General features: G+C 35.7%; 1 protein-coding gene and 2 non-coding genes across 8 annotated transcripts; 1 reads left to right on the forward strand and 2 right to left on the reverse strand.

Annotated features, from left to right (window-relative positions):
• Positions 1-19,940: 19,940 nt before the first annotated feature.
• Positions 19,941-885,664, forward strand: LOC138695751 (allatostatin-A receptor-like). 6 transcript variants are annotated; one of them, XR_011331188.1, is made up of 8 exons: positions 19,951-20,074; positions 42,324-45,122; positions 93,145-93,414; positions 103,456-103,647; positions 112,275-112,472; positions 156,181-157,819; positions 668,937-669,003; positions 885,556-885,664. XR_011331188.1 is itself a non-coding variant. In XM_069819916.1 (6 exons), the coding sequence occupies exons 2-6, from the start codon at positions 44,859-44,861 to the stop codon at positions 156,526-156,528; spliced, it is 1,272 nt and encodes a 423-aa protein (XP_069676017.1). In that variant the 5' UTR covers positions 19,941-20,047; positions 42,324-44,858; the 3' UTR covers positions 156,529-162,478. The 6 variants fall into 6 exon arrangements, 5 of the variants coding, with proteins under 5 accessions (XP_069676017.1, XP_069676020.1, XP_069676016.1 ...); XM_069819916.1 differs by lacking the exons at positions 668,937-669,003; positions 885,556-885,664 and having other exon boundaries at positions 19,941-20,047; positions 156,181-162,478; XM_069819919.1 differs by lacking the exons at positions 668,937-669,003; positions 885,556-885,664 and having other exon boundaries at positions 19,945-20,047; positions 44,812-45,122; positions 156,181-162,478.
• TRNAS-GCU (transfer RNA serine (anticodon GCU)) lies at positions 259,095-259,169 on the reverse strand. Its single transcript has one exon. It is a non-coding gene; the product is annotated as a tRNA-Ser (tRNA).
• On the reverse strand, positions 820,617-820,689 carry TRNAS-GCU (transfer RNA serine (anticodon GCU)). The gene has a single exon. It is a non-coding gene; the product is annotated as a tRNA-Ser (tRNA).
• Positions 885,665-1,050,000: the final 164,336 nt, after the last annotated feature.

The following is a 1,050,000-nucleotide window of genomic DNA, read 5'->3' on the forward strand; positions in this document are numbered from 1 at the left end:
TAGCATATTTAAACTGACACTGCATATTTCGGTTGCTTCTGCATATCCTTATATCCAAGGAAACGGGCTGGTATCTTTCCTCACGTCGTCGCTGTTCTGTTCGTGCGCCATGTTGGTTCACAGTTCTCACAGGAGTCATGAAGCTGATTAAAGAGCTCCCAACTTGAAGTGGACCATATTGGAATTTGAATCACTACACAACATTCTGTTCTTTTGCATGTAATAGTAAAGTAGTCTCTCAGATTTATTCCTCCAAGTCTGACAAAATGGGATTTCACCTCAGCAATTAATATTGTGGTTTGCTTACCTGCAAGCATCGCGTGTCATTATTAATGCGGGGAGAGGGGCATTCCTTTCACTAAGTAGTTCCTGCCGCCGCTAATAGATGGCTGCTCTCTACTTCTTGCAACTCGACAGCGCAAATCGATAAAACATTGTATTCAAAATGTTGTAGGCCTATGAGGTAGAATGAAGATGACACATACTTTCTCGCTATACGTTTATAATGACACGAACGATGTTATTGTTCCTACTTCGTTTCTCTAGTCAATTACAGTAAATCATTCTATATGAATTCAAGTAAGAAGCTACACTTGTCTTTTCTGAATTACAAACAAAAGCTTTCTTCGTAATCCAAAGACGTAAGACACTTTATTTCATCTGAAAATTTGTATAGTAGTCCCCAAAAATGGTCAGTTGGGATTTTCAGTCTCAGAAAAGCGGATTTGCGCATGCGCGGGAAGGCACAACTGAGTTCACAAGATAATATGTTTTTAAAAGGTTATGTCTCAATAGTTTCAAACTAGATATGCACTAATCACCAACATTCTGTATTGTAACAAAGTTTTTTTTAGTTGGTTATTTAACGACGCTGTATCAACTACGAGGTTATTTAGCGTCGATGAGATTGGTGATAGCGAGATGGTATTTGGCGAGATGAGGCCGAGGATTCGCCATAGATTACCTGGCATTTACCTTACGGTTGGAGAAAACCACGGAAAAAACCCAACCAGGTAATCAGCCCAAGCGGGGATCGAACCCGCGCCCGAGCGCAACTTCAGACCGGCAGGCAAGCGCCTTAACCGACTGAGCCACGCCGGTGGCTATGTAACAAAGTTGAATAGCGGTTAAAATAGCCTATATAAAAAATGCCCGTTATAATTTATTGGATCCAGATGCTCTCTGCGGTGGACATCGGCCACTATCCGAAGACTACAGAGAGGCTTTGGCTTTTCGTAATGAGTTCAAATTATTATTATTATTATTATTATTATTATTATTATTATTATTATTATTATTATTATGACAGAATTATTTAATTCTATTTTTAGCATATGTACGTACGATGTACATCGTATATTCATATTAATGTAGTGACGATGTTTAGCTTACCTAAGAACACACTAAATATTTCATATATATGTCACTTTTAAGGCAGCAAGTGGGCTTTGTTTTTTCGGACGGAGTTCGTCAAGTGAATTACTGTCTGTTATGTTTCTTACAACTTAATGCGATTTAATTTACGCCATTAAGCAATAAAATAACATCTGAGCTATCTTAAGCACCACTTCCTATTGAAATTTTCGCCTTTAAACGTTTTATTGATCTCTGACATTCTGGTTGATATGCGGACCTCTCGAAAAAGCGTCTAATGAAGTGCTTTGTGTGGCATTGTGTGGGGCAGAAACACGAAGTGAAGAGAAGCGACTAGAAGCATTTGAAATGTGGATAACTTATAGCTTTTAAGGAACCCGGAGGTTCATTACCGCCCTAACATAAGTCCGCCATCTGTCCCTATCCTGAGCAAGATTAATCCAGTCTCTACCACAATATCCCACCTCCTTCAAATTCATTTTTATATTATCCTCCCATCAACGTCTCGGCCTCCCCAAAGGTCTTTTTCCCTCCGGCCTCCCAACTAACACTCTGGATTCGCCCATACGTGCTACATGCCCTGCCCATCTCAAACGTTTGAATTTAATGTTCCTAATTATATCAGGTGAAGAATACAATGCGTGCAGTTCTGTGTTGTGTAACTTTCTCCATTCTCCTGTAACTTCATCCCTCTTAGCCCCAAATATTCTCCTAAGCACCTTATTCTCAAACACCCTTAACCTATGTTCCTCTCTCTCAAAGTGAGAGTCCAAGTTTCACAACCATAAAGAACAACCGGTAATATAACTGTTTTATCAATTCTAACTTTCAGGTTTTTTGAGAGCAGACTGGATGATAAAAGCTTCTCAAATGGAGAAGAATGGAGGGTGTGAAATGGCCTATTATTTCTAGGAACTAATGTTTGACTTTTCAAAGTAAATTAACTACTGGGTGTTCATTTCAAACTGTGTCATGACGTCACTGTTGTGGGTCAGCGATTTGAAGCGAGTTTCAGCTTTTATGTCAGAGAAGTTGTCTATTAATCAAGGCGTTCACTCTGAACTTCAGAACGTGTACGCTATAACTTGAACGTCGTAGCAACAGATGGCGGTCTGTACGGTCTGTGTGCTACCATAACCTCTTTCGAACTGTGTTTTGCGCGGTCAAGTCATCGGTTGCGTACGGCAACATTCCACAACACAAATCAAATGCTCCGTGTCCATGTTGACCGTCGAAGTTAATGTCAACACATACGTAAGTAATCGTCTTAACCCTCTCCCCATATCCCGACAGTAAGAAAAAACCCACCTCAATACATGTTTCCAAACAGTTCACATTCCAGCCACTACAGGTGTTACCGTACGTATCGGTATGTACTCTTCAGAATGAACGCAGTACTTGCTAGGCAACTTCTCTGGCACATAAGTAATACGCCTCTGCGGAAGTGTAGGAAGATTGAATTCTCTAGGCTCATCGACTAGCCACATGACGACATACAGCGAGCCATGACACACTTTGAACTGAACACCCAGTATATTCGTACATAGTCAAAGCTTGGACTATGATTGTCATTTGTTTACGCGCACAGCCACGTCATTCCTTGTTTCCCCTTGCTAAGAATATACCACAAGCTGTTCGTAGCGTTAATCTTAGGCTCAATTAATATAGGAAACAAAAGACACGAGTACTCTGCTTCCCTGTAAGGAATCGAACTCCGCGGTAACTCTTTCCATAATATACATAATAGATAAAATATGCGTCGCTGTTATTGCCAATCTTATAAATCATAAGTATGTACAAAACATCCAATACACACAGCAACAGGAACTTTACAGAATGTAAGGTTTGTACTGAAAAAGTATTAATGCATAAAATTTGTTGTTGTTGTTTTTTTCTCGCAACAACATGCGATGTTTCTGTGCATTACCTCCAACAAATTCCGAGGTACCTTTTTGCATTTTTTACTATTTAGTCGTAAAACACCTGATGTAGCGTACAATAATTGTGTTCCACTGACAAACTATGTAAACGTTTGTTAAAGCCATGGAATTTGTAAGTTGAACGTTATACGGAAGAGAAAAATGTAGCGTATAAAATATACAGCACGATATGTCGCTCTGCTGAGATGTTAAGAGGAATTTAGGCGCCTAATACAGATCTGTTCTTTTTGCTTATTCAAAACAAAATTAACGTTACAAAAAGTAAGACATTATTTACAACTGACTTCAAAGTTGAAAAAAACTATTGATTGCTACCAAGTTGGTAGTAGGCCTACCAACGCTGTGATTATCGACAGCCGACAATGAGATTTACAACTCACTTTAAGATTAAGGTCAATTAACAGAGAATGTAAAAATAAATTAGAAACTAGTATTGAAGTCTTATTTTCTTTCATTCATCTCTTGACTCATTGATCATTGTTGATATCTACGACAACTGCCCTGTTGTAGAAGTAGGACTTGACTGGTTATGAGTCATTTGCCTGTAATTCTGTGTATTGTATTGAATTTTTCACTATTCCTAGTTACTATTTGTTTTTTTTTTTTGCCACAATTCGCAATATGGTGCTTGTCGCAACGTATAGACCTAAACACTATTTATGACTTTGTTATTCCAGTGTCCTAAATATGTTACCAACTTTGGAAACGTGTGTACGATTACCTATCTATTCCAAATTGTGTAATTGTTCAGCAATGGTTGTCATCAACATTAAAATAAAGTTTGTGGTTTTCTTTGTTAAAACAATAGTAATATGCGTTACAAGAGCGGTATGTTGACGTTTTCATGTTCGAGGAAAAGATTGAAAAAGCGAAACGTAGTTGAGCTTTTTTAATTTCCGAGAACATCAAAACAAACATACCGCTCGTGTATCGTACATTATTTTGTGCGAAGATCGTTTATTACATACCTGAAAGACGAATTTCTAATTAGTTGGAATGAAATCTCCATCTTGGTTTCTGTTTAATGACGGCAACTTCGGAAAACCAAAATATCTTTCTTCAACATTGTTGCTATAAAATGTCTGCTGTGTTTACTATACTCCAGCAGGCCGTGATATACGGCTGTCTTTTTTTTCCCCCAGTCTATAAATGCGAACTTAAAACAAATGGTAAGGTTATGTAATGATTTATTTTTCATTTTAATATTTTAACAATATTATTTATATAACATATTGCAGTAATAACATCGGCATCTGGAATCTTGTTGATTTTTTCACGGCTTCCTTAATGTTACTTGTATCAGGAATGCAATAAGTTTCGTGGAGTAGTAGACTTTACTACTTAATTTTTGCAAATATTTGAAAACAATAATTAACATTGCAATTTAGGTGAAATTGCAGTGGTAAGTTTCCAATTTATAATTATTACTATGTTAAACGTCTCTAAAAATAATCTGTTAAAAGCCTAAAGCAGTAAAATCAATGTCGCGCTTAAGCGGTAAGAAGAGGGAAATTGTTATGTGTGTTACGTTGGGAATATTGAATGTGGCATTTCACACTTACCACGTATTGGTTCTGTGCGGAAAACAAGCAAATACCCACGATCTCGCACAAAACATGTTTGCAGGTACATGTATTCCTTCTTTGCCTACGCTAGGGCTATGTAAATGTGTTCATGCTCTTTTACCTGTATTTGTAATTTGTACAGGTGTCTTCACGAGAAAATTGGGCTGGTACAATTTTGGTACATTACAGAAAAAGTTCTATACAATCTGGTACAATTTTCAGAGCAATCCGGTACATTTTATTTTCGACCAGTGGCAACAGCCCAGTGATGACAATGACAAAAGTAGCGAGTTCCACAGCAAGACACACAAGGCAGTAGCTTCAAGAATTTCCGAACTTTTCGACAGATGGAAGTAGTGAGTTAATTTATGACTGGTGATAAAAAAGAGAAGCTGCGTGGGTTAGTTCTAAATTTATCACACATGTTATAGGAATAATCCATTGCTGAAATTTACCAAGACAGATTAGAAAGAAAGCAAACATTGTTTATATTCTCTCAAGTGCAGGAAGACTTAGAAGATGACAATTTACTAAGAAAGACTTGAAGTTTATAAGGATTCTGATTCAGAATGAAATCCGACATAAGCGAAAGAAAGAGACAGCAAACATAATTGATATTTGGTTTGCTGAAAGAACACCTCTACATCTCTCTGGGAGACAGCAGCAGCAATCACTGCATTCTTCTGCAGAGCTTTTAGCCTTTGTAGCTGCCGCTTTGTCCTATTCGAAATTGCTACAGTACGTCCTCCCATTTGATGGCTTTTAGTAAATTACTGTGGATAAAAGAATCCCATTCATGACAATCCCGCAACATTACGAAAACCACAAAAATGGAACAGAAAGAAAATTATGACAATGAATCAATACAAAATTGTTCCAAAGTAGCGAAGTACAGATTGCAGTGTTGAGAGCTACAATGCAGCAAAGAATTCTGCTGTACGCTTACAAAACACGAGGCCAAATTTTTAAGCTTTCTAATTGTCTACAGTCGTGAATAATGCCATCCGTTCTACTCTGTGGTCAAATGGTAGCCGTTCTTACGTATTGACGCCAATAACAGCTGGGTTTTTGTAGGTTACTTAACAAAGCTGTATCAAATATTAGGTTACTTACCGTGACTGAAAATTTGAGTTAGCGAGATGAGGAATGCGCTCAACTTCGCGTTACGATTCGGAAGGAATCCTATTAAAGTAGTTTTTTTATGGTAGGTTATTTTACGACGCTTTATCAACATCTTAGGTTATTTAGCGTCTGAATGATATGAAGGTGATAATGCCGGTGAAATGAGTCCGGGGTCCAGCACCGAAAGTTACCCAGCATTTGCTAACATTGGGTTGAGGGAAAACCCCGGAAAAAACCTCAATCCCAATCAAGTAGTCAGCCCAAGCAGGAATCGAACCCACGGCCGGGTGCAGGTAGCTGGCGAGAGAGACGAATTTCTCATACGAAAGCATCCGTATAGTTCTACGACTTCTTCGGGAAAAGTAAGTTAAATACTATGACTTGCATGCGATATATCATAGAATTCACAACATTTGGCTTATAAATGTCAAAATCAATCCTATGAAGAGCCTTCAGTTCTTTTAGGACTCATCCCGAAATTTGTCTCAATATGACAGGCACTACGGAAATGACTAGAGACTGAGAAACTTAACTCGTTTACACATATTTACTTAGATGTGCAAATTACACTTACCCCACGTAGTATACCATGTCTATAATAAAATAAACAGTCAAGAAGAAACGCAGTTGCCAACTTTCGTCTCACCCCCGCCATGACATGCAGGCAAAGCACCTCAACCATACTGGAACTATGAGTATTATGTGACCCCAACGAAGTTGTCGGCCTATAACAACTCCAGCACCTCAGAAGTCAACAAGGATGAAGATGACTTTCCTTGAGTTATGACTTTATGTATCAAATAAATAAATAAATAAATAAGTAAATAAATAAATAAATAAATAAGTAAATAAATAAATAAGTAAATAAATAAATAAATAAATAAATAAGTAAATAAGTAAATAAGTAAATAAATAAATAAGGAAATAAATAAGTAAATAAATAAGTAGATAAGTAAATAAATAAATAAGTAAATAAATAAGTAGATAAGTAAATAAATAAGTAAGTAAATAAATAAATAAGTAAATAAATAAGTAAGTAAATAAATAAGTAAATAAATAAATAAGTAGATAAGTAAATAAATAAGTAAATAAATAAGTAAATAATTAATTAAATAAGTAAATAAATAAATACGTAAATAAATAAGTAAATAAATAAATAAGTAGATAATTAAATAAATGAATAAGTAAATAATTAAATAAATAAATAATTAAGTAAATAAATACTTAAATAAATAAATACTTTTAATTTGCTCTTTCTAAAAGAAAACATTATTACTCCAAAGGAGAAGTATCTTTGAAATTTAGAGGCACCTACTTCGGGGGAGAGTTAGGGAGGTATTAATGTGGTATATATTTCACTAATAAATAACAACTATTTATTTGAAAAATTGTGCGAACTCTAATTTTATTCTGACGTTGATAAATATCATTATTATTATTATTATTATTATTATTATTATTATTATTATTATTATATTCTCATGGAATATATTGGATTTTAACTCAATACGTGATAAATGAATACAATATAATATTTTATTACTCAGTCAATTACAAATGAAAGTAAAATAATGACTTAGTTTATAGTCATTAAGTTTATATACATGAATTACAAAATTGCGAACGTTTTCGCCTATTCAGGCATCCTCAGGCAGTTATACAATATCTCAATGTCATATACGTAGCTATTGGTGGTGAGTACTATTTAAAATTAATGATGTATAGGACATCTCCATTATTAAAATGTAATATTACAGGTAATAAACTTAAATAATGTTAAAAAAATGTTAAAAACCATGCAGTAATTAAACTTCATAATATGTGGAACACTTGTTCAGTCCAATGAGTGGTGAATGTATCTGAAATATATAAAAATACGAATAGAAATGGGAATTATCAAATGTAAATTGTAATCGGATTGTCACATTTTAAACGACGTGAGTACTTTTAAATATCCAATCCGATTACAATTTACATTTGATAATTCCCATTTCAATTCGTATTTTTTATACATTTCAGATACATTTACCACTCATTGGACTGAACAAGAGTTCCACATATTATGAAGTTTAATTACTAAATGGTTTTTTAACATTATTTAAGTTTACTACCTGTAATATTACATTTTAATAATGGAGATGTCCTATACATCATTAATTTTAAATAGTACTCACCACCAATAGCTACGTATATGACATTGAGATATTGTATAACTGCCTGAGGATGCCTGAATAGGCGAAAACGTTCGCAATTTTGTAATTCATGTATATAAACTTAATGACTATAAACTAAGTCATTATTTTACTTTGATTTGTCATTGACTGAGTAATAAAATATTATATTGTATTCATTTATAGAAATTGACAATCTGAATATTCCATCATGCTTTCTAAGTCAATACGTGATGTTTGTGTACGCATCTATATCTGAGGAAGGTATTCTGAAGCCCCTAAATGCGTAGTCTATTTTAATCCGTAAGCTCCTGGTATCAGGAATCGTAAAGGAATCACGAGGAAGGGATTTTACCATTGCGGATTGGTTCCGAGGTTAGATTAGAAGAGACTATAAGAGGATTGCATCTCGAGGCAGAGAACGGCAGTCTGGAGTTGACTGTGGGTTATTATGTAGCTAACTTTAAAACGTGCACATTGCAGCCTTCCTACGAGTATTACATGGAAGCTGAAATTGTGGCAACTATATTCAGAACAACGCACTGCAGCCCACTTTGTGGAAGCGGAAGTTGATTCCAACTAACAAAACCGTCTGTTGCAATATTGAGAAGGGATTTATATCTCAAGTCACTTCTTGGTATTAGTATCCACGCATACATACATACATACATACATACATACATACATACATACAGAGGACGGACACTGGAAAGTTTTCTTTTCTCAATCGTACTATCAGGGACTGGAATGCTTTACCTGCAGACTTACTAAAGTCTTTACCAATAACCAAAAATGTACTTAAAAATAGGCTTAAGGACTTTACTAATAGACGGCAGTATATTATACACACTAGTTAAAGGATGTAATAATTGATATCTTGTTATTTGAAGTGTTGTGTCAGTGAGGAAGTGTGTTGTGTCAGTGATGTGTGTAGTGTCAGTGAAGTGTGTAGTGTCAGTGAAGTCTATTGTGTAAGTGAAGTGTGTTGGTGTCAGTGAAGTGGCTGTGCAAAGTATTTGAACAGTGAAATGGTTAGAAGTGTTAGTGAAATCAGGTAGAATCAGTGCAGTGAGTGAGTTGACAGCGAAATAAGTGTAGTGCCGAAAGGTACTTGTACAGGTATGAACCTATCACACTCGTGGGTCTTAGTTCGAGCTTAGGGTTAAGATGCAAATTAGACTTACTTTAAATGTTATTTTAAGTGACTATGCTTCATTTAATTTAGGATGCTCCTTGTTGTTATTACTATTATTTTATTATTATTATTATTATTATTATTATTATTATTATTATTATTAATTGTTTTTATTAGTTGTGTTTATTATTAATTGTCATTATTGAGAGTAATTAGTTACCACTGCAACCGGGTATATACCCATTTGCAGTGTGAATAAATACATACATGTATACATGCATGCATACATACATACATACATACATACATACATACATACATACATACGTTCATACATACATACTGTAACTTTTATTTCTACTTTACTTTAACCAACACAGTGACTTTTAGTCTTAATAATTCACCCGACAACAATGGGTATTCCAAGCAACACAGTAGTCGTTATTGCACTCCACACAACGACGATGACAACACACGACGTGTTGAGAAGAACAACAATGTACTAATAATTTCAATTAATGTTCACAGAGCACTATGTCCAGAACAGAACTGTCAGTTCTCGGTTCACAGTCTTGGCAGTTCTTCAAGCTCACTGTTCAAGTTCACTACACGTCGAACTCAAGTCCTCCTTGCTCGCTGCTGTCCAAGACAAGACTTGAAGGCTGACTGAAGACTTCCGAAGACTGACTCACGGTGTTATTTATTACGACAATGAATCTGAGCCTACTAAAATAATCCATGTACAACCAAAAAAAAAAAAAATTAAAATCTCCCGTTACTTTGGCCCACCTTGAACTTATATTTTTGATGCCTCAGTAATTAATTTTGAATAGTGAATAAATAAACGCGAAAGTGAATGAATGAATGAATGAATGAATGTTTAGGAGCTTTAAATAAAGTTTTCTTAATTTGAAAAGTGTCAACTGAACTTCATAAAAAATATAAGGTTGCCTGATGTCAATGGAAACTGTGATAGCGAGAGAACGTTAGGAAAGATATGTGGAAGAATCGCCAGGGATTTACCTTAAGCCTAGAAAAAGATCATAATATTAGAAAATTAATCCCAAGTTGAATTCGAACCAAGCCTCTAAAACATACCCGGTGGAGAGTCTTACTGCCTGCTCCTACATCATAACAGTGGCAACCATAACAGTCATTCAGAGACACGTGACCTAGCCGCCCTGGTTGCTCCACATGTAATCTGTGTCCGTAGCAAACTAGGTGCTCATTGTACTTCTTGATACTTGAAGCTTGCCTCTTGTTTATTCAATTTCTCTTTCAAGCTACTGAGGCTATTCTGAGTCGATGAGACGTTAAAATGATAATAGAGCAATCATGGTATGGAAACGGCTCCAAAATTGTAAAACACTTAAGAGAATAAAAAAAAAGCCCTCTTTGTGCTACAGAAATAAATGTGCTGCGAGGGATCCTTTAATCTCTCGATAAAATCTTTAAATAAACAGACAATGAAAGTGCAATCTAGCCGAGATTCCTTGGTCAGAGCGTTGAGGTGTAAGAATGAGCGTCAATTTCTTGTCTTCCGCTAATATTCGTCACGTTACCATAGCAACTCTTTACAAATTCAAAATAAGCTGTAAAGTTTGAAAGTAGGCATGACAATAAAATCAGATTTGTTTAAACTGACACTCGAAACAGGGACCGGTATTGTAAAACACAGCGCGATAATTTTAGAACTTATGTTTTCTCAAAAAAGAATAGCGATTCAGACGCTTCGTTCATCAAATTCTTTGCTATCATCACAAATAAATGAATGAGTGAATGAAGAATAAGTAAATGAATAAATAAATAATTTAATTAATTAATTAAATTGATGTCCTAAACAATTAAAGTTTTTCACTTCATTCATTTAAAACTAGCTTACATCAAATACGGTTTGCTCTTGAGAGTGCCATAACTTTGGATTTTTGTTTGAATGATGATGAAAACTGTTTTTTCCATTTACTGATTTGTTCTTTAAGTCATTAATTCGGTTACAAATATGTGAAAATAGCTTCATTTCATTATTTCTATTTAACTTTGGTCACGTAAGTGTTAAAACCATTCTTAAATAGTACATTATGCAACGAGCCTATAATGGTAGTAATTAAGACGCGAGTATGTTTGTTTATGAAACTCGCTTGCGCTCGTTTCATAATTTTCATTCAAGCGTCTTAATTACCATTATAGTCAAGTTTCATACGATTTTTTATACTCGACCATATTTCTAACTTGAAATTATTCAGAAGTATTAATTTTATTTGTATCTGACAGAAGATCGGAAGTGACCTTGTTCATAGCTCTTAAATTGTGAGATGTGCGCAGACGCGAAAGTATTGATTTTTTCCGAGGAACAATAATGTCATTGACCTTGATGTAATGTAACATGAACTAATTTTGATATAACCTGGAAATTGATTTAGAATTGAAAAACGAGATGACAAATTGAATTTATTTGAATATTATTTACAATTAACGCTAATTATTATAGTAACAGAACATAACCTTCTGCGACAGTATTGGATTTCCAGCCTCCGTGACGTTTCCCTCGTTGTCTTTCGATTGCATATCCGAGAATAATCGAAAACCTGAACTTTAATGAATAGGTGTACTTTAATGAGGTGCATTAAAGGACTGCTACCAGGTGTATAATTACTACATTTCGGCATGGTCGAGCATAAAATATTAGGCCTATTTCTCCTGCCTTAATTTTGATACAGGATTTTTTTTATATAATAATTTTTATATACAGGGCGATTCAGAAAGATGGAAACACTTTTAATTTGCTATATTTCCTGAACTATGTGTTGTATTTTAATTCCGTCGAGTATATTTGAAAGAGGAAGGTGTAAAGTTTCGAATACTACCACTAGAGCGCCCCACCGCACTGTACCGTCAGCTGTTTCGAATACGCTGCACTGTACAGTACCACGTCAGTTGTAATCAAGATGGCTACTATGGAACATAAGATTTTTTGCGTTCGTGAATTCAGTAGAAGCGAGTCTGTGACTGATGTGCAGGTGCATTTCGGCGTAAGTTTAATGTTACACCTCCAACGAGGAAGAGCATTTATCATTGGAATAAACAATTCGACGAAACTGGCTCAAATGAATGAAGATTCAGGAGATTACATCTTCCAGCAGGACGGAGCTCCGCCCCATTGGCACCTGAATGTTCGACGTTTTCTGAATGAATCTCCACCTCAACGATGGATAGGCCGCATGGGAAATGCAGACTTGGTACTTCAGTTCTGGCCACCGAGGTCCCCCGACCTGACAGTCTGTGATTTTTCTTTTCTTGTGGGGGTACGTAAAAGATGCAGTTTACGTACCACCTCTTCCCATGAATTTGAATGAGCTAAGAAACCGTCTCACAGCTGCGGTGAACTCAGTGACGCAAGACATTCTGCAACGAGTGTGGACGAATTCAGCTGCCGTCTAGATGTTGTCCGTGTAGCCGGAGGCGGGCATGTGGAACATCTTTAAACTTCCATGTATGTACAATCAAATGTAATTTACAGAATTAAAATACAACACATAGTTCAGGAAATATAGCAAATTAAAAGTGTTTCCATCTTTCTGAATCGCCCTGTACTTTAAAGCTTCCCACGACCTCACTGACGTTTTACTTCTGGGCCAGAATTTTCAGGAATGTTGGTCTTTCGACTTAGACGTTTACAGACAGACAGAGATAGTAGGGGATGACCTCCAGCTAAGACAATACACGTAATTACTATCCTGAGGAAGGGAAGGGACGAAGCCTAGCGCCACGGCCGTTTGAGAGAACTACACGCTGGCCCCTCAGCAGCTAGACGAATTCCAACCCACACCAACTGACTACACTAAGGTTCATTGAGTATGCAGGCAACGCCGCTCGTCCCTAGATGCGGCACCGGTCAGCAAACGGGGAGTGACGTTGAGAAAACAAGGTGCGACTTATCCGCCACGAAGCTGACCACAGGTGGGATACGAGGTCGAGCACAATGCAAACCGTACGCTTTATGCTGGTGCGAAGTTTGTCTTCCTTCACAACAAGCATTGTTTGAGATTTCTAAGCGGACTGTACTCGAGCTATCTTGGGAACCAATGTGTTTAATATCAAACTCACCTGCAGGGTGTGAAGCCTACAACAAACGCGAGAAGAAGTCTTCTTCCGTGGAATCAATTCCATGTTTGTGTCTGACACGGCCGACTGTGGTTTGAATTTCATCTGCAGAATATTGATGTTTCAAAATCACAAAGTTTGAAGCTCTATAGTTCCCTGTTCTCTGTCGATCGCTTTCATCTTTGCAAGTAATTCAACTGTTATTAGATTTCGAGTTGTGTTTAAGAAACTTTATTTCAATCGTATACGGTGTGAAATCTAAACTAAAAAGTAAATAATATAATCAATATTACAAATACTCTGCACTATAAATCTGCAGTGCTCGGGAAAAGTGACACAAGTCAGTTTCCACAAACCTTTTTTGATAATTTATTGACAACTTACGGAACATCTGCCTGCTTGGAAAAAAAGACGTAAGTATTTCTCCCATTACAATAATTCATACAGAAAAAAATCAAATCGACATAAACCAGTGCAAGTTGTCAATAAATTATCAAAAAAGGTTTGTGGAAACTGACTTATGTCACTTTTCCCGAGCACTGCAAAAATAATCCTCCTCTTCTTTTAATCTTGGGCTTCCAGCCTGTTAGAAAGTGGGTTGTTTAATCTTAACCGGAGTCTTGCCAGGAGTCATCACCTTATTCACCGTTTGACGGTCTGGTCGTCATGCGTGGTTGTTCCAGTCTTTCTCTTCTTACTATCTGATCGTTTATTAATTAAATTTCACACATTTAACGAACACGATCTTTTCTTATGCTGTCATATCTTGTTTTTGTTATTATTTTTGCAAGAGTAGCCATTTATTGTATTTCCAATATGAATCAGATACACAGGTGCTGTTGACTTGTAGATTCCTACTTTAGTCTCTGTTCTTAGATATTTATCTTTCCAGATTACGTCGTTCATTGGTCCAGAGATCCTTGCTGTTTTGTTGGCATGTTTCATGACCTACGTTTGTAAGTTCTGTGCCTAAATATGTAAAGCTCATGACCTGATCCATAATTTTGCTTTGAGTTTTCAATTTGTACCATTGAGGTTCCTAACGCCAGAGATTCCATTTTTAAACTCCCTCCATCGATCTACAGTTCAATCATCATCATCATCATCATCATCATCATCATCATTATCTTCTTCTTCTCCTTTTTCTTCTTCTTCTTCTTCTTCTTCTTCTTCTGTGACCTCAATATTCCTCAGACTGCTGTATATTTTGTTTGCAGGAAGTTTGATACTTTCTCATTACATTATAGGCATTCAGTCATAAAACTGATCATCCTCAGAGCCACTATCCCGCATAACATAAATATTCATTTCCTTATTCCCCATTTATATCCATTCATGCATCTAAAGCATTTAATAATTTCAGCAACAACGGCATAAATAACCGCGGGCTAGAAGAATTCCTTTGTCTTACAAACAGAAACATTTCTTATTTTCAGGAAAAGGAGTTCCGGTTTCTGTAGAATTAACATCTCTAGCGATTCGGAACCAGTTGCAAATCTCGTCGTACTCTCTTGAGTCTGTCATGCCTGGCTATTCCAGTTCATTCAAGGGGAGAGGATGGTATTTTTGATGAAAAATGACTAGATTTAAAATATATATATATATATATATATATAAATTCTTTAAAATACCCTGTGATATGTGTGGATCGCCATTTTTAAACTTCCTGCGTTATGGATTTTTAAATCACTCGCCCACTTTTATTGTTGTTTCCGGTAAATTAAATTTTCAAAAAAAATTTTTCTTTAAAATACCCTTTGATATGTGTGGAATGCATTGCATAAAATTTTGAGGGTATTTGTGCCCTTATCGGATGTTGAGACGTCATTTTTAAACTTCCTGCGCTATGGATTTTTAAATCACTCGCCCACTTTTATTGTTGTTTCCGGTAAATTAAATTTTCAATTTTATTTTCTTTAAAATAAATTACCCTTTGATATGTGTGGAATGCATTGCATAACACTTTGTGGGTATTTGTGCCCTTATCGGATGTTGAGACGTCATTTTTAAACTTCCTGCGCTATGGATTTTTAAATCACTCGCCCACTTTTACCGGTTTCCAGTAACTTCATTTTTTTTCTACATTGCCAGACAAAAATGGATATAATTTCTGAACTATTAAAGATACATGCATGAAATTTAGAACACACATTCTTTAGACTATTAGGAAACTTTTCTCTGTAACAGAATTTTGTTAACTGATTTCATTTTAAAAATACGTCCGTTTGTTTGCAAGAAAGGAAATCAGAAAATTGTTACTAAATTTTAATTGTTTATTTTACAAGCGTAGGGACTAATATCAAAATTCTGTTACAGACAGTTTGTAGAACATGCTTTTGCAAATACATTGCAAAAAACTGTTTGAATATATCTTTAAAAACGGTTTAGATATATCGGTTTTAGTACATTCCTGCATTGGGTATATTTTTTTCAAATTTGGGCCCCCAAATAATTTTTTTTCCAAAACATTTTTATTTGGTTGAGTTGCCACAGCTATGAGCTCTCTACATACAAAAAAATTAATAATTTACACCAAATAGGAAAAAAAGTTTTAAAAAATACCATCCTCTCCCCTTAACTGTGCTTTTATTCACTGTTTGGGACGATTAGACCGTCAGCCCATGGCCCTGTGGCGGCACAAGCTGTCACCAATATTTTTACATTGTGCATTTCTTGAACAATTTAAGTAACACTTTTACGACAACAGAAATTACAATTTTTCGACACATGAATTCATCTCTAATATAAGAAGTGACTTGAAAATCCTAGTCTGAAGATAAATGCCAGCGATGTCATGTTGTCAACTTAACGCTAGTAAAAATCTTTTGTTAACCCACTACGCGACGCTACTACATACTCTTGGTGGTCCTTTTTATAATTTGTTTATTTTACGACGCTTTATCAACCTCTATGATTATCTAACGTCTGAGTGATAATGCTAGCAAAATGAGTTTAGGGTCCAGCGAGAAAGTTACCAGTATTTGCTCTTACGTTGAGAGAAAACTTCGGAATAAACTCAACCAGGATCTGAACCCCGGCCCGTTCAGACATGCAAACCGTTACTCCTCAGCGGTGGAATTCTTAGCGATCTTCATTGCACTTGTATTCATTATTGCGAGTGTATCCCAATCATTTATTCTCAATCTATTCATTTTATTGGATTTCTATATCTCTGATATAATTTCTTACATGAGCTTTTCCTAATTGCACCCGACAATGAGATTTAAACTAATTTGTGGAGTTCATTAAAATTTAACACAGGAAAGTCTCACCATACATATTCCGAAGTATATTACAAATTTGTTTCACACCTCTTGTTAGTATTTGTACTATACTGAGTTAGCTACTTTGTCCCTACTGTTTACAGTTCGTGAGTCTTCCACTACCCCTCCCATACTAGTTACGTCGCACACATTACAAGCAGCGGGCTCTGATCACAATGCACTGCTCTCTTAATTGGCCAAGCGTATTGAAAATTAACACGCTATGAAGTGTTTCATATAAAACAATTTTTATCTCTAAAAGAAAGCAAAAACGAGCAAAATTGTATTAAATTTTTTGTTTGAAATATCTGAAAGAATAACTTCCTGAAATTGGTGACGTTACTTATGGTTCATCCACCCTATATAACGTGTGTGTGTGTGTGTGTGTGTGTGTTTTTTTTTTTTTTGTAGTTTATGATGCTCGCACAGTAAACTGTAATGTGTGTTCTGTGAAAATGTGGCTAATTATATCCAATTTTATTCAAAAAATGGACTAGCTGCATTATTTGTTTATGTTTTACCCCCCTAAATTACTGATCTAGCGGAGTGGTAGAGGGCTGGCCTTGCATTCGGGACGTCCGGGGTTCGATCCCAGTGGCCGGCAATCCTAACTGAGGTTTTTCATGGTTTCCTCAGTTATTTCCAGGCGAATACCGGGATTGTACCTCTTGAAAGTCCGGCCATGGACGGCGATCCTTCCCTTAATCCTTTCATATGTGTGAGTGAATGCTGTGTAATGTCTTAAATGTTTGTGTTGTATCGGAGGTGGCCCTGGCATAGAGCTGATCCCTCGTCCGGGGAGGCCCTCCATGTCCTTGTGTGGTCAAAAAAGTATGTATGTGATCCATAGAGTAATTCCTCTCCCGACAGGTCGCGGCCCTGTAAGGCCCGGGTGGCGTGGGTCGTGTAAATGAACCTACAAGGGAGAGGTTAAACTGAGGGAAAGAAAGAAAGAAATTACTGATTGTAATAAATGAGTGGGTGACAAATTGACAAATAGGACATACTCTGAAAAAGAAAAGAAGCTCAGTTAACATTCACATTTTTATAATGTTTATTGTTGTTTTCTACAACTCTGTAAAAGTGCAGCTACTGTTCTCCAACCAGGAGATCAACCGTGAAAGGAATATGCTTACTATTGCGTCATCTATTGGAACGAAGTAGATAGATAATATTATCGTTATAACGTCAGTTTAAAAAACATGCGCTCTCCTGCATATGTTATTTCCTGTATGGAGGGATTAAAAGACCAGGAGATTAACAGTGATATAATTTTGTAACTAGGGTAGTATAAACATGTGTGCGTCAATGTTATTGTTTGTGCTGTGAGGGCGAGCCAATACAGATACGAGTACCCACGTGTGTGACCTTATGACACCTTATGACATCAACATTCATTCACAGCATTACCCCGCTTCGTCTCATTCCGCAAAGACTTTCTCGTGGTTGGAGTACAGTACCTCGTTTCTGCAGGGAGCCCTTCTATAATATTATTCTCTATGAAATTCCAGGAAAAGGATTAGTGAATACAATGATTGTGTTATTTGTGGAGAATAAAACAGGGGACAACAATTTTATGCGCTGTTCTCAACATTCAAAAACTGTTCCTAGTTGCAGCCGTGAGAATGAGGTTCACTCCCAGTATTCGTAAGACCCAACTTTGCAGTTGTGTGGAAATTGATGCTGATAAAGTTAATAATAATAATAATAATAATAATAATAATAATAATAATAATAATAATTTGGGAAAAGGAAATTATACCAGAACAATGGAATGAGTCCATAATCGTACCTATTTTTAAGAAGGGGGACAACACTAACTGTACTTTTGTTCACGTCGTACAAAATTTGTCGAATATCCTTTTGAGAAGATTAACTCCATATGTAGATGAAATTACTGGGGATCATCAGTGTGGTTTTAAGCGTAATAGATCGACTATTGATCAGATTTTTTGCATTCGACAGATATTGGAGAAAAAATGGGAGTATAAGGGTACAGTACATCAGTTATTCATAGATTTCGAAAAGGCATATGACTCGGTTAAGAGAGAAGTTTTATATAATATTCTTATTGAATTTCGTATTCCCAAGAAACTAGTTCGATTAATTAAAATGTGTCTTAGTGAAACTTACAGCAGAGTCCGTATAGGTCAGTTTCTATCTGATGCTTTTCCAATTCACTGCGGGCTAAAGCAGGGAGATGCACTATCGCCTTTACTTTTTAACTTTGCTCTAGAATATGCCATTAGGAAAGTCCAGAGGGTTTGGAATTGAACGGGTTACATCAGCTGCTTGTCTATGCGGATGACGTGAATATGTTAGGAGAAAATCCACAAACGATTAGGGAAAACGCGGAAATTCTACTTGAAGCAAGTAAAACAATAGGGTTGGAAGTAAAAGACAAAGTATATGATTGTCTCGTGACCAGAATATTGTACGAAATGGAACTATAAAAGTTGGAGATTTATCCTTCGAAGGGGCGGAAAAATTCAGATATCTTGGAGCAACAGTAACAAATATAAATTACACTCGGGAGGAAATTAAACGCAGAATAAATATGGGAAATGCCTGTTATTATTCGGTTGAGAAGCTTTTGTCATCTAGTCTGCTGTCAAAAAATCTGAAAGTTAGAATTTATAAAACAGTTATATTACCGGTTGTTCTGTATGGCTGTGAAACTTGGACTCTCACTTTGGGAGAGGAACATAGGTGAAGGGTGTTTGAGAATAAGGTGCTTAGGAAAATATTTGGGGCTAAGAGGGATGAAGTTACAGGAGAATGGAGAAAGTTACACAACACAGAACTGCACGCATTGTATCCTTCACCTGACATAATTAGGAACATTAAATCCAGACGTTTGAGATGGGCAGGGCATGTAGCACGTATGGGCGAATCCAGAAATGCATATAGAGTGTTAGTTGGGAGGCCGGAGGGAAAAAGACCTTTAGGGAGGCCGAGACGTAGATGGGAAGATAATATTAAAATGGATTTGAGGGAGGTGGGATATGATGATAGAGACTGGATTAATCTTGCTCAGGATAGGGACCAATGGCGGGCTTATGTGATGGCGGCAATGAACCTCCGGGTTCCTTAAAAGCCAATAAGTAGTAATAATAATAATAATAATAATAATAATACAATGGCCTGATCATCTCAGTGGGCGCTGATGTATCGAGGTGCGAAGTGCAGGCCCCGCCCACAGAAGACAGCTGCGTCGCGTCGCGCCGGTCCTCGTCGAGGGCAAGTGGCCGTTCCCGCACTCAGTTTCCCGCTGTCGGAGCTCCCGTCCGGTCGCGTTGTCTCTCGTGCGAGCGAGTACAGTGAGCCGCGAAGTCAGTGAGTTGTCAGCGCTGCGTCTCGTGTTAGTGACGAAAAGGTTCACCAGGCTCATTTCCAACTTACAGTTAGTTCACATCACAAACTGTGTTTTTTTTTTTTTGGGAGACAATTTGTTCTATTTCACACAATATTATATTATGTGCTTTCGAAGAGAAGGCTTATTCGTATCCCCACGTGATGACATGCACGAAACAGTAAAATAACGTGTTCTTATATGCGAGTAGGCCTAGATAGGAGATCTTGATTACAGTAGGAGTTCTGATTTCTCGCCATGTGCTTTCCAAACATTACCAACTAAAATTCAGACAAATTACATTAACAATATTATAAGCTGATGTATGTTACAGTCTTTGTGAAATTAATTGTAATCCAGTAACATTAGCGGTTAAAACCACCATCAATTTCAACTTGAGTCAATATTTAGCTGGATACAAACACTAATTTTCCTACTTTGAAATTCAACTTTGATTGACAATAATAATCCTTTATGACAAATATTTATAATACATCAGAATTAGTCACACTTACGACATTTAAATAATATTTATGTTAATAGCATTCCCTAAATAAATTATTAAATGAATTTAGTTCTATACTAAATTTCTGACAATATAAATTCGAATTCGTCCGCCATTTTATACAGCTAATACAAACGCTAAAGTAAATGAAATAAACACATTATATTTGAAGCAGTTAATACAGCTATGAACGTGGTTTGTTAATGCCACTTAGATCTACGTCGGCATTGCTATCCTCGCTGTAGGCGACAGCCATGTTATGGGATGGTATACAAGCACAATGACTAGCATACTTCATCTTTTATTTTAGTTTCAAACGGCAGCTAAAAACTCTTACTTTGTATACCTTATTTAACGATGTTTTATCGACTGTGACGTTATTTAGCGTCGGTGAACGTGACGACATAGTATGGCAATATGAGACAGGATTCGGTATTGATTACCTGACATTTGCCTTACAGTTGGGAAGAACTCAACCCGGTTATCAGTCCGAGTGGAATTAGAACCCGCACAAGGGCACCTTCGGATCCCCACTCTTATATTTTTACAAATAGAGTCATTTCACTTGCTGCAAGTCCATGACTCCCAGTTTCATTTGTCTCATGAAGGTCACGTCAACAAGTTTTACCGTCCGTCAAAAGTCGTCACCCTCGCTCAGGTTTGAAGGCGCGAACCTCGGTCCTAATTTCAAGCACGGCAAGATCCATCGAAGGTGACGCGTATGTTCTCGAAATTGTTTACGAAAACGAGTTTAATTTCTAACGCGTGTGTTCTTATCAGCTTATATTGCCTTCTTATTCCGACTTTCTAAATGTTTTTGATCAGATGCAATTAAAGTCGTGGAATAAAAGGCAATTTGTAGCAGATAGCATGAAATGTTACATACAGTGTAACAAAATGCGCAAAAGTTACAGTTATTACTTTCAGGTATTTAAAATCCATAATATTTATAAAATCCTAATAAAACGGTAAATATTTCATTTATCTCTGTTCCACAAAATATTTCTTTACTAATTCAAATAATATCAGCTATGAAGAAATAAAAGTAAAGAATATTAATATTATAAATAGTAATTTTAATTACTGTCCAACAGAAATAATTTGATAATTTGTAACTTCATTTAAATTGAACAATAGTTTTCGTCTTCAGTCTCCTTTCAGGTCCTGAAAGCATTCAAGTCTAATTCTTTTCTATTTGAAGTTAATTTTCGAGAAACATCTAATTAAGAGGCCTATAATAATAATAATAATAATAATAATAATAATAATAATAATAATAATAATAATAATAATAATAAAATTATAACCAATGCTTTACGTTAGATTTGACTGAAAATTAATATATTACCGTACTCGAAAATTATAGTGTCTCAGACATTATTTTCGAATTTAAATTCCAATCCATTTTTCTTCTATTATACTGCTTTCTAAATAATTTACCCGACTGTATAGACGGTCCTGCTAGTTCCATATGTCTGCGATTCAATCGATTTTAATTTGTTAAAATATAAAGATGAATTTTAGATGAAGTCATTATTTGCCATGAATTTCAAGTTCATAAATTGACATTCATTATCTTAATTATGGATTACAATAAACGTTAACTCGACCAAAATACTATCATTAAACTCAAAGAAACTAAACAATGGCTTCAGAATTCAATCATCGTAATAAAAATTAAAAAATACTGCGAAGTTTTTAATGTGAAACTAAGAAATGTACGATGCGTGACGAAATAATTTCAAATTCAAAATAGAACATTGATACACTAAAATACTTTATTATGCGTTTAAGATAGCTTACTGCATACTTCAAAACGATATGTGTGCTAAAATTTGTATAAATTGTCATATATTCTGTACGTAATATAATGAATTTGTGTACTATTTTGTTAAACAGTTACCTTCAGTGACTTCCTGTCCCGCACAGAATTTAACATAGCATGGTTTGTGTAAACTGGGATTTGGAATATCTCAGAAGAACAAAAATGCACAGCTTTAAATTTAAGTCGAAAAATATGTTGGTAAACAAACAAAAATATATTTCAGGATGGCAAATTAACAAAAAAGAAACATTACTCTACGATGTCACATTGTAACTTTGAAAAAGTTTAAATTCACTTTCGAAATTGAAGTACTGTTTCAAATGACGAAATTATTGTAAGAATATGCATTATAAAACACCTGAAACAGTCCAAAACATTCTATACGATGCTGCTGCAGACATAAACTACAGACAAATCAAAGCAAAACATAGGTCGACGCTATTGTAGTTCCTCTGCCCAAATAGACCAAACTGACCCCTAGGTGTAAGAGTGAACTTTCTGAAGACGGAAATAAGAAACACAAGGTAGATGGAATTTAAGGTGAAATTTGAGTCTTCTAACCGAACGGAAACTATCTATATTAGTTACTGAACTGAAATGTAATGATTCCTAATCATTATTTATATTCTTCTGGACTTAAAAGCACCGCCACTATCAAGCTATATAAATGTATAAACTTAACTGATTTGTAAATAATCATAGATTGCTTATTTTACAAATGTTAATATAATTTCATATCATCATAATTATCCTTATCAACAACAGCAACAACAAACGACCTCCTACAGTCTCTAGTCATCTTGTTTTGTACCTACCAGTGCTTTAACGGCCATTAGGGTTATATGATGGAATAGCTTTTGAAATGTTATTCGGGTTTATGTAATTCTGGCTGTAGGCTACTTCAATACAAGTTTAAGTTTTAGTGCCTCCATTATAAGGCTTCATTTCTGCCGTTGTCCAGTAGTAACGCACGTATCATCCTTACAAACCTCATTTCGGATGCTGTTAATCGTCTTTAATCTGTTTTTCTAGAGTCCATGCTTTATTCTTACAGCGAAGTCAAGTTGAAGTTGTCGGAACTGTCAACCTCGTGTGTTTCTGACGTCACACTCGTCTTGTCGAGGTTAACTTCGTTTTCACAAACGAGGAAATGACGACCGATTAACTGTCACATCAAGTCGAAGAAAATTCTTGCAGAAAAGTCTGTCTTAGGAACATTAATGTAGCAACTCTACCAACACATTTTCAGCGAAGATCTCTTAAGCCTTTGTGAGAAAATTTTTCAAGTGTTATTTAAGGTACACCCCAACTGTGATTCATACTAACCGTGCGAAATAGAGTTTCATGTACAATCCTAATAACTGATTATTGTAAGGAATGATTCAGCTGAGGCCAAGCAGCAAGGACCTGCCTCTAAGGAGATTGTGAGGACATGTATTAAAAGTGTCGCCATGAAATATGACCGGTAGGCCCCTACATTTATAATAAAGAAAACTCTTACAAAACAGCTTTCATGCGATTAAAAACTATTTTTGAATTCATAAAAGAATGACAGCTTACAGTAGTGTGTGCCAAGGCAATAAATTCCGTTTGCTTTGCCCCTGGTATGGAGCGATACGCATGTGGCCTAGTTCAATGATGATAAATATCGTAATATTTGCAAGGTTTTTCAGTTTCCATGGAATACACAGAAGTACTGTGACGTTATTACTGGCCTATGGTTCAAGTGCTAGCATAAGGGACTATAAACGTAATGGAGTAAATTTCGAATCCCGGCAAGGAAGTAGAGAAATTTCTCTCTATAATATAAACTGGGCGACTGTTCATTGCCTGACATAGTTAAATAGAAAGGCAGAGATAGATAGATAGATAGATAGATAGATAGATAGATAGATAGATAGATAGATAGATAGATAGATAGATAGATAGATAGATAGATAGATAGATAGATAGATAGATAGATAGATAGATAGATAGATAGATAGATAGATAGATAGATAGATAGGCAGGCAGGCAGGCAGGCAGGCAGGCAGGCAGGTAGGTAGATAGGCAGGCAGGCAGACAGACAGATAGATTTGTTACTAGCGATTGAAAATAATTACACAAGGTTATTCTAAATTAAGTTCCAAGTTTGAAATGGCTGTATCTTCTGTACATATTAGGTTTGCTCCAGCAAGCAACTCAGAACATCTTTCGACATATGCTCTAGTTGAGTACGCTATCAGAACTATACTTCAACTCATAATGTCTGACAGAAGAAGTAAATATTGCCGACAACGGAGAAGAGAAGTATGATTGCTATTCAACCAAGGGAAAAGATCTCACTGCATGATTATCTGGAAGTCAGGCGGGGTAGACCGCTCCACTTCAAAACAAGCGTGGAAAGAGATCTCTGCCTTTTGTTGAATAGCAATCATACTTCTCTCCTCATCTGCCGGCAATATTTATATCTCCTGTCAGAGATTATGGAACGAAGTATAGTTCGGTATTTTACGTTGCTGAAACGTTTCAAACTGTTCTTTCGGAGCTTCTTCTCATATTATATTCATCTTCCGCATTTAATTCGTCATAAAATATATCACTATCACCTTTCAAATCACTCATGACCGACTATATTTTTATTTTAACCTGGCCAGTCTCGAAGCATTTTAATCCAAACCTCAGATTTAGCCATTTGCGCATGCGTCAGAAGTTGAGAATTCCCAGTTGCTGATCTTAATCGACAACCAATTTCACTCCTTCCGGTATAATAGTAGCTATACAACATATTACTGGCCGCTGGCTGCTCGGCGGCTGGGCATCCCGCTACTTAAAACGCGTATAAAACCGTAGCTCAGCGGGATGAAGTTACAGGAGAATGGAGAAAGTTACACAACACAGAACTGCACGCATTGTATTCTTCACCTGACATAATTAGGAACATTAAATCCAGACGTTTGAGATGGGCAGGGCATGTAGCACGTATGGGCGAATCCAGAAATGCATATAGAATGTTAGTTGGGCGGCCGGAGGGAAAAAGACCTTTGGGGAGGCCGAGACGTAGATGGGAGAATATTAAAATGGATTTGAGGGAGGTGGGGTATGATGATAGAGACTGGATTAATCTTGCACAGGATAGGGACCGATGGCGGGCTTATGTGAGGGCGGCAATGAACCTTCGGGTTCCTTAGAAGCCATTCGTAAGTAACAAAACAGTAGCTTATAGAAGATGCTGGAAATGTCGTCCTTCCTCGCTAAACAGGCGTTGTATCGGGAAAACACATTCTGATTGAGATGATTAAGTTCCGCCATTGCAATGTTTCTGGTTTCGTTTGTTCTACCGATATATATACGATATTTAATCTCCCAACAATTAAAATGCTGAATTTAAGAACAATGAAGAGTAGAGTAAGTGTGTTTTACTCGTAAAAATTCGGACCGATTATTCGTCTTGAGCTAACAGCACACCAAACTCCAACTTTCCTATCAGGAAGAGGAATTTCTCGTACACGATGTGGATTTGCAGAACACCAATAGCGAGTGTTTTGATTGTTTACACCACCAGTCAGTGGAACCACACCTCCTCTAAAAAGAACACGAGCTTTGGGTCGATTAAACTTTAAACTTTCAGTCACTGATGAATATTCCACTCACAATATCGCACTCGTGCTACTGGATCGTCTTGCTGTAAATAGTGGACACGTGTACACTTGTAAGATTTCAGTTTCAACAATTTTGTTGCTTTATTTGCGGAAGACACTGAAACCCCCACTTGTTGTGCTAATTTTGGGAGTGATTTTGTTGGCGGCCGTTCAAGATGTGAGCCAATATGGTCTAATTTGTTCTCTGCTAGAACTTTACGTTATCGTGTGTGTTTTTTGTTTTACACTGAACCTGTCGATTTAAATCTGTTCACAATATCATGAATAGTTCTGGAAGAAGATAATTGACGAGGGAACGTCTGAATAAATTGTGCAAGAAGAAGAAAAGAGCTGATTCGTATTTATATTAAACTTTACACCAAAAGTGCGCTGCTTTAGAGTCATCTGTTCGCGAACGAACGTACATACACAGTCCCGAGACAACGGCATGTTTATACTGGGGGAGTGCCGCTTGCAGCGACCGAGAAGCTGCGCACCGCGTCAGCGGTCAGTGCATATAATACAAGTTCTGTATTTGAAGCAAAACTGTTGACATGTACTGAAGATACAGCCATTTCAAACTGGGATCGTATTTCAGAATAACCTTATATTATTAAAAATTATTAAAAGTAGGTCTTGAAACATCTGCTGTTGCTTGTGCGAGGAGTTGTAAAGCACTATGAGCAAGGCTGGTGAAGTTGATAAAAACAGGAGGGAGGGAAAATGACAGTACAGTTGACCATATCATGGTGCACCAATTGAAGAATTAAATTATTCTTCTAATCCAGAACACAGATCTCTATTGCTACATTAACGAATCTTACAATATAGCCTCTCTATAACAAAGGAGATATTAAAAAATTACGACTGTAGAGTTAAATGAAGTATTTCACATATTTTCCTTCAAGCATCGGATACACTACAGGCCTGCTTGCTGGTTCAACCTCTTCTTCCGTAATGACCTGCAGTACTTTACAATTAAATTCAATATTTGCAAGTCGAATATAATTTCATTTATTAACCATGTCACCTCTCGTAACGCCCTCTATAGATCAGTTTCCACTACCTGTAATGCATTTTCTGTTTCTTTCTATCACCGTTGAAATTTCATTTCCATTTGCTCCACAAGGTACTTCAATCATTTCATGAGACTTATATGTGCTCTCTGGTCTTGTATGTATAGTAACATGTTATATAAAGCAATTTTTATTACATGTATAGCCGAGTTATCTCGTGAATAGATAAAGTTTACGACAAATAGTTGCGTTATATTTACATTAAACAACTATTATGATAAATGGATATTAATATGGAAATCCGGGTATCATTAAGTGGAATCGCGTTCTGTTATTAATACCGACGTTGCTAGGTAACAGCTTATTGTTCCCGAACGCTAATAAAGCGGATATCGCTGACAGTGTAAGGAAATATGTTTTGTATAGGGCTGGCTTCAGTCTGTTCCTTTGTGGAATCGTGTATTAGGATTCCCTGTTCGTATTCAGGACTTTATTAAAATACTTCTGCGAGTTTAATCATTTGAGTCAAACTACAGATTACATGAAGGGTATGTAAAATAAAATGCTACAATTTTTCTTTCTCAAGAGAAAGTACAATACACACATCTTTTCATATATTTTAGCGCAAATACATACTTTCAGCACCCCTTGACCCCACAATTTGGTTATAGACGTAGGTAGCGTCCGGTTTGTTGTGCACAACAAATTTTAAATTTTTACACAAAAATACTATTTTCGGATTCAATGTACTACTGTATAGAGTACACAGAGTCAACAATAAGTATGGAATATTACTAATAACTTCTAAATTATAACTTTACAAAAAATGTTTTATACAAAAGCTATTAGAGATGAACCATACAATAACGTCCCTGTGTTCCAAAAAATTAGTTATTCAAGCATATAGAGTGTGACAATAAACTTCATTTTTCCAATGGCACCCTATATTATAATTTACATATTCCGAATCTCCATTAAATTTTAAATATGAATGTGTAGAAATATTACCCATTCATCAGTTTCACGTCTTTTAATTACTTATTAAATTTTGTTTTGTGGATTTCTAACATGAGACAAAATAAGTATGTAAAGTCATGTTGAGCAGGCCTCAAAAGTAAACAAAGTACTATGATTAGTCAAACGTGACAACAGATCCTCATTCACAGCCAATGTCTATCACGGAAACAGTCCATTGTCTTCCTCACAGTTACAAGACTGATCTATTCCATCTCATATCTACAATTATTTTACGGAAGTATAAATATCTAGAAAGTTGTTATTTTCATTATTATTAAAATACAGAAATTTAAAAAACAAAAAATTTCATAAGCAAGAAAATAACTTTAGGTATGATTTGGAGTGATGGACGTGGTGCGAGGTTTTTGGGTATACGAACCGTGTCCTAAATATGAAGACATTTTGACGATGTCCTCACATACAGTCCATGCCGCAAGTACCAAAAGCTTCGCACCTAAATTTATGGTATTTATTACTAATCAGGATATGATAATTACCAGAAAGTAAATAAATTAACTTAAAATAAATGACATTACTGTATCAATAGAAATTCTTATTGACTCTAAGCACTTGCATTTTTAAACTTAAGGTAATTTCGAAATGTAACTTGCTTTTGGGTAATTTAGCCTACGCAGTCTGGTTCTAGAAATGTCTGTCTGTCTGTCTGTCTGTCTGTCTGTCTGTCTCTTGACGTCCTTAAACTGTTCAGTCGTTTAAAAATTAAGCACAGCAATCTAAATTTAACGTAATAACGAATGCTTAACATTACGTTGATTAAAAATATACGAAAATCGATATTATGCTCATTTGCAGACCTCTTATAATTCGCAGCAAGTACTATAACTTTATATGGCATATTGCATAACAATGCTGGAATTTAATTTTCGTAAGGGTTTTCAGAATAAAGATATTAGCTGTCTCAGGGAAGAAGTCACTTTCGTCTCAGTCTGAAGCTGCAATATGTTAACAGGGGAGGCTACCATGTCACATAACACCACTTCACATTCTTACTATAAACTGGATATGAACCTACGGTGCCTTGGTTGGCATCTTGAACTTCCTAATATTCAGATAAGATGGAATATAACAGAATGTTTCTTTTTCTTCTCCACGCCGTCTTTTATATGGAAGTCCCACATTTCTACGCTAAGCAAAATTGATCTTTAGTAGTCTGTCACCTTCCATATGTATACTCCTCTACTCTTTTCATTGTTTCATTCCTTATTCTACAAGTTTTTATGTGGCATCCTTCAGAGGCTGCACGACCACTGAAATAGTCTGCCGAGTTATCAAATAAGTGGCGAGGACCAGGTTCCATTGTCGATGAAAAGAAATGGCATTTCAAACGTACACGCAACTCGTATTTCTTCAGGCGAGACATGCCAACGAGGAAAATGCCTGGTATCTAATTGTAGTTGAAAATAAGTTTTTTTTCAATACAGTCTGGAGAAATAACTGAAATTGGCAAGGATGAGTGTCAGCTGGCTTAGTGCGAATAATTATAAAGGAAAACATGGACCTGGAGGCAACACTAACCGGCAAACCCAACGCGTTTCTCGTGGCTCGGTAAGAAATTAAGTAACTTAGTTTTGTCTCGCTCTGTATATTGTCTCGTAATTCACCTGAATCTCATTCATATGTTTTCCAAGATTATTTTAAATTTCATAAATTGTTACATTTATCTAGTGAACGGTCTATACATTTGTCTCATAAACAAGACATTTTCCAAGCTAGACAACGAAATATAGGCCTATTTAGTGTTTTCATGTTCCTTGTGCTATGTGAAGTTTCGTTTAAAATCTATAGTTTTGGTTTCTCACAATATGTCTAGGTTATATAAAAAGTTCATATAACTTATTGTAAATATTATATTTTTATATATACGATGTTTAAGAATTATTCCTAATTTTCAGATGTGCTAAAAGGTACGTATTAAAATAATTTTCGTAATCAAATAATGGCCGTATCAAAATATATCGATATGAATGTAATGAAGATTTAAAAAAATCTCAACGGAGGAAATAAATTGGTATTTAATTTTGGTAGATATACAGAAAATTATTCAAACATATTATTAATACCGCATTGATAAAATTAAAAAAGAAAACTACTAAAAATTACGACTGCCATTAGCTCCGATGTAAGCAGCTCCATATAAAGAAATGTACTGCATTACGAATAGGCGAATACCCGGCGGTGATGTGCCAAACACGAAAGAGAACAAGCACAATTCACACAAAACGCAACACAAGAGAGACAGTACAATTCGAATACAAAGAAAACACAAAATAAGGCAACAATACAAAACACATAAAACAACACTGTTAGGCCTACAGAACAATTATACAAGTACAAAATTACAACATGAACAATACTAACAACACTACAAAAACACAACATAAATCGCCTTTAACACTAAACTTAAAATGTACTGAATGCTTACCTACAACGATTGTATATTTCTTGTAACAAATTCTAACACTTACGAAACACATGAACACTTGGAACAATTACGCTGTGTTCATTTATTTCCAAAACATTTCACAACACAACACTTCCAATAAACAAACGAATCGGCAATACAGAAAACACAAACAGAACACGGCAAAAATGCAACATAGCAAATGATAATCTAACGCAGTAATTAATAATAATAATAATAATAATGTTTATAATTACTAATATTCTCATTATAACATATTTTTAATCTGTTGTTGGAGGAAAGCCCCAAAAGTCACTGAAGGCAGCTGGTTCCAGTCTATTATGGCCCTATTAAAATTTTCCTACACCAGTCCTCTGTCTCCAAGTTTTAATTTTGTGATTATGACCTGTAGGCTGCTCAATTCGACCCCTCTGTGCCCTGCATACACCTCGAATAGTGCACAGTGCTCGATTTCTTGCACCCAGTGTCTGGAGTGCCCAACCCACACCCTTGACCTTTGCCACCTTTTATGTACTTTTTTTGTGCCTACGCCATGTGCTTGTCTATTGATTCAACACTTTTGCAGACCGACGCATTTTTAATATATTATTGGAAATTTACAAACAGATCTGACAGAAGAGCTTTTGTAACGTAGGTGCAACGTTGTTTCCATGGTGACAGGAATAGCTGAAGCAGAATTAAAGACAGTCATGGACGATAATGAGGTCAATGAAGACTTTTTGACTTCTACCCTACCATCTCGATGGGGAAGCATTTTCGGACCCACTTTATCAACAGTAATTTCACTGATTTATCTAGAGAAAATCAAAATGGGATTTAAGTGACTATTACACAATTAGAAGGAAGTATATAAAGATTAGAAGAAACAAAGTACTCTAATACAATAAAATATTGACTTACTAAAATTCTTTTTCACTGTTGTTAACTTCACCATTGCGTTCGAACGGAGCCGCCATCTTCAGTTGACTATCTATGCAGTAAACAAATGACGATCGCAAAGGATGTTTTATAGTAGGTATCGTAAAGAATTTGCAGTTTGAAATGTTGACAAAGAAAGAAACAAATGCTAGGGAAGCAATAAAAACTAACAAATGCTAGGGAAGTGATGAAAATAAACGAATGCTAAGAAAGTGATAAAAAATAAACGAATGCTAGGGAAGTGATAGCGATAAACAGCCATGATTGATTGAAACACATTCTTTCGTACCGTTTTATTGGTCAAAAGTGGTATGACGACGTAAAAGTGTAATAGCCAAGAAAAAAGTTCAATTACTGCCCTTCATCGCATCAGAAAATTACCAACATTTATTCTAAACACTTTGTCTACTGCCGTCATCCGTTATCTGGCAGTATTTCGTTTAAACTCCCTATGTATTTACCTTAGAGTTCTTTCACACAGGCTACTATAAATCCAACACACGAGACTACAGCCTTATTTCCATCCAGGAGGAAACCATGCTAAACTTTTATCAACCTTTAAAGTTCATCGCCCTCAGAAGGATTTGACCCTTCAAAACAAACCTGGGATGTCACCATCAGCATTGTAACTACGATGCCTGTTATGAACGTGATAGAAACTTCACTGCACACTATGGATTTCGGACAAAAATTCATCTGTGAGCTGGCCTGTCTGAAGAAGTTTGAAGGAGCTGGTTCAGTTCGTGATAAAGTGAATTCGGGGAGATAAAAATTTCTCTTAACGGACACCTCTGAATAGCGGACATTCTCTGTAACGGACATAGAAGCTACCTATATATTTTACTTAATAATATCTCAACAGCAGAAGGTATCGTCAGTAACCTGCTAACCTATTCGTACTTTTTTGGGCCTTAGGACAATTTCTTTCGACTCAATTTGCTATTGCATATTTCTCGTACTGTGACGACAGAGCTTCCCTCACCGATGATCTTACTGCAGTAGAACAGATGCGGAAGGTGAGAAATATTTCATGATTTCCCAACTCACTTCCGTTGTATATGTCTGTGCCTAAAAATACAATTGAGAAAGCGATAAGGAAACTGGCAAAAATTTAAATTGTCTTAAAACTCTTGAAATGAAGAACTTATGTTAAATACTTCAGTCAAATTATTAACTTAATAATGTAGAATAGTGTACAGTGTTCGATACTCTATAATATAAATATAGTATATAAATTATTCTGCATTAAAAATTATCGTAAATACTAAGAAATTCTAAATATTATGTAAGACATTGTGTCAAAATATGCTAGTTTGATTTTAATTCCGCTATTGAGGAGTTTCACTGCACTCGGTTCAGTTTGCAAAGGTTCTACACGACAACCAAACCGAGGTGAAGAAAACCTGCTATCAGTCAGCAGTGCTGACATGTTGAGGAAACGCTTGCAAATGCCACACCGCACTGTTCGGAAAATTTAATGAGATTTCTGAAAATGTACATTTATAAACTGCAAATGACGTTTCAATTGAAGGACGCTGTGTACAGTTTTCATTACGCGTTTTAGCTCAGATGGAAATTGAACCGAAATGGTTATCTCGAATCGTGTTGTCGATTTTACTCTCAATGGCGAGGTCAATGCAAATGTCGAATATGGACGACAGGCAATCCACGTGCTCAGACTAAATCGCATCTGTTCATCTCGCTTGCTTTATTTGTTTGGCAGGTATCTCCATTATGTTAGTTACGTTATAATATTGTAACCCTATAGTAAAGACACACGTCTGCCCGTGCAGTATAACCACAGTGAAGGTAACCTATTCATATTGGGGTTTCTGTGACGAGCACGTTGTGGGACTTCAATGGCAAAAGATCAGCACGATGCTTAGAACATAATTTGATGCAACATACTTAAGCTACGGTTTCGCTACGGCGATCTTCGCTGACGATCATCGCTGGCGATCTACGCTGGGATTCTGTCCCGTTGATTTGAACGTGCATGGCTTCTTTACGGCGATGAACGTCAACGAACGTCGCTGGGGTCGACGAACATCGTCGGCGTTTGCCTTGGAGGCAAAAACCTGGCGATCATCGCCGAGAAACCAATTGTAAAATTACAGTAGGACAGGTGATGAATTAAATCATTTAATGACATGTAATTTATACATCATACATTCCATAATGGCGGTAAAACAGAAATCTTTCTGCAATTTCTTCACTAATGAAGACGAGATATTAATTGATTAAACACAAATCCCTGTTCGACATGAGCCAAAAAGAAGAACCAACGTAAAAAATAACAAATCTATATTTTGCAACAACCAGAACTGTTAACACAATTGAGTAAAGTGATTCATAATTGAAGGACACACGATGCGACAGATGTAGCTACTGAAGCAAAAGTTTGAGTGTGAAATAGTAAGTGAAGTGGAATTCCGAGCAAAGGAGAGAAGTGCAGCAACCTCCTCCTCATATTTAATTTTATTTGTAACATTATTTCCTAAATAAATGCTCCTAAATGAAAAAAAAATAACATTGCAAAAAGTAAAAATAAAGTTTTTATATAATTGGTTTTTACCTTAAAGTTATGCTTATCTTTCAGCTGGGCTTATTGGTTTGTGAACAAATTTTGTGGGTAATTTTACAATATCATTTTAAATTGAACTTAAAACAAAATGAAATTGTTCGGGAGAAAGTCTGAAATATTCCTTAAAATTGGTGGGTTTACTTTCAAGATGTCTTAATATTAATGAATTAAAAGACTCCTCTGTATATCTATTTCTAAACATGACATTAGCTACTTTAAAGATCCGTACTTCTTTTTCAAGGCAAAACTTATATTATAACGTTATCATATCATCCACGTATCAGCTGATCAGACATGGTCAACTATACACCTATAAAACAATTTACTATCCACCTACGAACTTCGCCGGTAAAGAAACCACTCTCTAACGATGGCCGCGGCGATTTCAATCGTCAGCGATGTTCGTTCGACGAAGATCGTCGTAGCCAAACCGTAGCTTAAGTTTGGAATTAATGTCAGTGTATACAATTTCCAAGCCGACGAGCGATCTGAATGACTTAAAATAATTGAATATTAACGAAATGCAAATATAACGTGAGAACCAATAGTAAGGGAACAAATGCACGTGGAAATTAGTTCAATTGATGTAACCAAAGCATTTTTGTGTTTTGCACTGAAATCAAACATTGAGGGCAATTGCAATGACACACAGAGACGCAGTGAAAGGTTATCACAGAGTTGATTGTATTGGGTGCATTCACAAAGTTCAATACCCAGCAACTAATGTGGCGGGTCATTTCGTTCACACCCTCAGCGAGCCTTATACAAATCATGTCAAAACAATATGATGTAATTACTACAGAGCGCTGGTTGTGGTTGGCTCCCCTGCCCTCAGTGTGCACGTCACGGATAACACATTGCACAATCAACCCAATTGAAAAACAGGTGCAAATTTTATTAAGAGCTTTTTTGTTTTTTTTTTTTAATCTATGTGCCCAGTTTATACAGCCAATTTTGAACAAAAAAATAAGTTATATGCTGTACATATAAAAAGTCAAGCTTTCATTTTGAACTATTGTGGTATAGTAAATGCCTCCCGTTACACTTCTCTTTGTAATATTGGTTCTCTATTTCTTGCATTACAGTCAAAAAATATGGAACAATCATGAGGTAGTATTTCATGTATCTGTTTACTAAAAGAATTCAAAAACTTGTTCCCTCTTCAAAATGATCGTTTATTGAGAAAATAAGTGGCATGTACAGGTATGCAAATACAATTTGGTGCTCCTTAATTGGATGTCCCTATCGCTTGGTCCGAAGGGTTGTGGGTTCGAGTACCGCCTCGGGCATGGGTGTTGTGTTTGTATTAGTGTAAGTAAAACAAAGGAAAACAAAAACAAATGAAAACAGAAAACAAAATAGATAACTTTGGTTAACAGCCTCTGGCCGGTCTAAATTAAAAAAAAAAAATTGTAAAAATTTCGCTTATAACACATGCGCATGCGCAGTAAACAACAGCCCCTGTACATATGCTACGTGTGGTCAGACGTGCGAAATTGTTGCTTACATACAAGGGGACTCGCTCCAAATTTTAATCCCTTATCTGTACAACTAAGGTTCAGTCTTTTTCGTTACTAATACATAGCATTACACGCGTTCCGTGAAGCAATAAGAGTCCAGTACCCAGTGATATTCATTATTACTTTTTATTAATTAGTACATAATATTAGAGAAATGTTCAATAAATACCACTTGAAATAACTAATTTATTCTTTTGATAGGAAACGTGTACAATGGACCGATAAAACTGTAAAATGTGTGACACTTTGTGTAAGATGTATTCTTATAATTTATTATACAGCCAATCTCTATCGTTATTGCATCAGCCGATAAATGGAAATGCTGGTAAAATGAGACTAGGCTGTGGAGGTGCAAGCTAGACGAGTCCACTTATAGGAACCAGACAGAGTAGGCTGTGGAGGTGCTAGCTAGACGAGCCCAATTATACGAACCAGATAGAGTAGGCTGTGGAGGTGCTAGCTAGACGAGTCCACTTATAGGAACCAGACAGAGTAGGCTGTGGAGGTGCTAGCTAGACTAGTCCACTTATAGGAACCAGATAGAGTAGGCTGTGGAGGTGCTAGCTAGACGAGTCCACTTATAGGAACCAGACAGAGTAGGCTGTGGAGGTGCTAGCTAGACGAGTCCACTTATAGGAACCAGACAGAGTAGGCTGTGGAGGTGCTAGCTAGACGAGTCCACTTATAGGAACCAGACAGAGTAGGCTGTGGAGGTGCTAGCTAGACGAGCCCAATTATACGAACCAGATAGAGTATGCTGTGGAGGTGCTAGCTAGACGAGTCCACTTATAGGAACCAGACAGAGTAGGCTGTGGAGGTGCTAGCTAGACGAGTCCACTTATACGAACCAGACAAAGTAGGCTGTGGAGGTGCAAGCTAGACGAGTCCACTTATACGAACCAGATAGAGTAGGCTGTGGAGGTGCAAGCTAGACGAGTCCACTTATACGAACCAGACAGAGTAGGCTGTGGAGGTGCTAGCTAGACGAGTCCACTTATACGAACCAGATAGAGTAGGCTGTGGAGGTGCTAGCTAGACGAGCCCAATTATACGAACCAGATAGAGTAGGCTGTGGAGGTGCTAGCTAGACGAGTCCACTTATAGGAACCAGACAAAGTAGGCTGTGGAGGTGCAAGCTAGGCGAGTCCACTTATAGGAACCAGACAAAGTAGGCTGTGGAGGTGCAAGCTAGACGAGTCCACTTATAGGAACCAGACAAAGTAGGCTGTGGAGGTGCAAGCTAGACGAGTCCACTTATACGAACCAGATAGAGTAGGCTGTGGAGGTGCTAGCTAGACGAGCCCAATTATACGAACCAGATAGAGTAGGCTGTGGAGGTGCTAGCTAGACGAGTCCACTTATAGGAACCAGACAGAGTAGGCTGTGGAGGTGCTAGCTAGACGAGTCCACTTATACGAACCAGACGAAGTAGGCTGTGGAGGTGCTAGCTAGACGAGTCCACTTATACGAACCAGATAGAGTAGGCTGTGGAGGTGCTAGCTAGACGAGCCCAATTATACGAACCAGATAGAGTAGGCTGTGGAGGTGCTAGCTAGACGAGTCCACTTATAGGAACTAGACAAAGTAGGCTGTGGAGGTGCAAGCTAGACGAGTCCACTTATACGAACCAGATAGAGTAGGCTGTGGAGGTGCTAGCTAGACGAGCCCAATTATACGAACCAGATAGAATAGGCTGTGGAGGTGCTAGCTAGACGAGTCCACTTATAGGAACCAGACAAAGTAGGCTGTGGAGGTGCTAGCTAGACGAGTCCACTTATACGAACCAGACAAAGTAGGCTGTGGAGGTGCAAGCTAGACGAGTCCACTTATACGAACCAGATAGAGTAGGCTGTGGAGGTGCAAGCTAGACGAGTCCACTTATAGGAACCAGATAGAGTAGGCTGTGGAGGTGCAAGCTAGACGAGTCCACTTATAGGAACCAGATTGAGTAGGCTGTGGAGGTGCTAGCTAGACGAGTCCACTTATAGGAACCAGATAGAGTAGGCTGTGGAGGTGCTAGCTAGACGAGTCCACTTATAGGAACCAGACAGAGTAGGCTGTGGAGGTGCTAGCTAGACGAGTCCACTTATAGGAACCAGACAGAGTAGGCTGTGGAGGTGCTAGCTAGACGAGTCCACTTATAGGAACCAGACAGAGTAGGCTGTGGAGGTGCTAGCTAGACGAGCCCAATTATACGAACCAGATAGAGTAGGCTGTGGAGGTGCTAGCTAGACGAGCCCAATTATACGAACCAGATAGAGTAGGCTGTGGAGGTGCTAGCTAGACGAGTCCACTTATAGGAACCAGACAAAGTAGGCTGTGGAGGTGCAAGCTAGGCGAGTCCACTTATAGGAACCAGACAAAGTAGGCTGTGGAGGTGCAAGCTAGACGAGTCCACTTATAGGAACCAGACAAAGTAGGCTGTGGAGGTGCAAGCTAGACGAGTCCACTTATACGAACCAGATAGAGTAGGCTGTGGAGGTGCTAGCTAGACGAGCCCAATTATACGAACCAGATAGAGTAGGCTGTGGAGGTGCTAGCTAGACGAGTCCACTTATACGAACCAGACAAAGTAGGCTGTGGAGGTGCAAGCTAGACGAGTCCACTTATAGGAACCAGACAAAGTAGGCTGTGGAGGTGCAAGCTAGACGAGTCCACTTATACGAACCAGATAGAGTAGGCTGTGGAGGTGCTAGCTAGACGAGCCCAATTATACGAACCAGATAGAGTAGGCTGTGGAGGTGCTAGCTAGACGAGTCCACTTATAGGAACCAGACAGAGTAGGCTGTGGAGGTGCTAGCTAGACGAGTCCACTTATACGAACCAGACGAAGTAGGCTGTGGAGGTGCTAGCTAGACGAGTCCACTTATACGAACCAGATAGAGTAGGCTGTGGAGGTGCTAGCTAGACGAGCCCAATTATACGAACCAGATAGAGTAGGCTGTGGAGGTGCTAGCTAGACGAGTCCACTTATAGGAACTAGACAAAGTAGGCTGTGGAGGTGCAAGCTAGACGAGTCCACTTATACGAACCAGATAGAGTAGGCTGTGGAGGTGCTAGCTAGACGAGCCCAATTATACGAACCAGATAGAATAGGCTGTGGAGGTGCTAGCTAGACGAGTCCACTTATAGGAACCAGACAAAGTAGGCTGTGGAGGTGCTAGCTAGACGAGTCCACTTATACGAACCAGACGAAGTAGGCTGTGGAGGTGCTAGCTAGACGAGTCCACTTATACGAACCAGATAGAGTAGGCTGTGGAGGTGCTAGCTAGACGAGCCCAATTATACGAACCAGATAGAGTAGGCTGTGGAGGTGCTAGCTAGACGAGTCCACTTATAGGAACTAGACAAAGTAGGCTGTGGAGGTGCAAGCTAGACGAGTCCACTTATACGAACCAGATAGAGTAGGCTGTGGAGGTGCTAGCTAGACGAGCCCAATTATACGAACCAGATAGAATAGGCTGTGGAGGTGCTAGCTAGACGAGTCCACTTATAGGAACCAGACAAAGTAGGCTGTGGAGGTGCTAGCTAGACGAGTCCACTTATACGAACCAGACAAAGTAGGCTGTGGAGGTGCAAGCTAGACGAGTCCACTTATAGGAACCAGATAGAGTGGGCCTACTTAAAATTAAAAAAGAAAGCACAGAATAGTCTATTACTTATGTTATTATGTACCGTTGAAAGTTGTAATTGAGAACTTGTTCCACGGGCAGATTCAGTGTTGCTTGTTATACAAGCAGAGTTCGTGTTTGTTTATCGCAAGTGGAAAGTCAGTTCAATAATTTTGAAGTAAAGATGCTGAACTGGTAATACCAAAACATGTCGAAAGGCGTGGAAGAGAACGTGTGAGGGAATTTAAACAGCGTAAAAAGAAAGAAACAATTTTACAAGCTGTAGTCGCTGCAAATAATGATGCAACTACATCAAGTGCGTTTGTGCAAGGAATAAATGTGATCCATGTTAAAGAAAACAATGTTATAAAGAACCCTTCATTTATTTTAATATACATTCTATTGGTTACATCTGTAATGCGTATGGAAGGCAAGACTGAACTCAATAGGCTATAAAGTACTTTTACGCAATCCAAGAGGTTAGGTTACATAAATCTCCTGCCACTGTTCTGCTTTAAGTTTTAAAGTTTTTTTTTTTTTTATTTACTTACTGTAATGTTTGACTCAAATTTTTTGAATGGGAATGTTTTAAGTACGGTATTTATTGTATTTTAAAATGTATATTAAATTTAAAACCTCTCGGGTGATAGTTTGTTTCACGAAATTAAGCATTACAGTTTTTACTTCTACGCTTTTTTTTTTAGCAAAAAGTATTTTGTCTGAAATATTTTTTTCGTGGTATTTCATAATGTGATTCAATTGTTTATAATTTCGGAATTAATAATAAAACATAAGCAGCATAATAATAATTACAGAATAAAGAAAGTATGAAGTAATATGAAGACAAATGCAAGGATAATTTACTAAATGCTAAACAAATGACGTGTACAGAAATTAATAAGAGGATAAGCAAATAAAATAAATGAAATTAATCCCTTATACTCAACATTACATTTCACATCTACCACAATAATTCGTATTCCGTCATTTCTACGTAATAATGAGTAGCCTACTGATTTTCTTGGTTACGTTACAAATATCATATATTAATACGAATACGCTGCACACCGAGTGACATTCTGTGTGTTCAATGAAGCATTTACCTTTGAATACTTTACTATCTTTTCTTATTACTTCCGAATTTTCCAACATAATGTGATTCCTTTGCAAAAGTAAATTAAGTTTTTTTATTTTATTTTATTTTTTTTTTTGTAATAATGTATTCATTCACAGTTTTCAGCCCAAGGGCCTCTGCAAACCCAGCACAGTCCAGTCTTTCCTAGTTTCTGCCTTTCTCTCTCTCTCTCTCTCTCTCTCTCTCTCCGCATAGATCCATTTATCTCAATGTCGTCTATCATCTGATAACTTATTCTGCCACGAACTTTACTTCCGTTCACCATTCCTTCCAGTGCATCTTTCAGTAGACAGTTTTTTCTCAGCCACTACCCCAGCAAATTTATTTTTCTCTTCCTGATAAGATTTACCATTATTATTTCGTCACCCACTCTTTGTAGCATAGTTTCATTTCTTATTCTGTCTGTCCATTTCACACGATCCATTCTTCTCCATATCCACATCTAATGTTGTATGAAACGAGGAATTTTACACAATCTTTATTTATAAATGAAATTCATTCTCGTGATATTTTGTATTTTGGAATATATTTGAACGTACTGCAAAATTCTCTCATGATGACTTTCAAGATCTTCGCTAAATAGTCCAAAGGTAGGGCTACTATGGTAAAGTCTCTACACAAACCTTTCTGCTACCATTTCCTCTAGCATATTGTTTTTTCGTTTAGTGAACTAAACCTCACAAGTGATGCAAATAACGCACCACTTATGAGGCAACTAGGCCAGGAGATAATGGGTAGGGTGGCCAGTTCCTTTCCCCCTCCATTGCATACATCGCCGATTAGCTACATGTTATACTAATCAGACTTCAGCTGCATAAAAACAAAATTGTTCTTCCTCTGACACATACCGTCAAGTGAGATGTACTGCCTGAAATAGACCTTACAGCATGATGGAACAATAATTATACCTGTTACTATGATGTACCGAAGTACATATGATATCTCCGGGAATGAATTCTGCATTACCATATGGTGAAGAACAGAGAGGTGAAACTTAAACTCAGAAGGATTCAATCCGGTATCGTAATTTGAATCCGGTGTGGCTAAGTGGATAAAACAGCAGCACATAGAGCTGAAAACCGGGTTCGAATACCGGTGCCGAAGAGAATTTTTCTCCGTTCTACCCATTTTTCACCAATTATATCTATGTCCTTCCATCGTCATTGCCTCGTTAGTGAAAACAGAATGTTCCACAAGTAGATGAGGATGACAAAATGTAGACAGAATTAATCCTAACAGATTATCAAATCTGATTCTATCATATGTCCAAAGGCGACAGAAATCCAGAAGACCTAAAGAAATATTGCTACAGACCATGACAGGTTACAGACTAAATGCTTGTTTGATGATGATTATGATGATGACGACGACTACAACTTGTAAATAAACAGGCAATCCAAAAAGAGAATGATTAATTTTCTTTTAGGATCATTCAACACTGTTACAGTATTTAATCATAGTAGTAATTTAGGCCCAAGAATATATAACAAATTTATATTTAAATATCCTAATCTTGTCAATTCTAATAGTTATGGTATTAAATTTAAAAAGTTATGTATGGATTTTATAAAAATTGAACAATTGTAAATTTAAATTTATATACTATAATTGCATAGTAGACATAAGACAAATTGTACTGTATAATTATTAATTTCAATTCAGGAATAAATAAATAGATAAATAAATAAATAAATAAATTTAATGATAGTGTCATAGGTATATCATAATTCCATTAATGTTCATTATTAATAATAACATAATATGTTAATAAAAGGCGTAATAATTTTAATTAACCATCAATCCATTGAATTAGGCCTACATTTAATCATTACTGTAAGACAGTCAAAGACTTAATCCATGCAAAGAATAGTGACCGATGTAATTCCTTTGCGATGATTCATTTTCATTTTTCTGATAGGCTGTAGACTAGTGGTTAAAAAATTTCAAACGGTGGAAATATTTTATTTATATTGCTAGAGCAAATTTTCTTCAGCGTTGAACACAATCTCTTCTGCTCTATTAGATGAAAAATGTAATAATGCTGAAATTGCCCATTTACTCATTACTATCGGAAATTAACTTCACTGAAACAAACTTTATTTACAGAATATCTCTCTACTGACTCCAAGAAGAATTTTTTTGCTCTGAAGACAAGAAGGCAAGATGTTTCTTTCACAGAAGTGACAAACGATGACCTCGTGACCACTAGAGAATGTTTTACAGGCGTGTCTATGAGCAGAACCATTGCGCTACTATCTGATTCTGGCAGTGCAACAAGCGAGGGGTTCTCGTATCTGATTTCCAGTTTTCAAAAGTGGTGCTTCTCAGAAACAGTGCTTATTGATGTTTTCGTTTTAGTTTCTATTCTTTTTTAAGTGTACATGCGATATCAGTAAAGAACGTCTGGCAGCAGTGCAAACAAGAAGAATAGACAGTATCCTGTGGTACTAAGCAACAGTGTTTAAGTCCTGTTTAAGACGCAAGAAATCTCGAAATTCCATTTCGGATGTCGTTAAAGCTACGATTTATTTAAAATAAATCATATATCCAGTTTTAAACACAAACTCCATTTAATATCTGTAAAAGTGTGATTCTATATTTGTTCATCTGAAAACTAAAAAATAGGAGTGTAAACTGTACCTCACAATATTCTTTTCATTGTTTCACAAGATCACATTTTAATTACGAACGGAAATCTTTAGCCGACATATAATAAACTTTTTGTAGCCTGTCAGAATTAAAAGAATGTGAAAAATCGAATTAATTTATCAAAGAGTTTCGTGGTGCTCTGAAACAGAACAATTTAACTTGGATCGTGTAAGTGTTTTCAAAGTGGTGAGAGGTGTAGCTATAGTTTTCTTTTGCCTTCTGGCGGGACGGTGTGACGCCGTCACAGGAAAATCTGTGTTGAAAACCACATCGATCTGTCAGTGGTTTGCTGTCCATACAAAGCCGAGTGGCCCTAAGGCGACTTTGCGCCGCTTCCTGCAGGACTTTGACCACACGCGGTGAAATGCCATAATGAACTACAAAAACGTTCAATCAACTTTTTAATTTCCCGCTAGTTTGCCACTTAATTTAAATGTGGAAGACTCAAAACTCATTTCTAGAATTGGGTTATGAATTCTGAAATGTGGAGAAAGCTATATTCTTTTGAACATCTTTTTCTCTAAAAAAAATATCGCGTTTTTATATGGATACGTTACAGTAAAGAAACAAGTTTTTAAAAGTGCTTAAAGAGGATAGTCTACATAAATCGCTTCGAATATGAAGGAAAACATTTTTGCATAACGTCTGAGGTGAAGCAGAAGTGTATGAAATGAACGCTTTGGAACTTACACGCAGACAAGTTGGCATCACTGTGGTCTAACGGCGTGTGAAATTGAATAAGTTGACTCAGCTGTTTTAGTCCTTCCTGCCACCAACACTTGGGCATCTGTAAGAAGAGAAACGCTGTCCTATCTCCTCTTTTATAAACGTTTCATCACAATTTCTTCATCTTCTGTCCCGTCTGCGAACTTGTGTAATAAAAAATAAAAAGTAAGATTACAAAAACGTTCTCCATTTCTTCAAGAAAATGAAAAATGATTGAGTTGCAATACTAAGTACACAGGTGTGATATATTTTCCACTTGTAGTGATTCAGTTGTGTGACAACTTGTTTTTACTCAAAGACAATACATTTTAACACATTCTGTACAAAATAAGTACCGTGTTTTATCACGCAAAATATTCAGTAATTATTCTGGTTTTCACGTATTGCAAATAAACGCGGCTACAGCACTTAACCTACATTACCAAATGATTAATATTTATTTAGAGAGTGTCGGCAGAGCTTCAGAATCACGATGGCCCCGTAATTAACAAGGCTTGCCTTCAGCCTTCCGTTGCCAGGAACAACACCGCACAAGAGCCTTGACTTGATCGAGCAAGTCAACAGATTTAAATGGGAACTGAGTAAATAGAAGCAGGAGAAGATTTCAAAGCGAGATAAGAAGATAAGTGACATAAGAGTTTAGTTTATTTAATTTTTGCTTTAAATTAAAGAATTTTTAATTGTTATTAGACGTCCTCGGGTATCTCATTTCGTTAAGTCGCGGTGTTAAGAAAGAATAATGCAATAACATCTCGAACAATATTACAGAAATAAAAAAGTTTTCAGTTACTTTATTAGCAGTCATGGAGAAACTACAATAAATTTTCAATGTGAATTACAAATTAAGTTGAGGTTACCCGAATTTTGCATCTCATAACTTGTCTTATTATGAAGATGAGTTAATGAAGGACTCGAAATCATAGAACTGTACTGGTGACCATAACAATTAACTTTGATGTTGCTGGAAATCTAACAAAAACGTACATTTTTATTTTTACATAGTGATACATTTAATATCAACACGACCTGCATTCGTGACTGCTGAAGTGAAATGAATGAAACTATTTCAACAGGGTCGACTTTAGACTTCCATTCATCGTGTTACTGAGATCGCAGGGACTCAGTTTTTATATTTCACTTCATCTGGTAAAATTTATCTTTTCTATTGTCAACTAAGAAATGTTTTAACAATTGAAATGCTATTTATGTGACGATGAAGGACGTAACAGAAAGTGTTCAAGGCGGAGTGTGATATCTAGTGCCAAGATGGACGTTTCGGGTACCGTGACGGCGCCGCCGCCCCTGGGCGTGGGGATCGGCGGGCTTCGTTATCACGCGTGTGTCAACATATCCGTGAACACGAGTGAGCTGAGCGCCTTCTGCTCCAACTCGTCCGAACAGCTGAACGGCTACGGCCTGGACCCGCCCCCGGAGCCGCAGTCCTTGCAGCTCATCCAGAAGATCGTCTCCATCGTCGTGCCGCTGCTTTTCGGGCTCATCGTACTGGTCGGGCTCTTCGGCAACGCTCTGGTGAGTAGCTCAGTCAGTGTTTGTATTGGAGCTCTGCAAATTGCTACTCAACGTCTGGCGCTGTAGGCAGTATGCAAAGCTCTTCGCCTTGTGGACTGCGTTAGTGTTCGGTTTACCGGATGTTCCGTTTTTTTTTTTTTCACTCTTTATGGGTGGACGGCTCTGGGGTATAAAAGGCAGATCACATGGAGCCATCCAGGTATTGCAGTTGGGTAACAGCATGCAGCGTGAAACTACAAGTGAAAACAAAAGGCGTTGCTTATAATCTTAAAAATAGAAAATTTGACTTAATTCGTATGTAATATGTATGTATGTATGTATGTATGTATGTATGTATGTATGTATGTATGTATGTATGCATATCTATATGTTTAATCAACAGTCCCAAGACTGGTTTGAACTTCATAAGTGACACCAATAAGGCATCACTCATGAAGCAACTAAGCCAGGAGATAATAGTTTCTTTCCCCCCTCTATTGCATACATCGTTGATTGGTAACATATTTCGCTATAGAACGTTCTACGTTAAGAAAAAGGCATTGAGCATATGGGACTATTCCATCAAATGACCAGTTACCACAGAAACGCCTGCCTACCACGTAGTTTCTACAATGTATTAGGCAAGGCCCATAAAACCAACGCTTTTTTTTTAATTTGGAATCACAGCCCGGTCGATTCGTCAAGTTGAATCGCAAAAGAAGGACTGACATGAACTTTTTCCAAAATTTCATTTTCGACTATTTTGCCATGTCTTTAATCGGGCGGTTGATCGTATTGTCAGACAGTGGTACCATATTGACTTTGTGAAAGATTCTCCAAGCAGGCACTGCACTGCATCATTCATACATGGCCGCACTAAATCTTCAGCTATTGAATGAGGTTCTGCAGTTTTAGCAATTCTGTAGCTAACGCGATAAGACGCTTCAAGAGCATTCTCAATGTCATTGTTTGCAGCGGATACAAAAGTAGTTAAATCATTTTTCCACTCCTTAGCTTTTCGTGTAAAAAAATCGGCAGTTTCTAAATGGCGTTTAAGTAGAGAAGGTTTCAGACTACTATTAGCAAGAATGTCGCCACAAACAACACACTGTGGACTTGGACATCCTTGTCACCCATGCAATCCAAACCTAATGTAATTATCATGTACTTTCTATTCTTTACACACAGTTCATTTTTGTCGGATTGGCACACATCACTAGAAGCTGGTCCTTACCTGTTGACACAACACTGACTTACGATTTTGTTAAACCCTGCTTCCCTTTCAAACTTCCACTTTTCAACCAGTTATTCATTTTAATGTGAACGGAAACGATTCTGATACACAACTGACTACTTACTGCATTTTCCACAAGGAAAGAAGAAGTAGGCTATTGTTGAAAATACAAAATTAAATATAAGTTCGTTGAAATTCCACATTAACATCTAAAATCAAAGGCCTGACCGCCATGTAACCGTTCCTTAGTCGGGTCGCGGTACTGTTGTCAGTGTTGTCAGAACACAAAGAAGCTGGCAGACTAAATTTCCATTGTGGCGAAATCAAATGCATTCCTAACGTTGTTATATTTTTTTTTACATAACTGTAAATCAGGTATTCGCGATAAATATTAATTTATTGTGGAAATAACGTGATAAATTCCCTATGTTACACATAATATGTAACAAGGGGCATTATAGGTTTAATTAAATTTAAAAATAATGCCACAGAAATGAAGGAAACAATAATAGGCCTAACCTCGAAACCCGCCATTACGGAAAAGTTTTGGCGAATCCCCTTTGTTGGGTGCGTGCCGTATTGACTGAAGTTGAGCAGCTTTATATAACTCTCTGTCTTCCACTCTGCATGCCGCGACTCTATTAGCAAAACAAGAGAACAGCGACAATGTTATTATTTATGTTTTTCCATTTTTATTATGAGAAATTAATTCTTATTATTCCTTCTGTATCTGTCATTCCAAGTTAAAAATAATTACATTTAAAATAACTTAAACTGTTATGTGATAACATATTTCTGGGAGCTTTTCAGAAACGGGAACTGGGAAAAAGTGGTGTATAAATAAACAAATAATAAAGGAAAAACGTGAAATATTGCCATGGTTTTTAATATCGTTGGTCTATTTACGAAAATCGGAATTCGAAAGTGAAATAAAAATATAGGTCCTATTCGTTGTTTATAATGAGAGCTAAGCATGTTCATTTAGGCTACTTCAATGGTTTACCTCCGCGTAAATGCGATTTCTTCCCACAATAGAGCGATAATCCTCTCTGACCTGCTAATTGCACACATTACACAAAATTTTCAATCGAAAGTAGCCGTCAATGCTGATGCAATACAAAAATTCACGAAGAAAATAAACTAAAGAGTCTTGAATGGATTACCATACGACGGCAACCCACATCTTGTTCGCGAATTTTTTTATTTTTATTTTATTGGGTTATTTTACGACGCTGTATCAACATCTAGGTTATTTAGCGTCTGACTGAAATGAAGGTGATAATGCCGGTGAAATGAGTCCGGGGTCCAGCACCGAAAGTTACCCAGCATTTGCTCGTATTGGGTTGAGGGGAAACCCCCGGAAAAAACCTCAACCAGGTAACTTGCCCCGACCGGGATTCGAACCCGTTGTTTGCGAAGTATCACTCCAGCCAACACCGGGACTCGAACCCAGTTCACCGCAATCTAGCACAGAGCAAAGCAGAATTTAAAGCGTGACTCCTTTATTTTGAAATGTCTAGCCCATTACTTTCCCTCGCTAAACTAGAGTTCACTGACCAAAAATAATTTAGTCGCCATGGCAACAGATTAGAAAAAGCAGCCACCTGTATATGCAAATGACAAAACACTCCCCAGCTGCGAACCGTGCGGTAGGTTTGGCGATGTGTGCACAGCTGGTCGCCCAATTAATCCTAATAAAAGTGAACAAGGTGAGAGTTCGACTGGTTAACACTCACGGAATTAATGCTTGTTGCTATAACGACGCTTTATCTAGTATCGGCATTAATAGAAAGATGATTACGAGCATACGTCAAAAGATTACCCGATTTTAGCCTTACACTGTGAGAAGACAACACAATAAACCCAGACAGGTAACCAGCCCAAGTGGAAATCGAATACACGATTCCGAAGGAATTGTTAGGTTGATAATAATAATAATAATAATGATTTATTTGATGATGTTTCTCTACTCCTAGCTACTGGATGAATTTTGTACTTCATATCCACGACTCCTTCTATCCGAGCATGAAGCACATGAAGTATAATACTAACAAAATAAATAAAAAGAAACACTATGGCATTTGAGTTCACATCAAAGTCAACGTTTTCTTCTGGTTTTATTCACTCGGATATTATAACAGCGGTCGGCAAATGTAGTACATTTAGAACTTGTAGAACGCGATTGCTCATCCTTCACCTGTAACTGCAGGTTTTGTTGGCATGCTTCAGTATATTACTCGGAAAGGAGAACTTCCGACTTGGCCTTGAAGTCATGGCTCTGCAGTCCACCAGGTGTCTGTTTATTTTGCGATACAATGACGTCACAGGGTGTTGTTGCACATATCTTCCACGTTGAAGTTCGCTCACAAGCGTCACTTAAAAATAATGTGATTTATCCCGAGTAGCAAGTGACGTTTGCGTCAAACGGTAACAAATCCAGTCTTCATTGCAAGGTCTTGGAAAACAGTACAGCACTTCGGCCGATCACAAAGTCCCTGAGACCCTCGTGACCTACTGTATGCATTCCAGAGCCTTTTAAAGGAGGGGAAGTCAGCGCTCTCATTCACACGGACTTCTAACTGCAGTTATGTTTATTAACGACACTACATCAACTGCAAGGTATCTAGCGTTGTTGCAACTGGATACATTATTTATTTATTTGTTTATTTATTTATTTAACCTGGTACAGATAAGGCCATTAGGCCTTCTCTTCCCCTCTACCAGGGGATTACAACTACAATATTAAGAATACAATTACAATTAATATTAAATTTACAAATACAATAAAAATCGAAGTACTAAAAGATTAACTGATCAATAAAAGCTAGACAGTTTATTGTAAAAGTTAAGAAGAGAGAAACATTTCTTTTATTGATTAAGTAAAAATTAAACCTACTCTACGCAGTAAGAAAATGCTTAATAAGTTTGCTTTCGAACGCTACTAAATTCCGACAGTCTCTGATGTCACTGGGTAGGGTATTCCACAAGCGCGAGAGCGAGATTGTGTATGATGATGAATACGATGATGTCTTATGTGTTGGTATGGCTAGTATGCGGTACTTTGGAGAAATGAGATCACTGGATCGCCAAGTGATCATGATATTCGCCTTACATCTGGAAAAATCTCGGAAAATCCCCAAACCGATAATTAATCAAAGAGGTATTGGACTATCGCGCAGTCTTGGATCATGCGCCACTTCGCTACTCAGCTCTTACCTGGGCTGAAACCATTCTATTACTAGTTACGTTAATTATAACTTTGGTTACAGAATTGCTTGGCTCATGGGACGGACCCACCCACGTAGCTGCAGTGAGCGTCTTATACACTGCAAAGCTAATTAACCGTATCAAAATTATGAGATTTGATCCGTCCTGCCCTCCGAAGTAACTCTAATGGCTAACCAAAAATGTTTCTATCCAATCTATAAGAAAAAAGTTGGTAAATACAGTGATCATATAGTCTCGTAGAAAACCGTTAATAAATAGACTGATGAGATGGGTTTCTAGTCCAGTTCACAAGAATAAAACCTCGTAACGACCTCAGCAGATATATTCCGGAGTTAGTCATGGAGATTAATCTTAGCTAACAAATACTTTCCCGTTTCAGACTTTGAGATTAACCCTCCATAATGAATGCAATAGAAAGTTTCTTAGTCCATCCTGGTGGGCAACAGTGAAATTCATTCATCAGTGCTGGAGAGTAGCCCATGGCAATGAACCTAACATTCACGGTCCTTCTATTGACTAATTTCACAGAGATGTTCTGATCCTTGCCGACAATTACGTTCCACTTCTAGTCCTAAACACTTGGAGCCATATTCATAGACATTCTTAGCGCGGGCTTCCGGTGGATGATCAGCGAACTAACGTTTTTCGTATTCATAAACCAGTGTTAGCGATATGATATGATATGATATGATATGATATGATATGATATGATATGATATGATATGATATGATATGATACATTTATTTTTATTTTATTTTATTTTTATTTTAAATCCACCACCAACAGAAGCAGACTCCCAATTACAGGTGGCTTACACAGATATATACACAAAATGTATAATAAGAAAAAAAAAACAAACAACACAAACGAAAGAAAGAAAATACATAATGGTAATAGATGCTAGAATATAATATTGTAGTTAATATAGTGCCAAATGTCAATATAATGATGCAAAATTATTTAAAAACTAGAGTAAAACATTATAATACACTTCTTCATAATTTAAATATCTAATGAAATACAATTCTTTTTAATATTGTATGATATTTTTCAACTGTTAAACTGAAATCCAATTGAGAATCACAGTTTAAAGACAGAGAGTTGTATTACACATAACAATGGAGAGTTCTTGAAGAAAACAGTTCTAGGAAGGGGAATAACAAAAGGTTGCCTATGACGTAATTCTGTTCTTTTTACATTGAACTGAAGGAATTTAAGAAAATCACAGTTATGCAATATACCGTTAACAGTCTTATAGAGTAAAATTTGACTATTCATTAATCGTCGAGATTTTAAAGTTTTATAATTAAATTCAAAAAGTTAACTGATTATATGAAATTTGCTTGTCATAAGACGACACGTCATGTTTTTTTTAATATAAATAACGTAAAAATCTTTTCTGTATCCTTTCTATTTGCATCTGATGGGACTGGAACTGAGGTGACCATATTACAGATGCATACTCTAGCTTACTTCTAACTAGAGTTTTATATAGAGTATCAATAGTATTTATATTTTTTAATTCTTTTGTATTTCTGATTATAAATCCTAATTTTTTATATGCATCAATTACCACGTGATTTAAGTGCATTTTAAAACATAAGTTGTGTGTAAAATAAATACCCAAATCCTTAAATGATTCTACTCTAGGTAACTTCACACCATTAATTTCATACGAATTTTGAGCAACTGCCTTATTTTTAGAATATGTCACTTAGCAACATTTATTAAGATTTAACAGAAGAAAATTATCCATACTCCATCTATATAGTCTGTCCAAATCATGCTGTATGATATGATATGAATACTGTACAAGTAACCAGTCGATAGCCGGGGCTAGTTTAGCACGCTCATAGTGCGGGCTAGCGAAATGTGTATGAATAGCACCCTAGCTATTTGCTATGTAAGAACCCAACAAGTACTGTGTGTTCCTAGTGCGGTCCTGGAGACCAGATCTTTATAACAGGGCGAAAACTTAGATTCCTGTTGCAGTCGTACAGAAATATTTTTGTAATGGACTTAACACATTTGATCCCCTTCACTAACACGTCTTGTTTTAAAGGATTCCTTGTCTCAGTGTCTATAACAAGTCATGAAACTTGCTCATATGCGCGCTGTCACCAGTTTATGACAACGTAACACAAAGAGAAGAACAGAATATATACAAGTTCGTACGTGAGGGAGGTTATATCTGTATTCTACTGTCTGGAACTAAACCGAGAGCCAGAAATATTACAGTGAGAACCGTATGTGTAGTCTACATGATTTACGACTAGTTGTTATATTTTTTCACAGAGCGTGGAGAGACCAACTTCTCAAACTAACTTCCGTGTTTACAACTCACTCTAAACAACTACTCGGTACCTGTACAAAGAGTAAGATCACTACCAAATGACACTCTCCTCAGAAGACTAAAATTGAAGCACAACGGAATTGGTCAAAAGTCATCAATCTTTTATTCTGCAGTACAATTTTTTTTCGTATTCATGATTTGTTTCTCTTCTGAAGTTTCGAAGACCCTGCCTCATTTATTTTCTGAGATGGACTTCATAAAAGTATGAAACAATAAGTTACATGTAATTTTTATTGCATCTTATAAATTCGTGTTTTGCAAAATATAATATTCTGACCTTCTACTGGGTGGACCAAAAAACGGGCGATTTTAAATACTTGATATTTATTACTGATGTGTCTTAGCAAGTGTTACTTACAATTAAGCATACCATTTGCTTTTTTGTAATTTTTTTATTTTAGTAAGGTTATTTTACGACGCTTTATCAACAGCTTAGGTTATTTAGCGTCTGAATGAGATGAAGGTGATAATGCCGGTGAAATGAGTCCGCGGTCCAACACCGAAAGTTACCCAGCATTTGCTCATATTGGGTTGAGGGAAAACCCCGGAGAAAACCTCAACCAGGTAACTTGCCCCGACCGGGAATCGAACCCGGGCCACCTGGTTTCGCGGCTAGACGCGCTAACCGTTACTCCACAGGTGTGGACTTTATTGCATAAAAAAAAATTCTCAAGTTTTGAATACCACATTCTAAGAGGCCTCCATCTAGTTCTACACATTCTTCCATTATCGATGCAAAGAGCCTATGACAAGGCGCGACATTTGAACAGGGATTCCAGACACTGCAAGACGAATTCTTTCTTTCAGTTGTTCGATGTCTGATGGTGGGGGATGCCTGAAGACTTGCTTTTTCAAATATCCTCACAAGAATAAATTGCAACTTGTTAGGTCTGGTGACCTTGCCCGTATGTTAAAATGATGTGATTCGGGAACAAGTAGACTATCTGATTAGCTGGTCGCTGGATCCACGTGTCACTGTTGAGTTATCAAGAAGTTATCGATCATTGCAGGATAACGCTGTGCTGCACCGGTAATACGCGGTTTACACGCAGTCCCTTAGACAGCGTCTTATCGGGGTTTTACCCTATTAACCCATAAAATTAGAACCACTGGGGGTAGAAATGTGATGATCTAAATGAGGGGTTGGAAAGCAATGGTGGATCATTAATGTTTAGGTGAGGGGTTTGGACTTTTTCCATTGCTGGTTGTCACAATCAAAAAATTAAGACAACGTTTCGAAGGGTGGTTCTCCCTTCGTCTTCAGGTGGAAGGAAGGAGAGAAGAGAAATAAACTATTGTTGGGATCGTTACGTACAGCTATTCTGTATGACGTAACGATCCCAACAATAGGTTTTTTCTCTTCTCTCCTTCCTTCCACCTGAAGACGAAGGGAGAACCACCCTTCGAAACGTTGTGTCTTAATTTTTTGATTGTGACAACCAGCAATGGAAAAAGTCCAAACCCCTCACCTAAACATTAGAAATGTGATTTTTGTTTCTATGTGTTCAGGGCCCCTACAGCATACCAATTTTCCGAGCGCACTTGTTATTTGATCTTGATATTTCTAAGCGCTCAGTCTGCGCGCCATTATGTTGCTATCGCCGATAAGCGGACAAAGGAGGAGGTTTGAGCGCGACTGGAAGTCTCTACCTTCTTTACCGGTAGTTGAACTCTGGACTTCTTAGTGGAAAAGCAGACATGGAGCGCGCTAATAAGAATCAATTTTCTTTGTCCTTGTTTCTGTTGATTATGCTAATTATGGTGGTGTTGATGGTGGCAGTAGTGGTGTAGGTGGTAAGAACTGAGGTGGTCAAAGTACTCATAAGCGCCCCCTATCGAGTCGAAGGAGGAGGAGCCGCTTGGTCAGGTGCTGCTCTGTCCTGGAAATGTAATTGCTGGCGGTTCGCCAGGCTCCAGGAATAATACCCAGTGTTTACGTACCATTCCATGGCTATGTCTATGCAATCATATAAACTAAGACAAAGAACGCTTACTTTACAGTGTTTTGATTTGCTTAACATTATGTTGTGATGGAAGGAATAAGAAGAAAACTGTTGAAAAGCCATCATCATTATCGAACGTTAAGTGTCAGATATTTGATCTGTTCTTTCTCATTAAACTTGATCTTTTCATATCTTCTTTGGTCTTCCAATTGAGAGGTTCGGTAAAAGAAGCAGATACCTTCATTTTGGAACATTCTGAGATAATTAAAAAAAAAACAGTTTTAAAAATTCATGCTCTTTCCTAGCAATTCATAACTTTCATATAGCTTGTAGTAAGACATTTTGAAGTACTTTAGGCCTACTTAGAATATAAAAATTTATTACAATTTCTGCGTCAAATATCACATGGAGATACCCGATTGTTCCACCAAAGCTGTGTAGTCTACACTGACTTCAATATTTGTTCCATTACATGTTTATTAAGTGAATTGGTACAACAATTCACATTTAAAAGTCCTATACATTGCTTTTTAGTAAAGAATTTTGTTCATATTCTGCTTTGTAGGCAGTTTTGAAGACTCAACGCCATATTTCATCACTAAGGAGCGGATTTCTACGTAATTAAATACTATTTTTGTGTGTGATAAAACACAATTAACAAAGTTAAAAATTCCGAACATGAAGTTTCAAGTTTAAAACCCGAATTTTATTTCACATAAAAACACATATTTTCACAAAAAAAAATTATGTAAATACATATTTTCAGGAAATCTGTTATAAACACAAATCTTGGAGTTTTTTTACATAAATAATTTTTTAACGAACTTTTAAACATTTTAAAACTAAATCAATTACATCACTCAGAAGTACATTATCTTTTTAAGAATCCTTGGTTGCTTCGTGTTTCTAAGCGCTGTGTGGTGTATCCGTGATCCATTTTTGTAATAGTATCGCCTCACGTTCTGAGAACTGCTAGGCAGCATATCAATGTTATTATTAGAGAATAAATTAACATGGACAAGGAGGAGAGATCTTGCAACACATAATTAGGAATGTTTATTGTTGCTGCAGATGATTTCATTCCACACTTTGTTTGTGAAAGAGAACAGATAAGAGCTCGGGTATGAACATTATTTAATTTAAACAAATCTCTCGCCTCTCGCTCATGTCCATCAAGTAAGGCAATACGTCTTGTTGTGATTCCCTGTTATCGGGCTTCATCAAGATATACTGAAAGATGGTTGTTTAAAAAACGATTTGGCTTTCCTATTAGCAAATCTAAGCTTTTTGTGTGACACCATAAAAAACTCGAAACATCCAAAAACCTGTTGTCTGAAACAGGGAGGTGCGTGCCGTGGAAATTAAACTAGACTCGCTACAGGTTCAGAAGTACAAGTACTAAGGGACAAATTCCAGAATATGTTTGGGAAAAACAGTGGATATAAAAAAATGTGTAAAGTTGCTCAAGTATTGGAGGATGTGCCTGTAGGTGGAATTGACGGTGTTTGTGTTTGTGTTTGTGTTTGTGACATTCCTCTATTTAAATATGCACGTCTGACGTCCTGTGATGTGGAAAGATCGTTTTCACAGTATAAGTCGTTGTTCAGAGATAATCGGCATGCATTTGTGATGGAGAATTTGGAGATGATCTTTGTTGTTCACTGCAATTCTCGGCCAACTACTAGCACTCAAGTGTGGTTGGTGTGTACCTAGTAACATTTCTTTTTCCAAGCTAACTAAGGTATTTTTGTCATATTTAAAACAAATATATTTTTTTTGTTTTTAGCAAATATTTTCGTACTTTTTAGCACATAAAAAATAAATACATTTAAATTTTTTAACACATAAAAATCCGCTCCCTAGCAATCACCCTTCTGAATCACAAGTTACATCTGCTCGTGGATTCATATTTTCCTACTAGTTTGTTGTAAATGGCATGCACGGAGCTGCCTTATTTAATTTGTCCTTATTTCTCTTTTTATCATGAACTGTTAACGCTCGAGGATTAAATAAAATAACAAAAAATTACGAACATTTCAACATCTGCCTTAGAAATATTTTGTGTTGCATAGAATAGCCAGACAACACAGGCTGAAGAAACGTCAAGATTAGAGCATTCAGTACAGTTCAGTTAATTTCGTGGCATTGTAGTAGGGGGAGACTGTTGTACCTCTAAACACTTTTATTTTTTTTAATTTTGAGAAATGAAATTTTTTAAAATAAAAAATGCTTGAAATAATTATTGAAGATTCCTTTATAACTTCCTGTGTGTATTTTCCTCTTTTACAGATCTATTAAGGATTGAAAAAATAAAATGAAGGGATATGTAATGTGTTCAAAGGTACAACAGGTTCATGTACCTTGCAACATACTCTCTTTTAAGTTGGAACACATGGAATATAAGTGGGAATATAAGCTGTAAAAGCTGACAATCATATTTAAAATGTATTTGCCATCATAAACCAGAGCAGGCTTCTCTGATCGAGATTTTATTTCCTGGAGGAGCAATATCTGCTTCAACAGCTTTCTTCAAGGCATCCGGATCAATTGGGGACCTCTTAACTCCAGACTTACTTCGTGACATGATCTTAAAATTAAAAAAAAACAACAAAAACAAAAAACTGATAGTATTTTGTACCTTGGAACATGTTGCATGGTACATGTTTTGTGTTAAAAGGTACAAGAGGGTGCACTTTTAAACAAATATGGCTCCCAGAACTAGAGATTCAAATAAATCGTGGAAATTAAAATATGTTATTACTCACCAGATGGTAGGGAACACACTGTACTTGAAAGATATTAACAAATGCAATCTGGTTTTGTGTTAAAAAACATATATCAATGAACGAAATGTTTACTTTTGGTACTAAAAAACTTCTTTTGACTACAGAACTCACACTTCGCAGTAAATCAAACTAAAACTACGACCAGAGCTACTTAGCGGCTTTCTCTACAATCCACTTCAATTTGAGTTTTCTAGATAGCAGTAAGAATTAAAAAACAAAAAATCTTCAAAGGTACAACAGTCTCCCCTACGCATTAGAACTACGAATATTTGTGAAACGCATATAACGAAGAAATCGTTCAGACTCTGTGTCGTGCTTTATTTCCAGCAGTCAAAAGATCTCCCTTTTTCTTGCATTGATATTGCGATCGATCCTGATGGCTGACAAGCGACCTAATTGCTCTGCCCGCCGTTACAATCCACTCTGAATCTTCCCTTATGTTTACTGATTGATTGGATTAATTGATTACAGTTTCAGCACTAATTATAAGGTAAGCCAATAAATTACATCTCTAATGTAGTGTATAATGCCGGAAGCTGACTCGCTACTGTTACCTCTCCACGTCATTTTTCGAAGAGTCGTACTAAACCCTTTCCAGTCGCACACCCGCTATTATTCTGCACGATTACATTTTACTGATATTAGCCTACTATTCATTTCTCACAAACGAAAAGTAATGTGATTCTGAATAATCTCGGTTTATAGATTTTCACGAACATACACAGTTCAGCATTCTTTATACCGAGTACGTCATTTTCGGCCACATCAATCCTCCTCAAGGGCCTGTAGCTCCCTGCCTCCTTACAAACACAGTAATTACATAATAAATATTTTATTAAATAAATTTTTGCGATACAAACGTTAAAAATTACATTTTATTTTGTCAGCATGAATATTTATGAAAAGAATTAGAAGGTCGAGTTCAACACAATTCTTTACACAACTGACCGTCCGTGCTGGTATAAAGACAATACACCCGACTCTCCACTGCTGCATTCCCTCATCGTAATACGGAACTTGATCACATTAATAGCAGACGGTAGTATAGCTCAGCGGTAGAGCATTATTTTGGAGATCAAAGAGATTCCTGTATAAATTCAGGAGCTTCCTAATTTTTTATATTCATTTAATTCTCAATTATTTCATTCAGTTATCAATAAAATAGTCCTTTAAATAATTTTGTGCGAGATCGTGCGTATTTGCTTGGTTTCCGCACAAAACCAATCCGCGGAAAGTCTAAAATTCCACATTCAGTATTCCCAACCTAACACACACAACAATTTCCCTCTTCTTACCGCTTAAGTGACATATTGATTTTACTGCTTTAGGCTTTTAACATATTATTTTTAGAGACGTTCAATATAGTAATAATTATAAATTGGAAACTTACCACTGCAATTTCACCTAAATTGCACTGTTAATTTTTGTTTTTAAATATTTGCAAAAATTAAGTAAACTCTACAACTCCACTAAAGTTACTGCATTCGTGATGCAAGTAACATTAAGGAAGCCATGAAAAAAATCAACAAGATTCCAGATGCCGATGTTATTACTGCAATATGTTATATAAATAATTTTGTTAAAATATTAAAATTAAAAATAAATCATTACATAACCTTACCGTTTGTTTTAAGTTCGCATTTATAGACTGGGGGAAAAAAGACAGACGTATATCACGGCCTGCTGGAATATAGTAAACACAACAAACATTTTATAGCAACAATTTGAAGATAGATATTTTTGTTTTTAAAAGTTGCCGTCATTGAAGAGAAACCAAGATGGAGATTTCATTGCAACTAATTAGAAATTCCTCTTTCAGGTATGTAATAAACGATCTTCGCACAAAATAATGTACGATACACGAGTGGTATGTTTTCTTTCAATTCTCGGAAATTAAAAAAGCTCAACTACGTTTCGCTTTTTCAAACTTTTCCTCGAACATGAAAACTACAACGTACCGCTCTTGTAACGCATATTACTATCATTTAATATTTATACGTTTATTAACCATAAATAGTCATTTTAGAAGTAGGCCTGGCGCTGTTTGAACCTCTTTATTGATCGGTTGCGATTGCTGCCGTTTGGCATTTGGTAGTAAACAATATTCACAATAGGGGGAAACAGTTGAAAGTCAGTGTTAAAAGTAATTTTGACACAGTATTGTATAATAGTCCATTTTAACACTGTTGTGTACGGTTAAAACATATACTTTTATAATATCTGTCTAAAAATAAAGTTTGAAGTATATTAAAGTTGATTTAGAGCAGTTAAAAATGTGATTGGCTGAAATTTGAAAGTAATATATCGATGGTGTTTAGGTAAAAGGGCTTAACCGTCATTGTAATTGTAACTTTTTATGTAATTAGTTAAAATTGAATTACAAAACGTATGATTTTTTACAATTATTATGTTTACATTCCCTCATATAAAGCAACTAATAATAATGTGTTAAAATTTAATAATAGCTGTTTCTGAAAAGAAATTCAATTGAGGGATAAGCCCTTTTACCTGAACACCATCGATATATTTAGATTTATAATTTTTCTGTGGAACCTTCGTATGAGTACGTAATTTGACCCACTTGTAATTAGTTATTATTGTGAAAATTAAATTTCAAAAGCAATTTATATATTTAAAATTAAATTTGTGTGCATTATGGATGAATGGATCAGACGAGGAGAGGGGGCCAGTCACACGCACACATAGGCCGTCCATGCCAATGCATTTTGTTCCCGTAGAAATGAACTCTGATACAGGCGAGAAATGATCTGCAGATTTTGCCTGGAGCCTCTATTTACAAACGTGGTGTGTTTACGTACCTTAACTCTCCGAGAAATGTTTTCGATCATTACTTCATTTCCGAAGAAAGCAATCATGAAAATTTAAACAGCCCTCAATCCATAGCCTCTGATTGCAAATCATTTCTAACATAACATTACGTACATGTGGACTGATATTACCCGATTGTATTCACCTGTGTTCATACTCTATTTACATATACATACAGTAATCCACCTGAAGATGATCTTAAAATAGATCGAAGATATTTGTGGAAACACTACGTATGATGAAATTCTTTATTTCATAATAAGTTGGTAAGTTGTAGAATAAAATATTACATAATAAATAAATATCCTTTAAAAATTCAGATATTAGGGAAGTCCCACATTATCACTGAACGTAAGTAATAGTAATATGCGTTACAAGAGCGGTATGTTGATGTTTTCATGTTAGAGGAAAAGATTGAAAAAGCGAAACGTAGTTGAGCTTTTTTAATTTCCGAGAATTGAAAGAAAACATACCACTCGTGTATCGTACATTATTTTGTGCGAAGATCGTTTATTACATACCTGAAAGAGGAATTTCTAATTAGTTGCAATGAAATCTCCATCTTGGTTTCTCTTCAATGACGGCAACTTTTAAAAACAAAAATATCTATCTTCAAATTGTTGCTATAAAATGTTTGTTGTGTTTACTATATTCCAGCAGGCCGTGATATACGTCTGTCTTTTTTCCCCCAGTTTATAAATGCGAACTTAAAACAAACGGTAAGGTTATGTAATGATTTATTTTTCATTTTAATATTTTAACAATATTATTTATATAACATATTGCAGTAATAACATCGCCATCTGAAATGTTGTTGATTTTTTCACGGCTTCCTTAATGTTACTTGCATCACGAATGCAATAACTTTAGTGGAGTAGTAGAGTTTACTGAATTTTTACAAATATTTAAAAACTATAATTAACAGTGCAATTTAGGTGAAATTGCAGTGGTAAGTTTCCAATTTATAATTATTACTATGTCTTTAAAAATAATATGTTAAAAGCCTAAAGCAGTAAAATGAATATGAAGCTTAAGCGGTAAGAATAGGGAAATTGTTGTGTGTGTTAGGTTGGGAATACTGAATGTGGTATTTCACACTTACCGCGTATTGGTTCTGTGCGGAAAGCAAGCAAATACGCACGATCTCGCACAAATATTATTTTATAGATTCCACTGGCAAATCGCATCTTGAAATTTGAGTTGACGGCAATTGTGGTGTCATAATTTCCAATAAAACCAATAAGAAGAGAAAAAATGGAATTAAAACAAACTAGAATAGAAAGAAAGGATGAAAAAGAGACAAACCTGTATGGAAGGGAGAACTAAAAATAATTTTAAAAATGTGTGGCTGTATCGGGCACACAGCCGTGGGTTTTATTTGGCACATATATCGACAGATCTAGACATTTTTCATTTGGCACCAAAATCAGGGCTAGGACATCGGAGTCGCGGAATATAGTAGGTCTATTGCGAGGAAATTTTCGCCACGGGCACCCATCAAGCTCATGCTCGCATCGTACTAATACCCGATCGAACGAAATTACATTTATTTCAATGGAGTTATTAGTTATGGATCACCATGCAGACGTCACATAGATTCCGTCCTGGTACTCGTAACATGTTATGTCGATCTGATTTACATCAAAACAGCAAGTAAATACATAACGATGTAAAGGAAGGAAACAAAACTAGATTTTACACCAGGCTCTGCACCAACTACGAGATTATCATGACTCGGTGGAATTGGTGATAGCAAGATGGTATTTGGGTGAAATGAGACTGAGGAACCGCTATAAGATTACCTGACATTCGTCTTATAGTTGAGGAAAACCCTTGGATAAACCTAACACGGTAAAAATAAGCTAGATTCGAATGCAACTCCGGATCACAAGTCTCATCTTGGAACAAAGCGCGTGAATGTAAGCTAGGAACACAGAAATCAACGAAAGAAAAAGAAAGCTTAAGAAAGAGAATTAATTCAGTCTGGTCTCTGTTGAGAGATTAATTTAATTAATTAATAATGTAAAGTAATAACGCAATAAGGATGTCATTTTTTTAAGTTACATTATCGCTTTCATTGGAAATTTATAAAGTAGGAAGAATATAGCATAAAAGTTTAGAAAGAACATCAATCCCCGACGAATTTTTGTGTAAAAGAACACATAGGCATGTCCGATGAATTGTTCTTTGAAATTTATATATAAATCGTAAGAACTTCTTTGTATGGGAAATGTAGGATGTTTCGACAAAAACTGCATCTTTGTGGGTTTGATTGGAAATGCTCGAATAAGGAAAGCAACTGGAGAAGAAAAAATGTAGCCTGGAGAACAATGTGAACACAGATTTCTAAGAACCACTCCGTGGAGGTTATTCCTGAACACTGGAGTCCCCTGATCATGTACAGTGCATACTCACAATCGGTTCCTATGGGAGACATGAGGTCTGTCCTTCTCAGAAGCATGTCTCTTGGTTTCATGAGCTACATTACTATTATTTTTGTACTGCTATGTAATCCTGTAAGAAGTCAAAGACGAACCACATCTTTCAGTATACATGTGTACCGGGTGGTTCAAAAACCTTTATCGTCTAAAGTATATACTCTATTTTTGAACAACTGGAAAGAGTTTTCAACGACATTCGTGTGACATCAAAGAGAGCGCGTAGTAAAGTAAGATAGAGTATTTCTGTAATATTAAGTTCACGTTTAGATTTTTGTCACAAATATTAAACATAATATTCAAGAAAGCGGAAGTAGTGAAGCGTGACCAAAGTATTCTTTTCTTTTTTTTTTTTTTTTTCCAAAAAGTTTTATGTCACATTTATGGTTTCACTAATTCCCTTTTCTATAACACTAAGATCTCTTACTTTAAGAATTTGTGGTATTCCAGATTATTAATTTCTAATCTGTTGAGATGTCAGGAACCACAGAAATTAAATAAAGTCTCAAAACACTTTCAGCACAAAGTCTGTTTCTGTATTTATTTTTTAAATAGGCATATGAAGAAAACTACTTTTCGCACAAATATGTGGATGAAAAGAGAAATAAAGCCGTTATGGCTTTATTCGCCAACACTGGGAACTCCTTTAAACTCAACCAAAAACCAATTAATCACAAAGATTTATAACTTTTCTGTAACTGAAAATCAGTGGAAATTTCAAGAAACTGCTCTCTTTAATCTACGCTTAATGTGGATTCTAAAATTGTTGACTCTTCGAAGGGATTTCGAATCCAATTGTTATTATTGGACATAGCAGGGAAATATTCTCTGAAGGTTTTTCCAAGTTCCTTCAAATGTTCTTTAACCATGTTCTTGACATTTTCGTCCAAAGAAAGATGATTTTCCACCAGGAAGTCGTGAAGGGTATCAAAGAACTCGGTTTGATAGCTATTGAAACACGCTTCCCAATTTTTTTTATGAATGATTCGATACGGTCTTGCACAATATAAACGTTTATATTTGACTTCTGGAGAGATAAGTTAAGGTTCTTGGGAAAATATTTCGAGTAAGAGGGATGAAGTTACAAGAGAATGGAGAAAGTTACACAACACAGAACTGCACGCATTGTATTCTTCACCTGACATAATTAGGAACATTAAATCCAGACGTTTGAGATGGGCAGGGCATGTAGTACGTATGGGTGAATCCAGAAATGCATGTAGAGTGTTAGTTGGGAGGCCGGAGGGAAAAAGACCTTTGGGGAGGCCGAGACGTAGATGAGAGGATAATATTAAAATGAATTTGAGGGAAGTGGAATATGATGATAGAGACGATTAACCTTGCTCAGGATAAGGACCGATGGCGGGCTTATGTGAGGGCAGCAATGAACCTTCGGGTTCCTAAAAAGCCATAAGAATCATCAGTAGTTATTATTTTAAGAACTTTATATTCTAAAAAAAAAGTAGCAGTCCTCGCAAGAAAAGGAAACTGAGCCCTTGCACTGTGCAACTTGTCCAAGAGTGCCGAGGGCAAAATGCGAAAGCCAAGACTTCAATTTGAAAACTCGCCCCTGAGTCCCTAGCTTTAGACAAAACACTGTCATAAATTCTCATAGTTTGAAATTTCTGATTCGGCATTAAAATTGCGCTGCTTAAAATGTATGACGTGGGAGAGAGATTGCAGCCTGAAAAAATAAAAGAGAAAGAGAGAGAGGGGGAGAGTGAGTGTGTGTGTGTGAGAGAGAGAGAGAGAGTCCTTCTGGTACCGCAAATTTATCGTCACTGCGCCTCCAAAATCCGCTATGTTTTTTTGCAGGAGAAAGGAAAAAGCACTGTCACTTAATTTCAATGATTTTCAGAGCTACTTTCGGTACCATTACAAGATAAATGACGAAATTTTACTGAAATTAGCTTTGAATATCAATGGAATTAAAAGTGACAATGCTTTTTTCTTTCTCCTTCAAAATAATAATAATAAAACACAGCGGGCTTTGAAGGCTCAGCGACGATATCACAAAATTCCAGTGAACACAATTTTGTTGACAGAACAGAAAATGACGGTTTTATTTAGAGGGATTTGGTATAGTTTCGCTAAGCGATTATTCCCGTTAAGTGTAGAGAATGCAAAGAGATATCTAAACATCTTATACATGAGTACAGCCGGAAGTGATTTGCGCCTACTTCTCCACCTCAACTATTGTAATCGTTTACTGCATAACAGCAAAATATTGAAACAATTTCAGATAACGTTCGAACACCAAATTTAAAAATCGCCATCTACAAAAACCAAACGCATCATCATATAAAAATTCACTACTCTCGAGAACGTGTTCTAAATTCAAGGATTATGTAAAATATGGAATCTATATTTCATTTCGAATATTTTGCAAAAAGAAGTGACTAGAGTACAGGTACAGTACTTCGGAATAATCTTTGGAGATGTAAAAAATGTACTGGATTAGAAGGAGGATATTTTGAACCCCACCCTGTGACACAGATAGAATTGACTTGTACTCATTTTTAAATTGATTATAAAGATTTTTCCCACTAAACGGGTTTTAAAAACTAAAGTTACTACCGTAGAAACGGCGGCCGATTTTGCGCTAACTGTGCGAGCTGTATAACAGAAAATTTCGCTGAGCTTGACGTATGCGAGAGCCTTTAATGGAAGTACGGCGAAATCTTCGAGGATATGCCTACTGTATCTCTGTTGCTACGATGTAAAGAATTACAAGAAACAGGCTGAATTTTGTCAAGTCATCCACTCTCTGTCTGACACGGCGAATGAAAATAGAGATGGGAACGATATATCAGTTTTTACGAAATACCGATATTTTCGTTTCGATATAGCGATATATTGATATCGAAATTTTGATTCAATATATCGTATAGTATATCGGTTTTCTCATACATTTATCGATTTTTTATGTGGAATTATTATCATTATCAACAACAACAAAATCCACACTAGATAACTCCGATAGTTCCCGAGAGATGGCGCTACTGAAGGTCGACAGTTACATAATTGTGCAACCTCACGCAATACTTTGTTCTAATTGGCTGGACTGGAATTCGAATTCAAACTGTTTAATATGCAGCACCAAATTCAAAATGCAGCGTGTGCGAACGTGAGACAGACAGGAAGTTTATCTACTACTGTTTTAATATTGTTATTAATGTTCTCCAAGGCAGGAGCAACTCCTACCCTGAAAGGGAACCGTCTGACCTCAAAACGGGTATCGAAACTTTTATTTATATATTCTGAAATGGAAAGAGAAACAAGGATTTAATGTCGATGTGACATTTGTTTACGTCTATGATTTCTATGCACAACCTAGTGAATATAGACATTCCTATAATCATCATCATTGATATTCGGAATGTTGGAATGTAACAATAACTTGCAATGGGAACTTACTATAGAAGGATTGCATCAAATCAACTGTGAAGTTCGTTGAAACTTGTAACATTCTAAGTACGGTTTTCTTACATTTAAAAATAATTACAAGTTCTGTTTACTTACATTCAAAAATGATTGCGGTGTTAGGTAGAAAAGAGCATTATATTTGTGTCCTGGACTGAATCCTATATAACATTAGAATAATTGAATCGTGTTCCAATATCAAATATTCAACCATGTAGAGTTCACTTAACTCTTTCCCACTATATCATTTAAGCTCCCTTGCCTCCACCATAATTTTTATTTAGGTTAGAACCTACATCATATGATATTGAAAATGTATTGTTACAATTTTAAATTTATGCTTTTGACTGTTATGATGTTAATTTCAATGGTAAAAAGGAATATTTAAGTAATTTTATTGTAATACAGTAAATGCACGCCTGAAAATGCAATTTGCTTACGGAATAGCGATATATCGAAAATCATTCAATATATTGATATATTTTCTGCGATATAGGCCTATATCATTTATCGAAATTAGATTTGCAATATATTACAATATTAATATATCGGTATTTAATTTATTTCCTCCATCACTAAATGAAAAGCGTCAACAAAGCTACAGGTCAGTAATGTTAGGAGTCCTGACAGTTGAGCGTGATTGGAAAGCTCAAGATGTAAGTTATCGACTGACTCGCCTCTGGTACCATTTGCGGTTCATTCCTCTTGTTTCAAATCTAAGGGAGGATTCGATTCAGCCCTCCTCTCCAGAGATAATCAGATTCTAAATTTGAATTCCGTTACAAGATCTTGCAAAAATTGATTACATGTTGTGTGTAATAAATTGCTAGTTAATGAGACTTTAATATTTATTAATCCCTGCTGGAAAACTTAATTACGTATAATTTGCATATGATTCCAGGTCGACACGCAGTTTCGCTTATCAGCTAGTTACAATAATGTGCGGATATTGGATATCCAGATGTTTTCATTATAGCCTATGTAATTAACAGAACAAAGTTTGAAAAATCGGATTAGCTGTCTATAACTGAATTTAAAGCTAATTAAAAATAGCGGCAGGCATGCAGACGAACTCGGGCAGATCCTCGGGGATTTGCGGTGTAGGCTACAAACAAACTTAATCAATTTCAGTTCTTCTCTGTTGTATAGTTGTTCGCCTTTGAATCCATGCCTCCCGGGTTCATATCCGGTCGCGGTCGATGGATATTTAATGGTGATAAGAACCCATTACACGGCTTCCTTCAGAATAGAAGTAAGAAAGGTGGTTCTAGTCTTAGAGTTCGCTGTCTGTGAGACTGTATTGTTGAGAAATACAGATCTGAGTCGACCAGTGTTTCTGTTTGTCCAGGAACATGCGGTAACCAGTGTTGCCAAGTCAGCGGTTTTGTAGCTAAATCTGGCGTTTTCAGGACTATGGTCAGCTACAGAATTTTACCGTCAGCGGCTACCTATTTATTTGGCGTTTTTTTACGATTCCGGCAAAGGGACACGATATTTTTTAAGTTTTTTGTTTTTATATGTACTTGCGGACAACAATATCAGTTAATCATAAACCAGAGATTAATATGGTATTATCACAATTTTTCATTGTGCACATATAAAATATCAACATTTTATGATAACTCCATTTGGTATAACCATATCCACTTCCTGCCTCATCCATTATTGTACAAATAAGGTATGCCACATTCGTTTAAACTTTAATCTAATCATGTAGGCATTGTTTTTATAAATGAATTGATATGTTTAATCATAAAGAGTACATAATGAACTGAATTATTATTTTCATTTATGATAACTTATATTATGATTCGTTCATTCACAGTGTTCTGTCCATGGGCAGTCTTTCACTGCAAACCCAGCATTCTCTAGCCTCTCCTATTTTCTGCCTTCTTCTTTGTCTCCTCATATGATCCATATATCTTAATGTCTTATACTATATATTTTTTTAATTTATCATTCCGCATTGTAGTTTACGTAATATAGACATACTTAAAACCAGACTCACTGTTAGCAGGCACGTCTCCAGCTCAATGTGAAATCAGATTTCGAACCGGCTGGTGTGATTGTGAATGTGATTGTCCAGTATATTCTTCATCTACTTCATTCAATTTTGAAGAAAAATATGCCGCATAAAATTCCGTAGGTACAAAAGTTTAGACATATGTGAAAAAGCACGTGTTGAAAGATTGGGTGGAAGAAGTTGCCGGTGATAGTTCGAAAGCTCGATGTAAATGATGTAAGGATATTGAATGAAAAATACTAAGATTTAATTGTCCATACGATTTTGTATAGAACATGGAGTCTACAAAGTGATGCACACTTTCATAATTTAGTCTATATTTTTATCAGATTCTCCAGTTCTTAAAACTGCATAGTTTGTATTTCAAATTTGGAAGTGATGTGTTAAGAAAAATCTGGAGTTTTTCAAGTACAGTTTAGCGGTTTTTTCTAAGCTTGTGCAGCGGTAAATGGAATTCTGAGTTGGCAACACTGGCGGTAACTGTAGGCGTGTTCCACATTACATGAAGTAACAGCTCTAGCGAGTTGATCGGATTTTTCATTCCCTATGGAGACAGCGTGGCCGTACCCAGCTAGACAAATACTGCCGGATATTTATTGACATACACCCCGATTGCAACAGCGGTGGACTGATACTGCATCTGGCGCATATGCACTGCGTGCACCACTGCCCTGCTGGGCTTGGAGAAGTATAACAGCGTGTAATGTAACTCCGGACGCCTTCAGAATCTAGGACACTTCATGAAAAGAGTTTTATTTCCAAGATTTGCTTAAAATGTTCATGTATTTGATAAAGTATCTAGGACACTTCATGAAAAGAGTTTTATTTCCAAGATTTGCTTAAAATGTTCATGTATTTGATAAAGTATAGTCAATTTATTAAAACTTGTATCGAAAAAGCGGCCCAAGAGACTGTTGGAAAAAAAGAGAGAAAAATGAGAAGTAAAAAGGACGGAGGATTTGGTATAATTCAATTAGCATTTACACAGAAACAAACTGCATACAGGCAATGGTTTCAACAAAAGACAGATAAAGCCAAAGAAAAATATATTGAAAAATGAAATAAAGTAAAACCATTAACTAAAGAAACCCTTCAAGAGTCGCGGAATAAATTTATAAGTAAAGTAGAAAACGATAAACATGGTAGACAGAATTTTTTGTACGAGTATAATAAAAATTTTAATTAGCTAAGTCAGAAAAATGTAGGCTACAGCAAGAATCGACGTTATACATAAATAAATGCGGACGCAACATTATGGTAGGCTGAAGAAGAAGAAGAAGAAGAAGAAGAGAAGAAGTGGTTATTATATTTAATTAATTAATGTTGGAAGAAATGCAAAATTCCGAAAAACTGGAATGAAGTAAACATGATAATTATCTAGTTTTAAGAAGAGACGGTAAAGAATGTAAAATCATAGAGGTTATGAGTTCATGACCTTTTTGTGTTCTTATTTTCATGGAATTTTGTCCCATTTTAATGTTTGAGTTGTATGAAATTCGTAACTCGTCCATAGTTTTTTTAGTAGGTTATTTTACGACGCTTTATCAACATCTAGGTTATTTAGCGTCTGAATGAGATGAAGGTGATGATGCTGGTGAATGAGTCCGGGGTCCAACACCGAAAGTTACCTAGCATTTGCTCATATTGGGTTGAGAGAAAACCCCTGAAAAAACGTCAACCAGGTAACTTTCTCCAACTGGGAATCGAACCCGGGCCATCTGGTTTCGCGGCCAGACGTGCTAGCCGTTACTCCACAGGTGTGGACTCGTCCATAGTAATGGATATGAATTTTTCAAACTTCATTATTTCTTCATTCATGTAAATAACAAATAATTGTGTCATCATTGCGCACATTACAAAATAACTGGAGCTGGTTTAAAGTTAAGTTAAAAAAAAAGTACAACATGCTGAAGCTTGAACGTTCGAGCTCATCCTCTGACAGAAACCATCTACTGTGTTCACCAATTGTGCAGCAGGCATATAGCAATATTATATCCGACACATTTCCCAATGTACCGTTACGCCACATGTATGTTCAAAAAAATTTTTGTCAAATGTCACTAAAAGTTGCAAATAAATTTCCATCACATATTTTTAATTTAAGCAGAGCTGCTGTCAAATTTTACACCTCTAGTTGATTAATCTTAAGTCCTTTTTATAACTTCGACGAATTTTTTTATTGTACAATCTCTTTGTATTTGTTCTATTTTGACTGGCCATATCTATACACATTGTTCTTAGACATTACGTAATTTAAACTATTATCTCATTATTATTATTATTATTATTATTATTATTATTATTATTCGCAGTTAACACTAGCAGTCCAATAGTGACACAATAAAAATGCGCAAAACAAACGAACCGTGGATAATAACTTATTTTGCGATCTTATAAAATTATGACGTCACAATGTAAAGTATTGGTCATACAATAACTTACAGAGATGAGAATTCGAGTCATGCTGCAACGATACTGTCAACAATGACACGATTTAAAAAACTGGTCTGAAAACCTATGAATGGCATAATATTGTAAACATTATAAACTGATACAACATGTACCTAATTCGTCCTTTCGATTTTGGAAGTAGCCTAAAGCAGGTGTGTCGCGAAATTTTGGAATTCAAAACAACATTTTATGCGATCCAAAAAGTCTCTTTACAACGCATCTTTTATTTGCAATGAAGAATTTGATATGGTACATTTTATTCTGAGACACTTTACCAATGAAACGTGGACACTTGTAACAATGCACAGTTCAGTTTTTTAACCGATAAGGCCACGTATAGGGAAAGTCTGTGCAACCCACCAAGCGCAGACTTCACATTAATTTAAATAGGCGAGTTTTCAAAAACGATAATAAATATTTTATCGGTTGTCCACATAGCTAAGTTGAGATTTTTTGACATATACCTTTCTTTTTTTTATGCCCGACCATGCCGAAATGTAGTAATTATACACCTGGTAGTAGCCCTTTAATGCATCTCATTAAAGTACACCTATTCATTATAGTTCAGTGGTTCAGCCAATGAGAAATCACCATTGTACCATTATAAAAGCGCAAGTATCGATTATTCTCGGATATGCAATCGAAAGACAATTAGCGAAACGTCACGGAGGCTGGAAATCCAATATTGTCGCAGAAGGTTATGCTCTGTTACTATAATAATTAGCGTTAATTGTAAATAATATTCAAGTAAATTCAATTTGTCATCTCGTTTTTCAATTATAAATCAATTTCCAGGTTATATCAAAATTAATGTTCATGTTATTCTCTAGATTATATCAAGGTCAATGACATTCGTTCCTCGGAACAAATCAATACTTTCGCATCTGCGCACATCTCGCAAATAGTTGAATATCGCGATCGCAATGACATCATGTTTATTTATGTAACACAAGGCTGTAACTCCAGACCACACATACAGTATATAATGTGATCAGGGCTATAACTTATTTTATTATTTACAAAGATTATCTCTTCCTCTTCAAGCTTTCGGAATAATTTAGAAATGTTAACAGTATTCGTCAGGTGAAAACGGTTTTACTATCTCAATTCCGTGAACAAAAGACGTACATTATTTCCCCTCGCATGTAGCCTCAATCGCCTAATCTGGCAACTATGGAAGAAAAAATGAATGTATTTAGATATCTGCGACAATAAAGTCACGTATTGTTGAGATCAGGAAATTGTTGCGACAATGCCACAAGTGCGCTGATTTCATAGAAACAAAAGTGAATGAATGTATTTAAACTTTTGAACTGCAAATTTCCATTTCAAAAATTTTTTACTGCACAACCAAGCAGAGAACCAGCGTATAATCGATCTGCTTGCAAGTTTAACCGTTAAAATGATGAAAGAAAAAAAAAATAACAGAAAAGATTTATTGCAACAATGGGCTTCTGAAGACGAATGTTTTGTACTGATGTCTCCTGTGTGTATGTGACGAACAGGCACGGCAAGTTTATAGCTGTCTAATATCTTGACAATTTATCTTCACTGGATTTTTCTCTTTTCACTTTTCAGAAATGAAATTTTTTAGTGGGTTGTTTTAAGACGCTTTTTCAACTGATTTGGTTGCCGCAACACGAGCTTTCACGACTCGAACGAAGAGTGCATGTGTTTACTGTGTGACGAACTATGTGGAAGATACCATGTGATGGAGTGTAAAAACCGATTAGTTTCATTGTCGAAGTTCTACAGCAGCGAAAGCTAAAATAATATATTATCCTGCACATTGTGCGCACTTCCGTTATTATTTTATCTAACGTCTGAATGACAAAGATGATGTTAGCGAGATGAGTCCAGGGTCCAGCGCCGAAAGTTACCCAGCATTCGCTCCCCTCAGAAAACCCTGGAAAAACCTCAACCAGGTAACTTGTCCCAACCAGGATTTGAACCCGGGGCCGCTAGTTTCACGGTCAGACATGCTACCCGTTGCTTCACAGCCGTGGTAAAGTTAGGTATCTTCTTAGCAATATGTAATTCGTTTTTATTTGCTACGGTCAAGTTCGTTTTTGTGCTGCAGGTGCAATGTGAAAAAAAATCCAACCCTAACTGCGCAACAGCGCCACCAAACAATAGGGATATCTTAAGCGAATTTTTACCGTTAGATGGCAGGAGCGTTCCACGCGGCACAACATGTTGTACGGCTATATTATGTCATATGCTACAGTTGATTGCGTTCTCCCGATTGTTGGTTTTCTGTGTGTGTCAAAATTATATTTATAATTATTTTGTATTACCTAGTTTAATTTAATATTGCTCAGTATTTTCTTACATTTTAATTTAATTTACAATAAATAATAACGTAAATTTGCATAATACTGAGAGATTCCCCTTAAGAGATGGTGGGGAAATCTGCAGTATGCAGAATATAGATACGAATATATTGAATGTTCATGAACCTAAACGAGAACTTTGAGAACGAGGTGCTCGAATAAAAAAATAGGCAATATCTCGAAGGTGAATATTACGTCTTTAATCATTAGTATTGTAAAAACAGGATATGCAGTCACCAATGTGTTTTTATAGGGAAGGGACTATCGAGATTGAATTCCTCGTATTTTTTTTTTCTCCAGTTGCAGAAAGATCAAATGCAATGTTTGATAAGATGATATAATATATGATCGCAGTAGCATCACGATTATTCCTGTGTTTTGTAGGTTAAGGACATGCAGTTTTCAATATTATGGACCTAGGATGATTTTGAAAATTTGAAGCAAAAACACGGTTTTAATAATTAGTCTACAGCACATTAAAAACATTATTCACGAAATGGATTTCACTATGGATCGTCCTGGATAATAAACATCCCAGTTAATCGAGAGTTTACTGCAAGCGTAAAATGCTGGCGTAAACTTCGGATACTTCTAGAAGTACTAAAAATAATCTAAGCTAACACAGCTTGCTGTCGAGGTTGCATATGCTTTCATTAATTTTTCTTTCCCCTCCTCCAAAATGAAACTGCAGCCAGCAATTCCTTACTTGATGTAGTTATTTTGTTTTCGAGGCGCAATTTAATTGGTTAAATTTTTTAACGTTTAAAGCATGTATTCAGAATATTTCGGGACCTGAATGAAGACAATAGTAATATGCGTTACAAGAGCGGTATGTTGACGTTTTCATGTTCGAGGAAAAAATTGAAAAATCGAAACGTAGTTGAGCTTTTTTAATTTCCGAGAACATGAAAACAAACATACCGCTCGTGTATCGTACATTATTTCGTGCGAAGATCGTTTATTACATACCTGAAAGACGAATTTCTAATTAGTTGCAATGAAATCCCCATGTTGGTTTCTATTTAATGACGGCAACTTCGGAAAACCAAAATATCTTTCTTCAACATTGTTGCTATAAAATGTTTTCTGTGTTTACTATACTCCAGCAGGCCGTGATATACGTCTGTCTTTTTTTCCCCCCAGTCTGTAAATGCGAACTTAAAACAAACGGTAAGGTTATGTAATGATTTATTTTTCATTTTAATATTTTAACAATATTATTAATATAACATATTGCAGTAATAACATCGGCATCTGGAATCTTGTTGATTTTTTCACGGCTTCCTTAATGTTACTTGTATCAGGAATGCAATAAGTTTCGTGGAGTAGTAGACTTTACTTAATTTTTGCAAATATTTAAAAACAATAATTAACATTGCAATTTAGGTGAAATTGTAGTGGTAAGTTTCCAATTTATAATTATTACTATGTTAAACATCTCTAAAAATAATATGTTAAAAGCCTAAAGCAGTAAAATGAATGTCGCGCTTAAGCGGTAAGAAGAAGAGGGAAATTGTTATGTGTGTTACGTTGGGAATACTGAATGTGGTATTTCACACTTACCGCGTATTGGTTCTGTGCGGAAAACAAGCAAATACGCACGATCTCGCACAAAAGACTTTCCCTGGTTTTTAAATATAGGGCCACAACAAAAATTTGGCATTTTTAGTTGTTACTAAGTGTATTTAATGTACTAATACACTACGTAAATCCTCAGTGTTTATATACCGGAAAACAAATGCACACGCAAAGCGCATCCTTCAAAGTACACGCGCGCTATCTGTTGGTGCTAGTTCAGGATAGCCCTATTTAAGAGTCAGGGCCTTATCCCTAACATGTTTTCAGGCCCTGGCCCAGAAAATAATGAATTTCGTAAAGATTTATCGGAGGCTATAGTTGCTGTCAATTTGCATACATTCAGATGTTTTAGTGCATAACTCTGTTGTGCATGAATAGCAACGCCGACTGTCGACGTGGGCTGAATTCAGTGTAAACAGCTGTCGTCTGTCCCGAGACTCGTGGGTCCCCCTTCATCTCGACGTGACATATTCAGCGGGTAGGAGCGGCTCTTGTCACATTGTTCATTTAAGATTCGCTGCTTGCGGTATTGATGCCCCATCCCTACGGAGAGGGATGCTGCAGTAGACAGCCGCTATATAAATAATTTATCCTCGGATCACCAAGTCTATTCTTGAATATTCAAGGCGCCAGTGGCGTTTCGGCAATCAGTAAAACCTGAAATACTTCATGCAGAATGTCCCATTACTGTGTGCCTTAAATATGAGCATCGTGTTACACATAATCAAATAAAAATGTCATATGAAGTAATTCTCTAAACGCAGCGTTTCTCAAACTTTTTTGAAGTGAGGGCCACTTTTTAAAGTCAGAACAGTTCCGCGGACCACCTTACTCTTCTTCCCTTCGAAAGAAAATTTATCATTTTCGTAACATATTTAGATACCTGTATACTTATATTTTAAAATTGAATTAAGGTCCTCTGTTATGAATTCGGGTGGTCCCTGGCTGGTTTACAGGCGCGGCGCCAGATGTGCAGGGAAAAGATGGCGAGAAACATCACGTGTATAGTGCTTTAAATCCCTCTTTTGTTGCTGAGAGTAGAGTGAGACGTCGATAGACGGGTAGGGTATTAAATTTCATAAAATGTCAGTACTGGGAGATAAAGTAAAATTCGATTGCCATATGTCATTTCCAAACTCTGAGATTTTAACCTATAGTGTGATACGCAATTCGTTTGAATTTTATTTTTTCTTCTGTCTTTTTTGAAGGACCACAAGGACAGACCTCAAGGACCACAGGTGGTCCGCGGACCATAGTTTGAGAAACGCTGCTCTAAAGGGCTTAATTACAGAGTTCCTCATAATGGGAGACGACGAGAATTTTAATAGCGATCGTACTCACACGGGTCTTACCTTCGAGAAGCAGATTAAATTCATGTACTGTTGCTCGTATGTACGCTGCACATTATCCAAAACGTTTTAACATGAAATTTCCAGGGCAATGGATTCAGAGGAATGGACCTGTTCCGTGACCGACAAGATCACCAGATCTAAAACCTTATGATTTTTGGTTATGTAGTCATCTAAAGGGTCTGATGTAAGCTGGAAGATATCCCACCCAAGAACACTTCTGCTGGGATTCGGCACTGTCCTCTCTTCTAACAAAATCAAAGAGTTCATGACAGACACGGGCATACCAATGCTGCGACTGTAATGGTGAATATCACTAATGAAGAAATGTAGTAAAACAATTGAAACGTCAATCTATACTAATAATAAATCTGTAGCCGAAATTTTTCTGGTAATTTTCGATTTTTCCAAAAATAATTCGTCCTAACATATATAATTAACCACCCTGAAACCGAAAATCGCTTTTTTGAAATTTTTGTTTGTATGTCTGTCTGTCTCTGTCTGTCTGTCTGTCTGTATGTATGTTACCTTTTCACGCGATAATGGCTGAACCGATTTATATGAAAATTTGAATATAAATTAAGTTCGTTGTAACTTAGATTTTATGCTATATGGCATTCAAAATACTTTATTTGAAAGGGGGGTTATAAGGGGGCCTGAATTAAATAAATCGAAATATCTCGCTTATTACTGATTTTTGTAAAAAATGTTACATGACAAAGGTTTCTTTAAAAATGATTTCGGATAAGGTTTACTCTTTGCAAAATTTTAATAGAACTGATATTTAATGAGATAAATGAGTTTTAAAATTAAAATAACGCCATCTGAGGCGGTGCAACGAAATAAGAACAAATGACTTCGTCTATAGGCACCGTGCAAGCTCCTCTGGCGGCGACTGTTGTTACTAACTGCAGGACAGCAGCGATAGAGTTATGCTTGAAACGTATGAATGTACTTTAATGTCTCAGGTTAAATGATTAGAAATATGGTTAATCCTAAAAAGCGGAAAGGTAACACAAATTGCTGTGTTCTTTGGTGCAGTAATGCTTATAGGAATATTCATTCCCAAAACAGAAAATTGAAGCGGAACAATGTTAATTGTGGATCCAAGCAGTAGTCTACGCAGACGAAAGTAAGTAAACTACACTGCTTGTAAATAATCATGGTATTATTATATACTAATTTAAAAATAGAATGAATATGTTATATTATGTTTATAAATAACCATTAAGTCAACAATGACGGGAATTTATAATTTAAATTTCAATGCTGTATGTGCTATTATATTAAAAAAAACATAGTACATAATTACCGAGTTCTTTACATATATATTATGTATAATATTAGAAACAATAATATATATTTATTTTTAAATGTATTCATATCGATATTTAATTCTTGGCTTCAAGTGCTGATGGTTCACCTTGGGAACCAACACTCGCAATAAGAATTTGCAGTATTCATTTTATTGGGAACGAGATCAGGGCACTTCCAAAACCAGCATATCGTTCCCAGTATTTTTCCACAAGATTACAAGAAAAAGTTGCTTCATCTCAACTAGCTTAGAAAAGATATGAAAGAGACGCAAAAAGAAGAAGAAAAGATGAACATTTAAGTATTACGGAAGGTGAATGCTCAACAAGTGTTATTTCGAAAAATGAAGTAGTCAGCCGTAGGAAGAAGTAAATGAAACCATTCTTAGTGATTTTGGTTTTTCTTTCACAATTGAATTGTGAGAATTCTCTACTCAAGTGTCTATTCCATTACATCCCGAACTGAAGTCACATAAGAAAAATGTTATGACAAGAGTTCAAGAACAGATGATATGTTTAATGAAATGCAAGGTTTCCAAGATTATTCTTCAAAAAGAGATGAGACAGATCTACCAGACTTAATGGGAGTGACATTTGTGGTTTTGAATATATTATTAAAATTCCTGCCAATTGAAACACAATCATATAGTAAGATTAGTGAAGAAAATAGTCTACTCATATTTTCACATTAAATTGAAAACTGGATTGCCGTATTCTGCTATGACGGTGATGTTCGGAGGTCATCATACAACTATAATTATGATGTATTTTTACCACCACTTTAATGCTGTTTGTTACTGTAGTTTTGTGTTTTGGCCTAGCAGAAAAAGTATTCAGGAAACAATGCCCACAATATTGCAAAGAAAGTAGACTACCCAAAATGCAGAGTGACAACTGATTGTACTGAAGTTAAAGTGGAACAGCCACGTAACGTGGAACAAATGGTGGCCTTCAAATCTAAATTCTACGGTGCCAGATCGAATGACACATTCATAACAGCTGATTGCGGATTATTTACTCTATTAGAAGGTGGCGATGAAGTCAGGTTTTCCCGGAATAAAAACAAACCTCCGATAAAGTGATCATTGTTGTTACTTCACCGTATCTGCATGATAACAGATTAACGGCTGAAGAAGTCGAAACTACTCGGCAGTTTCGAGCGTCGTTAAATAAAACATAACATAAAAATGACTACTTTTAGAAGACACATTATAATACGTAATTTGTAGGGATATTATACACATATAAATATTACACACGTCATGACATCATACATATATCATTGTTTTCGTAATAAGACTATTCCTCTCTCATTCAATGGTCTGAAATCTAATTTAAATGCCGAACGACTACACTGATATTTCAGGAACTCTGTAGTTACATTTTTACACTCCTCTAGTAGTAGGGCCTACTGAACTTTCGACTGCGTCTATTAAATAATTAAAGACTGTAGAATTCTGGGTTTGCAGTGAAAGACCTGCCCTTGGTCAGAACACTATGAATGAACGAACCTATTCTTACTAATATTACAGCTTTTTATCGGCAGAAAGCCGCATGTAATTTCCATATCACAATTGACTAGTGAATGAATGCTAGCCTGTAGTTAATTAGGAATTGAGACACTGCGCGGCGCCACCAGTACGATTTCCAGACCCATGCACGGTGCCTATAAGGGGCCTTGGACAACAATCGAAAGATATTAAACATAGCCTAAAGAAAATGTTTGTGTGTTTGTATGAAGTAATATCGGAAGCTAAATTAACCGATTTGTATAATTAATTATTATTTCACCATTGGAAAGTGTAGTTTCTCTAGATGGACATAACGCTATAATGTTTTTACAGTAACTTCTGAGTGACTCGAGGACAGGTAAGATTAAAATAGCTTCTTATGCACAGAAAACTTGATAGGCTATTTTGTACATTCATTAAACTATGGTTGCATGTAATAACAAATAAGAAACACGTTAAAGGAATTGTCATTGCACGAAATGAGTGTCTCTGGACCAAAATGATCGCATTTTAATTATTTAAATACAATTTGAATTAAGTAACATATTAAACGATTTATCCTTCTATCAAACACGAATGTTCCCTGGATCAAACGTCTTATTTTAATTATGTAATTACTTTATATTTATTTGTAACTGGTGCAGCGGAGCGCACGGGTACGGCTAGTTATATAATAAATATATTGAAGAGCTTTGTTTCCATAATAATAATTATGCACTTTGTTGCATACATCTAGACGTGGCATTGAAGAGAACAAAATGTTGAACAGCTTCAGCCCTTCAGTCTCGAGTATCCAGCGATCATCATAATGTACTGTACTGCCATCTGAAAAAGGAATTCTGCGAAATACTGAAAGGCAGTTCCAATTGTTAAAGCTGCGGTGAGTGTGGGTACCAGCGCTACATTAGCGTAAGGACGAGACTGGCGTGGGCTGCACATGATGATGATGGCGTCTGTTATCTCCAGTTTCAAAACATTGTGCATACAGAATATGGAAATCCGCCTTTATCGACAAAAGAAATCAGCAGTCTGTTTACAACAACCATTGTGCTGGTCGTGACGTTATACACAGACAATGAATTTCTGGGAATAAGCAATCACGTCAGTGGCGGAATTGCTCAGGAATCAAAGTAGAGAAATTACAGTAATGAGCCACCAGCGTAGCTCAGGCGGCAGGAGTGTTTGTCTTCTGATCTGGAGCTGCTACCTTTACACGCCAATCTTTAGACCACCTGCGGCTCGGTAAAAATGTAATTAGAGACTTTTTCCTGCATGTAGTAGAGGCTGCAAGGCAACTTTTGTACAACCTTACGTTTTGAATTTCGGATTTTTTTTCGATACGCAGCGAACCTTAGTGTAGTCAGCCGGTTGGGTTTTGAAATGAGCTTACCTTGAGGGTTAGCGCAACAGATGTTGAAAGGTCGCAGTACTATAAATTGTTATAATTAATGACAAAAATCAGCTATGACATCAAATATCGTAAATAAACCTGCTAAAATCACATTTCCAAGCAAAGGTAACTTAAAATTTGGAAAGGCCTAACAGCTGAAGTGCAGAACTTAATTATTTTTCCCTCCCACGAGTGCGGTCGTGTTTAGGCTACAGGAACACGTAACAATCATAATTCACTAACGGACCACACCTTCTTGGTCGTGTAGTCATATCTTAATGAAGCAGTTTCCCAGTTTTTAATGTTACTTCTATTTCATTCACGGATCAATTATCTCGCACATACAGAATAGTAACAAAATCCGCCAAATAGTTCAATAGAAATCATTGATATATTACGAAATAGTATACCAAAAACCACCTTTTTCATTATTAGATATGTTAAAATTGTATTATATACGGTACGTGAATATTCGGGAACAGATTTTTTTGCAACTCTCTGTGCTTCGCATGAACAGAAAGTGTGGCTTGTTGGTCGTTCCTTTGACTCCATCGCAGTTGTGAAATTGTCTTCAAGTGTACGTAGGCCTACTTGTGACAGAGAGCTCTCTGTTATTCCAATGTAATGTAAATTACAACTTCATCTAGTTTGCTTCTGTTTCTGCCGCTACTCAATTGGCGGTTGTAATAAGGAACTTGCAAAGGAAACACAATTATTCCGATGTGAACATGTTAGGAATGCACAACAGCAGTTCAGGTTCTAATGATGCTTTGATCTTCTGAAGGAGCAGCTCAACGTCAGACACTGAAGCCAAGTTTAGAAAATAAATATGTAGTTGTTTCATTTAGTATGAATGCTCGGGAACTGACCTGAAGTGACCAGAGAAATATAATTCAATTCATGTCAAAGTGCCACTGTAAATCTAGGCTTCAAGGATCCAGTTAGTGCCGTGATGCCAGCTCAATTTCAACACATGTAATAGTAATATGCGTTACAAGAGCGGTATGTTGAAGTTTTCATGTTCGAGGAAAAGTTTGAAAAAGCGAAACGTAGTTAGGCTTTTTTAATTTCCGAGAATTGAAAGAAAACATACCGCTCGTGTATCGTACATTATTTTGTGCGAAGATCGTTTATTACATACCTGAAAGAGAAAACTCTAATTAGTTGCAATGAAATCTCCATCTTGGTTTCTGTTCAATGACGGCAAATTTGCAAAACAAAAATATCTATCTTCAACAATGTTGCTTTAAAATGTTTTCTGTGTTTACTATACTCCAGCAGGCCGTGATATACGTCTGTATTTTTTTTCCCTCAGTCTATGATGAGTCTGGAATCTTGTCGCTTTTTTCACGGCTTCCTTAATGTTACTTGCATCACGAATGCAGTAACTTTAGTAGAGTTGTAGAGTTTACATAATATTTGCAAATATTTAAAAACAATAATTAACAGTGCAATTTAGGTGAAATTGCAGTGGTAAGTTTCCAATTTATAATTATTACTATATTGAACGTCTCTAAAAATAGTATGTTAAAAGCCTAAAGCAGTAAAATCAATATGTCACTTAAGCGGTAAGAAGAGGGAAATTGTTATGTGTTAGGTTGGGAATACTGAATGTGGAATTTTAGACTTTCCGCGGATTGGTTTTGTGCGGAAAGCAAGCAAATACGTACGATCTCGCACAAAATTGTTAACAGTGCGCTCCAAGAGTACTTAGTAGAGTCTCATACCTGTTCCTTAGTTTGCCTTAACCCAAGAGAAATTCAATTTTCTCCAGAACTATAGGAGGTAGCCAAACAAACTTTTCAGCATTTATAAAGGAGGTCCTTCTGAGGTGTTTAATACCAGTAATAAGCAACTAGGATTACTTTCTTTCAATTTATGATAAGAAAATACAGGACTGAAAGTTTTTATTTTATTTTTTTTTTGTATGACACCATTTTCTCAGAAACTGTTTGTCAGAACTTCATGAAATTTTAATGCTCAATTTTTATTAATAATTTGAAATTGTGGGTGAAAGCTTTGACGAAAAGTGTCAATTATTCCTTTTCAAGTGTATTAATTAACAATCAGATTTTTATTAAGTTAATTAATAAGTTATAAAAACAATAATTAAATCTTCATTTCCAAACTGTCAATAAATAATGTGAATAAAAATTTTCATTGAGCTCTCAGAAATAATTTGTGACAAAAGAGTACCAGAAAAAAAATTGTCACTCTAGCATTTAATTATTGTCAACTCAAAGAAAATAATCATGCTATTTATTGTGGATATCAGATCTGTTTTATGATTGGTGAAAATTTGCTTTGTCTCTCTAGTACAGCTTCTCTTGAAGTGAGGTAAAGCATATGGAACAGTTGGCAATCTCTACAAGTGTCCTAAGAAGCTTGTGAGTCAATGTTTCCTTAATTGGCTAGGAGTGCCATTATGATATAACAATTCTTTGAATGCCATTGCGAAGTGTTAATGTGCATAATCAAAAGAAAAGTATAGAACTGAGAGAGAAAAACAAATAATTTTCAGTAGCCTATTTCTTTTTTCTTTTTTTTTTTCGGTTACTCAACGACGCTGTATTAACTCAGGTTATTTAGCGTGGTGATAAGGAGATGCTTATTTGGAGACACGAGACCGAGGATTCGCCACAAGATTGCATGACTTTCGCCTTACAGATTGAGAAAACCAAACAAAAATTTCAATCAGATATGCAACCCAAGCGGGAATCGAACCCACAACTGAGCGCAGTCCCGAATCAGCAGGCAATCGCGCTACTGCCTCACCTACGCCAGTAGTCTTAAAGTTGAGGAATCTGTCATGGATATTCAGTTACACCCTGTGCACAGTGGTTAGTATTCGCAGGTTCTGGTAGTGAGTTGGACTCCTATGCTTCTATCGTATTATCTGATATCACATTCTATGGAAGGTCCGCGTAACACCAGCCTGATAAAGTTTCGAGAATAGGGCTGAGAATGAAACACCTAAAGGCTGGTTCACAATAAACCGGAAACGAGAATCGGAACGAAAACGGTAAAATTATTAAAATGTGTACATTTAAATGTGAGCATTCACAATTATCGAAAATCTTGCCGGAGCCCGGGATCGGGAACGGAGAGTTGGCCAAGTTTCAACTTTGGCGTTCACGTTTCCGATCACAGCCCACTAGATTCATTCAATTGCCATCTAAAAGCTATTTTGTCGTCGTATATTTTGTAGCAAGAAGACCGTGATATAACCTATGCATTATTTTGTTCTGTGCTGTGCATCATGGAGCAAGTTTTATTTGATGAGATTCTAATATTGAATGTTGAGGAAAATCCTCACGTTTACGATAAGCGGCGCGCCTCGTATAAAGATGAGAAAATGAAGGAGAATACGTGGCTTTCAATAGCTGCATCTTTGAACACCAATCGGAAGCGAATCATATTTCATTACTGTATTGGTTGTATTACACACTACATATTCATGCTTCAATTCAATAACTACTGTTGTGTTCATTTTTGTTCTATTACAAATGTTTCTTCTCTAATTATTTTACGTTATGGTAGACTTAAAATAAGTTGTGATAATAAAGATGCATGGGCATATTTATAGTGCCGTACCTAATGAAATGTTTCAGTTGAAATTTCGAAGTTGGTTAACCTGTGTTTATGTTGGCTGCCTTGTACTCATGAGAGAACGTCATTGGTCAATTATACACATATAACATAAGAATGCGTAATATTCGATTTTACATATCATTATTGACATACATATCGATATGCATAGTCGTCTACGATCTCGGTTTATTGTGAATCAAAATTTTTCATATTCACGTCCTCTGTTTCTCGTTTTCATTCTGGTTCTCGTTCCCGGTTTATTGTGAACCAGCCTTAAGGTGTACAAAAACTGTCAATCTATTTTCACCATTCTCTTTCAAACTTTAGCCATAAGGTTTATTTCTTTACATAAAATTACGAATCGATACTAGCCTACATGTTCAGCGTGATTTATTGATTGCGGTCTGCATGGCGAAATGTAAATATTTATTCGTTTATTCAGCTTCACGGACCAAAATAATCAAGGGTGAAATGGGCCTATATAACATCGTGTTTATTTTAACTGATTTCAATTTTTGATCATGTTAACGGTGATAAAGGCGGTGATGTAAACTACTTGCCTTTGTGACTGAGGAAAACCATGAAGAACTTCAGTCAGACTGGCCGGCGACGGGGTTTGAACCCGCGAGTCTATTGCGTTACCACTGAGCCATCACTCTAATCAATACCGAGCCGAGTGTCGAACTCGAGTTTGTAAAATGATGGACCCACGCTTATCACTCAACTACTGAAGAAATCACAAGCAGAAAATCTCTCTGGAATCAAACTGTTGTCTGTTTTGATTAAAACTTTAGAAGGCAAGATGAAGTACGGTTTATTTGGAAAGAAAGACGAGATGTTTGTTGTAGAGGTGGGAAGTCAAGTTGAAAAATTGCGTGAACAACATTTATCTGAAGAGATTGGCTTCTATCAGTTTTTGAAAGCCTCGCTCCCCATTGTGTATGTTGATAACCTGTCGACCGCTGGCTGCTCCTGTTATTAATTTATTTTCGTGGTACAGCGAAGAGAGAGGAGTCTGAAGTCCATGAAACAAGATAAATCATAGTGCAACAAATGCAGCAGACGGAGAACGGATCGAACAACCAGGACAGGGGAGCATGTCAGCCTAGAGCAGCCGTGGCGAAAATGTGACTCACGAGCACACTGTGACTCGCAATGGTAGCTATGCATTTCTCTTGCTTCCTACCTTCTCCAACCCCCACCCTCTCACTCACTGGAGTCAAACTCCGTTCCATTTGTATTTGTCTCTGACCTGCGAGTGTCATATCGTCGCAATGTCTCTCTCGAAACCATGTACCTCTACAAAAACGAAAGTTCCAAGTAGAATGGGAGGACGCATTTTTTTGCTGACAATTTGGTGAGAATATTAAATGTATGATTTGTTCACAAGTATTACGAGGAAAACGGTTGTATAACATAAAACGGCATTACACTACATGTTACTGATGAAACATTAAAAGGTTAAGTATTATTATTATTATTATCATCATCATCATCATCATCACCATCATCATCATCATCATCATCATCATCATCTCTTTACGTCGATCCTTTTTCAGCAGATGTACGAATAATGCGATTAGATCTTCAATTTAAACTCACAGATTCACAATATGATGTTAAATGAAAGCTAGATGTAAGGACTTGACAAATGTTGAACTTTTCTAATCTTTGCCAAAAATAAATAAATATCCGAAGCTTCGTTCTTTCGCTTGCTCTGTTGAAGCCATGTTCGCTTCAACTTACGTTTGTGAAAAATTATTTTCAACAATGAAAATAGTAAAAAAATTAGATCACGATTGACAGACAAATACCTTCGTGATCAACTACGACTGGCAGTAAGTGACATAATTCCTGATTTTGAAACTTTGTCGCAGAGACATTCTGAAGACAGTTAATTTATGGTTGTGATAATGTGTCCTATGTTTTCTTATTCATTTCTTTCTTCGTTACACGTACTAAATATTAGTTTGTAACCTTATACTGTATAAAATTATATTTAAGTGCTTGACGTAAGGAAAATGAAAATCCATTAATAAGTCAGACAGTTGCTTCACTTCCCCTTTGGGTGTCCGCCTCCCTCCATAGGTGCTATGCACGTTGCAGGTTACACAGTGGCTCGGCGCACGATCACATTTTCGCCACGGCTGGCCTAGAGGAATTAGGAAGCAATATTCTTCGCGCAGTGATAACTCTTACGTAACTGTCTAAGGTTCGATTTCGCATTGATGTCCTCGAGAATTCTTTTGAATGCAACGGCTTTGTGGTAGGATTTCTTCTCTGTTTTTTTTTTACGAAGGGGCGCGAAGGCCGGCACTGCAGCCTGCAGCTTGTTCTGCTTCACTACTGCTGTGCTGTGAATGATATTTATCGCCGAATGGTCGCGCTCTTGTAAGCAAACCGTGAACTTGAACCGGGCTATGGCAATGACAATGATATGTGAATGAATGAGCCCGAAGGTAACACCTGAAGTCACTCAAACAAAATTCTCCTTCAAATTGGTGAGGGAAAACTCCAACCAGGTAACTTGTCTCAACTAGGATCTGAACCCGGGTCCGCTTATTTCAACGTCAGACCAGCTAACCGTTACGCCACAACTGTCGACGAAAATAATCTACGCAGGCCTACTGCTGAATTTCTTTCTCAGGTGCTGTGAGGAATACAACATAATGTAGGCTACTTCATCTATTAGGCCTGAATCTTTTAACATCCACAAATCAGAAGCATATAATAATATCGGTATTAGCCCACTAGAATATTATAATAGTACATTATGCAACGAGCCTATAATGGTAGTAATTAAGACGCGAGTATGTTTATGAAACGAGCGCAAGCGAGTATCATAATTTTCATACGAGCGTCTTAATTACTACCATTATAGGCAAGTTTCATACGACTTTTTATGCTCGACCATATTTCTAACTTGAAATTATTCATAAGTATTCATGTTACTCTTATCTGACTGGGAAGCGGAATTGACCTTGTGCAATATCTCGTAAATTGTGAGATGTGCGCAGACGCGAAAGTATTGATTTTTTCCGAGGAACAAATGTCATTGACCTTGATATATAATCTAGAGAGTAAAATAAACAATCTTGATATAACCTTGAAATTGATTTAGACATTGAAAAACGAGATGACAAATTGAATTTATTTGAATATTATTTACAATTAACGCTAATTATTATAGTAACAGAACATAACCTTCTGCAACACTATTGGATTTCCAGCCTCCGTGACGTTTCGTTAGTTGTCTTTCGATTGCATATCCGAGAATAATCGATACTTGCGCTTTCATATTGCTACAATGGTGTTTTCTGATTGGTGGAACACCTCAACTTTAATGAATAGGTGTACTTTAATGAGGTCCATTAAAGTGCTGCTACCAGGTGTATAATTACTACATTTCGGCATGATCGAGCATAAAATTTATTCTGATACGTGTCGGTACATTGTCTTATATTTATATCGTAAATGAAATGGCCGTCAATATCTGTCAGCAAACTACTGAACCCCACAAACTTGACTGACGCATAAAGCCAGTGCAGATGCAAGATTATACAGTGTGTGTGTGTGTCTGTTGCCCCTTTTTATTTTCTTTTCTTTTTTCTTTGGAATGTAGGCAACATTGAATTTACTAGGATGACCTGAAATGCACGTAATCTTCGTATAGGGAAATCTTCCTGCACACAAGCCAGACGCTTTACCCCACTCTGCTGGTGAACAAGGGAACTGTTAGTTGTACGTAAGAAACTCATTCTATAAGTGATATACATACCGGCTGAAGAACCAGGAATTCGTATTGACGGCACTGCCCATGAGTGTGCGGGACTATATAGCTTCAAAGAAATAGGGCCAATAGTTAAGTTACATTCTGTATTATAAATAGTAACATTCCTATACGAACTTCCAACACATCACAAGTAATTAAAGGAGAGAAAATGTTAAAATAACTTAAACTAATTTCTAAAGTTTATGAAGTTGAGTAATAAATTAATTCTGAACCAATTTGGATAAATACTGAGCATTCGTCATATTTATGGTAACTTTTATAAATTCACGATTTAAATTCCATGTGGTGCATTTTTCTCGGGCAATTACAGCTGCGTTCACAAGTAGACGTTCAGTTATTTCATCGTGTCCTGGAACTTAAGATCTCCAGGTACGGCGGAATACCTGGCAGCTTGCGTACGAACGCAATCACAAATGCTCTTTTTTTTAATTTCCACAATCTATATCTATACTAATAATAAATCTGTAGCCGAAATTTTTCTGGTAATTTTCGATTTTCCAAAAATAATTGGTCCTAACATATACAATTAACCACTCTGAAACCGAAAATCGCTTTTTTTTAATTTTTGTTTGTATGTCTGTCTGTCTGTCTGTATGTTTGTTACCTTTTCACGCGATAATGGCTGAACGGATTTCGATGAAAATTGGAATATAAATTAAGTTCGTTGTAACTTCGATTTTAGGCTATATGGCATTCAAAATACATTATGTAAAAGGGGGGTTATAAGGGGGCCTGAATTAAATAAATCGAAATATCTCGCTTATTATTGATTTTTGTGAACAATGTTACATAACAAAAGTTTCTTTAAAAATAATGTCCGATAAGTTTTATTCCTTAAAAATTTTTGATAGGACTGATATTTAATGAGATAAATGAGTTTTAAAATTAAAATAACTGTCATCTAAGGCCGTGTAGTGAATTAAAAAACAAATGACTTCGTCTATAAGGGGCCTTGGACAGCAACAATCGAAAGCTATGAAACATAGCCTACAGATAATGTTTCTGTGTTTGTATGAAGTAATATCAGAAGCTAAATTAACCGATTTGTATAATTAATTATTATTTCACCATTTGAAAGTGTAGTTTCTCTAGATGGACATAATGCTATAATGTTATTACAGTAACTTCTGAGTGAATGGAGGACAGGTAAGATTAAAATAGCTTCTCATGCACAGAAAACTTGATAGGCTATTCTGTACATTCGTTTCCTGTATTTCCTAAAATAATTTTTATGACCAAATGAGTGGTTTCTGGATCAAAATGATCGCATTTTAATTATGCAAATACAATTTAAATTAAGTAACATATTAAACGATTTATCCTTATATCAAACACGAATGTTCCCTGGATCAAATGTCCTATTTTAATTATGTAATTACTTTATATTTATTTCTAACGGATGCAGCGGAGCGCACGGGTACGGCTAGTGATAAATAAATCTGTATAGAACAAAATCATAAATTAAGAAACTAGCGTAAGCAATAATTAATGTCATTAAAGGAACTGTAACTTTTAAGAATTAAAACTATAGCAATGTAAATAGGAACAACTAGGGTCATATTCCATTACCTCGCTGCTGAGGGCACACGCCTCTCGGTAGAATATTTTCCTACGCATAAAAAGTTCGGATTTTACTTATTTTGTATTACTCAAACTGACATTGTTGGCTTACTACAATGTAAATTTTGTCTTTATTTGCAAGTTTGCAAGTATGGTATGATTATATAGGTACACTTTTTGACAATGTTCCGAAAATAAATAGAGAGACCTTGTAAGGGCTAGAAATACAATCCCTTTCATTTTCCCCCTCTCAAGTACCTTCTTTCAATCATGCACACCACTAGGCAGTAAATTCGATCACTATTCGCTCAACAAATGAAGAGACCCGTTGAAGGGTTTCGAGTGTTTGAGAAGGAATAGCTAGTTTTCCGAATTGGTGGTTTAGATATGTAGAAAGGAAAGAAATTTCGCAGCGCCAGATCTCGAAAACGGAGAACGAAATGTAAACAAAACGTTTATAAAACTTTGCAGACAACTGATTTAAACGGCTGGTTTACCTTAACCGAATTACAATATGCATCGAAATGAATTCTGTTATATTAAATGCTGCAGAAGTTAATATTAATCATTATGGAACAGGATATTAAATTAGATCGATCAGCTTGTCAAGAATGGACGATGATAGATATTCTAAAGCAGTATTAAGGTATAGGCGGAGAGCACGTGAAGTCGAAACAAGCAAACTGCGTGAACCTTGAAGTGCGTGATAAAATCTTCCCATAAAATATTTTTAAAGCTCTTACAAAACTTCCAAAATTAATAAATTGTTGCTACTTTACTGTTGATATCTATATTGAAGCCAATGAAATAACAGCGCAAGCAATTATGATCATTATCTTAATGTATTGTTTTGTTTTTGATAGCATCTCTCTTGTGCCTTCCTACGCTTGGCTTCCTCAAAGGAAATTATATAGTCGGTGTTAGATATTCTGTCAGGATATGAGGTGACGGTAAAGTCATTGCCTGTGTAGTAGAGGTAATTCATTGAATTGGCATGACAAATACTTGAACTTTACGATAATGACAAAGACGGAAGGGAGATTTGGGAGAAAGGAAAATGTACAAAGGTCGATGCTAGGATAGTAACACCATTCTTACTTTACTTACTGGCTTTTAAGGAATCCGGAGGTTCATTGCCACCCTCACATAAGCCCGCCATTGACCCCTATCCTGAGCAAGATTAATCCAGTGTCTACCATCATATCCCACCTCACTCAAATCCATTTTAATATTATCCTCCCATCTACGTCTCGGCCTCCCCAAAGGTATTTTTCCCGCCGGCCTCCCAACAAGCACTCTATATGCATTTCTGGATTCGCCCATACGTGCTACATGCCCTGCCCATCTCAACCGTCTGAATTTAATGTTCCTAATTATGTCAGGTGAAGAATAAAATGCGTGCAGCTCTGCGTTGTGTAACTTTCTCCATTCTCCTGTAACTTCATCCCACTTAGCCCCAAATATTTTCTTAAGCACCTTATTCTCAGACACCCTTAACCTATGTTCCTCTCTCAAAGTGAGAGTCCAAGCTTCACAACCATACAGAACAACCGGTAATATAACTGTTTTATAAATTCTAACTTTCAGATTTTTTGACAGCAGACTAGATGACAAAAGTTTCTCAACCGAATAATAACAGGCATTTCGCATATTTATTCTGCGTTTAATTTCCTCCCGAGTGTCATTTATATTTGTTACTGTTGCTCCAAGATATTTGAATTTTTCCACCTCTTCGAAGGATAAATCTCAAATTTTTATATTTCCATTTCGTACAATATTCTGGTCACGAGACATAATCATATACTTTCTCTTTTCGGGATTTACTTCCAACCCTATCGCTTTACTTGCTTCAACTAGAATTCCCGTGTTTTCCCGAATCATTTGTGGATTTTCTCCTAACATGTTCACGTCATCCGCATAGACAAGAAGCTGATGTAACCCGTTCAATTCCAAACCCTCTGTGTTATCCTGAGCTTTCCCAATGGCATATTCTAGAGTAACACCATTCTTCAATACAAATTGTATGCGCTTCCCAACCGTTCAGCTGCTGCATCTTGTTGAATATCTTATTGCTGTTCACAGTTTATTTTCTAGAACTATTCTTTACAGACACATCATAATGAAGTAATGTAAGTACTCCCAAACAACTAAAGGAACTTACATGTTCTAGATTACACATAAAGACCTTCTCTAGTATCTAAATCGAGGAAGATAAGAACACACGGGTCCACATTATAAAGGCAATACAAAGTTTATATCAGAAATCAAGAGTTAAAATTATATTAGCAAATTTAACGGACAAATATCGGAACCCATAACACCGCCGGCCGTCTGCCTAACCTACAGCCGGAACAGTGACATCTTTAGCGTCGCGCAGAGTAACAATGACGCATCGGAGACGCCATATTCCCAACCTTAATTAAATTGCCTAGACCAGAGATGGGCGTTTGTGTGCATTTGCATCGCATGCCTTTATCATATCATATCATATCATATCATATCATATCATATCATATCATATCATATATCATATCATATCGTATCATATCATATCATATCATATCATATCATATCATATCATATCATATATCATATCATCAGCTAAGTACAAGATCTCATCATAACAATTTACTCATTATACCCTACCACAAGACATCTTTATATTCTTCATCTCATACAGTTTCAGTTGCTAGAAATTGGAACTCGCTACCGAGTGATGTAAGGGGTTGTTGGACAATAACTTAATTTAGGTCAAAATTACATAAATTCTTACTTAACAAATTAATTGCTGATTAATATTTGTTACCTATAATGAAACTAACATCTGTCCATTCTTATTATTATCATTAATTTCTCTAAATAGATTTACAAAACCTCTAATGGCAATTACATTAATATTCGCATTATAGAAATATATTTTAGATTTATATATATATATATTTTTTTTTTCTCCCTGTAACATAGTTCTAGTAAGCTTATATTAAACTAATTTTCATCATTTTACTAGCTATCTCAAATTAATTATAATTGATTGAATTAAATTAGCTCATAAATTAAGTTACTACTTTACCTTATAGGTTTATCTAAATTTAAATAAATATGTAGTCTACTAGTCGTTAACTTAACTGAAGAATATTGCTGGAGAACCTTTTAAGTGTAATATAAATATTCGTAATTTAAATATGTATTGTATTGATTAAGGCTGGTTCAGTGGAAGAGAAGGCCTTATGGCCTTAACTCTGCGAGCGAAAATAAAACATTATTATTATTATTATTATTATTATTATTATTATTATTATTATTATTATTATTGCTTATCAATCGTATACAGAGTTCTGAAGATTGCCTAACCTGTAGGCGCTCGCTAAAGTCGGTGATTGACAAACATGGATCGCAGCCCTAAACACGTAATCAATCAATGTTCACACAAAAGAGCTTTTGGAGTCAGAGTATGGCAGCACGAGTGATGTTAACCGACGCTCAGGGTATCAACTGAATCCTTTGCAGGAAATTATAATTTATTTTTGAGGATAGAAAACGAGTCACAGTGTTTAGTTTGTGGAAAAAAATTACAAATATCATAAAATGCCATTTAGAGCGTTATTACAGACAATAGTATATTAGTCGTAGGTCTGGATCGTGAAGCCCTTCTGAGTGACCTTCGTAATGTTAAATATGCGTTAAATGTAAATATTTCATCTTATTTTAGGCTTGTACCATGGATGTATTATGCATTACCGATATTAAAGATCTTCCTATTACCAAGAAGATTTTTTTTTATTTCAATTTCACCTTAGAGAAACATTTCTTTACTCTTTCTAAATGTATTGACATAGATCCAGTTGAAATATTTAAGATTAAAGAAAAATACTTAAAGCATAATTAATTTAATTGTTCAGACCACTAAAGCTACTTATTACATACAACATTATTTCACTTTGAACCATCCATACAACTCGCTCATCCTCAAACCTTCGTCACGTGTTATGGTACCGCTTGGGCTCAGAACCGGTTTGGCGTGCATAAAATGTGTACACTGCTTCAGCCTTCCACACTGCATGCACATAGTGCAAGAAACCTTTCATCGCTGGCCTACACCCATTCTATTATCCACAACAAAATATTATGTATTTGTTTCAAATATACGCTGTTACTTACTTACTTACTTACTTACTTATAGCTTTTAAGGAGCCCGGAGGTTCATTTCCGTCGTCACATAAGCCCGACATCGATCACTATCCTGAGCAAGATTAATCCAGTCTCTACAATCATATCCCACCTCCCTCAAATCCATTTTAATATTATCCTCCCATCTACGTCTCGGCCTCCCCAAAGGTCTTTTTCCCTCCAACCATTCAACTAACACTCTATATGCATTTCTGGATTCGCCCATACGTACTACAGTCCTATCCATCTCAAACGTTTGGATTTAATGTTCCTAATTATGTCAGGTGAAGAATACAATGCGTGCAGTTCTGTGTTGTGTAACTTTCCCCATTCTCCTGTAACTTCATCCAAATATTTTCCTAAGAACCTTATTCTCAAACACTCTTCATCTCTGTTCCTCTCTCAAAGTGAGAGTCCATTTTTCTCAACCATACAGAACAACCGGTAATATAACTGTTTATAAATTCTAACTTCCAGATCTTTTGAGAGCAGACTCGATGACAAAAGCTTCTCAACCGAATAATAACAGGCATTTCCCATATTTATTCTGCGTTTAATTTCCTCCCGACTGTCATTTATATTTGTTACTGTTGCTCCAAGATATTTGAATTTTCAAATATACCCTGCATAATGTGAAAGTAGCCTACACATATGCTTAATCATGATGAATCTGTATATTTTTCTATATCTCCCGAAGACTTGTAAAAAGATATAACCCAAAATAATGAAATTGTTGTTTCCCTTCACAGGTGGTGCTGGTGGTGGCAGCAAATCAACAGATGCGAAGCACTACGAACTTGCTGATCATCAACCTGGCAGTGGCGGATCTCCTCTTCATCGTATTCTGCGTTCCGTTCACCGCCACTGACTACGTGTTGCCATTCTGGCCCTTCGGAGACATATGGTGCAAGATCGTACAGTATCTCATCGTCGTCACTGCCTACGCCAGCGTGTACACGCTCGTTCTCATGTCTCTGGATCGATTCTTGGCTGTGGTTCACCCCATCACTTCAATGTCGGTGAGTAGCTTTATCTCAGATAGCTTGAGCCAAGATCATTTGTATAGCAGGGATGGACAAAATGCGTGAGGAAGATGTTAAACAGCTTGGAGAGACACTTCTCTAGATAATTTATGGGTTCTTACTTACTTACAAATGGCTTTTAAGGAACCCGAAGGTTCATTGCCGCCCTCACATAAGCCCGCCAGCGGTCCCTATCCTGAGCAAGATTAATCCAGTCTCTATCATCATACCCCACCTCCCTCAAATCCATTTTAATATTATCCTCCCATCTACGTCTCGGCCTCCCTAAAGGTCTTTTTCCCTCCGGTCTCCCAACTAACACTCTATATGCATTTCTGGATTCGCCCATACGTGCTACATGCCCTGCCCATCTCAAACGTCTGGATTTAATGTTCCTAATTATGTCAGGTGAAGAATACAATGCGTGCAGTTCTGTGTTGTGTAACTTTCTCCATTCTCCTGTAACTTCATCCCGCTTAGCCCCAAATATTTTCCTAAGCACCTTATTCTCAAACACCCTTAACCTATGTTCCTCTCTCAGAGTGAGAGTCCAAGTTTCACAACCATACAGAAGAACCGGTAATATAACTGTTTTATAAATTCTAACTTTCAGATTTTTGGACAGCAGACTGGATGATAAGAGCTTCTCAACCGAATAATAACACGCATTTCCCATATTTATTCTGCGTTTAATTTCCTCCCGAGTGTAATTTATATTTGTCACTGTTGCTCCAAGATATTTGAATTTTTCCACCTCTTCGAAGGATAAATCTCCAATTTTTATATTTCCATTTCGTACAATATTCTGGTCACGAGACATAATCATATACTTTGTCTTTTCGGGATTTACTTCCAAACCGATCGCTCTACTTGCTTCAAATAAAATTTCCGTGTTTTCCCTAATCGTTTGTGTATTTTCTCCTAATCTAGTCATTACAAATACTTACTTACTTACTGGCTTTTAAGGAACCCGGAGGTTCATTGCCGCCCTCACATAAGCCTACCATTGGTCCCTATCCTGAGCAAGATTAATCCTTTCTCTACCATCATATCCCACCTCCCTCAAATCCATTTTAATATTATCTTCCCATCTACGTCTCGGCCTCCCCAAAGGTCTTTTTCCCTCCGGCCTCCCAACTAACACTCTATATGCATTTCTGGATTCGCCCATACGTGCTACATGCCCTGCCCATCTCAAACGTCTGGATTTTATGTTCCTAATTATGTCAGGTGAAGTATACAATGCGTGCAGCTCTGCGTTGTGTACCTTCCTCCATTCTCCTGTAACTTCATCCCTCTTAGCTCCAAATATCTTCTAAGAACCTTATTCTCAAACACCCTTAATCTCTGTTCCTCTCTCAAAGTGAGAGTCCAAGTTTCACAACCATACAGAAAAACCGGTAATATAACTGTTTTTACAAATTCTAACTTTTAGATTTTTTGACAGCAGACTAGATGACAAAAGCTTCTCAACCGAATAATAACACGCATTTCCCATATTTCTTCTGCGTTTAATTTTCTCCAAGATATTTGAATTTTTCCACCTCTTCGAAGGATAAATCTCAAATTTTTATATTTCCATTTCGTACAATATTCTGGTCACGAGACATAATCATATACTTTGTCTTTTCGGGATTTATTTCCAACCCTATCGCTTTACTTGCTGCAACTAGAATTCCCGTGTTTTCCCTAATCGTTTGTGGATTTTCTCCTAGCATATTCAAGTCATCCGCATAGACAAGCTGATGTAACCCGTGCAATTCCAAACCCTCTCTGTTATCCTGGACTTTCCTAATGGCGTATTCTAGAGCGAAATTAAAAAGTAAAGGTGATAGTCATAGAAATAAATTAATCCATTTTAGATTGTTATGCATTTATATCGAGCATTCAATTCTGAATCTATTTATGTAATTGTTATGCATGTTCCGCCATTTTGAAAGGTCTGCATTGTTTTTGAAATCGATCCTGCGTAGGGAAAATCTACGTAATCATTTTATTTGAATTCATTTTTCTAAAAGCCATGTCTTTCAAGCTGTAGCGTAAATAATTGTTCCGGAAATATTACAGCTATTACTTAAAAGTCATTTGTAAGTAAGTAAATATATTTTTCAATTCTCATCTAAAGGATAGACACTAATCTGTTTATTGTGATGGTGCAATGTCTCAATGCAAACCTATCAGTTTCCTGTCCCACAAGTTTCCATTCTTTACGCTGTGCTCTTAATTGCAGTATACATGGGTTGTAAATAAAGTAGTGGCAACACTGCCATGAATAGGTCATGTGCTTTCGCATGCGATACGAGATAAGTGGTGATCGAAGTTGGAGATATTGTCGATGTACTGAATGAAAAAAACCGGTTGCTATGACAACAGATGTTATTGTGCGTGGTTAAATGTAGAGCACTAGTTTTAACTGCTCTAAAGCATGTATACTAAATTCGAGGTAGCCCGTGGTAGAAATGCAAGCCAATGTCATAAAGGGTTACTTGAAGCTTGTGGCAACGATGCACTACCGTATCGGACTGTTGCAACATGGTCTCTGCATCTCGTAATGAGACGGCACATGTGTCTCGCCCGTCCATTTGTGACGAACAAGTGGAATTAGTGCGAGATCTCCTTGCTGTTGACCATCTGTTGAGAATCTGATTGTCCAGAGGTATGGCTAGTCGTCCATCTTGTGTCCCTGATGATCACTGTCTGCTCAGGGATCTGAGTTATCAAAAATTTATCGATCATTGCGGCGGTTACTGTAACAAAATTGCCATCGCCATCCTCACGAAAGAGGAAATGGCGCACCATGCATTGACCTTGACACTGTTTAATGGTTCCTGGTGTAATTTATGGGGGTTATTTCCGGCCCTGTGTAGAAAATGTTGTTTGTTGGCATATCTCAATATACGAAAATCCGCTTCATCGCTCATTATCAGGTTATGGACGATGTCCTCATTATCATTCATGAGCTGGCAAAAGTCCATACGACATACTGCGTCACATTCTTGTAATGCTTGAACCATTTGGATTTTATATGGATGAACTTTAAGTCTTTATGCAATATTCGGCACAGACTGAACGCGATATCTCAAGAGAAACAGAGTGACGTCGGGCAGAACGTTTCCAGCTTCGCTCAAATGCGGTTCTTACATACCCGTGTTCTCTAGTGTTCTTACTCTCCATGTATGCTTCTTCTTTGGAGCAGGGGATGCTATGTTGTTTTGAAACACTATTAGGCCCGTAACACACTTGAAGAGTTCTCGCTATCACAGATCACACCTCGCTATGATCATCTATGCACTGCATTTTTCTGATTATAGTAATCACTCGTTGGGGGAAATATTATAGGTTATGTATTTACGTATATTGTCGTACTTTACAAATTACGTACGAACGCTATGTTGAATCTGAGTATTCAGATGATGAGGAAATGGAGTTACATGAACATATTTTGTTAATGAAAAGAAAAAGTAGGCCTAAAATTAAAGCAGAAATATCTGAAAATCACATTGTATCTTACGAAAATAAGGGCGAGTTTTGGACACTGGTTTCGATTTGAATGATGATACATTTAGGCGTTATTTCAGGTTGAATGGACCTCAGTTGTTTGCTATTCATGATATGATAGAGGATTCTTTGCTATGTTCGGATTAAAATTATGTAAACTGTTAAGACATATAGATACATTATTTCAAATGTTTAATTAATACTATTAAATCTCATCAAAATAAAATATAGCCGTATTTATTTTCAGATAATCTGATATTTGTCTCCAGATTTCTTCTTTAAGGGGAGGTTGTAAGCTGATTTGGATCAAAATTAACATTTTTTGGTTTTTAGCTGAACTAATAAATTAAGAAAAAGTCGGTAGGTTAAGGTAGATCACAACTACAGGTGTGCAAATTTTCATAGATGTAGATTGAATAGTTTCTGAGAAAAGTGTACCTGAAGTTGCTAAATTTAACACGGCGAGGATAGGGCTTACAACCTCCCCTTAAGTTCCGTGTTTTTATAGTTTTCATCCCGTGTATCATATAAATAGGCCCACGGATGACATCGTACAAGTTCGATAAGTTTCTGACTGCAATTATCAGCCATCTTTCCCCATTTTCAAATAAAAACAATACAATTCATCGCCACCTGTGATATCTTTTTCTACATTCGATCGTCATAAAGAGTATAAATGTCAAACATCTTTGATAAATGTGTCAAGAAAATTCGCTGAGCTACCGATTCCAGCGAGAAACTCGCGCGAGGTTTTTGCCTCGAACGAGGATCTCTTCCAGTGTGTGGACGTCCATTTGAATCCATGTCATCAATTTTTTTACTTTCTCGCAACACATTTCTCGCTGGCGAAAACTCTGCAAGTATGTTACGGGCCTTAGGACTCTGACGCGGAATGCATGCTAGCATATTGTTCGGGCGCTACTTCAAAATTTTATCATTGAATTAATGCCTTAAGATGGCATCTCCGACCATTGGTCCCCTAACTCAAATACACTGTTGCACTCCTCTATCAACTGTGTCATTCTGAACCAGTCAATCTGGAACACCTGGTATGCACGCTCCTACAGTTATTCCTATAATCAGACAATTCCATTAGTACAACAGTTGCGTACATCTTCATTTCTCCTCCTGCTTATAATGTCCCGCAACTCATCTCGGATGTCTGATTTTCGTCTCTTCTCACTCTCTCGAAGGGCCTAAGGTCATTTCTGTGAATTCTTCGCTCCAGCTCCGTATAACAAAGGAAGATCAGCAGTACTTCATTTCTACAAGCGCTTCTTTACGAAATCGTTTTCGTAGTACTCTTGTTTGAAGTGCCTAAATCTATTTCCTTTGTTTTATAAATCCGTATGCTTATTGTACAATGTCAATTCACGGCCTCCGTACTCAAAAGAGTAAACCTGCTCTATAATAGTATTAGGCCTATTCTTAACAATTTTTATTTGAATTAAATTGCCTCCTCTGAAATCCTCACTTTCGTTTCCGCTGGTGGTATATTTCACCTATATTTCTGCTTCCTCTTGGCAATGAGGAACTGACCTTTAAAAATATATAAGTTATAAGTGTTTTAAAATCTATCGCCTCTTTTTTGAAGTTCCCCAAAATTCTCTGTCACATCTGCACGACTCCGTCGGTATAACAGTTAGAAATCGTAAGAAGAAGAGATCATCCTTGCCTCACTCCTTGTCAATGAAGATATACAGGGACATCACTTTATTTTTACCAACATTTTTAACATTAACCTGGCTATACTCGCAAACACTGTTGCCCTCTTCCATTACAGGAGTTTGATGTTACTAGTGCAATATGTAAACAAATCATTTTACTAGCTATAGGAGGAGAGAAAAGTAGTGTACCCATTTATGTTGTAGGGAAATACGATATTACGATTTTCAGTTTGATCATCAATTTTACGGAATTTATCAAAATACAGCAGAGTAGTAACATTTTTTTTCTTCAAAAACTCAACTTTTCAGGCGGCTATGTTCGTTATGTAATGTCTACCTTATTTAGCATATTAATTATTGATGTTAACATACAATATACTTAAATTGAGGGGGTCATAAGTAAAGGGCTGTAAGTGCACTTAAGTTACTTTTGAGAAAATGGGTTTAAATATTTAAGCTTTCGTAAAATCGGTGAAATTTTTATTTAAATTTTAATATGTGATGCGATTAAAATATCCCTTTGCCACTAAAATGTTAGATACTTTTGCTTACACTGGATGCACTTAACTCATGTTATTACAAATGTCACTAGCATTACTTTGCTTCTAGCCACCTTAATTCAAAATAAGCTAATCTGAATTTTTAAACAAGTTGCTGAAAATGGTTGCCGTTCATTACAATGCAGGCTTCAATTCTTTACGCATATTATTAAAAACATTTTGAAGCATATTCTCTGAAATTGAATTTATCGTTTCTTGAATATAATTTTTAGTACGATATTATTAATATAGGTTCTTTCTTCTATAGAAAACGCAATCATATTTCTGAAACACACTATACACTGCAGTGTTTACTTCACTGCTTGAAGACTTCGAATGCAACAGCGGCCGTAAGTATGTGTGTCTGACGGGAGCAAGGACATTAGTGAAGGGGTGGGAGTGAAGTACATTCAGAAATGCAGGTACAATAAAAATGCAAGTAAAAATAAAATGATGTCCCTGTACTTCTAGTAACACACGTATCTTTTATTTTTTATTTTAGTTGGTTATTTAACGACGCTGTATCAACTACTAGGTCACACGTATCTTCTGCCATGTGACGGTCCAATATGAATCAATAATGTTGCTCCTGTACTTTCAACAGAAGGAAGTCACTTCCGCTTACAGGATTATACGCAGGTCTATATATTAATTACATGGACACAGAATCTCTATGTTGTCATATAATACAATTTCATGCTCATTAAGACACGTTTAGCGTAACTTGATTTAATCAACATAGAATGCGAGGGCACATGGCCTCAGGGTGGAGATAGGGCTTAACGTATTTACATCAATGATCAAAAGCATTCGTTGGCGGGAATTGCAAAACCTTTGAATCATTAACGTTTGTCAAATATCATTTGTTTGGTAATGCGGTCTCAGTTGTTGCTCAGTCTGTCCAGATCGGGCCGCATCCTGTTCCAACTGATCGCTTGAGGGTTGGTTTTCACCAATTCCAGCAATTCAACCAAATATACTCTTTTCCGTTAAGTCTCTCACACCACGTTTCTTTTGAAGGCTAAAGGCAGGTTCACAATAAACCGGGAACGAGAACCAGAGTGAAAACGAGAAGCAGACGACGTGAATATGAACATTTTTGATTCACAATAAACCGAGAGCGTAGACGACTATGCATATCGATATGTATGTCAATAACGATATGTAAAGTCGATATTACGCATTCTGATGTTGTTTGTGTATAATTGACCAATGGCGTTCTCTCATGAGTACAAGGCAGCCAACATAAACACAGGTTAACCAACTTCGAAATTTCAACTGAAACATTTCATTAGGTACGGTACTATAAATATGCCCATGCATCTTTATTATCACAACCTATTTTAAGTCCACCATAACGTAAAATAATTAGAGAAGAAACATTTGTAATAGAACAAAAATGAACACAACAGTAGTTATTGAATTGAAGCGTGAATATGTAGTGTGTAATACAACCAATACTGTAATAAAATATGATTTACTTACGATTGCTGTTCAAAGATGCAGCTATTGAAAGCTTATCGTAAACGTGAGGATTTTCCTCAACACTCAATATTAGAATCTCATCAAATAAAACTTGCTCCATGATGCACAGCACAGAACAAAATAATGCATAGGTTATGTCACGGTCTTCTTGCTACAAAATATACGACGACAAAATAGCTTTTAGATGGCAATAGAATGAATCTAGTGGGCTGTGATCGGAAACGTGAACGCCAAAGTTGAAACTTGGCCAACTCTCCGTTCCCGATCCCGGGCTCCGGCAAGCTTTTCGTTAATTGTGAATGCTCACATTGAAATGTACACATTTTAACAATTTTACCGTTTTCGTTTTCGTTCGGATTCTCGTTTCCGCTTTATTGTGAACCAGCCTTAATTTGGTGGTACTCAGATAAAGGGTATTAAGTCATTTTTAGTGAAAATGGACTTTTGTTCCCCAGGTGAATATGTAGGTTAAATTCTACAAGTGGGTGTGCAAGAAACAACGTAATACTAGCATTTGATATATTTTATTTGCGTATAAAATGATTTGCAATATAGGACCGAAGTTTAATTTTCATTTACCTCAAAACTCATTTTCATGACTTATTCTCCCTTTACTCAAACACTATCGAATTGACGTTCTATTTTTGTAATTTGCTTTCCAATTTTGAACCAGATAACTTTGCAGTTTCAAAAAAACTTTCTCTTGAGATACGTATGAGCTATTCTATCTCAAATCGACCGAAATATAGAGAAAATTGACCTTACAATTTCTAAACACAATGAAACTTTTTTTGTAAGTAGAGAAGTGTGATACAGTACTTTGTGCAAAGTTTGAGGCATCAGAACTTCATAGTGCTTAAATTTAAAATATTTAAATTTATCGTATTTTCATAAAATTAGCAACTTTAAACTGTTGTAGCTTCGAAACCCTTTCACCCAATTATCAAAATCATGGTTTATTTTGATGCTGAGAAATTAAACTTTATATTGACATATAAACAGTTTTTCTTACTTTTTATGGAAATGGAAGAATTTAGATTTTTCCTCATTAAGACACCTTTGGCTAGGAAAAAAATTTTTTAAAAATATATGTTAGATTCCGCATTGAAAGTACAAATAAACACATAATTTTTACTGATGGTATGTTGATAAGAAAGTACTGAAAATATAAAATAAAGAAAATAAATAGTACGCGCGTGAACTAACCAGCTGACTGTGAGGCGGGAGCTTAGCCGAGACAAGCAAGGCCAGGAGACAAACACGTTATGTGTCGTCTAGCAGTCATGGCTGGGCTAGCTTTATCACAGGTTTTCATAAACACTGGAGTAAAATGACGCCCAACGCTCGCTTATCTTCATCTCTCGGCCAGTGCTTGCGGTACTGCGCCGTTCAAGTCTAGGCGTGTGAAAATAATCTATTTAATACCCTCGAAACTTATTGCCGAGCCACTAAGCAAACAATGCCGAATCCCTCTTAATAATGCAAGGTTTTTTCTCAATATTTTTACATTTTTACAAATGGACAAAAAGCCTAAAACTAAGTAAAATCAGATTATCTGTCTCACTGTGTACAATAAAAACAAGGATTACTTCTTATCATAACCTACCAAATGTCAGCTTCAAAATAAGCTCTCGTTCAATGTTCTGCAGTAAATGGTTCCAGAGTTCTGAGCGCTGAAAGAGGCTTGTTTTTATAAAACACGCTAAATTTGTCGCTCAACAATACGAAAACCGTTTGACTTTCGATAGTATATTTTTGAAAATGCACTCTCCTCAGCACCTTGTATAAGTAGGAAAAAATTAGAGTATAAAAAAATGCGAGGTTTTTTACTGATCCATTTCATATGGAATAGACCGTATGCAGTCTCAGCTGAGATATCCAGTCACAACCAACGTTGTGTCGGGCAGGCACATCTGAAGTCTTAATACAGAACTTTCCTAATACAGATATCTAGAGGCTCAAGCTATTTTGTACGAGGCATCTGAAGTATCGCGCCTTGACTACTCATTGGACCAACCAGCTCTGACGAAACTTGTGCAGAAGGCTTGTTTTGTGTCTGGCACTCCATTTTTTCCCTAGATCTTCAATTTAATATTTGCGCAGATACAAATCTAGTATTATTACGTAGCAGATATCGCTATTAAAATTTAACTTGAAGTTTTTGTATTGTAGAAGTTTAAAATAAATATGGGAAATGCCTGTTATTATTCGGTTGAGAAACTTTTATCATCAAGTCTGCTGTAAAAAAATCTGAAAGTTAGAATTTATAAAACAGTTATATTACCGGTTGTTCTTTATGGTTGTGAAACTTGGATTCTCACTTTGAGAGCGGAACACAGATTAAGGGTGTTTGAGAATAAGGTGCTTAGAAAAATGTTTGGGGCTAAAAGGGATGAAGTTACAGGAGAATGGAGAAAGTTACACAACACAGAACTGCACGCATTCTATTCTTCACCTGACATAATTAGGAACATTAAATCCAGACGTTTGAGATGGGCAGGCCATGTACTGTAGTACGTATGGGCGAATCCAGAAATGCATATAGAGTGTTAGTTGGGAGGCCGGAGGGAAAAAGACCTTTAGGGAGGCCGAGACGTAGATGGGAAGACAATACTAAAATGGATTTGAGGGAGGTGGGATATGATGATAGAGAATGGATTAATCTTGCTCAGGATAGGGACCGATGACGGGCTTATGTGAGGGCGGCAATGAACCTCCGGGTTCCTTAAAAGTAAGTAAGTAAGAAGTTTAAAATTGACGCAGATAAAAAATTTGTACCATAAATGTTGATGAATGTACAATGGATTTAGTTTCTTTCAGTAGGCCTATGTCACTGTCTTCTGTTTCAGATACGAACTGAGCGAAACGCCATCGCCGCCATCGCGGTGACGTGGGTAGTGATCCTGCTGGCGTCCGTGCCCGTGTACCTGAGCCACGGCGAGGTCACGTACACCTACTCCTCCGCGGAGCATACCGCCTGCGTGTTCCTGGAGGCGGACCCCATCAACCGCCCCGACGGATACAACAAGCCCGTCTTCCAGGTGCGCCACAGTCCATTTATACGACGTGATTTCAGTCAAGCAATTTTTCGGATGAACTGTAAATTCCTGTTTTCTTCTAACCATGCAACAATCATCAAACCACGATTTTTTTCTTAGTTTCATAATAGCCTATGCTCTGCTCAGCTGCAATTTTGATATTATCTCTATTACTTACCCACACGCTTTTAATGGGTAATAAGAATAAAGCTTAAGTACTTTCTCAAGGTTTATACTTATGAGTATGAGCACTTCCTGTGATTATTAGATTAGATTTATTTATTTAACGTGGTAGAGATAAGGCCGTCAGGCCTTCTCTGCCCCTCTACCAGGGGATTACAACTATAACATGAACAATAAGATTACAATTAATATTAAATTTACAATTACAATTACAATAAAAATTAAAGTACGACAAGAATACCTGATTAATGAAAGCTAGACATTTTATCATAGAAGTTAAGAACAAAGAATATTTTTGTATTTACTAAATTACAAATTAAACCTACAATAACAAAATTCTATAGTGATGAAATTACCGGATATTGAGATATTTTGTGGTAGATTAAGAGAACTATTTACAAGAAACCATGTCTGAACGAGTCTCAATTACTGACCAAGTGCCTAGTAAGTTTGCGTTTGAATTCAATTTTATTTCGACAGTCCCTGATGCTAGCAGGTAGCGAGTTCCAGAGTCTTGGCAGGGCTATTGTGAAAGAGGATGAGTATGAGGAGGTGCGATGGGATGGTATTGTTAGTATTGTTTCGTGACGAGAGCGTGTGTTCAGATTGTGGTGGGAAGAAAGCTAAGTGAAGCGAGACGACAGGTACGAAGGAATAGAAGAGTTCAAGATTTCGAAGAGAAAGAGAAGTGAATGTAAATTTCTTTTCTTATCTAGTTTAAGCCAACCTATTGCTTCCAGGGATGGGGTAATATGATCATATTTACGAACATTGTTTACAAAACGTACACACAAGTTATGAGCACGTTGAAGTTTCATTTTGTTGTCGCTGGAAAGGTCAGTCAGTAAAATGTCAGCATAGTCAAAATAGGGAAATACAAGGGTCTGCACAAGGGACTGTTTTAAGCAAGAGGGAAGATGAACATTTATCCTTTTTAGCACATGAATAATAGAATATACTTTTCTGCAGGTTTCTGTGATTTGCATGTCCCAGTTGAGATTATTATCCATGTGAATGCCAAGATTTTTTACCGAAGAACTGAAAGGGATATGCACTGTACTTACTTTAACGGGGGAAATGTCGAGGTAACTACGTAACCACTAGAACATACTCATTTTCGTAAGAATAAAGACATTCTACCTAACGCGAATATATACTCATCTCTACAGCCTTCTTGATCGTTTAAAAGTTAGTATGTACTCGTGTTACCTATCCTCTTTGACCACATCGCACCGTGATGCTCAGTTTTTTACAGACTTTCACATGCTATCTGCATGTTGTAGTGGTTTATGTTTTGCGTTTTGTAAATTTTAATAATGGATAAAAAAAATAAATAAATAAACAAAATAAATAATAAAATTAATTAATTAAATTACTAAATTAATTAAATAAATTAAATAAACATATACATAAATAAATAAAATAAATAAATACGATAAATAAATGTATTAAATAAATAAATACAATAAATAAGTATATAAGTAATTAAATAAAATAATTAAGTAAATAAATAAATTAAATTAATTAAATAAATAAAATAAATTAATTAAGTAAATGAATTAAATTAATGAAATAAATAAGTAAATTAAATAAATAAAGAGATAATATAAATAAGTAAATTAAATAAAAGAAATTAAATTAATGAAATAAATAAGTAAATTAAATAAATAAAGAGCTAATATAAATAAGTAAATTAAATAAAATAAATTAAATTAATTAAAAAATAAATAAGTTAATAAATATGAAAGAGAGAGTGAATCAGATAAGTGACGTTAATAAACAGGAAAAAGAAAATAGTACTGGGAAATCGTCATTACGGGATGTTGGATAGAGATTACAATCCATTTCTAGAATTCCAGTTATGCTAATTCTATTTTTTTATTATGGAGCAGTTATATATAATTTTAAAGTTACAAGTAACTGCATTTTGCAATTCAAATTTTACAAAATAACCTGTAATTGTTAATTATATTTAACAATACAATCTAACCTTATAATTTGGCAGCCATTCATATTCTTATAGGTTATGTTTTTTATGAATAACAAATACGTGTTTAACCTTTTTCACATTCACTTTTGTGAAGCGGTAAAGCCTTCTGAAGTTCACTTCTTTTTCTATATTTTTCCATGAGGCACTACATCGTTCATAAATTCTGCCATTTTTTTTTATTTAACTTCAAACTGAACACAAATCAACAAATATTCAGAATTGAGCCTGCTATAAACCATACTCAGAATAACATGAGAACGAACTTATAAATATGAGAATATACTAGCTTTTATTCTTACCAAGCATGAGTATATATTCTGTACAAGATGGACGCTTGAGTATATTCTACTATGCTTCCATGTTATGAGTATGTAATCAAAAATGAGTAGGTACTCAAATGTACAAGAGTATTTACTAAAAAAAGTCCAGTATATACCATATACTCATGTTTATTCTTACCACCGAATATCTAATTCCTCCGAAATTTCGTCGCACTTAAAGCGGCAAACCTAATTGTAATCTCGACCTTATAATGTTGCTCAGTTTCTCGTCTTTTAATTTCGGAATATTGAAACTCCTAATATTAACTTGTTGCTCTACTCGCTTCGCTACTGATGTCTTCCTTTGAATTACCAAATCATCATCATCATGAACTTCACAGGCCAATGTTCTTGCGCTGCTTAGGTCGTCCTGCATCTCTGCATCCTCTAGGCTCGTGTTTGGATACCATTTTTGGTAGCCGTGTTGATTCCATTCATTGAACGTATTGTGAAATCTACAATTTTTTTCAAACAGCTTTATCTTTTTTGTGTAAGCTAGTCCAGATTTCTTTATTTTCCTCAATTGAGCGCCTGTTTCCAGAGTTTCTTCGTAACACTTCAGAAGATAACTTCTTTTCAAATTTGACTCTTCACGAGTGTCAATGTTTGAATATTTGGTGACAAAGTTCCGTAACAAAAGATTTTTTACTTTATAAAGGAGTATGTCAGCCGACACAAATGTCCTACATATATTTATCTGCACAATGAACTGAAAATTTAGAAGGTCCATTAAAAGAACCTGAAAATGGACCAGTAATTAGACGAAGTTTCTTCATCAATCATGAAATTGCAGTGAAGTGTTTAATCCCAGTTCGGTGTTGTGCAACCTAGGATAATTGTTCAGCCTTTATTGCTTAATCACGTGACTGGCGGTGCAGAACAAATCCATCTCAACTAAAATATCCTTAAATTCTGCAACATATTAATGCAAATGATAATTTGTTGTTTTTATTTTATGCATTGTTTAGTACACTAAGAAAAATGTACCTGTGAAAACCACCACCTCACAGCACCAAAAAACTACAACTGAGCGATGTGGTCTCGACTAAAATAATACACCGTCAGTGGTCCAAGCATATCATTCGCTGGCCCTTTTGGTCGTCTGTGAAGTTCTTAGGCACCCAGCGGACACTAATTTTATGAAATTTCAATGTGTCATGCACAATATCGTACATCGCACCGTATGAAATGTTGAACTGCTGAGATAAGGTTCGCAGTTGGATGCGCCCGTCGTTCAAAATTACCGCCTCAATGCCCGTGACATTCCGCTGGGTTGTAGTTACCGGCCGCCCGGGATGTGGTGAATCACAAAGGTTCTCACGACCGTCTGCAAAAAATGCGCACCAACTGGAGATGTTGCTATGGTCTTCCCCGTACACACTATACATGTCCTTGTGAATTTGACTCGGGTTATGTCCTTTAGCCCACAAAAATCGCACAACACTTCGCTGCTGTTCACAAGTGGACGACAGTAACATACGCGCCATTTTTGTTGCGTAGTTCACGCGTCTCTCGCTAGAGCTGCACATTCAAAACAAATTGTGTCTGTAGTGAAAACTGTAAACTAAATCTGAGTGAAATGTCAACATCCCAGCCGCAATACCAACGCAGAAAAAAATTGTTGTGCGTTACTTTCCGATCTACTCTCATAGTATGCTACTGCGGATAAGATCAAGCGCATATGTTGTTGTTGCTGTTGTTGTATCTTTGTTATTCTGAAAATTAATACATGATGTTCTGAAATAAAGGCCAAAAGAGTTTCTTTTTAAAATATAGCATGCTCCAAATGATTCCTTCCTTTCTTGTGCAATTTTTCGATCCAAATACTGATAAAATAAAAATGATTGTATTTAAAATTCTGGATTTTGTGTTCCTTGCTATTTCTGAAAATGAAGGTTCTATCACAAAGTAGGATAAATTTGCAATCGGAATTCTTTCCATAATTTCGTTTTCTAAATTTCTCCGATTACCTTGAATTAGTTACATTCTTCTAATTCATTAAAATAACGTTTCCTCTCTTCAAAACTCCCCCTCCCTCTGGCCTCGTGTGATATGAATGGATTTTGTTTAAAAATAAAGATGCTAATATCATTGCTTGATTACATGAGTACTAACGATACCGATATCATTACAACCACCCCCAGCATTACCGCTAAAATATATACTGATGATAATGCCGATGATGATGTTTTTTATTTGGTTATTTTACCACGCTGTATCAACATCTCAGATTATTTAGCGTCTGAATGAAATGAAGGTGATAATGGCGGTGAAATGAGTCCGAGGTCCAGCACCGAAAGTTACCCAGCATTTGCTCGTATTGGGTTGAGGGAAAACCCCGGAAAAAACCTCAACCAGGTAACTTGCCCCGACCGGGATTCGAACCCAGGCCATCTGGTTTCGCGGCCAGACGCGCTGATCGATGATGATGTTAATCATCATCATCATCATCATCATCCTTCACGAATTAGGCCTCTGTAGACCTGTTTCGGCCCCATCTAGCAGTCTTCTTAACGGTCTTCCTGGTCGACGATGTCCTCTAGGTTTATATTGCATCATAATTTTTGGGATTCTTGAATTTTCCATTCTTCTTACATGAGCTAGCCAATTGAATTTGTATCTGCTGATTTTTTCTTCTACTGACTCTACTTCTAATTGTTCTAAAATTTCTTCATTCCTTTTTCGGTCTAAAAGAGTATATCCTGCTGTTCTCCTGAAAAATTTCATTTCCGTTGCTTTGATTCTGTTCATGTCTTTTTTCTTTAATGTCCAAATCTCGCTTCCGTATAGAAGGGTGGGTAATGCTAGTGTATTATATATTTTTATTCTTGTAGATTTTTGTACTAATTTAGCTTTTAATGTATTGTTTATTATTCCTAGAATTTGTGTAAATTTGGTAATTTTCTTATTCACATCTTTTTCATTTTGATAAGATATTTCACAACCCAGATAATTGAAATTTTGCACTTGTTCGAGGCAATGATGTTAATAATAATAATAATAATAATAATAATAATAATAATAATAATAATAATAATAATTTGAAGAAGTTCTGTTATTTATGTGTTCGTTATAGTTTGCTTGGAAACGTGTTCAAATACCTGTAAGCGAACTTTACAGATAAACAGTCTTGAACTCTGATTATGAACTAATGAAGGTTCGACTCCGTGTTTACAGAGGACAACGCAGCAATATTGAAGTTTGGGAATTACGCGCTCTTTTAAGAGTCGGAATCCAATATAACTTTTCTCTTCAAAGTTTTAAGGGTCCCAGCTTTCCTTGACTTCGAACTTAGGAACGTTCTTCGTGATTAATTTAACTTTAGTAGATATAATTCTGCACCCGAATTTAGTTTTTATATAGCAATTATATATACAGTAGGGGATGATGCAATTTATTCTGTTTCTCCCAAAAGGCAGTCTGCTGCTTCCTTCCTCATCCCCTCCAACATATTGTCATCAAACCTCGGAATTTTGGGTTTTAAAGAACTAAAATTACGTATTTATCAACCCGTGTTTTAGGCTTTTTTATTATCATTTTAAATCTATATTCTAGTAATTTACAGGTTTTACGAAAAAAAAAATAATTATAAGCGACATAATGATACATTGCAATAACTGCTAGACGTATTAATATCTGTTATTATAACCTGTAAGTCTATGGAGAAGTCTGACGTTTCACGTGGTAATGAGGAACACTTTACCAATATTAATACATATTAACAGTCTATTACATTCATTAAATTATTACATCCGCAAATCACTTGTTTAATTAACTTTCCCTTTCAGTCATGTTGCTTTCGTGTCATCGGCACTTAAAGCTCGTACCGCGACAATGTGACAGTATCAGGCCATCCGCTAGCTGTGAAGTCCGTTAAATTTTGCCCAGTGGTCTTTTCTTTCAGGATCTCTTTCATATATCACTGCTTCAACCCAATGTTTTCACCTCCAATTTGATATATCTCATGAAAACAAAGAAATAAGACTTCCGTGGTAGGATAGGAGGGGATCAAATTTTCACTAAGTGCAAACTTCTTTACAGTCACGTTTGAAATATATGGAATAGGATATACACGTTTGGAGAGAGCCTCATGTATTCATTTTAACTCGTCGTTTGGTTTGCTTTTATGGGCATCACGTCTAGTTTTATGGGTATCACGTCTAGTTTTATGGGTATCACGTCTAGTCTTATGGGTATCACGTCTAGTTTTATGGGTATCACGTCTAGTTTTATGGGTATCACGTCTAGTTTTATTTATGGGTATCACGTCTAGTTTAATGGGTATCACGTCTAGTTTTATGGGTATCACGTCTAGTTTAATGGGTATCACGTCTAGTTTTATGGGTATCACGTCTAGTTTAATGGGTATCACGTCTAGTTTTATGGGTATCACGTCTAGTTTTATGGGTATCACGTCTAGACTTATGGGTATCACGTCTAGATTAATGGGTATCACGTCTAGATTAATGGGTATCACGTCTAGTTTTATGGGTATCACGTCTAGTTTAATGGGTATCACGTCTAGTTTAATGGGTATCACGTCTAGTTTAATGGGTATCACGTCTAGTTTAATGGGTATCACGTCTAGTTTTATGGGTATCACGTCTAGTTTTATGGGTATCACGTCTAGTTTAATGGGTATCACGTCTAGTTTTATGGGTATCACGTCTAGTTTAATGGGTATCACGTCTAGTTTAATGGGTATCACGTCTAGTTTTATGGGTATCACGTCTAGTTTTATGGGTATCACGTCTAGTTTTATGGGTATCACGTCTAGTTTAATGGGTATCACGTCTAGTTTTATGGGTATCACGTCTAGTTTTATGGGTATCACGTCTAGTTTTATGGGTATCACGTCTAGTTTAATGGGTATCACGTCTAGTTTAATGGGTATCACGTCTAGTTTAATGGGTATCACTTCTAGTTTAATGGGTATCACGTCTAGTTTAATGGGTATCACGTCTAGTTTTATGGGTATCACGTCTAGTTTAATGGGTATCACGTCTAGTTTTATGGGTATCACGTCTAGTTTTATGGGTATCACGTCTAGTTTTATGGGTATCACGTCTAGTTTAGTGGGTATCACGTCTAGTTTTATGGGTATCACGTCTAGTTTAGTGGGTATCACGTCTAGTTTTATGGGTATCACGTCTAGTTTAATGGGTATCACGTCTAGTTTTATGGGTATCACGTCTAGTTTTATGGGTATCACGTCTAGTTTTATGGGTATCACGTCTAGTTTTATGGGTATCACGTCTAGTTTAATGGGTATCACGTCTAGTTTAATGGGTATCACGTCTAGTTTAATGGGTATCACGTCTAGTTTTATGGGTATCACGTCTAGTTTAATGGGTATCACGTCTAGTTTAATGGGTATCACGTCTAGTTTTATGGATATCACGTCTAGTTTTAGACGCGTTTGTCAGAATAAGACGCACAAGTTAGTGTTGTATGTATATTCTAAAACTGGTCGAAATACCTCAATCTTTCTGTAAAGTTGCATAATAGGCTAATAATAATAATAATAATAATAATAATAATAATAATAACTGTCAAGCTATATCTCTTTCACTGGATCACATTTTCGGACATATTAGTTCGGCCTTCAGATGTTTTTCCTCTAGAACAGATCTGACAGTCATGTTGCGTGACATACATTAAATGTGTCAAATTAATTCTCCAAGCCACTGTACTATATTTTTAACATGAAACATTTTCTCTGTACCACTCGAAAAGAATTGTAACAAAGATTACAACTTGTTTTGTGAACTGATCATATCAGTTTTGAAGGATACAGGAATGTGCAGTCAAATTTCAATGGTTATTTCTGCTTTATCTATTTCAATATTATTTATATTATTATTATACTTTACCTAACGCTTTAATTTACAACAATATTATTATTATTATTATTATTATTATTATTATTATTATTATTCCGCGGCATGGCGCCCAGGCTCGAACAGGGGCGTAGCGATGATGATCATGATGGTGAAGGCAGTGTTTCATTTTTCATCCTTATCAACAAAAGACAGTTCCCTTACAATCTACGTCGCTGTGCATTCATTAATAATATACCTAACATTACGACGCCGTGGCTCTGTCTACATCCCAGGACTGCTTTCCATGATTCGCAGATCATCTTCTTCGCCACGTCGTACGTGACGCCGCTGGCCCTGATCTGCGGCCTGTACCTGTGGCTGCTGGTGCGCCTGTGGCGGGGCGCGGCGCCTGGAGGTCACGTGTCTGCAGAGAGCCGCCGCGGCAAGAAGCGCGTCACCAGGATGGTCGTGGTGGTGGTGGCGATCTTCGCCGTCTGCTGGTTCCCCATACAGGTACGGTTACTTTATTTCACTTTCATTTCGCAGATTTTCATATTCTTTCCCTACTTTATCTTCTATCTTCACTACCTTCTTCCAAATGCCTCCCTTCTCACAGACTTCCTACTCTTTCTGTTAACTTATTTCTCGTTCTATTCCCTAACGTCGATGGAATTGGTGATAACGAGATGGACTACCTAACATTCGCCTTACAGTTGAGGAAAACTTCGAAAGAATCCGAACAGCTACAGTCCAGCCCGAGGGCAGCGAACGTGTGCCTCGTGAACTGCGAGGTGGCTTTTCAGTTCAATTTTTATTCCTTTCTCTCCAACCTCTCTTTCTTCTTTCACTTCTTTCCTTAATTTCACTCATCTTCTAACTTTTTTGTAATTCTTCCTTTACCTTAGATTTTCTTCTTTCGTTAGCCCTCCTCCCTTTCCTTTTGCATTCATTTTGTTTCCCTTCCTCGTCTTTTATCTATTTTACTGTCCAAGCCCTTCCTTCATTTCTCCTAGCTTTTCATTGTTCTCTCTTCATTGTCTTGCCTGATTGATCTCCGTTCTGTTTCTGTCTTCGTTCCTTCACACTTTCCTTTACATTTCACTACTGTTATTGTTCCCTTTTTACTTAAATTTTTCCAGACATTTTCCACTTAGCTTCATTCTTTTATTTATTTAACTAGCCGTACCCGTGCGCTCCGCTGCACCCGTTAGAAATAAATATAAAGTAATTACATAATTCAAATAGGACATTTGATCCAGGGAACATTCGTGTTTGATAGAAGGATAAATCGTTTAATACGTTACTTAATTTAAATTGTATTTAAAATATTAAAATGCGATCATTTTGATCCAGAGACACTCATTTGGTGCAATGACAATTCCTTTAACATGTTTCTTAATTGTTATTACCAATTATTTTTGGAAAAGCGAAAATTAACAGAAAAATTTTCGCTACAGATTTATTATTATGTTTATATTATATTATATTATATTATATTATATTATATTATATTATATTATATTATATTATATTATGAAAAAGTGTGTTCATAACGGATGTACTCGAATTAGAAAGTTTTTAATTTGTTGTGGGAGCTCTTGAATCTCAGGAGGAACAACTTTTAGAACAGCGCAACATAATCTGCTTGGCTCATTACCCAATTTTTTTGCATTGCATTTATTGCATATGTATTTTATGTATTTTAACACGATTCAATTGAGCATAGTTAAAATTTCAATTATAAAATAATGGATTGCTAAGCTAACGTACTATTACTGCATATTAAATCAATACACACTCGTTGTTCGTTAATTCTCTGAGATAAAAATGAATATGTTCATAAACATTGTTATACGAAATACAGGAAATGAATATACAGAATAACCTATCAAGTTTTCTGTGCATAAGAAGCTATTTTAATCTTACCTGTCCTCAATTCACTCACAAGTTACTGTAATAACATTATAGCATTATGTCCATCCAGAGAAACTACACTTTCCAATGATGAAATAATAATTAATTATACAAATCGGTTAATTTAGCTTCCGATATTACGTCATACGAACACAGAAACATTGTCTGTAGGCTATCTTTCATTGCTTTCGATTGTTGTGTCCAAGGCCCCTTATAGACGAAGTCATTTGTTTTTTATTTCAATACATAGCCTTAGATGGCAGTTATTTTAATTTTAAAACTCATTTATCTCATTAAATATCAGTCCTATCTAAATTTTTCAAGGAATAAAACTTATCGGAAATTATTTTTAAAGAAACCTTTGTTATGTAACATTTTTCACAAAAATCAATAATAAGCGAGATATTTCGATTTATTTAATTCAGGCCCCCTTATAACCCCCCTTTTAAATAACGTATTTTGAATGCCATATAGCCTATAATCTAGGTTACAACGAACATAATTTATATTCCAATTTTCATCGAATTCGGTTCAGCCATTATCGCGTGAAAAGGTAACAAATAAACAGACAGACAGACAGACATACAAACAAAAATTTCAAAAAAGCGATTTTCGGTTTCAGGGTGGTTAATTATATATGTTAGGACCAATTATTTTTGGAAAATCGAAAATTACCAGAAAAATTTCGGCTACAGATTCATGGGGCTCTACCTCCATGCCCCCCCAAGTGCCTTCATGGCATGTTACGGGGATACCTTTACCTTTACCTTTTATAGCTACAACTATTTCTACTGACAAAGTTACGGCCATAAGGCTTTCTCTTCAACTCAGTATGAGAACAACATGCCATTTCTTTCTGTTTTTCTTATATTTACCCCAACATCATTTCTTTGCTGAATTTTCTTTGTACTTGCTTCCTTCATGCGTTTTCTCTCTTGCTTAATTCGCTTCCATATATCTGTTTTTTTTTTCAATCTTTCTTTTAGATTTCTTTTTCGTTTTATCTTTTCTGTTCTTTTCTTTAATTAATTTGTTTTTTGACTTTGTTTGCCTATTCCTTTATTCGACTTTCACTTTCTTCGTTATTGTCACTTCTTTTGCCGCATTTTATCCATCATCATTTCCTTTTCCATCTTTTCTGTCTACTTGCTTCTCTATGCGCTTTCTCTCTTACTTCATTCAACACCTTAGTCCACTTCTTTGTTTGTTTGTTTATTTCCATCTGTCTGTCTTCCTTTCATCTTTTCTTTCTATTATTTCGTTCTATTTTTCCTGCTCTAATTTCCTTTCATTCTTTCCGTTTTCTTCTTTTTCCTTCTTTTGTCTTCGTTTATTCGTCTTCCCCTGTGTCTCCTTTCTGTTCTTGTGTCTTATTTTTACCGACCTTTCTTTAATTTGCTATCTATTCTGTGTACGTCGTTTCTTTATGAGCTCTACCTATTGGTTTCATTATCTCAATTCACTTCTTTCTTTCTTTCTTTCTTTCTTTCTTTCTTTCTTTTCACCCTTCTATCTGTCTTCCATATTTATTTTCCATTATTTCCTTTTATTTTCTTGTTTGTTATTTCCTTCAGACTAATTTATTTTTCGTCTTCATTCTATTTTCCTTCCTTTTTCTTTAACATTTTGTCTGTAATTTTTCTCAGGTTTTTTTCTTTCTTTCTTTTCTTTTCAATATTTACCGTTTGCTTGCTTCGTTTATGCGCTTCCTCTCTTGCTTCCTTTATGCCTTAGTTCACTTCATTCTTCCTTTCCATCTTCATGGCTTTTCTTTTGTTTTATTTCTCCCTTCGTTGCTTCCTTTAATTATGCTTTGCTTCTTTTTCTTCTTTCTTTCTTACATACGTTATTCATTCTCTGTTCCTTTGTCTTCTAAACATCTCTTTCTTTTAATTGCTGTTTTCTGTCTTCTTGTTTGCTTTCTTTGTGGGATTTCTGTCATCACCTTCATCCACTTCCTTCTTTTTCTTTCAGTCTGTCTGTTTTTCCTACTGTTTCTTTTTGTTCCTCCTTCATTTTCCCTTTGTTTCGTTCTTTCCTCCTTCTCTCTCTTATTCCTTTCCTACCTTCATCAGCGCTCGCATTTCTTCGTTTCTCCGCCTTGCTCCCTTTCTTAAGATACTCACACATTGGTGCACTTCTCTGTATTCCTCACAGCTCTATTTTCTTGTCGCGTCTTGGCTGATTAGCATAAGGCAACACAACAAGTTTGTCGAAGCGCCGTCGCATGAGCAACCAAGCAAACAGCCCTTCGTTCTGTATTTGCTTGTGACCTTTGATCTGTCTTTCAAACAAAACAGAGCGCAGCTTCAATGGACCGCTGCTATTTGCATGGCGATATTCAACATCGTGCGTGCCATCGCTTTCCCAGACGCATCGCGGCATTGTACACGGAGCTCCGTGCCAGAGGGCTAAGCGCGCTGACTGCTCGTTGATCTCTTCCTCTTGAATCCGCACTAAAACGACATTTCATCAGTGTTGCCAACACATAAATTGTATCCCCGTCAGTACAACACCCGGAAATCCATCAGAATCCGTCGAAATTAAAAAAAAAATAAGACCCAATATATAAAACAAATTTTAACACAACTTAGTTACCAATCCTGATTAAAATAATAATAATTAATTCGTCAGCATCTTGATTATGAGAAAATCTGAAACAGGGGATTCTTAAACATGGTACGGAACAGGCAGGGCTGTTCAAATAAAAAGTAAAATCTCCCAAAAATTAAACAATTAAAAATGACAGCAGCTAAAAATGTCAAAAGACGATGTAAATCGTAATTTCCACCAGAAAATCCGTCACCCGTCAAAAAGCAATTTTTCCCGTCCGCTACGTTGAAATTCCGTCAGTTTTGACGGAATTCCCGTCCAGTTGGCAACACTGCATTTCATACAAGCTGAGAGGATGCGAAGGGATTTCTTTTCCCTTCCACTTTCCCTGAGTCCGTCAGTAACAGATCGGTAGCTGTTACCTCTTATACCTGCACCCCCCCCCAAGTTGTACACACAAGAAAATAAAATATTAAATAAAATACATAAGTGGATATAAAATACAGTGACACAGATGTTTGGCAATTACATGTATCAGTATATTTTAGTGTCGTTCTTTCAATATTTTCAACTAATAATTAATTAAATCAAGGAATCTTAGTTTGTGTTATGAAGTCAGGGGGGAATGACACACTGCAGATTGTCCCGTTGTGTATGCTGTAGAGTAGCAACTAGCGGTGAAGAAAACATTTATCTTCTGCTCTCAGTAGCTTTTTAATGTGCCAGTTGATATAAACAGCAATAAAATGAAATACAAACGCTTAGAATATATTTTCGAAATATAGATTACCGGTAAACATTTTCAATAATAAGAATTTTCACTATGCTCAAAGTCAATTAGTGGAACGTTAGTAAGACAGACAGTAGCATCTTCCCCTCCACGGGTGGTAAAGAGTGTGAGTAGAGGGGAAGGCCTATCAACCAAACTGAAATGGGGATTGTATGCATAGTTTCACGAGACCAGACTTCGAGGCTCGGTGAAATCTGTGATGACTGAGGTAGATGTTTTCCACATAGTTCGGTCTTCTGTCGTTGTTATCCCACGACCGCTGTCTCACCTCAGCTTCTCCATATCTTCTGTATCAGCTGAAATTGAACGTTGATTTTCGTACATGGTCCTTAGGCTAACTTGCATAAGTTCATAACTGGACATTTTCGAGTGAGAAATATTTGTAAGTGAACATTGGAGGGACTCATTGTGTGAACGACAGCATACGTATCCCGACGCGGTTTTGAGTTGGATTTCTTAAATTACTGATTAGACTACTTATTACTGAATATCCAAACGTTACTCACTTACTTACTTACTGGCTTTTAAGGAACCCGGAGGTTCATTACCGCCCTCACATAAGCCCGCCATTGGTCCCTATCCTCAGCAAGATTAATCCAGTCTCTATTATCATATCCCACCTCCATCAAATCCATTTTAATATTATCTTCCCAGCTACGTCTCGGCCTCCCTAAAGGTCTTTTTCCCTCCGGCCTCCCAATAACACTCTATATCCATTTCTGGATTCGCCCATACGTGCTACATGCCCTGCCCAACTCAAACGTCTGGATTTAATGTTCTTAATTGTGTCAGGTGAAGAATACAGAATATCCAAACATTAGACTACTTATTACTGAATATCCAAACATATTCTCCGCCCTGGCCTATGCTTTCCATCCAAGCGGTTAGTTTTGGGATCCCTGGTGTGGACAATGAAAGAGATTTATCTACAGTCCACGAGAGTCCTTGTCATTTGTCGTCCTGTAATATCTCATTAATGGCCCTGTACAGTGGCGGCCACACGACCACGAAATTTGATTTCTATTACGTATATCATATCGTAGGCCTACAAATCGGCGGTTTACAAGCAAAACATATTAAATCAAAAACATTACGTGTACAAACTTAAAATTGCAAAATGAAATACACATAAAGAGAAACAACTTAGTAAAAATAATATTTTGAGGGTTCAGTTTTGTTAAGAGCTTTCATAACGCCTTATTCTCAAATGTAATATTTTTTACTTAATGTATTTTGTCTCTAAGCCGACGATATATACACAGTGTCCAAAGAGAAAGGTACAAAATTTGAAAGACTCAATCTTTTGAAATAAATAATATGTCTTTGTTAGTAACGTACCGTTTGGAAAAAAAAAAATTCTTTTTAGATTAACATTTCATAATTAAGTCTAATTCGTTGGTTTGAGGTTCGCTTAAAATCTCAGGGAGGTTAACAATACGAAGACACAAAACGCAACCCGTTTTGGATAATTTATATCTTCAATTGTTTAATTAATTGAAATTAATTAATTTTCAAAAGAAGAAAATTATGTTCTAAATTATGCCTGAACAACCATTTGTATTTCTCTTCTACGTTGTCCAATACTAGTATATATTTTTCTTTAATTATCTTTTATTCAACATTCAATAAATTGGCGTTTTAAATTCTCAGTGTTACGAACCCTTGTACGGTAATACACTGAGATCTTAGACTACAAAGTGGCCATGTGAAATGAGCACAGTTCACCTGTAGATACTCCACAGTGTACATTAAGATCTAGAGTACAGAGTGGCCATGTGAAATGAGCACAGTTCACCTGTAGATACTCCACAGTGTACATTAAGATCTAGAGTACAGAGTGGCCATGTGAAATGAGCACAGTTCACCTGTAGATACTCCACAGTGTACATTAAGATCTAGAGTACAGAGTGGCCATGTGAAATGAGCACAGTTCACCTGTAGATACTCCACAGTGTACATTAAGATCTAGAGTACAGAGTGGCCATGTGAAATGAGCACAGTTCACCTGTAGATACTCCACAGTGTACATTAAGATCTAGAGTACAGAGTGGCCATGTGAAATGAGCACAGTTCACCTGTAGATACTCCACAGTGTACACTAAGATCTAGAGTACAGAGTGGCCATGTGAAAAAAGCACAGTTCACCTGTAGATACTCCACAGTGCACATTAAGATCTAGAGTACAGAGTGGCCATGTGAAATGAGCACAGTTCACCTGTAGATACTCCACAGTGTACATTAAAATCTAGAGTACAGAGTGACCATGTGAAATGAGCACAGTTCACCTGTAGATACTCCACAGTGTACACTAAGATCTAGAGTACAGAGTGGCTATGTGAAATGAGCACAGTTCACCTGTAGATACTCCACAGTGTACACTAAGATCTAGACTACAGAGTGGCCATGTGAAATGAGCACAGTTCACCTGTAGATACTCCACAGTGTACATTAAGATCTAGAATACAGAGTGGCCATGTGAAATGAGCACAGTTCACCTGTAGATACTCCACAGTGTACATTAAGATCTAGAGTACAGAGTGGCCATGTGAAATGAGCACAGTTCACCTGTAGATACTCCACAGTGTACACTAAGATCTAGAGTACAGAGTGGCCATGTGAAATGAGCACAGTTCACCTGTAGATACTCCACAGTGTACACTAAGATCTAGAGTACAGAGTGGCTATGTGAAATGAGCACAGTTCACCTGTAGATACTCCACAGTGTACAGCAAGATCTAGAGTACAGAGTGGCCATGTGAAATGAGCACAGTTCACCTGTAGATACTCCACAGTGTACATTAAGATCTAGAGTACAGAGTGGCCATGTGAAATGAGCACAGTTCACCTGTAGATACTCCACAGTGTACACTAAGATCTAGAGTACAGAGTGGCCATGTGAAATGAGCACAGTTCACCTGTAGATACTCCACAGTGTACACTAAGATCTAGAGTACAGAGTGGCCATGTGAAATGAGCACAGTTCACCTGTAGATACTCCACAGTGTACATTAAGATCTAGAGTACAGAGTGGCTATGTGAAATGAGCACAGTTCACCTGTAGATACTCCACAGTGTACACCAAGATCTAGAGTACAGTGTGGCCATGTGAAATGAGCACAGTTCACCTGTAGATACTCTACAGCGTACACCAAGATCTAGAGTACAGAGTGGCCATGTGAAATGAGCACAGTTCACCTGTAGATACTCCACAGTGTACACTAAGATCTAGAGTACAGAGTGGCCATGTGAAATGAGCACAGTTCACCTGTAGATACTCTACAGTGTACACCAAGATCTAGAGTACAGTGTGGCCATGTGAAATGAGCACAGTTCACCTGTAGATACTCCACAGTGTACACTAAGATCTAGAGTACAGAGTGGCCATGTGAAATGAGCACAGTTCACCTGTAGATACTCCACAGTGTACACTAAGATGTAGAGTACAGAGTGGCCATGTGAAATGAGCACAGTTCACCTGTAGATACTCCACAGTGTACACCAAGATCTAGAGTACAGAGTGGCCATGTGAAATGAGCACAGTTCACCTGTAGATACTCCACAGTGTACACTAAGATCTAGAGTACAGAGTGACCATGTGAAATGAGCACAGTTCACCTGTAGATACTCTACAGTGTACACCAAGATCTAGAGTACAGTGTGGCCATGTGAAATGAGCACAGTTCACCTGTAGATACTCCACAGTGTACACTAAGATCTAGAGTACAGAGTGGCCATGTGAAATGAGCACAGTTCACCTGTAGATACTCCACGGTGTACACTAAGATCTAGAGTACAGAGTGGCCATGTGAAATGAGCACAGTTCACCTGTAGATACTCCACGGTGTACACTAAGATCTAGAGTACAGAGTGGCCATGTGAAATGAGCACAGTTCACCTGTAGATACTCCACGGTGTACACTAAGATCTAGAGTACAGAGTGGCCATGTGAAATGAGCACAGTTCACCTGTAGATACTCCACGGTGTACACTAAGATCTAGAGTACAGAGTGGCCATGTGAAATGAGCACAGTTCACCTGTAGATACTCCACGGTGTACACTAAGATCTAGAGTACAGAGTGGCCATGTGAAATGAGCACAGTTCACCTGTAGATACTCCACGGTGTACACTAAGATCTAGAGTACAGAGTGGCCATGTGAAATGAGCACAGTTGACCTGTAGGTATTAGTGTGTATTTTACTCGATGAAATGGCGCACCATCTTGCATAAAGCAGTAATTTAGGGAAGGATCTAATATGGGATATCTTCATATTATGATTATGCTTTGACCTTGATTGCCTATGTAGTTAATAGTAAATGAGTTTTTTTATACGGAAACCATCACAGAATGTGAGAAAATACTCAAGATTCTTAAGGTCCTTGCTCGTCTAGTAAGTAAGTTCTTTGATTACAGTTTTGTTCCTAATTTCAAAGCGTTTTAACCCTAACTCGGTTCACTAGTTCGCCTGACTGAGGAGCGATGTAGGCCTAGTTGTTGTGCTGTGTTGTCTCGGGAATACTTGAACTTTATCTTCATGCGCTTGTAGAAGGCGAAGAGAGCGATCACGGCTGATCCTCCTGTTGCACATTTAAATGGACCTTCTCTCTGAACTGAACGTACCTGTTCCTACTTGACGGCAGACACGCTGTCATATTTATGTAAATGCTTAATGATATTCTAATCTTGGTTTGTTAAGCAACTCATTTCTCCTTCAATGCGAAAAATAAATGGAGGTGGTTAGACAACAAATGGGAAAGCCTACTAATTACATGTAACAGAATAAATTTTTTATTGGGCAAAAACCTGCGATTTTGCATTGCCTTACAAAAAAAATACAAAATCGCACGTATTTTTTTAATACGGAAATATTACGGTACTATTCCAATCTACAAGGACTGGAAATTCCCCTTGACGAGACATCAAAGTGTAATCATTAGAAACTGAACCTTTACATTTTATGCCTTTTCTTGGACCATTGTGTATAAGCCTATATCATGTCATAACATATAGCCTATATTCATATATTGTACCACGTATCACTATCACATCATGCATATAATTGTCTGTACACAGGTTTTCTGGTACGAAGTAATTCAAAATAACGAATGGTCATTATATTATACAATCTTTCATGAGCTGAAATAAGTTGCATATTAAACAGTAATTCTTGAAGTCACGGTTATGAAACTGAAGTCCGCTTAGTCCAGGCATGTTTGTCTGCTGTCAACGTCATACTCTGTGTTGTTTCCCGAGAAGGCCGTCAAGGACAGTTTAGCGTCAGATATAGTGAAATGGAATTTAGACAATGATTCTAAAACCGTGCTCCGTGATATCGAATAGAAGCTTCTGGATGGATAGAGGCCAATGTATTTAATTAATTGCTTAGTGTTAGTGGACAGCGAATAATATAAAAAACAAATTCAGTGCAAAACTTCATCTGGAACCGAAGTTAAAGTATTTTTCTGTTTGTTGATTTCATTAAACCCGGAGACATGGATATCCAACAAGCATGCATATACTATTACTGATTGTTACTATTTTATTTTTAAAAATTTTCCTTCATTTATATGTAGACTGCAGTGAGTCAACCAACGTTGCCGGATCTCCCCCGCCATCGCAACTGCTTGCATCAGCTTCGCGGATTAAAACTGACGTAACGTGCAGGTCATTCGTCACGTGTGATGAGGCTAGTTTGCTAAAGTAGAGGCAGAAGAAATAGGCGGGTTTTTGATCTTGTGCGAAAACTACTCACTCCACATTTTCTCTAGCGGTTTATGACCTGAACAAAGAGACCTTCCTCTTGATGCCTTTGAATGCTAGTTGTTGGCAAATGCCCGTCTGTGATACTACTGTGTTACAGCTTGTTCGAAAAAATATATCATAATAACTGTTAAACAGTATTTTTAAATACTAATCATCCAAGTATTCGCTATCATGTCTCAGTAGAACCCTGATATCAGAAGTCATACTAAAGGCGTTATTTATCAAGTTTGTTGTTTCTTGAAAGAACTTAAAGATTGCGAGGACATTAAAAGTGTCAACACAGACAGCCACTGCCAAAGATTGTGGTGTTTCTCTACGATCGGTTAAGAGAACCTGTGCACAACGATTTTTTAGTCATACTTATTGTGTTGTTTTGTTAAGCTAAGCCATTCTTAAGTGTGCTTCTAATACACAAGTATTTTTTTATTACGAAACTCGCTCATGTTACAATAACGTGTGCATTTTCTACATATACAGTAGTAAAAATATATACATTTTTTGCACTTTTATTTTTAATTTCCTCATGATTCACAAAGTTGATAACTGTATAAACATTATTTAGTAGTTACTATTTTAATATAATATTCTGAAAACACATAAAAACAAAATACTAATTGTGTGTAATGCTGAATATTTGATTCCTCGTAATAGGTTTACATTAGGCCTACATGATGATAATTTATACATTTCTGAAATGGCTAACTTGCAAAATATTATAAATGATAATATGATCTAAAGTCTGATTAGTGTAATAATGTTACTATTCAGCGATGTATGCAATGGCGGGGGAAAGAGAACTGGCCACAATAACTCATTATCTCCTGGCTTAGTTACCTCATTAGTAATGCCTTATTGTTGTCACTTATGATTTCAGACCTGTGTTTTGACAGTTGACTAAACAAAACAACAATATTCAGTAAGTCAGGTATTTGCAATTACTAGAAATCACGTTATTATTTTATTTCTTCTTTTAAGTTTTCCTATAGTGCAAAACGTGTGAATGGAGGAGTAAGTTATTTGGCACAGGACCATACACCAAGCAGGTTCTGAGGGCTATAGGAGTCGGGGTAGTGAATGAGGGGTTCGCCACACCCGCCTATTTCTTCTGCCCCTAGTATAGTAGAAGCGTAGCGAGGGAGAGAGGGAAACTTCCCAGACCACTTTCTTCTTCCCTTCACGCGCCAGTTTGTTTCACGAGATAACGAATGGCCTGTTCTATGTTATGTTAATAACATTCGGTACTCATTCTCCTCACAGTAGCTGCTGGAAGTGTTGCCCATCTTGTGCAAAATAGCAATAGATCCTTCTAAATTTTGTGAATAGGTTTAATGAATCGGGCTCTGTGAATGATGAGAAGTGAATTATGGTACCAAAAATGATACAAAATGTTTCTATAATTTATAATAATGATGATAATAATAATAACAATAATTATAATAAATATGAATATCTGAATCCTGTCCCCGTTTCTACCGCATTCCCACAGCGATTATCACCGAACACATTTTCACAGATAGGCAGAATAATTCTCCGATATCTTAGTTAACACGGCATAGAATTATCATTTATGGCAATGCAAGGTAAAGGAAATGCTAGGTACACGTATACAATATTATTCAGGCTTAATTAATTAAATATGCATGTCCATTCCCTCAACTTTTGGCCGGAAATGCTGAATTTAAACCACATTGTGTTAAAGGAAACCATTCATTGACATGGAGAATCTCGAGTGGGAATTTAATGGACAGTCGTACTCCTGCCCGCCTGCCGCTGCTGTGCTGCGTGTAGTATTCAGTAGTTTCCGGTTCCGTGCACAGTAATTTGTAGATCCTTGTTAATCAAGTCCTGTTTGTTTGTTATAACAGTGGCCGTCGGTTTATTTGCTTTGTTTAATGAGGCTAAATGACGTCCATTGGGAATGCGGCATGGGCACAAATATGACAGCATTCCAAACGACTCGCGTTAAGGGACCGCAACCCTCAGCCACACGCAATCCTAATAATGACCTTCATTATGGGCATATTTGACTGCAAGTATATAAGGGCAGAAGTGCTGTAATTACGCAGAAGGAAAGTGGGGGGCAATAAAATTAAAAATCTATTCTGCGTTTCGTAATTAAGTGCGTCTTTAATTAGACAATTAGGCTGAGAACGCAGTTTGGCAACAGTGCATGGCCGGCTCACACAGGCTGAACAGCAGCGTTGCCAGACTTCCCAATGGCAGGAATTACGATCTGTGTCAATCATTTTTGTTTAATTTGCAAGAAAAACCGTCCATTTTATTTAAAAACTGCAAAGAGATGAATAATTCCTTATCAGTTTGTCTAATGACACGAGTTATGGGTAGAAAACGGTTACCATTTACAGAAAAGTGTTCATGTGGTATTAGTATTTTTGTTGTGCTCTATCCAAGAAAATATACATCTTTTGGGTTCTTTTACGACGCTTTATCAACTGCTGTTGTTCCTACCTGAATAATATGAAGGTGATAATGTCAGCGAAGTGAATCCAGGGTCCAGCGCTGAAAGTTACCCAGCATTTGGGTTAGGGAAAGTCCCGAAAAAAAAACCTCAACCGAGTTATTTGTCCCAATCAGGATTTGAACCCGGACACACTCGTTCCACGGTCAGTTACATTACTGTCACGCTGTGTCCGGGATATTGTTCAACAGACGTGGCAATATTTATGTAAGGTGCTGTACCAACTACAAGGCTATTCCGCATCGCTGATAATGATATTGGGCGACACAGGTCCGAGGATTACGTGATATTCGCTTTATTGTTAAGAAAATGCTCCGAAGAAACCAAACTACGTAACAGGCTAAAGCTTGTTCGAGCCCACGGGTTCAGTGCGTTGAATTACATGAAACAGGCTAGCACAGTTCTGAAAACTAGGCTATGTATCGTAAGAAGAAAATACCTATAAAATTACTTTTGGAAAAGTAAGGCCGAAACAGGTCAACAAGTTGTAGCCTAATTCCATTAAAGCCCCATTAAATAATGATAAATCGGTTATATAATAACGCTGCATCAATACTGCTATTATTATTATTATTATTATTATTATTATTATTATTATTTCCTTCTAGTTGACGCAAGTAAAGCGATAGGGTTGGAAGTAAATCCCGAAAAGACTAAGTATATGATTATGTCTCGTGACCAGAATATTGTACGAAATGGAAATATAAAAATTGGAGATTTATCCTTCGAAGAGAGGGAAAAATTCAAATATCTTGGAGCAACAAATATAAATGACACTCGGGAGGAAATTAAACGCAGAATTAATATGGGAAATGCGTGTTATTATTCGGTTGAGAAGCTTTTGTGATCTAGTCTTCTGTAAAAAAAATCTGAAAGTTAGAATTTATATAAAACAGTTATATTACCGGTTGTTCTGTATGGTTGTGAAACTTGGACTCTCACGTTGAGAAGGGAACAGAGATTAAGGGTGTTAGAGAATAAGGTTCTTAGGAAAATATTTGGGGCTAAGAGGGATGAAGTTACAGGAGAATGGAGAAAGTTACACAACGCAGAGCTGCACGCATTGTATACTTCACCTGACATAATTAGGAACATTAAAGCCAGACGTTTCAGATGGGCAGGGCATGTAGCACGTATGGGCGAATCCAGAAATGCATATAGAGTGTTAGTTGGGAGGCCGGAGGGAGAAAGACCTTTGGGGAGGCCGAGACGTAGATGGGAAGATAATATTAAAATGGATTTGAGGGAGGTGGGATATGATGGTAGAGACTCGATTAATCTTGCTCAGGATAGGGACCGATGGCGGGCTTAAGTGAGGGCGCAATGAACCTACGGGTTCCTTAAAAGCCAGTAAGTAAGTATTATTATTTCCTCACTACTGTCACCACCACTACCAATCCTCCACCACCATACCAAATACTCTTCGAACAGTACTGGTTATTAAGCGTGAGTTTGTACGTGGTCAGAATACTCTCAATGAAACGCTGGTTCCTTTATGTACATTAAATCTACTTCATAGGACCCACAGCAGGGATGCCATTACGATTTTTGCTTGAGGGGGGTCAAAATGTTTTAGGCAATATGTTACAGGGTATACCGCGTGGCGGACTCCCTCCCTCTTTCCTCTGAAATGAGCCATTTTCCACACCGTAAACTGGAGCAAACCTGGCCATAAAACAAAGTAAAAAACATTCAAAACATCAGACGTATCAGATGCAGTGAACATATTTTTAAAGTTCGTTGTCTTTTCTCTGTTTCTTGGTGTTTGTAATTATTTTAAGTTACGAAAGGCTGATATCATGGCTTAAATTATCACCACACATCAATGAGGTAAATAACTTATTATGCTTGTGAAATAGCGAATTCAGAAATGCATATAGAGTGTTGCTTGGGAGACCGGAAAGAATAAGACCTTGGGGGAGACCGAGACGTAGATGGGAGGATAATAAAAATTGATTTCAGGGAGATGTGATATGATGGTAGAGATTGGATTAATCTTGCTCAGGATAGGGACCAATGGCGGGCTTATGTGAGGGAGGCAATGAACCTCCGGGTTCCTTAAAAGCCATAAGGAAGGAAGTGAAATGGTATGTCCAAATACATCAGCTTACAGGTGGAAAACGCACGAAATAAATACAAACCAGGCAACAAGCCGAACCCAGACAGGAGCAAACCTTTACAGCACGTGACGTCTGTGGTCATAAATGTAGGCCTATAGAGAATAACTATATATTTATTTTTTGTCCATTGGCAGAGCGGGAATTTGTTGTTCTTCGCCCCAACTCTACGAGCGTGGCTCATAGTGCTGTTTATGATTAGGTTTTCTCCGGAGCGGTTGTTTGCGTGCTTTCAATCGTAGACCTCCGGTTACCTCCGCTTGATGCCGCGCAGGTTGTATATATGCTGCGGCGCAGACATACACTTTCCGCTGAGCATTCCTTTAATCGGATCAGGTAGTGATTCGAGTCCGCTGACGTCCGCGTATCTTTTGAAATAAGTTGTAATTTGTTGTTTTTTAATCTCTTTTTTATGTTAATCTCTCTCTCTTTCTTCGGCTCTTCTTTTTGTGATCTTAAAGTGCTACGTTAGCTGACAGATTTTTTTTCTAGTTTTGAAATTCATAGTATATGTGTAAAGCCGTATTAGTTTTATGTCATTGATCAAATTAATAACATTCAATCTAACTGCAAAACTAACGCAGAAGTAAAGCTTTTCAGTAGCTAATGTAAACATTTATACTTTAATTCTCCTAGAAACTCTCGTTTAATCGCAAACAGTGTTTGTCAATTATTATTCTAATCGGTTTAGTTAAAATAAAATATATTAAGGGAGCTTCAGAATGAAACAAAAGAAACGTGGGCCATCAATGGGATAAAGTTTACTGTCCAACATAATTTATTCAGATTCTTCAATGGACAGGATTGTGATTATTGTGTTAAAGGGTGTCAGTATTTGAACTGCCTCTTCTAAAACGCGCCACTCCTGCTCTGTAATAAAAATATAAGTGGATATCAACTTAAGGATAATTGTAATTATATTATTACCACATGTTTCTTTAGTTTGATTCAGAAATATTTTAACCCAAACAGTAAAATATAACTCTAGTCGTCTTGTAAATATTTCATTTGTTTTTTATTGCCTCGAAAGTTACGTTTTAGAGAAATTTCAAGACTTTTTCATAGACTGTGAGCGTTTGGGAACAATAGCACTAAAACAATTTAAAAAGAAATCGTATCAAATGTTTTGCGTAATTGATTTCATCAAGTTCGCGATTGTGTGATCGCTTCAAATGGTCTAACAAATTCGAAGTTCCACCACCCTTAGAGTAAATTCGCCCACAAAGTTTACAGTGTGCGACTTTATTATTACCTTCAACTAAATTAAAGAATCTCCATGCGACGGATATCCGATTTGGTGTCATTTTATTCCACTCACAACTGCCGTCAGTCCGTACGCGCCGGTCGTCCTTGAGCTAACTGTCGCTTCGCTCCGAACCCCCGCATCCCTCCGTATGCCCCCTGTTCCACCTACGGTAGTACCGGAGATCACCGGTGGAGAGCTTTATTCGTAATCTCCGATTCCTCCGCGGTAGTAGTCACTCCGATGAGCAGCACTGGTGGCTCTTAGAAGTCACCAGTAGGAGAAGCGTGGACCACTTATATTAGGAATACTTATTTTTCAGTCACTGACTTTACTGCAATATATGTAAGGTACAAAACCTTTACGTTAGATGTTTTTAAAAATCGTATGAACGTTTTCGTTGGACTATGCCAACATCATCAGATACGACATTCATTCTAGCAATAAAAACATGTAACGTAAAGGTTTTGTACCTTACATATATTGCAGTAAAGTCAGTGACTGAAAAATAAATAATCCTAATATATATTACAGACTTTTCTCAAAAATCAATCAAAATGAATTGCAAAGTGGACCACTTAGTTCATCAGAGACTATCCAGAGTACACCACACGTTACACTCGTAATCAATGACGATGATGAATTTCATTACTGGGATATTATAGAAGCACCAGCAGAAAACCACTGCATTCCCTGGACACGGGCTTGTCCAACACAGGTCATAAAATCTGAGTGGGGCGGGATTTGAACCCGGTCCCCCTGGCACTGAGTCACCATGGTGATTACACAGAATATATGAAATGGCAAAAGAGCAGGGTTGCCAAATAGATAAAACTAAAAATAGCGAAACCTGGCTGAAAAAGTAGCCAACATTCAGAAAAAGTAGCCCAATATAAATAACAGATTTAATTTCGCGGAATATATAAATATGTTTAACTGAACCAGAATGTTTTCTCAAGTCTCCCTTATAAGCCCTAATTTGAACTTTATAAACTTTACAATCAGCTTCATTGCTGTCGTATTTCACATTCTGAAGCCAGTTTGAGAATGAAGTATCATTTAACCAATGGCTATTAAACGTCCTTTTAGTATAGTTCTCCCACTTTCCCATTTTCAATAATTACACAACGAAATAACAAATATTTCCATTTTCAGTATGATTACGAAACAAAATAAATGTATAACAAGTTATTCTCTGTCACAATTTTAAAATGTTACTTGTATAACAGACAGAGTTCTTTAAAATTATTTCACTATCGGATTCAGAATAAAATAATTAGCCTACATTATAATTGGGCTACAAAAAAATGTCAAAAGAGCAATTCCCTAATATAATTTAAAAACTGTATATCACTTTTACAACAGACGCTAGTTCCTAATTTAAGATTATTGTAATAAACTACATCGGCAAATATCTTGGAGCAACAGTAACAAATATAAATGACACTCGGGAGGAAATTAAACACAGAATAAATATAGGAAATGCCTATTATTATTCGGTTGAGAAACTTTTATCATCCAGTCTGCTGTCGAAAAATCTGAAAGTTAGAATTTATAAAACAGTTATATTACCGGTTGTTCTGTATGGTTGTGAAACTTGGACTTTCACTTTGAGAGAGGAACAGAGATTAAGGGTGTTTGAGAATAAGGTGCTTAGGAAAATATTTGGGGCTAAGAGGAATGAAGTTACAGGAGAATGGAGAAAGTTACAGAACACAGAGTTGCACGCATTGTATTCTTCACCTGACATAATTAGGAACATTAAATCCAGACGTTTGAGATGAGCAGGGCATGTAGCACGTATGGGCGAATCCGGAAATGCATATAGAGTGTTAGTTGGGAGGCCGGAGGGAAAAAGACCTTTAGGGAGGCCGAGACGTAGATGGGAAGATAATATTAAAATGTATTTGAGGGAGGTGGGATATGATGGTAGAGAATGGATTAATTTTGCTGAGGATAGGGACCAATGGCGGGCTTATGTGAGGGCGGCAATGAACCTGCGGGTTCCTTAAAAGCCAGTAAGTAAGTAAGTAAGTATATAAACTACAACGGCATTCACAAAAATATTAACGCTTGAAGTGAAGGAAAAACAGCACCTGACTATTGTCTACTTGCAGACTGTACTGCGCCACTGCATTTCTGCTGATGGTGAAACAAGTAAATCCCCTTACATTGGCTTGGTCAAGTGACATTGTGCAATATACTTTGCATAGATACTTCGTATCTCGCTGTTAAGCTCGTGGTGAAATAAGGCTAGATACACTGTAACAGTTTTTTTTTTTTTTTTTCACGGAGATGAAGGCTATTACTACACATATTATTATTAATTTTCCACAAATTCAAATCAGAAAAAATAGCCCAAAAATAGCCCCGAAAATTTTTGAGTAGCCCAAAAAGTCACAAGTAGCCCAATGGTAAAAATCAATAGCCAATTCAAATTTCAAGTAGCCCAATTGGCTACTTTACTTGTAGCCCAATCTAGCAACCCTGCAAAAGAGAAGATTTCCAACGACGCGACGTACGTCGCAGCTATCATGCAATGCGGAAGTTTTGCCAAGAGGAAGGAACACAGATATGCTTTATCGTCCGCTCAGACAGACAGTAATCACTGGACATGTGATGTTTCTACATATCAACATGTCACAGCGAAAGCGGAATACGGTGTGCTATTTAGGAAGTCAGGATGTTCAGAAGATGTATAAATTGAAATGCTACCACTGCATCATTTCCAAGAATAGCTCTGTCTTCAGGTGGGAGTCAAATCCTGCTAAATCCGCTTGAGTGATTTCCTTTATTCATTATGGTACTGGTAAAAGTTATTATTATTTACAAACTCTCCCCCATCGAGGGCAGCCCTTACGGACTCAGCAAGAATACTCGCCTTCTTTAAACCCAGCCAGAACTATTATAGCTGAATTTAAGGAAATACAAAACTCTACAGAAAGTGTCTAACTCTGTATTTCATTTGGCTCGTTGCAATTCACAATGAAGTTACTAGCGCTTGTCTATTAGTCTCGGGGTAACTTTTGGCCAAATTTCAATTTTTACACTTCGTTAGATTCTGGGGGAATTTACGTGAATTTTATACCTCATTACGTTCACCATAAAATTGCGTTGTCTTATACCGTTCTCAATGGTAGAAATTCAACGGATTTTTACACACCATGGTGAATGACTGTATAGCCTAACTGAAATAGTGCCGCAAATTCACTCCCCCCATTAGCCTATCATTAATATGAACAACTAATTTCGAGCATACCCTCTATCTGTGTCTGTCTGTCTGTATGTATCTATGTATAACGATTTCTTTTGAACCATTAAATGATTTTTTTTCTTAAATATTTAGGGTTATTTTATCCTGGAATGATGAACATAGTACACATAATGAAATATTTTCATTTATTTATTTAACAGATTGTAAAATATTTACAAAACTTCCTGTGTCTACTAATTTATCATTATTTTCCAGTTCTTACAATCTCCCTGTGCCAGTTATTTTTCTTCATCAGTCCTGCATCGTTTTCTTCTTCACAGCGCATACCAGATCGTAACATATTTTGGAATCCCGCCCTCTTCCATTCTTCGAACACATCCATAACATTTTAATCGTTTCGTTTTAAAGCCATCTAATTGAGACATAGTCAGATTTATTTTTGTTTGATGGTTATATAGACCAGTTTCTGTCTGACGCTTTTCAAAGCCACTGCGGACTAAAGCAAGCAGATGCACTGTCACCTTCGCTCTTTAACTTCGCTCTAGAACAGTGGTCGTCAGCACTCGCTGAAAATGGTAACGGGTTAGCGGTGCAACGAAATATGCACCCTCGTAAAGAAGAGAGATATAGAAACCACACCCGGCCAGCAGCCACGGACGCACGCGGGTAAGGGACGCTAGCCCGAGAGTGCACTGTGCTGACGACCGTTGCTCTAGAATGTGCCATTAGGAAAGTCCAGGATAAGAGACAGGGCTTGGACTTGAACGGGTTACATCAGCTGCTTGTCTATGTGAGTGACGTGAATATATTAGGAGAAAATCCACTAACGATTAGGGAAAACACGGGAATTTTACTGGAAGCAAGTAAAGAGATAGGTTTGGAAGTAAATCCCGAAAAGACAAAGTATATGATTATGTCTCGTGACCAGAACATAGTACAAAATGAAAATCTAGAAATTGAAAATTTATCGTTTGAAGAGGTGAAAACAGTAACAAATATAAATTACAGTCGGGAGGAAATTAAACAAAGAATAAATATGGGAAATGCCTGTTATTATTCGGTTGAGAAGCTTTTGTCATCCAGTCTGCTCTCAAAAAAATTGAAAGTTAGAATTTATAAAACAGTTATATTACCGGTTGTTCTGTATGGTTGTGAAGCTTGGACTCTCACTTCGAGACAGGAACAGAGATTAAGGATGTTTGAGAATAAGGTTCTTAGGAAAATATTTGGAGCTAAGCGGAATGAAGTTACAGGAGAATGGAGAAAGTTACACAACGCAGAACTGCACGCATAGCATTCTTCACCTGACATAATTAGGAACATAAAATCCAGACGTTTGAGATGGGCAGGGCATGTAGCACGTATGGGCGAATCCAGAAATGCATATAGAGTGTTAGTTGGGAGGCCGGAGGGAAAAAGACCATTGACCGAGGCGTAGATGAGAGGATAATATTAAAATGGATTTGAGGGAGGTGGGATATGATGGTAGGGACTGGATTAATTTTGCTGAGGATAGGGACCAATGGCGGGCTTATGTGAGGGCGTCAATGAACCTCCGGGTTCTATAAAAGCTCTTTGTAAATAAGCAAGGTTATATTATTAATTTTGTTCTTCCTAGAAATTCCTATTGAACTTCGCAGAAATTCCATTTGTTTCATTTCATTTCACAGTTCTTGCTTTTAATTATGTAATAAATTATGCTTTAGAATTAGTTACTTTACATACATACATCACATTACAATACACACATATGAGGGGTTTGGTGCAAAAACCAGATAAGTCCACTTTTGGTCAAAAATGAGATAAAGTATGCATGATATATAATACGACAGTGCGCATCTTTTGATGCAAGAACCAGAGTTGTGTGGACTTATCTGAATGAGATACGCTTAGTTGCCAACAGAGACCATGGTTGTGTTTGGAGCAAGAATCAGACCAGTCCTGGACTTGTCTGGTTGTTGCACCAAAAGATGGCAGCACAAGCGTAGCAGCTGTTTCCTGTTAGTGAAATGACTGCATGAACGAGATGTAGTGTAGTCTTTCCAGTTTATTGTGTTTTTCAAAGATGTCATCTGATAATTGAAGCAGTGATAGTGATAATGGTGAACATTCCAGGAAAAGAAAACGTGATCCCAGTAAATTGAAAAGAAATAGGGACAAACTGAAAAGATTAAGAGGTGAATTATATGTCTCAAGCAGTGGAAAAAATGTACCAGTTGTAGTTTCCCCCAATACTACTGAACTTGTACTTTTTTCAGACAACTGTGCTTCACAAAACAAAAATAAAATACTGGTACAATATATTTTCAGTCTTACACATTCAAATAGATTTCAGATAATTACACATCATTTTCCTAAACGAGGGCACTCGTTTTTGCCCTGTGACAGGGACTTTGGCAATATTGAAAAGAAAAAAAGGCTTATAACTAGATTACATAGTCCTGAAGAATGGCATTCACTTGTCAGGAAATCATCTAAATTATTTACAGTTGTTCCTGTCACTCAAACCATGTTCAAAAACTACAGAGACCACTTCAAACCGTTTTTTAAAGTAAACATGAAAACAAGACACAATGAGCTTTTCAAAATTTCTCAGTATAAAGTATTCCAATGCAGTTCCCAGCACAAATACATATTGAAAGTCAGCCAACATCAACAGACAACTGTTATTTCAGAGTTCTGTCCACTGAAGAAAACAACCAATGGAGACCTTGGTTTTCCAGAGATATTATTGTGCAATGGGCCATTGCCTATTAAAAAGGCTAAATATGAAGATGTGATGAAACTGGCAACGAAATACATTGCTTCAGCAGACATGGGGTTCTACGAGAAACTGTATCATTCTCAAGGTAGTGCCAATGAAGCTAGTGAACATAGCTCATATGATTCTGAATAAGAAGTCAGAGACTTGGACTGGATATTGTACTCCAATTAATTTTATTTCCTCTTTGCTCTATTTCATTGTCAAGTTAACCCACAATTTTTTCATTAACTTCTTACTAATATTGAATTACCTACTAAACACAATACTGGCGTTTTCTTCATATAATGCATCTTTCTTTCTACTAAATTCTCAAGCTACTATTTTCTTATATATTGTATGTACTATATTTATTTATGTACAATATTACCAATTCTGTACGTCCTGGTATTCTGATAAATTTATGATTATTAGTATTATGGTACGTATTAAGTGCAGCATGAAACCATACATATAAATTAATCATCCAATTCAACAGAACTTATTGAGAATGTAAACACTGTAATTTAATAATAATTCGGATGGCGTTTGTACATTTAAGTATCTAAATATTGAACAGAAGTTATTGTAACTGTAAAAATTTGCACTTTGGTAATATAATATGATTCACATGTAAAAGATATTGTAAGATTATTGATAGGTACTAATAAAAAATGATTCAGTATTGTTTATATTTTGTGTTTCATGATATTTACTTACATAATAATGATCTTTCCCAAATCATATGTCAGATTTTAAATGTTTGGTGCAAAAACCAGGTAAGTCCAAATAAATATATAATTAATTTTAAAATGCACATATATAATTTTATAATTGATATTCATATGTAACACACATAACACATACAGAAATCGTCCAGTACAATTACAATTTCAAAATTCCTAAAAATACATGCCTTTAATGGATGTCAAACTTTATTTTTGCATTTACTCTAAAAGTGTTTTTCTGGACTTATCAGGTTCTTGCACCAAACCCCTCATATGCATGTACGCACCCACACGATACCTACAGATAATGTTTCATAAATCTGCAATTTGATCAAACTCTTAAAATAGGGATTTAAATGACTCCTCTTAATAAATCATTGTAGATCATGGATTTATTTTATTGGGTTATTTTACGACGCTCTATCAACATCTAGGTTATTTAGCGTCTGAATGATATGAAGGTGATAATGCCGGTGAAATGAGTCCGGGGTCCTGCACCGAAAGTTACCCAGCATTTGCTCGTATTGGGTTGAGGGAAAACCCCGGAAAAAACCTCAACCAGGTAACTTGTCCCGACCGGGATTCGAACCCGGGCCACCTGGTTTCGCGGCCAGACGCGCTGACCGTTACTCCACAGGTGTGGACTAGGTCATGGATAACTTCGTGTAGAGTATATATTGTTGGTGATTGACATCGGAAGGAATTAATATACGCAACTGAATTTATCGCGTTTGGTATGTTGCAAGTCATGGATAAACAATGATGACTTAATTATTTTAAAATACACCTGCAGCAATAGCTATAGTGTATAAACAACCTACTTGATAACTTATTTACATATATCTCTTCTTTTAATAACCGACCAGTGTTGCCAACGTGTGTTTACCTGTATAAAGGTGATATAAAAGTTATAACCAAATTAATAATGCGTTTCCGCATACAAAAACACTCCCAAAAATAATATACACTTATAAAAAAAATATTTCATTAACAATATTTTCACCGTTACAATTACACATATATAAAAACTAAATATAAACATTTACATAGAGATAATAAATTTTACAGGAGAAAAAGTTCGTCCAAAAGGCTGGAGTACCCAAAACCCTTTTAGTTACTGCATGACAGACGTAACTTTTTGTTTTAGAAGTCACGGACCGCCTCGCGAACACTGTTAATGCTGACAAAACAGCTCGTCTTCTTTAATTCTTTAGAGATAAATCATTCCTTCTCATTTTCTCTACAGACAAGAGTAAAATCAGAATCGCACGGATAATTCTTATTCAGTAAAACAGTGTTAACATTTAAGGGAACAAAATTTTGATGAATAGTATTTAACTTCCATTGTCTATTTCGCAGTCTGCTCTTGTGCGCCACTCGAGCTCAGCGGTAACGCGTCACGCCGACGGCAGAGAATCTAATTCTAGTTTTATGCGCTTTGTGATTTGAAGTTCTATTACGGCGCCTGAATCTCGTTTCAGTCGGCACGTGATCACTGATCAGTCAATATGGACTCATAAATCTGTATTTCCATAGACGCTTTGATGTAAACATGTTTGCCTTTGACCTTTTACTGTGAATATCGTCCGCATTAAATTCTGTAATTAGAAGCTTATACTACGCATTCCGTTGTACGGGTAGATAACCGTTATGCCTAAGCTTATTTACAATGGAAGAAGACAGGAGATATTTTATACAATTTTACATTAACTGTCGCCACGGAAAATCTAAAATGAAGTACTCAAGTCACTTTCAGTTATACGGTGTGCGCCAAAACAGTACTGAGAGTCTCGCACTGATACTGCGCATGTACGTATCGTATCCATGGTGAAGTTTGTTTACCTGAACTCATTGCTGTATTGTTGATACAAACTACGTACAACTAGACTTAAAAATAATTTGTATCTAAAAATCAAACATTTTTGTTACAATGAAGTGACAATTCTGTTAAATTTACGAGTCTATGTAAAAAAGTATAAAATTAGTTTTTATACAAAATAACTACCAAATTTATTATTCTAGTGAAATTGTATTCACATTGATATGTATACTATAATAAAATACAAATAAATTAACTAATTAAAGGAAGAAAATCTCATCTAAATAAGAGGACTCGGGGAAGGATGCAAGAATACTTGTAGCATTACCGCGCTGAATGGCGATACCAATGTGCTGACGTAGATATTGACTGCTTCGAGGGTCCCCAGAAAGCTGCACTAAACTTCTGCCTATGGTGGAGATGAGAGCTTTGGCTTCACTACACCATGATCCAAACGTTTCAACCGCAAAAGGGATAAAAATATAATTATCTGCAAGATGTTTATATTTATGGTGTTTACTGACAGCGGCAGATCCTGGTGTCTTAGAGGTTGAAGGGGCCAGTGTATCCACACATGTGGAATCCCAAATTAAGGATTTGCCCACACGCCCTGGGACTAGAGTCAGACCATCGCATCGGGTCTCTTGCCGTCTGAACGGCTGATCCCGGAAGGTTCTAAGATGGATGGAACCCCTGAGGATGTTAATGCTCTTTTAATGATGTCATTCAGCGATGAATGAGAGAGACGCCCCTTACTCATGACACAACTTAAGAATCTACAATACTGCCACAGATACATTTATGAATGTGACAGATTTTGCAACCGAGGCGTAAAGCCACGGACATTTTAAAGGATCTGGGATCCATAAGGGTACCGATGATACATAATATAGTGAAGCTATGTTAAAAGGTCTCACAACTGAGGAAAGAGTACTTATTGCAGAGTATTATTTCCGTTCATAGGCGCAAATCGCTTAGTTTGAAACAAGTTTCACATGAGTTTCGTGGTAAGTTCCACAAAGCTTCGCCCAGTAACGCGGATTTTGTTACAAGTTGTTGATAAGTTTCGCCACACTGCTAGGAACTCATTCAGCTTATTCTGGGAACATCACCGCGGTGCAATGTAGACCATCCTACTATGTGCACCCTGGGCAACGACTCTGTCGGTAAATTGGTCTACATAACTGCTCCATATGGGTGAATGACGTAAGTCAAGTGTCCGCCATTGGTTAAAAAACATTTTGGTGAACGCATAATTTCCCGTGGAACAGATTTTCCTGATCCATCGCATTCATCTGACCTTACACCACGCAACCGATGCGTATGTACGGAGTAGGTTGAAGGAATCAATTTTTCGACAGAACCCGTCGACAACAAATTGTGGAATTGCAAGGAAAAATCGTAGAGTTTTTCGCCACTTGCAACAAGCTACATTTGCAAACATGTTGCGAAATCTACGCGAACGTTATGAGTATTGTTTGGAACACAATGGAAAGCATTTTAAACATTTTTTACAGAGAATGCTAGGGAAAAGTGACTCATCTTCATGTCTTTATATATAATTTTCAGTTCAATAAACATTTTCAGTACTATTTGTTTTGGCACATACTTTACTTTCCACCACGCTTACAGAGTTCGTCTCTACACCTGCCTCTCTTGTTTCTAACAATGTCTTGTGTCTTCGAACATTTCACTCATTCACTCGATGGTTTCAAAGCACTGCTCACCAACAGATGGCTGGAAGATCACTACTATGTTGAAGTGGGTTGATTACGGCCTGTAGCTGTCCTTGTGAGTGTCACTATCAAGGATTCATCTGGAGAGACTTGGAAAACCACGAAAACCCCAAATCATTACAGCGCGTCCTTAGGATCGAACTCCAGACCTCCAGAATACAACGCAGGTGTGCTAACAACGTGCTGGGTATAGGCACGACGTAAACTTGAAAATAAACCGATACATTAGGCAACCTTGCTAATTGATGTAGGCTATACAGAGAAAATAAGATAATAGACGTCGTCGCATCATGAAGTGAGACTCGTTTACAACCTTCTCGTACATCGCATCGCATCCTTTTAATCCTGATCATTTTTATTAAGGGACTTTCCCGCACTTCACTCAGTTTAAAACAACAGAACTTGAGAGTTGTATTAGTTCATTGTAATCCTCCAACTCCCGTATTTGTACTATTTGCTGCATGTAAAATAATTAATACAATTTTATTATAACTAATTATTATTATTCTAATGAATATAACGCATGAGTTTGGCAGACTATTAATGAGAAATTACTTTTATAAGCTATTGTAGCAGAGTAATCATTTATAACCAAATCGAACATTGAAATTATACATAAACAGACATGTCTGCTTAGTTAATTGCACACATGTACCATTAGACATTAACAAACTTTAAACCAATGAAGTGTCTTCTCTGTATTGTAAATTATCATCATGTTGTGCAGTTAAAACTACATGTAATGTAAATTTACGTGAAACCTATGTACACTGTATAGCGAACATATAACTGAAATTTTGTAGACTCTGTTTCCTTCATTTTGAAAAAATAAGAAATAGTCATTAACTGTACACACAGATACATACTCTTCTACATGAGTTCATAATAGTAATATGCGTTACAAGGGCGGTATGTTGAAGTTTTCATGTTCGAGGAAAAGTTTGAAAAAGCGAAACGTAGTTGAGCTTTTTTAATTTCCGAGAATTGAAAGAAATCATATCGCTAGTGTATCGTACATTATTTTGTGCGAAGATCGTTTATTACATACCTGAATGAGGAATTTCTAATTAGTTGCAATGAAATCTCCATCTTGGTTTCTGTTCAATGACGGCAATTTTGGAAAACAAAAATATCTATCTTCAACATTGTTGCTTTAAAATGTTTTCTGTGTTTACTATACTCCAGCAGGCCGTGATATACGTCTGTATTTTTTTTTGCCCCAGTCTATAAATGCGAACTTAAAACAAACGGCTTCCTTAATGTTACATGCATCACGAAATGCAGTAACTTTAGTGGAGTTGTAGAGTTTACTTAATTTTTGCAAATATTTAAAAACAATAATTAACAGTGCAATTTAGGTGAAATTGCAGTGGTAAGTTTCCAATTTATAATTATTACTATATTGAACGTCTCTAAAAATAATATGTTAAAAGCCTAAAGCACTAAAATCAATATGTCACTTAAGCGGTAAGAAGAGGGAAATTGTTGTGTGTGTTAGGTTGGGAATACTGAATGTGGAATTTTAGACTTACCGCGGGTTGGTTTTGTGCGGAAACCAAGCAAATACGCACGATCTCGCACAAAACATGTTATGTGCAGTGTGTAAATGAATGTAGGTCTGATGAAAATGTAAGAATAATAATAATAATAATAATAATAATAATAATAATAATAATAATAATAATAATAATAATGCAGGGCATGTAGCACGCATGGGCGAATTCAGAAATGCATATAGAGTGTTAGTTGGGAGGCCGGACGGAAAAAGACCTTTGGGGAGGCCGAGACGTAGATGGGAAGAAAATATTAAAATAGATTTGAGGGAATTGGGATATGATGATAGAGACCGCCTTCATCTTGCTTAGGATAGGGACCGATGGCGGGCTTATGTGAGGGCGGCAATGAACCTCCGGGTTCCTTAAAAGCCATGAGTAGTAATAATAATAATAATAATAATAATAATAATAATAATAATAATAATAATTTTTCGACTTTCACCACAGTACAGTGGTTGGCTATCATACCAACAGAGGGCACTTCTGGCAATTTTATTGTGATACAGCACTCCGTAAAATTCTTTGTGTGCAGTTCCATGGTTTCTTAGTGCACCGCGAAAGTTGAAGGGAATATAGGTGGCAGGCCTACCTCAATAGACAACAGGATGATCGGTGACAGGTGATGACGAATAGTTAATTAGGATTTGGAAGGAATCCCATTCGCAGTCCTCATGATCGTCACTGTCCAGCATTCCAGTGCAGGACCTTGGGAAACCGCGGAAATCCCAAGTTAGGATAGGCGGCCCCTGGGATCGAACCCAGACCTCTAGAATACAAGACAGCATTGATAGCTATTACTACACTGTTTACCGTTCAAAGTTAGAGAAAGCATTCTGACATCACATACCTTTTCTAGAAATCATTGGCTAGTCACGGGTTTGAACCCAGGACCTCCCGAAAACGAGTCTAGAACACGAATGCCTTAGCCTATACTTGGAACTGTTTTAAGATGTTTTCAGATGTTTCCTGGTCCAAGAATGTGTAGCAAGCTGTTCTGCACATTTGTGCCCTAACACAGACGAGTGCTTCAGGCAAGGTTTCAGCCTAGTATGACGTTGGAGAATATACTGTCATTTATTTAGTTTGATATAATTGTTATTTTGTGTGAAAATCTTCATCTGCAGAATAACAGCAGGCCTAGTCGTAACCTGAATATTGTCCTGACTTGTCCTAAAATTTGGTTGTAGGGTAAACTAGGTAGTTATTGACCAGTATACGGTGATTGACCGGTTCCTTTTTTCAAGTATATTGTGAATAAACCACGATCGTGATTTCACTTTTTGCTGCATATAGCTCTAGTAGCAACCCTTATTTGTGGTTAGTTGTCGCTGTTCATCCCACTGAGTTAGTGTCTGTTGTCTGAGAGGACTGAAATCGATTGGAAATGCAACTGAACGTAAACAAGGGTAAGTAACTAGAGAAATTGCTAAGAATAATGCACGAAATAATTTATTTATTCTGCAAAGGATACATAAATTCTGGTGCTCGTTTTTACACTCATGGTGTGAGAAAAGGTATAAGGTTTCCGTCCACAGAATATTATTTTGTAAAAGTTTTTATATGACATAAAAATGCCCCGTGGTCAATCACTATAAAGTGTATGTCCGCAAACTACAGTGATTGGTCGTTCATAAATTATTTGTTAGAATAATGACCAATGTGCTTCAATTCTATATATGTTATCGGTTAAATGATGGGGATTTTTACAGGACTGATACTATATTATAAATGCCTAAGCCAGGTAAAGTGCATTATACAGGGGAAGCTTTACGAAACGCTACAGAACCTGTCCGCAGTGGATTTGATTTAAACGAAGCTGCCAAGAAGTTTGGTGTCCTAAAAGCAACCTTAGCGTCCAGAAACAAATATCCCGTTGAAGGAAAAGTGTTCTTTGGTCCTCGTCCAGTGCTGGGTGAAGCCATTTGTAATAACATCAGAGAAATGACACACATTTGCTTCTGATAAGGCACAAAAGAGAAAAATGGAAGAAGAGGCAAGAGACGAAAGGAAGCGAATAAGAAATGAAAGAAAAGGCAGCGAGAAGAGTTCTTTTCTTATTTTTTTTAACTTGGTTATTTAACGACACTGTATCAACTACGAGGTTATTTAGCGTCGATGGGATTGATGATAGCGAGATGGTATTTGGCGAGATGAGGCCGAGGATTCGTCATAGATTACCTGAAATTTGACTTACGGTTGGGCAAAACCTCGGAAAAACCCAACCAGGTAATCAGCCCAAGCGGGAATTGAACCCGCGCCCGAACGAAACTTCGGATCGGCAGGCAAACACCTTTGCCGACAGAGCTACGCCGGTGGCGAATAGTTCTTAATGAAAAAGATCAGAAGAAGAGAAACGAAACAGACAAGAAAAAAGTGAAAATTGTGAAAATGTGTTGTTCAATCACTAATAAATGAGTATTCAATAACTGTGCAGTAGACGGTCAATCACTAATAAGCGTGTGGTCAATAACTGTGCAGTAGACGGTCAATAACTGTAAAAGTGGACTTGTTGTGTTTATTTAATTTATCTTTGCATTAAAATTTTATTTTTTCTTTTGTTTATTGATTTTGATTTGTTTCTGAATCTTCACTTGACCCAATGCCTTTAAAATTCTCTCAATAAGTTACCACTGTTTTCCGCTATTTCATTGTTTTATTATTCATTAGCTTAAGTGGTCAATCACTATACAGTTTACCCTATATAAAGGTATGTTACTTCTAGAAGACTTGCATTTTATCTAGATGCATTTCCATAACGTAATACACAATGTTTGTGAGTTGATCATAATTACTGGCAGCAAATGAGACTGCCATTCAGTTTACTTCCTAACGGCTGGTAGGTATACGATAATGGGAGAACACGAAATCGAAGTAGTTAACGTCTTCTTTGAAATACAGAGTTTTTGAAGAGAGAATCACGTGGTGACGCACTGATATTGAATGACAATAATTAGAGAAACTCCAGTATTTGATATCCCTCTTCAATTTACTGGACATGATACTGTTATGGCAATAGATTGATACGGCAGTTAACGCGAAATACTTGGACTACTATCACTTTCCTGGAATTGCACTCCAGCACCTTCGATGACAAAACATCTGATTTACGGCTGGATCGCAAGGCGCTACGTATAAAAAAAAAGGTCCCGCAAGTACGGATTACCGACGGAAGGAATGCGAATCAAACACTGCGATAAGGAAGAGCGGGCGACAGGAAAGGTCACGAGATAACTTGAATGATATTCAAGAGTAGAGTCGGAAGAGAAATGACATCGATAGAATCAGTCTTGCGTTGTCATAGTTACATTACGACCTTAGTTTGTTCCACTGCATGTGAATACGTGTCTTGTATCGCACGGTATTATTATTTCATTCGTAAACATATGTTGCGCGTTTAATTAGCTTCGAATTTTTCTCTTGCTACGTTCTTTACTTCCACAGCGATGTCCTCATTTGTTCATCTTCTTGGAAGAGACAGTACTTCCATCGGCTCGCACCTCTCCCCCCTCGGCGTGCCTACATACACACGTCAAAACAGATAGCAACGCCACCATTGGTTTTCGGTAATCGTTTCTTGCGCGAGCTATAACAGTTAGGCCAGTTTTTAGTCGCAGTCACTTAAACTCGGCCTGTTGCTCTGCTGGACAGCTCGCCAGCTTCCCGTATCCATCGACCGTCGCCGTTGGTCGATAGAACTTCCGGTCGCACCTGTGCAAAGTTAATGTCCTTACATTATCATTTGCGGCAATGGTGGCTACACTCAAAACTAATTTAATTCAGGGGTGCGCAACAGGTGTCGTGCAACACGTTTGTAGCGTGCAGGATACGGGCTGCAGCTCGTTACGATAAACCGTTCATGAAGAATTATCTTTTATGTCTTCAGCAGTGGCGTAATTTACAGCTTTCTGTGCTATGACCTCACGTCACTGTGCTTTGATTCACGCGATGCAAGTGAAAAATTCTCTACCATTCATGACTGGTATCAATTATCATTATCAACAACAACAAAATCCACACTAGACAACTCCGACAAATCCCGAGAGATGGCGCTACTGAAGGTGGACAGTTACATTATTGTGCAACCTCGCTCAATACCTTGTTCTAATTGGCTGGACTGGAATTCGAATTCAAACTGTTTAATATGCAGCACCAAATTCAAAATGCAGCGTGTGCGAACGTGACACAGATGGGGGGTTTGTTATTAATGTTCTTCAAGGCAGGAGCAACGCCCACCCTGAAAGGGAACCGTCTAACCCCCAAACGGGTATCAAAACTTTTATTTCTATATTCTGAAATGGAAAGAGAAACATGGATTTAACATCGATGTGACATTTGTTTACGGCTATGATTTCTATGCACAACCTAGTGCTGACATTCTATTTTCTTATTATATCTTTTAGTGCATAAAAATTCTATCCCTATAATCATCACCATTGTTGTTTGGAATGTTGCAGTGTAACAATAACTTGCAATGGGAACTTACTAATAGAAGGATTGTATCAAATAAACTGTGAAGTTTGTTAAAACTGGTAACATTCTAAGTACGGTTTACTTACATTTAAAAATTATTACAAGTTCTGTTTACTTACATTTAAAAATGATTACGTTGTTAGGTAGAAAAGAACATTATATCTGTGTCCTGGATTGAATCCTATATAAAATTAGAATAATTGAATCGTGTTCCATTATCTAATACTCAACCATGTAGAGTTCACTCAACTCTTTCCCACTATATCATGTAAGTTCACTTTACCTCCACCATAATTTTTATTCAGGTCAGGACCTGCATAATATGGTATTGAAAATGTATTGTTTATTGTTACAATTTTACATTTATGCTTTTGACTGTTATGATGTTAATGTCAATGGAAAAAATTAAAATTAAAATTTAAGCAATTTTATTGTAATGCAGTAAATGTACACTTGAAAATGCAATGTGCTTACGGAATAACGATATATCGATTATAATCGTTCGATATATAGATATATTTTCTGCAATATATATCGTTTATCGAAATTAGGTTTGCAATATCAATATATCGATATTTAATTTATTTCCTCCATCACTAATGACCGGGATTGACTTATAGCTTTGTACTTCTCCTACGACAGCCTGTTCTTGCTGACTGCATGCACAGGCGACGTGTGAATCCCCAATCTATGTTAAAAATCTGCGACGGCACACATTGCCAGGGGTTCTGTCAGGGAGCTGTAAATACTATAATATATACAAGACTGTTTGCAGGAAATAGTGAATTTATTGCATACCAGGAGTTAAACAACTGTCATTTTCAACAACGAGAATTAGCAATTACAATATTAAAATTTTAGCCAGTGATCCAGCCAATTTATTTTCCTTTTTTCTTTTTTTTTATATAAGTTTCAGAATAATTTTTTTCTTCACTCACTTTTTCTAGCACAGCTTCATTTCTTATTCTATCTGTCGATATCCACATTTCAAATGCTTCTAGCCGCTTCTCTTCACTTCGTCGTAATGTTCAGGTTTCTGCCCTATAGAGTGCAACACTCCACGGAAAGCACTTCACTAGTCTCTTCCTTAGTTCTTTTTCCAGAGGTCCGCAGAAGATGCTCTTTTTTCTGTTAAAAACTTAATCTGTCATTGCTATCTTCCTTTTGACTTCCTGGCAGCAGCTCATATTATCGCTTATAGTACACCCCAAGTATTTGAAGCTGTCCACTTCGTCTACAGTCTCATTTCGAATTCGCAAGTTTACCTTCTTTATTTTTCTTCCTATGACCATGGTCTTCGCCATGTTTTCATCCCACACTGTCTAGCTGTCATTTAGCTCTAGTAGCATAACTAATGCTATACCAATATGAACTTCTGTCTTTGTAGTAGCTATCGGTATTTGTCATAGCGAAATACTGGTCGTAGTTTCTTTAATATTTTTATGCTCGACCATGCCGAAATGTAGTAATTATACACCTGGTAGTAGCCCCTTTAATGCACCTCATTAAAGTACACCTATTCATTATAATTCAGTTGTCAGCCAATGAGAAATCAGCATTTGCACCATTATAAAACCGCAAGTATCGATTATTCTCGGATATGCAATCGAAAAACAATTAGCGAAACGTCACGGAGGCTGGAAATCCAATACTGTCGCAGAAGGTTATGTTCTGTTACTATAATAATTAGCGTTAATTGTAAATAACATTCAAATAAATTCAATTTGCCATCTCGTTTTTCAATTCTAAATCAATTTCCAGGTTATATCAAAACTAATGTTCATGTTATTCTCTAGATTATATCAAGGTCAATGACATTTGTGCCTCGGACAAAATCAATACTTTCGCGTCTGCGCACATCTCACAATTTACGAGATATTGCACAAGGTGACTTCCGCTCCCCAGTCAGATAAGAATAACATGAATACTTATGAATAATTTCAAGTTAGAAATATGGTCGAGCATAAAAAGTCGTATGAACCTTGCCTATAATAGTAATTAAGACGCTCGTATGAAAATTATGAAACATGCGCCTATAATGGTAATTAAGACGCTCGTATGTTTATGAAACGAGCGCAAGCGAGTTTCATAATTTTCATACGAGCGCTCGTTTCATAAACATACTCGCGTCTTAATTACTACCATTATAGGCTCGTTGCATAATGTACCATTAATATGTTTTTCATTCATGTAACACTATAACATTTTGATTGTAGCGATTGTTCTACGAGGTCACTTGTAGGAGTAAGTTCTTATACTGTCCTCACAGTGTACACGCTAGAGGCGGCGGATTTTATTTTACGTTATACTGTTATGGAACATGAAGTAGGCTATACGTGAGCTTAACGGATACAGCCCTGTTCTCCCAACCCATAACTGGAGCGACGTTAGTCCATTGAGTTTAATGTAGCTTGATGTATGAAATCATTTATGGAATGTGATGGAAAGCAAAGAGATTTCACTGGCAGAATAGTGCGATAGTATCACAAGGTGTAGGATAAGACGCAGGGATTGTGCTTTATGAACCGAGAGGATATTTCATTGGCTCCGTCTGCCATCAACTGATAAGGATATGGAAGAAGGATGCAGCATTGTGAAACCTTCCTTGCAGACTACTAGTTCAAGTTATAAATGACTTGAACACTACGAAATAAGTATATTATTTTACATAAATACATGAAACATAATACAATAACGTGAATATTACAAATCCGAGCAAAACGTAATAATGACGAATTTGGTTGTGTTAGGCACAAAATATCTCCTCCTTGTAGTTATTGTTTATTGAAGGCTCAAACCTTGCTTATTGTACCAAAAAAGGCATGTATGTATGTATGTATGTATGTATGTATGTATGTATGTATGTATGTATGTATGTATGTATGTATGTATGTATGTATGTATGTATGTATGTATGTATGTATGTATGTATGTATGTCCATATTTACAGTCACTTAAGTTACGGGACGCTTTTGCGGGGGAACCATACTTCGGTTTCTAAGTTGTTTATTCTTCAAAAGAGAGCAGTGAGAATTATTTGTGGCGTCTCTTCTAGAACTCATTGTAAACCACTTTTTGTACAACTAGGAATACTTACGTTGCCGTCAATGTTTGTTCTCGATCGCCTTCTGTATGTTAAGCGTAATGTGCATAATCTTCCTACTTGTTCATCCATTCATAATTATTCTACCCGTTCCAGACTTGACTTCATACAAGCAATAGTTTTATTTCCATATCTTATAAACTTTATAACTCTTTACCATTGCATATAAGAAATACGTCATATTTTACTTTCAGAAGGATGGTGAGGAGGACATTGATGGCAAATCCAATCTACAGTGTCAATGATTTTAGCAATATTACGTTTTAGATACTATTTGTTTTAACCTCATGTAATTGACAAATCTGTACATTTAAACCTGATTTTATACCATTTCTTTTAAAACTTTTAACCTGTTTTTGTATTATCTGGTGATTTTATTTTTACATTTATTCATATTGTAGTAGCCATGTATTATATATATCCAGTCTGACGTTGTCTATGGCTGTAAATCGCTGAATGACATTAAATTCATCTATGCATGCATGCATGTATGCATGCATGCATGTATGTATGTATGTATGTATGTATGTATGTATGTATGTATGTATGTATGTATGCTTATGCGAGTGGGTGGATCGATAGATGGATAGGTACTGTACATGGATGGATTAGATTGATGGATGGATGGATGGATGGATGGATGGATGGATGGATGGATGAGTGGTTGGATGGGCTGGTGGGTAAATGACAGGCAGGGCAACACACGGATGGATGAACTGATGGAATGAGGGATGGACGGTGCAGTGGACCGACGGACAGAGAAGAAAAGAGATATAGACGAAGATAAATGAAATACAGTAGAGCATCGATTATACGAATACCGATCAACCGAAAGCGTTCAAGTCGGCAAATCGAAATGTCCGCGCGCGCCATGTAGAAGTCTCGCTAGCTGTGTGCGAGATTTAGCGGCAAGAAACGAGTCTCAGCTCTGAAGCAAAAAGAAACTTCTTTTCCTAAACTTTAGGCCTACTTTAAGGACCATTTTGAACTTGTCAGACTAGGCTGGTCAGTTCTCTGTGTTATTTGTAAGACGTGTGATACAAAATATACAGAGTGATTCAGACCACCCGCAACAGTCATTTATTTCGGAAACTAGTGCATTAAAATTTTCGAGACAAAAATATTTATAACTAGACCACATGTGAACTTTCACTAGAACTTGATTTCATCAATTAGCTCTAACAGGAAGTATGGTCAGTGGCGTATCACTTTAAAATTTGAAATGAGAGTCGGGTCAAATAGCGTACCATTTGATAGAGCTTTTCAAAAGAAACAACTTTCATAGGAAACGTTTCTATTAATTCCTACTCTGCCAGTCACTTGACCACGCCGAAGTGTTACGAGTCACTGACAGTGTTAGAAGAAGAGTACAGGTGTGTGCTGCTCAGAACGGCAGATAGTTTGAAAATGTATAAAAATTTAATGGAATTGTCCAGTCTTTCAGTAACATATCAACATTAATTGTCTTGTTTACATTTTCGTCTTGTAACATTTGTCATTATTGATGACATTGTCTTTATGTACGTTTTCTCACTGAAAGAGTAGGAAATGGTAAAAACGTTTCCTATGAAAGTTGTTTGTTTTGAAGAGCTCTATCAAATGGTAGCTTATTTGACCGCGACTCCCATTTGAAATTTTAAAGTTATACGCCACTGACCCTACTTCCTCTTAAGATTGATTGATGAAATCAAGCTCAAGTGACAGTTCACAATTTGTTTTCGTAAATGATCGGTTATCCGAAAAATCAGATATTCGAGTAGGCCTACCCCCGCCCCAGTTGTTTCGGGTAATCGATGCTCTACTGTGGTGGAGATATAAGTGAGGGATGAAAAAAAGAAACGGCCATTCAACTAATACAAAGATGAACAAGAGTTAAATTGAAGTAAAGAGAAAGCGTAGGAAGAAAAAGGAAACAAGAAGGAAAGTGTTGTTAGAATTCGAGGAAAATATGGAGCAATATGTAGCGTGCAAATGAAAGTGTAGTAACACGTGATGCGTCTCTTTGTCATGGGTTATATGTTCGCAATTTCACACACTACTTCACACACATACCAATCTAGTCGTAAATGTGCAGTTATGTGGTGATCACCACATTCGCTTTCGCATGTTTAAACATCGATTTCTGAACAGTATAATCGGACAGAACAATAGGATACTTTGTTGCAATTTTTCGGTGCCTAACAATGTGCTACGTTATCCGGGTTCTAGTCCAGTCCGTAAGCTCTCGTGCTCAACAAATAAAGGCTCATTCACAATGAAAATTAAACATAACGTAAGCGTTAACTTAAGAATATAAACGTTACGGTAAAATCAAGATCATTCACGATGGGAACATAAACATAACAGCAAACATACTTGGTAACCATGGAAACATAACAACGACGCCATTTCCTCATATTCTGTCGTATACTTCAGCGCTCCACGATTGTGTTCTGTTTGCAAATCACGTAAGCATAAGCATGAAAGTTTGGAGTTTGCAAACTTTCATGTTAACGTCTTACGGTAATGTTTATGTCAATGCTTATGTGAATCATTGTGAATGATCCCATTTGGTAGCCTGGGCGCAAACTTCTGTGTTTATGTTACGGTTATGTTTAATTTTCATTGTGAACGGGCCTTAAGAGACTTTGAATTACGTATGGAGCTTGTTAGAACTAAGTTTCACATTACGTTAGTTTGTAATGTTTGTATTTTTAGGGACTTGTTTAAAAGCCATATTGAGAGCAAACTATTACTATTCTAACATGTATATCCCAAACTTAAATTGCTGACTAAATTCTGTCGAATCGCATATTCAATATTAACTTCAGAATGTCCCTATATGCAATACAGGGATGCGTCCGAGAGCTGGCCAGTTGTCCCGCCATATAAATCATTCCATAACTTTACTGGCAACGGCCTCTCTAAAATTGAAGTTCTATGTATATTTCGCTTATTTTCAAACTTTTCCTGGAAATGTGTTACACTTCTCGTCTTGTTATATTGGAAACTTCAACAATAATGTTTTTAAGTTGGTTATTTAACGGTGCTGTATCAACTACAAGGTTATTTAGCGTCGATGAAATTGGTGATAGCGAGATGGTATTTGGCGAGTTGAGGCCGAGGATTCGCCATAGATTACCTGATATTCACCTTACGGTTGGGGAAAGACCCAACCACGTAATCAGCCCAAGCGGGGATCGAACCCGCGAACGAGCGCAATTTCAGATAGGCAGGCAAGTGCTTTAACAGGCTGAGCCACGCCGGTGGCTAACAATAGTGTTATTTTAATTTTATTAATCTAGCCTCTAGCCACACTATCCTATTATCTCCTGCCTTATTTGCCTCATAAGTGTTACCTTATTGGTATTCAATAGTCATTCTCTACATGCTGAAAAGAAGAAAGACTGGAGAATGCTTGGTTTGCAGTCAAGGAACTGACCTTGGGCACAATACTAAAAATGAGTGATGTCATCATTCTAAGTGAGTCCCTAAAACATTAAGTTGAGATCAGAGGCCAAATTAAAAATAAATAAATATGAACTGTTAAAACTGATGGAATATTTTATATCATCATAGGCTTGCATAAATAATAGGTCATCAAATAGTTTAGTGTTTAAAAACACTATTGTGAATATATATAAATGTACAGTAGTCCTAATATGAAGTAACTATGTATTCCTATCATTCACGAAATTGCCTTACCACTATCACGAAATCAGACACCCGTATCAAGAAATTACCTACCAAACACGCACATTTTCAATCCTATTTTCTATATTTTGTTACAATAATGCCATAGAAATAGAAAAATATGATATCATTCCCAAAATGGGGAAAAACTAGCCATAATATTAAAAATATCACGAAAATACCTTTCCTTACCCTACAATCTATACCATATTGAAGTTCACGGCTTGCTAATAGGTTTTCGAGGAGCAATAAATAACATTTCAATTAAATGTATCATGTTTCATTATGTTACTTTTACTGACTTGCTAATAGACGTATTACTATGCTTATACTTATACCAAAATTAACCATTTTATTGGGGTGTGTACTGAGTGAAAGATAGCTTGGCAATAAATAAGTAAGACTCTCTCTCTCATTATACAATTCATCATATAACATGTATCTGTCGAACAATATCATAATGCATGCATTATAATATACCGGCATCTATATAATTCTTCGTAATTCACTATATTCTATTCTTTTCACTCCCATGTATAAATATAAGAAATGACTAGCACAAGCAGTCTCTATAAAAGTAATGTGTTGAGTCATCACTAGATACACTGACAACACTGATATGCATTTCAAAAAATAGGCAAAGGAAAAATTACTGATACTAGAGATAGTCAACTGAAATGCCCTGAATCCGAATCTGCAATCATATTTTCTGTATCAGGTCAGGTTTTTCTGTAACTTTGAAACGAAAAATGAAAAAACGTCAAAATTGGTAAAGTTCATGATTAAAAAAATAAATTTAATACGATAATCTAACATATTACTGCTTTTAGGTATTGAAGGTTGTTGAATCGGAGCCTGTATTCAGATTTTCTCTAACGCGCCAGGTTTTCTGTAATTTTTGGAAATAAGAACGAAGAACTTAAAATTTAGACAAGAATTTCCAAAAAGTAAAATGAGATTCCCCCCCCCCCTCCCAGTTGTTCGTTACCATAGCATCCATTAGTGCTTTACGGTTGTGATAACAGATGGAGTTACTTGCCAACAATGTGACTATGAAACCTGTGTTCAGGTTACTGCCAGCGACAGTCCTGATCCGAGTATATTGTATTCTTTTTTTATAGTTTTGAAGATTGGCTAATTAATATTAACCCGGCACACTCACATTCATACAAATTTTCTAGACACCCAGACAATTTTTCTTATTCAAGAAAAATTCACCGAGAGACGAGCCGGGAATCGAACCCGAGATCTCCAGATATGGAAGCCAGCATGCTCACCATCAGATAACGGAGGCAGTCATATTATTTTTAAAAACATATTTGAACGCTGTAATATAACAATCGAGAGTTTAAAATATATTATTTTATTATTGATGAAAATTACTTTATATATATATATATATATATATATATATATATATATATATATATAATTTGAACTGGTAATGGAAATTACGGGAAAACGGCTCAACGTATTTTAATAAATGACCCCTCATTTTGAAGCTTGGAACCCAAAGTTTTTCAGAAAAATAGTTGTTTTCAGTGAAATGTCAATTTTCCTACATAATTTTCCTATTTTCCAAAATCCATCTTTCGTCAGTATTGAGAACTAATTGCATTTCAAAATAAAACAACACACACACTACAATAAACAATAGGCTATTACACGAAGGCCATGATCTGCAGGATTGCCGACACATTTAGAGTTCAGATTCAATTGGTTATTAAAAGCTTCAAGACTTACTAAAAATAATTTACAGGTCTGATTCTGCGATGTGTAATTTTCTGAGTACAGCTGGTATTGGATATTAAAATCTACAAAACTTGAGGTGGTTTGATGACATTATTACCATTAGAAATTAATTATTATTATAGTTAATGCCATGATATTAATATATAAACTACAAAACTTGCGTAAGATAATAATATTGTTATTAAAAATCAAATATTTTTATAGGTTATTAAACAAGTGGGGTTGGGTGTTTTTCATATATTTATTGGCGGTGTGGTGTAGATTCAGTATTGGCTCGAGAGAGCGCAAAAAGTACAGAGTACAGTTCATAAGGAAAGACGTGTTATTACTTATTGATAAAATAAGAGGCCTAGAAATTTTGTAGTCTCCCAATCATTTCAGCAAGATCTCTTAGCATGATAAAATGATTTTACCCTCTACATTTCAAGCTCTTCATGCAGCAGCTATACCAAGATGCTATGCCTATTGTTCGAAAGCATAGCAAACCTGACTTTTTTTTTAACTTTCACCTACAATCCACAATGACCTGAAATAGCTATTGCTTTACTCCCACATGAAAAACTCACTGATCGTCCTGACATTTTTACTTGCGTTTTCGCGTTGAAACTCAAAAACTGAAGGTGGATAAGTTTAAGAAAAAGTATTTGGCATAAAAAAATCATTCAGAGGGAGTATGTTTCATTATTATGGAAGCAAATAACTTTCAAAATGTCTGGTATTCTTCATTGAAAATAAATCTGAAAAATGTTTATTTGAACGTCTAACGAACTTAGTTTGCAGCATTTGCTACACAAGCCTCTAGTAATTAATATAGGTCTAACATTAATAATATTATATTAATAGTATATGTTATATGAATTATTATAAATTTTCATTAAAAATTACTTACATCCATTCAGATGTCCAAAATGTCGCTCAAAACGTTGCGCCGTTCTGATGCCCTGCGGTGATATTGAGGTGAATCCTCTTCATGCCCAGTAATAATCCGCCACTGCTATATTTCCGAAAACTGTTTAACTACTTTAACACCACGTAGACAAGGAGTCATGGGTAATCAAACTAGTTTGCCTCTGCTTTCAAAGAAGCTTAAATATTGACTGAGAAATGAAAAATAAATTACGTGTAACTGATACCAGAACAGAAAGACAAAGAAAAATGGTTATGGTAACCAACACATATCTGCGGTTCATTACCTGCTCTTTGGCGATGCGCTTCGACAGGAAGTACTTTTATTGCGCCATTTATTATACTTTCTTGTCACACATGTAAGGCGCATATCTACCAGATTCAAGGAATGGCATACGAATATATGTAGAAATGAAGTGTTTTTTTTTTTTTCCAAGTTTCCTAGCAATATTAAGCAAGAAAAATGAAATTTAGGGATACTTTTTCATCATTTTAAATTTATGTTGTTTTATAACATCTTAGTGACTCCATTATTCTAAATTATCAGCTTTAACGTATTAACAGTGTAAATGTCCGATTATTAAAGAGTCCTCTGAAGTTAAGTATTTAGGCATAATTTTCGATAATCATTTAAAATTGAACCAACATATTAATTACTTTTGTAATAAATTACGTAAAATAGTATATTATTTTGTTTTATTGAGGAATTACTTGTCAATAAGTTTATTACGCACAATATATTTAACTTTATTTCAATCGGTAATTATGTATGGAGTTATAGGATGGGTAGCTCATTTAAATCCAATTATTTTAATCCACTTTATTTATTACAGAAGAAAATAATTAAAATATGTCTTCATAAACCTATTGGTTTTCCGTCTCAAAATTTGTTTCTAGACTTTAATGTACTTAACGTAAGACAAATTTATTATATTGCATTAATAAAATTCATACATAAAAATTGAAACAATTTTGAATTGTATTCTCATAGTTATGAAACAAAAGGTAGGAATTCTTTAAGATTGTTTGAACCAAAATGCAACACTGTTACAGTATTTAATCATAGTAGTAATTTAGGCCCAAGAATATATAACAAATTTATATTTAAATATCCTAATCTTGTCAATTCTAATAGTTCTAGTATTAAATAAAAAAAATTATTAATGGATTTTATAAACATTGAAAAACTGTAAATTTAAATTTATATACTATAATTGCACAGTATACATAAGACAAATTGTATTGTATAATTATTAATTTCAATTCAGGAATCCGCCCCTGAGCACGAGTTCTACTCTTTCAGGGGCGAGCTAAAGTTTTTCTGTATATATTATATTTTATGTTACAATTATTAGCAAAATAATAAATAAATAAATAAATAAATACATTTAGACATTTTCATAAATTTCGAAAAAAAAAATTGTTTTTAGAAAATTGGATGAGATGAAAATAAGTTACATATGGGCTTTGTAACTATCCATAGTGGAGAAGGCTATACACAGTTTCTCTGTGGCAAAATTGTTGCATACCAGTGTAGTCATAGCTGCCAGTGTATATGAAAGGAAAATCTGCTTTGTGATTTCAAAATAAAATCACCGCCTTGAACAATTTGTATGTGAAAGTTTCATAACTCCTAACTGAGAGAAATACGTCTGTGTGCTTGCAGCTCATCCTGGTGCTGAAGAGCGTCGACAAGTACGAGATCACCAACACGAGCGTGATGATCCAGATCGTGAGTCACGTGCTAGCCTATATGAACTCGTGCGTCAACCCCATCCTGTACGCCTTTCTGTCGGACCACTTCCGCAAAGCCTTCCGCAAGGTCATCAACTGCGGGAGCGCACAGAAGGCACAGCCTGGCCCCCGCTATCACCGGGCTTCAACCATTCAGCAGCAGCCGCAAGCCAACGGCCGCGCCCTCAACAACGAGTGCGTCGAGAACGACAACAAGAGCGGCCTGCTCAACGTCACCAAGGCAACGCGCGCCAACGGCAGCAGCAACGACATCTTGTGAGATACGAGAGAAACCAACATCGCAACCATATCCACGTCTGTTATATGAACAGTGACGTATAGGGTTCCTTGTTGGTTTCGGCGTCATCTAGCGAACTAACAATCATCAGATCTAATCTGATTCAAGACTTGAAATTCTTGTAAACAATTTCGTGGTGCTCATGAAAAATATAGATAAGTGACGTTTTAAGGCCATGTATTTAGTGATGTTTCAAAGTCGTTTTAAGGTCTAATCTGTGTTCGAGAAAAGAATTATGTGAACATAAAATATTTTATATCGAAACAACTACTTGCTGTGTTTATTTTATGGAAATTACCTGGCTTCAAGTTTTCGAATCAAATGTTCATCAAAATTGAAATATGTCTGTCCTTCCAGCGCCTATTATAAAGTTCCATATCTGGAAAACTGAATTAAATCCCTTCGCCATCTTTTTAAAGAAAACATTTTGTGGTGCTCAAAAACTGAAGAACGTTATGTGAATATAAATTCCTTCAGAAAAGGTGCTCATATGTCAATCAAATCAAAAGAAAAGAACTTAGTTTATAAACACTGTTATGTAGACTGGAGAGAAACGAATTGTTTTTTGTACAGTTGGATTTTATAATAGCTCAGTGAATATGAAAGACTGCAACTCGTGTTCTTAAATACTACCAATAACACGAAATATCCACATTTCGATTTTTCCACATAAGCTAATCACCAATTAGGTTGTAATGTTACATCTTTGGACTCTGATATTGCTGAGAAAGTCGTGTGAAGACTACCTTAACATGCAAATAATACAAATTCGAGCAACAAGGGAGAAGAGATGAGATACAAACTCACCAATACTCAGCATCTGTGAAATCCAGGCTCGGTCAGTCAATCTGTGAACAAAAATCAATTGGTACAGTGTTCCACAGCTAGATATGTTTGTAAGATAAACCATCCATTACTAGAACAGAAAAAATGCATTAGTGATTTCTTTCAGAGTAATGGATGTCAAACAACGACATAACATGGAGAGGAAGTTTTAAATTATCTCTCGAACAAATCTGGAGACTAGCTGATCATCGACCAGAACTCCGTGAAAAAGACAAATAATATTTCACCGATATGCATGTTCGAATGATTCATCGTAGTGACTATGTGTAACACTAACGTTTTTATTCAAATATATCTTTAAAATGAGTGAAATTGGAGGTTATTTTAGAGACATTTTGTGCCCATTTATTGGGACAAGTTACTTCACATGCCACCAGACATCCCTGCAAATTGTCGTGTTTCTCCAGTTTACTTCGCAGACACAAAGGTAGGTCAATACGTGGTGTTCAATTATAATTATTCACAAGTCTAAAATTTTATTGTGAAATGTCTTCCTATTTGTTCTTTAGATTAAAATTTATGTTATATCCTATTTACTAGAATGAAACACACTTATTTAACTGTAAGAAAGAAAGAACTTCTTTGTTTGTGTGACTTATATTCAACACGAAAAGAAATTCGGGAGCAGATATGAGCAGACGTCAAAAATTAATTTCTCTCATTTTCTTTGTATGCCATTAGCGATCCTTCCAGCAGGGACTGCATATTAAATAGAGGGATGGGTTATACTGCAAGCACAGAGTACTCTTACAGATATAGTACAGAGTTAAGGCTGGTTCACAATAAACCGGGAACGAGAACCGGAATGAAAACGAGAAGCAGAGGACGTGAATATGAAAATTTTTGATTCACAATAAACCGAGAACGTAGAGGGCTATGCATATCGATATGCATGTCCATAACGATATGTAAAGTCGATATTACGCATTCTGATGTTATTTGTGTATAATTGACCAATGGCTTCTCTCACGAGTACAAGACAGCCAACATAAACACAGGTTAACCAACTTCGAAATCTGAACTGAAACATTTCATTAGGTACGGTACTATAAATATGCCCATGCATCTTTATTATCACAACCTATTTTAAGTCTACCATAACGTAAAATAATTAGAGAAGAAACATTTGTAATAGAACAAAAATGAACACAACAGTAGTTATTGAATTGAAGCATGAATATGTAGTGTGTAATACAACCAATACAGTAATAAAATATGATTCGCTTCCGATCGGTGTTCAAAGATGCAGCTATTGAAAGCCACGTATTCTCCTTCATTTTCTCATCTTTATACGAGGCGCGCCGCTTATCGTAAACGTGAGAATTTTCCTCAACACTCAATATTAGAATCTCATCAAATAAAACTTGCTCCATGATGCACAGCACAGAACAAAATAATGCATAGGTTATGTCACGGTCTTCTTGCTACAAAATATACGACGACAAAATAGCTTTTAGATGGCAATAGAATGAATCTAGTGGGCTGTGATCGGAAACGTGAACGCCAAAGTTGAAACTTGGCCAACTCTCCGTTCCCGATCCCGGGCTCCGGCAAGCTTTTCGTTAATTGTGAATGCTCACATTTAAATGTACACATTTTAACAATTTTACCGTTTTTGTTTCGATTCTCGTTTCCGGTTTATTGTGAACCAGCTTTTATAGTGTAACGGTGCTGTGCGACCAGGGGACGAACCGTATCGGAAGCAGGTCGCTACATAGGTTTGTTGTAATTAATTCGTGGTTAAATTACAGACCTACCAATTTTCATGCATAATGCGCGAGTCACCAGAAATTAGCTTACTACAGCCGCTATCCGCATTGTCACGAAAATCTCCGCATAACTATCATGTTTGACATGTTTTCATCCCATTGCTGCTATTATTATTATTATTATTATTATTATTATTATTATTATTATTATTATTATATTCCAAGCTACGGTAGCGAAGCGTGGACTGTGAAGAATAAAGATGTCAGTAGAATAACAGCAAGTGAGATGAGGTTTATGAGAGCAACAGCTGGATATACTCGCTGGGATCATAAAAAAAAATGAGGACATAATGCAAGAACTTCAAATAGAACCCATTATGCAGTTCATCAGCAAATATCAACTTCAGTGGAAGGGTCATCTCGAACGAATGAATCGATGCAGAATTCCAAAAGCACTGTTTTACTTACCATCCATATGGCAAAAGATCTATAGGCCGTTCAAAGAAGAGATGGACTGAAAATTCTAGTTTGAGACCGTAACAGGCCACTTGGCCTAATACTTGTTAGGAAGATGATGATGATGATTATTATTATATTCCATGCTAAATTCTTATATCCCGTATTTTATCTCTCGTAGGTTGGTAGGTCTGGTGTTACACGCGCTCTGCTATTATCAAGAAAATTAAAATTATGTTTTATTTAACGACGCTCGCAACTGCAGAGGTTATATCAGCGTCGCCGGATGTGCCGGAATTTTGTCCCGCAGAAGTTCTTTTACATGCCAGTAAATCTACCGATATGAGCATAAGCACACTTAAATGCCATCGACCTAGGACGGGATCGAACATCGATCACAGAAGGCCAGCGCTATACCTACTGCGCTACCTAGGCAGAAATGATCAAGAATGACGTGAAACATTAATTTGGTTCATTATTTCACCGATACGGCTTAAGCTTGGCCGCACTATAACTTACATAGTATTTACCATGATTATATTAAATTACATCCTTCCAAGTTAGTTACTATTTTAAGCACTTGACAAGATAGCACTTGAATGTGAAGGACAAAAGTCTGATTTATATATGTTTAGGACGATAAGAAACACAGAATTTCTCATCTCCTCAAAGAGCTGTGTACCCTGTTCGTTCGTAGCTGTGAATCATTTGGTTTGTAACTTCGTTCATCAGTCTGCTAAGCAGTAATTCGTGCTACTTGGTCGTGGGGGACATTTTAAGAATGTTATGCATTGAAGATCAAAAAATACTAGGATACATTATATACAGCAATAAATTGTGAATTTCTGTCAGCAGATTCGCGAGCAACGCAATTCTCGAACGAACGCGAAAGATTTTGGGAATAAATAATGTGCATTGAGTAGGAATAACTCGTTACTAAGTAGAGAACTTGCTGTAAAAGAAAAATGAAAAGCCTTGTAATTCATTACTGTCCGTTACTCAGGAGAAGACGAGCGGAAAGAATGTGACCTTCTTGACTATCGCTGTTGATTATTATAAACATCGCTCAGATAAGCATCCCAGTAGCCAGGTTATTACTGTGCAGGAAACATGAGTAACAAAGCGTATGAAAATTAAAACTAAGTTGAACAGAAGGAGACCTGATGTTTCCGCTTACTGTAGTACAAATATTGCACGTGTTGTCGTATGTTATCTGTTCACATCCCTTCCTCCTCAGTCCGCTCTCGTCTTCTCCTGAGTCACCGACAGTAGGTATTAGTTTTGGTCGTATTATTTCAGAAGCTTTTTTCACTTATTTTGCTGAATACTACCTACTACGTAAGTCTAAAGGTCATTCAACGTCATTGCGCAAATTTGAGAGAACGACAGAATTCCAGTTCGTTGTGATAATTATTAGCATTGCTGTTCTCATTCCTGTGTCTTGTATTGAGACGTTCAGGCGAAGTGGAATTAATTTTTCGCGTGCTGATCATTGTAGTAGACGTCAGAATATAAACAAGCCAAGAGATACTTAACCATGAGAAAATTAGGTTTCTCAAGGCCAATGTATTCAAAAGCTATGCGGATGACGTGAACATGTTAGGAGAAAATCCACAAACGATTAGGGAAACACGGGAAATTTACTGGAAGCAAGTAAAGCGATAGGTTTGGAAGTAAATCCCGAAAAGACAAAGTATATGATTATGTCTCGTGACGAGAATATTGTACGAAATGGAAATATAAAAATTGTAAATTTATCTTTTGAAGAGGTGGAGAAGTTCAAATATCTTGGAGCAACAGTAACAAATATAAATGATACTCGGGAGGAAATTAAACAAAAAATAAATAAGAGAAATGCCTGTTATTATTCGGCTGAGAAGCTTTTATCATCCAGTCTGCTGTCAAAAAATCTGAAAGTTAGAATTTATAAAACACTTATATTACCGGTTGTTCTGTATGGCTGTGAAACTTGGACTCTCACTTTGAGAGAGGAATAGAGATTAAGGGTGTTTGAGAATAAGATAGGAAAATATTTGGGGCTAAGAGGGATGAAGTTACAGGAGAATGGAGAAAGTTACACAACACAGAACTGCACGCATTCTATTCTTCACCTGACATAATTACGAATATTATATCCAAACGTTTGAGATGGGCAGGGCATGTAGCACGTATGGGCGAATCCAGAAATGCATAGCTATAGAGTGTTAGTTGGGAGGCCTCCCATTCTCCTGTAACTTCATCCCTCTTAGCCCCAAATATTTTCCTAAGAACCTTATTCTCAAACACTCTTAACCTATGTTCCTCTCTCAAAGTGAGAGTCCAAGTTTCACAACCATAAAGAACAACCGGTAATATAACTGTTTCATAAATTCTAACTTTCAGATTTTTTGACAGCAGATTGGATGATAAAAGCTTCTCAACCGAATAACAACAGCTTTCTAAATGTTGGAAATATTTCTGAGCACAGTTGGGCAAGCCATCAATTCTTAAAACGTCTTATCAGCTTCTTAACATTCTTCTACACATTTCTCAAGTACTCTTTCCAACTGTGAATTATAAAAAATATACATCTTTTCGTTACCCTTTTCAAAACGCTATACATATTTGTTACTACCTCTATTGTACAAATTCTGTAGAAATTAATGTCCGTATAAATAGGCCTACATGGAACTAATTCTGATCGGACCAGAAATCCATTAATTTATTGTTATCGCGCATTAAAATCTATCAATTCCTCATATCTGCTCGAAAGTCTTACTATGATAAAATATGCCATTTAACACATCTTGTGTGTTATATATTATTTCCATGTTATAATATTAAGTTTATATTTATAATTCTGCATTCATTTCTTGTTACTTTATGTTTGTCATTTATCTCTAATTTATACAGAAATATAAAATAAAATGTTTTTTGAGTGACTGGCTTTGTGTTTATTTCGTTATTTTTCTTCCTTATAATTTATCTTCATTTTGCCACATAACAATGCTACTGTAACAAAGAAGACATATTTGGCATCACGAAGTAAAAGGAAAGAGTCAACTGACGAGAAAGGCTGCTTTGAAATATTTATTTCCAGCGAGAAACAATTCGTAACATCAGGTTGAAACAATCTGTGTAGCTTTGTATATGGGTGAATGCTTTTAATAAGAGATTATCCTTAAAAATGTAATTGTCAGTGCAAGCTGTAGATCGCAGAAATGGATTATAAATATAGTGCACCAATATTTGAATAACCTTTAATGACGACAAACTAGACCTGTCATATCTCATGCTAAAATAGAGGCAGAAATACACCAGCCTGAAGTCCATCCATTCTTAAAATGATCCTAACATAAACAAACCCCAATTGTATCCTTCCGCCATTCGCGCCGCAATTACATAATTAGTGCTAGTGATGGGCGAAGTTGTTCTTTTCCCGGAACAGTTCCGACGGTTCCGGTTCCGAAAAAATACTATGTTCCAAATAACAGTTCCGAAATAACAGTCACCAGTGGTGATGAGTCGGAGTCGTTGAGTCGTTCAAACGAACGGTACAGTACCCTCCCTCTTCACCATAGACAAATAACACCATGCAGCTCACACTGGAGCACTCATAGGCATGACATAGTACACATTCTTATGTATAGATGGCACTGCAATGCACATTCGAATCGATTTTGGAAAATTGCTGTGCATGCGGACAGAACTCAAAAGCTTAATGTTAGTAATTACACAGCTGTTGACTACAAGGATAGAATACAACACTTTGTTTTCGTACATAAAGTTATAAAGACATGGTAGCCAACTAAAAAAAATAATATAACATTTAAAACATATGGTATGTAATTTCTGTTCTCTCTATTACATAATAAAAAAAACAAATCATTAATTTTTATTTTTACTTTTCTTAATGCACAATTATAATAATAATAATAATAATAATAATAATAATAATAATAATAATAATAAATATTACAATTTCATAAATAAAAAAGATATATATTGGCAGTACTGAAACCTGGAAACTCCGCAGTGGGTTAGTAAAATGTTGGAATCGCATCTTTACCAAAGTGTAATTTAAACTTCGCATTAAACCTCGCTCTCCAAATCAGTACTTATATGGGTAGTTTCCAACAAATAATGCTACAACATTTTTGTCGTTCTTTGATAACAGAGAAGATAGCACAAAAACTTGTGCTTGTCAGACTTAACCTCAACAAACGACATACAGACATTGTAACTAAACCACTCATTACCATTTACGACTTTAACCTTTGTATAGAATCAGCTGATCAATGAAATAATAATAGTATGCGTACTTTATGACTTTGTAGAATGTTTATAAAACAGAATTAGTCAACTCATGGTGAAATAAACCATAAAGCGGGAATGAATATTACAGATTATTAAATACTATAACATTACAGATGATTGGCCAGTCTTACAAATGTTGATATTAAAGTTCGCGCCACCGCAAGGATTTCAATTTCCATGCGTCCCCCTCCAACCACGTGAGAGTTTCAAGTACCAACTTCATCCAACGAAGTTCCAAGTACAACATAAAGAACAACGAGAACAGTGTAACTGCAGCTGTCATTGGTTCATCGGAACAAGCTCCGACGTTCCGACTGTTATCTCGGAGTCGGAACATACCTTGTGCAACGCGGTACTGCGAGCCCGCAACAGCTGGGCAAGTGAGCAGCTCGGAGTCGGAACACTGTTATTTCGGAACAGGAGGTTCCGACCTACTGTTCATTTTTGCAACAGTTCCGAGACCGGAACAGTTCCAAAATAACTGTTGTGTTATTTTTTACCCATCTCTAATTAGTGCGGTATGCAGTATATTAGCGTAATGAACGAAGTAAAATGCAAATACATACTCTACATAGAATTGGTTACTATTAATAGTGTTAATAATGAGTTAGTGAGTTTTAGCAGAACAATCAGTAGCTTAAGCATCATTTATACAGTAGGCTATATTATATACACGGTGAGAGGGCATAACATTGAAAAAAGTGCTGTGATCGCATTGTGACACTATTATTGATAATCTGTCCTTTTTCCGTTGGCAGACAGTTGATTAAATTTGCAGTGATTGTTGCCAATGTTATTCATATCCTTTTCATTGTGCGTTTAAGTTCATGTACTCTTTTAAAGAGTTACGAATAAAATTTACCGGTTTTTGTTCAGACGTAAAATTCACTATCTCTTTTATCGGAAGTTCTGGATATTTTTCACTGAACTTGTGAAATACATTTAAACAACTGTTTTTTGGCCACTAGTCGAAGGTTTGCTGGCTTGTGTTTTACAAATTTAGTTGGCGACACAGCAACAGAAGACTCAGCACCTTCAGCCATTTTGTTGCATCAGAAGCGACTGAAGTGCTGCCGCCCTCAAATACGCATGCGTATGTAATAAACTATCTTAAATTGTAATTATCGATCTCAGAGTGATTAGGTACACTTTATAATCATTTCTATGTTTTGGATATTATTATTTCAATTACGGAAGAATAACAAGTATATTCAGAGGACATATTTTTAATTTTTTTAATTAAATGAAGGGATCTACTTTTTTCCCGCGCTTATTGCTTATACATTGTGGTTCGGTGTCATAACCAATGAAACGCGAGCTAGTCACATGGGTTTGTTTTGGTGCGGATCGCTTTAAGAGTGGATACGGTTTAAAGCTTGCCGTATTACGCCTATTGCAATAATCAGAGTTTTATCGCAATAACGGATTAACGTGAGTCCCACTATGTGCAGTAATTGTCTACTCCTACTCGTATGCTGCATATGATTTCATGTTACAGTTGCAATTACCGTATACCTTAAGGTAATTTAGTCTTATAATGAAACAATGGATCACTACTTATCTATCAATAAATGTACTATATGGTAAATACAAGAAAGAGACAAGTAAATAGAGTTAAAACAGAATATGTATACATGGGAAATAGACCAAGGGATCTTCATATAGATGACAAAAATTACATAGATATATTTAAATATTTGAGATTCAATGTTGACAGCAATGGTACAAAAACACACAATCCTTAGAGGTTTAGAGCAATCAATAGTATAAAGTCTGTAATTTTGAGTAAAAATATACCTGAAATAGAAAACTTCAAATATTAAATACAACAATAAAAGGCATTTTCACTCACACTCCAGAAATTTAGCAAATTCCAAATACGCTTGAAAATAAAATTGAAACAGGCCTAGTAGAAATAGACTAAAACTCTTACTAATATCTAGACATGAGAAAGTTACAAATGAAATAATGAGACAGAAAATTGGCGTGCTAAATGAAAGGGACATCACCGAAGAAATAGACATCAAACGGACATATTTAACATATGATCAATAATAGATTTCCTAAACAGGCACTGATTGATCTGGTACCACCGTAGAGGAGGAAAAGTGGAAGAACGAAAAAAAAAAAGGCTTGAGAGAATCCTGGGCGTTGTGGAAAGTAGACGCTTCCAAAAGAATGTCTCTGGGCGTCGGAAGAGGATGCCAGTCGTCATAAGTGATTATATTAATATTCTAATAACAACCACACAAAACAAAACATTCAGAGATGGCAATACGGAATAATACATCTTCGTCTGTACAAGATGACATGTTTCTTTGAAGGTTCAAGAACTTCTGAGAAATTACAAATTACAGGAGGAAAAAAATAAGAAAAACATATGAATGCCGAAGATGTGCAGAGACATGAGGGCGTTCACTGCGACCCAGTACTGGTAAAATAAACCTTGATCGCTCACCTCTGCTAAGCTATGACATGACATGACGTCAGCAGTCCGTTAGTGAGCCGTCGCGTCTCGGATTAACGGATTTTACAGCTGCAAAATGTTTATTATTACAGGCCATTCAATATCTCAGGAAACTGAATGTATGCGTACGCCGTAGCTCATAATGAGAACCTTATGGTGGGGGTAAGTTTGCTAGCTAGCTGCAAGTGGAAGCGTTGCGAGAGAGAGAAAAGGCCCAGTTCACATACTTATTCCCCTCACGCACAAGTTGGTTTCACGAGATAACGAATGGCCTGTAAGGGGCATAAAAATTTGAGCTACTCATGGAAAGAATACAAGAAGATTGCTGAAGTAAAGCCACTTAATATAGGACTGTTGCCACGTGACAAACACAAGGTGCTGCTAAAACCAACGCTCATATCCAAGTTCCGGCTCTTCTGAAAGCCGCATGCCGGACATGCGCAGTGGCAATATTTTCTTATTTAAAAGCGTTTCAACTGGAGAGGTCAACTTGAACGAGAAGTGGTAGACGAGTTTTGCCTGGAGCCCTCTATCAAGGACTGGGATATTATAAGCCTTTTAAGTGTAAAACATCGAATCTACACATTTTTTTCGCTCCCGGAGGAATTCTTGCTAGGATTTTATAGCCAATTAAAATCCATTGAAATCGATCGGATTTAAACCCCGTACCTCGGATTAAACGGCCAGTACGATTACACAAAAACCACTGAGAACGATTGGATATGTGTGTAACTCTCCAAGAAATTGATATTGCTCCGACGATTGTCTATAAACTTCAAGAATGAAACGAAAATATGCGATTCAAATGTGCCGTTGCATGGTGGAGACAGCTAGACTGCGTCTGAAAGAGGGGTGAAGTCTTCTTCAATCGCATAATGGAGAAACAGTAGATGAGACATGGATGCCTACTCTCGTTTCAACCCCAGAAAAAAGCAATGAAAACGGTTAGGCGAGTGACGACATTCAGAACCAATTTGCACACGAAGTTGCCGAGCAAACAGAATTCACTGAATACAGGTAATGATTATTGCGTCACGACTACACTAGGACACTAGGTGAACTCACGCTAGGGTTTCCAGAGGGAAAAATGACGAGCAAGACATGTCATCTTCAAAGCAGGATTTGCCACAAAATGCGGACCTTGACGACATGACACGACGCTTATTTTCAATGTTGTTATTTTTAGTACAAAATGAAATTGATACACTTACTTACTTACTGGCTTTTAAGGAACCCGAAGGTTCATTCCCGCCCTCACATAAGCCCGCCATAGGTCCCTATCCTGAGCAAGATTAATCCAGTCTCTACCATCATATCCCACCTCCCTCAAATCCAATTTAATATTATCTTCCCATCTACGTCTCGGCCTCCCTAAAGGTCTTTTTCCCCTCCGGCCTCCCAACTAACAGTTCATATGCATTTCTGGATTCCCCCATACGTGCTACATGTCCTGCTCATCTCAAACGACTGGATTTAATGTTCCTAATTATGTCAGGTGAAGAATACAATGCGTGCAGTTCTGTGTTGTGTAACTTTCTCAATTCTCCTATAACTTCATCCCTCTTAGCCCGAAATATTTTCCTAAGCACCTTATTCTCAAACACCCTTAACCTATGTTCCTCTCTCAAAGTGAGAGTCCAAGTTTCACAACCATACAGAACAACCGGTAATATAACTGTTTTATAAATTCTAACTATCAGATTTTTTGACAGCAGACTGGATGATAGAATCTTCTCAACCGAATAATAACAGGCATTTCCCATATTTATTGTGTGTTTAATTTCCTCCCGAGTGTAATTTATATTTGTTACTGTTGCTCCAAGATATTTGAACTTCTCCACCTCTTCAAAAGATAAATTTCCAATTTTTATATTTCCATTTCATACAATATTCTCGTCACGAGAAATAATCATATACTTTGTCTTTTCGGGATTTACTTCCAAACCTATCTGAAATTGATACACAGCTGTTAATAATCATAAGTTCATATTAAATGTTCAGATCAGAAATGAGCTCATACCTTGCTTAATTTCCTAATTGCTGGAAAGGAATGCCATTTGTCCCGCAATAAACACTTCCGGAAATTCATAAAAGATAGACGCCTTAAATTAAATTTTACAAACATAATTATTCCTCCAACAGACTCCAGACATATACGTTTTCTCTCTTTGGTCCAATGAGAATTGACGAGCAAGAAGAGCAGCACAATTTCCGATTTCCTGGCCGGGCAGGACACACACCTAAGAGCAGGATATCTGGAACCCTACCTCGTGCAGCCTACACTTGAGAACAGCTTGTCATAGTACTTTCTTGGAACATCATTTGCGACAATAATGATTCCTAAATGACCACGTTATCTTGAATAGAGCTGCTATCACGTGATCGTCAGCGATCAATCTGTTGGGAAGGTTGACTTGGAGGAGTCCTCGAACATCCACTGAATGCACCAAACATGGGATTATGTAATTATGACTTTCTCTCGAAAATTACGGGTTCACTGCCGGGAATTCGCTTTCAAAGAGGAGATGAAAATGATGGGACAAATGATGAAGTACAGAAGTTCCACGTGTTGGATAACTATTCTTTGATATGGAAGGAAAATACATTTAAAATCTATGTTGAAATACTTCCAAATTACTTCAGCTTGTACCAATCATAATATTATCATTAATTTTCGAATGCTCGTCGCGAGACATAGGCCTAATCGTATACTTTGTCTTTCCGGAATTTACTTCCGAACCTATCTCTTTACTTGCTTCAAGCACAATTTCTGTGTTTTCTCTAACCATTTGTGGATTTCATCCTAATATATTCACGTCGTCCGCATAGACAAGCAGCTGATGTAACCCGTTCAATTCCAAACTCTCTCTGTTATCCTGAATTTTCCTAATGGCATATTCTAGAGCGAAGTTAAAAAGTAAAGGTGATAGTGCATCTCCCTGCTTTAGCCCGCAGTGAATTGGAAAAGCATCAGATAGAAACTGACCTATACGGACTCTGCTGTAAGTTTCACTAAGACACATTTTAATTAATCGAATTAGTTTCTTGGGAATACCAAATTCAATAAGAATATCATATAATATTTCCCTCTTAACCGAGTCATATGCCTTTTTAAAATCTATGAATAACTGATGTACCGTACCCTTATATACTCCCATTTTTTCTCCAATATGTGTCGAATACAAAAAATCTGATCAATAGTTATCTATTACGCCTAAAATCACACTGATGATCCCCAATAATTTTATCTACATATGAAGTTAATCTTCTCAAATGAATATTCGACAAAATTTTTTAGGACGTCAACAAAAGTGATATTCCTCGAAAGTTACTACAGTTAGTCTTGTCTCCCTTCTTAAGAATAGATACGATTATGGACTCCTTTCATTGTTCCAATATAATTTTCTTTTCCCATATACCAAGTACAAGTTTATAATTTCTCTAGATAATGCGCTTCCACCCTCTTGTATTAATTCTGCTGGGATTTGAACAACACCTGGAGACTTGTACTTTTTCAGATTTTCTATCGCAATTTCGACATCTGAAAGCGTGGGTTCGGGTATAAATGGCTCAGTAATTTGTATTTAAATTTCGTCCTAATCCTTTCTATTTGGCCTATGTATATCTAGTAGTTGTCCAAAATATTTTTTCCATCTGTTCAGGATTGAATGAGAGTCTGCAAGCAAGTCACCATTCTCGTCCCTGATCACGTTTGCCTTTGCCTGACATCCTTTCTTAAATTCCTTTATACCCTTACATAAATCTCGAATGTTTTTATTCTTACTATTTGTTTCTATCTCATTCAGTTTTTCCTTCAAGTAACCTCTCTTTTTATTCCTAAGTGTACGACTTGCTTCCCGTCTTTCATTGAAATAATTTTCTCTATTCTCCTCAATTGGATCCTGTAAGAATTTCAATTTTGCCTGTTTCCTTCTATCTAATACAATGGAACAATCTTCATCAAACCACGGTTTCTTTTTCTTAGTTTCATAATAACCTATGCTCTGCAGCTGCAACCCATAAACACATTACAAAACAAAATTAAAAAGCAGGAATTCATTCAACTAGGACTGAATGCTCGCATCGGCGATACCATCTATAAAGAGAAATTTTCTTCTTTGTTTTCCCAAGCATGGAGACAAACAGCTACTGTGGGATCAGCTAAGGTTTTCAGTTTTGTGGCATTAAGCCATTTAATGAATATGTTGTGCCGCTCCTTCATTATCTTTTATTCCAGTGGAACCTGAGACAGAACTAGGCCTAAGTGAAAAATTAGACAGACCTAAAGCATCAGAGGCTCCTTCGAATGGAAAAACAGAATTAAGTCCTATTCATTCCAAAACCAAAAGTAAAGAACCTATTAAACCCCTACTGCAACGTCAAGTCCAAATAATTCCATCCTAATGACTTATTCACCCTCAACCTATAAAGCAATCAGCCGATAGACTTATCATTGGATGATTCTAAGAAACAAACTTCGCCAACACTTGAAAAGAAACTCATGATGAACAAGCGAAAGACCATATCTTCATCTCTTTTAACATCTAATGAGCATTTTGATTAAACAAAAGCAAAAAAAGTCCCTCTTTAAGAATTGCTGTAGACCTAGTATTAAAAAGTCAACCAAACCTATGAAAGGTGGCCGCCAATTAGACCTACAGCACAGACTGCAGAACCTGAACCAAATAATTCCAATGAAAATAACTGTGGATTCTATCTTTTGAACCACAACTCTGAGAAATTGATCCGAAAGGTTCGTGGACTCAATGTCAAAAGTGTGACACTTGGTATCACGAAGCATGTGTAGGAGGCAAAGCAAAACAAGTTTCTTATGTGGAAAATGTGTATGATCGACATTGTACTCATTGTGGTCAGCATTGTACCATCACCGGTACAATTTCGCCCAAAAACATTTTATATTTTGTGCAAATTTGTATACAAATACTGCTTGAATTTAATTTCTGTAATGTGAATAATATTGTTCAAGGTCACTATTTCATTCTCTATATAAAGACTTGTGTCTAATCCGGGAAATAAAGTGTCAGATTAACATTATTTATGTTTTGATCGAAAATGTACAAAGGTGGGTAGCGCCGGACACTTAAGAATTATTACTTCTAGAGTAACTAATTAACATTTATTCAACTTACACATTAATGTAATATACTTTGCATGACATAAGGACATTGTTTATACTGGTTACTAGATGACAGAAAACACTGGAAGAAATATTATTAGCAATATTTAGAAGTTACATTTCTAAGCTTTATTGGCAAATGCAGGGTACGCCCGGACACTTTAAATCCATGCACAACTTCACGTTTTCTTCTGAAAGCAGCGATCACATTGAAACGAAACATCTGGCTCAACCTCAGCACATTCTTCATGTGCCCACTCTTTGCATGTGCATCATTGAATCCAGTTTTCTTCAGATATTTCTCCACGTAATATGCAAACCGTTTTCTGAGGCACTCCAGTTCTATTTCGAGAAACACCCTTAGAAGTTGATGGAATCTCAGATGTAGGGCGAAATAAAACCTTTCTCTGTGATTTTCCTTGTGCTGTACTGGATCTGCTTGATTTTTTAATGCTCTTTTCTTCAAGGACTTTCTTCAATGGAGATGATGTTAAAATTTCGCTTTTCTGAGCATTCCCTTTCCGAGTTTCGCTCCTTCTCTTACTGGCATCTGGGAGAGATGAAAGCTTCTTCAAAATATTAACACCTGGCATAGCCTTGTTCTTTTCCACCTCGAATGATGTTTTAGGGCTTTCATCTGCAGGTCTGGAGCTTCTGTTTCATGGTGTGGTGAGGCTTTCAAAAACATGTGGACTTGCCCTGGAATTTGAGGGAACATTTCGTTTTTCTAAGGCTTGTACAGGAGTTTGTTCATCTACAACTGGTCTAGATGTGTTGTCAGCACGTAGTTCGTCTAGGTGTGGTTCGGCTGTGCCCTCCTGAGCTTCTGGGATATCTCTGAGGAGTGATGGCAGGAAATAATTTTCTGTAAAAACTCCGGGATTTAAGGGAAGGATTCCTTTGCATGAAAATCCATTTCTTGCTATACCCAGGCGACAAGATTTGGCGAATGCGGTTGAAGCCAACCCAGAGAATTCATTTTCAGTTATTCGAAGCCCAGCATTTTGCCTCATCCACATAGCAGAAGCTTCTGCATTACGCTGCCTTGAACGTCCTGTCTGAAGATTGGAGTTTATGCTTTGTGTAAGGAGGAGTGCTTATCATGTGCACATTACTTTCTCGTGCACAGGTCATCACTGTGAGCTCCTTGTGGCTACTGTGTCCATCCAAAATCAGGAGCACAGGATTTTGAGGTGTAGGCTTTGTATGTTTAATGAAATGTTTGAGCCAGATTAGAAAGGTATATGCACTCATCCTACCATTTGGTTGTGCAGCAGCAATTTACTCGTCTGGTGTCCAATTGTAAGTCTCAGGTTCATCCTCTTCCGTGGGAAAACAAAGATTGGAGGAATGAAGTGACTAAGAGGATTCATACAAAAAATCACAGTCACATTACGACCTCTCTCTGCAGATGTAAGTTTTCCCACCTGTTTTTTTCCCTTGCAAGACAAAACGTTAGGGTTGTGGTGAACCGTTGAAACACCAGTCTCGTCAGCATTATAAATTCTTGATGCAGCAAAGTGATATTTGTTCATCAAGAAAGACAATTTTTCGAAGAAAAAGTCTACTTGAGGTTTATTAAACCCAACACACCGCAACAAACTTCTTGATTCTGGAGAGCGGAGGCTTGGCTCAGGAAATCTCGACATGAACGATTTATAAAAATCCATCCCCGCAGACTTTCTCTCCTTATTGAACCCATGTTCGATACAGAGGTTTTCTGCCAGTTCAAACGCGAGCTTGAGAAATTATTTTTTACTTAGTCCCATCAGTCTGTCATAAAGATCTTTGATGTGCTGAGCAAGCTGGCTTTCATAACAGTCTCAAAACGTCCAAGTTTTGGTTGAAAATTACATTATTTTCCGCCTTTTATTCCAGTAGCTTTATCCTGTAGTGAGCTTTTTGGCAATTGAAAGTAATCTGTTGCCCTTCTAATAGACATTTTCCCACTTAAGACCTGCTCAACAGCAGTTTTCATAGATTCTACCGACCAGGAACTCCGGTTAGTGCACCTTTCCTTAAAATTAGGCATTATTATCTGCAGAACTGCAAGGAACAAAAAAGCTCTTCTGATAGAGACAACAACCTTTCATATTACACTGACTACTAAAGAAAGCGTAACACTATTTTCGTTTCTACTCTGAACATATTTCTGGGAGTGGAGTGTCGGGAAACGAACCCGAGTCCTCTGGATCTATAGTCAGACATTCTACCTCATGACTATGTAGGCGGTCATTGTTATTATTATTAGTAGTAGTTGTAGTAGTAGTAATATTATTACTAGACTTAATAATATACATGCCAGTTTACAATAGAAGCTGTCCGCGGCTACCCACTGTGCATATAACGTTCTATAAATTAATAGAAACAAAACCATACCAGCTGTAAGATGCAATACGTGTAAAACACATTCCTAACAACACACAGGATGTATAATAATAAAGATCAACTTACTTGTGTAATTGATAGGAGGCCTTCAAATTTAATCTCGCTACCAGAAGTCTAAACAATTACTCACAAGAATTATATTACAAGCACACCAGTCGACGCAACTCAATCAACTGATAACATTCAAGATTCAACAAAGAGGGAAGTCATATGCAAGTAAAACAGGATCACCAACTTTTCTTAGTTTAGAGAAAACCCTAGTGTCCTGGGCTACCCACTGTCCGGGGCTACCCACCATTCCCCTACCACCTTACCCTAGCAATGATTAGCTTTATCAACGGATTATATAGACAAAAGTATAAACTAACATTACGGTGATGAATCCAACCCATACTCGCAAGTAAATTGTGTTTACTTTTAAAACCACTTGATGCAAATCTACAAACTTCACTTTTCATTCACACTTTCGCATCTCATCTGTACTCCTTGTTCACTTCACGGCGTGTTTCTCTCCACGTTCCATATCACAGTATTTCTGAGAGCAGGAGCAGCTCGCTCTTAATTGTCCTCATATCAGAATGCAAACGCGATCTGCACGTAGGCACTGTCTATAGCAAGAGAGTTGGAAAGTGTGCTGAAGCCGGTGGTGTGGGTTGAACTGTTGCAAGTTACTGAATAATGAATAAATGCAACCAACAAGTCATTCGACATTCCTTCACATATTTTTAAGTCTTTCACTCAATCAATAATTCATTTTCTCCTGCTTCATGGCTTCTGTAAGATTTTTTATGAGTAACATTTTATAAGGTTATATTTCCACATCCATTGAATGGGTTTATATGTAATTTTTACGTGGAATAGTTCATACTACTCCATAAAATACTTTGTATTATTTCTGGAACACCGTGCATGAATATAATATATCTGTGTATTTATAGTTACAGACATAATGAGACAGATAGATAAGCAGATAGAAAGATAGCGAAATAGAGAGATAAATAAACATGTAGACAGATAGATAAAGAGAAAAACAGATAGATTGGTAATTACATAGATAGTGAACAGCTAGAGAGAGATAGACAAGTACAGTAGACAGATAGACAACAGGTACACAGATAGACATACAGACGCGGACAGGCAGACATATAATAATAATAATAATAATAATAATAATAATAATAATAATAATAATGGTTTATTTTAACTGGCAGAGTTAAGGCCATTCGGCCTTCTCTTCCACTCAACCAGTATGATAAAAATTACTACAGTGCTATGAATATAACAAAATTAATACAATACAATACAATTCAAAGCAATACAATACTACAATACAAGACACTATAATACATAATTAATATAATACAATGCCAATTCTTTTTATCTTCACAACACCAATAAAGTAATTATGTAATAATAATAATAATAATAATAATAATAATAATAATAATAATAGTAATGATAGTCATACCTAAATTAAATTAAATTATTAAACTCGATCACAATTATAACTTCAATTTCACTGCGCCCGTAAGAAATCGTTTAGCCTTTTCTTGAAAGTGGTTATTGTCTGGCAGCCCCTAACCTTCTGAGGTAGAGAATTCCATTCACGGGGGACTGAGGCAGTAAAGAGGATAATGAGAATCAGACAGAAGGATACACAGATAGCCTATACAGATAGGCATACAGACAGACATAGCCTATAGACAGACATACAAAAAAATAAACGGTACACAAATAGCCTATACAAATAGACAGGCAGATACTCTGTAAAGATAGATAGATACAGTATACAGACAGACAGATAGATAAATACATAGATGGACGGACAGACGGACAGATGAATGAAGCCGATATGTAGACTAATAAATAAATAAATAAATTAATAGTTTCTAATAGGTCAAAATTGTTTATTTGCATGAACACTGACTCTCATCACATCTTGTACACGGGCACTCTCTCCTTTAATAGGAATGGTCCTGTTCTGATTAGAGAGTGTCGCTGCCGCTCACATCTCAGGGATGAGCAACAACATCCTGTTTTGCACGCTCCGTGTACCGTGTAAACACCGACACAATACTCCGCTCTGTTCTCTGTCGTGTATGTTCGCATTCTTTCTAAATGAGTCCGCTGGGAAATCGCTTAGAACAGGGAACTGTCTTGTTCGGTCGGAACTGCGTCTCTAATCGGTCAGACATTCATCCGTGATTCAGATAAAGGAGAGGCATTAATGTATAGGGTGATGCGACTTTGTAGATTAAGTTTATAAACATCAATTGCAACTGAAAAGAAATCGTTGACGAGACGACGTCATAAGATTGTTGATGAAAATGAGTACAATCTAATCAGCATGATATGGCATTGGAAAATCTCCTCCACTATTTTATAGCTTAGACAATTGTTATTTTGTCGTATGGATTTCTATGGGATTTGTTATTTATACTTAAGATTTTGTCTTCTGCCATATGTTATTTCTTCCTTATTACATTAAAACGAATCACTACCATATCATCGTCTACATGCATTGGTCGCAAATATTCTGTGAACATGAGCGCCATTTTATTAATTTCGCCTGGCAGACTAACTGCCCACCCACCGAGGGTAGCCTTTATGGTATAAAACGACGTACTTTTCCGCATAAATTTATCGGATATAACGTCCAATGTTGAGTTTTGTTTGTTATGTATTTGGGAATTACTGACAACACTGTAACGGTTATTTTCAAACTCTTGTCTTCAGTTAGATTGTAAACTGTCTTTGCTGTGATTGTAGGAAACCAGAAAATTAAATTCCAATAATGTGTTATTTTTTCTAAAGTACAGAAATGGAATAATAGTGTATTCGTTATTGATGTTTTGTGGTTGTGTGTGTTGGATTTTTCGGATGTGTACGATGCAGGACATCACATTTGTATATTTTGAAAAGAAAAACAGAAGAAAGTGTAGGCCTTCGTGTAATTTATATAATATAGAGTATTGTATTTTCATTTCTATACTGTTAATTACGTAATTAGTTTGCACATAATTTAACATTCATAACCAGGTGAAAGACAGAGGGTTCTTTAAAATTGGACAAATAGACGTTAAATCTACAATCAACTGTTCTTTATTATTGTCTGTTATATTCAACATCGAATTTCACGAGGCCGTGGAAAAAATAACACGAAATTAAAATAACATTATTGATAAATTACGAAGACCAAAACCTAAACAATTCAAGTATCTTACGCAATCCTAGCATTGAAATAACATTATTGATACATTACGAAGGCCAAAATCTAAACAATTCAAGTATCTTACGCAATCCTAGCATTGAAATAACATTATTGATACATTACGAAGGCCAAAATCTAAACAATTCAAGTATCTTACGCAATTCTAGCATTGCAATAACATTATTGATACATTACGAAGGCCAAAATCTAAACAATTCAAGTATCTTACGCAATTCTAGCATTGCAATAACATTATTGATACATTACGAAGGCCAAAATCTAAACAATTCAAGTATCTTACGCAATCCTAGCATTGCAATAACATTATTGATACATTACGAAGGCCAAAATCTAAACAATTCAAGTATCTTACGCAATTCTAGCATTGCAATAACATTATTGATACATTACGAAGGCCAAAATCTAAACAATTCAAGTATCTTACGCAATCCTAGCTTGTTATAACGCTATAAATCGTGCACAATTCTAAATTTTTCTACTGTCTCTAGATGCATAAAAATGCTAATATGCAGGGTTGTCATATCGATCCATAATGAATACTTACTTACTGGCTTTTAAGAAACCCGTAGGTTCATTGCCGCCCTCACATAAGCCCGCCATTGGTCCCTATCCTGAGCAAGTTTAACCCAGTCTCTATTATCATATCCCACCTCCCTCAAATCCATTTTAATATTATCTTCCTATCTACGTCTCGGCCTCCCATAAGGTCTTTTTCCCTCTGGCCTCCCAACTAACACCATAATGTATAGTAATGGCTATTTCTCAAGTATTTTTCGTTGTTAACTCTATAGCAACTATCATTGCTTCATGGTTGTGCTAACAGATGGAGTTAGTTGTCAACAATGTGACTCTGAAACTTTTGTTCAGGTTACTGCCCAGCGATAGTCCTGATATGTTGTAGTTTTTATGTTTGATGATTGGCACTTAATATTAACGGCACACTCACATTAGTACAATAATATTTCTTAAGTGATTTAATTTGTATTATATTTATAATCTGTAAACTTTAGTTATTTTTATTTTTTTACTTTAATATGCAATAATCCATGACTACATTAATCCATTTATATGTTTCTTTTAATTACATTACCAGTAGGTAACTTTGTTCATTATTAGTTTCATTTTGGAGATGCCGATAAGCTTAATGTTTTACAATGTCAATGTGGTGGAAAATAAAAAAATTGACATTGTTTGTTCGTTATATTTCTTCACTAATATTTCATCACTGTTTTTAAAACTGTAACACTATAACAACATTTGTATTATTTATTTTTATGCTCGACCATGCCGAAATGTAGGAATTATACACCTGGTAGCAGTCCTTTAATCCATGCCATTAAAGTACACCTATTCATTAAAGTTCAGGTTTTCGATTATTCTCGGATATGCCATCGAAAGACAACTAGCAAAACGTCACGCAGGCTGGAAATCCAATACTGTCGCAGAAGGTTATGTTCTGTTACTATAATAATTAGCGTTAATTGTAAATAATATTCAAATAAATTCAATTTGTCATCTCGTTTTTCAATGTCGAATTCAATTTCAAGGTTATATCAAGTTTAACGTTTATCTTACTCTCTAGAGTATATATCAAGGTCGTCGACATTCGTTGCCCGAAAAAAATCAATACTTTCGCGTCTGCGCACATCTCACAATTTACGAGATTGCACAAGGTCAGTTCGCTCCCCAGTCACATAAGAATAAAATGAATACTTATGAATAATTTCAAGTTAGAAATATGGTCGAGCATAAAAAGTCGTATGAAACTTGCCTATAATGGTAATTAAGACGCTCGTATGAAAATTATGAAACTCGCTTGCACTCGTTTCATCAACATCCTCGCGTCTTAATTACTATCATTATAGGCTCGTTGCATAATGTACTATTTTAGTATTACTTTGCTCGACTATAATTTGCCAACAGCTGAACAACTTACTATAGAACAGGTTACTACATTACATTGCTTGTGATATACAATTCAAACTGCGGATGACATACATACAGACAAAAAATTAACGAATGTATCATCACCGGAGGAACAATAGATGCACATAACATGGAGAAAACAAAGTGAGTGGGAAGAAATAGACGAGACATAGTGGAAAAAGAAACAGCTGCATATTTAAACAAAAAGTGCAGACCTAAATGAAGAAAGAAAAGAAATATGACTAAGACAAGTTTTAAATTCCAATCTAATACGAAACTCTTTGTTGTGTGTCTATGAAGTTTACAACGTATCTTACACTTTTTTGGAAAATAAGAGAAAATGTATCTTCAGAACCACGAATAAATGAGGCGTGATAGCCTTCCAAAAAGTCAAAATCGAATTCCTATGTCATCATAGCATTTTTTTTTTCCTTCAATTTCTGAGACGTTGAAGAGTAAGAACAGATATCTATTTTGTCCTGAGGGCGAAAGTTCCTTTTTGTGGTCGAAGAAACTCACACCCACTTTTCCCCACCGTCAAAGTCTGTAATGGATTGTGTAACAGTGGAAAAAGTAATTCAATATAAGCCAAATGGACGAGACATGGGAATCCCAAACAAGACGTGGTTCAAATAGATTAATTTTTATTTTATTGGGTTATTTTACGACGCTGTATCAACATCTAGGTTATTTAGCCTCTGAATGATATGAAGGTGATAATGCCGATGAAATGAGTCCGGGATCCAGCACCGAAAGTTACCCAGCATTTGCTCGTGGTTCAAATAGAGAGGCAAGCTTACTGAGGGGGAGAAACAGGTGAGTAGACGACAAATACCGGTAATTACTTCAGTAAACTAGTGTACGTAACAAGTAAAGCAAACAATTCATTGAGAAATTGCTTCTTTCTTGATTACACTTAGGACTAGTTTAAAAGTACTACACTATAAAGTAATGTCTTCCCATCTTTCAGTGGAGATTGCTATTAAGAAGTCTGTGAATGTCACTTGTTTAATCATGGAGCCTGCACACATAAATCTCGATTCATCAAACTAATTAAACGAGAAGAATAATTATAGTCCAAAGCCAAGCGTGACGTACAGCACATTACGGCTCCATATGAAAAGAACTCCAACTGGAACAGAGACCTCTTGTGTGAAAGGTTTCCAGTGTTATCAATTTATATCTAGAATCAGTCTCCCGTGGCTGAGGAAAACACAATTTTTTTCCTACGCACGGGTCATGATCACGTGATCGTTGTCAGCGTGCTGTTTAGAAGAGACGCGAAGTCGCATGTTGGGAATCTCACTGTGTAGCGTCAAATACATACATGGGCACAATTTTCGGTTACGTGAGGCACTCGATTTGAAATAGTTTGTTTACTAGGAGAGGAGACTGCAGAGTAGGATGGGAAATATAAACTGCTCTGACCTGCGTCACCTTATCGTAATCGCTAAGGCGGTCAGTGGCGAATTATTAGGAAAGCGCTTGGTTAACGTGAGAGACTCGAAAACTTTTATTCAATTTGGCAAATTAATTCGGCAGCTTTAATCATAAACCTCTTTACTGTTTCTCCGTCGCTGAATTGATTTAAATCACAGGCGAGAAATTGCGTAACTAGCCAATAATATTCCACCACGTTGTCTACGTTTATTTTCTTGAATATTCTGGCGTTTCTGAAGATTACTTAATAGATTTGCACGTTCTCGACCTAAAATAATTTCAGAAAATCATATTCCGTTTTCTACGCACATTTGATATTTTATTTTATAAATTACTTTTGGAAATCATACCTACAAACAACATTTAATTCCTCGTAGGCTACCTTTTAATGCAGCGTGTTTAAGGTATAATGTCGTATTTAGTATACTATGCAAATGTTAAGATCATAAATTTTCTTCGGAATAGTACGAAAAATAACATTTAATTTGTCTTACCTTCTAATTCAGCATGTTCTTTATGACATAAGGAGTAATGTCGTTGTATATTAAATGTATTAATGCCTAATAGGATCGTATGTTCTCCCCTTCTAAACAGCAAAAAAACTCTTCCTCCCATTTTTCATGAAATAATCGTTTTCTAACGCGTACACACTGCTTTGATAATGCCACTATGCCACCACTGATATTGCTTTATATAGAACCTGCCCACGCCTAGGAGCTACGTGAGGGAGGGACGGGGACTGTGAAGATGATGTCACTCATAGCGATAAACTCTGTGAAGGTCAGTGAGGCACAAATTCTCAAGTGAGGCACGATGCCCATCTCTGGTCAAATACATCACACAGACAATGAATATTCTTAGCTGTGCTCGGGCTTGCATTCGATTCCCGCTTCGTGGTTGGGTTTTTCCAAGGATTTCCCCAAATTTAAGGCGAATTTCAGGTAATTCCATGGAGAATTCTCTCACTCTTTTCACCAAATACTGTCTAGCCATCATAAATCCCAACAAAGCCAGATAACCTATTAGCAGATGCCGCGTCCTTAGGCAGTACTCAGAATGGAGCAAGGAGACACCGCCGTAGCTGTCAGTGGACTCGACTTCAAGTCTGAGGCGCGGGTTGTGCTGACTACGTGGTTGAGTTTTTTTTTCGAGGTTAGTTCAACTTTAAGGCCAATGTTGGGTAATCCCATGGCGGATCCTCGGCTTCTATCGATATCACCAATTTTCACTGAGAAGCACAAAATAGACTATGGTGCGTAGGAACAGGGGACTAAAGTACTGTGAATGTAGAGTTCAATACAAATGCAAAAAAAAAAAAAAAAAAAACATTCCGGTTATTTTGGGTCCCCCCTCGTACAATAACTCTCCAAGCAATAAAGTTTCTGTATGACTTGAGGCTTTCCCGGCTTTTGATGCAGAATAACTCTTCTCGGGTTCTTAGCCAGGTGAGTTGGAGATTTGCTTACAAGCTTGGCTGAGAACCCGAGAAGAGTTATAATAAAGTTTCTGTTGCAGTCCATTAATTGATCGAGATATCAAAATCATATCCTCTGCATTCCCGTCTAAGTTTGGAGCTTCAGATTCGGTTTTATAGACTATCTCTGGTATGTCATCCCACGAAAATCTTTAAAAGAAGGTATGAGAGTATGCACCCTTGTCTAACACTCTAGGTGTAAAGGTAAAGGTATCCCCGTAACATGCCATGAAGGCACTTGGGGGGCATGGAGGTAGAGCCCCATGCTTTCCATGATCTCGGCACTAGAATGAGGTGGTGCGGTCGGCACCACGCTCTGACCGCCTTTTACCCCCGGGAAAGACCCGGTACTCAATTTTATAGGAGGCTGAGTGAACCTCGGGGCCGTTCTGAAAGTTTGGCAACGAGAAAAAATCCTGTCACCACCTGGACCCTCTAGGTGTAACCACATTTTCTAAAGGTTATCACCAAAGCTCGGAACTTGGGGACTTGTGTCGTGTGCATGAGTAAGGTTACAGGTACAACGTACACAAAGCTCTCGCTGCAAGAGCTCAGGGACAGTCGTGTGTACTAAGAAAGTGGTCACATCGAATGACAGGAAGACGGAGGAAAAAACTGTAATGTCGAAGCCAATGACATTCAGAGAATTAAAGGTAAACGGTCTGTTTGAGGAAATAGAAAATACGCGTTATTTCGAATGGGTATTATAGGAGTTTGAAAATACATTTTGTTTTAAATTTAAGATAGAGAATTTCGTGGAGAACTCGGAGGAGATACATTATTTTTTTCGAATGGAGAGTTTATATTTTGTAAGTTGTGCCACACACAAACTAGAGGCTGGAAACGAAATTCATTGAAAGGCATTGCAGTCCCTCAAATTGTAGAAAAATCTTTCCATAGACATGGATCGAAACGTAGAGGGGCTTGCCCTAGTAGTGACACACTAATTGAAAACTATTTTCGAGAAAAATTTAGGATATACTTATCTTTCTCAGATACGAGATCAGCTAACAACTGCTGAAAATCGAACAGAAAACAGTAACAATGAAAACATTCAGTATTTTAAGTCTGCTACCGAAAAATCTTCGAATGTAGGTAGTCATACACTTTAATAAAATGTACACAGCAGAACAGTAAATTTGATATATTTCTCATGTTTATTTTTATTATATTATATGCTATGAAATTACGTGTTTCAACCTACCATAATATTATCAATATGTTGTTGGAGCCAGAAACCACTTTTGTAGCAGACCTGACAGTACCTCCGTGCTGGAAGCGGGAATATGTTGACATTGAAGTCCGGTCGCTTAGTCACGTGCAAAGACACAAGTCCCCAAGTTCCGAGCTTTGGTTATCACGATCGTACAAAACTAAACTTTCTCTGCTATAACTTTAACCATTCTTAAAGACATTCCTTTTCTCCACAGCTTGTACAACAACGCTTCACATTCTACCGAATCAAATACTTTTTTTTAAAGTCGACAAATGCGCAATACAGCTTTTCCCTCTTCTTCTGTATGTCCTTTAGCCTTGATGTGTCCAAAACAAATACGTTATCCGTTATACTGTATACTAGCCTGAAACTGAGAGAGTCTGTCATATGGAAGTATCCACTTCTTCAGTCTCTCGTATATAAATTTACAGTAAATTCTGCCCAGTGTTGGTAAAAGCGCCATCTTCCTATAATAATTATCAGGTATCGACAAGTTGCCCTTTTTATAGATTCGGAATATAATTTCCGATGTCCGTTCACTTGCATATCTTTCTCACATAAAATATTTGCTGTACATGTCCGTGATTTTATTTGTGAACGTCTGTATATTAATGCACTCTTTGAGAAATTCTGAAGACACCCCGTTTATACCTGGTGTTTTGTTATTTTTTTTAACTACTTATAGATTTTGTCGTTTGAGAATTCGGCACATCGAATTCTGTAACTTGTAGCACTGAATACAAATTAAAATCTACATCACGTATTCCCCATCCCCCTCATATATCTCCTGGAAGTGGCTCTCCCATACATGGGCCTTTGCGCTATTTCGTGAGAGATCTCCATACCTCCGTCTTATCCCCTTGACCAGAGACCTGTCTGTTTTCTTCCGCTATGTTACATTGCCATTGTCTTTTTTTTTTTTTTTTTCGAATACCTGCTATAGTGAGGGTCACATTAGAACAGTTCCTAAACAGCAAATATTGCCGTCTTGTCAGTGTTGCCAACTGTTACTAGATATCACATGATCCTAAGTACTAAATGACTTATTTACTTACCGTACCTTATGTTGGAAGGTTATTCTAAATAATTCAATAATTTGTAACATATTTTCTTAGGCAAACTATACGGGAAAGGGATCAACATGCCAAGTATTTTGTCTGGCAATACGAAATTCATTGGTCTGACTAAACAATTGACACACGAGACCTAACCTAACAATGTATTTTGTTTGACCACATGAAATTATTAGGTTAGGTTATTTTACGACGCTTTATCAACATCTTAGGTTATTTAGCGTCTGAATGATATGAAGGTGATAATGCCGGTGAAATGAGTCCGGGGTCCAACACCGAAGGTTACCCAGCATTTGCTCATATTGGGTTGAGGGAAAACCCCGGAAAAAACCTCAAGGTAACTTGCCCCGACCGGGAATCGAACCCGGGCCACCTGGTTTCGCGGCTAGACGTGCTAATCGTTACTCCAGAGATGTGGACTGAAATTATTAGTACTGACTCCGAAAACTTACCTGACCCTGGGTTCAATTATAACCACAACCCAACACATAAAATAACTATTATGTATTAATATTAATAGCGATATTAATTAATTATTAGTATGTTCAAATTTCACTAGCTTCCAGTAACCGGCTCAGAAATCTAGTACAATTTTATTTTCATGGAACACCAGCTGCCAACATACCAGTTACAACAATTTGTAGTGTTTGTCAGTATCGAAATTCGAAACGAAGTTGGCAAAAGAAAATTCAAACTAGAAAATAGCCACAATCCACTAGCATTATGTATTATGTAGTATGGGGGAAAAATGGTTAGGTTTCACCCTTAGGGTATGAAGTAAGCTGATCGGCGCCCCCTATCCGCCTAAAAACCCGCAATGTTTGATTCATTTCCCTTTTAGATTCCCTACAACCACTGCCATATAATTAGTATTTTATTCTGTCTTCTTCCGGTTCCCTTTCAATTTCATTACAGAACTGGAAAACTCTTCCTTATTTCAACTCCACTTTTTTCTGAGAAAAGTATTCATTTAAGACTAATATGGTATCGGAATAAGCTGTTAAAATTTGTACAGTTATATTACTTCCACCCTGTATACGCAACGGAAGTAGACCAAATGGTTCAAGAGTTAATTTAGGTAAACAAACAGACAAACTTGTTTTCTTTTCATGCATACGTCTTTATATCATAACAAGCTCATTTTTATTTGCTATTAAATTTCTCTGAATATACGTAGCTGCGGGGAAGAATTTTCCTTTTATATTCCGAAAAGATTCTCGGCCTGAAGTTTATCATTATCGGAGAAAAAGAAACGCGTTCCAAGTTGTTTAACTGTAAGCGTGTGTTGTTAGCTGCAGGCTTGCAAGTAACGGGATTTGATACAGGAAATGACGTCTGGAGTATTTGAACTTAAAACGAGGCAACTGGGATTTTAGATAAAACCTAAAAATGTGGAACAGGGATAAAGTACTACAATTTACTCGTTTTATTTTATTTGAGCAAAAATCTCTGCAGACTAGGAAAAGGCGAGGTTACATCCAAAATTTCTCCTTAGACATACTTCCAAGTTTCAACACAATTCATTCATAAAAAGAAAAATGTTTAGAGCTGACATACAATCATTACGTGATCTGGGAAAATTTAGAAGTCTGATCCTGTAATACACAGCCACGTGACCACGGTACAAGGCAAGACAGTAATTTAAAGTTAGTAGAACCTAAATTTTTTACATTCCTGTTTTAAAGCACAGCATTAATTTTGACTCTCGGCTATATAATTCTGTAATCGAACTCCAACCAGAACTTATAATATGTAACGCACAAAAATAATAAGAAAATTAAAATGTGTTACGTTTCAATTTAATTAAGTGAATTTATTTTACATTATATTTTGTATTCTCTTTACTTTATTTCTTCTTCATAAATTGTTCTATTTGACGACAGGAATATGTTTTTCTTTTCTCATAGCTTAAAAAAATTGCACATGCTGATATTTCGTGGGGTTAAACAATTTTGTGGACGTATAACATGTATTCATAAACCAAAAATAAAAAAAGTGAATGCACTTCTATGGAGAATCGAAAGGATCTCAGCTGCAATGAACTAGTCTGTCTGTATGGGATGTAAAACAAGCCAATCCATCAGTTTTAAAATTTACGGTGTGCCAAGATACACAGCAAAGTCTCCTGATCCTCGAGTGGACAGATGGACGGGCGGATGGATGGATGGATGGATGGTTGGATGAAGAAAGAATTGAATAGAACAGATGACTTACATAGAAGAGTTGCATTAAATTTCCGGTAATGTGTTAAATTCATTTTACAAGAATGGGAGTTTCAACCTCGCGTGATATGTTAGAATTAATATATTTGGATCTCTGTGCACAAACATTATTCTTCACGCAACTCCAAATAAAGGAATCGGTGACGTCAGCTGTAGTGTATTCGGAGACCACGCATTGGATCCACCAGTTGATGCTGAATGTTATTTAACGTCTTCTTTCGCCGAATTACGGAGTGCTCCACTCTGCCCACGTTGTTTACCTGTTGCAGCTGTGGCATGGAAAGCAAATCTGATCCGATCCTGGAGATTCACGCTGAGTGATGTTTGAACAAGTTGCGTGCGGTAGGGTGGAGTTCTGACAAGTTGCGTATGGTGTAGCCATGTCTTCCTGGGACGTGCTGTCATACTAGCCCTAACAGCAGCGCCTGTTTCGAGAACATGCCTATATCCACCAAAGTGTGGCATGTTAACAAGTGCACTTCTTTCAAACGTACTTGTAATTCAGACCTATACTCACATAGAGAACTTCCGTGACCTGATGTTATACCGGTACTTTCAAAATTTGTAAGCCACAACACACATTTCACTTGCAGATAACGGAATTTTGTTTAAGTGATAATATAGTTTCTTTTGTTTGTAATAGGCCTACCAACAATAAAACAACTCCGTGTTCTAACATCATTTGCAACTGAAGTAACTTTTATATCACTTCAGATAGATACAATTTTACGCATTATGATCAGACATTTAATAGTACATTATGCAACGAGCCTATAATGATAGTAATTAAGACGCGAGTATGTTTATGAAAAGAGCGCAAGCGAGTTTCATAATTTTCATACAGCGTCTTAATTACCATTATAGGCAAATTTCATACGACTTTTTATGCTCGACCATATTTCTAACTTGAAATTATTCATAAGTATTCATGTTATTCTTATCTGACAGGGGAGCGGAACTGACCTTGTGCAATACCTCGTAAATTGTGAGATGTGCGCAGACGCAAAAGTATTGATTTTTTCCGAGAAACAAATGTCGACATTGACCTTGATATAATCTAGAGAGTAAAACAAACATTAATTTTGACATAACCTTGAAATTGAATTAGACATTGTTAAACAAGATGACAAATTGAATTTATTTGAGTATTATTTACAATTAACGCTAATTATTATAGTAACAGAACTAGTTGTCTTTCGATTGCATATGCGAGAATAATCGATACTTGCGCTTTCATATTGCTACAATGGTATTTTCTGATTGATGGAACACCTGAACTTTAATGAATAGGTGTACTTTAATGAGGTCCATTAAAGGGCTGTTACCAGGTGTATAATTACTACATTTCGGCATGGTCGAGCATAAAACTTCATAACTGTTCATTTTATGATCAATACCCAGTATTTTTACGATATGTATCAGAGGAACAATTGTTTGTATGCATCTGAAGTCTGACTAGTGTAATATGTAGCCAATCGGCGATGTATGCAATGGAGGGGGAAAGGAACTGACCACTCTACTCTATTATCTCCTGGCCTAGTTGCCTCATAAGTGTGTCTTGTTGGTATCACTTGTGAGGTTCAGACCTGTCTTCGGACTGTTAACTAAACAACAATAACAACCCAGGTTAAGTGCCATACAAAATCTATTACAGTAACAAAGGACAAACTGTCTGTCTTGAAGCAAAATTCCAAGCACGATAACAACCTCATGCGCTGTGTAATGTGCACCATGTCTGACTTGGTGGCTCAGTTCGAGTCCTGGCGTGGTTGATGAAATTTTTCTTTATGCTATTTGCGTTCCTTTTCTTGCGTTGTCTCAGCAGTGATTCACGTTGTGATTAGTAAGGAGCGGATTCCTATGTAATTAAATATTTTTTTTGCGTGTGATAAAACACAATTAACAAAGTTAAAAATTTCGAATATGAAGTTTCAAGTTTAAAACCCGAATTTTATTTCACATAAAAACACATTTTCACAAAAAAAATTATGTAAATACATATTTTCAGGAAATCTATTATAAACACATAAATCTTGGAGTTTTCTTACTTAAATTATTTTTAAAAGAACTTTTAAATATTTTAAAACTAAATCAATTATATCACTCAGAAGTACGTTATATTTTTCTAAGCGCTGTGTGGTGTATCCGTGATCCATTTTTGTAAAAGTATCGCCTCAAGTTCTGAGAACTGTTAGGCAGCAGAGAATATGAGAATAAATTAACATGGACAAGAATGCAACAGATAATTAGGAATGTTTATTGTTGCTGAAGTTGATTTTATTCCGCGCTTTGTTTGTGGAACACAACAGATAAGAGCTCGGGTATGAACATTATTTAATTTAAACAAATATCTCGCCTTTCGCTCATAGCTATCAAGTAAGGCAATACATCTTGTTGTGATTCCCTGTTATCGGACCATAAGCATAAGCTGCGTAGTGTAAATGTAGTGGCTTCACTATAGGAAGCTTTTCTCCGACATTGTCAGAAGTAGCTAGAAACATTTACGTTAAGACGTGTGTCCTTAAGATGCCTAAAATCAAGTCGAGTTTAAGATCGCGTCTTCAGCAATATGTAGATGAATTTAAAAACATTTTGGAATTTGGAGATGACCTTTGTTGTTCACTGCAATTCTCGGCCAACTACTAGCAACTGATACTCAAGTGTGGTTGGTGAGTACCTAGTAACATTTTTTGAAACAAAGTAAGGTATTTGTGACATATTAAAAAAATATATATTTATTTATTTTTAGCAAATATTTTCGTACTTTTTAGCACATAAAAAATAAATTTATTTAACATTTTTAGCACATAAAAATCCGCTCCCTAGTGATAACAGCATCGTGTAACTGTATAATGTTCGGTTTAGAAGAAGAAAATGAATCCCAACGCCTAAGAGGGCACGAAGAGGAATAAGATGTTAACCTACACGCAAAGACAAACTGACTGTTGCGAAGACAGAATAACTGTAAAGAGAAGCACTGATTGTTGGTTTTGACAGCGGCACGGAAGTGTAAGGTTGCGTTATCAACGCACGCACGCACTTCCTGTTGTCAGCTCAGTCCCCATTATCTCCAAGTTCATTAACGACGCGTCAAGCCGCAGCACGAAGCCTATCTTCCAGGGGCGGCACGGCGCTATCTGCCCTCCTCGGTTTGAGATCAGTGACTTGCCCCTTGCCACGTCCCAGGCAGCAGCATGCTGGGTACTTCGCCGTAATGTTTCGTAACTAGAGAGCGTCAAAGAAGAGACGTGTGATGCAGGAAAAAGAAAAGAAAATGAGACAAGCAGGAAAACAAAGAATAGCAAGGTGAAGAGAAAAGGGGAAATAAAGAAAGCGGTTATAAAAGAAAATAGAAAGGGAAAGGATAAAAGGAATCACAAAGACGGAGACAAAAAGCAAGATGAAAATGAAAAACGTACGCAGAGAGGAAGAAAGAAGTTGAAAGACGCATGAATAAAGAAAGCAAATCGAAGAGAAACAATAAAAGGAAGAAGTAGAGGGGGAAAGAAAGGAAAAATGAAACGAGTGAAAGGCGGAATGAATGGAAGTAAGAGATGCGGGAAGAAAGAAATATGAAATGCATAAAAAGGGATAGATAAAGAAACAAAAGACAATGAAATAAGGCAGAAAGAAAAACTAAAAAAATGCAAGGAAGGAAAAGTTGAAGCAACTAAGCACAAACAGCAAAAAAAAAAATAATAAAAAATAAATAAAATAAGTAATGAAAATAAAGACGAAAGAAATAAAAAAAAAACAAAAAGGAAAATTAGGAAGAAAAATGAAATCACAAAAAGAAAGGAAGAATAAAAGTCATAGATGGGAATAAGAAAAGGAAGAAAAATGCGTGAAAAAGAAACAAAGAAATAGAACAAAAGGAGGTTAAAGTAAGACAAAAAAAGAAAAAATAATGTAAGAAAGGGATAAGAAGGAAACGACGGATGAAATTAAGATGGAAAGAAAGACGATAGAACAAATGTTAAATAGGAAAGAAATGAAATTAACTATAATAAGCCAGAAAAGAAGGAAATGAATTGAAGGAAGAAAGCAGGAAGAGAGTATACATAGTGGGAAAAGAAACGAGGGATAAAATTAAAGACAGGAAGAAAGGAAGTAAGGAAGAAAGAAAGAAAAAAAACAGTGACAAGAAGAAACTAGAAATAAAATGAAAACTCGAAAAAAGGAACGAAAAATGGAGGAAAAGGAAAAAGAAGAAAGTAGAAATAATGAGTGGAAGTAAAAAGGAACGAAAGTAGGGGCTGAGGACAAATAAATAATACAATTAAGACAGGGAAAAGACGAAAACAACGAAGGGGAAAAAGAAAAACAACAAATAAAATGAAGCGAGAGGAAGGAATGAAGAATGAAAGTAAGAGATGTGGCAATACGGAACAGAAAAGAAATAGGCATTCCTAAATAGGAACAGATAAAGAAAGAAACAAAACGCAATGAAAACAAGCCAGAAAGAACTGACACCACAGAATCAATGAAAGAGAAGAAAGAGGCGCAAGGAAATAACGAGGAATAGAATAGAAAGAGAAAATGAAAGAGAGAAAGGATGAAAAATGTAAAGGAAGGAATTGAGAAAAATTGAAACGGGAAACGGAAGTGGAGACGAGAAATACAGGAAAGAGATAATGACAAAATGAAATTACATGACGGGAATAAAAAAGGAAGAACTGAAGAAATGCAAATAAGAAGATAATGATGAAGTCAATGCTACTTGTCAGTTGCTATTGTCAGACATTTATTTTCAAAACATAGCGTTTCACTGAAATACCTTACAGGCTTCACTACAATACAAGCCCACTCGCAGTCTGTATCGATCCTCAGACCACATTCTTCACAATCCACGCTCGGCGACTTTGATTAATGCGTTTCAGATCTCTTGGTAAGTTTAATTACTTGGTCTGAATATTTCAATAATAATGGCTTTCTGATCCCCAAAAGCCACATTTGAAGGAAAAGGAGTTCGAGATCGGCAACGCCATTGCTATTGAATACTGTATGCGTTATGTTCCGTCTGTGAAATTCTGCTATCAATGGCGAACACAGTCGAATGGATTTCATCTTCCTGTAGGTCCTAAATAAACTTTAGAATGTCGAAGTAGTCTTCACTATCAGAATATGAAATGACTGACATGCCAAAATGATGATGATGATATTATTATTATTATTATTATTATTATTATTATTATTATTATTATTATTATTATTATTACTATTAACGTTATCGTCGTTATGAATGTAAATCATTTCATTCTCCTTCTACTTCTTTATCCTTCCTCGTCTTCATCATGTCCGTGAAAGTCATCTCTCTCCTTTAAATTACCATCACTGACGTCTTCATCATCGTCTTTGCTATCTATATCAACTCCATCACGCTGGGTAACTTTCGGTGCTGGACCCCGGACTCATTTCACCAGCATTATCACCTTCATCTCATTCAGATGCTAAATAACCTGAGATGTTGATAAAGCGTCGTAAAATAACCTACTAAAGTAAAAAAAAATAAAAATCAACTCCCTCTTTATCAACGTCTTCGTTTACTTTTTCAATATCGTCATTATTTCAGCCATCATCTTCGTATACTTCTCTATTTGACTTCGTTATTTTTATTTCTCTTATTTCATTGTATTCCAGAGCTTTTAGTAGTGGAACAGTCAAACGTTATACAAAAATATTATTTTCAAGTTGGTTGTTTAAGGACGCTGTATTTAGCGCTGGTGATAGTTGATGGTATCATCTCTGTCTTCTTCGTCATCGTTCACTTTTACGTTTTCAACATCGTTATCATCTTCATCGCCAGAATCTTCGTTCTCTATTTCGACATCGCTGTCATCAATTCCATTTCAGTCATTTATTTTTTTCGATATGTCCTGATAAATAACTTCATCTTCTCAATCATCTCCACTGTCTTTTTCCGTTACCTTCATCACCTTTATCTTTTTCATCTTAACATTTTCCTCTCATTACTTTTACTGTCTCCTCCTCTTCTTTATTTCCATCATCTTTTTCAACATCGTTCTTATCAATTCCTTCTTATTCTTCACTACTGTTTTATTGTTCAAGTCGTCGCCTTACTTTTCATCATAATCTCCTCTTTGCTGCCTGTATCACCATCGTATTTTTCACAGGGTTATCACCATCTTTTTCCTACCAGCGTCTATTTCATCGTCTTTCTCTCCTTCAATATCGACTTCATATTTTTCTTCAGTATCGCCTTTAGCCTATATTGCTTTCTCCATTTCCCTATTCCTTTTATGCTGTGTCCTTATTCGTCGTCTTCAGTTTTCATATAACTTTGACTTCAATTATTGATTTCTTTCCTTTCTCAAATACACGCAGATAAATTTTAAATTTTAGCTTACAACTAAGCATCTAATTACATTTTAATGTTATTCTGTTCCTATAGGCCTACTTACAACGTCGAAATTTAAATTATTATTTACAATTCGTATTCCAATAAAAATACAAGCCCTGGGAATCGTCTTACACCGTAATCCAGAAAGGGAACGTCTATGGGACAAAACCTTTATCGTTAAGTATTATTTGTTTATGAACTTCGATGTGCGAATGACCCAGGTTTAAAAAAGTTTCAGACGGCTCTCTTGGAATGTTTCACTAACAGCTACAAAGTAACACGGTTAAGTTACAAGTTGTTGGCACTTTAGGGAACGGGTAATTTCCCAAAGAACACATTTTTCTTTTCTATTGCATTCATCTGACCTTACACCAAACGATGTCTCTGTATGGGGTATGTTAAAGGCTCCATTTTTATGGAGAATCATGAATTACGGAATAGATCATGCCTTTATTGGAAAGCATGTTTGAGAATCGACGTCAACGTTATGAGTGTTGTGTGGAAAATAATGGACAGCATTTTGGACATGTGCTTTAAATAAAAAAGCTCACTGAAGTTCCAGTTTGTTAACCTGAAGTTTACGCCTGCAGGCTACTTTTCTATTAACATAAAAGAGAATTATCCATTTCCAGTAGTTCGTTTTGGAGCATCTTGTACTTCAATCTCTACACGAAATTTTCCATCAACCTATAATTCGATTTTCTCAAACCTTCATTAGTAGATTATCTCCTGCCTTTGTTGACTCATGAGTGTTGCCTTATTGGTGCCACACAAGGCATAGATGGGCATCGTGCCTCACTTGAGAATTACTGCCTCACTGACCTTCACAGAGCTTATCGTTCTGAGTGACATCATCTTCACAGTCCCCGTTCCTCCCTCACGCAGCTCCTAGGCGTGGGCAGGTTCTATATCAGTTTCATAAGCAATATCAGTGGTGGCATAATGGCATTACCAAAGCAGTGTGTACGCATTAGAAAACGATTATTTCATGAGAAATGGGAGGAAGAGTTTTTTTGCTGTTTAGAAGGGGAGAACATACGATGTAGGTTATGCTCGAAAATCCTATTAGGCACTAATAAATTTAATATACAACGACATTACTCCTTATGCTGAATTAGAAGGTAAGACAAATTAAATGTTATTTTTTCGTGCTATTCCGAAGTAAATTTACGATCTTAACATTTGCATAGTATACTAAATACGACATTATACCTTAAACACGCTGCATTAAAAGGTACGAGGAATTAAATGTTGTTTGTACGTATTATTTCCAAAATAAATTTATAAAAAAATATATCAAATGTGCGTAGAAAACGAAATATGATTTTCTGAAATTATTTTAGGTCGAGAACGTGCAAATCTATTAAGTAATCTTGAGAAACGCCAGAATATTCAAGAAAATAAACGTAGACAACGTGATGGAATATTATTGGCTAGTTACGCAATTTCTCGCCTGTGATTTAAATCAATTCAGCGACGGAGAAACAGTAAAGAGACTTATGATTAAAGCTGCCGAATTAATTTGCCAAATTGAATAGTCTCTCACGTTAACCAAGCGCTTTCCTAATAATTCGCCACTGACCGCCTTAGCGATTACGATAAGGTGACGCAGGTCACAGCAGTTTATATTTCCCATCCTACTCTGCAGTCTCCTCTCCTAGTAAACAAACTATTTCAAATCGAGTGCCTCACGTAACCGAAAATTGTGCCCATGTATGACATAAGGTTTCAAGCAGGCTTTGGACCGTTGGCTAAACCAACATACAATTTTATCCCTGACTGAGGTTCTGGCCGGTACATCTATTATCACGCAGTACATCTCACTTGACGATATGTGTCAGAGGAAGAACAATTGTTTGTATACATCTGAAGTCTGATTAGTGTAATATGTAGCTAATCAGCGATGTATGCAATGGAGGGGAAAAGGAACTGACCATCCTAACTCATTATCCCTGGTTTAGTTGCCTCATGAGTGATGCCTTATTGGTGTGACGAAGTTCCAAAAGTCTTCGGACTGCTGACGTATATAGTACATTGTGGAACGAGAGGGCTCGGGTTCAGATTCTGGTTGGGTGACGTTACTCCAGTTTCTTTCCGGAATTGTCCCTCAACCCCTTAAGAGCAAATGCTGGGTAACTCCGGCGATGGACCCGGATTCATTTCGCCGGCATTATCACTCCGACGCTAAACAACCTTCGGAGTTGTTAGAGCGTTGTAAATTAAATCAAACAAGAAAACCGTTGCTTTAATGTAAAAGTTGCTCACCACATTTATAAATTACGCACGCTTCCACCACTAGTAACCATTAAGGAGCGGATTTTTATGTGCTAAAATATTTAAATATATTTATTTTTAATGTGCTAAAAAGTACGAAAATATTTGCTAAAAATAAAAATAAAATATTTTTTAATATGACAAAAATACCTTAATCAGCATGGAAAAAAAAATGTTACTAGGTACTCATCAACCACACTTGAGTGCTAGTAGTTGGCCGAGAATTGCAGTGAACAACAAACGTCATCTCCAAATTCTCCATCACAAATGCATGCCGATTATCTCTCAACAACGACTTATACTGTGAAAACGATCTTTCCACATCACAGGACGTCAGACGTGCATATTTAAAGAAAGGAATGTCACAAACACAAACACCGTCAATTTCACCTACAGGCACACCCTCCAATACTTGAGCAACTTTACACATTTTTTATATCCAATGTTTTTCCCAAACACATTCTGGAATTTGTCCCTTAGTACTTGTACTTCTGAACCTGGTAGCGAGTCTAGTTTAATTTCCACGGCACGCACCTCCCTGTTTCAGACAACAGGTTTCTGGATGTTTCGAGTTTTTTATGGTGTCACACAAAAAAAAAACGTAGATTTGCTAATAGGAAAGCCAAATCGTTTCTTAAAACAACAATCTTTCGGTATATCTTGATGAAGCCCGATAACAGGGAATCACAACAAGACGTATTGCCTTACTTGATGGACATGAGCGAGAGGCGAGAGATTTGTTTAAATTAAATAATATTCATACTCGAGTTCTAATCTGTTGTGTGTCACAAACAAAGTGTGGAATGAAATCATCTTCAGCAACAATAAACATTCCTAATTATGTGTTGCAAGATCTCTCCTCCTTGTCCATGCTAATTTATTCTCTAATAATAACACTGATATGCTGCCTAGCAGTTCTCAGAACTTGAGGCGATACTATTACGAAAATGGATCACGGATACACCACACAGCGCTTAGAAACACGAAGCAACCAAGAATTCTTAAAAAGATAACGTACTTCTGAGTTTAGTTTTAAAATGTTTGAAAGTTCATGTAAAAAAATTATTTAAGTAAAAAACTCCAAGATTTATGTGTTTATAACAGATTTCCTGAAAATATGTGTTTTTATGTGAAATAAAATTCGGGTTTTAAACATGAAACTTCATGTTCGGAATTTTTAACTTTGTTAATTGTACGATGGAAGAGTAATGGAACGGAGAAAAATTCTCTCCGGCGCCGGGATTTGAACCCGGGTTTTCAGCTCTACGTGCTAATGCTTTATCCACTAAGCCACACCGGATACCCACCCCGGCGTCGGACAGAATTGTCTCAGATTAAGTTCCAACTCTTGGGTTCCCTCTAGTGGCCGCCCTCTGCACTACGTCATAGATGTCTATGAACGTAGGACTGAAGTCCACACATGTGCTGAGGTGCACTCGTTATGAGTGACTAGTTGGCCGGGATACGCCGGGTTGGGTATCCGGTGTGGCTTAGTGGATAAAGCATCAGCACGTAGAGCTGAAAACCCGGGTTCAAATCCCGGCGCCGGAGAGTATTTTTCTCCGTTCCATTACTCTTCCATCGTATGATGACGCAGAATATCTGCACGGAAATATCATATGTACTTCGGTACATTAAGACAATATATTTGTTAATTGTATTTTATCACACGCAAAAATAATATTTAATTACATAGAAATCCGCTCCTTAGTGATCATGATAGTTGTGGTGGTGCTGAACAATGAAGAGTGTTATCCAGTACCCCTCTCTGTGCGGTCATTCTCTGAAAGTACTTAAAACAGGCTCTAATTCACAACGATGGCTTTACTTCAATTGTTCTCTGTCAGCTGATGAAATTGGGTCAACTAATGGATTTATCGCATACTCTACAAATCCGCAAATTTAATTTAAAAACGCGAATAAAATAAGTCTATATGATTGGTTTTGTTGGACTGGCGTCACGGTTAGAGTGAGGTTTCGGTAAATTGAGTACAGCTCGTGTAATTAAAATACAGCCAACTGCTGTAATGAAGTCCAAGAGCATGATCCTATCTATCTGCACATGATCGCTAATTAATCCAGAGTGAGTGCAACTGATAAGATTGATTAATGACAGAGTTCAAAAAAAGAAAGGAACGTTTTTAAACCATTTATGTATTACTATCCTTCTCGAAAGTTTGAAGCAAGTACTTTTCATATCAAATGCTTTTAATGTTAAAGACAAGCAGACTCTAGCTAACATCGCGTCAGAATCCATTATTTCATATCCATTCAATAAATTCTGCAGACCGTTTCAAATTTCCGCAGTAGTATACTTAAACGTTTTATCGTTTCTTAAGTTCCGAAGAAAAATTAATGCGTATTGTATAGTATAATATTAGGTGTAACATAAGAAAAGGTATGAATTCTTTAAGATTGTTTGAACCAAAATGCAACACTGTTACAGTATTTAATCATAGTAGTAATTTAAACCCAGGAATATATAACGAATTTATAATTAAATATACTAATCTTGTCAATTTTAATAGTTTTAGTATTAAATTTAAAAAGTTATGTATGGATTTTATAAAAAATGAAAAATTGTAAATTTAAATTTATATATTCTTATTGCCTAGTAGACACAAGACAAATTGTATTATATACTTCCTAATATCAATTCAGGAATCCGCCCCTGAGCAGGAGTTCTACTCTTCCAGGGGGTGAGATAAAGTTTTTTTTTTCAGTTTACATTATATTTTATGTTACAATTATTAGTTAAATAAATAAATATATGAATACTTACTTACTTACTGGCTTTTAAGGAACCCGGAGGTTCATTGCCGCCCTCACATAAGCCCGCCATTGGTCCCTATCCTGAGCAAGATTAATCCAGTCTCTATCATCATATCCCACCTCCCTCAAATCCATTTTAATATTATCTTCCCATCTACGTCGGCCTCCCCAAAGGTCTTTTTCCTTCCGGCCTCCCAACTAACACTCTATATGCATTTCTGGATTCGCCCATACGTGCTACATGCCCTGCCCATCTCAAATAAATAAATATATATCACAGAATACAAAACATATAATGTAGTGTAACATAAGATCATATAAACTTCAAATCAAATATCAAATTATATTTATGCTCGACCATTCCCAAATGTACTAATTATGCACCTGGTAGCAGTCCTTTAATGCATCTCATTAAAGTACAGGTGTTCAGCCAATGACAACTCAGCTTACAGGTGTTCAGCCAATGACAAGTCAGCTTTGTACCGTTATAAAACCGCAAGTATCAATTATTCTCGGATATGCAATCGAAAGAGAATTAGCGAAAAGTCACGGAGGCTGGAAATCCAATACTGTCGCAGAAGGTTATGTTCTGTTACTATAATAATTAGCGTTAATTGTAAATAATATTCAAATAAATTCAATTTGTAATCTCGTTTTTCAATGTCGAATTCAATAATCAAGGTTAGCTATATCAAGTTTAACGGGATTACATCAAGGTCAATGACATTATTGTTCCTCGGAAAAAATCAATACTTTCGCGTCTGCGCACATCTCACAATTCATGACCTAGAACAAGGTCACTTCCGATCTTGTCAGATACAAATAAAATGTATACATCTGAATACCGGTAATTTCAACTTAGAAATATGGTCGAGCATAAAAAGTCGTATGAAACTTGCCTATAATGGTAATTAAGACTCTAGTATGAATATTATGAAACTCGCTTGCGCTCGTTTCATAAATATCCATACTTGCGTCTTGATTACTATCATTATAGGCTCGTTGCATAATGTACTATTATGTTACAATTATTAGCTTTAGCTAAATAAATAAATACTTACTGGCTTTTAAGGAACCCGGAGGTTCATTGCCGCACTCACATAAGCCCGCCATTGGTCCCTATCCTGAGTAAGATTAATCCAGTCTCTATCTTCATATCCCACCTCCCTCAAATCCATTTTAATATTATCTTCCCATCTACGTCTCGGTCTCCCCAAAGGTCTTTTTCCCTCCGGCCTCCCAACTAACACACTATATGCATTTCTGGATTCGCCCATACGTGCTACATGCCCTGCCCATTTCAAATAAATGAATAAATAAACAAATATATATCACAGAGTACAAAACAAATAATGTAGTGTAACATAATATTATATAAACTTCAAATCAAATATTAAATTATACTTATGTTCTAGAATAATTATTCATGAATTCTTAACTTTCCAAAATGTAAAATCACATTTCATTTGTTTGTAAACATATTCATGCATGAGGCCTCGCAGTCCTCAACGAATAATCAAGACTACCAATATGTAGTCAACATGTAGATGACTATTACTGGAGAAAAATTCGTTCTGGCACCGGGAATCGAACCCAGGACCTGCAAGTTCAAAATTCTTGAGACGTGCTGAAATTTAAGGCGAGAGGAATACAGAAATTCATTTTGCATTGTGAGCGTCTAAATCATGCGTTGTAATTCTTCTGGAACTCAGACTGGCTTCCTTAGTGTTTGATGGTTTCCTGTGTAATGCTTGCTCCGGACGGCACTTTTATCTATAAATCCTGCTAAAACAAGGGATTTCGGCTCCATCTCGACGTGGAGGAAAAAGAGTGAGAGTTTATCTCCTGAAAGCAGAGCAAACTCCGCTATAGAAAACTCCATACGGAAGGGTAGCAATCACTAATCTTGCGGGATCCAGAGGACTGGAGTTGCATACAGATCGCTTCCAGCATATACATTTTACAAACCACAGATGGGAGTCTAAACCCAGGCGCACACAATCCACATCCCACCCGGATCAAGATCTTGGAATGTGTGAATTACATCTGTTATTTTCTCTTTCCTCGTCAAACAGAATATATTTTTTTGCTGGGAAGAAAAAGTGTAACATCTCCAAAAACATACTGTATATGATATTATAATATTCATAATGCTATTATACAGATCTGAGACAGTGAATAATTTTTGTAATGTCATCAGTGTGCAAATCCTTAAAACTTTTGCATTTCACGTTATAGGCGTGTATGTATTATTAAGAGTAATTCTGACTACTCTTTATTATTATTATTATTATTATTATTATTATTATTATTATTATTATTATCATTATTATTATTATCATCATTACTTGTCTATGTGGATGACGTGAATATGTTAGGAGAAAATCCACAAACGATTTGGGAAAACACGGAAATTTTACTTGAAGCAAGTAAAGAGATAGGTTTGGAAGTAAATCCCGAAAAGACAAAGTATATGATTATGTCTCGTGAGGAGAATATTATACGAAATGGAAATATAAAAATTGGAAATTTATCTTTTGAAGAGGTGGAGAAGTTCAAATATCTTGGAGGAACAGTAACAAATATAAATGATACTCGGGAGGAAATTAAACACAGAATAGGCTAAATATGGGAAATGCCAGTTATTATTCGGTTGAGAAACTTTTATCATCCAATCTGCTATCGAAAAATCTGAAAGTTAGAATTTATAAAACAGTTATATTACTGGTTGTTCTGTATGGTTGTGAAACTTGGACTCTAACTTTGAGAGAGGAACAGAGATTAAAGGTGTTTGAGAATAAGATGCTTAGGAAAATATTTGGGGCTAAGCGGGATGAAGTTACAGGAGAATGGAGAAAGTTACACAACACAGAACTGCACGCATTGTATTCTTCACCTGACATAATTAGGAACATTAAATCCAGACGTTTGAGATGGGCAGGACATGTAGCACGTATGGGCGAATCCAGAAATGCATATAGAGTGTTAGTTGGGAGGCCGGAGAGAAAAAGACCTTTAGGGAGGCCGAGACGTAGACGGGAAGATAATATTAAAATGGATTTGAGGAAAGTGGGATATGATGATAGAGAATGGATTAATCTTGCTCAGGATAGGGACCAGTGGCGGGCTTATGTGAGGGCGGCAATGAACCTCCGGGTTCCTTAAAAGCCAGTAAGTAAGTAAGTAATTATTACTTTTATCTTGTGTTGAACTGTTATTGCCCCAGGCTGTTGTACAGTTCAGTGAATATTAGTAAATAAAATATATGGTAAATTATTATTATTATTATTATTATTATTATTATTATTATTATTATTATTATTATTATATTACTTACAAATGTCTTTTAAGGAACCCGCAGGTTCATTGCCGCCCTCACATAAGCCCGCCATTGGTCCCTATCCTGTGCAAGATTAATCCAGTCTTTATCATTATATTCCACCTCCCACAAATCCATTTTAATATTATCCTTCCATCTACGTCTCGGTCTCCCCAAAGGTCTTTTTCCCTCCAGTCTCCATTCCGAGGCTTATTGTATGGATTCGTAACAAGCTGTTTTTTACGGAGATGGGTGTGTTAGTCCTTCGCCCAACCCCCAAGCTGGAGGACCAGCCTTTATCGGCTGTCCACGACTGCTTATTCAATATATTCGCAGCTACCCTCCATATCTGGAGGCCGTCTCCTCTATCCGCAACCTGAGGACGCGCCATGCCTTGGAGACAGGGAGCCACAATATGTCGGTTGTTGTTGTTATTATTATTATTATTATTATTATTATTATTATTATTATTATTACGTTAACGATTAGGGAAAACACGGAAATTCTACTTGAAGCAAGTAAAGTGATACGTTTTTAAGTGAACCCCGAAAAGACAAAGTACAGTATATGATTATGTTCGTGACCAGAATATTGTACGAAATGGAAATATAAAAATTGCGGATTTCTCCTTCGAAGAGGTACAAAAATTCAAATAACTGGGAGCAACAGTAACAAATATGAATGACACTCGGGAGGAAATTAAACACAGAATAAATATGAGAAATGCTTGTTATTAGCCTATTCGGTTGAGAAGCTTTTGTCATGTAATCTGCTGTTAAAATATCTGAAAGAATTTATAAAACAATTATATTACCGTTTGTTCTGTATGGTTGTGAAATCTGGACTGTCAATTTAAGACAGAAACAGAGATTAAGGATCTTTGAGAATAAGGTGCTTAAGAAAATATATTGTTTTTCTTTTACTGCTGTTATTGCTATTTTTCTTGTCATTGCTGCTACTACTGTTTATATTCATTTACAGTTGTTACTTTTGTTGCTAGCCTTATTATCTACGATATTAAATATGTAACAGCATGTGTTTCTTCATAACGCTTCAAGAGCTTAAAATTGGTGATATAGATAAAGATTTCGGTTGATAGTTTGAAGTTGGAGACTTGCCGTGAAGAAAAGCAAGACAGATGAGTGTGTATTTCGCCCGCCTCACGTTTACTACCTACGCTACTGCTACAATGGGCGGTCGATATAAATTGTTCTTCAGAGAGCTGTATATTTTAAAGCCAATATTAATAGCATGTCATTTGCTCACTCGACTCGCTACTAATTGCAGCTCCGTGGGCGAGGCACACGGCCGGGTTATTGATTGCCATCAATCTAACTTGCGTATGATACGTTTATGAGCAAGCATTAGCGGAAACTTCCGTAATAATGAATCTTCATTCACAGCTATTTTACAGGATTTGAGAAGTACTGTTTATGGCGAAAAGAAACCGCAACGACCTCTTACACAGTGGGATTTCTCTTACGCCACTCTGCTGCCCCTAATTTCTGGCCTCAAAATTACTTAGAAAGCCTCCAATTACAGTAATGAATTTGTTGTAAACATAAGAATGTCTGCGACAGACTATAAGTTTCAATGGACACACCTGAAGTGGAACTTAAGTTCAGAATTGTAATTACAGTTTTACTTCATTACCTTTAAATTACATGATCTTCTGCAGTGGCGTAAATGTTGACCAGAAGATCGATTCGTTTCCAAAAGCATGTGGAGAACCAACTACCTTCCATCAGGGTTTGGAAGCTTTCATGTATCTCGTGATTTTTTCTTGATTCCTTTAAGTGGTGGACGTATACTATACTCGTACTAATCGCATGGCCAAAGTGTCCCTGATTTTCTAATAGGATCCGTAAAGTTCTCTGAAGAAAGGAACAAACATTTTATGTACGCTGCGGAATTTAAATGTAGACAATATATGTAATGCATTTCTGTTAACTTATTTTATGCTCGACCATGCCGAAATGTAGTAATTATACACCTGGTAGTAGCCCTTTAATGCACCTCATTAAAGTACACCTATTCATTATAATTCAGTTGTTCAGCCAATGAGAAATCACCATTGTACCATTATAAAACCGCAAGTATCGATTATTCTCGGATATGCAATCGAAAGACAATTAGCGAAAAGTCACGGAGACTGGAAATCCAATACTGTCGCAGAAGGTTATGTTCTGTGACTATAATAATTAGCGTTAATTGTAAATAACATTCAAATAAATTCAATTTGTCATCTCGTTTTTCAATTCTAAATCAATTTCCAGGTTATATCAAGACTAATCTTCATGTTATTCTCTAGATTATATCAAGGTCAGTGACATTCGTGCCTCGGAAAAAATCAATACTTTCGCGTCTGCGCACATCTCACAATTCAGGTCAAGTTCCGCTCCTCACATAACCATAACATGAATACTTATGAATAATTTCAAGTTAGAAATATGGCCGAGCATATAATGTCGTATGAAACTTGCCTATAATGGTAATTAAGACGCTCGTATGAAAATTATGAAACTCGCTTGCGCTCGATTCATAAACAAACATACTAGCGTCTTAATTACTACCATTATAGGCTCGTTGCATAATGTACTATTATGCTCGACCATGCCGAAATGTAGTAATTATACACCCGGTATCAGTCCTTTAATGCATGTCATTAAAGTACACCTACTCATTAAAGTACAGGTCTTCAGCCCATGATAACTCAGCTTACATGTGTTCAGCCAATGACAAGTCAGCTTTGTACCGTTATAAAACCGCAAGTATCGATTATTCTCGGATATGCAATCGAAAGAGAATTAGCGAAAAGTCACGGAGGCTGGAAATCCAATACTGTCGCAGAAGGTTATGTTCTGTTACTATAATAATTAGCGTTAATTGTAAATAATATTCAAATAAATTCAATTTGTCATCTCGTTTTTCAATGTCGAATTCAATAATCAAGGTTGTAATATTATAATATTATCAAGTTTAACGGGACTACGTCAAGGTCAATGACATTATTGTTCCTCGGAAAAAATCAATACTTTCGCGTCTGCGCACATCTCACAATTCACGACCTAGAACAAGGTCACTTCCGATCTTGTCAGATACAAATAAAATGTATACATCTGAATACCGGTAATTTCAACTTAGAAATATGGTCGAGCATAAAAAGTCGTATGAAACTCGCCTATAATGGTAATTAAGAAGCTCGTATGAAAATTATGAAACGAGCGCAAGCGAGTTTCATAAATATCCATACTCGATTCTTAATTACTACCTTTATAGGCTCGTTGCATAATGTACTATTATGGTACGCAAACCACTCTTCAATATCATTTATCAAAGATATTTCCTAAAACATATCTTATAGTATGCTTTTTATCTGGAACTCCATCTCATAAATCGACTGCACTGTCATAATAGCGAGACAGTCTCGAATGCGCAGGTAGTATCGGTTTTAGAATGATTGCAAAATATTTTAATTTCTTACATACCTAATTATATTTTTCACTCAATTACAACTAATAAGAAATACATTTTAATGATATCTATCATATTTTGTCAAACTTTTAAGGTGTAGAATTGAACTGGCGCCATATGCTTATGATGCTATGTCAGTTTGATTGCAGAGAAATGAATCTCCTAGCCTAAAGCATAAAGACTCAGTTATAGCACAATTAAAACATTCAATCTTACATAGCTGTTTGCTACAATGTGCGTACTGTGTCGAAATGACAGAACAGGCACAGGGGGCGGCGGGTACATTAGACAGGTCTCCGACCTGAAGTTATCCTTCGTCCTCCCTCCCAGCACGGCCTAGAAGTGTCTTCTGTGCGTTGTCTATAAACCACCGAAGGAAAATAATTTATCTGACGTATAAAATTCACGTTTGGACATTTTGCCACTTTATGAACACATGGGCGACTTTAACAACAATCTTCTAGTAACGTCCTCTTCCAGTGTACAGCTCTCAACCATGTTTGCGGCCTGCAATATGTCAATTCTATCTCTCCAACCCACTCATCACTACTAGATATCATAGCAACTACAAATTCCCACAAAATAATAACGCACGGACAACTACCGGCCCCCGGGATTTCTGCACACGATATTACCCATGTATCTGTCGAATATTCATTGCAGTGTCCTAAGGCAACACCAAAACGCATTCAGTATAAAGAATTGCGACATATCAACGACGCCTCTTTAATTCCTGATGCATTATTACTGCCATGGCGTGATATTTGAACTCTCCGTACAGTAGACGAGAAAGTAGAAACTTTTAACAGCCTCGTTATTACATTATATGACAAACATGCCCCAATAAAAACTAGACGTATTAGAGACCTCCGGCTCCCTGGATGACGACAGAAATCCGGTCACTGAGGAGACGAAAAGACGAAGCTTTTCGGAAATTCAAGAGACTAAAAAGTGACACAGATTTATTGCGGTACAAGCGACTAAGAAATATGACCACACAGACGATTAGAAATGCTAAGCTTAGACATGCTTACAGCCTCGTTGAATCTGATATTAGAGCATCCGATATGTGGAGAAATGTTAGGTCAATGAGACTGGGACAATCTAAGTCACAAACTGATAATACCACTTGTCTAGATGATCTAAAACCAGCCGTGTCGAAAATGTGACTCACGAGCACATTGTGGCTCGCAATGGTTTCTCTTGCTTCCTACCTACAACCCCCACCCTCTCACTCACTGGAGTCAAACTCCGTTCCATTTGTATTTGTCTCTGACCTGCGAGTGGCGTATCGTCGCAATGTCTCTCTCGAAACCATGTACCTCTACAAAAACGAAAGTTTCAAGTAGGATGGGAGGACGCATTTTTTTGCTGCCAATATGATGAAAATATTAACCTAAATGTATAACATAAAACGGCATTACACTATATGTTACTGATGAAACATTAAAAATTATTATCATCATCATCATCATCATCTCTGTACGTCGATCTTTTCTCAGCAGATGTACGAATAATGCGGTTAGTTCTTCAATTTAAACTCACAGATTTAGAATGTGATGTTAAATGAAAGCTAGATGTAAGGACTTGACAAATGTTGAACTTTTCAAATCTTTGCCAAAAAATAAATATCCGAAGCTTCGTTCTTTCGCTTGCTCTTTTGAAGCCATGCTCGCTACAACTTACGTTTGTGAAAAATTATTTTCAACAATGAAAATAGTAAAAACCTAATTTAGATCACGACTGACAGACAAATACCTTCGTGATCAACTACGACTGGCAGTAAGTGACATAATTCCTGATTTTGAAACTCTGTCGCAGAGACATTCTGAAGACAGTTAATTTTAGGTTGTGATAGTGTGTTCTATGTTTTCTTGTTCATTTCTTTGTTCGTTACACGTACTAAACATTAGTTTGTAGCCTTGTACTGTATCAAATTATATTTAAGTGCTTGACGTAAGGAAAATCAAAATCCGTTAAAAAGTCAGACAGTTGCTTCACTTCCCCTTCGGGTGTCCGCCTCCCTCCAGAGGTGCTATGCACGTTGCAGGTTACACAGTGGCTCGGCGCACGATCGCATTTTCGCCACGGCTGTTCTAAACAATCACTTCACATCCACCACTACCCACGCACCTGTCGAGCCAACTCACAGCAGTCTCTGACAAATACAGATTTCTCAATTTATGGGTGAGCAGGTCAAAATTTACAGAGCTGAAAGCTTTGCTAAGGTCAAGAAGTGTTAGTATTGTTACTTCATTAGAGTCTATTGCTTCACGAATGTCTTCGATCACTTTAAGTAGAGCAGTTGTTATGTTGTGTCCAGACTGATACTTGTCGAATAGTTTGTGTTCGTTCATGTAGTTAGTAATTTGTCTGTGTACGATTCTTTCCAGTGCTTTTCATATGGCTGGCAGGATACTTATTGGTCTATAGTCGTTCGGGTCGGTGGGAACTTTGACTTTTGGAAGAGGAAGAACGAAAGCTTGCTTCCATATTTTAGGGAAAGTTGAAGTGATTAAGGAACTATCGAATATGTGTGCAACTGTAGGTATTACTATGTCTTGCATTTTCTGTATAAGTATTGTGCTAATGTTGTCCGACCCTTGGGTTTTCGTCTTGATGCGTCGGATGGCTTTCATTACGTCAATAGGAGTGACATCAGTAAAATAGAATTTGTCTCGAGTTGGGGGAGCTGAGTCAGGCAAAACTGTGTCTTGTTTCGTTGTGTCGTTTAAGGTGGGGTCCTTTACAAAGTGTTCGTTCAAGCGGTCAAGTGGGATGGGTATGTCTGCTTGTTCACTAGCCCTTCCAAGTCCAATAACCTTCAGATTTTTCCATAACTCGGAAGGGTTGTGTTGGGCTCTGTAAGTTTTTAGGAGTATTTGAGTTTAGCGTTTCTTATTAGTTGAGTCGTTCTGTTTATAGAAATTAAAATATTCGTCGTTTTTGTTGCGGCTGTATTTCAGTGTCAGCTGTGACAACTGCTTTGGACTTACGGCACTCTTCTGTTGAGTAGACGAACTGCACGCATCAAACTATTATGCCCATTCTCGATTAAAATTTGACGATGGTTAAGTCGGCACTTGACCATCTTCAACGCCAATTTGCGGAGTATCAATCTCGATCAAAGTTAAACAAGCCAGTTGATGAAGATCAAATTTGATCACGGGTGTGGAACCGATTATCTTGAATTGAACATGGTCAAGTCGAGAAAACCAAAATGGCGGCACGATTTGACGTACTTGATGGAATTGAAGATGAAATGATGCATCTTGAACACGCAAATCACTGCGGAAATAACAGAATTGTAGAAAGAGTAAGTTTGTATATGAATAATAAAAATGTTTTTTTTTTCTCAAAATAGACTAATGTTTTATATATGTTTCTGTTTTGGAAGATCGGGGCTTTACTCGAGGACAAAATATTATTTAGGCCTAACAGTCCAATTCTGTTAACATAATAATAAAGTAGTTATTCTATTCCGGTAATAATATAGCAAAACTAAATGACCATTTTGTAGAATGCGAGTTAATACTTATTACCAGGGAAAGGATTTATATGTAAATACATATTTACTTATAAAGCTAATATAATTTATATTTTGCATTATCTTTATGTTTCACAATGTGTAGGGTTGAAAAATCCTACTTTTATTTTCCATATTTTTCCATATTTTAGAGTTTAGTACATATTTTCGTTAATTTCCATATATTTTCCATATTTCATATAAAACAGTCCATATTATATTAGGTTTAACAATAAAACAAAACAAAATTCCATTAACTTTTAAAAATACATTTCAACAATAGAGATTTAAACACATGTTCAGTAATCCCTTTAACATCAGAGTTATTTGAAAATTAGCAGTCCTATCAACAATGGGAAAGTAAGTTACAAAACTGTATTAATTTAATTTAAAATTTTTAACAGACTTCAGTTGTGCAGCTCAACAGTTAAATGCCAGTCAGAGTACACATAGGTTCAGTTTTGTAAATCATACTATAAAGACGGTAAATATGCCAAAAGTACGTCATTCAGTCAATTTAAAATCAAAACTAACAAGTTACATTTCAGAATTTAAAGAAGATGGTTTATCAACTGACAATAAAATATTATTTTGTAATTTGTGTCAGTGTGCAGTATCATCTACACAAAAGTTCCTGGTGCAACAACACATTACAACTAGTAAACATCAGGCCAACAAACAACTAAATTCCAAGCAGAGACAATTGTTTTTAACACAACCAACAACATCGAATGTAAGATCTGAGTTTAACATCGACCTGTGCCGTTCTCTCATCTCTGCTGATATTCCTCTCTACAAACTAAAGAATAAGGTCTTCAGGGAATTCCTTGAAAAATATACTCAACATACAATCCCGGATGAGTCAACACTTAGGAAGACGTATGCTCCATCCATCTACGATGAGACAATACAGAAGATAAGAGATGAAATTAAAGATAGTTCAATTTGGGTTTCCATTGATGAGACTCCCGACAAAGAAGGTAGACTTGTTGGTAATGTAGTTATCGGTTTGTTAAGTGAACAATATTCTGAACGAATTCTTTTACATTGTGATGTTCTAGAAAAGTGCAATAACAAAACTATAGTTAAACTGTTCAACGAAGCTATGGGTATCCTGTGGCCAAAGGGTATTATGTACGATAATGTGTTATTCTTTATTAGCGATGCTGCCCCTTATATGGTCAAAGCTGGACAAGCATTATCTGTTGTATATCCTAAATTGACTCATTTTACTTGTGTGGCGCATGCATTTCATCGTGTGGCAGAAGTGGTCAGAGACAATTTCCCTAAAGTAGATTTGTTGATTTCATCAGTGAAAAAAGTATTTCTCAAAGCTCCCAGTAGAGTTAACGTGTTGAAAGAAATGTACCCTGAAATTCCATTGCCACCAAAGCCAATTTTAACTAGATGGGGTACATGGCTAGAAGCAGTTGAATATTATGCCGAACATATAGACTCTATTAACAATGTTCTCCTTGCATTGGACTCTGAAGATGCAGTCTCAATTGATACTGCGAAAACAGTTACCTGTGACATAAGTGTGAAGAATGACTTAGCTCACATTCAGCATACATTTTCATGCATCATAAAAACGCTCAAAAGTCTCCAAAATAGGCACCTTTCACTATCTGAAAGTTTTGAAATTATAAATAGTACTGTGGAACAACTGAATCGTGGTAGAGGTAAAGTTGCAGATGCAGTAAGAGCTAAGGTGGACACTGTACTTTCAAAAAACCCTGGATATGAAGAACTACAAAAGGTTGTTGCTGTGATGAGTGGTGAATCAACAGTGAAGATTAACTTGGACTTATCCCCAGCAGACATTGTGAAATTGAATTATGTACCAGTTACTTCTTGTGACGTCGAACGCTCTTTTAGTCAGTATAAATCTATCCTCAGAGACAATAGAAGAAGATTCACTTTTCAGCACTTGAAAGAAATGTTTGTAACCTATTGTTATGGTAACAGACAATAAAAATTGTGTTTTGTTGAAACTACATTGGAAGATAAGGTACGTCCATTATATTTTTTGTTTAGTTTGATTAAAATGTACCAATATTTAACGTACATAGTCATTTTTTTATAATTTTAAGTCCATATTTAATTCCATATTTTGGTAAAAATCCATATTTAATTCCATATTTTGGTAAAAATAACTACATATATATTTACATATTTCATATATTTTTAGTCCATATAAATCCGTTCCCTGCTTATTACCTATAGATTCTCCGTTTGAAACTATTAGGACCTACATGACGTTTTGGACAATTAGGCTATTTACGCTTGAATTAAGAGAAATTACACGGATACCTTCCTTTCCCTCTTACTCCAAAATTCCAACCTTGTGAACACAAAATAAATTGGCACTAAAATAGTAATATACGTTACAAGAGCGGTATGTTGACGTTTTCATGTTCGAGGAAAAGATTGAAAAAGCGAAACGGAGTTGAGCTTTTTTAATTTCCGAGAACATGAAAACAAACATACCGCTCGTGTATCGTACATTATTTTGTGCGAAGATCTTTTATTACATACCTGAAAGACGAATTTATAATTAGTTGCAATGAAATCTCCATGTTGGTTTCTGTTTAATGACGCCAACTTCGGAACACCAAAATATCTTTCTTCAACATTGTTGCTGTAAAATGTTTTCTGTGTTTACTATACTCCAGCAGGCCATGATATACGTCTGTCTTTTTTTTTTCCCCCAGTCTATAAATGCGAACTTAAAACAAACGGTAAGGTTATGTAATGATTTATTTTTCATTTTAATATTTTAACAATATTATTTATATAACATATTGCAGTAATAACGTCGGCATCTGGAATCTCGTTGATTTTTTCACGGCTTCCTTAATGTTACTTGTATCAGGAATGCAATAAGTTTCGTGGAGTAGTAGACTTTACTTAATTTTTGCAAATATTTAAAAACAATAATTAACATTGCAATTTAGGCGAAATTGCAGTGGTAAGTTTCCAATTTATAATTATTACTATGTTAAACGTCTCTAAAAATAATATGTTAAAAGCCTAAAGCAGTAAAATGAATGTCGCGCTTAAGCGGTAAGAAGAGGGAAATTGTTATGTATGTTATGTTGGGAATACTGAATGTGGTATTTCACACTTACCGCGTATTGGTTCTGTGCGGAAAACAAGCAAATACGCACGATCTCGCACAAACTTCCTTTTCGTATGCATGATGCGTATTCGACATACACAGACGAATTGTTTCTTTTTTTTTTTTTTTTTTTTTTTTAATAATTGTTAGCGAGGTGTCCGTATACTGAAACTTTCCCAAATAAATTACTGGCACTGAAATGTGTATTTTCGTAAGCAAGATGATGAGCATTCGACAAACACATGCAAATCTGCTGTTTTTAGTAGCCTATTTCAAGATAATTGTCAGTGAGATATCTGTATACTGAAATTTTTGCAATTATTATCAATATTATGAAATAACCACTGTATAAATTACGTTACAAATTATGTGGAATTTTGTAAACACGTATAACTCATGTGAATTGTGAGGTTAAATCCAACCAGGTAGCCTGCTTTTCTCTTAGAGAACTTCCGTCAGTACTTTTACTCTCTAATATGGATGCAGAATTGCTGACGAGTTCTAAAAGAATTCCCACTTCGAACTGTGAGAAGTTCGGTGCTCTTTTCTTTTTTTTTTTTTTCTTCCATAATTATTGAAACTTGTTATTTGAAAACTGCGAGGATGTTTGAAACAGTCCGACAAACAAAAACGGAGCGATAATTGACAGAGTGCGTTCGTTCGGTATTTTGTACGCGGTAACCTAGCGCTCAGATGATTCTTCTCAAGCGAGCGTACCGTCAGCTGACGGTACTGAGTTGATCGAGGGAAAATGTCGGTGCACCGCATCTGTAACTTGATCATTGTCAAGAATTAACCATGTTTCCGTGATTGCTGGTAAACGGACTAGATGATCGAGAATGGTGCACACGGCCTTATAGGCGACCGTCACACCTCAATCCTAGAGGCAATTCGAGCACGGTCAGAAACGGATAGTAGTGCCGCCATCTCGACTATTCGTAGTTAGTGCTGCTACAGACAAATAACTCATTAAGAATTATGCAATGCCATAGAACAGAGTACAATCTATACTAATAATAAATCTGTACCCGAAATGTTTCTGGTAATTTTCGATTTTCCAAAAATAATTGGTCCTAACATACATAATTAACCACCCTGAAACCGAAAATAGCTTTTTTGAAATTTTTGTTTGTATGTATGTCTGTCTGTCTGTATGTTTGTTACCTTTTCACGCGATAATGGCTGAACGGATTTCGATGAAAATTGGAATATAAATTAAGTTCGTTGTAACTTAGATTTTAGGCTATATGGCATTCAAAATACATTATTTAAAAGGGGATTATAAGGGGGCCTGAATTAAATAAATCGAAATATCTCGCTTATTATTGATTTCTGTGAAAAATGTTACATAACAAAAGTTTCTTTAAACATCATTTCCGATAAGTTTTATTCCTTGAAAAAGTTTGATAAGACTGATATTTAATGAGATAAATGAGTTTTAAAATTAAAATAACTGCCATCTAAGGCGGTGTAATGAATTAAAAAAAATGACTTCGTCTATAAGGGGCCTTGGACAGCAACAATCGAAAGCTATGAAAGATAGCCTACAGAGAATGTTTCTGTGTTTGTATGAATTAATATCGGAAGCTAAATTAACCGATTTGTATAATTAGTTATTATTTCACCATTGGAAAGTGTAGTTTCTCTACATGGACATAATGCTATAATGTTATTACAGTAACTTCTGACATAATATAATATAATATAATATAATATAATATAATATAATATAATATAATATAAGTTATTTGAAGGGTTCAGAACCATAGTGGGCCAAGCGCCATTTACTGAATACGTAGAAAACAAGGGTTAAAATTAAGTTATACCATAATTCAATGGAAACCTACAACAAGTAAAATAAAATATACACATTAAATCTAAATGATGTCAATCTTAATTAAACTATGGTTGTATGTAATAAAAATTAAGAAACATGTTAAAGGAATTGTCATTGCACCAAATGAGTGTCTCTGGACCAAAATGATCGCATTTTAATTATTTGGATGCAATTTAAATTAAGGAACATATTAAACGATTTATTCTTCTATCAAACACGAATGTTCCCTGGATCAAATGTCCTATTTTAATTATGTAATTACTTTATATTTATTTCTAACGGGTGCAGCGGAGCGCACGGGTACGATTAGTGTAACAATAAAAGTGTTAATGTAACATAATTGTTGAAAGAATTACATCGAAATATTAAGAGGGACATAATTATGGATCACCCGGTACCTACTTCCAATGTTGTTTTTATGTCTTTTCATACTTGAATTACGTGACTTTATTTAAATTCCGCTGGTGATCTTCTGTAATTTAATATAGAACACTTTAATGGTTGTAGGCAGTAGGTTTAAATTTTCTATTTTCTGTGTAAATTGAAAACACGTAAATCTAATTTTCTTAATAGTACTTCTAACTCTCGTGGACTGCACTAAGGCTGTAAAAATGTTTACCGTCTGCCCGCCTGGGGAGAATATTAAGCGCTCAGCGGCAATCGATGGAGAGTTTCTTATTGCTTTCGTGCGAACGAATGACAGACCTTAAAATAACCCGGGTAAACAGGAAGTTAACTCGATAAATCGTTCTTGATAATAAGATTTAGTCATAAGGTCCTAGTTTAGAGATGCAGTGGTCCCGCGTACGATTCACAGTGTGCAATTTGCCCAATTTAGGTGGGCGAAATCAAATGTTGACTTGTTTAGTTAGACATACAGTAGATGAATATCAATTCATGTTCTTTAACATTTGGAGAATGTCGTGAGGGATGCTTTTACTGTTTTATCAGCGGCAAGCTATTTTCAGAAGGGTATGAACAATGAGTAGTTTCCAATACTTCTCGCTCCGGTTCAGTTGTAGACAGAGAGGCTTGCTATGTAGGTAAAAAAGAGAACATTGTTGGTGATTTATTGTGTTGTGAGATATGCAATCTGCTCAGACAGGTACGCTCTTACTAATGTAACTTCAATTTCAAGTTTGTAAAGAATTTTTCTTCTTACGGTACGGTTTAAACATTACAATCGAAAAAAATTTAAAGTTCTCCAAATATGTCAATTTTAAAATAGCCAATCACGTCCGGTTACAATAATTAATTTACCATTTAGGTGAGTGTTGCTATGACGATTAGAGATAGGCACGATGTGAAGAAAATGTTGGCAAAATTTAATTCATATTTGAATGCTAAAATAGCTGCAATACTAAACCATTTGGAGTGAATTTACAGCATTATTTACAAAGTAAGCCTTCAGAGATTAAATAATTGTTTTCAATGTATTTAAACAGTTTCCATCATCATCAGTTCCTTATCTGAATGCAAGAACTATGTAACTCAATTTTAGTTTTTACACTGAAGAAAAGAAAAGAATGTGATTACATTGCCTGGACTTGATTTGTACGACGAGAAATCCATGAAGTTCCAAAAAGAGGAAGAATTAAGTGAACAGCAAAACTGATTATTGAAACGCATTTAAAGAATTCATTTACAAGTGCATAAATTGGTATGACGACAGTGGAAAGACTTTCACCACATTCATCAGAATCAGCATAAATGGAATAAGATCACTAATATACAGTAGCTACAGTATTCGGTTTGGCGTCATGAAATCATTGACGCAACGAGTTCAATGACTGTAAAGGAGAATCTGGAGATCAGTTATTCATAGATTTAAAAAAGCATATGACTCGGTTAAGAGAGAAGTTTTATTTGATGAAACTTCAGCAGAGTCGGTATAGGCCAGTTTCTATTTCATGCTTTTCCAATTCACTGCGGGCTAAAGCAAGGAGATGCACTATCACCTTTACTTTTTAACTTGTCTATGCGGATGACGTGAATATGTTAGGAGAAAATCCACAAACGATTAGGGAAAACACGTAAATTTTACTTGAAGCAAGTAAAGCGAGAGGTTTGGAAGTAAATCCCGAAAAGACAAAGTATATGATTATGTCTCGTGACCAGAATATTATACGAAATGGAAATATAAAAATTGGAGATTTATCTTTCGAAGGAGTGGAAAAATTCAAATATCTTGGAGCAACAGTAACAAATATAAATGACACTCGGGAGGAAATTAAACGGAGAATAAATATGGGAAATGCCTGTTATTATTCGGTTGAGAAGCTTTTATTATACACACAGCTCTCAAAAAATCCGAAAGTTAAAATTTATAAAACAGTTATATTACTGGTTGTTCTGTATAGTTGTGAAACTTGAACTCTTTGAGAGAAGAACAGCGATGAAGGGGTTTGAGAATAAGGTTCTAAGGAAAATATTTGGGGCTAAGAGGGATGAAGTTACAGGAGAATGCACAAAGTTACACAACACAGAACTGCACGCATTGTATTCTTCACCTGACATAATTAGGAACATTAAATCCAGACGTTTGAGAAGGGCAGGGCATGTAGCACGTATGGGCGAATCCAGAAATGCATATAGAGTGTTAGTTAGGAGGCCGGAGGGAAAAGACCTTTGTGGAGATCGAGACGTAGATGGGACGATAATATTAAAATGGATTTGAGGGAGGTGGGATACGATGATAGAGACTGGATTAATCTTGCTCAGGATAGGAACCGATGGCGGGCTTATGTGAGGGCGGCAATGAACCTCCGGTCCTTAAAAGCCATAAGTAAGTACGTAACTAATTTATTATTATTATTATTATTATTATTATTATTATTATTATTATTATTATTATTATTATTATTGAGGACTCAGGAAAGTAGGCGACTAAGCCTTTTGAACTCTAATATTCGCAATGTTTTAGTTCCAAAAATGACCTATGGCTAGACCTAGAAATGTGGTAAAAGGATTTTCTTTTTACATTTCGGAATTAAGAATTCGTTTACTGGTCCCATTCCAAACACATCAAGTCAACAGTTGTGATTAAATAAAATAATTCCAACGTCTGAAATTATCTTACCGATTTCATCCATGACAAAGAGAAATGTTGTTGTAAACTGGAATGTAACTCTTTATTGCTTCCATCCAGGATTAGCTGGAATCAGAAACGTAAGTGATCGTGTGTCGGTGACCTGTAATGGTGCCAATATTTCTGAAGTCGTTACTGCTGTAAGAATCTATTCTTCTGCTCCAATTATTACCAGTTGTCTTTGTGTACTGTGGAGGAGGACTCAGACAGTGATGAACATGAGTTCCTCGCCAAGCAATTAGGGCTCTGAAGGGATTAATGGCAGGCATCTGTATCAGTCTGATGGAAAACAAACTGGAATTAGCTGCGAGACTCCAAGAAATCGCCAGTCACGTTTCTCCGTTTTATATATTTTAACTTGACTGGCAGTAAGATAAGCTGAAGACAAGGGGTGGATAAAAAGAAAAAATTCACAAGGTTTTCCTATGTCAGCAAATCGATTTATTTTTAACGGAGCATCTGGGTTAAATGCTCAGCTTCCTTCATTACAAGGAAACGAACGATAATGATTATACAGGGTGCAGAAAAGTATACATAAGTTAGTGGAAGTAATAGGCCTACAACCGAAACTAAATTTGATATTAGTCACAAATTAAACAGTTTCATGCAGGTTACTAGTGTCTTAAAATGTATTTAAAACAGACGAAACTTTAACTGAAACCCGGATAAGAATGTATAACGTATTGACTCTTCCGACTTCACTATACTGTTGTGAAAACTGGACAATCAAATATTTAAGAAGAACAGCAGGTTATAAATGAAACGACTACAAGACAAATACAGACATTTTGGAAGAGCTGAGAATGGCCTCAGCCTTTGTACGTCACAGTGATTACCCTGCATCCCACCACATATACATGAAATGAAAATATAAATAAAATATTTGTTTTCCATTAAAGTGTTCACATAATTTTTACACATTCTGTATATATTCGGCTAATTTCAAAAAGCTCGTTAAATCCAATTTTTTCCTAATGTTGAAATCTTTACATATTTTCAAAATGCATCTGTTGATAATACCTCTTAATGTTTTTTATATTTTATAAGTAACAGATGAATAACAGCTATTAGCTGGATTTTAAAAAGAATAAGTTACTTTTATCTTTTGTTCAGTCCACTTAGACGCATTTAAGAGGTTTTACAAGTAAGCTAACGATATCTCAAGTCCACACCTGTGGAGTAACGGTCAGCGCATCTGGCCGCGAAACCAGGTGGCCCGGGTTCGATTCCCGGTCGGGGCAAGTTACTTGGTTGAGGTTTTTTCCGGGGTTTTTCCTCAACCCAAGATGAGCAAATGCTGGGTAACTTTCGGTGCTGGACCCCGGATTCATTTCACCGGCATTATCACCTTCATCTCATTCAGACGCTAAATAACCTAAGCTGTTGATAAAGCGTCGTAAAATAACCTACTAAAATAAAAAAAAAATATCTCAACCTTGGCTCGGTCCACCACAAATACAATTCCGCCATCAGCGGAATTTGAATTGGGTCCGTAAACGTCCTATTGACTGACTTTCCCGGTCGGAGCAAGTTACCTGGTTGAGGTTTTTTCCGGGGTTTTCCCTGAACCCAATACGAGCAAATGCTGGGTAACTTTCGGTGCTGGACCCCGGACTCATTTCACCGGCATTATCACCTTCATATCATTCAGACGCTAAATAACCTGTGTTGATACAGTGTCGTAAAATAACCAAAAAAATTGACTGACTTAAAACTTTTTTACTCATAAGCACTCATTCTGGAAAGGAAGTAATGAGTTCCATCTTATCAGAGCTGAATTACTGGCTGCGACTATGTACCGAAAGTCAATCTTCGCTGTAACAGCCTTCATTTGTCTCAGACACGAGCATTCACTTGCGTAAGAAACGAAATGAGCATCAGGGCGGCCATTTCATTCCAGCGCTGAGCTGATTTCGACTGTTCCATTTGTGTTGCCATTGACAACGCTCCTGTAGCAAAATGCTAATGACACTAAATCAGTCGAAAAACACGACGACTGCTCGAAACATTCACCGTGAAAAGCGTTAAATGATTTTGAAATTTACATTTGTGTCCCGACAAACACACGTTGTTAAGACTTTGTGCCAGACAATGGAATAGAGCTGACTGATCGATCAGCGTCTCTTCTCTCTGTTTAGGTTATTCAGTGTGTTCTCCATCTCGGGGGGTATCGTTAGGGAGGTAACAGCGGTGTTCGAATCGATAAAAAATGTAAAGGGGGGGGGAATTTCTCGTTGACATACTAATTTTTAATGTTTTTGAAAAGTATTTATATTAATTATGATATGATAAAGTTATATATAGTTGTAATTTTTTATTTTATTTATTTTATTTTATTATTAATATTTGTGTGCTGAACAACAGCCAGAGGCCAATTATAGTTTAGCACAATACACAAACAGAAGATACAAAGGTGCAAAAACAAATAAATAATATCTTAAATAAACAAAAACATACATAAATAAAATTGAGAACAAAGACAGTAAATACTAATAATCAAAACGAAACTAAACCTTAAAAGGATCTAAATTGTGCCCATGCAAATTGGCATATTTTATACATCTACAGACTGGAGAAAGTGATTTTGAGTTTCTGTTATAAAAATGTTTTGAAATCTTAAACCTTTTGTAGGAATACGAAGGCTGATATTGTTTATGATAAACTCACAATCAATATCACCCTTGATAATTTTGCAAAAAAATTGATAATCAAGATTTAGACGTCTAGCATAAAGGCTACAACAGTTAAAATATTTACAGGTAATCTCATAGTTAAAGTCAGAGGAATTGGGTATAAATCGAAAAGCACATAAGGAAATAAATTTTCTTTGAATATTTTCCAATTTAACCGAACCAGCTGAAGTGATGGAATTCCAGGCTACAGATGCATATTCAAGTTTAGATCGAACCAAAGTAAAGTATAGAATTAATAGAGACTCTGGAGTAGAAAAAGTATAAGTTATAGACCTTATTAAACCAAGCATTCTTATTGAATGATTATAAATATATTGAACATGATCATGAAAATATAATTTAGAATCGAGTAATACACCAAGATTAATAATAATAATAATAATAATAATAATAATAATAATATTATTATTATTATTAATTACTATTGACTTCAATTTTCATTGCTGGGACGCCTGACATGATATTTTTAACTTCTGATACTATGATAAAGTTTTTCTAACCTATCTTATGACTTAACAGGTACTAGATAATTCACAAATCCATTACAAAACAATAATAGCAACAAACGTTTCTGAAGCAATACGCGTATATTATTTTTGGCATATTAAAAAAAAACACAGTCTAAAATGTTTTAGATAGAGAGAGAGAGTTATAGTTTTTAATGTTGAAAACCAGGATATATATACAAACAATATTCATAATAATCTCTGTATAGAAAATTCACCCTTGTTCTGACCACAGCACAGAAAATAAAAGCAAGTTTCCTGAAATGCAACTTCAGGGAAAATATCCCCATTCTGGCCGGTACTGCTACTAATAATATTAAACCACATTCACAGACAGGAATTTTAATTTTCTCTCTGTGTTTGGGAATGAACACAGAAATGTAGAACGTGGGGGAAAATGAAGAAGAGGGAGATTTTTGGCTCCCCTCCTTCAATTCGAACACTGGGTAAAAGTAAAGGCCCTCTACATCAGTGATCCGAGATCGAACATCGAAGAGTTCTTTTATTAGAGAGAGTTTGTAGATTGAAAGGTTTTCACGGAACACTCGTCTTACCATCACTACACAAGCCACCTCGATGTAGAAGTAGTGTGGAGTGATATCTACCATGGCGGAATGATTCAAGGTTCAAATATCAAACTGGCTTCGAAGTCAGATCATTCAGGTTCAGTCGCAGAGGATTAATTATGTCACTCATTCAACTTTGTAGTTAATGAAATTATTAGTTAATCCACCGCTGAGTAACGGTTAGTATGTGTGACCGTGGAACGAGCGGGCCCAGATTCAAATCTTGGCTGGGGCCAGTTACCTGATTGAGATTTTTTCCCAGGTTTTCCCTCAACCAATTGAAGCAGAATTGCTGGTGGTAGCACTAGGCACCGAGGTGAAAAGTAAAGGCATCTTGTATGCTGTAGGGGAGTTCGGAGGCGGGGCGTAGGGTGTTCTGCAGCGCGAGGTCTTAGCGCTATTCCATCTCAAATCGACCGAAATATAGAGAAAACTGACCTTGCAACTTTTAAATACAATGAAACTTTTTCTGTCCGTAGACAACTGTAATACAATGCTTTGTGCAAAGTTTGAGGCATCAGAACTTCATAGTGTTTAAATTAAAAATATTTAGATTTACCGTATTTTCATAAAATTAGAAACTTTAAACTGTTGTGGCTCCGAAACCCTTTCACCCAATGATCAAAATCATGGTTTATTTTCATGCTGAGAAATTAAAGTTTATATTGATATGTAAACAGATTTTCTTACTTCTTATGGAAATGGAGAAATTTAGGGTTTTCTTCATTAAGACGCCTTTGACCACGAAAATAATATTTTTAAAATATATGGTTAGATTCCGCATTGAAAGTACAAATAAACACGTATTTTTACTGCTGCACCGTTGATAAGAAAGTACTGAAAATATCAAATAAAGAAAATAAATAGTACGCGCGTGAACTAACCAGCTGACTGTGAGGCGGGAGCTAGCCGAGACAAGCAAGGCCAGGAGACAAACATGTGATGTGTCGTCTAGCAGTCATGGCTGGGCTAGCTTTATCACAGGTTTTCATAAACACAGGAGTAAAATGACGCCCAACGCTCGCTTATCTTCAGCTCTCGGCCAGTGTGTGCGGTACTGCCCCGTTCAAGTCTAGGCGTGTGACAATAATTTATTTAACACCCTCGAAACTTATTGCCGAGCCACTAAGCAAACAATGCCGAATCCCTCTTAATAATGCAAGGTTTTTCTCAATATTTTTTACATTTTTACAAATGGGCAAAAAGCCTAAAAGTAAGTAAAATCAGATTATCTGTCTCTCTGCATACAATAAGGATTACTTCTTAACATAACCTACCATATGTCAGCTTCAAAATGAGCTCCCGTTCAATGTTCTGCAGTAAATGGTTCCAGAGGTCTGAGCGCTGAAAGATGCTTGTTTTTATAAAATACGCTAAATTTGTCGCTCAATAGTACGAAAACCGTTTGACTTTCGATAGTATATTTTTGAAAATGCACTGTCCTCAGCACCTTGTATAAATAGGGAAAAAAATTAGAGTATAAAAAATGTGAGGTTTTTTACTGATCGATTTCATATGGAATAGCGCATGCACACCATTCCATCCCGGGTAGTACAATGGGCCCATCCGAGCGGCCTACGTGCGAGGACAGTCCGAGTCCATGCCCTCCCTGAATGGGCCAAGAGGTAGAATTAACTAGCTGACTGAGTGAATTAATTAATTCAGTCATCTAATTAATAGGCCATTGGCAGTTTATTCGTCAGTAATTGAACAAAGAACTTCTCAAATAATTCGTCACAAAGCCAATGAATCAGTGGAGACCGTGTATCAGTAGCCAGAAAGTCAGCGAACCAACATCTCAGTTCAGTCCATCAGAACAGCCACTATTCTGGTAGGTCAATCCTTGATCTAAATGTAAAGATTAATGTAACGAAAATACATGAGTGGCTGTAATTGGAGCAGTGGCGGCTCGTGATAAAATATTATGTGTGTTCACAATTTTGTGTTTCAAAATCGAAGAGAATTTGAAATCGTACGTTTTTAGGCTAATATGAAATGTCATGATTCCAATGTTTCACTGTCGAAAAAACCGTATATAAATTCAAAACAACATATAATAATAATAATAATAATAATAATAATAATAATAATAATAATAATAATAATAATGAAACCTAGTCTTTTTATTTCCAATTTTTCCTGGAAAGCCAGTTTACCCAGTTCTATACTATTCAAAATTACTTGAACAGAGTTCATTGTTTACGTTTGTTAAAAATCAATACACAAAACAATTTACAAAAGCGTGTGTTCAGTAATGTACTGTATTTTGGTTCACAACACACTGATACACTATAGCCTATACCAGTACTGTAATCCCATTCGCATAGATTGATTACTATAAATACATGCCAGTAAATATTATTCTTAAATAATATACACCACCATGCAGATATTTAAATTCATACCACCATCACATTCAGCCAGCACGTCTTTGAAAGCCAAACTACGCTATATGCCGACACTGAAGTATAGTAATTCACAAACTACACTCTCGTAGCAGCACTGTACACACATCCACATAAAGTAAACTTTCCGACAGTGAGATGCTGACACCTGCAGGCTGAAATACAGACTAATTAAATTTTCTCCTCGATATATAGCACGTAAACGATAGGCATCGATGCACCTGACATCTGTAGGGTAGATTCACTGTTCACTTAACGCTTTGTGCTCTTGACGAGTCATAAGCAGCCAGCGAAAGACAATTTTCTCCCGCGCATGCTTGATATTTCTGTAACCTTCTTGAAAAGAGCACGGCTTGTACGTCAACGGATGTTGCCAAGTTTACTTAAGTTTACGCAATATGCGGGAAGTTTAAAATACTCGATCCTGATATTATACATCCCCACTACACCAATACGGTATTAAATAATAAAACTATTTGTGCATTAATGGAAACAAGGTGTTCACGTGCTCTTGTGCTCTTATTGACGCACCGCCACTGAATTGGAGAGATTTGCAACAGTGTAATCCTTAAATATAAATTACATAGTCTATTATAGTCTCAAAATTAATTTCATTTCCAATTCCAATCTTGCGATATCTACACTGAAATTCTGATGCCCGGGGCCTCGGTGTTGATGGCAGAGATCGAACAAGCACATATGGAACTGAAGCCAAACGTTAGATGGAAACGGCGTCATGAATGACGTGCGAATAAAATTAATCGGAGAGAAAGTCACGCCCACAGCTATTCCATTACTCCAGCTGAAGCTAAAATAATGACTCTTTACTGTAAAACCAGTTCCTGAGTCTACGGCGACATTTGCCTTAAAGGTGAGGATCTGCGGTGACAACTTTGCCGTTATGTCTGTCCGCATTCTTACGCGAGAAGTTTTCAGACAGTTCTCGGAGAAGGACACAATTACTGATTTTTATGCTCGACCATGCCGAAATGTAATAATTATACACCTGGTAGTAGCCCTTTAATGCACCTCATTAAAGTACACCTATTCATTATAGTTCAGTTGTTCAGCCAATGAGAAATCACCATTGTAGCAATATAAAATCGCAAGAATCGATTATTCTCGGATATGCAATTGAAAGACAACTAGCGAAACGTCACGGAGACTGGAAATCCAATACTGTCGCAGAAGGTTATGTTCTCTTACTATAATAATTAGCGTTAATTGTAAATAATATTCAAATAAATTCAATTTGTCATCTCGTTTTTCAATTCTAAATCAATTTCAAGGTTATATTAATGTTCATGTTATTCTCTAGATTATATCAAGGTCAATGACATTCGTTCCTCGGAAAAAATCAATACTTTCGCGTCTGTGCACATATCACAATTTAGAAGGTCAGTTCCGCTCTTCACTTAGATAACCATAACATGAATACTTATGAATAATTTCAAGTTAGAAATATGGTCGAGCATAAAAAGTCGTATGAAACTTGCCTAGAATTGTAATTAAGACGCTCGTATGAAAATTATGAAACTCCCTTGCGCTCATTTCATAAACAAGCATACTCGCGTCTTAATTACTACCATTATAGGCTCGTTGCATAATGTACTATTATTTAACACTTCCTTTCAACTTTAGAGAGCATTAAAGGAACTGGAATGGTGTACATATACTTGTAATAAGAAAACATAAAATTCTGTAGGAAAACAATAAAAAGGGGCTAAGAAGATAGGCTGTAACACATTAAAATATGATGAGATTAGTTTCATGGGAAAATTTATCTCATTCATCAGTTAGGTAAATTGAGAAGCTAAATAAACGAAATCAAGGAAATAATGAAACGTAGTTTAGGGAGATGCATAAGAACAAAGACATAATAACACAAGTTATTCGTTACCGCGCGTGTGGGAAACAAGAAAGTGGACTGGGAAGCTTTTCTCTCTCGCCACACTTCCACTTGCAGCTAGCTAGCGAACTAATCCTCACCATAAGGTTCTTAGTACGAGCTAACTAATGGTCTGCTGATGTTTGTCATGTCGAAACTCCCATCAAATTGTGTATATTGTTAAAACTGCGCAGCTAATAGACGAATATAAAAAAACAGCTGTCTACAGTACCTGTATGGCTGTGAAACAAAATCTTGACTGAAATTTCGTATTTTTTGTCCCACCCGTCCTGCGTGCCTTCGATTTCATGCGGATGTTCCGCGGTGACGGGGACTCGTTTGTCTACAGGGTGGTAATAAAGTTGCAGTTATTCACAGTGTGGCGAATTCTGAGAAGCAGCTCTGGTTCTATCCCTTACTTGCTTACTTACTTACTGGCTTTTAAGGAACCCGGAGGTTCATTGCCGCCCTCACATAAGACCGCCATTGGTCCCTATCCTGAGCAAGATTAATCCATTCTCTAACATCATATCCCACCTCCCTCAAATCCATTTTAATATTATTCTCCCATCTACGTCTCGGCCTCCCAATTAATATAATATATGCATTTCTGGATTCGCCCATACGTGCTACATGCCCTGCCCATCTCAAACGTCTGGATTTAATGTTCCTAGGTTCTATCCCTATAAAATGAAAATGCGTTTTGAACTCAAAGAACAAGACAGGCTTTGTAAAAACACAAATGCGCACACATTTGGTGATCGTGTAATTAGTAGGCATTTTCCTTCTAGACATAAATCTAGCTGACTACTGGTTATGAGGTTATCTATACTGTTTTCGCTGTAAGAAAAATCCTAATGTAAACATAAGCACGTGGCTGTCATACCCGTGATTGGCTCCCAGTCGAAACACTCACACGACGCAGGAAAATATAGTTCGTATTTGGAAACCATAATCTTGTATTATTTGAATGTAAAAAAATGAATTTTAGTTGTTATATACGATGAAACATATAACTTCACTCATGTGTAAAACGATATGTAAAAGAAAAGCTACTTTTATATTTTGTTATGTACTATGAACGCGGATGAATACCAACAGTAATACCGAGGTAGTCTGTTCTTGTAACAAGCTGGCGTCACTTGAGCTCCTAGTTGTTCACGTAAGCACATGGTACTGTAGTATGGCTTCTGCATCCTCAACTGTCCATTGTGAAGACATAAGACTTAAAAATAATTTAATTACAGTAATTATAAAGTAAATGTTTCCTAAGCAAACGAATGCATAGTAGTGAGGTTAGGCCTACTTGACGAGTAACGGGAAATGTTTAACATGAAACAGAATGTACAACAGTGGGCGGGAACACGTACTGAGAATCTATGGCGCCAAACAGCGGCCAATGAAGCCTCACTTCAGTCACGTGCTATTGTTTACATTAGGATTTTTCTTACAGCGAAAAGATTATAAAATAAAAGGTATTTCTTAGTAAAGCTACTACACGTGAGGAACTGAACAGTCAATATCGGATGTCATTGAAAACATCCCTAGGAATGTGCTTACTAATGCCGTTTACAGCACAGAAGAAACACTATTTTTCTTGCAAATCATGGTCCCGGGTTCGATACCCGGCCCGGAACAATTTTTCTCTCGAAATTATTCAAATTATTTACTATTTTTCTTATTGAACAATACGGTGGTGATCGTATTTAATTTTTTCATGTTTTAATAAAATTCCATTTCTTTTAGAACAAATTTGTGTTTTTATTTTTGTGGAATCTACAAATTTGACGAACTTATTACCATTTCAAAATAGGAACTTACTTTTGAATAACCTCATATTATATTTTGCAGGAAAAAAAATGCCAAGAGAAAGTTAATTTCCGATCTTCCATTAAACCTTTCTGTAAGTCATCAGTTCTATTCAATTCTTTCTTCATCCAACCATTCGTCCATCCGTCCGTCCGTCCGTCCGTCCGTCCACTCGAGGATCAGCAGACTTTGCTGTGTATCTTGGCACACCGTAAATTTTAAAACTGATGGATTAGCTTGTTTTATGTCCCATACAGACAGACTAGCTCAATGCAGCTGAGATCCTTTCGATTCTCCGTAGAAGTGCATTCACTTTTTCCTTTTTGGTTTATGAATATATGTTATACGTCCATAAAATTGTTTAACCTCACGAAATGTCAGCATGTGCAATTTTTTTAAGCTATGAGAAAAGAAAAACATATTCCTGTCGTCAAAATGGAACAAAACGTCGTGTCGCCTGATATTAATAAAAACCCCATTTTACGTTCTCAGGAAGCGACTAGGGACAGAGTCTAAAAATATAAAAGTTTTATATCAAAAATGTGTATATATTATATTGAAGAAGAAGCTGGGGACAGAGAGAGAACCCGATGGTTTTGCTTGTAGAAACTTTCCAGAACTTGCCATTTACAACTGAAACATATTCAAGATAAAAGTGTTGTATGGAGAGTCCCATATGTTGTCATAAGCATTTCTTTCCAACCTTCGAAATGTGTTCACTTTTCATATATATTCTAGAAATCTACGCGATATGTCGTCTTGTACTTCACTTCAAGAGGAGCGGGACATCAACAGAAGCATATTCTTTTTGTTGAGTATGACGCATTTAATATTTATATGCTCTCCCCTTCTAAACTTTTCTCATAAATGTAAACTTTATTTTCATGTGTTTTTCATTTTGCCGCAATGGCAAACAAAGCATTCAAGTCTGAGGCAGGTTAATGAAGGTGGAAAATTTATTTGTATGTTGTATGAGTAAAGAGGAAACTTTCGAGGAAAACTGACGTAGTTACAGCCAGTTCATATGGGAAGGCTGACATTTGAATAATTTAACTTATTTTCTGAGATAACATGAAGACTTTGATAATAAAATTTCCATCAGAGTTGTGTTACAGAGTATTAAGATTAAGGATAAAGTTACTGTCAGGTAACGTCCACCAGATTCTACGATCTCCGAGAACATGTATGTAGTTGCTATGCAAGAAATATCTCCCTGACTTGGGAGACTAACATCCAGCTATCTAGTGAAACTTACAAATTTAATCAATTTGAAATACCGCTCGAAAAGTCTTTCACGACTAATTATTAGCACTTAAAGGTTAAATACAAGAACCTAACACTAGTTGTGACCCGTAGGACACAAAATATGCTTACAAAACGAAAACACAAACCACTCCCTTGTCCTGGGTCTCTATAACCCTGGACTTTTAATCACCTGCTGGGCTTGTAGATCAAATATAAACACAGCCTTCGATGTTCAAAGTACTGGATTTTCCTTAGCAAATATGGCAGAATTCATATATGCGATGCATATTTTATAGTAGACAATGATCTAGCTAATTTGAACTATACAATATACATAAGTTTCTACTACGGTTTAAAATGTGACGCATCTTACTTGCCTTCTAGAGCTGGGGACGGAGCGAGTAGAACTGTTGAGTTGCTCGGTTCTATCGGTTTATGTGCTTGGCAGCGGAGCACCGGAGTTACTCGGTTAACCGTAGCCGTTACCGGTCAGTTCAGACAGAGTTCACGTGTTTTACTTAATTCTAGCAGACAACAACGTAGGTACTGTTGTATTTAAATATTTTCTGCTGCAGGACAAATTATTTCCTTATCCCCAAGGCGGGCTGAAAGGCCTCTAGTATTGAAGAGGAGTTCATCCTATTATATGACCTATATATTACTATACATAATAATAATAATAATAATAATAATAATAATAATAATAATAATATTATTATTATTATTATTATTATTATCATTAGAGTGTTTGATTAATATTAAAATATGTTAAAAAAGGAAGTGCATTTTATTTTTTTTCTATTTGTGTTTATTGAATTTGTGTCACCTCATCAGTCATAATTTTATTTGTATTTATTTCTACGAATTATGTTACCTAATTACTTTAATTTATCAATAATATTACTCTTCACCAAAGAGAACATGGTTGTATTGAAGGCTAGTAATGTTATAAAATAAATAAACATTATGTTCTTCAGTTCAAGGTTCCACGTTTTATTGATTATTTTATCCACTCTCCGTAATAGTAGATAATTCTGTGTTATTTTTAAGTGTTTTAAGCAGTGCTTCGTGGAGCCCGTTTCTTTCTGTCTTATTTTTTAATTAGCTGCAGCGTTTAACGTTTACCTCACATGTTAATTTATTAGCTGTTAGTATTATAAATTATTTTATCAATTTTATTTCGTCTGTCATATATAACAACACTGAAAGTTAAATAGTCCTTTCATACAAAATAACTCCGCAAATAGCTGTAATCACGCAAATGAATTTTGCAACCGCCATTTTGCAATGAAGAGAAGAACTTTTTTTTCTCGTCAATTAGCAAAGCGAAAGCGCTTTACTACAACGCTTTTAAAACACTGTTGGTTTCACTTTCAAAGTACGTTCTAAAATCGACTCAATCTATCTAAATTTTAAATCTGCCTCCACAAATTTGTACTCGGTACTGTACTCGGTTCAACCGAGTAATGACGTCATAGTAACTGCTCCGAGCCGAACCGCTCCGTCCCCAGCCCTATTGTCTTCCATAGCGGCAAGCAGGACTAGAAAGAATATTCAAATAATATAAAGACAAACTATTCTGTGCCATATTTGAAGTCTAATTTTGTGTCTTATGGATTATACCGGCCACTAAATTTTCAAAATTCACTCTGCAATAATAATACTTACCTAGCCGCAAACTGAATTGTGGACTTTCGACATGATGTTACAGAACGAATCTCTGGCAGACACTGAAGGCTCTAACTCTGACATGTTATGAAGATCCATAACTTAAACGGGATTCGAATCTAGGAACGTGGTTTTTACTAAGTGTTGAAACTATGTCTTAGCTTTTCATTGCGCAAGGAATGGCAAAACGTGTCTGATTGTACGAAGAAACGCATTTCACCCACGTATTCTAATTCCTTCAGCTGCTCTTCTTTGCAATACATCTCTATTAAAGCATAGCCTGCTTTGTTTGGAATTTATTTCGTAAAACATGTACGCCAAAGTCAGTTTTAATAAATGGCGGCTCTGAAAACATGAAAGTTATAATTAATTTATGCTTTCGTGCTTAAAGTTAATCTGACACTTTATTATATTAATTTCCTGTAATAATCAGAACACAAAATTAAGCAAAGTAGGAGTACTTTTAGAAGATAAAACAACATGGCTCTGAATTAAACAGCTCTCTGTGTAGCATTACATCCCTTTTACTAATTATGCAAATGTAACAGAGGTAGAGAAATTAGTTAATTGAAGATGTGAGTATTTCCTACAGCAGATTTATGTGATATTTAAATCTCTTAAAACAAAATAACTCTATTATTTTAATGAAATAATCACAAACTACGGCATAATGCTTCATTGAAGAGTCTGCTCCAGTTGGTATAGAGCTGTTCACAATGAAAGAGAACTGGCACTGAGTAAAACTGGAATGACAACGACAAAGGAAACGAGGAAACCAGCCCAAAGTCACTTTACCTACGATAAAATCCCAAAGGATCTGCTGGAGATCGAAGCCCTTTTAGGGTGAATTCATAGGTAACAGACTGAGGTCGGAATAAGCTATTGAACTTCGCAAGATATCAGTTTTGTCTTCAATTCATGGATGCGTTGCAATCAATATAATCCCATTGTAACAGTCATGGACAAAATGCGCTATTCCTCCAAGTTATTAATTCTACCTTACTGTAGATCATAATCATCATCTTACTACCATTATTCTTTACTTCATTGTGACCATCCTACTAAAGTTGCTCTTCATCAGTTTCATCGTGATCACACACATCATTATTATTCTCTTCATTCCCCATTTCTCATCGTCATCACCTTAGTAACCATGCTCTCCATTATGCGTTCTTATTTCACCGTTGAAGCTATAATAATTGAGACAAGGAGGTCGAAAACAAACTAACTCCAATTTTTTACAAAATTGAATTACGGGCTGGATGATGCTTTCTAGTTTGTCCCGCATGCGTGGAAGGCAAGAATACACTAATATCGACATTCATCTGCATTCTGGGGGCTGTTTTAAAACTCGTGGAAGTCAGAACTCCACTTACTCCATGGAATAAGAGAGTTTTTGCATTCCAAGCTTAATTTCCCGGTAAGTGACAACACTATCGCTCAACCAGATGAGTAAAATGATACGATACGGTATTCAGAATGTCACAAAAATCTATGAAATCCATGTAAGTAAGACTATTAACAGACAATATCGAGTTGATTAACTTCCAGAAACCCAATGCAGATGCATCATTCCCCAGTCAACTAAAGTACAATTCAGCATTGCCATTGAAAGAAGAAAGCAAAAGCACTTGCAAAATTTAATGCAGTTTATTTCTGAGGAAAGTAGGATGAATTACCAAACTCTGTTTGCGGACAGTGATAATCTAGAATCTAGATGCACAGGAAGAACATGAGAGTGAGAGAAAAAAACAGAATCTGTAACATGAATGAGACTGTGTTAACATTTTAATATTGTTTGTGCTTTTATTTGTGTATTTTGATGTGCTTTATGGTAATTTGTGATTTTCTGTCTCATATATTTGAAATTTAAAAAAAAAATGTAACAATATTAATCTTAATAATAAACTTCAATTTTCTAGTATATTCCATTGTTTTATAAGGGAATTACGATATACTTATTTTTTTCTCCACATTGCTCATATTTATTCATTTTTCTTAATTCATACACTGTGGAAGTCAGAAAACCACTAACTCCAGCAGTGTTTATTTCAAATTGTAGCGTAAGATAATGTAAACATTTAGGTTTTGAATTATTTAATTAATAAAGAATGTAATTTTACACAATATTAATACTGGGTGTTCATTTTAAAGTGTGTCATGACGTCACTGTTGATGAGTCAGCGATTTGAAGCGAGTTTCAGCTTTTGTGTCAGAGAAGTTGCCTATTAATCATGGCGTTCAATCTGAACTTGAGAACGTATACGGTATAACTTGAACGTCGTAGCAACAGATGGCGACCTGTACGGTCTGTGTGCTACCATAACCTCTTTCGAACTGTGTTTTGCGCGGCCAAGTCGTACGCAGGGTATTTGTTATCATCGGTTGCGTACGGCAACATTCCACAACACAAATAAAATGCTCCGTGTCCATGTTGACCGTCGAAGTTAATGTCAACAAATACGTAAGTAATCGTCTTAACCCTCTCCCCATATCCCGACAGTAACAAAAAACTCACCTCAGTACATGTTTCGAAACAGTTCACATTCCTACCACTACCGGCGTTACCGTAGGCTACGTATCGGTAAGTACTCTTCTGAATGAACGCCGTACTTGCTAGGCAACTTCTCTGGCAGATAAGTAATACACCTCTGCGGAAGTGTAGGAAGATTGAATTCTCTAGGCTCATCGACTAGCCACGCGACGGCATACGGCATACGCGACACACTTTGAACTGAACACCCAGTAGATAAATGTATAATATTTAAAGTTAGTAAGATAAATAAGTTTTTTCTCTCTCCTGAAAAATTTGGTTTATTGGAGTTAGGAAGTTTTTGATTTCCCTGTCTCAATTATTGACTTCACCCCCTGCTTCATCACAATCACCTTCGTAATTATTTATTTCAGAACATCCCTCGTTGTCATCGTCATCACCATTATCATCATCATCATTATCCCTCTATTCACATTTCTCCTCTCATGTTCATCTTCGAGAACATTCTGCAATTCGTTATCTTCATCATTTTAATCCTCCTAACTGAGCTACGGCTTAATCACGAAGAGGCGATGAACCTTATAATTTATGACCTCGCTGTCGTAAATCCCATTATTCCTGAATAAATCTGTAAGATGAAAAGGAATGTAGATGTGATTGATTCTCCTGAATCCGTGTCTCATACTCGAGGAAATGAGATATATCTTCTGAAATGGAAGTCCATTTTATATTTTTGATCAATGGAACCGACTCTTCGCTTTCTTCACTTTATGAAAGTCTCAAGCCGGCATTGTGCGTTGCAGCTGCGGCTTCAAAACCTTCAAGTTTGCGGAAGTACGGAAACATGACCTAGAAAATCTGAAACTTGAGTGGAATATTAATTCTCAGAACTCGGATAAGAAAACTAAAAGCAAACAATATTCAAAATACATTTCGTATTCCTTCCTAAGGCACGTATGCGTAATCTAATGTCTTCGAACTTCAAAAGGAGTCAATAAATAATTTATACATCTTGATTACACAACTTTTAACACTGTATCACTTCGGAATATGTGTGATAAGATCTTTCTTGTGTTAAATTTTAACGTACCTTGTTAACATGTTTCGACCTATTTTCGGTCATCTTCGGAACTGGTCGTTGTTGGTCTTGGCGCCTCTTGTTTCCTGTGTGGATGCGTTCGTAGTGTAGAGTCAAAGAGTGTATGTGTTTTGAAATTGAGTTGTGTGTTGAGAATATCATTGGGGTGTGTTTTCGTGTGTCTGTATATTTCGTATTGTTCTAGTGTGTTGAGTTTCTGGCTTTTTGGTTGGATGTGTAGTATTTCCATGTCTGTGTTGATGTCTCTGTAGGTGTGGTTGGCATTTGTGATGTGTTCTGCATATGTGGAGGTGTTTTGTAATTTTGTTATGGCTGTGACGTGTTCTTTGTAACGTGTTTGAAATGATCTGCCTGTCTGTCCTATGTAGAAGTTGTTGCAGGTGTTACATTTGAGTTTGTATACGCTTGTGTGGTTGTATTTGTTTGTTTGTGTTGTTTGTGTGTTGAGATGTTTTTGTAGAGTGTTATTTGTTCTGTATGCGATGTTGTAGTTTAATTTCTTGAATGAGGTTGCAATTTTATGTGTTTTTTTTTCGTATGTTAGTGTGATGTATTTTTTATGTTCTTGTGTTTGTGTTGTATTCTTCTGTTTTTTGTGGTTTTGTTTTGTATTACGTATTATATTGTCTATTATGTTGGGGTTGTATAAACAATAGGCGCCAAGACCAACAACGGCCATTTCCGAAGATGACTGAAAATAGGTCGAAACATGTTAACAAGGTACGTTAATATTTAACACAAGAAAGTTCTCATCATACATATTCCGACACAATTTATAACTATATGAACTCGTCTGCTTTCCTTGGGTACACACACCGCGCGTAACAACACATCCTCAGTGGTTTCGGGATTGAAGACAGAACGTACGGACTGTACTTCTTTGCTCAGATTATTTGTTTTAACACAGTGACTGTGTTATAATGTCGCAAACGAAAAAATCTATAACATATCTACAATTAAATTAGATTGTGAAGGAATTTAGTACTGCGCATGTCTGTACACATGCACCGTAGGGCAGGAATAGGAGGAAATGAAAAATGACACGACACTCCATTAAGGGGAGTTGGTCATTATCGCATGCAAATAATGGTAAAAATAGCCTATCTTCTAGCAGTCATAAATATTTTTTATTTTATTTTAGTGGGTTATTTTACGACGCTTTATCAACAGATTAGGTTATTTAGCGTCTAAATGAGATAAAGGTGATAATGCCGGTGAAATGAGTCCGGGGTCCAGCACCGAAAGTTACCCAGCATTTGCTCATATTGGGTTGAGGGAAAACCCCGGAAAAAACCTCAACCAGGTAACTTGCCCCGACCGGGAATCGAACCCGGGGCACCTGGTTTCGCGACCAGACGCGCTGACCGTTACTCCACAGGTGTGGACAAGTCATAAATATAATAGTCTACTATTTATCAGAGGTCTTTCATTTTTGTTAGCTATGTGTTTATACATATTAAGCTTTAAAATGAAAAAGAATGGTGACTCTAGAGTAAATCTGTATCCTTAAATTAATTTTTTAAATTAAGCACATTTTTTTTATAAATTCACTACATGTCTGTGATTAGGTACACTCTATTCACTTATTTATAACACATATTGAATTGAAAATTTGACCACTTACTGCTAATATATACTAAAACATACCCTACTAAAATTATTCATATATCTGTAATATTATGGGCATAGGGCTTATAGTAATCACCACCGTCAATAAATTAAAAAAAAAATTGAAGATTAGTATAAGCCCTATTCCCATAACACTACAGATATTTTAATAATTTTAGTAGGGTATGTTTTAGTATCTGTTGGCAGTAAGTGGCCAAAATTTTAATTCAATTTGAATAGAGTGTATCTAATCACAGGTATGTAGTGAATTTATATAAAACATATGTTTAAATTCAAAAATTAATTTAAGGGTAAGATTTACACTAGATTAACCATTCTTTTTTCATTTTAAAGTTTAATGTGTATACATATAATCACTAAAAAAAATGAAATAGCTGTGATAAATAGTATTACATTTATGACTGCTTGAAGATAGGCTATTTTTACCATTACTTTGCATGCGATAACGTCCAATTTCCCTTAAAAACCACGTTTGTGATGTAAAGCTGTTACAAAATAGCCAAGATAATTAAATTAATTAACAAACTTCCACCTCTACTGAAGTTTCTGGTAGGTTCTCTAAGTTCTTCAGAGATCTGAGTGAAATTATGGTTAATTCCCACATTCCATTTCATAAACTTGAAAACAGTTACTTAAAAACTGGTTTGAAAAGTACACAAAAAGTAAACTTCCATGAGCGTCTACACTTCATCCACGATATTGCTTTCATGCTGCGTAATACAACAGCAAATAACTAAATCTGTATTTCAGTTGGCGATACATTACTAATGTTGTTGGTATGGAATACTCTAGCCAAACAAGTGGAATACTAGACAAAGTTCGTCAGCAGTGTCTTTGAAAATTCTGTGATCCTTCTGTGGCGTCCAGGAATTTTGAAAGAAAAATACTCTTGCTGGAGAAAAATGCTGCGCAGTACATGACGAAAGCAGGGAAAAACTAAAAGAAAAAATGGTATTCTAATAATGTTAAAGTTACGTGCCTCGCTCACGGTCTACATAGACAATTAGATTGTATATGCAGTGTTAAGATGTTTTAAAACTCCTTTCATGATGTAAAGTATACAATCTTCAAATGTAATAAGAAACAACACTATGAAACAACAAATGTTAGGCCCGTAACACACTTGAAGAGGTTTCGCTAGCGAGAAATGTGTTGCGAGAAAGAGGCGAAGAGCCTTCCTCCACACACTTGGAGAGTTCTCGCTATCACAGATCACACCTCGCTATGATCAGCTATGCACTGCCTTCATGCAGAAAGCTTTTTTTCTGATTATAGTAATCACTCGTTGGGGGAAATATTACAGGTTATGTATTTACGTATATTGTCGTACTTAAATGCATAACCTGTAAGTATATTGTCGTACTTTACAAATTACGTACGAACGCTATGTTGAATCTGAGTATTCAGATGATGAGGAAATGGAGTTACATGAACATATTTCGTTAATGAAAAGAAAAGGTAGGCCTAAAATTAAAGCCAGAAATACCTGAAAATCACATTGCATCTTACGAAAATAAGGGCGAGTTTTGGACACTGCTTTCGATTTGAATGATGATGCGTTTAGGCGTTATTTCAGGTTGAATGGACCTCAGTTTTTTGCCATTCATGATATGATAGAGGATTTTTTGCTATGTTCTCACTAAAATTATGTAAACTGTTAAGACATATAGATATATTATTTCAAATGTTTAATTAATACTATTAAATCTCATCAAAATAAAATACAGCCCTATTTATTTTCAGATAATCTGATATTCGTCCCCACATTTCTTCTTTAAGTTTCGTGTTTTTATAGTTTTCATCCCGTGTATCATATAAATAGGCCTACGGGTGACATCGTACAAGTTCGATAAGTTTCTGACTGCAATTATCAGCCATCTTTCCTCGTTTTCAAATAAAAACAGTACAATTCATCGCCACCTGTGATATCTTTTTCTACATTCAATCATCATAAAGAGTATAAATGTCAAACATATTTGACAAATGTGTCAAGAAAATTCGCTGAGCTACCGATTCCAGCGAGAAACTCGCGCGATGTTTTCGCCTCGAACGAGAATCTCTTCCAGTGTGTGGACGTCCATTCGAGAGCGTTACTAAGGTGCTCCTTTGATTTAGAAAAATGAATTTAAATCTTAATGAGAAAGAAAAGAAAAGCATTTTAAAAGTAATCTTGACACCTTAATCTGAAGTGTAGTGTGAACTGACTCTACTACAAACCTTTTTGAAACTTGGTGAGCTTTAAGCAAATAGAATACTTTCTTAATCCGAGATCACGCTTCTTCTGAAGAAAGAGCCTTAGGATGAAAGTAGCTGATTAAAACATAACAGGAAAAATATAGCCTATTACTAGACATGTGGTCTACAAGACAGATGTTCTCGTTCATGGATCTGTGCCAATGAATAGTTTTTAAAGCAGTATCTAACATGCATCATAGTCAGAGCTAGGAATTATGTGTAATAAAAATTCCTAAATATATACATATATACATACAGGGACATCATTTTATTTTTACTAACATTTCTAATATTAACCTGGCTATACCTTTGGATCAACGATTAAGAATCGGAAACACCGTTTGCTACCCCCTTCCACGACTGGACTTCGATGATACTGGCGTAATATACAAACAAATCACTTTACTAGGTACAGGAGGGAAGAAAAGTACTTCATCCATTTACGTAAACTAGAAAATATCGCGATTTTCAGTTTGTCAATTTTTATTAGATTTTTGTATAATCAAAATACAGTACAGTATTAACAATAAGTGTTTTTACTCACGAACTGAGCTTTCCACGCGGACGTATTCATTATGCAGTGTATATTATACTGTCTACAGCACATTAGCGTACAATATAGAGGATGAAGTTAAATTGAAAAATAACCATACTATGGATATTTAAACACATTTTTTAAAATAGTGCCCGTTCATTTCATTTCGATACAGGCTTCAGTTCTAATGTGCATATTATCGCACTATAGACTATTGTACGTAATTCCAATTAACCAGGTTCGTACTTCGTATCAGTAACTCATGTTGAAATAATTCTGTACCTACTCTATAAAAGAGACCTTACGTACTGTAAATTCAGTCTTCACTTCTGCCTGATCCGAAAAGATAAAATTACTCAGACATGCTATCTACTGTCCGTCCAAGTAGTTACGTCGCAGAGTCGTAGAAAGGGAGGAAATCACGTGACAGTTAATTACTTAACGAGGCCCTTTTATGTAAGTTATTTTAAACAATTGTATGGGTATAATATTACGTAGACGTCCAATTCCTAACAGAAATTAATGTTCTCAGAAAAGAGCTAAGACAGCCCAGCCACTAGCTGGCGAATAAAAGCTTGTGTGGGAAACCGGGATGCGACGTAGGCAAATGGAAATGATGCAATATTGAAAGCTCTTTCGTCACTGGAAAACGCGAACATATTTTTGGAACGTACTGTTTACTATGACCATAAGGCTACTATGACTGTATATGCGGTCTTGGATCTGTGTGGAGGACGGTTGAACTTCATTGGTAGAAGGGGTGGGAGTGAAGTACATTAAAAAACTCAGGTACAATAAAAATTGAAGTAAAAATAAAATGATGTCCCTGTATATTATATAAATTTCCAAAATATGAAGTAAAATTTGGAATAACATTTTATAAAAAATGGTGCAAAATAATGTAAAAAATATCTGTATCGTATCAAATGTTCATACTTACAGTACATAGATCGTAATTTTACGGATGATGCTTGCGATCTTGTGGCATTTTAACTGCTTAACACTCCGAATGAACAAATATATACTGTAAACGACATTGAAGACGCCTCAAAGCTCATACACGACCGTTGATGGTTAGTGAACAACACAGCAGAACATGTTATAGCTGAACACCGCCTATCAATGGCAATCGCAGATTGATTGTTGCCATTGGCAACTGTCACATTACTCCAACGTGCAGGAACGACACTGGACTATTCTAGTAATACAAAGTAAGACTTCCACAGTTAGTAATTCAGAATTTATTTTTAATTGTCCCCATATTTTAAGCAGACAGGCTCTCGTTCGAAAGGTCGCAACTTCAAATCCCCAGAATACCAGAACTCTGAATTGAAATATTGATGCTAGTAAAATGAATTTCAAATTATTTTCTAACAAAACAATTTAGAAACCATGAAACATGGAATACATTTAAAATGAAATTTTAAATTATGTAAAAAAAATATACGAGTTTTCCTGACATGTAAAAGCATGAACTATCGGAAATATGAACAAATATGTAAACTAAAATGTGTTTTCAATCACTCCAACTACCTTAATTCGTAAATATATGACAAAATGTTATCTGGAAGTATATATATATATATATATATATATATATATATATATATATGCATTTACATAGAAATCCTGCCCCTGATCATCTATATATATATATAATTTGAACTGGTAATGGAAATTACGGGAAAACGGCTGGGTTTTAATAAATGACCCCTCATTTTGAAGCTTGGAACTCAAAGTTTTTCAGAAAAATAGTAGTTTTAAGTGAAATGTCAATTTTTCAACATAATTTTTTTCCAAAATCCATCTGTCGTCAGTTTTGAGAAATAATTAATTGCATTTCAGAATAAAACAAAACACACAATACAATATTACACGAAGGCCAAGATCTGCAAGAATGCTGACATATTTAGAGATAAAATTAAATTGGTTATTAAAAACTTTAACTTACTAAAAATAATTTACAGGTTCAATTCTATGGTGTGTAATTTTCTGGGTACAGCTGTGTGGATATTAAAAAGTATAAAACTTGAGGTGGTTTGATGACATTATTACCATTAGAAATGAAATATTATTGTAGTTAATGCCGTGATGTGACTATTTTTCATTAATTATACATATTAATGCTATATTGATGATATGAAAGTGAAACGTTTTGGGGTTATATAAGTAGATGTAGAGAATAACTTATATTAGATTCTGATTTCTATATTTTACTGAGTGGCAGCTATATAGTATATGTTACTGAAAGCTATAAAACTTACGTAAGATAATAATATTATTAAAAATCAAATATTTTTATAGTTATTAATCAAGTGGGGTTGGATCTTTTTCATATATTTAATGGCGGTGTGGTGTAGATATTTATATGCGTGGTTCTCTTCAGTATTGGCTCGAGAGAGCGTATCTTTCATTATTATGGAAGCAAATAACTTTCAGAATGTCTGGTATTTTTCATTTGAAAATAAATCTGAAAAAATGTTTATTTGAACGTCTAATGAACTTAGTTTGCAACATTTTCTGCACAAGCCACTGGTTGTTACAGGAATCGAATCTGAGACTTACTGTAATTCAAACTGCTTTGGAATTAGGTTTGAAGCTTTGAATTTACAGATAGCACATCAAGCATTAGAGAAAGTCGACGGATCAGTAATCGTCTCCAGATTCCAAGAAGAGGCAAAGGAACGCCTCGTAATGAAACATCTTCAGGCGTCTCGAGAAGAGGGAAGCACTTCCGAGAAAATCACATAAATTTGTTTGCAAATTGACTCGCTTCCAAATCCTTCATTGTAATTTAAATGAATCTATAAATTATACATCCATGCTTAAAGGCTGTTGGCCTTTCACGCAGTCCTAAGGGGATTTGCAGCATGAATTGCTTTTCAATCGTTCGTTTCGTGAAATTAGCGGCCGTTAGCTGGAGCACAATTCACAGTTGAAGAAACGCTGAAAAGATATATGATTTAATTTGTAAGGGGTTTTGTTTCTCGTAGAATTTAAAGGCTCTCATATTTTATTTCTCGAAGACTTACCAAGAATTACGAGCAATCCTTCAAGAAAAAAAAACATATTGTAACGTTAATGATATGTGAAACTAAGACAGTTTAGGCAATAAGGATCTAAGTGTCATTTCCATACTTCCAAGCAAACCGAGTCTTAAGTAATATGCGTTGACGTTATTAATGGCACATATACTTCCCTCCGTTTATGAACTTCTACTAACACGATCAAAGAACAAGTCTGGACTTCCATATTATAGGACTAAGCATTCCATTAAAAAGACAATTTTCGCGAAAATTACACTTACAGCCTTATTTACTTCTAGTTGTCAATTTTTGAGTGACTATTACACTCTTACTACGTCATACTACTTTTGACCAACAAAACGGTACGAAAGGACGTATTTCAACCAATCATGGCTGCTTATCGCACAATTTATCGCGTCCCTAGCATTTGTTTAATTTTATCGCGTCCCTAGCATTTGTTTCTTTGTTTGCCAACATTTCAAACTGCGCTGGTCTGGACGTCAAAAATATATATATAATTACAAACCACTCCAGTTGATGCACAGCAGTTTCAAATATGACTCGCATTGGCATTCAAGAACAAGAATTAATAAAAATCACTGGTCATACCTATGCATCTTCTGAAATCCGATTTACAAATAAATGAAGAGCACCATTCGGAAATCCTGAATAAGTTGAATACACCATGTAGGCCTAAATCAACGAGTTCCACTTCTATTACGCACACGTCCAATATAACATCAATTGAACCACCAACCACATTCAAATTTGAAAATTGTACATTCAATAATAATTATTCCTTTTAAAATTATTCATGTTTATTTTTTATGTCATCGTCGTTAATTAAAACTTTGCTAACACTTGTGTATATTAGTTAGGTTATGTTATAGCTTCTGCTATATGATATTATGGATAGTCACGTATCAGAGATTGTTTAATATTAAGATTTATTGAAAATCATCTGTCAAGTGACGTTGATTACTGGGATTCGGATAACTGAAGTGGAATGCAACTGTCTTAATAAAAATGAAACTGAATCAACAAAGCCTTCTTGACTAGTAACATTGCCATCATGTATAATAGATCGAGAACTTCTCGACGAGAAGGCATTGCTCACTACTGCCATCTAGCATGCATCTAGCGTAATATTTGTAATGTTGAAATGGTACAGTAACACATTTGAAGACAGTTGTATTTTCGTAAGTCAATTAATATTTTGTTGTATTGGAGTACTTCGTTACTTCTAATCTTTATATACTTTCTTCTAATCGTGTAATAGTCAATTAAATCCCACTCGAGTTTTGACTTTCTCTAGATAAATCAAAACGTCTAGTGAGATTACTGTTGATAATATCCTTTAGTTTCTTTCTTTAACTGCCACTCGTCATAAAATATGCCTAAATTAAATAATTTATTATGCACTCACTTAAGAAAGTGAACTCAAGTTCCCTGAATTAAACATAAATGACATTCATCACAACTTAAATGTGATATGTTAAAATGTATGGTTTAAGTATAGACAATTTTGAGAATTTTCAGCTAATTCATTTTGAAGTGTGATATAACTTTATAAAATACAGTATAGTACATTATGCAACGAGCCTATAATGGTAGTAATTAAGACGCAAGTATCTTTGATTATGGAACGAGCGCAAGCGAGTTTCATAATTTTCATACGAGAGTCTTAATTACCATTATAGGCAAGTTTCATACGACTTTTTATGCGCGACCATATTTCTAACTTGAAATTATTCATAAGTATTCATGTTATGGTTATGTAAGTGAGGAGCGGAACTGACCTGAATTGTGAGATGTGCGCAGACGCGAAAGTATTGATTTTTTCCGAGGCACGAATGTCATTGGCCTTGATATAATCTAGAGAATAACATGAACATTAGTCTTGATATAACCTGGAAATTGATTTAGAATTCAAAACACGAGATGACAAATTGAATTTATTTGAATATTATTTACAATTAACGCTAATTATTATAGTAACAGAACATAACCTTCTGCGACAGTATTGGATTTCCAGCCTCCGTGACTTTTCGCTAATTGTCTTTCGATTGCATATCCGAGAATAATCGATACTTGCGGTTTTATAATGGTACAATGGTGATTTCTCATTGGTGGAACACCTGAACTTTAATGAATAGGTGTACTTTAAGGAGGTACATTAAAGGGATACTACCAGGTGTATAATTACTACATTTCGGCATGGTCGAGCATAAAAATATGTATTCAAGGACGTAACAGCTTAGTTCATACATATATGCATTTTGTTTGTTTACCCAATTCAAGTTATTTTTGAACATCCTTCATGTAATTCCAGCCACTTGCAATGCAATATGCTGAAGTCGATCCTGGAAAGCTGTTACAACACGAACATATAATTTCTGACCGTGTTAAATTATTTTCTACAATAGTGGACAGTAAAATATTCAGTTCTCTCTCCATTAAGAAGTAACATATTATTTATTTTTCTGGATATGAGAAGTAATAAACATTTTTAGCATGAATTTTCAAATTCTCCGTTCTCATCATTAGGAAGTAGCAATTTAATATGTTTTATGCTTTCGCGTGTGATAAAATATTACTTCTTGTAATGGAAACGCATCAATTTATTATTTTTGTAACGATATACTGGTACGGGAAGTATATTAAACTGCTAAAACAATTGTTAATAAGATATATCAAAATATAATTAATTATTTATTCCGTCTTACGGCTTAAGCATTGATTACATATGAAAGAAAAACATTCACGTGTTACATCTTATTTAGTCTTAATACTAACGTTTTCGCCCTTTGTAGGGCATCTTCAGGTATGAGATATAACAGATATCATCTAAAATCAATTACAAAAACTTTGCTTTACATTTGGAAATGACATAACTAGAGTAAAAATATGACATAGTGACAATATTGATCATCCAAAACAACATTAAAAGATCGTGTCAAATATTAAAAACAAATTAAAACGACGTAAGTTTTTCAAATAGGAGAGCACAGAACACTTAACAAGAATTTTACTCGCTCCATGTAATTAGTCATATTTGCTTTTACGACTCTACATTTAATAATATCAGGCTTTTATATTTCCAGTAATTTATTGATTTTACTATGATCAGGCACATTGATTTCTAGTCTCTGCATGCTTCTCTATTCACTTTCAACAAGTAATTGGCAACAGTACAATATATTTAGGACACCAATGTATTGAGATCTACTTTGTATGCCAACATCACGTATTCAGTATTTCTTCATAGCTATGCAAACTTACGTCGTTTTAATTTGTTTTTAATATTTGACATGATCTTTTAATGCTGTTTTGGATGATTAATATTGTCACTATGTCATATTTTTACTCTAGTTATGTCATTTCCAAATTTAAAGCAAAGTTTTTGTAATTGATTTTAGATGATATCTGTTATATCTCATACCTGAAGATGCCCTACAAAGGGCGAAAACGTTAGTATTAAGACTATTTTATTTATTTTATTGGGTTATTTTACGACGCTGTATCAACATCTAGGTTATTTAGCGTCTGAATGATATGAAGGTGATAATGCCGGTGAAATGAGTCCGGGGTCCAGCACCGAAAGTTACCCAGCATTTGCTCGTATTGGGTTGAGGGAAAACCCCGGGAAAAACCTCAACCAGGTAACTTGCCCCGACCGGGGTTCGAACCCGGGCCACCTGGTTTCGCGGCCAGACCCGCTGACCGTTACTCCACAGGTGTGGACAGTATTAAGACTAAATAAGATGTAACACATCAGTGTTTTTCTTTCATATGTAATCAACGCTTAAGCCATAAGACGGAATAAATAATTATATTTTGATATGTTGTTAACAAGAGGCTTAGCTGACTATTTCTCAACATGAATTGTAAATTAAAACAATTGCGCATAGCTACATAGTTTTGAACTCATTAAGCAGTAACAAAGATTAACTCCGTACGTAGATGAAACTATTGGGGATCATCAGTGCGGTTTTCGGAGTAATAGATCGACTATTGATCAGATTTTTTGTATTCGATAGATAATGGAGAAAAAATGGGAGTATAAGGGTACAATGCATCAGTTATTCATAGATTTCAAAAAGGCATATGACTCGGTTAAGAGGGAAGTATTATATGATATTCTTATTGAATTTGGTATTCCCAAGAAACTAGTTCGATTAATTAAAATGTGTCTCAGTGAAACATACAGCAGAGTCCGTATAGGTCAGATTCTATCTGATGCTTTTCCAATTCACTGCGGGCTAAAGCAGGGAGATGCACTATCACCTTTACTTTTTAACTTCACTCTAGAATATGCCATTAGGAAAGTTCAGGATAACAGGCAGGGTTTGGAATTGAACGGGTTACATCAGCTTCTTGTCTATGCGGATGACGTGAATATGTTAGGAGAAAATACACAAACGATTAGGGAAAACACGGAAATTTTACTTGAAGCAAGTAAAGCCATCGGTTTGGAAGTAAATCCCGAGAAGACAAAGTATATGATTATGTCTCGTGACCAGAATATTGTACGAAATGCAAATATAAAAATTGGAAATTTATCCTTCGAAGAGGTGGAAAAATTCAAGTATCTTGGAGCAACAGTAACAAATATAAATGATACTCGGGAGGAAATTAAATGCAGAATAAATATGGGAAATGCGTGTTATTATTCGGTTGAGAAGCTCTTATCATCCAGTCTGCTGTCCAAAAATCTGAAAGTTAGAATTTATAAAACAGTTATATTACCGGTTGTTCTATATGGTTGTGAAACTTGGACTCTCACTCTGAGAGAGGAACATAGGTTCAGGGTGTTTGAGAATAAGGTGCTTAGGAAAATATTTGGGGCTAAGCGGGATGAAGTTACAGGAGAATGGAGAAAGTTACACAACACAGAACTGCACGCATTGTGTTCTTCACCTGACATAATTAGGAACATTAAACCCAGACGTTAGAGATGGGCGGGGCATGTAGCATGTACGGACGAATCCAGAAATGCATATAGAGTGTTAGTTGGAAGACCGGAGGGAAAAAGACCTTTAGGGAGGTCGAGACGTAGATGGCAGGATAATATTAAAATGGATTTGGGGGAGGTGGGGTATGATGATAGAGACTGGATTAATCTTGCACAGGATAGGGACCAATGGCGGGCTTATGTGAGGGCGGCAATGAACCTCCGGGTTCCTTAAAAGCCATTTGTAAGTAAGTAAGTAAGTAAGCAGTAACAAATTATATTTCTGTTTATGGACAACGATAAAATATTTATTTTTGTGTTACATAAGAAATAAATAATTTATATACTTCTCTTCGTAGTGAAAAGTGAAATTGTATTCTTGCACCACTTTTTATTGCACCAGTGTAGATGGTGGCACTCACTGCGCTACAAGACATCTCCATTTACAGCCGCTCGATTCATTTCTCTCCCAGAGTAAAGTGCTCAGAATCTACTGGATACGACAGGCTTCAAGTCCCGGCCCTCCACCTGCAGCCTCGTTCATCATAATAGCAGAAATGTGCGAGACTGTCGAGAATGACGACACTTGGCGACCGAAAACAACAGACGGTGCCACAGCTTCCCAACAAATGGAAATTCTTTAGTTAAGTGTGTCTAGTATCTTTCATGTAGAATAAGTAAATATATATGTATATATGTAAATAAATAAATAACCAAACGAATGAAGTGTAGATAGAGAAAAATAAAGATAAAATAAGGAAATAAATAGAAGGAACATAAATAAGTCGTAGGAAAGGCAGAAGAAAAACAAGAGGGGGCAAACAAAAATGTAAAATGAATGAGGACAGAATACTAAAAGGACAACAATATAAGACTGGTGAGAAAGAAGCGAAGAAATAAGAAAATATGAGAGAAAGATAGAAGACAAATGTATATTATACAGGGTTAGTTAAAAGTCCCGCACCACCTAAATAACTTTTGAAGCATACGGTTCAGTGACATGAAACTTGGTATGTGAGGGTAACCATATACTAAGAAGTAAATAATGGTATTACCGAGTTTTTTCTACTTCCGGTTTAACCGGAAGTAACTCCAACTGTCTTATTTTAAATGGAACATCCAATATATTATTTTATTTTTGAATAGTACTCATTAAGAGCTTTTCAAAAAGTACCCACACTTGATACTTCTGTACAAATTCAGTGTTGCTAAGTCAAGAAAACAGAAAAGTGTATCGAATATTAAAATAATAAACGCACCACCTAAATAACTTTTGAAGCATACGGTTCAGTAATATGAAACTTGGTGTGTGAGGATAACCATATACTAAGAACTCAATAATGGTATTATCGAGTTTTTAATCTTCCGGTTTAACCGGAAGTAAGTCCAACTCTCTTATTTTCAATAGAACACCCAATATATTTTTCTATTTTTAAATAGTGCTCATTAAGAGCTTTTCAAAAAGTACCCACACTCAATACTTCTGTACAAATTCAGTGTTGCTATGTCAAGAAAACAGAAAAGTGTATCGAATATTAAAATAATAAAATACTCCTTCATTAACAAAAACAAAACAAAGCTAGCTCACCTTCTAAATTATGTGTTCAAGTTGGTAGCCCTCAGCTGCTTTACAATGTGTCACTCAATCATAGAAACCATTTAAGGGATGATTTAACCAGGCTTTAGGAATATCTTGCACCACTTCCATTTTATTTAGCAACACTGAATTTGTACAGAAGTATCAAGTGTGGGTACTTTTTGAAAAGCTCTTAATGAGCTTTATTCAAAAATAAAAATATAATGGGTGTTCCATTTAAAATAAGAGAGTTGGAGTTACTTCCCGTTAAACCGGAAGCAGAAAAAACTCGGTAATACCATTATTGAGTTCTTAGCATATGGTTATCCTCACATACCAAGTTTCATGTCACTGAACCACATGCTTCAAAAGTTATTCAATAGAAAGAAAGTAACAAGTACACTAGAATAAGAGAAAGCAAAACAAAAACTGCTAGGGGATGCGCTCATTCGGAAGCTGAAAAGTGTTTTGAGATAAAAAATTAAAATGGAATTGAGTATTTCTGCCCAAATGTATATATTTGAATTATTGCTACCTTATAAAGGGTGCGTCAGAAAGAACGGATGGATTTCAAACTATCGATACGCATCGAGGAGAGAGATAGAGTGAGGGGGACCACGACTGTTGGGTCAGCCAGAGAATGCAGTTTCAGTTGAGAATATGGTGTTGGTCTGGTGTACAACGTGCTTTCATCGCAGAGACATTTTTGAAAAATGAAGAGTCTGTGATCGCCACTCAGGACTCATTTCGACATCGGACGTCACGCTAGGATTCCAACTCGGAATACAATTTTGCGGTGGGTGGCTTCATTTCGTATCACAGGTTCAACATTAAAGAAGAAATCACCTGGACGAAATTCTATTGCACTGAGATTGTCCGAGGCTACGGTAAGATCTCGCGCCCTGCGACTTCTTTCTTTGGGACCATTTGAAGGCGTGAGTTTGTAAACATCGATCACGTACACTGGACGAACTGAAGACAGCGATTCGTGAAGAAATCGTGGCAATTGCACCAGCTATGACTGTGAAAGTGGTGGCGAACATCAGAAAACGCCTCCATGCCTGTATTGAAAGTCAAGGACATCATATGGATAATGTTGTTTTCCATAAATAAACTGCATGTATTGGTGAATATGTTGATAACAATACATTTTCGATTTGATGAATCTTTACAATTTTCTTGCCATGTGAAATCCATCCGTTCTTTCTGACGCACCCTGTATTTATTGTGCAGCACATGAATATACCCTTACGTGTATTTCACTGTGTTGGGGACTTGTGATATAGCTATTGACGTGAGTAAGCAATGTTCGAAGTACTCAGGACTGAAGGGAAGAAAAAGTCCTTTACTTTTCATGTTTTCTTAGTTTACGAATTATTATTTATAATAAAGACGTGCCGTAACCTTATTCTTTGTTAAAATAATAGGCCTACACGACAATGCTTCATATAATGTAAAGTGTGCTTACTGCTCGTTCGTTCAGCTAGGAGCGCTCGCATGTTGTTGGGAATGAAGCCTAGGCCCTCAAGAGAGAGGTCAAGCATTGCAGCACTCACAACATTATTAGCTACTATCAAGACCTGTCACGTGCATTTGGAAAACCAACGAGTTACTCACTGCCATCAACAATGTGTTAGTCAGTTACTGATGAAAAATGACTGTTAAATTGTGTTCCATTTTTAAACTAATACCACAGTCTATATATACAGTCACGAAGCTCAATACGAAGTAAATATGCAGCCACAGATAGTTGCTAGAGTCTGTGTGATGTATCTTGTCTCACTGTGAAAAGAGAGAGAAAGGAGATATGTCTTACTTCGTTTGTATTGTTATGGCGATGGGGGAGTGGAGCGATACCTTCCGTCCATCCAGTGGCGGAAGGGACTAGTTGATACATTCTGTAGCGCAAAATAAAATTACAAACTGTGTAGTTCCGTCACTGAGCTTGTCTTTCAAGAAACTCAGTTCCGGCAGCCTGTACAATAACAAGGTTTTGAAAGGAATCCTGAAAATTTACAACCCTCCTATAATCTCCACCCTCATTTGAAGGGACTTGGTTTTATTGCTACTGAGACAAGATAAACCTTACCAGGTATAACCACTAGGATCGCTATTATCGCCTCATTACAGACAATGCGAAATAGTACCCGCACAGTCTATTGTTCCTAGCACTCTCACAACTCAAGCTTCGTGACTGTACATACTAGACTGTGTTAATACTACTTGCGTAAGTTCAAAGCATGACAAAATATTCGGTAACGCCATGTAAGGGTGAAGAGCGTTGTAATGTTTTCGTTAACGATTGCAGCAGTGCGATCTCTTTTCACAGGACGGACACATCAAAAGAAAGTTCTAGTAAAATACTGTTTGTTACTAGTAGCCTCTGAACATTCCGTCGCTCACGAAAAGGTTTGAATCTCCGAATATCGACATCGTCACCCTCGACCAGAGTACACATCCAGCGCGGCGGCTGAATTTATAGCTACATAATTCTCGAAAATATGAAGCACGCGCAATAAAAGTGTTTAAAACCGCACCACACAAATTAAACGTCTACTAAAAGATAAATGAAACCAAATGAAATAATAAAGGGGATTTCTACCTGTCATTTCTCCCTTGAAGGATTGCATTTTAAGCTATATTTAACTGCGGACAGTGCAACAGGTTGACTGCACACGCGTGGCTTATTTATTGTGGCCATGCATCACGCTCCGAGAAGAATGCGACAATATGGGCAACGGCTGAAACAAATTGGCTAATCGGAGAAACAACTGCAGATCGATAGTCAAGTACCAGGAAACAGCATATTGTATGGCATGAATGTGGACTTTGTTCAGTTTTAATTGTTTCGTCCTCGTCTTTGTTAGTTAATGCAATGTTACTCTATCTCTGCGTTATAAGGCAAGTAGTCTTGTTTTAATGTTGACATTGCTTATATACTCAGGATAACAGAGAGGGTTTGTAATTGAACGGCTTACATCAGCATCTTGTCTATGCGGATGACGTGAATATGTTAGGAGAAAATCTACAAACGATTAGGAAAAACACGGGAATTTTACTTGAAGCAAGTAAAGCGATCGGTTTGGAAGTAAATCCCGAAAAGACAAAGTAACTTATATGATTATGTCTCGTGACCAGAATATTGTACGAAATGTAAATATAAAAATTGGAGATTTATTCTTCGAAGAGGTGAAAAATTCAAATATCTTGGAGCAACAGTAACAAATATAAATGGCACTCGGGATGAAATTAAACACAGAATAAATATGGGAAATGCCTGTTATTCGGTTGAGAAGCTTTTATCATCTAGTGTGCTGTCAAAAAATCTGAAGTTAGAATTTATAAAACAGTTATATTACCGGTTGTTGTGTACGGTTGTGAAACTTGTACTCTCACTTTGAGAGAAGAACAGAGGCTAAGTGTGTTTGAGAATAAGGTGCTTAGAAAAATATTTGGGGCTAGTTACAGGAAGTTACAGGAGAATGGAGAAAGTTACACAATGCAGAGCTGCACGCATTGTATTCTTCACCTGACATAATTAGGAACATTAAATCCAGACGTTTGAGATAGGCAGGGCATGTAGCACGTATGGGCGAATCCAGAAATGCATGTAGAGTGTTAGTTGGGAGGCCGGAGGGAAAAAGACCTCTAGGGAGGCCGAGACGTAGATGGGAAGATAATATTAAAATGGATTTGAGGGAGATGGGATATGATGATAGAGAATGGATTAATCTTGCACAGGATAGGGACCGATGGCGGGCTTATGTGAGGGCGGCACTGAACCGTCGGGTTCCTTAAAAGCCATTTGTAAGTAAGTATTGCTTATATACGCTCACTGCCTTGTCAACTGAAATACTTATCCACAACAAAATACAGGAGTGGGGAATGCAACATACAACAGGTTAGCTATCGTGTCATCGGGCTTCTACTGTTGCATTGTAAGTCGACCACTTTACACTGACATGAAGGTAGACAGTACAGTCAGAACCACTGGTTTGTGCATTTACATGGAAATATCGGAATCGATTACTGTAACGACAAATTCAACTCGCTGATATTGTACCTCTCTCTCCCCCTCCATCCCACTCACCCCCTCTCTCTCTCTTTCACAGAACTTATTTAGAAAGAAAAGGGTTCGGGCAAAATATAGGTATACATTTCACAGATAGGCTTATATCCGTGCCGCCCTGTCTATAACTATACGTAAAGGTTAGGAAAATACGCCAAGGCCTCTTGATTCCCACCCACGGATGTGCAGGAAATAATTGCCAGAACGAATCGAAAGCTACAATAAGTGAAATTTATATGCTTGAAGTGCATGCTACACAAGGGGCTTATTCTAAGCGTCTTCAAAGGCATTGTAAGGTGTGTTATTATTTTCAACTCGAAATAACTCACTCGTCATTTATAAACGAACGACTAATTTTATTCATTTCTATATTCACTCTGTTCCGAGTATTACGTAAGACAAGTTTGTTACGTAAAAATAAAGAACTATACAGCACACACTTTTATCTTTAATTCGCTACTTTGATACAATGAGATGCACCGTACAGAGCCCCTTAATTCCATAGAAAATATACTGAATTTATTTTTCGTCTCAATCGCTACAAAACATCAGAGAGTTCCGAAAAAGAGGAAAACACGACCATTATATAACATAACCCTTACTTCTATTTTACTCAAACGGAAGCATTCTCAACTACAACTACAACGCAGAACTGCACGCATTGTATTCTTCACCTGACATAATTAGGTACATTAAATCCAGACGTTTGAGATGGGCAGGGCATGTAGCACGTATGGACGAATCCAGAAATGCAAATAGAGTATTAGTTGGGAGGCAGGAGGGAAAAAACCTTTTAGGAGGCCGAGACGTAGATAGGAGGATAATATTAAAATGGATTTGAGGGAAGTGGGATATTATGATAGAGAGAATGGATTAATCTTGCACAGGATAGGGACCGATGGCGGGCTTATTTGAGGGCGGTAATGAACCTGAGGGTTCCTTAAAAGCCATAAGTAAGTGAGCAACTAAGTAAGTCATCTTGAAATAGGATTATAATTGATTGGACACTTCGTACATTTATCTTCATAACTAATATATAACTCAACTAATGGACACCGGTAACAACAAAGGAAATAAGTGTAATCCATAGATGAAATCAGACATGTAAACAATTCAAGAATAAAATAAATTACAATTACTTACAAAATCGAAGAACAAATACGTACACACTTATTACTATAACGTTCATACTTTAAACTCAAAATACATAGGCTACTTCTAAAGAGCAGTTGTTAATAAAGACTATGTCTTTTAATTATTCTAAGTGGATGTATTATATTATTTCTCTAATAAATCGTTTTAGGAAGACTATTACACTCTTACTACGTCATACTACTTTTGATCAATAAAACGGTACGAAAGGACGTATTTCAACCAATCATGGCTGCTTATCGCACAATTTTATCGCGTCCCTAGCATTTGTTTCTTTGTTTGCCAACATTTGAAACTGCGCTGGTCTGGACGTCAAAAAAAATGTATATAAAATTACAAACCACTCCAGTCGATGCACAGCAGTTGCAAATATGACTCGCATTGGCATTCAAGAACAAGAATTAATAAAAATCACTGATCATACCTATGCATCTCCTGAAATCCGATTTACAAATAAATGAAGAGCACCATTCGGAAATCCTGAATAAGTTGAATACACCATGTAGGCCTAAATCAACGATTTCACTTCTATTACGCACACGTCCAATATAACATCAATTGAACCACCAACCACATTCAAATTTGAAAATTGTACTTTCAATAATTATTCCTTTTAAAATTATCCATGTTTATTTTTTATGTCATCGTCGTTAATTAAAACTTTTCTAACACTTGTGTATATTAGTTAGGTTATGTTATAGCTTCTGCTATATGATATTATGGATAGTCACGTATCAGAGATTGTTTAATATTAAGATTTATTGAAAATCATCTGTCAAATGACGTTGATTACTGGGATTCGGATAATTGAAGTGGAATGTTGCATTTTAATAAAAATGAAACTGAATCAACAAAGCCTTCTTGACTAGTAACATTGCCATCGTATATAATAGATCGAGAACTTCTCGACGAGAAGGCATTGCTCACTACTGTCATCTAGCATGCATCTAGCGTAATATTTGTAATGTTGAGATGGTACAATAATATATTTGAAGACAGTTGTATTTTCGTAAGTCAATTAATATTTTATTGTATTGGAATACTTCGTTACTTCTAATCTTTATATACTTTCTTCTAATCATGTAATAGTCAATTAAATCCCACTCGAGTTTTGATTTTCTCTAGATAAATCAAAACGTCTAGTGAGATTACTGTTGATAAAAAGTTATTAACAAAAATAAAAGCACTCTCAAGTCTAATGATTGTAGCTTCATGATGCGTGCTTCAATGAATGGTAAGAGAGGAGGAAATATCAATTGAAAGGTACACGATGATAATCGCGTCCTTGCAACGATTCTTGGAACTCCTGGATGGCTCAATATTATCTGTCTTTCATGATCCAGAGTCGTCCACCCGAGTGAGACTCGGACATTCGTTAAACCGAACACTGGACCACTCCGCGAGACGGAAGAGCGTCGCATATTGTCTATAGTGCCAGGCGTTCTGTAGCAATATGTCTCCTCCACCTTTCGTAACCGTTTATGCAGGACTCTGTTGTGTTGGTCTGTGGTGTAATTCCGAAGTATGAGTTTTTGTCACCGCATGCTTGTATTTTGTATTCGAACACTGTGCAAATACAGTTTCTCTCTTGTATGTAAACATATTTCCGAACGTTTCTGAAAGCCTCTATATCACCTTTGTGTATAAAAAATACAAAAATTCGTCGAACAAAAGTCTGTAATAGAGGAAAGTATATTAAGCTACCAGCACAGCACAAAGGGATGTGTAAGTGTCGGCTATAATAGGAAGGGTGTTTGCGTGATATGAACACTTTGTACGGCAAATTGTTTAATGCAGGGGAACGTTGTGAAGCCGGTTGGGCTCTTGAATTATTAGAGGCCAGGAAACCGATGTCATGTAGGAAGATAATATCATTGTTGCTTCTACCCATTTCAGCATGTTTTATAGAGCACAAAGTCACAAAAGTTTCAGTAAGTCTTTAGGCTAAAATTTAAAGCTCGTATGAATATTTTGATACTGTTAAACTCAACGTTTGTCAATTCTGTGGAATGGAGCTCAACAATTTGTCAACTAAATCTCACGCAAAACCTCGGTATTGTGTTCCATTTCTATACTCCAACTCAATACCGATTATGTTGCTGTCAGCACTAATTCCTCGATGAATTTCCGCTTAATTTATATATTACACATAATTGCTGAATGATCCGATAGCTTCAGGAAACGTACAGTATTACACGTTATCGCTAATAGCTATACACAAATTTTAAATGGGTTATATACAGTGAGAACTCTGAAAACAAGGGCGGTTATCTAACGTCGATGATTTAGTGATAGCGAACCGATATCTTGAGAGAGCAACTTAAGGATTACTCATGGGGTTACCTGACCTTTACCATACAGCTGGAGGTGGAGGAAACGAAACGTGGTAACCGACCTAAGTGGAATTCGAACGTGTTTTCAATCGCCAACTCCTATATCACGACATTGAAGCATAGGCCTACTTAAAATAATAACTTATTTCTCTCTCAACTACTGCACAATGACGGCCCCAGCAAGGAGTTAAGTTACTGCCGACCACCCCCATCTTGTATGCGAGCTATTCCATCTCAAATCGACCGAAATATAGAGAAAATTGACCTTACAATTTCTAAATACAATGAAACTTTTTTTGTACGTAGAGAACTGTGATACAATGCTTTGTGCAAAGTTTGAGGCATCAGAACTTCATAGTGTTTAAATTAAAAATATTTAAATTTATCGTATTTTCATAAAACTAGCAACTTTAAACTGTTGTAGCTCCGAAACCCTTTCACCCAATGATCAAAATCATGGTTTATTTTGATGCTGAGAAATTAAAGTTTATATTGACATGTAAACAGATTTTCTTACTTTTTATGGAAATGGAGAAATTTAGATTTTTCTTCATTAAGACGCCTTTGGCCACGAAAAAATATTTTTAAAATATATGGTTAGATTCCGCATTGAAAGTACAAATAAACAGATATTTTTACTGGTGCACCGTTGATAAGAAAGTATTGAAAATATCAAATAAAGAAAATAAATAGTACGCGCGTGAACTAACCAGCTGACTGTGAGGTGGGAGCTAGCCGAAACAAGCAAGGCCAGGAGACAAACAGGTATTGTTTCGTCTACTAGCACATAGCTGGGCTAGCTTTATCACAAGTTTTCATAAACACAGGAGTAAAATGACGCCCAACGCTCGCTTATCTTCAGGTCTCGGCCAGTGCGTGCGGTACTGCGCCATTCAAGTCTAGGCGTGTGAAAATAATCTATTTAATACCCTCGAAACTTACTGCCGTACCACTAAGCAAACAATGCCGAATCCCTCTTAATAATGCAAGGTTTTTTCTCAATATTTTTTTACATTTTTACAAATGGGCAAAAAGCCTAAAGTAAGTAAAATCAGATTATCTGTCTCTCTGTATATAATAAAAATAAGGATTACTTCTTAACATAACCTACCAAATGCCAGCTTCAAAATGAGCTCTCGTTCAATGTTCTGCAGTAAATGGTTCCAGAGTTCTGAGCGCTGAAAGAGGCTTGTTTTTATAAAATACGCTAAATTTGTCGCTCAACAATACGAAAACCGTTTGACTTTCGATAGTATATTTTTGAAAATGCACTCTCTTCAGCGCCTTCTATAAATAGGGAAAAAATTAGAGTATAAAAAATGTGAGGTTTTTTACTGATCGATTTCATATGGAATAGCCCATGCGTCCTCTTACGAAGTGCAGTGAAAACAGTTAAAATAAATTTAATCGAGCGAAACGCTTGATTAGCATTCTGGAGTCTCCGAGTTCAAATCTCACGATCGGCGATCTCATCGTGATTTATAAAATTCTCTCTATTTTAAGTCAGTAGAAATGCAGTTATTTAAAATAAAAATGGCGGATGGTTCCCATTTGTACTGCGAACAGAGATACAGATACTCCTTTCGCAAAGCCTGAATTCATAATCAGCACACTACACGGATATGACCACTAGATGGCAAGATATGGAAAAGGATTCATGAAACACATGGTACATTCCTGCACACGTGGTAGCTGCCGAAAGTGTTCAGAAATGTCATCGCCACTTGGAAATTTGATCAATCCAAAGACTAAACGCCACTGAGAATGATAATACTGATGATGTAATGAAGATCATAATCTGCCTTTATCTGAATGACTGAGAAAATAATATTTTGATGACCAGGGTCACTATGACTACAAAGCAGCGTTTCTCAAACTATGATCCGCGGACCACCTGTGGTCCTCGATGTCTGCCCTTGTGGTCCTTCAAAAAAGACAGAAGAAAAAATAAAATTCAATCGAATTTCGTATCACACTATAGCTGAAAATCTCAGAGTTTGTAAATGACACATGGCAATCGCTTTCACTTTTTCTCCCAGTACTGACATTTTATGAAATTTACTTACCCTACCCGTCTATTGCCTTCCCACTCTACTCTCAGAAACAAAAGAGGGATTTAAAGCACTATGAACGTGGTGTTTCTCGCCATCTTTTCCCTGCACATCAGGCGCCGTGCCTGTTACCCAGCTAGGGACCACCCGAATTCATAACAGGACCAAAGTACCGAACCTTTTCATGTATTTATGACTTTCTTAATAGTCTGCACATTCAAATGGTCACGTACTGTACGTCGTTACACCAATAATAGAACATGCAAAATTGCATCTTTACTTGTTGAAAATCGGGCATGTTTCTGTATTATTTTTTTTTATTTCTATTTTTGCAAATAACGATATAAGAAATTTTCTTCTATGAACATTAACTTAATTAGTTAACATTAATATAAAATTAATTGAATTAAATTAACTTTAATTAATTATTTGTACATTAAAATGTAAGTATACTGGTATTAAAATATTCTACATAAATGATAAATTTTCTTTCGAAGGGAACAAGAGTAAGGTGGTCCGCGGAACTGTTCTGACTTAAAAAAGTGGTCCTCACTTCAAAAAAGTTTGAGAAACTCTGCTATAAAGTAAGCTAATTCAGCAACAGACGATGACGTTATTATAACGAGAGACAGGCTACCATAATGTAGGAGAAATAAGATATAAGACTCGGAATGAGCGTATAGATCTTGGAGGAGAAGAAGAAGAAGAAAAATCTGAAGTGCCAGCCGCTGAAGCTCTTCGATCGATTAGATTTATGAACTTTCTGTACGAAGCCAGGGAAGGAACAGCGAAGTTGTATTCCAAATTATGGACATGGAAAGTAATTCAGAAAGTGTGTTTTGGGTTAAGTGGCAGAACGCACACGAAAATAACAGATTATTGTACTTGATTGACTAAATTTAGTGAGTTTCTACAACACGTAACTGCACGCACTGCGCAAAAGTGCGATGAATTCTTTCCGAAAACTTGCATCTAGAATGTATTGCAAATTAACTGAAAAATATAGCTAAATTGTCAGAACAAGTAAGAATTGTAATTTTGGCCTAACCTAGTCTGTAGTGAATTTTCTGAAAGCTGACACTCTGCACTATTAACGTTCATTTATAATTCTGTAATCGAAACAGCCTAGAGCACTTACGGAGTTCTTCGAAATTTTATCGACGTTCGTTGTTCTTACATGTAAAAGTACCTACAGAGTATTTTCAAGCCCCTTTACAAATCTTATCTCTATTTGATGAGAAATTGTGACTGACTGTTCATGCATTAAATCACAGAGTTTTCCCCTCACTTTATTAATGAAAATTATAACATCTCATGGTTACAGACACATTTGTTTGTAACACAACAAATTTTTCAGGCCCTTTGGACGTTACGATAACTAAATGTACATAGAAACAGTAACAAATCTGTAACAAACGCTTTGCAAGAGACCGCGCAAAGTTATTGCATTGGCGCTGGAATTGTCCGCCTTGGTTGAGTTCTCACCCCAAACTAAACATTGATAACGAGCTTAACCTTCTCCATCGTGGCTACGACTGTCGGACTACATAATGTAGTTTACCCTTTCGGTAAAGCAGCAGTAAAGCGTGAGTTTACTATACCAGCACCGCACCGGTGTAACTCAGGCAGGGAGAGTGAATTAAACTGGAATCCTAGACTGCATTCGAGCGTGGGTTCCAATCCTTAGTTTAGTTTTTTCGATATTTTCTCCAACTATAAAGCAAACATCACTCAACCGCATGCTAATCCTCGCTCTTATCAAGTCAACAATTACTAAATGAACATCAAGTTGATGAAGTTTCATTAAATAAGGTATTCCAAAATATTATGCTGAAGTTTGAGCTCCAACACTGATCAGAATAACATACAGGTTGGCCAGAACTCGCAAAGTAGGGGAACTATGACGTCAGCCTCATTCCACTTCTATTGGGGATGATCGACTTCCGCCCCGAGAATGAATGTTGATGCAGCCGAGTGTAACTAATCGACATTTCATACAAGTTGAGAGGATGCGAAGGCATTTCTTTCCCATTCTACTTGCACCTAGTCCGTCAGTGACAGACCGGTAGCTGTTACCTCTTATACCTGCACCCCCCAAGTTGTACACACGAGAAAATAAAATATTAAATAAAGTACTAAGTAAATAATAAAATACAGCCATACAAATGTTTGAGAATTACATGTTTGGGCATATTTTAGTGCCGTTCATACAATATTTTCAACGAATAATTAATTAAATTAAGGAATGTTAGCTTCTAGTATGCATTTAGAGGGGAGCAGATTGACCCATTTTGTATGACGCAGAGTAGCAACTAGCGGTGAAGAAAACATTTATCTTCTGCTGTCAGTAGCTTTTTAATGTGCCAGTTGATTTTAACAGCAATGAAAATTAAATACAAACGCTTAGTGTAGACTTCCGAAATAAAGATTACTGGTGCAAATTTTAAATAATGAAATTTGTCACTGTGTTGAAAGTCAATTAGTCGAATGTCTGTGAAATGGACAGCAGCATCTTCCCCTTCACTGATGGTAGAGAGTATGAGTAGAGGGCAAAATCCTATCAATCAAACTGAAATGGGGTTTAGAAGCCGCGACCGCACAGGTAGAAAAGGTGGGTGGGGTGAAAGGGGGGAGGAAAGCAGTCGCTTTCAAGAGCTACAGTTCTGCAGGCCTGAGGTTGGCAGTGATGTAACTATGCAGATCAATAGAATACAGTAAAATAAAAGAAAACCTTACGAGTTTTGTAATTAATTCTATGATTAATTAGATAATTAGGCTCAAATCATGCGCACTTTGGCATCAGCGCATCGCATGAAATCAGGTCTGAATAGCAGCATTCCGTCCCTTAGTCACTGCAGCAGGGGGCTGCCAGGCGTCCTAAATGACTTTTATTTTATTTTAGTATGTTATTTTATGACGCTTTATCAACATCTTAGGTTGAATAATTTCAAGGAAAAATTGTTCCGGGGCCGGGTATCGAACCCGGGACCCTTCGCTTAGCGCGCGAACGCTCTTCCGACTGAGCTACCCCAGGGACTATACACGACCCCGTCACAATTTTTTTCCTTTGTATCCACACGACTCAAATCAGCTGACAAGACGCCAGAACTCAACTATGAGTGCACACAAATACTTGTGTGACTTAAATTGTGGCTTTCTGTTAACGTACCTCCAGTAACGAATGTATTATACAAATCTGGCTTTCAGGTAGTAGCTCCCTGTAAAGCAGGTTTGAATAATTCCAAGGGAAAATTGTTCCGGGGCCGGGTATCGATCCCGGGACCCTTCATTTAGCGCGCGAACGCTCTTCCGACTGACTAGCAACAATTTTTCCTTAAAATTACTCAAACCTGCTTCACAGGGAGCTACTACCTGAAAGCCATATTTGTATAACATCTAGGTTATTTAGCGTCTGAATGAGATAAGGTGATAATGCCGGTGAAATGAATCGGAGTCCAACACCGAAAGTTACCCAGCATTTGCTCGTATTGGGTTGAGGGGAAAACCCCGAAAAAACCTCAACCAGGTAACTTGCCCCGACCGGGGTTCGAACGCGGGTCACCTGGTTTTGCGGCCAGACGCGCTGACCGTTACTCCACAGGTGTGGACTCCTAAATGGCAGGAAATAATGATTCGTGGTAATCTTTTAATTCAAGTTATAAGAAAACAATAAATTTTATTTTAAAACTATAGGAAGCTAAATCACTTCTTATCAATTTCTAGTAGCTATGGTAACAGTGAGAATCAGAATCGTACGGATAGCACTCGTCGAGTAAAACAGTGTTAACGTTTAGGAGACAACTATTACTTTCTGAGAAAAGTATTCATTTGGGACTAATCCCCATTTCAGCTTGGTTGATAGGCTTTTTCCCCTCTACTCACACGCTTTACCATCCGTGAAGGGGAGGATGCTATTGTCCATCTCACTAACGTTCGACCAATTGACTTTGAATATAGTGAAAATTCTTACTATTGAAATTGTTACCGGTAATCTATATTTTGATAGTCTATACTAAGCGTTTATATTGCATTTTATTGTTGTTTATATCAACTGGGACATTAAAAAACTACTCAAAGCAAAAGATACATGTTTTTTTCACCGATAGTTTCTACTCTATAGCATGCACAATGGGACAATCTACACTGTCACTTCCCCCTGACTTCATAATACAAACTAACATTTCTTAATTTAATTATTAATTGAAAATATTGTAAGAAAGGCATTAAAATATACTCAAACATGTAACTGGTAAATATCTGTGACACTGTATTTTATTTAATATTTTATTTTCTTGTGTGTAAAACTTGGGGGGTGGAGGTATAAGAAGTAACAGCTACCGTTCTGTTACTGCCGGACTCAGGGCAAGTAGAAGGGGAAAGAAATGCCTTCGCATCCTCTCAACGTGTATGAAATGTCGTTTAGTATATCAGACTTTGTTGTGCTCTATCCAAAAAATAAGCCGTTACTTCCACTGAGTATGTTGAACAAAGCTGAAAAGATATGATTTCTCTATAAATTATACATTAAATTTAACCAAGACTCTTCGTTTCAGCTAAATTTTCGCCGTATTTTACTTCATTTCATCCCGCAAAATACAGTTTCCATGTTATATGAGATGTGCTCGTGACGGCTGAGGCCAGCCAGAGTACACTTCAGTGCTGCTCACAGGTTAACATCGCTGCTCTTACTCGGGTCTTGGGAGAGTGTCCCATTAAGTCTGGTAGCTCTGCAACGAAAGAACAAAAATGGCGAACGATACTACCTAACTTGACTTTATAGAGCCTTCACTTCCTAAGACGTAAGCAAAGAGGAGGAGTCACGCCGGGAATAACAGCGTGACAACTATAATTCAACAGTTCATAGCATAAATACACGTCAAAAAATGACTTTCGTACTCCATCGGCAAGTAATCGTGCTATCAAAAAGGAGTGTGTTATATGGCAGTAAAAATTTTTAATAGCCTCCCTATCGATATAAAAATTAAACTCAAAACATAAGATTATTTAGGGCCAAATTAAAGAAGTACCTAATTTCTCACGCCTTCTATTCTGTAGGTGAATTCATGACATTCAATAACACTTCATGAAATTGATATTAAAACTTTGTGTGGTACTAGTAGACTATATTGTAAATCTCTTCTGTATATATTTCATCTAGACTGTGACTATAAATTAAGACTTTATAATAGTATTAAGTTTTTTGACTTGTTCCATATTCTAGCTGTAAGCAATGTATGAATACCATGGAATGTTAATAAATACAATACAATACAAATAATACGACTTTAATAAGAGCTTATCCTGTACATTACCATGTTTATTCGTAATTTCATTGTAAAAAGTAAAATTATTTTCCTCATATTTTGTTACTTACTTCCTTTGCGTCTAAATTAAGTCAATTTTTCACGGTTTGAAGGCCGTTTTCAGACTGTAACAGTGATAGATATCAGACATAAGGGAGCTGTACAGTCATCTATAAATTATACCACGAACCGCAAATATCGACTTTTACTCAATCTTTTGCGCTGATAATGAAATACAGGCGCGATGTTTTTGAACGTCCAATTTACTATATTTGTCGAATGAAGAAGCGATAAAAGGATAATATCTTATTCGTTAGTCACGTTACAAACGGATAAAATAAATAAGAAGATTAATTACTATGAATTAAATGATAATACTGGGTAACAACTTTTTGTTTCTTCTGATTTTCTGATTTCATATCAATAAATCACACACGCTGAGTTCAGAAATACCAGTATTTTCAATGTAGCATCAATAGTTCTTTGGGAAATTAACTGTATATGTTTAAGTAATATGCATATTTATTAGGCCTACCAGAAATAATAATGACTATATAATATAATATTTACGATGGACAATACACATTTGTACAATAACAGTCTTGAATTAAGTATGTCACAAATGCAGATGTGTGGTCGTGCTTTCCTTTTGTGTTGCTGATTATTGTCCCTGACCAAACCCCACACATAGTTCTCCAATCATGGCTGTATCCCGCAATATTGTGCGAAAGTTTGATACCGCTTCCTGTATTTTGTGATCCTGCTTCCGTCAAGCAAATTCCATACTTGTAGACCGGATGCTAGGAGCTCTGCTTTCGATTTTGGTAATTCAAGATCACGTACAAGATCATCTAGTTCCTTCTGATTTCGAAAATGATGATTCTGGCTGGAACGATCACTGTCACTAAAGTCTGAGTCACTTCCGGGGACGAGTATATGGCGATACAAATTCGTTTGAGTCAACGGCTGGTGGTTCAAAAACTGGTAAACCTTTACCATGCGAGATAGGAGCAATAAAGATGAGATATCCGGATACTGCAATCTCCCTCGTTGTTTTAACTTTTTCAAAGATGACATATCGACCATGCAAAAGTAGCAATTGTCATGGTGGTTGGTTCGTTCCCTCCAAACTCTGGGAACAGCGAAAGGCATACATTTCCGAGATCCTCGTAGTCATCCTTCCAAAGTTGTATTACAGGAACCACAGCACCAGGGGCGGACGCAGGATTTTTGTCGGGGAGGGATTTGAGGAGATAGTAAAAATGGAGTAATGAGAAATAAGTTTATATACTCACAATTTGTTTCCGAGTCACAAACATTTACAAGTTGGCCTGAGTAGCGTAGTCGGTATAGCCTTCTGTGCTCGAAGTTGCGGGTTCTACCCCAACCCAGCTCAATGGCATTTAAGTGTGTTTAAATGTGACAGGCCTCATATCAGTCGATTTACTGGCATGTAAAAGAAGTCCTGAGGGGAAAAATTCCGGCACACCCGCGACGCTGATATAACCTCGGCAATTGCGAGCGTTGTTAAATAAACCACAATTTTTTAATTTTAACATTTACAATGACTGCAATACAAAAACAATGACAGGATGATATTTACAGAAGAAGGCGACGAGGCTTCTTAGATATTTCATCCAGTACTTCATGAGCTTTTACTTCTACATTTTATGTATATATATGAAGGCCAGTCCATTTAATCTGTCTGCTCCCATCGTGCTCCTCAAGTAAGTCTTCAAATACCGCAATGTTGAGAACGACCGTTCTGGTGTTGCTGTAGTTACAGGCAACATGCAGAAAAGTTTCAGCGCCTTGCGAGTGCAGGGAAAAATAATTTCATTGAACCTGTTCAAAGATGATATAAAAACAGTAGGTATTAGGTGAAGATTTTTCTGATCAAGGAAATTTCTTCTCCAAATCCTCAATTCATTGAAGAAATACTCTGGCGATGCATCAACATCAATGGGCCACTGATTTACTATAGCCTGAACAGCAGTTTCTAAATCTTCATCTGATGCTCGCACTATGTTTTTAGGCAGAAAAGTTTGTATGGACTTTAGGATTCCCTTATGATTTAAAACTTGTCCTTGAGCTGACTAATGAAATAGGCTAAGAAGAGAAGGAAAATTAAAAGCCTAAAATACTCTTCATGACTCTCTGTCTTGAAGTAAGAACGCTGTGTTTGTCTTCCTGCAGTTCTTGGAATTTAACATTTTAGCAAAGAGAATTTACGTGGAAAACTATGTACAGTTACCCTTAAAAGGAATGAGACGACTCTTGGTCGTCGGAAGTTAAAGTTCTACAGCGCGGTTCACTCGATATCGACGTAATGATACATAACATGAGAAATACAGCAAGAATTGTGACGAGGTCCACAACAAGGACAAGGACCAAAATAAGAATCACGAAGAAGACAGCCATTTAAGGCCACGATTTCACAACATAGCTAGGGTCACAAGCTATCATTGCTTTTCTGTACCGAATGGCAAATGCCTGCTATGGGATCTACATTCTAGACTGCTGTTGTCACTGTCTTGTCTCGGTAGCTCATATAGTAGCGTGTCGGTTCCACTGCTTAACCGAAACGTCTCGTGTTCGGTCCCAGGTGAAACTTTTTTTTATTGAGGTGTAATTAATTTCTTCAGAGTTCCTAGACTATGTAATTTGTCGAAAAATATGAATAATTTATGCCCAATTTCTGGGTCTTACAAGTGGGCTGAACCTCGTCAAAAAAATAAATCTTACTTGAAAGTTAAGAGTATTTTTCCTCAAACAAAAATCACAAGAAACAAAAAGAGACCTGCCACCTTAAAATATTGTCCACATGCCATCAGCTTCTATTACAGCTCTAAGTCGGTCCGGCATGGATGTCACGAGATTGTGGAATAAATTCTAGTCCCCGGCGAGATCTTTCCAGGTTTCAACAACTTGATTCCACAATTCGTCTCGATTTCGAGGGCGTCGGTGGGCATAGGTAGGTGGCTATCCTTCTCTTTTTCAATTCCGCCTATAAATTTTTGATGACATTCAAATCAGATGACTTCGGAGGCCAATTAATGATTTCGATCTCGGGTCTACTTTGAAACCATCTTTGAATGCTTGCGGCATAGTGCACGGGATGGTTATCCTGTTGGAATAGCAATGTTCCTTCGGGAAAACGTTCTAGGGGCGGAAGGAATATACGAGTATTTTCCAGAAAGTGCTCGTAAGTTCCCGTATTAAATCGGCCATCGATGCGTTCTATAACGCCAGGTCCATCGTAAGACATCCACCCAAATACGATATCACAATACAGTCACGGAGGGTGCTAGAAACAATAGACTGTGACGGTACTATTTTGCATTGCCTGTAATGAGGCGATATTAGCGATCCCAGTGGTGCGCAACAATCTAATGTTTGCATATTTACTGCGTATTGAGCTTCGCGACTGTATATACTAGACTGTGACAATATGCTAAAGCGCCCCGATCTTTCACGTCGCTGCACATAGCGCTGATCATGTCGGAGACCATCCTCACGATAGACACGGACAGGACTTTCGTAATCACTCGAGATGGTTGTTTCGTCGGAGAAAATTACATTTCTCCAATCGAAATCCACTCGATTAGTAACGAAGGCAAGACGGTCGACAGCTTGTGCTTCCCCCAATATTTCCATTTGCGCAGCCCTCCGGTTCCTAATAACGCGGTTCCTCAACCTGGTGATCACAGTCTGTGAAGAACCGGGAAAGTTAGATGCTGCTCTTATTTCGTTAGCAGTCCGAAAGGGGTCCTGTCGAACTTCCTCGAATAAGAGAGCATCCTCTTCCAATGAAGAAATCCGGGGACGCCCAGGAATAGGGCGATTTTCGACCTCCCCTGAATTTTGGTAACGATGAACCCACCTCTCGGCTGTACTTCCAGGAACACCGACCAAACGGCCAGCAGATCTAGCCCCATATCCAGCCTCAACTAGAGCTATAACTCGCTGTCTCATGTCACGTCGGTTCGCCATTAAGATGAGAAATGAGGGATGATGATAATACTTTAGTGTAGACAATGACTATTTAACGTGATATAGAATTATTGACATAAGGGTCATCTTGCACAGTAAGAGTTAATAAATCAACTCTAACTTAAATATTTAAATAACAGGATGTAACAGGAAGTCCAATTGTTGCGAAGCTAATCAAATTAAATCTAATTAAGTATACAAACCCCAAGTTATGACACCACATTGCTACAACTAAATTGTATGTTATTAACATAAGCATTGAATAGGTGTGTGCTTATGTATTGGACGACAAAACCAAACATCGAAAAGTACGAATCTTGCCGAGGAATGTAACTTCTTGCTTTTTATAATGTAAATCAGACTTCTAACTACAATCATTCATATTTCTTAATATTTATTAATATTTATAGCCAACATTGAATTTGTAAAGAAAAGGCTTTAGAAATCTCATATGGAATTTGTGATCTGTAGTGACATAGACATAGATTATCTCTCGGAACGTTTCCGCAAAAGTAAATTAAATTCACTCCTTGGAACTGAAAATCATAGTCGTAGACTCATTTCCCCACCAGCATACAAGCTGAAGTAGCACAGCCATTGATAAAAGTTTTGTACACTGAATTAGACTGAATTCCTATTCGGCAGCACCTATAATCAATGGCTTGTATGAACATTATAAACAAATTCTGTTTCCAATGTTACTGAACAATTTCAAAATATTAATTTAAAAACTAAAAAAGGGTCGTAAATGCTGTATCTAGTGATTATTTACATTTATGTCTACAAAATGAATCTTGGAAAAACGTATATGTTTCTGGTACTACTGATATTAAGAGTAAATGTATTGTATTTTTCACTTCATTTCAGAATCACTTCAGTGGATGTTCTCCATTCAGTGTAGTGAAAAAATTCAGAAGTAAAATCATGTAGATAATGCAGGGACTTACAAATCTCATGTATTAAAAAGAAGAATCTACATGTAATGAGCTGCAATGTAACTATCCTCATATTCTTAAATACTACAAGAAGAACAGTGTAATTTATCAAAATTTATGAAAGAGGGAAACAGAACACATTTGAATAGAAAAGCACAAAAACCAGATAATGAAATTAAAGCTATTCGGAATATTATTAAAGTTAAACTTGTAGATATCCTAAGAAAGAAAATATTTTTTCATTAAAATTAGTGATTATAAAGTAGTGAATCCCAAATCTATTGCAAATTCTTTTAACGTCTTACAGTATATAGTACAGAAATATTATTGACAACTTAAAAATTCAAGATTTTGCAAAAGATACTGCAATTAGTTACTTAACACATGCATTTAATAGTTAGCATTAATATATGTAATTAATAACTGCAACAGTGCGTATACATTCAATCATAACATGAATTAAATTGAATGCACATTAAATTAAACACGTAGATAAAATAGTTAAAATCAACTGAAGGGGTGAGAATGAAATAATCCAAAGCCACACTTTTAACAAAAATTGTTTTGTGCGAGTGCATTTATTACACATATGGGAAAGCTACTAATAAAATATTGTAATAATTACTCAACAAATGACATGGCCTAAGGACTCTAAACCTTTGTAATCGTTTGTCTGTATGGCTTAGGAATATATTTTTAATTTCATTTTAATTGTTAGTTTTTAATATATATATATATATGTGTGTGTGTGTGTGTGTGTGTGTGTGTGTGTATGTGTGTGTGTATAAATGCATTCATTAGATTAACGTTTATAATATTATAACTTGTAATTTTGTAATTTCTGTGATCATTAACACTTAATCTGAGGACTTTGTAAAACTCTATTTCAACGTTATTTAGAAAAAAAAATCGTTGTTATAGACTAAGAATCGAACTCGCTCTCTTCTGCACAACACGCAGAGATCTTAGCATCTGAGCTATTGCAACGACACGAAAGCTTTCCTTTCTGTGCGGAGTGTCGATCTAGTCATGAAGGTCCATTGTCGATTTAACTACACGAATTAAGTATATATTTGTCTCTTATTTACGTAATATTATCATATTTTTTGCAGTTTTTGAAGTGAATTCCGGAACGATGCTAGTAACAAACCAAATAGCCTGAATTTAAGTAACTCAATATTCGTTATCTTGTGTATCAGTGCTCTGGTCTCTGATCATGCGCAGTGTTTTACATCTGAGACTTAGGAATATTCAATCGTCTCATTCCTTTTCAGGGAAACTGTACATTCACAAATTAAAATTAATATTATTTCTTGTTTCGTATTTTTCTCAAAATTTAGGGAGGGGATATATCCCCTCAATCCCCCCATTTGCATCCGCCCCTGCACAGCACACATGTTGTGCCCATGAATTGTCTTGGTCTCGTATTGCTACTTCAAAGCAAGCGTTGTGAGCTGTATAATATTTGGTGCCAGGTCTTATGTTATGCCTCTTCTGCTTTGTACTGATGTAATATCCACAAACGCAACAGAAAGAGTCCAGTCAATTCCTGCAATCACCTCTAGAAGTCATGCTTTAAGGTAGAACAATCATAATTAAGAATATCGTTATATTTCTAGAACCGTTATCATTTCAGAAAAAGTAATTACAGATTTTAAATCAGCGCAAAAAACTGAATCAGAAACAATTAAAATATCGAGAGAAACATTTTCGTTGTTACTTACTTACTTACAACTGGCTTTTAAGGAACCCGAAGGTTCATTGCCGCCCTCACACAAGCCCGCCATCGGTCCCTATCCTGTGCAAGATTAATCCAGTCTCTATCATCATATCGCACCTCTCTCAAATCCATTTTAATATTATCCTCCTATCTACGTCTCGGCCTCCATAAAGGTCTTTTTCCCTCCGGTCTCCCAACTAACATTCTATATGCATTTCTGGATTCGCCCATACGTGCTACATGCCCTGCCCATCTCAAACGTCTGGATTTAATGTTCCTAATTATGTTAGGTGAAGAATACAATGCGTGCAGTTCTGTGTTGTGTAACTTTCTCCATTCTCCTGTAACTTCATCCCGCTTAGCCCCAAATATTTTCCTAAGCACCTTATTCTCAAACACCCTTAACCTATGTTCCTCTCTCAGAGTGAGAGTCCAAGTTTCACAACCATAAAGAACAATTGGTAATATAACTGTTTTATAAATTCTAACTTTCAGATTTTTGGACAGCAGACTGGATGATAAGAGCTTCTCAACCGAATAATAACAGGCATTTCCCATATTCATTCTGTGTTTAATTTCCTCCCGAGTGTCATTTATATTTGTTACTGTTGCTCCAAGATATTTGAATTTTTCCACCTCTTCGAAGGATAAATCTCCAATTTTTCGTTGTTACGCAGTGTAATAAATATTGAGAACGAGGAGAAGGCTTCTTACTTGTGAAGGCAAATCTCTTATTCACTGAAGCAGTTAGCAAATATAACAGCCCCAATGACTTCGTTACAAGGGCAAATGCAACTCTGAAAACATCGTCATTTATTTTGTGTTATGCAACGGAAGCTATCCTGAATGAAAGTATTAAAAATTAAGGGAATACTTCAAAGGTTTCCTGTTCATTTTTGGCATTTATTTGCGTGTATTTAAACAAAGCTATAATCAATAAATGAATTGTGTTGTATTCCACAGTCTGTATTACTTCGAACACTCCATTCCAATATATTCATAAGCACTTCAAAAGAACAGAACATTCCTTTGAGCAGTGTATACCATTCATCAAATTGAAAGTGTATTTCTAGTGAATTATCGTATACAATATCATTCCGCTCTGTTTGTTTTCATTTGGCGATAGTTCGTTTCAAGCGGAAATAATTCTTCTGTAAAAATATTTTGTGTCAACAAATTCCGCTGAAATCGGAAATGGATTGCATGTCTTCCAGTTCCATTTTAATCCACTTCAAACATGTATGTCTGTATTTGTTTAAAGAACCGTTACATAAAAACCATTACCGAAACCGTCCGCAGCGAGAGATCCCCGTTTGTAACGTTTATTTTCAGTTTTGTTTATATGCTGTGTACACATATCTTTTTTTTTTCTGCAAACGTATTCAAACCGCAGTATTGGGAACACGCTGGAGACTATTTCATCATCGCACAAGCATAATGATTTTACAGCAACTGATAAATATTACTGGAAGGACGTGTGTTTCAAGTACTGATTTAATTTACTTGGTTATATTCATAGTAGGCTATACAATTCCTTTCAGAGACAACCGAGAAAAGTCCATTCTCATAGAATAGCCTCGTCAGTGTGATAGTCGAACATTTAGATTCCTTTTGTCTTCAATTAACTTTTTGTTTCGATTTTGATAATGAATCAATATTACATATAGAAACTAAGGAAACCGTGGCGTAGCTTTGAAAGGGCCGATCCGAAACACATACATGCACTTAAGACTGATAACGGTCCATTATTTTACATATACAGGGTGTTTCAGAATCAAATACACAAACTGGGAGGGTTGGCGACGCGTCGTGATCCTACTACGCGAGGACCAGGTCATGGATGAATATATAATAGGATGCGAAACTGCGGTCAGCACCATCTGGCGGCGGGGGCTGAAATAAGATGATCAGCGCCCAACGTCGTAGATGGTGGAACATTAGAACTACGTGTTGGGTACATTACCCAGAGATATTGCTCGAGGAGTAGAGATGGCAGACAGGAACTTGCTAATAAGTGAACATAAAGTGATACGTGTGTGTATAAGCAGTGTATGTTAAACAGTGATGTTTATGGACGTTGTAAAAATAGTGTTGTTGAATGTATTGTAAAGTAACAGTAATATAATAAATTGAACTATCTAAGTAATTCTCGCAGATTTTTCCATTGCACTGTACAATCAATACCCAAAGAATAGAATCCCAATTATCTAACCTTTTGCTTTATTTTTTGTCTCTGGTTATATTTTAATTGAGTAGTGTAAAATAGATCGTCTCTTTTATCTTCCTGTTGGCTCCGGTAAGAATTTTCAGTAGAAGATACTGTGAGGAATAAAAATGTAAATGTTTTATTTTAAATTGGGTTAGTTTTAGTGATGGGCGAAGTTGTTCTTTTCCCGGAACAGTTCCGACGGTTCCGGTTCCGAAAAAATACTATGTTCCAAATAACAGTTCCGAAATAACAGTCACCAGTGGTGATGAGTCGGAGTCGTTGAGTCGTTCAAACGAACGGTACAGTACCCTCCCTCTTCACCATAGACAAATAACACCATGCAGCTCACACTGGAGCACTCATAGGCATGACATAGTACACATTCTTATCTATAGATGGCACTGCAATGCACATTCGAATCGATTTTGGAAAATTGCTGTGCATGCGGACCAAGAGGAGTAGACTCCTCTTGATGTGGACAGAACTCAAAAGCTTAATGTTAGTAATTACACAGCTGTTGACTACAAGGACAGAATACAACACTTTGTTTTCGTACATAAAGTTATAAAGATATGGTAGCCAACTAAAAAAAAAAAAAAAACAAATCATTAATTTTTATTTTTACTTTTCTTAATGCACAGTTATAATAATAATAATAATAATAATAATAATAATAATAATAATAATAATAAATATTACAATTTCATAAATAAAAAAGATATATATTGGCAGTACTGAAACCTGGAAACCCCGCAGTGGGTTAGTAAAATGTTGGAATCGCATCTTTACCAAAGTGTAATTTAAACTTCGCATTAAACATCGCTCTCCAAATCAGTACTTATATGGGTAGATTCCAACAAATAATGCTACAACATTTTTGTCGTTCTTTGATAACAGAGAAGATAGCACAAAAACTTGTGCTTGTCAGACTTAACCTCAACAAACGACATACAGACATTGTAACTAAACCTCTCATTACCATTTACGACTTTAACCTTTGTATAGAATCAGCTGATCAATGAATTAATAATAGTATGCGTACTTTATGACTTTGTAGAATGTTTATAAAACAGAATTAGTCAACTAATGGTGAAATAAACCATAAAGCGGGAATGAATATTACAGATTATTAAATACTTACTATAACATTACAGATGATTGGCCAGTCTTACAAATGTTGATATTAAAGTTCGCGCCACCGCAAGGATTTCAATTTCCATGCGCCCCCCTCCAACCACGTGAGAGTTTCAAATACCAACTTCATCCAACGAAGTTCCAAGTACAACATAAAGAACAACGAAAACAGTGTAACTGCTGCTGTCATTGGTTCATCGGAACAAGCTCCGACGTTCCGACTGTTATCTCGGAGTCGGAACATACCTTGTGCAACGCGGTACTGCGAGCCCGCAACAGCTGGGCAAGTGAGCAGCTCGGAGTCGGAACACTGTTATTTCGGAACAGGAGGTTCCGACCTACTGTTCATTTTTGCAACAGTTCCGAGACCGGAACAGTTCCAAAATAACTGTTGTGTTATTTTTTACCCATCTCTAGTTAGTTTTGAATATCGATGAGGGTGGGAGGGAATACTTTCTGTACAGTTTAACATTTTCGTCACCAGGTGCGTTGCTAAATGCATGGAGTAATTACTCTTTTCGCTACTTCGTGCGCTGCTAGATGTATTAACGCCCCTCCCCCCATCAGGTGGCAGCAAGGTCAATTTCTACAACAGCGCCTCTAGTATGTGTTATGGGAAACTCAGTAAGTTTCGCATCCTGTTATATATTCATCCATGACTAGGTTGTCAGCGCAGTATCTGGTAGTCATCGGTCAGCTGGCAATCTTGTGTCTGTATCAGTAATCGGTCATATCTCGGTCCTACCGCAAAGGTGGTGATATTTGCCTTCATTTTTTCAGGAAACGCTCTCTCCATTGCTTGAGGATGTGCCATTGGCTGTCAGACCAAGCATGTGGTACTATAGAGTATTCGGACCTTAAATTGCAGTACAGCGCTTTCGGAGTGCGTTGTTACGACGTCAACTGCAGAAGAGTGCGCGCAAGGGTAGCTTAAGCGAAACGTGACACCTAATTGCGCGCAAGAGTGGCTTAAGAAGAACGTCACAACTACACATTAAATATCTAAAAATTAAAGTGAAATCCAGACTGACATTTACCCAAGATTCATCTGTGTAAATTATAGGTTTATTTTGTGCCCTTAAACGTTTTATCTCCCGTAAGTATATAATAATAATAATAATAATAATAATAATAATAATAATAATAATAATGATTTATTTTAGCTGGCAGAGTTAAGGCCGTAAGGCCTTCTCTTCCACTCAACCAGCAAAAAGTGTATATACATATGCATGAACTTGCAAAGAATTCAACAATTTTATTTAGATGAAAGTTACATGTATACAAGAGTTATTTACAATTAAACAACAAAATACTATGAACTATTAATTAAACACTGAAATAAACACTGTAGCAGAATTAAACTAAAATACATAGAATGTTAATATATTTCAAATGATATTAGATAATAGAAATAGATTATTATGAGACAATTTTGAAAATACAGCACAATCAGGATGATGTCTAAAGAAATGTAGTCAGTGATAGTTTAAATCAGTATGATTGGAGTGAAATGCTAATAAGGTTATCTTTTAAGCTGTTCTTAAAGGTGTTTGTTGTCTTGCAGCCCCTACTACTTTGTGACATTGACGCGAGGTGGATATTGTAAAAGATGAGGAATAACAAGATGTTCTATGAAGAGGTATATTTAGCGTGCCACAGATAAGTGATCTGGTATTTACGTCGTGGTTAAAGTATAGATAAGAGAAACAAGACGAAAGGTAATTTGGTGTTGAGGTGTGCAGAATTCGAAAGAGTAAAGACAAAGAGTGTAAATTTCTGCGTTCTTTAAGTCGGAGCCACGAGAGACTTGCGAAGGACGGTGATATGTGATCATATCGTCGGATGTTGCACACGTATCTGACGCACATATTCTGAGCTCGCTGTAACTTGACTGACAATTCAGAACTTAGGTCACTTAACAAAACGTCACAATAATCGAAGTGCGGCATTACTAGGATTTGTACTAGGGTAAGTTTTAGTTGCTGGGGTAAGAAGTTTCTCAAGCGACTCAAACAGTGAATGGAGGAACAGATTTTTTTTATCGTTTCTTTAACTTGAAAATTCCAACTTAGATTATTATCAAAAAAAGAAGCCAAGATTTTTTACGGCAGATGAATAAGGGATTAGAGTGTTGTTAAGGGTAACAACTGAAAGATTACTGTTATTAAGGGAGTTAACTAAACGCTTATGTCCAATAAGTATCTGTGCCTCCAAGTAATAATTTCATCGGTTTCGATGTAAGCAGCTTTATTACTTCTTCTTAGGTACTGGAAGCCTATGTCATGCAAGAAATGATACGTCTTCTTAATATGTAATATCACACCCCAAACAATTAAAGTGATTAACTTGTACTTGTTCCAAAATCTTGTTAATTTAATATTATTTTAAATCTTCTGGGATGTTCCCAGAAAAGTCATCACTTTAGATATCCTTATTCAGATTTCCAGATTATACTTCAGAGCTCGTATTAAGGAGCTGGTAAAAGGTTAAATGAAGATCATTCTCATTATTTGCCAAGATCAGCTGATCGTCTGCGAACACTATTGCATTTAAAACCCTATTTCCTACTTTAAAATTATGTCTAAGTTCACTTTGCACGTACGTAAGAAATATACTGGAAAAATTTAATATATGTGTGGAACAATCAAACGCATTTTGTCGGGAAAAGCCAGAAAAGATACTACAGTATGTTGAAATTTTATAAAGTCATGGCAATGCCTGTATTAATGTACGGTTCAGAAAATTGGACACTGAGAATATCTGATAAGAGACATACTATAGAGTCTGCAGAAGTGAGATTTCTGAGGATATATCCGACGGAATGAAATAAGGAATACTTTTATTAGAGATAAATTAGGGATCTTCAATTTGAATGAAAAGATACCAGAGATAGAGAAAAAAGGAAATTGGCACGATCACATCCTTCACATGGAAGATGAAAGGCTCACGAAGATAGTACCAAACTACCAACCATTTGCATATCATGATGTGAGTTGTCCTAGGAGGAGATGGCAAGATGACTGGAGATGAAACTGTGGGATCGGAACGGATTTATTGATCCACCTTGTGGTTGATGATGATGGTTAATTCCAATTTATAGTCATTTAGGGTGTTATGCATAGACATTTCGCTAGCCCGCACTACGAGCGTGCTAAACTAGCCCCGGCTATCGACTGATTACTTGTACAGGATTCATATCATATCGCTAACACTGGTTTATGAATACGAAAAACGTTAGTTCGCTGATCATCCACCGGAAGCCCGCGCTAAGAATGTCTATGAATACGGCCCTTAGCGACTTGAACGAAAATTCGGTGTCGAAGTAAGATACTGCAGGACTGGCTGGGCTCCCAGTAGCTGTTTCCGTGCAGAGGCTTGCTTCCAGCTCCCTGCCCATCGCGATCTATTGCCACTTACAGCTCTATCGGTCTGACCTTCTGTCAAGAATGGCCGCACACAAACACGAGGTATGGGAGATACGTTTGTCCCCTCGGATGTGCTGGTTATCTGGCTGCTCATAAAGACGGATGCTGGCTACAATCTATGCTTTTCCTTTGATAGAGTTTGAAAGAGGAGTTCTCACACAGTGCTCCGTGTAACAACTGTGTTGCGAGAGTCAGGAAACTTCCCTCTTCGACAAATTCTCTTTCTTTTATGGAACCGAGAATATTGGGGAAAGTGTTCAATACATTTTTTATTTCATAGTACGTCGCATTTGATTAGTTTAGGTTCATCAAATAAGTCCGAAAAGTAGAACTATAACTAGCTATTTCATTATACCGGACTCGTAGTTTCTAAAGTCTTCCAATTTCAAATCCAATAATAGTAACAATAACAAAACAGAGCAACATTCAGATGTTTATATTAACTATAATTGCACAAACATTAGGATGTTTATATTAACTATAATTGCACAAACATTACGATATTTATATTAACTATAATTGCACAAACATTTGGATGTTTATATTAACTATAATTGCACAAAAATTAGGATGTTTATCTTAACTATAATTGCACAAACATTAGGATGTTTATATTAACTATAATTACACAAACATTAGGATGTTTATATTAACTATAATTGCACAAACATTAGGATGTTTATATTAACAATAAATGCACAAATATTAGGACATTTATATTAACTATAATTGATCAAACATTCAGATGTTTATATTAACTATTATTACACAAAAATTAGGATGTTTATATTAACTATAATTGCACAAACATTCAGATGTTTATATTAACTATAATTACACAAACATTAGGATGTTTATATTAATTATAAATGCAGAAACTTTCAGATGTTTATGTTAACTATAATTGCACAAACATTCACATGTTTATAGTAACTATAATTACATAAACATTCAGATGTTTATATTAACTATAATGGCACAAACATTCAGATGTTTATATTAACTATAATTGCACAAACATTAGGACGTTTATATTAACTATAATTACACAAACATTAGGATGTTTATATTAACTATAAATGAAGAAACGTTCAGATGTTTATATTAACTATAACTGCACAAACATTAGGACGTTTATATTAACTATAATTTCACAAACATTCAGATGTTTATATTAACTATAATTACACAAACATAAGGATGTTTATATTAATTATAATTGCACAAACATTCAGATGTTTACATTAACTATAATTACACAAACATTAGGATGTTTATATTAACTATAATTGCACAAACATTCAGATGTTTATATTAACTATAATTGCACAAACATTAGGATGTTTATATTAACTATAATTGCACAAACATTCAGATGTATATATTAGCTATAATTACACAAACATTAGTATGTTTATATTAACTATAATTACACAAATATTAGTATGTTTATATTAACTATAATTGCACAAACATTCAGATGTTTATATTAACTATAATTACACAAATATTAGGATGTTTATATTAACTATAATTGCACGAACATTCAGATGTTTATATTAACTATAATTACACAAATATTAGGATGTTTATATTAACTATAATTGCACAAACATTCAGATGTTTATATTAACTATAATTACACAAATATTAGGATGTTTATATTAACTATAACTGCACAATCATTCAGATGTTTATATTAACTATAAATGCACAAACATTCAGATGTTTATATTAACTATATTGGTACAAACATTGGGATGTTTATTATAATTTCACAAACATTGGGTTGTTTATATTAACTGTAATTGCACAAACACACAGATGTTTATATTAACTAGAACAAGGGGAACTACAAGAACAAGGGAACTACTAGAACAAAGAATACTACACAAGCATGGGGTACTACCAGATCAAGATACTGACACTGGTATTCAAACGCACTCAGCTTACTGAAGTCGGGTTTAATCGTTGTTAAGTACATTCTCGAATCTGAGCTCGCATTAAGCTTGTTCCGGTATTTGTTTTTAATGTAAGAATGCGAGGAAAAAGCTCTCTCTACTAGTTCTTATTAAAATGGTACTGAAATTTTAAGTGCCTTTTTACTCAATTATCCATCACTGATGCTTGTCCAGAAATTTCCATACCTTTTCTTTTTGAAATCCGAGTTTAACAGATAAGGTGTAGAAATTTCAATTAATTTTTCCTTTTCACAAAATTGGACAGTCAACTAATATTTTGTACTCGAGTAAAAGATCTTGCAAAGGGCATAACAAGTTTTGTCAATTTTGAGAAAAATTAATTTTTGAATGTATTTTTTTATTCACCTGCAAATTTATAGATGCGAGGTATTACTTCTTATCTATCGATATCCAATCTTTCCATGACTATTGTGTGGTTAACCTCAATGAATGAATGAATCAATCTATCAATCAGACAGAAAAGAGGAAGAGTAAGGTTTAAGCTGGCATGCTGACAGTGCGTGTCCTTAAATTAGAGGAGGCTTGCGTAGATACACACGAGGCAACAAGTTCATCTAACACTTCTGTTTCTGTGGTACCACGAGTGACGTCAGAGTAAATCTTTCAGGTCAAAACGTTACAATAAATTTTTCTCGAATATAGACGGTTCATGTCAAGATATGTCATAAAATAACGAAACGAAATCGGCTTTGCTTTACGGTGTACTGCTTGATGTAACCTAGGATACAGTTAATTAAGATCTTCCTGAGCTCTGTTAGCATGAGAAACGGAGTTCACATTACAAAACTCACGACGTGATCGGACCATCGACTCTACGAATGGGTCTTCTGTAAACTTACAGGCTAAGCAGGTGAAGAAACCACAATGACGGATGGAACAGCCGGTTCATACTCACAGTTAATGCAGATCGTAGGTAAATGCAAGTGAACACGAACAAATTAATACGATTAATAAATCCGTATCGCATGTTGCAGGCGTCTGTGATTACATGACGGATAACAGACTTATAAATAGAAGTACGGGTCACGTTCCTCATCCATGTTTTCACTTTGTGTGGATAATTATTTTAGTCGGCAAAACGTGACAAATCTCAGTCCAGTCGTTTCAAGAAGAGAGCTTCTATCAGCATCGATTGGGTACTATGAAAATGAGGCTACTATACTCGGTTAAAAGGCGGTATACTTACAGACAGAGTTTATCTTTCACGTAGATGAAAAACGCCCTGTAAATTTTGTCTGGAATCTTTTCATTCAGAGTCAAATGTCTTTTTGCGAGATCGTGCGTATTTGCTTGCTTTCCGCACAAAACCAATCCGCGGTAAGTCTAAAATTCCACATTCAGTATTCCCAACCTAACACACATAACAATTTCCCTCTTCTTAACGCTTAAGTGACATTGATTTTACTGCTTTAGGCTTTTAACATTTTGTTTTTAGAGACGTTCAATATAGTAATGATTATAAATTGGAAACTTACCACTGCAATTTCACCTAAATTGCACTGTTAATTATTGTTTTTAAATATTTGCAAAAATTAAGTAAACTCCACAACTCCATTAAAGTTACTGCATTCGTGACAGCCACATTAAGGAAGCCGTTAAAAATCAACAAGATTCCAGATGCCGATGTTATTACTGCAATATGTTATATAAATAATATTGTTAAAATATTAAAATAAAAATAAATCATTACATAACCTTACCGTTTGTTTTAAGTTCGCATTTATAGACTGGGGGGGAAAAAAAAGACAGACGTATACCACGGCCTGCTGGAGTATAGTAAACACAGAACAATTTAAAGCAACAATGTTGAAGATAGATATTTTTCTTTTGCAAATTTGCCGTCATTGAACAGAAACCAAGATGGAGATTTCATTGCAACTAATTAGAAATTCCTCTTTCAGGTATGTAATAAACGATCTTCGCACAAAATAATGTACGATACACGAGCGGTATGTTTTCTTTCAATTCTCGGAAATTAAAAAAACTCAACTACGTTTCGCTTTTTCAAACTTTTCCTCGAACATGAAAAATTCAATATACCGCTCTTGTAAGATATATTACTATTACACACCATTGCCTGCAACGTATTATGTCTGAAGTTTTATTTTATTCCAAAGTCATAACTAAGCACTTCCGTCATCATTAGAAATTCATAGTTTCCGGCCATGTGTGAACATGCGAATTTAGATCCTAATTGCAAGCATCATGACTAATTAATCAAAGAAGATAACTGCTTTTCTTATGGGCCAACAGCATAAGTTCTGAAGAACAGGAGATGCATAAATTTACGTATACAAAAATGCACAGTAACAGAGCCATCTTCAGTTACAGGCCGGAGCATGGGTAGGTTTGGTAACGCCGGGCGGAGGCGAAATAGAGGCGTGACGTTTGACGTTTTAGTGCTTTGATTTCGTTGTCATTTACGACATTAATTGATACAAAACTAAGTGCACATGATCAAGATTCAGTGTATTCATGGACGTAATTAATTCCGGAATCCGAAATGGTATTATTATTTTTTTTAGTTTCAGAATACCCCTAAATACTTGCATACAGCCACTTATAACTTAATAGTACATTATGCAACGAGCCTATAATGATAGCAATTAAGACGCAAGTATGGATATTTATGAAACGACGCAAGCGAGTTTCATAATTTTCATACGAGCTTCTTAATTACCATTATAGGCAAGTTTCATACGACTTTTTATGCTCGACCATATTTCTAACTTCAAATTATTCAAATGTATAGATTTTATTTGTATCTGACAAGATCGGAAGTGACCTTGTTCTAGGTCGTGAATTGTGAGAAGTGCACAGACGCGAAAGTATTGATTTTTTCCGAGGAACAATAATGTCATTGACCTTGATGTAATCCCGTTAAACTTGATATAACCTTGATTATTGAATTCGACATTGAAAAACGAGATGACAAATTGAATTTATTTGAATATTATTTACAATTAACGCTAATTATTATAGTAACAGAACATAACCTTCTTCGACAGTATTGGATTTCCATCCTCCGTGACTTTTCGCTAATTCTCTTTCGATTGCATATCCGAGAATAATCGATACTTGCGGTTTTATAACGTACAAAGCTGACTTGTTATTGGCTGAACACCTGTACTTTAATGAGTAGGTGTACTTTAATGACATGCATTAAAGGACTGCTACCAAGTGTATAATTACTACATTTCGGCATGGTCGAGCATAATAGTACATTATGCAACGAGCCTATAATGAAGGTAATTAAGAAGTGAGTTTCATAATTTTCATACGAGCTTCTTAATTACCATTATATGCGAGTTTCATACGACTTTTTATGCTCGACCATATTTCCAACTTGATATTATTAATTTTATTGTATCTGACCTGGAGCAATATCCCGTATGTTGTGAGATGTGCGCAGACGCGAAAGTATTGATTTTTTCCGAGGAACAGATGTCCACATTGACCTTGCTAGGCCATAAGAACCTACAGAGATAACATTGAAATAAAATTATACATTGAAAAACGAGATAAATTGAATTTATTTGAATATTATTTACAATTAACGCTAATTATTATAGTAACAGAACATAACCTTCTGCGACAGTATTGGATTTCCAGCCTCCGTGACTTTTCGCTAATTCTCTTTCGATTGCATATCCGAGAATAATCGATACTTGCGGTTTTATAACGGTACAAAGCTGACTTGTTATTGGCTGAACACCTGTAAGCTGAGTTGTCATTGGCTGAAAACACCTGTACTTTAATGAGTAGGTGTACTTTAATGACATGCATTAAAGGTCTGCTACCAGGTGTATAATTACTACATTTCGGCATGGTCGAGCATAAAAAAATTAAAAGCATACGTGTTTTTTATTGATGGTACAAGGGAAAAGAAATAAATACTTACATAAATGTTACTTGTACCAAAAATAAATAAAATAACGACGTACTTTCGCAGTATCCTATTCCAGTCAATTAACCATTATGTGGCTAGTAAATTGGCAATGTTTTGCCGCTTTATGTCGTTTCACCTCTGACGTGAAAGGTCTAGGATATGATGTACGTTTTAATTTCATGTGATTATCTGTCGTTCTTTTCTATAAGTATTTCAGATGCCCAGGAAGCCAGTTTTATAATAATAATAATAATAATAATAATAATAATAATAATAATAATAATAATAATAATAATGATTTATTTTAGCTGGCAGAGTTAAGGCCGTAAGGCCTTCTCTTCCACACAACCAGCAAAAAGTGTATATACATATGCATGAACTTACAAAGAATTCAACAATTTGATTTAGATGAGAGTTACATGTATACAAGAGTTATTTACGAATTAAACAACAAAATACTATGAACTATTAATTAAACACTGAAATAAACTGGGTAGCAGAATTAAACTAAAATACATAGAATGTTAATATATTTCAAATTATATTAGATAATAGAAAGAGATTATTATGAGACAATTTTGAAAATGCAGCACAATCAGGATGATGTCTAAAGAAAAAAAGCAACAGTGTAGTCAGTAATATTTTAAATCAGTATGATTGGAGTGAAATGCTAATAAGGTTATCTTTTAAGCTGTTCTTAAAGGTGTTTGTTGTCTTGCAGCCCCTAATACTTTGTGACAAGGAATTCCATTGACGCGAGGTGGATATTGTAAAAGATGAGGAATAGTCTGAACCTCGCCAGTCACCATAACTATACTGTTATCCTAAATTATTTGTTACTAATTTTCTAAAATATAATTTTAAATAGACTAAGGCCAAGTATAAATATCTATGAAAAAATTAAGAAACATACCTTCAATATAATACGTAACAAAACTCATCATTATCTATTAAGTATGTGCCAATTATCGTAAACTCAGTGAACTTTAAATCCTGTAAATACGAAGTGAAAAGAAACATGTTTATAACTAATTTATTAGAAAATAAATAATATTAATAAACCAACAAAGTGAGTGTATGCATCTAGAAATATAGACAGTTCTGACGTATAGCAGGCATTCCGAATCTTCAACAAAACTGCAACATTTATGGGATCATAAAACAGCTGTTTACAATGAACTTGAAAACCAAAGGCGTAACTTTATTGATATAGCAGGCGAGACCCAACAATTTGACTAGAATTCTGATACACACAAACCACAAGTAAGACTATAAAAATGTAGTTTATACAATATTTAATATTTAGAAGAAATTGTCAATCATTTTGTCATTAATATTAACCGTAAAAATTGCCAAAGACTGCAGCCATATTTCATTTATTGTCTTGTTTTTATCGCCAACACGCACTTAGTTTATAATACATCAACAGTTAACGTTTGGTGCAACCGCGAACATAATTCCATCGACACACACTTATATTGTAACATTAATTTACACTGAAAATCGACATTAGCACAAACACGTGTTCTGGATAGTAGGCCTCCGGGTGACAGTTAATTACAGTGTTGCCGACGTATGGCTCCGGCTCGTAACTGAAGAAGGCTCTGACAGTAATGATTATTAAATTTATATGTAACTGTACTAATGATACTCTAAAATTCTCTCTGAATGTTACGACTTTTCTAAAGGCTCAAAAAGTTGAGAGAAATCAGAAAACCGATAACGACGTCTCCTCTCAAATTCACTCCGGATGGATGCGAGAATTCCAACTTCTTAATTAGTTCGACACACTATTGTTTCGTGTTGAAAAGCTTTTCGTCTAATCCTCAGTTACATCAAGTCTTATAAATGAAGGATGTCTTCATAACTGACTCATCTTTAGTGACAACACTGCAGGTGATTCTAAGAGAAACACCTTTTAATTCAATCTGGTTGAAAGCAATTCTCAAGTTGAAATTGAAAACGTTTTACTAAAGTTTTCCTTTAAATCTACTCTGAATTCTCATCTTCTACTAAATATTACAGATATTACAAAATCTCTCAGCGAATTAACCCTTTAAGTTACAATGACTACATTTTCATATCACGTTCAAACATTCCTGTCAGAGTAAGACTGAAGATTACTTTGAATCAAGTTTAATTACCTCAGGCTAATATTTTAGATTATCTCACATCACCATAATAATAATAATAATAATAATAATAATAATAATAATAATAATAATAATAATAATCAACTTCACAGCTCAGGCCATGAGGTTTGTTTACTTCAATCTTTCTACACTGACTTCTGCTATCTTATCGCTTTTATTAGGGGATTATTGCCAGTTGTCCCTAGATTTTGAATCCATTTATATTTATAGTCGCGACGCTGTTATTCCCGGCGTGACTCCTCCTCTTTGCTTACGTCTTAGGAAGTGAAGGCTCTATAAAGTCTAGGTAGGTAATATCGTTCGCCATTTTTGTTCTTTCGTTGCCGAGCAACCAGACGAGGAATCTATTTGCCACACCGTTAAACATTATCATGTCGTCGTTCCTATGACAATAAATCAAACGCAATGTAATTCAGCAAATAATTGAGCGGCAAATAACGTCCTCGTGTGCTTTCTGCGAACGCAAACGAAAGAGCCAAAATGGCGGGCGATTATAAATTATTTATCGAGCCTTAGGAAATGCATAACTTCTTCATCAGCGAATCACAAAACGCACACGTTTAAATGTAGCCGACCTGTAAAGTGATTGGCTGCCGGAAATTAGAGCGACGGGACTACAGAATTGTTTACATTAAAATACAATATTTACCTCCTTTCTTACTCTACTAATTTTAATGTGAATTAACTTTAAACATAGTCCTCCTTAAGTTATCAGAGTTCATACAAATATCTCGAATTTGTTATGCAAGCTTCATAATCTTATATGTTGAACCAAAATGAAATATTCAATTTCATAATAAAAAAATTTTGCAATTGGAATGATCTTATCTTCAATTTCCATATTAGGTTTAATTTTATGTAGGCCTACACTAGTGATAAATATCTTTTAAAGACTTTGCAACTTTTATTACGTAGCATTGACCTCACTGTTACTTTTCTTATAAAAATCAGTTTTGTTCTTAAGCATAAAACAGTAATTTTAGAATTCACAAAAGAAGACCTCCCCGGAAAAGGATATAACGCATGTAACATCAAATAATGAAGGGTGGAAAAACAGATTTTGAAGTATTCATTTGTAACAATAAATGATTGCATCGAATAGCTGAATAAGCTTGTATCCCTGATTAGTCAAATGGCTGTGCTAGTAAACACAGGTCTAACGAAATACATGTCACTGAAATTATTTTCTTTTCTCCTGAAACGTGTTTATAGATTTGTTGGTTACACCCTTATTCGAGGGAGATTTTCAATTATTGATCTAATAATTCGGAGAAAATAATATAATATTTTATTGTAATTATACATAAATTCTTATCCGTAAGTTATACTTTATAATTTTCTTTGTAAATGTTAGAACATAGAAGAGAACATATTTATTTACTTATTCATTCATTTTTTATTTGCTTATGCACTTGTTTATTTATTAGTTTATCCATTCATTCATTTACTATTTCATCATTCTGTACGCACGGCAGTGGAGTTCTTAACCCACCATTACTCACTACACAAAAATTACTAATTAACACGGAATATGACAATTAACAACAGTAATCTCACTAGAGGTTTTGATTTATCTAGAGAAAATCAAAACTCGAGTGGGATTTAATTGACTATTACACGATTAGAAGAAAGTATATAAAGATTAGAAGTAACGAAGTACTCCAATACAATAAAATATTAATTGACTTACGAAAATAAAACTGTCTTCAAATGTATTATTGTGCCATCTCAACATTACAAATATTACGCTAGTAGAGGCAGTAGTGGGTTATTATTAGCCGTTTTCTTGGTATCAGGTGTGCCAACTATGGAATCTTCATTGAACTCTGTGGAAGGTTACTGGTCAAGAAGGCTTTGTTGATTCAGTTTCATTTTTATTAAAACATTTGCATTCCACTTCAATCATCCGGATCCCAGTAATCAACGTCACTTGACAGATGATTTTCAATAAATCTTAGTATTAAACAATCTCTGATACGTGACTATCCATAATATCATATAGCAGAAGCTATAACATAACCTAAATAATACAAACAAGTGTTAGAAAAGTTTTAATTAGGGATGATGAAATAAACAAGAAACGTTTTAATTAACGATGATGAAATAAAAAATACACATGAATAATTTTAAAAGAAACAATTATTCAAAGTACAATTTTCAAATTTGAATGTTTTAGTGGTTGGTGGTTCAGTTGATGTTATATTGGACGTGTGCGTAAAAGAAGTGAACTCGTTGATGTACATGGTGTATCCCTCAACTTATTCAGGATTTCCGAATGGTGGTCTTCATATATGACCAGTGAACTTTATTAATTCTTGTTCTTGAATGCCAATGCGAGTCATATTTGAAAGTGCTGTGCATCGACTGGAGTGGTTTGTAATTTTCTGTTTTTTTGACGTCCAGACCAGTGCAGTTTGAAATGTTGGCAAACAAAGAAACAAATGCTAGGGTAGTGATAAAAATAAATGCTAGGGACGCGATAAAATTAAACAAATGCTAGGGACGCGATAAAATTGTGCAATAAGCAGCCATGATTGGTTGAAAGACGTCCTTTCGTACCGTTTTATTGGTCAAAAGTAGTGTGACGTAGTAAGAGTGTAATAGTCTGTTTAACATGTTCTGGTTTTGAAATAAAATATTATTTTCGTTCAATATTCCGTTACTATTATTTTTATAATTCATCTATCTGCCTTAGACATGGAGGATTTTATGTCTACCCATACAACTCTCTACCACCACATAACAGATTTAAACAATTGGCATTTTTCTTGAATTCATGTGATTACTTATATTGTTCCCCTACTGGGCACTCTATATTTCTATCTAGTACGGAAAAAACCCTGGTTCCATAATAAGACTAAATCACTTTAAAATCTGAACCCAGGTCCAGTTGAACGGAATCAGTTAGTGCTTCCTTACAGAGTTATAAAGATTGTAGACTAAAATGATAGGACTTAAATTTAATCCAGGACAATGGACGGGTTTTCGCTTTTCGAAAATGAACCCAAATCTCAACAAAAAAGGAAAATGTCTCTCCATGATTAGCGCGTGGACTTGAATTGCAAACAGTGCCTGATGCGCATCTTTGTGATTGAAGTTCACCTGAACTGTATTTGATGGCCGCATCTATTTGGGATTAGGGCCCAGCCAATATCAGAACTGAGCGCTTCCTTCCAATACAGCAACCAATCCCCCGGCTTCACGCCCAAGTCGAGCGCGAGATCCCGGAAGATGAGTTTTCAGCCCGAAGAAGTAACGGGGCAAGAGGAAGCATAGAGATGACCGCAATTTCCTGCAACGTAATGGCGATCCACAACTTACAAGAGCCCTCAAGCTGGAATATCGGCTGTAATGACAGACACGGGATATTTGTACTATTACTGTTATCTATAAAAGTTTTGTAGCCATTAACGTCAGTATTTAGACAGCTTCAATGTAACGATAGTAATGACACGCGTTACATAGTACAAGCCATCTTATGAAAAAATTCTGAAGGAAACATTACCGGTAATTGCAGTGAAATGTCATCAGTCGTCTCACAATTATCATACTTACTTACTTACTGGCTTTTAAGGAACCCGGAGGTTCATTGCCGCCCTCACGTAAGCCCCCCATAGGTCCCTATCCTGAGCAAGATCAATTCAGTCTCTATCATCATATCCCACCTCCCTCAAATCCATTTTAATATTATCTTCCCATCTACGTCTTGGCCTCCCTAAAGGTCTTTTTCCCTCCGGCCTCCCAACTAACACTCTACTAACTACACTCAACTAACACTCTCATCTAAATCAAATTGTTGGATTCTTTGTAAATTCATGCATATGTATATACACTTTTTGCTGGTTGAGTGGAAGAGAAGGCCTTACGGCCTTAACTCTGCCACCTAAAATAAATCATTATTATTATTATTATTATTATTATTATTATTATTATATATATGCATTTCTGGATTCGCCCATACGTGCTACATACCCTGCCCATCTCAAACGTCTGGATTTAATGTTCCTAATTATGTCAGGTGAAGAATACAATGCGTGCAGTTCTGTGTTGTGTAACTTTCTCCATTCTCCTGTAACTTCATCCCTCTTAGCCCAAAATATTTTCCTAAGCACTTTATTCTCAAACACCCTTAAGCTATGTTCCTCTCTCAAAGTGAGAGTCCAAGTTTCACAACCATAAAGAACAACCGGTAATATAACTATTTTATAAATTCTAACTTTCAGATTTTTTGACAGCAGACTGGATAATAAAAGCTTCTCGACCGAATAATAACAGGCATTTCCCGTATTTATTCTGTGTTTAATTTCCTCCCGAGTGTCATTTATATTTGTTACTGTTGCTCCCAGGTATTTGAATTTTTCCACCTCTTCAAAGGATAAATTTCCAATTTTTATATTTCCATTTCGTACAATATTCTGGTCACGATACATATTCATATACTTAGTCTTTTCGGGATTTACTTCCAAACCTATCTCTTTACTTGCTTCAAGTAAAATTCCCGCGTTTTCCCTAATCGTTTGTGGATTTTCCCCTAACATATTCACGTCATCCGCATAGACAAGCAGTTGATGTAACACGTTCAATTCCCCAAACCCTCTCTGTTATCCTGGACTTTCCTAATGGCATACTCTAGAGCAAAGTTAAAAAGTAAAGGTGATAGTGTATCTCCTTGCTTTAGCCCACAGTGAATTGGAAACCCATCTGACAGAAGCTGACCTATACGAACTCTGCTGTATGCGCTAGAAATCTGAGGTTCGGGCGTTCAATTTCGATAGAAGATTAATATTTGTAAAGGCCGATAAAGTTCTCAGCATGATTACCTCTGGGAGGGACGTAAAACCGGGAGTCCCACGTCGTAGATTTAAGAAACGTAAAATAACCCTCATCCGCTATTATTGAACCTAGCCACAGAAGATATCACAGCGGTAGTAATGTACCGATATGCAGACGACATAGACAAGCCTCGCAGTGCAACCAACTGTGAACAGACTTGAGGATTCAACACAAACAAGGCTTGCCCGCCGCATCGTTCGGGCTCAGTTTCAGTGCTAACGAAGAGACAGTGGCGTGCAGGAAGTACGAAGGGCGCGCACCTCGAGTGCGTATTTGATGACGAATTAAAAACAAGCATTTTCTATGCAAATATATAGGCGTACTTTATCGGAGATTGCACGGAATGATTTTGAGTCCCAATGTGGGAAAGGGAAGAATTGTAACTCTCTCCGCTACTAGTGTCACTATGAAGCTATAAGTCTTACTGAAATCGAACCCAGACAAACTAATGGTCTAGACCAGGCATGTCAACTGATGCCCATACGGGCAAGCGCGCGCTTTAGAGCTCAGGAGAGCCTAAGCGCTTTACAGCGGAAAGGAAAGAGACAGACGAGAGAGGTAGTATATGCCGCTTGGTCGAGCTATATTCAGGGATGGCCAGCACTGATTCAATGAATAAAGTGAAGAGAACTTATTAAAATAGTATCCATGTTAATTTTTAGATTTGCCTGAGAAGTAAGTATAAGTGCATTAAAAAATTTAAGTTTCAATTTTAATGCTCACTTTTCACGAGTTTCATTTTTATTCAAAAGCATTATTTTCTCAACTTTTTACAGAAAGGTGAAATTTTCAGATAAGTATGTTTATTTAGTAGCCTTACAGAATGTTTTCGTAAATCTAATCGTAAATACGTATTATTGAAGATACGTATTGAAAATTTTGAAAATATTTGCATGGAAAATGTTTGTAAGGAAATGAATTAACAAAGCAACTACTGTTACATCATAAGCAAAAGATACGTGCCCATGTGATGTAAAAATGTCAGCTCTATAGCTTCAGCAGATTTTGAGAAAATAATTTAATATTCTGATGATAGGAAGTTGCGCACCAATATCACCTTAAAAGCATAATGCGATAAGAGTTTTGTTATGTAATATTAGTTACATTTGAAACACATACCTAGGTAGCTTTGCTTTGTACTGTAATATTGTTTTGATTAGTTTAACGATTGCTTTTACAAGGCTAAAGATACCATAAATATAAATTCCAACTTACCATGTCCACTTAATCTCTTTCTTGGGATATCACTTGCTTTATGAATGATATTTCATTCACTTAATACAGTATAGTTTTACTACTATGAAATTTATGTGAATATTCCTTCTTAACTCTTTATTATGTTATTAACTGCAACATTAAGAAACTGGTGTTAGTACTTTGTTTTACAGACAATATAGATAATATCAAACAGCAAATAGCCATATAAAAATAACGACATAAAATTTCACGTTTCGTTTGAAGTTTGTATACCACTACCACTGTTTCTTTAATCCAACAGGCTACTTATTTATATACACAATCCTTCCTCCTTCCATATCCAGCGCTTGATGCCCGCGCACGACGTCAAGGTCAAAAAAATGCGCTTGCTTTGACATCACTGGTCTAGACCACACAGCCATCGCAGGTACATAGTTTTCATATTGCTATCAGTATAAATAATGACATTCGTAAATAGTGAAATGCTATTAGAAACGATGCAATATACGAAAATAGCAATAAGCTTAAATGTTGTACATTTTTGCAAAATTAATGGTACAGAATTTGGAATAAAGTGTGTAATGACTAATGAAGCAGCAGGTTTCATGTCACGAGACTCGTTTCCAAAGCTAAGTTGTTGTTTTAATAACGGAAGATGGGTGTGAGCAAGACACTTAAAACGTATTACTTTCATTCCGAGAGGGGGCGAAAGCACTTTAATACTGAAGTGCCGGTTTACTGTGCCATTCTAGTGCTGTAAGAAACATTTTCGACGGCTTTATTTAACCGCCCTGAAATGTAATCATTTTGCCTGCTAAATTAAGTTTTCTAACATAAATATATTACACTTCAGAAAATAGTTCCTTATAATAGCATCTCACAAGTCAGATGAGAATGTTCAAATTGTCAGACGCGGTTACTTCAGTGACCTAGACTACAGCTGCTTCAAAATCAGAGTAGTGACACAAGACATGTGATCACAGTAGATACAGTTTTGTCAGGTTATGATCACGTGATCCAGGCATGCCAATACCCGTCAGGAAAAGCCTGGAGTAGAAATACTTTTCCTGACATTTGGAAGGGAAAATTTCATTCCTACATTTCAAGTGTCGCAGATGTTCTTTAAAAGTAAACAATTGTGACGTAACGCTTTAAACTACACGAAACATTACACAAGGCGTGATCAAATCAAACTGGTTTATAATAGTACATTATGCAACGAGCCTATAATGGTAGTAATTAAGACGCGAGTATGTTTATGAAACGAGCGCAAGCGAGTTTCATAATTTTCATACGAGCGTCTTAATTACTACCATTATAGTCAAGTTTCATACGAATTTTTAAGCTCGACCATATTTCTAACTTGAAATTATTCAGAAGTATTCATGTTATTCTTATCTGACTGGGGAGCGGAACTGACCCTGTACAATACCTCGTAAATTGTGAGATGTGCGCAGACGCGAAAGTATTGGATTTTTCCGAGAAACAAATGTCCACATTGACCTGGATATAATCTAGAGAGTAAAATAAACATTAACCTTGATATAACCTGGCAATTGGTTTAGACATTGAAAAACGAGATGACAAATTGAATTTATTTGAATATTATTTACAATTAACGCTAATTATTATAGTAACAGAACATAACCTTCTGCGACAGTATTGGATTTCCAGCCTCCATGACGTTTCGCTAGTTGTCTTTCGATTGCATATCCGAGAATAATCGATACTTGCGCTGTCATATTGCTACAATGGTGATTTCTGATTGGTGGAACACCTGAACTTTAATGAATAGATGTACTTTAATGAGGTGCATTAAGGGGCTGATACCAGGTGTATAATTACTACATTTCGGCATGGTCGAGCATAATAGTACATTATGCGACGATAAATTTATATTTACTTGTTATAAAATTGTCCACTTTAACATAATTTTTACTCCAATTGGGTGCAACTTCATTTACATGAATTTCTGTCCTGTTTATCTGGCAGCCTTTCTTTAACAGTTAGTACTTCATAGTTTTTTTTTCTTGCTGTTGCTCATAACCAGAAAATGTTCACATTTTTAAACCTCTTTGAAAATTGTAGCCTCATCTACGAGTTCATTTCTGTTTCGTGTCCAGGCGTTCGTACATTAATAAACGTTAGTGGTCAGAAATAGAACCACTTGCCCTGAAGAGCAGTAATGTGCTGCCATAATAAAGTTCACTGATACGAACACACGGGAAGTGTTTTCTAATTTACACTTACATAGTTCTGCGAACTGCAGTGTCCGCCTCCCAAATTTCAAGATCCTGAAACCACTATATTTTGTAGCATAGTATTATAGCACACGTATTTTATTTACACATGTCGAGAGGATATGACTTTCGCTGTAAATACTAAAATGTGTTAGTTTGAAGTGGGAACCAAATTTTCAAAATACCGGACTATTGATGAAAGCTATTACATCCAGCATCATGAAGGGTCATTATGTACTCCACTTTGTAACAGTTATAAAACTACCTGCTTCGTTCTCATTCGTTTATTTATTTATTTGTTCGGTCGTTCTTTTGTTTATTTATTTATATGTTCGGTCGTTCTTTCGTTTATTTATTTATTTATTTGTTCGGTCGTTCTTTCGTTTATTTATTTATTTATTCGGTCGTTCTTTTGTTTATTTATTTATATGTTCGGTCGTTCTTTCGTTTATTTATTTATTTATTTATTTGTTCGGTCGTTCTTTCCTTTATTTATTTATTTATTCGGTCGTTCTTTCGTTTATTTATTTATTTATTTATTTATTTATTTGTTCGGTCGTTCTTTCGTTTATTTATCTATTTATTTATTTATTTATTCGGTCGTTCTTTCGTTTATTTATTTATTTATTTATTTATTTATTTATTTGTTCGGTCGTTCTTTCGTTTATTTATTTATTCGGTCATTCTTTCGTTTATTTATTTATTTATTCGGTCGTTCTTTGGTTTATTTATTTATTTGTTCGGTCGTTCTTTCGTTTATTTATTTATTTGTTCGGTCGTTCTTTCGTTTATTCATTTATTTATTTATTTTTCTGTCCAAATCACAATTTAATCTAACACGGAGTTTTATTACCTCTCCGCTTATGTACACGTCGTTCGTGGTTACCTACTCGAGACCAGGGTCTTCGAACAGTTCTCTCGAAACACCAGCACAGCATCTATAGTCTAGTATTGGGAAATCGGCCAAGCGCCACGTTAAAATTGTTTAGCTGTCTTTTGATCTTATAATTTTGAATCCTTCTTTCGGCTATTTCGTTGGAATATTTCAAAGTATTTCCTTATTGTTCTTCATTTGGTCGTTATATTACTTGCTGTCTGATGTGCAATATTTTCTGTGCACTATATAATTGAAATTCAAATTCAAATTTATTCACAATTTACATTTGAAATGATACATTTGAATAGATACCCGAAATGAGCATATTCTCGTGCTCGGGTACAGTCCAGTAGTCTACATAAATTTTACAGGGATCAAATAATAATGTTGATGTTAGAAATAATTGTAACAATAATAATAATAATAATAATAATAATAATAATAATACAAAAATATTTACAATAATAAAATAAATACGATACTAAGACGGATAAAATAAAATATAAAACCACTAGCGAGAGTTAACACAACTTAAATAAGCATATAATAACAAAAAAAAAAAAATTACGAACTCGAGAATCAACAGAAAAGTTCGATATTTCGCAGACGACAGCAACCACCGTATTGACATTGTGTTATGCATTATTGGTAGTAGGGGGGAGCCGAAAGTCTACGTAACTGCCGTTCTCTTCGAATCTTCTCGTACAATCATGGGAAGTTAATGCTGAAAAACAAAATGTCTACGAGTCAAACTGTTCTTAAATTGTTACATTGAGCAATGTTATTGTTTGTTACATTACGTGTGTATGTTACCAATTACCGTTTCAATAGAAGTTTGGAACTTTGTGTTTTATTGGTTTTGTTGTGGGGGCCTTTCGGATTTTCCACATAAGCCTAATAAAATAAGGGGAAAAAAATGAAATTTGAATTCAGCTAGTCACCATTCAGGAATCTGCAGGAATAAATTGACTCAGTTTTTGAGTCGATATTCTCTTTGGAGATTGTCTTTCCGAAGCGCGGTACTGAGTCTGTAAGGCTGATTACCCCCATGAGTAAGATGATGTATGCGCCTCATGGTAGGAATTCCTCCGTCCTGAAAGACCCTAGCGATATATTTCACTCGACTTCACGCACATCTGTGCTGGCTGCGATCTCTTATTCCAGCCCATTGTGTACATGATAGGCTGCAGCTTTGTTTAGTGACATTCACTGAAGGTAAATGATAACGTACAGCAACAGCATCAGAACAACATCAGTGGTTCCCGTTACAGTCAGTTTCTTGTCTGACTTACATTATTACAGTACTGGTAGCCAGAACTCATCCCTGGCTGAAAAATCCTACGTTCGCAAATTGCTTCGACACACATACTTTTCTCCAACCAGGAGATCAACCGTGAAAGGAATGTGCTTACTATTGCGTCATCTACTGGAGCGAAGTAGATAGATAATATTACCGTTATAACGCCAGTTTAAAAACCATGCGCTCTCCTGCACATGTCATTTCCGCTATACTGGAGAATTACCACGGTCGCTTTGAACCGTGCCGTTACGTTTACCACCAAATTTAACTAAATACACAATGCCACCAACATAAGAACATGACGTTGGTGTATGGCGTAGTTGGCGGGAGAAATTTTTTTTCTCTCCTCTCTCTCTCTCCTTCCTTCGTTCTGAACATTTCCGAGAGATAGCACCAGTGTTAGCTACAATGTGTATTTGCGTAAATATTGAGAGTAAATTATGACGAGTGCCTTAGATGAGAGTCTCGGGACAGAAACAGTTTTGTTGTAGCGCATGCGCGGACCTCTCGTGCAGTGGGAGCGTGATCCTTGCTTGAATTTATTTTCGCGTGTACATTGCAGATTAAATGATTGAGATCCCTTCTTGCTCCGGTTACAGACCTTGAATTTATAAAGGTTAGGTTAGGTTACGTTACGTTAGGTTAGCTTTGGTTAGGTTAGGTAAGCTTAGGTTAGCTTTGGTTAGGTTAGCTTAGCTTAGCTTAGCTTTGGTTAGGTTAGGTTAGGTTAGCTTTGGTTATGTTAGGTTAGCTTAGCTTAGCTTTAGTTAGGTTAGCTTTGGTTAGCTTTGGTTAGGTTAGCTTAGCTTAGCTTTAGTTAGGTTAGCTTTGGTTAGCTTTGGTTAGGTTAGCTTAGCTTAGCTTTGGTTATGTTAGGTTAGTTTAGGGATAGGGAAGTGAAGAAGATTTTAACATGAAGTTCATTTATATATTATGTAATATAAATGTTATTATTTTCATGTATTTGATGAAACGTTTTAATTGTAACATAAAATTTGATTTCATTCGTCCATGTAGTAGTTAAAATTATATAATATGAAAGTTCTTGATTTGTAATATTGATAAGAGAATAATAGGTCTATAATGAAAGCGGTGAATAATTTCATGGTCCCTAAAATTTGTTTCGTAAAAGGCTAGGTGTTTTTCTCTAAGCCAGAAATAAACAGCAACGCCGTCATAATTACGTACTTTACGCTTTGGCGAACACTCACCGGAAATTTACTTTCCGTCATTTTAATGGAATTCCATGAAACACACCTTTTTTCCTTTTACTTTCCTTCTGATAACCTAGTTTAGGATGTTACTACATCTTCATTTTCATTTAATGCATTCAAAAAACCGCCGTTGTACTACATAAAACCTTGAACTTGACTAACGGAGTGAATTATTTAAGAAAATAGTCGCGAATTTGACTACCACCATTTCCATTCTATTTTGTTTGATGCGGCTCGGTACGGCCCGGTGACTAGTGGCCAGCGAGTAGCCTCGACTATCGATATTGGTCTGCCGTGGGTATTATCACTGCCATCGTGATCTAGACCAGGCCGTAATGCAGGATGTGTGACGTCACTCGATGAGTCGGGCTTTTCTATTTGAGTATACGGAGCTGAGTGAAATATATTACTTTAATGCGTGTCGGCGCTCAATTTTATTTAGTGTAATGTGTGTATAAGACCCCTTCACACTTCTTATTGCATAATATGTTGCAGAAATAATTACAAAACTGTGTTATTTTAATGTGAACGGAGTTTTACATGTTAACATAACCTGGTTGCATCAACATTTTAAGTTTGGAATGGAAGCTATTTTGAGATTTAATAAAGAAGAATTATTTATATTGTGATTTTAATTTAGCACATCTACCTTCCTTACTTGTAGGTACAAAATTTACCACAGTCCCTCCTATGAAATAGTGTATGTACAGTTGTGTGTTAATCTGGTAGGTTAGATAAATACAATTCATTACAACCCAGTATAGTAGGGAACAAATAAATAATACAATTACATTTTTATTCAATGTAATATGTGCATAAGTTCCATTTACGTGTTGCATAATGTGGCAGGAATAATAAATAAAACTGTGGTATTTTTATGTGAAGAGAATTTACCATGTTAACATAACCTATCTGCGTCAACATTTTAGGCATAAGTTGAGAACGAAAACTGTTTTGAGATTTAATAAAGAAGAATATATTTTAGGATAAACTTCAGAACACGGTTACCGTCCTTACTTATAGATAGAAAATTCACCACAGTCCCTCCTATGAAATGTACATACATTATATTACTTAGTAGCGCTGAGGTATAGTTCCGGTAATTTCTGGACTGAAAACAGTTGAATTTATTTTTTGTGGAGATGCATTTGATCCTATAAGCAAGGCATATTAAAATCCGGAACGAACCGAACTAATTTGTATATGCAAGATGTATGAATACGGAGGGAACTACCTCAGCGCTAGTTTAGCCCTAGTAACATATTAAACTAATCAGACTTCAGACTGGAGTACCGTCTGAAACGAATAAATACAATTGAAGTGTAGACAAATTGCATTTATAAGTTATACGTAGCGTTATGCTTAATTATAATGCATAATTGCGAATATGGAAATAAGGCAAGTACTGATAGAATAAACATAACCTATAACTTCAACACATTAAAATATGCGTGCGATGCAACTGAAAATTGTTGAAACGTGCATAAATGAATGTGCAAGAATTTCGTAATGCAGCATGAGCGCTTTATTTCAACTAATTACAATTCTAGATACTGTAACAGTAATGAAAACTATAGGATATAATTTTTCGTAATATACTATATGTATCTCGTTTTTAGTTCAAATTATGTATATTATCAAACGTCGTATTATTTACTCGTATAATGTAGGTTATTCAGAAATAAAAAGAGCGCAATAATTTAAATTTAATAAGACAAATACGGTAAACTAACAATAATGGATTGGACAAGAGTAACATCGGTAACGCTGCACTTAGGCCTAATCACAACTTACTTTACATGCCAGTCAATGTTTCACTTTCACGTATATATTATTACACATATTTAGCCTACTGTTTATAAGACCAAAATTTCACTTAACCACATAAGGGCGCAATATTTAATCGAAATAAAGGCAGGTATTACACATACAAACTTTGCCTGCAACAACGTAATTTTCACACCAAAAATAATATTATACCTTAAATTGCAAGTAAATTGTGTCTCAAGTGTCTCACAATCACTGTTTAAAATTTTACTGACGCAATTACACTGCATTTCAGAGAAATATGTTATTCTTCATGCACTGCAACTAATTCATATGGTTGAAAGACCGCCCTTCGCGATCAGCTGTTAAGCGAGTCACGTGGTCTGCCTTACGGCCTGTATTAGATCACGACGGCAGTGGTATTATCCAGTTGTTCCATTATTTCCTATATGGAGGGATTGAAAGACCAGGGGCGCTATTCATAGACATTTCGTTAGCCCCGCTACGAGCGTGCTAAACTAGCCCCGACTTTGCCAGAGGAGGGATGAATTATTCATATCGCTAACATTGGTTTATGAATATGAAAAACGTTAATTTCGCTGATCATCCACCGGAAGCCCGCGCTAAAAATGTCTATGAATACTGCTCCTAGAGATTAACAGTGATCTAATTTTGTAACTAGGGTAGTATAAATATGTGTGTAACAATGTTATAGTTTGTGCTGTGACAACGAGCCAATAGAGATACGAGTACCCACGTGTGTGACCTTATGACATCTTATGACATCAACATTCATTCACAGCATTACCCCGCTTCGTTTCATTCCGCAAAGACTTTCTCGTGGTTGGAGCACAGTAGGACTCGGCGAAATTGTGCTCAAGTAAAAGCACGAAGATGGTAATTGGAGGCCGTAATAGAAATGCTATGCGGCTGAATGAGGACGGTACGAAATAATGAGCCTATCTCATAATAAGGTAATAAACACTGTCACGTGGAACTAGCATTGCCAATTAAATATATATTAAATATATCCCAATATACTGTATTTTGAATTGTTTTCAAGGATTACTGGTGGGTTTATGAATATGAATTGTAGTAAATGGTACGATACCCTCTGTTCTGGCTTTATATATTCTTTTACTTGGTTATTTAACGACGTCGTATCAATTATTCAATTATTTAGCGTCTATTTTATTTTTTTATTTTATTGGGCTATTTTAAGACGCTGTATCAACATCTAAGTTATTTAGCGTCTGAATGAGATGAAGGTGATAATGCCGGTGAAATGAGTCCGGGGTCCAGCACCGAAAGTTACCCAGCATTTGCTCGTATTGGGTTGAGAGAAAACCCCGGAAAAAAAAACCTCAACCAGGTAACTTGCCCCGACCGAGATTCGAACCCGGGCCAACTGGTTTCGCGGCCAGACGGGCTGACCGATTTAGCGTCTATGGAATTGGTTGTAGCGAGATGAGGCCGAGACTTTGCCATATATTAGCTGCATTCGCCTTACGGTTGGAGAAAACTTCGGAAAAATCTAAACCAGGTAATCAGCTCAAGCAGGAATCGAACCCACGCCCGAGCGCAACTTCGGATCAGCAGGCAAACGCGCTACCGCCTGAGCTGCGCCGGTGGCTTGGCTATTTCTTTACGTAAATTGTTAGGAAGCATGATCAGCCTGAAGTGGGTAGTCCCCCTCGTATGGCCTGCTGGCTTTCAAACGTCATCTAACGATATGTGACGTAGTAGATTTGCTAGAGCAATAGAAAACAGTTTAATTCATGCGGAAGAAGAGTGCTAGTGGCTTTGCTGTACTTCTCGATGGGTCCTTGCACGTACGTCAGACGTCTCAATAGGGCCTTCTCGGAGCACTTCCTCCTCTTTCTCTTTTTTAATGTAAGAGCGGAACAAGATGCGGGACCAGTTCGTGTATCTCCGGATGACATCATTGACCACGACGTTTGAATAGACATCTGCAACCGCTACGATGTTGTGTCCATTTCCGAGGAAAGAATGTCCTTATTACCGCAAATGTATGAAGAAATAAAAGTTTTCATAGGGAAAGCGAAATTGTAGGAGTCGCAAGTTTCAGTGGGTAACTGTTACCACTTTATTAATCTAAAATTGTTACCTAATTTGAATTAAGACCAGTGTAACAAATATAATGATGTACTGAAGGACTTGAGAAAAGAATTTCAGACCGGATTTAAGATTAGAATAGTTCTAATTTAAAATAATTGTTTATGAATTTCTAAGATGGTTATTTTTAATTATTAAAAACATTACGAAACGTATTATTTAACTTATTGTAATTAATATATTAATATTGGCGTATCATATAAATACGTACTTTAACTAGTAACAAGTTTAATTGTAATTTTATTATTATTATTATTTAATTGAATTTTATTTAATGAAATATAGTATAAACTAAAAAAAAAAGAGTGATACCAAAAGCCATTTACTAAACATGAAGTATTGTTGTTAAGTCAACTGTCCTAAAATAGGTCTGAACCTCACAAGTGATACCAACAAGGCACCACTTATGAAGAAACTAGGCCAGGAGATAATGTGGTAGGGTGGCCAGTTCCTTGTGCTTAAATAATTACGTAACATGTATGGTTCTTCATGCTTCAGATGTCTTCTTTTTATTCATTGATATATTAAAAAATAAAATTATTATTATTATTATTATTATTATTATTATTATTATTTCTGCAAACTACTTAAATATTCCTTCCGAAAACAACCGTCTATTGTGACAGTACAACTCAAAAGTGCTGCTTTGTAGGATTTCTCCCGCGACAGTTACAACTTAGCTGGCTCACGCTTGTAACATAATCAGCGATCGGCTATCTTCGGGTATTGCGCTTATCTCTTCAGCTGACTACGCTATCTACACTTGCTCTCTGTAACAACTTCTATGCATTGGCCTTGAGACGCCTGACGTACGTGGTCATCAAAGTGCGACAGACGACTGTCAGTTGTCATTCGCGAATCCCATGGTTACAAATGGGTCAGACTGCCTTCGCCCTAACATCCCACCCAGATAAGCCCGGGTCGTCTGGGTGCTAGAGCCACATGGTAGTGTGACTACTGACCGATAATTCAGCAATTCTCGACCACGAGGTTACAACAGCTTTCATTTCTTCAGAACTTTGAAGAAAGCTCTAAAATGGTACAGATTCTCATAGATGATGAAGTCAAGTCCGCAGGACTGAAATGGCCAGAGAAGCTATGTTTGTTTGTTTGTTTTTTTCTCCCTTGACGCCTCCTCACACATAGGGAATTTTTATGAATGTCTATTGAGACTTGCTCTAAGAAAACCTACTGGATTCATGTATTCGACGCCTCTCCACATTTATTGTGAGAAAAGACACGGCATTCCTGCACCCTGAAATATTTATTCTTTAAATATTGTTTATATTTTTATGTGCCGATGCCTTAGTAGGGCCTACCGTAAATAAATTTATGCTCGACCATGCCGAAATGTAGTAATTATACACCTGGTAGCTGTCCTTTAATGCATGTCATTAAAGTACACCTACTCATTAAAGTACAGGTGTTCAGCCAATGACAAGTCAGCTTTGTACCGTTATAAAACCGCAAGTATCGATTATTCTCGGATATGCAATCGAAAGAGAATTAGCGAAAAGTCACGGAGGCTGGAAATCCAATACTGTCGCAGAAGATTACGTTCTGTTACTATAATAATTAGCGTTAATTGTAAATAATATTCAAATAAATTTAATTTGTCATCTCGTTTTTCAATTCTAAATCAATTTTCAGGTTGTACCAGAGTAATGTTCATCTTATTCTGTGCCAAGGTCAATGAAATTCGGCCTCGGAAAAAATCAATACTTTCGCGTCTGCGCACATCTCACAATTCAGGTCAGTTCGCACATAACCATAATTTTGAATACTTTCAAGTTAGAAATATGGTCGAGCATAAAAAGTCGTATGAAACTTGCCTATAATGGTAGTAATTAAGACGCAAGTATGATTGTTTATGAAACTCGCTTGCGCTCGTTTCATAATTTTCATTTTCATAATTATCATACGAAAATTATAGGTTTATCAGGAAGCGGATCCGAACCTATCCCTATTGAAGAGCCATAATTCTCTACGGAACTGGCCAAAGATTCTACAGCGAAGGCAGTGCCTGAGGAACATGTACTGTACGCTGGAACAGTTTTGAACAGTTTTACTATAATAATACCGGACAGCTAGCAGTTTTACGTGCGAACGACGATGGTGCTGCTACCTACCTGCCGGGATGGAGATACTCGCAAAACAAGCTGTAATCAACTGCAATGTATATTGTTGCTTGGCTACTTAATATGTTAACAGTTTTATGAATTAGTCCTAGTGTTAAAATGTCAGGGTGTATCTGTACTGTTTATAATTGTGACAATTGCAGCATTACAAATTACTCCAAATCGTACTTTCGATTTCCGACAGTTCATAAAACGTAAGTCAACAACATTCTTTAGTAGGCCTAATTCCTTCGTCTTTGTGTTGATAGAAAAATACAAATTAGTTTTTTTTTATTTAGACCTAATACATAAATAGAAGTTAAAATGTATTGGATTTTAAGGTTTTATCAAATTAAGTTTTATTGTTGTCCACATGCCTTTACTAATTATTACAAGCATCTGATTACTATCAATTTTATCTTTGCAGTTGTCAGCAATGCGTATATAAAACATTATTGTAAATTCATTCCTAACATCAGATTAATTTTGTCTCAGTAAACCAAAGAAAAAATATGTAACAATTAATTACGGAAAGTAATATGAAGTATGCAATATTTCACATAATATGCAGCTTTGATATAAGATAATAATTTTACATTAAATATTATTCATCATTTCTTAAGTGTTTCATATATAATTCCACATTAACAATAGTCCAAATCCCGCTATGTTAATATTTGTATATGTGGACGTAATTCTATCCCTCTGCGCTAGATGTCAGGTCCGCGATATTTCGCACTCACCTGTTTTATAAATTCTAACTTTCAGATTTTTTGACAGCAGACTAGATGACAAAAGCTTCTCAACCGAATAATAACAGACATTTCCCATATTTATTCTGCGTTTAATTTTCTCCCGAGTGTCATTTATATTTGTTACTGTTGCTCCAAAATATTTGAATTTTTCTACCTCTTCGAAGGATAAATCTCCAACTTTTATAGTTCCATTTCGTATAATATTCTGATCACGAGACATAATCATATACTTTGTCTTTTCGGGATTTACTTCATTATGATAATACACTGCTCTCTAAAAGTAAATGAGCATATTGGGAATCAAATCAATGGTTTTCCCAATACACGCCATGAAATGTTTCATATGAAACAAGTTTTTTTCTCGAAAATGAATAAAAAATGAACAAATTTATATTAAATTTTTTTGTTAGAAATATCTCAAAGAAATTAATAACATTACTTATTGTTCAGTGTGTATATTTATGAGGCGAGCGAAAACTTACATCGGTCACTGCGACCTCACTCATGAACCCAGGTCATCATGTGTAAACATACTTATGTTAAGTGATGTAGTGGTCTTATTTAGAATTTAGCTGACAGATAAAAGGTGCAGGCAGTTCTTTCAAGTGTCGACGATAAGGTCCGAAATATGAGACCTATGAACATTTCCGAAACGTCGGGAAAGTGAAATCTGTACTTACGTTTGAAAACCGTAACAAAATCTAAGTTGCTGTGAAGACTGTTTAGTAAATGATGGATCCATTCTCGTAGCTGCCCATACTTCGGGGAACCCCAGCTGGACAATTACAGGGAATTCGAAGCACGCAGCTACATTTCTGTGGCTACACGGCAAGCCGAAGCGAGGCCGCCGTCGCATACCGCAAATGTGTGTGCCGAATGGTAATTTAATACTCTATCTGCATCCTCCATAGCTCGCAACCCGCTGTGTTCTGTCTGTGTGCCGAGACATCCTTTGTGTCGTTAATCACATGCTCTCTGTGTACAGAACTGGAATGCTATTCGTGGAAAAGATGGACACTTCGACGGGTAGCTGGCTATATTCTGAAAACTCAGCTCTGCTATCGACACCAAATATCATCATGGCGTACGGTTGCATAAATGACGATGGCTTTCTACTGCGGAGACCCGATATCGAGTCCTGTAGAATTTTAAAAGAAAACACTGAAAAGGAAAAGACGATATTGGAAAGAGTTTTGTAAGCGATACTTCGCTTCCCATTTTGTTGTTGCGCCGTTTATATTTTATTCAGTATCAAAATAAAAATATGTCAAAGGCCTGGTTACAAGATTAAACGGAGAAACAGTACAAATAAGAGGAACGGCAGGGAAATTTTAAGATCCGAATGCAGAATAAGATCTCAGAAAAAGTTGTCGTCATAACACCTGAAAAACTGGGCAAGGTTATTAATTAATAAGAGAATAAATTGAATGCTGTAGCCTACGTAATTTGGACCGCTGTATCATATACATGTATTATTATACCAACACTCGTATCATAATAGTACATTATGCAACGAGCCTATAATGGTAGTAATTAAGACGCGAGTATGTTTGTTTATGAAACGAGCGCAAGCGAGTTTCATAATTTTCATACGAGCGTCTTAATTACCATTATACGCAAGTTTCATACGACTTTTTAAGCTTGACCATATTTCTAACTTGAAATTATACAGAAGTATTCATGTTATGGTTATGTAAGTCAGGAGTGAACTGACCTGAATTGTGAGATGTCCGCAGACGCGAAAGTATTGATTTTTTCCGGGAAACGAATATCGACGACCTTGATATAATCTAGAGAGTAAGATAAAAATTAATCTTGATATAACCTTGAAACTGAATTCGACATCGAAAAACGAGATGACAAACTGAATTTATTTGAATATTATTTACAATTAACGCTAATTATTATAGTAACAGAACATAACCTTCTGCGACAGTATTGGATTTCCAGCCTCCGTGACGGTTCGCTAATTGTCTTTCGATTGCATATCCGAGAATAATCGATACTTGCGGTTTTATAATGGTACAAAGGTGATTTCTCATTGGCTGAACAAGTGAAGTATAATGAATAGGTGTACTTTAATGAGGTGCATTAAAGGGCTACTACCAGGTGTATAATTACTACATTTCGGCATGGTCGAGGATAAAATAAAGAAAACATTGATCCGTTGGAAAACGAAAAGTAAGATATTTACTAAACCAGGGAGTTATCACCTTTTTTAAGATTGTGAGCACCACGGTATGCTCCAAAACAAACAGCACTGAAATTATCGCTCATGTGCTGTCCGTGTTTCCCTAGCAACGAAGTATTTATTTCTTTTCCATGATAGTTCGACATATTGTGAATTCAATGTTGTGTTGATTTCTGCAATTATGGTTCTCACAACAGAGGAGAGCGTGTTTATCGTCGAGCATTATTTCGAACTTCGTAACTGTATACTGAACTGTGTAATTACTTAATTCCGATCCAGATGTATGTTGTATGTTCAACTATGTAAGCAAGAATTTAGTGAGTGTGAACAGACGGCTTTGAAAACATTTCAGGACTGAGGCTTCCTAGAGACCGTGAATAGAGTTGCAATAGATATTAATTTCGATGACACGATAATCTAAATGGAGTACCAGAAGATACATTACCTTATCAAAAGATGCAATTTGAATTGATGGCAAATAGGAAGAAAGTTTACAGTATTACGAGATGTACAGAAACGTTGTCTCCTACAGTCAGTGTTGCCACGACCTATTCACGAAAATCAGGAGAAAACCATCGAAAAAAAAAAAAACCGGAGATTACAGTAGATTAATTAAACATGAATTTCCTCTTCGTATTATAATATTAATTACAAACCAGTGTATATGTAAGAAAGATGATACTGTTGTATTACTATATAGTACATCCCTAACCAATGAAATGGAACAATTTTCTTAAATATTACTACTTCATCTTTACTCAGTGTATGTAAATAAGACATGCAATTTTGTTTTTACACAGTAATGTCTCATTGACAATGTTTAGCATTAAAATGTATTAATCAGGAGTTTTTCGTATATTGACAAACGATTTTAGATAGAACAAGATTTATTTTGAAGATGATATTAAAGACAGTATTGCATTAGTTGCGATTATAACAGACGAAAAACGATCCCTTTTCCAGTTTTTGCATAACTATCCTTTAAACTGTTCATCATTTTCCCACTCTGATTTATAATTTTGTGAAGGAGTATTTATTTTTCTTTCTTGCTGGAACACTTTCACTCATTTTAAAAGATCCCTGTGCAAGATATGTACCACAAAATACCATTACCTACACTTCACTCTCTCACTGTTCCACGTGTTCTTTTGCTCCTTAAGCATCATTGTGGCGACGGGTTATGAGCAGGGAGATACAACGAGCTGGAAGAATATCCTTGCTTCTAGCTCGTTGGGGAGACGAATGAAAAAAAACGCTTGACTTGTGTATAAGATGGAAAAGTAAGACATGGTGACATAATATAATATGTAATAAATTGTAAATCCGGGCATAGAACCAGATGCCAAAAACGAACGAGAAATTAGGACTTTTGACAAAAAAAGAAGTAGAGCAGTGGATTCAATGGAAAAACAGGAAATCTCCTGCTTAATCAGTAGGTATGGCAACACTGCCTACAGTGTGCCTATCGTAAGCGCCGGCGTTCAAGAACGTTTGGCGGGCGTTGCATGCGTGCAGTTCATCTCAGTCTTGTGAATTACTGAAGGGATTAATCATTCGTACATAAGTTAGTGCAAGCTATTTCGTTTTCGTAATTGTATGAGAATAGTGTGTAGCATATTGCAGCGAGTTTTAAGTTACGCAAAATTGGAAGAAAATACCCGACAAATATTTTCGGACGCTTCTCGAATATTTCAGAACTATCTTCGGAGATATAAACAAACGTATTAAGCAGGAGGACGACATCTCTTGTGACAACGGTATTTATTTTAAGTTGTTTATAAACAGTTTGCCCTCTAAACAGATTTCAGTATCTCCAGTCATTACCGCAAAAACAAGTGCGAGGCATGTAACAGAAAATGTCACCGAGGTAGTGTTTAGAGCATACATGGGCACAGTTTTCGGTTACGTGAGGCACTCGATTTGAAATAGTTTGTTTACTAGGAGAGGAGACTGCAGAGTAGGATGGGAAATATAAACTGCTGTGACCTGCGTCACCTTATCGTAATCGCTAAGGCGGTCAGTGGTGAATTATTAGGAAAGCGCTTGGTTAACGTGAGAGACTCGAAAACTTTTATTCAATTCGGCAGCTTTAATCATAAACCTCTTTACTGTTTCTCCGTCGCTGAATTGATTTAAATCACAGGCGAGAAATTGCGTAACTAGCCAATAATATTCCATCACGTTGTCTACGTTTATTTTCTTGAATATTCTGTCGTTTCTCAAGATTACTTAATAGATTTGCACGTTCTCGACCGAATATAATTTCAGAAAATCATATTTCGTTTTCTACGCACATTTAATATATATATATTTTTTTATAATTTCTTTTGGAAATAATACGTATAAACAACATTTAATTCCTCGTACCTTTTAATGCAGCGTCATGGATAAATATATAATAGGATGCGAAACTTTATGAGTTTCCCGTAACACATACTAGAGGCGCTGTTGTAAAAATTGATCTTGCTGCCATCTATTTCTGGGAGGGGCGTTATTACATCTAGCAGCGCACCAAGTAGCGAAAAGAGTAATTACTCCATGCATTTAGCAGCGCACCTGGTGACGAAAATGTTAAAATGTGCAGAAAGTATTCCCTCCCACCCTCATCGATTATTCAAAACTAACCCAATTTAAAATAAAACATTTACAGTTTTTATTCCTCACAGCACCTTCTACTGAAAATTCTTACCGGAGCCAACAGGAAGATAAAAGAGACGATGTGTTTTACACTACCGAATTAAAATATAACCAGACAGAGACAAACAATAAAGCAAAAGGTTAGATAATTGGAATTGTATTCTTTGGGTATTTATTGTACAGCGCAATGGAAAAGTCTGCAAGAACTACTTACAATACATTTAACAACACTATTTTTACAACGTCCATAAACATCACTGTTTAACATACACTGCTTATACACACATATCACTTTGTCTTCACTTATTAGCAAGTTTCAGTCCGCCATCTTCATCTTCGACTCTCCCGTACAGCAATATCTCGAACGGATAAATAGAGAACTCTGGGTAATGTACCCAACACGTAGTTCTAATATTCACCACCTACGACGTTGGGCGCTGATCACCTTATTTCACACCCCCAAATCCAGATGGTGCTGACCGCAGTTTCGCATCCTATTGTATATTTATCCATGGCAGCGTGTTTAAGGTATAATGTCGTATTTAGTATACTATGCAAATGTTAAGATCATAAATTTTCTTCGAAATAGTACGAAAAATAACATTTAACTTGTCTTACCTTCTAATTGAGCAAGTTCTTTATGACATAAGGAGTAATGTCGTTGTATATTAAATGTATTAATGCCTAATAGGATATTTTCCCCCTTCTAAACAGCAAAAAAAAAAAACTCTTCCTCCCAATTCTCTTGAAATAATCGTTTTCTAACGCGTACACACTGCTTTGATAACGCCATTATGCCACCACTGATATTGCTTATGAAACTGATATAGAACCTGCCCACGCCTAGGAGGGAGGGATGGGGACTGTGAAGGTGATGTCACTCAGAGCGATAAGCTCTGTGAAGGTCAGTGAGGCATTATTCCTCAAGCGAGGCACGATGCCCATCCATGGTTTAAAGCTAATTACTTTAAAACTGCATTCATCATTATATGATTTTTTTTGGATATCGGTGGGTTTTTTAGAAATAAAAGCAAAGAGACAATTAAAATATTCTTCCTATAAAAAACTGTAGCTTTAGTCACTGCAAAATGAGTAATGCGTTCCTGTTTGCTTTGTGGAAGTAACAGAGTCTATAATCAATCCAGCTCCTCGTAAATACATTCATATCAAAGGCTGCACGACGTGTGAAATGTAAATCCGGAAGTGTTGCCAGTGCCTCAGCTCAGGTCCGTACCTGAGAGGTACGCACCGGCCCTGTCTCAAACGCTTTTTGATATGCCCAGGAGAATACGCGTCTAACGTCGTAATACATAGCGGACGAGTACAAGAGCTCTTCCCTGCCAAGTAGAGTCAGTTTGAGCCCCAAGCAGCTTGTAATGTATGCGACACGTTGGCAGGTCATCCTCCGCCTGCCTAAGCTCACACATGGGGCATACGACAAAATAAAAACTTGGCCTATGTACGTTCGTACTTATGTTTCATATAGGCCTAACTTCTTTCTAAATACAACATCGTCTATATATGAATGCAGATTCCTTTGTTAGTTGAATGGACGTCATTTTGGACTTTATTCTCAACAGTAGAGAATAATAGTAAAACAACATCAGCTAACGAAATAAAAGTCCTTAAACAAATCCGAAATTCATTATATCGACCACATGTGTTTTTATTGAGTTATTTTACAACGCTGTATCAACATCTAGGTTATTTAGCGTCTGAATGAAATGAAGGTGATAATGCCGGTGAAATGAGTCCGGGGTCCAGCACCGAAAGTTACCCGGCATTTGCTCGTATTGGGTTGAGGGAAAACCCCGGATAAAACCTCAACCAGGTAACTTGCCCCGACCGGGATTCGAACCCGGGCCACCTGGTTTCGCGGCCAGACGCACTGACCGTTAATCCACAGGTGTGGACACCACATGTGTTATAGAATACATCCAAAGAACGAACAACTCCTGTTTCTTGAGTGAAAGATATTTCATGAATATTTAAGCTGTGTTTATTTATTTATATAGCTAGTAACTTTGAAATGAATACAAGTTAATAAATACAATGAAAGATAAACTAGCCCATCCTGAATGAGTAAGACTCGTGCTCAGGAGGGGATTCCAATACAGACAAAAATAAAATTAAAATTGGGAGTGAATACAGATTAAATAGTGTTTAATGTGTTTAAACCCAAACTATAAATCCAATACATTTTTTTTTTTTTCATTTTTTTATTAATTTGGAGAGGATTCGTGGTTGAAATATTATTGGAATAATATTTGTTTAATAATCTGGGACCTTGACTCATGCTATGATAAAAAGCTGCATTTGTTTTACATTTTGGTTCAGACAAACGCAGAGAATTCATATTTTTAGTTCTATATTTATGTATATACCTTTCAAAGTTATTAAAATTACTATGAAAATATTTTAATAAAATAAAATCTAATAAAATCTTATTTCCTTTAACGCTCTTTAAAAAACAAAATTATATAAATTATACAAGAGAAAAGAAGGAAAGAAAGAGCAGTTCACATGGGCTCCAGACGTCAGCGAACACAGCTGGTACACTTTATGACTATAGCTGTGGTCTGGATAATGTCTAGTCAACATACATAATACTGTTACAGTTATTTTATGTATATTTTAATTACAATCTACTATATAATGAAAAATAAAAAGACATGAAAAGAAAGAAAAGGGAGAATTCAAAGCGAAAGGATATGCAGTTAAGTACAAGCGAGGAGAAAAAGTATTTGGAAGAATAAATAAAGATAAGAAATTCAACAAAATATAACATGAAATGAAACAAGAAATTATTAGGGAGAAAATTCGAACTGAAAGAAAGAATGAATAAAAAGTGAAGTACTAAGAAAATTGATCAAACAATATTTGTAAAAAATTTTAAAATAGAAAATAAGTCAGACAGTGGAAGAAATGGAAAATAAAAACCTAATAAATACAAATATATATATATTGTCGGACCATCGGATCTGTGCCCCTTCAGCGCTGTCGTCGTTCTTGGAAAAGTTAACGCCTGTACTCACTCCATTCCACCCGCTTTCCTCCCACCACGTCAAACAGCAGGCCACGACCTTGCCGAATAGGGATGTTGCCAAACTTCCGTCAAACGGTGTCATAAATAACTGGTCCTCCATGCTACAATATTATTTCTTTCAATCAAAATACATCTTGTATTTCTACATTTTTTTAAACCTAAATCCCATGTCTCGAATCACTTTCCGTAGTTTTTCTCTCCAACCTTGGAAATTATTGCTTCTCTCGCAAGGTTCAGTAATTTCTTCAATGTTCAAACTTATTTCTGAACGGTACAAAATTCTTGTATCTTTCTTCTTAAAATACATCGGTTCATATCTACAATAATTAAAAGTTCGATTGGTCTGCTCTTCTCTGGTGATTCTAGCTTTTCATCTCCTGCACAGACTCCCTCTCTCCTGATTTTCTTTATTAGGAGTTCTGACCTGCCTATATAAATTACATAAAATGTTGTATTATCAGTATTAGTTAAGTAAGTAATTTTAATACATAATCAATTGAAATAAAATAAGCCTCACCTGTGATATCAGTTGCTCTTTACGTTGCCTGGTTTATAGGAAACAGATATTGCCCTGTTTGTTTCTCTTCATCGCAAAATGCTATTACGTACTTGCTTAATAATATTTATTTCACCACTCTATGCTACAGTATTCATGTTGAGTTGACAACACTGGTCTGCAAGTGCAAATAGGCTATTGTAAACTGTCCGGCAAGAAGGCCAAAATTGTGAGTAGTGGGGGAGAGAAAGGGAGAGAGATAGAAAAGAGAGAGATAGGAATGCAGGGAGAGAAATGAATTACCGAGGCTGAGAAGGAATTAGGGTGGCACAGATCCGATGGTCCGACAACAAATGGAAAGAGAAGAGAAAGATGAGATGAAAATAGGAAAATGTAAAACTGAATAGGAGGATAGTATAAACAAAAATAAATTCTGTGATTAAAATATAAAGTGAAAGCAAACAGAATAATAAGCAAGTAACGAGAAACTAATGCAGAGCGAGTCAAACCTAAGTTACCGGCATTCTTACCGAATCACGAACTAGCTTTTTGATGGGCACAGCGTTGGGTTTTATCGGTCAGTTGTTTTCTTTTTAGCACTGCAGGGTTTTCCTAGCTAATTCTTTACGCTAAGCCGGCGACGCAATTCTATTCGCACTCTGTTTTGAGTTAATGAGCTGTCTGAACTCAACTGAGAAAGACAAAATCAGGAACGAAACTTGTTTCTAGTGACTTTTTTAATAATTCACCACAATTTCAGTAGTTGCGTATTTCCTATAAAAAAATACCAGTTTGTAATTCGGTAAACACAACTCTTACGACTTCTTCTTTATAGATACGTTTCGAAAAGGAAACTGTGTTGCTATTCTGTGTATCTAATTATGGCTGAAAATACATAATTGTTAATACGGTTCGGTCGACTCGCTAGCGGATATTAACAACGCTAAGCGCCAGCAGAATATTTTGCGCCGGTTTAGTGAACAAGGATAAACATGCGTTAAATATTGCGCCGAGATTAGAGAAAGGAATGTGCCGAGAAAACCCAACTCGTTGCCCATGAAAGAGCAACTTCGTGGTTCTGAAAAATACCGCTAACTTGGGTTTGACTCTCTCTGCATAGATAAATTCGAAATTCAGTAAGAGACACAACATGGATTTACCTCTTTAATACTGTAATTAGGCAAAAAAATTTCCACAATAACTTCATTAGAACGTTTCTTTAAAAACCGACAAATATTAAACAACGTTCGTCATGAAATGTAAGACCTGGAGTTAAAAGGCTTATTCAACATTTAGTCAGTGTAATGACCAGTTTGTCCAAGTAATGTTTAATTTTGCTTAACGAATGTTAAATTAACAGTCTGTTTATTTTTAACGCATTGTTAATTTATTTTCCATTTGTTCCACATAATTTTGTTTAAGATGACCAACACTTAACTATAACGTCTGTTAGCACTATTTTAACTACTCAACAGCAGTTGGTAATGATTCTACACATGTAAGACAATTTTTGATTGGCTAAAATTAATCTTTAAATTCTATAACGTCTGTTAGCACTAGTTTAACTACTCAACAGCAGTTGGTAATGATTCTACACATGTAAGACAATTTTTGATTGGCTAAAATTAATCTTTAAATTCTATAACGTCTGTTAGCACTAGTTTAACTACTCAACAGCAGTTGGTAATGATTCTACACATGTAAGACAATTTTTGATTGGCTAAAATTAATCTTTAAATTCTATAACGTCTGTTAGCACTAGTTTAACTACTCAACAGCAGTTGGTAATGATTCTACACATGTAAGACAATTTTTGATTGGCTAAAATTAATCTTTAAATTCTATAACGTCTGTTAGCACTAGTTTAACTACTCAACAGCAGTTGGTAATGATTCTACACATGTAAGACAATTTTTGATTGGCTAAAATTAATCTTTAAATTCTATAACGTCTGTTAGCACTAGTTTAACTACTCAACAGCAGTTGGTAATGATTCTACACATGTAAGACAATTTTTGATTGGCTAAAATTAATCTTTAAATTCTATAACGTCTGTTAGCACTATTTTAACTACTCAACAGCAGTTGGTAATGATTCTACACATGTAAGACAATTTTTGATTGGCTAAAATTAATCTTTAAATTCTATAACGTCTGTTAGCACTATTTTAACTACGCAACAGCAGTTGGTAATGATTCTACACATGTAAGACAATTTTTGATTGGCTAAAATTAATCTTTAAATTCTATATTATAGAGTGAGTCATGAAACTTGCATAAAATGACAACCTGTTACAGTAGGCCACGCTCCATAGGTAAACAAACAGTTGACAAATGAAAGTTGTAGGTGACGTGCTGAATAATAATTACAAAGTAAGGTTATATTTCCTCATTGCTATTATGGATACGAAATAAAATAACACTGATGTATTTAAACAGTCCAAAGTATTTTTTAAATGTTATATTACCAGTCATATGCTAAATATTCCCTACAAAGAGACACAAAATATTAATTTCGCAACTTCTGTTCGAACAGCTGTGGGTACATCGGCCATATTTAACTAACTGTTAAACGAGTTAACTGCCCGAAATCCTACATTTAAAATTAACAATCTGTTAAACCAAACTGGTGATGAAAACAAACAATTTTATTAATTAACAAAATGTTTAGAGTTTAACAGTCGGTTAAATTTTCTAACAATACTTGGAAAAACCGGCCAACAATCTTATTAATTAACAAACTGTTTAGAGTTTAACAGTCGTTAAATTTTCTAACAATACTTGGAAAAACCGGCCAACAATTCTATTCATTAACAAACTGTTTAGAGTTTAACAGTCGTTAAATTTTCTAACAATACTTGGAAAAACCGGCCATAAGAATCATACGACAATCGGCACGAAACGCACTTATAAATCTTAAGAAAGAAGCCGATGCGACATTCAGGTCGTGCGAAAGCTTTAATTGAACAGTACAAGGCTTGTGCTTAGACCGCACGGCTCTCTCCCGTGAATCCTCTTTTTGCTCTGCTTAGGTAGCCAGAAGGATCGATATATTCCCAAGTCTTCTCCTGATAAAATTCTTTGATATATGAGCATCGATTTAAGAAAATGTATAAACTTTAAGACCTAGAGACGACGTTTTCCCTCCTCTCAAGGGATGAAAGTGTATAAACTAGAAACATCTTGCAGGGGTGTACTTCAAAGTTTCGACAGCCATATAACACACTGCACTGGGAGAGCATCAAAGTCATGTACAGGTAGTTGGATGTCAGAAAATAATAAGAATAAGAACAGCCCACGTAATCTCACAATGGCACAGATCTCCTGCAGCGTCAGTTACAGGGCTAGCCAAACGAATTGACATTACTGTCTGTCTTTGGTTAATTGATTTCTCCCCGTTTGTGCATTCAGGATTCACACTCCACATCTATACTAATAATAAATCTGTAGCCGAAATTTTTTTGGTAATTTTCGATATTCCAAAAATAATTGGTCCTAACATATATAATTAACCGCCTTGAAACCGAAAATCGCTTTTTTTTTTCATTTTTGTTTGTATGTCTGTCTGTCTGGATGTTTGTTACCTTTTCACGCGATAATGGCTGAACCGATTTATATGAAAATTGTAATATAAATTAAGTTCGTTGTAACTTAGAATTTAGGCTATATGGCATTCAAAATACATTATTTAAAAGGGGGGTTATAAGGGGGCTTGAATTAAATCGAAATATCTCCCTTATTATTATTAGTTTTCATGAAAAATGTTACATAAAAAAAGTTTCTTTAAAATAATTTCCGATAAGTTTTATTCCATGCAAAATTTTGATGGGACTGATATTTAATGAGATAAATGAGTTTCAAAATTACAATAACAACGCCATCTAAGGCGCTGTAATAAAATAAAAAACAAATGACTTCGTCTATAAGGGGCCTTGAACAACAACAATCGGAAGCTATGAAACATACGGCAGCCTACAGAGAATGTTTCTGTGTTTGTATGAAGTAATATCGGAAGCTAAATTAACCGATTTGTATATTTATTTTATTGGGTTATTTTACGACGCTGTATCAACATCTAGGTTATTTAGCGTCTGAATGAAATGAAGGTGATAATGCCGGTGAAATGAGTCCGGGGTCCAGCACCGAAAGTTACCCAGCATTTGCTCGTATTGGGTTGAGGGAAAACCCCGGAAAAAACCTCAACCAGGTAACTTGCCCCGACCGGGATCGAACCCGGGCCACCTGGTTTCGCGGCCAGACGCGCTGACCGTTACTCCACAGGTGTGGACCCGATTTGTATAATTAATTATTAATTCATCATTGGAAAGTGTAGTTTCTCTAGATGGACATTATGCTATAATGTTATTACAGTAACTTCTGAGTGAATCGAGGACAGGTAAGATTAAAATAGCTTCTTATGCACAGAAAACTTGATAGGCATTCGTTTCCTGTATTTCCTAAAATAACTTTTATGACCAAATGAGTGTCTCTGGATCAAAATGATCGCATTTTAATTATGCAAATACAATTTAAATTAAGTAACATATTAAACGATTTATCCTTCTATCAAACACGAATGTTCCCTGAATCAAATGTCCTTCTTTAATTATGTAATTACTTTATATTTGTTTCTAACGGGTGCAGCGGAGCGCACGGGTACGGCTAGTTATCTAAAAGTACAGAGATCTAGGCCTGCTATTCACATTCATTATCGTATGAACCACTGATCGACCCCAATTAGCTACCGTCTTTCAAGTCGTTTGTCTGATCCTTCATATTTGCATTGTTTCAAGCCCTCTTCTTTCTAGATTTTCCAAGACTTCCCGCGGTGTTGCTGTTCCGGACTACACCATCACCAAAAACTTAGATGAAGCTATAAACGAGCTGAAAAATTCCAACATTTTAACAAGCAAAAATGAATAATTTTGTATTATCGATGAAGATAACATTATTGTAATTTTAACTCGTAAGACAAGCCTTGAATATTTATGCACGAAGTCTGAAATTAGTTTAGCAGACAGTACATTTTGGGCGCGTTCTAAGTTTTTTCACCAGTCATGTATTTCATATTAAACTGTATGTAATAGTAATATGCGTTACAAGAGCGGTATGTTGAAGTTTTCATGTTCGAGGAAAAGTTTGAAAAGGCGAAACGTATCGTACATTATTTTGTGCGAAGATCGTTTATTGCATACCTGAAAGAGGAATTTCTAATTAGTTGCAATGAAATCTCCATCTTGGTTTCTGTTCAATGACGGCAAATTTGCAAAACAAAATATCAATCTTCAACTTTGTTGCTTTAAAATGTTTTCTGTGTTTACTATACTCCAGCAGGCCGTGATATGTCTGTCTTCCCCCCCCCCCCCAGTCTATAATGAGTCTGGAATCTTGTTTATTTTTTCATGGCTTCCTTAATGTTACTTGCATCATGAATGCAGTAACTTTAGTGGAGTTGTAGAGTTTACTTAATTTTTACAAATATTTAAAAGCAATAATTAACAGTGCAATTTAGGTGAAATTGCAGTGGTAAGTTTCCAGTTTATAATTATTACTATATTGAACGTTTCTAAAAATAATATGTTAAAAGCCTAAAGCAGTAAAATCAATACGTCACTTAAGCGGTAAGAAGAGGGAAATTGTTGTGTGTGTTAGGTTAGGAATACTGAATGTGGAATTTTAGACTTTCCGCGGATTGGTTTTGTGAGGAAACCAAGCAAATACGCACGATCTCGCACAAAATAAGTATTTTCCTTATTTCCACCTAAAACCGAAAGTGCTGCGTATGATCAAGACATTGTGTTCATCCCTTGGATTTAACTTTGCACCCAAATTAACGATACTAAACTTTCAAATAGCTGCACATATTTCAGTTCAGAAAGTATTTACTAGTGCAATGATTAGGCTCCGTATTCCAGCTACCTAAAGACTGAAGTTAAAGACACATCGGGTATGTAGTGCGCCGAACACAGGTAATGCAACGGATAAGGGTATAAACAAACACGTCGTCGCTGCGTGTTCGTGGAGTACAGTCACCTGCCGACATTCTGAAGCTATGCTAGTAAACACATGCTTGAGCCGTGATGTTCATTTTCGTCGTGATCTTTGCAGTGAATAATAACGTGCATTCGTGAGTTACGGAACTTGAACATATGCGGATGTCACTTGAAATTATTTTATATTGCAAGAATTGTTTCAATAGCACATGACGTCATTGGTGCATGATGTAGTACAAGATATTCCTATTGTCTGATATTTTTTCATGTTTCATTAGGCTATTGCATGTCGCTCATCACTGAAAACCCACTAAGTTTGATGTACTTTTCTAGAAAGTCCCTAAAATGTAGATTATTTAATTTATTCATGGGATGTTGGCACTGAACATCATGGCAGGCTACACAAATCCATTCCGAACGTCCAGTTAATATCATAATTTTCATATTTTCTACTGAACACATGCATTCCAACAGATATTTGCAGACTCCCACCCGAGTTGCGGGGTAAGCTTCCGTCAAACTCTCCTCGCACAAGTGCAGCAGTCATATCAAGTCTACTATATACAGTCACGAAGCTTGAGTTTTGAGGGTGCTAGAAACAATAGACTGTGACGGTTCTATTTTGCATTGCCTGTAATGAGGCGATACTAGCGATCCTAGTGGTGAGCAACTATCTAATGTTTGCATATTTACTACGTATTGAGCTTCGCGTCTGTATATACTAGACTGTGGTCATACCATAAGCATCTGAAAGACTTAGTCCATACATCGCATCCCTCTGAACACGTACTTACAAACGCATTAAACTGTCATTTACAGTTAGAAATTTGCTTGAAGACGAAATTACAACGATCACGGGTCATAAGAAAACAACAAAGAGCAAGAGTACAGATCAAGACAGCCTGGAATGATTATACAAATAAAAATATAACCCGACTGCAGTAGATAAAATGGTGAGCCTCAAGTTTCAAGATGTAGACGTTGCCACATTTCACAAACAGACGAGTAACTTATATAACTTGCTTATGGGTTCTGTATTACACCTGAAATTTTCGCGCTTTTGAGATCTCATTAGAAGCTGAATTTGCTATAATGGGCGGCAGCCTAGATCCTTGACTGCTTGATGATGACGATGATGATGATGATGATGATGATGACGACGACGACGACGATGTGGCGATGGTGATGATAAAGTAATTTTTTTAAGTAGCACTGAATTTCTATTTTAAACCAAAAAACACAATCTTTCAGCATATCTATTCAACTCCTCTGGAACTCTCTCCCTGACCATGTCAGAGACTGTCGGACAATATCAAAATTCAAATTTAAATTAAAAAATCACATTCTAGTTCATGGAATTGCTTGTTGAACACCTGTCAGGTTGCGCAACTTCGGCTTAACCCATGACATATAGTAAATATTGTAACTATGCTGTTGTAAAATTGACAATTAATATGTAATGTATTTATTATTATTATTATCATTATTATTATTATTCTTATCACTACTACTACTAGTTATCACTATCATCATTGCTATCTCTGTTTTTCTTTTTTTTTTTTCTTGTATTAGCTCGATGGGAGCTCTATACTGTTCTTTTGACCCTGTTGACTCTCTATAGGGCTTCAATTTAATTTTTATTATTTTCATCAGCGTCTGTATTTCTTTTTTGTATTTATATGTGCTATCTGGTAGGATGGAAGAGAAGGCCTTATGGCCTTAATCCTCTCAGAATAAATAAATAAGTAAATAAATAATAAATATCTGTGGAACAATAAAAAGAAACCTCAAACAAACTAGAAAAGAAACTAAATTAAAATTTTATAAAGTAATGGCAGTGCCCATGTTCCTATATGACTCGGAATGTTGGACATTAAGAGAAAGTGAAAAGAGAGAAATAGAGGCCGCCGAAATGCGATTCCTAAGGAGTATAGCTGGCTACACTTTGTTAGACAAAATGAGAAATGATGACGTAGGAAAGGAATTAGCATCTTTAAACTAACAGAGAAGATACACCAATATAGAACTAAGTGGAGGGAACATGTGGAAAGAATGGAAGAATACCGCATTCCAAAACTGCTATTAGATTACAGACCAACAGGCAAAAGAAACATTGGCAGACCAAAGAAAAGATGGACTCAGCAAATGTTTAATACATGAGACCGGAACAAGCCTTTAGAGGCTTAAACCTTGACGATGATGATGATGATGATGATAAATAAATAAAAATTGTGATCCACTTTAAGAACGAGCAAACGATTTCCTGCATTTCTTTAATTAAGCAGACTAAACTGATTTATGAGTCAATCAAATACCATCACGCCTTCCTCTTGACATGTACTGTAGAATATGCTCGACCAATTTTTTTCTTTCACTCTAATTCATTTATGTAAGCAATCCAGATCCCGCAAAGCAATGAAGCTGGTGTGGCCGTACTTCTCTGATTAATCAGACTCACTTTCACCTGCGGTGCTAGACTTCCATTTCCGTCCCTTTTGCGAAAAAAGCCATTATAAGAATTTCTGCAGCATTTTCAAATCCCATCGCTCTCCGCGGATTTGAACCTTGATGTCTTTGTAAGGAACTGCTACAGTGGGTCTCAAGAGACGTCTATAGGAAACATTTCGTGAGATCAAAGAAACCGCTGACAAAAAATAAGGTAGCGAAGTAGAACAGAGATAAATAAGTTTTTAGAATTCACAGATTTAAGTAAGTAGACTACTACAAATTAATTAAATTAAAAACACGCACCAATAATGATGATGCTGAGGAGGCGGAGGAGGAGGGAATAGATCTGATTATGATGATAGCGTAATGCAATGCATCATGCACAAAGTTACGGCTCTCTCTGAATTAGTCATGCAGCATAAATTATCATGTTAATGCAAGCAACACATCAGACATATCTCCCGGGAAATTTTGCTGCAGCCTTAGCCTGTGTCGTAGCTTATAATCAAAACACATGGTGTAGGTTGACTTCTTTCCAGTGTTGTCAACTGGACGGAAATTCCGTCAAAACTGACGGAATTTCAACGTAGCGTACGGAAAAAGGAATGGCTTTGACGGTTGACGGATTTTCTGGCGGAAATTACGATTTACATCGTCTTTTGACTCTTTTAGCTGCTGGTTTTGAAACTTGGACTCTTACTTTGAGAGAGGAACAGAGATTAAGGATGTTTGAGAATAAGGGTCTTAGGAAAATATTTGGGGCTAGGAAGGATGAAGTTACAGGAGAATGGAGAAAGTTACACAACGCAGAGCAGCACGCATTGTATTCTTCAGTGACATTATTAGGAACATTAAATCCAGATGTTTGAGATGGGTAGGGCATGTACCACGTTGGACGAAACCAGAAGTGCATATAGAGTGTTAGTTGGGAGGCCGAAACATAGATGGGAGGGTAATATTAAAATAGATTTGAAGCAGGTGGGATATGATGATAGAGACTGCATTAATTTTGCACAGGATAGGGACAGATGGCGGGCTTATGTGAGTGCGGCAATGAACCAACAAATTCCTTAAAAGCCATAATAATAATAATAATAATAATAATAATAATAATAATAATAATAATGGGAGACGTAGATGGGAGGATAATATTAAAATGGATTTGAGGGAGGTGGGATATGATGATAGAGACTGGATTAATCTTGCACAGGATAGGGACCGATGGCGGGCTTATGTGAGGGCGGCAATGAACCTTCGGGTTCCTTAAAAGCCATTTGTACAGTAAGTAAGTAATAATAATAATGATGGTTTATTTTAACTGGCAGAGTTAAGGCCATTCGGCCTTCTCTTCCACTCAACCAGTATGATAGAAAATTACTACAATGCTATGAATATTACTACAATGCTATGAATAAGTAAGTCATTTTAATTGTTTAACTTTTGGGGGCTTTCACTTTTTCTTGGAATAACCCTGCTTGTGCCATACTATGTTAAAGAATCCCCTGTTTCAGATTTGCTAGTAACCAGAGGTTGAGGAATTAATATTTTAAGCAAGATTGGTAGGTAAGTTGTGTTAAAATTTGCGTTTTATTTATATATAGATAGATTGAGTGGGTCTTTATTTTTTTATTTTGACGGATTCTGATGGATTTCCAAGTGTTACACTGACGGGGAATACAATTTATGTGTTGGCAACATTGCTTCTTTCAAAAGCTCCATTTTAAGCATGCCTAGCTATATCAATCAGAGTAATTCATGATTGTACAGGGACGTCATTTTATTTTTACTATTAACTTGCCTAGACTTTGGATCAACGCCGTTTGCTACCGCCTTCCACGACTGGAGTTCAATGATACTGGCGTAATATACAAACAAATCACTTTACTAGTTATAGGAGGGAAGAAAAGTAGTTCATCCGATTACGTAAACTAGGAAATATTGCGCTTTTGAGTTTAATCATTTTCATTAGGTTTTTGTTTAATCAAAATACAGTACAGTATTAACAATGAGTGTTTTTACTCACGAACTGAGCTGTCCATGTGGACGTATTCATTATGCAGTGTATATTATACTGTCTACAGCACATTAGCGTACAATATAGAGAATGAAGTTAAATTGAAAAATAATCATAATATGGATATTTAAACACATTTTTGAAAATGGCGCCCGTTCATTTCGATACAGGCTTCAGTTCTAATGTGCATATTATCGCACTATAGACTACTGTACCTAATCCCAATTACTAGTTTCGTTTTTCGTACTAGTAACTCATGTTGAAATAATTCTGTACCTACTCTATAAAAGAGTACCTTACGTACTGTAAATTCAATCTTCACTTCTGTCCGACCCGCACAGATATAATTACTCAGACATGCTATCTACTGTCCGTCCAAGTGGTTATGTCGTAGGGTCGTAGAAAGGGAGGAAATCAAGTGACAGTTAATTACTTAACGAGGCCCTTTTAAGTTATTTTTAAACAGTTGTATAATATTACGTAGACGTCCAATTCCTAACAGAAATTAATGTTCTCAGAAAAGAGCTAAGACAGCCCAAGCACTAGCTGGCGAATAAAAGCTGGTGGGGGAAACCGGGATACGACTTAGGGAAATGGACGACAGTACCTGTGCGAAAATTATTCAATATTGAAAACTCTTTCGTCACTGGAAAACGCGAACATATTTTTGGAACGTACTGTTCACTATGACCGTAAGGCTACTATGACTGTATATGCGGTCTTGGATCTGTGTGGAGGACGGTTGAACTTCATTAGTACAGAAGGGGGGAGTGTAGTACATTCAAAAACTCAGGTACAATAAAAATTGAAGTAAAAATAAAATGATGTCCCTGTATAAGGGAATTCAGGCTAAGACATGCAGAATCCAGTTTTACTAAGAAAAGGTTCTGATATATCCAAAGAGATTGCATATAAATCACTAGTACGCCCAGTAATGGAATATGGTGCTGCATGTTGGGATCCTTACAGATTAGAACATATTAAGACACTGGAAAAGATTCAAAAACGGGCTCTTAAGTGTTGTCGGAAAAATCCACCATTAAAATGGGACACACTCACGGACAGGAGAACGCGAATTCGATTATGCGCACTGTTCAAAACATACAGAGGTGAGCCTGCCTGGAGAGAAGGAACGACCACTCATAAAAATTGAGGGAAAGAAGACAGAGGACGGACACTGGAAAGTTTTCTTTTCTGAATCGTACTATCAGGGACTGGAATGCTTTACCTGCAGACTTACTAAAGGCTTTACCAACAACCAAAAATGTATTTAAAAATAGGCTTAAGGACCTTACTAATAGACGGTAATTATACACAGTAGTTAACGGGTGTAAATGATATGTTGTTATTGAAGTGTTGTATCAGTGAAGAATTATGTCGTGTCAGTGAATTGTGTTGTATCAGTGAAGAAGTATGTTGTGTCAGTGAAGTGTGCTGTGTAAGTGAAACGTGTTCCTGTCAGTGAAGCTTTATAGTTTATAGTGGCAGTGCAAAGTATTTGAACAGTGAAATGTTTTTGAAGTGTTACTGAAATCAGGATAGAATCAGTGAAATGTGTCGTAGTTCCAGTGCAGTGAGTGAGTTGACAGCGAAATGAGTGTAATTTGAAAGGTACTTGTGCAGATATGAACATATCATACTCGATCTTAGTTTTAAGATACAAATTAGAATATTTCAAATGTTATTTAAGTGATCGTGTCATTTAATTTAGTATATTCCCTGTTGCTGTTGTTGTTATTATTATTATTATTATTATTATTATTATTAATTATAGTTAGTATTAATTATTAGTATTATTAATTGTATTTTTAATTAATAAGTTTATTATTGTCATTATTGAGTGTAATTAGTTACCACTGCCACTGGGTATATACCCATTGCAGTGTGAATAAATACATACATACATACATACATACATACATACATACATACATACATACATACATACATGTCCTGTGAAGTACGCGATATAAATCACAGCACCGATAATAATCTAATTTCAAAAAAGATCTCTTCAAGGGAAGAAAATACTATGGAAGTAAAAGTGAATTCTATATTTCAGGTATTTCCTGGTACTAGTAGATTTACTTTCATGATCAAGCTTATGCAGTATATTATTAGATTATTTAATTCTTTATTTATTGCGACTTCTTGCCAACACCAATGTCCGCAACGTGGCTTCTTAAGGCGTCGAGAATCCATTTTGGCACCACAAGAACTCATTTTTATAACTCCAATTTATTTAGACTTTGAGTGTCGTGAAGAAGCCTAGTTGACCTTTCAAACTGAAAAGACGCCAAGATTAATGAACAATGCTGCAAAATATGGTGGTGAAAATTCTTTCCGCGTGTATATTGCACTGCCTCTCTTTCCGAGCCTTCATTCTGGCTATTCTTTGAAAAGAATGTGTAACGGACGTCCTCTAATAAAATAAGAATCATGAAATTGCCCGTAAAAAATAACGGTCGCCACGAGCGAGGGCTCTATGGACGGAGGCGAAAAGATGATTTTAATGGCGACTTATCTACTGTTGAACGGTCCTGGGGAGTCTTACGGCCTCCCTGACACACAGAGATAATGCGGGAATGGAATAAAATGTCCGTATTTGTCACGACTGCCACGTGTACAGTCATACTAAAAATTATCAAGTTCCTTTTATTTTTCCTGAGCCATCGTTTTTAGGAATATTACAGTGTCATATTTAATAGCAAGATTAGGCGATATACAGGGACATCACTTTATTTTTACCAACATTTTTAACATTAACCTGGCTATACTCGGAAACACTGTTCCCTCCCCTTCCATTACAGGAGTTTGGAATTGCTAGTGCAATATGTAAACAAATCATTTTACTAGCGATAGGAGGAGAGAAAAGTAGTGTATCCATTTATGTTACAGGGAAATGCAGTATTACGATTTTCAGTTTGATAATAATTACTTTTACAGTATTTTATCAAAATACAGTAGAATAGTACCTGTAACAATTTTTTTTTTTCACAAACTCAACTCTTCAGGGGTTATATTCATTATGTAATGTCTACTTTATTCAGCATATTACTAATCTAATTTATTCCTGAGAATTTTGTGAGCACTTCCGTAAGAAACCGCAATTTCTACAGCTAACTTCTTGACCGACTTATTACGACCTCGCTGCATCCTTTCTCTAGCATCTTCTACAGCATCTTCTGTCACCTTTGGTGGCCATCTTACACTTTTCTTCCTTTCTGTACACTCTGTTGCTCTAAATTTATCTACCAGATTAATGACATTTCTACGAAAATATTCCGTAATTACATTATCAGGAAATTGTGAAAAAAACTGTTGCTTACATTCGGTTATATTATAATTCCAGTTTCCATCATCGTCCTTCATACCTACAAACAGTAAAACAAAAATCTTGTTTAAATAATGCTGTTAAGTACCGCACCATATTATAGGGTACCGTACTTTCGGTAACTCTAATCTTCACTTGTGCTCAGTCCACACAGATAAATTCAGTTATGCTACACACGATACCTGTGTGAAAATAAACTTCAATATAATATAAGCTCTTTCTTCTATAGAAAATGCAACATATTTCTGAAACACACTGTACTCTGTACTGTTTATTTCACTGCTAGCAACAGCGGCCATAAGTTTGTGTGACTGACGTTAGCAAGGACATTAGTGAAAGGGGTGAGAGTCAAGTACATTTAGAAACGAAGGTACAATAAAAATTGAAGTAAAAATAAAATGATGTCCCTGTATAATCTACAATATTATGAGACATTGTGCAAACAGAGGGAGACGTCTTCTCGTAACAAGTTGCGATAATGAAGGTATAAATATCGCTAAGCACTTTTGCCAAGACAGGCCTTTTAATGCATCCATGATGGTATACGTTGAGCGTAGATTGTGCTGCCCGGCTAAGACGGCAATGCAGGCCGCCTTGGTATTGTTATTGCAACTTATCTTCAACTTCCTGAGCGGGGACAGAGGGGCAGAGGGAAGGAAGCGCGTAACGTGGGTGGAGCCAACTGAGTTGTTTGCGCATGCTCCGCATCATAATCTCTTGTCAAGAAACATAGAACTATTTCCTTCACTGCGTACCAGTAGTGTTAACATGGAGCTGCAACCACAGGGTAGCAATTATGGTGAAATCACACCACCGCGGAGAAAAAGTAACGCACAGCGGAGAAAGAGAAATTATCGCAAATATAATTAAAAATTGCGAGAAGGAAAAATTAAACAAATGTTTGTTGGAACCTCTTGCTAAGGAATATGAGAGAGCGGCTACATACTCTAGCAAAAGTAGGTATTAGTTCCGTGAAGAGAATTAAGAATAATATTGAATTACAACCGAATGAACCTCACACTACTCCGGGAAAGAATAGGTATGTAATGTTTAGAAATTATTGCTATAATAGTTATGTACAATAGTGTGTGTATTGAGAGCGACATAATGAATTACTGTTCTAAGTTATTATTTTGTTATAGATCTGCAAAACACATTATTTCATTCCAGAATTAGGACTTGTGTAAAGTAGAAGTGGACGACTTCTATCAACATGTCATTCGGGATACAATCGAAGAATTCTATCTTGTTCAGAAAGTAATACCTACGATTAAGAAGATAATTCTGAATGGATGATGCCATTGACGAAATAATAATTAATTTTGGACCAAGCGATGAAGACGATGACGATGATGGCAGCAATGATAGGGATATGGATTGTGTATAATTGAAAATTAATGTAAATTCAAATAATAAGCCTGTAAAATACTGTTATCAGAACATGTACATATCATCTGCAGGTGTAAGTCATGCAGGCCTATATAATGTATAGAAATAGCTGTAGTAACTCCGCCATTTCCAGTCCCCAGCCCGGATGAGAGAGGAGGAGTGTACACACGATTATATTTAAATACTTACTCATTACAAGTTAATTAAAACCTGCTACGAAACCATGTTCTCCTCTCAAAACCGGAGTGTCGTGAGATGATGTCTGTATTGAACCAAGTTCTTTTACAGTAGAGAGCCGTAAGGTAAAAGAACCAATGTTTTCTGAAAAGAGTCACGTTACCCGAGGGAGGGGCATCTTTGCCGTGCCGTTACGTTGATGAGTACATGCCGTACCGAGCAGTTCGAAAGACAGACTTAAGGGATGTAAGGTTCAAGATAACTTGCAATGACAGTAACTCAATTGGTAGCGCACTTAATTGCAATGGTTGTAGACCCAAGTTTAAATCCTAACAATGGCAGTTACAATTACAGAGAGGCTATCTTGAGGTTTTCCCTTTTCCCTCAATCATTTTTTTCTTGGGTTATTTTACGACGCTGTATCAACATCTAGGTTATTTAGCGTCTGAATGATATGAAGGTGATAATGCCGGTGAAATGAGTCCGGGGTCCAGCACCGAAAGTTACCCAGCATTTGCTCGTATTGGGTTGAGGGAATACCCCGGAAAAAACCTCAACCAGATAACTTTCCCCGACCGGGATTCGAACCCGGGCCACCTGGTTTCGCGGCCAGACGCGCTGACCGTTACTCCACAGGTGTGGACCCCTCAATCATCACCAGTTCATTTCAATATTCATCATCATCATCACCATGACACATAGCACGGCTATAAAACTTATGGAGTGAAGAAAGGAGCGACAGTGTTAGACAGCTCTACCCCATGCCTCTGATTATTACGTTACAATCGGCAATTAGCATTCGGACACGTGTGGCACCGGAAAGCGATAACAGGTGATACATGGAGGTAATAACCGTCGCTTAATTCAATTGTGTAGTAGCAGTGATCCCTAATGGAGCTACATCACCTCAATAGGGGCACTCAGCATAAATCTGTGTCAGTTGACAATATCAAACAAATCGTAAGTTCGTCACTTCCCTTAAATGGTCATACAGTATAGGGCAGAGGATACTTGTTATCAGTGAGAAAAATTAAGACACAAAATAGCTTCCAAAGTAGTAAAATCTTAAAAATACTGCAACCTCACAAACTACTGAATGCCTTTTCCTTAACATCCTGTATATCTTATATAATCATCGTCCATAAATAATATTTTTTAATTTAGAAGAGATGTTAAACAAAATATATCTCAGGGACACAGCATTCCGCCTTTCAGTGTCGCTACAGCTGGAATTACAAAGCCGTAATATCGTGCTAAATGTATTCCGTATTCAACTGAATAACCTCCATAATAATCTACATGCAAATCAGCAAAGTATCGTCGCTGCTATGGTGTTGCCATAGAAACAGACAGATGCTCATGAGAGCAGGTAGCTATACTGTATGCTGTTTTGCAAATATCCTCATCGGCATATGCAGGATGAAGTTCTGATACTAAAGACAACGCATTTAAAATATATGGCGTACAAATAAAATTTGTTTCCACGCTTAAGCGAGTTCATTGAATGAAGAGTCAATTTCCTAATTAATATTATAAAAAAGACTCTTATAAAATAAATAACAAATTCCTTAGATTAGAAAACAAAGCGAAAATGTACCTAATCTAATTGTTTTAGGGTATTGTATTGTATTGTATTGTATTTATTAACATCCCATGGTATTCATACATTGCTTACAGCTAGAATATGGAACAAGTCAAAAAACTTAATACTATTATAAAGTCTTAATTTATAGTCACAGTCTAGATGAAATATATACAGACGAGATTTACAATATAGTCTACTAGTACAACACATAGTTTTAGTATCAATTTCATGAAGTGTTATTGAATGTCATGAATTCACCTACAGAATAGAAGGCGTGAGAAATTAATTACTTCTTTAACTAGGCCCTAAATAATTTTATGTTTTGAGTTTCATTTTTTATATCGATAGAGGGGCTATTAAAAATTTTTACTGCCATATAACGCACTCCTTTTTGATAGCACGATAGACTTGCCGATGGAGTATGAAAGTCATTTTTTGACGTGTATTTATGCTATGAACTGTTGAATTAGTTACAAAGTTTTCACGAATACATACGAGGAAGATTATTAATGAAAAGATATACTGAAAAGCCATGGGCATTATTTGTAGTTTTTTAAAAATAGTCCTACACGATTCCCTAGATTTGGCACCTACTATTATTCTAATTACTCTTTTTTGTAATAGAAATATATTGTTACTATCTGTGGAATTTCCCCAGAATATTATTCCAAAACTCATTACCGAGTGGAAGTATGCAAAGTATATTATTTTAAGGTATTGATATTTACTATTGTTTGCATATATCTAATAGCAAAAGAAGCTGAATTTAGTTTGGGGGTAATTTCTTTAATATGATTTTTCCAATTTAACACATTATACTCGTGGGTTTTATCATACTCGTGGGTTTTAGTTCGAACATAGGTTTAAGGTACAAATTAGATTTACTTTAAATGTTATTTTAACCCATCGTGCTTCATTTAATTTAGGATGTTCCCTGTTATTATTATTATTATTATTATTATCATTATTATAAATTATTGTTAGTATTAATTATTAGTATTATTAATTGTATTTTTAATTGTGTTTATTATTGTCTTTATTGAGTGTAATTAGTAACCACTGCCACCGGGTATATACCCATTGCAGTGTGAATAAATAAATACATACATACATACATACATACATGCATGCATACATACACATACATACATACATACATACATACATTATCGATTTTTAAGCCAAAAAATTTGGTTGTTGTTGTTTCTAATAGGGATCTATTATTAATTATTGCGCTAGAAATTTGGGATGTTGAATCTGGACAGGATTTAAATTAGATTTGGTTATGATCAATTGTAGACTTTAGGCAACATGCGATATTTTAAATATAGATATAAAAGCGAAATTAAATATGTTCAAATTAAGTCGAAGAAAATGAGACAAAGCAGAAAATAATAAAATCTACCCGTATTAGTATTATGTAATCACAATGAGCGGAAGGCGAAAAAAAGAGTCTGTCCACATATATTATTAACCAGATGTATAATGTGATAAATTGATTTATTACAATATTGGATCCTCTACGGGGGATGTATAATCAGATATAAATGATGTGATATATTTGATGTAATGCGATGATACAGCGTCGTTAAATAAGTAAAAAGAAAACAGTCACTTCGGAGCTCATGAAAATTTGCATTCTGTTGACATCAAGCCTTATTTTGCGTCAGCTTCTGGGCTGGCCTTTATTTTCTACATCAATTCTCAATGAAGATGACGTTCTGAACAGCATGCTTCATCCCTGGCATGGCTCGACAGTACAGTAAGGAGTACAATGAGTAGATTTTAGGCAGTTGTTACGTAAAACATATCCAGGAAGAAGCGACTTCATAGCATTTCATTCCCCAAATATGACTCCCATGGATTATTTCCTATGGAGTTCATGAAGGGCTAAGTCTATATGGTAACTCTTACTACCATCCATGACGAAGTGGCAATTCTTCTCGCTGCTGGACAATAATGTATTAATGCCAACCTGTTACAGTGCGTTTCAGAGAGTACTATGTTGGGCATTACCAAGTATGTCAAACAGGGGGAGAACGATTTAAACAATAAATGACCTTCCAGAATTCATTAAAGCAATAACAATTATGTATGCAGATGACACTACTTTCCTATGTTCTTCCTCTGCTCTAAATCAATTACATGCTCTCAACAACGACACTCTAACACAGATGGCTTTATGGTTTGAATCTAGTGGTTTCTTGCTTAATCAAGAAAAAACTATCAACATAACTTTCAGCCTAAATTATCTAATAAATAAGGACAACAGACTCAACTACACAAAATTTCTAGGACTTTTAATAGACTCCAGTTTTACATGGGATAAGCACATCGAGTACATATGCACAAAGCTATCAAGAGTTTTATATTTGTTAAAGAAATTAACGACTTGCGTTTCTCAAAATTATTTAAGATGTGCCTACTTTCCTTTCTTTCAGTCGATAATCCGATATGCCCTAATTTTCTGGGGAAATGGAACCAAAATTGGAAGCGTCTTGATTTTACAAAAGAAAGCCATTAGAATTTTATGTAAATCAAACTACATTGTCGGCCACTTTTCAGACAATCACAGATTTTAACAATCATAAATTTGAATATATATGATCTAGTACTTTACACTCGACAAAATATCGACATTTACTCATTAGTGGCCAACATACATGATCATGAAATTAGAAATAGTGAACAAATTAATATTCCATACTGTAGATTATACAAGAGCAACACAAACTTTTTAATTATGGGGATGAAATTACATAATAAGCTCCCAAGTCAATATTATAAATTACCAATCAATAGCTTCAACACTAGATTTTACAATTGGTTATTAAATAATCCCTTTTATTCTGTTGCTGAGTTTTTCAACACAAATTTCTATGAAATTGTATTTTAATAAATAAGTTTAATTGCAATTTAGTAAAGTTTTCTTAAAAGTTTCAAATTATTTCATATTTTCATTGTATTATTTAAATTTTACTATTTCTTTTATTAGTGTTTTTTTTAATGTATTTATATGCTTTTCAATGTATTCTGACGAAGCCTAAAACTGTATGTCTAATGGCCAAATAAATTGAATTGAATTGAATTGAATTAAATTGAATTGAACACTTTTCCTAACCTCGTAATGGCTGTGTATTTGTATTTGGTAATTATTATATTTGACAACGCTTGCTATTTCAGAAATTAAATACCGCTTATGATATTTTGTGCGAGATCGTGCGTATTTGCTTGTTTTCCGCACAGAACCAATACGCGGTAAGTGTGAAATACCACATTCAGTATTCTCAACCTAACACACATAACAATTTCCCTCTTCTTACCGCTTAAGCGCGACATTCATTTTACTGCTTTAGGCTTTTAACATATTATTTTTAGAGACGTTCAATAGCTATACTAATAATTATAAATTGGAAACTTACCACTGCAATTTCACGTAAATTGCACTGTTAATTATTGTTTTTAAATATTTGCAAAAGTTAAGTAAAGTCCACTACTCCACGAAACTTATTGCATTCCTGATACAAGTAACATTAAGGAAGCCGTGAAAAAATCAACAAGATTCCAGATGCGGATGTTATTACTGCAATATGTTATATAAATAATATTGTTAAAATATTAAAATGAAAAATAAATCATTACATAACCTTACCGTTTGTTTTAAGTTCGCATTTATAGACTGGGGGGAAAAAAAGAAAGACGTATATCACGGTCTGCTGTAGTATAGTAAACACAGAAAACATTTTATAGCAACAATGTTGAAGAAAGATATTTTGGTTTTCCGAAGTTGTGGTCATTACACAGAAACCAACATGGAGATTTCATTGCAACTAATTAGAAATTCGTCTTTCAGGTATGTAATAAACGATCTTCGCACAAAATAATGTACGATACACGAGTGGTATGTTTGTTTTCATGTTCTCGGAAATTAAAAAAGCTCAACTACGTTTCGCTTTTTCAATCTTTTCCTCGACCATGAAAACGTCGACATACCGCTCTTGTAACGCATATTACTGTTGTGCATGTTTGTAACGAAAATCGCGCCAAGGAGTGCTTATGCACTAATGTGAGTTTAGCCTGTATACGCTCTATAGCAATTTTTTTCACCAGCGATGGAAACCCTCCACACGGACCTCTTCTGAATAACCCGCCTTTGCTTTGTCCCGACGATAAGTCACGGGTTCAAAAGGACGGAGAAGATTAAAAAGAAAAGTTCCAACACAGAACATGAAAGAAATTGTTTCTTCGGTAGCAATGGAGGAGGCGAGGTCGAGATCCTCCCCGACGTGGCTGTCTGATATCTTCAGTGGATAACACACAGTCCGGGTTTTTATTGATCCTGCAGCTTGTCAGACACGCTGAGCACCTGTCGGATTAGCCGGATGTCAAATTTCCTGAAGGGAGGATTCCGAACTAATCAAAACTTGGCTGGACTACCGACACTTATGGAAGATAGAATACCTCCACGAGCTTGCTGGCACACACGCAACGCAGGGTCATTCATTTTCCACAGTTAACCAAATCCTAACTTAACGAAACATGAGGATTTGTTTGCTTGTAGCGCCTTTAGTGAAATGTGTAGATAATCTAATTCTCTCTTTGGTTTCTCACAATTTGAATTGTAGTTCTTTATTTCATTTCCATTTTGAATAGAAATTTTCAAAAACGATTTTATTCTATAAAAATAAAGAAGACAGTCAGGAATAATATTTCTAAAACAATTTTATTTTTATTTATTTATTTATAATATTAATGTGCGAAACAACAGCACAAGGTCAATTACAGTTTAGCACAAGATACAAACAAAACAACAAATGATGATGAGAATGAATGATAGAAATGGCAGTGAGATGAAATACAATCAATATAATAGTCTACATTAATGAATTGACCGAATGCAACAAAATAAATAGCACAAATAATAATTATTAAAATTGGTTCAGTGAGATAATTAAAATAATGGCAATTGAATAGAGTGAATTACAAATGTGTTAATGAAATCAAATAAATGAAGACTGGAATAATATAAGTAATATTGTAAATATATGAATTGGCAAGAATAGTATAATACATATCTTGACAATGGCATAAATTAATAAAACTGACATCAGCTCAAAAGATTACTACACATTAAATGGATCCAAGTTCAATCCATGCAAATTAGCATATTTAATACATCTGCAGACCGGAGACAGAGATTTAGAATTCCTATTATAAAACATTTTATGAAATCTTAAACCCTTAGGAGGAATATGAAGACTGATATTGCTTATGAAAGGTTCACAATCAATATCACCCTTAATGACTTTACAAAAAAATAAATAATCAAGATCCTGACGTCTGGTAAACAAACTACCGCAATTGAAATATTCGCAATTAATCTCATAGTTATAATCGAAATTTGGTAAAAATCTATAAGAACACAAGGAAATAAATTTTCTTTGAATATTCTCCAATTTAGCCGAGTCAGTGGAAGTAATGGAGTTCCATACAACAGATGCATATTCAAGCTTGGATCTAACCAACGTATAGTATAAAATTAATAAACACATAGGAGTAGAAAAAGAATAAGTTATAGATCTAATTAGACCAAGCATTCTTAACGAATGGGTATAAATATATTGCACATGATCATGGAAATATAATTTTGAATCAAGTAAGACACCAAGATCTCTAATACAATCTTTCTTAGTAATTACGACATTACTAAGAGAATAATTACATTTTTGGGAAGTAGTTTTCCGTGAGAAGGAAATAACAAAAGTTTTGGATTGATTAATTTTCATTCCATTCTCAACAGACCATTGTAAAATTGAATTAATGTCATTTTGAAGAATTTGACAATCAGCCGAACTATTAATTTTACGAAAGATTTTGAGATCATCCGCAAATAAAAGGCAGCTAGAACTTATTCTTTTACTTATATCATTTATAAATAATAAAAATAGGGGAGGTCCCAATGTCGACCCTTGAGGAACTCCGCATATACTATTAAATGGAACCGAGAGAGAATGACCTAGTCGAACACAAGACTGTCTATCTGTTAAATAATTTTCAAACCAATTAACTACTTAATTTATTTAATAAAATTTTGTGAGGAACAACATCAAATGCTTTGCTAAAATCAAGATAAATTGAGTCAATTTGACCTTGAGTTTCGAAAACAGGCATAATGAGATTGAGATAGGAAACTAAATTTGTAGTAGTAGATTTCCCTCTAGTAAACCCATAATAATAATAATAATAATAATAATAATAATAATAATAATAATAATAATAATAATTTATTATTATTACAGTACCGTTCTATTACTCATGTGATAACATATCAAGCTGTCAAGTCAGTAGCTAAGATTTCGACTCTACGCAGGAAAAAAAATAACTTCCCCTCAATAGAAAGTGGTTCTTTTCCTTTATATTTTTCCTCTGTTAACAATAAAAATGGTAATAATAGTAATGCGTACAAGTCTGTATTTCTGCAGCTGCAGTAGTAGTATCAGTAGTAGTAGTATCACCAGTAGTAGTAGTATCAGCAGCAGTAATAGTAGTAGTATCAGCAGTAGTAGTGGTATCAGCAGTAGTAGTATCAGCAGTAGTAGTATCAGTAGTAGTAGTATCAGCAGTAGTAGTATCAGTAGTAGTAGTATCAGTAGTAGTAGTATCTTAGTAGTAGGAGCATCAGCAGTGGTGGTAGTAGTAGAAGTAGTAGTAGTAGTAGAATCATCAGCAGTGGTAGTAGTAGTAGTAATATCCTAGTAGTAGTAGTATGTACTACTAGCAGTAGCAATAGGAGCATCAGCAGTGGTGGTAGTAGTAGTAATATCCTACTAGTAGTAGAGTAGTAGTAGTAATATGTACTACTAGTAGTAGTAATAGGAGCATCAGCAGTGGTAGTAGTAGTAGTAGTAATATCCTACTAGTAGTAGAGTAGTAGTAGTAATATGTACTACTAGTAGTAGTAATAGGAGCATCAGCAGTGGTGGTAGTAGTAGTAATATCCTAGTAGTAGTAGAGTAGTAGTAGAAGTAGTAGTAGTAGAAGCATCGACAGTGGTAGTAATACCCTGGTGGTAGTAGTGGTAGTAGTAGTATCCTAGTAGTGGTAGTAGTAGTATCCTAGTAGTAGTAGTAGTAGCAGTAGTAGTAGTAGTCTAGTATTATTAGTAGTAACGGTAGTAATGTTATTTACGTTTAATCAATCTCATCAGAAGAATCAAACCATAGACTCCTAATCTTAAGAGGATTCATCCGCATTCCGGTATTAGAATTCTGATGACTGATTTTGAATGGTAGGTACACGAGTCCAAAAGAAAATAACTGGTGCTGTGTTAGGTTTGACTTTACAGGGTGATTCATATGTACCTGTACAAACTTTTTGGAAGTAATGTACTGTAGAAGGAAAAATAAGACTAAAATGTTCTATGCAACCTATCGCACAAATCCTTAGTTCCAGAGTTATGGTGCTTGATGTGCTATATTGGTAGGCATAAAAAAAAACACGGGGGCATAAAGCCTTGGCATTGTCGTGTTCGCCTACATAGCGACGCGGTGGATGTGCGTTGGTACATCCCACTGTAGTTGATTTCGACTTGATAGGACTTTGTTTGCCGTACGTATGTATGTTTAATAATTACTGCAATTAGCCTATTATTTGTTGTGTGGTTGGTAGGGTAATTCCGGGGGAGATAGCCATGCGGGTGAGATGACCAACCGCTCTTATTTTTATTCTAATCATCTGTTTCGAATGAAAATCGGTTTGCCGCCAGATGTTAATTAAACGAAGTGATTGTTGCACCTGCGAAAACGTAAGGTTATTATTTCCGCGTTTTGTAGCCGTTCGTGAGTCTGTGAGCAAGCAGTAATTTTTCACCTTCTGAAATAACAATAGAGAAATACTGCATTTTGTGAGGAAATTTGCTGGAAACATTATTAAAGAGGTAAGGCATCTTTAAACATTCTATCTTAACTGTATTTCTTCTCTTCACTGTTGCCAGTTTTTATTACGCGGTATGGCCATCTCTCCCGTAAAAAAGGAGAGATGGCCAGCATTTTTCCGGGATAGATGGCCTACAATTGAGGAATATTATTATGTTAAAAGTATCGTTATTTCTAGATTCCGATAAAATATAAAGCAAAGCCCGGCAGCAACCGCGTCTTTGGAGTGAAGATGACTTACACCGTGCTTTTGACGTCATTAAATATGGCACTTCTGTACGTCAAGCCTTCATTACATTTCATGTTCCAATAAAAGCCCTGGAAAGTAGAGTTAAAACAGACAATTCTACAAAGAGTGCAATGGGACCAAGTGACACATAGGCAATGACAATGGATGTAGGTTTGTTCGCCATATTAAATATGCAGGAACATGGATTTTCCCTTACAGGGACCGATGTCTATAGTCTCGCTTACATTTTTGCTGAAGAACTTGTCAATATTCTCTGACTGGCTGACAAGCAAGCATTCTGATGGGAGCAGATAAAAAAGTTATGCTTTTTCACCATGTTAATACCGTCAAAAGAAGTGCTTATACAAATTTTGGCCACTTGACCGCAATTACGAGGGCCGTAAAAAAAAAAGTTCGCCAGGGGTCGTTAACAGAAAGAAAACACAATTTAATTCAAAAAATTTATTGGGACAGACACAGCAATTGTTGAGCTATTTTTTTCAACACATTCCACACCGGAATGAGACATCTGTCATATCATGGGATCGGTAGAGAGGTGCAGGCGGCTGTCCAACGCTGGTTTCGATCCCAGGAAGCTGACTTCTACGGCACAATAGTACAAAAATTGATCCCATGGTATGACAAATGTCTCAATTCCAGTGGGAGATACGTTGACAATTAGCGCAACAATTGCTGTATCTGTTTCAATAAATATTTCCATGTAATTGTGTTTTTTTCTGTAAACGGCCCCAGGGAAAATCACTTTCTGGATGGCCTGGTAATTACGGTCGAGTGGCCAAAATTTGTATAAGCACTTCTTTTGACATCATTAATATGGCGGAAGAAAAAAATAACTTTTTTATCTGCTCCCATCAGAATGTTTGCTTGCGAGACAACACTTCCTATCCCGGAAACCAACTGGAAAAGATACTGTTACTTTTACCTTTCAGGATTTTGTTTCATTAACATGTTCATAAGGTCCCGCGTCGTGGCCTAAGACATCCTGCCTAGGACTCGCGTTACGGAATTCGCGCTGGTTCGAGTCCTCATGGGGGAAGAAATTATCTCATGAAATTTGAGCCAGTGTATAGGACCGGTGCCCACCCAGCATCGTGATGCACTTGGGTAACTACGATAGGTAGCGAAAGAAAGCCTGCTGTAACGGCTGGGGGATCATCGGGCTAATCACACGATACCGCCATTTGGTTGGATGATCGTCCATCTCTGCTTCGACATGTGGACGTGAGGCCAGCAGCCGGCTGGTCGATCATGGTCCTTCATGGGCTGTCGTGCCTCGGATTATTATTATAATGTGTTCATAAGCGTTTCAATTTATTTCTGTGTTGTTTTAAGGAAAATTCACTAAAAGAAGAAAAAAACAAAAAAATAAAGTTGTTGAAAAATTTCAAACAATCATAATTATGCACTTAGACACTATATTTATGTGTCCAGTGCATATAACCTAATTGTTTTACAAAAAATTGTTATGAATTTACTTAAAAATAATGGTGGCCATCTATCCCTATATCCTATGGCCGTCTCACCCATATATGTTGGGTGAGATGGCCAGTGGCCTATTATATTTCAAACGTATTTTTTTATTACATCAGTGAATTCTATGCGCCCCGAGGCACTGTAGTGGAGAAATATAACCTAGAAGGAACGTATTTGATTTGTTTCGTATTTATTTTCCAATCGGTTACCATGTTCTAAGTGATTTAAAAAACTATGGCCATCTAACCCGGAATTACCCTACTTCATATTGAGTAAGTTTTATTGCAAATATGATTAACAATTATTTTTCAAAACAAAAAAGAAGTGCCGATGGGCAAATGACGAAGATTACGAAGTGGAATGTTTGAATAATCCAAACAAAAGACTAAACAGCTCTGTAAATTTCGTGAAGCTTCACTGCAGATGATTGAAAAAATGTAGTACGGATGAATCAGGTGCAAGATGTAAAGTGCGCCATAGAACTTTTGCTACATACACGGAGTATTGACTGAGAACTAATAGGTCTATGTGTAAGTACCGAATATTTCAATTTTAACTTTAACCCTATTTCCATCATATTTCTAGAATTACGCTTTTACAAATCACTTAAAAATCCCGATTTTTAAAAGTCGAAATGGTAACTCTGCCTTTACATATATATCATGCATTGTGCTTCTTGGACGGCATTTCTGAACACTCTGTATAGCTTATTAAATTTCTTCAAATCAATTAATAAAGGAAAACTCTAAGGTATATGCATGATGTTACAAAGTTTACTTCCTTTCTGAGAAATCGGAAAGAAAAATAATGACATGCATGTAACAGGCAAGATTCCTAGCAACTGCGTTAATTTGAGGAAACTCGCTTCGCAGATCGGTTCGCATTTGTAATTACTCGCTCTCCTCTTGGACGAATTTACCAAATTAGACTCGTGCTCATCCTGTGTTTGCGCATTCATTTGTTCTCGTCGTTTCCTAGCGACTGCCTTTCTTTCGTCAGCATCTCCGGGCAAAGAAGTTCCTTGCGGCTCTAGCAGGCAGGATGTTATTTGAATGAACCTGTCGTGCAGGGATGGAGTAGCGGTTGGAGGGGATGGAGGAAAGGTTCATTACCTCTTGAGTTTACCCGTGCGGGTTGAAGGGCACGTTATTGCGCGGATCATAGGAGTGTCTGTCAAATTAATTGAATCGCGAACCTCGAACTTTTCAACCCAGTTGATCCAAGATAAACACTCTCATATACTCCAGCGCTGATGTGTTTTATAACCTTCACAAAGGATACCAACTTCGTTGTTCTACTTGCAGACTTATCCTTTTAGATCAGCCGTGGCGAAAATGTGATCGTGCGCCGAGCCACTGTGTAACCTGCAACGTGCATAGCACCTATGGAGGGAGGCGGACACCCGAAGGGGAAGTGAAGCAACTGTCTGACTTATTAACGGATTTTCATTTTCCTTACGTCAAGCACTTAAATATAATTTTATACAGTACAAGGCTACAAACTAATGTTTAGTACGTGTAACGAAGAAAGAAATGAACAATATCACAACCTAAAATTAACTGTCTTCAAAATGTCTCTGCGACAAAGTTTCAAAATCAGGAATTATGTCACTTACTGCCAGTCGTAGTTGATCACGAAGGTATTTGTCTGTCAGTCGTGATCTAAATTTGGTTTTTACTATTTTAATTGTTGAAAATAATTTGTCTCAAACGTAAGTTGTAGCGAACATGGCTTCAACAGAGCAAGCGAAAGAACGAAACTTCGGATATTTATTTTTTGGCAAAGATTTTAAAAGTTCAACATCTGTCAAGTCCTTACATCTAGCTTTCATGTAACATCACATTGTAAATCTGTGAGTTTAAATTGAAGACCTAACCGCATTATTCGTACATCTGCTGAAAAAGGATCGATGTACAGAGATAATAATAATAACAATAATAATAATAATAATAATAATAATAATAATAATAATAATAACACTTAACCTTTTAATGTTTCATGAGTAACTGCCGTTTTATGTTATACAACCGTTTTCCTTGTAATACTTGTCAACAAATCATACATTTAATATTCTCACCATATTGGCAGCAAAAAAATGCGTCCTCTCATCCTACTTGAAACTTTCGTTTTGTAGAGGTACATGGTTTCGAGAGAGACATTGCGACGATACGCCACCCGTAGGACAGAGACAAATACAAATGGAACGCAGTTTGACTCCAGTGAGTGAGAGGGTGGGGGTTGGGGGAGATAGGAAGCAAGAGAAATGCATGGCTATCATTGCGAGCCACAATGTGCTCGCGAGTCACATTTTTGCCACGGCTGTTTTAGATTCACTGCAAAGACGTCCTTGGCGGTCACAGCGCTGACTTTCTGAGGGCCATATCAGGAACAAAAGAGGCAACGCTAAATATTAACTACCCTATAATGCTAATGTAAATTTGCTTATTTAGTGATCCATTATCAAAGAAATTACTCAAGATATCGTACTTAAATTCATTTGTCTGTTACATAATTACATAATAATGTATATTAATAAGTAATGCGAACAAATAAATGACAAATTTCAATACTTTGCATGCTTATTAAACGTATCGTCAAAACCAAGACATGGTAGTTTATAATACACAGTAGGCTAATTCTGTACGTTCCATGTGACATAATAATGATTATTTATTTATACTGGCAGAGTTAAGGCCATAGGGTCTTCTCTTACACTCTATCAGGTCACAAAGTATACAAGCAGTTAAAATTTAACAAAAAGTTAAAGAACAGAACACTAACATATTACAAAAAAAAAAAAATAATAGCATAATAAAATCGACACTAAACAACATGAAAATAATACCATAATAGAAAAACGAAAGTAAAATATATTGGAATATAGCAAAAGCAACTCATTTAGTACAAATGCTTAATATGGAAAACGTAAGGAAGAATATATCGAAATGGAAATGTAATAAAATAATAATAAAAAAGAAAAGAAATACGAAAATTAAATAAAATTCACAATAAAAGGCTATGCTAATAAATTCATCGGTTGATAAAGAGAACAAAAATGGTAAAGGAAGGAAAGAAATATATAGCCTATATTTTTACGAAACTATCGCAGAGAAAAGGGCTTATAACTGAAAGGAATCTAATTCAAAAAGTGCAATTTTAGTTTATTTTTGAAACTAGGCAATGTCCGACAGTCTCTGACATGTTGTGGTGGAGAGTTCCAGAGATGAGCTGCAGAGGCTGTGAAAGATGAAGAGTAGAAGGATGTTCTGTGTTTAGGAATGGAGAGTGTGATATGGCGTTGTGAGCGAGTATCTATTTCGTGATATGAGGACAAATGTTGAAAACGAGAAGCTAGGTAGCTAGGGGTAGAGTTTGAAGAATATTGAAGTGAATAGTTCTTCGCTCTTTGAGACGAACCCAGGACAGCATATTTACTGACATACAGAAAGTGCAGAGATGAAGTTTAGAGATATGTCGTCAGCACACAAATAAAAGGAATGAGTGATTTAATTATTCGAATTTGGTTAAAAAATTTTATGAATTAATGTTTGTAAAAATAAAAAAAAAGAGTGATACATTTAACGAATGAACCATGCTAGACTAGCAAAACCGTCGATAAAGGAAATACTAGTTTCCTTCAACAATGGTATGGACACATTTCCTACGAACATAGAGGATATTCATTCTTGGTGGTGGTGGTGGTGGTGGTGGTAATATCCTTCTCTTCTTCCTTCCAAGGTTTAAGCCCCAGGATCTGTCTCAGTTGCAATTCCATCCCTTCACAGTTCCTATAGAACTTCTCTCTTTAAGGCTACGGCACGTGAACATTCTTGGAAGCAGTGTTGCCAAGTCAGCGGTTCTGTAGCTAAATCTGGTGTTTTCAGGACTATGGTCAGATACAGAATTTTACCGTCAGCGGCCAGCTATTTATTTGGCATTTTTTTATTATTCCGGTAGAGGGAGATGATATTTTTAAGCTCTTTTTTGCTTTAAAGATGTTAGTCTATAATTGTTTTTATATGTACTTTTGGATAACAGTGTTAGTTAATCGAAATTCTTACAGGATCCAGTTGAGGAGAAGTGAGATAATTATTTCAATGAAAGACGGGAAGCAAGTCGTACACTTAGGAATAAAAAGAGAGGTTACTTGAAGGAAAAACTGAATGAGGTAGAAACAAATAGTAAGAATAAAAACATTCGAGATTTATATAAGGGTATAAGGGAATTTAAGAACGGATATCAGCCAAGGGTAAACGTGATCAAGGATGAGAATGGTGACTTGCTTGCAGACTCTCCATCAATCCTAAACAGATGGAAAAACTATTTTGCGCAACTACTAAATGTACATAGGCCATATAGAAATGATCGGGACGAAATTGAAATACAAACTGCTGAGCCATTTATACCCCAACCCACGCTTTCAGAAGTCGAAATTGCGATAGCAAATCTGAGAAAGTACAAGTCTCCAGGTATCGATCAAATTCCAGCAGAATTAATACAAGAGGGTGGAAGTGCATTATATAGCGAAATTTATAAACTTGTACTTCCTATTTGGGAAAAAGAAGTTGTACCAGAACAATGGAAGGAGTCCATAATTGTACCTATTTTTAAAAAGGGGGACAAAACCAACTGTGGTAACTTTCCAGGAATATCACTTTTGTTGACGTCGTACAAAATTTTGTCCAATATTCTTTTGAGAAGATTAACTCCTTACGTAGATGAAATTATTGGGGATCATCAGTGCGGTTTTCGGCGTAATAGATCGACTATTGATCAGATTTTTTGTATTCGACAGATAATGGAGAAAAAATGGGAGTATAAGGGTACAGTACATCAGTTATTCATAGATTTCAAAAAGGCATATGACTCGGTTAAGAGGGAAGTATTATATGATATTCTTATTGAATTTGGTATTCCCAAGAAACTAGTTCGATTAATTAAAATGTGTCTCAGTAAAACATACAGCAGAGTCCGTATAGGTCAGTTTCTATCCGATGCTTTTCCAATTCACTGCGGGCTAAAGCAGGGAGATGCACTATCACCTTTACTTTTTAACTTCGCGCTAGAATATGCCATTAGGAAAGTTCAGGATAACAGGCAGGGTTTGGAATTGAACGGGTTACATCAGCTTCTTCTCTATGCGGATGACGTGAATATGTTAGGAGAAAATACACAAACGATTAGGGAAAACACGGAAATTTTACTTGAAGCAAGTAGAGCGATCGGTTTGGAAGTAAATCCCGAAAAGACAAAGTATATGATTATGTCTCGTGACCAGAATATTGTACGAAATGGAAATATAAAAATTGGAGATTTATCCTTCGAAGAGGTGGAAAAATTCAAATATCTTGGAGCAACAGTAACAAATATAAATGACACTCGGGAGGAAATTAAACGCAGAATAAATATGGGAAATGCGTGTTATTATTCGGGTGAGAAGCTCTTATCATCCAGTCTGCTGTCCAAAAATCTGAAAGTTAGAATTTATAAAACAGTTATATTACCGGTTGTTCTATATGGTTGTGAAACTTGGACTCTCACTCTGAGAGAGGAACATAGGTTAAGGGTGTTTGAGAATAAGGTGCTTAGGAAAATATTTGGGGCTAAGCGGGATGAAGTTACAGGAGAATGGAGAAAGTTACACAACACAGAACTGCACGCATTGTATTCTTCACCTGACATAATTAGGAACATAAAATCCAGAAGTTTGAGATGGGCAGGGCATGTAGCACGTATGGGCGAATCCAGAAATGCATATAGAGTGTTAGTTGGGAGACCGGAGGGAAAAAGACCTTTAGGGAGGCCGAGACGTAGATGGGAGAATAATATTAAAATGGATTTGAGGGAGGTGGGGTATGATGATAGAGACTGGATTAATCTTGCACAGGATAGGGACCGTTGGCGGGCTTATGTGAGGGCGGCAATGAACCTTCGGGTTCCTTAAAAGCCGTTTGTAAGTAAGTAAGTGTTAGTTAATCATAAACCAGAGTTTAACATGATACTGTTGTGAGAGTATACAATATCAAAGTTCTATGTTAACTCGATTTGGTGCAACCACGTCCATTTTCTGCCTCACCCATTGTTGTTGTACAAATAAGGTATGCCACATTCGTTAACCTCTTAATCTAATGTATGCATCGTTTTTGTAAATGAATTGATGTATTTAATCATAAAGAATAGATAATGAACTGAATTATTATTTTCATTTTTGGTAGCGTATATGATATATTACTTAATTTGTCATTCCGCATTATACAGCGACATCATTTTATTTTTACTTCAATTTTTATTGTACCTGAGTTTTTGAATGTACTTCACTCCCACCCCTTCTACTAAGGAAGTTCCAACTCCACACAGAACCAAGACCGCAGATAGTAAGCAGTACTGAGTTACTGAGTATAGTACGTTCCAGAAATATGTTCGCGTTTTCCAGTGACGAAAGAGCTTTCAATATTGAATCATATTTTCGCACAGGTACTGTCCGTTTGCCTACGTCGCATCCCGATTTCCCCCACCTGCTTCTGCTCGCCCCTCTGTAAAAGCTGGGCTGTCTTAGCTCTTTTCTGAAAACATTAATTTCTCTTAGGAATTGGACGTTTACGTAATATTATACAGCTGTTTAATTTAACTTAAATAAAAGGGCCTCGTTAAGTAATTAACTGTCACGTGATTTCCTCCCTTTCTACAATCCTGCGGCATAACCACTTGGACGGACAGTAGATAGCATGTCTGAGTAATTTTATATTTTCGGGTCGGGCAGAAGTGAAGATTGAATTCACAGTACGTAGAGTAGGTACAGAATGATTTCAACATGAGTTACTAGTACGAAGGACGAAACTGGCAATTGGAATTAGATGCAATAGTCTATAGTGCGATAATATGCACAAAAGAACTGAAGCCTGTATCGAAATGAACGGGCACCATTTTCAAAATTGTGTTTAAATATTCATATTATGATTATTTTTCAATTTAACTTCTTTCTCTATATTGTACGCTAATGTGCTGTAGACAGTATAATATACACTGCATATTGAATACGTTCGCATGGATAACTCAGTTCGTGAGTAAAAACATTTATTCTTAATACAGTACTGTACTTTGGTTAAAGAAAAACCTAATGAAAATTATCAAACTCAAAATCGCGATATTTCCTAGTTTACGTAAATGGATGAACTACTTTTCTTCCATCCTATACCTAGTAGAGTGATTTGTGTTTTACGCCAGTATCGTCGAACTCCAGTCTTGGAGGGGGGAGCAAGCGGTGTTTCCGGTTCTCTAAGGGTATAGACAGGTTAATATTAAAAATGTTAGTAAAAATAAAATGATGTCCCTGTAGTTTATGTAACACAGACATACTTAAAACTTAAAACCAGACTCATTGTTGGCAGAACGGCCTGCTCAGTGTGAAATCAGATTCTAACTGACTGGTGTGATTGTGAATATTTCCGAAGTATCCAGTATATTCTTGATCCATGTACTTCATTCAGTTTTGAAGAAATATGCTGCCTAAAACTTCACGAAGAATGAAGACGAGTTTGCATAGAACATAGAGCCTACAAAGTGATACATATTTTCCATAATTTAGTCTAAGTTATATATAAAATCCTCCAGTTCCTAAAACTGTGTAGTTGATATTTCAAATTTGTAGGTGATAAGTTAAGAAAAATCTGGAGTTTTTTTAACTACAGTTTAGCGGGCTTCTTAAGCTTGAGCAGCGGTAAATGGAATTCTGAGCTGGCAACACTGCTTGGCAGTCTGTTGGAATCCATTTCAGATAAATCACAGGCTATCTTATTTTCGAATAAAAGATTAATCCCCGATATTAATAAGCTCAACCTTCCTCCCGTGACTCTGAATAAAGCGATCATTTCATTCAGTACAACTGTAAAAAAACCTGGAAGTTCATTTTGAATCTAACCTTACCTGGGACACGCATATCAAACACACATGCAAGAAAGTGTTTTCCACTCTTCACTCATTAAAAAAATTGTACCACTGTCCAGCTAAATTAAAGCAGACGCTTGTACAGACTCTTATTATGCGTCATTTCGATTATTGTGACGCTTTATTCAGTGATCTCAGGGTGGATTTATCCCAGAAACTGCAACGTTTTCATAATGCGTGTGTTCGTTTCATTTGTAATATCCGCTACTACGATCACATTTCGCCTTCTTTCGATAAATTACTGTGGCTCAGGTTAAATGAGAGGAGAAAGTTACATTCCCTTTCTCTCTTATACCGAATTTTGCACACGTCTACTCCCTCTTACTTATCTGTCCGATTCCACAGTCTTTCTCGGTATCATAACTTAAGTACTCGGTCACAATATGATAACACGCTAGAAATACCACTGCACACATCATCTCTTTATTGTTCATCTTTCACTGTTGCTACTTCTCGTCACTGGAATTCTCTGCCGCCTGAAGTCAAGGGCTGCCGAACTTTAATTTCCTTTAAATGTAAATTAGAAAAATATCTTATGATGAGTTGTCAGACCTAACGTGTTGCAAATGTGTTCCACTGTATTTATTTTTATTTTTGTTTCTTATTTTTATTATCTCAATCGTGTTTATTTATCACTTAACGCCAATATGTATCCCACTGTGTTGTTTTTTATTATTAATCAATTTTTTGTGTACATTTCATTCAATTGTCGGTTTATGATTTAATTATGTAAATCGTATTTAATTGTAATGTAATATTAATATGTATACTAATGTGTTTATTTTTTATTTTTACTGTGTACATTTTTCTTTTTTTATTGAATTATCGGCTTCTGTTTTTATGTGATTCGTATTTGATTCTAACAAATTAATATGTATTTCACTATGTTTATTTTTATTTTATGAGGTAAATTTTATGTAACTACCTCTTTTGATCTCATTATATAATCAGTATGTAATTACTTAATTCTGATCAAGTTCTATGATCAACTGTACACAGTTTACAAGCAAGTTTTAATCCTGGTTGAGTGTAAGAGAAGGCCTTAAGGCCTTAACTCTGCCAGGTTAAATAAAGCCATTATTATTATTATTATTATTATTATTATTATTATTATTATTATTGTTATTATTATTATTTCATGTTAATTATCTCTCCAGTTCTGTTTATATTCATCTCCTGTTTCAATTATTGCAGGGATGTTCAGGTCTTTTCTTATTTGTTCATTAAGTATATTATGCAGTCTTGTGCATCCTATTACAGCTCGTAAAAATTTCATTCCTGTGGCTTGGAAGTTATTTTGGTCCTTTTGTCTTAGTACCTATAATTCACTGTCATAAAGCAATGCTGGCATAGCCATAAACTTGTATAATCAGTGTTGTGTTTCTTTTCTAGTTATTTTCAACGACGTTTTTATCATTGCAGACATGCATGATGACATTCGTGAGCAGAGAAAGATTAAAATTGAACCCAATTCTTGACTTCCTACTAAATGTGAATACAGACCACATGTCAAGGTAAACACACAGCTTGGCCTGTAAAATCTCGTAACTTCAACAAATAGAGCACTTACGTCAGAGCCACCTGAAGAGTACAACTTCAATGAATACCGAAATAAAATTTTACTACTCCGAAAAGAAGGAGCTGCATGAGAAGATGTGGGTAAAATAAATAATAATACGTTCAGAGTGGAGGAGATCAGACTCCGGTAATGGCAGTACGTATAGAGCTACAGAGCGGTATGGCTTTAATAATAATAATACTATGGAACAAAACAAAACATTAGCAGTGTTGCCAATTCAGCGGTTTTCCCGCTAAATCTAGCTTTTTTTGGATAAGCGTCTCGCGGGTAAAGTTATATTATCCCGCTTAGCGGGAATACTAGCGGTTTTTAATCTTTAAAGTTTCTGAAATGAAATTCATATTAGCATTAAAAGCGGCTTTCATAATTACATTTAATTCGTTCAGTGTGTGTTTTGTGAAATAATGGATGTGTTAATGTAGTGATAATTCCATATTATATACCATATGTTACCGTTAAAACCAGTTTCAACTAGTAAAAACTAGTTTAAGCAAATAAAGATATATAGAAAGTGAGTTTTGTATAATCTAGAATCGTGTCAGGTTAGGTTTGGTTTGTTTAGGTTTTTGTTTGGTAAACTGGTTTTGTTGCATTTTGGGTTTTAACGGTAACATATATAATGCAATAAGAATTTAAATATGTTGTGTCTGTGATAAAAGTGTTCAAAATTGCTTTAGGCCTATAGCACCACATTGGGAATGAAAAAAATGTGCAATATTCGTTACATTGGCGGGTGGATGTTCTATCTTGACCATTATTATTATTATTATTATTATTAAGATTATCATCATTATTATTATCATTATCATTATTATTATTGTTGAATAATAAGTATACATTAAAATCTAGAGATATTTGTTAGAAAATCGCGGGTTTTCGAAAGCAATCTAGCGGGAATATACGAACAACTGTTGGCAACACTGAACATTAAAACGAAAGTTAACAATCTGCGTAGCTTGTCTGCCGATCAGTAGTTGCGTTCGGTCGTGGGTTCGATTCCAACTTGAGCTTATTACCTGGTTGGGTCTTTCCGAGGTTTTAAATGTCAGTTTATTTAACGACGCTCGCAACTGCAGAGGTTATATCAGCGTCGCCGGATGTGCCGGAATTTTGTCCCGCAGGAGTTCTTTTACATGCCAGTAAATCTACTGACATGAGCCTGTCGCATTTAAGCACACTTAAATGCCATCGACCTGGCCCGGGATCGAACCCGCAACCTTGGGCATAGAAGGCCAGCGCTATACCGACTTGCCAACCAGGTCGACTCCGAGGTTTTCCCCAAACGTAAGGCGAATGTCAGGTAATCTATGGCGAATATTTGGCTTTATATCGCAAAAAACCATCTCGCTATCACCAAATCGATCGACGTTAAATAGCCTAACCTAGTAGTTGATACAGCGTCGTTAAATAACTAACTCAAGAAACGCGAAAGTTATGCGATTACTATTAAATCTCGGAGATTATCTTCTTATCAGTGCAGGAGAACGAAGGTCGTAAGGTAATTGCGGGCGACTCTGGCATTATGAATGAATGTTGACAACAAACCCGCAGCAGTGACCTGCTTTCTTTGGCCGCACAGCAAACACTCAAACCACTTTCAAAGCATTTCTTTTCCATTGAGTAGAAAATAGTGTCTTGAACTCAGCTGCGTTTGTTTTTATTGGGAGTTATTTCGATTCGTTGGCAAACAGAATTTGTATTACAACTAATACAGGGACATCATTTTATTTTTACTTAAATTTTTATTGTACCTGAATTTTTAATGTACTTCACTCCCACCCCTCTACTAGTAAACTTCCAACCGTTCTCCACACAGAACCAAGGCCGGATATGCGGTCATAGTAAGCAGTACTGAGTTAGTGAGTATAGTACGTTCCAGAAATATGTTCGCATTTTCAAGTGGCGAAAGAGCTTTTAATATTGAATCATATTTTCGCACAGGTACTGTCGTCCGTTTGCCTACATTGCATCCCGGTTTTCCCCATTCGCTTCTGTTCGCCCCTCTGTAAAGACTAGTGGCTGGGCTGTCTTAGCTCTTTTCTGAAAATATCAATTTCTGTTAAGAATTGGACGTCTACGTAATGTTATACAATTGTTTAAAATAACTTAAATAAAAGGGCCTCGTTAAGTAATTAACTGTCACGTGAGTTCTCCCCTTTCTACGACCCTGCTAGAAAACCACTTGGACGGACAGTAGATAGCATGTCTGAGTAATTTTATCTTTTCGGATTGGGCAGAACTGAAGATTGAATTTACAGTACGTAAGGTACTCTTTTAAAGAGTGGGCACAGAATTATTTCAACATGAGTTACTAGTACGAAGAACGAAACTGGTAATTGGAATTATGTACAATAGTCTATAGTGCGATAATATGCACAAAAGAACTGAAGACTATATCGAAATGAACGGCCACCATTTTCAAAAATGTGTTTAAATATCCATATTATGATTTTTTTCAATTTAACTTCATTCTCTATATTGTACGCTAATGTGCTGTGGACAGTATAATATACACTGCATAATGAATACGTCCGAATGGATAGCTCAGTTCGTGAGTAAAAACACTCATTGTTAATACAAAAACCTAATGAAAATTATCAAAGTCAAAATTGCGATATTTCTTAGTTTACGTAAATGGATTAACTACTTTTCTTCCCTCCTATTCCTAGTAAAGTGATTTTTTTGTATTTTACGCCAGTATCATCGAACTCCAGTCGTTTCCGGTTCTCAATCTTTAATCCAAAGGTATAATCAGGTTAATATTAGAAATGTTAGTAAAATAAAATGATGTCCCTGTAGAACCTAAAAGCGTTTTAGGACTCTTCTCCACATGATGCCGTGACTACAATGCCAGCATGTGTTTAAGAAACATCTTGATACAAACATGCTGAACGGCTCGTCGGGAAGTTGTTAGCCACCAAACACAATTTATTCGGACGATGAAAACATCGTTAAATAAAATGAGTTACTGCTACAGACTCACTTGTAAAATATTGCGGTAAATTTTGGGATAAGTTTATATACAACAAAAGTACTGAAAAAGACCACAATATATAGAAATATGTTCATAACCGAAAAGTTTCAGCACTATAGCTCTCTGGACGAACAGTAATAAATTATGTAGCATGCTTCTGAGTAAACATTCAAAAGGCGTGGCATGCGAACTTGTGGACGGTTCTTCGTTGATCCAATATCCCAGCACGCGGTGAAAGTGAAGCACCATAAACTGAACTGAACAGTTGAGATGACTGCCTCAAAGAAGTCCAATTGATTAAAGTGTGGTCACGTAACAGGCTCGCCGGGTCATATAATTCCAGAAACTGGCAAAGTCTGCTGAATTGTGATGTCAGGGCAATCGCTGGTCGTAATGCAGTCGCAATACTACATCGGCCAATCCATCCACAGAAATTAGTTGCCTGAATTGAATTTATGTAATTTTTTATTTGTACAAGCATATGAACAACCAAACACTACAATAAAGTAACCTAATCAGAAATATGTCATGCAGTATTAAACCGTTTGTATAAATTGTACCCAGCACAGTGAACTGAGTCCGCTGGGATGAGAAAATATCGTCGGTTTACAAGCAAAATACATTAAGTAAAAAATATTACGTTTGAGAAGGAGGCGTATTAATATAGGCTACATAATGCATGTGTTTGAACTCAGAATTGGGAAATTAAATACACAAAAAGACAAATAACTTACTAAATATAATATTTTGAGAATTCAGCTTTGCCAAGAGCTTTCAAAACGCCTTTTTTTGACTTCATTTGTTTTGCTTGTTAAGCCGACAATATACTGAATGCTTCATGTTTATCGTATGTTTTAAGATTAATAATTGCTTTCTTCCAGAACAAAGACCTTGCATTTTTAATATTAGTATTTATTTATTTAACCTGGTAGAGATAAGGCCGTCAGGCCTTCTCTGCCCCTCTACCAGGGGATTACAACTATAATATGAAGAATATAATTACAATTAATATTAATTTTACAATTACAATTACAATAAAAATTAAAGTACGACAAGATTACCTGATTAATGAAAGCTAAACATTTTATCATAGAAGTTAAGTTTTACTGTGTATAATTCTGAAGGTAGGCCTACTTTGTTTCTATGGAGAGGTATTATAGACAATGAACAGTTGTTCTTATGTTTAGGAATTAATCTAACATAAGTTGAAACATTAGATGGCAGGTGAATATATAGAATACCTTTATAATAAGAGTTCGGACATTGGATGATCTGTTTCTGATTGGCTGGAATCAATTATCATGAAGTCCATTCGTTTATTAATAAGCAAATCTCACACATAAATAATACTAATAACTGGGTCCATGAAATCAAAAATCCTTCGTTTTTCTCTAACAAAATTATGTTCATTTTTGCATAACAACATGCAATCTAGATCAGATCGCACCACCAATTAATAGTACATTATGCAACGAGCCTATAATGATAGTAATTAAGAATCGAGTATGGATATTTATGAAACGAGCGCAAGCGAGTTTCATAATTTTCATACGAGCTTCTTTTTTCCGAGGAACAATAATGTCATTGACCTTGACGTAGTCCCGTTAAACTTGATAATATTATAATATTATAACCTTGATTATTGAATTCGACATTGAAAAACAAGATGACAAATTGAATTTATTTGAATATTGTTTATAATTAACGCTAATTATTATAGTAACAGAACATAACCTTCTGCGACAGTATTGGATTTCCAGCCTCCGTGACTTTTCGCTAATTCTCTTTCGATTGCATATCCGAGAATAATCGATACTTGCGGTTTTATAACGGTAGAAAGCTGACCTGTCATTGGCTGAACAGTTGTAACCTGAGTCGTCATTGGCTGAAAGACCTGACCTTTAATGAATAGGTGTACTTTAATGACATGCATTAAAGGTCTGCTACCAGGTGTATAATTACTACATTTCGGCATGGTCGAGCATAAATTATGTAATGATTTGACAGCACTGAATGATTAGGATATGCAAACATACATCATCGTCATGGCTTAGATCTGCTGTTCTGTTAATGATTTATTTAACGACGCTCGCAACTGCAGAGGTTATATCAGCGTCGCCGGATGTGCCGGAATTTTGTCCCGCAGGAGTTCTTTTACATGCCAGCAAATCTACTGACATGAGCCTGTCGCATTTAAGCACACTTAAATGCCATCGGCCTGGCCCAGGATCGAACCCGCAACCTTGGGAATAGAAGGCCAGCTCTACTGTTCTGTTTCAGCCCATTGGCAAATTGATGTCTCCATCTCACGATAGGTTGTCTCTGTTTCTCTCAAATGGAGTGTTTTGTCGTTAAAGACCATGGTGATAATGTTGATAATGATTTCCAATCACTTTTATGTCCCAAAATACTTTCAAAATTATCTGACTTTGTGGTCACAACAAGTACACATGTTAATTCTATGTTCGGCTTCTAAGACAACCTATGATAATAAGGAAACTGGAGGAAGAACTGTTTCGGAGGTGCAGTACATTTTGTTGCGTACTGTACCCCGTTACTGATGCGGGTCCAGCTGGTTGACAATGCAGCTAATGGTTTTGCCATTAGAGAGACTGGGGTGGGGGCAACTGTCTTGCCGAAACGCGTTAATAAACTGCAACGGCGTAACTATAAGCGGAGGGGCCTCTCTTCTGATACTGACTGCCACTTCGACCTGTTTCTCTTATGTCCAACAGATACAGGGACATCATTTTATTTGTACTTCAATTTTTATTGTACCTGAGTTTTTGAATGTACTTCACTCCCACCCCTTCTACTAAGGAAGTTCCAACTCCACACAGAACCAAGACCGCAGATAGTAAGCAATACTGAGTTACTGAGTATAGTACGTTCCAGAAATATGTTCGCGTTTTCCAGTGACGAAAGTGCTTTCAATATTGAATCATATTTTCGCACAGGTACAGTCCGTTTGCCTACGTCGCATCCCGATTTCCCCCACCTGCTTCTCCTCGCCCCTCTGTAAAAGCTGGGCTGTCTTAGCTCTTTTCTGAAAACATTAATTTCTCTTAGGAATTGGACGTTTACGTAGTATTATACAGCTGTTTAATTTAACTTAAATAAAAGGGCCTCGTTAAGTAATTAACTGCCACGTGATTTCCTCCCTTTCTACAATCCTGCGACATAAACACTTGGACGGACAGCAGATAGCATGTCTGAGTAATTTTATATTTTCGGGTCGGGCAGAAGTGAAGATTGAATTCACAGTACGTAGAGTAGGTACAGAATTATTTCAACATGAGTTACTAGTACGAAGGACGAAACTGGCAATTGGAATTACATGCAATAGTCTATAGTGCGATAATATGCACAAAAGAACTGAATCCTGTATCGAAATGAACGGGCACCATTTTCAAAAATGTGTTTAAATATTCATATTATGATTATTTTTCAATTTAACTTCTTTCTCTATAGTGTACGCTAATGTGCTGTAGACAGTATAATATACACTGCATAATGAATACGTTCGCATGGATAATTCACTTGGTGAGTAAAAACACTTATTCTTAATACAGTACTGTACTTTGATTAAAGAAAAACCTAATGAAAATTATCAAACTCAAAATCGCGATATTTCCTAGTTTACGTAAATGGATGAACTACTTTTCTTCCATCCTATACCTAGTAGAGTGATTTGTGTTTTACGCCAGTATCATCGAACTCCAGTCTTGGAGGGGGGAGCAAGCAGGGTTTCCGTTTCTCTAAAGGTATAGACAGGTTAATATTAAAAATGTTAGTAAAAATAAAATGATGTCCCTGTATAAACGAATTAATGCGGTTTCATTGTCCTCTCATAATAAGTTTATTTGATAACTTTAAATATTTCCTAGGTTTTGAAATTGTTGTGAAATAAAAATTATTAAAAGTTTACGTTATTTTGCTCTTTCATTTCCTAAAGTCTCACTTTTGAAATAATGTAGCCTATGCATGAAGAGATTCATCAAGCAGTAGCTGCGCATCTCTCACCCTAAGCGATTACTACGAAATTCGAACTATTGTAGCTTACAATACTAAACACGATTAAACTTCAGACTGCTTACTGTTGAGTGCTCACGTAGCTTTATACCAGGTATTCTGCATTACGTTCCTCTTATGTTTCTAATATCGCTATTTCCTCACTGCATGTGTAACTACTACTATTATTATTATTATTATTATTATTATTATTCTTTCGCTCAATAAATAGTTCTGCCGATTGCAAAACTCTTCAAAATGATATTAACTCTATTGAACTTTGGTCTGACGATAATGGAATGAAAATTAATGAAGCAAAAACTTTTGTCTTTTCGGGAAAAATTATTTCCATAAAATTTAACTATTCTCTTAATAACGTCTGTATTATTAGGAAAAATTCTATTAAAGATCTTGGTGTACTACTCGATTCTAAATTATACTTTCACGATCATGTTCAATATATTTATAATCATTCAATAAGAATGCTTGGTTTAATAAGGTCTATAACTTATTCTTTTTCTACTCCAGAGTCACTATTAATTCTATACTTTACTTTGGATCGCTCTAAACTTGAATATGCATCTGTAGCCTGGAATTCCATTACTTCATAAATTGGAAAATATTCAAAGAAAATTTATTTCCTTATGTGCTTTTCGATTTATACCCAATTCCTCTGACTTTAACTATGATATTACCTGTAAATATTTTAACTGTTGTAGCCTTTATTCTAGACGTCTAAATCTTGATTATCAATTTTTTTGCAAAGTTATCAAGGGTGATATTGATTGTGGGTCTATCATAAACAACATCAGCCTTCGTATTCCTACAAAGGGTTTAAGATTTCAAAACATTTTTATAACAGAAACTCAAAATCACTTTCTCCAGTCTGTAGATGTATAAAATATGCCAATTTGCATGGGCACAATTTAGATCCTTTTAAGGTATAGTTTCGTTTATTAGTATTTATTGTTCTTGTTCTCAATTTTATTTATGTATGTTTTTGTTTATTTAAAATATTATTTATTTTGTTTTGCACCTTTGTATCTTCTGTTTGTGTATTGTGCTGAACTATAATTGGCCTCTGGCTGTTGTTCAGCACACAAATATTAATAATAAATAATAATAATAATAAATAAATTATTATTATTATTATTATTATTATTATTATTATTATTATTGGGAAATACCTGTTATTTATTCAGTTGAGAAACTTTTATCATCCAGTCTGCTGTCAAAAAATCTGAAAGTTAGAATTTATAAAACAGTTATATTACCGGTTGTTCTTTATGGTTGTGAAGCTTGGACTCTCACTTTGAGAGAGGAACATAGGTTAAGGGTGTTTGAGAATAAGGTGATTAGGAAAATATTTGGGGCTAAGAGGGATGAAGTTACAGGAGAATGGAGAAAGTTACACAACGCAGAACTGCACACATTGTATACTTCCCCTGGCATAATTAGGAACATTAAATCCAGACGTTTGAGATGGGCAGGGCATGTAGCACGTATGGGCGAATCCAGAAATGCATATAGAATGTTAGTTGGGAGGCCGGAGGGAAAAAGACCTTTAGGGTGGCCGAGACGTAGATGGGAAGATATTATTAAAATGGATTTGAAGGAGGTGAGATATGATGATAGAGACTGGATTAATCTTGCTCAGGATAGGGACCAATGGCGGGCTTATGTGAGGGCGGCAATGAACCTCCGGGTTCCTTAAAAGCCAGTAAGTAAGTATTATTATTATTATTATTATTATTATTATTATTATTATTATTATTATTAAACAAAGCTAATAGTATATTACTATACAAGGTTGGGAAATGATTTTATAATGCACTTTACAAACGTGTACAACATTTTTTGCACGTTCATATTTTTAAAATTGCAAATACTATATACTTTGCACTGAAAATTTAGAGCAATATTATTCCAAACCCTTCGCAAAACTGCACTGCAATGGTAACTAAGCAGTAACAATAAATGCACTGTAATGGGTCTATTTCAGTATAGTTTTATGTTATGAAGAATAGTTTCCCTAGCAACAAGTTTCTGTGTGGGAATTCTAACTTTCAAGGTCTAACAACAATAGCTATAAAAACAACAAAAAAAAAACACGATCGTGAAAAAATAAATTATACAAGTCAGACGTGATTGACATTTGCTATAGCGAGTACCATTTTCTACCTTCGGTCATCTACAATAACCCAACAGTAAAACTCGTGTACTGGCATTTCCTTTCCTATACATGTTAAATGTTAGTCTGTAGGGGTGCTATTCATAGACATTTCGCTAGACCGCGCTACGAGCGTGCTAAACTAGCCCCGGCTATGGACTGGTTACTTGTACAGGATTCGTATCAATTCATATCGCTAACACTGGTTTATGAATACGAAAAACGTTACTTCGCTGATCATCCACCGGAAGCCCGCGCTAAGAATGTCTATGAATACGGCTCTAGATACCTTCAGTCCCCCACCGTGCCATCGTAGTGAAGGTCTTAAAGAACAGTTCAAAAAACGTTCCAACAACGTAAAATCCCGAACTAATTCTGACACCGTACACAACTGGCGTGCGTCGAAAGAAAGTCGGTATTAGTTCGGAACGTGTTCTTTATTGCTTGTTGGAACAAACCTTATAATACTGACGACACAATATGAAATATATTTAGTTTTCATATATAATTCATTTCCAAGAAATAGTCTGCCCAGGCATCCTGGGTTGCCAAAAACACAGAATAACACACATATAAGAATAGTAACGATTGCAGTAAAATAGATGAGTCAAATTGAAATGTGAACTACGAGCTTAAATTTAAGAAATAATAAATTTGTACATATATTGTAACAATCACATACTAACGGATAGAAAGGGGGGGATTATTATATTCCGTATAAATGAATTTTCAGAATTGCCACAGACCCTTTAATGCTAGAAGTAATTATTTTTGGAATGATGTCATGGATTCCAAATGTTTTGATAGTGTTTAAGGTTGATAGTGTTTACAGTTGATCGTGGGATGGTGCCCCTCGCTCCGATCATTAAACCATGTACTTCCCAGGTGCCTTCCATCTGATATTTTTCTCGAAAATACGGAATAGTAGGCTCATAAATTTGTTGTTTCTCTTTGTTGACCCCAGATGGTTGGGTCTGGCTCATCTCAAATCTAACAGTTGGGTCCAGTATAAAGCCTTTGCTATTAGTCTTGTCTAGAGCCACGATGTCCGCTCTTCTAATTCAGACGCAACGCAGTGCACCTCTTCATGGACCTCGAAGGTTCTTTTTCTAAGGGCTTGTGCTATTAGTTTTCGGATGTTATGATGGCGTTAATTTATCAGGAGTTCTCCACGCTGACAGGATCCTAGGACGTGTGCTAAGGTTTCAATCTCGTTGCAGTATCTGCAACGGAAGCCGTCCAAGGATCTCCCATGAAGACTTCTCACTGGTGCTACGTTAGCATTCATCTTAATTGCGTCCCGCCATTCAGAGGAAGACAGACCCTCCTTAGAAAAAATCCATTTATTTCCGGGAGTATATTCTTGAAATAAAATAACACCTTTTCCTTTATGTGGAAGCGCACACCATTTGTCGTACTCTTGTTTCCTAAGATTTTGTCGTAGTTTATGGACATTCATGTTACTTATATCCAGATCTTCACACAATTCACACTTAATTTAATTAAGCTACTATTGTGTCTTCCATGACAGGAGCATTCGAAAAAATATGGTAGGCTATAAGAGTTGTCCCTAAATGTCAACAAGTTTATTTTTTTCGATATGTCTTCTTGATTTTTAATATTAGCTTTATATACACCTGAAAAATTACGTTTTTTGAGTTGTGTCACTTTTCTATGTCATGTGCGATGTGATGATAAGGATTATCATGGTAACGAAGATGATCATGATGACGAAGATGATCTTGATAATGCTAGGATAACGAAAGTGGTAGTAATCATGATCATGATGACGTAGGTGATCATGATGAAGTTGATGATCATGGTGACGAAGAAGAGATGATCGGAATAACGATGATGAACATTACAAAGAAGATGATAATCGTGATGACGAAGATGATCACGATCACAATGAAGAAGAAGAAATAGTAGACTGTACATTAATTCATTTCTTGAGACTTAACGGAGATCCTTTATGCTTTAATAGAGCAATTAATCTTAGGTCTGGTTCCCTTTCTTCCTGCGTTAATATAAATTAGGAAGTAAGCAATATTGCAGCGTTTACCTGGAGCCATTATGAGAACGCGAGCAATATTGCGAGTGGAGTGTTCGCTTGTATGCCTCGCGGAAATGAGGAAACGGGTTCTCATGTTTATATATAGGCAGAATTTTCTCATTATGAAGAGTGCATACTGGAGAAGGAAAATGTACAACGGGGAGGTGAAATACATTTCGCCATTGATGTATCAAAGGAGAGTTTATGAGCTGTGAACTCCAGGCAGCAAGACCAGGGAAATGACAAGCCATAATTTGCTTCTGTCTAGTCTGGAGTATCACGGTATATGGCATATACGTACAGCATGTCTGTCTGCTGAAGTCAACATCTGTGTATGTGCTTTTCGGAGCAGCAAGTACAACTTTCATAAAACGCGGTTGAAACTAGAATGTAAATTAAAAGATGACATATAGTAAAGACGACGAAAATGAAAGCTTTAGATTGTTACATACCTTACAGCATACGTGAGGCACTCGATTTGAAATAGTTTGTTTAGTAGGAGAGGAGACTGCAGAGTAGGATGGGAAATATAAACTGCTGTGACCTGCGTCACCTTATCGTAATCGCTAAGGCGATCAGTGGCGAATTATTAGGAAAGCGCTTGGCTAACGTGAGAGACTCGAAAACTTTTATTCAATTTGGCAAATTAATTCGGCAGCTTTAATCATAAACCTCTTTACTGTTTCTCCATCACTGAATTGATTTAAATCACAGGCGAAAAATTGCGTAACTAGCCAATAATATTCCATCACGTTGTCTACGTTTATTTTCTTGAATATTCTGGCGTTTCTCAAGATTACTTAATAGATTTGCACATTCTCGACCTAAAATAATTTCAGAAAATCGTATTTCGTTTTCTACGCACATTTGATATTTTTTTATAAATTTCTTTTGGAAATAATACGTACAAACAACATTTAATTCCTCGTAGGCTACCTTTTAATGCAGCGTGTTTAAGGTATAATGTCGTATTTATTATACTATGCAAATGTTAAGATCATAAATTTTACTATGCAAATGTTAAGATCATAAATTTTCTTCGGAATAGTACGAAAAATAACATTTAATTTGTCTTACCTTCTAATTCAGCATGTTCTTTATGACATAAGGAGTAATGTCGTTGTATATTAAATTTATTAATGCCTAATAGGATCGTATGTTCTCTCCTTCTAAACACCAAAAAAACTCTTCCTCCCATTTCTCATGAAATAATCGTTTTCTAACGCGTACACACTGCTTTGATAATGCCATTATTCCACCACTGATATTGCTTTATATTGAACCTGCCCACGCCTAGGTGCTGCGTAAGGTAGGAACGGGGACTGTGAAGATGATGTCACTCAGAGCGAAAATTATAAACATAAGCTCTAAGCCACAGGTAAAAAAAGTTCTTTATAAAATAAAACATAATCGTCATCATTATCTTCATTATGGATTGTTTCTCAGCATATTCCGTTAAAATTTCTCCTCCTGTTTTTATGACGAATTCTGTGTAATTAGATCTATTGTCCGTTTTACTTTGAAGGCATATATTACCAGACCTTCAGATTAGTTGCGGCTGGGCTTCCTACTTTATTGTCTCTGGCAGTAGAAAAATTTAAGTCATTAGCATCGCCCTCTGGTCGATTTTAGCCTCCAGAAAGAATCTGCAGAGCTCATTTGTAGGAAGATAAATGACAGCAGAGCCCTTCTGTAAGTTATGGCGAAGAGAAACACACAGTTCGTTATAGGTACCGAGATCGAAGGCAATTAGTAACTGCAAAGCGTACCACTTTGCATTCAGCGGACTGGAACTCAATTTCCAAGTTGAGATTTATCTTCCTTTGTGGGGATCTTAATGTGAAGTCTTTCCTTCAAATTTGTCATTTATTACCACAACTACAGAAAGTCCCGTGACTTGTAAAAATCTGCCGTCTTTGTGCAACTCAACTCTCTGTTACTGAACTTGGATTTATATCAGTTCGGATAACGTTGATTTTAACCCTAGTACATCGTTCTAATAATTTGTGTTGTGTTCCTTCGAAATACATGTGTAACTTAATACCCGAGACCAACTTCAAGGGGAGATTGAGCTCTTAAAATTAATTAAACTTGTTCATTGAGAGACACATTCCGAATAGACTTCCAGTTTCGTGTTTGATAGAAGGATAAATCGTTTAATATGTTACTTAAATTGTATTAAAAAATTAAAATGCGATCATTTTGATCCAGAGACACTCATTTGGTCATAAAAATTATTTTAGGAAATACAGAAAACGAATGCCTATCAAGTTTTCTGTGCATAAGAAGCTATTTTAATCTTACCTGTCCTCGATTCACTCAGAAGTTACTGTAATAACATTATAGCATTATGTCCATCTAGAAAAACTACACTTTCCAATGGTGAATTAATAATTAATTATACAAATCGGTTAATTTAGCTTCCGATATTACTTCATACAAACACAGAAACATTATCTGTAGGCTATGTTTCATAGCTTTCGATTGTTGCTGTCCAAGGCCCCTTATAGACGAAGTCATTTGTTATTTATTTCATTACACCGCCTTAGATGGCGTTGTTATTGTAATTTTAAAACTCATTTATCTCATTAAATATCAGTCCTATCAAACTTTTGCATGGAATAAAACTTATCGCAAATTATTTTTAAAGAAACTTTTGTTATGTAATATTTTTCATGAAAATTAATAATAAGGGAGATATTTCGATTTATTTAATTCAAGCCCCCTTATAACCCCCCTTTTAAATAAAATATTTTGAATGCTATATAGCCTAAATTCTAAGTTACAACGAACTTAATTTATATTCCAATTTTCATATAAATCGGTTCAGCCATTATCACGTGAAAAGATAACAAACATCCAGACAGACAGACATACAAACAAAAATTTCAAAAAAGCTATTTTCGGTTTCAGGGCGGTTAATTATATATGTTAGGACCAGTTATTTTTGGAAAATCGAAAATTACCGGAAAAATTTCGGCTACAGATTTATTATTAGTATAGATTTTGTTCAAAATTACTCAAGAAATAAGTTTTTAAGTGAAGGTTTAATTTCGTTTATCAGTTTGTTGGATCTGTTGCTCAAATATTTGGAATAAGTAAACGTAATGGAGCTAACGGATGACATGAACATCATTATGGAAACTGCAAATAGGCCCGAAACTATTAGCCATTACAGGGTAGAGCACTCCAAATGCTACTTCTAGTGTTTGAAACGTTTCCAGTAAATCTGTTCAGTATTCCAGTAATTAAGACGTCCTATAGGGTAACATTTGTATGCATAAACAGTTTAATCAACATCTCATAAGGTAAGCTAGATAAAAACTGACTATAACTCAGAATCCAAAGCGAAAGCGAGCATATGTCTGCACTGTTTTGCAATGCTGAACTCTTTCGTGAAGGAGGTCCCACAATTAAGTTTCACCCTTTACATCGAAGAGGTTTTATTTCATGAAGCAAGACATAGAAAGTGATATAGCTTTCTATTCTTTCCTTCTAGGAAAAGAAAATGAAAAGAAAAGAGCAGAAATTGGGACGAAGATGAAATACAAGTGGTAACAGCTGGAGACTATCGTGTGCAAGGATCGATTACCACTCCCAGAGATCTGTTCTCAGAAATAATTACTTAATTCCATTATTCACGGGTAATTTAAGATATTGAATTCGAACAAAAGAATTCTCCAGCTCAAACTTCAGAGCCTAAGTGATAACATGTTTTGGAATTTCTTTATGCTTTGATAGATGCAGTTTTTGTAACACTCGAGGAGAACTACAAGATACATTTTTGTAACTGTTGTTTCTACAAACATAATCATTGATGAAGTAATACATTAAGTCAGCAATGCTAACAAAATTAGATTTTTATTTATCTTTTTATTTTAGTAGGTTATTTTACGACGCTTTATCAACATCTCAGGTTATTTAGCGTCTGAATGAGATGAAGGTGATAATGCCGGTGAAATGAATCCGGGGTCCAACACCGAAAGTTACCCAGCATTTGCTCATATTGCGTTGAGGGAAAACTCCAGAAAAAACCTCAACCAGGTAACTTGCCCCAACCGGAAATCGAACCCGGGCCACCTGGTTTCGCGGCCAGACGCGCTAACCGTTACTCCACAGGTGTGGACAACAAAATTAGAAGTAACGTTAAGAATATCATGTGGATTAATGAAAATTTAAGAAAGGAAACCGAAACTAGGACATACAAATCAGTTTGTAAGACCCATACCTATGGGTGTGAATACAGAAACACAAAAACTAAAGAGATAAACAAAACAACAGATATGACAACTTTAAGAAATTTACACAAAAATGATTAAGATATAAAATCACAATAGACATAACTAGGGAAGAAAGCAAAATGTAACCTGTGAATAACTGGATAATTGATAGAAAATTAAGTGAAAGAGACAAATTGATCGTAGCGAGGACATCAGATTAGTAAAGAGAATTAGAGATTGGAAACCAAACGGAAAGAGAAGTTTAGGACGTCCAGAAATTGAGATTGAAACTCGTGTTAAGACTGCATTGATGAAAGAAAAAGAAGAACAATTAAGTTATAGTAAGTACAGTACGTGCAGGAAGACTCGAAAGTCACGTGTGACTCCCCATGTCACTTCGAAAATACTGTATATTCTACATTATTAAAATTTTAAGAATTATGACGTAACAATAGGAGTTCAATTATTGTGGTAACGTAAAGTACCTAAGCAGAGTTTTACATAATGGTTCCTATACGTGTCACTCTAGCAGTACTAGCGAATGTTCTTGGTTTCTGTAACTTATGTCCAATTGTCTAAATACGAAACACGAATATCACATCTTCATATTGTGCAAGTCCAAAATTAGGCTACTCACCAATCTTCCAGCTGCCGTATCTCTGAAGGCATTGAAGCTCACAGCATCTGTAAAACATGGAATTGAGTATTACTTACTTACTGGCTTTTAAGGAACCCGAAGGTTCATTTCCGCCCTCACATAAGCCCGCCATCGGTCCCTATCCTGAGCAAGATTAATCCAGTCTCTATCATCATACCCCACCTCCCTCAAATCCATTTTAATATTATCCTCCCATCCACGTTTCGGCCTCCCTAAAGGTCTTTTTCCCTCCGGTCTCCCAACTAACGCTCTATATGCATTTCTGGATTCGCCCATACGTGCTACATGCCCTGCCCATCTCAAACGTCTGGATTTAATGTTCCTAATTATGTCAGGTGAAGAATACAATGCGTGCAGTTCTGTGTTGTGTAACTTTCTCCATTCTCCTGTAACTTCATCCCTCTCAGCCCCAAATATTTTCCTAAGCACCTTATTCTCAAACACCCTTAATCTCTGTTCCTCTCTCAGAGTGAGAGTCCAAGTTTCACAACCATAACCACATAGAACAACCGGTAATATAACTGTTATTGAGTATTATTATTATTATTATTATTATTATTATTATTATTATTACTGTATTAGACTATATACTAAAATTTATTAATACCATTTTTTTCAACTTCTACATTTAATTTCTACCTGAATTATATGGAAATTTCAACAAACAATGACGATACACGTGTACTCCTGTTACTGCTCATTGTAAGAATTATACCTTGTTATGCTGCAGGAAATCTATCAGCACATTTTCTCTATGTCTGGTGCCGAGAAGATAAGTCTGGAAGTCCTGTAACTGTGCACATTGAGTGAGGCAATAGAATAGAATAAAATAAATAGAAACCTATTATGCGTATTGCAATTAAGTTCATGCTTTATTATAAAATTAGATTTGGCAACAACGCATCCCCGGCTAACGCATGAAAACACACACGCACTCTGAATAGGAGTTATATATTTATTAAAGAAATTAGTGACTTGCGTTTCTCAAAATTATTTAAGATGTGCCTAATTTTCGTTCTTTCAGTCGATAATTAGGTATGCCTTAATTTTATGGGGAAATGTTAGCAAAATTGGGAGTGTCTTGATTTTGCAAAAGAAAGCCATTACAATTCTATGTCAATCAAACTATCTTGAACATTGTCGACCTCTTTTCAAACAATCACAGATATTAACTGTCATAAATTTATATATATACGACCTGGTCCTTTACAGTCGACAAAATATAGACAATTACTCATTAATAGCCAATATACATGATCATGAAATTAGAAATGGTGAACAAATTAATATTCCATACTGTAGATTACATAAAACTAGTACAAATTTTTCTGTCATGGGGATGAAATTATATAATAAGCTTCCCAGTCAATATTATAAGTTACCAACCAATAGTTTCAAAGCTAGATTTTATAATTGGCTTTTAATTAATCCTTTATACTCTATAGATGAGTTTCTTAACATAAATTTATACGAAATTGTTTTTTAATAAATAAAGTTATTTGTGCGAGATCGTGCGTATTTGCTTGGTTTCCGCACAAAACCAATCCGCGGAAAGTCTAAAATTCCACATTCAGTATTCCCAACTTAACACACACAACAATTTCCCTCTTCTTACCGCTTAAGTGACATATTGATTTTACTGCTTTAGGCTTTTAACATATTATTTTTAGAGACGTTCAATATACATAGTAACAATTATAAATTGGAAACTTCCCACTGCAATTTCACCTAAATTGCACTGTTAATTATTGTTTTTAAATATTTGCAAAAATTAAGTAAACTCTACAACTCCACTAAAGTTACTGCATTCGTGATGCAAGTAACATTAAGGAAGCCGTGAAAAAATCAACAAGATTCCAGATTCATCATAGACTGGGGAAGAAAAAGACAGACGTATATCACGGCCTGCTGGAGTATAGTAAACACAGAAAACATTTTAAAGCAACAATGTTAAAGATAGATATTTTTGTTTTGCAAATTTGCCGTCATTGAACAGAAACCAAGATGGAGATTTCATTGCAACTAATTAGAAATTCCTCTTTCAGGTATGTAATAAACGATCTTTGCACAAAATAATGTACGATACACGAGCGGTATGTTTTCTGTCAATTCTCGGAAATTAAAAAAGCTCAACTACGTTTCGCTTTTTCAAACTTTTCCTCGAACATGAAAACTTCAACATATCGTTCTTGTAACGCACATTACTATTACATTAGTTACAATTATTACATAAGAGTGAAGTGTTTTCATTCTAAACTTCACTGTTTTCAATTATATGTGCATTTTCATATGATTTTCTTCCCCTCCCTTCTGTATTGTGACGAAGCCTATCACTGTATGTTTAATGGCTTAATAAGTTGAATTTCGTTCCTTGGCCACCGCATAGCATTGCAAGATTTCTTAATGGCAGGAAATAACGACACGCGTTAATAGTTTTATTCATTTTATAAGAAAACCGTCTATTTTATTTAAAACTGTAAAGGGATAATTCATGAGGTTCTCTGATAATGCAAGTATCCATTCCTTCAAGGACATTCCCAACGTTCCGTGAAGACTCTGACTAATTTATACCCAGACTCATGCATCTGCGTCGGTCTGAAGTTCAGACTAACAAATCTGACGTCTGCACAGGCTGCAGGATGTCAAAGATTTTTAAAACGGGGACAAGAGATAAATTTCCCTGTGTTAGCGGACCGATCAATCAAGTCTTAAATTTAGATGCAGTGTGCACACTTTAGGTTCTGACACCCAACTTCCTGCAATTATTGATATCACGGCGTCTCCTCTAATGCCTCGTTATGCAAGTCTTGATATCATTAGACAGCAGACTGAGCACTGCCGCACTTGGTTACAGGAACAAAACAAACACCGAGGAGCGAGTTGCAACGTTTACCAGCAGCTCCATGTACGGAGATACCGAAAACACAGAAAGCAAGCCAAGATATAACAAATTATTATTATTATTATTATTATTATTATTATTATTATTATTATTATGGAATATTTTATTAGTATTCCCATTATTAACATTATAGTACTATACGAATTCACAATAATAAGCACACTTCGGTTAGATCAATCAAAGCTAACGCTGGTACAGCAAATACACTTGGCTCCTACTCGGTAACTGTTCTAGTAATGTCACAGAGCCAGTTTAAACTACCAGAACTGCAACGGAACCAAGTAGTCCTACATAATGTAATGGTAAAACAGTGAAGTTCTAATACCAGCGGCTTTGTCCACCCTTATTCCGTCATTTGGGTTGTCCATTCTTAAAAAGTGGACAGCGATTCGGGAACACACTTATACTGTATCTCTTCTGTTTCTCTTATAAACTTTACTCTCTCTCTCTCTCTCTCTCTCTCCTATAATATACCTCTTCTCTCTCTCTCTCTCTCTCTCTCTCTCCTATAATATATATTTCTTCTCTCTCTCTCCCTCTCTCCTATAATATACCTCTTCTCTCTCTCTCCTATAATATATATTTCTTCTCTCTCTCCCTCTCTCCTATAATATACCTCTTCTCTCTCTCTCTCTCCTATAATATATATTTCTTCTCTCTCTCTCCCTCTCTCCTATAATATACCTCTTCTCTCTCTCTCCTATAATATACCTCTTCTCTCTCTCCCTCTCTCCTATAATATACCTCTTCTCTCTCTCCCTCTCTCCTATAATATACCTCTTCTCTCTCTCTCCTATAATATATATTTCTTCTCTCTCTCTCTCCCTCTCTCCTATAATATACCTCTTCTCTCTCTCTCCTATAATATATATTTCTTCTCTCTCTCCCTCTCTCCTATAATATACATCTTCTCTCTCTCTCCTATAATATATATTTCTTCTCTCTCTCTCCTATAATATATATTTCTTCTCTCTCTCTCCTATAATATATATCTCTTCTCTCTCTCTCCCTCCTATAATTTCTATCTTCTTCCTCACACACATATGTGTGTGTCATATATATATGAAGAAGAGGGAAAGATAAGGGAGAGAAGAGGGGGATATATATATCCCTCTTCTCTCCCTTTTCTCTCATATCCCTCTGCTTCCTCTCTTTCTTATATTCCTTTGCTGTCTTGTACCTCTTTCCTCCCTTATTGTGTGCCTCATATCTCTTTCCTCTCTCTCTTCTCTTCACCTCTCTCTGTTCTCCCTTCTCCCTCCTCTCTTCTCTCTTGTTTCTCTCCTTCTGCTGTTCGTCCAATAATTTTTTTCCTCTCTCCTCAACTCTTTGTTCTTTTTACAATTTCTTTTTTCCTTCTCGTTTATCAAGTACTTCTTCTTCTTCGCATTTCTTGCCTCAATGCCTTCCTTTATAATTTTCTTTTCCTAAGCTTAATGTAGTATAACTCCAAGCATCGAGAACTCTTGTTCGAATGCAATATTAAAGTTATGGAAAGAAGTTCAAGCAGAATTTCTGGTGATTACGGATTTTTAATACAAGAGACAAACACACGTAGATAACGTTTCTTGTTCACTTAGTTTTGTTAAAAGATTCGTGTAAGTTTCTACGCGCATTCGAGTTGAGGCGTTATCGATGATTTGTAAGATTTACGAGAAATGGCGACTGTTATGTTCTTAAGAATTAAATAGGCCTACCTTAATTTATATACATACATTATATATATATGCACCCTGTATTTCGCTTCATCTCGTACTTCGTCAGCATTTTCATTTTTACAAAGCATTGTGTATTCAGTCTGTGTCATATTACTCGCTCCACTTCCATGTTTATCTGTAATCTTTATGTTCCGGGCTTTATTGCCAAAAGCTCATCGGAATGCAGGGCGAGCTAAGCACAGTCCTGCTTCTTAAAGTGCAGCATTAGTCCATCTTATCGGGCTGAAAGGTTCGTAAGGAAACACATTCAGACCTCCAGTAGGTCGCGTTCTATTCTTACGGAACTGAAGGGCGTCCTTCAGGATTGCTCTACTCATCTGATCCCATAAACTTGCCGTCGTTAAATGTGATGAAGAGAATTTTGTGTATGCAGCCAGCGAGAAGTGAGTAAGGCAGATCGTGCCCAACACTTTATTCTTATCCGCAAGAGACATTAAGCTCATCCTATCGCCTCACAGGTAGACGTTACAGCAATGCAAGCCTAAGTTTGCGAGAATTTAAGGCAAGTTCAAAGGATCCAAAATACAGTCGTGGACAAATTATTAGATTAAGACGTTTTTCTTAGAAACATAATATAATTCGTCATATCAACTATCACTATAATTCACAGAGTCTCTATTGTTTACATCTTCTGGTATATATTTTTTTTCAGTGGTTAAGTATATTTTGTCTGGCTATGTTGGTACTACTGGTGTTTTAATTATATACTGCAGAAGATATTCTCCCATGGCCTGCAAGAAGACCGGACATGAACGAAATTGAAAATCTGTGATCTGTACTGAAGAAGAAAGTGAACAAAAAGAGGCTTACAACAAACATGGACTCATTTAAGCACCGTCTGATATCTGGCTAAATGATGCTGATATTCAAAGAAAGTGTCAAACTTTGGTTTCCAGCATCCCTGACAAAATCAACGTGTTAATAAAGAATAAGGGAATGTTCACAAAATATTAGTAACCTCCAGACTCAATTTTCTGTTCTGTTCATTATTTCTGTGCAAAACATTTTTTTTTCATTATTTCTGCCGATAAATACAGCTTTGTTGCACATATAATTAATTTAGTGTAATAATTTGTCCACGTCTGTATGTAGGCATAAGCAAACAGATCGCTCTGAAGGTTTTAACTGCCTAAGAAATCTGAACAGTCAGATTGCAGGAATATATTATGAGAGCGGGTGAACTTACTTCAATATGCGGCTGGAGGTATTTTGTTGGACTATTTACAAATTTTATTTTAGTGACATAAAATTAGGAGATTGGAATGGCTGGGCCAAATAATAAGAATGGACAATAAACGAGAGGACCTGACTAAGAGCTGTTTGACAGCGACATCTAGCGACCTTGGTACAAAACAGCTCAGTCAGCCATCTATCGGAGTGATTAGACATCACTGCGCTGGCTAAAATAGCGCTGCCAGACCATCCTATTCCAAATATGGTTAGGTAATACAGTAGAACCCCTATTATCCGCGGTAATGAAGGGGGTTGACTGAACGGTTAATCGAAAAATCGGATAATCCGTACCATAAAATATTTTCGTAAATTAAGTGAATAACACTGGTTATTTTCTCCGTGGTCTTGTGTTTAATACGCTAGGTAGTGAATCAGAAGTTCATTAATTTAAGTTCGGTTGTCAAAGACGTGTTTTTAAGAGGTAAAAGAAACTCCTTTTGATGGCTGTCAGTGGAAAGATAGGAATAGTAGAGGTCTCATGTTGTAGTTTTACATACTGTATACCCTTTATCCTTGATTTTTATTAAATCGCTCATAGCTGTAACATCACTCTCGTATCGTGATGCGAGATGACTCACAATTTCTCTTTCCCCAAGCACTTAACTATTTGGATTTTATTCGACACTTAGCACAACACGTTTTTTTTTTTTTAACTCAGGGAAAACATTTTATATAGAAGTAATAGAGTACAGCAACTCGAACAGTAGACCAAAACTGTGTAGGCCTAAGTGTAAATGTTTGTAATAACACTCTAGAAAAAAATACGCATACTAATATAGCGTACAACAGTATCAACTTCATACGTTTCTGTAGCGAAAAAAAAAACGAGCGAGAGAAAGATAATCGGATAATCCGCCAATCGGTTAATAGGGTGGCGGATAAACGGGATTCTACTGTATGTGCTCAGAATAGTAAAATAAATTAAGGAAAACTATCTTACAAGAATATATTTTTCTATTTGAACATCTGGGGTGCTATGCATAGACATTTCGCTAGCCCGCGCTATCGACTGATTACTTGTACAGGATTCATACCGCTAACACTGGTTTATGAATACGAAAAACGTTAGTTCGCTGATCATCCACTGGAAGCTCGCGCTAAGAATGTCTATGACTATGGCCCCTAGTTTTTTTCCTTTTCAAGTCTTGGGAATAATTGATAAATGATAACAGTATTCGTGGGGTGAAATTGGTTATATCACCCAACATACGTAAACATCTTTTCACCAACAAGCAGGTTGGCTCAGTCGGTTAAGGCGCTGTACTACTAATTCCAACTTCGCAAGTTCGAATCTCGTCCAGGTAAGGTATAAAAATTAAATAAGTAAAATGAAATAAATGTGAATGTAATAGTGTTGTAGCAATAGGGAATATAGAATAAACAAGGCCCAAGGGCAAATTATAAAGGGGGTTTTCGCGGGGGTGGGCTGGTGGGGGATAAGAATACCATATAAGGGAGAGTATCGTATTTTTTACCTTGACCAAACTCAGCTCTTCTATCCTCACGCTTAAAAATCAGAAGTAACACTAGACCCTACGACTGTATATAAGGAGCAAACTTTCAAAACCTGACTAGTCCATTTTCAGAAAATGCAACAAATATGTCTCTTTAAAAAACGAAAATTTTCTATGGTGAAATAAATTACATATATATATATATATATCTCAGAGAGAGACAGAAATAGTTTCAATATATCACCACAGAAAACGTTTTGTTCATTGCGGAACTGAAGTGTATTTTCTGAAAACAGGCATGTCAGATTTTGAACGTTTGCTGCTCATATGAATGTTACCTTCAATATTAAAGTTGTACAGTTAACACAATGGGGCCTATTGCGAATACTCAGAAATATATTTTTTAATAACTTTTCGGGGAATTAAAAGTTATGGCAGCACATTCAAGTAACTTTGATTTTATAACAAAGAATATCCTCGCTTTCATCTGCACTTAGAATATAATTTTCTTCTGAAGAGTGGGTAATTTTACTAGTTCAATAACGTAAAAAATTATTTCACTGTTTAAAATAATAATAATTGGAAATTTTTCGTTTGAAAAGGTGGAAAAATTAAAAAAACTCGTAGCAACAGTAAATGACATTCGGGAGGAAATTAAACGCAGAATAAATATGGGAAATGCGTGTTATTATTCGGTTGAGAAGCTTTTATCATCCAGTCTGCTCTCAAAATCTGAAAGTTAGAATTTATAAAACAGTTTATATTACCGGTTGTTCTGTATGGTTGTGAAACTTGGACTCTCACTTTGAGAGAGGAACAGAGATTAAGGGTGTTTGAGAATGAGGTGCTTAGGAAAATATTTGGGGCTAAGAGGAATGAAGTTACAGGAGAATGGAGAAAGTTACACAACACAGAACTGCACGAATTGTATTCTTGACCTGACATAATTAGGAACATTAAATCCAGACGTTTGAGATGGGCAGGGCATGTAGCACGTATGGGCGAATCCAGAAATGAATATATGGAGCGTGCCTATGCCGAAACTAATCCGTCGTGTCTATCCGCCGACATATTTCAGACATTCAGATACTGTATTTAAATCACTGTTCAGTTACCAGGCAACATTTGAATCTATTAAAAATCAGTCCATATAAAGCCTTTCCCTGAAAAGTATGCAATGTATAGCTCATTCGTTTTCTCGTGTAACCAAATGATGCTTGCGCCATATCTGAAAGTAAGAATCTTATGGTGGGGGTAAGCGAGCTAGCTACTTACAAGTAGAAAGGTAGCGAGGGAGGGAAGCATCCCAGTCACTTTTTCTTCCCCTCACGAGCAAGTAGACACGTTCAATTAGGGATGTTGTATTCACAAATAGAATATTGCAGACGAGTTTTCTATGCCAGTTGAATGCGTTGTGTGCTCACATTACAGATAATGATTATTGTGCTGCTGGTGACGGTAGCAATGACAGCGATATACGAATTTAGTTGTGGACTGCATCTTTAAAAACTTACTTATATGGGCTATTCCATATGAAATCGATGAGTAAAAAACACCGCATTTTTTAATACCCTAATTTTTTCCCCTATTTATACAAGGTGCTGAGGAGAGTGCATTTTCAAACATATACTATCGAAAGTCAAACGGTTTTCGTACTATTCAGCGACAAATTTAGCGTATTTTAGAAAAACAAGCCTCTTTCAGCGCTCAGAACTCTGGAACCATTTACTGCAGAACATTGAACGAGAGCTTATTTTGAAGCTGACATTTGGTAGGTTATGATAAGAAGTAATCCTTATTTTTATTGTACACAGAGAGACAGATAATCTGATTTTACTTACTTTTAGTCTTTTTGCCAATTTGTAAAAATGTAAAAAATATTGAGAAAAAACCTTGCATTATTAAGAGGGATTCGGCATTGTTTGCTTAGTGGCTCGGCAATAAGTTTCGAGGGTATTAAATAAATTATTTTCACACGCCTAGACTTGAACGGCGCAGTACCGCACGAACTGACCGAGAGCTGAAGATAAGCGAGCGTTGGGCGTCATTTTACTCCTGTGTTTATGAAAACTTGTGATAAAGCTAGCTATGCGCTACTAGACGACACATCACATGTTTGTCTCCTGGCCTTGCTTGCCTCGGCTAGCTCCCGCCTCACAGCTGATTAGTTCACGCGCGTACTATTTATTTTCTTTATTTGATATTTCCAATACTTTCTTATCAACGGTGCACTATTAAAAAATACCTGTTTATTTGTACTTTCAATGCAGGATCTAACCATATATTTTAAAAATATATTTTCATGGGCAAAGGCGTCTTAATGAAGAAAAATCAAAATTTCTGCATTTCCATAAAAAGTAAGAAAAACTGTTTACATGTCAATGTAAACTTTAATTTCTCAGCATCAAAATAAATCATAATTTTGATGATTGGATGAAAGGGTTTCGGAGCCACAACAGTTTAAATTTGTTAATTTTATGAAAATACGATAAATTTAAATATGTTTAATTTAAACACTATGAATTTCTGATGCCTCAAACTTTGCACAAAGCATTGTATCACAGTTGTCTACGGACAGGAAAAGTTTCATTGTATTTAAAAATTGCAAGGTCAATTTTCTCTGTATTTCGGTCGATTTGAGATGGAATAGCCCGTATGCAGATAAAGAAATATTACATAATTCTCACGTAATATTAGATAATAATTATACTTCAATACCAATATAAAGAATATTTGTGTGTTTACTTCTCAGTTAAATAAAATTTATTTTGATCTAACAACTTCAGTTATGAATGATGAGACTTGTAACTGTCTTGACATTCTTCCTACATTCTGCATAACTGAACTCCTAATTGGGAGGAATGACTGCATACGAGTATTAATTGTCCTCGCAATTTCTCAGACAATACGACTTAGAAGGACGGTTGCTTGTAAACTTTGTGTCGCGCGTCTCCATGGCAGCATTGTGCCGAGCAATTTAACTTGTAATTCGCTACAAAAAGAAAAACAGGACAATCAATTACAACCGTTGACTTTCTGCTCATCTCTTGTGTTCGAGACACTCGACCTTAATTTGGTTAACAAGACGACCTTTCATCCATCATCTGTAATTTAACATCCGCAGGCGTTCAAATGGGAATACGTTGCGCTCGACGCCACTCGATTATTTCTTTTGTGTCATTACACGTTCATACAAAAGGAATATAATGGATGCTCTGATCTATACTTGGACCAGTGCCCGTAGTTGTTTGCCATGCCGTCGCTAGCTAAGCTAGGAAAGAAGAAGCAGAGTACCTTCCGGAGCTCAGCGCAATTTATTTTCCAGTTTTTGAACCGATGAAACAGGAAGTAATTCTATGAACAAGACGAGAAGGAGGATAGCTGATACACTGTTGATAAACGGGGGCAAAACTGAGGAAATTTATTCTGGTTCCTCACGAAAATGTCGTCAGCTACAGATAAATTGGTAACATGTTTTCGGAGACAGTTTAGCAAAGCTTACCACGCGAGATAAATTTCACTCAGAGGACGAGCAAACCATTCTTGTGTTGTTAAATACTTAAGTCAATTAATGTTCAACTACATCCAAGCATTCCGCAATATTCCTACTTTAGCAATACATCCTGCTGCTGTCAGGGTGGCACAACGTCAGCGCGTTGCGTTTATAAGCCACGGAGTACGGGTTGAACCGCCTTGAAGTTATAACTCGTGCTGTACACCACGCAATAGAAGCCTTTCCTCCAGATACTCCGGACGGTTTTCCTGTGAGATCTCACCAATTCTGAGTCATTACTAGACTTCGTGGAATTACCACGAGAATCGTAAGGTTTACTACGCACGCGGTATAGACTGTAGGAAAAGGGGCCGTGCAACGGATGGAGTATGCCTGTAATGTAAACACTGAGCAGTATACTGCTGTTACAATAAAACCTGTATCCTGCATTCAAGAAATATAATGAATGACTATTGAAGTGGGTAATGTCTGATCATGTAAATACACAATTATTTTCTAGTGAGATATATTAACTCTTAAAATTTAATGTAATATACTTACATCATCCTCGAATATATGCATTGCAGTGAAGAGTTACGTACATTTTGAGCGACTGCGAAGTGAACCTTCTCCGATGGTCACTCAAACAGTTTTTATATTGGGAAAATGAACGTTCAACATCATACGATGTAATAGGTGCATATTTGAAGAACGGGAAGTCACTACTTTTCAGTACACCAACTTCAGACGTCTTGTCGTGACCTGATAGTATTTATAATACAAAGTTGTGAATAGGCAGAATTTTTAGCAATAATGTTTCTCAACTTACATTCACTTTTTCTGAAATTAGTGAATTGTTATTTTGGATAACAGTTTGTGATACTTTATACACTATATTAAGGGCTTCTGAGAGTTGTAGTTTAGACGATTCTAACAGGGTGATGCTTTTGGACACGATTTTAAAATTAGAATCAGTGAACAGAATATCTTCCAATAGCTGTTCAGAAGGCAATGATTTTATAGCTGCAACAGCGGAACTGTCTGTGCTATCCAATGTATCAATTACCTCCATTATTTTGCCGTTATGTTCTGCATAATAATTAACAGCATCCAACCACGTTCCCCAACGGGTCCAGACTGGCTGCGGGGGTAAGGGTATTCCAGGGGCAATTATTTGGAACAGCAACGCTCTCATTGTAGTATGTTTGATTGAATTCTTGTCTGCACTGAACAAATGTTAAGCTTTGACTATTCCAACCACAGTAATGCAAAAACAAGTGCTTACATATGTATACATTAGCTGTAGCTGCTCCATCTATTTGGACCGGTCACAACTCTCAACATGAACTGCTTATACTACGAGACCGGGCGGTCGCTCACCTCTTCTATACTACATACATCGGCAACCTGATTGCATGCTGCGTGTGGCAATTCAACGAAGTCTAGTCATTACGATCATCATATAGGCGCACTCTGGAAATAAGTGGTCTACACTTCTCGCCAGTAATGACATCTATGAGCCACGCACATTTAGGAAAATAAAAACAAGCTAAGGACCCTGTCATTGCAACATACATACATACATACATACATACATATTATGAGCGACTGTGTGGTAATACATTAATAAAGGCTTCGTGCTTTCAAAGACTAAAAAGCATTAACCACAGCTTGCCCAAGTCAAGTCTGCGAGTGGGGATATCGAGATGGAATGTAGAGGCAAAACACAGTTGCCACATAGGTCACTTGACGCTCAGATTTCAACGTGTGCACATCGTTTGAAATACACTACGGAGCGCACGCATTTTTTGTCCTTGTCTTCAGATAAAGGCAACAGTTACGCTGCCTCCCCCCTCATGCAACTTTCTCCACGCTTGCCATTCAGAACGCCAAGCCTCACTGTCAAGCAGAAGTAGAAGTACAGTCTATTTCAAAGCGTCTTAAATTGTTACCGCTCTATGGACTGAAGCGTAGTAGGAAAACTTTGCTGTCATATGAGACTGTACTGGTCTCCTCTCGTTACCGCCTCCTTTCACTAAGAACTGCCTCCAACTTCCCCTCCCGGCTCGCAGACTTAACTTGGTCGAGCAATACATGTTTATTATTATGCTATCCAAGACTCAAACCCCGGTGTTGACTAATAATTCTTATGGATAAGATCTTCTTTTCCTCTAACTTTTAACATCACTTTCACCAACCATTTCATATCGCCTTTACCTTCCGCTGATTTCATAACATTCCTTATGAGCTTCACTAGGCTAGAATTAGGTACACGCCAAATTAATGCCTTTCCGCAGAACGCTGACAAAATCAGCACTAAGCGAGAACATGAAGTTAGTGACATACGAGGGTGTTCCTCGTGCTAGCGACTAGCATCAATCAAGCGTTGCTCTTACCCGTTCTTAGCTGGAGGGGTGTACAATAATATGTTCTGCGCCTCTAGGGTTGGATTAAATAGACATTTGGACATTATAAATACAGTTAGCAGAACGAAAAAAACACGGTTATTATCAGTGTCTATACTTGACTATTGTAATACAAGAAACTTTAGGCTTACTCAGTCATACTTCACAAAGTAGTGGTTTGTGAAGCATAATTTATTAATATGATTTTTATATAGTATTTGAAGAAAAAAAATTGCAGTAATTTCGAAACAACAAGAAACGAACAAGTATTTCATTTTACGTAGCAGGTACTAATTATTTTAAAGTAATAGACCCTACTCTTTCATTGTTCGTCAAGCATTATTATTTACTGTGACCATTGGTACAAATGTTGAAGAAAATATTATACTCCCAATTAATTACATGCAGTAGGACATTGTGAAGTTTTTACACTGAAATCATTTCTTTGCTGTATGTCAATATAAATTAATATTAATATTAATAAATATAAATTAAGCTTAGAATTTAAATTCACATATAGTTTATTTGAAAACGTTGAGAGCAAGTATCTATAAGTTGGGAGCGTTACTCAAAGAAATTAAAAGTGTAGTTCACAAGCTGCGAAGCGACGATATTCTCCTTTATGTAAGATTTAAAGATTTATTAATATAAGTATATTGAATTAATATTGTGACGTGAGATGGAAAATTCGCTATTATATATTTTTCCAGAAAGTTTTTCCGCCTTGCAAATAGTTGTTTTCTTCTCTCCTTACAACCTCAAGAGCCTCACAATATAAACAAGATAAATAATAGTAAAAGTTTTAATTAAAGATGATGAAATAAACATGAATCATTTTAAAAGGTACAATTATTGAAAGTACAATGTTGGCAAACAATCAAACAAATATTAGGGAGGTGATAAAACAAAATGCTAGGGAAGTGATAAAAACAAATTATAGAGAGGTGATAAAAACAAACGCTAGGAAGATGATAAAAAAGAAATGTCAGGGAGGGAATAAAAATTGTAGGATATGCAGCCATGATTGATTCAAAGATGTCGTTCCGTACCGTTTTATTGGTCAAAAGTATGACATAGTAAAAGTGTAATAGTCTTAAGATATTACTCTGTAATATTATTGTCAATGCATATCTCCATTTTGTGACTGTAGTCCGCTTTAGTAATATGTTACTATGACACAATGTGGAGAACGCAGTAGTTTCGTACAGTTATTTTAGATCAATGCAGAAGGGCATAATTACAAAAAATGATGTACTAGTAAATGTTGAGTTAAACAAAAAATAAGTAAATACAGGGACATCATTTTATTTTTACTAACATTTTTAATATTAACCTGGCTATACCTTTGGATAAAGATTGAGAACCGCAAATACGGTTTGCCTACCCCCTTCCACAACTAGAGTTCGATGATACTGGCGTAAAATACAAACATATCACTTTACTAGGTATAGGAGGGAAGAAAAGTAGTTCATCCATTTACGTAAATTAGGAAATATCACGCTTTTGACTTTGATAATTTTCATTAGGTTTTAGTTTAATCAAAATACAGTACAGTATTAACAATGAGTGTTTTTACTCACGAACTGAGCTTTCCATGTGGACGTATTCATTATGCAGTGTATATTATACTGTCTAAAGCACATTAGCATACAATATAGAGAATGAAGTTAAATTGAAAAATAATCATAATATGGATATTTAAGCACATTTTTTAAATTGGTGGCCGTTCATTTCGATACAGGCTTCAGTTCTAATGTGCATATTATCGCACTATAGACTATTGTACGTAATTCCAATTACCAGTTTCGTCCTTCGTGCTAGTAACTCATGTTGAAATAATTCTGTACCTACTCTATAAAAGAGTACCTTACGTACTGTAAATTCAATCTTCATTTCTGGCCGATCCGAAAAGATAAAATTACTCAGACATACTATCTACTGTCCGTCCAAGTGGTTGTATCGCAGGGTCGTAGAAAAGGAGGAAATCACGTGACATTTAATTACTTAACGAGGCTCTTTCATTTAAGTTATTTTAAACAATTGTATGGGTATAATATTACGTAGACGTCCAATTCCTAACAGAAATTAATGTTCTCAGAAAAGAGCTAAGATAGCCTAGCCACTAGCCTTTACAGAAAGGCGAATAGAAGCTGGTGGGGGAAACCGGGATGCGACGTAGGAAAATGGACGACAGCACCTGTGCGAAAATGATTCAATATTGAAAGCTCTTTCGTCACTGGAAAAGGCGAACATATTTTTGGAACGTACTGTTTACTCTGAACGTAAAGCTACTATGAGTGTATATGCGGTCTTGGATCTGTGTGGAGGGTGGTTGAACTTGATTAGTAGAAGGGGTGGGAGTAAATTACATTCAAAAGCTCAGGTACAATAAAAATTGAGTAAAAATAAAATGATGTCCCTGTATATGAAATAAATTAACACAATGCATTAGCAATGGTAATTAAAAAATATAAAGATGAATATGTTAACCGTATTTAATCTTAATAATTGACACAAACAGAGGAGAAGAAACTTGTGACATGAAAAGTGGGACTATTTGTAAGTCCAGAAGAGTTATCTCCTTATCTCAAGATAACGATAATGATGACAATGAAAATACGATGATGATTCATAATGAACCATTGGTATTTCATCGTCATCTGATAGCCCTCAAGAGCGTTTGTAGTTCAAAAGACCGATAAGTTTACATTGGCGTCCTACTGTGCTCCCACCACGAGAAAGTCTCCAGGGAATGAGACGGAGCGGGGTGATGCTGTGGATGAATGTTGATATCATAAGGTCACACACGTGGGTATTCTTATCTCTATTGGCTAGCACTCACAGCACAAACAATAACACTGATATACACATTTTTATACTACCCTAGTTACAAAATTAGATCAAGGTTAATCTCCTGGTCTTTTAATCCCTCCATGAAGGAAATAACATATGGAGGAGATCGCATGATTTTTAAACTGACGTTATAACTCTAAAGGCTGGTTCACAATAAACCGGAAACGAGAATCGGAACGAAAACGGTAAAATTGTTAAAATATGTACATTTAAATGTGACCATTCACAATTAACGAAAAGCTTGCCGTCACAATTAACGAAAAGCTTGCCGGAGCCCGGGATCGGGAACGGAGAGTTGGCCAAGTTTCAACTTTGGCGTTCACGTTTCCGATCACAGCCCACTAGATTCATTCTATTGCCATCTAAAAGCTATTTTGTCGTCGTATATTTTGTAGCAAGAAGACCGTGACATAACCTATGCATTATTTTGTTCTGTGCTGTGCATCATGGAGCAAGTTTTATTTGATGAGATTCTAATATTGAGTGTTGAGGAAAATCCTCACGTTTACGATAAGCGGCGCGCCTCGTATAAAGATGAGAAAATGAAGGAGAATACGTGGCTTTCAATAGCTGCGTCTTTGAACACCGATCGGAAGCGAATCATATTTTATTACTGTATTGGTTGTATTACACACTACATATTCATGCTTCAATTCAATAACTACTGTTGTGTTCATTTTTGTTCTATTTACAAATGTTTCTTCTCTAATTATTTTACGTTATGGTAGACTTAAAATAGGTTGTGATAATAAAGATGCATGGGTATATTTATAGTACCGTTGAAATTTTGAAGTTGGTTAACCTGTGTTTATATTGGCTGCCTTGTACTCATGAGAGAACGCCATTGGTCAATTATACACAACTACCATCAGAATGCGTAATATCGACTTTACTTACTTACAAATGGCTTTTAAGGAACCCGAAGGTTCATTGCCGCCCTCACATAAGCCCGCCATCGGTCCCTATCCTGTGCAAGATTAATCCATTCTCTATCATCATAACCCACCTCAAATCCATTTTAATATTATCCTCCCATCTACGTCTCGGCCTCCCTAAAGGTCTTTTTCCCTCCGGTCTCCAAACTAACACTCTATATGCATTTCTGGATTCGCCCATACGTGCTACATGCCCTGCCCATCTCAAACGTCTAGATTTAATGTTCCTAATTATGTCAGGTGAAGAATACAATGCGTGCAGTTCTGTGTTGTGTAACTTTCTCCATTCTCCTGTAACTTCATCCCTCTTAGCCCCAAATATTTTCCTAAGCACCTTATTCTCAAACACCCTTCACCTATGTTCCTCTCTCAGAGTGAGAGTCCAAGTTTCACAACCATACAGAACAACCGGTAATATAACTGTTTTATAAATTCCAACTTTCAGATTTTTGGACAGCAGACTGGATGATAAGAGCTTCTCAACCGAATAATAACACGCATTTCCCATATTTATTCTGCGTTTAATTTCCTCCCGAGTGTCATTTATATTTGTTACTGTTGCTCCAAGATATTTGAATTTTTCCACCCCTTCGAAGGATAAATCTCCAATTATTATATTTCCATTTCGTACAATATTCTGGTCACGAGACATAATCATACTCTTTGTTTTTTCGGGATTTACTTCCAAACCGATCGCTTTACTTGCTTCAAGTAAAATTTCCGTGTTTTCTCTAATCGTTTGTGTATTTTCTCCTAACATATTCACGTCATCTGCATAGACAAGAAGCTGATGTAACCCGTTCTATTCCAAACCCTGCCTGTTATCCTGAACTTTCCTAATGGCATATTCTAAAGCGAAGTTAAAAAGTAAAGGTGATAGTGCATCTCCCTGCTTTAGCCCGCAGTGAATTGGAAAAGCATCAGATAGAAACTGACCTATACGGACTCTGCTGTAAGTTTCACTAAGACACATTTTAATTAATCGAACTAGTTTCTTGGGAATACCAAATTAAATAAGAATATTATATAATACTTCCCTCTTAACCGAGTCATATGCCTTTTTGAAATCTATGAATAACTGATGTACTGTACCCTTATACTCCCATTTTTTCTCCATTATCTGTCGAATACAAAACATCTTATCAATAGTCGATCTATTACGCCGAAAACCGCACTGATGATCCAATATCGACTTTACATATCGTTATTGACATGCATATCGATATGCATAGTCGTCTACGTTCTCGGTTTATTGTGAATAAAAAATTTGCATATTCACGTCCTCTGCTTCTCGTTTTCATTCTGGTTCTCGTTCCCGGTTTATTGTGAACCGGCCTTAATATTATCTCTCTACTTCGCTCCAATAGATGACGCAACAGTAAGCACATTCCTTCCACGGTTTATCTCCTGGTTGGAGAACAGCACTGACCGCAGCAGTGATAATTAATCTGCAGCAGCGCAAACGCAGGAACAGCCTCTGTATTTCATTTGGAGCATTTACTGCAGTTTTTCTACAGGTGTCAACTGGAATTTTAGAACGTCTTCTGCTCCAATAAACACCCCAAAGTGGTACTTAACAAACTTTTTATTGTATTATAAAGAGTTTTACTGTTCTAAATGGAGTTTCCTAGATTGGAGTTACAAAAATCGAATTTTGTGGATCGCTGCTGTAAACACACTGGTTGAACCCAGATGGCGGTAGTAATGTAGTACAGTGTTGTCGGCCGGGAACAGTGCGTCCAGCTGAAATCTATGGAGCGTGCAGGGAGCTGAACAGGGGTGTAGCAATGTGAAGCGAGTGTATCTTAATGCGTGCAACGTTCATCTGTGTTCCTTTCATTACTCAAATACATGATCATGAATCACCAGCAAAAATAACCACAAATACCACCATCACCACCCATAAAAAACAACCACTATCCCAACCTTTCTCCCTCCGACAGCGCTCCCTTAACGTGTCACACGTATTTCGAAATTTAACCCCGTTCTACATCTTTACTTATATTCAATCCAAAATATACATTTAAATACTTAAAATTACATCATTTGTCCAACTGCCCCATTATTTAAAATTACTTTTGTGCGAGATCGTGCGTATTTGCTTGGTTTCCGTACAAAACCAATCCGCGGAAAGTGTATAATTCCACATTCAGTATTCCCAACCTAACACACATAACAATTTCCCTCTTCTTACCGCTTAAGTGACATATTCATTTTATTGCTTTAGGCTTTTAACATATTATTTTTAGAGGCGTTCAATATAGTAATAATTATAAATTGGAAACTTACCACTGCAATTTCACCTAAATTGCACTCTTAATTACTGTTTTTAAATATTTGCAAAAATTAAGTAAACTCTACAACTCCACTAAAGTTACTGCATTCGTGATGCAAGTAACATTAAGGAAGCCGTGAAAAAATCAACAAGATTCCAGACTCCTTGACCGGCAAAATTAAACTTGACGATGTTTTTAGTAGGTTATTTTACGACGCTTTATCAACATCTTAGGTTATTTAGCGTCTGAATGAGATGAAGGTGATAATGCCGGTGAAATGAGTCCGAGGTCCAACACCGAAAGTTACCCAGCATTTGCTCATATTGGGTTGAGGGAAAACCCCGGAAAAAACCTCAACCAGATAACTTGCCCCGACCGGGAATCGAACCAGGGCCACCTGGTTTCGCGGCTAGACGTGCTAACCGTTACTCCACAGGTGTGGACTTGACGATGTTATTACTGCAATATGTTATATAAATAATATTCTTAAAATATTAAAATGAAAAATAAATCATTACATAACCTTGTTTTAAGTTCGCATTTATAGACTGGGGGAAAAAAAAGACAGACGTATATCACGGCCTGCTGGAGTATAGTAAACACAGAAAATATTTTAAAGCAACAATGTTGAAGATAGATATTTTTGTTTCGCAAATTTGCCGTCATTGAACAGAAACCAAGATGGAGATTTCATTGCAACTAATTAGAAATTCCTCTTTCAGGTATGTAATAAACGATCTTCGCACAAAATAATGTACGATACACGAGCGGTATGTTTTCTTTCAATTCTCGGAAATTAAAAAAGCTCAACTACGTTTCGCTTTTTCAAATTTTTCCTCCATAATAGAACTTCAACATACCGCTCTTGTAACGTATATTACTATTTTTTGTATAGGCTTCTATCAATATGAAAAATACCTGAAAGTTAGAATTTACAAAACAATTATATTACCGGTTGTTCTGTATGGTTATGAAACTTGGACTCTCAAACTGAGACAGGAACAGAGGTTAAGGGTGTTCGAGAATGAGGTGCTTAGGAAAATATTTGATTCTAAGAGGGATGAAGTTACAGGAGAACTGAGAAAGTTACAGACCATAGAACTGCACGCATTGTATTCTTCACCTGACATAATTAGGAACATTAAATCCAGACGTTTGAGATGGGCAGGGCATGTAGCACGTGTGGGCGAATCCAGAAATGAATATAGAGTGTTAGTTGCGAGGCCGCAGGGAAAAAAGCCTCACTAAAGGCCGACACGTAGAAAGGAGGATAGTATAAAAAATAGATTTGAGGGAGGTGGGATATGATGGTAGAGACTGGATTAATCTTTCTCAGGATAGGGATCGGTAGCGGGCTTATGTGAGGGCGGCAATGAACCCCTGGGTTCCTTAAAAGCCGTTTGTAAGTAAGTAAGTAACTAAGTAAGGCTGCTATCCACTAGAGGTTATTATTTATTTATCTGCTGAAGTATGAAATTGTATTCACCGGCTATTTTGCATCAATTGGAAATGGCTTCTTTCTTTAATTACCAGAAGAGCACTTAAAACTGCTTCCCGAATTTCAAAGTTATTTATTTGAAAAAATATATATATATTTTTTTTTTGATTACAGAGTATAATTATAAATTAAAAATTATGGACAATAAGGGTATCCTTGTGGAAGTGCTAGGTTTAAAAAAAATAATTTTTAGATCGTTCTCTTCATTTCTATTTTAATCTGTGGGTCTAGTGGCTAGAGCGCTGAACTAATAATGCTGTGAACCCGGGTTCGAGCCCCGGGAGTACCCCCCGATTCATAACTTGTATTGGGCAAGCTTGTGGTCCAGGCAAGACAAGATTTTCTCTGGGAGCTCCAGTTCTCCTGTGACATCCTACATATCTCCATCATCTCATCTCATCGCAGGTGTAGCGTAGACTAGACTCCTATGACGCACCCTGGGCAACAGCTCTGTCGGTAAACTGTACCCGCAATTAGTAAAAATAGAAGTAATATAATAATTATCTATGTGAATATACTCTTAATTGTGCTCACTGAATGTTTCAAGAATTCATTTCCTATGGTTATAGCCTATGTCATAATTTGTTTCGACAGACTTTAATAAAATCAATAAAAGCTGTAGGCTATATACCGGTATTGGTAAATTAAATTCTTGCTGTTTCTCTGAAGTCTGATATATGGTGAAAATGCAATCAATATAATGATCTTCCGTTACGGAATCTGTTCTGTTTTTCTAATATGATGGTATCAGTAGTAACGGTTACTCTATTGTTGAGAATTTTTTATTATTTATTGCAGGATGTGAACTCGTACAGCCTGCAGAAATTTAGAGAACCAATTAACAATCCTTCCTTACATTTGAATAAATTATCATTTTCGCCAAGAATTCATTAAAAATATGAACCAAATTCACAATAGTTTGATATAAAACTAAGTGATAATGTAGTTCGATGCCAGTCTCATACTCATCCTCTTTCACAATAGCCCTGCCAAGACTCTGGAATTCGTTACCTGCTAGCATCAGGGACTGTCGAAATAAAATTCAATTCAAACGCAAACTTACTAGGCACTTGGTCAGTAATTGAGACTCGTTCAGACATGGTTTCTTGTAAATAGTTCTTTTAATCTACCACAAAATATCTCAATATCCGGTAATTTCATCACTATAGAATTTTGTTATTGTAGATTTAATTTGTAATTCAGTAAATACAAAAATCTTCTTTGTTCTTAACTTCTATGATAAAATGTCTAGCTTTCATTAATCAGGTAATCTTGTCGTACTTTAATTTGTATTGTAATTGTAATTGTAAATTTAATGTTAATTGTAATTTTATTGCTCATACTAGCCGTACCCGTACGCTCCGCTGCACCCGTTAGAAATAAATATAAAGTAATTACATAATTAAAATACGACATTTTATCCAGGGAACATTCGTGTTTGATAGAAGGATAAATCGTTTAATATGTGACTTAATGTAAATTGTATTCAAGTAATTAAAATGCGATCATTTTGGTCCAGAGACCACTCATTTGGTGCAATGACAATTCCTTTAACATGTTTCTTAATTTTTATTACATGCAGCCATTGTTTAATGAACATTGACATCATTTAGATTTAATGTGAATACTTTATTTTACTTGCCACAGAATACACAGAATAGCCTATCAAGTTGTTTGTGCGTAAGAAGCTATTTTATTCTTACCTGTCCTCAATTCACTCCGAAGTTACTGTAATAACATTATAGCATTATGTCCATCTAGAGAAACTACACTTTCCAATGGTGAATTAATAATTAATTACACAAATCGGTTAATTTAGCTTCCAATATTACTTCATACAAACACAGAAACATTCTCTGTAGGCTATGATTCATAGCTTTCTATTGTTGTTGACCAAGGCCCTTATAGACGAATTCATTTATTTCATTACACCACCTTAGATGGCAGTTATTTTAATTTTGAAACTCGTTTATCTCATTAAATATCAGTCCTATCAAAATTTTTCAAAGAATAAAACTTATCGGAAATGAGTTTTAAAGAAATTGTTGTTATGTAACATTTTTCACAAAAATCTATAATAAGTGAGATATTTCGATTTATTTAATTTAGACCTCCCTATAACCCCCCTTTTAAATAATGTATTTTGAATTCCATATAGCCTAAAATCAAAGTTACAACGAACTTAATTTATATTCCAATTTTCATCGAAATCGGTTCAGCCATTATCGCGTGAAAAGGTAACAAACATACAGACAGACAGACAGACAGTCATACAAACAAAAATTTCAAAAAAGCGATTTTCGGTTTCAGGGTGGTTAATTATATAATATGTTAGGACCAATTATTTTTGGAAAATCGAAAATTACCAGAAAAATTTCGGCTACAGATTTATTATTAGTATAGATTATAGTTGTAATCCCCTGGTAGAGGGGCAGAGAAAGCCTGACGGCATTATCTCTACCAGGTTAAATAAATAAATACTACTAAATACTACTAATAATTTACATTTTCTCCGATTTGAAACAATGCAGTAAAAAAGCTCCGTTTAGCTATTCTGGGGGTAACAATCTCGGCTGGGGGGAACAAGTTACAGACACAGCGGGAAAGGCATGGAGGGCGTTACACTTTGTGATGAGGGTACTAAGAAAAGGCTCTGATAAATCCAAAGAGATTGCATATAAATCACTAGTTCGTCCAGTAATGGAATATGGTGCTGCGTGTTGGGATCCTTACAGATTAGAACATATTAAGACACTCGAAAAGATTCAAAAACGGGCTCTTAAGTGTTGTCGTAATAATTCACCATTAAAATGGGACCCATTCACGGACCGGAGAACGCGAATTCGATTATGCGCACTGTTCAAAACATACAGAGGTGAGCCTGCCTGGAGAGAAATAAAAAATGGGTTGTAGCCGCCAAATTACTCTTCAAGGAACGACCACTCATATAAATTGAGGGAAAAAAGAGAGAGGACGGACACTGGAAAGTTTTCTTTTCTCAATCGTACTATCAGGGACTGGAATGCTTTACCTGCAGACTTACTAAAGGCTTTACCAATAACCAAAAATGTATTTAAAATAGGCTTAAGAACTTTACTAATAGACGATAGTATATTATACACACTACTTAAAGGGTGTAATTGATATCTTATTTGAAGTGTTCTATCAGTGAGGAAGTGTGTTGTGTCAGTGAAGTGTGTTGTGTCAGTGAAGTCTATTGTGTAAGTGAAGTGTGTTGGTGTCAGTGAAGTGGCTGTGCAAAGTATTTGAACAGTGAAATGGTTAGAAGTGTTAGTGAAATCAGGTAGAATCAGTGCAATGAGTGAGTTGACAGCGAAATAAGTGTAGTGCCGAAAGGTACTTGTGCAGGTATGAACCTGTCACCCTCGTGGGTCTTAGTTCGAACTTAGGGTTAAGATACAAATTAGATTTACTTTAAATGTTATTTTAAGTGATCATGCTTCATTTAATTTAGGATGCTCCTTTTTATATTATTATTATTATTATTATTATTATTATTATTATTATTATTACTAATTATTGTTTTTTATTAGTTGTTTTTATTATTAATCGTCATTATTGAGTGTAATTAGTTACCACTGCCACCGGGTACATACCCATTTGCAGTGTGAATAAATACATACATACATACATACATACATACGTGGTACAATCATTAAGTTCTGACACTGACGCCTGAAGGGTAGGCACCCACAAGAATCTGGATGTCTCAGAAGATGCCGCGTGTTACGGCGTGCACTTAAACAGATCGACATCCTCCCTCAATATACAGTAGTCGCCGTTGGCCGCTATGCACGTCTGCCAACGTTGGTGTAGCTGCTGGAAGCACCGCTGAAAGATGTTGGCAGGAAGATGCCGTACGGCTTCTCTTGTGGCAGTTATGACCTTTTCGGCCGCATAAAAATTACGCCCACGTAGGATTCATTTCATGAGGGGAAAGAGAAAAAAATCGCATGGTGCGAGATCAGGTGAGTACGGAGGATGTGGCAAAACAGCGACCTGTTGCCTTGCAAGTTCCTCTTGGACAAGGATGGAGCGATGTGCAGGGGCGTTGTCGTGTAGCAACAGCCAATTCTTCCTATGCCAAAGCTCAGGACGCTTACGACGAATTGAATTGCTTAACGGCCAAGAATCTCTTTGTAGAGGATCTTGTGGGATGAATTCTATGTGAACAATTCCATTTGAATAAAAAAAACTGTTAAAGCATCACCTTGCCTTTTGACCTGCCTTGTTGCGGATTTTTCTGTCGTGGAAATAATGGCGTTTTCCAGGTGGCGGATTGTCGCTTCAGTTGCGGATCGTAAAGGAAACACCATGTTTCGTCTCCAGTTATGATCGGTTATAGCAGTTTCGCCTAATTTCTGACAGAACGTGACGTTTGCCCGTTGCTCAAACTGCAACATACTCGAGTTCCGACGCGCGCATTCAAATCACCGTCACAACAAAGACCGTAGTTCTGCTTACAGTGCATGCACTCAACTGTCTCTTGTTGGGTCGAGAGACTAACTGACAAGGTATCATACTATGGCGCCACCTATGCGCTATAGTGCACCACAACGCCACTATGCGCTCAGTATTAGAACTTAATAACTGTACCACGTACATACATACATACATACATACATACATACATACATACAGTAGCCTACTCTTTGTCCACTTATCATACTTTTTCTTAGTTGCTATTTTATAAACGAGGAAAGACATACTCTAATCTAAAGTGAAGCATGTTACTCCCGTGGGAAGCTGGTCTTTGTCGGTGGTTCCAGCGTGTCCTCGAATCCATGTTAAGCATACAGTATGTGGTCTGAGTTGTGCGTGAGGTTAGTTCTAATATTAACTGAATTTGGATCTATGTTAACATCATGACACAGCCTTCTGCATCGTTGGTAATTCACCTTGGAAGGCAGAGCACGGACAAAGTTTAATTGTGTTCGCTTCATTACCATTGCAGCAAACAGATGCAAGGCTACAGTTCCCTTCTAACAGCTACGGGGACCCACCTGTACAGACTAAAATCGTGATACCGGCACATAAAATAATAATGCCTTTACAAAATATTCTACTCAACTTAACTATATGAATTAAAAGTTTAGGATTACCGCATACCTGGAACAGAATATCTTTAAGCTTGCACCTGAGACCCCACCCTACACCTATGAACTTCTAGCTTACGTTCTTACACGAGTAAGGTTGGAACGATGGCATTTCCTCAAACCTGCAAGTTAAATAATAATAATAATAATAATAATAATAATAATAATAATAATAATAATAATAATAATAATAATAGTAAACTAGGTGACCGAGCGAGCTAGCGGCGTGGTAGAGGGTTGGCCTTGCATTCGGGAGGTCCGGGGTTCGATCCCAGGGGCCGGCAATCCTAACTGAGGTTTTTCATGGTTTCCTCAGTTATTTCCAGGCAAATGCCGGGATTGTACCTCTTGAAAGTCCGGCCATGGACGGCGATCCTTCCCTTAATCCTTTGATATGTGTCAGTGAATGCTGTGTAATGTCTTAAATGTTCGTGTTGTATCGCAGGTGGCCCTGGCATAGAGCTGATCCCTCATCCGGGGAGGCCCTCCATGTCCTTGTGTGGTCAAGGAAGTATGTATGTGATCCATAGATTAATTCCTCTAGCGACAGGTCGCGGCCCTGTTAGGCCCGGGTGGCGTGGGTCGTGTAAATGAACCTAGAAGGGAGAGGTTAAACTGAAAGAAAGAAAGAAAGAAAGAAAGAAAGAAAGAAAGAAAGAAAATAGGTGTTATCGCATATCACAAGACGTTATAATTTTTTCCACATGGGAATTAAAATATCACATGGTAGTCATTAAACTAAATTATTTGAAAGAAAAGCAAGCAATCTCCTGCATCTTTTAAACTGTTTAAATATTTCAGATTTCACAGTTTCTCCAATAAAACACAATCTGTCTGAGAAAGTCTGAGTTAAAATTTCTTTATTATAATGTCTCGAGATATAGCATATCAATTCTAAACGATGAAGGATATTAGATAAATATGTGAAACCTAAGACGCTGAGTTTTTAAGGAGAAATTCTGAAATGCCCTGCAAGAGATACTACTGCCAGGGGCGAAGATGAAGACAAATCAGTAATACATAGAGAATATAATTTATTTATTTATAAATGGCTTTTAAGGAACCCGGAGGATCATTGCCGCCCTCACATAAGCCCGCCATCGGTCCCTATCCTGAGCAAGATTGATCCAGTCTCTCCCACCTTCCTCAAATCCTTAAGGATTCGCAACAAGCTGTTTTTACGGTGATGGGCTGTTAGCACTTTGCCCGACCCCCAAGCTGGAGGGCCACCCCTTATCGGCTGTCCGCGATTGCTTATTCAATATATTCGCAGAAAGAGAATGTAACATGTAAAGAATTTCAACAACTTTATTTTTGTCATAATTTGTTTTAAAATAACCTTGTTGACGACTTTTTTATACGAGTAAACCTATTATTGTCTACTAGATATTTGTTATTAAGTTTGAGTAGCTATAGGGTAGGTTTCAAAATTGATTTTTTTAATAGTAATGGATAAACAGAATTGACTACTTCTTAACACTATTTCATATTTTAGAACCATATTTCGGTGAAGATAAATAGCATTATACGAAATTTTAAAGTGATATAATTATTGCAAATCAATTTCGGTGCTAAAAGCATTATATCAATTTTATATAATAATTATTTGTAAATAATTAAACTGTTAATATTTATCCATTATTGAAAATGTTGTATCTGTGAGTACTCTACAATACTATGAGTGAAAAATGTGTACAAGAAATCTTTTGAAGATATGTTATTTCCTTCCCCTGAAAAGTTGCAAGAACTGACATAACGCCTCTCAGCTAAGACCGATTATCATCATCTTCACCATTACCACGATAGCGATCTCTGTCAATGATATTCTCTTATTTTTCATATTCTCCTGTACAGTCATTAGTGCGTACAAGAGAATGTCTGTAATTTTCTCAAGTTCAACACTTTTACTTCCTCATCAGAAAAAAAAAACTCTGATGCCCCCGAAATCATCAGATTCTAGCGAAATTATGTTTCTCAATATTCCTAGAAAAGCTGGTTTTGGACATGTGATCTATCCGTTGTGCGCATGCTCTTTCCTAAGGCATTGTTCAGCTGTTGAAGTATCTACTAATAAGTTTACCTGTGAGTGATGTAAATTAAATTTGACTTGTCCTCATTTGAAATCAAAAACACAAAATGGCGACAATTCGAAATGAAAAAAGAAACAGGGGACATTATTTATTACCTGCAGATTTTCTCCTATTTTTTATAGCGCAAATTTCCAAACTTGCAATAGGTAGTAGGCCAAGCCGGGTAATTATTATGAAGTTCCATTCTGAAAATTTCTAAAAATTTAAACGCGTACGTAAATCGCACAATTTTTATATAAGAAGTCAAATATTATTTTTTGTGATTTTTAGTAGGTTATTTTACCACGCTTTATCAACATTTTAGGTTATTTAGCGTCTGAATGAGAAGACGGTGAAATGAGTCCGGGGTCCAGCACCGAAAGCTACCCAGCATTTGCTCATATTGGATTGAAGGAAAAGTCCGGAAAAAACCTCAACCAGGTAACTTGCCCCGACCGGGAATCGAACCTGGGCCACTTGGTTTCACGGCCAGACGCGTTGACTGTTACTCCACAGGTGTGGACTTTTCTGTGGATATAGGAAAGGTCTTTATATGTATAGGTCTTTTTTTTACATTTCTGACTTGTGCCACTTTCCCCGAGCACTGCAGATACAGTATATTAATGTTATTGTGCTGAATTAACACTCTTCAATTTAAATAAGTGGACTGAACTGCGCCCGAGCACGAGCTTCTGCAATGCCTAATGTAGTGTAAACCTTGTATTTTAAATAAATAAATTTGAATTTGAAAAAATAAATGTAAGCCAGAGAACGAAAGTTTATGTATTCTGATACGGTTAGAGTCTGTTGTTTAACGACACTCTACCAACCACTAGGATATTAACGTTTGGTAGCGAGATTCGTCATGAATTACTGCCTCGTTTGTTCTGTATCTATTGTTATCCATTTTAAAATGTAAGGCAGTCACTGATGTAGCTCAGGCGGTAGTGCGTTTGCCTGCTGATCCGGAGTCGCGCTCGGTCGTGGGTTCGATTCCCGCTTGAGCTGGTTACCTGATTGGGTTTTCCCCGAGGTTTTCCCCAACCGTAAGCCGAATGTCAGGTAATCTATTTCGAATCCTTGGCTTAAAATAAACATTTAAAATCACGGGGCAAAAAAAAAACTGATGAGTAGGCCACAAGTGTATAATAAAATTATCTCTTCTCTTTAATAGTAACAGTATAAATACAGATCTCATTTTTTTTAATTGTCAAAATGAGATCTGCAGTTATACTGTTACTATTATTTATATGTAAAGGTTTAATATTACTAACAATAATAATTGCATACCATTAACTATTTTTTTATATTACACACCTCGCTATCACCAATTCCACTGACGCTAAATAACCTACTAGTTGATACAGTGTCGTAAAATAACCAAGTAAAAATATGTACGGCAGATTAAGGAAACTCTGATGAACATAACCTTTAATTTTGATATCTAAGGAACATATAACGATTTGAACAAAAAATATTTTAGAATAAATCTTGTGGGGAAAAAAAAACTAAAAAAAAAAAACAAATATAAATGTCAATTTTTCACCCACTATATTTTCGTAATACGCAAATGAGTTAAATTTTATTGGAAAATGTAATGCTGCTGACCACCCCTGGGTTCCAGCAATGAAAATTATGTCTGAAAATCCACTGTGGGCAAGTGTTATCTCTTTCTACAATCGCACACTCGTGGGGTCGCGGAACGACCGTTGTAAATTTCAGATAACTTAACGCCCCAGCTGGTTCCATTACGAGCGGTGAATATCGTTACACGTGCATTCGTTGAATACAGTTCTCTTGCTAATTAATTGGAAGACCATCCTCGATAGTTCAAGACTTTCCCGCTCTCAGAGATGTCTTTGTGAAGCTATTCTTGGTATTTGTGTGCGAGGAGTTGCTACGGTGGTTTTAAAAGTTTTACACTGTTTTCGAATACAGTAATAGTCCGTTACGACGTGCTCCTATTAATTCACTTTTCTTACAACTTTATTTAATGCTGTATTCATGAAACATACTCGCTTTAGATCATTCATGGGGACAATTTTCGGTTACGTAAGGCACTCGATTTGAAATAGTTTGTTTACTAGGAGAGGAGACTGCAGAGTAGGATGGGAAATATAAACTGCTGTGACCTGCGTCACCTTATCGTAATCGCTAAGGCGGTCAGTGGCGAATTATTAGAAAAGCGCTTGGTTAACGTGAGACTGTCGAAAACTTTTATTCAATTTGGCGAAGTAATTCGGCAGCTTTAATCATAAACCTCTTTACTATTTCTCCATCATTGAATTGATTTCACAGGCGAGAAATTGCGTAACTAGCCAATAATATTCCATCACGTTGTCTACGTTTATTTTCTTGAATATTCTGGCGTTTCTCAAGATTACTTAATAGATTTGCACGTTCTCCACCTAAAATAATTTCAGAAAATCATATTTCGTTTTCTACGCACATTTGATATTTTTTTTCTTATAAATTTCTTTTGGAAATAATAAGTACAAACAACATTTAATTCCTCGTAGGCTACCTTTTAATGCAGCGTGTTTAACGTATAACGTCGTATTTAATATACTATGCAAATGTTAAGATCATAAATTTTCTTCGGAATAGTACGAAAAATAAGATTTAATTTGTCTTACCTTCTAAATGAGCATAAGGAGTAATGTCGTTGTATATTAAATTTATTAATGCCTAACAGGATTTTCGAGCATAACATACATCGTATGTTCTCTCCTTCTAAACAGCAAAAAAAACTCCTCCTCCCATTTCTCATGAAATAATAGTTTTCTAACGCGTACACACTGCTTTGATAATGCCATTATGCCTCCACTGATATTGCTTATGAATCTGATATAGAACCTGCCCACGCCTAGGAGCTGCGTGAGGGAGCAAAGGGGTCTGTGAAGATGCTGTCACTCAGTGCGGTAAGCTCTGTGAAGGTCAGTGAGGCATTATTTCTCAAGTGAGGCACGATGCCCACCCCTGCACTATGGCGTTAGACCCAGTGCAGGGGTTAAGAACACACAAAAACACTAACTTATAAGCCTATAAACAATACACAGTTATAGATCTCGCAAGTACGGATTACCAACGGAAGGAATGCGAATCAAACACTGCGACAAGGAAGAGCGGGCGACAGGAAAGGTCACGAGATAACTTGAATGATATTCAAGAGTACAGTCGGAAGAGAAATGACATCGATAGAATCAGTCTTGCGTTGTGATAGTTACATTACGACTTTAGTTTGTTCCATTGCATGTGAATACGTGTCTTGTATCGCACGGTAAGTTATTATTATTTCATTCGTAAACATATGTTGCGCGTTTAATTAGCTTCGAATTTTTCTCTTGCTACGTTCTTTACTTCCACAGCGATGTCCTCATCTGTTCATCTTCTTGGAAGAGACAGTACTTCCATCGGCTCGCACCTCTCCCCCCCCCTCGGCGTGCCTACATACGAGTTATTCCATCTCAAATCGACCGAAATATAGAGAAAATTGACCTTACAATTTCTAAATACAATGAAACTTTTTTTGTACGTAGAGAACTGTGATACAATGCTTTGTGCAATGTTTGAGGCATCAGAACTTCATAGTGTTTAAATTAAAAATATTTAAATTTATCGTATTTTCATAAAATTAGCAACTTTAAACTGTTGTAGCAAATAAATAGTACGCGCGTGAACTAACCAGCTTTATCATAGGTTTTCATAAACACAGGAGTAAAATGACGCCCAACGCTCGCTTATCTTCAGCTCTCGGCCAGTGCGTGCGGTACAAGTCCAGGCATATGAAAATAATCTATTTAATACCCTCGAAACTTATTGCCGTACCACTAAGCAAACAATGCCGAATCCCTCTTAATAATGCAAGGTGTTTTCTCATTATTTTTTTACATTTTTACAAATTGGCAAATGGCCTAAAAGTAAGTAAAATCAAATTATCTGTCTCTCTGTATACAATAAAAATAAGGATTACTTCTTAACATAACCTACCAAATGTCCGCTTCAAAATAAGCTCTCGTTCAATGTTCTGCAGTAAATGGTTCCAGAGTTCTGAGCGCTGAAAGAGGCTTGTTTTTATAAAATACGCTAAATTTATCGCTCAACAATACGAAAACCGTTTGACTTTCGATAGTATATTTTTGAAAATGCACTGTCCTCAGCACCTTGTATAAATAGGGAAAAAATTAGAGTATAAAAAATGCGAGGTTTTTTACTGGTCGATTTCATATGGAATAGCGCATACACACGTCAAAACAGACACCAACACCATCACAGCTTTTCGGTAATCGTTTCTTGCGCGAGCTTATACTGATGTTCGCAGATCAAAATAACAGAAGTCGTGTTCAATATAGCACGTATAAAATATGAGAAATGATGGAATAAAACTAGGCAGCATGAATTCAGGATCAATAGCTATTTTCAGGCATCATACAAATGGACCATGACTTTAATTCGCATCTTCTTGACGTTACCTCGTTTATTATCATGTGTTTCAATCGTTTCATAAACATACTCGCGTCTTAATTACTACCATTATAGGCTCGTTGAATAATGTACTATTAAAAAATCGCATTTGCCGCTCTTAAGTTAACATGTCGTTTCTAAAAATTCGAAGTTATTATGAACATAAAATTGATATACTAATTATCTACCAACCTTGTTCTTCATTATCCATTTCAGAATCACAAAATGTTTCACTCCCAGATCACAGAAAACAAGCTTTCTTCTTACACTGTTTCAGCGTGGCTGAGCAATAAAACTGGTCATGGAGGAGAATCCTCGTCAACATCATTGTGTGACGTCCGTATGTTTAGTGTCAAAGCTTCCCTCTCATAAACATTCTGTGATTCATTAGCAACAACTTGAGATAGGACACGCATAAAAATGTGAAAAAAAATTTGTTCCGGTTAGAATTGCAATCCGTTCCAATGTGCGGTGTAACATCTCCTATCCAGGCGGCTTGGGTTCGTCTTAATAGAACTTCGCAGAGCAAAGCAGACGTTGTAGAAGGTTTTTTTACTCGTTTCCCTCTTCAATCCCGTCAACACTCTCCATCTTCTCTACTCATATCATAGTATGCAATATTTAAAAATAGGTTGCTGTTAATTCTTGGGGTAGTACCTGAGAGGGTAAGAAAACATGAGGGAGCATAAACTTGAAACGGTGGAATCAAAAAGGTGTACTAGTGTGGTCGTCAAATTACCCATATTTCATCTCTTCTTCCGGTGTGTTAATCAGGTGTTTTATTCGTATTATTACGATTACAAATTGTTTTGTGTTGTTGTGAATATTTCAAAAGTGTAGTCAAATTTAGCAGGTGTTATTTTTTTGTACAAGTAAGCTAATACTGTGTTCGGCTCAACTGTAGAATATGCCCGATTCCATGCTTTAACATATGAAAGATTGCCAACATAATTATTGATAAAAGAAAGAATGTGGAAATGAAGTGTTCAGTCCATGTCACAACCATAACACTTTTAATAAATATACAGTGATATAATAATCTGCTAATACTCCTGTTGCCTCCACATCCATTCAAAACCGTTTACATAGAATGATCGAAACCGATAGCAAAAATTGAATATTTGGCGGTATTTCGCGGTGGATTATGGGGCGAAGAAGGTGTAGTTTGACGTCATGTCCGTCACGCCGATTTCAAACATTTTTCGTTGGATTGCTCCCTCCTGTCCTTTCATCCTTTCAGAGTTTCCGGTGGAGATTTAGGAAGGGCACAGGAGCTTGTCTGGAGATGATACCTGGTCCTGTCAGGATTTTCACAGAAAGGCCCAACTGTCTGCGTTAGAACTCACCCAGGTAACCTATCGGGCTTGAACAATCACCGCATATATAGGGCGCTCAATGGACCAATGTAACAGGGTTTCCATATGTACGACTATTTCGACTAATTGTACGAGGTACGACCGAACTCTATGTCGTACGCAATTTTGTACGACTATTTTACTGAAGAGACAAAATTATTTTCGAACTTATGTTGGTCTATAATTAAAATATAATTAACGGTTAATTCATTCCTTTTCTATACAACTTTTCTTCATTCATTATCTCATTGACTAATATGAAAGAAACATGCTTTGAAGGGATAAAAGATCCTTTGAAAATCAATATGCTGACTGCGCTTGGAATGCAAGTCATAATTCGTCATCTTGAGGTCCAGATTTCATGTACGGTGCAGTTATATCAAAGTAGTATGAGATCAGAGATCTGCTAAATTCATTGTATGTTCAAAAATGGAAGTATTTTAAAAATGAAATAGTACCGCACTTGGATTAAAGTGTCTAAACGCGCCGAGATTTTAGCGGTGTGGGGTTTGGGTCGACTGCAGGTGGATTAATTTGATGTAATCATCAGCTGCCGCTTTGATTGATATAAAATATCTGTCGACACGCCGATCAAAGATAACGTTTCAGTAATAATGTTGTTTCCGACCAAGCGTCATCGTGCATGCTTTACGGGGATGACACTGTCGATGAAGAAATGGTAATTTGAATGCTAAATGTCATTGTGGATATCAACTATAATTAGTAATATTCTTTATTCGGTGAAGAAATGTCCGCTGATTTGTTTGAATGTTGAAAGTCATTGTGAATGTGAACTATATTTAGTAATATTTCTAATTGGAACTAAAATTTTGTGATAGAATGTTATAGGCATATGAGGCACTTTTTTTTGGGTGTTATGTGATGTGAAATATATTAGTGCGCACTATCTATAAAAATAGAAAAATGATGAATGTACGACAATTTTACGCTAAAATACGTCATTTTTCATAAGTTTGTACGACAGTTGCGTTTCCTTCATCTGGCAACCCTGTAATGTAAGGACAAGTACAAGGAGTCAGACACTCATTCTATCTGTCGGATAGAATAGCAAACACACATAGGACGGACAACCGGAAAAATGTAAACTTAAGTTCATGGATCCAGCTTTCGTTATTCAACCAAGACAGCCAATAAAACTCTATCATTGCTATCCTCTAAAATTTTATAATAGTACATTATGCAACGAGCCTATAATGATAGTAATTAAGAAGCGAGTATGGATGTTTATGAAACGAGCGCAAGCGAGTTTCATAATTTTCATACGAGTTTCTTAATTACCATCATAGGCGAGTTTCATACGACTTTTTATGCTCGACCATATTCCTAACTTGAAATTACCGGTATTCAGATGTATACATTTTATTTGTATCTGACAAGATCGGAAGTGACCTTGTTCTAAGTCGTGAATTGTGAGATGTGCGCAGACGCGAAAGTATTGATTTTTTCCGAGGAACAATAATGTCATTGACCTTGTGTAATCCCGTTAAACTTGGTATAACTTTGATTATTGAATTCGACATTGAAAAACGAGATGACAAATTGAATTTATTTGAATATTATTTACAATTAACGCTAATTATTATAGTAACAGAACATAACCTTCTGCGACAGTATTGGATTCCCAGCCTCCGTGACTTTTCGCTAATTCTCTTTCGATTGCATATCCGAGAATAATCGATACTTGCGGTTTTATAACGGTACAAAGCTGACTCATTATTGGCTGAACACCTGTAAGCTGAGTTGTCATTGGCTGAAAACACCTGAACTTTAATGAGTAGGTGTACTTTAATGACATGCATTAAAGGACTGCTACCAGGTGTATAATTACTACATTTCGGCATGGTCGAGCATAAAATGACTTTTTATTTTAATGGGGATTATGTTGTAATTGTATTCTTAATATTGTCGTTGTAATCCACTGGTAGAGGGGAAGAGAAGGCCTGATGGCCTTATCTCTACCATGTTAAATAAAATAAAAATAAATAAATAACTAAATAAATAAATAAATAAATAAATGTTGAGCTACGAGGACATGGAACCCTCAGATATGGAGATGGTACTACACTGATATTCATATCACAGAGATATGCAAATTATTCTGAGTATATTTCGTAGGGAAGACGACTATTAAAATTAATGTGTTGTAGGTTATAATTTCAAATTAAATTAAAAGCTAATTTAATTACCAAATGAAAATTCACGTTTAATTTCACATGTCATAACAGCCTTGGAGAAATGCGCTTCCAGCTAAAGGAATGGCGTTTGTAAACTGAAATTAATTCAGCGTTGTGCTTAATTTTGTGTGTTAATTGCATAGAGCGCAAATTAAATGTCATATTGAAGTCTGGATATAACGACCAATATTGCATTTATATTTGTTTTTCCATATAATTTCAAATATTCATAATTAATTAGAGTTGAAAATTTCGCTTGTGTCTGTTCTGTACATGGTAATTTTTTATCGCTTGCACATTATTAAAAGTATGTTCATATAATAGTTTATCTTTCATTGTAGGTAAAGTTCATCACACTAATGGACCACATTTTCTAGAAGGAACGAACCCACATTATACCTAAACTGAGAAAAATGCAATTTAAAGTTAAAGGCGAGTGATAAATTCACTCGTAAATATAACTACTGTACATACTTATTGCTTTAACCAAAAGCGTATAATGCGAAATCTCTTTGTTCAAAATATGGATCCTGGTGGAATTTGGTGTATCAAATCTAGAACAAATTTATAAACAAACATTGCTGATTTACTTCCATAAAAACCACAATAAATTTAAATTTGATCCTCACGAATACCATACGAGACAAAACTACAGTTTCTTTCTAAATACTCCCAAATGCCACACAACTGCTGGATTAAAACACAGCAGAAATTTTGGACCCAAAATATATAATGCATTAATTAGAGCTTACCCTGAGCTAAGTACACTTAACACACATAGATTTAAGAAACAAATCAGATTAATTATTTAATTGTTTAAGCTAATTGAGTTAAACATTGATACTCTAATATTTATGTACTTTTGTATTTTCTATTTGTATATATTATTACATGCTGTATTATTTTACCATTTATTAATGTTATTGTGCTCAATGAACTCTCTTAATTTTGTGATATATTTTGTATAACTGATCTGAACTGCGCCCGAGCACGAGCTTCTGCTCTTTCGGGCTGCAATGCCTAATGTAGCTCGAGTGTAAAGTATTAAATAAATAAATAATAAAAAATAAATAAATATTGGAATTATTTAATTGCTGAGACATTAAACTTGTATGGGGGTTGGTTCCTTTCTACAGAATGTGCTCCTATAAAACAAACAGGTCTTTTCAGCCTGACAGTTGGAAATCCATTGACTGTTGAATAATAAACAAGTTATTCTTTTAAAATTAAAGACATTTCAAATGTTGTAAGGTGACGAGAGAACTTGGCGATATTAAATTTAGACGAAAAGACAGTGTAGATGATGATTTCTCTGTTCACAGTTCACGATTACCTTAGTGGGGTAATTTGCGATATCCGTCCGAGTTAGCTACATGAGAATAACATCACAAGACGTTTTCATGTTATCGATAAGCACTCAAGAATATTTATCCTCGCGTGATATTTAATTAAAATACTTCATGTTAAATTTATTTATTTTTTTTTTGCTAGTAAGTTTGAAATTAATACAAGTTAATAAATACAATGAAAGATAAACTAGCCCACCCCTGAATGAGTAAGACTCGTGCTCAGGAGGGGATTCCAATACAAACAAAAATAAAATTAAAATTGAGAGTGAATACAGATTAAATAGTGTTTAATATGTTTAAACCCACACTATAAATCCAATACAAATTTTAAAATTTTTTTATTAATTTGGAGAGGATTCGTGGTTGAAATATTATTGGAATAAAATTTGTTTAATAGCCTGGGATCGTGACCTTCAAAAACAAAATAACATACAAATGATACAAATATCCTCTTATTGAGGTTCTGGCTGATAAGTACAATTAATGGCAAAAAGAATGGGCCGACTCTTGGTCGATAGAAATGCCAAGTTCTATCGCGTGGTTCACTCGTGTAAACGTAACCCAGTGCAAGGCATTGCTGTGGTGTCTCTTCATTGAAAGTCATCCGGCTATAATGTAGTAAACCTTACGAGCAGTGTGTGGCCCAGTGGTAAGAAGTCTGACATCCGTACTAGAGGTTGTGTGTTCGCTTTCCGGTACGGTAGAATTATTACTTTTTTATTTTAACTTTTACTTAAAATTATTAGTTTAAATGTGAAATGGCATTTGTTAACAAACTTCGTTATGCCTGCCTTGTAAAAATATTATTGCCCATCACCTGTGGGCTATTAATAAGTGAGACCTGGCCTGTATAAACAAAAATACTTGTTTCACTTCCTAAAAAACCGGACGCATATCAAACACAAATAAATAATTAATTTAACAAAAACAAATAATTTTTTAATATATTAACAAAACAAGGCCTGTGGTGGAGACCAGTATCTCGTCCACAAACCATCTGCGTCAATAACTGCCCCCATTCTGCGCAGTCCACAAGATTATGGAACAGGTCTAAATTCTTGGCCATCTCCTCCCACGCATCTAGAACTCTGTCCCACAATTCCTCAGGTGTCCGAACGGGTGGTTGTTCTGCCCAAATAGAGCGTAGGATCCTTTCCACTGCAGCCCACAAATTTTGAATCGGATTCATATCTGGTGAATTTGGAGGCCAGTCGACTGGGTCGACATCACGCCTCCTCGTAAACCATCTTTGAATCCGGTTGGCGGTGTGTATCGGATAATTATCCTGTTGTATTAACAGATAGCAGTATTGCTTGAAAGAGAGAGGGAGGTTTATTATTTATTACAGTTTGGGCATATTCTAAGATATATCGCCACATAATTATAGCTTTGCGAGACACATATGATGGCAAATTTGTAATTAAAAAAAAGAAGATTGGGGGAGATTCGGACCTTGAGGCTACTACTATCAACTTGTTTAATAAACCAATGCCGTAACGACTTACGCTACTGTGAACGATATCAGCTCGGCATAATACGTGGTTTTCCTGTTCATATTCGTTTCGGTTGATTTTGTATTTATCAATTTTATTATTATTTCACTCTTCAAGGGCCCTGATGTATCTAGAATCAACCCGCCATTCGATTTTATTACCTATTTTAGACTCTTAAACAAAATACAGCAAATTTAAAAGGTTTAATTAATTGTTACCGAGTGAACTACGGCTTTGACGAGACGAGCATGCGCAATGTTATGTCTCTGGAACTTAGAAGTCGTCGGCCGGCCCATTCTTTTTGCCGCTAAGTGTACATTGTTATCAGGCAGTATATCTCACTTGACGATATGGTCAGAAGAAGAACAATTGTTTGTGTGCATCTGAAGTCTGACTAGTGTAATATGTCGCTAGTCGGCGATATATGCATTGGAGGGGGAAAAGAACTGGCCACCCTACCCCACTATCTTCTGGTCTAGTTGCTTCATAAGTGGTGTCTTGTTGGTAGCACTTGTGAGATTCAGACTGTCTTTGGACAGTTGTCTAAACAACTCTATATATATAAATATATATATATATATATATATAATTTTGTTGCATTAGGAATACAATGTTTTAGACATAGTGTAAATCCACTCTTTTCACCTGAAATCTTTAATAACACTGTGTTTGAGAGAAAATAATAATTAATTTAGTTGTATAGAAAAATATTTTATTATTTCCCCCCCCCCCTTAAAAATAGGAATAATTTTCCCATTCGCGACTTGGTGTCACACTGTAACTGCAACTCGGAGTGGAAAACCCAGAACAATTATTCTGAGAGCAATCACTACGGAAATCTAGAATTCCACATCTAACTTTTCTCTGCTAATGTCTTCCTAATGTTATCTCAGTTTGTACAAAAATACTGTGAAGTTTAATAAATATTCTTTGTTTATTTTAACTATGAAAAGTAATGTATTTACTTTCTTTGCATGATTGAGAGAAAAATACGCTTTCATTTACGCATTCATTAACTTTGTAAAAATATTCTAAAGAATGTTGCATATTCAGAGTGTCACGAACATTAAAAAAAATTGATGTGTACATAGTATTGCTAAAAGTACTCTTGAAGGAAAGAAGCCTATTTGTCGTGGAAAACGTTTTTCCAATAGCAACATGAACTATTTTAAAATATGTTTCTATAGTCTAGTGTTACCATTTTCTTTTTCCGGAATATGTCTACAGATGACCGTAACTTTCAAAATATGCTTGCCACTTGTCCTTATTCCGCCTTAGGTTTTTCTTTCTGCTGAATACTATTGAAACACTTTCTATCTATCTGGTAAATATGAGTCATCCACCTAACATTTTGAAATCTTTATAAGCGGTCAATTTGTTATGTTATTTGATTTATCCATTCTTAATTATAAAGAAATATAATTACAAAATTAAATATGCGAATTGACAGACATAACACAGTCCGCTCAATAATTGCTAACAGATTAAGGGAACATGGTGAATACGAAGTATATGAGGAAGTTCAATGGAAGGATCTACACGGCGTGCTGACATCATAATAATTGACCGAGATAAAAAAACTGGTCTCATTCTTGACCCCACTGTAAGGTTCGAAATTAATGAAGATCAACCAAAGCAGGTGCATGAAGAGAAACGCGCTATTTGCCTTCTATGCTGTGATGATCTCAGTCATAAATACAATATTCAAGATTGGAATGTCATTGGATTTACGTTTGGTGCGCGAAGAACAATTCCCAAATTTACTGTACATTGGAGATCCTCAGAAAATTAAAGGTTCTTGATAAGACTCTTCAGATAATTGCATCAACCATTTTAAAATCTTCATTAAAGATAATCACCATCTCTATTCATATTTATAATATTCAATGTATATTATTTATTTTCAATAAATTTTTATCGTTTTGATAGCTACCAAATCTTGTCGCAGAATATTCTTTTTTTAAAATTTCATTATGTATTTTTTTAACATTAATTCACATTTCCTTTTTTGTTCATTTGAATTGATTAGGATGCCGATATTTTAAATCCAAGATTTGGACGGCTATCATTTCGATGATATCCTCTCTCTATATAATTCTGATTTGAGTCAAAATAAAACTAATTACAAACTAAGATTGAACTAAAATTCCAGAAGCTATTTGCTTCACAACAAATGCTGGAGTATATCCGTGCTATGAGTCACGTGGTTTGCCTTTATACTTCTGAAGTCATCATCATCAATAGCTATCAGGGTTTAGGCCATTTGGCCTGTTCCGTCTCAGGTGAAAAGCTGGTCTTTCCATCGCTTTTTCGGGCGTCCACGATCTCGGTATCCAAGGGGTCTGTAATTTAATAATCTCCTGGGTAGTCTATCATTTGGCATCCGTAGAACATGCTCATGCCAGTTGCTCCGATACTTGTGGATTGTCTCTGTAATGGCTGCGATATTTAGTTCTTGTCGGATGTCTTCATTATATTTATGGTCATAGAGAGTGTAGGCTGCTAGCGGTCTTAGTAATCTCATCTCAGATACTTCTGAAGTGTTTTGTAATATTCAGTTCTTTATCATGACAGGTTTAAAATTATGTTTTTGCCCTCAGTTTAGTTTCTTGAACTATCGAAAACAGACATATTAAGCACTCAAAGCATTTTCAAACTCCATGTTGAACCTTTGGTACACTACTTTTAACACCTGAATATAAATAATTGATTAAATGGCGATCTTACTCGTGTTAATTGTGTAAGCATGTGTGGCTTACAGCTTTTTCGGTGTTTCCTCACACCATCCTCAGAGCCTACTAGATCTTGGCGTCATCTCGAACTTCGCTGCCTGTTGTGTGGGTGCGTTCGATTGTTGAAAAGTGTTGAAATGTGGTGTCAAATAGTGTGTGTGTTCTGAAATTGATCTGTGTGTTGAGAATTTGATCAGGGTGTGTTTTAGTGTGTCTATTATATTTCATATTGTTCTAGTGTGTTGAGTTATTGGTTTTTGGGTTGTATGTGTAGGATTTCCATGTCTGTATTTATGTTATTGTATGTGTGGTTAGCATTAGTTATGTGTTCGGCATATGTAGATGTATTGTGTCCTCTGGTTATTGCTTTAATGTGTTCTTTGTATCGAGTTTGGAATGATCTGCCTGTCTGTCCAATGTAGAAACTGTCGCAACTATTGTATGTGAGTTTGTATACGCCTGTGTGGTTGTATTTATTTGTTTGTGTGTTGAGATGTCTTTGTAGTGTGTTTTCTGTTCTGTATGCTATGTTGTATTTCTGTTTTCTGAATGAGGATGCGATCTTGTGTGTGTTTTTGTTTTCGTATGTTAGTGTGATGTATTTCTTGTGTTCTTGTGTTTGTGTTGTGTTTTTGTGTTTGTTGAGTTTCTGTTTTGTCTTCCTTATGATATTGTCTATTATGTTTGGGTTGTATCCGTTTTCTTGTGCTATGTATTTGATTGTGTTCACTTCTTCATTGTAGTGTTGTTGGCTCATGGGTATGTTGAGTAATCTGTGTACCATTGTCCTGAATGCAGCATGTTTGTGTTGTGTGGGGTGATCAGATGTGTTGTGTATGTGTGTGGTGGTGGTGGTTGGTTTTCTGTATATTTTGAAGGTGTGTTTGTTGTCAACTTTTGTTATGGTGATGTCTAGGAAATTTATGGAGTTATTATTGTTTTCAAAATATTTTACATTCAAAACTGCTTAGGCCTAATTTGTTCCCACCCAGTTCGCTTTAGTGAAGATTTCTTATCCATAAAAACGTCTTGAATGTAATAATTCTAAACAAAGTCGCAAATAAGATAATTATGTATTTGTCATCAAGATGCAATTAGCTCGCCCTATCCCACTCACAATGATTGCTATCTGTCGTAATAGTCATTAGGCCTATTTGAAGGACTGCATGAATAACGTAAGCTATGTTTTGCATGTTCATTTGTTTTCTGTTTCTATTGTATGTCAGACTGAAAGAACAGAATACCTGGCGACAAGAACAACGGGGCTGTTGAGCAATTCAAACACTTCGCATTGCCGTCCTCTTCATTTCCTGCCATTACCACGAATTCAAGTGCGGGACAAAGAAACTGGCAATACAAAAAGCTTCTTATTCTTTGAGGGATAATGAAGTGGGGATTAAATTTTTTCCAATATTTTATTTCTAATTCATTTCGTACTGAATATGAAATTTATGTGCGTCTTTCTTTTATGTTCAATTTCATATTAATATACCTTCTCTTGAAACTATGTGGAGTGGAAGAGGGCAAGTTCACTCTTTTTGTTCACCTTTATCCTCGCTTATTCTGACTTCTTTCTCCCTGTTTCTCATAATTTATGTATCCGTGATTTGTTCACGTCCACGTGACCTAGCAGTGGATAGATAATTTTTGTTCCTGCCGCCAACAAAAGAGAAAATTAATAGCTGTGAATTATAAAGTAGAACTGTGAGAGACTGTAACAATACAATTTTGTAAATTGATCTAAACGCACAGAAATCCAATTATTACTGAATTAAGTATAATGTCTTCATCCCTAAACAGCTTGAGGCAGATTTACTTAATTATTTTTAAATATTCTTTTAGAGTAACAGTTTTCTTCTATACTTAGTATGCTACGAAATAGATTCAATAAATCTGTACAATTAAACAGCTTTTTAGTGTCATAAAATCCTCACCTGAATGCAAGAACTAGGTAACTTAATTTTTTACACTGACTATTACACTTTTACTACGTAATACTACTTTTGACCAATAAAACGGTACGAAAGGACGTATTTCAAGCAATCATGGCTGCTTATCGCACAATTTTATCGCGTCTCTAACATTTGTTTAATTTTATCGCGTCCCTAGCATTTGTTTCTTTGTTTGCCAACATTTCAAACTCCTCCGGTCTGGACGTCAAAAAATAGAAAATTACAAACCACTCCAGTCGATGCACAGCACTTTCAAATATGACTCGCATTGGCATTCAAGAACAAGAATTAATAAAGATCACTGCTCATATATGAAGAGCATCATTCGGAAATCCTGAATAAGTTGAGGGATACACCATGTACATCAACGAGTTCACTTCTTTTACGCACACGTCCAATATAACATCAACTCAACCACCAACCACTAAAACGTTCAAATTTGAAAACTGTACTTCCAATAATTGTTTCTTTTAAAATTATTCATGTTTATTTTTTATTTCATTATCGTTAATTAAAACGTTTCTTGTTTATTTCGTCATCCCTAATTAAAACTTTTCTAACACTTGTTTATATTATTTAGGTTATGTTATAGCTTCTGCTATATGGTATTATGGATAGTCACTTATCAGAGATTGTTTAATACTAAGATTTATTGAAAATCATCTGTCAAGTGACGTTGATTACTGGGATCCGGATGATTGAAGTGGAATGCAAATGTTTTAATAAAAATGAAACTGAATCAACAAAGCCTTCTTGACTAGTAACCGTCCACAGAGTTCAATGAAGATTCCATAGTTGGCACAACTGATAACAAGAAAACATAATCATAAAACACTACTGCCATCCAGCGTAATGTTGAGATGGTATAATAATACATTTGAAGACAGTTGTATTTTCGTAAGTGAATTAATATTTTATTGTATTGGAGTACTTTGTTACTTCTAATCTTTATATACTTTCTTCTAATCGTGTAATAGTAAATTAAATCCCACTCGAGTTTTGATTTTCGCTAGATAAATCAAAACCTCTAGTGAGATTACTGTTGACAAAATATGCTGGCTGGACTCAACACTGGTTATAATAAAACACAAGTAACTTTTTTATATTTTCTACCAAAGTTTATGCCTTCTGCCAGTTAAGATTTCTGCACGATAAAATACACACGAAGTTGAAAACAGAGAGCAAAAAGTAGACATGACAGCAGTGAGAGGGATTTCACTAGATTCCAATGAGCAAAAGGTTGGCATAGAAACCACTTACAGCATTTCGTTTTGGCTTCACGAGTTCAATGACTATAAATGTAATTTTGAAGATTTCACTCATTCTTGGGAATCCCGGAATGTTGGTGCAATGGGTGGCTTGGTCTTAAAAGTGTTCCCTGGAAACATCTCTATTGTCTCCTTTTAAGTCTGAACCCGGTTAATGGTATTATGTAAACATTAACGGAGGGGGGAAAAAGTGCATACTTACTTACTGGCTTTTAAGGAATCCGGAGGTTCATTGCCGCCCTCACATAAGCCCGCCATTGGTCCCTATCCTGAGCAAGATTAATCCATTCTCTATCATCATATCCCACCTCCCTCAAATTCATTTTAATATTATCTTCCCATCTACGTCTCGGCCTCCCTAAAGGTCGTTTTCCCTCCGGCCTCCCAACTAACACTCTATATGCATTTCTGCATTCGCCCATACGTGCTACATGCCCTGCCCATCTCAAACGTCTGGATTTAATGTTCCTAATAATGTCAGGTGAAGAACACAATGCGTGCAGTTCTGTGTTGTGTAACTTTCTCCATTCTCCTGTAACTTCATCCCTCTTAGCCCCAAATATTTTCCTAAGTACCTTATTCTCAAACACCCTTAACCTATGTTCCTCTCTCAAAGTGAGAGTCCAAGTTTCACAACCATAAAGAACAACCGGTAATATAATTGTTTTATAAATTCTAACTTTCAAATTTTTTGACAGCAGACTGGATGATAAAAGCTTCTCAACCGAATAATAACAAGCATTTTCCTTATTTATTCTGTGTTTAATTTTCTCCCGAGTGTCATTTATATTTGTTACTGTTGCTCTAAGATATTTGAACTTCTCCACCTCTTCAAAAGACAAATTTCCATTTTTTATATTTCCATTTCGAACAATATTCTGATCACGAGTCATAATCATATACTTTGTCTTTTCGGGAGTTACTTCCAAACCTATCTCTTTGGGGGAAAAAATGCAAGATATAAAATTCCATGAAATTTTTATGGAATAATATAAAAATTTTACCGAAAAATTATGGAATATTCAATTTGTTGTTGTTAATTGCATTCTGAAAAGCCCTCGTTCTCATACTGATAGTAAAATTGTTTTGAATGAGAAATTTCATACATTCCCGTCACTGCTGATGACGAAGCAATTCAGAGGAAAGATTAATCCAGCTTATATTCATTTAAACACGCACACGACTTAGGCTGTCTTGCGAAGTTAAAAAACAATCAACTTGACCTTGACCTAAATAAACTTGGAAATAGTGCGTAGCGTGGCATTCTGATCGGTGGCATTGCTCCACATCTGCGGTAACACACTCCAGATTAATAGCGAAGATAAACATTCCTAGCAGTTTGTACAATCCCAAGCATTCTCCGCCGCTCGCATACAGAGGGTTTACTCAAATGACGTAAGTTCTATGCAATTACAAGGCTGAGAGCGGGAAGATATGTTAAAGATGGCGGCCCATTACATCCACGTCACAATTCTGCAGCAGGCATTCAAAACTTTGTCTTGTTTGTGATTGCGTTGCGAGTAATGAGTCCAAAGCACGAAACACCCGGCACAGACCGCAAGCAAGATCAAATTGAATAATAGAGTCTTCATGTGTTCAGCAGAAACTGTGGTCTTACTCTCTTAATTGAATGTATAGGGGAGAAGTGGGTACAGTGAGACATTTTTTATTAGATGGTAAATTTTGATGTTGAGATGTTGGTAACAGTGGAGTTGTATGTTGCATGAGTAAAGTAACAGTATTTTCATACTCCATTTGATTCTAGTTATAAAGGTGAGAGATGAAAAATTATTTCGTAATTTTTCACTCTAGAAGTAAAATTTTGGCTTGTGTTTAATGAAGGTTATATTGGATGTACAAATTAAATATAAATATGAATGTTTTGTTACCTAATACTATGGTATTTGAGGTTATGTTTGGCAAAGTTTTATCTTTCTTGTTTTGATTTTGAAGTGGTGGCGACATTTTTAAACGAGCTATGCGTAAAGGGAACAGTGAGACATGCCATTGAAGGGTACACTGAGACGTCTCACTGTTCCCATATACCAATGATTTGCAAAAACAAACTGTAATTATATTACATTTACCGGTAACTAACATTAAATATGAACATACTAGTAACTAATTTAGGAACTATAGCTTAAAATAATGGATACATTACATTTTAATGGTTTCTTAAATAAAAAATTATTCACAAAATTTAAGAATATGTTAAAAAATAATAAAGAATTAAATTAAATTATTATAGTTATAAGCTTTGTTGTCACCAAAAATTCATTTCATTTTTTCGCAAAAGTTTGAAATGTCATGGAAAATTCACTCTTCCAAATGTTCCAGATGTTTCAATGATTTCGAAGTCAGACATAAAAATTATTCTAAATAAGCCTACAGAACATGTCAAATAAAGAGACAGCAAGTTTTTGTTTTCTTTTGAAATAAATGTAAATCATTTCAATGTCCGTTAATAGACACTGTGGTGTCTCACTCTACCCTCCTGAATGGGAACAGTGAGACATTTGCATTTTTTTGACAAAAATGTGCTATATATTACGTCCTTTATCTATTAACACTTTTGTTTATGTATTATTATACTCCATGTTTTAATGTATATTTATATTGCACTTGATTTTAAAAATACTTGAATTATCACTTGCATACATATGTCTTAATATTTTGTGTCTCACTGTACCCACTACTCCCCTACTAGCAAAAGGATGCTGGAACAATCGTAGCATTAATAAACTAAAACTACTACAACTATACTTGTATCCATCCATTACCGATACTCTTTAGACCAGAAAGCTTCAACTAGGGCGCACAGAAAACCTCTCCAGTCCTGTCTCTGGGCCGGGGGTATGGGGAACAACAGTTGTAGGGGAGAAACAAAGAGTTTGTTTTGAGGCTATCATGACGATAAATTTAATGTTTTCTTTCTAAATACTAAATTAAAATGGCATCGTTTCGATTGAATAATTATAGTCGCGACGCTGTTATTCCCGGCGTGACTCCTCCTCTTTGCTTACGTCTTAGAAAGTGAAGATTCTATAAAGTCTAGGTAGGTAGTATCGTTCTCCATTTTTCTTCTTTCGTTGCCGAGCTACCAGACGAGGGATCTATTTGCCACACCGTTAAACATTATCATGTCGTAGCTCCTATGATAATAAATCAAACGCACTGTGATTCAGCAAATAATTGAGCGGCAAATAACGTCATTGTGTGCTTTCTGCGATGGCTAACGAAAGAACCAAAATGGCGGGCGATTGCATTAAGTATTTATCGAGCTTTAGGAAATTCATAACGCCATCATCAGCGGATCACAAGACGCACACGTTTAAATGTAGCCGACCTGCAACGTGATTGGCCGCCGGAAATAAGAGCGACGGGACTATAGAAACAAAATATTACATTTATCTCAGTGGCTGACTTAATTGAAAAAAAAGTGCTCAGTATGAATTGTAACAATGTTGTGAGGATGTAAATGAATTTCAGCTCTATCATGATACTAGTGGCTTTGCAGCATCCTTTAAACTATGTTCATTAGAAGTTCAAATAAAAATGTTTCAGATGTATTTTCCAGGAAGATTACCAGACATTTTGAAATATATTTGTTTCCATAATAATGAAGATTTAACATTCAAAGCAACATAAGTCAATGAACCTGTAAAAAAAATCTCTTTTAAAAAGCTTCCCTCTTACGGTCTTACTAATAAAAACCCTATATACAGACGTTTAACTGTCTTATATAATGAGTAGCTCGTTTATAAGTCGTGTGTAAATTTCTTACTAATAATCACTACATACGTCGTGTATAACAGTATAACTGTTACACAGCTACGTCATAGTTTCGTTACGAAAGGTAATAGAATATCTGAGGTTCTCTATTGCATCCGGTAGAGCGCTCTAGTGTGCCGTGTTAAATATCGATAGTACAACTGGCTCTAATCGATTACCACACTATATTTTGGTCAAAGATTACAAGCTACAGCAATATTATTCTGTGCTCTTTGGTTTGTTCTTCTATGGTTACAAGGCAATCATCATAAAATGACAGTCGATACGAAGAGCTGTTAGAGGGGCGGCCATTTTTTCCCTATATACAACGCTTAAACAAGGGGTTTCGTGTATATAACTACTGCAAAGCAATTCCCATTGTATAGTTACAGCCTGTTTATACGTCCATAGCTTATTCACGGTTTATTAGTAACGTTTTCTGTCTCAACTCTGCATAAGTCTCATATAAAAACTATACACTATTTATTAGTAAGACTGTTAGTGTTTTTGATGTCAAATACTTTTTCTTGAACGCATCCACCTTCCGTTCTTTGAGTTTCAACGCGAAATCGCAAGTACAATATCAGGACAATCAGCGAGTTTTTCTTGTGGGAGTAAAGCAGTAGTTAGCCTGTTTCAGGTCATTGTGGATTGCAGGTGATATTTTTCCTGCTAACAGGTCTTGCGGAAGTGGTCGGGAGACTACAAAATCTTATAGAACTCTTATTTGATCAGTAAGTGATGCCTTTTTGTTTTTCCTTAGGAATTGTAATCTTCGCGCTTCCCGATCTACCAAATACTGCAATGCTGACTAAGTGTGAGAATAGCAATCAGAAATGATACAAACCGAAGTACAGTCATTCTAGTGAGCGTGAGTTATAAAGGAAGAGGAGGGGATGTATCATCAGATGGCAGTGACAACTTAATTTTGTCCCCTTTGTCTGCCTTGCACAACATAACGGTATTTTGGTGGCTCACCATCTACTGATACACAAACACCCGCAATTTCCTCTGCAGTAAATTTTTTGTGTCGTCATTGATCTAACCCAAAATAATCAACGAAATTTAAATCTATAGATCGCACGTTTTCTTCATTTCCCAACATTTGCCCTGTATTTTGTAGGAAATAGTATAAAGATTGCTAGCAACAATATTTGACAATGCTTGGAGTGTATTCGGTATCTGTGAAACATCATCTTGGCCACGTAAAACATTATCATGTTGAATCAATGACGTATAATTGGCCATAAGCTCTTAATTGTATTGTATTTATTAACATTCCATGGTATTCATACATTGCTTCACAGCTAGAATATGGAACAAGTCAAAACACTTAATACTACTATAAAGTCTTAATTTATAGTCACAGTCTAGATCAAATATATACAGACGAGATTTACAATATAGTCTACTAGTACAACACAAAGTTTTAATATCAATTTCATGAAGTGTTATTGAATGTCATGAATTCACCTACAGAATAGAAGGCGTGAGAAATTAGGTACTTCTTTAATTTGGCCCTAAATAATCTTATGTTTTGAGTTTCATTTTTTATATCGATAGGGAGGCTATTAAAAATTGTTACTGCCATATAACGTACTCCTTTTTGATAGCATGATAGACTTGCCGATGGAATATGAAAGTCATTTTTGACGTGTATTTATGCTATGAACTGTTGAATTAGTTACAAAGTTTTCACGATTACATACGAGGAAGACTATTAATGAAAAGATATACTGACAAGCCATGGGCATTATTTGTAGTTTTTTGAAAATAGTCCTACACGATTCCCTAGATTCGGCACATACTATTATTCTAATTACTCTTTTTTGTAATAGAAATATATTGTTACTATCTGTGGAATTTCCCCAGAATATTATTCCAAAACTCATTACCGAGTGGAAGTATGCAAAGTATATTGTTTTTAAGGTATTGATATTTACTATCTTTTGCATAGATCTAATAGCAAAACATGCTGAATTAATATGATTTTTCCAATTTAACACATTATCGATTTTTAAGCCAAGAAATTTGGTTGTTGTTGTTGTTGTTGTGTGTAATAGGGATAGGGATAGGGTAAATAGTATGAAGGGGTGGGGGAGTGGTTGCGTACAGGCAGGCGACTCAGGCAACAGAACACATTCACGTTGTGTAGTGGACAGACCTCCAGGGTTGTATTATCTATATTACGTAACGTATAATATTTATAATGTCAGAATCATCAAATATATCAACAGTAAACAAGTTGATGGAGGAATTAGGCAGATAACATTTCAAGATTCAAGAATAAGTTGAGATTCAAGAATAACTTAAGTTGTGTATAAAGTGCAAATTAAAATTAAGGTGACATTTAACATTTAATTTTTTAAGGTGACATGTATTTATTTAGCCTGACGAGTTACTCCCTTGGTTTGAATTCTAAATTATATAAAAATAGCGTGTAAGAGGGTCTTAGACTAGAAATGTTTAGCTTAAATGTAATTCTGTTTATAAGTATGCATAAGGATGTAATTATTTGTCTTATTTGAACTGTTGTATCAGTGAAGCGAGGTGAGTCAGTGAAGTTATGGTTTTACAGTGCAGTGAATAGTTCCGATCAGTGATAATTTATAGCGTCAATGAAATGTGTTCTATAGTGTCAGTGAAATGCGTCATAGTGCCACTACAGTGAGTGAGATGAGAGTAAAGTGAAAGACTATTGAAACTTATGTAGGGTCTATACATATATAGGTTGTATTGTAAAATTAGGTTATTTTATGTTTTATTATTAATTGTAATTATTCTGTTAAATTGTATTGTGTATTCTTATTGTATTGTGTATATAATTGTATTGTGTATTGTTTATATTGTGTATACCACTGCCACCAGGTGCTTGCCCACTTGCAGTGTAAATAAATACATACATTTCGCAGTAAGTGGGGTAAATATCCCATGATATTTATGTAGCACACAAATTAAAGATACGAAACGTAAACTGTAACACAACATTGTAATGCGAAAAGACAAAGCGCAGTTGACAGTTTAACTGAGGAAGAAGGACAAGAATCGCATGTAAATTAGAATTCAATGTGTATCACACAAAAAGAGTTTCCTTCACGATTTATGTAAAATGATGATATGTGTCAATATACCAATAAATAACGTTGGAAATACACATTTTAAAAGCTTCATGCGCAAATGCGTGAAAAGGGAACTCTCCAGTCAATCAGATTTACGGAAATACTACTGTATGTACCGAAATGCTATGATGACGTTATATCTCGCAAGCGACGAAGTGTAGTAGGTAGTAAAACACGCATTTCCATCGATTTTTTATTGGGTTATTTTAGACGCTGTATTAACATCTAGGTTATTTAGCGTCTGAATGAAATGAAGGAGATAATCCCGGTGAAATGAGTCCGGGGTCCAGCACCGAAAGTTACCCAGCATTTGCTCGTATTGGGTTGAGGGAAACCCCCGGAAAAAACCTAACCCAGGTAACGTGCCCCGACCGGGATTCGAACCCGGGCCACCAGGTTTCGCAGCCAGACGCGCTGACCGTTACTCCACAGGTGTGGACATTTCTATCGATGAAAGCACAGACGTCGCTGGACGATTTGTTGCAAACGTCGTTACGGACATTCTTCCACCAGACAAGCCCAATAAAACTTTATTAACCTGTGAAATTCTCGAGAAAGTGGATCATTTAAATATAATCAAACTTTTTCAAACGCCTACGATCCTCTTATGGGCAGACGAAATAAAAAATGATAACGTAGTTATTTTCATCACGTATGCCACATGTTAAAGCAGATAAGGAACTTCAGCTACTTTAGCCCATGGGCTACATCGAATAGTCGAAGAAGTTCGCTCCTGCTACAGTGATGTGAACAGTTTCATATCGAATGTTAAATAAATATTTTTAAGGCACTAAGTCGGGTTACTAAATTCAGTGAAATGGCTCCTGGAGCCCCTCAACAGCCGCAACCCGTTGTAACGAGTTGGTGGACACGGCTGGATGCTGCAGTCTATTTTGCTACACATTATAAAAGGGTTGAAGACGTAACCAAAACTTAGGCAGTGTTTACTGCAATAGACTCGGCAATCCAGTAATGATGACGTGACCTGAGCTTCAGTTTGTCATGTAAGTATACACCTTATTACACCTTACAGTAGAGTTTCGCCCAATGAGAATGGGATTACCTAAAGATACGGGGTAAAGAACGTCGTGCTACAACTATTACAAGAGTACATGGGGTAGACCTTCATATTTTAAAAAGGGGTTGAAGCGTCGCCACATACTCACACCCCAAATCGAGAGGCTACGAAGGTTGAATTAGTGAAAATCGGAATCAAACGTATCGCAAGTGATCACCTCGAACTCTCTTCGGCAAAGTTCTGAAGAATGAACCTCCTGAAGTTCCGTCATGCGTGGTCGCACTGTTACAGGAACACGAGAGTTTTAGAAATCCTAAACTGTGTAGGCAGACTCTCGTGTGTTTGTGTTTGCCACGCGTCAAAATTTAGAATTGCATATGAGAAGTCACACTTGATATCGCGATGGCACACTTAATGTCTGTCCCACTTAATTCACACCACTTGGCATAGTGCGAAAATAAATTATAATTTCTAACCTGTTCCAGAATGACTCAATTTTCCACATCCTTTTCAGTCTATAGTTTAGGCTGATACATACTGCTGGTGTGATAGGTAAGAGTGCAAAAGACAGTAAAATTATGAGTATAATGTTATTATTATTAACTAATGGGTTACACTGAATAAGGAACTGAAGGATCAGATGAACAGATCAATTTGCTCAAGGACCTTATGTGTACGGAAGTATGTAAAGGAAATAGATAGTAATGTTATCTATTAAACTGCGTGTAGCTAAAATATAGGCCTACATACATTTTATTCTTTTAAGTAAATTTCCATGTACTATATAGACGATATCAATCAATCAATCAACCAATCAATCAATCAATCAATCAAACTCCTGTATCTCCTCATGAGGAGCATAGGGCATTCACAAAGTGCCTCCATCGGACCCTATTTGTAGCCAACTTCTTCACTTCGCTCCATGTTTTCCCCTCCCTAGCAATTTCCTCCAAAACTGTTCTCTTCCATGTATTTTTTGGCCTTCCTCTTGTTCTACTACCCTGGGGGTTCCAATCCAAAGCATTCTTTCTACTGCTCCATCTTCTTTCCTGATTGTGTGCCCTATCCAATTCCACTTTCGTCTTTTGATTTCTATTGTGATTTCTTTCTGATTTGTTATCTTCCATAGTTCTGAGTTTGTGATTATATCTGGCCATTTAATTTTTAAAATTCTTCGTAAAATTCTGTCTTGGCTAAGGCTAAGCGATCGACGAGCCCTGCATTCTCTTGTTCTCTTATTTCAAATTCTGCGCACCGCTACCCCAATCTATTTGGCTTCTCGTTTCAAAATTTATCCGCATATCATCAGCTAAGTACAAGATCTCATCATAACAATTTACTCATTATACCCTAGCACAAGACATCTTTATATTCTTCATCTTATACAGTTTCAGTTGCTAGAAATTGGAACTCGCTTCCGAGTGATGTAAGGGGTTGTTGGACAATAACTTCATTTAGGTAAAAATTACATAAATTCTTACTTAACAAATTAATTGCTGATTAATATTTATTACATATTATAATGAAACTAACACCTGTCCATTCCTATTATTATAATTAATTTCTCTAAATAGATTTACAAAACCTCTAATGGCAACTGCATTAATATTCTCATTATAGAAATATATTTTAGATATATATATATATATATATATATTTTTTTTTTCCCTCCCTGTAAAATAGTTCTAGTAAGCTTATATTAAATTAATTTTCATCATTTTACTAGCTATCTCAAACCACAAATTAATTATAATTGATTGAATTAAATTAGCTCATAAATTAAGTTACTACTTTACCTTATAGGTTTATCTAAATTTAAATAAATATGTAGTCTACTAGTCGTTAACTTAACTGAAGAATATTACTGGAGAACCTTTTAAGTGTAGTGTAAATATTCGTAATTTAAATATGTATTGTATTGATTAAGGCTGATTGAGTGGAAGAGAAGTCCTTATGGCCTTAACTCTGCGAGCGAAAATAAAACATTATTATTATTATTATTATTATTATTATTATTATTATTATTATTATTATCATTAAAATACTAGAGGATATAGCCTAATTAAAATATTTAAGGTTAATTCCTAAATTCATTAACATGTCTCCTGAGTCCTCGTTTACGAGTTGATACCTCTACCTACAAGTTGGTAATGTAGTTCAACGAATAATTGTAACAGCATTACAAGCCCTGCAGGAATGTCTACAAACGAAGAGCATGCCGCTGACACCAAACTTCAAGTAATTTCATAACCAACAACACTGTCCGCCTGTCTGTATGTCAATTTTCTGCAGCAAAGTTTGAGAAAATTGCATTCGAAACTTGAGTGAGATAATTTCAAGCATAATTTAACTAATTTAATTAATTCCTGAGGGGATTAAAAAGTTCTGATGTGATCGAGTTCTTTCATCCTACAAGACTTTCGAAGAAGCGGACAAGCAGTGGTCGGTGCTGACGGGTACAAGAGACTAACATCATTAGTTGTTTGCCCTGGTTTTCAGAACAATATCGTCATCACCACGACCGCAGGCTAGTATCGAGCGCTCAGGACACTGCCCCTGGGAACAACATATGATGCAACACACTTTACGCGACCTACACAAATCGCCACATGACCAGATTTCACTGGAAGCATACGCAACAAAACAAATAAAGGAGAATAATAATAATAATAATAATAATAATAATATTATTATTATTATTATTATTATTATTATTATTATTACAATATGTTAGGAGAAAATCCACAAACGATTAGGGAAAACACAGGAATTTTCCTGGAAGCAAGTAAAGAGATAGGTTTGGAAGTAAATCCCGAAAAGACTATGTATATGATTATGTCTCGTGACGAGAATATTGTACGAAATGGAAATATAAAAATTGGAAATTTATCTTTTGAAGAGGTGGAGAAGTTCAAATATCTTGGAGCAACAGTAACAAATATAAATGATACTCGGGAGGAAATTAAACACAGAATAAATATGGAAAATGCCTGTTATTATTTCGTTGAGAAGCTTTTACCATCCAGTCTGCTGTCAAAAAATCTGAAAGTTAGAATTTATAAAACAGTTATATTACCGGTTGTTCTCTCACTTTGAGAGAGGAACATATGTTAAGGGTGTTTGAGAATAAGGTGCTTAGGAAAATATTTGGGGCTGAGATGGATGAAGTTACAGGAGAATGGAGAAAGTTACACAACACAGAACTGCACGCATTGTATTCTTCACCTGACATAATTAGGAACACTAAATCCAGACGTTTGAGATGGGCAGGGCATGTAGCATGTATGGGTGAATCCAGAAATGCATATAGAGTATTAGTTGGGAGGCCGGAAGGAAAAAGACCTTTGGGGAGGCCGAGACGTAGATGGGAAGATAAAATTAAAATGGATTTGAAGGAGGTGGGATATGATGATAGAGAATGGATTAATCTTGCTCAGGATAGGGACCAATGACGGGCTTATGTGAGGGCGGCAATGAACCTCCGGGTTCCTTAAAAGCCAGTAAGTTATTGGCGGCCGGTTATTTCAGTTGATAGAGTAGCTGGCTACGGACTGGAAGATCCGGGGTTCGATAACAGGTCATGACAGGATTTTCTCGTTGCCAAAGTTATAGAACGGCTGCGAGGGTCACTCAGCCTTCTGTCAAATTGAGTATGGGGTATTTTCCGGGGGAAAAGGCGGTCGGAGCGTTTTGCTGACTACATCATGTCATTCTACTGCCGAGGTCAAAAAAGCATGGAGCTCTATCTCCATGCCACCAAATGCCTTCATACCACGTAAAGGGGTTACCTTTACCGCTGCTGCTGCTGCTACTGGAAAGCAGGCCGTTGACTATCAACGGAATATGTGATATGAAATGACGAGGGAACAAGGAATAACTCCCGAAAAAAACCATCGTAGCCTTTGTTTCATCTACCACGAATACATCTCGTAGATAGCTTTCAGATTTCGGTGAACCTTTATGGCATACATGGGCATCGTGCCTCACTTCAGAATTAGTGCCTCACTGACCTTCACAGAGCTTATCGCTCTGAGTGACATCATCTTCACAGTCCCCGTTCCTCCCTCACGTAGCTCCTAGGCGTGGACAGGTTCTATATCAGTTTCATAAGCAATATCAGTGGTGGCATAATGGCATTATCAAAGCAGTGTCTACGCGTTAGAAAACGATTATTTCATGAGAAATTTTGAGGAAGAGCTTTTTTGCCGTTTAGAAGGGGAGAACATACGATGTATGTTATGCTCGAAAATCCTATTAGGCATTAATAAATTTAATATACAATGACATTACTCCTTATGTCATAAAGAACATGCTGAATTAGAAGGTAAGACAAATTAAATATTATTTTTCGTACTATTCCGAAGAAATTTTACGATCATAACATTTGCATACTATACTAAATATGACATTATACCTTAAACACGCTGCATTAAAAGGTAGCCTACGAGAAATTAAATGTTGTTTGTACGTATTATTTCCAAAAGAAATTTATAAAAAAAAATATCAATTGTGCGTAGAAAACGAAATATGATTTTCTGAAATTATTTTAAGTCGAGAACGTGCAAATCTATTAAGTAATCTTGAGAAAAGCCAGAATATTCAAGAAAATAAACGTAGACAACATGATGGAATATTATTGGCTAGTTACGCAATTTCTCGCCTCTGATTTAAATCAATTCAATGCTGGAGAAATAGTAAAGAGGTTTATGATTAAAGCTGCCGAATTACTTTGCCAAACTGAATAAAAGTTTTCGAGTCTCTCACGTTAACCAAGCGCTTTCCTAATAATTCGCCACTGACCGCCTTAGCGAATACGATAAGGTGACGCAGGTCACAGCAGTTCATATTTCCCATCCTACTCTGCAGTCTCCTCTCCTAGTAAACAAACTATTTCAAATCGAGTGCCTCACGTAACCGAAAATTATGCCCATGTATGCTTTATGGGAGAGAGGTGTTATTTATTGAGGAAATCAATCACGCGTATTTGCTTCAAACCTACGTCCATGTCACTCTCAGTTTTGACACATGAATACATTATCTTCAAAATGAGTTTCGACCTGAAGATCTGTAGGGCTCCCTTGTGAAGGAACATCCAAGGAAACTCGAGATAACAGTTTGTAGAAAAGGAGCATTTCTACGTAACAATCACTTTGTATACGGACACTAGTAGCAGGATCCACCTGTGTGAGAATGTTATTCATGTTAGAAACACACTGTACAAAAATGTTCCTTACTTGTATCGGAACTCTGTATATATAGGAAAACTTGTCAAAATCGCTCAATGTAAAAACATGAAATTTACCTAAGGACTGATATCCACAAGAATAAAATTCCTCTACAAGAATGTACATTAGAATCCCTGTCTACATAGTTTATTCATGTTACAAGCAACACGTATAAGACTCGTGTTTATTTATGTAACGCATGACAACACATAAGTTTTGATTAAATTCAAAGGAGAGCGAAACATCTCAAGTCACTGTTGCAGCCTAAGCGTATGGAACTTTATGCATGAAAAAAGAAAAAAGTCCTGAGCTCTACTGTTCTCCGCATATGAGATCGCGTCTGGTTCGGTGTTATATTATTATTCCAAGGTTGGAAGTCTTACAGCTTTTCTCTTCACATATTTTCACAAAACACATTTCCCGTGGTTTTGGTTCACATTTTCTGCAAAGATGTTTAAAAGAAAACTTTAAACTTGTAATGTTACACAATCTTAGAAAAAAGGAATGGCGACCCTCTGGATAACATTACCCATGTTAGGTGGATTTAAATTACTTTATACGTGTAAAAAATAACTTTGTGCGAGATCGTGCGTATTTGCTTGGTTTCCGCACAAAACCAATCCGCGGAAAGTCTAAAATTCCACATTCAGTATTCCCAACCTAACACACACAACAATTTCCCTCTTCTTACCGCTTAAGTGACATATTGATTTTACTGCTTTAGGCTTTTAACATATTATTTTTAGAGACGTTCAATATAGTAATAATTATAAATTGGAAACTTACCACTGCAATTTCACCTAAATTGCACTGTTAATTATTGTTTTTAAATATTTGCAAAAAATTAAGTAAACTCTACAACTCCACTAAAGTTACTGCATTCGTGGTGCAAGTAACATTAAGGAAGCCGTGAAAAAATCAACAAGATTCCAGATGCCCATGCTATTACTGCAATATGTTATATAAATAATATTGTTAAAATATTAAAATGAAAAATAAATCATTACATAACCTTACCGTTTGTTTCAAATTCGCATTTATAGACTGGGGGGGAAAAAGACAGACGTATGTCACGGCCTGCTGGAGTATAGTAAACACAGAAAACATTTTAAAGCAACAATGTTGAAGATAGATATTTTTGTTTTGCAAATTTGCCATCATTGAACAGAAACCAAGATGGAGATTTCATTGCAACTAATTACAAATTCCTCTTTCAGGTATGTAATAAACGATCTTCGCACAAAATAATGTACGATACACGAGCGGTATGTTTTCTTTCAATTCTCGGAAATTAAAAAAGCTCAACTACGTTTCGCTTTTTCAGACTTTTCCTCGAACATGAAACCTTCAACATACCGCTCTTGTAACGCATATTACTATTGTAGGTTTATACATATTTACTAAATGTTTTATGTTGATTAAACTGTTGATCTTCTATTTTATTCTTTCTATTATGGGCCTAATATTGTATTGTATTTCTTATTCAGAATATTTTTTCAAAATTCAGGATCTTGAGATCTACCAAAATTTTTGTCTCATGTTTTCAATAAAAATTTATCTATGGATCAAATTTTATACTGGGGAGAAATATAGACGTACAGTGTATCATTATAATTATAAGACTTAGGAACTTAAAGTGTGTTTTATTTTAATTTATTCTCAATTCGGTTTATTGATTAAAACATCTCCATAATAATATTTCATGAAGATTAACTCATTTATTCTAACACCACAAAACTTTTAGACATAAATAAAACAAGGTAAGTTTATTATTTTTAAATTTTAAATTAGGTTATTACTCTGCATCTGACACAGAAATATAAAACAAATACTGTATGTGCAAGATGTTGTAGGAAATATGTAGAACAATTTCGGAAGTATCTACGTCTATGTAGCCCGTTCTTCCTACATTCGGTTTGATCAGTTCGACTAAATACAAGAGACAGACTTTTATAATCTTTTGTTTTTGCGTATTATACTCACGGCACCATACTGGACCCTCCTAGGGTAAATTCCACATTATATTCAATTCAAAAGTTACGCAGGAGTGGCCTCTAAGGGCGCCAACCCTCACTTCATTACACTTATTCCTGCGTGGCACCTATGAAGCTAGAATTGATACAAGAAAAGAGTAAATTCCTTCTGTCGCAGATTAGTTGCTATCATTGCTTCTATTATCCAGTTCCTGGGCAATAGAGTAAAGAAATAACAGCTGCTTAAGGCCCGTAACACACTTGAAGAGTTTTTGCTAGCGAGAAATGTGTTGCGAGAAAGAGGTGAAGAGCCTTCCTCCACACACTTGGCGAGTTCTCGCTATCACAGATCACACCTGCTATGATCAGCTATGCACTGCCTTCATGCAGAAAGCATTTATCTGATTATAGTAATCACTCGTTGGGGGAAATATTATAGGTTATGTATTTACGTATATTGTCGTACTTAAATATATAACCCGTAAGTATATTGTCGTATTTTACAATTTACGTAAGAACGCTGTGTTGAATCTGAGTATTCAGATGATGAGGAAATGGAGTTACATGAACATATTTCGTTAATGAAAAGAAAATGTAGGCCTAAAATTAAAGCCAGAAATATCTGAAAATCTCATTGTATCTTACAAAAATAAGGACGAGTTTTGGACACTGGTTTCGATTTGAATGATGATACGTTTAGGCGTTATTTCAGGTTGAATGGACCACAGTTTTTTGCCATTCATGATATGATAGAGGATTCTTTGCTATGTTCTGATTAAAATTATGCAAACGGTTAAGACATATAGATACATTATTTCAAATGTTTAATTAATACTATTAAATCTCATCAAAATAAAATATAGCCCTACTTATTTTCAGATAATCTGATATTTGTCTCCAGATTTCGTCTTTAAGTTTCGTGTTTTTATAGTTTTCATCCCGTGTACCATATAAATAGGCCTACGGGTGACATCGTACAAGTTCGATAAGTTTCTGACTGCAATTATCAGCCATCTTTCCTCATTTTCAAATAAAAACAATACAATTCATCGCCACCTATGATATCTTTTTCTACATTCAATCGTCATAAAGAGTATAAACATCTTTGATAAATATGTCAAGAAAATTCGCTGAGCTACCGATTCCAGCGAGAAACTCGCGCGAGGTTTTTGCCTCGAACGAGAATCTCTTCCAGTGTGTGGACGTCCATTTGAATCCATGTTATCAATTTTTTAATTTTCTCGCAACACATTTCTCGCTGGCGAAAACTCTGCAAGTGTGTTACGGGCCTTATCCAGTTGCTGGGCAATAGAGTAAAGAAATAACAGCTGCTTAACAGTCTTGTTTACTACCAGGCAGTTCTATTTCTTTGCTTGCTGCAATAATTGCAAATATACTACAGTGGCCACAATTCAGTGTCACTGTATTAAAATATCACTGACTCACAATATGTGAAGTTCATGAGGGGTAAACTCAATAATATAAACCTCGGCCTATTTTTACTATTGCACGCCACGAAAGCGCGTGTAATTAATGTTTCTTGTTACTTTGATTGCGTCCCGCGCCGTAGCTTCGTGGTGCAAGGAATGATTCCAGGACTCGCGTCACGGAATAAGCGCTGGTTAGAGTCCTCAAGGGGAAGGAATTTTCTCATTAAACTTCGGCCAGTGTATGGGACCGGTGCCCACCCAGCATTGTGATGAATTTGAGAAGCTATAGTAGGCAACGAAATCCGGTTTCATGAACCAGTCATAACGCCTGGGAGGAGTCTTCCATGTTACCACCGTACTGGTTGGATGATCGTTCGACTCTGAGACACGTGGACGTGAAGCCAATAGTCGACGGTCGGCTTTGGCCCTTCATGGGCTGTCTCGGCACGGATTACAGATTACTTTATTAGTTTGTAAATTAAATATCGTAAGGGACGACAGCACAGCTCCGTACTAATAGTGATTAGAATCCCAGTTGGGCTGCGGTTCCTCCAACAGCAACGCGAATATCAGGTAATCTATGGGAATGTTCGTCTTATCTAGACAAACACCGCCTTGCTCTCACTAACTTCAGTTTATCAACAGGAATCTCACTAGAGGTTTTGATTTTATCGACAAATCTGCGAGTGGAACACGAGTAGATTTATCTAGAGAAAATAAAAACTCGAGTGAGATTTAATTGACTATCACACGATTAGAAGAAAGTATATAAAGATTAGAAGTAACAAAGTACTCCAATACAATAAAATATTAATTAGCTTACGAAAATACAACTGTCTTCAAATGTATTATTGTACCATCTCAACATTACGCTAGATGGCAGTAATGTTTTATGATTATGTTTTCTTGTTATCGGTTGTGCCAACTATGGAATCTTCACTGAACTCTGTGGACGGTTACTGGTCAAGAAGGCTTTGTTGATTCAGTTTCATTTTTATTAAAACATTTGCACTCCACTTCAGTTATCCGGATCCCAGTAATCAACGTCACTTGACAGATGATTTTCAATAAATCTTAGTATTAAACAATCTCTGATACGTGACTATCCATAATATCATATAGCAGAAGCTATAACATAACCTAAATAATATAAACAAGTGTTAGAAAAGTTTTAATTAGGGATGATGAAATAAACAAGAAAAGTTTTAATTAACGATGATGATATAAAAATAAACATGAATAATTGTAAAAGAAACAATTATTGGAAGTACAGTTTTCAAATTTGAATGTTTTAGTGGTTGGTGGTTCAGTTGATGTTATATTGGACGTGTGCGTAAAAGAAGTGAACTCGTTGATGTACATGGTGTATCCCTCAACTTATTCAGGATTTCCGAATGGTGCTCTTCATATATGACAGTGATCTTTATTAATTCTTGTTCTTGAATGCCAATGCGAGTCATATTTGAAAGTGCTGTGCATCGACTGGAGTGGTTTGTAATTTTCTGTTTTTTGACGTCCAGACCAGTGCAGTTTGAAATGTTGGCAAACAAAGAAACAAATGCTAGGGTAGTGATAAAAAATAAACAAATGCTAGGGACGCGATAAAATTGTGCGATATGCAGCCATGTTTGGTTGAAAGACGTCCTTTCGTACCGTTTTATTGGTAAAAAGTAGTGTGACGTAGTAAAAGTGTAATAGTCAAGCTAAATAAATTTGTAACGTAGAATTACGAGTACACAGCCTCTTTTCCGTAATAATTTCTATACAATGATTGAAATTTGGATGCGGGTGTATCTGTAGTCATAACAGAAACATTTCTGCACAAGTATTGTCAGGTATCCATCAAACTGATGCATGATCAGGGACATCACTAAGACTTGGTTTCGTTTCTGGGCTGGACGGCCCCTTACTCTTACGCATTGTGTGCTCTATTGGCTATTTGTGATGATTGTCCAAGCCCTACAAGAGGCCTGGGTGACATTTGTGAATCCAGTGTTGACAGGTGCCAACCAGTGTTGCCACGGCCTATTCACGAATATCAGGAAAAAACCACCGAAAAAAACAGGAGATTACAGTAGATTAATTAAACATGAATTTTCTCTTCTTATAATATTAATTACAAAACAGTGTGTACTGTAAGAATGATGATACTGTTTTATTACTATATAGCACATCCCTAACCAATGAAATGGAACAATTTTGCTAAATATTACTACTGTCATCTTCACTCAGCCTATGTAAGACATGCAATTTCGTTTTTACACAGTAATGTCTCGCTGATAACGTTTCCCATTAAAATGTATTAATCAGGAGTATTTTTGTATATTAAACTACTTTCGATAGAACGATATTTATTTTAAAGATGATATTAAAGACAGTACTGCATTAGCTGCGATTATAACAGACGAAAAATTATTCCTTTTCCTGTTTTTGCATAACTGCCCTTTAAACTGTTCATAACAACAACTCCATACATTTCCTAGACATCACCATAACAAAAATCGACAACAAACACACCTTCAAAATATACAGAAAACCAACCACCACCACACACATACACAACACATCTAACCACCGCACACAACACAAACATGCTGCATTCAGGACAATGGTACACAGATTACTCAACATACCCATGAGCCAACAATACTACAATGAAGAAGTGAACACAATCAAATACATAGCACAAGAAAACGGATACAATCCAAATATAATAGACATCATAAGGAAGACAAAACAAAAACTTAACAAACACAAAAATACACAAAACACAACACAAACACAAGAACACAAGAAGTACATCACACTAACATATGAAAACAAAAGCACACATAAGATCGCATCCTCATTCAGAAAGCAGAAATACAACATAGCATACAGAACAGAAAACACACTACAAAGACATCTCAACACACAAACAACACAAACAAATAAATACAACCACACAGGTGTATACAAACTCACATGTAATAGTTGCGACAAGTTCTACATAGGACAGACAGGCAGAGCATTCCAAACATGCTACAAAGAACACATTAAAGCAATAACCAGAGGACACAATACATTTACATACGCCGATCACATAACCAATACTAACCACACATACAATAACATAAATACGGACATGGAAATCCTACACACACAACTCAAGAACCAAAAACTCAACACACTAGAACTATATGAAATATATAGACACGCCAAAACACACCCTGATCAAATTCTCAACACACAGATCAATTTCAGAACACACACACTATTTGACACCACACTTCAACACTTTTCAACAATCGAACGCACCCACACAACAGGCAGCGAAGTTCGAGATGACGCCGAGATCTAGTAGGCTCTGAGGATGGTGTGAAGAAGCACCGAAACAGCTGTAAGCCGGACAAATATTTTATATTTAACACGAGTAAGTCGACTAGTTCATCAATTAATTATGTTCATAATTTTTCCACTCTGATTTATAATTCTGGGAAGGAGTATTTACTTTTCTTTCTTGCTGGAACACTTTCACTCATTGTAAAAGATCCCTGTGCACGATATGTAACACACAAATACCATTACCTACACTTCACTCTCTCACTGTTCCACGTGTTCTTGCTCCTTAAGCATCATTGTGGGGACGCGTTAAGAGTAGGGAGATACAACGAGCTAGAAGAATATTCTTACTTCTAGCTCGTTGGGGGGCAAATGAAAACATTGTTTGACTTGTGTATAAGATGCAAAAGTAAGACATGGTGACATAATATAATATGTAATAAATTTAAAATCCGGGCATAGAACCAGGTAGCATGCCAAAAACGAAGGAGATATTCGGACTTTTGACAAAGAAAGAAGTAGAGCAATAGATTCAATGGAAAACAGGAAATCTCCTGCTTAATCAGTAGGTATGGCAACACTGGTGCCAACCCCAGAGTATAATTTGATAAGCCAGGGGCCCAGAACCACAAATCCTTACTACATTAGAATCTGAAACTGCAATAATTCTCCCCAGCCTATTTTTACTATTGTATATAATTAGGGACCGGATTTTTATGTAATTACATATTACATTCCTTTCAACCTAACCGTATATAAATAACAATTCTTTGCGAATCTTGTAATTACCATTAATATATTAAAATTTGATACTACATATTTTTACATATTTACCCCACATTACATATTATGGCTTGGTATTACATAAATCTACATATTTAGGGATCTTATTCATTGTTTACTTCTCTAAAAGGAAAAAAGAAACTTCTGCTGGGGAAGTTTACAATTTGAAATACACAGATTTAAAAAGCCTTTTTACCTACCCAAGAAAGAATATACTAATTGTTCTGCACACGTCTTAACAAGCCGTTCCCATGCAGTTTGCAACCTTACCCACCCTCTTCCTAATAATTCTTCCAGGGAAAACCCGTGTCAAGTCTGACATGAGCCGCAATAAAGTAGCCGACTTTTGAAAAGCTGGAGTAAAGGAACGAACTGGAAAGATGTTGAAAGATTAAAATAAAAAGCTTTTCAGGTTATTGCTTGACCTCTGTACTTTAAATTTAGTAGACCTATACGGAAATGGGATTTTCCGAGCAAACAGAAATAATAATAATAATCCTACCCTTCTGAATGAGACAGGAATGTCACTTTTCAAACAACAGTTTGTAAATGTCTACAGTTTGAGGTTTTAGTAGGTACTTTGTTTTTTACAGGGAGCAGCTAAAATGCATGTGTCCCACATCTCTTCTTATTTTCTCCTAATCCAGTAAAGCGAAACAGTGCTTGCAGTACTGTTGTGTCATTCATTTCACTCAGTTTTCTAGTTTTAGTACTTACAGTATAAAGTGCAAGTGAGTTTATCTACTGCTTTTAACTAACTAAAATGGCCCCTATATCTTCAACCCTAACAACAAAAATAAAATCATGGATTGCAATGGATGAAGCTTTCACTACAGATGGAAAAATAGTAATGTGTCAAGTGTGCGGTAAAAAGTCGAGTGCTCTATGAAATCACAACTAGAGAGTCTTACCTATCCTATACCTGCCAGATATTGATATTAAATGTTTTCATGATTTCACATATTTTGGTACATATTCAGCTTATTTTTCTTACATAAATATGTACATATTTCACACCTTGATATTACATAAAAATCCGGTCCCTACATATAATAGATGAAACGAGTGGGTGGAGGTAAATACCCTGTATAACGTCCGCTTTATCCAAGCATAAATTCTATCTGATAGAGGACAGAATGCTAGCGCTAAGCCACAGACACGGCGATTTAAACATCTGAAAGCTACTCGTACATAACAATCGATCAACTGTGTAAACACGAAGTGTCGTATTTCTTTCGCACAGTCACGGAACTTGAATCTAGGTTAGTCAACTTCGTAGTATCTCACCATCTGGCAATCGAAAGCGAAGTGATTTACATGAATACACTTTCGATATCTCTAAAACAAGAGCTGCTCGCACGTCAAAAGTTTCGGGATTGATTTATTGCTCTTCTAGACTTCTGAGCGAGCCCTGATCTATCATTGTCAAACACAGCATGCCGTCTAGGCTCCATGACATTCAATTTCCAAAAATCTAACTAATCTGATATATGACATCACATAATTTATCGCGGTTTGGCACTTTTGAAATCAAACGAGACAGTATCCGAGTGGATTATAGCTTAATTTACTTTTAGATGTATAAACGAATAGTAAGCAGTTTGCTTATTTCGTGGCTTACCGCTAGATCGCGAAAAGAAATGTCACAGTTACGCTCCAGAAATGGGCCACGAACCTACTACGATTTCCTCAGATTCATAAGCTTGTGTGTTTCTGGTATTTTCTGCTTCTTGTTATTTCTGGTTCAGAGGAAAGAACATACAGGGTCTTCAGTAAGTTTGCTGCAATCTTCCTATGGCGCTAGAGGTGATCAAGATAAACAATTTTCATACAAGGACTTAGGATCGAAACGCCAGTTTGGGAAGTACTGTACAAGCCTGGATGTGTATGCTAGCCAGTCTGAGTACAGCTCATGCATTATGTCCAAACCAGTGTTGCCAACAGTTGTTCGTATAATCCCGCTAGATGGCTTTCGAAAACCCACGATTTTCTAACAAATATCTCTAGATTTTAATGTATAGACTACTTATTATTCAATAATAATAATAATAAAATAATAATAATAATAATAATAATAACGGTCAAGATAGAGCACCACCCCCCAATGTAACGAATATTGCACATTATCATCATTGCCAATGTGGCGCTATAAAGCAATTTTGAACACTTTTATCACAGACACAATGTATTTAAATTCTTATTGCACAATATGTGTTACCGTTAAAACCCCAAATTCGACAAAACCAGTTTCAACTAGTAGTAGTTTTTTTTTTTTTTTTAGACTTTTACCAAACAAAAACTTAAACAAACCAAACCTAACCTGACACTGATTCTAGATCATACGAAAACTCACTTTCTATCTTTATTTGCTTAAACTAGTTTTTACTAGCTAAAACTGGTTTTGACGGATTTCAGGTTTTAATTGTAACATATATAATATGGAATTATCACTACATTAACACATCAATTATTTCACAAAACACACACTGAACGAATTAAATGTAATTATGAAAGCCGCTTATAATGCTAATATGAATTTCATTTCAGAAACTTTAAAGATTAAAAACCGCTAGTATTCCCGCTAAGCGGGATAATATAATTTTACCCGCGAGACGGTTATCCAAAAAAGCTAGATTTAGCGGGAAAACCGCTGAATTGGCAACCCTGGTCCAGACACTCTTCCCTTCTTCCTACAGAGCTGCACAAGAGATCGGATGAGTCTACTTACGAATTATAGGGGAATGGGTGAGTCTTTGCCTTGAACTCTGTAGACACACGCCTAACCTTCCCTTCTACTCCTACCCCCTTCACAGAAACGTTGTTCCCGTACTGCACCTCGCGAGTGTCTTGACAAAATGCATGAGCTGTAACATCGCAGAATAATAACCCAATTGATGTATCGGTCGTGAGAAATGCGCTGAAACACCAATTGATAGCATTTCTGTTGTATATAGGGACGCACCATTCAATAATGTCCGCATCAAGAAAGACGAGATAATTTCCATCACCAATTATTCGTCTTCCATTGTACAGGAGTCAGATAAAATGCTTTTGACTATGTCCGTGGCGATGCACATTATCTTCTTATATTTACTAAACCGTAGCGAATACAAGTAAAGTTTATATGCATCATTAATACACTCAAGCACCTCTTTCATCGTCTACCTCAGTGATGTCAAAGCAAGCGCACTTTTCTGACCTTGACGTCGTGCGCGGGCAGCAAGCGCTAAGTATGGAAAGAGGAAGGGTTGTGTATATGAATAAGTAACCTTTTCGATTAAGAAAACAGTGGTGCACAAACTTCAAACGGAACGTGAAATTTTATGTCGTTATTTTTATATGGCTTCTTTCTGTTTAATATTATCTATATTGTCTGTAAAACAAAAGTACTAACGCTGATTTCTTAATATTACACTTGTGTTTTAAATGTTAATAACATAATAGAGAGTTAAGAAGGATATTCACTTAAATTCTATAGTAGTAAAATATTACACTGTATTAAGTGGATGAAATACATCATTCATAAAGAAAGTGATATTCCAAAGAAAGAGATTGAGTATGACATGATAAGTTGGAATTTATATTGATGGTATCTTTAGCCTTACAAAAGTAATCAATAAACTAATCAAAACAATATTACAGTACAAAGCAAAGTTACCCAGGTACTGTATCTGTTTTAAGTGTAACCAATATTCCATAACAAAACTCTTATCGCATTATGCTTTTAAGGTGATATTGGTGAGCAACTTCTTATCATCAGAATATTAAATTATTTTCTCGAAATCTGCTGAAGCTATAGACCTGACATTTTTACAACACATGGGCACGTATCTTTTGCTTATGATGTAACAGTAGTTGCTTTGTTAATTCATTTCCTTACAAACAATTTCCATGCGAATATTTTCAAAATTTTCAATACATTATCTTCAGTAATACGTATTTACGGTATATTAAATTTACGAAAACATTATGTAAGGCTACTAAATAAATAGGCCTATACCTGAAAATTTCACTTTTCTATACGAAAAGTTGATAAAATATTTCTTTTGAATAAAAAAATCAAACTTGTGAAAAATGAGCATTAAAATTAAAACTGACATTCTTATAATGCACTTATACCTCTCAGGCAAATCTAAAAATTAACATGGATACAGTTTTAATAAGTTCTCTTCCCTTTATCTATTGAATCAGTGCTGGTGATCCCTGAATATAGCTCGACCAAGCGCCATATACCATCTCTTTCCTTTCCGCTGTAAAGCGCTCAGGCTCTCCTGGGCTCTAAAGCGCGCGCTTGCCCCTGTGGGCATCAATTGACATGGCTGGTCTACCTCGTTGACATTACCTTTTAAACATTCTGTACAGTAATATTTCTTCAAAACGTATGACGAAATAGGAGTGAGTTATCAATTTCTCTAACCTTCCCAAATATTTTATATAGCCTACGTATCTGTATGTTCCAAAGAAAATAAAGTTAGTGTGTCACTGAGTAGAAAATGTAAGTCACAAAGTGTACGAGTGCGCACTGCAGGTCGCTCTAGCTCCAGGCGCTATGTATGCGACATTACTCCAGGACGGATGCATAAGAAGCTGCAATATATGCATACCTACGCACTTATTTCTCTCTTTCTTAAGGTTTGGCTTCAACCCATAAAAGCACTATTTCTACCGTTTTCCTTAATTTATAGAGCTCATTGAACCTTATGAAAAGAAGCCTTCCTAGCCACGTACAAGTTAAGACACCGTCTACCCTATATCTAGCGTAGGAATGGGCGAATGGCGTTTTATCTTCTAACCCCGTTGCCTCTATATTCTAATGGTTTCCAGAGCAACGAACTGTGGACTTTATGGCTCTCAAGTTCCGCTCTACTAACACATTCATCATGTCCCACACCGTTATACTATGGGTATTCTCTCCTACGTTATTCTGTTAGAAAGTAGCTAAAATTCACACCTTCGAACGACGTTATTAGAGAAGTATTTCTTATCGTCTTCTGTCCTTTTCTCTCTTATGAAGGCGGAACATTTTATTGCAGGAAAGTATTCGCAGCTTCTATGTAGAAATACTTACAGCAAGAGAAACCGTTTAATAAGGAATTTTATTTTCCCATTAACCTCTAGAAAGTTATATTTCAAGTGGGAAAGATTATTCCTAAAAATTAATATTAATTATTTATAGTTGTTTTAATCTTATATTTATAGATTTCAGCGAAACTAATAATAATAATTTTAATTGAGAATTTTCAGGTACAAAAGACACCAAACCACAACCTTTTAGTTTACAATTCATTTTAATATATCAATATGCCTGGTAAATTATTAATAAGTATTTAATGAATTTCAGTCTTAAGGCATATAAACTTGCAAATGTTTATTTGCTATTTAATAACAATATATGAACGTTTTCGCCGTTTAGGGCATCTTCAGATATAACAAAACATTATCTGGACCTGTAATAATATATTATGCAAATAACAAGGAAAATAGAGAACAATATATGTGATACATGAAATTCATGAGCTTTATGTAGATATAACATGATACAGGATGAATATTGAGATAATCTTTGAATTTGAACTTAGACTGGACGAATGTTATTTTATACATATAGCTCATGTTACAATTAATATACAATGTTTAAAATTTGTCAATGAAGTTAATTTTAAAATTTACAATGATGATAATAAAATATTTAAAGTAATCATGGCTGAAAGTTGTCGTAAGTTACAAGATAGTATGCGTATGTGTTTTGTAATTATTTCACTTAGAGAAGCCGTTGGCATTTGAATGAATGTTGTTTGACGTTGATGACTACTTTACAATTGATATACAGTGATTAAATTAGTCAATGTTAAAATTTAAACTTTATAATGAAGATAATAAAATATTTAGAGTAAATAGCAAATAAACATTTGCAAGTTTATATGCCTTAAGATTGAAATTCATTAAATACACAACCTTTTAGACTATTGATATGTATGTATCAATTTTTTTTTGTATTAACCCCGTCAAGATAGTTGTCACTTCCGGCAACATGTCTTAAAGTTTATTTGCCGTTGTGGTCTGTAACCCCGAGCACAGACCTTCTTCAATCTAGAGGACAGACGTCCTTTACCATCAAGAACAAGCAGAAGCAGCAATTGTTGCAACATTCCCAGTCAGAACAGAAGACTGCTATACATTCCTTTTACATTCAAATTGCAATTGATGTGATTACTCCAACTTTTAACAGCTAAAATTGAAAAATCGCGTGATTTGCATACATACATACATGCATACACACACAGAAGTGTTCCGAATCAGACCGATTTCACTTTTTCTACAGAGAATTTCGTACCTACTGTAAATGTTGGTAAAAAAGTCATGTTTATCAGATAGACCACCATTACATTATGGTAGAATATCAAATTCTTTGTTAAATGTAATTAACTGGTTGACTAATTAATTCGCAAATAATACTGTGGAAAGTCCGTTTCTGGTTCCTTCATTACATCTACTTATTCTCTTACAACTTTTTCCTCCTACCCTTTATATTCAGGTCTTTCTCGTTCGTTCTTATTTATGCTTTGCAGGGCAGCCCCTCATTAGGGGAAGTCGTTTAATTTAATTTAAGCTTCTGAAATGCAAGCATGAAAGAGGCGTTTTACAACGACGCGTAATTTCAATGGCAAATAAGTTACACTTAGATCTTCTTCACCCTTGTCCAAACAGCATTTTATAAGGTAGGTGTCCCTGATATGGCCATGCTAAGGTTTGAGAATTTTTCTAGCCGCCATTTTGAAAAAAAAAATGTAAACCACTTTTTTCTTACTCGTTCTCAGTCTAATGGACTTTCTTAAAACAATTTCCTTTCCCCATAAAAATAACTTTAATTGTCCAAAAAGTCCCAAATTCCAAAAGTCTACCTAGTGGCCATATCAGGAACATGTGCACATGATATGGCCACCCTTGTTCCATGTTCTACAAATCGTGATTGTTTTCAGTTTGATAAATTAAATAGTTTTGGTGTAAAATGAATAAAAATGACACTTAATAATCTTTTTTATAATTCAAAAGTGTAGTCAAAACAGGTTTTTCCATAAAAAATTAAGTTGTTTTTCTTAAAATACAAAATTTTTGCGTAATCCCAATTATAAGGCATGTAAATTTGTCAGGTGAAAAAATAAAAGTGAAATGAACTTGATATGGCCATGGTGCATTTGATATGGCCATATTAGGAGCAGGTAAGCTTTCACGAAAATCGTTTGATTATGAACAACTCGTAGAAGATACGCCATCAACGACAACACCAATCAACAGAACATTAAAAACTGAATGGAGTACGATGGTTTTCATGAAACAAGTCTTTGAAAAACATGCATAAAACAAAGGAGACTTACCAGAGAAAAATAAGAAGAGGTCACATGAAAATCGCAAAACAGGCAACTGACGCCATATTGCTCAACCTGACTGGATGGAAAACGATCAAGTGACATACCAGGATGTCCTTTCACTGGATGCTGCTGCAATTTAGCGGATTTTTTGGTTAACTAACTCACAATAGAGGGGTGGCCATATCAGGAACATGGCCATAACAGAAGGACCCACCTTATCACAGTCACCATAAGATCATGCATTATTCGTACATAGTTAGCCTTGAACCTTCGTTATAAACAAAAACGAAAGTGGTTACCAAGGAAGAAAGTATGTTGTTTTGGAACTGTTTATTCCTTTATTTGGTGATAAAAAGTTTAGCTAATTATTTATATAGTGAAAAATTCTGAAGTAATTGTACGTCTCATAATATTCAATTCTGATAAAACTGAGCCTCCATCGATATGAAAGCACCTGAAGTACTTCTGTCTTTATTGCTCCCCTCTTAGAAATACCTAACGTTTTTGGTATCCACTGTATTGCATATCTGGAGGAATGGATGGACGTCCATACATACGAAGAAGTTCCTTCTCTTCCTCTTAAAATTGGCGAGTCCTTCGCACCAATTCCGACGCCTGATCATTCTCAGTACGTCAGTTATTTTCTGAACAATGATTTCTGCGACATCACAAAGCAACGCTACAAATTAATTATAACTTTTTGCTCGACCATGCCGAAATGTAGTAATTATACACCTGGTAGCAGTCCTTTAATGCATGTCATTAAAGTACACCTATTCATTAAAGTACAGGTTTTCGATTATTCTCGGATATGCAATCGAAAGACAACGAGGGAAACGTCACGGAGGCTGGAAATCCAATACTGTCGCAGAAGGTTATGTTCTGTTATTATAATAATTAGCGTTAATTGTAAATAATATTAAAATAAATTCAATTTGTCATCTCGTTTTTCAATTGTAAATCAATTTCCAGGTCATATCAAAATTAGTTCATGTTATTCTCTAGATTATATCAAGGTCAATGACATTATTGTTCCTCGGAAAAAATCAATACTTTCGCGTCTGCGCACATCTCACAATTTACGAGCTATGCACAATGTCACCCGCTCTCCAGTCAGATACGAATAAAATGAACACTTCTGAATAATTTCAAGTTAGATATATGGTCGAGCATAAAAAGTCGTATGAAACTTGCCTATAATGGCTTGCGCTCGTTTCATAAACAAACATACTCGCGTCTTAATTACTATCATTATAGGCTCGTTGCATAATGTACTATTATAACACTAACACACAAATTACAAACGTGGTAGTACCATCATGTAACAACACGTAACAAACCGAACACAGCAAAGCTTCGTATACATCAGTAGCAGCTGATAAAAAACGCTACGTTCTGATTGATTCAGAAAGCTACCGCACAGCGTTTAACTTTTTCATAGGAAAGGTTGCAAACGGAAATAACAACTGTCAAGTGCAAGGTTACAACGACTTGGGTAAACAGTAGTTCCATGTTAGGCCTGGTATCGTCCATAAAATTGAATTCAACACTCCGCTCGTCTAAAGATTCCTGGTCGGAAGAGTTACTGATAAACTATGGGAATTTTAATGCCAATATGATTTATAGGAAATAAGTTCCCAATATTAAATCGATTCTTTCTACTTCTCTGGTAAACCAGCATCGTGGTTAAGAGAACTCTTTAAAGGAATGGACTGTAAATTAATATTTTAAGTAAGGGGAATTGATTTAGTAGAAAAACGTAACATTTTATTATTAAAGTCGATAAGAAATTAATGTTTGTGTTCTGTAAAACTCCTAATTTGTTACGATTATTTATTTTAAGTGTGCCACACATTGAGTATGGTACGGAAATCAGTTAACAAATAAAAATATTTCAAACAGGTGAAATTAACATTTAGCTTCTCGGATGTACGTATAGTATATTGATTGCATTACATAAATTGGTAGTTTGAAATGGAGTTTTAGGACTCTTCTGGACAATTTGGATATTCTATGCTATTCTAGTAACTACCTACGTAATTTAATACTGACACATGTGAATTATTGTTTAAAATTGTACAAATTCATACATAATTATGTTACCACATTTCATGGTAATTTTCTTTATTGTTTACTTACAGGTAAGTGCCGGCACCCGCTGGTCTCTTCTCGGGAGGCATCTGGAATTGCAAAAAGAAATGGTGAGAAAAAATATTTTCAAAGTAATTATTTTATACTGATAAGTGAATTTAAGCGAATCTAAGTGGCTTACTCGCTTCATTTCACCTAATCTATTCTAAATTTCTACATCCCTTCCCTTTCATTCATTTTGTCAGTTCATTAGATGCAAGAAGATCTATAATACATATCGTGAGTAAAATCAAAATTTGGACCGTCGCGTCGTGAGATATTGACATGCCGCACAGAAGTGAAGCTTTTCTTCCGTCCCGTAGAAGTAGTTCAGTTGGCTTACAAGTAGAGAACACGCTCTTGTATAACACCGAATTAAATTAGATTTTGTGACATGAAAGTACAGGGACATCATTTTATTTTTACTTCAATTTTTATTGTACCTGAGTTTTTTAATGTACTTCACTCCCACCCCTTCTACTAATGAAGTTCAACCGTCCTCCACACAGAGATCCAAGACCGCATATACAGTCATAGTAACCTTACGGTCATAGTAAACAGTACGTTCCAAAAATATGTTCGCGTTTTCCAGTAACGAAAGAGCTTTCAATATTGCATCATTTTCCATTTGCTTACGTCGCATCCCGGTTTCCCCCACCTGCTTCTATTCGCCTCTCTGTAAATGCTAGTGGCTGGGCTGTCTTAGCTCTTTTCTGAGAACATTAATTTCTGTTAAGAATTGGACGTCTACGTAATATAATACAATTGTTTAAAATAACTTAAATAAAAGGGCCTCGTTAAGTAATTAACTGTCACGTGATTTCCGTCCTTTCTACGACGCTGCGACGTAACCACTTGGACGGACAGTAGATGGCATGTCTAAGTAATTTTATCTTTTCGGATCGGGCAGAAGTGAAGATTGAATTTACAGTATATAAGGTCTCTTTTATAGAGTAGGTACAGAATTATTTCAACATGAGTTACTGATACGAAGTACGAACCTGGTAATTGGAATTACGTACAATAGTCTATAGTGCGATAATATGCAAAAAAGAACTGGAGTCTGTATCGAAATGAACGGCCACCATTTTAAAAAATGTGTTTAAATATCCATATTATGATTATTTTCCAATTTAACTTCATTCTCTATATTGTACGCTAATGTGCTGTAGACAGTATAATACACACTGCATAATGAATACGTCCGCATAGAAAGCTCAGTTCGTGAATAAAAACACTTATTGTTAATAATGTACTGTATTTTGATTAAACAAAAACCTAATGAAAATTATCAAACTCAAAATCTCGATATTTCCTAGTTTACGTAAATGGATGAACTACTTTTCTTCCCTCTTATACCTAGTAAAGTGATTTGTTTGTATTTTACGCCAGTATCATCGAACTCCAGTCGTGGAAGGGTGTAGCAAACGGTGTTTCCGGTTCTTAATCGTTGATCCAAAGGTATAGCCAGGTTAATATTAGAAATGTTAGTAAAAATAAAATGATGTCCCTGTACAAGACACACTGTTTAAAGTCATACCTGGTATGGGTGGCCAATGACCCCTCGTTTTGAAAATAATGGCTATTGTTTGTGACATAACTTACTTCCGTTAGGTGCCTAGCTCAAGTGGTTGGATGCTGAGTTGTCATCCAAGCAACTCGAGTTCGAATTCTAATGCCTTGTCATTTTTTAAAGCTTGATATTATTATTATTATTATTATTATTATTATTATTATTATTATTATATATTATTATTATTATTATTATTATTTTAATCCACTTTCAGTTGTCAGCTCCTATATTCAAAGCCATGTTGAAATATGCGTGGTATGCATCAAAATTAATAAACGAACGAGAAGTGTTTGTGAATGTGAAGGATATCTGTTTCGCAGCAGAAGTGCGGAAAAATGTGTGTGACTGTGGACAATCTTCTTTCATTTGCTGTGCATGGTGCAGGAAATATGTATGTTTTGTGTGTTTTTATGACATCATAATGAATCGGGTACAAAATGAAATAGAATAGCTGCTACAGAAATAGAACAGACGCCAGTGACACATCTTACCTTCCTACGTGAGCAGTATTTCCCTGTTTATCCTTTACAATACAATGTTAGTTAATTAGTAATTTGTTTAAAACATGATGAAGCATTCAATACATTGAGAAATATGATATAGGTATGCCAATAGATAACTGTGATCACAATATTAATCATTATTAAAAGAAAAAAATATAGAACCAGTCAAGATTCGAACTCAGGTCGCCTGGATAACAACTCAGCTACGCTGTTACACAGACTAATGCTTCCCTATTGAGCACCTAACAGAATTATGTCACAAACAATAGCCAATATTTTCAAAACGAGAGGTCATTGGCCATCCATACCAGGTATGACTTTAAACAGTACGTCTTGTACTTTCATCTCACACAATCTTATTCCATTCGGTGATATACAGAGTGTGTCCTCTCCTTGTTAGATATTTACGTTATCTGCTGAGGGGAGCGGGTTTGAGCTTCAACCCAGTGAATGACATTAAAACGGAGTTTTATAGAATCTTGAGATAGTTGTTTGTTTGTCTAACATAAAATGCAATAGTTACTGATATTAGGCTTAACCTGCCACCCGTCAAAACTTATTAAGTGGAAGATAGTTTGTCTTCCTGAAAAAAATAAAGGTAAACAAACACAACCATGAAGCAAAAACATATATTATCTATATTCTCTAAAACTCCATTTTCGCATTATTTCGATCGTAAACTAATCTGGCCAAGTTAGTTTGCGTCTACTCGTAATTGTTAATAATGCGTCCACTTTTGGTTTATTAGGTTTCTTGCTCTCTCCTCAGACATTACTCTGCTGGCACGTTGTGTCAATCCAAGACAAGGTACTGATGTTTCGCAAGGTCTAATTGCATTTAACACGTTTTCCGGGAAAGGTACAGTACAATTCAACCACTTACTGCTCTTAGCTAAAACTTTCCTAAGAGTTCGGTTACTTTCAGTCCATTTAAACACTCTATATAAATTGCCGTTAGGAAAGTCCAGGATAACAGAGAGGGTATGGAATTGAACGGGTTACATCAGCTGCTTGTCTATGCGGATGAGGTGAATATGTTAGGAGAAAATCCACAAACGATTAGGGAAAACACGGGAATTCTACTGGAAGCAAGTAAAGAGATAGGTTTGAAAGTAAATCCCGAAAAGACAAATTATATGATTATATCTCGTGACCAGAATATTGTACGAAATGGAAATATACAAATTGGAAATTTATCCTTTGAAGAGGTGGAAAAATTCAAATATCTGGAAGCAACAGTAACAAATATAAATGATACACGGGAGGAAATTAAATGCAGAATAAATATGGGAAATGCCTGTTATTATTCGGTTGAGGAGCTTTTATCATCCAGTCTGTCGTCAAAAAATCTGAAAGTTAGAATTTATAAGTCAGTTATATTACCGGTTGTTCTTTATAGTTGTGAAACTTGGACTCTCACTTTGAGAGAGGAACATAGGTTAAGGGTGTTTGAGAATAAGGTCCTTAGGAAAATATTTGGGGCTAAGAGGTATGAAGTTACAGGAGAATGGAGAAAGTTACACAACACAGAACTGCATGCATTGTATTCTTCACCTGACATAAGTAGGAACATTAAATCCAGACGTTTGAGATGGGCAGGGCACGTAGCACGTATGAGCGAATCTTGAAATGCATATAGAGTGTTAGTTGGGAGGCCGGACGTAAATGGGAAGATAATATTAAAATGGATTTGAGGGAGGTGGGATATATTGATAGAGAATGGATTAATCTTGCACAGGATAGGGACCAATGGCGGGCTTATGTGAGGGCGGCAATGAACCTCCGGGCTCCTTAAAAAGCCAGTAAGTAAATAAGTATATAAATTGTCATTAATATGCCTATTCCTTCAAGTTATATAATGTCATCAGTTCAGTTCACTAAATCTAGTTTCTTCAGCATCAGTCAATAACTTCCAGAAAAACCACTCTGTCCTCGCCAGATATGGAATAGCTCACTCCGAGTCATCTGCGCCTCTAAACCTGAAAATAAATATATATCCGAAAAGATGCACCTGAATTTAGTACCGCTAACCCTTTTAATATTACTTCAAGATCCATTTTAACCTTATCCAGAAAAAAAAACCTACTAGGATGAGGATCGAACTCACTCTTTCCGCATGACAGACGACGAACAGTCTGAGCTATTGAGACAAGACGAAAAGTAGCGCTTCTTACGAACGTTAACATGTGAAAAGCGCTGCGAAATGACTTCCAAGAGTAGGTGTATTACTTTTTGCTGGTACTGTACCCACTCTGTATTTCAGTACGCTAGCCTGAACATAATACAATGTGAAAAACCTTTCATCCATTCTGCCAGCCAGCTATCATTCCTTAATTCACTCACCGCTGCTCACACCTACCATAAGCTCACACACCACCCACAGTACACATCAAGACACCCACACGCAGCCACCTATCCATCTTTGTATCTATTGATCTGACAAGCATATAACTACTTATCCATCCGTCCATTTCTCACCTCCTCTTGCAATTACCATTCAATCCTAGGCCTACATTTATTTATCCATCAACTCTTTCATTATTTCATGTATAGCCGTACATAAAATCATCAACCCCCTAACGAGTCAACAATTCTTTTGTGGGAGATCGTGCGTATTTGCTTGGTTTCCGCACAAAACCAATCCGCGGAAAGTCTAAAATTCCACATTCAGTATTCCCAACCTAACACACACAACAATTTCCCTCTTCTTACCGCTTAAGTGACATATTGATTTTATTGCTTTAGGCTTTTAACATATTATTTTTAGAGACGTTCAATATAGTAATAATTATAAATTGGAAACTTACCACTGCAATTTCACCTAAATTGCACTGTTAATTATTGTTTTTAAATATTTGCAAAAATTAAGTAAACTCTACAACTCCACTAAAGTTACTGCATTCGTGATGCAAGTAACATTAAGGAAGCCGTGAAAAAATCAACAAGAGTCCATAGACTGGGGGAAAAAAAGACAAACGTATATTACTGCCTGCTGGAGTATAGTAAACAACAGTGGCTGCTCGTGGGTATTGAATTAAGGTGGGCTGCATACAAAAATAAACCAAGCAACTTACTTTATTTAAAGATTAGTTCCATGCGCCTTATCTTGTAAGTTGTGTTTAAATGAGACAGGCTCATGTTAGTAGATTTACTGGCATTTAAAAGAATCCTGCAGACAAAATTCCGGCACACCGGCGACGCTGATATAACCCCTGCTGTTGCGAGTGTCGTTAAATAAACCATAATTAATTTTTTATATGCAGATTTGAACCTTAGAAATATGTAACTGGCGACGTTGTAGTTGGTTGTATAATATATATACATGATAGATCAATAAATGAAAAAAATAACGGAGCCAGAAATTGAATTCAGGATCTTCAAGAGTACGCACCAGGACGCTTGCCTCATTTATTGTGATGTTAGATGTTTCACATTCCATTATGGTTTGAAAACATTCTAGCAATGGCTCCTTCTCATGAACAACATTTACTGTTCTTATTTTAAATCCATCTTGTTGCCCCAGCTGGAATTGTCTTTGAAACACATTAATCTAATACAGACTGAATGGAGATCGAGAGAAGAAAGGAGGGATACTGGATAAATCAGAAAAAAATATGCGAGCCTTTGTATTTTGTTTAGCGGCTCTTACCATTCTGAGATTCAACTGATGGGCACTTAATTTCACATTTCTCCTGAATTGTTAAGGTACTGAACTGAATAGACTGTAAATATTGTACAGAATTAAACATTGTCGCATTTGTTATATCACAACATTAAAGAAAATGTATTTAAAACTGCGCGCCACTGACAAACTGCTGCAAATGTTGCAGAGCCTGGAAACTCTGGATCCACGGCAAGGGGCAGCAGGAAGGAGGGGTAAAACTAACGCGCAAAGCATCCGAGACGAGACTGGCAGCTCCAGAGGAGGAAGTGGCTTCACCCTATAATCCTTGTCTCTGGTTTCGCTCTGGCAGCACCAGGGGAGGAAGTGACTTCATTAACGATTGCGTGCATGTCATTGAGAGCGAAGTTTTTTTTTTTTAAATTCGAGCCGCTAAATAGAGACTGCACAATAAATGTATTTCACAACATAAAAGGAGACCAGATCACAAATGTCTGGGGGTGCTGCAGCTCCGCAGCCCCTCTTCGAAAGCCGCCCCTGGTAAACACAGAAAACATTTTAAAGCAACAATGTTGAAGATAGATATTTTTGTTTTGCAAAATTGCCATCATTGAACAGAAACCAAGATGGAGATATCATTGCAACTAATTAGAAATTCCTCTTTCAGGTATGTAATAAACGATCTTCGCACAAAATAATGTACGATACACGAGCGGTATGTTTTCTTTCAATTCTCGGAAATTAAAAAAGCTCAACTACGTTTCGCTTTTTCTAACTTTTCCTCGAACATCAAAACTTCAACATTCTGCTCTTGTAACGCATATTACTATTATGCTCGACCATGCCGAAATGTAATTATACACCTGGTAGCAGCCCTTTAATGGACCTCATTAAAGTACACCTATTCATTAAAGTTCAGGTGTTCCACCAATCAGAAAACACCATTGTAGCAATATGAAAGCGCAAGTTTCAATTATTCTCGCTTGCGCTCGTTTCATAAACATACTCGCGTCTTAATTACTACCATTTTAGGCTCGTTGCATAATGTATTGTTATCCATCTATTCAACTATGCATATATCTAGCTACTCACCCATCTATTATTAATTCGTCCTTCGTTACGTCCACCCACCCATTCATTCATTCATCCACCTATCCTCCCGTTCTTAATGGATTTATTCTTTGTAATTCAGCAAATGGAAATTAATTAACCAGTTACTTGCAGAGTGACGCTGGAAGTATGTGCAAGAACCATTTGTGTGGGAAAAAACTTCGACGCTAAAATTATGACCAACATATCTACGTATTTATTAATCACATACTTATTGGTAATATATGGTAATCATTAAAACAAAAAGGATCCCCAAAACCTTAAAATAAAAAATTATACTTTTGAAGCAGTGAACCAGTTCAAATATCTTGGAGCCGTATTCATAGACATTTTTAGCGCGGGCTTCCGGTGGATGATCAGCGTTTTTCGTATTCATAAACCAGTGTTAGGGATAGGATATGATTTGAATTCTGTACTAGTAACCAGTGGATAGCCGGGGCTAGCTTAGTACGCTCGTAGCGCGTGCTGCGAAATGTCTATGAATAGCACCCTTGGTGTTTTAATAGACAATTCTAATGACAGAAAATATGAAATACTTAACAGACTACAGAATGCAAACAAAACTTTTTATGCTGTTCACAAATTATTATCTTCCCGGTTTTTTAACAGAAATTAAAAAATCATTTTGTACAACACACTAATCCAACCTGTACTATTATATGGATCGGAAACATGGAGCTTAACTAAAAAGGAAAGACAGAAATTAATGGTTTTGAAAACAAAGTGTTGAGAAAAATTGTTGGTCCAATTTTTGATCTACTTGAAAACAAGTTAAAAATAATAATGATATTCACAAACTCGAAGTAGATGGAAAGATGAAATTCAGAAGGAATGCATGGAAATGGGAATTACAACTGGCAGGAACTAGCAAAAGACAGAACAGAATGGAATCGACATGCTCCACATATCATTGAGTGATTGATTGTACGTGGCTTTATATCAACATTATTCTGCACTAGATGTGGGCCTAGTACCAGATGTCAGGTGTATGATATTCGTTTCGTTGTGAAATGTCTTGTGACTAGCTGTAATTACTTGCTACGTTGTAACTGCTAAAACAATTCTGGAAGTTCTTAAACTAATTACCAAGTCTCTGGTAAAGTAATGTTAAAATTTGCACCACTCTTTGTTATTTAATGTGCATTTTTATGGTTGAAGAAACTCTAATTATATTTCTTATTAGTTAATTAAACAACTCTACTAACTGCTCAACAGCTGCTGCAGTTTTTAAGGAACTAGGTTAAATACAATTTTAAAACAATTAGAACATTTCAAGTATTAAGACATAATAATAATAATAATAATAATAATAATACTTGAAACCTGAAAGTTCACAGCGATGTTTTTAACGAGGAAGGACCAAGTCATACTGAGTTGTTGGAATATCTTTGAAGTGAATAGGAACTACAACTGTGTGTTCATCTACAGAAATAGATTGTAAAGAAATCCTTGCAAAATAATCATGTCGAAATTAAATGGATGGTCAATGTTGAGAACGACTTAAACATTTGCGATTGAGATCTGCGTTTGGTTAGCCACTTATCGGACAGATACAGGACACGGCTATCCGTGACCCTAGTCTCGACCTATCTTCCTGAGTCCTGAGAGTACACTTCATACATGATTATGATACAGGGTTACCATACGTACGACTATAGTCGTACGCTTACGACTGTTTTAACTAATTGTACGATGTACGACCGATCTCTAAGTCGTACGCAATTTTGTACGACTATTTTACTGAAGGGACAAAATTATTTTGGAATTCACAATGTCGGACTATAATAAAAAAAATAACAGTTTATTTGCCCTTTTCTTCATTCAGTATGTCATGGACTAATATCCCTCATCACGCACAGATGAAGGGATAAAATATATTTTGAAAATCAATATGGTGACTACACTTGCCATGCAAATCATAAATTCGTCATCTTGAGCTCCAGGTTTCATGTACGGTGCGGTTACATCAAAGTAACACGAGATCAGAGATCTGCTAACTTCATTGTATGTTCAGCAATGGAAGTATTTTTTTATGAATGAAATAGTACCGTGCTAGGATTAAGAAATCTAGACGCGCTGACATTTTAGTGGTGTCGGATTTGAGTCGACTGCAGGTGGATTAATTTCATATAATAATCAGCTGCCGCAATGATTGATATTAAATCTGATTGCTCCGGCCAATGATAAAATTTCTGCTGGCTTTCAATATAATAATGTTGTTTCCGACCAAGCGTCATCATGCATTCTTTACTGAAAATGAGAGTATTGTTGAAGAAATGGTAATTTGAAAGCTAAATGCCATTATGGACATCAACTATAATTACTAAAATTCTTGATTGGATGAAGAAATGGATACTGAAATAGGAAGGACTGGAGAATGCTGGGTTTGCAGTGAAAGATCTGCCCTTGGACAGAACACTATGAATGAATGAATATACATTTATAGGCATATAAACCACTTTTTTGGGTGTTATGTGAAATATATTTGTGCACACTATCTATAAAATAGTAAAATTATGAATATACGACAATTTTATGCTAAAGTACGACATTTTTCATAAGTTAGTACGACGATTGCGTTTCATTTATCTGGCAACCCTGTTATGATATAAGACTTATATGCAGAGACCAGAAGTATAGTATAATGCATCTGCATTTATGCCCCAACAGTAACCTGCAGAACTTTTTCAGCATTTTTTCCTCTTGTCAGTGATTTTTTAAGCGTAGAATTATATTGAACTTTTGTCTTCAACTTTCATCACCATACTGTGTCACAATTAGCAGATTACACAACAAATGTTGCAGTAGAGAATGTTATATTTGCTTTTAAATTATGAAGGTGACTAGACCTACTATAAAGCAAGATCTGACATGTCTTCAGTAACATGAATTGGGAAATTTACCCAGTACTAGTACAACGAGACATTTTACACTATCTTCCAAACCCACTTCCTGTATCTTAATTTGTTTTGGCAGATGCGTTTTAGTGTGTTGTCCAAAGTTATAAATCGGGAATATACCGGGGATCAAATCCGGGTCCACATGATTATAAGTCCAGCGCTCTAGCCACAATATCACCTTGACGGCTCTAAGATAACTTACTGTATTTTAAGGGTATATGTACGTGAAATATTATCAGAAAATGCGGACTCTACATTTATAAAATGTTAGTCTATAAGGAAATGAACTCACAATTGGACAAAAATGACAAGATACCACAACAAGACTTATTAGAACTTAAATATCTGATAAAAGTATAAAAAAGTTACTAATAATAATTTTTTTAGAATTCACTTTTTACTTTAAACTAAATTGTCCAAAATTTGAACATTTTCACATATATTATTTCATAACTCCACAACCATTAAAGATAGAATTCTGAAATTTTTGTACACTGATTTAACATGCATTAATGCAAAAGGTAGATTACAATAATTCTCATTTCTTTGAAAACAGAAAAATTAGGTCACAAAACATTACGGAAATTTTAATATATTTTATATAGGACAAATAAAAAATTAATTGTATTAAAATAAACAACTCTACATATCTGAGAGTAGTCTACTTTTCAGAAATAAGTGTTTATTATATTCAGGAAAAATATTAAAGATGTCAGAGAGACCATAACAATGTTATGGTTACCAAATGATGTAACTGCAGAATTTTTTTTTATACCGGTACTTTGATAAAACTGGTTTAAAAATATTATTAGTAACTTTTTTTTATACTTTTATCAGATATTTAAATCTAATAAGTCTTGTTGTGGTACCTTGTAATTTTTGTAACATTTTAGAAATTTAGAACCTGCATTTTCTGATAATATTTGTGGTCGTTCACGTACGTATACTCTTAAATATTAATAATATCGTTCATAACATGAGAAAGGAATTGAATTTTTACGAAAGGCCCGTCTTAAATGTTAGTAAAGTATGATTTTCCTGATATTCATTTCTATTTTTAAGAACTGATTCTAATAAAAAATGAATAAAAAACCTTAACAAAAAGTATTACCCTTAAATGTATTGTAAATTATAATTTATTCTCCCTAGAGTAACTGGATGGCGAACAGATACACTGATGAACGGAACAGGCATCTAGGATATTTCTATCGAAGCCGAAGTTCTCACGAGTTCTGCAGTTTCATTTGGGACTTACATTTCATGGGGTCAGTTTTATATCAGCAGTTGGTCTTCCCAATATTAAGAACTTGTATAATGGAGTAGCATGATTAATTATCTTAATTAGTCGGAGTCTAGACAAAATAATATTTGCTCGTCCTCGATCACACTGAAACAAACTCTTGGTAAACAAAAGCAGTCCTCAAGGACCCGCTACCTCTTAATTAAATTCTCTTCTACCATTCAGATTCAACAATGAATAATCAATGTGAGGAAAGACAGTTGGCAAACACAGCAGACTTTACAGACGCATTAACTTTTTATGAATACAGTAAGGGAAGAAAGAGCCTTCAACTTCCTTCCGCAGAACACTTGAGTCTCTTTCGAGATCGTACTATACACTTCTGTATGACCAAGAATCAATAATTTCAAGAAATACTTTTAATTCTTTTAGATTCATAAAACAATATTACCGGTTGTTCTTTATGGTTGTGAAACTTGGACACTCACATTGAAAGAGGAACATAGGTTAAGGGTGTATGAGAATAAGGTGCTTAGGAAAATATTTGGGGCTAAGAGGGATGAAGTGACAGGAGAATGGAGAAAGTTACACAACACAGAACTGCACGCATTGTATTCTTCACCTGACATAATTAGGAACATTAAATCCAGACGTTTGAGATGGGCAGGGCGTGTAGCACGTATGGGCGAATCCAGAAATGCATATAGAGTGTTAGTTGGAAGGCCGGAGGGAAAAAGACCTTTAGGGATAGGAAGATAATATTAAAATGGATTGATAGAGACTGGATTAATCTTGCTCAGGATAGGGACCAATGGCGGGCTTATGTGAGGGCGGCAATGAACCTCCGGGTTCCTTAAAAGCCAGTAAGTAAGTATTATAAACATTTAGTTCAGTTAACTGAACATTCGAACTGACTGTGTTTGGTTAAAAAAATGTCGGAAACAAAGGAAAGAGGGGCTCACGACAGGAAGAAACTTGGCTGTGAGATCAAACTGCGCATGCGCGGACTTCTCATGCAGTGCCAGCGTGATCCTTACCTGGATTTATTTTCGCGTGCACAATCCAGATCAGATCAAGAAGTTTTCCTTCGTACTCCGGTTACACATCTTGCATATACGAAGGTTAGGTTTGGTTAGTTTAGGTTTTTATTAACAAAGTCCGCGCATGCGCAGTTTGATCTCACAGCCAAGTTCTTCCTGTCGTGAGCCGCACGTGAAAAAAGTTATTTTTCAGTCTGGTGAAGAAATATAGCAATGTATTAGAGTGCAAGAAAAATCAACCCATCCACATCGAAACAAAACTGGGGACGTGAAATAGCTGTACTTTGTCACGAAATCAAAGGTAGAACGGGTTGTACGCAACGATCAACAGAAAATGTTAATGCAAGTACCGGTACATGAAACGTCAGGGAGTATGCGAAGATGATGCTAGCTTTAGAGAAAATTGAGACTTACAAAACGTAACACAGCTTATTAGGCCTTATAATCATTATAATTATTTTAATTTTAATTTTCCAAGATATTAAAGTATAGACTTATGTTTCAAGTTCTTTAGAATCATAATATTAAACATTAAACTTACAATTTAATCGATGCTTTTTCCTTTGTGACTTCCAAATCTTGAAATATTCTACATGTAAAGAATAATAGAATATCTAAATCTGGGAAATGATATCAGAACCGTGTCTAGAATGGAAAGATTTAGTAACAATACTAACATAATAAAATGGGTTTTACACTTATTACATAAATAGTATTGGCAGAACTGAATGACTCATAATACAATGGATTATGAAGAATTGCCAATAACAACGCACAAATATCAATATTCTGTGCATTTTCTGCTCGGCTGTTGTTGTTGTTGTTGTAATGAACATCACTGACGTAATTCAATTACTTATTGTAATTAAATGGTACTCACAATTACGTTGACTGTCTTTCACGCTTGCGTCAATCATGTTGAAAAGACTGCTGAAACAACTTAATTTTTCTGTATAACTGAAACACTTGAATATTTTCCTTTCATTCCTCCATATTCCGTGTACAATATTTTGCTTGCTCTTTTTATGTAAGGGTAGTCCACAAATAAAAGCTGCAGTTTAGGCTTACACTTTTCTTCGCTCTATTTTCATTAACTCAATAATTGTTTGTGATTACGGAACGCTTACCCCGGGCTATTACGACGAATTTCTCCTTGCTGGATGTAATAATGTTTTCACATAAACTAGAACGAATTCTCACCACAATGCACAATGAACCACGCACAAGACAAAAAATATTTCGAACTACAACGCAATTCTCAACTCAACTGTCTCTACGAAACCGGTTTTGACTCGCGGCTGTGGACTTCCGTACGTAGGAAACACAGTTCGACCAGTTACGGCTGTTTCCGATCAGTCTAACCGGCGAACACTGCATACAGAGTAATTTAAAAAGAGCGTTCAAAATTTAAACAGGAAATAGGATTTGCTGTACAGAACATTTGAGACTTGGAGTCTGCGAAGCCAAATTAATGAGCTGAGCTTAAACTTGTCTATGGCTGTCATTGCTGCTTCCCACATTATCTGCATTTTTTAAATAATTAGTATATTGTTTACATTTAAATTTAATATTCCTATGTATCCCATTTTTTAAATTATTTTCATATCATTTACAAATCTGTGATAATGTACTCTACGTACTGCGATTAATAGGGAGCGGATTTTTTATGTGCTAAAAATTTAAATATACTTATTTTTTATGAGCTAAAAAGTACGAAAATATTTGCTAGAAATAAACAAATATTTTTATATGACAAAAATACCTTACTTAGCTTGAAAAAAAAAAAGTAGTAGTTGGCCGAGAATTACAGTGAACAACAAACGTCATCTCCAAATTCTCCATCACACATACATGCCGATTATCTCTGAACAACGACTTATACTGTGAAAGCGATCTTTCACAGGACGTCAGACGTGCATATTTAAAGAGAGAAATGTTACAAAAACAAACACCGTCAACTTCACCTACAGGCACACCCTCCAATACTTGAGCAACTTTACACATTTTTTATATCCACTGTTTTTCCCAAACACATTCTGGAATTTGTCCCTTAGTACTTGTACTTCTGAACCTGGTAGCGAGTCTAGTTTAATTTCCACGGCACGCACCTCCCTGTTTCAGACAACAGCTTTTTGGATGTTTCGAGTTTTTTTTATGGAGTCACACAAAAAGCTTAGATTTGCTAATGGGAAAGCCAAATCGTTTTTTAAACAACCATCTTACAATATTTCTTGAAGGATATCGATTGACGAAGCCCGATAACAGGGAATCATAACAAGACGTATTGCCTTACTTGATAGACATGAGCGAGAGGCGAGAGATTTGTTTAAATTAAATAATGTTCATACCCGAGCTCTTATCTTTTGTGTTTGACAAACAAAGCGTGGAATGAAATCTTCTTCAGCAACAATAACATTCCTAATTATGTGTTGCAAGATCTCTCCTCCTTGTCCATGTTAATTTATTCTCTAATAATAACACTGATATGCTGCCTAGCAGTTCTCAGAACTTGAGGCGATACTATTACGAAAATGGATCACGGATACACCACACAGCGCTTAGAAACAGGAAGCAACCAAGAATTCTTAAAAAAAATAACGTACTTCTGAGTGACATAATTGATTTAGTTTTAAAATGTTTAAAAGTTCTTGTAAAAAAGTTATTTAAGTAAAAAAACTCCAAGATTTATGTATTTATAATATATTTCCTGAAAATATGTATTTACATAATTTTTTGTGTGAAAATATGTTTTTATGTGAAATGAAATTCGGGTTTTGAACTTGAAACTTCATGTTCAGAATTTTAACTTTGTTAATTGTGTTTTATCACACGCAAAAATAATATTTAATTACATAGGAATCCGCTCCTTAGTGATTAACACTTCGAGTGCGATGAAAAAAGTTCCATCGTTGGCTCATATCATATTTTGTAATGTGACAATGTAAATACGACAGACAAATCCACCTAGTGGGCGATAGGTCAACAGACAGAATAGGATGGATTGCCTACATGTAAATAACAAATGTAAGTATTAAAAGTTAACGGTAAATATGCAAATAATAAAAGTAAATTTAATATAAATGATAAATTAAAATATTAAAACAGGCCTGGGCAACATGTTCCCAAGCGGCCACCACCACTCCTTCATTTGTTTTACCGCCAATATTCTATACGTCTGCGTGTATTTACAGTAAGTAAATATTGAACCCGGTAACGCAGCGTTCTAATCAGGGGTGTGTAAAGTGGTGGAATATGGAGAATAAATTGTAGGTTTCGTTGTAATTTCCAAGAAGCATGGAAACAAAAATATTTTCTTATTACGAATAAAGGTAAAGCTCAACGCCTCAACTGTTCAGTTGAGATTTATACAGCGACACTGTTTTGTTTAGCCGCGCGGTTTTCATTTTCCCGCCGCTAGGAGCTGATCTGCGGCCACCCGGTCTGCCCAGCGTATAGGTAATTAATTATGGACACTTCTTGTCGGTACCTTTGATGTAGCCGGACTGATTTCAATGACCTTTAAGCCAGCTAGAGTTGGCGCTGACATCACACCAGCTAGCAGTCGACACAGCGGAAATATAACACATAATTAATACATAGGTACATTATGTACTGAAACAAAATAAATTGAATCCATAATAGTACATTATGCAACGAGCCTATAATGATAGTAATTAAGACGCAAGTATGGATATTTATGAAACGAGCGCAAGCGAGTTTCATAATATTCATACGAGCGTCTTAATTACCATTATAGGAAAGTTTCATACGACTTTTTATGCTCGACCATATTTCTAACTTGAAATTATTCAGATGTATACATTCTATTTGTATCTGACAAGATCGGAAGTGACCTTGTTCTAGGTCGTGAATTGTGAGATGTGCGCAGACGCGAAAGTATTGATTTTTTCCGAGGAATAATAATGTCATTGACCTTGATGTAATCCCATTAAACTTGATATAACCTTGATTATTGAATTCGACATTGAAAAACGAGATGACAAATTGAATTTATTTGAATATTATTTACAATTAACGCTAATTATTATAGTAACAGAACATAACCTTCTGCGACAGTATTGGATTTCCAGCCTCCGTGACTTTTCGCTAATTCTCTTTCGATTGCATATCCGAGAATAATCGATACTTGCGGTTTTATAACGGTACAAAGCTGACTTGTCATTGGCTGAACACCTGTAAGCTGAGTTGTCATTGGCTGAAGACCTGTACTTTAATGAGTAGGTGTACTTTAATGACATGGATTAGAGGACTGCTAACAGGTGTATAATTACTACATTTCGGCATGGTCGAGCATAAAATAATAAATCCGTCATTAACTGTAATGTCTAGACTCTAGAGTTCCTTTATAATGAGAGTTCAGACGTTGACCCCAACAACAAATAAAATATGTAAAGATTTGATAGCGCTGAAAATGGAAAAACAAAACTCTTACGAGAAGTAAAACCATATACCTATATAATATTATATACAAATATTAAACGAATTCGATACTTAATTTTATAATGTATTATATTATTTTATAATATAATTTATTATATCTGAAATATAAAAAATTATTATTATTACTAGTCACTGAGAAATAAGGAAAAGCTGTTAACTTGAATTTATTTGAAGCAAAGCGTTACTGGATTATGCAATAAGGTAGGCGATGTTTGGATCCTGTGTCTCAACTCTATACTCAATTAGTATCTTAGCGTATGCTCGATTACACTAACCTCTAGCGCTTGAAAGTGGAACTAAACGCCGGCGCACTGAGAAACAAAACACAGGAAAATTCGCTCAGTGTACATTCTTTATAATCCCTATTCGCTGGTCTGCCGGCAATGAAACGTTTAGTATAGGAATTTGTACTTACGCCTACCCAGTTCAAAGTATGTGTTGAAAACGTCCCTCACCAACTGCTACACACTGTTGACACCTTCTCATGAAATTTTTAATTACTTTAAGAATTCTGCTTCTCTGAGTGACTCGACTTCAGCTCAAGTAAACACAAGCAGCCACGTGGAAGGAGTGGACTTGATCATCTACTGGGTGTTCATTTCAAAGTGTGTCATGACGTCACTGTTTTTGGGTCACCGATTTGAAGCGAGTTTCAGCTTATATGTTAGAGAAGTTGCCTATTATTTAAGAGGTTCTTCAATCTGAACTTGAGAACGTGTACGGTATGACTTGAACGTCGTAGCAACAGATGGCGGTCTGTACGGTCTGTGTGCTACCATAACCTCTTTCGAACTGTGTTTTGCGCCGGCAAGTCGTACGCAGGGTATTTGTTATCATCGGTTGCGTACGGTAACATTCCACAACACAAATCAAATGCTCCGTGTCCATGTTGACCGTCGAAGTTAATGTCAACAAATACGTAAGTAATCGTCTTAACCCTCTCCCCATATCCCGACAGTACGTATTTCCAAACAGTTCACATTCCTGCCACTACCGGCGTTACCGTACGTATCGGTACGTACTCTTCAGAATGAATGCCGTACTTGCTAGGCAACTTTTCTGCCTCTTAGGTTATACACCTCTGCGGAAGTGTAGGAAGATTGAATTCTCTAGGCTCATCGGCTAGCCACATGACGGCATACAGCGAGCCATGACACACTTTGAACTGAACACCCAGTTTACCTCTCCTCTCATATTTGCAAGCCTTTCATTTCGAGCATCTGTTGTGGGGTACAATATACAGGCTGTTTCCGAGGTGGTGTTACAAACTTTCAGGGATGATGGAGAAGGGCTCATGCATCAATTTGAGATAAGGAACCCTGGTCTGGAAATGACCGAGTCGAAAGTTACAAGCAAAAATAGTTGTGTGGAAATGAAATAATTTTATTCCTCTGTACACCTTATTTATGTGTATTTATCTGTACATCTTACACATACTGTATTCATCTGACGTTGTTTACGTTGTCTACTTACAGTATTCCATTCAGTGCGCTGTCTGACGGGTGGGGACAGGAAACTACACTAAAGCAATGCAGATAGCGTAATGTGTAACGGACATGGTCGGTCCTGATATGCACGTCTGTAGACAGCAGTGTATGTGTACAAGTTGCAGTGTCCAGTCGATCAGTCCTAGTGAAATGGAGGAGTACACGAGAGCGGAATAAGCAGACCTGATTTTCGAATACGGATGAGCCAATGGGAACAGTAGACAAGCTCACAGATTGTATCTGAGCAAGTACCCACGTAGGAGACATCCGGCCCATACCATCTTTCCACGACTGTTCCAAAAGTTAAGGGAAGGAGGGCACGTGGTGCCGAATCACAATTCCATTTCCACACAACTATTTTTGTTTATAACTTTCGACTCAGTCATTTCCGGACCATGCTTCCTTATCTGAAATTGCTACATGTGCCCTTCGCTATCATCCCTGAAAGTTTGTAACACCACCTCGGAAACACCCTGTAGTACATTAACTCAGATTTGTGAATTATATGAAAATAAGCTGAAGTGACAAAAATAAATAGAAATAATTTCAAATACATGTAAATAATAAATGTAGGTAATATGGAAAAGAGTACTAGATAGTAATAGACATGTTTAAGCTTATAAACTCCTTAATCGGACTTCGCAGAATCCAAGTTCGCTACCTCAAAATGTTCTGTAGAGCATCCCCTATTTACTGTTTAAATTTTGCACGCTTTTATTAAGTCATGCTATACATATTGTAAATGCATAATACATACATACATACATACATTGTACAGGGACATCATTTTATTTTTACTAACATTTCTAATATTAACCTGGCTATATCTTTGGATCAACGATTAAGAACCGGAAACACCGTTTGCTACCCCCTTCCACGACTGGAGTTCGATGATAATAGCGTAAAATACAAAAAAATCACTTTACTAGGTATAGGAGGGAAGAAAAGTAGTTCATCCATTTACGTAAACTAGGAAATATCGCGATTTTGAGTTTGATAATTTTCATTAGGTTTTTGTTTAATCAAAATACAGTACAGTATTAACAATGAATGTTTTTACTCGCGAATTGAGCTGTCCATTTGGCCGTATTCATTATGCAGTGTATATTATACTGTCTACAACACATTAGCGTACAATATAGAGAATGAAGTTAAATTGAAAAATAATCATAATATGGGCATTTAAACACATTTTCGAAAATGGTGCCCGTTCATTTCAATACAGGCTTCAGTTCTAATGTGCATATTATCGCACTGTAGAGTAGTGTACGTAATTCCAATTACCAGGTTCGTACTTCGTATCAGTAACTCATGTTGAAATAATTCTGTACCTACTCTATAAAAGAGACCTTACGTACTGTAAATTCAATCTTCACTTCTGCCCGATCCGAAAAGATAAAATTACTCAGAGATGCTATCTACTGTCCGTCCAAGTGGTTACGTGGCAGGGTCTAGAAAGGGAGGAAATCAGGTGATAGTTAATTAACGAGGCCCTTTTATTTAAGTTATTTTAAACAATTGTATGGGTATAATATTACGTAGACGTCCAATTCCTAACAGAAATTAATGTTCTCAGAAAAGAGCTAAGACAGCCTAGCCATTAGAATTTACAGAGAGGCGAATAGAAGCAGGTGGGGGAAACCGGGATGCGACGTAGGCAAATGGAAAATGATGCACTATTGAAAGCTCTTTCGTTACTTGAAAACACGAACATATTTTTGGTACGTACTGTTTACTATGGCCGTAAGGCTACTATGATTGTATATGCGGTCTTGGATCTGTGTGCAGGACGATTGAACTTCATTAGTAGAAGGGGTGGGAGTGAAGTACATTCAAAAACTCAGGCACAATAAAAATTGAAGTAAAAATAAAATGATGTCCCTGTATATATACAGAGAGAGAGAGAGAGAGAGAGCATCATGCCAGATGGGCGTATCAACATTACTGCAATTTTACAGTGGAGCCACAAAAACTTTGAATGATTTTTCCCCTTAGCTGTCTACACAAGATACTTCTACGATTCTATTTCATACCCATTGTACTTCTCAAATGATTAGTTCCAAACATGAAAAGGTTCCATTACAAATATCTCAGTAATACACAATGTGTTGACATGGCCTTTTTAGTACGAATAACAGTTTATCATCTCTTACTGATATCGTCCAACCCTTCAGCCAACAAGTGTTTTCAAAAAAATTGTGTATGCCTGACCTTCAGTAGACTGCCGTGGAAGGGTGGCTGATGTATGTTTGTGTGGTAGCCAAACTTTTCCTTCGTACAGCGTAGAGGCAATACCATCACATTTTATAAGATCTTGTTTATCTTTCCATGCTTATTTCAGTTATCTCCTACACAAGATGTGTATTAAAACTTAAAATAAATATTATATAACTGTAATACTCTTGTACCCAAAAGTAATTTAACGTTAATATTTGTCTTACGTCTGAAATGGAGCGAGTTCCCCTTCGTAGTGTGCGGTGCTTACTCATCCCACGCGGTAGTATTCTATAATTAACTTGAAACACTGATTAAAAAGTTTCCAGGGCGCCCTGAAGCTAACTGGAAGCGATCGTTGAATGGAGTGGAAGAATCGAAGCAATTTCTGAGCTCCTGCTATGCAAATGAGGGCTCACAACTCAACTGCTCCCTGCGGGTATGAAATTAATTACCCGCACTTTCACCGATCATGAATTTTTATTTTTTAATGCTGTTAAAATGAAGATGCAACGACCATCATAAGAGAATTACAATCAAGATTGATATAAAATCGCTATTAAGGTCCGATTACTTGTATGGTATTTTTTTGTACACTAAATGCAATGCCACTGAGATTGTATTTACTGCACATTTTCTTCCACATAATATGCACTTCGTCCAAGGGACGAGCCGTATCAAAAGTAGGTAGCTGCTGTAGTTTTGTCATAATCAGCTTTTGGTTAAATATTAGTCTACAGATCTACCAACTTTCCTGCATAAACAAAATCCGCGGGTCACGCGCAATTTATTGTACGACTTCGCTGACACGATAATCTCCGTGATTAAGGGCTGATCGCATAACTTCCGTCCTTAATATTATGTTCCGTCCCATTTTTGTTACAGATATAATAGTTATTATTATTATTATTATTAATTATTATTATTATTATTATTATTATTAATATTATTACTTATTTATAAATGGCTTTTGAGGAATCCGTTCATTGCCGCCCTCACATAAGCCCGCCATCGGTCCCTATCCTGAGCAAGATTAATCCATTCTCTATCATCATATCCCATCTCCCTCAAATCCATTTTAATATTATCCTCCCATCTACGTCTCGGCCTACCCGAAGGTCTTTTTCCCTCCGGCCTCGCAACTAACACTCTATATGCATTTCTGGATTCGCCCATACGTGCTACATGCCCTCCCCATCCCAAACGTCTGGATTTAATGTTCCTAATTATGTCAGGTGAAGAATACAATGCGTGCAGTTCTGTGTTATGTAACTTTCTCCATTCTCCTGTAACTTCATCCCTCTTAGCCCCAAATATTTTCTTAAACCGTATTCTAAAACACCCTTAATCTCTGTTCTCTCAAAGTGAGAGTCCAAGTTTCATAACCATACAGAACAACCGGTAATATAACTGTTTTATAAATTCTAAATTTCAGATTTTTTTAGAGCAGACTGGATGAAAATAAACAATGAATAAATAATTAAATGAACAAATAAATGAAGTAAATAAATAAATTACGTAAATAAAATAAATAAATTAAATAAATAAGATAAACAACTTAATACTAAGTAAATAAATAGATGAATAAATATGTAAATAAAAATAAGTATATCAGTATCAAATAAATAAGTAAACATGTAAATAAATAAATAAATAAACAATTAAATAAACCAATAAATAAGTAAATAAGGAAAATAAGTAAAGAAATAAAGAGGTAAAGCAGGTAAACAAAAATAAATAAATAAAAAAGATACATAACTAAGTAAATAAATGAATAAAAAATTACGGAAATACTTAATGGAAAATAAATATCAATAGCAAATAAATCGGTAAATAAATAAATTAACAATTAAATAACCAATAAATAAATAAGTAAACGAATGAATAAATAAATAAAATAAGTAAATAAATAAAATACGTAAATAGAATAAATAAATAAGTAAAGAGAAATAAGAAAATACATAATAGATAATAAATGAATATGAATATCAAATAAATAATTAAACAAATAAATAAATAAACGAACCAACAATTAAATAAATCAATAAATATATAAACAAGTGAACAAATAAAGTAAATAAAGTAAATAAATAAATAAAATAAGTACACGATATAGACAATAAATTAATATCAATATCAAATAAATAAATAAATAAACTGACATTAATTAAATAAACAAGGAAATGACTAAATAAAAGAACAAATGAATAAAGTAAATAAGTAAACAAGTAAATAAACAAAAAAGCAATAAATATATAAATTATGTAAATAAGAAATTAATAAGTAAATAAATAAAACAATAAATAATTAATTAAATAAGTAAATAAATAAAAATAATACAGGCATATATACATATACATACATTACACTATATACATACATAAGTATGTAAATGGATGAAAATGAAATAAATGAAGTGCCAAACCCAAGTGGAAAATCCGCGGGCAGCAGTGAGGCGAAAAATTGCATTACGTATGACGACTACCTACGTAATATATTTCATAAATAGAAAGTGTTTGTTTACCTCCACATCGTTCCTGTGTAGAAAACTTCGATTTACCATCAATAGCGTCGTACAAAACTGCATTCCTGTATAAAACTCAATGCCTGTCTTCACATTAACTAATATCTCTATTTTAGCAGATCAGGACAAACACAAGTGGAGATGACAGAACACATTACGACCAAGATGGCGTCGATGAAGCTTTCGTTTTCTTCTTCATAATTCTCATCTGAATTAGAATCTCATAACGAAGGGACATTTTGTTCCCTTGTTTTTACTTTCCATATGTTGGTAGTGTGTTCGTCATGAAACAGCAGAAATTTCATTTAACAATGGCGTACTTCCATTTGCAAACCTACTCAACAGGCGCTCCAGCGAATAAGGATTATAAAGAATGGACACTGAGCGAATTTTCCTGTGTTTTGTTTTTCTGTGCGCCAGCGGTTAGTTCCACTTTCAAGCGCTAGAGGTAGTGTAATCGAGCATACGCTAAGATAATAATTGAGAACAGAGTTGAGACACAGGATCCAAACATCGCCTACCTTATTGCATAATCCAGTAACGCTTTGCTTCAAATAAATTCAAGTTAACAGCTTTTCCTTATTTCTCAGTGACAAACTAGTTGTAATAATAATATTTTATATTTCAGATATAATACATTATATTATAAAATAATATAATACATTATAAAATTAAGTATCGAATTCGTTTAATATTTGTATATAATATAATACAATATAGGTATATGGTTTTACTTCTCGTAAGAGTTTTGTTTTTCCATTTTCAGCGCTATCAAATCTTTACATATTTTAATTGTTGTTGGGGGTCAACGTCTGAACTCTCATTATAAAGGAACTCTAGAGTCTAGACATTACAGTTAATGAAGGATTTATTATTTTATGGATCCAATTTATTTTATTTGAGTACATAATGTACCTAGATGTATTAATTATATGTGTTATATTTCCGCTGTGTCGACTGCTAGCTGGTGTGATGTCAGCGCCAACTCTAGGGAGAAAGCAGAATCTGCGCTCTAGCTGGCTTGAAGGTCATTGAAATCAGTCCGGCTACATCAAAGGTACCGACGCGAAGTGTCCATTCTTTATAATCCCTATTCGCTGGGCGCTCCCTGTAGACTTCGCTTTATTTTCAGATATTTAAGAAAGACATGAGTTTGGAATTAGAGGTCCACATAAAAAACAGTCGTCATTTTCACCTTTGCCGTGTGTTCAAGACTATTTATTTTACAAAATGTTGTGTTACTAAATGTGTTGCAACAATACCGAATTATCATCACAATATTATTTGTTACTGTATTATTTTTATTCATATTCCTATTACAATTAAGTGTAAACTATATGAAATCTATGCGTTTGTCACTTACTTTATTTTATCAAATACCTACAGCCTGTTTTAAGTTCACTGATAGCACAGGTACAAATATTTTCATAAGAGTGCATGTTATGCTTTCGTCGAACTCAGTATGTCAATAGCAAATATTATCCTAGGCCACCAACACATGAAACATAAATAACAGAACGTTTCAAGTGGAAAGACTGCGGTGTTCGAAGGGTAGGCCTACGTGTACTAGAACCTACTAAATATTGAAACCTAAAACTTGCAAAAAAGTGAAATATCAATCGCATAGTTGCCACAATGCAATCATGTGGAACAATTCCGTAAAAAGCTCAGATAATCGCACATCTATACCAATAATAAATCTGTAACCGAAATTTTTCTGGTAATTTTCGATTTTCAAAAAATAATTGGTCCTAACATACATAATTAATCGCCCTGAAACCGAAAATCGCTTTTTTGAAATTTTTGTTCGTATGTCTGTCTGTATGTTTGTTACCTTTTCATGCGATAATGGCTGAACCGATTTATATGAAAATTGGAATGTAAATTAAGTTCGTTGTAACTCAGAATTTAGGCTATATAGCATTCAAAATATTTTATTTAAAAGGGGGTTATAAGGGGGCTTGAATTAAATAAATCGAAATAGCTCCCTTATTATTAATTTTCACGAAAAATATTTTTATTTTATTGGGTTATTTCATGACGCTGTATCAACATCTAGGTTATTTAGCGTCTGAATGATATGAAGGTGATAATGCCGGTGAAATGAGTCCGGGGTCCAGCACCGAAAGTTACCGAGCATTTGCTCGCATTGGGTTGAGGGAAAACCCCGGAAAAAACCTCAACCACCCCGACCGGGATTCGAACCCGGGCCACCTGGTTTCGCAGCCAGACGCGCTGACCGTTACTCCATAGGTGTGGACCACGAAAAATATTACATAACAAAAGTTTCTTTAAAAATAATTTCCGATACGTTTTATTCTATGCCCAATTTTGATAGGACTGATATTTAATGAGATAAATGAGTTTCAAAATTACAATAACAACGCCATCTAAGGCGGTGTAATGAAATAAAAAACAAATGACTTCATCTATAAGGGGCCTTGGACAACAACAATCGAAAGCTTTGAAACATAGCCTACAGAGAATGTTTCTGTGTTTGTATGAAGTAATATCACTGTCTAGTACATACAGTCACGAAGCTCAATACGTAGTAAATATGCAAACATTAGGTAGTTGCTCACCACTAGGATCGCTAATATCGCCTCATTACAGGCAATGCAAAATAGTACCGGCACAGTCTATTGTTTCTAGCACCCTCAAAACTCAAGCTTCGTGACTGTATATAGTAGACTGTGGTAATATCGGCAGCTAAATTAACCGATTTGTATAATTAATTATTAATTCACCATTGGAAAGTGTAGTTTCTCTAGATGGACATAATGCTATAATGTTATTACAGTAATGTCTGAGTGAATCGAGGACAGGTAAGATTAAAATAGATTCTTATGCACAGAAAACTTGATAGGCATTCTGTACATTCGTTTCCCGTATTTTCTAAAATAATTTTTATGACCAAATGAGTGGTCTCTGGATCAAAATGATCGCATTTTAATTTTTTTTAATACAATTTAAATTAAGTAACATATTAAACGATTTATCCTTCTATCAAACACGAATATTCCCTGGATCAAACGTCCTATTTTAATTATGTAATTACTTTATATTTATTTCTAATTGGTGCAGCGGAGCGCACGGGTACGGCTAGTTTAATAATAACAGAGTTTGTACAGCAGTGGCGGTTCCTCCATGGAACAGAGGGAACAGGCTGTTCCCTTCCTCCCTGCCCCCTTAACTGAGATTGTGAGATATACTTCATTTTAAAGGATTGGCTACTTGCAGTTTTCGAAAAGCTAAATCAGCTATCGTTAGCAGGCTTATTGCAGCGAAGTGAAAACGACTCGAGCCCTTCTCGTCTGCTGTGCGTGATGGTGTGTGAGTGGGAGTCTCAAGCAATGTTTTCTCCGAAGCAGGCCGAGCGGACACGAACTTACCCGAGTATCGCTGGAAGCTGTAGAGTTACCTCTTCCCTCGCGGAGTATTGAGAAGTATGGAATATACTGTTTCATCAAGCTAGTTTATTTATATAGTGACAGTTCGGAAAACAATTAAGTTCGAAGAGTTTTTCGTGTGACATAATATTGTGTGTGAAATTATACAATAGTTCTTAAAAAATCCGTACGATTTACGCATTCACGGCCTGAGTTAAATCTGACGAAATAATGGCAATGGAACAGGTGACTGCTGCCTGTTCCAACTTCAACGAGACGGAGCGCGAGCGCCCTGATGCGAACCAAGACAGAGCGTTTAGTTCGATCAATGTTGCTGAGAAAAGCGCGGCTATTTAGAATGGCAAACCTACTCCTCTCCTTACATAACTTAAAACTAAAACAAAGTCTTATACAAAACATAGGCATCCCAAGACATTTTCAAAGTAGTTACTATAATTCTGTGAAATGGTTAACTGGGTGCTCCTCAAGCGGTGAATTGTAGGTTTAATTGAGGTTTATTTATTTTTAGTTAACTGTATTATATATTTAGGCCTAATATCATTAATATCATTAATTTGTTTTACATTAACACATTCTTTTTTTTTGTTGGGTTATTTTACGACGCTGTATCAACATCTAGGTTATTTAGCGTCTGAATGATATGAAGGTGATAATGCCGGTGAAATGAGTCTGGGGTCCAGCACCGAAAGTTACCCAGCATTTGCTCGTATTGGGTTGAGGGAAAACCCCGGAAAAAACCTCAACCAGATAACTTGCCCCGACCGGGATTCGAACACGGGCCACCTGGTTTCGCGGCCAGACGCGCTGACCGTTACTCCACAGGTGTGGACTTAACACATTCTTTTTTGATTAAGTTGTAAATTAAGAATTGGTAATGTTGCTAAATCATAATACAGATTATTATTACTATTATTATTATTATTATTATTATTATTATTATTATTATTATTATTATTATTATTATTATTATTATTAGTGTTGTTTCTGACCTGAACCCCATCGACAAATAGCACTGCACGCCACTGTTGTACAGTAGTGACAAAACTAGATACACAAAACCATACGCAGTACGTTACCTTCAGTCAGACTCCGGTAATGCTATGTATAAAAACCACAGGTGTCACACACTGGTACACTTTCTTCCTGGAATGTGATGCTTATGATCCTTTTTCACAAAGTTATACGAGGCACATCGGCAGTCTCTCTGGCTTTCTATACAGGATTCTTACATTTCCCTCCCTCATCTTTAAAATATTCACATAGAATACACTGCAAATAATATCACTCCCCTGTATGTTTACAAAAGTATCTCGTACAAATGGCGTCGTTACGTTGTGATGTTGAAGGTTGTTATCACCTCTTGATTTTCATCCCATGGCCCCATAAAACACATTACATTCAAAATCGCATCACTGCCTTGTTATGTTGTACTGCAGCATGGGTCTCCCTCACTCCACAGGCAGATACGAAAGAGCAACGAACCCCCACCCCTTCTCCAATGTTTCGGTTTAGTCTAGTCAAGGACATCGGTCACCATGAGGGGGTCGATGTAGGCTCAGACCTCGCTATAATATGAACCAAGTCTTGGGATACTTACAGACGTTACAACATTGTTACTTTTACTATACGTGAAGTTCAGAACTCTGTGTACAATATGTTCGTTCATATTTAAATAAATTCACACAAGTGGCTTACTGGACAACTAATATTAAACATGCTTATTGCAAAATATTAGTAGTTTGTTGTATAATAGGTCTACATGATTCCCCACTCACATAATGTATAATACATTCCAAATTATTAATAGTTTTATTATTAACTTGAAGTGAGGAACTATGTTTTTAAATATTCCTTTTCTTTTTTAATCACTCATCTTACAATCAAAATATTATACAGTCAGGAATTGTACTTGTTAAAAAAATCGGTAATCACATTCATTCATTCATTTAGCGTTCTGCCCAAGGACAGGTCCTTCATTGCAAACCAGCTTTAACCAGTCTTTCGTATTTTCTGCCTTCCTCTTTATTTCCTCATATGATCCATATACTTTTTGCTGGTTGAGTGGAAGAGAAGGCCTTACGGCCTTAACTCTGCCAGCTAAAATAAATTATTATTATTATTATTATTATTATTATTATTATTATTATTATTATTATTATTATTATTATATCTTAATGCCGTCTATCATCTGATAGCTTTTTCTGCCCCGAAGTCTTCTCCCATTCACCATTCCTTCCAGTACATCCTTCAGTAGGCAGTTTCTTCTCAGCCAGTGACCCAGCCAATTCCTTTTCCTCTTTCTGACCAGTTTTAGCATTATTCTGTCTTCACTCACTCTTTGCAACACAGCTTCATTTCTTATTCTGTCTGTCCATTTCACACGCTCCATCCTTCTCCATATCCACATTTCTAATGCTTCTATTCGCTTCCAGGGTTGCCAGATTGGTATAACTAAAAGTAGCGAAAGCTCGCTGAAAAAGCAGCCAACATTCAGAAAAAGTAGCCCAATATAAATGGCAGATTTGTATTTCGCGGATTATATATGTTTAACTGAATCGGAATGTTTTTTTTTTCAAGTCTCCTTTATGAGCACTAATTTGAACTTTATAAACTTTACAATCAGCTTCATTGCTGTCGTATTTCACATCCTGAAGCCAGTTTGAGAATAAAGTATCATTTAACCACTGCCTATTAAACGTTCTGGTATACTTCTCCCACTTTCTCATTTTCAGCAATTACAGAACGAAATAATAAATATTTCCATTTTCAATATAATCACAAAACAAAACAAATGTATAAAAAGTTATTCACTATCACAATTTAAAAATGTTACTGTATATCACATCTATAACAAACACAGTTCTCTTAAAATTATTTCACTATAGGACTCAGAATTGAATAATTAACTTCCATTATAATTAGGGTACAAAAAATGTAAAAAAATTAATTCTCTAATATAACTTTAGGGGAATTGGACGTTATCGCATGCAAAGTAATGGTAAAAATAGCCTATCTTCAAGCAGTCATAAATGTAATACTATTTATCACAGCTATTTCATTTTTTTAGAGATATATGTATACACATTAAACTTTAAAATGAAAAAAGAATGGTTAATCTAGTGTAAATCTTACCCTTAAATTAATTTTTGAATTTAAACATATGTTTTATATAAATTCACTACATATCTGTGATTATGTACATTCTATTCACTTATCATAGCACACATTGAATTAAAATTTTGGCCACTTACTGCTAACATATACTAATACATACCCTACTAAAATTATTAAAATATCTGTAAAATTATGGGCACAGGGCTTATACTAATCTTCATTTTTTTTTAATTTATTGACGGTGATGATTACTATAAGCCCTATGCCCATAATATTACAGATATATGAATAATTATAGTAGGGTATGTTTTATTATCTATTAGCAGTAAGTGGTAAAATTTTCAATTCTATATGTGTTATAATAAGTGAATAGAGTGTACCTAATCACATACATGTAGTGAATTTATAAAAGAAATTGTGCTTAATTAAAAAAATTAATTTAAGGATACAGATTTACTCTAGAGTCACCATTATTTTTCATTTTAAAGCTTAATATGTATACACACATAGCTAACAAAAATGAAAGACCACTGATAAATAGTAAACTATTATATTTATGACTGCTAGAAGATAGGCTATTTTTACCATTATTTTGCATGCGACAATGACCAACTCCCCTTAACAATTGTATATCACTTTTACAACAGATCCTAGTTTTTAATTTAAGATTATTGTAATAAACTACATCGGCATTTACAAAAATACTAACGCTTGAAGTGAAGAAAAAACAGCAACTGATTATTATCTGCCTGCAGGCTGCATTTCTGCTGGTACTGGTCATGGTGAAACGAGAAAATCCCCTTACACGGACTTGGTCATGTGACATTGTGCAATATACTGTATATATTTCGCATAGGTAAACCTATTTCGTTTCTCGTGGTTAAGGTGGTGGTGGAATAAGGCGAGACGTACACTGTAACAGGTTTTTTCACGGAGAGGAATACTATTACTACACCTATTAGGCCCTACTATTAATTTTCCACAATTTCAAATCAAAAAAAATAGCCCAAAAATAGCCCCGAAAATTGTTGAGTAGCCCAAAAAGTCGCAAGTAGCCCAATGGTAAAAATCAACAGCCAATTCAAATTTCAAGTAGCCCAATTGGCTACTTGTAGCCCAATCTGGCAACCCTGTTCGCTTCTCTTCACTTCGTCGTAATGTCCATGTTTCTGCCCCATACAATTCTACACACCATACAAAGCACTTCACTAGTCTATTTCTTAGTTTTTTTTTCCAAAGGCCCGCAGAAGATGCTCCTTTTTTCATGAAAAGCTTCCTTTGCCATTGCTGTTCTCCTTTTGACTTCCTGGCAGCAGCTCATGTTACTGCTTATAGTACACCCCAAGTATTTGAAGCTGTCCACTTGCTCTACTGCCTCATTTAGAATTCGTAAATTTATCTTCTGTATTTTTCTTCCTATGACCATGCTCTTCGTCTTATTTGCATTTATCTTCATTCCATACTGCTCAAAGCTGTCATTTAGCTCCAGTAGCATATCCCTTAGTATCATTTCCTCTTCTGCTAACAACGCCATAACATGAGCAAATCTTATGCTAATACCGTCGACCGGGGTTACTTTACACAAGGGGGTAACTTTACACATTTCAAGAATTTCTGCTTACAGGAACCCCTTAATAAGGACACACAATTCATACTACTACACACATGTGCTGTTGTCACATAGAATCAGTTCCATGGAGTTGCTACACATTGTCTCGAATGTGCTCCCATCTAAACATTTTTTCTAGAAATGTGTAAAGTTACCCCCTTGTGTAAAGTAACCCCGGTCGACGATAATAATAATAATAATAATAATAATAATAATAATAACACAGTATAATATTACTCGAGCATTCTCTTTGTGGAACGGCAGTTCCTTGCACTAACACACCACGCCGCTGTTACGTCAGCTGTGCAGTACGATCGCTCTCTTACTCCAGTTATACGTTATGTCTTTCTCTCGCACAGAGTAACAACAAAAGATCGCAGCGCCACTGTGTACGTTCAACATATAAATGGTCACCTAGTACCCGTATGGCTACACTGCAATTTACACAGACTGCGTTGCGGTGTCCAGGCACTGTTGTGTGCAAATATCTGACGTAGCATTGTCAAGTATAATACTTACACGGAATTGCAAGATGTCCCATTATTTCTGCCGTCAATTACATTTCAACCTTAAGACTTTGGGCATATTATACAGTATAATACATGTATATAGGACTTATATAGGCCTATATATCAAAAAGGTTAAATCCATGCATTTTAACCCAAGCTACATCATCATGAAATTGTTACATACCTATTTTTCCCGTGACACGCTGTATTTACAGTATAATTAGTGATAATTATTCTCTCCATTCTCTTAGACTGAGTTGTAGCATGTTTCAGTTTACGAAATTTTTAGGTTTTCACAGTGTATCATACATAACATAATAACATCCAATATTTAGGAGTTGCTCATGGGATCCATAAAGCAGAGGAAACTTCCAGGAAGGAACATTCCATTTCTTGCCTTTCCTGATTATGAAGTATAGCTATATCTAGACTAATTCCGAATCGTTGAATATTTCTACATCTATGATTGGGAAAAAATCTAAAAATTGTCTCACCACACTGAAAGTCATGAGAATTGTAAAGCATATTTGAAATCACAGTGGATTAGAATTGGAAAGACGCGATATTCAAAGCCTTGATTACATCATTTGCTTGAATTATAATCTACAGTATATAATGTTAGAGTCCGTTTCGTTCCATGTCCTTAGACCAGGCATGTCAATTGATGCCCAAAGGAGCAAGCGTGCGCTTTAGAGCCCAGGAGAGCCTGAGCGCTTTGCAGAGGAAAGGAAAGAGACAGACGAAAGAGGTGGTATATGCCGCTTGGTCGAGCTATATTCAGGGATGGCCAGCACTGATTCAACAGATAAAGGGAAGAGAACTTATTAAAACTGTATCCATGTTAATTTTTAGATTTGCCTGAGAAGTATAAGTGCATTATAAGTTTTAATTTCAACGCCCATTTTTCACAAGTTTGATTTTGTTATTCAAAAAAATTTTTTCTCAACTTTCCATATAGAAAAGTGAAATTTTCAGGTATAGGCCTATTTATTGAATGTTTTCGTAAATCTAATATACCGTAAATACGTATTACTGAAGACAGTGTATTGAAAATTTTCAAAATATTCGCATGGAAATTGTTTGTAAGGAAATGAATTAACAAAGCAACTACTGTTACATCATAAGCAAAAGATACGTGCCCATGTGTTGTAAAAATGTCAGCTCTATAGCTTCAGCACATTTCGAGAAAATAATTTAATATTCCGATGATAGGAAGTTGCTCACAAATATCACCTTAAAAGCATAATGCGATAAGAGTTTTGTTATGTAATATTAGTTACACTTAAAACAGATACAGTACCTAGGTAACTTTGCTTTGTACTGTAATATTGTTTTGATTAGTTTATTGATTACTTTTGTAAGGCTAAAGATACCATCAATATAAATTCAAACTTATCATGTCATACTCAATCTCTTTCTTTGGAATATCACTTTCTTTATGAATGATGTGTTTCATCCACTTAATACAGTATAATATTATACTACTATGGAATTTAAGTGAATATTCCTTCTTAACTGTCTATTATGTTATTAAGATTTATAACACAAGTGCAATATTAAGAAATCAATGTTAGTACTTTTGTCTTACAGACAATATAGATAATATCAAACAGAAAGAAGCCATATAAAAATAACGACATAAAATTTCACGTTCTGTTTGAAGTTTGTGCACCACTGTTTTCTTAATCCAAAAGGTTGTTTATTCATATACACAACCCTTCCTCTTTCCATACTTAGCGCTTGTTGCCCGCGCACGACGTCAAGGTCAGCAAAATGCGCTTGCTTTGACATCACTGCCTTACACTAACCTAGTTCCGACCTAACAACATACGGGTAAAGGCACAATGAAAAGTGAACGTTACTGGATCATTACGTTGATAAAGTTACCCCTTTTCGTGGTGCTGGGTCTCCACAGAAGGTTAAGTACAGTAATGCATTTCTTCCCCATTTCATGATCTTTTTCTCTTACTTGGAAAGACAATGGCGCACAAGGGGAAATTAATTTTAACCCTTAGTTAAACATTTGTTTCACTCTCATTTCGAGAAAAGGGACTAGAAAGAGAAGGAAGGATGTAAAATGGGCTCAGATGGAAGCAGGACCTCGTGGATTGATTTCGTTTGTCGCGACCCAAGCTCAGCGGGCACCACCGCACAATCCTTCCCTGACCGCGGCTGGATGTCGCCCTATCGCGTAGAGCCGTCTGTCTGCCTGCCTTAACCGAGTTCCGAAACAATTACTCCATCTGATTCCATCTGTTTCCTGAAATCAATTCATGTTCTCTTGTAGCTTTCTCCGTTTGTTCCGGTCTTCAAACCTTACGTTACAATACCTCCAGTTGCTCGTTATATGACGAGATCGTCAATTAATGATCTATCCAACTACCGACCTCACCCACACCTACTACCCCGTCCTCCCCTCTTCAATGCCCATACATTAATTCATACACCCATGTCTTCTGAACTCTATATCTAGAATATATAAATTGTCGTTTTCCAGTTCATGATTTTCTCGCTCTTCAATAGAATATTTTCTAATTGAAGGTGTCTTGTAATTTTGGACTAATAATAATAATAATAATAATAATAATAATAATAATAATAATAGTAATAATAATAATAATAATAATTTATTTATTTTTATTTATTTATTATTAATATTTGTGTGCTGAACAACAGCCAGAGGCCAATTATAGTTCAGCACAATACACAAACAGAAGATACAAAGGTGCAAAACAAATAAATAATATCTAAAATCAAGAAAAACATACATAAATAAAATTGAGAACAAGAACAGTAAATACTAATAATCAAAACGAAACTAAACCTTAAAAGGATCTAAATTGTGCCCATGCAAATTGGCATATTTTATGCATCTACAGACTGGAGAAAGTGATTTTGAATTTCGGTTATAAATTGTTTTTTGAAATCTTAAACCTTTTGTAGGAATACGAAGGCTGATGTTGTTTATGATAGACTCACAATCAATATCACCCTTGATAACTTTGCAAAGAAATTGATAATCAAGATTTAGACGTCTAGCATACAGGCTACAACAGTTAAAATATTTACAGGTAATCTCATAGTTAAAGTCAGAGGAATTGGGTATAAATCGAAAAGCACACAAGGAAATAAATTTTCTTTGAATATTTTCTAATTTAACCGAATCAGTTGAAGTGATGGAATTCCAGGCTACAGATGCATAATCAAGTTTAAATCGAACCAAAGTAAAGTATAGAATTAGTTTAGACTCTGGAGTAGAAAAAGAATAAGTTATAGACCTTATTAAACCAAGCATTCTTATTGAATGATTATAAATATATTGAACATGATCGTGAAAGTATAATTTAGAATCGAGTAGTACACCAAGATCTTTAATAGAATTTGTCCTAATAATACAGACATTGTTAAGAGAATAGTTAAATTTTATGGAAGTAGTTTTTCGTGAGTACGAAATGACAAAAGTAATAATAATAATAATAATAATAATAATAATAATAATAATAATAATAATAATAATAATCCGTAGCGCTACAGCCCGTGAAGGGCCTAGACCGACCAGCCGGCTGCTGGCCTCACACCACATGCCGAAGCAGAGGTGGACGATCATCCAACCAGAATGAAGGTATCGTGTGGTTAGCACGATGATCCCCCCAGCCGTTATGGCTGGTTTTCGCAACCGGATTTCGCTATCTATCATAACTCCCCAAGGGCATCACGATGCTGGGTGGGCATCGGTCCCATAAATTGGCCGAAATTTTATGAGAAAATTTCTACCCCCATGAGGAATCGAACCAGAGCGCATTCCGTAACGCGAGTCCTAGGCGGGATGCCTTAGACCGCGACGCCTATAGTAGGCCTATAGGTGATTAAAATGACCATGATTCGAATTGAGGACAACTTTGCAGAGACGAATTTAGGAAGCCAGGATAGCCCTAGAGACCGATTTGTAAAGAGACTAATAATAATAATAATAATAATAATAATAATAATAATAATAATAATAATAATAATAATGACATTATTTTATAACTTTGAGGAATTGGCAAAATTTAATTACCTGTAATTCATTTCTTCTCTTTTTTATTGTCTGTAATACAATAGTAATATGCGTCACAAGAGCGGTATGTTGATGTTTTCATGTTCGAGGAAAAGATTGAAAAAGCGAAACGTAGTTGAGCTTTTTTAATTTCCGAGAACATGAAAACAAACATACCGCTCGTGTATCGTACATTATTTTGTGCGAAGATCGTTTATCACATACCTGAAAGACGAATTTCTAATTAGTTGCAATGAAATCTCCATCTTGGTTTCTGTTCAATGACGGCAACTTAAAAAAAAAAATATATCTATCTTCAAATTGTTGCTATAAAATGTTTGCTGTGTTTACTATATTCCAGCAGGCCGTGATATATGTCTGTCTTTTTTTCCCCCAGTCTATAAACGCGAACTTAAAACAAACGGTAAGGTTATGTAATGATTTATTTTTCATTTTAATATCTTAACAATATTATTTATATAACATATTGCAGTAATAACATCGGCATCTGGAATCTTGTTGATTTTTTCACGGCTTCCTTAATGTTACTTGTATCAGGAATGCAATAAGTTTCGTGGAGTAGTAGACTTTACTTAATTTTTGCAAATATTTAAAAACAATAATTAACCGTGCAATTTAGGTGAAATTGCAGTGGTAAGTTTCCAATTTATAATTATTACTATGTTAAACGTCTCTAAAAATAATATGTTAAAAGCCTAAAGCAGTAAAATGAATGTCGCGCTTAAGCGGTAAGAAGAGGGAAATTGTTATGTGTGTTACGTTGGGAATACTGAATGTGGTATTTCACACTTACCGCGTATTGGTTTTGTGCTGAAAGCAAGCAAATACGCACGATCTCGCACAAAGTATTTTATTTTCTCTAGAATCTTTAATTGTTGACGACAAGCGCGTATCTGATATCCAGCGACTTGGACATGTTACAGTTATCAGGAATGTATCAGCGGCAACACAACATCGTGCTTGCGGAGTAACGGATTGGAACATGGAAAAGGTGTTACCGGCCGTGCGGGGATTCTGCCAGCCAGTGTAAAGCGGTACAGCCGCTTGATTAGATTTGCAGATATCAGATGTGCTGCGCGGCAGGGTAATGGATTACGTTTTAGTGACTTAATGATGTCAGACAATAACGAGAGTAAATGTTTTCATTCTACGAAAGGTATAACTTGTAAACTGAAAGCAGCCGCCTACGAAATTAATAATTATTTGAATACCTACGGTACCAATCAAATGAGAAAGCAGAGAGAAGAAAATCCAAAATCATTTAGTGATTCTCCGAATTAAGGCAGCGTTAGCTCGTCTGAATAGTTGTGAGAACGGGTAGTACCTTTATTGTTTATATTTTACCCACTTAAATTACAGATTGTAATAAATAAAATGAAACTCCCAGGTGCCTAGGACGACATACTCTGAAAAATGAAAGAAGCTCAGTTAAAATTTGAATTTTTAGAATTTTTTTTTTATGTTCCCCACAACTTTGTAAAAGTTCGAGCTACCTGTTTTTTTTTTTTTTTTTTTTTTTTTTTTGCAGGGAGCTTTTCAATTCTGCTTCAATTGGATGAGGGAAAATCTCGAAAAAACCTCTAACCAGGTATTATCGCCGCGCTCTCATGGTTAACATGTCGGCATCATACAATAACGTGCGATGTGCTTTTAAAACATAATTTTGCCGACCGATTGTTGCTGTGTAGGTTTCACTCGAAGCGTCACGTTGTCACGTCTACAGAGGTGTGAAAATTATTAGAATAATCTTAATTTTAAAGGTTTTTTAATAGTTCCTTCACAAATATTCATTGAATTGATGAATATTGATTTATATTACTATACTGATGTAGGATATATTTACTACTAACAATGCCGGAAAGCATTGTTGTACATTGGTTTTTTTCTTATTTTACAATTGTTATGGGAATTCAGAAATTATTATATTATGTTGGCGGAATTGGAAACATAAAAAATTATATGCACAAAACAGATGTATACGTTCATTTGAACCTTCACAACAATGTAAACGCAAAGAACAATTTGTTTAAAGCATTTCTTAATTAATTTTTGATGTTTCCAATTCCGCCAACATAATATAATAATTTCTAAATTCCCATAACAATTGTAAAATAAGAAAAATACCAATGTACAACAATGCTTTCCGGCATTGTTAGTAGTAAATATATCCTACATCAGTATAGTAATATTATATACCAATATTCATCAATCCAATGAATATTTGTGAAGGAACTATTAAAAAACCTCTAAAATTAAGATTATTCTAATAATTTTCACACCTCTGTACTTCCTCCATAAGAAGCACTAGTTTGTTATATTGTTAAATGACTATTATTATTATTATTATTATTATTATTATTGACATTCTTAACTGTTAATAATAACTCTTTAATAATAATTTTTAATCACATACCTTAATGTTCGTCCTCAGCACAAGACATTGCAACCTCGGTTTTAGTCCACGTGGATTAGACAGTAGGTGTCATTTAATAATGGAAGCAGCTTATTGGTTGCAATATTGAAATTGAGGCGAGTGATTGGAGTGGCGACAATTAAATTTCAAAGACCTGCCGAATGTTAACCATGAGAGTGCGGCGATAACTTGCCCAACCAAGATTTGAATCCGGGCCCGCTCGTTTCACGGTCAGACGTGCTAACCATTACTTCACGACGGAGGACCACCCTCAACTTTATTGAGCAACAGTTGCTCAATTTATTGTCAGTTATTGACAAATGAAGTAGGAGCAGCGCTGGTCTTTTGTGCATTACACTTGCGCAGTTTTCTAGACGTGCATGCCCGTTGCGAAGACAGACACTGTTGAATATCTGCTGAATGCATCGACGAAGTCAGGTCTGTTTTGAAAATTCAAACTTTAACAAGAATTGAAAAATACAGAGCATATCAAAAGTCCGGTAACACTTTCAATATTTTATTACACAAAAACTACTAATGATAGCACTTTCAAACACACGTCAGTTTAAAGTCAAACTCTCAAAGTTCGTTTTACACCTTACAGAGATTCAATGTGTGAACCACGAGTGACTCGGCAGATGTCCAAACGATAATCAAACTCTTCCCATACCCTTTTCAACATATCCTCTGTGACCGTGGCGGCAGCTTCTCGAATTCTGGTTTTTAGTTCCTCTAAATCACGTGGCAAAGGCGGTACAAACACACGGTCCTTTAGCTACCCCCATAGAAAAAAGTCACATGCAGTCATATCGGGTGGCCTTGGTGGCCATGTCATGAAACATCTGTCCCTTACTCCAGCACGTCCTATCCAACGATCAGACATCTCCGTATTCAGGTAAGCACGAACTGCATTGTGGAAATGTGGTGGAGCCCCATCTTGCTGAAAGATGAAATCGTCATCGAGATCTTGTCTAAGTTGAGGCACCAACCATTGCTCCAACATGTCCAGATATGAATGTCCAGTCACAGTAGCCTCAATGAAGAAGAAAGGTCAGTACAGTTTTCGTTGTGACAACGCGCAGAAAACATTCACCTTTGGTGAATCACGCTCATGTTCAATGATTCTGTGAGGTGTCTGTGTACCTCAAACACGACAGTTGTGCTTGTTAATTTTCCGATTCACTCGTGGTTCACACATTGAATCTCTGTAAGGTGTAAACAGAACTTTGAGAGTTTGACTTTAAACTGACGTGTGTTTGAAAGTGCTATCATTAGTAGTTTTTGTGTAATAAAATATTGAAAGTGTTACCGGACTTTTGATATGCCCTGTACAGTTGCAATACAAGAGATGTGCAGCGTCACAGTTTGCGGTGAGGACAAGGGAGATAGCAAAAGGTGTACTAATCTGTGAGAAAAAGTTTGTCTAACCTCTCACCTTACACTCCGCAAGCAATGACCAGAGCTTAGGACTGATATCTTTTGTAATGCTTTTTAGTACTCTGACGCCCACGATCAAGACAAGCCACTTGAAATTCAACGGTCAGTCACAGGGAGAGATATAATATAAAATCTGTAATAAGACATATTTGGACTCATTAGGTTTTTTTTAACAAATTATGGAACATAACATGTCAGCTGAAATTTGGGAAGCGCTACATCTCTTATTACGTCATTAAGATTACACCGCACAAAAAGTTAGGTCTCTCCTAACGTCACAATCACTTCCACCACTTTAGAGAATTTCAGGATCAGTTCCAGGTAGAAACAATTCGAGATTTTCTGGTCACGACGCAATTGGAATTTCTGTCCCGTCGGGAACAGGTAAAATGGCTGAACGGTTGATTGGATAAGTAATTTCCTCTTTGTTTTAGTCTTCTATCTTTTGACATACAAGAACAAAGTAGCAATCATATCCACGGCCTGATGGTTCGCTCCAAAGCATTTGTATTCCGAAAGGTAATGAGATTTTTCGTCGTTGATCCATTGAAGTTGTTCAATGCATGTCCGTAGGAGCCAGGCTTATCTGTCACCGAATTTTAATAAAAAAAAATCTGCATGGCATGCTTTTTCGCGAGCACTGCAACATTCCGCCTTTGAGTCATTGTTACATGCCTCGCACATAGCACATAGCAAAAATTGTCTGGATTGTTTATACAGCTTTGCTGGCACATAGCGAAAATGTCTATAAAACTTTAAAGTATCTTTATTTCCATACAAGCAAGTGAATTTTTAAATAATCCTGTGTTTTCATGATCATTACTTAAGAAAAAAAAATGTCATACAAATGAAATATCATCTACTGATTTAAGCTATTCATAACTGAATGGAATTTTATCCATCACTGACTTTGGATTCGGCGCGATATCAAAATCGTAAAACCAAAAAAATGTTCGTTGCAATGAAATTACAGCTAATAAAACCCAGTGGCGGCTCCTGCATATTTCTTAAGAGGGGGAAAGAAGTTAACAGCACGAAATGACACCTTCTTGAATGAAACATGCTACAAATTAGCCTACATGCATACATTTAAGACCAGGTAGTGTTGGGGTTGGCCTTCCCTTCAGTATGGCAATAATCTGTTCTTGTAAACTGAGTTTCCTAAACTGTCCAAAATATATTATGATTTCACTTCCATGCATTGTTGAATAATTGCACAAATTAACAATTACAAGGAAATTCACAACCTCGCAGCATTTTTCACGCACACTACAGCATCACACGTGTTGGAAGAGACTAGCCACTAACTCAATCGGAACCGTTTTACGGAAATGGGAATGAGAAATAATCTGTTAGGAAAGCGAGAACACTGCACCCACCCACATGGTCTGTGTTTCCACATGTACATTTTACAAGTTCAGTATCAAATGCGTTTGAAGAATGTTAATTCTTGTAAGTCATACTATCATTATTGTTCAAAGCTGCCGGGGGCCGATTAATTTTTTATGTTAAAAATGATGTAGTTTGGAGTACCTACTTTCAGTTTCAAATATATTTGTGCAAAACTGACAACTTGGCTGTTGCCCTGTCTAGTAATCAATGAATAGAAGTGAATTTCAGGGGCCAACTACGTAAAACTACTTCCTCTTTGTTTTACATAAACCCGACTTTAACTTTCAAATGTCCACTAAAGTTTCAAACCATGAATAGTAGCCTATATAAAGTGCAATTAATAATATTTTTGATTTATAATTAAAAAAAAAGTTTACATGGTGTCTTTCATAGCGTTGCGTTAAAACTGTTTTTCTTGTGTCTCCTCCTAGATGTGTTGTAGTCCGATTGAATGCAAGATCGTTAGATGGCAGCGGTAGCGAGCTTGCTGCACGACCAGTCGGTTTCTATTTCCCGCCCATGACCGATTCAGAGGAGGATCTCCTCCCTCTCCGTTCATTTACTCGCTTTAAAACTCTGCTTCTTTCTCTGGCCGCTAGTGCGCTGTTGTCTATGTGTGTTAACTGCAGTAGAGGAATGGAGTGCCTTTCCTCCACACAGACAATCTCGCATCTTTCTCACAGTTTTCTACAGCACATGAGCGCGCCTCGTTTAAAACTCGATCAACTGAGTTTTTCTTATAGCTGTGAACTTAAAAATTATCGAATCTTCCTCGAATTTCAAGGCACATATTTTATTTGGTATTTACTTTCAAAAGAAGAAAATGTGAGGAGGACGTTCCTCCCTTCCCTCCCCCGAGGATCCGCCACTGAAGGAGCCTATATAAAGAAGTGGCTGAGACGCAGTGAGAATATAAATTATTATTTGTAGTTGTCACTGCCTTATTCTATGAAAAATAAAGAGGAAGTATCGTGCTGAAGGAAGATACTATTTACCAATTTTCACGTAAATACATGTCCAGCAATCTGGCATCCAAAGTAATTTCCGGGTATTGTCTTTATCGAGGACTCTCCGTACAGAGTTTTCGCATAACCATTTGATATTTAGAATGTGAGTCGATTTATCTGGTAATAGTCAACCTGAAATATAATAATTTTCCAAAAATGTCAGTGCGTTTCATTTTGGTATCTAGCACACACAATGGCGTTTAGTTAAAACTAAATTAGACTATTTCACTCATTATTTTAATCAATACAAAGGATAAATCTACAAATGAAATCTTACAGTTCAGGTATTCCTACAGCCCTGACTTTGAAGCCATTATTTCCATCTCTTTGGACCGTTGGAGAAGCCGCCACGACATGGCGTGAAGCATTTTTTTTTCTATGCCGGCATCTGGTCTATCGTTGGAATAAGTGTTTGGACAAGCATGGTGACTGTTGAAAAGTAAAGCATACCAGCCTACTGTGTATCTGATCGCCAAAGCTGTGTCGCGACACATGCCCCTGCTTCCACTCAAGCGTAACCATGGCAACATATCCCCACCCTCTGTTTACAGCCTTCACTTCGATATAAGTAAAGACATTTATCAGCAGCGGACGTACGCATGTAATGTTACAAGTGTGCAGGATAATATGTTTCGATGTCTTTTCGAAAACAGATAGTAAGTAAAAACTTAATTTTAAGGAGCATGGGAGGGAAAGTATTTCTTTTGTGCAGATGGCAAAAATATGAGATACTTAATTTGTTGTAAAATTTTAAATGAAGTATAAAAGAACAATGTACGTTGTCATTATTCTTCTTGTTATGAAGACTACCACGCCCTTACCTGTACCTTGAATAATAAACGAACAATAAAAAGTAACGGGGTCTATGTCTTAATCGGGGTAAAATACATCGACGTTTTTTTTCGACGTATGTAGTGTAATTTGAATACATTTAATTAATAAATAAACAATAAAAAGTATTGGCTTCTGTGTTTTAATCGGTGCAAAATACTTCTACGTTTTTTTCTACATATGAATGTAATTTGAATATTTCATTAATAAATAAACATTAAAAAATATCGGCTTGTATGTCTTAATCGGAGTAAAATACTTCAACGTTTTTTTTAAGTATGTAGTGTAATTTACAACATCGTGACCAGCCTGGTACGTTTTTCTAATTTCAAATATCTGCTGATGTAAAGTACACGCTCTTTCTATGGAAAATAAGAAAATAAATTTATTTTATTTTATTAATAATACAAAAATAATTAATAGGAGGATAAAATATTAACATGGAAAAAAGTGTGTGTATAGTTAATAAGTATAAGAATATTATATTGCTTTCGTTTTTTAGTCACAGTCCGTCTCTGCACTGTTATTCACTGCATTACCTGAGGAGATACCCACTTCACCCCTCTCCCTGCGATAGTGGTGTGCGGATTGCATTTCTATTACGTCACAATTTCGTGGTGTTTGGCAACCACTGGTGTATCAGTATATCTGCCTGTGAAATAAAGTTTATTCATGAGAGTTACTGTTACCTTACTTTTTAAGCATCCTCGTATATGACTCGTAACGGCAGACTAAGAGCAAATCGGAAAATAGGGAAGATTGGAGATTGCAGTGAAAGATCTGCAGGAAAGTATGAATGAGTGATTTCATTCAAGTTTTAACGAAAGAGAACGGGAGGAAGGGAGTGTCCTGTAATCTGCTAATGGTTTGTACGGATGTTTTGGAAAATTACGTAAACGTATTTGCTGTGCCTTGCATACATGCAACATGAGCCTCCACCTTACATTAATGTGTGAAGACAGGCACTGTGCAAAGCGTGGCCAAAATAATGATGAGAGATCTGCAAACTCGTTGGGCTGGAGTTCGTAATTTCGTGGTGCAGAGAACTGCGTCCGTGAAGACTCTGGGTTATTATTGATAAGTGTAGTCTATGCTTAAGTGGTCAGCGAGGATTTCCAACACAATCGTGGATATTCTGAGGGGTAACGATAATACAATAATTTCTTTACTTCTAAGTTTTTTTAAAAACATAATATTCTTTAGTCACACGTTAAAAAGTGTTGAAATTAAAAAAAAAAAAGTATATACCTTGGACAGACGGCCCGTTTCGACGTGATGTCACGTCTTCATCAGTGTCTCCTGAACTAATGGTGATCTTGAATTCTGCGATGTGCATTTGTCGATAGTAGGGGAGGAGGTGTGTTGCTCTTATGGTGGGGGCTGGTTGTTTGTGTGTTATGACGTATCATGACGTCGAATAATGTGTGGGTATTGAACTGTAATTGTGTACTAAGTATATGTTGTGGGTATGTTATTGTATGTTTGTATATTTCGTACTGTTCTAGGATGTTTAACTGTGAACTTTTTGGTGTGATGTGTATAATTTCCATATCTGTTTCTATATCATTGTAGTCATGATTATTGTTGATAATGTGGTCTGCATAATTTAATGTGATGTAGGGTTTGGTTACAGCTTTAATATGTACATTGTATCTTGTGTGAAAGGATCTTCCTGTCTGTCCTATGTAAAAATGTGGGCAACTATTGCATTTTAGTTTGTAAACTCCAGTTGAATTATATTTATTTGAATGTTTGATGTGATTATTTAGATATTTCTGTGTTGTGTTATTTGTTTTGTATGCTATCTTGTATTTTAGTTTTCTGAATGAAGTTGCAATTTTCTGGGTATTGGTATTGTGATATGTTAATGTTATGTATTTATTCTCGCGTGGTGTTTGTGTTGGTTTGTTCTGTTTTTGTTTTGGCTTTTTTTATTAGTGTGTCTATCATGTTAGGGTTGTATCCATTGTCTTGTGCTATATATTTTATTGTGTTTAATTCTTCTAAGTTTTTGTACCGATTTCAATTTATTCCTCTTTAATTACCTTCATTTCCCATTCGTCACCTTTTCCTTGTCATCTCTGTTGCTTTTAATTATATCTGCAATCCTGTTTTTAATTATTTGGAATTTATTATGGTGCTGCGATATATTGTTTTAAAGCCTTTACAGACGTCCACATTTTGGTGACCTTGATGTCGACCAATGTGAAGAGTGTTATTCAAAACTATTCAACAAATATTTCCAACCTAAATATATACATTTATTTATCCAATCAACACACGCACTATGCAGCGAGCCATCAGGTTCATTTTACACGCATGTTTCCATAGTACCACGAGTGACGTCAGAGTAAACTTTTCATGTTAAAACGTTGCAACTTTTCTTTTTTGCATTTCGAACATAGATGTTTCATGTTAACATATGGACTGTCATAAGAGACTGTGAGTCACTGAGAAACTTCATTGCAAGAATTTAAGAATTCTGTAAAACTATAACTATACATCTTCGCCCACCATGCAGCTTGTTTTTCTTAATGACTGTTATGCTCGACCATGCCGAAATGTAGTAATTATACACCTGGTAGCAGCCCTTTAATGCACCTCATTAAATTAGACCTATTCATTAAAGTTCAGGTGTTCAGCCAATGATAAATCACTATTGTAGCATTATAAAAGCGCAAGTATCGATTATTCTCGGATATGCAATCGAAAGACAATTAGCGAAAAGTCACGGAGGCTGGAAATCCAATACTGTCGCAGAAGGTTATGTTCTGTCACTATAATAATTAGCGTTAATTGTAAATAATATTCAAATAAATTCAATTTGTCATCTCGTTTTTCACAGTCTAAACCAATTTCAAGGTTATATCAAGATTAATGTTTATTTTACTCTCTAGATTATATCAAGGTCAATGACATTTGTTTCTCGGAAATTTTTTATTTTATTGGATTATTTTACGACGCTGTATCAACATCTAGGTTATTTAGCGTCTGATTGAAATGAAGGTGATAATGCCAGTGAAATGAGTCCGGGGTCCAGCACCGAAAGTTACCCAGCATTTGCTCGTATTGGGTTGAGGGAAAACTCCGGAAAAAACCTCAACCAGGTAACATGCCCCGACCGGGAATCGAACCGGGGCCACCTGGTTTCGCGGCCAGACACGCTAACCGTTACTCCACAAGTGTGGACTTCTCACAATTTACGAGATATTGCATAAGGTCAGTTCCGCTCCCCAGTTAGATAAGAATAACATGAATACTTATGAATAATTTCAAATTAGAAATATGGTCGAGCATAAAAAGTCGTATGAAACTTGCCTATAATGGTAATTAAGACGCTTGTATGAAAATTATGAAACTCGCTTGCGCTCGTTTCATAAACATACTCGCTTCTTAATTACTACCATTATAGGCTCGTTGCATAATGTACTACTATTAAATGGGTAAAATGGAATTGGTATGTTGTGTGAAAGTAATACAACAACTGTGTAGATATTAACAGTGCAACAAGTCTAATACCGTATTAGTTCCATATTAATACTTTTCTCGAGAATAAATAATTTTCCCTAAATGTTAACACTGTTGTACTTAACAAGTACTACCCTTACGATTCTGATTTTTGCCCTTAGCATTAGAGAAATTGATCCAGTTTTCCGATAAAATGAATAGTTTTCTTATTAAATGAGTGAAAAGATTAACACATTAGTTATTTCCTGACATTAAAAAGTTTAGCAACCCAACGCAGTGACTAACGGACGGAATGCTGCTAGTCAGCCTATTCGATGGTGTATTCGTAGGTGTGTCGGCGATGCGCTGTTGCCAAACTACGCAGACTTTCAGCCTGAATGCCTAATTAACCGTACACTAATTACAAAATGATTAATAGGTTTTTATGTATCTTAATGTATTCCATTACCTCTTCAACCGCACAGTTATATCATTTCAATTCTGTGTAGCTCATTGAATATAATTTTAATGAAACCGTCCGGGAGAAGTTTTGAGCATAGAAATTTTCCTATTCTTTAGCTGTGCACCAAATTACCTTTCGTCTCGTTTCTCTTATCTATACCCTAACCACGACGTAAATACCAGATCACTTATCTGTGGCACGCTAAGTAAACCTCTTCATAGAACATCTCGTTATTCATCATCTTTTACAGTATCCACCCCGCGTCAATTAAATTCCCTGTCACAAAGTATTAGGGGATGCAAGACAACAAACACTTTTAAAAACAGCTTAAAAGATAACCTTCTTAGCATTTCACTCCAATCATACTGACTTAAACTATCATTTTCTACATTGTTACTCCTTTCTTTAGACATGTATTTTTTTATTTTATTGGGTTATTTTACGACGCTGTATCAACATCTAGGTTATTTAGCGTCTGAATGATATGAAGGTGATAATGCCGGTGAAATGAGTCCGGGGTCCAGCACCGAAAGTTACCCAGCATTTGCTCGTATTGGGTTGAGGGAAAACCCCGGAAAAAACCTCAACCAGGTAACTTGCCCCGACCGGGATTCGAACCCGGGCCACCTGGTTTCGCAGCCCGACGCGCTGACTGTTACTCCACAGGTGTGGACTTTAGACATGCATCCTGATAGTGCAGTATTTTCAAAATTGTCTCATATTAATCTCTTTCTATTATCTAACATTATTTGAAATATATTAACATTCTATGTTCTGCTACATAGTTTGTATTTCATGGTGTTATTCATAGACATTTAGCAGCACGCGCTACGAGCGTACTAAGCTAGCCCCGGCTATCCACTGGTTACTAGTACAGAATTCAAATCATATGCTATCGCTAAAACTGGTTTATGAATACGAAAAACGCTGATCATCCACCGGAAACCCGCGCTAAAAATGTCTATGAATACGGTCCTCAGTGTTTAATTAATAGTTCATAGTATTTTGTTGTTTAATTCGTAAATAACTCTTGTATACATGTAGCTCTTATCTAAATCAAATTGTTGAATTCTTTGTAAGTTGATACATATGTATGTACACTTTTTGCTGGTTGAGTGGAAGAGAAGGCCTTACGGCCTTAACTCTGCCAGCTAAAATAAATCGTTATTATTATTATTATCATTATTATTATTATTATTATTATTATTATTATTATTATTATTATTAATTACACAGAACATTTCATGAAATCCAGAAAAAATATCAGAAAAAAAATGATGCGTAACTTCAATCAGTTGTAAGGTATCCTTGAACAGTTTTCAACGCTAAATTGTGAATAAGTCTAGCGAACAAACATTCGCCATTATAATAACTCGAACCACTCTTTCGTAATTCTCGCTCCTTATTATCTGTAAAATTAGGTATCAGCAATATGTAGCTACATTAATAAACACATTTATTCAACACGCTAGATTTATCGATCGGAAGACATGAGACAAGAACTTAACAAAGGTCGCTATGAAAATCTTCGTACAGGGTGGGCGATAAGTTAACGTACTCCTAAATACCTATAGAACTAACGGGTCTTATGTGAGCTCTGTCGTCACCACTGCCCAGTTCGATACGTCTTCAGTTCACTGCTGCTATAGTTGCAAGGCGGCTCCTACAGAAACTATAGTCGCGTCGCTGTTATTCCCGGCATGACTCCTCCTCTTTGCTTACGTCTTAGGAAGTGAAGGCAATATAAAGTCTAGGTAGGTATTATCGTTCGCCATTTTTGTTCTTTCGTTGCCGAGCTACCATACGAGAAATCTATTTGCCACACCGTTAAACATTATCAAGTCGTAGCTATGATAATAAATCAAACGCACTGTAATTCAGCAAATAATTGAGTGGCAAATAACGTCCTCGTGTGCTTTCTGCGAACGCCAACGAAAGAGCCAAAATGGCGGGCGATTATATTATTTATCGAGCCTTAAGAAATGAATATCGTCTTCATCAGCGAATCACAAGACGCACACGTTTAAATGTAGCCGACCTGCAACGCGATTGGCTGCCCGAAATTAGAGCGACGGGACTATAGTACTTCATAATTAGTTTCGCAGCTGTTTACAGCCATTATGTTTTTTTTATTTACCTCCGCAGGCTGCTATCCGTTGTGATCAAATCGGGATTACGTGGAGGCAATGGCAGAGGTGACAGTGAAGTTGGAGACACATGGTTAAACTCTAATGACGTAAGATCATTATTACAACCTAATGAGAAATCCAACCTGCGTTCCTATGTTCCTCAGTGAAACGTACAGCAGAGTTCGTATAGGTCAGGTTCTGTCAGATGCATTTCCAATTCACTGTGGGCTAAAGCAAGGAGATGCACTATCATCTTTACTTTTTAACTTTGTTCTAGAGTATGCCATTAGCAAAGTCCAGGATAACAGAGAGGGTTTGGAATTGAACGGGTTACATCAGCTGCTTGTCTATGCGGATGACGTGAATATGTTAGGAGAAAATCCACGAACGATTAGGGAAAACACGGGAATTTTACTGGAAGCAAGTAAAGAGATAGGTTTGGAAGTAAATCCCGAAAAGACTAAGTATATGATTATGTCTCGTGGCGAGAATATTGTACGAAATGGAAATATAAAAATTGGAAATTTATCTTTCGAAGAGGTGGAGAAGTTCAAATATCTTGGAGCAACAGTATCAAATATAATTGATACTCGGGAGGAAATTAAACACAGAATAAATATGGGAAATGCCTGTTATTATTCGGTTGAAAAGCTTTTATCATCCAGTCAGCTGTCAAAAAATGTGAAAGTTAGAATTTATAAAACAGTTATATTACCGGTTGTTCTTTATGGTTGTGAAACTTGGACTCTCACTTTGAGAGAGGAACAGAGATTAAGGGTGTTTGAGAATAAGGTGCTTAGGAAAATATTTGGAGCTAAGAGGGATGAAGTTACAGGAGAATGGAGAAAGTTACACAACACAGAACTGCACTCATTATATTCTTCACCTGACATAATTAGGAACATTAAATCCAGACGTTTGAGATGGGCAGGGCATGTAGCACGTATGGGCGAATCCAGAAATGCATATAGAGTGTTAGTTGGGAGACCGGAGGGAAAAAGATCTTTAGGGAGGTCGAGACGTAGATGGGAAGATAATATTAAAATGGATTTGAGGGAGGTGGGATATGATGATAGAGAATGGATTAATCTTGCTCAGGATAGGGACCAATGGCGGGCTTATGTGAGGGCGGCAATGAACCTCCGGGTTCCTTAAACGCCAGTAAGTAAGTAAGTAAGTAAGTTCACACCTTGGAAGGTCTCACTTGCAACACAGTGAAGGACTTCCAGCGAAGTTTCTTTGCAGAGTTTCTTAATTTCCATCTAATCTTATGCCACAGGACTAGTTTCATACTTGCAATCTCGCATAGAATCCCAAGAGACTGATGAAGGGGTAGTGGGGTGGTTGCTTCATTATGTGCACAGAGGAGAGCTAAACTATCTATGCTTCCTGTGGTATTTAGCCATGATGGCACGTGACGAGAATCGATCAAGTGGACGACTAAAATGCTGCGGTGTCCCCCTTTCTCGAAGTTTGTGGTTCGGACGTGAGAGCGACGACGACCACCAGATTCCGCAGCTTGTGTTAGTGGGATTAAACGGCGCTTAGTGGTGCATTAATTCAAGAACATGCGGACCACAATCTCCCCTGTATTCAGTCACGCCCATCTAAATAAACGGGGGCTCAATTAAGTTGTAACTGGGAGACACACGTCTATAGTATAAATTGCACGCATTAACATATTAATTCAGGTCGATGTTATGAAGCCGTGAATTCCTTAGCTGTCATGGGAAAATCGTTAAGATAATTCAGACGCTAGAATGATTTACGTCAAGAGAAGTGACGTCTGTAGAGATTTCAACAGATTCTGGACCAAATGGAAAACTTATTGAGACACACAAAACGCTTTCAGGACATAGCAAACAAGGGAAGTTATATCTAGTCCACAGTAAGTCCTGAATCTGTAGATTGCACAGAGTACTTCCATCTGAACAGATCATGAACCAAGTTTGGTCCATAGTTTGGGTTTAAGCATATTAAACACTATATAGCTAATCTGTATTCACTCTCAATTTTAATTTTGTTTTTGTCTGTATTGGAATCCCCTCCTGAGCACGAGTCTTACTCATTCAGGAGTGGGCTAGTTTATCTTTCATTGTATTTATTAATTTGTATTCATTTCAAACTTACTAGCAATAAAAATAAATAAATAAAATAAATAAGTGTGAGATGTTTAGAGACACAAAACGCTGGTAGGATATCCAAGAAGTGTAAAAGTGATGATGATGATAAGGTAATTATTATTATGAAAATATTCGTATTTGAGAACACATTTATCGACCATGAAGAAAGTTAGGCTTCATATCAGGATGCAAGTTTAAACAAGTAATTGAGGAGTTTGCCGAAAAAAGGGCGTATACGTCAATAAAACGCACCTGAATAAACTGTTATACACACACGCAGCCCTTCCTGCAGGTATGTACAGTACAATCAAAACAAAATTTCGATACTATAATTATTCACTACATTTTAAACCGTTTTCCCGAAGAAGGGCGTATAGGTCTATCCGCCTTTCTTCCGGCAAAGCCCTCAATTATTACTAGATTACTTGAAAAGTAATGGCAAACAATTGTACTGTTACAAATGTTAAACATATCTAAGACATTTTTAACATAACACACTTTAAATATAGTCAGTCCTCTGTTTCATCGAAAACACGTTACCAATCCTTGGGGAATTTGCCCTCCATTTGGCACAACTTTTCTGGATACCTCTTTCACAGAACACTCTAAATTCATTTTAAAATAAACTCTTATTTCAAAGTGAATGCCTCGCAAGGGATCTTGAATTTTCGGAATGAATTTAAAATAATGACTCATGTAATTTGTTTTTCTTATTTATTGTTTTTCTTCTCCTACTGATCCCTGCACCTTCTCCTTCATTCATGTTGTACTCCTTCCCGCTGTTTTTTTTTATTTCTTCTCTTATGTCCATTTGAATCAGATTTCCACATTTGTTTTCCTCTTCTTTTCAATCTGCTCCTTTTCCTTTTTTTATTCTTTTCCCGCTCTTCTAATTTTTACTTCTAGTTTTCCTAATCCCCTTCTTTTCCTTCTCTTTTTGCTTGCCAACTTATACCCATCCTTCTCGTTTTTCTATCTTCTTTATTTAATTCTTCTTTTCTGAAGTCTCGCACTTGTTTCATTCCAGAGATGATGAAAATTCGGTTTCTAACATCAAAGAGAACTTCGCCAAGTTTGTTACAAATGATTTTCGTTTAACAACCTCCTGAAGGACTCGTCCTTAATTGCGGTTTGATTGTCTGCTTGGCCCCTTGAGTCCTTCCTACTAAACTTTAACAATGTGGTTAGCAATATCATCCATCCGGTGTAACTTGTGGCTCTTCTGCTGAATTCAACACGCTCTATTAAAACGTGTAGGCTACATTCTATAGGTGAAGTATTAACTCACTAATGGAAGACGAGAGTACAATTAATTCTACATTAATACTCATGAGAGCGAAGGAGCAAAAGTAATGAATGCACTTCTAACTGCAAATGTGTATGAAAGTTTGCGAGAACATAATAATATTTCAGTTAAATTTTAATTGAAGAAGATGAGCAAGTTTATTTTCTGTTAGGTGTTCAGATAACTGGGTTATTATAACCTAGTCATGCTATCAATTCTTCATTGTCTTGTTTTCAGCATGTCTGCGATTGATAGAAAAATATGCGATGAACGATGGGAATTTACTCGAGATTTTCAAGCTTAAATTCCTAAGATTTTCAAATTAAATGAAGAGTCCACGTAAAGAACATGCTGAGTCACTTTTCTTAAAAATTTTCAGGGAGAATTTCTTAACTTTAATATATTGATAGAATATCATTAGTTTACATCTCATTTCGTTTAAGTTATCAATATTACAATGCAAACTTTTTGCCATTCTGTTTTACTAGAATGATAGTTCACAGCCCCAAACCCTTCCTATATCAGAAACCCAAACTGTTCCCAAAATACCGCCCCAGCATTTTTTCCAACTACTGCAGATGATAGACGAAATGAGGGAGAGGTGGAGAGTTGGTGGAATGATAGAGAGAAACGGGAGTACAGCGAGAAAAACCCTGTGCAACGTCTGCTTTGTCCACCTCCACGACCCGCCAGGGAATAGAACTCGGGCCGCGTGGATGGAAGACCAGCGGACCACAGACGCGGCGTGCCAGTCACTTGTCTAGTAAGCTTATATTAAATTAATTTTCATCATTTTACTAGCTATCTCAAATCTCAAATTAATTATAACTGATTGAATTAAATTAGCTCATAAATTAAGTTACTACTTTACCTTATAGGTTTATCTAAATTTAAATAAATATGTAGTCTACTTACTTACTGGCTTTTAAGGAACCCGGAGGTTCATTGCCGCCCTCACATAAGCCCGCCATTGGTCCCTATCCTGAGCACGATTAATCCATTCTCTATCATCATATCCCACCTCCCTCAAATCCATTTTAATATTATGTTCTCATCTACGTTTCGGCCTCCCCAAAGGTCTTTTCTCCTCTGGCCTCCCAACTAACACTCTATATGCATTTCTGGATTCGCCCATACGTGCTACATGCCCTGCCCATCTCAAACGTCTAGATTTAATGTTCCTGATTATGTCAGATGAGGGATATAATGCGTTGTGTAGTCTACTAGTCGTCAAAACTTAACTGAAGAATATTGCTGGAGAACCTTTTAAGTGTAGTGTAAATATTCGTAATTTAAATATGTATTGTATTGATTAAGGCTGGTTGAGTGCAAGAGAAGGCCTTATGGCCTTAACTCTGCCAGCGAAAATAAAGCATTATTATTATTATTTTCATCTAGCCACAGTGTTCTTCAGCTACATATGTCTTCTTCTTCTTCTTCTTTGGCACTACGGCCCTTGTAGTCTAGCCTTGGTCTCCCTTAGGATCTTGGTCCATTCCTGTCCAACCAGAGCCTTCTGCCTCCATCTTCTCACGCCTAGAGTCCTTAAATCGTCCTCCACTCCATCCAACCATCTTAGTTTCTGTCTGCCAATATTGCGCCTGCCTTCTGGTTTTGTGTTTAGAATCTTTTTTGGTATTCTCTGATCATTCATCCTGATTACATGTCCTAACCATTCCAACCTACAGGCTTTGATTTCAGCAACAATATCTGGAGATTTATATTGAGTTTTCAGTTCTGCATTATATCTAATCCTCCAGTGCCCATTCTCATATTTAGGACCATAGATTTTCCTTAGAATTTTCCTTTCCCATGTCATCAGTTGTTCCATTTTCTTCGACGAGTCCAAGTTTCACTGCCATAAAGCACAATTGGTCTTACGACTGTTTTATATAATGTAAGTTTTGCTTTTTTTACTTATGCATCTTGCTCTCAAAGTTTTGTTAAGGGCTCTCAGGCATCTATTTCCCCCAGCAATTTTTTGCCTCATATCCGCATCCTACATATGTCTTGGGTGACGAAATCTAAAAATGTTTAAATTATTTTACACGCAGAGGAAAATTTAAAAGAAGTTCTTAACAAGCTGTGCAACGGGAATACTTCGCAAGTCGTTTAGTGGCGATATATGCATGTTACAGGTCTGAACGTAAGGCTGGGCCTTTGAAATGCGTTCCCAACTTCTTCGTAGTCCTTTTCGTGATTATTTTTTTTTTCCACAATTAAAAATGGAAGCTTTAAAAGGGGATGCTAGAGGAGATGAAGCGAATACCTCAGTGGAATTAAAAATAACTTTTCAAAGAGTAAGAGGGACTTAAAAGTTGAAAGCTGACATCAATATATATTACAGAAAAAGATTAAGATCCTCTCCATGGGCTGCAATTTCAAGCGCAAGAGGAATAATTCTACTCTATTTTGATATTCCATCGCAGGCAGCATAATAAACGCGATGGGATGAATTTAGAGCAGCTTTGTGTCACTGATTACTATTTAAAACGAACTGCAGTGTAGTTTTAGTTCTGAAAGTTACATAGGATATGCAATGGGGATATCTTATGCGAAGTTTTACCGCTAGATGGCAGGAGCGTTCCATGCGGCGCAACATGTTGCAGGGCTACGTTATGTCATATGCTATAATTGATTACGTTTTCCCGCTTGTTGGTTTTCTGTGCGTCTCAAAATTATATTTACAGTTATTTTGTATAACCTAGTATAACTTAATACCGGGACATCATTTTATTTTTACTAACATTTCTGATATTAACCTGGCTATACCTTTGGATCAACGGTTGCTATCCCCTTCCACGACTGGAGTTCGATGGCGTAATATATAAACAAATCACTTTACTAGGTATAGGAGGGAAGAAAAGTAGTTCATCCATTTACGTAAACTAGGAAATATCGCGCTTTTGAGTTTGATAATTTTCATTAGGTTTTTGTTTAATCAGAATACAGTACAGTATTAACAATGAGTGTTTTTACTCACGAACTGAGCTGTCCATGCGGATATATTTATTATGCAGTATATATTATACTGTCTATAGCACATTAGCGTACAATATAGAGAATGAAGTTAAATTGAAAAATAATCATAATATGGATATTTAAACACATTTTTGAAAATGGTGGCGGTTCATTTCGATACAGGCTTCAGTTCTAATGTGTGTAATTCCAATTACCAGTTTCGCCCTTCGTACTAGTAACTCATGTTGAAATAATTCTGTACCTACTCTGTAAAGAGTACCTTACGTATTGTAAATTCAATCTTCATTTCTGCTCGATCCGAAAAGATAAAATTACTCAGACATGCTATCTACTGTCCGTCCAAGTGGTTAGATCGCAGGATCGTAGAAAGGAGGGAAATCATGTGACAGTTGATTACTTAACGAGGCCCTTTTATTTAAGTTATTTTAAACAGTTGCATGGGTATGATATTACGTAGATGTCCAATTCATAACAGAAATTAATGTTCTCAGAAAAGAGCTAAGACAGCCCAGCCACTAGCCTTTACAGAGAGGCAAATAGCAGCTGGTGGGAAAAACCGGAATGCGACGTAGGCAAATGGACGACAGTACCTGTGCGAAAATGATGCAATATTGAAAGCTCTTTCGTCATTGGAAAACGCGAACATATTTTTGGAACGTACTGTGACGGTAAGGCTACTATGACTGAATACGCGGTCTTGGATCTGTGTGGAGGACGGTTGAACTTCATTAGTAGAAGGGGTGGGAGTGAAGTACATTCAAAAACTGAGGTACAATAAAAATTGAAGTAAAAATAAAATGATGTCCCTGTATAATTCAATGTTTTCTTACCTCATAATTAAATTTAATTTACAATAAATAATAACGTAAACCTGTATAATATTGAGCGATTCCCCGAGATGGATGGGGAAATCTGCAGTATGCAGAATATAGATACGAGTAAATTGAATGTTCATGAACCTAAACGAGAACTTTGAGAACAATATGCACGAATAAAAAAATAGAAAATATGTCGAAAGTGAATATTGCCCTCTTTAATAATTAGTATTTAAGAACCTTACGCTAAAAACAGGATATGCAGCCACCAATGTGTTTTTTTATACGGAAGAGACTATCGAGATTGAATTCCTTGTATTTTTTCTGTAGCTGCAGAAGATCAAATGCAATTTTTAATAGGATGATATAATATGATCGCAATAGTATCTTCTATTAGTAGTGTGTTTTGTAGGTTAAGGACATACAGTTTTGAATACTGTGTAATTTTGAAAATTTGAACTTAAAACATGGCTTTAATAATTAGGGTACAGTACATTAAAAACATTATTCACGAAATGGATTTCACTACGGATCGTCCTGGATAATAAACATCCCAGTTTATCGAGAGTTTACTGCAGGCGTAAACTTCGGAGACTCCTACAACTACTGCATATAATCTAAGCTAACATAGCTCGCTGTCGAGGTTGCATATGTTTTTATTAATTTTTCTTTTTCCTCTTCCAAAATTAAACTGTAGTCAACAATTCCTTACTTGAAGTAGTTACTTTTATTTAATAGCTAGCACTTTCGAGGCCAAATTTTATTATATTTTTTAAGGTTTAAAGCATATATTCAGAATATTTCGAGACCTGATTGAAGACAAAAAGCTGTCCCTGGTTTTTACATATAGGAACACAACAAAAATTTAGTTGTTTTTAAGAGTATTTAATGTACTAATGCACTACGTATATATCCTTAATGTTTATATACCGAAAAACAAATGCACACGCAAAGCGCATCCCTCATAGCACACGTGCGCTATCTGTTGGTGCTAGTTCAGGATATCCCTATTAGAATATTCTATTTTCAATTGTTGTTCTTTTGGAAAAATTTATAGTTTAACTGTTATTCCTAAATGTACCTAAATCAAATACACATAAAAATGCATGCATTCTTCCATAATTTTTATTACATAAATTCACATGTAACAGATTATGACAAAATAGTAAATATGAGATATTTTAAATACAATTTATGAACAATTAATTTGGTTTTGTGTACTTCACTATTCAAACCTTAACCATCGCAAACGAAGAGTTTCCTTTTCAAATTCTGAAGTGTTGAATTTGACCCTAATTTATCGTTCCTCATTGCTCTGATATTTAGAAAGGTCATCACACATTTGAAACTTGAGGAGATTCACTTCTGCAGCGCTCATTTTTTGTTTCTGTGGAGATGAAATGAATGTGGAGAGTTGATGAAATTATGCCACACGTCCGAGAACACTTTTTCCAATACCCACCATGCATTTTCTTGGACTAGTGAGGGAGTGGGTTGGGGGAAATCGACACTCCTATTTCACCTGGTAAAATACTTCGTTTACTCACTTATTTCTTCTTGGAAAAATCATATTAAAGAAATTACCCCCAAACTAAATTCAGCTTGTTTTGCTATTAGATCTATGCAAAAGATAGTAAATATCAATACCTTAAAAACAATATACTTTGCATACTTCCACTCGGTAATGAGTTTTGGAATAATATTCTGGGGAAATTCCACAGATAGTAACAGTATATTTCTATTACAAAAAAGAGTAATTAGAATAATAGTAGGTGCGAAATCTAGGGAGTCGTGTAGGACTATTTAAAAAAACTACAAATAATGCCCATGGCTTGTCAGTATATCTTTTCATTAATAGTCTTCCTCGTATGTAATCGTGAAAACTTTGTAACTAATTCAACAGTTCATAGCATAAATAGGCCTACACGTCAAAAAAAATGACTTTCATACTCCATCGGCAAGTCTATCGTGCTATCAAAAAGGAGTGCGTTATATGGCAGCAAAAATTTTTAATAGCCTCAATATCGATATAAAAAATGAAACTCAAAACATAAAATTATTTAGGGCCAAATTAAAGAAGTACCTAATTTCTCACGCCTTCTATTCTGTAGGTGAATTCATGACATTCAATAACACTTCATGGAATTGATACTAAAACTCTGTGTTGTACTAGTAGACTATATTGTAAATCTCGTCTGTATATATTTCATCTAGACCAGAGACCGTCAAGTGACTACACTCTCGTGCGTACGTACAAACCCTCAAGCCCTGACGTACGGCTGCGGGCAAGGGTAGCTGCTTACACAGTGGCGGAGCTAACAACTTGTATGTGAACCAAATTTGTAATAAGAATGTAAATTAATTTTACCTTTTAATTGAAGCACACTTTCACTGTTAATTGCACTATACTGAAAAACAGTACTCTATACAATTTTGTACAGTTAACTATATACGAAACAAATTTTTGCATGTTTGCACAATAATGAAACAAAACAAAATATACATTTTTATACAGATTAATATACTGTTTGTCTTCTTCTCATTGCTATACAATTCAATTAACAAAGTAAAACAACAGTACAAACGTTGTTATTCAAATACAATTCTCTAATAATAGTACTTTTTCTTAAACATCAGAGATCCGCTGCGATTTTTGCAGTTTTCTGTTAGTAAGCAGCTATTTAATTCTCGGAGCTATTGTTTTAGTACCAGCCAATCGCAAACATGCTTTCAAGTGTTCATCACTTAGTTGCTTCTGTGACGTGACTTTGTAAACTTCATCAAACAAAACAGTGTTTCGCATACGTAGGTTGTCCCGAACATTCACAACGTTCTTGCAGCAAGATTGTACTGTTTAGGAAACCTTTCTCGTGGAAAACAAGTATAGAAATGGTTAATACTTTTTGTTTTGATACTTATCCTTTAGCTCAATATCGCTTTGTAAATCAAGTATTTCTAATTGTAGTTCAGCAGGAATATCCAGGACACTCACTGAAAAAGATATTGCAAATATCTTAAATTGTTGTTCAAGTTCTCTAGTATCCTCAAATCTACGTTCGAAACTTCGCACAATTGTTGCATTATTCTTATATATTCTTTCATGTCCAAGGCTTCTAACAGGTTTCCCATGTACATCCATAAATAAGGCAGTTTCATTTCTAAGTGCGAGAAAACGTTCCAGAATTTTTCGACTTAACCAGCCTACCTCGGTATGGTAGAGTAAATCCCCATACTGTTAATACCATCAAGCAGTGCCCTGAAGTCCCTGTGATTGAGTCCTTTAAACCTTATGAAATTAATTGTTCACATAACAACATCCATTACATTGCTAAGGTTCATGTTTTTAGCACATAAATATTCCTGGTGCAAAATGCAGTGCACCGGTGCCCCCAAGCGACCTCGATAGGTTCCACCACTGATAGACTGCAGTGTACAAGTGTACTGCCCGCAGTGGAAGCCGTAAGTAGGCCTGTACGCCCTCTCGCGATCTTGACTCGACTTGGCGGAGCCTGATCTAGACTGTGACTATAAATTAAGATTTTATAATAGTAATAAGTTTTTTGACTTGTTCCATATTCTAGCTGTAAGCATGTATGAATACCATGGAATGTTAATAAATACAATACAATACAATACAATACAATACATAGGCCTCCTCTCCTTACGTCTCCCTCTACGATTTATTAGCTCTTGGAGGCATTCTGGCGTATAACAATTTTTCTGCTCTTTTTTAATAACACTTGCGTGAACTACGACTTCTATAATCAGACGTGGACGCAATGAAATTGTTTATGGCCAATCTTTTTAATAAGATGGCAGGATATACGTTTTGGCATGACTCATCTCTTTTTATTAAGTGCACTTGAGAACGAATTCATTGCGACTTTCAAGGTTTAGATAATTTAGCCTTCTTCGCAGTTATAATATTCCAGTCTGAAGTCGTAATATGGGGGAAAATTCCTAATATACTGCGTAATGGCTAAATGAGACATAACAAGCCGAGTGAATTTACGTACTGAACTTAATTTTCACTTACTTATTCATTAACAACTTTCAGTTATCAGTAATTTATATGCATGACGAACGGCGTATCATTAACTGAAAGTACTCGTACATTAGCGTTTGGAATCGAAATGAGGTTATTAAAACACACAAACAAAACTGAATTATTATTATCTTCATGTAGTTTTCCTGGCACCTTGTGGCCTCCCCGGCTCACCGTTCCAGACGTCGCTTCACAGGTCCTTCCTTTTACTACAGAACATTGTAAAAGTTTGACAATCTGTTTCGTGTCATTCTGTGAACATGATGAATCCGTTTTCTTTCCCAATGTTCGTTTTTTATAATACTAGAATTATTTTTAATACTTCCATAGTGAGGATCACGTAAGTGTGCAGCTCATGCATTTTGTCAAGACACTCGCGATTTGCAGTACGGGAACAACGTTTCTGTGGAGGGGGTAGGAGTAGAAGGGAAGTTTAGATACCAATTATGGATAAAATTAATTTAAATTTGCGTTTTAATATATTATTTAAATACAATGGTTGTGGCGAATGGTCATTCCTGACAAAGACCTTTTTTCATTGTTATTCTTTACCGATATAGTAAGCTACTTTTGTAATTTTCGTACAGCATTTCAACAGCACTTACTGAATTTCAGGAAACAGATTCAAATTCTTGGCCACGTGTTGGGCTTTTGTCGGAAAGGAGAGTCACTGCGTAACAACAGGCATCGTAGAGTCCGTGGAGCTATCGCCTGTCTTCTTCGGAACAAGGGTTGGAAGTTCATGAAGAGGTCCACTGCATTTCTGAAGACGACTCTCACAGAAGAGCGGATATAATAGCAATAAACAGGCAACAAAAGGCTATTATCATAGATCCAACTATACGCATGGAGAGAGGTCTAAACCAAGCTCATCAGGTTGATCATGAAAAGAGGGCCATTTATGAACCTTGTATTCCCTACCTTAGTGCCAAATATAACACCCCTCTCTTCAATTGGTCAGTGACTGGTTTATTTTTTGGTGCTCGGAGTTCTTTACCAAAATTTACATATACTTTTTAACACAATTATCAATATCATCTTTTGAAATTCAAAAAATCATCTCGCAAATTCTTAAAGATTCCCTGCAGATTATACAGTTTTATTTATACCACTCAGAAGGCCTTAATTAAGGATATGCTACTCTATACTAATAATAAATCTGTAGGCGAAATTTTTCTGGTAATTTTCGATTTTCCAAAAATAATTGGTCCTAACATATATAATTAACCACCCTGAAACCGAAAATAGCTTTTTTGAAATTTTTGTTTGTGTGTCTGTCTGTCTGTCTGTATGTTTGTTACCTTTTCACGCGATAATGGCTGAACGGATTTCGATGAAAATTGGAATATAAATTAAGTTCGTTGTAACTTAAATTTTAGGCTATATGACATTCAAAATACTTTATTTAAAAGGGGGGTTATAAGGGGGCCTGAATTAAATAAATCGAAATATCTCGCTTATTATTGATTTTTGTGAAAAATGTTACATGACAAAAGTTTCTTTAAAAATAATTTGCGATAAGGTTTATTCCTTGAAAAAGTTTGATAGGACTGATATTTAATGAGATAAATGAGTTTTAAAATTAAAATAACTGCCGTCTAAGGCCGTGTAATGAATTAAAAAACAAATGACTTCGTCTATAAGGGGCCTTGGACAGCAACAATCGAAAGCTATGAAAGATATCCTGCAGAGAATGTTTCTGTGTTTGTATGAAGTAATATCGGAAGCTAAATTAATCGATTTGTATAATTATTTATTATTTCACCATTGGAAAGTGTAGTTTCTCTAGATGGACATAATGCTATAATGTTATTACAGTAACTTCTGATATAATATAATATAATATAATATAACATAATATAAGCTTAATATAATATAATATAATTTATGTTATTTGAAGGGTTCAGAACCACAGTGGGCTAAGCGCCATTTACTGAATACGTAGAAAACAAGGGTTAAAATTAAGTTATTACCATAATTCAATGGAAACCTATAACAAGTAAAATAAAGTATACACATTAAATCTAAATGATGTCACTCTTCATTAAGCTATGGTTGCATGTAATAACAATTAAGAAACATGTTAATGGAATTGTCATTGCACCAAATGAGTGTCTCTGGACCAAAATGATCGCATTTTAATTATTCGGATGCAATTTAAATTAAGTAACATATTAAACGATTTATCCTTCTATCAAACACGAATGTTCCCTGAATCAAATGTCCTATTTTAATTATGTAATTACTTTATATTTATTTCTAACGGGTGCAGCGGAGCGCACGGGTACAGCTAGTTTATTCTAATTTTATCTTATTTATTTAATTTCCATTCGATATATGCAGCTGCTGAATTCTATTCCAAGATAAGTAAATTGAGAACTTCAACTCACACAGCCGTTGCAATGAGGTCCGTGATTTGAGGGATTGGCGAATACTTCTTCGTTTCAATACAGTCTTCTAATACTTGTTCATTTATTCATTGAAATAAGACTCGAAAGAGGGGAACAAATGAATAGCAATGCAATTGCTACAACAGCAGCTAGAAGCTATAAATCTAAATTGTTTCGCTTATTTATTTTCTACCTCGGAAGGCGAAGGAAGAAAATGAAAGAAGAGCAGCGGCGTTCTCTTCTGATCCGCGAAGCAAAGGAATAGAGAACAATAATCCCAAGCCATTAAAATGTATGGGAAGTATAATCAGAATGTCTGCCCACGCCAAATCACTGCAGAGGAGGAGCAAAATAAGACAACCCAATACGTTGATCGACCAACGCGTTCTGCAGCTCTCAGAACAGGTTTATTTCTGTTCAGTTCATCTGCTACAGCGAGCGAAAGAAAAAAAATCTGCTACTGTACTTTGGCCTAATACTTGAAGGAAGGAAGAGGAAGAGGAAGAAGAAGAAGAGGACAAAAAAGGGGAAGTGCGCTAAGATGATGTCCATATAAAGTAGCTACCGAATGTTATTTTCTGAACTCCTAACGTTCCATGTATAAACCATAAAAAATAAGACTTGCTGTGACGTGCGTAACACATGCGTAAATAATAAACATTTTTAAAAAAAGCTTGGCATTACTCATATTATTATACAGATCGATAATATCACCAATATTTACAAGATATTCTCATGTGATAATATACAGTAACGTATAGTATTTAATTATTAATTTTATGTGACTCCAAATCAGTTCTTTACGTCTTCTCCTCTTAACAGTACGGTCTGTTATGATTAACATCATTACTGTTGAAATAGAAATGAAGGTTGCCATGTTAAATGACTGGAATGCAATGTGGTTAAATAGTACAAATGGCCAAATCACAAAATCACTATATTTCCCCACAGTTAAAGACAGACTAATCGTAAAGAATTATGAACCATCATCCATTTCCACGCAATTTATGATTGGACACGGAAAATTTAATTCATATTTCGAACGTTTCAAAATTGACAACCCAAACGGCTCTTCATGTTCCTGTGAACACCCACACAAACAATCGACCACCTGTTATTGAGTGCCCGCTACAAGAACCGGCTAGGAACCCTTCTTAGCATGTGCGATACAACTTTCTCACCACCAATAACAAAAGTTCTTCTGAAGCAATGTTGCTTAAAGGAATTTCACAGATTTATTACAGATGTGTTTAAGACCTTGTAGAAAATAACAGTATTTAGTAACAGTGTCCTATTTATTCTTCTTGGAGCCAAATTTGTAACTTTAAAAGTGTGGTTACTACGTTGAAGTGTACGTGTTGTAGCGGATGCTTGATTTGTTATGTATGTGAGTCAGTTATGGGATGCTTGATGTCGTCGCAATGTCTTAATTATAGTTTGATTGTGTTTGTGTGACTATTGTGTATTAATTTATGATGTATGGTACGGAAAGCTGCATATTTGTGTTATAGAGGACGGCTTTTAAGAAGTGTTAAGTATGTGTGTTGTAACTGATTTTTTGTGTGTCTCAAATTGATGCCTGATGTTTCCTTTGCAATCGCAATATCTAAATTGCGAATTATTTATGTTTTGTTTACATTGTGTAAGCTAATTTGGTTTTTCTTTTCCATTTGTCTTTATGCTTATTTTTTTGTGTAAAACTATAGCCCTAACATACATATGTAAAATAGGGCTACCCCATTAGAGAAACAATAATAATAATAATAATAATAATAATAATAATAATAATAATACACTCAGGGACAAAAAAACCGGACACTTTAATATTTGCTGGTATTTTGCAAAACATTATCTTGTCATACAATATTATGGTAGCCATCTGTTGTTATGGAGACGTTTATACATTGTTGATTGTTTTTTGTTTTATAAACAAGCCATTACAACCAAATATTCCAATTTTGCTTTCGGAGTCACAGCTATAACAATTTTGTCTCAACCATTTTGTACTTCATTACCGTTATGATTCGTTATTTCTTTATTTTTACATTTTCTGAGTTTAAGTGGGGTTGTAACATTTGTCTTAAAACAAGATGCGACCTGAAGATGTGGCTCGAGCTGTAGCCCTTTACGATGATGGACGCAGTGTACGTTACATTGCAAATGTTATGAATATGGCTAGAAGCACAACCCATGATGCCATAAAACGATATAGAGAGACCCTAGAATATACCAGAAGACCAGGTTCGGGTCGTCCAAGAGCTACAAATGCAAATGAAGACAGGTATATGGTGTTGAGAGTTCTCAGGGAGCGCAACCTGCCAGCTACTAGTGTAGCCCAGCAATTTGTTAACATGCATGGACGCCCAATTTCGGCCAAAACAGTTAGAAGGAGGTTGAAAGCAAGTGGACTGATATCAAGTAGACCTGCAACTGGTCCCAGACTTCTCACGATGCATCGAGTTGAACGACTGCGTTTTGCAAATGATCACAGGGATTGGACAAATGGACAGTGGAGCTGTGTTCTGTTCACCGATGAGTCCCGTTTCAATCTGTGCTCACCTGATGGACGTGAAAGAGTTTGGAGAAGGAGGGGAGAACGATTTTCACAGTGTTGCATTTCCGAAAATGTGCCGTATGGAGGTGGTGGAGTGATGATTTGGGCAGGAGTGTGTGTACGGATGCTCGTATAGAGTTGGTGTTTGTTGAAAATGGAAGACTAACAGCTGATAGATATATAAATGAATGTTTGGCTGATCATGTTGTGCCATTTGGCCAATTTGTAGGCGATAATTTTGTTTTAATGCATGATAATGCACGGCCGCATATTGCCCATGCGGTCGGAGATTATCTCCAAGAAGTGGGAATCCATGTTCTTCCATGGCCAGCAAGGAGTCCAGACATGAACCCAATTGAACACGCGTGGAACATGCTGGGACGGCGTGTTAAGAATAGACGACCGAGACCAGAATCGTTACAAGAGTTGAGGCGAGCACTTGGCGAAGAATGGGAACTTATTCCTCAAGAAGACCTTGCTAACCAAATTGAGAGCATTACAAGACGTATGGATGCAGTTATTCAAGCCAGAGGGGGTAATACCCGTTACTAAAAAGAGTTTTTAATGTTTAAGGCACCATAAAATGAAAAAAAAACAGATCAAACGATGCCATAGTTATACGCCCTTTGTAATTTTTTGTAAATTTTCTCATCAGAGTTTTTTTTTCAAATGTTGTCGTATAAGGTGCTAAAGTAAACATTATTTTGTTTAAATGGGTTTTGTTTCATTTTGAAATAATTGGCAACAAAATACAAGCAAATATAGAAGTGTCCGGTTTTTTTGTTCCTGAGTGTAATAATCATCATCATCATCATTACTGGAGGACTGACTGTTATTCATAGCTTTCGCTCCGTTCATTAGACACACTAGAATCCTGCAGCAATATTTATTTAACTTATCCTAATTTCTGCATAGACGTTATACGTAATCGTAGAAATTTCCTAAAATACGCTGTTACTTTTTAACCCTTGGTCGTATTTTCGATTATAATGTATTTCTCGTATTAGGCATGAGAAGCTCTGGCGATCCATGTACCTGCAATCACTTCACAAATTTAATATCTCACACACAACTGCCAGATCTGTTGTCACTCTTCCACCGACTTCCTGGAGATCTTGAATCCAGGTCGTCCCAGTCATCTTCCCCGCCATGATTTCCCAAGAGGGTCCATGTAATAAGCCTTCATTTCCTCACATGTGGCCAGACCGTCTAGCCTTCTGATGCGGATCAGTTTAATTACGCCCTGTTTGTTCATATTGTGATCATGATTTTCTTACGTCTCATTTCTTATCTGCTGTGCGTGGATCTTCTTAAAGCTATGTCTTCAAAAGTTATCAAGATCAGAATGCGAGTGTTGCTTTACATCTAATTACCTGTTCATAAATTTGTACGGGCGGAATCATTTCGTTACAAATTCTGCTTTCATTTACTCCACGTTTAACTGTTTGTGTGTCTCTTTGAAAGAATTTTGCTTCAAAGAATATTTTTAAATTCTTTCTTTTCCCAGATGACTTTCGGAAATTAATATTACCCTACATCATTTTACAGAAGCGAAACAGGACTGTAATGTGGAGATGTGAAGGAAGGCTCTCATCCCTCAAATCCTGTAGATTAGTAATTACTTGAAATTTTTAACATGTCTTACATGATGAAGAGAACAATTCAATTTCAACACGGACTGCATCTACATAAGTATATACAGGGACATCATTTTATTTTTACTAACTTTTTAATATTAACCTGGCTATACCTTTGGATTAATGCTTCAGAGCCGGAAACTCCGTTTGCTACCCCCTTCCACGACTGGAATTCGATGATTCTGGCGTAAAATACAAACAAATCACTTTACTGGGTATAGGAGGGAAGATAATTAGTTCATCAATTTACGTAAACTAGGAAATATTGTAATTTTGAGTTCGATAATTTTCATTAGGTTTTTGTTTAATCAAATTACAGTACAGTATTAACAATGCATGTTTTTACTCACGAACTGAGCTGTCCATGTGGACGTATTCATTATGCAGTGTATATTATACTGTCTACAGCACATTAGCGTACAATATAGAGAATGAAGTTAAATTGAAAAATAATCATAATATGGATATTTAAACACATTTTGAAAATGGTGGCCATTCATTTCGATACAGGCTTCAGTTGTAATGTGCATATTATCGCACTATAGACTATTGCATCTAATTCCAATTGCCAGTTTCGTCCTTCGTACTAGTAACTCATGTTGAAATAATTCTGTACCTACTCTATAAAAGAGTACCTTACGTACTGTAAATTCAATCTTCACTTCTACCCGACCCGCACAGATAACATCAAACAGACATGCTATCTACTGTCCGTCCAAGTGGTTATGAGGCAGGATCGTAGAAAGGGGGGAAATCACGTGACAGTTAATTACTTTTATTTAAGTTAAAGACTTGACTGTCAGTTCTATACAATTTTATAAATAAATGTATTTTTATATATATATATATATATATATATATATATATATATATATATATATCCGGTTAAAGAGATGACTGCTAAAAAGCAAACGAAGAAAAAACAAAGAAAAAGTTAACTATGTATAAATAATGTTTTATGTTCATAACTAAGAAATTAATAACGTGGCTCTAAGCAAATGGTACTCCTTGATACAGGGCAGCTATCCCTTTCTGGATTCTCTCTCTCTCTCTCTCTCTCTCTCTCTCAATCAAGTTGGAAAATAATGTTACTTTGCACAGGGGACCCTCGCTTTAATAATACTGACACTCATCATGTCTGGTGATTTCACTGAAATATGCAAGGATCAATAGCCAAGCGATTCGCTGTAATTACCTCCTTTGTATAATGCCGAATCCATCGGCTTTCGCTTTGCTACGGCGGGCCTTTTATTGCAAGTAAATTAATCATTTGCATGTCACAGATAAATGGCGTTTTTACGCAAAATGAGAGCCGTATATTTTTACATATTTATGACTGGAGGATAAAGCCTTGCGTGTCTGAATCGTTTTTGGAAGTAAAATAGAAATGTATTGTTGTTTGTTCTGCGTGTTCGCCTCTAGTTTCTATCATTTATAGATTCCTGTCAGTGTTGTAACACAGGCAGCAGATGCTTCTGGCTGGAAGATGAAGTACGATCGCATGTTACAACTTTGGACTAGTTTATTTGTCGGTAAAATAAACCTAGTACTTAAGAAGCGTTTATGCTCGACCATGCCGAAATGTAGTAATTATACACCTGGTAGCAGCCTTTAATGGACCTCATTAAAGTACACCTATTCATTAAAGTTCAGGTTTTCCACCAATCAGAAAGCAATATGAAAGCGCAGGTATCGATTATTCTGTGATATACAATCGAAAGACAACTAGCGAAACGTCACGGAGGCTGGAAATCCAATACTGTCGCAGAAGGTTATGTTCTGTTACTATAATAATTAGCGTTAACTGTAAATAATATTCAAATAAATTCAATTTGTCATCTCATTTTTCAATGTCTAAATCAATTTCCAGGTTATATCAAGATTTATGTTCATTTTACTCTCTAGATTATATCAAGGTCAATGACATTTGTTCCTCGGAAAAAATCAATACTTTCGCGTCTGCGCTCGTTTCATAAACATACTCGCGTCTTAATTACTACCATTATAGGCTCGTTGCATAATGTAATATTGTCTAATATGATTAAAATTTTCACAGTTCTCTTTTGTAATACTCTCTCCAGGATGAACATCATCTTCACGTCTTAGGCCAAGCCTGCTACGGGCTCATATGCAAGAATAACCGACTAAATTATTAAAATCTATAAATTTAATATTAAGATAGCTGTGATATCCACTGCGATTCATTCTCTACGTTATAATATCAGATTCAAGGTAAAAAGAGCATTTGATAACTATTTTCTCAAATTAGATGCAATCAGGTTTCATGAGTAAGACGCTTCTAAATTCAAAAGTAAAACGTACCATGTTAACAGATGTATTATATAACAAATATTACGAAAATCATTAAATTCGCAGTAGTGATGTTTGATAAGTGCTTGCTCTATAGCCTAACAATATGAACAGCGGCTTCATTCCTGGAATCTAGAGAAAGAGAATGGAGCTCTTTCACAGTCAATAAATTTGTCTTTTAAAGTAACAGTCTAGTGAAATATGCATACTTCAACACTAATATCATTTAAAACATCTTAAGAAAACTGAATAGTTGCGAAATTTGTAAGACGAAAAATGAGAGAAAATGGCCACTGTTGTGACTCCAATTTCATTACATTCTTGTTCAATATACCTCTGATTGAGTTCTGGCTGATATGTACAGTACATCTCTTACCAGGCAGTGCATGTCACTTGACAATATGACTGCTGGTGACACTTTTGCCTCAGGTACGCCGAGAAGAGTTTTGCGACCTCGGATGCCACTCCACTGAAGATGTCTGCCGCAGTTGCAGACGAAACGTCTGGTATAAAACCAACTAATAGACCACGGCCTCTCAGCCCGGAAAATGAATCTAGATCTATTAACTCGAATTATTTCCAGTTTCTTCTTCTTCTTCTTCTTGTTCTTATTCTTCTTCTCCTTCTTCTTCTTGTTCTCCTTCTTCTCTTTCTTCTTGTTCTTGTTCTTGTTCTCCTTCTTCTCTTTCTTCTTGTTCTTGTTCTCCTTCTTCTTGTTCTTCTTCCTCTTCTTCCCCTTCCTCTTCTTCTTATTCTTCTTCTTCTTCTTGTTCTTGTTCTCCTTCTTCTTCTTGTTCTCCTTCTTCTTCCTCTTCTTCTTCCTCTTCCTCTTCTTCTTCCTCTTCCTCTTCTTCTTCCTCTTCTTCTTCCTCTTCCTCTTCTTCCTCTTCTTCTTCTTCTTCACGGTTTGGACTGTTTAATCCAGTCCATATTATTCGGACAATCTCGTCTTTCGCGTACCCAGGTTTCTTCTACCTTCAGGTTGATATTTCAGGGCTAGGTCAGGGAATCTGGTTTTCGTCATGCTGTCTATGTTGTCGCCGTTCTTATTACTTCATTCAGTGCTTCTATTTCCAGATCTTACGGGGTAGCGGTATTTTTTTTTCGAGATGTTGTAGTCAGCTATTAATCTAAGCAATCTCATTTCTGCTATTTGTATTCTAGATGTATGCCTTAATATTTAATTGATGTTACATGCTTAAGTGATTAATTTAATACCGTACATTTAATATAATGTGCATATTTTTGGAAGAGTCTTCCAACAAATCACATGAAGCAACTGTGTTATTTTATGAAATATAGTTTCATTTAACTCGGATATAAATGATAATTATTGGTGACATATAGGTATATGTCATAAAATTTGTAATTCCAGTGAGAGAATGGGAATAATGAGCAGAAGATTGAAATGCTTGCTGATACAACAACCAAGAAAAAGTTCATACAAAACACCAGGAAAAGCTGTAGGCCTACTACGTTACGGAAGTGAGGCATGGACAATGATAAATACGGAACTAAATCTAATTGCAGCCAATTTATGACACCAGCAGCGACGGCACTGCTGGCTGAGATCATAAAAGAAACGAAATGTCGTGCAGCAACTTCAGGTACAGCAGGTCATGCACCTTATGAGCAATTACCAACGCCAATGGGAAAATTATGCACAATGTATGGATCCACAAAGAATCACAAAAGTCATGAACCACTGTCCTTCACATAGGATGAGATCATTAGACCGGCCAAAAAGGAGATGGGTTGAAAATTCAGCACTGAGACCGTCGTGAGACAGGTTAGTTTTACCCTACTGATGACAGGCTTGGAGAGCTTCCAGCAAGAGGTGTCAGAAAAGTTACCACATTCCAATCTTCAACAGAGGAAATTCTCTTCAAAATATGTGACTGGTTCTCAGTCAATAAATTAGTATTAAATTGTAACAAAACTAACATAATTCAATTCAAATCCTGTCCAAATTCAACGTCGCAAATTTATAGCGCAATAATTAATAATATATCCCTATTAGAAACAACAACCAAATTTCTTGGCTTAAAAATCGATGTGTTAAATTGGAAAAATCATATTAAAGAAATTACCCCCAAACTAAATTCAGCTTGTTTTGCTAGTAGATCTATGCAAAAGATAGTAAATATCAATACCTTAAATACTTCCACTCTGTAATGAGTTTTGGAATAATATTCTGGGGAAATTCCACAGATAGTAACAATATATTTCTATTACAAAAAAGAGTAATTAGAATAATAGTAGGTGCCAAATCTAGGGAATCTTGTAGAACTATTTAAAAAAAACTACAAATAATGCCCATGGCTTGTCAGCATATCTTTTCATTAATAATCTTCCTCGTATGTAATCGTGAAAACTTTGTAACTAATTCAACAGTTCATAGCATAAATACACGTCAAAAATCACATTCATACTCCATCGGCAAGTCTATCGTGCTATCAAAAAGGAGTGCGTTATATGGCAGTAAAAATTTTTAATAGCCTCCCTATCGATATAAAATATAAAAAATGAAACTCAAAACATAAGATTATTTAGGGCCAAATTAAAGAAGTACCTAATTTCTCACGCCTTCTATTCTGTAGGTGAATTCATGACATTCAATAACGCTTCATGAAATTGATACTAAAACTTTGTGTTGTACTAGTAGACTATATTGTAAATCTCGTTGTATATATTTCATCTAGACTGTGACTATAAATTAAGATTTTATAATAGTATTAAGTTTTTTGACTTGTTCCATATTCTAGCTGTAAGCAATGTATGAATACCATGGAATGTTAAATACAATACGATACAATACAATACAATACAATACAATACAATACAATACAACACGACATTGGGGCTTAAATTTGTAAGGATGGCGATGACGGTTCTGATTTTGCAGGAATTTCCTTCTCTAGAACTTCGTGTCAAAGCTTTCCTCCACGACTGTACCGATGTGTGTACAATTCTTAAGAGGCTTACTTGGAGATGCATGCATATAAAAGCTGCAGCGCCGTCCAATCTCCATGCATGCGATCCGACCACTCCGCTCTTCAGTTTAACGCTCCGTCGCAGCAATATCGAAAGTGTGGGAACGAAGGAAAGAACTTCTCGAATTTGCTTATGCATTCATAGCCATTAGTAACGTCACATTACACCAAAGAGCCGAATTATAAAATGACACTTAACGTGCTGGGTTTCCTGGTCCTGTGGAAATCACTGAAGACACAAGTCTCTCCATTCATATTGCATATACATAGGCTACTTTCATATGCGATGAAAGTTTATTGTTTCAGTCACTGACTTTACTGCTGTGTATGTTTTAGGTGTTAACCTTTACATTATAAGTTGCAAGACGTATAAACGTTTTCGTTGAACAATGTCAACATCTTCAGATACGAACAATCAATTTTACAATATCATTACTCTCTACATTCTCTACACATGATGACGCAGAATATCTGCATGGAAATATCGTATGTACTTCGGTACATTAAAATAATATACATTTCATATGACTAGCATTGATTATAAACTAATTATCCAATAAATCGAGATCATGTGAGATGGATCATGCGTTTAAAAGAAAGAGCCCAAATCAAAGAGAGGATGAAGGAAAATTTTTCTTCCTAAATCGAACGGGGACAAATTGCTTCCAACTGCCTTTCACAGACCTTCGTATAAAAACATAGGCTACTGAAAAATCTTTCGTGATATTTTTATGTAATTTATAATTTATATACGCAGGTCAAAGCGCCTAATAAAGAAAATCAGGAGAGAGGGCATCTGTGCACGAGATGAAAAGCTAGAATTACCAGGGATAAACAGACCAAGGAAACCTTTAATTCTTGTAGATGATATGGACTAACGTATTTCAAGAAGAAAGAGAAAAGAATTTTATACCATGCAAAAATAAGTTCGGACTTAGAAGAAATTATTGAAGGTTGCGAGAGAAGCAATACATTTCCAAGATGGGAGAGAAACGTTACGGATTAATAGAAGAGGAAGTAGCTAGATTTGTTATCAACTTGGGTGAAGACAGCAGCAGCAGCAATAGTAGTGACTCAGATTCAGATATGTCTGGGATATGCCCTCTGTAATTTCATGCATAATACAAGTCTTGGTCTTTCGTAAATATGTAAATTATTTTCATAAGCAAAAATTAGAACTCCTGCACATTATCAGTATGTTATGTTATATAGTATGTACCGGTAAATAATAAGATCGTAGCTTATAGTAACTTCGCCATAGCCGGTCCCTAGCCCGGATGAGAAAGAAAGAGGGTATATTACTCTGTGTTCATTCATTCCTACAATTTTATAATTTTATTAAGACTTCAAGATCACGTTCTGAACCTAACAAAATAAGATAATAAGGTGTAGGCGAAGTATTTATGACGAAAACAATTTTCTTTAAAAACGAAATACTGTAGATTCCCTTCACGTAATTTCCATTTAACCAACAAATACCCACTGCAATCACTATCTCTAAATAATCGTATAAGTCAATCAGCGTCATTAGACCTACTTAAATTAAATTATGAATAAGTACAGTGAAACCTGTTCAAGACGGAAGTGACATGGTCCTAATTTTTTTCCGTTGTGGACAGGTTTCCGTATTATTCAGGTGTAGCATTAAAATGGAATATTTTGTCATTCATATACATGAAAAACAAAATGGCATGCCGCAAACTGCAAGAAGTACAAAATATTCCATTTAACACTCATCACATTAAATCAGCTTTCTGTCGCTCATTACGTTGGTGAATCATCTTGATTAAAATCTCATTTTCTGTATAAATATTATCGTAACTCACTCATTAGTCATTAAACATTACTAAAGTTTACTAATCTCATTCTATTTAATATCTAACATTATACTCTAATACTGTACTTCATATCACTGCACATTATTAATTAATTGGACTAGGAGCCATCTGTTAGAAGCCTTGAATTCTGGTTTATGTAATTTCTTTCCCAGTTCAAAAGCTTGCTTTGCAGAACAGACCCAGAAATTGGCTTGTTCTCTGAAAGGTCATGAAGAACCCACTCCCACAACAGTTCATTTATTTTCACATAAACAGTTGCTTTCTGGTTCCTTTTGTGTCACCAATATTGGCCGCACGCCACTCACTCATTATGATCTTTATTTTTTAAAGTGTCACACCTGAGTTTTCCACGACTGTACTTCAATATTATTCCACATAGACTTTGTTTCTAATTTTCCTTTATCTCGATAACTTTTACTTCATCACTTAATGTTAATGCCACATTTTATGCAACTTTTTTTTTTACCTGGAAATCACTACACTTGCGCTCTGTCTAGCTACGACAGTATACGGGTGTGAAGCATTGAAAATCTTTGAAGGGACTCGTCTGCCTAGTCAACAGAGTCATAAAATTTATGACCGACAGGCCAACACACCCTCGTACCCTCTAGAATTTTGCAAAGAAAACTTGGTTTTATCTTAGTGACCTACATATTTCGTATATTCCTTGGAATTACGCGCTGTTTCAAAATATAGTTACAAAATATAGTGTGTCCAAAATATTGTTTCCGTTTTGAACAGTAGCAGACAGTTTCCGTTTCCGCGTTGGACAGTTTCCGTTTTATTCAGGAAAAATTACACATAATACATATAAATTTCGCCGGGACCAATAAATTGTTCCGAAATAGACAGGATTCCGGATTATTCAGGTTCCGATTTGAACAGGTTTCACTGTAATAATTAACCTCACATTATTAATAAACAATATTCAAGAGACATGACATTGTTTGACGGAAGTTTGGCAACACCCCTATTTCGGCAAGGTTCGTGGCCTGCTGTTTGACGTGGTGGGAGGAAAGCGGGTGGAATGGAGTGAGTACAGGCGTTAACTTTTCCAAGAACGACGACAGCGCTGAAGGAGCACAGATCCGATGGTCCGACAATACAATTATTACTGTTATGTCTTAATAAATAGTATTGTTCGAGGGTTGTCCTACAATAAAGAGTTAGAAAAAGTACGAGTAAAGTAGCTGCAACGCTATTATATAAGCCGACGTGAAATTATTTGACATGTAGGCCTAATTAATTAAGTGATGTGTAATTGAGACGACTTGCAGTTATACTTAAGTTGACAATGGTAGGCTTAATAAAATAGGTTTAAGCCTACTTGTAATTTATTTAGGTCTACTTTTCCTTACCATTACTTTTAACACGCTTTATTTATATTGAGGATCAATTTTAAGTTTATTTTATCTATTTAACTGGTTATTTTATTACTGAGTAATTCTATATTATACACTGCCATCGAGATTACAGCGAATGACAGCGTGAGAAACACTTTTATTACCTTTGTGACTTTAATTTCGTCGTTAGCACTGCTATGCCATTTTTTAATACATGAAGTGTCGTTATGTAAAAATGAAGTCATAACTTTTTAAGCGGAAAGTTTCTGCCCAAGGGAACCGGAGTTCGATCCTCGTCAGAAAATACTGGTATCTACCGGACAAAAAGACAGTGGATAGATTTCTTCCGAGAATACTGCCAAAAACTTTTATCAGCTTTACTGTATACGCGATAGATCTGTTCCGTGACCTGTTAAAGTGGACCTCTTCGCCTGTAAACATTAAAGTAGATCTTTCCATCTCTTTAACTCCTCCCAGTCATTCAGATTTTTTCGGTTGATATTAGAAAGCCTCTGGTCGTAAAGCATTTTAGTCCACAAGACACAGCGTTGATATCAGCTCCCTTCGGAATTCTTACAATTTAGTGCCCTCCGGAATACGATGCCCGCTGTTGACTGAACTTAGTAGCCGGCAATATCGTAAAATAAAGAGTATTACCAGTTCGTATTGGTAGTACTTACTTACTGGCTTTTAAGGAACCCGGAGGTTCATTGCCGCCCTCACATAACTCCGCCACTGGTCCCTATCCTGAGCAAGATTAACCCTTCGTTACTCGCGTTAAATTTCGTAACGCCAGTACTCACCTGGATTACAATGGTAATCCACATTTGTTTTTGTTTGCAGACATGGTTTAAACATTGCAATTAGATTTAAATGTTAAGAAATATATTGTTTTCAGTTATTACGGTAATGAGAATGGATATGTTGCGCATAACGGACCGTATTAAATATAAATATTAATAATGAAACGTATTATAGTACACAAATTGCATTCAAGTGACATGTTTACATAATGTTTCCACACTGGACGTGTCTATGAGTCATAATTTATTGTTGCACCATAGTTATGAGTTAGTTCACTATCATCATAATTATGTAGGTTATCTAGAATTGTTGCTCATTCGCTGTTTGAAGGTCACCCGATATCTTGATGTAAACTCTCCCACAGGAAACGCAAGTTCACTACTGCTGACCTTTGTTACGTCATATTTGATAACTAAATACCTCACTCAGGGGTGTAGCAATGAAAAAATTCAGGGATGTAATAATCATTCACACTTAACATATAATATTTTACAGATGTTTTTGCAGTTCAGATTTAACGCACATGATAGCCTAATCTACATCTGATTCAATTATCTAAGTAGGCCTACGCATTTCTTCCATACAGTTCAAACAAATTACATGTTTAGTAAGTCAAATAAAATAGAGGCCAGCGTCGTGAATTTCTGCTTACATCATAGGCTGAGCATAACTGTTCCAGGACATTCACAGCACATTTAGTTCTATTATAAAATGATATTATTTCATGTTTCTAGCTGCCTCCCGTTTCCTCATCCATTGCCTTATCATAATGCATGGTTGATATTGCTAACAGTGTTTTTTTTCTTTGGTACATACGAAATAATTGTGCAGCGTTCATTGAATCCAAACAATGTACTGTTAACTTGCCTGTCTTAGTAGTTGTGAAATGAGGAGGGATTTCTCTTTTGTTTTCTGTCTATGTTCCTACAAGTGTAATTTTGTCATTTTCTAGAAGATCTAAACACAGAGGTATGCTCATGAAACAGTTATCGGTGGTCACATTTCTTCCTGTTCCTTTGATGGGATGAACCAGCCTCTTCACCACTGCATGTGCACTGTTACTTCGGTGAAATGGACAGTCTGGTTGAATACCAGCATAAATTTCCAAGTTATGAGTGTAATATGTTTTCACATCCACCTTAGCAAAAATTTTGATCCAACATTTTGTTGGTTTAGTAGGTATATACTCTTCATGGGACATCGTCCTCTGAATGCAACCAACTGCTCGTCTATAGTTACATATTCGCTTGGACTACAGCACTTTTGTGAGTTCTGAACAAATAACTCTAATACTTCACGTATAGCAGCCAATTCATAAATTTCTTTCCTTTCCTTTTGTCATAAATGTTATCAAAGAGTAGACATCGTAACAAAAATTAGAATCTATTGTAGGTCATTGTCAGGTAAATTGACTCTATTCCTGTGCTTTTTTTATCCCATAGTTCTCTTACGTTCAGTCTTCCCGATTTCAAGGCGTCAGCAAAATACAAAATACCCAAGAGTGCCTCAATTTCTACGTCATTTGTTAATTTGCAATCTCTGTCACGTCCGTAATTACGCTTCACTTTTTCAATACAAATATTAGTACCCTTACAATTACATTGATTATTATCTGATCAATAAAGCAGTCAAAACTCTCTGTGTGGGTCCGCGCAATTCTTGCAGCCCTTTTAGGGCTCGATAAATGAATCACTATATTTTGTGCTCGTCTTCTCCCTCGTTGAGCTACTGGTTCTTCCTGCGAAATTGTAGTCTTTTTTCTATCCGTATAGCAGTTTCCATCATTTATAGACATTAGTCTTTCATCATCACCACCACCATGATCATCATCATCATCATCATCATCATCATCATCATCATCATCATTGTCTTGTTCTGAATTAGAATCGTGAACTTCATTCTAAAGATCTCCCCTGTTGCTTTCATCATCACTTTCATTTCCAATGCCATCATCCATATCTTCATCCAGCCATTTGCAAATGTTGTTTGTAGTTTCCGTACCCATTGGAGCAAACTGCGAAGAGGATGGAACGATGTCACACATTTTTTCATAAACTTACTGCATTGCATCACTTATAACCATATTAAAAACTATTTCACTTACCTGAACAAAAAACTGACGTCAGTACTCGCGTGGATTACAATGGTAATCCACTCGGAAAAATTGTGCATCACTTTATAAAACTTCGTATAACTTTCCAAAGGGTTGTGACAAATACGTCTAAACACCAGTAATGCCTCACTTAGACTGTGACGAGAAATTGCATTGACGCTCAACTACGCAGTGCTGCAGGCAGTGACGTAATAGAGGATTAAATATCAGTGGATTACTATTGTAATCCACGCGAGTACTGAAGGGTTAATCCATTATCATATCCCACCTCCCTCAAATCCATTTTGATATTATCTTCCCATCTACGTCTCGGCCTCCCTAAAGGTCTTTTTCCCTCCGACCTCCCAACCAACACTCTATATGCATTTCTGGATTCGGCCATACGTGCTACATGTCCTGCCCATCTTAAACGTCTGGATTTAATGTTCCTAATTATGTCAGGTGAAGAATACAATGCGTGCAGTTCTGTGTTGTGTAACTTTCTCCATTCTCCTGTAACTTCATCCCTCTTAGCCCCAAATATTTTCCTAAGCACCTTATTCTCAAACACCCTTAACCTATGTTCCTCTCTCAGAGTGAGAGTCCAAGTTTCACAACCATACAGAACAACCGGTAATATAACTGTTTTATAAATTCTAACTTTCAGATTTTTTGACAGCAGACTGGATGATAAAAGCTTCTCAACCGAATAATAACAGGCATTTCCCATATTTATTCTGTGTTTAATTTCCTCCCGAGTATCATTTACATTTGTTACTGTTGGTATTGGTAGTAGTGGTAGTAATATCAGTAGTAATGGTAGATAGCACTAGTAGGAGCAGTAGAGTAGCAGTAATGATAATAGTAGCAGCGGTAGTAGCAGTAGTAGTAGTAGTAGTAGTAGTAGTAGCGGCAGTAGTAGTAGTAGTAGTAATGGTAGTAGCAGCGGTAGTAGTAGGAGTAGTAGTAGCAGCAATAGTAATAGTAGCAGCAAAATTGTGTGAAACCTTTTTGTTTGTAATATCTCAAAGAATAACCCCTTGAAATTAATGTTATTACTAGGGAACGGAATTTGGAGCAGTAAAAGCTAGTATTGGCATCTACACAGCCATTTGTTTACAACCCTTTATACCAAGTCCTCCCCTCCATGAAATACTCGCAGATCTCTGCACGTCAACAACAGGTGAACGGGACAGTTGTCGCATAAGAACTTCAACGTGCAGGTTTGCAATTCAGTGTAGTGAAGTGCATGTACAATGCCGAAAGTGAAACCAACTAACAATACAGTATTGAAAGACTATATTTGTAAAACCTCCAGATCAAGTATTAAAATTCAGGAAACAATTCCCTAAATTGTCGCTTCCCCCATGTCCAGTTCCTACGAGATGGGGGTCATGGTTAGAAGCTGCAACAATTATTACGCACGCCACCTCCAATCTGTGAAGAAAGTGGTCCAGTCTTTCGATACCGATGACGTGGCTGCGATTCAAATACGCCAGGAACTGCTAAATGATAAAACAATCGAGAAAGAAGTCACGGATATTAAGTCAAATTTTGGATATTTACCGGATGCCATTATTCAATTAGGAAAGTCAGGAGTAGAACTAGTTGAGCAAATAAATATTATGAGGACTATTGTAAATAATAAACTGAGTGCAGTAGAAGGTGAAATAGGAAAACGTGTTGGTGAAAAATTGAACAAAGTTTTGATTAAAAATGATGGATACGATATTCTTTGTCGGATTTCAGATGTATTAACAAAGACGTTTCCCAATGACGTCATTCAACATGTGAATTTAATTGACGTATCTTGTTTCAAGTACTCTCTAATTGTCTCTGCAGATGGAGAGCGGAGTTTTTCCATGTTACAAAATTTCCTTCCTTTCAACAGAGCAAAGTTGTATTTTGAAAATTTGAAAATGATATTTGCAACTTATTATAACAAGGCATAGCATTAATTGAAAATACCATTTCGTTTGGATCTACATATTCAGAGGCGAGTTCCATACAGAAGAGAACTGTCTATCAACATCAATATGTCCGTCCACGCCTGTGGAGTAACGGTTGGCATGCCTAGCCGCGAAACCAGGTGGCCCGGGTTCGATTCCCGGTCGGGGCAAGTTACCTGGTTGAGGTTTTTTCCGGGGTTTTCCCTCAACCCAATATGAGCAAATGCTGGGTAACTTTCGGTGTTGGACCCCGGACTCATTTCACCGGCATTATCACCTTCATCTCATTCAGACGCTAAATAACCTGAGCTGTTGATAAAGCGTCGTAAAATAACCTACTCAATATGTCCACTGACACGCGAAGATGCAGAGGTTCATATTTAATTATGTATATTTGTAATGTTGTTTATTGGTGTCTTGTGCATTGCGAAGAAAAGCACATGTAATTCAAAAAGAAATGCAGATTATGTATGTAGGTCACTATATGTCATTAAACTATTCCATTTGTTTATTCTGAAATATATTTACAGACGTTGCGTGTAAGTTTGTATGAAGTGGACTGTACTCGTCCACGCAGCTCGCTTGACAGTCACTGAGCTACGAATATCTATACTACGTTTCATCATTCTTTATAATACTCCAAATCCCTTTCCCTGGTTATTACTTACGGTTCATCATATATATTTCACAGGAGATTCACTCTAGTCCCCAGATTTTATATCCCAACGTTTTCTTACATATGTTTTTTGTGTGACAGCATTGTTGCTACCCCACATTTTGTTGCATGTCTGTATTTAATGACTGAATAAATTAGCATTGTCTGCCATACTTCACTGAGATCAGCTCACGTTTATGGTGTTCATTTGATTTTATTTAATTCCAGAAGCTTTAGAAATGTCCCGGTGCAACTGCGAACTCTCTCTGTCATGTCGCTTTAAATATTTATCGTCTTGAGCAAAAAATTCATTATTTAAACCTGCGCTCTTGTTCGAAGCTCACCTGCACCTCCAGTTATTTCCAAGTCTCTTGCCAGAGTTTCGGTAGTAAAAGCCATACATTTATAAAGCTACCGTGCCAATGTTTTACAGGACATAATCTACTTATTTCGGCTTTACTGTATCGTATTATCGTTATCAATAGTCGAGAGTACGATTTCCTACGGGAGCGTTAAAACCAATTATTTTTCAGGTTATACACGTTTCTATGTATTTTTTATTGTTTCGAAATGTCTGCATCTGTAGGACACTTAAATTTTAATTCCCTGCAGGTAATGTGAGAGCCGTGAAGCAGATACAATAGCAGAAGTGTTTAGGAGAATGATCCCGCGTTCAAAACCTTTTACACCCCACACATTCACGGTACCTTGGGGTATTAAAGGACTGCACATAAAGCAGCGCTGTATGACTTTAAAACTTGCTTCCCCTCCAGAAGAGAGGCTTTATAAAACAGTAATTCATGTGTGAGTGCTCACGTGTGTCGGTGTTCTCGTAAATATTGTTGTTTAGCGTTAACAAAACCCGACGCAGATATATCACAATAATACAAGCTCAATTTTTTGTAACTAACCAAAAAAATTATAAACGCATGGGTCCGTAGCGTTTTTATTCAGCATAACTCTGCGCTTTAAGGGTATATGTACGTGAACGACCACAAAAATATTATCAGAAAATGCAGGACCTAAATTTCTAAAATTTTATAGGGAAATGAACTTACAAATGGACAAAAATTACAAGGTACCATATTGTATTGTATTGTATTGTATTGTATTTATTCACATTCCATGGTATTCATACATTGCTTTACAGCTAGAATATGGAACAAGTCAAAAAACTTAATACTATTATAAAGTCTTAATTTATAGTCACAGTCTACATGAAATATATACAGACGATATTTACGATATAGTCTACTAGTACAACACAAAGTTTTAGTATCAATTTCATGAAGTGTTATTGAATGTCATGAATTCACCTACAGAATAGAAGGCGTGAGAAATTAGGTACTTCTTTAATTTGGCCCTGAATAATTTTATTTTTTGAGTTTCATTTTTTATATCGACAGGGAGGCTATTAAAAATTTTTACTGCCATATAACGCACTCCTTTTTGATAGCATGATAGACTTGCCGATGGAGTACGAAAGTCATTTTTTGACGTGTATTTATGCTATGAACTGTTGAATTAGTTACAAAGTTTTCACGATTACATACGAGGAAGACTATTAATGAAAAGATATACTGACAAGCCATGTGCATTATTTGTAGTTTTTTGAAAATAGTCCTACACTATTCCCTGGATTTGGCACCTACTATTATTCTAATTACTCTTTTTTGTAATAGAAATATATTGTTACTATCTGTGGAATTTCGCCAGAATATTATTCCAAAACTCATTACCGAGTGGAAGTATGCAAAGTATATTGTTTTTAAGGTATTGATATTTAGTATCTTTTGCATAGATCTACTAGCAAAACAAGCTGAATTTAGTCTGGGGGTAATTTCTTTAATATGATTTTTCCAATTTAACACATTATCGATTTTTAAGCCAAGAAATTTGGCTGTTGTTGTTTCTAATAGGGATCTATTGTTAATTATTGCGCTAGAAATTTGCGACGTTGAATTTGGACAGGATTTAAATTGAATTATGTTAGTTTTGTTACAATTTAATACTAATTTATTGACTGAGAACCAGTCACATATTTTGAAGAGAATTTCCTCTGTTGAAGATTGGAATGTGTTGGAGTTATTGGCTGTAATTACTATACTTGTGTCATCTGCAAATAATATGGGATGACCTACATCTTTTATAAGGGGGGCAAGATCATTTAGAAACACTAGAAAAAGTAGGGGACCTAATATTGATCCTTGAGGAATTCCATTATTAATAGTTCCCCATGTCGATGTAGATTTCATAGTTGTATTGATTTCAACTTTCTGTTTCCTATCTATGAGGCTTAGGCTACTAGAACTTAAATATCTGATAAAAGTATAAAAAAGGTTACTAATAATATTTTTCAAACCAGTTTTATCAAAGTACGAAAAAAAAATTCTGCAGTTACATCATTTGGTAACCATAACATTGTTATGGTCTCGCTGACATCTTTAATATTTTCCTGCATGTAATAAACACTTATTTCTGAAAAGTAGACTACTCTGACATGTAGAGTTTTTATTTTAATATACAACGAATTTTTTATTTATCCTATATAACATATATTAAAATTTACATAATGTTTTCTGACCTAATTTTTCTATTTTCAAAGAAATAGGCATTATTGTAGTCTACCTTTTGAATAAATGTAGGCTATGTTAAATCAGTGTACAAAATTTCAGAATTCTATCTCGGTTGTGGAGTTATGAAATAATATGTGTGAAAATTGTCAGATTTTGGAAAATTTATTTTGAAGTAAAAAGTGAATTCTAAAAAAAATATTAATAAACTGTTTATACTTTTATCAGATATTTAAGTTCTAATAAGTCTTGTTGTGGCACCGTACCTTGCTTTTTTTTTTTTTTTTTTTTTTCCAATTATGAGTTCATTTCCTTATAAAATCTTAGAAATTTAGAGCCTGAATTTTCTGATAATATTTGTGGTAGTTCACGTACATATACCGTTAAGGAGTTTATTCAGGTATAGGGAATTAAAGTGTGGACACTTCTAGTCCGTACCTTTGATGTAACAGGACTGATTTCAATGACCTTCAAACCAGCTTGAGCCTGAGATTCTGCTTTTTCCTAGAGTTGCGTTACATCACACCAGTTAGCAGTCGATACAGCGGAATATAACAGACATACAATTAATACAGCTAGATACATTATGTACTGAAACAAGATAAATTGAATCAATGAAATAATAAATCCCTCATTATCTGTAATGTCTAGGCTCTAGAGTTCCTTTATAATGACAGTTGAGACGTTGGCCCCATCACCAATTAAAATATATAGTAATGATTTGATAGCGCTGAAAATGGAAAATTAAAACTCCTATGATAAGTAAAACCATATACCTATATACTGCACACAAATATTAAAGGAATTTAATACATCATTTTATAATGATTATATTATTTTATAATATAATTTAATATACAGTTAGTTTAAGTCCCGCACCACCTAAATCACTTTTGAAGCATACGGTTCAGTGACATGAAACTTGGTATGTGAGGATAACCATATGCTAAGAACTCAATAATGGTATTACCGAGTTCTTTCTACTTCCGGTTTAACCGGAAGTACCTCCAACTCTCTTATTTTAAATGGAACACCCAATATATTATCTTTTTTTTTTTAATAGTACACATTAAGAGCTTTTAAAAAATTACCCACACTTGATGCTTCTGTACAAATTCCTTGTTATTAAGTCAAGAAAACAGGAAAGTGTATCGAATATTAAAATAATAAAATACTCCTTCCTTAAAAACAAAATAAAGCTAGCTCACCTTCTACATTATGTGTTCAAATTGGTAGCCCTCAGCTGCTTTACAATGTGTCACTCGATCACAGAAACCATTTAAGGAATGATTTAACCAGGCTTTAGACATATATTGCACCACATCCATTTTTATTTAGCAACACTGAATTTGTACAGAAGTATCAAGTGTGGGTAATTTTTGAAAAGCTCTTAATGAGCTTTATTAAAAAATAAAGAAATATATTGGGCGTTCCATTTAAGATAAGGGAGTTGCAGTTACTTCCGGTTAAACTGGAAGTAGAAAAAACTCGGTAATACCATTATTGAGTTCTTAGCATATGGTTATCCTCACATACCAAGTTTCATATCACTGAACCGTATGCTTCAAAAGTTATTTAGGTAGTGCATTTGTTATTTTAATATTCGATACATTTTTCTGTTTTCTTGACTTAGCAACACTGAATTTGTACAGAAGTATCAAGTGTGGGTAATTTTTTAAAAGCTCTTTATGAGCTTTATTAAAAAAAATAATATATTGGGTGTTCCATTTAAAATAAGAGACTTGGAGTTACTTCCGGTTAAATCGGAAGTAGAAAAAACTCGGTAATACCATTATTGAATTCTTAGTATATGGTTATCCCCACATACCAAGTTTCATGTCACTGAACCACATGGTTCAAAAGTTATTTAGGTGGTGCGAGACTTTTAACTAACCCTGTATATAAAACATAAAAATATTATTACAACTAGTTTATCACTGAAAAATAAGGAGAAGCTGTTAACTTGAATTTACTTGAAGCAAAGCTCTATCCGACTCCTGTAATGCATGTTCCATCAACCTTCATTTACGCAGTTGTGTTTTTATTCCACTAGGCTTGTCAGCAATCACTTTCCGAAGTTCGCTCTTGGTCATGGGTGTTTCCGGGTCACTTGAAGCACAAATAAACAGATTATCACAAAATTAGCCCTTCGAAATTCTAGGAGGTATTCCTCCTGGAAAATACTGCCGAGGTGTTGAATGAAGTAGTGGTCTAAGTCTCACTGTTTTAAAAATGTTGACGCGAAAAGAAAAAAACAATCAGTGATGTGTGAACATCTGCGGCACCATATTGGAGCGTTATGTAACATATGTGATACTGAATGAGCTTTTAAAGAGGAAATCATAAAAAACGTGTCATGGAGCATAATATTATGTTCAAGAGATTATTCTTCCTGTATGGCCTGTAATTCCTCAAAGTTTGTCAGATTACACTTACTAATTTTCACAAGAAGGGAACATAATTATAAAAACGTTTGTCGTAATTGAAACGCTCGTGTGTTGGAGTCCAGACGAAGACTTATTTAATTATTTTAATTGAATGCTCGGGAATACCTGTGCGGATTTTGCTCTGTGTTCAGAGTTGTGGCATTTAATTCCTTGTACAAAGCGAGTTTCACTTTCGCTTGTTCCCAGGGACCTGCTAGTTCATTATTGTTGCAACTGGACTGAAAGCAAAAACTGGATTCCACAAACCACCGAAAGCTAGGATGTGCACTGCAAATCATAGTAATGGATCTCTTTGTGGTCACAAATGCGCACATGTCCACTACTAATTCGTTCCTTGTGGGATGCTCACTCATAACAATAAATTTAATACAATGCTAACCTGAATCTGGCTAAGCCAAACTTCATAGTCTCTTTGAAGTCTAAAAACACATTAATATTTCTCTTAGCATTAAATTTACGAATATACAACACATGCTGGTATAGAGTCATTTATTACCTGAGCAATCCGAGATTAATTTGCTATCCGCGATCTTAATCCAGTGCTAAACTAAATTATATTAATGCTAATACATAATTTATTTACTTATTTATTTATTTAAATTTAAATATACAGAATAAAGAATATAATTACAAAACAAACAAGAGAAATAGAAATAAAATAATACAAGCAATATAAAAAGAAGATACAGCAGTATTAACAAAATTTGAGACCGAATGAGCAGCGCTCGTGCTCGGTCGCAGTTCAGATATAATATTAAAATAAAAAGAATAATAATGATAAAAATAAATAAGTAAAATAAAATAGGAACTAAAATATAATTACAGCGGCAATGGAATTATATAATATAATATTAACACTAGAGAAGAATAATATCGCACGTGAAAAGTAGGACTAATATATATTTCAAAATTATAGAATACAAATATAATATAGGTTGATTAATTCATATACACATAGGCTATAAATTTATTTAATCAAATTGAAGATATTAACACGTTTCTAATTTTCTTGTTATATGTTAGTGGGTTACATGTTAGAAGTTCTGGGTGTAATTTAGTTAAAGCATTGTACAACCGAGGGCCAAAATTTATGCTATGCTTTAGACCAGCAGATGTGAGACATTTAGGTTCTACTAATGTTGAATTAATATTTCGTCTTGTGTCATAATTGTGTGTCTGTAATACAAACTTATTACGATTTTTATGATAAAATTTTAACAGCGTATACTTATAAATTTGTTCAATATTAAATACATTAAATTCAGAATAAATTAATTTAGTTGGATAATCGAAACGTTTCTTCAAACAAATTTTAATTATTCGTTTTTGTAGTAAATTTAACGGACTAAGATTAATTTTTGTACTTCCACCCCAAACAATTATACCATATTGAATGATAGACTGAATAATGGCCAAATAAACATTTCGTAGAACTCTAATGGGTAAGTAGCATCGAAGATTAACGAATTTATAAATTGTTTTACGAAGCCTCTTACAAAGATAAGTAATGTGATGAGGCCATTTTAAATTCTGATCAATAATAATACCCAGATATTTGACATATGTGGCTTCTTTCAATGGCGGACATTTACAACTTTTGGGATCTAAACAATTTTCACTGTGTATTATTAGTCTATATTCATCGCTAAATTTTAAATTTTGAACACTGGCAGGGGTTAACGAAAAAGGAACTAAAGTTGATATAGATTTAGATTTAGATTTAGATATTTAGATATATTAATTTGTTCTAAGATCCTTGGAGACAGAAAAATAACTGAATTTCATTCTTCAAGTTTCATCTCATTCATGGCTAATGAATATGAGGAAGCCCCTGACAGGTTTGCACGCGGAACACCCCGCTATAATGAATATGAGGAAGCCCCTGACAGGTTCGCACGCGGAACACCTCGCTATAATGAATATGAGGAAGCCACTGACAGGTTCGCACGCGGAACACCTCGCTATAATGAATATGAGGAAGCCACTGAGAGGTTCGCACTCGGAACACCTCGCTATAATGAATATGAGGAAGCCACTGAGAGGTTCGCACGCGGAACACCCCGCTATAATGAATATGAGGAAGCCCCTGACAGGTTCGCATGCGGAACACCTCGCTATAATGAATATGAGGAAGCCACTGACAGGTTCGCACGCGGAACACCTCGCTATAATGAATATGAGGAAGCCACTGACAGGTTCGCACGCGGAACACCTCGCTATAATGAATATGAGGAAGCCACTGACAGGTTCGCACGCGGAACACCTCGCTATAATGAATATGAGGAAGTCACTGACAGGTTCGCACGCGGAACACCTCGCTATAATGAATATGAGGAAGCCACTGACAGGTTCGCACGCGGAACACCTCGCTATAATGAATATGAGGAAGCCCCTGACAGGTTCGCACGCGGAACACCTCGCCATAATGAATATGAGGAAGCCACTGACAGGTTCGCACGCGGAACACCTCGCCATAATGAATATGAGGAAGCCCCTGACAGGTTCGCACGCGGAACACCTCGCTATAATGAATATGAGGAAGCCACTGACAGGTTCGCACGCGGAACACCTCGCTATAATGAATATGAGGAAGCCACTGACAGGTTCGCACGCGGAACACCTCGCTATAATGAATATGAGGAAGCCCCTGACAGGTTCGCACGCGGAACACCTCGCTATAATGAATATGAGGAAGCCACTGACAGATTCGCACGCGGAACACCTCGCTATAATGAATATGAGGAAGCCACTGACAGATTCGCACGCGGAACACCTCGCTATAATGAATATGAGGAAGCCACTGACAGATTCGCACTCGGAACACGTCGCTATAATGAATATGAGGAAGCCACTGACAGATTCGCACGCGGAACACCTCGCTATAATGAATATGAGGAAGCCACTGACAGATTCGCACGCGGAACACCTCGCTATAATGAATATGAGGAAGCCACTGACAGATTCGCACGCGGAACACCTCGCTATAATGAATATGAGGAAGCCACTGACAGGTTCGCACGCGGAACACCTCGCTATAATGAATATGAGGAAGTCACTGACAGGTTCGCACGCGGAACACCTCGCTATAATGAATATGAGGAAGCCACTGACAGGTTCGCACGCGGAACACCCCGCTATAATGAATATGAGGAAGCCACTGACAGATTCGCACGCGGAACACCTCGCTATAATGAATATGAGGAAGCCACTGACAGGTTCGCACGCGGAACACCTCGCTATAATGAATATGAGGAAGCCTTTTGTGCCACATAAGAACTTGACTAGGACTAAAAGAAGGGCCTAAATATGCATATCGTACTGTAGATTAGAATGAAAAAAGTGTGTTTGTGTCGTCTATGATCAAATAAATTCCTCTATTATTTAAAATATTCTACCTTGTTTACTACTGATTCTGCCCACCTCTGTATGGTTTGAGGCTTTCATGACGTCCAGTGTCCCGCGGTTATTGGCTACTTGCACGGTATAGAGCCAAGCAAAGTTCTGGGAGTTACAATAGCATCATTATCAGGGAAGTCAGAAGAAAGAGACAACCTAATTGTTGAATCCTTTAGAAAGAGCTGTTTTAGGTAAGGATTACGTATTTAGTACGACGCATGTGTGAGAACTGGAAGGTTGTGATGCCGCTACATTTCTCACGAAGAACTTTACTTGAAAGAGAACAGACGCCGTCTGCCTCGAGTCACAACTCCAGACTTAGTAGGATGAAAGACAAAACGCTTTAAGTATGGGGAAACTGGAACAAAAGTGTTCCGAGACAAGAACTCCTGAGACGTACAGTACGGAGCATAAGTTGAGTTGAAGCTCAGCTGTTCTGGAATACACTAACACATTTAATAGTCCTCAGTTCTGGTTCCTTATATAACATTTCAATTTATTTAAGGGGAGAGGATGGTATTTTTTGGTGAAAAATGAGTGATTAAATAAAAAAAAAAAAATTCTTTAAAATACTCTGTGATATGTGTGGAATGCATAGCATAACATTTTGTGGGTATTTGTGCCCTTATCGGATGTTGAGTCTCCATTTTTAAACTTCCTGCGTTATGGATTTTTAAATCGCTCGTCCACTTTTATTGTTCTTTCCAGTAAATTAAATTTTCAATTTTTTTTTAAATACCCTTTGATATGTGTGGATTGCATTGCATAACATTTTGTGGGTATTTGTGCCCTTATCGGATGTTGAGTCGCCATTTTTAAACTTCCTGCGTTATGGATTTTTAAATCGCTCGTCCACTTTTATTGTTGTTTCCGGTAAATTAAATTTTCAAAAAATTTTTTTTCTTTAAAATACCCTTTGATATGTGTGGAATGCATTGCATAACATTTTGTGGGTATTTGTGGCCTTATCGGATGTTGAGACGTCATTTTTAAACTTCTTGCGCTATGGATTTTTAAATCACAGGCCCGCTTTTATCGGTTTCCAGTAACTTCATTTTTTTTGCTACATTTCCAGACAAAAATGGATATATTTCTGAACTATCAAAGATACATGCATGGAATTTAGAACACACATTCTTTAGACTATTAGGAAACTTTTCTCTATAACATAATTTTGTTTGTGCGAGATCGTGCGTATTTGCTTGTTTTCCGCACAGAACCAATACGCGGTAAGTGTGAAATACCGCATTCAGTATTCCCAACGTAACACACATAACAATTTCCCTCTTCTTACCGCTTAAGCGCGACATTCATTTTACTGCTTTAGGCTTTTAACATATTATTTTTAGAGACGTTTAACATAGTAATAATTATAAATTGGAAACTTACCACTGCAATTTCACCTAAATTGCAATGTTAATTATTGTTTTTAAACATTTGCAAAAATTAAGTAAAGTCTACTACTCCACAAAACTTATTGCATTCCTGATACAAGTAACATTAAGGAAGCCGTGAAAAAATGAACAAGATTCCAGATGCCGATGTTATTACTGCAATATGTTATATAAATAATATTGTTAAAATATTAAAATGAAAAATAAATCATTACATAACCTTACCGTTTGTTTTAAGTTCGCATTTATAGACTGGGGGGAAAAAAATACAGACGTATATCACGGCCTGCTGGAGTATAGTAAACACAGAAAACATTTTATAGCAACAATGTTGAAGAAAGATATTTTGGTGTTCCGAAGTTGCCGTCATTAAACACAAACCAACATGGAGATTTCATTGCAACTAATTAGAAATTCGTCTTTCAGGTATGTAATAAACGATCTTCGCACAAAATAATGTACGATACACGAGCGGTATGTTTGTTTTCATGTTCTCGGTAATTAAAAAAGCTCAACTACGTTCCGCTTTTTCAATCTTTTCCTCGAACATGAAAACATCAACATACCGCTCTTGTAACGTATATTACTATTATTGATTTCATTTTTAAAAATACGTCCGTTTGTTTGTAAAAAAGGAAATCAGAAAATTGTTATTAAATTTTAATTGTTTATTTTACAAACGTAGGGACTAACATCAAAATTCTGTTACAGACAGTTTGTAGAATTCAAAATATTTTTATTTGATTGAGTTGCCAGAGCTATGAGCTCCTACATACAAAAAATTAATATTTTACACCAAATAGGAAAAACGTTTCAAAAAATACCATCCTCTCCCCTTAAGAGGCCGTGAAGTGATAACGTAGAAATATTAAAATGTCAGAGTAAGTGCTGTATGTGTGAAGTTCGCAAAGAAATTAATTCCTGCTTGAAGATTTTCAACTATTTTGTCTTACTAGGATTTTTGTGTTATAATTAAGCCAAATCAACTCTAAAACTTCTGTTTGGTTCTTTAAGTTTAGTTTAATTTTGCATTATAACAATAGAAACATTTGTTTTAGCAAGGAACATCTAACTCCCTATCTTCACATATTCCACAGCCTCTTAGTTCATCTTGACTGCTCAACTTGTTCAGAAATTATATTCATTTGAACTATGTCAGTTGCTTAGTAACGTCTCTTCATATCAGTGAATCTCACCGTGGGCAGTGGCTCCCAAGAGCAGTTAATGGGGGCCTTTATTGTTTATTTCTTTTTTTAGTTGTTTTGTGAAATTTGTACATATTTTGAGTTAAACTGAAACAGGTTTTTTTTTCCAATTCATGTAATCTACGAAGTTTCTCCCTTACCTAACAAAGGCAACATGTTTCCGTTAAAACATATTCTTTATTACTATAAGTATACAATCTCTGAAATAACTCTTAATCTTAATTAATTTAATATTGTTTAAGTAATTGTATGATCAACAATTTAAAACACATTAGAAGTTACTCAAGTCTGCTGTCAAAAAATATGAAAGTTAGAATTTATAAAACAGTTACATTACCGGTTGTGAAACTTGGACTCTCACTTTGAGAGACGAACATAGGTTGAGTGTGTTTGAGAATAAGGTTCTTAGGAAAATATTTGGGGCTAAGAGGGATGAAGTTACAGGAGAATGGAGAAAGTTACACAACTCAGAACTGCACGCATTGTATTCTTCACCTGACATCATTAGGAACATTAAATCCAGACGTTTGAGATGGGCAGGGCATGTAGCACGTATAGGCGAATCCAGAAATGCATATAGAGTGTTAGTTGGGAGGCCGGAGGGGAAAAAGACCTTTGGGGAGGCCGAGACGTAGATGGGAGGATAATATTAAAATGGATTTGAGGGAGGTAGGATATGATGATAGAGAATGGATTAATCTTGCTCAGGATAGGGACCAATGGCAGGCTTATGTGAGGGCGGCAATGAACCTCCGGGTTCCTTAAAAGCCAGTAAGTAAATAAGTACGTAAGTAGAAGTTACTCAAGACCAATTCATTAGTAATATCCTAGTAATCTAATCCTCATTCATATGGTTATAATAATTTTAAGATAAATCAAATTTCACATGACTATGTCCTAAATTGTACATTTTACTTTACTATGTCCTACATTCTACACCTTCCTCAGACCAAGGGACAGCACTAACTTAATGTGCGGAAAAGATTGAGGAACATTGCTTTGTGTTATCTTACTGCTTATTAAACGAGGCCGCTTTTTGGGGGATGACATGTATAATCTACATCCACATAAATCGGTTTTAATCAATGTTATTAAAACAATAAATAATTTAACGGACATAACTGCAACCGTAGGCTACATTGAGCACACACGAGTGATATTGCCCATCAGCAATTCGGTATCTAGATAACACAGTCAGGAGCTGCACAATGTAGCTAGACTTTAATTAATTCTTCCGTAACATTATTTATTTTTGTGTTTCATGTAGACACAACATGAAGCAGTAACGTAAAGCTATGTAGGCACTTGCAATGATATATGAAACATTATAAAACAAGCAATACAGAGCATTATGACATTAAAAATGCAATAAACCATGTACATATACTTACATGGCAGCATAAACTTGTCAAGTAATGGTGAAGTGCGACAGTAAAATACAAATCACATAACATAAGATGAAGTGGTTACTAGCCTTGGGATTTACTGTGTAATATCCAACTTATAGACTTCCATTCTAGAATACAACTGGTCTGGGTATGATTAATTGACATATAAATGTACCTATGCCGTTCTGTTAAACAAATATTTTTCCTATTATTATTTTTTTTCTTCCCCCACTATACAGGGTGATTCATGACGAAAGGTCAAAAATTCAGGATGTGAATTCTGAAGTCATTCTGAGTGAAAAAGTTCATATGAATATAGGTCCATTTTCGAACGGTTACGGAGATATGGCTCTTTGATTTCACAAAAACTTCTGAGATTCCATTGTACTAACTCGCATTTAGAGACAGATAACGGACAAATTTAAAGTTTATATTCATGTATGCATACATACCTAATATTCTAGAAGTCGGGGTCGATGTTTTCGCACATTTTGAAAGTTACCTCCTTCTGCTTCAATGCACTGTTGCGCTCGGGCGTGAATCGCGCTGGTCGCTCGGGAGAGTTGCACGTGGCTGTCTTTATGCCGCATCCAAAATACAGTCGATTAGCGCCTCTCTCGTTTCCCCCTTCCTTTGCTGTAGCAAGTCTTTCATCCAACCCCATAGACAGTAAGTACTCTTCGATATGGTACCCTTCTGTTCAGAAAGCGTCGTTCATATTCAGCGACGGCACTCAAGGAACTTCCATCGCACAAACCATAAACATACACAATATCGGCGTATTCTGTAGTCGAAAATTTATAAGGCATCTTGAAAAACACAACTTAACACTTCCGATAACTGTACCTGTATAACTACTGTACTGCAGGTAGCTGACTGAACTGCTGGGAACCGATAAATGATAGCGTATTTGTTGCGACATTTGTAATGCCCCACCACACGATTTGTTTCTCTTCTCTTATCTACATCGCTCACAATGCAGATTCCCATGTTACGTCATTCATCGGTGATCTCGTCTCACGTCAGCAGCATATGGTAACGTCTGATTCAGATTGGGGCGAGACGTTTTACCAAAAAAAAAAAAAAAATGCATCTATACTTGTTTTTTTTAAAAGATGGGACATGACTGGAGCGTTACGATCGGAAAACCAACTGAATGTCACATAGCGCGGTAGGCCTGTTGCTATGGTAATAACGGTTGAGTTGCCAAACTTACAGTTTTCATATGGCGAGTGCTTAATCGCTCTCTTGGCTACATTTATTGTGCACACAATGTTAGTATTGGTTCGTTTCGTCTTTGATTCTCTGTCGATTTTTGTATTGTTTTCTTACCTTCGCGTCAATTGTCAATGAATGTTTTAACGACAATTGCTAGCTACCATCAGCTGGCAGCATGGTAGTTCATATTGGCAACATAGCACTGTAGTTCCAAGCTCGGCCGCTTAACTGTCATGTCTCATCTTTAAAAAAAAAAAAAAAGTATAGCTCCGCCACCGTTCGAAAACGGACCTATGTTCATATGAACTTTTTCACTCAAAATGGTCTAAGATATCGTATCCTAAATTTTTTACCTTTCCTCGTGAATCACCCTGTATATATACACTCGTTTGATATAGGTATAAATCTTGCAGAATCACTTTCACTTCCTGGTAGTGGAATAGATCCTCCCTCCTTCGACAAAGACTTTGTATGCGTTTATTCCTCGTGTTTGTCTTGTGTGAACAAACTCAGAGCTTGCGCCACGTTGGTCGCATACCTGACTTTCTGCTACTTGTGGGCGTATAACATTGTTACAGGTGAGTGAAAGTGAGGAAGGGAGGTCGTTTATCATTATTATCATTATCATTATTATCATCATTATCATTATTATTATCATCATTATTATCATCATTATCGTTATTATTATTATCATCATTATCATTATCATCATTATTATCATCATTATTATTATCATTATTATTATCATTATCATTATTATTATTATTATTATCATTATCATTATCATCATTATCATTATTATTATCATTATTATTATCATTATTATTATTATCATTATCATTATCATTATTATCATTATCATTATTATTATCATTATTATCATTATCATTATTATCATTATCATTATTATTGTTATCATTATCATTATTATTATCATTATCATTATCATCATTATCATTATAATTATCATTATTATTATCATCATTATCATTATTATTATTATTATCATTATTATTATCATTATTATTATTATCATTATCATTATTATCATTATCATTATCATTATCATTATCATTATTATTATTATTATTATTATTATTATTATAAATGAGTTGACTTTGACACATGCTTCTAAAGCAGCGACCACGTTTACCGACATGAATCATAGACTCACATTAAGTCAAATTCTTTAGTGTCCACGTTTCGGTGGGTAAACACGGCACGGTGTGAACTGAATAAATAAAACAAAAACGCATGCTGATGATAAGTACACAGGATCTAGCACTGCTGATTTCAGCAGTCCGCGGACGTATAAATTAATTGTATCGGAAATTGAAATCGTGCTTTGTTCTATCTACACCTAGTGCTTGTGTACAGAGGCAATGATTCGTTAATTGTCGGTATAAAACAAATAAACGTCGTGGAATTAAACGAGATATGCACCGAACCTTTAATGTTTAGTTGTTCATGTGGAAAAAAGGCGTTTTAATTCTATTTGAACACTTTACCGAGCTGTATCATGTATTGTGTAACTCTCCTCTTCCAGTACGTCTGGAACATCTAGTATTGTTCTGCACCATCTCCTCATGATTACTACTGACTACTGTCCACCACTTCGACTTCGCTCTTGCCCTGTAGGCTACTACGTCTTCCTTCATTGTTATTGTCCTACTACATTTATTTATTTATTTATTTGTTTATGTCATTTCACGTTTTTCAATGTTATGGGTTCGTAGTAGTATCAGCGGTACTATAACTGTAGGAGTATTATAGAAATAAATATATGGAAAGAGATAATAAAAGAGGAAATTTAGGAGTGAAGCGAAGAGAAAGAGATAAATACGTAAATAAATAGATAGAAAAATAAGTGATGTAAGTGTTGTAAAATAGAGTAAACGGAAAAGTAAGTAATGTAGGAGAAAATTGCGGTAAAACAATGATTAAGAGTAGGTAGGATTTGAGGGTAGAGAAGAAAATAAATAAATAATGCAAATTATTAAGGAAGGAATATGCAATATTTAATAGGTGAGCGAGAAATGGAAGGGGGACAGTCTAGGTAGGAGGGAGAGAATAGAAGAGGATAGAGGGGGAAGGACATATAGCAATTCAGTCATAACAGAACATAGAAAGTAATCAAGAAATTCTCGGCAAAGAATACATTAATAGAAAAGAGTTATATGTATTAAAGGGATGGTGGATCGAAAAACAGAAATGTGAAGGTCCACCATAACTGTGAATTGTAAAGTTGACTGACAAATATCATATCATATTTATTTATGTGTCGTGACTGTGCCTTAATGACAAACATTAAAGAAGTGCTACTCATATTATAGCAACTATCGATTTTCAACTAAGCATAATGCGGTTTTGATTAATATCGTACGCGCAACAACCCACAAGTCGTGAAAGGAGCAATGGAAAATGACAGGCACAAACTCCTATCAATAACATATATTTAAAATAAAATAAATTCCGTTCATGTTAATTTGAATAGTCTGATAAATTCAGTTCATTTCCTGTGTTTTAATGTGAGTTGCTTTGAGGTTAAAATCGTCAAACCAAAGCCCTGCAAAAAATCAATAAATACGACGTAAACACGTAAGTGCTCCGTGCCTGCCATCTGCTGCTACACTAGGCCTACTCGGAAACACGCTGAAAATACACTCATGGTCACCATTTCATTATCAGCAAAGTGACAAGGTAGGATATTTGTAAAAACTCGCGTTTAATTACTAGCATTATAGGCTCGTTGCATAATGTACTATTACTTAATCGTGCAAAGTCTTACTGAATAGCTCATTTGCCTTTGATTCAGTAGGAGGATTCCAGTCAAAGTCCTAAATCGTAATATCAGAGCAGGTTCTAGCATTTTTGCAGAAAGCAGCTCAGCTTTGTTACGAGTATATTGGTCTTTGCCCGGACTTTGTAATTAACAAGAACTATGTTACATTATTATTATTATTATTATTATTATTATTATTATTATTATTTGGTAACTAGCTAGATATAAAATAGACTTTGTGGGAGTACAGGAGGTTAGGTTATATGGAAATGGCATAATACAAATTTTACTTGAAGCAAGTAAAGAGATAGGTTTGGAAGTAAATCCCGAAAAGACAAAGTATATGATTATGTCTCGTGACCAGAATATTGTACGAAATGGAAATACAAAAATTGGAAATTTATCCTTTGAAGAGGGGAAAAATTCAAATGCCTGGGAGCAACAGTAACAAATATAAATGACACTCGGGAGGAAATTAAACACAGAATAAATATGGGAAATGCCTGTTATTATTCGGTTGAGAAGCTCTTATCATCCAGTCTGTCTGAAAGTTAGAATTTATAAAACAGTTATATTACCGGTTGTTCTTTATGGTTGTGAAACTTGGACTCTCACTTTGAGAGATGAACATAGGTTAAGGGTGTTTGAGAATAAGGTGCTTAGGAAAATATTTGGGGTTAAGAGGGATGAAGTTACAGGAGAATGGAGAAAGTTACACAACGCAGAACTGCACGCATTGTATTCTTCACCTGACATAATTAGGAACATTAAATCCAGACGTTTGAGATGGGCAGGGCATGTAGCACGTATGGGCGAATCCAGAAATGCATATAGAGTGTTAGTTGGGAGGCCGGAGGGAAAACGACCTTTAGGGAGGCCGAGACGTAGATGGGAAGATAATATTAAAATGGATTTGAGGGAGATGGGATATTATGATAGAGAATGGATTAATCTTGCTCAGGATAGGGACCAATGGCGGGCTTATATGAGGGCGGCAATGAACGTACGGGTTCCTTAAAAGCCAGTAAGTAAGTAATATTAATTGGTACACGATACTGCAGCATACTACTTACAACAAGTAATATAACCTTGTACATAATTTACGACGTAAACAAGAATATCTCACTCTTGAAATGTAAAGCATTCATTATAGTAACGTAGTCTAGTAGATCTACGTTAAAATGAATGGAATTCTCCGATATGAAAATTAACTCATTTTTGAATATATAAATTCATACAAGTAATATAACTGTGGAGATTTTATCAGCTTACTCATTGGATAGAGCACAACAAAAAGAAAATTATAATACAATATTAGTTCCAAGTGAATTCCTTTTTGAGAAAAAAGAAAAATTTCCGTTAATGTTAGCACTATTTTACTCGATAAGTACTATCCGTACAATTCTGAATTTTACTCTTATCACTAGAGACCCTGATAGGGAATGGTTTATCCCTTTGCAGTTTCAAATAAAATTCTCAGTTTTCTTACAAATTAAGTAAAAAGATTATCGTTATTCCTGACATTAGCAAGTCTGACAAGTCTAAGGGAGGCATTGCGTGTGTGTATTCGCAGATCAGCGGCAATGCGCTGTTGCCAAACTTTCAGCCTAATTGATCATGCACATAATTACGAAACTCATACGAAGTTTCTTCATTTGCTCCACTGTATTCTATGTCCCCTTCATTGTGTACAGATATATTACTTCCATTACATGCATATATAGCCTACGTATTACAAATTACCTTTATATTAACAGATATATTAATTAATGCAAATATTTACACAATCGAAAAAATATACAGGCCTATTTCAAAATGTCACGGCAGCGAAAGGTGCAGCGAAAGAGGCAAGTGATCAGTTAATTGAAGCCTCTAATCTGTTAGTTAATAACCTGCGTTTCCAGTTTCCAAAATGAAGAGCGTACCTTAACCAACGGGCTGGAAAATCCAATTAATGAAGAGAGGGATGCGGAATGTCACAGGGCTCGGAATTGCAGGTCAGCTATCCTAACTTTGCGGCTTGTCCACATCCAATTCTGGAACATACACATTACTACAGACACGAATCAACAAGCAAGAGATTTGGCAGAGTTTACTTACTTACTTACTGGCTTTTGAGGAACCCGGAGGTTCATTGCCGCCCTCACATAAGCCCGCCATTGGTCCCTATCTTGAGCAAGATCAATCCATTGTCTTTCATGACATCCCACCTCCCTCAAATCCATTTTAATATTATCTTCCCATCTACGTCTCGGCCTCCCTAAAGGTCTTCCCCCCCCCCCCGGCCTCCAAACTAACACTCTATATGTATTTCTGGATTCGCCTATACGTGCTACATGCCCTGCCCATCTCAAACGTCTGGATTTAATGTTCCTAATTATGTCAGGTGAAGAATACAATGCGTGCAGTTCTGCGTTGTGTAACTTTCTCCATTCTCCTGTAACTTCATCCCTCTTAGACCCAAATATTTTCCTAAGCACCTTATTCTCAAACACCCTTAATCTCTGTTCCTGTCCACACCTGTGGAGTAACGGTCAGGGCGTTTGGCCGCGAAACCAGGTGGCCCGGGTTCGATTCCCGGTCGGGGCAAGTTACCTGGTTGAGGTTTTTTCCGGGGTTTTCCCTCAACCCAATATGAGCAAATGCTGGGTAACTTTCGGTGCTGGACCCCGGACTCATTTCACCGGCATTATCACCTTCATCTCATTCAGACGCTAAATAGCCTAGATGTTGATAAAGCGTCGTAAAATAACGTACTAAAAAAACATGCAAAATTGCATCTTTACTTGTTGAAAATCGGGCATGTTTCTGTATTAATTTTTTTATTTATCTTTTTGCAGATGACGATATAAGAAATTTTCTTCTGTTAACATTAACTTAATTAGTTTATACTAATATAAAATTAATTGAATTAAATTAATTTTAATTAATTATTTCTACATTAAAATGTAAGTATATTGATATTAAAATATGCTACATAATGATAAATTTGCTTTCGAAGAGAACAAGGCTAAGGTGGTCCGCGGAACTGTTCTGACTTAAAAAAGTGGTCCCCACTTCAGAAAAGTTTGAGAAACGCTGGCCTAAAGAATCCGCTGTCCCTGAATCTCGGTCCCACGAACTACAGTGAGCCCATGGCACACAGTAGTACTCAAGGCCACATACCAGCAGCTGACTACATCGGAACAAGCCTGAAATACAGGAACGAAACGAAGGAACTGCAATTACGATGGTCCAACGCCGAAACTTATCCAGCAATTCTGCTTCAATTGCTTGATGGAAAACCTTGGAAAAGCGTCAACCAGGATTTAAAATGGGCTCGCTCGTTTCATGGTGAGGCACGCTAACCGTTACTCCACAGCGGTGGACCACAGCAGTACATGTACTATGACACCGTAAAACATTTACCGTTCCTCCCAATTCACACTATATACTCTAAACTGGCTACGGCTTAACGAACGTAGAAATTTTCATTCCCTTGTTCTCCTTTTCCAAGTCCTTCACACCTCTACACCTACCTACCTTGCCTCCCGTTTCAGTTACCTGTCATCATATCATAATCTCTTCACACGCACGCAAAATAGCCGCATACTAGCCATACCAATACATAAGACATCATCGTATTCATCATCATACACAATCTCGCTCTCGCGCTTGTGGAATACCCTACCCAGTGACATCAGAGACTGTCGGAATTTAGTAGCGTTCAAAAGCAAGCTTATTAAGCATTTTCTTACTGCGTAGAGTAGGTTTAATTTTTACTTAATTAATAAAAAAAATGTTTCTCTCTTCGTAACTTTTACAATAAACTGTCTTAACTTTTATTTTATTTTTTATTTTATTTATTTAATGCAGGGCTGTAGAGTTTATCTTTAGCCGTAATAATGACAACATGCAATAGGGTGAGATAAGTAATAGTAATATGCGTTACAAGAGCGGTATGTTGACGTTTTCCTGTTCGAGGAAAAGATTGAAAAAACGAAACGTAGTTGAGCTTTTTAATTTCCGAGAACATGAAAACAAACATACCGCTCGTGTATCGTACATTATTTTGTGCGAAGATCGTTTATTACATATCTGAAAGACTAATTTCTAATTAGTTGTAATGAAATCTCCATCTTGGTTTCTGTTTAATGACGGCAACTTTAGAAAACAAAAATATCTATACTCCAGCAGGCCGTGATATACGTCTGTCTTTTTTTTCTCCCAGTCTATAAATGCGAACTTAAAACAAACGGTAAGGTTATGTAATGATTTATTTTTCATTTTAATATTTTAACAATATTATTTATATAACATATTGCAGTAATAACATCGGCATCTGGAGTCTTGTTGATTTTTTCACGGCTTCCTTAATGTTACTTGTATCAGGAATGCAATAAGTTTCGTGGAGTAGTAGACTTTACTTAATTTTTGCAAATATTTAAAAACAATAATTAACATTGCAATTTAGGTGAAATTGCAGTGCTAAGTTTCCTATTTATAATTATTAGTATGTTAAACGTCTCTAAAAATAATATGTTAAAAGCCTAAAGCAGTAAAATGAATGTCGCGCTTAAGCGGTAAGAAGAGGGAAATTGTTATGTGTGTTACGTTGGGAATACTGAATGTGGTATTTCACAATTACCGCGTATTGGTTCTGTGCGGAAAACAAGCAAATACACACGATCTCGCACAAACAAATATACAAATAAACAGTGATAAGAGTACAAAAATAGTTAATCTCAGCAAGAATGATGGAATTTGGATGGCCACCATCTTCTGTCTTGCTTCCCAGTACTTCTCTACCAGTGTTGTAGAGGACAATCCATTAGATGGTCTGAGCCCATTACGATGTTCTGGTTGCAGAGAGGGCAGTTAGGATTCTGAAGTAAACCAATGCGGCATAGATGTTTACCCAAGCAATCATGTCCAGTCGCTAATCGGAATTTGGCAACTGCTTCTCTCCTTGGCCAATCTGGTACCGAAGTTACATTGTCTTTCCATTCAGAGGTGCTTATGTTATCTTGCAGAGATTGTTTGTAAGTTTCCTCTGCCTTCTGTCGTATCATGGTTGATGCTCGACTGTAGGGTACTTCACAAACATAGGACAGGATTTTAGAGCCTTCTTTTTGCAAGAGAATCAGCTATTTCATTCCCAGGGATACCAGTCTAGCTTTTATTAATCAGTTAAACTTTTATTACTTTGATTTTTATTGTACAGTGAAACCTGTTCAAGACGGAAGTGACATGGTCCTAATTTTTTTTCCGTTGTGGACAGGTTTCCGTATTATTCAGGTGTAGCATTAAAATTGAATATTTTGTCATTCATATACATGAAAAACAAAATGGCATGCCGCAAAGTGCAAGAAGTACAAAATATTCCATTTAACACTCATCACATTAAATCAGCTTTCTGTCGCTCATTACGTTGGTGAATCATCTTGATTAGAATCTCATTTTCTGTATAAATATTATCGTAACTCACTCATTAGTCATTAAACATTACTAAAGTTTACTAATCTCATTCTATTTAATATCTAACACTATGCTCTAATACTGTACTGCATATCACTGCACATTATTAATTAATTGGACTAGGAGCCATCTATTAGAAGCCTTGAATTCTGGTTCATTTAATTTCTTTCCCAGTTCAATAGCTTGCTTTGCAGAACAGATCCAGAAATTGGCTTGTTCTCTGAAAGGTCATGAAGAACCCACTCTCACAACAGTTCATTTATTTCCACATAAACAGTTGCTTTCTGGTTCCTTTTGTGTCACCAATATTGGCCGCACGCCACTCACTCATTATGATCTTTATTTTTTAAAGTGTCACACCTGAGTTTTCCACGACTGTACTTCAATATTATTTCACATAGACTTAGTTTCTAATTTCCTTTAACTCGATAACTTTTACTTCATCACTTAATGTTAATGTCACATTTTATGCAATTTTTTTTTTACCTGAAAATCACTACACTTGCGCTCTGTTTAGCTACGACAGTATACGGGTGTGAAGCATTGAAAATCTTTGAAGGGACTCGGCTGCCTAGTCAACAGGGTCATAAAATTTATGACCGACAGGCCAACACACCCTCGTACCCTCTAGAATTTTGCAAAGAAAACTTGTTTTTATCTTAGTGACCTACATATTTCGTATATCCCTTGAAATTACGCGCTGTTTCAAAATACAGTTACAAAGTATAGTGTGTCCAAAATATTGTTTCCGTTTTGAACAGTAGCAGGCAGTTTCCGTTTCCGCGTTGGACAGTTTCCGTTTTATTCAGGAAAAATTACACATAATACATATAAATTTCGCCGGGACCAATAAATTGTTCCGAAATAGACAGGATTCCGGATTATTCAGGTTCCGATTTGAACAGGTTTCACTGTATTTGTAAATTTAATATTAATTGTATTCTTAATATTGTAGTTGTAATCCCCTGGTAGAGGGGAAGAGAAGGCCTGATGGCCTTATCTCTACCAGGTTAAATAAATAAATAAATAAATAAATAAATAAATAAATAAATAAATAAATAAAGGGTGTTTCTGTAAAAGAGTGGAAAAATTAAACAGGACATAGGAGATGTTCTACTGATCATTTCGAGATAGGCAACGTGTGGTCTGCGAAGCCAGCTTAAGGAGATATGGGCTTGAGTATATGGGGGAGAGCCTGCAGGCTAGACAAACACGATGTATTTTTTTGTTAAGTATCGTCCACAAAGTGGCTCTGTCTTATCGTATTCACACGACAGCACATGACTTGAATCAACGACACCCTTTGGAACAGTACGATGGCGCAGTGCCGGTGTAACCTGGTACTACATTTTCTGGTTAAATGGATTGGACGGGAAGGCCCTATTCCGTAGTCTGCGACGTCACCCTATCTGAATCCACTCGCATTCGTAGTGGGATATCTAAAATCACTAATGTATAGTGTGAGACTCCAGTGAACACGGACATGGAGTTAGTTGCCAGTCTGTGATGTGATTAGAAACAGTCCAGGGATATTTGAAAGGGTGACGCTTGCATTGAGGTTGGTGACCGTCATTTTGAGCAACTGTTGTGAGGTACAAAATAGTACCTACGTTAACTCAGGTTTCTTAATGTAGGCCTACCTTACTTACTTACTTACGAACTTTTATGGAACCCGGAGGTTCATTGCCGCCCTCACATAAGCCCGCCATTGGTCCCTATCCTGACCGAGATTAATCCATTCTCTATCATCATATCCCACATCCCTCAAATCCATTTTAATATTATCCTCCCATCTACGTCTAGGTCTCCCTAAACGTCTTTTTCCCTAGGGCCTCCCAACTAACACTCTATATGCATTTCTGGATTCGCCCATACGTGCTACATGCCCTGCCCATCTCAAACGTCTGGATTTAATGTTCCTAATATGTCAGGTGAAGAATACAATGCGTGCAGTTCTGTGTTGTGTAACTTTCTCCATTCTCCTGTAACTTCATCCCTCTTAGCCCCAAATATTTTCCTAAGAACCTTATTCTCAAATACCTTTAATCTCTCTTCCTCTCTCAAAGTGAGAATCCAAGTTTCACAACCATAAACAACAACCGGTAATATAACTGTTTTATAAATTCTAACTTTCAGATTTTTTGACACCAGATTAGATGACAAAATTTCTCAACCGAATAATAACAGGCATTTCCCATATTTATTCTCTGTTTAATTTCGTCCCGAGTATCATTTATATTTGTTACTGTTACTCCCAGATATTTGAACTTCTCCACCTCTTCAAAAGATAAATTTCCAATTTTTATATTTCCATTTCGTACAATATTCTGGTCACGAGACATAATCATATACTTTGTCTTTTCGGGATTTACTTCCAAACCTATCTCTTTACTTGTTTCCTGTAAAATCCCCGTGTTTTCCCTAATCGTTTGTGGATTTTCTCCTAACATATTCACGTCATCCGCATAGACAAGCAGCTGATGTAACCCGTTCAATTCCAAACCCTCTCTGTTATCCTGGACTTTCCTAATGGCATACTCTAGAGCGAAGTTAAAAAGTAAAGGTGATAGTGCATCTCCTTGCTTTAGCCCACAGTGAATTGGAAACGCATCTGACAGAAACTGACCTATACGAACTCTGCTGTATTCTCAATGTACCTTAATAACTGTAAATAATGTAAAAACTAAACGTAAATAAATACATGTAAAATGGGCTGTAAATAATCCGGAAAATAATGATAATACTGATAGACATGGTTAAGTCATATCTCCTTAAGGTGATCCTGGGTTCCCTACCTCAAAATGTTCAGTAAAGCATCCCTTACGTCCTTCTTAATTTTTACCGAAACATCCTGTACACATCGACAACCATGCCACAGAACATCCTTTTATAACTTGAGAATGGTACAGTCTACATCGATGCAATATTTTATCAGCATTTACGTTGCATTCTCACTCATAGCCAAGTTACATTTACCACATAGTAGTGCCCGTCAGTCTATCCTAATGGTTCAGCATCACATTACAAAGGTAATTTTTCTAAAAGGTAATTTTTCTACTAGAAACTTATTTTCTCAGTAAAAAAAAAAAGTGTTTGAAAGTACATTTGTAACTTCTTTCGTCACATATAAGCTAGACCATACCTGCACAAACAGCGCTCAACGAGCACGCGCTCTCCTTCGGAGCGGGAGAGCGGTGTTTACCGCTCGCCGAAACGGAGAGGAAGATACGTCAGAATGACATAGACTTGCTATAGGTAGAGGTGAGGGAAACGACCACTCGGTTATCTAGTGGAGTGCAGTGTGTAGGCCTATTCTCAGTAACTGTTTCACGTTGCTTACCTACTGCTACAGTACAGTATGGAGGAATCTAAAAGACAGAACATAACATTTAACATTTAACGATTTACAGCTCGAACTTATTGATCTTCAATGTGACCTAAGGGCTAAAGATCGTTTGAATAATACTACTAGCCTGGTTGAGTTTTACAAGACTAAACATTAGCAATAAGATCCACGACTACACAGGCTGGCTGTGAAAATGATTGCTATGTTTGGCTCAACATTTATATTTGTGAGCAACTGTTTTCTATAATCAACTTTAATAAAGGCAGACATCGAACATCTGTAACTGATGTTTCATTACGATCAGTAGGCTACTGTTCCTTTCAGCTGCCAACAGCATAAAACCTCGTTTTGCTGTACTGATAAATAAAAATATAACAAAATGATATTGTTCATTTAAGTATTATTTCTGTAAAATAAATATTTCTTTATTAATTAATAATAGTCCAAGATAGTTTTGCAAACACTGAACGGGAATTCATTTCATAAGCACTCGTAATAGTACTTCCTTTTGTGTATATTTTGTACGAGATCACCCCTTCTTCCAGTCCACCCTATACAGAGCGCAGCTAATATCTGCATTCCTCTCATGAGCTGTGAGCCGGCTCGGAGAGCGCAAACCTTGTGCAGGCCTGGTATAGATTATCTAGCATTCTCCTTATGGTTGGTGAAACCTCGAAAAAATCCCAACGGGATAAGCACTCCAAGCGGGAATTAAATCCACGCCCGAGCGCAACCTCGGATCAGCAGATAAACGCAGCACCGCCTGAGCTACACCGGTGTTGTTTGTTGAGTATCGGAATATAATAATAATTGTCAAAGCACCCATGAACGACACAGACTGTCATATTTTCACTCGTAGATGTGGTAAAGAATAGACTTACATTTCATCAAATACAGTTCTCTTAAAACTGCTCATTTCTCCGATGACAACTGAGTTGTATGTGTACAGAACGCACTTTCATCTCCAAGCGCCGAGATACACTAAAAACATATTCGCTTCATGCCACGGTAAGTTAGACCTGGCTCGGGCTTTAGTCTGCTGAATTTGGGTCAGTTTTTACTAACTCCACTTCCACTCCGCAGAAGAAACTGAGTTCAAACAAAACGGCTGAACCAACAGAAAGAGTTTATTAAACGAACTCAACGAAATCATGATTACTGCTTTGCGAAAGTTCAGTCACGTGGAGCTGAATTTCTTCGTTAAAGCTACGAATCATAATATGACACTTCGTGCTGAATTTTATTTGGCTTCGTCAATAGAGCCAGAGACTGCGGACAGCAGGGTATCCAAATAATGCAGAGCTTCAAAAAATGAATTTCTTTCTTCATACTATGTCAAGTTTTACTTACTCTTTTCATACCGACTTAAAATCCAGTCGGGTGTAAGGGAAGGTATGGCCAGCGAATAGGGATTATAAAGAATGGACACTGAGCTAATTTGCCTGTGTTTTGTTTCTCTGTGCGCCAGCGGCTAGTTCCACTTTCAAGCGCTAGAGGTAGTGTAATCGAGCATACGCTAAGTTAATTATTGAGAATAGAATTAAGGCACAGGATCCAAACATCGCCTACCTCATTGCATAATCCAGTAACGCTTTGCTTCAAATAAATTCAAGTTATCAGCTTTTCCTTATTTCTCAGTGACAAACTAGTTGTAATAATAATATTTTATATTTCAGATATAATAAATTATATTATAAAATAATATAATGCATTATAAAATTAAGTACCGAATTCGTTTAATATTTGTATATAATATAATATAGGTATATGGTTTTACTTCTCGTAAGAGTTTTGTTTTTCCATTTTCAGCGCTATCAAATCATTACATATTTTAATTGTTGTTGGGGTCAACGTCTCAACTCTCATTATAAAGGAACTCTAGAGTCTAGACATTACACTTAATGAAGGATTTATTATTTTATGGATCCAATTTATTTTATTTGAGTACATAATGTACCTAGATGTATTAATTGTATGTGTTATATTTCCGCTGTGTCGACTGCTAGCTGGTGTGATGTCAGCGCCAACTCTAGGGAGAAAGCCGAATCTGACGCTCTAGCTGGCTTGAAGGTCATTGAAATCAGTCCGGCTACATCAAAGGTACCGACGCGAAGTGTCCATTCTTTATAATCCCTATTCGCTGGTATGGCTATACGAATTGACCGACGCACATAGCGGTCCTCCCTGCCCGTGTGATCAGCACAGCACAGAGCCACCGCTGAGAAAAAACAGGACAGCACATAATAACAGACTAACAACCTGTCCTGTGGACAGAAGATAAATATTTCCCATTTCAGATTTTCAGACTATGGGAATCGAAGAATGGACCGCTGAGATGAAAAAAAACATAGACTATGAACAGAATCAAAGTGACAGACGCTCAGAAAGTACCGAAAATAAATACAGATTAATTTATACAATACAGATATCGTTTATAAAATATAAAATGTTATATTTTATTTAACGACGCTCGCAACTGCAGAGGTTATATCAGCGTCGCCGGATGTGCCGGAATTTTGTCCCGCAAAAGTTCTTTTACATGCCAGTAAATCTACTGACATGAGCCTGTCGCATTTAAGCACACTTAAATGCCATCGACCTGGCCCAGGATCGAACCCGCAAACTTGGGCATAGAAGGCCAGCGCTATACCAACTCGCCAACCAGGTCGACTATTAGATATAAATGTTTTGTAGACATGGAAAGAGAAAAATGTAAGAGTTTCACTTTTCTCTTATTGCAATTTATTTATTTTCTTATTTATTTTTTCATCATTTAGCTGTTCATGTAATATTATTCACATTCTATATTAGTGTTGTGCAATGTTCGAACGTGAGAGGTGATATCACGGTATTACAAACTACGCTCTACTCCATAGGCATCCAACAATACGTAAAAAGGAAGCAAGTAAATTAAAATGATCGAATTTGTTGAAAACCGGTAAGAAGCCTTATGTTCGGTCCATATTTATCGAGTCTCTGTAGAACCTTTCCTCTTCCTTAAGTTCGGTGTCTTTCCCTCAGTTCCTTCCTTCCTAAGCCTTTATGGTTTACCTGCTTAAGGATATCAGTCACACATGTTGTGACGTTACAGGTGATGTTTGTTGTTTACCAGCCACTTCTGTGAAGAACTGGTTGCTGTTCAAATAGCGAACATTTACATAACAATTTTTTATTACACAATGAAACGAAAACTGTGCATGTACAAATAAAAATGAATCTTACTTACTTACTTACTTACTGGCTTTTAAGGAACCCGGAGGTTCATTGCCGCCCTCACATAAGCCCGCCAGCGGTCCCTAACATGAGCAAAATTAATCCATTCTCTATCATCATATCCCACCTCCCTCAAATCCATTTTAATATTATCTTCTTCCCATCTACGTCTCGGCCTCCCTAAAGGTCTTTTTCCCTCCGGCCTCCCAACTAACACTCTACAGCATTTCTGGATTCGCCCATACGTGCTACATGCCCTGCCCATCTCAAATGTCTGGATTTAATGTTCCTAATTATGTCAGGTGAAGAATACAATGCGTGCAGTTCTGTGTTGTGTAACTTTCTCCATTCTCCTGTAACTTCATCCCTCTTAGCCCCAAATATTTTCCTAAGAATCTTATTCTCAAAAACCCTTAACCTATGTTCCTCTCTCAAAGTGAGAGTCCAAGTTTCACAACCATAAAGAACAACCGGTAATATAACTGTTTTATAAATTCTAACTTTCAGATTTTTTTGTCAGCAGACTGGATGATAAAAGCTTTTCAACCGAATAATAACAGGCATTTCCCATATTTATTCTGTGTTTAATTTCCTCCCGAATATCATTTATATTTGTTACTGCTGCTCCAAGATATTTGAACTTCTCCACCTCTTCAAAAGATAAATTTGCAATTTTTATATTTCCATTTCGTACAATATTCTGGTCACGAGACATAATCATATACTTTGTGTTTTCAGGATTTACTTCCAAACCTATCTCTTTACTTGCTTCCAGTAAAATTCCCGTGTTTTCCCGTTTCTCTACCTATTATCAATTTTTTCACTCAGGCTAAAAGTGTGTAATTCACCGTCAATTGCAAGGTTACTAATTTCATCGTTGCGTGTATATCGAACAATATTCCTTTGAAATTTCATTTCTGCTGTTTACATTCTTCTTTTATCGTTTCTCTTCAGTGTCCATGTCTCAGAGCAAATACATTAGCACCGACAGACCTATCACCTTATGTAATTTCAGTTGTATATCTCTTCTAGTTTTATTTTGAACTGTACGTTTTTTTAGTTCCGCACATGTATACTAGAATTCATTCAGTTTATTGTGTAGATCAGGGCTGGGCACCAAGAGCGAATTCTACTCTCTCACGGGGAGCCATATGACTTCTCTTCAACCCCTTTCTTCCCCGCCGAACACCGCTCTGCATTGATGCCTGCGGAAGAATATTCCAGTTTACAGTCTGGATTCGCTCCCGGTGCCCAGCCCTGGCATAGATCGTCATCATAGTCACTGGAGATGTCACATTAATTTTATTATTTTAGTTTCATACGTGATAATGTTAAAAATGTTCAAGAATAATATAAGCTAAATTGAAATAGTAATATGCGTTACAAGGGCGGTATGTTGAAGTTTTCATGTTCGAGGAAAAGTTTGAAAAAGCGAAACGTAGTTGAGCTTTTTTAATTTCCGAGAATTGAAAGAAAACATACCACTCGTGTATCGTACATTATTTTGTGCGAATATCGTTTATTACATACCTGAAAGACGAATTTCTAATTAGTTGCAATGAAATCTCCATCTTGGTTTCTGTTCAATGACGGCAAATTTGTAAAACAAAAATATCTACATTCAATATTGTTGCTTTAAAATGTTTTCTGTGTTTACTATACTCCAGCAGGCCGTGATATACGTCTGTCTTTTTTTCCCCCCAGTCTATAAATGCGAACTTAAAACAAACGGTAAGGTTATGTAATGATTTATTTTTATTTTAATATTTTAACAATATTATTTATATAACATATTGCAGTAATAACATCGGCAAGTTTGTTGATTTTTTCACGGCTTCCTTAATGTTACTTGCATCACGAATGCAGTAACTTTAGTGGAGTTGTAGAGTTCACTTAATTTTTGCAAATATTTAAAAACAATAATTAACAGTGCAATTAAGGTGAAATTGCAGTGCTAAGTTTCCAATTTATAATTATTACTATATTGAACGTCTCTAAAAATAATATGTTAAAAGCCTAAAGCAGTAAAATCAATATGTCACTTAAGCGGTAAGAAGACGGTAATTGTTATGTGTGTTAGGTTGGGAATACTGAATGTGGAATTTTGGACTTTCCGCGGATTGGTTTTGTGCGGAAACCAAGCAAATACGCACGATCTCGCACAAATTAATATTTCCAATGAAATTTCACATTTTGAAGCCAATTATATCAAAACACTTGAAATCAGACGCGATTCTGTGAATCTGTGTGTTCATCGAGTACTCGGATCGGATGTGACCTCTACAAATTCCATTATCACGAGCCGTTCATTTGATCGCAAAAGTTTAGCAGTTCCGCTTATATGAAAACCACAGTGCCCGCCTCTTCTCTCCCCACCATGCCTCAGGTTCCATTGTTACATCCCATCCAATTATCGCCGAATTGGAGCATAAAGTGACTACTAAACCACAAATCAAGCCACAACATTCCGCTCCCTACAATAAAAGAGTTTCATTGCAGACTTCAAATCTATTCTTTCTGCAACGTCGTGAAACATGAGTGGCTTGCAAGGACATCTAACAGCGCTTCCACTCTGCAATGCTCGTGCTTTATTTATCCCTCCTTTAAACTAGAGCCTCTTCAGGGACTGTGAAATAGTAATAACAAGAGAGACCTATTTAGTGCTGATGAAATAAACACAGTTAGTGAGTTAATGAATATACAAATGAATGAATGAATTTATGTAGCTACGTATAGTGCACTAATACATGTACATAGACATATACATTAATTTAAGCACTTATCTACAAATACTGGTTTTAATATCTTTGACATCTTACAATTATTGCTAACAACAAATCCCTTGTAAAGATCCATTCGGGCTATTCCATATGCAATCGATCAGTAAAAAACCTCGCATTTTTTTAATACTCTAATTTTTTTCCCTATTTATACAAGGTGCTGAGGAGAGTGCATTTTCAAAAATATACTATCGAAAGTCAAACGGTTTTCGTACTATTGAGCGACAAATTTAGCATATTTTATAAAAACAAGCCTCTTTCAGCGCTCAGAACTCTGGAACCATTTACTGCAGAACATTGAACCGGAGCTCATTTTGAAGCTGACATTTGGTAGGTTATGTTAAGAAGTAATCCTTATTTTTATTGTATACAGAGAGACAGATAATCTGATTTTACTTACTTTTAGGCTTTTTACTAATTTGTAAAAATATAAAAGATATTGAGAAAAAACTTTGCATTATTAAGGGGACACTCAACTATATTTTGGAACTTTTTTCCTATTTGACCAATCTTTTTCAAATTTGGAGAAAATGTTTAATATACACATGGAAAGTAACATGCAAAATCTCAGCTCATTAGATCCAATACTTTTCAAAATAAAAAATATTTCAATTTTTAATCAATCATTAATTGAAATATCACTTTTAATGATCATTTTTTATATTTTGGCTTTGTGCATTTGACTGTGACTTCTTAATGAATAGGGGAAGAATTCTGCATATTGATTTAGTTCTGTCACGTAAATTAGTGTAGAAATTTAATTTTTCATTTCTATGACAATTTTTCTGCAATTTTTAAGTTGAGTGTCCCCTTAAGAGGGATTCGGCATTGTTTGCTTAGTGGCTCGGCAATAAGTTTCGAGGGTATTAAATAAATTATTTTCACACGCCTAAACTTGAACGGCGCAGTACCGCTCGCACTGGCCGATAGCTGAAGATAAGCGAGCGTTGGGTGTCATTTTACTCCTGTGTTTATGAAAACTTGTGATAAAGCTAGCCCAGCTATGCGCTACTAGACGACACATCACGTGTTTATCTCCTGGCCTTGCTCGTCTCGGCTAGCTCCCGCCTCACAGTCAGCTGGTTAGTTCACGCGCGTACTATTTATTTTCTTTATTTGCTATTTTCAATACTTTCTTATCAACATACCATCAGTAAAAAATGCGTGTTTATTTGTACTTTCAATGCGGAATCTAACCATATATTTTTAAAATATTTTTTTTCGGTGGCAAAGCCGTCTTAATGAGGAAAAATCTAAATTTCTCCATTTCCATAAAAAGTAAGAAAATCTGTTTACATGTCAAAATAAACTTTAATTTCTCAGCATCAAAATAAATCATGATTTTGATCATTGGTGAAAGGGTTTCGGAGCTACAAAAGTTTAAGGCCCGGTTGCAGAAACGCAAATCAAATCAGTCCCTGATCGCCAATCAGTTAATGTCTGATTTATTTGATTGTTCATTGCGTTGCACAAACGTGAATCTCCAGTCAACTTGTCTCAATTTACTAATTGCTGATTTGAGAAAGAAATGCATTTGACAACAGCGCTATTTAGCAACCACAGCCAATTTGATGCTCCTTAAAAGTCGCGAAACGAATGCATCAAGTGGGCAGTGACTAGGAAAACAAGTGAATGTTCAAATGAATGTTTTGCTGTTTTGTTGTTTTTTGTAGAAAGGAAACAGGCGGATTCTATTTCTATATAGACTACAATATAGTGAAACAAAAATAAACGTGAGGGGGCTTCTGTTGTGGGATTTGCTAGGGGAGTCGACAAGAAATTGGAATATGCATAGCCTCCATAACCCAAAATAATTCCATTTCCCATCTCTCTGTTTACAAATGGAGCTCGTAACCTACTGATTAAAAATATTGTTTTGTCATGTGTAGAACCCTGCCAACGGGCTACAACATTCCAGAATTTCAATGATGGTGTAGACTACATATTGCCTGCATATTCACAGAAAATAAACCTTTTCTATTTCGATAAAGTTCGGCTTCATTTCAACCAGGTGATTGGATGGGGATGTGAGCAGTCTATACAACCAATATTAGGCTACTCTTGGAAATCCTGACATGGCTGAAAATTCTTTCTGGATTTCAAATCGTTCCCTGTTTGAAGTTTGGGGATTTATGAGACCCTGCCATAACAAAGCAATTTTATACGTAACATTCCTAACTACTCGGCAAATAGTTGATTTGTACACCCCAACAAGATAACCCAAGACCGCCTGAAAAATTCCAACAGCATAAAATCTCAGCATTATTAGAACTTGGTTCACAGGAGAAAGTGGAAGGTTTCAATTTGTCTGTCTGCATATATTTGTTTCAATTTTTGAAAGTAACAAAACACACGAATCCTTACTTAACCTAAATATTTGCTCAAATTTTCTGTCATTATACATAAAAACAATTCATGTCTATCACGGAAACGCCTTCTTCTTAATAATATTTTTTTCATTCTAAAATTTCTTCATCAGAAGAATCCATTATGTCGAAAACAATATTGTTACGCTGTAACTATTTACTATATAATTACAGTAACTGCATTATAAACAGAACAACATAAATAGCCTACTTGATCGATGATCAGTGACTTAACTAGCAAAAATCTGTTGATCAAATCTGATGGAAGACTGATCTCCGATCAAACACTGATTGTTCTTTCTGCAACAGAAATAGAACTAATGGCCAATCAAACCCTCCTTGATTGCCAATCATATTTTGATTGGTGTTTCTGCAACCGGGCCTAAAGTTGCTATTTTTATGAAAATATGATAAATTTAAATATTATTAATTTAAACACTAAGAATTTCTGATGCCTCAAACTTTGCACAAAGCATTGTATCACAGTTCTCTGCTTACAGAAAAAGTTTCATTGTATTTAGAAATTGTAAGGTCAATTTTCTCTATATTTCGGTCGATTTGAGATGGAATAACTCATTTCTTTCTTTCCTTTAGATTTCCGGCATTGCATGATACAATCATTTTTGTACAAGATTTTCCTTCTTTCTCGATTTTATTTTTGTGTTTGATAACAACTCAACAGATTTTTGGTATTTGAATTCTCGTTCTATATCCGCATGTTTGTGAAGGTCAGATGAGTCCACACATTATGAAAATTCAACTATTATCAGTCACATAAGAAGATCAATAATTTCGTTATTGACTCGTTCTGAATCCACAGCAACTTTGTTGTCAGAGGGGAAGAGGGGCACAGACAAGAAAGCCGAATGTGAGCAATGACATTCTTTTTTTTTTTTCTTGTAAATTTAATTATAAATTCAACAAATTTCGGTTGTACTAGTTCAAACGTGACGAGATGCTGGATATACTCTAAATGAAATGGAGGAGACGGGAATGATTTGCTTTCCAGATGGGACTGTAGATTGCAAAACAAGACAGGTCCAATCCTCCAATAGTTCACCAAGCGACAGTTGAAAGTGAGTCACTTACACTGGCCATCAAGAAGCTTCGAAACCAACACCCTGTGGCTTTCTGTGGGCTATGTGAAAGACCAGGATTTCATTCTACGTCCTTCTTCTAATCTAGATTAGGCTACATGAAAAATCTCACCACATGCTGCTGGAAGTGTCGATGAAGACAATAGAAGTTACTACACCTTTGGAAAGGATTCGTGTACTGCTTTGCTAAATGCCTATGTCCCAGGGTACACATATTGAACATTTGTAAACTGTTAACTACAAGAATGTATTTCAAAACGATGTGATGTGACATTCGATATTGTAAATAGTTCTGGCCCTATGACCTGTTGAAGTTTTCTACTTGTTTCATAATCACCCTGTACTTCCACAACTTACTTGGATATTTCGTACCACGCCTTGGCGTCGTGGTCTGAGGCATAATGCTTAGGACTCGCGTTACGGAATGCGCGCTGGTTCGAGTCCTCATGGGGGAAGAAATTTTCTCATGAAATTTCGGCCAATGTATGGGACCGGTGCCCACCCAGCATCGTGATGCACTTGGGGAGCTACGATAGGTAGCGAAAATCCGTTTTCGTAAACTAGCTATAACGACTGGAGGGGGGGGACATCGTGCTAACCATACGATACCTCCATTCGGGTTGGATGATCGTTCACCTCTACTTCGGCATGTGGACGTGAGGTCAGCAGCCGGCTATTCGATCTTTGCCGTTCATGGGCTGTAGCGCCACGGATTATTTTTACTTGGATATTTCACGTTAGTATCCTGCTTGTAGTTTCTATATGATGACTGGCAACATGGGGTTCTGTCTGATAAATGTTACTTTCGATTGAATATCCGAGAATAATCGATACTTGCGCTTTCATATTGCTACAATGGTATTTTCTGATTGGTGGAACACCTGAACTTAAATGAAGAGCTGCTACCAGGTGTATAATTACTACATTTCGGCATGTCGGGCATAAAAATATTACTGTATTCTGAGTATATCTGGACCTAAAAGTAATGTTGTCACACAACAATGAATGCCTTTGGAATATTCATGAAATACCGCAAAATCAAAACCACTTATTTCTATTATTTTATTTCTTTTAAAGTTTCAGTATAACTACAGCAGCTTTAATATCTCGCAAATAGAAATCACGTCTTAGCCAAATAAAGAAGAAATCAACACTTTCACCATTTGTATGTTAATCAAAGGGACCAATTGCGACAATCGGAGTCGGCTGATACAGAAGAAGCTTTTATTTGCTTCACATTAGAGTGAATGTAGACCCTGGATTAATGGTCCCTAGGCTCTACTGGAGTAATTAAGAGCCAGACGCACCACTCGGCTAGATTAACCACAAGATGGATCGAGTTGAGAAGCAGTCGCTTAATCCAACTGTTCTTTTTTTAGATGTGTTTAAAGAAAAATTGTATAAATTTCTACAAATCTATTTTTATGTCTTCTTAGCAGATTCCGAACATTTTGTGATTAGGAAATAAGAATTTTAACACGGTGAACCATAAGCAATGTTCAACAGTTTACACCATTCTATAGCGCACAAAAAGTAACCAATACGAAAACGATGACAAAATCTAAACTATGATAAATTCATCACATCAAATGAAACCTAAGAAAACCCAAGCCTACAAATATTTGCTTTTGAAACAAATCCAAACTGTACGAATTAGATCAGAGCGCCGGAGACCCAGGCAACAAAATAAAAACAAAGCAAATAAGGAAACTATAAAAGCTAAATATAGAAATAAATCAAATGAAACAAGTCAATCGACTCGAACCAGTAACTCATCTCAAATAACTGGATCAATCAACCTAACGGAGTGAATCAACTGAAACAACTGAATTAACTAGGCCAATAAAAAACAACTAAGCCAGCCAAATCAATCAAGGCAATACAAACAAATAGGCCAAATAATAAAACCAAACAAATGAAACAAACCAGTCAACCAAATAATACACGAGATTCAAAAAATGAATTGCAATAATGATAAAACAAGAATATGGGCACGGAAAAAATCAGTTAACATAGTTCAAAGACTGTAATGCATCTCTTCACACAATATAGTATACAGATTTCATTTTATTTTTTATTATTTTATCAGTGAAGACCTGCAAACACATTAGTACAAGTATTGTAATCACACGTGTGCTTTTAATCATTTGACAGTAGGGTGTATTCACACAAGAAAGACACATTTATGTCCTAATTATGTTGGTTTTTATCATACTGTTGCTTATTAATATATATTGTATTTTGGTTTGTAGAGACATATGCACCTGTTAGTGATGATATTGCTACATAGAATGTTGTATCTGATGATGTTGGTATGAAACCGACGAAAACGTTCATACAATATTAAATTATGTAATGTAAGGACTTGCACCTTACATATATTAATAGTAAAGTCATTGACTGAAAATAAATATTCGTATTATATATCATAGACTTTTCTGAAAATTAATCAAAATAAATTGCAAAATAAAGAAATTTACCTAATAAAACAAACACTCTCTCGTTTAGTCAGTGTCGCCCGTAACTCGATGAGCATGAATCCATTAATGCAACGATGAACTACTAAATAAAGTGCGAAATCCTACTTCCACATCTGCATCTTCTGATTCCGTGTCCATTGTATCTAAAGAAAATTACACTCCTTCATTCAGATTTGATAACTGCGTTTTCAACAATTGTTCATTTAATTAATGTATTATTATCATCGTAAACTTCAAGGTAAATCGAACCAAGAAACTACAGCACACCAAGTCTAGCATCCAAAGAATCAACCGCCCGATCAAGAAGAAAACCGTATCAAACGTAGCAGCCAGATCAAGCCAAGAAACAAAGAAGAAGACAAAAGAAATCAACTGAAGAAAAAAAACTGATGAAATCAAATATTGAAATCAGACCATGGAACAAATATTAACCAAACAACACTGAATCAAAAGACAAAAGAACTAAACCAACAAAGTCAAACAGTGAAACAACTAAATCAATTAAAAAAACAAAACCAATTAAAATACACAGCAAAGTAATCGAACCAATAAGCGAAACCAGACAAACTATGCAACCAGTTATAAAAAAAAATGAACAACAACCCTGTTTCAATCCAATTAAAACCCAACAACTCAATCCAAGCAAAACCAATTCAATCTAACGGAGTACAAAATCGATCATGGAGCCAACCTATAGACGAAATACAGTGACAAAATATTTGGTAAATTTGTTATATAAACAGCTTTCCTGTTCTAATTGAACATATGTTGGAAATTTACATAATTTAATGAATACTTGCGGCTTGATTTCGGCTATCCTCAGATTTCTAGTGAGGTCCTTGTTTCTTCTGATAGTGCATTAATAGTGGGTGCACTTATGATCGGTAGTAGCCTATTGTGCCAAATAGGGTGTGCGTTCTGAAATTTAATTTGTATTCAGGACATATTGTGGATGTGTTTGTATGTATGTATGTATGTATGTATGTATGTATGTATGTATGTATGTATGTATGTATGTATGTATGTATGTATGTATGTATGTATGTATGTTTCGTAATGTTATAATTTATTTAGTCCTGATTTTTGGATTTATTATGTAGGACTTTCACGTCTGTTTCTATGTTGATGTAGTTGTGGTTGGTGTTGGTGATGTGTTCTGAGTATGTGGAAGTATCGTGTAAATTGGTTATGACTGTCGAGTGTTTCTCGTATCGCGTTTGAAAAGATCTCCCATTTTGTTCGATGTAGAAGTCGTTACAACGATTGCATGTTACTTTGCAAATTCTTATCTGTATGTTTGCCTTGCTTGTGTGTTCAAATGTTTTTGTAGTATGTTTTGTGTTCTGTATGTAATGTTGTAATTTCTTGAATGAAGATGTCATATTGTGTGTGTTTTTTTTTTCGTATGTTCGTGTCATGTATTTTTTGTGTTCGTGTTCTTGTGTTTGTGTTGTGTTGTGTTATTTTGTTTCTTGTGACTATGTTTTGTCTTATGTTGTTTATTATTATTATTATTATTATTATTATTATTATTATTATTATTAATTCAGTCGCTAAATGGTCGGAAGACAATGGTATGAAAATTAACGTATCCAAAACTAATGTAATAACCTTTTCTAGAAAAACTTCTTCACTGAAATTTAATTATTATCCAAATAATGTTCTAATTAACAGAACGGATTGCGTAAAAGATTTGGGAATATTCTTTGACAGTAAATTGTATTTTCATACTCACGTTGATTACATTTACAATCACGCAATCAGAATGCTAGGAATAATACGGTCAATAACTTATTCTTTTTCCACGCCCGATTCTCTTTTAATGCTATACTATACATTGGTGCGATCGAAACTCGAATATGCATCTGTAGTTTGGAACTCGATTACAACTACGGACTCGGCTAAATTATAAAATATACAAAGAAAATTTATATCTTCATGTTCATTCAGATTTCTGCTCATTAATTCCGGGTACAGTTATGAGAGAAAATGTGAATATTTTAATTGTCAAAATCTATATGCTAGACGCCATGAGCTAGATTATATGTTCTTTTGTAAAGTCCTCAAAGGTGATATATCCTGTGACTCTTTCTTAAACAATATTACCTTACGTATTCCAACAAAAGATATGAGAGCCCACAAACTTTTCTATATTAGAAATTCAAAATTTCTTTCACCAGTCTCCAGATGCATTAAAATGCCAACATGCATGGCTGCGAATTCGATCCCTTCAATGTATAGACTTACTTTGCTCTTGGCAACGATTTATCATTTATGTATTCTTTTAGGCATTATACTCAATTATCATTGTCTCATAGTATTCTTAGTTATGTATTTTAAAGTAATTTATTATTTGTCCACTCATCGTAATTATTGTAATTAATTGTAATTGTATTTATGTGTAATAATTATTTTTGTTTTATGTTTTTGTTATATTTGTGCTGAACTGTAATTGGCCACTGGCTGTTGTACAGCACATTAAATATAAATAAATACATAAATAAATGAAATAAAAAATAAAATGATTGAACACAATGCAATCGGCTCAAATCGAACCGCCAGCAATGAAACCAGTTCACTTCACAGGTAGAACAGATGTAGATATAGTTGAAGTGAGCACAGCTCAGTCTCAAGAGAGCTGCAGTGATTCATATCAAAGTTAAACTCTCTGACGTACTGAAATAATCAGGAGTGGAGCGGACAGCACAGAGCGTATTTTTAATACTACTAATTAGAACTCAGTCACCGGAGAGAAAGCAGCAGATATTTTAAATCCAGACAGGCAGGGGACAGAACAAAGCTGCAGAGAACACCGCAAAACAGGACGTGACGTAGGCAAAGTGGATTTGTACAGCATGAAATGTTCAGCGTCAATTCTATCAATGCAATTGGTCACAATCTGATGGACTGCAAACTGTTCGGAATCATACACAACATGCGGAGCCGCTGTATGAAACTTGGCTACAGGCAGTACAATTGCGGCATCCGACATTTCGTTCAATGGATAGCAACACAAACATTGTGTCTGTGCTGATCAAAAAGTTGCAACGTTTCTTTTGAAGCGAAAAGGCTATTCAGAGATTACGAGTTAATTACATTATGATTTGGCGTGATGAATAAAAGAAACAATTCGAGGAAATGCTTTACAACCCGCATGAGTGTTATGGTTCGAACCAGTTAATTAAAACATGTCAAATTTCATTTTGGAAATGTTAAAAAGAGAACATAATAAATTAATAAATAGTAAAACAGATGGTATCAGTATAAATGACAAATATCTTATTCTGTCCCACAGAATGCTTCTTACAAATCTCATAAGAAGTTTTTTTATTTCAAAGTAAATATAAATTTATATTACTAGTCTCTAATTTCTTCATACATATAATAGATTTATAATTACACAGAAATAGTTGCATTTTATATGAACGCTAACCAGTTCAAACATTACTCTGACAAGTTTTTTTTTTTAATGATGCAGTTTACATTACATTTTATTGCATTGTATTAAGATTACTGCTGTATTAAGTTTATTACTCTATTTAAATTAACGTTTGTTTTAAGATTTATATTAAATGTAATATGGATTAATGTTTCAACGTCTGATATTTCATATCTTTAAATTTTTATGTTTTATATTGTTATATTTATATAATTAGATTTGCTTTCGTTTGCATTTATTTTTCATTTGATAGGCCCTACGTAATTAATTTTATTTTTATTTTATTTATTTACTTAATCTGACAGGATTAAGGCCATAAGACCTTCTCTTCCATCCTACCAGATAGCACATATAAATACAAAAAAGAAATATAGACGCTGATTAAATTAATACAAATTAAATTAAAGCCCTATAGAGGGTCAACAGGGTCAAAAGAACACTATAGAGCTCCCATGGAGCTAATACAGAAAAAAAAAGAAAGAAAAACAGAGATAACAATGATGATAGTGATAACTGATGATGATGATGATGATGATGCTGATGATGATGATGATGATGATAATAATAATAATAATAATAATAATAATAATAATAATAATAATAATAATAATAATAATAAATGCATTACATATTAGGGGAGAGTCGGGTAGTATCGGACATCGAGTAATATCGGACAGTGAGTTTCTTTCATCTACCACACGATGATTAGTACCTGATTGACATGGTTACGTTTCTGTGATGTCCCATAGAGAAACGTAACCATGTCATTCAGGTACTTCCATATGGTGGTAGATGAAAGAAACGCACTGTCCGATATTACCCGATGTCCGATACTACCCGACTCTCCCCTAATTGTCAATTTTACAACACATAGTTACAATATTTACTATATGTCATGGGTTAAGCCGAAGTTGCGCAACCTGACAGGTGTTCAACAAGCAATTCCATGAACTAGAATGTGATTTTTTAATTTAAATTTGAATTTTGATATTGTCCGATAGTCTCTGACATGGTCAGGGATAAAGTTCCAGAGGCGTGGAATAGATATGATGAAAAATGATGAGTAGAAGGATGTTCAGCGCAGAGGAATAGAGAGAAGGTACATGTTCCGGGTTCGAGGTAGTGAAAGGTAAACAAGACGAGATACTTAATGTATGTCTATTAAATATCTAATGGTGATTATTTCGTATTAATTAATATTTTGTATACGTGAAAATTGTGTTCTGTTTATGTTTTTAAATTAATAAAATACAAAAATTAAAAAGTAAATAAATAAATAGATAAATAAATAATCAAATAAATAAATACTATACGAATATACAAATATAAAGGTAACCCAAGGAACACCTTCCTGGCATAGGATTTTGTTGTTTGCATAGAATCTCCTAATGCTCTTGCTGCAGCCTTCAGTAGACCCTTCGTCTTCATCGCTAACATAATTGGAATTATTTTGAAATCCGAACGACGTTACTCTAGTGCAGCGGTTCTCAAACTTTTTTGAAGTGGGGACCAATTTTTTAAGTCAGAAAAGTGCCGCGGACCACCTTACTCTTGTTCCCTTCGAAAGTAAATTTATAATTTTTGTAGCATATTTTAATACCAGTATACTTATATTTTAAATTAGAATTAATTAATTAAAATTAATTTAATTCAATTAATCTTATATTAGTATTAGCTAATTAAGTTAATGTTAATAGAAGAAAATTCATTTTCGTTTTTTTTTTAATAATTCAAGGCTATTAGAGTTTGGATAATTTTTAACTTGTTAAATGTTGGTACTCACATTAATGAGATGAATGAACCTGTCGATTCTTACAAAGTTGTTCTAGACCTATATTTGAATGACTAGATATTTCTTTAATGCCACTAGAATCATTGATATTAATACCGTCACACTCAGCTTCTGAACTGTTAGCAGAGCCTAACTGAAGCGTATCATCACGTTCCTTTCTTTTCAAATATCCGGATCGAAGCCAGTTTTTCATTATGTATAATGGGCACTATTTAACAGAGACATAGACAACTACTAGCGTCTACCACATAAGAAGGATTTAAATGTCATAAATACATGAAAAGGTTCGGTACTTTGGTCCTCTGTAATGAATTCGTGTGGTCCCTGGCTGGGTTATAGGTGCAGCACCAGAAGTGAAGGGAAAATATGGCGAGAAACACCAAGTGCATAGTGCTTTAAATCCCTCTGAGAGTAAAGTGGGAAGTTGGTAGACGGGTAGGGTAATAAATTTCATAAAATGTCAGTACTGGGACAAAAAGTGAAAGCGATTGCCATGTGTAATTTCCAATCTCTGAGATTTCCAGCTATAATGTAATACGCAATTCGTTTGAATTTTATTTTTTCTTCTGTCTTTTTTGAAGAACCACAAGGGCAGACCTCGAGGACCACAGGTGGTCCGCGGACCATAGTTTGAGAAACGCTGCTCTAGTGTATGTCATGACAGCTGTGTGGCGCCATCTGTCACATGCAAGTCTTTACGCTTCCAGTGGAGTCCCACTACAGTGAATTACAGAAAATTGTACAAACATCACACAAATCCAGGGTGTGAGGAATTTTTTAGAAACCAAAAGAAAAATTCAGTTTGCTTTCCTTTGTTTTTTATAGGTTTAAAGAAATTTTAATTTCGTGGTTTTGTGTTTGTATGCTTTTTTCAATTTCTTGGCTTAAATATGCATCTAAATAAATATGGGAAATGCCTGTTATTATTTGGTTGAGAAGCTTTTATCATCCAGTCTGCTGTCAATAAATGTGAAAGTTAGAATTTATAAAACTGTTATATTACCGGTTGTTCTTTATGGTTGTGAAACTTGGACTCTCACTTTGAGAGAGGAACATAGGTTAAGGGTGTTTGAGAATAAGGTTCTTAGGAAAATATTTGGGGCTAAGAGGGATGAAAGTACAGGAGAATGGAGAAAGTTACACAACACAGAACTGCACGCATTGTATTCTTCACCTGACATAATTAGGAACATTAAATCCAGACGTTTGAGATGGGCAGGGCATGTAGCACGTATGGACGAATCCAGAAATGCATATAGAGTGTTAGCTGGGAGGCCTGAGGGAAAAAGACCTTTAGGGAGGCCGAGACGTAGATGGGAAGATAATATTAAAATGGATTTGAGGGCGGTGGGATATGATGATAGAGACTGAATTAATCTTGCTCAGGATAGGGACCAATGGCGGGCTTATGTGAGGGCGGGAATGAACCTGCGGATTCTTTAAAAGCCAGTAAGTAAGTAAGTAAGTATGCATCTAAAGTTGTTCGTAACGTAAAAAGTTTTCAACTAATAATTGTTTTAAAGGAATAAAATGATTGTTACTAGTCGCAAAATGTACAAACCCTACATGTCGTTCATGCAATTCAAAATTATTTCCAGGAAATACTAAAGAAAAAGTTAAAGTTCATTCATATGAAACACTAGAACCTGTTATTACGCTTTAATAATAAGAAAATGATCACTTCAAAATAGCAAACTGTTTTGAAGATAGTCAGTTTTTTGTGCCTCCTGAAAAATTTACTGAACTGGACATGAGAGTTTCTGCAATTCACGATTCAAATATGTTTGTAGAGGAAATTCTATTTACATTGAAGGAAGTACACGCTTTAACATTCCTGTATATAAATGTATGCTTTTAAAATTATAGGGATTTGATAATCATTGTAAATCAAGCATACCTAGAGATTTTTAACAGAATCTGTACCGTTGTGCATTTGGAGCAGATTGCCCAGCCTCGCTGAACTGTAATTAACCAAGTAAAGTTGATCATCTCTGTAATGGCTGTGCGCATCTGTTTTTGTAGTTTTTAAGGTCGTTTTCACGGCATTTCGGTTGCACATTCGATGCCATTGAGTAGGTTTTATTTCCGAATGTATGAAGAGCAATGTAACTTTGTTGTCCTGCTATTCCGGACGCATGTAATGCAATACTGACTCGCACAACGTCACAGTTGCGATGTCAATCAGTTTGGCCCGATTGATCCTCACTCAGGTCTGTGGAATTATGTTCAAATCAGCTAACTTAATATTTCCGTTTGCCTCTGACCATTCATGCAACAAACCCTTGTGTTAGACCAGGCTTTCCACGCCGGAGAACTCGGTTCAAGCTCTACTGAATAGAAGTAGCCTACAGCATATACTGATCATCATCACCTAAGCCGTTAGTGTCCATTATATCCCTCCGTATCATCATCATCATTATCATCATAATCACGTCTATTATTAGCATTTTGTATGGTAACGATACAACTGCAGATATATTTCAGTGTTAAAATTCAATTTGGACGTAAAATGACGGGAGATACTTTACATGAAACCGTCTTTGAGGAACAGAATTTTTTTTAAATGCCGTCAACTAAAACACGGCACCCAGCTTTACATAGGAAGGTACTGCGAAGGACTTTACGACCCTTTAAATTCGGCCTGGTGTGAAGCTTCAATTCAACTGACAGCACAGTAACCACATATCGAGAACGACTTCAATCATGCTCAACACAACTGCCAATTATCATTATTATGACTATTATTATTATTATTATTATTATTATTATTATTATTATTAACGTCACAACCAATATTTGCTTTATCTTCATTACATAATAAATATAATTCATCCTAACCATAACAAACATTATCATATTCACTACAATCATAACAAAATATGTAATTCATATTTAGCGTATCTGTTATAAATAAGATTCACCTTCACCAAAGCTATCTTAAATAATTTAACTGATCCCCTCAAAGACTATCACAAATATAAATCATCATTACCACAACCTTCATAAATTTTATTACTCTTTGCAAAAACTACAACTATTTTATTTCAGTTCCATCACGATCACCAGAAATAGAATTCATCTTCATTAATGCGGGCATAAATAAAATTCATCTTCACTAGAGTCGTCATAAAATAATAAACTCCATCGAAACTATCATTCATTATATAATCTATCTTCATCAAAGCTGCCATGAATACAATTCATCTTCACAACAAACTATCATAAGGGGACGTAGTCTCAAATACACCGTTATATGTAATTAATCAGTGATCTCACAATTTTTTAACTATCCATCTGAAATTTGGTACACGCACTTACAATGACTGGTTCTATTATGATACTTAATTACAACACCTTGCAATATCAGGAAGCCTAATTACGAACCCACCTAACCTAACCTGATACCACAAAATATAAGGAACATTTTCTCATGATATATCAAAAATATGGTTCTGAAATTTTGTATACATTTGTTCTACGTTATACGTAACAAATTTCTGCAGACAGAATTTGAAAACTTCAATTGGTTTTTTCGAAACAAAATTTCAAAACGTAGTAGTAATTTTTAAATATATAATTGCATTACCAAATTAAAGCACTTTAAATATTCATATGAAAACAAATTTTCTGCAGGGAACTTGCATTATGCAACAATAAAGGAGTGTATGAAATTTCATTACTTTATCCCAAATAGTTTCTGAGAAAATGTCCCTTATTTATTGGAAGTTGGAACTGGGGATAACAAGTCGTGAAGTCTGAATATGCATGCCACGTGATTAATTATTTTTTTACTTTTTGTGACACACAAGAGCAGGGACTGGTTATAGCGCACGAAAGAATAAAATTGATAAATCAATTATTCTAAATCCTGAAGAAAAGTCATTTTTAAGAAACCAAAGAAGCTAAGTAGGCCTGACGAGTACATAGAGAAGGGGCGTGGCACTTAACAAGCCATGCTCTTTGAATTTTAAAACCCATTTAGACTAACATTTGGGCCGTAAAATTTTTGGAGAGATTCCCAACACTATGTAATATTTTTAGACTAGTTTTTAGAACATGGATTCTTGATCAGTTTGGACCTACATAAACATCATAATTTTAGTCATCTTCAACACAACCATCATAATAATATATCTTTATTTACCACACCTACAACTTAATAAATATAATTTATATTCATTAAAACTATAGTAGCCATCCTCACCAAAAAATGAAAACTAAATTCATTGCACCAAAACGATCACATAATAATAAATTTAGCTTCCCTTATGAAAAGGTTGCCAGATTTGACAAAGCGTATTACATATAATTTGGAAACACACCTAGAAGGTAAAATGATATACATTTCAAACGGTTAGGGAATCGAATATACAAAATGTTACCAATGTGCCCATTTACAGTTAAGAAAGGGGGGGGGGAAATATCACCAAATAGGTTAGAATGATTTGAATGCCATATACCGCGAGAAAAATAATAGTACGGATTTATTGGTATTGATATCTAAACCAATCAACAGCCATCGGTTAAGATAACTTGAAATTTCCATTATCACTCCCATACAAATGATTTCTCAATATCTGAACCGATCCTTTGAGGGCACTAATGGCTATTTCCTTCACAATGCTGTGTGTTAGGCCCAGGTTTTTACATTTGTTGGCAAAGAAGGAGGGTATGGTACCTCGTGCTCCCACCATCAGACCTATTACATCAATGTGGGACAGGCTATATTTATCTTTATAGAACGGGATTGTTGGTTCATAGATCCGTTTCTTTCCACTGTCCACCTCATGCGGTTGATCTGCATGTGTCTCAAATCTGATGGTGGGATCGAGAATGTATGCCGAGTTGTTCTTAATGGCAATGATAACACTTCCTTGTGTGGCTAGTCCCTGCACCTCTTGATGGACTGTAAACCCTACTTCCTTCAGTGCCTCGGCCAGCATAGAACGGACAGCATGGTGACGGATGTTGCGAAGGGCCTCACTACAGGGGCAGAAGCCAAGGATATGGGGAAGAGTTTCAATCTCGCTGAGACAGCGCCTACAGCGGGTACCATCCCGACTTCTACCCGGTACAGCTCGGACCGGAGCGACATAGCCTACCATTTTAAGGGCGTCTATCCATTCCGAGAGGGTTAGACCTTTGTGATTTCTTATCCAGCTGTTTGCATTTCATCTTCACTTCACCACAAACATCATAATAAAATCCTCTTTACCAAAAATAACATATCATCGTCTTCATTGTAATCGTCATAACTAACCGTCTTAACCACAAACATCATGATAATCATCTTCTTCACCAACACAATAATATAATCATCTTCAGAAAACAATCATAATATAGTGATCTTTGCCACCATTGTGCTCTTGCTCTTTGTGCCCTGTACAATAGTAAACCTTTTAATATGCTTTACTTTAATTTGGCTTTTGGTCATTATGGCATATAATACGAGGCGCATCCAGAAAGTAAGTTTCCCTATTTAAAAAAAAAAAGAACACACACTTTCAGGAAAACATTTATTAGAAACAGGTACAGCAATGTTTCAGCTATTTTTCAACATAGCCTCCATCAGAATTGAGACACTTGTCTTATCGTGGGATCAACTTTTGTATCCCTCTGTCGTAGAACTCTGCCGCCTGTGAATGGAACCAGCGTGTGACAGACGTCTTCAGCTCTTCGTCGTTGCCAAAACGCTCACCGGAGGACAGGAATTTCTTAAGGAGAGAAAGAGAGAGAGGGAGGGAGAGAGTGAGGGGAGGAGAGAGGGGGAAAGAGAGGGAGAGGGAGAGACAGGGAGAGAGAGAGAAGTTCGGCCCATAGACCTGACAGAGCTGCCGATGAATTTCAATTGTCGCAATGCTTTGTGCATTAAAGAACTTTATCACCGACCGAACCTCGCAGGCGGCGGGAGAAGGAATAAGAGCTTCCATTTCGGACCACTGCTGCCACGCTACTGGCACCAGGCGGGACCTGTCCGCTGGCATATGATTGATACGTCATAGATCTGTTACGCATGCGCAATTGACACGGCTAATTACGTTTACTTTCAAGGGGAAAAAATCGGGAAACTTACTTTCTGGATGCGCCTCGTAATAATCAGAGTATGAAAATCTACAACAGGAGCAACGAATACCTATTTTCTAAAGGGAGAGGATGAACTCTTCTATCCTTTGCATGCACCGAAAATGTAACCCTCAATTCCTGGTCAAGAACACTGTCACTCCGAGATCTGAACACCAAATTAATTATCAATAATAAAAAAAAACAGTTCGCGAAAAATCTGACAAAATCACCGAGAAGTTATCTGAAGAATTTTGAAGTGAAATAATTATCTGTTCATTTGCCGCAATTTAAACACATTTAGGTATGAATAAGAGAATATTCTATCTCTCTGTGATAATGATCCTTTTTTTTTCTTTTGCGATGAAATTAATTTATATTTTCATAATTTCAATCCAAGGGAAAATCGAAGCTATCTCATTGCGCGCAATGGAAAAGGAGAGCATGAGCACTAAATGTGCTTAGGTTATGAATGTTTCTACATTGCCAAGTGACGTCATAGACCTACCGGCGCGGCATGTTACGTGTTCCGCGTGTTTGGTGTCGAAATTTGAACCCCAACAAAGGAAAGAAAAAGGCAGCCTAATAACCTACAGTTTTATTTTCCTGTGTCTCATGTAACTGAAATCACGAGCACTGTGTGAGTAGATAAACGTCACTAGAGAAAAAGAATCTGTGGTTGTGCTTGATAAGTCCCCAATAATTAATTTTTTGCAATTCTACTACTTGTTTGAGGTGTACAAATTCATAAACACACACACCGAGTATATTAAATGTTACTCATGGCAACGCAAACAAATGAACGTACTCTGTTAAATTAGTTTGAGTTAAACAAATGAAACAAAATGAGGGTAAACACATATTTAGAAGATTAAATTTGTGTTGAACTTGCAACAGTAATTAACCTGATTTTGTTCGCTGGATTTTGAACCTGTAACAAAATGAAATGTTACTGACACTTATATTTGTGCACACAAAAATCTCAGCTCTTTCTACACTGCAGGGATTAATTACAATGCATTATCTTCGGACATAGAACAGCGTGAAATATTTGCAGTTAGATTAATTCCTTCGTCATCACTACATTCACGAGAATCTCGGGTGTAGGGTGGGGAAACCCGGAGATCTGGCTCCATTGTGACTCCTTCAACTACTGACGTTTTCGAGGAATGATCATTCAGGCATTTTTTCATCTCTTATAAATTTACGATAAGGGCTTTCTAGTTTCGCTTCTCATACAATGAATTTGTATTATCATATCCCGTTTAGCTCTACCGTAAAAAATCTCGGAGTGCATTTCGAATCTAATCTCCAGGGAACGGATTTATATGGACTAAAAATATATGAAATATGTAAATATATATGTAGTTATTTTTACCAAAATATGGAATTAAATATGGATTTTTACCAAAATATGGAATTAAATATGGACTTAAAATTATAAAAAAATGACTATGTACGTTAAATATTGGTACATTTTAATCAAACTAAACAAAAAATATAATGGACGTACCTTATCTTCCAATGTAGTTTCAACAAAACACAATTTTTATTGTCTGTTACCATAACAATAGGTTACAAACATTTCTTTCAAGTGCTGAAAAGTGAATCTTCTTCTATTGTCTCTGAGGATAGATTTATACTGACTAAAAGAGCGTTCGACGTCACAAGAAGTAACTGGTACATAATTCAATTTCACAATGTCTGCTGGGGATAAGTCCAAGTTAATCTTCACTGTTGATTCACCACTCATCACAGCAACAACCTTTTGTAGTTCTTCATATCCAGGGTTTTTTGAAAGTACAGTGTCCACCTTAGCTCTTACTGCATCTGCAACTTTACCTCTACCACGATTCAGTTGTTCCACAGTACTATTTATAATTTCAAAACTTTCAGATAGTGAAAGGTGCCTATTTTGGAGACTTTTGAGCGTTTTTATGATGCATGAAAATGTATGCTGAATGTGAGCTAAGTCATTCTTCACACTTATGTCACAGGTAACTGTTTTCGCAGTATCAATTGAGACTGCATCTTCAGAGTCCAATGCAAGGAGAACATTGTTAATAGAGTCTATATGTTCGGCATAATATTCAACTGCTTCTAGCCATGTACCCCATCTAGTTAAAATTGGCTTTGGTGGCAATGGAATTTCAGGGTACATTTCTTTCAACACGTTAACTCTACTGGGAGCTTTGAGAAATACTTTTTTCACTGATGAAATCAACAAATCTACTTTAGGGAAATTGTCTCTGACCACTTCTGCCACACGATGAAATGCATGCGCCACACAAGTAAAATGAGTCAATTTAGGATATACAACAGATAATGCTTGTCCAGCTTTGACCATATAAGGGGCAGCATCGCTAATAAAGAATAACACATTATCGTACATAATACCCTTTGGCCACAGGATACCCATAGCTTCGTTGAACAGTTTAACTATAGTTTTGTTATTGCACTTTTCTAGAACATCACAATGTAAAAGAATTCGTTCAGAATATTGTTCACTTAACAAACCGATAACTACATTACCAACAAGTCTACCTTCTTTGTCGGGAGTCTCATCAATGGAAACCCAAATTGAACTATCTTTAATTTCATCTCTTATCTTCTGTATTGTCTCATCGTAGATGGATGGAGCATACGTCTTCCTAAGTGTTGACTCATCCGGGATTGTATGTTGAGTATATTTTTCAAGGAATTCCCTGAAGACCTTATTCTTTAGTTTGTAGAGAGGAATATCAGCAGAGATGAGAGAACGGCACAGGTCGATGTTAAACTCAGATCTTACATTCGATGTTGTTGGTTGTGTTAAAAACAATTGTCTCTGCTTGGAATTTAGTTGTTTGTTGGCCTGATGTTTACTAGTTGTAATGTGTTGTTGCACCAGGAACTTTTGTGTAGATGATACTGCACACTGACACAAATTACAAAATAATATTTTATTGTCAGTTGATAAACCATCTTCTTTAAATTCTGAAATGTAACTTGTTAGTTTTGATTTTAAATTGACTGAATGACGTACTTTTGGCATATTTACCGTCTTTATAGTATGATTTACAAAACTGAACCTATGTGTACTCTGACTGGCATTTAACTGTTGAGCTGCACAACTGAAGTCTGTTAAAAATTTTAAATTAAATTAATACAGTTTTGTAACTTACTTTCCCATTGTTGATAGGACTGCTAATTTTCAAATAACTCTGATGTTAAAGGGATTACTGTACATGTGTTTAAATCTCTATTGTTGAAATGTATTTTTAAAAGTTAATGGAATTTTGTTTTGTTTTATTGTTAAACCTAATATAATATGGACTGTTTTATATGAAATATGGAAAATATATGGAAATTAACGAAAATATGTACTAAACTCTAAAATATGGAAAAATATGGAAAATAAAAGTAGGATTTTTCAACCCTACACATTGTGAAACATAAAGATAATGCAAAATATAAATTATATTAGCTTTATAAGTAAATATGTATTTACATATAAATCCTTTCCCTGCTAATCTCAATTGGGATACGCATATTAAATATACATGTAAGAAGGCATTCTCTATTCTCCATTCACTAAAAAGATTGTATCATTATCCATCTAAATTAAAATAGACGCTGGTACAGACACTCATTCTACCTCACTTCGATTATTGCGACGTTTTGTTCAGCGATCTCAGGATTGATTCCGCTCAGAAACTACAGCGTGTTCATAACGCGTGCGTTCGCTTCATTTGTAATGTTCGATACTATGATCATATCTCACCTATCGAGAAGTTATCATGGCTTAGGTTACATGAGAGGAGAAATCTGCACTCACTTTCTCTCTTATATCGAATTATGCACACTTCATCCCCCTAGGCTATTATTTATTCGCTCGTTTTCATACTCTCTCTCGCTATCATAATATTAATACTCGATCACAACGCGATAACACGCTAGAAATTCCACTTCACACATCATCTCTGTATTCCTCATCTTTCACTGTTGCTACCTCTCGTCACTGGAACACTCTGCCGCCTGAAGTCAAAGGCTGCCGAACATTGAAACCTTTCAAATCCAAGTTAGAAAATTATCTTATGACGAGTTGCCAAACTAACTTACTATTATGACAAGTGTTGTATTACATGTTTCCACGTATTCACATTTTTTTATGTTCTAGTGATATTTAACTTATTTTATATTTTTGTTTTCATATTTTCCGATAATGGTATATCTATAATGTGATAAGTTGAGCTATATATAATCATAATTTTCCTTACTGTGTGTACCTAAAAATATTGTAGTCATTGTATGCTTTGTACTGCACTATTTTATTACTACTATTAGATTATTATTATTATTATTATTATTATTACTATTCTTATTTTTATCATTATTATTATTAGCTATTATTATTCTTATTATTATCATCATCAATAATTGTGTTATTTTTTATACTTTGTCTCATTTATTTTGACCTGCTGTTCACATTTTATTATGCTTTTTCCTTTCTTTCTGTATGTTATATATTATGTCTGATTTCTTCTTACTTGTTGTTTACATTTTATTATTATTATTATCTTATTCAGTTTTGTGTGTTAAATTGTAGTGTACTTTGTAAATTTGTAGTGTTTTTTGTAACGCTGTTTCACTCCTGGTTGAGTGTTAGAGAAGGCCGTATGGCCTTAACTCTGCCAGGTTAAATAAATCATTATTATTATTATTATTATTATTATTATTATTATTATTATTATTATTATCATCATCATGATTATTATTATTATTATTATTATTATTATTATTATCATCATCATCATAAAATGTGTTCCACCCTTATCACCCTCGACAGGAGTTTATCTCGCTAACCCTCGCGCCCTTGTACGGTAGGAAGAGAGGAGAAGAGAGAACAGTGTGTTTGCCAAACGTCACAGAAACGTCAATGAAGGATCCGGGCTTGTGGATGGTTTTATGCAAAGGTCTGAATGGACTAGGATTCTCATGTTCGAGCCTCATGGGGCGGTTCTACGCTAGCCTCAGCCATCACCTCTCACGGTTGGTGATATTTACATCTGCGGACAGTCTATCACGTCATAGGCAAAACAGTGTAGCTGTAAGAGTTATTTCTTCCTCTTCTTATACTTCATATCAGGGATTAGGCGGTTTGCCTATTCCGTTCTCACACTGATCTGTCTTATCTCCATCTCTTCCTCGGGCGTCCAATGCTTTTTTATAATTATCCAATCTTCTCTATCATCTTATTAATTTCTTGCATATTAAGTTCTTCCCTTATACGTATATTAATTTCGTGTGAGATTTTCCTTCTCGGTTACAGCCTTTGATTTTTACCTGAAATCTCACCTCTGCTGTCTCTGTTTTACTTTTATGTCCTAGTTTTAAAACCCAAGACATCAACGTCGGTACAGCCATTACTTTGTAAAATTTTAGTTTTGTTTCTTTCCTTCTCTTGTTCTGCGATGTCCTTGTGATTGTCCCGCACACTTGCTGGAATTTTTTTTCTTTATTCTCCACATCATTTTCATCTTCGACAGTTACATCGCAACCTGAATAATTAAAATGAGATGAAATATGATCCAAATACGTTCCTTCAATGCTTATCTTTTATTTAATTGGAAATATCCGCAGTGTGCAGTCATTTTTGTTTTGTTTTGTTTCTTTTTGTAAAGACATTTTAAAAACTATAAATTTTACTCATTTGATGTAAATCATGCATTGACCTCTGCAGGTGTTCTGTACTATTATCAATTATTGTTACATCATCAGCACAAAGAAAAACATTTAGTTTTTCCTACTCGAATAACTGGCTCACCTCGTGCTTCCAGCTTTTAATAAGGTCGTCAATGTAGATAGGGTCGGTAACAGACTACATTTCTGCCCAACTCCTTCATTTATAGTCTAGTTATTTCTTCTGATTTGGTAACTTTGTATTTATTACAATTTTAGTATCATACATAGGTTCGATAAAAAGTAATGGCAACACTGCTGTCACGTGACGATGGTGCGTTCGAGAGTTGCCAGCTGTGTGGATATGAACAAGGACTGTTAGATGAGTTAGTGCAGCCAGCGGCGACAGTACTCTGTCAATCTACTGCAGTGTGTAGAACGTTAACTTTCATAGGGATAATGCGAGCGCCCTAAGACCACGTTTACAAAACTAGAGCAACGTTCCTGGATCAAAATTGAAGTGACACGAGGTCGTAGTGCACAAGAATGTTTTCAGGGACTACATGAAGCATATGCCGATGCAGCGTTGCCATATCGCACAGTGGCACGATGGGTTAAAGCGTTCCGGGGAGACAGGGATGCCGCTCAGGACAACCTCCGTACAGGACGACCCCGCGTGTGGAGGACAACACAGTTCAACTCCTTGCTTCCCTGTTGGATGCTGATCGCCGATGGACTGCGCGTGAGTTAGCAGCGGAAGTCTGAGTATGTCACGAAACTGTGCTCCACATTCTGCAACACATTCTGGGTTACCGAGGTTTAACAATGGCACCGCTATTCAGTCGCACAGGCCTTGTTGGACCGGTACCAAAGGAAAAATGGCGACTTTCTTGGACGAATCGTCGCTATGGACGAAACCTGGGCTCGCTCATACGAACCAACCAAACTTGAAACGTCAATCAAGTGAATGGAAGCATCCAGGTTCTTCTCGTCCGAAGAAAATGCGCCCTACACAAAGTGCTGTGAAGGAGATGTTCATTGTGGCGTATGACATTGATGGGGTAATACTGCACCACGCTGTACCTCCAAGGCAAACGGAAAACGCGGACTACTGGAACATCCTCCGTACTCACCCGATATGACCCATGCGATTACGATCTTTTCACCAAAGTGAAAGAACCACTGCGAGGAACCCGGTACAATACCAGAGATGAACTTATCCGTGCTTTAGGGCGGTCAATACGGAACATCAACAAAGATGGACGCGCAGATGGTGTACGACGCCTTCCAAACATTTGGCAAAAGGTAATAAATAAGGGGGGCGACTATATAGAAGGTACATAAATATTGTACCCCTGTGAATAAAGCCATGTCAGAAATATCGAACTGTTGCCATTACTTTTTATCCAATCTTAGTATGAATTTTTAATAATTTTATTTCAATAAAATATAAAGGGAAACCCTTTTTGTCCGTTATTTTCCATAATTCATTTTTGTTCATGGACATAAAAGCTTTCTCAAGGACAACAAACGCTACATGTGTTTCCAAACTGGCTTCCCTGAATGTGTCACTACTTGATCGTCGGATCCGCCGTCATGGAAGGCAGCGGTCTCCCAACTGAGCTACCAAGGCAACTTTGTATCACTGAAGCAATGACGTAGTGTGTTATGACTGTGTAACAGTTATCAAATTACATTATTTTGTCTAACGCTATGAGTTCACATCTCGCCAGTGAGAATCATTAATTTAATTAATTCTTAATTAATTATGGAAGAAGAATAGTGAGAAATTATATAAATTGCTTCCGTTTATGAAAACTGTAAAAGGTTTCGATATCAGATTGACACAAGAACTGCTTGGCAATATGCAGATCGTGAACTACACGTTAACAAAGCACAGTTTAATGAACAAAAAAAAAAAAAAATTAAATGTAGTAATAACGCATACAACATTTTATCAATGCACAAATAATCCTTGGAAGTCCTACATTTTACATAATAATTAAGCAACAGTATAGGGTTCAAAAACTCATTTGAGAAAAATCAAGATATTAATCAATAATCCACAGGACTGTAAGATTGAAGGAGCTGTTGTAAGTGAGTAATTTTGAACCTTCCAACTCTCCTTCAAAATATAAACGTCGATTCAGTATTCGTAGGGGAATCTTCGCCGAGTGAGATATCAGGCTGACAGTCCATCAAGTAACTAATATTCAAGAAACTAAGCATTGTTTAAAACATATGACTATTTATTTATTTATTTACTTATTGCTAGTAAGTCTGAGATGAATACAAATTAATAAATACAATGAAAGATAAACTAGCCCACTCCTGAATGAGTAAGACTCGAGCTCAGGAGGGGATTCCAATACAGACAAAAACAAAATTAAAATTGAGAGTGAATACAGATTAAATAGTGTTTAATATGTTTAAACCCAAACTATAAATCCAATACAATTTTTTTATTAATTTGGAGAGGATTCGTGGTTGAAATGATATTGGAATAAAATTTGTTTAATAATCTGGGACCTTGACTCATGCTATGATAAAAAGCTGCATTGGTTTTACATTTTGGTTCACACAAACGCAGAGAATTCATATTTTTAGTTCTATATTTATGTATATACCTTTCAAAGTTATTAAAATTTTTATGAAAATATTTTAATAAAATAAAATAATACATTTGTTTAATATTGAAAACTTTGATGTGTTTAATAATGAATTTGTATTAATAATGAATATTTCAAAGAATAAAGAAAAGAATTCAGAATCAAATAAATACTTATTAACTATTTCCTGCCAGTACTGAAACAATTGTGTAACCACGGACATTTGGATCACGCTAGTCGATAAAGAATACCCGTTACTAAGTTTGTAACTCCCGTAATACAAGAAGTAACGTTCTGGCGGATTTGCTCTGTTTTTATCAGAATCAAGGACTATGTAGTGCATAATAAACGTGAGAAACTTTTTACAAGGCTCTATTATCTTAGCCTGCCACGAGAGCCTCACTGTTTTCGTTTCATTGCTATGGCAACAGAGTCGGCTGTGTCGCCGCCACAGTGACTAATGTTCCGCGACGTCTGAGAGAATCCAATTAAGCATCTGCGTATCCTCAAAGCCCGCTCTTCGGTTATATACACTCAGCAACTCAATTGCTGTTTTAATTACTCCAGCGTGCCACTGGAAGAAAATCCCTGCCTTTAATTTGCCTATTAACGTATAAAAACAGGGGCTGCGGCTTCTCTAACTAGTTTTGAAATCCAGGTATGATACTTTACTTAGCTGTGACATAAATCAACGTATACGAGATGATGACAAAGGAGAAATATGCAGACACAACTGCCGAATTTTGAGATATCCGCTTTACAATAAAATTCCAATGGGATTTGTCCGCGGTCGAAATGTACGTTGTTTTAATGACGTAATATATAAGAACAGGCCCTGGTGTGTAACATAAACATTCTTCTTCTTCTTCTTCTTCTTTCTCCGTGCATTAGACCATTCGACTCATTCCGATCTGAACTCACCTCTTCCTAGGTAAACCTTTATCACGTCTTCCTTTTGGTTCATGTTGTACATCTGTAGTCCCGGTTGTCTTATATATTAATACCCTAAAGGGTGAAACGTAAGCATTCCTCTCCCCTATTACTACATATTATGATAATCATTTATGTGGTCAAACAAAATACATTTTTAGGTTAGGTTTCATTGTTCTGTCAAACCAATGAACTTCATGTTGCCAGACAACATACATTTCAATATTAGGTAAATAAATCATTAATAAATGAACAGTATTTATTTTTATTCTTTCAGTATATAATAAAGTGACTTTACTTTCTTTGGTGGTATCTGATACCAATTGGCAACACTAAAAAATACAGCAATATTAAGTTTTCAGGAACTAATCTTACGTGACCCCACTGTATGATTTAATTACACTTAAATGTTCTATTCAGTCACGTATAAGCCTTCTCGTCATATAAACTACCAGAAGGTCCTATCTGGCTTCTGTATTATAGAATCTAATTTTCTAATTAACCATGCATTTAGTTACAAAACGACTTAATAGCTTTTTATTTGCTTTAGTGTATACTACGATCCAATTCAACCCGCACAGTTATATGTCCTTGTATGCATGCTGACGGTAGGAACTCTTTCCTGTGAAGTGCTTAGAGATGATCCACGTCTCGACCGTTAATCACCAACACCTACACCTAATTTCTGAGCTGTTGATCACCAGAATATTTTAGTGGAGCTTCAATCCTGCAGAATATCGAGCTTCGTCGTGACAATAATGAGTAACTAAGCACCAGAATATGAGCGACAGAAAGACAGCAGGCTGCTTCTCGATAAATTAAAAATAAACATAAATTATCAGAAATAAATTAACATTATAACACAAAACTATTTCAGCATGTAGGCAGAATGACATGAAACATACTCTAAAAATGTGTAAAAGGCTGTTTTAAAATGAAAGAAGATGACGGGGGAGTGGCTTTCGTAAAAGAGAGAGCAGAGGAGATCAACAAATAGCCCAACTTCATGAAACGTGTAAGAAAATGACGATATAGTTTACATGTAATTTTTATCCTTGACACATTCCGGAATTCACTTTTCTATACAACTCACTATTTATTCAGAAAATATTACTACGTCATAATATGAAATATACACTAAATAAAAGACAACCTCAATGTAACACAAATTTATGCGGATATTTGTGCAGCTTATTTGAAAACACACATCAAAGTAATATTTTAATCCTCTCCCCCGCAAATCAATAGGCCTATACCGACTGTATATGTTGCAAATGGATTCCCTACTTATTTGTTTTCTATTGAATTTAATAAAGCTTTGTGTTGTGGTGATTATGCAGTCACGATGTAATAGAATAAATGTAACACGAGAAGCCAAAGTTATCATAGAGAACCTCCCCTCTATACCAAAGGCTCTGCCGGGAATGGAATGCTGACCATGATAATGACATTTCATCGCTATTATCATAATTGTTTGCTTCAGTGATTCGTTACATTTTCATCCGTTCTGACCATATTCACGATCAGAATTTGGTTTTGACAATGATTTGGAAATCGTCGCTGCGCTTCCAAATTCCTCCATTTGCATTTCAACAGATTTTTCAGGAAAAGGAAAAAAGCTTTATCATTTTTAATTCCTTTTATTTTCAAAGATACTTTCCGTATAACTTCAATCATTAGGTGAAAAATAATGAAATTATACGAAAGTAGCTTTGAAAATCAAATGAATTGAAATTGTGTTTTTCTTCTCTCTCCAGGAAAATCCGTTTAAATGCACACAGCGGATTTTGAGGCGCAGCAACGAAATGAAACTTTTATTTAGTTTCTCATTCTACTACAAACGAAAAAAATACATCACTATGATGTTTAAAATAATCGACTTTGATAATTTCGCAAAAAATACAGAACTTCAAAATCACTAAAAATAGAAAAAATGGTTCTAGGAGTGTCCTGCCTGCATATATGCAGCGATTTCTCCTGTTGTACACTTGTGCGTGTGTGTGTGTGTGTGTATGAGATGGAATAATTTTTCTGGTTTTGTGTGAGATACTTTCATATTAGCTAGGCCCTATGATCTTATTAACCCACGTAATATCCTTACTTACTTACTTACTTGCTTACAAATGGCTTTTAAGGAACCCGCAGGTTCATTGCCCACCATCAGTCCCTATCCTGTGCAAGATTAATCCAGTCTCTATCATCATATCCCACCTCCCTCAAATCCATTTTAATATTATCCTCCCATCTACTTCTCGACCTCCCCAAAGGTATTTTTCCCTCCGGCCTCCCAACTAACACTCTATATGCATTTCTGGATTCGCCCATACGTGCTACATGCCCTGCCCATCTAAAACGTCTGCATTTAATGTTCCTACTTAAGTCAGGTGAAGAATACAATGAGTGCAGTTCTATGTTGTGTAACTTTCTCCATTTCCCTGTAACTTCATCCCTCTTAGCCCCAAATATTTTCCTAAGAACCTTATTCTCAAACACGTTTAATGTCTGTTCCTCTCTCAAAGTGAGAGTCCAAGTTTCACAACCATACAGAACAACCGGTAATATAACTGTTTTATAAATTCTAACTTTCAGATTTTTTGACAGCAGACTAGACGGCAAAAACTTCTCAACCGAATAATAACAGGCATTTTCCATATTTATTCTGTGTTTAATTTCCTCCCGAGTGTCATTTATATTTGTTACTGTTGCTCGAAGATATTTGAATTTTTCCACCTCTTCGAAGGATAAATCTGCAATTTTTATGTTTCCATTTCGTACATATTCTGGTCACGAGACATAATCATATACTTAGTCTTTTCGGGATTTACTTCCAAACCTGTCGCTTTATTTAGTGGCAGTGGCAGCGGCAGCGGCAGCAGCAGCAGCAGCAGCAGCAGTAGTAGTAGTAGTAGTAGTAGTAGTAGTAGTAGTAGTAGTAGTAGTATTTGCCTTTTACACTGTTGTCCTGTTTATGATACAGTAGCTTATCTGATTGGTCATATTTGTTTACCTTCGATATCTTTGTATTTAATATATTTTCATCTCTGATGCTATCCATTTAGTTACCAGTGTTTCATCACAGATATTATTACCGTTTTAGTTATTATTTTCTATTTTATATGCTGTCGATTTAGTTACCACAGTTTCATCATTGACAATGTTCTTTTGTTTTCTATTTTACCTAAATCGCTATCGTATTACCTACTTTCGTTTTACCTGAAACATTATCGGCATTGTTACCATTAGGTTAAATGAGACACTAGCAATTTAATTGCAACCGTTTTATTTCAACTATTAGTTTACATGAGACGGTATCGATTTAGTTGCCATGATACACTGTTGATACAGTTAGGCTTACTACACACCTAATATTATATTATCAAGTCCTGCAAGAAGATAAATGACAGGATAAAATAAAGAGCAACGAATGACGTAAATGCATAGCAAGTATCTTAACATAAATATTGAAAAACGCTTGTCATTCTCCCGATGGTTAGTTTCATACATAACTGATGCTGTACTTTGTCTTCAAATCATGTTTGGTATACAAGAATCCCTTAGGCTTTCTTTATGAGTGAACGGCTGAATAAACTGCACGGAATAAAAATAAAAGGAAACTTGAAGCTACGGATACACAAGAAGGATGCCGATCATTAATCATAAACAGGTAAACAGGCGGATCGAAGACGACGGTTAATACTCGAAAACGCTTAATATCAGAACAGAGGCGGAATGTGGGTCAGGCTGTACAGTTGATTATGTACAGACGTCGCCAAGTTATTGCAGTGAAACGTCTTCAAATGTTTACTGAAAAAGTTAAGTGCTATATATTACAGAACTCTAACGTCTTAATGTCTGTGCAGCCTTCCCACCTAACAACTTATGCTTGATTTCTTGTAGCATGCTTTCAGGAGTGATTTCGCTTTTACTTTTTATAATTTCCCACCTTTACACCACGTTTACTGCAGGTTTGCTCTTACAGAAGCTTCCGGGGTTTTATCACTTTCCTTCTCAACTTCGAAGAAATCTATTTTAACTGCAAACGAATAAGTATATACAAATATACAGGGTGTGTCTAAATTATGCAGACAAACTCCGGGATCAATGGAAGTGGTGCAAGATATTTCTAAAGCCTGGTTAAATCATCCCTTACATGGTTTCTATGATCGAGTGACACATTGTAAAGCAGCTGAGGGCTACCAATTTGAACACATAATTTAGAAGGTGAGCTAGCTTTGTTTTGTTTTTGTAAAGGAAGGAGTATTTTATTATTTTAATATTCGATACATTTTTCTGTTTTCTTGACATAGCAACACTGAATTTGTACAGAAGTATCGAGTGTGGGTACTTTTTGAAAAGCTCTTAATGAGCACTATTCAAAAATAAAAATATATATTGGGTGTTCCATTTAAAATAAGAGCGTTGGAGTTACTTCGGTTAAACCGGAAGTAGAAAGAAGTCGGTAATACCATTATTGAGTTCTTAGTATATGGTTATCCTCACATACCAAGTTTCATGTCACTGAACCGTATGCTTCAAAAGTTATTTAGGTGGTGCGGGACTTTTAACTAACCCTGTATATAGGCGTACACATATGCACATATTGCGCAAATCAAGCTGCCAGATATAACTCCCTGTAAAGTTAATTTGGATAATTTCGAGGGAAAAATTGTTCCGGGGCCGGGTATCGAACCCGGGACCTTTGGTTAAACGTACCAACCTTCTCCCAACTGAGCTACCCGGGACCTCTACCCGACACCGATCCAATTTTTTTCCCTCGAAATTATTCAAATTAACTTTACAGGGAGTTATACCTGGAAGCTTGATTTGCATAATACACGTCACTGTACGTAACAGAAAACCACAATTTAAGTCACACAGAGTTAGTGTGCACTCAATGTTGGTTGCTTGACAGTTGTCAGCCTACTTTGAGGTCCGTGAATATAGAGGGAAAAATTGGTGTCGGGTAGAGTTCCCGGGTAGCTCAGTTGGGAGAGCGTTGGTACGTTTAACCAAAGGTCCCGGGTTCGATACCCGGCCCCGGAACAATTTTTCCCTCGAAATTATTCATATGCACATATTGTTAAAATAACACATATTAATCAGGCGAAGGATAAGTGCATTCCGATAATAATAATAATAATAATAATAATAATAATAATAATAATAATAATAATAATAATAATAATAGTAATAATAATAATAATAATCTACAGGAGTGGTTATACTAATAGCACTGCTGACAGTGACAACAGTATTATCACTGATTGTTCACCAATAATAGTAATAGTATTGGTAATAGCAACAATACTAATTAAAGCAATAATAATAGTAACAATCGTGATAATTGGCTAAAAGTTTTATTAATGGTTACTTTCCTCTGGAACGTGTTATGTTGACTGCTGTTTATTTCAAGAGTAGGCTACATGTTAGTTTTAGACGATATTCTTCTACCAGTTCGTGACAAAGAATGACGAGGCAGGGACAGCGATGTCAGGGATGAAATCCAAAATTATTCATGCCAGAGACGCTAGCTTGATGCGAACCTGTCCGCCAGCACAGTGACGAAGTATATCATCTCCGTTATCGACCTTTATTACTCGCATTAAAATGTATGAATGGACTTCCTAGTTATTTGCATCATAACTATGTAAATTTAATTCACTTATTCTGGAACAAAGTGTTCAGGAGCGGCCAGAATTCCGAGCAGGTCACATTCATTATTTTATCTCTGTTATACACGTGTTGAAAAATGTATACATTAACGTCGTAGTGGATTAAACTACATAATGCTACGAAAAAGGAATTAAGGAACAGTTTTGCTATAAGCAACATCTTTGTTTTCCGTTTTTAAGGGCAATCGTCTTCTGTAAATCAAATCATAGCATTTAAAGCAATATACCAGCGATAAGCGCATTGGTCTCCTGCTCATGCATTATCAAGGAGTTCCGGTATCGAAGTCGAAGTGGATTTCTTACAACAAGGGACCAAATAACCCAAACTTCGCACGTGGTGATGGTGGTGATATTTCAAGACCAGCTAACTACTGTGTAAATTTTCTCCACGAAGTTCTCTGTAATGTAGGTAATTTTACTTTAGGTAGTCATTTCTAAAATTAGATCTTCAGTGCTAGACAAGGTTGTTAAAAATTAACCATTATATTATTACAATAACTATTATGTTATACAATATGTAATTATTTTGCATTGTATGTAGCAATAAAACTGAATACGGTAGTGTGCGAAAGTAGGTACTTTTAACAATAGTGAGACAAGAATTTCAATGCTAACTTCCAACTTTGCATCGATTGTCAATTACTTCCACTAGATGTCAGCTTTATCAGTCGCAACCGATCAGTAAAGCATTTCAAACAATGCTGAGTCAAATTTTAAAAATGACTGTTTTTTTGTTAAGGACACCTGGTAGAGTTCGCAGGGAAATTTTATGATTAATTATTGTTCAAAAGAAAGTCAGTTTTCCCTAGATCTACATTACCTAGGGAAATTTTATGATAAATTACTGTTCAAAATAAAGTTAGTTTTCTCTAGAACTACATTACCTAGGGAAATTTTATGATTAATTACTGTTCAAAAGAAAGTTAGTTTTCTCTAGATCTACATTACCTAGGGAAATTTTATGATTAATTACTGTTCAAAGGAAAGTTAGTTTTCTCTAGAACTACATTACCTAGGAAAATTTTATGATTAATTACTGTTCAAAAGAAAGTCAGTTTTCTCTAGAACTACATTACCTAGGGTAACAATTTTTTCACTGCCCATTATGGAATGTTTTCCCAGTCCAATGCTATCAAAGATTTCTACCTAGTAATTTATTTACAGCTATGTTTGTTAATCTGTACGATATATATATATATATATATATATATATATATATATATATATATATATATATATATATATATATATATATCGTCGGTTTCTTGGTAAAAGTGACCAAGTCCAAAATGCAAAATTGTTGGGAAAAGGCATTTAAAGGTTTAATAATCCATGAAAAGATAACCGTACTTCTTTAGATGTTAGTGATAAGTTATTTTGAAGGTAAATGTGCTATATTATTAGTTTTTAATATAAAATCATGTCTTAAATTTTCATAATGCTTGGAAAACTTGGAATGTGACTTGGTCACTTTACCAAGAAACCGACGATATATATATATATATATATATATATACACACACACACACACACACACACACACATGCAGCTACAGTGTAGGTACACTTGTCTCTGAAACTATATATATCAGAGCTTCACAATTTTTTTATATAGCCAGTTAACCATTAGGGCACTTCAGGGCATAATTTGTTTTTTTTTTTTTTTAATTCATATTTCAGAAACATTGTTTGTTGTAATTTTTTATATTTATAATTTGATTTCCGTGGAAATGGTGTACTTTTGTACCAATATCTGTCACCATTTGTACGTAATTAAACGTTGTGCACATACACAAATATTTCAGACTTCCGAGTTGAATACTTTGCGAGAGAAGTGTATCTGAAATGTAAAAAATCAAACTTTCGGGAAATGACAAAAAAAAAAAAAAAAAGAAAACAAAAAAATTGACTTTTTTGAATACTAGCTAGAAATCTTTGATAGAAGTGGGCTCAGAAAACATTCTATAATAGACAGTGAAAAAATTATCTTAGTTAATGTAGTTCTAGAGGAAACTAACTTTATTTTCAACGTGATTAATCATAACATTGGCCTGCGATGTCCACCAGGTGACCTTCAGTATCGTAAGTATGCTCTACATAAATGAAATAATTAACTGTTTGAACACCGTCGTCATTGGTCGCTATATGACAGGATTCAAAATTAAATGTAATTATAAAAGATTATGGGACAAGCGGATTTGAACTGGGAACCCCTCGACTTGCAGTCGAATACTGTACCAAAGAACTAATACCACTGGATATGATAAGGTTTCACTATACTTCTTGAATTATTTTTAAAATACCAACAAGAGATACAAACAATTCATCCGTTGCCTATCAACTCAAAGTCCAATGTGTGACGACCTCGCAGAAATAGCGTTGCCAAGATACACGGCTCAGCATCAAGCACGTCATCTCAGGTGGCTCATAACACTCAACTAGAATTTTAATAGCACTTACTTACTTGCACTATGTAATGCATGCCACTTGAAGGGTGTAATCTAGGGTCACGGACGTGAGTTATCAATGTCATGACCAAGTTTTCTTACCACGGCATAATTTTACCTTTGATCACCGACTACAGTTCATTTCCATAATGCAGAACAGCGACCTTTCCATCTTTTAGAAATTTATATGAGCTCTCAAAGGAAACCTTGGGTTCGGCCCCTGTTCATCGGAGGAGTATTAATTACAACAGCGGCTGCCGTCAGCGAAGCAGATTTCAAGAGTTCAACGCTTCCACGATCCGTGCATTATCTGATTCGCTAAGTTGAATTGTATGATTTTAAGAACTGAATTTCATGATGGTGACATACGTTTCGATTATAAATTTTACGTTTGGTCAATGTTATCTATCACAATGAGAATGATATTTCCATACAGCCTAGGCTTTCTGTATGCTTTCTTGAACTACTATTAAAAATAAATTCCAACATGAAACCATTTGAAACGCACTCAGTCACGATGTAGCTCAGGTGGAAGATTCTTTGCCCGCTCAGAGCCAGACACCTGTCGGTCGGGTCTGAAACCAGCAATTGGGGAAGATATTCGTGAGAATGTATCGTAAACCAGTCAGTGACTTTCCAAGCGTTGCTGACTATGCTTGTGAACGGCGAGCAGTTTGAGGCTGTTTGGTTGCTAATTGTGTATTGATCTTTAGTTTGAAAAATTGCCTTTCCAACGGGACTGTCTCATTCCCTCTGTCATCACATGAAGAGATCAAACGTCCGGCCATATTTTTTGCTTGCCCTGTGCATAGAGCAGCCGTGGTGAGAACGTGACTCGCGAGACACTGTGGCTCGCAGTCATAGCTGTGCATTTCGCTTGCTTCTAACCTCCGCCAACCCCCACCCTCTCACTCACTGGAGTCAAACTCCGTTCCATTTGTATTTGTCTCTGACCTGCGAGTGGCATATGTCTCTCTCGAAACCATGTACGAAAGTTCCAAGTAGGATGGCAGGACGCATTTTTTTTTTTGCTCTCAATATGATGAGAATATTAAATGTATGATCTGTTCACAAGTATTACGAGGAAAACGGTTGTATAACATAAAACGGCATTATACTACATGTTACTGATGAAACATTAAAATGTTAAGTGTTATTGTTATCATCATCATCATCATCATCATCATCATCATCATCATCTCTGTACGTCGACCCTTTTTCAGCAGATGTACGAATAATGCGGTTAGCTCTTCAATTTGAACTCATTGATTTGTGATTTTAAATGAAAGCTAGATGTAAGGACTTGACAGATGTTGAACTTTCGAATCTTTGCCAGAAAATAAATATCCGAAGCTTCGTTCTTTCGCTTGCTTTGTTGAAGCCATGTTCGCTACAACTTACGTTTGTGAAAAATTATTTTCAACAATTAAAATAGTAAAAAACGAATTTAGATCACGACTGACAGACAAATACCTTCGTGATCAACTACGACTGGCAGTAAGTGACATAATTCCTGATTTTGAAACTTTGTCGCAGAGACATTCTGAAGACAGTTAATTTTAGATTGCGATATTGTTCACTTATTGTTCATTTCTTTCTTCGTTACACGTACTAAACATTAGTTTGTAGCCTTGTACTGTATAAAATTATATTTAAGTGCTTGACGTAAGCAAAATGAAAATCCGTTAATAAGTCAGTTGCTTCACTTCCCCTTCGGGTGTCCGCCTCCTTCTATAGGTGCTATGCACGTTGCAGGTTACACAGTGGCTCGGCGCACGATTACATTTTCGCCACCGCTGGCATAGAGTATCGAAACATGAAACATTTTAATTTCCAGCACACTGTCTAAGTACACGATTACATTTTTGGATTTCCCTCATCTGGGAAGTAACAGTCTACTCCACACAGTTATTCTCCAGTAACCTTTGTCTTTGGGATATAAGATACATATTACCAGCGTAAAACGCCACGGAAATAGAAAGCCATTACCCATCCCTCTGTATTACGACATTTTCTGTCTAATCGATGTACGTAGTTCGTTGAAGAGTATTCCACAGATCGCATCTTCTAAGAAGGCGATAAAAGCAAACAGTGTACTTGAACAATCATAAGTACGGTGCTGGAAAGGACACGGCGTCTCATCTCGAGTGGACTGCTACAGGAACTGAAGAGTGCTAAGGCCTGTAATATTCTTGGGAGCAATTTAGAAGGAAATTAGCTGAGGGAAGGGAGACCGGTGAAAATACTCTTACAAAGCCAAGGATGTGAACTGCCACAGGCGGCCTCGGGTGTAAAAGGTCCATGTGGTTCTCTTCTTTCACTGCGGAGGGTAAGAACAGTAAAAGTAAGATCTCGTTTCTGGGTTATAATCCAAGAAGTTAATTTCATTTCAGTATAAAGTTTATTTAGTTATGCCTGTGTTTCAAAATGATCATGAACATAATTGTAAAGAGCATAATTTTAATAGGTTTATTTTACGATGCTTTATCAACTGCAATGTCTATCTAGAGTCTGAGTGAAATGAAAGTGATAATACCAGCGAAATGAATCCAGAGTCAGCGCTGAAAGTTATTTGAACTTACTCTTAATGGGTTGAGGGAAAACCTTGGAAAAAACCTCAACCAGGTAACCTGTAACAAGTTGCATTTGAACCCAGGTCCGCTTGTTTCAAGGATTAAACAACAAAGATAAAACCTAGAAAATGAGATAATGATGACTACTGTGATGATGATGATGATGATGATGATGATGATGATGACGATTTCTACAGGGACATCATTTTATTTTTACTTGCATTTTTATTGTACCTGCATTTCTGAATGTAATGTCCTTGCTCCCGTCAGACACACAAACTTACGGCCGCTGTTGCATTCGAAGTCTTCAAGCAGTGAAGTAAACACTGCAGAGTATAGTGTGTTTCATGAATATGATTGCGTTTTCTATAGAAGAAAGAACCTATATTAATAATATCGTACTAAAAATTATATTCAAGAAACGATAAATTCAATTTCATAGAATATGCTTCAAAATGTTTTTAATAATATGCGTACTGAATTGAAGCCTGCATTGTAATGAACGGCAACCATTTTTAGCAACTTCTTTAAAAATTCAGATTAGCTTTTTTTTTAAATTGAGGTGGCTAGAAGCAAAGGAATGCTAGTGACATTTGTAATAACATGAGTTAAGTGCATCCAGTGTAAGTAAAAGTATCTAAAATTTTAGTGGCAAAGGGATATTTTAATCGCATCACACATTAAAATTTAAATAAACATTTCACCGATTTTACGAAAGCTTAAATATTTAAACCCCATTTTCTCAAAAATAAATTAAGTGCACTTACAGCCCTTTACTTATGAGCCCCTCAATTTAAATGCACTCTCTATAATGTATGTTAACATCAATAATTAATATGCTAAATAAAGTAGACATTACATAACGAACATAGCCACCTGAAAAGTTGAGTTTTTTTTTTTTAAATGTTACTACTCTACTGTATTTTGATAAATTCCGTAAAAGTGATCATCAAACTGAAAATCGTAATATCGTATTTCCCTACAACACAAATGGATACACTACTTTTCTCTCCTCCTATAGCTAGTAAAATGATTTGTTTACATATTGCACTAGTAACACCAAACTCCTGTATTGGAAGGGGGCAACAGTGTTTCCGAGTATAGCCAGGTTAATGTTAAAAATGTTGGTAAAAATAAAGTGATGTCCCTGTACAATGATGGCACGATGCACTTTTTTGTTTCTTTGTGTTTAGTTTATTAATTTGTGAAATTATTCATTGCATAATATGCTGGCATACAGTAGGCTACATCATGCAGAAGAATTTACAGACACATTCCACTAAGTGATTCTTTCATGTAAATAAATCTTCATAAGTAGTCAATATTACGTATTTTTCATACATTGTTACAAAATTTAATTAAAGATACGTTTCGATAATTTTGAAAAATTTCGAGATTACTGCAACAATTTAGTTTGGTTCAAATCAATAATTGGCTAAATCACAGTAGGGTAGTAATTTTCTGAAATCAGCTGATTTGTACCCAACAGATGGTTCGATACGGACTGATACTGTGGAAGTACGGCCACTACACACTCTCAGATTATTATATATTGTGACAGCTGGGTGTCGATTGTGCGGGATTCGAATGCGTGTCCGACAGGGCGCGCAGCAGACGAAACGTTGGTCACTTGGGTGTGGCGGAGCGTCTGCAGCAGAGAGGGCAGAGGGGCGGTGTACTACGACGCGGCGAGGGGAGGTTGGGCGCGCATCTGGTGCTTGCCGAGAGGGGAAGGAAGCAAACTGCTTCGTGCGGGGTGAAGGGGGGACGGATCCTCCCGAACAGAATCGTACAGAAGTCCGTCGAAGTGGAAATATCGAGAACTCGTACTTTCTCGCAACTATCGTGTGGGTATAAATTAGACACGCGGGTGAGCAGTGGAACAGTCAGTCAGTAGTTGCAGTGTTGTAGTCAGTGAACAGCAAGCCAGCCAGTCTTGTGTACCGGAGTTCGACTTGAGTATGCATCCGCAACTGTATCAGCATCCGAAGGCCTGAGTTCGAGTGCAGTGGACCGCAGTTGGAGGACCTGAGTTCGAGTACAGTGGACTGTCTCTGAAGGTCTGTGGTTCGAGATACTGTGAACTCGAGTGACTGAGCTAGAAGAACTAGCTAAGGCAAACGAACTGTGAACTGAGAACTGACAGTTCTGATTTGTAAATAGTGCTTTGTGAGCATTAGTTAAAATTAACAGTTCATTGTTGTTCTCAATATTCCAAGTAAATTGTCATTGTCGTCTGTGGAGTGCAATAACGAATACTGTGTTGCTGTGTGGAGAGCAAATCCCATTGTTGACGGGAGTGGAATTAAATTGTAGAAAGTGAAGACTTATTGTTAAGAATAAAACTACATTATTGTTGTTCAGTATAAAAATTCACAATATTGTAATTATGAAGCCAAGGGAAGTGCTCTGAAATTTGAGTTCAGAATATCACTTCATTTCAGTTATTACATAACGTAACGTATCAACGAAAAAAAATTCTTAAATTGGATTTAACACAAACAAACGGAAAATAATTACAATGATTCAAACCAAATCCTCTTCTTTTCATATAAAACTGCAATCATTCAGTCATACATATGTACAGCTGTGGAAGATTCACTAGAAAATAATACTGCAATGTTGCCATTTCCTCCATTTCAATTAATTTTCCAGGGAAAAGTGACAAGAGATTCATCGAATCCCTACAATTGTGTGAAAAAGTGTCTGCTGTTCCTCATCGCTGTTGTCGCCATGGTTTGGTTGTGAAATTTAAAATGAGATCTTCCTGTATCTTTTCATTTCTGCATTTATACTCCCCGTATTCAAATTTAACAAGGCAGAGTCTTCCTGTTAAGTACAGTGAAACTTCCCTTAACGGACACTTCCCAATAACGGACTCCTCTCAATAGCGGACATTTTAAAATTCCCCTGCAAAATAACATTGGCCCTTATGATAAAATTCTTCCAAATAGCGGACATTCTCAATAACGGACGCGGACACTGAAATGTATCTCCCAACAACAATTGAAACTCTCAAATAACGGACAGCGTGAAAGAAAAAAAAAAAAGAAAGAAAAAGACGGTTGTAAATTAAACGGAATTCTTTGCAACAATCATTATCGTGCATTTGAACGTTCTTGTACTTTATTGAAGGTAAGCAGCACAGTTGTCAATTGTGATACTGTACGTGAGCAGTCCGTACTTTCTTGGTTTGTCAAGTTGAGTGTTCGGAAGTACAGCCACATTAAAAATGTCACAAAAACGTAAACGTTTGTCACTAAAAGAGAAAGTGGATATTGTAAAGCATAGAGAGAAGGAGAAATTAAGTGTTCGTGAGCTGGCCACAAAGTTCAATATGGGAAAAACTCAGGTTAGTGAAATTTTGAAAAAAAAAACAAGGATGTTATTTTAAAATCATACACTGAGAATGCAATTCTAGATTTCTTTGTGTAGGTGAAGGGGTACAGTGACTGATGTTTATTTCATTTACAAAACATTTACCGCTACGATTTCTCTGTGGATGAATACTGTAAACAATTTCACTGTCTACTGTATTGTACTGTAAAATATAGTGTTGAATATGTATGAGAAATTTTAATGTACTGTATACCTACTAGCGATTTTCTAAGTAGCGGACACTTCTCAATAACGGACATTTAATTTTTCCCCGGCGGTGTCCGCTATTGGGAAGTTTCATTGTTCTTCATAATCATTTCCTCATTCTGTGAGGTCTAGTTTCGAGACAACAGTGGAAATGATCTCTGAAACAATTCACACGTCAATAGGAAGTCAATTAATTATTTCAAATTGTAATGAATAACGTCAATGCAGTGAAATTAATATCACTTTTGAGTACTTCAGAATTAGACTATGTTAAATTAACTATTTATATTTTTATAATCATCGCGTTTATTAATTACCCCGTTTGTGTAGGCTACAAATAATTTTTTATTAAATTATAATATTCCGTTAAGCTTTCACATTCCCAGCCTGAGCGGATCTCATCCCTTGCTTCGGCCTGGGTGGCGCAGTCGCTAGAGTGCTGGTCTTATGTGCCCGAGATTACGGGTTCGATCCCGGCCCAGGTCGATGGCATTTAAGTGTACTTAAATGCGACAGGCTCGTGTCAATAGATTTACTGGCACGTAAAAAAATCCTGCGGAACAAAATTCCGGCACACCGGCGACGCTGATATAGGCCTAACCTTGGCAGTTGCCACCGTCGGTAAATGAAACGTAATTCAGTTAATTTGTAATCGCGCGTTCGGAAGACATTAACAGAAAGTGTGACCAGAGTTCAAGTATACAAACGCCTCAATTTTAAATACGCAAAATTGAGGATTTAAGTATATGTGTCTTTCTTGGGCTAAAGCAAGGAGATGCACTATCACCTTTACTTTTTAACTTTGCTCTACAGTATGCCATTAGGAAAGTCCAGGATAACAGAGAGGGTTTGGAATTGAACGGGTTACATCAGCTGCTTGTCTATGCGGATGACGTGAATATGTTAGGAGAAAATCGACAAACGATTAGGGAAAACACGGAAATTTTACTGGAAGCAAGTAAAGAGATAGGTTTGGAAGTAAATCCCGAAAAGACAAAGTATATGATTATGTCCCGTGACCAGAATATTGTACGAAATGGAAATATAAAAATTGGAAATTTATCTTCCGAAGAGGTGGAGAAGTTCAAATATCTTGGAGCAACAGTAACAAATATAAATGATACTCGGGAGGAAATTAAACGCAGAATAAATATGGGAAATGCCTGTTATTATTCGGTTGAGAAACTTTTATCATCCAGTCTGCTGTCAAAAAATCTGAAAGTTGGAATTTATAAAACAGTTATATTACCGGTTGTTCTGTATGGTTGTGAAACTTGGACTCTCACTTTGAGAGAGGAACATAGGTTAAGGGTGTTTGAGATTAAGGTTCTTAGGAAAATATTTGGGGCTAAGAGGGATGAAGTTACAGGAGAATGGAGAAAGTTACACAACACAGAACTGCACGCATTATATTCTTCACCTGACATAATTAGGAACATTAAATGCAGACGTTTGAGATGGGCAGGGCATGTAGCACGTATGGGCGAATCCAGAAATGCATATAGAGTGTTAGTTGGGAGGCCGGAGAGAAAAAGACCTTTAGGGAGGCCGAGACGTAGATGGGAAGATAATATTAAAATGGATTTGAGGGATATGGAATATGGTGATAGAGAATGGATTAATCTTGCTCAGGATAGGGACCAATGGCGGGCTTATGTGAGGGAGGCAATGAACCTCCGGGTTCCTTAAAAGCCAGTAAGTAAATAAGTGTAAAAGTCGTCCTGTTTTCCACAAGAGAATCGCAGGAAGGAATGTTTTCATCAATTTTTATTCACTTTGTATTATTTTTACATTTATGTTATATCTTTTCTCTCTTCGTTCTCCCAGTTCTCTTTCCCTTTACATTTTCTTTCTTCTCAGGATTTAGTTCTTGTACAAAGTGATTCAAACGTAAAGGTATGTGACTTGGGTTATGATTTGATGTGATGTAGTCCAGCAGATGAGCAATAAAATAGCAATTATATATCTAAGTTGCAATTGTAATGCTTTTCGTTAAATGGATGAAGACTTCTAATTTTATTGTAATGATTACGTCAAATGTCGTCGTCAAGGAGATCACGTTTCAACAAACTGAAAACTACTCAATTACCCATTCACAGAAACGTACCACAGCACAAAGCATCCATTGTTTTGCGGGCCTCTCCACACTTTCAGAGGGCTTGTGTTTCACCACTCCACAATTCAACCAGTTGATAACTAAACCTTTATACCGCAACAGTTCAAAGCCGAGGTACAGACTATGCACTTCTTTGTCTTAAATGTGCTTTAATTTAGCAGGACACTAGAGTACATCAACTATTAAGTTCAAAGTCGTCTGTTTTGGCTTGAATATCAACAATAATGAAAGGATCAAAGACATTCTGAAGTTGATTGGGCTGTTAACTCGGCCATACGTCTACATGGCTGGAAACAAAATAAACGCAATTATCCGTTTAACGAAGTTGTTTACTCAGTCACACATCTGGCAACCAGCATTACGGAAATAGCTCAAAACTCAGAAGCTGACGTAGTTCCTCTTCCATCACAGTTCAAGAACTTTCCATTCCTTTAATTCTATAGGCCTACTCATTTCATTCCGTCATAGGGTGTCCCAATAGCAGAACAGAATTCTGCTCACAATCGCCACAGAAGTAGAAATAAGCGCAAATGGCTAAACGCCAATATGGACAACGTTAAAAACCTCAAACAGACAGTATTTATTTTATTTTATTTATTTAAATTTAAATATACAGAATAAAGAATATGATTACAAACTAGAGAAATAGAAATAAAATAATACAGTCAATATAGAAAAGAGATACAGTGTGCGTTTCGAAACGAATGAGGAACAGCCAGCAGAAGTGGATAATGAAAAAAAAAAGAATATCTACAATCCTACCATTCCCTATTACCTCAAAAAATACCAGCTAGAAGAGCTTGAAGTAATCGGACTTCTGCTTGGAGCAAGAGGTACCGCTACTCTCTTCATGAAAGATGTGTTTAAGAGGCTTGGAATACCTACATCTATTATTCCGGTTGTAACCTTAGCTGCATTGAAAGGATCAATTGCTCTCCTGAAGAATCACCTATATTCGAAATCAAACTAAGTTCAGTAGCATTCTTTACTTTTTTGTAACACTTACCTTTCTAAAAATAGGTATATTTTTACTAATCTCAAAAAAAAATTATTTGCAGTTATGTAGTTGTAGGAATTTCATTGTTAAAACAAAATCATTGGTTTTTCGTGAACTTGTAAAAATTTCTATGGTTAAGTACTCTTTGTCCCTTGTGGCAGCTCACGAATGGTGAGAAGATATATCAATTCTTAACAAAATTTTGGGCCGAATGAGCAGCGCTCGTGGTCGGTCGCAGCTCAGATATAATATTAATAGGCCTATAAGAGAATATAAAATAAAATAAAATAGGAAATAAAATTAAAATTACAGTTACAGAAATTATATAATACAATAAACCCTCTGTTCCGAATCAACACCAAATATTTCCATTCGATACGCCTGTACTGATGTGCTCATTCTGTCTGCACGCAGAGTCAATTATTTTAGTACTGCCGTACTTTTTAGTATATTAAGGCATGACTCGACACTTGCAATGCCCAAAAATGGTCAATTTGGTCATTTTTAATATTTAATGTCATATTTTATTCTAATTCTTTAGGTTTGAGATGATGCTTTTCGTGTAAAAAGTGCTTGAGAAATCAGCATTTTAGTGTACAGTTGACGCCATCGATTTAGGCAGATTGATTTTATTAATCAGAACTCCAGAGCGAGTTGCTCTTAGCTGCAAGGTCGGTTGTTATCTTCGTCGCAAGCAAACGGCAGCTGGGATGGGTGAGACAAAAGAGTAAAGGTAAGCGTTCGCTACATCGTATCGCCCTCCTCGTACGAATCGCACGCAACGGATATTTTAAGTGCAGTGCGTTCACTGTACCGGTTCCATCTCATCGCCTCATCGGATTCCCTATCAGCTGTTTAAAACATGACGTCGTACGATATTGACATTACTGAAAGCAGAGGAGTTGAGGTTAGGTCTATTAATTACGTCTGTTAGCGAATAAGAATTTGTAATTGCTTCATGCGTCTTAATTGAAGAGGAAGAAACGAAAGAAATATTGGTTACATAATATATTTGCAAGAAATGAATTGATTACTGTAATGGGAACGCCTCAAATTATATAATTCTTCGCAGTTTTCTACACGCGAAATAAGTTTTCCGTCTGCCATTTTGGCGCGACACTGAACATGGCACAACATAATAGTAACAGTTGACCAATTAAAATTGATTTATTAAAGAAGGCAATGATCGCACGCATCGGAAAAGTTGCTCATCCGAGAAACGTGGACGGATTTGCCGAGAGGCGATGCGTGCGATACGATGTAGTGAACGCGGTTACATAACAATTACAGCAAAGATAGTCTTTTTCCGATCCGTGCGATTCGTCCGATGCGTGCGATACGATGTAGTGAACGCTTACCTTAAACATACATTCCTGATTATCCTAGTAGACTCGGATGGACAGTCACCTCCAAAAACAATGCACATATAACCACTTTTATGCAACTGCAGTAATCTATACAGTACTGTATGTGTGCATGCGTATGGAAGAGAAGTCCCCGGCACACAGTTTTCGAGATAATTCCAGTTGCCGCTGCATAATCTTTTCCTCGTTACTATAAAGTATAAAGACAGTCTACATATATATTGTATATATACTGTATATATGTGTATGTATATATATACATACATATATATACAGGGACATCATTTTATTTTTACTTCAATTTTAATTGTACCTGCGTTTCTAAATGTACTTGACTCCCACCCCTTTCACTAATGTCCTTGCTAACGTCAGTCAGCCGCTGTTGCTAGCAGTGAAGTAAACAGTACAGAGTACAGTGTGTTTCAGAAATATGTTGCATTTTCTAAAGAAGGAAAAGCTTATATTATTGAAGTTTATTTTCACACAGGTATGGTGTGTAGCATAACTGAATTTATCTGTGTGGACTGAGCACAAGTGAAGATTAGAGTTACCGAAAGTACGGAAGCCTATAATATGGTGCGGTACTTAACAGCATTATTTACTGTTTGTAGGTATGAAGGACGATGATGGAAACTGGAATTACAATATAACCGAATGTGAACAACAGTTTTTTTTTTCTTCATAATTTCCTGATTATATCATTACGGAATATTTTCGTAGAAATGCCATTAATCTGGTAGATAAATTTAGAGCAACAAAGTGTACAGAAAGGAAGAAAAGTGTAATATGGCCAACAAAGGTGACAGAGGATGTTGTAGAAGATGCTAGAGAAAGGATGCAGCGAGGTCCTAATAAGTCGGTCAAGAAGTTAGCTGTAGAAATTGGGGTTTCTTACGGAAGTGCTCACAAAATTCTCAAGAATAAATTAGGTTAGTAATATGCTGAATAAAGTAGACATTACATGTTGTATATAACCGCCTGAAGACTTGAGTTTGTGAAAAAAAATTGTTACTACTCTACTGTTTTTTGATAAAATACTGTAAGGTAATGACCAAACTGAAAATCGTAATACTATATTTCCCTGTAACATAAATGGATACACTACTTTTCTCTCCTCCTTTACCTAGTAAAATGATTTGTTTACATATTACACTAGCAACTCCAAACTCCTGTAATGGAAGGGGGCTAACAGTGTTTCCGAGTATAGCCAGGTTAATGTTAAAAATGTTAGTAAAAATAAAGTGATGTCCCTGTATATACTGTATATATATAAAAAAACTATTCTATAATCAACAGACTGACTAATCATCTGAAATCTCCTTAAATCCTGTAAACAGAAACCCGGGAGGGAAAGGATTGGACTTGTACACATCCTGTGACGTCTCCGGTACTGCGTCGTGCTGACAGTTCGCATTGTGGTCATGTCTACTGGGTGTTCAGTTTAAAGTGTGTCATGGCTCGTTGTATGGCGTCATGTGGCTAGCCGATGAGCCTAGAGAATTCAATCTTCCTACATTTCCGCAAAAGTGAATTACCTATGTAGCAGAGAAGTTGCCTAGCAAGTACGGCGTTCAATCTGAAGAGTACTTACCGATACGTACGGTAACGCCGGTAGTGGCAGGAATATGAACTGTTTGGAAACACGTAGTCTACTGAGGTGAATTTTTTTCTTACTGTCGGGATATGGGGAGAGGGTCAAGACGATTTCTTACGTATTTGTTGACAGTAATTTCGACGGTCAACATGGACACGGAGCATTTGATCTGTGTTGTGGAATGTTGCCGTACGCAACCGATGATAACAAATATCCTGCGTACGACTTGCCCGCGCAAAACACAGTTCGAAAGAGGTTATGGTAGCACACAGACCGTACAGACCGCCATCTGTTGCTACGACGTTGAAGTTATACCGTACACGTTCTCAAGTTCAGATTGAACGCCTTGAATATAGGCAACTTCTCTGACTTAAAAGCTGAAACTCGCTTCAAATCCCTGACTCACAACAGTGACGTCATGACACACTTTGAAATGAACACCCAGTATTATTGGACCAGAGATACGCCGTCTTCTCCACGGCATGTGGTCGATACATAAAGAGGTAAAAGGAAATAAGAAAGAAGTGATATATTTACGTAGTTTACGATATCCATGCAAATGAAATGACACGTGGTTAGTAAAGAACAAGAAAGCTCGCTACGGTGCAGTCCTGTGTGTCGGAGGCTTTAACAGCCAATCAGCGTCGTTACGATTGAAGCGCCGTGTGCCAAGCAGTTCATTTATTTGGTTGGCCATGCATAATGCTGCATTCGTGTTGGTGTTAGCGCCGCGCCGTGGCAGAGACTAAGCATCCCGCAAACAGTCGAGGGACTTGATTTATGAAGTGCAAGCATTTCAAACCGCAAGCACAAGACGGCTAAACTTTATTCGATGTTGCCGAACTTCTGGAAAGCACAGTTCAAGCTTGCGGAGAGATAAGTATGAGAATCGAGGGGGAGCTGAAACAAGTAGAAATATACAATTTAGATCTGTGGTTACTTTCTGGGAACTCCGCAAGATCGAGCCTCGTAGCGGGTTACAATTTGACACCGTCGCCAACGCCATCTCAATTTGTCTTTCAACATGCGTGACCACCTGACTTCGTTCGTGACAACAAGAATAGTAGCATAATAAAACGATTTAAGATATCTGTTGAAGGCTCATATAGGAAAGTATTTCAAGACAAAAATTGTAACAAACGAACGAAGATTCAGATAAATCAGATTGTAGATAATTGTAGGCAGAGATGTGTTACTTGTTTGTAGGGGATTAATAATAATAGATTTCCAAAGTTAAAGTGTAAATACAAGCTCAACAGAAAGAGATAAGTGACTATTATTACATTATTGATGTTTCTAATGAAGCAGAAGTTACAGAACCAGACATTTTGTGTTTGTACACATAAGTTTGGAAGTATATAATAACAATAATGGCTTTATTTAACCTGGCAGAGTTAAGGCCGTAAGGCCTTCTCTTACACTCAACCAGGATTAAAACTTGCTTACACAGTTGAACATAAAACTGGATCGGAATTAAGTAATTACATACTGATACAATTTAGGTACATAATGAGATCAAAAGAAGTAGTTACATAAAATTTACCTCATAAAATAAAAATAAACACAGTGGAATACATATTAATGTTGTTAGAATCAAATAAGAATCACATAAAAACAGAAGCCGATAATTCAATAAAAAATGTAAAAGGTAAAAGGTAAAGGTATCCCCGTAACATGCCATGAAGGCACTTGGGGGACATGGAGGTAGAGCCCCATGCTTTCCATGACCTCGGCACTAGAATGAGGTGGTGTGGTCGGCACCACGCTCTAACCGCCTTTTACCCCCGGGAAGGACCCGGTACTCAATTTTATAGGAGGCTGAGTGAACCTCGGGGCCGTACTGAAAGTTTGACAACGAGAAAAAATCCTGTCGCCACCTGGGATCGAACCCCGGACCTTTCAGTCCGTACACAGTAAAAATAAAAATAAACAAATTAGTATACATATGAGTATTAAATTACAAGTAAGTAGGATTTACATAATTAAACCAGAAACCGACAATTGAATAAAATGTACACAAAAAATAGATTAGTAAAAAAAAAACAACACAGTGGGATACATATTGGCGTTAAGTGATAAATAAACACGATTTAGATAATAAAAATAAGAAACGAAAATAAAAATAAATACAGTGGAACACATTTGCAACGCGTTAGGTCTGGCAACTCATCATAAGATATTTTTCTAATTTACATTTAAAGGAAATTAAAGTTCGGCAGCCCTTGACTTCAGGCGGCAGAGAATTCCAGTGACGAGAAGTAGCAACAGTGAAAGATGAAGAATAAAGAGATGATGTGTGCAGTGGTATTTCTAGCGTGTTATATTGTGACCGAGTATTTAAGTTATGATACCGAGAAAGACTGTGGAATCTGACAGATAAGTAAGAGGGAGTAGAGGTGTGCAAAATTCGGTATAAGAGAGAAAGGGAATGTAACTTTCTCCTCTCATTTAACCTGAGCCACAGTAATTTATCGAAAGAAGGCGAAATGTGATACTTTTACAATACTGTGCATATGATCCATTCGGTAACGCCGTTTCCACTTGCCCTATGGTGCCAGAATAACAAGTGACGAATACAATTCCTATTGGTTGGTCCATGGGTTATCTCGTAGAAGGGAGTTTAAAAAACGGAGCTGTCGAAAGTCGCTTCTTTAGTTGCGACAGATGTAGTCTTAAGTGTAACTGAACAGAATGCTGGTCTTATGATATTTGACAGCGTTTCGTACTTGTGGAAAAGAGGACTGATCTTATTGTTGCTATGGAGACAGAGATGGAGATCAACGTGTTATGTTAATACATCGCTACAGACTATTAGCCTAGAAATCTAGCTTTCAGGTATAGCTCCCTGTGAAGCAGACTTGAATAATTTCAAGGGAAAAATTACGTCACCGTAGGCACGTTAACAGAAAATCACAATTTCAAGTCACACAGAGTTTGTGTGCACTCGATGTGGGTTTCTGACGTCTAGTCAGCCCACTCGAGTTACGTGGACATGAAGGGAAAAGTTGAGGCGATGTCGGGTGAGGTTCGTAGCTACCTCAGTTGGTAAGAGCGTCGGTGCGTTCAACCAAAGGTCGCGGGATCGATACCCGATCCCGGAACAATTTTCCCCCCAAATTATTGAAACCATTAGCCTGTCACGCAGTCGGTCTGAATTCCAGTTCCGATCAGCCTAGGATTTCCTTTTTCAAAATCCATAGTGACATTTGTGGTGGACACTTTGCTCTGAGTTCTGCAGTTTCCCACGTTAGCATCAACATCATTCCGGCCAATCTGCAATCCATCATAATTCCACAGTACTCCATTATGAAGTGTTGTATCAGTGAAGAATTATGTTGTGTCAGTGAAGTGTGTTGTGTCAGTGAAGTGTGTTGTGTAAGTGAAACGTGTTTCTGTCAGTGAAGCTTTATAGTTTATAGTGGCAGTGCAAAGTATTTGAACAGTGAAATATTTTTGAAGTGTTAGTGAAATCAGGATAGAATCAGTGAAATGTGTCGTAGTTCCAGTGCAGTGAGTGAGTTGACAGCGAAATGAGTGTAATGTTGAAAGGTACTTGTGCAGATATGAACATATCATACTCGTGGGTTTTAATTGGAACTTAGGTTTAAGATACAAATTAGATTTATTTTAAATGTTATTTTAAGTGATCGTGCTTCATTTAATTTAGGATATTCCCTGTTATTATTATTATTATTATTATTATTATTATTAATTATTAGTATTATTATTAATTCTATTTTTCATTAATTGTGTTTATTATTGTCTTTATTGAGTGTAATTAGTTACCACTGCCACCGGGTATATACCCATTGCAGTGTGAATAAATACATACATACATACATACATACATACATACATACATACATACATACATGCATACATACATCATTATTCTAAAGTATTGTCCGATTTCCATTCCACCATTATTGCAAACTATTCTTCATTTCCATTCCGTCGTTATTCCAAAATACCATGACCTCCATTCGAACACATACATACATACATACATACATACATACATACATACACACATACATACATCATTATTCTAAAGTATTGTCCGATTTCCATTCCACCATTATTGCAAACTATTCTTCATTTCCATTCCGTCGTTATTCCAAAATACCATGACCTCCATTCGAACACATACATACATACATACATACATACATACATACATACATACATACATACATACATACACACATACATACATCATTATTCTAAAGTATTGTCCGATTTCCATTCCACCATTATTGCAAACTATTCTTCATTTCCATTCCGTCGTTATTCCAAAATACCATGACCTCCATTCGAACACATACATACATACATACATACACACACATACATACATACATACATACATACACACATACACACATACACACATACATACATACATACATACATACATACATACATACATACATACATACATACATACATACATACATACATTATTCTAAAGTATTGTCCGATTTCCATTCCACCATTATTGCAAACTATTCTTCATTTCCATTCCGTCGTTATTCCAAAATACCATGACCTCCATTCGAACACATACATACATACATACATACATACATACATACATACATACATACATACATACATACATACATACATACACACATACATACATCATTATTCTAAAGTATTGTCCGATTTCCATTCCACCATTATTGCAAACTATTCTTCATTTCCATTCCGTCGTTATTCCAAAATACCATGACCTCCATTCGAACACATACATACATACATACATACACACACATACATACATACATACATACATACACACATACACACATACACACATACACACATACATACATACATACATACATACATACATACATACATACATACATACATACATTATTCTAAAGTATTGTCCGATTTCCATTCCACCATTATTGCAAACTATTCTTCATTTCCATTCCGTCGTTATTCCAAAATACCATGACCTCCATTCGAACACATACATACATACATACATACATACATACATACATACATACATACATCATTATTCTAAAGTATTGTCCGATTTCCTTTCCACCATTAATGCAAACTATTCTTCATTTCCATTCCGTCGTTATTCCAAAATACCATGACCTCCATTCGAACACAACTCCGAAGTACAGCCATATCTCCATAACATAATTCCATCGTCACACCCAAGTACTCTTTATTCGCCTACTTGTGGTGAAGGCTGGTTTCAGAGTGAGATATGATTACTAGACCTCTGAGACCGGCCTCATTTGTTACAAGCTCTAATGCAGTGATGTCAAAGCAAGAGCATTTTCTGACCTTGACGTCGTGCGCGGGCAGCAAGCGCTAAGTATGGAAAGAGGAAGGGTTGTGTATATGAATAAACAACCTGTTGGATTAAGAAAACAGTGGTGCACAAACTTCAAACGGAACGTGAAATTTTATGTCGTTATTTTTATATGGCTTCTTTCTGTTTAATATTATCTATATTGTCTGTAAAACAAAAGTACTAACACTGATTTCTTAATATTGCACTTGTGTTTTAAATCTTAATAACATAATAGAGTGTTAAGAAGGAATATTCACTTAAATTCCATAGTAGTATAATATTATACTGCATTAAGTGGATGAAACACATCATTCATAAAGAAAGTGATATTCCAAAGAAAGAGATTGAGTATGACATGATAAGTTGGAATTTTACAAAAGTAATCAATAAACTAAGCAAAACAATATTACAGTACAAAGCAAAGTTACCTAGGCACTGTATCTGTTTTAAGTGTAACTAATATTACATAACAAAACTCTTATCGAATTATGCTTTTAAGGTGATATTTGTGAGCAACTTCCTATCATCAGAATATTAAATTATTTTCTCGAAATCTGCTGAAGCTATAGAGCTGACATTTTTACAACACATGGGCACACAGCTTTTATTTATGATGTAACAGTAGTTGCTTTGTTAATTCATTTCCTTACAAACAATTTCCATGCGAATATTTTCAAAAATTTCAATACACTCTCTTCAGTAATACGTATATACGGTATATTAGATTTACGAAAACATTCTGTAAGGCTACTAAATAAATAGGCCTATATCTGAAAATTTCACTTTTCTATACGAAAAGTTGAGAAAATATTTCTTTTGAATAAAAAAATCAAACTTGTGAGAAATGAGCATTAAAATTAAAACTTACATTCTTATAATGCACTTATACTTCTCAGGCAAATCTAAAAATTAACATGGATACGATTTTAATAAGTTCTCTTCCTCTATCTATTGAATCAGTGCTGGCCATCCCTGAATATAGCTCGACCAAGCGCCATATACCACCTCTTTCGTCTGTCTTTTTCCTTTCCGCTGTAAAGCGCTCAGGCTCTGCTGGGCTCTAAAGCGCGCGCTTGCTCCTGTGGGCATCAATTGACATGCCTGCTCTAATGTCTAAGAAGATGTGCACAGCTGGCAATGAAAAAGCAAATCACATTTCCAAGATTAGCTTCATCTTCGTCTTAAGATGATCAAAGGAATAAAGAGAGAAAAAGTTCTATTCGGTGGATTGGTTACAAACAGCCAAACCTGCTTAACTGAGTGAGGGTTGGTTCAAGGAGAATTGGGTCTGTGCCTGAGAAGAGGTTTGGTGCTATGGACAATTATCTGTCAGTCCAGCAGATTGTAACGACCCAAAAGTGTAAGAATTACTTCTCACTTCATTTTTAATCGCCTGAAGATGAAAACGGAGTTAATCTTGAACACTTTTTTATTTCTTTTTATATTACTAGCAATAGGAAAATTCCAAACTACGCCTTTTCCAAACAATTCACCCGTGCTTTGTCCCTCATTTAGATCATCCAGTCTGCAGTAACGACAGAATATTATGACATTTTTGTAGCCTATATGTTTATGTAAACGTTATCAAAAAAAAATTACCAGAATCAATTTCCTGTGTTACTGTCCACAAAAATAATTTTCATCTAAAATACCTTCAACACTCGTTTCATGAATTTAAACAAATTCGAAAAATATTTATTTTCGTAGAAATCTGTTTGTGTTCAGTCTTGTGAATCTACATTTTTAGCTTCAAAATAAAAACTACAGAATACGAATATATTTAAAACAGGTGGAGCTACGAGCAAAAATTTGGATTCTGACAAAGCGAGTGCTTCCACCGTATATAGTCCATACTACAGAACGTCCATATGATCAAACCTCCATAAGATCAAAATGTCCATATGGTGAAAATGTCCATGTACTAAATGTCCATAAGACAGAAAGGCCATATGATAAAACATTCGTAAGGTGAAAATGTCCATAGCGTCAACGTCCATAATGTCCAAGTTCAAAGGAAAATTCTGCTTGAATAGAACACAATAAATTTTATTCCATAACTACAAATAAGTTGCAAATTAAGCTTCAGGAATAACTCCCTGTAAAGTTAATTTGAATAATTTCGAGGGAAAAATTGTTCCGGGGCCGGGTATCGAACCCGGGACCTTTTGGTTAAACGTACCAACGCTCTCCCAACTGAGCTACCCGGGAACTCTACCCGAAATTATTCAAATTAACTTTACAGGGAGTTATTCCTGAAAGCTTGATTTGCATAATACACGTCACTGTTCGTTAACAGAAAACCACAATTTAAGTCACACAGAGTTAGTGTGCACTCAAATGTTGGTTGCTTGACGGTTGTCAGCCCACTTTGAGGTCTGTGGATATAGAGGGAGAAATTGGATTGGTGTCGGGTAGAGTTCCCGGGTAGCTTAGTTGGGAGAGCGTTGGTACGTTTAACCAAAGGTCCCGGGTTCGATACCCGGCCCCGGAACAATTTTTCCCTCGAAATTATACAAATAAGTTATTAATCATCGGGAACCGGACACTACTTTTAAAATGGTAACCAATACTTTTAAGGTAGCTATATGGGAATTTCTCCATTTTCTTTCTACCTGTTGTAGTTTCTCGCAATCTGAATAATTTGTCTTTGATTCGTCAGATACGTTTTATTCACAGGCTCTTTGCGTATGCCCCCCTCTTTCTTGCAATATTTGTGTCCAAATTTCATTTCCTTCATGCTTTAGGCACTGTATAAATCGCCAAATGGATGGATGATGTACAGCCAGTGCTCTTGCTCTTACCTTAACACGGTCAAGATGCACTTCACTTCTATACCTGCTTCATCGGCACTATGTAAACTCTTATATGTGCCATCCCGCAAAACCCGAATGTTATCCAGGTTGCTGTTTGTTATCATTGCAGCATTACAAATTTTCCTTTCCCTGCATCGCCAATATATTTTTGTCCTATCTCTATTAAAGTCATGACGTTGGTACAGGTACCCACGAAAAGAAAGAAGTGGCTTACACTTCTGTGATGGCACTAACTGAGGATTTCGTTCCATCTTCAACAATTTCAGTTCTGGTTAGTTCTGTACTTGAAAATTATTACATAGATTACTGTAACTACCTTGAACAATGGATGTAGTGTACATTATACAGCCATGGACGTTATGACTCTGGACATCAGAGTGAAGTGGACATTATAGAACTATGGACATTTTGACTCCGGATAATTTAGCATGGACATTTTCAACGTGGACATTATTTCATGGAAATTTTGACGTATGGACATTATAATCCTGGACTTTATGTCTGGTAACCAAGCGAGTAGCTGTCAAACTGAATAATGCATTTCGTTTCATGTTACAAAACTTAAAATTATTTTATACTCGACCATGCCGAAATGTAGTAATTATACACCTGGTAGCAGTCCTTTAATGCATGTCATTAAAGTACACCTACTCATTAAAGTACAGGAGTTTTCAGCCAATGACAACTCAGCTTACAGGTGTTCAGCCAATGACAAGTCAGCTTTGTACCGTTATAAAACCGCAAGTATCGATTATTCTCGGATATGCAATCGATAGAGAATAGCGAAAAGTCACGGAGGCTGGAAATCCAATACTGTCGCAGAAGGTTATGTTCTGTTACTATAATAATTAGCGTTAATTGTAAATAATATTCAAATAAATTCAGTTTGTCATCTCGTTTTTCAATGTCGAATTCAATAATCAAGGTTATACCAAGTTTAACGGGATTATATCAAGGTCAATGACATTATTGTTCCTCGGAAAAAATCAATACTTTCGCGTCTGCGCACATCTCACAATTCACGACCTAGAACAAGGTCACTTCCGATCTTGTCAGATACAAATAAAATGTATACATCTGAATACTGTAATTTTAAGTTAGAAATATGGTCGAGCATAAAAAGTCGTATGAAACTCGCCTATAATGGTAATTAAGAAGCTCGTATGAAAATTATGAAACTCGCTTGCGCTCGTTTCATAAACATCCATACTCGCTTCTTAATTACTATCATTATAGGCTCGTTGCATAATGTACTATTAATATATTGAAGAAAGATAGGGTTTCTTGTGTATTACAATGCAAAATGTGTATCACCTACGTATACTAAAAAAAGTTCATAATATGTTCAATTTTCACTGCTCAAAAGCGTAGGTACCCTCTCAGACTGCATTTCTTCTGACTGAAATAAATTCACTTACATTATGTTTAACATGTGATGTTGCTAGACTTTTCAACGTCAGAATGTAAGTTCATGACTTAAATGTGAATTTCATTAAAATGGAGGCTATTACCTTGTGTGGCTGTATATCTTTACACGGCTCCCCGCTACATCAAATCTTCTGCGAAGACTTTACACAGAGATGAAACACAGCCAGACAAATTACAGAGGAAAGCGGCTTTGACACTCAGAAAGAATCGGTGCTGATATTGAATTTCCGGGAATAACTTTTAGCGGTAAAGAGAATAAAAGAAGAAAGAGACAATGGGGAAGATTAAATGAACCATACAGACCAATAAAAAATGTGTACACGAAAGAAAGAGGTTGAAGTATCGCACTGCATTTTGAAATAGCGTTCATTAATTTTAGAATGAAATTTTTCGCTTCTGGTTCTGTTACTGACGCGTAATTTATTTTCATTTCTTTATTGAACACTTCCAGCCACCAAACTCAGGCAATAAATTCGAGTGGATTCCTCAATACATTTCGATTATTATATTAATTTTCTGGCTAACATGATGACAAACTTTTAATACTTCGCATTTGAAATTTCCACTATCATTAAAATGTACAACTTACTCGTATTATTTATTTTTATGCTCGACCATGCCGAAATGTAGTAATTATATACCTGGTAATAGCCCTTTGATGCACCTCATTAAAGGACACCTATTCATTATAATTCAGTTGTTCAGCCAATGAGAAATCACCATTGCACCATTATGAAACCGCAAGTATCGATTATTCTCGGATATGTAATCGAAAGACAATTAGCGAAATGTCACGGAGACTGGAAATCCAATACTGTCGCTAATAATTAGCGTTAATTGTAAATAAATTCAATTTGTCATCTCGGTTTTCAATTCTAAGTCAATTTCCAGGTTATATCAAGACTAATGTTCTCTAGGTTATATCAAGGTCAATGATATTCGTACCTCTGAAAAAATCAATACTTTCGCGTCTGCGCACATCTCACAATTCAGGTCAGTTCCGCTCTTCACTTACATAACCATAACATGAATACTTATGAATAATTTCAAGTTAGAGATATGGTCGAGCATAAAAAGTCGTATGAAACTTGCCTATAATGGTAATTAAGACGCTCGTATGAAAATTATGAAACTCGCTTGCGCTCGTTTCATAAACGAATATACTCGCGTCTTAATTACTACCATTATAGGCTAGTTGCATTATATAATATTCTATTCCAAAAAAATTGCGGAACAAAACAGTGCAGTAGTGTTCACAATAAAAAGCATTGAACTTGGGATTTGAATACGACTATACGAAATGTTCTAGAATGCAGAAGCATTACTGAGCAACGCGGGTCAGCAGTTCAAATCCCTGTATTGACAAATCCGAGCCGATCCTTGTCCACCACGAATTCCTTCATGACTCAGACAGGGATCGAAAGGGCCGCCACGATGGAAACAAGAGGGACTAACGATAATGGATTTGAGTACCAGTAGTGCCACCACTCGTGGTTTTGGGACACAATTACGCTCCTAGCGGTGGTCTGTTGTCCAAGTGCTCAGATGATGCAAAATTAAGAACAGTTTAATTCGTGCTCCAAGTATGACAATTGTATCCGCCCTTATTGTACAAGTTATACTCGCAGAATGGCGTACATGATTTCTCATATTTTTTTTTATGAAATCGCACTAAAATACAATGCAATACAAAATATTAACGAGGACCTTGAATCTATATCTGCATGGGCCAGAAAGTTTGGTTTGACTCTCAATGCAAGAAAATCACAAGCAATCCTAGTGGGACATCAACGTCTATTATGCAACATTACTCCTGCTCTTCCAGTCAAGCTAAACGACACAATAATCCCTTTTGCTTCCTGTGTTAAAAACCTTGGAGTTACTTTGATACGCATTTAAACTGGAATAACCAAGTAACCCATATTACCAAAAAAGTGCTTTCCATACTACATTCCTTAAACAGCATTCGAAAATTCCTTCTGCTATCACTCAAGAAAATACTAGTGGAAACACTAGTAATGCCCCACTTCGATTATTGTGATTTTCTACTGACTGACCTCAATGTCAACCAGTCGCAAAGATTACAACGTGTTCATAATTCTTGTGTTCGCTTCGTCTGCGATGTCCGTCGCGCTGACCACATTACCCCATCCTTCCAAACTCTAAACTGGCTACGGCTTAACGAACGTAGAAATTTTCATTGTCTTGTTCTCCTTTTCCAAGTCCTTCACACCTCTACACCTACCTACCTTGCCTCCCGTTTCAGTTACCTGTCATCATATCATAATCTCTTCACACGCACGCAAAATAGCCGCATACTAGCCATACCAACACATAAGACGTCATCGTATTCATCATCATACACAATCTCGCTCTCGCGCTTGTAGAATACCCTACCCAGTGACATCAGAGACTGTCGGAATTTAGTAGCGTTCAAAAGCAAGCTTATTAAGCATTTTCTTACTGCGTAGAGGTTTAATTTTTACTTAATCAGTAAAAGAAATGCTTCTCTCTTCTTAACTTTTACAATAAACTGTCTAGCTTTTATTAATCAGTTAAACTTTTAGTACTTTGATTTTTATTGTATTTGTAAATTTAATATTAATTGTAATTGTATTCTTAGTATTGTAGTTGTAATCCCCTGGTACAGGGGAAGAGAAGGTCTGATGGCCTTATCTCTACCAGGTTAAATAAATACACCTATGTATCATCTGTCCATAGTTGAACAACTATATTAAAAAGTGAGCCTTTTTCTAAAATTTATATAATATACGCTAGTATGTGACAAGAGGGTTGCCTTTATTACAAGGAAGTTTGCTCTATCGTTACGGCACGAACTCTGACGGCCACAACGGCAGTCCTGGTCGGGAACCCGCGCGCCGGTAAATCCGTAAACCAAACCGTTGACAACTCTGTATAATAAAATACATTTATTTTTTAGATCTTTTAACAATTTTAAAGTGCTCTTCACCTTGAAGAATGGTGAAAATAAAGCCTAGAACAACTTTCGTTTTTTAAGAAATTATTGATAATGTATTATCGACATTGAAGAAAAATAAATTCTTCTATTGCTGGTGATGAATGAGAGTTCACAGCGTTTCGATACATAGTGTTCAGGATAACGTTATCTAACTGAAAAGCCAACGTTAAGTGGTGGCACCCCTGTTTCTCGATGCCAAGGCATCATTCCTCGTTGGAACGTAGAGGCGCCATAGGACGTCCTTCGTCATACATGACGGCTTTTATCCCTGCAAGTTAACATAATAGCGCAACGCATTAAAAATGAAGCAAGTCCGAGGGTGCGCTGCACGCCTGCAAGTAACGTCCAACTCGCTCCTTTGAACTCGTCGTGAGTCCCGGTATTTGAATTCAAATTCAGTCAACCCCTTCTTACGCATCTTAAAATGCTTTAATGGACTCTTGTGTTAAATAATGAATCAGACATACAGACAGCACTCGCATAAAGTTTACGAACCGCAAAGAGAGTCGCTAAATGAAATGGAGGTCAGCCAGCAGATATAACGACAGACTTTTACATCGCCAAGTCTTGCGGTGAGTACGATCTTCCGCGGTGCCTCAGCTTAAGTGAAGAGAACTTGTGTTGCATTAACAACAGTGAACTGAATGTTTAGCGAAAATATGATGGATCCTTATGATCGCGTATAACGGCATACAGGAGTTAGGGTAATGGAATTTCATACATAAATACAATTTGATGTAGAACATTCAAGTTTCTTTAATGGACGGGATGAAATAAGAACAGTCAATGTACTCCAATAATAATAATAATAATAATAATAATAATAATAATAATAATAATAATAATAATAATATAATAATAATGATAATAGTAATAATAATACCAATAACACTACTACTACTACTACTACTGCTAATAATAACAATAATGATAATAGTAATAATACCAATAATAATAATAATAATGATAATAATAATAATAATAATTTATTTATTTATTATTAATATTTGTGTGCTGAACAGCCAGAGGCCAAAACAACAGCCAGAGGCTGTATAATAATAATGATAATAATAATAATAATAATAATAATAATAAAATAATAATAAAATAATAATGATAATAGTAATAATAATACCAATAACAATACTACTACTACTACTACTACTACTACTACTACTACTAATAATAATAATAATAATAATAATAATAATAATAATAGTAATAATACCAATAACAATTATAACAACAATAATAGTAATGATGATAATAATAATAATAATAATAATAATAATATAATAATAAAATAATAATAATAATGATAATAGTAATAATAATAATACCAATAACAATACTACTACTATTAATAATAATAACAATAATAATACTAATAAAATAATAATGATAATAGTAATAATAATACCAATAACAATACTACTACTACTACTACTACTACTAATAATAATAATAATACCAATAAAAATTATAACAACAATAATAGTAATGATGATAATAATAATAATAATAATAATAATAATAATAATAATAATGACAATTTGAAAACACACGGTGAATTGCATGATCTAAAAAAGGAAAATGAACACCACAATAATAATAATAATAATAATAATAATAATAATAATAATAATAATAATAACAATAATGATAATAGTAATAATAATACCAATAACAATAATAATAATAACAATAATGATAATAGTAATATTTATACCAATAATAATAATAACAATAATAATAGTAATAATACCAATAATAATAATAATACCAATAATAATAATACCAATAATAATAATAATAATAATACCAATAATAATAATAATAATAATAATACCAATAATAATAATAATAATAATAATAATAATAATAATAATAATAGTAATACCAATAACAATTATAACAACAATAATAGTAATGATGATAATAATGATAATAATAATAATAATAATAATAATAATAATAATAATAACAATGACAATTTGAAAACAACACACGGTGAAGTGCGTGATTTAAAAAAGGAAAATGAACAGCTATTTTGTGAATTACCGGCATGTATAATCTGTGTAAGCCTAATCAGAATCTTAAATTTTAATTCAGAAATAATAGGTATGGTTGGTGAACAGTGTAAAATTGTACGTCATTTTCAAGTCTTTCAATCAAAACGGAACTGTCCCCGAACACGAGCTTTGCTCTTTCGGGGTACTTCCATGTAGCGTTTTTTATGTATATGTTATTTTTTATTATTATTTTTAGTAGCTTATTTTACGACGCTTTATCAACATCTTAGATTATTTAGCGTATGAATGAGATGGTGATAATGCCATTGAAATGAGTCCGGGGTCCAGCACCGAAAGTTACCCAGCATTTGCTCATATTGGGTTGAGGGAAAACCCCGGAAAAAACCTTAACCAAGTAGCTTGTCCCTACCGGGAATCGAACCCGGACCACCTGGTTTCGCGGCCAGACGCGCAAACCGTTACTACACAGGTGTGGACTTGTATATGTTATTATTAACTAAATTAATTAATTAATAAAATAAATAAATAAACAGATTCAATTTTTAATTGAAAATAAGTGAAAGCCATAATTTTATTTGAAAGGCAAGTCAAGTTAAATACAGGATGGAGCCAGCCTAATCCCATGGAAATCAACGAGACATGACATTCATCTTACACTTCTGTTTCCATGGCAATACGATTGACGTTTAAACCTTTCATATCACTACTTTAATTTTTTCTGTTATAGGTCCAATTTAAACGTTTCATGCCAAAAGAGGTAATGAATTTGAAGCAGATTTGATCTTTAGGTCGTAAATATATGCTACAGACTTAAAAAGAAACCTACTGTGCAAAAATTGGAAAAGAGGAGGCACAGATAACTTACGTGATTTAAGTGTATAAGAATCAGCGGGAAGATGTGTTTTATGTATGTTACATATTTCAAAACTTTACTCCTGTAATAAGGACAAAGCTATAACCTAGAAGTGCTGTATAAACTTTATTGTCACAAGAAATTCTAAATCTGCACCACAGCACAGATAACTACCGCTGTGATACTCTACTATAAGAGAATTCATACATCTTGTACCGTATTCAAAGTCTTGTTCAGTAAGCATTCGTGGCAATATGTCTTCCTTCTTGCTTTTAAATCCCTCTCCTTGAAATATATTTTGAATAGCAAAAGAATACTTAAAAGTGCTCTGAATACTTCAGATCAGTTCTAAACTTTGTGAGCTTCTAGTTTCAATCTCATCCAACATTTCAATATTTTTAAAAGAGGGCTCAATATTCAGGGCACTAACCTGTTTACTGGAGTCGCGAAGTTATGAACAAAAAAATTGTCAATAGCTACACAGAATGTAGCCTACTATCTGAACTTTTATAGCGAGGATGCTTTCCGCATATCTTACAGAGTCGTTTTCAATTCTTGTTTACGTATTTTTTATACCTGACTCACTTCTGGAAGATACTTCTTACGCTCTTTCTTCCCCTTCTATTTTATCTATGTTCAAAATTTCCGTAATGTGAAAAGTATGGTAATCATGAAGATCTCGCCATTATTCCTGGCTGGAATTGAAAAAAGTTTGTAAATAAACCTTGACTCCCCATAAAGACAAATGTGCTTCCTTTCCCTTTGGCTCTATAGTTGATATGGCCATTGATCCTAGTTGGCTGATTGTGTTCATTGGATGGCCGCTGAAAACACAAGTGATAAATGTGCAATAAAATACATTGGGGAGCATCGAGGAAAAGTCCTTAAATAGATTACACTACACAGGCACGCCATGGAAACATTTATCCTACAGCATGTTCCCTTCCATTCATCACTGCTATTTCTTTCTTCTGTAGATAAAATACTTCCCGTTGAAGAAATATCCAATTCCTATAATCCAGATTAATGCAACAGACTAAATAAATCGGCTTTGAAATAGTGTTGTCATGTACGTTTCTTTCATCTAACGATTTTTTAGTCAAATCAATTGACGTGTTCTACCAAAGACTCCAAGTTTCGACTGCCGGCATAATACGTAATACAGTGACTAGTCGTTTTAAGCACTGCTACTTAAGATGCGATTCGTAGGGAGGCGAAGCAATTCCATAGACAGGAATATAATCCCTTCTGCATACTGTACCGAAGGGTTGTTCCCTCCCTAGTGCCGCTTTCGTAAAACAGTAATTTATATTATTTATAGCACCTGCACCTAAGGCAGTGATGTCAACTGATGCCCATAGGAACAAGCGCGCGCTTTAGAGCCCAGGAGAGCCTGAGCGCTTTACAGCGGAAAGGAAAGAGACAGAAGAAAGTGGTGGTATATGCCGCTTGGTCGAGCTATATTCAGGGATGGCCAGCACTGATTCAATAGATAAAGGGAAGAGAACTTATTAAAACTGTATCCATGGTAATTTTTAGATTTGCCTGAGAAGTATAAGTGCATTATAAGAATGTAAGTTTTAATTTTAATGCTCATTTTTCACAAGTTTGCTTTTTTATTGAAAAGGAATATTTTCTGAACTTTTTTTTTTTACAGAAAAGTGAAATTTTCAGATGTTTGTTTAGTAGCCTTACAGGTACTAAAACAATGTTTTCGTAAATCTAATATATCGTAAATACGTATTACTGAAGATAGTGTATTAAAATGTTTGAAAATATTCGCATGGAAATTGTTTGTAAGGAAATGAATTAACAAAGCAAATACTGTTACATCACAAACAAAAGAGATGTGCCTATGTGTTGGTAAAACGTCAGCTCTATATCTTCAGCAGCTTTCGAGATAATTTAATATTCTGATAACAGAAAGTTGTGCACCAATATCACCTAAAAGCATAATGCGATAAGAGTTTTATTATGTAATATTAGTTACAGTTAAAACATATACCTACCTAGACAACTTCGCTTTGTACTATAATATTGTTTTGATTACTTTTATAAGGCTAAAGATACCATCAACATCAATTTCAACTTGTCATGTCATATTCAGTGTCTTTCTTTAGGATAACACTTTCTTTATGAATGATGTGTTTAATTCACTTAGTACAGTATAGTTGTAGGTATTATGGAATTTGTGTGAAAATTCCTTCTTTACTCTTTATTATGTTATTAACGTTTAAAACACAACTGCAATATTAGGCTAAGAAATAGGTGTTAGTACTTTTGTTTTACAGACAATATAGAAAATAACAAAAAGAAAGAAGCCATATACAAATAACGACATAAAATTTCACGTTCCGTTTGAAGTTTGTGCACCACTGTTTTCTTAATCCAACAGGCTGCTTATTCCTCCTAGCATACCTAGCGCTTAATGCCCGCGCACGACGTCAAGTTCAGAAAAATGCGCTTGCTTTGACATCACTGACCTTAGGCAACACAGAATGTGATATCAACAACTGACAAACATCCGTGCACAGGGCGGGATTCAAAGCCAGATTGTAGCCTTCCTGTAAGGCAGAGGACGGACAGTGGAAAGTTTTCTTTTCTCAATCGTACTATCAGGGACTGGAATGCTTTACCTGCAGACTTACTAAAGGCTTTACCAACAACCAAAAATGTATTTAAAAATAGGCTTAAGGACTTTACTAATAGACGGTAATTATACACAGTATTTAAAGGGTGTAAATGATATGTTGTTATTGAAGTGCTGTATCAGTGAAGAAGTATGTCGTGTCAGTGAAGTGTGTTGTGTCAGTGAAACGTGTTCCTGTCAGTGAAGCTTTATAGTTTATAGTGGCAGTGCAAAGTATTTGAACAGTGAAATTTTTTTGAAGTGTTAGTGAAATCAGGATAGAATCAGTGAAATGTGTCGTAGTTCCAGTGCAGTGAGTGAGTTGACAGCGAAATGAGTGTAATGTTGAAAGGTACTTGTGCAGATATGAACATATCATACTCGTGGGTTTTAGTTCGAACTTAGTTTTAAGATACAAATTAGATTTATTTTAAATGTTATTTTAAGTGATCGTGCATCATTTAATTTAGGATATTCCCTATTATTATTATTATTATTATTATTATTATTATTATTATTATTATGATTATTATTATTAGTATTAAATATTAGTATTATTATTAATTGTATTTTTAATTAATAAGTTTATTATTGTCATTATTGAGTGTAATTAGTTACTACTGTCATCGGGTATATACCCATTGCAGTGTGAATAAATTCATACAATGTCAAAATTGCGGACCTTAACCGACGTGGCTCCCTAAAGGCGATCCTTCAGATATAATAAATTGAAATGCAAGTTTTCTTGTGTATCAAGGAAGAAACCCGGCTTCCCAAGCACATCATTTCTGAGGATGTGTGAGTACTTCAATATGATGGCCCCTTACCAATCGGAACAGAACATCTCTCTGGATATAGCCAATGTTTGCATTGAAGAAAATATTAAAGGGTTACGACATTACAGCCATATATTTGAGTGCACAATAACCCATAAATAATTTTACTGCATATTCTACGAACTATCAGCGTATCGTGTTAGTGCATCTCCGTTATAGGCCAACTCTACTCCATAAATACGGCACCAGGAAAATGTCTGCATTGTTACAACGTAAGCACCATTGGAAGTGTCTCGTGGACATAATATCAGTCGTTGATATGTTAAGCCGGTATATGATATTCCAAATTACATACTTCTCACACAGTTATTGCACACGTGCACCCAGTGCGTGGGTTTTATGACTTTTTAGACTCAAAGTTTATAGTTTGCGTTTAGTCTTCAAAATCTATATGTTTTTGGTTGTTACGCGTTTATCGAGATCTGGAGGAAGAGCGTCACTTTTATCCATAAACAGATAGATGAGCGTAGTATGCCGTAATGTACTGACCCAATAAGTGAAGTAACAATAAAAACAGTAATATGCGTTACAAGAGCGGTATGTTGAAGTTTTCATGTTCGAGGAAAAGTTAGAAAAAGCGAAACGTAGTTGAGAGGAATTTCTAATTAGTTGCAATGAAATCTCCATCTTGGTTTCTGTTCAATGACGGCAAATTTGCAAAACAAAAATATCTATCTTCAACATTGTTGCTTTAAAATGTTTTCTGTGTTTACTATACTCCAGCAGGCCGTGATATACGTCTGTCTTTTTTTTTTCCCAGTCTATGATGAGTCTGGAATCTTCTTGATTTTTTCACGGCTTCCTTAATGTTACTTGCATCACGAATGCAGTAACTTTAGTGGAGTTGTAGAGTTTACTTAATTTTTGCAAATATTTAAAAACAATAATTAACAGTGCAATTTAGGTGATATTGCAGTGGTAAGTTTCCAATTTATAATTATTACTATATTGAACGTCTCTAAAAATAATATGTTAAAATCCTAAAGCAGTAAAATGAATGTCGCACTTAAGCGGTAAGAAGAGGGAAATTGTTGTGTGTGTTAGGTTGGGAATACTGAATGTGGAATTTTAGACTTACCGCGGATTGGTTTTGTGCGGAAAGCAAGCAAATATGCGCGATCTCGCACAAAACTCTTTATAGTGGCTGTCTACAGAAAAATAGGAATAATGGAGGTCTCATTTGTAGATTTACAAACTTCATACACTCTATACTTGCTTTTTCATTAAATATCGCAGTTGTAATTCCAATCTCGTGTTCTGCTGCGATATGAGCCATCGTTTCCCTTTCCCAAACCATTCAATAATTTGCACGTTTTTCGATACATTTTCTCTTGAAACCCGTGGAAGACATTTTATATAGAAATTACACAGTAGGTCCACCGCAGTGGACTAACGGTTAGCATGCATGACCGTGAAACGAGAGAGCCCGGATTCAAATCCTGGTTGAGGTTTATTCCGGAGTTTTCCCTCAACCCATTAAGAGCAAATGCTGGGTAACTTTCGGCGCTGGACCCCGGACTCGTTTCGCTGACATCATCACCTTCATCTCATTTTGACGCTAATAACCTTAAAAGTTGATAAACCGTCGTAAAAGAAACAAAAGAAAATAAAAGTTATGTAGTACGGAAATTCGAACCGTGCACCATAGTGTGTAACGATAAAGGATTGTAATAATGCTCTCTTGAAAAAATACGTACCAATACAGACCTGGGCGTTATTAACTCGATTGAGTCACTGCAGATCACCCTTTAACTCCACACTCCACCTTCCCCGGCTTAGACAGTTTTGTTTCGGTACGGTATGAGCGGAGAGGAAGTCAGTGACGGATTGTATCAGGCTTTTACGAACTTACAGCTGTCGTTGGTCGTCTAAAATCCACCACTGATGCTAACAGCCTTACTCTGGGTTTGTTTATAAGGCGGTGTAAGCGAAAAGGACATGGGTAAAGGTGTCTTTGATGCTTTAACTTCCCGTCTTATGCCAGGGCTGTACTAATATAATGTACAAAACAGTATTTCATGTAAATTAGTTCTGAAATAAAAGCGAAACAAAAATATTCGGATAATCCACCAATCGGTTAATAGAGTGACGGATAAGCGGAGTTCTACTATATTGTATTTGAGGTTTCAATTTTATTTTGGATCGATTCTTCAACATAACCTTCTGCTACAGTATTGGATTTCCAGCCTCCGTGACGTTTCAATGTTGTGATATCCGAGAATAATCGATACTTCCGCTTTCATATTGCTACAATGGTATTTTCTGATTGGTGGAACACCTGAACTAAAGGTGTACTTTAATGAGGTGCATTAAAGGGCTGCTACCAGGTGTGCAATTACTACATGTCTTGAACTCTTCTATTCCTTCGTACCTGTCGTCTCGCTTCACTTACCTTTCTTCCCACCACAATCTGAACACACGCTCTCGCCATGAAACAATACTAACAATACCATCCCATCGCACCTCCTCATACTCATCCTCTTTCACAATAGCCCTGCCAAGACTCTGGAATTCGTTACCTGCTAGCATCAGGGACTGTCAAAATAAAATTCAATTCAAACGCAAACTTACTAGGCACTTGGTCAGTAATTGAGACTCGTTCAGACATGGTTTCTTGTAAATAGTTCTTTTAATCTACCACAAAATATCTCAATATCCGGTAATTTCATCACTATAGAATTTTGTTATTGTAGGTTTAATTTGTAATTTAGTAAATACAAAAATATTCTTTGTTCTTAACTTCTATGATAAAATGTCTAGCTTTCATTAATCAGGTATTCTTGTCGTACTTTAATTTTTATTATGATTGTAATTGTAAATTTAATATTAATTGTAATCTTATTGTTCATGTTATAGTTGTAATCCCCTGGTAGAGGGGCAGAGAAGGCCTGACGGCCTTATCTCTACCAGGTTAAATAAATAAATCTAATCTAATCTAATCTAATCTAATCTACATGTCGGCATGGTCGAGCATAAAATAAATTAAGTACTCCGTTGCTAGGGAAACGCGGACAGCAGATGAGCGATAATTTCAGTGCTGTTTGTTTTGGCGCATACTGTACACACCTTTCGGCAGAGTTTCCACGTGGAATTTCAATATTTTGCTTAAGCACGACACAGAACGATCCTCCCTTGCATCACAACTGGGTGCGGATCGCCCATCAAATGTATTTACCGTTGTTAATCTGGTTAGTGTTTACAGAGTAGAAACACCAGCTTCAGCGACTAGATTGAGCTTCAGTGATTGTTGCCAGTTCTTGTCGAATTACCTAATGCAGGCCCATAAACATAACATGAAACTGAAGTAATCCTTGCTTACTTATGAAGGACTATAAACTACAGTAAACATTATTTTGGTTAAAGCCATTAGAATTGTAATGTAAAGAGAAACAAACGACAAACAAATCCCACTGTGATGTCCAGTGAACTTCAGCACTTGCCTCTTTAAATTTGTGTGGTTTTCCTTTCTGCTGAGTGTGCTATCTTTTACGATCTCAAGAGTTTATAGGAGTTCGTGCACTCCAAACGTCATCTGCCTGTTGCCCGATACAGGAAGGGTGGAAAATATTTCCGTACGTGAGGTGTAAGGATGAAATGATTGTACGTGCCTCTCTCTGCTGTGCAGTAAATAACGCCGCTGCGACGCCGGCTAGAAGGTCCCAGCTGAGATGAGGAACTAAGTGGTCACTTTGCTATGGGCTGTAAAGGCGGCCAAATGTGTCGCCACTAATGTGAAAGAAGGAGTCGAGTGTAAAGGGTGCGATATTTTGAACAGGTAAACGTTAAATATTGTATTGTAACATATGTGAAATAATTTATTCATGCGAAACGAAACGAGTGAATTATTTATTTATTTATTTATTTATTTATTTATTTATTCTGGTGTAGTTAAGGCCATCAGGCCTTCTCTTCCACAACACTAGGAATACAAATACAATAATAAAAATAAACAGAAAAAATAGTAATATACGTTACAAGAGCGGTATGTTGACGTTTTCATGTTCCAGGAAAAGATTGAAAAAGAGAAACGTAGTTGAGCTTTTTTAATTTCCGAGAACATGAAAACAAACATACCGCTCGTGTATCGTACATTATTTTGTGCGAAGATCGTTTATTACATACCTGAAAGACGAATTTCTAATTAGTTGCAATGAAATCTCCATGTTGATTTCTGTTTAATGACGGCAAATTCGGAAAACCAAAATATCTTTCTTCAACATTGTTGCTATAAAATGTTTTCTGTGTTTACTATACTCCAGCAGGCCGTGATATACGTCTGTCATTTTTTTTCCCAGTCTATAAATGCGAACTTAAAACAAACGGTAAGGTTATGTAATGATTTATTTTTCATTTTAATATTTTAACAATATTATTTATATAACATATTGCAGTAATAACATCGGCATCTGGAATCTTGTTGATTTTTTCACGGCTTCCTTAATGTTACTTGTATCAGGAATGCAATAAGTTTCGTGGAGCAGTAGACTTTACTTAATTTTTGCAAATATTTAAAAACAATAATTAACATTGCAATTTAGGTGAAATTGCAGTGGTAAGTTTCCAATTTATAATTATTACTACGTTAAACGTCTCTAAAAATAATATGTTAAAAGCCTAAAGCAGTAAAATGAATGTCGCGCTTAAGCGGTAAGAAGAGGGAAATTGTTATGTGTGTTACGTTGGGAATACTGAATGTGGTATTTCACACTTACCGCGTATTGGTTCAGTGCGGAAAACAAGCAAATACGCACGATCTCGCACAAAAATATACACAGGTTGCAGTCACACAAACTTCAAATGAGTGATTAAGTATCATAATTTATTGTATCCTAACTAATTAACTACAATAACAAGAAACCTGGAATTTTAATCTAGATTAAAAAAGAAAAAAAAAACACAAATCAATACTTCTAGCAATACCTAAAAACATTAACCAAGACAAAATTTTCCAATTTAATTTTTAATTGTGATAAAGTCCGGCAGTCCCTGACGTCATTATGTAACGAATTCCAGAGGCGAGGTATTTCTACAGTATAGGAAGATGAGTATAAAGACTTTCTATGATGAGGGATAGAAAGAAGTGCTTGATGTCGGTTTCGAAGAGTTGTAAGAAATTGAAAGCGCGATAACAGATAATTCGGAGTAGAAGTATGCTTGATTCTAAACAGAAGAGACAGTGAATGTATTGTTCTTCGTTCCTTCAGACGCACCCATGAAAGTAACTGGAGGGAAGGCGTTATATGATCAGATTTACGAGTATTGCAGATGAATCGTATGCACACATTACGAACACGTCTCTCAGCTAAGAGTGAACTTACATTAGTTAGCAAGGAATCACAATAATCAAAATGAGGCATTACAAGCGTCTGAATAAGATTCTTTTTTAGACTAAGTGGTAGAAATTCTTTCATATGAAACAAGGAGTGAAGTTGAGAAAATATTTTTTTGCAAATGTGTGTTACTTGAGTGTTCCAATTTAGATTTAGATTTAGAAACGAATGAATATGTCGGTAGAACAGGCGCTAATCTGCAGCTGCTCTCGGGTGTGGGTTCGATTCCCGCCTGGACTGATTTCGTCTTACAAGAAATTTCCTTACGGCTGCATGAGCCTTGACTTCAGATCACGTGTGTTACGTGCTTCCCCCCATTCAATGCAACTGAGAAAATACTGCAGCCGCAGTGCCCGCTTTCAGCGTACTGTATCATGCCAGTGAAGGCGTATAAGTTCTGAAAGTAAAAAAAAAAACTGCCAAAGATTTTTTTTCGAGACAGTATTTAGAGACTGAGTTTGGAGACAATGTATTTTCCACAGATTTCAAGTATACTATTTGTTTATATTTTAATATTCAAATTGTGGTCGTTTTCTATATTTTAATGTCATATTTTCAGAAATTTAAGCTATTTTTCTGTGATTTTTAGGTCATCAACTTCCGAGCCCTAGTCCAGGGCGCTATTCATGACGTCTTGACTGTACACTGCATGCAACATAGTTCAATCCGGTGTTTGTATCACCCTTGACTGCCTTCGTGGCTTTGATATGTGCGTCATACGATAGTTTTATTGAATTATTCAGTGAGACATCTGTAACTGAGGTGACCAATTTGTTTTAGATCCGTTACTAGTGATGTTTTATTTTGATATATTTCATTGTAGCTACTGCTATCGGAAATTTATAGACCTCGGCATAGATATAGCCTACGCATGAAATATGTATTGGGTTTTGGTTCATGCGTCAATGCGGCATTTTTTATATTGACTAGTTTTTTTATTATTTACAATCGGATACGGCCATTCTGCTTCAATAATTTGCTCGAGGCGGTATTTTTAGTAGTGTGGATATTTTATCTGTGCTTCTGCATACAGTACGTAGAGTTCGTGATGAACGGTTGTGATGACGTTTTATCTGAATACGGCAGAGCAGCTTGTTGCTTATATTCTAATAATATGATCGTTATTTTTCAGTATTCGTATAATAACACAATCTACTTCTCTATGTCTCTTTTGCTTTAAATGTGTACAAGTGATTTTTATATTATGAACACACAGTGATAATGGAGTCTTATTATTACTATTACTATTATTATTATTATTATTATTATTATTATTATTATTATTATTATTACAAATATAAATGATACTCGGGAGGAAATTAAACACAGAATAAATATGGGTTGAGAAGCTTTTATCATCTAGTCTGCTGTCAAAAAAATCTGAAAGTTAGAATTTATAAAACAGTTATATTACCGGTTGTTCTGTATGGTTGTGAAACTTGGACTCTCACTTAGAGAGAGGAACATAGGTTAAGGGTGTTTGAGAATAAGGTGCTTAGGAAAATATTAGGGGCTAAGAGGGATGAAGTTACAGGAGAATGGAGAAAGTTACACAACGCAGAGCTGCATGCATTGTATTCTTCACCTGACATAATTAGGAACATTAAATCCAGACGTTTGAGATGGGCAGGGCATGTAGTACATGTGGGCGAATCCAGAAATGCATATAGAGTGTTAGTTGGGCGGCCGGAGGGAAAAAGACCTTTGGGGAGGCCGAGACGTACATGGGAAGATAATATTAAAATGGATTTGGGGGAGATGGGATATGATGATAGAGACTGGATTAATCTTGCTCAGGATAGGGACCAATGGCGGGCTTATGTGAGGGCGGCAATGAATCTCCGGGTTCCTTAAAAGCCAGTAAGTAAGTATTATTATTTTTTTTTTTCACTACGAAATCAATGTTATAAAATATGACAATGAATTAAATATGCTTTCCATAACAGCCTCCAATGCTGCCCTATGAATATCCACGCTCTATAATAGAGACCTAGAGCTTCGATTCTCGGTTAGAACATCGGAACCTGTTGCTTAAAGGAAATTGTTCCTGTGTTCGTCCATGGTGTGGAAATTAGGTTAGGTTTAGATTTAAGACCTCTCCTGTCACTACATAATATTCATAATAATCCTATCATCATATCATCGGGGCGGCATAACTTCGCTTTCCAGGCGCCGCAACCTCAGAAGTAGGTTACAAATAAGCCATTGCCAGGAGAGAAGACCAGAAATGTCGAATAGCAACTTGGTGGCGTTAAACTTTTTTTTTATGATTTTAAAACTACTAACTATCCTCCAATACTTCCTGTGTGTGCACGACCCTAATAAAAATTGTGTTTAAAATATTTGTAAGTTTTTAAACTTAATTTGTTAATGTAAAAATTCAATGTATTCCTGTCAAATATTAGACTCAGAAGAAATTTGTTATTTATTGTCTCAAGATCGAGAAGCGTACTTCACAAGAATTCACCATTAATAAAAATGTTATGTAAGTTCAATTCACTGAGTGAGGAAATTGATTTCACTTGTTCAGTGAGTCAATGTTATGAATAATTATTTGTAATTTTTGTCACAATGCATTCAGTTTATTTTTTTTAATGAGATAACTGCATTTTTACCTTGTTTTGGTTTTAATATTTATTATCGTTTTATTTTTATATATATTTTTTATTTTACTGGGTTATTTTACGACACTGTATCAACATCTAGGTTATTTAGCGTCTGAATGAAATGAAGGTGATAATGCCGGTGAAATGAATCCGGGGTCCAGCACCGAAAGTTACCCAGCATTTGCTCGTATTGGGTGGAGGGAAAACCCCGGAAAAATCTCAACCAGATAACTTGCCCCGACCGGGATTCCAACCCGGGCCACCTGGTTTCGCGGCCAGACGCTCTGACCGTTACTCCACTCGTTTTATTAATTTCCGCTTTTTTGTCAATACTGATCATTGCAAGGCAAGCTTTCTTTTATGTTTCCGTTTTCTTTTATTTCTATTGTTAATGAGTTGCATATGCCTATATAAACCATTATCAGTATTATTATTATTGTTTTTATTATTATTATTATTATTATTATTATTATTATTATAAGTTAAACTGTTCATGTATATTTATGTGAAGAAGATGCTGTGATAAGTTATGATAAACAAATAAAAAGGCATATACAGGAAGATTTCTAATATAATACCCTAAACATCCAAGAGTGGTTGGTGTGTTGCTGACAAGGAAATGAATCTTGTAGATACAGATTGTCTTTATCACAGAATTTTAACTTTACTTCTGATACTAGAAGCATAATTAGGTATTGCATTGATGCTGGGTTACACTCAAGTAGATTAAAAGGAGAATAGGCTGAAAAAACGATATCAGACTTGCCTGTGCTTCTATTCGATTCTTAAGGGGAGAGGATGGTATTTTTTGGTGAAAAATGAGTAAATTAAAAAAAAATTGTTTTCTTTAAAATACCCTTTGATATGTGTGGAATGCATTGCATAACATTTTGTGGGTATTTGTGCCCTTATCGGATGTTGAGACGTCATTTTTAAACTTCCTGCGCTATGGATTTTTAAATCACACGCCCGCTTTTATCGGTTTCCGGTAACTTCATTTTTTTGCTACAGTGCCAGACAAAAATGGATATAATTTCTGAACTATTGAAGATACATGCATGAAATTTAGAACACACATTCTTTAGACTATTAGGAAACTCTCCTCTGTAACAGAATTTTGTTAATTGATTTCATTTTAGAACTACGTCCGTTTGTTTGCAAGAAAGGAATTCAGAAAAAGTGTTATTAAATTTTAATTGTTTATTTTACAAACGTAGGGACTAATATCATAATTCTGTTGAATGAATGAATGAATGAGTGGGGGAAGTGGGAGGAGAAACTTTAAAGGTACGTGAAAACACGTCCTTGCAAGCGGGGGTCGGGGCTGTGAAAAACTGAATATGTGAGCTCCAAGCCTCTTGGCCACTTGTCTCACTTCGGGTTTCGCCGCCCCAGTGAAGGAGCGCTAGATATTTCCAGTGGGTAAGCCGAAAATGGACGTAACTGATTAGCTACAACATACGGGGGGGAGGAGGGGCAGAAGTACAGCGACCTGATCCAGAGGAGAGACGCGATGGTACCAACTAGGAGGAATGATACAAGTCTAGGCACGAGCCAGTTTGGCTGTGTGAAGATTCAAACGCGTAGGGATTAATCTTAACGGCAATAGCCAATTGGCTCTTTGATGATTTTTCTCAGATCAGGAGACCAGCCAATTGGCTCTTTGATGACTCCATTGATCTGTACAAGGGGACGATTGAATTCTTTTAGGGGCCGAGTTCGATGTGGATAATCATTAATTTTGAGCCGTCACCAATGTCTGGGAAAGTGAATGCAGGTCCGTGGCCCTTTTCTATTAGGGCTCATCCCGACAATTGTCTTAACGCCTTAGGAAAACCACGGAAAAACCTTAGGCAGGACAGACAGTTTATAGAGCATGCGTTTGCAAATACATTGCAAAAAACGGGATGAATCTACCTTTAAAATGGTTTAGATAGCTATATCGGTTTTAGTACAATCCTGCATTGTTTTTTTTTTTCCAAATCTGGGCCCCCAAATAATAATTTTTTTTCAAAATATTTAATTTTGTTTGAGTTGCTAAAGGTATGAGCTCTCTACATACAAAAAATTAATATTTTACACCAAATAGGAAAAAAGTTTTAAAAAGTACCGTCCTCTCCCCTTAATCTTCCATTGCCAAACTCGAAGTGAGAAGCCGCTTTGTTCTAGTCCTGTGATTGGTGGAATTATTCGCTTTCGCGTAAACTTAAAAACTCGGATGTGCAAAGCGTCGCATTCCACTCGTTGGTTCAGCGTTTCCGTGCAATTATTGTGGATGGTCGCATTTAATAAAACGATTCCTACTTTCGTTTGATGTCGCATTTTAGTTGACATTTGAGTGAGCCTCACACGTGCCGAAGGGTCAGCTGAACGTGGAGGAGTTCGTTCAACCTCTGCCGGCAGAGATGTGACGCTCCACGATAACACAGCCGGGCAAAGCTCTTAGTTATTAAAAAACAATTATCCTTTTCGGAAGAAATATTTCAACGATAGGTAATACATCTATTTTAGGCAATAATTGTATATAATTTATATCTATAATTTAGAAATGTAAGCAGAGAAATTAAACACAGAATTACAGGAACAAGAACATTAATAAATAATTCTCAACTATAGCTGACAACTTCCTGTTTACTTACTTACTTACTTACTTACTGGCTTTTAAGGAACCCGGAGGTTCATTGCCGCCCTGACATAAGTCCGCCATTGGTCCCTATCCTGAGCAAGATTAATCCATTCTCTATCATCATATCTCACCTCCCTCAAATCCATTTTAATATTATCTTCCTATCTACGTCTCGGCCTCCCTAAAGGTCTTTTTCCCTCCGGCCTCCCAACTAACACTCTATATGCATTTCTGGATTCGCCCATACGTGCTACATGCCCTGCCCATCTCAAACGTCTGGATTTAATGTTCCTAATTATGTCAGGTAAAGAATACAATGCGTGCAGCTCTGTGTTGTGTAACTTTCTCCATTCTCCTGTAACTTCATCCCACTTAGCCCCAAATATTTTTTCTAAGCACCTTATTCTCAGATACCCTTAATCTCTGTTCCTCTCTCAAAGTGAGAGTCCAAGTTTCACAACCATACAGAACAACCGGTAATATAACTGTTTTATAAATTCTAACTTTCAGATTTTTTGACAGCAGACTGGATGATAAAAGCTTCTCAACCGAATAATAACACGCATTTCCCATATTTATTATTATTATTATTATTATTATTATTATTATTATTATTATTATTATTATTATAGCAGGACGATTAAATATTATATCTCTTGTCAGACTTTAACCTTACAGCAAATTGTATTTATTTATCGTAATCTAATTCTCCTGATTTCTGAATAAATGTTACACGCAATAATATGTGTAGGGGTTTCTCGAATCTCTCCTCACATGACGGCGGATTTTCGGTCCTGATACTCAATGGCAGGGAGGTCATTGAACTCACTGCTACGCTTCCTCCGTACGTAAAGGGTCGTGATGTCTTGTCGCTGTGTAGGGACGGAAAATCCCTGTCTGCTCATCACTCTTCTGTCCCGTAATTTCACGGTGCAAAACTCTCAGGTTTACTTGTTCTGCAAAACAAGATATGCTAAATACTTTTATTATCACCCTCTAAACTGCAAAGGCTAGCACTGCTACTGCGTTAGAATAGCTCGCTAACAAGGTTTTTGCAGTCCTACGTCCTTCCATTTTGGTGTCCTACTTGATCGAGGACATTCCTCGAATGCAACGAGACTTTGTGGCCTGCACAATTCTCATCGTCTGGGATTGATCAAAGCCTCCGGGAGCGGTAATCAAGTTAGCCCAACCTCCGTCCAGCTGTGCCACTCTCCAATCATTTCGCGTCTTCTTGTTCGCTGGGTCAGCCATTCTTCTCTTTCTTTATTCAGTATCTAAAGTTATTTAACTTCTGTCTCAGAACGTGTAACTTCCTCTTTTCGGTATGTATGTGATTTCAATTGCTTTTCAAATTCAGCCATCTGCGCAGCCCAGACAGACGGTCTCCAGTTGAACGCAAGATTTAATTATATTCACGGGTAAAGGTAATGCGTCATGAAATTATATTTTGATGACGAATAAGGTATTACAATCTCATTTAATATAATTTAAACAAATGTTTGCAGCCTTAAAAGGTCATCATCAGGTTGAAAACAAGAAGGTATCACTTTAGATTGAAAATTAACCTGATTTGCACAAACATCTTCTCACGAAAGTCATTATAAAGTTTAAATTGTTAAAATATATTAAAAAATATCATCATCATCATCAGCCACATGGTTTAAGCCTTGTTTGGCTCGTTCCGGTCTCATGAAGTGTATACATTTTAAAATTGTTGAAGCCATCTTTTCCTGGTCTACCTATGTTTAGTTTACCAGTTGGTCTGTAGTCTAATATTAATTTAGGAATACGGTCTTGAGTCATTCTTTCAACGTGTTGCTTCCATTTATTCCTATATTCTGTGAGTTTTTCAATTAAATAGAATATATTCAGTTCTAGTCTGATGTCTTCATTGTGTTTCTTGTCTAGTAAGAGTCCAGAATACAGCAACATAGGGACTGCCTTAACGTTATAAAATTTTAATCTTGTTTCTTTGTTAGTGTATTTTAAAGTTCTTTTTATTGCCCCACAGAAATAATTAAATTTGTTTATTTTATTTGTAAAATCTTTTCTTGCATATGAGATATTGCAGCCCAGATAATTAAAAGCATTAATTTGTTCTATCATTCTTCCATTGAACACGATTTTGGCTCTAATTGTTTCTAATCCTCTAAAGGCTAACACTTTTGTTTTAGTAGTCGATATAGTTAAGCTATTTTCTTTGCTAATTTTGTTTAATTTAATATTGCTATTTGTAGGTCATCTTCAGAAGCACAAATTAAAGCCTGATCATCGGCAAAAAGTATCGTATCTAAGTTTATGTTTTATATTTTAAAATGTACTTTCAAATCCATCTGCCGCTTCAGCACGATGTCGTCCATATACACATTAAAAAGTGATGGTGACAATGGGCACCCTTGACTTACTCCTCTATTTACATTGGCTATTTGTTGTCCTTCTTTACAATCAATTACAATTTGGTTATTAGTGTACAAATTTCTTATTATTGTTATTAAGTGTTGTGGTATGCCTTTTTGTTGCATTATGTCCCACAGCTTCTTACTATTAACTTTATCAAACGCTTTTTCATAATCTATGAATGCCATAAATGTTGGTAAATTGATTCCCCTATGTTTTTCAATTATCTAAGAAACAGCGAATAAGCAGTCAGAACAAGATCTTCCTTTTCTGAATCCATTTTGAGATTCATTGATTATCTCATGAAGGATTAACAAACATACAAATAAAAATATTTCATTAATGGATGGTATGTCTAAAGTGTACAAGTGAAGCGAAGTAGTTGAAAGGAGGTATTATAAGGTCCCAAGTATATTCTGAGAATATTACAACTAGTAACGATTGGTTACAAGGTTTTCCCCAACTGTTAACCGGGTGTGCGCTAACTCCATAGCTGTTCCTGGCACTCATCGTCTCGCTAGCACCAATCAATGGCGACAAATTAACTGAAAATTGATGTAAATCATAAGATAATTATTGATTAATGTACTTATAGTCTATATCCTATCGTTTTTTAAACTAATTTAATTTGTATAATAGAAATGGTATTATCTAGCGTAATGAATTAAACAGATTAAACTATCACGAAGGTTGACCGGGTTCGAGTTCCGGTCAGCACTGCGACTTTTTATTGAAAATCCAAGGGGACATAATATGATCATTTAATAGTACATTATGCAACGAGCATATAATGGTAGTAATTAAGACGCGAGTATGACTGTTTATGAAACGAGCGCAAGCGAGTTTCATAATTTTCATACGAGCGTCTTAATTACTATTATAGGCAAGTTTCATACGACTTTTTATGCTCGACCATATTTCTAACATGAAATTATTCAGAAGTATTCATGTTATTCTTATCTGACTGAGGAGCGGAACTGACCTTGTGCAATACCTCGGAAATTGTGAGATGTGCGCAGACGCGAAAGTATTGATTTTTTCCGACAAACAAATGTCGACATTGACCTTGATATAATCTAGAGAGTAAAATAAACATTAATCTTGATATAACCTTGAAATTGAATTAGACATTGAAAAACGAGATGACAAATTGAATTTATTTGAATATTATTTACAATTAACGCTAATTGTTATAGTAACAGAACTGACTTTATTTCAAATATAGGTGATTTATTGTGCAATTGGTGAAATGATTGCATATCCGAGAATAATCGATACTTGCGCTTTCATATTGCTACAATGGTATTTTCTGATTGGTGGAACACCTAATCTTTAATGAATAGGTGTACTTTAATGAGGTCCATTAAAGGGCTGCTGCCAGGTGTATAATTACTACATTTGGGCATGGTCGAGCCTGAATATTTTTATGCTCGACCATGCCGAAATGTAGTAATTATACACCTGGTAGCAGCCCTTTAACGCACCTCATTAAAGTACACCTACTCATTAAAGTTCAGGTGTTCAGCCAATGACAAGTCAGCTTTGTACCGTTATAAAACCGCAAGTATCCATTATTCTCGGATATGCAATCGAAAGAGAATTAGCGAAAAGTCACGGAGGCTGGAAATCCAATACTGTCGCAGAAGGTTATGTTCTGTTACTATAATAATTAGCGTTAATTGTAAATAATATTCAAATAAATTGAATTTGTCATCTCGTTTTTCAATGTCTAATTTAATTTCAATGTTATATCAAAGTTAATAATTAGTTTACTCTGTAGGTTCTTATAGGCTACCAAGGTCAATGTGGACATCCTTTCCTCGGAAAAAATCAATACTTTCGCGTCTGCGCACATCTCACAATTTACGAGGTATTGCTCAAGGTCAGTTAGATACAAATAAAATGAATAATTTGAAGTTAGAAATATGGTCGAGCATAAAAAGTCGTATGAAACTCGCCTATAATGGTAATTAAGAAGCTCGTATGAAAATTATGAAACTCGCCTGCGCTCGCTTCATAAACAAACATACTCGCGTCTTAATTACTATCATTATAGACTCGCTGCATAATGTACTATAATAAAATATGACATAAATTACCACATAATTCAATGTATCTATATGCATCATGCACACTAAAACAATGTAATATTTTCGGATGAGGGGGAAGCAAAGACAAAGAAAGACCTGTTTTGCAAAGCACGTACTGTCAAAAGACCCTGCACTCTATGTAAGGGCAAATTCTGTAAGTCTATGTTTAAATGCTAAATAAATCCACATCTATCTACCTAAAAATAATAATGTAGGACAGCGGTCGTCAGCACCGCTGAAATGGGTTACGGGTAAGCAGTGCATCGCGATATGCACCCTCGTGCAGGAGAAAGCAACCCGCCAGCAGCCACGGCTGCACGCTGATGCTGTAAGAGATCTGCGGGTAAGAGACGCTAGCCCGAGAGTGCAGTGTGCTGATGACCGCTGATGTAGGGAACAAAAATATCCAGATAGCAATGAACTGTTTTATTCTGTTTGCTATGTAAGATAAACATATGTTCAGAGTTCAACGACACAGTTTCCACACGCGCACCTCTTGTTGCTCTGATGATGTCTGATCGATAACCAATTCGGTCCAAGTTTCCTTAAGCATTTCTTGTGTGAATGTCGATACGGCGTCTTCTATTCTGCCACACGAGACTTCAACATTCCTCACAGGCGTTCTGCAGACCTGGTCCTTTACATAACCCGTCACAAAGGTCTTGTGATCGAGCATTCTTACGAATAAATGAATCAGAAAGCGGCACTGTTTGCAAGAAATTGTGCAAAATTAATTATTTTTAATAAATGATCCATACTACATGCAGTTCACAGAGTGAGTGAAACTGTGTTAGTTTTTTTACTGTCTGATGTAACAAAAGGTTCCTGAAATCTCCAACCAGAATCAAATTCTTAATGGCTCCAGAAACTCAACTTCCTTCTGAACCTGCCATTACAAGATATGAACCCTGGTCACAGACTGCTGTTAAACAGTATTACTGAAACACCGAGATTATTCAGAATATACTGAAACTGCTAAATAAAATGCAGCAGAAAGCAAAGGGTGCTATTTATAGAAGACAATACTATTGAACTTATTAGAAAATCCCTTGCTATAGTCGCGACGCTGTTATTCCCGGCGTGACTCCTCCTCTTTGCTTACGTCTTAGGAAGTCAAGGCTCTATAAAGTCTAGGTAGGTAGTATCGTTCGCCATTTTTGTTCTTTCGTTGCGGAGCTACCATACGATGAATCTATTTGCCACACCGTTAAACATTATCATGTCGTAGCTCCTATGATAATAAATCGAACGCACTGTAATTCAGCAAATAATTGAGCGATAAGTATTTATCGAGCCTTAGGAAATGCATATCATCTTCATCAGCGAATCACAAGACGCACACGTTTAAATGTAGCAGACCTGCAACGTGATTGGCTGCCGGAAATAAGAGCGACGGGACTGTAGAGTCTTACACTATTCCAGGCCAAGTTGCGAAACGTTTAATTGAATGTTAAAAAACTCACGGCTTCGGTGCATTACAATGTTTGCCAGTAACCAGCGTTGCCAGGTTTTTTCAAACGGAAATTCCTACACACGTTTAAAAAATTCTCACTATCTGTAAAATATCTCTACGTTGGTCCCATTTGTTATCCACGTATTAATCAACCTATAGCAGATGCTGATAAATTAAAATATCAAAGCGGTTTGTACTTACACTTGTAACTGAAATTGAGGTTCCTCTTTTTGGCACATCTCTTTCACCCACTTTAAGTCCAATAATTTCTTCGTTTCTTTTGTCCCGCTCGTAAATGTTTTCATTAAACAATATGAGCACCTCTTATGTTATACGATAGTCACAGCACATCTTTTTCATACTGGTTATGCTTAGTTTCATACGTACAAGCGATGAAAAACAGTTTCTACCAATAATTTATTCTTTTATCTTTTTAACGACAGACATCATAGAAAATATGCGTTCCACAGAAACATTAGAGTGCAGAAGAGAAAGATAATTTTTTATAATTTTCCCTATATTTTGAAACATGAATTGAGAGTTAAAATTTTGACATTCCTAAATTTGTTTCCAAAATTCCAGAATCGACAAATTTGAGTAATTACGGCGATTTCTTTTTTCGGCGGAGGAAAATTCAGCAAAGAGTAAATTAGACTGTTCATATTAGATGTAGTGAAACATAATACCTACAAAGAATTCGCACCAAATTAATTGTGATCCTACATTACTCCATCAAAATAGCTCTTCGTATCAAAATATAGCCTCCTATGCATAACATACTGCACCAATTTTTTCAAAAGCCATACAGATAGTAAAAATGAGTGTACATAATATCCGTAGTGAAAATAGATACAGAAATTTTGGAGTTACGAAGCGATTAACAAATTAGCCTAAAAGAAAAGTCACAAATATGTTTTTTTTTATATTGAATAAATTGTTGGTGCATATTTCGTAGGTTTTCTGACAGAGGGGTATATTTCGTTGTTATTGCCATATTTCGTACAATGAATCAAATTTCGCCGTATTTTATTTCGCATCTCTTGAAAGTAACAGTGAAGGGATCGCGAGGCTTGTAGTTTCTCAATATGTTAGGCTCCTTCTTCAGGGTAAATAATTTATTATCCATCAGAAATAAGCAAGAAGAAGAAAGAACACTGAAAATTCCTACATTTTTCTAATTTTAAAAACATCCCTATACCCCTTTGTGAAAAATCCCTATCCGGAGGGTTAAATCCCTACACATTAAGGACGTGCAAATCTAACCCGTTTTTTCCATACGGTTAACCAGTTAATTATGGTTAGTTTTTCTTGCCGATTTAACCTGGTAACCAGTTATTTTCCTCAATAACCGAACGACCTGCTACTTTTTAAAATATACACCGAATAAAGTGTAATTTAAGTTCATCTCAAATTTACTGTCAGTCAACATTCTACATTATTATTTTGTAATCTATGTAATCAAATTGTCTCGCAGGTCTTCCTAGATAGGGTATGGGTTACTTCTTTACTTACTTAATCTGTCCACTGATGGCGAAATGACATTCGACATCGATTCAATGTTAATAATAAAAAGTGCCCCAACAAGAATGCAGGACATAATAAACGCATAACATAATACACAACAGTTCCGCCAACCCAGAAACAAGGCATTTACGCAATGTCCCAACAATGTTTGTTGTCATTGGATTGGCAACACTATTATCTGTTCTGCTATTTGTTTTTGTTGCATTTATTCACATTAAACCCGGCGTTCTTGTTGGAACACTCTTATATGCCTATCTTAATCGCTGACTTTCTCCGATGGCTTATAATACAGTATGTATCTGCGGGATTGGAGTACTCGTATATCAAAAGGCGAGAAACTTTGATTTCAGTACTTATTGGTTATAGAACAGATTTCCAGTCAAAATGTATCATAATATAAAAATTATGCAGTTTTGTTGTGTGGATAAAACGAAAGCCATCATTTGCAATTTATTTTCAGACTTAGCCAGTACAATAATAAAAGGGACAGTAATGACAATGATAATTATGAGTCGGTTTACACCTGGTTCCCAGTCCACTCGTTACATAAAGCATGTTAATGAGGGCGCGTTCTGTTGTCTCATTCAATCACCAACAACAGATCACAACTTCGCCTAAACTAGATTTCCCACTCAGGTCATCTATTTAGATCCAAATAGTCGCCATGTCGAATGCAACGCACCATGTGGCCTCCGGCTTAAGAATTCATTGCAGCGATCATTATACAACGCTAACAGCAGCTGACCCGTCGCAGGCACATAGGCAGCCAACGAAGCACGCAAGTAGTGCTTGTCAATGTGTTTCCGGGGCAAAAACAAAAGATCACGGGCGTCACACACTCGACTGGAACCGTCGTCCTGGATACCGAGGATGTGCACGCGAGCAACAGCGAGGACGGAACAGAGCTCACTGGCTATTCCATCTCAAATCGACTGAAATACAGGGAAATTTACCTTACAATTTCTAAATACAATGAAACTTTTTTTGTACGTACAGAACTGTGATACAATGCTTTGTGCAAAGTTTGAGGCATCAGAACTTCATAGTGTTTAAATTTTAAATATTTTAATTTATCGTATTTTCATAAAATTAGCAACTTTAAACTGTTGTGACTCCGAAACCCTTTCACCCAATGATCAAAATCATGGTTTATTTTGATGCTGAGAAATTAAAGTTTATATTGACGTGTAAACAGTTTTCCTAACTTTTTATAGAAATGGAGAAATTTAGATTTTTCTTCATTAAGACGCCTTTGCCTAGGAAATAGTAATATGCGTTACAAGAGCGGTTTGTTGAAGTTTTCATGTTCGAGGAAAAGTTTGAAAAAGCGAAACGTAGTTGAGCTTTTTTAATTTCCGAGAATTGAAAGAAATCATACCGCTCGTGGATCGTACATTATTTTTTGCGAAGATCGTTTATTACATACCTGAAAGAGGAATTTCTAATTAGTTGCAATGAAATCTCCATCTTGGTTTCTGTTCAATGACGGCAATTTTGAAAAACAAAAATATCTATCTTCAACATTGTTGCTTTAAAATGTTTTCTGTGTTTACTATACTCCAGCAGGCCGTGATATACGTCTGTCTTTTTTTCCCCCAGTCTATAAATGCGAACTTAAAACAAACGGTTTCCTTAATGTTACTTGCATCACGAATGCAGTAACTTTAGTGGAGTTGTAGAGTTTACTTAATTTTTGCAAATATTTAAAAACAATAATTAACAGTGCAATTTAGGTGAAATTGCAGTGGTAAGTTTCCAATTTATAATTATTACTATATTGAACGTCTCTAAAAATAATATGTTAAAAGCCTAAAGCAGTAAAATCAATATGTCACTTAAGCGGTAAGAAGAGGGAAATTGTTGTGTGTGTTCGGTTGGAAATACCGAATGTGGAATTTTAGACTTACCGCGGGTTGGTTTTGTGCGGAAACCAAGCAAATACGCACGATCTCGCACAAAAATATTTTTAAAATATATACTTAGATTCCGCATTGAAAGTACAAATAAACACATGTTTTTTACCGATAGTATGTTGATAAGAAAGTATTGAAAATATCAAATAAAGAAAATAAATAGTACGCGCGCGAACTAACCAGCTGACTTTGAGGCGGGAGCTAGCCTAGGCAAGCAAGGCCAGGAGACAAACACGTGATGTGTCGTCTAGCAGTCATGGCTGTGCTAGCTTTATCACAGGTTTTCATAAACACAGGAGTAAAATGACGCCCAATGCTCGCTTATCTTCAGCTCTCGGCCAGTGCGTGAGGTATTGCGCCGTTGAAGTCCAGGCGTGTGAAAATAATCTATTTAATACCCTCGAAACTTATTGCCGAGCCACTAAGCAAACAATGCCGAATCCCTCTTAATAATGCAAGGTTTTGCTCAATATTTTTTACATTTTTACAAATGAGCAAAAAGCCTAAAAGTAAGTAAAATCAGATTATCTATCTCTCTGTATACAATAAAAATAAGGAGTACTTCTTATCATAACCTACCAAATGTCAGCTTCAAAATAAGCTCCCGTTCAATGTTCTGCAGTAAATGGTTCCAGAGTTCTGAGCGCTGAAAGAGGCTTGTTTTTGTAAAATATGCTAAATTTGTCGCTCAACAATACGAAAACCGTTTGACTTTCGATAATATATTTTTAAAAATGCACGTCCTCAGCACCTTATATAAATAGGGGAAAAATTGGAGTATAAAAAAATGCGAGGTTTTTTACTGATCGATTTCATATGGAATAGCCCGTATAGTCATATTGTAGGTAGTAGCTTTTACGTTATTTCTTCATGTATTATTACGAAGTTATATTTTTCATTAATTTCGTGTATACCACATTTTAAAACTGCCCTCTCTACAACCGTTCCTGAGTTCCCAGCCTTCCGCAATATCTCTGCCAGGATCCATTCCTTAAGAGTACTTCCAAGGGCGCTTCAATACCTTGGACACCTTGAACAGCGGGGGAGGGTAGGAGGCCCCCATTGGGTGAGCGGGTGAGGGGTCACATGCGGCCAGTGGGATGGTACACCTTCATCCTTATTAATCCCATACACTTCGGGGTGCACAATAGCGGGCGTCGGAAATCGCACACCAGAATTTTCTACCTGGATTTCGGTCATATAGGAACTGCACACCAAAATGTTTTCTACCTGCTTTGCCGATATTATACATATTTTTAATTTACCAAACTGTTTTAATTTTGTTAGAGATGGAGCGTTTGTTTACATGTTAGTTCGTAAACAGGTCACTTGGTAGCACTGTACTGTGCACGACATGACTCTCAGTGGTTGAGACCTGCTTCGGACATATTATAATAACCTTGGTTGTGCAATAGTTTCTCATTTCATTCGAGATGGAGCGTTTGTTTACATCTGAAAGTGAACGGGGAAATTTAGTGCTGGTACATGAGGACTGTAAATTTTATAAAGCCAAGGAATTGAAAAACATAAAATTTACTTAGTCTTACGTTAAAAAGTGTTAAAATTGTTAAAAAAGGTATATACCTTCGACAGACAGCCCGTTTCGACGTTATGTGCCGTCGTCCTCAGAGTCTCTTGAACCACTGGTGATCTTGACTCTGCGATGTGCAGTTGTCGATGGTAGAGGTAGGGGTGTGTTGCTCCTATGGTGGGGGTTGGCTGTTTGTATGTTATGATGTATCATGACGTCAAATAATGTGTGCGTATCGAACTGCAGTTGTGTGTTAAGTATATGTTGTGGGTATGCTATTGTATTCTTATATATTTCGTACTGTTCTAGGATGTTTAACTGTGAACTTTTTGGTGTGATGTGTAAAATTTCCATATCTGTTTCTATATTATTGTAGTCATGATTATTGTTGATAATGTGGTCTGCATAATTTGATGTGATGTAGGGTTTGGTTATAGCTTTAATATGCTCATTATAGCTTGTGTGAAAGGATCTTCCTATGTAAAAATGTGGGCAACTATTGCCCTACCCCTACCGTCAACAAATGCACATCGCAGAGTCAAGATCACCAGTGGTTCAAGAGACACTGAGGATGACGTGACATAGCGTCGAAACGGGCCGTCTGTCGAAGGTATATACCTTTTTTTAACAATTTTAACACTTTTTAACGTAAGAATAAGTAAATTTTATGTTTTTAACAAAGTGTTAACGAGAACTTTAATCAAGGAATTGAAAAAATATGAAGTAATGTGGAAGTGTTAGAAAATGTAATGCGAAAATTTATAGCTTGTTGAACAGTACAGAAGTTATTAGAGAATGCGGTGAGCATAACATGTGGTGGACGTCAGCAAATTAAATAGCAATAATAATTAATGCAGCTACGAGAGGAAAAGCCATGATGATGTTAATAGTAAGCCATCAAAAATATTTCAGGCTGTTTGTCAAATCTTGTCTACAGAAAACCTGAAAGTGCGTAACATTTCTCGAATAAAAGATAACTTATACAGATCCCATATTTTGTAAATTCTGCAGTCAACGGGTAGGATAAGTGGGTCCCTCGAAAAGCGGTGTGCAGTTTCCGCCTACCCCACAATAGGCCTCAGTGTGACCGACGTTCCAAGGGTCGTCCTAACCTAACGTAGTAATATCGTAATAGTAAGGCCTAGTACGATAATAGTCATAATACAATAGGCATGGTATTGAGCCTGAAAACAAAGTAAGTTGAAAAAATTATTAAACAAAAATACACTGCTGGAATTCGAAAGAAGAAGAATTATATTTATTTTTCAACATGAGAACCTTATTTCACCCGAAGGCACATTGCGAATTATACGGCGAGTTTGTTATTATCATCAGCTGTACGAGTTTGGCTTCGAGGCAAGCTCCAATTCAAAGAATCTACCCAGCGAGTTTATTTTCTTTTTGCTTGGTATTCCATAAGTTTTTTTTGCCATTCTGATATGATTAATTAGCTGAAACCAATTTTATAGAACTATCTAGTTTTTTTCCGTAACTAGTACATTCTATGTTTAATCCTTCTTTTATTTATTATTTTTATTTTATTGGGTTATTTTACGACGCTGTATCCACACGGAAATTTTACTTGAAGCAAGTAAAGCGATCGGTTTGGAAGTAAATCCCGAAAAGACAAAGTATATGATTATGTCTCGTGACCAGAATATTGTACGAAATGGAAATACAAAAATTGGAGATTTATCCTTCGAAGGGATGGAAAAATTCAAATATCTTGGAGCAACAATAACAAATATAAATGATACTCGGGAGGAAATTAAACGCAGAATAAATATGGGAAATGCCTGTTATTATTCGGTTGAGAAGCTTTTGTCATCTAGTCTGCTGTCCAAAAATCTGAAAGTTAGAATTTATAAAACAGTTATATTACCGGTTCTTCTGTATGGTTGTGAAACTTGGACTCTCACTCTGAGAGAGGAACATAGGTTAAGGGTGTTTGAGAATAAGATGCATAGGAAAATATTTGGGGCTAAGAGGGATGAAGTTACAGGAGAATGGAGAAAGTTACACAACACAGAACTGCACGCATTGTATTCTTCACCTGACATAATTAGGAACATTAAATCCAGACGTTTGAGAAGGGCAGGGCATGTAGCACGTATGGGGGAATCCATAAATGCATATAGAGTGTTAGTTGGGAGACCGGAGGGAAAAAGACCTTTGGGGAGACCGAGACGTAGATGGGAGGATAATATTAAAATGGATTTGAGGGAGGTGGGATATGATGATAGAGACTGGATTAATCTTGCACAGGATAGGGACCGATGGCGGGCTTATGTGAGAGTGGCAATGAACCTTCAGGTTCCTTAAAAGCCATTTGTAAGTAAGTTAAGTATCAACATCTAGGTTATTTAGCGTCTGAATGAAAGGAAGGTGATAATGCCGGTGAAATGAGTCCGGGGTCCAGCACCGAAAGCTACCCAGCATTTGCTCGTATTGGGTTGACGAAAACCCAGGAAAAAACCTCAACCAGGTAACTTGCCCCGACCGGGATTCGAACCCGGGCCACCTGGTTTCGCGGCCAGACGCGCCGACCGTTACTCCACAGGTGTGGACTCCTTCTTGTATTGCAGAAACGGTTTTATATTCTCTTAATGAATATCTTGACATTTATGTTAAAAATACATTTCAGCTGTTGCTATTCTCCTTATATTCAGAACCCATTTCTGGCTACCACATACGGTAATAGTGGAACTGCTAATCAGTACAAACTAGAGTTGGGCAACACGATTCTTTTTCAGAAGTCGATTCCAACGATTCAATCACACATTACGAATCGATTCTAACGATTCGTTCACGATTCTTCCCAGTCTGCGATTCCAACTATTCTTTTGAATCGTCGCAAGACACTTTCCTTTGCAAACCACGCGTAGAACAAAAACGTTCTACATCTCTCTCATAGGTGGCATAAGAGGCGAGACATTGGATTGTCTCTTTCTCATTGGCTGGAACCATTCAGTATGAACTCCATTAGTCTACAAAATTACCCAAGATAATGTCTCTAAATTATAATTTATCAACTGAACCTTATTATGAAGTACATTTTTTGCATTACATCTCTATTTAACTATGCAAATTTCAGGTTTGTGTTCATTATTTTCCATACTTAACAAATGCAGTACATATTTTGATTTCACTCTCGCTCGGGAGCATTCGACACGGTTCGGAAATGTCCGTTGACAGGTTACATCAAACAACGAATAGAATCGTGGGTTACGATACCATGCCGATTCCTTCATATTCTTTTGAACGACGATTCGTTACGATTCTTTTGAACGACGATTCGTTGATACCACGAATCGATTCTTACGATTCTTTATTATTAGTCGTTCGAATGAACGATTCGTTCACGAATCGACCCAACTCTAGTACAAACTCGCTAGTCCGAACCCCGCTAATTAGAAATTCTGGATAATTCGAACATGCTAAAGAGAGAGAGAGAGCTGAAGGAAGAAGAAGAAGAAGAAGAAGAAGAAGAAGAAGAAAAAAAAAGAGGGAAAAACCAGTATCAGAATTATATTTATTGCTACAAGGAACTCAAGATGTAGGCCTACTGTACAGTTTACTTTGTCCTTGTTCTCTGCACTATTTTAATAAAGTCAGCTTCTTCTCACGAAGAGCAGATAACGTAGACCAGGGGTCGGCAACCTCTGGGCCGGACATGATTTTTAGTTAAATGAATTTAATTGTTCTGTTTAACGACGTTCACAACTGCCGAGGTTATATCAGCGTCGCCGGTGTGCCGGAATTTAGTCCCGCAGGAGTTCTTTTACATACCAGTAAATATACTGATATGAGCTTGTCGCATTTAAACACACTTAAATACCATCGACTGGGCCGGGATCGAATCCGCAACCTCGGGCACAGAAGACCAGCAATATACCGACTGTGCCACCCAGGGCGACTACAGTTAAATGTATTATAAATATCATTCAAATATATATATATATATATAGGGGAGAGTCATGTAGTATCGGACAGTGCGTTTCTTTCATCTACCACCATATGGTAGTACCTGAATGACATGGTTACGTTTCTCTATGCGACATCACAGAAACGTAACCATGTCAATCAGGTACTACCATCGTGTGGTAGATGAAAGAAACTCACTGTCCGATATTACCCGATGTCCGATACTACCCGACTCTCCCCTATATATATATATATATATATATATATATATATATATATATATATATATATATATATATATACAGAATTATCTTCTTCATTAATAAATTACAATGTGTAAAGAAAAACTCTTGGTCTGCTTACGTAAGTTTTATGCTGCTATTGGGGGAAGAAATTTTCTCATGAAATTTCGGCCAGTGTATGGGACCGGTGCCCACCCAGCATCGTGATGCACTTGGGGAGCTACGATAGGTAGCGAAATCCGGTTGCGAATACCAGCTATAACGGCTGGGGGGGATCATCGTGCTAACCACACGATATCTCCATTCTGGTTGGATGATCGTCCACCTCTGCTTCGGCATGTGGGCGTGAGGCCAGCAGCCGGCTGGTCGGTGTAGGCCCTTCACGGGCTGTAGCGCCACGGATTATTATTGGATAAATTAGATCACAAATAAGATATACTGGGTACTCCTATCTTCCTGTAATCGTTTCTTTGTTCGTAGTGGTTAATTATATAATTTACGTAATATTTCCTTAGCACATCTTCTGCATTGTTACACAGTGTTATTTATTATATATTAAAAAATTGAAGCAGTAATATATGTACCTAAAAAAATTGCAACTAATTATGTAAATTAGCCTTTATAACTTTGGTAGACTTAAAAATTCCAAGCCTCAAAACAATATTCTATTAAAACACAATTCAGTCCAATGTTTTGTACGTCATTCTATCTCATACAGTAAAAATCTCCTGCTTTCATTACTTTCTATTAATATTTTAATGTTTATAATTCAATTCAACCGATTCCCTTAACCTTGGACGAATATAGGAAGAAAGAAATTAGAAAATTCGGAGACGAACTTAAAACTGTCCTGCTATATTCGTGTACAAGGATATTGCTTTAAGGGGAGAGGATGGTATTTTTAAAATCTTTTTTCCTATTTGGTATAAAATATTAATTTTTTTGCATGTAGAGAGCTCATAGCTGTGGCAACTCGATCAAATAAAAATATTTTGAAAAAAAAAATATTTGGAGGCCCAAATTTGAAAAAAATATACCCAATGCAGGACTGTACTAAAATCGATATATCTAAACCGTTTTTAAAGATAGATTCAAACTTTTTTTTGCAATGTATTTGAAAAAGCATGTTCTACAAACTGTCTGTAACAGAATTTTGATATTAGTTCATATGTTTGTAAAATAAACAATAAAAATTTAATAACAATCTTCTGATTACCTTTCTTGCAAACAAACGGACGTATTTTTAATATGAAATCAATTAACAAAATTCTGTTACAGAGAAAAGTTTTCTAATAGTCTAAAGAATGTGTGTTCTAAATTTCATGCATGTATCTGTAATAGTTCAGAAATTATATCCAATTTTGTCTGGCAATGTAGCAAAAAAAATGAAGTTACTGGAAACCGATAGAAGTAGTATTTATTTAACCTGGTAGAGATAAGGCCGTCAGGCCTTCTCTGCCCCTCTACCAGGAGATTCCAACTACAATATCAACAATAAAATTACAATTAGTATTAAATTTACAATTACAATTACAAACAATATTACAATTAGTATTAAATTTACAATTACAATAAAATCAAAGTACGAAAAGATTACCTGAATAATTAAAGCTAGATAATTTATCATAGAGAAACAAAGAATATTTTATATTTACTGAATTACAAATTAAATCTAGAATAACAAAATTGTATAGTGATGAAATTACTGAATATTGAAATATTTTGTGATAGATTAAAGAAACTATTTACAAGTAATCAATTACTGACCAAGTGCCTAGTAAGTTTTCGTTTGAATTCAATTTTATTTCGACAGTCCCTGATGCTAGCAGGTAGCGAATTCCAGAGTCTTGGCAGGGCTATTGTGAAAGAAGATGAGTATGAGGAGGTGCGATGGGATGGTATTGTTAGTATTGTTTCATGACGAGAGCGTGTGTTCAGATTATGGTGGGAAGAAAGGTAAGTGAAGCGAGACGACAGGTACGAAGGAATAGAAGAGTTCAAGATTTCGAAGAGAAAGAGAAGTGAATGTAAATTTCTTTTCTTATCTAGTTTAAGCCAACCTATTGCTTCCAGGGATGGGGTAATATGATCATATTTACGAACATTGCTTACAAAACGTACACACAAATTATGAGCACGTTGAAGTTTCATTTTGTTGTCGCTGGAGAGGTCAGTCAGTAAAATGTCCGCATAGTCGAAATAGGGAAATGCATGTGTCTGCACAAGGGACTTTTTTAAGCAAGAGGGGAGATGAACATTTATCCTTTTTAGCACATGGATAATAGAATATACTTTTCTGCAGGTTTCTGTGATTTGCATGTCCCAGTTGAGATTATTATCCATGTGAATGCCAAGATTTTTTACTGAAGAACTGAAAGGGATATGCACTGTACTTACTTTAACAGGGGAAATGTCGAGGTGTTTTACAGCGTCGGTTTGCCGTTTGTGTCCTAATGTAAGTGCTTGTGTCTTTCCAGGATTGATTTTAAGACGGATTTTCTTTGTCCATGTCACAATCGAGTCAATGTCTTCGTTCAATTTATCTATAGCGTCATTTACTCTGTCTAAGCGGGAAGAGATGTAGCATTGAAGGTCGTCAGCATACAAGTGATAGTTACAATGCCTTACAAGAGATGTAATATCATTGACATATATTGTGAACAACAATGGTCCGAGTACCGACCCCTGTGGTATACCTGATGTTATGTCAAGCCAGGAGGAGCTTCGATTCCCGGATACAACACATTGTTGTCTTTCCCGTAAGTAGGATTCGAACCAACTCACAGCATTCTCTGACAAATACATATTTCTCAATTTATGGGTGAGCAGGTCAAAATTTACAGAGTTGAAAGCTTTGCTAAGGTCGAGAAGTGTTAGTATTGTTACTTTATTAGAGTCGATTGCTTCACGAATGTCTTCTGTCACTTTAAGTAGAGCAGTGCTTGTGTTGTGTCCAGCTCTGAAACCTGACTGATACTCGTCGAATAGTTTGTGTTCGTTCATGTAGTTAGTAATTTGTCTGTGTACGATTCTTTCCAGTACTTTTGAAATGGCTGGCAGGATACTGATTGGTCTATAGAAGTGAGCGTGTGATTTAAAAATCCATAGCGCAGGAAGTTTAAAAATGACGTCTCAACATCCGATAAGGACACAAATACACACAAAATGTTATGCAATGCATTCCAGACATATAAAAGACTATTTTAAAGATTTGTTTTTAATTTTAATTTACCGGAAACAACAATAAAAGTGGGCGAGTGATTTAAAAAATACATAACGGAGGAAGTTTAAAAATGGCGATTCAACATCCGATAGGGGTACAAATACCTACAAAATGTTATGCTATGCATTCCACACAAATCACAGAGTATTTTAAAGAATTATTTTTGTTTAATTTACTCATTTTTCACCAAAAAATACCATCCTTTCCCCTTAAACACTTTGCTGAAGGTATAGCTTCTGAGATATGTGTTCACAGTACTTCACTCTTCCAAGTGTAAACAAGAAAAAGGAAAACAGCTGCACGGCGAAAAAGGCGGGAGACGACTGTATTGAGATTGCTTATTTCTTCTTCCTTGATGCTATTTCTTTTCGGTTCGCGTGCTCCGGAACCAAGTCTTGCACGCTGCGATGTCAGTCAGCTCGTATCTCCTCTGGCTCATCTGAGCGCAACAACTGCGATACGAGATTTACTTTACGGAAACAGAATTCCCATCTCATTGTTCGCATCTGCTTCGCGTCTTCTTTTCCGTTCTTGAAGTGAATATCACTTCTTCTGGCGGGCGTGAACCTCGTTGTAACCTGACAAGTAGATCCCGGCATTCTTTCATTTTAACGCGGTGAGGCGAGCCGGTTATTTTATTCGTAGCTGAGCGCATCCCTCCTCGTGGGAAGACGTTAACGAGACAGGTATGACTATCAAACATTTACACGTCACTGTGTTATCCGTTGACGTCGCTTAAATTATAAATCTACGGTTTCTTGATATGGCCTCAAATCTAGGAGAAATGAGGTTGACTCCTAATTGTGTAATAAAAATAGTGTAGACTAGCTGTAACACAATCTGAAATTTTGTTATCGATATAATCTGGATGGATGGATGGATGGATGGATGGATGGATGGATGGATGGACGGACGGACGGACGGACGGACGGACAGACAGAACTTTATTGTCGATGGCATAATCTATGCATAGACATGGTCGAATATATAGCCTACGATTACAATTTAATTTAAAATAAGTCAAATATATAAAAAAAAAACATTATTCATTTCGAGGGCCCATGCGTGCATCCTCAAGACTGTAGGGACACAATTTTATTAATTTAGTTTTTATATAATTCCTAAATTTGAGAGAATTTTTTGTATATTTGATGTCATCAGGCAAACTCTTGTATATTTTGATACCAAAGACCATATAGTTTCTACTAGTGTTTGTAAGATGGTGAGCTGGAATAGTTAAACAAACAAAATAACAACAAATAACAAAAATAATACATATTTGTAACATATAATACATATTTGTAATCAGAATTGAACCAAATATAGGGACATCATTTTACTTTTACTTCAATTATTGTACCTGAGTTTCTGAATGTACTTCACTCCCACCCCTTCTACTAATGAAGTTCAACTGTCCTCCATACAGAACCAAGACCGCATATAGTAAACAGCACTGAGTTAGTGAGTACTATAGTACGTTCCAGAAATATGTTCGCGTTTTCCAGTGACGAAAGAGCTTTCAATATTGAATCATATTTTCGCACAGGTACTGTCCGTTTGCCTACGTCGCATCCCGATTTCCCCACCTGCTTCTGCACGCCCCTCTGTAAAAGCTGGGCTGTCTTAGCTCTTTTCTGAAAACGTTAATTTCTGTTAGGAATTGGACGTCTACGTAACATTATACAACTGTTTAAAATAACTTAAATAAAAGGGCCTCGTTAAGTAATTAACTGTCACGTGATTTCCCCCCTTTCTACGATCCTGCGGCATAACCACTTGGACGGACAGTAGATAGCATGTCTGAGTAATTTTATCTGTGCGGGTCGGGCAGAAGTGAAGATTGAATTTACAGTATATAAGGTACTCTTTTATAGAGTAGGTACAGAATTATTTCAACATGAGTTACTAGTACGAAGAACGAAACTGGCAATTGGAATTAGATGCAATAGTCTATAGTGCGATAATATGCATAAAAGAACTGAAGCCTGTATCGAAATGAACGGCCACCATTTCCAAAATATGTTTAAATATTCATATTATGATTATTTTTCAATTTAACTTCATTCTCTATATTGTACGCTAATGTGCTGTAGACAGTATAATATACACTGCATAATGAATACGTTCGCATGGATAACTCAGTTCGTGAGTAAAAACACTCATTGTTAAAACTGTACTGTATTAAGATTAAACAAAAACCTAATGAAAATTAAACTCAAAATCGCGATATTTCCAAGTTTACGTAAATGGATGAAGTACTTTTCTTTCCTCCTATACCTAGTAAAGTGATTTGTTTGTGTTTTACGCTAGTTTCATCGAACTACAGTCGTGGAAGGGGTAGCAAACGGTGTTTCCGGTTCTCTAAAGGTATAGCCAGGTTAATATTAAAAATGTTAGTAAAAATAAAATGATGTCCCTGTACATTTGGGGTGTGAAAATATACATTCTAAAGACGTGAAATAGCCAATAATTTTTTTGTGGAAATTTTAATGATTTTCGGTGAAATCTCCCCTTAAAGAAACGCGAGTGAATGAATACTATAAGGAAAGATGAGAATAAAATGTCATAGAATGCAAGTACAGAGAGATATACAATAGTTTTCATGCTAATGTAAAAAGAAAAATACAGCAGCAGGAAACGGGTGGGAGGAGAGAGAAAGAGGAATGATCTGGATGAAGATATGTAATGGTGAGGAGAACTTAACTGAATAAATAAACGAAGGAAATAATTTGGTACTCGAGGAGGAATATATATGGAAGAAAGAGAAAAAGAAGCCGACATAAAGTTATGAATGAAAAATAAGTAGTGCTATGAGGGATAGTAGCTTTCTATCAAAAGCCACGGAGAGGAATAAGAATTTCCAATTCCTTTCTGCGGGCAATATTAGCATAATTGCTTTACTGAAAAGAAAGTGAAATTCCCTTGCAGAGGAAATCGCTTTTCAATAAAGCCATCAAAGCTGCAACTGAATAGCGGTGTGCTTTCCAAACATCAAACCCTCGCTAATTGTGCCTACACGCATTCCTGATTTTCATTTCCCTTTCCTATGCTTATTCCTGCATAACTCCATGCAGCACAAAGATAACCCAATGATGGGTGGGGCAACTCAGAACATAGAGCTCGGTGGAAAAATGGCTTAACACAGTTCATTAAAGAAGTACATGCTGACATTAGAAATGTTATGTTTTATTTAACGACGCTCGCAACTGCAGAGGTTATATCAGCGTCGCCGGATGTGCCGGAATTTTGTCCCGCAGAAGTTTTCACGTGCCAATAAATCTACTGACATGAGCCTGTCGTATTTAAACACACTTAAATGCCATCGACCTGGCCCGGGATCGAACCCGCAACCTTGGGCATAGAAGGCCAGCGCTATACCAACTCGCCAACCAGGTCATTATTATTATTATCATTATTATTATTATTATTATTATCATTATTATTATTATTACTACTACTACTTTCATATATTAGAAATAACCTACGATCTGGTTCTATGTGCCCATATTTATTAATTTCACACTTTGAAAGCATCAGTGTTTTATTTAAGAACAGTCACTGACGAGTTTTACTTGGCGCATCTATGATGGGTAGGGCTTATACATGCTGCAAATCTGTGAAAGAAAATCCCGTATGTTCTGGCCTCCCAGGAAGTCATGCTAAAAATTTCATCACCCTTTAAAATTCTCCAACATCTTCATATACTGTTTTCGCTGTAAGAAAAATCCTAATGTAAACACAAGCACGTTGCTGTCATACCCGTGATTGGCTCGCAGTCGAAACACTCACACGACGCAGGAAAATATAGTCCGTATTTGGAAACTATCATCTTGTATTATTTGAAAATAAAAAATTGAATTCTAGTTGTTAAATACGATGAAACATATAACTTCACTCATACATTGTTAAACGATATGTAAAAGAAAAGCCACTTTTATATTTTGTTATGTACTATGAACGCGGATGAATACCAACAGTAATACCGAGGTAGTCTGTTATTGTAACAAGCTGGCGTCACTTGAGCTCGTAGTTGTTCACGTAAGCACGTAGTACTGAAGTATGGCTTCTGCATCCTCGGTGTGTGTGGTTATTAACCATAAGAGTGGAAACCCTCTCAAAAGCGAAGAAAAACAAATAGTCTTAAATGTATATAATAAGCAGACATCGGATTCTAGGGCAAATGCCTATTTTGTTTCTTTAGGAGAAAAGTAAAAATAATTATTAATATTTGTGTTTCATGGAAATTGAAAGGTATTCATAGAGTTTTATAGTGCCCTAAAATGCCCTAAAACGGTTATTAGAGCCTAATTTGTTAATATTCGCCTAAAATGCCTAACTCACTATAAAGTTTCGCATTTTACTCTTACTTTTTATAATTTATACATGCATTCACTGCGAAATTTAAGGCATTTAAAAAGTGGAAAGTTTGCTTCACACCGACCATGAAACCATTGATAAAGGAAACAAAATGTTTTGAATCTCACGACACTCGCAATAGATTTCACCGATTTTAACATGTTTGGAGGCATAAATGCCGACAAAGAACCAACCTTAGTTTTGAAGCAGGCAACAATCACAACATGTGCTGCTACCGATTCAGAGATATACTATACTATAAAAATGACTGTTTTCGGTCTGAAACCAATTAGCTGTACTGCCCTTCAGAGTGTCATAAAATCACAATTTCTGGTGGTGTACTGTGCAGATAATTATAATAAAGTCTGAGCATGGAACTGAATTTCAATAACTTAAAATGAGTAATCTTGATATCAATAATCATTATTTCATTAGTTTCAATATATTAAATTTGTGCAGCTCTGTTTATAAATATAATATAGAATTCTTTTTTAATGTTTAAACATACTTTTTTGTGCGTATTTTAGTGTATAACTAAAAATTTCAGTGAATGAAATAAGTATCATACCTTGATGTGCCTAAAATGCCTATTTTCATTAAAATAGAGCCTAATTTTACCAATTTTGAGCTTATTTTAGGCGCCTAAAACTGCAATTTTTAGTGCCTAAAAATCCGATGTCTAATAATAAGTTAAATGAGTTTTAATTGCAGTAATTATAAAGTAAATGTTTCCTAAGCAAACGAATGCATAGTAGTGAGGTTAGGCCTACTTGACGAGTAACGGGAAATGTTTAACATGAAACAGAATGTACAACAGTAGGCGGGAACACGTAATGAGAATCTATGGCGCCAAACAGCGGCCAATGAAGCCTCACTTCAGTCACGTGCTATTGTTTACATTAGGATTTTTCTTACAGGGAAAAGATTATAGTTGACTTGGTGCAGCAGTACGGACAGCTTTCGAATCCAGGGTCGTATTTATGGTGGACAAAGCTAAGGTGCCTGAGAATTTTTATCGAATCTCTCCCATTTCCCTCCCACATTCCGCTCGCACACATCATTATCGTCATTACAATAGCATTAGCCAATACGGCATGACGTGGTGACAGATGGCGTCAGCCTGACGAGGCGCAGGCCTAGTACGGGGGGGGGGGCACTCTAGTGGGACTTCACCGGAAGCTTAAGCCTGCATGACATGGCACCATATAATTGAGCCGCGATATTTATAAGAGCGGATGTTTGCATTCCTAACAGTAAGTAAAGGATTTATAAGCTGCAATAAGCCCATTCGAGGCCGCGGTGTTACACTTTAAGCCTCTCGTTCTTATAAAAAAAATAGCATTCGCCCTTAGTCGAGTTTTAATCGCGAACCTCTAACCAAAGACCAGTCAGATGACCGCTAGACCACCGAAGACGAAGGCAAGTAAAAGGAAAATCTGTTGGTAGGAACAATACTGTGCCCAGGCTTCTGGAACACCTGTTAATACTAACTCCAACGCACGGGTCCCCTTTCTTTACCCTTCACGACGATGTAATGAATAACAAACCCCGAAACTTAGTAGCTGCTACGTACTATGTTGATTGCCAGAGTTTCCAGGGTTTCCAATTGAAAATACCTAAGATTTGGGAAATAATGGCAAAAATCATCTCATCACGGCATAATCGACATAATTTTAGGTGTATGTTATACAGTGAAACCTCTCCTTACGGACACCCCCAAGATAAGGACACTCCTCATATACGGACAGATTTTTACGTCCCAACTGAAATAATATAGAAATAATGATAAATTTAACTCTCGTTTACGGACACTCTCAGACACGGACACGGACAGCTGTTTCACAGTCCTAAAGCTTGCGACTGCGAACAGAACTTGGATTTCAAGACCTAATATGTTACAAAAATGGAAAATTTAGTTTTGACAACTGTACAGAAATTCCTTAACATGAAAGAAAACAATAAGGGTCTCGTAGGCTACCACTAGCCCAACCGGCTACCCCTTGTTAAATGGAAGAGGGTGGATAAACAATGTCATAAAATTTAACCTGTCTGATGGGTCCAAGATTTCCGCGATCGTGAAATTGTATTCGACACATGATAGGGTTAGTAGGATTATTCTCTTCACTTCAATCAGTTATTCTGTTTCGAGAGACGTGGCACCTGAACGTAAAGGTTAAGTTGAAAAGTATAAATTACAGTACTGCATAACTGTAGACCTAGAATAAAATTGCATGACACAGTACTGTGTTTTTCTTCTTCGGTCTTATCTACTGTACTTCAAAGTTGCAAAGAATTTACTGTAGTATACTGTATTTAGAATTAAACTACAGTAATACATTTCATCTAAAGAGCGAAGGGATACATAATGCATATTATAAATTTACTGTTAGATTGGGGAGCCTCACTCCCAATAAAGGACACCTCACAGATGCGGACAGATTGTTACGTCCCTTCGATGTCCGTAAATGAGAGGTTTCACTGTAATTATGTATATAAATAATGTATAGAAAAGTAATTTAAAATAAGTATAGATCTCATGACACTATTAATAACTTACTACTTTCTTTGTATTCATCTCGAAAATTTAACATTGAAAACCTCTTTAAAAACAGTTGAAAATTAGCCTAATGAGTATTTATCACTGTACAGTATATATTGTACTTAAAATGTCTAATTAGAACAATGTTCATAGCACTATAGCACTAGAAGTATTTTAAATAAGTGAATGAATGAATGAATGAATGAATGAATGAATGAATGAATGAATGAATGAATTAATTAATTAATTATTAAACAATAATAAGTAATAAATAAATGAGTAACAAATAAATAAACAATAAATAAATCTTTATGAAATGTTATGGGAGAAAAACCCAAAAATGTTGCTGAACAATGACACAGTTTATTGTTTCCAAAGACGAACAGTTGGAGTAACGCAAATGTCACTTCATAGAATAACGAGTCAGACTCCTAGATCACTTTTGCACAACGTAGGCTACATTGTCCATGACGCACCATGGAAGGTGCATCTAGTTACACAACAGCGACGATGACTGACAGCGAAATGACAAATTACTGAGTGTTAAATAGGAAGAGAGTGCGAAAACTTGTCGCAGCGAAATTTTTCTCCACTGCAAATATGAATTGGACCCGTCAGAATTTGAAACCTAGACTTTGGAGTGGAAAGACGAAGCGACGCTCCCATTGATCGGATAATCATGTGCTAACATAATAGAAAGAATCTTGTTCGGAAATCCTCCACTAGGTTATTATTCTTTGTTTCAATTTGCGCTTGCAGATACAAACTTTCCTTCTGGGAAGTCATATTATGTTACATAATCAACCAGGTCTGACGACTATGAATTATTCACAGTCTATATTGTCCAAAATAATGCATTTAATTAGGGATATTTTCAATTATTGCTTAGAAACGAAAGTAATGACTCAAAAATGTGTTTTCGTTTCATTAATTTGGTAGCGTCGAAGCGTGGTGCATAACGCAACTCCTTCGCTCTCTTGTCGAGGTAATGTAAGCATGAAAAATTTAAAATTTAAATTATGATTTATTTAGCGACGCTCGCAACTGCAGAGGTTATATCAGCGTCGCCGGTGCAACGATGGGACGGATTGCGATTCTAGCCGGAACAAAATATAATATTGATAAATTCCTTTCGAATCGTTGGAAATAGCAAGATGAAGGTAAATTATTATGACATTTGATGAAATATTTGTATGAGAATTATTATTTTAGTATACAATGCCTATTTGTTAAAAAAATCATACAGTAATAGAAATCGGTTTGGAAGTAAATCCCGAAAAGACAAAGTATATGATTATGTCTCGTGACGGGAATATTGTACGAAATGGAAATATAAATATTGGAGATTTATCCTTCGAAGAGGTGGAAAAATTCAAATATCTTGGAGCAACAGTAACAAATATAAATGACACTCGGGAGGAAATTAAACGCAGAATAAATATGGAAAATGCGTGTTATTATTGGGTTGAGAAGCTCTTATCATCCAGTCTGCTGTCCAAAAATCTGAAAGTTAGAATTTATAAAACAGTTATATTACCGGTTCTTCTATATGGCTGTGAAACTTGGACTCTCACTCTGAGAGAGGAACATAGGTTAAGGGTGTTTGAGAATAAGGTGCTTAGGAAAATATTTGGGGCTAAGCGGGATGAAGTTACAGGAGAATGGAGAAAGTTACACAACACAGAACTGCACGCATTGTATTCTTCACCTGACATAATTAGGAACTTGAAATCCAGACGTTTGAGATGGGCAGGGCATGTAGCACGTATGTGCGAATCCAGAAATGCATATAGAATGTTAGTTGGGAGACCGGAGGGAAAAAGACCTTTAGGGAGGCCGAGACGTAGATGGGAGGATAATATTAAAATGGATTTGAGGGAGGTGGGGTATGATGATAGAGACTGGCTTAATCTTGCACAGGATAGGGACCGATGGCGGGCTTATGTGAGGGCGGCAATGAACCTTCGGGTTCCTTAAAAGCCATTTGTAAGTAAGTTGTAAGTAATAGAAATTGCATACAACTAATGCGAATAAAAAATTTAATTGAACAGGAATTATTTCACACACTACTCTGAAGAGAAAAGTAATTTATGTAGTAAATTTTATGACTCATGTTTAGAAATCTGAAGCGTCCAGAAGTGTCGGACCCGCTAGCGCTACTGTCGTCCTCATCTTGGGGTTGCAGTTGAGCAGTGCTGTTGTTAGCACTTGTAGCAGTTTAACCAGTGGCGGCCCGTCCTTATGTGCTACAATGCTACAGCACAATGATAATTTTTGCTCAAATAATGTATTTGCAATAACATAGTATTTGATCTGCCATTTGATAATTTACCGTGGTTATGTTCACGTCGCATTACAGAATGTTTAGTCTTCGCTCTTCGTTCTTTGGTGCCTCAGGGGGTTCGTTGTGCTACTCAAAACTCTACATGAGAATGTAGGCAACTAATGCGCATGTGCGAAGCTCAAATCACTGCTCTGATTGGCTATTTTTACGCGGGGAAGTGCTGTAGTCAGCTGCAGCACAACACAGCTTGGAGATTGCAAAAGTAAAGCGTAACGAAAGAATGCTTGTTTGTGGAAGAACTCGGAACTATGTACAATGTGTTTGGTAATTCAAGTGTCCGACTACTGCTGCCATCTACCTGGTTTTTGAGGTTCCTCCTGAATCAGTCAGTCCAGAAAATTGAAGCCAAGGAATTACGTGACAGTATAATTCAGGAAACTACTTATCGTTTCAGTCTTTAAGCTACCTAGACGCAACAAAATGATTAAACAGCAAATTTTTTGACAATTTTTCGCGTAATTTTCCTGAACGCGAACTTGAAGTTGCTGTCAACAGCCATACTGTACTGAACAAAAGAGTGTTAAAGACACAACTTGGAGTTCTATATGGAAGACCCGACTTCCGAAATATAGATGGCTGTTCAATTGTTACAATACATAACATAGCCTCCAACAATTCAAAGGATCCATTCTGTGAAGTAACGAAGTTTTTAAATATTTTGGTTACAACACCAATGACCACTGCTGAGCCAGAAAGATGTTTTTCTTGCTTGAAACCATATAAACGTTTTTAAGGAACACTATGTCCCAGGATCGCCTCACTGCTCTTGCAATACTGTCAATAGAAAAGAGTATGATGTCCAAGAATGGAGGGGTTTAACTCCAGGGTAATTGAAAAGTTCTGCAGTAGGAAGGAACGTCGTATGGACTTCATATTTCGTTACTAGGCGAGTCTCAAATTAAGATAAATACATATAAGTGTATACAGTAGGCTGATATAGAGACTGTAGCACACTCATTAATTTGACCACCAGCCGCTACTGAGTTTAACTACCTCAACTTACAGTTTGGATGTCGATTGATCTGTGATATGATGGGATCAGAAGATACTAACAACATGTGTAGGACATCATCTATGTTTCTTTCACGAGAACACTTCCTAGCGTGATCTAACCTCTACTTTCGTAAATCTTTATGTCTTGCCTCTTGAGCATCTTCAGATAACATCCCAATAGGAAGTATCGCAGTTTCTGCACTTTTTCAGTATTTTATGCACGCTGGATGGCTTGTAGTACCATGGATATAATTGTACATATAAATGGGCTGTATCATTGGTGTACTTCTGAAACGCCTCGGTAGATATTGAATATCCACAGAAATTGTGCATAAAATTACAGGAAATCTGTGAATGAAGTCTTACTAATGCCCGTAATATTGGCTATAATTTCAAAAAACCGACATGCAGTATTGCCATCATTTGATGTCCCAGGGCCACCAAATTTTGGTTTGTCAATAAGAAGCCCAAATTGAGAGCGAAATCTGGAAATAATCTCCTCTTTTCTGGCTGCAAAAATATCTTTCTTGTTGCCTCTGACCTGCCAAGAACATGTTTTTAAAGAAAATAATCCTTTTTACGGTGGCACTGCATCCAACGTCTGTTAAAATTACTTCGAATATTTTTCAAAATATTACGAATGCACTTCTCACTATTAGAATCACATGCTTCAATACATAATTTGTCCAAAACATATCTATATAGTTCATCTAAGTCGCCACTTTTATTGTCAGGTATTGGAAATAGATCAAGGCGCGAAATCACCGGTAGCGGTTCCGAGTCTGAAAAAAAGTTAACCACATGCAGGGCGGTCAGTAGGAGCAAATGAAACTAGGTTAGTCTTAAAGTGCACACTTAAACCTACATTCTGACGTAAAAATAAATGTGACCCTGTGTGGCCCTGCTATTATAACTCAACGTTTACTTTGATAAATAGTTTTAAAAAATCGCATTTGCCGCCCTTAAGTTAACACGTCGTTTATAAAAATTCAAAGTTATTATGAACATAAATTGATATACTAATTATCTACCAACCTTGTTCTTCATTTTCCATTTCAGAATCACAAAATGTTTCACTCCCAGCTCACAGAAAACAAGATTGCTTCTTCTGCGTGACTGAGCAATAAAACTGGCTACGGAGGGGAATCCTCGTCAACATCATTGTGTGACGTCCGTATGTTTAGTGTCAAAGCTTCTCTCTCATAGGACACGCATAAAAATGAGAACATGTTAAAATTTCATTTTGATTTTGTTCCGGCTAGAATCCACTGTGCGGTTTGGATTGTATGAAAGGCGAAATATACAAAAACAAAGTAAACATATAGACACGCCGTATTGGTCGCTCGCATTAACAAGACGACTACAAAAAAGCAAAACTTACTTCTGCTAACAGAGCGCAAAGGTGCATTAAAGTTGATGATGGAATTCTTGAACCACTTCTTTCAACTGTTGAAATATAGTGATACGATGTAAATATTCAATAAACGCAATCCATAAGTCATTTACAGTTCCTTTTCCTTCATACCATTTGTAATACGTAACATTGAAACAGCTGCAGCTATCTCCACAGCCACTGAAAATACACGTTTATATATAAACTTTTTCATTCAGATTAGTTCATACTGAATATACTGAATGACCCTGTACACGGAAGCAATGGATTTGCAGCATCGTCCACACCGAAATGCTGCATTCATATGACGGCCTGTGGTCGAATAGCACGAGCCGCTCTCAATGAAAGAGAATCATAGGCGACATGAAAAGACCGTGCCTGCTGTCCATCAGAAGAACGATGGACCTATTCAGCATCAAGGTCATAGATTACGCTATTGAATCACCGTGACCACGCCTGGTGTATGTAAACTTGAATCAGCTCAACAAGATAGACTATAGAGGCTACTTGTTTACCCAAAGCCCAGTGTGTGGAAATACACACATACTACAGTAGACCATAATGCAGCTTTTGGTTGGTGCTTAAGACCTGATTGAAAACCATGGGCCGAGTAGGGGAGTAGTGGGTACAGTGAGACACAAAATATTAAGACATATGTATGCAAGTGAGAATTGAAGTAGTTTTAAAATCAAGTGCAATAGAAATAGACATTAAAACATGTAGTATAATAAAAAAAAATGTTAATAGATGAAGGACATAATACACAACACGTGCTTGTCAAAAAAATGCAAATGTCTCACTGTTCCCATTCAGGAGGGTACAGTGAGACACCACAGTGTCTATTAACGGACATTGAAATGTTTTACATTTATTTCAAAAGAAAACTTGCTGTCTCTTTATCTTGACATGTTCTGTAGGCTTATTTAGAATCATTTTGATGTCTGACTTCGAAACCATTGAAACATCTGGAACATTTGGAAAAGTGAATTTTCCATGACATTTCAAACTTTTGCGAGAAAATGAAATGAATTTTTGGTAACAACAAAGCTTATGATTATAAGAATTTAATGTAATTCTTTATTATTTTTTAACATTTTCTTAAATTTTGTGAATAATTTTTTATTTATGAAACCATTAAAATGTAATGTATCCATTATTTTAAGCTACAGTTCCTAAATTGGTTACTAGTATGTTCATTTTTAATGTTAGTTACCAGTAAATGTAATATAATTACAGTTTGTTTTTGCAAATCATTGGTACATGGGAACAGTGAGACGTCTCAGTGTACCCTTCAATGGCATGTCTCACTGTTCCCTTTACGCATAGTTCATTTAAAAATGATGCCATCACTTCAAAATTACAACAAGAAAGACGAAACTTTGCCAAACATAATCTCAAATTCCATAGTATTAGGTAACAAAACATTCATATTTATATCTCATTTGAATATCCAATATAACCTACATTAAATTAAACACAAGCCAAAATTTTACTTCTAGAGTGAAAAATTACGAATTATTTTTAATCACTCACCTTTATAACTGGAATAAATCGAGTATGAAAATACTGTTACTTTACTCATGCAACATACAACTCCACTGTTACCAACATCTCAACATCAAAATTTACCATCTAATAAAAATGTCTCACTGTTCTCCCTGTCTCACTGTACCCACTTCTCCCCTACTTAATCCAGCGACAGAATACTACGATAAACAGGAAGAAAATACGCAAAGTGAAACAGCTTTCACGAGAAACCAATGAAAAACTAGGAAATTTCAGCTGAATCATCTCTTCACCACAACAACATTCCACGTATGCAGATTCCACGTCATCTCTGAATATTTACGGCGCAGATTTCTACTGCGATAACGTATGAGAGATATGAGAGATGAGGCTCGTGTTTGTCCACCGTAGGTCGTTAGGCATTAAAGTGGTGAGTTCCCAGTTGAACCCAGGACGGTAGGCATGCTGTGGCCCATTCTGACCTCTATCTATGCGGTGATTGTCCAGGTCCGACAGGTAGCCTGTGTGGCATTCGTGACAGGTGGGCCATCCTGCGTCAGCCCCTTAGAGTCACATCTCATTCGCACACAAGTAGTCTGATAACCCAAACCCTACTTTTATCAGGATCAAACCCAAGACTTCAGCCCAGCGTATTTTTACTATTACAGATGATAGATGAAAAGAGGAGGAAATGGAGAATGTTCGTGGAATGATAAGAAGAAAATGAGAAAACTCCGAGAAAAACCCTCTGTAACGTCTGCTTTGTACAACCAGAAATTCCATCACGACCTGGTCGTGAATCGAACCCGAGCCGACAGAATAGAAGGCCAGCACGTTAGAACTTGTACCACAGACACAGCTTGTTCTTCGTGCAGTACAGATAAAGTGGAGAATCCATGAAAAATTAAATCCATGTTCACCTCGTACTCTTCCTTGAATTATTACTATACATTTGGTAGGCTACATTACAACAGGAGTATGTAATGCAAACATTAGATACAATCGAAAAGGCAGTGGGCGTGAAGAATAGACCCATGGCCAAGATGAGACTTCCTCAGGAACTCGAGACACCACAGAATAAGATCAAAACTTGCAGCCGCTTTTCCCGGAAGGGTTATGAAGGCCATGAAGAAGTTCCATGCATTGCTGAGCAGATTGACATCGCCGTGCACAGGACACGCGCACATCAGCTCTAGTCAACCTGAAGAAAACGGACGATTTACGATCCAGCGATTCCCTTCTTCAAAGAGGAATAATTAATCCGCTGACTTTTCACAGGAGCAAGAGGTACAATACCAAAATCTGTAATGGTTTTCTTTAAAAAACTTGGGTTCCCTTCAAAAAAAATAAATAAATAAATAAAATAAATAAAAAAATAATAATAAAAAATAAAAAAAAATTACCGATTTATTCGTTTTGGCTATTAAAGGATCTCTACAGATCATAAGTTATAACTTATACAATATGTCAACTATAAATATTATATTAATTACTGCATACAATTCTTTTGTGCGAGATCGTGCGTATTTGCTTGGTTTCCGCACAAAACCAATCCGCGGAAAGTCTAAAATTCCACATTCAGAATTCCCAACCTAACACACATAACAATTTCCCTCTTTTTACCGTTCAAGTGACATATTGATTTTACTGCTTTAGGCTTTTAACATATTATTTTTAGAGACGTTCACTATAGTAATATAATTATAAATTGGAAACGTAACACTGCAATTTCACCTACATTGCACTGTTAATTATTGTTTTTAAATATTTGCAAAAATTAAGTAAACTCCACAACTCCACTAAAGTTACTGCATTCGTGATGCAAGTAACATTAAGGAAGCCGTGAAAAAATCAACAAGATTCCAGACTCGTCATAGACTGGGGGAAAAAAAAGACAGACGTATATCACGGCCTGCTAGAGTATAGTAAACACAGAAAACATTTTAAAGCAACAATGTTGAAGATAGATATTTTTGTTTTGCAAATTTGCCGTCATGGAACAGAAACCAAGGTGGAGATTTCATTGCAACTAATTAGAAATTCCTCTTTGAGGTATGTAATAAACGATGTTCGCACAAAATAATGTACGATACACGAGCGGTATGTTTTCTTTCAATTCTCGGAAATTAAAAAAGCTCAACTACGTTTCGCTTTTTCAAACTTTTCCTCGAACATGAAAACTTCAACATACCGCTCTTGTAACGCATATTACTATTCCCTCATGCAACCACGCTTCTTTTTCCTTTATTAAATCATGTTGTGTACGGTACACTTTGTCGTATTAATTATGCACTGAACTTCATCTTACAGTGAAACGCCAGGCTGTAACTACCTAAACTTGATGTTAAACAGTTTTCGTGGTTATGACTTTTATAATATGTTGGAAAAAGAATCGGAACTGTCCAAGCTTTTAAGTTTTTATGCGTGAAATATGCCTGAGTTACATAGGGTAACCCCAATATGATTTTTAAATTTTGGTTCAAAATTGTAAATCCTTTTGACATATTTATCCGGCGAGTGCATGCATTATTATTTCTTCTTATTATTAACCGTTTCCTGTCAATACGGGTCGAAAAGTTGTCTGTGGTCGAGGGTAGGCCTAATGCCCAGGCATTTCGCTGACGTTTTCCATTCGATCTGTCATCCTGTATGAATAAATGTAAGAATGGCGAGAAGGGGAGAACGAACATTTAAAAGGTACACTACAGAAATCCAATCTTTGCAAAGGCCCTTGGGACACATCTTGTGTGCTTCTAGCCCAAAGGCCATATGTCTGGCTGTCCCACTGAAGGAAATTCTGTAGGGCAAAGGCGGAAAACAAAAAACGAGAAATCGTCAATGTGATTCTTATATCTATACTAATAATAAATCTGTAGCAAAAATTTTTCTGGTAATTTTCGATTTTCCAAAAATATTGATGTTAACATGTATAATTAACCATCCTGAAACCGAAAATCGCTTTTTTGACACATTTGCTTGTATGTCTGTCTGTCTATCTGTCTGTCTGGATGTTTGTTACCTTTTCACGCAATGATGGCTGAACGGATTTCGATGAAAATTGGAATATAAATTAAGTTCGTTGTAGCTTAGATTTTAGGCTATATGGCATTCAAAATACGTTATTTAAAAGGGGGGTTATAAGGGGGCCTGAATTAAATAAATCGAAATATCTCGCTTATTATAGATTTTTGTGAAATATGTTACATAACAAAAGTTTCTTTAAAAATGATTTCTGATAAGTTTTATTCCTTGAAAAATTTTGATGGGACTGATATTTGATGAGATAAAAAAGTTTTAAAATTAAAATAACTGTCATCTAAGGCGGTGTAATGAAATAAAAAAACAAAATAATGACTTCGTCTATAAGGGGCCTTGGACAACAACAATCGAAAGCTATGAAACATAGCCTACAGAGAATGTTTCTGTGTTTTTATGAAGTAATATCGGAAGCTAAATTAACCGATTTTTATAATTAATTATTATTTCACCATTGGAAAGTGTAGTTTCACTAGATGGACATAATGCTATAATCTTATTACAGTAACTTGTGAGTGAATCGAGGACAGGTAAGATTAAAATAGCTTCTTATGCACAGAAAACTTGATAGGCTATTCTGTACATTCGTTTCCTGTATTTCCTAAAATAATTTTTATCTACACATTCATTTTAATCTCAGAGAATTAACGAACAACGAGTGTGTATTGATTTAGTATGCAGTAATAGTACGTTAGCTTAGTAATCCATTATTTTATAATCCCCAATTTTAACTATGCTGAATTGAATCGTGTTAAAATACATAAAAAATATATATATATATATATATATATATGCAATAAATGCAATGCAAAAAAATTGGGTAATGAGCCAAGCAGATTATATTGCGCTGTTGTAAAAGCTGTTCCTCCTGAGATTCAAGAGCCCCCACAACAAATTAAAAACTTTCTAATTGGAGCACATCCGTTATCAACACACTTTTTATATATAATATAATATCAAATATAATATAATATAATATAATATAATATAATATAATATAATATAATATAATATAATATAATAATATCAAATATATAACATAACATAATAATAAATCTGTAGCCAAACTTTTTCCAGTAATTTTCGCTTTTCCAAAAATAATTGAGAAGCGTTTTTGCAAAAGTCGATAGATGCAGAAATCAGGATTTTACAGAAATTACACTAAGTGACAGGATCTATCGAGTTTTGAAAAAAACCTGGAAGGTTTGGTAGTCTCTACATACGGTATGAATCAAGTTTTAGTAAATTTGATTTCATAGATCGATTCCGGAGGTAGAAAACATACAATATCCATATGTCAATCATTTCGAAAATTTCTGCATCTATCGACTTTTGCAAAAACGCTCCTCAATTGGTAATAACAATTAAAAACATGTTAAAGGAATTGTCACTGCACCAAATGAGTGTCTCTGGATCAAAATGATCGCATTTTAATTATTTAATACAATTTAAATTAAGTAATATATTAAAGGATTTATCCTTCTATCAAACACGAATATTTCCTGGATCAAATGTCCTATTTTAATTATGTAATTACTTTATATTTATTTCTAACGGGAGCAGCGGAGCGCACGGGTACGGCTAGTTTCTAAATAAATGGATAATAAAACGAGATGGACAACGCGGGAAACAATTTACAGCACTGTTTCCATGGTACCGCGAATGACGTCATCGTATTATAAGAAAACAGGGCAATTTCATTGCAATTCTCACGTTAAAAGGGAAACAGAACACAGAATTCTAAACTAGGGTCATGTACAAATTAATAATTCAAGTATGAAATCCATTCTCCCAGACAATAGGAAGGCAATATTCAAAGCACACTTCCCAGTGACTATTTACGTTACGTCTCTCTCGCCAATCTTTAGAATTCTGGAACGTAATGGGGCGCGTCTTCTTAAAGTCTGCACGTTATTGTTCTCCAGTTGAGCGGGCAGACTAGCTACAGAACAAAGCCACTAATGGCCACTGCACCGTTCAGCAACACTGTGCTGCTGTTCTGTAAAACGCACAGCCCCTTTCTTATCCCTAATCGATCAAATTCCTGGATAATGATCCGTCACTAATTCAATCCTGTATTGGCACAAACGTCTACGCCCATCACAAGAACTCCTCTCTCTCTCTCTCTCTCTCTCTCTCTCTCTCTCTCTCTCTTCGTCTCTCCTAGTGACAATACTAATCTCGATAATTTAGAACAAGGGATGAATTTTCTGTTTCAAAATTGTTATTGGAACTTGTAAAAAAACTAATATTTAATAGAGAAAACCTGCAAACTTTAGTGGAGTTGGGGTGGATTTCCTAGGTCAGCCGTGGCGAAAATGTGATCGTGCGCCGAGACACTGTGTAACCTGCAACGTGCATAGCACCTATGGAGGGAGGCGGACACCCGAAGGGGAAGTGAAGCAATGTCTGACTTATTAACGGATTTTCATTTTCCTTACGTCAAGCACTTAAATATAGTTTTATAGAGTATAAGATTACAAACTAATGTTTAGTACGTGTAACGAAGAAAGAAATGAACAAGAAAACATAGCACACATTATCACAACCTAAAATTAACTGTCTTCAGAATGTCTCTGCGACAGAGTTTCAAAATCAGGAATTATGTCACTTACTGCCAGTCGTAGTTGATCACGAAGGTATTTGTCTGTCAGTCGTGATCTAAATTTGGTTTTTACTATTTTCATTGTTGAAAATAATTTTTCACAAACGTGAGTTGTAGCGAACATGGCTTCAACAGAGCAAGCGAAAGAAGGAAGCTTCGGATATTTATTTTTTGGCAAAGATTTGAAAAGTTCAACATTTCTCAAGTTCTTACATCTAATTTTCATTCTAACATTACATTGTAAATCTGTGAGTTTAAATTGAAGACCTAACCGCATTATTCGTACATCTGCTGAAAAAGGATCGACGTACAGAGATAATAATAATAATAATAATAATAATAATAACAACACATTTTTCATGAGTGACTTGTAGTATAATGCCGTTTTATGTTATACAACCGTTTTCCTCGTAATACTCGTGAACATCATACATTTAATATTCTCACCATATTGTCAGCAAAAAAATGCGTCCTCCCATCCTACTTGAAACTTTCGTTTTTGTAGAGGTACATGGTTTCGAGAGAGACATTGCGACGATACGCCACTCGCAGGTCAGAGATAAATACAAATGGAACGGAGTTTGACTCCAGTGAGTGAGAGGGTGGGAGTTGGGGGAGCAAGAGACATGCACAGCTATCATTGCGAGCCACAATGTGCTCGTGAGTTACATTTTCGCCACGGCTGTCCTAGGTTAATCCTATTTACCACATCATCATTTGAGTAAAGGTGTCAAAGTCACCGTCGCTCGGGTCCTTGATACCCAGCACTTACTCACCGAGGGATTACTACAGGACCAGTTATTTGCGCTAAAAATGTATTAATACAAATCGATTTTAAAAAATCTATTTAATTTCAAGGATATTTCGACTTTAAATGTGACATGATGTCAAAGAAAAGGATGTGAAGAAGAAACGGAGGAAGAAGAGGAGAAGAAGAAAGGAATAAAATTAGAATAAAACAGGGAAGAAGAAGGAATAGAATGTAATGAAAGAAAGAAGCAAGTAAAAAAGGCGTAAAATAAGTATCTTAAAAGTATTTATTTCAGTCACTGACTTCACAGCATATGTTTAAGGTGCTACACCTTTACATTACATATTTAAAAGAGTATGAACGTTTTCGTTGGTCTACGCCAACATCATCAGATACGAAGTACATTTCAGCAATATCAGTGCTCTCTACATGATATCTACAAGTACAAAACATATTTAGTGGCATGCAAAATGAGACATATTAAAAACCAACATTGCTGTGATACACATTGACATTCAATATGACTGCCTTGATTGTCACTTACTTAAAATACACGTATAGATTACAAAAAAATATTGATTTACATATATATATATATATATATATATATATAAATGCAAGTCTTCACATATGAGATAATAAAATGACATGATTTAAAAAGCGATAAAAATAATAAAATATAAAACTAAGATAAAAAGTATCATGGATATGAAGAGTTGCAAAAATACAGTAATTACATTTATTATATTCCTATTTCTGTATATAATATAATAAATGTAATTACTGTATTTTTGCAACCCTTCACATCAATGATACTTTTTATCTTAGTTTTATATTTTATTATTTTTATCGCTTTTTAAATCATGTCATTTTATTATCTCATATGTGAAAACTTGCATTTATATATATGTAAATCAATATTTTTTGTAATCTATACGTGTATTTTAAGTAAGTGACAATCAAGGCAGTCATATAGAATGTCAATGTGTATCACAGCAATGTTGATTTTATAATATGTCTCATTTTGCATGCCACTAAATATGTTTTGTATTTGTAGATATTATGTAGAGAGCACTGATATTGCTGAAATGTACTTCGTATCTGATGATGTTGGCGTAGACCAACGAAAACGTTCATACGTCTTTTAAATATGTAATGTAAAGGTGTAGCACCTTAAACATATGCTGTGAAGTCAGTGACTGAAATAAATACTTTTAAGATACAATATAGACTTCTCTGAAAATTAAAAATGAATTGGAAAGTAAAATAAGTAGACAAAATGCGAACTGGAATATAATGGAGTAAAAATGTAGAAGAGAGACTTAACAGCCGAGTGATGTTGATAAAGCGTCGTAAAATAACCTACTAAAAAACAGCAAGGAGAAGAGAAGTAGAAGCGTTCCAGCCCAGGTGGATGTTATGGAACTTAATTGCAACAATTCCCGGTAGCAAGCTAATTGAGATGCCAGATGGATTGCACTTGCATAGCCGCTCGACTCAGAATGCTGAATAAAACATTACATTGCTAGATAAATTATCCAGCCATCAGCATTTTGAACACTCGCCAGGGAGGAAACAAAAAACGATCACAAATTCCGAATAACCGACTGACAGGCAGATACTCTGCCCCCCCCCCCCGCGAGTTATAGCGTGAGTGACACCCCGTCTGAGAGCGTTTTCATGTTGAGATGGGGGTTGCCGCGCTCCCGCCAGTTGTCAACGGCAACACGGTTCACAACCCCGAGCGAGCCCAAACAGTGTGCGACTCATCATATTAACTGAAACCCTTACCGCACTACACCATGGTAAGTTAATTATGGACAACTAAATGCTTCAGCAGTTGAGGAAATCAGTTCTCAAATTACTAACACATCATCATCATCATCATCATCATCATCATCATCATCATCGTATTATTTCGCCATCGTCAACGCCAGCGCTCTGAAAATCATCATAATCTCCATTCTAATACTGCGTGTCCAGTTCAAAGTGTGTCATGGCTCGCTGTATGCCGTCATATGGCTAGCCGATGAGCCTAGAGCAGCCGTGGCGAAAATGTGACTCACGAGCACATTGTGGCTCGCAATGATAGCTGTGCGCTTCCTACCTCCCTCAACCCCCACCCTCTCACTCACTGGAGTCAAACTCCGTTCCATTTCTATTTGTCTCTGACCTGCGAGTGGCGTATCGTCGCAATGTCTCTCTCGAAACCATGTACCTCTACAAAAACGAAAGTTTCAAGTAGGATGGGAGGACGCATTTTTTTGCTGCCAATATGATGAGAATATTAAATGTATGATTTGTTCACAAGTATTACGAGGAAAACGGTTGTATAACATAAAACGGCATTATAAGTTACTACATGTTACTGATGAAACATTAAAAGGTACATTATTATTATTATTATTATTATTAATATTATTATTATTATTATTATTATTATTATTATTATTATTATCATCATCATCATCATCATCTCTGTACGTCGATCCTTTTTCAGCAAATGTACGAATAATGCTATTAGATCTTCAATTTAAACTCACAGATTTACAATGTGATGTTAAATGAAAGGCAGATGTGAGGACTTGACAAATGTTGAACTTTTAAAATCTTTGCCAAAAAATAAATATCCGAAGCTTCGTTCTTTCGCTTGCTCTGTTGAAGCCATGTTCGCTACAACTTACGTTTGTGAAAAATTTTCAACAATTAAAATAGTAAAAACCAAATTTAGATCACGACTGACAGACAAATACCTTCGTGATCAACTACGACTGGCAGTAAGTGACATAATTCCTGATTTTGAAACTTTGTCGCAGAGACATTCTGAAGACCGTTAATTTTAGGTTGTGATAATGTGTTCTATGTTTTCTTGTTCATTTCTTTCTTCGTTACACATACTAAATTTTAGTTTGTAATCTTGTACTGTATAAAATTACATTTAAGTGATTGACGTAAAGAAAATGAAAACCCGTTAATAAGTCAGACAGTTGCTTCACTTTCCCTTCGGGTGTCTGCCTCCCTCCATAGGTGCTATGCATGTTGCAGATTACACAGTGGCTCGGCGCACGATCGCATTTTCGCCAAGGCTGGCCTAGAGAATTCAATCTTCCTACACTTCCGCGAAGGTATTACCTATGTGCCAGAGAAGTTGCCTAGCAAGTACGGCGTTCATTCTGAAGAGTACGTACCGATACGTACGGTAACGCCTGTAGTGGCAGGAATGTGAACTGTTTAGAAACATGTACTGAGGTGAGTTTTTTTCTTACTGTCGGGATATGGCGAGAGGGTTAAGACGATTACTTACGTATTTGTTGACATTAACTTCGACGGTCAACATGGACACGGAGCATTTGATTTGTGTTGTGGAATGCTGCCGTACGCAACCGATGATAACAAATACCCTGCGTACGACTTGGCCGCGCAAAACACAGTTCGAAAGAGCACACAGACCGTGCAGACCGCCATCTGTTGCTACGACGTTCAAGTTATACCGTACACGTTCTCAAGTTCAGATTGAACGCCTTGAATATTAGGCAACTTCTCTGACATAAAAGCTGAAACTCGCTTCAAATCGCTGACTCACAACAGTGACGTCATGACACACTTTGAAATGAACACCCAATATTTTCGTTATTCGAATCAATAATTTTCATCGTCGTCGTTAGTATCGTAATGGTATCTATCGTCATTATTGCCATCGTACTTATCATCATTGTTGTATAGTAATGATCATCGTTATCATGGGCATAATCTTTGTCGTAATCGAAACAATCCTTATCGTTAACATAAATGTAATTATCGTTAACGTACGCTAATCGTAGTTACTGGTAGGCCTACTGTAATCGTTGCCACCGGTATTGTATTTTGATTGTAGTTATCGTTATCGCAGTCGTTATCGTTGTAGAATAATCGTTACCGTTACCATAATCGTCGTCCTCGCTATCGTATCGTTGCTTTCGTTATCATAATTGCCGTTATCGTAATGTTCGTTACCATTACCGTTATCGTAAATTCGTTACAGTTACTGTAATCGTTTTCGTTATCGTATCGTCGGTCCGTTATCATGATTATCGTTATCGTAATCGTCGTTACCGTTACAGTTATCGCATAACTCGTATTCGTTACCGTAATCGTCGTTTTCATTATCGTATCGTCTGTCCGTTATCATGGTTATCGTTATCGTAATCGTCGTTACCGTTACAGTTATCGTAAACTCGTAACCGTTACCGTAATCGTCGTTTTCGTTATCGTATCGTCTGTCCGTTATCATGATTGCCGTTATCGTTATCGTAATCGTCTTTACCGTTACAGTTATCGTAAACTCGTTACCGTTACCGTAATCGTTTTCGTTATCGTATCGTCGGTCCATTATCATGATTGTCGTTATCGTAATCGTCGTTACCGTTACAGTTATCGTAAACTCGTAACCGTTACCGTAATCGTCGTTTTCGTGATCGTATCGTCTGTCCGTTATCATGATTGCCGTTATCGTTATCGTAATCGTCTTTACCGTTACAGTTATCGTAAACTCGTTACCGTTACCGTAATCGTTTTCGTTATCGTATCATCGGTCCGTTATCATGATTGCCGTTATCGTAATCGTCGTTACCGTTACAGTTATCGTAAACTCGTTACCGTTACCGTAATAGTTTACGTTATCGTTCCGTCGGACCGTTATCATGATTGCCGTTATAGTTATCGTAATCGTCGGTACCATTATAGTTATCGTAAAGTCGTAATCATTACCGTAATCGTCATTTTCGTTATGGTATCGCCGGTCCGTTATCATAATTGTTATTATCGTTATCGTAATCTGGTTACCGTTACTGTTATTGTAAACTTGTTACCATTGCCGTAATTGAAGGGCTCAGAGCCATAGTAGGCCAAGTGCCATTTTCATGAAACTGGGAAAAATTATGATAAAGTTAAATACATAAAATAATTCATTGAATGAATATTAATAAGTAATTATGAATTTAATATATAAAAAAGGTAAATTATATATGACATAAAAAGGAAAAACATTTATTTTGCCTTAATTATAACTTATCATGAAATTGCACGTATTTCAAAGTCTTGGAGTTGGCCCACTATGGCACTACAATTATCTTGCCTAAACAAAAATGTGCTAGTGGGCCATCTCCAAAAGCTGTCTCAGAGCCCACTTTTCCATTTCTAAATTTTCGAAAAACTGCTTCTAGGTTATTTAGAGAATAACGAAATTTAATTTTCACTGCTTTAGCTGATTCGCACCTCAGCCATTTAATTTTCATCCATTGGACCTTGTTACCATCTGTAGTGCCTTTACACACCAAAAAATTGCATTTTGTAATATCTTTGATATTAAGGAAGTCCGACTGTTCCACTTTCTTTACAACAAAGGCTTTTTTTCTCCTACAGTTTTGCATTAAACCCTCATAATCGTCTACGATAGAGAGATTTTTGGCTTTGCCTTTATCTGGCTCAATAGGGAGGAAAGAATACCCAAATTATAGAAACTTACAGTCTACTTCTTAAACTGTGAATGACGGACAATGGAGACTCAAAATGAAGCTATGTACTGGTTTCTGTTTTGTCCTCCACACGTTATTTAATATACTGTTAAGTGATTTGCTCCAGTATTTACAGTTTTAAGGTATGACAATAGATACGATCCCACTTCACATGCCCCCTCTGATCAGTGTTTTCTCTCCACAAATAGCCTAACATCATGTTCACAGTTATGCACGCCAACGTTTTATATGCAAATTGAAGAACATCGTTTTGCATACTCGAATATTAGTGTATCGTAAAAATAAAAATTAATGTTTACCATAGGTACACATAGGCCACATTTATTTATTTATTTATTTATTTATTTATTTATTTATTTATTTATTTATTTTTATTGCTAGTAAGTTTGAAATGAACACAAGTTAATAAATACAATGAAAGATAAACTAGCCCACTCCTGAATGAGTAAGACTCGTGCTCAGGAGGGGATTCCAATACAGACAAAAATAAAATTAAAATTGAGAGTGAATACAGATTGAAAAGTGTTTAATATGTTTAAACCCAAACTATAAATCCAATACAATTTTTTTTTATTAATTTGGAGAGGATTCGTGGTTGAAATAATATTGGAATAAAATTTGTTTAATAATCTGGGACCTTGACTCATGCTATGATAAAAAGCTGCATTGGTTTTACATTTTGGTTCAGACAAACGCAGAGAATTCATTTTTTTAGTTCTATATTTATGTATATACCCTTCAAAGTTATTAAAATTTCTATGAAAATATTTTAACAAAATAAAATAATACATTTGTTTAATATTGAAAACTTTGAAGTATTTAAACAACAATTAGTTGGGTAATCTTTCTGCTTTTTTTAAACAAATTTTTATAGAGATAACAATATAAACTCGTTTCCTGGTGCAAAAATTCGTCTTCTTTTGATATATATAGTCTATATATATGTTCCCTCCTGTAAAAATCAAGGCACTATACCCCTATTGGTAACACGGTACTTCAAGCATAGCATGCATGATTCAAAGTCACTGATAGTGCGTAATTAATGGTATTTTTTTTTTTTTTGCAGGACGAAATGTTGGGCATCCTGTAACATCATTCAACTTCAGCCCACGGAAGAAATGAGGAAATTGAAGGTAGGATATCTCACTCTTCCTCAGTAACTTTTAATAGTAACCACAATGCTATATTCGTTGTCATTCATATCATCTTATTTTCAATTCAGAACTAGCGGAAATGGCTTCGCATAGATTTCCACTTCGTAGACCTGTGATTATCTTCCTAAATTTCTTTTCACACGAACCTCTGTGTTCCTGCTTGACAGTGAACACCGCTCCACACGTCGAGAGAAGAGGTCGAGAGCGTGCTCGATAAGAAGAAATGAAAATTTAATTACTGTACTTCATTTGTTAATAATTGCAACAACAGCGAGTGTCCGGAGTTGGACCTGTTACCCTAGTAACCTTCGACAATTGAGCTCTAATTCAGATATCTAGGGTACTGCTATGCTGTTACCACAGACCCCCCATGAAGGTGACAATAGTCTGAGACAATATATAGCAGCATTGCCCTATATGCTCCACTAATTACCTTACGATCACCGATTAGCATGCGGACGCTAGTTGTAGTGGCGAGTGATAACAGGTCACACATGACAGCTGCTTAACCTTCCGCTACACCTCAAGATGCATACTTTCTAGGTTATTTGGTACTGTTCGCCCAACAAATAAAGAGACCCCAAGCGGAGTAGCACAACAATTTCCCTCCCACTGTTTCATCTTTCAAGTACCGGTAACGGTAGTCTCGAACAGCTTTTCATTGAAATGTCCCCTCGCTCTCGAAGTCCGGAGTCCAGAGATGCAGAGAGCAAACCGGAATGTTATCATTAGACGTCAGATTATTAGGGCCCACTCACAATGGAAAGTAAGCGCAAACGTACTGGATCCATTCACAATGACTTACATAAACATTAAAATTATATCAGACGCTAACGCCAGAGTTTGCAAACTCCAGGCTTTCATAGTCGCGTTGACGTGATTCGGAAAAAAACACTATCGCACTGCACAGGAAGAACTAATGAATGTCGCGTTAAATTGGATTCATTAGACGAGAAATTGATCATTTAGTTTCAAAGGCATCGTTATCCTTATAATAAAAACACAATTATATAAAGATAATTTATTAAGAGAAACTAAATATGGAAACAAATAGGTTACGAATTCAAATCTGTAGATATATTTTAATTATAAGACTACTAATACAGTATCATTTTATTTTAAGAGAAATGTAGCTAAACTTTATAGGTTACAATATTATTAATATAAAATAGTTTCACACTCCATACAAAACACTTCACTAGTCTCTTCCTTGCTTCTTTTCCCAGAGGTCCGCAGAAGATGCTCCTTTTGTTATTAAAAGTTCCCTTAACCATTGCTATCCTCCTTTTGACTTCCTGGCAGCAGCTCATGTTACTGCTTATAGTACACCCCAAGTATTTGAAGCTGTCCACTTGCTCTACTGCCTCATTTAGAATTCGTAAGTTTACCTTATTTATTTCTCTTCCTATGGCCATGGTCTTCGTCTTGTTTGCATTTATCTTCATCCCATACTGCTCACAGCTGTCATTTAGCCCAGTAGCATATCATTTAGGATCATCTCCCCTTCTGCTAATATCGCCATTTCATCAGGAAATATGATGCAATTTATTATCACTCCACCCATGTTCTGAAAACAGTTCTTCACTAAATCCTCCAAGTAGATATTGAACAGGGTAGGTGATAAAGCGCACCTTGACGTACTCCTCTCCCTATTTCGCTTCCTTCTGACATTTCTTCTTCTATCCTGATTAACTCGATGCTTCATATAAAGGTTACTGAACAGCCTCCTATCTTTCCAATCCACGCCAATTTTCTTTAGGATCCCCATCAGTTTATTCCAATCCACTCTGTCAAACGCCTCTCTAGATCCACAAATATTATATACACTTCTCCTCTAGGTATCTTTCACCTATTGTTCGTAGCAATCCAATTGCATCCCTCGTACCTTTTCCCATCCTGACGCCAAACTGCTCTTCTTCCAACTTACATATATGCAATACATTTTAACAAGGGTACTTAACGACCGTGTATCAAATGCGAAGTTATCTAACGTCAATAGAATACCGATTGGTGATGGAGAAAACGTATAACTTATTTGTGACAGGACACTAAAGAGTTCCAATGGCTAACCCAACATTCACCTTACAAATAGAGAAAAAGTAAGGAAAAATGCTAGCCAGATAATAAGCGCGACCGGGAATCGAAACAATGCCTGCGCACTGCGAATCAGGAGAGCAGCGCCTTCCCTCTGAACTACGCCGCTAGCGAAGAAATCTTTTACATGGAATCAACAACTTTAATTTGTTCCATATACTGAGAGCTTATTTAAGCATAAAATCCACCATCATCTGCTCGCGTGTCTTGACTCCAATGGTACACACAAACCCACATGATGAAATAGTTCAAAATACTGAATATTAATGACAGAGAAATGTCCAACATTTTACTAGCTATTTCTTTCTCATTATACAATTTATTATTTAACAATTCAATACCGGCACCGATGATTGGTTTTATAATTACGCCGATGTTTTTGCTTTAAGCGTTTAATGAATAACAAATAGAAATAGTAATGGAGTTTAATCTGAGGGGAATTGAATTTGACTGCATAACATTATGATTCAATTATTCCATTTATACTTTCTTATACGGAAAACTTTACCCTATGTGACGTACAGAATATTTCATCTTTAGACCATGGCAACTAAGAAGATTTTTTGTTGTTATTAATTCTAATTTATGTACGGCTTAATAGAGTGATCTGAATTTTCATCATTTCATTATCAAAACAGTGAAGAACTAAACTTTTCAATGTTATTTTCTCCATTTATTAATCCATAAACAAAATTATAGCCTACAGCAAGAATTTATATTTGTTTTTACAGTGCAGTTTCACGTAAGTAGTAACACAAATTCTTTAAACACGCTGTATTAACTGAATTACTCATATGTGCACTAAAAAATTCTGTCTTCTACACTGATAAGTAGTTAAGATTCCAGTTTCTATTATTACTTTCTCCATGTTCAAAATTAGAGAATGTTGTATTAAAGTAATTCTACACTTCCAGCCCGTAATAAAGAATTTACAGATGCTTATGACCATCTTATCACTATGTAATTTTGACATAAAATGTTTAGAATAGAACAGTTGTCTAGAATATACTACTACTTACTACTTACTGGCTTTTAAGAAACCCGGAGGTTCATTGCCGCCCTCACATAAGCCCGCCATTGGTTCCTATCCTGAGCAAGATTAATCTATCATCATATCCCACCTCCCTCAAATCGATTTTAATATTATCTTCCTATCTACGTCTCGGCCTCCCTAAAGGTCTTTTTCCCTCCGGGCTCCCAACTAACACTCTATATGCATTTCTGGATTCGCCCATACGTGCTACATGTCCTGCCCATCTAAAACGTCTGGATTTAATGTTCCTAATTATGTCAGGTGAAGAATACAATGCGTGCAGCTCTGCGTTGTGTAACTTTCTCCATTCTCCTGTAACTTCATCCCTCTTAGCCCCAAATATTTTCCTAAGCACCTTATTCTCAAACACCCTTAACCTATGTTCCTGTCTCAAAGTGAGAGTCCAAGTTTCACAACCATACAGAACAATCGGTAATATAACTGCTTTATAAATTCTAACTTTCAGATTTTTTGACAGCAGACTGGATGATAAAAGCTTCTCAACCGAATAATAACACGCATTTCCCATATTTATTGTGTGTTTAATTTCCTCCCGAGTGTCATTTATATTTGTTACTGTTGCTCCCGGATATTTGAACTTCTCCACCTCTTCAAAAGATAAATTTCCAATTTTTATATTTCCATTTCGTACAATATTCTCGTCACGAGACATAATCATATACTTTGTCTTTTCGGGATTTACTAGTTGTCTGGAATATCCAATTATTATTTAAAGGGGCACTGAACAAAAAAAAAATATACACTTTTTTTTTCATATGTTGTAGACGACAGGGAGCTGATGATAGCACCGAAAACCGCAACTCAAAACATCTAATGGTTCTCAATATACGAGCGAAGGAATCTTGTCCACCACTCCTGCTGACGTCACACTGCCGCACCCGTGGCTTGCGTTGTTTAATATCGAAGCTGCTTAACACTTTGTCATGTAAAGAAGAACGATAATTTTCGCGATTTGGATATGAATTACAGTGAATGCAACATGATTAATTAAAGTAAGGATGGAATCGATATAGTGCGGCGCGGCAGTGTGACGTCACATGCATCTCTAGTATCCACGTTCAGAGGTGTGTTACTTGGAAGCCATTAGTCTTGCTATGCGTCATTGTGTGTATAATTAAAGGCATGATCTTTAGAATATATAATCTTTGAATGTGACTTTTAATTCAATACGTAGCCTACACCTCTTCAAGACAAAGACCGTAAAAACGCAAGGTATCCTTTATGGTGCTAGTTAACCCAAAATTTTGCACAATACTTTGCAAGGTAAGATTGAAATAGTACATTATGCAACGAGCCTATAATGGTAGTAATTAAGACGTGAGTATGTTTGTTTATGAAACGAGCGCAAGCGAGTTTCATAATTTTCATATGAGCGTCTTAATTACCATTATAGTCAAGTTTCATACGACTTTTTATGCTCGATCATATTTCTAACTTGAAATTATTGATAAGTATTCACGTTATTCTTATCTGACTGGGGAGCGGAACTGACCTTGTGCAATATCTCGTAAATTGTGAGATGTGCGCAGACGCGAAAGTATTGATTTTTTTCCGAGAAAAAAATGTCATTGACCTTGATATAATCTAGAGAGTAAAATAAACATTAATCTTGATATAACGTTGAAATTGATTTAGACAATGAAAAACGAGATGACAAATTGAATTTATTTGAATATTATTTACAATTAACGCTAATTATTATAGTAACAGAACATAACCTTCTGCGACAGTATTGGATTTCCAGCCCCCGTGACGTTTCGCTAGTTGTCTTTCGTTTGCATATCTGAGAATAATCGATACTTGCGCTTTCATATTGCTACAATGGTGTTTTCTGACTGGTGGAACACCTGAACTTTAATGAATAGGTGTACTTTAATGACGTCCATTAAAGGGCTGCTACCAGATGTATAATTACTACATTTCGGCATGGTCGAGCATAAAATTAGTAATTATATTGTTACTTCTTATTAACTGTTGTGAAACTAGTAAATCATATTTGTTAATGCAGTTCGGTAAGATATAATTTCTTATCATGATTTCTGATTAATTACGACATTTTCTATGTTTTTATTTTTTATAAGGGATTGGAAATTCCCTCTGTTAATAATGTACGGTACGCGGTATAAAAGGCATCAGTCAGAAATGTGTGGTTTTGAGTTTTGATTTCTGTGAATACAAAACGTTTAAGTCTACTTCTTTGAAATGGTATGAAGGGCATATGTTTATCTTCTTTCATGATGATAAAAATCATCACAATAATTTTGGATCTCATTTCAAAGTCTGCTTTTGCTCTAATTAAAAATTACAATTTTGTTACTTATACCCTTTTCAGCACGCAACATATAATTATCAGTGTTTTAATAAAATTTATATTTTCTCTTTCAATCAAATTCAATTAAAAATTCAAAGACTATAAAAAATACATTTAGAAATTTTCACAATGCTTACAGACATGCCTTCTCTGTGTCTGTCTGTCCATATGCGCTTATCTCTCCAAATTGCTCGAGTTGTTGGAAGGATGTAGTGAGAATGTACGAGTTAATTCACCGAACAATGATATGCATCTAGCCTAATATAATTTAGAGAGTTCTTGAAATTTATATTTTCCCAGCCATTCATAAAATATTTTGATATGATACCTCTTGCACAAAAGGGGAGATCTATAACTGAAACTTGATTAATATATTTCAGTATTATCTGTATTTATCCTGGTAATAATGAACAGTTTGGCTTGTAGACATTTTGTTTTTCAGCATTAACTTCCCATGATTGTACGAGAAGATTCGAAGAGAACGGCAGTTACGTAGACTTTCGGCTCCCCCCTACTACCAATAATGCACAACACAATGTCAATACGGCGGTTGCTGTCGTCTGCGATATATCGAACTTTTCTGTTGATTTTCGAGTTCGTCATTTTTTTCCGGTTATTATATGCTTATTTAAGTTGTGTTAACTCTCGCTAAGTGGTTTTATATTTTATTTTTATTCGTCTTAGTATTTATTTTATTATTGTAAATATTTTTGTTTTATCACTAATATTATTATTATTATTATTATTATTATTATTATTATTATTATTATTATTATTATTAATGAATTGTTTTGTATTACTATCTTTGTATCTCCGTCACTATTATTCTATTATTATTATTATTATTATTATTATTATTATTATTATTATTATTATTGTTGTTGTTGTTACTATTATTTTATATCATCAACATTATTATTGAACCCTGTAAAATTTATGCAGACTACTGGACTATACCCGAGCACGAGCATATGCTCATTTCGGGTATCTATTCATATGTATCATTTCAAATGTAAATTGTAAATAAATTTGAATTTGAATTGTAGTAATCTATAATTATTAAAACTGAACGTCGGTTCCAAGTAACCGCCGAATAATTTGCACTCTATCCGTACAGCCTATGTATGTTTTAAACTATATTAAATATTACAGTAGATTACATTCGCACATATACTCTGTACTCAGCACGCATGTTTCGTGCCGATATAATATCTTATCTGTGTATGAATTCATAGCGATCTATGCAACAGTCTTCGACATAACAATACTATATTAAAAATTATACTAAAAACCTCAAACTACAAATGCTATACGTGTATACTTTACTTACGTATTTCACACGCAGCACGCATAGATCCAACACTTGTATTTCAGCGCGGAGATGGGGAATGAGCGAAAACTGTTCCATGCTTCCAGTAACTCTGTAACAATGAGCAAAATATTAATTATGGAATAAAATAAATTATATAGACAGAAAGATTTACTCTTTAATATGCATATACTTTAAGTTTGTATCTTTTACAGGTACTGAGTTCTTTGCATTTACCGATATTTGGTGTGGTGACAAGAATAATTTTTTACAACTTAAATTAATTTTACATATCCAAAATCTATATTTAAGGGTATGTGTACGTGAACGACCACAAATATTATCAGAAAATGCAGGCTCTAAATTTCTAAAATTTTATAAGAAAATGAACTCGCAATTGGACAAAAATTACAAGGTGCCATAACAAGACTTATTAGAACTTAAGTACCTAATAAAAGTATAAAAAAGGTTACTAATAATATTTTTCAAACCAATTTTATCACAGTATTAAAAAAAACAAACAAATTCTGCAGTTACGTCATTTGGTAACCATAACATTGTTATGATCTCTCTGACATCTTTAATATTTCTCCTGAATGTAATAAACACTTATTTCTGAACAGTAGACTATACTCAGACATGTAGAGTTGTTTATTTTAATGCAACTAATTTGTCATTTTTCCTATATAAAATATATTAAAATTTACATAATGTTTTGTGACCTAATTTTTCTATTTTCAAATAAATGGGCATTATTGTAGTCTACCTTTTACATAAATGCATGTTAAATCAGTGTACAAAATTTCAGAATTCTATATCTAATGGTTGTACAGTTTTGAAATAATATGTCCGAAAATTTTAAAATTTTGGAAAATTTAATTTAAAGTAAAAAATGAATTCTTAAAAATATTATCAGTAACCTTTTTCATACTTTATCAGATATTTAAGTTCTACTAAGTCTTGTTGTTGTACCTTGTAATTTTTGTCTAATTGTGAGTTCCGTTCCTTATAAAATTTTAGAAATTTACAGTCTGCATTGCATTTTCTGATAATACTTGTGGTCCGTCACGTACATATACCCTTAATTTCTTGCAAGAAACAGTTTTGTATGAAAATTATTAATCAAACTGTAGCATAAATAGCAAGAGCCACTGCAATTTTTACTATAGATTCTCTAAATGAGAACCACTCAAATCAAAAAATGTTCCAAACTATCATTAAAACTGTCAATTGCCTTCTCCACTGTTACACGTTTCATCTGTTATGTCCCATCTTTGATTCTTTCTTTCACGTTTTCAATATTTCTTTCTGTTTACATCGATTCACCAAGGACTTCAAGCACTCCTATACGGAGAAATCAAACGAGTTGAGGTCAAGTGATCTATCCGGCCACTCAATGTGTCCCCTTCTTCCGATCCATTTACCATCGTTCAGAAAACCCATTACTGCTCCCTTCAAACACGCGGGAACACCATGTTGCTGGAAGCAAATGTTCTTCTGAAGGACACCGACAGACAACTGTGTGGAAGCTGGAATAATACAACGATGTAAAAGCTGTGAAGAATATATTTTCATCTACAGAAATTGAGACAATTTTGTTGTTTATGCCGCATTAAACCTGTCCATACATTGACTTCCTGAAGTTCTGCGTGTATCCTTGAGCTATCCAATTCGTAGCCCTATTGTCAAGAGACCATAACCACAGTTATGACGATTATGAAGAAAATATTTTATCTGATGTGTGTATCATATTACTACTACAATTGGTCGCTTATCGAGCTTTATCTTCGACCTCGTTTGACATTGTCCCCCCTCCCCCATCTCTTATTGTAATATGAATTCGGTTACGTCCATTTTCGGCTCCCCTTCACAATCTCTAATATTCCTTTAAAGGAAGATAAGCCACTTGGAATTTAAGTCACAGCCTATAGCAGTGATGTCAAAGCAAGCGCATTTTTCTGACCTTGACGTCGTGCGCGGGCAGCAAGCACTAAGTATGGAAAGAGGAAGGGTTGTGTATATGAATCAACCTGTTGGATTAAGAAAACAGTGGTGCACAAACTTCAAACGGAACGTGAAATTTTATGTCGTTATTTTTATATGGCTTCTTTCTGTTTAATATTATCTATATTGTCTGTAAAACAAAAGTACTAACACTGATTTCTTAATATTGCACTTGTATTTTAAATCTTAATAACATAATAGAGAGTTAAGAAGGAATACTCACTTAAATTCCATAGTAGTATAATATTATACTGTATTAAGTGGATGAAACACATCATTCATAAAGAAAGTGATATTCCAAAGAAAGAGATTGAGTATGACATGATAAGTTGGAATTGATATTGATGGTACCTTTAGCCTTACAAAAGTAATCAATAAACTAATCAAAACAATATTACAGTACACAACAAAGTTACCTAGGTACTGTATCTGTTTTAAGTGTAACTAATATTACATAACGAAAATTATCACATTATGCTTTTAAGGTGATATTTGTGAGCAACTTCCCATCATCAGAATATTAAATTATTTTCTCGAAATCTGCTGAAGCTATAGAGCTGACATTTTTACAACACATGGACACATATCTTTGGCTTATGATGTAACAGTAGTTGCTTTGTTAATTCATTTCCTTACAAACAATTTCCATGCGAATATTTTCAAAATTTTCAATACACTATCTTCAGTAATACGTATATACGGTATATTAGATTTACGAAAACATTCTGTAAGGCTACTAAATAAATAGGCCTATATCTGAAAATTTCACTTTTCTATACGAAAAGTTGAGAAAATATTTCTTTTGAATAAAAAAATCAAACTTGTGAAAAATGAGCATTAAAATTAAAACTTATACATTCTTTAATGCACTTATACTTCTCAGGCAAATCTAAAAATTACCATGGATGCAGTTTTAATAAGTTCTCTTCCCTTTATCCATTGAATCAGTGCTGGCCATCCCTGAATATAGCTCGACCAAGCGGCATATACCACCTCTTTCGTCTGTCTCTTTCCTTTTCGCTGTAAAGCGTTCAGGCTCTCCTGGGCTCTAAAGCGCGCGCTTGCTCCTGTGGGCATCAATTGAGATACCTAGCCTACAGAGTCATTTACGAGGATTTACCATCACTTATGCAGATTATTTCCGAATACATTCTGAGAAAAAAATGTCATCTAAACATGTGTCCTAGTCTTAATATTTTCAGAATTACAATACTTTGAATTTGTTTGTAAAATACCAGTTTTTTGTTTGTTTTAAGAGTAAAAGAATATTACAAATTCAGGATAAACTATTCAGCAGTATCATTTCTTTAATTAGCTAGTATTATGAAGCTAAAAGTGTGTTGTGAATTCCACAGTTGATTCGTAAAGATTTTTATTTTTCGATTTTTAACTACAAAATTACATTTTCTTACGCATTAATCATAACAATTGTTACAAATCACGCCACTCTTGTAAATTCTTTAAGACTGTACATTAGGATGCATAATTAAAGTTCCTAAAGTCGTATGTTTTGTAACAATTTGTGTGGTAAATGCGTAAGATTGATGTAATTTTAGTTAAAAATTGAAAAGCAAAATCTCTACAAAGCAATTCACAACAAATTTTTCGCTTCAGAACACTAGCCAATTAAAGAAACGATACTTCTGAATAGTTCATTCTCTATTTGCAATGTTCTTTTACCCTTAAAACTAAAGAAAAACGGTATTATACTAACAACTTCAAATTAGTGCAACTCTGAAAATATTGAGATTAGGACAAATGTTTATATGGCATTTTTGCTCATAAATAAGCTCCGTAAGTGGCGATAAATCCTCGTGAATCACCCTGTATGTGTCCCTTCAGTCTAACCCGATTTCGCAAAAGACTGACTCGCGCTCCGAGGTGTCTTGCGTTGGGCCATTCGTCTTCGCAAGCGACATATTTACAAATGGGTGATCGAACTTGATCCGTGTCTGAGCTGTCTCTTGAGTGCTTCAATAAAACAGAAATGCAAAAAATCACTTGAGATGCGAAACAGTAATTCCCTTCTTGCACCCAACCCCCAATCCCTCCCTGTGTCTACAGCTCCTTAACAATTGTCTTCATAAATCATGTTGAGAGTAAAATGGCGTCGTGGGGGGGGGGTGACGGGTCGTTGGTTTTGTGAAGATGATGACAGTGGCGATAAGAAGAAGAAACCTGCCGCGAAGGACTGAGTAGGCTTCACGGAGCTGCATTACGCCACGTGATGGATCGGGAATTTGCGGGGATTACGAGAATCAGTTCGTGGCAACTCGAGCCTTCTACAGCACAGACTGCAGGCACAACTAGGTGCAAATTAAAACAGATATTAAGACATGCAGAACGAGTAAAATTTATTTATATATTTAACCTGGTAGAGATAAGGCCATCAGGCCTTCTCTTCCCCTCTACCAGGGGATTACAACTACAATATTAAGAATACAATTGCAATTAATATTAAATTTAGAAATACAATAAAAATCAAAGTACTAAAAGATTAACTGATTAATAAAAGCTAGACAGTTTATTGTAAAAGTTAAGAAGAGAGAAGCATTTCCTTTACTGATTAAGTAAAAATTAAACCTACTCTAGGCAGTAAGAAAATACTTAATAACAGTGGCTGCTCGTGATAAAATATTATGTGTGTTCACAATTTTATGGTTCCAAAATCGAAGAGAATTTGAAATTGTAAAGGGTGCGTCAGAAAGAACGGATGGATTTCAAACTATCGATACGCAACGAGGAGAGAGATATAGTGAGGGGGACCACGACTGTTGGGTCAGCCATAGAATGCAGTTTCAGTTGAGAACATGGTGTTGGTCTGGTGTACAACGTGCTTTCATCGTAGAGACATTTTTGAAAAATGAAGAGTCTGTGATCGCCACTCAGGACTCATGGATGTGGCTTCATTTCGTAACACAAGTTCAACATTAAAGAAGAAATCACCTGCAAATGTGGAGAGAGACACTAGGTTTTCCAACTACCTCAAAGATCAGCCCGCAAACATGCTATCGCACTGAGATTGTCCGAGGCTACGGTAAGATCTCGCGCCCTGCGACTTCTTTCTTTGGGACCATTTGAAGGCGTAAGTTTGTAAACATCGATCACATACACTGGACGAACTGAAGACAGCGATTCGTGAAGAAATCGTGGCAATTGCACCAGCTATGATGTGAAAGTGATGGCGAACATCAGAAAACGCCTCGATGCCTGTATTGAAAGTCAAGGACATCATATGGATAATGTTGTTTTCCATAAATAAACTGCAGGTATTGGTGAATGTGTTGATAACAATAATTTTTTGATTTGATGAATCCTTACAATTTTCTTGCCATGTGAAATCCATCCGTTCTTTCTGACGCATCCTATATGTTTAGTCTAATATGAAATGTCATGATTCCAATGTTTCACTATCGAAAAAAACCGTATATAAATTCAAAACGACATATAATAATAATAATAATAATAATAATAATAATAATAATAATAATAATAATAATACTAATAATAATAATAATAATACTAATAATAATAATACTAATAATAATAATACTAATAATAATAATACTAATAATAATAATAATAATAATAATAATAATAATACTAATAATAATAATAATACTAATAATAATAATAATAATAATACTAATAATAATACTAATAATAATAATAATAATAATACTAATAATAATAATAATAATAATAATACTAATAATAATAATAATAATAATACTAATAATAATAATAATAATAATACTAATAATAATAATAATAATAATAATAATACTAATAATAATAATAATAATAATACTAATAATAATAATAATAATAATAATAATAATAATAATACTAATAATAATAATAATAATAATACTAATACTAATAATAATACTATTAATAATAATAATAATAATAATAATAATAATAATAATAATAATAATAATAATAATAATAATAATACTAATAATAATAATACTAATAATAATAATACTAATAATACTAATAATAATAATACTAATAATAATACTAATAATAATAATACTAATAATAATAATAATACTAATAATAATAATAATAATACTAATAATAATAATACTAATAATAATACTAATAATAATACTAATAATAATAATACTAATAATAATAATACTAATAATAATACTAATAATAATAATAATACTAATAATAATAATAATAATAATAATACTAATAATAATAATAATAATACTAATAATAATAATACTAATAATAATAATAATAATAATAATACTAATAATAATAATAATAATAATACTAATAATAATAATAATAATAATAATACTAATAATAATAATAATAATACTAATAATAATAATAATAATACTAATAATAATAATAATAATAATAATAATACTAATAATAATAATAATAATACTAATAATAATAATAATACTAATAATAATAATAATAATAATAATACTAATAATAATAATAATAATAATAATAATAATAATAATACTAATAATAATAATAATACTAATAATAATAATAATAATAATACTAATAATAATAATAATAATACTAATAATAATAATAATAATAATAATAATAATACTAATAATAATAATAATAATACTAATAATAATAATAATAATAATAATAATAATAATAATACTAATAATAATAATAATACTAATAATAATAATAATAATAATAATAATACTAATAATAATAATAATACTAATAATAATAATACTAATAATAATAATAATACTAATAATAATAATAATAATACTAATAATAATAATAATAATAATAATAATACTAATACTAATAATAATAATACTAATAATAATAATAATAATACTAATAATAATAATAATAATACTAATAATAATAATAATAATAATAATACTAATAATAATAATAATACTAATAATAATAATAATACTAATAATAATAATAATAATAATAATAATAATAATACTAATAATAATAATAATAATACTAATAATAATAATAATAATAATAATAATAATAATACTAATAATAATAATACTAATAATAATAATAATAATAATAATACTAATAATAATAATACTAATAATAATAATACTAATAATAATAATAATACTAATAATAATAATAATAATAATAATAATACTAATAATAATAATAATACTAATAATAATACTAATAATAATAATAATACTAATAATAATAATAATAATAATAGTAATAATAATAATGAAACTCAGTCTTTCTATTTCCAATTTTTCCTGGTAAGCCAGTTTACCCAGTTCTTTACTGTTCCAAATTTCATTGAACAGAGTTCATTGTTTACGTTTGTTAATAATGAATACATACCACAGTCCCGTTATTTACAAACGCGTGTGTTCAGTAATATATTTTGATTCACAACACACTGATACACTATAGCCTATACCAGTACTGTAATCCCACTCGCATAGATTGATTGCTATAAATACATGCCAGTAAATATTGTTCCTAAATATTTTACACAACCATACAGATACTTAAATTCATACCACCACCACAGTCAGCCAGCACGTGTTTGAAAGCCAAACTATGCGATTATGCCGACACTGAAGTATAGTAATTCACAAACTACACTCTCGTAGCAGCACTGTACACACATCTACGTAAAGTAAACGTTCCTACAGTCAGATGCTGACATCTACAGGCTTTTAAATGTCCTCCTCGAGATATAGCACGTGAACGATACGATAGGCACCGATGCACCTGACATCTGTAGGATACATACTCATCATGTTCACTGAACGCTTTGTGCTCTTGACGAGTCAAAAGCGGCCAGCTGAAGACAATTTTCTCCCGCGCATGCGTGAAATTCCTGTAACCATCTCGAAAAGAGCACGGCTTGTAAGTGAACGGATGTTGCCAAGTTTACATAAGAAGTTTATGCAAGATGCAGGAAGTTTAAAATACTCGATTCTGATATTATACGTCCCCACTACGTCAATACGGTATCAAATAATAAAACTGGTCGTGCATTAATGGAAACAAGGTGTTCACTTGCTCTTGTGCTCTTATTGACGCACCGCCACTGCTTAATAAGCTTGCTTTTGAACGCTACTAAATTCCGACAGTCTCTGATGTCACTGGGTAGGGTATTCCACAAGCGCGAGAGCGAGATTGTGTTTGATGATGAATACGATGATGTCTTATGTGTTGGTATGGCTAGTATGCGGCTATTTTGCGTGCGTGTGAAGAGATTATGATATGATGACAGGTAACTGAAACGGGAGGCAAGGTAGGTAGGTGTAGAGGTGTGAAGGACTTGGAAAAGGAGAACAAGAGAATGAAAATTTCTACGTTCGTTAAGCCGTAGCCAGTTTAGAGTTTGGAAGGATGGGGTAATGTGGTCAGCGCGACGGACATCGCAGACGAAGCGAACACAAGAATTATGAACACGTTGCAACTTTTGCGACTGGTTGACATTGACACACTTGTAACATTACATGCGTAAAGCCCGGACGAGAAGTTATGGCATCGGCGCGAGGGACGCATTTTAGTTCGTTTGCTTGGACTCGCCCTCACACTCAACTGGAGGGGTGTTTGGTTAGTTGGTTACTAGCATTCCGAGTGTTCAGATCGTTCTGCTACTACCGCTATTGCTAATACTGAAAACATTGTCCTTCTGAACGCCCTCATTATGGCATTGTCTAAGGTGTGAAATCATAGAGTAGTTCATAGTCAAGGACATGAAATAGCATACAATGTATGGAAATTTATGTCAGAAGAGGCTGTAAACGGAATACCAATTCCATTGAAAAGCGTGTTTGCAAGGGTACTGGCTGCCACTGGTATTTCAAAGCGAACCTTGGCAAGAATCAGGAAAGAAGGGGAAATATTGAGGCAGGAACAGCAGATCTTTCTCCAGTCCGGAAAAATCACAGCCGAAGAAGAAGATTGTTGCAGCTGTAGACAGTTTTGATGAGGAAGTCATAAGAAGACTCATTTATAATTTCAACGCTACTCATAAGCAGAGGCCGACTCTGCAATCGCTTCTTCCAAGAATGGATATCGGTTTATGATTATGTGAAGAAAGTAGAGAACAATTACATTGAAAGTGAGCACGTGATGGACAGTATTTTGGAGAACATTTCCATAAACTTAGGGACATCTGATTCCAGCACAGATCAGTCGTCTGATTCGGACGGAGAATAAGAATGTAAAGATGGAATAGCGAGCGTAATTCCATTAGGCACCTTCGGACTCTTGAGTAGGAAAGTGCTGATACTGAGGTAAGACGAATGTTTTTGGAAAGAGATGAAACGGATATGCCTGCCGCTCTGAGCATGAGAACCGTAACCCAAACAACCCCCACTCCTCTACCCTGCTGGCCGGCAATTTAAAACTTCGCGCATTTTGGTGCCATAACATCTCGTCTCAGCTCTACGTCCGCTGCTGATAAATGTCTTTACTTATATCGAAGTGAAGGCTGTAAACAGAGGGTGGGGGTACGTTGCCATGGTTACGCTTGAGTGGAGGCAGGGGCATGTGTCGCGACACAGCTTTTGGCGATCACTGGTCTACAGTCAACCCAGCTCAGTTAATTTCGCAGCAATGCAGTACAAACTTGAACATCGAATGTGTAAGACAGGTATGCTCATTCTCTGACTCCCGATTACGTTCTGTAATCGCAACCTTCGAGTGTAGAGCGTGCTGTTCCTCGTTCGAAGCTCGACGGATGGCTGCAGAAGGCAGTTCAACTACTTAGTAAACGCACGAACAGTGCGGGACAACGACAGTCAAAACCTTCTGTAAGCAAACGATCATTCCGTACAGTGTGGGAGGAAGACTATTTTTGTTGTGCGTTCAGTGAAAACGGAAAGTGATTACTATATTGTAAGGTGCTGTCAGGAATACTACTGAGCAACATAAAACGACATTATAGGCTCTGCTACCCAGAACATGCCGACGTAACAGGGAAGCTGTTTTCTGTAATATAGCCTATTTTCATATACCAACATTATTATTATTATTATTATTATTATTATTATTATTAGACCTATTATTATTACTATTATTATTGTTATTGTGGTAATTTTATTCCAGCAGAAATAGATATTTTTATAAAATGATTTTTCAGGGGTGCAACGTGCACTACAGCTTCAAGAATTGAAAGCACTTCATGAAAGGCCAAAAACTGAAGAGAGTCGAACAATTCAGAGTCTATGTTTTGGAGCAAGTTAGCCTATGTAGTATGTTAGGAATTAGCTAAGACACTAAAACCCTTCACGGATGGTGAACTTGTAAAGAGATGTACGGTGCCTGAACAAAATATAGTTAATTATGTCTCTGTACTGCAACAGTTCAAATGTGAATTCACAGAACATAGATTTAGTGATTTTAGACGTATGGAGAATGATATTAGTATTTTTGTTAATCTTTTCATAAATTTAGCACAATCCGTGAGAGTGCAGTTCCAGGACGAGTTAATTGATTTACTAAGTAACGTAGAATTCAGAACTAAATGCAGAGAATACGACTTGACAAGCATAGAATTATTTTAAAAATAAACAAAACTAAATATTACAAGATGAGCTGATTCGCTGCCACTATGTTAGCTACCTTCGCCTCGACATATGTTGCGAACAATTATTTTCGAGAATGAAGGTTACTAAATCCAAACATAGATCCCGATTAACAGATGAGAATCTTTAGCGCATTGCAGTAAATTCGTTGGAAATAGATTCCCGATTACTTGCAGAAAAGAATGCAGATGTTGAATAGACCCCAAAGTAGACTATATGGTGGAATATGAAAATGATATTATCTATGATATTATTATATCATAACTATATTAAATATAATAAATAATGTAATAACTGAATATTGCACTGTATACGCTTTCCTTTTTCAAATTCAGTTTATTATCCATATTTGTAAGAGTGTAAGAACTATGCTACGGGCGGTGCTGCAATGTACAGTGCAATGTATGTAGTTGCGGAGCCCAGTCCGTACACTGTGGCCCAATTGTATAAAACTCCCTGACTAAAGATCAACTTTGATCGAAGATCGAAAAGTAAACCGAGTTCAGACACTTTTTCTATTGTATAAAATTTTACTGCGATCAAATTACCTTGGTTCAAATGCAATCTAAGTTCACGTGAAAAGGATTTGGCAACATCGCATAAACAGGTGAAATACGTGATGCGCGGACCATGTTATACAGGTTTGTTCAGTGTTGCCAATCTAGCGATTTTAACTCTTTTTCAACAGCAATTTCTTTTAACTTTTATATTGCTTAAATAGGGATTTAGTGACCTTTTTAGCACCCCATAGTGACACAGTTTAATCTTTCTTTGTTGATAATGAGAAATCTAGCGACTTTACAACTACTTTTTCGCGACTTTCCGTATTACACTCTGTTGGAGACACTGGTTTTTTTTTTGCAATGTAAATAATGGCGGACAATAAGGAGAAGGTTGACTGTTCTCCGAGTTGTTATCATGTTATGGTGTTTGATACTGCTAAACATAATAAAGCTTTATAAAACGACAATTTTCGTTTAGTAATACAGTTAATTGAACATTTATGAATGTACCTATCACATCCATTAATAATTAATGGTTGTTATAAACATAATATAATTATAGGTTATGTTATTGGATACTGCTGAACACGATAGATCCTTATAAAATATAAGAATGTTTATGTATTAAGGCAAGAGATTGAAAGAAATATATATATATATAAATGTACCTATCATATCTATTAATATTAATAATAATAGATATTTTATTTGCACAATCTGTCACTCATATATTTCAAACAGAAAAGAAATAACTGAACTTGGATCATCTAACTTAATCGGAGAAATTTCTTCAGTCAAAGTTGACTTCAGTTTGAGACAAATTAATCTCAGATTAGACTTTATAGAACACAAAATTCCAAGTTCAGCAGAAACAAGGATCAATTTAACCTCTGATCTAAGATTAAATGGTTTATACAATCGGGCCTGTGTGTGTTATGCAGTGCAGCATCATCCGTGTAATCGGCGCTTTTACAATTTTGAGCAAGACTTCAGGCGCGCTGAACCACCGCCGGGTGGCTGTTACTCGTTCATGTCTCTCTTGGAATGGCGCCGTGTTAAGCTACTCATAGACTTGTTTTCATTCTACATTTTATTCCAAGAAGCTTTCAATTTCTGAGAGTATTCGAAGTCGAACTTCAACGTTGGTAAGAAATGGCCGACACGATTTCCTTGGAGCTCTCTATCGCGGACAGGTTTATTTTACGGTAGACCCCGAGAAAAACCCTGTTTTGTCCACTACAAAAGTCCACCCAGACTTGGCCGGGGATGGAACCCAGGCCGTCTGTATAGAAAGCCAGCGCACAAGCCACAGACACGACTAGGAAAATTAGTAAGTGATGCGTCCTTGTTGCACTGAACAGCTGTGCCAACACAAACCGCAATGTCTTCAATCACTCGTCGACTGAAGTGTTTCGTCTATTCCATTCAATTAATTTCGAACTCCAAAGTCGGAAGTTCAGCAGCTTAGAGCTCTAAATAGTTCACTTAGCCAGTGCGCCCCTATGACAGCTCTTGACTGGCAGGTAGAGATACCCTGCATCAGTTGGAAGAAAGGTGTTCACATCGTACTGAACAGATTATGAAAGCAGATTAGATATTAGAGACTATTACCTAATGGACTATATACTATTATTTTTCTTTCTTAGAAATTAGCTTATTATTTTTAAAATATATTAAATATAATGAATTGTATCTTTCAGTTACAACTTTATATTAAGGGGAGGCAGAGGTGAATATTTCAAAATCCACAAAATTTATCCGATTTGTTTGAAATTGATCATGGATACTAAGTATGTTATTAGTAATGGACATACCAAGTTTCAACTTTCTAAGTACAATAGTTCTATAAATATTAATAATTTTATAAAACTTTATATCGTTTGATATGAAATGCTCCATGCAACATATTGTAAGAAATTTTCAATATTTCTTTTTATTTATATGTTCAGAGAAGGTATATAAATATTGATAAGTATTAGTTTATTATGGGAATAATATAGTAATACAGTTATCTTGGTTTTGATTTCATACTTTTAAGGACACAAAATCAAAAACTAACATCGGAATATCAAAATAAAGATAATAAAAATGGAAAAAACCAAATTTTCATTTTTTCTTCAGTTTTGCAAATAAAGATTTCAGGTATAAGTTGATTTGAATAATTTTGAGGGAAAAATTGTTCCGGGGCCGGGTATCGAACCCGGGACCTTTGGTTAAACGTACCAACGCTCTATCAACTGAGCTACCCGGGAACTCTACCCGACAACGATCCAACTTTTTCCTCTATATCCACAGACCTCAAAGTGGGCTGACAACCGTCAAGCAACCAACATTTTTATTTCGTCTATCATTTTATATTACTTCCCTTAAGGTATATGTACACCTTTACATACAAAAAATTTTGTTTTGCATAATTTTGCTCTGTAAAATGTTTATACAATTGAGAATGGTACCAGAAAGAGGATGAAGTGAACAGATCCCTTGAAATTATGTCTAAATTGTTTATAACAATTATTTTCTTTACAATTTTGACATGCAACTTGAAACATGATAGCCCATGCAGTTTTTAAGATAGAGCCACATTTTTATCACTGTTTCATAGTTAAAACTACTCTTTAATGCCTGACATAGAGCTATTTTTTATTTTCATTTACATTAATTAAATATTACCATATATGTAACTTATACTAATATTTTATGTTGCATAAATCATGTAAAAAATCCATAGATAATTATTAACTACATTAATGTTATTTTACTCGTTGTCAGGCACTGAGGGACATTTCAAGCTTCAAAATGCCACCAATATCTTCTTGGTATCACCATATTTGACTCAGATATCATCTTTAAAAGAATTAAATATTCTAAAATTAATATTTGCAGGAAATGAGCCACAAACTTTCAGAGCCTAGAAGACTCCATCATCATATGTCACCCCTTAAGCAGCTTCATGTCGGTCCAGTTTCAGCTTCTTTCTGCCTCTCAAATACCTCCTCCTTGTTTTAACTTCAGGTGTTGAATGTTTTTTGGCATTTTTGTCTCTATTTCCATTGATGCAACAAATCCTGTGATGGTGCTTGTCCCAGGGTTTATGCTCATCGTTCTCAGAATTTTAATTTCTCCTTTTGGACCCTTATTAAAACGACGTACATCACTGACACACAAATTTACAGTTTTATGACTAACAGTAAAAGATTATAAATTACTTCATTATGTAAAAACGTGTTTTCAATCTAATGATCATGCCCTGATATCTGTGCATCTATTTTGGGACTTGAAAGAAGTTTATTTTACAAGCAATGCTGGACGAGGGGATTGACTGCTACGAGGATCACTTCAAAAGTAATCCAGAATATTTATTTAAAAATTACATTTTTAACCTACAACTTTGCTATTTTCATAGAATGTAGATACATCCTTCAGGAACAATACGTCACTTTTCCACATAATCCCGCACCTTTCAACTGCCTTACGCCACCTTGGAATGAGGGCCTGTATACCTGCACGATAAAAGTCTGAACCAACACGTCTGAGCTACTCTCTGGCGCCACTCACGGGAACGACTTAAATTAAATTTGAATACAAGGGGGAAGGATGTATCTGTGACCTCCATACATTGCAAAGGTTTAGAATAAAAAATAAATAAAAAAAAATGTTGTGCATTACTTTTGGAGTGATCTTCGTAGAAGTGACCGTGGCTGATGACGCAGAATTTTGGAAAATGGGACTTATCTTAAAAACCATGGGACATAAATAGAAAATTCTTATATAAAATTAAAGGGGAGAAAATTCTCTACTAAAATAGTTATATTTTGAAAATTTTAATTTTTCATCATTTTTTGCGTTTTGTGGGCGTGTTCATAACGCGTGCGTCCGCTTCATTTGTAATGTTCGATACTATGATCATAGCTCACCTTCTTTCGAGAAGTTATCATGGCTTAGGTTACATGAGAGGAGAAATCTGCACTCACTTTCTCTCTTATATCGCATTATGCACACTTCATCCCCTATTATTTATTCGCCCGTTTTCATACTCTCTCTCGCTATCATAATATTAATACTCGATCACAACGCGATAACGCGTTAGAAATTCCACTTCACACATCATCTCTGTATCCCTCATCTTTCACTGTTGCTACCTCTCGTCACTGGAACTCTCTGCCTCCTGAAGTCAAGGGCTGCCGAACATTGAAATCTTTCAAATCCAAGTTAGAAAATTATCTTATGACGAGTTGCCAAACTAACTTACTATTATGACAAGTGTTGTATTGCATGTTTTCACGTATTCACATTTTTTTATGTTCTAGTGATATTTAACTTATTTTATATTTTTGTTTTCATATTTTTCGATAATGTGATAAGTTGAGCTATATATAATCATAATTTTCCTTACTGTGTGTACTTAAAAATATTGTATTCATTGTATGCCTTGTATTGCACTATTTTATTACTATTATTATTATTATTATTATTATTACTACTATTCTTATTTTTTATCATTAATATTATTATTATTATTATTATTATTATTATTATTATTATTATCAATAATAGTCTAACTTTTTTTATACTTAATACGTTATATGTCTCATTTATTTTTACCTGCTGTTCACATTTTATTATGCTTTTTTCTTTCTTTCTGTATGTTATATATTATGTCTGATTTCTCCTTACTTGTTGTTTACATTTTATTATTATTATCTTATTCAGTTTTGTGTGTAAAATTGTAGTGTATTTTGTAAATTTGTAGTGTTTTTTGTAACGCAGTTTTACTCCTGGTTGAGTGTTAGAGAAGGCCGTATGGCCTTAACTCTGTCAGGTTAAATAAATCGTTATTATTATTATTATTATTATTATTATTATTATTATTATTATTATTATTATACCTTAATTTTCCATTTCTTAGTCCATTCATCCTTCTCGATCTCCAGTGCAAACACCGTGACATGACATAAAATTAATGTACGTCCCTTAATTGAGACTGTGGCTCATGTAAACAGAAATTGTATTATTTTGTACACAGTGACATGTTAATTTCATTAGCATCGAGGTTCCCACAAGTAAGTACAGACCTACACGTGTGCCGTGTTTGTTCTCTCTGGTGCATACACAACTAGCACACGCTGTTTGACTGGGACTCGTGTGTTCTTCAACATCACCGAGGCGATGAGGGTCACCTTACCACGGCGCTCTATTAGCAATAAACAGCGTAATACAAACTTCGTTAAAGCGTAATATACATGCACGTGTAATCATAATAGTGGTCATCATCTACTTTTAAAACTGGGCCGTTTAACTTTTCTACCCATACTGCTGTTAACTTAGAAAGCATGTTGGAAATATTCAGATTGTCAATTAATATAGATAAACGCAATATAATATTTGTTACTCAGTCAAATGACAAATAAATGTAAAATAATGACTTATATTATATGGTCATTGAGTTTTATATACATGAGCTACAAATTGCAAACGTTTTCGCCCATTCGGGCATCTTCAGGCACAATTATACAATATCTCAATATCAAACTGTGTAGCCATTACATTGGTGGTAGATAAACTGTTTAAGATTAATGGTGTACAACATCTCCATAATTAAAATGTAATATTACAGGTCATAAAATTAAAATAAAGTTAAAAACCACGTAGTGTTGTAATTAAACTTCATAATATTCTGTGGAACTCTTGTTCAGTAGAGTCCAATGAGTGATGTATTATGTCTGAAATATATAAATAATACGAAATAGAAATAATAATAATAATAATAATAATAATAATAATGTTTTATTTTCGCTGGCAGAGTTAAGGCCATAAGGCCTTCTCTTCCACTCAACCAGCCTTAATCAATACAATACATAAATTTAAATTACAAATATTTTCACTACACTTAAAAGGTTCTCCAGCAATAATCTTCACTACACATTTATTTAAATTTAGATAAATCTATAAGGTAAAGTAGTAACTTAATTTATGAGCTAATTTAATATTTGAGATAGCTAGTAAAATTATGAAAATTAATTTAATATAAGCTTACTAGGACTATGTTATAGGGAGAATATATATATTTCTATTTCTATAATGAGAATATTAATGTAATTGCCATTAGAGGTTTTGTAAATCTATTTAGAGAAATTAAAGATAATAATAATAAGAATGGACAGATGTTAGTTTCATTATAAGTAACAAATATTAATCAGCAATTCATCTGTTAAGTAAGAATTTATGTAATTTTTACCTAAATGAAGCTATTGTCCAACAACCCCTTAACAAATGTAAAAGTGTAATCGGATTGGATAATACACGAACACACACTTCCCCCACGTCATACTAGCCACAGTTCCAACAGCAGCAGGTCGTCTCACGTCTACGTCCATAATTTAGTCTTCCAAATAGTTTTTCAAATTCTTCAAAATTTTTATTTATTTATTATTTCATTACAGATTACTACTTCAAACATAGGATGTTTTATAGTGATCTATACAGTTGCCACGTTCAAACGACGTGAGTACTTTCAATTATCCATTTGTTTAAATAAACAAACAAGTAAATAAATAAATAATTTAAATAAATAAATAAATAACTCTCAATTACATTCACATTCTTTATAAATGAGAACTACCAATTCGTTAATAGTACATTATTCAACGAGCCTGTAATGGTACAGCTCGACCAAGTTAAGTCTGCGAGCCGAGAGGGGAAGTTGGAGGCAGTTCTGTAGTGAAAGGAGGCGGTAACGAGAGGAGACCAGTACAGTCTCATATGACAGCAAAGTTTTCCTACTACGCTTCAGTCCATAGAGCGGTAACAATTTAAGACGCTTTGAAATAGACTGTACTTCTACTTCTGCTTGACAGTGAGGCTTGGCGTTCTGATTGGCTAGCGTGGAGAAAGTTGCATGAGGGGGGAGACAGCGTAACTGTTGCCTTTATCTGAAGACAAGGACAACAAGTGCGTGCGCTCCGTAGTGTATTTTAAACGATGTGCACACGTTGAAATCTGAGCGTCAAGTGACTTATGTGGCAAGTGTGTTTTCCCTCTACATTCCATCCCGATATCTCCACTCGTAGACTTGACTTGGACAAGCTGTAGTAATTAAGACGCGAGTATGTTTGTTTATGAAACGAGCGCAAGCGAGTTTCATAATTTTCATACGAGCGTCTTAATTATCATTACAGGCAAGTTTCATACGACTTTTTATGCTCGACCATATTTCTAACTTGAAATTATTCATAAGTATTCATGTTATGGTTATGTAAGTGAGGAACGGATTTGACCTGAATTGTGAGATGTGCGCAGACGCGAAAGTATTGATTTTTTCCGAGGCACGAATGTCATTGGCCTTGATATAATCTAGAGAATAACATGAACATTAGTCTTGATATAACCTGGAAATTGATTTAGAATTGAAAAACGAGATGACAAATTGAATTTATTTGAATATTATTTACAATTAACGCTAATTATTATAGTAACAGAACATAACCTTCTGCGACAGTATTGGATTTCCAGCCTCCGTCTTTCGATTGCATATCCGAGAATAATCGATACTTGCTGTTTTATAATGGTACAATGGTGATTTCTCATTGGGTGAACAACTGAATTATAATGAATAGGTGTACTTTAATGAGGTGCATTAAAGGGTTACTACCAGGTGTATAATTTCGGCATGGTCGAGCATAAAAATCTAAATATCACAATAATACTCAACCAAGAACAAAAACGTTCCGTGCATTTCCTGCCACTCATTTTACAGCGTATAATTTCAGCGTTAGAATGTGATGTCCTAGTTCGCGTGCGCTGAGTCAAACCACACGACGGCTGCTGAAATTGAGACAATAGTCATTAAATATAAATTCAACATGCAGGTCTTCACTGCGGGACCGCAATGAACACGATACACGACACATCAAAGAGTGCACGGAGCTTGGTCAAAAGACCCGGAGGGATAAGGCCAAGTGGGGAGTCGACCACAAATGAAAGGGTAATTGGGTTGTGATGTTGGGAACTGCTTCAACTCCGGCTGGGGTTCAGTGGCGTGCCGCTTTTCGGGGCAGAAATGGACTATGGAGAGAAACTTTTGCCAAAAGCTGTTTCTTTCCTACCACCTCTGCTAGGGAGAGGAAATTCCTATTTCCACCGCACAGTAAATACATCCAAAAATGCTGGGCACAACGAAGTTCCAGTTCTTCCAGTGTTAGCTCCGTCACGCACCACATTGATTTAAAATTCCCCGTTTTGTTTCTTTACTGAATCATATCAGGTAATTTCTAATTGGTCCTCATATATCAGCGAACGCGTATGCTTATCCAATGGTCACCTGATCACCCGTGTTCAAAACCAGTTCGATGTGCAATGCATGAGCTGATAGTACGAGTCACCGTCAAAATGGGAGACTAAGAGGGTTGAACAAAAATGGTAAATATTTAGTGACTGTGGACGGGTGCAAGTTTTGCTTAACGCACGAAGCTGAAAGTGGACTGTGCCGATGATGTGTTGACCACAGCTGAAGCAGTGTGTAGGATTGATATCTGTTGGTGACCTTCGAAAAAACCTCAATCTCCTTCTCTTGTTCTTATTTCAATCCCCTTCTCTTGTATTCATCTCAATCCTCTTCTCTTGTTCTCATCTCAATCCCATTCTCTTGTTCTCATCTCAATCCCCTTCTCTTGTACTCATCTCAATCCCCTTCTCTTGTTCTCATCTCAATCCCCTTCTCTTGTTCTCATCTCAATCCTCTTCTCTTGTTCTCATCTTAATCCGCTTCTCTTGTTCTCATCTCAATCCCCTTCTCTTGTTCTCATCTCAACCCCCTTCTCTTGTTCTCATCTCAATCCCTTTCTCTTGTTCTCATCTCAATCCTCTTCTCTTGTACTCATCTCAATCCCCTTCTCTTGTTCTTATCTCAATCCCCTTCACTTGTTCTCATCTCAATCCCCTTCTCTTGATCTCATCTCAATCCTCTTCTCTTGTTCTCATCTCAATCCCATTCTCTTGTTCTCATCTCAACCCCCTTCTCTTGTACTCATCTCAATCCCCTTCTCTTGTTCTCATCTCAATCCCCTTCTCTTGTTCTCATCTCAATCCTCTTCTCTTGTACTCATCTCAATCCCCTTCTCTTGTTCTTATCTCAATCCCCTTCTCTTGTTCTCATCTCAATCCCCTTCTCTTGATCTCATCTCAATCCTCTTCTCTTGTTCTCATCTCAATCCCCTTCTCTTGTTCTCATCTTAATCCCCTTCTCTTGTTCTCATCTCAATCCCCTTCTCTTGTTCTCATCTCAATCCCCTTCTCTTGTTCTCATCTCAATCCCTTTCTCTTGTTCTCATCTCAATCCTCTTCTCTTGTACTCATCTCAATCCCCTTCTCTTGTTCTTATCTCAATCCCCTTCTCTTGTTCTCATCTCAATCCCCTTCTCTTGATCTCATCTCAATCCTCTTCTCTTGTTCTCATCTCAATCCCCTTCTCTTGTTCTCATCTTAATCCCCTTCTCTTGTTCTCATCTCAATCCCTTTCTCTTGTTCTCATCTCAATCCTCTTCTCTTGCACTCATCTCAATCCCCTTCTTTTGTTCTTATCTCAATCCCCTTCTCTTGTTCTCATCTCAATCCCCTTCTCTTGATCTCATCTCAATCCTCTTCTCTTGTTCTCATCTCAATCCCATTCTCTTGTTCTCATCTCAACCCCCTTCTCTTGTACTCATCTCAATCCCCTTCTCTTGTTCTCATCTCAATCCCCTTCTCTTGTTCTCATCTCAATCCCCTTCTCTTGATCTCATCTCAATCCTCTTCTCTTGTTCTCATCTCAATCCCATTCTCTTGTTCTCATCTCAACCCCCTTCTCTTGTACTCATCTCAATCCCCTTCTCTTGTTCTCATCTCAATCCCCTTCTCTTGTTCTCATCTCAATCCTCTTCTCTTGTTCTCATCTCAATCCCATTCTCTTGTTCTCATCTCAATCCCCTTCTCTTGTACTCATCTCAATCCCCTTCTCCTTTTCTCATCTCAATCCCCTTCTCTTGTTCTCATCTCAATCCTCTTCTCTTGTACTCATCTCAATACACTTCTCTTGTTCTCATCTCAATCCCCTTCTCTTGTTCTCATCTTAATCCCCTTCTCTTGTTCTCATCTCAATCCCCTTCTCTTGTTCTCATCTCAATCCTTTTCTCTTGTACTCATCTCAATCCCCTTCTCTTGTTCTCATCTCAATCCCCTTCTCTTGTTCTCATCTCAATCCCCTTCTCTTGTTCTCATCTCAATCCCCTTCTCTTGTTCTCATCTCAATCCTCTTCTCTTGTACTCATCTCAATCCCCTTCTCTGGTTCTCATCTCAATCCCCTTCTCTCGTTCTCATCTCAATCCCCTTCTCTTGTTCTCATCTCAATCCCCTTCTCTTATTCTCATCTCAATCCTCTTCTCTTGTACTCATCTCAATCCTCTTCTCTTGCACTCATCTCAATCCCCTTCTCTTGTTCTCATCTCAATCCCCTTCTCTTGTTCTCATCTCAATCCCCTTCTCTTGTACTCATCTCAATCCCCTTCTCTTGTTCTCATCTCAATCCTCTTCTCTTGTTCTCATCTCAATCGCCTTCTCTTGTTCTCATCTCAATCCCCTTCTCTTGTTCTTACTTCAATCCCCTTCGCTTGTTCTCATCTCAATCCCCTTCTCTTGTTCTCATCTCAATCCCCTTCTCTTTTTCTCATCTCAATCCCCTTCTTTTATTCTCATTTAAATTTCCTTCTCTTGTTCTTATCTCAATCCCCTTCGCTTGTTCTCATCTCAATCCCCTTCTCTTGTTCTCATCTCAATCCCCTTTTCTTATTCTCATTTAAATTTCCTTCTCTTGTTCTTATTTCAATCCCCTTCGCTTGTTCTGATCTCAATCCCCTTCTCTTGTTCTCATCTCAATCCCCTTCCCGTATTCTCATTTAAATTTCATTCTCTTGTTCTTATTTCAATTCCCTTCTCTTGTTCTCATCTCAATCCCCTTCTCTTGTTCTCATCTCAATCCCCTTCTCTTGTTGTCATCTCAATCCCCTTCTCTTGTTCTCATCTCAATCCCCTTCTCTTGTACTCATCTCAATCCCCTTCTCTTGTTCTCATCTCAATCCCCTTCTCTTGTTCTCATCTCAATCCCCTTCTCTTGTTCTCATCTCAATCCCCTTCTCTTGTTCTCATCTCAATCCCCTTCTCTTGTTCTCATCTCAATCCCATTCTCTTGTTCTCATCTCAGTCCCCTTCTCTTGTACTCATCTCAATCCCCTTCTATTGTACTCATCTCAATCCCCTTCTCCTGTTCTTATTTTAATCCCCTTCTCTTGTTCTTATTTCAATCCCCTTCTTTTGTTCTCATTTCAATCCCCTTCTCTTGTTCTCATCTCAATCCCCTTCTTTTATTCTCATTTAAATTTCCTTCTCTTGTTCTTATTTCAATCCCCTTCTCTTGTTCTTATTTCAATTCCCTTCTCTTGTTTTTATCTAAATCCCCATGCCTTGTTCTTATTTCAATTCCCTTCGCTTGTTCTCATCGCAATCCCCTTCTCCTGTTATTTTAATCCTCTTCTCTTATTCTTATTTCAATCCCCTTCTCTTGTTCTCATTTCAATCCCCTTCTCTTGAAACAAACCCATCAGGACATCCTGTAAGTCTTTTGGAAAACTTCACAAAATCAAGAGAATTTATATTCGGAGTTAAACCACTCTCTCACGGAACATTCTGAATATTGCACGCCACGTAAACCTTATAATTCTCGGAAATGAACTGTACATTTTAACAGGAACTTCAATAATAACGAGTGTGCTTTATCTTCCCGTGGGTTTTAACAAATACAATACCATATACTCCTTTGTTAAAGACTTTGATAACATTCGCACAAAGCAAATTTGTCACGTGCTCACGGTTGAGAGAACTTCAGAGAAGTGCTTCGTTTCATATGGTTCACCTTTATGAACAGAAATATAAAACATATGGGTTAATTTTTTGTACCTATAATTGTACACATATTGGAAGAAAATAAATTACAGCATTCAGTCATTCGAATATTACATTTATAAGAGATGTTGAAACATTTCTGCAACAGCTTAAATTGAATTCGAGCTTTTTCAAATAACATATTTCTTCCTTTACACATATGGCGCAGAAACTAAAAAATATTATAATAGTAAAATATGAACTTCCCTTTAGACACAATCAGAAGCGTCATTTAGGAGGAGCAAGGGGGTAATTTCATTTCCTTGACTTCTTCTTCTTCTTCTTCTTCTTATTCCGCCTATACAAGGTTTGGGTTTATTCCAATTCCGAGTTCAATGGAATTGCTGTTTCCATTCAGTTCTAGGGTGTCCTACGTCACGTGTCCCTATGGGTTACAAGACCTATATATGCTTGGTGTAAAATTCATGTATTGGACATCCTCAAAATATGCTGTCTCCATTCTTGTTGGTAACTTACTCTTGGATATCCACTGTTACTCATCTGATTCCTAGTTGTTCTCTTATCGTTTGGTTTTTTTTCACTTCGTCTCTCAGAGTAACACCTACGGGAAATCTCATGAAGCGCATTTATGCCGCTTCCAGCCTTCTTTTTTCGTCAGTCGTTATTATCCATGTTTCACTACTGTGCACAAGTGTCGGTATATAGAGTATATTATACATTCTTAATTTTACAACTTTACTCATATATTTCCCAATTTTCATTTGTATACATCCGTTTAATTTGTTGTATTTTTGTATATTTTCCTCTACATCTGTGTTAGCGAGTTAACTTTGTATTTATTACTATTTTACATCGTGTTAAGTGTTTACCCCCATAGCCATAGATTTCGTTTTCCTCTGCGATATCTGAAAGTTCTATTCTTGCAATATACAGAATGGAAGTGAAATAATCCTCCAGATTATCAGAGCGCATAGCTTATGTAGTATGTAACAAAACAGTAATATGCGTTACAAGAGCGGTATGGTCATGTTTTCATGTTCGAGGAAAAGATTGAAAAAGCGAAACGTAGTTGAGCTTTTTTAATTTCCGAGAACATGAGAACAAACATACCGCTCGTGTATCGTACATTACTTTGTGCGAAGATCGTTTATTACATACCTGAAAGAGGAATTTCTAATTAGTTGCAATGAAATCTCCATCTTGGTTTCTGTTCAATGACGGCAACTTTTAAAAACTAAAATATCAATCTTCAACATTGCTGCTATAACATGTTTTCTGTGTTTACTATATTCCAGCAGGCCGTGATATACGTCTGTCTTTTTTTCCCCCAGTCTATAAATGCGAACTCAAAACAAACGGTAAGGTTATGTAATGATTTATTTTCATTTTAATATTTTAACTATTATTTATATAACATATTGCAGTAATAACATCGGCATCTGGAATCTCGTTGATTTTTTCACGGCTTCCTTAATGTTACTTGCATTACAAATGCAGTAACTTTTGTGGTGTTGTAGAGTTTACTTAATTTTTTCAAATATTTAAAAACAATAATCAACAGTGCAATTTAGGTGAAATTGCAGTGGTAAGTTTCCAATTTATAATTATTACTATGTTAAACGTCTCTAAAAATAATAGGCTATGTTAAAAGCCTAAAGCAGTAAAATGAATGTCGCGCTTAAGCGGTAAGAAGAGGGAAATTGTTATGTGTGTTACGTTGGGAATACTGAATGTGGTATTTCACACTTACCGCGTATTGGTTTTGTGCGGAAAGCAAGTAAATACGCACGATCTCGCACAAAAGTGTAATACCATATTGGTGGAAAGTACACAGTTTATAAGAATTTTTTTTTTCAAATGTTTAACCACCTCTTATTCGGTAACTATTGCGAGTAGGATCGTGATTTTTATTCATATCGATAGCGAATCTAATAAATAATTTATTCCTCTGGCGTATTTCAAAAGCGAGGACGGTTTTCGTGTATATTTAATTAAACTATCATTAATTTCAAGCCATTTAACGATGCGAACAGATTTCAACGTTGTAGTCAGATAGGGAGATCGACCTGAATTCGTTGACCTCTTACATCTGTATTACGAGAAGAAAGAGCAGTGTGTTAGCGGCGATATTGCCAGACTGCTAAAGCTTGCAACTTAATTTTCTAATTAACCGTGTATTTAATAACAAAAAATGCTAATTAGAAAGTGTTTAGAGAGAGAGTCAAATGAGTTAAGATTGGTAAAAATTGCATATCAGGGCAATTATTTTATCTTATATGACTTTACCTTTTTTCAGTTTCCAGCTTGTGGAATGTCTAACCAAGTCCACAAAGGCAGCACTAGAATCCCATCATATTCTATCAAGATCTCTATTCATCGGCCTGGGAGGAGTTGCTAAGCACACACTTGATCGAACGAGACATCTGCCGTGATTGTCGATTTACGAGTGACCTTCAAGGGGTTAATCGAACGATGAGGAGGAAAAGACGATGATAAATCACTCGTGTGATTCCCATTGTGTCGCCAACTACTAGACCGCAAGTGGAATGGAGTGGAAACAAAAGACACGAGCTTTCTTTCATCTCTAGAGACGCTCCGAGCAATGAGATCCGAATCAACGCGCCCGCCGTGATTGACAATCCGCGAACGTTAAGACTAATGGGCACTGACAACACTATCAGGCTTCAAACATGAAGATATCGGCGCGCATGAAATATTAAGTCTGTTAAATACTACACTGACTGAACGTAATATTTCTCTCAAACCTAAAGCAATGTAACAGTGGCATTTGATGTGTTTTCGAATGACAAGTTGTAACTAAATAAATAATGTATCGTATATTGCAATTATGGAAAAATAGAAAGCACACTTCTTCATAATTATTACTCTAAATCAGCCGTGGCGAAAATGTGGTCAAGCGCCGAGCCACTGTGTAACTGCAACGTGCATAGCACCTATGGAGGGAGGCGGACACCCGAAGGGGAAGTGAAGCAACTGTCTGACTTATTAACGGATTTTCATTTTCCTTACGTCAAGCACTTAAATATAATTTTATACAGTACAAGGCTACAAACTAATGTTCAGTACATGTAACGAAGAAAGAAATGAACAAGAAAACATAGGACACATTATCACAACCTAAAATTAACTGTCTTCAGAATGTCTCTGCGACAGAGTTTCAAAATCAGGAATTATGTCACTTACTGCCAGTCGTAGTTGATCACGAAGGTATTTGTCTATCAGTCGTGATCTAAATTTGGTTTTTACTACTTTCATTCTTGAAAATAATTTTTCACAAACGTAAGTTGTAGCGAACATGGCTTCAACAGAGCAAGCGAAAGAACGAAGCTTCGGATATTTATTTTTTGGAAAAGATTTGAAAAGTTCAACATTTGTCAAGTTCTTACATCTAATTTTCATTTAACATCACGTTGTAAATCTGTGAGTTTAAACTCAAGATCTAACCGTATTATTCGTACATCTGCTAAAAAAGGATCGACGTACAGAGATGATGATGATGATGATGATGATGATGATGATAATAATAATAATAATAACACTTAACCTTTTAATGTTTCATCAGTAACATGTAGTATAATGCCGTTTTATGTTATACAACCGTTTTCCTCGTAATACTTGTGAACAAATCATACATTTAATATTCTCACCATATTGTCAGCAAAAAATGCATCCTCCCATCCTACTTGAAACTTTCGTTTTTGTAGAGGTACATGGTTTCGAGAGAGACATTGCGACGATACGCCACTCGCAGGTCTGAGACAAATACAAATGGAACGGAGTTTGACTCCAGTGAGTGAGAGGGGGGGTTGGGGGAGGTAGGAAGCAAGAGAAATGCATAACTATCATTGCGAGCCACAATGTGCTCGCGAGTCACTTTTCGCCATGGCTGCTCTAAATCATTAAATAATTCATCATAGTAATATGGGAATATATTTAAATATAATAAAACGTCTCTTGGCCGGAAATTCACCAACAGCTGTATTTTTGCGTGAAATAAAGAAGCGTTTTACTACAGGTTTTTATTATATTTTAAAGTTCGCAAGAACAGGGATGTAGTTATATTGGCTGTATCTGGGTTCTGGTAGACCCAACACTTCTCCAGCTACACTTATGAAACTTGGCAGATACAGAAAAACACTATTACACTTTTTTCTTCAATTATTTGTACAATACCATCAGTATTTTTCGATAATTTATATCGTTTCCATCCTGTACAAATGGGAAGGCTGGAGATACTGGGCAGCTACGTATATTTTACTTCTTGACTGAAGAAAAGTTGATACGAGACACTTGCAACCAATCGCCAGGTGATAAAGAAGTAGGAACCGAAATGGTTGCACAATGAAACAAATATATTCCTTCAAGAGCGAATAAAGGAGTTCCCCTGTCGCTGGTTGAAGTGTACGGATGAGATTTAGAAAATAAATCACAGTTTGAGAGTCTTGTGTTTTACGTAAAATGAATAGTCACAATTAAATTTCATATCCAAATCAATCACCTAAAAAACTGACCAACAACACTAAAGTTTTCAAATAAAAAGGTAAACAAATTAACAAAGGAGTAGGAAAAATAATTCAACTAAGAAAACTACCACCTATAATAGCTATAACTAGTAAACGAAGCAGCCACTTACGTTGGACATCACTGTATGCAGTTGCGTGACAAAGCTTCAAACCAGCGCGCGGGGTCATAAATAAGTGAGGCGTCATAAACCGTAGTAGTCGTGTAACAACTTACTCTCCAATCAGTGCCGTTTTGTTAGCTTGTGTAGTTTGAAGCAGACAAGTTTTATATGGTTTCGGTTGGCAGCAGTGAAAATGTGAGTGTATAAAATTAGACCGAAAACAAACACAATCATATAAGACAACTAAAGCTCACAAATCTACGAAGCAAGTCAGTCTATAAACTACATTATAGTATAATAACATTGCTAACACTCATGTAATAAAATAAGAATACTAAATATCAGAACCTATCAAGTAAGATCATTCATGTCAGAACTTTTCTCCGAATAACCAGAATTCAACTAATAATATTCACAAATACACTATCTACCAAAAAGTAATTGGGCGCCCAGAATTTTACGAGTTAGATGCCATGTTTCGGTGGCTACTGTGCAGTGGTATGCAGACAATGTTCACCGGTTCGACTGGCCTGCACAGAGTCCTCATCTCAATCCCAATGAGCACCTTTGGGCGAATTGGACCAGCGATTGAGGTTTCGGGAAATTCGGCCAACTTCCATTGTCCAACTGAGTGCCATGTTGCAAGAGGAATGGCGACACATTCCAGTGGATATCCTACACAAACTAGTGGAGAGCATGCCTGACAGGGTGGCTGCTGTTATAGCAACAAGAGGTGGTACCACGGGGTTCTAAAGGGGCAAAAAACAGTGCCCAATTACTTTTGGTAGATAGTGTACCTCTCAACCAGATTATCCTCCTCTTTTTTTCAGAATCAAAAGGTTATTGACAAAAAATACTAACCAGCTTGATCAATGAACCATTCTCCGTCAGAATAAGGATACTGTATAATCTTGAACGATTTTGGACGAGAATTTAATGCTTCATTTTCATAGCAAGTTCTGTCTGTCGCCTTGCAAGTTCCAGACAATGAGAACATCCATCTCATATTGTTTCTGTCTACGACCCTTTTAATCTCACCTGCTGTAATTCGGTATGAAGTCACGTACAAGATTATTTAGTCTATATGATTCATAGATAACAAAAGACATCGTGAATCCACTGTGGGTTCATAGTTTCATAGCATGAAAGAGATTTTGTTACTTGCTTATCTGTAAGAAAGTCGTTAAAATTTTGAAGCGGAAACTTTGCTCGTAAAGATGTCTCAGAATGACACGGCAAGGATGTATGTGCGTCGCGACGTGGTCCAACAATGTGAGCGGTTTAAGACGCAAATTAGATTAACCCTCACATACAGTGAAGCAGGTTCTCACAACTGCATATATTATAATAGGCTTAAGGACCTTACTAATAGACGGTAATTATACACAGTACTTAAAGGGTGTAAATGATATGTTGTTATTGAAGTGTTGTATCAGTGAAGAAGTATGTCGTGTCAGTGAAGTGTGTTGTATCAGTGAAGAAGTATGTCGTGTCAGTGAAGTGTGTTGTGTAAGTGAAACGTGTTCCTGTCAGTGAAGCTGTATAGGTTATAGTGGCAGTGCATAGTATTTGAACAGTGAAATGTTTTTGAAGTGTTAGTGAAATCAGGATAGAATCAGTGAAATGTGTCGTAGTTCCAGTGCAGTGAGTGAGTTGACAGAGAAATGAGTATAATGTTGAAAGGTACTTGTGCAGATATGAACATATACTCGTGAGTTTTAGTCCGATCTTAGTTTTAAGATACAAACTAGAATATTTCAAATGTTATTTTAAGTGATCGTTTCATTTAATTTAGTATATTCCCTGTTGTTGTTGTTGTTGTTGTTGTTGTTATTATTATTATTATTATTATTATTATTATTATTATTATTATCATCATTAATTGTATTTTTAATTAATAAGTTTATTATTGCCATTATTGAGTGTAATTAGTTACCACTGCCACCGGGTATATACCCATTGCAGTGTGAATAAATACATACATTTTTACATACATTAAGAGTGCTTAAGGGGAGAGGATGGTATTTTTTGGTGAAAAAATGAGTAAATTAAAAAAAAATTGTTTCTTAAAAATTGGCTACTCTGTAATATGTGTGGAATGCATAGTATAACATTTTGTGGGTATTTGTGCCCTTATTGGATGTTGAGTCGCCATTTTTAAACTTCCTGCGTTATGGATTTTTAAATCACTCGCCCACTTTTATTGTTGTTTCCGGTAAATAAAATTTTCAAAAAAAAGATTTTTCTTTAAAATACTCTTTGATATGTGTGGAATGCATTGCATAACATTTTGTGGGTATTTGTGCCCTTATCGGATGTTGAGTCGCCATTTTTAAACTTCCTGCGTTATGGATTTTTAAATCACACGCCCACTTTTATTGTTGTTTCCGGTAAATTAAATTTTCAAAAAAAAAAAAATGTTTTTCTTTAAAATACCCTTTCATATGTGTGGAATGCATTGCATGACATTTTGTGAGTATTTGTGCCCTTATCGGATGTTGAGTCGCCATTTTTAAACTTCCTGCGTTATGGATTTTTAAATCACTCGCCCACTTTTATTGTTGTTTCCGGTAAATTAAATTATTTTTTTTTTCTTTAAAATACCCTTTGATATGTGTGGAATGCATTGCATAACATTTTGTGGATATTTGTGTCCTTATCGGATGTTGAGACGTCATTTTTAAACTTCCTGCGCTATGGATTTTTAAATCACACGCCCACTTTTATCGGTTTTCAGTAACTTCATTTTTTTGCTACATTCCAGAACAAAAATGGATATAATTTCTGAACTATTAAAGATACATGCATGAAATTTAGAACGCACATTCTTTAGACTATTAGGAAACTTTTCTCTGTAACAGAATTTTGTTAATTTATTTCATTTCAAAAATACGTCAGTTTCTTTGCAAGAAAGGAAATGAGAAAATTGTTATTAAATTTTAATTGCTTATTTTACAAACGTAGGGACTAATATCAAAATTCTGTTACAGACAGTTTGTAGAACATGCTTTTGCAAATACATTGCAAAAAAAAGTTTGAATCTATCTTTAAAAAGAGTTCGGATACATCGATTTTAGTACAATCCTACATTGGATATAAATATATATATATATATATATTTTTCAAATTTGGGCAACCCAAATAAGTTTTTTTTTTCAAAATATTTATATTTGGTTGAGTTCCTACAGCTATGAGCTCTCTACATACAAAAAAAATAATATTTTACACCAAATAGGAACAAGTTTTAAAAATACCATCCTCTCCCCTTAAATATGATAAAAAATTGAACTGCAAATTGCAAGTAATTACATCTTTAATAGCATATTTATATTTTCAACTGATGACTCGTTTATATAAAGAGTTCAGTTTGTTTTATCCACAAGCTTATAGTTGACACTTGCAAAGGAGATTTTAGGCATGTCATTTAAAAAGGACTGACATATTTGGCGAGATGAGGCCTAGGATTTGCCATAGATAACCTGACATTTACCTTACGTTTGGGAAAAACCTGAGAAAAACCCAACCAGGTAATAAGCCCAAGCGGGAATCGAACCCGCGCCCGAGCGCAACTCCGGATCGGCAGGCAAGCATCTTAGCCGACTGGGCTACCCCCGACAATAAGTTATAATTACGGAACAAATTGCAAATAGTTTAGTGAGTCGCCAAGTTTAACTCACCACGTCATAAGAGCTCTGTGTGCCCTAAAGCTACTGCAAGGACAACATCGAGGTGAGAGTTGAATTCGTCTCAGACTATTCTCGGAGTGCCTTCGTCCACGCAATTAACTACAGCTATGATTCTGTTTCTGAGGTCATCCAATTAGTTGGTAATGGCGGCATAAAACACAGTCTTTGAAGTAACCCCACAAGAAGTAGCAGGGTTTAATGTCCGGGGACCTTGGAGGCCAAAAGTGTAGTGCTAAGTCTTCGGACCCCGTGCGACCTATCCAACGTTGAGGCAATGTGTCATTTAGAAACTGTCGAACTTGCCGCTGCCAATGTGGTAGTGCTCCGTCTTGTTGGAAAATGAAGACATTGCAGTCTTCATGAAGTTGTGGGAAAAGCCATTTTTCTAGTATTTCAAGGTAGGTTTGGCCATTAACTGCGTTTTCCTCGAAAAAGAAAGGGCCATAAACATTTACTTTCACTCACTAAAAACGTTTACCGTCAATTCAATGAAAATTGCTGTATAACTGTAGTCAGTAAATTGATGCGTTCAACTATTCGGCAATTGTTGCTATGTGACAGACATCTAGCACTGGTCATTAGAAAGTCTACGACATGCCGTTTCAAGTGATATGCATGTCATTCACGGGCGACTAGTGATTGCAGAGATATATGGCTTTGAAATTGATCTATACAGGGCGTTTACTCAAAACTACTCTATAGAGCCCTGCATGTGTGACGCTACGGGACGTACTGAAACGTTGCCTATCGTACACGCCGCAGTTCCAGGGCGTTTGTCGGGAGTTCCATGCGTACAGTTCTCCTCAGTCTTAGAGCCACGCAAGGGATTACTCATTCGTGCATAAGGTGCAAGATATTTTCTTTTTTCTAAGTGTCTGAGTACACTGAAGGGATTACTTATTCCTGCGTAGTGTAGCGCAAGCTATTGTGTTGTTTTCTAATTATTTAAGGACATCCTTAGAACATTATGGCAAGTTTCTGTAGCTTTACATCATGCAAGTGCAAGAAAATTTCCAATCAAGTCATTTGGAATACATTTCGTAAGGAGAGTTTATTCGGGTCATTGACAACAATCTTAGGAGATGTACTGAAGCAAAAGGAGAACATTTTGGTCATCTCTTATGACACAGGTAGGATGCACTTGGATGCATTTTTAACTTGTGTCTTGAAAGTTTTTTCCAGCTGAACCAATTTTATGTACTAAGGATCACCTATACTTTTTAACTTTGCTCTAGAGTATGCCATTAGGAAAGTCCAGGATAACAGAGAGAGATTGGAATTCAACGGATTACATCAGCTGCTTGTCTATGCAGATGACGTGAATATATTAGGAGAAAATCCACAAACGATTAGGGAAAACACGGGAATTTTACTGGAAGCAAGTAAAGAGATAGGTTTGCAAGTAAATCCGAAAAGACAAAACATATGATTATGTCTCGTGACGAGGATATTGTACGAAATGGAAATATAAAAATTGGAAATTTATCTTTTGAAGAGGTGGAGAAGTTCAAATATCTGGGAGCAACAGTAACAAATATAAATTATACTCGGGAGGAAATTAAACACAGAATAAATATGGGAAATGCCTGTTATTATTCGGTTGAGAAACTTTTATCATCCAATCTGCTGTCGAAAAATCTGAAAGTTAGGATTTATAAAACAGTTATATTACCGGTTGTTCTGTATGGTTGTGAAACTTGGACTCTCACTTTGAGAGAGGAACAGAGATTAAGTGTGTTTGAGAATAAGATGCTTAGGAAAATATTTGGGGCTAAGAGGGATGAAGTTACAGGAGAATGGAGAAAGTGACACAACGGAGAACTGCACGCATTGTATTCTTCACCTGACATAATTAGGAACATTAAATCCCGACGTTTGAGAGGGCAGGGCATGTAGCACGTATGGGCGAATCCAGAAATGCATATAGAGTGTTAGTTGGGAGGCCGGAGGGAAAAAGACCTTTAGGGAGACCGAGACGTAGATGGGAAGATAATATTAAAATGGATTTGAGGGAGGTGGGATGTGATGATAGAAACCGGGTTAATCTTGCTCAGGATAGGGACCAATGGCGGGCTTATGTGAGGGCGGCAATGAACCACCGGGTTCCTTAAAATCCAGTAAGTAAGTAGAAAGGCTTCTGCCATGGAAATAGCGGTCGATTTCGCACTATGCGAAGTGTATGACAGGAAATCCCGATGAGATTGAGGGGAGCGTCATATGTGGAGAACTGGAGGAAGGAAATGGACTGAAGCATACCCTGTACTAGAAGAGAAGCCATTATAGCAGAGAGTCGAAAAGAAATTGAAATTTGCTCTTTAGTTATTGCTGCTAGAACTAGAAGAAAAATAATTTCTATTTCAGGTCTACTTTTTTAAGGGGAGAGGATGGTATTTTTTAAATCTTTTTTTCCTATTTGGTGTAAATTATTAATTTTTTGTATGTAGAGAGCTGATAGCTGTGGCAACTCAACCAAATAAAAATATTTTGAAAAACAAAATTATTTGGAGGCCCAAATTTGAAAAAAATATACCCAATGCAAAATTGTACTAAAACCGATATATCTAAACCGTTTTCAAAGATAGATTCAAACAGTTTTTGCAATGTATTTGCAAAAGTATGTTCTACAAACTGTTTGTAACAGACTTTTGATATTAGTCCCTACTTTTGTAAAATAAACGAATAGGGTGCTATGCATAGACATTTCGCTAGCCCGCGCTTCGAGCGTGTTAAATTAGCTCCGGCTATCGACTGACTACTTGTACAGGATTCATATCGTATCATATAGCTAACACTGGTTTATGAATACGAAAAACGTTAGTTCGCTGATCATCCACCGGAAGCCCGCGCTAAGAATGTCTATGAATATGGTCCTTAAAATTTAGTAACAATTTTCTGATTTCCTTTCTTGCAAACAAACGGACGTATTTTTAAAATGAAATCAATTAGCAAACTTCTGTTACAGAGAAAAGTTTCCTAATAGTCTAAAGAATGTGTGTTCTAAATTTCTTGCATGTATATTTAATAGTTGAGAAATTATATCCATTTTGTCTGGCAATGTAGCAAAGCGGGCGTGTGATTTAAAAATCCATAGCGCAGGAAGTTTAAAAATGACGTCTCAACATCCTATAAGGGCACAAATACCCATAAAATGTTATGCAATGCATTCCACACAAATCAAAGGGTATTTTAAAGAAAAAAAATTTGAAATTTAATTTATCGGAAACAACAATAAAAGTGGGCGAGTGATTTAAAAATCCATAATGCAGGAAGTTTAAAAATGGCGATCCACACATATCACAGGGTATTTTAAAGATTTTTTTTTTTTGTAATTTAGTCATTTTTCATCAAAAATACCATCCTCTCCCCTTAAGTTGTTTTCCTTCTTCCACGAGGAATTCGATTCCACCGCTGTTACAAATGCATTACAAATCTCTGTCACAGTAAAGAACTTCTTGCAACACTATCGTAGTGGAGAGGCGGAATGTTACATTTGACGGGCGCTAGTGGTCCTGGACACCAAATTACAGAGGAACACATTTCACGACATGAGACGTTAATGACAACAGAAATTCGCGAGTCACGTTACATTCATATTCCTGCCATTTGGATTATTCGGTTTACATTAATTCACATGTACGCAGCCCGCTCTCATTCTAAAAATCACTGACCCACAAAGCATCGCATGTGCCCTTTAATTTCATGCTTTTACCGCTTTCAGATTGACAGTTATTTCGCTTTTCGGTCAGAGACTGCAACGGTGGGCAAATGAAAAAGAATCCCATTTGTTTGTGGTGAGCTGGCAAAAAAAGGCGAACGACTGGTTAAAACAAACGTTGAAATGAGAGGCGCGCTTCAGAGGCTCGCCACGCTTCTTTGAAACGAGATCCACACACAGCGGTTCAGAGGACGGGCCTCGCTCTTTCGACGATACTTCCTGTGTTCGATTTTGGAGGTACAGACATAGAAAAGTTCTCTACCTTCTATATTTTATCTACGATTATTATTTATTTTCCAGCAACCGCAGCTCAAACAAATTGACTACTTATTAACAAAGAATATCGGTTTGAAACTCTGGACGATAACTGTATTGAAATTTGCAGTGGACAAAGAGCAGGTTCGCCGCATTCAGCTATTCAATTCTGCCCTCCATTTTCTTTCTACTGTTGCTCCAGTGTCGTCATACCTTTAAATTCATCATCCCAGTTGTTAAACGGGGCGATAACTAGTGAATATCTAAAAAATTTTACATAAATTATCTGTGAGAGAAAAAACTGTTCCCCCGATAAATATTTCCTATTATTCATTTTAATCGAATCTGAATTCTACAGTGCATAACAAACGATATGGCAAGATGGGTCACGATCTGATTAAGACATTTATTAATAAGAGTGAATGCTAAGAGAGACTGATACAACATAGAAACTGACAATGAGACGGTGTACAGACTGGCAGACAGACACGACCTGGTTGATTAATTTGCTGAGTAAACTTTACTTACTTACTGGCTTTTAAAGAACCCGGAGGTTCATTGCCGCCCTCACATAAGCCCGCCATTCGTCCCTATCCTGAGAAGATTAATCCATTCTCTATCATCATATCCCACCTCCCTCAAATCCATTTTAATATTATCTTCCCATCTACGTCTCGGCCTCCCCAAAGGTCTTTTTCCCTCCGGCCTCCCAACTAATACTCTATATGCATTTCTGGATTCGCCCATACGTGCTACATGCCCTGCCCATCTCAAACGTCTGGATTTAATGTTCCTAATTATGTCAGGTGAAGAATACAATGCGTGCAGTTCTGTGTTGTGTAACTTTCCCCAGTCTCCTGTAACTTCATCCCTCTTAGCCCCAAATATTTTCCTAAGCACCTTATTCTCAAACACACTTAATCTCTGTTCCTCTCTCAAAGTGAGAGTCAAAGTTTCACAACCATACAGAACAACCGGTAATAGAACTGTTTTATAAATTCTTTCAGATTTTTTGACAGCAGACTGGATGATAAAAGCTTCTCAACCGAATAATAACACGCATTTCCCATATTTATTCTGTGTTTAATTTCCTCCCGAGTGTCATTTATATTTGTTACTGTTGCTCCAAGATATCTGAACTTGTCCACTTCTTCAAAAGATAAATTTCCAATTTTTATATTTCCATTTCGTACAATATTCTGGTCACGAGTAAACTTTTACGAGAGAAATGCAGACCTACAGTCAGATAAGCAGAAAGACAATAGAGACTGAATAAAGTACAGGCTGATAGAAATATGTTAAGAAGAATAAAGACAGACGAGCAAAGAGACGGGCAAAAAGAAATAGACAGATAAAGAGACTGACTGACAGAAAGTGAAGAGACATACTGCCAGAAACAGAGACAGATTGATAGAATAGATACAGTCCGACAGAAATAGAGAGACTGACAGAAACGGACATTAACTGACATGAGTAAATAGGGACACACTGACAAGTAGAGACATCGTGAATGGAGTGGCTGTGTTATGTTTCAGCGAAAACTGTGGGATGTCCTTGGAGTTGTATATTCTGGTCTTTTCTTTGATGTTATGGGACAAACATAATTAATTGTAGGGCAAAATTGCAAAACCATATTTAATGACTGCGGAAATGTACCACAACAAACTACTTATTCATCTTAGCTCGGTGTCGGAAATATATGAACCTGTTTTCCTGCTTGGAAAGGCGATAGCTCCTGTGGCTGTCAGCAGCCCGCCATGCATGTTAAAACAGGCTACTCCTTCTGAAATAAAGAGAACACATGCATGCATATTTAATACATTAGGAACAGAACACCGACCGCGTCGAAAATCATTCCCTGCGTTCCAGAATGTAGAGCTGTGTCGGAATGCTGCATATCAGCTGCGTGACTAGAGTTTCAATCCTGCCCCACATACACAGCAGGTGTTCCTCTAAATGGAATCGCACGAGTGGAGGAGCACTTTTCTAACAGACGGAATCATCTGCGTCATAAAAATAAATTTACCCAAAGGCCGGGAGACCAACACAGACTTCCCTTGGTCTCTCGGCCTTAGGGCAAATTTGTTTTTATGACTATTTTTTTGGTATCTTTAAGCTTGTATTTATATCACTGTATCAGTTTTACTTCCATTTGCGTGATTTTGAAGGTTTTGCTTTTTTTGGAACAAATGGATAATCCCCACGGCAGACCAATATCGAGAGTCGACGTTACTCGCTGACCAGTAGTCACCGGGCCGTACCGAGCCGTATCAAATAAGAGACAATCGAAATGGTGGTAGTAAAATTCGCGACTATATTCTTAAATAATTCACTCCATTAATCAAGTTCAAGGTTTTATGTAGTACAACGGCGGTTTCTTGAAAGCATTAAAAGAAAATTTAGGGACCATGAAATTATTCACCGCTTTCATTATAAGCCTATCATTGTTTATCAATATTACGAATCAAAACTGTCATATTATATAATTTTAACTACTACATGGACGAATGAAATACAATTTTAAGTTGAAATTAAAAAAGTTTCGTCAAATACATGCAAATGCTAACACTTATATTACATAATATGTAAATGAACTTCATGTTAAAATCTCCTGTCACTTCCCTATCCCTAAACTAACCTAACCTAACAAAGCTAACCTAACCTCGCCTAACCTAAGCTAACCTAACCAAAGCTAAGCTAAGCTAAGCTAACCTAACCAAAGCTAACCTAAGCTAACCTAACCTAACCAAAGCTAACCTAACCTAACCAAAGCTAACCTAAGCTAACCTAACCTAACCTAACCAAAGCTAAGCTAACCTAACCTAACCTGACCAAAGCTAACCTAACCTACTCCCATTCCTCGACCTCATATCAATTATCACGTGCAGCTCGCGACAGGATCATATTACCTGTCTGCGCATGCGCGGACTTGATTAATAAAAACCTGAACTAACCAAACCTAACCTTCGTATATGCAAGGTCTGTAACCGGAGTAAGAAGGGATCTCAATCATTTAATCTGCGATGTAAACGCGAAAATAAGGAGGTAGACAGAGAGAAAAAAGAAATATAGCAAAACTGTTTTGTCTCGAGACTCTCATCTAAGCCACGTAATAAGTCACGTAATCTACTTGCAATATATTTGCGCAAATACACTTTGTAGCTAACACTGGTGCTATCTCTCAGTAATGTTCAGAACGAAGGAGGCAGAGAGAGTGAGAGAGAGAGAGACAAATTTCTCCGGCCAACTACGCCACACACCAAAGTCATATTCTTATGTTGGTGACATTGTGTATTTAGTTAAATTTGGTGGTAAACGTAACGGCACGGTTCGAAGCGACCCTGGTAATTCTCCAGCTTAGCGCTTTTTTTAAATCTTTCTTCTTATATTTGCTTTCTGGAATATTTTTCTGTGTACATATTTACTCGTTTATCTGTTCTTTATGTCTATTATTGATAACCCTTTCAATACAGTGGCATTCAGAATTAATTATAGACTATGCGTTTTATGGTAAAAATGAATTTGAAATTATATAAAAGAAATAAAATTAACTTAATGAATACAATCTTACTTATTTACTTACTGGCTTTCAAGGAACCCGGAGGTTCATTGCCGCCCTCTCATAAGCCCGCCATTGGTCCTTATTTTGAGATTTCATAACAAGCTGTTTTTTACGGTGATGAATACAATCTATACTTAAAAAATACAGTATTTTTAAAGTACAAATTGTATTCATTACCGTAAAAAACAACATCAAAATAAGGACTAATGGCGGGCTTATGTGAGGGCGGCAATGAACCTCCGGGTTCTTTAAAAACCGTAAGTAAGCAAATAAGTTGAATTATAAGTCGCAACGCTGTTATTCCCGGCGTGACTCCTCCTCTTTGCTTACGTCTTAGGAAGTCAAGGCTCTATAAAGTCTAGGTAGGTAGTATCGTTCGCCATTTTTGTTCTTTCGTTGCCGAGCTACCAGACGAGGGATCTATTTGCCACACCGTTAAACATTATCATGTCGTAGCTCCTATGATAATAAATCAAACGCACTGTAATTGAGCAAATAATTGAGCGGCAAATAACGTCTTCGTGTGCTTTCTGCGAACGCCAACGAAAGAGCAAAAATGGCGGGCGATTACATATTAAGTATTTATCGAGCCTTAGGAAATGCTTAACATCTTCATCAGCGAATCACAAGACGCACACGTTTAAATGTAGCCGACTTGCAACGTGATTGGCTGCCGGATATTAGAGCGACGGGTCTATAATTCTGTCTATCTGAAAATATGTTCAACAATGAAGTCTTTTAGCACATACATGTTTGTAATAATAATAATAATAATAATAATAATAATAATAATAATAATAATAATAATATATTATTATTATTATTATTAAATATGAATCGTTTTCGTCTACAACATGATTCGAAACGGCGAATATCGGGAGTAATGGAGATTACCGACAACCAAAAGGCATTTCCAAGTTAAACCAGATAGCCTAGTGATACTACTACTATTCTAGCCACAATTATTTACGAAGTGGAGTGTTTGGCCCGACTTACTCTTGCTGTAATTACAATGACTTCTACCCATAATCCCCAATAGCAAACTACAAGCACTTTAAACCTAGATTTATCAGAATTCCAGAAGTTGCAGAGCCCTTGCATTATCACAAAACCACAGCTTGTATTACCATACATAATTTCAGCCTCTTTTTTTAACTTGGGACTAAGTCCCCTCTGCATAAGCTGTCAGGATATAGAACTACATAACAACCTGCTTGGGGGGGGGGGATGGAGAGGGGGACAGTCACTGCGTGAAGCCATAAACAGTGGAAGCAACATCCTGGGGGGTTTATGTCGGGATTGGGGGGATGAGATGTTTAGGAGGAGGGGATGAACACATCTGGGCCCATAAAACTGCTTATCCGTTAAAAAAATCGCACAAACTTCAACACACAGGAACTGTGGCTGCTGTTGTACGTGATAAGACTGAAGGTCCGCATCTAAAACGTGTGATAAGCGTCGTCACAACAGATTATCCTGCAGTTGTAACCAAAGCCATGCGCTGATGCGTCATTTGGGACCCATTTTACGTACTTCAGCTGTATTTTATTAATATTTAAGTCATAAAGTATAAAGAAGAGATTTCAAATTTTATAATTTCGACTGCCTGAGAAGTTGCAGATTACGAAATTTCCAGAAGTGTAATACTGTTATTGGCAAAGACTGCTATTCAATGTGCATCAAATCCACTAATAACACAAATTTAAAACAAACTGCTTTCTGTGCGCTTCCTAGCGTGTTTAAAATTCCACTAACTACAGAAAGAGAATCCACAAGCATTCATGAAGATACAACGCGACTATGATCGTGTTTTGGCGGAATTGCTGGCTTTTGAAGACCGGACCCCGGATGGATCTATGCACTGACAAGGGAAGGGTTTCGGCTCGAACAGGAATTTTTGGTTAAACATTTGTACAGACTCTTACCTCACAATGGTGATGAAGACCGTAAAAGCATTCATTTGTGTAACTCTCCGTTTGGTTGGTATTGGTCAATACACTTCTTTAAAAATGTACATGAGGATTCTCTATAAAATGCATGAAACAGCATGGAGCAGAACAATAAGCACAACACGCAGAAGCAACACCTGAACAATCTGCTGAACCACACTCCAGTGCTGAAAAATCAAATGCCACTTGAATTACATTTTTGAAGTCCGAGACTTGTTCAGGATTCAAGTAACCAGCTGACTGCCAGGAATACTGAAGCATAGGGCGGTACACTGGAGCAGACAACTGGCTATGAATAACAGAGTGCATTTTCATTATAAACACTCGATTTCCCAAGTTAACTTCTGGATTCTCAGCAAGAGTCCTTATGTAATCTGTTATCCTCCGAGGATATATTTTGTGCGAGATCGTGCATATTTGCTTGCTTTCCGCACAGAACCAATACGCGGTAAGTGTGAAATACCACATTCAGTATTCCCAACGTAACACACATAACAATTTCCCTCTTCTTACCGCTTAAGCGCGACATTCATTTTACTGCTTTAGGCTTTTAACATATTATTTTTAGAGTCGTTTAACATAGTAATAATTATAAATTGGAAACTTACCACTGCAATTTCACCTAAATTGCAATGTTAATTATGTTTTTAAATATTTGCAAAAATTAAGTAAAGTCTACTACTCCACGAAACTTATTGCATTCCTGATACAAGTGACATTAAGGAAGCCGTGAAAAAATCAACAAGATTCCAGATGCCGATGTTATTACTGCAATATGTTACATAAATAATATTGTTAAAATATTAAAATGAAAAATAAATTATTACATAACCTTACCGTTTGTTATAAGTTCGCATTTATAGACTGGGGAAAAAAAGACAGACGTATATCACGGCCTGTTGGAGTATAGTAAACACAGAAAACATTTTATAGCAACAATGTTGAAGAAAGATATTTTGGTGTTCCGAAGTTGCCGTCATTAAACAGAAACCAACATGTAGATTTCATTGCAACTAATTAGAAATTCGTCTTTCAGGTATGTAATAAACGATCTTCGCACAAAATAATGTACGATACACGAGCGGTATGTTTGTTTTCATGTTCTCGGAAATTCAAAATGCTCAACTACGTTTCGCTTTTTCAATCTTTTCCTCGACCATGAAAACGTCAACATACCGCTCTTGTAACGTATATTACTATTGTATTGTCTAAGGAAATAGATATTCAGAGGCTGGATGTATTTAGTTTTTTTTTAGGTGGAATGATCATACATTCTATGTCCTAGCCTTGAAATGATTCATTTAGTCTGTTAGTCTATTAAGGTTGCGTCCTTGTGCGCATTCAATGACTCACACAACAGTATACACTTTTGACTAGCTGCAATATTTTCAGACAGAACGTTGAAGAAAAATGTTCTTAAATGGGCTTTAGACATTTTACCACTCGCACTAGCTTCTAGGCTAGGCTAGGCTTACGGGTAAGGTGTCCCATCCCCTTAATTTGTGCAGTGCTCTCCCCACCCCTCAACTTGTACAGTGCTCTAACAGACAAACCACACATTACACAAACGAATGCTTTTGGGAGCTTTACAGAGATGTAAAGATGGGCCTGTATACAAATTTTGGATACGAAATTCCTGTTCCAGCCGAAACCCTTCCCTTGTGAGACTCACAATCAGCCATGTGCCATGATTGTTAAGTTCGACAGGTGACCTGCTTGCCACTCCTGAATTCGATGCCGACAGGCGGTCATTCTGACTCAGCTCTGAGAGAGTCAGGTCCCAGTACGTGACAGACTAAGGGCAACCCATAACAGCATCGGAGACTCTACTACTGCCAAGAGTTAACCCAAACCTATTTTAAGTATTGTGCATGATAGATGAAATGAGGGGGAGATGGAATAAAAAGTGGAAATGGAAAAGTTACGAGGAAAATCTCTGCTTTGTTCATCACTAATTCAGACCTGGATCCAGGACCAGCGCGCTGATGTCTGGTTATGCGTAATGCCTTCTCATACGACATTATGAACTAAGCTGATCCCTTACATGACCACTGCAATGACCAGACCTCATGCAGGCAGTCCCAGTTTGAGTCTCTGACCTAAGATTTTTCATTAACGCTTGTGGCGGACAAGTCATAGTTGGGGATTTACTCGGGATTCTCCCGATTCTAAAGCAGGTTAGACGCAAAGAAATCTCAAAGAACTATCGACAGAAAATCTAGCATATCCGTAATCGTAAAACTTGAAATAACAAAACGCCTTAAAAATACAATGACTTTATTACAATCCTTTTTGAAAATTAAGTGCAGTGGACCTTCCACTCGCAAACAATGTCAACAAATCTACACAGAAGTCGATCATCCCCAACAGAAGTGGAGTGAAGCTACTTATGGGTTCTGCAAGCTGGTCTAGACCGATCACTGACCATGCTGTGCTCCAATTTGTGGTGCACAAGGCAGACTTGCAGAGGTTTTTTTTCGGGGCACTCTTGTTTTGCTCTATCACTTCCTACACTCTTCACCTCCCCCACACCATTTCCCAACCACATTATTCAGATCAGTTTTTTATTTGCATACGCTCAATGACAGAAGAATCATATATTTGTAAAAATATTCTTAACAAAATAATATTGATTTCGATGAATTTTACTTGAAGCAACTAAAGAAATGGGTTTGGAAGTAAATCCCGAAAAGACAAAGTATATGATTATGTATCGTGACGAGAATATTGTACGAAATGGAAATATAAAAATTAGAAATTTATCGTTTTAAGAGGTGGAAAAATTCAAATACTTGGAAGCAACAGTAACAAATATAAATGATACTCGGGAGGAAATTAAACACAGAATAAATATGGGAAATGCCTGTTATTATTCGGTTGAGAAGCTTTTATCATCCAGTCTGCTGTCAAAAAATCTGAAAGTTACAATTTATAAAACATTTATATTACCGGTTGTTCTGTATGGTTGTGGAACTTGGACTCTCACTTTGAGAGAGGAATATAGGTTAAGGGTGTTTGAGAATAAGGTGGTTAGGAAAATATTTGGGGCTAAGAGGGATGAAGTTACAGGAGAATGGAGAAAGTTACACAACACAGAGCTGCACGCATTGTATAGGCTACTTCACCTGACATAATTAGGACCATAAAATCCAGACGTTTGAGATGGGCAGGACATGTAGCACGTATGGGGGAATCCAGAAATGAATATAGAGTGTTAGTTGGCAGGCCGGAGGGCAAAAGACCTTTAGGGAGGCCGAGACGTAGATGGGAAGATAATATTAAAATGGATTTGAGGGAGGTGGGATATGATGGTAGAGACTGGATTAATCTTGCTCAGGATAGGGACCAATGGCGGGCTTATGTGAGGGCGGCAATGAACCTCCGGGTTCCTTAAACGCCAGTAAGTAAGTATTGATTCCGCTGAAATATCCAAACTAATTCCATGTTATATCCCTCCAAAACCAGACCTATAACATGAATGTGTTATTTAATATCACAAGATCGAGAAACGCATTAATTTTATATTTTATGAACTGAATATTAATTAAAATTTAAACAACTCCAATTCACTGAGTTAGGAAATTTACTTTCCATTAGAGAAAATTGATTCAGAAGCGAAATTCACAAAAAAATTCTATGTCATTGCACATTGTACTATTTTTTATATACTTTGAGTAGGCCTATACAATTCATTATCGCTTTATTAAATTTCTGGTGTTCTTGTGATTATTGAGGCATTAAAAGCCACATCTCTCTTTTATGTTTTCATTTCTCTGATGTCAGTTTTAGTGAGTTGTACATTCCTGTTTTATAGCCGCCGCTGATGTAAATCATCAATAATTAAATTTAAATATACACGAAGTGAAGAGAAGCGAATAGAAGCATTTGAAATGTGGATAATTATAGAGAAGAATGGAGCGTGTGAAATGGACAGACAGAATAAGAAACGAAGCTGTGTTGGAAAGAGAGGATGAAGAAAGAATGATGCTAAAACTGATCAGGAAGGGGAAAAGGAATTAATTGGATCACTGGCTTAGAAGAAACTGCCTACTGAAGGATGCACTGGAAGGAATGGTGAACGGAGAAGAGTTTGGAGCAGAAGAAAATATGAGATGATAGACGACATTAAAATGTAGATATGGATCATATGCGGAGACAAAGGGGAAGGCAGAAAATAGGAAAGATAGGAGAAATCAGCGTTTGCAGTGAAAGACCTGCCCTTGGGCAGAACACGGAATGAATGACGCTGTTCATTTATATTTATGTGAAGAAGACGCTTTGATCAATTGAGGAATAATTTCAATAATGCATTTGTAAGAGTAAGAAAATCTATGCGGTAGTGGCGAGGTCTAGACTTCTACACACTAAAGCAGGAGGTCCGTTTTCGAGACTTATTTAAAATAATTGTGACCTTTGTGACGAACAAGATCGCAGTTAGGGATTTTGAGAAGGGGGTCTTCGTGTTTACCCAATATAAGCAATGATCTTCTTCAGTCAACACTTCTGCAAACATACTGTATTATCATTTCATCAGCATTTCTCCTGTTATAATTCGACGACGTACGGAGAAGCTGTTGTAGCGAGTTTGTAGAGTTGTCTTTGTATTGTACTGTATTGTATTTATTAACATTCCATGGTATTCATACATTGCTTACAGCTACAATATGGAACAAGTCAAAAAACTAATACTACTATAAAGTCTTAATTTATAGTCACAGTCTAGATGAAATATATACAGACGAGATTTACAATATAGTCTACTAGTACAACACAAAGTTTTAGTATCAATTTCATGAAGTGTTATTGAATGTCATGAATTCACCTACAGAATAGAAGGCGTGAGAAATTAGGTACTTCTTTAATTTGGCCCTAAATAATCTTATGTTTTGAGTTTCATTTTTTATATCGATAGGGAGGCTATTAAAAATTTTTACTGCCATATAACGCACTCCTTTTTGTAGCACGATAGATTTGCCGATGGAGTATGAAAGTCATTTTTGACGTGTATTTATGCTATGAACTGCTGAATTAGTTACAAAGTTTTCACGATTACATACGAGGAAGATTTTTAATGAAAAGATATACTGACAAGCCATGGGCATTATTTGTAGTTTTTTGAAAATAGTCCTACACGATTCCCTAGATTTGGCACCTACTATTATTCTAATAACTCTTTTTTGTAATAGAAATATATTGTTACTATCTGTGGAATTTCCCCAGAATATTATTCCAAAACTCATTACCGAATGGAAGTATTTAAGGTATTGATATTTACTATCTTTTTCATGGATCTAATAGCAAAACAAGCTGGATTTAGTTTGGGGGTAATTTCTTTGATATGATTTTTCCAATCTAACACATTATCGATTTTTAAGCCAAGAAATTTGGTTGTTGTTGTTTCTAATATGGATCTATTATTAATTATTGCGCTAGAAATTTGCGAGGTTGAATTTGGACAGGATTTAAATTGAATTATGTTAGTTTTGTTACAATTTAATATCAATTTATTGACTGAGAACCAGTCACATATTTTGAAGATAATTTCCTCTGTTGAAGATTGGAATGTGTTGGAGTTATTGGCTGTAATTACTATACTTGTGTCATCTGCAAATAATATGGGATGACCTACATCTTTTATTAGGGGGGCAAGATCCTTTATAGACACTAGAAAAAGTAGGGGATCTTTACGCACGAGAAACTTAAGGACGCCCAGAGGTTAGGCAACTTTCTCGACAATGAACAAGAGAAGCGGTTCAAGTTCACACAAATGCCCATCTATGGGTTAAATGTACGAATACTTATATTTTTAGTAGCACTTAAAATATAATTTCGTACATGTTTCATGTATTAGTATTGTAACGGTACAAAGTTGGAAGTCTCAGGTTCGATTCTCGACGGGTTATGAATTTTCTCCATTAATTGACTCCTTCAGGCCTCTCTATGCTCCTGGGGCTTACTCAGTCTTTAACACAAATGACAGCCACGGGCGTAGCTCAGTCGGCAGACACACTTGTCTTCTAATCTGGAGTTGCGCTCTGGCGTGGGTTCGATTCCCGCTTGGGCTGATTACCTGGTTGTGCTTCTTCCGCTTTCCCCAACCGTAAGGCAAATGTCAGGTAATCTGTAACGAATACTCGGCTTCATCTCGCCAAGTACCATCTCGCTATCACCAATACTATCGGCGCTGAAATAGTTAAATAAGCAAGTGAAAAAACAGAAATGAATACCATTTGTTTGGGGGTAAAACCGGCGGGCACGTACGACTGACATCCCTACTGCCCTTAATGCCGATTGTCTGTATAGGTGGGAACTTTAATTCTTCTCCACCCTCTGGGCCGATTTAGCCTGTAGGCCTAATGGGATTAACTTTACCGTTAACACATGTGGAAATTAGTAAATTGGTACAGCTCTCATTAAATATTTGTTATCCTGTTGAAGGAAGTTTTTCAATCACTATATGTACTTCCCCACGTAAGTCTCCCAGCCTTGATACGGAAGAAGGTAAGTATAGTGCTACTTATTGTTCATGTTTTAGAATTTCTGCGTGGGTTTGGATTTTCATTCCGGCCAGTACACCGAGGTGTTGTCCTCAATTCCAAACACATCAAATGTATGGCGTCTTTGATGGAAACTTCACATTTAAAATCTGCCAATCCCAGCAGATAGATTTATGACAGAGTGGAAGTAGTTTGATGTTTGTGGCAGACCAAATGATTGCTTTAACATGAGCATCCGCTTCTCTCGTGAACGACTTTGAAAGACGGGTGAATCGAATGTCCTGCAGTAAATCTGTAGTTAGGTTGAGAATTTTTACAGCAGAAAGAATTAAGGTACATGCAAGGAGTTGACATTTCCAACAGAATAGCTGGCCCACATATAAAATGAAACAAACCTCACGAATTTTATGTCTGAAATAAAAAGCTATAGGTCGATCTCTAAGAGAGTAAAGACTCGCTTAATCTTTAGTATTTCAATTTAATACGGAGAAAATCAATGGAAAAGAGATAACTGTAGAAAATATGGTTCAGATTGTTACATAACTTTTCTGGCAAACTTTGTATGTGGTTTCACTTTTACAGGCCTATACAAAGTATTATTAATTGGTTCTCAGCTGACTGATGAATGATGCCACACTTATCATTCTGATTCTTTGGAATGCTGTAATTTTTTAAAACAAAATTTCTATATAGACAAACATAATTTCCAAACCATTTATGTTATAGTATCAAAAATTCGGCATTTTACTTTGAACCAACGTGAACAAAAATAAAATAAAAGAAGGCTTAGTATAAAACCATAACTCTTCCTAATCTGGTTGCCACTAAAATAGGCCTATTTAATATTTCCAATATTAGAGTAGCCTATTAATTAATAGACAAGGAGTCACGCACGAAGTGACATTATACAGAGACGTCATTTTATTTTTACTAACATTTTTAATATTAACTTGCCTATACCTCTGGATCAACGGCGTTTGCTACTCCCTTCCACGACTGGAGTTCGGTGATACTGGCGTAATATACAAACAAATCACTTTACTAGGTATAGGAGGGAAGAAAAGTAGTTCATCCATTTACGTAAAATAGGAAATATTGCGCTTTTGAGTTTGATAATTTTCATTAGGTTTTTGTTTAATCAAAATACAGTACAGTATTAACAATGAGTGTTTTTACTCACGAACTGAGCTGTCCATGTGGACGTATTCATTATGCAGTGTATATTATACTGTCTACAGCACATTAGCGTACAATATAGAGAATGAAATTAAATTGAAAAATAATCATAATATAGATATTTAAACACTTTTTTAAAATGATGGCCTTTCATTTCGATACAGGCTTCAGTTCTAATGTGCATATTATCGCACTATAGACTACTGTACGTAATTCCAATTACCAGGTTCGTACTTCTATCAGTAACTCATGTTGAAATAATTCTGCACCTACTCTGTAAAAGAGTACCTTACGTACTGTAAATTCAATCTTCACTTCTGCCCGATCCGAAAAGATAAAATTACTCAGACATGCTATCTACTGTCCGTCCAAGTGGTTATGTCGTAGGGTCGTAGAAAGGGAGGAAATCACGTGACAGTTAATTACTTAACAAGGTCCTTTTATTTAAATTATTTTAAACAGTTGTATAATATTACGTAGACGTCCAATTCTAACAGAAATTAATGTTCTCAGAAAAGAAATAAGGCAGCCCAGTCACTAGCTGGAGAATAAAAGCTGGTGGGGGAAACCGGGATACAACGTAGGCAAATGGACGACAGTACCTGTGCGAAAATGATTCAATATTGAAAGCTCTTTCGACACTGGAAAACGCGAACATATTTTTGGAACTGTTTACTATGACCGTAAGGCTACTATGACTGTATATGCGGTCTTGGATCTGTGTGGAGGACGGTTGAACTTCATTAGTAGAAGGGGTGGGAGTGAAGTACATTCAAAAACTCAGGTACAATAAAAATTGAAGTAAAAATAAAATGATGCTCCTGTATAAGCAAACAGTTACATGTAGGGCATATTATATCACCTGACGTGCAATTTGCCGTAACTCATGCGAACCGCACAGGAAATTTTTCCCACCGCTGTACAGTATTGCTGATGATGCCGAGGATTCGCACTAGATTACCTGACATTCACCTTACGGTTACGGAAAACCTCTGAAGAACCCAACCAGGTGATCAGCCAAGAGGCAATCGAACCCACGGCCGAGCGCAACTCCGGATCAGCAAGCAATCGCTCAGCCGACTGAGCTACGCCGGTGACCTTTTATTTGTGTTCTTAAATGACAATACATACATATTATAAATTATTCAGGAGTAGTTAGTTGGTGATTCGGCTGTTAAAAGGCAGCAGAGAGAGAGAAATCCTCATGGGAAACTTGTCCTACAGCCAATTTGTTGTATTACAAATGTGGAAGACACTGTCAGGAATCGAACCCGATCATTATGTAGGGCTATTCCATATGAAATCGATCAGTAAAAACCCTCGCATTTTTTAATACTCTAATTTTTTCCCTATTTATACAAGGTGCTGAGGACAGTGCATTTTCAAAAATATACTATCGAAAGTCAAACGGTTTTCGTACTATTGAGCGACAAATTTAGCGTATTTTATAAAAACAAGCCTCTTTCAGCTCTCAGAACTCTGGAACCATTTACTGCAGAACATTGAACGGGAGCTTATTTTGAAGCTGACATTTGATAGGTTATGATAAGAAGTAATCCTTATTTTTATTGTATAGAGAGAGACAGATAATCTGATTTTACTTACTTTTAGGCTTTTTGCTAATTTGTAAAAATGTAAAAAAAAAATTGAGAAAAAAACCTTGCATTATTAAGAGGGATTCGGCATTGTTTGCTTAGTGGCACGGCAATAAGTTTCGAGGATATTAAATAGATTATTTTCACACGCCTGGACTTGAATGGCGCAGTACCGCACGCACTGGCAGAGAGCTGAAGATAAGCGAGCGTTGGGCGTCATTTTACTCCTGTGTTTATGAAAATTGTGATAAAGCTAGTCCAGCTATGCGCTACTAGACGACACATCACGTGTTTGTCTCCTGGCCTTGCTTGTCTCGGCTAGCTCCCGCCTCACAATAGCTAGTTAGTTCACGCGCGTACTGTTTATTTTCTTTATTTGATATTTTCAATACTTTCTTATCAACGGTGCACCAGTAAAAATATGTGTTTATTTGTACTTTCAATTCGGAATCTAACCATGTATTTTAAAAATATTTCTTCGTGAGCAAAGGCGTCTTAATGAAGAAAAATTTAAATTTCTCCATTTACATAAAAAGTAAGAAAAACTGTTTACATGTCAATATAAACTTTAATTTCTCAGTATCAAAATAAATAATGATTTTTATCATTGGGTGAAAGGGTTTCGGAGCCACAAATTTTAAAGTTGCTAATTTTATGAAAATACGATAAATTTAAATATTTTTTATTTAAACACTATGAAGTTCTGATGCCTCAAACTTTGCACAAAGCATTGTATCACAGTTGTCAACGGACATAAAAAGTTTCATTGTATTGAAAACTTGAAAGGTCAATTTTCTCTATATTTCGGTCGATTTGAGATGGAATAGCCCATACGCACTATAACTACATACGGACACAGAGTGTCTAGTTTCCTCAGAAAGAGGAACGAGGCATTGAGGAGGGAGTACTGGCGCTCTTATCACCCATTCACGGCACAGTGCTTACTATTTGACCCAATACGTGGAACTGACAGGGCTTGGTTTCATCAACCAAGGGTACGCTAATTTCGCTTCTATTGTCTTACACACGTGAGCCCTAGAATTTCTGATTAGGGACCCTCCAGGCGGAAGTGCTTGTTAGGATACGAACTCTCAGTAGAAGCTGCTCCGTGCTGAATTTCCAATGTTTATTTTCACTCATGTGAGAAGGCGGCAAATTTCTGTCTGCAAACTTACTCCATAAAAGTTTTCACGTGTAGCTGTCCATCTGGGATGTTTTATACAATCCACTATTTCATACTTTCTACATTTTTCTTTTCCTTTGTATTTCTCTTTTCAGCATTTTTCACTTACCCGTTTTCTTTCTTTATCATTTCTCTTCTACTTTAAGTTCATTTACACACGCTTTCACACCTGTCGTAATATCGCACGATCGTACGATCTTTGGGTAGGCTGTAAGTTATCAGTAGGCCGTTCACTATTCAGTATATTCAGTGTTATACAGTCAGAGCACACAACATTGTGCAATTGACGAAGTCAGTAAGAAAAAGTAAACAACAAAGCAATAAAATTAATTCAAAATCTCTCAACAACGTTGACATTAAAAAACTCATTAATTTCATAAAATGGTTTGTTGATTAACCAACCAGAGACAAGTCTGTTAAAAGACTTCCTTTCCAGATTAAATAGATATCTCGGAAATTTTTTTTGCTATTTTTAAAGACATAATAAAATAATTATTCATTGTTTTAGTCAGCCTACACTTAGGTATGTCAAAAAGGTCACGGTTTCTGGTGTTGTATATATGAACATCATTCCTATGTGTCAACATATGTGAATTTTCTTTGACGAAATTTAGGGCTTGATAAATACACAGTGATGTTAGTCATATTTTTTTCATTTACAAATAACGGTCTGCAGTGTGCCTTCATTGATGAATTAGTTATAATTCTAATAGCTTTTTTTTTTTTGTAACATAAGTACCTTATTAGTATGAGAACTATTACCCCATAAAAGTAGTCCATAAGAAACTATACTATGAAAATAAGAAAAATAGGCAACTCTAATGTACAAATCAAGATTTCAGGTATAACTCCCTGTAAAGTTGATTTGAATAATTTCGAGGGAAAAATTGTTCCGGAGCCGGGTATCGAACCCGGGACCTTTGGAAGAGCGTAGAGCGTTGGTACGTTAAACCAAAGGTCCCGGGTTCGATACCCGGCTACGGAACAATTTTCATTCGAAATTATTCAAATCAACTTTACAGGGAGTTATACCTGAAATCTTGATTTGCATAATACACGTCACTGTTCGTTAACAGAAAACCACAATTTAAGTCACACGGAGTTAGTGTGCACTCGAAGTTGGTTGCTTGACGGTTGTCAGCCCACTTTGAGGTCTGTGGATATAGAGGGAAGAATTGGATCGGTGTCGGTTAGAGTTCCCGGGTAGCTCGGTGGTAGAGCGTTAGTACGTTAAACCAAAGGTCCCGGGTTCGATACCCGGCTCCGGAACAATTTTTCCCTCGAAATTATTCAACTCTAATGTAATTCTTCGGAACATACATTTTCAAATTTCGCAGAAGAAATATTACTCTTGACAATTTTTTACAAACAGACTCAACATGGTCTGCCCAAGTAAGTGTGCTGTCCACAGTATTACCAAGAAGTTTAAAATTATTATTTCCCATGACTGTACTACTAAACAACAAAGATGCAGTTTTACTTTCATTTAAAAGAAATTTATTAGAACTAAGCCATTTCTTGGCTTTATTAAAAACGGAATTACTAAGAGTTTTCAATTCATTAATATAACTATGACTTGTCAGTTGAGTTTCCGTTTCTATTGATGGTCTGCATTCACGTAATTGATTTATATATATTTTTTAAATTTACGATATTGGTAAATCATCTGAATCATGGTATGTAAATTCCCAATCTAGCATTTGTCTTTGTGACTGACGCAAGCCATGAAAAACCCCAATCAGATTGGCAGGCCATGCGGTTTGAACCCGGGACCTCAAACGTCACCGTCTCAGCCGCCTCGCTCGCTCATTTCCTCCCCTTCATTAAGTCGTTTATTTCGTTTCGTTGTTTTCATCCTTCAGTCCCTATACTCTTGCCTTCCACATTCATTTATGTTTATGTTTATATGAAATTTATTAATTTTATATTCAATTTAATTTCATTTGATTTCTCCCTTTCCTGTTATTCTGGCATATACTGTAAGGGGTGCCCACCAATCAGGATGATCCGACACTGCACTATTACAATTTTGCGTATTAATTTAATGACTAATTTAGTGATGTACTTCAATTACTGGAAATGATCCAATAGTACATTAACGTTACAACAGACTATCAAAGAGTTCACCCTCAGCTTCTAAATCTACGATTATGCTGCTCAAAGGATCGCGATAAGTTTGTTTTACTGTATTATTAAAAATCGCTTCAATATTTTTCTTTAAATTCTCTATATTGCATGAAGGTAATAAAGTTTGTTTTTTACTTATTTATTTATTTATTTATTTATTTATTTATTTATTTATTCATTCATTTATTTATTTATCTATTTTGTGCTTCCATTCCTGCTTTTTTGTTGTTCTGAATTTGGGCTACTTCTTATTCACTTCATCTGTGTAATTCTTCCCCTCAGTCTCTCATTTAGCAGTTATGCTTCTTTTGTTTGTGAAATTCTCTTCCTCTTTTTTGTAAGCAGCTATATTTCCTTCGTTTACGCAATTCTTTTCTTCACTCGCTTACATAGTATTAAGGTTATGACATTTTTTTTTCTTCGCTACCTTTTTTTTTAACAATTTCGTTACCTTTGTTCTTTTTAATTACACATTCCCTTCTGTTATGTTATATATCTTCCTTATAAGGTCTACTGGATAATAGTGAAATATTATCACAAATCCAGATTAACGCTAGAACATCACATTTAAGAAATCGTCAATTGTTATATTATAAAAAACCAAACACTTCATCACATAAAAATTCACCGTTGTTAAAAATGTGTTCAAATTTCAATGAAATATGTAAAACATGGGATCTAGATTTCTGCATTTCTTACACGGAATACAAACATTTTCTTACTAATATACTGAAGGCAGTTGATTTTATATAATATTGCTATTTGTTACTCTGTAATTTGCCAATTATAGCTATATTTTACTTTTTTGACTATGATATCTATATTTAACTATTTTTCATTTATTTTATTTTGTATTTTTCATTTATATCTATATCTGTATCTTTTATTTAGATTGTATCTATTTGTCTGTTTTTTTTATTTCTTTCCTTTTCTCATTTTCCATTTTAATTTGTATTTACATTTGTATCTGTTTCATCTCTTTTTTCATGTTATCTATGTTTTTTTTTTTGTAAACGAATATCTGCACTGTCTATTGCAATTGGGGCTTTGCCCTGTTATAGGAATAAATAGATAGATAGATAGATAGATAGATAGATAGATAGATAGATAGATAGATAGATAGATAGATAGATAGATAGATAGATAGATAGATAGATAGATAGATAGACAGACAGACAGACAGACAGACAGATAGATAGATAGACAGACAGAGACAGACAGACAGACAGACAGACAGACAGATAGATAGATAGACAGACAGAGACAGACAGACAGACAGACAGACAGACAGATAGATAGATAGATAGATAGATAGATAGATAGATAGATAGATAGATAGATAGATAGATAGATAGATAGACAGACAGAGACAGACAGACAGAGACAGACAGACAGACAGACAGACAGACAGACAGACAGATAGATAGATAGATAGATAGATAGAAATAAATAAATAAATAAAATATATTCCTATTACATCTCTCTCCCTTCAATTACAGTTACGTCTTTGCACTTCATTTCTTTTTCATTTTCCTTTACTCTAACTTCCTAATATACTTTCCTTCCTTATGCCACAGTCCTTAATTTTATTTCGCTAATTTTCATATTTCCTTGCTTGGTTTAATTTGTCTTCCTTTCGTTCTTTGTTCGTTTCCATCCTTCCTCCCCCCACCCGCCATCTTATATTTTAAACCTATGAGAGCTAGCTTAATGTTCTGGAAATCCGAGCTTCCATCCAGGGGTCGGTTTACTCATCTCATATTTCTGTTCCATTTCTCGTTCCATGAGGCAGATGCCTCCCCAAAAACTACGTTCCTACAACCCAAGTAATCACCAATTACACAGTTATCAACTTCATTTCTATTGTTTGTTAACTCTAAAGACAGTTAGCAAGACGCGCTTTTAAAATAATATATTTTAAAACTTTCATTGAAATGAATACGATATAAGCTTACAAATCTTTTTAAATTGCCCACACAATTATTTGCAATAATGTCAATACAATTTTTATGCAGACTATCAGTAATGTCACTATGTTAAACATGTAGAAGGATATCACCATAAAATTTAGATACAGAAAGAAGATAACAATAAATGTAAGTGTTTTACTGAAATATTTTAATATAATTGACTATAGCCATACATCCCATTATTTAAGTAACGGTAGGCAATGGAAAGAAGAAATAACTTTATTAATGTGTTTTGACATATCTCATAGCGTTTTATGCACTGAATAAATCTTATGTTTTTAGTTAGCATTAAAACAGAGAATGACTGATTGATCCAGCGTCATCAGAATAAAACGAGTGCTACTTCTTATCCCAATAGCTTACTGGACACGAAGTGACACGAAAAAGGATACTCAGTCACTTTGCTTCCTCAAACTCAAAATTTTAGTGGTTTTTAGTCGTATATAACATATTATATTAGTTATTTCAATGAAGCGTATAGAGTTGAAGTAGAAAACTTTGTGATGTATATAGACCTGTCTTGCAGGAAAATTTGTTCCTGAGGCCGGGTCTGGCTTCTGTACTGTACTGTATTTCGTATTTTTCCACGGGTTTTAAGGTTGCACTCGGAAAGCTGAAACTGAGGCACATTTCTTGTGGCCTAGCAGGTATTCCCCCACCCATCAGCCTTCACTTCCCCCATTCAGAACCCAGTCTTTGTCAATGCCGGTCTCAAGTGTCGGTTGGAATAAGAATAACTGTGGTGAATCGTCGTGTGGTCCACTGTGGTTATGTGTTTCGGGAAAATATAAATCGAAAGAAATGCGAGAAAGAATGATGATATTTATAATAAATTCATTGTTAGAGTATCGTTATCGATAGGAGATAATGTTGACGAAAGTTTCAAATTCAGACAGACCTACGCCATCACTGACAATTTTCCAGAAAGATAATCTTAAAACGCGAGTTTTGAATGCATCCAGGTGTGAGTAACATAAATGGGTCTTTGGTAATGTGGTGCGAAATAAACTTTTTTGTCTGTCGTGCTTGTTGCTGTCAAAAAACAAAACAAAAACAAAAAAAATTGAGAACAGGGAGAACAGTGCATCTACTGAAACTTCAGTGGTCTGAAAAATATTTCCAGGGGAATATCAACACAACATGCTTCTTCAGTTGAGCACAATATTCGTTGCTTCATAAAATTAAATAGTTAAGCCTACTCACAGCATAGCAACTTATTTGAAGATTGACATGTTATTAGTTTTCAATAATCTATACTAATAATAAATCTGTACCCGAAATTTTCCTGGTAATTTTCGATTTTCCAAAAATAATTGGTCTTAACATATATAATTAACCACCCTGAAACCGAAAATCGCTTTTTTGAAATTTTTGTTTGTATGTCTGTCTGTCTGTCTGTATGTTTGTTACCTTTTCACGCGATAATGGCTGAACGGATTTCGGTGAAAATTGGAATATAAATTAAGTTCGTTGTAACTCAGATTTTAGGCTATATGGCATTCAAAATACATTATTTAAAAGTGGAGTTATAAGGGGGCCTGAACTAAATAAATCGAAATATCTCGCTTATTATTGATTTTTGTGAAAAATGTTACATAACAAAAATTTCTTTAAAAATCGATAAGTTTTATTCTTTGAAAAAGTTTCATAGGACTGATATTTAATGAGATAAATGAGTTTTAAAATTAAAATAACTGCCATCTAAGGCGGTGTAATGAAATAAAGAACAAATGACTTCGTCTATAAGGGGCCTTGGTCAACAACAATCGAAAGCTATGAATCATAGGCTACAGATAATGTTTCTGTGTTTGTATGAAGTAATATCGGAAGCTAAATTAACCGATTTGTGTAATTAATTATTATTTCACCATTGGAAAGTGTAGTTTATCTAGATGGACATAATGCTATAATGTTATTACAGTAACTTCTGAGTGAATCGAGGACAGGTAAGATTAAAATAGCTTCTTATGCACAGAAAACTTGATAGGCTATTCTGTATATTCGTTTCCTGTATTTCTTAAAATAATGTTTATCTCAGAGAATTAACGAACAACGAGAGTGTATTCATTTAATAAGCAGTAATAATATATTAGCTTAGCATTCCATTATTTTATAATCCAAATTTTAACTATGCTCAATTGAATCGTGTTAAAATACATAAAATATATATGCATTAAATGCAATGCAAAAAATTGGGCAATGAGCCAAGAAGATTATGTTGCTCTGTTGTAAAATAAAATTTGTTCCTCCTGAGATTCAAGAGCCCCCATAACAAATTAAAAACTTACTTATCGGAGTACATCCGTTATCAACACACTTTTTATATAATATAATATAATATAATATAATATAATATAATATAATATAATATAATTTAAGTTATTTGAAGGGTTCAGAACCATAGTGGGCCAAGCACCATTTACTGAATACGTAGAAAACAAGGGTTAAAATTAAGTTATTATCATAATTCAATGGAAACATATAGCAAGTAAAATAAAGTATACACATTAAATCTAAATGATGTCAATCTTCATTAAAGTATGGTTACATGTAATAAAATTAAGAAACATGTTAAAGGAATTGTCATTGCACCAATGAGTGTCTCTGGACCAAAATGATCGCATTTTAATTATTTAAATACAATTTAAATTAAGTAACATATTAAACGATTTATCCTTCTATCAAACACGAATGTTCCCTGGATCAAACGTCCTATTTTAATTATGTAATTACTTTATATTTATTTCTAACGGGTGCAGCGGAGCGCACGGGTACGGCTAGTAATAATAATGATATAGTAGTGATGTCAATTATAATAAAGTATCATCAATAACAAACATTTTATACGGAAGGTAGCCTGCTTAAACAACTTACTACAGGCCTCACCGAGGATTTGGGTCACCAGCCGCTACTGGAAATAAATAACATAAAGTAGGAATAAAACAAAGAAAAAAGGAAATAAACGTAGAAAAGGAATCGGAGAAGGAGAAAGGAAAGACTAGGAAAAACAAGGTGGCGTACAAACCAAATGCCCCACATCTCACTTGACGATAAGTATCAGAGAAAGAACAATTACTATTGGTTTACACATCTGCAGTCTGATTAGTGTAACAAGTAACTAGAAAACGATGTTTGTAATGGATGGAGAAAGGAACTGGGCACCCTACCCAATTATTTTCTGCCTTAGTTGCCTCATGAGTGATGCCTTATTGGTGTCACATATGAGATCCAAATCTATCTTCGGACAGTTGACTGAACAAAACAATGTATCTAGTAGCAATCAGAGGCCCAAAATGACATTTAAATCAGTTATCATAAAACTGGTAAATGCAACATCTCAGATAAAAACAAATGACAGGCTGTCATACGCAATGTCCCCTTCAGAAGACGTCGGTTGATTCCGTGAAATCTTCGGTTTACACGTGAACGAATTTCTCATGCAAGTCTCAGTTGTTGTTTTTTTTTTTTTCCTGTTCCTTGCTTTTAGCTGTGTATTTATAAATAAATTATTATAAATAATCTGTACAAAGATATAAACGAGACGTAAATTAGTTTCAAAATAACCATCATTTCTCTAGTCTTGTGAACAAGGCGCTGCCAAAGTAGACTTAGACAATACCACGCTACAAAAGATCGGTTATTTGTGTGTCTAAGACAGTAGAGTTGTGTGAAGTTGTAGAAGAGAAATACAAATTAGCTGAAATAAAGCAATGACTTTTCTTACAACTTTGTATTGGTTGAAGACACGAATTTAACAACCATACAGACGGCTAGACTATAGACTGCATAAATGCAGTTCATAAGGGAATAGAAGAGGTTACAAGAACGAGCGGAATATTCAATGAAGTCACTCGCTAAAAACCTGGAATATACGGTTTAAGAGATGCTGCAACAAAACCAAGACGATATTCAAACGGTACGGAAGAATATTCTTTCAGGACTCTTTCTTATGAAGCAAACAGAACTAGGATTTGCTTTTGCTGCTATGGCATCAGGGTTACAGAATAATAATTCTTATGACGTCTAAGATACTTTAGGCACTCATTGCCGCGGAAGAATCCTTCCAACATCCAAGACATTTTGTCTCTGCGGCAGAATAATCCTTGCAACATCAAATACACTTTGTTTCTGCTCTGCACAATAGCTGATCCTTAAGATCAAAGAAGGCGTAGAATCAACTTGATTTTGGCAGAACGAGCGATGCCAATCTATTTAGATGAAGAAGCCCTAGCGTTTCTTACTGAAGATTGGTACCTCGTTTTTTTCTCCAGAATCAACATATCTCACTCAATCCTCACAACATAATATTATAATGATATGGTGAATAAAACTGCACTACATATTAATTATATATTTTGACTTGTTCTCTAATCTGACTTCAATGAGAGTATATAGTACGTCATCAATCTTTTTCAAACGCGTTCAGTTTAATACTTAGTTACATACCTAAAGGACGAAGAATTACCGTCGCGACTATTTTTCTATTTTCATTCGGTAACCCTGGTCCTGTCTCTACATTTCTGGGCGAGGCCTTCGCTTTGTTTTGCCACCATTGTAATGTACAAACTGTTAAAAATATATCTACGAGTATATTTGAAGTTTATTTTGACAAAAGACTGATGACTAACATGAAGAGTATCTGACTCTCTCAAACACACTACAAAATGCAATACTGTCCACACCTGTGGAGTAACGGTCAGCGCGTCTGGCTGCGAAACCAGGTGGCCCGGGTTCGATTCCCGGTCGGGGCAAGTTACCTGGTTGAGGTTTTTTCCGGGGTTTTCCCTCAACCCAATATGAGCAAATGCTGGGTAACTTTAGGTGCTGGACCCCGGACTCATTTCACCGGCATTATCACCTTCATCTCATTCAGACGCTAAATAAACCGAGATGTTGATAAAGCGTCGTAAAATAACCAACTAAAATAAAAAAATAAAATGCAATACTGCAGTGCTGGCGTTGCACTCACGGAATCTTTCGTTGTTTAAATATCAATAGCTGAACACCAGCAATTAAAAAAAAAATATGAACACACCAATAGCAATACATATAGATTATACGTGTTACTATTTTTAGTTTTGAATTGACCGCAGTAGTACAATGCCAGTCAACCAATTGTTCAAACGGTCACGTACACAAAGCACAGAGGCCAAACGAACTGGATCAAAAGCATTGCAGAATTTATGCGAGACATTACCCAAACATGATCGTAAATATGATCATATTACCCCATCCCTGGAAGCAATAGGTTGGCTTAAACTAGATAAGAAAAGAAATTTACATTCACTTCTCTTTCTCTTCGAAATCTTGAACTCTTCTATTCCTTCGTACCTGTCGTCTCGCTTCACTTACCTTTCTTCCCACCATAATCTGAACACACGCTCTCGTCATGAAACAATACTAACAATACCATCCCATCGCACCTCCTCATACTCATCTTCTTTCACAATAGCCCTGCCAAGACTCTGGAATTCGCTACCTGCTAGCATCAGGGACTGTCGAAATAAAATTGAATTCAAACGAAAACTTACTAGGCACTTGGTCAGTAATTGATTACTTGTAAATAGTTTCTTTAATCTATCACAAAATATTTCAATATCCAGTAATTTCATCATTATACAATTTTGTTATTCTAGATTTAATTTGTAATTCAGTAAATATAAAATATTCTTTGTTTCTCTATGATAAATTATCTACCTTTAATTATTCAGGTAATCTTTTCGTACTTTGATTTTATTGTAATTGTAAATTTAATATTAACTGTAATATTATTTGTAATTGTAATTGTAAATTTAATATTAATTGTAATTTTATTGTTGATATTGTAGTTGGAATCTCCTGGTAGAGGGGCAGAGAAGGCCTGACGGCCTTATCTCTACCAGGTTAAATAAATAAATACTAAATAAATAAATACTAATACTAATACTAATACTAAATTCGCAACTGTAAAGGGAATATAAAATCTAAAACAGCGAGGGCATAAAGAACTTAATTTTAAAATCAGAGCAGTTGTCACAGGGCCACAGAGGAGAAGAAAACACATCAGCTGTGATGACTGCGCTCCCTCAATGTCGATCCTATCACAGGCACCAACCTTATGCCTTCTTCTTCTTCTTCTTCTTCTTCTTCTTGAGTGATCTGGCAGCAAAATGCTTTAACAGGCTGACTAAATTACAGAGTTCTGACATTATGAAATATTTCTCCGTGGACTGTTTGTGAACAGCGACACTTCCAATCTGTAGTCTCTGACGTCATCAACGCTTAGTTATTCTTATTGAATTTGGTATTCCCAGGAAACTAGTTCGATTAATTAAAATGTGTCTCAGTGAAACATACAGCAGAGTCCGTATAGGTCAGTTTCTATCTGATGCTTTTCTAATTCACTGCGGGCTAAAGCAGGGAGATGCACTATCACCTTTACTTCTTAACTTCGCTCTAGAATATGCCATTAGGAAAGTTCAGGATAACACAGAGGGTTTGGAATTGAACGGGTTACATCAGCTGCTTGTCTATACGGATGACGTGAATATGTTAGGAGAAAATCCACAAACGATTAGGGAAAACGCGGAAATTCTAGTTGAAGCAAGTAAAGCGATAGGGTTGGAAGTAAATCCCGAAAAGACTAAGTATATGATTATGTCTCGTGACCAGAATATTGTACGAAATGGAACTATAAAAATTGGAGATTTATCCTTCGAAGAGGTGGAAAAATTCAAATATCTCGGAGCAACAGTAACAAATATAAATGACACTCGGGAGGAAATTAAACGCAGAATAAATATGCGAAATGCGTGTTATTATTCGGTTGAGAAGCTTTTGTCATCTAGTCTTCTGTCAAAAAATCTGAAAGTTAGAATTTATAAAACAGTTATATTACCGGTTTTTCTGTATGGTTGTGAAACTTGGACTCTGACTTTGAGAGAGGAACAGAGATTAAGGGTATTTGAGAATAAGGTTCTTAGGAAAATATTTGGGGCTAAGAGGGATGAAGTTACAGGAGAATGGAGAAAGTTACACAACGCAGAGCTGCACGCATTGTATCCTTCACCTGACATAATTAGGAACATAAAATCCAGACGTTTGAGATGGGCAGGGCATGTAGCACGTATGGGCGGTTCCAGAGATGCATATAGAGTGTTAGTTGGGAGGCCGGAGGTAAAAAGACTTCTGGGGAGGCCGAGACGTAGGTGGGAAGATAATATTAAAATGGATTTGAGGGAGGTGGGATATGATGATAGAGACTGGATTAATCTTGCTCAGGATAGGACCAATCGCGGGCTTATGTGAGGGCGGCAATGAACCTACGGGTTCCTTAAAAGCCAGTAAGTAAGTAAATAAGTAAGTATGTAAACGTATTTATTCTGGTATATCATTTAACGTCTATTTGGATATACAGTAGAGTTGCCCACTATACACGGACAGATTGTAGTAAGCTGTGGAATGCGAACGCAACTATTGATAAAAATCATATCGTTACTAGTTCATCTTCTGTTTAATGCGACTTGACGACCTATGGCATACTTTTCATTACATAAAGCACCAAACGTTTTCTCTGAAGACGTTTTGACGTGAATACATGGATGAGTTTGGTCTAGTACTAGGGTGCCATTCCAGAAAGTCGACCAACACATTTTCAGGCCAGTTTTGCCTCGTCAGGGAAAATTCAGATTATCGAGGCACATGCAGCACAGATGCGAGTAGGTGTCTAAGCAACGGGTAGAGAAGGATGGTTACTATAGCAACAGACATGTTTACACTCAATATATACAAGATGGCAACTCCCAGAAGTCCCAGCACAGCCAAGATTTACAGGAAAGAAGGGATGCTGATTGTCAGTGCTGACGTTTACCTTAACAGCAATTCTATCAGCGATTTATTCATGCATAGAACTTGAGGCCGTGGCTCCAATAGTCTGTCTCGATTAAAGGAAAAAAACGATACCCAACGACTTTAAAATGTGTTAGTAATTTCAGTGTTTAAAACAATTTCGTGGCAGTAGTACCAGTTCGGTTCCAACGTCCGACTCAATGAGTGGACTACTGTTACATCTATATACTAATAATAAATCTGTAGCCGACATTTTTCTGGTAATTTTCGATTTTCCAAAAATAATTGGTCCTAACATATATAATGAACTACCCTGAAACCGATAATCGCGTTTTTGAAATTTTTGTTTGTCTGTCTGTCTGTCTGTATGTTTGTTACCTCTTCACGCGATAATGGCTGAACCGATTTAGATGAAAATTGGAATATAAATTAAGTTCATTGTAACTTAGATTTTAGGCTATATGGCATTCAAAATACATTATTTAAAAGGGGAGTTATAAGGGGGCCTGAATGAAATAAATCAAAATATCTCGTTTATTATTAATTTTTGTGAAAAATGTTACATAACAAAAGTTCCTTTAAAAATAATTTTCGATAAGTTTTATTCCTTGAAAAATTTTGATAGGACTGATATTTAATGAGATAAATGAGTTTTAAAATTAAAATAACTGCCATCTACGGCCGTGTAATGAATTAAAAAACAAATGACTTCGTCTATAAGGGGCTTTGGACAGCAACAATCGAAAGCTATGAAAGATAGCCTACAGAGAATGTTTCTGTGTTTGTATGAAGTAATATCGGAAGCTAAATTAACGGATTTGTATAATTAATTATTATTTCACCATTGGAAAGTGTAGTTTCTCTAGATGGACATAATGCTATAATGTCATTACAGTAACTTCTGATATAATATAATATAATATAATATAATATAATATAATATAATATAATATAATATAATATAATATAATATAATATAATATAATATAATATAATATAATATAATATAATATAATATAATATAATTTAATATAATATAATATGTAATATTAAAGAATATAATTTAAGTTATTTGAAGGGTTCGGAACCATAGTGGGCCAAGCGCCATTTACTGAATACGTAGAAAACAAGGGTTAAAATTAAGTTATTACCATAATTCAATGGAAACCTATAACAAGTAAAATAAAATATACACTTAAATCTAAATGATGTCAATCTTCATTAAACTATGGTTGCATGTAATAAAAATTAAGAAACATGTTAAAGGAATTGTCATTGCACCAATGAGTGTCTCTGGACCAAAATGATCGCATTTTAATTATGTGGATGCAATTTAAATTAAGTAACATATTAAACGATTTATCCTTCTATCAAACATGAATGTTCCCTGGATCAAATGTCCTATTTTAATTATGTAATTACTTTATATTTATTTCTAACGGGTGTAGCGGAGCGCACGGGTACGGCTAGTTGTAAACATTTTTGTTTAATCACTATTATTATTATTGTTATTATTATTATTATTATTATTATTATTATTATTATTAAGTCGCATTTATACTGTACATCCTTGTCGAGATTCTTAATATTGATAGAAAATTAGCAAGCAACGTATATCCCTCGTCATGTGGTCAGCGCGGTACAAATGTGAACTCGTAAGACAAGGGGAAATAAAGGAGTAATAGTCCCTAGTTCGAGAAGAGGGAAATCTCCACATCAATATATTTAATTCAATGACAGTAACTATACACTTCCTGTACCCAGTTTAACGTACACAACAAAAGTGCACATAAGCTTCGATGTAAATTTGTCAATGTGAGAGACAAATACCAACATCCACTCTATAATAGAAAAACTTTTTAAAAAGCATATGAAAAGGAACCAACAGAACACAAAACAGTTTAGCTCAGTGAAATGAATCCCATGTGTCGTTTGTTATGGTTGAAACCACGCAAACAGGTGGACAGATTTAAAAAATGAGAATGGCTTTCAGCGTGCACGGACTGTTTTAAATCCAAATGCCGACTTTTGATAGAATCGGGTTTTACGAGAGTCTGCATTGTTGTGACCACTATGTTCAAATTTCCGTCCGTTTATTGCAAACAGAGCAGAGTAACCAGTAGAATGAGATGGAACGAAAATTATTTGTTAGGAATATATGAGCGTGGGACGCAGAAGAATTTTCAGTGCTGAAATATTGGAGTACAGACAAAGTACGTGTTTTTATTTTTACGTTTCCATGTCCAAGTTTCCAAGAACAGCACCATTACGCAAAATGAAGTGTAAAGCACGTAATAAAGTTTAAAACATACGGTACGGCCCGTGTTCCGAGCTACAGCATACATACAATAATATTTATTTCATTCACCGTGCTACAAACACCATGCTTAGCAAATTATAGCCCTAATTATATGTACAGGGACATCATTTTATTTCTACTTCAAATTTTATTGTACCCGAGTTTTTGAATGTACTTCACTCCCACCCCTTCTACTAACGAAGTTCCAACTGTCCTCCACACAGAGTCAAGGCTGCCGTACTGAGTTAGTGATTATAGTACGTTTCAGAAATATGTTCGCGTTTTCCAGTGACGAAAACTTCCAATATTGAATCATATTTTCGCACAGGTACTGTCGTCCGTTTGCCTACGTCGCATCCCGATTTCCCCCACCTGCTTCTGCTCGCTCCACTGTAAAGACTAGTGGCTGGGCTTTCTTAGCTCTTTTCTGAAAACATTAATTTCTGTTAGGAATTAATTGGACGTCTACGTAATATTATGCAACTGTTTAAAATAACTTAAATAAAAGGGCCTCGTTAAGTAATTAACTATTACGTGATTCCCCCCTCCTTTCTACGATCCTGCGACATAACCACTTGAACGGACAGTAGATAGCATGTCTAAGTAATTTTATCTGTGCGGGTCGGGCAGAAGTGAAGACTGAATTTACAGTACGTAAGGTACTCTTTTATAGAGTAGGTACAGAATTATTTCAACATGAGTTACTAAGTATGAAGGAAGAAACTGGTAATTTGAATTAGATGAAATAGTCTATAGTGCGATAATAGGCACAAAAGAACTGAAGCCAGTATCGAAATGAACGGCCACCATTTTCAAAAATGTGTTTAAATATCCATATTATGATTATTTTTCAATTTAACTTCATTCTCTATATCGTACGCCAATGTGCTGTAGACAGTATAATATATAGTGCATAATGAATACGTCCGCATGGACAGCTCAGTTCGTGAGTAAAAACACTCATTGTTAATACTGTACTGTATTTTGATTAAACAAAAACCTAATGAAAATTATCAAACTCAAAATCGCGATATTTCCTACTTCACGTAAATGGATGAACTACTTTTCTTCCCTCCTATACCTAGTAAAGTGATTTGTTTGTATTTTACGCCAGTCGTGGAAGGGGGTAGCAAACGGTGTTTCCGGGTCTCAATCATTAATCCAAAGGTACTGTATAGCCAGGTTAATATTAAAAATGTTAGTAAAAATAAAATAATGTCCCTGTACATGGATATAATACGGTGTCTTTCAGTTACCAGTTACAAACACACATGGCTAGTAGTAAGGCCTGTAAAAGTGTGATTTATAGCAACACACGAAATAGTTACGTACGATATTACAATACGAGACTAGAAAGTTGTACAGCGAGGCCGCAGGCCCAGTCTGATAACCCATCGAGTATTGTAATTTGAAGTTACAATAAGATATATCGTACAACGTTTTATTCACTTTGATAAAAAATAGTTATTTTTATTAGTGTTGAACATATATTTTCGGGATTGTATTATTATTATTAGTGTCTTCCTGCAAGAGACGATTCGTTTATGTTTGGTTTATTAGTTTTGAACACGATAGGTTTTTGTTTAAACAGAAGAACAGCAGTAGTAGGAGAAATAAACAAACATTTTAAAATGAGTTCAAACAAGGATTCATGTATTGAAAATGCTGCAAATTCTGCAATTGGATGTTTAGTACCGTCTAAATCCCGCGTATGATATGAAGTGGAATATAAAAAATTTGAAGATTGGTGATCCAAGAAAAATATACAAATTGTGTCGAAAAAGATAATGCTGGCTAATTTAGTGAATATAATAATACTCTAAAATGGCACTCTAATAGATACCGTAGTACATCCTTTAAAATCGCAATGGCTTTACGCCTTGGTTGTAAACTCTGCCAGCCACACCAATGTATTTGCGGAGGAATTGCTGATATTTACGGCCATCATGCACTCAGCTGTGCGAGGAGCAAGTGTCGCATTCCCAGACATACATCACTCAATGATATCATTAAAAGATCTCTGACTTCTTGTGACATCCCGTCTCTTTTGGAACCACCAGGTATTAGTCGCGCGGATGGTAAACGACCCGATGGTCTGACCTTAATTCCAAGGTCTAGAGGAAAATCTTTAATTTGGGACTCCACTTGCGTTGACACTCTAGCTCCATCTCACTTGCCGAATACCTCCAGACACGCAGCATCTGCTGCTGAATTAGCCGTGAAGAAGAAAGTCAATAAATATGGTCATCTATTAAACAATTATATCTTTGTCCCCTTTGCTGTGGAGACCTTCGGTCCTTGGAGTTTTGGTATCTCAAATCGGCCAAATTTTGATCTCCATTACTGGTGATCGTCGTTGCACTACTTATTTGCGTCAACGTTTAACTATTGCAATTCAACGCGGAAATGCAATGAGCGTTTTGGGTACTCTTCCGGAGTCCAGCCCTTTGGACGAACTTTTTCTTTTGTAAATTTTTTTTTTGGAATTGAACGGGTTACATCAGCTTCTTGTCTATGCGGATGACGTGAATATGTTAGGAGAAAATACACAAACGATTAGGGAAAACACGGAAATTTTACTTGAAGCAAGTAGAGCGATCGGTTTGGAAGTAAATCCCGAAAAGACAAAGTATATGATTATGTCTCGTGACCAGAATATTGTACGAAATGGAAATATAAAAATTGGAGATTTATCCTTCGAAGAGGTGGAAAAATTCAAATATCTTGGAGCAACAGTAACAAATATAAATGACACTCGGGAGGAAATTAAACGCAGAATAAATATGGGAAATGCATGTTATTATTCGGTTGAGAAGCTCTTATCATCCAGTCTGCTGTCGAAAAATCTGAAAGTTAGAATTTATAAAACAGTTATATTACCGGTTGTTCTGTATGGTTGTGGACTCTCACTCTGAGAGAGGAACATAGGTTCAGGGTGTTTGAGAATAAGGTGCTAAGGAAAATATTTGGGGCTAAGCGGGATGAAGTTACAGGAGAATGGAGAAAGTTACACAACACAGAACTGCACGCATTGTATTCTTCACCTGACATAATTAGGAACATTAAATCCAGACGTTTGAGATGGGCAGGGCATGTAGCACGTATGGGCGAATCCAGAAATGCATATAGAGTGTTAGTTGGGAGGCCGGAGGGAAAAAGACCTTTAGGGAGGCCGAGACGTAGATGGGAGGATAATATTAAAATGGATTTGAGGGAGGTGGGGTATGATGATAGAGACTGGATTAATCTTGCACAGGATAGGGACCGCTGGCGGGCTTATGTGAGGGCGGCAATGAACCTTCGGGTTCCTTAAAAGCCATTTGTAAGTAAGTAAGTAAGTATGTAAATGTTTATATTTAGTTTTTATATATGTGTAATTGTAACGGTGAAAATATTGTTGATCAAATAATTTTTTATTTATTTATTTTTTTTTTTCATAAGTGTAGCCTATATTATTTTTGGGAGTGTTTTTTGTAAGTAATTTTATGAGGTTGTTATTGATATGCTGATAAATTATTGTTCAAATTGTGAAATTTATTGCATATAATATAATATAATATATATGTGAGTATAATTACCTGACTAGTTGCGTAATGAATGTGTTTATAATAGTTTTATTAGTGATGTAAAGTCCACAGTACATAGTCAGTGTGGACAAAGACATTTTTGCGTGCTCAATATTGTTTATAAATTTACAAAGGCCGTTATTTTAATGGAATTAAAAACAACATTTCCATAACCTAACTGAGATGTAACCTATGTAAAATTAATGCTAAAATTTGAATCGATCGTCTAAATAATTATGAATTACTGTATGTCAGTCTAATTATTCTAAAAGCTTCATTATGAAATATATGAAAACTATAGCCTATGTATTTCTTTAAGTGAAGTCCACTGTCGACAAAATCGTTGATTCAATAAATTCTGTTTATTTCGTGTTCTTATTAATATACAATCGAACTTAATGAATTTGGCTATCCTAGTGTAATTTATAACATTTGTGTTGAAGATGTGTAACTTCATACATCTTTCTTATCAAACAATCTCACAACAGAATGACAGCCTGCGATGTTGTGCGCGCAATATTTCAAGCCGTCAGCGAGCAACAGTTGAAACTCACTCCTCTACAGACGTTGCCAACGAGAAACTTAAGAAAAAAACGAAAGTGCTCTAATTCAGTCCTACAGTTGGAGCAAAAGGACTGGAACCTTATTAAACAAACTCACATACAATGTTCTATCCCTACGATAGTTCAGAGACCAATTTACATAACTTAGGGAGAGGATATTTTTTATACTTTCTGTTTCCAACTTCTGAAGTAAGACATGAGCGATGAAAAAGTTTCGTTTAAACAATGGCTGCATCGATTCTCTCTGGATATGTTTTTCGACAGATTGCTTTTATGTTAACCTATTATTTAGCAACGCTGTATCAACTACTAATTAATTTTGTATTGTGTTCAAAATAAACTAAATAATTTTAGCATGGATTTACTGACTCTAAATCTTCGACAGTAAACTTGTTTCAGATTCTTTATAAATCTTTTACTCCCAAACTTCAATTCTATACCGCAAAACTGATTACTAGGACTTTTCAATGTCCTATATTTTTTGGTCAAGTAAAGCGATTGGGTTGGAAGTAAATCCCGAAAAGACAAAGTATATGATTATGTCTCGTGACGAGAATATTGTACCAAATGGAAATATAAAAATTGGAAATTTATCTTTTGAAGAGGTGGAGAAGTTCAAATATCTGGGAGCAACAGTAACAAATATAAATGATACTCGGGAGGAAATTAAACGCAGAATAAATATGGGAAATGCCTGTTATTATTCGGTTGAGAAGCTTTTGTCATCTAGTCTTCTGTCAAAAAATTTGAAAGTTAGAATTAATAAAACAATTATATTACCGGTTGTTCTTTATGATTGTGAAACTTGGACTCTCACTGTGAAAGAGGAACATAGGTTAATGGTGTTTGAGAATAAGATGCTTAGGAAAATATTTGGGGCTAAGAGGGATGAAGTTACAGGAGAATGGAGAAAGTTACACAACGCAGAGCTGCACGCATTGTATTCTTCACCTGACATAATTAGGACCATAAAATCCAGACGTTTGAGATGGGCAGGACATGTAGCACGTATGGGGGATCCAGAAATGAATATAGAGTGTTAGTTGGCAGGCCGGAGGGCAAAAGACCTTTAGGGAGGCCGAGACGTAGATGGGAAGATAATATTAAAATGGATTTGAGGGAGGTGGGATATGATGGTAGAGACTGGGTTAATCTTGCTCAGGATAGGGACCAATGGCGGGCTTATGTGAGGGCGGCAATGAACCTCCGGGTTCCTTAAAAGCCAGTAAGTAATAAGTATATTTTTTGGTATCCTTTTCATTTCTTTATATCACCAATTTCAATCCAAACAGAATATAATTTTCTTGCTTTTTTTTCTTTTCGCTCTGTTTTACTTTTTTCCCGTAACTATAATTTTTATTTATCGTTATTCCTAAAGATTTGAAACCCTCTACTTCTTTTATTTAACCCTTTTCCTCCACTAATTACATGTTCCTTTTCATTGTTATTTATTGCCGATATGCCTATTCTTAGTATTAATATTTAGTATTTATTTATTTATCCTGGTGGAGATAAGGGCGTTACGCCTACTCTGTCCCCTCTTACAGGAGATTCCAACTATAATATGAAGAATAAAATTACAATTAGTATTAAATTTACAATTACAATAAATTTACAATTACAATAAAATTACAATTAGTATTAAATTGACAATTACAATTACAAATAAAATTACAATTAGTATTAAATTTACAATTACAATTACAAATAAAATTACAATTAGTATTAAATTTACAATTACAAATAAAATTACAATTAGTATTAAATTTACAATTACAATTACAAATAAAATTACAATTAGTATTAAATTTACAATTACAATTACAAATAAAATTACAATTAGTATTAAATTTACAATTACAATTACAAATAAAATTACAATTAGTATTAAATTTACAATTACAATTACAAATAAAATTACAATTAGTATTAAATTTACAATTACAATTACAAATAAAATTACAATTAGTATTAAATTTACAATTACAATTACAATAAAATTACAATTAGTATTAAATTTACAATTACAATTACAAATAAAATTACAATTAGTATTACATTTACAATTACAATTACAATAAAAATCAAAGTACGAAAAGATTACCTGACTAATGTAAGCTAGATAGTTTATCAACAGTAATCTCACTAGACGTTTTGATTTATCTAGAGAAAATCAAAACTCGAGTGGGATTTAATTGACTATTACACGATTAGAAGAAAGTATATAAAGATTAGAAGTAACGAAGTACTCCAATACAATAAAATATTAATTGACTTACGAAAGTACAACTGTCTTCAAATGTATTATTGTACCACCTCAACATTACAAATATTACGCTAGATGCATGCTAGATGGCAGTAGTGTCTTTATACAGACACTGTAATGATTACTATTCAATAAATCTTAATATTAAACAATCTCTGATACGTGACTATCCATAATATCATATAGCAGAAGCTATAACATAACCTAACTAATATACACAAGTGTTAGAAAAGTTTTAATTAACGACGATGACATAAAAAATAAACATGAATAATTTTAAAAGGAATAATTATTGAATGTACAATTTTCAAATTTGAATGTGGTTGGTGGTTCAACTGATGTTATATTGGAAGTGTGCGTAATAGAAGTGGAACTCGTTGATTTAGGCCTACATGGTGTATTCAACTTATTCAGGATTTCCGAATGAATAATTTTAAAAGGAATAATTATTGAAAGTACAATTTTCAAATTTGAATGTGGTTGGTGGTTCAACTGATGTTATATTGGACGTGTGCGTAATAGAAGTGGAACTCGTTGATTTAGGCCTACATGGTGTATTCAACTTATTCAGAATTTCCGAATGAATCATTTTAAAAGGAATAATTATTGAATGTACAATTTTCAAATTTGAATGTGGTTGGTGGTTCAATTGATGTTATATTGGACGTGTACGTAATGGAAGTGGAACTCGTTGATTTAGGCCTACATGGTGTATTCAACTTATTCAGGATTTCCGAATGGTGCTCTTCATTTATTTGTAAATCGGATTTCAGAAGATGCATAGGTATGATCAGTGATTTTTATTAATTCTTGTTCTTGAATGCCAATGCGAGTCATATTTGAAACTGCTGTGCATCGACTGGAGTGGTTTGTAATTATATATATATATATATATATATATATATATATATATATACATATATATTTTGACGTCCAGACCAGCGCAGTTTCAAATGTTGGCAAACAAAGAAACAAATGCTAGGGACACGATAAAATTGTGCGATAAGCAGCCATGATTGGTTGAAATATGTCCTTTCGTACAGTTTTATTGGTCAAAAGTAGTATGACGTAGTAAGAGTGTAATAGTCATAGAAAAACAAAGAATATTTTCTTCTTAAACTTACTGTGAAGTCTCATGAATCAGACGTTATTTTTAGCCTAGTTGCCACAATTCTGTATCAAAACGATCTTACGCAATAACTAAATCCCAATCACCAAAATTAAGTGCATAAATATGCCGATCAGTTATTAATAGTCCCACGGTTCGACATCTCCTTTCCTAATTTTCAGAACGTTGAAGATGCTGGTGAGACACTGCGGCCGTCTGTTAATTCTTTTGTATGTTCTATTGGTTCTGATGGACATTTTTCATGATGAACATAGACAATATTATTTTAATTCCTTAAACAGTAACATGAACTGTTGCCAGGAAGTCAAAAGGAGGATAGCAATGACAAAGGAAGCTTTTAGTAGAAAAGGGAGCATCTTCTGCGGACCTCTGGGAAAAAAACTGAGGAAGAGACTAGTGAAGTGCTTTGTGTGGAGTATGGTACTGTATCACGCAGAAACATGGACATTACGACGAAGTAAATAGAAAGACTAAAAGCATTTGAAATGAGGATATGGAGAAGAATGTAGCTTGTGAAGTGGACGGACAGAATAAAAAAATGAAGTTGTGCTAGAAAGAGCGGCTGAAGAAAGAATGGTGCTGAAACTGATCAGGAAGAGAAAAAGAAATTGGCTGGGTCACTGGCTGAGAAGAAACTGCCTACTGAAGGATGCACTGAAAAGAATGGTGAATGAGAGGAAAGTTCGGGGCAGAGGGAGATATCAGATGACAGACGACATTAAGACATTCGGGTCCTATGCGGTGACTAAAAGGAAGGCACAAAATAGGAAAGATTCTAGAATGCTGGGTTTGCAGTGAAAGACATGCCCGTGGTTAGAAAACAATGAATGAATAAAATTATTTTCAGATAACTTGGATTTATTTTACCTATTTCTAAGATTTCCTATTATTTATTTCTTGGAATTGAATGGTACCCTTTTCCTAATTCTACTAAAACTGTCTTTATCTTCTACATAAAAAAGTGCTGATATTAATAAAGCATATAAGATGAAATAAATTATATGAACGCAGTCTAGACTCCCTTCTCGATTAAACAAATAATACACAAACTCGAGTTTGTCCTATACTTATAACCCAGCTACGACTATTAATTTGAAAGTAAAGAAATACATAATAAAAAGTGAACTTTAGTCCATCGAAATTAACACGAAAACAAAGAAATCAACTGTTCAGAAATTTACACAATTTGTTCAATTCTGCAGCCAGTTTGATGAATTATAATATCAAGCAAATGAGATCCACCAAGTTACCCCTTAAGTGCTAAAACCCGGATGAATAAATTACAACGTAAAAGAGGATACTGACGGTGATATGAAAACGAGAAATAAAATAAAAATTAAGAAGAAATTGCAGATGAATAGGCGTACCAACTACTAGGTAATTTACCGTGGCCATAATGAGAGAGTATTTGGCAAGATGAGGCCGACGATTCGCCATAGATTGCCCGACATTCTCCTTACAGTCGGGGAAACCTTGGAAAAAAATTCAACTAGGTAACCGTCTCAAGCGAGAATCGAACCCAAGTCTGAGCGCAACCTTCCGTCTCAGCTTCTGTCTTTATCTGTCCGTATTGTTTATTCTTCCTCATTTATTTTAGTCCTTTATCTTTCTTCATTATTTATTCATTTCTTCTCTCTTTTTATCTTTCATTCCAGCGTTATTCTGCACAATGACTTTTCTCTTACATTATTTGTTTCTCTATTTGCCTTTATAGAGATAAATATGTCTTATTTATTTCATTATCTATTTACTTATTCATATTTTTATTCGACTAATCCACTGTCTGTCTATCGGTCTGTCCTTTATTGCTTCTTTCCTTTCCCCGTTTTTCATTTGTTTTTTCTTTCACTGTTTTTCTAACCTTCATTTCGTTCTTCTTTCCTTAGTGCTCATAGGAATACACTTCAATTGATAAAGTCGCAGATCTCAGAGCACACAAATGATCTCAACTCCGTTCTCTTCCAGTCGATTTAACTCCATACGGTCCTGCAATTTTAGATTTTGTGTTCCAGTCGCACGTACTGTAAAGCCCTGGGATGACCGGCATAAGGAAAACGCCTACTCGGATCGTTTAGACTACCCGCACAACCTACGAGAAGCGGCTGTGAGTGAAGAAGTGGAATCACTCAAGCAGCAAAGAGAGAGAGAGCGAGCAAATCCACGTGAAAGAAAATTGCATGCAACGAGATAAAAGAGCATACATAATAACAAGCAGGAAAGAGAAAAGTTGTCTGTTATTAACAATGATTATCGTAGTAGCTCTTCTACTAAGATTTATTTCAAATCATCCGTCCTCAAGTGAGGTTGGCCACTGGGATCCGGAATTAACAAACATAAAAGATAAAGAGAAATGAAACGAGCAAAATACTGGCTCGATTTGTACATTAAAACAAAAATTTACGTGTTAACATATAGATGATAGTGTAGAATTTGAAGAGAGGCCTTCAGAATTTCCATTACAATCTTCTGAACCTCATAAAAGGGAATTTGAAAGGATTTAAGGATATTACATGTAAATTTTGGTAAACAACCCCTCGCTCCAAAAAGTAAGCCTGCAACATCTCAGTTGTAAAGCGAAATGCCATATTTTTCACTGAGGTATGGAAGACAAGGTACATATTTAGCTCGCTTGTCATCATTTATCCGCAGTGTTTGATTCGTGTCTCGTTCAAAGCAAATCGTAGGGTCTAAGACCATCGCTTTCTGGGTTCTTCTATTGATGGCAATTATATCGACTCTATGAGAATCATCTTCAGACACACAATGAATCTCCTCATGCACTTCCCATGCTCTGTTTCTTAGCAGATTGGCAATTGCTGTACGGGCACGATGGTGTCTGTTGTTACGCAGTAGCTCTCCCTTCTTACAGAACCCCAGTATACTTCAATATTACGTCAAATATGTAGAATAATACGCCTACAGTCCATGTTGACAGCTCTAATGAAAAATATTTTAATGTAGAAGTAGGTAAACATCTGTAAAAAAAAAAACTGAAGCGGCTCAACAGCTGTACTGCAATGATGCAACTCAAATAACTATGACGTATCAAATACGTAAAATGAGACTTTACCGGACGAATTCAGTGTTTTTGGAGGAGGGGCAAGCAGATTCCACAGTACGGGATGAGTTCGCTAAAGGTTTTGCGTACGTGATGCATGCAATGATTTTTAGTAAGACCTCACTAAATTGTATGAAATGAAATAAAGTAAAAGTAAATATATATATATATATATATATATATATAATTTGAACTGGTAATGGAAATTACGGGAAAACGGCTGAACGGATTTTAATAAATGGCCCGTCATTTTGAAGCTTGGAACCCAAAGTTTTTCGGAAAAGTAGTAGTTTTCAGTGAAATGTCAATTTTCCTACATAATTTTCCTATTTTCCAAAATCCATGTGTTGTCAGTTCTGAGAAATAATTTTATTCAATCACAGCCGACTTGATTGAATTTCAGAACAAAACACACACTACAATAAACAATAAGCTATTACACGAAGGCCATGACCTGCAGGATTGCCGACATATTTAGAGCTCAATTCAATTTGTTATTAAAAACTGATTCTGCAGTGTATAATTTTCTGAGTACAGCTGTGTATTGGATATTCAAATCTACGAAACTTGAGGTGATTTGATGACATTATTACCATTATAAATTAAATATTATTATAGTTAATATCATGATGCGTCTATTTTTCATTAATTGTACATAATATTGATGCTATATTGATGGCATGAAATTGAAACGTTTTGAGGTTATGTAAGTAAATGTAGAGAATATCTTAATTTAGATCTTCATTTCTATAATTTACAGAGTGACTGCTATATATAACTACAAAACTTAAGTAAGATAATAATATTGTTATTAAAATCAAATATTGTTGTACTTATTAACCCAGTGGGGTTGGGTCTTTTTCATACACTTAATGGCGGTGTAGTGTAGATATTGATACGTATCATTGTCTTCAGTATTGGCTCGAGAGAGCGCAAAAATCACAGTTCCTAAGGAAAGATCAAAAGGTATTACTTACTGATAAAATAAGAGGCCTAGAACATTTTGTAGTCTCCAGATCATTTCAGCAAGATCTCTTAGTAGGATAAAATGATTTTACGCTCTACTTTTCAAGTTCTACATGGAGCAGCTATACGAAAATGCTATTGTTCGAAAGCTTAGCAAACCTGACATTTTTTAACTTTTGGCTACAATCCACAATGACCTGAAATAGCCACTGCTATCGTCCTGACATTGATACTTGCGTTTTCGCGTTGAAACTCAAAAACTGAAGTTGGATAGGTTCAAGAAAAAGTATTTGGCCAAAAAAATCCATTCAGAGGAGTATGTTTCATTATTATAGAATGAAATAACTATCAAAAAGACAAGTATTCTTCATTGAAAATAAATCTGAAAAATTTTTATTTGAATGTCTAACGAACTTAGTTTGCAGCAGCATTTGCTGCACAAGCCACTAGTATAAATATAAATAAAGAAGGCATAGATAGTCAATTGTCATATTCTCACCGCCGCCTGATAAACATAATGAATCAATGTTGGCATTATACTGAAGGTTGCCATAACGACTTTATCGGCCTAGTTACACACGTTACTACGAATTTGTGGCACACCGTAACATAAAGTAATACAGGAACGCAACAAACTTATTCTTTAAATATTGAAGTGACAACCAATTCATATTTTCTTTAAGTTCACGAAATTTTGGTTCGACAAACTGCTAACCTCAATTCTTTCATTCTAACAGCAAGTCTGATTCGCGCCGGCCCGGGTAGCTACGCGCTATAAGGTGCGCTCCCCCAGGTCCGAAGGTTTCTGGGTTCGAATCCCGGTGGGGCATGGATGGATGTCCCTTGTTAATATTCTGTCCTGATTCCCATTGATCCCTTTAATCTCTGTTGACCCCTGGGGCTAGAAAGACCCACAAATTTTTCGATGTCTAGTATCTATTTATTTTAGTAGGTTATTTTACGACGCTTTATCAACATCTTAGGTTATTTAGCGTCTGAATGAGATGAAGATGATAATGCCGGTGAAATGAGTCCGGGGTCCTGCACCGAAAGTTATCCAGCATTTGCTCATATTGGGTTGAGGGAAAACCCCGGAAAAAAACCTCAACCAGGTAACTTGTCCCGACCGGGAATCGAACTCGGGCCACCTGGTTTCGCGGCAAGACGCGCTAACCGTTACTCCACAGGTGTGGACTCTAATATCTATGTCCATAGAAATGCATACGTAAGACCAATAACAGGGGAGGTTAAATGGCCAACGAAAGAAACAGTTGGATTCGTGCTTCAAGGCTGCGGTGGGGTATGAGTTCCATTCCTGACTAGTCTGATTTCATTGTTGGATTTTATCTGTGGGTTATCCGAAATCTCGCCAATATCATTTAGATGTCACCAATCCCACCGACGCCTGATAACCTCGAAATTGATAAACCGTTGTTAAATAATTAATTAAAAGCTATTTATAAGCTACTTGCAAAACTAGGCAGACAGAAAATAAAATGCTAACCTTAACGAAAATACCAGCGATAACTGAATACCCACAGCTTGGCTAATAACATTCGAAATTTCAGTAACAACTAGAAACGCAACTTATCAAAAATAAAATGCATTTAACTACAGCATATACTGTATTACAGATGTGCTTACAAAATAGACCAGACAGACAATGGCACTAGCAAAACTAACTTCGTCTGTGTCATCATACTACTGTAGTCCCCGACACTACCGCACTGTACCTCCTGCTGCTGGTGGTAACGACGACGATGATGGTGGTGGTGGTGGTGGTGGTGATGGTTGAATTTGTTTCTTTTTGTCTGTGGTTTGCCGTTGTACCCGCCGGGCAATGTTTTGCCGTGTGCGCTATTCCGTCCGACAAGCGGAAGACCTATCGCGGCGAGATGATGAAGCGGCAATGAGGATGATGATGCAGTTGGGTAATATCCCAGCATTTGGGAAATCACGAAAAATGCAATACATGATAGTCGGCTTCTGGGATCCAACTCCGTACCTGCTGAATGAAAGATGGAAATGTTAACCATTATACCACCACCGTGCTTGGTGGGCCATGTTCCACGTCAGCAGGAGCAGAGCTATTCCAAGTGCCGTAAATCTACGACGAGGGACTCACTCCTTTACTTCCCTTCATGTTAAGAACTGTTTCGCCTTTTAAAATCTATCACACTCATCTGTGTTTGATCTGGCGAACCTCGGATCCAGCTGGCTTTCAGACACCAAGGACGACGAAATTGTGCTGACGAAATTTCATCCACATCTTAATTGCAAGAGATCACAAGATGAATATTAATTAATTTTCGGATATTACAGTTTAGACTGTTTTTTCTACACTTCCTTCCGCAGTATGTCATGCATTTTATACTCTACTCTACTAGCCTAGAACAGTCCTCCTGCCTCATCTGTAGTTGAATTATTTTTTTTATTATCCAATTTAATAAAACCTATTTCACCCTGAGGTATATTAGGGTTATAGTTGGCATCAAAATACATTTTATAACCAATAAACAAAATTAAGTGATAATATAAAATATAAAATAGTGGTCACAGTTACAATTCACGTGAATTATGTAAACGTATGCACATTAGTGAAAGATTAGCTCCTATTGAAGATTAATGAGATGTTTGAGGAATAGGCTAATCAACGCAAAAGATATACAAGAATGTCTAATCGTTTCAGAGTAAGTACATGACTTGAAAAAGATAATCAATAGTAGATTGATAAAACAAAGTTTGATTTTCACTTTCAAATTAATACTTGATTCATGAACAATGAAACAGTTAAGAGTAATAAAGGGATATTACAAGCAATGATTTACGGTTACAAGCTACATACGTGATTCAGGAACAATTACAATAATTAAAATAGTAACACAAGTAATGACTTACGAATACCGAAATTCTTGAAGGACAATATATAATGGTAGGGGCAATACAAAAGATTTAAAAACAATTGTAAACACTAAAGGAATACTTACTTACTTACAAATGGATTTTAAGGAACCCGAAGGTTCATTGCCGCCCTCACATAAGCCCGCCATCGGTCCCTATCCTGTGCAAGATTAATCCAGTCTCTATCATCATATCCCACCTCCCTCAAATCCATTTTAATATTATCCTCCCATCTACGTCTCGGCCTCTCCAAAGGTCTTTTTCCCTCCGGTCTCCCAACTAACTCTCTATATACATTTCTGGATTCGCCCATACGTGCTACATGCCCTGCCCATCTCAAACGTCTGGATTTCAAGTTCCTAATTATGTCAGGTGAAGAATACAATGTGTGCAGTTCTGTGTTGTGTAACTTTCTCCATTCTCCTGTAACTTCATCCTTCTTAGCCTCGAATATTTTCCTAAGCACCTTATTCTCAAACACCCTTAACCTATGTTCCTCTCTCAGAGTGAGAGTCCAAGTTTCACAACCATACAGAACAACCGGTAATATAACTGTTTTATAATAGTAGAAAAAAATGACTTAAAATTACAAATTAAAGACATTCTTTTTAAAGAAACAGGTAACAACAAAGAGATACTAATAACAATACACTGACTGTAGTTACAGATTAAACACATTATTTTAAAAACAAACACGCAAAGGATCAATAGCTATTTTCAGGCATCATATAAATGGACCATGACTTTAATTCACATCTTCTTGACGTTACTTCGTTTATTATTTTATGTTTCAATCTTAGTTCAATTATTTGGCAAGTTCGCGACGAAGGAATAAACATAATCATCTGTACTTGCTACTAGATAATACGGGTCAACAAACATTTCTTAATTTCAATGCTTCATCATCTAATTTTCTGAGTACGTTATCTAGTTTAAACTGGTATAAAAATTAATGTTCTTTAGCAGTTATTGTGAGGAAGTGGAATACTAGTTCGTTACATATACACGTACTTTATGAAGGTATTTAAAATTCTGTTCCTGTAACATACAATTCAATTACGAGTACATTAGGGATTTGCTTGGGGAGAGAAAACGCAGCTAATGAAACATTATGGAAATTTCATCAAGCAAAATATGTCACTTCTCGCTGAAACACGGAATTTCATTAAACGAGTGTAACCTTCCGGCGGGAATTTCATTGCATGTGGTAAAAGAGTACACGTATAAATAAACGGAGCAATGTAAATATTTTACCCTTTCTAGTTTGAAAACATGCCTCATTTAAAAACAAAAACATACAATTACTATGCATTAACTTAATGGACGGATGTGTATAAATTAATATCATTTTAATTCCACAAGCAGGATCTAGCGAAGGAAAGAGACGCAAAGAATGGGATATGGACCAATATAGAAAAAGAGAGCGAGAACTTGAAACAGATACGACTAGAGATAGAACAAAGGCAGAATGAACGACAGAATGAACATAGAATGGAAGAGAGACACGATGAACAAGAAAGAACGACCACAGAACGAAAGTGAGACAGAACGAAGATATAAAAGAAGGGAGACAATGAAGATAGAAAGAAAGAGAGACAGAATGAATGAAAGGCAAAACAAGATAGAACGAAGATAGAAAAGAAGGGAGACAATGAAGATAGGAAGAAAGAGAGACAGAATGAATGAAAGGCAAAACAAGATAGAACGACGATAGAAAAGAAGGGAGACAATGAAGATAGGAAGAAAGAGAGACAGAATGAATGAAAGGCAAAACAAGATAGAACGACGATAGAAAAGAAGGGAGACAATGAAGATAGGAAGAAAGAGAGGCAGAATGAATGAAAGGCAAAACAAGATAGAACGAAGATAGAAAAGAAGGGAGACAATGAAGATAGGAAGAAAGAGAGACAGAATGAATGAAAGGCAAAACAAGATAGAACGACGATAGAAAAGAAGGGAGACAATGAAGATAGGAAGAAAGAGAGACAGAATGAATGAAAGGCAAAACAAGATAGAACGAAGATAGAAAAGAAGAGAGACAATGAAGATAGGAAGAAAGAGAGACAGAATGAATGAAAGGCAAAACAAGATAGAACGAAGATAGAAAAGAAGGGAGACAATGAAGATAGGAAGAAAGAGAGACAGAATGAATGAAAGGCAAAACAAGATAGAACGACGATAGAAAAGAAGGGAGACAATGAAGATAGGAAGAAAGAGAGATAGAATGAATGAAAGGCAAAACAAGATAAAACGAAGATAGGAAGAAAGAGTAATGAAATCAACGAAAAACAGAAAGAAGATAGAAAATAAAAGATACAACAAAGATAGGATAAAAGAGAGACACAATGAATGAAAGGCAAAAGAAGATAGAACGAAGACAGAAAGAAAGAGGAATGAAATCAACGAAAAACAGAAAGAAGATAAAAAAGAAGAGAGATAACAAAAATAGGAAAAAAGAGAGACACAATGAATGAAAGAGAAAACAATATAGAACGAAGACAGAAAGAAAGAGGAATGAAATCAACGAAAAACAGAAAGAAGATAAAAAAAGAAGAGAGATAACAAAGAGAGGAAAAAAAACACAATGAATGGAAGGCAAAACAAGATAGAACGAAGACAGAAAGAAAGAGGAATGAAATCAACGAAAAACAGAAAGAAAATAGAAAAGAACAGAGACAACAAAGATAGGATGAAAGAGGGACACAATGAATGAAAGATAAAACAAGATAGAACGAAGACAGACAGAAAGAGGAATGAAATCAACGAGAAATAGAAAGAAGATAAAAAAGAAGAGAGATAACAAAAATAGCAAGAAAGAGAGACACAATGAATGAATGATAAAACAAGATAGAACGAAGACAGAAAGACAGAGGAATGAAATCAACGAAAAACAGAAAGAAGATAAAAAAGAAGAGAGATAACAAAAATAGGAAGAAAGAGAGGCAACAAGATAGGAAAAAACAGAGACGTAAGAAACGAAAGGCAGATAAAAGATAGAACGGAAGGGAGACAGAACGAAGAAAGGAAGAAAGAAAAAAAGAACGGAAGAGAAATAACGAAGGTAGAAACAGGGCTGAAATAACGGAAGACACAACGGAGAATGAACGAACGAAAGACAAAATGAAATAGTACGAACGAGAGACATGTCGGGCATAGAACGAATAACAGGCAGAAAGAGAAAAATGAAGATGGGACAATGTGAAATAAGGGAAGGAAGAGACTTGTAGACTGAAAGGAAGAATCTGAAAAAGGAACAGCAAGCAAGAGAAATATTGAAATTAGAGGAAATTGGAGAAAAATTAGGAGCAAACAAATGGAAAAAACAAATTTTAAATAAGTATTATGTATTTTAACTCAATTGAAAATTGAATATTAAAGCAATATTTCAAAGTTACATTGGAGACTTGAATCTACGAATTACAGATTGCTTTAAATGTGTGACACATATACAACACAGTGTGCAAAATAAGAATCTCCTACGGAAACGATTATGGAATATCAAGGAAGATTCGTTATTTCTATCAATTACCAATGAAATTCACAGTGATTTGGACGTTGTAATACCCCGTTTGAAATAATATTGTTTTCCATTATAAATAAATTATTATTTATTTGGTATTTCTTCTTTTTAGTCTTCTGCTTTACGAAATATTAAAAAGCCAATTGGAAACCTAATTCATGTTTCGGGCTGAATTATATTGAAACAGAATACATCGTAAAATTCTTTGCTGAAGATTTCGCATAGCCTACTTTAATTTCTAGGAAGGGAAAATTAATGTTCCTATGGTCTCAACTTTTAATGATAAAGTACAGTGGAAACATAAACAGAAGTTATTTTCTAGCATGGAATTCGTTTCAGATCAAAATAATGATTGTTTGAGCCTACTTGTCAAGACAAAAGTTTATTGTGAAAGATACTCTTCAAAGCGAATGAAAGTTTAAATAAATAGATTTCCATACTTGTAAGAAGAATATAAAAGCAACATATTTGTGTTGTGTGGTAACCTACTTAGTTAATAGGCCTACGAGAGTACCGTGTTCCGACACAGACTGTTCCTCTTACCAGAACTTTCCTTTCTACGTTTTAAACTGCAATAAGATGGTCGCAATAATAATAATAATAATAATAATAATAATAATAATAATAATAATAATAATAATAACGATGTTTTCGTGACCTGGATAAGAGAATGCTCCGTGGTATTACATAGTATTCGCCTTCTCGGAAAAGAAAATCTAAGACAGCAAACAGGAATTTCAACCCGCTCCCAACTGAAGCCTTGAAACACTGCTTGCATTCGCTAACCTCTGGAGTTCTAGACGTAAGTTCGTTGCCTCCTGCTAGCGAAACATCACGCATTAACAGAAATATATTTCTAATTGGTTTATTTTACGAAATGGGTCCAGCACTGAAAGTTACTCAGCATTTGCTCTCGATGGCTTGAAGGAAAAGCACAGAAAAAACTCAACCTCAGAACTTATCCCAAACAGAATTTTAACCCGGGCTCGCTTGTTGCACGGTCAGACATGGTAACCGTTATTCTACAGCGGTTCGTAGTTAAGTACATATTATTCAAAGGTAAGAACTGATTCCAATAAAAGGAATTAGTCAAAGTAATAGATGTGGCGATGAACTGGATTAAGAATACTTACTTACTTACTGGCTTTTAAGGAACCCGAAGGTTCATTGCCGCCCTCACATAAGCCCGCCAGCGGTCCCTATCCTGTGCAAGATTAATCCAGTCTCTATCATCATACCCCACCTCCCTCAAATCCATTTTAATATTATCCTCACATCTACGTCTCGGCCTCCCTAAAAGGTCTTTTTCCCGCCGGTCTCCCAACTAACACTCTACAGTATATGCATTTCTGGACTCGCCCATACGTGCTGCATGCCCTAGGAATAACACACAGAAAAACTGACTCGTATTATGAGGAAACGCGTACACATGGGAGGAGGATTACGGGTGTTCATTAGTGGAGAAATAGCGAAGAAGGACTAATGAACTATTCACGGAATATGATAGGCGAATTCAACACACAGTATTTCAGCCAACGACGACTGTTTTGAAACACAGATTACGATCCCCGTAAAATGTTAATCCGTTTTAAAATTATAAAGGTGAAATCTGAATACTTACCCTGGTATCCAGGGTCACCGTTTCGCCACTCACCTGCAACAAAATGAACAGAAATTTTAGAGGAATTAAGGACATTGATAGAGATTATCAACTGTTCAGTATGCTCCATCTTGCTTGAAGAGAGATTGAATTTATTCAAACTGTAATAGATACACAAACTTTCACCACTCATTGAACAAATTGTGCTTGATTGATTCATTGTTTATTCTATACATAGCTATATACATGGATGTACACGTCAATTACATAATAAATAAAAAAACACAATAAAATTAAAAACACTACAAGTTAAAATACATTTAAAATAAATAATACAATCAAGTAGTATTGCATATATAACTTGTGATTTAAGAATTGTTTTGTTGAATAAAAAGTTTGATCAGTTAAAATCTATTTAACTTTCACTTTAAATTTTAGTTGGTAATTTAACGGCGTTGTATCAACTACTGGATTATTTAACGTCGAAGGAATTGATATTTGGGGAGATGAAGCAGAGTATTCGCTACAGATTATCTGACTTTCGCTATACGGTTGAGGAAACCCTCTGAAAAAAGCCAACCAGGTAATAAGATCAAGCGGGGATCGAAAGCACGCTCCGGATCAGCAGGCAAACGCAATAAATCCTGTTGAATTGATTGATATGCACAGTAAGTAACTAGCATTACTTTCTTTCGGTTGGCGATAATTATAACACTGAAGTGTGAATTTCTGAGAATTTATATTTTCTTCTGGTACTATTTTCTCAGAAACCATTTGTCACGAATTGATACAAATATGTTTATACACATTGTTAATTAGCTGTTTGGAATTGCAAGTGAAAATTATTTTAAAATTATTAATTCTATCATTACGAGCAAACACAAAATATTTTTTTCGTCAAAATTTACTTTAAGGCCAGTTCGTTGTAAAGCAGTAGAGTGAGCATTTTAATGTCATCAAATAAAACTAAATCATCTGCATATTAGTCGTTTTGGTCTCCAGCTCTGTACCAAACTGGGAACACTTTATTGCTTGACTGACCACAGTCAAGCAGCTTTACCAGTTTGTAACGACTCCAACGAGTAAGGATCCCTTCTCAAAACATTTTCTTTCACCTGCGGAATTGTCGGCGATTTTACTTTTTTCTTGTAACATCATGATGAGTGCAATTAATCCAGAATTATTTTATACCGGCACGTACTGCGACTGGACATCATTTAATCCTTGTATGCCTATTACAAATAGTGAATCCATGCTGTTCCGGTGTTGCATTCGAGCGTGCATTCGATTCCCGCTCGGGCCGATTACCTGGTTGATTATTTCCCGAGGTTTTCCCCAATCGTAACGCGAATGTCAGTTAATCTATGGCGAATGATCGGCCTCATCTCTCCCTCACCAATTCCATCGGCGTTAAATAACCCAATACTTGATATAGTGTCATTAAATAACCAAGTAAAACAACTCTATGAGTTGACTGTTAAATACAGTAGGCCTACATTATTATCTGCGCATACTCTACAGCCACCAGAATGATAACAAACTTAACTCTGAAGTAACGACTCACTCTTGACCATCTCCGCTGTAACTCATATCCAAGTCGAGACTGACTAGCCCTGACACTCATCTGTACTGTTAACGTATAATTCACTCATGTACGATAATTCCACGTCAACTGTCACTTGTTGCTTGGTGACACTGAGTCTGATGACGCTCACTAATGGTTACAATACTCTCGTATCAGAAATTTTACGTTGTAGTACATTTTTCAAATGTAAATGATTCAGGATCTTTTTTCATCGGCACACAAATAACGATAATTCTGTAACCGTTGAAAATCAGACCCACAACTTTTACAACAGTTATTACCATGGTAACCTAAGAGCTACTTTTCAAGTTACGATCGTTAGTCATTATTCACAGCTTCTCTCCACTGTGTAATCAGCGCACCAAGCGACTGAATTAGAACCAGTTAGAAGACACCGATACTTTTGCAAAATCCTATTTTGTAGCAAGATTGTCACATAGACATTCTTCTCATTGATGCAGTAAGAAAATTTCTCGACAGTCCTGGCATGCTTTTCCTATGGTCGCTGCTCTCGGATACGTACCAAAAAGTGACAATTATTTCAAAATGACGCTGCTAGTTGCCATTATGATCATTAATTAATTATATCATTACGTAAAACTAGTTCTCTTCTGCAGTCAATCTCGTTTTATAAATTATATATAATATATAATAATAATTTATTTAATCTGACAGGATTAAGGCCATAAGGCCTTCTCTTCCATCCTACCAGATAGCACATATAAATACAAAAAAGAAATACAAACACTGATGAAAATAATACAAATTAAGTTAAAGCCCTGTAGAGGGTCAACAGGGTCAAAAGAACACTATAGAGCTCTCATCGAGCTAATACAAGAAAGAAAAAGAAAACAGAGATAACAATGATGATAGTGATAACTGATAATGATAATAATAATAATAATAATAATAATAATAATAATAAATACATTACATATTAATTGTCAATTTTAGAACAGTGTAGTTACAATATTTACCATATGTCATGGGTTAAGCCGAAGTTGCGCAACCTGGCAGATGTTCAACAAGCAATTCCATTAACTATAATGTGATTTTTTAATTTAAATTTGAATTTTGATATTGTCCGACAGTCTCTGGCATGGTCAGGGAGAGAGTTCCAGAGGCGTTGAATAGATATGCTGAAAGATGATGAGTAGAAGGATGTTCTGTGCAGAGGAATAGAGAGAAGGTACATGTTCCGGGTTCGAGGTAGTGAAAGGTAAACAAAACGAGATGCTAGGTAAGAGGGCGTGGAGGTGTGGATGATTTTAAATAGTAATAGGAGAGAGTTGAAGAATCTTCTTTCTACTCTCCCAGACTAGAAGAATTTTTACAATCATCTTAGGCTAGCCATGTCTGTGGAAAATGGAATACAAGCACATATCGTTTTCATTATTTTATAATCATCCAGTATTATTATTATTATTATTATTATTATTATTATTATTATTTGTTTTGGTTTTGAATGCAACAGAGCAGTGTTCCGCAACCTTTTTCAACTCATGGCACATCCTAGGCGGGCCTAGACTCAACACGGCTCACCAAAATGTTAATCCCCTCAAAAACATGACGTGACTCTCTTAATATAATTATGTAATAAAATCGAGTTAATAATAATATTTAATTTATTTATTTAAATTTAAATATACAGAATAAAGAATATAATTACAAACAAACAAGACAAATAGAAATAATATAATGTAATCAATATAAAAAAGGAGATACAGTAGTATTAACAAAATTTGAGACCGAATGAGCAGCTCTCGTGTTCGGTCGCAGTTCAGATATAATATTAATAGGCCTATAAGAGAATATAAAATAAAATAAAATAAAATAGGAAATAAAATTAAAATTACAGTTACAGAAATTATATAATACAATATCAATATAAAAGAAATATAGAAAGAAAAAAATAATAATATTAAAAATAAATAAGTAAAATAAAATAGGAACTAAAATTTAAATTACAATTTATTATTATTATTATTATTATTATTATTATTATTATTATCATCATCATTGTTATGAAAGAGAAATCGACTCTTGCATTATCTTATTAACAATTCATGAACTTTAATTCACTGTAGAAAATACACATTTCTATTTCTAATATTACAGTAAATAACTACTCTATTCATATAGTAGCTACCTTCAATGTGATACTTGGGCCTGCTTGCTTGAACAGAGGTGGCTGATCCGTTGCGGAATCTTTGACAGTGCAAGCCTCAATTCTTCATCGATGGATCTGAGTCTCTCCCTCTTTTGTGTTTTAATTTCGTTAACAAATGTCGTTTCAATCTACTGGGAACCATAGCAGCATTACTGAGTTGTTCACCACACACAACACACTCGGGGATTGGATATGTTTTGTCGCCACACAAGAAAATCCGAAAAATAAATAATTATCACTATATTGCCGGTGCACTACTTTTTGTTTCTTTTTTTCGGGCTCAATGGTTTCACTACTCGCACTCGCGGAAGAACACTCAGTACAAGGAACTTGTCCGTCTTGAAAGTATGAAATAGTTTAATATTAATAGAAAATAGTAAAACATACAAGTACAATTCTACGACCAGTTCAGAGAAAAACTGTGATAGAACTGAAATAATTGTAACTATTGTTGCTTTGAGACGTGAAATAATTGGTGACTTGTGACTGACCATCCAAGTGACCAATCCTATTTGTCAAAATTTTTTCGCACGCCGCCTTCTAGCGAAATTTTAAATTTGGAAAAATCATGCAGAAACATTTCTTGAAAAATCCTCTGCTAAGGGTAATCTGACACGTTTTATTGAACCCGTATGTGACATTAAGAGAGTTTAGTAACTCAGACATACTGTCTGCGAAAATTGTAAATGTTTTTAAAAATGTCAGAGAGGGGAGGGATCGATTATTGTCGGTTATTATAACAAACATCTTAAGGTTGTGAAGCCGTCAGTTATTGTAAGAAATAATTTCAAACCCAGCAACAATTCCTATAGGTCAGTCATGCTCCCAGCTTCTGACAAAGTGGCAGGCAATAAAGTAATAAAATATAATGTTCCGAAAGGCCTGGGCATGGTACACAATACAAGGAGACCGCACCATGGCCGGCGCAGCGGTAGAGGCGAGAATACAAAAATAATATAGCAATAGGCAAACAACGATACAACTACAATGTTGAGTAAATAAATTCCACTTCATATCTTTGACGACATAAAATTCGCAGCATGTAATAACGAATAAACAAGTACCATCTTACTTAAAACAGACAATTTTATTACTTTAACTAGCCGCACCCGTGCGCTCCGCTGCACCCTTTAGAAATAAATATAAAGTAATTACATAATTAAAGTAGGACATTTGATCCAGGGAACATTCGTGTTTCATAAAAGGATAAATCGTTTATTATGTTACTTAATTTAAATTGTATTAAAAAAATTAAAATGCGATCAATATGATCCAGAGACCACTCATTTGGTCACAAAAATTATTTTAGGAAATACAGGAAACGAATGCCTATCAAGTTTTCTGTGCATAAGAAACTATTTTAATCTTACCTGTCATCGATTCACTCAGAAGTTACTGTAATAACATGATAGCATTATAGCCATCTAGAGAAACTACGCTTTCCAATGGTGAATTAATAATTAATTATACAAATCGATTAATTTAGCTTCCGATATTACTTCATACAAACACAGAAACATTTTCTGTAGGCTATGTTTCATAGCTTTCGATTGTTGTTGTCCAAGGCCCCTTATAGACGAAGTCATTTGTTTTTTATTTCATTACACCGCCTTAGATGGCGTTGTTATTGTAATTTTGAAACTCATTTATCTCATTAAATATCAGTCCTATCAAAATTTTGCATAGAATAAAACTTATCGGAAATTATTTCTAAAGAAACTTTTGTTATGTATTATTTTTATGAAAATTAATAATAAGGGATATATTTCGATTTATTTAATTCAAGCCCCCTTATAACCCCCCCCCTTTAAATAAAATATTTTGAATGCCATATAGCCTAAATTCTAAGTCACAACGAACTTAATTTATATTCCAATTTTCATATAAATCGGTACAGCCATTATCGCGTGAAACAAACATCCAGACAGACAGACAGACATACAAACAAAAATTTCAAAAAAGCGATTTTCGGTTTCAGGGCGGTTTTATATATGTTAGGACCAATTATTTTTGGAAAATCGAAAATTACCAGAAAAATTTCGGCTACAGATTTATTATTAGTATAGATTTTAATTTCATTTTATGCATTCCTTACAATAATAGGTAAAAGTTCACGTCACACCTTTCACCTTGTGGAGGCACACCGGTTGCGGAACACTGCACTACAATACAAAAGATAAATCTGAAGATTCTGATGCATACAAGTACTTACTTACTTACCTACTTCAACTATTTATATAAGAAATCTGTACGATGTCACAAAGCGTTTTGATTAACTTAGTGGTATTGTAGGAAATTTTAACCGGGAACGTTTACCTGGTAAAGCTTTCTTTTGGCGCTACACCATTGTAAACGTACTAAGTTTTTACTCTTCCCGATAGGAAACCTCTATGCATTGAATTTGAAACAATGCGTGGATGTAATCAAAGAAGATCCTGCTTTCTTAGTCTGAGTTGTGGTCTACAGCGTGTACTGAGGCAGAGAATTTAACAATTGTTATGACGCTGTCACGTTCTTTTCTTTCCTTCTCCCTTACAACTTCATGAAATAAAATATTTTTCTTATCAACTATTTTATTTTAATACCATTTTTTGCACATCCTAGAACATTATTTAATTTAATTAATACTGTACATTGATACAAACCATTAAGGTGTGCTCAATTTAACACATATCTTTCCAAATACTCTGTAGTCAGATAACATGCAGATGTAAGAGGGTAGTAAGTTTAAAATGAAGTAGCGACAAATTGAGGTTTCAGAGAACATATATTCCTTATCTCAAATTGCTTAAGGGGAGAGGATGGTATTTTTGATGAAAAATGACTGAATTTTCAAAAAAAAAAAAAAATTCTTTAAAATACTCTGTGATATGTGTGGATCGCCATTTTTAAACTTCCTGCATTATGGATTTTAAATCACTCACCCAATTTTATTGTTGTTTCCGGTAAATTAAATTTTCGAATTTTTTTTTTCTTTAAAATACCCTCTGATATATGTGGAATGCATTGCGTAACATTTTGTGGGTATTTGTGCCCTTATCGGATGTTGAGACGTCATTTTTAAACTTCCTGCGCTATGGATTTTTAAATCACACGCCCGTTTTTATCGGTTTCCAGTAACTTCATTTTTTTTGCTACATTGCCAGACAAAATGGATATAATTTCTGAACTATTAAATATATATGCATGAAATTTAGAACACACAGGCTCTGAGGATGGTGCGTGAAGCACTGAAGCAGCTGTAAGCCGGACATATCTTACATAATTAACACGAGTAAGTCCACTAGTTAATCAATTAATTAGAATTTTGTTAATTGATTTCATTTTAAAAACACGTCCGTTTGTTTGCAAGAAAGCAAATCAGAAAATTGTTACTAAATTTTAATTGTTTATTTTACAAACGTAGGGACCAATATCAAAATTCTGTTACAGACAGTTTGTAGAACATGCTTTTGCAAATACATTGCAAAAACTGTTTGAATCTATCTTTAAAAACGGTTTAGATATATCGGTTTTAGCACAATCCTGCATTGGGTATATTTTTTTGAAATTTGGGCCCCCAAATAATTTTTTTTTTCAAATATTTTTATTTGGTTGAGTTGTCACAGCTATGAGCTCTCTACATACAAAAAATTAATAATTGACACCAAATAGGGAAAAAGTTAAAAAAAAAATACCATCCTCTCCCCTTAAAATGTCCTTCCCTACGCCCTGAAAAATGTGTCCAAATATTTTTGTAACATCCTGTAGGCCTATATCTCAAAACATACAAGTCTTGCATAGATAACAGTTTCTGTATAGTGAATATTGCGCAGTTGCCGTGCTCAATACGTTTTATTTCTTTTACTCCGATGTGCATCCACAAAGCAACAAATGGGAACTCATATAAGTTACATGAACATTTATGTCAGACAGAAACTAATCCTACAGCGCTTCCTGTTGACGTCAACATTTTGCTCTATTTACAGACAGCACAGGAAAGGTGTCCATAAATACATTTATATTGAGAGATAAACGAAAAGTTGTGGCACAGAGCAGAGGAAGTGGAAGTGGACATATCTGGCAATAATTCAGGGCTCTGTCACTACCAGAATGTATAATATTCCCAAGAGCAAGGAAATGCGATTCCATCAATAACGAAACAGCTAAGACCGTGATAAAAAATTGTAATATTTATTGAAAATAATAACTCCAGTATAAGTAATTCCTAGAAATAGCTGTGAGTGTAACAAACATACAAGCAGAAGAGGATATTAATTACATTTTTACAGTCAGTAGACTATACATATAATTTTTTCCATATACTCTCATTTTATAACTTGATCACTGAAGTGTGACTTGTTTGTTTTATGTGGTCGTTATTTCCAGCACTGAATCATAAATAACTCCCGTCAGTTGGCACGCTGGGTCAATAACATTTCCATCGTAAATTTACTGTCATTACATCAAATTTATATGAACGAAGGAGAAAGCATTGCTGAGTTTTTACACGAGGTAGAGATTTGAATTTTTCCAATGCTATTAATTATAAAGGAAATCACAAAGTTTCGAAGATTGACTACGGTCTGTCAAGCAGCTTTACATGTTTGTAACGACCCCAATGAGTACGATTCCCTTCTGACGAAAATAGAGCTAATTTTCGATCGTTCAATCTATACCTTGTTTAACCAAATCCAATGTTTAGAAATGTTATTGAACGCTTGCGTACGAATTATTGAAACAAAAAATAAATAGTAGGCTACCTCCAAGTGAACGTTGAATAATTTGTGAATATGTATTAAATACTACAGTATGTTCGCTCATGAATCCGGCACGCTTGCTTCGCACCGACATGTTGTCTTGCCTGTAGATGACGTCACAGCGGACTACGTATAGCTCGCGCAATAAACGATTACCGAAAACCAATGGTGGCGTTGCTGTCTGTGTTGACGTTTGTATGTAGACACGCCGAGGGGGGAGAGGTGCGAGCCGATGGAAGTACTGTCTCTTCCAAGAAGATGAACAAATGAGGACATCGCTGTGGAAATAAAGAACGTAGCAAGAGAAAAATTCGAAGCTAATTAAACGCGCAACATATGTTTACGAATGAAATAATAATACCCTGCGATACAAGACACGTATTCACATGCAGTGGAACAAACTAAAGTCGTAATGTAACTATGTCATTTCTCTTCCGACTGTACTCTTGAATATCATTCAAGTTATCTCGTGACCTTTCCTCTCGCCCGCTCTTCCTTATCGCAGTGTTTCATTCGCATTCCTTCCGTCGGTAATCCGTGCTTGCGAGACCTATAACAGTTTCCTTCAATATGATGAAGCTTTATTTAAAAAAAAAAGTGCCAACATTTTAAGTTGATAAAAGGTAATATAATATGAAGAAAACACGGAAAGAACGCTTCATGCCACATGTCTGTGCTGTTGAGATAAGCCCAAAACTACGTGGACGTTAAGTATTCCTTTCCTTGCAACGAAAACTTTCAAAGCGGATTTCGTACGACTCCCATTTCGCGTTTCAGGTACGCGATAGTCTTCATGCAGGCACTACCAGCTTCTCTTGCACATGAAGTGTTTTCCCCGCTTGGTCTTCATATAAGTTATATTTGATTACTCATGCAATATCTCAGCATTGTAAAAGAAACATTTCTAAATATGAGCATTCTACATCGTAGCTGTGTGGTTTAAACCGCCAAGCCATGAACTAGCGACACGAAATAAAGAGCTTATTTGAATCGTAATGAGGGAACAAATTTCCTCATGAAATTTCGATCAGTGTATGTGACCGGTGCCCACCCAGCATTGTGATGAATTTGAAGAGATAATATAACAGGTAGCGAAATCCGTATCAGTACGTCAGCTAAAACACCTGCAGGATCGCCATGTTGACAAGTTGGCCCATATTGGCCAGCAGTCGGCTTATCGGCCTGGACCCTTCATGGGCTGTCGCGCACAGAACAACAAATCCTGTCCTTGACAGTTATTTATTTGATTCATTATTATCATCTCCAAAACTGCTGATTAAAATATTTAATTTGGTGATGAGAAAAAGATCTATCATATTCCTTTTATTTTTTATTTGTTCATTGTTGTTGAACATAACAGGCAAAGCCCAATTACAATGTTCACGACTAACAAATTAATTGATAAAACATAAACAAGGAAAAGGAAATATACACTTATTAAAAACTGAAACAAAATAGAAATAAGAGAAAGAAAAAAAGAGAAATTGAAATAAGGTGTGAAAGTAGCTTCAAATTAACTAACGACAATATTCTGTAAAATATGATAACAAATAATTCTGTATCTAGAGAAATTCATATTGAAAATATCAACATTCGGATGAGGATGTAATTTATTGTATAACTGTAACATTTGGAAAACTGGGGAATTTTTGTGGGATTCAGTATTTGTCCTTGGTATGTAAAACAAATTTCGTTTTAAGCTTAGGTGCATATAATGTTATATAATAAAATAAACCAACACAGTCAAACTTATTGTTAATAATTTTATAAAGAAAGTTTAAAGATTGACAATTTCGTCGAATTTGCAAACAAGTAAAATGGAAATGTTGAAGCATTATAGCATAACTCTCATAGGTAGGATAATCATTACAGAGTCTGTAATATAACCATTTTAGAAATTTATTTTGAATTTTTTTCTAGTAACAGAATATATTTGTTAGTAACTGGGTTCCAGATAACAGCAGCATACTCTAATTTTGATCGAACAATGGAATTATAGAAAATTATTATAGTTTTGACTTTAAATTTACAAGAATTTCTCATAAAAAAACCTAAACTTTTATAGGACAAATTTATAATATTATTAATGTGACTTACTTACTTACTGACTTTTAAGGAACCCGTAGGTTCATTGCCGCCCTCACATAAGCCCACCATTGGTCTCTATCCTGAGCAAGATTAACCCAGTCTCTATCATCATATCCCACCTCCCTCAAATCCATTTTAGTATTATCTTCCCATCTACGTCTCGGCCTCCCCAAAGGTCTTTTTCCCTCCTTCCTCCCAACTAACACTCTATATGCATTTCTGGATTCGCCCATACGCGCTACATGCCCTGCCCATCTCAAACGTCTGGATTTAATGTTCCTAATTATGTCAGGTGAAGAATAGAATGCGTGCAGTTCTGTGTTGTGTAACTTTCTCCATTCTCCTGTAACTTCATCCCTCTTAGCCCCAAATATTTTCCTAAGAACCTTATTCTCAAACACCCTGTTCCTCTCTCAAAGTGAGAGTCCAAGTTTCACAACCACACAGAACAACCGGTAATATAACTGTTTTATAAATTCTAACTTTCAGACTTTTTGACTCCTAAATAATATACCTAAATCTTTATGTTCATTTTCTGCTGGTAAAACTTTTGCCTCTATTTTACTTGTCACTATCATAGGATAATAGACAAACAGTATTAGTCAAAGTATGGAGGTAAACCAACCAGAATAGGATCATGTTACAGACATAATCGCTCTTAAAGCCTTCGTGCTGGGCCAAATCGAGCTCACTGATCTAGTACAACGGGCCAGCGACAATGACAGTTCTCAAATTAAGTTTCGTACTTCATCCAGTCAGCCACTTTGACAGAACATTTCACTCCAGGCCCACAGAGCACACCTCTGCATGCGCACATCCCTAATGAGCGAGGCCACTTGAAGCACCGCATGGGGGCGGCATTAATGGGATTATTATGGTGGCTTTCAGCATTCCACGAAACACGGAGCTTGGAAAAACACTGAAAAGAGACCAATTCAATTAACTACAAAATCCCCATTCTTTGTGAAGAGATAGTCATATAGGTATAACGTCAAAAGATAGAAGAAAAAATTGTTATATCTATACAGGCCTACGTCTTTACTGGCTGGGAGAGTTTTATTCAGTGTTCTATTTCAGCTCGCACAGCTTCGATCGAGCAGCTGTTTTGCATATTTCGAGGAGACTAACTTCAATTCTACCTTGGCTGGGAGTGACGAGGCCTGTCGCAAGCTACATCGGGCTAGATTATATCTCTAGTAAGCTGGTCTTTGTCGGAGAAATAAAGTACAACTTAAAAATTTCAGTAGGCCTGAGTCCGAAATGATTGTTTTTCATAATTTTATTTATTTATTTATTTTTATTGCTAGTAAGTTTGAAATGAATACAAATTAATAAATACAATGAAAGATAAATTAGCCCACCCCTGAATGAGTAAGACTCGTGCTCAGGAGGGGATTCCAATACAGACAAAAATAAAATTAAAATTGAGAGTGAATACAGATTAAATAGTGTTTAATATCTTTAAACCCAAACTATAAATCCAATACAATTTTTTTTATTTATTTTTTTTATTAATTTGGAGAGGATTCGTGGTTGAAATATTATTGGAATAAAATTTGTTTAATAATCTGGGACCTTGACTCATGCTATGATAAAAAGTTGCATTGGTTTTACATTTTGGTTCAGACAAACGCAGAGAATTCATATTTTTGGTTCTATATTTATGTATATACCTTTCAAAGTTATTAAAATTTCTATGAATATATTTTAATAAAATAAAATAATACATTTGTTTAATGTTGAAAAGTTTGAAATGTTTAAACAACAATTCAGTTGGGTAATCTTTCTGCCTTTTGAAACAAATTTTTAATACTTTTTTCTGTAGTAAAATTAACGGATAAAGATTGGATTTATAAGTTCCACCCCAAACTATAATACCATACATAAATATAGATTGAAATAATGCTAAATAAATTACACGTAAACAGTTAATTGACAAAATATTTCTTAGAACAACAAAGCAACATAATGTTTTACGTAATTTATTACAAATATAATGAATATGATTATTCCATTTTAAATGATTATCAATAATTATACCTAAGTATTTAACCTCATTAACTTCATTAATAACTGAACAATTGCAATTTATATCGGAACAATCAGAATTATGCATTTTAATTTGTAGTATAGATGAAATTGGTTTATTACCAAATAATAGATATACAATTTAGATGTTGGGTGCCAGAGATAAGATAATTATGGCAGAATCCGATAACTTGGGCTTCCATACGACGTGCAATATGCACAAGATGACGCTGTTAGCAGACGAGGAGATGACACCAAGGGACATGCTACTAGGGCTAAATGACAGCTGTGAGCAGTATGGGATGAAAATAGATGCAAATAAGACGAAGATCATGGTTACCGCAAGAATAATAAAGAAGGTAAACGTGCGAATTCTAAATGGGATAGTAGAACAAGTGGACAGTTTCAAATATTTACGGCGTACTATAAGCAGCAACATGAGTTGCTGCCGGGAAGTGAAACGTGATAAAGGAAGCTTTAATAAAAAAAAAGGATCAGACGGGATATGATAACTAACAGAGCAAAAAAATATAACCGCACAAACACGAATATGTACAAAACAAAAGAAGGAATTAAATGACAATAAATAACAAATGAACCCTTCAGAGCAGAAGTGGTGTAAGTCAAGAATGGGTATTGAGGGTTAAAGTAAACATTCTGTAAAATACAGCGCAAAGTAGCTATTAATATTCAATTTATTTAAACTATTAGAAGTCAGTGGATAACAAGAACGACATATTACTTGCTTCCCTTCTACTCAGTTTGGGTTGTAGTCTTAAAAGGGCTTAAGTGCGGCTATTTTTGGAAATAATCAAAGAAAATTGTTAAATGAGCAACATTACCTATTTTAGAAGAAATATAAACAAATAATATCTAGGAAAAATCTCTCAATTAAAAGAACTGTATAATTGACACCAATTTCAATTTTTCTACTGCTCTCCTGAAAAGTATAAAATATTTACTTAAGACCTTTTTCCTCCCGGCCACATTTTATAGTACTTAATAACCGACTTATCGGAAAAACCGAACATGAATTGTAAATCAGCCGACATAGTCGTGGGAGTAGGTCTTGTGTACGTCACCTTTCTATTCTCTAAGATGTGAAACAGTCACAATATTATTTGACTTTCCGTTTGCAGAAAATTCTGTCGTCTCTAATTTATTACTTACTTACTGGCTTTTAAGGAACCCGGAGGTTCATTGCCGCCCTCACATAAGCCCGCCATTGGTCCCTATCCTGAGCAAGATTAATCCAGTCTCTACCATCATATACCACCTCCCTCAAATCCAGTTTAATATTATCCTCCCATCTATGTCTCGGCCTCCCCAAAGGTCTTTTCCCCTTTGGCCTCCCAACTAACACTCTATATGCATTTCTGGATTCGCCCATACGTGCTACATTCCCTGCCCATCTCAAACGTCTGGATTTATTGTTCCTAATTATGTCAGGTGAAGGATGCAATGCGTGCAGTTCTGCGTTGTGTAACTTTCTCCATTCTCCTGTAACTTCATCCCTCTTAGCCACAAATATTTTCCTAAGGACCTTATTCTCAAAAACCCTCAATCTCTGTTCCTCTCTCAAAGTTAGAGTCCAAGTTTCACAACCATACAGAACAACCGGTAATATAACTGTTTTATAAATTCTAACTTTCAGACAGCAGACTGGATGATAAAAGCTTCTCAACCGAATAATAATAGGCATTTCCCATATTTATTCTGCGTTTAATTTCTTCCCGAGTGTCATTTATATTTGTTACTGTTGCTCCAAGATATTTGAATTTTTCCACCTCTTCGAAGGATAAATCTCCAACTTTTATAGTTCCATTTCGTACAATATTCTGATCACGAGACATCTTCTCTAATTTATTACTTAATTTAAAATTGGAGTTTCGTACAATTGTGTTTGGTCTACTTTACTTTATACTTTGTGGAGAAAGAAGATCAAGTTTACCTTCAACTGAATGTTTTCGGTAGTCAGTCTTCCGTACTGTAGCTGTACTTCCAACCGTTTTAAAAGCATTGCCGTTTGAGAAGTTATCTTTCGTCGCAAGGTCTAGTTGTTGCGCAAAGCTTTCTGTGTAAACGCCTGCAGGAATCTGACTAATATAGGAAGTTATATGTCTGGATGATTGATTGGTTTCACTGGCAAACCTTGTGTTTAAAATTCTCATCTACCTAATGGAGGTTCATTCTTCACATACTTTGAAGTCACTGAATAATTTAGGACTGCCTGTCATGTTCCAGATCTCTCACATGCCATATTTCAGCTTAATTGCAATAGACTTCAGTCTGTACGGCGGATGGCTCCGCATTTTAACTATGCAATTACTTTTCATAGCACAGATTCCAGGATCAGGTGTTGCTATGGAAACAGGTGATTAGCGAGCGTTTTCTGAGTAAATAAATACGACAAATTGTTTTCCAGCATACATTATATTATTTTATCCCTTACATTCCTTTACAATAATTTAGCAAGTGCAAGTTAATTAGAACCCACCTTATTTTTGAAGAAACAAAAGGCGTACTGATAGTATAATGTGCTATACCAGGCATGTCATTTGATGCCCATAGGAGCAAGCGCGCGCTTTAGAGCTCAGGAGAGCCTGAGCGCTTTACAGCGGAAAGGAAAGAGACAGACGAAAGAGGTGGTATATGCCGCTTGGTCGAGCTATATTCAGGGATGGCCAGCACTGATTCAATAGATAGAGGGAAGAGAACTTATTAAAACTGTATCCATGTTAATTTTTAGATTTGCCTGAGAAGTACAAGTGTATTATAAGAATGTAAGTTTTAATTTTAATGCTCATTTTTCACAAGTTTGATTTTTTTATTCAAAATAAATATTTTCTCAACTTTTCGTATAGAAAAGTGAAATTTTCAGGTATAGGCCTATTTATTTTGTAGCCTTAGAGAATGTTTTCGTAAATCTAATATACCGTATATACGTATTACTGAAGATAGTGTATTGGAAACTTTCAAAATATTCGCATGGAAATCGTTTGTAAGGAAATGAATTAACAAAGCAACTACTGTTACATAATAAGCAAAAGATACGTGCCCATGTGTTGTAAAAATGTCAGCTCTATAGCTTCAGCAGATTTCGAGAAAATAATTTAATATTCTGATGATAGGAAGTTGCTCACAACTATCACCTTAAAAGCATAATGCGATAAGTTTTGTTACGTAATATTAGTTACACTTAAAACATATACAGTACCTAAGTAACTTTGCTTTGTACTGTAATATTGTTTTGATTGTTTATTGATTACTTTTGTAAGGCTGAAGATACCATCAATATAAATTCCAACTTATCATGTCATACTCAATCTCTTTCTTTGGAATATCACTTTCTTTATGAATGATGTGTTTCATCCACTTAATACAGTATAATATTATACTACTATGGAATTTAAGTGAATATTCCTTCTTAACTCTCTATTATGTTATTAAGATTTAAAACACAAATGCAATATTAAGAAATCAGTGTTAGTACTTTTGTTTTACAGACAATATAGATAATATTAAACAGAAAGAAGCCATATAAAAATAACGACATAAAATTTCACGTTCCGTTTGAAGTTTGTGCACCACTGATTTCTTAATCCAACAGTTTGCTTATTCATATACACAAACCTTCCTCTTTCCATACTTAGCGCTTGCTGTCCCCGCACGAAGTCAAGGTCAGAAAAAATTCGCTTGCTTTGACATCACTGGCCTATACTAACGACACAGATGGGCGGCCAGTGCTTTCACTAAAATGCGTTGCTTTGAAGATTGCCTAATCTCTAGGCGTTCTTCACTTTCTTGTCTCGACAAACGTCAATGGCAGCACTTAAAAAGCGATCTAACATAACATAATCTTACGATGTAAGAGTAATGGAACGGAGAAAAATTCTCTCCGGCGCCGGGATTTGAACCCGGGTTTTCAGCTCTACGTGCTGATGCTTTATCCAAATCCCGGCGCCGCACAGTGGTCTAGAATACAAATTTAGCGGGACATATTAATAACTTTTCAACTACCGAACAGATTTTCATGAAATTTTACACAGTAGTTACTGGTAGCATATATGTTTTGTATGCAAGCTTTCGTTACGTTGGTATAAGGTGAACTACCCCTTATAGGGGGGCGCATTTAGACAAAATTAGAAACTTTTCTATCTGGCAGATTTTTATGAAATTTTACAAAGCAGTTACAAGTAGCATATATGTTTTGTATACAAGCTCTGATTACGTTAGTATAAGGGGAACTACCCCTTACAGGGGGCGCAATTAGACAAAATTAGTAACTTTTTTCCTATTTAACAGATTTTTATGAAATTTTACAAAGTAGTTACAGGTAGCATGTATGTTTTGTATACAAGCTCTCGTTACGTTGGTATAAGGGGAACTACCCCTTAAAGGGGGGCGCAATTAAAATTAGTAACTTTTCTCCTATTTGATAGATTTGTATGAAATTTTACAAAACAGTTACAAGGAACATATATATTTTGTATACAAGCTCTGATTACGTTGGTATAAGGAGAACTACCCCTTTTAGGGGGCACAATTAGACAAAATTAGTAACTTTTCTCCTATTTAATAGATTTTTATGACATTTTACAAAGTAATTACAGGTAGCATGTATGTTTTGTATACAAGCTCTCATTACGTTGGTCTAAGTGTAACAACCCCTTATAGGGGGGCGCAATTAGACAAAATTAGTAACTTTTGTCCTATCTAACAGATTTTTATGAAATTTTATACAGTAGTTACACTTAGTACATTTGTTTTGCGTACAAACTCTGTTTACGATGGTATGAGCAGAAGTGCCCCTTACAGGGGGATGCATTTAAACAAAATCTTATGGGGGGGGGGAATGTAACATTTTAGGTACGTTTGCACCTTTTGGACACTCGGAAAGCTTATTTGGTACATAATTAACAAGCTGTCATCTTGAATTCCCTGAATTATACTGCGGAAGCAGATTCGGTTCACAGATATTGAAGTAACTGCAACCGAGAAAAATTGCACTACTGGACCTCGAAAGAATAGTGCTCATACATTACTACTTCCGCAAATCTGCGCACCTTAAGACTAGATTTAAAATAGAGGTAAATAGTGGAGGAAGTGAAAAAAATCATTTTTGGACGAACCAAAGAGATTTTTTTTTCTCTACCTTAGCAAAGTCTGCACTCAATGGTTATATTTATATTTTGTCCCGTGTCCATTCATGCTAATTTGACATGCTATAATAACATTAAATGTAACACAAACAAACAGTGTTACATACCTAAAGAACTACTTGACATGCTGATACCAAATATATGAATGGAATCGACCACTTACAACAGAGTTACAGCACAAGGAAAACGGCAGACTCGCGGAGCTTGCTGAGTAAGAATGCTGGGTGGCGAAATGTGGCATGTTACCGGCTTCTTATCTCGCTATGCAGCCACCCCCGCTGATTAAGATTATCAATTCAGTGTTACTCAGTTATATAGGAAAAATAATTTAAGGGTTTAATTTCATTTTTTTACATGTCATTTTTCTCCATTTGTCCTCCTAAATATGGATTTTAGACCACTGTGCGCCGGAGAGAATTTTTCTCCGTTCCATTACTCTTACATCGTATGATGACGCAGAATATCTGCATGGAAATATCATATGTACTTCGGTACATTAAAATAGTATATATAACATAATCAATCAATGTTGTACATAGCAAAGCTTTACTGTACCAGTTACAGTAGCATGAATGGTATTAAATAACGCTAATGGTCTCCATTACACCATTTGTGGTAAAGTGATTATTTCCAGAGGCAGAAAATGAGGCACAGTTATTACCACGAAGCCCTTCTGAATGATCTTCGTATTGCGATAGAAATGAGTTTATTTAATCGTGTTGTATATCACCAATATATTATACATTTTTAGAAATATTTACTCTAGGAAATACATTTATTCATATGTAAATTTTATTTTAAAGTAATAGGTATATCTTTACTTTGTCTTCTTTCTACGTGTATTGACAATGTTAGATCCAGTTGATATTTATGCAGGGTGAACTGTATCTAATGCTATTAATTTTAAGGCGTTAATCTTTTTCAGATGTTTCAAACAAAAGAATTCCTTTTCGAGACAAAAAATTGTTTTATATGAAACAGTTCATAGCGTGTTTTGGAAAAGCCAGTGAATCAATTCCCAATATGGTCAGCCAATTTAAGAGAGGAGTGTACTGTGATATACTTAATAAATGATTTAAATAATTTTAGTTTTGTCCTTTAAATGTACAGAAATTTGATCCGAACAAATGTAGCTTTTCGTTTCACAAAGGAATTTTAAAATGTTACATTTGATCGGATCAAATTTCTACATATTTAAAGGACAGAACTAAAATTATTTCAATAATTTATCAACAGTAATCTCACTAGAGGTTTTGATTTATCCAGAGAAAATCACAACTCGAGTGGGATTTAATTGACTATTACACGATTAGAAGAAAGTATATAAAGCTTAGAAGTAACGAAGTACTCCAATACAATAAAATATTAATTGACTTACAAAAATACAAAACTGTTTTCAAATTTGTACCATCTCAACATTACAAATATTACGCTAGTAGATGGCAGTAGTGTGTTATGATTAGGCCTAGCTGTTTTCTTATCAGTTGTGCCAACTATGGAATCTTCATTGAACTCTGTGGACTGTTACTGGTCAAGGAGGCTTTGTTGATTCAGTTTCATTTTTATTAAAACAGTTGCATTCCACTTCAATCATCCGGATCCCAGTAATCAACGTCACTTGACAGATGATTTTCAATAAATCTTAGTATTAAACAATCTCTGATACGTGACTATCCATAATATCATATAGCAGAAGCTATAACAAACATAACCTAAATAATATAAACAAGTATTAGAAAAGTTTTAATTAGGGATGATGAAATAAACAAGAAACGTTTTAATTAATGATGATGAAATAAAAAATAAACATGAATAATTTGAAAGAAACAATTACTGAAAGTACAATTTTCAAATTTGAATGTTTTAGTGGTTGGTGGTTCAGTTGATGTTATATTGGACGTGTGCGTAAAAGAAGTGAACTCGTTGATGTACATGGTGTATCCCTCAACTTATTCAGGATTTCCGAATGGTGCTCTTCATATATGAACAGTGATCTTTATTAATTCTTGTTCTAGAATGCCAATGCGAGTCATATTTGAAAGTGCTGTGCTGGAGTGGTTTGTAATTTTCTGTTTTTTGACGTCCAGACCAGTGCAGTTTGAAATGTTGGCAAACAAAGAAACAAATGCTAGGGTAGTGATAAAAAATAAACAAATGCTAGGGACGCGAAAAATTAAACAAATGCTAGGGACGCGATAAAATTGTGCGATAAGCAGCCATGATTGGTTGAAAGAGGTCCTTTCGTACCGTTTTATTGGTCAAATGTAGTGTGACGTAGTAAAAGTATAATAGTCATCACAATACATTATTCTCGTAAATTAAATCAGCATATTGGGAATTAAACCAATTGCTTTCCCAAAACACGCTATGAACTGTTTCATATGAAACATTTTTTCTCGAAAAAGAAACGAAAACAAGCAAAACTGTATTAAAGTTTTTTGTTAGAAATATCTCAAACAATAACCTCCTGAAACTAATGGCATTACTTACCGCTCACCTAGTATTCAAAGTGAATACAAAAAGTATATTTCTTTAGATGGTATAGAGGGCACAAACTTTCAATTTATGACTTATGTCGTTTTTACCGTAACATAGTTATATATAAGGCGTTTCGTATCATGTGATGGGAGACAAAATCAACGAAAAAGTTAAAGTAGACATCTCCGCATGTACCTTACTTCTGAGTTAAAGCAAACTGAATAAAATATAGTTGAAGTTGTTAATGTGAATGAGAAACACAAATCTGCACAGAGCGTCAAATGCTTACAAGTTAATGGAAACCGAAGTATTTTACTGTCAATCTTGTCTCTAATATATTGAGGTCACAGTCAATAGGATTGCTGAACGTAATGTATTAGCTTGGGCTCCACAACAAAAACAGAAGAATAAATATTTCTAATTAAAATGTGTGTTTATTTAAAATATAACATGCAGTCAACCAAGCTACAAAAATCAGCAAACACACGGAAGTCACTAAACAAATATAATAGAGATAGAAATGTCAACAGAATACACATGCGGCTCGTAATAACGTAAACCCCAGGCATAATTTTTTACTCTACAATGTAAGCAAAAATTACTGAATTAAAAAAAATTCCAATCCATTTCCTCTGACAGTCCATCCGTCCTGCTTGGTGCTGTTACTTTATGAGAAAATTTGAGCATTATGACTACCGGAACATAATTTTATAATGATAATAATAATAATAATAATAATAATAATAATAATAATAATAATAATAATCCGTGGTGCTAAAGCCTGTGAAGGGCCTAGACCGACCAGCCGGCTGCTGGCCTCACGCCCACATGCCGAAGCAGAGGTGGACGATCATCCAACCAGAATGGAGGTATCGTGTGGTTAGCACGATGATCCTCCCAGACATTATAGCTGGCATTCGCAACCGGATTTCGCTACTTATCGTAGCTCCCCAAGTGCATCACGATGCTGGGTAGGGGCCGGTCCCATACACTGGCCGAAATTTCATGAGACAATTTCTTCTCCCATGAGGACTCGAACCAGCGCGCATTCCGTAACGCGAGTCCTAGGCAGGATGCCTTAGACCACGACGCCACGGCGCGGGACTCACCTGACATAATTAGGGACATTAAATCCAGACGTTTGAGATGGGCAGGGCATGTAGCACGTATGGGCGAATCCAGAAATGCATATACAGTAGAGTGTTAGTTGGGAGGCCGGAAGGAAAAAGACCTTTGGGGAGACCGAGACGTAGATGCGAAGATATTAAAATGGATTTGAGGAAGGTGGGATATGATGGTAGAGAATGGATTAATCTTGCTCAGGATAGGGACCAATGGCGGGCTTATGTGAGGGCGGCAATGAACCTCCGGGTTCCTTAAACGCCAGTAAGTAAGTAAGTGAAATAATTTTATTGCATTAGAGTATTACAAATGTGTAAACATATGTGTAAAGAGTTCCTGCATCTGACCAGTGTTCCTTGATCACTGCTACTGACGGTCATGAACTCCAACCAGAGAGTATAGGAAGCAAAAGAAGGCAGTTTTATGCGCTATTTCTTTGACATGACTGACTGGCAAAAAAGTGTGACAAGCCATTGGCCTAATACGTGCGAATATGACGTAGAATTTTAGCTTTTCCTCTGTAAGCTTCAGATTCTGATAACAGCAACTGAGTCTACGTAGACTAAACATCAATAAGTCTTCTATTGCTCCCAACACTAAAGGTCGACAATTGAGGGAGATCTTGCGGAACAGAAGTTTTGAATCATGGTGTAAATTACCTCATAAGGGCAAAGGTGTTATCCTCTGAGTGCCCCAAGGCAAATTCCTGGATCTCGTCAAAAGCAAATTTATCAATTTCAGAATACATCAATGCAATTAAAATGTCCAGCAATCTATCTGCGGTTAGATCTGTGCCGGCAGAGGTTTCAACACAACCCGTTGTCGCCATACCGGCTGCAACGAGACAGAAACTCTTGGTCACGTGTTGGGGTCCTGTCGAAAAACAGAGCGGCTGCGCCACAATCGACACCATAAGGCCAGGACCGGCATTGCTGATGTCCTCAAGCGTCGTGGATGGGAAGTACACGAGGAGATCCACTGCGTTTCATCCTTAGATTCGAACAGAAGAGCAGATATTGTAGCCATCCACAGGACTCAATCTAAGGGATTAGTTCTTGATCCTACAATCCGGTTCGAGAGGGATGCCCTGCAGGCACAACACGTTGATGAGGAGAAGAAATCCATTTATGAGTCCTGCATCCCTTATCTAAGAGAGAAATATAACCTTCCCACTAGTCAGTGGAGTGTTTCTGGTCTTTTGTTTGGTGCACGCGGCACACTCCCTAAATTCACATGTCAAAGCACTCGGACTCCGATTTGAAATTCAAAAAATTTTGTTGGATATTCTTAAGGATTCAATCCAAATATTACATTACCATTTATATTTTGGCCATTGATGATTCTGTTGGGTTTGCATTTCTCTGGTTTTTTACTAAACAATTCCTGTCTTTCTAAATTATTCTGTAGTGCTTTTATTCTTGATCTCTATGGTCACCCTTTAAATATTAACTAGTGGCTTGCACAGCAAATGCTGCTGCAAACTAAGTTCGTTACACGTTCAAATAAATATCTTTCAGATTCATTTTCAATGAAGAATACTTGTCTTTTTGATAGTTATTTGCTTCCATAATAATGAAACATACTCCCTCTGAATGGATTTTTTTAGGCCAAATACTTTTTCTTGAACCTATCCAACTTCAGTTTTTGAGTTTCAACGCGAAAACGAAAGTATCAATGTCAGGACGATAGCAGTAGCTATTTCAGGTCATTGTGGATTGTAGGCAAAAGTTAAAAAAATGTCAGGTTTGCTAAGCTTTCGAACAATAGCATTTTCGTATAGCTGCTGCATGTAGAACTTGAAATGTAGAGCGTAAAATCATTTATCCTACTAAGAGATCTTGCTGAAATGATCTGGAGACTACAAAATTTTTTAGGCCTCTTATTTTATCAGTAAGTAATACCTTTTTATCTTTACTTAGGAACTGTAATTTTTGCGCTCTCTCGAACCAATACGGAAGACAATGACACATATCAATATCTACACTACACCGCCATTGAGTATATGAAAAAGACCCAACCCCACTGGGTTAATAAGTATGAAAATATTTGATTTTTAATAACAATATTATTATCTTACTTAAGTTTTGTAGTTATATATAGCAATCACTCAGTAAATTATAGAAATGAAGATCTAAATTAAGATATTCTCTACATTTACTTACATAACCTCAAAACGTTTCACGTTCATGTCATCAATATAGCATCAATATTATGTACAATTAATGAAAAATAGACGCATCATGATATTAACTATAATAATATTTAATTTCTAATGGTAATAATGTCATCAAACCACCTCAAGTTTCGTAGATTTGAATATCCAATACACAGATGTACTCAGAAAATTATACACTGCAGAATCAGTTTTTAATAACAAATTGTCGGCAATCCTGCAGGTCATGGCCTTCGTGCAATAGCCTATTGTTTATTGTAGTGTGTGTTTTGTTCTGAAATTCAATCAAGTTGGCCGTGATTCAATAAAATTAGTTCTCAAAACTGACAACAGATGGATTTTGGAAAATAGGAAAATTATGTAGGAAAATTGACATTTCACTGAAAAATACTACTTTTCGAAAAACTTTGGGTTCCAAGCTTCAAAATGAGGGGCCATTTATTAAAATCCGTTCAGCCGTTTTGCCGTAATTTCCATTATCAGTTCAAATTATATATGTATATAGATATAGATATATTAATTTCTCTTATAAATTATGACATTATGAATTATTCTAACAACCAACATGAAGTTCAAATTGTACGAATACGGTCTTGGAAAAGTTAAATTTAGAAATAAAGCTACATGGATAACATGTTACCTTGCCGGCGTAGAAATGAAGTGCTTCTCTACGGCGCCGTGTATTCCGTTGACAAATGTTGCAGTACTTAAAGCAGCGCTGTCCACTATATTCCAGTCCTTGCGTGAAGTTACAGTTGCTTGATAGTTTATTTAGAAAGGAGGACTGAACTATAACGTACCAGAAACGAAACGACACTGCAGTTCTTTGTTCTCCAACATTTGCAATCAGTTCTCCACGTAGCTGCTGTAAAAACAATCGAGGAGCACAATTAAAGCTAGATCCATGACACGGTCGCCGAAGCGTGCCGTGTTCATTAATTGGGATCGCGGTATGCAGTTTGATATATAAATATTACTCTCCTGCCAGCACTCTAAAATCAAAACATTCTCTGGTGTTATTTTAGTGTTCCTGTCATTCAAAATTTCACTCCAGTTTCAGAGCGAGATTAAACAAAGCTTAACCAGGATTCAATTTCATTACATCAGGTTTCCTCGTGTACGACGTGCGTACATTTCTAGAGATTGCAATTTTTAATTGCTTGAAATTTAAAGCAGCGGTTGTGTGCGAGAATGTCCTGACCATTTCTTTTGACGAGATATATATTATGTATAGCTGCATTTTTAATTTTACACTGTGATACAGACATGAGGTTTTGTTCTGCTAGAGTTTAACTTCGCTGTAATTTTAGCGATACTTTTTTCTGACCACAAATCCAACAGAGTTCTGCTACAATGACGTCAAGAGTGGGCAGACTCATTTCCCTTCCAGAGGTACTGCACGTCACAGCCTTGTTCTCAACTTCTTCTATGAAACTTCTTTCCCGCAATACTCGTTTGACGTGTACTCTCCGAAAAAATCGCAAATGCAAGCCAAATGACGTTGTCCATGCTCAATTGAATAAAGGAGGCATTATTGCGAGAGAGTGACACAGGTGCCATTGTTTCTAAATTGAAAGACACCCTGGACGTCCTAATGCTCAGTACCAATCATTTAGATGAAACAGTAACTGTGCAAAAACATGACAAAGAAATTACAAAGCCCAAGGTCATGATTGACTATAATAATTCTAAAGCATTTAGTGACATATCAGATCAATTGAAGCCTACAATACGTCGCTGAAACGTGGTATCAATTGGTACCGTAAGCTGGCTATTGAAATGATTTTCGGTACAACAATTGTGAACGTCCATATCATATTTTCTACAGTCACGAAAAATAAAATGAGTATTACTAGATTCAAAGAAATTCTGTGCGAAGGGCTGCTTGGAATGAACAATGCTGAGAATGATGAACAGATTCCAAATGTAAACATTCCAGAAAACCATGTCTTGCAAGAAACTGATAAGAAAACGCTGTGAGGAGTGCTATAAAAAGAAAGCTAATGTTTCTGGTAGAAAAGAAGCACAGAGAAAAGCATCTAATGTAAGATATTTGTGTATTTCCTGTGACAATCATTATTGCATTCCTTGCTTTTTCGTAGTAAATCAGTGTACTTTGTAAATTGCCACTTTTTATTTTTTGTGTGTTTTGATTTTGTAATTTCTTCCAATAAATTACGGAGAAAGTCTGACACATTTTAATGATACTAGCTCCTTTTCAAGTCATGTACATTATTGTATTATGTAAATCACCAATTTTTTATTTGTTATATGTGTTTTGTCATTGTATTCTTTATTATTAGTAATTTCTTCCAATAAATTGATGTGAAAATCCTACAAAATTTGCATGAGCCTAGCACCTTTTCAGGTCGCGGAAGCTGAAGGCCAAAAACAGCATCGGTTCCCTCATGCCAATGCCTCGACATCTACATGCAACTCATATGGCTCTGTGCAACCGCTGCTGTATCACGGGGCTCGAAGTAATAATTTCCCTGTGAGACAATAGATGTCTCACAAGGCCTGCAGGTACAAAATTGGTCTGAGACACACGGCTTCTCACACGGCAGTCAACATGTTAAACGACGGTATTGCGCCATGCTAACCACATGACCACAGAATACCGCAACTTGTAGTAGTGTTTTGTTATTTAATAATATTAAACAGACTGATATTGTTATTATTTGGAAAGAAACACGCAATGGCGTTCAATTTCATGAGTTGACAGAAGATTTTCTTTGTGATTCCGGTATTACGTAGAAAAATGTGATAATTGAGAAGGATTACTTTGTGTGCATGTAAACAATGTGTAGGGTCCACACCTGTGGAGTAACGGTCAGCGCGTCTGACTGCGAAACCAGGTGGCCCGGGTTCGAATCCCGGTCGGGGCAAGTTACCTGGTTGAGGTTTTTTCCGGGGTTTTCCCTCAACCCAATACGAGCAAATGCTGGGTAACTTTCGGTGCTGGACCCCGGACTCATTTCACCGGCATTATCACCTTCATATCATTCAGACGCTAAATAACCTAGATGTTGATACAGCGTCGTAAAATAACCCAATAAAAAAAAATGTGTAGGTAAAAGAAATTGATTACTGTACACAGACTGTTGTACATTTAAAACGGATACAACCCCAACATAATAGACAACATAATACGTAAGACAAAACAAAACCAGAAAAAACAGAAGAATACAACACAAACACAAGAACACAAAAAATACATCATACTAACATACGAAAACAAAAACACACATAAAATTGCAACCTCATTCAAGAAATTAAATCACAACATCGCATACAGAACAAATAACACTGTACACAAACATCTCAACACACAAACAACACAAACAAACAAATACAACCACACAGGCTTATACAAACTCAAATGTAACACCTGCAACAACTTCTACATAGGACAGACAGGCAGATCATTTCAAATACGTTAAAAAGAACACATCACAAAATTACAAAACACCTCCACATATGCAGAACACATCACAAATGCCAACCACACCTACAGAGACATCAACACAGACATGGAAATACTACACAGCTAACCAAAAAGCCAGAAACTCAACACACTAGAACAATATGAAATATACAGACACACAAAAACACACCCCAACGAAATTTTCAACACACAACTCAATTGCAAAACACATACACTCTTTGACTCTACACTACGAACGCACCCACACAGGAAACAAGAGACGCGAAGACCAACAACGACCAGTTCAGAAGATGACCCAAAATAGGTCGAAACATGTTAACAAGGTGCGTTAAAATTTAACACAGGAAAATCTTATCATACATATTCCGAAATTTAATTTGTCATTTAGTCCAAGGTTGGAAATTGCGAGACTACTCGCACAATAACACAGGTAGGGTATCGCGGAGAAGAATTTGGAGTAGATTCATTGCGCAAGGATTTACCATTGTGCCTTGTAAACATGTTTGTTACAGGCGGGGACCCACTAGGTAATATCTTAACGATATAAACTTATTACGAAGGAGTATAAGTACAAAACTAATTAGTTTTAACGATTATATTACTATTAAATGCCCCTTTTCCTAAACAGAGAATTGAAATAGCGTGCTCTACACCACTGTTCTACCGCTATTTACCACCGGGAAATTCTGGAAGTTTCGGCAACAAGAATAATCCAGTCACTATCCGGGATTGAACCCTGAACCTTCCATTCCGCTGCCAGGAGCAATTTGGCCGTCGAAAATGAATAGTCTAATATTTAACAGAAAATACAAAATTGTGTCATAAGTCATGGCAACTATTTTTTTAAGTTAAGCGATGGTACCACGAGATGTTCTATGTCGTATGTTATCCATTGTATGTGGTCGCATCACTACATACCAGTGTATTGTATGATTATTGCACATAGACCAATATGAATTCTGTTGTGAGTCGACAGCCGTGTCGTACATCCATAGTACTATTCCTTTAGTTGTGAGATTGTATTCATATGTATTAATTCTTTTTTTTTTAAGTTAATACTTGTATACTAGAATGTATTTTCCTGTTTGTGATTATGTATTCAGGCTCTTTTTATTATATATATTTATTATTATTATTATTATTATTATTATTATTATTATTATTATTATTATTATTATTATTTTAAAGTTGATACTGATTGTGTATATGTATTCAATCTCTCTTTTTTACTTTATTATGTTTATTATTTTTTAAGTTAATATTTGTATACCGGTATGAATTTTTCTGTATGTGATTTGATCCTAGTTGAGTGGAAGAGAAGGCCTAATGGGCTTAACTCTGCGAGGGAAAATAAAACTATAAAAACTATAAAACTAGTACAAGTATGAGGTCAGACTATGTTTGTATGTATTTATTCACACTGCAATGGGTATATACCCGGTGGCAGTGGTAACTAATTACACTCAATAATGACAATAATAAACTTATTAATTAAAAATACAATTAAAAATAATACTAATAATTAATACTAACAATAATTTATAATAATAATAATAATTATTATTATTATTTATTTATTTATTTACTTATTTATTTATTTACTTATATTTAATGTGCTGTACAACAGCCAGAGGCCAATTATAGTTCAGCACAAAGAATATAACAAAAACATTAGCAATAATTTACAATAAAAGTACAAAGAAATAATTAAATTAATGGCAATTAATTAAAATGATAATTACAAATGAAATAATGGAATCATAAATGAAGAATGGAATCATATAAAATAGTATTACAAAGATATACAAGATTATAATACAACGACAATAATGACATTGAATGGACGGGATAAAATGGATGACTAAACTACATAGCAAATAATAATAATAATAGTAATAATAATAATAATAGTAATAATAATAACAATAGTAATAATAATACTAATAACAGGGAATATCCTAAATTAAATGAAGCACGATCACTTAAAATAACATTTAAAATAAATCTAATTTGTATCCTAACCCTAAGTTCGAACTAAAACCCAAGCGTATGATATGTTCATATCTACACAAGTACCTTTCAACATTACACTCATTTCGCTGTCAACTAACTCACTGCACTGGAACTACGACACATTTCACTGATTCTATCCTGATTTCACTAACACTTCAAAAACATTTCACTGTTCAAATACTTTGCACTGCCACTATAAACTATAAAGCTTCAATGACAGGAACACGTTTCACTTACACTACACACTTCTCTGACACAACACACTTCACTGACATAACATAATTCTTCACTGATACACTTCAATAACAAAATATCATTTACACCCTTTAAATACTGTGTATAATTACCGTTTATTAGTAAAATCCTTAAGGCTATTTTTAAATACATTTTTGGTTGTTGGTAAAGGTTTTAGTAAGTGGCAGTATGGGAATGGCAGAGTGATATTGTTGTCGAACAGAGAGATATATTATGCGTACTGTAGTTGTGAGTCGACAGTAGTAAAAAATTAACGTGCCCCAATGGATTTTAGGGTGGGTAAGCCTATGTCTGCAGTAACGCTATTCCAACTACTGTAATAAATACCAGTAGCATGATGCTGTTGATCACTACCCTACTAGTACACACACTCTGCTCTTTTATTTGTATATTTCAAAATTGCGAACCGCGCCCGCATTCTCACAGAAAAAAGTTTCCATGACAACGGTCGCATAAACAAAGAACGTAATATAAAGTCCAACCAGCACATATGCTACTCCACGCTGTGTCAAACGACTGGAGCATTATTAAGATCTGAAAGTAGTTGAATACATATTTTAAAAGTTTCCGTTTTATTCTCAAGGAGTCTTCGTTCGGAGTTGTAATCCAGTAGGTAGCAATCAGTATCTCTGTCACGAAACACACAGCCCCGTATGTTGCATTCAATTTCGTGCTGTGTTTTATATTATGGGTATAATGCAAATGTCAGTAGGAGATTAATGTAAACCATTTACATTTTCGAATACCAAGATACTATATTTTTAATTTACTTTACAATAGAACTTCTATTATCCGTGGTAATGAAGGGGATGGGCTGAACGGTTAATCGAAAAAATCGGCTAATCCGTACCATAAATACAGTATTTCGTAATTTTCTCCGTGGTGTTGTGTTAAGGGGAGAGGGTAGTATTTTTGATGAAAAATGACTAAATTTAAAAAAAAAATTTAAATACCCTGTGATATGCGTGGATCGCCATTTTTAAACTTCCTGCATTATGAATTTTTTAATCACTCGCCCTCTTTTATTGTTGTTTCCGGCAAATTAAATTTTCAAAAAAAATTTTTTTTCTTTAAAATACCCTTTGATATGTGTGGAATGCATTGCATAACATTTTGTGGGTATTTGTGCCCTTATCGGATGTTGAGACGTCATTTTTAAACTTCCTGCGCTATGGATTTTTAAATCACACTGCCGCTTTTATCGGTTTCCAGTAACTTCATTTTTTTTGCTACATTGCCAGACAAAATGGATATAATTTCTGACTATTAAAGATACAGGGACATCACTTTATTTTTACCAACATTTTTAACATTAACCTGGCTATACTCGGAAACACTGTTGCCCCCTTCCATTACAGGAGTTTGGTGTTACTAATACAATATGTAAACAAACCATTTTACTAGGTATAGGATGAGAGAAAAGTAGTGTATCCATTTATGTTGTAGGGAAATACGATATTACGATTTTCAGTTTGATCATCACTTTCACGGAATTTATCAAAATACAGTAGAGTAGTAACATTTTTTTTTTCAAAAACTCAACTTTTCAGGCGGCTATGTTCGTTATGTAATGTCTACTTTATTTAGCATATTAATTATTGATGTTAACATACAATATAGAGAGTGCATTTAAATTGAGGGGGTCATAAGTAAAGGGCTGCAAGTGCACTTAAGTTATTTTTGAGAAAATGGGGTTTAAATATTTAAGCTTTCGTAAAATCGGTGAAATTTTTATTTAAATTTTAATATGTGATGCGATTAAAATATCCCTTTGCCACTAAAATTTTAAATGCTTTAGCTTACACTGGATGCACTTAACTCATGTTATTACAAATGTAACTAGCATTCCTTTGCTTCTAGCCACCTCAGTTCTAAATAAGCTAATCTGAATTTTTAAACAAGTTTCTGAAAATGGTTGCCGTTCATTACAATGTAGGCTTCAATTCTTTACGCATATTATTAAAAACATTTTGAAGCATATTATCTTAAATTTAATTTATCGTTTCTTGAATATAATGTTTTAGTACGATATTATTAATATAGGTTCTTTCTTCTATAGAAAACGCAACCATATTTCTGAAACACACTATACGCTGCAGTGTTAACTTCAGTGTTTGAAGACTTCGAATGCAACAGCAGCCGTAAGTTTGTGTGTCTGACGAGAGCAAGACATTAGTGAAGGGGTGGGAGTGAAGTACATTCAGAAATGCAGGTACAATAAAAATGCAAGTAAAAATAAAATGATGTCCCTGTACATGCAAGAAATTTAGAACACACATTCTTTAGTCTATTAGGAAACTTTTCTCTGTAGCAGAATTTTATTAATTGATTTCACTTAAAAAATACGTCCGTTTGTTTGCAAGACAGGAACTCAGAAAATTGTTACTAAATTTTAATTGTTTATTTTACAAACGTAGGGACTAATATCAAAATTCTGTTACAGACAGTTTGTAAAACATACTTTTCCAAATACATTGCAAAAACTGTTTGAATCTTTCTTTAAAAACGGTTTACATATATCGGTTTTAGTACGATCCTGCATTGGGTATATTCTTTTTTTAAATTTGGGCCCCCAAATTTTTTTTTTCAAAATATTTTTATTTGGTTGAGTTGCCACAGCTATGAGCTCTCTACATACAAAAAATTAATAATTTACACCAAATAGGGAAAAAGTAAAAAAAAAATACAATCCCCTCTCCTTAAGACGCTAAATAGTGGACAGTTCACTACTTTTGATCTGGTTGTCAACAACGGGTTTTTAAGGGGCAAGAAAACTCTTTATAGTGGCTGTCTACAGAAAAATAGGAATAATGGAGGTCTCATTTGTAGATTTACATACTTTATACACTCTATACTTGCTTTTTTATTAAATATCGCAGTTGTAACTGCAATCTCGTGTTCTGATGCGATATGAGCCATAGTTTCCCTTTCCCAAACCATTAAATCATTTGCACGTTTTTCGATACGTTTACTCTTGATACCCGTGGAAGACATTTTATATAGAAAATATACAGTAGGTCCACAGCAGTGGAGTAATGGTTAGCATGCATGACCGTGAAACGAGCGAGCCCGGATTCAAATCCTGGTTGAGGTTTATTCCGGAGTTTTCCCTCAACCGATTAAGAGCAAATGCTGGGTAACTTTCGGCGCTGGACCCTGGACTCGTTTCGCTGACATTATCACCTTCATCTAATTTTGACGCTAATAATCTTAAAAGTTGATAAACCGTCGTAAAATAAACAAAAGAAAATAAAAGTTATGTAGTACTTAAATTCTAACAGTACACCATAGTGTGTAACGATAAAGGATTGTAATAATGCTCTCTTGAAAAAATACGTACCAATACAGACCTGGGCGTTAACTCGATTGAGTCACTGCACATCACCCTGTAACTCCACCTTTCCCGGCTTAGATAGTTTTGTTTCGGTACGGTATGAGCGGAGAGGAAGTCAGTGACGGATTGTATTAGGCTTTTACGAACTTACGGCTCTCGCTGATCGTCTAAAATCCACCACTGATGCAAAGAGCCTTACTCTACGTTTGTTTATAGTGGTGGTGGTGGTGGTAGTAGTAGTAGTAGTAGTAGTAGTAGTAGTAGTAGTAGTAGTAGTAGTATTTATTTATTTAACCTGCTAGAGATAAGGACGTCAGCTAGATAATATATCATAGAAACACAAAGAATATTGTATATTTACTGATTTACAAATTAAACCTAGAATAACAAAATTGTATAGTGATGAAATTATCGGATATTGAAATATTTTGTGATAGAACCAAGTGCCTAGTTAGTTTGCGTTTGAATTCAATTTTATTTCGACAGTCCCTGATGCTAGCAGGTAGCGAATTCCAGAGTCTTGGCAGGGCTAATATGAAAGAGGATGAGTATGATGGGATGGTATTGTTAGTATTGTTTCATGGCGAGACCGTGTGTTCAGATTGTGATGGGAAGAAAGGTATGTGAAGCGAGACGACAGGTACGAAGGAATAGAAGAGTTCAAGATTTCGAAGAGAAAGAGAAGTGAATGTAAATTTCTTTTCTTATCTAGTTTAAGACAAGCTATTGTTTCCAGGGATGGAGTAATATGATCATATTTACGAACATTGCTTACAAAACGTACACACAAATTATGAGCACGTTGAAGTTTCGTTTTGTTGTCGCTGGAGAGGTCAGTCAGTAAAATGTCAGCATAGTCAAAATAGGGAAATACAAGCGTCTGCACAAGGGACTTTTTTAAGCAATATAAGGCGGTGTAAGCGAAAAGGACATGGGTATGGGTGTCTTTGATCCTTGAATTTCCCGTCTTATGCCAGGGCTGTACTAATATAATGTACAAAACAGTATTTCATGTAAATTAGTTCTGAAATAAAAGCGAAACAAAAACAGTCGGATAATCCACCAGTCGGTTAATAGGGTGACGGATAATCAGGGTTCTACTGTATTACATTTCATTACACTCGGATGAAGACAGAATATGAGTGAAGTCAGTCTGCTGGTTAAGCAAAAATTAGTGTGCTGCGGACAGATTTAGGACTGAGCGACGAATTGCACGCCAAAACTCATTTTTTTGGCTTGTTACGTAAAATGCAGCTGCTGAATTATGTGAAAATCGAATCTTGAAGCTCCACAACACGAGAAACCAAAATTAATGCACTGCAGGGTACTAAATTCTTCAGACTGGTGTCACGTGACGTTTCGACCCGCTGTAATTCTCAGCAGACCGACTATTCATGAAGTTGTGAACCCACAACCTTTAGTCACCCACGTACATATATAGATAGGTTGGGACTCCGTGTCTGGGACCAACGACCTTCTTTCAATTTTTAACAGTCAGTAGAGACTCCTTTTTTTATCGACGCTTCGAAGAATAATGCTGTGTCCATTGTGGAAATTGGATTGGGAATTGATTGTGATTTCTTGCTTTCGAATTCGACTTCGGGTTTAAAACAAAAGCACACCGTGTTCTGACGTAAGATATTCGGTACTAGCTACGTTCAGTAGCTTCACATTCACTGCCTTTGCAACTACACTAGATGGTGAATTAAAGATTTTGTTACAGAATGAAACATTCGGTCACTTTAAAGACCAAAGATCTAAGGAATATTAGGAATTCAATAAATTTTGTATTGTATATATTTGTATAGTTTTGACCGATGAACTCACTACATCTCGCCAAAATATTGTAAGAAATTGCACAAAATTGTAAAAATTGTAGAAAATTACTAAATTGTAAAACTATAAAAATTTGTAAAAATTGTATTTATAATATTGTAAAATTTTGACTTGTTCCACATCTTAAAGCTTCATTGATCATGTAAGATCTATGGAATAAAGTGAGTGAATGAATGAATGAATGAATGAATGAATGAATGAATGAATGAATGAATGAATGATTGAGAAACTGTCTGGGGCAAGGACAGCCGGTAGTAAACGATCACATTGAGTGTTTATAACAGCTTACAAAATAGTTAAACATTTATACATTTTTAATACTACTAATGATAATTAAATTAAACATTTACACATTATGGACCAATCCTTTATTGCAATTTTTTCCAAGGTCTGAATTCTGATTTTTATTGTTGTTTACAACTCTTTTCTCATTAATTACTTTACTAATTATGGTTTTTAAGGAACCCGGAAGTTCATTGCCGCCCTCACATAAGCCCGCCATCGGTCCCTATCCTTAGCAAGATTAATCCAGTCTCTACCTTCATATCCCACCTCCCTCAAATCCATTTCTATACGAGTATAATCTTTTTGCTAATACTGTACTTCAAATCTACGGTTTTGGCATTGAAGAGAAAGTTATTTTGTGCGAGATCGTGCGTATTTGCTTCGTTTCCGCACAAAACCAATCCGCGGAAAGTCTAAAATTCCACATTCAGTATTCCCAACCTCACACACATTACAATTTCCCTCTTCTTACCGCTTAAGTGACATATTGATTTTACTGCTTTAGGCTTTTAACATATTATTTTTAGAGACGTTCAATATAGTAATAATTATAAATTGGAAACTTACCACTGCAATTTCACCAAAATTGCACTGTTAATTATTGTTTTTAAATATTTGCAAAAATTAAGTAAACTCTACAACTCCACTAAAGCTACTGCATTCGTGATGCAAGTAACATTAAGGAAGCCGTGAAAAAATCAACAAGTTTCCAGGCTCATCATAGACTGGGGGGGGGGGAAGACAGACGCATATCACGGCCTGTTGGAGTATAGTAAACACAGAAAACATTTTAAAGCAACAATGTTGAAGATAGATATTTTTGTTTTTCAAATTTGCCGTCATTGAACAGAAACCAAGATGGAGATTTCATTGCAACTAATTAGAAATTCCTCTTTCAGGTATGTAATAAACGATCTTCACACAAAATAATGTATGATACACGAGCGGTATGTTTTCTTTCAATTCTCGGAAATTAAAAAAGCTCAACTACGTTTCGCTTTTTCAAACTTTTCCTCGAACATGAAAACTTCAACATACCGCTCTTGTAACGCATATTACTATTTGGTAATATGGTACTTCAAATTTACGGTTTTGGCTTACTTCTGTATGATTGTCACTACCATAACTCATTAAAGGAATAGATTTACTCTCTTATATTTCTCGTACAAATAATTTATCAGCATATCAATAACAACCTCATAAAATTACTTACAAAAACACTCCCAAAAATAATATACACTTATGAAAAATAAATAAATAAATAAAAAATTATTTGATTAACAATATTTTCACCGTTACAATTACACATATATAAAAACTAAATATAAACATTTACATAGAGATAAAAAATTTTACAGGAGAAAAAGTTCGTCCCAAGGGCTGGACTCTGGAAGAGTACCCAAAATGCTCACTGCATTTCCGCGTTGAATAGCAATACTTAAGCGTTGACGCAAATAAGTAGTGCAACGGCGATCACCAGTAATGGAGATCAAAATTTGGCCGATTTGAGATACCAAAACTTTAGCGTCATGACTCCAAGGACCGAAGGTCTCCACAGCAAATGGGACAAAGATATAATTGTCTAAAAGATGAGCATATTTATTGACTTTCTTTTTCACGGCTAATTCAGCAGCAGATGTTGCGTGTTTGGAGGTATTCGGCAAGTGAGATGGAGCTAGAGTGTCAACGCAAGTGGAGTCCCAAATTAAAGATTTTCCTCTAGACCATGGAATTAAGGTGAGACCATCGGGTCGTTTACCATCTGCGCGACTAATACCTGGTGGTTCCAAAAAAAACGGGATGCCACAAGAAGTCAGAGATCTTTTAATGATATCATTGAGTGATGTATGTCTGGGAATGCGACCCTTGTTCCTCGCACAGCTGAGTGCATGATGGCCGTAAATATCAGCAATTCCTCCGCAAATACATTGGTGTGGCTGGCAGAGTTTACAACCAAGGCGTAAAGCCATTGCGATTTTAAAGGATGTACTATCTATTAGGGTGCCGATGTGAGGAGAAGGTAATACGTTAAATAGTTTTCCAATCGGGAAAAGAACAAATGCCCGTGTGCGCTGGAAGCGGCGAAGTGTTCAGTTCTTGAACCTTAGTTTATGATAGACGTGATAGATTGGTTAGACGCTATCGCGCTGATAAAGAACTGGCTTTTGCTTGAGTAAAGTCGAGGAGGGATTAAAAAATCGCCGCATTATACAGCAACAACAAACAGTAAGCAATTTTAGAGCTGTTTCATCACTTGTTGGATGAAGTTTAAGCTGTCTTGCAAAATCTTAATTCAAAGCCCTCCCTCATATCAGATAGAGCTAATTTTTTCTTAATATATTTACCTTGGTATTTTGCATAATTAAATTTCATTAAACATCAATTTTATTGTAATTTTTCCACTTTATTTTCTTACTTAACAAAATTATTCCTCGATTTCAGCAGGCTGTAATATGTTCCACGAAACACTCCTTTGCTTTCCGACGATTTTCAGTGCATTGCAGGTCCCGCTCTCTATCACCTCATTACTGTTAATGGATTTTTTTTGGTTAATTTCTTTCGCGTTAGCTATGTTTGGGTGCGACATCCCACATTTTGTAGGGGCTTTTTACGCTTAATGTAATTTAAATATGTTAATTCCTCTGAATTCAATCTGTTTTATTTGCATTTCTCTTTGGCTATATTATCTGATAATTCATTTGAAGAGCTTTCAATATGTCATGATATCCAATGAAAATAAATATATATTTTTTTTCTGTTCGTTTTCATGGATAAATTTTAATGCATGGTCCTCATTCGGTATATTTCAGAGTGGTAATATTAATTAACGAGTCCCACGCCGTGGCGTCGTGGTCTAAGCCATCCTGCCTAGGACTCGCATTACGGAATGCGCGCTGGTTCGAGTACTCATGGAGGAAGAAATTTTCTCATGAAATTTCGGCCAGTTAATGGGACCGGTGCCCACCCAGCATCGTGATGTTCTTGGGGAGCTACGATAGGTAGCGAAATCCGGTTACGAAAACCAGCTATAACGGCTGGGGGGGCTCATCATGCTAACCACACGATACCTCCATTCTGGTTGGATGATCGTCCACTTCTGCTTCGGCATGTGGGCGTGAGGCCAGCGGCCGGCTAGTCGGTCTTGGCTCTTCGTGGGCTGTAGCGCCACGGATCATTATTATTATTATTATTATTATTATTATTATTATTATTAATTAACGCTACTTTTTAGCTTTCATAGTATCTCCCCCGCCTACTATCCGGCAATTAATTTTCCTGGTCCCCAACGTCTCACTCGACATTCTACTACACTCCCGGCACTGTCCTTGTGCTACTTATTCCGTTCTTCTTCGCTTCTCTGTGTGCTGATTCCGGTATAATCCTCGCCTTCTCTGCTCCTCTCTACAAGGCGCGTTGTCTTGGATTGACATGTAATTCCTACATTCTTCCGCACTTCTGAACCTCGAACCCAATGAACCTTCAGTGTGCAGTTAGCTGTGTGCCTGGTGGGTCTCAGCGTAATAGTTCTCTCAGAGGGTTCGCCTTCCCCCTTCAGGATAACAGTAATCTATTATTGTTTCTTTTAAAATTTAATGCAGGTAAAATTCAAACCAAAAGCATTACTGAAGAAATGTCGGGCAGGGCATGGTTGCGCCCCACGGTCAGGTAAGATGCAGCAGATAAAAAGAGTCCCTGTTTTGTGGGCATAGTTGCGTCCCGTTCCCATCAGGTAGAGAAAAGGTCATGGCATAGTTGCGCCCCGTTCCCTTCAGGTAGAGAAAAGGTCATGACATAGTTGCGCCCCGATGAAATAGGTAGAGAAAAAGACATCGAGACTCTTAATCAACCAATCTTATAGATTTCTTATTCGATTTAATATTCATTATCGATAGCGTTAAAATGAACACCATGAAGTTGGCAGTACTTTATTAACTGTTTTTCTACTGTTTATGCAGTGATTATCGATAACCTACAGTTAAAATGAACACCATGAAGTTGGCAATACTTTATTGTTTTTCTAATGTTTATACAATGATTATCGATAACCTACAGTTAAAATGAACACCATGAAGTTGGCAGTACTTTATTAACTGTTTTTCTAATGTTTATGCAGTGATTATCGATAACCTACAGTTAAAATGAACACCATGAAGTTGGCAGTACTTTATTAACTGTTTTTCTACTGTTTATGCAGTGATTATCGATAACCTGCCGTTAAAATGAACACCATGAAGTTGGCAATACTTTAACTGTTTTTTCTAATGTTTATGCAGTGATTATCGATAACCTACAGTTAAAATGAACACCATGAAGTTGGCAGTACTTTATGAACTGTTTTTCTAATGTTTATCCAGTGATTATCGATAACATACAGTTAAAATGAACACCATGAAGTTGGCAGTACTTTAGTAACTGTTTTTCTACTGTTCATGCAACGATTATCGATAGCCTACAGTTAAAATGAACACCATGAAGTTGGCAGTATTTTATTAACTGTTTTTCTACTGTTCATGCAACGATTATCGATAGCCTACCGTTAAAATGAACACCATGAAGTTGGCAGTACTTTATTAACTGACAAATTCAAATGAGTGAGCCGTTGGAATATGGGGCCTTAGCAATCTTGATATTTTATTAGTGATTTTCATACCGTCTGTGGCGTATAGTGAGGTTAATTTAAAATGAATGTTAAGTTTAGTGAGAAGGGTAAAGGTTAATAATTAACAATGGTTCTAAATTTCGATTTGCGAAACTCTGTACCGTAGTTCATGTATTTTTTGTGATCGATAAAAAAGTGTTATTTTAAATAGCAAAATTGATCATATGCTACCTGATTTCAGTGCAGCTACCAATATAATATTTTTAAGTAGGCCTAATTTATTTTTTTTATTTCAATCACTTTCATGTGTACTATGCCCATCGGGGCGCAGCTATGCCATGTCCATTCTGCTACCTGACTTCATCGGGGCGCAGCTATGCCATGCCTAGGCCCCCCAATTGACCGTGGGGCGCAACTATGCCATGTCCATTCTGCTACCTGACTTCATCGGGGCGCAACTATGCCATGTCCATTCTGCTACCTGATTTCTTCTGGGCGCAATTATGCCATGCCTAGGCCCCCCAATTGACCGTGGGGCGCAACTATGCCATGTCCATTCTGCTACCTGATTTCTTCTGGGCGCAGCTATGCCATGTCTAGGCCCCGCAATTGACCGTGGGGCGCAACTATGCCATGTCCATTCTGCTACCTGACTTCATCGGGGCGCAACTATGCCATGTCCATTCTGCTACCTGATTTCTTCTGGGCGCAACTATGCCATGCCTAGGCCCCCCAATTGACCGTGGGGCGCAACTATGCCAGCATTTACGTGAAAGAGTGAACAAATTATCAGGTGATAATGGAGTATAGGCGGCAGCGAAATAATCTACAACAAAAGAGTAAAAGTGTTTGCACTGAAATTACTTCAGACATATCATGTCGGTATTCCTCTCAATTGTGAAGCAGAAAGGAGCAAATATCTATACGAATTAAGAAATACTAGGTCATGCATCATCAACATGATCCATTTAGGCTCAGGCTCGGTTGAACCTGTTCCGATACCTCAAGACGCTCTTGATGTTGCTTGATCTTCATCTATCTCGGTGCCCTTGAAGTCGATATTGGAATGCTTCCTTTGTTGAACGTGTTGATCACATTTTTTGTACATGATCTTCTCATAATATAGCTTTCCATCTTCGACAGTGTTTGAAACTTTTAATTACGCTCGAATGTCTGTATTTCTCTTTTGTGCGAGATCGTGCGTATTTGCTTGGTTTCCGCACAAAACCAATCCGCGGAAAGCCTAAAATTCCACATTCAGTATTCCCAACCTAACACACATAACAATTCCCCTCTTCTTACCGCTTAAGTGACATATTGATTTTACTGCTTTAGGCTTTTAACATATTATTTTTAGAGACGTTCAATATAGTAATAATTATAAATTGGAAACTTATCACTGCAATTTCACCTAAATTGCACTGTTAATTATTGTTTTTAAATATTTGCAAAAATTAAGTAAACTCTACAACCCCACTAAAGTTACTTCATTCGTGATGCAAGTAACATTAAGGAAGCTGTGAAAAAATCAACAAGATTCCAGACTCATCATAGACTGGGGGAAAAAAAGACAGACTTATATCACGGCCTGCTGGAGTATATTAAACACAGAAACATTAAAATCAACAATGTTGAAGATAGATATTTTTGTTTTGCAAATTTGCCGTCATTGAACAGAAACCAAGATGGAGATTTCATTGCAACTAATTAGAAATTCATCTTTCAGGTTTGTAATAAACGATCTTCGCACAAAATTATGTACGATACACGAGCGGTATGTTTTCTTTCAATTCTCGGAAATTAAAAAAGCTCAACTACGTTTCGCTTTTTCAAACTTTTTTCCTCGAACATGAAAACTTCAACATACCGCTCTTGTAACGCATATTACTATTTATCGAATCTGTATAAAATTAAGCGGACGTAAAAATCTCATTCGGGTTGCTTGTAATTTGGATTTATATTCGGAATGGATGCCGTATTATGCAGGCGTAATTTTGTATCTGTAGACATGTATCTTCTACAATTCCTTTCGGTAACTTCGTTGACTTCCATGCATTCTTTTAGTTCCACATCTACTTCATTACTGACATCTGAGTTATAATTCAGTTTAACATGACAACATAGCAATGTGCCACTTAAAACGTTCTTCCACGACAGCTTTGAACAAGATTAGTTAAGTATTCACTTTACAGCTCCACAGCATTTGATATACTGCTAATGAGACGTGAAGCCATTTCCCACGAGGACGACGAGTCTTGGTATAAAGGTAAGCGTTGCGTGCTGAACCATCACTCTCCCTGCACGTGAAGGATACATTCTAGTCCCTTAATCTGTGTTCAAATATGACCTCTCTACAGCATGTAAAGTATACAGAAGGATAGGAATAAAAATCCCATGTTTTCAGGGAATCCGTAATAAATGGAGATATTATCCGTAGTAATGTCACGAGAGGTCTGAGATTTCCCAGATAAATCTCAGACCTCAAGTGGCATTTATTAGGACTATTTCGTGAATGAAATAAAAATGTAAATAATATATCCCTAAAATTCGATCACAAAATGTTAATAATTGTTTATTAACGAATACTTAACCTATTCAGACATTGTGAAGTTGAAATACTCATAGATGAATATCGATTACTGTAATAAAGTAATTCTATGTTATTGGTCAGTAATGCCAATTGCGAAATACAGGTTTAACAATGTTAATTACATGTACTGCACTTTTCTCTTATTATTATAACATAAATACATTTTCATTATCTGCTGAAATCATAATTTAATTTAACAGTAACAGTGGGGACAGCTATATACCAATGGTTATGTATTCACAGCGAGACATGTTGCTACACAGTGAAGCCATCTCTGTATAGATAGGCCTAATTAAAACACGAATTTTATTACGCCATACGGAAGGCAGTTTGATGAAAAGACCTTATTATTACTATGCAAGGTCATTGGGTTTGATATGCGATGATGTTACATAAATTTGAACATCTGACTTTCTATTAATTGTTTCATTGCATTCACAAAATACAAATTTTATAGGCTACTTATAGGTTAAGTTACCTGTGGGAGCAGGACCAATGTCAGCTGTGTCTTATTTCGACCGTTACAATCAGTGCTACACGAAAGCATTTTTTATAGCTCGACAAACGCATTCTCGCTGTAGTGTGTAACGGAACTAAAGCTGCATCTACGCAGTTCAATATTCCAATCGCGTATGCGTGCAATCTGGGAAGAATATTGAAAGAATCAAGTTTAAAAGGTACGTTCAATTAAGATGCATGAAGATGTTGTGTCTACATGGTGCACCGTTTTGAACGTCGTTTCACTGCGTAAATATATTAATTAATATTAAATATCAATCTTGCATTCATTGCTTTAAAGTTGAAAGAAAAGTTTAACCGTGTAGTTGCATCTTAATGTATTCATGATCATCAATTTACGGGGAAACAGTTGGCGACAACGACTAAACAAAAGAACGACCATGCGATAAATTGATAGCGATAAATCTAGCTGCAAAAATTATCGCAAAGTCTGACTGTAATTGGTTGGAATTCAAAATTTCATTACACTTCATTGGTCGAAAATGGAATGACGTCATATAAACAAAATAGTCACCGAAAGAGTTCCAATATTAAGTTCCACAGAAGCTGGGTGGACTAAAAATGACACACTGAAAGTTCAGGCCATGCAAAAATTCTTCCTATAAATAAAAGCCGAAGTACTCCGTACACAACTCTCTGCGCGAAGGGATATGTTACAGTTCAGCCGCTTACTTGTTCAACCTGAGGTTATACTATGACGGAGAGTTACTGGAGTGATTATAGTGTGGACGAGAATAGCTATTCCGAGAAAACTTCCGTTACACTATTTACCATGCAATTTGAACACGCCTGATCCTGAGCCAAAAAGATCAGATATTGTCCACTTATCACCACCATCAACACGATCATCATTATCACCAACATCATGCCATTAGTGTAGCTCAGATGGTAACGAGCTGGACTAAAAGACTGAGGCAACACGTGAGCGTGGGTTCGATTCCCCCGCTTGTACCCTTTAGATTTACAATGACTATTACACTTTTACTACGTCACACTACTTTTGACCAATAAAACGATACGATAGGACGTCTTTCAACCAATCATGGCTGCTTATCGCACAATTTTATCGCGTCCCTAGCATTTGTTGCTAAAAAAAAAACAGAAAATTACAAACCACTCCAGTCGATGCACAGCGCTTTCAAATATGACTCGCATTGGCATTCAAGAACAAGAATTAATAAAGATCACTGGTCATATATGAAGAGCACCATTCGGAAATTCTGAATAAGTTGAGGGATACACCATGTTCATCAACGAGTTCACTTCTTTTACGCACACGTCCAATATAACATCAACTGAACCACTAACCACTAAAACATTCAAATTTGAAAATTGTATTTTCAATAATTGTTTCTTTTAAAATTATTCATGTTTATTTTTTATTTCATCATCGTTAATCAAAATGTTTCTTGTTTATTTCATCATCCCTAATTAAAGCTTTTCTAACACTTATTTATATTATTTAAGTTATGTTATAGCTTCTGCTATATGATATTATGAATAGTAACGTATCAGAGATTGTTTAATACTAAGATTTATTGAAAATCATCTGTCAAGTGACGTTGATTACTGCGATCCGGATGATTGAAGTGGAATGCAAATGTTTTAACAAAAATGAAACTGAATCAACAAAGCCTTCTTGACTAGTAACTTCTACAGAGTTCAATGAAGATTCCATAGTTGGCACAACTGATAACAAGAAAACATAATCATAAAACACTACTGCCATCTAGCGTAATGCTGAGATGGTACAATAATACATTTGAAGACAGTTGTATTTTCGTAAGTCAATTAATATTTTATTGTATTGGAGTACTTTGTTACTTCTAATCTTTATATACTTTCTTCTAATCGTGTAATAGTCAGTTAAATCCCACTCGAGTTTTGATTTTCTCTAGATAAATCAAAACCTCTAGTGAGATTACTGTTGATTAAATATTTTCAAGGTTTCCCAAAGTGAGGTGAATGTCACGTATTGCCAATGGAATCCTTGTTGCGCACTTGTTGTCCTCATCAAACTAACGATCCGAATGTAGCTGGAAGTTTACAATTGGAATAGGGTCAACGCTTCGAGTTAAAGTATTTCATCAGCATGCACCTGACTTCCTGCATTATCTGTTTATGAAACCGTCAAGGTTCAGCTTTGAGTGACTATATATTATCAGTTCACTTTCAAAGATTGTGCATGATTGCTTGTATGTCCACTGTTGCACGCAGTATCTGTAAACTTTGGTTACACATAAGCTTACGAAGCGTTGCCTAGAAAACTTTGTGAAAGTTTCTGATTTAAATTAAACGATTATGGAAAGGTGACGTACAGGGAAATATATTTTTGTAAGAAATGCGGAAAGTCGTTCACTCACAGTAGAAGCACAACAGTCTCCAATATCATCTTATATTCGTTATTTCCAACGTGGATCTAGGCCTACTAATGTTGCACCTTGTCAGTCAACATTGGAGCACCTGATAGTGAAGTCTGTATGCTGTGTTAAAGAAATTGAAATAACGAATGGACTTGTGAAGGGTTGTCAACGTCACTGTAAATAGGCGAAATCCGAACTTTTGTTGTGTTTTAAATTTGTGCACACATATCAGTGTCACTTTCATGCTTAACTGGGAGAGGTGTGACTAAATTCTTGTAACAAAGACAGCAGAGCAGGTTTAGCATGGCTAAGATTGGGGGCATGGAAGGGTAATGAAATTGTCAACGAAGAAGGGGAGCGTCTTTGTCCGCTTTGCAAAGAAAAGGATTCCTATAAGCATATTTTATTACTGTGTGTCGAGTTGGAACATGTACGGAGAAAATATTTACCACCCTCGATGCTAAGTCAGAATAGGAGTTCGCTTGCATGTCTTGACCTCATGGGGAATAGAGAATGGGAACAAAAGACTGGATTGTTCCTCTTGATGGCGAGACAGATTAGAGCTGCAGCTGTTGAAGTCTGCGACGCGAACTGAGGAAGGGATAATAGTATCCACCCAACTGTAAACTTTTATGTCTTTTAGGTTAGGATATATTATATAATGTGTTTTATTGTGCCATTTCCATTTTAATATGTGTTCTTTTAGAGAGTAGTTGGATGTAATCATAGGTGGGGGGGGGGGAACCTACAAAGGAGGATTTGTTTTGGGTACAAAGCACTTATGGTCAGAAGACCCGTGCATTGGATTTTAGACAAAATTATGATAATATAAAATTTGTATGTATAATATTACTCAATAAATCCATCCATCCATCTACTTGTTACTATTTATTTCCGATATACATCAATAAATTTACACAAATTTTATTTTCATAGCATAATTATGAAACTATAGTCTACTAAAATGATATGTCAGGTATTTTTGTTCAAATATTATTTGGAATCGATTACACTTAGATTAATCCATAAAAGGCATCCGGTTAACAGATCACAATTTTTAGTCCATCAACAGTTCTAATTTTCATTCAGTGGGTTTGGAATTTCCGTACTTATACAAATGTCATTACGTTGACGATTTAAAATATCAGCAGTAAAATCCTATGAAACATTACTTAATTATATGTTATACCATAGGCTGACAAATTGTAGGATAATTCTAACAAACAGCATTTAAACTGACAACTTCATCACTGACTGGTGAATACTCTAGAATAATGCGAATTCCTCAGAATGATAATTAAAAACTCTTCGTATAAAAACAAACACCTGAAAATGCTGTATAAACAATGAAGAGCAATTACATGGACAAAACTGAGACGGAAATGCCTTCTGTCACGGCGGGAGGATCAAAGAGAAAACACGCCTACACTGGAAGAAGCTCTACCCCACGCCCTCCGGTTGTATTAATTAAGCTGCTACACTTACTGCAGATGAATGAGGAAAACGTGTGAACCAACACCTACCTCATCCATACACGCACAGACACCCACGCAACTCTTCAAACTGAAGCGACATAACCCGGGAGATAGCTTGCTGCTTGCCCTGAGTGCAGAAGGCTGGTTTGTAGAGATCGACTGTATCTACCGTCGCGACATTATAAATGTTAACAAAATAATGTAATGTCTTATTGTGTTTTATTTATATTGAAACTAAAATTCCATGATTCAAATGCATTGCATAGAGTCGTAGTCAAATTTGTCGTACCATCACTTGAGAACAGAAAAAATGTCAACATTCACTAAGATGAATAGGCCTGACAATTACTCAAATATAGAACACATTTCATTGCTCGAAATAGATGACAGACGGCAATCATGAGCACCAAGACGACCAAGATATAAAATATAAAGGGTGCGGCAAAACATCCTCCCTAATTTAAAGTTTAAATAAAAAACAGATGGATCAAAATAGGGAAACTGTATTAATATGAATTGTATCTAAACAGTCGGAAATTTACGTTTACATGCGTTGCCACAGCGACATCAAATATCATGCGCAAAACAACAAGAATTGAATAGGACATTGAATACACGGAATTGACATTCAATTAGTGCAAATTGTAATCTGTAACGAATTTCATGCCGTCCATGCCGTGGACGGGTTAATTTTTTAGTAGGTTATTTTACGACGCTTTTTCAACATCTAGGTTATTTAGCGTCTGAATGAGATGAAGGTGATAATGCCGGTGAAATGAGTCCGGGGTCCAACACCGAAAGTTACCCAGCATTTGCTCATATTGGGTTGAGGGAAAACCCCGCAAAAAAACCTCAACCAGGTAACTTGCCCCGACCGGGAATCGAACCCGGGCCACCTGGTTTCGCGGCTAGACGTGCTAATCGTTACTCCACAGGTGTGGACTGGACGGGTTAAGAACGTGTTTACGTGGTATCGTTTCTGGTAAGTGGTAATACCGTTGTCGCTGCTCAGATGTTTCCCGGACGCTTAATTTCTTCACGTGGCGAAGTTCCCTGGCCAGCACGATCACCAGACCTTGCACCTTGCGATTTTTTTTCTATGGGGCACCTTACGGCTGAGGTGTTCAAACATCGGCCGAGGACTTTGCCAGGCCTAAGAAATGCAATACAGGAAGAAATTGGTCTTATTCCTAAAGAAATGCTAGTTAGAGTGATGCAGAATTTCCGAAGTCGCATTCAACAATGCATTGATAGTGAAGGACACCACTTGAGAGACGCGTTATTAAAAAAAAATGAAAAATTCCCACTGTTAAGATACCATTCATATTGATAAAGTTTCCTTATTTTGATCCATCTGTTTTTTATTTAAACTTTAAATTAGGGAGGATGTTTTGCCGCATCTTTTATTGATTTATAAAAATAAAGAAAGAAAGAAAAAAGAAACAAAATAGAAAGGGAGAAAGTTTGGAAGTACGAGAAAAAGGTTGAAAATATTCAAATTGAAGAAATGAAATGAAGAAAGAAGGAAAGAAATTAATGAAGTCAAGTAAACAGAAAGGATTACAATGCAAAGTATAAAGAAAGAGAACGAAGTAAATGAAAGAGAAAAAGTAAAAAGACGAAGAATGAATAAAAGGAAAATTAATAATATTTAAAGAAATGAGAAAAAAAGGAAGAGAAAGAATAGGGAGAGAAAACGGAAGGAAGAAAAGATGAAAAGACGTACATAAGAAAAAGTAAAAATAATAAAAGCAGAATGCAAAAGAAATAAGAATGAAAGACAATACAGGTTGTCATAAAATCCTGTGGAGAAACTCCGATACGTTGGAAATGTAGCAAGGGGCTGGCTCTGCAGTTTGCCTTGGATCAGTAGAACTGCTAGCATGAGACCGAACAACCTGAATCTTGGAAATGCGAGAGTACAATTGGCATGGTGCCTATTGAAAAGGGTAAAATAAATAACAAAGCAATTAATTGATAATGGAGGGGTTTTACGAATAGTAAAATATTTAAAGTATAAGAAGTCACTTGCTTATTTGCATTACACAGACGATAGAATCCAGCAATAGAGGTTTGTTCCTACATTAACGTAACGGGGATGTGACGTAACAGAACGTTTATTATTTTGACATATCTCTTGTCTCGATCGCTGTCATTATCCTAATTCATAAGATCTTGTGTTGTTTTGTGTCCTCTTACTAGATGTTTTCCTCCAATAATAATAATAATAATAATAATAATAATAATAATAATAATAATAATAATAATAATAATAAAATTGTTGCAGCAGTAGCAACAGTAGTAATTAGTAGTACCTACTAGCAAACATCAAAGTACTTCTGAATCAGAGAAGTGAAGGTTTGGAATTGAACGGGTTACATCAGCTGCTAGTCTATGCGAATGACGTGAATATGACAGGATAAAATCCACAAACTATCAGGAAAACACGGGAATTTTACAGGAAGCAAGTAAAGAGATAGGTTTGGAAATAAATCCCGAAAAGACAAAGTATGTGACTATGTCTCGTGACCAGAATATTGTACGAAATGAAAATATAAAAATTGGAAATTTATCTTTTGAAGAGGTGGAGAAGTTCAAATATCTTGGAGCAACAGTAACAAATATAAATGATATTCGGGAGGAAATTAAACACAGAATAAATATGGAAATGCCTGTTATTATTCGGTTGAGAAGCTTTTATCATTCAGTCTGCTGTCAAAAAATCTGAAAGTTAGAATTTATAAAACAGTTATATTACCGGTTGTTCTTTATGGTTGTGGAACTTGGACTCTCACTTTGAGAGAGGAACATAGGTTAAGGGTGTTTGAGAATAAGGTGCTTAGGAAAATATTTGGGGCTAAGCGGGATGAAGTTACAGGAGGATGGAGAAAGTTACACAACACACAACTGCACGCATTGTATTCTTCACCTGACATAATTAGGAACATTAAATCCAGACGTTTGAGATGGGCAGGGCATGTAGCACGTATGGGCGAATCCACAAATGCATAAAGAGTGTTAGTTGGGAGGTCGGAGGGAAAAAGACCTTTAGTGAGACCGAGACGTAGATGGGAAGATAATATTAAAATGGATTTGAGGGAGGTGGGATATGATGGTAGAGAATGGATTAATCTATCTCAGGATAGGGACCAATGGCGGGTTTATGTGAGGGCGGCAATGAACCTCCGGGTTGCTTAAAAGCCAGTAAGTAAGAAAGATAGGATACTGTATTTCGAGTTAGGTAAGACATTTCTACGTATAGGTCGTTTAAGTCAGAAATAAGGATTCACTATCTTATTTTACTTTCCTATGTTCACTGCACTTGTTTCTTTATCATCAAGTATTCATACAACACACAGTGTTTATTATTATTATTATTATTATTATTATTAAAAACGTAATATTTTAAACGCAAACATAACATTTAATTAGTAGCTGTTTCTGCCAACCTTCCTCCAAATCCAAGCACATGCGTTAAGTCGTTTTAATGTAATGGGTGAAAGATCTTCTCAATTTTTGCAATGATTTATAACCATAGTGTAAACACGTACACTGCAGCATCTGGCGTATTTTTATGCCGCATTCACACCGTGCATAAAGTTTAAATGGTTTTTACGTGTTGGTTGTGTTCATGTAACTTTGATAATTTCATCCGATATGGTTGAAATCACAAACAAAATTCAGCCACCCGAGTGATATTTCATTTGTTCAGGATCATAAAATTCACACATCCTCGCTTTCAAAACGTCAATGTTTGAAGGAGATGAGATTCATAAAACCAATTGTTCTGAGGTACTCTACGTTATTATATTATGCACGATACTGCATCATATTACATCGTGCAATATCCCAGAATGCAATGTTATAATAAAATTGTTGAATGAATTAATTAATGTAATTTCACGTTGTAGTGTATATTTTTTAATCATTTTACATACCGTATGACAAAAGCTTTGTTTGATATTTTAGAACCAATAATTAAAATTTCTTTCAAGATTCTCTCTCCTTTTTTTATCTTCCTCCCTCCTTCTCCTCCACTGCTTTCTTCATCAATTTCTTTCTCACTTCCCTTCTACACTCCTAATGTTATTTATTGTGCCTTTCTTCTTTATTTATTTTTTATCCTTTTCTTTCCTTAACATCTTTTGATTAGAAAATCCAATAAGTCTGAATTTATGAAATCGATAATTGATTATGTTAATGAATATTACTTACTTACTTACTGGCTTTTAAGGAACCCGGAGGTTCATTGCCGCCCTCACATAAGCCCGCCATTGATCTCTATCCTGAGCAAGATTAATCCAGTCTCTACCATCATATCCCACCTCCCTCAAATCCATTTTAATATTATCTTCCCACCTACGTCTCGGCCTCCCTAAAGGTATTTTTCCCTCCGGCTTCCCAACTAACACTCTATATGCATTTCTGGATTCGCCCATACGTGCTACATGTCCTGCCCATCTCAAACGTCTGGATTTAATGTTCCTAATTATGTCAGGTGAAGAATACAATGCGTGCAGTTCTGTGTTGTGTAACTTTCTCCATTCTCCTGTAACTTCATCCCTCTTAGCCCCAAATATTTTCCTAAGCACTAGGAAAGGAAAGGAATAATGGTCGTGCCAGGTGTGTAGCTGAAGCGATAGCGGGCTAGTCTGGTCCGGGTGCGATCCCTGACCAGGTCGTGATGGATTTCTGGTGGACGAAACAAGCGTTCCCGCATCATTCCACCAACATATAGAGTGTGTACGAGTTTTCGAAGGGCTACGGGTTCTGATACTCGCCTGAGTATGTGACCTAGGTCTTGTGACTGAGGCAGGATATCCCATCTGTCAGCACCGGGTTCACGATGCACCCTGGCCACCTGTCGGACTGGACAATCATCGCATAAACAGGCCTGCACAAGGTTTGCGCTCTCCGAGCCGACTCACAGCTCATGAGCGGAATGCAGATATTAGCTGCGCTCTGTATAAGGGTGATCTCGTACAAAATATACACAAAAGGAAGTACTATTACGAGTGCTTATGAAATGAATTCCCGTTCAGTGTTTGCAAAACTATCTTGGACTATTATTAATTAATAAAGAAATATTTATTTTACAGAAATAATAGAAATTCTATAGCTACTTAAATGTACAATATCATTTTGTTATATTTTATTTATGAGTACATCAAAACAAGGTTTTATGCTGTTGGCAGCTGAAAGGAACAGTAGCCTACTGATCGTAATGAAACATCAGTTACAGATGTTCGATGTCTGCCTTTATTAAAGTTGATTATAGAAAACAGTTGCTCACAAATATAAATGTTGAGCCAAACGTATCAATCATTTTCACAGCCAGCCTGTGTAGTCGTGGATATTATTGCTAATGTTTAGTCTTGTAAAACTCAACCAGGCTAGTAGTATTATTCAAACGATCTTTAGCCCTTAGGTCACATTGAAGATCAGTAAGTTCGAGCTGTAAATCGTTAAATGTTAAATGTTATGTTCCGTCTTTTAGATTCCTCCATACTGTACTGTAGCAGTAGGTAAGCAACGTGAAACAGTTACTGAGAATAGGCCTACACACTGCACTCCACTAGATAACCGAGTGGTCGTTTCCCTCTCCTCTACCTATATCAAGTCTATGTCATTCTGACGTATCTTCCTCTCCGTTTCGGCGAGCGGTAAACACGGCTCTCCCGCTCCCAAGAAGCGCGCGCGCTCGTTGAGCGCTGTTTGTGCAGGTATGGCATAGAGGGTGCAAATTGAAGCCTAAAGGCAGAAATCTGTCCTAGGTGGGCCTTTGAAAAACAAAGCCGCACTCGATCACATAATGAAGAAGTATATCAGACAGCAAAAGAATACTTAAAGATATGAAATAGAGAAACAATAGTTGTCTTATTATAAAAGTAATACATGCTGAATTATTCTGATTCGTCATTTTATCTATGAAAAGACCCATAGACAAACCTGTCCGACGTGTTTAAGTGGCAGAGACAGTTTGAAGGAGGATGAGCGTAGTGGTCGGTCGAAATGAACGCAAGGTAGAAGACGTAGCAACGTTGGTGCACGTCAACAGTTTCCAGTCGGTGGATGATCTCGCAGCAGCAGTACGTCACATGGCGCGTGTTATAACGTGACGACCGCATGACCATTTGCGGTGAACGATGAGACGTTTCTCAACCGAATCATAACAGGAGGTGTTTTCTGTACGGTCCGCAACTGAAACGACAATCTGCCATTATCGCCACGAAAGGGAAATACGAAAAGGAACAGGTCAAAAGCAAAGGCGATGCTTGATCTGTTTTTCGGCTCATTGGGAATTGTTGACATGGAATTCATCCCACAAGGATCAACTGTAAAGATCCTTCGCCATCTACATGATTCAATACGTCGTAAGCGTCCTGAGATTTGGCGTAGAAAGAACTGGTAGTTGCTGCAATTCGATCTGTGCTTGCCCAAGAGGAAGCAGGTCACCGTTCTGCCGCAGTCTCCACACTCGCCTGATCTCGCATCGTGCGATTTCTTTGTCTTTCTCCGCTTGAAAGCAAAGCTAAGTTGGCGCAGATTTCAGTCGGCCGAGGAGATCACCACTGCCACAAGATCGGATATTTCTGCCAATTTATTTCAGCTGTACCAACGTTGGCAGACGTGAATAGTGGCCAACGGAGACTAATTTTTAGAAACGATGTGGATCCATCTAAGTGTGTGTTGAGATCTTGTACTATGGTGCAATACAACAGTCCACGAAACTTAATGACTGTACCTTATATTACAGGTTCACAACCCTCACGAAAATCAGGTCCACACCTGCGGAGTAACGGTCAGCGCATCTGGCCGCGAAACCAGCTGGCCCGGGTTCGAATCCCGGTCGCGGCAAGTTACCTGGTTGAGGTTTTTTCTGAGGTTTTCCCTCAACCCAATACGAGTAAATGCTGGGTAACTTTCGGTGCTGGGCCCCGGACTCATTTCACCTTCATTTCATTCAGACGCTAAATAACCTAGATGTTGATACAGCGTCGTAAAATAACCCAATTATAAAAGCAAAAACAGTGATGAATGAGATAAACGACCTAAGGCATGAAGCCAATGGTGAAAAATTTAAGTAACTAATTCAGATAACATTATATCAAATTTCGTCCCGCGCCGTGGCGTCGTGGTCTAAGGCATCTTGCCTAGCACTCGCGTTACGGAATTCGCGCTGGTTCGAGTCCTCATGGGGGAAGAAATTTTCTCATGAAATTTCGGCCAGTGTATGGGACCAGTGCCCACCCAGCATCGTGATGCACTTGGGGAGCTACGATAGGTAGCGTAATCCGGTTGCGAATGCCAGCTATAACGACCTGGAGGGATGATCGTGCTAACCACACGATACCTCCATTCTGGTTGGATGATCGTCCACCTCTGCTTCGGCATGTGGGCGTGAGGCCAGCAGCTTGCTGGTCGGTCTAGGCTCTTCACGGGCTGTAGCGCCACGGATTATTATTATATCAAATTTCAAGTTACTTTCTTTAGTTTAGTTAGAACTACTTTGCGTCCGTTTTTGTAACTCCTGGCTAACATGTCTCCTTGCTATGTAGCTTCCACTCAGAGGTCAACACTATACTGTTTACGGCAACAGCAATTCTAACCCTCATCCCTCGTTATGTTCTGGAGAGGGACGCGTCCCCTTCAACATAAGGCGCGATAATGGAAGCACGGGGTGTGGAAATGGCTGTATGTTGCTTCTAGCAGCCCTTGCGATGCACTGTAAACATGAAACAGTAAAGTGGACGACAACTGCCTGTCGCCATTTTAATCTCGCAAATGAAGAAAGAACGTTTTCATGGAACCAGCCTTTTATAGTTAATTTTAGGGACGTTTAATTTTATTGACAATTCGAAGTCCACATTATAGCATTACAGTACGACCTGTGTAACACGTGAAATGCTTTGTGTAATAAACACAATAATTAATAGCATCTGTGAAGGAGAGTATTTCTACGTGATAATATTAGCGATTCAAGAGAACTGTGTTTGAAACCAGCGATTTAAGAGGACAGTCTCAGATGAACTTGGATTATGAAGAGGATAAGTAATTATAGATAGCGTTGGATGGTGAAGAGAATGCATAAGAGCTATTCCATCTCAAATCGACCGAAATATAAAGAAAATTCACCTTACAATTTCTAAATACAATAAAACTTTTTTGTACGTAGAGAACTGTGATACAATGCTTTGTGTAAAGTTTGAGGCATCAGAACTTCATAGTGTTTAAATTAAAAATATTTAAATTTATCGTATTTTCATAAAATTAGCAACTTTTAACTGTTGTGGCTCCGAAACCCTTTCACCCAATGATCAAGATCATTGTTTATTTTGATGCTGAGAAATTAAAGTTTATATTGACATATAAACAGATTTTCTTACTTTTTATGGAAATGGAGAAATTTAGATTTTTCCTCATTAAGACGCCTTTGGCCAAGAAAAAATATTTTTAAAATATGTGGTTAGATTCCGCATTGAAAGTACAAATAAACACATATTTTTTACTGATGGTATGTTGATAAGAAAGTCTTGAAAATATCAAATAAAGAAAATAAATAGTACGCGCGCGAACTAACCAGCTGACTGTGAGACGGGAGCTAGCTGAGACAAGCAAGGCCAGGAGACAAACATGTGATGTGTCGTCTAGAAGCGCATAGCTGTGCTAGCTTTATCACAAGTTTTCATAAACACAGGAGTAAAAAGAAGCCCAACGCTAGCTTATCTTCAGCTATCGGCCAGTGCGTGCGGTACTGCGCCGTTCAAGTCCAGGCGTGTGAAAATAATCTATTTAATGCCCTCGAAACTTATTGCCGTACCACTAAGCAAACAATGCAGAATCCCTCTTAATGATGCAAGGTTTTTTCTCAATATTTTTTACATTTTTTACAAATGAGCAAAAAGTCTAAAAGTAAGTAAAATCAGATGATCTGTCTCTCTGTATACAATAAAAATAAGGATTACTTCTTATCATAATCTACCAAATGTCAGCTTCAAAATGAGCTCCCGTTCAATTTTCTGCAGTAAATGGTTCCAGAGTTCTGAGCGCTGAAAGAGACTTCTTTTTATAAAATACGCTAAATTTGTCGCTCAATAATACGAAAACCGTTTGACTTTCGATAGTATATTTTTGAAAATGCACTCCCTTCAGCACCTTGTATAAATAGGGAAAAAATTAGAATATAAAAAAAAATGCGAGGCTTTTTACTGATCGATTTCATATGGAATAGCCCATAATCGCAGATCAGGGTTGGTGATAAAGCGAATACAATCTGAATATCTATGGTTTCTAGGCGACATGGCACTTAAATGTAAAGGTACACAAATTCTATTTCCCCTACATCTGTCCACAAGATATTGACTATTTAGTTAAAGTAACCTAACCCATGAAAGACTAGCGTCTAAATTTTTATTACGAAAAGTAGCCAGTGACATTTCATATGGAGATTCTTTAAAATCCTCCTTTCCTCTTTATCGTTATATCACGAAACGAAAGCACTGCCGAACACTGCATTATTATTATTATTATTATTATTATTATTATTATTATTATTATTATTATTATTACTATTATTATTATTACTATTATTATTATTATTATTATTATTATTATTATTATTATTATTATTATAAGAATGTTAGGAATAATTCGGTCAATTACTTATTCTTTTTCAACACCTGACTCTCTATTAATACTATACTGTACATTAGTAAGATCGAAACTCGAATATGCATCTGTAGTTTGGAACTCTATTACTAGTTCTGATTCGGAAAAACTGGAAAATATTCTAAGGAAATTTATTTCATTATGTTCGTACAGATTCCTGCCTAATAACTCTGCGTATAACTATGATAAAAAATGCGAGCACTTTAAATGTCGAAGCCTGTATGCCAGACGTCATGATCTCGATTACTTATTCTTATGCAAGGTCCTTAAAGGTGACATTAATTGTAAATCTTTCTTAAACAGTGCCAGCCTTCGTATTCCTATGAAGGACATGAGACATCACAAACTCTTCTATATTAGAAATTCTAAATCTTCCTCGCCGGTCTCCAGATGTATTAAACATGCTAACTTACATGTAGGCGATTTCGATCCATTCAATGTATAGAAGTATTAGAACATGGCAATGTCTTTGCTAATATTATTTGCATAATCCTTATACACAAATTGGTAGTACGTATCAACTCCTTTCCCTAATAATTTATAGTATTAATTCTTGTAAATTAATTATTGTAATCTATGTTCTATATTTTGTTATTAACTCAAGTATGTAATTGTACCATAGTTGTTCATTTTAATGTATTAATTGTGTCATTGTGCTGGACTTTTATTGGCCAATGGCTGTTGTCAAATAAATAAATAAATAAGTGGATGGATGGATGGATAGGTAGATAGATAGATAGATAGATAGATAGATAGATAGATAGATAGATAGATAGATAGGTAGATAGGTAGGTAGGTAGGTAGGTAGGTAGGTAGGTAGGTAGGTAGGTAGATAGATAGATAGATAGATAGATAGATAGATAGATAGATAGATAGATAGATAGATAGATAGATATAGACAGAGACAGATATACATAAATAAATAATAATAATAATAATAATAATAATAATAATAATAATAATAATTATTATTATTATTATTATACATTTTTCATTGAGCTTACTCTACTGTATCTGAAAATTACGAATATTCATTCTGAACACCCTGTATGTGTTGCATGCCAGATAATTTTCCACGAAAAATAATTTAGAACCTGTTCACTAATCGAACTCAAACATGGTTGATATTGATGTTCGATGCAAGAACAAAAAGACCAATTTTCTCTTTTCAAAACCGTCACTACCATGCAACCTCGTACAAATTAAAAGCTGTGAATATCAACCAGCCGAAAGCGTCGTAAATTATTAATGAATGAACTTCACATCGTGGCATGTTTAAGGAAATATTGACTGGATACGTTCATGTCTTCTATAATACACCATATTGCTTATGCAGTGTATACCATGGCTTTTTAAGATCTCCACGGTTTGCATCGTTCTGCGAGACTTATGAATGTTTGTATGTAAATACATCCAGTCTGGAGGCCACATATCATCTCCACTATCTTCTCCGATGAAAATGCCAGAATGTTCTTCTCCCTTTGAAAGGTGTCTACAAAGCAAGAGCACCACAAATTGGATGCCTAAAGCTATTTCTTTATGGATTGAAGCCAGACCATGATACAAAAAAGGACCCCATCTTGTTGCATGTTTTAATGAAGTATCGATTACGGATCTTTTTGTCCTCCGTGAAATTTCATGTTGTGAATAGCGTTAACTTTTTACACCGTACAATAAAGTTAGAGCACATTCTTGCTCTCAGAATAAGGTTTTAAGCTTTTTAATTTTAAAATAACGACTGAAAAGTGGAAAGTTTTAGATACTAATTTCCTGTCATATCCAATATAACCTACATACTGTAATTCCAATACTTTAGATACAGTATTAAATAAACCAATAAAATTTAACTGTATAACAAGTTTTATACGAGGACTAAGATAGGAACCACACGAAGCTAAACAAATTCCGTTTCATTTCATAGTTTTCAAATGTCGGCTGTTTAATAAAATATTTTCAATTTTTTATTTGGTTTATATTAAAAAACGTCAATTTCTCAACAACTCTGTATGGTCTATACCAGAGGTCTGCATCGGACGTTTTCGCTCGAGCGCCAAGTAGTTCATAGCATAATCCGATAGGTAGTGCACATGCATGATGGGTAAAATTTTCACGACCGATAAATCCTCGAACGGTATAAGCCGAGCGTTAGACAATCGTTCTTGTTACAGTGATGAACTGTGTAGTAACGTCATAGATGTTTATCATTTCAAAACTTTGCAGTGTTTAACTAACCTCTCCATAGTACAACTACAAAACTTGCTTTAAAATGTAATATAAATATTGTAGGTAAATGCTTTTTTTTCCCCACACAGGAGTGATTTTGTTTTTGCCACATCTGATAGATGTTAATGGATGTAAATGTAATTATTATAAACGGAGAACACAATCACGATAATGCAAGAACTGTATCAAGTTTTCTAGTAATAATAATAATAATAATAATAATAATAATAATAATAATAATAATAATAATAATTTCCAATAATTAGTGTATCAATCTTTGCTCTGTAACAGTTGTGCAGCATGATTATTCGTTTTATTGTATTTTCTGTGACGTTATCTCTGTACTAATATTGTTATTAATCTACTGCTATATCAATAATATTTTGTAAAACGTTTCTACATTGTCGCAGTATATAGGCGGAACACTATGTATGGACCTATCATATTATATATGTGGTAAATCAAATATTGAATAATTATTAATTAGCAATAATAGCTGTATATCGAAGTTTTTCATACTATTTTATTTATAACTTCATGTTCCTGTTTTGGTACGTTCCATTGACTGTTCCATTAAACGTTTGTCATAAACGCAGAAAATAAAGCCTTATTTTTACCGTGTGAGCAAAACATATGTGTATCTTATCTGTCGCCTTCCATACAAGATAAGACATCTCGGTGAGATGACCTTGTACTGTGCTTCTATTTATTACGAGCGTATCACGACCGATCGTATCTCACTCGAGGGTGCGACACTCGACCGAGTTCAAGCGAGCGATTTAACTCCAATGCAGCACTCTGGTCTATGTATTCCAAAAGTATAGGCATTTTAAAAAACGCTTATTCAAATCATGGCGCCATTATAATCAATAATAAAACAAATTTAAATTTATATACTGTTTTTAGAAACATACATTTTCGAAGTTACTAATACACTATGTAGAAAAATTATAATTTTTCAAATAATTATTGGAGCTAAACTAATGACATTTTGAGGCTCTATTACCAGACGTCTAATAATGCTACCCTGTCGTATGTATTGATATAATATATTAAAACTTTTATGACCTAATTTTATTACATGAGGAAACAATTGAATGTTTATTATTTCTAGCTTGAGTGTCTTCTACTGTTTCTAAGTCTATATGATTAAAAGTCTTTGAAATCTGAGGTGTGGAAAAGAAGAAAATTGTACCAAGAGATATGCAAATATAATTATTAATGAAAATGTAATATCATGTTCTTAATTTTTTCCGGAAGTAAAGCAATGTCAGAACTTCTAGTACAAACTTAAAAGTATCAAAGGATTTACTCGTATAATAAACAAAAATCATGTAGATGTTCTATTGACTGATTAGTCATCTATGCGAAGATGAACCGGCTTTTAGGCCAATCGATAATCCACTGTACTCATACTAACCCCCAGGTAAACGCATTCCAACCCGTACCGGTCAACTGCGCTGAGGTGTGCTATGAATCCAAGCTGAATATAGGGAATTCTGAATAGCTTCAGACAAGCCTTCTCTTCATGTCGCCGATTACAGTAGGAATACTGAGGAATACGAGAGTGGAATGGAGAAAATACTGAGGAAAGTTCCAACTAATTTCAAGGAAAAATTGTTCTGGGGCCGGGTATCGATCCCGGGACCCTTCGCTTAGCGCGCGAACGCTCTACCAACTGAGCTACCCCAGGAACCACACACATCGTCACAATTTTTCTCTTTATATCCACACAACTCACATGAGCTGACAAGACGCCAGAACTCAATTATGAGTGCACACAATACTGTGTGACTTTAAATTGTGGCTTTCTGTTAACGTACCTCCAGTAACGAATGTATTATACTTTAAATTCAAATATTTAAATTCAAATATACAGAATAAAGAAATATAATTACAAAAACAAACAAAGATAAATACAAATAAAATAATACAAGCAATATAAAAAGAAGATACAGTAGTATTAACAAAATTTGAGACCGAATGAGCAGCGCTCGTAAATCTGGCTTTCAGGTAGTAGCTCCCTGTAAAGCAGGTTTCAATAATTTCAAGGAAAAATTGTTCCGGGGTCGGCCACAATTTTTCCTTGAAATTATTCAAACCTGCTTTACAGGGAGCTACTACCTGAAAGCCAGATTTGTATAAAAGTTCCAACTGTAATTAGTCCGCCATACGTGTTAATATAGATTTTCCCAATGAAAAATCCAAGATTTGGCCGAGACTCGAACCTGGACCACCTCCTTAACAAGCTGATGGCCACAGCAGAGAAGGTACGAAACTACCCCCTTTATAAATGTCAGCGCAGGTTTTAATGTTAAGATGAATGTGTTTAGCGGCTGTGCAGTGGATAGCATCTGTCTGCTGGGAGCACATTAGCATTTGCTACGTGGCCGACCACAGATTTCCCTCGCCAGCCATTGACATTCATGTGGTTCCTATTGGCAACAACAAAGTTTTAATTCCTATTTTCTCTGAATATAAATTTATTCCGCCTTCAAATCTCAAGCATGGGGCATGAAGAGGAGGGAAAATGGACTAGACTGAGTTCAAACATCCATCCAAAAGGAAGGGGAACCACGTCTGGAAGCGAATATGCAGGGGAAAAGGCCAGATGACAATTCTTTCTTGTACCTGGCGTCATCCTGTGGATGAAGATACAAGAGGTGACACACGTAATAAATCCAACTTGAAGCCCGCCCAATTATTTACTTTTAACTATCTTTCATTCCATTATATTGTTACTCCCTCTTTACTTCATTAAAATTCAATTTCATTCAGCCAATTTAAATTCAATTTCTATCACATCCATTCATGTAAATTAAATGCCAAGTCATTTGTTTTGTTTTACGTTGTACTCCATTTTACATTTCTTACTAAATTACATTCAACTAAACTCAAGATAAATTCTACAGCAATCTATGAAGTTATAGATTTTCTATTCCATAAAAGTCTCCAAATCAGATGCCGATTGGTGAAAGCGACTCATGTACCTCTGCAATAAATTGGCTAATTAAGTTTTTAAGTTCACTGTAGAATTCAATCCTGTAATTTGTAAATTAATATATCCATCTTTTCTGTCCTGTTTTTCCATTTTTTATACAACTTCAACGCCAATCGATTATGCTGCTAGTGAAACATTTCACGAAAGCCATTGGAAATATATTTCAAAATTTGGTCATTTGAAGTTCAAAGTTTTTGTGAATGGAAATAATACTCAGCTGTAAGGAATTATTCGTCCTTTGTGAGCACTGTAATTGCAACACTAAGCCAAACACTGGGTCTGAAAATAATGTAATAATAATATTCTGAAAAATAAATAAATACTAGATTGATAGGCAAACATGGACCTTATTAATTTGTTTAATATAATTAAAAGAAAACTCTGACTTATTCAGCGTCATTATTTCGATCTATAGAGTCTTTGCACTCAGTTCGATATTGTTTGCCATTAGCTATATGCGACACAATGTCAACGGTTGTTGTTATTTTTTATAGCACAGATTTAAATAACATTATTAATTATTTGGTTGCAATTAAGTTAGCCCATGAAAAATAACGCTGAATATCAAACAAACTAATATGCAGAAAAGCGAATGAAGAATGTGAAACTGAACTAAAAAGTGACAGGAGATTTATTAAATCTTTTGGGTTGTCTATAACCTCTTCATTTCCGGTACGCAGTGTTTAGGCTAGGTACCGGTAAGGAAGGAACATGCGTTAGGTAGAGTCTATCCGCGCCAAAACAAACCCATGTGACTAGCTCGCGTTTCATTGGTTATGACACCGAAGCACAATGTATAAGCAATAAGGGCGCAAAAAAAGTAGATCCCTTCACTGAATTAAAGATATGTCCCCTGAATATACTTGTTATTCTTCCGTAATTGAAATAATAATAATATCCAAACATAGAAATGATTATAAAATGTGCCTAATCACTCTGAGATCAATAATTACAATTTAAAATAGTTTATTACATACGCATGCGCATTTGAGAGCTGCAGCACTTCAGTCGCTTCTGATGCAACAAAATGGCTGAAGGTGCCGAGTCTTCTGCTGCTGTGTAGCCAACTAAATTTGTAAAACGCAAGTCAGCAAACCTTTGACTAGTGGCCAAAAAACAGTTATTTTAAATGTATTTCACAAGTTCAGTGAAAAATATCCAGCACTTCCGATAAAAGAGATAGTGAATTTTACGTCTGAGTCTACCGGCGTGTCGTGTACAAGCATTAATAGTGCTCGGAAAGAAAAAAAAAACCGGTAAATTTTTATTCGTAACTCTTTAAAAGAGTACATGAACTTAAACGCACAATGAAAAGGATATGAATAACATTGGCAGCAATCAGTTCAAATTTAATCAACGGTCTGCCAACGGAAAAGGACAGTTTTTCAGTAATAGTGTCACAACGCGATCACAGCACTTTTTTCAATGTTATGCCCTCTCACCGTGTATATAATATAGCCTACTGTATAAATGATGCTTAAGCTACTGATTGTTCTGCTAAAACTTACTAACTTATTATTAACACTATTAATAGTAACTAATTCTATGTAGAGTATGTATTTGTATTTTACTTCGTTTATTACGCTAATATACTGCGTACCGTGCTTACTTCACACGCGCTCTCTGTCAATGTGACAGTAATTGCGGCGCGAATGGCGGAAGGATACAATTGGGGTTTGTTTAGTCAATCCAATTTCGCTTTAGTCATCCAATTTCGCTCTATTCCAGTCATCCAATTTCGCTCTAGTCCAGTCATCCAATTTCGCTCTAGTCAATTCCATTTCGCTCTGGCCAATCCAATTTCGCTCTAGTCAATCCAATTTTGGTCTAATCAATCCATTTCGCTCTAGTCAATCCAATTCCGCTCTAGTCAATCCAATTCCGCTCTAGTCAATCCAATTCCGCTCTAGTCAATCCAATTTCGCTCTAGTCAATCCAATTCCGCTCTAGTCAATCCAATTTCGCTCTAGTCAATCCAATTTCAGTCTAATCAATCCAATTTCGCTCTAGTCAATCCAATTTCGCTTTAGTAAATTCAATTTCCTCCAGTCAATCCAATTTCACTCTAGTCAATCCAATTTCAATCTAGTCAATCCAATTTCGCTCTAGTCAATCCAATTTCGCTCTAGTCAATCCAATTTCGCTCTAGTCAATCCAATTTCAGTCTAATCAATCCAATTTCGCTCTAGTCAATCCAATTTCGCTTTAGTAAATCCAATTTCCTCCAGTCAATCCAATTTCACTCTAGTCAATCCAATTTTAATCTAATCAATCCAATTTCGCTCTAGTCAATCCAATTTCGCTCTAGTCAATCCAATTTCAGTCTAATCAATCCAATTTCGCTCTAGTCAATCCAATTTCGCTTTAGTAAATCCAATTTCCTCCAGTCAATCCAATTTCGCTCTAGTCAATTCAATTTCGCTCTAGTCAACTCAATTTCGCTCTAGTCAACTCAATTTCGCTCTAGTCAACTCAATTTCGCTCTAGTCAATGCAATTTCAGTCTAATCAATCCAATTTCGCTCTAGTCAATCCAATTTCGCTTTAGTAAATCCAATTTCCTCCAGTCAATCCAATTTCGCTCTAGTCAATTCAATTTTGCTCCAGTCAATCCAATTTCACTATAGTCAATTCAATTTTGCTCTAGTCAATTCAATTTTGCTCTAGTCAAATCAATTTTGCTCTAGTCAATTCAATTTTGCTCTAGCCAATTCAATTTTGCTCTAGTCAATTCAGTTTTGCTCCAGTCAATCCAATTTCGCTCTAGTCAACACAATTATACTCCTGTCAAATAAATTGTGCTACCGTCAATACAGTTCCTTTCTAATCAATGCAATTCCACTTCAGTCAATACACCTACCCTCCACTCAATTTAATTTCATCCCACATAATTGAATTCCCGTCACTTAATTCCTTACAGCACTCTCAAGTCAACCAATTTACGGAACTCCGTTCAAAAATGTTTCAATTATTACACGTTATATACTCAACAGTGGACTAATAGTTATTCATGCAACTAGCGGGATATGAGCATCATTACCGCGCGAATGTGTTTTGCAAGAACGAGGCGTAAGCCGAATTCTGTAATTCCATGAGAGCTGTAATTCCGCTCATGCCACTAGTTGCATACAATTTTTGATCAGAGTATATATAATAATGAGTTTAATGCGTACATGATAGACTGTTGACTGAGTACGATATATAAATGATTACCACACTCAGTGCAATAATGAATGCCGTTACCATGGTGATATGACGTTGGATAAATATCCAATACCAAACCAACGCGGATAATCGGTTTTACAATATTCTCTTATTTCTTTCGTTTTTCCACTTCAATTCAGTTACTGTGTATCTTTCCGTCCCATCGCTTTTCCTGCGTACGCTTCAATTACTTTACATCCAATTCAATTCTTATAACATTACAGTCAATTACTTTTTCCATCCAATTCCATTATATAAGTCAACACACAATTCAATTACTTTACAACTACCCATTCAATTATATTTCCTCCATCTAACTCAATTACTTTAAAACATTATGTTCAACTACTTTTCCTTTATTTAATTCAATTAATGTTTGCCCATTGAATTCAGTTCCTCTCATATTCAGTTCAGTTCTCTTTCATTCACAGTCAATCATTATAGTTCCATTCAATTTATCTTCTGAAGTCAATTCAAGTCCTTTTGAATTAATTTAATTTTACACCAATGCAATAGACCTCTAGACAATTTAATTGCACTCCAATAACATTCAATTCCGTTTCATTTTGTTTTACTGAGGCCTAATTCCTTCTCATTTTATTATGTTGTGATTTAGAAAGTTTAGACAGATTCAATTCTGAATAATTTCGAGGGAAAAATTGTTCCGGAGCCGGGTATCGAACCCGGGACCTTTGGTTTAACGTACCAACGCTCTACCACTGAGCTACTCGGGAACTCTAACCGACACCGATCCAACCACAATTTAAGTCACACGGAGTTAGTGTGCACTCGAAGTTGGTTGCTTGACGGTTGTCAGCCCACTTTGAGGTCTGTGGATATAGAGGGAAAAATTGGATCGGTGTCGGTTAGAGTTCCCGAGTAGCTCAGTGGTAGAGCGTTGGTACGTTAAACCAAAGGTCCCGGGTTCGATACCCGGCTCCGGAACAATTTTTCCCTCGAAATTATTCAAATCAACTTTACAGGGAGTTGTACCTGAAATCTTGATTTGCAGATTCAATTCTACTCCCATAAACTGAAATCTAATTGCATTAAATTCAATTGTACTTAACTTGTAGACCCATGGCATATAGTTATACTACAGTTCACGAAATTCTATTTTCCATTGAACTGAAATATTATAATATCCATCTTTTAAAATAAATTTCTACATCCAATACATCCTAATACATTCAAATCCCAATCCATCCACATTAATCCCATATATATATATATATATATATATATATATATATATATATATATATAATTTTAACTGGTAATGGAAATTACGGGAAAACGGCCGAACGGATTTTAATAAATGACCCCTCATTTTGAAGCTTGGAACCCATAGTTTTTCGGAAAAATAGTAGTTTTCAGTGAAATGTCAATTTTCCTACATAATTTTCCTATTTTCCAAAATCCATTTGTTGTCAGTTTTGAGAATTATTTTATTCAATCACGGCCGACTTGATAGAATTTCAGAACAAAACACACACTACAATAAACAATAGGCTATTACACGAAGGCCATGACCTGCAGGATTGCCGACATATTTAGAGCTCAATTCAATTTGTTATTAAAAACTGATTCTGCAGTGTATAACAATTTTCTGAGTACAGCTCTGTATTGGATATTCAAATCTACGAAACTTGAGGTGGTTTGATGACATTATTACCATTAGTAATTAAATATTATTATAGTTAATATCATGATGCATCTATTTTTCATTAATTGTACATAATATTGATGCTATATTGATGACATGAAAGTGAAACGTTTTGAGGTTATGTAAGTATATGTAGAGGATATCTTAATTTAGATCTTCATTTCTATAATTTACTGAGTGGCTGCTATATATAACTACAAAACTTAAGTAAGATAATAATATTGGTATTAAAAATCAAATTTTTTAGCCCAGTGGGGTTGGGCCTTTTTCATATACTTAATGGCGGTGTGGTGTAGATATTGATATGCGTCATTGTCTTCAGTATTGGCTCAACAGAGCACAAAAATTACAGTTCCTAAGGAAAGATCAAAAGGTATTACTTACTGATAAAATAAGAGGCCTAGAAAATTGTGTAGTTTCCAGATCATTTCAGCAAGATCTCTTAGTAGGATAAAATGATTTTACGCTCTACATTTCAAGTTCTACATGCAGCAGCTATACGAAAATGCTATTGTTCGAAAGCTTAGTAATCCACAATGACCTGAAATAGCTACTGCTATCGTCCTGACATTGATACTTGCGTTTTCGCGTTGAAACTCAAAAACTGAAGTTGGATAGGTTCAAGAGAAAGTATTTGGCCTAAAAAATCCATTCAGAGGGAGTATGTTTCATTATTATGGAAGCAAATAACTATTAAAAAGACAAGTATTCTTCATTGAAAATAAATCTGAAAAATTTTTATTTGAACGTCTAACGAACTTAATTTGCAACAGCATTTGCTGCACAAGCCACTAGTATATATATAATTTGAACTGGTAATGAAAATTACGGGAAAACGGCTGAACGGATTTTAATAAATGACCCCTTATTTTGAAGCTTGGAACCCAAAGTTTTTCAGAAAAATAGTAGTTTTCAGTGAAATGTTAATTTTTCTACATCATCTTTCCTATTTTCCAAAATTCATCTGTCGTCAGTTTTGAGAAATAATGGCTTTCAGAATAAAACAAAACACAAACACACTACAATAAACAATAGGCTATTACACGAAGGCTAGACTGCATTATTGCTGACATATTTAGAGTTCAAATTCCATTCAGTTAAATAAATTAAATTAGGTTTATTACCGAATTAAATCGATACAGAAATAAATATAATAATTGGTTATTAAAAAATTCAAGTCTTACTAAAAATAATTTACAGGTCTGATTCTGCGGTGTGTAATCTTCTGAGTACAGCTGTATATTGGATATTAAAATCTACAAAACTTGAGGTGGTTTGATGGCATTATTACCATTAGAAATGAAATATTATTATAATTAATGCCATGATGTGACTATTTTTATTAATTATACAGATTAATGCTATATTGATGATACGAAAGTGAAACGTTTTGGTGTTATCTAAGTAGATGTAGAGAATATCTTAAATTAGATCTTCATTACTGACTGGCGGCTATATACATATATAAAAAACTACAAAACTTATGTAAGATAATAATATTTTTATAGTTATTAATCAAGTGGGGTTGGGTCTTTTTCATATACTTAATGGCGGTGTGGTGTAGACATTTATATGCGTCATTCTCTTCAGTATTGGCTCGAGGGATAAAATTATTTCCCGTCTACATTTCAAGCTCTACATGCAGCAGCTATACCAAGATGCTATGTCTATTGTTCGAAAGCATAGCAAACCTGACTTTTTTTTAAACTTTCACCTACAATCCACAGTGACCTGAAATAGCTATTGCTTTACTTCCACAAGAAAAACCCACTGATCGTCTTAACATTGTTAGTTGCGTTTTCGCGTTAAAACTAAAAAACTGAAGTTTTTGGCACAATAAAAACATTCATAGGGAGTATGTTTCATTATTATGGAAGCAAATAACTTTCAAAATGTCTAGTATTCTTAATTGAGAATAAATTTTTAAAATATTTATTTGAACGTCTAATGAACTTAGTTTGCAGCATTTGCTGCACAAGCTACTAGTTTAATTATATTTCAATCAAAGTAATTCAATTTCAGTCCACGCCAATCTATCACATTCAATTTTATTTCATTCGCACTATCACAATTGAATTACCGTCTTTGCCATATTGAAGCTCACTGAAAATTAATTTCTGTTCAAACTGAACTCTTGCTATTCCAATGACACTCCTCAATACAATTCTACCTTATCGCACGCTATTCACTCTCTGTTTCTTAGGACATGTTCAGTTGGTTATGAACAGCATTTTGCACGCCGGATTTTGTGCTATGTGAACAATTTTTCTCCTACCTAAGCTCATACGACCACTCATATAAATTGAGGGAAAGAAGACAGAGGACGGACACTGGAAAGTTTTCTTTTCTCAATCGTAGTATCAGGGACTGGAATGCTTTACCTGCAGACTTACTAAAGGCTTTACCAACAACCAAAAATGTATTTAAAACTAGGCTTAAGGACTTTACTGATAGACGGTAATTATACACAGTATTTAAAGGGTGTAAATGATATGTTGTTATTGAAGTGTTGTATCAGTGAAGAATTATAGTTTATAGTGGCAGTGCAAAGTATTTGAACAGTGATATGTTTTTGAAGTGTTAGTGAAATCAGGATAGAATCAGTGAAATGTGTCGTAGTTCCAGTGCAGTGAGTTGACAGCGAAATGAGTGTAGTGTTGAAAGGTACTTGTGCAGATATGAACATATCATACTCGTGGGGTTTAGTTCGAACTTAGGTTTAAGATACAAATTAGATTTATTTTAAATGTTATTTTAAGTGATTGTGCTTCATTTAATTTACGATGTTCCCTGTTGTTATTATTATTATTATTATTATTATTATTATTATTATTATTAAGTTATTATTATTATTAATTATTAGTATTATTATCCATTGTATTTTTTTATTTTGTTTATTATTGTCATTATTGAGTGTAATTAGTTACCACTGCCACCGGGTATATACCCATTGCAGTGTGAATAAATACATACATACATACTGAAAGTTTTGAGCAACATTTTTTTTTTTATAAATCAGACTAATTTATTTTTGGAAAGCAAATATCGCATATCATATTATTTTTTAGACTTTTGTTTATCTTTCCACATAGTCTTAATTTTTTCGATACATTTTTCCCATTCTTCGGGAGCTTGAAAATTCCTTTAAAATAGAACTGCTTCCTTGATGTCCTCCAACGTTTCGTAGCTTTGGCCTCGCTTGCCTTTCACAGCACCAAAAAGATTACAATCCGAGGGTGCTATATCGGAGCTGTGGGCGGGATGCAGAAGAACTTTCCACCCCATTTTCCGGATTTCCTTCATAGTGTGACGAGAAGTGTGAGGCCTCGCGTTGACGATCTTATCTCGGAGCTTATCAAGTGTCGTGACATACCGAGCAGCATTAATGGTTGTCCCAGATTCTGCATCCCAGAAAATGGAGCCTAAACGTATCCAACTGATGCCATATTCTTGTTCTTTTTTGTCGTGGAATTAAGGTGGTACCACTCCGACACTGTTCTGGCACCTGCACACATCTCCATATGCACGCTGAAATCTCTGATGAATTTCTGAAGCGAAAATTCCCTCTTTAACGAAAAATTCGATTACAGCATGCAGACAGAACGAAACATCACTTGCAGCCATTATGTATCAGCCAGAGTGCTGCATTGCAGTTAAATCGCTCGCTTGAACTCGGTCGAGTGTCGCACCCTCAAGTGAGATACGATCGGTCGTGATATGCTCGTAATAAACAGAAGCACAGTACAAGGTCATCTCACCGACATGTCTTATCTTGTAAGGAAGGCGACAGATAAGATACAGTTATGTTTTGCTCACACGGTAAAAATAATAGTCTTCCTCGTATGTAATCGTGAAAACTTTGTAACTAATTCAACAGTTCATAGCATAAATACACGTCAAAAAATGACTTTCATACTCCATCGGCAAGTCTATCGTGCTATCAAAAAGGAGTGCGTTATATGACAGTAACAATTTTTAATAGCCTCCCTATCGATATAAAAAATGAAACTGAAAACATAAAATTATTTAGGGCCAAATTAAAGAAGTACCTAATTTCTCACGCCTTCTATTCTGTAGGTGAATTCATGACATTCAATAACGCTTCATGAAATTGATGCTAAAACTTTGTGTTGTACTAGTAGACTATATTGTAAATCTCTTCTGTATATATTCCAACTAGACTGTGACTATAAATTAAGATTTTATAATAGTATTAAGTTTTTTGACTTGTTCTATATTCTAGCTATAAGCAATGTATGAATACCATGGAATGTTAATAAATACAATACAATACAATACAATACAATACAATAAGGCTTTATTTTCTGCGTTTGTGACAAACGTTTAATAGAACTGTCTAATGGAACGTACCAAAACAGGAACATGAAGTTATAAATAAAATAGTATGAAAAACTTCGATATACAGTTATTATTGCTAATTAATAATTATTCAATATTTGATTTACCACATATATGATATGATAGGTCCATACATAGTGTCCCGCCTATATACTGCGACAATGTAGAAACGTTTTACAAAATATTATTGATATAGCAGTAGATTAATAACAATATTAGTACAGAGATAACGTCACAGAAAATATAATAAAACGAATAATCATGCTGCACAACTGTTACAGACGCAAAGATTGATACACTAATTGTTAGAGATCATTACTATTACTAGAAAACTAGATACGGTTGTTGCATTATCGTGATTGTGTTCTCCGTTTATAATAATTACATTTACATCCAATAACATCTATCAGATGTGGCAAAAACGAAATCACTCCTGTGTGGAAAAAAAAGCACTTACCTACAATATTTATATTACATTTTAGCAAGTTTTGTAGTTGCACTATGGAGAGGTTAGTTAAACGCTGCAAAGTTTTGAAATGATAAACATCTATGATGTTACTACACAGTTCATCACTGTAACAAGAACGAATGTCTAACAATCGGCTTATACCGTTCGAGGATTTATCGCTCGCGACAATTTTACCTATCATGCATGTGCGCTACCTATCGGATTATGCTATGAACTACTTGGCGCTCGAGCGAAAACGTCCGATGCAGACCTCTGATATCAGCTGTCTGTGGTCACGTGATGGAAGCTAATGACGTCATGACTTGCTCATGAATATGAAAATGTGTTTGGTGCTTCCGTAATAAAATTAATAGGTTGTGATTTATAAAAAAAATGTTGCTCATGACTTTCAGTGTGGCTCTAGAAAGGCCAAACGCCACTAAATTCCTCTGTGAGGTCATTTTCTACAGCAATTCAGTTTCTTTAAATACATTCATGTTATGAAAGTAACGCAAAATTGACGAGAGACACGGACTGAGCGAAATTAAGCGTGCCTTATCAATGGAAATTTAGGAACCGCAATTTATATCTATAACACTAAACACTGTCAATTTGATGTGCTGCATTATCAAATTGATTGATTGATTACCATCATATACGTAATTGCACTCATTACTTTGAGTGCGAGTGGCTTTATATCGCTCATGCAGAATAATGTGTGCCGGTAATGCACCTCGCTGTCATCGGGGAATGTTCAGTGTGGGCGAGGACATTAATCAATTACAAGATGTGAAATTCAAAGCTCACGTCTACTCCATTTTGAAGTTTGATACATTGGTCAGAAAAAATATGTAATGGCGTGCCAGATAAAGGAAAGACAACCGGACAGACCACGATTCCCACCATTACTGAATTATGTACAACACGAATTACTGAGTCCAGCCAAAACGATGTAAGTACAACTAGAAAGAAATGATGATTAATTCAAATTGAGTTCAGAAACCTAATATATTAAATACATAATGATTATTGTGATGATGACGATGACGAAACTTGGGCTATCTGGCTTTGTGTCCCAGAGAGATGTGGAATTGAGAAATCCATAGTTATATTTGTGGCGGATAAGTTCTGTTTCTGCACGTTAAGCATCCACATCATTCCGTTCGATCTCCATTACGTAACACCCTCAGATCGCCGGTTGCTTGCAGGAGGCTAATCCAGAGAATGAAGTTACCTGCTCAAATCTGGATACTCGGCGAGCCTTAGTGTAGTCAGCTAGTACTTACTGACTTTTAAGGAACCTGGAGGTTCATTGCCGCCCTCACATAAGCCCGCCATTGATCTCTATCCTGAGCAAGATTAATCCATTCTATATCATCATATCCCACCTCCCTCAAATCCATTTTAATATTATCTTCCCATCTACGTCTCGCCTCCCCAAAGGTCTTTTCCCCTCCGGCCTCCCAACTAACACTCCATATGCATTTCTGGATTCGCCCATACGTGCTACATGCCCTGCCCATCTCAAACGTCGGGATTTAATGTTCCTAATTATGTCAGGTGAAGAATACAATGCGTGCAGTTCTGTGTTGTGTGACTTTCTCCATTTTCCTGTAACTTCATCCCTCTTAGCCCCAAGTATTTTCCTAAGCACCTTATTCTCAAACACCCTTAACATCTGTTCCTCTCTCAACGTGAGAGTCCAACTTTCACAACCATACAGAACAACCGGTAATATAACTGTTTTATAAATTCTAACTTTCAGATTTTTTGACAGCAGACTGGATGATAAAAGCTTCTCAACCGAATAATAACAGGCATTTCCCATATTTATTCGGTGTTTAATTTCCTCCCGAGTATCATTATATTTGTTACTGTTGCTCCCAGATATTTGAACTTCTCCACCTCTTCAAAAATAAATTTCCAATTTTTATATTTCCATTTCGTACAATATTCTGGTCACGAGACATAATCATATACTTTATCTTTTCGGGATTTACTTCCAATCCTATCGCTTTACTTGCTTCAAGTAGAATTTCCGTGTTTTCCCTAATCGTTTGTCGATTTTCTCCTAAAATATTCACGTCATCCGCATAGACAAGCAGCTGAGTAAGCTAGTGCAGTTCGAAATTGCGTTCAGCTAAGGGTCAGTGTAAAACTTCCATCAGCTGGACGCAGCACTAAGGTTCGCCCTCGTCGTTCAGGATAGTTCAAGTCAACGCCGGGGTCGATCTCCAGATAGCGGAAGAATTAGCCTAAAACTTTGGCGGACTGATTGTCGCTCATATCAAGTGCATCACACAGGACATAATGAAGGCTTCAACCGTAATAACCTCTTAGATCAGTAATGTCAAAGCAAGCGCGGGCATCAAGCGCTAAGTATGGAAAGAGGAAGGGTTGTGTATATGAATAAGCAGCCTGTTGGATTAAGAAAACAGTGGTGCACAAACTTCAAACGGAACGTCAAATTTTATGTCGTAATTTTTGTATGGCTTCTTTCTGTTTGATATTATCTATATTGTCTGTAAAGCAAAAGTACTAACACCTATTTCTTAATATTGCACTTGTGTTTTAAACGTTAACAACGTAATAAAGAGTTAAGAAGGAATATTGACATAAATTCCATAATAGTATAAAATTATACTGTACTAAATAGATGAAATAGGCTATATCATTCATAAAGAAAGTGATATCCCCCCCCCAAAAAAAAAAGAGAGAGAGAGAGAGATTGAGTAGTCTATGATATGATAAGTTAGAATTGACATTGATGGTACCTTTAGCCTTATAAAAGTAAACAATAAACTAATCAAAACAATATTACAGTACAAAGCAAAGTTACCTAGGTGCTGTATATGTTTTAAGTGTAACTAATATTACATAACAAAACTCTTATCGCATTATGCTTTTAAGGTGATATTTGTGAGCAACTTCCTATCACCACAATATTAAATTATTTTCTCCAAATGTGCTGAAGCTATAGAGCTGAAATTTTTGCAACATATGGGCACGTATCTTTTGCTTATGATGTAACAGTAGTTGCTTTGTTAATTCATTTCCTTACAAACAATTTCCATGAGAATATTTTAAAATTTTCAATGCATTATCTTCAGTAATACGTATTTACGGTATATTAGATTTACGAAAACATTCTGTAAGGCTACTAAATAAAAAGGCCTATACCTGAAAATTTCACTTTTCTATAAAACAAGTTGAGAAAATATTTTTTTTGAATAAAAAAGTCAACTTGTGAAAAATGAGGATTAAAATTGAAAACTTACATTCTTATAATGAACTAATACTTCTCAGAAAATCTAAAAATTAACATGGATAGAGTTTTAATAAGTTCTCTTCCCTTTATCCATTGAATCAGTGCTGGCCATCCCTGAATATAGCTCGACCAAGCGGCATATACTACCTCTTTCGTCTGTCTCTTTCCTTTCCGCTGTAAAGTGCTGAGGCTCTCCTGAGCTCTAAAGCGCGCGCTTGCTACTACGGGCATCAATTGACATGACTGTCTTAGATGAAAAAAGACGTGAATTGGATGAACTACGACAGGTCCTTAAGGACTAAATTGTTACGCTGTTATTATAATTAGAGGGTTCCGTATGAAACTTTTGAAAATATTGCTTTTTACTTTCTATTTCAAATTGTTATTAAAAGATTTATTGTGTAATTCGATTCGGTATGTGTATTGCCAGTCATCTTATAAGGTCTAGAAATATAGTGAAAATATGCAGTGTAGTGTTGGTGAGCGTTATTGATTTAAATCTGTGACTTTCTGATGAATTATGCATTTTATTTAAGATGGAACCGACATGCCTGCTTTTTTATCACAAATTCGAGATTCTCAATGGTGACAAGGGCGGAATGAATAACATGCCTTACACAGACTTTTCCCAACCGCTTTCTACACAGCCACCTGTATCTATGTGTCAGCACTTGGCCCTTACCCTAATAAACCGAACATTTTTATCCACTCTCGTGTCAGATCTGAACAATTCAGTGCAGACATACTGATATTAAATTTTAATAAACTGACATTGAAATTGGGGATGCACGATAGCGTCGCTGTTAAGACGCCACACGGTCGCGGATTCGATTACTGATGTGCTCATAGATTTTCTTAACTAATTATTTATATATCTAATCCTTCTGGTCGTACTATGGCCCTAGGGTTTGTTCAGCCTCCAAAATAATGAGTACGAGTATATTTCCTTGGACGTAAGGGCGGTGTGCACTACGACTGATATCCCTACTACTATTCATGCCGGTTTCCTGTACAGGTGGGAGCCTTAACCTCCCACTATCGTGTGGACATTCATTGCATGTAATGGGGATGAAAAAACACTGACGTAACTTCAGAAATCTATCACACTACATGCTGAAAACCAACCGACTACTCAAAGTCTCCGATAACGATGATGTTTTCATATTTTCATAAAATACGAGCCGCATCCAGAAAGAAAGTTTCCCTATTTAAAAAAAAAAGAACACACACTTTCAGGAAAACATTTATTGGCAATGGGTACAGCAATGTTTCAGCTATTTTTCAACATAGCCACCATCAGAATTGAGACACTTGTCGTATCGTGGGATCAACTTTTGTATCCCTCTGTCGTAGAACTCTGCCGCCTGTGAATGGAACCAGCGTGTGACAGACGTCTTCAGCTCTTCGTCGTTGCCAAAACGCTCACCGGAGGACAGGAATTTCTTGAGGTGCAAGAAAACGTGAAAATCGCTGGGAGTAAGATCAGGACTGTAGGGTGGGTGATCAAACAACTCCCAGCCAAATTCCGTCAAAACAGCTGCTGTGCGCCGAGCCGTATGTGGACGAGCATTGTCATGGAGGAGCACAACACCTGCAGCAAGCATTCCACGCCTCTTGTTTTGAATGCACGTCGCAATTTTTGCAGTGTTTCACAGTAACGGTCAGCGTTCACTGTTTCACCTCTTGGAAGGAAGTCAATGAGCAGAATGCCCTTCCTGTCCCAACACCGTGCACATCACTTTCCGTACCGACAGCGTCTGTTTAAATTTCGTCCTGACCGGAGATCCACTATGCCGACAATGCATCGACTGCGGCTTGGTTCCCGGGGTGAAGTGCGAAATCCAAGTCTCATCGCCCGTGACGATCCTGTCGAGGAACTCGTCGCCGTCATCGTGATACCGTTGCAGAAATGTCAGTGCTGCTCCTAAACGTTGCATTTTGTGTTCGGGTGTCAGGTTTTTCGGCACCCACCTGGCACCCACTTTTTTGAACAGCAGGTGCTTAGTGACAATCTCATGCAACAAGGATCGCGATATCTGCGGAAAATGGGTGCTCAGCTCCGTGATCGTGAACCGACGGTTCTCTATGATGCACTGCCGCACCAGCTCAACACGATCATCATTGATGAGGGACGGTCGCCCACTGCGCTCTTCATCATGGACACTTTGACGACCTTCGGAAAACTGCCTACACCAGCGACACACCATCTGCTTACTTTTTATTTATTTTATTGGGTTATTTTACGACGCTGTATCAACAACTAGGTTATTTAGCGTCTGAATGAAATGACGGTGATAATGCCGGTGAAATGAGTCCGGGGTCCAGCACCGAAAGTTACCCAGCATTTGCTCGTATTGGGTTGAGGGAAAACCCCGGAAAAAACCTCAACCAGGTAACTTGCCCCGACCGGGATTCGAACCCGGGCCACCTGGTTTCGCAGCCAGACGCGCTGACCGTTACTCCACAGGTGTGGACTCTACTTACTCATGATGTTCGGCCCATAGACCTGACAGAGCTGCCGATGAATTTCAATTGGCGCAATGCTTTGTGCATTAAAGAACTTTATCACCGACCGAACCTCGCAGGCGGCGGGAGAAGGAATAAGAGCTTCCATTTCGGACCACTGCTGCCACGCTACTGGCACCAGGCGGGACCTGTCCGGCTGGCATATGATTGATACGTCATAGATCTGTTACGCATGCGCAATTGACACGGCTAATTACGTTTACTTTCAAGGGGGAAAATCGGGAAACTTACTTTCTGGATGCGCCTCGTATTCCTTCATATTGTATTACATATTCAAACATGAACTTTCAAACCATAGTTATGTATATACAAGAAATTGAAAATACGTAGACAAATTTATTTTTATGTTAACAATGAAATCTGTTTATGACATCACGGCTCCGGGTCCGAGTTTCAGAGATACAAGACACTCTACTCGTTCATCCAGGTGTCCAATAAGATGTCACTGCAGCCAATGTTCCATGTAGTTTACTGCAATTAATTAAATAATTTATAACTGACACTGAAATGAATGATTGTCGATCTTCACAGTTGCATTAGAAGTCAATTTCCATTAATGGCTTGACATTTTCACAAGCATAATTATTACTATACTGTCTGGATTCAATCGTCTTGGCCATAAAATAATTAGCGTGGCTTCCTTCGGAGGAAGTTAAGATATTCGTGAACAGCTCTGTTCATGATAAAGGGCTCGCGGCAAAATTTCTTGGTCATCTCTTCCATTATTAATTGTGAAGCTGCATAACCCCTGCAATTTAAGCCGTCTTAGTTAGAATACTATAAATTACTACTACCACGCTCTGACAAATTCGTTTCACTAAATTTGAAATTTACGATTAGGCTCAAATGATTTATAATATACTAGTGGCTTGTGCAGCAAATGCTGCAAATTAAGTTCGTTAGACGTTCAAATAAACATTTTTCAGATTTATTTTCAATGAAGAATACTTATCTTTTTAATAGTTATTTGCTTCCATAATAATGAAACATACTCCCTCTGAATGGATTTTTTAGGCCAAATACTTTCTCTTGAACGTATCCAACTTCAGTTTTTGAGTTTGAACGCGAAAACGCAAGTATAAATGTCAGGACGATAGCAGTAGCTATTTCAGGTCATTGTGGATTGTAGGCGAAAGTTAAAAAAATGTCAGGATTGCTAAGCTTTCGAACAATAGCATTTTCGTATAGCTGCTGCATGTAGAACTTGAAATGTAGAGCGTAAAATCATTTTATCCTACTAAGAGATCTTGCTGAAATGATCTGGAGACTACAAAATTTTCTAGGCCTCTTATTTTATCAGTAAGTAATACCTTTTGATCTTTCCTTAGGAACTGTAACTTTTGTGCTCTGTCGAGCCAATATTGAAGACAATGACACGTATCAATATCTACACTACACCGCCATTAAGTATATGAAAAAGACCCAACCCCACTGGGCTAAAAAATATTTGATTTTTAATAACAATATTATTATCTTACATAAGTTTTGTAGTTATATATAGCAGCCACTCAGTAAATTATAGAAATGAAGATCTAAATTAAGATATCCTCTACATTTACTTACATAACCTCAAAACGTTTCACTTTCATGTCATCAATATAGCATCAATATTATGTACAATTAATGAAAAATAGATGCATCATGATATTAACTATAATAATATTTAATTTCTATGATAATAATGTCATCAAACCACCTCAAGTTTCGGAGATTTGAATATCCAATACACAGCTGTACTCAGAAAATTGTTATACACTGCAGAATCAGTTTTTAATAACAAATTGAATTGAGCTCTAAATATGTCGGCAATCCTGCAGGTCATGGCCTTCGTGTAATAGCCTATTGTTTATTGTAGTTTGTGTCTTGTTCTGAAATTCAATCAAGTCGGCCGCGATTCTATAAAATTAGTTCTCAAAACTGACAACAGATGGATTTTGGAAAATAGGAAAATTATGTAGGAAAATTGACATTTCACTGAAAACTACTACTTTTCCGAAAAACTATGGGTTCCAAGCTTCAAAATGAGGGGCCACTTATTAAAATCCGTTCAGCCGTTTTCCCGTAATTTCCATTACCAGTTCAAATTATATATAGAAGATTATTGTGCGTGAGTATGTGCAATTTGAATCAGTTGAGACGTTGCACTCCAATACAGAGTTCCTATTCACATAAGTAATTTCCATCATTAACACACTGTATAAGGAATCCAATCTTAAAATCTCGCCTTGCATTCGTAAACACGCTGTAAATATAATTAGTTTTTTAATTCATGGATGACAAATATGCAGAAATATAATGCACCATTTTTCAAACCTATCAAGCTTAAGAAAACTCACACATTTTCTTTCATAAGTTTAAATTTTAAAATTAAGGAGAGACATTGAAATGCAAGGTTTAATATATGAATCTCTCTGTTACTAGACGTTTCAGAGGAAGATGTTCCTAAAAGTTACCAAATTCAAGACTTATAACTAGGATTCGAGACTTCGGACCCAATAGAGCAGTTCAGTGGGAAATCCACATAACGGCGTACTGAGTATAGTGGTAAAGCGTACAGTGGGTGGGGGTACTGTAGAATGAATGCCAACAAATACGTACTGCAAAGGAAAACGCTCTGAATTTGAAGGTTCTGACGAATAATTTGGTTTTCATCCAAACGTATTTTCAAACTGTGTCTGAAAGTATTACACGGTTAGAAAAGTCAGAGCAAGAGATGCCGGAAGCCCTCAAATTAGTTGAGGAAATGACACAGAGAATTAATTAGTCACCAAGTACACCGGTTACTGAACGTGTAAAACAGAAGTGGAAATCAATTTTATGTAAAAATAACGGCTATGGAACATTGTTTAATATAAACAGCAAATTAATGGACATAGAGTCACCCGAGAATAAAGGACTGTCTCTTAGAGGCTGCAATGAAGTTAGGTTTTTTCGTTTTGCTCCTATCACGTCATGCGACGTAGAGCGCAGGTCTTCACAGTACAAACTGTGTTTGGCAGATAAGCGAAAAAGATTTACGTTTGAGACACTGAGAATGTACCTTGTAGTACATTGCAATTCGGTACTGTAACTGCACTTCCTAAAGACGACCAATAGGATAAATGAAGAAATTAAAATTGCTACATGTTTATTTCCATCATTAACACTGTGTATAATTAAACACAAATGCTTATAAAAGACAGGAGAATAAATGCTTTTCACATTATTTTTTGACATTGTCATTGTGTAATGTATATTTACTTTCAGAATGTACATATGTGCGTTTCCCCATACTACCGTACTCTACTCTAAATAGCAACGTTGTTACCTCAACACATCTCTATCTACCTGCAGCGAGTCAACAACCTATAGTGCATGCACAGTAAACTTATTGTATCGGGTCCAAAGTCTCGAAGCCTGCTTATAACTTACAACTTCATTACTCCCTTTTAACACTTGTACCACTAATGAATTGGTGAAGTTGTAACATAAACAACTTTCCAGTTTATAAATTAACAAGCAAAAGATGTAACGACTTCCACTTCAGACAAACTGGGAGCTCTTTTCAAACACGGTACTCTACAAGGAACTCCAGATCACATATAGAACAGATTGCTCATCCCTATGTTAAAATCGGTAGGACTTTGAAGAGAACAACCGTCAGGATCGCCACTCGTCCGCCGTAAATGAACACGAGATGGCAGTACATTCGCTAATGCAATTCAAATCACGTGACTCCTTATGTAACAACTAGATGGCAGCATAGTAAACCTGACAAAAGTTGTTACCGTCAAAGCGTATAAGGCTGAGCAATCTGGGTATATATGAGCCGTTCAGAGCAAAAGTGGTGTAAGTCAAGATTGGGTAATGAGACTTAAAGTAGAAATTTTATAAAATACAGCGCAAAGTAGCAATTAATATGTCCTTCGTGCTATCCACTGAATACTAATAGTTTAAATAAATTGAATATTACTTGCTACTTTGCGCTGTATTTTACAGAATGTTTACTTTAACCCTCATTACCCATTTCTGACTTACACCACTTCTGCTCTGAACGGCTGATATGATCTACGAGGGAACGTACCTCAGTAACCAAATTACACAATACTTCCATAAACGCAGAACACATGAAAATCAACCATATACAACAACATAGAAATTGACATGGAAATCCTATGCAGTGAACCGAAAAGCCAGAAATCGAACGAACAAAAAGAATAAGCAATACTCGTATACAGATATAAAAACATGCAAAATAAATCCTCAACACAAAATTACATTTCAGAACGCACACCCTATTCGGCATAATACTACCGATAGCAAAGCGCCCCGCCAATGTAAGAAAAGGAAGAAATTGGAAACGAACGCAGGATCTTTCAAGAAATATGAGGCCGGCGGATATCAAACCGAAACTAGTCATTAACTAAGGTAAAATACCACAATAGTTGCAATTAACACATGAAAGTTGTTTATACAACAAATTTAGTAAATTCAAAATTATTTAGATAGGAATACCTTCAGAATGGTAAGGTGGGAGGAATTCATAAAAGTTTTTATGCTCGAGCATGCCGAAATGTAGTAATTATACACCTGGTAGCAGACCTTTAATGCATGTCATTAAAGTACACCTACTCATTAAAGGTCAGGTATTTCAGCCAATGACGATTCAGGTTACAACTGTTCAGCTAATGACAGGTCAGCTTTCTACCGTTATATAACGCAAGTATCGATTATACTCGGATATGCAATCGAAAGAGAATTGGCGAAAAGTCACGGAGGCTGGAAATCCAATACTGTCGCAGAAGGTTATGTTCTGTTACTATAATAATTAGCGTTAATTGTAAATAATATTCAAATAAATTCAATTTGTCATCTCGTTTTTCAATGTCTAATTTAATTTCAATGTTATCTCTGTAGGTTCTTATGGCCTAGCAAGGTCAATGTGCACATCTGTTCCTCGGAAAAAAATCAATACTTTCGCGTCTGCGCACATCTCACAACATACGGGACATTGCTCCAGGTCAGATACAATAAAATTAATAATATCAAGTTAGAAATATGGTCGAGCATAAAAAGTCGTATGAAACTCGCCTATAATGGTAATTAATAAGCTCTTATGAAAATTATGAAACGAGCGCAAGCGCTCGTTTCATAAATATCCATACTCACTTCTTAATTACCTTCATTATAGGCTCGTTGCATAATGTACTAATTTGAATAAGGTTTACGCTTAAAAATTGTCGTAACACTTTGTAAGGAAATCTTAAACTCTCTTCACGTCGAGACAAAAAAAGGGCGGAGAAAATAGGGATGTAATGACCTGTGATTGCCCTATTTAGAGTGCGAGCGGCGACGTTCTCATTTTGTTGTTCTCACTTGAGCCGTGAACGTGTTCCGCCTGACAACCACCCCTCAACATGGCCGTCGCAGCCGTTGTAGAGAAATAGCCACGATATCTCGGGGGTGAAAAGTCAAATAAACAAGGCTCGCAATGAGGCCGCATATATCGTCCCTGCAGGGGTGTTAAGGGATTTCCTGCTATTACGTCACAACATTACACTCCTTGTTTACTGTTCATCACTAAGCTCATGGCAGGCACGAAAAGATTCGTCCGTAACGATCGCTGCCGCCGGGGTTCCCAGCATCCCTTCTACACATTTAGCCGAAGCGGTGGTCTACGTTTTTTATTACACGATATTTAAAATAAATTAATTACCTTGATAGCTCAGCTTGTAGAGGACTGACTTAAGACGACTGCGGAACCGGGGTCGAATCCCAGTGATGGAGCAGTATTTGTGATGGACAAAGCCAAGGTTCCTGAAGGTTTTCTCCTGGCTCATCCGTATTCCTCAATCATTGAACCATCATTTCCTATTTCACATTTAAGGGGAGAGGATGGTATTTTTTAAAACTTTTTTCCTATTTGGTATATATTATTTTTTATATGTAGAGAGCTCATAGCTGTAGCAACTCAACCAAATGCAAATATTTTGAAAAAAAAAAAATTATTTGGGGGCCCAGATTAAAAAAAATATACTCAATGTAGGATTTTACTAAACCCGATGTATCTAAACCGTTTTAGATAGATTCAAACAATTTTTTGCAATGTACTTGCAAAAGCATGCTCTACAATCTGTCTGTAACAGAATTTTTATATTAGTCCCTACGTTTGTAAAATAAACAAAATTTAATAACACTTTTTTGATTTCCTTTTTCGCAAACAAACGGGCACATTTTAAAAATTAAATCTATTAACAAAATTCTGTTACAGAGAAAAGTTACCTAATAGTCTAAAGAATGTGTGTTCTAAATTTCATGCATGTATCTTTAATAGTTCAGAAATTATATCCATTTTTATCTGGCAATGTAGCAAAAAAAATGAAGTTACCGGAAACAACGATAAAAGGGACGTGTGACTTAAAAATCCATAACGCAGGAAGTTTAAAAATGATGTCTCAACAGCTGATAAGGGCACAAATACCCAGAAAATGTTATACAGTTCATTCCACACATATTAAAGAGTATTTTAAAGACTTTTTTTTTAATTTAATTTACCGGAAACAACAATGAAAAGGGACGTGTGATTTAAAAATCCATAGCGCAGGAAGTTTAAAAATGGCGTCTCAACATCTGATAAGGGCACAAATACCCATAAAATGATATGCAATGCATTCCACACCTACTTATCACAGAGTATTCTAAAGAAATTTTTTTCTTGAAAATTTACTCATTTTTCACCAAAAAATATCGTCCTCTTCCCTTAATCACCATTATTTCAAAAGTACTCTCCCAAAACGCTGCGACGTTTTATAGTATTGCGACTGGAGTGCAGATGGCAGGAGACGTAGTGGTGGAAAGACACTCTAGTGAGATTCGACTGAAATCTTGCCTTAAGACTTGCAACACACAGCTTACTCAAGGTATCTATCGCGACTGTTTTAACTTAAAAAATAATTCAAGACTGCAAGACTTAACCCAATCTATTGCAGGAAAACGGGAGTACCCGAGAAAAACCCTCTGCATCGTCTGTTTCTCCACCGCATATTCCATGACGACTCTCGGAATCTAAATTCCAGACCTGACAGGGACTCGAACGCGCACCGACTGTGTGACATACTGATGGTATAGACCAGTGGTATCTAACCGGGGGTATGCGAAAATTTTCCGTATATAAAATTTAAACTAAGCATATACGTTTCGTGAATGATGATTGGATTACATATCCGTTTTCCACCGAAGTCGTCAGTTCCCCTGAATTTCCCTTAAAACTGAAAGAATGTCTGCTAAAATTGTCCGTTGATAGTGAAAATATAATTCGAAAACTCGTCAATCTGTCACTTTTGGTGTCATGCTCGCAAAGAGTACACGGAACTTAGTGACACCAGCGAATAGGGATTATAAAGAATGGACACTGAGCGAATTTTCCTGTGTTTTGTTTCTCTGTGCGCCAGCGGATAGTTTCACTTTCAAGCGCTAGAGGTAGTGTAATCGAGCATACGCTAACATAATAATTGAGAGTAGAGTTGAGACACAGGATCCAAACATCGCCTACCTTATTGCATAATCCAGTAACGCTTTGCTTCAAATAAATTCAAGTTAACAGCTTTTCCTTATTTCTCAGTGACAAACTAGTTGTAATAATAATATTTTATATTTCAGATATCATAAATTATATTATAAAATAATATAATAAATTATAAAATTAAGTATCGAATTCGTTTAATATTTGTATATAATATAATATAGGTATATGGTTTTACTTCTCGTAAGAGTTTTGTTTTTCCATTTTCAGCGCTATCAAATCATTACATATTTTAATTGTTGTTGGGGTCAACGTTTCAACTCTCATTATAAAGGAACTCTAGAGTCTAGACATTACAGTTAATGACGGATTTATTATTTTATGGATCCAATTTATTTTATTTGAGTACATAATGTAGGCTACCTAGATGTATTAATTATATGTGTTATATTTCCGCTGTGTCGACTGCTAGCTGGTGTGATGTCAGCGCCAACTCTAGGGAGAAAGCAGAATCTGACGCTCTAGCTGGCTTGAAGGTCATTGAAATCATTCCGGCTACATCAAAGGTACCGACGCTAAGTGTCCATTCTTTAGAATCCCTATTCGCTGGTGACACTGTCATTCCCCTCTGCTTATTTGCATTGATATCAATCAAAACGAAATACAGCAATCGTTTGAATCCACAATTATCTCTGATTCACTCACGAAGACTCGACCAAGAATCGAAGAGCTGGCATGCAGGAAACGTCAGGCATCTCATTAACAGTATAGAACCACTTGTGTTAATAACTAGGGCGAGGATTCGTATGCAGATGCATATTTTTACTGATCAGTTGAAAGTCATGCTATAGTACATTATGCAACGAGCCTATAATGGTAGTAATTTTGATACGAGCGTCTTAATTATCATTTTAGGCAGGTTTCATATGACTTCTTATGCTCGACCATATTTCTAACTTGAAATTATTCATAAGTATTCATGTTATTCTTATCTGACTGGGGAGCAGAACTGACCTTGTGCAATATCTCGTAAATTGTGAGATGTGCGCAGACGCGAAAGTATTGATTTTTTCCGAGAAACAAATGTCATTTACCTTGATATAATCTAGAGAGTAAAATAAACATTAATCTTGATATAAACTTGAAATTGATTTAGACATTGAAAAACGAGATGACAAATTGAATTTATTTGAATATTATTTACAATTAACGCTAATTATTATAGTAACAGAACATAACCTTCTGCGACAGTATTGGATTTCCAGCCTCCGTGACGTTTCGCTAGTTGTCTTTCGATTGCATATCCGAGAATAATCGATACTTGCGCGTTCATAATGCTACAATGGTGTTTTCTGATTGGTGGAACACCTGAACTTTAATGAATAGGTGTACTTTAATGAGGTCCATTAAAGGGCTGCTACCAGGTGTATAATTACTACATGTCGGCAAGGTCGAGCATAAAAATATTTTTATACAAGTTTTGAACGTCTGTGATGTCGAATATGCAAAGTTAATCGCTCATATTTCTGCATATTTGACGCGTACCTGCATATAATAGACCATTGTGGGTACAAAGTAGCATATTTTCAGATTTTGTTACATAAACCCTCAAATTTGCACATTTTAAAAAATAATAACAAGTTTCTGGATTGTTGGGATATTAGCACACAATATTTTTTGGTTGACTGTATTTCATTGCTGAAATTTCTTGCATATTAAGAGTAGAGATGGAATAACCAAAACAACCACCTCTTCTTCAGTTCCACTGACCTACTGCACTACAAGAAGATAGTGTTGCCAAGTCAATTCTTAAAAATCCGCTAAGATACATTGCAGAAACCGCTAAATTGCTATACTTTCAATGTAAAAGTAAGATTATTTTACCGCTAAAAGTGTTACAAAAAACGCTAAACCCCTAAATGAGCAATACAAATTTCATAAATTTTATCCGCTAAACTAACACTGAAAAACGTTAGATCTAGCGGGAAAACCGCTGAATTGGCAACACTGCAAGAAGAATTCTCCAACACCCCCAAACAACCTTTCTTCTGTTTCACTTATTTGTGATGTCCCCTGCAAAATTAGTACAGTAGTACAATTCCTAATACCTTTCCCACGCTTAAGGGTCCAATGGTGAGGCAGTCAAGATAAAACTAACATGATGCTATAAAAAAACCATTGTTATAGCACTGTGCTCAAGGTGAAGAAGGTCTTGTGCCAAGAAAGTGTGGATTGCTTGAATCTGGACCTTACAAACAAATGTGTACATTAAAAGTTTGTCCAGTATCCTCATGTAATGCTGAACGATCATTTTCATAACTCAAAAATATCCTTGTAGATAGCAAAATATAAGAACAGAGAACCTTAAGAAGTTGTTACTTGTGTTCAGATACAGTAAGGTAAGCAAAGAAATAAAGTATACGGTACATATTGGGCCTTAATGTCAAATAAAAATACACAATGTATGCCTACCTGATACATCATTCACTATCTTAGAAAGATAGTAAACCGTACAAAAATTGGAATTTGCATTTTTTTTTATATTTCTGGCTTTATTATGCATATTTCAGACTTTGCGCATATAAATCCTGGTCCTATTAATAACATAATAAGATAACTTCTCTTTTCTACCGTACATTTAACGTTGTTCCCTTAATCGATTGTCTTTTTTATATATCTTAAAACAGGATGATTTAATAATTTAAACATTACTGACTTTAATTAAATTTAGATATAGTTATGTATAATTTGAACTAATGTTACCCCTCCTGTTCTATATAGACATTTAACATTCCAAGTACCAAATCTCATAACCATATTCCTTTGCTGTGATCAGTTTTGGGGTTCCGTAACAAGCTGTTTTTATGGTGATGGGTTGTTAGCTCTATGCCTATTATTATTCGGCTGAGAAGCTTTCGTAATCCAGTCTTCTCTCAAAAAAGCTGAAAGTTAGAATTTGTAAAACAGTTATATCACCGGTTGTTCTGTATGGTTGTGAAACTTGGAATTTGAGAGGAACAGAGGTTAAGGGCGTTTGAGAATAAGGTGCTTATGAAAATATTTGGGTAATATAATGTAATAATAGTTTATTTAGAGTTCAGTCTAATTGATATATCACAGTTAAAAAAAATAACACAAATGCAAATGAGGAATCATATGGTTTTTCATCAGGCTGTTTTAATTATCATAATTTTATAATTTGAAATATAAGACCAGTACAATATTTTAGTCGCAATTTTATCGTATATTATTTTAATGCCTGTACTCATTAAATTTCAGATTGTTATTTATCATAGAGTTAACCATGTAAATAGTTGTTTATTAATATACACAAGATTGTAAATATCAATCATCTGGTACGCATTTCACAGCAAAGATATGAAAAATTGTATAAGATATTGTGAGTCAAATGCCTGATGATGCCCAAGGGTGAAAACGTTTGCATTTCAATTTTATAATATGCAATGATCATTTACATTTGTAAGTGTTATTGATTTTAAACTGTGATATGTCAATTAGACTGAACTCTAAATAAAATATTATTAGATTATATTACATTATATTGACTATCGGAATATCTCTATCAACATACTTCCTAAGAAAATATTTGGGGCTAAGAGGGATGAAGTTACAGGAGAATGGAGACAGTTACACAACGCAGAACTGCACGCATTGTATTCTTCACCTGACATAATTAGGAACAATATATCCAGATGTTTGAGATGGGCAGGGCATGTAGCACGTATGGGCGAATCCAGAAATGCATATAGAGTGTTATTTGGAAGGCCAGAGAGAAAAAGACCTTTAGGGAGGCCGAGACGTAGATGGGACGATAATATAAAAATGGATTTGAGGGAGGTGGGATATGATGATAGAGATTGCATTAATTTTGCTCAGGATAGGGACCGATGGCGGGCTTATGTGAGGGCGGCAATGAACCTCCGGGTTCCTTAAAAGCCATAAGTAAGAAAGTATAATTTGAACTAACAACTTTGGGGTACAAGCTAGAGCGGAGAAGTGTCTCTAGAGGTACGGGGAGTAAAAAGTTTGAATACCGCTGGTCTAGACCACAGCTCCGCAGGCACACTGCAGGGTGAGTGGGTCCACACAAAATCCAGCCGGCTGTAAATAACCGACTGTTTTCCCATTGGCCGAGATCAACAGAGCTCAGCGCATTCGATGCGATTTGCCGCACAGGGGGGGGGGGCAGAAGTTGTTCTTTTTCCGAAATAGTTCCACCTGTTCCGATTCACCTAAAATACGAGATCCCAAACAACAGTGACAAACTAATAGCTTAGCAAACAAACTGTGACCTAGAAATTTAACACTGGGATGTTGTTTGTAGGGAAGTTGTAGGGAACAGTACGATGTTTCTTAATGTGCTGTTAGACATGAACGTAATAAAGTGTATATGGGCTATTCCATCTCAAATCGACCGAAATATAGAGAAAATTGACCTTGCAATTTTTAAATACAATGAAACTTTTTCTGTCCGTTGACATCTGTGATACAATGCCTTGTGCAAAGTTTGAGGCATCAGAACTTCATAGTGTTTAAATTAAAAATATTTAAATTTATCGTATTTTCATAAAATTAGCAACTTTAAACTGTTGTGGCTCCGAAACCCTTTCACCCAATGATCAAAATCATGGTTTATTTTGATGATGCGAAATTAAAGTTTATATTGACATGTAAACAGGTTTTCTTAATTTTTATGGAAATGGAGAAATTTAGATTTTTCCTCATTAAGACGCCTTTGCTAAGGAAAAAATATTTTTAAAACATATGGTTAGATTCCGCATTGAAGTACAAATAAACACATATTTTTTACTGATGGCACGTTGATAAGAAAGTATTGAAAATATCAAATAAAGAAAATAAATTGTACGCGCGTGAAGTAACCAGCTGACTGTGAGGCGGGAGCTAGCCGAGATAAGCAAGGCCAGGAGACAAACACGTGATGTTTCGTCTAGTAGCGCATAGCTGGGCTAGCTTTATCACAAGTTTTCATAAACACAGGAGTAAAATGATGCCCAACGCTCGTTTATCTTCAGCTCTCGGCCAGTGCGTGTGGTACTGCGTCGTTCAAGTCTAGGCGTTTGAAAATAATTTATTTAATACCCTCGAAACTTATTGCCGAGCCACTAAGCAAACAATGCTGAATCCCTCTCAATAATGCAAGTTTTTTTTCTCAATAATTTTTACATTTTTACAAATTGTCAAAAAGCCTAAAAGTAAGTAAAATCAGATTATCTGTCTCTCTGTATACAATAAAAATATGGTTTACTTCTTTACATAACCTTCCAAAATGTCAGCTTCAAAATAAGCTAAATGTGTCGATCAATAGTACGAAAATCGTTAGACTTTCGATAGTATATTTTTGAAAATGCACTCTCCTCAGCACCTTGTATAAACAGGGAAAAAATTAGAGTATTAAAAAATGCGAGGTTTTTTACTGCTACATTTCATATGGAATAGCTCATACGCGGAACTATTAGTATCGTATCGTTGAAATTTTGTTTGAAATGTGATGTAGCTGTACAGTTTATTTTAACACTAAAGGTCGATTTTAGTAGGCCTAGTCATAGGATATAAATATATTCTTGATCCGAGATATAGACCTATTAATATACTTTATATAACAAAATTGAATATGAACGACTAATAGAACTGTATTGTCCCGCGCCATATCGTCGTGGTCTAGGCGTCATACCTCGGACCAGCATTATGCAATGAGCGCTGCTTCCAGGAAACTCTCTCCTGAAAATTCGCAATCCGGTTCATGGCTACGAGGAATAACCGTGCTAAGCACACGTTACCCTACAGATGGATGATTTCTCATCTGTGCCTAGACATGCGCACTTCAGGCCAACAGTCTGCTGCGCGAACACTTTGGTCCTACATGGGCTGTCGCATACAGCATTATTATTACTATTATTATTATTATTATTATTATCATCTTCTATTAGTATTATTATTGTCACTATTACACAATGAAGCAAATTCACAGAATTAAAAATTGTATGCATTTACAATCTCTTAACAAGTTACTTACACAATATAATCTAATATAGAAAACATAGGCCTATTATTGAAATATTGAAAACTTTCAATTTTGTCCTAAAATCTCAGGCAAGGTAACGCATATTTTAAAAACATATAAATCTACGATATGCATATTTTTATTACCGGTATTACTGTTTTCTGAGTTTTGTGGTGTTGGGTACTCGTCATATTTAATATTGTTTAATTCTGTTTAAGTTTCATAAAAAATTATTATTATTGTTATTATTATTATTATTATTATTATTATTATTATTATTATTATCATCATCATCATCATCATCATCATTATTTACCAGTTGTTCTATACGGTTGTGAAACTTGAACTCTCACTTTGAGAGAGGAACATAGGTTAAGGATGTGTGAGAATAAGGTGGTTAGGAAAATATTTGGGGCTAAGAGGGATGAAGTTACAGGAGAATGGAGAAAGTTACACAACGCAGAACTGCACGCACTGTATTCTTCACCTGACATAATTAGGAACATTAAATCCAGACGTTTGAGATGGGCAGGGCATGTGGCACGTATGGGCGAATCCAGAAATGCATATAGAGTGTTAGTTGGGACGCCGGAGGGGAAAAGACCTTTGGGGAGGCCGAGACGTAGATGGGATGATAATATTAAAATGGATTTGAGGGAGGTGGGATATGATGGTAGGGACTGGATTAATCTTGCTCAGGATAGGGACCAATGGCGGGCTTATGTGAGGGCGGCAATGAACCTCCGGGTTCCTTAAAAGCCATAAGTATTATTATTATTTTTATTATTATTATTATTATTATTATTATTATTATTAATATTTACAATCTTTTAACTCTATACATTTCCATCAGGATTATAAAATGACTTCTTTTTTAGTCGCTAGATGGCAGCATACAGAAATTGATACGAGTTTTTTTTCAAAGTGCTTTAGACTGATCAATTTATTATTATGTGATCAGGGTTATTACTAAGTCTATCAATTCTAAGTTGACTCTCATCATAAAGTTTCTGTTAAATAAAACTGTTCACTCTCTCTTAACTAACACTGGACATTCAATCTAGAAGGCTCACCGTTTATGACAGAGATGGGCATCGTGCCTCACTTGAGAATTTGTGCCTCACTGACCTTCACAGAACTTATCGCTCTGAGTGACATCATCTCCACAGTCCCCGTTCCTCCCTCACGCAGCTCCTAGGCGTGGGCAGGTTCTATATCAGTTTCATAAGCAATATCAGTGGTGGCATAATGGCATTATCAAAGCAGTGTGTACGCGTTAGAAAACGATTATTTCATGAGAAATGGGAGGAAGAGTTTTTTTGCTGTTTAGAAGGGGAGAACATACGATGTATGTTATGCTCGAAAATCCTATTAGGCATTAATAAATTTAATATACAACGACATTACTCCTTATGTCATAAAGAACATGCTGAATTAGAAGGTAAGACAAATTAAATGTTATTTTTCGTACTATTCCGAAGAAAATTTATGATCTTAACATTTGCATAGTATACTAAATGCGACATTATACCACAGTCTACTATATACAGTCGCGAAGCTTGAGGTGATTTTTTGCAAATCTCGCGATAAAGCGCTCCAAGCGGTTAGCAACTAGAAACAATAGACTGTCCACGGTCGACTTTGGATTTACAGTGGACTGAGTCGTATTTCCATCGAGTGCTAGGTTGTTGCGTATTTCGCATTGATGCTCGTGAAGAAAAATCCTAACATCTATTTCTTATTTTACTTCTATATGCAAAAAGTGGTTCATAAACAGCAGGAGGGAAGATCTAATGACAAAGAATGAAGCATATCTTTATAATAATATAAAGTTTTGATCTCTTCATTTCGAAAACACACAATTTATGAATGAAAACAAAAATAAATTAATCTGAAATGCAGTTCCAACTTTATTTGATGTTTCAAATAAACCTGTTCTGTTATTACCTGCAGCTGAGAAACAAAAGCTCTGCACTAATTCTACGTCTGTATCAGCTGATTCCTTGAATAATTGTACATTTTCAGACAACTTAGGCCTACTTTTTTTTTCAAAGGATATGTTTTTAATTATAGCTGTTAATTTTGTTATTTTTATTTGTTACTTTACTACATAACAGACCGTAGGAAAAGTAAGTCTGTTACAATAAAATTTATTGATCACGTTTTATTTCCAATTCGGGTGTGATTATTATTGCTTAACCTCATCCCACTTTGTTAACTGCGTAAGTCTACACTACAAGTACCGGTACACGTAAGTTACTCCCATTAATTCATATTTCTATTATTATTGTTATAATATTATTGTTGTAAAGGGAAATGCAAATTAATATTTATTGGTTTCATAGTTCATTATCGCTATAATCTTGAATGAGTGAAGCGATTATAGTAAATTTCAGTTCGTTTTGCACAAAAAAAAAAAACAATATTAACCTATTTCTTGCAAGTATCTTCGAGTTTATGGTGGAATTTAATATACTTCATTAAAATAATAAATGAACTTTATCCATTTAATATTTCAATAATGGAAGGAAGGTGTTAATTTTTCCAAAACAACACGACAACGAAAGCGTAACATATTTTGTCATCTGCTAGGAGAGATCTGCGATGATGAGGCGATAGTAGCGATCCTAGTGATGGGCAACTATCCATGTTTGCATTTTTACTACATATTGAGCTTCGCGACTGTATATAGTAGACTGTGATTGTACCTTAAACACGCTGCATTAAAAGGTAGCCTACGAGGAATTAAATGTTGTTTGTACGTATTATTTCCAAAAGAAATTTATAAAAAAAAATATCAAATATGCGTAGAAAACGAAATATGATTTTCTGAAATTATTTTAGGTCGAGAACGTGCAAATATATTAAGTAATCTTGAGAAACGCTAGAATATTCAAGAAAATAAACGTAGACAACGTGATGGAATATTACTGGCTAGTTACGCAATTTCTTGCCTGTGATTTAAATCAATTCAATGATGGACAAATAGTAAAGAGGTTTATGATTAAAGCTGCCGAATTAATTTGCCAAATTGAATAAAAGTTTTCGAGTCTGTCACGTTAACCAAGCGCTTTCCTAATAATTCGCCACTGACCGCCTTAGCGATTACGATAAGGTGACGCAGGTCACAGCAGTTTATATTTCCCATCCTACTCTGCAGTCTCCTCTCCTAGTAAACAAACTATTTCAAATCGAGTGCCTCACGTAACCGAAAATTGTGCCCATGTATGGTTCATGTGGTCAGAAATGCGCTAGATCGTCAACAGTAAATATATAGTAAGAGAAAAATCAGAGACTCAGATTCTATAAAATATGCATTTAGCCTGTATTAGGCTATATAGCTTTGCCTCACTGAAATCGAACCATGTCCCCCGGAAAGTCGCTTTATAAGCATACCTTCACCTCGCTCTGAAGTGAACTGAATGTCAAACTCTATATATCATCCGTCAGCACACTCACGTATTTGCTCTTCTACACGCCATTTTTTGCAAGTTGCTTGCCCTTCTATAAGGTTTGAACGTTATGAACTTGCTCTTGTAGAGTGCCTGATGATTGACACTCGCAAACACGGACGATATGTTTGCAGTGTGACAGATTCACATACAGAGAATCCGAGAGCGGGATGCAAGGTTGCCAGATAAGGGAATCGAAACCGTCGTACGAACTTATGAAAATTGTCGTACTTCAGCATGAAATTGTCGTACATTTCTCAACTTCCTAATGTATTTCTAGTCCACCGCTGTGTACCTAGTAGTAGTAATAATAATAATAATAATAATAATAATAATAATAATAATAATAATAATAATAATAATAATAATAATTTATTTTAGCTGGCAGAGTTAAGGCCGTAAAGCCTTCTCTTCCACTCAACCAGCAAAAAGTACATATACATATGCATGAACTTACAAAGAATTCAACAATTTGATTTAGATGAGAGTTACATGTATAGAAGAGTTATTTACGAATTAAACAACAAAATACTATGAACTATTAATTAAACACTGAGATAAACTGTGTATCAGAATTAAGCTAAAATACGTACATAGAATGTTAATATATTTCAAATAATATTAGATAATAGAAAGAGATTATTATGAGACAATTTTGAAAATACAGCACTATCAGGATGATGTCTAAAGAAAGAAGTAACAATGTAGTCACTGATAGTTTAAATCAGTATGATTGGAGTGAAATGCTAATAAGGTTATCTTTTAAGCTGTTCTTAAAGGTGTTTATTGTCTTGCAGCCCCTAATACTTTGTGGCAGGGAATTCCATTGACGCGAGGTGGATACTGTAAAAGATGATGAATAACAAGATGTTCTATGAAGAGGTATACTTAGCGTGCCACAGATAAGTGATCTGGTATTTACGTCGTGGTTAGAGTATAGATAAGAGAAACGAGACGAAAGGTAAATTGGTGTTGAGGTGTTCAGAATTCGAAAGAGTAAAGACAAAGAGTGTAAAGTTCTGCGTTCTTTAAGACGGAGCCACGAAAGACTTGCGAAGGACAGCGATATGTGATCATACCGTCGGATGTTGCACACGTATCTGACGCACATACTCTGAGCTCGCTGTAACTTGACTGACAGTTCAGAACTTAGGTCACTTAATAAAACGTCACAATAATCGAAGTGCGGCGTTACTAGGGTTTGCACTAGGGTAAGTTTTAGTTGCTGGGGCAAGAAGTTTCTCAAGCGACTCAAACAGTGAATGGAGGAACAGATTTTTTTTATCGTTTCTTTAACTTGAAAATTCCAACTTAGATTATTATCAAAAAAGAAGCCAAGACTTTTTACGACAGATGAATAAGGGATTAGCGTGTTGTGTGTAATGGACTGTGGAATGAGTGGGCCGGCGTTCAAACCCTGGATGAGACGAGTTATCTGATTAAGGTTGTTTCCAGGTTTTCCCCCAATCCATTAAGAGCAAATCTGGGTAATTTTCGGCACTGGAGTCATTTCGCTCGCACTGTCTCCTTCATGTATATACGGAATTGATAAAAATCTCAAAATAAACTCATATATAATCTATTTGTCGAACAAACAAGGTAGTTAATAAAATTAAACCTGTATTACTTTGTTATAACCGCGCCATATACGTGATACCTAGAGCTCAAGATGACAAATTATGACTTACATGGCAAGCATAGTTACCAGATCGATTTTCAAAGCATTCCCCGCGTCCTTAAAAGCATGTTTCTTTCGTATTTAGTCCAGGACATAATAACTGAAGAAAACTTGTCTTAAAAGGAGGAATTAACGATCAATTTTATTTTAATTATAAAGCAACATTATGGGCCATAATCATAGACATTCTTAGCGCGGGCTTCCGATGGATGATCAGCGAACTAACGTTTTTCGTATTCATAAACCAGTGTTAGCGATATGATATGATATGAATCCTGTACAAGTAACCAGTCGATAGCCGGGGCTAGTTTAGCACGCTAGTAGCGCGGGCTAGCGAAATGTCTATGAATAGCATCCTTAGGCCCAATTGTATAAAACTCCCTGACTAAAGATCAACTTTGATCGAAGATCGAAAAGTGAACCGAGTTCAGACACTTCTTCTATTGTATAAAACTTTTCTGCGATCAAATTACCTTGGTTCAAATGCAATCTAAGTTCACGTGAAAAGGATTTGGCAACATCGCATAAACAGGTGAAATACGTGATGCGCGGACAGGTTTGTTCAGTGTTGCCAATCTAGCGAGTTTAACTCTTTTCAACAACAATTTCTTTTAACTTTTATATTGCTTAAATAAGGATTTAGTGACCTTTTTAGCACCCCATAGTGACAAAATTTAATCTTTCTTTGTTGATAATGAGAAATCTAGCGACTTTACAACTACTTTTTGGCGACTTTCCGTACACTCTGTTGGAGACACTGGTTTTTTGTGCAATGTAAATAATGGCGGACAATAAGAAGAAGGTTGACTGTTCTCCGAGTTGTTATCATGTTATGGTGTTTGATACTGCTAAACATAATAAAGCTTTATAAAACGTCAATTTTCGTTTAGTAATACAGTTAATTGAAAATTTATGAATGTACCTATCATATCCATTAATAATTAATGGTTGTTATAAACATAATATAATTATAGGTTATGTTATTTGATACTGCTGAACATGATAGAGCCTTATAAAATATAAGATTGTTTGTATATTAAGGCAAGAAAATGAAAGATATATATATATATATATATATATATATATATATATATATATATATATATAAATGTACCTATCATATCTATTAATATTAATAATAATTGATATTTTATTTGCACAATCTGTCACTCGTATATTTCAAACAGAAAAGAAATAACTGAACTTGGATCATCTAACTTAATCGGAGAAATTTCTTCAGTCAAAGTTGACTTTAGTTTGAGACAAATTAATCTCAGATTAGACTTTATACAACACAAAATTCCAAGTTCAGCTGAAACAAGGATCAATGTAACTTCTGATCTAAGATTAAATGGTTTATACAATCGGGCCTTAAAGTTCTCAATTATTTTTTCCTTCAATATAATAGTCGTACAAAATTGCGTACGACATACAGTGTGGTCGTACCTCGTACAATTAGTCAAAATAGTCGTATGCGTACGACTACAGTCGTACGTATGGTAACCCTGGCAAGATGTGACCAGTCTCAGTTTACGTATGTACCACTGCTAAATCGAGCAGTTGGTAGCAATCTGTCAGCAATAGTGACTCACACTGCTGACATGCAACTGGGCATTGCGACGGGCTATTCTTGGGTGTAAGGTAATGACGTCACTATCAGTTTATACACAGGTGATGCTTCAGAGTACATGATATGAAGAACTATGTGCAGGCTTTGTGTATCATTAAGGTGGTGAGACAAATCACGAATTATGTACAGGATGATCCTTCAGACTACACCATAAGGAAAACAATTAGGAGACTATGAGTTCAAGGGGACAACATGGTTAAATATGGTGAAAAAGCAGTGGGGTTTTCATTTTTAACTACCCGTACCCGTGCGCTCCGCTGTACCCGTTAGAAATAAATATAAAGTAATTACATAATTAAAATAGGACATCTGGTCCAGGGAACATTCGTGTTTGATAGAAGGATAAATCGTTTAATATGTTACTTAATTTAAATTGTATTTAAATAATTAAAATGCGATCATTTTGGTCCAGAGACACTCATTTGGTGCAATGACAATTCCTTTAACATGTTTCTTAATTGGTATTACATGCAACTATAGTTTAATGAATATTGACATATCATTTAGTTTTAATGTGTAAACTTTATATTACTATAGGTTTCCATTGAATTATGGTAATAACTTAATTTTAAGCCTTGTTTTGTACGTCTTCAGTAAATGGCGCTTGGCCCACTATGGTTCTGAACCCTTCAAATAACTTAAATGGTGATAGAGGATAAACAGTGATATGTAATTATATTTCTTTCTTTCGAAAATGTAAGAATTCATGATCTCCTATGTACCATTGCCATGGAATGAATAAATGTGTTTTTTTTCCTAATCATAAATTTTATATTTTGCACATAGGAGTTACTGCAGGAACAACAACTCTATAATCTGAGGCGGCAGTGAAAATGTATTATATTGTTATTTTAGAAGTCTTGTATATGCTTAAATATCAGTGCTATCAAAATTTTGCACAGAGTAAAACTTATCGGAAATCATTTTTAAAGAAACTTTTGTTATGTAACATTTTTCACAAAAATCAATAATAAGCGAGATATTTCGATTTATTTAATTCAGGCCCCCTTATAATCCCTCCTTTTAAATAACGTATTTTGAATGCCATATAGCCTAAAATCTAAGTTACAACGAACTTAATTTATATTCCAATTTTCATTGAAATCCGTTCAACCATTATCGCGTGAAAAGGTAACAAATATCCAGATAGACAGACATACAAACAAAAATTTCAAAAAGCGATTTTCGGTTTCAGGATGGTTAATTATACATGTTAACACCAATTATTTTTGGAAAATCGAAAATTACCAGAAAAATTTTGGCTACAGATTTATTATTAGTATACAGTTTGAAATGTGATAAACATATTACATAACAGTTAATGCGCAGTTTTGGTCTTGTCAGTCACTACGACGTTATTTTTAAAACTGTGGTGCACAGAATTTTTAATAAAACTAAACTTTGAATGCAAATTCCAGCAGCTTTATTTCTTCATTATTTCAACAACTAATATAAATCCAGTTAATAGCCTATAAAACCAGAACGAATTCCACTATTTTCACGAGCTGTAGCTGTTACAGTTTTATTCTTATCATCATTGTCAGTCCAAGTAACACAGGGGTTTGGAGGTTTTCTCTGGGAATTCCGGTTGCCCTGTGGCATCCCAACGAATCATCATCATCATCATCATCATCATCATCATCGCATCTCGTTTCGGGTGTAGCGTAGTCCAGCCTTCTGTGGCGCACCCTGGGCAACGACTCTGTCGGTAAATTGGTGCACATAGCTGGCTTCATATGGGAGAATGCCGAACAGTTAAGTACTCGCCATTGATAAAGAAAGCATTCAACTTTATTTTGAGTGACTTATTTAAAAATATAAACTAGCTATAACTAGCCTGAATGATTTAAGGTTCTTATTAATTCATATTATTCACACTACTGGAAACTGTTACAAAAATGTATCTACACAACTGGTGCATAAATTTATCTACACAACAGGTAGTATCGCCGTGATCTCATGGTTAACATTCGGCAGGTCTTTGAAATTTAATAGCATTATTGTTTTCAATTTCTTATGTCGCCGCTCCAATCACTCGCCTCAATTTCAATATTGCAACCAATAGGCTGCTTCCATTATTAAATGACAGCTACTTGTCTAATCCACGTGGACTAAAACCGAGGTTGTAATGTCTTGTGCTGAGGACGAACATTAAGGTATGTGATTAAAAATTATTATTATTAAGAGTTAAGAATGTCAACGTATTCGTATATGAAATAATAATAATAATAATAATAATAATAATAATAATAATAATAATAATAATAATAATAGCCGTTTAACAATACAACAAACTAGTGCTTATTCTTATGGAGGAAGTAGACGTGACAACGTGACGCTTAGAGTGAAACATACAGAGCAACAATCGGTCGGCAAAATTATGTTTTAAAAGCATACCGCATGTTATTGTATGATGCCGACATGTTAAGCATGAGAGCGCGGAGTTAATAGGCCTAGGTGCCGATAGAAATTTGTAAGTTTTGTTACAGTCCCGTCGCTCTAATTTCCGGCAGCCAATCGCGTTGCAGGTCAGCTACATTTAAACGTGTGCGTCTTGTGATTCGCTTATGAAGACATTATTCATTTCTTAAGGCTCGATAAATACTTAATATAATCGCCCGCCATTCTGGCTCTTTCGTTGGCGTTCGCAGAAAGCACACGAAGACGTTATTTGCCGCTCAATTATTTGCTGAATTACAGTGCGCTTGATTTATTATCATAGGAGCTACGACATGTTAATGTTTAACGGTGTGGCAAATAGATTCCTCGTATAGTGGCTCGGCAACGAAAGAGCAAAAATGGCGAACGATATTACCTACCTAGACTCTATAGAGCCTTCACTTCCTAAGACGTAAGCAAAGAGGAGGAGTCACGCCGGGAATAACAGCGTCGGGACTATAAAATATATAAAGATCCTTAATTTTCTCTTGATGAAAGAGACTTTAGTGTTTGTACTTATATTCAGTATGTTGTAAGACTTGAGTCAAAAGTAACAATTTTAAATGCGAAATAACAACGAATTTATGTTTCCTGTGCGAAATAACACCAAAATCAACCATATTTTTATATCGAAATATAAGACTTCGATTCGCCACAAAATAGGATCCCTAAATTTTAATAATAATAATAATAATAATAATAATAATAATAATAATAATAATAATAATAATAATAATAATAAACATTTCACACGATTACGGCTTCGATGAGTATCTTATCAACCTTATCGCTTTCTCTGCAGAACCAGGTGGCCCGGGTTCGATTCCCGGTCGGGGCAAGTTACTTGGTTGAGGTTTCTCCGGGGTTTTCCCTCAACCCAATATGGGCAAATGCTGGGTAACTTTCGGTGTTGGACCCCGAACTCATTTTACCGGCATTATCACCATTTCATTCAGACGCTAGATAACCTGAGATGTTGATAAAGCGTCGTAAAATAACCTACTTAAAAAAATTCTCTGCACGTTCCTCTTTCACGAACACAGCTATTTAAATGTCGTCATTATGAATCGGCTTCTCTACTTTACTTGTGTTTAAAATCTATCTCCTTTAACGAAGTTCGAATCCGCGAACCTCGGCTCTAATTGCAAGAATAATAGCCGTTACAAAAATACTGTTTCCTGTCTGTGAGTATCGATCCTGGAGTGTCCCATTTCGGCCATTTCTTACTCCTGATGCACGAGCCCAGCTGAGTCCGAACGACAGACAGATGATTAATGACATCCCAGGATACATGCATCTTTCCGTTGACACAGGAATGTCGTATGGTTTTCTTTACTCTGCAGCCATTAATTGAGGCGTTGAGAGGCATCCGCGCAGACCCCTCCTTGCATGATCCATTGCCTCTGCAATTTCACATCTCGTGTGTTAAAACAAACATTTCCTTTAACTTCAGGCATCCATTATTCATGTGCTAAATTTCTATTCCGTCTTTAACTGTTAGCGCTTCAAGCCGTACCAATTGTACCTAAAATGTTTAGCGAAAGTTTGGAAGCATCGCGATGTCTGTGTGGACATGAGCCTGGAAAAGATTTTATTTGTAAGATAATGTTCCTGCTAACGCAAAGAAAAAACCGACCTGTGACATTTCCGGAACATCTATCTTTGAACTACCTTCTGCCTTGTCCGAACAGTAGCAACTGGATTCGTCACTTTCCATTGAGAACTGGAAGTAAAGTTTTCCTGCTACCCTTCAATTCTTCCTGGGCACGTGGATTATTTTATACGCTTTATCTTTTAAATTTTTCCACAAATAAAAGTTAATTGTATTGTTATACACGACGTATGTAGTGATATTAGTAAGGAATTTACACACGAATTATAAACGAGCTATTCATTGTGTAAGTATAAGACAGTTAAACGTCTGTACAAGAGTTTTTATTAGTAAGACCGCTACATTTTAACAAACATACAGAGCTTTTAAATCTTTCTTGAATTTGGAATAACCCTGTATATTAATAACTAATCTCTGAAGTAAGAGATGTAGGTATACGTTTTGCTGATTGTGAAAGAATGTTCTGGACTCCTGGGCAGCAGTGTTCGAGTTGAGGAAAATATAGGGGAGGGTAAGATTTGCCGGAAATGCCTACTAATTTTTATTTGGTTTTTAATTCATTTATATGAAATTATAACACACTAGTGGCTTGTGCAGAAAATGCTGCTGCAAACTAAGTTCGTTAGACGTTCAAATAAAAAATTTTCAGATTTATTTTCAATGAAGAATACTTGTCTTTTTGATAGTTATTTGCTTCCATAATAATGAAACATACTCCCTCTTAATGGATTTTTAGGGCAAATACTTTTTCTTGAACCTATCCAACTTCAGTTTTTGAGTTTCAACGCGAAAACGAAAGTATCAATGTCAGGACGTTAGCAGTAGCTATTTTAGGTCATTTTGGATTGTAGGCAAAAGTTAAAAAAATGTCAGGTTTGCTAAGCTTTCGAATAATAGCATTTTCGTATAGCTGCTGCATGTAGAGCTTGAAATGTAGAGCGTAAAATCATTTTATCCTACTAAGAGATCGTGCTGAAATGATCTGGAAACTACAAAATTTTCTAGGCCTCTTATTTTATCAGTAAGTAATACCTTTTGATCTTTCCTTAGGGACTGTAATTTTTGCGCTCTCTCGAGCCAATACTGAAGACAATGACACATATCAATATCTACACTACACCGACATTAAGTATATGAAAAAGACCCAACCCCACTGGGTTAATAAGTATAAAAATATTTGATTTTTAATAACAATATTATTATCTTACTTAACTTTTGTAGTTATAGGCTATATAGCAGTCACTCAGTAAATGATAGAAATGAAGATCTAAATTAAGATATTCTCTACATTTACTTACATAACCTCAAAACGTTTCACTTTCATGTCATCAATATAGCATCAATATTATGTACAATTAATGAAAAAATAGGCGCATCATGATATTAACTATAATAATATTTAATTTCTAATGGTAATAATGTCATCAAACCATCTCAAGTTTCGTAGATTTGAATATCCAATACACAGCTGTACTCAGAAAATTATACACTGCAGAATCAGTTTTTAATAACAAATTGAATTGAGCTCTAAATATGTCGGCAATCCTGCAGGTCATGACCTTCGTGTAATAGCCTATTGTTTATTGTAGTGTGTGTTTTGTTCTGAAATTCAATCAAGTCGGCCGTGATTCAATAAAATTAGTTCTCAAAACCGACAACTTAGGGATTTTGTAAAATTATGTAGGAAAATTGACATTTCACTGAAAACTACTATTTTTCCGAAAAACTTTGGATGCCAGGCATGAAAATGAGGGGTCACTCATTAAAATCCGTTCAGCCGTTTTCCCGTAATTTCCATTACCAGTTCAAATTATATATAGATTCGGTTTTAAAGTTTATTGTTGTAAAGTTAAGCATTGTTATTGTTATCTTATTATTATTGTTATTATTATTGTTAACGTCCATTTCAATTACTGTGACAACTGACATGATATATTTAGTTTCTGGTGCCGTGATAGCTCTTTCCGAATTATCTTATCACTTAAAACATACTAAATAAGATTATTATTCAGAAATCAATTACAAAATCTTATTTTGTAAACACCTATTCCAAACAAAAAAAAAAAGTTTATGAAGACAAGAAACTTACATTATTTCTGGCATAGTTCCAAACAAAGAGAGTCTAAAGTGTTTTGTATACTATTTTTGTATTAAGGAATAATTTTGCTAAAAGGTTGAAATCCAGACTCTATTTACAAACGATATTCGGAGTAAACTCACTATAGCAAATTAACTGTAGAGGAGAAATGCTTCGACAGCTGTGCAGAAAATTAAAGTAAGATTTTGGAAATACAATTTCAGGAAAAATATCGCTAATCAGATCGCTGTGGTATTACTGATAATAAAACAAATATTCAGAGAGGGGAATTTTCTTTTCTGATTGGTAATGAACACAGGAATGTAGAAGTTGGGAAAAATCCAGAAGGGGAGATATTCCACGGCTTTCCCCTTCAATTCGAACACTGCTGGACAGAGAATGAAGTCACAGTAGCTGATGAAGCAGTGTCGGCAGAATGAACGTTTTATTGTGGAGGAATACATTTTCAACAGTAATCTCACTAGAGATTAAGATTTATCTAGAGAAAATCAAAACTCGAGTGGGATTTAATTGACTATTACACGATTAGAAGAAAGCATATAAAGATTAGAAGAAATAAAGTACTCCAATACAATAAAATATTAATTGACTTACGAAAATACAACTGTCATCAAATGTATTATTGTACCATCTCAACATTACGCTAGATGGCAGTAGTGTTTTATGATTATGTTTTCTTGTTATCAGTTGTGCCAACTATGGAATCTTCATTGAACTCTGTGGACGGTTACTAGTCAAGAGGGCTTTGTCGATTCAGTTTCATTTTTATTAAAACATTTGCATTCCACTTAAATCATCCCGATTCCAGTAATCAACGTCACTTGACAGATGATTTTCAATAAATCTTAGTATTAAACAATCTCTGATACGTGACTATCCATAATATCATATAGCAGAAGCTATAACAAACATAACCTAAATAATATAAACAAGTGTTAGAAAAGTTTTAATTAGGGATGATGAAATAAAAAATTAACATGAATAATTTTAAAAGAAACAATTATTGAAAGTACAATTTTCAAATTTGAATGTTTTAGTGGTTGGTGGTTCAGTTGATGTTATATTGGACGTGTGGGTAAAAGAAGTGAACTCGTTGATGTACATGGTGTATCCCTCAACTTATTCAGGATTTCCGAATGGTGCTCTTCATATATGACCAGTGATCTTTATTAATTCTTGTTCTTGAATGCCAATGCGAGTCATATTTGAAAGTGCTGTGCATCGACTGGAGTGGTTTGTAATTTTCTGTTTTTTGACGTCCAGACCAGTGCAGTTTGAAATGTTGGCAAACAAAGAAACAAATGCTAGGGTAGTAATAAAAATAAACAAATGCTAGGGACGCGATAAAATTAAACAAATGCTAGGGACGCGATAAAATTATGCGATAAGCAGCCATGATTGGTTGAAAGACGTCTTTACATACCGTTTTATTGGTCAAAAGTAGTGTGACGTAGTAAAAGTGTAATAGTCAATTTAAAAAACTCAATATTGCAGGATATAACAGTTCAAATAGCTGTCATAAACTTCGAAATAATTGTTGCCAATGCTTGTGCAAAGAAATATCATGTAGTTGAATCCTATTACTTTGTGAGTGAAATTTTATTTTTACGTAAACTTCATTGCTAACAAACCTCAATTATTTACGAGTGTTCTGACTTTTGAATAACTCTGTGAATCTTCACTATTCTACAGAAACTTGAACCACGATATTCTGGAGTTACAATAGAATTTGCCTTCTATTATTCTCTACTAATTAACCGATCTTGAGGGGCAAAGAAAGTGGAGACAAGTAAGTGTACAGCAACAAAGGGACGGCATACTCACGCGAGGCACCACAGCTGTCGATACTCCGCGGGTTATTGGTTGTGCGCCCCATTACGAACAGAATTAGATGCGACAAATTGAGTTAAACTGAAGACTCTGTTCCATTACAGAACAGAGACTGCGACTCCGTGTTTATATTTAAGGCGAGAAAGAGAAACAGTCTCTCCTTGCTCCGTTTGTTGATGTTTTCTGAATAAACAGGTGCTCCTGCAAGACATTTAAATGCCCTTGGAGGCGTAATTACATTTCCAGTTTTGTAGCTCGTAATCGCGGAATTGGATTAAGATGATGATCGAGTTACCCTCGAGAGTTGTTCACACGCGACGGGTGACGTAATCCCATGATGCAGTTACACTCACTAGGATAACTCAATGAGCGCAAACGAGCCAACATTGCGACTGTAGGCTGCCTCATCATTCTATTCTAATAGTTTCATGTACGGTACGCGTTCTTTGCGTGTCCTAATTCTTGCTGAACGCGTAATGAACACCACAGCTTAGGACACTTCTACAAACAAGTAACATTAAATTAAGAAATGAAATTAAATTTCAGTTATTATTTAACTAGTTCATTTCGTCATAATTGTAAGTTAAATATAAAGGCTGGTTCACAATAAACCGGGAACGAGAACCAGAATGAAAACGAGAAGCAGAGGACGTGAATATGAAAATTTTTGATTCGCAATAAACCGAGAACGTAGAGGGCTATGCATATCGATATGCATGTCAATAAGATATGTAAAGTCGATATTACGCATTCTGATGTTATTTGTGTATAATTGACCAATGACGTTCTCTCATGAGTACAAGGTAACCAACATAAACACAGGTTAACCAACTTCGAAATTTCAACTGAAACATTTCATTAGGTACGGCACTATAAATATGCCCATGCATCTTTATTATCACAACCTAGTTTAAGTCTACAATAACGTAAAATAATTAGAGAACAAACATTTGTAATAGAACAAAAATGAAGACCACAGTAGTTATTGAATTGAAGCATGAATATGTAGTGTGTAATACAACCAATACAGTAATAAAATATGATTCGCTTACGATCGGTGTTCAAAGATGCAGCTATTGAAAGCCACGTATTCTCCTTCATTTTCTCATCTTTATACGAGGCGCGCCGCTCATCGTAAACGTGAGGATTTTCCTCAACACTCAATATTAGAATCTCATCAAATAAAACTTGCTCCATGATGCACAGCACAGAACAAAATAATGCATAGGTTATGTCACGGTCTTCTTGCTACAAAATATACGACGACAAAATAGCTTTTGGATGGCAATAGAATGAATCTCGTGGGCTGTGATCGGAAACGTGAACGCCAAAGTTGAAACTTGGCCAAATCTGCGTTCCCGATCCCGGGCTCCGGCAAGCTTTCCGTTAATTGTGAATGCTCACATTTAAATGTACACATTTTAACAATTTTACCGTTTTCGTTCCGATTCTCGTTTCCGGTTTATTGTGAACCAGCCTTTACTGACGACGAATCTTCTCAAATTGATGCTTTATCAACTACACAGTTATTTAACGTCGATGGAATTGATGATAGTGAGACGGTATTTGGCGAGATGAGGCCATGCATTACCTGACATTCGCCTTACGGTTGGGGAAAACGTAGGAAAAAAATCCAAGCGAGAATTGAACCCACACCCGACAGCAACTCCGGATCGGCAGGCAAGCGCGTCAGCCGACTGAGCTATGCCAGTGGCTTGTTAATCATAATGACTGAAATTTACAGAAAATTATTTCCGAAAGAAAAGAGTGAGAATGATGTTCATTTTCGTTGTAAACAGACAAACTTTTATTAACTTTCAAGTTGCGAGTGTTGTGAAGTGATTTTATACACATAGTTCATATTATATAATGTTAGTTTTGTCCTTTAAATGTGCGGAAATTTGATCCGAACAAACGTAACTCTTCGTTCTGCAAAGGAATTTTACAATGTTACATTTTTTCGGATTTTTTTCTGCACATTTAAAGGTCAGAACTAAAATTATTTCAAACAGTTATCATAATACACTGCTCTCCTAAATTAATGGCTTTCCCAAAGCAGGCTATTAAGTATTTAATACAAAACAATTTTTATCTTAAAAAGGAAGCAAAGCGAGCAAAGTTGTATTAAACTTATTTGTTTGAAATATCTCAAAGAATAACCCCACGAAATAAATGGAGTTACTTATGGTTCACCCTGGACACAGTTCCAGCTCTCAGGCAAGCCAATAAATCACATCTATAATAGGATAAAGGTTCATGTTGCTGTAATATTGTGATGATTCTTTTTAAGAATTACTGAGCGAGAGCAACATAGGTTGTTTTGCGTCAACGCTTTAAGGGAATGTTCGTGGACAAGTTGCTGCAAAAAAAAAAAAAAAAAAAAAAAAAGGTTGTTCTCTCGCTCAGTAAAATTGTAATAAATTCTCAAAAAGAACTATCACAATATTACTCGTATCACAATATTACCAACCTTTAACCTATAATACTTTATTATCGTAAAGTGAGTTGTTACTTGTCCTAGTCACTTTTCGAACAGCACCATATTGTTTCCAGGGTATATGCGTTTTGAACTGAAGATTTGAAGTAAGAAAGTGAGTAAGTGGCATTTTCGTGAACATTGTGTTTTTTTACTGGAATAACAATATCTAGCCTTATAAGTAGGGATTTTTATGTAATTACATATTATATTCCTTTCAACCTAACCGTATATAAATAACAAATCTTTGTGAATCTTATAATTACCATTAATATAATAAAATTTGATACTACATATTTTTTACATATTTACACCACATTACATATTATGGTTTGATATTACATAAATCTACATATTTAGGGGTTTTATTAATTTTTACTTCCCTAAAAGGGGGAAAAAAATTCTGCTGGGGAAGTTTACAATTTGAAATACACAGATTTAAAAAGCCTTTTTACCTACCTAAGAAAGGATACATAGGGTACAGGGAAAAACGAACAATGTCACAATGCTGTTAAGCGTGATGTCGTCATCTAATTCACTTTATCACTACAAGCTTTAGAGTTATTTTTACCAAAAGTGGTAAAGGAGAATTAAAACCACGGGTACATTAATCATTTCCTTCATTTCAAATAGAAACACCAATAAATTTAGCAGTAATATACCGAAATAGATCAATATCTCAACCTTAATGGAAATGAGACATTGTTCGTTTTCTCGTGTACCCTACTTCGGGAAGAAACATAACGTCCTTAGTTCCAGGAGGTAATAGAGGCACTCACCCCATACCGCCTACTGTAATTTTTTTTAAATTTATTTATTTTATGTCGCTTTAACTTAGGAAGTCATATCGCGACAATACGTACATAAACAATTCTTACAGTTTACATTAGTTTACTGTATTACAATAATCATTTAGATACATTTGCAAATGTCGATAGCTTTCAGAAATTTAATTAAGTTTGAACTGAATGATGGGTTGTATAGAACTGTTGATAAGTCTTTTGGTATATGGAATTGATCTCGATGAAGGTGATATAGTGGACATTCAGAAATTAAATGTCGTACAGAGATCCTAATGTGGCAATTGGTGCATGTTGGAGGAGGAGTTCTGTCTAGAAGATGAGAATGTGTAATTCTGGTGTGGCCAACTCGCAATCTGGTGATTATTACTTGGTCTTGACGTAATTTATGAGTGAACAAAATGCAACCTTTCTCATACAACTACCTTGTATTGTAAAAATTACTCAGAAAGTAGCGTTGCCTTCATACGGTGGAGTGGGACGAGGATGACATGATTTGTCTCGAACTATAATTGTTCTGCACACGTCTTAACAAGCCGTTCCCATGCAATTTGCAACCTTACCCACCCTCTTCCTAATCCTTCCAGGGAAAACCCGTGTCAAGTCTGACATGAGCCACAATAAAGTAGCCGACTTTTGAAAAGAAACTGGAGTAAAGGAACAAACTGAAAAGATGTTGAAAGATTAAAATAAATAGCTTTCCAGGTTATTGCTTGACCTCTTTACTTTAAATTTAGTAGACCTATACGGAAATGGGATTTTCCGAGCAATTAGAAAGTATGGTTCTCGGCTTGAATGATCCTACCTTCTGAATGAGACAGGAATGTCACTTTTCAAACAACAGTTTGTAAATGCCTATAGTTTGAGGTTTTAGTAGATACTTTGTTTCTTACAGGGAGCAGCTAAAATGCATGTGTCCCACATCTCCTCTTATTCTCTCCTAATCCAGTAAAGCGAAACAGTGCTTGCAGTTCTGTTGTGTCATTCATTTCACTCAGTTCTCTAGTTTTAGTACTTACAGTATAAAGTGCAAGTGAGTTTATCTACTGCTTTTAACTAACTAAAATGACCCCTGTATCTTCAACCCTAACGACAAAAATAAAATCATGGACTGCGATGGACGAAGCTTTCACTACAGATGGAAAAATAGTAATGTGTCAAGTGTGCGGTAAAAAAGTCGGGTGCTCTATGAAATCACAACTGGAGAGTCTTACCTATCCTATATCTGCCAGATATTGATATTAAATATTTTCATGATTTTACAGTCATATTTTGGTACATATTCAGCTTATTTTTCTTACATAAATATGTACATATTTCACACATTGATATTACATAAAAATCCGGTCCCTACTGATGACATAAATAAGAATCAAAGTCCAGACTCATGTCTTTATTTTTTTTTATTAGACTTCATAGATAGCGGGGCGTACATGTGCCAATAGCGTCAACGTATATTAAGACTGGTTTATTACGAAAGTTTGAATATGAAACTTAGATCTGTATTTATTTAGTCTTCAACTCAGCTCTAAGAGACAGTTCAAGAATTCGACATGTGATTCACTTCAACGCAATTCAGAGGAAAGGAATCACTTCACAAAATGGAAAATACGAATGAAACATACAAAGTGAATAAAATAATTCGCGATTTTTGTTACAACACAACAAATCTAAGGTGATTGCCTGGTTGGGTTTTTTCCGAGGTTTTCCCCAACCGTAAAGTGAATGCCAGGTAGTCTATGGCGAATCCTCGGCCTCATCTCACCAAATACCATCTCGCTATCACCAATCTCATTGACGCTAAATAACCTCGTAGTTGATACAGCTTCGTTAAATAACCAACTTAAAAAAGAAGAATCCACGATTAATAATAGAAAACTGTGAATTACAAAAGACATAACCAAAGGACATTGACACATCTGTCCTAAAACAACAACGTACTCCAGATAGCTACTGAATTTGTAACAGACCAAAGTCATTTCTACTTATCTTAGGTGCACTGGCACTGAATTATGTGTCATTATTCATCATCGTGAATCTTTGAAATAATATAAGTAACTTTTAACCTGGTCGGGTCATGAAATTCATCCGTCATGTTTTTTCTTACATCCTCGGCTATATTTTATACAAAGGAAAAAAAAAAAGATTTTACACAATTCAATGATATTTCTGTCATGTTGCTAATGTAGTATGTGAATGTACATAAGGCGACTGAAAATAACACAGTATTCATTTCAAAATATTGTTGTTTACGTCCGAAAATATGCTACTGCGAAATTCTATCTGTATAACCACGTTGCAAATATAGTATGTTATGCATTGTGGAAATAACAATCTCTTAATATCTAAAATACCGTTAAGCCTATAACGTCTCTCAGAATATTAGTCTTTATGTTAAAAAATGACTTATTGCAAGTTTATATTGTGTCTGTATTCTGTGTATAAGATAAGAATTAATATAATATGTTCTGAATTTGTGGGATATAGTTTTCCAAGTCATATTTAAAAAAAACTGGGTATGATATAAGCCAAGGGGTAAAAAAAAAACTTCCAATATAAATTAAATTATATAGCTATGTACATATTGATTCCATGCTGAAATTGATCAGAAAGAAAAAAAAAAGAATCCTATTTTTTTTGGGTTTTACTTTGTTCATAGTTTGATTTTGTATTTCTGGCGGTGTGGAAGAGAAGGCCTAATGGCCTGAACTACACCGGAATGTATGAATGAATAAATAGATAGATAAATAAATAAATAAATAAATAAAAACAAATAAATAAATGAATTTAAAAAAAACCGTTGAACGTGAGGTACACGAGACATGTTTTCTTTTCGGTGCCTGATTTACAACTGTTTTAAATTGAGTTGGCAGGCATTTCGCTAAGGAGTTCATCAATTCATGTAAATGAAGTTAAGTAAAGATTCGTGTTAGGTTAGTAAAGACAATTCGTTTTGGTTGTCTATAGTTAGGTTTCCGAGATTTCCGAAAATGTAATAATCAGTTTAATTAAAAATAGAAGCAGAAAGGAAAACCCGTGCAACGCCGGGTGCTTTCAGCTAGTTAATAAATAATTGTAGAAATATCGATCTGAATGTTCAATTTAATTCGTATCGCACATTATTATGTTTCCTAAATAGGGATTACTTTCGTTTCTTACAAAATTTCGTCATTTAGTTTAAAGACTGAACAATAACTCTTGGAATAAATTTCATCTCGACAGACTTCAGCCTATATTTACTTTGACTCTAATAGCACAACTTATAACCATAGAATAGAACTACGCCGACTGTATTGTGTAACTTATTCTTGTAGTCTTTCGTACTTCCTACGTTTGAATTTTTAGATCAAACACTGAATGACTATGGTCTTCACTAACGTTTCCTGAAAACTTTTAATTCATTCTTATATCTACGTTTATTTAGGAACTTTGCTACGTAAAAGAAGTTTAACACATGGATCCAAGTCAAAACAGTGCTTAACTTGCTTTGCATACAAAAACTCAGGGAAGAGATTCTAGAGGCAGTTGTCGTCTGTTCTGGGTTTCTAGTGCAACATCCCAACTTGTTTCCTCTGAAATGGCACAACTTGCGTGCATGAAATTCGGTCTCTGTATAATACCTGAGCGTCACAGAGGCTTACAAGGAACCTCGGCTAGTTTGTAATCAGATCTCCTTTGCTTCCTCCGACTTAACTTTGTTGGTCAAAGAGATCTACTGTTAATGAAATAAAACTTCATTATGTAGCTTTCTGAAACGTAACACAGTTGCGGCTTTTCATTACCGTCTAGTCTAGTACATTGTTATTTGAGATCTCAGACAGGAACGTGTGCCCAGCAAATGGGCAACGGAATTTTCTACAAAAATCAATAAAAAAATATTTACTTAGGTACCAAATGTGTTTTTCAAAAACAGATAAATTACGCGGACCTAATGTGACCGTAGCAACCATGTTTTCTTCAAAGGTGCTCAATTAACTTGCTGACGTGAGTGGTAGATATAGCTTCATGAAATCAAAATTGATTTTCATGAAGTAGATTATTTGTTTCAAAATATGTTACAACCGTAACTACGTTAGAACATATTTATCGGGCTGAAACTTGAATTTTACATTCGTAACATTTGTTGGGTATTAAGGTCTACGGCCTAGTTGCAGAAACGCAAATCAAATCAGTCCCTGATCGCCAATCAGTTGATGTCTGATTTATTTGATTGTTTATTGCGTTGCACGAACGTGAATCTCCAATCAACTTGTCTTGATTTACTAATTGCTGATTTGAGAAAGAGATACACTTGACAACAGCGCTATTTAGATACCACAGCCAATTTGATGCTCTTTAATAGTCGCAAAATGAATGCATCAAGTGGGCGGTGATTAGGAAAAAAAGTGCATGCTTTGCTGTTTTTTGTAGAAAGGAATTAGGCAGATTCTATTTATATAGACTACAATATAGTGAAAGAAATGAAGCAAACAAAAAACGTGAGGCGACCAAATTTTTGTGATAATGATAGAGCCCTCTTATTAAACATCATAGAGAGCTTTAATTGAAAATAAGACGGATAGTGTTTGGATGAAGCAGAAAAAAGAAAATTGCTTCACAATTTAATGAAGCTACGTATGAGGTAGCAAGAACACCTCAGCAATTAAAGATTGCGTCTGCATATATTTGTTTCAATTTTTGAAATACACGAATCCTTACTTAACCTAAATATTTGCTCAAATTCTCTGTCATTATATATAAAAAAACAAGTCATGTTTATCATGGAAATGCCTTCCTCTTAATAATATTTTTTTCATATTGTTCGAAAATTTCTTCATCTGAAGAATTCATTAGGCCCATCTCGAAATAGTACATTATGCAACGAGCCTATAATGATAGTAATTAAGAATCGAGTATGGATATTTATGAAACGAGCGCAAGCGAGTTTCATAATTTCCATACGAGCTTTTTAATTACCATTATAGGCGAGTTTCATACGACTTTTTATGCTCGACCGTATTTCTAACTTGAAATTACCGGTATTCAGATGTATATATTTTATTTGTAACTGACAAGATCGGAAGTGACCTTGTTCTAGGTCGTGAATTGTGAGATGTGCGCAGACGCGAAAGTATTGATTTTTTCCGGGGAACAATAATGTCATTGACCTTGACGTAGTCCCGTTAAACTTGATAATATTATAACTTTATAACCTTGATTATTGAATTCGACATTGAAAAATGAGATGACAAATTGAATTTATTTGAATATTATTTACAATTAATGCTAATTATTACAGTAACAGAACATAACCTTCTGCGACAGTATTGGATTTCCAGCCTCCGTGACTTTTCCCTAATTCTCTTTCGATTGCATATCCGAGAATAATCGATACTTGCGGTTTTATAACGGTAGAAAGCTGACCTGTCATTGGCTGAACAGTTGTAACCTGAGTCGTCATTGGCTGAAAGACCTGTCCTTTAATGAGTAGGTGTACTTTAATGACATGCATTAAAGGTCTGCTACCAGGTGTATAATTACTACATTTCGGCATGGTCGAGCATAAACAATATTATTATGCTATAACTATTTACTATATAAATTACAGTAAATGCATTATAAACAGAACAACATAAATATACTTGATCAGTGATCAGTCACTTAACCAGCAAAAATCTGTTGATGAAATCTGATGGAAGACTGATCTCCGATCAAATACTGATTGTTCTTTCTGCAACAGAAATAGAACTGATGGCCAATCAAACCCTCCTTGATCGCCAGTCATATTTTGATCGGTGTTTCTGCAACCGGGCCTAGATCTGGAAACTTGGATCAGTCTCGCACAAAAGACATCCCTGATAACAGAATACATTTTCTTGCTTTAGTCAATTATTTCTACTTGGCCTACGCATTTGTTTGTTAGGTCCAAGCGTTTTTCTACACAGGCTGTTTCCACTGCAGTTTTAAATCTGTTTCAGTCCTTGTCGTGTCACATGTAACGGGTCATGCGCAGCTCAGACTTTTTGTGGCTGGATTCCCTTCTCACATGTGAGTGATTTTCCGCTAATGTGAAGCGCTGCAGATCCGGCTTGTTTAGCCCTCACGTCCGCCTCGCCTGTCCAGTATGCAATGTTTACATTTTTCCCTCATATTCCTCGCTGTTTGTAATTTTATTGAATCCGGTAGGTATTTACATGTCCAAGCTCAGAGTGGGATATTGGATATTTCAGGACTATATTCAGGTGTAGTATGACTTTCTTCCGATATGTGAACCTTCATACCCGTATCGTAAATTAAATTCAAGTGACTATTACACTTTTACTACGTCACACTACTTTCGACCAATAAAACGGTACGACAGGACGTCTTTCAACCAATCATGGCTGCTTATCGCACAATTTTATCGCGTCCCTAGCATTTGTTTATTTTTATCGCGTCCCTAGCATTTGTTTAATTTTGTCGCGTCCCTAGCATTTGTTTCTTTGTTTGCCAACATTTGAAACTGCGCTGGTGTGGACGTCAAAAAAAAAAAATATATATATATATATAATTACAAACCACTCCAGTCGATGCACAGCAGTTTGAAATATGTCTCGCATTGGCATTAAAGAACAAGAATTAATAAAAATCACTGATCATACCTATGCATCTTCTGAAATCCTATTTACAAATAAATGAAGAGCACGATTCGGAAATCCTGAATAAGTTGAATACACCATGTAGGCCTAAATCAACGAGTTCCACTTCTATTACGCACACGTCCAATATAACATCAATTGAACCACCAACCACATTCAAATTTGAAAATTGTACATTCAATAATTATTCCTTTTAAAATTATTCATGTTTATTTTTGATGTCATCGTCGTTAATTAAAACTTTTATACTTATGTATATTAGTTAGGTTATGTTATAGCTTCTGCTATATGATATTATGGATAGTCACGTATCAGAGATTGTTTAATATTAAGATTTATTGAAAATCATCTATCTGTCAAGTGACGTTGATTACTGGGATTCGGATAATTGAAGTGGAATGCAACCGTTTTAATAAAAATAAAACTGAATCAACAAAGCTTTCTTGACTAGTAACATTGCCATCGTGTATAGATGGAGAACTTCTCGACGAGAAGGCATTGCTCACTACTGCCATCTAGCATGCATCTAGCGTAATATTTGTAATGTTGAGACGGTACAATAATACATTTGAAGACAGTTGTATTTTCGTAAGTCAATTAATATTTTATTGTATTGGAGTACTTCGTTACTTCTAATCTTTATATACTTTCTTCTAATCGTGTGATAGTCAATTAAATCCCACTCGAGTTTTGATTTTCTCTAGATAAATCAAAACGTCTAGTGAGATTACTGTTGATAAAAATCCGCTCTTGGCTAATAAACAGTTACGTGTATTTCACCCAAGTCTCCTAATTCGCGGAAGGGTGTCTTTGTAGCCCTTTAACGCCGCAGTTGTCACGGATGTTACATTTTTACTAGTTTCAAACTCTATATATATTGAAAATGAAGTGACTTTTGTCGACTTTTATTATTAGGATTAATTTAGAAGATCAGTATCATTTTACAGAAAAAAAAAAGTTTGAATAAAATTTATTATTATTGCAGAAATATAAAGAAAACATTTCCATCACGGATATTACAAGATTTGTGAACTAATTTTACACCTTATCAACAAAAAGTGTAAAACACAGGTCTCTGAAAAATGAGCTTCATTTTCATTGTGTCCATGTAAAAGCTACGCAAATCTCATGGCATTCAGTTAGTTCACAAAAACATAATCAGTAAATAATTTACAGCTGTTTGTTCCATATGTTACACACATTTGTCACGGATGTTACAGATGAGTTAATGTCCTTAATTTTTCCAGTTTCAAAAATACCGCGATATTTCTAGTCAAAATATTCACTTGAACTATAAGGTTCCTAATTGTTATTAATCAAAACTACTTAAAATGAATAGCAGAAAGAATAGAGTATAGAGTAAAAAGTTCCTTGATCCTGGAGCTCTGGAATTAACAGTGCAGACTCAAAATATTTCTTCAACAATAGCTGCTTGAAATACATACATTAACAGCTGATCTCTCTATGAGTAAGTGCTGCAAACTTTAGAAAATCAAAAAGTACCTATTACCTAGCCAAGACCACTTGCATTCCTTTTGAAAATAAAACATTAGACTATTTAAATTTAGAGACTCATCTATGTCTTACACTAATAGTAAACAATATTTCTGAAAAAAAAAAAAAAAAACTTTTTCATTGGAATTCCCAGTTTGCCTGCAATGGTTGAGCTGTGTTTGTCGTTTGAAGAGAAAAAAAATGTGCCTTAGGACTATGGACAGGGCTAAAAAATGAAAACGTGCAATAAGGGCAGAACTGGATAACAGTATTAGATATAATCCTACTATTATTACATACTAGGTTCAAAAAGTTCCCGGAATTTGCTAGTATCATAGAAACAACGTACCTTAAACACTATTCTACAGCATTCCCTTCAAAATAGTTGCCTTCTGCAACAACACACTTTTGCCAACGCGTGTAGAGTTCCTGGAAGCAGGCCTGGAAGCCATTTTGTGAAACCCGTCTTAGTGCTCTCGTCGCGTTTGCGATAACCTCTTCAGATCTGGAGATCGCTCTCCGTCCTTTCAGATGGCTTTTCAGACAGGGAAACAGAAAGTAATCAGGTGGTGAGAGATCAGGAGAGTATGGTGGGTGATCCAAAGCAGTTATGTTGTGCCTGGCAAGAAAATTCTTTACAATAATTGCGCGATGAGCAGGTGCATTGTCACGCATAAGGAACCAGTTGTTTTCTGCCCACTTTTCTGGACGTTTCCTTCTCACTGCGTCCCGGAGGCGACGAAGGATTTCTACGTACAATTCTTTCGTTACAGTACGACCTTCTGGAATGAACTCATGGTGCATGAGACCCTGAGAGTCGAAGAAAACTTCCAACATAACTTTGCCTTTGGAAGTGTTCCTAGGAAATTTTTGCTTCCGAGGAGATGTTTTCGATTTCCACTCAGATGACTGTCGTTTAGGGACTGGGTCGTACAAGTAGCACCAAGTTTCATCACCAGCAATAATTTTGTTTAAGAAATCACCATCTTCATCAGCCATACTGATCATGTCCCCAGCAAGAGTCATTGTTGTTTCTTTCTGTTCTGCCGACAACATTTTCGGAACTAACTTCTGAAACACGTAATGCATGTTGAGATGCTTGTGAAGAACATTGTGTACACTTCCGACTGATATTCCGACCTCTGCTGCTATCTCTTTTATGGTTTTACGTCGGTCGTCCCTCACAACATTACGCACATGCTGAACGATTGCTTCATTTGTTGCAGTTGTTGGTCGGCCGCTGCGTACGTCATCTTTGATGCTATCGCGGCCACCAGAAAAGCGTTTATGCCAGGCATATACTTGAGTTTTTTTCATTGCTGCTTCGCCATATGCTTCTTCCAACAATCTTAATGTCTCTGCAGGAGTTTTGTGTAACAAAACACTGAACTTGATGTTTGTACGTTGCTCTGTGGACATAATTACAAAATGCGACGAACAAACAAAACACTATGATAAACAATTGCCTACAACTCTAAACCAACAATCGCCATTATCAACAAACTTTAAGGAAATGACATCATGAATGTTACCAGCAAAACAAATGTATAATATCCTTTGTTATATATTAATACGAAAAATGGTAGTAAAATTCCGGGAACTTTTTGAACCCAGTATTATTATTATTATTATTATTATTATTATTATTATTATTACTATCATCATCATCATCAACTTCTCCGGTATAATAACATTAGGAGTAATCAGGATCCGTCTGTGCTTATCTGTTTAACAAATATTGGTTGTCATAATACTTGTCACATTAGTTTATTCAGTTTTTAACGTTTTCGGCTTGAATAAGCCATCTTCAGAAAAGTTAAATGCCTAATTACATGAATGAAATTGGTACATGTCTATATAGTACAAAATAGATGAATCAGTTGAAATTATAAGTCTCTGTGGTGGTAAATATTGAACATAAATTGATTAAAATATTAAAACAAGGGCTATATGTGTTCAAAGGCACTAGAGGGCCACATAACGAGCAACTGTAACATGTAAAATATAGCCAGTTTCCTGTGTAACTGTTTAGTTGTGTTAAATAATACACCAACAGTAATTCTTTTAAACCGCTTCAATTCGTTTTCTTTTTAAATGTATAGCCTACTACCAAATTTCTCAATAATAGATCATAAATTGTATTCTGTACCTTAGGGCTTAGGGTGAAGGGCCGCAGTAGAGTAATGGGGGCCTGTCATCAAAAAGATTCAGAATACTGGTATCCATAATCGAACTCATGTCATCTATCGATGTGGAGCAACTGTTTTCATGTATGGCCGTGAAATGAGAGGACCCAACTTCAAATCCTAGTTGGGCAATTTAAATGGTTGAGATTTTTCTGGGTTTTCCGTTGACCCATTCAGAGTAAATGACGGATAATTTTCGGGGCTAAACTCTGAACTCATTTCGCTGGCATTATCAATCAGTAATTCATAAAGCAGCGTAAAATAACCAATGAAAGAAAATTAATGTCTGTCTAGAGTCTAGGAACGAGTAGGTGAATTGAATGAGGGGGCACCATGACCCAGCACTGCGATCTTTTACGATCTATTGCGCTAGTCCTCAAGCTAGGTGTATCCTCAAACTCACACCGGCTGATACACTAAAGTTCGCTGTGTGCCCAGGTTTCGAACAGGCAACCCCCCTCATCCCTAGGCCAGCTCCCTCCGTGCATCGTCAGCCGGCGTTCGGGGAATGCTATGGAATGACGACGGAAGGATGCAGCTGCCTAATATGAGGAAACTGGAGAACCCCAGGAAAACCCCAACCACGATCTTGCCGGCACAAGTGTCACTATGGATTTTTCAGTGAAAAACCCCAAGCTAACCGGCACTAGAAATCGGACCGCCTGCGTGGCAGCTGAAGGGGGTCAAACTATTATGAAGTTGCAAACCCTAAGAGGGAAACAAATGTTAAGATGGGACGAGATAATAATAATAATAATAATAATAATAATAATAATAATAATAATAATAATAATTTATTTAACCTGGCAGAGTTAAGGCCATACGGCCTTCTCTAACACTCAACCAGGAGTAAAACTGCGTTACAAAAAACACTACAAATTTACAAAGTACACTACAATTTTACACACAAAACTGAATAACATAATAATAAAATGTAAACAACAAGTAAGTAGAAATCAGACATAATATATAACATACAGAAAGAAAGGAATAAGCATAATAAAATGTGAACAGCAGGTCAAAATACATGAGACATACAAAGTATAAAAAAATAAGACAATTATTGATGATGATGATAATAATAATAATAATAATAATAATAATAAGACTAGTAATAATAATAATAATAATAATAATAATAATAATAATAATAGTAGTAGTAGTAATAAAATAGTGCAATACAAAGCATACAATGAACACAATATTTTTAAGTACACACAGTAAGGAAAATTATGATTATATATAACTCAACTTATCACATTATAGATATACCATTATCGGAAAATATGAAAACAAAAATATAAAATAAATTAAATATCACTTACTTACAAATAGCTTTTAAGGAACCCGAAGGTTCATTGCCGCCCTCACATAAGCCCGCCAGCGGTCCCTATCCTGTGCAAGGTTAATCCAGTCTCTATCATCATACCCCACCTCCCTCAAATCCATTTTAATATCATCCTCCCATCTACGTCTCGGCCTCCCTAAAGGTCTTTTTCCCTCCGGTCTCCCAACTAACACTATATGCATTTCTGGATTCGCCCATACGTGCTACATACCCTGCCCATCTCAAACGTCTGGATTTTAAGTTCCTAATTATGTCAGGTGAAGAATACAATGCGTGCAGTTCTGTGTTGTGTAACTTTCTCCATTCTCCTGTAACTTCATCCCGCTTAGTCCCAAATATTTTCCTAAGCACCTTATTCTCAAACACCCTCAACCTATGTTCCTCTCTCAGAGTGAGAGTCCAAGTTTCTCAACCATATAGAAGAACCGGTAATATAATTGTTTTATAAATTTTAACTTTCAGATTTTTGGACAGCAGATTGGATGATAAGAGCTTCTCAACCGAATAATAACACGCATTTCCCATATTTATTCTGCGTTTAATTTCCCCCCGAGTGTCATTTATATTTGTTACTGTTGCTCCAAGATATTTGAATTTTTCCACCTCTTCGAAGGATATCTCCAATTTTTATATTTCCATTTCGTACAATATTCTGGTCACGAGACATAATCATATACTTTGTCTTTTCGGGATTTACTTCCAAACCGATCGCTTTACTTGCTTCAAGTAAAATTTCCGTTAAATATCACTAGAACAAAAAAAAAAAAAGTGAATACGTGGAAACATGCAATACAACACTTGTCATAATAGTAAGTCAGTTTGGCAACTCGTCATAAGATAATTTTCTAACTTGGATTTGAAAGATTTCAATGTTCGACAGCCCTTGACTTCAGGCGGCAGAGAGTTCCAGTGACGAGAGGTAGCAACAGTGAAAGATGAGGAATACAGAGATGATGTGTGAAGTGGAATTTCTAGCGTGTTATCGCGTTGTGATCGAGTATTAATATTATGATAGCGAGAGAGAGTATGAAAACGAGCCAATAAATATAGTTATCTAATAGTCATAGATAAGATATAGAGTAAGCGAAGAGGACGGGGAAGAAGGAAAAGCAACTCATTGAAGAAATTCAACTCCCGGAACCTTTATCCATCTCAACTCTCACAGAATTTCGATGAAATCAAACGTATTATTATCTGCAAAAGCCGACTGTGACAGAGCTGTGGTCGGGTAATAAATTCTGTTTTAAGAGCCAAAACTAATATGGGAGTAGAGAACACCAACAGCGAGGGAATAAAATTAAACACAATGAAGTGGGGTTAATGAAATCTCTCGCTGTAAGTGCTGCAGCACTGCAATCACAAACGGAGAGACTTAATTAACTTAACTCCATCCCGCCACTAATGCATCCCATCTATACAACAACCCCTTTCCTTTCCTTTACGTTACGATATATAGACATATTTTGTCGCTCCTGTTTACGACAACTATATATATAATTTGAACTGGTAATGAGAATTACGGGAAAACGGCTGAACGGATTTTAATAAATGACCCCTCATTTTGAAGCTTCAAACTCAAAGTTTTTCAGAAAAATAGTAGTTTTCAGTGAAATGTTAATTTTCCTACATCATTTTCCTATTTTCCAAAATCCATCTGTCGTCAGTTTTGAGAAATAATGTCTTTCCAGAATAAAACAAAACACACACTACAATAAACAATAGACTATTACACGAAGGCCATGACCTGCAGGATTGCTGACATATTTAGAGCTCAAATTCAATTGGTTATTAAAAACTTCAAGACTTACTAAAAATAATTTACATGTCTGATTCTGCGGTATTTATTTTCTGAGTACAGTTATGTGTTGGATATTAAAATCTACAATGGCATTATTAGCATTACAAATGAAATATTATTATAGTTAATGCCATGATGTGAGTTTTTTCATTAATTATACATATTTCATTGCTATATTGATGATATGAAAGTGAAACGTTTTGGAGTTATATAAGTAGATGTGGAGAATATCTTAAATTTGAGCTTCATTTCTATAATTTACTGAGTGACGGCTATATATATATATATATTACAAAACTTATGTAAGGTAATAATATTGTTATAAAAATCAAATATTTTTATAGTTATTAGGGGAGAGTCGGGTAGTATCGGACATCGGGTAGTAGCGGACAGTGCGTTTCTTTCACCTACCACCATATGGTAATACCTGAATGACATAGTTACGTTTCTCTATGCGACATCACAGAAACGTAACCATGTCAATCAGGTACTATCATCGTGTGGTAGATGAAAGAAACTCACTCTCCGATATTACCCGATGTCCGATACTACCCGACTCTCCCCTAATCAAGTGGGGTTGGGTCTTTTTTATATACTTAATGGCGGTGTGATGTAGATATTTATTCTGTCCAGTGTTGGCTCGAGAAAGCGCCAAAAATATAGTTCCTAAGGAAAGACCAAAAAGTATTACTTACTGATAAAATAAGAGTCCTACGACATTTTGTAGTCCCCCGATCATTTGCGTTTTCGCGTTGAAACTCAAAAACTGAAGGTGAATAAGTTCAAGAAAAAGTATTTGACATTAAAAAAACATTCAGAGGGAGTGTGTTTCATTATTTGGAAGCAAATAACTTTTAAAATGTCTGGTATTCTTCACTGAAAGTAAATCTGAAAAATTTTTATTTGAACGTCTAATGAACTTAGTTTGCAGCATTTGCTGCACAAACCATTAGTTGCCTTATAAATCCATCCTATTTCATTTCCTATTCCAATACTAAATAGGCTACATGTTTTACTGGTATTAAGGGTGCTGATGTGCGTCACGGTATGCTGACGTATGCATAAGCAGGAATGTCCTATACTTAAGTGTAGCTATTTGTTAGTGCATGTGTTTGTATATGGGTACGCGTCTTTGTTTATTTTTCTGTTTACGTAGGCCAGCGGTTCTTAGACTTTCGTATTTCGGGCCTCCTTTTTTCTGCCTTGGATAATTCTGCATCCCCTCCCATAACATAAGATATAAAACACACTGAGTCCGGGACAAAATTTACCAATAATAAAATTTAATAACTCGCGTAATAATGGAGATAGGAAAATTAAATTTGCGGCAAATGAAAGAGGGACATTTTAAGTTTTATGTATGATGTTGGCAATATTTGGTCATTGTTGTTGACATAGCTGTAATTAAAATGGCGTTTACAGTGCAACAAAAAGTTCAATGCTGCTATTGGCTTGCCGAATTCAAGTATCCGAAGATAGTGGAGAGAAGATTTAGACAACAGTGACCTGAGAAGCAACCACCAGATAGGCACACAATAACAACTTGGCATAGAAAGCTTCTTGAGAGAAAACACCACGCGGGAAGAAAGTGACAGAAGCGCGAGTCGACAGAATTCCAACGGAGCCCGTGTAAGTCTGTTCGCCGTGCCAGCAGGGAACTTGCAATTCCAAAGTCAACTATCCACGATGTTCTGCACAAGAGGTTACGTCTGCATGCATACAAGATTCAATTGGTTCAAAAGTTGAAACCAAACGACTTGCCTGCACGATATGATTTCGCTAGTGACATGCTGTTGAAAATTGATATTGTAAATGGATATCTGCAGAAGGTCGTGTTTAGTGATGAGTCCACCTTCCACGTCTGTGGGATCGTCAACAGGCATAATTGTCGCATCTGGAGATCAGATGTAGTGAGAGAATTGGAAAGAGACAGTCCTAAGATTAATGTTTGGTGCGGACTTACACATGAAACTGTGATTGGACCGTTTGGCAAGAACTTGAATATCGCCGGGACATCTGTCGTGCTACAAGAGGTGCACACATAGAAGTTTATTAGTGGTCATTCGAAACTTTGGAAGTCCCTTTGTCAATTCCCGCAAACAGCATTTTCATCCATCAATTATTTGGTGAGTTATTAAACTTTCTTATTGGTAAATTTTGTCCCGGACACCCTGTATATTAGAATAACCCAATACGCGGAAATTTAAACTCTATTGTCAACATTAGACAACCCTGATCTCCTACAGCTAATTAGCCTAGTTTCAATATTGGTAAATCAAATTTGAGAAAGCGATCTCTCTTTTTCTTTTACAGACATCAAAAACACTATCTCATAAAATGTCTCCACTTTTATTAATGCTTCGAACTTACAATCATCTATCAAATAAACAGGATTTAGATTTCTCGTTATCGTACAATATGTACAAGAAAAAGTTATATACAGCAATGGTTTCATGATATGTTGGATTCTAGTTGCATGTTGGTTGTAGTTGTAGTCAGGTATCATGCTGGTTGGAACACGTGTTCTGTAGTGGTGAATTTCTTAAATAAATAAATTATGCCTATTAGGCCTACTATATAATACTGTATATTGAATTTATTAACATAGTGTTATATTTACTCTGTAATTTGCCAATTATAGCTACATTTTACATTTTTGGCTATGATATCTATACTTACCTCTTTTTAATTTATTTTTATTTGGTATTTTTAATTTATATCTATATGTGTCTTTTATTTAGGTAGTATCTATTTGTTTTTCTTTCATTTTAAATTTTTAATTTGTAATTACACTTGTATCTTGCATTTGTTTCTGTTTTATCTCCTTTTTTCATGTTATATGCAATTCTGTGTTTTTTAAATAAATCTGTACTATCTATTGTAATTGGGGCTTTGCCCTGTTATAGACACAAATAAATAAATAAAAAATAAATAAATAAATAAATAAATTAGCTATCGCTGCCGATGTAGCCTACTCTAGTCGCGCAGTATTATGACGTCATTTCCTGTTACCCGAATGTTCACGACAGATATCGACGAGTGTCGAAATTTCTAGATTGAAAATAATTTCGTATTTTCTTTTTCAGAGACGATGATACTGCCTCGTATCACCTGGCTTCTTCTCCATACATGGAAGAATCTTCTTTTCGGGAACACAAATTTCAACTTCCAAAATCACTGCCATCTGGTTACAAGGTGTGTAAATTCAATGTCGCTTTTATATAAGGGGACACTGTGGAGTTCGTAGAAACTTGTTTTCTTATTGGGGCAGTTTCAATGAGATGTTTGTCGGGGTGTGTTTAGCTGTCCCTAAAAAATATTAACTGAAACTCAAGTGCTTTGGACGTTTTGTAAAGAAAAACAAATAAACTAATTATTGCACGTATTATTTTTATATAGGCCTATGTAACTTAATTTTCAATATTATTTTTCTTTAATTCACTTAAATTTTTAATGTAAGGAATCATAAAATATGATATTATTTACTTTCTTAAAATTAGACATTAGCAGTCGCTGACATAGAGGGAAATTGTGTGATATTTCGTGTAAGAATCAGAGGTCAAACTTATTTTTAAAAAGCTGTGCAAAATTGAGTTTAAAGTGTCTATTACATGCTCACGAAGCTAATAGGTATTTAAAAAAACATAATTTTTAAGAAATTTACAACTCGAATTCGGTTTAATCCTGGCGTACATCGACAGACGACATAGTCTATCAATGTTACCAAGTCTGAAATAAAAAAGATGCCCAGAAATCTATATTTAACTCCAGAGTGTCCTTTAGCAAAATGCCGCAAATAAAACTGTGAACTATAGAAAATCATAAAATATGTGTAATATAGTTAAACTGTAGACCTATATTTTATATTCTTAAAATTATACATTTTAATGGAAAATGTGCTGCTTATTTGAAATCCCTTCAACACGTCTGAAAGATAGGCCTAAATGTTAATCGATCATCTCCTTCTTGCGCTATCAGGAAATTAAAAGCTGCTTTCTATCACTAGCTTATCCGTAAGAATGTCCTTGTAAATTCAACTTGAACAGTAAAGAGCATGCGCAGCAGGTTGGCTCTGGAATCTTTCCTGACACATCACTCATTAATTTCATTATATTAGACATATAAATTAAGCAACACCATAAAGTCAATAGTTTGCTTCCATTAGTTAAATTAAATGTGTTAGTTACCGATTTAAAAGTAGATTATTCAGTTCACTAATGTGGTAAACTTCCACATTCATTTGTTACTCCACCTGCACAAATCTAACAGGTTAAGTACGGGTATGATCGAGTGCGTTCGAGACGCGTCTTCAATTTGTCCTGAGAAAATTCCACAGAAGTTCAGGTTCTTAGGACAAGCTTGAGGCTGTCCCAGGATATTATTCACACTGAGCGGTATTGGCGGCTATTTTAGGTGACGATTGAGTTTATTATTATTACTATTACGGAAATGAAGATGACATTAAACTTGGACAATGGTTGCCAAGAAGACATTTTCTAGACAAAGAAAACCCATTAGAATTTTACATGAGGGCTATTCCATATGAAATCGATCAGTAAAAAAACCTCGCATTTTTTTATACTCAAATTTTTTCCCTACTTATACAAGGTGTTAAGAGGAGTGCATTTTCAAAAATATACTATCGAAAGTCAAACGGTTTTCGTATTGTTGAGCGACAAATTTTGCGTATTTTATAAAAACAAGCCTCTTTCAGCGCTCAGAACTCTGGAACCATTTACTGCAGAACATTGAACGAGAGCTCATTTTGAAGCTGACATTTAGTAAATTATGTTAAGAAGTAATCCTTATTTTTATTGTACACAGAGAGACAGATAATCTGATTTTACTTGCTTTTAGCTTTTTGCCAATTTGTAAACATGTAAAAAAAATATTGAGAAAAAACCTTGCATTATTCAGAGGGATACGGCATTGTTTGCTTAGTGGTACGGGAATAAGTTTCGAGGGTATGAAATAGATTATTTTCACACGCCTGGACTTGAACGGCGCAGTACCGCAAGCACTGGCAGAGAGCTGAAGATAAGCGAGCGTTGGGCGTCGTTTTACTTCTGTGTTTATGAAAACCTGTAATAAAGCTAGCACAGCCATGCACTGCTAGACGACACATCACGTGTTTGTCTCCTGGCCTTGCTTGTCTCGGCTAGATCCCGCCTCACAGTCAGCTGGTTAGTTCACGCGCGTACTATTTATTTGTTTATTTGATATTTTCAATACTTTCTTATCAACATACCATCAGTAAAAAACATGTTTATTTGTACTTTCAATGCGGAATCTAAGTATATATTTTTAAAATATTTTTTTCCTAGCCAAAGGCGTCTTAATGAGGAAGAATATAAATTTCTCCATTTCCATAAAAAGTAAGAAAATCTGTTTACATGTCAATATTAACTTTAATTTCTCAGCACCAAAATAAACCATGATTTTGATCATTGGGTGAAAGGGTTTCGGAGCCACAACAGTTTAAAGTTGCTAATTTTATGAAAATACGATAAATTTAAATATTTATAATTTAAACACTATGAAGTTCTGATGCCTCAAACTTTGCACAAAGCATTGTATCACAGTTGTCAACGGACAGAAAAAGTTTCATTGTATTTAAAAATTGCAAGGTCAATCTTCTCTATATTTCGGTCGATTTGAGATGGAATAGCTCATGAGCAGTTTTATCGTATGCAACTCAGAAAACGTAAAATAATTGCTATATGTTGTCAATTTCAATGTTGGTAACATTATTTAATCTCAAAATCCTTTCTCGTATCATAAAAACTCTGTTAATGTTAAACACAGGACCCGGAATATATAAGAGAATGCCATAGGCCTACACATTGTATACTCAGTCTTTCCTGATGGCAAGTTACTGCGTCTGCCTAAATTTCTGTAGGCCTAAGCCCTTTTGTTATATTCTGACACACATCGAATACATTTTATTATCTTCAATGAGTGACAACTTATAAATCGGATTTCCCTCCATAACTGAGTACGGCCTTGACATTTTTTAAGTTTCCAGCGTATCATACGAGCAAAACTCTTCATGAAATGGGCTGATGAAGTCTTTGAATATCTTCCGGTACTTGGAATGCCAGCTTCATGATATGACGTAAGGACCGAGTTTGATATTTTACTTCTGTTGTTGGGATCTACTGCGAGCTTTATTTGTTGTGTCTTTTTTCTCTTGCATTAATTCTGGCCATTCTTTGGTAGATAAATGATCCAGTCTCTGAAGTCTTTTCACATGTCACGTAAGAGATTAACAAAGCACAGCGATATGATTAATGGGCTTCCCTCTTTCAAGAAGAAAGAAAGAAAGCTTATTGTAAATTTTGAAACTCTGTGGATTTTAATTTACCATGTTATGGTGGAAAGACATCATGCAATGCAATGATTTTCAAGTGTTTTCAAGAACAGTAATTAATTAAATAACTTGGACATAAATAATTACAACCAATATGTGCAATAGGCCTATATATCTCACAAGGCTAATTTTTGCGACGTCACCGCTGAAGAATTCAATGAATAACCCAACAGTTTGAAGCACGCTTATAAATTGTGTGTGGAAGAAAGTTGTAAACAACCCCAGATGTATTTAAATTGAAGGTAAACATTTCACTCATACGTCAGTCATGACAGTGCAATGAGTACATGAATATTTACTTCAAAACATGGAAGTGTAAGAAACGAAACCTAAACGTTTGTTATGTATGCAAATGCGGCGTTTCTTGTTTGCAATTTAAGCTACAGTCAAAATGCACGTGAATGTTTTTCATCCAGAAAATAAAACAGACCAACTGATACGAAGCAAACATGTACAGGGACATCATTTTATTTTTACTTGCATTTTTATGGTACCTGCATTTCTGAATGTACCTCACTCCCACCCCTTCACTAATGTCCTTGCTCCCATCAGACACACAAACTTACGGCCGCTGTTGCGTTCGAAGTCTTCAAGCAGTGAAGTAAACACTGCAGTGTATAGTGTGTTTCATAAATATGGTTGCGTTTTCTATAGAAGAAAGAACCTATATTAATAATATCGTACTAAAAATTATATTCAAGAAACGATAAATTCAATTTCAGAGAATATGCTTCAAAATGTTTTTAATAATATGCGTAAAGAATTGAAGCCTGCATTGTAATGAACGGCAACCATTTTCAGCAACTTGTTTAAAAATTCAGATTAGCTTTTTTTGAATTGAGGTGGCTAGAAGCAAAGGAATGCTAGTGACATTTGTAATAACATGAGTTAAGTGCATCCAGTGTAAGCAAAAGTGTCTAAAATTTTAGTGGCAAAGGGATATTTTAATCGCATCACACATTAAAATTTAAATAAAAATTTCACCGATTCTACGAAAGCTTAAATATTTAAACCCCATTTTCTCAAAAGTAACTTAAGTGCACTTACAGCCCTTTACTTATGAGCCCCTCAATTTAAATGCACTTTCTATATTGTATGTTAACACCAATAATTAATATGCTAAGTAAAGTAGACATTACATAACGAACATAGCCGCCTGAAAAGTTGAGTTTTTGAAAAAAAATGTTACTACTCTACTGTATTTTGATAAATTCCGTAAAAGTGATGATCAAACTGAAAATCGTAATATCGTATTTCCCTACAACATAAATGGATACACTACTTTTCTCTCCTCCTATACCCAGTAAAATGATTTGTTTACATATTGCACTAGTAACATCAAACTCCTGTAATGGAAGGGGGTAACAGTGTTTCCGAGTATAGCCAGGTTAATGTTAAAAATGTTGGTAAAGATAAAGTGATGTCCCTGCACAAACCTTCCGCCAGTTTATTATGTCTTAACGTTATTATTAGGGTAACGAGTTTTCATTGGGCTCTACGTATTCACTATTTAATTAATATATTTCCTTACCCTGAAAGTCTTCGTGCTGGCAGGGATGGCAACCTAACAGCAGTGAATTGACACTACAATCACTACATAACAGTACATACTGGTGTCTGTACGGAGAAAATTGATGCAAAAATTTACCATAGCAAAGTAATCTAAGACGGTTTGAAGATACGGTCATTGGCTAAAGAAGTTTTTAATCTCTGTGAGTGGTTCTTAGGCCTACAATATTAGCCACATGACATGGAATATAAATTTAAAAATACATTGGACACATTTTTATTTAACCTTAACGAACTCACAGTGAATCAGAACGCAAATCATTAGCTGGATAAAATTAATAACTTCTCTGCAGTCTAATGCATTGTTATGAAACTTTGTACATGACTAAAGGCTCATTCACAATGAAAATTAAACATAACATAAGCGTTAACTTAAGAAAATAAAAGTTACGATAAAATCAAGAAGTCATACCACCATTCACGATGGGAACATAAACATAACAGCAAAAATACTTGGTAACCATGGAAACATAACAACGACGCCATTTCCTCATATTCTGTCGTATACTTCAGCGCTCCACGATTGTGTTCTGTGTGCAAATCACGTAAGCATAAGCATGAAAGTTTGGAGTTTGCAAACTTTCATGTTAACGTCTTACGGTAATGTTTATGTCAATGCTTATGTGAATCATTGTGAATGATCCCATTTGGTAGCCTGGGCGCAAACTACTGTGTTTATGTTACGGTTATGTTTAATTTTCATTGTGAATGGGTCTTTACAGGTGGCACATATGATTTGTGTACAAACTTTGATTATGTTTGCACAAGAGAAACTACCCCTCTATAGAGGGTACATTTAGACAGAATTAATAACTTCTCTCCTATCTAAAAGATTTTTATGAAACATTGTACGGAAGTTGCAGGTAGCATATATTTTTTGTGCACAAACTACATTTACGGTTCCATAAGTGGAACTATTAGGGATGCATTTAAACAAAATTAATAAATTCTCTCATATCTAACAGATTCTTGTAAAACTTTGTACAGAAGTTTGAGGTGAAATATATTTTTTGATCTACAAAGTCTGATTATGTTTTATAAGAGGAAATGCCTCTTTATAGTGGGCATTTACACAAAATTAACAAGTTCTGTCCTATATAATATATTTTTATGAAACTTTGTACAATTACTAGGCCATCAGGTAGCATGCAGATGTAATCAGGATTTGTACACAAAAATGTAAGCTACCTGTAACTCCTGTACAAAGTTTCATAAAGTCTGTTATGTAGGAGAGAAGTTAATGTTGTGTAAATGCAGCCCCTGTAAAGGGGTACTTCCTGTTTTTGAATTCTAAATATAGTTGGTACACAAAGAATATATTCTACCTGTAACTTCCGCACAATTTTTCATAAAAATCTGTTAGATAGGAGAGAAGTTACTATTCTTGTCTAAAACCACCCCGTATAAAGGGGTAGTTCCTCTTACACAATCGTAATCAGAGTTTGTACACAAAGAATATGTGCTATCTATAAGGTCTGTACAAAGTTTCATAAAACTCCGTTGGAATGCAGAGAAGTTATGCATTTTGTCCAGCTAGATTTGCGTTATTACTCCGGGGATCGAACCCGGGACTTCCAATTCTACGTACTGAGCGCTCTAACCATTCTGAGCTACGCTGAGGCTTAATCCACAGCACGGGATCGAATCTTTCTCCTTTGGCATTTTCCCTTAATGGCCTTACTCCATGTTCAACATTATGTTGACACATATATTACACCCAGAACTTCTAACATGTAACCCACTAACATATAACAAGAAAATTAGAAACGTGTTAATATCTTCAATTTGATTAAATAAATTTATAGCCTATGTGTATGAATTAATCAACCTATATTATATTTGTATTCTATAATTTTGAAATATATATTAGTCCTACTTTTCACGTGCGATATTATTCTTCTCTAGTGTTAATATTATATTATATAATTCCATTGCCGCTGTAATTATATTTGAGTTCCTATTTTATTTTACTTATTTACTTACATTATTATTTTTTATTTTAATATTATATCTGAACTGCGACCGAGCACGAGCGCTGCTCATTCGGTCTCAAATTTTGTTAATACTACTGTATCTTCTTTTTATATTGCTTGTATTATCTTAGTTGTATTTCTCTTTGTTTTGTTTTGTAATTATATTTCTTTATTCTGTATATTTCAATTTAAATAAATAAATAAATATTGTCAACTCTCATCACACAAGGAGCGCACTCATTTGAGTGACTTGGTGGCCGGGATTCCACCGTATATATGCACTGTTGGGCAAATATTCTACGTAAAGATTATTTTTTGGTCCTACAGAATTACCTTTTATGGTTACCATTAATAGGACAGTGAATGCTCTATATCAGTTGACTTTCTTTGTCTATATAAACAACAGAATTGGAAAGAAGGATTCAAAGAACGATTTGCTCGGCGTGATAGAAAGTTTCTGAATAAAATATAAAAGTTTTTTCATTTTAACTGTTTACTTCTTGTGTGTGAATTTGTATTAAAACTTCCACTGGTGACATCTGCCTATAGTGATATAATATGGTAGGAAGCCAGTCTATAAAAGCAGTGTAATCCCTATTTACCTGAACCAGAGAAAATCTAAAGGATCTAACTTGTCCAGTGACAGTGCCGACTAGAACTTCGTGTACAGTGTTGTTCAAATATAAGGGTAAATTTAAGAAGGTCTTCTTCTCTTTCATCTCATTAAAGTAACAATTAACGTGTGTATTTTCAACGTAAGAACGCTTGCATTAAAATGAGATCACGAACGATAAATTCCAACAAAATGTTCACATAGGGCCTAATTATTATGTCACTTGTAAATGATCATCGCTTTTATCCTTGACTATTACACTTTTACTACGTCACACTACTTTTGACCAATAAAACGGTACGAAAGGACGTCTGTCAACCAATCATGGCTGCTTATCGCACAATTTTATCGCGTCCCTAGCATTTGTTTAATTTTATCGCGTCCCCAGCATTTGTTTATTTTTATCACTACCCTAGCATATGTTTCTTTGTTTGCCAACATTTCAAACCGCACTGGTCTGGACGTCAAAAACAGAAAATTACAAACCACTCCAGTCGATGCACAGCACTTTCAAATATGACTCACATTGGCATTCAAGAACAAGAATTAATAAAGATCACTGATCATATATGAAGAGCACCATTCGGAAATCCTGAATAAGTTGAGGGATACACCATGTACATCAACGAGTTCACTTCTTTTACGCACACGTCCAATGTAACATCAACTGAACCACCAACCACTAAAACATTCAAATTTGAAAATTGTACTTTCAATAATTGTTTCTTTTAAAATTATTCATGTTCATTTTTTATGTCGTCATCGTTAATTAAAACTTTTTTTGTTTATTTCATCATCCCTAATTAAAACTTTTCTAACACTTGTTTATATTATTTATGTTATGGTATAGCTTCTGCTATATGATATTATGGATAGTCACGTATCAGAGATTGTTTAATACTAAGATTTATTGAAAATCATCTGTCAAGTGACGTTGATTACTGGGATCCGGATGATTGAAGTGGAATGCAAATGTTTTAATAAAAATGAAACTGAATCAACAAAGCCTTCTCGACTAGTAACCGTCTACAGAGTTCAATGAAGATTCCATAGTTGGCACAACTGATAACAAGAAAACATAATCATAAAACACTACTGCCATCTAGCGTAATGTTGAAATGGTACAATAATATATTTGAAGACAGTTGTATTTTCGTAAGTCAATTAATATTTTATTGTATTGGAGTACTTCGTTACTTCTAATCTTTATATACTTTCTTCTAATCGTGTAATAGTCAATTAAATCCCACTCGAGTTTTGATTTTCTCTAGATAAATCGAAACCTCTAGTGATTATTGTGGCTAGACTTCTCTTACAGATATTGCAACAAAGTAGATTTGATATTCCTTGCGAATATTCTGCTTTTATAATTCTATGAAAACTTATTTTAGCTCAGAAATGGAATTTAGCTTACCAGGAAAACAGAATTCCACGAAGTGCTTTCTTGCTGATGTGTACCTAGCGGTGCTATTGCTCATTGTTGTTACATTGCAAACAAGGATATTAGAATTAATATAGCCTACATGCTCTGACGAGATTCCATTGATTCTAATACGTGACTGGTTCTCATTTGATATTAATGTTCCGCTTTACCGTAGCGTAACAATGCGAACGTATCATTTTTGGTGTATATAATAAACCTAACAGATACTCTGCTATAACACAATTTTAGTTTATGACTTTATAGGTTTCAAAAAAAATTATTCGCTAATAGCACCACAGAAATAAGAAGACTTGACGTGTACTGCGTTGAACTTCTGCACCAATTTGAGTGAGAGAGCTTTGAAGGGATTCAATCCATTGGCACGACTCTGAAGGCTAAACGGGATCGAGGGAAATAAAGGGAAAAGTTATTTTCCTTTTTTCCTCATTTTATCTTAGCTTGCTTGTATGTACGGTGTAACGAAAATGGGTTTTCTCCAGACCTGTGTTCCTTTAACGAAAATCAAGAGTTCCGTTGGGAAAAATGAAACTCGCTCGGGTCTACCAGTGAGAAGAAAAATCATTTTTAAAATCATAGTCTCCATTTCCCCAGCACTGTAACGCTTAACATGGCAGGGGACTGTCACGTCGGTCGAGGAGTTTCATCTGAACACAGACTGCATTCTCTTCAGTCATTAATCAGCCTCTTCCTTCGCCGAGGGCACTTTCGCATGGAACGTCCAGGATGGGAAATATCCATGAAATTAAATTTGATAAAACCTCCAACATTGTTCTGTTCAGTTTCTTGGTTCAAATGGTAAAGTTTATTCAAATCTACATGTTCAGAACATACTTCCCTATTTCGACTATGCGGACATTTTACTGACTGACCTCTCCAGCGACAACAAAATGAAACTTCAACGTGCTCATAATTTGTGTGTACGTTTTGTAAGCAATGTTCGTAAATATGATCATATTACCCCATCCCTGGAAACAATACGTTGGCTTAAACTAGATAAGAAAAGAAATTTACATTCACTTCTCCTTCTCTTCGAAATCTTGAACTCTTCTATTCCTTCGTACCTGTCGTCTCGCTTCACTTACCTTTCTTCCCACCATAATCTGAACACACGCTCTCGTCACGAAACAATACTAACAATACCATCCCATCGCACCTCCTCATACTCATCCTCTTTCACAATAGCCCTGCCAAGACTCTGGAATTCGCTACCTGCTAGCATCAGGGACTGTCGAAATAAAATTGAATTCAAACGGAAACTTACTAGGCACTTGGTCAGTAATTGATTTCTTGTAAATAGTTTCTTTAATCTGTCACAAAATATTTCAATATCCAGTAATTTCTTCACTATACAATTTTGTTATTCTAGATTTAATTTGTAATTCAGTAAATGTAACATATTCTTTGTTTCTCTATAATAAATTATCTACCTTTAATTATTCAGGTAATCTTTTCGTACTTTGATTTTATTGTAACTGTAATTGTAAATTTAATACTAATTGTAATGTTATTTGTAATTGTAATTATAAATTTAATACTAATTTTAATTTTATTGTTCACATTGTAGTTGGAATCTCCTGGTAGAGGGGCAGAGAAGGCCTGACGGCCTTATCTCTACCAGGTTAAAAAAATAAATACTAATACTAATACTAATACATGTAACATACAAGAATTGAAAAAGCAGTACATCCCAAATGAAGACTGATTTCTCCTTAGCATTGATAATTAATTTTTTTTATGTTCGACCATGCCGAAATGTAGTAATTATACACCTCGTAGTAGCCCTTTAATGGACCTCATTAAAGTACACCTATTCATTATTTATTTTTTTTATTTTATTGGGTTATTTTACGACGCTGTATCAACATCTAGGTTATTCAGCGTCTGAATGAAATGAAGGTGATAATGCCGGTGAAATGAGTCCGGGGTCCAGCACCGAAAGTTACCCAGCATTTGCTCGTATTGGGTTGAGGGAAAACCCCGGAAAAAAAGCTCAACCAGGTAACTTGCCCCGACCGGGCCTATTCATTTTAATTCAGTTGTTCAGCCAATGAGAAATCACCTTTGTACCATTATAAAAGCGCAAGTATCGATTACTCTCGCATATTCAATCGAAAGACAATTAGCGAAAAGTCACGGAGGCTGGAAATCCAATACTGTCGCAGAAGGTTATGTTCTGTTACTATAATAATTAGCGTTAACTGTAAATTATATTCAAATAAATTCAATTTGTCGTCTCGTTTTTCAATTCTAAATCAATTTCCAGATTATATCAAGACTAATCTTCATGTTATTCTCTAGATTATATCAAGGTCAATGACTTTCGTGCCTCGGAAAAAATCAATACTTTCGCGTCTGCGCACATCTCACAATTTAGGTCAGTTCCGCTTCTCACTGACATAACCATAACATGAATACTTATGAACAGGGAACGGATTTATATGGACTAAAAATATATGAAATATGTAAATATATATGTAGTTATTTTTACCAAAATATGGAATTAAATATGGATTTTTACCAAAATATGGAATTAAATATGGACTTAAAATTATAAAAAAATGACTATGTACGTTAAATATTGGTACATTTTAATCAAACTAAACAAAAAATATAATGGACGTACCTTATCTTCCAATGTAGTTTCAACAAAACACAATTTTTATTGTCTGTTACCATAACAATAGGTTACAAACATTTCTTTCAAGTGCTGAAAAGTGAATCTTCTTCTATTGTCTCTGAGGATAGATTTATACTGACTAAAAGAGCGTTCGACGTCACAAGAAGTAACTGGTACATAATTCAATTTCACAATGTCTGCTGGGGATAAGTCCAAGTTAATCTTCACTGTTGATTCACCACTCATCACAGCAACAACCTTTTGTAGTTCTTCATATCCAGGGTTTTTTGAAAGTACAGTGTCCACCTTAGCTCTTACTGCATCTGCAACTTTACCTCTACCACGATTCAGTTGTTCCACAGTACTATTTATAATTTCAAAACTTTCAGATAGTGAAAGGTGCCTATTTTGGAGACTTTTGAGCGTTTTTATGATGCATGAAAATGTATGCTGAATGTGAGCTAAGTCATTCTTCACACTTATGTCACAGGTAACTGTTTTCGCAGTATCAATTGAGACTGCATCTTCAGAGTCCAATGCAAGGAGAACATTGTTAATAGAGTCTATATGTTCGGCATAATATTCAACTGCTTCTAGCCATGTACCCCATCTAGTTAAAATTGGCTTTGGTGGCAATGGAATTTCAGGGTACATTTCTTTCAACACGTTAACTCTACTGGGAGCTTTGAGAAATACTTTTTTCACTGATGAAATCAACAAATCTACTTTAGGGAAATTGTCTCTGACCACTTCTGCCACACGATGAAATGCATGCGCCACACAAGTAAAATGAGTCAATTTAGGATATACAACAGATAATGCTTGTCCAGCTTTGACCATATAAGGGGCAGCATCGCTAATAAAGAATAACACATTATCGTACATAATACCCTTTGGCCACAGGATACCCATAGCTTCATTGAACAGTTTAACTATAGTTTTGTTATTGCACTTTTCTAGAACATCACAATGTAAAAGAATTCGTTCAGAATATTGTTCACTTAACAAACCGATAACTACATTACCAACAAGTCTACCTTCTTTGTCGGGAGTCTCATCAATGGAAACCCAAATTGAACTATCTTTAATTTCATCTCTTATCTTCTGTATTGTCTCATCGTAGATGGATGGAGCATACGTCTTCCTAAGTGTTGACTCATCCGGGATTGTATGTTGAGTATATTTTTCAAGGAATTCCCTGAAGACCTTATTCTTTAGTTTGTAGAGAGGAATATCAGCAGAGATGAGAGAACGGCACAGGTCGATGTTAAACTCAGATCTTACATTCGATGTTGTTGGTTGTGTTAAAAACAATTGTCTCTGCTTGGAATTTAGTTGTTTGTTGGCCTGATGTTTACTAGTTGTAATGTGTTGTTGCACCAGGAACTTTTGTGTAGATGATACTGCACACTGACACAAATTACAAAATAATATTTTATTGTCAGTTGATAAACCATCTTCTTTAAATTCTGAAATGTAACTTGTTAGTTTTGATTTTAAATTGACTGAATGACGTACTTTTGGCATATTTACCGTCTTTATAGTATGATTTACAAAACTGAACCTATGTGTACTCTGACTGGCATTTAACTGTTGAGTTGCACAACTGAAGTCTGTTAAAAATTTTAAATTAAATTAATACAGTTTTGTAACTTACTTTCCCATTGTTGATAGGACTGCTAATTTTCAAATAACTCTGATGTTAAAGGGATTACTGAACATGTGTTTAAATCTCTATTGTTGAAATGTATTTTTAAAAGTTAATGGAATTTTGTTTTGTTTTATTGTTAAACCTAATATAATATGGACTGTTTTATATGAAATATGGAAAATATATGGAAATTAACGAAAATATGTACTAAACTCTAAAATATGGAAAAATATGGAAAATAAAAGTAGGATTTTTCAACCCTACACATTGTGAAACATAAAGATAATGCAAAATATAAATTATATTAGCTTTATAAGTAAATATGTATTTACATATAAATCCTTTCCCTGCTTATGAATAATTTCAAGTTAGAAATATGGTCGAGCATAAAAAGTCGTATGAAACTTGCCTATAATGGTAATTAAGAAGCTCGTATGAAAATTATGAAACTCGCTTGCGCTCGTGTCATAAACAAACATACTCGCGTCTTAATTACTACCATTATAGACTCGTTGCATAATGTACTATTATTGTTAATAAATTCATTTTAGGCCATGAGTTTCAGCAGTCCTGGCTAGGGAATGCAGGGAGGAATATAAAGAAGCCAGTTTCAAATATGGGTCGCAAGTTTCCAAGAATATTCTGCATCCCTTACCGAGCAGGTAAGCTTGCGAATTCATATTCCATGTAATTCTAGTTTCTACGAATCAGTTACGTTACCTCGAAAAGAAATCACCTGAAGTTTGTGTCACTATATTACATTGTGACATAATTTCCACGTATCACCATTCTCTGGGCTTTCTTCTTTTTAACGACATGTACTGTATGTCCCAGATATCGGCGTCGCTTCTAGGAATTCTTGTGATTTCCTGCTCCAAGCAACGTTAGTTGTACTATTCCATGAAGTTGGTTTTATTGGCAGTACACTGCATGAACTTTGCTATTCTTTTCCACTAAAGATAAGAGCGATTAAGATCTATGATTATGGTATTCCATAACTATACCCCAGTTTAGCAGGAACATACATTCACGTTGAATGTCCTGTTATAATAAGCTGTCACGATGTATATGTCGTCAGAGCTAATATCACTGAAGTTTGCAAACTCTGAGGCTAATCATACGAATTTTGACGCATCACCTGAACTACAACATATAAAAGCAATGTTAATGGACAAGGATGAAAATACTGATATATCACAGTATTTTTATGTGCGTAATACGTGTATTTCTTGTTTGTAATGTTTCCTCTTTCAACACAATCAGAGAGAAATCTAGTGCTACACACGAAACCTGTGTGATTTTCTAATTTCGTTTCTTCCAGTTTGCATATCTATCGTCGATATTAGGTTTGATGTTTTCGTATAACTTCTATAGGAACACTTAGAACTTGCTCAACGATATTGATCCAGAATTTCAACAGTGATGACTCATACTAAAGTTCAGAATATCAGAGGATTTGTTCTGATTTCATTTATTTCTTTTTGTGAATGTTCATTTAATAATTTATACAGACCTAATGGAGAGCGAAACATTTTCTATTCTGATCCTTTAATTTATTTTATGCTCGACCATGCCGAAATGTATAATTATACATCTGGTAGCAGTCCTTTAATGCATGTCATTAAAGTTCAGGTTTTCGATTATTCTCGGATATGCAATAGAAAGACAACTAGCAATACGTCACGGAGGCTGGAAATCCAATACTGTCGCAGAAGGTTATGTTCTGTTACTATAATAATTAACGTTAATTGTAAATAATATTCAAATAAATTCAATTTGTCAACTCGTTTTTCAATTCTAAATCAATTTCAAGGTTATATCAAGCCTAATCTTCATGTTATTCTCTAGATTATATCAAAGTCAATGACATTCGTGCCTCGGAAAAAATCAATACTTTCGCGTCTGCGCACATCTCACAATTCAGGTCAGTTCCGCTCCTCACTTACATAACCATAACATGAATACTTATGAATAATTTTAAGTTAGAAATATGGTCGAGCCTATAATGGTAATTAAGACGCTCGTATGAAAATTATGAAACTCGCTTGCGCTCGTTTCATGAACAAACATACTCGCATCTTAATTACTACCATTATAGGCTCGTTGCATAATGTAGGGTGGAATTCATAGTCGTCACTTAAAAAATGAGTGAACCCTTAAGTAATAAGTGTTTGCTTATAATAAGGGAACCCTTATGTCAATTCCGAATTCATAGACAACACTTATTTTCACGTAATGAGTGCTCACTTACAGCTGCCGGACATGACGTCATAGCAAAAGCTGAATCTCATTGAACTAATCGAAAGCAGCTCTGCATGTGGAGTTGCTATAACAACGAGTTATCAATATTATTGTACTGAATAAGTTATATACAGCAATAGTTTCATGATGTTTTAAATTCTAGTTGCATGTTAGTTATAGTTATAATCAGATATCTTACTAATTGGAACACGTGTTCTGTAATAGTGAATTTCTTAAATAAATTAATTAAGCCTATTAGGCCTACTATATAATACTGTATATTGAATTTATTAACATAGTGTTATATTTACTCTATAATTTGCCAATTATAGCTACATTTTACATTTTTGGCTATGATATCTATACTTAACCCCTTTTAATTTATTTTTATTTAGTATTTTTCATTTATATCTAGATCTGTGTCTTTTATTTAGGTAGTATCTACTTGTTTTTTTTTTTAATTTTTAATTTGTAATTACACTTGTATCTGCATTATCTCTTCTTTTCATGTTATATGCAATTCTATGTTTTTTTAACAAATATCTGTACTGTCTATTGTAATTGGGGCTTTGCCCTGTTATATAAATAAATAAATAAATGATGAATGAATGAATAACGATCAATTTGGCTAGAGCAAGAACTTAGAATTGATCTGAAAACAATATCGCTTCTTAAATTTCAGTTCACTATACATTTCCAGAGGATTCTCCATGTCTCTAATATACCTTTTTGGGACACATATTTTCCTCACTTCGTTCAACAAACTCCACAAAATCCTCAAAATCATTCTCAGTATACATTTTGAAAATGAGTGGTCACTTAAGGGTACAGTTCAGCTCACTTAAGTAATCACTTAAGTAATCACTCATTATGTGAATGAGGGACAACTATGAATTACAAATGAGTATAAGTAACCACTTAAGGGTTCACTCATTTATAAGTGAATACTATGAATTCCGCCCGTAGTCTACTATATTAACCGTAAAACAGAATCGTTAGGTATGAAATAAATTTATGAGGCTAATTTTCATCTATAGTCTGTTAATTTGTAGGCCAGACGTATCTCCGCGCGCTGGAGATTCAGTTATTACCCCCAACTTGGCACTGCTTTGCACTAGATGTCACTTCTGCCTGCCACGTATTAGACACGAGGTGATATAACATATCGATTCCTGGAGCTGGCGGTCATAGTCTCAAAGCCCATCAGCGCACATGCCCATCAGTCACGGCGCCCCTGAGCGCCTGACGGCGACAGCTCTGGCCACTGTGGCGGAGTATCTGCAGCACTGACCAGCTACATTTCAAGCTTCACTGCGGATTCAAATGAAGGACTAAGCGATGCATTTATATGCGAAGGCTCCACGATTTTTTGTACGGAATGTGTTCACACCCAAATACTGTATGATGTGACAGAATCCTGTTGAAAAGGTGAAATCACGCTCCAGCCCACTCAACTCGCCAAAAAGGAGATGTAGGCCTAATACCACAAGCATTAACTAACGGATTTGAAAATTTCTTAATAGTACATTATGCAACGAGCCTATAATGATAGTAATTAAGACGCGAGAATGTTTGTTTATGAAACGAGCGCAAGCGAGTTTCATAATTTTCAAACGAGCGTCTTAATTACCATTATAGGCAAGTTTCATACAACTTTTTATGCTCGACCATATTTTTAACTTGAAATTATTCATAAGTATTCATGTTATTCTTATCTGGCTGAGGAGCGGAACTGACCTTGTGCAATACCTCGTAAATTGTGAGATGTGCGCAGACGCGAAAGTATTGATTTTTTCCGAGAAACAAATGTCGACATTGATCTTGATACAATCTAGAGAGTAAAATAAACATTAATCTTGATATAATCTTGAAATGAAATTAGACATTGAAAAACGAGATGGTAAATTGAATTTATTTGAATATTATTTACAATTAACGCTAATTATTAATCTAATCTCGCGCTAATTACTAATCTAATCTCGCGCTAGTTGTCTTTTGATTGCATATCAGAGAATAATAGATACTTGCGCTTTCATATTGGTACAATGGTGTTTTCCGATTGGTGGAACACCTGAACTTTAATGAATAGGTGTATTTTAATGAGGTCCATTAAAGGACTGCTACCAGGTGTATAATTACTACATTTCGGCATGGTCGAGCATAAAAATATTTTGCAGCAAATCAGGTCCTTCATCACTTCCTTAATGATTAATCTTAGTTTTCGATACACCCTGTATAGGCCTATATCACGCCATAAGGCATCACTTTAGATTGGTCTACTGATATTGTAGAAAATATTTTCTTTAGTATTGTACAGCAACTTCAAAATTATTGAGCGAATTTTTGTTATACTATTCTGTGTCTACTATTAAATTCAATTGGCAGTGATGTTCATGAAATGTACTAAATAAGGCGATAAATGAAATTATGAAAGACGTTAGGGCCTTACAAATAATTCATTGTTGACTGCAGGTGCACCGAGCGAAGTGGATCATGTGTTAAGCACGGGACTTGCATTCGGGAGGTCCGCGATTCAAATTCCCGGACCGACTAACCTGACTGTCGTTTTTCCGTGGTTTTCCACAGTTACTTAGGCAACCCATGTTCAATTCAATTCAATTTATTAAGCCATTAAACATACAGTGATAGGTTCGTCACAAAACATATGAAAATACACATATAATTGAAAACAGTAATTAGAATGAAAACACAAAACATTTTGAAACTCTAAATTTAATGAAAACACTTCACTCTTATGTAATAATTGTAACTAATCTAAATAACTTTATTTATTAAAAAACAATTTCGTATGACTATGTTAAGAAACTCATCTACAGAGTAGAAAATATTCATTAAAAGCCAATTATAAAATCTAGCTTTGAAACTATTGGTTGGTAACTTATAATATTGACTGGGAAGCTTATTATATAATTTCATCCCATGACAGAAATATTTGTACTAGTTTTATGTAATCTACAGTATAGAATATTAATTTGTTCACTATTTCTAATTTCATGATCATGTATATTGGCTATTAATGAGTAATTGTCTATATTTTGTCGAGTGTAAAGACTAGGTCGTATATACAGGGTGTTTAAAAAATACGGGGCATAATTTCAGGTATGTATTTCCCACATGTAGACAATCAAAATAGTTCATTACAACATGTGTCCCGAAATGCTTCATGGCCTTCACAACATTGAAATTCACCGGAACGTTTTTCTTTCCGCAGGTCGTTGTCATTACAGAAGATGTTCAAAATGTCCACCTCCTGCTTGAATACAGACCTCACATCGATGTCTCATTGACCTGCGAACACGATTCCAAACTCCAGGAGTATTGCGTATGTCCTCAGAACATGCCACAATTCGATTCCGAAGGGATTCCAAATCAGGCACCGGAGACGAATAAACCAATGATTTTAAATGGCCCCACAAGTAGAAATCGAGAGGGTTCAGATCAGGTGAGCGTGGAGGCCAAGCAATTAGGCCACCTCTACCTATCCATCGATCAGGAAACCTTCGAATCAAGTACCTACACAACACTGAATGTAACCTTCGCCTCGGAATGAACTGTCAGAATGCCCTCTTAATGTCTCCTTTGACGGCAACGACCTGCGGAAAGAAAAACGTGCCGGTGAATGTCAATATTGTGAAGGCCATAACTCGGAAATAAAGCATTTCCGGACACATGTTGTAATGAACTATTTTGATTGTCTACATGTGGGAAATACATACCTGAAATTATGCCCCGTATTTTTTAAACATCCTGTATATAAATTTATGACAATTAATATCTGTGATTGTTTGAAAAGAGGTCGACAATGTTCAAGATAGTTTGATTGACATAGAATTCTAATGGTTTTCCCAATTTTGCTACCATTTCCTCAGAAAATTAAGGCATATCGGATTATCGACTGAAAAAACGAAAAGTAGGCACATCTTAAATAATTTTGAGAAACGTAAATCACTAATTTCTTTAATAAATATATAACTCTTGATAACTTTGTGCATATATATTCGATATGTTTTTCCCATGTTAAACTGGAGTCTATAAAAAGTCCTAGAAATTTGGTATAGTTTTGTATGTTGTCCTTTTTTATTACATGATTTAGGGTAAAAGTATGTTGATAGTCTTTTCTTGATTAAGCAAAAAACCATTAGATTCAAACCATAAAGCCATGTTCCCTTTCTCTTCCCTGTAGAAAAAGAATTTAGGTATCATATCATATCATATTATTCATCTTCTTCATGTTATTCCATAAGCATATTCAGGTCATGACGCATGTCATCGTCCACTTACAGGAGGGGCGTCCTCTCCGAAGCAGTCTTTGGGTTCCAAACCCTTCGCAATATCTCTGCCAGGATTCATTCCTTTAGAGCGCTTCCAAGGGCGCTTCGACCTTAGAGGGGCTGTCGGAATGGATCCTGTGCTGCTTGGTGACCTTGGTGGTATGAACTTAAGGTGGAGGATACAGGGGGGCCGTTGAGTAAGCAGGTGAGGGTGTCTCATGCGGCCAGTGGGCTGGTACACCTCATCCTCATTCATCCCAAAATTCGGAGTGCACAATAGGCCACTGTTGAGCTGACGTGCTGAAGGGTCGTCCCTAATCCGCCCCTAGCCACTCAATACTACTACTGCCGCTGCTACTAACACCACACCACTAACACCACTAACACTACTACTACTACTACTACTACTACTACTACTACTACTGACAGATGGAACGATAGCACTAAAAACATCAAGGCCCGGTTTCTTGAACCTTTGTTAATTTATAACAGTGTGTTATTCCATTTTAACTATAAACTTAACAGCCAGTATTAAGCTATGGTAGCGAAGCGTGGACTGTGAAGAATAAAGATGTCAGTAGAATAACAGCAAATGTGATGAGGTTTATGAGAGCAACAGCTGGATATACTCGCTGGGATCATAAAAAAAATGAGAACATAACGCAAGAACTTCAAATAGAACCCATCATGCAGTTCATCAGCAAATATCAACTTCAGTGGAAGGGTCATCTCGAAAGAATGAATCGATGCAGAATTCCAAAAGCACTGTTTCATTATCATCCATATGGCAAAAGATCTCTAGGCCGTCCAAAGAAGAGATGGACTGAAAATTCCAGTTTGAGACCGTAACAGGCCACTTGGCCTAATACTTGTTAGGAAGATGATGATGATGATGATGATGACTTAACAGTTGAAGTATTTCTTCAACTACTGTTAGTACTAACAGGCTGTTAAAACCCATGTTAATTTGACTGCCCAATTTCATGCAGTTAAATCATTTAACTCTCTGTTAGCATAGAAGCATCCAATATGGCTGGTGCGTTAGATTCTGAACTTCTATATCTGCATTATTTAGAAAATTATATCCATGAATACATAACAGAGCGGATGATTTCTGTGATTTGACAGACCAGAAGTTCATACAAAGGTAAAGGCTATTTTCTGCCAAGCCTCACTTTTCGCTTTCAACTTAGATCCGTTTGTTTGTTTATAATTAGTTTATACTGGGAAATAATTGCCAGCAGAAGGCTTCTTTCGAATTAGTCCCACGATTTCTTTTTGTTCCAGTGTTTTCCATTTCACAACAGCAATACCAATACGCCGCTCCACGCTATTGTGATACAGACGAGGAAAGAAGCAGGATTCAAACCTGAGAGAATAGAAAGACTTCTATCCTCTCTGAATCAAAGAATGGAAACAAGCGAGAATCGCAATTGTCAGAGTTCAGAAAACAGAAGTGAGCCTATACTTGGTTATAGGTTATGGTTGAACTCTAGAATCTCTGGTCCTAACAGAGAGTTAACAAACAGAATGTTAAAATGTGAAATGTAAAGTTGAAGAAACGCAATATTTTTAACAGCAATTCATTCTTTTATCCATGACCATAACGAAAAACATGCCTTTACTAAATACTTTTGCGTTTGTAAAGTAGGCTTTTATTCAACATTACTTTATTCCACTAGTGAGATAAAGACTTTACCTCACAGTTTGAACTTCATCTCACAGTTCATTAGTATTTTCCTAGTACCCGGGCACACACGTATACTTTTCCATTCAAGAAGTTAATATATTAGTTACTAGATGTCACTACCTCTACTTCTTTATTACCATTTCTTAAATATACATACACTCAATCTCCTTCTCTTTTCTCTATCTGCTACGTCGTAATTTGTACATTACATCCATATCTAATATGCATCTTTTTAAAATTTTGTAATAATTTATCTTTTGGGATGCGAGGAGACTTGAACCTACGAAGTTGGGTTTATAGGATTTTAAAACAACACGCGTTAGCCAACTGAGCTAAACAGACACGATGATTAATTAAGTTTACAGAAGTAAAATGTGAAATTATTTTAATCACATTAGTTCCATGAACACTTCTAAATAATCCCTGAAACTCCAAAAAGACGAAAATACACGTTTAAAGTGAAAAAATATATATTAAAATTGTATAATTAATTATAATTTGTTATTTATCCAACGCCTTAGATACCATTCTTTACTAATCATGGCCTCCTACATCATGACCTACCTAGTAACCTATTGATTCTAAAATCCAGCCATGGTATGTGATTACATGAGGACTTATTTTCAACATATCTATATATATAATTTGAACTGGTAATGGAAATTACGGGAAAACGGCTGAACGGATTTTAATGAGTGGCCCCTCATTTTCATGCCTAGCATCCAAAGTTTTTCGGAAAAGTAGTAGTTTTCAGTGAAATGTCAATTTTCCTACATAATTTTCCTATTTTCCAAAATCCATCTGTTGTCAGTTTTCAGAACAAAACACACACTGCAATAACCAATAGGCTATTACACGAAGGCCATGACCTGCAGGATTGCTGACATATTTAGAGCTCAATTCAATTTGTTATTAAAAACTAATTCTGCAGTGTATAATTTTCTGAGTACAGCTGTGTATTGGATATTCAAATCTACGAAACTTGAGGTGGTTTGATGACATTATTACCATTAGAAATTAAATATTATTATAGTTAATATCATGATGCGTCTATTTTTCATTAATTGTACATAATATTGATGCTATATTTATGACATGAAAGTGAAACGTTTTGAGATTATGTACGTAAATGTAGAAAATATCTTAATTTAGATCTTCATTTTTATAATTTACTGAGTGGCTCCTATATGTAACTACAAAACTTAATAAGATAATAATATTGTTATTAAAAATCAAATATTTTTATACTTATTAACCCAGTGGGGTTGGGTCTTTTTCATATATTTAATGGCTATGTAGTGTAGATATTGATATGTGTCATTGTCTTCAGTATTGGCTCGAGAGAGCGCAAAAATTACAGTTCCTAAGGAAAGATAAAAAGGTATTACTTACTGATAAAATAAGAGGCCTAGAAAATTTTGTAGTCTCCAGATCATTTCAGCAAGATCTCTTAGTAGGATAAAATGAATTTACGCTCTACATTTCCAGTTCTACATGCAGCAGCTATACGAAAATGCTATTGTTCGAAAGCTTAGGAAACTTGACATTTTTTAACTTTTGCCTACAATCCACAATGACTTGAAATAGCTACTGCTATCGTCCTGACATTGATACTTGCGTTTTCGCGTTGAAACTCAAAAATTGAAGTTGGATAGGTTCAAGAAAAAGTATTTGGCCTAAAAAAAATGCATTCAGAGGGAGTATGTTTCATTATTATGGAACCAAATAACTATCAAAAATATAACTATTCTTCATTGAAAATAAATCTGAAAAATTTTTATTTGAAACGTCCAACGAACTTAGTCTGCAGCAGCATTTGCTGCACAAGCCACTAGTTTTCTTTTATAAAACATAATTTTTCGTTATGGTCATGGATAAAATTACGTATGGTACTTGTGAGCGTGATCTTTATTGCACTCGTGTAATTTAAGCACTCGGCTGACGCCTCGTGCTTAAATCTTTCCACTCGCGCAATAAAGATGCACTTACCTCACAAGTACCATAAATAACTATTAACTTACAGTTAATTAACGCTATGTTAGGTGCATTTTAACAAAGGTTGAAGAAAGCGGGCCCAAAACTGCAGTTAATTTCCCTTGCAGAATCTCTCAATCAACCTGTCTATTGTCTAACCTATTTATTCATAGTTGTTGCTATGGTGACTAGACACAGAAGAGTTAAGCACTAAATTTATTGTGATCAAGGCGTGTACTCGTCCCTCCCTCTCCGTGTTAGTCCCAGCGATTAATAATTTCGCAATCGGAGCAGACATGGAAGCTTGGAGGCTGGCCAGGATAACAAGTGGCTATGTCTATTACCCGAGTCATCCTCTCGCTTCTCACGCCATTTCTCTCTCAGTTTGAGCTGGCGTTTCACTTCACGAAGACAGTTTCTCATAATTTTATTGTTATAATAAAACAAATCCGTTTCTGGTAAGGAAATATCTATTCAGAGCGAAATATGGCACTGACAGATGGGGTTGTATGTACTTTAAGTGTCTTTTCTCAAAGTGAAGAGAAGAGTGCCAAATTGTATGAAACTTCACCACGCAAGTCTGCTCTCATGATCAGGCCTACCTCTGAAATACTTACAGCCACTTACGGCTTAATATTCTTGCAAAAATTAGTAACAGCGAAATTTCATAAACGAAAACAAAAGTGCTAACTGCATGACAGAATTATTATAATATCAAAAATATATTTAGAAAACTTTACATTATAGCATACTAGTGGCTTGTGCAGCAAATGCTGCAAACTAAGTTCATTAGACGTTCAAATAAACATTTTTCAGCAGCAAAACAGGGCGTCATGAAGTATGAATTTTTTTCTCAATATAGTCCTGTAAACCTACTGATTTAAGGACTTTACTAATAGACGGTAGAATATTTTATATATATATATATATATATATTATTATATATATATTATTTACAGGGTGTAATTGATATTTTATTTGAAGTGTTGTTTCAGTCAATAAGTGTGTTGTGTCAGTGAAGTGTGTTGTGCCAGTGAAGTGTGTTGTGTCAGTGAAGTGTGTTTCTGTCAGTGAAGGTCTATAGTTTATAGTGGCAGTGCAAAGTATTTGTTCAGTGAAATGTTTTTGAAGTGTTGGTGAAATCAGGATAGTATCGGTGAAATGTGTCGTAGTTCCAGTGCAGTGAGTGAGTTGTCAGCGAAATGAGTGTAGTGCTGAAAGGTACTTATGCATATATGAACTTATCATACTCGTGGGTTTCAGTTCGAACTTAGGGTTAAGATACAAATTAGATTTACTTTAAATGTTATTTTAAGTGATCGTGATCCATTTAATGTAGGATGCTCCCTGTTATTGTTATTATTATTACTAGTGGCTTGTGCAGCAAATGCTGCAAACTAAGTTCATTAGACGTTTAAATAAACATTTTTCAGATTTATTTTCAATGAAGGATACCAGACATTCTGAAAGTTATTTGCTTCCATAATAATGAAAGATACTCTCTCTCGAGCCAATACTGAAGAGAACCACGCATATAAATATTTACGCCACACCGCCATTAAATATATGAAAAAGACCCAACCCTACTTGATTAATAACTATAAAAATATTTGATTTTAATAATATTATCTTACGTAAGTTTTATAGCTTTCAGTAACATATACTATATATACTGTATAGCCGCCACTCAGTAAAATATAGAAATCAAAATCTAATTTGTTATTCTCTACATCTACTTATATAACCCCAAAACGTTTCACTTTCATATCATCAATATAACATTAATATGTATAATTAATGAAAAATAGTCACATCATGGCATTAACTACAATAATATTTCATTTCTAATGGTAATAATGTCATCAAACCACCTCAAGTTTTGTAGTTTTTAATATCCAATACAAAGCTGTACCCAGAAAATTACACACCACAGAATCGAACCTGTATATTATTTTTAGTAAGTTAAGTTTTTAATAACGAATTGAATTTGAGCTCTAAATATGTCAGCATTCTTGCAGATCATGGCCTTCGTGTAATAATGTTTACTGTAGTGTGTGTTTTGTTTTATTCTGAAATGCAATTAGCTAGTTCTCAAAACTGACGACAGATGGATTTTGGAAAATAGGAAAATTATGTTGAAAAATTGACATTTCAATGAAAACTACTATTTTTCTGAAAAACTTTGAATTACAAGCTTCAAAATGAGGGGTCATTTATTAAAATCCGTTCAGCCTTTTCCCGTAATTTCCATTACCAGTTCAAATTATATATAATATATTGTCACCTATTTAAAACCCAAATTACCTGGTATCTCTTTTTCAATTTCTTAAAACTCTACGAAAGCGGCATCAAGCACTTCTTTCTATTCCTTTTCTGGAAATAAACTAAAATAAAATGTTCAATAAGGATAACCCATTTCAACTGATTTATTCACTTGTGTTGAGAAAACTGGATTGGGATAAGCTGTAAGAAATAAATATCAAGTAGTCGATGACTTTAGGGAAATATCTAGGAAGTTGACGTATTTTTACCCATGTTCATCACATAACAGAATCATCTGGATAGATCACAGCACGTTTCTTTTCCAGATAAGAGAAACACCTAGATATCCCGTATCTGTACAGTTTCCATCAGGTTAGAGACAAATAAAACCACATGTATTAATATAGTTCGCACTAACATGACGAATATAAGGAAAGTTTATTATTGGTAGCATGTAGGCTTTCACGGCCGGTGTCTAATTGATATAGAGCTTACGGGCTAAGATGGCGTGGTCTACTGGTGTAGAAATTACCAGACGTTTCGTCTACTACTGCGGCAGACTGTACAGTGGCGAGTCTTCTGATAGGGGTACCTGTGGTGACTGTGGCATCAGCAGAAGACTTAGATCTAGGATACCTAACCACTGAAGATGTCTGCCGCAGTAGTAGACGAAACGTCTGGTAATTTCTACACCAGTAGACCACGCCATCTTAGCCCAGAAGTTCCATATCAGTAAGTTTATTATATTTGTACATTTCTTCATCGGATTATATGAACATCTAGACCAGCGAAGTCGACCTGGTTGGCAAGTTGGTATAGCGCTGGCCTTCTATGCCCGAGGTTGCGGGTTCGATCCCGGGCCAGGTCGATGGCATTTAAGTGTGCTTAAATGCGACAGGCTCATGTCAGTAGATTTACTGGCATGTAAAAGAACTCCTGCGGGACAAAATTCCGGCACATCCGGCGACGCTGATATAACCTCTGCAGTTGCGAGCGTCGTTAAATAAACCATAACATTTTTAACATTTCTAGACCAGCGTTTCTCAAACTATGGTCCGCGGAACCACTTGTGGTCCTCGAGTTCTGCCCTTATGGTCTTTAAAAAAAGACAGAAGAAGAAATAAAATTCAAACGAATTGTGTATCACACTATAGCTGAAAATCTCAGAGTTTGGAAATGACACATGACAATCACCTTTCACTTTTTCTCCCAGTACTAATATTTTATGAAATTTTTTACCCTACACGTCTACCACTCTACTCTCAGCAACAAAAGAGGGATTTAAAGCACTATGAAATATGAACGTGGCGTTTATCGACATCTTTTCCCTGCACATCTGGTGCCGCGCCTGTAACCCAGCCAGGGACCACCCAAATTCATACCAGAGGACCAAAGTACCGAACCTTTTCATGTATTGATGACTTTCTTAATAGTTTTGCCGACACCCAGTCTGCACATTGAAATGGGCACGTACAGTACGTCATAAACCAATAAAATAGAACGTGTCAAATTGCACCTTTACTTCTTGGAAATCGGGCATGTTTCTGCATTAATTTTTTATTTCTTTTTCCAGATGACGATATAAGAAATTTTAGAATCCGTCTATTTTAAAATCCCACAGGTTTACTTTTTACACTTGCGTGTTTCGTCTCTAAGTGCCGTTTCAATTTCGCGGGTTTCATACACTCGTTTGAAAGCACTTCGTAACAAACAACGCACAGAGGTTTTGGTTCACTCTCATTGCCACACCAAGTAAATCCAAGTTACAAATAACTCTTGTCATATTTACGAAAGTATTTTTTCTTTGAATAGCTACCACTAGGACTAGCTATTTCTGTAATGGCCTATAATCACTGATATTAATATATTTCTTCACACACAGCTTCTGAACTATTAGCACTGCCTCAATGAAGTGTATCATCATGTTACTTTCTTTTTAAAGATCCGGATCGAAGTCAGTTTTCCATTATTTATAACGGGCACTATTTAACAGAGACATGGACAACTACTAGCGTGTAGGCTACCACATAAGAAGGATTTCAAACAACTAACTGCTAACAGGCAAGCGAGGAATCAACAATGCACAGAATTTGTTATAAGTTACTTGTGATTGGCTACAAAAAATATAATTGGAAAAGTATTATATTTAATTAATTATATTTTAAAATATAAGTATACTGGTATTAAAATATGCTACAAAACTGATAAATTTGCTTTCGAAGGGAACAAGAGTAAGGTGGTCCGCGGAACTGTTCTGACTTTAAAAAATGGTCCCTGTTCAAAAAAGTTTGAGAAACGCTGATCTAGACAATTCAATTTATTAAGTGAGGAGAAATGTGATGTGTACGAAGTTCATTATAATACAGTAGTAGAGCCCTTCATTCTTACTATAATAAACTACATTAATTTGTTCAGTTAGTCGAAAAGTGTCAAATAAATCTGTAAATCTCATCTGTATTTGCAGAGTTCGTTTGGCAGATACGATTCTGAAAGAGCTTACTATACGACATTTGCTTTTACTTCTATTTTATTAAACTAATTTTTCGAAGTGGCTGATTTTACATTCAATTTTTGACGTAAGACAAAGACGAATCTGATACCGCGTCTTGTGACTAGCGACGAGGTGTATGAGGCTCTGTTGCCAAGTTGAAGTGGATCGATCTTCAGGCCGTAAATCACATTCTCGAGGGTCATCCTGCGTCCTGATTAATGATGCAGAGGTGACCGACCCTGTCTCACTTAGTGCTGACCATCATCCCATCTCCCTCCTACAAAACTGTGATTTGGGAATGCATTCATCTTCCTGTTCCAACTTCCTTCATCTCATTATTAGGCTGCTCTTACAAAAGAAAACTTGTGCAGTTATTCAATTTGTCCACGCTTCCGTTTCATCGAATAAGAGCCCTTCTTTCTGTCGCGCTTAAAGATTCCAGAAGAAAGATAACATTTTATAAACGACTTACCCACTACTACTTATGTATAATGGGCTATTCCATATGAAATCGATCAGTAAAAAACCTCGCATTTTTTATACTCTAATTTTTTCCCTACTTACACAAGGTGCCGAGGGGAGTGCATTTTCAAAAATATACTATCGAAAGTCAAACAGTTTTCGTACTATTGGGCGACAAATTTAGCGTATTTTATAAAAACAAGCCTCTTTCAGCGCTCAGAACTCTGGAACCATTTACTGCAGAACATTGAACGGGAGCTCATTTTGAAGCTGACATTTGGTAGGTTATGATAAGAAGTAATCCTTATTTTTATTGTGCACAGAGAGACAAATAATCTGATTTTACTTTCTTTTAGGCCATTTGTAAAAATTAAAAAAAAATACTGAGAAAAACCTTGCATTATTAAGAGGGATTCGGCATTGTTTGCTTAGTGGCTCGGCAATAAGTTTCGAGGGTATTAAATAAATTATTTTCACACGCCTAGACTTAAACGGCGCAGTACCGCACGCACTGACCGAGAGCTGAAGATAAGCTAGCGTTGGGCGTCTTTTTCCTCCTGTGTTTATGAAAACCTGTGATAAAGCTAGCACAGGCATGACTGCTAGACGACACATCACGTGTTTGTCTCCTGGCCTTGCTTGTCTCGGCTAGCTCCCGCCTCACAGTCAGCTGGTTAGTTCACGCGCGTACTATTTATTTTCTTTATTTGATATTTTCAATACTTTCTTATCAACATACCATCAGTAAAAAATGTGTGTTTATTTGTACTTTCAATGTGGAATCTAACCATATATTTTAAAAATATTTTTTCGTGGCCAAAGGCGTCTTATTGAGGAAAAATGTAAATTTCTCCATTTCCATAAAAAGTAAGAAAACTGTTTACGTGTCAATATAAACTTTAACTTCTCAGCATCAAAATAAACCATGACTCTGATCATTGGGTGAAAGGGTTACGGAGCCACAACAGTTTAAAGTTGCTAATTTTATGAAAATACGATAAATTTAAATATTAATAACTTAAAAACTATTAAGTTCTGATGCCTCAAACTTTGTACAAAGCATTATATCACAGTTGTCTACGGACAGAAAAAGTTTCATTGTATTTAAAAATTGCAAGGTCATTTTTCTCTATATTTCGGTCGATTTGAGATAGAATAATATGTATAAAACACATGTACATTTAAATCACAAACAAAAGAGAATCAGAATTAAATGTGATTGAAAAAACTCACTAAGTAGAATATCAGGGACAAATAAAAGACTCCAGTATCTGTAGAATAGAGAACTACAAATAAGAAAAACAATAAAATACGTGCTAGCTTACATAAGACAGTTGTGATGCCAAGACGTAAATCCCTAAAACTTGAGGAAACTTCACACGCTCGCGATAAAAGATACCACAAGAAAGCAAAATCAAGCTAGTCGTGGTAGGAGTCTGCAGGTGGCTAAAGTTAATGTAATTTCCTTGAATATACAAAATTTATCCTATAGAGTCATTTCTAAAGTTATAAAATGATAATGTCATAGGTCGATGAGTGAACCACAGTTTTAATTGATCTAATGTTAAATGTCTGCATAGGTTTCATTCTTATTGCAAAAGAAATAAACTTTATATTGAACGAACATGATTAACAAAACGGAACACATTTCTGATAGGTGCATGGGTTACACTACTTGAATAGAAAAGCAATTTAGCGAACACTTATTATGGATCACAAAATACACACTTGAATGAACGATCACTTCCATAAACTCATGACTATTTCAGGAACTGAAAGCCGTTGAGCTCTAAAGTCGAGCTTTCTCGGGAAGTCAGACATGACTACTGACCGCGGGTAACTGTTGATTGCTGGATATCAAGAAAATAAATACTTTACGTGGAAGGTAAGCGCTGTACTCTACAGGAACTTGGGTTCTGCGTAACGTAAATTAAGTTATATGTAACGAAAATTAAGTTGTAATACAAATTATTTTATGGTTCATAAATTACGTTGTACGCTACAGAAACTAAGGTGTACGTGATAGAAATCAAGGTATACTTGAGAAAATTGAAATTTTAAATGAAGTTGTACGCTACAGGAACTTGGGTTCTGCGTAACGTAAATTAAGTTATATGTAACGAAAATTAAGTTGTAATACAAGTTATTTTATGGTTCATAAATTACGTTGTACGCTACAGAAACTAAGGTGTACGTGATAGAAATCAAGGTATACTTGAGAAAATTCTGCATGACAGAAATGAATTGCTATTCGCCAAAGATCCCACATGATAAAAACGTTCATAGGAAAAATAAATATGTATGTCCTTAAATAAAGTATACAAGTAAATAATGCACAAGGAGCGACGCGAGAACAATATACATACTGCAGAAATGAGATTACTTATGAAAGTTAAATATGTAGGGGAGTAGTGGGTACAGTGAGACACAAAATATTAAGACTTATGTTTGCAAGTGATAATTCAAGTACTTTTAAAATCAAGTGCAATAGAAATAGACATTAAAACATTGAGTATAATAATACATAAACAAAAATGTTAATAGATAAAGGACATAATATACAATACGTGTTTGCCAAAAAATGTAAATGTCTCACTGTTCCCATTCAGGAGGGTACAGTGAGACACCACAGTGTCTATTAACGGACATTGAAATGATTTACATTTATTTCAAAAGAAAAGAAAAACTTGCTGTCTCTTTATCTTGACATGTTCTGTAGGCTTATTTAGAATCATTTTGATGTCTGACTTCGAAACCATTGAAACATCTGGAACATTTGGAAAAGTGTATTTTCCATGACATTTCAAACTTTTGCGAAAAAATAAAATGAATTTTTGGTGACAACAAAGCCTATAATTATAAGAATTTAATGTAATTCTTTATTATTTTTTAACATTTTCTTAAATTTTGTGAATAATTTTTTATTTATGAAACCATTAAAATGTAATATGTCCATTATATTAAGCTACAGTTCCTAAGTTGGTTACTAGTATGTTCATTTTAATGTAATATAATTACAGTTTGTTTTTGCAAATCATTGGTACAAGGGAACAGTGAGACGTCTCAGTGTACCCTTCAATGGCATGTCTCACTGTTCCCTTTACGCGTAGTTCATTTAAAAATGACGCCATCACTTCAAAATTAGAACAAGAAAGACGAAACTTTGCCAAACATAACCTCAAATACCATAGTATTAGGGAACAAAACATTTATATCTCATTTGTATAGCCAATATAACCTTCATTAAACACAAGCCAAAATTTTCCTTCTAGAGTGAAAAATTACGAATTATTTTTTCATCACTCACCTTTATAATTAGAATCAAATCGAGTATGAAAATACTGTTACTTTACTCATTCAACATACAACTCCACTGTTACCAACATCTCAACACCAAAATTTACCATCTAATGAAAAATGTCTCACTGTTCTCCCTGTCTTACTGTACCCTCTTCTCCCCTAAAGGATATAGGCTCACTGTATGTGCATATTAAGTAATGTGAATTGAAAGATAGAATAATAAAGATAACCTTGCATGTAACATGTAGTACGAATGAAGAACAAACCTACAGAGGACGGATATGTACGTGAGGAAAAGGGATGGTGTTCATTATTATAGTGCCAATTCGAAAACACATTTTATGGGGATCCTTGTGTGAACATATAGATTTCTTCCAGATTCAATCAATTAATTAATTAATTGATATTGTTGTTGAAAATTAAGTTATATGAGCATACAGCTGCAACATATTGCACAAATTGTAAATAAAGAGAATGAAGAACATTTTGCGAACTGTAGAACGCAAAGGATGTTGGGTCATTAAGTTCTGTAAGCTGTAACTCTGAATCAGGAAATGAGCAATGTATCATCTATAACACTATGTAATGGCGAGGAAGAAGATTCTCTCTGTTAAATGAAACAGAGATAAAATCGAGAGCTTATATGAGGATGGATATTTATTTTCTGACAAAATCAACAAAGAGGATATAAACTGCATGAAGGAAGTGTTGAAATTGGAGAAAAATACAAAGAGGAAGTGATATGAAGGAGGAAATGTCAGCAAACAAAAAAGTGGAGGAGAAAGAAGACAATATGAAGTGTTCGTATTCCACACCGATCTCTTTTTATTAAAAAAAGAGCGGCTGCTCCCAGACAAGGGGAGGAGTGAGAGCGAAATGAAAAATAAAAGCGAACTTACACAATGAGTGGATATCAGCGAAACAAGATTTGTTGTTGCTGTAGAGCTAATGAGACGTAGCGTTGTTTCTCGGTCTATAAAAATATTTAGCACCGATTCCGTGGAAGAATACTACGGTTTAATTTATTATTCTTATTGCATCTAACATTTTGGGATCATTCCCATATAGTAGATATAATACAGTATGGCTACAATTAAGAGCTACGATCCAGCATACGCCCCATAATTATCTTCAATACAATCATCATTCACACCAATCAATGCCACCATCTTCATCAACATCATTGTCATTCTTAACACATACAACTTTTACAATTATCACAGTACAATCACAGTCTAGTATATACAGTCGCGAAGCTCAATACGTAGTAAATATGCAAATATTAGATAGTTGCTCACCACTAGGATCGCTAATATCGCCTCATTACAGGCAATGCAAAATAGAACCGTCACAGTCTATTGTTTCTAGCACCCTCAAAACTCAAGCTTCGTGACTGTATATAGTAGACTGTGGTACAATCCAGAACTACTATCATACGACTAAGCATCCTATTAACATCATCAACTTCGACATTTTCATATTAACTTACATTTCATATAATCACTACTACTACTACTACTACTACTACTACTATTACTACCACCACCACTACCACTACTACCACCAGTACCACCACCACCACCACCAGCACCACCTTCATTTTAATCTTATCTAGAGCAATTAGAATAATAGTAGGTCCCAAATCTAGGGAATCTTGTAGGACTATTTAAAAAAAACTACAAATAATGCCCATGGCTTGTCAGTATATCTTTTCATTAATAGTCTTCCTCGTATGTAATCGTGAAAACTTTGTAACTAATTCAACAGTTCATAGCATAAATACACGACAAAGAAATGACTTTCATACTCCATTGACAAGTCTATCGTGCTATCAAAAAGGAGTGCGTTATATGGCAGTAACAATTTTTAATAGCCTCCTTATCGATATAAAAAATGAAACTCAAAACATAAAATTATTTAGGGCCAAATTAAAGAAGTACCTAATTTCTCACGCCTTCTATTCTGTAGGTGAATTCATGACATTCAATAACGCTTCATGAAATTGATACTAAAACTTTGTGTTGTACTAGTAGACTATATTGTAAATCTCGTCTGTATATATTTCATCTAGACTGTGACTATAAATTAAGACTTTATAATAGTATTAAGCTTTTTGACTTGTTCCATATTCTAGCTGTAAGCATGTATGGATACCAGGGAACGTTAATAAATACAATACAATACAAACAATACAACACAATACAATACAATACAATCTACAACGTTTTATGAATAATTTCGAGGGAAAAATTGTTCCGGAGCCGGGTATCGAATCCGGGACCTTTGGTTTAACGTTGGGTTCGATACCCGGCTCCGGAACAATTTTTCCCTCGAAATTATTCAAATCAACTTTACAGGGAGTTATACCTGAAAATCTTGATTTGTACAAAGTTTTATCTTTGTGATCTTCATTCCTTCAGTCATCGTTATTATCTTCATAAATCATAATGAACTGTAACATCATAAAACGCACCGTAATAGTCATTTTCATAAACTTTCGTCAGCATCTTTACAAATATCAACAGCATTTAAAATTTCACTGCTCAACTTGTTTTTTTTTTTTTTTTTTTTTCACAAGAAAACTAAATGCAGATTCTAGTGCAGTTTTCTTATTCGGAATTTAAATATGTAATCGGAATTTTTTCGTCAGGCATGATTATACGACTTAGCCTCTGACAATAATACAACATGCCTGATATATTTTGCTGACACTTCACTTTCGATATGTGCTGAAGAATTACGTGGTGAAGAACGAGTCCGCCATTTTTTCTTCACCTTGTATTCTTAAAGAATTACCTAATCTTTTGGTTCAGAATGTGTAGAGACACAAATAAAGTTATTTCTCATTTAAAATCTTGGCTGAAATAGAACGAGTAAAATAAAATATTTTCATTTTTGGTACTGCAATTAAAGATCACATCCTTGAGAACCGTTCTAATTGCTCATTTAATTTTCTTAGCTTGCATTTTTGAAGCACTCGGAGTTATTTAAACGAAACTCGCGAAATATTAAAACAATTTCGCGAGTGAAACGGAACAGAAATGCCATTCTCACTTTTCACATATTCTTTCTTTGTTATTGCGCTTCGTAACTTTGTACAGAGCAGAATTACGGAGTGAATGGATTGCATGTATATAAAGTTCACTTTCCTTGTAATAGGGCCACACAAACTTCTGATAATATAAAGACAGGAGAGTGCGTATAAAGTTAATTAGTTTGAATAAATTAACTTTTACTCCACTTCAACTCTTTTAGGAAACGTATTAATGGCACGGTTTGTGTTGCTAGGGTACGTTACTGCCAACACACACTATTATTTCTTCCTCGGCGAGAAAACTGGAAACTCCTCTGCTTCCCATGGCAAATGTGCATCTCCCTTTTGTAATGTGGTGATATCACGTTGTACTCACTGTAAGACTGCACTGTTTTCAAAAGACTACAGTAGTGTTAGTATGCAAGGAGTAGCGAAAGAAGGTAGAGAAACCTCACAAGGCAAAACATGGAGTGAAGGAAAGTAATTTCAGCGATAAACTAATTTCGTAAATGTCACTGTTTCTACATACAGAGTGTCGAACATCTAATCTTTGAACATAGTGACGTGTACATCTAACAAGCAAACGTTCTGATGGTGGCAGACAAAAAAGTTAAATTTTTTTCTTCCACCATGTTAATAATGTCAAAAGAAGTGCTTATACCAATTTTGGCCACTCGACCGCAATTACGAGGCCGCCCAGAAAGTGATTTTCGCTGGGGCCGTTTATAGAAAAAAGCACAATTGCATGGAAATATTTATTGAAACAGATACAGCAATTGTTGCGCTATTTGTCAACATATCCCCCACTGAAATTGAGACATCTGCCATACCATGAGATGAATTTTTGTGTCGTGGAAGTCAATCGCCTCAGATCAGAACCAGCGTTTCACTGCGTCTGCACCTCTCTCTGTCGATCCTATGATGTGAGAAATGTCTCAATTCCGATGGAAAATATGTTGAAAAATACCTCAACAATTGCTGTGTATGTTCCAATAAATTTGTCCATGAAATTGTGTTTTTTTTTTTTGTGTTAACGACCCCTGGCGAACTTATTTTTTGTGCGAGATCGTGCGTATTTGCTTTTTTCCACACAGAACCAATACGCGGTAAGTGTGAAATACCACATTCAGTATTCCCAACGTAACACACATAACAATTTCCCTCTTCTTACCGCTTAAGCGCGACATTCATTTTACTGCTTTAGGCTTTTAACATATTATTTTTAGAGACGTTTAACATAGTAATAATTATAAATTGGAAACTTACCACTGCAATTTCACCTAAATTGCAATGTTAATTATTGTTTTTAAATATTTGAAAAAATTAAGTAAAATCTACTACTCCACGAAACTTATTGCATTCCTGATACAAGTAACATTAAGGAAGCCGTGAAAAAATCAACAAGATTCCAGATGCCGAAGTTATTACTGCAATATGTTATATAAATAATATTGTTAAAATATTAAAATGAAAAATAAATCATTACATAACCTTACCGTTTGTTTTAAGTTCGCATTTATAGACTGGGGGGGGGGAAGACAGACATATATCACGGCCTGCTGGATTATAGTAAACACAGAAAACATTTTATAGCAACAATGTTGAAGAAAGATATTTTGGTTTTCCGAAGTTGCCGTCATTAAACAGAAACCAACATGGAGATTTCATTGCAACTAATTAGAAATTCGTCTTTCAGGTATGTAATAAACGATCTTCGCACAAAATAATGTACGATACACGAGCGGTATGTTTGTTTTCATGTTCTCGGAAATTGCGGTCGAGTGGCCAAAATTTGTAAAAGCACTCCTTTTGACATTATTAACATGGTGGAAGAAAAAAATTAACTTTATCTGCCCCCATCAGAACGTTTCCTTGTAAGTATTTGAGACCTGAAGGTAAAGCAAGTGATAGGCAAGCTTTGTTGTTGATTACTACAATGTGGAAAGGAATCTTCAGAGTTTACACATCTTATAATTAACCATGACTGAAATAAAAGAAAACATAACACATCTAAACAAGTGAAGACACAGTTTATCACCTGCTGTAAGTTACACGCGTTTCGTGACTCTTATGAGGCAAAGCAGCCCTCGTGATGGCGTGTTCGTCATTTTGTCCGCAATTATAAAATTATACAATACAATTATTAATACGAGCGTAATAGGTCCATTCTTTGTTTTAAGAAATTCCCAAATCCGTTAGTTACTGGTAGTGGTATTATGTCTCCTATTTGGGGAGTTGAGTGGGACGGAGCGTGATTTCACCTTTTCTGTCACAACATACAGTATCTGAGTGTGAACACATTCCATACAAAAAAAATTATGGAGCTTTCTGATAGAGCTATGTGTATCAATTTTTCTAACCTAGCGATATTTCGATCTAAACTTAATGAAATTTTCCTGAGAAACTTGAAACGATAAATTTGTAGTGATATCTGGCTCTGACTGGTTAAAATTCGAATGCTTGCACTTCATTGGTGAATATTTGCTTTAGTGAAACAGTAAATATATTTCCTGATAATATTTATGCGATAATGTATTCAAGAATATAATTGATGCAAATATAACCTGATTTTTTTTTTACTTTAAAAAGTCTATAGGTTCTGGCTGATATGTAGGGGAGTAGTGGGTACAGTGAGACACAAAATATTAAGACATATGTATGCAAGTGATAATTAAAGTACTGTATTTTTTAAATCAAGTGCAATAGAAATAGACATTAAAACATGGAGAATAATAATACATAAACAAAAATGTTAATAGATAAAGGGCATAATATACAATACGTGCTTGTCAAAAAATGCAAATGTCTCACTGTTCCCATTCAGGAGGGTACAGTGAGACACCACAGTGTCTATTAACGGACATTGAAATGATTTACATTTATTTCAAAAGAAAAGAAAAACTTGCTGTCTTTTTATCTTGACATGTTCTGTAGGCTTATTTAGAATCATTTTGATGTCTGACTTCGAAAACATTGAAACATCTGGAACATTTGGAAAAGTGAATTTTCCATGACATTTCAAAGTTTTGCGAAAAAATGAAATGAATTTTTGGTGACAACAAAGCTTATAATTATGATGTAATTCTTTATTATTTTTTTTAACATTTTCTTAAATTTTGTGAATAATTTTTTTATTTATGAAACCATTAAAATGTAATGTATCCATTATTTTAAGTTGCAGTTCCTAAATTGGTTACTAGTATGTTCATTTTTAATGTTAGTTACCGGTAAATGTAATATAATTACAGTTTGTTTTTGCAAATCATTGGTACATGGGAACAGTGAGACGTCTCAGTGTACCTTCAATGGCATGTCTCACTGTTCCCTTTACGCATAGTTCATTTAAAAATGACGCCATCACATCAAAATTAAAACAAGAAACACGAAACTTTGCCAAACATAATCTCAAATACCATAGTATTAGGTAACAAAACATTCATATTTATATCTCATTTGTATATCCAATATAACCTTCATTAAACACAAGCCAAAATTTTACTTCTAGAGTGAAAAATTACGAATTATTTTTTCACCACTTACCTTTATATCTAGAATCAAATCGAGTATGAAAATACTGTTACTTAACTCATGCAACATACAACTCCACTGTTACAAACATCTCAACATCAAAATTTACCATTTAATAAAAAATGTCTCACTGTTCTCCCTGTCTTACTGTACCCACTTTTCCCCTACATCTATTATAAGGCAGGACATCTTATTTGACGATATGTTTCAGAGGAAGAACAATTGTTTGTATGCATCTGAAGTCTGACTAGTGTAATATGTAGCTAGTCGGTGATGTATGCAATGGAGAAAGAAAGGAGCTGGCCACCCTACCCATTATCTCCTGGCTTACTTGTCTCATGAGTGAAGACTTATTGGTGTTACTTATGAGGTTCAAACCTGTCTTTGTACAGTTGTGTAAACAACAACAGATAATGTGTATATATGAAGGATGGATAGACCAGAGAAAAATTCTCTCCGGCTCTACGTGCTGACTAAGCGACACGGATTCCAGCCTCGATGCAGGATCGAATCCCCTCAGTTTAAGTTCTACCTCTCAGTTTCCCTTTGGTGGCCTACCCTCATGTACTGTGTCACAGTGTCACAGATAGGTTTAGTCTACATGGAAGAAACATGAGATAAGTCCGGGTAAATGAAAAGGAAACGAAAATTGTAAGGTTACTAACGTAAGTAAACTGATAACTCAACAACTACAAGGATTATGATATTGAACCCTATATGTAAAATAATAACGAAATCAAGAAGTTTAGAATGATCTATTTTATTTACTTACATTTGCAATATTTTAAAAATAAATCACTAACATTGTTTATTATTTATTGAAGCAAGTATAAATGTTTAAATCCCGTTAAGATCGCGTTGCCCTTATAGTATTAAAGACGATCTAAATTTAAGATTATGTGTTTAAGATTTAAAGTGAGACTAATGGCCGGTTTTTCCAAGTATTGTTAGAAAATTTAACGACTGTTAAACTCTAAACAGTTTGTTAATTAATAAAATTGTATGTTTTCAACACCAGTTTGGTTTAACAGATTGTTAACAGTTTGTTAATTTTAAATGTAGGATTTCCACCAGTTAACTCGTTTAACAGTTAGTTAAATATGGCCGATGTCTCCACAGCTGTTCGAACAGAAGTTGCGAAATTAATATTTTGCGTGTCTCTGTAGGGAATGTTTAGCATATGACTGGTAATATAACATTTAAAAAATACTTTGGATTATTTAAATACATCAGTGTTATTTTATTTCTTTCGTATTTCGTATCCATAATAGCAATGAGGAAATATAACCTTACTTTGTAATTATTATTCAGCACGTCACCTACAACTTTCATTTGTCAATTGTTTGTTTATGGAGCGTGGCCTACTATAACAGGTTGTCATTTTTTGCATGACTCACTGTATAATATAGAATTTAAAGATTAATTTTAGCCAATCAAAAATTGTCTTACATGTGTAGAATCATTACCAACGGCTGTTGAGTAGTTAAAATAGTGCTAACAGACGTTATAGTTAAGTGTTGGTTATCGTAAACAAAATTATGTTGAACAAATGGAAAATACATTAACAAAGCGTTAAAAATAAACAGACTGTTAATTTAACATTCGTTAAGCAAAATTAAACATTACTTGGACAAACTGGCCATGATAGTTTTAAAATTTGTAAGCACTTAACTAAAACGAAAAAAGCTCGCGGTACTTGTTTAGCAATTATAGATAGATAGATTTGATAGATAGATTTATTGATATAGTTCACAAAAGTACAAAACTTAATAATTTAACAAAAGATCTATATACAAATGTAGTTCTACATAATAAATATACAATTTCCTAAACTAATTGATTCATCGCAAATCTCAATAATTTATTGGTTCAAACTTGCACTTACGTCTTGTTTTAGTGCATGTTTAAACCAATCGTGATAACCCTTAAGACTTTAAACCTTATTTATTTGCTCCTTTTCAAAATTTAATTGTAATATTTAGGTCTTATTTTACATAATAATTTATTATTCCAATTAGGTGATCAGATGTCGACATACTGCAAGTCATGAACCTGAAATAGCTGAATCGGTACATTCCATATGTAGGTTAATCTTTCTTTCTTGCAATATTTTCATGTCAGCAGAAACGTTTGCGTAAATTCTATGAAGACTACCGCATACCTGCTTAAAAACAAACTTGACAAGTTGCTTACATAATCAACCTCAATTTAGTTTCATCACTGTGTCGCTTGTACTCATTATCGATTCATTGGTTTAGCAATTATAACATTGTTACATGAACCGCACCCATTACAGACTAATTTTAGTGTAAATAACACAAATTAAAATAACATTTTCATAAAAAAAAAGGTATGCAGAGGCCTAATTGAAAATACAGTGAGTGTTCGGAATAAAAATAACACAAAGCGTAAGTTATAAATGCTTTTCTTTGTTGAGAAGTATTTACAATAGAAGTTACATTCACATACGTAACGAAGGTCCCTTGCCATTTTCCCCCTTCGAAATGCAAACACGCTAAGGTTTTCAATTCCACTAGGTCACTTGTTGCTATGTAGTAACATTATTATTCCCAGCAACTGGTTGATACCGAATAGGAAATTCTGCTCGCAGATATGGGATGTGGGTCTCCCACAGGCATTCATTGTACTACACACAGTAAGCAATTTCCAAAACGGTGAAATATGTTCAACGTGCAAGCAGCTACGTCCACAAAAGATATATTCACAGGCATTACCAGCACCGCATACAGGGGATGAAATCACAGCCCGATGAACACGGGGTGAAAAAAAAACTGATGTGAACTGGAGATACGAAAGAGGTAACAATGTATTGGGTCTGTCTCTATATATCAGCAAGCTTCTGTTACACGGAGCATTCAAAATCGACACAGATTTCAAATCTACTGTAGATCCACTCTTATTTTGCTTCGCGTGCCCTTACAATGAATACGTGGATAAGGGAGGAGAGATCAAACACAACACTGCAAGCTACAGTGAATGTTTCATTCTGTCCACCTGGGACACATTTGAAATCGGGGTCTTATAATGCCAATCTGATTTATGACGCGAATTCAGTAGCATTCTTATATTACATTCTAAATTATTATTCATTCCCTACACTTGTAGTAAAATAATTTCAACACTTACAACTTGCTCTTGAACTAACTATTATGACAAGTGTTGTATAGCATGATTCAAATATCTTGGAGCAACAGTAACAAATATAAATTACACTCGGGAGGAAATTAAACGCAGAATAAATATGGGAAATGCCTCTTATTATTCGGTTGAGAAGCTCTTATCATCCAGTCTGCTGTCCAAAAATCTGAAAGTTAGAATTTATAAAACAGTTATATTACCGGTTGTTCTGTATGGTTGTGAAACTTGGACTCTCACTCTGAGAGAGGAACATAGGTTAAGGATGTTTGAGAATAAGGTGTTTAGGAAAATATTTGGGGCTAAGAGGGATGAAGTTACAGGAGAATGAAGAAAGTTACACAACGCAGAACTGCACGCATTGTATTCTTCACCTGACATAATTAGAAACATTTAATCCAGACGTTTGAGATGGGCAGGGCATGTAGCACGTATGGGCGAATCCAGAAATGCATATAGAGTGTTAGTTGGGAGACCGGAGGGAAAAAGACCTTTAGGGAGGCCGAGACGTAGATGGGAAGATAATATTAAAATGGATTTGAGGAAGGTGGGATATGATGATAGAGACTGGATTAATCTTGCACAGGATAGGGACCGATGGCGGGCTTATGTGAGGGCGGCAATGAACCTTCGGGTTTCTTAAAAGCCATTTGTAAGTAAGTAAGTAAGTTATATAGCATGTTTCCACGTATTCACATTTTTTTATGTTCTAGTGATATTTAACTTATTTTATCTTTTTGTTTTCATATTTTCCGATAATGGTATATCTATAATGTGATAAGCTGAGCTATATATAATCATAATTTTCTTTACTGTGTGTACCTAAAAATGTTGTATTCTTTGTATGCTTTGTACTGCACTATTTTATTACTACTAATACTATTATTATTATTATTATTATTATTATTATTATTATTATTATTATTATTATCATCATCATCATCATCATCATCATCATCATCATCAATAATTGTCTTATTTTTTATACTTTGTATGTCTTATTTATTTTGACCTGCTGTTCATCACATTTTATTATGCTTTTTCCTTTCTTGGTGTATGTTATATATTATGTCTGATTTCTACTTACTTGTTGTCTACATTTTATTATTATTATTATCTTATTCAGTTTTGTGTGTAAAACTGTAGTGTACTTTGTAAATTTGTAGTGTTTTTTGTAACGCAGTTGAGTGTTAGAGAAGGCCGTATGACCTTAACTCTGCCAGGTTAAATAAATTATTATTATTATTATTATTATTATTATTATTATATTAGATTTTTATCTCTCAGAATGATTAATTGAAACACGTGTTCTACCTCTAAAAATAACTTCTTCTAATCTTCCAAGCCTCTCTTCCTCTCTGCACCCTTCCATGTCTTCCCACCTGACTTTCTTACAAGACTCTCTCTTCTTTTCACATGCTCAATCCATTTAAATGTAGGTATTTTAATTTCTCCTGATATATTTATATTAACACAAAATGTATAAAGTTCAATATTATTTATGACTTTTCACTCACTGTTTGATCCAGATATTTTCTTCAATGCTTTCCTCTTTCAGGCACTAATTGCACTTTCATCCTTTTTAAACGTGCACGAAGTTCCGAATGCACATGGTACTAACGGCCTAGTTTTAGTTTTATATATTTTTATTTCCCATTTCTAGATTCCACTAATGTGTGGCGAGCCCAATAAAATCTGTTTCTTAGATTCAGCCTGTCTACAAATTTTTCACCTGACCCACTGGAACATCCATCAAAACATTTAGAGTTCTGAATCTTATATGGGCGGTGACAAATTCTCTATTGCAGTAATAATAATAATAATAATAATAATAATAATAATAATAATAATAATAATAATAATAATAATAGTAATAGGAATATTAATAATAATAATAATAATAATAATAGCAATAATAATAATAATAATAATAATAATAATAATAATAATACTTAACAACGCCAATTGCATTAGTGTCTCTAGAACTAAGACAATTAATTTATAAAAAGATATTCTTATCTATAATTTCTGGTGGAACTTGGAGGGCATACGTTCATGACCCAGACACTAGAATGAAATGGTGAAATCGACACCAAGCTTCGATCACCTTTACTCCCAGAAATATCCGGTACTCTATTTAATAGGAGAATGAGTGAACTTTTGGAGCCATTCTGGAAATGTTGGCAACGAAAATAATCACGTTACCACCCATGATTGAACCTAGGATCTTTCAGTCCGGAGACGTTTGTTTGCGATCCCCAACTACACACTGGCACTTAAAATCATTCCAAAAATACAAATCCCTGTAAATCGAAAACGTATTATTATTATTATTATTATTATTATTATTATTATTATTATTATTGTTGTTGTTGTAAATCATGCCACAAGAAGTTTTGCTTTTTATTCCTGATGATGTGCTTCCTTTATTGATGGCTTGCTCATTAAACATACATGGACACTCTCAATTTTAATTTTATTTTTGTCTGTATTCGAATCCCCTCCTGAGCACGACTCTTACTCATTCAGGAGTGGGCTAGTTTATCTTTCATTGTATTTATTAATTTGTATTCATTTCAAACTTACTAGCAATAAAAATAAATAAACTTAATCATCAATTGGAGTTATGAAATCTGTAGCCGAAATTTTTCTGGTAATTTTCGATTTTCCAAAAATTATTGGTCCTAAAATATATAATTAACCACCCTGAAACCGAAAATCGCTTTTTTTTTAATTTTTGTTTGTATGTCTGTTTGTAACCTTTTCACGCGATAATGGCTGAACTGATTTATATGAAAATTGGAATATAAATTAAGTTCGTTGTAACTTAGAATTTAGGCTATATGGCATTCAAAATATTTTATTTAAAAGGGGGATATAAGGGGGCTTGAATTAAATAAATCGAAATATATCCCTTATTATTAATTTTCGTGAAAAATATTACACAACAAAAGTTTCTTTAAAAATAATTTCCGATAAGTTTTATCCCATGCAAAATTTTGATAGGACTGATATTTAATGAGATGAATGAGTTTCAAAATTACAATAACAACGCCATCTAAGGCGGTGTAATGAAATAAAAAACAAATGACTTCGTCTATAAGGGGCCTTGGACAACAACAATCGAAAGCTATGAAACATACGGTAGCCTACACAGAATGTTTCTGTTTGTATGAAGTAATATCGGAAGCTAAATTAACCGATTTGTATAATTAATTATTATTTCACCATTGGAAAGTGTAGTTCCTCTATATGGACATAATGCTATAATGTTATTACAGTAACTTCTGAGTGAATTGAGGACAGGTAAGATTAAAATAGCTTCTTATGCACAGAAAACTTGATAGGCATTCGTTTCCTGTATTTCCTAAAATAATTTGTATGACCAAATGAGTGTCTCTGGATCAAAATGATCGCATTTTAAATTTTTAATACAATTTAAATTAAGTAACATATTAAACGATTTATCCTTATATCAAACACGAATGTTCCCTGGATCAAATTTCGTATTTTAATTATGTAATTACTTTATATTTATTTCTAACAACTGCAGCGGAGCGCACGGGTACGGCTAGTTTATAATACTATGTTAACTTTGAACACTGGCATTGTTATTGCCTGCTTTACATTTTTTTTAAATAGAGTAATATTTCACGCCCTTATCTTTTCCACATATTTCGATTGTTGATAGCAAAACATAATTTCCATAGATACTTTTGAAGATCTTTTACATTTCTACATCTGTCTGGGTTACTTTTCTAAGGTCTGAGAAAACTACCACTCAGTTCATAAACCTGAGAATCAAGTTTCATCAAGTGTTCACTGGGAAAAACTGTTTATAACGGCAGAATTAAACTTTCCAAACAATAAAAACCGACAACTAGTGACGCCATAGCCTTCTAGAACACTGCCTTCTCAATTTAGTGACATTCAGAAAAACATTCTGTGAAGAAGGCCATGACATGCCCAAAGCTCTCTGCTGTGTAATTTACAAGTCAGCTGGTTGCTAGTCACTAGCTTGTAATATTCAGTTATTACTATTCCACTTTGAACAATGTTATTATATTTTTTTTCATCATTCCCGAATGAATTTCCCATAGGTAATCAATATGAACGAAGCGTCCTTTGTAGTCGAGGAGAAAAATTCAACATACTCTACAGATTATGTTATAAAATTACATTTCCAATATTAACAATAATGGAATTATTAAAAATCTACTGTAGATTGAATTTTTTGCATCACATTACATTCTCAATACTGGGTCCAAAAATATGTTACATAAGAACAATGTGGGGGCGAACTGAGCAATTTTTAATTCCCTTCCGTTAAAACTGTAAAATATAACCCATTATTGCGTTGTAACCGATTCAAGCCAACTACACACATTCAATTTAACCTTACAATAATTTCTCTGTGTGTGTGGAGTTTTTACAAAGGATAATTCCGCGAAAAAGCTAATCAATCAATGTGTCTCTCGCAATATCGGTTCAATCATACATCTGCTACTGACAGATTGAAGCCAATCTTGGCGGCTGGAGTGTTGGAACTCTCACTTATAAATCATTCCGCCTGAATGTGACGATGTATTTCGTTCTCACAGCCGCGTCGCGTGTCGACATTTCTGTACACAACAGTTTTACATTCGCCGTCAGTAATACGTTACACACAACAGAAATAAGTATATGAGGAGAAAGAAGTTCAGGAATGGAGAAAGTTATGAAGTCGCACTTAGAGAAAGTGTTCGTCTAAAACCGCTTTAACAAAAAAAAAAAAAAGGTTTTGTTGTTCTTCTTACGATAGGCCTATTTGTTGGAGATATTACAATATCATAATTATATACTTTGTCTTTTCGGGATTTACTTCCAAACCTATCTCTTTACTTGCTTCCAGTAAAATTCCCGTGTTTTCCCTAATCGTTTGTGGATTTTCTCCTAACATATTCACGTCATCCGCATAGACAAGCAGCTGATGTAACCCGTTCAATTCCAAACCCTGTCTGTTATCCTGGACTTTCCTAATGGCATACTCTAGAGCAGGTATGCTCAAAATTGTAAAAGCGCCGATTACACGGATGATGCTGCACTGCATAACACACACAGTGTACGGACTGGGCTCCGCAACTACATTGCAGCACCGCCCGTGGCATCGCTCTGTCTTACAAATACGGATAATAAACTGAATTTGAAAAAGGAAATATTCAGTTATTACATTATTTATTATATTTTATACAGTTATGATATTATTATATCATAGATAATGTTATTTTCATATTCCACATTCAACATGTGTAGGCCTATTCTTTTCTGCAAGTAATCGGAAATCTATTTCCAACGAATTTACTGCAATGTACAAAAGATTCTCTTCTGTTAATCGGGATCAATGTTTGGGTTTTTGGATTTAGCAACCTTCATTCTCGAAAATAATTGTTTGCACCATACTGTATTTCGAGTGACAGCGAATAAGGTCATCTTGGGATATTGCGTTTTGTTCATTTTTGAATACTTCTATGCTCGGCAAGTCATATTCTCTGCATTTAGTTCTGAATTCTACGTTACTTTGGAAGTCAATTAAGTCGTCCTGGAACTGCACTCTTACAGATTGTACTAAATGTACTATGAAAGGATTAACAAAAAGATTAATATCACTCTCCATACGTCTAAAATCACTAAATCTATGTTCTGTGAATTCACATTTGAACTGTTCCAGAGGCTACAGAGAGATAATTAACTATATTTTCTTCAGGCACCATACATCGCTTTACAAGTTCACCATCCGTGAAGGGTTTTTAGTGCCTTAGCTAATTCCCAACATACTACACAACTTGCTCCTAAACATAGACTCTGAATTGTTCGACTCTCTTCAATGTTTGGCCTATCATGAAGTGCTTTCAATTATTGAAACAGTAGTGCACGTTGCACCCCTGAAAAATTATTTTATCATAACATGTATTTCTGTTGGAATAAAATCACCACAATAACAATAATTTTAGTAGTAGTAATAATAATAATAATAATAATAATAATAATAATAATGTTAATATATAAATACATATTACAGAAAACAGCTTCCCTCACATTTCGGAATGTTCTGGATGACAGAGCGTATAATGTTTTATGTTGCTCAGCAGTATTCCTGACAATACCTTACAACATAGTAAACAGTTTACGTTTTCACAACAAAAATAGTCTTCCTTCCATACTGTACGGAATGATCGTTTGCTTACTAAAGGTTCTGACTGTGTATTGTCCCGCACTGTTCTACGTTTACTAAGTACTTGAATTGCCTTCCGCAGCCATCCGTCGAGCTTCGAACGAGGAACAGCTCGCTCTACATTCGAAGGTCGTGATTACAGAACGTAATCGGGAGTCAGAGAATGAGCATACCTGCTCTAGAGCAAAGAGAAATGATAAAAAAAAAACAAAAAAAAACTGTCATTTGAGCTACACCAAATGATTCTCGAATTGTGATATCGCCTCAGCCATATTCAATTTGGGTTATATCAAAGCATCCTTGTCTGTAACAAGTCTGAAAGTTCAATCGACTAGGGTATGGTACTTAGCTCCCATATAGCCACGCTTCGCTTCTAAGCACCTCCGGTCGTTAGGATAAACTGAGACGATTAAGAAGAATCCAGAGGGATTTGCAATATGCAAACGAATTGCTTTTATAGAAGAACATGTCTGTTTCAGTACATAATTCAACTGATGAGCTTAACAATTAACGAAATGAGCGTGGAGGAAAAGTTGTTTCAGATTCGAACGGATACCGTTCCGTTCACAGCCCCGGTACAGGTCTCTACTACCATGTTCTTTAGTTAAGAAGGGAAACACTCTTGTTTTAAAATCGATGTCTGCCCTGTTATCTAAGCGAACGAAAGACAGGAAGCTTTCCACTCGGCCCTTATCATTCAGATAATGTAGAACTATAAAAACTGCCTTACACAATAATAGGCCTATACGTATGTATATTGCCTCATTAGCTTGTATAGACACGAACTTTACTGCTCCAATTTATACTTCTGTGTCCCTGCTCATAATTTGAGTGTACGTTTTGTAAGCAATGTTCGTAAATATGATCAGAAAGGGTGCGGCAAAACATCCTCCCTAATTTAAAGTTTAAATAAAAAACAGATGGGTCAAAATAAGGAAACTGTATTAATATGAATAGTATCTAAACAATGGGAAATTTAGGTTTACATGCGTTGCCATAGCGATATCAAATGACATGCGCAAAACAACAACAATTGAATAGGAAACTTTATTAATATGAATGGTAGGCCCTAACTTAACAGTGGGAATTTTTCATTATTTGAATAACGTGTCTCTCAAGTGGTGTCCTTCACTATCAATGCATCGTTGAATGCGACTTCGGAAATTCTGCATCACTCTAACTAGCATTTATTGAGGAATAAGACCAATTTCTTCGTGTATTGCATTTCTTAGGTCTGGCAAATTCCTGGGCCGATGTTTGAACACCTCAGCCTTAAGATACCCCATAGAAAAAAATAGCAGGGTGCAAGGTCTGGTGATCGTGCTGGCCAAGGGACGTCGCCACGTGAAGAAATTAAGCATCCGGAAAACATCTGTCTCTGAGCTGTGTAAGAGGTCCTGCTGAAACCATACCTGGTCAATCTGCAGCGCATTGAGTCTTGGTGCCAAAAATTGTTGATCATAAAACTGCACCGCTGAGAGTTCACTGTCACAGTAGCACCATCCTCTTCAAAAAAGTAAGGACCAAGTATCCCGACTCTTGCAACTGCGCACCATGCAGTAACACGGTCGTTATGTACAGGTTTTTCATGAAGTTGACGAAGGTTCTGTCCACTCCAATATCGGAAATTTTGATGATTCACGCATGTAAACCTAAATTTCCCACTGTTTAGATACCATTCATATTAATACAGTTTCCTTATTTTGATCAATCTGTTTTTTATTTAAACTTTAAATTAGGGAGGATGTTTTGACGCACCCTTTATTACCCCATCCGTGGAAACAATAGGTTGGCTTAAACTAGATAAGAAAAGAAATTTACATTCACTTCTCCTTCTCTTCGAAATCTTGAACTCTTCTATTCCTTCGTACCTGTCGTGTCGCTTCACTTACCTTTCTTCCCAACACAATCTGAACACACGCTCTCGCCATGAAACAATACTAACAATACCATCCCATCGCACCTCCTCATACTCATCCTCTTTCACAATAGCCCTGCCAAGACTGTGGAATTCGCTACCTGCTAGCATCAGGGACTGTCGAAATAAAATTGAATTCAAACGCAAACTTACTAGGCACTTGGTCAGTAATTGAGACTCGTTCAGACATGGTTTCTTGTAAATAGTTCTCTTAATCTTTCACAAAATATTTCAATATCCGGTAATTTCATCACTATAGAATTTTGTTTTCTAGGTTTAATTTATAATTCAGTAAATACAAAAATATTCTTTGTTCTTAACTTCTATGATAAAATGTCTAGCTTTCATTAATCAGGTAATCTTGTCGTACTTTAATTTGTATTGTAATTGTAATTGTAAATTTAATATTAATTGTAATTTTATTCTTCATATTATAGTTGTAATCCCCTGGTAGAGGGGCAGAGAAGGCCTGATGGCCTTATATCTACCAGGTTAAATAAACAAATACTAAATAAATACTAAGAATGTCGCTTAGTCAATAACCACAATTTATACTGAATAGTGGAATTCTGGAGATTTTGTGACAAATCCCATGCACTTAATAAACACTTGATAATTTACTGTCTTAGAACAATTTTCTATTTTTGGGGAGGTTTCGTTTTGCTCTTTGTACTTTGTATTTCCTACATGATCTTCACTTTTGTACTGATCGTAACATGTAACTAGGCCTACTTATTGTCTCTTCATAATGCAACTGTTCAACTGGTCATCCCTTGTACTTCCAGGAACAGATATCACGTTTCCCAATCAGTTCGAATTCACAGCTAAAGGACTCGACTTTTTATCCACTCACACCAGATTCCGTCTGCCTTAAGCCACGGTTTTGCTAGTACGTAACTTTACACTGTAACGTACCAAAACTTTGCCAGTCCTAGGTGCTCGAAGTAATTCCGTCTCTGCAAATGACACTAGTTCGATCTCTGCCGAGGGTTAGTAATCCTAACTGCGGTGAGGCAGTAAAACCGCTGACCTTGTGTAATACGAGTCGATTTATAGGAAGTAAAAACACCTCACATGTCCAAGTTTCCTGCGCTAACAGATTACAAGCCATCGACTTATAATCTCACTGGTCGACAAATGGCTGTGTGTAATGATTCCTTTAGCGAAAGATGTATAATTTTAAAATGAATATCAATAACGCCGAACCAGTGCACAAGAGCCAATATCTTATTATTTTGTCGATTGATCGGCATCGGTTATCAACCACGTTTCTTTTCACCTACAGTGCAGTCTACTATGCGGTTGGATAAAACTGCCCTGTCCATTGATGCTATCAACGGCTGTATCCGTGTATGAAAGATGAGGGTAGCATAGCAACCAAACCCAAATAAGTCAGCTTCTACCACACTTCAGCATTATCCACATCATCCAAACTTTACCACAGATATAACCTCATAACCGGTAGGAGTGAACGTAGGCCTATTTATTGCTTTTATTTTAGTAGGTTATTTTACGACGCTTTATCAACAGCTTAGGTTATTTAGCGTCTGAATGAGATGAAGGTGATAATGCCAGTGAAATGAGTCCAGGGTCCAGCACCGAAAGTTACCCAGCATTTGCTCGTATTGGGTTGAGGAAAAACCCCGGAAAAAAACCTCAACCAGGTAACTTGCCCCGACCGGGAATCGAACCCGGGCCACCTGGTTTCGCAGCCAGACGCGCTAAAAGTTACTTCACAGGTGTGGACGCCTATTTATTGCAACCAATAAACATGTTACTTGGTATGTCTTCTGATTTGAGACACTAGCGCCGCCTAAGGTCTTCCAAAGGAATAAAATATTTTTCGGAATGAGTCCTTAAATTAGGACGTGTTGAAGTTTGAAAAAAACATCAACTAACAGAGAAAAGAATTGAAGCGTTCCATGCAAAAATGGGGCGGTTCCACTTTTTGGTGAAGTTAATGTTTTGCTTGTTTCATAACGTTAAAAATATGTCCGACTGTTTAGTACAAGAACGGTGTGATTCCTAGCATTTGGTAGTAAGTTACAGTGGAATTGGAGCTGAGCTGCCAATCGTTTCGTTGCAAAAAGGAGGCGGCTGCTGGGGCTACTCTATACACAATTATTCGCAAGTAATGCCAGGAGTAATAATCGTCGCATTGTAACCAAACTGAGAAATCTGAAAATGAGAAACTTACGTAAACAACACTGACAATGAGTGTTTTTAATTTTTGTGAATTGATACAACAAATTTGTACAAACATATTCAACCAATGGAAGATCGTACATAAAAATCGCTACTCTACTGTAATCCCAGCCTCAGGCGTAGATTGGGCGGCAGAGAATTTTCCTGCTGATCAGGATTTGTGCTTACGATTGGGTTTGAATCCCGCTTGGGCTGGTTAACTACTTTTTTTTTATCGAGGTTTCTCCGAGTGTAAAGGTGAACATGGTTGATCTTAGGACCTCTCATGTCAAATATAGTCTATTACAAATTCCATCGACTATAATTAACGTAATATTTGATATGGCGTTCTTAAATAACCGAATGAAAACTATATACCAGCAGTTAGGAGAAACGCCGTAACACCAGGAACTTCGTGGAAAATTATACAATACTTAAGTAGGATAGGCTGAACATTGTGAATGTAGAAGAAAAATGACGCGAGTAGATGGAGCATAATCAATTAATCACGGATTACGTACAACTCCCTGCAGCATCATAATTACAAGAGAGAGAACTCTTATCCTCAATATGTAAATACGCGGATTCTCCCCAATACTAAATCATTCGTGCTAATCAGAGGATTCAAGCTCTGGGATTATATTGTAGTAATGAACACCGTAGGAACAAATTACCAGGAAAATATTACGTCATTGTTATTAAAATATATATACTGTACTCCAACCACGAGAAAGTCTCAGGGGAATGAGACGCAGCGGAGTAATGCTGTGAATGAATGTTGTATGTATGTATGTATGTATGTATGTATGTATGTATGTATGTATGTATGTATGTATGTATGTATGTATGTATGTATGTATGTATGTATGTATGTATGTATGTATTTATTTATTTACACTCCAATGGGTATATACCCGGAGGCAGTGGTAACTAATTACAGTCAATAATGACAATAATAAACACAATTAATAAAAAATACAATTAATAATACTAATAATTAATACTAACAATAATTTATAATAATAATAATAATAATAATAATAATAATAATAATAACAGGGAGCATCCTAAATTAAATGAAGTACGATCACTTAAAATAACATTTAAAGTAAATCTAATTTGTATCTTAAACCTAAGTTCGAACTAAAACCACGAGTATGATATGTTCATATCTGCACAACGCAGTTGATGTCATAAGGTCACACACGTGGATACACGCATCTCCATTGGCTAAATCTCAAAGTACAAACGATAACACTCATACACACATACTTATACTACCCTAGTTACAAAATTAGATCACTGTTAATCTCCAAGTCTTTTAATCCCTCCATACAGGAAATAACATATGCAGGAGAGCGCATGTTTTTAAACTAACGTTATAACGGTAATATTATCTATCTACTTCGCTCCAATAGATGACGCAATAGTAAGCACATTCCTTTCACGGTTAATCTCCTGGTTGGAGAACAATAAGAAACGCAGTAAGGAAAAAAAAAGTAAAATGTTTCCATGGAAACGATGTCTTCAAGAAGCGCAAACTGCTGTACGGCTAACATGACACGAGTTCTCAAGGAAAGCAGCTTCTAGATCATGCGCCACACAAATACGATCCCACACCTAGCGATTTAATGGCATTTCTGACTATAAAAAAAGAGTTATTAGGCAACAGTTCTCATGTCTTAAGGACGTAAAACGTTGTCTGTTCTGCTGTCGTGTTGAGTCTTGTACACAACAGGTGTTACAAAAGTGGATAGAAGCTAAAAACAGCAGATCGCTTCCGAAGAGAAATATTTATAAAAAGAAAGTTTGCAGTGACGACATAAATAAAAAGATCAAATTCTTCAGATTTATATTACTAAGACTATTTAATTAATTTAATCTAGGCTCGTCAATACTTTCTGCAAGTTGTGACCAACTAACACGATTTTAGAAGCACGCTTGCATCGATTTTCATCACGAAGAGCACATGCTGTGGCTTTGGGGAAGCTTTTACGGATTTTAAATTATGTATGGTTATGGAGAGTACATCCTAGCACAGCGGTGTTCAGTATTAAAGTTACAACCACCACCACCATCAAAGTTCGATTTTCTTCCGACTAGCCTACTTCCGTATGACGCATAAGTAAAACACCTGACAGTACAAAATGGGAAAACAGGAATTTACATTATAATCTTTTACAGGACGGCGCAATACTACGAAAATCCAGAAAAAAGCAAAGAAAATACACCACAGAAGACAAAATAATTAATTATCTATGTATGCAGTTCATTACAATGAAGTATATATAAAATGTTCCTACAGACATTTATATTAATACGTTTTCAGAAAAGCAACAGGGCGGTGCCTTCCAGTTCCTAGCAGTTTACAAAGTATGAGTAGAAGTAGTAGTAGTAGTAGTAGTAGTAGCAGTAGTAGAATCAGTAGCAATAGTAGCAGAGTAGTAGTGCCCGTAGCAATAGTAGCACTAGCAGTAGAAATAGTAGCAATAATAGTAGTAGCAATAGTAGTAGAGCAGTAGCAATAATAGTAGTAGCAATAGTAGCAGAATACTAGCAATAGTAGCAGAGTAGTAGCAATAGTAGCACTAGCAGTAGCAATAGTAGCAGAGTAGTAGCAATAGTAGTACTAGTAGTAGTAGCAGCAGCAGCAATAGTAGCAGAGTAATAGCAATAGTAGCAGAGTAGTAGCAATAGTAGCACTAGCAGTAGCAATATTAGCAGAATAGTGGCAATAGTAGCACTAGCAGTAGCAATAGTAGCAGAGTGGTAGCAATAATAGTACTAGTAGTAGTACTAGCAGTAGTAGTAGCATCAATAGTATTAGTCAGTAGCAACAGTAGCAGTAGTAACAATAGTACCAGTAGCAGTAGTAGCAGTAGCAGCAGCAATAGTAGTAGTAATAGCAAAAGTAGCCGTAGTAGTACCAATAATAATAGTAGTAGCAGCAGTAATACTAGCAACATTAGGAGTAGTAACAGTAAGTATACTACTTTCTAGTGTAGAGATTATTCAGAGTCAAATTTCAACGTAGACGAAAAATGAAGGACGAATTTTGCCATTATTATAACAACTATAACTTATGTATTTGTATCAAAATTGCAGACTAGGTTGAGTGGAAGAGTAATCCTCAAATCTTGGTACCTCTAGGAGATAAAATAAAGTATTATTATTATTGTTATTATTATTATTATTATTATTATTATTATTATTATTATTATTATTTAGCGTTCACACATAGCTCAAACTACAGGCTGCAGAATTCTATGACGAGAATGTTTTTAACCACCTAGTGGAAAATACGTTCCGTATAAACCTTCATAGAAATAAAACATTAATTTTAAAGGAAGTTTCCAGTTATATTACAAACAATTTATTACAGCTATTTGATCAGGTCTCGTACGATACCAATACTGCTTACATTGTGGCTTCGGTGCCATGATTTTAGGTACCTATTAATTTTTCGATTTCACGAATTAATGTAGAATTGAAGACCTTCCCGCAATAAGAATGTAACGAACTAATCTATAATGTACGTTTCAGGTAAAAGGAAATTAATTTCAGAGGAATATTTCAATAGGTCAATATTTAGGAGCAGAACATTTTGACTAATCAAGGATACAAGTTTATTAAGTTTTCGGAGGCAATAATTAATTGTTATACGTGAATGCTTCAAAATTACTTTCTCCAGCTAAGTCACGTGCGTCATTAATTTGATGTTACATCCTTTTTTCGGGGAGATCTTCATTTAATAATTTATTTCCATGAGAAATATATTTCTGGTTTGGAATTGAACGGGTTACATCAGCTTCTTGTCTATGCGGATGATGTGAATATGTTAGGAGAAAATCCACAAATGATTAGAGAAAACGCGGAAATTCTACTTGAAGCAAGTAAACAGATAGGGTTGGAAGTAAATCCCGAAAAGACAAAGTATATGATTATGTCTCGTGACCAGAATATTGTACGAAATGGAACTATAAAAATTGGAGATTTATACTTCGAAGAGGTGGAAAAATTCAAATATCTTGGAGCAACAGAAAAAAAATTTAAATTACACTCGGGAGGAAATTAAACGCAGAATAAATATGGGAAATGCCTGTTATTATTCGGTTGAGAAGCTTTTGTCATCTAGTCTGCTGTCAAAAAATCTGAAAGTTAGAATTTATAAAACAGTTATATTACCGGTTGTTCTGTATGGCTGTGAAACTTGGACTCTCACTTTGAGAGAGGAACAGAGATTGAGGGTTTTTGAGAATATGGTTCTTAGGAAAATATTTGGGGCTAAAAGGGATGAAGTTACAGGAGAATGGAGAAAATTACACAACGCAGAGCTGCACGCATTGTATTCTTCACCTGACATAATTAGGAACATTAAATCCAGACGTTTCAGATGGGCAGGGCATGTAGCACGTATGGGCGAATCCAGAAATGCATATAGAGTGTTAGTTGGGTGGCCAGAGGGGAAAAGACCTTTGGGGAGGCCGAGACGTAGATGGGAAGATAATATTAAAATGGATTTGAGGGAGGTGGGATATGATGGTAGAGACTGGATTCATCTTGCTCAGGATAGGGACCAATGGCGGGCTTATGTGAGGGTGGCAATGAACCTCCTGGTTCCTTAAAAGCCAGTAAGTACTAAGTAAGTAAGAAATATATTGCGCAAATCAAGATTTCAGGTGTAACTCCCTGTAAAGTTGATTTGAATAATTTCGAGGGAAAAATTGTTCCGGAGCCGGGTATCGAACCCGGGACCTTTGGTTTAACGTATCAACGCTCTACCACTGAGCTATCCGGGAACTCTAACCGACACCGATCCAATTTTTCCCTCTATATCCACAGACCTCAAAGTGGGCTGACAACTGTCAAGCAACCAACTTCGAGTGCACACTAACTCTGTGTGACTTAAATTGTGGTTTTCTGTTAACGAACAGTGACGTGTATTATGCAAATCAAGATTTCAGGTGTAACTCCCTGTAAAGTTGATTTGAATAATTTCGAGGGAAAAATTGTTCCGGAGCCGGGTATCGAACCCGGGACCTTTGGTTTAACGTACCAACGCTCTACCACTGAGCTATCCGGGAACTCTAACCGACACCGATCCAATTTTTCCCTCTATATCCACAGACCTCAAAGTGGGCTGACAACTGTCAAGCAAGCAACTTCGAGTGCACACTAACTCTGTGTGACTTAAATTGTGGTTTTCTGTTAACGAACAGTAACGTGTATTATGCAAATCAAGATTTCAGGTATAACTCCCTGTAAAGTTGATTTGAATAATTTCGAGGGAAAAATTGTTCCGGAGCCGGGTATCGAACCCGGGACCTTTGGTTTAACGTACCAACGGTCTACCACTGAGCTATCCGGGAACTCTAACCGACACCGATCCAATTTTTCCCTCTATATCCACAGACCTCAAAGTGGGCTGACAACTGTCAAGCAAGCAACTTCGAGTGCACACTAACTCTGTGTGACTTAAATTGTGGTTTTCTGTTAACGAACAGTGACGTGTATTATGCAAATCAAGATTTCAGGTTTAACTCCCTGTAAAGTTGATTTGAATAATTTTTCCCTCGAAATTATTCAAGAAATATATTTCTGGTAACGTTCCTGGTTTCTTCTTATATGTAAGATAAATGACAATTTATTTATTTATTTATTTATTTATTCTGGTGTAGTTAAGGTCATCAGGCCTTCTCTTCCAGTCCACGAGAAATACAAATACAATAACAGAAATAAAAAGGAAAAAAACACTATAAACAAAGTAAAGTCACACAAAAATATACACAGGTTGCAGTCACACAAACTTTAAATGAGTGATTAAGTATACAATGTCACAAAGATGCTAAATAGTTTGTAAATGTATACTTATTTTAAGTTTCGCAAATATTGTGTTATCCTTTGATTACCTTGTCAAATTGTATTTTCTTTACACTTGATTTATTTAATTAAAAACTGAAGGATAACAGGAATAAAATCACTGTTTCCAAGCACAGGAAACGAAAGCTACAAATACCGTGAAGGCGATGCCATAATGGGAACTACAAGCAGGCACTGTATCTGCGGTTTATCTCCTACCCTAAAGCTGTTATGAAAAAACGAAAGATGCAGAAAGTGAAGTGCGCTCCATCCTCTGGAGATATTTCAGACTCGCTGCTTCTTGACAAGCTTCTATGTTGCAACAGCTGCCAGGAGATTTCATAACTTTCCAATTTGGAGTTTCTCTTATTTCACCCCTTCCATCCAACCCATCTCTTTGTCTACATCTCAGAGAGTGAAGAAAATAAAATAACACAAATAGAAATAAAATACAGAACGTGAAAGTGGAATCAAAAGGTATACGGGCAAGTTTGAAAATGTAATTTCCCACATTTTTTTCAGGAAGGGATTTTATTTCGTCTGCACTGGTGTAACAAGTTGTAACTGTGGAACAGAGCATATTTCTGTGTCATAGGGGTTGTGAATCAGGACTTAAATGTCTCTCCAATCTCTTTACGATGAGGCGAAAGCAACGGAGTTCAGTCGAGTAGAAGAGCAACGGAATGATCTTCCTGTTTCTTCTTAAGAGAAAGTGTCTTAATCAATGATTGACGGTAACCATGCACGACTTGACACAACTGTAAACTTTAATATCAATTTAACTCACCGACTGCTAGAGTACCTACTTAGCGAATTGATTCAATTTGGCTATTCGTAACTCAGTGTGCCACTTTCTCAGTCAGCTAATCGAATCGCACCTCGTTACATTGATGGTATTTCAGCTTGGCTCAGGAAAACTGGTTAGATAGACGTCTTATTGTTTTTCAATTTACCGACAAACGAGCCATTACTGTCACTAGAGTGTAATACATTTCCAGGGTAGCTCTGTTGCTGGCTACGAGATGGAAAGTCCCGAGTTCAAATCCCGAATGGTTGCGAGACTTTTCTCGTCGCCAAAACTTCCAGAAATTCTTCAGTCTTGAACTAAGTACCGGATGTTCCTAGTGGTAGCACAGCTCTCCACATGCTCGTCTCATAGTTTTATATAGGACCCCGTGTCCAGAAATATCCACTAGATCAGGTAATTGCCTATTCTGTTCCTTAAGCATTAATCAAGGAATTTTAAAATTAGTCCACTTTTCATGCAAAATATTAAAGTTATTAGAATTTTTTATTGATTAAAGTTCACGTTAACACATTGTTTGTTAAAAACATAAAATTACTTAGTTATACGTTAAAAAGTATTAAAAGTTAAAAAAAAAGGTATATACCTTCGACAGACGGCCCGTTTCGACGTTATGTCACGTCTTCATCAGTGTCTCCTGAACTACTGGTGATCTTAAATTCTGCGATGTGTATTTGTCGGTTGTAGGGGTGGGGGTGTGTTGCTCTTATGGTGGGGGCTGGTTGTTTGTTATGACGTATCATGACGTCGAATAATGTGTGGGTATTGAACTGTAATTGTGTGTTAAGTATATGTTGTGGGTATGTTATTGTATTCTTATATATTTCGTACTGTTCTAAGATGTTTAACTGTGAACTTTCTGGTGTGATGTGTATAATTTCCAAATCTGTTTCTATATTATTGTAGTCATGATTATTGTTGATAATGTGGTCTGCATAATTTGATGTGATGTAGGGTTTGGTTATAGCTTTAATATGTTCATTATGTCTTGTGTGAAAGGATCTTCCTGCCTGTCCTATGTAAAAATGTGGGCAACTATTGCATTTTAGTTTGTAAACTCCAGTTGAATTATATTTATTTGAATGTTTAATGTGATTATTTAGATATTTCTGTGTTGTGTTATTTGTTTTGTATGCTATCTTGTATTTTAGTTTTCTGAATGAAGTTGCAATTTTGTGAGTATTGGTATTGTGACATGTTAATGTTATGTATTTATTCTCACGTGGTGTTTGTGTTGGTTTGTTCAGTTTTTGTTTTGCCTTTTTATTAGTGTGTCTATTATGTTAGGGTTGTATCCATTGTTTTGTGCTATATATTTTATTGTGTTTAATTCTTCAGTGTAGTTCTCATTGTTCATTGGTATATTAATTAATCTGTGTGTCATTGTACGGAAAGCTGCACGTTTATGTTGTATGGGATGGTTTGATGAATTGTGTATGTGTGTTGTGGTTGTAGTGGGTTTCCTGTATATTTTGAATTCATGTCTTATTTGTTTTGGTTATGGTGATGTCTAAGAAGTTTATAGCTTGGTTATGTTCTGTTCCTATTGTATACTTTAATTTGGGATGTATTTTTTAGTACCCTAAAACAGGGGTTCCCAACCGGTGTGTCGCGCAGCCACATGAAGTGTGTCGCGAAATTTTGGAATTGAAAAATAAATTTTACGCCATCCAAAAACTCTATTTACGCATTTTTTATTTACAACGAAGTCTTTCATAAGGTATATTTTATTTTTAGATAGACTTTATCAATGAAGCGTGAATACCTGCAACAATGCTTAGCAATAAATTCGTTGATTCTTCCCACTTGTAATAAACAATAGAATTATTGTCAGAACATATTGGTCAGTTTCAGTCTATAAATGTGTGAGCAATTGACATTGCGACTATTTTATGAAAAGTGCTTCATTTAGATTTTATCATGGACAAATTTTTAATTGGAAAAAGACAATCTCAATCAAGTTCTGGGTTAGAATTAGATGACAGCAGTGCTAATTCAAATAATTTCTTTCAGGGTTCAAAGAAACGTAAATATAGTGATGAATACTTGTAATATGGTTTTACGTGACGTGGAGATGAATATAAACAAAATTCCGAGTGTCTTATATGCGAAAATGTTTTGTCAAATCAGTCGATGGTACTGAATAAACTAAAAATACATTTAGAACTGCCGTTTTCAACGTCCCACTTCTGTGAATCTGCATTTTGTACCATGAAAATAGTGAAATCGAAACAAAGGAACAGACTGCTGCGTCTTGAAGATGATTTATGTGTCCTGTCAACCATAACGCCACGTATAGAGAAATTCTGTGCAACCCTCCAAGCGCAGACTTCACATTAATTTAAATAGGCGAGTTTTCAAAAACGATAATAAAAATCTTTTATCGGACTTCAAACATAGATAGGTTGAGATTTTTGACACATATGTTTGTTTTCTTTTTTAATTCCAATCAAGTTTCTGCATGTCTTTTTAGAATTTTCGATTGCGTGTTATCATCGACCTATCTAAAACAATGGATGTCCGACACTACATAGTAGTTATCAGTGCCGGAATGGCGTTTTGGCACTTTTCTTGCATTTTTCATCGTGCATCGAAATATGTTTTTAATATAGTGTTTCTTGAACTCCGCTTAGACCTTGAAAGTCTTAGTTGGACGAAAAGGAGGATAAAAACGACAAAATTCCCGTGCAGTGAACAGTAATCATCTCCCCGTCCACTATAGAATATTCTACACAGAGTTCCGCCACCGTTTTCTCCAGAAGAAAATCACTGGTTATTATTATTATTATTATTATTATTATTATTATTATCAATAAAAACAAATAAGTCTGTCGCAATATTGTGGGCGTTCAGTAAAGTGTGTCGTCAGTCAAAACAGGTTGGGAACCACTGGCCTAAAATGTCTATTTGTATCTTTAGTATCTATCTATTTAATGCGTTTTAGTGCCTAAACTGCCTATTTCCACAAAGTAAACAATTACATTTTAAAATTGTTTACCAATATTTACAAGAATAAAAGACAACGAACATCCCCTAACGTCTGTACAGATAAGGGAATATAATTTGGAGCTCCCTTGCTATATAAGTTTCGCTTACAACATAGGCTACTGCGTATGTACAGTAAACAGGACCCCTGTGCATATATGCTACTTGTGGACAGTCATGCGAAATTGTTGCATACATACAGTTGGACTCCCATCGAGACTCGCTCCAAATTTTAATTCCGTATTTTTACATAGTTAAAATCAACACTCAGTATTTTTAATTACAAACAACTTCTTATAAAACTTCTCAATTAGCGAAAGACTAATAGTATCAGTTACATAGTTCTATACAATACACGTAAAACTGACTAATAGTATCAGTTACACAGTTTTATAGATCAACAATACACGCAAAACTGACTAATAGTATCAGTTACACAGTTTTATAGATCAACAATACAAGTAAAAGTGACTAATAGTATCAGTTACACAGTTTTATAGATCAACAATACAAGTAAAACTGACTAATAGTATCAGTTACACAGTTTTATAGATCAACAATACACGTAAAACTGACTAATAGTATCAGTTACACAGTTTTATAGATCAACAATACAAGTAAAACTGACTAATAGTATCAGTTACACAGTTTTATAGATCAACAATACAAGTAAAACTGACTGATAGTATCAGTTACACAGTTTTATAGATCAACAATACAAGTAAAACTGACTAATAGTATCAGTTACACAGTTTTATAGATCAACAATACAAATAAAACTGACTAATAGTATCAGTTACACAGTTTTATAGATCAACAATACACGGAAAACTGACTAATAGTATCAGTTACACAGTTTTATAGATCAACAATACACGTAAAACTGACTAATAGTATCAGTTACACAGTTTTATAGATCAGCAATACACGTAAAACTGACTAATAGTATCAGTTACACAGTTTTATAGATCAACAATACACGTAAAACTGACTAATAGTATCAGTTACACAGTTTTATAGATCAACAATACACATAAAACTGACTAATAGTATCAGTTACACAGTTTTATAGATCAACAATACACGTAAAACTGTCAGAGGTATAAAGAGAGACTTTGTATAAATATATTCGCCCGGTATAGGCTACACCTGCAGAGCGTAAGAATATTGAGTAGATCTAAGAAGTGGTGTATAACAGCTAAGAAAGAAAGACATTAACATAATACTTGGTATCTATTTCCATATTAAATTTCAGATTCTAAAATATGAACGTTTCCAGGTTTCCTTTACCTTACAGGCAGCAATAACAAGTAGTTAGAATACAAGTCAGCAACGTTTATATATCGGTGTGGATGTTACTCAAACAGAGTGAGTAGCGGAAAATCTAATCAGTTAATTATTCTAGTGGAAACTCCATTACACAAATTACGATACGCACTGGTTTGACGTGTACTGATCAAGTTACGCTATAGAAAAGGACTGGCCTTCCAGATATTAGCCAACACGACGCATCATCGCCAGTCTTATATACACGCAGAGTAAGCGATTCCAATTATCCAAATGTGAGTAGCCTATACCACCTCAACTCTAATTAATATACATGATTAAAAAAAGTCTACATTCAGAAAAGATTGTGAATAAATGTAGAAATGTATTACACAAATTGTGTCCAAATGTCATGCTACAGTGTAACGTGTACAGGGTGGTTGTAGGCCATTCTGCCTCAGTTCTGGCAGAGCAGGCGAGTAGCCTAATCCCAGGGGTTCAGCACTCCAGAAGCCAAGATTGTGCGAGGGCAAGAAATAACTCATTGCCACTGAACCGAGTATACTACAGTTCACATCTCTCTCAAAAATATTTCATGTTTTATGGGACCTTGTAGCTGGAGATAGTTCAAAAGTTCTGGCAACAGTTTCCTCAATACACTCTAAAAGGAATAAAAATTCGTTCTTCTAATAAATTAAGTTAAAATATTGATTTTTATCTTAAACATTACATATAATTTTTAAAGAAAATGAGTGACATTATCTATGTTAAATTCGTTTTTCACGAAGTTCCCTAGCTCTAAGTATACTATACAGACTTCAACAAGTAAACCAAAGGTGTAAATATTTCCGATATAAAATACTGGGTGTTCATTTCAAAGTGTGTCATGACGTCACTGTTGTTGGGTCACCGATTTGAAGCGAGTTTTAGTTTATATGTTAGAGAAGTTGCCTATTATTTAAGGCGTTCTTCAATCTGAACTTGAGAACGTGTACGGTATATCTTGAACGTCGTAGCAACAGATGGCGGTCTGTACGGTCTGTGTGCTACCATAACCTCTTTCGAACTGTGTTTTGCGCCGGCAAGTCGTACGCAGGGTATTTGTTATCATCGGTTGCGTACGGTAACATTCCACAACACAAATCAAATGCTCCGTGTCCATGTTGACCGTCGAAGTTAATGTCAACAAATACGTAAGTAATCGTCTTAACCCTCTCCCCATATCCCGACAGTACGTATTTCCAAACAGTTCACATTCCTGCCACTACCGGCGTTACCGTACGTATCGGCACGTACTCTTCAGAATGAACTCCGTACTTGCTAGCCAACTTCTCTGCCTCTTAGATTATACACCTGAGCTGCGGAAGTGTAGGAAGATTGAATTCTCTAGGCTCATCAGCTAGCCACATGACGGCATACAGCGAGCCAAGACACATTTTGAACTGAACACCCAGTATATTAATATGGGTAGAAAAATGTACGCAAACATTTTACTTAAAGTACTTAGTGGTATTTTTAGTAGCCAGTCAAATCAGATATCATTCAATCGTGCGTTCCGCTTGCATCAAGTGGAACATAAAAATAATATTGAATCGCTTATATTGATATGTAGAATAGTATCAGAATCTGGAAATGATTCTAGCCATGTGGTTATTTAACAAGGCTCTTTGCCCGTTTCCATTCACGCTACGTTACTAATTTATAATCTACCCACCCATTCACTCATCTACAATGAAAAATATCTTCCTTCATAAAAGTATTGATTGATGGGAGTAAACGCTTACATTTTCACATTAATTACGTGATAACATTCAATAGTTTAATTCGTGAAAATATCTTGAACATAAGGGGAGCAAACAGAACTTCAGCATAACAAATCTACGACAATATTAATGTCGGAGTTGTGAGACAATCAAAATATTTACGAGTGTCGCAATAAATAGGCTAATTCTCCACTACTGCATTCTCAGTTCAAAGTGTGTCATGGCTCGCTGTATGCCGTCATGTGGCTAGCCGATGAGCCTACAGAATTCAATCTTCCTACACTTCCGCAGAGGCGTATTACCTATGTGCCAGAGAAGTTGCCTAGCAAGTACGGCGTTCATTCTGAAGAGTACGTACAGATACATGCGGTAACGCCGGTAGTGGCAGGAATGTGAACTGTTTGGAAACGCGTAGTGAGGTGAGTTTTTTTCTTACTGTCGGGATATGTGGAGAGGGTTAAGATGATTACTTACGTATTTGTTGACATTAACTTCGACGGTCAACATGGACACGGAGCATTTGATTTGTGTTGTGGAATGTTTCCGTACGCAACCGATGATAACAAATACCCTGCATATGACTTGGCCGCGCAAAACACAGTTCGAAAGAGGTTATGGTAGCACACAGACCGTACAGACCGCCATCTGTTGCTACGACGTTCAAGTTATAGCGTACACGTTCTCAAGTTCAGATTGAACGTCTTGAATAATAATAATAATAATAATAATAATAATAATAATGATTTATTTTAGCTGGCAGAGTTAAGGCCGTAACGCCTTCTCTTCCACTCAACCAGCAAAAAGTGTATATACATATGCATGAACTTACAAAGAATCCAACAATTTGATTTAGATGAGAGTTACATGTATACAAAAGTTATTTACAAATTAAACAACAAAATACTATGAACTATTAATTAAACACTGAAATAAACTGTGTAGCAGAATTAAACTAAAATACATAGAATGTTAATATATTTCAAATAATATTAGATAATAGAAAGAGATTATTATGAGACAATTTTGAAAATGCAGCACAATCAGGATGATGTCTAAAGAAAAAAAGCAACAGCGTAGTCAGTAATATTTTAAATCAGTATGATTGGAGTGAAATGCTAATAAGGTTATATTTTAAGCTGTTCTTAAAGGTGTTTATTGTCTTGCAGCCCCTAATACTTTGTGACAAGGAATTCCATTGACGCGAGGTGAATATTGTAAAAGATGAGGAATAACAAGATGTTCTATGAAGAGGTATATTTAGCGTGCCACAGATAAGTGATCTGGTATTTACGTCGTGGTTAGAGTATAGATAAGAGAAACGAGACGAAAGGTAATTTGCTGTTGAAGTGTGCAGAATTCGAAAGAGTAAAGACAAAGAGTGTAAAGTTCTACGTTCTTTAAGTCGGAGCCACGAGAGACTTGCGAAGGACGGTGATATGTGATCATACCGTCGGATGTTGCACACGTATCTGACGCACAATAATAGGCAACTTCTCTGACATAAAAGCTGAAACTCGCTTCAAATCGCTGACTCACAACAGTGACGTCATTACACACTTTGAAACGAACACCCTGTATACGTTTTACATTTCAGTTCCTTCACCATGTTGCCAATGATATATCTGTAGAAGTATAGAGCGTTAAGAATTCATGTGCCTATTTACAAGCAATATAATGCGTTTATGTTTGAAGCAGTGCTTAGTTACAATATTTATATATTGTAAATTTTATTAGTAACAACAATGTAATTTATTCGTCACAACAATAATTCCTTTCTACAATTCACCTTAAACGCTCTCGTCAACAATTGGATCTTCACTCAACACAGTATTCGTTATAGCACTCCACCGACGACAATGACAGTTTACTTGGACTATTACGCACAACAATGAACTGTTAATCTTAACTAATATTTACAAAGCACTATTTACAAATCAAAACTATCAGTTCTCAGTTCACAGTACTTCTATCTCAGTCACTCGAGTTCACAGTATCTCGAACCACAGACCTTCAGAGACAGTTCACTGTACTCGAACTCGGGTCCTTCCAACTGCGGTCCACTGCACTCGAACTCAGGTCCCTCCAACTGCGGTCCACTGCACTCGAACTCAGGCCTTCGGCTGCTGACGCAGTTGCGGACGCACACTCGAGTCGAACTCCGGTACACAAGACTGGCTTGCTTGCTCTGGCTTTCTCACTGACTGGCTGACTAATCAACTGAAAACTGCTGTCGTTCCTTCGCGACCGTAATTTATAACCATAGCGACGTAGCCTCGAAAGTTCGAATTCGCGAGTCTTCCATTTCGACGGATTTCTCGGCCTCTCTAGGCAAGCAGAAGATGCGCGCGCAAACTCTCTCCACTCTCTCGCCGCGTTGCCCCTTTCCCCTCTCAGCCGCGCGCCATTCCAAAGTGCTCCGCGCGATCTTCTCTCTTGCGGGACGCTGGTCGTGAGTTCGAGTCTCACGTCGCTGTCACAATATATTTCTACTATTTTACACAGGTTAGAAAACATTTCAATAACTTAGTATTTTACAGCCATTCCGGGCAAACTGTGAATTCGAACGAAAAAATCATTTTCAGAAATATTTTTTATTATTAGTGTAAGACGTAATGAAGGCTCTAAATTTAGATATTCTAATGCTTTATTTTCAGAATGAAAATATTTTATAAGTTTTATAAGCATTGAATATGATGTATAAATTATTTATTAGTAGTGGCTGTTTCTCTAAAGTTTGCAGCACTTACTCATAAAGAGATCAGTTATTAATGTATGAATTTCAAGGAGCTGTTGTTGAAGAAATATTTTGAGAGCCTGCACTGTTAATTCCAGAGTTCCAGGATCAAGGAACTTTTTACTCTGTGCTATATCTTTTTAGCATTTATTTCCAGTAGTTTGGGTTAATAACAATTAGCAATCTTACAGCTCAAGTGAGCATTCTGACTTAGGAATATCACAGTTGTTTTGAAAGTGGAAAAATGAAGGATATTAATTCATCTGTAACATCCGTGACAGAAGAAATAGCTATAAAATATTTGCCGATTATGTTTCTATGAACTAATTGGATGCCATGAGATTTATATAGCTTTCACGTGGACACTATGAGAATGAATATATTTTTGCTTGAGGCAGAGACCTGAGTTTTACACTTTTTGTTTATAAGGTGTGAAGTGAGTTCACGAATATTGTAACTTCTGTGACGGAACCTTTTCTTTACTTTCTGCAATAGTGATAAATTTTATTCAACAACTATTTTTGTGTAAAATTATACTGTACTGATCTTCTCGGTCGATTCTACTAATAATAGTTGACAAAATTCATTTCATTTTCGATATACAGTAGAGCATCGATTATCCGAAACAACTGGGACGGGCGGTGTTCGGATAACTGATTTTTCGGATAACCGATCATTTATGAAAACAAATTGTACCGTTGTGATAGGAGCAGTATGAAACAAAGAAACAGCGATATTAAACACAAAACTGTACTTACAGTATATATATATATTGTATCACATGTCTTACAAGTAACACAGAGAACTGATTAGCCTAGTTTGACAAGTTCAAAATGGTCATTAAAGTAGGCTAGAGTTTAGTAAAACTGGAAATTTATCTTTTGAAGAGGTGGAGAAGTTCAAATATCTTGGAGCAACAGTAACAAATATAATGATACTCGGGAGGAAATTAAACACAGAATAAATATGGGAAATGCCTGTTATTATTCGGTTGAGAAGCTTTTATCATCCAGTCTGCTGTCAAAAAATCTTAAAGTTAGAATTTATAAAACAGTTATATTACCGGTTGTTCTGTATGGTTGTGAGACTTGGACTCTCACTTTGAGAGAGGAACATATGTTAAGGGTGTTTGAGAATAAGATGCTTAGGAAAATATTTGGGGCTAAGAGGGATGAAGTTACAGGAGAATGGAGAAAGTTACACAACACAGAACTGCACGCATTGAATTCTTCACCTGACATAATTAGGAACATTAAATCCAGACGTTTGACATGTGAAGGGCATGTAGCACGTATGGGCGAATCCAGAAATGCATATAGAGTGTTAGTTGGGAGGCCGGAGGGGAAAAAGACCTTTAGGGAGGCCGAGACGTAGATGGGAAGATAATATTAAAATGGATTTGAGGGAGGTGGGATATGATGATAGAGAATGGATTAATCTTGCTCAGGATAGGGACCAATGGCGGGCTTATGTGAGGGCGGCAATGAACCTCCGGGTTCCTTAAAAGCCAGTAAGTAAGTAAGAGTTTAGTAAAAGAAGTTCATGCTCTATTGTATACCGTAGAGTGTGAAAATATTAAAAATATAACATCCGTGACAACTAGAATGGCTGTTTAATTAATATTAAGAAGAGTAGGGATATCCGCTATCAAGACTCCTGTATACCCAACGATATTTTCTAAACTCCGAACGCTCTATAATTGTGGTTTATTTTCTTCAAGTACTAGGGTGAATGTCAAGCAATTCCTGTCAAATCTCAGCCTCATCTCTGCAAATACAATCTTGCTGCCATAAATGCTAGACTACACAATAGTTGATACAATGTCATTAAATAAATTACTAGAAAAAATAACACAGTTAAACTATGTGCACGAACGATTTCTCATTTCAGAAATTGCACCGTTGTAAATACTGACTTTCCTAGCCTGTATTAAATTCCTATGCATGTGAGGCAATATTCCACCTTCATCTGTAACATTGCCATGGAAACCGATATGCGCCTTGCACGACGTAATAAGCACGCCAGACATCTAGTAGCTTACGAACGGGGCGAATTGTGAGTGAGTGAATGAATGAATTGTATGGAATTCTAGGCAACATCTGAGTCTGGAAGCGACATGAAAAGAAACTGTTACCAACTTGGGCCCTAATAGAAATTCATTCACACGTAGCGATCCGTCCAGTTCATACTGTACTGTGTTCAATGCATACAATCCTCGCGTAATACAAATTATCAATGAAGTCGTAACAAACCGTACACGACTGTTAAAAATGGAAGAAATTACTAGCTCTCGTACCTTGACCGGGACACTCGAGGACATGAATAGCATGAAGGCAATACTGTTATACGAGTGTGGTGCGTTAATAAGGATAAATAATAATACATTTATTGAGCTCGTTTATAAAATTAAAAGTTATACAATTTATTATCTTATTTCCGAAAAGATTTCCAAGAGTTGAGAGGGGAGAGGATGGTATTTTTTGGTGAAAAATGAGTAAATTAAAAAAAAATCTTTAAAATACTCTGTGATATGTGTGGCATGCATAGCATAACATTTTGTGGGTATTTTTGCCCTTATCGGATGTTGAGTCGCCATTTTTAAACTTCCTGCGTTATGGATTTTTAAATCACTCGCCCACTTTTATTGTTGCTTCCGGTTTTCTTCTTTAAAATACCCTCTGATATGTGTAGAATGCATAGCATAACATTTTGTGGGTATTTGTGCCCTTATCGGATGTTGAGTCGCCATTTTTAAACTTCCTGCGTTATGGATTTTTAAATCACTCGCCCACTTTTATTGTTGCTTCCGGTTTTCTTCTTTAAAATACCCTCTGATATGTGTAGAATGCATAGCATAACATTTTGTGGGTATTTGTGCCCTTATCGGATGTTGAGTCGCCATTTTTAAACTTCCTGCGTTATGGATTTTTAAATCACTCGCCCACTTTTATTGTTGCTTCCGGTTTTCGTCTTTAAAATACCCTTTGATATGTGTGGAATGCATTGCATAACATTTTGTGGGTATTTGTGCCCTTATCGGATGTTGAGTCGCCATTTTTAAACTTCCTGCGCTATGGATTTTTAAATCACTCGCCCACTTTTATTGTTGCTTCCGGTTTTCTTCTTTAAAATACCCTCTGATATGTGTGGAATGCATAGCATAACATTTTGTGGGCATTTGTGCCCTTATCGGATGTTGAGTCGCCATTTTTAAACTTCCTGCGTTATGGATTTTTAAATCACTCGCCCACTTTTATTGTTGCTTCCGGTTTTCTTCTTTAAAATACCCTTTGATATGTCTGGAATGCATTGCATAACATTTTGTGGGTATTTGTGCCCTTATCGGATGTTGAGATGTCATTTTTGAACTTCCTGCGCTATGGATTTTTAAATCACACGCCTGCTTTTATCGGTTTCCAGTAACTTCATTTTTCTTGCTACATTGCCAGACAAAAATGGTTATCATTTCTGAACTATTAAAGATACAGGCATGAAATTTAGAACACACATTCTTTAGGCTATTAGGAAACTTTTCTCTGTAACAGAATTTTGTTAATTGATTTCATTTTAAAAATATCTCCGTTTGTTTGCAAGAAAGGAAATCAGAAAATTCTTATTAAATTTTAATTGTATATTTTACAAACATAGAGACTAATATCAAAATGCTGTTACAGACAGTTTGTAGAACATGCTTTTTCAAATATATTGCAAAAAACTGTTTGAATCTATCTTTAAAAAGGGTTTAGATATATCGGTTTCAGTACAATCCTGCATTGGGTATATTTTTTTCTTTTAATTTGGGCCACCAAATAATTTTTTTTTTCAAAACATCTTTATTTGGTTGAGTTGCCACAGCTATGAGCTCTCTACATACACAAAATTAATATTTTACACCAAGTAGGAAAAAAGTTAAAAAAAATACCATCCTCTCCACGTAATGAATGTCATATAATGAAATTAATGAAGGTGAAATTGTATTGCTATAAAATGTATTTCCATGTCGTTGCTAAGGCACTACGTAGTCTTTTGTTTCTATGTAAATAGTGTTATACCTCAATGTCTGAAATGTAAATAGAGTCACGAACACCCACATAATTGGATATGAGATACGTGCAAAAGAGCTGTCCTTCATTATGAGAGGCAACTGCCCTTTATGGGACCTTTAGAGACTATTATATTATTATTATTATTATTATCATTATTGTTATTATTTACTTAAAATATTATTTAATATTATTTAAAAATTTATTGGTTTCACTCGTTTCTGGAATATGAATATATTTATTTTGTGGGTACTTTGATAATAAGATGCGGACGACTTACTTAAGAAACCAGAGCTAAGTATTTTTGTGGATGCTTATGTTTTATCATCTTATGCTAAAATGAATCTAAAAATCCCAATTTGACGCGATTTATACACTTTCAATAAAAATTTGTTGTTCAGTGTTACGTGAACTGCGTCCTTCCTGGGATTTATGAAGTATCTATATTTATGTGTGGTGTCATAGGTTGGGGTGGAACTTATAAATCCAACCTTCATCCGTTAATTTTACTACAGAAAAAAGTATTAAAAATTTGTTTAAAAAAGCAGAAAGATTACCCAACTGAATTGTTGTTTAAACATTTCAAAGTTTTCAATATTAAACAAATGCATTATTTTATTTTATTAAAATATTTTCATACAAATTTTAATAACTTTGAAAGGTATATACACCACTATAGAAATAAAAATATGAATTCTCTGCGTTTGTCTGAACTAAAATGCAAAACCTATGCAGCTTTTTATCATAGCATGAGTCAAGGTCCCAGATTATTAAACAAATTTTATTCCAATAATATTTCAACCACGAATCCTCTCCAAATTAATAAAAAAAAGATGGATGGGTGGATAGATAGATAGATAGATAGATAGATAGATAGATAGATAGATAGATAGATAGATAGATAGATAGATAGATAGATAGATAGATAGATAGATAGATAGATAGATAGATAGATAGATAGATAGATAGATAGATAGATAGATAGATAGATAGATAGATAGATAGATAGATAGATAGATAGATAGATAGATAGATAGATAGACAGATAGATAGATAGACAGATAGATAGATATACAGATAGATAGATAGATAGATAGATAGATAGATAGATAGATAGATAGATAGATAGATAGATAGATAGATAGATAGATAGATAGATAGATAGATAGATAGATAGATAGATAGATAGATAGATAGATAGATAGATAGATAGATAGATAGATATACAGATAGATATACAGATAGATATACAGATAGATATACAGATAGATATACAGATAGATAGATAGATATACAGATAGATAGATAGATATACAGATAGATATACAGATAGGTATACAGATAGATAGATAGATAGATAGATAGATAGATAGATAGATAGATAGATAGATAGATAGATAGATAGATAGATAGATAGATAGATAGATAGATAGATAGATAGATAGATAGATAGATAGATAGATAGATAGATAGATAGATAGATAGATAGATAGATAGATAGATAGATAGATAGATAGATAGATAGATATACAGATAGATATACAGATAGATATAGAGATAGATATAGAGATAGATAGACAGATAGATAGACAGATAGATAGACAGATAGATATATAGATAGATAGATAGATAGATAGATAGATAGATAGATAGATAGATAGATAGATAGATAGATAGATAGATAGATAGATAGATAGATAGATAGATAGATAGATAGATAGATAGATAGATAGATAGATAGATAGATAGATAGATAGATAGATAGATAGATAGATAGATAGATAGATAGATAGATAGATAGATAGATAGATAGATAGATAGATAGATAGATAGATAGATAGATAGATAGATAGACAGACAGACAGACAGACAGACAGATAGATAGATAGATAGACAGATAGACAGATATATAGATAGACAGATAGATAGATAGATAGATAGATAGATAGATAGATAGATAGATAGATAGATAGATAGATAGATAGATAGATAGATAGATAGATAGATAGATATACAGATAGATAGACAGATAGATATACAGATAGATAGATAGATAGATAGATAGATAGATAGATAGATAGATAGATAGATAGATAGATAGATAGATAGATAGATAGATAGATAGATAGATAGATAGATAGATAGATAGATAGATAGATAGATAGATAGATAGATAGATAGATAGATAGATAGATAGATAGATAGATAGATAGATAGATAGATAGACAGATAGACAAGTAGGTAAGTAAATAAGTAAATAAATCTGTGCGACAAAACTATTTTCTAAGACTACAAATCAGCCAGAACCTCAATGAGAGGCAATGTGAGATGAACACACGTAGCTTACGTATAGTATTGAATTTGTTGTGAACCGAGTAGGAACTGCACAACTCCAACAACATCAGCCATATAGTTTTAGGCGCAGAGAACATGTCAGTTGAAACCAGATCTATGCTCTCACGCATTGCTTTTAGAGCAACAATACGATACGCTGTCGGTCTGCAGAGTACAGGGAATCCATATCATAATATATACATAAATATATTGTGTGGTGTAATTTTGTAACATCACAATACCAGTTTCTGCAACCGACAGACGATAGAATGGGAGAACTAAATTTAACAGGCAGTATATGTATAAAAGGTTTTACAAATGCATATTATATACAGGGACATCATTTTATTTTTATTTCAAATTTTATTGTACTTGAGTTTTTTAATGTACTTCACTCCCACCTCTTCTACTAATGAAGTTCAACCGTCCTCTACACAAATCCAAGACCGCATATACAGTCATAGTAGCCTCACGGTCATAGTAAACAGTACGTTCCAAAAATATGTTCGTGTTTTCCAGTGACGAAAGAGCTTTCAATATTGAATCATTTTCGCACAGGTACTGTCGTCCATTTGCCTAAGTCGTATCCCGGTTTCCCCCACCAGCTTTTATTCGCCAGCTAGTGGCTGGGCTGTCTTAATTCTTTTCTGAGAACATTAATTTCCGTTAGTAATTGGACGTCTATGTAATATTATACAACTGTTTAAAATAACTTAAATAAAAGGGCCTCGTTAAGCAATTAACTGTCACGTGATTTCCTCCCTTTCTACGACCCTACGACATAACCACTTGGACGGACAGTAGATAGTATTTCTGAGTAATTTTATCTTTTCGGATCGGGCAGAAGTGAAGATTGAATTTAGAGTACGTAAGGTACTCTTTTATAGAGTAGGTACAGAATTATTTCAACATGAGTTACTAGTACGAAGGACGAAACTGGTAATTGGAATTAGGTACAATAGTCTATAGTGCGATAATATGCTCAAAAGAACTGAAGCCTGTACCGAAATGAACGGCCACCATTTTCAAAAATGCGTTTAAATATCCATATTATGATTATTTTTCAATTAACTTCATTCTCTATATTGTACGCTAATGTGCTGTAGACAGTGTAATATACACTGCATAATGAATACGTCCACATGGACAGCTCAGTTCGTGAGTAAAAACACTCATTGTTAATACTGTACTGTATTTTGATTAAACAAAAACCTAATGAAAATTATCAAACTCAAAAGCGCAATATTTCCTAGTTTACGTAAATGGATGAAATACTTTTCTTCCCTCCTATACCTAGTAAAGTGATTTGTTTGTATATTACGCCAGTATCATCGAACTCCAGTCGTGGAAGGGGGTAGCAAACGGCGTTGATCCAGAGGTATAGGCAAGTTAATATTGAAAATGTTAGTAAAAATAAAATGATGTCCCTGTATAATCACGACTTGAATGACAGCGGAGACCAACATAGGCCTAGTAATACAATTTTTTGCAATTTAAATATTCGACAAATTGTTCTGTGATGTTCACAAACTCCCTGTACACACATTAGGATACAATTTCATTCAGAATGCTAACGTGAGGAGATTGGGTGCCGCAATGTGCCGCATGCGTATCAGTGCCGGCCGGACACGGCCCCATTGTGTGCGCCAACTATCGGCCAACAAGCGCCCATTAATAATTGCAGCGCCATGTCGGAGAGGGCTTACCACTATTATGCGATGATGACGAGCGATTGTTTGCTTGGAAGACCGTCCCTTAACAGAAATGCCTAGCAATGACGTGGACCAGAAGTCCTGCAATGCTATCTGCATCAGCGGCACAAGGGAAAGCTCCAGATTGCTCATTTGCTAGTTCTGTTTACACATGATTAGCACAAAGCCCTGTGTCAGGTAACCTTGTAGACGAAACAGTACATTAAAATTCTAAAATAAACTATGCGTTGCGAATCGCACGGTCTTATCATTATGCATTTCAGGTAATAACTAAAAGATAGTAGGCTAATTTTATTGTAAACCTGTGCTCTTGGAGTAATAATCACGAATCAAATAATAGGCAAATAATTTATTCTTCCTAAGATATCTTTATATAACAGATTTTTCTGTAAAAATGATACATTTCATTTGAATTGGATAAAATGTAACCTTTACGTGTGAGAATTTTCAGTACCTGCACCGAGTCATAGGTAAGGAGACATAGGAGCTACCAATATGTTTAGTCCACTACTAGGAGGGGTTTCCTTTGGTAAGGAAACCAAATTGCAGGTTTACACTTCCCTGCGTCTCCTATTGTTGCAGAAACATAGTTTCGAAGCGATGCATGTCTCTGACAACTTATTAAATTCACTTTCGTTCACTTATGTATGCCTTCCTTCCTTCATTCCATGCGGCAATTCATGTCTCCCCTCCTTCATTTCATTCACCAATACTTTTCTTCTTTCCTGTCTCCATTTCATAATCCTTGTCTTCTTTCCTCCATAGAGAAATTTGTCTCGGATATCAGCTGAATGGTACATCGGTGCCACAAGTGAACACTTGTAAATACCTAGATATATATTTACGTAACAAACTGGGTTGGGAGGAAAGTCACTAATGCCACAAGGAAAGCGTGCAAAGCACTACATTTCTCTACGCGTATTCTGAAGAAATCTAACCGAAAGTCAAAAGAATTAGCGTACAAAACCCTTTTTCGCCCAATTATGGAATATGGAGCAGTAGGCTGGGATCCGTACAGACAAAACCAAATCGATTCAATAGAAAAGGTCCAACGGAAGGCAGCAAAATATGTCAAAATGGGGAAGGGACATGGTGAGGAGATAGTAAAAGACTTAGAGTGGGAACTTCTCAAATCAAGGCGACGAAAAACCAGACTCACCGCATTGTTTAAGGCACAAATGGGACACGAAGCATGGACCGACATCAATGCTAGATTAGCAACACCATCATACCTAGGAAGGGCTGATCATATTAGGAAGTTTAAATGTAAAACAGAGAACGGACGTGGCAAAATTTTCCTTTGTTAACCGCACAATAGTAGATTGGAACAGCTTACCTGCGGCAATCTTTCAGGGTGGTCCTCTCAAAATCAATACATTTAAGGAAAGGTTGAGAAGATTAGACTGAAAATGTAATTGGAAGTGCAGTGTAATTATCTAAGTTGTGTCATGTAATTAATTAAGTTGATATGTAATTAATTAAGTTGATATGTAATTAATTAAGATGATATGTAATTTAGTTGATATGTAAATAAATTAAGGTGATATGTAATTAATTAAGATTATATGTAATTAAGTTGGTAAGTAATTAATTAAGGTGATATGTAATTATTTAAATTTGTAATAGTTGGGTGAAATAGAAGTACTTATAAGTTAGATTTACTATTGCTTACCGTAGGCGTTATTACAGAATAGTTTTTATCTATAGTCTATGTTTATTGTAGTAATTGTAATTATTATATATTGTATATCACTGGCACCGGGTGTATACCCAATTGTAGTGTTAATAAATACATACATACATACATACATACATACATACATACATACATACATACATACATACATACATACATACATACATACATACATACATTTCGTTCATCAATTCGTGCCTTCCTTCCTTCATTTCATTCTACAATTTGTACCCTTCTTCCTTAATTTCACTCACCAATTTTCACCTTCCTCCTTTAATTTTATTCACAAATTCTTACCTTGCTTTCTTAATTGCATTTACACACATGTATTATTTTCGGTTGTATATTTATTCATCCGCTGAATTTTATTGTCGGTTCGTCTGGTTTTAGGCTTAGTTCTCTGTTCGCCCGTTTAATTAGTAATAATTTATTCATAGTCGTGGTCGTCATAAATTCGTTTGATAATTAATTCTTCCATTCATTGAATTATACAATTTTATACAGTAATTAAAACAATTCCGCACAACGCATTTTTTAAGAATAATACTTATGTGATATGTGTATTTATTAGTAAAATATAAAACAGTAATTGTTTTGAATAACCTGATGACAAGAATTTATTTAAAACAAATTACATTTTTAATAATTCATATAGCTCAAATATGATTATCTATTTAAAAACGGTACATTGACGTAATTTTCCTGTAAATGCAAACAATAACAAACAAGAAGTCTTACTGTAAATACAATAATTATGTCGCATCACTGGCAAGGGAATAGTTGCGTGTCTAACAGCCATATGTCTATCACGAGACTTGATATGGAATGTCCTTAAATCGATCTCACCCCCTTGATGCATGGTGTACACCTGTGGACTCCTTTTAATTATATGCTCGACAAGGGAAGCGTGCGGGGTATATGTGCTGCAATTAAACCAAGTGTGTGTTAATCATATCTCAGAGCAGCGAATGACATCGCCCCTTGAATAAATCAAGGGTAAACAACTCTGCACATTGCAAAATGTATTAAGCCAATGGAGAAGTCTTGTACGCGTATGCAGTGCAAATTGAGTTCCGTTATTCAACACACATATTGCACACCAGCTGTAGTGTGTAGCCTGCTGGTATTTAATAATAACGTTATTGTCATTCTTTATTCTGAAGGCTCAGTCGTCGTAACCATCTCGGTTTCACAGAGTTAAAAATTTTAATTTATGTCGGCGTCAATGTGAGAGAAAAATTTTAATAGTCGAATAGATTTAAATTATACATTGTATACCAAAAAGTATAAACTTTTAAAAAGTTCCATTACTCTGTAGCGTGTTGAACCATAAACACGAGCTTAACCTATTTTCAAAAAATAGTTTTCCGTCAGCGAGTGGTAAACATCAAAGAAATGTTGTACACATAATATGTTGACTATTACACTTTTACTACGTCACAATACTTTTGACCAATAAAACGGTAAGAAAGGACGTCTTTCAACCAATCATGGCTGCTTATCGCACAATTTTATTGCGTCCCTAGCATTTGTTTAATTTTATCAATACCCTAGCATTTGTTTCTTTGTTTGCCAACATTTCAAACTGCACTGGTCTGGACGCCAAAAAAAAAAAAAAAAAACAGAAAATTACAAACCACTCCAGTCGATGCACAGCACTTTCAAATATGACTCGCATTGGCATTCAAGAACAAGAATTAATAAAGATCACTGGTCATATATGAAGAGAACCATTCGGAAATCCTGAATAAGTTGAGGGATACACCATGTACATCAACGAGTTCACTTCTTTTACGCACACGTCCAATGTAACATCAACTGAACCACCAACCACTAAAACATTCAAATTTGAAAATTGTACTTTCAATAATTGTTCCTTTTAAAATTATTAATGTTTCTTTTTTATTTCAATATCGTTAATTAAAACTTTTCTTGTTTATTTCATCATCCCTAATTAAAACTTTTCTAACACTTGTTTATATTATTTAGGTTATGTTTGTTATAGCTTCTGCTATATGATATTATGGATAGTCACGTATCAGAGATTGTTTACTACTAAGATTTATTGAAAATCATCTGTCAAGTGACGTTGATTACTGGGATCCGGATGATTGAAGTGGAATGCAAATGTTTTAATAAAAATAAAACTGAATCAACAAAGCCTTCTTGACTAGTAACCGTCCACAGAGTTCAATGAAGATTCCATAGTTGGCACAACTGATAACGAGAAAACATAATCATAAAATATTACTGCCATCTAGTGTAATGTTGAGATGGTACAATAATACATTTGAAGACAGTTGTATTTTCGTAAGTCAATTAATATTTTATTGTATTGGAGTACTTTGTTACTTCTAATCTTTATATACTTTCTTCTAATCGTGTAATAGTCACTTAAATCCCACTCTAGTTTTGATTTTCTCTAGATAAATCAAAACCTCTAGTGAGATTACTGTTGATAATATTGCAAATCAGCATTTACACAGGCACAATGTTGTCGTCTGTATGGTTATGAGCATTTATAAAATAATTCTGAGTCTCAAGAGTGTGTGTTTATAGTGTTGTGTTTTACCTTAATAGAAACGTACAGGAATCAGTCGGTTTTATGGAATATTATGATGTACCAACACTATAAAAATAGAAACAAGAAACATGATGCAATGTGGTATGAATAAACAAGTGAAGGGTGGGTGTAAGGGAAAAGTTTTATCGAGATCTTTATTGTTCAAAATGAAAAGTGGCATTCGTAATAGTTTGTAATGATATATAAGAAGAATTAAAATTATGATGGTGCTGGTGATGATGATAACGAAGAGTTGCGGTGGTATTAGTGTTTATTATTCTGGCTGTGACGATGATGATGATGATGATGATTATGAGCATGGTTGATTTGACGATGTCGTTGATGTTGATAGCGGTGCTGGCGGTGGGTGGTGGAGACGGAGGTAATAATAATGATGATGATTATTATTATTATCATAAAAATAATGGTGATCATAATGGTGATTGTGATGATAGTAGTAGTGATAGTGATGCAGGTGATAATGATGATGGAGATATTCATGTTAGTAAAATGGTGACGATATTGACGATGTTGTTATTTTTATAACTGGTGCTAGAAGTTAAACCGGTAGAATCGTTTGTGATGATTATGATTAGGGTGGTAGTAGAGGTGTAATGTTGTCCCTTACTCTGTTGGTTTTATTACGTCTGGCTACCCACTCCAAATAATTGGAGACCATACCTATGTGATAATGACATCTGTATGCAGTGCCCAAACTTTAGAAATTGGATTTCAGGACAAGATGGAATGCCCAAAAATATATTTGAGAATTACAGTGCCCGTTTAATATCCCTACAAATAAACAACTATGTACCAAATTTGTTATTAAACAAAAAAGCTGTTTTAGGCTGTATGAAGGGGAGATGATGGTATTTATTAAAACTTTTTTCCTATTTGGTGTAAAATATTAATTTTTTTATGTAGAGAGCTCATAGCTGTGGAAACTCAACGAAATAAAAATATAAAAAAAAAAATTTATTTGGGGGCCCAAATTTGAACAAAATATACCCAATGGAGGATTGTACTAAAACCGATATATCTAAACATAGATTCAAACAGTTTTTTGCAATGTATTTGAAAAAGCATGTCCTACAAACTGTCTGTAATAGAATTTTGATAATAGTCCCTACGTTTGTAAAATAAACAATTATAATTTAATAACAATTTTCTGATTTCCTTTCTTGCAAACAAAAGGACGTATTTTTAAAATGAAATCAATTAACAAAATTCTGTTGCAGAGAAAAGTTTCCTAATAGTCTAAAGAATGTGTGTTCTAAATTTCATGCATGTATCTTTAATAGTTCAGAAATTATATCCATTTCTGTCTGGCAATGTAGCAAAAAAAAAAAAAATGAAGTTACTGGAAACCGATAAAAGCGGGCGTGTGATTTAAAAATCCATAGCGCAGGAAGTTTAAAAATGACGTCTCAACATCCGATAAGGGCACAAATACCCACAAAATGTTATGCAATGCATTCCACACATATCAAAGGGTATTTTAGAGAAAAAAAAAACAATTTTTTTAAATTTAATTTACCAGAAACAACAATAAAAGCGGGCGTGTGATTTAAAAATCCATAACGCAGGAAGTTTAAAAATGACGTCTTAACATCCGATAAGGGCACAAATACCCACAAAATGTTATGCAATGTATTCCACACATATCAAAGGGTATTTTAGAGAGAAAAAAAACATTTTTTTTTAATTTAATTTACCGGAAACAACAATAAAAGTGGGCGAGTGATTTAAAAATCCATAACGCAGGAAGTTTAAAAATGCCGACTCAACATCCGATAAGGGCACAAATACCAACAAAATGTTATGCAATGCATTCCACACATATCACAGAGTATTTCAATATTTTTTTTGTTGAAAATTTACTCATTTTTCGCCAAAAAAATACCATCCCCTCCCCTTAAATCATAAAACGAAATTTTATTGGACACAAATGCCCAGGTTCTGGACATGAGAATAAATGCAGTCAATTCAGTTACACATCAAGTACTGTAGATTTGCAATACATTTCACACTGCAGGCCTACATTAAACAATTAAAAGTGGCAGCCATAATAAATATATTAACAATTAAATTTAAATCATTTGGTGTTGGAAAAGTACAAAAATGTACGCCAATTTGTTTCCGTACAAAATTTTTGTCTCTGAAGTTCATGAATGCGAAAAGAGAATAATTAATCAATTAATTCCTATAAATGTACCAGTCGAAACGAGTTCTGTCCAGATTTCATAATTAAATTAGTAAAACAGTACGCAACATAGCCTATTATGTTAACATTTCATTTTTGTTCTGCTAACTCCATAAAATTAATCTGCAGCTGATGTAATATTAAAACCAGTGGCTAGATTGCAGTTCCCGGCCATGTATCATTTCTGTGAAACGTCTATGATATCACATATTTGCATTAGAAAGCTATTATGCGAAGATGGAGTTTTTTTCAGAACCACAATCGTTATTAGTGGGCCTAATAAAATTGTTACATATTTATTGTAAGCATAAGGACAATATTCCAATTTTAGTCTTCTGTTGTCAGTGTTCACACAGTGTATCGATATGAGAAGATAGCTTAGTTAATTTATTTGTACGAGGCGCATCCAGAAATTAAGTTTCCCGATTTTTTCCCCTTGAAAGTAAACGTAATTAGCCGTGTCAATTGCGCATGCGTAACAGATCTATGAAGTATCAATCATATGCCAGCCGGACAGGTCCCGCCTGGTGCCAGTAGCGTGGCAGCAGTGATCCGAAATGGAAGCTCTTATTCCTTCTCCCGCCGCCTGCGAGGTTCGGTCGGTGATAAATTTCTTTAATGCACAAAGCATTGCGCCAATTGAAATTCATCGGCAGCTCTGTCAGGTGTATGGGCCGAACATCATGAGTAAGCAGATGGTGCGTCGCTGGTGTAGGCAGTTTTCCGAAGGTCGTCAAAGTGTCCATGATGAAGAGCGCAGTGGGCGACCGTCCCTCATCAATGATGATCGTGTTGAGCTGGTGCGGCAGTGCATCATGGAGAACCGTCGCTTTACGATTACGGAGCTTAGCAGCCATTTTCCGCAGATATCGCGATCCTTGTTGCATGAGATTGTACTAAGCACCTGCTGTTCAAAAAAGTGTGTGCCAGGTGGGTGCCGAAAAACCTGACACCCGAACACAAAATGCAACGTTTAGGAGCAGCACTGACATTTCTGCAGCGGTATCACGATGACGGCGACGAGTTCCTTGACAGGATCGTCACGGGCGATGAGACTTGGATTTCGCACTTCACCCCGGAAACCAAGCAGCAGTCAATGCATTGGCGGCATAGTGGATCTCCGGTCAGGACGAAATTCAAACAGACGCTGTCGGTACGGAAAGTGATGTGCACGGTGTTCTGGGACAGGAAGGGCATTCTGCTCATTGACTTCCTTCCAAGAGGTGAAACAGTGAACGCTGACCGTTACTGTGAAACACTGCGAAAATTGCGACGTGCCATTCAAAACAAGAGGCGTGGAATGCTTACTGCAGGTGTTGTGCTCCTCCATGACAATGCTCGTCCACATACGGCTCGGCGCACAGCAGCTGTTTTGACGGAATTTGGCTGGGAGTTGTTTGATCACCCACCCTACAGTCCTGATCTTGTTCCTAGCGATTTTCACGTTTTCTTGCACCTCAAGAAATTCCTGTCCTCCGGTGAGCGTTTTGGCAACGACAAAGAGCTGAAGACGTCTGTCACACGCTGGTTCCATTCACAGGCGGCAGTGTTCTACGACAGTGGGATACAAAAGTTGATCCCACGGTACGACAAGTGTCTCAATTCTGAAGGTGGCTATGTTGAAAAATAGATGAAACATTGCTGTACCTGATGCCAATAAATGTTTTCCTGAAAGTGTGTGTTCTTTTTTTTTTAAAAATAGGGAATCTTACTTTCTGGATGCGCCTCGTATTAATTAAGAGTTGCAAGTTAGACTTACAGATTGAAATTTGATTCAAACCAAAGTTACCCGCATCCCCACTCATTTATTATTTAACACACTTTCATATTATTTTCTCAGCACTTGGCTAGGTAAAACGTGTCCTGTGAAGCAAGTAGAAAATTGAACAATGGGCAGCGAGGTAGAGGCGTAACGTGTGAGGTTCGCTGGTTGGGTCGCCAGGTCAAAGGTGGATCAGCGAACGAGAACACCAGCAGTGGTGCGGCTGTACTTTCCTTCTTCCATCTTGCCATCGCTTTACTAATCATTATCGGCAGTGTGGAATCAAACCCGGGACCTACGAGCGACAAGGATACAGCCGTGAAATGAGGGGCCTGCAAAAAGAATCTGCGAATCATCGAACTCTTCAAAGGCGATGAGAAATGGTGAACAGCGCTATGGGAGATGTCCAATGTTCAGAGAGAGGATCCCATTCTCAAGACCATCTCATGCAGAACACCTTTCGGCGTGAAGAATTGCAGTTCGATGTCATATTTTATATTTTCCAGTTAGGATTTATTTTCAAATAAATAATATTATTAAATAATAAAATGTGTGTAAACGAAATACAGTAATTATCAAGCTGCGGATTTTTAAGCACTAAAAACAGTTGAAATAGGCAGGCAAAATCTATGCTAATAATAAATCTGTAGCCAAAATTTGTCTGGTAATTTTCGATTTTCCAAAAATAATTGGTGTTAACATGTATAATTAACCATCCTGAAACCGAAAATAGCTTTTTTGAAAATTTTGTTTGTATGTCTGTCTGTCTGTCTGTCTGTCTGTCTGTATGTTTGTTACCTTTTCACACGATAATGGCTGAACCGATGTATATGAAAATTGGAATATAAATTAAGTTCGTTGTAACTTAGATTTTAGGCTATATGGCATTCAAAATATTTTATTTAAAATGGGGGTTATAAGGGAGCCTGAATTAACTAAATCGAAATATCTCGCTTATTATTGATTTCCATAAAAAATATTACATACCAAAAGTTTCTTTAAAAATAATTTCCGATAAGTTTTATTCCATACAAAATTTTGATTGGACGGATATTTAATGAGATAAATGAGTTTTAAAATTACAATAACAACGCCATCTAAGGCGCTGTACTGAAATAAAAACAAATGACTTCGTCTATAAGGGGCCTTGGACAACAACAATCGAAAGCTATTAAACAGCCTAAGAGAATGTTTCTGTGTTTGTATGAAGTAATATCGGAAGCTAATTAATTGTTTAATTATTATTTCACCATTGGAAAGTGTAGTTTCTCTAGATGAACATAATTCTACAATGTTATTACATTAACTTCTGAAACATATAGCAAGTAATATAAAGTATACACATTAAAACTAAATAATATGTCAATCTTCATTAAACTATGGTTGCATGTAATAAAAATTAAGAAACATGTTAAAGGAATTGTCATTGCACCAAATGATTGCTCTCTGGACCAAAATGACCGCATTTTAATTATTTGAATACAATTTAAATTAAGTAACATATTAAACGATTTATCCTTATATCAAACACAAATGTTCCCTGGATCAAATGTCCTATTTTAATTATGTAATTACTTTATATTTATTTCTAACAGGTGCAGCGGAGCGCACGGGTACGGCTAGTAGGCATTAAAATTCTAAAATAGGCATTTAAAAAGGCACTAACAAATTTCTAATTCTTAATGGCTAACACGACCATAGCGTAGCATTACAGACTACTTTCTATAGGAATGTCATTATGGCAGTGAATAACTAAATATTCGTCCAAATGTTGTAATGAGAACTGATGTCTATTGTCTGTAAGAATATTCTTAAATTGGGAGAAACTTCCTTCCACTTCACATGAAGTGATGGGGCAATACTTCAATCAGGTGGGGACCAAACCAGTGGGAACGCAGTAATGTCCAATCAGTGCTTCTGATGACTTTTGCTTTGGCATATCTCCACGGTATACTTCACGTATCACAGCAGAAAACTCAACTCCATGCTCAATTCACAAACTCAGGAAACGGACACACAGTTTAAAACAACTACCCTAGTCAACTACCACAAGGATTCATGCGGCTTTCGAAATACATTTTTTTCTTATTGGTTGATTTTAAATTATTCGATTTCTCCGCGCTCTGGTGGCAGTGAAACGTAACACACAGAATTATCGATAGTTCTGTATCACTCCCTCTGCTAGATTAAAAAGAAACAAATTACAGATTCAAAAAGTATCGATAGAATGGTCAGTAAATTCAAGTATAATATATAATAAGGATATTTAGGCAACTTTTAGGCATTTATAAGCAAATAGGAATTTACTAGTGAAATAGGCAATTATAGGCACTATAGAATTCGCCTATACTACTCACAATGTCTTAAAATGGATATGTAACCTAAAATTTTCCGCCTTCAGGTTAAGGGTTAAAATAGGCATAAATCCGCAGCTTAATAATTATTATATTTTAATTTCAAATATATTTATCACAGATTAATCATTCATAAGCTGCCATTCATCAACCGATATTACAGAGGCCGATTCTCGGATGACGTCAATCGGAAGACAAGGACTTCTGTCAAATGCCACAGTGTAATAAAGATTAGGCGACCAATCATAAGACATCACATCATGCATTTGTTGATATCAGGTTTCACTCTAATAATACTGCCTGTCATGATGTCTAAAAATAATCCTCAAGGTCGATCTATCGTGAATCTACTTTCGTAGAATCAATTGATTAGTTTTCGGAGACCGCTAATTATGCCCCTAACTTCTTCTTCTTTCTTTTAGACCTGGTCTGTCCATCTTCTGCGTGGTCGATCCCTGTCTCATCGTCCCCTTGGATATCTAGAAGGTATAGTTTAAACAGCGTTTTTCTAATGTGTGAAATAAAAGTTATGAGAAGTGAGTCTCAGATATATTCCACACACACACTCACCTTCTCCCTAAATGAAGGATTCATTTCAAACGTTCAAGCTTTTACACTAACCTGTCTTTTAGCTCAAAAGACTAGTTTCTTTAAATCCCGAAAGAACTGGAGTTCGAGTTCCGACGACACAATGGTGGTGCAATCGACAGAAGAGCAAAGCGGTGCTTGGTGACATGACAGACTATTCTCGCATGTTCTCTAGAAGGTTACATTCTCTTTTCGGCTATTTCCTTCCAAATTTATCGACGTATTTTAGTGCAATGAACGTTGAGCTCTCGTAGCTGTTCCATCAGATCCAAGATGTCTCGTAAGATCGTGAAATAGTGCATCCCACATTTCCAGACTTTTTTTCTTTCCGAATTTTTTTTTATTTCCTCTTCTATCATCAAAACAATAGAGAAATACATTTAACGCTCATAATTAAACTCATCTCTAGCCAGCATAGTACGATTTAAACTGAAATCTAAGTATCCTGTAACATAACGATTTTAGGATGTAGATGACTTACCATCAGAGAGCAGACCACGAGCAGGCCACCGCTCCAGTTCTGTAAAAGAAGACGAGGAATTAGGTCTGTCTTACAGTACAAGCACCAAACTAGCTAAAACTACGGTCTCATTTGCTTCACATGAACTGTCGGCACAAAATTCCAAAACTCATTTGCCTCGGGTCGGTTCGGAGTGGAAAATCTCCGCGTTTCGGGAAAGAACCAAAAATTAGCTGCAACTCGTCACGTGCCAATCAAAGTTGCCACCGTTTATCGGTGTTGGAGCAGTAGCATTGAGAGAGACCTAACCGTGAGAATCATTGAATCAGCATATTTCACCCCTGATCACTGATCACAAAAATATGAGATCAGGGCTTTCACATATGAATCATTAGTCTACTCAGTCATGCACCCATGCCTCTTCTAAAACTAAGAAGTGCATGACTTCAGTTGAATGTTTTAACTTAAAAGAAAGGAAAAAGTGGAAGAATATAAAAATCCGCAGAAAAGTCGCTAATCGTATTTTACAAAATTTGTCGTCGAGACCGATTCAAAATTCCCTAGATTTAGCGACTTATCGCTAAATGGCAACACTGCTATTAAGCTAGTAATGAGTACAACAGTTAAGCTTATAATCTCTGTGTGCATTGTTTGATAAAACAGCTAATTTTTAAACGAAATAATTCAATTTCTGGCTTAATACCTGAGAGCCTGGGACAACTAAAATTCTCTTTGGTACCTACAAAATGTTTGCAACATAACGGAATAACATTCTAATAACTTACAGTATCGTAGAGTCGTTTTAGAATAGCTAATTTGTGTTCTAATTTTCTGGCGAAATGAATCATGAAATTCTTATTAGGCCTATCTCAAAAACTATAATTTTAAAAAAAGTTATGAACGCAGATTGGTTATCGGTGCCTGAAGCTCTATCGACTTGACATAAAACATTGCAGGATGAAAAATGTATAACGTCCATGTTATTAAATTCGTAATTGTTGTCCATTTCAGTAAAACAAAATTGATTGCAGTTACCTTTCAGATCTACTGTAACGTATTTTGTGTTTCAATAACATTTTTTAAATGCAACAAATGTTCCGAGTGTACATTGAAAATTTATGGTATACACCAGGCATGTCAAATGATGCCCACAGGAGCAAGCGCGCGCTTTAGAGCCCAGGAGAGCCTGAGCGCTTTACAGCGGAAAGGAAAGAGACAGACGAAAGAGGTGGTATATGCCGCTTGGTGGAGCTATATTCAGGGATGGCCAGCACTGATTCAATAGATAAAGGGAAGAGAACTTATTAAAACTGTATCCATGGTAATTTTTAGATTTGCCTGAGAAGTATAAGTGCATTATAAGAATGTAAGTTTTAATTTTAATGCTAATTTTTTTATTCAGAAGAAATATTTTCTCAACTTTTCTTATATAAATGTGAAATTTTCAGGTAAAGGCCTATTTATTTAGTAGCCTTACAGAATGTTTTCGTAAATTTAATATACCGTATATACGTATTACTGGAGATAGTGTATTGAAATTTTTGAAAATATTCGCATGGAAATTGTTTGTAAGGAAATGTATTAACAAAGCAACTACTGTTACATCATAAGCAAAAGATACGTGCCCATGTGTTGTAAAAATGTCAGCTCTATAGCTTCAGCAGATTTCGAGAAAATAATTTAATATTCTGATGATAGGAAGTTGCTCACAAATATCACCTTAAAAGCATAATGCGATAAGAGTTTTGTTATGTAATATTAGTTACACTTAAAACAGATACAGTACCTAGGTAACTTTGCTTTGTACTGTAATATTGTTTTGATTAGTTTATTCATTACTTTTGTAAGGCTAAAGATACCATCAATATAAATTCCAACTTATCATGTCATAGTCAATCTCTTTCTTTGGAATATCACTTTCTTTATGAATGATGTGTTTCATCCACTTAATACAGTATAATATTATACTACTATGGAATTTAAGTGGATATTCCTTCTTAACTCTGTATTATGTTATTAAGATTTAAAACACAAGTGCAATATTAAGAAATAAGTGTTAGTACTTTTGTTTTACAGACAATATAAATAATATTAAACCGAAAGAAGCCATATAAAAATAACGACATAAAATTTCACGTTCCGTTTGAAGTTTGTGCACCACTGTTTTCTTAATCCAACAGGTTGCTTATTCATATATACACAACCCTTCCTCTTTCCATACTTAGCGCTTGCTGCCCGCGCACGACGTCAAGGTCAGAAAAATGCGCTTGCTTTGACATCACTGGTATACACGGTTTAACGATATCGAGTGTCTTCACGTAAGAGTGGTAGAGAATGAGTTTCAAACAAAATAGAATACACTTCTTACTGGTTTTATCCAATATTTCTGTTAACAGTTGACGTTTCGCAAAATACACAAGCCTACAGTTCAGGTGGTACACTTTCAAAGTTTACAGGTGGCAATCTCAAGGCCGATCGGAGTGTGGTGCTTGTGACACCAAATTCTAGCGCTGATGTCGGGGAAGAATGGACATCTACCTCCAAATTCCCATACGCCTTTAAGGCGTATACAGGGGATACCCATTATTTTTGTTATACTCTGAGGAATGTTCGTAATAAACTGTGAAGTTTGTCAGAATCGGTAGTCTAGAAACTCTTCCAGGGAATGGATAGCATTCGAGTTGCAATCTAATTAAAACTTTGCTGTGCGGTTAGTTATTACACGAATTATCTGAAGCAATTTAATACAGCTCCGCTACATAAAGACAATGTACTGTGGCAGCAGAAACTGGAATCAAATGATATGCCCAGACCTCCGCTGCTTAGATTTAGAATCGCAGTCACTAAACCCACAATAATCGCCTACCAAACATGATTTGATATTCACAAACATGATAACTGGATACCTATATTCCTTGCAAATAATATGAAATTATTACCAGGTAACCAAAATGAATAATAATAATAATAATAATAATAATAATAATAATAATAATAATAATAATAATAATAATAATCCCGAAAAGACAAAGTATATGATTATGTCTCGTGACGAGAATATTGTACGAAATGGAAATATAAAAATTGGAAATTTATCTTTTGAAGAGTTGGAGAAGTTCAAATATCTTGGAGCAACAGTAACAAATATAAATGATACTCGGGAGGAAATTAAACACGGAATAAATATGGGAAATGCCTGTTATTATTCGGTTGAGAAGCTTTTATCATTCAGTCTGCTGTCAAAAAATCTGAAAGTTAGAATTTATAAAACAGTTATATTACCGGTTGTTCTTTATGGTTGTGAAACTTGGACTCTCACTTTGAGAGAGGAACAGAGATTAAGGGTGTTTGAGAATAAGGTGCTTAGGAAAATATTTGGGGTTAAGAGGGATGAAGTTGCAGGAGGATGGAGAAAGTTACACAACACAGAACTGCACGCATTGTATTCTTCACCTGACATAATTAGGAACATTAAATACAGACGTTTGAGATGGGCAGGGCATGTAGCACGTATGGGCGAATCCAGAAATGCATATAGAGTGTTAGTTGGGAGGCCGGAGGGAAAAAGACCTTTAGGGAGGCCGAGACGTAGATGGGAAGATAATATTAAAATGGATTTGACGGAGGTGGGATATGATGGTAGAGACTGGATTAATCTTGCTCAGGATAGGGACCAATGGCGGGCTTATGTGAAGGCGGCAATGAACCTCCGAGTTCCTTAAAAGCTAGTAAGTAAGTAATTGAGTAAGTAAGTAAGTAACCAAAGTGAATGTTAGAGGAAGATTCTTCTGTTTATTGTCGCCGTCTTCGTCATGATCAAGGTATAAACCAAGATTGCTTTTTTTCTACCTCTACAGATCTTGCTTTTCCATCTTTTCCTCAGACTACTCACAATCACAATGTCAATGTCAATGGGAAAATGGGAGGAGAAACATTTCAAATGTAGGAAAAACGCGTGCTTAGGAAGGGAAATAGGAGCTGAGAGAAAGTGTTATGCCTCTTGGGCACTTGCCTCTCCCGAGGTAGGCAGGGTACACTTAAAGATATAGAAAACATATATTACGGGTGTGTTTTGTGATTAAATGCTGGGTTAATTAGAAAGTTGAGTTGGAGGTTTCAGCAGTCTGGCAACATCGCCGCTAACACAGTCGTCTCTCCGCTCGTAATAAAGTTGTAAGAGGTCAACGAACTCAGGTCTGTCTCTGTAAACGAGTTTCCCTCTGTCGCTACGTTCAGTGGCTTGAAATTTGAGGTCTTTAAATTAAACACACGAAAACAGTCCACGCTATGAAAATACGCCACAGGGATAAATCTATAGGCCTACTAATAATAAATCTGTAGCCGAAATTTTACTGGTAATTTTCGATTTTCCAAAAATAATTGGTCCTAACATATATAATTAACCACCCTGAAACCGAAAATCGCTTTTTTGAAATTTTTGTCTGTCTGTCTGTATGTTTGTTACCTTTTCACGCGATAATGGCTGAACCGATTTCGATGAAAATTGGAATATAAATTAAGTTCGTTGTTAACTTAGATTTTAGGCTATATGGCATTCAAAATACATTATTTAAAAGGGGGGTTGTAAGAGGGTATGAATTAAATAAATCGAAATATCTGGCTTATTATTGATTTTTGTGAAAAATGTTACATAACAAAAGTTTCTTTAAAAATCATTTCCGATAAGTTTTATTCCTTGAAAAATTTTGATAGGACTGACATTTAATGAGATAAATGAGTTTTAAAATTAAAATAACTGCCATCTAATACCGTGTAATGAAATAAACAAATGACTTCGTCTATAAGGGGCCTTGGTCAACAACAATCGAAAGCTATGAATCATAGCCTGCAGAAAATGTTTCTGTGTTTATATGAAGTAATATCGGAAGCTAAATTAACAGATTTGTGTAATTAATTATTATTTCACCATTGGAAAGTGTAGTTTCTCTAGATGGACATAATGCTATAATGTTATTACAGTAACTTCTGAGTGACTTGAGGACAGGTAGGATTAAAATAGCTTCTTATGCACAAACAACTTGATAGGCTATTCTGTGTATTCGTTTCCTGTATTTCTTAAAATAATGTTTATGAACATATTCATTTTTATCTCAGAGAATTAACGAACCACAAGAGTGTATTGATTTAGTATGCAGCAATAATATGTTAGCTTAGCATTCCATTATCTTATAATCCAAATTTTAACTATGCTCAATTGAATCGTGTTAAAATACATATGCATTAAATGCAATGCAAAAAAGTTGGGTAATGAGCCAAGCAGATTATGTTGCGCTGTTGTAAAATAAAATTTGTTCCTCCTGAGATTCAACAGCCCCCATAACAAATTAAAAACTTACTTATCGGTGTAGATCCGTTATCGACACTTTTTATATAATATAATATAATATAATATAATATAATATAATATAATATAATATAATATAATATAATATAATATAATATAATATAATATAATATAATATAATATAAGTTATTTAAGTTACTTGAAGGGTTCAGAACCATAGTGACCCAAGCGCCATTTACTGAATACGTAGAAAAGAAGGGTTAAAATTGAGTTATTATCATAATTCAATGGAAACCTATAACAAGTAAAATAAAATATACACATTAAATCTAAATGATATGTCAGTCTTCATCAAATATGGATGCATGTAATAAAAATTAAGAAACATGTTAAAGGAAATGTCATTGCACCAAATGAGTGGTCTCTGGACCAAAATGATTGCATTTTAATTATTTAAATACAATTTAAATTAAGTAACATATTAAACGATTTATACTTCTATCAAACACGAATCTTCCCTGGATCAAATGTCCTATTTTAATTATGTAATTACTTTATATTTATTTCTAACGGGTGCAGCGGAGCGCACGGGTACGGCTAGTATATATATATATATATATATATATATATATATATATATATATATATATATATATATAATTTGAAATGGTAATGGAAATTACGGGAAAACGGCTGAACGGATTTTAATAAATGACCCCTCATTTTGAAGCTTGGAACTGAAAGTTTTTCATAAAAATAGTAGTTTTCAGTGAAATGTCAATTTTTCAACATAATTTTCCTACTTTCCAAAATCCATCTGTCGTCAGTTTTGAGAACTAGCTAATTGCATTTCAGAATAAAACAAAACACACACTACAGTAAACAATATTACACGAAGGCCATGATCTGCAAGAATGCTGACATATTTAGAGCTCAAGTTAAATTGGTTATTAAAAACTTAACTTACTAAAAATAATTTACAGGTTCGATTCTGTGGTGTGTAATTTTCTAGGTACAGCTGTGTACTGGATATTAAAAACTGCAAAACCTGAGGCGGTTTAATGACACTATTACCATTAGAAATGAAATATTATTGTAGTTAATGCCATGATGTGACTATTTTTCATTAATTGTACATATTAATGCTACATTGATGATATGAAAGTGAAACGTTTTGGGGTTATATAAGTAGATGTAGAGAATGACTTATATTTTGATTTCTATATTTTACTGAGTGGCGGCTATATAGTATATACTGTATAGTGTATGTTACTCAAAGCTATAAAACTTACGTAAAATAATGTTATTAAAAATCAAATATTTGTATAGTTATTAATCAAGTGGGGTTGGGTCTTTTTCATATATTTAATAGCGGTGTGGTGTAGATATTTATATGCGTGATTCTCTTCAGTATTGGCTCGAGAGAGAGTATCTTTCATTATTACGGAAGCAAATAACTTTCAGAATGTCTGGTATTCTTCATTGAAAATAAATCTGAAAAATGTTTATTTGAACGTCTAATGAACTTAGTTTGCAGCATTTGCTGTACAAGCCACTAGTATAATTATATTTTCTATCGATGTGAATAAATTCACGATCCTACTCGCAATAGTTACCGAATAAGAGGATGTTAAACATTTGGGGAAGAAAATACTTTTACTGAGAAAACAATGAACTTTCCACCAATATACAACATGAGCTCCGGAAATCTGCAGGGTTATTTCACTTCCACTCCGTATTTTCGGACATGTCTGTTTTCCTTCAATAATCCGGTTTGCATTCAGTAACTTAGACTCTGTGAGAACATATCAGTGGGTGATATGTGATAGCCACTTCACTCACTTGTTTGAGGATTCAGCTATGGGAAAGTCTGTCAGCTGGGGAAGGCTTTTAGTCGTGCAGAGACTTAATGTGGAGGTATTATAGGCAGGACGTGATAAGAACGGGCAAGTTCCAACTCGGACTACAGGATGAGAAAGTACACACAGACTAGTAGTTCGAATGTGTACTCTGTTCACAGATGTGGGGGCTTGTGCAAGTGTTTGAAACCGATCATTCTGTAGTGACGTTCTTTCCCAACAACAGTGGCGTGGGTTCGAGTCCCGTTTGGGCTGATTACCTGATTGTTTTTTTCTCGAGGTTTTCCCCAATCTTAAGACGAATGCCGGGTAATCTGTAGTAAATTTAAAATTTCATATGAACCCAATTAACTTTGGGAATTCAAGGCAGGCACAATTTCCACAAAATCAGCTAATTACAAATTCACCTATCATTGCCTAAAACAGGCCCGCACAACTGTAGCTCTTGAGAGCGATTGCTATACTCCCCTTTCTTACCCCACCCACCTTTTCTACCAGCGCGGTCAAGACGTTCTAGTTACGCTCGGCTGCATTAACATTCATTCGCGGGGGCAGGTATACAATACTCTATCAAGAATTACAAATGAACAGATAATAAATTTTTAGGAATATACCTTTAGAAAATAAGAGAAAAATGAATGAGGGAAATAAATAAATTAAAAGATATGTAATAGTAATATACGTTACAAGAGCGGTATGTTGACGTTTTCATGTTCGAGGAAAAGATTGAAAAAGCGAAACGTAGTTGAGCTTTTTTAATTTCCGAGAACATGAAAACAAACATACCGCTCGTGTATCGTACATTATTTTGTGCGAAGATCGTTTATTACATACCTGAAAGACGAATTTCTAATTAGTTGCAATGAAATCTCTATGTTGGTTTTTGTTTAATGACGCCAACTTCGGAACACCAAAATAACTTTTTTCAACATTGTTGCTGTAAAATGTTTTCTGTGTTTACTATACTCCAGCAGGCCGTGATATACGTCTGTCTTTTTTTCCCCCAGTCTATAAATGCGAACTTAAAACAAACGGTAAGGTTATGTAATGATTTATTTTTCATTTTAATATTTTAACAATATTATTTATATAACATATTGCAGTAATAACATCGGCATCTGGAATCTCGTTGATTTTTTCACGGCTTCCTTAATGTTACTTGTATCAGGAATGCAATAAGTTTCGTGGAGTAGTAGACTTTACTTAATTTTTGCAAATATTTAAAAACAATAATTAACATTGCAATTTAGGTGAAATTTCAGTGGTAGGTTTCCAATTTATAATTATTACTATGTTAAACGTCTCTAAAAATAATATGTTAAAAGCCTAAAGCAGTAAAATGAATGTCGCGCTTAAGCGGTAAGAAGAGGGAAATTGTTATGTGTGTTACGTTGGGAATACTGAATGTGGTATTTCACACTTACCGCGTATTGGTTTTGTGCGGAAAACAAGCAAATACGCACGATCTCGTACAAAATAAATTTTAAAATGTATGTGTGCATATAAGAAGGTCTACCTATGTATGTATCGTCCTATTACTAGTAAAGCCGATTAAATCCACTTGTTGTGTAAAATAAGTTGAGTACAGTCCCCGACTTGTCTTTCCGTGCTCTGTATTCTACTAAAATGAAATAAGTCCAAATGTTGCATGCAGGCAACAAACCAATTAATTTATTTGAAGAATTTATTATGATTTTTCGTACATTAATAAAGTTTTAATTCCTGTTTTTACAAACTTGTATTACTGGTCTTAACTGGTTTTACTAGTAATAGGACGATAAATAAATTGTACGTTGATAAGTGAGTGATAGCTATATGATCGGATGTCAATGCTGTCATTCAACATTGTAACGCACTCCAGCCAAATAAATAAATACGTAAGTAAATATGTAAGTAAATAAGAAAGTAAGTAAATAAGTAAACAAACAAACAAATAATATGCATACTGCAGTTTAAAGAGAACTGGAACATGGCAAAATCTAAACCCGTGAAGGAATACTACTTCCAAAGGAAATGGTAATAGGATTATTTTGTTGTTGAAGACGAAAGAATTGCTTGTTTACTGTGTCCCATCCAATTTATTTCCACTCGTCATTTCAATATTAAACCACATTTCAACAAAGTCCATATTAAGAATTATGGAATACACAAACTTTCGGGTAAGTTCATTACTACGACCTGTATATTATTTATTTATATACTGTAAAGTTAAGGACGGTACTCGTTGTGTTAATTTTGAATTGAAATTAATAGTGACTTTCAAGGTTCATTACATAAATTTATGTTTCCGTAGGTGATGATAGGAGGAAAGTTCTCGAAAATCTAAAGCAGGTTAGGTGCAAAGAAATCACAAAGAAATTACCGACAGGAAATCTAGCATGATTATAAACCTTGAAACGAGATAAAGCATTATAAAATCAATAAATTTATTACAATCCTTTTTGAAAATTACATGCCGCCACTGATGAACCTTTGACGACAAGGGAAGGTAAATAACCCTACGCGGAAGTCGATCATCCCCGATAGAAGTGGAGTGAGGCTGACATATTTCCCCTACTTACGAGTTCTGCAGGCCTGACCTAAAAAATCTTTCATTCAACTCTGTCTGGTGACCTATTCATACAAGGAAAATAATAATTTGTGTCCAACTGAATACACAGAAAGCCTACACAAACTTCAGTTACATAGAAAAACTATACTATTCCGTTAATAGGAAATACTAGAGACAACATTCTTCACATTCATCAGTAGCGCAATTATTATACGGTAAATAAAAAGTGAATTTTATTAACATCCGCTAATTATAAAATCGTCCCGCGCCGTGGCGTCGTGGTCTAAGGCAGCCTGCCTAGGACTCGCGTTACGGAATGCGCGCTGGTTCGGTTCCTCATGAGTAGGGCAAGGCAATTAATGATTTTGCATCTTTTTCTTATGAAGGTTTAAACATTGCTAGCATATATGGAAATGTATGACATTAAAAACTGGGTTAAATAAAAGCAATTCGTTAGGGCATTTTTTTGCATTTTCTTAACTTTTTTACGGATATGTCATTTTTTTGCAATTTTTAGGTCATTTTGAGCATTTTTTACACTTTTCAGGAAGGCTGTGACATTATTTGTATTTGATTTGAGATTTTTATTATAATTCAGTATTTTCTTTGTCAATACAATTTCTTGGAATTAAGTAGATGTTTGCTAACTTCTACCCCTATTTTTCAAGGTATGTGCATAATGAACTTGCCCACTTCTAGGAATTTTATTCAAATTCTTAGAGTGTATGCTAGCTTGTACCCCTATTTTTCAAGGCATAATGAACTTGCCCACTTTTAGGAATTTACCCACACTCCCACAGAGATTCCTTTCTCCAGGTAAACTGGCATTGTTATGCTGTTAATTGAGGTGGTTAGTTGTTTCTAGTCGTCTGTGTGAACAGGTCAAGAGCAAAATGCCTAAAGTAAAGGAAAGTGCTAGTGTTAAATTAAAGGCATTTGTTTCAAAATATGGAGAAAATATTTTTTCAACGGACGGTCGTATTTTATTCTGCAAGATCTGCGATGTGAGAGTGGCAGCTGAAAAAAAGTTTACGATAGAACAACACATGTCACGGGAGAAACATAAACGTGGCCTGCAGAGACTTGAAAATAAATCCAGTGTAAACTTACAGCAAATGCTTCTGGGGGATACGTGTTCAACGTTTTCGCCATTTTGTGAGAAACTATGTAAAGCTTTTCTATCGGCTGATATTTCACTTCACAAACTGAATCATCCTAAACTGCGAACTTTCTTAGAAGAGGAGACCGGAAAATTAATTCCAGATCCCAGAACATTGAGAAGAACATACATAGCTCGGTGCTATGACAAAACTTTGAAAAAAAATAAGAGAAATGATTGGAGAAAGAAATGTATTCGTATCCATTGACGAGACAACAGACTCTATGGGCCGTTATGTAGCTAATGTTATTGTTAGAGTTTTAGAAGCACACAGCCCTGGAGAACAATTTCTACTACATTGTGAGCAGCTGGACAAAGTCAACTACTCAACGATCAGCTTAGTATTTGACCATGCATTGAGAATACTTTGCCTGATGGGATTCGAAATTCCAATGTATTGCTTTTTATAACAGATGCAGCACCCTACATGATGAAAGCAGCTGCTTCTTTAAGTGCACTGTACCCAAAAATGGTACATGTGACTTGTTTAGCGCATGCATTACACCGGGTCGCGGAAGAAGCACGTGCAAATTTTCCTGAAGTGCATAAATTAATTGGATGCGTGAAGAAAGTATTCTTGAAAGCCCCCTCTCAAATTTCAGCATTCAAAACAGAAGCTCCAGAAATCCAATTGCCATTTTCACCTGTTTTGACTAGATGGGAAACATGGCTTCAAGCTTGCAGTTATTATTGCAAGAATTTCGATGTTGTGAAGAAAGTGGTTGATTCTTTTGATAATGGTGAGTCAGTGTCAATAAAAAAGGCGCAAGAACTGTTAGCTGATAAAGAAATTGCTGGCAAACTTTCTTACATAAATACTAATTTTTAATTCCTTCCTGATGTCATAACTGCACTGGAAAAATCCCAAGTGACATTAGTGGAACAGCTACAAATATTGGATAAAGTGGTGAATGATTTGAGCCGTGCATGTGGTAAAGTGGGTGATGCAGTGTCAATGAAAATGAAAAACTGTCTAAGCAAGAACAGGGGGTACACAACATTGTGTTCAATTGGCAGAGCTTTGTCTGGTGAAAATTTTTCTCTTCCTGACTGTGAGTTAAATCCAGGAGATATTGCTTGCTTTCAATTTGCTCCAATTGTTTCCGTTGAAGTAGAGAGAAGCTTTTCCATTTATAAGTCGGTACTAGCAGACAATAGACAATCATTTTTGTTTGAAAATCTCCGCCAAGTTTTGATTGTTATCTGCAATTCAAAATTGTTGTAAAAGTGCACTTGAAATGAATTTTCTGCAATACAAGGTACTGTAACATGTATTTTTTTTTAATTTTATGTAGTTCAGTAATCAAGTGAGTACGTAACGTAATTAAAAGTATTTTCATTGGCAATCCTTTACTTTTTATTGGTCATTTTTTTTGTTTCTTTAGGTCAATTTTTTGTATTTTTTAGGTCATAAATGCATTTTTTATTTTGCATTTTTTACCAATTTATAGGTCATTAAATGCCTTGCCCTACTCATGAGGGAAGAAATTTTCTCATGAAATTTCGGCCAGTGTATGGGACCGGTGCCCACCCAGCATCGTGATGCACTTGGGGAGCTACGATAGGTAGCGAAATCCGGTTGCAAAAGCGAGCTATAACGGCTGGAGAGATCATCGTGCTAACCACACGATATCTCCATTCTAGTTGGATGATCGTCCACCTCTGCTTCGGGATATGAACGTGAGACCAGTAGCCGGCTGGTCGGTCTGGGCCCTTCAAGGACTGTGGCGCCACGGATTATTATTATTAATTATAAAATCAGACAATCTTCAGGAAATTAGAAAAAGAACACGACGCATATCACTTATATTATTTAGCGTTAGTGACTGAAAATGAGATGGTATTGGAGGAATGATACTTACCCGGTACTTACTGGCTTTTAAGGAACTCGCAGGTTCACTGCCGCCCTCACATAAGCCCGCCATTGATCCCTATCCTGAGCAAGATTAATCCAGTCTCTATCATCATATCCCACCTCCCTCAAATCCATTTTAATATTATCTTCCCACCTATGTCTCAGTCTCCCTAAAGGTCTTTTTCCCTCCGGCCTCCCAAGTAACACTCTATATGCATTTCTGGATTCGCCCATACGTGCTACATGCCCTGCCCATCTCAAACGTCTGGATTTAATGTTCCTAATTATGTCAGGTGAAGAATACAATGCGTGCAGTTCTGTGTTGTGTGACTTTCTCCATTCTCCTGTAACTTCATCCCTCTTAGCCCCAAATATTTTCCTAAGCACCTTATTCTCAAACACCCTTAACCTATGTTCCTCTCTCAAAGTGAGAGTCCAAGTTTCACAACCATACAGAACAACCGGTAATATAACTGTTTTATAAATTCTAACTTTCAGATTTTTTGACAGCAGACTAGATGATAAAAGCTTCTCAACCGAATAATAGCAGGCATTTCCCATATTTATTCTGTGAGGAGGAATAATAATAATCATCATCATGATTGGCACTACAGCCCTTGGTGGGCCTGGGCCTCCCTTAGTAATTGTCGCCATCCGTCTCTATCTTGTGTAGCAGCCTTCCAATTCTTGCACCCCAACTTTCTGGCATCCTCTTCCACTCCATCAATCCACCGCAAGTGCGGACGACCTCGTCTTCTCTGACCTCCCGGATTTGTCATTACAATTTTTTTGCAAGGTTCACTTGGGTCCATGCGTATTACATGTCCTGCCCACCTCAATCTGCTAGTTTTAACTGTATTGATTATATTTGGCTCTCCTAGAAGTCTATATAATTCATAGTTGCATCTCCTCCTCGAGAGACCTTCCTCAAATGTTGGGCCATAGATCCTTCGCAGAATCTTTCTTTCGAAAATCTCCAATCTTTTTTCATCGATTTTGGAGATTGGCCACGTTTCTGCCGCATATGTCAAAACTGGTGAGGAGGAATAATAATAATAATAATAATAATAATAATAATAATAATAATAATAATAATAATAATAATAACAATAATAATAATCCGTGGCGCTACAGCCCGTGAAGAGCCTAGACCGACCAGACGGCTGCTGGCCTCACGATTATAAGAAGTAAAATAATATAAGAAGAGCTAAAACCCGAAACAGAATCAAGATCATTTAGCTTATTATCAACGGAATGGATTCCTGCGGCGCTCCACAAAAATTTCTAGAAGAGACAGGATAAAGAGCGGTGTGATTATTATGAGAAAAAGTGAATGTTCACAGTTCAATAATAGACTTCATAACAAACAATATGGACACGTGAAAATGATGGCAGAGAACTGAATGCCAAAGAAAATACTGGAATGGGTTCCATCTGTCAGAAAAGGAAGCGAACGACCGAAGATTACTTGGAAGGATGAATCCACATTTTTGCAGAAAGGAACCAACCCACATTATACATAAACTGAAAAAAAAAAAAAACATTTTAAAGTCAAACGTGAGTGATAAATTTACAGTTAAATATAACTAATGTATTTTTTTTTATTATCCAATTTAATAAACCCTATTTCACCCTGAGGTATATTAGGATTATAGTTGGCATCAAAATACATATTTTATAACCAATAAACAATAGTAAAGTTATAATATAAATTTGTGGTCAAGGTTACAATTCATATGAATTATGTAGCAGAATGCACCTTAATGAAAGAATGGATCCTGTTAAAGATTAATGAGATATTTGAGGAATAATCAATGCAAAAGAAATACAAGAATGTCTGACCGTTTCAGAGTAAATACACGACCTAAAAAGATAATCAATAGTAGATTAATAAAACAAAGTTTGACTTTCACTTTCAAATTAATACTTAATTCATGAACAATGGAACAGTTAAGAGTAATAAAGGGATATTACAAGTAATGATTTACAGTTACAAGTTACATACATGATTCAGGAACAAGTACAATAATTGAAATAATAAGACAAGTAATGACTTATAACTAACGAAATTCTTGAAGGGCAATATATAATAGTAGGGACAATACAAAAGATTTAAAAACAAATGTAAACAGTAAAGGAATAGTAGAAAAATTGACTTAAAATTACAAATTCTTTTTAAAGCAACAGGTAACAACAAAGAGATACTAATAACATTACACTGACTGTAGTTACAGATTAAACTCATTATTTTAAAAACAAACACGCAAAGGATCACTATCTATTTTCAGGCATCATTCAAAGGGACCATGACTTTAATTCACATCTTCTTGACGTTACTTCGTATATTATTTTGTGTTTCAATCTATTTCAATTTGTTATTTTTCACTGTAACAACAAAAATATGTTTCATAAAGCTTCAAGGCATTTCTCTATATTTTTTGTATCATGGTACTCTTTGTCAATGGCAACCTGTAATGGTTTTATATATATATATATATATATATATATATATATATATACACTTACTTGCAAATGGCTTTTAAGGAACCCGAAGGTTCATTGCCGCCCTCACATAAGCCCGCCATCGGTCCCTATCCTGTGCAAGATTAATCCAGTCTCTATCATAATATCCCACCTCCCTCAAATCCATTTTAATATTATCCTCCCATCTACGTCTCGGCCTCCCCAAAGGTCTTTTTCCCTCCGGTCTCCCAACTAACACTCTATATGCATTTCTGGATTCGCCCATACGTGCTACATGCCCTGCCCATCTCAAACGTCTGGATTTAATGTTCCTAATTATGTCAGGTGAAGAATACAATGCGTGCAGTTCTGCGTTGTGTAACTTTCTCCATTCTCCTGTAACTTCATCCCGCTTAGCCCCAAATATTTTCCTAAGCACCTTATTCTCAAACACCCTTAACCTATGTTCCTCTCTCAGAGTGAGAGTCCAAGTTTCACAACACACATATATATATATATATATATATATATATATATATATATATATATATATATATATAAAATGGCTATTAAACACATTATTTTAGAAGCAATAAATAGCTATAGTAAGAGATGACTTAAAATTTACGAATTAAATATATTATTGCTATATACATAATATTTATTGCTTTAACCAAAAGCGTATTGTATTAAGTATCTTTGTGCAAAATATGGATCCTTGGAATTATTTAATTATTGAGGCATTAAATTTGTTTGTGGGTTGGTTGCTTCTACAGAATGTGGTCCAATTGTCAGTAGCATGAGGGAGAAAAGACTTGGGGGATGGGGATTGGAATGATGAGCAACTTTAGAGAAAAGCGACATAAATATGAGTGCAGGAAGGTGATACTAGCATTGTGAAATCTGCTGAATAATAAAATAATAATAATAATAATAATAATAATAATAATAATAACAATAATAATAATCATCATCATCATCATCCTTGCATGTATTGGGCCTAGTGGCCCGTTACGGTCTCTTGCCAACGCTTGAACGGTCTGCCCAAGGATCTCTTGCCCACAGGATGGTAATTTAAAATTTGGCGTGGAATTCTAGAACGAGGCATTCTGATGACATGTGATCTCCAGTTTTGTCTGTATTTCTGTAGGTATTCCGTAATCGGTTCAATCTGCAGTTCTTTCATAATGTCAAAATTTCTAATGTGATCCATTCTCGTGTATCCCGCTGTACGATGCATAAATCTCATTTCTGCCGCCGTTAATCTTTGTGAATCAATATTACGAATCGTCCAAGCTTCACTACCAAAACAGAGTAGCCTGTAGGTCTGGCCAATGTTTTATAAATTCTGGTGCGCGTGTGTTTTTGTACTAAGGTTGGTTTGAATATCTGATTAATTATCCCCATTGCTCTGTTGAATTTAATAATTTTCTCATTCAAATCCTTTTCTTCTTCATATGAAATTTGGTAACCGAGATAACTAAAATTTTTTACTTGTTCGATGATCTTATTATTGATGCATATTTTGCTGCGGACTGGTTCCTTTCCTAAAAAAAAAAGCCATCACTTTAGATTATCAGTTGAAATTTCCATATTGAAACTTTCTGCCATTTGATTAAAGTTGTAAACCAAACGTTGTAAATTATCTTCTGAACTTGCCATAAACACAATGTCATCAGCAAATATTAAGGTATCTATTTGGGACAAACGACTTATCGGTGTACTTCCATGTGGTTTCAATCTCCATTCCTTAATAATGTGATTCATGTATATTATAAATAATAGAGGAGATAAACTACAACCCTGTCTCACTCCTTGTAATAATAATAATAATAATAATAATAATAATAATAATAATAATAATAACAATACATTTAATGTTAAGCTCATCATAGAATTTGTCTAGCAACAAGCAGAGATCCTCCCATCAACTGCTCTCTGACGTAACGACAACTCCATCCTGCATGTCTCTGAACATCTCTCTTCGTAGCTGCGAAGTTAGTGTTTATTTACACATGAATTTGCTTTGCGGTTACTAAATTCTCTGGGGTGCGTTCTCCAAGATCATAAGTTTAAATTGCAAATAGCCAGCGTTAAACCAATAATCCACGTTATTTCTGTGATATCCTTCATTGCACTAGACACGCTGGCTGTGCGGTGTGCAGTCTAGCTCTCCAAGTGGAAGCGACGTCTCAACCTTCCCTGGTCTATGTAGCATGGGGGCACTGTACCTCTCGTAACTACAGTATATTCCCATCAGAGAGCTGCAAAATAGCACTTGCAATAAGTTTACAGCGTATTCCGAATCTCACCGGACCGGTGGACAACAATGACGTCACGCTGCAGCGAAATAGGAACAAAACTGCTGGAAGGTTCGATGGCTGTCATGGCGGCTCTACAAGTTGTTGTCTGTGCTACGCTAGCAAGATTTAGCAAAATTTCCATACTGTCATCTCGTTCAAAGAAAAGAGAGCATAAACAATTTATTTCTTGAACCGGTAGTAATAACTGGTCCTTTGACATGTTCGCTCATAAGCCATTAACATATTGTTTTTGTGCGAGATCGTGAGTATTTGCTTGTTTTCCGCACAGAACCAATACGCGGTAAGTGTGAAATACCACATTCAGTATGCCCAACGTAACACACACAACAATTTCCCTCTTCTTACCGCTTAAGCGCGACATTCATTTTACTGCTTTAGGCTTTTAACATATTATTTTTAGAGACGTTTAACATAGTAATAATTATAAATTGGAAACTTACCACTGCAATTTCACCTAAATTGCACTGTTAATTATTGTTTTTAAATATTTGCAAAAATTAAGTAAAGTTTACTACTCCACGAAACTTATTGCATTCCTGATACAAGTAACATTAAGGAAGCCGTGAAAAAATCAACAAGATTCCAGATGCCGATGTTATTACTGCAATATGTTATATAAATAATATTGTTAAAATACTAAAATGAAAAATAAATCATTACATAACCTTACCGTTTGTTTTAAGTTCGCATTTATAGACTGGGGGGGAAAAAAAGACAGACGTATATCACGGCCTGCTGGAGTATAGTAAACACAGAAAACATTTTACAGCAACAATGTTGAAGAAAGATATTTTGGTGTTCCGAAGTTGGCGTCATTAAACAGAAACCAACATGGAGATTTCATTGCAACTAATTAGAAAGCAACTACGTTTCGCTTTTTCAATCTTTTCCTCGACCATGAAAACGTCAATATACCGCTCTTGTAACGCATATTACTATTACGTTGTGCTCATTACAAACAATACAGCAGAACACACCGCCATGACACAACAGTGCACGATGTTATTCGTCTGCTAATTCCCGCCCTATACAAGAACCAATCAGATTCACTGATGGCGGCTGATGGAGACTGCCACCACCTCTGCAAGCTGATGGCACCGGTGCGACACCGGTGAAGCATCAGTGACGTCATCGTTGAAATTCGGTACACCGTGATGTCATCAGATTGCTCAGCGCTGAGATTCGGAATACGCTCTTAGATTCGAGCGGTTAGAGATCATCCGTAAAGGTCGGGCAACCGTCCGAATATTCGATTTTCAACCGGTTACCCCTTACGTTTTGTAGGTAGACATAACACCAGGTGGACTTCATCATACATGAAACTGGCATTTTCAGGAGTACACAAACGGAATAACGATTGAAGAAAATTATTCGTCTTATTAAAAAATGTGTTTGGTTGATAATGTCTACAATTATTGATTGAACACTTTAATAAATAACTAATACATAAATCAACAAATTAACACCGGTAACAACAAAGGAAATAAGTGTAATGCAGAATATGAAATCTGGCGCGTAAAGACATGCAAGAATAAAATAAATTACAATTACTTAAGGGAAGAGCAAATAAGTACATAGCCTACATTCTAGTGTGATATTTATATTTTAAACTCTAAAATATCGTTTGATGAATAAGCAAGCACATAATTACCCAGAGGTACTGTATGTGAGATGTGGAAACTCTCAGGATAAGGCATTACATTGTCGTGCTAACACCAGAACTCAGATGTCCACATCAGGTATTTGAGTGCGGACCGCAGAAGACAGGGCAGTAGACAATCGTAATCGTGTTCTTCTTGTAAGACTTCAAATTTGAGCCTCTTTCACCCGAAAATAGCATCACCAGCAGTTTTACTGTGAATGGTAGAATGCTGGAACAATTTTACTGAGTGTTGGCGCAGATAAATGACGTCACTCCTTCCATTCTCTCTTCGTTTCCGGTTGATGACAGTTGACCCAGGTTTCATCTCCGGTGATATCTCCAGCTAAGATATTGTCACCTTTTGCCTTATACCATAAGAAGGGTTGCATGGCAATTCATTTGCCATAGTTTTATTAAAAATAGCATTATTCATGAGGGCGCTTGATGTAGGGTACCTTTACTTAGAATGTGTATAAAGAAAGCAATGAGCGAAGATTTCCTATATTACAGTGTAGTTAATCCGTTAGTAAAATAAGTTGAGTGTGAGGTAAAATAGGAATATTAATTTAATTACTCATTTCCACGTAATTTCCTTAGATATGCGAGCAGAGTAATGCTTTGCTGTATAGTGCGATCAAGAATTCGGCCCTGTCGGCGAAATCCTGAACTAAACTTCTTACGTAATTGTTGACAATTACAGAGAGCATGTAACATTACACCTGAAGATCTACGAGATATAGGCCCTAAAGTGCGGAAGATGACAAATTTAGTAGAGGATATTCGTTTTAATAATTTTATTTATTTATTTATTTATATTTATTTAATGTGCTGTACAACAGCCAGTGGCCAATTACAGTTCAGCACAAATATAACAAAAACATAAAACAAAAATAATTATTACACATAAATATAATTACAATCAATTACAATAATGAAGATGAATGGATAACTAAGAATACTAAGAGACAATGATAATTGAGTATAATGCCTAAAAGAATACATAAATGATAAATCGTTGCCAAGAGCAAAGTAAATCTATACATTGAAGGGATCGAATTCGCAGCCATGCATGTTGGCATTTTAATGCATCTGGAGACTGGTGAAAGAAATTTCGAATTTCTAATATAGAAAAGTTTGTGGGCTCTCATATCTTTTGTTGGAATACGTAAGGTAATATTGTTTAAGAAAGAGTCACAGGATATATCACCTTTGAGGACTTTACAAAAGAACAGATAATCTAGCTCATGGCGTCTAGCATATAGATTTTGACAATTAAAATATTCACATTTTCTCTCATAACTATACCCGGAATTAATGGGCAGAAATCTGAATGAATATAAGGATATAAATTTTCTTTGTATATTTTCTAATTTAGCCGAGTCCATAGTTGTAATCGAGTTCCAAACTACAGATGCATATTCGAGTTTCGATCGCACCAATGTATAGTAAAGCATTAAAAGAGAATCGGGCGTGGAAAAAGAATAAGTTATTGACCGTATTATTCCTAACATTCTGATTGCGTGATTGTAAATGTAATCAACGTGACTATGAAAATACAATTTACGTCAAAGAATATTCCCAAATCTTTTACGCAATCCGTTCTGTTAATTAGTACATTATTTAGATAATAATTAAATTTCAGTGAAGAAGTTTTTCTAGAAAAGGTTATTACATTAGTTTTGGATACGTTAATTTTCATACCATTTTCTTCCGACCATTTAGCGACTGAATTAATGTCACATTGAATAATAATAATAATAATAATAATAATAATAATAATAATAATAATAATAGTAATAATAATAATAGTAGTAGTAGTAATAATAATAATAATAGTAGTAGTAGTAATAATAATAATAATAGTAGTAATAATAATAATAGTAATAGTAATAATAATAATAGTAATAATAATAATAATAATAATAATAGTAGTAATAATAATAATAATAATAATAATAATAATAATAATAAAAGATTGGATACATATAATAAACACCAGAACACTAAATTAAAAATGAAGATATACGAAATAAATGGCAACATGCAAATTGTTTTAGAATAAATAATTAAATAATAACGTGCAAATTGTTTTTAGAATAAATAGCTAATACTGGTCAACAAAGTTAAACACATTTTTTGTTAAAAGATAAAGAATGGGTGATTCTTATAGCATTTTTTGTGCTGATTTCAAATATGTTTTTAAAATTTTTGTGTCACGCAGGAGTTTTAAGTAATTATATGAAATGATTCAAATTTTTGTAGTATTGATACCTTATAACAGTGTTTAGCTAAATCATATTCATGTACTTAAAATGCGTGTGAAATAGATTTTACGCTATAATTGGCTTGGGAAACATTTCTTTTCAGTGTTCATCAGTAGTCTAACAGAATACTTGGGCTCCAATTTTCCTGGTAACGCTTTTCCATTTCAGAAAAATCCTGATGAAAACGCTCCCCACTTTCGTCGTTTCGTTTTGAGGAAAAAAAAATAGATGAGAACCCAAGAAGTTATTTAGAGAGAGACACTACACCCCATCACGTTATAGTTCTGAATCAACTCGCTGACAAGTTCTCTGTAATCTTCTGATCTATGGTTCTTAGAGAGAAACGTCTGTTGAATGATCCTTAGGTTCCCAGCATATAATTGGAAAATGCACTTGATGGGATTCATTTAGCCAACCAATTAATAGAATTACATGGAGCACAACAGATTTCAGGGTCCCAGTTTCTGTCCTCATCTATTTTGCAATCATAATAACACTCGTAAGCTCTCTTAACTAGTGTAGTAAAACTTCGCTTGTTAACTAACCACAAACGTTACAAAATTATTTATGTGATTTACACAATATTTCGAGGTATGTTTCACTTTATAAGATACTTTTGTGCGAGATCGTGCGTATTTGCTTGTTTTCCGCACAAAACCAATACGCGGTAAGTGTGAAATACCACATTCAGTATTCCCAACGTAACACACATAACAATTTCCTTCTTCTTACCGCTTAAGCGCGACATTCATTTTACTGCTTTAGGCTTTTAACATATTATTTTTAGAGACGTTTAACATAGTAATAATTATAAATTGGAAACTTACCACTGCAATTTCACCTAAATTGCAATGTTAATTATTGTTTTTAAATATTTGCAAAAATTAAGTAAAGTCTACTATTCCACGAAACTTATTGCATTCGTGATACAAGTAACATTAAGGAAGCCGTGAAAAAATCAACAAGATTCCAGATGCCGATGTTATTACTGCAATATGTTATATAAATAATATTGTTAAAATATTAAAATGAAAAATAAATCATTACATAACCTTACCGTTTGTTTTAAGTTCGCATTTATAGACTGGGGAAAAAAAAGACAGACGTATATCACGGCCTGCTGGAGTATAGTAAACACAGAAAACATTTTACAGCAACAATGTTAAAGAAAGATATTATGGTGTTCCGAAGTTGGCGTCATTAAACAGAAACCAACATGGAGATTTCATAGCAACTAATTAGAAATTCGTCTTTCAGGTATGTAATAAACGATCTTCGCCCAAAATAATGTACGATACATGAGCGGTATGTTTTTGGTTTCATGTTCTCGGAAATTAAAAAAGCTCAACTACGTTTCGCTTTTTCAATCTTTTCCTCAACCATGAAAACGTCAACATACCGCTCTTGTAACGTATATTACTATTACATGTTTAAAATTATGACAAAGAAAACACAGTTATGAAATTGTTTCATGAATGTACGTTCAACTCAACTGAGAATTAATAGAATTATAAAAAAATAATACAAAGTCTCACAATCTTACGAGAAATAAAATTCATTTTTATGAATTCTGACTTCACAAGCAACAATGACCTAAAGTCATAGATCAGTTGTTAAAGCAATAAAATGAAATATTTGAAATATTTTCTGTCCAATAGCATGTTAAGGACTGTATATAGCAATAAAAAACCATTTTTCTAAAATTACAAAAAATGGCGGGTGGTTATGACTTCATTTTTGGAATCGGCAGATGAAATTACTTAAGAAACAGCATAAATTTTACATTTAACAAAATCACTGTTGATCAGTGATATAATTAGGCCTAAGTCTTTCAAAGATATGCTATACTTTGCAAATACAAGCATCTTAAGTTTGCACAGAATTTCAATGGCCAAATGATCATGTGTGCGAGATGCCTTTCTTGCACTCATGCATGATTACGTAACGCCAAATGTACTTGTAACTCGATATAACTATTCCATTAAGATATTGCAATTTCGTGTCCTCAAACAATGTTAAGGGCAAAGTTCTACATAGTGACTGATGGGTATCATCATATCACTACCACCGCTGTAATCTTCGTATGTCTATGGAGAGTTTCTCCTATAGCCTATACCGTGAGGTTCACTATTAATCATATTCTAGGCTATACGTGTCCAACACAGGCTAAATTCTCATGACGTTAAAAATATTTCAATTAAAACTTTCTTTAAATTCTAAACCTTCTTTTCGTATATTATTCCGAAAGAATTAAAGTTTAATATTCTGTAAAACAAAAAGCTGCATCAGTTAAATTTTTAGGTTTAATTGTTTATGACCATTAACATGGGATGGACATATTTTGGCTGCGTGCAAGAAAATTGTTTCAATTTCTTATATTTCGAAAAGGCTTAATAGTAATATGCGTTACAAGAGCGGTATGTTGACGTTTTCATGTTCGAGGAATAGAATGAAAAAGCGAAACGTAGTTGAGCTTTTTTAATTTCCGAGAACATGAAAACAAACATACCGCTCGTGTATCGTACATTATTTTGTGCGAAGATCGTTTATTACATACCTGAAAGACGAATTTCTAATTAGTTTCAATGAAATCTCCATGTTGGTTTCTGTTTAATGACGGCAACTTCGGAAAGCCAAAATATCTTTCTTCAACATTGTTGCTATAAAATGTTTTCTGTGTTTACTACACTCCAGCAGGCCGTGATATACGTCTGTCTTTTTTTTCCCTCAGTCTATAAATGCGAACTTAAAACAAACGGTAAGGTTATGTAATGATTTATTTTTCATTTTAATATTTTAACAATATTATTTATATAACATATTACAGTAATAACATCGGCATCTGGGATCTTGTTGATTTTTTCACGGCTTCCTTAATGTTATTTGCATCACGAATGCAGTAAGTTTCGTGGAGTAGTAGACTTTACTTAATTTCTGCAAATATTTAAAAACAATAATTAACATTGCAATTTAGGTGAAATTGCAGTGGTAAGTTTCCAATTTATAATTATTACTATGTTAAACGTCTCTAAAAATAATATGTTAAAAGCCTAAAGCAGTAAAATGAATGTCGCGCGTAAGCGGTAAGAAGAGGGAAATTGTTATGTGTGTTACGTTGGGAATACTGAATGTGGTATTTCACACTTACCGCGTATTGGTTCTGTGCGGAAAGCAAGCAAATACGCACGATCTCGCACAAAATATATTTGCCTATAAAATCTTGTGTTCTGAATGTAAATTATGCTTTTATCCATTCTCATTTAATGTGTATGTCATTTATTTGGAGACATAATAAGAAAACTGCTTTGAAAACTTTAAAAATTATTGAAAATAGAGCTTTAAGAAATCTATTAGGTTTACATTATTTGACTCCAGTTAAATATCTATATAAATTTTCTATCGATCTATCAGTTGACTTAATTATCACATTAGGTGCTGCTATTTTCATGTACAAAGTTATTAACAATTTAATATATAGCAATATTATACAGGGGTGTGGATAAAACAAAAAAACACCATAAAACATTTACTACTGAACTTTGTGCATACAACACTGAAAGATAGATTCTTCAGTGCTCAACATGACCCCCATCGCGGACCCTGCACAACTCATAACGGTGATGAAATTCAGCCCATATCCGTTGTAACACAAAGAGGGGTGATTTGTTGAAAAGCTTGAGTAATCTGTACTCTCAGATCATCAATGTTCCTGGGTTTCTGTGAACTGACAATGTCTTTAACGAAACCCCACACGAAGAAGTCAGGAGGGGTTAGATCTGGGGAGTTTGGGGGTCAAGCTAATAGATAGCTGCATAAATTAACACCTCACGGTGCTATTGTTTGGCTTCAGGATTGAAAGTTATTCCATCCAGCCTTAGTCACAGTTCAGTGGCCACGTTTATAACGCGTGGGAGAAGGCAACTGTTTGTTTGGCAAAAGCTTGCGATCCAATATAGAGGAGGTCGACAAAGACAGAGAGAAGTTCCGAGGGAATAAAGTAGGACGATGACAAGGCAAGAGTAAGGAAAATAATTAACGGGGAGCAAGACGTACGATACCGAAGAAAAGTTTCTTTTTCCAAGCGCTGTTTTAAGTGGATGGCACCGCGCAGTTTATTTCTTTTTCACTTGTCATCACTAAGCGACACACCCCACGCCACCATTTTTGCTCTTTCTTTTCAAGGCGTGATTGTCTTCTGTTCTCTGGAGCAACAGCTGCTTTCTAACAAAGCCTTAAATAATTCTCCCCCTTTTCCATAGCATCGCAAGAATGGATCCAGCATTCTCTACTTTCGTAAGTGACTCCACGGGTGTTACTCGGGATACCAGAAGGCGTTACACTGCAAGATAAATGTGAACTAAATTCCATCATAATTTTTATTAACCAGTTTTTGAACACTTATCGAATTTTGCAAGAAACTATTCTTTTGTAGACAAACTCCAAATATTACTTGATAAGTCTCTAATCAATGAGAATGGTAAACGAATGAATAAGGAGGAGGAAACAACAAATGAGAACGAATAAATGAACCTATATAAACGAGGAAAAAACAAATGGGAACAAGTAAAAAAACCAATGAGTAATGGGAAAAAAGAATGTTTACATTGATTAGTCTACTCATTCTAGATTCTCTCGTTTACTCTTTCTCACTGATTCCTTTACTCGTTCTCATTGGTTCATTTACTCGTCCTCATTGATTCGTTTACTTGTTCTTATCGATTTGTTTACTCGTTCTTATTGTTTAGTTCATCTGTTCTCATTGGTTCTTTTTCCCATGAGCAGACGATCCAATGAGAACAAGTAAACGAATGAAAGAGATGTAAATGAACCAATGAGAACAAGTAAACGAAAAATTAGAATGGGTAAACGAGCCATTTAGAACGGGGAAACTAAAAAATTGAGAATTAGCAAACAAACCACTGAGAATGGGTGGTCCAACCAATGAGAACGGGTAAAGGAACCAGTGAGAAAGTGTACACGAACCAATAAGAACGAGTAAACGAACAAATGAGAACGAGTAAAAGAACCAATGAGTAATTGATTCGTTTACTTGTTCTTATCGATTTGTTTACTCGTTCTTATTGTTTCGTTTATCTGGTCTCATTGGTTTTTTTTCCATGAGTAGACGAACCAATGAGAACAAGTAAACGAATGAAAGAGATGTAAAATGAACCAACGAGAACGAGTAAACGAAAAAATGAGGATGGGTAAACGAACCATTCAGACTGGGTAAATTAAAAAGTTGAGAATTAGCAAACAAACCACTGAGAATGGGTGAACCAACCAATGAGAACGGGCAAACGAACCAGTGAGAAAGAGTACACGAACCAATAAACACGAGTAAACGAACAAATGAGAATGAGTAAAAGGACCAGTGATCATAAGTAAACGATCGAAATGGAATGAGTAAAAGATAATATACAAAGGAGTAAAAATTAAATGATCTAATGAAGTGTGCAATAGTGATATTTTATTTAATGACGTCTTTAACACCAGAGGTTACTGAGCGTCGAAACTGAACGTGGTGAGAGATGCTTGACGCATTCTATAAGGCATACGCTCCTCTTATTTGTCGTAAACAGAATTTCAGATCTTTTCTTCCTTCCAGGAGTAAACCCAGCTAAGGAATCACACTCTCCTTTAAAATAGTTGTTTTTGGTGGCCGGATTCAATCCAAGAACTTGGCACAAGAAGACGAATCTAACGTGGATGATTTATGAATCGATTGGGAACTAATAAACAACCAGGTGAGGATTAATGCAGATTCGATTGAGAATGATAAAAATGGTGTGAGAATGGATAAAAAGTCGAACGAAAATGAACAAAGAATGGAATGGAAATTAATAAAGGTTCGGATGGGAATTAATATGAGGTCGAATGGGAATTAATACGAGATCGAATGGAAATTAATATCAGATCGAATGGAAATTAATATGAGATCGAATAGGAATTAATATGAGATCGAATAGGAATTAATACGAGATCGAATGGAAATTAATATGAGATCGAATGGGAATTAATATGAGTTCGAATGAGACTGAATAAAGGATCGACTGGGTATGAATTAAGTATCTAATAAGAATGATTTGAGGACTGATTAAGAACGAATATAATAATACAATTAGGATCGAATGAGAATGAATATATAATCGAATGAAAATGAGTTATGGATCATACGAAATAATTCCAGAAACCGCATGGAGCACTTGATCTGTTACTAAGCTGTAGATCCTGGCAATAAAGCTCTCTTAATATAAGATGTTTACTTTAAGCAATCCAGCAGAAGAGGAACATTTAGAAAAGCAAACATCACAGCCTGAGTCTGCTTCTGTCAGATTCCTTTCCGCGCAAGTCTTTATGAACATCGTAAGTGTTTATGTATCCCTTTCCTTTAACGTCTTCCTTCACTATATCGCTACTCTAACCTAAATATAGAGTAGTTTAGTATACTACGCATATTTTAAACAAGAAATCATTTCTAAAATGATCTAGATGCCTTAAAAATGAATAATTAGCGTGATATAGCGTCGTTAAGTAACCAACTGAAAAATACCATCCTTGATTAGAAATTTACATGGAAGATATTTGAACGCATCTCAGTTTTGGTTCAGGTCTTTAACGAGGTTCTACATTAAATCGAGTTTAGTATGTGACGGAGGAAGTAAAATCTTACTGGAATCTACCAAAGCAACATGTTAAATGTTTTTTGTTCCTGGTTTCAAAGATTCCCGGAGTGGCCAGTTTCTCGTAACGTAGTGGGATTTCTTATCACGGCTATCCTCCCCACATAAAAGAACAGAACTTAGCATAGCCCAACTGCAAACCAAGGAATATTGTTGTTACCTTAAAATGACCACAAAATAAATATTCCAATTATATTCAATTAATGTATGGTTTTTATCAGTTTTTCCATGTTGGCACATTTTTCCTTCATGTGGGCTGCATAACTAGTCGGAATTGATGGCAACGCATTTCCAATATGGAGCAAAACAGCTTTTAAACTTAATTATGAAGCGTCTATGAATAGCCGTCATTCTTCGGGATTGTGTGGAATGTTGAGTAATGTAATAAAGCCAGATATATTTCAGCAATACATTATATCACTCTCAAAGGGCTTCTGAAGAGTACGCAATCCGTATACCTTGATACCTTCAGCTAGAAGCTTCCACTATTGCAATCAGCATCCCAGTAGTTCTTCTTTGCTCTTCGACAATTCCACGTTACATACAAGGTAATTTAATTCTTGTTGCGTGAACGCATGGGAATTCTATGAGGATATACAGGGACATCATTTTATTTTTACTAACATTTTTAATATTAACTTGCCTATACCTCTAGATCAACGCCGTTTGCTACCCCCTTCCACAACTGGAGTTCGATGATATTGGCGTAATATACAAACACATCACTTTACTAGGTATAGGAGGGAAGAAAAGTAGTTCATCCATTTACGTAAACTAGGAAATATTGCGCTTTTGAGTTTGATCATTTTCATTAGGTTTTTGTTTAATCAAAATACAGTACAGTATTAACAATGAGTGTCTTTACTCACGAACTGAGCTGTCCATGCGGACGTATTCATTATGCAGTGTATATTATACTGTCTACAGCACATTAGAGTACAATATAGAGAATGAAGTTAAATTGAAAAATAATCATAATATGGATATTTAAACACATTTTTTAAAATGATGGCCGTTCATTTCGATACAGGCTTCAGTTCTAATGTGCATATTATCGTACTATAAACTATTGTACTTAATTCCAATTACCAGTTTCGTTCTTCGTACTAGTAACTCATGTTGAAATAATTATGTACCTACTCTATAAAAGAGTACCTTACGTACTCTAAATTCAATCTTCACTTCTGCCCGATCCGAAAAGATAAAATTACTCAGACATGCTATCTACTGTCCGTCCAAGTGGTTATGTCGTAGGGTCGTAGAAAGGGAGGAAATCACGTGACAGTTAATTACTTAACGAGGCCCTTTTATTTAAGTTATTTTAAACAGTTGTATGGGCATAATGTTACGTAGACGTAGAATTCCTAACAGAAATTAATGTTCTCAGAAAAGAGCTAAGACAGCCCAGCCACTAGCTGGCTGGTGGGGGGAAACCGGGATACGACGTAGGCAAATGGACGACAGTACCTGTGAGAAAATGATTCAATATTGAAAGCTCTTTCGTCACTGGAAAACGCGAACATATTTTTGGAACGTACTGTTTACTATGACCGTAAGGCCTCTATGACTGTATATGCGGTCTTGGATCTGTGTGGAGGACGGTTGAACTTCGTTAGTAGAAGCGGTGGGAGTGAAGTACATTAAAAAATTCAAGTACAATAAAAATTGAAGTAAAAATAAAATGATGTCCCTGTATAAGCTGATAAGCCAGGATCTTGGATGTCGACGAACCAGATTTGGCACAGCTGAGTCAACTTCCGACTCTTGCTCCTCTTCGGATGAATCAGCGGATCAGGATTTGGGAGATTGTGGAATAGGTGGCTCTTCAGAATGTGGTGCAGGACGATTAACTGATGGACTACTGGGGTAATTAACAGTCCACGTTTTCTTTATGGATTGCATGTAAGAATAGCGATTTGGTTCTCTTTATAGCTATCATGAGGACTGTGAGTCATAGATGGCCTTTTTTGGTTTAGATAGTTCCATAAGGTGGTACAACATGTATTACAGCAAATGTGTGGTATCCACTTTATGGTAATATCTCCTACATTATAACCAAAACACATATACAAACCAAGCTTTCAGGTATAACACCCTGTGATGTTGATTTGAATAATTTCGAGGGAAAAATTGTTCCGGGGCCAGGCATCGAACCCGGGACCTCTGGTTTAACGTACCAACGCTCTACCAACTGAGCTACCCGGGTAGTTGGTAGAGCGTTGGTACGTTAAACCAAAGGTCCCGGGTTCGATGCCTGGCCCCGGAACAATTTTTCCCTCGAAATTATTCAAATCAACTTTACAGGGAGTTATACCTGAAAGCTTGATTTGCATAATACACGTCACTGTTCATTAACAGAAAACCACAATTTAAGTCACACAGAGTTAGTGTGCACTCAACATTGGTTGCTTGACGGTTGTCAGCCCACTTTGAGGTCTGTGGATATAGAGGGAAAAATTGGATCGGTGTCTGGTAGAGTTCCCGGGTAGCTCAGTTGGAAGAGCGTTGGTACGTTAAACCAAAGGTCCCGGGTTCGATGCCTCGCCCCGGAACAATTTTTCCCTCGAAATTATTCAAATCAACTTTACAGGGAGTTATACCTGAAAGCTTGATTTGCATAATGCACGTCACTGTTCGTTAACAGAAAACCACAATTTAAGTCACACAGAGTTAGTGTGCACTCAACATTGGTTGCTTGACGGTTGTCAGCCCACTTTGAGGTCTGTGGATATAGAGGGAAAAATTGGATCGGTGTCTGGTAGAGTTCCCGGGTAGCTCAGTTGGAAGAGCGTTGGTACGTTAAACCAAAGGTCCCGGGTTCGATGCCTCGCCCCGGAACAATTTTTCCCTCGAAATTATTCAAATCAACTTTACAGGGAGTTATTCCTGAAAGCTTGATTTGCATAATGCACGTCACTGTTCGTTAACAGAAAACCACAATTTAAGTCACACAGAGTTAGTGTGCACTCGAAGTTGGTTGCTTGACGGTTGTCAGCCCACTTTGAGGTCTGTGGATATAGAGGGAAAAATTGGATCGGTGTCTGGTAGAGTTCCCGGGTAGCTCAGTTGGAAGAGCGTTGGTACGTTAAACCATAGGTGCCGGGTTCGATGCCTCGCCCCGGAACAATTTTTCCCTCGAAATTATTCAAAATACATATAGTATTCTTTCTTTATCATTGGCATAAATTTCTCTTTTGATTAGAAATTGTCACGTAACAAAAATTTGCCGCATTATTTACAACTTTACGCGCCATGTTTAAGGACAACAGGAAAAAATATCGCTCAAAGAAAATCACACAGAATCTCATCGCGACGGAGTGTGCAAAATTGAACAAAACAAGGGAACACAGTATGGAAAACACGTTTTCATTCACATTATCTTCAACAGCAACTGCCTGGTGTTGTGAAGCTAGTTTTATCAGTGGTAAGTCAAGCCAGAAGTCTTAAAACTAAAGCATCCTTATTGGCGAATGGTAAGATTACTACAAACCCTGATTTCGCGTCATGTTTATAAAAAAAACGAAGCATATGGCTCAAAACGTAGATCGCTAAAACCAGAACCGATTTAGAAAAATTGCATAGCTTAATATCAAAGACGGACATCTGACCTCAATCAAAATTTAGATAGCTATGGTTTTTATACAATTTTGCATGCTCTTTCCAGTTATAGTGAAACCATATGCAAACTTTAACACTACATTTATAAAATAAATTGTGTTAAATATTACAAAGAACACTGTGAATTAAAAAATTGCCTCTAGATCAAAACTATGGAGACGAAAGATGTCCGTCTTTCATATTAAGCTACTCAATTAATGTCACATTCGTGATCAGCGACCCAAATTTAATGAAAGTTATCTCCGAAGCATTTTCAGTGTTAACCGGTGTAATGTATGTTATAAATCGATAGGCTCTTACGTATTATCGTAATATTGGGAATACTGAGTATGACACTCGCAAAACGTCATTGAAATGACATTGAATTAGGTTTAAAAAACATAAATTACAAAAAAAAAATCTCACTTGGACTCGAAGCCGAATCTTTACACGAAAACGTACGTTATGTAGTCACAAATACTGTTAACTGGAGCTTATGAAGTTGGGCATACGTAATGCTTAGCTCTTCGACAGAGAAATATTCTTGCGTGGCAATCATTTTGCCTACAATAGTAATATGCGTTACAAGAGCGGTATGTTGAAGTTTTCATGTTCGAGGAAAAGTTTGAAAAAGCGAAACGTAGTGTATCGTACATTATTTTGTGCGAAGATCGTTTATTACATATCTGAAAGACGAATTTCTAATTAGTTGCAATGAAATCTCCACCTTGGTTTCTGTTCAATGACGGCAACTTTGGAAAACAAATATATCTATATTCAACATTGTTCCTATAAAATGTTTTCTGTATTTACTATACTGCAGCAGGCCGTGATATACGTCTGTCTTTTTTTTCCCCCAGTCTATGATGAGTCTGGAATCTTGGTGATTTTTTCACGGCTTCCTTAATGTTACTTGCATCACGAATGCAGTAACTTTAGTGGAGTTGTAGAGTTTACTTAATTTTTGCAAATATTTAAAAACAATAATTAACAGTGCAATTTAGGTGAAATTGCAGTGGTAAGTTTCCAATTTATAATTATTACTATATTGAACGTCTCTAAAAATAATATGTTAAAAGCCTAAAGCAGTAAAATCAATATGTCACTTAAGCGGTAAGAAGGGGGAAATTGTTGTGTGTGTGTTTTTTTTTATTGGGTTATTTTACGACGCTGTATCAACATCTTGGTTATTTAGCGTCTGAATGAGATGAACGTGATAATGCCGGTGAAATGAGTCCGGGGTCCAGCACCTAAAGTTACCCAGCATTTGCTCACATTGGGTTGAGGGAAAACCCCGGAAAAAACCTCAACCAGGTAACTTGCCCCGACCGGGAATCGAACCCGGGCCACCTGGTTTCGCAGCCAGATTGTGTGTGTTAGGTTGGGAATACTGAATGTGGAATTTTAGACATTCCGCGGATTGGTTTTGTGCGGAAACGAAGCAAATACGCACGATCTCGCACAAAATCAATTTCAGTCAGTCTCATAGTTGCAACGTGTTCCTAATTCTTGTGTTCGCTTCGTCAGCGATGTTCGTCGCGCTGACCACACTACCCCAACCTTTAAAGATCTTAACTTGCTTCGGGCTCACAAACGTAGACATTTATATCCCCTTGTTCTCCTCATCCAAAACCAACACACTTCTACAACTACATACCTTCCTCCCCACTATAATCACAATCTTCACACACGCATTTAACATAGCCCTATACTGGCCATACCATTAGAAACGCTGTACCTATAAACATTTATTAATCTATTTTTACTTTTTATTTTGTATGACAGGAAACGAAGGCCGGCTCACTAGTTACCGACTAGTCACGCACGAATAAGCAGACTGACTTCGTAATTTAAGCAAACTTTGTAGAAAACTATGCCAGACATCACTGCAAACTTCCCCGCTCTGTTAAATTTATAACGAGTAATGTTTCCACGTGGATTCGCCCGTGAACCGTCTCCATGGCAACGGGCAAGGGAAGAATTCCCTCCACAGACTGCCCAACCTCTCGGCTTTACTCATATTAAAGTTTATTCATTTTAATTAAACAAACTTTTACCAGTTTCTAGTCGGAGCCTATCCATTCGTATTAATTACGTTATAGTGAAGCGAAGTTACATATTAGGCTAATAATCCATCCTGAGAATTGATCATTGCAATAAAATGTATTATTCACTAAGGGAATTAAACATTTAGTGTTATTAGAAATTGTAGTTATTGTATTTGTATCTGAGAGAATATGATTGAATTATGTTTTTACTCGGTTATTTAACGACTCTCTGTATCAACTACTTGGTTATTTAGCTTTGATGGACTTGGTGGTAGCGAGATGAGACGCAGGATTCGCCATGAATTACCCAACACTCCTCTTATGTTTGGAGAAAACCTCGGGAAAAACCCAACCTGATAATCAGCCCAAGTGGGAATCGAACTCACGGCCAAGCGCGACTCGGGAACACCAAGCGAACAAGCTACTGTTAACGTCACCAAGAACAATAGGGTGATTAGGATAATGACAATTCTGATCAGGATGATGATCGGCATTAAAATGATTGTGATGGAAAGGACTATACTTACTTACTGGCTTTTAAGGAACCCGGAGGTTCATTGCCGCCCTCACATAAGCCCGTCATTGGTCCCTATCCTGAGCAAGATTAATCCATTCTCTATCATCATATCCCACCTCCCTCAAATCCATTTTAATATTATTTTCCCATCTACGTCTTGGCCTCCCTAAAGGTCTTTTTCCCTTCGGCCTCCCAACTGACACTCTATATGCATTTCTGGATTCGCCCATACGTGCTACATGCCCTGCCCATCTCAAACGTCTGAACTTTAATGTTCCTAATTATGTCAGGTGAAGAATACAATGCGTGCAGTTCTGTGTTGTGTAACTTTCTCCATTCTCCTGTAACTTCATCCCTCTTAGCCCCAAATATTTTCCTAAGAACCTTATTCTCAAACACCCTTAATCTCTGTTCCTCTCTCAAAGTGAGAGTCCAAGTTTCACAACCATAAACAACAATCGGTAATATAACTGTTTTATAAATTCTAACTTTCAGATTTTTTGACAGCAGACTAGATGACAAAAGCTTCTCAACCGAATAATAACAGGCATTTCCCATGTTTATTCTGTGTTTAATTTCCTCTCGAGTATCATTTATATTTGTTACTGTTGCTCCAAGATATTTGAACTTCTCCACCTCTTCAAAAGATAAATTTCCAATTTTTATATTTCCATTTCGTACAATATTCTCGTCAAGAGACATAATCACATACTTTGTCTTTTCGGGATTTACTTCCAAACCTATCGCCTTACTTGCTTCCAGTAAAATTCCCGTATTTTCCCTAATCGTTTGTGGATTTTCTGCATTGAGATCTATACAAGACTTTAATTATGATTCTGAAGATAATAGTGATGATATCCAAGAACATATTAAGGAAACTATTGCATTCATTTAATAAAAATTCCTTCAAACTTACTTTATTCAGCTCGTTGGTGGTGTCAGATAAACAGATAGGAGAAAGAGTCAGAATTGGTATTTTTGTAAACATAAAATGGCTACTAGGGTTTCCTTGAAATTTGTCACTTATAGAGTTTCTCCAGTAAATCTGCAAACAGGGCGCTCAGTTTACTCTATTTCTAAAGGAAACCATGAACTACTAGAAGGGTTAAAATGTTTGTCTTGATTAAGGTTGAATATAAAAGCTTGAAAGCAGGACCACGCGTGGTAATCACTCGATCACACTTGAAAATATGTTCACGAAATTAAGTTATATGTACACCTTTACGTAGAAGAAATTTTGTTTTGTATAATTTTGCTCTGTAAAATTTTTATACAATTGAGAATGGTACCAGAAAGAGAATGAAGCGAACAGATCCCTTGAAATTATGTCTAAATTGTTTTTAAAAATTATTTTGTTTATAATTTTGACATGCAACTTGAAACATGATAGCTCATGCAGTTTTTAAGATAGAGCCACAGTTTTTTCACTGTTTTATAGCTAAAACTATTCTTTAGTGCCTGACATAGAGCTATTTTTTATTTTTATTTACATTAATTAAATATTACCATATATGTAACTTACAATAACATTTTACGTTGCATAAATCATGTAAAAAATCGATACATAATTATTAATTATACATACTAGGTTCAAAAAGTTCCCGGAATTTGCTAGCATCATAGAAACAACGTACCTTAAACACTATTCTACAGCATTCCCTTCAAAATAGTTGCCTTCCGCAACAACACACTTTTGCCAACGCGTGTAGAGTTCCTGGAAGCAGGCCTGGAAGCCATTTTGTGAAACCCGTCTTAGTGCTCTCGTCGCGTTTGCGATAACCTCTTCAGCATTGAATCTCCGTCCTTTCAGATGACTTTTCAGACGGGGAAACAGAAAGTAATCAGGTGGTGAGAGATCAGGAGAGTATGGTGGGTGATCCAAAGCAGTTATGTTGTGCCTGGCAAGAAAATTCTTTACAATAATTGCGCGATGAGCAGGTGCATTGTCATGCATAAGGAACCAGTTGTTTTCTACCCACTTTTCTGGACGTTTCCTTCTCACTGCGTCCCAGAGGCGACGGAGGGTTTCTACGTACAATTCTTTCGTTACAGTACGACCTTCTGGAATGAACTCATGGTGCATGAGACCCTGAGAGTCGAAGAAAACTTCCAACATAACTTTGCTTTAAGTGTGCTTAAATGCGACAGGCTCATGTCAGTAGATTTACTGGCATGAAAAATAACTCCTGCGGGACAAAATTCCGGCACATCCGGCGATGCTGATATAACCTCTGTAGTTGCGAGCGTCGTTAAATAAAACATAACATTTAAAATAACTTTGCCTTTGGAAGTGTCCCTAGGAAATTTTTGCTTCCGAGGAGATGTTTTCGATTTCCACTCAGATGACTGTCGTTTAGGGACTGGGTCGTACAAGTAGCACCAGTTTCATTTTGTTTAAGAAATCACCATCTTCATCAGCCATACTGATCATGTCCCCAGCAAAACACAGAACTTGATGTTTGTACTTTGCTCTGTGGACATAATTACAAAATGCGACGAACAAACGAAACACTATGATAAACAATTGCCTACAACTCAAAACCAATAATTGCCATTATCAACAAACTTTAAGGAAATGACATCATGAATGTTACCAACAAAACAAATGTATAATATCCCTTGTTATATATTAATACGAAAAATGGTAGTAAAATTCCGGGAACTTTTTGAACCTAGTAGTATTAATGTTATTTTACTCATTGTCAGGCACTAGGGGACATTTCAAGCTTCAAAATGACACCAATATCTTCTTGGTATCACCGTATTTTACTGAGATATCATGTTTGAAAGAATTAAATATTCTAAAATTACTATTTACAGGAAATGAACCACAAACTTTCAGAGCCTAGAAGACTGCATCATCATATGTCACCCCTTAAGCAGCTTCATGTCGGTCCAGTTTCAGCTTCTTTCTGCCTCTCAAATACCTCCGCCTTGTTTTAACTTCAGGTGTTGAATGTTTTTTTTTTTTTTTTGGCATTTTTGTCCCTATTCCCATTGATGCAACAAATCCTGCGTTTGGTGTTTGTCCCAGGGTTTATGCTGCCCATCCTCCTCAGAATTGTAATTTCTCCTTTTGGACTCTTATTAAAATGACGTACAACATCACTGACACACAAATTTACAGTTTTATGACTAACAGTAAAAGATTATAAATTACTTCATTATGTAAAAAAGTGTTTTCAATCTAATGATCATGCCCAGATATCTATGCATCTATTTCGGGACTAGAAAGAAGTTTATTTTACAAGCAATGCTGGACGAGGGGATTGACTGCTACGAGGATCACTCCAAAAGTAAGTGACCGTGGCTGATGATGCAGGATTTTGGAAAATGGGACTTATCTGAAAAACCATAAGTCATAAATCGAAAATTCTTATATCAAATTAAAGAGGAGAAAATTCTCTATTAAAATAGTTATATTTTGAAAATTCTAATTTTTCATCATTTTTTGCGTTTTATGGGTGTACATATACCTTAAGTTTACTAAGAAGACATGAGGTGGGATCGAACTCCGTGTATCAGCACGCGTTATTTACCACACAAAACAATACATATTATTATGAATCGATTGAAGCTTCTCTGTAGAATTTACTCTAATTTACATCTTCAATAAAGACGTTTTACATTGTAGTTACACACCTCACTGTGACCATGGTTACTGATTTCGCTTCTCTTTTTGTTCCAGAGTTGGCCACAATGTTCCCCTTCGTCTTTAACGGAAGAGGCTGTAGTGGAATCCGACCAGACCTCTAATGCTGCATCTCTCCGTCATCAAATCATCCGGTTAGCATTATTCAAGGCAGGATAGCACGGTCTACATTAATTATCAAGTCTATTATTGTTGTTGAAAGTGTGGCGAAAATTATAAATGGTGCTGATAAATATTGGCTTTAAAAGAGAAATTTTGAATTATGGGTTGTTTCATCACCAGAAAAGTTTGTAATAGAGTACTTCAAGCAGAACTGAGAGAAAAGAGTTCTTCCTTTACATATTAACACCCATGAATCCTATATACAGGATGTTTCCAACACGACGATACAGAAATTCAGGTTTGATAAAACGACTTAAAAGAGAGGATATAGGCTATTAAGAACTCATGCCTTGTAACTACTCTTTTGCGAATTGTAAGTCATAACAAGATCTCATCATAACAATTTACTCATTATACCCTACCACAAGACATCTTTATATTCTTCATCTTATACAGTTTCAGTTGCTAGAAATTGGAACTCGCTACCGAGTGATGTAAGGGGTTGTTGGACAATAACTTCATTTAGGTCAAAATTACATAAATTCTTACTTAACAGATTAATTGCTGATTAATATTAATACATATAATGAAACTAACATCTGTCCATTCTTATTATTATCATTAATTCCTCTAAATAGATTCACAAAACCTCGAATGGCAATTACATTGATATTCTTATTATAGAAAAATATTTTAGATTTATATATATATATATTTTTTTTTTTCTCCCCGTAACATAGTTCTAGTAAGCTTATATTAAATTAATTTTCATCATTTTACTAGCTATCTCAAATTAATTATAATTGATTGGATTAAATTAGCTCATAAATTAAGTTACTACTTTACCTTATATGTTTATCTAAATTTAAATAAATATGTAGTCTGCTAGTCTTTAACTTAACTGAAGAATATTACTGGAGAACCTTTTAAGTGTAGTGTAAATATTCGTAATTTAAATATGTGTTGTATTGATTAAGGCTGGTTGAGTGGAAGAGAAGACCTTATGGCCTTAACTCTGCCAGCGAAAATAAAACATTATTATTATTATTATTATTATTATTATTATTATTATTATTATTATTATTATTATTTATTGCTCTTTACAATAACAAGGACTTGAACAACCACTGTTACATTCACGGACTCTCGGGAAGTTATATAAATGAAATGAAATATCACATTCCTCCATATTATTATTAATTGTATTCACTATTTAATGGAAGAACTTTCAACTTATTAACTCACATACTAATGGACCAGATATAAAGCAGATATGTGAATGCACTAATACATTAAATATTCAGAATATCGATCTCCAGTTTGGGCGAATGATCGGAGCATTGTACAGCTGGTATATCACCTTGCCTTACAATGTTATGACGTTATTCTTGATTTCATTGACAAACATGATTGTGTGGATGTTTAGAAGATGTGCCTAATATAGATCTATTGCCTACTTACATTTTAATGACAATGAACAGGTCTTTAACTTGCAACAGGATATTACAGACACGAGTTCATATCTTACGTCGCTTCTTTTGATCAACCCTATATTCTAGTGAAGAACATAATGCGTATTATAAAGAAATATGAAATATTATCGATACAATTTCAGTATCATTCTGCTATCGTATTAGTGGCAGTACTTAATAGTATTTTATGTTCGACCATGCCGAAATGTAGTAATTATACACCTGGTAGCAGCCCTTTGATGGTCCACATTAAAGTACACCTATTCATTATAGTTCAGGTGTTCCATCAATCAGAAAACACCATTGAAGCAATATGAAACCGCAAGTATCGATTATTCTCGGATATGCAATTGAAAGACAACTAGCGAAACGTCACGGAGGCTGGAAATCCAATACTGTCGCAGAAGGTTATGTTCTATTACTATAATAATTAGGGTTAATTGTAAATAATATTCAAATAAATTCAACTTATCTCGTTTTTCAACGTCTAAATCAATTTCAAGGTTATATCAAGATTAATGTTTATTTTACTCTCTAGATTATATCAAGGTCAATGACATTTGTTTCTCGGAAAAATCAATACTTTCGCATCTGTGCACATCTCACAATTTACGAGATATTGCACAAGTTCAGTTCCACTCCCCAGTCAGATATGAATAACATGAATACTTATGAATAATTTCAAGTTAGAAATATGGTCGAGCATAAAAAGTCGTATGAAACTTGACTGTAATGGTAATTAAGACGCTCGTATAAAAATTATGAAACGAGCTTGCGCTCGTTTCATAAACATACTCGCGTCTTAATTACTACCATTATAGGCTCGTTGCATAATGTACTATTATTTAACGACAATTGCTACTACGGGGTGGAAATTATAAGGGGTGAGATAGAGCAAATGGCATAATTATTTTACGTGCCACAAATCTACGATATGGAACTCAAAGCTTTGCAGGATAACATGCCAACTTCAAAATAAATCCTCCTCTTTCTGGGTTTAAACCCACGAACCTCTTAATCAAGAGCTATCACGGTAACCACAAGATCAAAGACGAATCCGCTGCTTTATGTAATAAAAACAGTGTAGTCTACAGTCTCTGATACTTATAGAGTCGAATGCATTAGGTTTGCACTGTTTGTGAATGTTTCATATTCATTACAAAATGCTATTAAATTACGAAGTCAAATTCCATAGAGAACCTTGCTTTTATTATATTTATTGCACTTTCTTAAAACACAGAATAAAAATTTGATGTTGGTATCATTCTCTTTTGTTTCAAGTGTAAAATAGTTCTAAATCTTATTTTTTTCTAATTTCTAATGAGATTTTTCATTCGGCGTATTCCGAATCTCACCGGTCCGGTGGCATCAGTGACGTCACGTTGCAGCGAAATAAGGAACAAAACTGCTGGAAGGATCGATGGCTGTCATGGCGACTGTACAAGTTGTTGTCTGTGCTACGCTAGCAAAATTTTGCGAAATTTTCGTACTGTCATCTCGTTCAAAGAAAAGAGAGCATAAACAATTTATTTCTTGAACCGGTAGTAATAACTGGTCCGTTGACATGTCCGCTCATAAGCCATTAACATATTGTTTTTGCGTTGTGCTCATTACAAACAATACAGCAGAACACACCGCCATGACACAACAGTGCACGATGTCATTCGTCTGCTAATTCCCGCCCTATACAAGAACCAATCAGATTCACTGATGGAGACTGCCACCACCTCTGCAAGTTGATGGCACCGGTGCGACACCGGTGGAGCATCAATGACGGCATCGGTGGAATTCGGAACACCGTGATGCCATCGGATTGCTCACCGGTGAGATTCGGAATACGCTCATTGCAACAGATGTCTGGATTTTTAAAGCGATATTAAAACTTCTGGTTCAATGTACTGAGTCAAGAATGCAACCCTGCCAAACATTTTGAAGCATTAAATAATTATGCAGGCAAGAAATATTTTGAATACTCACTTCTTACACGTAGCAGCGGTTAATTAGCAAGGATATAAATTGATTAAGAGATCGCCACTTCTCTAAAGTCATCTTATAATTCACTTAGGCTATCTATGAGAATGAAAAATGTATTTAAAGGAATATTTTATTTCATAATTTTATTAATATGGGATTATGACATTTTGTAATGAATATAAAGATCGATATCGGTACTAGAGATTAAACAGAACCTTGAAAGCATGTAGGAAGCTCCAAATCAAAGATTATTTAGAAACAACTCAGATCTGCCGGTCCTAATTTTCGGTATGAAATAAGTCAAAATTTTAGTCAATCAACATAAAAAGCAAAACTGCCATGAAAATAAATCACCAGGCTTCGAGACTTTGGACCCGATACAATAAGTTTGCTGTGCATGCACTATAGGTTGTTGACTCGCTGCAGGTAGATAGAGATGTGTTGAGGTAACAACGTTGCTTTTTAGAGTAGAGTACGGTAGTATGGGGAAACACACATATGTACATTCTGAAAGTAAATATACATTACACAATGATAATGTCAAAAGAATGTGAAAAGCATTTATTCTCCTGTCTTTTATAAGCATTTGTGTTTAATTATACACAGTGTTAATGGTGGAAATAAACATGTAGCAATTTTAATTGTTTTCATTTATCCTATTGGTCGTCTTTAGGAAGTGCAGTTACAGTACCAAATTGCAATAAACTAAAAGATATATTTTCAGTGTCTCAAATATAAATCTTTTTCGGTTATCTGCCAAATACTGTTTGTATTGCGAAAAGCTGCGCTCTACGTCGCATGACATGATAGGAGCAAAACGAAAAAACCTAACATCATTGCAGTCTCTAAGAGACAGTCCTTCATTCTCGGGTAACTCCATGTCCACTAATTTGCTGTTTATGTTACACAATGTGCCATATCCGTTATTTTTACATAAAATTGATTCCCACTTCTGTTTTACACGTTCAGTAACCGGTGTACTTGGTGTCTCATTAATTCTCTGTGTCATTTTCTAAATTAATTTGAGGGCTTCCGGCATCTCTTGCTCTGACTTTTCTAACCGTGTAATAGTTTCAGACACAGTTTGAAAATAGGTTTGTTTGAAAACCAAATAATTATTCGTCAGAACCTTCAAATCCAGAGCGTTTTCCTTTGCGTATTTGTTGGCATTCATTCTGCAGTACCCCCACCCACTGTACTTACGCTTTACCACTATACTCAGTACGCCGTTATGCGGATTTCCCACTGAACTACTCTATCGGGTCCGAAGTCTTGAAGCCTGTAAATCACTTTCTCTTCCAATTGTAGCACTGAAACATACTGTACTTGGTATGGTACGGGATGGTAACGTTTGGATATCTGAGACTGCTCGACCATGGATAACAATTTGGACATTGTGATGTGGGACCTACACTGATGAACGCATGATGTCAAAAGGAGGATAGCAATGGCAATGGAAGCTTTTAATAGAAAAACGAGTATCTTCTGCGTATCTCTGGAAAAAGAACTAACAAAGAGGCTATTGAACTGGTATGTGTGGAGTGTGAAATTGTATGGGGCAGAAAGATAGACATTGCGACGAAGTGAAGAGAAATTCGAAATGTTATATACGCGTAGTTCTTGCATTTAATACGATCAATTCTGATTGTACTCTATTTAGTATCGATAGATCATTTTATTTTGTAAAATCTGTTTTCTTATCTAATACAAGACTTGGCTCGTTTCAGGATTACTTTCAACGCTCGCTTGCAAGATAACAGACATATAACTATGGATGAAAATGGAATGGAATGAGTGACTGTTATTCCCTGAGCAAAATGTTAACAAGAAGCACTTTATTTTCAACTGAATTATAAGAATGAATCAAGGTTACGTATGAAACTATTATAATATGTGATATGAACAATTGTGTGAATTTATTCTGTACAATTTCGAGGAATTGTATTACGAAACATAAAAGAAACGAAATTAGAAAAGTGTACCTATACAGACAGTAAAAAGATATTTGTATATTATAAATAAAACCTTACGTTAGCCACATATTTATGTAAACAATACAATTTGTTACAAGTACTTATTGTAAACGCAACAATGAAATCAACACAAGTTTTTTTGTAATTTAATTAAGTTCGTAAATGGGCGACAGAATTTAGAAGATTTTGTTTATAATTAATGTAAATGAACATTTACTGAGATTTACAAATGTTAAAGCAATGTTGAAAATAATTAAGACTTAACGTATTTTCAATGTTCAATGTCATTTTCATAGTTTACTCAATTCAAAGAACTCTACAGTACAATCACTTTCAGTTCAATGGTATCAACTCTGCAGAAAAGACACATTCAATTCAATTCCATGTAATTGAATTTTAGTTGTAATATATGACCTATACTTTCACTCACTGTAACTCTAGGACAGGCCTGCAGAACTAGCTCTTGAGATCGACTGCTTTCCTCCCCTTTCTTACCCCACCCACTTTTTCTACCTGTGCGGTCATGGCGTTCTGTTTACGCTCGGCTGCATCAACATTTATTCTCTGGGCGGAAGTCGATCATCCCCAATAGAATTGGAGGCTGACGTCATAGTTCCCCTACTTTGCGAGTTCTGCAAGACTGCTCTAGGACTAGATGGAAGTGGCGGATGAACAGAGAATAAAGTAATAATTCTGTCTTTATGTATCTCACTTATTACTTACCAATAATATTTCTCTCATTTTTATTAATCACTTTACATAAACTCTCAGACTTGGGAGCGTGCCTGCAGCTAAGGAATGTTTATAATAACCTGAAACAGGCGCCATTTGTAACGTGATTCGAGTTTCGTTATTTCTAGTTATGATACAAGTGGAAAAATAGAGAAAGAATCGTTAATTTGGTAAGAAGTTTTAAGGAAGGCGTCTAAGAGAAAACATTGATGATATACCTACGTACTCTTTCCTCTAAATGCCACTTCATACGGTTCTGCTACAGAATGTGTGTCAGTAAGATTAGAGGATATAATATTACAATTCATCAAATATTATTTTGAATAATGATGATTTATTTATTCATGGAATAATTCACTTCCAACAAAATGGAAGTGCAAACTTAAACATATTTATTAATATTAATTAATTTTACATTACGTAACCCACATACCATTTGAATATAGAAATGGTAACGTAGACATAAAATATATTATCTATATCAATAACTTAACTCCCTCTATGAATTAAACTATTATAATCATATTTGGAAATCTACACAATTTGGAGTTCTAAAGGTGGCAATTAATACAAACTACGATGTAAGAGTAATGGAACGGAGAAAAATTCTCTCCGGCGCCGGGATTTGAACCCGGGTTTTCAGCTCTACGTGCTGATGCTTTATCCACTAAGCCACACCGGATACCACCCCGGCGTCGGACAGAATCGTCTCAGATTAAGCTCCAACTCTTGGGTTCCCTCTAGTGGCCACCCTCTGCACTACGTCATAGATATCTATGAACGTAGAACTGAAGTCCACACATGTGCTGAGGTGCACTCGTTATGAGTGACTAGTTGGCCGGGATCCGACGGAATAAGCGCCGTCTTAAATCACGAAGTGATTTACGCATATCAAATATATTATTTTAATGTACCGAAGTACTTCGTGATTTAAGACGGCGCTTATTCCGTCGGATCCCGGCCAACTAGTCACTCATAACGAGTGCACCTCAGCACATGTGTGGACTTCGGTCCTACGTTCATAGATATCTATGACGTAGTGCAGAGGGCGGCCACTAGAGGGAACCCAAGAGTTGGAGCTTAATCTGAGACGATTCTGTCCGACGCCGGGGTGGTATCCGGTGTGGCTTAGTGGATAAAGCATCAGCACGTAAGCTGAAAACCCGGGTTCAAATCCCGGCGCCGGAGAGAATTTTTCTCCGTTCCATTACTCTTACATCGTATGATGACGCAGAATATCTGCATGGAAATATCATATGTACTTCGGTACATTAAAATAATATATATAACACAAACTATTTGCATATACACTCAGACGTGAGAGATATACAGGGTGTCCGGGAAAGGCCTGACGAAAAATAAAAAACTATATCTCTGAAACTATTGTATTTATTGTCGTGATGTTTTCACACTCACAAAGAGAAACACAATAAGTTTTAACGTACCTCTATATGAGCAGCATTTGTGACCAGGCCTATGCCCAGGCGACACTCAATCTCCTGCAACACACACGAAAGCATCTCCGGTGTGACTAGTCCTATTGCTTCCTAGATTCGGTCACGTAACTCACGTCCTTCACAAGCCCCACAGAAAGAAATCCAGTGGGGTCATGTCCGGCGACCGTGATGGCCATGGTGTAGGTCCGCCTCTTCCAATTCAACGGTCAGGAAACGTGTCATCGAGGAAAGCGCGCACATGGTTAGCATAGTGTGGGGGGCTTCATCCTGTTGAAATACGGTTTCTGGTGGTAGTTGTGGGACAGCGTAATTTCGTAGCATATCCAGGTATTTTACCTGTCACTGCCAGCTCTTGTCCGTTTGGAAACGACGTTGTACACGCTGACTGACTTAAATTCAGCCAGTCATAAAACGCATTCTGCTTTTTCTACTGTGGTAAACATTGTCACTTGGTACACGCACAACTTGCATTCCCAGCTCTGAGAGCAAGGCTGACTATATACGCTGCGCAGAACGAGCTTTTTCTCGTTTTCTCCAAGCGCAATCGTATGCACACGCGTGTAACATGCTGCTAGGTAACGAAACTTATTGAGTTTCTCTTTTTAACTGTGAAAACATTGAGGTAATAACTGTAACAGTTTCAGATATATAATTACTTCTTTTTCGCCAGGTCTTTCCCGGACACCCTGTATAACAGTCAGTCTGTTTTAATACTCAGAATACAACACTTAATGCAGATTTAAAGTGCCACGCAAAAATTACAAAAAATGTTTATTGAAAATAAACAGTACTGCAAGGACAATTGCAAGAGAATCGAGAGTAATTGGATAAATCCAACGTACATTAAATTTTTAGCAAAAATAATGCCATAGATTGAATCTGAGTGAAGCTAGTGCGAAGCTTACAATAGTGAGTGATCTTCACATTGTTTCTTCTTGCTATTTGTAGACTTGCGTTTTAACGAGCCCTACTGCATTTTATTTTCTGCAGTTTAATAGGAAAAAAATTAATTAAAGCTTACAAAGTGATCTGAAGCCTATTTAATTTTTTATGTAATATTACTAACCTAATTCCAGCATGTCGCTTTTTTTTTTACAATAACCTTCTAAGCATTTATTATTTCCGGTTGCACTGCATAATATGAATATTTGTATAACCTCTATAAATAAATAACTAAATTATTATTATTATTGTTATTATTATTATTATTATTATTATTATTATTATTATTATTATTATTATATGATTATGTCTCGTGACGAGAATATTGTACGAATTGAAAATATAAAAATTGGAAATTTATCTTTTGAAGAGGTGAAGTTCAAATATCTTGGGGCAAGAGTAAGAAATATAAATTATACTCGGGAGGAAATTAAACACAGAATAAATATGGGAAATGCGTGTTATTATTCGGTTGAGAAGCCTTTACCATCCAGTCTGCTGTCAAAAAATCTGAAAGTTAGAATTTATAAAATAGTTATATTCTTTATTTCTGTGAAACTTGGACTCTCACTTTGAGAGAGGAACGTAGGTTAAGGGTGTTTGAGAATAAGGTGCTTAGGAAAATATTTGGGGCTAAGAGGGATGAAGTTACAGGAGAATGGAGAAAGTTACACTACGCAGAACTGCACGCATTTTATTATTCACCTGACATAATTGGGAACATTAAATCCAGACGTTTGAGATGGGCAGGGCATGTAGCACGTATGGGCGAATCCAGAAATGCATATAGAGTGTTAGTTGGGAGGCAGGAGGGAAAAAGACCTTTAGGGAGGCCGAGACGTAGATGGGAAGATATTAAAATGGATTTGAGGGAGGTGGGATATGATGATAGAGAAGGGATTAATCTTGCTCAGGATAGGGACCAATGGCGGGCTTATGTCAGGGCGGCAATGAACCTCCGGGTTCCTTAAAAGCAATTATTATTATTATTATTATTATTATTATTATTATTATTATTATATTACTTTTGTTAAGGTTTCGAATTTTGGTGTCAAAACACAATGTCGTTATTGGGAGAATAAATACATACCACGTGACAAAATATAGTCATAAAAAAAGTGGGCCTATATACAGAATACAATATAAATATACAGATGACAAAGTGAATTTAACAAGTTACTAAATATATGAATTCATCCATTCCTTCATGTCGGTGGAAGGCTTAAAATTCTAAGCTGTGTCAAAATATATTACATATTATTTAATTATCTCAATATACATCACACGTAAAAGTAATGATTATGATGCTTCTATGGAGAAAAGAAAATATTCCTTATGCTGAAATTCAACGTAGTTAACTTATACACCCTGTGTTATTTATCGGTATGTGAGTTTTCATTAACCAATTAAATTAAAATTGTAACAGAGTGCATATTCCTTCCTACATTACCAATTCCATTAACCACTTGAAAAGTCGAGAAATTTATCTGGTGAAACATGTCTGAACAATGCTCTACAGTAAATACATATTGATTATTAGTAGGCAAACGTGAAAAATGTCTTTCTGAAACTCGATTCTATCCTAAATATAGCATTTGCAATATGAATCACACGAAAATAAGTTTAATATTGTAGCCATGTTATATTCAACACCCAAGCTATACTATTCGCAATGGAAGATGATATATAGTGACTTTGTTTAGTTCTGCAAATAAATAACAGACAGAATGATTACAAATAGCTGAAAGCATTGCCCAACACCGCGCTATAAATGCATATCAATTTGAAATTATGAAGTAAATCTACTTGTGCAACTGAGGAAAAAAGCAAATGGAAAGAGAATTAGAAGTAATTAATCAATGAAGTCGAAAATTAAAATACATATACTTAATAACTTTAAACATGTAAGCATGAAACAAATTTTGACGGATATTATCATAAAAGCGGCAGACAACAGTTCTTGAATTGAAACTGAACTGTAGAAATAGTGGCGATGATGGCTCAATTCTGACAACATCTACATAGTTCTCTTAAATTTGTGGGTTCTCATATACAATTCAGAGAGATACATTTCAGACGTTTGGAGAGCCATAGAACTATAATTTGTGTATGAAGTTTCATATGAAATATGCAGTTTTATTAAAAAACCTCTTACGTATTTTAACGAAATATTGTGTGTATTTTCATAGAATGCCTATATTTTTTTGCAGTTAAAAGTGAATTGTATTGTTCCAAACATTCTTAATGACCAATATGTTAATCCAGGTTTTCATCAAATAAAATGAAGCGATAAGTTAAACAGATTTACTCTGATGACAATGGTTTAAATAACAAATGACTGTAAGAAGACTGGTTTTGTAAATACTATGAAAAAATATTATTATAAAATTACTATGTTGCAAGCACATACAATAATTTTGAAATGTTTCTCTTAGTTTTAAGTAGAAAAATATGACTTAAAAATTCGATTGAAAAATCAGTATTGTAAGCGTTTGGAATCAATCCTTACATATGCTTTTTAAACAAGAAATGCAACTAAACTTTTCAATTTTGTTTATTAAGAGTACAGTAATAGACATGAATTCCAGTGAAAATTAATCTTAAGTGCTTAACCGAACCGCTTTCATTAAACTTGTGTCGAGTTATAATTGGTTCTAGAAATAAAGTCAATTCTGAACTAAAATTCAACGACATCAATTTCATTGTAGTTTGAAAGAGAGAGCTTTACTGTATAAAATAACTGGAAACTAATTTGTTGTAATATTTAAATGTGTTCCACTACTTTTCTGTTTTATATCTCTTTTCTCATAACCAAGTGTATATACAATGTTCCAAAATGTAATAAACTCATTTATTTGCTACTATATGAATACCTTTACTCTAATTTGAGTGTTATGTGCGGCTACACACTAAAAACAACTCCGTGCTCAAGTGAGTGCCTCTGTTATTAATGTACTCAAGAATAAAGTTATGTTATAGTGTTCACTGTATTTGGCGATGTGAGACTATTCAGTGATGCAGTCACAGGCGTGTGTAAATGTTTACAGCTCTATCGTACAGAGATAGAAAAACGTAACGGTGATAGATAAATCTGTGAGTAGACCTACGTCCGTGCTTTTCTCTGTATTACTCTGTGAAAACTGAAAACCCAAACTTTCAGTTACTGTGTGTGCGGTGAGATTGAATTAAAAAAAAAAAAAGAGAGATTTTTGTTCCTCAAATATATTTCCTACATTATCTTTATTATATGTGTACAGCGAATATAATCCTACACACGAACTTTAGAAACGATAGAACTGAAGCCTATACACACACCTATCACATGCTGGTATTGATCATGTGCCTGACCAATCAGAATATTTGACCTCTGAGCCCCGGATTAATTTCTGATTGGGTTTCAAGTTCACATGTTTTATTATGTCGGTTTGTAAATGTTTATATAAGTACGAGATCGATACACATAGTGTTATAGTTACACAAAAAAATGTCCTGTAATTTGTGAATACTGTGTTTATAGATCATTTTAAATGTTATATATTTTCGATAGATTGTAGCCAATGTCAAGTACAGGAATCAAAATATTGTAACATACATTTCAACGGAATAAAGTAATACTGAAAGCTATTACGTGTAGACTATAGAGGAAGTATTAAGATAGTAAGAATAATTTTTGTATCGTATAATATTTCAACGACAGTATTTCGAATGGTTGTAAGCCATAATGTTAGTAAATATATGTAAATAACAAAAGCATTATAATGTTGCCCTATTTTCAAGGTGTTATACTGTGTAACTATAAATCTGTAAATAACTAAGAGATGTGTGTAATGGACCTCTTTTACTGTATGATATAACTGATTAAAATATTTGTGACATTAATTTCAATTTTATCACAACATTTATTTATTAACCATTTCCCTGATTAACCCGAGTTAACTCGGGTTGCTAACTTGTATCAAAATTTATTAACCCGAGTTAATTCGTTTGAGTCCCATTTTCGCTGCTAAGGATTATATCCCGAATATATACGTTTCCATTCTTTCATTAACCTTTTCCTCACTAGATGACTACAGAAGTTAGTGATATTGCTATATCTGGTGGTGTTTTTTGTGCTTCTTCCTTGCGAGTGGAATTCTATGCTCATATAGCATTCACACACAGTAGTGAGTAGATGCTAGTTAGTTTTGGTGGTTTCTGTTTGTCTTTAGTGTTTTTTGTGTAAAGATGGATCAAGTTAGTGATTCCGAAACTTTTGATCAGGAATATATTCCTGCAGAAGATTAGGAAATTAAACATCGGTATCAGAAGACGAAGTTATAGACCAACAAACAAATTCAGATCAGTTGATGTCGCGTCTTTTCGACAGTGGTTTGAATAGAAGACATCTGGCACCATTTCTTCTGCACCTCCGAGGTCCCCATTCCCTGAAATTTTAACATTGTTTCTGATAACGATAATTCTCAATTTTTAAAATTGGCGGCCTACTACAGACTCAAAATACAACCCACTTCGGCTCACAGGTAGACATTCTCCAGAAGTTATTCCACGAACTCTGGAGAAGAACAACCAACCAGACAGTGTTTAATGTGTAGTATTGCGAGAGACTCAAAATACAATCAAATTCGACACAAGAGCAGATACTACTGTCCGGAATGCAATGTGCCACTGTGCATAATACCCTGCTTTCGAGTCTATCACACGACAAGCAACATTTAACGCCTTGATAACAGCACTGGTATTGTACCTCATAAATTAATCCATAAAAAAACATAAGTTGGTAAATAGTTCAGGAGAAAATCAAAGTGGGACAACTACCAGAGCTGGAATCAAGGTGCACGAGATAACTCGGGATAATAATTCAGGTATGAATGTATGTCTATTTCATAGTGATGTTTTAGGTATGTAAGAAAATTAGTGATGTACAGTGATTCTGCAATATTAAATGACCTCTTTACGAAAGTAAAAAAATATGACACTTTTTTTCACAAAACTGGTAAAATATATAGTAAGGGAAGAGGTTAAGAAAGACACACCTTCCTTTCTGATTAGTACAAAGCGGAATTTAGACAAAAACCTAATTTTTTCCTTGATACATACAGGCTTGAGATTCAATATTTACATTTTTCACGGAAATATAAGTATAAATAAAGGGGTTTTATAGTGCCTAAAATGCCTATTTCGACGTTAATGCCTATTTTTAAGTTTTTTAAATTTTTGCATCATTTTTTCGTAACTGTTTACTGTTTTTCTTAACATCCTGTACCGTTTGCATTCCAAGACGGATAACAACAAATCCTTCCTAGCAGTGAACAACACAATAGAGAAGTACCTCCGGGCCACCCCTTCTCATTCTCACAATCTTTCAATCCTAAAATTCCAACTTTCAATCGGCCTGGGTAGCGTAGCCGGTATAGTGCTGGCCTTCTGTGCTCAAGGTTGCGAGTTCGATCCCGGCCCAGGTCAATGAAATTTAAGTGTGCTTAAATGCGACAGGCTCATGTCAGTAGATTTATTGGCATGTGAAAGAACTCCTGCGGGACAAATTATTATTATTATTATTATTATTATTATTATTATTATTATTATTATTATTATTATTATTATACCTCCCTCTGTCTGTCAGCAATTTAACACAAACTCGCTGGGTTGTACCCGAATAAGCATTCTCTCACATTCCAAGACAGATAACAACTCCTTTTTTCTCACCATTTCTAAGTACTGCAGTGAGCGACAAAATAGCCACAATAGGTGCTGATCATCTGCTGTGAAGATAACTATAGAAATGTGACTGGCGAATGAAAAACACTCATGCTAGTGACATTCTTTAACAAAAAAAGACTATTTTTTTATTTTATAGAGCCTAAATAAGGGAGTTTAAAGGCTGGTTCACAATAAACCGGAAACGAGAATCGGAACGAAAACGAAAACGGTAAAATTGTTAAAATGTGTACATTTAAATGTGAGCATTCACAATTAACGAAAAGCTGGCCGGAGCCCGGGATCGGGAACGGAGAGTTGGCCAAGTTTCAACTTTGGCGTTCACGTTTCCGATCACAGCCCACTAGATTCATTCTATTGCCATCTAAAAGCTATTTTGTCTTCGTATATTTTGTAGCAAGAAGACCGTGACATAACCTATGCATTATTTTGTTCTGTGCTGTGCATCATGGAGCAAGTTTCATTTGATGAGATTCTAATATTGAGTGTTGAGGAAAATCCTCACGTTTACGATAAGCGGCGCGTCTCGTATAAAGATGAGAAAATGAAGAAGAATACGTGGCTTTCAATAGCTGCATCTTTGAACACCGATCGTAAGTGAATCATATTTTATTACTGTATTGGTTGTATTACACACTACATATTCATGCTTCAATTCAATAAATACTGTTGTGTTCATTTTTATTCTATTACAAATGTTTCTTCTCTAATTATTTTACGTCATAGTAGACTTAAAATATGTTGTGATAATAAAGATGCATTGGCAGATTTATAGTACCGTACCTAATGAAATGTTTCAGTTGAAATTTCGAAGTTGGTTAACCTGTGTTTATGTTGGTTACCTTGTACTCATGAGAGAACGTCATTGGTCAATTATACACAAATAACATCAGAATGCGTAATATCGACTTTACATATCGTTATTGACATGCATATCGATATGCATAGTCGTCTACGTTCTCGGTTTATTGTGAATCAAAAATTGTCATATTCACGTCCTCTGCTTCTCGTTTTCATTCTGGTTCTCGTTCCCGGTTTATTGTGAACCAGCCTTAAGAGCCTATTTTAGGCGCCTAAAATGCCACTTTTTAGAACCTAAAATTCCGCTCTCTACTGATTAGGTAAGACTCATATAGCTATAAACCCCTTTATAAAAGTGATAGGAGATGTAAGAAATTCCTTGAATTGCATTGAACATGTTGGTGCTTGGGATGTCTTGTAAGCAAAGTCTATCACAGGAACGATTAGCAAATTAGACAATGGGGTGAGACGGACTGTTAGAGCTAGCATGTTCGGCGCGGGCATTTCTAGCCTTTAAGCGAGCTGCAACAGTGACGTAGAATATCTTTTAAGCGTTTTTCTGCATGCGATTCTGAGACTCTACGTCACTGTTGTACGTTTAAAGCAGGCGTCTCAAGGCCAACGCATAAAAGTTGTTACAGAGAGCAAGTGTAGATAGCGTGGTCAGCTGAAGAGATAAGCGCAGTACCCGAAGATAGCCGATCGCTGATTAATGTTACACGCATGAGCGAGCTAAGTGTAACTGTCGCGGGAGAAATGCCACAAATCTGCACTTTTGAGTTGTACTGGCACAATAGACGGTTGTTTTCGGAAGGAATAAAATTTCGTAACTAGTTTGCAATAATAATAATAATAATAATAATAATAATAATAATAATAATAATAATAATAATAATAATAATAATAATAAATTTATTTTCTAATTATATATCAATGAGTAAAAATAAGACATCCGAAGCATGAAGAACCATACATGTTACGTAATTATTTAAGCACAAGGAACTGGCCACCTTACCCCATTATCTCCTGGCCTAGTTCTCTTATAAGTGGTGCTTTTTTGATATCACTTGTGAGGTTCAGACCTGTCTTCGGACAGTTGACTAAACAACAACAATACTTCATTTCTAGTAAATGGTTTTTGGTATCTCTCTTTTTTTCAAGTTTACACTATATTTAATGGCGGCCGGGTAGCTCAGTTGGTAGAGCAGCTGGCTACGGACTGGAAGGTCCGGGGTTCGATCCCAGGTGGTGACAGGATTTTTTCTCGTTGCCAAACTTTCAGAACGGCTCCGAGGTTCACTCAGCTTCCTATAAAATTGAGTACCGGGTCTTTCCCGGGGGTAAAAGGCGGTCAGAGCGTGGTGCCGACCACACCACCTCATTCTAGTGCCGAGGTCATGGAAAGCATGGGGCTCTACCTCCATGCCCCCCAAGTGCCTTCATGGCATGTTACGGGGATACCTTTACCTTTTTTACACTATATTTAATGAAATAAAATTCAATTAAATAATAATAAAATTACAATTAAACTTGTTGGTTGTTAAGGTATGTATTCTTACGATACGTCAATATTAACATATTAATTACAATAATAGTTAAATAAAATGGTTCGTGATGTTTTCAATAATTAAAAATAACCAAAACATCTTAGAAATTCACAAACAATCTTAAATCTGAATAATTTCGAGGGAAAAATTGTTCCGGAGCCGGGTATCGAACCCGGGACCTTTGGTTTAACGTACCAACCTTTACGTTAAACCAAAGGTCCCGGGTTCGATACCCGGCTCCGGAACAATTTTTCCCTCGAAATTATTCAAATCAACTTTACAGGGAGTTATACCTGAAATCTTGATTTGCACAATCTTAAATCTGGTCTCAAATTCGTTTCTCAAGTCCTTCAGTACTTCATTATATTTGTTACACTGGTCTTGATTCAAATTAGGTAACAATTTTAAATTAATAAAGTGGTAACATTTACCCACTGAAACTTGCGACTCCCACAATTTCACTTTCCCTATGAAAGCTTTTATTTCTTCATACATTTGCGGTGATAAGGACATGCTTTCCTCGGAGATGGACACAACATCTTAGCGGTTGCAGATGTTTAATCAAACGTCGCAGTCAATGACGTCATCCGGAGATACACGAACTGCTCGCGCATCTTGTTCCACTTTTACATAAAAAAAAATAGAGAGAGAGAGAGAGAGAGAGAGAGAGAGAGAGAGGAGGAGGAAGTGCTCCGTGAGACGTCTGGTTTAAAGGACAGCATGTCCCGCTCTCAAAGTGCCTAGTATAGAGGGACGAAATGAAAGAAGAAGAAACTGGAGGAGAAATATTGAAAGTAGCGCCATTATGAGACTTTGCAGGGGAATTTAGGGTTGTGAGGATAAACCTGTTTGAGCTTTACGTCTGCTGGTCGCTTGTCCCGCTCTGTTCCTTAAGGCAAGAGTCTGAAACGGACGTAACCTAATGCCTAGGACTAGAGCTTAGGTAAATAAATATTGTATTTGCATTGTAATAGAAACTCGTTATTGTGTTTTAAGTTTCGGACAGTCACCTGAGCACATTATATTTTAAATCTGATTTCACATAAAACACAAACAAGCTGCATTCCGAACAATGGTACACAGACTACTCAACATACCAATGAACCAACAGGATTACAACGTAGAGCTAAACACAATCAAATACATAGCACAAGAAAACGGATACAACCCTAACATAATAGACATCATAATACGTAAGACAAAACATAACCACAAAAACAGAAGAATACAACACAAACACAAGAACACAAAAAATACATCACACTAACATACGAAAACAAAAACACACACAAAATTGCAACCTCATTCAAGAAATTAAACTACAACATCGCATACAGAACAAATAACACTCTACAAAAACATCTCAACACACAAACAACACAAACAAATACAACCACACAGGCGTATACAAACTCAAATGTAACACCTGCAATAATTTCTACATAGGACAGACAGGCAGATCGTTTCAAACACGTTACAAAGAACACATCACAGCCATAAAAAATTACAAAATACCTCCACATATGCAGAACACATCACAAATGCCAACCACACCTACAGAGACATCAACACAGACATGGAAATACTGCGCAACCAACCAAAAAGCCAGAAACTCAACACACTAGAACAATATGAAATATACAGACACACGAAAACACACCCCAACGAAATTCTAAACACACAACTTAATTTCAAAAAACACATACACTCTTTGACTCTACACTACGAACGCACCCTCACAGGAAACAAGAGGCGCCAAGACCAACAACGACCAGTTCTGAAGAAGGCCCATAAAAAGGTCGAAACATGTAGGCCTAAACAAGGTACGTTAAAATTCAACACAAAGTCTTGTCATACATATTCCGAAATGATACAGTGTTAAACGTTGTGTAATCAAGATTTAAAAACAGAATGTGTTTTTATGTGAAATGTATTTTGAATATTTTTATGTAAATACATATTTTCCAATATACACAAAAAAATTTAACTTTTCGTAAAATTTTCGACAAAATCACCATTTCAGAGTAATCATCACCCGAATGTTCAGTGCAGTTGCTTAGACGTGACAGCTGCCAACTGTTGCTCGGAACTGCCTATCTGTGGAACTGCAGGCTGCTCTCTCACCACAAGCGATAAGAGCTGTCACCACTAAAAAAATTGTACTGTAACTAACACACACATAAACATGGATGTGTCATTTAGGAGTTCCTTGTAAGTTATAACGCTGATTCAGAAAGAAATTACAATTTCATAAACATCAGCTGCCTCTGTTTTCATTTCCAATGATAAACATGTCTCTAGCGAGTGCATGTTGTTTCTCAGTGGCCAGGGCGCTCTTTTTCCCAGTACAAGGCAGTGTTCAGCCATAATCGTCAGTCATTTGTGATGGACAACTTGAGGATGAATCTCATCGTGTACTGTGATTCTTCAGCAGTTGACGAGACAGCATAATTTATACTGGTGAGTACAGCATATTTTTTATATTCTCATAAAATAATTCAAATATAATTTAATATTTTTTATTTTTTGTCACATATTTTCCCGATTTTTAACACATAAAAATAAATATTCTTCCCATTTTTAGCACCTAAATTCCGAGCCCTACAATGACTACCACAAGAAGCAGAGTACGATGCCAGGCATGTGCAGAGCGGAGCTGGCAATCAGTATTTTTGTGTCTCGTACTATAAGAATGAGGAATTCGTTTGTGTTAACTTTTCGAAAGCTGGATTGTAATCATGATTTACCGAAATGTCAGCTCCACGTTTCGCTTTAAGGCAGAGATGGGCATCGTGCCTCACTTGAGAATTTGTGCCTCACTGACCTTCACAGAGCTTATCGCTCTGAGTGACATCATCTTCACAGTCCCCGTTCCTCCCTCACGTAGCTCCTAGGCGTGGGCAGGTTCTATATCAGTTTCATAAGCAATATCAGTGCAGGCATAATGGTATTATCAAAGCAGTGTGTACGCGTTAGAAAACGATTATTTCATGAGAAATGGGAGGAAGAGTTTTTTTGCTGTTTAGAAGGGGAGAACATACGATGTATGTTATGCTCGAAAATCCTATTAGGCATTAATATATTTAATATACAACGACATTACTCCTTATGTCATAAAGAACATGCTGAATTAGAAGGTAAGACAAATTAAATGTTATTTTCCGTACTATTCCGAAGAAAATTTATGACCTCAACATTTGCATAGTATACTAAATACGACATTTTACCTTAAACACGCTGAATTAAAAGGTACCTATGAGGAATTAAATGTTGTTTGTACGTATTTCCAAAAGAAATTTATAAAAAATATATCAAATGTGCGTAGAAAACGAAATATGATTTTCTGCAATTTTTTTAGGTCGAGAAAGTGCAAATCTATTAAGAAATCTTGCGAAACGCCAGAATATTCAAGAAAATAAACGCAGACAACGTGATGGAATATTATTGGCTAGTTACGCAATTTCTCACCTGTGATTTAAATCAATTCAATGATGGAGAAACAGTAAAGATGTTTATGATTAAAGCTGCCGAATTAATTTGCCAAATTGAATAAAAGTTTTCGAGAGTCTCACGTTAACCAAGCGCTTTCCTAATAATTCGCCACTGACCGCCTTAGCGATTACGATAAGGTGACGCAGGTCACAGCAGTTTATATTTCCCATCCTACTCTGCAGTCTCCTCTCCTAGTAAACAAACCATTTCAAATCGAGTGCCTCACGTAACCGAAAATTGTGCCCATGTATGCTTTAAGCCTTAAAGTTTAAGGCATCAGAAATAAACTTCGTATAACATAGGCAATAGACAAGGAAGTTTCATGACTTAATTACGTAATTAATCATGAATAACTGACGGAGTCATGGCAGAAGGATGAGGGCAGTCAAGAAAAGCTTTCCATTAAAAGAGTTGTACTTGTACTCAGCGGGATTTGAACTCGGGCAGACGACTAACGGTACGTATTTGATGTCTCTAGGAAGTTCGAGGGGAAAGTTTGACTTTAAGAAGAAGATTACTGCAGGGCAAAATTCCCAAGTGTTGCGGAAGTCCATCTGAACTCCATAAAAGCGATCTTTGTGAGAATAGAAATCGCCGTTGTAAGCAGGTTGTGACATCCGTACTAACGACGCTGAATGGACGGACTACCGCTTAAACTGAACCACTTTGCAGACGGACCCTTAGACAAGCATCTTTCACAACTTCAGCGAGGCTTCACGACTTACTGTGGTGCCTTTTTACGCGTCATTCCAATAACAGTTGAGACGAATGTCAGTAAGAAAAGAAGGTGAAAAAAACGACATTATAGAAACAATAGAGAAATGAAAATGGTAACTGGATAAATGAAGAAAACTAGACATATGTAAAAAGAAGAAAATAAGAGAGAATTGGAAATGAGAAATAGAAAAATTAAACGCAAAAGAAAACAAAAGGGGGAATAAAAAATATAAACATTTCAGGTATTTCTAGGTCTTGCAAGATTTTCACCTGTCCTAAACTGTAACGGATAATTCTATAGTCTGTCACAAATTAAATTTCAGTCAGGAGTTAAAATTATGTGATTTGACCTAGAATTCCATTATGTTAAGTTTCTAATCATATTATTAAATAATATCTTCAAGAGTCATAAACATCCTAACTTACTATTTGTGTAGTACTGAATCATTAGTAATATTAGCAATGATACAGTATATAAAGGATCTTAGTTGGAGTATTGGTAAAGCGCTGAAACTGTTACAAGACACACGCCGTGTCTATGGTAGGGATATGGGAGGGTTGTATCTAAGGGTAACACATCCCACTGTCTACGTTTGTAAAAAATGCTGACATTTATTTTATTATATTGCTGATAATTATTGCAGTTCATATATTTTCTTTTAATTTATCAACTCTTGTTTTCCCTAGCTTCTATACTTTTTATACTGTATAATTCATTAAATAGTAGATTATTATTATTAAGTTTATTTCAACAATATTTATTTTATGAATAATAATAATAATAATAATAATAATAATAATAATAATAATAATAATAATAATAATACACCACCTCTGGTGGTTGTAGAGGTCAGCATGCTGGTCTCTTACGCAAAGGGCCCGGGTTCGATTCCCGGTCGGGTTGAATTTCCTGGTTGAGATTTTTCAGGGTTTTTCCTCAACCGTAAGGAAAATGCCAGGAAATTCAGGCCACAACATCCCTGAATATCACCGGCCTCATTCATCACCGAAATCATATTCATAACAAATCAGACATATATATACAGTCGACATTTAGTTCACAACAATAGAATCAATCTCAACAATAGTACACAGGCCTTCGGATTTCACCCAAAAGATTAACTCGCGATATGACCAAAGATGTTAAAGCGAGTATAAATAACAGCGAGGGGGGGAAAAACAATAATAATAATAATAATAATAATAATAATAATAATAATAATAACCACAACAACAATAATTTATTTTGCATGTAACATCAATCATACCTTATGTTATTTCTTTTGTGCGAGATCGTGCGTATTTGCTTGGTTTCCGCACAAAACCAATCCGCGGAAAGTATAAAATTCCACATTCAGTATTCCCAACCTAACACACATAACAATTTCCCTCTTCTTACCGCTTAAGTGACATATTGATTTTACTCCTTTAGGCTTTTAACATATTATTTTTAAAGACGTTCAATATAGTAATAATTATAAATTGGAAAGTTACCACTGCAATTTAACCTAAATTGCACTGTTAATTATTGTTTTTAAATATTTGCAAAAATTAAGTAAACTCTACAACTCCACTAAAGTTACTGCATTCGTGATGCAAGTAACATTAAGGAAGCCGTGAAAAAATCAACAAGATGCCAGACTCATCATAGACTGGGGGGAAAAAAAAGACAGACGTATATCACGGCCCGCTGGAGTATAGTAAACACAGAAAATATTTTAAAGCAATAATGTTGAAGATAGATATTTTTGTTTTGCAAATTTGCCGTCATTGAACAGAAACCAAGATGGAGATTTCATTGCAACTAATTAGAAATTCCTCTTTCAAGTATGTAATAAACGATCTTCGCACAAAATAATGTACGATACACGAGCGGTATGATTTCTTTCAATTCTCGGAAATTAAAAAAGCTCAACTACGTTTCGCTTTTTCAAACTTTTCCTCGAACATGAAAACTTCAACATACCGCTCTTGTAACGCATATTACTATTGTAACTGCAATGCGGTTTGGAGGTACGAAGACAAAAAAAATGTTATTTAGGGATACGCTAGAAAATTAGATTGAACATCACTCAACTAAATTCATGCAAGAAATCTTGATTTTCAAACTGTATTGAAATCTCCGACATAAGCCATATTTTTCATGTTTTCATTTGTTCGTAATTTATTTCTATAGTCTCCTGAAAACGGATTGGCTTTAAATGTTCAATAGTTGATTTCCAATTATATTATTATGAGTCGTGAATATAGCCATATTATTTTAAAATCTATACACAATTATGATAGACAGGATATTTATTAATCACGGTACAACATGGATGTTTGTATACTGTATAATATTCATATAGTTTTAACTAGGAAAATAATGTGGGATCTTTTGATATACGATTTATTTCCCTGTTCATTTTGTTAGAATATAAAACAGTTCGTCGCACAGCTCCAAAGCATAATCTTAGAGGAAGTGGTTCATGCCTCTCCGGGATCTGGTGCATAATTTTTCTTTGTCACTTTTTGTACTTCCGACTTCTCTGAAGTATTATATTTCGCGTGTTCTGTGGAAATGTGAGACATTAGTCAGAAGAGGTCAGCGAGCTGTCTGACCTTATCTGCACCCGTCCGGAAGAGCGGAGTCTGCATATTGCAACTAGCACAGAGGCCGGTGAAATGGACTTCAACATCACTTTCACTTTGAAAAATTAAGACTGACAGAATAAACAGAGTAAATTCTTTGTGAAATAATGAAAAAAAAAAATAATAAAGAGTGCACGGAAGGGAAGAAAAGACTAAGTTATTTTTTTTCTCTCCTCTCTCTTCTTTTCTTTTTCTCTTCTCTTTTTTTATTATCTTCATATATTACTTAATCATTTGTGTTTGTATGCCATTTAGTAGGACTTTGCTAATAAAAATTTTATGTCTTGTGACCCATATGTATCCTCCAATTAGTATATTAACTGAATAATATATCTCAAGTAAATTAATCGTCCAATTTGTCTCGGGCATTTTAGGTCTTATATTGTGTGTGTGTATTCCCCTTATGTTATGTAACTGATTTTGATTATGTGTAATTTTCTACTTTATTTTATATATTATGTAACTGATCTTGACTATTTGTAATTTTATATTATGTAACAGATCTTGTCTATTGTAATTTCCTACTATATTTTATGCAATTTCTAAGGTATTTTCTTTTGTGTTGTTTTGTAATCTAATTTTGTATCTCATGTATATTATTGAAGCCTGGTTGAGTGAAAGAGAAGGCCTCATGACCTTAACTCTGCCAGGCAAAATAAACCTACTACTACTACATTTCAAGGGTATTTCGCAATAATACTGTATTACTGTGTGTTTGTTTATTATGAGTGCGGCATTAAGGATGAGGGCACGATGTTTAGGAAAGCTATACAGAAAAAGAAATATTTCCTTTCCCGTGAAACCAGAAAAACAGATTGCACTACAGTATATTCTAAATGAAGACCATAACAATTCCATCATATTTTTAGATTCTTTAAGCTCATTAAAGGCGCTGAGTAATGTATGGACAACTGATAAGTTAACACAAGACATTCAGATCTTATACCATAAACTTATAGCAAAAGGAAAAGAAGTTATTTTCATCTGGATACCCTCTCATTGCATGCAACGATGCAGCCGATAGAGAAGCCAAACAAAGCACCAAAGATTCCACCAACCCCGACTATATCTTCTTACCACATCGAGATTTCATTTCCCTCATATACAATAAATGTAAAGAATCATGGATTACACTTTGGACTCTCAATCCCTCCAGAAAACTTTTCGAAGTCAAGTCAACATGCTCCATTAATATACCGATCCACAAGTTTAATAGAAAAGACCAGGTTTTATTATCAAGATTAAGAATTGTACATACAAAATTAACCCATTCCTACCTCATCTCAAGAAATGAACCACCAACCTGTGAAACCTGTCACTGCTTCCTCACCGTCAAACACGTCACCATAGAATGCCGAAAATACCACACCTCAAGGAAAAAGTACAACATACCAAATGATATATCTACAGCACTCAACAATACAGATGTTCTTCTACAAGTAATTCAATTCTTTAAATAAATTTCCTGGTGTAATATGATTTAATTGTAAAATTTATACTGTTCATATACTCTGTTTTTTGTTATTTATTTATTTTTCACCTCTAGATACATTGTAATATACTGTGTACCTTGTTTGTAATCATCACTGCTTGTCTTGTATTGTTCTGTATAAGAATATTGTGGTCGCAAAAAGACCCAGCAGTTATGCGACCTAAAATAAATCTCAAAAAAAAAAAAAAAAAAAAGAGATTAGGATCGGCTATAATATTTTTAAAAAGGTTTAATAACTTGGCTATTGCTACCTAGGTCTATTCTGAGTAATTTTAGTAGTTCATTTTGTTCCCTTATTAACCCTTAGTTTTTCTGAACCGACGCATGCGATGTGCAAGGTGTGAGGCCCGCCTCGCACAAATCCGGACTACATGAGAGATGGTGAGTGGTTTCTATGGCTGTGAGGTGCGCAGACCTCACATCTCATACTCATAGAAATCAACTCGTCGATTCAGGAAAACTAAGGCTTTAGATAGATTCTAAGGGCCAAATTCATAGTCTACACTAAACGTAAGGAAACCCTTAAGCAGTTGCTTATAATAATTTCCAATTCATAAATCCCACTGAAGGGAACACTTATTCAAATAAGGTAGCTTGTCAGCTTACTCAAGTGTTTCCTCATATGTATTGTAATCAGCTGATTCGGTATACAATGGATGATTATTATGATTTGATTTAAATTAATTTACTGAGTTCTGTAATTAAAATGAAAATGAGTTTCGACAAGCAGAAGATATATCAGAGATATGGAAAACCCTTTAGAGATGTATAACGATCAACAATTTAAGAGGAGATACCGTTTCGACAAGAACACTGTTGTGAATATTCTGGTGTCTCTCATTTCAATTCACAATACAACCAGGAGGTTTACCGATTTCGCCACTGCTGAAAGTACTGGTTGCTTTGAGATTTTATGATACAGCAGCATTTCAGGTAGATTTAAGCGGTATTTTTTTCGAAAGGTATTCACGTCCCAACAAAGTGCCATTTGCATTTTTGTTTGTATTCTACCCAAGGAATAAGCTGTTAAAATTTGCGTAATATATCACTTCCACTTTGTTTAGCATAAAAATAACTGAAAAATAAATTAAAATGATTTACTTACAGGAATATTTCCGGAGTTTGCATTAAACTCAACTGAAATTTTGTTCCATGTCAATTTCTTCTTTTGGAGAGAAAAATTATCAATTGTTTTTTACTCTCGACGATATCTCCATATTTCATAACTAGTTATCTTAGCTCACTTCTTTCTTTTCTGTAAAATGCTTTCTGGACATCTTGTATAATTTTTAGCTCTATAATATTTACTTGTGTATTTGTGTATGACAATAATGCCGATTTAACAATTTTGAGGCGCTGGAAAACAATTGAATGTAGGAAAGCGCTCACGTCTAGCCATGTTGCCATATTTCTTTCGAAGTCAAGGGAATGCTCAGGGCATATGAATGAGTAGCGTCTCTGCAATACGATCTGAAATAAGTGCTAAGGAAATGCTGTTACTTAAGTGTTTCCTCATTTTATAAGTGACGACTATGAATTCGACCCTAAGACTAAGGAATTTGATCATTCTTGTAATATGTGGCATTAATCAATTTTAAATCATTATTAACCAATAAATAATAAAACTGTATCCATCAAAACGAGTCCACACCTGTGGAGTAACGGCTAGCGTGTCTGGCCGCGAAACAGGTGGCCCGGGTTCGATTCCTGGTCGGGGCAAATTACCTGGTTGAGGTTTTTTCCGGGGTTTTCCCTCAACCCAATATGAGCAAATGCTGGGTAACTTACGGTGTTGGACCCTGGATTCATTTCACCGGCATTATCACCATCTCATTCAGACGCTAAATAACCTTAGCTGTTGATAAAGCGTCGTAAAATAACCTACTAAAATAAAAATAAAAATTCATCAAAACGATTATGTAAACGTAAAATCTAGCGCTGTAAATTTAGCACCTGTTGCCACTAACCGTTATTTTGCATCATTGCTGCCCACCTTAGTTCTTATTATCCTCTATAATTATTAGTTTTTTTTTTTTCATCAGAATAATAGTTCAGCTTATTTCCAATATCCGTTTATACGAGATCTCGTTTATGACGTAAAATAGTCGGTAATACCAATATATTCCCAATAAATTTTCTGCCTTGCTTAACATGCCATAAATAAATGTGTCTGTAATACGACCAAGCTTCTAGTCAAAAATCGAATAAAACGAAACTCTTGGCCACGTGTTGGGCTTTTGTCGGAAAGGAGAGTTACTGCGTAACAACAGGCATCATAGAGTCCGTGGAGCTATCGCCTGTCTTCTTCGGAACAAGGGTTGGGAAGTTCATGAAGAGGTCCACTGCATTTCTGAAGACGACTCTCACAGAAGAGCGGATATAATAGCAATAAACAGGCAACAACGAAAGGCTATTATCATAGATCCAACTATACGCATGGAGAGAGATCTAAACCAAGCTCATCAGGTTGATCAGGAAAAGAGGGCCATTTATGAACCTTGTATTCCCTACCTTAGTGCCAAGTATAACATCCCTCTCTTCAATTGGTCAGTGACAGGTTTATTTTTTGGTGCTTGGAGTTCTTTACCAAAATTTACATATCATTTTTTAAAACAATTTATCAATATCATCTTTCGAAATTCAAAAAATCATCTCGCAAATTCTTAAAGATTCCCTGCAGATTATACAGTTTCATTTATACCACTCAGAAGGCCTTAATTAAGGATATGCTAATTTTAAATAAAATCTTTTATTTATAAATATAATTTTATAGTCATCTTCTAAGATATTGTTTTATAATTGATAATCAATGGTGCTTAATTATTAAATTTTATTTTTATAACAATATTCATATTTAATTGATTATATGTATTTGTTTGCTATTAATTTCCGGATCCTCGTGGTCATCCTTAATTAAGGCCGGACGAGTTATTTCTCTCTCTCTCTCTCCTCTATTTTAATCGATTATTTAACAGTACTGCATCAGCTAGAACGTTATTTAGCATCCATTGAACTGGTGGTAGATGATATTTGGAGAGATGATGCCGAGAATTCGTGTTGCAATTGGGAGATATCTCGGAAAAGAAAGCTAGTTAATGAGCCAAAGCAGAATCCAATCCAATCCAATCCACGCACGCAGGCAAATCGACACAGCCTAGCTACTCCGTTGTCACGTTTTTGTTAACCATCTCGGAACGCACAGATGAAATGCGGGAGATCGGAATTTGGTGGGGAATATCCCTTGAATATAATAATAATAATAATAATAATAATAATAATAATAATAATAATCATCATCATCATCATAATATTAATATAAATAGTTCATCGCTATGGAATGACTGTTAGCATGTTGTCTGACCGTGAAACGAGTGAACCAGGGTTCAAATTCAGGTTGGGAAAAATTACCAGATTGGAAGTTTTTAAAGGTTTTTCTCAACCAATTGAAGCAGAATAGTTACTCACTTACTGGCTTTTAAGGAACCCGGAGGTTCATTGCCGCCCTCACATAAGTCCGTCATTGGTCCCTATCCTGAGCAAGATTAATCCTCTCTCTATCATCATATCCCACCTCCCTCAAATCCATTTTAATATTATCTTCCCATCTACGTCTCGGCCTCCCTAAAAGTCTTTTTTCCTCCGGCCTCCCAACTAACACTCTATATGCATTTCTGGATTCGCCCATACGTGCTACATGTCCTGCCCATCTCAAACGTCTGGATTTAATGTTCCTAATTATGTCAAGTGAAGAATACAATGCGTGCAGTTCTGTGTTGTGTAACTTTCTCCATTCTCCTGTAACTTCATCCCTCTTAGCCCCAAATATTTTCCTAAGAACCTTATTCTCAAACACCCTTAACCTATGTTCCTCTCTCAAAGTGAGAGTCCAAGTTTCACAACCATAAAGAACAACCGGTAATATAACTGTTTTTATAAATTCCAACTTTCAGATTTTTTGACAGCAGACTGGATGATAAAAGCTTCTCAACCGAATAATAACAGGCATTTCCCATATTTATTCTGTGTTTAATTTCCTCCCGAGTATCATTTATATTTGTTACTGTTGCTCCCAGGTATTTGAACTTCTCTACCTCTTCAAAAGATAAATTTCCAATTTTTATATTTCCATTTCGTACAATATTCTCGTCACGAGACATAATCATATACTTAGTCTTTTCGCGATTTACTTCCAAACCTATCTCTTTACTTGCTTCCAGTAAAATTCCCGTGTTTTCCCTAATCGTTTGTGGATTTTCTCCTAACATATTCACGTCATCCGCATAGACAAGCAGCTGATGTGTCCCGTTCAATTCCAAACCCTCTCTGTTATCCTGGACTTTCCTAATGGCATACTCTAGAGCAAAGTTAAAAAGTAAAGGTGATATTGCATCTCCCTGCTTTAGCCCACAGTGAATAGTTACTGCATAACTAAAATAAATAAAAACATTATCATCTATAATATTATTTCTGGGAAATCCAAGTACAAAGAAAAAAAATTGTAGAGGACTTGCTATGTTTGGGTTCCATGACTTAAAAGGATTGTCATAGAACAACTTCCACAACTGACTGGCACTGACACAGCCTATTTGCTGGCTCTTCTGCTTCTTTTGAGTAATTCGCCAAAAGATAAAGTACTTCATTTACATCTGACATCCCTAGATTAAACCTAATGGTGTCGACATGCTGTCTAAACGACCTTGGTGCATAAACGAGAGGATTATGCAGAATTTGGATGAGAACAAAGACAAATCTGATGATATAATACGTCATTACCACTTGTCTAGCTAAGTATGGTCTTAATGTCGCAACTGTAACGTCGTTGTCAACGGAATGCGGCAAATGCCAGGTTGGATATCGTTCTCAACAATAACGACATCCTTGAAAGTGTATCTCTAAGATAATAGGATTGCAGAACAAAGAACAAAGACGTAGGAAATACTAATGCAACGCAAGTAAAGTAGGCACTACCACGTTTCAGCACGTGGGAGTTATATCATTGCCATGGAGACAACATAAAACATTATCAGAGGTGAAGAATAGAGGATAACAGCGTGACGCAACAATGAAGACAAAATACGCGATGGAATGCAGTAATGGAGATGTGTGAACTCGAGAAAGTACAGGTTGCTTCAAAACAAATGTTACCCAAACGACAATGCCTTGTATCAAAATGTGTGTGTGTGTGTGTGTGTGTGTATATATATATATATATATATATATATATATATATATATATATATATAATTTAACTGGTAATGGAAATTACGGGGAAAACGGCTGAACGGATTTTAATAAATGGCCCCTCATTTTGAAGCTTGGAGCTCAAAGATTTTCAGAAAAGTAGTAGTTTTCCGTGAAATGTCAATTTTTCAACATAATTTTCCTATTTTCCAAAATCCATCCGTCGTCAGTTTTGAGAACTAGCTAATTGCATTTCAAATAAAACAAAACACACACTACAGTAAACAATATTACACGAAGGCCATGACCTGCAAGAATGCTGACATATTTAGAGCTCAAATTAAATTGGTTATTAAAATCTTAACTTACTACAAATAATTTACAGGTTCGATTCTGTGGTGTGTAATTTTCTGGGTACAGCTGTGTATTGGATATTAAAAACTACAAAACTTGAGGCGGTTTGATGACATTATTACCATTAGAAATGAAATATTATTGTAGTTAATGCCATGATGTGACTATTTTTCATTAATTATACATATTAATGCTATATTGATGATATGAAAGTGAAACGTTTTGGGGTTATATAAGTAGATGTAGATAATAACTTAAATTAGATTTTGATTTCTATATTTTACTGAGTGGCGGCTATATAGTATATGTTACTGAAAGCTATAAAACTTACGTAAGATAATAATACTATTAAAAATCAAATATTTTTATAGTTATTAATCAAGTGGGGTTGGGTCTTTTTCATATATTTAATGGCGGTGTGATGTAGATATTTATAGGCGTGGTTCTCTTCAGTATTGGCTCGAGAGAGAGTATGTTTCATTATTATGGAAGCAAATAACTTTCAGAATGTCTGGTATTCTTCATTGAAAATAAATCCGAAAAATGTTTATTTGAACGTCTAATGAACTTAGTTTGCACAAGCCACTAGTATGTGTATAATATCGTAAATTAAATTAAATTACACAGGTGATGATGTAGTGACATTTAATTTGTTAACGTTTATTTTATTATTTTATTTAGCAATAACCGAAATGTATGCAACAGCTGATGCACACGGAAGGAATGTTGCGTAGGCCTCGAGATCGTGGTTCCAATCTCGTTAGGGATATGAATATTTGTTCGTGATCAATATGGTTTCTCACGTTGTCATAGACTGAAGTAGAGCAATATCGGTTATTTTGTGACGCTACATGAACTGCGAGATTATTTAGCGTTGGTAGAATTAGAGAGAACTAGATGACGTCATGAGTCCGAAGACTTACCTGACATTAGCCTTATAGTTAAGAAAAACCGAGGCTTAACATGAGCTGCAGTCAGGAAGTAAAAAGGAGGATAGCAATGGCAAAGGAAGTTTTTAATAGAAAATGGAGCATCTTCTGCTGACCTCTGGAAAAAGAACTAAGAGATTAGTGCAGTGTTTTGTATGGAGTGTGGAATTGTATGGGGCAGAAACATGGACATTACGACGAAGTGAAGAATAGCGAATAGAAGCATTTGAAATGTGGATATGGAGAAGAATGGAGTGTGTGAAGTGGACAGACAGAATAAGAAATGAAGCTGTGTTGGAAAGAGAGGGTGAAGAAGAATGATGCTGAAACTGATCAGGAAGAAGAAAAGGAATTGGATGGTTCACTGGCTGAGAAGAAACTGCCTACTGAAGGATGTACTGGAAGGAATAGTGAACGGGAGAAGAGTTCGTGGCAGAAGAAGATATCAGATAATAGACGACATTAAGATATGTGGATCATATGCGGAGACAAAGAGGAAGGCAGAAAATAGGAAAGGCTGAAGAATTTTGGGTTTGCAGTGAAAGATTTGCCGTTGGGTAAAACACTAAGGGCCGTATTCATAGACATTTTTAGCGCGGGCTTTCGGTGGATTATCAGCGTTTTTCGTATTCATAAACCAGTGTTAGCGATAGGATATGATTTGAATTCTGTACTAGTAACCAGTGGATAGCCGGGGCTAGCTTAGTACGCTTGTAGCGCGTGCTGCGAAATTTCTATGAATACGGCCCTTAATGAATGATTTGTTAAACTTTGTTTTCTTGATTTGATGAATACCGCCACCTCTCAAAATGTATGTATTGCGCCAATTTAGATCAAATCGGTAAAGATATCACAAAATGTGCTCCTTTCTTTTCTTTTTAGTTGGTTATTTAACGACGTTGTATCAACTACTAGGTTATTTAACGTCGATGAGATTGGTGATAGCGAGATGGTATTTGGCGAGATGAGGCCGAGTATTCGCCATAGATTACCTCGCATTCACCTTACAGTTTGGGAAAACCTCGGAAAAAAACCAACTAGGTAATCAGCCCCAGCGAGGATCGAACCCGCGCCCGAACGCAACTTCAGACCGGCAGGCAAGCACCTTAACCGACTGAGCGACACCGGTGGCTGCTCCTTTCTTAATCGGATGAAAACGAATGTAACAATTGCGTTTTTTGGGGTCTGTATTGGCACGGCCATCGAAGGTTAGACGAGTTGAGACTTCCTTTTGCTAAGCCGGTGAATAATGGGGATAAATGTGCAACTCTTGAGTTTCTAAGGAAAGGGAAGGAAGAAAACAACGATTTGGTCATGAGGAAAATTTTTCTGAAAAATATAGAATAAAACTTTCCTTTTCACATCACTAGACGAAACGTCAGCTTCTTGTAATGGTAATATTATTTACCATTCTAATTTTTAATCTATAACGACTGTAATAGGATATTGGGTAATGATAGAGAACATACTATGAATCGTTTTCGCCGTGCGAGCCAATAGCAGACATAACAGAAATATTTCCCCTGTGAAAAAAAATGATCCATAAAGTGGAATGACAGGGAGAATTTGAAGCTTCATCTTACATTTAACCACTTCTATCATCACACATTCCTCATTAATACCCAGGAAATGAAATCAAAATGAAAATCGTGAAAATTATTTCGTGTTTTTTTCTCTGAGACGTTACAACTGATCAAGAGAAGTGTGACGTGGTATGTAAGAAAAGACAAGAGAAAACAGTTTAAAGCCATTGAATGATGCCATCGAGGGATTTTATTAACAATTTAAGAAGCACAGACTCAAAGAGAGCACTATTTTGTAGCGAAAATATGAAAAAACCCACTCTGGTTCTAAGTACGAAATATCTTACTGCAAGTCCGTAATTCCCGAAACACTTGTGGCTTATTGTAGCACATAAACACTCCTTTTCTGGACGTGATTGTCTGTTGGCTTAGTGCCCACGATGGGGTCACTGTAATAAAGAGAAAGAACGGAACTGAATCGAACACTGAATCTAAATCCCTTTGACTTACTCCCGGTGTTCTTGCATCGTGCAAAGTTTCTATTTTCCTCCTTGTTGTTCCATTTTCTAATTTTGTAAACGTACGATTTCAGGCGCATACTAGTGTCGCGATAAAGACATTGCACTTCAAAATGTGAGGTCACGGGTTCGACTTCCAATGTTGTCATTGTCTTTGACCAATGACGAAATCCTTCCGGTTCACGGTGTCCCTGGGGTTCACTCAGTTTCAAGGTACATCCCTGAGGGCAGAGACGGCCAGTGCCAGCACAGAACTAACATCCCCCTTAATATTCAGTGCGGATTGAAACGATAGATGAGGACCTCAATACCTCGCCGCCCTAGGGGTCTGTCCACGTCTATAATGACATAGGTAGCTTTGGTTTCATTCGTATAATACGATTCACATAAACTAGTGCAAGGTATTGCAATGAATGCAAAAATAGTTTAGACATTTTCATGAATATTTATATTTTGTTTATTTTACGAAACTATCAACTGGAATGTTATCCAGCATCTCAGTGATATGAAGGCAGTAATACCGGCGAAATTAGTCCAGAGTCCAGCGCCGGAAGTTACTCAAGCATTTCCTCTTAATGGGTTGAGGGAAACCCCAGAGAAGAACTGAATCAAGTAACTTGTCGCAACCAGTTTTCACGGAAATTTCAGTCCAATTCCAGTCAGGTAATCATACAACCAGGATTCAAAGCCGTGCCCGAGCGCAGCCTGGGGTCAGGAGACCTCTTCCCATCCCAGAGCTATTCTGGTGATCTCGCAGGCTCTAATTCATCTTGCTGCAAGAGGTGAATTTCCGCATATGAATTAGTTTACATCATTAGTCTACTGGCTATTTCAGAACAAAGGAATATGTTTAGAATCTTATTACAAATACTAATATAGGAAATATTTGAAAAAAAAAAAAAAATATATATATATATATATATTAAACTGCCCCCCATTGAGGGTAGCCCTTACGGACTCAGTATATCCTCAAAAAAAAAAATTATTATACATACAGGTATGTAAACACAGATACTGAATTTTATAGAACGGAAACAAAGAAAAGGGCGTGAAAAATTACAATTGCTATTAATTTGGCACCATGTGATTAATTAGGATTTGGCAGGATTTTTAACACAATTATCACAATGTCATCCCTCAGAGATGTTGGCAGAGCAAACTGCCGTCGAAAAAAGCTGGTATAGTCCCTCGAGTACCTATGAGCAAGCCGAATACCTCAACGTGAATTAAGGCATATTTCAGCTTGAAATAGTTGACTGTAGGCTCCTAGATCGACTTCTTCTCAAGGTGGACCTCGGCTGACTGATGACGTCTACTTCAAAACGTATCGTGGGGTCCACAATGATGCCCTGTTTAGTGTCAGCATTGTACGCTAAAATATCTACTCGTCTCGTTGACCCATTTTCAGCTAGACAGAAGATGTCTTCTTCTACTATCCAGCCCTTATTTCTTAATGCGGCAGCAGTTTTGGATCTTACAAGATGATGTTTAGAGTTCCTCAAGAGCAATCCCTGTTCACAGAATCCCAAGACGTGTGCTAAAGTTTCAATCTCCGGGTAGCCATGTCTGCACCGGGTACCGTCGAGAGATCTGCCGGGAACCGAACGTTTCAGGCTAGATATCCATTCACTAGTCGAAAGTCCTTTGTTTGCAATCCAACTGTTGGCGGCTGTTACTTCGCTATACATCTCAACACCTTTTCCCCGTCCTGAAAGGGTCTTCCATGATTCATATTCACGACCTCGCAATTCTTCTCGAAAATTTCGAATTATTGTAGCTTTAGTAAAGTCTTCGGGAAAAGAAAGGCAGAGGGAATCACACGACGATTTGAGTTCGACATCTGTCTCATCATGTTAACATGCGGATTATCTGCTCTGATTGATGATAGACAGATGTTAAAAGCTTCCCACGAAGCGCGTACTGACTGAAGTCCTTTTAACTTCTTACTAGCGTACAGCATGCTATTTGGAATATCAGCCGGGAGGAAAAGCATTTCTTTAACAGAGCTTCGAAGAATCTTATCAACGTCTTCCAAAAAACTTCGAGATAATTTATGTAAGGGAGCCATTTGCAGGGGGTATATGAGCTTGGGCCAGATATATTGATTAACAATATTAACTTTTTGATCAGGCCGCAACATAGGTGTCGATACTAAAAGTTCAAGATCCTGACGGCAATTTTACATATATAGACTCTGATAAGCAGTCTGTTACACTTGTATCCATGTCGCACTAAAGCAAAGAAAAAATATGTAACAATTAATTACGGAAAGTAATACGAAGTATGTAATATTTCTCATAATACGCAGCTTTTATATAAAATAATAATGTTACATTAAATACTATTCAACATTTCTTAAGTGTTTCATATATTATTCCACATTAGTAACTCACGTTTTAAAAAAAAGAGTCCGATTCCCGCTATGTTAATATTTGTATATGTGACCATAATACCACACCTCTCCGCTAGATGTCAGCTCCGCGACATTTCTCATTCACGTCAATGCTGCTAGTATACAGCTGTCCGGTATTATTATAGTAAAGTATTTGCTATTATCTATGATAATTTTTCGAAATTATCTGTTTATTTCGAAGCTTACAGAATGAGAATTCTCACCCAATTATATATTTTGAGTAAAACTTGAACTTACTTGAAGACCACAAAGACAACATTTGCGAATCTGTCTACCAGCCTGGAATTACGAAAAACTTAGCGATTCGTTTCCTGGCAACGGAAGCACAACATGCGGTAAAGGTATCAATTATGCCGTGTAATTCAGTTGCCCACATATGAATGGCAAATGAGAGAACCTTACCACCATACAGGCGAGCTATGTAAATGGAGGAACTAATATTAGTTTTGTTACATCCTGCGTAACAAGGGCCGTTAAGGATTCACCATGCAGCTCATTTACAAGCCGCACATCATTAACCGCAACCAAGCCACATGAATCCAGTCGGAAAAGAATATGGATAGGGAATGAATTAATTACCGTTTTGAAGTTAGAAGTAGGATTAAAATAATATTATTAGAAAACAAAAAAGTGTTATGTATCCAATTATAACAAAACTAATGATCTTCAACGAACTCATATTTGTACAAATTTGACATTTTTGTTATCAAACATACAGACGTGGACAAATTATTAGAAAAATTGAGGATTTTTATTATATATTTTTATAAAATATGATTCTTCAATTCAGACTGCAGTTGACATTTTTGCGTATTTCCAAATTATTTGCAAAATTGAAGATTTGTATTGTATATTTTTAGAAAATTTGACTCTTCAATTTGGACTACATTTGATATTTTTGCATATTTACAAATTATTAGCAAAACTGAAGATTTTTATTATATATTTTTACCAAATTCAACTCTTCAATTTGGACTACAGTTCACATTTTGGATATTTCCAAATTATTAGCAAAGCTGAAGATTTTTATTTTATATTTTTACAAAATTTTACTCTTCAATTTTGACTGCAGTTGACATTTTTGCATATTTATAAATTTTTAGCAAAATTTAAGATTTTTATTATGTATTTTTACAAAATTCGGCTCTTCAATTTAAACTACAGTTGACATTTTTGCAAAATTTCTGTCTACTATAATGATGGAAATATGCAAAACTGTCAACTGTAGTCTAAATTGAAAAGTCAAATTTTGTAAACAGAATTATCATAAAAATCGTCAATTTTGATAATAATTTGTCCACGTCTGTAACATCAAACTTCCATACAAATTTGCATAATTTCCAAGAAAAAAAAAACAATTTAGAAAGTAACAACGATTTCTATATTAGTAAAAAGTAGTGAAAGTGCAAAAATATAGGAAGTTTAAGTAAATGTAAAAGTTCCACCGAAGTTAATAAAAAAATAATACATTATGAGACAAGTGGAAACCGCGTTAGGACACCATTAGAAACGACAATCTGGTTCAAACCAAATGCGGGAATGAGAGAAGGAAGCTTCTGTTACTAGTTTTGTTTAACAGTACAGTCATAGATGAAATTAAGAATGTCATAAGTACAGGTAGGAAGTTCGTACCAAAACATAGATTTCAGGCTGTGTTCAGCCACGCATAGAGATCATCTCGGTTCTATTGAACTAGTTATATGCCTTCGGTCTTACTAATAAAAACTCTATATACAGACGTTTAACTGTCTTATACTTATACAATGAGTAGCTCGTTTATAAGTCGTGTGTAAATTCCTTACTAATAATCACTACATACGTCGTGTATAGCAGTATAACCACAGTCTACTATATACAGTCGCGAAGCTCAATATGTAGTAAAAATGCAAACATGGGTAGTTGCCCACCACTAGGATCGCTACTATCGCCTCATCATCGCAGATCTCTCTCCTAGCAGCCGACAAAATATGTTACACTTTCATTGTCGTGTTCTTTTGGAAAAATTAACACCTTCCTTCCATTATTGAAATATTAAATGCATAAAGTTAATTTATTATTTTAATGAAGTATATTAAATTCCACCATAAACTCGAAGATACCTGCAAGAAATAGGTTAATATAATTTTTGTTTGTGCAAAACGAACTGAAATTTACTATAATAGCTTCACTCATTCAAGATTATAGCGATAATTAACTATGAAACCAATAAATATTAATTTGCATTTTCCTTTACAACAATAATAATGGAAATATGAATTAATGGAGTAACTTACGTGTACCGGTACTTGTAGTGTAGGCTTACGTAGTTAACAAAGTGGGATAAGGTTAAGCAATAATAATCACACCAGAATTGGAAATAAAACGTGATCAATAAATTTTATTGTAACAGACTTTTTCTACTTAAAATGTTTCAGTCAATGATTAAAACATTATTTAAAACACTGTTTAAAACTGTTTAAAAAACACATAGTTTGTACATCACTTTAAATATATGAAGCACGAGCAGACCAATACACGTTAAAACTGTAAGTTACTTTTCTTACATAATAGGCATTACCCTAGCAGTTAACCATAACCAATACCAGTTAAAGGAATTTCCAAATTTTCAATTACAAACATTCCCAATTTCAAATTCATAGACTAATACTTAATCATATTGTTACAGACACGCCAGGCGATACTAAATCCATGGACTTGACAACCTTCATTCTGTTATAACATTACATCTATGGGTACAAATCACAGTAATGCCATCAACTATTATAGAAGTGTCTCAACATCACTTTTAGCAAACATAGCCATGTTAACGATACTGCGTCCAGCTCAACGCTAAATAACAAGATCACCACAACTGCCTCATTTAACTTCACATCGGCAAACACCACACAACAAGTGATCACATACTTCATATATTTAAAGTGATGTACAAACTATGTGCTTTTTAAACAGTTTTAAACAGTGTTTTTTAAATAGTGTTTTTAAATAGTGTTTTAAATATTGACTGAAACATTCTAATTTAATTTTGATAATGTGTTGTACCAGCAAATAGTATATAAGAGTTAAGGTAATCATTCATGTAATCATGGCAACACTTCACCGACATAGCACAGTATGCACAAAAACACTGATCATTTAAGTCCACGATACATGTACCCATAGGCTTGGTTAACAATTAGCATCATATACATACATCTGAAGATGGTACAATTTACGTACCGAAAACGTTAATGAAAAATATGACTAATTAATTTATTCATTTAATTGTATGATAAGCAAAGGAGGAATACACACACATAATTATAGTCAAATTGTGATAGCTTATCGGTATACCTTCAACATGAAATACATTATTACGTGTTTTGTGTGTTACGAAGAATATAATTGCCAATTATTTCTTTTTTTTCTTTTTACACATCTTAATTTTTAATTTAGTTTCTGATTCTAAGGCTATGGATCATTGTCACGAATATAAGTTTGATTACAACCCGACTGTACATGTTTGTTTTGCTGGTTTGTTGACATTGAGAGCTGCATCAC

This window comes from Periplaneta americana, chromosome 3 (assembly GCF_040183065.1).
Source record: "Periplaneta americana isolate PAMFEO1 chromosome 3, P.americana_PAMFEO1_priV1, whole genome shotgun sequence".
Taxonomy (NCBI): domain Eukaryota; kingdom Metazoa; phylum Arthropoda; class Insecta; order Blattodea; family Blattidae; genus Periplaneta; species Periplaneta americana.

Bases quoted from the DNA above. Each gene is read 5' to 3' on its own strand.
- LOC138695751 (XM_069819916.1), top strand. From the start codon at position 44,859: ATGGACGTTTCGGGTACCGTGACGGCGCCGCCGCCCCTGGGCGTGGGG. The intron at 93,415-103,455 runs GTGAGTAGCTTT...CTTCTGTTTCAG, and splicing joins ACCCCATCACTTCAATGTCG to ATACGAACTGAGCGAAACGC. The intron at 103,648-112,274 runs GTGCGCCACAGT...CATGATTCGCAG, and splicing joins ACAACAAGCCCGTCTTCCAG to ATCATCTTCTTCGCCACGTC.